The sequence below is a fragment of the Cydia pomonella genome, chromosome 25 (assembly GCF_033807575.1).
Source record: "Cydia pomonella isolate Wapato2018A chromosome 25, ilCydPomo1, whole genome shotgun sequence".
In the NCBI taxonomy this organism is placed as follows: Eukaryota; Metazoa; Arthropoda; class Insecta; order Lepidoptera; family Tortricidae; genus Cydia; species Cydia pomonella.
This window is the reverse complement of record NC_084727.1, coordinates 5,812,305-6,766,342: the sequence shown is the minus strand read 5'-3', so window position 1 is coordinate 6,766,342 and position 954,038 is coordinate 5,812,305. Positions and strand designations below refer to the sequence as shown.

The following is a 954,038-nucleotide window of genomic DNA, read 5'->3' as shown; positions in this document are numbered from 1 at the left end:
TCCACATGTTTTCATGACAGCTCATGATATTGCCAACCACGAAGACAATTATAACTATTATGTGAGATTTACAATAAAGAGTACATATTGTATTCTATACACATTAATAATATGAATTACTATACTATACTAAACAATCTTAACGTCATAAGTCCCAGCTAATATTTAACAAATTTTCGTAATGAATACAGCATATTATAATCATTTTCGTTTTTTTGGTTTCATAAGTTACTATTTTTTTTAAAGCGGTTTCAAAAGACACGTCAAGATTGTTTGCACTTCTTCTGATGGAAGTATATACAATCAGGTTACTAACCTAACCTAACAAAAATATTTGAACATACCTTTTAGCGATCTACAATTTACCTATTATAGTTATAGAACCTGAAATCTTTAAATTTTTGAAAGAAAAATATTCTACATCAGATTCAACTTAAGTAGTAACTTTAGGCAATCATTGCGATGTTAGTGTTAGACCAAGCTAAGTGGGCAGCGATTTTGATAGGACAGACTTTGCATGTGTTAAGTAAACGACATAATTTCATAGAAGTTTAACATTTAAAATGTCTGTGGTATCAAAATCGTTGCCAACTTAGCTTGCTCTGACTCTACCTGCCTGTTTTTAATTTTTATTCAATAAATAAAACATTTTATATCTTGCGCGTCGAATCATAATCTCTAAGACAGTTCATTTTTTTACAAGGTGTAGTCACCTGCAATAATTTACGGGTTGAATATACACCTCGTTTTTTTTTTTTGATTTCTGTTAATTTCAAGGGTGCATTCCTGCGTTTAAATTAAGTAACTTTCTCAAAGTCACTGGTATTCTAATTAACTCCATTTTGGAGATAGTCAATAATTTATTTTTATCTTAAAACACCCTTACGAGCGTATACCCCTTAGGGTCTGTTTACAAATTGATTAGCGTTTAGTACGAGTGTATACATTTGCTACTAAACGTAAGTACTATCTCGGACGACCGATGTTCGAAATGACATTGATATGTCACAGTTTTCAAATGTTTGGTTGAATTCAATGTAATGCTCGTGTTACAACAACGCTATATGCAACATTTAGTTACTTTTTATAAAATAAAAAAAATGTGTCTTTAAACGTACTTACCCATACCCAATAAAAACATGGTGTATAAGGTCATATTGAGCAACTTTACTATGGGACCAAAACCGATATCGCAAAAAAATTTACTCACCCATAGAAAATCTCAAGGTCAAACAGGCAAAATGTATGAAACAGCCAATAGCCATTTTATTCGCGATTTTGGGGTTGGTCCCATAGTAAAAGTTGCTCAGTATGACCTATATATTCACCCAAATTATTGCAGGTGACTAAATAAATACCCTGTATGGAGCAGCTGTCACATAAAATGTCTGTACACATTTTTAGGAAGTATAGCACATTCATTTATTTAGAAATGTAAGTTTTAAGTAATAGAAAATACAGAAAAACATATTTCTTATATTATTTTTTTAATTAACCCTCCAAAAGTGATCTGGAGGAATCCTCATAGGGATCATCACGGATCCCTTTGTTTGACATAATTATTGAAAGTCATAATGTAATGATAGTCAGATTATCATCACTACATAGTATAAAATAAAACAAAGTCGCTTTCCGCTGTCTGTCCTAAGGTTATCTTATAGATAGGTTAGATTAGGTTTGTTTTATGGCAATCCTGAAATCCCGCGTTTCTCAGAAAAAAAGAAAACAAATTATGACTAACGAAAATGCGGACAAACATTTCATTATGACTTAAGACTTTATGGGAAACAATAGAGACCCGGATAATCATTCGACGCGTGAAGTATTGAAAATTTAGCACTAAATAATCACCACCATTTCAAAATATTACTTCAACACTTATCATTATTTTTTTCGCAACACTTATGAAAACTGAAATGACCTAGCTAAAGATAATAACATCGCCACTTCACAAATTACACATAAATCCCATATTACGTAATATGTTAAAACTAATTCACAACAAGGAAAGCCGGGCTTATCGCCAAATCTCTTCCAGGTTCATCGCCCTGTCTGCGCCGTGCTCTATCGCGCACGCTCGCGGCTCTACGTATTATAAACAGTCCTTTAGGCTCTACCCGGCCATTTTTATTTTAAATTATAAAATCTGTCTCAGAATAAAAATATGCCACTTAAGGGTCATATATTTTTTTACTAAATGTTTTTTTTATACCACGACGGTGGCAAGCAACCATACGGCCCGCCTGATGGTAAGCAGTCACCGTAGCCTATGGACGCCTGCAACACCATGCGTTGCCGACCCTAAAACGTCGTGTACTAAAGAAAAAGTAGATAACCTAGCTCTCCAGTAACTGACAACGGATTTGAAACAGCGTCTTCAAACAGTCTTTATCAAAACATTAAATGAATTAATTTGTAGCTCCCTAGTTTTTCTTTTTAAATAATTACAAAAAATATTAAAAATACAACTGCATCAGCCTATCAAAATTCAGCTTTCTAGCACTAACGACCACTTAGCAAAGCCTCGGACAGACAGACAGACAGACAGACAGGACAGACAGACATGGCGAAACTATAAGGGTTCCTAGTTGACTACGGAACTCTAAAAAAAACGAAAAAAATCAAACGAAAAATCCGGGAAATATCAAATGTTTTTTCGGGAATTTCACCAAATTTAGTTTCTTTTCCAGTTTATTCTGAAAAATTAAATATGTCGCACACAATGCCACGGATGAGTGATCACAGTGACAAAGTCAATAATATGCCAGAAACTACACAGTAGACGTGCAACGTTAACCTGTTTAAATTCCTAATTATAAGTACATATTTAAAATACAGGTCTAAAAAAAAGATTATTTTTCGGCTTTATTCGTTTTTTTGGAAGTTATGTAACTGAAAAATGCATTGTTTTTTTGAACTTGAAAAATACGAACCGTTTGGAAATTTTCCCGTATTTTTTCTGGGATCTTTAACGCTAGTACATGAAAAGTTTTTTTTGTTCTTTGGCTCGCATAATATGAAGAACTTTGTATGCTATGTTGTTTTCATTATGACAAAACGTCAGCATATAGTATCATATATATATATCCATCTCAAGAGGTGGATTCGATTCAAACTTTACATATCGAATTCGGGTAAGACATTAATAAGGTTTGTAATGTAATAAGGTTATGGTTGAATAAAGAAGTTTGAATACATACGCGATATACATATTTGTTATTTACATGAATCCTGAATACAATACAATCATTTGTTTGGACACTGCCATGATGTTTTTTAATGTTGTCATGTCGTAAGTAATATACGCTTATCGAAGAAACACAGGGCACTAAATAATTAATTAAGAACCTGTAAGTAATTTCAAATTAAAGATACAATTTAAGCCAGCTATCTGTTTTTACTTATATGCAAAATATTGTTCCATATTAATTAATATATACTTAGTACTAATAATCAAAGCATTATTTATATAGCACAAATCATGACACAAGTCGCCACCTATGTTGACCTAAGACAGTTATTTAGTAGATTTTTTGGGATCAAAAATAAACTATGCTTAGTACTAATAACCAGTGTTTTGTTGGAACGAAGTTGTCTCATCAACTCCGTTCCAACAAAACACAGGTTATTAAATATATAAACGTTTTTCTTCTCTAGATATTGACATTAAGTATAGAAAGTTTCTACTTATTTGCAAAAAATAGTTCCATATTAATTATATTTATTGATATATATAGCACAAATCATTACATAAGTCGCGTAATATATTGATCTTTTAACAGTTATTTAGTAGATTTTTTGGGATCATAAATAACCTATGATGAATACTGATTTTATTGAATACTAAAACGTTTTTCCCCTCTAGATATTGATATAGTTGACAATATTTTTACACTATATTTTTGCATACTTACTACAGTCAACAACCTTCGTTTGATTTTTTTTGTTTTTTTTTTTTTAAGTTATTATTAGAGGTAGGTAGGAGCTTTTAAGCATTTGTAAGGAATTTGTTTTCTCTCCTAACTCTTATAATAATCAAAAATCTCTAAATTCACGTGTTAGCGTCTCTTAATTGTCGTTTTTCATAATATAATTAATGACAGTTTTTTACATGTGCTTAAATTAAACTCTTACTTTTACGTACTTATCTAGGAGTAAATTCTAACGAGTAATTTTCAGTCCGTTCCGCTCTTAAGTTTAATAATAGTAGCTGCTCAGATCGTTGATAACTTAATTAAATATTTATGATATGCACTCAGTTTAAAAGACGAGTGTTGTGATTAACAAAAAGGCGTAAATTACCTGACAGCGTTTTAATTAAATATGTATTTCATTACTACATAATCTAGTGGCCGATTAGTTATAAGAGATTTACAATTTTGAGAAAAAGATACTGCGGCAAATTGTTGATAAATTTAACTAATGTTTGTCTATGGGTATCAAAGCTAAATGATAATGTTTTTAAGATAATACCTATCGTTTCAGTTAAATTGTTGTTTTAATTTTTAATGTCATTTTGTAAAGATGCACATTATGATTTTTGATGATGCACAAGTGAGAATAATATAGTAAATACCCCTATAATGGAACAAGCACCAGTAATGGGATGGTATGGACAAATCCTGTAAAACAAGTATTTAGGTACCATCAGTTTTTAATCGCTAGCAACATTTTACCATAAACAAGAGCCAAAGAGCTGCTAAAATTTAATTTTTCATTGATATTTGTTATTTTGAAAATGAATAGCGCCATACATTCCATGACTGGAGCAAAAAACCACAGTTTGAATTGGTTAATAATATTGAAACTAATTGCAGTAGCTTTAATTAAATATATAGAAAACATAAAGGACGAATTGGTCATTCAACTTTTAAAGCGTAAAGCGGTAGAAATTTTACAGGTGTCAGTGAAATATCAAAAACACTCCAAATTTTCTCTTAAATGTTCCATGATTGGTGCCGTTAACATAAATCCATGTAATTTGAAAAATATATTCGTTTAATTTTTTTCACTTCTCTTGCTCTGAATGTAGATTGTTGTTGTTCTAAAATGTGCGCAGAAAATTATACGCTTCTACTCTAGATCACTGTACTTTCTAAGTAGGTACGTTTCTTTTTCTTTTTTTTATGATAAGCAACTAAAATTTTGGTTGTAAATGGATGTGTAATACAATTTCCATTCTGATAGTTAACTCCCCATTCCATAAATAACGATATTTTAACCTAAATTGTTAATTGAAGGTAACCTCAAGAAATACTACTGAAGTTTATACTTAGCCAAGTTTTTAGCGTTCTATACCCAAAGGTTAAAACGGAAACCTATTACTCAGACTCCGCTTTCCGTCCGTCTGTCTGTCTGTCTGTTGATCTGTCTGTCTGTTGGTCTGTCTGTCTGTCTGTCTGTCCGTCTGTCACCAGGCTGTATCTCATGGACCGTGGTGGCTAGACAGTTGAAATTTTCACAGATGATGTAGGTATTTCTGTTGCCGCCATAATAACAAATACTAAAAAGTACGGAACCCTCGGTGGACAAGTCCGACTCACTACATGTATTCTACTTTACTCGTATTCGAAATGAAAAGTAGAGTGTTTAACTGCTGCTGAAAGGCACCATTTCACTCTCGGACTAATATTGGCTCTCTCACTGCATTCGGGCGCCAAACTACCTCGACAGGAATGGGTCACTTTGATCCCTTGGTTAACAATATAGTTACTATTAGTTTATAGGTAAGTTATATATCTAATAGTATGAATACACAAATCAAAATATTTAATAAATTAAGTAATTTGATTTGTTAAGTTGACTATAATATTGTCTAAAATAAATATAAGGATGTACCTATTAATGTAGGTAAATACTCCACAGAGCGGAACATTACCAAAATTTCTCTTTGTTTATAAATGCATTGTTTTTATGGAAAATGCATTGTTTTAGTTCGAGGACAATGATCTTTACCCGTGTCAAACGAAGCTTACGGTACACTATTGTTTGAATTATTGCATAGTTCTATGAGTATTGTATTTATTTACTATTGTATGTGCTTGACCCTTGTTACCCGACTGTGAGTGCTGAAGGAGGATTGTTTTTCATTTGTATACATACTTATATGTCCCTACATATGTATGTACAGTTGACTGAATGTAATAGAAAACATTTCATTTAATATTGTCTTCGGTTATCGGGTATGTTAACGGAATACGGAGTGGTTAAGAAAAAAAAGGTAGCAGCATATTATGTGGATTTTTCGTTTTATTTCGTTTCTCTATAAAATTAAATAGAATGGTAGGTAATAAAATAAAAGTGTGAATTGAAGTTTTCGCCTTTTATGTTACATCGCTCCAAACACTTTTAGGAAAGCGTCTTCTGAGAGAATTACTGAGGTGTTTCTCATAAAGATATTTTTTTTTTCTTTAAGTTTGATGAGCTTTTTAAAAACCTTATTCAATGGTATTTTATTCAATATTAACTCTTTTGATTTGACTTTACTTTGAGGTAATAGTTAAATGGAGTTTCCACTTTTTTGTACTTGCCATTTTTACGGATATTTGTCTCCCATAGAAAAACCTCCGTCTGAGGTTAGATTAGAGAGACTTCCTGACTACCCAAGATAAAATCCAGTTAATTGGTATAACTTATTCGTAAGATGATATTCCTAAAAGCACAAAACATGTTTTGAAAATGAAAATTCAATTGTAACATTCTGGAAAACGGCTAGTTATGGAAGGTGGAGGTAAAGAATGGAATTTTACCTACCTATGTTTTTTTCTGTAAATGCATATTTTATTAAGATGATAATGTTTAAATTAGGTTTTTATTTTATGTGAGAGTCAGAATGGCGGGTGTACCTAAATAAAATCAAATGAAAAGCATACCATATTTTTGTACCTAATTTGTACCATTTAGTACCTCGTTTAAAAAAATTTGTACCTCACGGTACGTAAAGTTATCATCAAAAAACAGGTCACCCGCCATCCTGACAGTCAGAATGGCGGGTGTACTTTATTACGCTATGTTCCCGTGGTTATTGATAAATTCTATAAAAGCCAAATTTTTGTACCTTTTTTGTACCTTCATATTCAATTATAATACGAGTCATTTTATTTGTGCTTTCCAAGTTTTACCCATTTTATTATTTGCTTGCTATTACAATTTTGCAGGCGTTATAATTTTTCAAGTTATCGATTTAATTTTTAAGAAAAAACGCTAAGGTACAATTATTTTTATTACGCCAGGATTTAGTACCTTTAATGTTTAATCTGTTAAGTTCAAATAACTCGTAAAATCATGTCTTCAAAAAGAAGATATGTAATTATGCTTACTGGTGAAAACAACTATGTATTTATTCTAAGTTCTCGTTAAGTGAAATGTAAATTACTTATAAATTTCTTTAACCAGATGTGTTCTTTTGAAGCTCTGTGTTGCCCTCAATAAATTTCTACGATTCCTTGTGTGACTGTACCAAATTGTAAAACCAAATAAAAATACAATACTACAGTAGTTAAATTGGGATAAATTGGGACACAATGACAACAACAAATTTAAGTTTCAAAAACTAATATATTTTCATATAGAACATTTCAGCACCTTATTTAGGATAATTTTAATTGCGGATCACACATCTACATACAATTCATAATATATGGAAATTTCGCTTATAAAATATCGTTTGAAGACATTTAAGAAAGAAGACCATGTGATCGTCCATAAAATAAGAAAACGTTTTTCCGCTTGTAAATGTCCATTCTCCATGATTTTTTAGTATGTCATTGACACAATGAAAAATTAGGTTTATAGGTTTTCCTTGTTTTTCTCAAAATTTATAGAACATTTTTTTTTAAAGCGTAACCTATGAACTTAGAATATACTATGCTGAAGCGATCGACATCAAAATCAAAGTGATATGTTAACATTTAGCGTTAACAGTTTCCGCTAACTAAATCTTAACAAATCACTTTGATTTTCATGTCCCGCTTCAGCATTATATATTCTAGGTTTCGATTTTTTTTTTGTTTAGAAAAAATAATATGTGTACCAGTAATATATGATCACGCGCCATATTGCGGAATTTCATTGGAATTATTTTTTTCATACTAAACTTAACTGTCACCATGGGAATAACAGCGCCCTCTTTAAAATGATCATATATTTCTGGTCGGGCTTTAGTTTTACATGGCGTCAGTAACGTACAAAAAAATCATGGATAATGGAAAATATTGACAGATCACGTACTTATACTTCTCTCTTAAGAAATATGCTCTAAATGCCACATTTTTTGTAGAATACAAAAAAGTACTGTCATTATCATTATTACTTACCTTCATAAGCTAAATTGCCATATACCATAACAGTTTCATCTACTTTAGCGTAAGTACTTTTTATAATTTTAACGATACATCCTATCCAACAACTTACAATAATGTAGTTTTCGGTTCAAAATTCATCTCAATATATCTTTCAAGTTTTAAATCAAGGCACTATTATGGAAGTTTTAGCTATAAATAAAACAATATTTCAAAAGGAACTTAGGATCTTTCTATATACAATACATTACGTATATAAAATAATTAAGCGCCGTTGGACCCTTTCAAAATATTGGTTAATGTAAAAATCTAATAAATAAAAAACATGCACCCACTTACGATTCTTCGACGTATTTTATTAAATATAATATTTATTATTAATTAAAGGAACATAAACTCACCTGAGCGTCATTTTTTTTAATTATTTAGAGTATGGCAAAAGCACATTTTTAAACTTTTATAAGATATTTTGATAAAATATTATGAATAAAAATCTATTAATTATTAACACATTATACATTGAATTTAGTGTAACGTAATTAATTTAGACCTAAAGTCTATCGCATGCACATAATTATATTGCCGTCCCCCTCACACCGTGGCATTGGTCGCCGGCATCATGAGCGGGACAGCAATATAATTACGCGATAGGAAATCGGCAGATCAATGTACGAAATTCCTTGGTGGTGTGGATTGTCTCAAATAAGTTCATGTTCCCATAAATACTAAGTAACATTTTGTAAAATATCTATTCTATGTCAAGCAGTATGTAAAATTGTTACTTTACTAAAATTAAAAGGCAGTTTCATAAGATTTGTTGGGTTTACATCATATTTTAACACATTTCAAAGCAGATTAGCGCTTGGCGCTTAGCTATATTTTTATATTCGACATGGTGCCTAATAAATACGCGAATATATTAAAACAACTTAGGAATTAGTGTCAGATATTTCGTGATTTAATTTGTATGGTTTCAACATAATTATAAAAACATAATTTCCATTTGTACTATTCACATTTCAATACAAATATCATTCAAGTCCTATTTTCAAAAACTACGCAAGTAGATATAAAGTTAAAATATGTATAAAAATTAAATGTATTGATGATACAATAAAACAATTCAACGACAATTAAAAATTCATTCATGATATTCAATAAATATTTAAATTCAAAACAAGCAAAATTCATTCGACCATGAAAATACTGTATTGGTTCAGTAATTTATTAGAATTGTGTTAGTTAATTTCTAAACGAAAATTGCACCAATCAAAATGAAAAAGAGTTGTGAAAGTGTTGCCATATTAAAAAAAGTAAGTACAGTTAAAATAATTCTAACCTAAAAACTATTTTGTTGAATTTCAAATGCTATTATCGATACTATAAAGACTACATTCTACATTTGTCGATTGCCCCTTTTTAAGGCCTCTACAGACCTTGCAACAAAGCGCATGCAATTTTAAATAGTTGCCGACTTAGTAGGTGCAACGCAAATCGCATGCAATTGTCGGTGAAGTGTGTAGAAGCCTTTACTCGTGTATGTGAACCCAGAGTGAGGGCTGTGTTAGTATTTTTTCTTTATTTGACGCAATTCAAGGTTGCCAGTCATAAAGCAGTGTTGCTAGCGACGACCTCAATTTTACTTATAGTCTGACAAACAATTTACGTCACCAGAAAAAAATAATGATTGTTAGGCGTAGGTTGTTGAATTTTTTTTTAATTTGCCCTTTCTTGTGACCAAAATGGTTGGATAAACTAAAATAGTGCAATGGGATTATATAACTTTATTTGCTGCGACACGTGTCTGCGACCACGACCGGTGGAAACTGTGTCTTAACGTATTAAATGTAAAAAAACAATAAAAAACATTATTAATTATAGACCCGAAAGTTTTATATGTTGTAATTATGGACAAATCAAATACGGTGCTGTAAAATGTGGCTACTTACTCCAAAATTAACTGCTAATTTTTTTTTTAAATAATTATATTGGATGTCGTTGCACAATAAGTCAGTGAGGAGCAAAGTAGGCGCACTTTACGGTATTTTAATAAAATCATGTAGTAAAAAAATCATTTTGTTCGTCCAATTTTAAGATACCAATTAAAATAATTATATTGATTGACTGAGCGTTAGCGAAGGTCTCCTTTTCAGGTTGGGCATAAATGATTATATACGTCCTGATGTTTTTCTTTACAGGTCGTAATTCTCAACTGAGTTTCGAAAAATTTTGTCCGTTAATTTTTACCCGATTCCGTTTTTGGAAATGTCTCAAAATGGCGGTGCCATACAATTATTTAGTTTTAAGCTATGAGGTCTACAGCACACATAGCCACTAGTTTTATAAGTAGCGTGCATGAACTGTAGAGGGCAGCACAGACGCCCCCTATTCATTGGCGCGGAGCATTATTTAATGTTTCCATATTTAGGATTTAAGCCACTAGATGGCAGACCCTACTATGCGAAATAGAGCCAGCGTGAAGTGTAGGGGGCAGCACCTGCTTAGAAGAGGGAATTGTTTTAGCTTTCGATTCAGGTCACGAGATGGCAGAGCGTCCAACACGGTCGCTACAGGTATTAAATCTGAGCTAGTATTTCTGCTGGTTACATTGAGGTCGGCCGCGACGTCTATTTCTTGAGTAGAGCCTCCTCCTCTGGGTTTTCCTTCTGGTTGGAGGTCGCGGGGCTGGCTGATGAGGGCTCCTGAAAATTAATAATAAATTTTAATTTGTTTTCGGGGAATCTATGCATAGTTTGTACTATGAGTACAAGGCAATTTCGATGCTTATCGGTATGTATTATAGTCACGTGGGATATGATAAGTAAAAAAACATACTTTAACACCCTTACTTCACTTCAAATGCCTTAATTTACTTTACTAATGAATGTTATTATCAAAATAATTAGTACTAAAAATAAATTCAAATCCTACGTGGTTAATTATCAATAGAGTTAAGAGATTTTGAACAAAACATTATTTAAGGCGAAATTGTTACATACCATTTCTTTTTTTGATACGGGAGACAAACGATGATACTCAATTACCGTGGGCATAGACTCCCGTTTTGACTAACAATAGGGTTGTTTCCATCTACAAATCTTAGGGCAGAATTGTATCCCAATAAATTCTTTTAGATTATAAGAACATGTTAAACTACTTTTAGGGGACCTGTAATGACCATATTTTTGTAAATATTGAATTTAAAATATCTTTTGGCACACGTCACGAGACCAAACTCGAAACGTCATTGAAGATTCTGATGACGTCACAACTCTCGGATTGACACTGTTGACAGTTAGGCGATAAACAACAAATGACAAATGTCAGTTGACAATTCGTATCTTCTACGTGTGCATGTAGTTATGTGTCAAACCGTAAACTGTGACGTCACACAATTTTCAAAGACCGTTTTGGCCGCGAAAGCATCTGTCAAAATATATTTTGTTAATTTAACATATTTAAAGCCGTTTTTAGTATAAAAGTTGAATATTAGGGCAACTTTTAGTTAATATAAAATGTAATACAAGCGTTTCAAAAAATTGGAAACAACCCTATTATATGTACATTTTGAGTTACAATACTGTGAAGGTCTCACAGTCTTTTGGTAGGTAACTGGCAAAGATTATGTATTTGAATTCAGTACCCCTAGTGTAAATAAATTCGATTTCGAAACGTGACATACGCGTTTGCGTTTAGTCTCATTTTGTATTGGATTTAGAAAGAGCGCGCCAAGCGGGACGTTTCGGAAACTCAAAATCCTATACAAAATGAGACTTAACGCAAACGCGTTCGTCACGTTATGATGTCAATCAAATTTACACTAGGGGTACAGAACTATCGCCCTGCTAGATGAATAGATGTCTGCAGGCGGGCATTCCGTTGGTGGAAGTCATTAAAAGTACTCGATATTTGTAATTTAGCTAAATGATAAAAAATATATAAAGCCAGAAAACTACGACAAGTGTTTATGTTCCACCACAATTGGCTACTTGACAGTTTTTTGTAAATAATGTCAATCGATCTTGATTTTCCTGAGGAGCAAATGTCTGTATAGGACTCATGGCATCTAAGCAACACAAAGGTCAGAAATGAGGGTTAAAGTATGACGCTCGCACTCGACGATTGAAACGCCTCTAACAAAATTATATTGTAATGTGACGTCACTAAATGTATGGAAGATCAAGAAAATTGCTATTTTGACCCTGAAATACATCGTTTATGTATATAGTTGTCATACATTATTTTTCAATAAAATGTAAGGAATCGAATAGTATCATTTTCTTTTTTCTTTTTGATAGTAAAAAAAAAAAAAAACATTTTTTGAGACTTTAGAGCTTTGTATTTTCTTTATAATCTCAACATGTCTTTTTAAATTCCACTGTTTTATAATGGATGGCTCATTTTCTATCTATTTAGCTAAATTTTGTTGTAATATTCAACAAATGTCAAGTACCCGAAGCCCCCTTTTCAATATATAATATGTCATCTGTCACCTGTCTGTCACATTCGAATCAAACTACAAACAACTTTACTATACAAACCCATGTCCATTAATATCTTGTCTTAGGCACTTCCAGAGACTGCAGCGTGCACAACAAATACATTTATATGAGAACGATATGCATTTATTTTATAGCTTAGATTTCAACCTAGATCATGTGGTTTCCCATTCATGTGTGTGGCCTATTCTGATGGAAAGGTCCCTATGCACGTGAAGCTTAAGGACGCTTCTCCGATGGAAAGCCACATATAATATGCTGTATTCGTACCTGAGGTTGAGGTGGTGTGTCCGTTTCCCTGAGAGACTCGTTTCTGCCCTCGTCACGAAGTAACTGCGAAAATATTATATGTTAAGCTTTTTGGATCAAATTAGCTTAAAAATCCAAGTTTTTTTTTTAATGTAAATTGAAACCTTGTTGGTTAGGGAATAGTTTTATAGTTTATTTGTTTGATTGTTCCTAGTTTTGATTTCGAAGGTATTTTGTGCAAACCAAAGATATATATGTAAGAACTAGATATAAGTAAAAATATTTGTACACCGCCTTCACGGTAGAATATGAAAGCACTAATTCTAATTTAAGATCAAATCAATGTACCATATTCTGACAAATAAATACATTTCAATTTCAATTTGACTATTTTTATTCCATACATTCAAGTAGGAATTGAAAGATTTTATAACGTTGTTATGCCTTGAGAGAAGCTTCAGCTATTTACATCTTTCAAAAAACGATGTGCCTCGATGGGATAGCGGATAGTCTATACTATGGAGTGTGGAATTAAGATGAGTGACATCTCTTATGGTAGAACTGTAGCAAAAGTGTCCAGCTGTCAGCTATAAATAATAGTTCCAAATCTCTCCAGAGTAGCGCTAGAGTAGCTAAGAACCTAGGCGCTATTGACGGAGTGAAGTGCGCTGTCTATGATTTAATTTTTTTGTTCAAGTATTCTAGGTATTCTAGCGCCACCTATTTAAGGTTTTTTGATGACAATTTTTGGTAAATGGAGATTTATTTCCTAGACCCTCCGTAGTCTATGCGGAATATTGGTATGACAATGATGTCACGACAACGGTCGATATCAAAGAAAAGACAAAGCATACCTTGTCAACTTCTGGCTCGATCTGTTCGTTGGTGTTGCCCTTCGTGAGCGCGCCCTTTTCCATCAGCGTAGCGCGCTTCGCTGCCAGGTACATCGAGCTGGAAAATTAATACAACAATCATTAAAATACATTAGTTGTTTAATAACATTAAAAAACGACATTCTAATTTCGAACATCTCTGAAAAAAAGCATTTCGATTTGAGCTCTATTCTAATATCAATCAATTGCTTACAATTTTGACAAATCTCGCATGTTAGTTTGTATCGAATGATACGAAAATAGGCCCCCGACTCTAGTTTGTCTGAATTAAAAAAAACTACGGATGCGTAGGTACCATGTGTGAAAAAAAGTTTTCATTTAGCGCCATCTGACGTACACTTTATCTTTTAATTAGTTTTAAGTATAAAATGAATTTGTTTTGTTGTTTTTAAAGTAACTATAGCAAATTTCGTGTAAAACGAGCGATAAAGATATTTCGGCGACGCCGCCACATATCCGCGAGTTCCGCCAAAAGAGCAACGATGCCCCAAAGTTGGCTGTAATTTGGGTTAGTGAATATGTCATAGAAACTTTATAATATGTGTGTAGATAAAATAGTGTATGTAACTGTACATAATTAGGCATTAAAACACTCGTGTGATCCTTTTAAGAAACTCACTTCGTTTGTTTCTTAAACCCACACTCGTGTTTTAACGCCTTTCATTATGTAGCAGTCGCATAAACTACTATTAAAAGCTCTGACGAACGGTTGATGGCTCTCAACACTGTTGTAATAGAGTATGACTCACCGTTTGATGGTCAGATAGTACACGTCAGCTATAGCTCGGACCGAGTAGTCAGGAACGAACGTGTGACGCAACATGCTGTCCATGTTCAGGTTCTGGAGAGAACCCAGCGCCGACGGGGATTGGGGCTCAGCTGAAGCAAGATAAAACATTAAGCTATGGTAATAGGGTTGTTTCCAATTTTTTGAAACGCTTGTATTACGTTCTATATTAACTAAAAGTTGCCCTAGTATGTTAAATTAACAAAATATATTTTGACAGATGCTTTCGCGCCCAAAACGCTCTTTGAAAATTGTGTGACGTCACTGTTTACGGTTTGACACATAACTACATACACACGTAGAAGATACGAACTGTCAACTGACATTTGTCATTTGTTGTTTATCGCCGAACTGTCAACAGTGTCAATCCGAGAGTTGTGACGTCATCAGAATCTTCAATGACGTTTCGAGCTTGGTCACGTGACGTGTGCCAAAATATATTTTAAATTCAATATTTACAAAAATATGGTCATTACAGGTCCCCTAAAAGTAGTTTAACATGTTCTTATAATCCATAAGAATTTATTGGGATACAATTCTGCCCTAAGATTTGTAGTTGGAAACAACCCTATTTAGCTTATTATAATCATAATTCCGGTCTAGACATAATGAAAATGTGTCCACATTGGATAATTTTTTGAAGGAGTGATTTAATTGTAGCCTCCTTGTTGGAAATGCGTAAAAATTAACCCACGCGCCACAAAAATGAATTTGATAATATCTTATTGGATAAAATCGGGCTAAAGTAAGAACGCTAAGCACGGATAATTTCATACGTTGACCGGCCTATTCATATCTCTATTGCACGTGCATGCATAATAATATTGCTGTCCCGCCAATGATGCCGGGGGTCAATGCCATTGTGCAAGCGGGAGAGCAATATAAATATGCAAGTGCGAAATTCTTCGTTCTTAGCGTCCTTACTTTAGTAGCAAACATACCCACATAGACTTTCCATTTGCCTATTACCACAGAATAAATAATAGTATTACCGTATAGAAATATCACTTCCTACAAAACCGAAGATTGACAGCGATTCAGGGACGAATTATGCTGTCTCTTTCTAATTTATGGCACTATCCCTTTCGGCTATTTAGGGTTGTCAAAATTCAAGTCATTATCTTATCTGTAGTTGCAAAGTAGCAAAGGGACGTCAAGTTGTGCCAACCCTAATAATTGCTCGAAGCAATGCTGAGCCGAACGTAGCCGAGAACGCCCGAACGCTCTAGTGTCTCCCCACAGCTATTACGTAGTCGGATAAAAAAACGAACAATAAAATAAAAAAGCTTCGCAGCCGGTAGGATTCGAACCTACGCTCCCAGAGGGAATCTGATTTCGAGTCAGACGCCTTAACCACTCGGCCACGACTGCTAATACAATGTAATGCGAATTTCCTGTTTAGTTGCAGTTCGCGGTGTACAACGAATTGGCTACTTGACTGTTTTTCGTAAATAATGTCAAAAGATCTTGATTTTCCTGAGGATCAAATGTCTATATAGGACTCATGGCATTTAAGCAACACAAAGGTCAGAAATGAGAGTTAAAGTCTGACGCTCGCACTCGACGATTGAAACGCCTGTAACAAAATGATAAGGTGATGTGACGTCACATCATATAAGTCTGTCCTAAATGTATGGAAGATCAAGGAAATTGCCACACAATTTATTTTCCAATTAATTGGACAGAGGCGCGCAGACGTCACATGCATACATGTCAGTTTCGTCTCTGTACGAGGCATCCTCAGATGTTGACGGTCTGACGTCCGATAACTGAACTGAACTGTTTCTATTTGTGTTAAAATACGCAAGTATGTATAACAAGTTGACACTGATTAACTAGCACGATATATATTCGCGGATTAACAAAGTAATATTTTTGTTTTAATTTAAATATGGATTGTAACTACCTACTGTATAGAATGTCTAGTTATTTGAACACTTTTAGTGTCCGATGTTATTGCAATGCCCTAACAGGGTATCATGAACCTACTTTATAATATAATGCTTTTAATACCATATCAACAGGACCGCAATATTTTTTTGAATATGTTATGAATTGCCAGAGCTCAACGAGGGGGGGCGGGTTTAGGGTCGGCAACGCGCATGTAACTCTCGGAGGCTGCTTACCATCAGGCGGGCCGTATGCTTGTTTGCCACCGACGTAGTATTAAAAAAAAACTAAAAGAAAAAAAAAAAAGCTGAAACAGAAATTCTTGTCCACCGTCACAATCCAAGAGACCTTATTTACAAAAATACGAGGTTTTCTCGTCCCACCGTCACATTCTAAAATAAACCTTATTCACATGAACTTAAAGTTTTATTTTGACTCACCGACTCCGATGTTCTGCGTCAGCGCCTGGATACCGAAGTAAGTGAAAGGCCCAGCTTCGAACACGAGGTTTTCTCGTCCCACCGTCACCTCCACGCGGCCTTCCAAGATCAACACGAAGTAGTCCACCTGGAAACAGACAATTACCATTAGACTATCCTCGTCTGGCCCACCATTTTTCACACCACATTTGAACCTTGTTGTACAGTAAATTCGGGTGAATTTCGTTTGTTTGAGAAAACGATGAAACATAAGAAATGATACTATATTTGGTTCGGGTCGTTCCTGTCTTCGTATCCTTGTCCATGCTTTAGCAGTCTTCTGAACACTGTCTTTGAGATCTCTGGATGGAATCCACGCCTGGATAGTTAAAGTAACATTTTATGATTTTATGGTTTGACGACCGGTTTGGCCTAGTGGGTAGTGACCCTGCCTACGAAGCTGATGGTCCCGGGTTTAAATCCTGGTAAGGGCATTTGTTCGTGTGATGAGCATGGATATTTGTTCCTGAGTCATGGGTGTTTTCTATGTATTTAAGTATTTATAAATTTATATATTATATATATATCGTTGTCTAAGTACCCTCAACACAAGCCTTATTGAGCTTACTGTGGGACTTTAGTCAATTTGTGTAATAATGTCCTATAAATATTTATTATTTATTTATTTATTTATGGTCATACCGGTCCGCCCTCTTGGAAGACGTAGGCCTTCAGGTCGTTCCTGTCTTCATCTCCTCGCATCCTGATATGCGTCACTGCCTACTTCAGCAGTCTTCTGAGCACCGTCTCCAAGATCTCTGGACGGGATCCACACCTGGATACTTAAAGTAACATTTTATGGTGAACATACCGGCCTGCCCTCTAGGAAGACGTAGGCCTTCAGCTCGTTCCTGTCTTCATCTCCTCGCAATTTGATATGCTTCACCGCCTGCTTCAGCAGTCTTCTTAGCACGGTCATCAAGATCTCTGGACGGGATCCACACCTAGAAAGTTAATGTATGGTGAACATACCGGCCTGCCCTCTTGGAAGACGTAGGCCTTCGGATCGTTCCTGTCCTCATCTCCTCGCAACTTGATATGCTTCACCACATCCTGCTTCAGCAGTCTTCTAAGCACTGTCTCCGAGATCATCTCTGGACGGAAGGGATCCACACCTGGAAAGTTCAAGTGACAATTTAGAGATCCCTCATATTTTTATTCAGGTCAAACGACTTGTTTTTTTACAAGCTTTAATTTAACTTGCCCTGGAAGTACATATGTAAGTTTGTTAGTTAGTGTGGGTCAAATCTTGAAAGGCAAAATTTGACCCACTTCCCGATTTCCGACTGAGCAGAAAATTTGCATACATACGTAAGTCGGGTACCATCCATCCATACCATCCAGTTTATCTGATGATGGAGACAGGAGGTGGCCATAGGAAATTTGTGGTAAAACAACGAAACCTAATTGTGTTTGGGGTTTTTAGAATAGTCTCGATTAGTATTAGTTGCCTGTGGAAAGAAAAGTACAGTCAGCGATAAAAGCTTGTGCCAAAAAATAAATTTTGGCCAAAAACTTATTATAACTGTATGTTCTGTTCCTTAGGCCAAGGAATAATCATTCAAGATTATTAGAAAAACTGATGTAATGTGTAACATACCAGTATTTACCTTTTACATGATTAGGTAGTAAAAAGTTTATAAAGGGGTGATAAATTACCAAAATATGTCTGATATATAAATATATTTCTCGACATCATACCGCTAAGGTGGTTCGCATTGTATGCTTCGTATTTAGAATCGAGTAGAGAGTGGAATGTGTTTGGCGGTTTCCTTCACCTCGATGGCCGCTCTCACATGGGGCAGTAGAAGTAATTATGTGGTTTTTCCAGCCAGGATAAATAATAATAATAAACTTACTAGTGGAGAGGAACTGGAAGGTAGCCAGCACCAGTTGAGGAGACACGTGGACGCGGTGAGGCTGGTGGCCCGCGAAGGCCGCCAGGTCTTGGAAGCGGTTCAACGGGCGAGCCAGACGCTTCTTGGTGCGGTTGTCAGCTGGGAAGTAAATAGAAGAATGCTTATATTCTTATGTATGGCTGTGAGGCCGGGACACTAACCTAAAAAGAGGAAACTCAGCTCCTGATAGCGGAATGAAAAGTGCTCAGGAAGATCCTGGGACCTGTCCGAAGTGACGATGGCTCCTGGAGGATCCGGAAAAATGCCGAGATCGAGGAGTTGGTGGCTGAGCCCAATATCATCGGCGTAACTAAATCCCACAGACTTCGCTGGCTCGGTCACCTACTCAGAATGGGGAAGGATCGCGTAGTCAAGGAAGCGTACTTGGGGCGACCAACCGGCCGTCGACCGATCGGGCGCCCCAGGTACCGCTGGTGTGATGTCGTGGAGGCGGACCTGCGTCGGCTGAATGCCAATTCATGGCAGGAAACCGCGCTGGATCGGGACAGGTGGCGTTCTCTCGTTTCGGAGGCCAAGATTCTTTTTGGATCGCTGAGCCAAAGCAGTCAGTCAGTTAGAAACAAAGAAACGAAAATTTCATAAATAAATGTATACGTTAGGTAGATAATCTTTGCTCTTTGGCGAGAAGATCGCCTGTTGTCGGCCTCTGTGATTTATCGATTGTGTTTCTATAAGCTGTACCTTTTACTGAGGTGTGCCAATAAAGAATATTCTATCTATCTATAATTACTATTGAAAGAAAGTACATTGATTAAAATGACAATTTGTACAAACATATATCTATTGAGCGTCCATTAGACTGCGTTTCCACCAGAGATGTGCGAGGTTGTGTTGCGATGGATGTGATTGTTAAGAACCGATACCTCATTTACCTATCCTCGTCGCTCAGCGCAGCTCTAGTCGACAATTAACCCTCGCTACGCATCGTCGCACATCTCTAGTAGAAACTCAGCCTTATTTTGATTTAATTATTTTTGTTTCTTCTTTCGGCCTTAGCTACAGTCTAAGCTATACTCTGTATCTTTAGGTATTTAAATATGAGTAAACAAAATCTGCCCTCAAATGGCCCCTTAAACCAGTTGTAGATGAAAATATTACATGATCAAATAATGTAGGTTAAAGTTAAGTCGTTCAGTGACAGATCCAGGCGGTTGTGTATTTGGTTGGTTAACCAATGTTATAATTAACCGAAAATGTACAAATTATTTCTTTATTTTTATTTAAATGCCTAAAGATACATAGGTACAGATACAGACCTGTCTAGCAGGTTTGGCTACCAGATATATGTCTGCAGTCACAGCTGCCCTAAGTACAATTTAAAGAATCCACCTTACTGCAACCTGCTCTCACATAAGCGAAGATACTTACTGATTACGTCACTCTCATCGACGATCTCCGCTTGGATCATCTCCTCGATGACGTCTTCAAGGGTCACCAGTCCGACGGTCTGGTAGACCGGGTCGCCGTCGCCGGAACGGTCGATGCGTTGAACGAACGCCATGTGACCCTTGTGTCCTGGGGAATAAAGGTTAGATTAGGTTGACCCAGACACATAGACGAGTATAAGTACAAGAACTGGGGGCTTAGCCAAGTGAAAATCGTTCATAGAAAACGCCAATTGGCTGCCTGACATTTTTTTGTAAGTAATTTCAATCGATCTTGATTTTCCTGAGGATCCAATGTCTATATAGGACTCATGGCATTTAAGCAACACAAAGGTCAGAAATGAGGGTTAAAGTCTGACGCTCGCACTCGACGATTGAAACGCCTCTAACAAAATGATAATGTAATGTGACGTCACATTACATTAGTCTGTCCTAAATGAATGGAAGATCAAGAGAATGTCTATTTTGACCCTGAAATATTGCGTTTTTATGTATATACTCGTAGTTATCATACAAATTTATTTTTCAATTAAATGCAAGGAATCGAATGGTACCATTTTCTTTTTCTTTTTTGAAACTTAAAAAACAATTTTTTTTCAGACTTTGGAGCCTTGCATTTTTTTATAATCTCATTATGTCGTTTTAAATTCCACTTTTTTATAATAGATGGCTCATTTTCTATCCATTTATCTAAATTTTGTTATAATATTCAACATGTGTCAAGTACCCAATTGAAACGTAATGTGAAAATGTTCACGTGACTTTTCGTTCTTAATAGTTATTCTGATATTATATTATTTTGATGTGATCATGGCTACGGCCCGTAACGGTGCGTTTAAAAAAAAGTCCAAAAAGTGCGCAAGGAATTCGTACAATTTACATTTTTGTTAAGTGGCCCACTGATAACCAGTTCGCCGGACGATATCGGCCTGTCAGCTTTTGCGAATAACTGACAAGCCGATATCGTCCGGCGAACTGGTAATCAGTGGGCCCCTAAGTTTGTTTATAATAATGTCGATATCGATCTTACTTATCAATGTCTAAATGATAAAATACTGTTTTATTAGTTTTGAGGCTAATTTTAGGTACTCATTAAGTTTTTATTAGAGATAAATCACAATTCCATAATATATGACCAAAAACCATCGCTAAACCAGAATGGTTTATCTCGATACTCTATTTCGCAGTATATAAACAATTAAACAATGCAATACAATAAGCAGTGGCGGCCTAGTGGAATGAGTTTTTCGGAATTAATGTACGGAATATCATTTGATATTTGCCACTAGTTTTTCGGTGAAGAAAAACATCGTAAGGAAACCTGCGTACCTACATCCGCGAAGAGATTCAAAGTGCAGATTAGCTTGAAGCCGTAACACTTTTCTTGTGCTAAAAACTTTCAAAAATACCATAACTGCGCAAATTGACTAATTTTGAACTTAAATCATACATATTCGTAGACTCGCCGCAAGTAGGTCGAGAAAGCTAAAATAACTAACTCATTTCATAATTTGTTTGTGCCAAAACCGTGCGCATTTGACCGCGAGGCCACAGCTGGAGTTTATTATTATTAGTCATATCTCTGATTATCATATTAAAGATATTCTTTAGACTTGCGTGTTTAAGTATATTACCTACATAAAGCAGAAAAGTAAGAAATGTCCATGTGTAATTTAAAGCTTTCTCATTTGCTGGCCGAGATGTATATAAGTACTATTTTTCTATCTGTATGATAGTCTATAAGGTATATGTAAAATTGGCCTTGTTGCCTCACTGTTTTAAAATAAATAAATTAATTAATTAGGGTTCATACAGTGTGTATTTTTGATATAGCCGCAATCGTAAACTAGACGTAAGTTTTAGTGCTATAAAACGATACTAATTATTTTTAAATTTAGTCTCAACCTCTTCTTCTTCTCCCGAGCCTATTTCCCATGTCTCTTGGGGTCGGCCCTCCTAGTCCTAAGACACCATTCTGGGCGTTTTTGTGCAATTTCGGGTTTTAAATCCGTCGTCTCCATGCCCTTGGAAATGGTTCCCATCCAGGTCGTCGGACGGCGACCTGGACCTCTTTTTGGTTCTTCGATTTCCATGACGACCCTTGTCATGTGCTCTTTATTTCGCCTCATGACATGACCGTACCACCGTAGGCGATTTTCCTGGTGGTGTGGTGGGAATTTAGTCTCAACTACAGAATAATTAATTTTTGATTTTTTTATTTTTCTAGCGGCATTGTAAATCATGATCACTTGCGACAGTTGTGACGTCGCGTCATTTAATGCGAGATTTTTATGTTAAAACAAAGTAGTGACACATTGCTTGCCGAATTATTTTATATGAAAAATAAAAGTCGTCTGTTTTTTAACCTTTTGAACGCCAAGAGCCACAAAAGTGGTCGTGTGCTGTCGTGCCTACCACGCCAACGACCACTAAAGAGGTCATGGCAGACGCTGTCAAAGCAATTTTACTGTTGACAGATAAGATTTAAATTCGTTTCTCAATAGTTGACATATTGGCGTGTATGCCACATTTTGATGCGAGGGAGAAAGCGTTGAAAAGGTTAAAAAACCTTTAAAAGTGTGTTCATTAAAGGCAGAAATACACGCTGTATCTTCTTCTTCTTTCCCTGTTCCCTTTATTTGGGGTCGGGTGTCCTCACTCTTCTGCGCCAAGTTACTCTATTTTGGGTTGTCTCGTTTGACATCTGAGATCGATTGAGGTCTCTTTCTATGTTTGACCACCAGGTCAACGGACGGCGGCCTGGGCCTCTCTTAAGTTCCGGAATTTTTAATGTGACCAAAAATACACGCTGTATAGGTAAATCAAATCGTATAAAAATATTTTCAATAATGGCAATATCTAGAAATGAAAATTAGGACTACGTTTGTATGGAAAAGCCGTCGTACGTTATCCTCTAAGTAGTAAGCAACGTGTCAGTTTCAATCAATTCCCGTCCAACACTGTCTGCATGCCACATGTCAATAAAATTAGTAAAAACAACAGCAACAATCAGAACTGACCAATTATGAACCTTAACGTCTTTACTAAAGGTTTAAATTGGAAGTTTGGACGATGTACAGACGGCCAAAAGTGTCTGGCACATCGCCAGACGATGCCGTAATTTTTATATAGTTTATCTAATTTATGACGTGATCAATCTTGGATTAAAGTTTTTTATAGATTTTTAAGATGGTCTGACCAGCTGTGTGCTAGATTTTTATTCCGCAGAAATGATTAAACTTGTACAAAGTATCATCCACACTTAATAGGTATTGAAAATGCGAAAAATGCGAAAACATTTTGGTACGTTTCGTGACTGAAATAGCAAAGTTGCAAATTGAAGAACATTCTTAAAATTTCCGTACTTTCTGAAAAGTTTAGGTGCTCCCAAACTCCCAAGTCATATTTAGAAATAATCAGTTTCTAATTATTATTAATAGCCCGCCGTAAGCTTAGTCGAATTTCACCTTCCCATAAAAACTGAGTTTCGATTCGTTTTATAACTACGTGTTGGATTGTAATGAAACTTTGCACATACAATGACATTAGGCATATCTAAACCTGTAATTAGTTTATATAGCTCCAGCTTATAAAACAAACGAAATAGAGCAAAAAAAGCTTTGAATGAATAACTTAAATTCGCTGTATTTTTTACCTATGGTATTTGAAGCTACATAAACTAACTACAGGCATAGATATACCTAACACTATTGTAAGTACAAAGTTTCAGAACAATCTAGCTAGTCGTTTTAAAATGAGACTACGTTGTTTGTATGGAGAACCGAGCTTACTGCGGACTCTTAACACATCGAGTGCCGGGAACCCGCTTGGCGGGCGCTCTGTTTGTAGTCGCTTTCCTCTACAAAGCGGGAAAACGCTAGAATCGGCTACAAAAACGTTGGCAGTGAATGCGTTAAACATCAGGATTACATAGACACTTACCTTCCTTAAACTGTTTCAACATAACATCGAGCGTGACATCCTCAAAGACGAAGTTGCAGGGGTTCTGGTAGTACTGGGCGAGGGTCCGCAGCGGCGTGTTGTCGTCGGGGTCCACGAAGGCCAGGTCCTTGATGAAGAGCACCGTCACGATGTTGCCGCGGTGGCCTTCGTACACGGGTATGCGGGAGTAGCCTGCAAATGTGTACTTTATTTAGAAAGTGGTAAAGTTGAAAATGGTACGATATTCTTGCAGCTCTGCGCCACAACGCATAACGCCGGCTGTACTCACCCGCCGAGAGTCTCGGCAAGAAACCAACGCAATCAGAGAAGCGTGAGACGAAAAGAGACAGGCTGAGATCACTCGTTCTCAGTGTGTCTCGTTAATATCAGGATTGCATAAGCACTTACCTTCTTTAAGCTGTTTCAACATAACATCAAGCGTGACATCGTCGTCATGTTCTCGTTAATAGAGAAACGTTATACAAATAAACCGGCCAAGAGCATGTCGGGCCATGCTCAGAGTAGGGTTCCGTAGTTACTCTTCCGTCACAATAAACTAAACTGGAGCTTAAAGTATGGTAGATTGTTAACCAAGGGATGAACTGTGGGTGTACGTCTTTTTACTATGAAGGGGAAACTTTTTGCGATAACTCAAAAACAGCTAAACTGATCATATCCGCTATAGTTTTCATTTAATGTCTTTCTTATGTTCTACTTCCAAGATTTTTTTCATATTTTTTGGACCTATGGTTCAAAAGTTAGAGGGGGGGACACATTTTTTTTCCTTTCGGAGCAATTATCTCCGAATATATTCACTTTATCAAGAATTGTTTGTTGAAGACCCCTATTAGTTTTGAAAGACCTTTCCAACGATATCCCACACTGTAGGGTTGAAGCAAAAAAAATGTTCACCCCCACTTTACGTGTAGGGGAGGTACCCTAAAAAAAAAAAAATTTTTAGATTTTATTGTACGACTTTGTCGGCTTTATTGATTTATATATCCATGCCAAATTTCAGCTTTCTAGCACTAACGACCACGGAGCAAAGCCTCGGACAGACAGACAGACAGACGGACATGGCGAAACTATAAGGGTTCCTAGTTGACTACGGAACCCTAAAAATGGTGAAAACATTTGTAAATTAAATACAAGATAACATACAAATTAAATCTAAGTTTAAAACTAACGGACTTAGGAGCTTTAGGTATTTGCCTGCTTTTGGATTGTTAATAAATACTGTTAGATATTACGCTTCAAAGTATACTTCGAGGTTGTATCTCAAATAGGTGGGGGAATATTGTTCCAACACTGTGAGGCTAACCTAAACCTTCCTCGAAAAGCAGCTAATCCAGATTTTATAACTTACCTGACTTGACAATCTCGGACATAGTCTCAAAGTCCAGCACACTGGTAATGGGTAACATGAAGCAGTCATCCAGCTTGGTCATCACGTCCTGCACCTTCTTCTTCCTCAGGTCCAGGGCGCCGGAGATGATGTTCACCTCCTCCTTGTCCAGGTCATTCACGTGATTGGTCACCTGGAACAATAGATACTTATAGAATAAAGTATGAGAATGAAAAAACAAAAAAAGACTAATAATTAAAAACCACCCTTAAAAAGTAAAAAAATATATGTTTATAGATTTTTTGTTGAGATGTCATGGCTGGGTACCGCTAAGTGACACACATTAAATATCCATTCTGAACTTAGCGGTACCCCGCCGCGACTTTAAATTTCAACAAAAAAAACTATACCTACAGTTTTTTTTTTTTTAATTAAGGGTTGTTTTTTTTTTTATTAGCCTTCTTTGTGTGCCAGACATTAGCGTCACTTATAACATTCCTCTTTTTGCCGATGCATGCCGGCAGAATATGCTGACCTAACACCTTCTACTTGTACATTGTATGTATCGTATTCTTGGAAATAAAGTATTGAATTGAATTGCGTCAGGTGTAAAAATTACCCCACAGATATGCCACCGGAACCACTTGGGAGATACTTTCACGTTTCATACTGGCATAGTGTCATTGGACTATATTAAATTTTGTGATAGTAGTTATACTCTGGCAGATTGCGGCAAATTTAAAATTTGTAGGCGCGAAGGGTTGATCTCCTATAGAAAATTTGAATTTCTCGCCATTTTTTTTATACTACTTTAAGGACTTGATTATTGAAACAACGACATATTGGAAGTGTCTTTTATTTGTAAAGCGCTGTCTCACTCTTACCTTATTGTTTATACATATCTCTATTCTTGTTACTCTAACGGTGTTATTAAATATCGAATGAGACTACTATGGTTCGACCTAATAATCGACCTTGAAATTTAAATTGAAAAGAATATTTATATTATTTAATTTAAAATTTCACATCTCTCTTACCCTTACACTACGACGGTGGCAAACAAGCATACGGCCCGCCTGATGGTAAGCAGTCTCCGTAGCCTATGTACGCCTGCAACTCCAGAGGAGTTACATGCGCGTTGCCGACCGTAACCCCGCCCCCCTCGTTGAGCTCTGGCAACCTTACTCACCGACAGGAACACAACACTATGAGTAGGGTCTAGTGTTATTTGGCTGCTGTTTTCTGTAAGGTGGAGGTACTTCCCCAGTTGGGCTCTGCTCTAGATCTGGAATGACATCCAATGGCTGTGCCCTACCACACAAAGCGAGATGAAATTCACAATGCCCATACCTCTCTTTTGGACGTAGTTTAAGGACGTACCCGGGTCCAACTGGCAACTGGCGGGTTTCTACTGGCAAGTTGGATGTGTTTGGGGATATATGTGCAATATTGAACCTTAACGCCTAAAATTCTAAGTATCTTTATGAATGATTTATCCCGTATTATTAACATATTATTTAACGCCTATTTAATATATATTTTATGACTATTATGTTTGGCTCTATAAAGTAAGGTAATAAAAATTGAGCTTAATAACTTTATTAATTAAATTGTTAAAATGTTGGGTAAAATCTTGATTTATACATAAGCTGATGGTCCTGGGTTCGAATCCCGGTAAGGGCATTTATTTGTATGATAAGCGCAGAAATTTGTTCGTGAGTCATGAGTGTTTTCTATGCATTTTAAGTAGGTATTATATATATATATAATTCTCTAATTACGCCAAAAGCCTTCTTGAGCTTACTTTGGGGTTTAGTCAATTTGTGTAAGAATGTCCAATATTTATTTATTTATACTTCAATTGATTTAGATTAAATAAATCCCAATAGCCAACACCGATGTACAGTGTACACCGATTTATACCGTGTAGTCCAACTTTGAACAAAAAACTGAGCGGATTTCGGGTAAAAACAAGTGAAGACGCGACAGATTTAAGCAGGTTGGCGCATGTTTGCGACGGGACGCCCGGGCGGCAACAAATGCGTCCGAGATTTTGAAAGGATTATAAAATGTTCGAAGTTGGACTACTGGGTCTAAATAGACACCTTTCTATACTGTGCCAATACCTTGACCAACTCCTTTAGCCGTTCCCTGTTGTAATGTGTGCCTATCTCTTCGCCTAGGAAGTAGTCCAAGAGCTTACTCGTCGGCCACGCCAATGGGGCACAAATACCCATCACGATCTGAAATAAATTAACTGTAAGTTAATTATATGTTAACGGCTCCAATCATGGGACATTTAAGAGAAAATTCGTAGTATTTTAGATATATCACCGACATCTGTAAAATTTCTACCGATTTATGCTTTAGAAGTTAGAAGTTAAATGTCCATAGTTCGTCCTTTATGTTTTCTATGTATTAAATGAACGCTACTGCAATTGGTTTCAATATCATTACCCAATTAAAACGATGCTTTTTTGCTCCAGTCATGGAATGTATGGAGCCATTAATTTTCAAACTAACAAATATCAATGAAAAATTAAACTTAAGCTGCTCTTTGGCTCTTGTTTGTGGTAAAATGTTGCCAGCTATTAAAAAGTGTTGGTAAATACTTGTTTTATAGGATTTGTCCATACCATCCCATTACGGTGCCTGTTCCATTATAGGGGAGTATACTATAGTAATCAAACCAAGGTAGCTAAGCAGATTGAGTGTGGAAATGCCACTTTAAGGATGACTCATGCTAGAAGAGTCTGGATCCGGGCCGAGGCGTCCGATACTTCGTTTTCTATAACCGATGATCGGTGATTACGTGATATTTTCTAAAGCCTAATAAAAAACGAGACGGCTCAGCCTCGACCCGGACCGTTCTATCGTGATTTCTCTTTATTAGTGTTGAATTGAAAGAAGTTAAGAAGTTAGTTAAGATAAATTTTGCACAAATATAGAATTTTTGAATAAAATAAAAAATAACAAAACTTCCGTGAGACACAAACGTGTTCCCATTTTTAATATAAATATATTAAAAATGGGTACACGTCGAGCGTTTTTTGACTTAAAATACGTGAGCCTTGTCTAACATACACCCAAGGCCAAAAGTATGGAAACGAGGTTGTTTCCTTTAATATCTCATGTTTCTATGTCTTTGTTTTATAATTGTAACCTAAAATTTACATTAAGCAACCACAAAAGGTTAAAAATACTCGCTAAATATCAAAACATACTAAAATATTGTCAAAGACATAAAAAATATTTATACCATTTTAATTACTTTGAAAAATGTTGAAATGGCAAATAACTTTGAGTAATTTACTTTTTAAATGTTCTACTATGTATTATGTTTACCATTGTGTTTGTAATGAGTAGTATATCATCGCTTAAAAATCACACTTTTTTATTAAAATATAAGCTTGTTTCTATACTTTTGGCCGGGAGTGTATATATCTATACATATGTATATAAAGTACTAAGGTTTCCACTCATCCACGTATAAGGTCTCTCTAGCTCATAGTTCATGAAATGAGTCTAAGTTGAATTTTTCACATCCAGCCTTATGGAATTCGAGGCGAGAGTTAAGACATGACATCATCATTTCAAGCCGTAAAAATTATATTTAAGATAAACAACATCTCTATATTTAAAAAATAATACTTAACAGACATAAATATTGACATGGCCGTACAAATCTTGTCTTCCCAAGGTTGCTTAATGATAAGAATGGCTGATCTTCTGTAATAAAGTTCACTAAACAGTATATGATGGTGATGATGGTCGCACTCCACGTGAAAACGTGATAGTTATAGTTTCTTTCTCTTTTAATCGTGCGGTGTTAAATAGAGATGTTTATTTTATCACGTGGATAATCTAATCCATCATACGCTTGATGTTTTATGACGTCGCAAAAATGAAATAAATGATAATTAGTGCATTTAGGTTTTGTTATAAGCCTCTGATTAAAGTAATAATATGTAATCTCTTCTTATCCACATATATATACAAATACATACTAATATTAGACATGCAAAAGTAACTCTGTATGTCTGTTAGGTAGGTACCTTTTCACGCTTAAACTGTTGAACTGAATTAAATGTAATTTGGTATGGATGGATATAGTTTGTGTTTCGGAAATCATCCTTTAAAGGATGACTTACAGACCGGGCCGGGCCCGGGCCAAGACACGTCATTTTCTATAACGGCTGATCGATGATCACGTGGTGCTATCCATAGAAAACGAAGCGCCGGAAGAACGGCGCGGCTCCGGCCCGGTCTAGCGTGAGGCTTCCTTAATGGGGTGAAAAGGAGCATGACTATAGAATTAGTGGACAAACTATTTTCCGTTTTTTTAGCATTAGAAAAAAGGTAAACAAACTTGAAGTGTCTTTTTATTAAAAAACGCTTTATTCAATTATTAACTATTACTTACTCATGAAAGCAAAAGAATATAAATGATCGACTGATCGTATGTTAACGGCACCAATGATGGGACATTTAAGAGAAAATTTGGAGTATTTTAGATATTTCACCGACATCTGTAAAATTTCTACCGCTTTATGTTTTAAAAGTTGAACGTCCAATTCATCCTTTATATTTTCTATTTATTGAATGAAAGCTACTGCAATTGGTTTCAATATTATTAACCAATTAAAACTATGGTTTTTTGCTCCAGTCATGGGATGTATGGCGCCATTAATTTTCAAACTAACAAATATCAATGAAAAATTAAACTTAAGCAGCTTTTGGCTCTTGTTTATGGTAAAATGTTGCCAGCGATTAAAAACTGATGGTAAATACTTGTTTTAAAGGATTTGTCCATACCATCCCATTACTGGTGCCTGTTCCATTATAGGGGTGTTTACTATATATCATTAGGTATTTTATTTTGCCATAACGTATTTTTTAAAGTGTTTCTCAATAAAAAGACACGTTTTTAAGATGGCTTACCTTCTTTCTGCTAAACAAAAAACGAAGTATAATTTTATGCAAATCAATTCGGGGGCAGAATAATCTAGTAAGTTAATAAAAACTCACCTTCATAATCCAAATACTCTTAGCACCAACAAACAATCCATGCCTGGCGCAAACAGCCTGCGGCGTAATTTCAGCTATAAACACAATAGCCAACGTAGATCCTATCACAGCCACCAACCCAGACGTCAAGTCATCAAGAATCACGGTAAAAGTGCTGTTCACAGCCACGTTACTCAGCAAAATCGTGCACAGGAGATAGTTCCCATGCGCTCGGACAGGCATGATAGCTCTTGCGTATTTCCTTTCCTTCTCTGTTCCTGTATTCGCTATGATTTTCAACTCTGTTCTGTCTAAAGCCATCAGACCTAAATTCAATCCAGAGAAGAGTGAAGCTAGTAATAGCAGGATGATAATTAAGATGATAGAAGCCCATAGAGGTAATAATTTGTGGTGGGTTCCAAGTATCTTCCAAGTGTCGGTTCCTTGGTGCTTGAAGGGGCGTGAGGGGGAGTCTCTGATGCAGAAGTAGAATTTGTAGCCTTCGGGCGTGTCTGCGGGGTAAGGTGCTTTCAGGGATATGAAAGCGTTTTCTTCGGAGTCCACTTCTACCTGGAAATAAAGTTAGGAGTGTAAATAAAGTGCTAAAACAACAGATTGCGGACCAGAGATCTTTCCTACCCAACACATAGAGAAATAAGTACCTAAAGCGTTACTGCTCTGTCGTGCGGCGATGCAGCAGCGTGAAATGTGTGTGTGTGTGAATTAATTATAAATAATTTAGCACGAACATTGACAGTGACACCTTTAAGGACTTTGTCGGTTGTCACTTATACGGGGGAAGTTTTAAGGCAGGCCAAATTAACTCCAACTACAAACCTGTTGACAGTGTATCGATTAAATGAAGATAAGAAACCGTACCGCACCTTTAGCACTAATACACACATTGTCATATATCTAAGGACGGGCCTTACGGGCTATAAGAATGGGGCCAGTACAGCGGTGTCACGCACACGAATTCGAGCCAACCGTGCAGTCTAACGCCACAACGCGATTGGTTGATGAGTTCGCATAACGCGCGCGATTGGTCGCAACTAGTTGCGTTAGACTGCACGATTGGCTCGAATTCGTGAGTGACACCGCTGCACTAGCACCATTTTAGTGCCCGTAAGGCCCTTCCTAGATATATGTTAATGAATACACATTACTTTTAGGATAACGTTAAGGAAACCAATGCCTACGTTAAGTGATGCATTTTTAAATGTTAAATTAAAATACATACGTTATATAACTCATCCAATAAATGCACGCACTCGTCTCCATACGCCGACTTCGTATGTGTAAACGCAATTTCCATTCCTTTAACAAAATTCTCTCCAAACAGCCTCAGTTGAAACTGAGTATTCCTCAACACACTAGGTATCATCTCATCCACAATCTTCGGTTCTTTCTCTGACTCTTCAATTCTAAAACCTACTAGTTTGATATTATTTATAACGTTGACATTTTTAGGGCCGAGACTGGTGTCTGAAGGGGTGACCGTAGAGTTTCCTGTTTCACGTTTAGGTCTTGAAAGGGTTTCGGTTTCTGTGTCTTGGAATTCTCCCCATTCAGAGTTGACTTCATTGCTCGGTTCTGATACCTGTAATAATAGCGTTCATTTGTAATATTTTTTGTCCAAGGGTTATGCAGATTATACAAGTATAGTCAGTCAGTTACGAATAAACCTAGAACATACCGCGAATCTCATAACAATTTCATATATTTGCCTCTATCACCCGAATACACTAGAGCAATAGACGAACGAATGAACTAAATGGCTTGCAGTTATTATCGAGTTATTACTTCATATAGAGAAACCACACTACACAATTAAATTGTCGCAATTGCAACCTGTACAAGGCGACCAAAATGTCGTAAGCGCGTAAAGTAAGAGGAAAACTAATCCAGATTCCCACCGCCTCTTCGTCGTTAACTACAAGAAGTTGAGAGGAATAACCGAGACAAAGGAACCAGCATAGGACAAGAAGAATCAAGACCCATCTACGAATCACAGCACAACTGCAGATCCAGTATACAACTACCACGGGAACATCACGTCGCGTCAAAGACCTCTCTAGTTCTTCAAAAAAACTACGACGCTGTTGAACGTAATCCTGCTCGCGTGAGTTTTTGCCTATTGTATCAGTCATTGTCTGTTTCTAAAACTATTCATTTTTAGGCTAATTAATTATTTTATGTTTAACTTAGATTTAAAGAATTTTTTAAATCATTCCAATTCTCAAATATAAAATTGGTGCAAACTGACTGTGCTTTATCAGTTAGTTTATTTTGAACAAAGGCAAAAAATACATCTACTTGATCTTCATGTGCTAATAGAAAAGCTCTATCGCACTTAGTTAGCCATGCACTAAGATTATCACGATTACCATCGTATGAATCAACACATTTTATGAGTGTACCGAAACTCAGTTTAAGTCCTTCGCCTGCCATTATTAAGACCCTTAAGTATAATGATTTTTTAAATTTAAAATAATAAGTTTTATAAACGTTAATTTTGTGACGTGTATTTAACTATCAATATTATTTTATTTAAGTAATCAAAATTATGTTACGTTTTAGCAAGCTCGAGAAAGTGAACATCGCAATAAAATTTAAATTTGCAATTACAAATATTGCTTAAAATAATTAATTAGCCTCAAAATGAATAGTTTTAAATTCAGACAATGACTGATACAATAGACAAAAACTCAGCGAGCAGGATTACGTTCAGCAGCATCGTAGTCTTTTTGAAGAACTAGAGAGGTCTCTGACGCGACGTGATGTTCCCGTGGTAGTTGTATACTGGGTCTGCAGTTGTGCTGTGATTCGTAGCTTGAACTTGATTAAGTCCGATACTTCGTGGTATATAACGCGCCCCGCTGTGTCTCACAAATACTTAATATACTTCAGTGTTTACTTATTAAAAGTGTTCCTATCTACCTGACTTTACTTCAAGAAGTCCCTTCCTGAATAATATAACAACGCTATCACCCTTATTAGTCAGTGACCTTGAAATTGATGTGCTCAGGGTCGTTAGCTATAATCATATCATTTTACTGCACTGGCATCCACTAGCCCATGCGGCAGATAAGCCCCGAGGGCCTACCCCCACCATCGAAAAGCTCTGTGGTGTCGTAAGTCTTTTATTGGCTGAAGCCAGGGTTCGAATCTGAGACCTTCAGTTTCGATGTCTCTCTTTTCTTTATACAGGGTGTTTATTTAGTCACCTGCAATAATTTACGCGATAAATATATAGATCATACCGAGCAACTTTTACTATGGGACCAATCCCGAAATTATGAAAAAAAAATATCTCCCACAGAAAATGTCAAACAGCCAAAATGTATGAAACAAACAATTTTTTTTACGATTTCGGGTTTGGTCCCATAGTAAAAGTTGCGCAGTATGATCTATATATTCACCCCGTAAATTATTGCAGGTGACTACATAAACACCCTGTATGAGTATATAACGTACCGTACTGATCTTCACTAACCTATTAGGCAGATAAGCCCAGGTCTCAACCACGACGTCGCTGACGGCGTCACGGTTCCTGTTTAGACGTCAACATACTCATGTCATTCTGCAGACCGAAGACCGTTCAAGTCTTTGTCGACGTAAGACTAAACTAGGCCTTATCGGAACTAGTCTGGTTTTCTCACGATGCATTACTTCATATGAAATAACCCGTAAGTACAGTGAGCTGCGAAATTGCATGGAGAAATTATGACTGAATTCATCTTTAAAGTCGTCATGCACTTTTACGGCTGATGGTGCACGTTTTGAAAAACTCACTGGTATGTACGAGTACAAGCCGGGGTTCGTCCAATGTTTCTAAATCTTCTTTATCCATAGAAGAATCTATGGGTATTAAATTAGACTCAGACCAAGCAAATATATGTCAAATTTCTATAAAAATATGACGTTCATAATGACATCCTCACACTTTGTTCTATTCACGTCAGTGCAAAGTTAGTTTAGACGAACTCTATATGATTTAATTAACGTACCGTACTGATATCCACCAGCCTATTCGGCAGATAAGCCCAGGTCTCAACCATGACGTCGCTGACGACGTCACGGTTCCTGTTGACGTCCATGTCGTCCCGCAGACCGTTCACGTCATTGTCGACGTCACTGACGTTGTTGTCGACGTCGGTGACGTCATCCAGGAGTTCCAAGTTTTCCAGCTGCTTGCTGAAACAAAGATAGTTGTTTTTGAATATATGATCTGAATTCACATTAAAAGACAAAAGATTAACCTTTCATATACAGGATAGATTTTCTTTTTGGGTCAGTGAGGGCAGCTACCAGATCCTGTCCTTAGAAGACCTTCCCTCGATTTCAAATTAATGAAGATTGGCGTTTACAAATTAAGAGAGTGAGAAAAAGAAAATTTTTATCAAACTTTTTTTTATGCCAATTGATCCCATTTCTATCGAGGATCAAATGAGGAGAATGGGACCAACAAAAAACACGGTTAGAAAAGCCACAAATCGAGGACTTTTCCCATACAATTTGAATGAAAATGAAAACTTATTTTTCACATGCTATTTTTTATGCCAATCGATTATATTGTTATCCAGTATCAATAGTGTCCTTGAAACCTAGGAGGTACATGTACTAAAAAGCCACAAATTAAAGAAACCTTTTTCCATACATTTACTATGGAGAAAATTCCGTACCCAAAGGGTAAAACTGGACTCTATTACTAACGGCTCCTCTACACGATGGCCCAGCGTAGGCCAGTCCAAGGGACGCATTTATGCGTCAGAGGGAGCAAGTAGTATCTCATTCCACCGCATAGCTGCGTTCCTTAGACTGACTCACGATGGGCCATCATGTAGAGGAGCCCTAAGACTCCGCTGTCCGTCCATCTGTCTGTCCGTTTGTCACCACTCACCAGGCTGTATCTCATGAACCGTGATAGACAGTTGAAATTTTCACAGATGATGTATTTCTGTAGCCAGAAGCGCTGGTGGCCTAGCGGTAAGAGCGTGCGACTTGCAATCCGGAGGTCGCGGGTTCAAACATCGGCTTTTACCATTGAGTTTTTCGGAACTTATTTACGAAATATCATTTGATATTTACCAGTAGCTTTTCGGTGAAGGAAAACATCGTAAGGAAACCGGACTAATCCCAACAAGGCCTAGTTTTACCCTCTGGGTTGGAAAGTCAGAAGGCAGTCGCTTTCGTAAAAACTAGTGCCTATACCAAAACTTGGGATTAGTTGTCAAGCGGACCCCAGGCTCCCATGAGCCGTGGCAATATACCGGGACAACGCTAGGAAGAAGATGAAGATGTATTTCTGTAGCCGCTATAACAACAAATACTAAAAAAACGAATAAAACTAATATTTAAGGGGGCTCTGTAACTTCCCCTACCTACACCCCAATCTACCCCATCTATTAAACCCTAGAACTAATAAAATAATGAACCTAATCGTTAACAATCCCACCTTTAAAATTACCCCTAAAATTTACCCCAACAATAATTTTACCTTAACAATTATTTGGCCAAGAGATCGTCTAGTTAAAGGTTAGGACCCCTCGAAGTGAACCGCGGTACTCTAGATTCTTTAATGAGTAACAACTAAATCTTGGACTCTGTTTCTACCTAATTAAGTATTACCTAGATGTTAAGACTTGGAAATTTACCATACTAAATAATTTATTATGTTGAGAGGAAATAATCGATAGGATGTTATGTTAAGATTCAACCTTCAGCAAAATACCGTAAGACTTAAGTTATTCCAAACCTTTTCTATATTAAATATGACACCTTATAAGTAGAATGAAAATATATAACAATCGACAAGGTATGAGTAGTGTCGTGGTAAAGAATATAGGCTCCGCCCACATGCACAAGGTCGTAGACGACGGATGTAGCCTTAAGTCACAGAAACTAAATGATTTTGATGTAATGTAAGATATATTTTTATTAATTCATTAGAAAGATATTTAGTTATTGCAGCATATATGATTATATAAATATAAAAATATTTTTGGTAAAATCCTGCTACTCCTATTAAGTCTTCGGGGTAACATTGAAGCAGCACTCCCGGGTTAAGCCCATTTACACACTTATATTAAGATTAAAATATTATTACCTATCAATCCTATCATCTTCTAAACGAGGTGTGAACGGATCACGCGTGCTGCCTCTAATGCTAGATGCAGGTCTGAAGACTCTTACTCCGATTAGCAATATCAATCGGGCCACCTACTATCTTATTAGCCAGACGGGCTATGACCAACGCTTCGCAACCCTATACAAACCTAGGGGCTGACGAAGAGAAGCGATAAGTATTCGTCAGACACCAATTACTTATCTTTTATATCCAAAAGCTAAGGCTACTAAGCCATTACCCAGTCCCCATAGCTAAAAGTAGGCTGAATTTCTAGGCCTTTCAAATGTATAAACGAAGTACAAGTTTAACTCATTACTGTACTTTATGAGATCGAACTATCAAGGTGAGTATTATTCCACTCAAAGATTCCAATGGACTGCGCTCGCCTGCCAAAGGGTCTCTAAAACAAACCATTCTTTTATCCCAGAATAGTCTGTGTTCCTAAACCCAACTTGATATGTAAGGATTGAATATATAAATACCTTAGGACCTGATCGAATACTCAGTACTTCGTCTCTACACCAAAAACCCAGAAATAAAAATAAATAGATATAAGATGTTACAGATAACCCTCAACTTTCCACTCAGAGTAACAGTCTGGAAGATTTAGGTAATTAAAACCCATTACCGGTATTTCACTAATATTATCATTAGTACACGTTATAAAACATAGCTTCACGTCATTAGAACCTTTTGAAAGATATATATATATATACACCAACCAATCGAATTTCTAGATCAAACCTAAGAGAGAGACCCTATAACAGTGTGTGTGACTCTACCCTATTCCTACCCTTAGACCCTAATCTAGTATGTCCAGAACACAGATCGTACTTACCATTGATCTAGTGATTTGGAACATACACAAGTGTATCCCTAAGTCTAAGCTGTAAGCATTCGGCCGACAAAACCGAGGTATAGCAAACCCTAGTGTCTGTGTGATTGGCCCCCTCCTCATCGCCACGTAGGCACGGTGGATGAGAATAGACCGCCCTAGCATGTCTATAAGTAATCAGCACACTAGCACACACACCCGTACCAGTCACATGGGATACCCTGCCATGACTAAAACTTTATCTGTGTTTGTTACCAATCATGACAGAAGCCCTCCCGTGACCAGCACTAGCATGAGCCAGAGCACCGAAATATATAAATATATTTAATACGAGACCTAGCCTCAATTACTGCAGACTTCAGTGAGCCGAGATTACTCTCAATGGCACGCACGTGATGCCCTCACATTCATCTAACAGCTGGACCTTGAGACTAAGGAGAGTATGCTCGCCTCTTATGTTGGTAAAGAAGAGACGCCAAGTCCTCTCAACTTGGAGCAAAAGACTTCTAAACAGCTGCAGTTTGTCACCGTTAGGGAGCAGCTGATTAGATGGACAAACTGTTAGTCCAAACAGTGATCTGGCTTTATAAAATAACAAACTAACCTCATAGAAAGGTAATAAAATAACAAAATTAGATTTTACTAACAAAAACTCACAATATAGTAACACAAATAAGGAAGTAAAGAATCTCCACCATAGCCTAAGCTTAGCATTACGACAACATTGTCCCCGCAATGCCAAACATAGACACAATTTACAAGTTTAAATTTACCAGGATAATTCCCAGCAAACACAAACAAATAGAAGGAATAGTAGAGAAACTTTACTTACCCAAAGCCAGAGATACCGCCAGTCCGATGGTCAAAGAATGAATGCCCCTCCTCCGTACTTTACGGCCCTTTTATATATTTTAGTAGCGACATAACAGCGACATAACGGCGACTAGCGACATAATAGCGACATAACAGCGACATATTGGCGACTAGCGACATAATAGCGACATATTGGCGACATAATAGCGACATATTGGCGACATAATAGCGACATAACGGCGACATAATAGCGACATAACGGCGACATAACAGCGACATATCGGCGACATAACGGCGACATAGTAGCGACATAACGGCGACATAATAGCGACATAACGGCGACATAGTAGCGACACAACGGCGACATAATGGCGACATAACGGCGACATAGTAGCGACATAACGGCGACATAGTAGCGACACAACGGCGACAAAATGGCGACATAGTAGCGACATAACGGCGACATAACGGCGACATAGTAGCGACATAACGGCGACATAATAGCGACATAACGGCGACATAGTAGCGACACAACGGCGACATAATGGCCACATAGTAGCGACATAACGGCGACATAGTAGCGACATAACGGCGACATAATAGCGACATAATAGCGACATAATAGCGACATAACGGCGACATAGTAGCGACACAACGGCGACATAACGGCGACATAGTAGCGACATAACAGCGACACAACGGCGACATAGTAGCGACATAACGGCGACATAATAGCGACATAACGGCGACATAGTAGCGACACAACGGCGACATAACGGCGACATAGTAGCGACACAACGGCGACATAATGGCGACATAGTAGCGACATAACGGCGACATAACGGCGACATAGTAGCGACATAACGGCGACATAATAGCGACATAATAGCGACATAACGGCGACATAATAGCGACATAACGGCGACATAGTAGCGACATAACGGCGACATAGTAGCGACATAACAGCGACATAACGGCGACATAACGGCTTTTACGCACACAACGACAGTATTCGCTTAGTAGTCAGTTTAAGTAGACCAAAAAAATGATAAAATGAAACGTTTCAAAACCTATCAAGCATGAATATGCCAACATTATTATTTAACTTCAGGTATTATAGTTTTGTTTTCTGAAAATAACGTCTGTATTGTAATATTTTACGTTTATTATTAAGTTAGTAACTCAATGTTCTTTATTACACCAATAATTATGCATTTATTCTAGGTTAGCTTCAATTGATTATTATCATTCTTCGCAGCATTTTAAAATAAATAAAAAAAATGAAAATTCACTGAATGTTATGTATTTAATCGAAATCACAAGTGGTAAAATACGGAAACGTGTCCTTCAAGTTGTAATTGTTAGAATACGGAGTGAAATCATGACTGAAAGATGCAAACGAAGAGTACTGTAGTTTTTCATTATTTTCTATGTGTTTTAATATAAAACCAAGGCTAATATTACGAAATAGGCATATGGCTAGTCACAGCTCCCATACAACAGAAATGATTTTTGCCGTTTTTACAGATAATGGTACGGAACTCTTCGTGCGCAAGTCCAAGTCGCACTTGGGCGGTTTTTTAAAGTTTAAATCAAGACCAATGCAGTAGGTAACAAAAAGAAACTAAAATTATACACCTCGGCCAGAAAACATCCTTTCATTTCTTTCGTCAGTTAAAAATATCATTCGTATTTTAAAATAAGAAATAGGTCATGAACAATGTGGCATCGTTTCTCTTGTACACAACACAAATAATTTGTATTTACAGTACATATGGTGCTACTTTACCGCACTAGTGCGAAAATTAGCATATTACGTTACTGTGTCGAACATTGAAAGGGCCATATGTACTGTAAAACGTGTGTCGATTTAAAACACTCCCTTCGGTCGTGTTTTAATTTATCGCCACTCGTTTCGAATTTCCTATTTTTCGCACTTGTATCGTAATGTACTATTATGTACTTGGGGAGTGTAAAAACGTCAAAACGTAAAGTTTATATTCCATACCACGTACCTTTACTACCATAACACTACCAGCTAACTCACTATTAGTTTAAGCATTTAGCGCACTTTCAGGAACTATGGCAGTGTCATGTTTGGAGCAGCGCTAATTGTGTTAACCGAAATGTGAGTCAGAGCCACAGATAACGAATATATTAACATACTCAATATACGCATGTTGTAATCTGGCTATATGTCCATCAGAAGTATACTCTGGCATAATCTGGGTCCACTGAAAATGAGCGTCGTTGTACTATGTCCTCCGACACATGCTGAGTGGTATCCTCTTTGGAACAACAAATTACAAATGTCAAAGGTTAATTTTATGATTGTTGTGTGTTGTTTCAAATAAATTATTTTCATTTTCATTCATTTAAGTCTGTGTCTGTAAGTTCTACACTGTCTGATAGGGATTGAGTTTGCCGATTTTAGCAAAATCATCGACAGTATCGATGGCAGCCATTTCACTCAAAGATTGATTGATTTAAATTTGACACAAGTTTATGATAAACGCCATCATGATAATGTATATTCTGATAGGTCAATGTTGTTTCTTTTAAAAGGGGAGAATAGCTTTGCGATCCTAGCGGAATAGAAATAACGGTACTTTTTCTATGAAATTCCATTTCGGAAGAAAACGGTTTCCACTAAATCTTAATAAATCACTTTCATTTTTTGTATTGCAAATTTTGAAAAAAAAAAAAAAGGAAAACCTATAAACTAGTTTGTCATTGTGTCCATAACATACAAAAAAATCATGGAGAATTGAAAATATTTATACTGTGTTTCTTTAGGTCTTTAAATAAAATTAAACTTAATTTACCCTCAAATAAATGGCTCCTTAAGCCAGTTGAGGGTAGATGAAAACATTACTTGATCAAATAATTTAGGTTAAAGTCAGGTCGTTCAGTGACAGATCCAGGCGGTTGTGTATTTCGTTAGTTAACCAATAGCTATAACTACCCGAAAATGTACAAATTGTTTGTTTTCTTTTAACTAAAGATACAAAGCATAATAAAGGCTAGAGCACACCGACCGTATACGTGTGCGTAGATGTGCACGTGCGGTAATGGCTCCTCTATACGATGGCCCAGCGTTGAGCCAGCGAGATGGCTATGCGATGGTTATGGCTGCTCTACACGATGGCCCAGCATTGGACCAGCGAGATGGCCATGCGATGCTTATAGCTCTTCTACTACTCTTCTCCGAGTTAATAAATAAGTTACCTAAAGAGTGGAAAGATAAGATAACACCAAACAATATAGCATATATATACCTAAAAAGGAAATGCTTAATGCATATTTATTTTATTTCATTTAGTGCAAATGGTGCAGCCTGTACCGGTTAAGCGGGGATCAGTTCTTGTTTCGCTCGGCCGGCCGGTATGATAACAGACGCGCTCAGTTTGTGATATTTGCAATCATAATGTCATTTACGAATTAGACGTGTATGTGTATTGCATTGTATAACTAATTATTAAATACTGCGGAACGGAGTATCGAGACAAACCATTGTGGTTTAACGATACTTTATGATCAAGTATTCTGTAATTGTGATTTATCTGAAATAAATAAATAATGAAATAAATACTCGATGGCCCAGCGCTGAACCAGCGAGATGGCTATGCGCTGATGGTTATGGCTCCACTACACAATGGCCCAGCGCTGGAACTGCGAGATGACCACGCGATGGGTGAGAGCAAGTACTACAGAATGGGCTACGTGTAGATGCGTACACGCCATCGCTGGCTGACCTTTGCGGACGAATACTGTGGCCATCCCATTACCATGCCTCCGCGCAATCCGGCATCAATACCCTCTGTACACGCTGGCCCATCTTAGTGGGCCAGTATGATGGCCCATAGTGTATAGGGGCCAGAACATATTGGAGCCGTGCACGCATACGTCACGTAAGCGGTGTGCGGACTCAATGAGGATCTAAGGGCCTCCCGCGAACCACGTACGACGAGTTGCCTCTGTGTCGCACTTGTAAATTCGTACTTAAGTGTGACATGGCAACACGTCGAACGTGGTTCGCGGTAGGTCCTCTGTATTTTAGAACGCACACGCACGTGCACGTGCACGTCTACGCACACGAATCCAGTGTACACAAGCCTTAAAAGTAAATTAGTTTGTTTACATTTTTTACCATTTCTCTGAAGTCGTCATTAAATCCATTAAGTGTAGCGAGTAGCTGTCTCGTATGAGTCAGGGTATTGCAATTCCCGCTGATAAGCATAGCGTGTGAGACGTTATTGTTTTGTTTGTGCATCCCTGACATGAGTACGACTGATGATAGATATATTGATTATGTCGCGTACTGGTGTGATAGTGAGAGTGACGATAAATATATGTCGCTTACTGACATGATAACTGAGAGTGAGAGTGAGGATTTAATAGAGCGAGTGAGATTAAGTTCTAGCTTCTAAGATTAATTCATTTAAGCCAAGAACAACCAGGACTGGCGTGTTTGTCAGGGATTTAATCTTAAGTATCCAAATTTGTTAAGTTCACAAACTTAACAAATTTGTACCTCAAATTCCGTACCTCGAAAGGAAAAAACGGAACCCTTATTGGGTCACTCGTGCGTCTGTCTGTCCGTCCGTCTGTTTAAATATTAATTCTCAAAATAAAACTGTCCCAATCATCGACATTTGATCGGTTGAAATGAATGAAACAACCATTGTTTTCGCGAATTAGGAGTTTTTTATGTATATGTAACGTTTTTATCGCGTGCATTCATAAATGGTATCTGCATTTTATGAAATCTTAACAAATTATACATCTAAACCTTCCTCAAGAATATTGACTATTGAAAGGTGAAAATCGCATGAAAATCCGTTTAGTAGTTTTTAAGTTTATCAAGATCATACAGACAGACGCAGCGGGGGGACTTTGTTTTATAAGATCTTTGGCTCGTCATTATTCTGACTACCTACGGCCTACAATATTTCGCAAGTAGCTTAATGTTCTTACGACTTATGATAATATTTACTCAGGACCAGCCAAAAACGCGTCAAACGCTAAATAATATACCCACTTGACATGAGTCATCCCAATTGTATTTCTTGTTGCACATACTCCCGGCAATTGGACTGATTGGTGTGAATGAGAAACAAAAGTGGGGCCGCTGTGCGTTGACCTGCCTGGACATTGTTGTCATATACGATATGCAGAAAAACAGTGTCTTTTCTGGTGTTTTAAGAGCCCTTAATCCTTGGAGCGTTCTCCGATTTCACGAAATAACGCTCGATAGATGGCGTTGGCGCTCGGTACGCGAGCGCCGGCAACGCGACGCGCGTTTCAATGCAGACTAGAATAATCTTGATAGTTTTCAATATAATTTCAAGCAACATTAATTTTAGTGTCATATGATATCATATGGGCACTCTTTATTTTATTGTATATGCACAGTAGTTTTTTTTTTAATGTACACTACTACTAAGTGTACAGACTACAGAGTGTACTATAACCCTTGCTCTTTATTCTGTCTCTTTCACACCAATGGAAAATGAAGAAGTTACTAAATGACTGCAGGTATAAATAAAGTATATTAGTGCGATAGAGAGACAGATAGTGTTTCGTTGTCGTATCGTAAACGATTGGCATGTTGGCCACACACTTGCTTAGTGCCTAGCCAAAATACCAATCGTTTGCGTATATTAGTGCGATAGAGAGAGAGTAGTGTTTCGTTGTCGTATCGTAAACGATTGGCATGTTGGCTACGCACCCATGATACCTAGCCAAGAAGCCAATCGATTGCGCATATTAGTGCGATAGAGAGACAGATAGTGTTTCCTTGTCGTATCGTAAACGTTTGGCATGTTGGCTACGCACCCATGCTGCCCAGCCAAGATGCCAATCGTTTGTGCATATTAGTACGAGAGAGAGACAGATAGTGTTTCGTTGTCGTATCGATTGGCATGGTGGCTACGCACCCATGCTGCGTAGTCAAGATGCCAATCGTTTGCGCACATTAGTGCTATAGAGTTTCAGTGTTATTTGAAATCACGTTAGGGTTTGTATTATTATTTTTGACCCGAATGAAGTCCATCCAGGTTCTTATGATGGAGTCAGGAGTTGGTCACCAGAACTCCTAATCTACTCATTATAATTCCATCGTGCTTGGGCTCAAAAGATTTGCCCTGACGAACACCATCGATCTAGATGAGGTCCAGGGTCTCATGACGGAGTCAGGAGTTGGTCACCAGAACTCCCCAGAACTCCTAATCTACTCATCATAACTCCATCGAGTTTGGGCTCAATAGATTTACCCTGATGGGCACCATCAATCTAGATGAAGTCCAGGGTCTCATGATGGAGTCAGGAGTAGGTCACTAGAACTCCTAATCACTTATTATAATTCCATCGTATTCGAGCTCAATAAATTTGCCCTGACGAGTACCATCGATCTAAATGAAGTCCAGGGTCTCATGACGGAGTCAGGAGTTGGTCACCAGAACTCCTAATCTACTCATTATAATTCCATCATGTTTGGGCTCAAAAGATTTGCCCTGACGAGTACCATCGATCTAGATGAAGTCCAGGGTCTCATGATGGAGTCAGGAGTTGGTCACCATAATTCCTAATCTACTCATCATAACTCCATCGTGTTTGGGCTCAATAGATTTGCCCTCACGAGCACCATCAATCTAGATGATGTTCAGGGTCTCATGATGGAGTCAGGAGTTGGTCACTAGAACTCCTAATCTACTCATTATAATTCCATCGTGTTTGGGCTCAAAAGATTTGCCCTGACGAGTACCATCGATCTAGATGAAGTCCAGGGTCTCATGATGGAGTCAGGAGTTGGTCACCAGAACTCCTAATCTACTCATTATAATTCCATCGTGTTTGGGCTCAAAAGATTTGCCCTGACGAGTACCATCGATCTAGATGAAGTCCAGGGTCTCATGATGGAGTCAGGAGTTGGTCACCATAATTCTTAATCTACTCATCATAACTCCATCGTGTTTGGGCTCAATAGATTTGCCCTCACGAGCACCATCAATCTAGATGATGTTCAGGGTCTCATGATGGAGTCAGGAGTTGGTCACTAGAACTCCTAATCTACTCATTATAATTCCATCGTGTTTGGGCTCAAAAGATTTGCCCTGACGAGTACCATCGATCTAGATGAAGTCCAGGGTCGCATGATGGAGTCAGGAGTTGGTCACCATAATTCCTAATCTACTCATCATAACTCCATCGTGTTTGGGCTCAATAGATTTGCCCTCACGAGCACCATCAATCTAGATGATGTTCAGGGTCTCATGATGGAGTCAGGAGTTGGTCACTAGAACTCCTAATCTACTCATTATAATTCCATCGTGTTTGGGCTCAAAAGATTTGCCCTGACGAGTACCATCGATCTAGATGAAGTCCAGGGTCTCATGATGGACTCAGTAGTTGGTCACCAGAACTCCTAATCTATTCATGGTGCTCGTCAGGGCAAATCTTTTGAGCCCAAACACGTTGGAATTATAATGAGTAGATTAGGAGTTCTAGTGACCAACTCCTGACTCCATCATGAGACCCTGGACTTTATCTAGATTGATGATGCTCGTCAGGGCAAATCTATTGAGCCCAAACACGATGAGGTTATGATGAGTAGTTTAGGAGTTCTGGTGACCAACTTCTGACTCCATCATGAGACCCTGGACCTCATCTAGATCGATGGTGTTCATCAGGGCAAATCTATTGAGCCCAAACACGATGGAGTTATGATGAGTAGATTAGGAGTTCTGGTGACCAACTCCTGACTCCATCATGAGACCCTGGACCTCATCTAGATCGATGGTGCTCATCAGGGCAAATCTTTTGAGCCCAAACACGTTGGAATTATAATGAGTAGATTAGGAGTTCTAGTGACCAACTCCTGACTCCATCATGAGACCCTGGACTTTATCTAGATTGATGATGCTCGTCAGGGCAAATCTATTGAGCCCGAACACGATGAGGTTAAGATGAGTAGATTAGGAGTTCTGGTGACCAACTCCTGACTCCATCATGAGACCCTGGGCCTCATCTAGATCGATGGTGTTCATCAGGGCAAATCTATTGAGCCCAAACACGATGGAGTTATGATGAGTAGATTAGGAGTTCTGGTAACCAGCTCCTGACTCCATCATGAGACCCTGGACCTCATCTAGATTGATGGTGCTCGTCAGGGCAACTCTATTGAACCCAAACACGATGGAGTTATGATGAGAAGATTAGGAGTTCTGGTGACCAGCTCCTGACTCCATCATGAGACCCTGGACCTCATCTAGATTGAAGGTGCTCGTCAGAGCAACTGTATTGAGCCCAAACACGATGGAGTTATGATGAGTAGAGTAGGAGTTCTGGTGACCAACTCCTGACTCCATCATGAGACCCTGGACCTCATCTAGATCGATGGTGCTCATCAGGGCAAATCTTTTGAGCCCAAACACGTTGGAATTATAATGAGTAGATTAGGAGTTCTAGTGACCAACTCCTGACTCCATCATGAGACCCTGGACTTTATCTAGATTGATGATGCTCGTCAGGGCAAATCTATTGAGCCCGAACACGATGAGGTTATGATGAGTAGTTTAGGAGTTCTGGTGACCAACTCCTGACTCCATCATGAGACCCTGGGCCTCATCTAGATCGATGGTGTTCATCAGGGCAAATCTATTGAGCCCAAACACGATGGAGTTATGATGAGTAGATTAGGAGTTCTGGTGACCAGCTCCTGACTCCATCATGAGACCCTGGACCTCATCTAGATTGATGGTGCTCGTCAGGGCAACTCTATTGAACCCAAACACGATGGAGTTATGATGAGTAGATTAGGAGTTCTGGTGACCAGCTCCTGACTCCATCATGAGACCCTGGACCTCATCTAGATTGAAGGTGCTCATCAGGGCAACTCTGTTGAGCCCAAACACGATGGAATTATAATGAGTAGATTAGGAGTTCTAGTGACCAACTCCTGACTCCATCATGAGACCCTGGACCTCATCTAGATTGATGGTGTTCGTCAGGGCAAATCTTTGGAGCCCAAACACGATGGGATTATAATTAGTAGATTAGGAGTTCTGGTGACCAACTCCTGACTCCATCATGAGAACTTGGACTTCATCCGGGTCAAAAATAATAATGCAAACCCTAACGTAATTTCAAGTGAAAATGCGTTTTTCAGAAAATCGCAGCCAAATAACACTAGACCTTACTCATAGTGTTGTGTTCCTGCCGGTGAGTAAGGTTGCCAGAGCTCAACGAGGGGCGGGAGGGGGTTAGGGTCGGCAACGCGCATGTAACTCCTCTGGAGTTGCAGGCGTACATATGCGGGCCGTATGCTTGTTTGCCACCGACTTAGTATTAAAAAAAAAGTAACACTGAAAATCCATCAATAAGCGAGTCTGTTAGGCATACTGTACAAAATGAACTTTTATTAAGATTTTCTAATCGCAGTATATAGCACTTCTCGGAACTCCGTAGCTGATTACGATCGCAACGAATGCCTGACAATCGAGCACAGGTCCGTCCTCTAAGCGCGCTCCGCGCGGACTGAGAGCGGGGCGTCGCTGCTGCGTGATTTATACGTGTTTTAAAAAAATATAAATTTACGGCAATGTAGGTCCCATAGTTACGATTTTTTTTTTTATAGGTTAACATAAAGTTACAGTTTGCTATAATATTATTTTTAAAGCAAAATATGCGTACAATTTGCGGAAATAAAATATAATAAAACCCTGTTTTCCCCAAAAAAATGAAGAAAACTCGGAAGGTATTTTATCAGTTTTTTCAAATGAATCTTCGATTGTTAATCATTCCAGCCCCTCGTACGAGATATGTTGAATCAAATTGTAGTCATTCATGTACCAAATGATTCTTGTTTATAGCAAAATTGAGAACCGAAACGCCACATCTCACTGCAAAATTTGGAAAAGACTCCCAAAAAACCTCATTAAAAAAGAGGTTTAAAAGAGAAAATGAAAATTTGAACTGTTGGAGCCCCTAGTTTAGGAAACGATTATTTAAGTACGTTATCAGTTTTTGAATAAATACTAATAGTTACGTCGTAATCTTGAATGAAAAAGGAAGCATTTTACAAAATACGCTCGTCTGTAGGAATAAGGACTCTTAAAAGGAAATACCACCACCAACCCGGGTATGTCCTTAAACTACGTCCAAAAGAGAGGTATGGGCACTGTGAATGTCATCTCGCTTTGTGTGGTGGCGCAGCACAGCGGATGTCATTCCAGATCTAGAGCAGAGCCCAACTGGGGAAGTACCTCCACCTCACAGCACAGCGGATGTCATTCCAGATCTAGAGCAGAGCCCAACTGGGGAAGTACCTCCACCTTACAGAAAACCGCATCCAAATAACACTAGACTCTACTCATAGTGTTGTGTTCCTGCCAGTGAGTAAGGTTGCCACAGCTCAACGAGGGTGCGGGGTGTTAGGGTCGGCAAAGCGCATGTAGCACCTCTAGAGTTGCAGGCGTCCATAGGCTACGGTAACTGCTGACGTAGTATAAAAAAAACAGCTGAGCCCCTTCTCAGTTATGAGAATCGTAGGTGAATATATCCATCGCGCTGACGGAGGTAGCTCCTAAAATTAGTGCGTTAAGTACAACTGCAGTTTAGATAATAATCTCAAAAATCGAAGTCCGTTCTCGACATTTTTCTCGGCCAAAACTTAACCAATCTTAATGAAATTATGGGAACGAAACATTGATGTACGTAATATGGAACGAAATGAGAAAGAAATTAAATATGTTAAAACCGGTCACTCGCGTATTTTAAGTCGAAAACGCTCGCCATGTTTGACTCCATACCGAGGAGTGTCGTGAGCTGGTGAGTGACCCGTTTTAACATATTTAATATGTCTGTCGCACGGAAATTATGTTATTAAAATTGAGAAAGTAATTATCTGTGCTTGTTTACGGCGCATTTATTTGGCCGTTTTTAGCGATGTTTCAAGTTTCTTATAAAAACAAGAATATAAAAAAAAACGTACAAACACAGATACTGGTAATACTGAACTCATTTAAAAAAACATCTAGGGCCAAAATCCAGAGAGGAAAATGTCGAAAACCTTTTGTATAGAAAAATGACCACTAATATTTCCTCTTAATATAATTTCATTATTTCTTTTTACCTTATCTGACGTTTCAGCCAGGTTACACCAGTTGCAGGTCACAGATTACTGACTTAGACCCAGCAAAATATCAACGAAGATATAAGCGAACAACACTAAACTATTCCAGAAGCTCAAAATATTATACCGAACATTCTCCTCTCATGTGAAAGTCAACACCGACATTAGCGAATTCACCCTGTGCAAATTGGCAGGGAGTAAAAGCCAGACGGAAAGAAAAACAAAACATTATACTACCCGAAAAACCGTCAACTCGGGTACCAGTCACATGTTGAAACAAGGGGTTAGGGTAACACAGTGTTTACGAGTAATATCTATTTAGTTACTTGCATGACTCACTGAAAGTCTGTGAGACAGCTGTGACGTCATTTCGCCAAATCGCCAACGCATATATTTAGTATGCAAAGTGTCCGTGTTAACGAATATGACTTCGTAACACCGAAATAAGAACAGTTACTAACTGAATATTGACAATTTAATTATAATTGATGACTTCGAAAAGAAGGATGTGGGTCTATTTTTTTTTTACGTTATCTTGTTTTAAAGAATTTTGACCCAAGTGCTCATTTTGTGAAGTTTTGGTTATTTTTGACTTTTTCGTGCATATGTTCTTCGTTTCTGTTTCTTTTGGAATCTTTCGCTTGCTCAGGTCTCAATAGTTGATGTCAGATGCGTCTGACACATCTATATGGCGGGAAAAAATGTCATTTTGTGGTGGGAGTAAGACAGTGACAACGTCTCTTTCAATCGCGTGGTGATAAAGTGACACTTATGTATTTTATCGCGTTGATAAAGCCTGTGGTTATTATTATTAAACAGACTTGAATTAAACGTTGATGCGACGTCGCCTGACTGTATTTCCAATCATGTAAGTAGCTTATTTGCACAATTTATAGACCCTTGTTACACTAACATAGGTTAAGTAGTATAGTAATAAGCTACTAATACAATATGGAAAAATTTCCGAAACAAATGATTATTTTATTTAATTTGACGACGAGTCTGGCCTAGCGGGTAGTGACCCTGCCTATGAAGCTGATGGTCCCGGGTTCAAATCCTGGTAAGAGCATATATTTGTGTGATGAACACGGATATTTGTTTCTGAGTCATGGGTGTTTTCTATGTATTTAAGTATTATATAAGTATATTGTTTTCTAGGTACCTACAACACAAGCCTTATTGAGCTTACTGTGGGACTTAGTCAATTTGTGTAATATTGTCCTATAATATGTATTTGTTTAATTTACTTTTACATGTCAGGAGACAGATGTATGCATGCTTTTTTATTTTGGAAAACAGTAGGGCCTACAAATACCTACATTTTTGGCTACCAGGCCTACAAGTAACATGGCGGCCCTCAACCCTCGCTGCTCGGGCGTGTGAGTAAGAGCACTATGCACTTATATAGCGATGTCCCGCTCACACAAGTCTGATAACGTATACTAGATAACATAAAACAGTCACGCGACAGCACAAAGTTATCGTTTTATACAAATCTGTTTAATAACCTAAGTGGGATTACCTTTGGCACTCAACATTATTGCGTCGGGCGAATACTGCTCATTATTATATTAATGGCTACGGCTCACGCAACTGTTTGTTTACTAACTTTTATAGGCATTCACAAAAGTTAATATCAGTAAATAATATTGTTGTTAATCTTATAATTTGAACTTTTAGACATTGATTTCAATAATAATAATTCAGCCTATATACGTCCCACTGCTGGGCACAAGCCTCCTCTCATGTTCGAGAGGTCTTAGGCTATAGCCGCATTGGGCTAGCGTGGGGACATTGATTTTATAATGAATAATTAATTAATTTAACACTATCTGTGATTTTATCGTATATCGTAATTACAAGACATAATGTACAGAATGTACCCACTATCGAGAAACGACTAGTAGATTTTGTTATTAATAAATAGATATTTGTATTTGTTTTATTTGTATCCTGTAGGTACATGGGCGTAGGCAGGTAACAGGCAGGAAAGGGGCAGCTGCCCCCTTCTAGAGCTCTAATTTTGCATACAATATCAATTTAATTCCAGCCATCACTTTACTAAGAGGAACTACCAAACAACGTCATGCTCTACGTGCACACTTTTGATATTTGCGAAATCGTCATATGAATTTGATCTTCCAACCTTGGCGCTGGAAAAATTGTCCCGCTGGACCGTTGCCATTAAATTAAAAAAGACTGAACTGAATGCATAATATAATATCCCACCGGGAGACGTCAGTGCATTAATTGTTCGAAGAAAAAAATTAAACACGCACTCATGCGTGGTCAAATGATGCAAAAATTATACCGATTGAAAGAAAAAAGAGACTGGATATATTTTCATAGATAAGTTAATCAATTATCACGTTGTTTTTTGTAAGATACTACGATATTAATCCATGAAGTAGTACCTAAAGTGGAGGGTGCTCCTACTTTTTTTTTTCATACTAAATTGAACCTATCACCGACCTAGAAAGGTGTTCGTACCAAACTAGAGAAAATGTACTCAATCCGCATAGATATACATTCGTGACACGCACACATTGAAACCGTCCGCCATTGCAGTGTCACAGCTGGTAGTCAGCGGCGCGCTGGCGCGGCCTCTGTCAAATTGTTCGTCTATGATACGAACATAATAAAATAACAACCAATTTACAAATATTCCTAGTATGGAAGGTAGAGGTAAAGAATAGAATCTCCATAGGCAGAACTGTTGCAAAAGTGTCCAGCTGTTAGCTATAAATAATAGTTCCAAATCTCTCCAGAGTAGCGCTGGAGTAGCTAAGAACCTAGGCGTTATTGACGGAGTGAAGTGCGCTGTCTATGATTTGTTTTTTTTTTTCAGTATTCTAGGTATTGTAGCGCCACCTATTTAAGGTTTTTTGACGGACACTTTTTGGTTCATGGAGATTTTATTCCTTACCTCTACCTTCCATAATTCCTAGACTTCTTCACTGTAACTTGTCCATACTCGAACTGGCCGCTTGTCATCGCTTACCAGCCTTTTTATAACAATTCAAAATGGCGGGAACCAGTGACAAGAGTCAATTGATACTCTTTTATAAGCTTGTCATAAATAAAAGTAAGAATTATGGAAGATAGAGGCAAGGAACAGAAACTCCTGAGGCAAAAGTGTCCAGCTGTCAGCTATAAATAATAGTGCCAAATCTCTCCACAATAGCGCTAGAGTAGCTAAGAACCTAGGCGTTATTGACGTTGTTTACGTTTTGGTCAATTGCAATCTAAGGACGGGCTTTACAGGCACTAAGAATGGTGCTAGTTCACCGGTGTCACTCCCTAATCGAGCCAATCTTGCAGTCTAGTTGCGACCAATCGCACGCGTGATGCGAACTCATCAACCAATCGCGTTGTGGCGTTAGACTGCACGATTGGCTCGAATTCATGTGCGTGACACCGCTGTGCGGGCCCCATTCTTATTGCCCTGTCTTTAGGTATATATTAGTATATATCAATGATTGCAAAATTTAATTGAGCACTGTTTACTTTACACCACTACCGACCTGTTATAGGTATTTGGAGCTACCCATATCTAGTTTAATTACTCCAATGAGAGGGCACATTAGTTAAACGAAACTAAACGAGCTTCATGTACTATATATATAGGTAGGTATGTTGTAATACTAGATCATTGATTCACAAATTTACTGATGAGTGAGAAAAGACAGTCATCTATCTCTTTTTTACTGTACGTTTAAGGTATTGCCCCATACTTAGAACTAAAACTGTGGGATAGTTCTTCAAAAATGATATTGAGGTTTTTATTAATATCATTTTTTTCTAAACTGAATAGTTTGCGCGAAAGACTTACAAAGTGATAAAATGTGCGTGTGTCCCCCCCCCCCCCCTGTAAATTCTAAAATAAGCGAATGATAAAACTAAAAAAAATATACGATGTAAATTATACCATGCAAACTTCCACCGTAAATTGGGTTAAACGAGATCTAGTAAGTAGTTTTTTTTTATACGTATCATAAATGGTACGGAACCCTTCATGGGCGAGTCCGACTCGCACTTGGCCGCTTTTTTTATTAAAGCTTTTTTAGTAATATGCTGAGTCTCGTATTGTAATTCACAGTATTTCATTGCAGTATTTATCATATATTTGTATATCATTAGTAAAATATGCAACCTACAAACTAACCTATATAGTTTACTCTATACACGTTCATACAAAAACGGGTACTGTAACTCTGGTTAGCTTGATTCGACTATAAAAATAGACCCATTGATTGTCCCAAACACAAAACAAATTGCTACACATTCAGTTTAGCCAACACAACAACATAGTTAACGAAACCCATTAGTTTCGTCTGAACTTGAACTGACACAATTATAAAAACCGGTATTTACCGGTCGGAATGAGCCGGTTCTGAAAATAAACCTTACGTCACATTGTCTACTGGCTGAATGCCGAGCGCCGCTGCCTGACTTTATGAGCGATTGAAAAAAAATGGCGCTTGGAAAAGCGCGGGAAATGGTGGCTACGTAAATTTTAATGTAAGTTTTGAGTAATTATATCATCATATGATTAGTACTTATAAAAACAATTACCTTTTATTATTTAGTGTTTTTCTTGGTTTCCTACAATAGTGACTTGCTTAAATAAATCACTACATAATATATCTACATACATTGTTTACTGCGTATGCGTAAAACTATGTAACTAATAAGCTAATAACACGTTTTATGTATAAAGGCATGTCTTCATCATTAATACTTAATGAACGTATCTAATTCTTACTGATACTTAGGTAGGTATCTGGCGCTATATTCATTTTCATACGCAAGCCTCTCAAGATCAATGCAAATGGGTAGCATTATATAGAATCACCGTTATGTTATCAATTGCAAATTTGCATTTATATTTATTTTTTGACGACCTGTCTGGCCTAGTGGGTAGTGACCCTGCCTATGAAGCCGATGGTCCCCCGTTCGAATCCTGGTAAGGGCAATTATTCGTGTTATGAGCAAGGATATTTGTTCCCGAGTCATGGGTTTTTCTATGTAAGTATTTATAAATATGAATATATTTTATATATCGTTGTCTAAGTACCCTCAACACAAGCCTTACTGAGGTTACTGTGGGACTTATTCAATTTTTGAAATAATGTCCTATAATATTTATTTAAATATTTATTTATTTCGCTATTTAGACAACCGGTCTGGCCTAGTGGGTAGTGACCCTGCCTACGAAGCCAATGTTCCCGGGTTCAAATTCTGGTAAGGGCATTTATTCGATATTTGTTCCTGAGTCATGGGTGTTTTCTATGTATTTAAGTATTTATATATTATATATATTGTTGTCTAAGTACCCTCAATTGAGCCTTATTGAGCTTACTGTGGGACTTAGTCAATTTGTGTAATAATGTCCTATAATATGTATTTATTTAGTATGGTTTTTACCTTTCATTGATTTTTCTGCGCCGACCCCAAATGAATGGGATAAGGGCAAGCGAATGATGATGATGATGGCACAATTTTCATCACTTGAGAAAAGCTTGAAAAAGAATATCTCGATTGTGAAATAAATATGGGGTAACGTAGCAATTCATTTCAAGTGTAATTAAATATAGGTAAGTAAAGAAAGAGATCACTTGACATAGATAGAACACTTGCAACTTAACCTATAATAACTATATATAGATCGTGTCATTCACGTTGACGCATACCTTGACGCGTATTCCCATGTTAATAAAGGTTAGATTTGACAAATCTGCGCGTCATCGTGGATGACACAAGCTATATTTGTGTTACAAGGGGCAAAGTTGTTGTTAAACTCTTAGAGCTAGTATTGATATCCGAGCGAGCAAAAGATTCCAAAATTGAATCACGAGCATAGTGAGTTTGGAAAGTGGAATATTGAGCGTTGCGAGGATGAGGGTTAAATAAACTTTGCTGGTAGCAAATTGCTACTGAGTTCAGCACAACATTTTTCACCACACCAACCTGGGGAAAATGATAACTATATAAATATAGGCATTTACCATTTAAAGTCATCACTTAAAAGGCAAATTCCACTAGCCAACATAAGGAATTACCTCAAAATTTGCACCTTGTGGATAAAATGCAACTTTCTCATCCGTTTTTGGCAAATAAAGAGAGCCTTTACAAGTTGGTGAAGTAAAGAAACCTATACCTATTATTATTTTATAATCTCGCACTCCAATACAATTTGTTAGTAGAAAAAGGGACTAAATTCTACATTTGTATGGAAGTACGACCTTTCGCCAAGGCCGTAGCTAGGGAGGGGGCGGGGGCCATCTATGATCTGAGGAGGGGACATTATGGGGCAATGCTCTACAGGAGAGTGCCATATGGCGTCAAGTCCGTCTTTTTTTGCGTTATTTATAATTTTTAGTAATAATTGATGTATTAAATGAAAACAGAAAAACAATGGTTGACTGGTAGAGAATGCCTTTTGGCATTAAGTTCGCCATTTGTACATTTTTCTTTACGTGTGCAATAAAGTTTAAATAAATAAATAAAAACGCATAACGGCTTACTTTTTACTTCCATCCGACATCCGATGTCGGATCGGGCAATGTGAATATGCTCTAAGCATTAAATTTATTATGGTGCTAAGCTCGCGTGACCGAATTAATAGGTTCCTGCCCATTTCATTAACCAACCTTGGTTGGTGGCATTTTGCCGGGAATCAATTTTGTAGAAGTTTGTCTTCTGGCACTTTAGTTACCTTCATAATAGTAGATTCTCGATAAATCGGAGATAAGCTAAAATCTATGTTAACAGAAAATTAAATGCTATTCCCTTAAGATCTTCCTTTATTTTATTTTTTTTAATTTGCATGATAGATTGTTTGTTTTGTATGTACTTAGTGATAGATTTATTTCATTGGATTTGCAACACCTACTAACATTGTACTTGTTGACTTGTTGGACTCTTCGTCAACAAGTCCCTCCAGGTCGATCCTTCGCGTTTTCTGGCCAAAAACCATTCGAAATGAAGACCTATAGAGTATATGCCGGCAAACACCCATTGACGAAGATATCGCGACACGGAAATGGAGATGGGTAGGACATACTATTCGAAGAGGGGAAACGAATAACGCTACCATAGCTTTCGCTTGGAAACCGCCGGACGGAAGCCGTGGCTCCGGTCCGTCCTAAGAGAGCTACGAGCGGTCGGGTTATTATTGAGCTGGAGCGAGGCCAGAAGGCGAGCTGAAGAGAGGAAGGCGTGGCGCGAGCTTGTGAAGCAACAACAACTGACATTGGATAAATTTATGGATTTCCGCTAGGTACCTCTATCTAATAGGGTTTTCTATACAAATACAGTACCAGAACCGGGAATTCCCGGTTCTTGCCATACAATCTTAGTACCGGGAGCACGCCCTTACCTAGTACCTAAAGGTTGTCTGGAAGAGATCGCTTTTTTGCGATACCTCTTCTGTTGCTGTTTTCTCTCCGTGTTGTTTTTTATTAAAGTGTGCAATACTTATTTTATTTGTATCTTCGTATAAATCCCATACAAGGTGTTGCTTTCAGTAGGTATGGATCAAATTAAGGCAAACGATAGAGGACCTTAAGAACTACCCAATTGAGAATTAGCATAATTGAATAGTCCCGGAGAAATTCATATCTCTAAGGTGCATTATAGGTACAATAAATTAGAAACCCGGAAAATTTTGAAAATGTCAAATCCTAAGAACTAGGAGCACTTTACAGTAAACAACATAATGTATCTTGAACTTTAAGCGTGCGGTTGTTTTATGCGATGAACGCAGCGTTGAATGCATCAGATCAACGGAATGCAAGAAAAATTACATTTTACATAGACCATCTAATGACACTAGTTTTACGCGGTTAGCGCGTTGTAATTTTCTTATACATTCCGTTAACGCATGCGTTTATCGCAATTCTATAAGTATATCTATCTCGAAATAACACATATTTATATAAGGATATATTCTAGGCATTCAATCAAAATAAACACGATTTAGTTACATATGTATACATAGAAGATCTTTGTTTGATCACCATTGTGTACATAGGTATATTTAACAAAATCGTGTGTTTACATTCGCCTTTCGAGTATTTACTTACTGTTAGGGAATGATTTATAATGCCAAGTCTTGTTGTGTTTAAAAGAGATTATAGTACTGTTTTAATCATGTGTAAATTTAACATAAATACAGGTTGTGTTCAATATAGATTAAACAAGTGGCTCTGTGAGCTGTAGCTGGTAGTACTATTAGTTATTCTGTGATGTAGCCTCGCGAGCATAGCTTACAACTGAAGAAAAGTATGGCTCCGCCATTTTGAAGAAAAACCGAAATACTGAATGGACAAAACATCTATTTACTTAATCATCGAAACTGCTCCTAAAATTTGACGAGAATCGGTTGAAAATTGGGTACTTGACACATGTTGAGTATTATAACAAAATTTAGCTAAATGGATAGAAAATGACCTATCCATTATAAAAGCGGAATTAAAAAGATATATTGTCTTGACTGTTTACTGCCGCAGGACGACTTGAATGTTTTATCGAACTGGTGCGTTGATAATCGTATGGTTCTAAATGTTGATATATGCTTCGCGATAACTTTTTCGAAGAAAAAAACAGAAATTATAGCCGGTCAGAAACTTTCACCCAGAGAGTTAGCTAAAGATCTCGGTATTTGGTTTGATGAACACTTAAACTTTAAATATTATTACGAGTACATCAGAAGATAAGCTAACCAAATGCTTGGATTTATTCTCCGAATCACCAAAGACTTTTAAAAGCCAAAAAGCTTGCTAACATTGTTTCAAAGCCTTGTCCGTAGCGTTCTTGAGTAGGTACGGGTGCAATGTGTGGGCACCGTGTTACCTTTTTACATTCCAATAATATCGAGAAAGTTCAGAAAAGATACAGGTAATTTTTCTATGAAATTCCATTTCGGGAGAAAACGTTTTCCACTAACTAAATCTTTCATCACTTTTATTTTGATGTCGATCGCTTCAGCATAATATATTCTAGGTTCATAGGTTTCGCTTTATTGAAGAAAAAAAATTGTTTTCAAGGAAAACCTATAAAACTAGTTTTTCATTGTCAATAACATACTAAAAATCATGGGGAATAGAAAATATTTAGAAGTGAAAAACGTTTTCTATTTTTGTATAGAAGATAATTTCCCTTTGAGTCCCATCCAATCTAAATAACAGATTGTACACTAAAACACAAGCCTATAAATTCAATTAAGGCTGTCTCGATAAAATCAACTGCTGTTTATCATAAATCAAACCTTATCATGAGTGATGCGCACACGCACCACGCACAGCGAATTATCGAACATAAAACTCCTTTGATCCCCGGACCGACAAAAACTGATTTGTGAGGAATTCACGTGTAGATAAGTTAATCTTGCTTATGAACACGAATTAGTCATAATTGTAAATAGCAGTTTTCAGTGATGATTGCATAATTACTAATCACACTAATGAATCACTCCCGCGCGCACAACTTTGGAAGATTATCCAGAGGTCCGACTTCATTTGTTATGGGCACTAGGCGACAGCGACGCTATACGTACGTATATACAGTCAAGTGTAAAAATATGGGTGTACACATCTTACTCAAAAATATGTGCCATAGCATCTTATTCCAGTGTAATAAGAGCGTAGTACCATATTTTTGAGACGATTCTCTCGATACATATTTTTGCAGCTGACCGTACAAGGGTGTAGCTAGCCAGTGAACTAGGGGGGGGGGGCTTCCCGCTGCAAATACCACAATAAGTACCTATATGGAGTAAATGATGACCATTTACACTGGAAAGACCACATCGAGCAAATTTGTGTTAGACTGAACAGATTTGTGTTTGCTCTACGAAGATTGAGAAACACAATATCTGTGGAAGCAGCTTTGGCGGCTTATCACGGATATGTGTCTTCAGTCCTTCACTACGGCTTGATTATGTGGGGTAATTCTGTCGATGTTGAAAGAGCATTCATTATTCAGAAAAAATGTGTTCGGGCTATCTGTAACGCCTGGCCTGAAGACTCTTGCTTTCCACTGTTCAAACAATTGCAGATACTCCCCTTACCCTGCTTATACATAAAAGAAATATGTATGTTTGTAAATAACAATAGACCTTTTTTCAAAAAACGTGGGGAAGTGATACACAGACAGACCCGACCAAATATTATGAATTTGCTAAATAGCTTATAAAATTATTTACAAAAAAAATGTATATAACATGTGTATAGTAATATATAATCGATTACCTAATGACATCAAATTATTGAAAGGAAATAGATTTAAAAATAAACTGACTTCTTGGCTTCTTGATAATTGTTTCTATAGTGTACAAAAATATTTAGATCACAACTGACATGCTGCTGAAATTTCTAGTTGATAATTGACATTCATATTCAGGAAATATTGTAAATTCTATTTTATTCATTATAACTTTGACATTTTGTTTAACTTCGACCCTCGATTATTATTTTACTTGACATTGTGTAAATTTGATATTTTGAAATTATTTTCTATTTTTATATATATTACCTGTTTTTTTTTAAATATTTGCACGCCTGCATGCAGACTGAATGCACGGATTTTCTTTTATCTTGTAAGACCTTTATATTACTGTGTTCTATGCAAATAAATTCTTTGAATCTTTGAATGTCAATGTGGTTGCATACATTGAATCGACAATTTTTTTTATCTTTGAATTTATATTCATTTGTTTGTATCGCACATCAAAATATGTGGTTTGGACGTTTCGGTACTATCAATTGGCGTAACATGAAAAATTTATTTATTTAATTATTTCAATCAATCAGCACTAACAGCTAAACCTTACGTGCTAATTGGCGTTATATTACTTAGTGTCTAACATGCATTAATCAATTTTAAATATAACAAAAATATAATAATTGTAAAAACGAATGAATCCATTAATTGCAATAAATAAAATTGATAATTTCTACGTCAATACTGAATATAGAGTTAGGAATAATAACAATATTGTCACAATTTTCTCAAATAAATGAATTAAAATGTACGAGTATACACTGGTCATACCTTTTCCGTTATACAATAAATTCTTGTAATAACGAAACGGCCAAGCCACATATTTTGATTAAGGTGTAGAGTTTGTAGATTGTAGATAAGCCTTCATGAGATCTGATAACTTTTTGCCAGTGCGAGCCTTATGGTTTCGTCTTGGCTACATTTTACATGAAAATATTTTTGGTGGGATCTATCTTTCTTTACCCTCCATTTCTACACAAAAGATCCCTATGGGTCGAAGTGTATCCGCAAGGACCCCCGAAAATTAGAAGATTACCCTCCATTACCTCCATACCATCAACATCATTTTGCACTTGTCTTACCGTTTAGGGAAGTTGCTCTTATAAACCAGTAGGTAATATTTTTTGAAAGATTATGTCAATACTACTTAATTAGTACCTACAATATAATTTATTATGTATTTATTTTAAATTTATTTATGAACCTGTTTTATAACTGTGACATTTAATTTAATTTAATATGAATTGACATTGTATTAATATTTTTAGCAATTAAGATCGTTGACATATAATATATTTTCATTAAATTTTCATTTAAATTATTTTACAGATAAAGTTATTTATAACTTAGTGTTTTTGTAAATATGTTTGTTTTTTAATTCTTTTTGACATTTCGACAATACCTAGGTTGTCCCTAGCTATGTATACATTGACATTTTCTTTTTTGTCGTGACATTTCTTTATTTATTAATTTTATATGTTTTGTTTTAATGTTAAGTTGACGATCTTTTAGTGAAAGCCTTTGTTTTATCCTTTTGTGTAAAATACTGTGTCTTTTTCTTTAAGAAATAAATAAATCTAATCTAATCTAATCTACGCCGATTCTCAGGATTAGTTGCCAAGCGGACCCCCGGCTCCCATGAATCGTGGCAATAAGCCGGGACAAACGCTAGGAAGAAGACTTAGACTTTAACAGGTACTTTCTTTGATGACCGTTCTGGCCCTGTGGGTAGTGACCCTGCCTAATGGTCCCAGGTTTAAATCCTGGTAAGGGCATTTATTCGTGTGATGAGCACGGATATTTGTTTCCGAGTCATGGGTGTTTTCTATGTAATTAATTATTTATAAATTATATATATCGTTGTCTAAGTACCCTCAACACAAGCCTTATTGAGCTTAATGTGGTTTTTAGTCAATTTGTGTAGGAATGTCCTTCCTTTTGACGAAGTGCAAAAGACCTTAGCGAACTCGGCGCCGGCGACTGGACCGAAACGGTTTTGGACAGAGAAGCATTGCGGTCTTTGGTGTCGGAGGCCAAAATCCACTTCGGGTCGCTGCGCCACAGCAGTAAGTAAGTATTAATGTCCTATAATATAATCATAGTTAATACTACTTAATCTAAATTTTATTCGTAACGTCGTGACATGCACGGCGGCTACAAATACCTACTTATTCTGTGCTACATCGGTAGCAAGCGTACCATCTCATAAAGTCCGGAAGCTAACAATGGACATGTGTTTACATTACGTTGCCTTGGCCTGTACGTTCGCGAAATGGTTCAAGCTCGCCTTTCATACGTTTGGTAGGTAAACAAAGCTGACAAGACTTGAAGGTGTTCCGGTAGCCATCTGATATATCGAAGCGGCAGGATGTTCACAAATATCTCAACAATGACTCTGTTACACACCTACTTTTTCGATTAATTTCTCCGTTTCCGAAGAAATTGCTCTTTAGCGATAAGACCGCTTATTGTCTGCATAATCAATTGTTTCTTTTCTTTTGTATCTTTTTACTGAGGTGTGCTAATAAAGAATATTCTCAAAACGTTCAAGTGGATCTTCAATTGTTCAGATATTTTGAGCACATTGGCCGCTCCGATGTATCTGATGGCTGTACGTGACTTTCAATAGTATGTATCTACAGTTTAAGTGGTAAATTTAAATAAAAACTTACTTGTTTTCCAATCGACGATCGCATGTTCGCGTAGAGATTTGGAAAATAGATAATATCTCGCGAAAACTAGGCGGTTTTCGCGTGTATCTTTACTGATAAATAGGCTAAATAGCTACTGACTGTATTTTTGAGACAGAAAAACTGAATTCCGTGGATATCGTTTGAAAGCTAGTCCTAACAATGGATGTGTAAACACATACATATAGACTTCACCTTGGCCCGTATGTCGATATACGTTTGCACTTCGCAGAAACGAATAAAGCTTCGCCTTTCATGTAGGTAAACAAATCGATGTCTGCGCACAGTGGAACCAATATTTTCAGTGGATTTTGCCACTTCTACAAAAAAGGATCGAATGTAATAAATTCCATGACAAAGTAAGGTGACTCCCGATGACGTTGCGTGTTTTTAATTTACACTTTCTCAATATTCCTGTTATATTTTGTGATGCCGTCGTCGTCATAAACTAGAAACTACAACAATTATTTTGATATATATTTTATGAATATACGTCCGACTTCATGGGGGGCCTAATAACCTACAAAAAATCGATATTTCTAGATATAATAAAAAGTGGACATTTCAAAACGTTGAATACTATATGGTTAAATGACGTTTTCGTAAGTTGATCATTGTATAAAAGTCAAAATGAATAGCGAGTGCATGCTGGAGTCGCTTTATGTATTCAAATAATTTTAATATTATTGTCTTTAAATAAAAATATCAAAATCGGAAATAGAATATACATTTTTTTTTTTTTTATAACTAGATTGAGATAGTTGTATGAATGGTCTTTGTTTTGAATGACAACATGCAGTCTGCGATTGCCCTGCAGGAATATAGTACTACTTTAGAACATTTTACTACGTAAATAAATATAAAAGTCGGACTCGCCCACCGAGGGTACCGTACTCTTTAGTATTTGTTGTTATAGCGTCAAGAAAAATATATCATCTGTGAAAATTTCAACTGTCTAGGTCTATCACGATTCATGAGGTACAGCCTGATGACAGACGGACGGACGGACAGCGGAGTCTTAGAAATAGGGTCTCGTTTTACCCTTTGGGGTTGGGTTGGGGTTGCTTGCATGCTGAATACAAGGATTCCTTTTTATTATTTTAAGACCAAATTGTACTGATTATTAAAAAGTAACACTTAGATTTACCGAGTCAACGTCCGTAAAAACCACAAATTCGTCCTTTTATCAATACGGGTTTGTGAATATCTAATCTTAGTTTTTACTATAAGTACTTTGGGCTTTTACAGTACCTATACATATGAACGTGTCTATAAATAGGTGCACTTTTTAGGAATTCAAGCAAGATAGCATCTGGATATGTCAATCATTTGTGTGAGATGAAGATCAATGAGTTCTGAGATAAACACTTGACTGGATAAGATGACACAACAAAAACAATTTCACAATTCTCATCCAGTACGTAAATCCAATACATACGGGTGAATATTTAATCTTTTATGTTTTATCACGTAATGTTTGCAGTACATTGCTTCTCGGTAAGTTTCCAAAAAATAATTACGGGGTCATTTTTTTTTATACTACGGCGGTGGCAAACAAGCATACGGCCCGCCTGATGGTAAGCAGCCTCCGTAGCCTATGTACGCCTGCAACTCCAGAGGAGTTACATGCGCGTTGCTGACCCTAAACCCGCCCCCCCCTCATTGAGCTCTAGCAACCTTACTCACCGGCAGGAACACAACACTATGAGTAGGGTCTAGTGTTATTTGGCTGCTGTTTTCTGTAAGGTGGAGGTACTTTCCAGTTGGGCTCTGCTCTAGATCTGGAATGACATCCACTGGCTGTGCCCTACCACACAAAGCGAGATGACATTCACAATGCCCATACCTCTCTTTTGATGGTCATAATTAATGTAACTTAAAAAACGTCTTAGTTAATGATGACACCGATGAATTCTATATATGGTTTAATTTATATGATTTACACACTGTATATTGGATATATATCTTGTATTTTGTATGTTATCTAATAAAGCCGTAAATGACATTGTACTCGTATTTGCGTTTGATAATAGAAACAGGGAAAAGGAAGGAGTATTCTCATAGTATTCTAAATTTAAATTAATAGGGAAGGTAGGCAGGACACTGTTTTATCACGTGGGTAAAGCCATCCATAATACATGGTTACTAGTCACCGCCATCATCAGTGAATCACGCTAATCCACAGAATAAATAATACTACTACCGTACATAAATGACACTTCCTACAAAACCGAAGTTTGACAGCGATTCAGGGACAAATCATGCTGTCTCTTTCTAATGTATGGCACTATCCCTTTCGGCTATTTAGGGTTGTCAAAATTCAAGTCTTATCTATTGTTGTGCACGCAATGGGACGTCAAGTTGTGCCAATCGTAATAATTGCTCGGAGCAATGCTGAGCCGAACGGAGCCGAGAATGCCCGAACGCTCTAGTGTCTCCCCACTGGCTAAGCGGAGTTCCCGCTATACATTATATACCGAGTGAACTAGTTATTGCCTGCCAGCTAGGTACCGCTGGAGAGACGAAGTGCAAAAAGATCTTAGCGAACTCGGCGCCGTCGACTGGACAGAAACGGCTTTGGCCAGAAAAGCATGGCGGTCTTTGGTGTCGGAGGCCAAGATCCACTTCGGGTCGCCGCGCCACAGCGGTAAGTATATAAGTAAATATCCTGAAACATTTCGCTTTGGCACATTTAAACTCCTAAATATACTAAAAACAGTCGTTAAAAACATTAATAAAACGAAAATAACCTCTTTAAAAGTGACAGTATGCGTCAGCTGAGCGGGACCGACATAGCGTCTCGATACGAATGACGTCATATTGTGACGTCATCACTTGGAAAATTTTGGCAGCTGATACCGTCAATTGAACGCATGTCATTAATATCTGTATTCGAAATTGAATTTAATGGGAAAAGGAATAAGGATGAAAGTTCAAGACATGTTTCATTAGGCGGTTTGTGAGTAGCGTGCAATGTTTCTTAATGAGTATTTCAATTTTCAAGAGTATTTTGACTCATGATCATGACTATGACAAGTATTTCGCAATAGTACAGTAGAGTTCATAAATAGTTACACATTTTTTTACCTTATTGCAATGGATTAAGGTGAATAAATGTATCCATATTTATGAACTCGACTCGAATCAAGGACATTAATTGTGGGGCCGTTTTGGGTTCAAGCTGTCAAAAGTGCCAATAGTGCCAATAGTAACGGTTTCGACGACCTGTCTGACCTAGTGAGTAGTGACGTGCCCTGCCTACGAAGCCGATGGTCCCAGGTTCAAATCCTTGTGATGAGCACGGATATTTGTTTCTGAGTCATGGATGTTTTCTATGTATTTAAGTATTAATAAATATGTATATATTATAAATATATCGTTTTCTAAGTACCCACAACACAAGCCTTATTGAACTTACCGTGGGACTTAGTCAATTTGTGTAATAAACTTCTACAAAAAAAATTACCTAGTAAGTTTATGAAAAATGGCAACGGAAAGGAAATAACAATATTGGACACTTTTTTTCTCCTATTACCTACTCGTATGATCCAGAGAGCAGAGATCATAAAAAATACCAAATAAAAAAGTATACAACTTATCAAATGGCCCGTCTAATTATACAAAAACAACAACAATAGAGTAACATGAATTTATTAATAAATGAAGGAAAACCCTTCCAATAATCCTGCATAATTTACAATATACCTCGTTTTTCCTTCAAAAAGACAATTCATGATGAACACAATAGGTACTGAACGAAATAGTGTCTCGTTTGCGTTCCACGTATTGTACCAATGGACGTTTAAGCGGTAAACGACTTTATCTGAGTGCAATAAAGTGTGTTTTACAATGTGTTATTACAGTTGCTAAGTGTACAATGTGACATTAATGGGTATTGGTTATTGGTATGGGCAAAATAAGGGTTAAATTAGTAGTCTTTGTTTGTTAACTAGGTACCATAATTATAGAAATAGAACGAGCTAAGTTGGCAGCGATTTGATAGCTCGTGCAAGTGTTAAGTAGTACGGTCTCCACCTTACAGAAAACAGCAGCCAAATAACACTAGACCCTACTCATAGTGTTGTGTTCCTGCCTGTGAGTAAGGTTGCCAGAGCTCAACGAGGGGGGGGGGGGGGGGGGGGGGGGGGGGGGGGGGATTAAGGGTCGGCAACACGCATGTAACTCCACTGGAGTTGCAGGCGTACATAGGCTACGGAGACAGAACAGAAATACATCATCTGTGAAAATTTCAACTGTCTAACTATCACGGTTTATCAGGTACAGCCTGGTGACAGACGGACAGACAAGGCGGACTGACAGCGGAGTTACCATGTGGGTACGGAAACCTAAAAAAGGAATAAAAACTGATCCAAAGAAGGGTTCCGCCTAAAAATCAGTTGCTCCCAATAGTAAAAAAATCCACCTGTTATACTCGTGGTAAAACCTTGGTGGGAATAGCTATAGTAAACACCCCTATAATGGAACAGTCACCAGTAATGAGATGGTATAGACAAATCCTGTAAAATAAATATTTATTTAGACACTGGCAACATTTTACCATAAACAAGAGCCATGGAGCCGCTTAAAATTGATGTTTCATAGATATTTCTTTGTTTTAAATTAATGGCGCCATACATCACTGGAGCAAAAAAACATAGTTTTTATTTGTTAATAATATTGAAACCAATTGCAGTATCTTTCATTGATTATAATGAAAACATAAAGGACGAATAGGACATTTAGTTTTTAATGCATAAAGCGGTAGAAATTTTATGAGTGCCGAGAAAATATCAAAATACTCCAAATTTTCTCTTAAATGTCCCATGAATGACTGGTGCCGTTAACATAGAAAGAATTCTATTAGCGAATTGAAGAGTTTGTACACTTTGTACTATTTGTATAAGTACTTCGTATAGCCGTATAGTAATTTAAGCAAGAAGGGAACCACCCAAACATTAAGCGAGACGGGTCGATATCCATCCAGAGTGAACCAGTTATTTCGAGAAACAATGAGCGTGAAACATAAGTAATTGAAGGGTGAGGCCGATCGTTCGAGTGTTGTCAGGGCTCCTCTACACGATGGCCCAGCGTAGGCCAGTCCAAGGGACGCATTTATGCGTTAGAGGGAGCAAGTGATATTGCTATCTCATTCCACTGCATAGCTGCGTCCCTTAGACTGGCGTACGATGGGCCATCGTGTAGAGGAGCCCCCATGTTCCCTACCAGGGTGCGTAGCCAACATGCCAATCGTTAACGATCCCTAGCGTAGCGTAGTCATCTCTCTTTCATATTAGTGCGACAGTGGCAGGTGCGTTTCGTTCTCTACGGAGCGTAAACGATTGACATGTCATTTGCTGGCTAATACATATTTACGAGCTTTTCTGACATATTACTTTGTACAAACTTGTTGATTGTGACCTATGACCTAGCTATATTACAGCGGTATTGATTTTCGGGACAAGTACATACGGGACGTATGGCATCCCTAATATACCATATACCATATGATTACATAAACTGGTACATACCTACCTATACATGCCTATTTGTCGCATGACGATCGCATGATAATTTCACAACTAAGTTAATCTCGATAACAATCGTTAAAAATATCATATCACTATTTTTTTTAAAGTCATCCATGTATTTATCAGTAATTAGTACGCTATCGCACAGAATTCTAACGAGTTTTTTATACTTACCCACAGCGGACGGTAATAAATCTGATTTATAAGGAATTTTAAGCCTCTAATCAATTTACCTAATTACTGATAAAATAATCTGTAGTAGTAATACTACGCTAAAACCTGCCTACTTATACAATTTTTATAGTTTTTTTCTGTACATACGGTGTACGTCTTTTTTTTTAATTTAGTGTTGTGACCATGTCTGCTGTTCCGATTCACGTAATATTTCCGTAAGTCGATAAAAATCGATTATGTTATCAATAGGCAATATAAATATATTGTATTAATTATGGAAATATTATGTCATACATAATTAGTATATAACAATTATTAATTTGAGAAGATTTGTGATACTAAATATATAGGCGTATAACAAGAAAAAATCTGTTGTAGTAAAATCGATTCGAACAATTCATAATTAATCGCTAAATTTGACACACGATTCTTAGCCTCGTCACTAATTACGTCTATACTCAAGTGTCAAAAGTTCATTCTTAGGGACTATATACTTACTTTACTCTTTGCTTAGAGATTTTAGACTATAGTCAATTCAGTTTCTTTTTTCGAACTGTCAAAACGATTTGCTACTATGGAACACTAGCAAACAACGTCACGGTCAAGTTACCTACTCTAATAAAATAGAAATGTCTAAAAATAACCGCTGTCTAGTGTCTACGTTTCTCTATTAATGTTGAGATGCTTTATTTCAAATACAGTCAAATACCCTATAGTTAATTTAATATCCTGTATGTTGCTTTATTCTGATAATCACGTTGCACCTGGCTTTATAATTTTTGGTTGTTGTGTTTATGGTCATTTTAGTTTACATGGGGAACTGTCAGATTTGGCGGAATGCCGTTGCCCGATAGAGACCGTGCGCGTTGGAGGGTCTGCCATCTTGTGGCCTGAATCGGAACCATAAACATGCACATTTACACGTCAGGTGTTTCCTTGTGCATAGTAGGTTCTGCCATCTTGTGGGCTACACCGGAACAATAAACGTCACATTTACACCTCGCGCCAAAAATCTGACGGCTCCTGTGCTGCCTCCTACAGTTCATGCACGCTCCCTATATATTTCGGTTTTACTCCGAACTTTCATAAGAACGCAAACGATGAACCTAAATAAACAGGTTTATTCGACGAGAGCGACAACACGACCGGCCGGCCTGGTGGTGTGCCCCCTAAAGAAAAACACCGACATAGGAAGAAACCAGTATTTATTGTTCTAAACCGGTTATGACAAGAACATTATGGAAATGTTCTCCTAAAAACCTGTTGTGTTCGATTTGATCTCATTTAATATGACTTAAATAAATATGACATAGAACTGCGGTGCCGTTAAGAGGAATTCCTAGTTGCGATTTTTCCATACAAACGCTCTCGACTGATTCCTCCCTGGATTTTTAACCTAGAGCAGTGATTTTTTCAAATAAGATCAATATCATCAATATCTGTGCCGCTATGTTTTGCTTTTTTGGAATATTTTATTTTGAAGAAAGATATAGCGCCTCGAAAATCGCAAAAACGGCTAAATTGAATTGGCTGTATAAAAAGGCACAGTATACAAATATGACAAAAAATATCCAAAAAATCAAAACATAGCGGCATAGATTATTTCTTCCTCTTGCAATTTCCAAAATTTCATAATGATTAGTTGCGTTTTGGAGGAGGAAACAGTCGAGAGCGAAACCTCGATTTTTGAGTTTTTTGCGAGTGAATTTCGGTCCGAGCTGCAGTTGTCCTTATCGCACGAATTGGAGGCGGAGACAGTTTCTAAATATACGTACACAGAACGAATAGTGATGGGCATAACATCCTTATTAGGGATTGCAGAACCGGCACTGTTTTAAAGAACCGGGATTTCGGGAATAGTATTATACATTGCTCACACTTGTGCGTCACAAGTAAAAGATAACTACTTTGATGTTTGCCACTAGATAGCAAATTTAATGAAATTACATTGACGAGGGGATTTATATATAAGTATCGCAGTCGTATTGTATAATCCGCCGTATTACATTACGGCTAGTCGATATCAAAATAAGGGCCATTTTGAAATGCGGCGGTTCAACGATTAAGGTAAGTATGTTGGGTAAATACCGGATGCGGGTGAAGAACGTAGGACATTCATTTCCCCCTAATTTGGCTTTATTTTTTAATGTTGGCAACATTGTGTAAGACGCCATTTCATTGCGCCTCGACTGTCAGTGTCCCCGCGTCGCTCAGGGAGTCGGGCTCGTGCTATGTGCAATCACAGAGAGCAAGGTAAATTTCGCGAAAAATTCTTCCTTCTATCCGATCTTCGCTCTGTAATTTATTTTGAGTATTGTGATGAAACTGTGTTTGTTTTTGTAATTGTGTTAACAAACCTAGCACTGCTGTAGACCGAGAGACCAGAAACAATCAGATCTTTACCTATTTAAAAAAACAGCAGTGATTATGAAACTTTAAATTTTCTTCAATTTACCTACTGCTACCACTACCAGCGCGACGGTTACTGACAATGTAATTTTTTTAATTTCCGCAACCCAAAGGTTGCCTTTTAGCGATAAGACCGCATGTTGTTTACCTGTGCTTATGTGTATGTTTTCTTTTGTATTGTTTTCTTTTATTGAGGTGTGCAATAAAGAGTACCTATTTATATTGTATAGGGATGATGATACATGTTGAAATTTATACCAAAATCGAGTAAAATAGATAGCAAATGAGCAATTTTTCGCAATAAAGTACCTACACATACGGATGCATATGTAGATGTGCACGCATACATACATTGCTAGTTTCGGATACAAAATAGAGATAGGGCTTCGAAATTAGTTTCCTTAAAATGCTTCAAGAGGGCTCTCTGTTCCTATATATTTACTTTACTCTTTACATACGATCCTTACATTTTATAAAAAAAAAGATTGTATATCAACTATATATATATATATATATATATATATATATATATATATATATATACAAAATTAAACCAACAAAATCGCAATTTTAATTATTTTCCATACTTCAAGATGGGCTCTCAGTGACCTTGACTTTTCTAAAGAACTACTTAGTCTTTTTGATTTCTAAGTTTGATTCTTATTTTTTTAGCGACCTTCATTAAAAATGACTGGGCACGATTATTTTTTATTTTGTCCCTCCTACTTAAGTACTTAATATCTTCCAGTACATTCCATTCAATAAACAATACATTTACACTTTCCCTAAACCTGTACAGTTCACGAAATCTTAAATTGTCAAAACTTCGCAACGTATCTAGTTTAGTGGGTTTTTTTTATTACTTCGGGTAAACCTTACAATAAGAAGTTTCTTAGCACATTGTTTACTTATCAAATTGCCTTATGACATAGGTATCAAAGTTTGAGAGCCACAATTTTACCAATTTTTGTATCAGGTCAGGGTTAAGATCGGATACAAAAGGGTAGACACCGGACCTATTTCTTTGTGATACCTTATTCTCTTTCCATTAGAAGCAACTTTTTTTCACCATCCAATCCTTTGATGGCAAAACACTCGTTACCCTAAAAAAAAAGTATGTCTCATCTTTACACAGGTACAAAACTAAAACCGTTCTATATTGAAGATTACCAAAATTCAGGCCGAATCTACGTTTATTATTTAACGATTCGCTACGTACTTCAAGAATCTGTCACGTGTTGAGATCTCGAAAAAACATTTTTTCACGAGTTCTCTCAATTGGTCCCAAAATTGTCCGGCATTACCCCAACATACTTTACCAAGATTGTCATTGCGATACGTTCTTCAATAAGGCGGCCCAAGTTTAGCCCCATCGTACTACAAGTTAAATAGATTGTAGTTTATCCATAGGTATATTATTATTATTTTTTATTATTATTATTAAATCATTTATTGCAGACAACATTGATCCATACATATAACATTTATAAAAAGAATTAAAATAAAAACGAAAATTTAAATCGATTTAAACACTAGACATTAAAATTTACATGATTAAGCATTTCATTGATCAAATTAAAATAATAAATGGATTTTATAAACAAGGATTAAGCGCAGTCAAAAATAAATTAAAATGTCAAGCTTCCTATAAACTATAAATAACTGCAATTAAAATTAAAAATTAAAATGTAAGGATATGGAGACTGTGCCAGTGTCTAGCAATCGGGCAATCTAGCCTGTTTGCCACCAGACTCAGGATGCTGTTGGGGCTCTCCCGTACACGGCGCATAATGGAAGCTGTCCGTTTCCGCAATATGGCCGGAAAACTATCTATATGTGAGTCCGCAAACATACCAGAAGCGCTGCAGTACCTAGGAAGACCCAACAGCATCCTTAGTATGTTATTATACTGAACGCGCATGGCGTTTATTGCCCTCTGAGTATAGTTAACCCACAGGCTGCACGTGTACAAGGACTGGCAATATTTATACCTACTTACAAAATTTCACAACACACCATGATCACTCCCAACTTACTGATACGGATAGGTACAGTCAAGTGTAAAAATATGGGTGTACACATCTTACTCAAAAATATGTCCCATAGCATCTTATTCCAGTGTAATAAGAGCGTAGTACCATATTTATGAGACGATTCTTTCGATACATATTTTTGCACTTGACTGTACGACGACAACCGAAACTGAGACATCATTCTTTTTTGCAGTTTTTACCTATATGGTAATTAATATCAATCAATCATTTATTATTTCGTCATCATAGGTGTAAAACACATTTAGTACAGGTAGTTTAGTTAGTAGGGTGTTTGGTATTAGGGTGTAATAGATACAGTATAATTTAAATATTACGTGGTAACAACAAAAACAACTTGCGTCGGGCAGCGCAGAATAAATTCCGTCTGGCTCGCGGGCGATGTCGACGGAACGGCGCGCAATGAGCGAGCGCACGAGTCTCGCGTCTGTGTGCGCGCACTCACACTTAGATAGCTCCGGCTCCCGCCCACCGCAGCGCGACAGAAACATAGCTTCAAAAATTCGAGATTTGAAAAGTTGCTCAGCTAGGAATTGCTCTTAAAGAAGTGTGTAGCTCTTACGGTAAATATCACTAGGATCCCCTAGACCAGTATGGTGCAATGATTCGCTGGCTATGGATGAGGTCCTGGTGGCTCAGTTGGCAGAGCGCTGGAGTATCGACCCAGAGTCCATGAGTTCAAGGCTCAACCAAGGCAGTAATTTTTCCACGTTTTTATTCTAGCTTAAAAGCATCGTTTGCAGACGTGTCGCTTCTTAAAAATTAATTTAGTTTTATAATAAGCTAAAGTATAACTCGGAATCTAAAATATGACGGGGTCGTGTAAAAATCTAAAAGTAAACATCGTCTGTGCGGCGTCTGGTTATCTGCCAACGGACGCGTGGGCGGCGCGCGCAGACCAATCATACTGCAATTATTGCGTAACAGTACAGTGATTTCCAGAATTAACTACTTGTGGCTCTGAGCTGGAGACCTCACGAAAAATTTCATAAGCTTAAATAATTTAATTATAAAAAATACGGAACCCTTTGTTTGATATAATTATTGAAAGTCATATTGTAATGATTGTCAGATTATCATTACTCAGAATTCTGAAACCGAAACTACGGCCAAAACATGATATTTTAGCCGAAACTAGCCAAAACCGAATCTTCTGTCGGACTTCTTTTACGGAATAATCCCAATTTACCTTAAATATGTATATCATATCATATCATATCATTTATTCCATTGAATCATGTTCATTTGTATAATCCGTTGGCGAGAAGAACGAGTGGCAAATGTAAGGACTTATAAATAAATAAATATTATAGGACATTATTACACAAATTGACAGTCCCACAGTAAGCTCAATAAGGCTTGTGTTGAGGTTACTTAGACAACGATATATATAATATATAAATATGTATAAATACTTAAATACATAGAAAACACCCATGACTCAGGAACAAATATCCATGCTTATCACCAGGATTTGAACCCGGGGGCCATCAACTTCGTAGACAGGGTCACTACCCACTAGGGCAAACCGGTCGTCAAATAAAAAAACCGGCCGGCCGGTGTAAATAATTAGTGTAGCAAACAATGTGTTAACGGCGAATTAATACATATTACTATGCAAGTGTATACATGTGTATAACCCTTGACATATCTAAGGACGGGCCTTACGGGCACTAAGAATGGTGCTAGTTCAGTGGTGTCACTCACGAATTCGTGCCAATAGTGCAGTCTAACGCAACTAGTGCGACCAATCGCACGCGCGCTCATCAACTAATCGCGTAGTGGCGTTAGACTGCACGATTCTTAGTGCCAGTAAGGCCCGTCTTTAGATATATATTATGTCAATGTGTGTAACATAATATCTACACAGGTAAATACAAATAAAAATGACTTGCGGAGATTATATTAAAATGGTGTTTAAGGCTCAAATATTTGTCTGTATTCAAACTATTTGTTTTACACTTGCTATCAATTCATGAGTAAATAAAAGGTTTTGGTAGAGTCAAACCAAGATAAGTTGGCAGCTATTTTGACAACCCAGACAGTGCAAAGGTTATTTTAAACGTCAAATTTCTATGAAATTATGACGTTTACTTGACACTTGTACCGTCTGGGCTATCAAAATCGCTGCCAACTTATCTTGGTCTGTCTTTAGTACACATGACTAAGAAAAGGTAATACCTAGGTACCATATAATATAAAATTCGTTTTTTTTTTTAGAAAGAAGGTAAGCGATGTTGACGTGTATTGTTATTGAAAAACACTTTTGAAAAATAAGTAGTATATGTATGATCATTAACAAAAATTGGGTCATTCTAAAATTATATGACTGCGGTCAGACTCAACTCCGTCAAACTTTTCATAGATTTAGTATGGTTTGACGGAGTTTAGACGCAGGCACAAATCTGGAGAATGACCCAATTACATTATTTTGGTTTCATTAAGTAACTTAACCAATTTTTAAAAAGCATTTTTCAATAGAGACACTATCTTAGTGGCAAACAAGCATACAGCCCGCCGAATCTTTTTGTTATATTATTTTATTGCAATTATAGTCTGAGGGCCTACCGCGATCACCTAAGTTCGCAAATTGCGGTCATCTTTCTCCGACACTCTAATCAAGCCTTAATTGGAGTAAAAGAGAAAGATGCCCGCAATTACCGAACTTCGGTGTTCGCGGTATTTTTTTGACCCCCCCTCCTCCTTGGTGACATTTTGTGGGGTTCTTGGCTTAACCCCATAGCCTCACGTGTATTCTTATTTTATTTTTCATTCGACCTAATTTTAAGATAAATAGTATTGCATAGAGCAAATCTTGTTTATACTCGGTATTTTGAAACCGAGAAAAAGTATGTAGTACTTAGATATTTTTTCTTAATTTCGTTCATTATAGAAAAATACACGTGAGGTCTCCTTATGTTTAACTATAGGTATTTCTAAATCACAATCAAAGAATGCTATTAAATTAAATATTTATCATTCAAAATTCAAGCCAACATGAGGAAACGCCTCAAAATTTGAATAAGTATATACTTTGCCAGTGCCCCTCTTTTGGGTAAAATGCAACGTTTTCAGGAGTTCTTGACAAACAAAGAGAAATAAAAAAACATTTTATGGGAATCACCAGACCATAGACATTACATAACACCACAAAAAACCGCTTTGAATACGGCGACCGTATAATGACGCGTGAATAATGAAATTAACTCTTATGACTCATACATGAAGGTCGATGTTAGAATAACGAGGTTGTGACGCAAAAAAAATAATTAGCATAAGTCAACTGTACAAACAATCTTTTTACATTCAAAGCAATTTCTACAAATTCAAAATTCGAATGATTTTCGAACGCATTTTTATGTACCGACCGGTTTATTTTAGCATTATTTCGTTCAGTACAGAGGGCCTACCGCGACATCAAAGTTCACAAAATGTCTCTTTTACTCTAATTTCGGGCTTGTAGCCCAGATAAAAATTATTTAGGTACAGCTTATCAGTCAAATATGTGTACCTACATTGAATGTCAATATTTTCGTCCACCCACCGTTGATACCGATACTGTGCAAATTATCAACTTTTGAGCGCTAGCCTTATTACACATGAAGTTGCAAATGATAAATAAGTGTTAAACTTGTATGTTTATCGAATCGGTGCAAATTACATTTCGTCAAATATAACTTTGATTACTGTTTTAGACTTGTTTTGTCTATCTACCCACAACAAAAACAAACTTATTACCTGACGCGAAAGGGTTATATATTTTAGTTCACGCTATGATTGAGAACCAGCGAAGCAAATCCGCGGGGCGTAACCAACATACCTGATTCCTATGACGTCACCGTCCAAATATAAATCAACTCCTTGGTGAAGCCACTGCTCGCCGACTTTGGCACAGAAAAACATTCTATCATTCTTCTGAACAATTAATTCAGTATCTAAAACATCCTTGGTGATTGTAGGATTGCACAGCGCACCGCGAACCGCCGGCTCCCGGGTTAACGACCACGAATCCACGTTCGAAACTTCCAAATTCAACTTTAAAACACATTTTTCTTCGGCACAACTGCTTTTGTTCACACTCACTGCAAATATCCATGGTTGGAACACCGCGTAGGCGTTTGTTATTAAGAATAACAATAAAAATAAACCACTAGTCCGTAATAAACTAAGACACGCCATCACGCCGCGGTCGCCACTGGCCGAATGAGAGAGCGAATGGAAACGCACGGCAACATGTTGCGCCGAACGAATGAACGGATTGTCACGTGGTTTGTTTGATAAGTTTTAAACAGTTTGAAGTTGTTTCCCGCTTAAAAATTAGCACTTTATTTTAACATTGAAAATGTTTGTTCGCTTCGGTTCTGTACAGCCCCCAAATTTCGCTCAGAGTGCGACATCGCTCTGGTGCTGTGGCGTTGGCTAAAAGTATTGGCAAGGGCTACAAGATGGTGTTTTTTTTTTTTCCAAAAACTTGTTTTGAAAATTGCCAAACTGTCAAAAAAACATTTCTGAGTTATTCTACGATTCCAGTGGAACTATGGAGTGTGGAATTAAGAGGAGTGGCATCTCTTATGGTAGAACTGTTGCAAAAGTGTCCAGCTGTCAGCTATAAATAATAGTTCCAAATCTCTCCAGAGTAGCGCTAGAGTAGCTAAGAACCTAGGCGTTATTGACGGAGTGAATTGCGCTGTCTATGATTTGATTTTTTTGTTTAAGTACTCTAGGTATTGTAGCGCCACCTATTTAAAGTTTTTTGATGACTCTTTTTGGTACATGAAGATTTCGTTCCTTATCTCTACCTTCCGTAAGTGGAACTGCAACGATTATTAAAAGGAAAGTATTCTACGTACTGTTCCAGACAAAAAGAGAAAATGTATTTTCACTTCTAAAAAATATTTTACAGTCTTCATGATTTTTTTGTATGTTACTTCCACAATGAAAAACTAGGATTATAGGTTTTCCTTTTTTCTAAATTTGCAATACATTAGGGCAAGACCTAGATATAGCGATCGACATCAAAATCAAAGAGATTTGTTAAGATTTAGTTAGTGGAAACCGTTTACTCCCGAAATGGACATTTCATAGAAAAAGTACCGTTATTTCTTTAGGAATCTTAGGATCGCAAAGCTATAATTCTTTCCTTTTCTATAAATATGCGAAAGTGACTTCTAAAAATATGGTTTATAACAAGTGGTTTAAAAATACTGCCGCAGAATCTATATTCTGTTTTTTTTATTCCGTAGACTAAAATGACATTTCATGTGGTACTAAGAAATGTCATGTCTTACATATGAAACGTCATTTTAGTCTACGGAATAAAAAAACAGACCTTAGCGATGATGACAACTACGTAACCGATGTTCCAAACGGCCAAGATATGACTTCGATTCATTGTATTAGGTCAGTGTTGTGTACATGAGTGCCATTACGTACTGTAAACGTTGTAATGTGCGAATAGGTAATTCTCTACTCGTGTCGATTTAAAACACTTCCTTCAGTCGTTTTAATTTATCGCCTTCCTATTTTTTGCACTTGTATCGTAATGTACTATTACATTTCTGGAGTAACACTTAGTAACCTAGTTTAGTTAATCATGAAATAAGCCACACAGCTATTTTATATACTCATATAAAATCTAACCACTATATACCTAAAAGACAACATACAAGTCACACAGAAGTAATGGCAAGTGGACCAAAATGTTGACGGATTGGTGGCCGATTTCGGATGAAAGAAGCGCCTGGCGTCCGTTGGCTCATTGGGTGGACGACATTCGAAAAATCGCTGGACACTTCTGGATGAGATTAGCCCAGGACCGGGATAAGTGGCGTAGACGAAGAGGGGCCTGTGGTCAGCAGTGGGCGTCTGGAGGCTAAAATGATGATGATGACAGCTGAAGTGGACTGATCGGTCGCCTGCGGGATTTCCGGACCGATACGACCTTCAAACCTTGAAGAAAAGAGCCATCAAAGCCTTTAGTGTTGCATGGGAGACGGTAACATCTGAAAGAATCTGCCTAATCCTACATCGCTACAGACAACTGCCAACATAATGTTTATAGCACAATCGGATTAAGACCAACCTCGAAATCTCTAGAACAGTCATGAAATTTAGTATGTATATAAATTAAAGGCCCCTTATTCATGCCCAGACTATTTGACATCTCGAGACCTCGAGGAATCGCAGCCATCTTGGAAAATGTGTACCATCCAGGAGAAATTCGCGTTACTCTAAATCTACATTCTTTATGAAAATATAGTGTAAGGCGACATTAAAGCTTATTAAATTCTACAGAAAAAAGTCCTGGATATCTTTGCGGAAAAAATACATGTTTTAGAAAATACTTGCTGAATCTAAGTTTAACGCTTGTACACTTCCAGGGGAGATTCTCTTAATAGAAAACTCGGAGGAATATTAATTCCACTTTTAACTATACATTTGTACGTGATCTACCTCAATATTAACATTTTTCTCGACTATGACTTAACCGGAAAGTAGGGTTATGGGTTTAAGTACTGATAATTCAGTACATCCTGTAGCTTAAGATACTGGACGGATGTTTTGTAGACCTGATCTCATAGTAAATGCAATCAACGAGTCTAGTTTACGCAAAGTAATAATTAATTAACAGGTAAAATATGTATCAACGTATCTACTCATCTCTCTTAACCTCTTAATCGCATGCAATATAAAAGTATTTGTTGAAATTTGAACTTCAATAGTTGTCAATAGAGTTGAATATCGTATCCGTCATATATTGGCTTAGTATGCGGTAAAGGGTTTTCACAGAGTTGTAAATATTTATCGCTGATTATTTGTTTAGAAACCCGACAAGGTTCGGCTAGGCGCCAACTCCGAAATCGAATTTCATGATAGATAGACAGATAGATAATCCGTTTATTTGTTTGCCACTATACACAGGAAATGCAATTAATAAAATGACAAAAAAAAACAGATAATACAAAATCATACGAGAGAAATACACATTTATACAAAATAGAAGTAGAAAGAAAAAAAAATACATTGAAATAATACTGTTCCATACATAAAGGAAATGTTGTGTGCGTCGCAGCAAAACAAAAGGGTTCTGGCTCAGTATTACGCTTCACCCTATGGGAGAGACACTGATATTCTGCCAGGACCAGATCATGAAACGTCTAAGTAGCTTTATAACTCTTGTTTATGGTAAAATATTGCCAATGTTTTTAAACTTAATTTTTATTTGTCATGCTCTGAAAGATTTTGTAGCCCTAAAAAGTTTGCTGAAAGTGGTACGTTTCTGCACTAGAGCATTTTACTTTCTAAGTACGATTTATTACGTTTGTTTCGATAAGCAATATAAATAAGATTTTAAATGGATTCCCATTCTGATATTTAATTTCCCAATTTCATAAATAACGATGCTTTGACCTCAATGGTTAATTGAAAGTACCCTAAGAAATGCTATAAAAAATATATTTAGTCATGTTTCTAACTTTCCGCATGTTCGAAATGAAAAGTAGAGTGTTTGACTCGAATGAGAGGCATCATTTCAGCCTCGGACTACTGACGCCCTCACTGCGTTCGAGCGCCCAACTACCTCGGCAGAAATTAGTGCCTTTCATCGCTCCGTTAACAATCTACCATTAGATTCTTATTTCACAGGATTTGTGGTTTTATGCCCCATTACTGGTTCTACGCCCATTATAGGGGTGCTTACTGTAGGGTTTTTTGTATTTAACATTGTTTAACTTGGTTGTAGTAATAAGTTGTGATTGTGAATAGGTACTATTGTAAGATGGAATACGACCAGAAAATAAAAGAATAAATATATACATGCAAGTGGTTTTTATCACATTCACTGCCTGACAAAAAACGGCGCACTACCCCAGAAACCGGTGGTCTATAGCTGCATACAAAAAGCGCCCACCAGGTGGGTTCCCGGCAGTGAATGTGTTATTGTACGTAAGCTTACTTCAGTTGTTATGTGCTCTAAGTAAAGTAGTCACTTTACTTGCCATAATTGTGTTTATTTGGGGTCGCCGTCATCGAAAACGATGAGGAGGACTATATATATATAAAGTAGTCACTGAATTGAAATATTTCGGACTCTGATCTGTAAAATACAAATAATAAAGGGTGGGCTAATTGGCGCATTTGACGAGGGCGTGGCCAGCCATTGAACTAGGGGGGGGGGGGGGGGGCAGACGCCGCAGAGTGGCATAGGTACATTGTATGTAACATTTGAGCTCTAGGCAGGTAAACTGTACCGTACCTGCTTAACTTTTTGAACGCCAGGCCTATCGTACGCGGCGCGTAATCGTGAACCTTGTCGGTACGCATGAAGGTTGATATTCGGCTGTAGCCGCGCGCGTCATATGACGTGTTTGGCGGTTAAAAGAGCAAGCGGTATGTCACCGGATAGGTTATCATAAGTTGTAAAACGTTTACTATGGCAGGTACTTAGTCCCAAATCTTTGTGTGATAAGTTATTGCCGGAAAAAGTAGTGTGTTGAAACTTGACTATATAGGTTTTTTTTTCTATATCATTAACGTTTTGTTATTGTGGATAATTTTGTGTCACGATATTTTAGTTTTTTATTCATTTTCTTATGATTTATGTAAAAAAAAAATTAAACAGAGATTTGACAAGTCTCGCCATACAAATAAATGGAGTATATAAAACATTTCCGTTGATATGTCGCTTATTGTTATTGGTTCATGGGCCAGTGTCCATACAAATCCGACCATCCTTTACCGACCGTAAAAAAGATGCTTCGATAGGAGATTAATGGAAAATAAGTTAAACGCAAGCAGTTGGCTTAATAGCACTAATTTTATTGATGAAATAACATTATTACGCAAATTAATAAAAATACGTTATAAATATAAAAATTAAATATACTTAAAAAGAACTTAAACGAACACAATATGGATATAAAGAACTAGTACCTGGGCGACCGAGCTTTGCTCGGTTATAACTATTTATTGTAATATGGTGGTGTATAGGTGATAATCTTAACTACATTTTTTTACTAAATTAAACTTGTCTAAAACAATAAAAATTAAAAAATTATATATGTATAAACTTGAACATATAAAAAAAAAACAAAAGTTAGTCACCGGGCGAGATTCGAACCCGTAACACTCGTTTAGCAGTCCGCGTCTTAACCCGCCGAACGAAATTAGCGACCATATTCTGCGTCGAAAGAAAAACGCATGAAAACTCGAAAACACGCGTTTTGCCAAACATAAGACTAATCTAGATCGATTGTTTACCCCCAAAAACCCCCATATACCAAATTTCAGCAAAATCGTTAGAGATATATATATATATATATATATATACAAGAATTGCTCGTTTAAAGGTATAAGATATACAACTTCAACGTACCACTGGAGATATTTATGTGGATAAGTCTTCCACATTATGTTTGTCATACATTTTGTTTGTCAAGTTTCACGTTTTGTATGAGTTTTTGTGTGTCGTTTTAAATTATAGCTAGAATACCTGCAGAAGAAAGACTTGTATGGTCTTTCACCAGTATATGAACACTTTCATGTTTTTAAATGACTTATGTGCGAAAGTGCATACAGCAGAGCCTCTTTAATCCGTACCCACACTAATACGAACACCTCTATAATCCGAACGACCCCCCTCTCCACCCGCGCAACCGCTCAGGACTCAGGTTCTGACTTGCAGTGCCACGAAGTGCGTTTTAGGTGTTACACGTATTGTTTTATCGTCCGCAACGCGTCCGTTAGGCATTTTGTTATCGAATTAAAGCACCATACCGGAATTCTTCAAAAATACTGAGTGATTATTTTGTAGAATTGTTTGTAACTTACTTAAATATACGAAAATTGTCAAATATGCGTGTTTTATTCTGAAAAATGTCTATGAAAATTTCTGCATACTATAATCCAAACGCTCCGTGAGTCCGAACAGGGTATACATTTTGGGTGTTCGGATTAAAGAGGCCCTGCTGTAGTTGCATTAGTTACACTTGTATGGTTTTTCTCCAGTGTGTAGTCTTTCATGCTGTTTAAAATTCATGACTGGTAGTAGCACTGCTATAGACACATGGGGTTTTTAACTACTAATGTAATTTTACATATGTTATTAACCTTTCTTTATTATATGCCTATATATATAACTAATATGTACCATTTGATGACGTTTTAAACAACGCTCATAATTACTACTATAACTACAGTACGCGCATTTGAAAGATTTGTCACCATGTATCATTTCATGTTTTTTAAAATTACTTTTATAATTAGTAGTGTAAGTACAATGTGCACATTCGTAAGTGTATGTAACAGTATGTATAGTTACATGTGACCTTAAATCAGCTTTCTGAGAATCTATGTAACTGCAGTAGGTACACTTGTACTGCTTTTCTCTCCTGTGTGTCTTTTCATGCTTTTCTAAACGACCCTTAAAATTGGAAGCGTAACTACAGTGGGCGCACATATATGGTTTTACAGCAAGCGTTTTCTGATGAATTCGTTTTTTTCCTTGAAGATTTGGTGCCTGGATGGTCAGTATCGCTGATGTGCTGGGTTTTTCCTGCAATTTGAGTGTACAAATGAATAACAAAAATTAGTAAGAATTTAAACTTTGAATGGATCGTTTTTTATTTTGTTGGCGTTTGTTTTTTACATTACATTTGAATAAAATATGGCTGTTTTAAACAGCTCATTCTGGGCGAAATAAATACGTAATTAATTACCAGTTCTTTTCTCATTTTTATTATTTATTAATGCCTCGATCTAGACGTCCATAGCTTCACGAGTGCCAACTCCTGTACGATACTCAAATTGTCTATCGTGCAACGCACTACAGCGGTTGAGGTGGTTTTGCGAGGCGTGATTTCATAATCTTTTCTAATATTTTATCACTTTTTATTCCTTTTTAGGGTTCCGTGTCCGAAGGAAACTTACGAAAATAATAAATAGCCTTCCGAAACACATACAAGATTTATACCTATCTAACTCTAAATCAATTAAAAAAGTTAAACATTATTTCATATCAAATAATTACGACTATATTTTGTAAACATATATTTGCTTTGTATATAAATTAGTTTAATAAGTCCGAACCCTTGCTGTAATTAAGCCATTCATGACTTTAGCAGTAAGTAAATATGGAACTCTGCGAATCTTCTTCAAAACTAATTGGAACTTTAATAAATATAAAAAATAAAAAGGGTAAAACGGGTCCCTATTACTAAGACTCCACTGTCCGTCTGTCTGTATGTCTGTCACCAAGTTGTATCTCATGAACAGTGAAAGACAGTTGAAATTTTCACAGATGATATATTTCTGTTGCCGCTATAACAACAAATACTTAAAAGTACGGAACCCTCAGTGGGCGAATCCGACCCACACTTGTCCGGTTTTTTATATTTTGGCGGCACTTTTGCTATCTTTGTTTGGTGAAAACGCCTAATTCCAAACATTCGTTGAATATTTCCGCAAGTGGCTCGGCCAGTAAGTCCACGTTGTCTTTTATAACTGTTATGGGAATTTCGTCATATCCAACAGAAGATTTAACGCATTCACTGCCAGGGAGCGTGGCCTAGGAACAAACTTGTATGACGGTGAACGCATATATGCGTCGGTGGTAGTGAATGCGTTAAGAGCCATTCCTTTACTAGTTTCCAAACTTCATAAGGAGTGACTATGTCAAATTCTATGCTATGTTCGATTCTTATAGTACAGTCTTTTAGTAAATCTACTGCCTGAACAGAATCATTTGCAGTATAGCCATTACTGTGATCAAATAACTTCAAGAAAATATCTACCTGTTCCTGTTGATCCACTATGACTTTGTCTGTGCGAAGTATTAGAGTTTCTCGTGATTTAATTCTCGTTTTATTTCTGTGTCTGTTTACAGCTTTCCATATCGATTTACTCAAACTATCAGCCTTCGCTATTTCCCTTTATGGGGCTCCCCGCGGTTTTCATCGTTTTTTTTTTAACTTTATTTCACATAAAAAAAGAGTACAACAGGCGGACTTAATGCCAATAGACATTCTCTACCAGTCAACCATAAGGCAAAACAGAAAAACTTCAAGGTGGGTGCAGTGAGAATTAAACAAAAAAAACGCAACTTTTGAGCGAAATAAAATTTTTGACAATTTTTGAGCCGTTACTCTTACATCTCAATCTCATCTCTTCAAAAAAGGAGTGTACAGATTTTTTAAAGGGTCGGCAACGCGCATGTAACACCTCTTTCTAATTATTCGTTTGTAGATGGTGTATGATGTACTTGATCGATAACGTATTATACTTTTGTCAGAACTTGATTTGTCCAGTGTATTATAGAAACGCTTCATTTTGCTCGATGTCTTAATATCTTGAGATATCAAATGAAAATCTGATTTGTGCGTACTCAGTTTTTTCTCTTTTTAACAAAGCTACTATTGTAGATTCCACCGATTTTTTTTAAAGTTGTTAATTAGGAATTACCCATGTTTGACTTTGCAACTGCGCTCTGAAAACTTCTTTAATGTACACACTTCTCATTCTCACTTATTAGTTTCGACATCCCCGTGCCGTGCAAGTGTGAATTTTTTTTTTTACGATTAGAATTATTTTTTTATTCTTCCTAGCGTTGTCCCGGCATATTGCCACGGCTCAAGGGAGTCTGGGGACCCCTTTGACAACTAATCCCAAGATTTAGCGTAGGCACTAGTTTTTACGAAAGCGACTGCCATCAGACCTTCCAACCCAGAGGGTAAAACTAGGCCTTGTTGGGATTAGTCCGGTTTCCTCACGATGTTTTCCTTCACCGAAAAGCGACTGGTAAATATCAAATAACATTTCGCACATAAGTTCCGAAATACTCATTGGTACGAGCCGGGGTTTGAACCCGCGACCTCCGGATTGCAAGTCGCACGCTCCTACCGCTAGGCCACCAGCGCTTCTAGAAGATCAGCGCGATTAGAAGTATTAAAACAAATTAAATTATATTCAGAGAATGTTTTAATTTGTTTTTATTTCAAGTAGAAACACTACTATATGAATTATAAACTGAAATAAATGCTATCACGGCTGTAGCAGAGGACACTGGTTCGATTCCAGCCTGGGGCACTGGAGTCCTTGGTCACTTTTTCTTAGTATATGACATTTATTTCAGTTTATAAAATATTTTTTGTTTAAGTAATAAACATTAAAATCATTTTAAGCATTAATAAAAACTGTGTTTAGGTTTAATTCACACGTATTCTGTAGTTATTGGATATTCGGCATATTTTTATATATTTTGTAAATTACCGAATAGTTCGGTTCGAACTGCCGAATATTTCACTAATTGGTAATAATATATTAGGATAACGGACGCTACGAAAAGTCACGTGACCTTTTTCGTACATTATTTATTCAAATCAGATGTTACAAACTAACATTAATAAATATATATATATATATATATATAAGCTATGAATTTGGCATATTCCAGATTATTTAACCTTCGATGTTACCGTCTTCCATGCAACACCAAAGGGGTTGTAAGTTGCCTCCCTTTAAGATGTGGTGGTGGCGATGTCTCTTTTCTTGAAGGTTTGAAGGTCGTATCGGTCCTGGAATACTGCAGGCGACAGATCAGTCCACTTCAGCTGTCATCATCATCATTTTAGCCTCCAGACGCCCACTGCTGACCACAGGCCCCTCTTCGTGTACGCCACATATCCCGGTCCTGGGCTAATCTCATCCAGAAGTGTCCCGCGATTTCTCGAATGTCGTCCACCTATCGAGGCAACGGCCACCAGGCGCTTCTTTCATCCGAAATCGGCCACCAATCCGTCAACATTTTGGTCCACTTGCCATCACTTCTGGTCCATCCATGTTGTCTTATATAGCCGTGGTTAGATTTTACCCGAGTATATTAAATAGCTGTGTGGCTTCTTTCATGTTTAACTAAACTAGATTTATGTATAAATTGCTTGTTACATTCTTTACATTTGTATGGTTCCATTCCACAATGGATTCTTTCATGGAGAACTAAATCATATTTTCGTGTGAATTCTTTGTTACATTCTTTACATTTGTATGGTTTCATTCCACTATGAAGTCTTTCATGCATGACTAAAGAATATTGTTGTGTGAATTCTTTGTTACATTCTTTACACTTGTATGGTTTTATTCCACTATGGATTCTTTCATGGGTAAATAAATCATATTTTCGTGTGAATTCTTTGTTACATTCTTTACATTTGTATGGTTTCATTCCACTATGAAGTCTTTCATGCATGACTAAACAATATTGTTGTATGAATTCTTTGTTACATACTTTACACTTGTATGGTTTTATTCCACTATGGATTCTTTCATGGAGAACTAAATCATATTTTCGTATGAATTCTTTGTTACATTGTTTACATTTGAATGGTTTCACGCCACTATGGACTCTTTCGTGGTACATTAAACCATGTCTTCCTTTGAACTGCTTGTTACATACTTTACACTTGTATGGTTTGACTCCAGTGTGGGTTCTTCTATGTTTATGCAAATTGGTTTTTGTTGCAAATCGCTTATTGCATTCTCTACAAACGTACGGTCTCTCTGCCGAATGAAATCTTAAATGCTTATTCAGTAATAAGCTATTTTGAAATGTTTCCTTACTAACTCCGCATGTATGTTCCGGGTGTGTATGTGTTCTGGTATGTCGGATTAAAGTAAGTTTTGACGTAAATTGTTGACTACACATGTCGCAACAGTAAGTCGTCTTATACGTTTGTGGTGCGATATGGTCTTGTTCATGTGTGATTGAACTAGAGGTGTGTGTGAAGTGTGTAGGGCGAGTATCGTGCGTGTCGGCTTGTTCCTCGGCGGCGGCATTACCGGGTAGGTCCTCCACACTGCTCGGCTCGCGGTGTGCCGTCACGGGGCACGGCTCGCTCGCGCGCGGTGGTTCGCGGAGGCGCTCGAGTCTCACGGAGAACTCGAGAGCGAGCTGCTGCCTGGCGCGCAAGGACAAAGGCGCTGTGCTAACTCCATACTCGCGAGCTGAAGGCACAGAAACAACATATTCACATATCTGTCACAACAAACGTTGTGATAAGCGAAAGAATATATGTTTTAACATAAAATTAGTTGATTAAAACCTGTGAAGAAGGGCAAAACTTTTATATTTGAAAGAATCATACGTATCCTCAGGAAGAGGATCACGAAGTGGGCCATCGAAACATAAAGAAACATACATTTTTTCATTGCATTTGTAACGAAACAACGACGAAGAAAATTAACCGAATAATATAAAATACACAGATAATTCTGACTGTCAGCAAAGCAAAAGTCAAGTGTGTTTAACATTAAAAACGAAAAGATTCCGCACATTGGTAACTGTATTATAGTAAACATTTTTAAGGAATAATCTTTATTTTGTTGAGCTCATTATTTTACAGCTCCCCAGTAGTTGCGAACGCTAAGCGGCGCTGATTTTTTTTTAGTTTCGTTTACTGTAGAAAAATACACGTGAGGTTCTCTTATCCCCCAACGTGATCTGTAGTGATTTTTTCGTGTGATTTGTTCCCAAAGTTGTAATTACTTATTTACATATTACAATAAAACTATTTTTTTGATTTTTGATTTTTTTTTGAAAACACATGCCGAGGAACAGACTATCCAACATATTTTCCAAGACTGCTAATCTACTTGATATGGTCGAGAGAGTGGAGGCCTCCGGGAAGACCTGATAAAACTGAATGACATAGCTATCAAGTGGATTAATTATCTGGAGTTAGATTTATGATTTCTCTGTATTTGTATAATGTAATGCCATACAATTAAAAAAAAACCGGACAAGTGCGAGACTCGCTCAACGAGGGTTCCGTACTTTTTAGTATTTGTTGTTATAGCGGCAACAGAAATACATCATCTGTGAAAATTTCAACTGTCTAGCTATCACGGTTCATGAGATACAGCCTGGTGACAGACGGACGGACGGACAGCGAAGTCTTAGTAATAGGGTCCCGTTTTACCATTTGGGTACAGAACTCTAAAAATTACAATATAATAAATTAAAATAAATATTATTTGTTTAATAAAAATAAAGAAACTGCAACTTACCGTCAAGTTTATTACTAGTAGAACTCTCTTCTGTGCATTCTTCATAACTGAGGAAACAGTGACGGAACTTGTATGTGTTCCGACCAATGCTGCATGTATGGCGCTCCATGTCCACTTGCATCTGCTCTAGTCTCACCAAGCATGTCTGGTTTGACAACCCGCCCGCTGTAATAAAGACAATATAGTTTTATTGAATTTTAAACATGTCCGATACAATGAAATGAAAACATAATTTTCTGATTTTTATAAAACTTGTCTAAGAACCAGCGCTAGAAAACATGCTTTGAATTAAAAAAATATCATCGAAATCGGACACACACAGTTCTTCAAAAAAACCTAATAATACCTCTGGTGTATTGTATTGTATTGTATTGTATTCGGGCGATTTTTCCGCAACTCGACGACTTGCGCCTATTTTGCGTGATATGTTGGGGGTGGGCTAGTCCTGCCAGCCCAGCTCCTCGAGGAATCCTATCAAACCTTTGATGTTGAGTAGGACCTCGGGGAGGTCTCTCGGAGATCCGAGATGTTTAGCCCTGTATGGAGTCACTCCGCTGCATTCCAGCACCACGTGAGAGGCTGTTTCTTCTGTCTCCATGCAACCTCGGCATAGGGGACTGTCTGTGACACCTGTTGTGAAAAGATGTTTGTTAAATAGTCCATGACCTGTTATGACACTGGTTACCATACTCAGTCGGACCTTCCCTAGTTGCAGGAGCGCCCTTGTGAGTTTTCCGTTGATGCCAGGCATGGCTTCTTTTGCCTGTCTGCATCCAGTCTGGTTCAGCCAGTGTTCTGTGTGTAGTTTCCCTGTACGTGCCAGCAGCATTGAGCGTACCTTGCTAAATGGTATCGGAAGAATCGGTTCCGGACCAATCGCCCCCGCATTCGATCCTTGCCTGGCAAGCTCGTCCGCAGCATCGTTACCTCGGGATCCACTGTGTCCCTTGATCCATTGTAGGGTGATCTTGTTATTATGACATACCTCCATTAGTCGTTCGTGGCATTCGTGTATAAGTTTGGATGTAACTATATGGCTATTTAGAGCCATTAAGACTGCTCTACTGTCGGAGAGTATGCGGATGGAGGATCCTACTACCTTCCTTGCAGTGATGGCAGCCGCCGCGTTTATGATGCCCATGCACTCAGCTTGGAATACCGAGTTATGGGCTCCTAGCGGAGTGGTGATTGACATGTTCAGGTCTTCTGAGAAGGTTCCAGAGCCCGATCCGCTGTCTGTTTTGGACCCATCAGTGAAGATTCTCAGCTCCCGGGGATTGAGTCCTTCCTGATTGTCGTCCTCATATAACTGTATTTTGTACCTTTTATCGAAGATAGCTTGTTTGTGAATCCGGTCCGTGCCTGACCTAAGCACTGGAAATTCGTCATACACCTTTTCCAGGCATTTTGTGTGAAGAGCTCCTGTGATGTTAGACCATATCTTGAGGGTTCGCAACCTTACCGCTGAGAGACTGGCCTCTTGTTGTATGTGTAGGTGCAGCGGTGGAAGGTTTAGCATGACCTCCATGGCTGCAGTCGGGGTAGACCTCGTGCAGCCAGTGGTGGCCGCGCATGCGAGCCTTTGAAGTCTTTGTAGTTTGTCTCGTACGTTGCCTAGGTTTGTTCTTGGCCACCAAACCAGAGCACCGTAACAGAGTAAGGGGCGGATTATTGTCTTATAGAGCCAGAGGGTAATTTTCGGGTTGAGTCCCCACCTCTTACCAATCATCCTTCTGCACTGCCAGAAGACAATTCCCGCCTTGTCTATCCGTTTGTTGATGTGGTTGTTCCAATTGAGTTTATTGTCGAGAGTTAGTCCTAAGTACTTAACTTCATCGGACAGCTGTAGCTCAGTTTGGAAAAGTGTTGGTCTGGTAAAGTTGCCAAGCGCCCTTTTATTGGTGAACATTACCATTTCTGTTTTGGTGGGGTTTACTGATAGGTCAAATTCTCTACACCAGCGTTCTACGATCCGGAGAGCTAACTGGGTGAGGTCGCATACTGTACTGGCGAATTTACCTGATATTAAAATTGCCAGATCGTCGGCGTAGCCTATTGTGTAGAAGTGTTCCTCGTTCAGTTTAGTTATAAGGTTGTTAACGACTAGGTTCCACAACAGAGGTGACAGGACTCCCCCTTGGGGGCATCCTCGCACCGCCGCTACGGCCTGCGGTTGACCTGCATACCTTATAGTCCTTTTGTTTAGCATGTTCATGATCCACTTTGTTAGTCCGGGTTCCGCACCGTGGCTATCCAAGGCGTTCCCTATACTGGTAAAGTGGGTCTTGTCAAAAGCGCCCTCGATGTCAATGAAAGTGCCGAGGCACAGTTCCTTGTCATGGATGGCTCTCTCAATGCGGCTTACAACCATGTGTAGAGCCGACTCTGTGTATTTACCTGAGCTGTACGCGTGCTGGTTGTTGTGCATCGGTATGTTCTTCAGCGTTCGATCCCTCAGATCTCTGTCACACAGTTTTTCCAGTGTTTTCAGTAGGAATGATGTGAGACTGATGGGCCTGAAGGATTTGGCAGCTGTGTAGTCATTCTTACCTGGTTTTGGTATGAAAATCACGTTCACTTCCCTCCATCTCCTGGGCACGTACCCCCAGGCTAGGCAGGCTGCCATGATGTCGGTCAGGATTTCCTGGATGAGTCCTAGACCCCACTGTAGGAGAGCAGGGAAGATCCCATCCGGACCAGCCGCCTTGTAGGGATGGAAGCTGTCTATGGCCCACCTGAGTTTCTCGGCGGTGACGATCCTGTGCGCCATTTGCCAGTTGTTGTCTGTTGTGCTGTATTCCTCGTCCTGCTGGCCTTCATCGGCGAGACTTACGCATCCTGGAAAATGGGTTTCCAGGAGGAGGCGCTGGGTCTCTGCAGGGGAGGATGTGTATGTGCCGTCGGGTTTCCGCAGTGAGCCCAGTTGTGATGTGGGCTTGTGCGCTAAGGTTTTCCTTACCCGGTTGGCGTGGTCTAGTGTTTCGATGCTGCTGCAGAAGTTCCTCCATGATAGGGATCTCCAATACCGCAGCCTTTTTTTGTACTTAGCCTTGGCTTCATAGTAGTTATCCCAGTCCACTTCGGCCGTTGTGTTCATGGCCCTGTTGAAGAGTCTCCTGGTTTTCCGCCGGAGTCTCTCCAGTTCTGGACCCCACCACTGGTGACCCGTTATGGCCGTCCTTGACGGTGGGTTTAAGGGGCACGCCTTGTGGTAGCTGTTTACTAGGGCCTCAGTTAAGTTGTTTACCTGCTGTTCTATTTGAATCGGTTCCCGAAGGTCAACCCTCGGAGGAAGCAGGTCGAGGCTTTCACCTAGTGTTTTCTTAAAAGTGGTTCGGTCCGTTTTCCTAGGGTTCCTTCGGGCGATTGGTGTGTCACTAGATGCTAGTAGATTAAAGCGAATCCATCTATGGTCTGAGCAGGAGGCCTCCTGAGAGACGTGCCATCCCATAACAAGTTCACTGATCTCCTCCGACGCCAGAGTCAGGTCTATAATCGTCCTGCATCGTTTGTTAACAAATGTTGGTTCGGCGCCTACATTTAGGATGTTTAGATTAGTAGTCACAAGATATTCAACAAGTGTCTTACCTCTGTTGTTACTGGCCTCCATTCCCCACAGCGGGTGGTGTGCGTTGGAGTCGGCCCCGATGATTATCGCGAGGCCTACTCCCTCGCAGTGGCGGACCAGTCGTTGTAGTTCCGCAGGCGGCGGTTCGTCCTCTCCAGGCATGTACGCCGAGGCAAGGACTAGGTCGCAACAGCCTGTTGGCAACGGAACTTGTAGTTTAATCGCACACAGATCTCTGGAACAGAATTCAGTAAGCGGTTGTGCAGTAATATTGTTAGTAGTTAGGATACATGCCCTAGGGACGGCGTGTTCCGTGGAGTAATAGAGCTTACCTTTGGTGTCGGAGAGCCCACGTATGAGTCCGTTGCCCGTCCAGGGTTCTTGCAGGAGGGCAACGGCCGTTGGCAAACCTACCAGACAGCGTCTCAGTTGGGCCGTAGCGGCCACGCTGTGCTGGAGGTTTGCTTGTAGGACACTAGTCTGTGTCCATGTTGTCGGTGGTAGGGGCGCCATCCTGCATCTCCCCTCCCTCCTTCAACATGTCGGCCAGCCCCGACTCTATCCAGGCCGACAAGTCCACGCCCTCGGATGATGCCTCGGCTGGTCCCTCACCAATGCCAAGGAGTTCATCTTCCGAGAGTTCGGGTATCGCCGGCCTGGGTAGCAACGGGGGGGCAACTTCCTCCTCGGAGGCAGACTTGCTCTGCTCGGGGGTGCCCGCGGCTTGTTGGCTCGGGACCTGTGCACCCGTTACCCTTAGGGTGGAACCCTGCAGGGTGGGAGGCTGGTCCACGTATTTTCCTCCGGGACCCCTGAACTTGAGGTAGACATTGCCCACCCCACAGTTCAGGGATCTGCCCCTCTCCATAAAGGCGGGGACGAGGTCTTCGGATATTGTAAAAGCGACAAACCACCCCTGGTCTTGCCGCAGTATCTCAATGATGGACCAGGTACCGACCTTGGCCCATTCATTCTGGTACTTTAGTCCATCAGCTGCCTGACGGACGTCTTCCCAGGACGAGTTATCTATATTAGGTATTAGGAGCCCGCACCTAACTCTCCTTGCCATCTCCGACTGGCGAATTGCCGTCAGGGAGATATTTGGTAAGGTTAGGGCCTGGACGCACCGCTGAGACCAGGCGGCCGAGTATTCGTCTTCTGCGAAGACCCTCAGCTGCCCCTCAGCGAAGACAGGCTTGCCCTTGAATTTAGGTGGCCTGGCTCCCACGATGTGTTTCCTTGCCTCCTCCACGATTGCTTGGTGCAACCCGCGGAGAACGGCGTTGGAGTGTTCAGCTGAGATCTTTCCCGACTTCGCGTCAGTAATGACGATCGTCAGGTCAGACGCCGCCGCTTGTGCATACGACCCGGTTGGTTGGCTGGGGCTCGCTAGTCGCTGCTTTTTATTTTCTCCTTGCGGGGAGAAGGACTCGTCTCTCGTCCTTTTAGCAGCGGCTCGTGCGAGCTTGCCGGGCCGTCGTTTGGGTGGAGCTGCTGTCGAACCAGCAGGGCTACTGGCCGACGTACCAGCCTTAGGGAGTAGGGTGGAACCTTTCCCCTTCGGCGGAGGTCTGCCAGCAGCATCCTGCTTGTTCGACCCCGGTTTGGGTGCCGGCTTTTGGGAAGCCTGGGCCCCCTCCCCGGTTGCAGGGTTTTGTGTGCTGCCCAACTGCTGCTGCTCTCGTGCTAGTCGAGCCGCACGCCTCTGGTTCTTGTTTTTCTTCTTCTTCTTAGCCACCCCACCTTGACATTTAACAGGGGGGGGGGGGTTGGAAGATGAAGATGTCCCAGGCCCGGCAGGGCGAGGCTTCCCACCAGTGGGTCGCTTCTTGGACCTACGGTCCACTACCTGCCAGTCCTGGAAGGAGTTTGGGATCGGTCGTCTGCTCCCCAGGTGAACTGGGTTGCAGACAGGCCGGGTTGTTAGCTTGACGCACTGTCGCTGGAACAGCTTGTCTTACTTGTGTGGCCTCACCATTAGCGATGGACGCTGCTGGATCAGCTTGGGGTTTTACGTTTGACCTGTTATCCATGGTTTGTGCGTAAAATCTTCGTCCTCATCGGCTCCCACCCTACAAGGGCCCACACATCTGGGAACGCCTACTCACACATATAAAAGTGCTTTCAGTCGCTAGGACACCGACTCGGGTATAGAAGCAGGAAGTTGGCTAGTTGCGCGACATCAGGAGCTTGTAAAGGTGTGACGTAGGGTCGTCCAGGTCAGACGCCCTCCGCCAGAATCACCTAAACGCACTCCCTCAGCATGGCCTTTCCCCACCGCATCAGCAGCCGAAACTGCCTCAGCGGCCCTCCCACTTCTCGCCGTGAGCCCACCTACGGTTCCTCACATGACCATTTCCCGGACTGTGGCTAGTAGTCCGGGCTACCGTTTTGCCCGAAATTAGGGCCGAAGCAGACGTGTTACCACGCGGGTTGGCTATGGCTCAATCCCCAGGATCCCGTCATCCTTGCTTACGGCGCTCAACTGTGCAGGTCCTAGCACAGGTGGGTTGTGTATAGGTCATCAGTAGTTACCCACACCTACTGACGACGCCCGTGTGGATGTTTGCCGTCACTAGAAAGAGGCACGAATGCCAGTCGCTAGTGACGTTGCCCAGGGTGGACCAGGGGAGACAGACGGATCTTTGGGCAGGCCGAAGCCCACCCAAACTTCCCCCTGTCGCCCGCTCGGGGAGGTCATCGCACCACTCCACCCCTGCTGAGTGCATGGGCATCATAAACGCGGCGGCTGCCATCACTGCAAGGAAGGTAGTAGGATCCTCCATCCGCATACTCTCCGACAGTAGAGCAGTCTTAATGGCTCTAAATAGCCATATAGTTACATCCAAACTTATACACGAATGCCACGAACGACTAATGGAGGTATGTCATAATAACAAGATCACCCTACAATGGATCAAGGGACACAGTGGATCCCGAGGTAACGATGCTGCGGACGAGCTTGCCAGGCAAGGATCGAATGCGGGGGCGATTGGTCCGGAACCGATTCTTCCGATACCATTTAGCAAGGTACGCTCAATGCTGCTGGCACGTACAGGGAAACTACACACAGAACACTGGCTGAACCAGACTGGATGCAGACAGGCAAAAGAAGCCATGCCTGGCATCAACGGAAAACTCACAAGGGCGCTCCTGCAACTAGGGAAGGTCCGACTGAGTATGGTAACCAGTGTCATAACAGGTCATGGACTATTTAACAAACATCTTTTCACAACAGGTGTCACAGACAGTCCCCTATGCCGAGGTTGCATGGAGACAGAAGAAACAGCCTCTCACGTGGTGCTGGAATGCAGCGGAGTGACTCCATACAGGGCTAAACATCTCGGATCTCCGAGAGACCTCCCCGAGGTCCTACTCAACATCAAAGGTTTGATAGGATTCCTCGAGGAGCTGGGCTGGCAGGACTAGCCCACCCCCAACATATCACGCAAAATAGGCGCAAGTCGTCGAGTTGCGGAAAAATCGCCCGAATACAATACAATGCTCTGGTGTTGCAGACGTCCATAGGCTACGGTGACTGCTTACCATCAGGTGGGCCATCATTTTTTTTTATACCATGTATGCTTGTTTGCCACCAACATGGTATAAAAAAAAACACACAAAGCACTCAAATTTATAATATTATATTATTTTAATGTAGATTTTATTTATATTAAGTAAATTATTAGATTATAAATTATTCATTATATTTTAAGCAATATCCCTCTTTTGTGGAGGTTAGTGTGAATAGTTTCTATGTATATTGATATTCATAAATATTTACATATATATATCAATGTGTAAGTATCCACAACACTCGCCTTTTTTAGCTTACTGTCTTAGGCTTAGTCAATATAATGTGACAATATCCTATAATATTTATTTATTTAAACAACAAACCTCGACACAATAAAGTCACTTTGGGCCGGTGGAACTCCTCGGGACCCAGTACTAGTTCTTCCTTAACTTTATGGTCATTGTAGAGGCTCCACAAGTCCGGTTTATCACCCTCCTCACTCTCACAGCCCTTTGCTTTTATGTCATGGTCAATCAGCCCACCATGTGCGTTCAGTTCTTCCTTAACCTTATCATTGTTCAGGCCCCACAATGCTTCATTACTCTCCTCACTCCCACTCCTCTCCATATCATGGTCAGCGTGTCCAGCCTGTACGTTCTGAAGTTCTTCCTTAACCTTATGGTTGTACAGGCCCCATGAAGATTTGTCACCTTCACTATCTCGCTCTTTCTTCACCACACGCTCAATCGGCCCGGCAGTCTCAGGCTCACAAGAGGCCGAGAGGTCCCACAAAGGCTCGGCCTTCACCCGCACACAACCTGGGCTCTCCAGTGAGTCTGACATCGCCAGCAAACAGCGATCTAACACTGGGAATAATGAAATCGCCACTGATACGCTGTATTATAGTTTTAAAAGTGATCGGATGCTTTCGTTAAAACAGCGTTGAATAAACATAGACTTGTCACTTGACAATTTTGACATATCTGTCAGAATAATGGGATAATTACATCCACACTCGCTATCAAGTGCCAATTACATCCACACTTTATCAGGCCTGGTTGGCAACTGTCAAAGGTTTGCATAGATGGCGCCATCCGCCATCATAGCTTGCCCCTGTCTCTAGTTTTGTTCTATGAGATTTGGCTTAAAGTACTGGAAACCAGGTCACAAAATTCCAAAAAAAAAACAAGAATTTGACACAATTCTAGGGATTGACAGAGCAAGCTATGATGGCGCCATCTGTTTAATACTTCGACCGGCCAACCCCATTACATCCACACTTCCCCATTTCGGGCCCGAAATCAGTCCCGACTTTGGGCCTGATAATCGTTTTCGTTACACGGAATATCAGCACATCGTTAACAATATTTGAAATGAAAAAAAATACTTTTTCTTTAGTTGCCAAAAATGTTCAATGTTTGATATTTTTGCATATGGACCATTTTTTTTACATTCCAATAAAGTCTGTTTGGAAATAGAAGAGTCGTGGAATGTATTGGGCCCCATACATTCCACGACTCTTCTCTTTCCGCACAGACTCTACCACCTATTGTATTATTTAAATATTATTTCCCGGGCCCGAAATCGGGTCTGATATATCAGGCCTGATAAATTTTGGATGTAATTGGCACGTTTACATTATTTTTAATGATAAAAAAAATTGTTCATGTGCAAAAATATCAAACATTGAACCAATTTTATAGGGCTTAAAAATGTAACAAGTATTATGTACCATGGTTTCGCAATAAAGATTTCTATTCTATTCTAAAATACATTAAGTAATCATATTCCGTAGGCTTTGATCGCGACGCGACGTAAAGTTCGTGGCAGAAAGGCAGCCGAAATAAAATAATTTAATTCGTTTATAATTATTAATTACACATGGGGCAGTTACCATTAAATGACAAGGTATGTCCATGTTATGCAAAAACTGGAAACAGCTCACCCCCGCCGATCTCTGCTCATAATCATAAGCATACCCCGGATTTTTGTGTGCGGGAATGATTTCGTGTGTTTATTCGTTATAAAACTTTGTTCATTGTAAAATAGTTACCAAAACTATGAATAAGAAATAGTTATGAAGCTCCAAACGGACTTCGAAATGTTCAAAATAGTACGGTCGAGGAAATTGATTCTTTAGCAGTTTATGGTTCACTTTACATTGGACAGTTCTTAGCATTAAGTATTTCAACCAAATTTACTTGAACCGCAAATTGCTAAAGAATCAATTTCCTCGACCGTACATTGTGCAACGAGGGGTGGGTAAGTAAAATCTTGGACACGAGGGTGGTAATTCCCGACAGCCGCAAGACCCGAGTTTGCAATATTCTTAACCCCGGAGTTACACCCAATGTTTTTAAAATACGGTGACATATCAAACATTCGTCCGCCATTTTGTAATTTCTTGGCAGGTGAGGCATCGAAGGCAAAGACGTATTAGGCATTCAGCCACGATTGAAAATTATGTAAAAATATTTTAAACGGCTGTTAGGCCGGGGTCGTTTTCACCCGCCGCCCGCGGCCGACAGCGGCAAATTATAAACGTCAGTATTTTAAAAGTAACCTCATTTAATTTATGCTACTTGGTTTGTAGGAATAAATGACATAATAAAAAAATAAATATATAACTCCCTAGGGAGTTAGGTAGCTTTTTTTTTTCATAATCCATAATTCTCGCGGGAACAAAATAGGCCTTTGTCCTTCAGCACGCCTGTATGAAATAACATATTTTTTGAGCAAGTGTGATGAAACTCAAATAAAATAATTTAAAACCAAAAGATTAAAACGTCAGTATTTTAAGAGTAAAACTCATTTATGCTACTTGATTTTGAATGAGTGACATAATTAAAAAAAAGCTATAAATCCCTTGGGAGTTACCGGTTTTTTTCACAATCCATAACTCCTGAGGGAACAATCCTAAGGCCTTACCATATGCCTTATTATAGACCTTAGGCCTTTGTCCTTCAGTTCACCTGCATGAAATAAGATTTTTTTCGAGAAATTGTGATGAAAAGTTTCTTTTTATTCAGTTTTTATTCTATTTTTGGCTAATATTAAACACTCCCGCTCCCCAAAATCCGGGGTATGCTCACAAGTTATCGCTACAAGTCTAGCACATTTTGTAAGGCTACACTACTATGTACCTATTCTTTCATAATTTTTAAACAATTTTCTGATACTTAGCAAAGCTGCAGTGAGTAGGGGAAGGTGGGGTAAAACAGGTATAGGTAATAAAACCCTCCTTTTGTATTGCAAAGTGTAGAGAATTTTATTAAGAAAATATCATACTTTCTAGAACAAAATAGATAAATAAGATTATCAACTTTTAAAAAATCCCCAATTTGGCTCATTAATGGGGCAAGACGGGTAAGATGGAGTAAAGAATATTTACTCGTAGTTACTTCACAAACCAGGTAGATATGGACAACTTCTTCATTGTTATTTCCCACTCCACAGCCGCGATTTGCCCACTCACCGCAAGTCTGGCAAGTGATCCTTCCATTGGTACACTCGCAACTGAACACAAGCCGTGAGAGTGCAAAAATTCTGTTACTTCGTCATCTGATGTCTAAGCTCCTTCATCAGCTTTCTTTGGTTCTTTTGTATTTTCCAAGTTTGTCAGTAAATAAGAACAAAAAAACTAAACTCATCCTTTTCTTTTGGGTGTTCATGCTAATGTAAGACAAATACAGTAAATATGTCTATGTCTTTCTCTGAATGAGACAGTCCCTAGCCATACTATATTTGTTTCTTTCTTTCAGTTTTTGTCTGGATTGGATTTTTACTGCCTTGTCTTTCCTCTAATTCAGTTTCATAACGAGAAGCAGTGATGATAGCCATTTTCTGATAGTATTGTAATAATTTACTTAATTGTATCATCTGTTTTGGTATGGTCTTCATCTTACCTCGGTACCCCGTCTTACCCCACCTTCCCATACATTTTCTCCGGCTTTACTTTATGTGTAATTTCATGCTCTTTCAATTTACTTTCACGAAAAGTAATGTAGTTACAGCTAGCACATTTATAAGGATTGCCACCATTATGTATCATTTGATGAATTTTTAAACTACGTTTGTACGAAGTAGTGTAACTACAGAAAGCACATTTGTAAGGGTTTACACCATTATGTATAGTTTCATGTACCGTTATATCAGCTTCTTCAGAAGCTGCATACCTGCAGTATTTACACTTGTAGGGTTTTCTTCGAGCATGTATATGTGACCGATTGTGATGATCGAAAAGACTTTTACTATCAGTAGTATAGCCACAGTGGGCACACTTGTAAGTGTTGTTATTACCAGTATGCTTAGTTTCATAATGTTTCTTTAAATAAAATTTTTGAGTAGCTGCGTAGCTGCAGAAGACACATTTGTAAGGTTTATCTCCACTATGTTTAGTTTCGTGGCGATTAAAATTATGTTTATTGTCACTAGAATAATTACAGAGATCACATTTGTATAGTTTCTTTCTTACAAGCGTTTTCTTATGTATGAGTGATTTGTTGCTTGAAGATTTAGCGCCTGGATGCTCAGTGTCGGTGATATGCTGAGTTTCTCCTGAAATGAATGTAGGTATTTAGACACTTAGGCTTTTAAATCTCTAAAGAATTTTAGTATTTGTTGTTTGTATTTTTATAAAATAGTTTTTTTTTTGTGAAATTCGACATTTAGAGACTGTATACATCTCTAATAAAGTATCTAATATTTAATTGATTAGGCGGGTCCACACAGAGCGAGCGAGCAAGCACGTACGTGTAGTACGTGTAGACGTGCCACCGCCCAGGCGGCGCGCGCGGCCGAGGAAAACGCACGCGCCCCCGCGGCCGAGGCACGTCTACACTGGCCGGTTTGTGCGTGAGGAAATTGCCTCGCCCGTATGCTCGCTCTGTGTGGACCCGGCTAATTAATGTTTGATGTTTTAAAAAAAATGATTAAAATATTAAAATTAAATTTAAATCCTATACAAATAAAAAGGTACATTTTAGCGTTACATATAATCACAAAATAAATATTAATAATGGTTAAAATTATGCCTATTAATTAATTACATGCAGATTATTCCAGTGTCTAGCTATGGGAGAGTCTAAACTGCTAGCGATCACGTCCAGAATGCTGTTGTTACTCCCCCGCACGCGGCGCATAATGGAGGCGACCCGCTTTCGAATAATGGCATGGAAGCCGTCTACTCGCGCTTCCGCAAACATGCCTGATGCGCTGCAGTACCTGGGCAGTCCCAACAGCATCCTGAGCGTGTTATTGTATTGCACCCTCAAGGCACTGATTGCCCGCTGTGTATAGTTCACCAACAGGCAGCACGTATAAAAAGACTGGCAAAATGCCTTAAATAAAGTATATTTTACTTTATTACTGCATCGCGCAAACCTGCGAGCCAACATATTCCCACGAACAGCCAGCGCCCTACGCTCCCTCTCAATGTCCATGTCGTCCGAGAGGCACTCCGTGACCCAATGACCCAAGTACTTGAATTTAGCGGTTCGTTTTAGTGGTACTCCATTAAACACAATATTCGGGACCCAGTCTAATTTAAAAATGTTTTGATGTTGATATTTTGGTACAAATTAATAACAAAGTTCAGTTGGTGTACCACAGGAGCACCGCAATTTCGCCTGCGATACAGACTAGTAGATAATTGACTTAGCGATGGTCTTAATCTCAGCTTGGGCAAAAATGCTTTCGCATGTCCGATGTTTCCCTCGCATTTTTCAACCGATTCTCGCAAGATTTTATGAGCATATTACGTAGTTAGATAGAAAAAGATTTTTTTAAATGGTAAAAATGGTAGAAATTGTTGTAAGTTGCATTCTATGACAAGACGATTGTGAGTTTGCTATAATAATTTATTTATTTCAAAGCCCGACCAGAAATAAATGATCATTGTCAAGAGGGTGCTGTTATTCTCATGTATTAGGTGACAGTTCAGTTTAGTATGGACAATTTAGTTCCAATTAAATTCCGCAATATGGCGCGTGATCATATATTACTGGTCAGGGGATACATGTGAATCATGTGATCCATAATTACACAATAGGCGGGTCCACACAGAGCGAGCTGAGCTGAGCCCTTTTTCTCGCTCGAGCGCGCCGCCTCGGACGAGGCACGTCTGCACTGGCCGGTTTGTGCGTGAGGAAATTGCCTCGCGCGTATGCTCGTTCTGTGTGGACTCAGCTAATCAATAAACTATTTACAATTTACAAAATTTTGAAATAAATTAAAATATAAAACTAGAAATTAAAACTCAATTCCAGTCAGTGAGATACCCTGTGCAGCTTCTTCCAATGAAGCTGGAAATGGCCGTCAAGGTGCTCTGCCACCGTCTGAAGGAGGCTATTCGCGCTAATACTATATAGTTAAGTTATTGTGAGGTCTACATCTACAACTCACAGAGTGACTATAGTCCATTTTTTTTAAGATTAGAATTCACTACTTTTAGTTTAGATTAGAAATATTCTAATCTTAAAAAAAACCGGCCAAGTGCGATTCGGGCTTGGGAACCGAGGGTTCCGTACATACCTTTAGCTATATATTACTATATGATGTAACTAAAAATGTACAGTTTTCGCTATTTTTCCTTTAACTGTGCTATAAGACGTTGCTTTGTACCAAATTTAAAGATTCTGAGTTCACGGGAAGTACTGTAGGGTTTTGATTCCCTTGCGAGTGTCGAAAATTTGCGGCATAAACAGCTGTATCTTTTGATTGCGTTGGCTTAGAAGTTTGATTATTTTACAGCTCCAAAGGTCAGTAGACCTGATTATTTGATAGAAATTCCAGCTTGATACCTCCACGCGTTTTTGAGAAAAAGGGTCTTGACAGACAGACAGAAGACAGGACTACAAAGTGATCCTATAAGGGTTCCGTTTTTTTCCTTTCGAGGTACGAAACCCTAAAAAAACGGAGTATAGTTATTAGTTATAGAAGGACAGGGAAGAGATTCCAGCAGGCACTATCACATTGCTCTTGTGCTATTCCAGGATCAGGATTATTATTAACAAAGGTAATCTACCTTTATAAATAATAAAATAAATCTTCACTTTTTCTACAATAGTCCCAATGCCTGCTGCGACGTTCATGGGTGTCTATTGTTGCGTCTGTGAACGGGTTTACATTAAAGCTTTCCAAGGGGCCTCTATGTGTTGGATTGATATCCCAACGCTAGCCTACCAAAAGCCCTGGATTTATAGGCCCGTGAAATCCAAAGAGATACAATAATAAACTGCAACTTACTGTCAAGTTTATTAATGCTTGTATTATTTTCTTCTGTGCAATTGTCATAACTCAGGATATACTGTCGGAACTTGTATGTGTTCTGACCAATGGTGCATGTATGGTTCTCCATGTCCACGCGCATCTGCTCCAATCTGATAGAGCATATCTGCCTTGACATGTTCCAGCTCCCTGAAATAAAGTTGAATTTAAACCAAACATTTTTTTATTCATTTTGTACCAAAACACATCAAAACTTGCCAAGACAAATAGAGTTTTGGTTGGTCAAAATAAGATTTAAATTAGAATGGAATGAGAGACCTGTTTATAGGCCTCGGGGCAGCTAGAGCAGGGGTCACTAAATAGCATGGTCCACTGTCGACCTATATTAATTTTACTTATTTAATTAAATTAAAAATAATCATTTATTTCACACATTTACTGTCACTTTGTCATCAGGCTGTATCTCATGAACTGTGATAGACAGATTTTCACAGATGGAGTAGGGTAAACCATCTATTACTGGCCACCCTCCAATTACTGGCCACCTTATACTAAAAGGGATTCTGTTTAATAATCACACAATCTAAGTTAATCATCAGAACAATAGTTATTTAGTTTACTTGAATTGTGTAAATAAATAAATAGAATTCTCATTTAAGCCATTTTAGTATAAGGTGGCCTGTAATAGGAGGGTGGCCAGTAATAGACGGTTTACCCTATTTCTATTGCCGCATTAACAACAAATACTAAAAACAAAATAAACAAAATACTTAAGGGATATTAAGGGAAAGAATAAAATAAATTTAACTCACACAACAAAAATGATTATTTTGCCCTTTTTATAGATAATGGTACAGAACCTCTAGTACATGAGTCCGACGCACTTGGCCAGTATTTTTACTATTAGTAGAAAAACAAACCTCGACACACTAAAGTCACTTTTGGCTGCTGGAACTCCTCGGGACCTAGCACAAGTTCTTCTGCTTTTATGTCCTGGTCAATGAGCCCGACCTGTTTGTTCTTAAGTTCTTCCTTAACCTCATGGTTATTGTTCAGGCCCCAGGCCGTTTCATCACTCTCACTGGCCTCTGTTTTCACGACATGGTCAATGTGTTCAACCAGTTCAGGCTTCGCGAAGTCCCACGAAGGCTCGGCTTTGACCCGTACACAATCTGCGCTCTTCTCCAGCGAGTTCGACATCCTTAGTATATTTAGTATATACAAGTTAATCTATGCCGACATCACAGTATGGCGAACGAACAACAATATTCTTAAGTTATTATTATATTAGAGATGGCAATTTCTAGGGCATTTGCCAGAGGAAGTTAGAGTTAGGTATATCAACAAAATTAACTCTACATTATTAGCAAGATCAAACTACTGTACTGCCCTAAATAATCAGTACGTAATCAAGTAATATTATATTAATTATCTTTGATGAAGTAATCAATCAATAAATTTTTCGTGTTATGGCTCCATCAAGGAGTTGATGATTCTGCCAATGTGCCAATGTCGAGGACCTCGACTCGAGGTTGGATAAGACTATAAGACAATAAATTAATAAACAAAAACAACGTCAAACACGTCATTACAGACAGATTCGATCTATGGATGGACAAGTGTCAAAAGTTGGCTCGATGGAGTGTGGAATATCTCTACCTTCCGTAGTTGGCTCGTTGGCTCGGCCAGTCTTGGCTATTATTTATAGACTCTATAGACAGGCATACCGGCGTAGCGGACCGCAACCTTGTCCGGAACAAAGAGCATATAATCACTATATAAAGTCCTGAGGGCCTACCGCGAACCACGTTCGACGTGTTGACTCTCTGTCGCACTTGTAAATTCTAACGTTAGCGTGACAGGGAGGCAACACGTCGAACGTGGTTCGCGGTAGACCCTCTGGTCCGCCGTTCGTCGCTATGACTCAAAGCGAGAAAGAGGAAGCTGACCTGACCAATGTTACGATCCGTTACATTCGTCTGTTAACACTTTTAGATCCTGATCGCACTTTTAAATCTAAGTACGCTGGCAACACTGAGGTTGACGTCGCTGTAATCGCTGTCAGTTTGACTGTTGACTGATGTTGGTGTGACGATCTTTCATTTCACTATTTGTGTGGGATGTTGTGCTGTTTTTACGATATATTTAATTATTTTTGCATATTAATATATGCTAAACAATTTTATATTGTTTTCTTCATAATTGCCGTAAAACTAACTTAAGTAACCTTAGAATCTACTGGTGTTTAACAGACTAAAACCCCATCAAAATGGGTGGAAAGGCTGAAAAAGGCACACCAAAGTACATAGCGAACAAAATAAAAGCTAAAGGCCTCCAGAAGCTCCGTTGGTACTGCCAGATGTGTCAGAAGCAGTGCCGCGACGAGAATGGTTTCAAATGTCATACTATGTCGGAGTCGCATCAAAGGCAGCTGTTGTTGTTTGCCGACAACGCTTCGAAATACATTGACGAGTTTTCTAAGGAGTTCGCTGACGGTTACGTGGAGCTGTTGAGGCGGCAGTTTGGGACGAAGCGGGTGAATGCCAACAAAGTTTATCAGGATTATATTTCGAATAGGTAATTATTTTTTTATCAGAACAACAAGATATTTATAATTCAGAAAATAAGTTAAACATAAAAAGAAATAGACAAAATAGCTAAGTAGGCGCACATGTCACTGCTCATTATATCACATGAAACATATTAACTCAACTTAACTTTTTTGCTACAAATTAATCTATTTGACATTCTAGAGACCATCTCCACATGAACGCCACCCAATGGGAGACGCTCACAGAATTCGTCAAATGGCTGGGGCGAGAGGGCAAGTGTGTAGTGGATGAGACGGAGAAGGGCTGGTTCGTGGCTTACATCGACCGGGACCCCGCTGCCGTTGCTGCCATGGAAGCTAAGGCAAAGAAGGAAAAAATGGATAAAGATGATCAGGTATGAATATTAAAGATACAGATTTTTAGCCCTGCTTTTGTACTTTTTTTTCAGATGACCGGCCGGTTGACAATATTTCTACTATTTATTTTCGTTTATAAATCTTTAATGTAACAATATAAACACAATCAATGGATATCTAAACATTAAAGATACAAATTAAAACAAGAAATTACTTTGCTAATCCGCGAATATTATTTTTGCGGTGGGAGGGTGGGAACATTAATTGCATGTAAAAATACGCAAGTAAGTATAATGGGTTAGCACTGATTGACTAACACGTTATTTTCTCGCGGATTAGCAAAGTAATATTTCTTGTTTTAATTAGCATGGATTTCCGCAAAGTAATGCCTGATTCTATTAATTATTAAAGATACATTTAAATGACAAGCATGATTTAGAAATAAGATGATACTAACACAAAATTTAAAATAGTTAAAAAACTACTATGAATCATGATTTCATTGTTATTATGTCAATATTATTAATTATTTATTATTCTTATTATGTTTGGATTAGATTTGATTTTAATATACTTACTAACCCCTAGCTATAACGATGGTTCTAACAATGTTTTATGGAATTCTTATGGTTCTGAAACAAAAATATTTTATTTTATTTATAAACAAAAATAAAATCGTTTAACAAGTCACATACGCAATTCCGGGCGCAAAAGTGCGCATCATGCTCATCTCGTTGTCTGTGTTAATTTCCTAGATCTACTGTCCTTATCAAGAAAGAAAAGAAATGTACTAAAACAAAAGATATTACTACAACAATTAAGAAGTTAAAATGGAAATGGGCAGGTCACACAATTAGAGGGAGAGAAAAGTGGTCTAAAGCAATAATGTACTGGTTTACTAGAGACAAAAAGAGGAAGCGTGGCAGGCCAACAAGAAGATGGGAAGATGAGATTAAGAGTGCAGCAGGAGGTTGCTGGACTACAATAGCAAGGGATAGGGATAAATGGAAAGAGTTAGGGGAGGCCTTTGCCTACAAAAGGCATACAGATGGATATTAGATATATATATATATGTTAACAACAAAATGTACTTACAAAATACTTGTCTGAAATAAAGGCTATTTCATTCATTCACTGTCCTTATGCCAAATTTCATCGAATTTCCTTCTGGTCTTTCAAAAGTCAATTCCAACATTCACAGATTTATCAAACATCCAATTTTTTTTAAATTTGGCGATATTTACTGGTTGTTACAGGAAAGGATGCTAGAGTTTATCCAGAAGCAAGTAGAACGAGGCAGGAAGGAGGGAGACGACGGCACACCCTCCTACACCGAGTTCAAGCGAGAGAGCAGTCAGGAGAGGATCTCGCTCAGTCTCAACCTTAAGAGGAAAGCAGATGGTAATTTCAAAGCCAGCGTGTAGAGGCCCTTTATTATTTACCTACGAAAATGGGACTTACTTGCGTATGATTAGTTTTAAATAGGCCACAGGGGCACTTTGACATGTCAAATTTTTACAAACAATAAAAATAACAAAATATAATTAAAAATATGACATCAATGAAATATTAGATACTATTCAGTCTCTAAATGTCGAATTTCACAAAAAAAAACTATGATAAAAAAATACAACCATCAAATACTAAAATTCTTTAGAGATGTAATAGTCTCTAAGTGTCAGAGATAAAGTTTATTTAAAAAAAAGATCATCAAATTATCCTTACAGATCTAAAAGGTCTTCAAGACTTGAATTCTTATATAAATAATTGATTACATCACGCGAGTTTTTTGATCGAATTTGTTTTGCTTCAAGTGCAATAAGGATGTTTCCATCTGAAATTCCAATAGAAATTCTCATAAAAAGGTGAAGCATAAGGACCCTTCTCTAGTGGAAAGCCACATATATGTTTGTGGGCTTCATGAAAAGTACTTATATCTGCTGCTACCGGATCTACATAATTTACTTTTTTTACAGATTTTCAATTCATTACAATGTTATGAATTATGATATATATAAGCGTTTCTCATAATTAATTTATATTTCAGATAAAAAACCAGAACTCCTCACTTCTGCGTTAAAATCCAAAAGCAAAGAAGAATCCTCAAGCAAGAAGGTAAAAGAAGAACCTTCTAGCAAAAAAACAAAAGAGGACAAAGATAGAAGTAAGAAAAATGCTCTGGACGAGATCATGGAGATGGAGCAGCGGGCCAAAGAAAAAAATAACCGGTAATGTTTTATTTTTATTTTTTATTGATTACAAAATATATAAGCATTACAGTCAATAAAAACCAAGACGCTTATATACTAGAACAATTAATTATATATACATTTAGATAGAAACAATCCACAAAAATAATACTACTGTCATAAAAACTAAAATAAAATTAAATAAAGTAAAATGTCACAATATACATTACATTAAAAATACATGCATTACTTATAAGTAATTCTTAAATTAAAATAAAAAGTTGCGAAAATTACACACAATTATTATTTAAATAAATTTAAAGTTTTCGACTAAATCCACCAACACTGTCCGCAAACACGTCTATATGTGGGGCGTCGATGGACATGGCATTATTGTCTAAACCAAAATATTTCTGCGCCAACTATTGTATACTTATATTTTCTTCTTTATTTCCATACCCAATGGTTGTCTAAGGAAGATCTTTCTTTAGCAATAATACTGTTCTGTGTTACCTTATTTATGTATATTCAGCCTAACATACCCTTAATTGACATCAACTGCTTCACAGTCTACGATGTTGGGTCAGTTTTGAACCTAACTGTAATCATAGAGAAATAAGTAAGCATAAAGGGCTCACTTCATTCATTAGTTTTCTTACCAAAACGCTTATTATTTTCGTAGTCGACAACTAGCGGATTTATCAGTATTGCTACTTGACTTGCTCAACAATTTAATAATAATAATAACTCCACGGCCGATTCGGCCACGGCGACTGCTATCAACTCCGTTGCTGTCTCTGGTGTGCTCGCAAGTGACTGATGTAGCCGATCTTGTTACCAAAAGTTCGCGAACATTGCGGGCAACTAATATTACAAGCAGGAGTTGAAAATAGAGTTCCAGTTATAATGTTAGCTGATGATTAGACATTTCGTTCGTCGCGACATCTATTGTGAAGTAGCAGTACTGATAAATCCGCTGCTTGACGCTAGATGTCGACTACGAAAATAATAAATGTTTTGGTAAGAAAACAGATATTCAGCACTCTGCTGACATATTTCTCTATGCAGTAAATGATATGATTGTAACTTTTTATTACAGAAAAGATTACTGGCTAACCGAAGGCATACTAGTAAAAATCGTCACCAAATCTTTAGGAGACAAGTACTACAAGAGGAAAGGCGTTATTGAAAAGGTTATAGAAAAATATGGAGCCCAAGTGAAGCTGGTGGATGATGGCACCAAGATTAAGTTAGACCAGGTTTGTTAGTTAAAGCCCGACCAGAAATATATGATCATTGTCAAGAGGGCGCTGTTAATTTCATGTATAGAGTGACAGTTCAGTTTAGTATGAAATTTTTAGTTCCAATGAAATTCCGCAATATGGCGCGTGATCATATATTACTGGTCAGGCTTTAGTTATGCTGGGTATTTTCCGCAAATCGACAACCATTGTGCCTATTTTGCGTGAAAACGAGGTAGCACTACTCTATCCACCCCAGCTCCTCCACGAAAGCTAGCAGTGTCTTCAGGTTGCTAGCTGCCTCCTTTAGTATGGAGTCCCTAGGTATTTGTTCCTGTGAACTTCTACCTGTTTACAGTCTAGGAGAATTAATAAGTTAGACCAGGTAGATAGATGAGGAATTATTATCATAAAAACAGAAAACCTGGCTGCTTACATATATTTTTGAAATGGTCTTTTCACGAGCTTTCTTTTGATACTTATTGTTATGGTAAAAAAAAACAGCTCCCCTTTTTATTTGAGGGCGTCATTTTCAAAATGTTTAATGTCTCTACCACAATTCAAACGAATTCAACGACAACTCATATGCCGAAAACCGTCCAGCTGTTAGGGCTGTAGGGCGTGCCAAAGAAATGGACATACATACGTTCCAAAAACATTACCCTCCTTCTGGTTCTCCTTCCCACACATACATATGCTTAGTGCTTATCACACAAATAAATTACCTTAACTGAATTCGAACCCAGGACCGTCGGCTTCATAGGCAGGGTCACTACCCACTAGGCCAGACCGGTTGTCAAAAGTAATTGATGTATCGATATAAAATAACTTTACGCGTTAGAAGAAATTTCCATATTAACCCTTGACCAGGCTAAGGGATATATATTTCCCACATGCGGCTCTTCAAACATGTGTTCTATTTTCGATGAGTAAGACTGACATTCGATTGTCATTTTTGAACTGTCAGCCTGGTAAAGGGTTAATAGCTTTTGGGCAAAAATTAATGGTGCGTTTTAGACCTGATTTTTATCTATCAAAACTTGTTCAGAGTCAGATCACGCTAAGTTGGCAATGATTTTGATATCCCAGCCTGTGCAAGTGCAGCATAATTTCATAGAAGTTTGTCTGTCAAAAATTCAAAATCGCTGCCAACTTATCTTGGTCTGACTCTAAACAGCTTTCGATTAGATTAAGTTACTATAGGAAGGCCTTCAGATTTCTATTCATATTTTAGCAACAGCATTATGATCTAAGAAAGCGTTTCGTTTTCTCAAAAACTGAGTTGACTAAACCCACTACATCTTGACTAACCCGTTTATGACTTTTTCAGAACCACCTCGAAACAGTGATACCCTCCCCTGGCCGCAGCGTTTTGTTCGTGAACGGACCGCACCGCGGCGCTAAAGGAGTGCTAAAAGAGATTGACACAGATCATTTCTGCTGTATAGTGGAGGTAGGGGTGGGGAATATAATCGATTAAAATACTGGAGCACCATTTATACTCTGTTTCTTTAGGTATTTAAATAAAAGTAAACAAAATGTACCCTCAAATGGCTCCTTAAGAGGGAAGAATAGCTTTGCGATCCTAACAAAATAACGGTACTTTTTCTATGAAATTCCATTTCGGGAGAAAACGGTTTCCACTAACTAAATCTTAACAAATCACTTTGATTTTCATGTCGATCGCTTCAGCATAACAAATTGTAGGTTTATAGGTTTCGCTTTAAAAAAATGTTATTCATTTTGCAAATTTGGAAAAAGAAGGAAAACCTATAAGCCTAGTTTTTCATTGTGTCAATAACACACTGAAAAATCAAGCAGAAGGGAAAATATTTAGAAGTGGAAAAACGTTTTCTCTTTTTGTATGACGATCACGTGGTATGGCAAGTACACTACGTGACCCTCTTAAGCCAGTTCAGGGGAGGTGAAAACATTACATGATCCAATGTAGGTTAAAGTCATGTCGTTCAGTGACAGATCGAGGCGGTTTTGTATTTGGTTGGTTAACCAATAAATTTTATAACTACCCGAAAATGTACAAATTGATTGTTTACTTTTAGTTAAATTCCTAAAGATACAGAGTATAGATGGTTCAAGAACTTGCATTGCAATATTCGACGCATTGTATACGTAACACCCAATTTATCAGTAGAAAAAGGCGCGACGTCAAATTTTCCATTGGAAGTCAACTCTTCTACATTTTTAAATTTGCTGCCATTTTCTACTGACAAAGTGGGTGTGCCAGAGTATAACTACGGAGTGCAATAAATTAAATCGATCGACCAAATACGGCAAGTTTTTGCCGGCCGCGTTCCTGCAGTGCCTCCACCATTTTCGCGGAAGCCAGAATCCCTGACTTCCTCGCAGTGGTACGCGCGCGCATTGCTTCTTTCTGGTAGGGGATGCGCCGCTCGCATAATACCATCCTCATGTCGGTGTACCGCAACATTACTTGTAATATGTTTAGGCACTGGTTCTCAGTGCATGAAAACGGGAACAAAAAATAGTAAACATTTATTATTTTACTTGTTTTACTTATATTTTAGTTTTAATCAATTCTCTTTAGTGTGATATGGGTGTACTAATGTACGTGATGCCTGAAAATAAAACTTTATTTATTTTATTTATTTGATCCAACGAAATAGGGCTATATAAATTAAGGTATTTATTGATTCAAATATTAAATTGTGTCAATTAATAAAATATCATCAGGAAAAATCAATTATTTATGTCCCATCGATTCGATCGATTGTTATTAAATCGGTTTCATTGAGGAGCGAAACCATTTTTCCACATCAGTTCGTAAAGTATTGCTCATCGAGACAATCCTAACAACCCGTAACTCAATTAGGTTGCGTTGTTTTATCACAGAGTTCCTATGGGCACCACCTGTCTCCATCATCAGATCAGCTCGATGGTACCACAATATTGCATTGTCACCCGACTTACATATGTATGCAAATTTTCAGCCTCGTCGGAAACCGGGAAGTAGGTCACATTTAACTTATAAGATTTGACCCGTAGTAACATACACTGTTACATACAGGTATGTTGTAACAAAGAGATTCTCAATTCTCTAGATTTCACATTTCGAATTCGAACCACTCTAAAGACTAATTACGTTTTCAGGTAACTACAGGGTCGCAATCAGGCCGGGTAATAAAAGACGTGCAGTACGAAGATATCAGCAAATTAGCGGCGTGACAGTAGCGGGGTGGGGGGGGGGGGGACTGCAGCATTCGGCCATTCTCGGCTCCGTTCGGCTCAGCATTGCTCCGAGCAATTATTAGGGTTGGCACAACTTGACGTCCCTATACGTGCACGACCACAGATAAGATACTGACTTGACTTTGACAACCCTAAATAGCCGAAAGGGATAATGCCATACATTAGAAAGGGACAGCATGATCCGTCCCAGAATCGTTGTCAAACTTCGGTACGTACGGTATGGTAGTACTATTATTTATTCTGTGGTGACAGTGTTTAATAAAGTGACTAAGTGAAATGCACAGAGCAAGTGAAAGTGACATAAACAAATGTTAATACATAATACCAAGATGACTCTAAGTGTGGCAATGTCAGAAATTCAGAATAAACGTTAAATGAAAAAATACATTGAGTAATTATTACTATAGAAGCCATACCATACAATGAAATTGTTGCAAACGCAACGTGTACCACGCGACCAAGACGTCGTAAGTGCGAAATTCATGCGTGCGATGCACGGTTTATCGCCGTGCCGTGGCGCCACCGTGTATTTTAAGTTTCGCAGCGTCAGGCCCGGAACAAATAATCTCAAAAGTTTGTCCATATTTTATTTTATACCGAGCTTGACCATTGAAAATGAAATGAAAAATGAAAATGAAAAAAATGAAAAATGATTTATTTAGGTATCAAAATTGCAGCTTATTACACAGTAGAAAAGTATTACATTTTTAGAAGCATTCTATTGTTGGAAAGCCTAGGAATAGTGTCCTGAGCCCTAAACTAGGTAAACCTGTCTTATAGGGATCAGGGAACCACCGCTATTTTTAGAAATGCAGCAAAGGTGAGTTGGTAGACAAATCTAAAATTTGGATAATCATTTTGCTTAATTAAGTATATACGTATACAATATCAGCTATTGTTTGTGACAACATTTTCAACTACCCGTATTATATATGTTTATATATATTTACTATTGGACTATTACTATTGTTTATTATACTGTTAGGATAATTACCTAAAAGTGTGTTGTGTGTTTGTGTTTGTGTGTGTGCGTGCTTGTGTGATTTTTTTCGTAAAATCGTATTGGTAAAATTTCGCCAATATTTCGTGATGTGATGCGCACCCTGGGCACCACTAAAGTACGCACTGTGTTTACATACTCAGATGATTCATTGTCCCTGCAGTTAAACACTGATAATCCTAATCCCATAGTTTTTATTGATTTGACCGTAATTTCGTTGACAAGTTCTGTTGAACCGATGGATTCTCCTTCAATATGACCGCTTAGGATTAACCATACGTTGGACGTAGTTTAAGGACACTACCAGGTCCCCGCGGTAAAACATACGTGGCTACAAAGTTATTTTTGACAATACACCTCTATTTCAAATTCTCTTTGGTACAACTGACCAACCTATAAAGCAAGTCTACGTTTTTACAAGCTTTTATTTAACTTGCCCTATATGGGACAAATCTTGCAAGTTAAATTTGACCTACTTCCCGGTTTCCGATGAAGCTGAAAATTTGCATGCATAAGTATGTAAGTCGGGTGACAATGCAATATTATGGTACCATCAAGCTGATCTGATGTTGGAGACAGGAGGTAACAGTAAAAATAAGGTGATTGGGAGATAAAAAAAAACACAATGTTTCATATTAATATTTATTCGAATGCGTGTATGATATATTCGTTATCAATACATTATAATGATTCATTAGTAATATCTTCCCCACGTGCCGAAGAAAAACTTTTTTATGCCTATTTTTGGGACTAGATAATATAGTTTATGGTTACATTATTTGTTGCTTCGTGTATCATAAAATGGGGTGACATTAACCAAAACGGGGCTACAAAGACATGCAAACTTCTAATTGTTGGTTATAACAATTGTCTTGGTTGCCTAGTAGTAATTGATCGTTTCCGGAAATTTCATAAATATGTGAATAAGACCAGTGGTTTACAAATTGAAATATATCGATAGCTATATAGTGTAAGCTTAGTGGACTGAGTCACCCCATTTTACTTATCTTAATCCTATTTTATACAAGTGATTATGCACAGGACATTTATTGCATCTTTACGATGGAAAACATTCAGTACTGGTCTCTATAGATCTACCAAATAATTGTATGCGATGGGCATTCATTGACATATATATCTAAGGACGGGCCTTACGGGCAATAAGAATGGGGCCAGTACAGCGGCGACACGTACACGAATTCGAGCCAATTGTGCAGTCTAACGCCGCAACGCGATTGGTTGATGAGTTCGCATCACGCGCGCGATTGTTCGCAACTAGTTGCGTTAGACTGCACGATTGGCTCGAATTCGTGAGTGACACCACTGAACTAGCGCCATTCTTATTGCCCGTAAGGGCCGTCCTTAGATATATATGTACGACCGGTCTGGCCTCGTGGGTAGTGACCCTGCCTATGAAGCCGATGGTCCCGGATGATGAGCATAGATATTTGTTCCTGAGTCATGGGTGTTTTCTATGTATTTAAGTATTTATAAATATTTATATATTATATATATCGTTGTCTAAGTACCCTCAACACAAGCCTTATTGAGCTTACTGTGGGACTTAGTCAATTTGTGTAATAATGTCCTATAATATTTATTTATATGTCAATGTTGACACATTGCGGCATTTGATCGATCGATTGAATTGATTGTACCAACTTAGCTGGCAATTATCTAAAATCGCATACCATTTGTTGCTAGGTCTGTAGAGCCCTTACATGAGACTCACACCAAGATAAGTTGTCAGCGATATTGATATCCCAGACGGGGCAAGTGTTAAGTAAACGTCATAATTTCATAGAACTTTGACGCAAGGCTCGGAACCGGTTTTTTCTTCATACAAAAAATACCGGTATTATTACGTTCTTTTTCGTTCTTTGGTTTATTATTTCATTTTTAATGGGATTTTCTATTAATGCGAAGTTGTTACCTAAATACGTGATCCAGTCCTACGTAGAGTAATATTGGGCTATTTCGGGATTTAAAAATAAACCGGTTGCGAGCCCTGGTTTGACGTTTAAATAACACGTGCACCGTCTGGGCTATCAAAATCACTGACAACTTAGTGTGGTCTGACTAGCTCATTGGTTACGTGATATCATAAGTGTGATTATGTGCAATAAGTAGTTATATTCTGTCAAACATGCAACACAGAATTTTCCCAATAAATTATCTGGTGAAATAAAATACAATAGTTGCTTATATACAGTAGAAATCATTTGAAAAATAAGAACTACTTTAACCTTTTGAACACTATGTCATAAACACAAACATCACTCACACGCCAAGCTCCCGGGCGCAAGCGAGCTAATGTAAACCTTACTTGAAAGTGTGAAGGTTACTTTGACAGCGTCCGCCATAACACCTGTTGGCGCGGTGGGCACGACTAGTAACGACGCCTTACCGTTCAAAGGGTTAAAGGATACGGTGGTCGAGAAATATACAAAATATAATCTGTTACAACAACGATTTTTGTTTAAATACTTATACGGTATGGTTATTTGTGACCTGGGGTTATTTGAAACTGTAGAAGTCGATCTTTATTCGTATATCTTACATTATGTTTCATATTAGTAGTCTAAAAAGTACTTCATACATAAAGCGTTTGTATTAACGTTAACGAGTGTACAGAAAACAGATATCATCATTAACCTTTTGACCGCCAAAGACGTCATATGACGCGCGGCTACAGCCCAATATCAACCTTCATGCGTACCGACAAGGTACACGATTACGCGCCGCGTGCGATAGGCCTGGCGTTCAAAAGGTTAATTAATACAAATATACAGCTGCTTTGTTAGATTGGTCTCCCTTGAGGCTCGAGGACGCGATATTGCGTCCGCAATGACTGTAAAAATTCAACTCTAAATTCTCGATTGTTTTTTTTTGTTGGCATCTTATCTTATCCTTTAGTTTTCGGGGGCCATTGCGGAACCCATAGGATTTTTTGTGTGTACCCCCTTAGTCAACTACTCAAGAGCTTTTCCGACCATCTTTATATGCCGGATGATGGAGCTCATGTGTAGCATTTTGAATTCCTTTGGTTCCAGATAGCGTGTTCCAAAGTTCTTCATTCTTTGTCTGGCGAGGGCGTGGGCATTAGGTGTTTTTGGTTGGCATACTTAGATCCCTTGGAAACGATGGGTAAAAACTGTTCTTAATCATTAGAGGGACCGTGCGCGATGGAGGGTCTGCCATCTTGTGGCCTGAATCGGAACCATTAACATGTACATTTACACGTCACGTGTTTTCTTGTGCATAGTAGGTTCCGCCATCTTGTGGGCTACATCGGAACAATAAACATCACATTTCCGCCTCGCGCCAAAAATCTGACGGCTCCTGTGCTGCCTCCTACAGTTCATGCACGCTCCCTGTTCTTGGTTAGCTTGGTCTATTTTATGGTATTATGGTAGGTAGTGTTAAACATGAAATAAAAAATTTCAGAGTTCCATTGTTTAAAAATTACCTCGTTTTACGTTTATATAATTTACAGTACATATGGTACTACTTTACCGCACTAGTGCGAAAATTAGCATATTACGTTACTGTGTCGAACATTTAAAGGGCCATATGTACTGTAAAACGTTGTACGATACATGTGCGAATAGGTAATTCGCAACTCGTGTGGATTTAAAACACTCCCTTCGGTCGTGTTTTAATTTATCGCCACTCGAATTTCCTATTTTTCGCACTTGTATCGTAATGTACTAATTCAGTGCAGTTTCAAATAACCACTGGTCTCAAAAAGCTAGTTTTCAAATATCGTCTATAAAAAGATCATAGCGGATATGTTGTATAACTTGTAGGTATATTATTATAATTTATCTGGTTATAAGCAATGATTTGGAATGAGATGAACGCTTAACATGACCTCGCTAGTTGTAAAAAAACATTAATGATCACTTATGCCGATAAATATAATGGTCTTTCCACATATTTTGTGGTTAACTGGTCTGTTGATTATGATCATAAACTGATAAACGTAATTAATAATACGTATAAACTAATCCGGCTGAGCAAGTAAAGATTCAGTTGGTTGTTGTTGAAGGAAGCTGATAATCAAAATTAAGTCTAGCTCGATTTTGGTTGAACTATTCAGATACTTTTTGGACGTTCAACTTTTGGCTTGCGGAAAGGAAGCAAGAAAAGCCAAAGGAAATTTGACTTGAAAGGAAGACTAGAATAACTTCATTGGTCTATTTGCCTCTCTATCATTCGAATATCGAAGGTTGATAGATCGATCCGATTTTCGCGTTAGCCCCTTTGGTCCTCGAGTAAAGTTTGGAGACTAGGTTCAATGGACTAGTATCCAAGTCATTATTGTTAAAAATTACTAATTTCATGCTAAAAGGGTTATTAACTTATTAGATATTCCTCCTCCAGACTTTGTGGCCCAGTAGGTACACATGCTGGACCCGTACTCAAGATCATAATTATTAAAAAAACACGTTAGCCAACATAGCGAGGTGATGTCGAGCGAATGTGCGTTGTCGCCGCCGCGCCGGGAGGGGGCGCTACGGCGGCGTCATGCTGCCGCCATACTCGGGGGATGCGCCTCGGCCTGCAAAAAAACATTAAATTTATAATTTAAAAAAAAAAATCGGAGAATTTTTTAAATTATTAATTTGTTATATTGCCAACAAATTCCATTTTATGCCAAAAATGACATACTTAATTTTGGAAAAGAGCGGATAGCATTCAGACTGCTGGATCGATTTCTATGAAACATAGCTAAGAACCGGGTGTGTAATGTTTTTAATAACAACTTTTTGCGAATATTCATTTAGCATAATTTGAATTGCATAATTTTGAATTGCAGAAATGATGATTCGGTATAAAAATAAGTGAAATAAAAACAAATTGCATAATGTCGAAAGTAATAATAATTAACTAGCATAATAATGTATTTTCATAACAGGCAACCAGCATAATGTTTATTTTTTATACAATTTATTATTCAGAAGGGTTTTCATGCATCAAAACTAATATCATAATATTGAAGGTTATAAACGCCTAGTGAAAATGAACGAGCAAAAATACATTTCCGAGACAATTTATGTACATCACTTTAGTTAGGGTATGAATTATTTTTTGTCATTGAAGTGGGTGTTTCAATATTATACGTTGGTTAGGTACTTAGTTTATTTGCATTGCGCTTTGTTAGAAGGCAAAATTTGGGTCTGTCCATATAGTCACAGTTCTACCTAACACTCCTCCTCGCTTCGCTCGTCGTCGTACCTAACCAGCCTTAAAGTTCAATGAGTAGATTTTGTATAATTTAATATGTCATAGAAAATTATGCCACCTGATAATTCATTAAAATTTAGTTCTAAATTTTAATCATAATATGAAATGAATGTTATTAGAAGTAAAATTATTCCTGAGGATTGTTATGAAGAATGTTTTTATGGCTATACAGTATTCTGTAATTTAATTAGTATGACAAACAACATTCTGTGGTTTGTTTTTATACATAATGTTTATTATGAGTTTCCATAGTAGTTAAATGAAATTATGCTAAAAGTTTGTATTAAAATTGAACGGCACCCCTAAGAACCACCGCAAGAAAACTGCCTTTCACATAAAAAAAACGGTTTGAAATCGGCCCATTCGTTGCAGAGCTACAATGCCACAGACAGACATTGACGTCAAACATATGCATACACCCCTCCTTTTGCATCGGGGGTTAAAAACCTAGTGTTTTACTTGCTTCTACTCTAACATGTATGATACTGATACTTAGGACGACCGACAGGACGGTTATTGCTTATTGCACAGCTAATTATTGTGTAAACTTACAGTTATGATTTGAAGGAATGATTAAAATGTGTTACAATTCAATATAAAATATAAAATCGTGATAGAGAGCTTTTCAGTCGAGTAGCGTGTTAAGGCTACGAAGCTTGCTGAGTTGCCTAAGTGAGGTACGAGATTGAAAAGCTTGATTATATCACTATTGTAAACAATACTTTTTCTACGAGTCAACAAAAATAATACTTCAAACTAATAACATCTTATAGGTAAACCAATAAAAAGTATACAGCAATTTAAGATACGCGAGCAGCCGCGATACCGTCATACTCGTACGCGCCCCGGCCGCCGGGACCAGGCTGGGTGGTCAACGACACCTTCTCGTAACTCATGATATTCATATACTCATGGGTACTGGCTCCATGCTAAATTCGATTTTTAGACAGTTTTTTTTTCAATTTTGGCTACTGTAGCCTATGGAGACTAAAAAGCAACGGTAAGCGGTATTCGTAGTCTTATTTTCTGTATTAAGGGTGTCACATGTGCGTTTATGACTTAAGAAGCAATTGTTTCTACTATGAAACCTAAAAATAAATATTTAATTAGAGCTATCTTTTTGTTTCGTCCTCTTGACCGCGGCGAGCTATGATTGGTCAATTTCATTACAGTTGACTAAACCGTTTCTAAATGAATATTATAATTGAGTTGGGAGCCCATACATAAAAAGTACCCAGTTTGTTATACGAAATCTTAATTCAACCATTACAGTCGACGACTAGAAAAACTACTTTTACAGTATGTACCTGTGTAAATAGCAAACTGGACTACTGCACGCGTGCGGGAATGAACACTTTCCGTGCATATGTCGAAACTTTAAAGAGCCATATATACTGTAAAACGTTGTAGGATACACGTGCGAATAGATAATTAATAGGTAATTAAAGGTGCGAATTTCCTATTTTTCGCATTTGTATCGTAATGTACTATTACGATACAAGTGCAGAAAATAGGGGACACGAGTTGCTAATTACCTATTCGCACATGTATCGTACAAAGTTTTACAGTACATATGGCCCTTTAAATGTTCGACACAGTAACGTAATATGCAAATTTTCGCACTAGTGCGGTAAAGTAGCACCATATGTACTGTAATAGTACATTACGATACTAGTGCGAAAAATAGGAAATTCGAAACGAGTGGCGATAAATTAAAACACGACCGAAGGGAGTGTTTTAAATCGACACGAGTTGCGAATTACCTATTCGCACATGTATCGTACAACGTTTTACAGTACATATGGCCCTTTAAATGTTCGACACAGTAACGTAATATGCAAATTTTCGCACTAGTGCTATAAAGTAGCACCATATGTACTGTTAATAACTATTTTGCGTTAGCTTCTTATATTGCAAGCTCTGACGGCAATGGCCGACAGTGGCGTGTATTGTAATATTTGTTAATAGGTACATACCGCGTCCTCTGCCGCGGCCGCGCCCCCTGCCCCTCCCGCGGCCGCGTCACCTGCGTCCGTCGCCCAGCCCCACCATGTCTGCCAACAAACCAAGCTATTACAGGAACTGTAAGGGAATCATAACCACAAAAGCCCCCGTGTTAATAATCCTGGGATACTGTTCTAAAACATGCTAACTTTAGCACCGTTTGTACAGACAATACAAACAGTATCTCATATATTTAAGATATGAGGCCTCAGGAGGTTGTTCACACCTTCATTTGTCCTCTTTCATTTAGTAAGACGTAAGACACAGGTGTGCATTCACTTTTAAGATGCGTTTCGCTGTTAACTTTTCAACGGCATTGTTATTTTTATACTTTGCGAGGAAAACGAATCACCATACGAGTACATATGTTAGAGGCAGTCTTCTCGAGGTACGCCAGCGGGCCCCGCAGCGCCGCGCCCACGTACGCCAGCGCCGGTAGGAACATATATGCCTTGAGCCAGGCTGTATACAATAATGAGACTGTTATAGTCGTTCGATTTGTAGCTGGCCCCGACGGGCTAATCCTTTGTCTATTGTTAAGTAAAACCGCACGTGCTACTACCTAATAGGCCGTCGGGGCCAGCTACACTTCGACCGACTATACCCATGTACTAACATAGGCCAACATCGTCTTAGCCACTAGGCTGTACCTAGCTCAGCCTAGTACCTAATCTCATCAACCAAATCCCACCAATCGGGCACTCTAACTCCTAAACGAACTATCAATCCAAAGACCTGATGTTGATGTCTTTTATGACTCACCAGGCTCGTTTTCCACAGCTTTATATATGTTTTTGAGTGATTGTACCTAGTTTGTAATGTTTAACTATTTGTGGATATTGTAAATAATTCTAATTATTAATATTATTATTTAACATGTAAGCGCTTTGGTATCTGAACTGTAAGCTTGTGTGTTGCATGAATAAACAATATTAAGAAGTGATCCGCAATCTTCCGAATATTGCCTATGAACGAGCTAACCTTCCAGGCGCTCGTTTCACCCGAAAGCGGCCACCATTCCGTTAACACTTTCAAAATCAAATAAAAATAAAAATATATTGATTTGTAAGCATAGGTTAAATATAGCTCTTATAGAATAATTTAAGTTTCACTATGTTTTGCCATTTGGCATACAAATTCTAAATTCAAGAAGAGATGGAGCATGCATTAATTGTACATAATGTCAAACGAAAATAATATGTTAAATGTCAAACAAAAATAAGAGTGTACTTTACTTTAACACTTAGGGCTCTGGTTTGGTAATGTCGTTACCTATGTTAGTGGCAGTTTTCTCGAGGTACGCCAGCGGGCCCTGCAGCGCGGCGCCCGCGTACGCGCCGCGCCCGCCTGCGCCGGCCAGGAACATCCCTTGCGCTAGGCTGCTTTGCATCTGTATATATAAACAAGTGTTAATCTGTATATATAAACAAGTGTTAATCTGTATATAATAAACAAGTGTTAATCTGTATAAATAAACAAGTGTTAATCTGTATATATAAACAAGTGTTAATCTGTATATATAAACAAGTGTTAATGTTGCGTAACTGTTAGTGCATTATGACAACTAAGGTAGTATTGGCGATTCAAGATTATTTCATCTAATTATTTTATCTTTTTTTCCTGTCCCTTGTTAACGCGTGATAAGCTGACTCTGCGGCGAGTTAGATAGAACAGAGCGTATAAGTGTTACTTTAAACGTCACAATATCATAGACGTTTGACGTTTATGATAACACTTCCACGCTGTGTACTATCAATCTCGCTGCAGAGTTAACTTGGACCGACTCTAAAGATATTGAATGATTTATGTATATTAGAAAATAACAATAAGGATATTAAGCTTCTGATTATTTTGACGCTGATTATGTTATCATGAAGATAAATTGGCAAAAAAATGTCAGTTGAACTTATCTACTTATTTAAAATTAAAATAATGGGTAACAGAATTTAAAAAAATACATACCTTATACCGACGACAAACAAATCCAAAAGAAACTGAGAAATAAGGAAAACAAATAAAACCAAAAAGTAATATTAATTCTAAACAATATATTTATAAATCTTACTGGGTAGATACTTATATAGCTAATAATTTACAAAGAAAATTTAGAGAAGTTAACAAATTATGAAGCTTAAGTATAGTAAATGATGATATGATGAGACTGGCACCAGTAATGGGATGGTATAGACAAATCTTGTGAAATAAGTATTTACCATCAGTTTTTAAACGCTGACAACATTTTACCATAAACAAGAGCAATAGAGTAGCTGATTAAGTTTAATTTTTCATTGATATTTATTAGTTTGAATATTAATGGCGCCATACATCCCACGACTGGAGCAAAAACATATATGTAGTTTTAATTTGTAAATCATATTAAAACCAATTGCAGCAGCTTTGAGTAAATACATAGAAAACATACAGGACGAATAGGACATTCAACTTTAAGCGCATAAAGCGGTAGAAATTTTACAGGATGTCGGTGAAATATAAAAAATACTCCAAATTTTCTCTTAAATGTCCCATGATTGGTACCGTTAACATAGGTGCCTTTTCAATATGGTTACATTTTTAAATAAAAAAATACATATTATTTAAGAATGATGCCATAAAGAAATAAAGTATGCGTGCCTTCAAAAAAGTCAAAGTTCAGTAAAACAGCTCAGCTATTGCGTAATTCAATTTAAAAAAAATTGACACAGTACATTTACTGGCATCTTTTGACACATAATTATAACTTTTAGAACGCCATGTGACTTTGAACCTTATTCTTTCACTGATATGTGTTAAATTTGTTAAATATCAAAAAGTGGTGCCATCTTACCGGGCATCGGCTAAAGATTGAGGCGCCATCTCTCGAAACGATGCCGCCATACCTTTGGCCTTTGATTTATTAGATGGCGCCACTTTTTGATACTCAACATTAAGACATATCAGTGAAAGAATAAGGATCAAAGTCAAATGGTGTTCTAAAAGTTTTAATCATGTGTCGAAAGATGGCAGTAAACTTACTGTGGCTACACAATTTTCTTTGACGATCCACCCGCACTTCAAATTTCTTAGCTAAATACTGATAAGTATGACTGCCTACAAAAAAAGTTAAAGTTCAGTAAAACAGCTCGGCTACCTAATTCAATTTTAAAATATTGTCTTTCGCTCTATGACTTTCATACTTCCCTAACTAAAATGAACTGGTATCGGTGAACTGCTGTTTTATTATGGGGTCGCTAGTGTCGCTACCGCCGGGGTACAGCGGGGTATGCGGGCGGGAGCGGGGGCCGCGGTACCTGTTGCTGCTGCAGAGCCTGTTGCTGCAGTGCTGCTTGCTGCGCCGCCGCCGCTGCTGCCATCTGTTGAGCCTAAGGGGTAAGTAAATAAATAAATAAATATTTGGGGATATTACACAGATAGACCTAGCCCCAATCTAAGTAAAACTTGTACTATTGAGGAACCAAATTAAATATTACAGAATTATGTAAATGGCCTTACCGACTATACGAGGCCGTAGAGGCCATAGATTTTCCTAAATGCAGGATAGAACGTACCTGGACGCTTTGCTGCACACCACAGGGTTGCATCGGAGACGCAGCCTGCTGGAGAGGTGGCGCCGTCTGACACTTGTTGTACACAGCGTGGCCCTGCCGAACAACATATTTTTTATTTCTCATGTTTCGAAAGTGTCGTGGGTCGTTGTAGTTCTAAAGTGTGCAGTAAATGATACGTTTCTGCTGTAGAGCACTGTACTTTCTAAGTACGATTTTTCTCTTTTTTACGATGAGCAATTTAAATTTTTACATAACTTGTAAAAACGGAAATCCCGACGAAATTATGTGCATTGCACCAAATGCTCGTTGATATATTTTGTTACATTGTTTAATTTTTGTCTTAAGTGAGCGGAGACACGTGATTGGTCAAATTAATTATATGTGTACAGGTACATTACTAAAATATTGAGTGTATTTGGTATAGCCACAGAGAATATTTATTCCATAAGCCCCATACATAGCTTTCAACTTTTTTCAAATATGTAGTTTTGTTAAAAATAGTAATGAGATTTTTGTCATAAATAGGCGGGCCCACACGCCCCACACAGAGCGAGCATACGCCCGAGGCAATTTCCTCGCGCACAAACCGGCCAGTGTAGACGTGCCTCGGCCGAGGCGGCGCGCTCGGGCGAGTAAAACGCGCCGGCCGAGGCACGTCTACACTGGCCGGTTTGTGCGCGAAGAAATTGCGTCGCGCGTATGCTCGCTCTGTGTGGACCCGCCTAATGGTATTCGAATTATTCGTTTTATCCGGATACTAATTTAATAATTTTCCGGATATTACATTGGATGGATATCCGGATTTTAAACCCTACCTGTAGATCAGCCAGCAAGGTCTGCCATTGGCTGATTTTGTCGTAATGTCGCCGCAGGAGTTCCTCTTTTCGTTGCAGTTCGCATTTCAGTTCGTTGTTGTCTTCACGAACGAGGAGCTCTGGCTTCATTGCTGAGAGAAGGAACCTGCGATATTAATTAAAGATTAGTTTATAAAAGAAGAATACAGTTTTTGATTACAGATATTGTTTGTCCACTGAAGTCGTTGCAAAATCTATTAATCATTCTAATTTTGACTGCAGTTTTTTACCATATCAAAGAATCTTGAAATATTAATATTCGTAATGCGTTTTAACGTACACTAGCTACTAAAACATGATAAGCACAGAATAGGCCTCAATATTAGACCTTTGGCTTTTTTCATTTATAGAATTTATAGCCTGGAGTATGTAGATATACAACTATGTTACCGTTTCAGCTCTTTCATTCAGAATGACAACTTTGACATATACAAAATAGATAAGAATGTTTTACTTTCGTTACAAGGTGTCGTTAGTGCGGCATCAATGTGCTTTATATCGATATACAATTACTAAAATTACATAATTTAGAAATATAAAAATCAAATTTCATTTGGGGACACAAAAACCTGCAGTAAAAAGTAGAGCGACCCTAAAATCAGAGCGTGAAGAGTTAATTTGAACATTAATTTATTAATAACCGTTTGAGCTACGTTTATGAAATTTTGTATTTTAGACAAGCTAAGGGGCTTAAATAACTGTGCTAAATTCCATGTGTGTACGTTAAATAGGTTTCAAGTTGTGAAGGGGTCAAAAGTAGTTCGAAATAGTTCGTGTAATATTACACACGTTTGCGTCGCCAGTTCCTTTTTTTTTTAACTTGGATGGACACGCTACCCCGTGTCTAGATACCGGATTCACCGGCTTGGCCGAGTTTCTTGCCGGTCCATATTGAGATACCCTCCTCCTATTGAGGGGGGGGGGGGTTTAAATCTTCTCGGGTCAGAGGTGTAGGGTTAGAGCCGGTGTTGCTTTATTTGACGTTCATAAGCGCATTGTAATATGCCTACTTAAGAGGCTGTCAACACCCAATGTCCTTGAAATTGATGTTACTTAAACAGTTTTTTAAGAAAGACTATTTGTTTTAGTCAAGTAAGAAAAATATATGTTTATATTAATTATATTTCAAAGACCGTGGTTGTACTCGATACATGATTGAACGAAATCGGCTCGATAGAAAATAATTGCAAAGATTGGTCTTAAAATCACAATTAAACGGTTCTATGTCTTTATTGTTTTGACTTATGGGTCTGCAATTAAAATCACAATTTCAAAACATTTATATCTAAACCGCTATTGAGTAAAATATTACACTAATAATCCACTTTTTTTATTTAAAAATTTTTCTTATTATTCCTCTGCCGGCCCAGTAACATGCGACAGTGCTATCTCATTCACTCCGATACAACTAGACAGTGTGCGCGCTTTAGGTATTGACAGCCTCTTAAATGATACACTATCTTTATCTTTATCTCTTCAGGTATAAGGGGGCCAACCGCAAAAACAAACGGCCTAACGCAAGAACTTCGCAAATTGCGGGGATCTTTCTCTTTTTCTCTCACTAAGACATAATTAGAGTGACAGAGAAAAATGCCCGCAAACGAGCTTCGATTTTCGAGGTTTTAGCCCACATTTTATTGTGGCAAGTAGACCGGCTTTACGTGTACAGTCAGCATCTAAATAAATAATGCCAGCCAAAGATGGAAAGTATTACAAGCTTTTATTTAACTTGCAATGTACCCATGTGTGTAACAAATGTAACAATGTATCAATGTAATATTGCAAGCTTAAATTGACCCACTTCCAGGTTTCCGATGAAGTTGAAAATGTGCAAGCATATGTAAGTCGGGTGACAATACAATTTTATGGTACCATCAAGCTGGTCTGATGATGGAGACAACAGGTGGCCATAGAAACTCGTGTGATAAAGAAACGCAACCTAATTTGTGTTTGGGGTTTTTAGAATTGTCTCGATGAGTATTAGTTGCATGTGGAAAAGTACAGTCAGCGATAGAAGCGTGTATTAAAAATGAAATTTATGCCAATGACTTATTTTTATGGTAACACAGATGTATTACGATATATGTTTAGCAACTTTGGCCGTAACTATGCTCACTATCTACTTAACGCCGACTGTATATTTTTTTGAGTTAAAGGACATTGGACCTAGCACCTATACTAGGGGTCTCCAAACTTTTGACCTGTGGGCCAGATGTGGCTGTCTCGAGCCTATATACCTCTTTTGCAAGAAAAACGCCTCCATCTGTCTGGCGAGGTCTATAAACCGCTCGACCTCCACTTTGACCTCTTCTTTCTCCACGCTGGGTGACGCCTCCTGCTTCGTCAGAACGTTGAGACATGCCTGCGAACAGATACAGTTCATATAAGCTCTGCGCCGACATCGACGGAACAAAGGGAGATATTGTCACTAAGGAACGTCTTATTTTTATAGGAATTTGGCGGGTCCGAATTATTTTAACGGCACCAATCATGGGACATTTAAGAGAAAAATTGGAGTATTTTTTGATATTTCACAGACATCTGTAAAATTTCTACCGCTTTATGCTTTAAAAGTTGAATTTCCAATTCGTCCTCTATGTGTTTGTATGTATTTAATGAAAGCTACCGCGATTGGTTACAATATTATTAACCAATTAAAACTATGGTTTTTTACTCCAGTCATGGGATGTATGACGTCATTAATTTTCAAACTAACAAATATCGATGAAAAATTAAACTTAAGCAGCTCTTTGGCTCTTGTTTATAGTAAAATGTGGTCAGCGTTTAAAAACTGATGGTAAATACAGTTTGTTTTACAGGATTTTACCATCCCATTACTTTGCATTATAGGGGTGTTTACTATAGGGTTTGAAATTCGCTTTTGGGTCGTCTACCAAAATAAAAATATAAAAATGTCATTACAGTGCTTTTGAGTTAGGGTGGTCCACGAAAGTATGAAAAAAGATATTTATTATCTATCTATGGATAGGTCTTCAAAAATGATATTTTTCTAAACTGAATAGTTTGCGCGAGAGACACTTCCAAAGTGGTAAAATGTGCGTCCCCCCCCCCCCCCCCTGTAACTTCAAAAATAAGAGAATGATAAAACTAAAAAAATAAATGATTACCATGCAAACTTCCACCGAAATTGGTTTGAATGAAATCTAGTAAGTAGTTTTTTTAATATGTCATAAATGGTACGTAGCCCTTCATGGGCGAGTCCGACTCGCAGTTGGACGCTTTTTTTTACTAAAACTAGTCCTTTTTTGACCGAATCCTTGTAGAACGTAATCTTTTTTATACGGATCCGTATTATGCGGATCCGTCAAATTTTAATATCAGAAATATCTGGATCCAAAAAATTGGCGGACCTTGCAAACCCTAGTCCGAATCAGTAGCGAATATGTCAGTGTCAAACTCGTGTTAAAGCATTAGTGTGATAACTTGATAAGCACGTAACGCTCGTGGCATACGTGCGGCAGGGATTAATCCGAACAATTTCAAAAAATGCTGCAATGTATTGCTAGTCACAGTAAACACATGCGATTATCGGTGATATTTGGAGAGGACATACATTTGCACCAGCCGGCTTGGCAACGACCAAACGTGACGGGCAACTTAGTGTAAGGCCTGAGTGGACGCCCGAGTTGGACGTGCAGCGGGGCGGGGCGTGCGGCGTGCATGTTAAACAAACGCAAGCGTATAGGAGCGGCCTTAGTGCACGCTGCTCACATCACTTGTGAGCCCGACGCCACGCTGCACGCCCCGCCGAACGCTCCGCTTCGAGCGTCCACTAAGACCTTACAGTTAGCGTGATCTAATAACTTTTCTTAGGCAACACTCAGTGATGGTAGATTAGATGCTAACATCAATTTTATGGTGCAAATTTGCAAAAAAATATGATACTCAGTGAATGGTCGAGAAAAAAATATAGTACCCCACACCAAAGAGAGTTTGAAATAGATGTGAATTGTCAATGAAAATTTTGTAGCCACAGTAAATGTACTGCCATCTTTCGACACATGATTAAAACTTTTAAAACGCCATTTGACTTTGATCCTTATTCTTTCACACATATGTGTCAAATATCAAAAAGTGGCACCATCTTACCGGGCATCGGCTAAAGGTTGTGGTGCCATCGCTTGATACGATACCGCCATACCTTTGGCCTTTGATCTATTAGATGGCGCCACTTTTTGATATTTAACAAATGTAACACATATCAGTGAAATAATAAGGATCAAAGTCAAATGGCGTTCCAAAAGTTTTAATCATGTGTCGAAAGATGACAGTAACTTTACTGTGGCTATCCATAGCAGGCATCCATAGCTGTGACCGTTTACTATCCAGCAGGTCGTATGCTTATTTGCCACCGACGTGGTATGAATAAAGGGTAGGTAATAAGAGAATCGAGGACCACCAGTTGAGTGGGAGGATAACTGATAATGATAAGTTATAGGTAGAAGTTGGATTGGATTGGAATTTTTTAAGGGGCATGACACACTGCGGCCGATTCGTACTTCGAGCGGGATGTCGCTATAATACACGCATAGCGTTGTCTCACTCAAACTTCGGAGCGACGTGCATATCGAACGGAGTGTGCCATGCCGGTGTGTGATAAGGATTCTTACAGATTTTTTTACATATTTTTTGTTATGTTCTAGAGTCTGTGCGGAAAGAGAAGTGTCGTGGAATGTAAGGCCATACATTCCACGACTCTTCTCTTTCCACACAGACTCTAGGACATTTTGTGTTGATAAGTAGGACTTAGAATATGATTTATTATGGAAAATTATGGTAATCATCTCTTATTCAGGGTGAAAGAGAGGCTGAAATTTACCATAGTAGTACTAATTATAGTCAAAATTAAATTATTTTATACTTAATATGAGACTTACGTTAGGTTAGAGTTTTCTCAATTTAGCATCTGGCCGCATAGCCAACGTTACAATCGTTAACGCTCCGTAGCGTAGTCATCTCTCTCTATCACTCTTCCATATTAGTGCGACTGTGACAGTTGCGTTTCGTTCGCCACGGAGCGTGAACGATATGCAATGCACGTTGGCTACGCGGGCAGAAGCATTGACATATATCTAAGTACGGGCTTTACGGGCACTAAAGGGGCCCACTCATTAACAGTTCCGAACAACTGACAGGCCGATACCGTCCGGCGGACCGTTAATCAATAGGCCCCATAAGAATGGTGCTAGTTCAGTTAGTGTCACTCACGAATTCGAGCCAATCGAGCAGTCTAACGCAACTAGTTGCGACCAACCGCACGCGTGATGCGAACTCATCAGTGAGTGAGTAATCTGTCGATACCCCCCGTCAGGGGGGTATGAGGGGCCGCTACCGCCTCACGGCTGCGGCGGCTGTCGCGGGTCGCTTCCCCACCGACTGTTGGGGTGGTCGTATGGCCGTCGTTTTGGGGACGGTGTGGGTAGCTGGTGTAGGCCAGCTCTTCGCTACCGATCGTTATCCAACCCCACGGCCCCTAACCTGGTGATACCGTTTGAGCGGGGCCAGGTTATGGAGCCGCGGTGAAGGCGACCGGCAGCTTAGCTGGCGTGTGTGGCGTGTTGGATCCGAGTGTGGGAACTCATCAACCGATCGCGTTGTGGCGTTAGACTGCACGATTGGCTCGAATTCGTGTGCGTGACACCGCTGTACGGGCCCCATTCTTAGTGCCCGTAAGGCCTGTCCCTAGATATATGTCAATGATCAGAATTAGAAGGCTGTTTTGTCGTAGGTTTTACCTAGGTATGTACTTACGGTACCTATTATACGTTATTTTGACTTACGGGTACATACGAAGTACAGGACAGGTAACAAATTAGCATGAATCAATTTGTTTCAGATTTGTTTATACTGACGTTCATCTAGTAGTTAAAGTGACAAGGTTTTATACAATGTGTTAGTCCACGTATAGTGGAGCCGTTAACCACGTATAGTACGCTGAATTTTATCGACTAATCACCCCCCCATACCTGTTATTTCTCAACCATTTTAAGAATGCACTCCTTCAAAGTTTTATGACGCTAAACACGACTGCACTTGGTTAATGTACCATTATCTGTCCATTTACCTATCGCACATTAAAATAATAATAATCATTCGAACCTTACTAACCTTATGAATTAGGGCATACATTTTGAGCATAAATGTTACAGAGGTTTTCCACAATAAAGGTGCGACCAGACCGCAGCTTAAAAAACGGTCACGATACGGAATCGCAGTGACGCGTCGTATGCGTACCGTTTTTGACGCATGCTCCCCACACCGCTGCTTAAAAAACTGTGACGGTACGGAATCGCAGTGACGTGCTTCACGCGAATCTTTTTTGTTCGCAAATCTTTGCGTAAAAAACGCTGCATTTACAAAACAGTTGCGTTTTTTACGTCACCGGTGTGGTGTCTGCCATAAGATATCCGTGTAATATTTTTTGCGATTTTTACGCAGATCAATTTACGGTGCCTCAGCGTATTTTAAGCAGCGGTGTGGGGAGCATGCGTCAAAAACGGTACGCATACGACGCGTCACTGCGATTCCGTATCGTGACCGTTTTTTAAGCTGCGGTCTGGTCCCACCTTAACTCGAGAATTAATAACAAATATAAAGATTGTCATCAAAGATTTACTTTTTTTTACATTTTACCTTCTCTTTTCGAAAACGAGGTCGTTGACCTGTACTTTTTTTATTGTTAAATGATAGTACAAGATATCCACTATAGGTGGACAAACACATTGTATATAGTGGCCTAGGAAGCAAATCGGTTGACTTTACTTATACATCGGGTCATTCACGAAGACGCGTGCCTTGTCTTGTATTGTCATGTTATCAACCCTTTTCCAGGCCGCACCAATCTACAAGGTTTTCCCAAAAAACCCAAATATATTCCAATGAATCCAGCTTTGATGATTCAGTTGAAGACAAGTAACATTTCCTGAAAGTGTAATCTAATTTGAACCTTCAATCGGAATGCTAAAGTTGAAATTCTAATGGCGCGTATGTGGTCGATAAATCGTACTACGCCTGGAAAAGGGGAAAATCATCGTGGATAAGACGAACTGTATCTACCTACCTAGTAAGTCAATTTTTCTATAGGAACTAACAAGATACTTAAATAATAAACAGATAGACATTAAAACTGAATCATTTATTAGATCAATTAATACAAGAGATTTATTTAAAATTTACATCATTAAACCCACTCTCACACATAATATAGCTATAATTAAGAAGTCTTTAATTATCTATCAACATAGATATTTTGCTAACCTTACATCTACTACTGCTAGCGCTATGTGAAGTCAACATGTATAAATTAAGTTGAAAGAGGACCCACACGAAATCGCTTTTTCATACAAACGTAGTCGTAATTTTCCTTTCTGGATATAAACATGATTGAAAATATTTTGTCACAATTTGTTGTATATAAATCACAGCTATGCCTCTATGTTAGATTTTTTTAGATTTTCTTATTATTATAACAGTTAGGAGCATTTAACCCTTTTCCATGCCGCACCCATCTACAAGGTTTTCCCAAAAAATCCAAATATATTCCAATTAAATCAGCTTTGATGATTCATTTGAAGACAAGTAACATTTCCTGAAAGTGTAATCTAATTTGAACCTTAAATCCGAATGCTAAAGTTGAAATTCTAATGGCGCGTATGTGGTCGATAAATCATACTATGCCTGGAAAAGGGTTGAAAATTTATAGGAATTCTGTTTTTCGCTCCTGTTTTTTACAATAATCAAAAAAAAGTCCTACATCAATGGTTAATATACATCAAATTATGTAAAAATATCTAGAGAGGAAAATGGGGACTATGTTTGTATGGAGAAACGGCCGTACTCTTTCCTCTTAAGATGAAAGCTAAACACATATTAGCTTACTTCTAAAACATTTGATGTAAGCATTATCCAAAAAAATTATATCAAAAACCTTTATTTACAACAGAATTTTTTTAGGTTTTCATAATTACCAACTTTGTTTTGTTAGCTAGTGAGACCGAGAAAATTCTGAAACGATTTTGACAGCACAGACTGTGCAAGTGTTATTTAATCGTCATAATTTCACAGAAATTTGATATTTAAATGAACACTTGCACAGTCTTGGGCTATTAAATTCGCTGCAGACTTATCTTGGTCTAACTTTTAATGTTCTGATACAAGTTTTTTTTTTTATGGACAATCTTAGCTTAAGCTGGCAGCAATTTAGATAGCCCAGCCCGTGCGAGTGTTAAGTAAATGTCATAAATTCATGGAATTTTGAGTTTTAAAATAACACTTGCAACATCTGGGCTGTAAAAATCGCTGCGAACTTATGCTGGTATGACTCTAATTTTTTTTTTGTTAAAGTATATAACGGAAAAACAGTCTTCTTGCTCAAGTATAAAAAGTTCAGAAAGAAAAGTTTTTGTATAATAATTTGGAATTTGCTTACACAATCTTACATCTGACAACTTACTCCATTCGGTGGCTCTACATCAACATATATCTAAACACATTAAGTGCATTATAATTTAATTTGAAACACTATAGTTTAAATTACTTAATACTATTACGGATAGCCGTAGTATGGTGAATGAAATGGTCTGTAGTATGGTGACTGTGAGGGCAATTGGCCGTACATAGGCGGGTAGTTTTGCTGCGGTTGCTGCATATTTTGCTGGTAGATTAACTCTGGTCGCCATTGAGATCTGTCAGCATTTAACTGCTGTTGTGTTGGTTGCAATCTATCGGCTGCATTCTGCATGGCTGTTCGGAAATCAACAGGATTTTCCATAAACATGGTATCATTATATTGGCCTATAGGATGAGACCATTCTGTTGGTTTTTCTGGCGTTTTCGTCTTTTGTGGAGGCTTTTCTACTGGTTTCCGCTTAGAGCTAGTATTACGGTAAGATAGAGGTGGTGATTTGTTTGTCTGTGTTAAGAATTTTTGGAATTCGCTTACAAATTCATTTGGGTCCTTTTTGATGGGTTGTACAACTGCTGGGACTCGTTGTTGGTCAATAATTGTGCTGGTGTAGGTCTTCACTTGTGTGCTTTGGACTGTGGACGGTGCTGAGGGCTTTGTAGTTTCCTTCTGTACAGGTTTCTGGCCATATTCGAGACTGTTTAGATTCTGTGGTAGAGATGTGTAGGTTTTCTGACTTGGTGGGTTCGCTTGGTAAGTTTTTGGTGGATTGTGATGGGCATACAACTTCGGACTAGACATTATTGGTTCTAAGGGAGAGTTGTATGCAAAGTTAGGGTTCTTTTTGGGCGTTCTTGGTTTTCTTGGCTTACGTTGAACTTCACCTTCAACTGGTTCTTTCTTCGGTTTAGGAGTCTTTTTTACAGGTTCTTTCTTAACTTTTTCCTTTTTTGGTTTTTCCACTTTCTCTGTCTTTTCAGATGGTTTTCGTTTCTTTCTCTCTTTCTTAACTGATGGGACAGGAGTCTCACTGGACTGGACTGGAGGAGGTGGCAATGGTGGGCCTAGATGTAATGGATCTCCAGTGTGGTCAACCTTTTCCTCTGTCTTCGGACTGACAGCAGCTTCATGTGGTGGCGACTCCCAGGTGGAAACAAGAGCAGCCATATCTTCAAGTTGTTCACTGGATAATTTCTTGGTCTTAACCTTACGGCCACCTTTTGATTTTGGAGTAGGTGGAGTTTTCTTTTTCTCTTCACCAGTTTCTTCTTTTTCTGTCTCGTTTTTAACTTTGGCTTTAGTTTCTTTCTTGCCTCCACTCTTTTTGCTCTTCCCTTTTGATTTTTCTTTTTTGCTCTTAGGCTCTTCATAATCAGAATCTCTGTCAGAGTCAATGTAACCTATATCAGGTAGCTGAGCCTCAGATGGGTCCATTTCATCTCCCTTCAGCCAGATATCTTCAAGGGCATCAAGTTGTGTATCATCAGGTTCCATTGGCAGATGTCTACGCTTCATAGAAGTCATCATATCCAGATCGCCTTCTGCCATGGTCATTTCTGCATCATCCATAACATCTTCTCCGAGAATAGAAACAGCAATAGCGCCTTCAGAAATACTCTTACTAGCCATAGCTCTTTTAAGATGGAGCGGGTGGCGCTTCTTTTTCTTCAAGCCTTCTTCTTCAGCCTCAATAAATGACTCTGGGAGTTCCGTATTGTTCTTATTACACAAGATGTCTTGGCCTGAAGGATGCGGGGCAGGGACCATCTTCTCAGGTTGTTCCGGGTGGCAGCCAATATCTTGACCTTTAAGCCATAACTCATATCTGTCAGGCTGAAATCTCTTCACAAACGTATCCATGGATATTTTGACCATGTCATTACTGCATGTGCATTGTGTTGCTCGTTTTCCATACTCTACCCATCTTGGAGCTGCAAAGTTTGTTGACTCGGCACAGTTGAAACCGTGATTGAAGCCAGCATGGTACCCATAAGGGAAAGTGATCATAATCTCTCCAGCTTCTTGAGTTATTTTGTTAATTGGAACTGAATACTGTTTCAAGATTTGTGGTGAAATCAAAGTCATCTTATGTCTTAAAAAGGCTTGGCAAGTCTTGGCTGATGTAGGGAAGAACCCAGAGGCAATTCTTTCAAATCTCTTCCCGTGTTCTGGAGGAATGCAGTACCATGTTTTTGGCTCCCCAAAGTGCAAGTAGTTTATCGAATAGAGGTCCATGTCTTCAGTGTGCCAAGCGAACGTAGTCTTCCACATACCAAAATAAAGGTATGCCGTGTTGACTCCATCAATTTCAATGCCATAGTCAGAGTTGACAAAGTCCAAAATTGTCCCAAGGTGGTTAATGTTCCATTCTTTAACATCAGGATCAGTAATGCTGCCATTGACATCAGCACCATATATTGGAGCCACATAAGTGACGTTTTTCCAGTATTTTCTCTCTAAATCCTCGTAGCTGGAATGTCGCGGGGTGCAGTACTTGGCAGAGTTAGCAAGTATCGAAAATTGTTTCACTGTCATAGCTTTCTTCTGAATGTTTATTTGTTGGAATAAGCCTTGCTTGCCTGTGACAACTTGACATATGGGCGATGGTATAGTTATATTGAGATCGTTGAGGTCGTACCCAGCCTTGCGGGGGACCCATTCGGGCGGAGGAATCACTTTCGCAAGCCCCGCTTTATGGGCCCCCTTGGATTCCATATATTGGACGAATTTGTTGAAGTCTTTGAACTCGTCCCACGTAGGGCGGAAAGTTTGGATGGTAGGAACACCCCCATTGCTACACAAATCTTCTCCAGGAATCGACATGATGTTTTTCAGGCTTGAGTCCCGAAATCAACAAAATTTCGTCATTAACTGCACAGTCTCAAACTTTCCATAATAACGTCAATTAGCTTATACACTGTTTATGAAAATCCACTGTAAATCACACGTTTTAGTTCTTTATTCTATTTAAAAACACGCGAATCTTTCGTAACAATGTGAAAACATTATCAGTAAAATGGCCGACGAAATGATGCGCTTCCAACAAAAATCCCTTCACAAGCAGTAAAAGATGCATAAGTCAAATCAGGTCACGTACACACTAATGTTCTTAGCGTTTTAGGATAAATGAATGCATTTAGCTTATGAAGCTTCGACTTAACGCAACACCAGCCACGGTATGATTAGATCCTGTATGTTGGTAGCGATAGTATATTTTGACAGATGTCAACACAGACATATTTTAGGAGGTTATGAATGAAAACGCAGTTATTAGCATTTTGAACGAATATTAAAAAATAACTAGCGTCGTCGATTACCTGAAATGATTCCTCAAATTCTTCGACTAAATTACCACTACCACTTGATGGTGCCGCCATCTTGTTTATTGGTTTTTAATCACTTTTTGTTATTGTTTCTCCTGGAACAACTGTCACTAGCGAGTGTAGAGCGCGCACGGCAATACAAGTCAAGGGGCCCCACAAAACAAACTCATTCACTTCTACTTCGCTCGCTCGTCGTTCGCGTTGTTCGTTCTCGCTGCGAACGTTGACTTCAAGCGTCATCGATCTGTCAGGGCTGCCACGAAGTCAAAACTTTTTTGTTTTAAAACTAGGTATAAACTGTTTTAGATTCGTTATCTTCCTACGCCAATTTTAAGACACACATAACACCACATGGATTATTCGATTAAAATGAACATATGAACTGCACCGTGATGACTACAAACAATAAAATTGTATAATTATAAAACCTATTTGTTACACCATACACGAAATCAATTATACACCATATTAAGGCCCTGCGCCCGATACAATTACGGTAAATAAGCCAAAGAGAATTTATATGTTGATATTGAAACAAGGCTTTGCGCTAGCATGCACGTCCGCGCGTGGCGACAGCTGGCCTTGACTGAATGAAGCATCGCATTAAGCAAAACCATTATTATTTTGCTACGCAGAAACATTTTCTTGTGCCGCAAATCAGGCGCAATACCAAGTACAGTACCAATCCCTAAACATTATATTTATGACTTATCATTTTAGTAATTTATTTTATCTCTGACGAGTAGCTACCTTTCTAGTGACAACCCTTAAGAAAGGTCATTGACCCTACATCAATCAGTATGATTGTGTATTATGTGCTAAATGTTGCAAATATATTACTAAATACAAACGTTGACCTTGTGATATTACATCACAACTATAGCAATGCTTCAATAAAAAATCATCTACGTCTACGACACGATGTTTATGACGAGATTTGTAAATTGTATAAGTAAATTGTACCTAACGGCATATTAAGCTACCAGTAAAAATTATAATGAAATTGAATGATTTTCAAAAATCTTTTAAGCTTGAAGTGATCGCTTTTTTGTTGCAAACGTACAAATAGAACGCAAGTAGAAGTACAATATAAATTCCTTATCCCCTCTTAACTAAGTACAAAACAAAAACTTTGTTGATAAACAAACGAACATACACGCATATATTTCATTCGCTCAAAATATATAAATAGATGCCAACGCTGCCAACATAACAAATATAGGGTGGTCAATACTGACAACACTATTCAAGCTCCTTTTAAATACGCTGAATACACACATAACGTCTTTATTTGATAAGCACATATATTTATTTTATATATAGTTTTTTTGTTCTAAAAACTAAATATTATAAATTATATTGAACAGTCAAATATATATACGAGAAGATTTTTATTTTATTTTATTAAGTATTGCAATATAATAAAATCAGTTGTCATAATATTGTAAGCAAAGATGGCGTTTCAATCATAACCTCAATTCGATTGACGCGGAATTGTTTGTACATCGTATTGTATTCCAAAATAAAAATTAACTAGAATTAATTAAGTTTAGTAATAGTAAGTTTCTCTGATAGTTCATAAGTACACCACCAGCATGGCGGATGCTGCGGCTAGACAGTTGCAGTACGAGTATAAAGCGGTATGTTATTTTAATTTTTACATTAACGAATTTCATTATTATTGTGCAACAGATTACATTTCACATAATTATTTACGGATAATTAAAAATTTATATCTTCTTTTTTTTAATAGAACGTTTCTTATAAGGTCACGTCGTAATAGCATTCATCAACAATGTTTTTTGTGTTGTAGAATTCAAATCTCGTACTCCAAGCCGATGTGCGGCTTATTGAGCGCCGCGGCCGTGATGAGGCTACGGGAGAGGTTCTCTCGCTGTCGGGAAAGCTCACGGGAACGCGTATGGGCGACCGTGCGCAGCGCACAAAACCAGACAAAGCTGAGGAACGCAAAGTGAAGTAAGTATTTTAACCTTTTGAACGCCAACAACACCTAAATGCGCCGTTACTAGTCGTGTCCACAGTGCCACGGACACCTATAGGTGTTATGACGGATGCTGTCAAAGTAACCTTCACACTTTTGAGTAAAGTTTATATTAGCTCCTTTGCACCCGGGATCTTGGAGTTTGAGTGATGTTTGTGTTTATGACATTTTACTAATTTTGATAAACCACTTATTTTGGTATAGGTTTCTTTTCACACAGACTAATAATTTGACTTTTCAGTAGTGTCTAAGGGTGGTATTCCACTTGACCAATTATATGGTCCAATGTGTATTTGCGTCTCACATTTTGCTTGATGACAGAGTGAAGCGCAATGCCCATTGGACCAAGAAATTGGACAGGTGGAATACCACCCTAAGATCACATTTATAAAGTACATTTTTATTGAATTCTTGAAACATTGCCTTATTTGCTACTTGTTGATCAGCTGGTCATTAGTTTGTCAAATTTAAAGCATAAGGTGTGTTTGAGTATTTTTTTTAAATCTGAATGTCTGTTATTATAGTAAGATAGTCAATAATTTAAATATGGTCTAATTTTGGTATTATGAATAATTTTACATTATTAATTACATTCCTTCTTGGCAATAACCCTAATACACCTTACTAAAATGTATTTTTAGTTTCAACATGGCTTTCTGATTGAGTCAAGTTTCTGTTTATTAAGACACTATATCATCCTTACCCAGTGTCTTTTTTGCAGTTTTGAATTAGAAATCTTCTTTAACCTAATTATAGTTGATAATTAGATAAATGCAGTGATGACTTGTTTTTTTTTTAAAAAGAAACTCTGGACTTTACAGGATATAAGTTAACATTTTCCCATTAAATCTGTTACACATTTTCCCATCTCCTCAGACGGCAGAAACGTGACGAGGCATCATATGAACTATCAAAGTCCAAAGGCAATCGTGTTGCCTGGTCAGACGAGAACACTGGAGCAGTATACCGTCCCAGAGCCCAGCACACTAGACATGCTTATGAACTGCTGCTGTCCTTCATGCAGGGTTCCCTTGGGGACCAGCCAAGAGATATTCTTTGTGGAGCCTGCGATGAGGTGAGCAATACATATATACTACATTTAAAGGTGGTACAGCTCAGTAAAATAAAACATAAGTTCAATGAGCCACTGTTTACGTTGAGCTACTGTTCACTGTACCCAAATCATTTGGCTTACTAATTTGGCAGAACCGCTAAACAATATATATTGGAGAAGGTTCAATGTAGTTTCACGAAGATACTGAAGAAACTCAAAAACAAAGCCCTATGAAGAAAGACTGCACTTCCTAAAGCTCACAACCTTGAAAGAGCGCAGAGAACGTGGAGACCTGATCAAGACATACAAAATACTAACCCAACACCATGACCTCAAAGATTTTCTAAGGGAGGTCGAAGGTCCTCTATTTGTTATATATTATTATTATTAAAGTCTTTATTATACGAACTGTTGGCAGTCTATTTAACAATTCCTTATTATATTAACAATTCCTATGAACATGTTCGTAAGGTCTTTTGACCTAGGCCTCTTCCGAATCACCTTTTTCTAATATATTTAGGTATTTGTCCAGCATTTTCTTCCATTTTTGTCTATCTATTGCCATTTCTTTTCAGTTTTGTCCTATTGTTTCTATGAGGTCTTTTTCCCATTTTGTTTTTGGTTTGCCCTTTTTTCTTTTGCCAACTTTTGGATTCCAATTCGTAGCAATTTTTGTCTATCTGTTATTTTTCATTCTGGCTATGTGCCCTGCCCAATTGTATTTTTGCTTCAAAATATGTACTGCCGCGTCTCTAAATTTAGTTCTCCTTCCTATCTCTATGTTTCTAACTAAATTTGTTTAATAAGCTGAGTTAATTACTAATCTTATTGTTGACAGGTACTAGTAGTGCTCAAAAATGACAGACTAAAAGACCCTGAGAAAAAGAAAGAGATAGAACTGCTCCTTGGACCTATTCCCGATGACAGATTTGCACTGCTTGTCAATTTAGGTAAGAAAATGTACATTTGTTGTAGAATTTGTAGCATATTTTGCAACAACACACATGGTTACCTATATTTAAGGGTCCCCAGCAAGCTGGGTTCTCAATACAAACGTAGTTACACTCTCATTTCAAAACGACTAGCTAGATTTCTCTGAAATATTTTGGACTTACAATAGCATAATGTATCTATGCCTGTAATTAGTTTATGTAGCCTCAGGTACCATAGTTAAAAAAATATAGCGAATTTAAGATTTTCATACAAAACTTGCTTTTGCTCTATTTAGTTTGTTTTATGGGAATTGTTCGTTTGTATGGGAAGGTGAAGACTGATTTTTTTTACTGTGAAACCTATACAGGGTGACCTTAGCCATTGGACAAACCCTGAAATCCCACGTAGGGTTACTTCTCAGGAATGCTCTGACGTTAATATTTTTTTAATTATAACAAAAGAAAAAAAAAATTCGAACAAAAGTTATTTGCAATAATCGACAACAAAAAGAAACACACTTTGGCAGTGTTTTGATAATGATGACATTTTTCAAAAGTCAGAAGCTTATTAGTGTCATAAATAAAAAAGATAATCAAAAATTCCATACTATTCTTTGAGGATATTACCTTAGGAGCTACTAACACATACAGGCTGCTCCAAAGTAAAAAATGGTAATTTGTTAATTTCTTCGAAACCGCTACTACACTCGTGTTACAACAACGCCATATGCAATATTTAATTACATTTTATAAAAATAAACAAAATAAAAAAATTATATATATTTTTTTAAATTAACTATGCCATTTAGTTTCCTTAAACGTACTTACTCATAAGCGCTGGTGGCCTAGCGGTAAGAGCGTGCGACTTGCAATCCGGAGGTCGCGGGTTCAAACCCCGGCTCGTACCAATGAGTTTTTCGGAATTTATGTACGAAATATCATTTGATATTTACCAGTCGCTTTTCGGTGAAGGAAAACATCGTGAGGAAACCGGACTAATCCCAACAAGGCCTAGTTTATCCTCTGGGTTGGAAGGTCAGATGGCAGTCGCTTTCGTAAAAACTAGTGCCTACGCCACATCTTGGGATTAGTTGTCAAGCGGACCCCAGGCTCCCATGAGCCGTGGCAAAATGCCGGGACAACGCGAGGAAGAAGAGAGAAACGTACTTACTCATACCCCGGAGTTAACGGAATTCAATAAAAACACAGTGTATAGATATATATAGAATAAAGGAGCTTCACTCCTGCTCTGCTCTATTCAGGACGATGTGTGCCTTAATTCGTAATGTCATGCGATTAAAGATTAGATGTGACAAATCTGCGCGTCTTCCTGGATTCGTTGTGCCATTCGTTAAATCTGATAAAGAGATAGTTCGAGTCCCGAAACAGGACAATTCATTTTCACAGTCAGACAGAATGTATCCCATTTTCACTGGGCAGAATTGTATCCCAATAAATTCTTTTGGATTATAAGAACATGTTAAACTACTTTTAGGGGACCTGTAAATCCTGTAATGACCATATTTTTGTAAATATTGAATTTAAAATATCTTTTGGCACACGTCACGTGACCAAGCTCGAAACGTCATTGAAGATTCTGATGACGTCACAACTCTCGGATTGACACTGTTGATAGTTAGGCGATAAACAACAAATGCCAAATGTCAGTTGACAGTTCGTATCTTCTACGTGTGTATGTAGTTATGTGTCTAACCGTAAGCTGTGACGTCACACAATTTTCAAAGACCGTTTTGGGCGCGAAAGCATCTGTCAAAATATATTTTGTTAATTTAACATATTTAAAGCCGTTTCTAGTATATAAGTTGAATTTTAGGGCAACTTTTAGTTGATATAGAACGTAATACAAGCGTTTCAAAAAATTTGAAACAACCCTATTCATATTTTCACAGGCAAGAAAATAACAGACTTCAATATCAGCTCGCCGACAGAGGGCAACACTGAGATTGACGAGACGTACGGCATCAATGTGCAGTTCGAGGAGTCTTCAGATGAAGATGACGAGGATGCCTATGGAGAGGTGAGGAGAAAAAGTCAGGGTCCAGTACAGTCACGTCTGAAAACATCGACACGATTGAAGTGCCAAAAATATGTATACACGACCATAAATAATAAAATAAAATAAAACAGCCTTTATTTGCGACCTCTTCTTTCTGTATTGCATGCCAAATACTTAAAAGGTATAACATATAAACTGTATTCAAATATAAAAACATAAGTAGTTAATATTGTACATGAGTTTTTTTTTCGTTTTTTTTGGGATCCCCTTATGGGTATAGGCCTATACACGACCTTATGGCCTATATATTAGGGTAGTGTATACATATTATTGGCACTTTGTCCGTATCGATATATTCATACGTGACTGTACCAGATGGGTGGAATGAAACAAACCACCAACCCAATCTCCACTGTCTGTGCTTTTCTAATCTTCCTTCTTCAATAGGGGATATGACGCAAAACTGCGTAGAGGGCTTTTTATTTTTATTAATTACATCACACGTTTATGGGGAGGGAGCGGGTCAAGAAAATGTGACATTTTGTGACAAGGGGGAGGGGGGAGTCACAAACTTTGTGACGTCAGTTTAACTTCATCAGTAATCGTAAATTTATATTAGTTGTTTTTTCATTCGCTGTACAGATAAATAACGAGTTTTTAGAACGATAATAATTGTATACGTTTAATTTTCTTTCGTAAACGTTTTTTTTTATTATTACTAATATATTTAATGGTAAATAATTCGGTTCGCCGATTTCGTTGGAAAAAAAAATTGGCAAAAATGTGACGTCACACCCCCTCCGTTTGCCAAATGTGATCAAGTGTGACAAGGAGGGGGGGGAGGAGAAAAAACCTAGAAATAGAAACCTAGCGCTGCACTGGTCGTTTATTAGTGTAGGTTTTAAGGTTCTGACGGAAGATCAGCGCTGTGGTCTCCGCAGTATCGTTGCTGAGTCAGCGCCTATTCTTTACCACAACACATGCCCCTCTACTAATAACTCTAGTAATCTAACAATAATACACGTACTTCATTGTTATTGCTATTAGTGTCCAATTGTATGTTACTTTTTAGGGTTCCGTAGCCAAATGGCAAAAAACGGAACCCTTATAGATTCGTCATGTCCGTCTGTCTGTCCGATTCTGTCACAGCCACTTTTTTCCGAAACTATAAGAGCTATACTGTTCAAACTTAGTAAGTGGATGTATTCTATGAACCGCATTAAGATGTTCACACAAAAATAGAAAAAAAACAATAAATTTTGGGGGTTCCCCATACTTAGAACTGAAACTCAAAAAATCTTTTTTCATCAAACCCATACGTGTGGGGTATCTATGGATAGGTCTTCAAAAATGATATTGAGGTTTCTAATATCATTTTTTTCTAAAATGAATAGTTTGCGCGAGAGACACTTCCAAAGTGGTAAAATGTGTGCCCCCCCCCCCCCGTAACTTCTAAAATAACAGAATGAAAAAACTAAAAAAAATACATGATATACATTGTCATGCAAACTTCCACCGAAAATTGGTTTGAACGAGATCTAGTTGGTAGTTTTTTTTAATACGTCATAAAATTAAAAAAATAAATTTTTCATCAAACCCATACGTGTGGGATATCTATGGATAGGTCTTCAAAAATGATATTTAGGTTCCTAATATCATTTTTTTCTAAACTGAATAGTTTGCGCGAGAGTGAAATGTGTGTCCAAAGTAGTAAAATGTTGAACAAGATCTAGCAAGTAGATTTTTTTTAATACGTCTCAAATGGTACGGAACCCTTCTTCCGACTCGCACTTGGCCGCTTTTTCTTTATCTCTTGTTATTTGTTTGTGTCAGAAAGCATGTAAGTTGTGGTTGAATAAAGATTTTATCTATCTATCTATGTGATGTGATAGTGCTGCTCTCTGGCGGCAGAACATTGCAGTAATACTCCCTATTGTTTTTCATTCTTCAAGTACGTAGTATAAGTATTGTAGTTCAGGCGATTTCCGAAACCGACGACTGGCGCCTATTTTGCGTGACGGGGTTGGGGTAGAGTAGTCCTGCCATCCCAACTTCTCAAGGAAACGTTTGATGCTGAGTAGGACCTCGGGGAGATCTTTCAGAGATCCCACAGTTTTTTATGAACCCCATTTTTGTTGTAAAAATAGTTTCTATAATAATAGTTATGTAATTGCATGATTTCTTTAGTAATCTAAATTGTATTTTTTTTCTTCTTTTTAATTAAAAAAAACATCTAGATGTAATGTTTTGAAAAGATGTGTCCCGCCGAGTTTCTTGCCGGTTCATATTGGGATACCCTCCTCCAATTGAGGGGGGATTTAAATCTTCTCGGGTCAGAGGTGTAGGGTTAGAGCTGGCGTAGCTTTATTTGACGTTCATAAGCGCATTGTAATATGCGTTCTTGAATAATAAACTATCTTTATCTGATTTGATTTGTCATTGCATGTTTGAGAAAAGCACTATACAAATCTCGGCGAGAAACGGGGTTGCCGGTTGCGTATTGCTAGCCGACCTCGCAACGCTCGGTCGTCTATATCTACTTAGCCTGCAACCCTTAGTTTCCCGGCCTCTATAGTAATGTACTATTACTCTTACTTGATGTTTGAATTGTTTCTATTTAAGAAGCAAAAGCAATAGTAATCTTACTAACATTTTGTGCAGGTACGCGAGGAAGACAGGGAGGAAGGAGAGGGATCAGACAATGAGAAAGAGAAGGAGAGTAGCGCAGAAGAGGACAGCGATGGCGAGGGCAGACGCAACGCCATACACGCTAATGTAACTATAGACTGTCAAGCCATTTCAGTCAGTAGAAAAGAGCGGCAAATTAAAAAAAAATTAGGCGCGACGGGTTGTCCCTTAGAAAATTTGAATTTCGCGCCTTTTTCTATTGACAAAGTGGTTTGACAGTGACAACTATTATTTTTCAATATATGGAGTGTGGAATTAAAAGGAGTGAACTCTCTTATGGTAGAACTGTTGCAAAAGTGTCCAGCTGTCAGCTATAAATAATAGTTCCAAATCTCTCCAGAGTAGCGCTAGAGTAGCTAAGAACCTAGGCGTTATTGACGGAGTGAAGTGCGATGTCTATGATTAGATTTTTTTTCAGTATTCTAGGTATTGTAGCGCCACCTATTTATGGTTTTTTGATGACACTTTTTGGTACATGGAAATTCCATTCCTTATATTCATATTCATATTATTTATTCACAATATTTATAATATTACATGTCATAATAAGAAATAATAATAATAATTCGTATATAAGTGTACATTCGTAAAAGACCAACAACTAATAACTAACTAAAGCTCAACATACAAAAATTCGTCATAACTGTAGAATGTGTGTTCGAGAAGCCAAGCCTTCAGTCTAGCCTTAAAACATTGCAGCGACGGTGACGAGGTGACTGTCTCCGGTAACCTGTTGTAAACAGTTGGACCCATTATGTGGGTCACCTTATTAGACCTTGCAAGTCTACGTTTTACTTGGACAAGTTGTTTAGGGTTACGCAGCTTGCGGGCAGAGTCGGCGCGTTTTTTATATAGAGTCAGGTTGGTATACACGTAAATAGCGACTTGTTGTATCACTACTGACGGCAAAGTCAATATACCTAGTTCTCTAAAATACGCTTTCGCGGAGGTATCCTGGCTAACCTGTGCCACGCACCGCACGGCTCTTTTTTGAAGACGGAACCTTACCTCCACCTTCCATAGTTTCAATCATATAAATTAATATTATAAGACTATTATGCACTGATTAATCTATTCGTTTTTGTCTTTCGAATTTTTGATCGGATTTGTACATAAAAAGTAAAGGTTATTGTACTAAAAATGAATGTTTACTTTTTTTGTAATACCTAGTTTTTGCGAAGTGTTACTTGTCAATTTTTGACATCTATCAATAAGGATATTTAGACTACGCCCCATAATGGCATCATCACCATCAAAAAGTCGTTTTGCACTAAGTTACAATACGAAGATGTTTTTTTTAATAGGCGAATTCCAGAAAAAATCTTTAAATGTGATCTACACTGTGAAAATCTTTCCTATAGGGTTCCTATAGGGACCGTGCGCGTTGGAGGGTCTGCCATCTTGTGGTCTGAATCGGAACCATAAACATGTACATTTACACGTCACGTGTTTTCTTGTGCATAGTAGGTTCCGCCATCTTGTGGGCTACATCGGAACAATAAACATCACATTTACGCCTCGCGCCAAAAATCTGACGGCTCCTGTGCTGCCTCCTACAGTTCATGCACGCTCCCTATACTTAAACACAGATACAACGTTGGTATTATATTATAAAAATAACCTGTTTTGAGCATTAGGAGTTTAATCCTGTATGTTTTAGCTTTCAGAGGAGCAGTCCCACAAACGACGCGATACAGTCATCCATCCAATGGATATCGACGCCTATTGGCTACAGAGACGGCTCTCCAGGCATTTCCCTGATGCTATGCTGTCGCAGGCCAAGTCCAGCGAAGTACTTAAGGTGGGATATGAATAATTGCAGGCGTCCATAGGCTACGGAGACTGCTTACCACCAGGCGGGCCGTATGTTTGCCACCGACGTAGTATAAAAAAAATCTGAAGGGTAGCATAAGTGTTGCAGTTATTTATAGCAAAGAGATTTTTTTAGCATTTAGGGTCGGCAACGCGCATTTAGGGTCGGCAACGCGCATGTAACACCTCTGTAGTTGCAGGCGTCCATAGGCTACGGTGACTGCTTACCATCAGGCGGGCCGTATGCTTGCTTGCCACCGTCGTGGTATAAAAAAAAAAAAGAAAAAAAAAAGAGAATTTGAAATAGAGGTGGATTGTCAAAGAATTTTTTTTAGACAGTAAATTTACTGCCATCTTTCAACAAATGATTAAAACTTTAAGAACACCATTTGACTTTGATCCTTACTCTTTCACTGATATGTGTTAAATTTGTTAAATATCAAAAAGTGGCGCCATCTTACCGGGCGTAGGCCAAAGGTTTTTGCGCCATCGCTCAAAACGATGCCGCCATACCTTTGGGCTTTGATCTATTAGATGGCGCCACTTTTTATATTTATCAAAAATAACACATATCAGTGAAAGAATAAGGATCAAAGTCAAATGGCTTTCTAAAAGTTTTAATCATGTTTAAGATGGCAGTAAATTTACTGTGGCTACAATATTTTCTTTGACAATCCACCTCTATTTCAAATTCTCTTTGTCTATAGTAATCTATTCTAGTTACGAGTGTCGTAAAGCTTGACTAGTAATATATGATCACGCGCCAATTTCATTGGAACTAAATTTTTCATACTGAACTGAACTGTCACCGAATACATATAACAGCGCCCTCCTGACAATGATCATATATTTCTGGTCGGGCTTTATCTATGTACGACGCTCGAGTAAGTACACATTTAGCATCGCCGGTTCCTCAGCTATATTGTTTTGGTTTCAGGCGCTAGATGACGCTGCTGACGACAGGGATTTGGAAAATAGACTAGTGTTGATGCTCGGCTACGACTGCTTCGAGTTCGTCAAGATACTGACCAAGTACAGATACACCGGTGAGTCGAAGTGCCTTTCAGATTTTTTTTTAGTTAATCAGAAACCAATCATCATGAGTACAGTCACGTCTGAAAATATCGATACGAAAAAAGTGCCAAAAATATGTATACACTGCCTTATTATATGGGCAATGAAGTCGTGTATACATATTTTTGGCACTTCTTTCGCATCGATATTATATCGTATCTCATAGTTAGCGTGCTCCACCGTAAACCGCATCATCACTTACCATCAGGTGTGATCGTGGTCAAACGCCTGCCTATCCTCCATTTAAAAAAAACAGACCGCGAGACAGGAACAGATATCCATGGCCAATCGCCTCCCGGGTAACTCGTATAGTGGTTAACGGCTATGTATGATGAACCCTCGTGGGCGTCAGCTGCCGCTCCGTTGGTGGGTTGAGGAATGGCAGCCACCGAAACACGTAAAAAAAAATCGCCTCCCGTTTGATACTTTGTCAGATCTGTAATCTATCTGTAATGCTATCTGTAAATCATGACATTATTTTAATTACAGTGTTGTACTGCACGAAGCTCGCCTCCGCTCAGTCCGAGAGCGAAAGGCAAGCACTCCGCGATGAAATGAGCCGGCAGCCGCATCTTATGAAGATATTGGCTCAGCTGGAAACGGGGAAAGGAGATGATGAGGTAACGTATTGAGTCAACTTATTAAGAGGAAAGAAGACGGCTATTTCTCCATACAAACGTGGTCCCAGTTCAGATCAGTTTTTTTGTTGGTAAAAAAAGTTTTACAGGTCACACAGGTACATTTGAAATTATGCTAGTTATACATAATTCTAGATAAAAATTAACAGGTGAAAGTTTACGGTATAGGTAAAAAACTTAAGTAAGTCACCTGTTGTATGTAGTTGTGACGTGTTCGAATAGACAATACATGTTTAAAAGACACACACAAACAAAACAAATGTCTATTTGAACACGTCACAACTACATATAACAGGTGACTTACTTAAGTTTTTTACCTATACCTGAAATTTAATAATAATTGTGCAATAGTTATCACAGTTTTTTTAAATTATCTCTTTCATAAAATCATCGACAGAATAACATGCTCGGTCTAGAAGTAAACATTTAAGTTTTTTAGCGAATATTGAGTCACTTTCCTTGCTGGATATTGACATTATGGAAAATTATTTATATAATTTGATGTATATTAACAATAGCTATGCCCCTACCTTTGACTGTTTTAGATTTATTTGATTGTTGTCATGATTAGCGAAAAACAGTCTGCATAAAAAAAAATTAAATGCTCCTAATTCTTATAATATTGGGTCATTACCTATGAAATTGGCGTTTTTGTTCATAAGTATTAGTCATGTCATAGTTTATTTATTTTAATAGTGACTTCGAAGTATTTTTTCATTTCATTTGTGCGCTACATAACAACGATTTTACATACAATTATTTGCTACTTTTATTGTTTTATGTATTCAGAATACCGTCCTGAAAACAGCTCTTTTGAGTATTTAAAACACTTATATTTTTCTGACGGGACAGATTTAAAAAAATTATGAGATAGAAAATGTGCCTTAAAAATGTCTCAGATTACTGGCAAAAATTTGTTTGGTTTGAAAATGCCATCACAAAATAATCCGCAAATTTCATTGTATGAAAAATCGAATTTCGTTAAAGTTCTCCATACAAAACGCCGATTTCATAGGTAATGACCTAATAATTACAAAATTAAAATGTCCCCTACGTAGTCCATAGCTGTGGTTAATATGAATAATATGCAACAAATTGTGTCAAAATATTATCAAAGGCGGCGCGCTCGGGCGAGGAAAACGCACGCGCCGCCTCGGGCGAGGCACATCTACACTGGCCGGTTTGTGCGTGAGGAAATTGCCTCGCGCGTATGCTCGCTCTGTGTGGACCCGGCTAATAATGTTAATATCCGGAGAGGAAAATGAGGACTACGTTTGTATGAAAAGGCGGTTTCGCGCCGGTCCTCCACTTTCGTCCTAACCCTTTGAACAACGAGTCCCACCATCCTTGTTCATCCATATCATTTATATTCTAATATTATAAAAACAAAAATAACTATTTTGCTTGTTCCTCTGCCATGCAGATTAAATAAATAAATAAATATTATAGGACATTATTACACAAATTGACCAAGTCCCACAGTAAGCTCAATAAGGCTTGTGTTGAGGGTACTTAGACAACGATATAATATATAAATACTTAAATACATAGAAAACACCTATGACTCAGCCTCAATAAATGTCCTTACCAGGATTTGAACCCGGGACCATCGGTTTCATAGGCAGGGTCACTACCCACTAGGCCAGACCGGTTGTCTTAAGCATATAATAATTGGCTACTTGACAGTTTTTTGTAAATAATGTTAATCTATCTTGATTTTCCTGAGGATCAAATGTCTATATAGGACTCATGGCATTTAAGTAACACAAAGGTCAGAAATGAGAGTTAAAGTCTGACGCTCGCACTCGACGATCGAAACGCCTCTAACGAAATGATAATGTAATGTGACGTCACATTACACAACTCTGTCCTAAATGTATGGAAGATCAAGGAAATTGCCATTTTGCCCCTGAAATATTGCGTTTATGCGTATAGTTGTCATACAATTTATTTTTCAATAAATTGTAAGGAATCGAATGGTACCATATTCTATTCTGTTTTTGGAAGGCAAAAAAAAAATATTTTTTTGATACTTCGGAGCCATGTATTTTTTTTATAATCACAATATATTTTTTTAAATTATACTTTTTTATGATGCAGGCTCATTTTCTATCCATTTAACTAAATTTTGTATTTATTACAGAGCGCCCAACAATCGGAAGCGCCCCGCAAGCGCCATAAAGCAGAAGCAGCAGGCAGCGGCCAAGCCGCCGGCAACAGGCAGATGCTGCAACTAGAAGAGCTGGTGTTCGCCGCTGGAGCCCACTTCATGGCCAATAAGAGGTGTCAGCTACCACCTGGGTCATTCAGGAAACAGAGAAAAGGTAAATTATGTATATCATCATAGCCATGACAGTTGTCAGATTGATATCAGGCAGATTTTGCAAATTGAAGGGCTGGTGCTCGCCGCTGGAGCTCACTAGATGACCAGTAAGATGTATCAGCTACCTCTTGCGTCATTCAGGAAGCAGAGGAAAGGTAAACTGTAATGTATCATCATAGCCACATGACAAGGCAGTGATCCGGTTGGTAACAGGCAGAAGAGCTGATGTTCGCCGCTGGAGCTCACTTCATGGCCAATAAGAGCTTTCAGCTACCTCCTGGGTCATTCATGAAGCAGAGAAAATGTAATAGATACATAATATATACACACTAGGGACCTTATTTTGTCGAATTTATATTTTTCTACGGGGCACCCGCTTAATGTAAAATCTCAATGTAACTTTTTTGTTCAGATTTTTTAAATACATTTTAGGGTCGGCAACGCGCATGTAACTCCTCTGAAGTTGCAAGCGTACCGTATGCTTGTTTGCCACCGACGTACTATTAAAAGAAATCTTTCATAAAAAAAAAATTAACAAGCAGAAACCTCTGTGAACGATTCTATTTAGGTTAGAATAAATTTAAAAGTGGAAAAATTACTGCCTTGGGAGAGACTTGCAACTCACGGCCTCTAGATCGATACTCCAGCGCTCTGCCAACTGAGCCACCAAGACCTCATCCATTCCACTTTTAAATATCTTCTTTCATTTGACGAGCGGTCCAGCCTAATGGGGACCTTGCCTTTGAAGCCGATGGTCCTGGGTTCGAATCCCGGTAAGGGCATTTATTTTTGTGATGAGCATAGATATTTGTTTCTGAGTCATGGGTGTTCTGTGTATTAAAAAAAAAAGTAAGTATTTAAGTATTTGTATATTATATATATTGTTGTCTGAGTACCCACAACACAAGCCTTCTTGAGCTTACCGTGGGACTTAGTCAATTTGTGTAAGAATGTCCCTATAATATTTATTTTATTTATTTATTTAAAGTTTAATAAACATTTTTGTATTTTCACCAGGTTACGAAGAAGTTCACGTGCCAGCCCTGAAGCCGAAAGCTTTCGATAAAGGGGAGACTCTGTTGCCGGTCGAGAGTCTCCCTAAATATGTGCAACCAGCGTTTGAGGGGTTCAAAACCTTAAATAGAATACAGGTGAGTCAGTATTTTGGTAATGTTTTGTGCCATTAAGGCATTTGAGGCTAATCAAGATGTTTTATAGTATTTACAGTACATATGGTGCTACTTTAGCGCACTAGTGCGAAAATTAGCATATTACGTTACTGTGTCGAACATTTAAAGGGCCATATGTACTGTAAAACGTTGTACGATACATGTGCGAATAGATAATTCGCAACTCGTGTCGATTTAAGACACTCCCTTCGGTCGTGTTTTAATTTATCGCCACTCGTTTCGAATTTCCTATTTTTCGCACTTGTATCGTAATGTACTATTTCCTACTCCTCTACTGTTATCTGTCATTTATGCATTAAAACCATACATTTCAAGGTTTCAAGAAAAATCTATATTGTATATTCCTCATAACAGCACTTGTGCTTTAAATCGCTATAACGTTACTGCGATTAATGGCTACCAACCTAACAAAATCAAAACTAATACAGTTTTAAACTAAGTGCATTGCTGCCAACTACTACTTACAAAATATGTATTTGGTTGCATAGTAAAAACAATTATTCCATAAGTCAGAAACACGCATGTGACACCCGTAATATAGCAACACCCATAGACTACGAAGACCGCTTAGCGATGCTTGTTAGTATCCGTAGGCTACGGTGGCCAAAATCGAGAAAAAACTGTCCAAACATTTAATTTAGCAAGTAGCAAGTACCAGGGCCTCATGAGTTACGAGAAGGTGTCGCCGACCGGCCGGGCCACGAATACTTTTGCTTTGTTTACCTAAATTAAGATTTATTTTTGTTCCGAGACCGAGTGAGATAAAATGACATTCAAGTGACCTTTATATTCGAATATCAAATGTGAAAAGTCTTGTGTACTACACGAGATCAAAGTTATTTACATTTCGTAAGCTTTTGAGTCCCTTACTACGTTCAAGATTCTAAATTTGATTCTATAGAATCTTTCGCTTGAACGTGACTCAAAATAAGCACTCGAAGAAATATCAAACTTTGCTCTCTTGTTGTACAAAAAACTATTTTTTTATTTGTACAGAGCCGTATATCCGACAAAGCGCTGAACTCCAACGTGAACCTGCTCGTGTGCGCGCCGACGGGCGCCGGCAAGACCAACGTGGCGCTGCTGTGCATCCTGCGCGAGGTCGGCAAGCACGTCAACGACGACGGCACCGTCAACGCGGCCGACTTCAAGATGATCTACGTGGCGCCCATGCGCTCTCTAGTGCAGGAGATGGTGAGTCACTCTCACAAGACCAACGTGGCGCTGCTGTGCATCCTGCGCGAGGTCGGCAAGCACGTCAACGACGACGGCACCGTCAACGCGGCCGACTTCAAGATGATCTACGTGGCGCCCATGCGCTCTCTAGTGCAGGAGATGGTGAGTCACTCTCACAAGACCAACGTGGCGCTGCTGTGCATCCTGCGCGAGGTCGGCAAGCACGCCAACGACGACGGCACCGTCAACGCGGCCGACTTCAAGATGATCTACGTGGCGCCCATGCGCTCTCTAGTGCAGGAGATGGTGAGTCACTCTCACAAGACCAACGTGGCGCTGCTGTGCATCCTGCGCGAGGTCGGCAAGCACGTCAACGACGACGGCACCGTCAACGCGGCCGACTTCAAGATGATCTACGTGGCGCCCATGCGCTCTCTAGTGCAGGAGATGGTGAGTCACTCTCACAAGACCAACGTGGCGCTGCTGTGCATCCTGCGCGAGGTCGGCAAGCACGTCAACGACGACGGCACCGTCAACGCGGCCGACTTCAAGATGATCTACGTGGCGCCCATGCGCTCTCTAGTGCAGGAGATGGTGAGTCACTCTCACAAGACCAACGTGGCGCTGCTGTGCATCCTGCGCGAGGTCGGCAAGCACGTCAACGACGACGGCACCGTCAACGCGGCCGACTTCAAGATGATCTACGTGGCGCCCATGCGCTCTCTAGTGCAGGAGATGGTGAGTCACTCTCACAAGACCAACGTGGCGCTGCTGTGCATCCTGCGCGAGGTCGGCAAGCACGTCAACGACGACGGCACCGTCAACGCGGCCGACTTCAAGATGATCTACGTGGCGCCCATGCGCTCTCTAGTGCAGGAGATGGTGAGTCACTCTCACAAGACCAACGTGGCGCTGCTGTGCATCCTGCGCGAGGTCGGCAAGCACGTCAACGACGACGGCACCGTCAACGCGGCCGACTTCAAGATGATCTACGTGGCGCCCATGCGCTCTCTAGTGCAGGAGATGGTGAGTCACTCTCACAAGACCAACGTGGCGCTGCTGTGCATCCTGCGCGAGGTCGGCAAGCACGTCAACGACGACGGCACCGTCAACGCGGCCGACTTCAAGATGATCTACGTGGCGCCCATGCGCTCTCTAGTGCAGGAGATGGTGAGTCACTCTCACAAGACCAACGTGGCGCTGCTGTGCATCCTGCGCGAGGTCGGCAAGCACGTCAACGACGACGGCACCGTCAACGCGGCCGACTTCAAGATGATCTACGTGGCGCCCATGCGCTCTCTAGTGCAGGAGATGGTGAGTCACTCTCACAAGACCAACGTGGCGCTGCTGTGCATCCTGCGCGAGGTCGGCAAGCACGTCAACGACGACGGCACCGTCAACGCGGCCGACTTCAAGATGATCTACGTGGCGCCCATGCGCTCTCTAGTGCAGGAGATGGTGAGTCACTCTCACAAGACCAACGTGGCGCTGCTGTGCATCCTGCGCGAGGTCGGCAAGCACGTCAACGACGACGGCACCGTCAACGCGGCCGACTTCAAGATGATCTACGTGGCGCCCATGCGCTCTCTAGTGCAGGAGATGGTGAGTCACTCTCACAAGACCAACGTGGCGCTGCTGTGCATCCTGCGCGAGGTCGGCAAGCACGTCAACGACGACGGCACCGTCAACGCGGCCGACTTCAAGATGATCTACGTGGCGCCCATGCGCTCTCTAGTGCAGGAGATGGTGAGTCACTCTCACAAGACCAACGTGGCGCTGCTGTGCATCCTGCGCGAGGTCGGCAAGCACGTCAACGACGACGGCACCGTCAACGCGGCCGACTTCAAGATGATCTACGTGGCGCCCATGCGCTCTCTAGTGCAGGAGATGGTGAGTCACTCTCACAAGACCAACGTGGCGCTGCTGTGCATCCTGCGCGAGGTCGGCAAGCACGTCAACGACGACGGCACCGTCAACGCGGCCGACTTCAAGATGATCTACGTGGCGCCCATGCGCTCTCTAGTGCAGGAGATGGTGAGTCACTCTCACAAGACCAACGTGGCGCTGCTGTGCATCCTGCGCGAGGTCGGCAAGCACGTCAACGACGACGGCACCGTCAACGCGGCCGACTTCAAGATGATCTACGTGGCGCCCATGCGCTCTCTAGTGCAGGAGATGGTGAGTCACTCTCACAAGACCAACGTGGCGCTGCTGTGCATCCTGCGCGAGGTCGGCAAGCACGTCAACGACGACGGCACCGTCAACGCGGCCGACTTCAAGATGATCTACGTGGCGCCCATGCGCTCTCTAGTGCAGGAGATGGTGAGTCACTCTCACAAGACCAACGTGGCGCTGCTGTGCATCCTGCGCGAGGTCGGCAAGCACGTCAACGACGACGGCACCGTCAACGCGGCCGACTTCAAGATGATCTACGTGGCGCCCATGCGCTCTCTAGTGCAGGAGATGGTGAGTCACTCTCACAAGACCAACGTGGCGCTGCTGTGCATCCTGCGCGAGGTCGGCAAGCACGTCAACGACGACGGCACCGTCAACGCGGCCGACTTCAAGATGATCTACGTGGCGCCCATGCGCTCTCTAGTGCAGGAGATGGTGAGTCACTCTCACAAGACCAACGTGGCGCTGCTGTGCATCCTGCGCGAGGTCGGCAAGCACGTCAACGACGACGGCACCGTCAACGCGGCCGACTTCAAGATGATCTACGTGGCGCCCATGCGCTCTCTAGTGCAGGAGATGGTGAGTCACTCTCACAAGACCAACGTGGCGCTGCTGTGCATCCTGCGCGAGGTCGGCAAGCACGTCAACGACGACGGCACCGTCAACGCGGCCGACTTCAAGATGATCTACGTGGCGCCCATGCGCTCTCTAGTGCAGGAGATGGTGAGTCACTCTCACAAGACCAACGTGGCGCTGCTGTGCATCCTGCGCGAGGTCGGCAAGCACGTCAACGACGACGGCACCGTCAACGCGGCCGACTTCAAGATGATCTACGTGGCGCCCATGCGCTCTCTAGTGCAGGAGATGGTGAGTCACTCTCACAAGACCAACGTGGCGCTGCTGTGCATCCTGCGCGAGGTCGGCAAGCACGTCAACGACGACGGCACCGTCAACGCGGCCGACTTCAAGATGATCTACGTGGCGCCCATGCGCTCTCTAGTGCAGGAGATGGTGAGTCACTCTCACAAGACCAACGTGGCGCTGCTGTGCATCCTGCGCGAGGTCGGCAAGCACGTCAACGACGACGGCACCGTCAACGCGGCCGACTTCAAGATGATCTACGTGGCGCCCATGCGCTCTCTAGTGCAGGAGATGGTGAGTCACTCTCACAAGACCAACGTGGCGCTGCTGTGCATCCTGCGCGAGGTCGGCAAGCACGTCAACGACGACGGCACCGTCAACGCGGCCGACTTCAAGATGATCTACGTGGCGCCCATGCGCTCTCTAGTGCAGGAGATGGTGAGTCACTCTCACAAGACCAACGTGGCGCTGCTGTGCATCCTGCGCGAGGTCGGCAAGCACGCCAACGACGACGGCACCGTCAACGCGGCCGACTTCAAGATGATCTACGTGGCGCCCATGCGCTCTCTAGTGCAGGAGATGGTGAGTCACTCTCACAAGACCAACGTGGCGCTGCTGTGCATCCTGCGCGAGGTCGGCAAGCACGCCAACGACGACGGCACCGTCAACGCGGCCGACTTCAAGATGATCTACGTGGCGCCCATGCGCTCTCTAGTGCAGGAGATGGTGAGTCACTCTCACAAGACCAACGTGGCGCTGCTGTGCATCCTGCGCGAGGTCGGCAAGCACGTCAACGACGACGGCACCGTCAACGCGGCCGACTTCAAGATGATCTACGTGGCGCCCATGCGCTCTCTAGTGCAGGAGATGGTGAGTCACTCTCACAAGACCAACGTGGCGCTGCTGTGCATCCTGCGCGAGGTCGGCAAGCACGTCAACGACGACGGCACCGTCAACGCGGCCGACTTCAAGATGATCTACGTGGCGCCCATGCGCTCTCTAGTGCAGGAGATGGTGAGTCACAATTATACTATACTGACGTGAACAAATGTGACAATCCAAATCAAAGGTACCTTTCAGGTCGGCGCTTACGCCATTATTAGCGGCGCGCCAACACTAAAACACAGGTTTTTAAAGGGTCGGCAACGCGCATGTAATGCAAATGTAATGTAATACCTCTGGTGTTGCGGGCGTCCATAGGCTACGGTGACTGCTTACCATCAGGCGGGCCGTATGCTTGTTTGCCACCGACGTGGTATTAAAAAAAACTAAAGTTTTGGGTTACAATTACTCATTTTTTTTTAATCAAAAATATTTTGATAAATTTTTACTAATACCTAATTCGATTTGCCAATTTATTTGAAAACAAAATTGCCAAAAATGTCATGTCATACCATCACAAGTAGGGGGGGAGGGGTCAAAAAACCTAGAAATTCATGTGACGTAATTAATGGATGACCCCTTATTCTTTTAGCTTTAGCTTGCAACCCTTCGTTTCCCGGCCCATATAGTAATGTTCTATATACATTGATATTTTCTGATGATATTATTACACTCAGTACTTCCTTACAGGTGGGTAACTTCAGTAAGCGTCTAGCGGCTTACAACATGAAGGTATCAGAGTTAACCGGAGATCACCAGCTGACCAGGGAACAGATCGAAGCCACTCAGCTTATCGTCTGCACGCCGGAGAAGTGGGACATCATTACTAGAAAAGGTTAGTTTTGATTTCTACCTGAGTCAACGCATATCATTCATGTTTTAATATAAGATGCTAACAAATTAGCTACCGATAATTAAAGCAAGAAAAAAAAAAACACCCGACAACTGAAACACTCAGTAGTCAGTTTCAGTTGTCTGGTGTCAGACCGTCAACATCTCCAGCATCTCCTGAGGATGCCTCGTAGAGGCGAAACACGTGTCGAGCTTTGTACTTTTGGTGGTTAACATTAACTGCATGTAAAAATACGCAAGTGAGTATAACGGGTCAGCACTGATTGACTAACACGTTATTTTCTCGCGGATTAGCAAAGTAATATTTTTCTTGCTTTAATTAGCATGGATTTCCGCAAAGTAACGCCGAATTCTATTAATTAGCTACCGATAGTTGATGAGATGGTACTTTACGCTCAAACAATAAACTTTAAATAGAAATTAAGACAACTTACTAACACTCCGCTGTCTGTCCGACTGTCACCAGGCTGTATCTTATGAACCGTGATAGCTAGACAGTTAAAATTTTCACAGATGATGTATTTCTGTTGCCGCTATAACAACAAATACTAAAAAGTACGGAGCCCTCGGTGGGCGAGTCCGTCTCACACTTGTCCGATTTTCATTTACCGAACAAAATAAATAAATTATAAAATCAAATTTTATCTAAAAATAATCAATATCATCATGTGCATTTAAGTGACAAGATGTTTAACACTTTCTGTCATGTCAACAATTGTGAAGTTGTCAACTAAAAGTTACCACATTTTCAGTTGTCGATAAGGTTGATTTAATTTTGAAGCATAGAGCAATGATTTTTTCAAATAATATCAATATCATCAATATAGCAATATTGCTATTTGTTTTTTTTGGATTTGCTTTTTTGGATTATTTTATTTTGAAAAAACTAACAGCGCCTCGAGAATAGCAAAAACGGCTTAATTGAATAGGGTATTTGACTAATAGTCAAATCAGTTTCTTTTTCCGAACTCTCTAAACAATTTGTCACTATGGAATTTATATGAAACACTAGCAAACGACGTCACGGTCAAGCTACCTACTCTTTATAGTTTTATACGAATTATAAAATATAAATAGTGTCTAAAAATAACTTCTGTCTACGTTTCTCTATTAATGTTGTAGTGCTTTCTTTTCTTTCGTGCACGTGCACGATGTAAAATAATTTATTTTAAATACAGTCAAATACCCTATTGGCTACAAAAAAGTTGCATTAAATATATCTTATACCTTTAAACGAGCAATTCTTGTATATATAATAAATACCCTATTGGCTACAAAAAAGTTGCATTAAATATATCTTATACCTTTAAACGAGCAATTCTTGTATATATAATAAATACCCTATTGGCTACAAAAAAGTTGCATTAAATATATCTTATACCTTTAAACGAGCAATTCTTGTATATATAATAAATACCCTATTGGCTACAAAAAAGGTGCATTAAATATATCTTATACCTTTAAACGAGCAATTCTTGTATATATATATATATTTCTGTGATCTCGGAAACGGCTCTAACGATTTCGCTGAAATTTGGTATATGGGGGTTTTTGGGGGTATACAATCTATCTAGATTAGTCTTATGTTTGGGAAAACGCGTGTTTTCGAGTTTTCATGCGTTTTTCTTTCGACGCAGAATATGGTCGCTAATTTCGTGTTGCCGGCCACTGTCCGTCTGGTCCAGCGGGTAAACGGGCTGCTAAACGAGTGTTACGGGTTCGAATCTCGCCCGGCGATTAACTTTTGTTTTTTTTATACGTTCAAGTTTATATATAATTTTTTAATTTTTATTGTTTTAGACAAGTTTAATTTAGTAAAAAAATGTAGTTAAGATTATCACCACCATATTACAATAAATAGTTATAACCGAGCAAAGCTCGGTCGCCCAGGTACTATATATTATAAACCAAAACAGCGGCATAGATTATTTCTTCCTCTGCAGTTTCCAAAATTTCATAATGATTGGTTGCGTTTTGGAAGAGCAAACACTCGAGAGCAAAACCTCGATTTTTTTGTTTTTTGCGTGGGAATTTTAGTCCGAGCTGCAGTTGTCTTTATCGCACGCACGCACTTCCGCCCACCGCAGCGCAGACAGAAACATAACTTCAAACATCCGAGATTTGAAAAGTTGCTCAGCTAGGAATCGCTCTTAATAGAGCAGTCGTCAGCCAAGCACGCTTGAACAACGAATCATATTATAGTTCGTGTCATTCACGATGACGCGCAGCTTTGTCAAATGTAGCCTCTAATAACATGAGAATGCGAGTCAAGGTACGCGTCTTCGTGAATGACACGATATATATAGTGGCACTGGCATTATTACTGCACTTATACTCTTTTATTATTAAAGTATAGTTATGTAACGTGATAAATTCATTGAAATAATAGTAAACTAAATTATTGTTTTGTACGAAAATAATAATAATAGTGCATGTTATAATTTAAAATTACATTGTCGTAACGAGCGACACCTAATTTCGTCCTCCGCGTCAACGGTAGCGTGGCCGAGCGGTCTAAGGCGCTGGTTTAAGGCACCAGTCTCTTCGGAGGCGTGGGTTCGAATCCCACCGCTGCCACGATTTTTTTGTAGTGTCTATATTTTTTTGATGGCCAAATGGTATAGTATTTTTTATTTGTCATGCTCTGAAAGTGACTCGTTGTTGTAAAAAGTGTGCAGAAAGTGATATGTTTCTGCTCTAGAGCACTGTACTTTCTAAGTACGATTTTTTCTCTTTTTTTACCATAATCAAGTTAAATTTTGGTTTTAAATGGATATGTTGTATACTTTCCATTATAATTAACTCCCCATTCCATAAATAACGATATTTTTACCCAAATCGTTAATTGAAAGTAGACTCAAGAAATACTAAGGGAGCTTCTGTGCTGCCCCCTACAGTTCACAGGCTCCCAATTTGGAAGGTAACCGCGATCTGGCTGTAAATGGCCTTCCTACACGCTTAGGAACGATTCATCTTATCTCTCTTTCCTATGGTATGGAAACAATAATTAACTTTTATCTACATCTATATCATAACCGCCCTATAATTTCAGAAACGATAAACTAACGACCTATATTAACAAACCAATCGGGTGCATCGTAATTTTAACTTTATCGATAAACGATAGCTTAATTACATTTAAATTTAGAATATCTCTGAGAAACAAATTTTTATACAGGGTGTCCTTGGCCATTGGACAAACCCTGAAATCCCACGTAGGGTTACTTCTCAGGAATGCTCTGACGTTAATATTTTTTAATTAGAACAAAAGATAAAAAAATATTTTTTTCGATCTAAAGTTATTTGCAATAATCGACAACAAAAAAAACACTCTGTGTTAATCTTTGGCAGTGTTTTTGGCAATTTGTTCGAAATATTTGATAATGATGACATTTTTCAAAAGTCAGAAGCTCATTAGTGTCATAAATAAAAAAGATAATCAAAAAGGTCGAAGAAGGTTCCATACTATTCTTTGAAGATATTACCTTAGGAGCTACTAACACATACAGGCTGCTCCAAAGTAAAAAATGGTAATTTGTTAATTTCTTCGAAACCGCTACACCGGTTGTTATGATACTTTGTACACTGGTTCTAAATACCCTAATGCATGTGTACATTTGTCCAATGGCTACGGCCACACTGTATATTTGGCCTCAGTCGAGATGACGTTTTATTCGAAATGAAGTGTCAATTGCAAACAATTTTGACAAATTTCGCATGTGTTAGCGTGTTATGTCATCTAACGATATGGCAGTAGGCCCCGACTTTAGTTTGTCTCTTTCTTCTTCCTCGCGTTTGCGACGGCTAATGGGAGCCTGTGATCCGCTTGACAACTAATCCCAAGATTTGGCGTCGGCACTCATTTTTACGAAAGCTAATGCCATCTGACCTTCCAACCTAGAGGGTAAACTAGGCCTTGTTGGGATTGGTCCGGTTTCCTCACGATGTTTTCCTTCACCGAAAAGCGACTGTTAAATATCAAATGTCATTTCGTACATAATTTCCGAAAAACTCATTGGTACGAGCCGGGGTCTGAACCCGCGACCTCCGGATTGCAAGTCGCACGCTCTTACCGCTAGGCCACCAGCGCTTCTACTAAGTTTGTCTCTGAATAAAAAAAAACAACGGATGCGTGACATGCGCGAAAAACTTGGCATTTCCGCCATTTTGACGTTTAATTAGTTTTTAAGTATAAAATTACTTTGTTTTGTTATATATATATTAATGTAGATAAAGCAGTGTATGTAACTGTACATAAATTGGCATTGATATAGGCATGATAACTCATTTCATTTGTTTCATAAACTTACACTCGTATTTTAATGCCTTTCATTATGTAACAGTCACATAAACTACTATTATCGGCCATCCCCATTGCAAACTCATATGCGTAATACCACGAGTTTTCTTCAGGTGGCGAGCGATCCTTCACGAATCTGGTGCGGCTGATCATCATTGATGAAGTTCATCTACTTCATGACGAGCGAGGACCGGTGTTGGAGGCGCTGGTCGCCAGGACCTTGAGGACGGTCGAGCAGACCCAGGAAGAGGTATTTTTTTTTTATATTGAACAAATTTAACACATATCAGTGAAAGAATGAGATCAAAGTCAAATATGGCGTTCTGAAATTTTTAATCATGTGTCGAAAGATGGCAGTAAATTTACTGTGCTTACAAAGTTTTCTTTGTCAATCCGCCTCTTTTTCGAATTCTCTATGCTACCAGTTAGTGTTGATTTAATAATAAATAAATAAAAGAGAGAAGGTGCACGAATCACAAATAATAAATAAATGTGTTTTATATTTGTATTTGTTTTATGTTTGTGTGTCGTTTGACGGCCGGTCTGGCCTAGTGGGTAGTGACCCTGCATATGAAGCCGATGGTCCCGGGTTCAAATCCTGGTAAGGGCATTTATTCGTGTGATGAGCATGGATATCTGTTCCTAAGTCATGGGTGTTTTCTACGTATTTAAGTATTTATAAATATTTATATAATATATATATCGTTGTCTAAGTACCCTCAACACAAGCCTTATTGAGCTTACTGTGGGACTTAGTCAAATTGTGTAATAATTTCCTATAATATTTATTTATTTATATTTTTCTAGGTCCGATTAGTGGGTCTCTCAGCCACCTTGCCGAACACCGAGGACGTGGCCGATTTCCTCAGAGTGGATCGCGATCCTGAATCGAAGGATTGTGGGTTGTTCCACTTCGACAATTCTTTCAGGTGAATATATTGCCTTTTTAGGGTTCCGTAGCCAAATGGCAAAAAACGGAACCCTTATGGATTCGTCATGTCCGGCCGTCTGTCCGTTTACGTTGCAGCCACTTTTTTCCGAAACTATAAGAACTATACTGTTCAAACTTGGTAAGTAGATGTATTCTATGGACCGCATTAAGATTTTCACACAAAAATAGAAAAAAAAAACAATAAATTTTGGGGGTTCCCCATACTTAGAACTGAAACAAAAAATTTTTTTTATCAAACCCATACGTGTGGGGTATTTATGGATAGGTCTTCAAAAATGATATTGAGGTTTCTAATATAATTTTTTTTTTAACTGAATAGTTTGCCGAGAGACACTTCCAAAGTGGTAAAATGTGTGTCCCTCCCCCTCCCCCTGTAATTCCTAAAATAACAGAATGTTAAAACTTAAAAAAAAATATGATGTACATGCAAACTTCCACCGAAAATTGGTTTGAACGAGATCTAGTAAGTAGTTTTTTTAATACGTCTTAAATTATGCGGAACCCTTCATGGGCGAGTCCGACTCGCACTTGGCCGCTTTTTTTATTGGAGAAAGGTAAGCATTTGACCACAATCTCACCTGATGGTAACTTGGTAAGTGCCGATGCAGTCAAGGATAGAACATGCATACGCGCAGATCAATTCAGAACAAAGGGAATTGATTGTAATAGAAAGGTAAAGTCTAAGAAAAAAACGTGCCCCTTAGTTTGACATCCAAAACAGATGGCGCTGTACTGCGCCATATGTTTTGCGGTCACTCAATTGTCAAACGTCATATTTTGACAATCAGAGCTACCGCAAAATGTATGGAGCTGTACAGCGCCATCTCGTTTACCTGTCAAATTCGAAGCACGAAATTGTCTTAGATTTTACACATCTTACTCAATCAATGTATCTTTGATTTAGAATTACAATGTAAACTTCAATTTTACGTCACGTTCAATCTTGAACTATGTTGTAACGGGTGACAGCTAATTTTGTCTGCCACGTCAGCGGTAGCGTGGCCGAGCGGTCTAAGGCGCTGGTTTAAGGCACCAGTCTCTTCGGAGGCGTGGGTTCGAATCCCACCGCTGCCACGATCTTTTTGTATATTTTTTTATTTGATACATCTTGCTCTCGAAAATATTGTATTAGCTTTGTATTTTCTGTGCCTTTTACGGCTAAAATACTAAAATGATTTTAATAAAAAAAATACAACGGGTTGCATTCCGGGAGTGCCGGCAGAAGTGAAAACATGAATATTAACGTTGTGCATTTTTGATATTTTGGAATGTTTAGGGAATAATTTTGCACGAATTGCTTTAATTATCAGTATAGAAGTACTATCATTTATGTGTTAAAATACAATATTCATTTATTGCGCTAACGTACACAAACATGACAATTTATATTACATTAAAAATGTAACACTTCAGAACTATTACAGTTATTTAACATTAAAAAGTTTATCTCAGAAAAATCAACTTCCTCAATAAGTAACACAAACGAGACTTAATCGCGTATTAAATTTTAAATTTACCACCGACGTTTCGAGGACGGCGTTGTCCCCGTGGTCTCGGAGAAGACTGGCTAAAGTTGACATCAACATCTAGCCGCGCGAGTTTTTCGAACTACCCGCACTTGATCTTGCTTATTGACTTGAACATTCTGCGCACTAGGGATGTTACTCTGTCGACACAGAACACTAACGATATTCGATTTTTCGACTGTCGATATTCGTTGTCGATAGTGTTGTTGTACGTGTCCGTCTTACGAATTTTCAATCTCTCTAATCTGTCGGTCACGTGACCTGTCGCGAGTTTAACATTATTTCCCCATCACAAAGAGTGCACAGCGCCGCTAAAGAAGTTTTCACTTCAAAAAAAAGGTGTAGATATAGGCCACGCTTTTTTTTTATAATCATGTATAATGCACTCGAGGAGCCATTTTGCGGGCACGTAAGTTACGAAAAAAAAAACAAGCGTCACGTGTCAATATGATTAAATACCAGGATACAAATACCTTATTCTGACAACTCGAAAATTTATTGATTTATTTGCAAACGTTAGTAACTGACGTGCCCGCAAAATGCCTGCTCGAGTGCGGTGTATGATAATCAGGGTGCTAAATTTAGAAAAAAGAATAATCGATCAAATCTCACGCGGGTGCAATCGCGGCTACGACTAGCTTTTTCTGAATCAATGATGCACGTTCAATTTAATTTAGAAAAAAATAAGTTTCACCTTTCGATAATTTACATTAAAGCTCTTATTCTGAATTTAAGTTGGGGATCAATTATAAATCTGCTCTTTTAGTATGTAAATTATAGTATGTGAATTGTATCTTCTGTTGGTGATCCTAATTAACTAATAAACAAATAAACAGTAACATTTTTACTGACGCCTTGAAATTTCGCCCAAAGAAATCCACTCTTTGATTCCATATATTGTATTTAACCCCCGACGCAAATAAAAGAGGTGTAAAGGGGCCCACTTACCAGTTCGCCGGATGATATCGGCCTGTCAGTTATTCGCTGTTGTCAGCTTTTGCGAATCACTGACAGTCCGATATCGTCCGGCGAACTGATAATCACTGACAGTCCGATATCGTCCGGTGAACTGATAATCAGTGGGCCCATTTACGCCTTCGACAGGAACTGGTGGGAGACACGTCAAGACCGGGATAGTATCCCGGGGATACGTGGAAAGGGAGGAGGCAGGCCTTTTGATCAATGGGACACATGGGGAGCCTAGGCTCATATAAATAAATAAATGTTATAAGTATATGTAATTTGATCGATTTAAAAAGGCTAGTAATAATCAGTATTGTTGTATCAGACAGTGGGGACCTTATACATCTCCAAACTTAATGTATTAACCGTGGAGACTATACGTCCCTGTCATACTGTATAATATATTTGACTTGGTACATACTAGTTATGTATTCTGTAGCATTAGTTTATGAGACTGCTAGTTTAACAGTCCAGACGCGGTTTATTTATTTAGTATAAATTTTATTTTGACACTTGGAGAGACTTTACACCTCCAAATCTTATTAGTATTAGTACTCTGACTTTGGGGACCTTTTACATCTCCAGATTTAATGTGTTTTTAACCATAGAGACTATACATCTCTATTGTATTGTAGTAATTATTTATTTTAAGATTATTATAATGTAACGTTTACCCAGGTATTGGCTGTTGTATTTATAAATGTTGTTATGTATTTTTCATGTCACTATATGATGTTAGTATAAATGTTGTATTGACTTGTAAAAGAGCCTTTGAGGCCTACTTGCAGAATAAATTTTTGAATTTTTTGAATTTTGAATTTTAGACCTGTGCCGTTGGAGCAGCAGTACATCGGTGTGACAGAGAAGAAAGCCCTGAAGCGGTTCCAAGTGATGAACGACATAGTCTACGAGAAGACCATGGAACACGCCGGCAGGAACCAGGTAACTCGCGATCGACCATACTTCGTTTCTTTTTAAATATTACTAAGGAAGAAAAGGAAGCTCTAGCGGTAAGAGCGTGCGACTTGCAATCCGGAAGTCGCGGGTTCAAACCCCGGCTCGTACTAATGAGTTCTCGGAACTTATGTACGAAATATCATTTGATATTTACCAGTGGTTTTTTGGCGTCCCGTAAATAAGATAGGTTCTCGGCGCTGAGCGGGTATTTATTCGTCCCTTTCGTTGTCAAGACTTCGGGATGCTAGTTCTCTGAGGGTAAGTCCTCCCTCCGAAGCTGGGCCGTCGCCTGCTAGAAAGAGGACTTGACCTCTAACTTCGGGATGCGGGTGCGCTGAGAAATATTTAATGAATTTATTTATTTTAAACTTTACTGCACAAATACAGGAATTACGTACAATAGCAGAGCTTGAGATCTGTATTTAACCTTTTGACCGCCACCGTCGGCTATGGCCGACATCTGAAATACTTGCCAAGGACGCCAACGACGGCTACAGCCGACAGTTTCGCCATTGCAATAGGGACTAACGCGCGACTCCGTAAAGTTCAATTTCGTTTAAATGATCGTGATCGCCTGCGTCCGGGGCACGGTAAATTCCTTCGCTGTCTGGCGTTCAAGAGGTTAATAGCAGTTTAAAATATTTTTACAAAATTTTCAATCGGGGCCGCTTGGATCTGTGCCTTCGATGCCTAACCTGTCAACAATGTTAAATATGGCGGACGAATTTTTGTAATGTCACCGTATTTAAGAATTATTTCGCTTAAAATTGACTTTTTTTCATGACAAATATGAGGAAAACATTGTGTGTGCCACGGTACAAGAATTATGAACTCGTGTTATTTAAGCCCTCGCCTTCGGCTTCGGGCAATTCTTGCTAACCGCCCTTAATACACAATGTACTATTTGAATATATGTCCTCTTTCCAGATCCTCGTTTTCGTGCACTCCCGCAAAGAGACCGGTAAGACGGCGCGGGCTATTCGAGACATGTGCTTGGAAAAGGATACGCTTGGACAATTCCTCAGGTGAACTTTCATTCCTTGGCTTTAACAATCTACTATTCCTACTCTTGTGGATAAAATCCATCTTTCTCATTAGTTTTTGAACAATCAAGAGCGCCGTTATGAGCTGGTGTGGTGAAAAAGACATTGCATATATAGTTTGCCAAACACGACTTGTCAATCAGTAAGAACCAGAAAAATTATACTCATCCCTTTCTTTTGGGTGCTAGTTAAACACTCTACTTTTCATTTGGAATACGATAAAAGTAAAATACATAACTTAAAAAAACATGACTAAGTGTAAATAACATAAAACATGACTTTTATAGTATTTCTTGAGGGTACTTTTAATTAACAATTACGTAAAAGTAGCGTTATTTATGTAATGAGGAGTTAAAAATCAGAATGGAAATTGTACAACAAATCCATTTAAAAATTAATTATAATTGCTTATCTTTTAAAAATGTTAAAAAGCAAAATAAAATGCTCCAAAGCAGAAACGCATCACTTTCTGCACACTTCATGTCAATATTACCACGAGCGGTTAAACAACAATATTTCCCCTTTTAAAACAAATAACTGTTCTAACAGAGAGGGCTCGGCCAGCACAGAAGTGCTCAGAACAGAAGCGGATCAAGTAAAGAACCCTGAGCTACGAGAACTGCTTCCATATGGGTTCGCAATACATCACGCCGGTATGAGCCGCGTCGACCGTACTTTGGTAGAGGATCTGTTCGCCGACAGACATATACAGGTGACTATAATGTTGTTATACTATGGCGAACCTAGTATAGAACACTGAAAGGACTCTTCGCGTATGTGTTCACGATACATCACGCCGGTATGAGCCGCGTCGACCGTACTTTGGTAGAGTATCTGTTCGCCGACAGACATATACAGGTGACTATAATGTTGTTATACTATCGCGAACCTAGTATAGAACCCTAAAAGGACTCTTCGCGTATGTGTTCACGATACATCACGCCGGTATGAACCGCGTCGACCGTACTGTAGAGGATCTGTTCGCCGACAGACATATACTGGTGACTATAATGTTATACTATAGCGAACCTAGTATAGAACACTGAGAGGACTCTTCGCGTATGTGTTCACGATACATCACGCCGGTATGAGCCGCGTCGACCGTACTCTAGAGGATCTGTTCGCCGACAGACATATACAGGTGACTATAATGTTATACTATAGCGAACCTAGTATAGAACCCTGAAAGGACTCTTCGCGGATGGGTTCACGATACATCACGCCGGTATGAGCCGCGTCGACCGTACTCTAGAGGATCTGTTCGCCGACAGACATATACAGGTGACTATAATGTTATACTATAGCGAACCTAGTATAGAACCCTAAAAGGACTCTTCGCGTATGGGTTCACGATACATCACGCCGGTATGACCCGCGTCGACCGTACTTTAGAGGGTCTGTTCGCTGACAGACATATACAGGTGACTATAATGTTATACTATAGCGAACCTAGTATAGAACCCTGAAAGGACTCTTCGCGGATGGGTTCACGATACATCACGCCGGTATGAGCCGCGTCGACCGTACTCTAGAGGATCTGTTCGCCGACAGACATATACAGGTGACTATAATGTTATACTATAGCGAACCTAGTATAGAACCCTGAAAGGACTCTTCGCGGATGGGTTCACGATACATCACGCCGGTATGAGCCGCGTCGACCGTACTCTAGAGGATCTGTTCGCCGACAGACATATACAGGTGACTATAATGTTATACTATAGCGAACCTAGTATAGAACCCTGAAAGGACTCTTCGCGGATGGGTTCACGATACATCACGCCGGTATGAGCCGCGTCGACCGTACTCTAGAGGATCTGTTCGCCGACAGACATATACAGGTGACTATAATGTTATACTATAGCGAACCTAGTATAGAACACTGAGAGGACTCTTCGCGTATGGGTTCACGATACATCACGCCGGTACGAGCCGCGTCGATCGTACTTTGGTTGAAGATCTGTTCGCCGACAGACATATACAGGTGACTATAATGTTGTTATACTATAGCGAACCTAGTATAGAACCCTGAAAGGACTCTTCGCGGATGGGTTCACGGTACATCACGCCGGTATGAGCCGCGTCGACCGTACTCTAGAGGATCTGTTCGCCGACAGACATATACAGGTGACTAATCATCATCATCACCTACTTCCGTCCACTGCTAGACATAGACCTCTCCCAAGGCATTCCAACGCTGCTAGCCAATTTACGTATGTCATCGAGCCAATTAGAGGGAGTCCCACACTTTCATAACCAGTCTGGCCTAGTGGGTTAGTGACCCTGCCTATGAAGCCGATGGTCCTGGGTTCGAATCCCGGTAAGGGCATTTATTTGTGTGATGAGCACAGATATTTGTTTCTGAGTCATTGAGGGTTTAAATATTTGTATATATAATAACCTTCTTGGGACTTAGTCAATTTGTGTAGGAATATCCCTATAATATTTATTTATTATTTACACTATGTTTGACAATGCCTAGCCGTGGTCTCCACTCTAAAACGCTTACCCCAACGGTTGTTGGTTTCTCGGCAGATGTGACCGGCCCACTGTCACTTCAGCTTGATAATTCTTGGGGCTATATCGATGACTTTAGTTCTCTGTCGGATCACATCGTTCCGGATCCGATTATATTGTTGTTATGGGTACTATAGCGGACCTATACTATGTATCATTAGGTATTTAAATAAAAGTAAACCAAATCTACTGGCTTAAGGAGCCATTTGAGGGGATTACATGATCAAATAATGTAGGTTAAACTCAGGTCATTCAGTGACAGATCCAGGCGGTTTTGTATTTGGTTGGTTAACCAATAAATGTTAGAACTACCCGAAAATTTATAAATTGTTTGTTTACTTTTATTTAAATACCTAAAGATACAGAGTATAGTATAGAACCCTGAGATAACTCCTCCCATATGGGTTCGCGATCAAAACTAATACATTCATTTGAATATTAGAATAGTCTGAACTGTAGACCTTGCGATAAACTTAAACAAATTAAAAAAATGCTCTTATACTGAGGTTCAGTATTTAGGTTACACCTTGTATAATTGTTTTAAAACTTTCCAGGTCCTAGTATCAACGGCGACCCTAGCGTGGGGTGTCAACTTGCCCGCCCACACGGTCATAGTGAAAGGGACCCAGGTGTACTCCCCGGAGAAGGGCCGCTGGAGCGAGCTCGGCGCCCTGGACGTGCTGCAGATGCTGGGCAGAGCTGGCAGACCGCAGTACGATACTAAAGGGGAAGGTAACATTTTATATTCATTATTTTAGTTTGTGTTCTAGCGGTAAGAGCGTGCGATTTTCAATCCGGAGGTTGCGGGTTCAAACCCCGGCTCGTACCAATGAGTTTTTCGGAACTTATGTGCGAAATATCATTTGATATTTACCAGTCGTTTTTCGGTGAAGGAAAAACATCGTGAGGAAACCGGACTAATCCCAATCAGGCCTAGTTTACCCTTCGGGTTGGAAGGTCAGATGGCAGTCGCTTTAGTAAAAACTAGAGCCCACTCCAATTCTTGGGATTAATTGCCAAGCGGACCCCAAGCTCCCATTGAGCCGTGGCAAAATGCCGGGACAACGCGAGGAAGAAGAATGGAGACGGAGCTTGAATTATTGACTTAAATTGGTCGAGTAGATTCTACAACGCGGACTCTCGGGCGTGGTAGCTTGAGGGCCAACGGACAGGGAGACAGATGCAACACTGCACTAAGTATGCTAACTATTCATATTTGATTAATATTAAGGTTTATTTTTTCCCTCGCAAGTGTGTTGATAGACGTCGTATGAATCGCGTGTGCACCGGTCATTATACACATCGGCTTACTTATAGCGCGCCCGCTTTCAGCTCGCGCGCACAATATCGCCTCGTGTGTAATGATCAAATTGACCAACGTAGCACACATGTATCAGAATGTACTATTTTAGAATTCCCACTTCCGTTCTGGTTTGTAAGTAAAAAGTTTCCTTGCAGGCATCCTGATCACCAACCACTCGGAGCTGCAGTACTACCTGTCGCTGCTGAACCAGCAGCTGCCCATCGAGTCGCAGATGGTGGGCAAGCTGGCCGACATGCTCAACGCGGAGGTCGTGCTCGGCTCCGTGCAGAGCGTGCGCGACGCCGTCACCTGGCTTGGTAAATATTTCATGAAATGAAAAAATAATAATAATAAGATAAGTAGGTATAATATACAGAATTATTCAGTAATCTATTATGTAAGGAACTTATCTTAACGTGCGACGCAAACTCGTTATCGGTGGTCCCCGCACTATCGCGTGCGTGGGTGGTGTATCGCGGAGGCCAGTACTTGGTATGGTACAGATAAATGTACTATTGTAGATAAGATTATAATAGTAGTTTATGTGACTGATACATAATAAAAGGCATTAAAATACACGAGTGTGGGTTTGAGAAACGAACGAAGTCAGTTTCTTAAAAAGATCACACGAGTGTTTTAATGCCTAATTATGTACTGTTACATACACTATTTTATCTACACACATATTATAAACTTTCTATGAAATATTCACTAACCCAAATTACAGCCGTTAGGGCATCGTTGCTCTCTTGGCTGAACTCGCGGATATGTGGTGACGTCACCGAAATATTTTTATCGCTTATTTTACACGAAATTTTTGCTATAGTTACCTTAAAAACAACAAATTATATTCATTTTATACTTAAAACTAATTAAAAGATAAACTGTACGTCAAATGGCGGTAAATGAAAACTTTTCACGCATGTAGTTTTTTTAAATTCAGAGACAAACTAGAGTCGGGGGCCTATTTCCGTATCATTCGATATAAACTAACATGCATTCTATTCATTTCAAACAGAAAGGCATCTCGACTGATATTAGGATAGAGGTCAAATCGAATTGTTTTTTTTATTTAGAGATGTTCCAAATTTGAATGCATAACCAAATCGATTTTGATGTAGTTATGAAGCTATAACTACATTATCACAGAACAGTTTATCGTAATGTTGGCCATTATAATTTACTGATGTTGAAGGCGTCATAGAGGGTTTAGGGATATGTGTAGATAAAATGAATAACGGATGATATTATTGACGCCAGGTTACACTTACCTGTACATACGAATGATGCGGGCGCCCGCGCTGTACGGTATATCACCGGAGAAGAAACAAGAGGACAAATACTTGGAGCTGCACAGAGCGGACCTGATACACACTGCGGCCAGCTTGTTAGACAAGTAAGTACTATACATACTTCTCACGTTTTACCATAGATGGAACCACAGTATAAGGAAGGTGTCTTTTTAGACCCAGTACTCCAACTTCGAACATTTTTTAATTCTCGTTCGAAATTCAAATCTTGGATGCAGGGCTGTGCCAAGGTATTTATTGTATTTTAAATTCCTTGATTATTTTAATTCCAGCACAAATACCGTTACCCGTTATCTGCATATTTTTTTTGTTCGAAGTTGGACTACACGTTATAAATTCAAAATTCAAAATTTCAAAATTCAAAATTCAAAATTTTATTCTGCAAGTAGGCCTCAAGGGCTCTTTTACAAGTCAATATAACATTTACAGTAACATCATATAGTGACATGAAAAATACATAACAACATTTTATAAATACAACAGCCAATACCTGGGTAAACATTACATTATAATAATCTTAAAATAAATAATTACTACAATACAATAGAGATGTATAGTCTCTATGGTTAAAAACACATTAAATCTGGAGATGTAAAAGGTCCCCAATGTCAGAGTACTAATATTAATAAAATTTGGAGGTGTAAAGTCTCTCCAAGTGTCAAAATAAAATTTATACTAAATAAATAAACCGCGTCTGGACTGTTAAACTAGCAGTCTCATAAACTAATGCTACATTCTGTACATAACTAGTATGTACCAAGTCAAGTATATTATACAATATGACAGAGACGTATAGTCTCCACGGTTAATACATTAAGTTTGGAGATGTATAAGGTCCCCACGGTCTGAGAAAAATAATAATACACAATAATAAGATTTGGAGGTGTAAAGGTTCTCCAAATGTCAAAGAATAAAAAAAATAAAAAATTGTATGAAATACATATTTCACGTCAAGAGACTGTTAAGCTAACAATCTTAAAACTAGTTCTACAGAATACATAACTACTATGTATTTAATATGTCAATGTCATCATCAAAATAACTAAAACATAACAAACATTAATACATAAGGTTGAACAGCTAGAAACAACAGCGCCATATGCCTCTCCGGGACACTGCACGCAAAACTATTACAGCTTTTGAGACTGGATACTTGGCCATGATTCCGTGTCTCCCAAGTAGTCATCTATTTTATAGTATCCCTTTTTGAGAAGTGCATTTTTGACGTATTGCTTGAATGAAGTATAGGGCAGGTTCCATGCCTCTAAGGGTACTTTGTTATAAAATGTTACACAGTTTCCCATGAACGATTTTTTAACTTTCTGTAGACGAAACTTGGAGACTACTAACTTATGTTTATTTCGCGTATTATAACTATGGATATTAGACAGTTTCTTAAAGGACTTTATATTCTTATGCGTATACATTATCACATCTAGTATGTATTGTGAAGCTACTGTGAGAATATCTATTTCCTTGAATCGTTCTCTCAGTGAGTCACGAGAAGCCATGTTATAAATGGATCTGATTGCCCTCTTCTGAAGAACGAAGATGGTTTCTATGTCAGCTGCTTTGCCCCACACCAGTATGCCATAAGACATAATACTGTGAAAGTAACTGAAGTAAACTAGGCGAGCTGTCTCCACGTCAGTAAACTGCCTGATTCTTCTTACTGCATACGCGGCAGAGCTCAACCTTTTCGCCAGGGCAGATATGTGAGGGGCCCATTGCAGTTTACTATCTAAAGTAAGGCCCAGAAAAACCGTATTCTCGACAAGGTCCAGCGTTTCGCCATTTAATGTGATGATAGTTTCAGATTTTCTTACATTCGGCAGCGAAAATTTGACACATTTCGTCTTTTTCGCATTAAGAAGTAAGTTATTTGCTGTGAACCATTCTAGTACCTTTTCCAAAGTTTCATTGACTTGGCTATAATCGCTCAGTTTCCTGTCAACTTTGAAAATTAGTGAGGTGTCATCAGCAAATAAGACTATCTCACATTTATGTTTTACAAGGTTCGGCAGATCATTTATATATACAAGGAAGAGAAAAGGACCCAAAATTGAACCCTGTGGAACTCCGAGCTTTACAGTCATTCCAGTAGACTCCGTTCCATTTACAACCACTTTCTGGGTTCTTTGGTTTAAGTAAGACTTAACAAGGCTTAGAGCTTCCGTTGACAGACCGTAGTGCTTCAGCTTGTGTAGAAGTGTGTCATGCTCCACGCAATCAAATGCTTTGGACAGATCGCAGAAGACACCTATAGCATCTAGCGAGTGTTCCCAGGCGTCGTATATGTGCTTGATTAGTACAGAGGCGGCATCAGTCGTCGAACGACCTCTTGTAAAACCAAATTGCTGATCTTGAAGTAGTTCATTCGAGTTGAAATGTCGAAGCAATTGGTTTAATACAATTCTTTCAAACACTTTACTGAGAACAGGAAGTATTGAAATAGGTCTAAAATTTCCAAGGTCATCTTTGCTGCCCGCTTTAAATAGAGGAATGACCTTACTGTACTTCATCAGATCGGGAAATACACTTTCTCTAACACAAGCATTAAATATATCGGCCAAATACGGTGCCACTACGTCGATTACAGATTGCATGACTTTCACAGAGATCCCCCAAAGGTCCTCAGTATTCTTTAATTTCAAGGACTTGAACGTTTTAATGATTTCATGGGGGTCAGTATATTGGAAGTATAATTCCATGCTGCATTTCTTGACATTGTTTGTATCCAAGTAAACACCAGCCTTTGCTACAGAGGAGTTCAAGTTCCGTGTAGCATCTGTGGCTATGTTGGTGAAAAAGTGTTGAAAGGCGCCAGCAACATCCAGGTCTGCAGACAATATTCGGTCTTGAACTTTCAGTCTGTAGTGGCCATCACGGGGTTTCGTTTTTCCAGTTTCAGTGTTTATTACAGTCCAAGTAGCTTTTACTTTATTGTCAGCTGACCTGACTTTCTGACCTATAAAGGCAGACTTAGCCGCGGCGCAGACTTTCTTAAACACTTTTGAATATTTTCTTACATATTCTGCAAAATTCTCGTCATGGTTAATGCTCCTCATTTCATACAGGTCATACAATCTATTCCTACTCTTATGGATGCCCACTGTGGCCCATTCACTAAACCTTGTTTTCAGTGATCCTTGCTTTAGAGTCTTTGTTTTAAAAATATTCTTGTGGACGTCATGTATCACATTCGACAGTTCCTTGTATAGTGTATCAGGATCTTGCTCACCTGTAACCAGTGCTGGTACCTTGGATATAACACCTTCTCTAAACCTTTCCATTCGACTGGCAGTGATGGGTCTATATGTAAATGATTGCTGTTGTCTTATAACATTGACTTGGAAATAGGCTTTTTGACCACAGTGATCAGAGTTGAAACAGCTAAAGATCTCTTTTTTTATAACTTCACAATTATAGAATACATTGTCCAAACATGTCGCCGTGCTAGCTGTAATCCTTGTGGGCTCGTTGAATAGCGGAAACAAGTCAAAAGACTGATAAAGGTTTAGAAGTCTTACAGTGTGTGCATGTGTGGGATCTAATATATTAACATTAAAGTCCCCACAAACTATTATCTTCTTACTGCTAACAAAGACTCGTTTCAACGCATCTTCCATCACGGACTCAAACTGGCTAAAATCCGACGAAGGTGGTCTATAGACACATATTATAATGTGACTCTCCATTTCCACACATGATATTTCTATAGTTCGCTCGATAGAAAGTTTGACTATGTCGTTTCTTTCCTTGCATTTAAATTTTCTTTTCACTATAATCAATGAGCCCCCGTGGATGGCCGACTTTCTACTGAACGAGCTAACTATATCATAATTATAAATATTGAGTAATAACAATTCATATTCCTTGAGCCAGTGTTCCGTAATACACATAATATCTACATCTAGAGATTCTAAGAACAGACCCACCTCTAATTCCTTGCTGGAGAAGCCCTGTAGGTTTTGGTGGACTAACATGATCTCGCGGGGCTTCTCCGCTGTCCCAGCAGTCAGTTTAAATGCTGTGGGCGCCCCCCGGGAGAGGCTGCGCTCGCGCCTGCGCTCGTGGCGCTGCTGGCGCTGTTGCCACTGGCTGCAGAGTCAAAAAGCCCAGGTTCAATGTTGTAAGCAAGCAATTTGGCTGTTGTAACTTTACAGTTTCTCGGTACATACAAATATTGATCATACAATGTGACATTATAAAAGTTTCTTTTGTACATTCGGTTGATATCCATAAAATGGTAGTTACTGTTGTAACATGTCACAGTGTACAGCATGGAATTTAATTCGGACACTCTAATATTATGTTCACGAGATACTGAATTGGAATACGGAAAGGCACACAAAATAATTTTATAAATTCCACGCTGCTCAATATCTGACAGTGTTTGCATAAGGGGTCCTAGGTGGGATTTCCTTACGCCAACACTATCGCCCAAATGTACAATTAGAGTGGTGCCCCTATCAAATTTGTCCTTCGCTAAGCGGTCCACAAAACATTTGATGGAGGCACCACGCATACATATATTTGTCACCTTCTGCCGGAGACATTCACTCAACATGGATCCGAGGCCGGCACCAATACCATCAGAGTAGACGACTGTCGACGGGGGAGGAGTGTCCTGGCTCAGGTCAAGGCGCGCGGGCAGGGGCGCGGCGGGCGCCGGGGCGGGCGCTGCGGGGCCCGGGCGGCGCGGGGCGTCGGTTGACTGTGACGTCTCCTGGCTCTGGGGACTCCTGAGGTCAGGTCGTGCAGGCTGGGGCGCGGCCGGGGTCAGGGGACGCGGAGCGGGGGTCGCCAGCAGAGGCGCGGCGCTCGACTCACTCAACGCGCTCCCCGGGCTCCGGCACTGCACCTCGGGAGATGGTTGACAGGAACACTTGCTCATCAGATCTTGTATCAGTTCCTCATTTTCATGACAGAGGTCGACCAGGTCTGAGGCAGAGTTGACATGCTGTTGGTTTTCTTTTACAATATGATTGTAATTATCACTTAAGGTTTTGAGTGACCATTTCAATCTACTTATTTCGGACTGAAGTCTAAATTTTTCAGTCTCATATAAATCAATATTGTCCTGTAATTTTCCATGACACCGATCTAATTTTTCCACAAGGTCACTTTGTTTCCTTATAAGTTTCACATTGAGTTGCACACTTTTATTTGATTTAATAAGTTTCTGAGTGCGCCTTATAAATTTATTTAATTTAATATATTTCCTCAATTTCTTGTTACTTGCAAAATAATAAGAAGGGGAAGAATCAACTTTAGTCACATCCATAACTGACATTTCTGCAAAAAGGCTCTGTGTATGTACAGTTTCATTCATCTCACATTGACTCCGCAGATCACTTATTAATAAATTTGCTTCATTCAGTTCACTTTCTAGGTCACTGATACGCCTTAAATTGGATTCATAGGTTAAAACACAGTTATCAAATGTGTCCACAATACACTGTAGGTGTTGACACTGTTTCACACTGTCCATGTAATCAGAGTGTAGTACATTCAGCTGGTTCTTTAACTCAGAGTTTCTTTGAACTATTTTTGCCACTTCCACTTCACTTTCATCTCGTTCACATATTAGGTTGTTACAGTCCTTTCTCGAGATCTCAAGCTCTTTCAATGTCGCTTTCAGTTGCATTTCCAGGTGGCGAGTTGTGCCTTGACGTGTAAGAACATTTGAAGCCATTCTGAAATATATAAATACAACTGAGTAGGTACACTGAATATAAAAATGTTTGTCAAATATATTTAGAATGAAATGAATGTGTGAGATTATGTGTGTAGTGTATTAGTATAAGGTAATGTATGTGGCAATTGTGTATATCTCAAACTTTGTTTCCACTTATATCCGTCAAACAAAGAGAAATTGCACGTAGCCAATGTATTGTGATGGGACGTTGCTCATAGCGCTATGAGCTTTGTAAAATGTAAGTCGTCTCACGTATGCAATACAATGAGAACTATTGTCTTACAAACTCACAAAATAAAAATACAAAATACTCGCCGGGTTTAAATCCAAATTCCAACGTCCGTTACTTGACACTTCAGCTTCAACAAAGGCCGATGAGTAGGTACAAAAAGCAATGTAATATTGTGTATAATCACTGTTTAACGTTATTTCTACAATTATTACACTTTTTTAATATACACAACATCACATTATTACAAAGATTTATATTATTTTAAGAATTTTAGCAAACAGCTGATTCAACATGATGTTGACAGCTCGGCGCCCGTTCGGAAAGTTTTTATAAATCGGTGTACTCTGATAGAACAATCCTATAGATGTGTTATATGTGTGCGCCCGTGAGGGACAGAACATACGCAATGCGACAAAATTAAAACACGTTTTAACGTTCCTGACAGCATACCAAAAACAACCTACGTAATTTGGTCGGGTTATTTGTTGCCCACCATAAACCATATTAAAATTTACGGTGGGGAATAACAAAAATGAGATGCACAAGGACAAACAATAGCGCATCAATCTGCGCAAGCATAGTGCATCTCGTTCGGTCATCTGGCCCCTCCCCCATTTCACCTTTATATTGTTGTACCTCTATGAATTAAACACAATTCTTGGGATTGACAGGGCAAGCTATGCTGGCGCCATCTGTAACTGCGACCGGCCAATCCAATTGTTTGTCTTCCGTATTGTTTTTCTTGTGCAACAAAATTATATTGTGTTGTATATAACATCTTCACAAAAATCCATCCTTCAATAATTATTTTTTCAATTGCCATCCTCACGGCTTAAGCTGCACTCGGTTGGACCTCTTGTAATGTCCATAAAAATTTATAATTCATTACCAGAAAGTTTGAAAGACGAAAAATCTGAGACTACCTTTATTAGAAAACTAAAAGAGTAAAAACTAATTTATGGCTTATAAAATAAATAAGATTAAAAAAAAAAAAACTTTCTAAAAATTACTACTCCTTCAATGATTTTTTAAATGATAAGTTTTAAAAATATAGTTAATGTACATAAAATAATATTAGATTACATAGTGCCTTTCTCCATATTTGCTGCGCCCAACAGGGTACATAATGTGAGAACATAGAATTATGATTACCACCTGTATTTAACCATTATGTGCAATAAATGTATTGAGTATTGAGTATCTCAACATTTTTCAGAGCCGGTCTGATCAAATACGAACGCAAATCCGGGCACTTCCAGCCCACCGAGCTCGGCCGCATCGCCTCCCACTTCTACTGCACCTACGAAACGATGCAATCTTACAACCAACTCCTCAAGCCGACGTTAGGAGAAATTGAGCTGTTTAGAGTGTTTTCTCTGTCGGCTGAATTCAAGAATATCACCGTTAGAGAAGAAGAGAAACTGGAGCTGCATAAGCTGATGGAAAGGGTAAGTTTTAATTTTAGATTAGTCTATTACATCATCGTCAATTTAGTACAGGGAGGCAGCACAGGAGCCGTCAGATTTTTGGCGCGAGGCGTAAATGTGATGTTTATTGTTCCGATGTAGCCCACAAGATGGCAGAACCTACTATGCACAAGAAAACACGTGACGTGTAAATGTACATGTTTATGGTTCCGATTCAGGCCACTAGATGGCAGACCCTCCAACGCGCACGGTCCCTATTTTTTAAAGCATAGGCCTATATTCGACTATCCCATTTGTCCTGGTTCTGAGCTCAAGTTCTGAAACCGGTTTAATTTCCAAACCGTTATCTTGTACAGTTACCATCAGATATATCGGAGCGGCCAAGGCGCTCACAAATATCTGAACACGCCTTTATTGTCAAGGCGGTAGAGTGCGTCCTCAGATATTTCTGAGCACCTTGGCTGCTCCGATATATCTAACGGCGACTTTTCTTGCCGCAAAACGGGACCCTATTACTAAGACTCCGCTGTCCGTCCGTCCGTCCGTCTTTCCGTCTATCACCAATCTCATGAACCGTGAAATTTCCACCGATGATGTATTCCTGTTGCCGCTATAACAACAAATGCTAAAAAGTACGGAACCCTCGGTGGGCGAGGCCGGCTTTTTATGTACAGAGTGAGTTTTAAAGGGTACCTCTAGACCATACGGCCTCGATTGGCTCGGTCCACTATCAATACATGCGATTGGCTACGATCAGATTGCCAACTAACCAACATTTGTATGTTCTCAGGTACCCATCCCAATCAAGGAAAGTATCGAAGAGCCGTCAGCCAAAGTGAACGTGCTGCTTCAGGCATATATTTCCCAGCTCAAGTTAGAAGGCTTCGCCCTGATGGCGGACATGGTGTACGTCACGCAGTCCGCCAGCCGCCTGCTGAGGGCGATCTTCGAAATTGTACTGCACAGAGGTACGGACTTATACCAAAACTAGTAAATATATAAAATGTAAGTCGAATTTGACAGATAAACGAGATGGCGCTGTACAGTGAACTGTGATTGTCAAAAGTTGACGTTTGACAATTCAGTGACCACTATAGAAGGTAGAGGTAAGGACTGAAATCTCCATAGGCACTTAGGCAGAACTGTTGCAAAAGCGTCCAGCTGTCAGCTATGAATAATAGCTCCAAATCTCTCCAGAGTAGCGCTAGAGTAGCTAAGAACCTAGGCGTTATTGACGGTGTAAAGTGCGCTCTCTACGATTTGTTTTTTTTTTTTGTTTTTAAACGGTGTCGCCTTCTACACGAGTATAGGCAAAAGCATGCCAAAGGTATGGCGCCATCTTTTCGAGCAAATTTTTTAAGTGAAAACGTCTTTAGCGGCGCTGTGCACTTTTTGTGATGGGGGAAAATTTTTAAACTCGCGACAGGTCACCAGATTCGTCAGATTGAAAATTCGTAAGACGGACACGTGACCTGATCGAAAAACTGTTACAATGTAATTGAAGCCAGTAGACCGCCGGCGCGGCGTAGGAGGGGAAGTATCCCCCTCTCTTTCTACCGCGCGGCGAAAATGTATACCTGCACCTGCCGTTTCGTTTAGGCGGCGCAGGGCGCTTGCAATAGATAAGTATTGTATTTTACTACACAAATGATAACACTTTCATACTGATAAAGCAATTCGTGTAAAATTATTCCCTAACCATTCCAAAATATCAAAAATGCACAACGTTAATATTCAAGTTTTCACTTCTGCCGGCACTCCCGGAGTGCAACCCGTTGTTTTTTTATTTATTTTCGGTGGCACGTTTTTTTCTTAGGCTTTATATATCTTATACGCTTCATAGATCTTTGCTTATATTAACTACACAAGGTACTTTGTCGCATTGAAATGATGCAAGTCAATATCAATGCAAGCATGCCTATTGTAATATGCCTACTTGATAAATCCTGATAAATCCTGGCTGTAAACAGGTAACATTTGATAATTCAGTGCGCATATAACATATGACGCTATAGTTATCTAATTTGGTCTTTATTAACTCGTTTTAGCCATCATCCTAATAATTGACATGATTGTTGCCAGGCTGGGCCCAGCTGGTGGACAAGACGCTGGCCCTCTGCAAGATGGTGGACCGCCGCATGTGGCAGTCCATGTCACCGCTCAGACAGTTCCGAAAAATGCCTGAAGAGGTAACTTTTGTTCTTTTTTCATTGATCGTTTAATCGCGTGTTCATACTTGTATTTGTACCAAAAATCATGTCGTATTAAACTCTGGAAGAAAGGGATATAAAAATAAAATCTTATAATAATAATAATAATAAGAGAGTCGGTCAGGATCTCCGTCTCCGGCGTGTCTTCGTCGGTCGGAGTGGAGCCCCAAGGGGACCCGTAGGACTCTCAGCTCTGGCTTGCCTTAATTGGCCGTCCAGAGGGGAGACGTTAGAGCTGTACGCTCCAGGGGTGGAAGTGTTAAAGGGCATAACGCCGCGAGTAACTTCGGAGAAAGCGCAGCACACCTCTCGACACCCCTGAGCCGCTCACGCCGGTGTTGCGCCTGGCCGTATTTACGATGGCGCATCAGGTGCCCATCTAGCGAGTGGCGAGTCACCGCCTGCCTCGATAACACTGTATATCACAATGTTATGGCAGGTGTCCGGAACTCTTAGCAATAGCCCAGTCTTATTTTCCACCCAAATTCAAACCATAGACCAGGACTCTTTCCATTTTTCTGCAATAGCCTCCAATGCCTGCTGAAACCGGTTTATGGGTATCTATTTATGTACACATGAATGGGTTCCAGCAGGCGTTCTACATGACATCAAAGCTCTCCAAACGGCCTCTACGTGTTGGATCTATATCCCCACGCACGCCTTATAAATGACCGGGCTTAAAAACCCGAGAGTTTGTAACGGAGATAATAATAAATAATAATAATAAATATTATAGGACATTATTACACAAATTGACTAAGTCCCACAGTAAGCTCAATAAGGCTTGTGTTGAGGGTACTTAGACAACGATATATATAATATATAAATATTTATAAATACTTAAATACATAGAAAACACCCATGACTCAGGGACAAATATCCATGCTCATCACACGAATAAATGCCCTTACCAGGATTTGAACCCGGGACCATCGGCTTCGTAGGCAGGGTCACTACCCACTAGGCCAAACTGGTCGTCTTATGCTATATGCCAACGAAATCCGTTTTATGACAAAAATTCATTACATCCTTTTTAAAAAGAGCTGCATGATATTCTTTCGATATAGCTTGTCAAGCGGGATATGTCAGTAGCAATGTAAAGCAAACTAAAGTATGGTATCCCTAGAAAACGAACAAAAAGCAGCAATGTACATCGAACAGTCGCTAGTTATTTTAAAGGCCGCTCCCGCTCCAGATGTATCTAAATTTGCCTATTTGCGACAATCTGGTCGAATAAAATAGTTTTTAATAACTTTGATATAGATTTTGATATGGAGTAGTGTGTAGATATTATAATGTGAACAATCACGGAATAAAAAGGAGACAGCGGCTGATTGCGACCAATAACAATAAAAAATACTTATATGATATTATTAGAATCCAACAGCTCATGTTTTGAGTTGGGCCTTGAATTTTAAGAACCCTTATGATATACCTGTTGCACACTAGTACATTACGATACAAGTGCGAATAATAGGAAATTCAAAACGAGTGGCGATAAATTAAAACACGACCGAAGGGAGTGTTTTAAATCGACACGAGTTGCGAATTACCTATTCGCACATGTATCGTACAACGTTTTACAGTACATATGGCCCTTTAAATGTTTGACACAGTAACGTAATATGCTAATTTGCGCACTAGTGCGTTAAAGTGGCACCATATGTACTGTAAAATACTATAATAGTTTTATAAAAAAGGGCCTAAGGCGGTATGACTTCTTGCTTGCCAGATCACTTACAACTATTTGTTACACTCACAGGTGATAAAGAAACTCGAAAAGAAGAATTTCCCCTGGGAAAAACTCTACGAACTCGGCCCCAACGAGATAGGAGAGCTCGTTCGAGCCCCGAAACTCGGCAAAATGATACATAAATACGTCCATCAGTTCCCGAAGCTCGAGCTGTCCACACACATACAACCTATCACGAGAAGCACGCTGCGAGTGCAGCTTACCATCACGCCTGATTTTCATTGGGATGAAAAGGTAAGAGTTATTATTCACATTCACTGCTAATGTGTTCGTAGCCGATCTCAGCATTTTCCCGCTTTGAGGAAAGTGAGTACGAACAGGGAACTCGCTCGGCACTCAATGTGTTGATTTATTTCTTAATATAGATTAATAATCTTACTGAAGTGGGAATGGGCCGGTCATATAGCACGAAAAACCGATTCGTGGAGCAAACGTCTACTGGAGTGGCGACCATGGGGGGAGGAACGTCCTCAAAGTAGACCCCAGATGCGTTGGGACGACGACATCAAAAGGACTGCGGGGAAGAAGTGGCTCCAGGTCGCACAGAACCGTGACGAGTGGCATAAAATGAAGGAGGCCTACACCCAAAGGGTAGAGAGGGGCTAAAGAAGAAGAAGAAGAAGAATCTTACGCCGAAGCTTTACATTAAATGCGTAAGTAATCGGTTCTTACGGAACAGGATTACTTACTATTATGACTTAAAACCTTAGTCGTGTAAGACCTTAACAATTAGAGAACAAGACCCCACAAGTACCGCTACCACTGGACGGGTTCACACTTTTTGTTAACGTTGAGAGCGAACGCAGCCGACGCGCTCGAATGAGGGTAGACCGAGCGCGGTCCACACATCGCGGCCCGCTATATCCAGTACCCGTGAACAAGATGCATGTAACTGCTTTGAAATGTCGGGCTCGAAAACAATACAAAAGGTAATCACGGTCCATATCCCGGTCAATATGTCATTGGCCTTTGAGTCTATTACAGACTATTCTAACAGTGTCAGGTAGGGCGGCAGCGCTTTTCATGGCTGTGTAGGCCAATCCGGGAGCTGCAAACACGACCACAAGCCAGGCAGGTGAAGTGTGTCCGTGGCGAACAGGTGTAGGGCTGATGACGCTTGGCTCGCTTACTTGCAAGTGTCTTAATAATAATAATAAATAAATAATAATTGGCGCAGTCCTTATGCCGTAACATAGGCCGACCGACGCTTCTCTTGGCATCAGCCATGGCGCCAAGTAAAATACGCCGCGGCAATCGAGAAGGTTGCATTCGATGCACATGCCCCAGCCAACGTAAGCGTCTCTGCTTTAGCAGCGCAAAGAGGCTGGGTAGCTGAGCAATCTCAAGAACCCTCTCGTTCGTAACCTTGTCCTTCCAATTTATATCTAAAATATAAGTCTAGTGAAACTAACCGTGAATCATTTATAACTGTTATCCTGAAAGCAGTGTTCTTTGGAATATTCATACAATATTATGCAACCGTTGTTTTTTTCTAACTTCTAGGCAAATATATACCAACCAATATTTGAATTTATTTATAACTTTAGGTCTTTGCTGTCTTAGAAAGAATTATGTGTGCAATTGTACATAATCAGGCCTTAAAATTCTCGGGCCTGTCTTTACAAAATTCAACTTCGTTAAATTTTAACGACCCTTATTATGTACCTGTTGCACAAAATACTTTTAGCTTGATGTGTGATGATACTAACGATCCACTAATGCTGCATTATATTTACAGATCCACGGGCAGTCGGAGGCGTTCTGGATCCTGGTGGAGGACGTGGACTCCGAGGTGGTGCTGCACCACGAGTTCCTCCTGCTCAAAGAGAAGTACTGCAAGGACGAGCACACGGTGACTAATACTCTATTCAGATTAGCGCTTATGCTAGGATCCCATTTCTCGAAAGATATTAGTCTAATATTATTAGTGTGTTGTCATAGCAACCCATACGATTTAACAATTGGCTACTTGATAATTATTTGTAAATAATGTCAAACGATCTTGATTTTCCTGAGGATCAAATGTCTATATAGGTCTCATGGCATTTAAGCAACACAAAGGTCTGAAATGAGAGTTAAAGTCTGACGCTCGCACTCGACGATTGAAACGCCTCTAACAAAATGATAATGTAATGTGACGTCACATTACATAAGTCTGTCCTAAATGTATGGAAGATCAAGGAAATTGCTATTTTGACCCTGAAATATTGCGTTTATATAATTATATATTATATAATAGTTGTCATACAATTTATTTTTCAATAAAATGTTAGGAATCGAATGGTGCCATTTTCTTTTCTATGTTTGAAAGACAAAAAAAAATGTTTTTTTGAGGCTTTGGAGCCTTGTAATTTTTTATAACCTCAATATATTTTTTTAAATTCCTTTTTTTATAATGGATGACTCATTTTCTATCCATTGAACTAAATTTTGTTTTAATATTCAACATGTGTCAAGTACCCAATTGGTGGACTAATAATATTAGTCTAATATCGATCGTCTAATATTATTAGTAACTAAGTAAGTAAGTAAATATTCTTTATTGCACCAACAATTATACATTTTACATACATGTAAAACTACAAATGAATTTTAAAGGAAAATAGAACCAGGTAACAACAGGCGGTCTTATCGCTAAAAAGCGATCTCTTCCAGACAACCTTTAGGTAGCCTTTACTAAATTTTCGATATAAAACTTAAATTTTCGTGTGGCAATCTGTAAATTAAGGAAGAGCGGCGTTGCCCAAAACAGGCAAATTTTGCTTACCGGGTAGCACTATCCCCTACTTTATAAACACCTGTATATTTTACGAAAATAATTAATTAAATTATTTAATTTGTTAAAATATACAGGTGTGTTAAGTTTAAAGCGTGACAAGCAACGTCAATTACACTGATGACAGCGTACATTGAAGACAATATTTAATTTGTATGAGAAATAGGAAGTCTAAAATCTTCATAATGTTTGAAAGTCGCTGAACAAATGTTGGTCAGTTTGAGAAGTACAGTCTACAGTTTAATTTTTTGCTCATGTTACAGGCCACATCCCGTATATATAACTATTGTGCAATTTATAGCTGTTGGTTCTCCGAACAATAAATAAATAAATATGTAATTTTAGGTAATCTGTTTTATTTTGTTGTAGGTAAAACTGTTTGTGCCTGTGTTCGAACCTCTGCCGCCGCAATATTTCCTCCGAGTCGTGTCTGACAGGTGAGAGAATTCATTCATTTAATTAATACATCAGATTAATTAACTTGTCATTAAAAGTTAATGTAAACGAACTATCAATCTGCCATTCAACTGGGGTGGATGGTAATAGTATTTTATACATTCGTATAATGGAGAGCTTTCCAGTCGAGTACGAATATTCGCATCATTTTAGATATTCGCATCAAATGAAACGAATATTTTGCGAATGCGAATGAGCGAAGGTAGTGTCCAGTCTCATCGACTCGCCTATAAGCAGTGCGCGCAAACTGCTTTCATGTAATGCATTTTGACCAGTAAACAGCATTTTTCAACACTATAATATCCCGATCAAAGGCAACTTATGGTTTTATCAAAGAGAATTAAGAAGACCAAGAGTGCTCACTCCATACAACGGTTTTGTTACCAGAAGTACTATTATTTTCGTAGTCTACATCTAGCGTCAAGCAGCGGAACTCTCAGTACTGCTACTCGACCATAGATGTCGCGGCAAACAAAAAGTATAATGCTCAAAGATTTTCAGCTAATATTATAGCCAGAGTAAGCGTAGGAGTTAAAAATTGAGTTCCGGTTAATCTAGTTACAATATTAGCGGAAAATCATTGAGCATTAGACTTCTTTTTTACCGCGACATCTATGGTCGAGTAGCAGTACTGAGAGTTCCCCTACTTGACGCTAGATGTAGACTACGAAAATAATAGTATTTTTGGTAACAAAACCGTTGTATGGAGTGAGCACTCTTGGTCTTCTTAATTCTCTTTGGTTTCATGTACTAACAGATTTTTTCTAATTAGGAATGATACTAACAGCTACATTTTCAATGCGACCTTCGTGACATACCTTCTACAAATATCAAAACTAAATGTCATTTATGAAAATCCGTGCAACTTATGTATAAAGTTTATTATTCTTTGTTACCAGATGGATAGCAGCCGAGACACAGCTACCCGTCTCCTTCCAGCATCTGATCTTACCCGAGAAGAACCTCCCGCCCACAGAGCTGTTGGACCTTCAGCCTTTGCCTGTCTCCGCTCTCCGGAACCCTACGTTTGAGGCGTTGTACAAAAAGACGTTCGAACAGTTCAACCCTGTGCAAACACAGGTACGTAATCTAAGGTGGTAGGTTGAAAAACGGAGTTAGCGCTTTTTTGGATCACAATACAGCTGGCATACATTTAATTAGCAATATTGATGACCGGTCTGGCCTAGTAGGTAGTGAACCTATGAAGCTCCCCTGGGTTCAGAACCCGGTAAGAGCATTTATTTGTGTGATGAGCACAGATATTTGTTCTTGAATCATGGGTGTTTTCTATGTATTTATGTATATCGTTGTCTAAGTACCCACTACACAAGCTTTTTTGGGCTTAATGTGGGACTTAGTCAATTTTTGTAAGAATGTCCTATAATATTTATTTATTTTATTTATTTAGCGACTTTTTCGAGGGACTTAATCGATTCGAATAGTTATGCACAAAAGCTAATAAGTTTTTGGCAAAAATTTCATTTTTGGTACAAGCTTTTATCGCTGACTACTTTTCTTTCCACAGGCAACTAATACTCATCAAGCAAATTCTAAAAACCCCAAACACAATTAGGTTGCGTTGTTTTATCACAGAGTTCCTATGGCCACCTCCTGTCTCCATCATCAGATCAGCTCGATGGTACCATAATATTGCATTGTCACCCGACTTACATATGTATGCAAATTTTCAGCTTCATCGGAAACCGGGAAGTGGGTCAAATTTAACTTGCAAGATTTGATTACAAACAGACAATGGTCATGTGAAAGTAAATATAAGCTTGTAAAAATATAAAAATGAAAGCGAGTGAAAAGACCATTTCAAAATTTCATTATTTGTAACCAGTCGGGTCCTTTTTTTTAAAAATTAAAGCTCGTTGAATGATCCAAATCCCATATTGGATAGCTTAGTTAATAATGATTTGGCCGTCCAGGTGTTCAACGCAGTGTACAACACGGACGACAACGTGTTCGTGGGCGCGCCGTCGGGCTCGGGCAAGGCGGTGGTGGCGGAGCTGGCGCTGCTGCGGCTGCTGGCCGGCAACGCCGCCGCCCGCGCCGTGTACCTGCTGCCCAAGGACGCGCTGGCTGACATCGTGTTCTCCGACTGGTACCACAAGTTCGCCACCCCGGACGGGTTCAACCTTAAGGTCAGTGACACTTTACTATACTTTTTTATACTACGCTGGTGGCAAACAAGCATACGGCCCGCCTGATGGTAAGCAGTCTCCGTAACCTATGTACGCCTGCAACTCCACTTCTTTTTTATTCCATACAGGTTTGTTGTTTTTTTTTATTAATGGTATCCGTTGATCAGGTTTGTTTTGTGAATCAAATGTCTATATGGGACCCATTGCCTTAAACAAAGAGAATTTGAAATAGCACCATCGCTCGAAAAAATGCCGTCATACCTTTGGCCTATGCTCTAGTAGATGGCGCCAGTTTTTGATATTTAAAAAAAATTACACATATCAGTGAAAGAATAAGGATCAAAGTCAAATGGCGTTCTAAAAGTTTTAATCATGTGTCGAAAGATCTTTGACAATCCACCTCTATTTCGAATTTTCTTTGCCTTAAAGCAATACAAAAGTCACAAATAGTAGTCGAAGTATGACAATCGCATTTTCCCGATTTGATTCAAGCACGAGCGGTGATTCGCACGGCACGACCTAACCCCCTTATTTATAAACGTGGACTAAAGTTACAATGCCGCTAATAATCGTTTGTCCCTTTCCGACGTATTGATATGATAGAAAGGGACAAAAGATTATTAACGATAATTCCTGACAACATACCAAAAACAACCTACGTAATTTGGTCGAGTTATTTGTTGCCCACCAACCATACTAAAATTTACGGTGGGGAATAAAAAAAGAACAAACAATAATAGCGCTTTCTCTGCTACTCTTACTGAAAGATATATAAGACTATCCCACAAACAACTTTGTCAGTAGAAAAAGGCTCGAAATTCAAATTCTCTATGGGTGATAACCCGTCTCGCCTACATTTTTTGAAATTTGCCGCCTTTTTCTACTAACGGAAATGGCTCGACAGACTATAATATTAAGTTCATGAAAACAATATTTTTAACAGGTGGTGCAGCTAACAGGCGAGACAGCAACAGACCACAAGCTGTTAAACAGGGGACAGATCATCATCACTACCGCTGAGAAATGGGACGTGCTCTCGCGGAGGTGAGGCCCTGCTATCAATATCATTTCATAATATGGCAATCATTTCATGAAATTATTGGTTGGCCACATCATGAACTGACCTAATCTAACCTAACCATATCATGAAGTGATCAAGTCTAAGATGGTATTTCATAAAAAGATCAAAATTTAAGATCTGACCGCGACACATACTCTTGGACTCGCATAGAGTGTCACTCCATACGCTTATTATTTTCGTAGTCGACATCTAGCATCGAGTAGCGGAATTATCAGTACCGCTACGAACCCCTCAAGGTTATGAAGTTACAATAAATTTGAGTTGATATTTAGGGATTTCACCGTCTATAGAAGCCAAATTCAAAAGGCAACCCAAAACTAATGAAACCTTTATATTTTTATAATTTCATACATGTTGTAGGTACAAAATATATTAAATATTACATGAAACTACCCGATTGGGGTGTTACAATATCTACACTAATTACTTATTCTAACATTATACACATAAAATATAAATATTTGAAACTTCAAGTTGTAGCGGACAGTTGTAGTTAAACTGTCCGCTACAAATTCATCGACAGAATTATAACATTTTTCTATGAGGTACTTTTTGAGTGACTTATTAAATATTGTTATATTTTCCTCCGACTTAAAATGGGCAGGTATTCTATTACATAAATTTGCCGCAGCATAATTTGGGCTGCATCGAAATAACCTTTTTTCGTTCTTAGATGGAAAGTGCGAAAGAGCGTGCAATCGGTGTCCCTATTCATCGTGGATGCCCTGCAGCTGCTCGGAGGCGACGAAGGCCCAGTATTGGAGGTGGTGTGCTCCCGGATGCGGTACATATCCTCCCAAATCGGTAAGTCAACTATAGTATGAATTATCTGAGATGATTTTTTTGGTCGCAAACCGTAAGCTATTAAACAAAAGGCATTGTTATATATCCTCCCAGATCGGTAAGTCAAGTCTAGTATGAATTTTCTGTGATGAATTTTTGGCCTCAAACTAAGTTGTTTACAAAAGGCATTGTTAAATATCCTCCCAGATCGGTAAGTCAACTATGGTATGAATTATTTGAGATGATTTTTTGGCCTCACACCCTAAGCTGTTAAACAAAACAAAAGGCATTGTTAACTATCCTCCCAGATCGTTAAGTCAACTATAGTGTGAATTATCTGAGATGATTTTTTGGCCTCCAACTCTAAGCTGTTAAACACAAGGCATTGTTTATTTTGTGCACCGGGGTGGCTACCTAATTTCTCATTGTTCGAGAATATTTCAAATACAAAACTGAGGCCGTTCACAAACGAAACAACAGTAAGTGTCTGACATGTGATGTCATGAGAATTTTAACGCATTTGTCGGTTACAGGTCGTCAGATCCGCATAGTGGCGCTGTCGCTCCCTCTAGCGGACGCGCGCGACGTGGCGCAGTGGCTCGGCTGCAACTCTAACGCCACCTTCAACTTCCATCCCAGCGTGAGGCCGCTACCACTAGAGCTGCACATACAGGTCAGTTGACACTTTTTATATCTTAACATTTCTACGTACTTAAATTCAAAACTCAATACATTACACAGGATTTTTTTATGATATACAATACAAATACTCTTTATTGCACACCTCAATACAGAAACATACAGCACATTAAGAAGATGTAAACAGGCGGTCTTATCACTAAAAACCGGGGCAGCTGTCCGCTTTGTTAAAAAAGAATTCATCGAAAGCATGGAATGAAAACAAATCAAATGTCACCCTACCCTTCGCGTTTGAAAAAGACTATAAATATGTGTACAAAACGCGAGATTTTAAAGTGTTATAGACTATAGATCGTGTCATTCACAAAGACGCGTGCCTGAACTCGTATCGTCATGTTATTAAAGGTTAGATTTGACAAATCTGCGCGTCATCGTGAATGACACGAATTGGTTACTTGACAATTTTTTGTGAATAATGTCAATCGATCTTGATTTTCGTCGGGATAAAATCTCTATATAGGACTCATGGCATTTAAGCAACACAAAGGTCAGAAATGAGAGTTAAAAGTCTGACGCTCGCACTCGACGATTGAAACGCCTCTAACAAAATGATAATGTAATGTGACGTCACATTACATTAGTCTGTTCTAAATGTATGGAAGATCAAGAGAATTGCTATTTTGACCCTGAAATATTGCGTTTATGTATATAGTTGTCATACAATTAATTTTTCAATAAAATGTAAGGAATCGAATGGTACCATTTTCTTTTTACAATTTGAAAGTTTAAAAAAAAAAAATTGTTTTTACTTTTGAGCCTTGTATTTTTCCATGATCTCAATATGTATTTTTAAATTCCACTTTTTTTATAATATATGGCTCATTTTCTATCCATTTATCAAAATTTTGTTATAATATTCAACATGTGACGACCGGTCTGGCCTCGTGGGTAGTGACCCTGTCTATGAAGCCGATGGTCCCGGGTTCAAATCCTGGTAAGGGCATTTAGTCGTGTGATGAGCATGGGTATTTGTTTCTGAGTCACGGGTGTTTTCTATATATTTAAGTATTTATATATTATATATATCGTTGTGTAAGTACCCTCAACACAAGCCTTATTGAGCTTACTGTGGGACTTAGTCAATTTGTGTAATAATGTCCTATAATATTTATATTACAGTACATATGGTGCTACTTTATAGCACTAGTGCGAAAATTAGCATATTACGTTACTGTGTCGAACATTTACAGGGCCATATGTACTGTAAAACGTTGTACGATACATGTGCGAATAGGTAATTCGCAACTCGTGCCGATTTAAAACACTCCCTTCGGTCGTGTTTTAATTTATCGCCACTCGTTTCGAATTTCCTATTTTTCGCACTTGTATTGTAATGTACTATATATTTATTTATTTATTTATGTGTCAAGTAGCCAACTCTCCAGCAGTATGATAACTGAGCACCCGTCCCCAGGGTTTCAACATCCCGCACGCGGCGTCGCGCCTGTCGTCCCTGACGAAGCCCATCTACAACGCCATCGTGCGCCACGCCGGCGCGCGCCCCGCCGCCGTGTTCGTGCCCTCGCGCCGCGACTCCCGCCTCCTGGCCGCTGACCTGCTAGCCTTGGCTGCGGCGCAAGGGAAAGCTGCCAGGTTCCTGCATGCCAACCAGGAGGAGATGCAGAAGTACCTCGATAAAATACAGGATAAGGTAAATGATGCACCCTTCCACCAGTGTACACCGATTTATAACGTGTAGTCCAACTTCGAACAAAAAAAATGTGCAGATCTCGGGTAAAAACAAGTGACGACGCGACAGATTTAAGCATGTTTGCTAAGGGTTGCGCCCGGACGGACCGTCGCCAGCGAGCAAAAATATTAGTTAGTTATATTTGTATTACTAAAGACTTTTTTACACACTTTTATTTAACTTCACCGCGTATCTTCTTTGTATAAATATACATATATATATGTGCTTCAAATCTTGTAACTTAAATTTGAACCACTTCCTGGTGTCTGTTGGAACTGAAATTTGGTATACTTCCGTATTTCCGATGACAATGCTATAGTATGCTAACATGGAGCTAATCTGATGATGCAGTCAGAAGGTAGCCAAAAGAACTCTTCGATGGGATACGTAAACACATTGAATCTAGGCTCATTTGAAAGAGTTCCAGAAGTACTTGATAGACATACAAAAAAGAGAAAGTGCAGTCGGCAATAAAAGTGTGTCAAAAATATTTTTGATGGTTACTTCTAAATTATTTTTTACTTTTAGACTCGGCAGGTGGCGTTGCGGGTTTTTAAATGAACATGGTAAAGTGATGTTATGAACCAGGAACCTTGTTATTAATGTATGAAAAGACAAGTAAATATCTATATTATTAAATTAATATGACAATGAAAACAAACTTCTATGAAATTACGACGTTTAAATAACACTTGCACAGTCTGGGCTAATAAATACTTAACTCTTTATGTTTGTACTGGAATTAAAATAATCAAAGAATTTAAAAATACAAGAAATGTCTTGGCACAGCCCTGCGTCCGAGATTTTGAATTTCGAACGAGAATTATAAAATCTTCGAAGTTGGACTAGTGGGTCTTAAAAACACCTTCCTTATACTGTTCTTTCACCTTCTGACCAGGGACCTGAACCGCTTACCATTATAATTTTTAAGAGGGGTTTTATATTATAACGCTGTATTTGAGAAACCATGTCATTCTGGTTAAACTAACTAACGTTCAAATTAATTCAAATTAACTCAATACACATTCAGAACCCTGTTTAGAGTTTTAGCGGAAGCGGTTACGAACTCAACAGAATAGTACATTACGATACAAGTGCGAAAAATAGGAAATTCGAAACGAGTGGCGATAAATTAAAACACGACCGAAGGGAGTGTTTTAAATCGACACGAGTTGCGAATTACCTATTCGCACATGTATCGTACAACGTTTTACAGTACATATGGCCCTTTAAATGTTCGACACAGTAACGTAATATGCTACTTCTCGCACTAGTGCTATAAAGTAGCCCCATATGTACTGTAAAATATATTGATCCATACTATCATAACCCGAACGTTGAGTCTGTGAGTTAATCAAGTTGAGCTGAAACCCTATTAATGAGTTATTCAGCATTGAACGCAACCAATATTGGGCTAAAGTTTAATACAGAAACGACTTATTCTTGATTGTTTGTGTTGCACCAATAAGGGGTTAAATTAATTAATAGAAACCGCTTCATAACCCTTTTAGAAACCCTAACCCCATAACATTTGCTTTGTTACGCTTAACCCAGTTGAAACGGTTCTCTAAATTACCGCAGAAAATTGTATTGCCGATTATCAGTCCCCAACCAAAATCAGAATCAGAATTGTTTATTGCACTCATGTTAGTGTACAGTTCTTTAAAACTACTTAATTCAGTTCCACGTGAACCCTGTAAGGGTATAGCAATATTCTTAAAACTAACTTATGAAATAACATGCATCATGGGCATAAACCAATTATTCGGATAATTTCATTTCGTGAAATGAACTGCTTTATTTCCCAACCGCACGGTTACCAACTGCACGTTTGGCCTGTACTTTATAAAGACACCACCTTTCGAATAGTAGAACGTTTTAGTTTGCGTAACATTTATTTGGTTGTGTAATGTTTACCAAATGTTTCATACAATATTTTTATTCCATTACACTTGTTATATATTTTATATTAATAATGTCGACTCTGGCACTCGCCGGCCGCTGCCGCGGCACGCTCGTTTCGCTCGCTCGGATTGGTGCGCAGTTGGCGCACGGTTAACCTAACACGCTCCTCCTCGCTTCGCTCGTCGTCGCACCAAAATGCGGTAAAATTTCCAAACGACTCTTCTTTTAAAGTTTCTTTCGAAAAAAACAATGCAAATTACAGTTACAATATTTCCAAAAAAAAACAAGTATTCTTTAAACTTCTGTATTTTTCCATATGCATACGGTTATTTAAACAGGAAGGTCAAGGTTGCACGTCTAATGTGTTAGTATCTGGCATTTTATATATTTGACACTGTCTTCACTCATCAGTGGCATTGTGTATGACGTATTTAATTTTTTTGGATAAAACAGAAAAAAAAAACCGAAAAAAACTAAATTTGGTAAAATTCCCGAAAGGAACATTTGATTTTATCCGGAATTTTCATCTCTATACGTCAGTAAACAACGGACGCACGAAGCTCGCGGCAGCCGAACGTAGCTGGACAGCTGCCGCGAAATCCCGAACGGAGGTTTACAGCCGTAGCGACGACTGATCGGCTAATGCATTCGCTTTTTCCAATTCCGCGTCGACATATGTGGGGGGAACCCTAACTTCTCCGTCGAGGTCCGTTTTTAGTTTACATATCAAAGTTCTTATATATCACGGGTCTTGTAATAATGATTTCTAATTATAATTTACTAAACGAACCGCTAGAAGCGCTGGTGCCCTAGCGGTAAGAGCGTGTGACTTGCAATCCGGAGGTCGCGGGTTCAAACCCCGGCCCGTACCAATGAGTTTTTCGGAACTTATGTACGAAGTATTATTTGATGCTTACCAGTCGCTTTTCGGTGAAGGGAAACATCGTGAGAAAACCGGACTAATCCAACCAGGCCTAGTTTACAAAGGGGTTGGAAGTTGAATTAGTTGTCAAGCGGACCCCAGGCTCCCATGAGCCGTGGTAAAATGCTGGGACAACGCGAGGAATAAGAAGAATTTACTAAACGAAAAAATCCTTCCAGATGTTAAAGGAGACCCTCGCTGCCGGCGTGTCCTACCTCCACGAGGGCGTGGACCCGGACGACCGCCGCGTGGTGCAGTTCCTGGTGTCCAGCGGCGCCGTCCAGCTGTGCGTGGTGGCCGCCGAGCTAGCGTGGGCCTTCGCCGCCCACGTACACACTGTGATAGTGTGCGACACACACACGTGAGTACACGACCGCCGCGTGCTGCAGGTCCTGGTGTCCAGCGGCGCCGTCCAGCTGTGCGTGGTGGCCGCCGAGCTGGCGTGGGCCTTCGCCGCCCACGTACACACTGTGATAGTGTGCGACACACACACGTGAGTACACGACCGCCGCGTGCTGCAGGTCCTGGTGTCCAGCGGCGCCGTCCAGCTGTGCGTGGTGGCCGCCGAGCTAGCGTGGGCCTTCGCCGCCCACGTACACACTGTGATAGTGTGCGACACACACGTGAGTACACGACCGCCGCGTGCTGCTGGTCCTGGTGTCCAGCGGCGCCGTCCAGCTGTGCGTGGTGGCCGCCGAGCTAGCGTGGGCCTTCGCCGCCCACGTACACACTGTGATAGTGTGCGACACACACACGTGAGTACACGACCGCCGCGTGCTGCAGTTCCTGGTGTCCAGCGGCGCCGTCCAGCTGTGCGTGGTGGCCGCCGAGCTAGCGTGGGCCTTCGCCGCCCACGTACACACTGTGATAGTGTGCGACACACACACGTGAGTACACGACCGCCGCGTGCTGCAGGTCCTGGTGTCCAGCGGCGCCGTCCAGCTGTGCGTGGTGGCCGCCGAGCTGGCGTGGGCCTTCGCCGCCCACGTACACACTGTGATAGTGTGCGACACACACACGTGAGTACACGACCGCCGCGTGCTGCAGGTCCTGGTGTCCAGCGGCGCCGTCCAGCTGTGCGTGGTGGCCGCCGAGCTAGCGTGGGCCTTCGCCGCCCACGTACACACTGTGATAGTGTGCGACACACACACGTGAGTACACGACCGCCGCGTGCTGCAGGTCCTGGTGTCCAGCGGCGCCGTCCAGCTGTGCGTGGTGGCCGCCGAGCTAGCGTGGGCCTTCGCCGCCCACGTACACACTGTGATAGTGTGCGACACACACACGTGAGTACACGACCGCCGCGTGCTGCAGGTCCTGGTGTCCAGCGGCGCCGTCCAGCTGTGCGTGGTGGCCGCCGAGCTAGCGTGGGCCTTCGCCGCCCACGTACACACTGTGATAGTGTGCGACACACACACGTGAGTACACGACCGCCGCGTGCTGCAGGTCCTGGTGTCCAGCGGCGCCGTCCAGCTGTGCGTGGTGGCCGCCGAGCTAGCGTGGGCCTTCGCCGCCCACGTACACACTGTGATAGTGTGCGACACACACACGTGAGTACACGACCGCCGCGTGCTGCAGTTCCTGGTGTCCAGCGGCGCCGTCCAGCTGTGCGTGGTGGCCGCCGAGCTAGCGTGGGCCTTCGCCGCCCACGTACACACTGTGATAGTGTGCGACACACACACGTGAGTACACGACCGCCGCGTGCTGCAGTTCCTGGTGTCCAGCGGCGCCGTCCAGCTGTGCGTGGTGGCCGCCGAGCTAGCGTGGGCCTTCGCCGCCCACGTACACACTGTGATAGTGTGCGACACACACACGTGAGTACACGACCGCCGCGTGCTGCAGGTCCTGGTGTCCAGCGGCGCCGTCCAGCTGTGCGTGGTGGCCGCCGAGCTAGCGTGGGCCTTCGCCGCCCACGTACACACTGTGATAGTGTGCGACACACACACGTGAGTACACGACCGCCGCGTGGTGCAGTTCCTGTTATAATATCGTAATATATATATATATATTATCCCCCACAGTTACAACGGCAAGCTCCACACGTACGAGCAGTACCCCATCACGACGGTGCTGCACATGCTGGGCCGCGCCTGCCCGGCGCCCGAGGACGACCACTCCGTGGCGGTGCTCATGTGCCGCGCGCACCACAAGACCTTCTTCACCAAGCTGCTGCTGGACTGCCTCCCGCTGGAGGTATATACTCTTATAATATACTCTTTTTCGTCACACTTGCTCGAAAAAGATCTTATTTCATGCAGGTGTACTGAAGGACAAAGGCCTATTTTGTTCCCGCGGGAGTTACGGATTGTGAAAATTTTAAATAATGTTTTTTTTTTAAATTATGTTACTTATTCATGCAAACCAAGTAGCATAAATGAGTTTTACTTTTAAATTACTGACGTTTATAATTTAATATTTTTGTTTATGTTTAAAATGATTTAATTTGAGTAATATAACAGTCGCTTAAAATTATTTTCAATCGTGGCTTAATGCCGAATAGGTCTGTGCCTTCGATGCCTGACCTGTCAAGAAATTACAAAATGGCGAACGAATGTTTGATATGTCACCTCACGTATTTAAGAATTATATCGCTTAAGATTTAGTTTTCTCTTCACAAGTGTGATGGAAAAACTTTGTGTGTAACTCCGGAGGTAAGAATATTGCAAACTCGGGTCTTTAATTCCCGCCAGCCTGCGGCTGCTGGGAATTACCACCCTCTTATCTAAAATTTCACTTGCACAATGTACTTTTTCACCACACCAACTGGTAAAAGCCCTCTTGATTGTTCAAAAACCGTTGAGAACGTTGCATTTTATCCACATGTGGGGCAAAGTAATCAGATGCAAATTTTGAGTTGTTGCCTTATGTTAGCTGGTAGAATTGACTTTTAAATTATGATTTTGAATGATAATTTTTTTTATTACGTTCATTTGGATTTGATTTGGTTTGATTTTTTTGGTATTTCATGGTTAGTATTTTCCTCGCGTTGGTCTGGTGAAAAATTTTTGTTTCACCCGGAGGCAAAGTTTATTTAACCCTCGTGCCTTGAAACCCTCGCAACGCTCGAGATTCCACTTGTCGAACTACTCGCTACGGTCGTACTTCAATTTAAGAATCTTTCGCTTGCTCGGGTATCAATATTAGCACGAGCGGTTAAACAATAACTTCGCCCCCTTGTAAAAACAAATAACTATTGCTCCTGATCGCGAGTAAAATAAACCATAAAGTCTTTTATCACATTACCGCGCTATTTATTTTAACACTGTAGATTATATAGAATTATTGCATTCTTCTTGGACCAAAAATTTTATTAAGACATAACTAATTAAAAAAAAAATTAACTTACCATTTTATGATTTGCAGAGTCACCTGGACCATAGACTGCACGACCACATGAACGCCGAGATCGTGACCAAGACCATAGAAAACAAGCAGGATGCCGTCGACTACCTCACTTGGACCTTCCTCTACCGCCGGCTGACCATGAACCCCAACTACTACAACCTGCAGGGCGTCACGCACAGGTACGGAACCCATCTCCGGTTATCGCCCATAACTGATCATAAGCCTCTCATCGAGTTTGCAATATCGGGTAATTCCACGAGATTGTAACGGCAGTTAGCAATTCTTTCATGTGTTCTTACATGAATGAAGCAAATTTAAGTATCCAGATATCTACCTGTAGGGCTACGCCAGACATACAGACAATTACTTATCTCAATGTCGCTCACCGTCCGGCTAATGCATAACAGGCGCGTATTTTATTATATGGACATTTTCAGAAAAAAGTGTACAGTCATGTCTGAAAATATCGACACGAAATAATTAATAGAATCAGGCGTTACTTTGCGGAAATCCATGCTGATTAAAACAAGTAATATTACTTTGCTAATCCGCGAGAAAATAACGTGTTAGTCAATCAGTGCTAACCCGTTATACTTACTTGCGTATTTTTACATGCAATTAATGTTCCCACCCTCCCACCGCAAAAATAAATACGCAAATAAATATAACAACCCACCACCAAAAGTACAAAACTCGACACGTGTTTCGCCTCTCTACGAGGCATCCTCAGGAGATGCTGGAGATGTGGACGGTCTGACACCCGACAACTGACTGAGCTGTCTAGAACGGTCGGCCATATTTATACCTTGACCAGTCCCCCTACTGTGCAAGTGTGAGTGAGATGGAAAAATTCGTAATAACGGCGATGACGCAACATTCAACTGTTCGTTAAGAATCATCCCCCTATTGTTGTACCTAATTATTTCCAACTGTTCCAGAACACTCAAACGCAATCCTTTCTCGCAAACATGTAAAATATCAAAAGAATGATTCTCAGGTAAAGCATGGCCACTATCTATGAAGTGCTTCGCAAAATTTGACTTTTCTGGATGGTTGTGTCTGTATGACGCAACATGCTCCTTATACCTGGTAGTGAAATTACATGTAAAAATTAATTAATTGCATGTAAAAATACGCAAGTAAGTATAACGGGTTAGCACTGATTGACTAACACGTTATTTTCTCGCGGATTAGCAAAGTAATATTACTTGTTTTAATTAATATCGACACGAACAAAGTGTCAAAAATATGTATACACTACCTTAATATATGGTTGCCACATCATGAAATGATCAATTCTAAGATCTGGCTACGACAGACGCATTCCTGAAGTATCCTCTAAAGTCTAAGTAATTGTTCTGTCAACAGACATCTATCGGACCACCTCTCGGAGTTGGTGGAGACCACTCTGACAGACCTGGAGCAGTCTAAATGCATCGCAATCGAGGAGGAGATGGACCTGCAGCCACTCAACCTGGGCATGATCGCGTCCTACTACTACATCAACTATACCACCATCGGTGAGTGAACAGCTGGTGATCACCTACACCTGGAAACAGTGCATCATCGAGGAGATGGACATGCAGCCCCTCAATCTGGACATAGTCCCGTCCTACTACTACATCAACTATAACATCATCGGTGAGTGAACGGCTGGTGATCACCTACACCTGGAGACAGTGCATCATCGAGGAGATGGACCTGCAGCCACTCAACCTGGGCATGATCGCGTCCTACTTCTACATATACTATACCACCATCGGTGAGTGACGTCTAAAACACGTCTTTTACGAAATATCATTGAAAATTTATATTACAGTCGATTTTGATAGCCCGGCCGGTGCAAGTGTTCAGTAAATGTCATAATTTCATAGATGTTTGACGTTTGGTATAACACGTGCACTGTCTGAGCTATCAAATTCGCTGCCAACTTATCTTGGTCTAACTCTATCTTAAAAATAATATTATCCTTTAGCTCTTATACACAAACGCAAACGGTACATAAAATTGTTAACATTATGCGGCACTAATGTAATTAGTCATCGTTATTTTGGTGGTTTACCATGATTTTATTTCACTGTACCTTCCTTTGTTGTACCCTTGGAGGATTTAACAACTGGAGACGCCTTTTCTGTATTTTTCTGTACAAGTCTGCCGATTTTTGCGGGGGAGGGGCACGTCAAATGTATAACTATTTGTACGTTACGTACAAATAGCCATGTCAGATAAACGTCAGTCCATACAATAAGACTGACCATTGGCCGAGGTTTTCGACAGAGGGGTCAAACATCAAACAATTATTCAGCAAATAGGGCCACAGGGACACTTACAGGTAAGCTTTTAAAGGCGACTCCTGGTTGTTAAATCCTCCAAGGTTGTACCATTTCTCTGATATTATTTTCACTTTATATCATTTTTTTTCCCCTCGAGGACCGGCCATAGACAATATCAAATATCTCTTAAGTGACTTTTCATACATTTTGTGGACATCGCACTGCGATATCAAATTCGAAACTTGAAGTTGGGGCCAAAACTGCCGACGCAATACGGGACTCCAGACGTTACATTCCTGTTTAACCTTAACGCAATATTGTTATTATATGAATGTTGTTTGTGTTCAGAGCTGTTCAGCTTATCACTGACAAGCAAGACGAAGATCCGAGGTCTGCTGGAGATCATCTCGTCAGCCGCGGAGTACTCTGAGCTCTGCATCAGGCACAGGGAGGAGAACATCATCAAAGCACTGGCTAACAAGTGAGTCACAATAATCCGTGGTTTCATGCCACTTTTATTCATTTTATTATCCACTAGCGACCCGTCCCGGATTCGCACGGCATACAAAATATTAATAAATTACACACCTAAACCAGGGACTGATTTCGGTTACGGTATAACGTTATAAAATTAGGATACCGATACATAATACCGGTAGGCCGCGCGATCTCGGTACCGGTATTTTTTCCGGTACGTTAACCGTTTTCATAAAGGTACCCTATCAGCTTAGGCGTCGTTGCCAAGCTGCCCGCGCCTTGCGTCAACTTGGTTCCTATTGGATGGAGCTGTCTATGTTAGTGTAAGCCCATAAGCCCTGGTGATTTTATATAATACTATCAAAACTGATAGTAGTTATCTTAAGTACGTTAAGGATTCGATCATACAGGCTTTTTTAGGCAATTCTAATCGCATAAATGTTTCCCAGAGTCCCGCACAAGCCGACGTCGGCCTCCGGCGCCGTCAAGTACAACGACCCGCACGTCAAAGCTCACGTGCTGCTTCAAGCGCATCTCTCCCGCACACAACTGCCGCAGGAGTTGCAGCAAGACACACAGCTAGTACTCACCAAGGTAAGTTTATGTAAAATGTATGAACATTTAGCTGTAAACAATTAATCGGCGCTCGGCGTTTGACCTAAGATGCGGATATATCCGTCAAAGGCATCAAAAAGGTTAAAAATGGCGAGCAGCTTGTAAAAATGACTGAAATTTCGCCTTCTCCCATTGAACCATAATTTGCAACGATGTTTTGTTTAAGGCGATCCGACTGATCCAAGCGTGCGTCGACGTGGTCTCCTCCAGCGGCTGGCTCTCTCCGGCCGTGGCCGCCATGGAGCTGGCCCAGATGGTGACGCAGGCCATGTGGGCCAAGGACTCGTACCTGCGCCAGCTGCCGCACTTCAGCCCCGAGGTGGTGCAGCGGTGCACTGACAAGGTGAGACAGAGAGATAGCAGCTGTCTCAGTCGTGGAGCTGGCCCAGATGGTGACGCAGGCCATGTGGGCCAAGGACTCGTACCTGCGCCAGCTGCCGCACTTCAGCCCCGAGGTGGTGCAGCGGTGCACTGACAAGGTGAGACAGAGAGATAGCAGCTGTCTCAGTCGTGGAGCTGGCCCAGATGGTGACGCAGGCCATGTGGGCCAAGGACTCGTACCTGCGCCAGCTGCCGCACTTCAGCCCCGAGGTGGTGCAGCGGTGCACTGACAAGGTGAGACAGAGAGATAGCAGCTGTCTCAGTCGTGGAGCTGGCCCAGATGGTGACGCAGGCCATGTGGGCCAAGGACTCGTACCTGCGCCAGCTGCCGCACTTCAGCCCCGAGGTGGTGCAGCGGTGCACTGACAAGGTGAGACAGAGAGATAGCAGCTGTCTCAGTCGTGGAGCTGGCCCAGATGGTGACGCAGGCCATGTGGGCCAAGGACTCGTACCTGCGCCAGCTGCCGCACTTCAGCCCCGAGGTGGTGCAGCGGTGCACTGACAAGGTGAGACAGAGAGATAGCAGCTGTCTCAGTCGTGGAGCTGGCCCAGATGGTGACGCAGGCCATGTGGGCCAAGGACTCGTACCTGCGCCAGCTGCCGCACTTCAGCCCCGAGGTGGTGCAGCGGTGCACTGACAAGGTGAGACAGAGAGATAGCAGCTGTCTCAGTCGTGGAGCTGGCCCAGATGGTGACGCAGGCCATGTGGGCCAAGGACTCGTACCTGCGCCAGCTGCCGCACTTCAGCCCCGAGGTGGTGCAGCGGTGCACTGACAAGGTGAGACAGAGAGATAGCAGCTGTCTCAGTCGTGGAGCTGGCCCAGATGGTGACGCAGGCCATGTGGGCCAAGGACTCGTACCTGCGCCAGCTGCCGCACTTCAGCCCCGAGGTGGTGCAGCGGTGCACTGACAAGGTGAGACAGAGAGATAGCAGCTGTCTCAGTCGTGGAGCTGGCCCAGATGGTGACGCAGGCCATGTGGGCCAAGGACTCGTACCTGCGCCAGCTGCCGCACTTCAGCCCCGAGGTGGTGCAGCGGTGCACTGACAAGGTGAGACAGAGAGATAGCAGCTGTCTCAGTCGTGGAGCTGGCCCAGATGGTGACGCAGGCCATGTGGGCCAAGGACTCGTACCTGCGCCAGCTGCCGCACTTCAGCCCCGAGGTGGTGCAGCGGTGCACTGACAAGGTGAGACAGAGAGATAGCAGCTGTCTCAGTCGTGGAGCTGGCCCAGATGGTGACGCAGGCCATGTGGGCCAAGGACTCGTACCTGCGCCAGCTGCCGCACTTCAGCCCCGAGGTGGTGCAGCGGTGCACTGACAAGGTGAGACAGAGAGATAGCAGCTGTCTCAGTCGTGGAGCTGGCCCAGATGGTGACGCAGGCCATGTGGGCCAAGGACTCGTACCTGCGCCAGCTGCCGCACTTCAGCCCCGAGGTGGTGCAGCGGTGCACTGACAAGGTGAGACAGAGAGATAGCAGCTGTCTCAGTCGTGGAGCTGGCCCAGATGGTGACGCAGGCCATGTGGGCCAAGGACTCGTACCTGCGCCAGCTGCCGCACTTCAGCCCCGAGGTGGTGCAGCGGTGCACTGACAAGGTGAGACAGAGAGATAGCAGCTGTCTCAGTCGTGGAGCTGGCCCAGATGGTGACGCAGGCCATGTGGGCCAAGGACTCGTACCTGCGCCAGCTGCCGCACTTCAGCCCCGAGGTGGTGCAGCGGTGCACTGACAAGGTGAGACAGAGAGATAGCAGCTGTCTCAGTCGTGGAGCTGGCCCAGATGGTGACGCAGGCCATGTGGGCCAAGGACTCGTACCTGCGCCAGCTGCCGCACTTCAGCCCCGAGGTGGTGCAGCGGTGCACTGACAAGGTGAGACAGAGAGATAGCAGCTGTCTCAGTCGTGGAGCTGGCCCAGATGGTGACGCAGGCCATGTGGGCCAAGGACTCGTACCTGCGCCAGCTGCCGCACTTCAGCCCCGAGGTGGTGCAGCGGTGCACTGACAAGGTGAGACAGAGAGATAGCAGCTGTCTCAGTCGTGGAGCTGGCCCAGATGGTGACGCAGGCCATGTGGGCCAAGGACTCGTACCTGCGCCAGCTGCCGCACTTCAGCCCCGAGGTGGTGCAGCGGTGCACTGACAAGGTGAGACAGAGAGATAGCAGCTGTCTCAGTCGTGGAGCTGGCCCAGATGGTGACGCAGGCCATGTGGGCCAAGGACTCGTACCTGCGCCAGCTGCCGCACTTCAGCCCCGAGGTGGTGCAGCGGTGCACTGACAAGGTGAGACAGAGAGATAGCAGCTGTCTCAGTCGTGGAGCTGGCCCAGATGGTGACGCAGGCCATGTGGGCCAAGGACTCGTACCTGCGCCAGCTGCCGCACTTCAGCCCCGAGGTGGTGCAGCGGTGCACTGACAAGGTGAGACAGAGAGATAGCAGCTGTCTCAGTCGTGGAGCTGGCCCAGATGGTGACGCAGGCCATGTGGGCCAAGGACTCGTACCTGCGCCAGCTGCCGCACTTCAGCCCCGAGGTGGTGCAGCGGTGCACTGACAAGGTGAGACAGAGAGATAGCAGCTGTCTCAGTCGTGGAGCTGGCCCAGATGGTGACGCAGGCCATGTGGGCCAAGGACTCGTACCTGCGCCAGCTGCCGCACTTCAGCCCCGAGGTGGTGCAGCGGTGCACTGACAAGGTGAGACAGAGAGATAGCAGCTGTCTCAGTCGTGGAGCTGGCCCAGATGGTGACGCAGGCCATGTGGGCCAAGGACTCGTACCTGCGCCAGCTGCCGCACTTCAGCCCCGAGGTGGTGCAGCGGTGCACTGACAAGGTGAGACAGAGAGATAGCAGCTGTCTCAGTCGTGGAGCTGGCCCAGATGGTGACGCAGGCCATGTGGGCCAAGGACTCGTACCTGCGCCAGCTGCCGCACTTCAGCCCCGAGGTGGTGCAGCGGTGCACTGACAAGGTGAGACAGAGAGATAGCAGCTGTCTCAGTCGTGGAGCTGGCCCAGATGGTGACGCAGGCCATGTGGGCCAAGGACTCGTACCTGCGCCAGCTGCCGCACTTCAGCCCCGAGGTGGTGCAGCGGTGCACTGACAAGGTGAGACAGAGAGATAGCAGCTGTCTCAGTCGTGGAGCTGGCCCAGATGGTGACGCAGGCCATGTGGGCCAAGGACTCGTACCTGCGCCAGCTGCCGCACTTCAGCCCCGAGGTGGTGCAGCGGTGCACTGACAAGGTGAGACAGAGAGATAGCAGCTGTCTCAGTCGTGGAGCTGGCCCAGATGGTGACGCAGGCCATGTGGGCCAAGGACTCGTACCTGCGCCAGCTGCCGCACTTCAGCCCCGAGGTGGTGCAGCGGTGCACTGACAAGGTGAGACAGAGAGATAGCAGCTGTCTCAGTCGTGGAGCTGGCCCAGATGGTGACGCAGGCCATGTGGGCCAAGGACTCGTACCTGCGCCAGCTGCCGCACTTCAGCCCCGAGGTGGTGCAGCGGTGCACTGACAAGGTGAGACAGAGAGATAGCAGCTGTCTCAGTCGTGGAGCTGGCCCAGATGGTGACGCAGGCCATGTGGGCCAAGGACTCGTACCTGCGCCAGCTGCCGCACTTCAGCCCCGAGGTGGTGCAGCGGTGCACTGACAAGGTGAGACAGAGAGATAGCAGCTGTCTCAGTCGTGGAGCTGGCCCAGATGGTGACGCAGGCCATGTGGGCCAAGGACTCGTACCTGCGCCAGCTGCCGCACTTCAGCCCCGAGGTGGTGCAGCGGTGCACTGACAAGGTGAGACAGAGAGATAGCAGCTGTCTCAGTCGTGGAGCTGGCCCAGATGGTGACGCAGGCCATGTGGGCCAAGGACTCGTACCTGCGCCAGCTGCCGCACTTCAGCCCCGAGGTGGTGCAGCGGTGCACTGACAAGGTGAGACAGAGAGATAGCAGCTGTCTCAGTCGTGGAGCTGGCCCAGATGGTGACGCAGGCCATGTGGGCCAAGGACTCGTACCTGCGCCAGCTGCCGCACTTCAGCCCCGAGGTGGTGCAGCGGTGCACTGACAAGGTGAGACAGAGAGATAGCAGCTGTCTCAGTCGTGGAGCTGGCCCAGATGGTGACGCAGGCCATGTGGGCCAAGGACTCGTACCTGCGCCAGCTGCCGCACTTCAGCCCCGAGGTGGTGCAGCGGTGCACTGACAAGGTGAGACAGAGAGATAGCAGCTGTCTCAGTCGTGGAGCTGGCCCAGATGGTGACGCAGGCCATGTGGGCCAAGGACTCGTACCTGCGCCAGCTGCCGCACTTCAGCCCCGAGGTGGTGCAGCGGTGCACTGACAAGGTGAGACAGAGAGATAGCAGCTGTCTCAGTCGTGGAGCTGGCCCAGATGGTGACGCAGGCCATGTGGGCCAAGGACTCGTACCTGCGCCAGCTGCCGCACTTCAGCCCCGAGGTGGTGCAGCGGTGCACTGACAAGGTGAGACAGAGAGATAGCAGCTGTCTCAGTCGTGGAGCTGGCCCAGATGGTGACGCAGGCCATGTGGGCCAAGGACTCGTACCTGCGCCAGCTGCCGCACTTCAGCCCCGAGGTGGTGCAGCGGTGCACTGACAAGGTGAGACAGAGAGATAGCAGCTGTCTCAGTCGTGGAGCTGGCCCAGATGGTGACGCAGGCCATGTGGGCCAAGGACTCGTACCTGCGCCAGCTGCCGCACTTCAGCCCCGAGGTGGTGCAGCGGTGCACTGACAAGGTGAGACAGAGAGATAGCAGCTGTCTCAGTCGTGGAGCTGGCCCAGATGGTGACGCAGGCCATGTGGGCCAAGGACTCGTACCTGCGCCAGCTGCCGCACTTCAGCCCCGAGGTGGTGCAGCGGTGCACTGACAAGGTGAGACAGAGAGATAGCAGCTGTCTCAGTCGTGGAGCTGGCCCAGATGGTGACGCAGGCCATGTGGGCCAAGGACTCGTACCTGCGCCAGCTGCCGCACTTCAGCCCCGAGGTGGTGCAGCGGTGCACTGACAAGGTGAGACAGAGAGATAGCAGCTGTCTCAGTCGTGGAGCTGGCCCAGATGGTGACGCAGGCCATGTGGGCCAAGGACTCGTACCTGCGCCAGCTGCCGCACTTCAGCCCCGAGGTGGTGCAGCGGTGCACTGACAAGGTGAGACAGAGAGATAGCAGCTGTCTCAGTCGTGGAGCTGGCCCAGATGGTGACGCAGGCCATGTGGGCCAAGGACTCGTACCTGCGCCAGCTGCCGCACTTCAGCCCCGAGGTGGTGCAGCGGTGCACTGACAAGGTGAGACAGAGAGATAGCAGCTGTCTCAGTCGTGGAGCTGGCCCAGATGGTGACGCAGGCCATGTGGGCCAAGGACTCGTACCTGCGCCAGCTGCCGCACTTCAGCCCCGAGGTGGTGCAGCGGTGCACTGACAAGGTGAGACAGAGAGATAGCAGCTGTCTCAGTCGTGGAGCTGGCCCAGATGGTGACGCAGGCCATGTGGGCCAAGGACTCGTACCTGCGCCAGCTGCCGCACTTCAGCCCCGAGGTGGTGCAGCGGTGCACTGACAAGGTGAGACAGAGAGATAGCAGCTGTCTCAGTCGTGGAGCTGGCCCAGATGGTGACGCAGGCCATGTGGGCCAAGGACTCGTACCTGCGCCAGCTGCCGCACTTCAGCCCCGAGGTGGTGCAGCGGTGCACTGACAAGGTGAGACAGAGAGATAGCAGCTGTCTCAGTCGTGGAGCTGGCCCAGATGGTGACGCAGGCCATGTGGGCCAAGGACTCGTACCTGCGCCAGCTGCCGCACTTCAGCCCCGAGGTGGTGCAGCGGTGCACTGACAAGGTGAGACAGAGAGATAGCAGCTGTCTCAGTCGTGGAGCTGGCCCAGATGGTGACGCAGGCCATGTGGGCCAAGGACTCGTACCTGCGCCAGCTGCCGCACTTCAGCCCCGAGGTGGTGCAGCGGTGCACTGACAAGGTGAGACAGAGAGATAGCAGCTGTCTCAGTCGTGGAGCTGGCCCAGATGGTGACGCAGGCCATGTGGGCCAAGGACTCGTACCTGCGCCAGCTGCCGCACTTCAGCCCCGAGGTGGTGCAGCGGTGCACTGACAAGGTGAGACAGAGAGATAGCAGCTGTCTCAGTCGTGGAGCTGGCCCAGATGGTGACGCAGGCCATGTGGGCCAAGGACTCGTACCTGCGCCAGCTGCCGCACTTCAGCCCCGAGGTGGTGCAGCGGTGCACTGACAAGGTGAGACAGAGAGATAGCAGCTGTCTCAGTCGTGGAGCTGGCCCAGATGGTGACGCAGGCCATGTGGGCCAAGGACTCGTACCTGCGCCAGCTGCCGCACTTCAGCCCCGAGGTGGTGCAGCGGTGCACTGACAAGGTGAGACAGAGAGATAGCAGCTGTCTCAGTCGTGGAGCTGGCCCAGATGGTGACGCAGGCCATGTGGGCCAAGGACTCGTACCTGCGCCAGCTGCCGCACTTCAACAAAATATGACTTTAATATTTCAGCATAACCTCCACAAACCTTTACACGTTTTTGACTTTTAAACCTGTGGTGTTGTTGAAAAATAAGTGTATCGCTTCATGGAGCTTCAGTTTTGACTATAATTCCATGTCTGCACCTTTTATTTTATTTTTAACCATTGTTTTTTGCGCAGGGTGTCGAAACAGTGTTCGACGTGATGGAGCTGGAGGACGCGGCGCGCGCCAAGCTGCTGCAGCTGTCCCCCGCCGAGATGGCGGACGTGGCGCGCTTCTGCAACCGCTACCCCAACGTGGAGCTCGTCTACGAGGTATATACTGAGTGTCTAATACCTAATTGGTTTATTACCATATCACACCAAGTTGTTATCATTGGTACCCGTTTTAGGCATGACGTGCATTGTCGGTTGTCAATTACGTCGATTTGATTTGAATATTCCCAGTAAAAGCGCCTGATAAAGTATTCTTGTCATTAAAATAAAAATAAAACGGTAATATTTACTTGTTGAAGTCGGATAAAGCGCGAAATGCAAACACTTTTATTTTTGTTATATTGTCTGTATAGTTTAAATGAAAATGTCTTTGTGTGGCAGGTGAAGGACGAGCGGCGGCTGCGCGTGGGCAAGCCCATCGTGGTGGAGGTGTCGCTGGAGCGCGAGGACGACGTGCTGGGGCCCGTCATCGCGCCCTTCTTCCCGCAGGTACATACTGACCGTTCTTAACCCTTTACATCACACTTGCTCGAAAAAGATCTTATTTCATGCAGGTGTAGGTGAGTACCTACACCTATCCCTAGGGAGTTACATCTTGCGCGACTTGTATGAGAACGCAATTCATGCTAGATCATCAGAAATTTACATTGTCAATAATAGTAGAGTCGATGGAACAGGCTCCTGACCAATCGTAAAACTATTAGGCGTTTGTTTTATGTTTATATTTTCAGAATTCACTATAACCGACATTTGTTTTCAGAAACGCGAAGAAGGCTGGTGGGTAGTAATCGGCGCACCCAAAACGAACAGTCTCCTCTCCATCAAGCGCGTGTCGCTGGGCAGGAGTGCGCGCGTGCGCCTGGACTTCGTGTGCGGCGCGGCCGGCCGCCACGCCTACACGCTGTACTTCATGTCCGACGCCTACCTCGGCGCCGACCAGGAGTACAAGTTCCACGTCGACGTGGCTGATGCAGCAGACGATGATGATGACTCTGATGAATAGGGCTATATCGAGAAATTCTGTTTGATGTAAAATTATAGGATATGAAATAAAATAAAAAATTTAACTAATCCTTGTTGTTTTTATTCCTTTAGATTCCAATTTAGATAGAAGAGGAAGGCTTGCCAGTCTTGGTACATAAACTCGTAACAGTTCGCACCCTCTCCTAAACCCCAAAAAATTGTAGCCAAGATCTTTAAAAGTATTGCAAAACGCCAGTCGAATATACAATACAACAGTACCTGAAGTAAGACGAAATCTGGGTGATGAAATAGTAGATTGTAACAAGGGCATAAAGTGATCCATTTTTATCCGAGGCACTTTAGTACAGTCAAGTATAATCGAGGATAAAAATGGACATTTATACCTGAGTTATACACTGCTTTACATTTTACATTATTGTGAGTAAAATATACAAAAATATCCTGCATTTTAAGTTATTTTACTATATTTTTCGAGACCAAAGAAAATCGTACTCGGGCCGGTCGGGGCGCGCCGACAAGGCTGGCAGTTTGTATAGCGGAATTTTTGACTAGCCGCGTGCGTCTTTTGACATATATGGCGGTCAATGGCCGGCCTCTTCGAGCAACACGGAAGGGAGACTGCATTCATACTATTTCCCCTCTGCCAAAGCATAGGTACAACTGTACCTATGGCGGTCCATGTTGTGACTCGTCCGTACACAAAAAGAGATCGAGGTGTGCAAGATTTGTCCTTGACGTGTGTCGTATTCTATGTATTTGTCGTCATTACAGATTGGATTTTGTATGTAGTGAGTGAGAAGTGCGACTGTGTGCACGTTTCCCCCCGCAAAAAATGGCAGAGTGATTTGTTCGGTAAGATATCGCTTGGGCTCCCCCCTTCCGACGTGTCGGAAGCCGGTGTTGTTCGAAGACCGGCCTAGCCAAGGTGACAATCGCTATCGCTACGACAACGAAACGCTTTGTCTCTTTATATCACTCTTCCATATTAGTGCGACAGTGACAGTTGCGTTTCGATCGCTACGGAGCGGAAGCGATTTGCACGTTGCCGACGCGGCAGGGTTGTTTTCTGACTCTCTCCAACAGATCTCCAACTACAAATGGTTTGGCAGGTCGTCGCCTTGTAGGGTCCAACGCCCTCCACAAAAGACGTTATGAGTTTAAGAGAAGAGGCCGCCGGCAGTATGACCAAAAATGCAGAGAAAATGGAATTCCGTTTTAACAAGAGGCGACGACCTGCGAAACCATTTGTAGTTGGAAATCTGTTGGAGAGAGTTAGAAACAACTCTGCAGCGATTTTGATAGTCCAGACTTTTGTTATTATTAAAATACCACTCGCACAGTCTGTGCTATCACAACACCAAGGCACAGGCTTGCCAAAACTGGTAACTTCTCCCAAATTATAGGCCCACGCATCTACAACAGGTTACCGTCTGATAGGATGTTGGCTGAACTAATTTTTATAAAAAAACTCAAGTGTTTCCTGATCCAAGAGGCGTTTTATTTCGTTAAGGAATTCCTGGAAGCCTAGTGTATGTTAAATAGAAGGCTACTATTATTGTTTGACTTCCTTAATTATTGAATAAACTGTAGCCAAACATATTGGAACGGGGTGTAGTTATTTTACTGTTAATTTAATTTTTATTATTATTTTATCAATGTTTGCAATGATAACTATCTAATTTTAATTTTATATATTTCTGACTTACCTTTTGTATAAAATAATGTAAATTACGTATCTGTGACAATGTATGGTCAATACAAATAAAGAATATGAATATATATCTTGGTCAAACTCTAATTGACAATTGCAAGCCTTATTGCAACTACATAAGTTTCACTGACGATAAATAGTGTGTTGCTGTGCAGTATCATTTTCATGATCCGTTAGCATAGCGCTAGTAGTAGTAGGGTAGGGTAGACAGAAAAAAAAACAATCTATGCTAAACGCATATATTTAAAATAATTGTCTAGTTTAAACAATACTATATAATTATTCTTACAATTATTTATATCAATCAATCAATGATTTATACAAAAACATATAACATTATTACATGTACAGCATTGACCCACTTAACGGCAATAATGATTCCCATTTGGAATCATACATAAATGGTTTATAGCTAGTCTCAACATTGCTAAGTCTACGTTAATTTTTATTTAAATTAAACGACATGCAATATTAAACCAATTAATATATAATACGTTATTCGGGTCACTTAAATGCACCCATTCTAGAAATATAATTAGAAGGTAAATTTTGATTGGAGAAAGTGTCTCAACTTCATTCAAGGCGAGTGTACCATACAATTATAATATACAACATAACCTTGACTTTACTGACTTAGTTATTTAATTGTAGCTGCCTTTTTAAAATAGGTAACTGTAGTTTTAGAAATAAGATATATTGAACAAGTCGAAAATAAAGGCGTTTTCATGTTTTTTGTACTATTAAAAATGTAATAAAATATATACACATAATAGACCTGCCTGTGACTGCACTAGAATACGCATTTTAAATCATAAAACACATTTTTTAAATTATTTAACCATTCGGTTATGGTAATGCCTGCTCGTTTAATTTAAATATGTAAATATCTGATCTACAGTATCACAATTATACGCATTCATGCTTATATTCAATTATGCTAAGTTTAAAAAGAGGAAAAGACAATACTATTCGTTTCTACTATAGGTAATAAACTCAGATCTAAATATTTGGCTCATTGCTGGTTTGGGTAAAATAAGGTTTGTATTCGATATACACTAATAACACTTTGAACGCCAAAGACGTCATATCACGTCAAAGAATATAATTACTAAATCACTTTTGGATCATATACGTGACACGAAGCTACTTTGTAAGTCTTAAAACATATAGTTATTTTTAATGAAAAATTAACCAATATAATTATTTTTAATTACAAATTTACCGTTGGATAAATGGCCAATCGGCCAACGACTTATGTGCCAAGACAACCGTGAAGAGAAAGCTTCACCACTCAAAACGCGGCAGGCCTCGGAGATGGCGGGATAACTTGGAATCTTATTTGAAAAACTGTTAATATATAGCACAAAACTAGAAAGAAGAGGAAAACCTCGTTTTTTTAAATAATATTTTAGTGTATTTTAGGTGGCGTCTGGAGCAAGTTATTTGTGTTTACACGTACGCTTGGCGCTGAAAGGGTTATCAATGGATATGTACTTGTAAAATTTCTGTACTATAATAAGGTTCTGATTCTTACTTTTTATTACACACAGGAAATCAAATATAATATCTACGCGTATTAAATGCCTAAAAAAACGGTTACAATTACAATGTAAGCAATCATTCTGTTAAATGTCACAAGTCTGGACGTTTGCTCAACACAGGTTGTAATTTTAGTCATCAGGCATAGAAATCAGGGGCATCAAATCAGCCGGAATGTATGAAACAGCCAATTTTTTTCCGCCATTTCGGAGTTGATCCCATAATAAAACTTGTTCAGTTTAACATATAAAGTCAGTCATCAGAGCATGGCTGATGATTAAAATTTCACTCTGTATGTACCAAGAGAATTGATTGTAATATAGATGTAAAGTCTAAGAAAAAAACGTGCCCCGTAGTTTGACATCCAAAATAGATGGCGCTGTACTGCGCCATATGTTTTGCGGTCACTGAATTGTCAAACTACAACTATTGACAATCAGATTTACCGCAGAATGTATGGAGCTGTACAGCGCCATCTCGTTTACCTGTCAAATTCGAAGCACGAAATTGACTTAGATTTTACGCATCTTACTCAATGTATCTTTGATAACAATGACACAGTAAATACACACATGCATTTTTCAATTCAATTAATCACGTTAAAGCGAAATATAGACGGTTAAAAACAACACAGAAATATAACGACAATTTCAACATTTCACAAAAAGCAAGCTTTATTGTCGTTGTATTATAACATTCACTAATAATAGCAGTTTATTTAAATTATTAGCCGTTGCCCTTGACTCCATTGCGTAAATAATTAAAGTAGGGTGGGACTGTCACCGGGGAAAGACAAACACTTGCATGAAATCCTCATACGTTTTGTCCTGCCCCGAAAAAAAACTATGTTCGTCTTACCGGGATATTTTCATTTACCCTTGGAATAATATAAATCAACAAAAAATGCACCCCACCTCTGAACACCTACGCCCCATCTAATCTTATTAAGGAAACTCGCAAATACGGGTAAAAGTAACAAGTTTTTTATGTGTTTTACTTTACATAACAGCGTTGTTGCTATGGAGATCTATTTTAATAACTGTTCATTGCTATGCATTCATCTTCCTGACGTTGTCCCGGCATTTTGCCACGGCTCATGGGAGTCTGGGGTCTGCTTGGAAACTAATGCCAGAATTGGCGTAGGCACTAGTTTTTACGAAAGCGACTGCCATCTTACCTTCCAATCCAGAGGGTAAACTAGGTCTTATTAGTATTAGTCCGGTTGCTTCACGATGTTTGTCTCCACCGAAAAGCGACTGGTAAATAATCGAAGATATTTCATACAACTTAGGACAAGTATGGGACATATTTTTGACCAACTAGTGTGCACCCATATTTATACACTTCACTAAAAGTTCCGAAAAACTCATTGGTACGAGTTGGGGTTTGAACCCGCGATCTCCGGATTGCAAGTAGCGCGCTCTTACCGCTAGGCCACCAGCGCTTCAATATTAATAATTGTTGTTTTTAATAATTCAAAATATATTTTTCGTTATTCTAGCACCTTGGAGATACACATTTTTTGACGTTGACTGCACCTTACGCTATTCAACATTCGAATTTCTTTTAATGGTAATTTCAAATAAAATAGTCCAGATGTCACGGGGCAAAGGCTAATTTTTAAAACTACCACCATCATCTACATTTAATACTAATTACATAAGTATTTCTAGGCCGTATTACGAGGTGCAAAATCTAGGCAAGAAAATAATACGTTAAGTAACAATCACCTCAAGTCTGCGTGTCTTACTCAAAATATTCGATTCAATACTTGCTATTACGTCGACATAATTGGTCATGGAGACGCCAAAGACGTCATATAACGTCAAGAAAAGCTATCTAGTTCTAGTATGAAAGTAATTATTTATTATTTTATGATGACAACGCATGTGTTATCAATAATGTTAATTTTCATATGTTTCATTGGTTTCACAATTAACATATCAAATAATGAATGTCACGAGTACCAAAATCGTGCAAATAATGTTGTCACTGGTATGTCCTGATTGTTACTAATCGTATTATTTTGATGCTCTCTAAAACTATAAAACAGTGTACTTATATTTATTTCAATTATAATTTAAATGTTCTGAATAATTATTATAGACGTAATGAAATTAATAGAGATTAGCACTCGAGAATCATTGGTAAAATGAAGATCAAATTAAACAACACAACATTAAGAATTAGAATAAATTTCGAGTTCAATATTTACCTTATTTAAGGTACAATTTAATTTCGGTGGGACAATATACAGAAATCTGTGTAATGTTTATTTTCTATAAAGTATATAGAGTCAGAAAAAGCTAACTTTACACCGCATTTGCAATGACCAAGTGAGTCAATGTCATCATTGATGTCTAATTTCTATGAAAATATGACTTTTATAATGAGACTCCCTCACATTGTTCTATACAAATCAGTGCAGTTAGCTTAGACGGATTCTATTACATTTAAGATTTAAATATATGTATCGCACGGTAAGATGAGGCCACTCATATTAAGAGGAAAACGGACGGCCGCTTCTCCATACAAACGTAGTCCCCATTTTCCTCTCAGGTTATTGACATTATGGAAAATATTGTTACATAATTTGATGTATATTAACCACAGCTATGCCCCTACGTTTGACTTTTTTCGATATATTGATTATTGTAAAAATTAGGCGAAAAAAACATCATTTCATACAATTTTTTTAATGCTCCTAATGGCTCCTCGGGCTCCAAACTCTTATCTTCTTCCTCGCGTTGTCCCGGCCTTTTGCCACGGCTCATGGAAGCATAGGGTCCGCTTGACAACTAATCCCTAGAATTGGCGTAGACTTTAGTTTTTACGAAAGCGACTGCCATCTGACCTTCCAACCCAGAGGGTAAACTAGGCCTTGTTGGGATTAGTCCGGTTTCCTCACGATGTTTTCCTTCACCGAAAAGCGACTGGTAAATATCAAATGATATTTCGTACATAAGTTCTGAAAAACTCATTGGTCCGAGCCGGGGTTTGTGTCATGGTTTGTAAGTCGCACGCTCTTAGCGCTAGGCCGCGCTTCTCTACCAACCTCAACCTAACTCTTATGATGGTTAGGAATTCGAAAAAAGTAAAACGTAAGGGCATAACTCTGTTTTCAATAATGTTAATATCCAGAGGGGAAAATGAGGACTACGTTTGTATGAAAAGGCGATTTCGCGCGGAACCGCTTTAGTCTTATAGGTAATACATAGAAACTGAAACTACGAATAGTTTTCCAGCGGGTGCTTAAGTAAATTATTTCTGGATATAAATCTTGTCATTCACGAGGACGCGTGCCTTGTTTCTTACTGTCATGCCATTAAAGGTTATATTTGTAAAATTCGCGCGTCATTGTGGATGGCACGATCTATATCGAGTTTTGATCTGATAGTTATGTACATGGCAAAATGTTTACATGAAACTTTCATAAGCTAGTTTCGAAATAGGAAAATACTTTTGCCCTCCGGGCGGAAAGCGTCAACTTTGCTCCCGCTGCGCTAAACGAAGTTGCCGCTTTCCGCCTCCGTCGAGCAGAAAGATAGTATGCGCATCACGGGAGGAAACGTAGGATATTCCATCCCGCGTTACAATCCAATTTTACACGCGGCACGCAATTTCCTACTTTTCCTCCCTTGGGACACAAATAGCTATATTTGGTATTTGAATATATTTCAGGAATTAGTAAGTAAAAGTTTGACAATTCTTAAGGTGAAAGTAAATTAATCATTTTCATAGAGTATTTTCAGACTAGAAACTATTAAGTACCTACATTTTTTGTTAGTGCAAACTAATAAATACTTTTTTTTTATACAGATAACAGTGCATACCTACATATAATTCCTTGTATAATGTACTTCAGTACGACTTTTATCCTAATTTCGTTATGATACTTTACTATTGTAATTTAATCAAATTTTAGCTGCTTATTCGAGGTTTCAAAATAAAAATAGCAGTGTACCGGGTGTGTCATGTAACACGAGCAAATATTATATATAAAATTAAACTATAGGTTGTACTTTTCAAACTGACCAACAATAGTTCTGCGAGTTTTAAAAATAACTTGTATTTTTATTTTTAGTACACCTTTTCGCCGCCGCGTCAATGAAGTAATAAAGTGTCATCAACGCCACGTCAAAAATTGCACGTATACAAACCTGACCAAAACCACGACTTGATATGAAGTCGTGGCGTGTGGGGCACGAAATGTACTGACATTATATCAAGTCAATAGCGTGGGGGAGAAAAGGTTAGTTTAATCTAAGAAGCAATTTATTGCCGATTTGGTTATGATTAAAGCGTGACAAGCAACGTCAATTACACTGATGACAGCGTACATTGAAGACAATATTTAATTTGTATGAGAAATACAAAGTCTATAGTCTTCATTATTTTTAAAAGTCGCTGAACAAATGTTGTTCAGCCTGAGGTGTACAGCCTACAGTTTAATTTGTTGTTCCTGTTATAGGACACACCCGGTACAGTTAACAAGTATAAACTTTTACTTGTTCTCTATCTTCTATATTGAAATATGCGACTCTTTATAATTATACAGAGTCGCATATTTCAATTTTCCGTAATGTGTGCAGCTTAACACATTCACTGCCAGACAAAAAACGGCGCACTACCCCAGAAACCGGTGGTCTATAGCTGCGTACAAAACAACCCGCCCAGCGGGTTGTCCGGCATCTGAACAAAGTTCACGAGCGCCCACCAGGTGGGTTCCCGGCAGTGAATGTGTTAAATTAAACTGTACCTATAGTTAGCTATAGCTGACTGTGGCGTACAACACGTTAAATTAAAAAAATAAGTCGATCCATGGTTGGATGTCTCTTGAGACACTGAACAACAAATTAAAGTCAACGACGAACATTAAGTTAAGTTAAGGATGATATATCGTCAGGTGACAACCAAAGCTAACAAACAAAAATTAACCTTGTTTTGTTACCAGTAAGGTTCACTATGACCAAAGAGTAATAAGTAAGCTAAGTGCTCACTCCATACCATATCCAAATATTTTTTACTTAATAATATTAAGTCGTATGGGAGGTATGGTAAAACTTATTAAATAAGTTTGAATGTCGCTTAAAACTTAATACTAGTTAAGCTTAAATATTACAAATAAGTTTTCGCAAAACTGCCTTAAAACTTATAACAACAAGGTTTTCATCTATGTATGGACACTATATGCATACTTATTTCTCTATATATTCAGTAATTACTGAGTTTTGGTTGTCACCTGACGATATATTAGATATGTTTTGAGAAACCGTCGAATAATGAAGCTAAAATTTGCCTGAATCACCAAATCTATATTAACGGTCAAATACTAGCACATTTTGTCAGAATGGAATCCTATGTCTACTACAGACTGATTTACCAAAGCTGCTACCAGTGGGGTAACGTGAATCAATAATATTTAATCAATACTTTGATGACGGTTCCATTATCAACTTGACGTAAAACCTACGTTAATCCAAGACTAAAGAAATCAATACGCGGGCCTATGCATGGTTGGAAGAGCGCGCCGACCGCCAGCCTCCGCAGTGGCAGTCTGTATGGCTGGTATGGACACAAACAATGCATTAAAAAACAAATGTATGCCGCTTGCACGCGACATAAACAGCATAAACACCACCTTGCAGCATGAAAAGTGAAAAACCCATTTACAGTACATATGGTGCTACTTTAGCGCACTAGTGCGAAAATTAGCATATTACGTTACTGTGTCGAACATTTAAAGGGCCATATGTACTGTAAAACGTTGTACGATACATGTGCGAATAGGTAATTCGCAACTCGTGTCGATTTAAAACACTCCCTTCGGTCGTGTTTTAATTTATCGCCACTCGTTTCAAATTTCCTATTTTTCGCACTTGTATCGTAATGTACTATTATGTGGGTTTCGTTATGAAAATAATTGATTTAACACTGGTTTCTGAAAGAAAGCCGGAAACCCGCTCGGCGGGCGCTCTGTTCGTAGTCGCTTTTCTCTACAAAGCGGGAATACGCTAGAATCGGCTACGCGTGTAGCGCTACGAAAACGTTGGCAGTGAAACCTGCTTAGAACCAATAAAATTGGTTATAAAGAGTTGAACGCCACGTGAAACTGACTGTGAAGCTCTTCTTTCTCAATTAACCGCTTTTCCGATTATCCAGTTAATGTAAATGAAAATAATAGAACTTTATCGAGAAATATATCGATATAAGTCGGCAGTTATGAATCTTGAGGTATTTAAATAAAAGTAAACAAAATCCACCCTCAAATGGCTCCTTAAGCCAGATGAGGGTAAATGAAAATATTACATGATCAAATAATGTAGGTTAAAGTCAGGTCTTTAAGTGACAAATCCAGGCGGTTTTGTATTTGGTTGGTTAACAAATAAATGTTATAACTACCCGAAAATGTACAAATTGTTTGTTTACTTTTATTTAAATACCTAAAGATACAGAGTTCACTCATTCAATTCATTCACACCAGCGTTGGTAAATCGACCTGCAATACTGTGTAGGAACTGGCTTAAACACATACACACAGCAAAATTACTACTGTAAAAATTGTAATTGATTTTGTAGAAATTTGGAAAATGTTAATACTATAGTTTACAGTATAAGTTTCATTGGCATTTTTTTTATAATACTACGCTCTAACGTTTGTATTCTGAATTTCAATGATATTATTTGTAACTGTGTTTAAAAAATACATAATTGGAACATCGGAGTAAATATGGATGTAAATGAATTAATTAAAGCAATTTAAAATACACTGGTATTCAAATGTCGGTAAACCGATTAAGTAGTTAAAATAAACCGGTTTTTTCATAATAATATAATTTATACTGATGTACTTTACGACATTATTATGTTGTATTATTTATTCTACTTACAAAGAAAAAGGTTTATTTTTTAAATAGTTTTAAATCACATCTATTCATTCTCTCTCTAGGCTTTCCGTAATACGAGCAACATGTAGGAGAACGCCAGTGATCTGATTATTTCCAATATTTTAGTTTCTATTGGCGTTTTGCATTAATGACTGTCATCTTGGCTAGGCCCCCGGGTCTAGTTCTTCATAACTAATGCGATGTTACGAAAGTGATATTATTTACAAATGTGCAAGTTGCGGAAACCTTCCAAAAAGTTGGAAAAATTCTTGCAAATTCCACAGAAATATAAGAAATTTCCATTTCATGTTTCAATTACAAAAATAATCCCCATACAAAAATTTGAGAAGTTTCTGAAATTTTCCAAAGTGGAAAATTTTCACAATTTTGGAAAATTCCTTCGGCACATAAGTAATATTTATACAGTTCCGTAACTTTCGTAATTTGAAAGTACGATACAAAGTTTCTCAAAACGAAGCATATCACTTGGAACGGTGAGAAAATTGTTTAAAAACTTGTTTTTACGTTCATTCTTTTCAGTTCTCGTAAAGTATCCACTTGCGGTTCAGGCTAATTTCAACTACTGAATCAATGAACTGATATAGTAAAATTGACTCTTATTGTTTTCATCTGGACTCTTCAACAGCATATTACATTTCGTAACCAGTTGCGAAATTGATAATTCTCTCACGTTCCCTTACAAGCTTGTGCGTTATCTGTATTGACATTTATCGCAAGAATCAATAACTCAGCCTTTCGTAATCAGTTGCGAAATTGATAGACGAGTTGATGATCCCCCGGCCATTTGAGTAACTTATAATTCCTTTACATGGTCACATTATTATCACAAGTAACAACGATGGTCAGCTCACCCTTACTGCCTACATCGCAAGGTTGAATATCTAATTCTATAAGTAGCTTTTCGTTCGGAAGACATGAACAAGTTATCTATTTCGTAACTAGTTTCGAAATTGTTAATACCCTAAAGTTTCTTTATATGCTCGTATCCCTGTCTTAAATAACAACTATTGCCAAGAACTGCGTTGAATATAAGGTCGTTTTTCATTAATTAAAGGTCGTAAGTGACAACGATAGCCACATCACCCTTACTGCCCTCATCACAAGGTTGAATATCCGGTCATTTAAGTAGCTTCTCCTGTTCGTCGCGGGCGCCGATGTAGTCGCCGTTCCGTTCGGGGGAGCACACGTCCGGGCGGGTGAAGGACGAGCGGGTGTGCGGGGACGCCGACACGGGGAGGGGGTGGGGGGATACCTGTAGGGAGAGAGATATTACAATCTGATTTAGAAATACATATTTTTATGATTTTAAGCTAACTGGGGATAGAGGGTTAAGATTAAACAAAGGAAATATTCCTCAATAAAAGTATATGAACATGGGTGACAGCAGTGTATTTTTACAATATTAGAATATAGTTCGTGTCATCCACGATGACGCGCAGATTAGTCAAATCTATCATTTAATAACATGACATTACGATTCAAGGCACGCGTCTTCGTGAATGACACAATCTATTAGGATTTACCAGTCTTAGAGTAAATTGTTCAACAAGCGAGATTAGTAAACCCTCTTGTCGGAACTATTAAAAAGGGTTTTGTACCACAACTTATTTTATGTTCCTAATTTATTGTATAAGGTTGGTTTACCTGTCTTGACGGAGTCTTGTGTTCTCCACTGATGCTTATATCCTCATCAACTGACTGCAGCAACTGCAAACAAAATAATTAACATTCAGTAACAATTCGTTTATTGTCCGTATTCATCATTCTACATTTCACAAAACTTTTTTTCTAGTGTCCGACCGAAGATTCGGTTTTGGCCAGTTTCGGCCGTAGTTTCGGTTTCGGACTAAAACGGTCGAACCTTTCGGCCAGGTCGAAAATGTACTTCTTATTATGAAACTAAACTATGGGACAAAGATCAAAAGTTGAGGAATAAGTAGGACAACAATATGAATATACTGATTTATGTATACATGAATTAATTGGCATATTGTAAAACATAATTCCTCTAATGAGGGCGCCACTGGAGGGTCGGCGTATAAAAGCGGTTTTATTATATTTTTTCAACGATTTTAACAAGTCTACAAAAGTTTCGGCTTCTGTTTCGGCCGAAACTCTAGAGCCAAAGCCGAACCTTCAGTTTGAGTTTCGGCAAAAAAACATGTTTCGTTCGGAAACTACTTTTTTCATATTTAGTAACTTGTTACAAAAAATCTAAGTAACTCGTTTCTAAAACGGGAATGGGTCATTTTATATGAAATTGTACACTACACCTTTTTCATTTTTGGGAAATTTTGTGTTATTTCTACTCAGAATAAGAAAGAAAGACACACACACCTCCACACATATACACTCACACACACGCACACTCACTCACACAAACATATACTCAAATCTTATACCTTTAAACGAGCAATTCTTGTATATATATATATATGTATATATATTCCCGGGATCTCGGAAACGGCTCTAACGATTTTGCTGAAATTTGGTATATGGGGGTTTTTGGGGGTAAACAATCGATCTAGATTAGTCTTATATTTGGGAAAACGCGTGTTTTCGAGTTTTCATGCGTTTTTCTTTCGACGCAGAATATGGTCGCTAATTTCATGTTGCCGGCCACTGTCCGTCTGGTCCAGCGGGTTAAGACGCGGACGGCTAGAAACGAGTGTAACGGGTCGAATCTCGCCCGGTGATTAGCTTTTTTTTTATATGTTCAAGTTTATATATAATTTTTTAATTTTTATTGTTTTAGACAAGTTTAATTTAGTAAAAAAATGTAGTTAAGATTATCACCTATACACCACCATATTACAATAAATAGTTATAAGTTATAACCGAGCAAAGCTCGGTCGCCCAGGTACTAATAATTAAGAAACATAGTTTAAAGAATACTAAATAGATTGTACTTAGCTATGGAAGAGCGGTGTCTCCTATCACAGGTTATTTTGTAAAAAAAAAAAATAACTTACAAGGAGACACCAGCCATTGTAATATTTGTCATGGTTTTGAAAGAAAAAAATAATGTTTTTTTTGAGAATCGCGAACTCTTTCGACCCCAACTATACAAACACTAGTAAGAGTAGATGTATGGTCCGTAAAACGAAACTTTACTAATGTCATAGAGAAATAAGAAGTAAACATAGAGTGCCAAAACGCTTATTATTTTCGTAGTCGAAATGTAGCATCGAGTAGCGAATTCGTCAGTACTGCTATTTGACAATAGATGTCGCGACGAACGAAAAGTCTGATGCTCAACAATTTTCGGCTAATATTATAACCGAATTAACCGGAACTCTATTTTAAACTCCCTCTGCTTGTAATATTAGTTGTAAATTGTTGAGAAATACAATTTTCGCCAGTCGCGACACAAGAGACATCTAGTGTCAAGTAGCGGTACTGATAAATCCGCTACTCGATGCTAGATGTCCACTACGAAAATAATAAGCACAACTATTAATATTAATTAAATCTAGTGATAAGCTTAGTCTAATTAGTTTCAAATTTGTATGTAACCCATAACTTGCATGTCTGGTTTACCTGTAAATGTAAGTTGGTGAAAAAATAAAATAAATAAATAAAAATAAATTACCTTAACACCTTTGCATACAAATTTCTATGAACCTTTCCCCTGCAGTTTACCGTACGAAGTCGCACAGCGTTATCTATATTACGTATGGTTGTTTCAAAGCACGAGTTATTCTTAACTTAATTAGTACTTATTAAGTTACCTACTATTTATCAAAACGCGTTAAAAAGTTATTTCTAAACTAACACACAATTAGACCTTCAAATCAAGTCTGATCCTTCTCCAAAATCCTCAATATCCTGGATAACTTCCTTAAAACCAGTTCATCCATCTCTATCCGTTTCCTTTCCAGCTCTGCCCGCTGGTCGGCCGGGTGAGGTCCCAGGTTCGAGTCGCTCGGGGACAAGTTGTGGAAGGTCAGGAGGGAGGAGTCGGTGTGGAAGGTGGTTTTCTTCTTTTTATTTTGGTCTGGAAGGTTGGGTTTAAATGGAGTCGCTTTTGTATTCGTACTTTTATGTCAAACTAAGTTACAGTTTACAACGAGTACCTACTTTTTACAAGCTTTTATTTAACTTGCCCTGTTAGTATGTATGGGACAAATCCTGCAAGTTAAATTTGACCCACTTCCCGGTTTCCGATGAAGCTGAAAATTTGCATACATATGTAAGTCGGGTGACAATGCAATATTATGGTACCATCAAGCTGATCTGATGATGGAGACAGGAGGTAACCATAGTAACTCTGTGATAAAACAACGCAACCTAATTGTGTTTGGGGTTTAAGAATTGTCTCGATGAGTATTAGTTGCCTGTGGAAAAAAAAGTACAGTCAGCGATAAAAGCTTGTACTCAAAATGAAACTTTTGCCAAAAACTTATTAACGTCAGTTGTTATTTCTTTATTCAAATTACAAAATGTAGTGGGAAACTCTAAATGCTTTATCAGTCTACTCGACAAACTGAGAACGGTGAAAAATAGAGATAGCTTTTGTAACGTGATCTTTTTTGACATGTATATAAAAACGGCTACATGCAGCAAAAATATTCTAAGATAAAAAAATGTTTGTTTACAAGGAAAAAGGTATTTCGAGATAATTTTGTTAATAAACAATTTCCTTACTTGTCAAAAAATAATCTGATTTTTACTCCCTTTTGTGAAGTACGCTCAAACATCAATTACCTATGCACGAGCGCCACTCTATTTCGCGGCGGCAAGAAGGGAGCGGTTGACGGTCGTACCAAGAAACAATAATGCTGTTGTGAATTTCGTTAGCAGTTTAATGCATTGCGCTTTTGCTTAGCACACTACAAATAGTTTTCCATGCTAAACCATCAATGTAGAATGCATATTCAAATGGCCACGCATTCGTTTGACGAAATGGTCCGACTCAGATCATACGTCACTGTATTTATTTGTTAAAATGTGAGATTTTATTGACTAATACTTGAAGAATTACCCTTATAGTTTTTGGATGCACTCTTATTTCGACAAAAACAACTGCATTTTGAGAAAATTGACGCGCACATTTTTCAATGACAGCTAAATTGCGACTGTTGACGGCGAACAGAGTATGGCCACGATCTGGCCATGTTGCGGCGACACGCGCCACGCAGCCAGATATCTAGTACCTTCTATGATCTGAGGGCCTGAGACATTTCTTACTTTACTGCTTTAGGTACATAATATAGTATTACTGTTCACGTACCTACTTGCGTAACTATGTACACCTAGAAAAATAACTACAAAATTAATATTATAATTTCTAACCATAATTCAAATTATCCACACTCTTATTCAACACGGATTTATTCATCCAAAAGTTATTCCGCACGCACTCCACACAACTGTTAGCGTCATCTGTTAATTTTGCCATTTCGTACGAATCGAAATCTGTCGAAGGCCATTTCGATCTGTCAGGGCACAAGTACGCAAAAGACTTTACTTCTTCATTAGACTTCGCTGTGTTCGGCAAACTTTTAGCGTCAGAAATGTATTTATTTGGCCGATATTTTGAGCCGCTAGCTTGACGGTATATGTTTTTCTCGTATGAATCTATTTCTTTGATGTCTTCTTCAAGTTTAGTGCTTGGTAAGCTTTTTGCTTGGCAATTTAATTTATTTAGTTTTGTACCGCTGTGGCGGTGTTTGTCGTATGATAGTTTTTCTGAGGAGTTCTGTATTGTGACTTGCTTTAGCTGTATGATATGTGTTGGGCTCTGAAAAGTAGTAAATAATATATTACTATGAGGTGTATAAGAATCTTAACTTCTTTCCTTGTAATAAAAATGGAAGATTCTTGCTAATAAAAGCAGATAAAAAATATATCACAGCTATGAGTAATCATCAAAAAAGTTACAGTAGCAGCGAGCCTGAGTGACTTAGCTGGACGAGCCGAAAGCGAGGTCTTCATGTAATGCGAGGTCATAGGCTAACAAATAGTGTTTAATTAATAAAAAAGCTGAGACTGTAAACAGGGTACATTTCCACTTCGATGTCCCCGTGTTCACACCGTTAGCATAAAACAGTAATCACTAACTGTCTTTTTAGTTTTATACTCCGTCCCAAGGTAAAGAAAATAAGGTTCTCTTTTTGTCTTAAAATTAAAGGAATCATAAGAAATGTGAGTCTTTTTTTTTATTGTGGGACTTAATCAATTTGTGTAATAATGTCCTATAATATTTATTTATTATTTATATTTATTTTATTATTAATATGGTTTAAATTTCATTGAAATATACTTTTACTATACTATTCCTACTGTCCTATAGGCAGGACCGAGGGGAGTGGTTAAATAATATTTAATGTACAAAGTAAACCTTATTACTACTGGAAGAAGCGTCATCCTTGGACGCAGTGCTAGCGCATTTGACTAAATTCTTGGTAACCATGCAAGTAGAAGTCGTCATTTGCTGGAAAATGAGGAAGGGATTAGTAAGGACATGATAGGGTTGTCTAAGGCCTCTTGAACACGCACGTTTTATCCGTAATAATCCGCGGTTTTTAAACCACGCACGGTCTCCAGTATTGTATTGTATACTATGAAGGTCTGTACTGTGAAGGTTGGAAACCTTAGGACGAAAGTGGAGGTCCCATACGAAATCACCTTTTCATACAAACGTAGTCATCATTTTCCTCTAGGGATATAAGGGATATTAACATTATTGAAAATAGTTTGATACAATTTGTTGTATATCAACCACACCTATGCCCCTATGTTACATTTTATTATTATTATAAGAGTTAGGAGCATTTAAAAATTTGTATGAAATCTGTTTTCCGCTCCTAATTTTTACAATAATCGAAAAAAGTGAAACGTAGGGGCATAGCTATGGTTAATATACATCAAATCATGTAAAAATACTTTCCATAATGTCAATATCTAGAGAGGAAAATGGGGACTACCTTTGTATGTAGCTCTCTCGACTATCAGGTAAAACGCTCACCTTATCTGACTGGTCATTAAGTGCTACCTTTCGACAACGCGCTTTTTTAAGGTAAAGTGCACTCTTCACAGTTAGGTAAAACTCTTGCCTTATCCAATTCGTTCTCTAATTGGTCATTAGTAGCGCCTTTAAGACAGCGCTCCCTTCTCAATTAAGGTAGCTCGTTTGGCGGCCAGGTAATGTGCCCTCTTGACTGTCAGGTAGAACAACTCCTTTATTACTCGGACCGAGTAATCGGGCACGAAAGTGCCGGAACATGGAGTTCAAAAGCCTCTAGATAGCCGGCAGGCGTAGGGGACTAACTCCTTATCCAGTTGATCTATAGCGTCTTTAGAGAGCGCACGTTTAACAGTCAGGTCAACTGCTCTCTTCACTGTCAGGTAAGACTTACCTTATCCAATTCGTTGTCTAACTGGTCATTAGTGGCGCCTTTAGATAGCGCTCCCTTCTCCATTAAAGTGGCTCGTTTGGCGGCCAGGTAAAGTGCCCTCTTCACTGTCAGGTAGAACAACTCGGTTGTTGCGCGGACAGAGTAATCGGGGACGAAAGTGTGGCGGAGCATGGAGTCCATGTTGATGTTTTGGAGGCTGCCCATGGCTGATGGGGTTGGAGATTCGGCTGAAAAAGAAACACAAATTATTACTTCATGACCTTGAATGTGTATTTATGATATTCTTTGGCCTCACAGTAACCTCCACACGTCCTTATAGAAAAAATACCTTATTTACAAGAATATAAGGTTTTATTCTGCTTACCAACACCGATGTTTTGTGTAAGGGCCTGGACACCAAAGTATGTGAAGGGTCCAGCTTCGAACACGAGGTTCTCACGGCCCACTGTCACCTCCACGCGACCTTCCAGGATCAATACGAAATAGTCCACCTGTAAACAAAAACCGTCAAATAATGTCACTGTTCAGATGTGAGGGAAAGCAAACTTATTGACCGATGTAACGCAACTAATTATATAGACTTCCTTCATTATGTCCTATAACTCTTTGAACGCCACGCCTATCGTATGCGGCGCGACATCGTGAATCTCGTCGGAATGTACAAAGGAGTTTAATTTGGGCTGTATCCGCGTGCGCGTTGAAGTTTATAGCAGTCAAAGGGTTAAATGTTTACTTTCAATTTGAAGGTGGCATTTGGTGGCCCATGAGGGGAAATGGAAATAAACTTCCCCTGCTATAATCCCTCCTATTCTACCTCTAGTAGAAGTTCTGTACTAAATGTATCCCCAACCAAGGAAGGATTTCGTAAATAAAAAATATCCTTTATCCAAATCCAGGTTATAAGCTATCTCTGTGTATTTTTTTTGCTAGATTGAGGAGCAATATATGTTAAAATATTAGTAGAACTTACGGGCTTCCCCTGCTGGTAGACGTAAGTACTACTATCCTTTTTGCTCTTGCCCTTCAGCTTTATGTGATGGATCACGTCCTGCTTTAGGAGACGGCGGAGCACAGTCTCCGATACCGTGTCGGGACGGAAGGCTTCCACACCTGAAGAGAATATAGATTTAGATAGATTTATTACACAACATACGATTGCATTAAAATTCATTATTATTGTTGTTTATTATTATTCATTTATTAATTTATATATTAAAATAGTGTTTTATGCAACCATTGTATAAGAAGGAACAAAAAAAGCGAGTGGCGTGGGTGTAAAGGATATATGGCACGATCATTATTTTACCTAATTATACGACGTTCCATACAATACTTTTTCTACGACTACTGACTTATAAATTAAATGCAAATATAATTTTAAAAAACTTTAAAAACGCGGGATACGTAAATGGAAAAAACATTGTCTATGGTGAACTTTGTTTACTAGACGGTGATGACATCAAAAAAATAGTCTTTGTAAGTTGGCAGCAATGCACTTAGTTCGAAAACTGTATTAATCTTGATTATGTTCGGTTGGTTCGCAGTATCGTTTCAGCGATTTTAAAGCACAAGTGCTGTTATACGGGCTTCCAATCATAAAATGAACTAAATTACTATTCTCTGTAATTTAAACTATTTTCAGATTGACTGGAGTTAATATTTAAAGTTGAAATAAGGATAAATCAAAGGGGTTTACGGAATAGATAGTAATATGAACTAACACTCTTGACCTTTTGAACGCTTTATGTCATAAACAAGCGAGCTAATGTAAACCTTATTAGAAAGTGTGAAGGTTACTTTGACAGCGTCCGCCATTACACCTATAGCTGTCTTTGGCGCTGCGGGCACGACAAGTTACGACGCCTTTAGGTGTTCTTCGCGTTCAAAAGGTTAATATTGTTGTACAAATATTTTATAACATTTATTTCAGCTGTAATTACTCACTGGAGGACAGGAACTGGAAGGTAGCCAGCGTGAGCTGCGGCGATATGTGCGTGCGTTGGTTCTCGTGCCGTTCGGCGAACGCCGCGAAGTCTTGCAGCTTGTTGGTTGGCTTGTTGCGACGCCGTTTCGTTCTATTGTCCACTGTTTCATAGAACATATGATTCAAACATTGGAATGACATAAAGAAGTCTTTTTACGTATACTCATATATAATATATATTCACATTTCTTATTTCCATTATTATTTTATTAAAAAAAAAAATATTCTTATTTTCTTGTAAGAATCCGATATTATTATGTTAAACTGTATTTTTCTAACTATGGTATCCGAGGTTACATAAACTAATTACAGCTAGACATACCTGATCCTATTATAAGTACAAAGTTTGAAAGCAATCTAGCTACTCGTTTTAAAATGAGAGTGTAAAGCATGCTGCTCTGAGACCCTTAATGAGTGTATTTTGGGGATCTATCTATAAGTTTAGCATTCTCAGTGACTCACTAAACACGTCGGTCTCGTCCACGATCTCCGACTGTATCATCTCCTCGATGACGTCCTCCAAGGTCACCAGACCTATGGTCTCGTAGAACGGGTCGCCTTCGCCCTCGTTGTTGATGCGATGGACAAACGCCATGTGCCCTTTGTGACCTGAAAATAAGTAAAATAAATCACTATAAGCGGCACCATAGAGTGGATCTGACGTCCAATCTTGGCTCGTATCAATGAGTTTTCGGAACTTATGTACGGAATATCATTTGATATTTAAATAGCTTTCGGTGAAGGAAAACATTGTGAGGTAACCTGCATACATCCGCGAAGGAACTCAAAGGTGTATGTGAAGTCTCCAATCCGCATTGTGCCAGCGTGGGGACTGAGAGGAGGCCTGTGCCCAGCAGTGGGACGTATATAGACTAAATTATTAAATACTAAACTTTCTGTAACTTTTTCTTCTGGGTTCTAGCGGAGGTAAGGACGCCTAAATAGAACCCTTTACTTGTGTTCCTGCCGGTGAGTAAGGTTGCCAGAGTTCAACGAGGGTGCGGTGTGTTAGGGTCGGTAACGCGCATATAACACCTCTGAAGTTGTCGGACCCGGGTATGACCTTAAACTACGTCCAAAAGAGAGGTATGGGCACCGTGAATGTCATCTCGCTTAGTGTGGTAGGGCACACCACAGCGGATGTCATTCCAGATTTAGAGCAGAGTCCAACTGGGGAAGTACCTCCACTTTACAGAAAACAACAGCCAAATAACACTAGACCCTACTCATAGTGTTGTGTTCCTGCCGGTGAGTGAGGTTGCCAGAACTCAACGAGGGTGCGGAGTGTTGGGGTCGGCAACGCGCTAGTAACTCCTCTGGAGGTGCAGACGTCCATAGGCTACGGAGACTGCTTGCCATCAGGCGGGCCGTATGTTTGTTTGCCACCGACGTAGTATATATATAAAAAAGGCGTCCATAGGTTACGGTGCCTTTTTACCATGAGGCGGGACGTATGCTTGTTCACCGACGTAGTATTAAAAAAAATTTTGAATACGAAATCAAGTAGTATGTTTCGTATCTTCGAAGACAAAATTGCATAAGATCTGTTATTTTTAAGGTCCACTAACGCCAGGTCCTTTACGCAGAGGTCTATTAATCGTACCGTCTTTAAACTGCTTGAACATGACATCAAGCGTGACATCCTCAAAGACGAAGTTGCAGGGGTTCTGGTAGTACTGGGCGAGGGTCCGCAGCGGCGTGTTGTCGTCGGGGTCCACGAAGGCCAGGTCCTTGATGAAGAGCACCGTCACGATGTTGCCGCGGTGGCCTTCGTACACGGGTATGCGGGAGTAACCTGGGAAAATATGACTATTAGTAGTACATACCGGAAATTATAATACCAGCCTCCATCCATGTGGTAAAATACAATATTCATTTTTTGCGCTATCGTACACAAACATGACAATTTATATTACATTAAAAAGTTTATCTCTCAGAAAAATCAACTGCCATCCATAATTTCACCGACTCGTACACCATCATCATTACTAGAAAGTGTCCGTCTTATGAATTTTCAATCTGACGAATCTGTCGGTCACGTGACCTGTCGCGAGTTTAACATTTTTTCCTCATCACAAAAAGTGCATAGCGCCGCTAAAGAAGTTTTCACTTCAAAAATCCCAATTTGACACTAAATAATAGGGAGTATTACTGCAATATTCTGCCGCCAGAGTGCAGCACTAGCACCTATCGTAAACCATAGAGTAACTTATACATACTGTGCCTTAAACTGTTTTATAACAAGTTTTCACAGATAATAAAATCTGACATTGATGCATCAAGGCGGTTTGTTTACAAAGGGCCTACCGGAAACGCGAAAATCGAAATTTAGTTATCTGGCTCTTCATCGCTCGAATATGCAAGAGTGATAGAGAGGTTAGATAACGAAATTTCGATTTTCTTGTTTCGCGGTACGGTAGACCCTCAGATTGTGATGGATTGTGGTAGTGTCGCCCCCTACGCAGAGTTTCGCGTAATATTCACTATAACCTACATTGAAGAGTGCTATATAATGCTACATTATCGTTTATAGTATGAAAGGTAGAGTTAAGGAACGCAATCTCCATATAACATAGGCAGAACTTATGCAAAAGTGTCCAGTGGTCAGCTATAAATAATAGTTCCAAATCTCTCCAGATTAGCGCTAGAGTAGCTAAGAACCTAGGCGTTATTGACGGAGTGAAATGCGCTGTCTATGATTTGATTTTTTTGAAGTATTCTAGGTATTGTAGCGCCATCTGTTTATGGTTTTTTGTCGGACACTTTTTGGTATATGGAGATTCCATTCCTTATCTCCACCTTCCGTAGTTTTTAGTTCCAGCAGACTGTTAAAAAATAATTGAGTCGTTTAACTTCAAACTCTGATCCAACTGTCATATTGCGATTTTGGTATTAAGAAAAGGTATACAGTGTGTATTTTTGATCTAACCGCAAACGTAAACGACCATAGATAGCATAAATTATTTTTTGTATATTTTTAGAGCGGCAATGTATTTCGTACATCATAGTGACTTGTGACAGTTGTGACGTCGCGTCATTAAATGCGACGTTTTGAGTTAAAACAAAGTGATACATTGCTTGCTGAATTATTTTACATGGAAAAATGTCGTCTGTTTTTTATAAAATCTATTAAAGCGTGTTCATTAAATCCTAAACTAACTCCCATTTGGTTATGCGGCCGTATCAAAAATACGCGCTGTATATTTGCTACGAGGATCGAATGGATTTTTTTTATTGGTTCACCAACAATTTTTTACACCTTGCTAGATATAAATACAAACGTTTTGAGTATTAACGCCAAGCCTAACAATTACTTATAGGTAAACACCACATGCATGAATTTACAGTTTAAAAAATCTGGAATTACTATAACAGTAATGTATACCGTTTACAACAATAATGCATAAAATTAACTATTACAATGAGTAGATCTAAATTGATATGCAGAGTCAAAGTGTATATCCATTACGTGGCTACAGCTATTTACTACCTTATATAATCTAGGGATAGGCGAGTTGCTTCTTCGTTCTTCTTACGTATGTATATGATGTATATAATAATTTAACCAAGAAATTGTCATGGGTCGAGCTATGTAACCATTCTAAAGTGAAAATAAAGGAAACGTGGTCGTTGTGACGAAGCGTCATCCATAACGCCTGTGTCGTTTAAGCGTAGCAATTTTCCCTACGTCAATTTGCATAACCGCCCCTCCCACCAAGGCCAACCGTGCCATTATGGACGCCTAGACATTGTGTGTAAATGTATATCGTATACAGACTAGACGCAGCATTCGCGAGTCAGTTGTACATGCTTGTTTAAGATGCCCGAAAATTTTGACGATCGTTGTGACGACCTGTCTGGCCAAGTGGATGGTGACTCTGCCTATGAAGCCGATGGTCTCGGGTTCTAATCCCGGTAAGGGCATTTATTTCTGTGATGAGCACAGGTATTTGTTCCTGAGTCATGGATGTTTTCTATTTATTTAAGTATTTGTATATATATATCGTTGTCTGAGTACCCACAACACAAGCCTTTTTGAGCTTACCGCGGGACGTAGTCAATTTGTGTAAGAATGTCCGTATAATATTTATTTATTTATTTAGTAGCATTGATTGTTGGTATGGAGATACGTAAGTATGAGTACCCGGCAGCAGAGATGTGACTTATTAGAAATACTTTATTTTAAAATGCAAAATACCTATTTTGCATATACATACCTTTTTAAGAAAACATATTTGTATTTTATATGACATAGTTTTTGGGACCTATTTCCTATATTCAAAAAACAAAATACTTTTTAGTAGGTACTTAGGTTAAAAAAGTGGAATCTTGAGCATTGCGAGGGTTTCATTCAAGGCACGAGAAGTGAACAAACTTTCCTGCCTTAATGAAACAAAAAAAAAAACACTACACCAACGGGAAGCAAATACTAGCTGTAAAACATTACAAATCAAAAATAATGCTTTAATTTAACTTATTTATCATTTAAAACCATACTTTAAAAGTTGATTCTGCCGGCTAACATGAGAAAATCACTCACGCTGTTTTCAAAGAATAAATAAATACCGGACGTTTACCGGATAGTGTTGTAACTGCTCCCTTGGTCAATGTTTTTAAAAACAGATTAGACAAGTGGCTTTTAAACAATAAGTTAGACTGATGTTACTTAGTGATGTGATACGACTTTACAAACTTTGAACTGTACAATACAGGACACTGTGTGACATAGGCTCATCAGCTAAATAGCTGCTCGCCTATAATTATATAATAATAATAATAAATGTTTGGAAATTCCTAGTAAATTCAGAGTACTTTTTATCGCAAAGTATTTGTAACTGAAATAAGCGTTATAAGCGATTGTGCTCCCATGCTAAATTTAGTGATCTCGATGTCTTATTTTCTCCGTCCAGTAGTTGGGGTGGTTTGGCCCGGAGGTCACCTCTCTCTGCATCTGACTGTACTCACCAGACTTCACGATTTCGTTCAGTCTCAAAATCCAGCACCGAAGTTATGGGCAGCATGAACACGCGCTCTAGCTTGGTCATCACGTCCGACACCGTCTTCTTGCGGAGCTCCAGGGCTCTGGAGATGATGTTCACCTCGTCCCTGTCAAGGTTTACGTCTGTGGTCAGATAATACTCACCGGACTTAACTATCTCACTCATGGTCTCAAAGTCCAGCACGCTCGTGATGTGCAGCATGAACACATCCTCCAGCTTGGTCATCACGTCGGACACCGTCTTCTTGCGGAGCTCCAGGGCTCTGGAGATGATGTTCACCTCGTCCCTGTCAAGGTTTACGTCTGTGGTTAGATAATACTCACCGGACTTGACTATCTCGCTCATGGTCTCAAAGTCCAGCACGCTCGTGATGGGCAGCATGAACACATCCTCCAGCTTGGTCATCACGTCGGACACCATCTTCTCGCGAAGCTCCAGGGCTCCTGAGATGATGTTCACCTCGTCCCTGTCGAGGTTTACGTCTGTGGTTAGATAATACTCACCGGACTTGACTATCTCGCTCATGGTCTCAAAGTCCAGCACGCTCGTGATGGGCAGCATGAACACATCCTCCAGCTTGGTCATCACGTCGGACACCGTCTTCTTGCGAAGCTCCAGGGCTCCTGAGATGATGTTCACCTCGTCCCTGTCAAGGTTTACGTCTGTGGTTAGATAATACTCACCGGACTTGACTATCTCGCTCATGGTCTCAAAGTCCAGCACGCTCGTGATGGGCAGCATGAACACATCCTCCAGCTTGGTCATCACGTCGGACACCGTCTTCTTGCGAAGCTCCAGGGCTCCTGAGATGATGTTCACCTCGTCCCTGTCGAGGTCGTTCATCTCGGTCGTTACCTGTGTAAAGGAACGCATGAGAGAAGTAACCGTAGGTATTTATAACATGCACAATACAGCAATAATGTAATAAAAAAAATAAAACAACCGGACATGTACGAAGTCGGACTCGCCCACCGAGTGTTCCGTATAAATTAATTTGTTTTATTTTTGAACAAGTTTAGTTTTCAGATCTTCCCTGTATTTGTAGTGTAAGTCGATATTATTTGTCAATTTTCATAGTTGTAGGTCAACGGAGAGTACCCCATAGTTTTGATTCCCTTGAGAGTGTCGAAATATACGTTTTTTGCGGCTTAAACGTCCGTAACTTTTTTTACGTTAACTTGGAAGTTTGATTTTTGATGGTACTAACAATGTTTTATGGAATTTTTATGGTTCTGAAATAAAAATATATTTTTTTTTATTTCCAAATTTCAAGGGACTGTAGACCTGAGTATAAATAATACATTTTTCACCTTACGCCCATGTGACGGTAGCGAAACGGCCATATATTTTGACTAAGATGTAGAGTTTGTGAAGTTAGGGCTTGTAGAGTTAGAAGTTTGGCTCTAATGGCTCTACAAGAGATCTGATAACTTTTTGACAGTAGCCTTATGGTTTCGTCTCGGCAACATTTTACATGAAAATCAATAAATTTTTCGTGTTATGGCTCCATCAAGGTGTTGATGATTCTGCCAATGTCGAGGTTGGATAAGACACGGCTAGTATAAGAATCTGTTTTTGATGGGATATCCTTATTGATAGATGTCAAAAAGTGACAAGTAACACTGCAAAAAATAGGTTATACAAAAAAAAGTTCAAAAGTCTTTTTGAGTTACAGTATTACAAATAGCGTTTACATTTTATGTACAAATACATACAAAAAATCGAAAAAGACATAAACAAAAAAAAATCTTTTTTAAGAAATTGACCTAAGCTCATATAAAATTTGTTTCTTCTTTGGCGTCAGAAATGCGTGGTTAAAATCTCTCGGGTTCCTCGTGGGCACCTTGTATAACTACATGATTTTCACTTATAAATGTTTTAACTATAGAAATAAGGACGATAAGGTTCGCTGGTTAAAATGACGCTACCACATGTTACGTTGGGGTACCGCTAAAAGAGATAAGGTTGTAAAAATTATGCAAAATTGAACCCTATCACTTTGAAATAAAGTTTAAAATGAGGTAGGAATAATGCCTTTGCCTTATAAAGGCTTAAACTTAGCGGTTTGCAGACATATAGACAAGCACACATACAAAGCTGTTAAAGTTACAACACCCCTGTTTTTGCGTAGGGGTTTAAAAATATTATTATTTTGCTGTTGCAGTTTCGCTTTCAGAGCGCTGTTTACCCTAAAGTACAGGTTATACCTATTTAGGAAGCAGAGTTTCTAATTTAAGGAAATCTATGTAATTTGATGTTTATGAAATAAATAAAAACAAAAAAAAAATAGGGGCTGTTGCAGTTGAGGCAAAAGGTGGGTCTCAAAGAATAAACATAAGCTTACGTATGTGTGTGGTGGTTAAAAACCGTGGGATCAAATCTCGGTCGTGCCGTGTAGAGATGACTCCCGCTAGACCGGCCCGTGCCCGGGCGGAGGCGTCAGACACGTCATTTTCTATGACGACTGATCGGTGATCACGTGGTGATTTCCACAGAAAATGAAGCGCCGGAAGCTCCGGCCCGGGCCCGGTCTAGCGTAAGGCGTGAGCCATCCTTAGAGCAGAAAAATTTGGAATAACCCAAAATTTTAACTAATAATTTGGTCATGATCCTTACATATATGTAGACAAGAGGTAGATTGTTGCTAAGAGTTAATAATAAGCGTTTTCCTCGTGTTTACGCCTGACACGCACACCTTATTGTGATCCAAAAAAGCGCTATGACTTTCTAACGTTTTCTGAACCTACTGCATCTTAATAATGTGTGCATTTGAAATCGGCTTGTGATTAAGTCACCAACATTTTGTTTTTAACCCCCCACTCAAAAAGAGGGGAGTTAAATTTTTGACGCCAAAGTCTGTGTGTCTGTTTTTGGCACCGTAGCTCTCAAAAGTCTCAAACGGATGGATCGATTTCGATGCGGTTTGCGTGAAAGCAAGTTTCCTTGCGGTGGTTTTAGCTATGTTTGAAAGTCAGACAAATAATCATATAAACACGTTGATTCCATACATTCCATACTTTGACGAGTTCCTTCAGTTGCTCCCGATTTCTTCACCCTGCAGGTAGTCCAGGATCTTGCTTATGGGGTTGCCAGTTGAGCCGTTAAATAATAATACAAGCATGAGATAATGAAGACGTTGTTTCCATACATTCCATACCTTAGCGAGTTTCTTCAGTCGCTCCTTGTACACGGTTCCGATTTCTTCACCCAGCAGGAAGTCCAGAATCATGCTTACGGGTAAATAGGCCAATCAAATTAGATCCCAAAAAGCCTTTTGAGAAATTAAGTCTCAGCAAGTGGAAGACCGCTTGAATACCTTTATTTGGTCCTAAATGCGTTTAAACCGAATTTGCGCAATCCTAGGTGTGTATAAATTTTGAGAGCCTTGGGAGATACAATTTTCCTTGGATTGCCTAATCAGTCACTCGATGTAGAAGGAACCCACCATCAATTACAATGGCACTACCAACACCCATTGCTGGTGGATCAGACACTGGTGAAAATTCGTTTACGGATTGTAACATGATCATACCAAAAATAAAGAAATTTAAAATGGCGGCCATTTTTTACAACTTAAGACTAGATAGATAGATAGATAAATCATTTATTTGGCAGCTGCAAAAACACACAATATAAAGTTTAAATCATCATAAAGAACACAATTTATTACAGGAACAAAATAAAAATGGCACAAAAGAAAATTGAGACAACAAAATAGGAATAATTAATAAACAATAAAATAAAATAAAAGTACCTACCTACATACTGTGTGCGTTGCAGCAGGACAAAAGGGTCACGGCTCAGTGATACTCTTCACTCTTTCGAGTAAAGCACTGGTTTTCTGCCGGAACCCAGGTCACAGCAGATGTATAAAATGAGGGTATGTGTGTGTTACATGTTTATAATATATAAGTCGTATGTGATAATAGATAAGTCGGCAAGGGTGTGAACAGTGTGTAGGCCCCCTAGTTCTCGTGACTGCCATCTCCACCATGTTAGATTCTGAAATCTGCGACAAAAAAACCGTATGGAATACCAGCGGTTTGTTTATCGAGGAGAATCTTTTTAAAACTATGTTTGAATGATTTTTTGGATTTCAGCTCTCTCAAAGACGGGGGTATATCATTTCAGCATTTGGTCGCAAGATAACGGAATCAACCGGTAAAGGCAATTGTCCTATGAGGACTACAAATTCATATTAAAGTACTTTTCTGATCCTAAGATATCAATTGTTATCATGATTAGAGCAAATTTTCCGTCGCGTCGGACGTACCGTTTACGAGCTATATCCAAAAATCTGTAAAAGAACAAACTTTTTTGCACACTTTCTGGGATTGCTTAAACTCGGATTACACGCATTTAGAACAAAATGAAGGTATTAAAATGATTTCCAGCTTGCTGGGAATTAATTCTTCAAAAAAATCTAAGTTTGTTGGCCTAAAACACCAGCGGAGCCGTTAAATAATAATATAAGCATGAGATATTAAAGACAACACGTCGTTTCCATACATTCCATACCTTGACGAGTTCCTTCAGTCGCTCCCGGTTGTACACGCTCCCGATTTCTTCCCCCAGCAGGTAGTCCAGGATCTTGCTTACGGGAAAAGCCAGTGGAGCGGTTAACGCCATGACACCCTGCGATATAAAACGTCTTAAATTACATTAAAGGACACTATTACACAAATTAACCAAGTCCCACAGTAAGCTCTATAAGGCTTATGCCGTGGGCACTTAGACAACGATATATAAACTGAAATAAAAACAAATTAAATTTTCTGAAAATAATTTAATTTGTTCTAATACTTCTAATAGTAACGATATATAATATAGTAGTTTCAGCGAACGTTCTCATAGCGAAGAGTCTCGACCAACACCTTAAGAGACTCACTAGGTGGTTGGATCAAGGGTCAGATACTGAAGGCGGTGATCTTGGACACGGCGCGGATAGTCCGGCGGTTTCTCTCTCTGCGGCCCTGACCACCGGCAGCTTGGGTCCTGTCCCGCTGCTGGCCGCACCCTCGATTAGGTTTTTTATAATATGTTTATATGTTTTTGTATTTTACTTTTATATTCATATTATAAATTACCTAATCTAAGACCTTAAATACATAGAAAACTCCCATGACTCAGGAACAAATATCCGTGCTTATCACACAAATAAATGCCCTTACTAGGATTTGAACCCCGGACCATCGGCTTCATACCCAGTTGGCCAGACATTATTATAAATGTATAATATTTATTATTTTAAATGAAAATAAAATCACGTGACGGTCAATTGGCTAATAGAGTGCTCACCGTGAAATGTCCATGCTTTATTTGAGTCCTGATCTTGGTCTCTCATGTTTTTTCGTTCACTGTTTTAGAAAGATGTAGTACATATAGGGGAATATTTTATCACATGTTCTCTACTCCCTTTTAAATACATTTATTGGGATTTTTAGTGTAGCTTCCTTTAACTTGTATTCAATGAACGAAGGAACCTAGTACCCAACTAAAATTCTTAACTTCTGGTTGACCAGCTCCTAGTCTTACACATTTACCTTAGTAATGACGAGGCTCTTGGCCCCAACCATCCGCCCATACCTTGAGCAGGTGGCCTGAGGAGTGATCTCTCCAAGCAGCACTATAGCTAGCGTAGAGAAGATAACAGCAAAGAGTCCAGACGTCAGCTCATCCACCAGAATTAAGGAATTGAGAGAGGTTCCCGAAGAGGGAGAGTTTAAAGTGTTCTTACTTTAGTCATTACGATGCTGCTCGCCCCAACGATTAGCTCATGCCTTGAGTAGATGGCCTGAGGTGTGATCTCTCCAAGCAGCACTATAGCCAGCGTAGAAAAGATGACGGCGAAGAGTCCAAACGTCAGCTCATCCAGTAAGATGGTGAAGGTATTATACACTTTTCTGAGGAAGGTGCGAGAGTTTTAGGGTTCTTAACCTTAGTAATGACGATGCTCCTAGCCCCAACCATCAGCCCATGCTTTAAGCAGATGGCCTGAGGCGTGATCTCTCCAAGCAGCATTATACCCAGCGTAGAGAAGATGACGGCGAAGAGTCCGGACGTCAGCTCATCCAGCAAGATGGTGGTTATACACTTTTCTGAGGAAGGTGCGAGAGTTTCAGGGTTCTAACCTTGGTAATCACGATGCTCCTAGCCCCAACCATCAGCCCATGCCTTGAGCAGATGGCCTGAGGAGTGATTTCTCCAAGCAGCACTATAGCTAGCGTAGAGAAGATGACGGCGAAGAGTCCAGAAGTCAGCTCGTCGAGAAGTATGGTGAAGGTGGAGTTGACAGCCACGTTCCCGAGTAAGATGGAGCAGAGGAGGTAGTTTCCATGGTCACGGACCGGCATTATGGCTCTGGCGTACTTCCTTTCCTGTTAAATAAGGTAAAATAAATATTATGGGACAATCTTTACACAAATCAAGACGCACACGCCCCCCAGGAGGGTAAAAAAAAGAGGTATTTATAAAAATACTGCAGAATTGACAGGTAGACAGTGTTAGGGTCAATCAATCTTTAAGTATTATATATCTACCGATACTGTTGGCGATCTCACCAACATCAAATTAGGATCCATGTGGAATCGAAGTAAATATTTTAGCCGGTAATAAATTATGGCAGCTACGGCCCCAGAAACGGTTAGAGACAATAAAGCATGTACAATAAAGCCACGTATTCACTATAAACATAAATAAATAATAAATAGGTAAAAAGGTGCGAGTGCAACTCCGCCACGATGGCGGCGGTCCTGGTACTCGTGGTATGTAAAGCTATCTTTTATTACTGATATGCCGTCGGAAAGTTTCCGAAACGCAACATTTCCATTTGGAAATATTCGGAAATTTCCAAAATGAAAGTTTCCTTTGTTTCTTTTAAAATTTTCCTGAAATTTCCGAGAACTTTACAATGGGGTTGGCAACTGTCAAATGTTTGCATAGATGGCGCCATCATAGCTTGCCCCTGTTCTATGAGATTTGGCTTAAAGGGCTGGCATTCAGGGCATAAAATTCCAAAATTAAAACAAGAATTTTACACAATTCTAGGGATTGACAGGGCAAGCTATGGTTGAGCCTGATCTGATAAATACTTCGACCGGCCAACCTCATTGTGACTCTATGACAAACTGATTTCCCGAGCACACATAATGGGACCAACCCCGAAATCGCGAAAGGAAAAAACGGAACCCTTATAGGATCACTTTGTTGTCCGTCCGTCCGTCTGTCTGTCTGTCAAGACTCTTTTTCTCGGAACCGCGTGGAGGTATCAAGCTAGAATTTATATCAAATGCTCAAGTCTACTGTCCCTTGACTCGGGAGACGTTAGAGCTATACGCTCCAGGGGTGGAAGTGTTAAAGGGCATAATGCCGCGAGTAACTTCGGAGAAAGCGCAGCACACCTCTCACACCCCTAGCTGAGCCGCTCACGCCAGTGTTGCGCCTGGCCGTATTTACGATGGCGTATCGGGTGCCCATCTAACGAGTGGCGAGTCACCGCCTGCCTCGATAACACTGAATATCACAATATTATGGCAGTGAAAACATTGTTATGGCAGGTGTCCGGACGTCTTTGCAATAACCCAGTGTCATTGTCCGTCCAAACTTTTCAGGCGGGCCGTCTGCTTGCTTGCCACCGTCGTGGTATAAAAAAAAATTATACCTCTGTCTAAAAATAATGATCATGTAATTTCTTAAATTATTTTCTATAATTATATTATGGATATCACATTTCCTCGTATACCCGGTCCGTTTGCAGAAATGTATTGGAAAACTACACTGCCTCTTTTCCTTATATTTCATAATTCTATTATTAATTCTGCAAGTCCTCAAGAGCACTTTCCCAAATCACAAAATTTCACAATTTAGAGTATATTTTGCATATTGAAATATTAAACAAATCCCGAATCCTTCTACAGAACAAGTGACATCGCAACAGAAAACTGCCTCACGAAAATAAGTTATTTTTATGTTAATGAGTTATTGGATGTATGTTAGTTTGTAACGTATGGACCTATGGGCCTTGGTCGTCTGAAAATAAATGGTTTGATTGATTGATTAAATAAGGTCTCAACAATATGAAATGATATCCATGGCTGAAAAAACTTATCATAAGAAAAAAAAGGTTTTGGCCTAAATTTCATTTCCGGTATAAGCTTCTATCGCTGATTGTACTTTTCTTTCCGCATGCAACTAGTACTCATAGAGACAATTTTAACAACCCCAAACTCACTTTGTTTGCGTTGTTTTATCACAGAGTTCCCATAAAAAAAAAAACATTTATTTACCGACAAAATAAAGTTCACATTGAGACCTACGGCTATGATGGTCTTTATCATTTATCACCATGCCTGTCACGTTCTAACAAGTATGTAAGCGCGAACGTGACGGACAAGTGATAAAAATGGAACCATGATGCCACCGCTGTATCGCGGGGAACCATTTAGATTTGTACAGTATTTGAATTTAGTTACTTAAGTGTAGCTCATGACCATCACCACATATTTTCTACATAATTAGGCGTAGGAAGCTGTCTTTTTAATTTCATAATCTTTCTTTCACCGGTCTCCCTCATTGAAGTCGGGTTTTTTTCTTAAAAATGATATATAACCTTGTTAGGTTAGTAGTGCGCCGCGACAGTTTCAAGCCTGAAGTTACCTTATTGAAATGGATTGCTTTGCTTTATAACTTGTGCCTCGGTCATTCCTATCTGCCGCCATCACTCATGCGCACATTGGTAGTGCCTATTGTTAAAAATAGAACAGTACCCCTAGTGTAAATAAATTCGATTTTGAAACGTGACGTAGGTACGCGTTTGCGTTTAGTCTCATTTTGTATGGGTTTTTGAACAGCGCGCCAAGCGGGACGTTTTGGAAAGTCAAAAATCTCATACAAAATGACACTTAACGCACACGCGTACGTCACGTTTCGCTGTCGAAAATATTTACACTAGGGGTACTGGTGACGTATCGGATAAATCGAATTACAGGCCTATTTCGCTGGCAACTATAGGTGAAGGTGTTCTGTGGCAATCAGTATAATCTACACCAATTTGCGCAAAAATATAATCTTAGTGTTCGTACCTGTTTTCATAAACAAACGTTGTTTTATTAAAAGTAATAATTAAGTAATAACCAATATTCCTTAAATTTAGCTGCTTCCGTAATTTAAATACTACCGGAAACGATGTGCTCAATATGATTATTTATTTAGGTGTTAACAACTACCTATATGACAACAAATATTAAAAATCATACACTTTACAATATTAGGTGCCAATTTATTATTTTAGATACTAGACTATCATTTTGAAGTTTATTTTTTTGGTGGTTTGAGTTTTCTGCCGGTTTTTTAGTAATATGATGCTTATATTTGGGAATAATATAATTTTTTGACGCTAAAATATTAATACACAGCCAAATTATATTATTATATGGCCAATGAAAGTTCCCGTTTAATATTTTAGCTGACCGGTTAATTCGGTCAATAGCCTTTGATAATTACCACTAGCTTTTCGGTGAAGGATGTTTCGTGAGAAAACGTGCATACATCTGCGAAGAAATTTAAAGGTGTATTTGAAGCCCCGAATCCGTATTGGGTTAGCGTGGGGGCTACAGCCCAAGCCCTCTCGCGCATGAGAGCAGGCCTGTGCCTGCCAGCAGCGAGACGTATATAGGCTGAATTATTATAATATTATGTGTGTTTATCATGGCAAAAAAAAAAAAAAACAAAAAAAAAAACATCCCGCTCTCGCCTATATTTCATTGCTATAGTAAATAATATATATTAATAATATATATGTATATTTGGATATTTTCCTTTACTACTTTTCCTTATTCAATTCTAGCTATCGTACGTCGGCTGATGGTTATTCCAAAACCGCAATGATATGGTTATTTTGACATGGGGAAACACAAAACCTATAAAACCTACGTGACTGGAATTAACTTATCTAAGTACTAAAAATAAATTTGAAATTAGTAGTAGGGGTTGAGTTATTGATAGTGCAAGATGTATAGATAGTCTAAAAATTTGTGAGATCCTCCTAAGGCCTATCATAAAAAAAAACAACGGGTTGCACTCCGGGAGTGCCGGCAGAGGTGGAAACTTGAATATTAACGTTGTGCATTTTTGATATTTTGGAATGATTAGGGAATAATTTTACACAAATTGCTTTAATTATCAGTATAAAAATACTATCATTTATCTGGTAAAATACAATATTAATTTACTGCGCTATCGTACACAAATATGATAATTTATATTACATTAAAAATGTAACTACTGGCTTCAATTACATTGTAACAGTTTTCCTCTCAGGTCACGTGTCCGTCTTACGAATTTTCAATCTGACGAATCTGTCGGTTACCTGTGCACTTCTTCCCCATCACAAAAAGTGCACAGCGCCGCTAAAGAAGTTTTCACTTCAAAAAGCCGTTTCAAGTTGAAATCAATAGTGAAGGAAATATGGTTAAATTACTTTTCTTGTGTAATCGAACGAAACAAAAAGAAATGCAACTGTGTTCTAATTTAAAATGGTTTAAATTCCATTGAAGCGATTAGTACTGTAAGACCGGGGCCTTACGAGGATAAATGAAAATATTTTTTTGGCAAAAAAATTATTTTTGGTACAAGCTTTTATCGCTGACTGTACTTTTCTTTCCACAGACACCTTTTTTTTAAAATTCTCATAAGACACGGTACATAAGTGTTACATCAAAATAGTACTGCCAAACTGAGAAGCAGTTTGATGGCAGTTAGTTTCGCTCTTGATATCCATGTGTGTCAGTTGAATATAACCATGATGTATTATTTTAACTTAATAACTAAGCATGCAAAGTTAATTATAATTATTCTACTTAGTCTTCGGGGTCAGCAAAGACGGGCCGACTTTTTATAGGTTTCCATAATGAGTGGACCCCTCTCTACTGTTCCTGTGGGCAATTATCTATTAAATATTATTTACAGTACATATGATGCTGCTTTACCGCACTAGTGCGAAAATTAGCATATTAAGTTACTGTGTCGAACATTTGTATGGCCATATGTACTGTAAAACGTTGTACGATACATGTGCGAATAGGTAATTCGCAACTCGTGTCGATTTAAAACACTCCCTTTGATCGTGTTTTAATTTATCGCCACTTGTTTCGAATTTCCTAGTTTTCGCACTTGTATTGTAATGTACTATTAACACTTGTTTTACAATTACGTGGGCAAACAATTTTTCTGGAAGCGCATTAAATATTTTAGGTACCAAGTATTGAAACGTCCGCTCTACTATGGATAGGAGTAAAATTATCTAAGAATAGTATAGGTTTTCTTCTTGTCACTTTATCTTTTTTACTAATACTCATCGAGACAGATCTAAAAACCCCAAACACAATAAGGTTGCGTTGTTTTATCACAGAGTTCCTACGGCCACCTCCTGTCTGCATCATCAGATCAGCTCGATGGTACCATAATATTGCATTGTCACCCGACTTACATATATGTACCTAACCAGCAAAAAACCGGAATACCTTTTTATGATATTTAAATGGAAAAAGGACGTGCATGATCGGAATACCCGCAGTAAAGCACAAAATAATCTGTCCCTACCTCCGCACAACTGTTGGATTAAAGGGAGTTTCAAAATCTCAGCAGCCAAGATTTGGGCTGTAACCGCGAAAATCGAAGTTCGTCAATTTCGGGCATTTTTCTCTGTCACTCTAATAAGTCTTAGTGAGAGTAAGAGAGAAAGATCCTCGCAATTTCGGGGCGGTGGTAGGTCTCCTGGAATGACCTGCCTCTGCCGCTAATAATTATATGTCCCAAGATACTTTTAAAACAACATTTAAGATAAAATTACTTACTGAATAAGCAAAAGAACATTGATACGAATAGGTAACAGTATGGTTCTCCTGTCTTGCCCCAGCTATCTAGTGTTTATATACACGGTGTACCATGAAGAAACCGAAAGATTTTAACAGTGTATTCCTGATCACATTTGGAGACTAAAATGTCATATAAACTTTTCTGGATTTCGCCTAGTTTCAGGTTCAGGGTTAACAGCAATTAAAAAATAACATCAAAAAGATTGTAACTTAGTGCAAAACGACTTTTTGATGGCGATGATGGCATGGCATTATGTGGCGTAGTCTAAATATCCTTATTAATAGATGTCAAAAAATGACAAATAACCTTTGCAAAAGTAGTTTTTACAAATAAAATCGTAAACATTCATTTTCAGTGCCAGTTTTGCCATTAACTTTTTATGTACATGTACAATGCAAATAAATTCAAAAATTAAAAAAAATAAACAAATTTTTTTTTGACGAAATTTACTTAAACTCATATAACATTTTTTCCTTCTTTTGGCCTCAGGAGTGCGTGGTTAAAATCTTTCGGTTTTCATGTTACACCATGTATAAGACTTTCTTTTTTTGCTATTTTATTTCTCGTCATGTCTGCCCTAATTATTAATTGTAATTTGAACACCCGGTAATCTAATTAGTAGATTAGTAGTAATCTTATTAGTAGTGTCCATCGCGGTTCATCGTGGCAACGCGGCGAGCGTGTTGGGCTTCTTTGCATGTGGAGGGATGCGGGGCGAATTTCCCGTTCCCGTCCCGGATCAGATAGCGTTTCGTTGTAGTTTGCGCACCCTGGGTGCTTAGTCAACATGCCAATCATTTACGCTTCGACAACGAAACGCTATCTGTCTCTCTATTGCACTAATATCCACAAACGATTGGCATCTTGACTAGGCACCCTGGGTGCGTAGCCAACATGCCAATCTGATCGTTTTCTAATGCAAAAAAAAAACGAAGTACAGTGATATTCATTTTTATTCAAAATGCAAGCAAAATAAGCGATACGATATTTATTAATTTATTTTAATTATAAAATCTTGGCTGTATGCCGTTATGTCGTTGTCCTATCCTAAAAAAATTCCCCGCATTATCGACTCATGGCTTCGAGCAACACCGGGAAGGGAGACGGTATTCATACTATTTCCCCTTTGCCAAAGCATAGGTACAACTGTGCCTATGGCGGTGCATGTGTGACTCGTCCGTACACAAAAAGAGATCGAGGTGTGCAAGATTTGTCTTTGACGTGTGTCATTTTCTATGTATTTGTGTCGTCATTACAAATTGGATTTTGTATGTAGTGAGTGAGAAGTGCGACTGTGTGCACATTTCCCCCCGCAAAAAATGGCAGAGTGATTTGTTCGGTAAGATATCGCTTAGGGTCCTCCCTTTTGACGTGTCGGAAGCCGGTGTTGCTCGAAGATTCATGGTCTTTTATCTTAATGAATGTTTGTTTCGATTTAAATACGAAAACGAAACGTTTATTTATAATCGGGTGTGTCGGGAATTTATTTTGTAGTAGTAAAACATTTTATTGTACAAAAAGAAACATAAAACAGGAAAAAACACACATCATTTGTACAAAGGCGAACTTATCCCTTTCAGGGATCTCTTACAGTTACCTTCATTTCCGACGTTTCGACGCAGGTTTCAATGGTCGTGAATCGTGATCACAAAAGTGTGTTAACAAATTTTATCGGATGTAGGATCCGACAATATCGGAAGCATTTTATCGGATGTCAGATATCGGTCCTACATCCGATATCGGATCGGATAATGTGAAAACGCTCTTATGGCTTCTGGCGACCAGACTTGCACAGTGCATAAGTATCGGTATTCGGCGAGGAAATGCGGCCAGCCTTCTGGGCACCTTGCCCTTTGACGGCGATCTGGGCCAATTGTTTTTATCTGTGGGTTTATACTTATTTTAAGTTTTATTATGTTACTTTATACATTCTCAGTTATAAGTGAATAAAGCCTAGTTATTCAAATTACTCAACTAATAATAGTAATTCAGCCTGTATACGTCCCACTGCTGGGCACAGGCCTCCTCTCATGTTCGAGAGGGCTTGGGCTATAGGCCCCACGCTGGCTCAATGCGGATTGGAGACTTCACATACACCTCTGATTTTCTTCGCGGATGTACGCAAATTTCCTCACGATGTTTTCCTTCACCGATTAGCTACTGGTCAATATGAAATGATATTACGTACATAAGTTCCGAAAAACTCATTGATACGAACCAGGATTTGAACCCTTCGAATTGAAAGTCGGACGTCATTTCCACAAAGTTTCTCAAAATACTCTCCTTTAGCTCCAATGCCTCGGTTCATCCGCCTTTTTTATGGAGGATAGGCAGGCGTTAGACCAGGATTTCACCTGTTGGTAAGTGATGATGCGGTCTACGGTGGAGCACGCTTGCCTACGAGATACCTATTTACTCTAGCCTTGATGAGACCCAGATTGTACTCATGCGGAAACACAGACTCGGGCAGGGCATTCCACTCCTTGGCAGTTCGAATAAGGAATGTTGAAGCAAAACGCTTCGTGCGTATTTGTGGAATACCTACCATGAAGAGATGCTGGAGTGCCGATTGCCTAAACAATATTTAGGTTTTTCCCATATTGTGTCTGCAATTTGTCCACTAACAGTAATATTGCGGAATTTCATTGGAACTAAATTATTCATACTGAACTGAACTGTCACCCTATATGTACAGTCAGCGTCAAATACTTTGTAGCAACCAAAGTAGCCAAATAGTTCGGGGTACACCATATATTTAGTATGGAGTACCGAACTATTTGGCCACTTTGACTGCTACAAAGTATTTGACGCTGACTGTACATGAGAATTTCTGGTCGGGCTTTAGGTAAATGTGGTTTTCATGTATGTGTTGCATAAACCATTTTAGTAATATGACAGTTATATCGCTTAGAAGTTTATACGAAGCAATATTCTTTTCTGTAAAACAATTATTCTGAGTTGTTACAATGAAATTAAATAAGCGTTTATTAATATATTTAATGTTCAAAACATTGTTGGTAATTGGTGAAGCTGTGAAAAATAGTAAAAACAGGCCAGGGTAAGCTATTTCTTTAGTTATTAAATTTTCAATTAGGCAATTGTTGTATAATGCGCCGTTACTTCTTTTTTTGTTAAAACTAAATTCGGCACTGTTTGTCTTCTCCGTAGTCCATTTATTGTATCTTTTCATGTAATGACTGTTTGTTGCCATAATAAAATAAAATAAATAAAAAACCGGACAAGTGCGTAGCGCGTAATATATTGTCGACTGAAGGCACATTAAAAGTCATATAAAATTCTAACATGAAACATTTTATCGAGTTTAAATTATAAAAACGCTCAACATACAAGTTTAAAACTGTCAGCATCCCTAAAATACACATCACTATTACTACCTAATAAATTGTAACACAAAAAATAGGCCTGTTTCACAATGTCTAAGTAAAGTCCTGAATAAGGTACTTTGCCACTTATCCGACGAATAAAGTCATCGTTGGCGTTTCACAACGTACAAATAAGCTTTACTGGTAGATAAAGTGCTAGTTTTGCAGGAAGGTTTCTATCCAATACTTTACTTGGACAGTGTGAAACAGGCCCATATACTCGTATTTTAAAACAATAAAGCTTTTCTCTCACTGCGTGATCTCTAAGATCTTATTATAGAAACTTTTAGTATTGCCCATGTTCAATACTAAACACATTCTATTTCCATCCATGGAAATAGAATGTTTGATGACAAACATTCTTACTAAAAATAATTATTAAGACCCAAGATAAATAAATAATAAATAGTATAGGAAATTTTTACACAAATTGACTAAGTCCCATGGTAACCACCTTAGTTGTTTTTGCGGATGATACGAATGCCGTTATATCTGGAAGTAGCATATCAGAATTAAACATTAAGGTTAATTATGCTTTGGGAACATTCACGAGGTGGTTTCAGGCTAATAATTTGAAACTAAATGCCAAAAAGACCAATGTAATGTTATTTAGAACCACAGCCAAAAATAAAGATGCATTGCAGATTTCCCTTGAGGGCGATAAGATAGAGCAGGTGGAGGCTGCCAAATTTCTAGGGGTGTATATTGATTCCTATTTAAATTGGAAGCCTGAATTATCTGCTGTGATAAACGCAGTAAATTGCGCATGCTATGCACTCAGAAGTCTTAGGGATGAGTTGCAACAGACTCAACTGAGAATGGTTTACCATGCACTGGTCGAATCCAAATTGCGTTATAGTATCCAACTCTGGAGCAATAGTTACAAATATAATGTACATGCTGCTTTCATTGCGCAGAAAAGAGCTATTAGAGTAATGGCAAGGGTACCACAGGAGACTCCATGTAAACCTTACTTTTTAGACTTCAGAATCTTAACTGTTCCCAGCCTATATATACTGATTATACTCACGGACTTGGTTAAAAAATTGCACTTGATTGAAACTATAGAACAGAGGGATAGACGTTTAGCTTCAAGGCGAAGAGACTTACCTCAGATCGTGAGTACCAGACTCAAAGTAGTCAAGCACGCTGCAGGGTACCAGGCTACTGTACTATTTAATAGGTACCTGTTGAGTTAAAGTCAGTCACAAATAGCCAAATTTTCAAAAATAAGTTGAAGTCTTTCTTGGTAGAGAAGTGCTACTATTCGGTAGAGGAATTTGTGAATTAACTAAATTTTAACATATAAAATTATAATAGTGTTTTTATTTTCTAAATTTACAATTTGACATCGTACATTTATATTGTAATTAAATCCTAATTCCCATTTTGTTACTTTTCGTGTTTTTATGTTTTAATTTTAATATTAGTTGCATGTTTGTTGTTTTTGTTCATGTAGTTTTAAGTAGTTTTATAATAATTATAATTCAAAATTCAAACACAATGTAAATATTGTTTTATGAATAAATAAATAATAATAATAATAAAATAATAATAAGCTCAAGCAAGCATGTGTTGTGGGTACTTAGATAACGTTATATACAATATATAAATACTTACATACATACAAAACAACCATGACTCAGGAACAAATATATGTGCTCATCACACAAATAAATGTCCTTACCGGGATTCGAACCCAGGACCATCGGCTTCATAGGCAGGGTCACTATATCCACTTGGCGAGACCGCTCGTCAAATAATGGAGACGAATATGTGTTTATTGCCAGAATGTATTTTTAATGTAGCAAAGAGTATTTGAATTAGAGGTGGATTGTCAAAGAAAATTTTGTAGCCACGTAAATTTACATATTATTACCGGGTATAACCCAAAGTTTATGGCGCCACCACTCGAAACGATGCCGCCATACCTTTGGCTTTGATCTATTAGATGGCGCCACTTTTTGATATTTAACAAATTTAACAGATCAGTGAAAGAATAAGGATTAAAGTCAAATGGCGTTCTAAAAGTTTTAATCATGTGTCGAAAGATGGCAGTAAATTTATTGTGGCTACAAAGAATTTTTTGACAATCCACCTCTATTTCAAATTCTTCTATAGGTACCTACTTAATTTATTATCTTGTAGGTATTTAATATATTATATTTGTGTCAATCAATTTGGGATGGGGTTATTTTTAGGGTTCCGTAGCCAAATGGCAAAAAACGGAACCCTTATAGATTCGTCATGTCCGTCTGTCTGTCCGATTATGTCTCAGCCACTTTTTTCCGAAACTATAAAAACTATACTGTTGAAACTTGGTAAGTAGATGTATTCTGTGAACCGCATTAAGATTTTCACACAAAAATAGAAAAAAAAACAAGAAATTTTGGGGGTTCCCCATACCTACTTATAACTGAAACTCAAAAAATTTTTTTTTCATCAAACCCATACGTGTGGGGTATTATGGATAGGTCTTCATAAATGGTATTGAGGTTTCTAATCTAATTTTTTTCTAAACTGAATAGTTTGCGCGAGAGACACTTCCAAAGTGAAAAAATGTGTGTCCCCCCCCCCCCCCCGTAACTTCTAAAATAACAGAATGAAAAATCTAAAAAAAATGTATGATATACATTCCCATGCAAACTTCCACCGAAAATTGGTTTGAACCAGATCTAGTAAGTAGTTTTTTTTAATACGTCATACGGAACCCTTCATGGGCGAGTCCGACTCGCACTTGGCCGCTTTTTTGTTTTAATTATCTCATTGAAAACTAATCATACGGCTTATTTCTTCATTTGCAGATCACGGTCTGTAACTCCAAGAACCTTTCACGGGGCAGAGAATACTGGGAGAGAAAATCCAGTAGTTCCAACGAGACCTCTATCTCCCGGTGGATTCCCCAGTCTTCCAAACGTTGGAACGTATGGAATTCAATCTCATGGAACTCAAGGAGGGCATGGTACTCAAACTCATGGTACTCAAGGAGGGCATGATCATTCAAACCCTAGAAGTCAAGGCGGGCATGGTTATTCATCGCATGGGGCTCAAACTCCGTGGCGATTTCCGCCTCCTGCCTCTTCAAATCAACAACCCCCTGCTGCAAATAACGGACAAGGAACACATTCTTATGCCGGCACCGTTCAAAAACAAAACACCATTCCACCTCCGATTCCGGCAGCCAGCACAAGAGGAATTTATCATTCAGAAGCCAACGAAGCGAAATGTACCGCCGGCTTGACTAATAAAGAATTTGCACATGCCAAATATTGCTTCGATTACTTTACGTTGGCTTTGTCTTGGGTCCCGGGATATGCGTTAAAACTAATGAAAAATGGAACTCAAATTCGACCTGATTTAGTAAAACCAGAATGGGTGGTCCACGGTCTTTGGCCATCCATGTTTGCCAAAAGAGCTCCAATGTCAAATTGTACGTCAAATAAATCTTTCATTGTGAGAGGAAAAAATAAACCGGATTTAAATAAACATTGGTACTCGATTCGGAATGGTGTATCAAATGAGGATTTATGGAGACATGAATATAAAGACCATGGAAATTGTGCTACTCGTTCCAGCTCTATTATTACCTCCGAAGGATATTTTACCAAAACTCTTGAACTGTATAATAACCTGTTCTTATCTCATACATTAAAGCAAGGGGGATTTATACCGGGCAAGGTAAAAACATTAAGAGAGATATTGACAATTATTAAACAGAAAACCCAAACACAAGTCAAGATTAGAACTGTTTATAATGATGTAAGTATTTTACAATATACTGGCCTGTGAACAAATAAAATAATTTTATTTATAAAATATGTATATTTTTAAGAGGGAAGTATACCACGTGATCGTCCATACAAAAAGAGGAAACGTTTTTTCACTTGTAAATATTTTCCATTCTCCATGATTTTTTAATATGTTATTGACACAATGAAAAACTAGGTTTAAAGGTTTACCTTTTTTTTCAAAATTAGCAAGACAAAAAATAGTTATTTACGATACAAGTGCGAAAAATAGGAAATTCGTAACGAGTGGCGAAAAATCAAAACACGACCGACGAAGGGAGTGTTTTAAATCGACACGAGTTACGAATTACAAACAATAAAGATTATAATTATGATTATTGACCTCTGTTTCTCTTATTTATTAATTGACTTACCCCCTTATTCATAAACGTCTACTAAAGTTGACAAGCCGCTAATAATCGTTTGTCCCTTACCGACGTATTGGTCTGATGGAACGGGACAAACGATTATGAGCGGCTTGTCAACTTTAGTAGACGTTTATGAATAAGGGGGATAATCAGTAACTATATTTTTATTGTATTTCAGGGATATGAAAGATTGGCTGAGGTGTACATCTGCTATGACATACAACTCAAGATAATGCACTGTCCGTATTCAGATATAGAAAATATACCCGATGATATTTTACAAACACGAATCTTGTATGCAAAACAATTATGAATAATTATATTAAACAGGTGAATCCATTTTTCTTTTTGTTACTGTCCCGTCAGCCAGGGGACAATTGTAGCTTGTAGCAGAGTGGGATAGAAGAACTGTTATAATATAACCAAGGCTCGGAAACCGGTTAAATTTCGGTTTCCTTCGTAAAACAGTTATTTTAAAACCGGTTTTTAGGAGAACATTTCCATAATGTTCTTGTCATAACCGGTTTAGAACAATAAATACCGGTTTCTTCCTATGTCGGTGTCTTTCTTTAGGGGGCACACCACCAGGCCGGCCGGTCGTGTTGTCGCCCTCGTCGAATAAACCTGTTTATTTAGGTTCATCGTTTGCGTTCTTATGAAAGTTCGGAGTAAAACCGAAATATATAGGGAGCGTGCATGAACTGTAGGAGGCAGCACAGGAGCCGTCAGATTTTTGGCGCGACGCGTAAATGTGATGTTTATTGTTCCGATGTAGCCCACAAGATGGCAGAACCTACTATGCACAAGAAAACACGTGACGTGTAAATGTACATGTTTGTGGTTCCGATTCAGGCCACAAAATGGCAGACCTAGACCCCAGACGGTTAAGGTTGAGACTTCCGTTGAAGGCGCTTTTGGTCCAGAACCAAACCGAAATAATCCGGTATTTACCGCTATTTTTAAAACCGGTTCTGAGCCTTGTTTATAACACATACAGACATGTTTGGTAGATGAACCATTATGGAAAGGGCTTATAACTGCCACAAGATGCATGATTAGTCAATTTAAATAGCATAAAACCAAAGAGTGACCCAGTGGAGAGGACCGTAACCATGACAACGAGTGACAAGAAAAAGTTGATTCACCTAAATATATATGTTTATTATTAAGTTTCGAGATATTTTCCGAAATTCTGTTATCACAGTATCTAATAGAGCCAGGGGCGGATTAAGAAGGCGCGGGGCCCTTAGCACAATAGCTCGCGGGGCCCCCCGGTTTGAAAAAAAAAGATTAAGTGCGAGTCGGACCCCGAGGGTTCACTACCGTCATAAAAATTTTACGATGTCTTAATTTTTTTAGACTCGTTGTCGATTAGTTTTTAACATGTTATGCAGTGTATTTTTTAGGGTTTCGTAGGACAACCTAGAAACTCTTATAAAAGTAGTTTCACCATGTCCGTCTGTCCGAGGGTTTGCTCCGTTATCTTTAGTGCTAGATAGCTGTAATTTGGCATGGATACATAAATCATGCATTGCGACAGAACGAGTAAAATAAACCTATTAAAAAAATTAGGTTGTCTCCCATACAAAATGTGTTTACTTTTGTTTTGTTTTGTGGCGTGGCGTATGGTTGGATAAGGTCTTTCAAAACGAATAACAGTCTCCAAAAACCTTTTTTTATAAAGTTATTATTTTCGGAAATAATCGCTCCGAAAGAATAAAATGTGAACCATGGGGCCAAAAAATCGTGAAACAACAGCTTAATAAATACTTTCAATGAAAACTATAGCGAAAATGATCGATTGCAAAAAATCATCTCTTCTTACTAGTAAAAAGACGTACAGTCAGCATCAATAGTATCGGATGAAACAACGCGCCAAAAGTATCTGGTATTCCATATAACTTTTCCAAATATAGATAAATCTCTAAAATTTATATTCGAAAGTATATCTTTTACCGTCTTAATTGTTCTACATATAGAACCACCACATTTTGTTAAGCTGTTTCAGAATGGTAGATATTTTTGAATGCTTGTTTGATCCGCTACTTTTGATGCTGAACGTACAAAGCGCTGCAAAGGTTACCCCCTTATGCTACTAATAACCCCCGTTTGGCCTTTTTTGACTGAATGGTAACAATAATAAATATAAGATAAAAAGAAAAAATAACGGAGCCCCTTCACAAGAAATGTTTTTTTTTGTGGCTGTAGTTCGTGTCATCTACGAAGACGCGCCACACTCCTCCTCCCAATCGCCAATAGTACCTACAAATGTGGTGTGCAACCTTTTACTAGTATAGTAGTTCTGTCTATACACATTAATTAGTAGACATAACTACTACATTGCCAAAAAGTTGCAGATTTGTACTATAAGCGATTAGGAAGAAGAGCGGGGCGCGTCTTCGTGGATGACACGAACTAAGGTATATGACGCAATTTAAAATCCGAAGTATTTTCCTTATTTATTTATTTTAAGTAATTCCGATTATTTTGCCATTTTAAAAGAGCCTAATCTTAATGAAGTTGTGTTATTTTATCATAGTTCCTTTCTTCTATATAGGTTTCCTCCTTACCTTCGGTTTTCATCATCAGATCAGGTCGATTTTGCCAAATTTTGACAAATGTTGAAAAAAATAGTTTGCAGATGGTTTGCAGATTTTGAAAACAACTTACGAGTATGTAGGGATAGTGCTTAAGTTTAATAAAAGCTTGTAAAAATAGGTGAAAAGCGAGTCGGACCTAAGAAGTGGGAACTAATGGCTAAGTGAGCCAAAAAACAAGGCCGAAGGCTGAGTTCCACGAGCTGAATATTCGGACCACCCGGTTTCGTAGCGTTCCCGTGCCAAGCTGCAGGAAAGCAGAGCCTAGAATGAAACCAATGCCATAATGTGAAAGAGGTCGTAGGCCGAGCTCCGTATAAGGGCGGAGGCCCGGAGCGTTCTATCGCGGCGTGCCACCATGCAAAGCCTGAATTGTAGGAGAACAGAGTTTGGAATTGAACCAATGTGATCTCGGCTCGCCTGCTGCTCGGCCTTAGTTCTTGCTCGAAAGTACGGCTTGCTGGGATCGGGATGCGGCTTTGGGTATCGGGCCCTATGTAGGGATTTACATCCGGCCTATGCGAATGCAAAGCTCTGCATAGGGGCCCCGCTGTTTTCTTTTTATAACATTTTGACAATTAGTTCATATGTATCACGGCTTTGCAGCAACTCGGCATATTTTGAGCGCCCGGCCAGCCGTAGAGGAGCGCGTCCTTTGACCTACTACGGGCTCAAAGCTGATCATCATTAGGCACTAGCTGTAAGGTGCAATGTTATTTGAAATAATAATTTATAAATAAATCATCCTTCCTTGCTTTTCACTAATATGTTTTTAAACATAGTATCTTCTTTTGTTCGTTTCCGAGCTCTGTTTCCTGCAGCTTAGCCATGCACAAAAGTTTTAAGACACCCAGCAACTTCGGTTTAATGCTAAACTCTTCTCTTGGTCTTTGCGTAAGCCTAAAAATTATTTAAATTGGGTATCGTCATAAAGAAAAATAGACAGGATATTAACAAATAATAATAATTGATCAATATTGTTACTGACTTACGAAAAAAAATACATTGTAAATAAAATGTGGTAGGTAGTACAAAATTTCGGAGCGCGGGGCCCCCCTAGGCGCGGGGCCCTTAGCATATGCTTTTTCTGCTGTTCGGTTAATCCGCCACTGAATAGAGCTATTTTATATAGTTATTTTTAGATTAATCAACCATTCAACAAGATTGCGTACCCAAAATAATGTATCGGCTAGAATTCCATAACGTCGGATATGAACTAGCGATGCAACGGATAGTGGTTTGGCCGGATACAGGATATCCGGCCGTTGCTCCACCGAATATTCGGTATCCGGCCGCCGAATATCCGGCTAATAGTTATGTCAAAAATAATTAAATTAGATCGCGCGATTGCTAAAAGTTCGATGCAGGTTGCAACTTGTTTCAGTTATAGACAGAACCAAATTCACTTACAGTGAGTTACAATTTTCTTCGTATTTTAATATTTTCGTTGCGAGTGCTAATTAATTATTCATTAACTATGTTTTGTTATTTATAATATGTAGCCTTCATAAATATCGTGCTAAACTACTATAAGATAACTGGCCGGATACTACGCAACTATCCGATAACCGGCCGAATAGTAAATATACCTATGGCCGGATAGGCCGGCTACGAGATAGTAACCGGATATCCGTTGCATCTCTAATATGAACATCCGACCAAAATTACATTTTAACAACGGTAAGTATACTAAATAGTGTATCCCCTTTCTTGTTGAGTCTGATAAGTATTACTTAGTCAGGTCATAAGTTTTGTCAAAAAGGTTTTGATTGATAAAAAAGCTATAGGTACCAAGATCACTTATTATTCATATGTATGGGTTGAAAGCTTATTTAATGCTGAATTACAATTTTGCATTATTTTATGCAATATTCGGAAAAATGTTATAAAAAAACATGCAAAAATACGTGACCTATTCAAGGTGATTTTGATCCCTAATTGTTTATTTTTCTTTTTTACTTTGTTGAAACAAAAGCTGGATCTTTTATCTTTCTTAAAATATATAATTCATGTGTATTGGAATTGACAAAATAGCAACTGTACGTGTTTTACGAAACCTACTCGTTGGATCGCAGACAAAAATTGGCGTATCACTGAAAACTACCCTAAGTTTGAAAGGCATTAGCTGAAGTACAGACTTGCTGGAGAACTCAATGCTGGCGATAAAATAACGTTCTAATAAAGTAGGTTCATACAAATAAACAATTGTACCTATTTTATTAATGTGACAATGATTTTTACTCCCTTTTGTAAAGTATAATTTTTCACAATCCAGCCGCATATTCGCGTCTAACGTCAATTACGACACAAAATAAACAAGTAGTAAATAACGCGATCTAAATCTTAAACTAATTATATAATTTTTTGATCAGTATAAAAAAATCTTTCAAATCATGGCAAAGTTTTATTAAAGGTTTTGTATTACATTTTATCAGTCAAAACCTTTGTGACAGAACTTATGACCTAACTAAGTATATTAGTTTTACTCGTAATTAACAATGTAATCAAATATTGTAAGTCGATATTAAATTAACCCACTTGGGCAATAGGTACACATGTTATTGTATGCTTAACTTGTTCACGTCTTTCCTGAGGGCCTGCCGCGAACCACATCGTCACACTTACAAGTGCAACTGAGAGGCAACACGTCGAACGTGGTTCGCGGTAGGCCCTCTGTAGACATTGCAAAGTTAAGAGCTTGCGCTTGCTCGAAAAATATCTTATTTCATGCAGGTGTGCTGAAGGACAAAGGCCTATTTCGTTTCCGCGGGAGTTATGGATTGTGAAAAAAAAGCTAGCCCTAGGGATGTATAGCTATTTCCTTTAATTATGTCACTTATTCATACAAACCAAGTAGCATAAATGAGTTTTACTTTTAAAATACTGACGTGTATAATACGTCGTCGGCCAATATACCTTAACCAGTTAGGCCGGGCTGCCCCTCCCTAGAGCTCAAATTTTACATACAATGTATGCCTCTCTGCGCCGTCTGTACGAATTCAACTTGCCCCCCCCCCCCTCTAGTTCACTGGCTAGCTACGCCCTTGACTGGTTTGAAGCCATTTGAGAGTAGATTTTGTTTACTTTTATTTAAAAACCTAAAGATACAGAGTATAGGAGGGACACACCCCGACTCGTAAATGTTTGAATAGGCTATCTGGGAGATTTTCTTGGCGCTTCTTTTGCTCGCCAGGCCTTTACGAAGCGTCGGTAGATTAATCAACAACCATGTACTCATGTTTTGACAAATGTTAATAAGGTTTTTTCATTTAATAAGGTTTTAAATAAATAATTCTTAATATACTCTTGTGTTTTAATATTTAAATAAATAAATCAATATTATAGGACATTATTACACAAATTGACGACCGGTTTGGCCTAGTGGGTAGTGGGTAGTAAGGTTTTTTCATTTAATAAGGTTTTAAATAAATAATTCTTAATATACTCTTGTGTTTTAATATTTAAATAAATAAATCAATATTATAGGACATTATTACACAAATTGACGACCGGTTTGGCCTAGTGGGTAGTGACCCTGCCTATGAAGCTGATGGTCCCGGGTTCAAATCCTGGTAAGGGCATTTATTCGTGTGATGAGCATGGATATTTGTTCCTGAGTCATGGGTGTTTTCTATGTATTTAAGTATTTATAAATATTTATATTTACTGTTTCTGTTTAGCCTGATGGTTGACTGGTAGAGAATGCCTTTAGGCATTAAGATCGCCATTTGTACTTTATTTGTTATATTGTGCAATAAAGTTTAAATAAATAAATAAATATATTATATATATCGTTGTCTAAGTACCCTCAACACAAGCCTTAATGAGCTTACTGTGGGACTTAGTCAATTTGTGTAATAATGTCCTATAATATTTATTTATTTATTATTATTAAATTGACTAAGTCCCACAGTAAGCTCAATAAGGCTTGTGTTGAGGGTACTTAGACAACGATATATATAATATATAAATATTTATAAATACTTAAATACATAGAAAACACCCATGACTCGGGAACAAATATCCATGCTCATCACACGAATAAATGCCCTTACCAGGATTTGAACCCGGAACCATCGGCTTCGTAGGCAGGGTCACTACCCACTAGGCCAAACTGGTCGTCAATTTGAAATCATTATTTTTATTTATTTTATTTAAATATGAAACAAACGGCCATACAAAAAAATATTATTACAGTTTCTTATCTTAATCTAGACCTACAGTTTCCATGTTTGTTAAACATATCTTTATATAGAAGCACGAAAAGTACCTATCTACGTTTAGGTTCAGCTAAATAGTAAGAGGTTACACAGAATTTGAGAAATCAGATTTACAAAACACTCAGTGAAAAGCACAATGTAAAACACGTTCTACGTTTATAACAACTTTTGAATAAGTATGAAGTATCGACAAACATGACATAATAATACTTATTATATACGCGTTAAGATTTATATGCTACTAGTCTTGAATACTGTTTTCAATGAACTTATGGTACAATTAAATATGTCTACATTTTTTACAATGTTATGATCATTATAGAGGGCACATGCTCGTTTAATAAACATATTTTTAGAATAGTTAGTTCTACTACATGGAATGGAGAATAAATGCCTGTATCTGGGACGACATCGGCGCTCTTTATTACCTGGAACTCTTATACATATGTCTTTCAACAAGCGAGGGACATCAATATAACCATTTATTATTTTAAATAATAGAACAGAATCAACGCAGTCTCTCCGACACTCTAGTGACTGCATTTTATGACGGTTTAAGGATTCCACATAATCTTTGTATTCAATACCACATTTAAAATCAAGGGATTTTAGGAACTTTTTTTGCAATCGCTCTATCCTGTCAATATGAATGCTGTAATGGGGTTTCCGAACCGCACATGCGAACTCAAGCCGACTTCGTACATAACTGTTATAAAGAATTTTAAGTGTTAATGTATTCCTGAAAGGTTTACCAATTCGCAGGATCATACCTAATTGTTTAAAAGACTTAGCTAAGATGGAATCGATATGAGGTATAAATGATAATTTCTCGTCAATGACTACCCCAAGATCACGAATCTCCCTTACTCTTACCAGGTCCTTGTTACATAATTTGTAATTAAAGTAAGACGGTGTTTTTTTTTCTAGTAAAACTAATTGTATTACATTTTTCTATGTTTAAAAACAAATTATTCTCTCTACAGAAGCGCTCAAAATTACATAGATCATTTTGTAACAGTTCGCAATCAGAAGAATAACGAATAACTTTATAGATTTTTGCATCGTCTGCATAAAGAAGAACGTGAGAGTGGGATATACATTTTACGATATCATTAGGTAATAAATCATTAGGTAATTATATCTTAAAGATGTGAGTATTCATTAGGTAGTGAGCTCTCCTCGCGTTGCCGCGCGTTGTCCCGGCATTTTGCCACGGCTCATGAGAGCTTGGAGACTAATCCCGAGAATTGTCGTAGGCACTACTTTTTACAAAAGCGGCTGCCCATCTGATCATCCAACCCAGAGGCTAAACCAGGCTGGGATTAGTCCGGTTTCCTCACGATGTTTTCCTTCACCGAAAAACGACTGGTAAATATCAAATGACTATCAAAGAAGAATGATATCAAAGGTTAACTGGAAGAGATCCCATATAGGGATAAGTTCGCCTTTGTTGTATTTAATTTACTCTGTAACTGTGTTTTTAATTTCTATGTACACATACATACATACAAATTATATTTCGTACACAAGTTCCGAAAAACTCATATGTACGAGCCCGAGTTTAAACCTGCGACCTCCGGATTGCATACCTATAGCTACAGATACCTCTAGGCCACCAGCGCTTCTTGATGATGGTAATTGATGTAGATATAACCTCAAATTGAATGATTGCCATTACACTTTATCTAGGCGTTAAAGTTGCCTCTCAAACGAGGAAGCCCGTATAAGGAATCAATAAAAAGCAGAATGGATAAAAAATAAGCTAATACTCAAATTACTAATTCGACACAGGCGACGTCGCGGGCTAGTCTAAATATTATTGTTCCGCTTCAAATATCCCTCACGGGGAGGTTCGCCCTCCGCCGAGGCATCCACAGGTCCACACTTGCAGCGTCGACAACCGCCTTGCCGGCCACGGAACCGCTCAGGTTCATTTCATTTCTCGAACGGTATTAGGCTAATATTATTAGTCCACGAACTGTCAAATCGTATGAGTTACCATGGCAACACAATAATAATATTAGACTAATACTGGAATAGGCCCCAGGCCGCGGACTGGACGCATCAGCGCACCGAGCGGCACGATCAAAATGTAACATGAATGAACCTGTTTCGAACAGCGGCGGCTTGGCGCGCCGCACGCCGCCCTGCTCGCCGCGCCGCGCGCCGCAGCCTCACGCCACCGGGTGGTGCGGGCGTCCCAAGTCTCTCGTCGCACTCCGACCATAGAAACGCATCACTGCCGTCGGTTTCGGTCGACGATGGCGGTATTGGCGCGGGCTTGATCTAGCCAGGCACCGCTGCTGCAGATCCTGTACAGCTGCATGCTACGATGGAACATGCTCGTCAAAAATTAGGACTGGTATTGCGTCCTCCTCCGGCTCTCAAGGGCCTAAATAAGTCACCTGCTCCTCAACATCATCCGTCGACTCCCTCCCTATTTGAGAAGTCGACTGGCATGTTTTTTTCTAATTTATACGTTCGAAATTCTTGCTAACATAATGGCCGGCCTATCTTCTTCACAATAACACCGCGTACCCAGTACGTCTTTTTATTTACTGCACAGACAGGTGTCACCGTACCCAAATTATTTGACACATACCCTCTTATAGTCTTATAGTCTTATAGCCTCTTATAGTTATGCCGTTCTCGAAAACGTTCTCCGTTTTGTACGGGGTAGTGCGAGAACATTCCCTATAGTAAACGGAGAACGTTCTCAAAAACGGCACATACTATAGTACCTTCAGAAATTTTTGGAAAACATAATGTGAAAATGCATGTTTTCAAACCTATGACGAAATTATGACGTTTAAAATAACACTTGCACAGTCTAGTTGGTCTGACTCTAATGAAGTCCTCTATGAGGCGCCACGACATATTCGTTAAATCGAAAAAGCCCCTTCATAAAGAAAAAAAAGTACCAATGCCATTCATAAAGTAGGTATGCACTTTTGCAGCTTATAGTACATTCTTACCTTGAAGTCAAAAAAACTTTCTGCATTCATATCTGTTCTGTAGGCAAAAATAACTCCAAGTTCACGACTTACCTGTTCCGTCCCAGTATTAGATATGATCTTCAGCTCCGTGCGGTCGAGCGACATCAGCCCAAGGTTCAGGCCAGAGAACAGCGCGGAGAACGTCAGACATATCAGGATCAGCGTCAGAGTCACCCAGAGGGGTAACAGCTTCTGATGTATAGCCACCCTCTTCCAAGACTCCGTGCCTTGGTGAAAATGGTTGTCTTTGTCTTTGGACGGGCTGGTGATGCCTGGACCGAGGTTTTTGGCGCAGATGTAGAGGTGACCGTCTGTTATGTGGGCAGGTGCGATCACTTCGAAGAGGGCTGAGGCGTGGTCTTTTTCTATGGATTCCGGTATTACCTGTAACCAGTTTAGTTGGTCACTAACACACAAAATGCACAGAGTGGATAGGGCAAGTATAGACGTCACTCCACATTTTAAGACGTGTCGTATTATGAGGTATGTACATTTAGATACCACAAAATCAGGATTTTAAGAGATGTTTTCCCCCTGGACAACTAACCGTAACAAGTGACACTAAAAAGTTGATTTACCTAATTACTTACCATGTGTTCTCCATTTTTGACGAGGAACTTGCAAGGTTGATCGTACTCCAAGCGTTCCTCTGTGAACGCGATCACTGTGCACGTGGTGAACGAACGTTTAATATTTAGTATCATTCATATTAGCGCATAGTACAGCAATAAGAGCGAGATGCATTCCTACTACATGTGTCTCGCTCTAAAAATAATATTTATGCACTTGTTGTATATAATTAGAGCGAGACAGATACATCGCGCTCCTAGTTTACCGGTTTTTGCCTCTAAACGTACGTACGGGGTTAAATTCATCGTGTGACAATTGTAGATTTTGGTGAAACAGAAAGAATATGTCAATGACAATTTTTCTTGACATATGTCGCACTTGTCAGGTTGGTGAAACAGGGCCCAGGTGGGGTAACCTTGGGGTGCTACGGACAGGAAACCTCCCAGTGTGCCAAGTCCCTTCTCATTCCTCTTGATCCGAGTGATCCGGGGGTAAGGGAAGGGATCTTGGACGGTGTGCCCCGGGGGCAACGGTAAATAATTTCTTGGGTTCCAAGTTATTGTTTACCGGTGCTGCCAATATCCTGTCAGGGGGGGAGGGGTGTTCCTGTGGTTGGCTGCTCTCGTCTTGCCTCAGCTAATCTGAGGTGTCAGAGAGCAGTAACCATTGGGTGGAGGTGGTGCGTATGCACCGTTTGTTGAGGGGGCCAGCGGCCGCTTTGTGGCGTGGGTTGGCGGGCCTTCAAGGCCTGCGGCGCGGCGGGTCTGGCGGTCACCATCAGGTGGCTGCTGGGTGGGTTTCGGCCTCTCGTCGGGCAACCCGTAACCCGCACTGAGCGGGCCGGGGGCGCTGCTCATTGAGAGCAGCGCTGCGTGGAGAAAACCACTATAATAAATCCCCAATCCCAAGGTGAGCGGATCGTGCCGATGGGATGCATGGCTGGAGGGAGTCCAGTGCCTAGCGTGCGGGGGAGCTCACCCCTGAAAAAAGAGACAACGATGTGGAGCATTGGTATTATAATGAAGGTTGATTGTGAAAATATTCCCCTGGCGGGTCTCCGAAAGGAGGAAGCCCGCCCGCTCACTTCGGTGGGCGGCTGCCCTCCGTATGCAGGGGTGGGCAACAATCGCCTCGTAGGCCGGCAGGGTGCCGGTCTCCGTGAACACGACCTCAGCATATCCAACATGGACTCTGACCCAACAACTTGGAAGGACTCAGTTGATCTGGAGGTGGAGGACTGCGACCCGATGTTGCACTCCAACATCAATGACCTTGGCTCGGATGCGGTAGTGTGCCCGACAATGAGCACGCTAAGACTGAGGGGTGGCGGTTCGCCGCAACGCGACTCAAAAGGTCGATTCGCCAAAAAGTCGGCCTCACAGAAACCCTCAGAAGAAGCGGATCCTTTGGCAGATACGGATTCTGCTAACAAGGATTCCGCAAACCAGGAGGAGGCAGCCTCAACTTCGAGGCTCACACACGCGGAGGCTAGCTGGCAACCAGTCGTGCGGTTGTCTCGGCTCTCTGATTCCGAGATGTCGGTGTCAAGCGCGCGTGCTGTGGCTTCGAAGGAAAGCCCTAGAGGCAAATTTTGGAGGAAACCCGAAAAAAGGACGGCAGAGGAGATCGAACCATCATCCAGCTCAGAAAGTGATACCGGAGCACTAAGCGAAAGCGCGATCTCAAACCACCGAGGCAAATCCCCGAAACAAACCCCAAAACGTGGCAGAGGCCGGCCGCCCAATTCGGGCCATCACGTCGGCTTTGGAAAGTTTCGAAATGCACTTAGCGCAGATAAAGCTCACGAGAGGCAAATCCAGGCAGAGATGAACCTTGCTGCCTCTAACACATCGGCGGAAGCAGCGGCTCGGGAAAGAGCCGTGCGCTTAATGTGCCGGCAGCAGCTCCCCACCGGCAGCCAGCTTGGGGAACAGACATTGGCGGCAATAAATCAAAAAGTACAAGATGCCCTTAGTGACATCTTGTACGTGAACAACACCTCGGGCCATTTGAAGGGCACCCACCAGCAAAAGCTCAAAACCTCGGTGGCGGCTATTGCTGAGGCTTTTGCTGAGGTAAGGTCCCGTACTGCTACGGAGGAGGTTGCCCGCCTGGAAGCAGCAAATGCCCAACTCTCATGGCAGTTGGAAGAATTGCGCAAGCAGGTGGACGAGATGCGAAGCCAGCCTGCTGCAGTGGCTGAAGTCGACATCCGTCGGATCATGGAGGAAGTATCACGCTCCAACCGCGAGCAATTCAGCAACATGCTGAACGCCCGTATCGAAGGCCTTGAGGGACGGCTTCTGCCAGAACCACGGCTACGGCCCCCGCTGGCAGCCGATCGAATAGCAGCGGAAGCCGCGGAGTCTGCCCATGCTGCTGTCCCGGTGGCTCCGGGTCTGGCTAGTCAGCCTACACCATCCCCGCCAGCATCGAGCTCGACTGCTGGCACTGCACAGCCCCCTGTCAGTGGGAAACAAAATCCGAAGGCTAAATCTAAGAAGGGCAAACGTGCTAGCCTGGCTGCTCAGGAAGCGTCAGGGGCCAGGCAAATATCCTTAGCACCCATCCCGGAAGTGAGTTCGACGCCTGCCAAGCAAAACTGGAGTACCGCGGTAGGCAAAAAAGCAAAAAAGAAGACTGCAAGTGGTGGAGCCAATGGGTCCAAAGCCACTAGCGCCCCCAAGACGACCAGTCAGCGAAAGAGGAAACTTAACCCGCCTCGCACGGCTGCTATCACGCTGACGCTGAAGCCGGAGGCAGTTGCAAAAGGGGTTAAGTACGAAACTGTCCTGGCCGAGGCGAAAAAACGCATCAAACTGGAGGAGCTTGGAATCTCTGCTGTTCTCTTTCGAATAGCAGCAACTGGTGCCCGAATGTTGCAGCTGCCATCTGACACCAAGGATGCAGAGAAAGCGGCGGATAGACTGGCCGAAAAATTACGAGAAGTTCTCGGTGCCGAAGTCCACGTCCAGCGGCCCGTGAAAGGTGCCGAAATTCGTATCATGGGGTTAGACGACTCGGTATCCAGTGAAGAAGTTGTGGCTGCTGTAGCAGCAGATGGAGGCTGTCCAGCAGAAGCTATCAGGTCTGGGGTAATTTCACGAGGCCCAAGCGGTTCTGGGTCACTCTGGCTAAGCTGCCCAGTAGTTGTCGCCAAGAAAATTACCGAGGCCGGTCGAATAAGAGTTGGGTGGATTTCTGCACGAGTGGTGCTGCTGGAAGCAAAGCCTCTTCGTTGCTACAGGTGCCTAGAGACGGGTCACGTTGGGGCTAAATGTGATAGGGAGGTAGACCGCAGCCAACTGTGTTATCGTTGTGGTAAACCCGGTCACAAGGCCCGGGACTGCACGGCTGAACCGAGCTGCATTATTTGCAGCGCTGCTGGAAAACCGGCGGGACACCGTATTGGCGCGCAAGGGTGCCAGAGCGGAAAGGCCCGTACTGCCAAGTCTAGAGGAAAGAAGGCGGGAGCTGGCTCGGTAGCCCCCCCGCCTTCCCAGCCAATCGCTGTGGAGGACCACATGGACACCACTCAATAAAATGGCTTGGAAATTTCTACAGGCGAACATAAACCACAGTGTGCCGGCCCAGGACTTACTAATTCAATCCATGGCCGAGTGGGAAACAAACGTAGCTATAGTCTCGGAGCCCTACTTTATCCCAAACCGGGACGACTGGGTGTCGGATCTGGATAAAACAGTGGTCGTTATTGCCCCTGCTGTGGCTGGATCTCCAGCCATTGAATACACCGTGAGGGGTCGGGGATTTGCACTGGCCGTCGTAGGAAACGTAGGTATCATTGGGGTTTACTTCTCACCCAATCGCCCCCTTTCCGAGTTTGAACAGATGCTCACAGGTGTTGGGGCTCTGATAGGGCAAATATCTCCTATCCCTGTGATAGTCGCTGGGGACTTTAACGCAAAGTCAACGGCGTGGGGATCTCGAGTTACAGACGTCCAGGGGGAGGTACTGGAAGAGTGGGCGGTGTCCCTAGGGCTGACTGTCCTTAACACCGGGTCGGAGAGCACGTGCGTGAGGCCACAAGGTGAATCCATCGTGGACCTCACCTTCGCACCCAATGCCTTCGCACGTCATGTTCGAAATTGGAGAGTGGAAGTTGGGGCAGAGACGTTATCGGACCACCGGTACATTCGGTTCGATGTCGCAACCCTTCCTGACACTCAACGTGGAAACCGACCCGCTGTTGGCGACAGTCCCAGGTGGATGGTGTCAAAGCTAGACAGGCAGCTCGCAAAAGAGGCGGCCATTGTTGAGTCCTGGAATGCTAGTGATGGGCCAGGAGAGGCAGTACAGGTGGAGCGTGGGGCCGAGCATCTTAGCGCCAGCCTGACCCGTGTCTGTGACGCGTCAATGCCGAGGGCTAAGCCTTTCTCGACGAAACGTCGCGTGTACTGGTGGCGACCAGAACTCCGCCAATTGCGGAACGCTTGCGTGGCTGCACGTCGCCAATACACCAGATACAGAAGGAGGCGGGTCCGTCATCAAGCCGAGGAGGATGCCCTGTACGATACCTACAGGACAGCTCGTACGACTTTACAGAAAGCCATCGCACAAGCCAAGGAGGAGGCTTGGGAGGAGTGGCTGGAGACGCTCAACAGGGATCCTTGGGGCAGACCGTACCGGGCTGTAAGGCAAAAACTTCGTCCTTGGGCACCCCCATTGACAAGCACCCTCCAGCCAGACCTCCTAAACCGAGTCGTAAGCGCTCTTTTCCCCGAAAGGGGTGAGTTTGTGCCGCCACCTATGGTTCCAACGTCGAGGCCACGCCAAGTGGAGACAGACATACCTTCGGTGACAGAGGCGGAGTTTAATGTGGCTGTTCTAAAACTTCACGCTAAAAAAACAGCCCCAGGGCCAGACGGCATACCTGGGCGAGCTTTGGTAGTCGCACTCAGCGAATTGGAAGAGCGAGTCAGGGGCCTCTTCACCGTGTGCCTAACTCAGGGGAGGTTTCCAGACAGGTGGAAAACAGGCAAGCTGGTACTCCTCCGGAAAGACGGGCGCCCACCTGATCAGCCGTCGGCCTACCGCCCCATAGTGTTGCTCGACGAGACAAGCAAGCTCTTTGAGCGAATAATCGCATCTCGTCTCGTGAGAAGTATGCAGCCAGGCCTGAGCGAGTGCCAGTACGGTTTTCGCCCACTGCGTTCGACGCTAGACGCAATAGCCCGACTAAGGGACTTCGCGGAAGAAGCGGTTTCTCAGGGTGGGGTTGTGATGTCTGTATCGCTAGACATCTCTAACGCCTTCAACACCCTGCCCTGGGAAACAATTAAGGTGGCTCTAAAGTACCACAACGTGCCCGAGTACTTGCAAAAAATTGTGGCGGATTATTTTGCAGGGCGCGTTGTGGTATTTCCAACCAAGGACGGCTGGGGAAGACGGGTGATGGCGTGCGGTGTTCCACAGGGCTCGGTTCTGGGGCCGCTCCTGTGGAACATCGGGTACGACTGGGTCTTACGCGGGACCACTCTGCGGGGGCTCAGCATTACCTGTTACGCTGATGACACCCTCGTATCAGCCAGTGGCAGGACCTACAGGGAGGCCGCCTATGTAGCTACAGCGGGGGTTGCATACGTGATACATAGGATTCGGGCACTAGGTCTTGAGGTGGCACTGCACAAGTCCGAGGCTCTGGTTTTTCATGGGCCTCGGAACAAACCACCGGAGGGAGCACAAATTACCGTGGGAGGAACTCCTATCGCTATCGGGTCGACGATGAAGTACCTGGGACTCGTCCTCGATAGTAAATGGAGGTTCGAAGAGCACTTCAAGCGCCTGGCCCCTAAGTTGATGACTGCAGCCGGAGCGCTTGGACGGATTCTCCCAAATCTGGGCGGACCAGGAGGGGCCTGCAGGCGGCTCTATATGAGTGTCTTGCGCTCAATGGCGCTTTACGGAGCGCCAATATGGGCGGATACCCTGAGGTCTAAAAGTGCGGCCCTATTGCGTCGACCGCAGCGGCCTATAGCCCTCAGGGTTGCTCGAGGGTACCGTGACAATTCGCATGTGGCAGCCGGCCTGCTGGCTGGAAGCCCGCCATGGGACCTTGAAGCCAAGGTGCAGTCCGTTGTCTATTGGCGGGTGCAGGCTGCTAGGAGGGAGGAAAACTGGCCCGCCCCTCGAGAAGTTCGCCAGTGGCGGGAAGAGGCGCGAGAAGTGCTCTTCGAAAAGTGGTCGGAGCGTTTAGAGATCCCGGGAGCTAGCCGGGACCTGGTGGCTGCTATTCGGCCCGTTCTGAAGGAATGGGTCGAACGCAAACATGGCGCACCCTCCTTCCATCTCACACAGCTCCTGACGGGGCACGGCTGCTTCGGCTGGTACTTGTGTGAGAGGGTGGGAAGAGAGCCGACAACGGCGTGTCACCACTGTGGAGGAGGAGCCGTGGATACGGCCAAGCACACGCGCGAAGAGTGCCCTGCGTGGGCGGAGCCTCGCGCTGTCCTGTCCACGGCTATAGGAGGCGACCTCTCACTGCCGGCGCTAATCCGCCGCATGGTGGACAGTGAGGAGGCATGGGCGGCAGTGACCTCCTTCAGTGTCACCGTCATGACGCAGAAGGAGGCGGCAGAGCGAATGCGCGAGGATGATGCGAGCTCGCTCCCTCAGCGCCGCAGGAGGCCGGGCAGGCGGCGAAGAGCCTTTGCGGCCCGAATGCTGCCACCCTAATGGGACCCTACGGGTGATGGGTCGGGAGTTCCATCACCCGCCTGAAGAGGGTCCGAGCTGGAAGGCCCTCGCGTGTTCCGAGGTGCCTTCAGCGAAGTAGGCTGCTCGAGCAGCCCGAAAAGATGGTCCCGCAAGGGCAACGCCGGCAGGGTATCGGTGGCCTGCAACCGTGTTCCCGAAACCCCGTCAACAAAGCGAGCGCCGGAACACCCCAGGGGGTTTAGTCCGTGGGAGTCGGACATACCCACTCGGCTTCTCCCGGGCCGGTGGGATCCATAACGGATTCCCCCTGGGTCATCAAAAAAAAAAAAAAAAGGTGGGGTAACCTTCATATAACTGCATACATTTTGTTGACCGGCGCCGGCGACTGGTTGCGCCACCGTAGTATCCCGGTGAAATATGATCCTAAAACATGGCCCATCCGTAGCATCGTAAGTTGCTTACCATGTATTCTCCGTTTTTCACGAGGAACTTGCAAGGTTGGCCGTACTCCAGGGGTTCCTCTGTAAACGCGATCACTGTGCGTGTAGTAAAGCCTTGTCCGAATAATCTGCGAAAAAACGAACGGGAAATGTACAGGCAGACACGACACAAACACGGTGAGTTTTTCAACTCTCAGCCTAATGTTGCAAGGTAACTTTTACAATGGGACGAACCCTGAAGGAGCCGGTCACTTACGTCCGAAATCACGTAAAAAAAAAGGTTTATCCCTTTAAAAAAATCGACATCTAATCAGCCAAAATGTATGACACAGCAAAATTCTTTTTCGTGATTTCTGGTTTGGTCTTATATACTTCGTCAAGCAAATCTTGTCAGTGACAAAAGGCGGCAAATTTGGCAAATCGCGGGTTAGCAACACTGTTTTCGAATAATTCCAAAATCGCGTGTCATCTGTGTTTTATCTGTGGAATGTGGATAGTAAATGACAGCCGTCATATTTGTTTACCTTCTGAATCGTTGCTATTTCAAGAGAAATATCTGCTGTCACCATTAAACACCAATATATTAAATTTTCCTCTAACGATTAGACAAGCCCCAAACAAGCTGAATTTCAAACGAATTCTCTACAAGCACCTGCTAGATACTGTCTAGTGGGACCCCCCCCCCCCCTCTTCCCCCCCCCCCTGCCCCGCACGCATGCAGAAGTATATTTATGTATATTGTATAGTATATTATGTAATTAATTTATATATGTATTTATAATGATAATTTGTGTAGTTTATAAAAGTATTATATATATTACCTATTAGTTTGTATACTGGCTTAGTAGTATTAGACTTAGTATTTAATTTTGGAATATTTTTTTCACACTGCACCCACCTTAGCAATTTCTGTTTGGCCCAGTGGTTGACTGGTAGAGAATGCCTCAAGGCATTAAGTCCGCCTATTGTACGTCATACTTGTACTTGTGCAATAAAGTTTAAATAATAATAATAATAATAATAATAAATAAGCTTGTGCATGAATTTAAGAAAAGTCAAGGTGCCTACAATATACAATCACGCTCGTTGATCGTAAATATTTGAGGTTATGATAATTACATGTTTTGGTTCGATGTACAATTGTACATTGCTGCTTTTCTTAGCGCAATAATGCTGTTTGAGTGTTGCCCTACTTCACTTTGCTGTAGATTGCTACTGACATACTTTGCTTGACAAACTATAGTAAAAAGTTTCTCAATATACCTATAAATTCAGCTCGCAATGATTTTGGGTTTAAAAACATTCCGTACAGACACGACTCATAGACAAATGACAATCCATCGATGACTGCCTCAAAGCAATTATACCCATAGAGATGACGTTATAAATTACATATAGTTCGTGTCATACAGGATGAAGCGCAGATTTGTCAAATCTAACCTTTAATATTATGACAATACTAGTCAAGGCACGCGTCGTCGTGTATGACACGATCAAACAGGATGGCTTTGTGGAACTTTCGACAGGACTGACTACCTCGAAGGCCACAAAATAATGGTCCAAGGGAGTTCGCTGCCAGTGTCAAGTATTTGCCTTAGCCGAGGCATAGGGCTGTGGTTGCTTACACATAAAGTATTAGCGGCGCATTATGGTGCAATAGGTTTAAAAAGCGCTCTCTGTCTAGCACCTACATCGTTAGAGAGATGAAATATACCGAGCGGTATATTGCAAGGCATCTGAGAGCATCTGCAGATGCCTTGCGATAAGACATCGTAAGATACCAAAATATATATTACAGCTTCTTTGTGTGGACTCCGTCAAATATGACGTAAAAAATATCGTAAGATGCCGTATCTTACAGTATCTGCCGATATATTATCCGTCTGTGACGGGATTTATCCTTACCTCAACTTAAAATTCGAATCAGCCAGCACACTAGGGATCCCATTCACGATCTTCGGATCCTTATCAGCTTCCTCCACTCTCAAGCCGTCAATCTTTATTTTACCCCAATCCATTTTAACATTGTGAAAATCCATTTCGGCATCTGTCACTTTCGTCGTAGTATCTGACACACTGACATTCCTTTTCGTCCTTTGATTAGTAAAGTGATCTCGTTTTCTTCTAATTAGGTTTGTTTCGAAGTTTTTCGTTTTGTTGAAGACTTCGATGTCTTTTTCCTTGGCAGGAGTGTTGGGGAGATAGTTGATGTCTGTGTCATGGCTGAGGTCCCATTGTTGCTGCTGGTTGAGGTCTGTTGAACTGTGGACAAGGAAATAGAGGTCAAGAATAAGTAAGTAAGGAAGTAAGTATACAATTTATTGTACGAGAAATAGAAAATTAATGTTTAGTACAAAGGCGAATTTATCCCTAAGAAGAATCTTCCAGTTAACCTATACCTAAAAGAGTAATTTAAAAAACGGTGCTTAGAATACGGTTCATAGTAAAGTCTGAGACCTTCAAAAACGTACTCCAATTTAAAAAAAAAAAAAAACATTTTTTTCAAGCTATAGTCAAAAATGTCTTATTTCTAAATTATACATTCCTATGTCATAAAATTTTGTACAGAAATATATACAAATAATCATTTAAAATTGCTCTTAATTAATATTATCGTTATTCACAATACAATAAATATAAAAATTAAAATTGAAACTAAAATTGGTACAAATAAAACAATAAAAAATACAATGCATACAAAGGACCATGGGCAACTTTACTTTTATATGGGCACGAAGCGACATTCTATTAGAGAACTGAGATATTTGCATTTTAGTCAAAATGTCATCACCCTTACCACCTAGGCAATAGTCAAGTAAGTAAATTAATTGCTGCAGGGTAGATGTTCGTGCACCGCTGCGAGCGCGGCAAACCAATCGCCGCGCTCCCCCAGCGGTGGGTTCTATTGCCTTGGCAATAAGGGTCATGACATTTTGACTAAAATACAAATATCTCAGTTCTGCAATGGGATTCCGCTTGGTGCCCATAGATCAAAATGAAGTACATATATAACTATCTAATGACCTAATTCTCAACTCCGTTCGTTATTGGCCCGTTTTGACGCTTAGTCCTATCCAAGTCCCAATCCTATCCCAGTATTAATTGGGTACTTGACACGTGTTGAATATTATAACAAAATTTAGTTAAATGGATAGGAAATGAGCCATCCATTATAAAAAAGTGGAATTTAAAAAAAATATATTGAGATTATAAAAAAATACAAGGCTCCGAAATCTCAAAAAAAAAAAAATTGTCTTTCAAAAATAGAAAAGAAAATGGTACCATTCGATTCCTTACATTTTATTACACATAAACGCAATATTTCAGGGTCAAAATGGCAATTTCCTTGATCTTCCTTACATTTAGGACAGACTTATATTATGTGACGTCACATCACCTTATCATTTTGTTAGAGGCGTTTCAATCGTCGAGTGCGAGCGTCAGACTTTAACTCTCATTTCTGATCCTTTTGTTGCTCAAATGCCATGAGTCCTATATACATTTGATCCTCAGGAAAATTGAGATCGTTTGACATTATTTACAAAAACAGTCAAGTAGCCAATTACATGCCACTCACAACAGTGCATGATGTAAGGACGGTCCGCGATCGTCGCTAGGACATTTTACCCGTAATTCATTTTTGAATCTCAACGCGACTCAATCCCAACGTAAACAAATTCATTGTTAAGGTCACACTGTTGTGTTTATTTTCCATGAATTAAAAATTCCTATTTTAAATTAACCACACCCCTTTCAAGGCAACATAACCCTGTCATTCCAAAACCACCCTAACACTTAACTACGCAAGGTTAATTGTCATTTACATTAGATCCAAATTGTTGGTGAGCACGCAACGCAAATATATGCTACAGGATGATTCGTCAAGACGGGTTATTCCCACTAGTTACCACCAAACCGAGGTGGCGGTAAGGGTAAGACGACCGGTCTGGCCTAGTGGGTACTGCCTATGAAGCCGATGGTCCTGGGTTCAAATCCCGATAAGGGCATTTATTTGTGTGCCCGTCCACAGGCGCAGCAATAGCAATAGACCTTGTTGCTCCCTCTTGGCATCTCAATTATGCAATAGCTATATACACGATCTTCCAATATTGAGGTTCATGCTTCACGGGACCCGCCTAAGCTACTGACTCATTCCTTACTTACTTGCTGCTGCTGTGGCGCAGCGACCCGAAGTGGATCTTGGCCTCCGACACCAAAGACCGCCATGCTTCTCTGTCCAAAGCCGCTCATTCCTAATTGAATTAAAAATAGTTCTCCATGGAAAACCCACCCTGTACCCCCATACCTAGCCCCTTTTCTCGGTAAACACTACGAGTAAACACGCAACTCGAATGTTCTCAATGACGTATTTTTACGAATTCGTTTTACGTTAACCGTAAACAAGATTGATTGGATTACAATGTAAACAAATAGTTTTAGGCCGGGCGACTGATGTAGGGGGAAAATCCGGTCAATTTCAGTGGGACAAGGTTATTAAATTATACTTCAGTATTTAGTAAACACATCGCGGATTTATGAAGCGAGTGGCGATAAATGTTTATTTTATTTTTCCTATTTTGCGCGCTTGAAAAAAAAAGCGCTAGTGGCCTAGCGGTAAGAGCATGCGACTTGCAACCCGGAGGTCGCGGGTTCAAACCCCGGCTCGTACCAATGAGTTTTTTCGGAACTTATGTACGAAATATCATTTGATATTTACCAGTCGCTTTTCGGTGAAGGAAAACATCGTGAGGAAACCGGACTAATCCCAACAAGGCCTAGTTTATCCTCTGGGTTGGAAGATCTGATGGCAGTCGCTTTCGTAAAAACTAGTGCCTAAGCCAAATCTTGGGATTAGTTGTCAAGCGGACCCCAGGCTCCCATGAGCCGTGGCAAATGCCGGGACAACGCGGTTTTCTAACCTTTCGCATAATTTGGATAACTTCTCTTATTTTAATATTAAATTACTATCGTACAATAAAATATGTCGGTTCTGGTGGTCTGTTTTGGTCGCAGTTAACCAAACAGACTCCTCCTCGCTTCGCTCATCGTCGCATCTATCTAAGCTCTGTCAAATGACACTCCTCCGTGCGTAGTTCAAATGCGTTTGAGACCTAAAGCGATATACTTAGCCCAAACAGTTTAGTCTGAATTCTAATGTATAGGTAGACCAAATGCGTTTAAGACCTAAAGCGATATAACTCAAACAGTTTTAGACCTAATGCGGATCGGTTCAACAGAGATGAATGCATAATGATAATTAGGAAATCGACGTTTAAGACTATAAGCGACTTAGGCTATGCATAGACATAGGTAAAAAACGTTTTAAGCACGCCGAGAATGAAGGTGGGAGAGCAAAATTATATGACGATTTAGCCATCAATAATGTGCTCGTAGAGCATGATGAAGTACGGTGATAAGCTAGTTAAATCGATAGCTGGACTTTATAAACAGTCGCAATGGACTGCCGGGTGTTGACTAAAGAATGGTTGAACGCGTTTTAAGATTGATTTTCATCACACTTGCTCGAATAAGATCTTATTCATGCAGGTGTACTGATGGACAAAGGCCTATTTTGATCCCGGGGGAGTTATGGATTGTGAAAAAAGTGATTTGGATTTTATTGTTTATGTTTAAAAAAATGTAATTTGATTAATTTAATGGCCTTTTAGAATATTTTCACACAATTTTCAATCGTGGCTGAATGTCGGATAGGTGCCATCGATGCCTAACCTGTCAAAAAGGACAATATGGCAGACGAATGTTTGAAATGCCACCGTATTTAAGAATTATTTCACTTAAAATTTAGTTTTACTTCGCAAGTGTGATCAAAAACATTGTGTGTAACTCCGGGGGTAAGAATATTGCAAACTCGAGTCTTTAATGTGTCTGTGAACCTAGCATATCAAGTGCTAGCATCTCAAGTTTTCTTGAGAGTTCTAGTAGCATCCCTAATAGTTCTATAGTTCTAGGTAGTTTTTTTTAATAGTTCTACTTATTTACGCGAAAAAAATGAAAATTGAAAATGAGATGCTAACTTCCCATTTTGACACACTAGCATCCCAGCCGTTATCCACTCCACAGCCTCAAAATAGCATTTAAATGGAAGCTAGTAACATTTCTAGGCGATCTATAATGAGTTCTAGTCAAAACTGTAAAAAAAATTTTTTTCATATATGTATGGGATACGAACATCAAAAAAAATTTTAGGTTTCTTCTAACTAAAACTAAGTTCGAGCTGAAATCCAAGGTTTGACAGCCATCATCTCAGGAGTTCTGGATAGCCAGCTCCCTAGTGCATTAGAATACATACAGTTCTATCTTCTAGAACGAAATTTGACAGAGTTTTGATAGAAATTGTCCGAAAATAGTCTTGAAATCCAGTAAATGCTAAGTGCTGAGCATCGCATCCCAGCCGATGCAGATCTGATACCCAGCATCTCAGCAGTTCTAGATAGCCCGCTCCCTAGTGCATTAGAAAACACACAGTTTTATCTTCTAGAATGAAAATTGAAAAAGTTCCGAAGAATTTTTGTTCGAAATAGTCTAAAAATCGAGTAAATGTTAAGTTTTGAGCTAGCATCCCAGCCCATCCAGGTCTGATACCTGGCATCTAACCAGTTATAGATAGCCAGCTCCTTAGTGCATTAGAATACATACAGTTCTATCTTCTAGAACGAAATTTGACGGAGTTTTGATAGAAATTGTCTGAAAATAGTCTTGAAATCCAGTAAATGCTAAGTTCCGAGCATCGCATCCCACCCGATGCAAATCTGATAACCAGCATCTCAGCAGTTCTGGATAGCCCGCTCCCTAGTGCATTAGAAGACATACAGGTAGAATGACATCTTCTAGAATGCAAATTGAAAAAGTTCCGAAGGATTTTTGTTCGAAATAGTCTAAAAATCGAGTAAATATTAACTTTTGAGGTAGCATCCCAGCGAAAGCTGGTCTGATACATAGCATCTCAGGAGTTCTAGATAGACAGCTTCCTAGTGCACTAGAATATACAGAGTTTTATCTTCTAGAACGAAACTTCACCGTTTTTTGACAGACTTAGTCCGATACTACTCTGAAATTCGTGAAATTGCTAAGTTCTGGGCTTAGCATCCCAGCGAATGCAAGTCTAATACCCAGGATCTCAGCAGTTTTGGATAGCTAGCTTCCCAGTTCATTAGGATCCACACAGTTCTATCTTCTAGAACGAAATTTAGCAGAGTTTTGATAGACTATGTCCGAAAATAGTATCGATATCGAGATATTGCAAAGTTCTGAGCTTAGCATCCCAGCCAATGCAGGTCTGGTACCCGGCATCTCAGCAGTTCTGGATAGCCAACTCCCTAGTGAACTAAAATACACACAGTTCTATCTTCTAGAACTAAGTTTGGCAGAGTTTCGAAAGACTAAGTCCGATAATGGTATCGAAATCGATGTAATGCTAAGTTCTGAGCTTAGCATCCCAACGAAAGCTGGTCTGGTACCCGGCATCTCAGGAGTTCTAGATAGCCAGCTTCCTAGTGCACTAGAATACACACAGTTTTATCTTCTAGAACGAAATTTGGCAGAGTTTTGATGGATTATGTCCGAAAATAGTATTGATATCGAGATATTGCAAAGTTTTGAGCTTAGCATCCCAGCCAATGCAGGTCTGGTACCCGGCATCTCAGAAGTTCTGGATAGCCAGCTCCTTAGTGAACCAAAATACACACAGTTCTATCTTCTAGAACTAACTTTGGCAGAGTTTTGATAGATTATGTCCGAAAATAGTATCGATATCGAGATATTGCTAAGTTCTGAGCTTAGCATCCCAGCGAAAGCTGGTCTGATACCTAGCATCTCAGGAGTTCTAGATAGCTAGCTTCCTGTTGCACTAGAATACAGACAGTTTTATCTTCTATAACGAAATTTCACCGTGTTTTGACAGACTTAGTCCGATACTACTCTGAAATTCGTGAAATTGCTAAGTTCTGGGCTTAGCATCCCAGAGAATGCATATCTAATACCCAGGATCTTAGCAGTTCTAGATAGCCAGCTCCCTAGTACATTACTATCCACACAGTTCTGTCTTCTAGAACGAAATTTGGCAGAGTTTTGATAAACTATGTCCGAAAATAGTATCGATATCAGGATATTGCAAAGTTCTGAGCTTAGCATCCCAGCCAATGCAGGTCTGGTACGCGGCATCTCAGCAGTTCTGGATAGCCAACTCCCTAGTGAACTAAAATACACACAGTTCTATCTTCTAGAACTAACTTTGGCAGAGTTTTGAAAGACTATGTCCGATAATGGTATCGAAATCGATGTAATGCTAAGTTCTGAGCTTAGCATCCCAGCGAAAGCTGGTCTGAAACCTAGCATCTCAAGAGTTCTAGATAGCCAGCTTCCTAGTGCACTTGAATACATACATTTCTATCTTCTAGAAAGAAATTTCACCGTGTTTTGACAGACATAGTCCGATACGACTCTGAAATTCGTGAAATAGCTAAGTTCTGGGCTTAGCAACCCAGCGAATGCAAGTCAAATACCCAGGACCTCAGCAGTTCTAGATAGTCAACTCCCTAGTACATTAGCATCCACACAGTTCTGTCTTCTAGAACGAAATTTGGCAGAGTTTTGATAGACTATGTCCGAAAATAGTATCGATATCAAGATATTGCAAAGTTCTGAGCTTAGCATCCCAGCCAATACAGGTCTGGTACCTGGCATCTCAGCAGTTCTGGATAGCCAGCTCCCTAGTGAACTAAAATACACACAGTTCCATCTTCTAGAACTAAATTTGGCCTAGTTTTGGAAGATTGTCCGATATAGGTATCGAAATCGAGGTAATACTAAGTTCGAAGCTTAGCATCCCAGTGAAAGCTAGTCTGATACCTAGCATCTCAGGAGTTCTATATAGCCAGTTTCCTAATGCATTAGAATACACACAGTTTTATCTTCTAGAACAAAATTTCACCGTGTTTTGACAGACTTAGTCCGAAATTACTCGGAAAATAATGAAATTGCTTAGTTTTTGAGCTAGCATCCCAGCCAGTGCTGGTCTGATACCCAGCATCCCAACAGTTCTAGATAGCCAGCTTCCTAGTGAACTAAAATACCCACAGTTCTATCTGCTAGAACTAAATTTGGTATAGTTTTGTAAGACTATGTCCGAAAATTGTATCGATATCGAGATATTGCAAAGTTCTGAGCTTAGCATCCCAGCCAATGCAGGTCTGGTACCCGGCATCTCAGCAGTTCTGGATAGCCAGCTCCCTAGTTTACTAAAATACACACAGTTCTATCTTCTAGAACTAAATTTGGTAGAGTTTTGAAAGACTATGTCTGAAAATGGTATAGAAATCGAGGTAATGCTAAGTTCTGAGCTTAGCATCCCAGCGAAAGCTGGTCTGATACCTAGCATCTCAAGAGTTCTAGATAGCCAGCTTCCTAGTGCCATAGAATACACACAGTTTTATCTTCTAGAACGAAATTTCACCGTGTTTTGACAGAGTTAGTCCGATACTACTCTGAAATTCGTGAAATTGCTAAGTTCTGGGCTTAGCATCCCAGCGAATGCAAGTCTAATACACAGGATCTCAGCAGTTCTAGATAGTCAACTCCCTAGTACATTAGCATCCACACAGTTCTGTCTTCTAGAACGAAATTTGGCAGAGTTTTGATAGACTATGTACGAAAATGGTATAGAAATCGAGGTAATGCTAAGTTCTGAGCTTAGCATCCCAGCGAATGCAAGTCTAATACCCAAAATCTCAGCAGTTCTAGATAGATAGCTCCCTAGTTTATTACTATCCACACAGTTCTGTCTTCTAGAACGTAATTTGGCAGAGTTTTGATAGACTATCTCCGAAAATAGTTTCGATATCGAGATATTGCAAAGTTCTGAGCTTAGCATCCCAGCCAATGCAGGTCTGGTACCCGGCATCTCAGAAGTTCTGGATAGCCAGCTCCCTAGTGAACTAAAATACACACAGTTCTATCTTCTAGAACTAAATTTGGCCGAGTTTTGGAAGACTATATCTGAAAATGGTATAGAAATCGAGGTAATGCTAAGTTCTGAGCTTAGCATCCCAGCGAAAGCTGGTCTGATACCTAGCATCTCAGAAGTTCTAGATAGCCAGCTTCCTAAAGCACTTGAATACACACAGTTCTGTCTTGTAGAACGAAATTTGGCAGAGTTTTGATAGACTATGTCCCAAAATAGTATCGATATCGAGGTAATGCTAAGTTCTGAGTAGGGAATGCAATAACCGGGCGTTTTTCATTACCGGTAATTTACCGACGCGAGGTCCCACTAACCGGTTAACCGGTAAATTACCGGTTATACGTTTAATAAAAAACATTGATTTTGCATTATTTTCGTCAGTAACCTTTAAATCAACAGCACGTTATAATAACATCGAGAAAACAAAATAATGAAAATAAACCATAAGCATTAAACAAGATATATTTACTAATCATATTAAATAAAAAAATCAAACATGTATCATTTCAAAGCGAAATGAACTTGTACATTAAATAAGCAACATCAAACTTTTTTAATTCTTTAAAAATCGCAGTAATCAAAGGGTAACAAAAATTATAACTAAAGAGTGACAGTCGTCATTTAAATGTCATACAAGTTTGCATTTACACATCTATCAATATAATATTGTTATTAAAGTAACTAAAACCGTAATCAACATTCATTAAAATCTAGTAAATATAAGAAAAAAAAAATTAACAGCAAGATTAGTTTCATATCATTTTAACACTAGTTACTTTAAAATTGCACTTTAAGAGGCCGTTATCGATTTTAGTCGCAAACATGTCAAATTGATAGATTAAGCGCATGAAATTGTACACCTTTTGTTAACTATTAAAAATGACAAGTACTGGTTTCTTTTAGCACGTCTTGTTATCTTTCATTATAATAATTTTTTTTTTTTTAAACAGACTCACGTTATTAGTTTTTTTTCTTTTTCTGATGAACGTTTAGGTAAACGCGCGAAAAGCAGTGATTTTGTCGATCTTATTTGTAAATTTCGTTAAGTTTGGACTGCTAAAAATGGTAATTTTGTATTACACATAACCTGTACTTCAACTTTAATAAACTACATTTTTGTTACTATAAATTTGAAGTAGTGTAAATGAAAGTTAGACGAAATCAATTTTCTCCAGAAATTACTTCAAAACAAGTGACAATTTCTCTGAAAATTGACTTAATTTCAACGTAATTTTGATACTTAAACAATCTACAACATTTGCTGAAACTGTTCTTATACATCATTTTGTATAATTTACTACCATAATTTATATGAATTTTTAAAAACTATCCCTTCTCGTCACCTATTACCGGGGACGCACGCTTGCGACCTCATTATTAAAAGGCAAGATGAAAAAACGTGCTAATAGAAACCAATACTTGTTATTTAGATATTACGTAACAAAAGGTGTACAATTCCAACGACTAAATCTATCAATTTAAAATTTTTGCTCTAAAATCGTTACCGGGCTCTTAAGATAGGAGTTGGAATCAGGAACATATATGTCATCATCAGATCATTCTGTTAATTATATATAAAATAATTGCGTTTGTTAAATATCTAGGCGATTAATTAGAACGTTGCTTAGACATTCGTGAACGATATCTTGAACACAAGTAACCAGCGGTAGAAAATGTTCTTTCGCATTCTACACTTGTCGGACACTACAGACTAAAACAAAGGACACTGAACATAGTAAGGCGGGTCGGGTAGGGGAGGCGAGAAGGGAAAGGGCGAGGGATTAGCGACCACTCATTTGTCACAAAACATTGCTTCCTAAATAGTTCCTACTCCGACGAGATCATAAGATGCAGAAAAGTAAGTATTTTAAGTGTCTCTTCGTAATCGTAAACCGTAGTAATTGTTTTTTTTTGTAAGTACGAAGACATAGATGGGCTAATTCAACAGGTTTTTACATTTTTATTTGCCTATACAACGTTCGGTAAATTCCCGGTTACGGCTGGAAATTACCGGTATTTTACCGACTGTAATATTGGTCAAATTACCGGGTAACCGGTTAACCGGTTAACCGGTTAGCATTCCCTAGTTCTGAGCTAAGCAACCCAGCCAATGCAGGTCTAGTACCCGGCATCTCAGCAGTTCTGGATAGCCAGCTCCCTAGTGCACTAAAATACACACAGTTCTATCTTGTAGAACTAACTTTGGCCGAGTTTTGGAGGACTGTCCGATATAGGTATCGAAATCGAGGTAATACTAAGTTCGGAGCTTAGCATCCCAGTGAAAGCTAGTCTGATACCTAGCATATCAGGAGTTCTATATAGCCAGCTTCCTAATGCACTAGAATACACACAGTTTTATCTTCTAGAACAAAATTTCACTGTGTTTTGACAGACTTAGTCCGAAATTACTCGGAAAATAATGAAATTGCTTAGTTTTTGAGCAAGCATCCCAGCCAGTGCTGGTCTGATACCCAGCATCCCAGCAGTTCTAGATAGTCAGCTTCCTAGTGAAATAAAATACACACAGTTCTATCTTCTAGAACTAAATTTGGTAGAGTTTTGTAAGACTATGGCCGAAAATTGTATCGATATCGAGATATTGCAAAGTTCTGAGCTTAGCATCCCAGCCAATGCAGTTCTGGTACCCGGCATCTCAGCAGTTCTGGATAGCCAGCTCCCTAGTGAACTAAAATACACACAGTTCTATCTTCTAGAACTAAATTTGGCCGAGTTTTGACAGACTTAGTCCGATACTACTCTGAAATTCGTGAAATTGCTAAGTTCTGGGCTTAGCATCCCAGCGAATGCAAGTCTAATACACAGGACCTCAGCAGTTCTAGATAGTCAACTTACTAGTATATTAGCATCCACACAGTTCTATCTTCTAGAACTAAATTTGGTAGAGTTTTGAAAGACTATATCTGAAAATGGTATAGAAATCGAGGTAATGCTAAGTTCTGAGCTTAGCATCCCAGCGAATGCAAGTCTAATACCCAGGATCTCAGCAGTTCTAGATAGCCAGCTCCCTAGTACATTACTATCCACACAGTTCTGTCTTCTAGAATGAAATTTGGCAGAGTTTTGATAGACTATGTCCGAAAATAGTATCGATATCGAGATATTGCAAAGTTCTGAGCTTAGCATCCCAGCCAATGCAGGTCTGGTACCCGGCATCTCAGCAGTTCTGGATAGCCAGCTCCCTAGTGAACTAAAATACACACAGTTCTCTCTTCTAGAACTAAATTTGGTAGAGTGTTGAAAGACTATATCTGAAAATGGTATTGAAATCGAGGTACCTAATGCTAAGTTCTGAGCTTAGCATCCCACCGAAAGCTGGTCTGATACCTAGCATCTCAGAAGTTCTAGATAGCCAGCTTTCTAAATCACTTGAATACACACAGTTCTGTCTTCTAGAACGATTTTTGGCAGAGTTTTGATAGACTATGTCCGAAAATAGTAACGATATCGAGATATTGCATAGTTCTGAGCTTAGCATCCCAGCCAATGCAGGTCTGGTACCCGGCATCTCAGCAGTTCTGGATAGCCAGCTCCCTAGTGAACTAAAATACACACAGTTCTATCTTCTAGAACTAAATTTGGTAGAGTTTTGAAAGACTATGTCTGAAAATGGTATAGAAATCGAGGTAATGCTAAGTTCTGAGCTTAGCATCCCAGTGAAAGCTAGTCTGATACCTAGCATATCAGGAGTTCTAGATAGCCAGCTTCCTAGTGCACTAGAATACATAGTTTTATCTTCTAGAACGAAATTTACCGTTTTTTGACAGACTTAGTCCAATACTACTCTGAAATTCGTAAAATTGCTAAGTTCTGGGCTTAGCATCCCAGCGAATGCAAATCTAATACCCAGGATCTCGGCAGTTCTAGATAGCCAGCTCCCTAGTTTACTAGAATCCACACAGTTCTGTCTTCAAGAACGAAATATGGCAAAGTTTTATAGACTATGTCCGAAAATAATGTCGATATCGAGATATTGCTAAGTTATGAGCTAAGCATCCCAGCCAATGCAGGTCTGATACCTGGCATCTCAGCAGTTCTGGAAAGCTAGCACTCTAGTTAACTAAAGTACACATAGTTCTGTCTTCTTGAACGAAATTTGATATAGGTCTGATTGACTATGTCCGAAACTACACTGAAAATCCAGTGAATGCTAAGTTTGGAGCTAGCATCCCGGCCAATGTAAGTTTGATACTCAATATCTTAGCAGTCCTGGATAGCCAGCTCCCTAGTGAACTAAAATACACACATTTCTATCTTATAGAACTAAATTGGGCAGAGTTTTGAAAGACAATGTCCATTAATGGTATCGAAATCGAGGTAATGCTAAGTTCTGGCCTTAGCATCCCAGCGAATGCAAGTCTAATACCCAGGATCTCAGCAGTTCTAGATAGCCAGCTTCCTGGTGTATTAGAACACACAGTTTTATCTTCTAGAACGAAATTGGACCGAGTTTTGATAGACTACGTCTGAAACTACTCGGAAAATCGTGAAATTGCTGTTCTGGGCTTAGCATCCCAGCCAATGCAGGTCTGATACCCGGCACCTCAGCAGTACTGTATAGCCAGCTCCCTAGTACATTAGCATCCTCACAGTTCTATCTTCTAGAACTAAATTTGGCAGAGTTTTGATAGACTATGTCCGAAAATAGTATCGATATCGAGATTTTGCAAATTTCAGAGCTTAGCATCCCAGCCAATGCAGGTCTGATACCTGGCATCTCAGCAGTTTTGAATAGTTAAAGGCACAACTATTCTGCCATTCAGTACCATTCAATATTCGCTCATTCAATATAATTGTGCAATATAAGCTGTATTTGCACGAATGAAATCCTTAAAAAAGTATAAAAGTTATATGTATATAGTCTTTGATTTTATTAAGCAGTATTCACACGATCATACACGTCGGTTTTACACGACTCTGTCCTATATCTTGAAATGATGCTGACCGGGTCGTGTAGACGCGGCCCGCAGCTATATTAATTGGCTGTATGCGTTTTTCTTAGTGGAGACATGTTTTTAAAAAGTAAAAAACAATACAGTAATAACTTTCCCGTCGGCTAAAACACAACAATAATGGTTTGAATTTTTTTAATTTGTGTTTGACTATAACGAAGAACTTTTCGTACTATTTTTGATACAATAAGTTGAACATTTCCGAGTATATTGGAGAAAACAAAATTACGTTTTTAAAACCTGTATCTTGGTCTATAAAATTTTACATAAAAAACTGCATACGAAACTTTTATTTATATATAAGCAGAATAAATATAATCTTCGATATAAACATAGTTTAAATTTACACTTTCATAGAACAAATTATACGGAAAACGAAATAAGTTAAACGAAGGTGCAAAATTGTGCAACAAACTAACGCCGGGTATTAAATATAGTCTTTCGTTCTAAATATTCAAAAATAAACTTAAACGATATGATATTAAAAGTGAAAACATTTCGCTTAAATAGTTAAATATAACAATTGCTAATATGTAAAAACAAAATCAGCCCATTAGCTTGAACGAATGTTTTCAAATACAAACCCGCTATACCATGTTAACTAACATAAAAAAAAAATAACTGCCCCTAAAATACTTTTACATTCGAACCATGATATATTTCGATCTAAATCTATTAATTCTTAAATACTGCACTCGCATACTAAGACGCCGTTTTCGAATTTAGTCACAAAAAAGTCAAATCGATAGATTTAGCGTATGAAATTGTACACCTTTTGTTAAATATTATAAATAATAAGTACTGGTTTCTATTAGCACGTCTTGTTATCTTTCATTATACCAAATCATTTTTTGAAAACAGAGTCGCTTAATTAGTAATGATTATTTTTTGATGGACGTTTAGGTCAACGTGCGTAAAGCATATTTTTAAATATATCTAAGCATAGTTATAAATTTGAAGCAGTGTAAATGAAAGTTGACGAAATAAATTTTTTCCACAAATTACTTCATAACAAGTGATAATTTCTCTGAAAATCGACTTAATTTCAACGTACTTTCGATACTTCAACAATCCACAACATTTGCTGAAACTGTCCATATACATCATTTTGTATAATATACTACCATATTTTTTGATTAATTTTTAAAAACTGTCCCTTTTCGTTACATATTACACAACAAGCGAATGCTAGATGATAAAACGTGCTAATACTCGTAGTAACCAATACGTGTTATTTAGATATTACGTAATAAAAGGTGTACAATTACAATTTCAACAACTAAATCTATCAATTTTACATTTTTGCTCTAAAATCGTTACCGGGCTCTTAATTAATTAATATTGTAGTTTTTTCATCGCACGGCCGCGGGTGCGCTACGAATACCGACCTTACTACTATTCAAATAAGTAACTATTCGAATTTAGGTACTCGTGTATCCTTGGGATGCCAAAACATACACACCAAGTTATTGAATAGCATTAAGGTAAATTTAAATTCTCATATTAAGTGAATAATGTATATTCTTATGAGAATAAATGTCTTAAACCACAAAATTATGAAATTAGCATCCCAGCCAAAGCAGGTCTGCTATCTAGCATCTCAGCAGTTATGGATAGCCAGCTCACTACATAGTGCAATTGAAATCGCATAGTTTTATAGTTTTGTAAGACTATGTCCGAAAATACTATCGAAATCGAGGAATTGCTAAGTTCTGAGCTAGCATTTCGACCAATGCTAGTCTGATACCTAGCATCTCAACAGTTCTAGATAGTCAGCTTCCTATTGCACTAGAATTCACACCGTTTTATCTTCTAGAACTAAATTTGACCGAGTTTTGATAGACTAAGTCCGAAACTACACTGTAAAACGTGCATTTCATTAATTTCAGTGATTGTACACTTTTGTTTGTGTTTGTCATTCATTCACCTATACTTCTGTTTTACTCATTTCCTCAAAGGTTAACTGGAAGAGATCTCATACAGATCGCCTTAGTTGTATTTAATTTACTCTGTAACTGTGTTTTTCGTGTTTTTATTTCTATGTACAATAAAGTATATATAAATAAATAATAATAATAAATAAATATTATAGGACATTATAACACAAATTGACTAAGTCCCACAGTAAGCTCAATAAGGCTTGTGTTGAGGGTACTTAGACAACGATATATATAATATATAAATATTTATAAATACTTAAATACATAGAAAACACCCATGACTAAGGAACAATTATCCATGCTCATCACACGAATACATGCCCTTACCAGGATTTGAACCCGGGACCATCAGCTTCGTAGGCAGGGTCACTACCCACTAGGCTAAACCGGTCGTCATATACATACATACATACATAAATCCAGTAAATGCTAAGTTTTGGGCTAGCATCCAAGCTAATGCAGGTCTGATACCCAGCATCTCAAGAGTTCTGGATAGTTCGCTCCCTAGTGCATTAGAAAACTTACAGTTTTATCTTCCAGAACGAAAATTGAAAAAGTTCTGAAGGATTTTTTTCGGAATAGTCTAGAAATCGAGTAAATGCTAAGTTCTGAGCTAGCATCCCAGCCAATGCAGATGTGATCTCCAGGATCTCAGCAGTTCTGGATAGCTAGCTCTCTAGTGCACTAGAATACACACAGGTCTACCTTGTAAAACGAAATTTGACAAAATTTTGATAGACTATGTCCGAAACTCTAAAAATCCAGTATATGCCTTTGAGCTAATATCCAAGCCAATGCAGGTCTTATACCCAGCACCTCAAGAGTTCTGGATAGCCCGCTCCCTAGTCCTTTAGAAAACACACAGTCTTTTCTTCTAGAATGAAAATTAAAGATGTTCTGAAGGATTTTTGTTCGAAATAGTTTAAAAATCGAGTGAATGCTAAGTTCTGAGCTAGTATCTCAACCAATGCAGGTGTGATACCCAGGATCTCAGCAGTTATAGATATCCAGCTCCCTAGTGCACTAGAAGCTACACAGTTCTATCTTCTTGACTGAAATTTGGCAGAGTTTTGAAAGACTATGTCTGAAAATAGTATCGAAATCGAGATATTACTAAGTTCTGCTCTTAGCATCCCAGCCAATGCTAGTCTGATACCCAGCAGTACATCTCAAAAGTTCTAGATAGCCACCTTACTAGTGCACTAGAATCCACACAGCTTTATCGTCTAGACCGAAATTTGATAGAGTTTTGATTATGTCCGAAACTACTCTGAAAATCGAGCTTAGCATAACCTTAGCATTCCAGCCAATTCAGGTGTGACGCAGGGTGCGTCTCAGTATTTCCGGATAGCCAGCTCCTTATTGCACTAGAATACATACAGTTCTATCGATTAGAACGAAATTTAACAATATATTGATAGTCTATGTCCGAAACTATTCTGAAAATCTAGGAAATGATTATATGCTAAGTTTATAGCTAACATCCCAGCCAATGCAGGTCTAATACTCAGCGTGTCAAAAGTTATCGATAGTGAACTGGAATACACACAGTTTTATCTTCTACAACGAAATTTAGCAGTCTATAGGGAATATTACGCGAAACTCTGCGTAGGAGGCGCCACTACCACAATCCATCACGATCTGAGGATCTACCGCAAAACAAGAAAAACCGAAATTTCGTCATCTAACCTATCTATAACTCTTGCATATTCGAGCGATGAATAGGCAGATAGCTAAATTTGGATTTTCGCGTTTCCCGGTGATACGTCAATGTCATATTTTATTATCTGTGAATACTTGTCATTACACAGCTTAAGGCATAGTACTCTATGTAGTTACTCTATGGTTGGCGAAAGGTGCTAGTGCTGCATTCTGGCGGCAGAACATTGCAGTAATACTCCCTATTGAAAGTTTAGAGCTTGGCATCCCAGCTAATGCAGGTCTGATACCCAGCACTTCAGCAGTTCTGAACGTTATAAGCCCAAAACTTAGCATTTACTCGATTTTTATTTTATTTCATATGAAAATTTACAGTTAGAGTAACAAAAAAGGTTTCGAAATAGAAGCATTAAGTTATGTAATTACAAGTTTCCACAGGTAGAAACTGCGTAATGTACATGACGTGCGAAATAACAAAATTAGTAATTCCATCTATGCTTATAATTATAGAACTCGGAACTTATAATCTTACTGCCTATCGAGCTTTTTTGTCAAAAAGCTACATTTTGAGATGGAAGCAATCCACTTTACACGATGATAGTGGAGACCTAATAAAACGATTTTTTTTTGGAAGCACCCGTAATTTCGTCCCTTGGGCCCCCAAGGTAAAGTGAGGTCTGTTCAAAAAAAGAAAAAAAAAATCTACAAGCTTCACAAATCATTCGATTAAGATACATTTTGTGTCAATCGAAAGAAAATAGCTTTGTTTTATGTAAAAAAATATACAAAAAATATTTTCAAAGAAATTTAGTATTAAAGTATTCAAATAAAAACAAAACTTTTTGACGCTTTATTTTTCAAAAAGTGTCTTCCACGATGGAAAATATCTACCAATAAGTACTTTATTATAAAGTCAAACATATTTCTTATCGAAAACTGAAAACCGCATCAAAATCATTTAAGTACTTTTTAGGGTTCCGTAGCCAAATGGCAAAAAACGGAACCCTTATAGATTCGTCATGTCCGTCTGTCTGGCCGATTATGTCACAGCCACTTTTTTCCGAAACTATAAGAGCTATACTGTTCAAACTTGGTATGTAGATGTATTCTATGAACCGCATTAATATTTTTTACATAAAAATAGAAAAAAAATACAATAAATTTTGGGGGTTCCCCATACTTAGAACTGAAACTCAAAAAATCTTATTTCATCAAACCCATACGTGTGGGGTATCTATGGATAGGTCTTTAAAAATGATATTGAGGTTTCTAATGATTTTTTTTCTAAACCGAATAGAAAAAAAATATATGATATACATTACCATGCAAACTTCCACGGAAAATTGGTTTGAACGAGATCTAGTAAGTAGTTTTTTTTAATACGTCATAAATGGTACGGAACCCTCCATGGGCGAGTCCGACTCGCACTTGGCCGCTTTTTATTAAAATTTATGTTCCAGAAGTTGGCCTAGTTTTATTGACATGAAGATTTTTAATTAGTGACTACTTACAAATACCAAAACGTGTAACATGTAACGCGTAACTTACATAGACTTATATTGACTTGCATAGTAATGTATTTTCTGGTTTTGCTCATTGTTATGTGTAAATCATTCGTTTTAGGTAATATGACAGTGTACTATCATACAAATAAAATCTATTTTCGAAATTAACTGTCGTGAGTCATACTAACATTAAACTAATTCTACGGATTTCACTCATGTGTTTTTGTCACTCGCCGAAGTCCGAAACATGTCGCGCGAGTGACTAAGAACACGTGAGTGGAATCCGTAGCATTAGTTCAAAATCTATTCTATTCTATTCTAACAAGTGAACAAAAAACAAATTATTATAAAATTTACTAATTACACGCTCTATGGACTTATAAAGACAAAAACTTCCATACAAATAAAAGTAAGCATACTTCTGAAACTTGTATCTTAAAAACTGCTTAACCAATTTTGGAGCGTTTTTCATCATATATTAAAATATATATTTGAATTTAAAATGAAAAACTTATTTTCAGACATTCTTCAAAGTCTAGGACATTATTTGCAAGAATAAAGCGCAAACGAGAAAGAATAGGTTTTTAAATATTTCACACAATACACACAAATATTCTTTTAAGAGATTTAGTTTTAACTCTTTTTACGTAAATAAAAGTATTTTTGTTTTCAAATGATATATATGCACTAGGAAGCTGGCTATCCAGAATTGCTGAGATGCTCTAGGTATCAGACTTGCATTGGCTGGGATGCTAAGCTCAGAACTTAACAATATCTCGATATCGATACTATTTTCGGACACACTCTATCAAAACTCTGTCAAATTTTGTTCTGGAAGTTAGAACTGTATATATTATAGTGCACAAGAGATTTGGCTATCTGTAACTGCTGAGATGCTAGGTATCAGACCTGCAGTGGCTAGGATGCTAAGTTCAGAAATAAGTAATATTTCGATTTCCATACTATTTTCGGATGCTGGATTTTCAGTGTAGTTACGGACATAGTCTATCAAAACTGTATCAAATTTCAGTCTAGAAAATAAAACTGTAAGTAATCTAGTTTACTAAGGAGCTGGCTATACGTAGGTGTTAGGATGCTAGGTATCAGACCTGCATTGGCTTGGATGCTAGCTCAAAACTTAGCAATTTCACGATTTTCAGAGTAGTTTCCGACTAAGTCTATCAAAACTCGGTGAAATTTTCTTCTAGAAGATAAAACTGTGTGGATTCTAGTGCACGTGGAAGCTATCTATCCAGAACTGCTGTGATACTAAGTATCAGACCGGCATTGGCTGGGATGCTAGCTCAGAACTTAGGCATTCCTGGATTTCGATACAATTTTCGGACATAGTCTTTCAAAACTTTGCCAAATTTAGTTCTAGAAGGTAGAACTGTGTGTTTTTAGTTCACTAGGGAGCTGGCTATCCAGAACTGCTGAGAAGCTGGGTATCAGACCTTCACTGCCTGGGATGCTAAGCTCAGAACTTAGCAATATCTCCAAAACGATACTATTTTCGGACATAGTATGTCGAAACTCTGCGAAATTTCATTCTAGAAAATAGAACTTTACGGATTCTATTGTACTAGAGAGCTGGCTATTATCATTATGGATGTTAGGTATCACTTAACAAATTCACGAATTTCAGAGTAGTTTCGAACTTAGTCTGTCAAAACTCGATGAAATTTCGTTCTAGAAGATAAAACTATGTGTGTTCTAATACACTAGAAAGTTGGCGATCTAGAACTGCTGAGATACTGGGTATCAGACCAGCTTTGGATGGAATGCTAGCTCAAAACTTAGCAATTTCACGATTTTCCGAGTAGTTTTGGACTAAATCTGTCAAAACACGGTGAAATTTCGTTCTAGAAGGTAAAACTGTAAGTATTCTAGTGCACTAGGAAGCTGGCTATCTAGAACTGCTGAGATGTTAGGTATCCGACCTGCATTGGCTGGGATGCTAAGCTCAGAACTTAGCAATATCTCGATATCGATAGTATTTTCGGACATTGTCTAATTTGTCTATCAAAATTCTGCCAAATTTCGTTCTTGAAGATAGAACTGTGTGGAGTCTAGTGTACAAAAGAGCTGGCTATCCAGAACTGCTGAGACGCTAGGTATCAGACCAGCATTGGCTGGGATGCTAGCTCAGAACTTTAGCGTTTACTTGATTTTTAGACTAACTCGAATAAAAATCGTTCAGAACTTTCTCAATTTTCTCTTTAAAAGATGAAACTTTCTAATGCACTAGGAAGTGGGCTTATCAGAACTCTCGAGACGCTGGGTATCAGATCTGCATTGGCTTGGATGCTAGCTCAAATTTTTGTATCCTCACAAATTTGGCGATAAATTAAAACACGACCCAAGGGAGTGTTTTAAATCGACACGAGTTGCGAATTACCTATTCGCACATGTATCGTACAACGTTTTACAGTACATATGGCTCTTTAAATGTTTGACATAGTAACGTAATATGCTAATTTTCGCACTAGTGCAGTAAATTAGCACCATATGTACTGTAAAACGTTGTACGATACATGTGCGAATAGGTAATTCGCAACTCGTGTCGATTTAAAACACTCCCTTGGGTCGTGTTTTAATTTATCGCCAAATTTGTGAGGATACAAAAATTTGAGCTAGCATCCAAGCCAATGCAGATCTGATACCCAGCGTCTCGAGAGTTCTGATAAGCCCACTTCCTAGTGCATTAGAAAGTTTCATCTTTTAAAGAGAAAATTGAGAAAGTTCTGAACGATTTTTATTCGAGTTAGTCTAAAAATCAAGTAAACGCTAAAGTTCTGAGCTAGCATCCCAGCCAATGCTGGTCTGATACCTAGCGTCTCAGCAGTTCTGGATAGCCAGCTCTTTTGTACACTAGACTCCACACAGTTCTATCTTCAAGAACGAAATTTGGCAGAATTTTGATAGACAAATTAGACAATGTCCGAAAATACTATCGATATCGAGATATTGCTAAGTTCTGAGCTTAGCATCCCAGCCAATGCAGGTCGGATACCTAACATCTCAGCAGTTCTAGATAGCCAGCTTCCTAGTGCACTAGAATACTTACAGTTTTACCTTCTAGAACGAAATTTCACCGTGTTTTGACAGATTTAGTCCAAAACTACTCGGAAAATCGTGAAATTGCTAAGTTTTGAGCTAGCATTCCATCCAAAGCTGGTCTGATACCCAGTATCTCAGCAGTTCTAGATCGCCAACTTTCTAGTGTATTAGAACACACATAGTTTTATCTTCTAGAACGAAATTTCATCGAGTTTTGACAGACTAAGTTCGAAACTACTCTGAAATTCGTGAATTTGTTAAGTGATACCTAACATCCATAATGATAATAGCCAGCTCTCTAGTACAATAGAATCCGTAAAGTTCTATTTTCTAGAATGAAATTTCGCAGAGTTTCGACATACTATGTCCGAAAATAGTATCGTTTTGGAGATATTGCTAAGTTCTGAGCTTAGCATCCCAGGCAGTGAAGGTCTGATACCCAGCTTCTCAGCAGTTCTGGATAGCCAGCTCCCTAGTGAACTAAAAACACACAGTTCTACCTTCTAGAACTAAATTTGGCAAAGTTTTGAAAGACTATGTCCGAAAATTGTATCGAAATCCAGGAATGCCTAAGTTCTGAGCTAGCATCCCAGCCAATGCCGGTCTGATACTTAGTATCACAGCAGTTCTGGATAGATAGCTTCCACGTGCACTAGAATCCACACAGTTTTATCTTCTAGAAGAAAATTTCACCGAGTTTTGATAGACTTAGTCGGAAACTACTCTGAAAATCGTGAAATTGCTAAGTTTTGAGCTAGCATCCAAGCCAATGCAGGTCTGATACCTAGCATCCTAACACCTACGTATAGCCAGCTCCTTAGTAAACTAGATTACTTACAGTTTTATTTTCTAGACTGAAATTTGATACAGTTTTGATAGACTATGTCCGTAACTACACTGAAAATCCAGCATCCGAAAATAGTATGGAAATCGAAATATTACTTATTTCTGAACTTAGCATCCTAGCCACTGCAGGTCTGATACCTAGCATCTCAGCAGTTACAGATAGCCAAATCTCTTGTGCACTATAATATATACAGTTCTAACTTCCAGAACAAAATTTGACAGAGTTTTGATAGAGTGTGTCCGAAAATAGTATCGATATCGAGATATTGTTAAGTTCTGAGCTTAGCATCCCAGCCAATGCAAGTCTGATACCTAGAGCATCTCAGCAATTCTGGATAGCCAGCTTCCTAGTGCATATATATCATTTGAAAACAAAAATACTTTTATTTACGTAAAAAGAGTTAAGAGCCCTTAATCCTTGGAGCGTTCTCCGATTTCACGAAATAACGCTCGATAGATGGCGTTGGCGCTCGGTACGCGAGCGCCGGCAACGCGACGCGCGTTTCAATGCAGACTAGAATAATCTTGATAGTTTTCAATATAATTTCAAGCAACATTAATTTTAGTGTCATATGATATCATATGGGCACTCTTTATTTTATTGTATATGCACAGTAGTTTTTTTTTTATGTACACTACTACTAAGTGTACAGACTACAGAGTGTACTATAACCTTTGCTCTTTATTCTGTCTCTTTCACACCAATGGAAAATGAAGAAGTTAGTAAATGACTGCAGGTATAAATAAAGTATATTAGTGCGATAGAGAGACAGATAGTGTTTCGTTGTCGTATAGTAAACGATTGGCATGTTGGCCACACACTTGCTTAGTGCCTAGCCAAAATACCAATCGTTTGCGTATATTAGTGCGATAGAGAGAGAGTAGTGTTTCGCTGTCGTATCGTAAACGATTGGCATGTTGGCTACGCACTCATGATACCTAGCCAAGAAGCCAATCGATTGCGCATATTAGTGCGATAGAGAGACAGATAGTGTTTCCTTGTCGTATCGTAAACGTTTGGCATGTTGGCTACGCACCCATGCTGCCCAGCCAAGATGCCAATCGTTTGTGCATATTAGTACGAGAGAGAGACAGATAGTGTTTCGTTGTCGCATCGATTGGCATGGTGGCTACGCACCCATGCTGCCTAGTCAAGATGCCAATCGTTTGCGCACATTAGTGCTATAGAGTTTCAGTGTTATTTGAAATCACGTTAGGGTTTGTATTATTATTTTTGACCCGAATGAAGTCCATCCAGGTTCTTATGATGGAGTCAGGAGTTGGTCACCAGAACTCCTAATCTACTCATTATAATTCCATCGTACTTGGGCTCAAAAGATTTGCCCTGACGAACACCATCGATCTAGATGAGGTCCAGGGTCTCATGACGGAGTCAGGAGTTGGTCACCAGAACTCCCCAGAACTCCTAATTTACTCATCATAACTCCATCGAGTTTGGGCTCAATAGATTTACTCTGATGAGCACCATCAATCTAGATGAAGTCCAGGGTCTCATGATGGAGTCAGGAGTAGGTCACTAGAACTCCTAATCTACTCATTATAATTCCATCGTATTTGAGCTCAATAGATTTGCCCTGACGAGTACCATCGATCTAAATGAAGTCCAGGGTCTCATGATGGAGTCAGGAGTTGGTCACCAGAACTCCTAATCTACTAATTATAATTCCATCGTGTTTGGGCTCAAAAGATTTGGCCTGACGAGTACCATCGATCTAGATGAAGTCCAGGGTCTCGTGATGGAGTCAGGAGTTGGTCACCATAATTCCTAATCTACTCATCATAACTCCATCGTGTTTGGGCTCAATAGATTTGCCCTCACGAGCACCATCAATCTAGATGATGTTCAGGGTCTCATGATGGAGTCAGGAGTTGGTCACTAGAACTCCTAATCTACTCATTATAATTCCATCGTGTTTGGGCTCAAAAGATTTGCCCTGACGAGTACCATCGATCTAGATGAAGTCCAGGGTCTCATGATGGAGTCAGGAGTTGGTCACCAGAACTCCTAATCTACTCATTATAATTCCATCGTGTTTGGGCTTAAAAGATTTGCCCTGACGAGTATCATCGATCTAGATGAAGTCCAGGGTCTCATGATGGAGTCAGGAGTTGGTCACCAGAACTCCTAATCTACTCATTATAATTCCATCGTGTTTGGGCTCAAAAGATTTGCCCTGACGAGTATCATCGATCTAGATGAAGTCCAGGGTCTCATGATGGAGTCAGGAGTTGGTCACCATAATTCCTAATCTACTCATCATAACTCCATCGTGTTTGGGCTCAATAGATTTGCCCTCACGAGCACCATCAATCTAGATGATGTCCAGGGTCTCATGATGGAGTCAGGAGTTGGTCACTAGAACTCCTAATCTACTCATTATAATTCCATCGTGTTTGGGCTCAAAAGATTTGCCCTGACGAGTACCATCGATCTAGATGAAGTCCAGGGTCTCATGATGGAGTCAGGAGTTGGTCACCATAATTCCTAATCTACTCATCATAACTCCATCGTGTTTGGGCTCAATAGATTTGCCCTCACGAGCACCATCAATCTAGATGATGTTCAGGGTCTCATGATGGAGTCAGGAGTTGGTCACTAGAACTCCTAATCTACTCATTATAATTCCATCGTGTTTGGGCTCAAAGGATTTGCCCTGACGAGTACCATCGATCTAGATGAAGTCCAGGGTCTCATGATGGAGTCAGGAGTTGGTCACCAGAACTCGTAATCTATTTATCATAACTCCATCGTGTTTGGGCTCAATAGATTTACTCCGACAAGCACCATCAAATTACCATTATGATGAATAGATTAGGAGTTCTGGTGACCAACTACTGAGTCCATCATGAGACCCTCGACTTAATCTAGATCGATGGTACTCGTCAGGGCAAATCTTTTGAGCCCAAACACGATGGAGTTATGATGAATAGACTAGGAGTTCTGGTGATCAACTCCTGAGTCCATCATGAGACCCTGGACCTGATCTAGATTGATGGTGCTTGTCAGGGCAACTCTATTGAGCCCAAACACGATGGAGTTATGATGAGTAGATTAGGAGTTCTGGTGACCAACTCCTGACTCCATCATGAGACACTGGACCTCATCTAGATCGATGGTGCTCGTCAGGGCAAATCTTTTGAGCCCAAACACGTTGGAATTATAATGAGTAGATTAGGAGTTCTAGTGACCAACTCCTGACTCCATCATGAGACCCTGGACTTTATCTAGATTGATGATGCTCGTCAGGGCAAATCTATTGAGCCCAAACACGATGAGGTTATGATGAGTAGTTTAGGAGTTCTGGTGACCAACTCCTGACTCCATCATGAGACCCTGGACCTCATCTAGATCGATGGTGTTCATCAGGGCAAATCTATTGAGCCCAAACACGATGGAGTTATGATGAGTAGATTAGGAGTTCTGGTGACCAACTCCTGACTCCATCATGAGACCCTGGACCTCATCTAGATCGATGGTGCTCATCAGGGCAAATCTTTTGAGCCCAAACACGTTGGAATTATAATGAGTAGATTAGGAGTTCTAGTGACCAACTCCTGACTCCATCATGAGACCCTGGACTTTATCTAGATTGATGATGCTCGTCAGGGCAAATCTATTGAGCCCGAACACGATGAGGTTATGATGAGTAGTTTAGGAGTTCTGGTGACCAACTCCTGACTCCATCATGAGACCCTGGACTTTATCTAGATTGATGATGCTCGTCAGGGCAAATCTATTGAGCCCGAACACGATGATGTTATGATGAGTAGATTAGGAGTTCTGGTGACCAACTCCTGACTCCATCATGAGACCCTGGGCCTCATCTAGATCGATGGTGTTCATCAGGGCAAATCTATTGAGCCCAAACACGATGGAGTTATGATGAGTAGATTAGGAGTTCTGGTGACCAGCTCCTGACTCCATCATGAGACCCTGGACCTCATCTAGATTGATGGTGCTCGTCAGGGCAACTCTATTGAGCCCAAACACGATGGAGTTATGACGAGTAGAGTAGGAGTTCTGGTGACCAACTCCTGACTCCATCATGAGATCCTGGACCTCATCTAGATCGATGGTGCTCGTCAGGGCAAATCTTTTGAGCCCAAACACGTTGGAATTATAATGAGTAGATTAGGAGTTCTAGTGACCAACTCCTGACTCCATCATGAGACCCTGGACTTTATCTAGATTGATGATGCTCGTCAGGGCAAATCTATTGAGCCCGAACACGATGAGGTTATGATGAGTAGTTTAGGAGTTCTGGTGACCAACTCCTGACTCCATCATGAGACCCTGGGCCTCATCTAGATCGATGGTGTTCATCAGGGCAAATCTATTGAGCCCAAACACGATGGAGTTATGATGAGTAGATTAGGAGTTCTGGTGACCAGCTCCTGACTCCATCATGAGACCCTGGACCTCATCTAGATTGATGGTGCTCGTCAGGGCAACTCTATTGAACCCAAACACGATGGAGTTATGATGAGTAGATTAGGAGTTCTGGTGACCAGCTCCTGACTCCATCATGAGACCCTGGACCTCATCTAGATTGAAGGTGCTCGTCAGGGCAACTCTGTTGAGCCCAAACACGATGGAATTATAATGAGTAGATTAGGAGTTCTAGTGACCAACTCCTGACTCCATCATGAGACCCTGGACCTCATCTAGATCGATGGTGTTCGTCAGGGCAAATCTTTTGAGCCCAAACACGATGGGATTATAATTAGTAGATTAGGAGTTCTGGTGACCAACTCCTGACTCCATCATGAGAACTTGGACTTCATCCGGGTCAAAAATAATAATGCAAACCCTAACGTAATATCAAGTGAAAATGCGTTTTTCAGAAAATCGCAGCCAAATAACACTAGACCTTACTCATAGTGTTGTGTTCCTGCCGGTGAGTAAGGTTGCCAGAGCTCAACGAGGGGCGGGAGGGGGTTAGGGTCGGCAACGCGCATGTAACTCCTCTGGAGTTGCAGGCGTTCATATGCGGGCCGTATGCTTGTTTGCCACCGACTTAGTATTAAAAAAAAAGTAACACTGAAAATCCATCAATAAGCGTCTGTTAGGCATACTGTAAAAAATGAACTTTTATTAAGATTTTCTAATCGCAGTATATAGCACTTCTCGGAACTCCGTAGCTGATTACGATCGCAACGAATGCCTGACAATCGAGCACAGGTCCGTCCTCTAAGCGCGCTCCGCGCGGACTGAGAGCGGGGCGTCGCTGCTGCGTGATTTATACGTGTTTTAAAAAAATATAAATTTACGGCAATGTAGGTTCCATAGTTACGATTTTTTTTTATAGGTTAACATAAAGTTACAGTTTGCTATAATATTATTTTTAAAGCAAAATATGCGTACAATTTGCGGAAATAAAATATAATAAAACCCTGTTTTCGCCAAAAAAATGAAGAAAACTCGGAAGGTATTTTATCAGTTTTTTCAAATGAATCTTCGATTGTTAATCATTCCAGCCCCTCGTACGAGATATGTTGAATCAAATTGTAGTCATTCGTGTACCAAATGATTCTTGTTTATAGCAAAATTGAGAACCGAAACGCCACATCTCACTGCAAAATTTGGAAAAGACTCCCAAAAAACCTCATTAAAAAAGAGGTTTAAAAGAGAAAATGAAACTTTGAACTGTTGGAGCCCCTAGTTTAGGAAACGATTATTTAAGTACGTTATCAGTTTTTGAATAAATACTAATAGTTACGTCGTAATCTTGAATGAAAAAGGAAGCATTTTACAAAATACGCTCGTCTGTAGGAATAAGGCCTCTTAAAACTAAATCTCTTAAAAGAATATTTGTGTGTATTGTGTGAAATATTTAAAAACCTATTCTTTCTCGTTTGCGCTTTATTCTTGCAAATAATGTCCTAGACTTTGAAGAATGTCTGAAAATAAGTTTTTCATTTTAAATTCAAATATATATTTTAATATATGATGAAAAACGCTCCAAAATTGGTTAAGCAGTTTTTAAGATACAAGTTTCAGAAGTATGCTTACTTTTATTTGTATGGAAGTTTTTGTCTTTATAAGTCCATAGAGCGTGTAATTAGTAAATTTTATAATAATTTGTTTTTTGTTCACTTGTTAGAATAGAATAGAATAGATTTTGAACTAATGCTACGGATTCCACTCACGTGTTCTTAGTCACTCGCGCGACATGTTTCGGACTTCGGCGAGTGACAAAAACACATGAGTGAAATCCGTAGAATTAGTTTAATGTTAGTATGACTCACGACAGTTAATTTCGAAAATAGATTTTATTTGTATGATAGTACACTGTCATATTACCTAAAACGAATGATTTACACATAACAATGAGCAAAACCAGAAAATACATTACTATGCAAGTCAATATAAGTCTATGTAAGTTACGCGTTACATGTTACACGTTTTGGTATTTGTAAGTAGTCACTAATTAAAAATCTTCATGTCAATAAAACTAGGCCAACTTCTGGAACATAAATTTTAATAAAAAGCGGCCAAGTGCGAGTCGGACTCGCCCATGGAGGGTTCCGTACCATTTATGACGTATTAAAAAAAACTACTTACTAGATCTCGTTCAAACCAATTTTCCGTGGAAGTTTGCATGGTAATGTATATCATATATTTTTTTTCTATTCGGTTTAGAAAAAAAATCATTAGAAACCTCAATATCATTTTTAAAGACCTATCCATAGATACCCCACACGTATGGGTTTGATGAAATAAGATTTTTTGAGTTTCAGTTCTAAGTATGGGGAACCCCCAAAATTTATTGTATTTTTTTTCTATTTTTATGTAAAAAATATTAATGCGGTTCATAGAATACATCTACATACCAAGTTTGAACAGTATAGCTCTTATAGTTTCGGAAAAAAGTGGCTGTGACATAATCGGCCAGACAGACGGACATGACGAATCTATAAGGGTTCCGTTTTTTGCCATTTGGCTACGGAACCCTAAAAAGTACTTAAATGATTTTGATGCGGTTTTCAGTTTTCGATAAGAAATATGTTTGACTTTATAATAAAGTACTTATTGGTAGATATTTTCCATCGTGGAAGACACTTTTTGAAAAATAAAGCGTCAAAAAGTTTTGTTTTTATTTGAATACTTTAATACTAAATTTCTTTGAAAATATTTTTTGTATATTTTTTTACATAAAACAAAGCTATTTTCTTTCGATTGACACAAAATGTATCTTAATCGAATGATTTGTGAAGCTTGTAGATTTTTTTTTTCTTTTTTTGAACAGACCTCACTTTACCTTGGGGGCCCAAGGGACGAAATTACGGGTGCTTCCAAAAAAAAATCGTTTTATTAGGTCTCCACTATCATCGTGTAAAGTGGATTGCTTCCATCTCAAAATGTAGCTTTTTGACAAAAAAGCTCGATAGGCAGTAAGATTATAAGTTCCGAGTTCTATAATTATAAGCATAGATGGAATTACTAATTTTGTTATTTCGCACGTCATGTACATTACGCAGTTTCTACCTGTGGAAACTTGTAATTACATAACTTAATGCTTCTATTTCGAAACCTTTTTTGTTACTCTAACTGTAAATTTTCATATGAAATAAAATAAAAATCGAGTAAATGCTAAGTTTTGGGCTTATAACGTTCAGAACTGCTGAAGTGCTGGGTATCAGACCTGCATTAGCTGGGATGCCAAGCTCTAAACTTTCAATAGGGAGTATTACTGCAATGTTCTGCCGCCAGAATGCAGCACTAGCACCTTTCGCCAACCATAGAGTAACTACATAGAGTACTATGCCTTAAGCTGTGTAATGACAAGTATTCACAGATAATAAAATATGACATTGACGTATCACCGGGAAACGCGAAAATCCAAATTTAGCTATCTGCCTATTCATCGCTCGAATATGCAAGAGTTATAGATAGGTTAGATGACGAAATTTCGGTTTTTCTTGTTTTGCGGTAGATCCTCAGATCGTGATGGATTGTGGTAGTGGCGCCTCCTACGCAGAGTTTCGCGTAATATTCCCTATAGACTGCTAAATTTCGTTGTAGAAGATAAAACTGTGTGTATTCCAGTTCACTATCGATAACTTTTGACACGCTGAGTATTAGACCTGCATTGGCTGGGATGTTAGCTATAAACTTAGCATATAATCATTTCCTAGATTTTCAGAATAGTTTCGGACATAGACTATCAATATATTGTTAAATTTCGTTCTAATCGATAGAACTGTATGTATTCTAGTGCAATAAGGAGCTGGCTATCCGGAAATACTGAGACGCACCCTGCGTCACACCTGAATTGGCTGGAATGCTAAGGTTATGCTAAGCTCGATTTTCAGAGTAGTTTCGGACATAATCAAAACTCTATCAAATTTCGGTCTAGACGATAAAGCTGTGTGGATTCTAGTGCACTAGTAAGGTGGCTATCTAGAACTTTTGAGATGTACTGCTGGGTATCAGACTAGCATTGGCTGGGATGCTAAGAGCAGAACTTAGTAATATCTCGATTTCGATACTATTTTCAGACATAGTCTTTCAAAACTCTGCCAAATTTCAGTCAAGAAGATAGAACTGTGTAGCTTCTAGTGCACTAGGGAGCTGGATATCTATAACTGCTGAGATCCTGGGTATCACACCTGCATTGGTTGAGATACTAGCTCAGAACTTAGCATTCACTCGATTTTTAAACTATTTCGAACAAAAATCCTTCAGAACATCTTTAATTTTCATTCTAGAAGAAAAGACTGTGTGTTTTCTAAAGGACTAGGGAGCGGGCTATCCAGAACTCTTGAGGTGCTGGGTATAAGACCTGCATTGGCTTGGATATTAGCTCAAAGGCATATACTGGATTTTTAGAGTTTCGGACATAGTCTATCAAAATTTTGTCAAATTTCGTTTTACAAGGTAGACCTGTGTGTATTCTAGTGCACTAGAGAGCTAGCTATCCAGAACTGCTGAGATCCTGGAGATCACATCTGCATTGGCTGGGATGCTAGCTCAGAACTTAGCATTTACTCGATTTCTAGACTATTCCGAAAAAAATCCTTCAGAACTTTTTCAATTTTCGTTCTGGAAGATAAAACTGTAAGTTTTCTAATGCACTAGGGAGCGAACTATCCAGAACTCTTGAGATGCTGGGTATCAGACCTGCATTAGCTTGGATGCTAGCCCAAAACTTAGCATTTACTGGATTTATGTATGTATGTATGTATATGACGACCGGTTTAGCCTAGTGGGTAGTGACCCTGCCTACGAAGCTGATGGTCCCGGGTTCAAATCCTGGTAAGGGCATGTATTCGTGTGATGAGCATGGATAATTGTTCCTTAGTCATGGGTGTTTTCTATGTATTTAAGTATTTATAAATATTTATATATTATATATATCGTTGTCTAAGTACCCTCAACACAAGCCTTATTGAGCTTACTGTGGGACTTAGTCAATTTGTGTTATAATGTCCTATAATATTTATTTATTATTATTATTTATTTATATATACTTTATTGTACATAGAAATAAAAACACGAAAAACACAGTTACAGAGTAAATTAAATACAACTAAGGCGATCTGTATGAGATCTCTTCCAGTTAACCTTTGAGGAAATGAGTAAAACAGAAGTATAGGTGAATGAATGACAAACACAAACAAAAGTGTACAATCACTGAAATTAATGAAATGCACGTTTTACAGTGTAGTTTCGGACTTAGTCTATCAAAACTCGGTCAAATTTAGTTCTAGAAGATAAAACGGTGTGAATTCTAGTGCAATAGGAAGCTGACTATCTAGAACTGTTGAGATGCTAGGTATCAGACTAGCATTGGTCGAAATGCTAGCTCAGAACTTAGCAATTCCTCGATTTCGATAGTATTTTCGGACATAGTCTTACAAAACTATAAAACTATGCGATTTCAATTGCACTATGTAGTGAGCTGGCTATCCATAACTGCTGAGATGCTAGATAGCAGACCTGCTTTGGCTGGGATGCTAATTTCATAATTTTGTGGTTTAAGACATTTATTCTCATAAGAATATACATTATTCACTTAATATGAGAATTTAAATTTACCTTAATGCTATTCAATAACTTGGTGTGTATGTTTTGGCATCCCAAGGATACACGAGTACCTAAATTCGAATAGTTACTTATTTGAATAGTAGTAAGGTCGGTATTCGTAGCGCACCCGCGGCCGTGCGATGAAAAAACTACAATATTAATTAATTAAGAGCCCGGTAACGATTTTAGAGCAAAAATGTAAAATTGATAGATTTAGTTGTTGAAATTGTAATTGTACACCTTTTATTACGTAATATCTAAATAACACGTATTGGTTACTACGAGTATTAGCACGTTTTATCATCTAGCATTCGCTTGTTGTGTAATATGTAACGAAAAGGGACAGTTTTTAAAAATTAATCAAAAAATATGGTAGTATATTATACAAAATGATGTATATGGACAGTTTCAGCAAATGTTGTGGATTGTTGAAGTATCGAAAGTACGTTGAAATTAAGTCGATTTTCAGAGAAATTATCACTTGTTATGAAGTAATTTGTGGAAAAAATTTATTTCGTCAACTTTCATTTACACTGCTTCAAATTTATAACTATGCTTAGATATATTTAAAAATATGCTTTACGCACGTTGACCTAAACGTCCATCAAAAAATAATCATTACTAATTAAGCGACTCTGTTTTCAAAAAATGATTTGTTATAATGAAAGATAACAAGACGTGCTAATAGAAACCAGTACTTATTATTTATAATATTTAACAAAAGGTGTACAATTTCATACGCTAAATCTATCGATTTGACTTTTTTGTGACTAAATTCGAAAACGGCGTCTTAGTATGCGAGTGCAGTATTTAAGAATTAATAGATTTAGATCGAAATATATCATGGTTCGAATGTAAAAGTATTTTAGGGGCAGTTATTTTTTTTTTATGTTAGTTAACATGGTATAGCGGGTTTGTATTTGAAAACATTCGTTCAAGCTAATGGGCTGATTTTGTTTTTACATATTAGCAATTGTTATATTTAACTATTTAAGCGAAATGTTTTCACTTTTAATATCATATCGTTTAAGTTTATTTTTGAATATTTAGAACGAAAGACTATATTTAATACCCGGCGTTAGTTTGTTTGCGTTTGTAAATCTACTTTATTTCATTCTATAGGCACTATAATGGAATTCCATTGCAGAACTGAGATATTCATATGTTTGTCAGCGTGAATACGAGCTATGAAAATTCTGTAGATATAATAATTCTGGTGGGCAGTTAAAACAAAATATATGAATATCGAAGGTATTCTTACCGAATATGGCGTATACTACATTCGTTAGGTTAACTTGTATTTTTTTCTGGAATATCATGTTTTATTACTATATAAAACCGTTCAAAAACTCTTTTATCTACTCTAGGTACATGTGAGTACCTATGTTCTATGTTCAAGTGTTCAATTATAATAGCTATGTCACCTGCCGTTTAATAATATATAACTATGGCATTAGAAGGACGCTATTGTGTATTATGTCCTCGTTCGGTTTTGCGAGTGCGTCGATATATTTTAGAAGACAGATTACCATAAGCACAACCTCGAAATGCAGAATACCTACACGAACATGCTCATATTGAGGTAAATACACATTCTACTATGCATTACGATATTGACTTATATTGATTTATTACTACTGAGTTTTTATTGTTTTATTTGTAGGTTGCATTTAATAATATTCAAGCCACATGTCCTCGATGTTGGCAAACAGCTGAGATAACAGGCTAACAGACTGAGACGACCGGTTTGGCCTAGTGGGTAGTGAAGTGACCCTGCCTATGAAGCTAATGGTCTCGAGTTCAGATCCTGGTAAGGGCATTTATTCGTGTGATGAGCATGGATATTTGTTCCTGAGTCATGGGTGTTTTCTATGTATTTAAGTATTTATAAATATTTATATATTACATATATCGTTGTCTAAGTATTTAACGACCTAACTCTTAGCTGTGTTGGTTTTGGGGCGAAGTTCCATACAAAGTTGCCCTTGGTCCTTTCGTTCTAGAAAATAAAACTGTGTGTGTTCTAGTACACCGGGAATATCGCTATCTAGAACTGCTGAAATGCTAGGTATCAGACCAGCTTTCGCTGGGACGCTAAGATCAGAACTTAGTAATATCTCGATAACAATACTATTTTCGGACCTAGTCGATCAAAACTCTGCAAATTTCGTTCTAGAAGATAGAACTTTTTGGATTCTAGTGCATTAGAGAGCTGGCTATTGATAACTGCTAAGATTTTAGGCATCAGACTTGCATTGGCTGGGATGCTAAGCTCAGAACTTAGTAATTTCACGATTTTCCAAGTAGTTTCAGACTAAGTCTATCAAAACTCGGTCAAATTTCATTCTAGAAGATAAAACTGTGTGTGTCCTAGTGCACTAGAGTGATGGGTATCCAGTACTGCTGAGATGCCGGGTATGAAACCTGTATTGGCTGGGATGCTAAGCTCAGAACATAGCAATATCTCGACAACGAAACTATTTTCGGACATAGTCTATCAAAACTCAGCCAAATTTCGTTCTAGAAGACAGAACTGTGTGTATTCAAGTGCTTTAGGAAGCTGGCTATCTAGAACTTCTGAGATGCTAGGTATCAGACCAGCTTTCGCTGGGATGCTAAGCTCAGAACTTAGCATTACCTCGATTTCTATACCATTTTCAGTTATAGTCTTTCAAAACTCTACCAAATTTAGTTCTAGAAGATAGAACTGTGTGTATTTTAGTTCAATAGGGAGCTGGCGATCCAGAACTGCTGAGATGCCAGGTACCAGACCTGCATTGGCTGGGATGCTAAGCTCAGAACTTTCCAATATCTCGATATCGATACTATTTTCGTACATTGTCTATCAAAACTCTGCCAAATTTAGTTCTAGAAGATAGAACTGTGTGTATTTTAGTTCACTAGGAAGCTGGCTATCTAGAACTGCTGGGATGCTGGGTATCAGACCAGCACTGGCTGGGATGCTAGCTCAAATACTAAGCAATTTCATTATTTTCCGAGTAATTTCGGACTAAGTCTGTCAAAACACGGTGAAATTTTGTTCTAGAAGATAAAACTGTGTGTATTCTAGTGCATTAGGAAACTGGCTATATAGAACTCCTGAGATGCTAGGTATCAGACTAGCTTTCACTGGGATGCTAAGCTCCGAACTTAGTATTACCTCGATTTCGATACCTATATCGGACAATCTTCCAAAACTCGGCCAAATTTAGTTCTAGAAGATAGAACTGTGTGTATTTTAGTTCAATAGGGAGCTGGCTATCCAGAACTGCTGAGATGCCGGGTACCAGACCTGCATTGGCTGGGATGCTAAGCTCAGAACTTTGCAATATCTCGATATCGAAACTATTTTCGGAGATAGTCTATCAAAACTCTGCCAAATTTCGTTCTAGAAGACAGAACTGTGTGTATTCAAGTGCTTTAGGTAGCTGGCTATCTAGAACTCTTGAGATGTTAGATATCAGACCAGCTTTCGCTGGGATGCTAAGCTCAGAACTTAGCATTACCTCGATTTCTGTAACATTTTCAGATATAGTCTTTAAAAACTCTACCAAATTTAGATCTAGAGGATAGAACTGTGTGTATTTTAGTTCACTAATGAGCTGGCTATCCAGAACTGCTGAGATGCCAGGTACCAGACCTGCATTGGCTGGGATGCTAAGCTCAGAACTTTGCAATATCTTGATATCGATACTATTTTCGGACATAGTCTATCAAAACTCTGCCAAATTTCGTTCTAGAAGACAGAACTGTGTGGATGCTAATGTATTAGGGAGTTGACTATCTAGAACTGCTGAGGTCCTGGGTATTTGACTTGCATTCGCTGGGATGCTAAGCCCAGAACTTAGCAATTTCACGAATTTCAGAGTAGTATCGGACTATGTCTGTCAAAACACGGTGAAATTTCGTTCTAGAAGATAGAACTGTGTGTATTCAAGTGCACTAGGAAGCTAGGTATCTAGAACTCCTGAGATGCCGGGTACCAGACCAGCTTTCGCTGGGATGCTATGCTCAGAACTTTGCAATATCTCGATATCGATACCATTATCGGACATAGTCTTTCAAAACTTTGCCAAAGTTAGTTCTAGAAGATAGAACTGTGTGTATTTTAGTTCACTAGGGAGTTGGCTATGCAAAACTGCTGAGATGCCGCGTACCAGACCTGCATTGGCTGGGATGCTAAGCTCAGAACTTTGCAATATCTCGATATCGATACTATTTTCGGACATAGTCTATCAAAACTCTGCCAAATTTCGATCTAGAAGACAGAACTGTGTGGATAGTAATATACTAGGGAGCTGGCTATCTAGAACTGCTGAGATGCTAGGTATCAGACCAGCTTTCGTTGGGATGCTAAGCTCAGAACTTAGCATTACATCGATTTCGATACCATTATCGGACATAGTCTTTCAAAACTCTGCCAAACTTAGTTCTAGAAGATAGAACTGTCAGTATTTTAGTTCACTAGGGAGTTGGCTATCCAGAACTGCTGAGATGCCGGGTACCAGACCTGCATTGGCTGGGATGCTAAGCTCAGAACTTTGCAATATCTCGATATCGATACTATTTTCGGACATAGTCTATCAAAACTCTGCTAAATTTCGTTCTAGAAGATAGAACTGTGTGGATGCTAATGAACTGGGGAGCTGGCTATCTAGAACTGCTGAGATCCTGGGTATTAGACATGCATTCTCTGGGATGCTAAGCCCAGAACTTAGCAATTTCACGAATTTCAGGGTAGTATCGGACTAAGTCTGTCAAAACACGGTGAAATTTCGTTATAGAAGATAAAACTGTCTGTATTCTAGTGCAACAGGAAGCTAGCTATCTAGAACTCCTGAGATGCCGGGTACCAGAGCTGCATTGGCTGGGATGCTAAGCTCAAAACTTTGCAATATCTCGATATCAATACTATTTTCGGACATAATCCATCAAAACTCTGCCAAATTTCATTCTAGAAGATAAAACTGTGTGTATTCTAGTGCACTAGGAAACTGGCTATCTAGAACTCCTGAGATGCCGGGTACCAGACCTGTATTGGCTGGGATGCTAAGCTCAAAACTTTGCAATATCTCGATATCGATACTATTTTCGTACATAATCCATCAAAACTCTGCCAAATTTCGTTCTAGAAGATAAAACTGTGTGTATTCTAGTGCACTAGGAAGCTGTCTATCTAGAACTTCTGAGATGCTAGGTATCAGACCAGCTTTCGTTGGGATGCTAAGCTCAGAACTTAGCATTACATCGATTTCGATACCATTATCGGACATAGTATTTCAAAACTCTGCCAAACTTAGTTCTAGAAGATAGAACTGTGTGTATTTTAGTTCACTAGGGAGTTGGCTATCCAGAACTGCTGAGATGCCGGGTACCAGACCTGCATTGGCTGGGATGCTAAGCTCAGAACTTTGCAATATCTCAATATCGATACTATTTTTGGACATAGTCTATCAAAACTCTGCCAAATTTCGTTCTAGAAGACAGAACTGTGTGGATGCTAATATATTAGGGAGTTGACTATCTAGAACTGCTGAGGTCCTGGGTATTTGACTTGCATTCGCTGGGATGCTAAGCCCAGAACTTAGCAATTTCACGAGTTTCAGAGTAGTATCGGACTATGTCTGTCAAAACACGGTGAAATTTCGTTCTAGAAGATAGAACTGTGTGTATTCAAGTGCACTAGGAAGCTAGGTATCTAGAACTCCTGAGATGCCGGGTACCAGACCAGCTTTCGCTGGGATGCTAAGCTCAGAACTTTGCAATATCTCGATATCGATACCATTATCGGACATAGTCTTTCAAAACTTTGCCAAAGTTAGTTCTAGAAGATAGAACTGTGTGTATTTTAGTTCACTAGGGAGTTGGCTATGCAAAACTGCTGAGATGCCGCGTACCAGACCTGCATTGGCTGGGATGCTAAGCTCAGAACTTTGCAATATCTCGATATCGATACTATTTTCGGACATAGTCTATCAAAACTCTGCCAAATTTCGATCTAGAAGACAGAACTGTGTGGATAGTAATATACTAGGGAGCTGGCTATCTAGAACTGCTGAGATGCTAGGTATCAGACCAGCTTTCGTTGGGATGCTAAGCTCAGAACTTAGCATTACATCGATTTTGATACCATTATCGGACATAGTCTTTCAAAACTCTGCCAAACTTAGTTCTAGAAGATAGAACTGTCAGTATTTTAGTTCACTAGGGAGTTGGCTATCCAGAACTGCTGAGATGCCGGGTACCAGACCTGCATTGGCTGGGATGCTAAGCTCAGAACTTTGCAATATCTCGATATCGATACTATTTTCGGACATAGTCTATCAAAACTCTGCTAAATTTCGTTCTAGAAGATAGAACTGTGTGGATGCTAATGAACTAGGAAGCTGTCTATCTAGAACTTCTGAGATGCTAGGTATCAGACCAGCTTTCGTTGGGATGCTAAGCTCAGAACTTAGCATTACATCGATTTCGATACCATTATCGGACATAGTATTTCAAAACTCTGCCAAACTTAGTTCTAGAAGATAGAACTGTGTGTATTTTAGTTCACTAGGGAGTTGGCTATCCAGAACTGCTGAGATGCCGGGTACCAGACCTGCATTGGCTGGGATGCTAAGCTCAGAACTTTGCAATATCTCGATATCGATACTATTTTAGGTCATAGTCTATCAAAACTCTGCCAAATTTCGTTCTAGAAGACCGAACTGTGTGGATGCTAATATAGTAGGGAGTTGACTATCTAGAACTGCTGAGATCCTGGGTATTAGACATGCATTCTCTGGGATGCTAAGCCCAGAACTTAGCAATTTCACGAATTTCAGAGTAGTATCGGACTAAGTCTGTCAAAACACGGTGAAATTTCGTTATAGAAGATAAAACTGTCTGTATTCTAGTGCAACAGGAAGCTAGCTATCTAGAACTCCTGAGATGCTAGGTATCAGACCAGCTTTCGCTGGGATGCTAAGCTCAGAACTTAGCAATATCTCGATATCGATACTATTTTCGGACATAATCTATCAAAACTCTGCCAAAGTTAGTTCTAGAAGATAGAACTGTGTGTATTTTGGTTCACTAAGGAGCTGGCTATCCAGAACTTCTGAGATGCCGGGTACCAGACCTGCATTGGCTGGGATGCTAAGCTCAAAACTTTGCAATATCTCGATATCAATACTATTTTCGGACATAATCTATCAAAACTCTGCCAAATTTCGTTCTAGAAGATAAAACTGTGTGTATTCTAGTGCACTAGGAAGCTGTCTATCTAGAACTTCTGAGATGCTAGGTATCAGACCAGCTTTCGTTGGGATGCTAAGCTCAGAACTTAGCATTACATCGATTTCGATACCATTATCGCACATAGTATTTCAAAACTCTGCCAAACTTAGTTCTAGAAGATAGAACTGTGTGTATTTTAGTTCACTAGGGAGTTGGCTATCCAGAACTGCTGAGATGCCGGGTACCAGACCTGCACTGGCTGGGATGCTAAGCTCAGAACTTTGCAGCTAAGCTCAGATCTTTGCAATATCTCGATATCGATACTATTTTAGGACATAGTCTATCAAAACTCTGCCAAATTTCGTTCTAGAAGATAGAACTGTGTGGATGCTAATGAACTGGGGAGCTGGCTATCTAGAACTGCTGAGATCCTGGGTATTAGACATGCATTCTCTGGGATGCTAAGCCCAGAACTTAGCAATTTCACGAATTTCAGAGTAGTATCGGACTAAGTCTGTCAAAACACGGTGAAATTTCGTTATAGAAGATAAACCTGTCTGTATTCTAGTGCAACAGGAAGCTAGCTATCTAGAACTCCGGAGATGCTAGGTATCAGACCAGCTTTCGCTGGAATGCTAAGCTCAGAACTTAGCAATATCTCGATATCGATACTATTTTCGGACATAATCTATCAAAACTCTGCCAAAGTTAGTTCTAGAAGATAGAACTGTGTGTATTTTAGTTCACTAGGGAGTTGGCTATCCAGAACTGCTGAGATGCCGGGTACCAGACCTGCATTGGCTGGGATGCTAAGCTCAGAACTTTGCAATATCTCGATATCGATACTATTTTCGGACATAGTCTATCAAAACTCTGCTAAATTTCGTTCTAGAAGATAGAACTGTGTGGATCCTAATGAACTGGGAAGCTAGCTATCCAAAACTGCTGAGATCCTGGGTATTAGACTTGCATTCGCTGGGATGCTAAGCCCAGAACTTAGCAATTTCACGAATTTCAGAGTAGTATCGGACTAAGTCTGTCAAAAAACGGTGAAATTTCGTTCTAGAAGATAAAACTCTATATATTCAAGTGCACTAGGAAGCTGTCTATCTAGAACTCCTGAGATGCTATGTATCAGACCAGCTTTCGCTGGGATGCTACCTCAAAAGTTAATATTTACTCGATTTTTAGACTATTTCGAACAAAAATCCTTCGGAACTTTTTCAATTTTCATTCTAGAAGATAAACCTGTATGTCTTCTAATGCACTAGGGAGCGGGCTATCCAGAACTGCTGAGATGCTGGTTATCAGATTTGCATCGGGTGGGATGCGATGCTCGGAACTTAGCATTTACTGGATTTCAAGACTATTTTCAGACAATTTCCATCAAAACTCCGTCAAATTTCGTTCTAGAAGATAGAAATGTATGTATTCTAATGCACTAAGGAGCTGGCTATCTATAACTGGTTAGATGCCAGGTATCAGACCTGGATGGGCTGGGATGCTAGCTCAAAACTTAACATTTACTCGATTTTTAGACTATTTCGAACAAAAATCCTTCGGAACTTTTTCAATTTTCATTCTAGAAGATAAAACTGTGTGTTTTCTAATGCACTAGGGAGCGGGCTATCTAGAACTGCTGAGATGCTGGGTATCAGATCTGCATCGGCTGGGATGCGATGCTCAGCACTTAGCATTACATCGATTTCGATACCATTATCGGACTTAGTCTTTCGAAACTCTGCCAAACTTAGTTCTAGAAGATAGAACTGTGTGTATTTTAGTTCACTAGGGAGTTGGCTATCCAGAACTGCTGAGATGCCGGGTACCAGACCTGCATTGGCTGGGATGCTAAGCTCAGAACTTTGCAATATCTCGATATCGATACTATTTTCGGACATAGTCTATCAAAACTCTGCTAAATTTCGTTCTAGAAGATAGAACTGTGTGGATCCTAATGAACTGGGAAGCTAGCTATCCAAAACTGCTGAGATCCTGGGTATTAGACTTGCATTCGCTGGGATGCTAAGCCCAGAACTTAGCAATTTCACGAATTTCAGAGTAGTATCGGACTAAGTCTGTCAAAAAACGGTGAAATTTCGTTCTAGAAGATAAAACTCTGTATATTCAAGTGCACTAGGAAGCTGTCTATCTAGAACTCCTGAGATGCTATGTATCAGACCAGCTTTCGCTGGGATGCTACCTCAAAAGTTAATATTTACTCGATTTTTAGACTATTTCGAACAAAAATCCTTCGGAACTTTTTCAATTTTCATTCTAGAAGATAAACCTGTATGTCTTCTAATGCACTAGGGAGCGGGCTATCCAGAACTGCTGAGATGCTGGTTATCAGATTTGCATCGGGTGGGATGCGATGCTCGGAACTTAGCATTTACTGGATTTCAAGACTATTTTCAGACAATTTCCATCAAAACTCCGTCAAATTTCGTTCTAGAAGATAGAAATGTATGTATTCTAATGCACTAAGGAGCTGGCTATCTATAACTGGTTAGATGCCAGGTATCAGACCTGGATGGGCTGGGATGCTAGCTCAAAACTTAACATTTACTCGATTTTTAGACTATTTCGAACAAAAATCCTTCGGAACTTTTTCAATTTTCATTCTAGAAGATAAAACTGTGTGTTTTCTAATGCACTAGGGAGCGGGCTATCTAGAACTGCTGAGATGCTGGGTATCAGATCTGCATCGGCTGGGATGCGATGCTCAGCACTTGGCATTTACTGGATTTCAAGACTATTTTCGGACAATTTCTATCAAAACTCTGTCAAATTTCGTTCTAGAAGATATAACTGTATGTATTCTAATGCACTAGGGAGCTGGCTATCCAGAACTCCTGAGATGATGGCTGTCAAACCTTGGATTTCAGCTCGAACTTAGTTTTAGTTAGAAGAAACCTACAATTTTTTTTGATGTTCGTATCCCATACATAATATGTAAAAAAAATTTTTTACAGTTTTGACTAGAACTCATTATAGATCGCCTAGAAATGTTACTAGCTTCCATTTAAATGCTATTTTGAGGCTGTGGAGTGGATAACGGCTGGGATGCTAGTGTGTCAAAATGGGAAGTTAGCATCTCATTTTCAATTTTCATTTTTTTCGCGTAAATAAGTAGAACTATTAAAAAAAACTACCTAGAACTATAGAACTATTAGGGATGCTACTAGAACTCTCAAGAAAACTTGAGATGCTAACACTTGATATGCTAGGTTCACAGACACGTCTTTAATGCACTCCATCCTGTGGTTGTCGTGCCTCTAAAAACCTCGTTTACAAAATTTTACTTACCCCCCACGTTGCACAATGTACTATTTTTATTAGCTGCACGCTTTGACATTAGTTTACTGCATAATAAAGCTATCAATATTACACTTTTAATATCAGTAATGAGAAAAAACAAAAAAGTATTCACGAGACGTCATCGCCATTTTCAAGCTTAGCCAGAAGTCCATATAAGGTATAACAAAGCATCAATAGCCACAAGGAGTTCTAGTGCCATTGACATACGATTGAATTTCTACTACCTGCTTTGCAAAAGTACGTACAGTTTCTGTTTACAAGTGTTCATTCCCATGCCGAAGCAAAACAACAGTCGCAAACAATTAGTACGTGACCTAAAAATGGGGAGGGGAATAGGCCAGCCACCTGCACCCGGTGTGAGGGGGCCTTAGAAGTTATTCATAAAGCTAATTCATTTTCAACTTTATGTGTTAAAAAATTGGGTAGTCGGACCAAGCCAACTCTGCAAAGGAGGATAGGCAGATTTGTGTAGACACTGGCCCATGAACCAATAAGAATAAGCGACATACCATCGGTTTTTTTTTTTGTATGGCGACACTTGTCAAATCTGTTTACAAAAAATTATCACACAAAAAAACTAAAGTATCGTGACACGATCATCGACAATAACAAACCTTCAATGACAGATTGTGAAAATGTCAGTATAAACTTCAAACTTCTATGAAAATATGACCCAAATTTTCGTTCTAAAAAAATCATTAGGTACACAAAATGCTAATACTTTTTAACTATTTTTTAATTTGCTTTTTATGAATGTAACCATGGAATACGTGTTTTTAAATAAATTATGTTCATAGTATATGTAGGTATACAGCGCAGTGGCAGACAGCTTCGTGAATGGCGACCCTGTAACCTTCGTGTTATTTGGGCTTTGAGCGAAGGTGAAGTGTTTTGTACAAGCACGTGAAAATGGTTTAATGGTGGCATTTATTAAGCCGAGAAGTTTTATCTAGTCTTTTGTTTCTTGGTTTTACTAATCCCATTACTAAAATTCACAATAGTTTGCTTGGAAACAATGAAGCAGCACTCTTATTTTCAGTAATATTTTTACTAGAAATTACAAATCTATAGAATAATTCATGGGATTCAGTAAGCTGCAATTTAATTTCAAGTAACCATAATTGCAATGTACAGATGCGTCCGCACCTGAGCCTGATCCAAGCGATCCAAACGCTATCGATACACACCACAAATATTTAGATCCCGTAAGGAACGATCACTTCTTACGTGATCTAAATTTGCGTGGCACGCTCCAATCGCGCTTGGATTGATTGGATCAGGATCAGGTACGAGTGCTTCTGTAAATTGCAATTATGGTTACTTACATGTCGCTGGCCCATTTTACAGGTTTCTTTGTTATATGTTCAACGTAGTTAAAATTAGACTTAGTTATAGTGACATGACAACGTTCAAATTTCAAATCGTCAAAAGTGAAACCTAGAACTGTAATATTGAGCTAGTGAAGTGACACTTGCATAATTCTTCAGTATGCAGTTTTACAGGGTACAAGGAGCGAATTGTTTATATTTTGACAGCTACTCTTCGAATAATAGGAAATGATAAATTAAATCTAAGTAAGGGCTGTATGAATGTAACAACGTGAATGCAATATGTAACTAGTAACTGTAAAAATAAAACAGGCACTTAAAGTTTAAATAAAATATCAAATATTTAGTAAAATTACTAAATTTTAAGTAACTTTATTTCAAGTTAAATGACAGTTCTTCATCTAGAATATATAATTAATTGAAGCAAACCTTGGCAAATTCAGACAAATCTACGACGTTTGAATACAGTACTATTTATTTTTACGTATTTAACAAAGGCATCTGCCCCTCAGCGCATTTTTTTTCAAGTTTTGCTTGCATTTCAGACAGCGTAAGCTCCTTTGAAACTTTGGATTTTATTTTTAAATACTTACATTAAAATTAAATGTAATCAGCTGATCGCACAAATATATAAAAAATTAAATAAATAAATGAAATTGCTGTCCGATCAGCTGATTATATTTTAAATGTATTTAAGATAAAAAAACCCTAAAAAACAAACACACAAAACACTTAGCAAAAAACAGAAATTATACTGGGAGAAACCCCACGACTTTAGTAAGTCCGCCGTTAATAAGTCCATGTCAACTAACGAACGACACACCACAGCACCACACACTAATTTTTTTGGGACAATCACAATTTTTCGTCGTTTCGCCGATGAGGTTACAAGCAAAATGGACGAGTCAAGGATAGATACTGGGTACGCGTGCGGGGGGAGGGGCGGCCGGTGCGTTTACAAACCTTGTTATTAGTACACTTTACTAATATCTATAACGCTAATTTACTGTTTACGGAAATAAGAATAAAACTCATAAGAATAAGAAAGGGATTTGTTAGAAATTAGAATTGACTTTTAATTAATAATACTCATTTGTAGCCACCGACTTTAATAAATCCCATTTGTAATATCTAGTAATCTTTACGTACTGGAGATAGTACACCATTTATAAACCCAAGGAAAGTTATATAGAATTTGTACAACTCTGTTATTCCGAGTAAAGAATATTAATTTCACGATTAAGTACAACCGTATTGTATTTCCTATACTATGAAATTAATAAAATTTTCTTGAAATTATAATATTTACTATCGCCTAGAAAAAAAATGTAAAAATTAATAGAGTTTGCTATTTCCGTCTTTTAGATATCAGGTTTTTAATTCGAACAATATTTTTTTCTCTCAGTGTATATTTATTATTATCATCCCTACGGCGTTTATGATATCTGTTTGGCACAGCGCCAGTTCCATGAATAGCCCTGCGTCTAGTTTCTCAAACTGTACACTATCCATCTTTCACCAATATAACTATGCTTGGGAAACATCGTGCCTCAGATATTGGGTGAATAGATGTCGGAAATTTATAGATACGACGTGTTTACATGAGTGCACGGTGTTTTATGGAAGCCTAAAAAGTGACATCGCCATTTTATTCCAAATTACTGTAGTTTAGATCATTACAAATGCGAGACTAAAACTCCCGCGTTTCTAATATGTGTAGTTATTAAGAAATAAATTTTTGAAAATCTTGTTTGTGACCCCCGACAATTACGGAAAAAATGTACATTTCGCAAATTAATTAAACTTTTCTGTTGTTCAAAGTGTTGTTCGATAAGCCATTCAAAGACATCACCCCTCAATTCAATAAGCTCACGATTAAATAATCTGCACTCAAACAACACGCATTCGTCCACTTAATATTGACAATGAGCAATGAAATACAAACAAGAAACCTTGAATAGTGAATAGCGTTTTTATAGGTTCGTAGTAAAATTTTACTATAAAAGTTAGAGCCAGTGCCAAAGTGGACTCTTACGATTTCATTATGGCAATAAAAAAATAGCACTTCGTTACAGTTATTATCGTAATCTAAATCGTAATGTTTATATGTTTTGCACAGAATCAGCTGTGCCAAATACGAGAACTATAAGCGAGTACATACATTTAATAGCCATGGTGAAATGTAAAACATATACCTAACCCTCATCTAAACTTGTTAAAATCGTTGAAAAAGTATAACGGTTTACCGTTATACTTACTTATGGAAATATGCAAGTAAGTATAACGGGTTGGGATTGACTAGCAAATTATCTTTTCGCGGATTAGACAAAGTAATATTTTTTGTTTTAATTAACATGGATTTCCGCAAAGTAACGCCTGATTCTATTCAGTCTTTTATCCTTGTATTGCTGTAGTTTCAAAACTGGTTGGGTCCGAAGGGCCTTTCCACAGCTGAGGGGCTATGGGACCAACCTCGAAAACACAATAAAGCAGGGACTGCATAACCGAAAAATAACGATACCTCGAATAAACAGTATGGGTATGACGTCATACCGGTTTAATCCCAACCATTTAGGTAGCCGAATAAATTTATTTCGCTACCGAAAATAACGGTACCACGGTACCGTTATTTTTTCGGGTACATTAACCGCTTTCATAAAGCTACCCTATAGCGGATAGTTTAATTTGCTCGGGACAAAAACACAGTATGAGGGACAAGTGTTTGTCTTTCCCTACAAGCTGGGCTATAACCGCGAACATCGAAGTTAGTCAATTACGGGCCTTTTTCTCTGTCACTCTAATTACGTCTTAATGAGAGTAAAAGAGAAAGATATCCGGATTTTGGTTTTCGCGATAGGCCCCCTGGCAGTGGCGTAGCGAGGGGGGGGCTAGGGGGGCCATGGCCCCGGGCGGCACATGAGAGGGGGCGGCAAACACGGAATTTAAAAATATAAAATTATGTAATCCAAATTTTTCAAATCGCGTCACGAAACGCGCCAACGCATCGCGGGAGCCAACGGCGCGAGGCGAGGCGGCGGTGCAGGGCGTCTACCGCGAAAACCCAAATTCGTGAATTGCGTGGATCTTTCTATTTTTCTCTCACTAAGACGTAATTAGAGTGACAGAGAAAAGTGACCGCAATTGACGAACTTCGATTTTCGTAGTTATAGGCCCAGGGGCGGTCCATCGCTGCCGAAATGCGGTGTTCGGAGCCACCGCCGATCTTACACGATTGTCCGCTGGTTATATGTTATGTTAAATAACGTCACATCAAATTGAACACAGCGCCCTTTGCCGGGTGCCATCGGCGCCTTCATACTAAAAATCTGGACATAGCCCGACGTACGTGGCGCGCCGCGCGCGTTCGGATGCCGGGCGCCCTCAGTGCCCTGTGCCCTCATGCCAAAATAGTCGGGCGTAGCCCGATAAACGTGGCGCGCTGCACGCCATCGAATCACGATCACAGAATAAGTAATAGTATTTGTCACAATCATGTAAAAAGCATCGGGCGTAGCCTGACGTAGGTATTGGGCGCTTTGCGTGCGCTGCTGCCGCTGCTGTACTAAAGGCGCCTTCGCACAAAAATAATGTAAAATGAATTTAAATAATGAATCACAAAATGATAACCCTTAAATGAATTAAATAAAAAATTCGTTCAAAAACTAAAACCAGACTACTGAAATTCGCGCTCTAAGACGTATGAAGCAAGAAAAAAATCTAATCAGAAATAATACTTTACTTTTACCTTAAAGTTTATGACCGCAGCATACGACCACGGCTGTCCTTTAAATATGTTTGTGAATATTGAATATACCTACACCGTGGGAACGAGGAACCTGACAGATTTTAAAGGAGTATTCTTGACCGCATATAGCGTGTTTAGTGGAATCAGTATAAAAAGCAAATTGTATAAAAGTTGGTCCCAGATACGTATTTCAGGATTTTTATAATAAATCACCCCCAACCCTTTAAATTAAAAACAACATACCCACACTTTTTTTTGCCAAATTTAACCAAAACTCATGCAACATTTTTTGCTCCTTATGACCAGGAGTGCGACGTTAAAATCTGTCGGGTTACCTACTTGTTCCCACATTGTGTACAAAATGTATTAAGTAAATTATGTTTTGTTTTGTTTCTTTATATAAAACATGATAAATATAAAGTATTTTCTGTTTTCTTTCGTATTTAAGATGAGATTTTTTTTCTTTTTTCATAATTTTTTCACGTCTGCCGTATGCCGGATGACCTGTGGGCCAAAACAGCCACCTGTTGGGTCCCACAGGTTGTAAGGCGTCACGGTTGACCTCTTCGGAGATGGCGGGACGAACTTGATGCCTTCGACAGAGACTGGTGGGAGACTTCCGAGGATAGGGACACGTGGAAGAATAAGAGGGAGGCCTTTGCCCAGCAGTGGGACAGTATGAGCCCTATTTTCAATAGTCGAGTTTCAGTTTTTGAACTTATTTGTTGTATTTTACCATTTTTAGTCAACTTTTTTTTATCTAATAATAAATATTGATCATAAACGGGGCGGCAAATTTCTGATGGGCCCCGGGCGGCAAAAACACACGCTACGCCGCTGCCCCCTGGGGTAGGGTGGTTAGAGTAATACCCAGAAGAAGTAACTAAGTGTTAATTCTTGCCCCGGTGATAGCCTTACCCCACCTTACCTTATATATTTACATCGCAAAATATTGGGTTCGGGTGTAGCAAAGGGTACCCAGGAAAAAAAATCTTCGGTGTGATGTCAAATTGACAGTACTTTTTTATGATTGTATCCAAAGAGTAGTATAATATATTGAATTGTATCTTACAGAATATGTCAAATTAAGCAGGTTTTACTTGAAAACTTTTTTCTAAAATTTTATAAGACTCCAAAATATGAAGATTTTGAAGGACTTGGATTTTCATGATTTGCACGAAAATCCGAATCGGAGCACCCCATTATCCACATAGTCTTACTCTTACGATTGTGAGTTCGCTTTGATAATGACTCGACGAAGTAAGGTGGAAACAGTGGCTCAGCTTGAACAGTAGCTCAGTCGCCCAAATATCGTAAATACCTTTCTCGTGTTGATATTAAGTTGAGTGAGCCACTGCACCCGGCTTTTTTCTACCGAGCCACTGTTCCCTCCTTGACCTTACTTTTTATTTTTACATATTTAAAGCTAACTGCAAAAGAATGAGAGTGAATAGACACCCTAGGGTAAGCATGTGCCATCCTAGACTGCATCGGCACTTACCATCAGGTGAGATTGTGTCCAAATGTTTACCTTTTCCTAATAAATAAAATATGTCTACAGCTCACAGAACAGAGCCATTGTAGCCATTTGTTTAGACAAGATACGAGCAAAAGAAAGCAAAGCCTAAACCCACCCTCCATAACCCACGTTCCGAGTCATTCGCTAGACACGCTTCCTACGCGTTTCAAATAGGTCAATCGGCAGTGCCCTTGTTTCCTTAATGCTTTGTTTTTAAGTCGTATTTTACAGGCAGGTCGTATTTTTATTTTATTTTAAAGGCAAGAGAGAAAAGATACTGGAGGAGGCCTTTGCCGACAGGCACACTGAACTAAGAGACTTTATATGACTATTCAAGACTTACTATCAAAAAGAACAATCATGTTCAGAACAAAGGGCTAAATAATAATAAACTCCAGCAAGTGGACAAAAACTAGAGCCTGGAAGGAAACTAGCGCAATGACCCTATACTGCAGATCATGTTTCTTTAAATTCATACCAATTCAACTAAGTCAAAGGAATAGAAGAAAACTTTAAGATTGAGAGAGAGTAGAAGAGAGACAAACAAGACTGAAACATTGGATTAATGCAGAAATTTGTTTCTTTAAAAAATTACTTCACTGATGTGACTTTAAAAACCTTAAGAAGCAGAAGTGTTATTCGAAGCAAAACTATTTTCTGTGATTAATTGAATTAGCAGTCATTCAACCATGTTTTAAAATAAATAAAATACTAAACTTACGATATTGCGACGATGCGCGACGCTTCGTCGCCTCTGGGATCCAAAAACAATTCGGTGCCTTGGTGCACCCATTCTCCACCAAACGGACGAAATTTCCCCTCCGAATCATGCAGGCAAAAGTATATTTTCCCGTCAACATGAGGAATGGTCACTTCTATCTCAGTTCTCCATTCTTCACTCTTAACTTTACGCAATTCGTAATTAGAACTAATCACATCACAGCTACCACCTCGCAAGCCTTCATTAGGGGTTAATCTCCATGAATAATGCCCCAAAAACTCACCACCACGCACATTTAATAAATATTTACATTTGTTTTCTACGCACGATTTTTCTACCACTTTAAACGACATTATCCATTGTTTCGTAGGTGCATTTACCAAAGCGTGCGCATTTACTAATATACACAATATTAAACCACAAGTCCGTAACACTTTTGGTATTAAAACCATTTTTACGAAGGCGTAAACGCGAAAAATAAGATATGCAAACGCATATAGCTATAACGACATGTTTTCCTCTCTTGACAGTTAGGCGGCAATTGTTGCCGGAACTGCAGTAAAACTTGAGTGCTACGAGTATTTTGTCACATCCGGAGACGAATGAAATATTTTAATTTGTTTGATTTCATTATTTATGTAGCTATTTGGATATATTTTAAGTACATTTTATAAAACAATTATTAGTTTCGTTTCCTTTTTTTATTTTATAAGGTAAGGTAAAAGTTAAAAAAATATATTTTTTGATGAGGGTATACTAAGAAACGTCAATGCATTGAGAGCCGTTCGAAAATGATAACTTATCTTTAATTATAATAATACCACATAAGTGAATTTGCAAACTTATGGAGACGTAACAGACTTTAAATAGGAGATTTGTATTTTAATGTACTTTCCTATGTTTTGTAAATTATTCGTTTCTTAATTGTACGTTATTTAAATATAAAAATAAACTGAAGTTTGATTTTTGAACACACACAGAGTTAATAAATTGCCAGGAAGAAATATTTAAGAAAATATAGTTTGTGGTATAAATACAAATCAGGATCTTTAAATTTCGATAAGTAAAATCTCATATCTGCCTAATTTGTGTGATGTGAAAACCTGTTTCATGAGATATCTTTTAAGTTTTTACAAATAATTTCCTTTAAGACCATTTAAGACTCTGAGAGTTCTCAGGAGTACTAAGTTTATACGCTGGCAAGTCATTGTCAAACTGTCAAATGCTCTTCAAGTTGGCTGTCTTGAATTGAAGACACCGGAAGATTTTGGCCGTCAAAAAACGAGTGTGTTGGCTCAATTTTAGACAAATATTAATCAATTATCACCTAATTACTATTTATAATGATTGTTACGCTGTTTAAGTAGTCTTCAAATTAGTTTAATTGACTTATCGCCGTGTCAACAACACGGAAGCGTGGTAGTCTTCTTTGTTTGAGTTTTTGTTATATCATCATGATTTGTAGCTGTGAATAAATTAATATTTTGTTGGGTTTTCTCATGGAAACTGACAAAATGGAAGTGCGGGAAGCTGGGGACGGGGCTGCAGCGGGTGAATTTGTCAGAGTTCCGTCAAAAAGATACACCTGGTCCGAAGTAAGACAAGCTGTACATGACTTGAGGAAGGAGTTGTCTTCTCTTTCCATGATGGTCCCTATGGCTATTTCCTTTCGGAAACTTGGTAACGGGAAGACCAGGATCTACTTTCTGAGGACGCCGCAGAACGGTTGGGAGATTACTTTGCTATACACTGATGTGACTCCATCTCCTCATGCCAATAACACCAGGTACTATATTATATTCTATTCTATTTCTAATAAGACCGTTTTTAAATCGTGTGTTCGAATTGGGGTTTTGTGTGCTGGGTCGTTTTTCATTGCTAATCTTTGAGTTTAGTTATAAGTTAACTGTTATTTACTGTGTCCTGATGAAGGTAAACTCCCAGATTTATACCCATAGGTACCTTTTGATTTTAGCAATCAGCAGTTTTAACCACATTAATAAGGAATTTGTCCTTGTTAAGATTTTCATTTCCTGTTTAATATTAAGTAATTCATAATTTATTAAACGGAAACATAAGTACTAAAACACAACCATCATCTAAATCCACATCACAGGCTTCTTCAAAAGCGTAGGTTCTAAACGGAATCTGCAAAAAAACCCAAGCCAATCCAATCTTCTTCTTCCTTGTGATATCCCCATGGCTGAGGGATGTGACAACTGTGGACACTCTTTACCCGTGCTCTCCAAGCCGCTCTATCTTGGGTCTGGTTCATGCTAGCCTGAAATGTGGTTTTTGTCCCTGAAGTTATTCTGTCCGCCCAACGCATCAGTCAACCAATCTAATCTACATCAGTGATAATCAGCCACAGGCTTTGTCAAATCAATTTCTCAAAGTGTAGGTAGGTATAATCAATAAATAAAATATAAAAGTAATTTTTTAACAAGCAATACTTCAATTTTATATTAAAGGAAAAAATTGAAAAAGGTATGCTTCCGGTTGCGGGTTCAAGTCCTGCCAGAAGTATAACTTTTTCCATTTTCTCCCTTTAATATAAAAATACTGCTGCTTACCATCAGGTGGGCCATATGCTCATTTGCCACCACATAGTATAATTTTTTTTTTATATAATATTATATAAAACAATCTAGCTCAGACTGACCCAGTCTCACAATAAGCTCAATAAGGCTTATGTAGTGGGTACTAGATGACAATATGAATATAAAATGATGACTGATCTGGTCTAGCGGGTAGTGACCCTGCCTATGAAGCTGATGGTCCTGGGTTTGAATCCTGGTAAGGACATTTATTTGTGTGATGAACACAGGTATTTGTTCCTGAGTCATGGATGTTCTATGTATAACGTATTTGTATATTATATATACCATTGTTTGAGTACCCACAACACAAGCCTTCTTGAGCTTACTGTGGGACTTAATCAATTTGTGTAAGAATGTCCCTATAATATTATTTATAAAAATACTTATTAAATAAAAACATTTGTATCACAATACATCAGGTTCCATATTATGTTTAGTAACACTTAAGAGCTATGTTAGACTTTTTTATAAAGAAATCTAACAAAGCACAGGCAATACTTATGTACGGAAGCTAAACCTGGGCCCTCACCAAATGCCAAATGAACAAGATACATATCTGCCAAGTTTCCATGGAACGAAGCATGCTAGGAATAAGAAAAGCTGATCGGATAAGGAACCAGGTGATAAGAAGCAGAACCAAGATGCACAACATTGTAACAAGAATTAGAAGGTAGAAATGGAAGTGGTCAGGTCATACCAGTAGAGGAATAATAAATGGAGTAAAAAGGTGATCCAGTGGTACCCAAGAGGCTGTAAAAGGAAAAGAGGAAGGCAGTTCAAACGATGGGATGACAACATCAGACCTGTTGCTGGTGCCACATGGAGCAGGGTTGCCAGAGAAGGAGGAGGAATGGAGAAGGCTGGAGGAGGCCTATGCTGACTGGCAAGCGGGCACCCAATACATTTAACAACACATCAGGGAAGAAACAAATAAACAGCATTTGGGTGTCATGACAAGAAGGCTATAATAATAAATAAATAAATAATAAAAACAAAGCACAGAAGATTCAATTAATAAAATAAAAATGTATAACACTTAAAAAATATTAGATCCCCCAATCCCCTCCACAGCCTCATGGATCCCTTGACCTCCTCGTAACAAGCAGATCCATGGAGCTGCCACAGACGGCCTATCTGTGGTCATCTGCAGGATACTGTTGCCAGTCCCTCGCACACGTCAAATAATGGATGCCAACTTTTATAGGAAACCTCTATAACTCAGGAACAAGTTCAGCATCTGAAATGCACACAAAAACACCTTTAGCAGGATTCAAACTCAGGACTAGCGATGGACAATTTCTGAAACATTTCTCGTAGTTCCTTAACGGTGACATATTTCAACTTTTGAAAATTACATAATTGACAAGAAAGGTTTCTGATACAAAATGTTACCGCATAAATTTCACTTAAATTTCATGCAACTTTTCCGCTACTGCTGACTTCATCAGTTGGACGGATTGTGATCGGAAAATTCGAGAACATATGACAGTAGCCGCGTGGTTAAGGGGTAATCGCACACAATGGACTAAGTTCAAGTCCACGCTACGCTGCGCCTTTTTTCCTTTTTTTTCAATTTTTTAAGCATATTTGCTATTTGTTTTGCTTCGTATGTGTATATTAGACCAGGGGTTCCCAAAGTGTGCGCCGCGGCGCCCTGGTGCGCCGTAGAAAGTAAAGAGGGGCGCCGTGAGTTCTATCACTATCCGAAACCACAAATATTCGCGGGTACCTATTTGAGCGCTCGCATCGGTAAATAATATAGCGCCGTGATTTTAAATTTACAAGGGCGCCGTTGCAAAATACTAACCTTGTAACTGCGCCGCATGTTGAAAAAGATTGGGAACCCCTGTATTAGACAATTATTTCATTTTAATCTCTCATATATGAAATTTCATTTTACTCTTTCTTATTCGTTATCCTAATACACCATAATATTCGTAATGTCTTTATTGAGCATTATAGACTCCGCTTGACGTTTTATTCTATTTGGCATGATGATCATTCCAATAAAAAAAATTGTGAACAATTATGAGACAGTAAAGCAGGCAGATCTTTAACAAATTCTTTGTCTAAATATATTATATAGCAAAGTCTCCCCGCCGCGTCTGATCGCTAAAAACTCGAAAATTAAGAAAGATTGAAAGAAATATAAGCGAAATATTCCATTTGAAACTTACAGTAACTTACATGAAATTTAAGTGTAAGTTTCACTTTGGAAACTTACAAGCTGCCCATCACTACTCAGGAACTCTTCCTTCGTAAGGCAGGTTCACTACCAACTAGGCTAGGAAGCTGTCTTAAATGTAATTATTTCACACCTTAAAACGAAATATTAAAAAAGCACATTATTTGTTACAATTGGATATTTTAGCTCTAGAAAGTGATCTCTACCAGACAATTTTAAGAAGTAGAAAATATCTACTAATAGTTACTGAGTTGCCATTGGAATGTTTACAAAATTATGAAATTACTAAAATTTAAAACTCTGTAACTTCTGATATTTATGTATCGAAATTCACCGTTTCCAAACTGAATTTTTCTTCTGGGAATCCAGGAACTTTTCCAATTGTTCCCGGATTCCCGGTCCCCAACTTACACCTCTGTACTACTAATTAATGAGGTTACTTTGCTAATATTAACGACCACAGTGAAACAATACCAAATTAACAATTATGTCTGTAATTGCCTGTTTTGAATTTTAAATTGCTTACATCACTCTCAGCACAAAAGAAAGTGATATTAACATATTTATATGTGTCATTTGGTGCTGCAACTGTTTACATAATAAGAGTGCTTAAAAATTGTAATTTACTCCTCTTTCTTACTAATTTTATTATTTTGGCCTTTTTTTGCCATGGCTCATGGAGCCTGGGCTCCGTTTGGCGCTCAATCCAGAGAATTGTAGGGTTAAAAATATTTTTTTTGTACTCTAACTCAGTGTTATTAATAATTATTGTTCTTGTGTTCTTCTCCTTTCCATCCTGTTACCCCCTGCTGTGGTGTAGGGCTCGAACCATTTTCTTCCACTAACTCCAGTCTTCGGTCAGCTTGGGTTCTTGTGTAATTCTTACAAATACAAATCTGTAATATATACTATTGTAGCCGCCATGCAGGTCAGGATCTCAACGACTTAAATAAAACTTCGATTGATAATAAAGTGAAGTATAATCTTCCAAAAGATACTGGTTTAGGGTTCTTGCCAAAACGGTTCAATGTAGAAAGTGGGTGTTGATAGTATGGAGGATGATGAAAGAGGTATTTGCAATATATGTTCAGTACAAAAAGTGGTTTAAATTTAGATGCTTCTAATTGGCCGCGTTAGAAAATATGTGGAGCGCTCCTATTGGTGCTTTTGAAAAGCCTCCGAATACTAGCCGAGCCCGACGGCTGCGTTTAGCTACTGCATTGATTTTATACAATAATAAGTTGCATTCGCAACAACTATAAACAATGAAAATGTACGGAAATTCCTACTATGTGAACCATTTTATTGCTCTTGAGTATAATAGTGATATACAAACCTAGTTGGCAGTGACCCTGCCTTGGCAGGTCGGGTTCGAAGCCTGGTGAAAGGACATTTATTTGTGTCAATATTTCATCAGATGTCAGCCAAAACTCACTAATTACTTCCACAAGTTCAGAGCCATACTGAACAAAGCAAGAATGATTTTAGTGAGTACCTACCGTAAGAGCGTTACACTTCTTAAACAGCCACCGGGATTCCAAGTCATATTGAAAATTTACCAGTTACGATGTGCTACCCATACTAAATTAGACTTTAACAAGCAGAAATGACTGCTGACAATGCTATTTATTAAGCTTAGAATAAATTTAACAGTGGAAAAATTACTGCCTTAGGTGAGACTTGAACTAACGGTCTCTGGATCGATACTCCATTGCTCTGCCAACTGACCCACCAAGACCTCATCCGTAGCCAGCAAAATAACTATAGCTTTTTATATTATTCTAAGCTTAACAGCATCGTTCGCAGACGTTTTTGCTTGTAAAAAAATAATTTAATATGCATATTGTCGCCTAGTACCCGCAGTACAGTCACGTCTGAAAATATCGATACGGAAAAAGTGCCAAAAATATGTATACACGACCTTATTTCTTATATATTAAGGTAGTGTATACATATTTTTGGCACTGTGTCCGTATCGATATTTTCAGACGTGACCGTACAAGCTTTGCTTAGTTTGTGGCTAAGTTGATTTGTGTAAGATTGTCCGTAATATTTATTATTTTATTTATTTTTCCTATTACCTTAGTAAAGCTAATACACATACAGAGATTTCCAATGATTACTCAGAACTAGAGTCATAACAAAAAAACTCTCAGATATAATTTATTTATAAACATGCATGTTACACGATGATTATCAGGGCATTGACCTTAGCCACCTTGGGGCCATCGTGTAATCTGATTCGTTAAATTGTACGTTACGCTATCACACTATTGCGAATTCCTTATGTTCGATCGAATCCGGATTTTTTGCCGAAACCGAAGCTTCGGTTTTGACTCAGTTTCGGCTTCGGCTGAAACCGAAACTTTTATAGATGTGTTAAAATTGTTGAAAACAATGTTGATGGCTTTTCGTTATGGATGGTATGTATGTTATTTTGTTAGTGTCAAATCAAGCTAAATTTGACTTACTTCCCGATTTCCGATTGAGCTGAAAATTTGTATAGATATGCAAGTCAAGTGACAATGCAATATTATTGTAGCATCGAGCTGTGATGATGGAGACAGGAGGTGGTTATAGGAAGTCTGTGATGAAAAAAGGCAACTTAATTACGTTTGGGGGTTTTAGAATTGTGTCAAAGACAAAAAAATATTTTTTTACAGAAACTTATTTTCAGTACAGTGTTGGCGCGGCCGAAAGGTTCGGCAGTTTTTTGACCGATATCGAACCTTCGGCCGAAACATGATTTTTATGCCGAAACCTGCCAAAACCGATACGTCTCTTCAGTGTGCGGGACAGCTCTATACTTAGTCAATATATCCTTTATTCAAATAGGCCTAGCAACAAGCACTTTTAAATTGTCAAGTTTTACAATAGTATTTTATACAATTGTGATATAATAGAGAGCTTTTCAGTCGAGTACCGTGTTTAACGAAGCTTGCTGAGTTGCCTAAGTAAGATACAAAATAGGGTCATTCAATGAAATTGTCTACCGTTTTCCTGTACAAACGCGAATTTCCTGAAGATTTGCAGGTACTAGAGTTTCCTTTTCTGTGAGTAATAGACAAAAATACGCACAGAGAAATAATCGCCCGACTTAAACGCCGAAAAAAAAACGCAACAGGAAATAAAATGGGCCCGTATGGGACAGCCCGTTGAATGCTCCAAATGTTGGTTGTGCCATTAACCTGATGCAAGTTTTTAGTGGTTTTCTTACATTGGCTGATATAATTAACTTTTAAGTAATGAGTACCTGGGCGACCGAGCGTTGCTCGGTTATAACTATTTATTGTAATATGGTGGTGTATAGGTGATAATCTTAACTACATTTTTTTCCTAAATTAAACTTGTCTAAAACAATAAAACTTAAAAAATTATATATAAAATTGAACATATAAAAAAAAAAACAAAAGTTAGTCACCGGGCGAGATTCGAACCCGTCTTAACCCGCTGGACCAGACGGACAGTGGCTGGCAACACGAAATTAGCGACCATATTCTGCGTCGAAAGAAAAACGCATGAAAACTCGAAAACACGCGTTTTCCCAAACATAAGACTAATCTAGATCGATTGTTTACCCCCAAAAACCCCCATATACCAAAATTCAGAAAAATCATTAGAGCCGTTTCCGAGATCCCGGAAATATATATATTTATATATATACAAGAATTGCTCGTTTAAAGGTATAAGATTTTGAATGATAGATATTTACTAACGTTCATTTAAATTCAATTTGTAATGTTTTACAGTTAGTATTTTTCTCGCATTGGTTTGGTGATAAATTTTGTGTTACACTCTGGAGCAAAGTTTTTTTACATTTAACATATTCATTCATTCATTCATTGAACGATTATTTCAAATTTGAAATCTCACGTGCGATATACATATATACATACATACATACTTGCCCCCTTTTAAAACAAATAACTATTACTGCTAATTACTATGATCAAAGGTACAAAAAGATAAGAAACTGTCTTATCATTTAATAATGATCACTTTCAGACAACCTTCAGGTGCTGAACTATGGTCATTGGAGTTTGATATGAACATGACAGTTAATTTTATTAATAAACTATTTATATTTAAAACTATATTTTATATATTTTTAACTGAATGGTGCATGATAAAGAAAATTTACTTATTATATACTGTAAAGTATCGAAAGGAGCCCACTGATTACCAGTTCGCCGGACGATATCTGCCTGTCAGTTATTCGCAAAAGCTGACAATCGCGAATAACTGACAGGCCAATATCGTCCGCTGATCTGAGGGCCTACCGCGAAAATCGAAATTCGTCAATTGCGGGCATTTTTCTCTGTCACTCTAATTACGTCTTAGTGAGAGTAAAAGAGAAAGATCCCCGCAATTTGCGAATTTCGGTTTTCGCGGTAGGCCATCTGGTAATCAGTCAGTGGGTCCCTTTATGATCTAGTATGGCGGTTCGAATGTTACTTCTTTACTAATACGAAATATCTTGTACTAATAAGAATTCACACGTTGCTCTGATGTATGAGAGTGACAGCGCTATGCGCGTATATAGCGATGTCCCGCTAGCACACCGGAATGGCGTGCGAATCCGCATCCAAAGTGAAGACCACCTTAGAGTCGGTCTAAGCTAACTTTACAACGACTTTAACATGACAAAGCGAGGGAGTGTCATTATAAACGTCGTATTTTCATAGAAATTTGATATTAACTATGACATTGCCGCACTTTATCATCGCAAATGCTATGCAGATAAATACAAACACACATACAATCACGCCTATTTCCCGGAGGGGTAGGCAGATACCACGGTTTTCCACTTGCTACGAACCTGACATACCTTTCGCTGCCTTCACTTTCATAACATTCCTCATACACGCTCGCCAGTTTAGGGTACTCTTGACCTAGCATTTCTTCAGGATTTCCCCGATTTGATCAAAGAAAGTCCGCCGAGGTCTACCCCTTCTAGCTCCCATTTCTACTTCTACAAACATACATATAATATATATACTTTATTTGGCTTTACACAATGTTAAGTTTCAAGAAACTTATTGGTATGGACCAGGGTTCGATAATGCGACGTTTGGTTTGAAACGCACATGCCTTACTTAAGTATTTACTTTTCAGATTGGAATGGAAACCACTCATCGAGTCCAATGTCGCACTAGGAGTAAACTCAGGAAAATGGTCCAGAGAAGAACAGCTATTATGGGAGCGGCAACGTGTAGCAGCTTGCGGTATCGCCTCCTATGAGCTCCATTCTAGTGGGCGGGTGTTATTTCCGTGCTCTTCGTCGCTGTTCGTGTGTGATGAAGGAGAAGGAAACCAGGTTAGTGTCTTCTTAAACCTTGGATAGTTATGTAAAAAATACCCCAGAATAGCATGCCGTATCGGGATTGAGTGTGAAAGAGCGCATAGTACGGTCGGTTCCCCAACTTAAGTAACCAAGTAGCCATACTAAGTTGTATAGAAAAGTGGATACTTATGTTAGGGAACCGACTGTACGAGTATATTTAATAGGAAACTAAGTCAGTGTTTAACGCTGCAGGGTGAAAGAGAGGAGTATACTTATAAAATGGTATGTTTTAACCCATTGACAAGAATGAAGTTGCGGGATTGCTTCCAACGAGCTCATGTGGGAGTACTGTTTATTCTACGTTAATGTTCGTTTGTTAAGTGTAGGCTTTTCCTAAGAAAGCAGGCTGTTACCATCCCCCAGCCTTTTAGTATTGCGTTAAACGGCAAAAGTGTGCGTGGTAGACACATACAAACTCAGTTAAAAGTTGCGCTGCCTAAAAAAACTACGCGCAAATACCCCCTACTACTACAGTGATAAAGTATGTTAGGCCTGTGGAAACCATGGTTCTTCTGATGACCTTTTATATGTAGCATATTTATCGAATGCTAAATTAAGAAGCAACATGACATTAGTTTGTTTGTTTACACATATTTTTCACATACAAATTGTACCTAAGGTAGGAAGGCCTAGGCGTTCTCCACCTGTTAAGTCAAACTAAAAAGCCGTTATATCTTTTCCAGACGCCTCCATTGGTACCTCGGGCTCTCCACCTCGGCAGCGGAGCGCCGCTGACGCCGGCTATGTGCCCTCGCAGCCCCGCCCTCGTCGCTCACGCGGCTCGCGGGGACATCTGGCTCGCGGGTCCTGGCCTGCGCCCACAGCGGCTCACATATGCCAGTACTGACAGTGCTAGGTAAGATGAACTTCTTACTACTAGTTTACTTAGCTTAAACGAGCAATGTGTTAATTTACCAAAACTATAGTGAATAAAATTATGTAAAAATTTTATTTAAGTCTAAGCTAACTCAGCGACGACTAACATGACTAAGTATGAAAGTGCCACAATAAGCATTATTAGGTTGGCATAACTCTATACTTTTTCTGTTCTCCGGCTGGAAAGCGTCAACTTTCGGCCCACTGCACTAAACGAAGTTTCCGCTTTCTGGCTCCATCGAACAGAAATATAGTATACACACCTTTTCCAGTAAATAAGAAAGCCTTCGATCACATGTTTGACGGCCGAAGCGAAGCCGAGGTCTTACTTTACAGGCCGATGTACTATATAAATCGGCTTGCAGATAATGTACGGTATTTGTCTTCTTGTAAGTTAATTATTTATCTGTTCACAGATTAAGCGACGACCCCAGGCAAGCCGGAGTGCCGTGCTATGTGACTCAGGAGGAGTTCTCACGATATACGGGATTCTGGTGGCAACCTTGCTCAGACGGTGAGAACTTTTTGTATAAGGCCGATTGGTGTATACTGGTCACGGCACCAATTCGTGCAGTCATACACATGTAATTCATTTATACAGGTGCCATAAAGCTATGGTAACCGCTTATCATCAGCTTAACATTAACGAGCCGTATGCATATTTACAACCGATGTGTAATAATAATACTTAGGTACTGGAATAAAGAATATTTTGATCTTTATTCTTAAGCTTTGTGACAAATATTTTGTATTACTTTCCAGTATACCTTTGTTTAACCTGTTTTTCATTTTGTTTTAGATGATGTGTTCAGGATAGTGTACGAAGAGGTAGATGAGAGTAATGTGAAGATATTCAGTTTCCCTTCCTCACAGTCCAGTAGTGGAGATGTAGAGGAATTCAGGTAAGAATCAAAGACGTACTTTAACTTCTTTTTCTCAAACTTGTAATGAAATGTTGACATGACTTACTTCAAATTAGGTCCGGAAATACCACATATCAGGTGCGATGAGTGAAGATGATATGTAAAGGCATTTCATACAGCCTTACACACCTAGGCCTGTAAGGCAACCTTCTTTTGTTTTTAAACGTTAAATTATAGCACGTCTTGGCATTCAACCTTAAAAAACCTATAAGCAAAATTTTGCCATTATGCTTTTTTTTTCTTTTTTTTGTCTTTTTTTTCTTTTTTGTGTTTATTAAACATTATTTCATGGCTTCAAAGGGGAACGAAAATTTGATTATTTTTGAGCTACGACGCACGGTTTAGGAGATACAGCCCTATAAAGTTTTTTTTCAGTCATGCTAAAATCTTTATCTATGTTGTGTCTGTCCCCAGATTCCCAAGAGCGGGCACGCCGAATGCCAAGTCAATATTGCGTCTGGTGACCTTCAAGCTGCAGAAGGCTTCGCCCACGGTCCTCGATTATTACTACGAAGGCAACTCTGACTCACAATGTAAGTATTATAAATAATAATAAATTAATAAAGATCTCATAGCGAAGAGTCTCGACCAACACCTTGAGAGACTCTCGCTAGGTGGTTGGATCAAGGGTCAGATGCAGAAGGCGGTGATCTTGGACACGGCGCGGATAGTCCGCCGGTTCCTCTCTCTGCGGCCCTGACCACCGGCAGCTTGGGCCCTGTCCCGCTGCTGGCGGCACCCTAGGTTAGGTTTTTTATAATGTGTTTATATGTATATAAAATGTATTTTAAAATGCCTTACCTAAGACCTAATATTAAAAAAGAGAATAATAAATTAATATTATAGGACATTCTTACACAGATTGACTACGTCCCACGGTAAGCTCAAGAAGGCTTGTGTTGTGGGTACTCAGACAACGATATATATAATATACAAATACTTAAATACATAAAACACCCATGACTCAGGAACAAATATCTGTGCTCATCACACAAATAAATGCCCTTACCGGGATTCGAACCCAGGACCATCGGCTTCATAGGCAGAGTCACTACCCACTAGGCCAGACCGGTCTTTGTTAAAGTATTGCATTGGTGTATCCCCATTTGTCCCCGCCGGGAACGGATGGGAATTGATGCATTCATATGAATCATTCCTATATTCCCTGCCTCATGTATGGCGACGGCCGCGTGGGGCGGGTCAAATGGGAACATTCCATTGCATTTCATGCAGGGTAATTTTTTGACCCTTTAGTGATACTCTCAGAGGTATGAGGTATGGTCATCATCTTCCTCGCGTTGTCCCGGCATTTTGCCACGACTCATGGGAGCCTTGGGTCCGCTTGGCAACTAATCCCTTGAATTGGCGTAGGCACTAGTTTTTACGAAAGCGACTGCCATCTGACCTTCCAACCTAGAAGGTAAACTAGACCTTATTGGGATGAGTTCGGTTTCCTCGCGATGTTTTCCATCACCGAAAAGTCAATAAATGATATTTCGTACATAAGTTCCGAAAAACTCATTGGTAAGAGCCGGGGTTTGAACCCGCGACATCCGGAAGTCGCACGCTTTAGTTATGGTCAGGTATGGTACGGTAAGGTCAAAAAATACTTACCAATACCTACCTCATCTCAGTGACAATAGAAGATATGAGATCCCTAGCAGTCGTTATATAAATGTTTGTACTTGATTTATACTGAACAAATAAATAAGGAATCAATACAAAAATCACATACAAATGCTATTAATACATGTTATAAATCTAAAAGGTTTATCTGTTTGTCAAAGGAGAAACATCTACAATGTATGTAGAACATGGATCGTTTCTAACCTGAAATATGATATGACTATATAACGGAATTCATCCCCTAAAAGAACGAGACTGTTGTTCAAAGTACGGAAGTAATATTGGGTGATAATGGACATTGGACATCTATGCAGGTGTTCAGTTAGGCCTTAATAAATAACTTTCTGTATTCACTGTGGCAACACCATGTCACAGTTGACATTCAAATATTCAAAAAATAAACTGTTGCCCTGTCATACAGTTGACAGAGCCAGTGTGTGACGAACCTACCACTAGATCACATCGTTCCGCTATTCTCGTTATTATTTTCGCGTTGACCCAAAGCACTGCTACCAGTAACATTATTAGTATCAGTGTTGTGTAGCCGAAGGACGCCGTGCACATCCGTGAAGTGGAAAATCCGAGGTCTAAGTTGGATGACTCAAGGTAACGGTTCTAAGCTTACTTTTAGCTTGCGACAAGGACAGCCGGAATCGCCACCAGCGGTCTTCAGCGGCGACCGACGATTTCGGACTGGAAGGTAACTTCGCCCTACACTGTTCTTTTACACTCAAGCTCAACTCAGTAATTTAATTTTATCGCAACACAACTTTCTTGCTCAACCGACCCCTAAATTTCATTCCCTATCGCCCCTTTTTTTTTCGACATACAGTCCACTCTTTCGCTAGTGAACAGCAGGCAAAGTCAAAAAAAAAGTAATAGGCTACGGTGACTGCTTACCATCAGGCGGGCCGTATGCTTGTTTGCCACCGTCGTGGTATAAAAAATAAAATAAAAATCATTTAAAATTATTTTTTTGCAGCGTCAGAAAACACGAACGACGCGGTGGAGGTGACGGATATCCGGTGGTTCGACCTCCGGCAGTCATTGAAGGAGACCTTCCCCTGGTTCGAATATTTGGCCCGCGTCGGATGGACGCCTTGGGGGGATTAGTAAGTAATATTTTAATGAAGGTAGAGATATATCTCGTTGGATGCTCTGACATTTTTAACTGAACTGAAATATTCATTACACAACGATTTTGGCAACTATAATAACCATTATGCAACACTTACTCACTGCAAAATAATCATAGCGTCCAAATTACTTAAGCCACTTAGCATGCTTCGGAGTCTATAAGATCTGTATATCTATTATGTAAAAAAAAACAGTTTAGTAAAAAAGGCCCCTTAGTTTAAATATGGGTATAGAGACGTATAAATAGAGAAAATGCATTCAGGACATACACGTCTTGTAGAACTATATCTATTTTCATATTTTAATAAATAGGAGTCTTATAGTACTTTGTGCAACGAAGGGGGTAAATGAAATTTTGCAAACGAGGTCTTTAGATATTTAGAGATTTGTTTTTAATGTTTACTAACCATGTATATACTAATAAAGGTCCTAGTCTGAAATAAATGATTTTTAATTATTTATTTATTTAGATGCATGACACAAAGAGCATATAATCACTACGTGCATGACAGCCGTAGGCTGGAGTGCATTAAAGACTCGAGCTTGCAATATTTTTACCCCGGAGTTATACACAATGTTTTTCATCGCACTTGCGAAGAAACAACTAAATTTTAAGCGAATAATTCCTAAATACGGTGACATTTCAAACATTCGGCTGCCATATTGTCATTCTTTGACAGGTTAGGCATCGAGGGCACAGACCCTATCCGGTATTCAGCCACGATTGAAAATTCTGTAGAAATATTATAAACAGCTATTAAATTAATCAAATTAAATATTTTAAAACATTAACAAAAAATATAAAAATCGTAAACGTCAACATTTTAAAATTAAAACTCATTTATATCTACTTGGTTCGTATGAATTAGTGACAATAATAAAAAAATTATAACTCCCGAGGGAGCTATAGCTTTTTTTCAGAATCCATAACTCCCGCGGGAACAATACATGCCTTTGTTCTTCAGTATACCTGCATGAAATAGGATCTTTTTCGAGCAACTGTGATGAAAAACATACAATATATCTCTCTTACAGCGTGTGGGTGCAACTACTAGACCGTAAACAGCAGAGACTGGAACTAGCGCTGATCCCCGTGCGGGAGTTCTGCTCGCCCGCGCACTACCCCGCCGCGCCGCCGCGCGCGCCGCACGCCGCGCACGAACACCCCGAACAGGTATTTATACTTCGTTTTTAGGGTTCCGTACCTCGAAAGGAAAAAACGGAACCCTTATGGGATCACTTTGTTGTCCGTCCGTCCGTCTGTCTGTCTGCCAAGACCCTTTTCCTCAGGAACGCGTGGAGGTATCAAGCTAGAATTTATATCAAATACTCAAGTCTACTGTACTAGCCAACGCAATCAAAGATACAGCCGTTTATGCCGCAAATTTTCGACACTCGCAAGGAAATCAAAACCTACAGGGTACTTCCCGTGAACTCAGAATCTTGAAATTTGGTACATACTAAGTAACGTCTTATAGCACAGATAAAGGAAACATTGCGAAAACCGTAAATTTTTAGTTACATCATATAATAATATATACCTACAGGTTTGTACGGAACCCTCGGTGCGCGAGTTCGACTAGCACTTGGCCGGTTTTTTAAGGTTCCGTTCCCTTACCTAAACGGGACCCTATTACTAAGACTCCGCTGTCCATCCGTCTGTCACCAGGCGGTATCTCATGAACTGTGATAGTACGTACTAAATGAAATTTTATTGTGTCAGAGAGATGTACCGTAACAAAAACTGATCAGCGCCATCTGTACTTTTCATAGTCATTGTCTATGGTTAGATGAAAATGATATGCGAACTAGAGGTGTAACAAAAATAGTGGGGATCCACTAGACTTAAATCGACCGGGATATAAAACGTGATTACCTTTTATATTATTTTTGATCTCCCGATATTGCGACGCAGTTACATGCCTCTTGTCCATGGGTACTGTAGATAGCGGGTGGGTGTCCACATTGTGTCGACCGCGCATGGTCTACCCTCATCCGTGCACGTCGGCTGCGTTCGCTCTCAACGTTACCACTGGGCGCGTCCACACTTTTTGGTCTATCCGAGCACACTACACTCACAGTGTCACTACGCGTGTTTAATTCGTATATCAATGGTTTTTTACACAAACAAACCATCCCCAATAACCATCCATTTTTCATATCCCGGTCGATTTAAATCTAGTGAAACTAACCGTGAATCATTTAAAACTGTCCGCGACTGTACAAAATAACTTAAAAAATTCCCTTGTTCCAGCCAATACAAATCCTAGTCCAAGAGACAGCGCCGGACGTGTGGATCAACGTGCACGACATACTCCACTTTCTACCCTCACTAGAACCGGGCACAATCCGGTTTATATGGGGTTCTGAGCAGACCGGGCATTTGCACCTTTACCTCATCACGTGTAGGATAGCAAGAGGACCGCCAGAGCGAGTGAGAAGTAAGTTTACTGTCCCTGTCAGTCATCTACCAGTAACCAGTGACATATGGATCAACGTGCACGACATACTCCACTTCCTACCTACACTAGAACCGGGCACGATCCGGTTTATATGGGGTTCTGAGCAGACTGGGCACTTGCACGTGTAGGATAGCGAGAGGACCGCCAGAGAGAGTGAGAAGTAAGTATATGCCTGTCATTGTGTAAATAACTTTTAAGAATCCTTTTGTACAAGTTTTTGCTTATGAAATTAGTTTTTTAAGAATTCTTTTGTACAAGTTTGTTTATGAATTAAATTAAATTAAATTAAAAAAAAAAAAAACTTGAGGCAGACTGTATGACGATATATTTGTGTGTTGATTACTGATATTCGTTCCTGTATTATGGATGTTTTCAATATATTAAAGTATATAACTATATCTAATTATTATGTATATCGTCGTCTAGACAACACAAGCTTTATTGAGCTTTATGACTTATATTTTTTTATGGATCTCATGCGTGCACTTACAGCTTATATTGCACGATTATATTGAATGAACGAATCAGGAATCGAAAACCGGTATTTTTGTATGGGAACGAAAACGGTATTTTTTCGTTCTTTATTAATTATTTCATTTCTAATTGGGCAATCTAATAATATCGTGTAGTTTGTTGTTTTGTTGTTTGTCATGTTGTTTATGTTGTTGTTAATGAGTTGTTGTAGTTGGTGCTGTTGTTTAGGTGTAAAAGTTTGTTTTCCAAAGGGAAAAGGTAAAGCAGTTAGAGTTTTGCTTGGTACTGGTGTGCGTGGTACTGTTGTTTTGTAGTTGGTACTGTTGTTTATGTTGTTGTTGTAGTGTTTGTTGTTGTTGCTGTTGTTCAGGTGTAAAAGTTTGTGTTTTCCAAAGGGAAAAGGTAAAGCAGTTGTACTTTTGCTTGCAAAGAATGGTCCGCGTGCGAGCACGCACTCTCGCAGCTCGGCCTTCGGCCTTCGCAATATAATTACTTTGGGAGTCGAAGGGAAGTTGGAGCTTAAACACGACCCAATAGTAAAAGTGTCTTGACAAGCTCACGTCGGGCCTACGGCACACGGGCTTAAGACACTTTTACTATTGGGTCGTGTTTAAGGTCCAACTTCCCGGCTGGCGAGCCTCGAAGGGGACGCTTCGGGCCTTCGGCCCTACGCGGAGCTCGGCCTTCGATAGCCTCGACGCGAAGATTTGTTTTCCAAAGGGGAAAGTTAATGCGGTTGTACTTCCGCTTTGGGCCGCACTCTCGCAGCTCGGCCTTCGGCCTTCGCTGGGTTTCGAAGCTCAGCGTCGAGCCTTCGGCCCGCCGCTTCGCTTATTAAGACAGTTAACTTGTAACCGGTTCGCTCTATAAATGTACTGCCGCTATTTTTAGTATAAAGAATATTTGTTTTCCAAAGGGGAAAGGTAATGCGGTTGTACTTTCGCTTTGGGCCGCACTCTCGCAGCTCGGCCTTCGGCCTCGCGTGCTTGGGCGATCCAATGGGACGCTCCGGGCCTTCGGCCCTACGCGGAGCTCGGCCTTCGGCCTTCGCTGGGTTTCGAAGATTATATTTGGAGTATAAAATAAACCGAAATATATGTTTATTTCAAAGTTTTTCAAAAAAACCGGTTCCGATCCCTGGAACGAATATTGAATGGCAGAATAAGTTGTACCTAACACTGTTTAAAAATAATGAAAGAGGGATATTGTTTTTGATGTGAAGGTTCGATTTGAGTGCTGGTTGATGCTTAAGTTATGCTTATTTTACATGATTTACAGCACACTTTTACATTTAAGCACTATATATGCCTCGGCAGGAACAGCAATTCGTGGATTCGTCTTCTTTGTCGGACGACGCGAAGCGAATCGAAACTCATCCACGAACTGCCCATTCCCGGCCTCTGCAATAATGTACTATTATTTATATTTATATATTTAGACTGAGGATAGGATAGCAAGAGGACCGCCGGAACCATTTCGTACCTTGTCACGGTGACAATGGTATGAGGTCCCTAGCGACTTTCATAATTGTCACTGTGACCAGGTACGATAGATAGATAGATAGATACATTCTTTATTCATACCCACAACATACATGGCATTAGCATCAAAACAAACAAAAAAGAAAAGTGTAAAATAAAAACATGCAAACTTAATTTAATAAAAACATTTTTTTAAATTAATACGCCATGTGTCTTGGCACAGAAAAGGCGCCACACGATATGGTACGGATATTAAATTCTTTGACTGTATTATGCATCCAGATTATTGCCACTGAATTTTTGTTTTGTCGTGAACCTTGTCGGAATGCACGAAGGTTGATAATGGGCTGTGCCCGCGTACGTCATTTGTCGTCTTTGGTCAAAGGTTTAATAAGTTACTGACTGATTGACTACACTCTTGTTTCTTGAGGTATTTAACGCATTCACTGCCATCGACGCATATATGCGTTCACCGTCATACAAGTTTGTTCCTAGGCGACGCCCCCTGGCAGTGAATGCGTTAAATAGAAGTAAACAAAATCTACCCTCAAGTGGCTCCTTAAGCCAGTTGAGGGTAGATGAAATTGAAAACATTACATGATGTCATGATCGTAGGTTGAAGTCAGGTCGTTCAGTCACAGATCCAGGCGGTTTTGTATTTGGTTGGTTAACCAATAAATGTTATAACTACCCTAAAATGTACAAATTGTTTGTTTACTTTTGTTTAAATACCTAAAGATACAGAGTATAATTGTCAAATTAGTTATTTTTTCATGAGAATAGGCGGATCCACATAGCGAGCATACGCGCGAGGCAATTTCCTCACACACAAAACGGTCAATGTAGACGTGCCTCGGCGAAATTTCCTCGCGCGACGCTCGTTCAGTGTGCGGGTCCACGCGCTAATAACTGCATTTATGGTTAAAAAAATATTATTCAATATTAAACGTAACTAAAGATTCCACCATCTTTACAGGCGTAATGGAAATGATAACTGAAGAAGAGAACCTAGCAATCGGACCGAATATTATTAGCAAGGAACCCATCACCGCTGGCGAGTGGGAGGTCCTTGGCAGGAAAATATGGGTAAGTACTTGGCTTTTTGTTGAGAGATTCGTGCAGTCATGTCTGAAAATATCGATACGGACAAAGTGTCAAAAATATGTATACACGTCCTTATTTCCCATATACTGTATCCCATATACCCGTATAGGTAGTGTATACATATTTTTGGCACTGTCCGTATCGAAATTTTTAGACGTGATATACTTTGTTTTTTTTTATAGCGATTTTGACGTGTCATTTCATTGAAAAACACTTGAAAAATATGCCACAATTATAAATCATATACAATTATTGACATTCTTTTCCTTTCATAATACTCGTAATTACTGATTTTAACAAAGCGTGTTTTAATGAAAAGGCATTTCAAGATTGTTTACCTTATTTCTAATGCAAAAAAAACGAACTATAGTATATGGAGCGTAGAGGTAAGAAAAAAAAATGTGTATGAAAAAGTGTCTCTCAAAAGGCGTTAAGAGGAATTCCTAGTTGCGATTTATCCATACAAACGCTCTCGACTGATTCCTCCCTGGATTTTCAACCTAGAGCAGTGATTTTTTCAAATAAGATCAATATCATCAATATCTGTGCCGCTATGTTTTGCTTTTTTGGATTATTTAATTTTGAAGAAAGATACAGCGCCTCGAAAATCGCAAAAACGGCTCAATTGAATTGGCTGTAAAAAAAGGCACAGTATACAAATATGACAAAAAATATCCAAAAAATCAAAACATAGCGGCATAGATTATTTCTTCCTCTTGCAGTTTCCAAAATTTCATAAAGATTGATTGCGTTTTGGAGGAGGAAACAGTCGAGAGCGAAACCTCGATTTTTGAGTTTTTTGCGTGTGAATTTTAGTCCGAGCTGCAGTTGTCCTTATCGCACGAATTAGAGGCGGAGACAGTTTCTAAATATACGTACACAGAAGGCATAGTAATGGGCATAACATGTTAATGGTTAAAATGAGAAATACACCAACAACCAACAGTCGATCGCCGTAATATAACCAAAATACCACGTAGTTCTAAGAAAAGGGTGCCATGTGTTTTCACACTCTTTAATGTAACAACTATTATGTACCATGGTTTCGTAATAAAGATTTATATTCTATTCTATTCTAAAATGTACCCGTAATGGTCTGTCACTTCAAACCGTTTTTTTGTACTTTTTACATTGCAGGTCATGTAGTGCTTATGTTTAGTTATGTTTACTATTAAAGGCCTGTAAACAAAGCTAAGTAGGATAATAGGTACAACCTGCTTATTGTGATTAAAACATCATAAGTACCCATTAACAATTTGATTGTCTTGCATTGCTCACACTTGTGCGTCACAAGTAAACCACTAGATAGCAAATTTAGGTACATTACGGCTAGCCGATATCAAAATAAGGGCCATTTTGAAATGCGGCGGTTCAACGATTAAGGTATGTTGGGATAATACCGGATGTGGGTGAAGAACGTAGCAAATTCATTTCTCCCTAATTTGGCTTTCTTTTTTAATGTTGGCAACATTGTGTAAGATGCCATTTCATTGCCTCGACTGCCAGTGTCCCAGCGCCACTCAGGGATATCGGGCTTGTGCTATGCGCAATCACATAGAGCAAGGTAAATTTCGTGTATCCGATCTTCGCCCTTTTTTTTAATACTACGTCGGTGGCAAACAAGCATACGGCCCGCCTGATGGTAAGCAGTATCCGTAGCCTATGTACGCCTGCAACTCCAGAGAAGTTACATGCGCGTTGCCGACCCTAACCCCCCGCCCCTCGTTGAGCTCTGGCAACCTTACTCACCGGCAGGAACACAACACTATGAGTAGGGTCTCGTGTTATTTGGCTGCGGTTTTCTGTAAGGTGGAGGTACTTCCCCAGTTGGGCTCTGCTCTAGATCTGGAATGACATCCGCTGTGCTGTGCCCCACCACACAAGGCGAGATGACATTCACAGTGCCCATACCTCTCTTTTTGACGTAGTTTTAGGACATACCCGGGTCCAGGCCCTGTAATTAATTTTGTGTATTGTGATGAAAATGTGTTTGTTTTTGTAATTGTGTTAATGTATAATTTCGTTTTAGATGTTTATTTATAAAACAATCCAATCAAAAACAGACCTAGGATTGCTGTAGACCAATATCCAATTTTGACCCTTCCAGGTAAAGATCGGAAAGAAACAATACGATCTTTACCCATTTAAAAAACAGCAGTGTAGGTCAAATTTTAAATTTTCTTCAATTTACCTACTTAATTATCACATTTATTGTTTTCTTGATCACACTTTCGTACCCTTATTATTATCCAGTACCAACGCGACGGTAAATCAAAAGGAAAAGATTTAGGTAGTCTATTTTGTATGTATGTGTATGTACACCTACTTACTGACAATGTAATTTTTTTAATTTCCGCTGCCCAAAGGTTGCCTGGAGATTGCGTTTTAGCGATTAGACCGCATGTTGTTTACCTGTGCTTATGTTTCTGTTTACTTTTGTATTGTTTTCTTTATTCCATTCTTTTTAAAATCTTTCTATATAACATTAGGTCTACTTGGGTGGCTTACAAGTTAGTATTTTGTTTAATATCTTGTAAACAGAAAAACTATGAAAGTTACAAGAAATCAAACAAAAAACTAACATGTATACCGCCGAAGTAGACCTAATATTATGTAGTATGAAAGTACCTACACATACGGATGCATACGTAGATGTGAACGCACACATATATAGTTAGTTTCGGATACAAAATAGAGATAGCACTTCGAAATTAGTTTCCTTAAAATGTTTCAAGAGGGCTCTCTTTTCCTATATATTTTATCCAAAAAAAAATTGTATATCAACTATATATATAATTGCAATATTTTACCGTCAAAATCGCAATTGTTAGCACATTGTTTACTTATCAAATTGCCTTATGACATAAGTATCAAAGTTTGAGAGCCACAATTTTACCAAATGTTTGTATCAGGGTTAAGATCGTATACAAAAATACGAAAAATAGAACATTCGCTGACAACTTTTAAATTTGTATTGTTGGCTGCAATTTATATACGTAGGAGAAGGCTAAACTCCGGACCTATTTCTTTGTGATACCTTATTCTCTTTCCATTTAAACCAATTTTTTATTTTAGTACCAAACCAAAGTTTTATTCACCATCCGATGTTACCCCTTGATGGCAAAACACTCGTTACCCTAAAAAAAGTATGTTTCATCTTTACACGTGTACAAAACTAAAACCTTTATATATTGAAGATTACCAAAATTTAGGCTGAATCTACGGTTATTATTTAACGATTTGCTCTGTACTTCAAGAATCTGACACGATCTAGAAAAAAAAAATCGCGAGTTCTCTCAATTGGTCCCCAAATTGTCCGGCATTATCCCAACATACCTTACCCAGATTGTCATTGCGATACGTTCTTCAATAAGACGGCACAAGTTTAGCCCCATCGTACTACTACTACTATTTAGATTGTAGGTTAACCATACCTACTTACAAAATTTCCCAACACACCATGATCACACCCAACTTATTGTCACGGATAGGTACGACGACCGAAGCAAGGACCTCATTCTTTTTCGTAGTCTTTATCTGAATTAATTACTAGATACAGTATAATATAATAAATAAATAATCAATATAAATAAATATTATAGGACATTATTACTCAAATTGACAAGTACCACAGTAAGCTCAATAAGGCTTGTGTTGAGGGTACTTAGACAACGATATATATAATATATAAATACTTAAATAAACAGAAAACACCCATGACTCAGGAACAAATATCCATGCTCATCACACGGATAAATGCCCTTACCAGGATTTGAACCCGGGACCATCAGCTTCGTAGGCAGGGTCACTACCCACTAGGCCAAACTTGTCGTTAAAATAATAATTAAAAACAATATTATGTGATAACATCAAAAACAACTTGTGTCGGGCAGCGCAGGATGAATTCCGGCCGGCGCGCAATGAGCGGGCGCTCGCGTCTCGTATCTGTGTGCGCGCACTCACACTTAGATAGCTCCCGCTCCCGCCCACCGCAGCGCGACAGAAACATAGCTTCAAAAATTCGAGATTTGAAAAGTTGCTCAGCTAGGAATTGCTCTTAAATAGGTGGCGCCACAATAGCGAGAAGATACGCCAAATAATACTAGAGTAACACAGAGCAGGCCGGTTGGCCGAGGGCTTGAGCACAAATCACGCGAGGTATTTTCGGCAACTTTTCGACCCCTACCCCCTTTTTTTTATGGTAGAGGAGGCAAACGAGCAGACGGATCACCTGATGGTAAGCGATTACCGCCGCCCATGGACACCTGCAACACCAGAGGGGTTGTAAGTGCGTTGCCGGCATTTAAGATGGGAGTACGCTCTTTTCTTGAAGGTTTGAAGGTCGTATCGGTCCGGAAATTCCACAGTTTAGCAGTGCGAGGCAGAAAGTTCCTGGAAAAACGCACAGTTGAGGACTGCCAACCATCTAAGTGGTGAGGATGGAAATGTTGTCGCGTAGGGTGATGGCGAAAAGAAGCGGCAGGGATTAATCCGAACAATTCCTCGGAGAACCCCCTTTTGTACATGCGATAGAAAATGCAGAGCGAGGCCACATCTCTACGCAGCGCCAAGGAGTCAAGCCGATCCGAAATACACTGGCAGTCGACGATTCGAGTCGCTCTTCGTTGGATGCGGTCCAGAGGGAGAAGCTGGTACTGGGGTGCCCCTGCCCATAGATGAGAACAGTATTCCATGTGCGGGCGCACCTGCGCCTTATAAAGCTGTAGGCGTTGGGCCGGTGTGAAATACTGTCTCGATCTGTTGAGCACACCGAGCTTTTTTGAGGCTAATTTAGCCTTACCTCTAGATGGCCGCGGAACTGGACTTCACTCGAGATGTCGACGCCAAGGATTCCGATACCGGGTGTGGCTGTCAGGGGAGTGCTCTCAAAACGAGGTGATACGACAAACTAACTTTTTTGCGGTAAACGCGCAAACTTGTGTCTTGGTAGGGTTGAGGCCCCCTTCGAGAATTCGCCTATTTTCAGGGATAAAGCCACTTACAGAAAAAAAATTAACTTAGTGCAAAACGCCTTTATGATGGGACCTACTCCAAATATCCTTATTGATAGCTGTCAAAAAGTGACAAGTACGGAAGGTAGAGGCAAGGAACAAAATCTCCATATATCAAAAAGTGTCCGACAAAAGACCAAAGATAGGTGGCGCTACAATACCTAGAATACTTGAGATAAAAATCTAATCATATAGACAGCGCACTTCACTCCGTCAATAATATATTTATATATATTATAGATATTTGAAACTATTATTTATAACTGACAGCTGGATACTTTTGCAACAATTCTGTCTAAGGAGTTTCTGTTTCTTGCCTCTACCTTCCATAGTGACAAGTAACACTTTGCAAAAAGTAGGTTTTACAAAAAAAAGGTCAAATTGTTTTTTAGATAGTTTTTAAAAAAATTTTTTTGTGTGAAATTGACCAAAACTAATGTGACATTTTTTCCTTGTTTGAACTTAGAAATGCGTGGTTAAAATCTCTCGGGTTCCTCGTGGGCACCTTGTATATATGTTTATATTGGTTCGTTGCTTGAATTCTGCTCTGTTACGGCAAAACAGCGTATCTAAATGTAAAATGTAATTTTTCACCACACCAACTGGTAAAGGCCTACATGTGTGGCAAAGTAATCAGATGCAAATTTTGAGTCGTTTCCTTATGTTAGCTGGTAGAATTGACTTTAAAATGATGACTTTGGATGATAAATATTTAATTACGTTCATTTGGATTTGAATTGTTTTTTTTTTTGGTATTTCATAGTTTTTATTTTCCTCGCGTTGGTGTGGTAAAAAATGTTGTGTTTCACTCGGAGGCAAAGTTTGTTTAACCCTCGTGCCTTGAAACCCTCGCAACGCTCAAGAATATTCCGCTTGCTCGGGTATCAATATTAGCACGAGGGGTTAAACAAAAACATTGTCCCCTTATAAAACAAGTAACTATTACCGTCACAGAACAGAATTAATTTTGTTTTTTTTTTGCATATTGTATATATCATTGACGGTATGAGCGCTGGTGGCCTAGCGGTAAGAGCATGGGACTTGCAATCCGGAGGGGGTTCAAACCCCGGCTCGTACCAATGAGTTTTTCGGAACTTATGTACGAAATATCATTTGATATTTACCAGTCGCTTTTCGGTGAAGGAAAACATCGTGAGGAAACCGGACTAATCCTAACAAGGCCTAGTTTACCCTCTGGGTTGGAAGGTCAGATGGCAGTCGCTTTCGTAAAAACTAGTGCCTACGCCAAATCTTGGGATTAGTTGTCAAGCGGACCCCAGGCTCCCATGAGCCGTGGCAAAATGCCGGGACAACGCGAGGACGAAGAGGTATGGTCGATGTCTACATATAATCATTGCCACAGGTAGACGAGACCCGCAGCTTGGTGTACTTCGTCGGTCTCCGCGAGACGCCTCTCGAGAGGCACCTGTACGCCGCGCCGCTCGCGCCGCCGCGGCCGCACCAAGTCACCCTGCTCACTACCGTTGGACATTCTTGTGCGGTCGATATGGACGATGTAAGTACATTGTTGATTAATAGTACATTCGTCAACTCGATTTTGTGGGCAGAATAGCAAATCCATTTATAGGGCTTAGTCAAGAAATTGAAACTGTAACGAATAGGATCGATTAAGCAGTTTTTGAGTTTTTGCAAAGTCGTACCTTAGTAAAAATGCTGTAAGGTATAATCAGGGACATTCGCGGTGAACCACCTTAAGGGCGAAAATCTTTTAAACGTCTTGCAGGCGGTGAGGCGATAACACAAAAGTGATGACCAATAGTATGACATTTAAAAAAAGTGGGTGACGAAAGAAAAGGTTAGCTCAGGTGAAGTTTAATGTCGTCCATTGTCTTTGTGACGGTCGGCATTTGCAAACTAAGGTAAGGAATCCTACATGCATCCTAATTAGGCAGGTCCACACAGAGCGAACATACGCGCGAGGCAATTTCCTCGCGCACATACCGGCCAGTGTAGACGTGTCTCGGTCGAGGCGGCGCGTTTAGGCGAGGAAAACGCGCGCCGCAGCGGCCGAGGTACGTCTACACTGGCCAGTTTGTGCGTGAGGAAATTGCCTCGCGCGTATGCTCGCTCTGTGTGGACCGGCTATTGGTTATCTTTATGGGGAGGCGAAGTTTAGCCTAAACAACAAAAACTAATAAACCCTATTTTTTGTCTCATTACCTGCTTTCACCCTTTTCATATTTAAGATAAGAATCGTCGATTAGTTGTTTTCCTGTAAGACGAATTTATTTATATGTAACTGAAGTTAACCTCCTGAGACTCCGTACACAAATTTTAATACATATTCCAAAATATATTTAAACATATAAAAGCGCTGGTGGCCTAGCGGTAAGAGCGTGCGACTTGCAATCCGGAGGTCGCAGGTTCAAACCCCGGCTCGTACAAATGAGTTTTACGAAACATTATTTCATATTTACCACGCTTCTCGGTGAAGGAAAACATCGTGACGAAACCGGACTAATCCCAATAACGCCTAGTTAGCCCTCTGAGTTGAAAGGTTCTGACCGTCGCTTTCGTAAAAACTGGTGCCTGCCTGCCAATCCTTGGGATGAGTTGCCAAGCGGACCCCAGGCTCCCATGAGCCGTGGCAAAATGCCGGGTCAACGCGAGCTGATGATTCCAAATCTATTTTTAACATTTATAGAGTAACGGAAAGTTCAAAATTCAGAAAGTATTGCTTCTGGGTCTCGGTAGGTGGCTTATGTGTAAGCTTATATAAATTCAAAGAGAATTTGAAATAGAGGCTACAAAGTGAATCTCAAAGGTGTGCAAATAAATGTGGCTACAAAGTTTCCTTCGACAATACACCTCTATTTCAAATTCTCTTTGATAAAATGTAATCGAATCTTCCCTTATTTCGTTTGTCCGTTTTGTACAGGAATGCACCCTAGCAGTTATAACGTCGAGCAACATAAGCACAGCCCCGTCCACGCGGGCGTACCGCGTGGCGCACACCCCGACGCCCTCCCTGGTCGCGCAAGGACTGCTCATGGACCGAGCGCCGAGCGGTAAGTCGATGAATCGATGCTTTAAACAAGCAATTTTTGTGAGGTTTTTGTTGTCGTGAGCTATAGCAGAGTTCATAAATATGTATACACCGTGTTTTTATTGAATTTCGTTAACTCCGGGCTATGGGTAAGTACGTTTAAGGAAATCAAATGGCATAGTTAATTTCAGAAAAAAAAAATCTTTTTTTATTTATTTTTTATAAAAAGTAATTAAATGTTGCATATAGCATTGTTGTAATACGGGCATTACATTTAATTCAACCAAACATTTGAACAACGAAACAATTGAAAACTGTGACATATCAACGTCATTTTGAACATCAATCGTCCGAGATAGTACTTACGTTTAGTAGCAAATGTATGATCTCGTACTGAACACTAATTAATATGTAAACTGGCCCTAAGGCAAGTGTATAAGCTTGTAAGGGCCTTATAAGATAAAAATAAATGATTGATTATCTCCGGAATGGAGTTAATTAGAATACTGGTGTCTTTGAGAAAGTTACTTAATTTAAGCTCAGGAATGCTCCCTTGAATTTAACGGAAATAAAAAAAACAAGGTGTATATTTCTTCAACTTAATCCATCGCATTAAGGTGACAGAATGTATACATATATATGAAACTCGACTGTACAAGCTGTTAACTCCATAAACATGAAATTGTTTAATTTTTTAACGTGTGGTATTTAGAGAGAGGGGCAATTGAGAGTACTCTCTCCAGGCGGGTGTTGTGCCTGGAGACCGAAGTCAACTGACAGAAGTTGTACTTATAGTAACTGACATTAGAAACTCTGTAAGCGCGATGTAGGTTTCTATCAAATTGCGTTCTAGCTTCCTAACGCCATCTGTTGGAACATCGTGGCACGACGTCGACAGACAGAGGAGATGCCAGGGCTTAGTTTTGCCAAAGATAATTTGAAATAGAAGTGGATTGTCAAAGAAAACTCTGTAGCCACATAAATTTACTGCCATCTTTGGACACAGGATTAAAACTTTTAGAACGCCATTGGACTTTGATCCTTAATTCTTTCACTTATATGTGTTAACCCTTTTCCAGGCATAGTACGATTTATCGACCACATACGCACCATTAGAATTTCAACTTTAGAAAACCTTGTAGATGGGTGCGGCCTGCATAAGGGTTAAATTTGTTAAATATCAAATTCCTTTGGCCTTTGATCTAATAGATCGCGCCACTTTTTGATATTTAACAAATTTAACATATATCAGTGAAAGAATAAGTATCAAACCCAAATGGCGTTCTAAAAGTTTTAATTATGTGTCAAAAGATGGCAGTAAATTTACTGTGGCTACAAAGTTTTCTTTGACAATCCACTTCTATTACAAATTCTCTTAGATTTGCGTATTTATCAGTGGCGGCGCGTCACAAATATTCGTGGAGAACCCGGAGCTAATTTTTCTTTCCTTTTCTCCATGAACCGATTGCAAAAGTACTCAACGGGCTGACATTAGACAAGCCGGTGGGGATCGAGTTCTTTGAACGATCCGCCACTGGTATTTATTCATTGTACATGTGTGTTTAAGCGTGTGTTTTTACAGAAACGTCGTCTGACAGTCGAAGCTACAATGGGTCGTGGGACAGTCGCTCAGGAGATGGCGACAACGATGACAATGATTCCAGTGAAGCCTCTATACTCGTCAAAGGTATGTAAAAAATGGAAAAATTTATTTACGGTACATATGGTGCTACTTTACCGCACTAGTGCAATAATTGGGACATTACGTAATTATATCGAAAAAGGGCCATATCTTATACCTTTAAACGAGCAATTCTTGTATATATATATATATATATTTCTGTGATCTCGGAAACAGCTCTAACGATTTCGCTGAAATTTGGTATATGGGGGTTTTTGGGGGTATACAATCTATCTAGATTAGTCTTATGTTTGGGAAAACGCGTGTTTTCGAGTTTTCATGCGTTTTTCTTTCGACGCAGAATATGGTTGCTAATTTCTTATTGCCGGTCACTGTCCGTCTGGTCCAGCGGGTTAAGACGCGGACTGCTAAACGAGTGTTACGGGTTCGAATCTCGTCCGGTGACTAACTTTTTTTTTATATGTTCAAGTTTATATATAATTTTTATTGTTTTAGACAAGTTTAATTTATTAAAAAAATGTAGATAAGATTATCACCTATACACCACCATATTACAATAAATAGTTATAACCGAGCAATGCTCGGTCGCCCAGGTACTTTACTGTAAAACGTGGTACGATACATGTGCGAATAGGGAATTAGCAACGAGTTGCGATTATCCTATTTATCGCACTTGTATCGTAATGTACTTTTATAGTTTATTTTTATAATAAATACATACATTTCATTGGACTCCTATTAAAATCTTCACTTCTAAGAATATCGGAGGAGTTAAGGTTTTGTTTTTTGAAGTTTAGCACATTGATTTATTTTGAAAATGAACATAAAAATGAACATACGGTAAAAACATATTTTTTCAATTATTGTTTAAATTATGCAAATACAAATACAAATACAAATTGTTTATTTGACAAATATAAGTTTAAAAAGTGTTACATGTTATACTGACCTCCACACTAGGCATAGCCTGTCTCGTAGAGGAAATAATAAGATTAACATATTGTAAGCATTAGCGGCTAGTAGCAACAGTAAGTACTTATTCTAAAAGTAATACATATAATTAATTTAAGTAGCAATTAAAAACAGATAAGACTTCTGACCTAGGTACGTAACATGCTAAGAAAAATGAAGTTGTATTATAGCACAAGCGTGTGTGTGTGTGTGTGTGTGTGTATGTGTATTTAGGTCTCGTTAGGATGTCGTCTTTAATAGATTTTCGGTGTCTACATAAGATAGGCTTATCATGTTTTTCAGTAGAAGCTTCCTTGTCTTGAAAACGGAGTGCTCTTTAAACACGTATAGCCCTACTAGACGATTGTAAATACGGGGGAACAAAAATACTGGGAAATGGTGTGCAAATTTGGTATTAACTGCTGTGGTTGGGATTTTAAAGATACGGTTTTTTAGTAGATTGTTGTAGTTGGATGAGCTGAGAACCGCTTTATGTACGTGCAATGCTACCCTCGCTAAGTATAGTTTCCGGACGCTGAGCACCTGTGCGTCGCGGTATAAATCATTCGTTCGGTATGTAATTGGTTTTTTCAAAGCCACTTTCAGCACCGCTTTTTGCGCTCTTTCCAATTTTAGGAGAATAGAAGAGGTTTGGCCACCCCATGCTAGAATGCAGTAATTAATTATAGACTGTCCTAGTGCTAAATATATAGTTCTTAATAAGGGAAAATCGGCTGCCTCTCGTAACATTTTCATAGAGTGTATCAGCTTTCTAACTCTGCCAGAAACTGCAGCCACATGTTCCCTGAAGCTTAGTTTTTCATCTATGATAATTCCTAGGTACTTAATTGAGGGCGTTCTCGTTATGTGGTCACAGGCACAGTCTTGAACTGGAGAATTTATACAGTGACTGGTGTGAATTTTAAGCACCTGCTGTGGTATAGGTGAAGAAGCCGAAGTCTTATGAAAACATAAATAATTAGTTTTTGACGTGTTTAGAGTTAATAGGTTCTTCTTCAACCAGCGTGCTACCAGCGACATACCATGCTCAACATGATCATAGACGTTCTTCCATGAACTCCCGTGAAAAATGATAACGGTGTCGTCAGCGTAACATAGAATCTCGGCATTTTGTAATGGTATAAATGAGATGTCATTAATATATAATAGAAATAGGGTGGGTCCCAGTATGCTGCCCTGAGGCACGCCAAAAGAGACTGGTTTCTGGTCGCTCAGGTGTTCACCTATCTTAATACGTTGGCTTCTTTCCGACAAATAGCTTTCGAACCACTTTAGGCTATTTCCTCGGAAACCGTGTGCTTCCAGTTTTCTTAGTAAGATAGGGACAGACACTGTGTCGAAGGCCTTCGCTAGGTCCAGAAAGACTCCGACACAGGCCCGGCCTTCATCCATATGCGTTGAGACAATCTTTGTAAGAAGCATAACAGCGTCTTCTGTTGATAACCCCTTTCTAAAACCAAACTGTCGATCCGTTAGAATGGAATTGGATTCGAGGTAATTGATCACCCTTTTATTAATGACCCGCTCCAGAAGTTTTGAGAAAGACCCCAGGAGTGATATCGGCCGATAGTTGCTGGGTTCATTTTTCTCATTACCTTTGTGAATCGGTATGATAGCCGCGACCTTCCAGGCTTTAGGGAATATACCACTCTCTATACTTTGATTAAAAATCGTTGCAAGTGGTTCAGCAATTTTAGGGCCAATGACTTTCAATATTTTGTTGTTTATATAGTCCAAACCTGGGGAACTATCTGGGTCTAGTTTTTTAATAAGGTTTAGAACCTCATATTTATCTGTAGGAGACATGTAAATGGAGTTGATTGCCGGCGAATTAGCTGTAACTTTAGCTGCTAGAGACTTTGTGTTTCATTTTCCTTGGCTAGTATTTCGCTGGCCAGATTTTGGCCAATAGAAGAAAAATATTCATTGCACACATTCAAGGACTCCTTTTCTGAGTTTCTTATTTTCAACAAGTTTTGCGCTGTGGGTAGCTTTGGGTTTTGATTCCGATGTGAGATTTTATTGATTAATTGCCATAGTTTTTTAGGTGGTTTATTGTGCGCGACGAGCTCCTTTTTCTCGTGTTCAGCCTTGAGATTTCTAAGAAGTTTTACATAAAAGTTGCGATATCTTGTATAAATTAGTTTTTTCATTTCATCGTTTGGGAACTGCCTTGATATGCGATGAAGTTTGTCCCTTTGCTTTGAACACCTTATGAGACCAGGAGTCATCCAAGGTTGGATACAAAATCTAGAGCGGCTTACTTGAGTCATTTTGGAATTTTTTGAGACGGCGTTTGAAATAATAGCTGAGAACGTAGACGCAGCGTCATCAACGGTACTAGCCTGCATAACAGGGCACCAGTCAATACATTCTAGCTCTCTACAAAGTCCATCGTAGTCAACTTTTAATCTTGATCGTGTTTGAATCATGTTTTTTCTGACGTGGCTTTCTGTTTTGATACCGATCATAATTAAGTCATGGTCAGTAAGATCAGTGGAGCAAACAATAGTTTCGCCATTAAGAGTCCTTATTCCTACAGACGAGCGTATTTTGTAAAATGCTTCCTTTTTCATTCAAGATTACGACGTAACTATTAGTATTTATTCAAAAACTGATAACGTACTTAAATAATCGTTTCCTAAACTAGGGGCTCCAACAGTTCAAATTTTCATTTTCTCTTTTAAACCTCTTTTTTAATGAGGTTTTTTGGGAGTCTTTTCCAAATTTTGCAGTGAGATGTGGCGTTTCGGTTCTTAATTTTGCTATAAACAAGAATCATTTGGTACATGAATGACTACAATTTGATTCAACATATCTCGTACGAGGGGCTGGAATGATTAACAATCGAAGATTCATTTGAAAAAAATGATAAAATACCTTCCGAGTTTTCTTCATTTTTTTGGCGAAAACAGGGTTTTATTATATTTTATTTCCGCAAATTGTACGCATATTTTGCTTTAAAAATAATATTATAGCAAACTGTAACTTTATGTTAACCTATAAAAAAAAATCGTAACTATGGGACCTACATTGCCGTAAATTTATATTTTTTTAAAACACGTATAAATCAGGCAGCAGCGACGCCCCGCTCTCAGTCCGCGCGGAGCGCGCTTAGAGGACGGACCTGTGCTCGATTGTCAGGCATTCGTTGCGATCGTAATCAGCTACGGAGTTCCGAGAAGTGCTATATACTGCGATTAGAAAATCTTAATAAAAGTTCATTTTTTACAGTATGCCTAACAGACTCGCTTATTGATGGATTTTCAGTGTTACTTTTTTTTTAATACTAAGTCGGTGGCAAACAAGCATACGGCCCGCATATGTACGCCTGCAACTCCAGAGGAGTTACATGCGCGTTGCCGACCCTAACCCCCTCCCGCCCCTCGTTGAGCTCTGGCAACCTTACTCACCGGCAGGAACACAACACTATGAGTAAGGTCTAGTGTTATTTGGCTGCGATTTTCTGAAAAACGCATTTTCACTTGAAATTACGTTAGGGTTTGCATTATTATTTTTGACCCGGATGAAGTCCAAGTTCTCATGATGGAGTCAGGAGTTGGTCACCAGAACTCCTAATCTACTAATTATAATCCCATCGTGTTTGGGCTCAAAAGATTTGCCCTGACGAACACCATCGATCTAGATGAGGTCCAGGGTCTCATGATGGAGTCAGGAGTTGGTCACTAGAACTCCTAATCTACTCATTATAATTCCATCGTGTTTGGGCTCAACAGAGTTGCCCTGATGAGCACCTTCAATCTAGATGAGGTCCAGGGTCTCATGATGGAGTCAGGAGCTGATCAACAGAACTCCTAATCTACTCATCATAACTCCATCGTGTTTGGGTTCAATAGAGTTGCCCTGACGAGCACCATCAATCTAGATGAGGTCCAGGGTCTCATGATGGAGTCAGGAGCTGGTCACCAGAACTCCTAATCTACTCATCATAACTCCATCGTGTTTGGGCTCAATAGATTTGCCCTGATGAACACCATCGATCTAGATGAGGCCCAGGGTCTCATGATGGAGTCAGGAGTTGGTCACCAGAACTCCTAAACTACTCATCATAACCTCATCGTGTTCGGGCTCAATAGATTTGCCCTGACGAGCATCATCAATCTAGATAAAGTCCAGGGTCTCATGATGGAGTCAGGAGTTGGTCACTAGAACTCCTAATCTACTCATTATAATTCCAACGTGTTTGGGCTCAAAAGATTTGCCCTGATGAGCACCATCGATCTAGATGAGGTCCAGGGTCTCATGATGGAGTCAGGAGTTGGTCACCAGAACTCCTACTCTACTCATCATAACTCCATCGTGTTTGGGCTCAATAGAGTTGCCCTGACGAGCACCATCAATCTAGATGAGGTCCAGGGTCTCATGATGGAGTCAGGAGCTGGTCACCAGAACTCCTAATCTACTCATCATAACTCCATCGTGTTTGGGCTCAATAGATTTGCCCTGATGAACACCATCGATCTAGATGAGGCCCAGGGTCTCATGATGGAGTCAGGAGTTGGTCACCAGAACTCCTAAACTACTCATCATAATCTCATCGTGTTCGGGCTCAATAGATTTGCCCTGACGAGCATCATCAATCTAGATAAAGTCCGGGGTCTCATGATGGAGTCAGGAGTTGGTCACTAGAACTCCTAATCTACTCATTATAATTCCAACGTGTTTGGGCTCAAATGATTTGCCCTGACGAGCACCATCGATCTAGATAAGGTCCAGGGTCTCATGATGGAGTCAGGAGTTGGTCACCAGAACTCCTAATCTACTCATCATAACTCCATCGTGTATGGGCTCAATAGAGTTGCCCTGACGAGCACCATCAATCTAGATCAGGGCCAGGGTCTCATGATGGACTCAGGAGTTGATCACCAGAACTCCTAGTCTATTCATCATAACTCCATCGTGTTTGGGCTCAAAAGATTTGCCCTGACGAGTACCATCGATCTAGATTAAGTCAAGGGTCTCATGATGGACTCAGTAGTTGGTCACCAGAACTCCTAATCTATTCATCATAATGGTAATTTGATGGTGCTTGTCGGAGTAAATCTATTGAGCCCAAACACGATGGAGTTATGATAAATAGATTACGAGTTCTGGTGACCAACTCCTGACTCCATCATGAGACTCTGGACTTCATCTAGATCGATGGTACTCGTCAGGGCAAATCCTTTGAGCCCAAACACGATGGAATTATAATGAGTAGATTAGGAGTTCTAGTGACCAACTCCGGACTCCATCATGAGACCCTGAACATCATCTAGATTGATGGTGCTCGTGAGGGCAAATCTATTGAGCCCAAACACGATGGAGTTATGATGAGTAGATTAGGAATTATGGTGACCAACTCCTGACTCCATCATGCGACCCTGGACTTCATCTAGATCGATGGTACTCGTCAGGGCAAATCTTTTGAGCCCAAACACGATGGAATTATAATGAGTAGATTAGGAGTTCTAGTGACCAACTCCTGACTCCATCATGAGACCCTGAACATCATCTAGATCGATGGTACTCGTCAGGGCAAATCTTTTGAGCCCAAACACGATGGAATTATAATGAGTAGATTAGGAGTTCTGGTGACCAACTCCTGACTCCATCATGAGACCCTGGACTTCATTTAGATCGATGGTACTCGTCAGGGCAAATCTATTGAGCTCGAATACGATGGAATTATAATGAGTAGATTAGGAGTTCTAGTGACCTACTCCTGACTCCATCATGAGACCCTGGACTTCATCTAGATTGATGGTGCTCATCAGGGTAAATCTATTGAGCCCAAACTCGATGGAGTTATGATGAGTAGATTAGGAGTTCTGGGGAGTTCTGGTGACCAACTCCTGACTCCGTCATGAGACCCTGGACCTCATCTAGATCGATGGTGTTCGTCAGGGCAAATCTTTTGAGCCCAAGCACGATGGAATTATAATGAGTAGATTAGGAGTTCTGGTGACCAACTCCTGACTCCATCATAAGAACCTGGATGGACTTCATTCGGGTCAAAAATAATAATACAAACCCTAACGTGATTTCAAATAACACTGAAACTCTATAGCACTAATGTGCGCAAACGATTGGCATCTTGACTACGCAGCATGGGTGCGTAGCCACCATGCCAATCGATACGACAACGAAACACTATCTGTCTCTCTCTCGTACTAATATGCACAAACGATTGGCATCTTGGCTGGGCAGCATGGGTGCGTAGCCAACATGCCAAACGTTTACGATACGACAAGGAAACACTATCTGTCTCTCTATCGCACTAATATGCGCAATCGATTGGCTTCTTCGCTAGGTATCATGGGTGCGTAGCCAACATGCCAATCGTTTACGATACGACAACGAAACACTACTCTCTCTCTATCGCACTAATATACGCAAACGATTGGTATTTTGGCTAGGCACTAAGCAAGTGTGTGGCCAACATGCCAATCGTTTACGATACGACAACGAAACACTATCTGTCTCTCTATCGCACTAATATACTTTATTTATACCTGCAGTCATTTAGTAACTTCTTCATTTTCCATTGGTGTGAAAGAGACAGAATAAAGAGCAAGGGTTATAGTACACTCTGTAGTCTGTACACTTAGTAGTAGTGTACATAAAAAAAAAACTACTGTGCATATACAATAAAATAAAGAGTGCCCATATGATATCATATGACACTAAAATTAATGTTGCTTGAAATTATATTGAAAACTATCAAGATTATTCTAGTCTGCATTGAAACGCGCGTCGCGTTGCCGGCGCTCGCGTACCGAGCGCCAACGCCATCTATCGAGCGTTATTTCGTGAAATCGGAGAACGCTCCAAGGATTAAGGGCTCTTAAACCTACTTGCGAGGAATATGTGGTCTATGCAGGTTTTGTTATGCGTTGGTTTGTTGATAGTTGGCAGTAGCCCGTGCGATGCAAGCAGTTCCAAGTAACATGTTGCCTGCTGACTATCTACTGCTGATTCTAAAATATTAATATTAATATCACCTGACATTATGAAACACGATTTTCGGTTGACAGTGTTGAGGAACTGGTCCAGAGACAAAATAAAGTTGTCAGTATTAGAAAAAGACGGAGATCGGTAAAGACCCAAGACTGAGGCAACGGTTGGAATATTTATCATTAAACAATTTGCGTCAGCTATGTCTGGTTCAGAAACGTTTGGAGACCATTTATTATTTACGTAGGCGATAACACCACCAGCTTTATTTATATATTTTTTTGTGCTATACGACGTATAACCTTCGATTTGTCTAATAGTAGAGTTATCGTTAATCCAACATTCGCTGAAGAGAATAATATCGAAATTTATATTAAATCGTGCAAGAATCAGTAGAAAGTTATCGAAGTTCCGTTGCATGCTTCTAATATTAACTTGTAGAAGTTTTAGAGTGTATTTAGTTATTATGGGACTACATTCTTCAGGGGTAAAGATTTTATGGCATTCAAAATTGAAAGAATTGTCAATTTCATTCATTAGCTCTAAACCTGCCGTATTGAGTGCTCAAATAGCACAAAATAAATAAAAAGTCTGATAGAATAATGCCTCCCAGAGTCGTGAGCATCCCATACTCGCAGTAAACAGTGATTTTCGGTTATATGTATTTTCAAAGCATTCAAAGCTAGTGTACAGATTAAGTATTCTTTGATATGTGTAAGTGTAACGCAGTGTAAAAGAAAGGCGTGAGTGTAACTATAATACTTTGATAGGAATACATTTAAAACTACATTCATTGCTATAAAGATTAAGCATATCTGGCACAAAATTAAGAAAATGAGCGCGATAAACCAATTTAATACAAGCCATAGACAGTTATTCGTTGCATTGTCTTGTAAACTTTTGAAGATCTTCATGAGATCGAATCTGAAGGGCCGGGCTTCCATCTTTACCTTCATGCTTCCTGATGTAGATGTTACCTCTGCGAGTCCAGCAGTATTTATAGCCGTGTTCCTTAACCCATGACCGTGTGTCACGAAATAAGCGCCTGCCGTCACTGGTCAAGCGCTCATTCACGAATACCTTCGTCGCGGGGCTGGCTGTTACGATGTCCTGGCTGCTGAGCGTTGACCGCCGAGTTTTTGCTTGTTTTAAGAACTCTTCACGTTTCGCCCTCCTCACAAAGGAAACTACTAAGGGCCTAGATTGATTGATTTTGTTACCCTGGCGTCGCGGGCCCACGCGGGACACAAAGTTTACATCAACTTCTTTGAGATTCATCCCTAGCTTCGAGGCGGTAGTCAGGACTATGTGGTAGGGGTTTTCATTTGGCGTTTCGGGAAGACCCATTATTTCCAGTTCTGAACTTAGCGACTGCTGAGCTTGCTGATTCAATTTATTTTGGAGATCCACAACCTGGGTCTTAAGTAGGACGTTCTCCCGTTCCTTCTCTTCCAGTTTTAAAATACGCGCATTATAGGCTGTGACCTGTTGAGCTAAGGAATCGAGGCGGCTAGTGAAATCTGACTGTAATTTAGCCACGTCGGCACGAAGCAAACGGATTTCTGAAAACAGCGATTCTATATTCGCTGGCGGGTTCTGTGTCGCATTTGGCGACGGATTATGTTGCATATTCGTTTTTCGGAAGGTAACATTACCAGCTGACCGTACTGGGGTGTATGTGTTGTCCCCACCTACCCTGGAGCTCGCCTGACAATCCGGACATATCCACGTCTTCACTTGCTCTGTATCTAGGTGTAGAGCATTTCCGCATGTAAAATGGCACACCTTTCCACAATTTTGTGCTGTACAGGCAATACCTTGCCCGTCCTCTATCGGCAAAAAGCAGCCGGAGCAAGTCATTATGGCCCTCGTACCAAGCAATCCTAGGCGATACCTTATCAATACGACGGACAGCGCGCCAATTCCGTCGAGTCTCGTGGTAGCGGGGCAGAGCGAGCGGTGACTCACGATGCGCGCCGGGTTCGCGTAGTTAGCGGGTAACGCTTTTTAGTAAAGTAAATATTGTGATTGTACTTCGGGCATGCACTTCTCACTAACACTGAAGTTATCACTGGATAGCTGATAAAATTGTCTTTATGTAGATATAAATTTCAACCGTAACAAAACTGAATTTACAGCAATATTCGAATATTATTTACGGGGCAATAAAATACGGTGTTGTTGCTTAGCCGCTCCGCGGCGGTCCTCTAATCGGCGGTCATGCTTAACTAAATCATGATGAGTCATGGGTGTATTCTATGTATTTTAGTATTTAGAAATAGCACATACATCGTTGTCTAAGTATCCACAACGCAAGCTTTATTGAGCTTACTGTGGGAATAAGTTAATTTGTGTAATAGTGTCCTATAATGTTTATTAATTGAAGGGCATTGATTCTTGAGCGGCGCTGTGGACTTTTTGTGATGGGGAAAAAATGTTAAACTCGCGAAAGGTCACGTGACCGACAGATTCGTCAGATTGAAAATTCGGGCACGTGACCTGATCGAAAAACTGTTACAATGTCATTGAAGCCAGTAGACCGCCGGCGCGACTTGAATATTAACGTTGTACATTTTTTATGTTAAATAATTGTAATAGTTCTGAATTGTTAAATTTTTCATGTAATATAAATTGTCATGTTTGTGTACGATAGCACAATAAATGAATATTGTTAAAAAAAGCAAGAAATATTACTTTGCTAATCCGCGAGAAAATAACGTGTTAGTCAATCAGTGCTAACCCGTTATACTTACCTGCGTAGCACTGATTGACTAACACGTTATTTTCTCGCGGATTAGCAAAGTAATATTTCTTGCTTTAATTAGCATGGACTTCCGCAAAGTAACGCCTGATTCTATTAATTAATGAATATTGTATTTTACCACATAAATGATTCTACTTTTATACTGATAATTAAAGCAATTGGTGCAAAATTATTCCCTAACCATTCCAAAATATCAAAAATGCACAACGTTAATATTCAAGTTTTCACTTCTGCCGGCACTCCCGGAGTGCAACCCGTTGTTTTTATTTTATTTAAAAGAGACTTGTCGGAACTGTCTTTGGGACCATCATTCCACGCGAGGGATACAGGGGTACACACTTGATTCAATTTTCGTGAAAATGACACTAAGTTCGTACATAGTTTAAATAAATGCAGTTATGTTATAGTCGTTAGTTAGGCTAATTCTTTGTCTATTGTATGTACCTGAAAAAATTAAATACTGAATAAAAAATCAGTGTAAGTGCGCTCTTCGATAACACGCCTGTGTTACGCATCTCGATGACATATTTTAGACTGGTTCTGTAGCGTTCGACTCGCCGGCACTCGGTAACCGTAGACCACACCTAGCCTCGCAACATATTTTAGACTGGTTCTGTAGCGTTCGACTCGCCGGCACTCGGTAACCGTAGACCACACCTAGCCTCGCAACATATTTTAGACTGGTTCTGTAGCGTTCGACTCGCCGGCACTCGGTAACCGTAGACCACACCTAGCCTCGCAACATATTTTAGACTGGTTCTGTAGCGTTCGACTCGCCGGCACTCGGTAACCGTAGACCACACCTAGCCTCGCAACATATTTTTCCATTACTTCAATTTGAATCTTGTTGCAATTTCCATGGGAGTTGTAATTCAATAACCGGTTAAAGTGACTGAACCTTTTTTATGCATGTAAGTAGCACGTGCGGTTTTACTTATAATAGACAATGAGTTAGCTGTAAGAGCCAGCTTGAAAACTAACGACTATACGTTCGAACATAAAGTTCGGTTTCGGCGTAAAGAATGGGTTAAAATTAGAGTATTATTGTATATTACTGTTATATCGCGTAGCGTTTCGGGGCAAACAAAGATATTATTTGGATCCGCTACTCGTTTTTCTTTCAGAGCACGCTCTAAGTACCAGTGTATGCGTACCTCCGCCCCAGATCTTCACGACGCGCCTGTCGTGCGGCTTGCCGGCCTACTGCACGCTGTGGCGCGGCGCACGCTCCGGCCGCGGGCCCACCGTGCTGCACGTGTACGGCGGCCCGGAGGTGCAGACCGTCACCAACAGCTATAAGGTAACGAGCACGGCCTACTGCACGCTGTGGGGCCCACCGCGCTGCAAGAAATTACCGATGCCCATTTTTTTGATTTCCGTTAATTTCAAGGGTGCATCTCTGAGCTTAAATTAAGTAACTTTCTCAAAAATACCGGTATTCTAATTAACTCCGTTTCGGAGTTAATCAATATTTCCTATAATAATATATTTATATTTCTAAACGTAAGTACTATCTCGGACGGTCACAGTTCTCGACAACGCTAAATGCAACTTTTAATTACTTTTTATAATAATAAAAAAATTAACTATGCCTTTTAGTTTCCTTAAACGTACTTACCGATACCCCGGAGTTAACGGAATTCAATAAAAACACATTGTATAGTCGTGGCGGTAAAATAAAAATAAAACTTACCACTGTCTAGTCACGGGCACGGACTAATCAATATGTTCACAGGGCATCAGACAACTCCGCATGCACATGCTAGCGGCGCGCGGCTTCAACGTGGTGGCCATCGACTCGCGCGGCTCCAAGCACCGCGGCCGCGCCTGGGAGGGCGCCATCCGGGGCAAGATGGGGCAGGTGGAGCTCGACGACCAGGTAATCCGCCATTTTATACTCGTATTTTTTTTATACTACGTCGGTGGCAAACAAGCATACGGCCCGCCTGATGGTAAGCAGTCTCCGTAGCCTATGTACGCCTGCAACTCCAGAGGACCGACCAGGAGTTGCCGACCCTAAACCCGCCCCCCCTAGTTGAGCTCTGGCAACCTCACTCACCGGCAGGAACACAACACTATGAGTAGGGTCTAGTGTTATTTGGCAGCTGTTTTCTGTAAGGTGGAGGTACTTCCCCAGTTGGGCTCTGCTCTAGATCTGGAATGACATCCACTGGCTGTGCCCCACCACACAAAGCGAGATGACATTCACAATGCCCATACCTCTCTTAAGTATGTATGTGTTTTCTCTGTATTTAAGTATTTATAAATTATTGATATTGTTGTATAAGTATCCACAACACAAGCTGTATTGAGCTTACTGTGGGACTTAGTCAATTTGTGTAAGAATGTCCTTATAAAAAAAAAAAGAATCCTTTATGCCAATTTCCACAATTTTCCCAAAAACGAAACGATAAAAATACTATCTAACTACCGACCCGGCTCATAGAGGACATACGAAATAATTTTTGCCCAAACCGAAACGTAGACCTTCGTTAACGCTCGTTCAATAAATCAATTTTATACTAATTTTATTTGGTATCTTGGTCACCAACAAGCGCCTGCCAACTGAAAATACTGATAAGGCGGGTCCATACGCGCGAGACAATTTCCTCGCGCACAAACCGGCCAGTGTGGACGTGCCTCGGCCTATATAAAACTAATGTGCGACGACGAGTGAAGCGAGGAGTGATGATGGTTTAAAAAACGGGTATTAAAATTACTCGAAACATTTATTTAAAAGACTTACATTTTATTATTTATTTTTAAAAGCATAATAAAATACAATTTATGTCCAGGTGGAGGTATTGCAGTGGCTGGCGAAAGAGACAGACTGCATAGATATGGAGCGGGTCGCCATACACGGCTGGAGTTACGGTTAGTGCTCTCTTCTTCTTTTCTCAAATAAAAAAAAAATATGTTTGATTAAGGGTACAGATAAACGCTACAATTGACAATAGCCGACAAAGGTTACAGTATGAAATGAACCTTAATACATTGTAATAAAGTTCTACTTACTGCTGTGGCGCAGCGACCCGAAGTGGATCTTGGCCTCCGACAGCAAAGACCGCCATACTACTCTGTCGAAAGCCGCTTCTGTCCAGTCCACCGCGCCGAGTTCGCTAAGGTCTTTTTGCACTTCATGTCTCCAGCGGTACCTCGGGCGTCCAGACGGTCTTCTGCCATTTGGAACTCCAGAGTACGCCCTCCAGAGTGTACGATCTTCACCCATTCGGACTGCGTGCCCGTGCCATCGGAGTCTGGCGGCTTTCGCTTTTTTTTATACTACGTCGGTGGCAAACAAGCATACGGCCCGCCTAATGGTATGCAGTTTCCGCAGCCTATGTACGCTTGCAACTTCAGAGGACTTAGATGCGCGTTACCGACCCTAAACTCCCCCCCCCCCCCCCCCCCCCCCCCCCCCTCGTTGAGCTCTGGCAACCTTACTCCTCGGCAGGAACACAACACTATTCATATTCATATATTTAATCATAATAATTCATATTATATGTCACAATATTATTTAAAATTAATTATTTATTAAACATGATTTGTAACATTTTACATAATAATAAAAAATTAAAATTAATATTAAATCTAAGTTTTTAGGTACCTATTTTGTACTCTATAAACTCATTAAAGCTATAAAAAGTGTGCTCGATAAGCCATTTTTTCAGTTGCATTTTAAAACTCATTAATAAAAAAAAATATTTTTATTTCAGAACCGTAAGAATTCCATAAAACATTGTTAGTACCATCATTATAGCTAGGGGTTAGTAAGTACATTAAAATCAAATCCAAACATAATTTGAATAATAAATAATTAATAATATTGACATAATAACAATGAAATCACGATTCATAGTAAAATTAAAATAGTTGAAATAATGATTACAAAAAAAAAAAATTAACATGTCAAATTCAATTAATGACGGTGCATTCGTGACATGACCCGGCAGTCGGTTGTACACAGTCGGCCCGATCACGTGCGTTAGTTTCGCTGACTTGGCTAACCTATGCTTAACACCCAAGAGTTTGTGGGCGTTCCGCAAGTTACGACCGTGGACGTCAGCCCCTCTCGCGTATTCATTAAGGTGACATCGCACATAGACAGTCATTGGTATATCACCATGGAGGGCAGCGTGAGTATCTGGAGGTCCTTGAAGTGCGGTTTTGCAGATGTACTTTGTCCTACCTGCACAATCGCTCTGATGGCTCTTTTTTGCACTCGGAACACACGCTCCCATTCGGCAGCGCGGCCCCACAGCTCCACGCCGTATTGGAGGATCGAGTGCACAGTGGCAAATTAGCAAGATCTTACCACATCCCTGGACACCACCCTTGCCAGGCGTCGCAGTGCGAAGCAGGCACTTGCCAGTTTGTTACAAACTTTGATAGTGTGTGCTCCCCACTGGAGGCCCCTATCAAGTTCAATACCCAGAAATGCGGTGTTTTGGACCTGACCTACTTTGACACGGTCCACGAGTACGATTAAATCCCTAGGATCCCTTCCTCCAAGTCGGAAACGCAGGAAATGGGTCTTTTTTAGGTTTAGTACTAAGCCGTTCACACTGAAATACCGCGACACCTGACTAGCAACTTCATATAGCCGCTGCTCCAGTTCATCTATATTAGGTGCGGATACTACAACAGCGACGTCATCGGCATACATATAAGCAGTGCCGGATTAACCATTAAGCAAAATAAGCACTTGCTTAGGGCACCACGTCTAGGGGGGCACCAAAATCGTAGGAAAAAAAAACGCGCAGGCTGCATCAGCATCGCAGTCGTAGTGTAGTACTTATGTACACGAAACTTTTTATATGTGTGCAAGTACCCATCTAATAACGAAGGGTCGTAAGAGAGTGAGAACACGTAAGCACATCTCCAACCTTACGCGGAGGCCATCAAAGTTCATGGCCAAAAAATTTTACCGTCGGGCTTGTGGCCACCCGATTTTCTCGACGTAGATTACCGATTTTGTAGCGTATTTTGCTCTCTTACACACCAGATGTATCGGCCAGGCCGAGTGCTGCAGAGCCGCGATCCTGCGACCTAATTGTCAAAGTGTAATAAAGGGCCCTGCAAAGGCCGAAAAACAAAAGCATCTTATCAAGTTGCGCTTTCGAGTTAAGCCAAAGGCCGAGCAGTAGGATTACATAGGTTTGATTTCAAGCCACTCCTTTGCAGTTCGGCGTTAGGTCTTATGCGACGCCAGGCCTTCTACTTTATGCAAACTGCCTCACTTTTGCTTGGCCACGGATCCAAATCCATGCTGTCCTCTTTCGCAGCTGAGCTGCCTTGCTCACACCTCGCCATTGGTTGTATTATACGATAACGCGCCGCGATCCGAGGCTCCGGACCAGGGATCGGAAACCGGTATTTTTTGTATGGGAACGAAAACGGTATTTTTTCGTTCTTTGTTAATTACTTCATTTCTAATTAGGCAATCTAATAATACGAAGTCGTTATCTGAAAACACAACTGAGTCCTACATTTAGAGTATAAAATAAACCGAAATATATGGTTATTTCGATGTTTTTGCAAAAAAACCGGTTCCGATCCCTGCTCCGGACGTCCAGCTATTCATACCTCGCCATTGGTCAAATTCAAGCCTTGTTTTCTTCCAGCTCGACCTTTGGCCTCATCCGTAAGCGCCGATCGAACGCTCCGCGCATTCAGCCTTAGAAGTTGCCTTTAAAAACACTGTTGGCCTAAATGGCCAATTAAATTAGATCCTAAAATAGCGTTTTGAGGAATTAATTCCCAGCAAGCTGGAAATTGTTTTAATACATTTATTTGATCCTAAATACGTGTAATGCGAGTTTGCTCTATCCCAGGAGGTGTGCAAACATTTTGGGATCCTTAGGAGATAATTTTTTCCTTTGGATTGCCAAACCACTCGATGTAGAAGGAACCCATTATCAATTACAATAGCACTTGGTGGATCAGACACTGTTAAGAAAGCGTTTTCGGATCATTAACATGATTTTTTAAAAAATAAAAAATGTCGACCTTTTTTTACAATTTACTACGAAGGTACTTACCTTAAATCAATCAATCAATATATTTTATTGTAAGAACATAGTTAAATTACATTTCGGATCCTCAGATATCAATTTTAATAATACTCGTAATTAGAACAGATTTTCCGTCGGCCGTACCGTTTTCGATTTAGGTACAAGCAAAAAAACTGAAAATAAGGAAACATTTATGCACACCTCCTGGAATGGAGCAAACTTGGATTACACGTATTTTTAAGTCGATAAAATCTAATTGTATTGGCCTAATTGTGACACATTATTATTAAAAAAAACGGGACTTCATTGCGTTTGATTAAGTTCTAAAATTACCTCCAACGTCAAAATAATGATGTCGACTTTACACAGTCTTCTCCGAGACCATGGGGACAACGCCGTCCTTGAAACGTCTAGTCAGAGGTTATTTTTTAACCGTACCCTATTAAGTCCCGTTTTCGTAAACAATAATTTGCTATTTAAGACATTTGTTGCCATTGGTACTGGTTCTGACAAGAACCAATGGCCAATGGCTAAGCCTCTACTGAAGCTCGGCCTCACATGAATGAGCTTCGCAGGAAAGCTCTAGAGGTTGCAAAACCCTGCGGAGAACGGCCTATGTCTTACGTCTTCGCATACACTTGGACAATGGTTGGCTTGGCCTCCGGACTTATGCAAAACACGGTCTTCGAATTTGCTTACACTTGACCTTACCTACTCTTGGAACAATACTGCTGCAATACTGTCAATTTCCGTGATAAAATGATGTGACGCATTGAAAATTCTATTCTCAGCAGTAATGCGGCAATAAACGTCACTCAATTTACCAATAAAATTCAATGTAATCTTGATGAGGGGGCACCATGGTCTAGAAATGCTTAGGGCACCAAAATGTCTTAATCCGGCACTGCATATAAGCTTCTCCTGCTGTTATTGCTTTCGGGAGGTCATTCAGAAGCAGCGAGAAGATTTTTGTTTTCTGGAAATTGATCAATTTGGTTCCAGTCATATTTTTCATACTTTTGTATGTTTTCTTAACTTACTTGCATGTACACAACTAAACCGATAATTTATAATTGCGTAATTTACATTTCTATGAAATAGTTTTCTTAGTAATGTAGGAAACTTTAGGCCTATTTTTAGTTCATTTACTTTAGACATATTTGTAAAAGGCTGTTTGTTTTCTAAATAAAAAAATAAATAAAAAGTATATTCGACACCGACGACCCTTGCGCAACTCCCATTGCCGTCGATATCGGCTCCGATTTCACTGTACCTCCGTCAGCAACCACTGCGTGAGACCTACCATGAAGCATATCTGTTAGGAGTGCGTGAGCTTTACCTCTTATGCCATAGTGTCGCAGTTTGATAGAGAGCACGCTGTGGTTGGCAACATCGAACGCCTTCGACAGGTCGCAGCACAACAAAGCGACCTGCTGGCCCTGTTCCCGAGCGCCCACAACACATCGCACTAGCTCCCGCGTCATCGCGCAAGTCGAGCGGCCCGCGCGGTAGGCATACTGTCGTGCAGACAGCCTCGGTAGCCGTAAGAGGCCATGAGGATCTAGTGTTATTTGGCTGCGGTTTTCCGTTGTTCCGTCCGCTGAGCTGTGCCCTATCACATAAAGCGAGATGACATTCACAATGCCCATACCTCTCTCACTCTCTCTCTCTCTTTCGTTTCTCCAATGATGTTCGGCTCGGACACCAGATTTTCAATCTCCTGGTTCCTACGGAGTCTCCAGGTTCCATCCTCTCCACGAGTGGGTCCTAGGGCTTTTTGGTAGATCTCAGCTACCAGTAGCGCGCGTTCTTCCTGTTGTGTTAGCAAAGAGAATTTGATATAGAGGTGGATTGTCTAAGAAAATTTTGTAGCCGCAGTAAATTTACAAATACGTTTATTTCATTCTTTTTTACAGCAGTTCATAGGCACAAATATGTTTTAGATAGGTTAGTAGTCCATCTTAAGTACAAGGTGTAGGTAATTAACACTGGAACAGAATAATAAATAACTAATTAACTAATAAATAATTTATCCAGCCATCTTTCGACACATGATTAAAACTTTTAGAACGCCATATGACTTTGATCCTTATTATTTCACTGATATGTGTTAAATATCAAAAAGTGGCGCCTCACGAGTTGTTTACTTTCACTTAGAACTACTCACCGCGTTATGCCCAATTACCTTCATGTGTTATTTTTTTCAGGTGGGTATTTATCCCTGCTGGGGCTGGCGACGCGGCCCAACATCTTCCGCGTGTGCGTGGCGGGGGCTCCGGTGACGTGCTGGCGGCTGTACGACACGGCCTACACGGAGCGCTACATGGGGCTCCCGGCGCGCGCGCCGCACGCCTACACGCGCGCCTCCGTGCTGGCGCATGCGCCCTTCTTCCCAGACCAGTAAATATTCCACGTCATTTCATGTCTTACAATTTCATTGAAACCCTCACTATGTTTCAACATTCTACCTTCGCTCTGTTTTTTTCCGCGCTGCGGTCTTAATTTCAAATGAAAACCCCATTAAGCCCCTCACAACGCTCTAATTCCCAATTTAACCCTGCTGAAAGTTGTCGCTACGCTCCATTTATCTATATTCCATTGACGCCCTCGCAAGTTCTCTCTAATTCTTATTAACCCTAGACTGCTCACGCATTTTTTTTTTTAGCTTTTGAGCCCGTGGCAAAAGAACTGTTGTTCCATATTAGATGAGAACAAGGAGTTACATAATTTGGCAAACAAACTACAAATTAAATAGAAATAAATACTATATTAAGATGGTTCGCTTTCCATACAAAAAACAATTGCGTTTTATGTAGTCATTATACACTATTACTACATAAATATGTGCGCATCTATCTACTTTCGAATATTAGTTTGCGCTAAATTGAAAGAAAAACTTTGTTTCATACGGAAATCACGCAAAAAACGTTATTTTGATGTTACATTGATAAAAAATATAATGTATTTTTGCGCTCATATTTACGTAGTAATAGTGTGTAATGACTTCATACAACGCAATAGGGTTGTTTCCATCTACAAATCTTAGGGCAGACTTGTATCCCAATAAATTCTTTTGGATTATAAGAACATGTTAAACTACTTTTAGAGGACCTGTAATGACCATATTTTTGTAAATATTGAATTTAAAATATCTTTTGGCACACGTCACGTGACCAAACTCGAAACGTCTTTGAAGATTCTGATGACATCTCAACTCTCGGATTGACACTGTTGACAGTTAGGCGATAAACAACAAATGTCAGTTGACAGTTCGTATCTTCTACGTGTGTATGTAGTTATGTGTCAAACCGTAAACTGTGACGTCACGCAATTTTCAAAGAGCGTGATGGCTGAGATACACGTCATACTCGTGAACGGGTGCTGTTTGTGGAGACCGGTCTGTTTAAGCTTACACGGGGTACAGGTTATGTTAAAGTATGTAACTTTACTTTTGAGTGACATTAACGTGAGACACTTCATTCGGTTCTTGTCTGTTTTAATTTTTTTGTCTTTTAATTATTTATATAAGAATTCAAGCCTTGGCGACCCTCTACATCTCTAAGGATAATTTAATATATATTTTTATATTTTATCTCTGACACTTAGAGACTTATACATCTCTAAAGAATTTTAGTATTTTATGGTTTTATTTTTTTATCATAGTTTTTTTTGTGTAATTTGACATTTAGAGACAGTATACATCTCTAATAAAGTATTTATTATTTCATAGATTCGATATTTGTAATTGTTTTTTTTTTAAATTTATTTTTTAGTAAAAATGGACATGTAAAAGTGCCCCTGTGGCCTATTTGCTGAATAAATGTTTGATATTTGATATTTGGGCGCGAAAGTATCTGTCAAAATATATTTTGTTAATTTAACATATTTAAAGCCGTTTTAGTATAAAAGTTGAATTTTAGGGCTACTTTTAGTTAATATAGAACGTAATACAACAGTTTCAAACAATTGGAAACAACCCTATTGTTTTTGTATGGAAAGCGAACCACCTTAATACAGTTTAGGCACACTGGTGTGAGAATTTTGAGTAATGTGGTTTGTCTGGCGATAGGAAAGCAAGTGTGGGAGCTGAAGGCTCCGAGATATATCTCGTAAGGATGCGGAGCTGTGATTGGTTATTTATACATATCACGCGATATTTAGGTGATTGCGTGCGTGCGCCTCGATACTATGCAAATATGTGCTCTGTGTAGTGGAAATAAGGTCGAAATTAAAATAGACATTGTCACTGTGATTACATGAACACGGTACATTGATCAAAGATTTTTTCTGGATACTAATAAGTGCAAAATTGTAATAAATGTTACTTTAATTAATAATTCTTGATTTAACACCTCATTACTTAAATGATGCTTATTTTACCTCCACCAAACATACTACAAATGTATTTTTATTTCTTCGTATTCCAAATGAAAAACATTGTCAATATCTCGTCAAAAATAAGTGCCTTTCATCCCATGGTTAATAATCTACTATTTTCTACAGAGAAGGCCGTCTACTAATCATCCACGGGCTAGCCGACGAAAACGTCCATTTTTGCCACACGGCGGCGCTGCTGTCGGAGCTGGTTCGGCTTGGCAAACCTCATCGGGTCCAGGTAACACGAAAATTTACACACATACTACCGGTCAAAAGTTTCAAATTTTATCGAGACCGTGTTGGAGAGCGTCTGCCATCTTGTGATTTGAATCGAAAGGGAAAACAATTCACGCTTCCAAGCAGGTGCTGCCCCCTACACTTCATTTCGCATAGTAAGAGGTTATCTAGTCATAGAGAATTTGAAATAGATCAAAGGCCAAAGGTATAGCTGCATCGTTTCGAGCGATGGCGCTATAACCTTTAGGTAGTGCCCGGTAAGATGGCGCCACTTTTTGATATTTAACAAATTGAACACATATCACTGAAAGAATAAGGACCAAAGTCAAATGGCGTTCTAAAAGTTTTAATCATGTGTCGAAAGATGGCAGTAAATTTGCTGTGGCTACAAAGTTTTCTTTGACAATCCACCTCTATTCTCTTTGCTTAAACCAACGAAACTACCATAAGGTCAGCCAGGGCAATTGCAACTGTGGGGTAATTGCAACTATGGGACAGTTGCAGCTATGGCAAATGCACCCTTAAGAAGTGAGTAATAATGAGAATGATAATGACTGGTGAAAGTATGTCATGAATACAAGAGGCTAGGTCATAACTAGGGCTCCCGGTATCCGTGTTACATAGACCAATAGTGGGACCGGATTTTTGCCCTATAAGTTTCGATAATTCTAAAGAGTGAAAAGTGATGTTTATCTGGTATGAGACATATTTTTAAGCATATTTGTAATATATGAAGAAAATTTAGAACGAGCGTTAGATATAAATAAGGTATTTATGTATTTTTATTGATGAATTTTGAATATTGAATTAAAGTACAAAATTTAAGCATCGTCTTTTATAATATGTATGAGGCTTTATGCTATCAAATTTTTAGAAAAAAAATCAACGTGCTACTTTGTCAAACTCAAATTAGCTTATTATTTTGTCAATATTGAATTAAACTTTGAAAAATCCACAATATCATATCTAAATTCTTAAGTTAATAGGCAAGGCAAAAAATTAGAAGAATAGGATATGTGCTTTACAATTAATATGCGTTTTTTGTCCTGTAAGATCTAATATTGAATTAAAGTCCGTAGAGATAAGTCTATTACTATAAAATAATATATGCAGCCATTTTATGGAAAGTAAGAAATATCTGTGTGTAGCTTGCATTGTAATAGTAAAATCAACTTAAAAAGGCGCGAAATTCATAACCACGCCGCGCTGGTCCGTCAACATGTCGGCTCGGCGCGCGGGAGCCTATCGTAGCCGACCTAGTGAGCGATAGATACCTCGCCCCGCCCGCGCCCCCCGCTCAGCTTCGCAAGCGCTGTTTGTCTTTTCTTTCAAATCATTCATTTGTTTGTTTATCGTGCATATAAATTAGATGCGGACATTACATGAATTTAATTATAGAATAAAAGTTATTATGACTTCCAAATGAGTGAAAAATGTTTGATATGTGTACTGTACTGACTTAGTAACAGAGAAAAAACGAGGAATTGAGCAGCTAATAACTGCGAGCAAATAATCTTTCTTGGTGATGGGAAAGTTAAATATTTCTACGGGAAGGAGGAACTACGTTTCCATAAAAAGTAGATTATACATTGAGTCGAAGGCTATATCGGCGTACAAAAGACTAATTGAGGTGGGATCAGAGGGCTTACTGCGAACCACGTTCGACGTGTTGCCTCCCTGTCATACTTACGTACGAATTTACAAGTGCGACAGAGAGGTAACACGTCGAACGTGGTTCGCGATAGGCCCTCAAATGTACAGCCAAGTGACGATGATGAAAATTACATTTTCAAAACTTTTGTCTTTTGTTACCATTGTGTTAGCCGTCTGTACTTACTTTCAACATATATTAGTAGTTTATGTTACTGCTACATAATAAAAGGCATTAAAATACACGAGTGTGGGCTTAGGAAACGAACGAAGTGAGTTTCTTAAAAAGATCACACGAGTGTTTTAATGCCTAATTATCTTATACCTTTAAACGAGCAATTCTTGTATATATATATTTCCGGGATCTCGGAAACGGCTCTAACGATTTTGCTGAAATTTGGTATATGGGGGTTTTTGGGGGTAAACAATCGATCTAGATTAGTCTTATGTTTGGGAAAACGCGTGTTTTCGAGTTTTCATGCGTTTTTCTTTCGACGCAGAATATGGTCGCTAATTTCGTTTTGCCGGCCACTGTCCGTCTGGTCCAGCGGGTTAAGACGCGGACTGCTAAACGAGTGTTACGGGTTCGAATCTCGCATGGTGACTAACTTTTGTTTTTTTTTATATGTTCAATTTTATATATAATTTTTTAATTTTTATTGTTTTAGACAAGTTTAATTTAGTAAAAGAATGTAGTTAAGATTATCACCTATACACCACCATATTACAATAAATAGTTATAACCGAGCAAAGCTCGGTCGCCCAGGTACTTATTGCAGGTAGTTATTGCAGGTAGTTCGCAATCACATTTTTAGCACAGGCATTATAAGAGAGGTATGGGCATTGTAAATGTCATCTGGCTCTGTGTGGTAGGGCACAGCACAGCGGATGTCATTCCAGATCTAGAGCAGAACCCAACTGGGGAAGTACCTCCACCTTACAGAAAATCGCAGCCAAATAACACTAGACCCTACTCATAGTGTTGTGTTCCTGCCGGTGAGTAAGGTTGCCAGAGCTCAACGAGGGGCGGGAGGGTGTTAGGGTCGGCAACGCGCATGTAACTCCTCTGGAGTTGCAGGCGTACATAGGCTACGGATACTGCTTACCATCAGGCAGGCCGTATGCTTGTTTGCCACCGACGTAATATAAAAATAAAAATAAAAAACACACAATTAAAATATTTCATACGACATGTGCTAATTATTTGTCTCAGTGTAAACAAAAATATATCATAATTATGATATCAATTTTCAAATTCAAAATGGCGGACATGTTTTATAACTTATTTTAAGAAATTATGAGTAGTTTAAGACTTTAAAAAGCAAGAAATTGTTTCTTGCTTCTGTTTGTATATGTATCATGTAGTATTTGATGTTTTCATTATTTTTGAAAGTCCTCAGGGTGCCGATTACGAAAATGACATCCATTATGGAACCCAAGATGGCGGACATTCATTTTTCTTAAAAATCGGTATGGGTGTCATCTCCGAGGTTCTTCGAGGTTCCGATTACGAAAATGACGTCCATTTTGCAATCCAAGATGGCGAACATTATTTTTTCTTAAAAATCGATATGGGTGTCATCTCTGAGGTTCCTCGGGGATCCGATTATGAAAATGACGTTCATTTTGAAATCCAAGATGGCGGAAATTATTTTTTCTTAAGTCGATATGGGTGTCATATCCGAGGTTCCTCGGGATTCCGATTACGAAAATGACGTCTATTTTGAAATCCAAGATGGCGGACATTAATTTTTCTTAAAAATCGATATGGGTGTCATCTCCGAGGTTCCTCGGGGTTCCGATTACGAAAATGACGTTCATTTTGAAATCCAAGATGGCGGACATTAATTTTTCTTAAAAATCGATATGGGTGTCATCTCCGAGGTTCCTCGGGGATCCGATTACGAAAATGACGTTCATTTTGAAATCCAAGATGGCGGATATTTTTTTTTTCTTAAAAGTCGATATGGGTGTCATATCCGAGGTTCCTCGGGATTCCGATTACGAAAATGACGTCAATTTTGAAATCCAAGATGGCGGACATTAATTTTTCTTAAAAATCGATATGGGTGTCATCTCCGAGGTTCCTCGGGGTTCCAATTACAAAAATGACGTCAATTTTGGCGGTTCTTGTTGGTGCAGATTTCAAAAATAGAGACCATTTTAGAATTAAAGGTGGTTAATATCACGGCTACACACATCGACACCCATTTCAAAAAGTAGCGTCCGCCATATTTATTTTCAAAATAGATGCCATTTTTGAAATCCACACCCCTAAAAATCCAAAAAACAACACCCATGACGACTTTTTCTAAAAAGTGACGTCCGCCATCTTTATTTCCAAAATGGACGTCATTTGTAAAATTAGTACATATACATCATACAACATAAAAACTAAAAACATTTCCATCCTCTTTTGGGCAGTTGTGTAAGTCTGTGATAACCCTAGGTAGGTACGGAGACCTTGAGCGGTGTCGGCATTTACGCAAACATCAAAGGCGTCGGCCCACTGTTACTTTTTACACTGTGCTTTTACTGTGTAAACGAAAACGTCACATGATATATCAAAAGAAAAGTTATTTTATCTTATACCTTTAAACGAGCAATTCTTGTGTATATATATATATATATATATTTCTGTGATCTCCAAAACGGCTCTAACTATTTCGCTGAAATTTGGTATATAGGGGTTTTTGGGGGTATACATTCTATCTAGATTAGTCTTATGTTTGGGAAAACGCGTGTTTTCGAGTTTTCATGCGTTTTTCTTTCGACGCAGAATATGGTGACTAATTTCGTGTTGCCGGCCACTGTCCGTCTGGTCCAGTGGGTTAAGACGCGGACTGCTAAACGAGTGTTACGGGTTCGAATCTCACCCGGTGACTAACTTTTGTTTTTTTTTTTATATGTTCAAGTTTATATATAATTTTTTAATTTTTATTGTTTTAAACAAGTTTAATTTAGTAAAAAAAAATGGCCTATGTAATAAGAGAAATCGACAATAGATGGCGTTACTCTGTGACAAGTGCTGTAAGGTTAAAATCGATTGTAAATAATAATAATTGTTAGTTCACATTTTACTTTTTAAGTTTATGTAGATTATCACCACCATATTACAATAAATAGTTATAACCGAGCAAAGCTCGGTCACCCAGGTACTATATTACTAACTGTACTAGGTAGGTTGCCTTTTTAACAAGTTGGTCCAGTCCATGGTTGCCTACATTTTATATAAAAATCGGTTAATCTAGGCGACCATTAACTGGACCAACTTTTTTAATACGGCAACTTTCAAACAAGCTTTTATTTGATATATCATACGATGAAATAACCAACAAAAAAACTATCCGTACGCAATCTTACAAGGCAACCTACTTGAAATGTATCACTGTGAATTTTGTCTTACATTTATTTCTTATCAGAAATAAATAACATGAGGGTGCATATACCTTATAACGTATCTCTATATAACTATCGGTTATCAATATTAGCATTAGCGGTTAACAACAACATTCCCCTTAAAACAAATAACTATCGCGAGGAAAATACCAAGTCCAAACATCTGAAAAAAATCGGGAAAGAAAAGCTGCAACTGGCTTTTAAAATGGTACAAGGAAGGGTGGTCATCTGTATGAGAATGTGTTTTTTTTTGTCTCTATTTGACCCAATGGTTGACTGGTAGAGAATGCCTTTTGGCATTAAGTCCGCCATTTGTGTTTTTTTTTTGTTTGTGCAATAAAGTTTAAATAAATAAATAATATTCATGTAACGCGATAACGAATTCTACGTGAACGAAACCGCGGGCAATACCTATTATAGTAACAACAAAATAACAATTTTCTATTGCTATTAATTTAAAACACGCTTTAGGATATTTGAATATTTGTGACATGGTCGTTAAAAATACCATTAGGGATGTCGATTTTCGATGAATTTCATTTTTTTTCTGTAATTTCTAAAATAATTGAGATATATTTTTTTCCTTATTTTTTCTCGACTAATCATAAGCAGCTCCATCCTCTGGTGCCGGCTTATCGTTGAGTTTTGGGACACGTTGTATAATGGTAGCACTATACAGTATTTCTAACTTTCTACTCGTACTTATTGCAACTTAAAACATTGCAAGCAAAAACTAACAGAGGACCTACCGCGAACCACATTCGTCGTGTTGCCTCTCTGTCGCACTTATAAAATTTTACGTAAGTGTGACGGGGCGGCAACACGTCGAACGTGGTTCGCGGTAGGCCCTCTGCTCAGAAAACGGTTTTGCAAATAAACCGTTTATTGAATTTCGACTCTATGAACCACGGAATAAGGTTAAATATGGCATAAACGTCATGAATGTTTTGTCTAATAATTTGTAGCTCTTACGTACGCCGGTCCGTTCCTTTGCTACTCGTCAAGGACGTTTCCGGAGCCACGGGTAAATAAGATCCGTTTCTTCGAATACCCGTTTATCCGTGGAAACGGCTCTTAATTACACGTTTCTTAATTACACGTGTGGAACGGGCCAGAAAACCGTTTACTTATTATTCGGAAACGGGTATTCGGAACGTGTAAACGAAACACGGATCCGACCGCGAGCCCTAGTCATAACTTCTTGTATTTTTAGAGTAAATACTTGCATTGGCCCCATGGTTGCAATTGCCCTGGGTGACCTTACCATCTTATATTGACTATTTGTTCTCAGGTATACCCAGGAGAACGCCACTCCCTCCGCGCCATGCACGCCGCAAAGCACTACGAAGCCACGTTGCTTCACTTCTTACACGAAAACCTGTAAATTGTATTATATACCGTAGGTTAACTAGCGTAAGTCATTGTCGCTTAGACGCCTAGCGCCATCTAGTTGTAACGTACATTAAACTGCAGCAATTATCTTTGATTAATCGATACCGTCAACCGGGGTGAATAGGGATGGCTGGGGTGAATACGGACAAAACTTTATTTTTTCTTTAAATATGCTCACACAAATTGTATTGTATTAAATCTACTATTATTTTCAATAGAATGATATAATTTTTGTAGTTATGTTTTAAGGTATCGTCAGGAAAATCACATTAAAAGTTTTGTCTCTATTCACCCGAGCCATCCCTATTCACCCCGGTTGGCGGTATTGAGATACCGCCAACCGGGGTGAATAGGGTCACCGGGTGTCACGCAATACAACTCTGTTATGTTTGGAGGAAGCTTCAAAATCAAGTGCTTGGGTTTTTATGTTTTTTCGACTTATCCAAGAATAAACTAAAACACGCTATAAACTACTGTGTTTCGTTTGTTAGGTTTTAAATCAATTTGATTTCGATAGATTTTGGACTTCAACATGAAACTAAAAAATATATTTGAATTGACTCGATTATTTATAATGGCTCTATATTGAATGAGGAAAGTGTCAATCGGTTTTCAAAGTTCTTATATTGATGAGAAAGTTAGTTCAAACATGCTATATCAATAGGCGGGTCCACACAGAACAAGACGCCTCGCAAGGAATGTGCCGCGCGAGGCAGCTCGGTCGATGGGGCGACATCGACATTGATTTTTCTTACAAGGGGGTGGGAGGCCGTTTTCATAGTTCTTACGTTATATCACAAAGATTCGATTATATTCAAATGTCTATGAAATTATGACGTTTAAAATACTTCCACACTGTGCTATCAAACACGGTGCAGAGTTAATTTCCATTACCTCTGTAGGTACAAATAAACGTTCCAAAAATATATTTTTTGTATTGTATTCATTTTTTTCTTAAGGTTCTTAAGGTAAAATGTCGGCCTATTCTTATATTTTCTTACATATTACAGGGAGGGAGGGAGGGGGTTAAAAACTGGAAAAAATTGTCTTACGTAATAATCTAATAAATGAAAGGCGCCTAGAGATGTGCCTCGGTCGCGTTGCCTCGGGCAACTACACAAACCGAGTTTCGCGCGGTGATTTCCTCGCGAGGCGCCTCGTTCTGTGTGGACGCGCCTAATCACTGTCTCCTATAAGTGTTGGTACTTTTAAGAGTAAGTATTTACAACGGCTATATAAATGCTTTTTTTATAACTATACTTAAATGAATTATGTCATTTCTCCAAAACGTATTTATGGCTTGATATGTATGAATTAATTGTTGTGTAAAGATTTTTCTCAAACTTCCAATGAAATGTTGACATGACTTACTTCCAATTAGATCCGGAAATACTACTTATCCGTTACGATGACTGGGTGTGTTTGCCTAAAGGTTGACTGGTAGAGAATGCCTTTTATGGTATTAAGTCCGCCTTTTGTACTATAAAGTTTTCTTTTGTGCAATAAACATTAAATGAACAAATAAGATATGTAAATGAATTTCATACAGCCTTACACCACAAAACAGATAGGTACAGAAATCAATCTACATACAAAGTGCGCTCGAGCAACGCACACATAGACACTGCTCTCGGACACGATATCATGGACTGGTTGGGACTAGTGCGAGCGCGAGTGCCATGCGCTTGAAACACGCGTCTGTGAACTTTTTTAATCAATAGTGGAGCAACAAAAAAAAGTTATTTTATCTGTTCAGTGGACGGTTGTTTAAATTCATCATTAAACGGTGAATTGTCGTTTTTAAGCTACCAGTGGTTTCAGAGAGGTAAGTAGGTAACTGCTTGTATTTCGATGGTTCGTTTTCACTTTACACAGAACAGTTAGGTAGGTAGGTGAGCGCCCCGACCCGGCCCCCGAAGAATATATCTAAGATCGTTTTATATAATCGTTTGTAAATTCATGCCACCTTACGTAAGTTTGAAAAAGCTTTTTGTATTGTAATAGTCGTCAGGTTTATTATTTGTAGGATAATTGTACATGAGAATGCGAATTTATTACACTTTAAAATATAATAATCGTGCATTTCGCCAATGTCGAAATCGTCGCAAGATATTTTCTGTGACAAATTTGTAATGTAACAATGACATTAAAATTAAAATATTTTAGTTATTATTAATTTATATTTCCATTCTTCCCGTTTCATTCTCAAAAATAAATTAAAGAACTAGATACGAGGGCCACTACCAAAATAGTTTTTAGTGCATAAGCCATTGACAACCCTAGAGGGACCGCCGAGCGTAGGTATGAAAAGTGAAGTACATACATGGGATTGACTTCTGTACATATCTGTTTTGTGCTTACACACCCAGGCATGTAAAGCAATCTTCTTTTTTTAAACGTCAAATTGTGACAACGTCTTGGCATTATACCATCAAATAGGTAGACAACAAAAGTAGTAGATTCGTAATCTGTTATAAAATAAATTTACAAAATTTTTATTTAAGCAAGTTTGAGAAAAGTACTATACAAATATCGCCGAGAAACGGGGTTGCCGGTCGCGTATCCCTATCCGATATCTACTTGTTCTGCAACCCTTCGTTTCCCGGCCTCTACAGTAATGTACTATTACATTGTTCTGTAGGCTGGTTTACATAGGGGTGGAACAAAAAACACCTTTTGTGACTGTTGAAAATTGTTTTAATGGAATTTACTTTTAAATACTTAAAACTACACACTGTAAAGTTAGTTGATTGACCAATGGTAATCTATTTGATTTTCTATCTTAATTGTAAATAAATTTATGGCAAAAATTCCATTTTTGGTGCAAGCTTTTATCGCTGACTGTACTTTTTTCCACAGGTAACTAATACTCATCGAGACAATTCTAAAAACTCCAAACACAATTAGGCTCCGTTGTTTTATCACAGAGTTCCTATGGCCACCTCCTGTCTCCATCACCAGATCAGCTCGATGGTATTGTCATCCGACTTTCATATGTATGCAAATTTTCAGCTTCATTGGAAGTCGGGAAGTGGGTTAACTTTAACTTGCAAAATTTTACCCGTACAAACATAGTTACATAGATACATTGCAGGTTAATAAAAAACCTTATGCAATTGTATTTTAAGTTCAAATTTCTTCAGTCATTAGTCATTATATAGTTCGTGTCATCCACGATGACGCGCAGATTTGTCAAATCTAACCTTTAATTACATGACGATACGAGTTAAGGCCCGCGTCGTCGTGAATGACACGATCTATAGTCGATACTAAACCCCACCAACGCTGAACTGACATTTGGAAAGGAACTCGATTGACTTTAATAATTATTATACATTGCGAATATAAATGAATTATAGCGCACTGCTTATAATATTAAATTAGGTGTGTCTTATATTGTGGTATTATCAGAGAATAGGGTTATAATCTTATAATACTTTTAATATCTTACACAAAACTGCGCGAAAATATCTGACACAAAAGAACCAAAAGGGGTGTCCCTTATTTTTACGCGCTTCGTTGTACAGTTGCCATCACATATATCGGAGCAGCTTGAACACGCCTCTATTGTCAATGCGTTTGAGTGCGTGTTGAGATATTTTTGAGCAGCTCGGCCGCTCCGATGTATCTGATGGCGACTGACACCTTGGCGACTGTACAATGTATTATTGCAGACACAAATGTGTTTAAAGTGAAAATTTCTGAAGTTTAGGTAATAAATAATAATGAAATTTTGATCGCCACGGATATTTTATATAACACTCAATAGTAAAGTTTATTAGAATGTATTAAGGTTTATTTTATATTGTAACCTTTGTCGGCTATGGTCGACTGTGGCGGTCAATGGGTTAAATAAAAAATGCATTAAATGCTCGGGTTTTTGATTTATTGTAAATTTCGTGTTTGCGGAGCTTTGAAGTAACATTTCTGCCGACACGGTATCGCGACAGGGGTTAAGATAAAATATCTGGGAGATAAAGACTCAAAAATGCGTGTTTTCCCAGAGATCTGGTCCCTAGTTAGGGCCATGTCCCCGAAATATATAAATATACAAGAATTGCTCCTTTAATCTTATACCTAAGATACACACTAATGTGTATGCAGCATGGATCTGAATTTTGTTCGTATTCGTATAAAATAAGTAGATATTCTTTATCTTGTATAACAAATTAAACAATAAAATACAAAACAAAATAACGATTTATTCACATAATCATTATTCTTATTCCTTTAAAAGATTTGAATTCTTATTTCGGGGATCTTGGAAACGGCTCTAACGACTTCGATGAAATTTGCTATATGGGGGTTTTCGAGGGCGAAAAATCGATCTAGCTAGGTCTTATCTCTGGGAAAACGCGCAATAATGATTTTTTGTTTTCCGAGCAAAGCTCGATCTCCCAGATAATGTTTTTATAAGTTACATAATCTTGATTAGGCGGGCCCACTCAGAGCGAGCATACGCGCGAGGCAATTTCCTCCCGAGCTCGTTTTCCTCGCCCGAGGCACGTCTACACTGGCCGTTTTGTGTGCGAGGAAATTGCCTCGCGCGTATGCTCGCTCTGTGTGGACCCGCCTATTGGCCTTATCGCTCCTATTTATAATTGTATTCTCTGATATTATGGTGTTGTGTTGTTTAGTGACAATGTAATATTACAAATATATCTAGCGCAAAATATACTAGCTTAAAATTTAAATGTATTGTAAATACTTATACAGATATACAATCACGTCCAAGGCCGTATTCGGAAATATGTTGCGTCTCTTTCATTTCTCTGTCTCTTTCACAAAGGAAACGTAAGAGATGCAACATGTTTTTGTAAATTGTAGGCCATCCAAGCATATACCGTTATGTACAAAATTTAACACTTATTCAATTGTTTTGTTTTGTTTTAACCTTTTGTCCGCGAAAATTTTCACGCACACGCTAACATCATTGCTAGCTATAAATAAACCTTACTTGCAAGGTTAATTTGACAGCGAAAGGGTTATGGGCATGATTCCAGACGCTTTTAAGGGTCTTAAGGCATTCAAACGGTTAAAATAAAACAAAAGTAAAAGCGACTCTGTTATTATTGAAATAAATATATTTGATTAAATTCTTGATTTGTACGAATTTTGGTCTCGGGAGTGTCTCAATGGGAATCAACATTTTGGCGGAGATGTTGGCTAAAGTCAAACCAATTTTTTGAGAGCCCAGACGGTGCACGTGTTATTTTAAACGTCAAAATTCTATGAAATTATGACGTTTACTTGACACTTGCACCGTCTGGGCTATCGAAATCGCTGCCAACTTATCTTGGTTTGACTATATTTGATTTGATACTATCAAATAAAATAATAACTAGACAATAACGACACTTGGTGAACTTGGCCTACACTATTATAAAAACCCTAGTTACGCTCAAGGTTCTATCTAGGGTCCCTCGCTTCGCTCTAGATTTAAAATTCTGTCTTTGCCCTAAGAAGCCAACAATCTCTGTCATTTCGGAAGCCTCGATCCAAATCGGTCATTGACAGGTAAAAATTGTTAATGTGTCGTTTCCAGAAAAGGGACATACTAATAGTGTACCTTTTGCCTAGAAACGTTACATATGGAATCATTTACCTTCAAGATATTATTAACAAGAATAACTATACTCTGTATCTTTAGGTATTTAAATAATAGTAAACAAAATCTACCCTCAAATGGCTCCTTAAGCCAGTTGAGGGTAGATGAAAACATTACATGATCAAATAATGTAGGTTCAAGTCAGGTCATTCAGTGACAGATACAGGCGGTTTTATATTTTGTTGGTTAACCAATAAATGTTATAACTACCCTAAAATGTACAAATTGATTGCTTACTTTTATTTAAGTACCTAAAGATAAAGTATAGTCCTTTCGTTTCAATATATTCTGTGTGTGTTTTATACACGTTAGATGAATAATAATAGAACCATGAATTCATGTATAGTTATTTTTGATGATGTGCCTGTTTTTTATATTATTCCACGCATAGATGCTTTTGAGCACCACGACAACACGATTATACAGGGTGTGTAGTCACCTGCAATAATTTACGGGCAACTTTCACTATGGGACCAACCCCGATATCGCGAAAAAAAAATTTACTCTTCCATAGAAATGTCAAGGTCAGACAGCCGAAATGTATGAAACAGCCACTTTTTCTTCGGGATTTCGGGGTTGGTCCCATAGTAAAAGTTGCTCAGTATGACCTATACACCGTGTTTTTATTGAATTGCGTTAACTCCGGGGTTTTGGTAAGTACGATTAGTTAATTTTCAAAAAAAATATTTGTTTGTTTTTTTTTACTATTTTTATTTTTATAAAAAGTAACTAAATGTTGCATATAGCGTTGTTGTAACACGGGCATTACATTTAACTCAACCAAACAATTGAAAACTGTGATATATCAATGTCATTTCTAACATCGATCGTCCGAGATAGTACGTACGTTTAGTAGCAAATGTATGAACTCGCACTAAACACTAATCAATAAGTAAACAGGTCCTAAAGCAAGTGTACACGCTCGTAAGGGCCTTATAATATAAAAATTTATGATTGATTATCTCCGAAATGGAGTTAGTTAGAATATCGGTATCTTTGAGAAAGTTACTTAATTTAAGCTCAGGAATGCACCCTCGAAATTAACGCAAATAAAAAAAAAACACGGTGTATATTCAACCTGTAAATTATTGCAGGTGACTAAATAAACAACATGCAATAGTAAACTTTATTCGAAAGTGTTAAGGTCTATTTTATATAGTAACCTTTTACGGATATAATCAAATGTGGCGGTCAATTGGTTAATGAATTATTGAACTTATACCTTGAAGGTACATGTTTCCATAAAAAAATAGTATTGATTTGCTTTTTTAAAATAGGTGTTTGTAAAAAATATATGAGAAAATTTTAAAAATCAACATATCTTTTTTTAATTATCTTGTTCGTACCTCTACCTTTACTCGTCCCATCACTTTTAGAATCCCTTTTGCTTGGGATTCTCTTTAGAATAACCCAATCTAACCATTATTCTGGCTGACATTTTAAGTGTCGATTGAATGTCGATCTTATTAATTTAACTTTTTGTCATGAACACAAACATCACTCAAACGCCAAGCTCCCGGACGCAAGCGAGCTAATGTAAACCTTACCAAAGAGAATTAAAAAGACCGAGAGTGCTCACTCCATACAACGGATTTGTTACCAAAAATACTATTATTTTCGTAGTCTACATCTAGCGTCAAGTAGCGGAACTCTCAGTACTGCTACTCAACAATAGATATCGCCGCAAACAAAAAGTCTAATGCTCAACGATTTTCATCTAATATTATAACCAGAGGAGAGATCCGGTTACTCTGGTTATAATATTAGCGGTAAATCGTTGACCATTAGACTTTTTGTTTGCCGCGATGTTCCGCCACTCGATGCTAGATGTCGACAGGGCCGGATTTAGGGGAGGGCAACCGGGGCATCCGGCCTTCACAAAAATATAAACATAAACGCGCGTCTCCCGCCCCACGTCCGTTGTAGTTTAGTGCACGTGATTGGTAATTTTTTTACAGTACATATGGTGCTACTTTTCCGCACTAATGCGTAAATTAGGTACCACATTATTAACTATGTCGAAAATTTAAAGGGTCATATGTACTGTAAAACGTACGATACATGTGCGAATAGGAAATTCGTATAGAGTGGCAATAAATTAAAACACGACCGAAGGGAGTTTAAATGGACACGAGTTGTTTTGTATTTTTCGCACTTGTATCGTAAATAACTATTATAGTTGACAACAGCGTATCAAAAAAAATCTCATATTTGAGTGAGCCCATACATGAAAAGTACGCAATTGTAGTTTGCATTTGGTACTTATAGGGAGCGTGCATGAACGCCATGAACTGTAGGAGGCAGCACAGGAGCCGTCAGATTTTTGGCGCGAGGCGTAAATGTGATGTTTACTGTTCCGATGTAGCACACAAGATGGCAGAACCTACTATGCACAAGAAAACACGTGACGTGTGAATGTACATGTTTATTGTTCCGATTCAGGCCACAAGATGGCAGATCCTCCAACGCGCACGGTCCCTATACGAAATCTTAATTCTACCATTACATCGACTTTAATGGTAGAATTCACTTTATTGTACATAAGAGAGGTTAAGATACAATAAAATAGAATGTTGGCAATGTACAAAGTTGGACTTATCCCTATAAGGGATCTCTTCCAATTAACCTTTGAGCAATTGAGAATCATAAAGTAAAACATGAAAGACAAACGAACACTATGTACGGTCACGTCTGAAAATATCGATACAAAAAAGTGCCAAAAATGTGTATACACGACTTTGTTGCCCATTGGTGTAGGTATACATATTTTTGCCACATTTTTCGTATCAATATTTTCAGACGTGACTGTACAGGAAACTACACATATATACACATATATATTTAATAGAAATTTATTATAAAGGTAAAAAAAATCCTAAGGAAACCTATGAATAAGTTGTTCTTTATTATATCTGTATTTCATGAAATACATAGCAGGAAAAATAACTAAAAACAAACATTCCACATAGAAAACCTTGTTTCTTAAAATTATATCGCGATGTGACGTAGCGGGCAAAACCGGGTTTTATAATAAATACATAAACACACAAAGTCTACTCGTCTCACTGACATCATCAGTCCATCTTCCGACGCGTGGACGGTCACTCGCTCATTAAAAACATATCAACAATCATTAACAGTAAGGAAATTAATGTAGGAAATAGGAAAAAAAGTTTAGTTTGTGGTTTTTAGTGTTTTATAATTGTGGTTTTTAAGTGATGAGTTTATAACTTTTAAAAAAGAAGACTTTATTTTATCGGTGAGTTTGAGCTTTTATTGTCTTATTTGATAACCACTGACCTTCTTGTGTTTATAGTCATCCTTGCATATTAAGACGTAAGTATATATAGTGTGTTTCCAACTAAAACCTAACTAAACCTAAACTATTTGGTCTAATGAGAGAAAAGCTGGGATTTCACTGCAAACATCGAAATTCGAAAAGCGTCCATCTCCAACCCATTTCGGTCTAGCATTGGAGTTATAATAATAATTCGAGTTATAATTATAGAGATACAGAAATTTCGTAGTTCACAGTAAAACATACCAAATCAATAGCACTTAAATATCTACCTACTAATTGAAATAAGTAAGCAAAATTCTGTTCGTTTAACTTTTTATTTCCTGCGTCATAAGAAGTATTTTCGTACGAACTATCTAGATCATGAGAATTCCTCTCAAATAGTTAAGCAATTAAGATTAAATTGTGTTGTCTCTTATAGTTAAAACGTTAATAAATAACATAATTGCAGTTAAATCACGTGATAAAAAGCGGCCAAGTGCGACTCGCCCATGAAGGGTTCCGTACCATTTATGACGTATTAAAAAAACTACGTACTAGATCTCGTTCAAACCAATTTTCGGTGGAAGTTTGCATGGTAATGTATATCATATATTTTTTTTAGATTTTCATTCTGTTATTTTAAAAGTTACAGGGGGGGGGACACATTTTACCACTTTGGAAGTGTCTCTCGCGCACACTATTCAGTTTAGAAAAAAATTATATTAGAAACCTCAATATCATTTTTGAAGACCTATCCATAGATACCCCACACGTATGGGTTTGAAGTATGGGGAGTCCCCATAATTTATTGTTTTTTTTTCTTTCTATTTTTGTGTAAAAATCTTAATGCGGTTCATAAAATACATCTACTTACCAAGTTTGATCTTGACTCTTATAGTTACGGAAAAAAATGCCTGTGACATAATCGGACAGACAGACGGACATGACGAATCTATAAGGGTTCCGTTTTTTGCCATTTGGCTATGGAACCCTAAAAATGGACAAACATACAAAGGTAAACATCAGAAATAAACATGCATTTAACTAATCTTCAGAGTCAGGTATAAAGTTGCTACCTTAATAAACGTCACATCAGAACTATAGTGTTTACTTTTAGGTATAATTTTATTTAACCTCTGTACCACCATGTATAACAGCCCTATTTTACGTTGAAAAACTAGTTCAATAATGTACTTTATTACACGCAAATAGGGTATGTAATTGAATGAGTTTAACCAGTGTCATTGGGGTGATTTTCGTGGTTGGGCGTGTATCTATAAAATATCTATATCTACGTTTTTACAGTAATGACATTCTACATAACGACCTTGTTTTTTGCTAGCCTTCGGACCGTAGGTTATCAATTAATTACTCTTGGAACGAGTTGCAGCCTCCAGCAAACCAGTATTTTAAGGCCAGTCCAGACGGGAACAATTTATCGCCAATGTGATTAAACTGTCTGATCAAATCAGGTCGAGCCGTAAACGCCAATTTGGCTTTCACATATCCACCGATTGATATATCCAATAAATAATAACTTTGAAATCAATGGACAAATAAAATGGAGGTGCGGACGCAAGAATACCAATCGCTAGTATTCGCGTTTGGAGGATTTTTTTTATTTAGTGTGTATTACCATTAATTTAAATTGCTGATTAAATTAGAGATTGATGTAAATTTCTCTTCTGATCAAATCGGTCGATTTGATCATCCCGTCTGGACTGGCCTATAGCCTCTACAAACGTCACCGATAATCGCATACCATTTGCGATTACGCATACACAACGCTTGGTGCCCAGAACTCTACGCCTCTCGTAGTCGTAACGTTTTCACGATACGCTTACGCCACGGTTACGCGTAGGTTCGTGTGCTGAGGAGCGTAAGCGTAACCGTGGCGTAAGCGTATGGTCGCGCGTTACGACCGGCACCAGACGCGTAGAGTTAAGGTCTTTAGCCGGCAATTATATCTAAATCGCATGCCACGTGTTGCAACAGATGTAAAAGCCTCATCGATTAACACAGGCGGAGCCTTGAATCAAAATGTCTATATGTACCAGCAATGGGTTTTTAGAATAATTTAAGTGTTTAAAGTAGTCAACTGTAAAGAACATAACCAATCGGGTGCCGCCGCGCTTCCATAAAAAAGACATAAAGGGCACGAAGCGGGACTAACTAGTCGCGCGTTTATGTCTTTTGTGCTACATTTTAGTCTACTGAGATACTTACCAATTTTCATTAATTATTAAGTTTTATAGTAAAAAAAAGTATTCCTTTAGATGACTAAAATAGTAATATAATCAAGCTTTTCAATTTCATACTTTACTTAGGCAACTCAGCAAGCTTCGTTGCCTAAAACGGTACTCGACTGAAAATCTCTATTATATCACGATTGTATAAAATATATATAAAATACAATTATACAATCGTTATTTAGTACAAAATGTAGTACAAAAGACAAACTCCGCCAGTTCGCGCAACCCCGCGCTCCGCGGCCGTTGAATCTTTTCTATGGGAGCGCGGCGGCACGGGATTGGTCAAATTTTTTTATAGTTGACTACAGTGTATTAAAAAAATCTTATAGTTGAGTTTGGGAGCCCAGACAGGAAAAATACGCAATTATAGTTTGCTATACGAAATCTTAATTCAAGTGTTACAGTCGACGAGTAGAAAAAACCGGGCGAGTGCGAGTCGGACTCGCGCACGAAGGGTTCCGTTACGTACCATTATTTATAAAAACGGCAAAAAAATATGTTTGTTGTATGGGGGCCCCCTTAAATATTTATTTTATTCTGTTTTTAGTATTTGTTGTTATAGCGGCAACCGAAATACATCATCTGTGAAAATTTCAACTGTCTAGCGATCACGTTTCATGAGATACAGCCTGGTGACAGACGGACGGACGGACGGACAGCGAAGTCTCAGTAATAGGGTCCCGTTTGACCCTTTGGGTACGGAACCCTAAAAATACTATTGCGTGTGTACCGACCGTATTCAGGATATAATATCTCGGGGTCGCAATACGCTGGTCCCCCGTCTCCCTGCGCCCGCGCAGTAGTAACAACTAAGATACACGGCCAGCATTGTAATTAGGTTCAAGTTCAGTCAACCGGTCCGAGAGGTCGTCTCCGATGTTTGCGATACGATGTGCATTTATTATACTACTTAAGATAACATTACTAAATAGTCTGGCGTCTGGCTTCAAACATATATATTCAAGGGTTGAACAAGTTAAATATCAGAATTTAACAAATCTGTTTAAAACCAAATTTCAATTGCTTATCGTAAAAAAAATCTTACTTGGAAAGTAAAATGCTCTAGTGCAGAAACGTATCACTTTCTGCGCACTTTTTAGAACAACAATGACCCTCTTTCAGAGCATGGGAAATGAAAAAATCTTACAAACAGCTAATTTTGTAAACATTTGAAGAGCAAGGCGGGATCTCATCTATCGTCCACACGGATAGAATTTAATCACCTATTTTAGATTTATGGTGAGATTTGATCGCTCAAAGTAAAAAAATGCCCATAAGCACATCGAAAATTCAAAAATTTACATTCTTTAGTCGTTCTTTAATCGGGCAAAATCTAAAAATTAAATCAAGTGTGATCAATGAAATTGGATTCTAACCAATTTCATTTTCGCGTCCTCCGCACTCCCTGATTTGATCATGCAATTTAATCAGATTAGGCGAAAATAGTCCCCGTCTGTACTGGTCTTATTGGTGCAGACCCCTGTTAGCGGGTTTAGACTAGCGTTTTACACGAGCTTAGGCGTACGCGCCTATAAGCTCGTTTAGGCCAAATGCAAAGAAAAGTAACGCGCGTGTAAGAGCGTAAAAACCAAACCGTTGGAAAAAGTATCGTAAACGTAGCCATGTGTAACCTCGTACCGCCGAAAGAACCGTACACACGCAGTAAACCGGCCTTATAAGATACTCTGACCGAAACCGGATTTTTATGCCGAGACCGAAACTTTCGGCCGGACCCTAACCAAAGATACAGTTTCGGCGCGGCCGAAAGGTTCGTCAGTTTTTTGCCTGAAACCGAATCTTCGGTCGAAACATGATTTTTATGCCGAAACCGAAACTTCGGTCGGACACTATACAGCACTAACATGCACATAAGTTGATATAACAAAGTGCTACAGTAATTGTTATACTATTATCATTGAAATTTGACGTTTATAAAAGCAGAGTTAGCGGTCAGACTATGTATTTATAGTCTGTCAAATAACTTTGTCAGTAGAAAAAAAGCGCGAAATTTTCTATGGGACGATATAGGGTAAAGGCACCAGTAGTCAGCCTTATAACGCATTTTTAAAGTTTGTACTCTCGACGTTTCTACAGGATTAGTCGGATAAATAAAGGCATAACATGGTTAGATCAATTGTTTATTATAGTTTTAAAACAAAGTACGTCCAAAAATAACAATCCTCTTTATAATATCTATAATTAAGATTAAACAAAAAATGGCACTTTTCTCCAGTAGTCAGCCTCTAAAATCCAGTAAGCAGCCTTTGTGTACCCAGTACTCAGCCTTTATAAACTATTAATAACAATGAAATAAAAAACACTATTATTTGTATTAAAGTTAACGATATTATAATATTTATCATTCCTAGGTAGGAAGCTAGAGTATAGGTAGGTACCTATACTCTTATAAGTACAATTCTCATGCCACGAAATTTGTAGGCCATAGGTGCTTAAAATTATTCTCGCAAACTAATAAACACTGTATTTATCTTCTTATTTTTTAGTAATGAATCTGTTTATTTAATAGAATGCATTATTTTTAAAATCGGTTTAAATGCTGGTGAAACCCGTGCAGGGGCCCGTTAGATATTGGAATATTTCTCAACAAAAGTATGTATACACTTTTGAACCTTATTTAAATGAGTTAAAGTTCATAATATTTGGCAGCGACGTACCAAGGAAGATAATGGCTGAGTACTGGATCCGTGAAACCCAGTGGTCAGCCGCATTAAAACGTTATTTCAAATGCGGCTGACTACTGGGTTTTACTTTAAATTGACTGAGACATGCCTAACTAAATTTGAAAATGTAAATGTAACGGTCCTAACGGTCGTATTGGATCGAAAAAAAAAAAAAAAACTAATAACCCAAAGGTCAGCCGCGGGAGGCTGGGCACTGGATTTTTTGTAAAAAAGTGGTATCCAGTGGTCAACCTCCTCAATTTATAAGTTAAATATTGATATTTCTATTAAAATATAACGCAATTTAATAGATAAACTAACCAATAAACCCATCATTAACAAAAAACAGTAACTTTTTATATTAAAACATATTTTTTCTCACGCGTTAAAAGAACACCACGTGCAGTAAAAAATATGGCGGACATGACATTCTAGCTCACGTCAACAAACATCACCTTTATGAACGAGTATATTTCCTCTCCCCGATACCTCACCGCACCTGTCGCGTTACGTATTAACGAATAAGGAATCAGAGCTCCTATTTGACTACTCGCGATTTGTTTAATCGAATATACCAGATATTTATGACCAATAAACGACTTAAAAGGCTGACTACTGGTCCCTGGCTGGCCACTGGTGCTGTTACCCTATAGGGTTATTAGCGGCATAAACGTAGGCGCGAAACCATTTGCCACTTTTTTCTACTGACGGAAATGGCTCGACAGACTATATACTCGTATACCTAATAATATATAGCAAATAAAATTATGAAAAAAACCTTGTTAAAAGACCGATTTATGAGATGGCAATGATGGTATGAGGTCAAGTTATTTTGCAATCTACACGAACGAGCAAAGAAACTTGAAATTCCAGTTGGTGGTGTCTACAGGCACAAAACCACTAAGGCCCGAAAGGACACAGCCATAATATGTCTTTTATAAAGCATGTAATGTGCTTGATAATCAAGAGATCCCAAGATTATTTGCAATCGCTCTGTTCTCGGTTAAGGAAAAGTTGCCAAGAAATCCGATGTGCACACAAGTGGCACACAATATTACGAAACAACTGAATATAAAGATTACAAAGTTAATGTTATTCTTGTCATTCAAGGCCAGTCCAGACGGGATGGTCAAATCGAAATTGGCGTCAATCTCCAATTTAATCATCAATTTTGGATTTAAGAGAGCGTCCATGCATCCAGTTGTTATTAATTTTAATGGTATCATAACTGTAATTAATTATATACTTAGTGAAGTAAATTGCAATTGAGCCCCCATGCATTGAATCCCATTTAGGTTGGTAATAAATATTTTTAACTCCTAACACAGATTAAATTCGACCGTGTATAAAGTCAATTAAATAATCAATATGATGGATTTGATAAACTTTCACTTTGATACCGTGCGATGGAAGAAACAGAAACTGTTTATGACCAAGTTATGTAGACATTTAGGGCCTCTTTCACAAAGTCCTGAATAAGCTATTTGCCACTTATCTGACGAATAGTCATCGTTGGCGTTTCACAATCTTCTAATAAGCTTAACTGCTAAGTGCTTCGTTTGCAGGAAGTTTTATCTGGCTGTTAATTTATTTGTTAATTAGGTATCCAATACTTGGAGATTGTGAAACAAGCCCTTAGAGAAGTAGGTACTTAAAGAAATAAGTTCACCCTTGTATACATTCATCATCTTTGTCATGTACTTGTTTTGGGCAATGTTGCAGACATGTACCTGCTGCTGTTGACGGTGGCAGCTGCGCTCGCGCACCCCCAAACAAAGACGGACGAGAACGCGATACTATTGGAGATCTTCGGCACCCCTCCACCCCCGCAGGGGTCCACCACACTTGGCCTTGAAGACGTAAGTTTGGAAATTATCCTAATTATTGTTTAACTGAACATGGTCCTTCGAGCCAGATCACAGTCTAATCGAGTGATTTTGATTTGACCAAATGTCTTTGAATTTCATTTTCCATCCATATCGCATACTTACAATTCAATTGACAAATTTTAGAAAAATTGTGTTCTGGAGGGGTTACATACATTGATTAAGATGTGTGAAGTCTAAGACAATTTCGTGCTTCGAATGTGACAGGTAAACGAGATGGCGTTGTACAGCTCCATACATTTAGCAGTAACCCTGATTGTCAAAACTTGACGTTTGACAATTCAGTGACTGCTAAACATATGGTGCAGTATAGCGCCATCTGGTTTTGATGTCAAACTCAGGCGCATTTTTTTCTTAGACTTTACCTCTCTAATACAATCAGTCTCTGTGCTATTACTAAGAAGATTTTTGGCCTTTTCCATTTACGTGGAAGTATAGTTGTACCGTTCTCGTGAAAATTCTACATTTACTATGAAGAATGTACTCGCGCGAGAACATTCCCCATACAAAACTGAGAACATTCTCGAGAACGCCACACCTATAGGTACGTGGAAGAGAAATTAATCCCCGCTTGCCCTTGTGTTTGAGCTGTACTTACGTAAGGTACCCCAGGAAGCTCGGTTCTCCATACAAACGTAGTTACGCTTAGATCGCTCTGAAACTTTGTACTTACAATACCTAGGATAAGGTAAATCTAGGGCTGTAGTTAGTTTATGTAGCCTAAGATATCATAGTCACATCACAGTTAAAAAAAAAAACACAAAAAAGTTTTAGATTTTCATACAAAACTTGTTTTTGCTCTATTTCGTTTGTTTTATAAGGTAGAGCAATATAAACTAATTTCAACCCTAGATATATCTCATGTCATTATATGTGCAAAGTTTCATTACAGTACAACACTTAGTTTTAAAATGAGAACGAAACTCCGTTTGTATGGGAAGGTGAAATTCTGTTGAGCTTGCCGGGGACTCTTTAAAGTGCTTTCTTCTCTATGGAAAGCATCCCGTGATCACCGGTCATCTGTCATAGAAAAGTAAGCGCCGGAAGCGCACCATACCAACCATAATATAAGATCTCGGGTAAAGTCATAAATAGAAGTCGAAGCGAAGGTGGTCGGAAGTGATCCGCAACTATACTTGGTCAAGCTAATCTTATCAGTAGCAAAAGGCGGCAAATTTGAAAAATCGGGGGTTACTATAGACTGGAAAGCTGTGGGAAAGCTTAATTTTCCTTTTTTTGTCAACAGTACACAGTCCGCTCGACCGACGCGACGTCCACATTCACAGATGGCGCTGGAGAGTCGTGCCAATGTGTACCTTATTACTTGTGCGATGACCAGCTCAACGGAGTGGATGTCAACAATGCTTCAGTTACTGGCTGGGGGTCGCTGGACATCAGGTAAGATCCTAGGCATAATATGCTCGTCACAGCCATTTGGTTTAACTAGCCACAAAAGACGCCTAGGCCGTTCATTAAACGCCGGCATCTTATTTGATGCCTAGGCCGAAAGTTATTTGATCTAGAATCACTAAACAATAATAAGATAATTATTACCTTCATGAAATAAATAAAATTAAAATAATTTTACGTTTAATAGCTTGGCGTGTTGAAAGTCAGCCACTCAACCAGATTCACATTAAACCTAAAAAATTAAATGACAAATTAAAATGAAAATAAATAAAATAACCTATTCTGACCAAACATCATAAGTTCATCTACATATGTGTAATTTAACAAAATGACTACACCACGTTCAGCCATCTGGTTAAACTTTTCGCACAATGACTGGTTCTTCTTTCATTCTTCAATGATTTCTGTAGGTTCCGGTGTTATGAACGGCCTAGGCGTCTTATTAACTGGCTAATTTAACAAATTTACTGCGACGGAGAATACCTCTTAACAATGCGTTTATGTGCGATAATCAACGATTGGATGCCAACAATGCATCAGATACAGGCTGGGGGTCTTTGGGCCTTAGGTTCAGACGTGCTTGGCTCATTACTGCTCCGAACAGTCATTAAAGACAGTCAAATTAGCGAGGAAGAGAACGCGTCATTGGCACCATGCGGTAGGAAGGGACCGTGATTTATTGCTGTCAAACATAGTTTTTGTTAGACAGTGAGCGTAACAAACGTGTCGACCACGGGATATCGTCATGAATCCCAGAACATATATCAGGCAATATGGACCTCTTGACAATACGTTTCTGAACAAGTATTTCATGCGTCACCTGTGCGGTGCGAATAAGCCCAACCCCAATGGAGTGTATAACGTCTACGCGCACAGCGATCTATGCAAAATTGCATTTAATAATAACTACCATATCACTTTTAGTTTCACCGTCTTTTTTTTTCTTTTTAGTTATGTAGGTATGTCCTTTAACCAGCTGTAAAGACGTCAATGATCATTCCAGGTTCGGCAAAGACGACTGCCAAGAGAGCGTCGAGCGATGCTGTAAGATACCTCGCACCGGGCCAGCTCCCACGCCGCCGCCCACGCCGGCCCCGCCTGCCGGATGCGGCCACCGGAACCGGAAGGGGATAGACTTCAACGTTATTGGGGGCAGCGTGAGTTCAGTTCCAATATCTACATAAGCAATTAAGCACCCTCCGCATTTTAGCGTTTTCCTGGTTTCCTAAAGGCATAATTCAAATTATGTTTAAGTAGTTTTCTCTCTGAAAGGGAAGGTTCTGATCTGACCTACCACCTTGCCATCTGTGGCAGCCGCTTTAAGCAAAACTGGTCCTTGCGACAATTCTTGGCAATAGGTTGCTAACGTGGACTAGGGGTTACTTTATAATCCAGCCGGGAAAACGCTCAAGCTCAAGTGTCCTCACCGACTGCCAATGCCAAGCGAGCGTCGAGCGATTGTGCAAGATACAGCACACCGGGCCGGCTACCAAACCGGGTATAAGGAGACCTCACGTGTCAAAGAACCTGACCAAATACCACCAAGGAGGGGGGGTCAAAAAAGTAGGCGAGAAAACGTCGCGTGATTTGTGCAAAAGCCCTAATGAAATATTAGCGTAAGGTACGCCTTTTAACAGAAAGATGTCTACTGCTCGGTGAAGATTTAAACCGCCAATTAATCAATGGTTCCCTCATATCTTGACCAGATATTTGGTTCACCTTATACTGCCTTGGCCTATGGTTGCCGGCGTCGCCGTTCAAGATCCTTACTGTCCTATCTCCCTCTGAAGTAAATTTTTGCGATCGCAAAACTCACGGTGCACCTGTTTGTTCCTAGGGAGCGGAGGCTCAGTTCGGCGAGTTCCCGTGGGTGGTGGCGCTGATGGGCCCCAATGGCTACATCGGTGTCGGGTCCCTCATTCACCCGCAAGTGGTCATCACGGCGGCGCACGTCGTTGCGGGGTGAGTTTAGACATTAGCGCCACTTAGCGTTCCAGGGATAGCCATCTTTCACGGAGTTAACTGTTAAACTGTACTGTTAACGCCGACTTTAAACGGCTAACCTAATTCCGAGTTAGTTGGCTAACCCTCGAACGCGCAAGTAGAAAAGATTGAAAAAACATGTGATTAAAACTGAATATCTTCAAGGTTTTTTAGAAAACAGTGGAAAAGGAGTGATAGGCAGAGTTAGTGTCGCTAAAAACAAGTGTCACTACATGACAAGCCGATACGCAGCAGCTCAGCTCTCTATTTATGGCATCACACATTTCAATCATTACTTTTGTGTTATGCCTCAATAAGTTAGCCTTTGTTTTAATCTGTCGTGTGTATTTACAAGAAAGGGATAAATTATAAATTAAGTAAGTACCTAAGTAATTGAGGGTGGTAAAGTTTTATGAGTAAGGGAGTTAAATCTTTTCCTAAACTAGTGCAGAACTGTACAACTAATGGAGCTGTATGCAAAACATTTTTGTCCACTGCGACCAGTGAGCTGCGAGCCCCAGCAGCACTAAGCGTACGATCTCAGTGATGAGCGTCCAGCGGCCCTGCAGCCCAATATCCACCTTCGTGAATAACCTTCACGATGACGCGCCGCAAACGATAGGCGTAGCGTGACCTGACTTCTCATAAGGACTAGCTCATTAGATGCGTGTTATCTGGGGCATGTACTCAATTTTGAATTTGTGTCTTAAGCCAAGCACCGGGGACGCTTCGTATCCGCGCTGGCGAGTGGGACACACAAACGGCCAAGGAGCGTCTTCCTCATCAGGAGCGGGACGTGGCTGAAATATACATACACTCAGGTATTTCACGATTTGGGTACCCATATTTTATTAAGGCTTTCATATAGCTTTTAAAAAATAGAAGGTTTGAACATGCTTAATCCAGTAAGAAAATCAGGCTATAACCGTACACATACACCCAGCTCTACACACACGAAAATAAAATTGATCGTAATAACGGAAAATTTTCTCATTTCAGTTTTCCAAATCAAGAGTTTAAAGAATGACATGGCTCTACTGCGGCTGTCGCAGCCCGTGGAGCTGGCTGGGCATATAGGGCTCCTATGTCTGCCAGAGCAAGGAGAGAGCTTCGAGAGTAGCCGAGAGTGCGTGGCCAATGGCTGGGGCAAGGATGTCTTCGGTAAGCTTCCCTCGTGAGCTCGTGACACTGCTATGCATGGTAGCAGGGCATAGGATTGCTGTCTTTCGGGGTAGTAGGACAAGAGCTTCAACAGCAGGAATGCGTGGTCAATAGTCCCAATAAATGGGGCAAGAATGTTTTTATATGTTTTGTTACTTGTTGTTTTTCTCTTTTATTTTTCCACAAATATAAATGCTCTCTACTCAATACTCTACTCTTTATTATCACAACTATGCCAAGAATCGGTAGCATTATGAAATAAAAACTTTTTACAAAAAAAGTAAACAGAGTTCAAAAAGGATAAAATAATTTATTACCTTTTATTAAGTATACCTATGCGTTACCAACTGATATGTTTGGAGTCGGTGCTAAAATAAAAATAACCACAACCGAATACAGAACCTCCTCCTTTTATGAAATAGAATTACCGAGTGGTTTATAGTTTTAAAACGAATACGGGACTTAATCGCGTAAACTTACGTTTATTATATGGCCTGACGTTTCGAACGTGACGTTACGCTCGTGGTCATAGGCAGACTCGCAGCACGGGGCTTACGCGATTAAGTCCTGTATTCGTTTTAAAACAATGAATGAAAATCGTGTTGATTTAAATCAATATACCGAGTGGTTCACAAAATATTACCTTCTCTCGCATCACATTGTGTTATAATTTTGCAGGTCAGAAAGGCCGATATGCTGTCATTCTGAAGAAAGTTGAGCTGCCCATGGTGCCTCACGGCATCTGCAACCAGCTGCTTCAACGGACCCGTCTTGGTCGTCGCTTCAGACTCCATGAGAGCTTCGTGTGCGCTGGTGGGGAGGAGGGCCAGGATACCTGCAAGGTATCTCATATCCATTCTCCAGTAGAACTGCCCATGGTCAGCCAGCTACTGTAGCGGACCCGCCTCGGCCATAGCTTCCGGCTACACCAGAACTTCGTATACTCTGGTGGGGAAGAAGGCCAGGATACCTGCAAGGTTCCTCATATCAAGACTCGAGTAGAACTGCCCATGGTCAGAAAGCTGCTGCAGCAGACTCGGCTTGGTCACCGCTTTCAGCTACACCAGAGCTTCGTGTGCGCTGGTGGCGAGGAGGGCCAGGATACTTACAAGGTAGGCGGTAGGTTCGGGCAAGAAATAAAGCCCCCATTAAACGGTTCAAGAACTTACTCGTACATGCGCTTTACGTTAAATTGCGGGATTTGGTCAATCGACTGAATTAATTGTAAGTACCTACTCTGTAGTTAGCAATGTCAAGAATATTGCATGCTTATGAGGAAATCTGAGATGCAAGGGCGTCGCAAAGATTAACTGCCCCCCCCTCTAGAGAAAGAAATTTGTAACTGAATCTATAGTAGGGCCTCCTGTAATTATCTAACCACTTGCGACTTAGACTGCTAACCTTATATGATATGTATATACTAGAATTAGGATGCCTTGTACGCAAACTTCCACTGTATTTCAAAATAACGTCTACTAATAGTAAATTAAGAGCAAGGGATGAATTTAAGCTGCAGATACCACTATGTAAGACCTCTTTGTTTAAGAAAAACTGCTATATAATGAGTATTCTTGTGTATAATAAGTTGCCATATGAGATAAGACAATTACCTGACAAATTATTTACTACCGGATTACACAAATGGTTAAAGGATAAATGCTTTTATTCCTTAAACGAGTTTCTGGATTATTCTGTTAACTAGATGTATTATATAATTCTGAATCAAGTAAAGTGACATTGAATTCATAGTTAAACTCTTTTCTGTAATGTTCGTATATAAATTTATAATGTTCGTAATATTTAACTACGCGACTTACATGTCATGTTAATGATTTGGTATTATTTAGTTTTGACATTGTAATGAAGGGTTTATTTTTTTTCTCTAGCTTTAAGTTTGCATGCCATATTTTTTGGCTAAACATGTGATACTAAATTAATTTACTTTTGACATCTGTATGCAATTACCATGTTTAAGCAAATAAATATTTCTATTTCTATTTCTATTTCTATTTCTATTGAGTCTTCCCCCAGGGCGACGGCGGCGCTCCCTTGGCGTGCCCCATCGGCAACGACCGCTACAAGCTGACCGGGCTGGTGGCGTGGGGCATCGGCTGCGGCGCGCGCGACGTGCCGGCTGTGTACGCGGCCGCCGCCATGTTCCGCCGCTGGGTCGACGACAAAATGGCCGCCTGGGGCTTTGACACTACGACTTACTCAGCTTAAGTTGGGTTAAAAGGGTAGCCACTTGAGTTTGAAGTAGCCATGACAAAATTTACAACATTTTTGTAATTTTATAACATGATAAATAAACATTTGAAAAGATAACGCAATGATTTTTTATTTAAAAAAAAATACGGCGATGAGTCGACGACAAAATGGCCGCCTGGGGCTTTGATACTATACTACCTATGTATACCTAGTGTCTGAGTTTGGTTATATGTATTTGGTTTTGTTATAAGGCTAAGGTTTGACGATCGTTTACAAATTTTACGTGCATAAAATATCCTATAAATGTCTATTTATGAGATACGTATCCTTTCAATATCGAACTGAGATGGCGACTCAGCACGGGAAGGTTTGTTTAGGTCGAATAGCGATCTAGAGCGTAGTCACTCAAAAAGTACTAGATATAAATTTATTGTGCATATAATTACAAATATCTGGGAGTCCGGGCTTTGCTCGAAATACATATAAAAACTCAAAAATGCGCGATCGATTTTTCGCCTCCGAAAACTCCAATAAAGTAAATTTCATCGAAATCGTTTGAGCCGTTTCCGAGATCCCCGAAACAACAACAAGGTTTGCTCGTTTAAAGGTATAAAATTAATTAAAAATTTTTACCCGACGAAAGTTTAAGGAAAGGTCCAATTTATAAAAATCCACGGACAACCAATAATATCCAATAGGCGGGTCCGAGGCACGTCAACACTGGCCGGTGTGTGCGCAAGGCAATTGCTTCGCGCGTATGCTCGCTCTGTGTGGGCCCGCCTAATAACAAACTATTTTAAGGATTTAAAACAAAAAATATTACCTTGCTAATCCGCGTAAAAATAACGTATTTTTCGCGGATTAATAAAACATTTTTTTTTGTTTTAATTAGTATGGATTTCCGCATAGAAACGCCTGATTCTATTCATTATTTTAAGGAAACCCAGTTTAAATTGACGTAATAAAATAATAATCGATTTTAAGGAAATAACCATGATTTATTGTTTTTAACAAAACATACAATTTGTTAATTCATATTTTAACCACATCATTTATTACTAAATCAATATAAGGAAACATTTTTATGCGTAGATATATCTACACATTGTTATAAACATTAACTAAAATTCATAATAACAAAAAATAACTTCTCTGCCCTTGCCGCCCGGAAAGCGTCAACTTTGCTCCCGCTACGCTAAACAAAGTTGCCGCTTTTCGCCTCCGTCGAGCAGAAAAATAGTATGCGCACCACGGGAGGAAACGTAGGACATTCCATGGCGCGTGTTTGCCAATTTTACACGCGGCACGCAATGTCCTACTTTTGCTCCCTTGGGACACAAATAACTAATAATTGTCAGCGCGGCAAGGCATAAGGCATAGGTTATAGTTAAAAACCCCTCGAGTTTTTGCCTACGACGCTTCAATGGAACTTCTCAACTAAGTACCTAAGTATTACCTAAGTGGTAATAGCTATAGTTACTAGAGCCTAGTAGTAATATCTATATATATCCTAAGACCTTACTTCGCTTACTCGATTTATTCCTATTCATCATCAGGCCTTGTACATCTTAGAGATGATTTAAGCAGCATCTATGATCTAGCCCCTCCGGTCGACTTTGACCACTTCCTAATTTGTATCTATCCAAACTTGTCCATTTCCGAAAGTCATTTCCCTATTCGTATTTAAATCTATAGCAAAAAAAATCCTTCACAACTTAACTAGACGGAGCCCATCTATTTTTTTACGGACTTCACACCAAAAATCAATAGGTAGGTAGGTTAGGTTCGTAAGGTTAGGTCAGGCGTTCCTGGGACCTCGGACCTGGGTTCTAACACTATATGAGTTTATAGCTCGAAATAAATGATTTTCATTCATTCATAGCAGTTGTCATATATTTTTTGTGCATGCCTAACGAACCTAACCTAATTTTTTATGCGAATTAAATTAATGACTATAAAAATTATGACATAACTCATTTACGATAAAAACCCAGTTATGCTCAGGAATAATTATGACTAAAGATTTTTATGACTTACAATTTTATGCATATAGTGTTATGACAATTAAAAATATGACAAAAGTTGTTATGCGACCAGATGGAGTGCCGGTTTTTTTGCGTAATCGGACGGAACCTTTTGTGCGCGAGTCCGACTTGCACTTGGCCGGCTTTCTGTAGGTAATATGAATATGATAAATGCGATTTATTTTATCCGAACGGTGGGCAGAGCGCTGCTGCAGTGCGCGTTCTCCAGCTCCGTGTGAATCTGCTTGAGGCGCGCCCGCGCCAGCGTCAGGCTTGCGTTTGTAGCGCGCATGCTTTCCTGAAAATGAGAAACATTGGTTACAGCTGGACCTAGACACCGACCACGAAAAATAGTAGGATTAATTACATGACATAACTATATATAATAAAGTAACCATGTCTATAATAATATGGGTAAAACAGATAGCCACATGTGCAGAGCGTACAACGGCGAACTTATCCCATCAAGGGATTTCTTCCAGATAACCTTTGAGTAAATGAGAATTGACGAAGAACGGTAGACAAAAATAACACTGATATAGTCAATAAAATTATAAAAGAGGGCGAAAATAAATAAAATATATTAATAAATCACGAAATAATTATATATTTATATCAGTCACAAACAAGTTAATTCTGGTCCGTTAGCCTGAGCTTCTTTAACTGTCCCTTAAGAGGAATTCCTAGTTGCGATTTTTCCATACAAACGCTGTCGACCTTTTCCTCCCTGGATTTTTAACCTAGAGCAATGGTTTTTTCGAATAAGATCAATATCATCAATATCTCTGCCGCTATGTTTCGCTTTTTTGGATTATTTTATTTTGAAGAAACTTAGAGCGCCTCGAAAATCGCAAAAACGGCTCAAATGAAAAAAAAAAAAACCAAAAAAAGGCGCAGTATACAAATATGACAAAAAATATCCAAAAAATCAAAACATAGCGGCATATATTATTTCTTCCTTTTGGAGTTTCCAAAATTTCATAATGATTGGTTGCGTTTTGGAGGAGGAACCAGTCGAGAGCAAAACCTCGATTTTTGAGTTCTTTGCTTGGGAATTTTAGTCCAAGCTCCAGTTGTCCTTATCGCACGCACGCACTTCGCCCGCAGCGCGACAGAAACATACCTTCAAAAATTCGAGATTTGAAAAGCTGCTCAGCTAGAAATTGCTCTTAAGCGATGCTACGGACTGCGATTGCCTCAAGAAGGGAGGCAACTCATTCCAAAGAACCGCTCGTACCCCAAACGATTAACCATACGCACGAGATTTGTGATGAGGTGTTCCCAATCTGGCATAAATAAGAATTTTTGTAACAAATAAAGAGGAGAAGAAGAAATTAAAAGAAGATAAAGAATATGCAGATCCCTGCGACGGCGGATGGGAAGCCAATTAAGTTGAGAGCGAAAAAGGGAATCATGTTCGTATACACCGAAAACACATTTTATGCACATATTTGAAAATTTTGTAGATAATCAGTTTATACTATACCTGTCCATTGAGCAGCATCTTGTCAGCCCTGGTCAGCTTCTCTACAGCTATGTCGGTGGTGTGCTTCACCAGACCCTCTAACGTCGCTCGGAGGGACACGTTGCATTCCCCTGAACATATGAGGAAACGTCATCAATACTGAAAACCTCACTTTCGTTTTTCAATTCTCATGGTCGTAAAATTGATGTTTAAGTTGCGTGTAAGCGGTATAAAGTTGCTTTTTTACAAGCTATTATTTAGTTTCACCTGTCCCGTTGTCTGTCTGTCGGTCTGTAATCAAATCTTGCAAGTTAAATTTGACCCACTTCCCGGTTTCCGATGAAGATGAAAATTTGCATACATAGGTAAGTCGGGTGATAATGCAATATTATGGTACCATCAAGCTGATCTGATGATGGAGACAGGAGGTGACCATAGGAACTCCGTGATAAAACAACTCAACCTAATTGTGTTTGGGGTTTTTAGAAGTGTCTCGATGAGTATTAGTTGCCTGTGGAAAGAAAAGTGCAGTCAGCTATAAAAGCTTGTCCCAAAAATGAAATTTTTGTCTAAAACTTATTACAAGCTTTTATTTAAATTGCCTTGTTAGTATGCATGTGTGTGTGGGTCAAATATTGGAAGCTAAATATTTCCCAATTCCTGATTTCCAATTGAGCTGAAAATTTGCATACATATGTAAGTCTGGTGACAATGCAATATGGTACCATCGAGCTGATCTGATGATGGAGACGGAAGCTAGCCATAGGAACTCTGTGATTAAACAACGCAACCTAATTGTGTTTGGGGTTTTTAGAATTATCTTGATGAGTATTAGTTGCCTGTGGTTAGAAAAGTACAGTCAGCGATAAAAGCTAATACCAAAATTGAAATTTTTGCCAAAAACTTATTATGCTCTAGTGCATAAAGTAAAATCATCTATTACCACCTTTATTGACTTAGCAATAAAGTCGAAAATCTGCCATTGCCACAAACTGCTACTACTGCAGCTGGCGGCCGGCGCGGTCCCCTCCTAAGGCGGGCCCGAGTATTCATTTCTTTAATACAAATAATAATGAAAATACGGTAAAAAAACCATTAAATATTTAATATTTCTGTATATTTTCATCACAATCGGTGTGAACAGCGGAGTATATAACTTGGGCATAAATGCCCATTTTATCCGAGGCGACTTAGGTCGAGGATAAAAGGTTACTTCATGCCCTTGTTATATTGAGTAATCTACTATTTTAGAATTATGTAAACAGCATGGCAAAGACGAAACCCTAGTTGTCATCTCTGTCGGGCTCCGTCCAGACAGTTTTTACATTAAAATACCTACCTACCTACCTACTTATTTTTAATTAATTTATTTAAAAAAAAATGCCTACCAATTATTTATATGTATATTCGGCATAATATTTAAATAGGTAACAATAACGTAATGTGTATCTATCGTGAAATACATTAAGTAGGTTAAAACTCTACAACGAATTTATGTCCTATTCCACAACCAAAAGAATACGGAAAAATGGGAACTGAAGGAAAAAAATATTTAAGGTCAAACTGTAAATATTTTTTTATTTATCAGTCGTACTAGATACGTAAAAGTTTACCCGTTTTTGTTATGACGCAAGCTATCTTTTTCCCTGTTCAAATAAAAAATGTTACAAACTTTGTGCCTACTTATTATACAGGATAATTTGTTATTCTTATTCCCCAAAAGGGTTTAACTCTTAGACCTAATACTTGCAAAAATACTTCCATTTTAACAATAATAAATCATGTTTCGTGAAGTAGCCGCTGTTTAAAGCCAAAAAATAAAGTTAAAAATCCCAGTAAGTATTAGTCTCCAAATACAAATATGAGATCCTCTGTAAAATGGCCTGCTACTGTTATAATATACTCACATAACTTCTGGTACAGCAGTTCATCCAGGTCTTGCAGCACTACGGGGGTCGGCGACCTGCCCTCTGTCAGCTAAGTTATATAGCTGGTTCTGTGACACTCACACAACTTCTGATGGAGCAGCAAGCCAGGCAGTTGTTCTGGGCCTGATACGAGCAGCGGTACATCCAGGTCTTGCAGCACTACAGGCGTCGGCAACCTGCCCTCTGTCAGCCAAGTTATATAGCGGGTTCTGTGACACTCACACAACTTCAGATGCAGCAGCGAGCCAGGCAGTTGTTCTAGGCCTGGTATGAGCAGCAGTACATCGAGGTCTGGCGGCACTACGGCCGTCAGCAACATGCCCTCTGTCAGCCAATAATAGTTATATAACAGGTTCTGTGACACTCGTACAACTTCAGATGCAGCAGCGAGCCAGGCAGTTGTTCTGGGCCTGGTACGAGCAGCGGTAAATCCAGGTCTGGCAGCACTACGGGCGTCGGCAACCTGCCCTGTCAGCTTATAATAGTTATATAGCGTGTTCTGTGATACTCACACAACTTCTGATGCAGCAGAGAGCCCGGCAGTTTGCTTTGGGCCTGGAACGGCACGTGCAGCGGTACATCCAGGTCTGGCAGCACTACGGGCGTCGGCAGCCTGCCCTCTGTCAGCCAATAATTGAACGAGCGTTAGCGAAGGTCTCCCTTTCAGCTTGGGCAAAAATTATTTTGTGTCCAGATGTTCTTCTCTACAGGTCGCAATTCTCAAGCCATTCTTGTGAATTTTTTGAGCGGGTTCAATGATTAAATAGATTTTTTGACAATTAGGAGGGTCCTCACAGAGCGAGCAGAGCCGCGAGGCAATCTCCTCGCGCACAAAACTGCCAGTGTTGACGTGCCTCGGCCGAGGCGGCGCGCACGGGCGAGGAAAACGCGCACGGGCGAGGAAAACGCGCGCGGCGCCTCGGCCGTACTTAGTAGACAATGATATGATATATACATATTTGTAAATACTTAAATACATAGTAAACACCTATCACTCAGGAAAAAATATCCATACTCATCACACGAATAACGGCCCTTACAAGGATTTGAACCCGGGATCATCGGCTTCATAGGCAGGGTCACTACTCACTAGGCCAGACAGGTCATCTAATTAATTAAGGCTAAAGGGTTAAACAAACTTTGCTAGCAAGTGAATCACAGGATTTTTCCGCACACTTAAACTAGGAAAATACTAATAGTAAAACATTACAAATCCAAATGAACACTATTAAATATTGATAAATCAAAATAATTTCAAAGTCAAATGTAGCAGCCAACATGAGGTAACCAACTAACACTCAAAGGTACTCAACTCATTCTTTCAGATGGTGTACTGGCAGATGATTGACAGGCCCTAAAAACACTGTATGCCTAATATCAGTCCTCGATCTTCTTTTGTTTTCTAGTTATTTGCATTAAACTTACTTTGCCACTCTTGTGGAAAAAAATATCTTCTACATTAACAATTGACTGTTGACATATACGAGTAAAATATCACTTTTTACTCATTGGGCATACACTCCGTAGGAATCCTAAATACATACCGAGGCAAGTCCTAGACAGGAATCCCCAAGGAAAAAGGAAACGTTGCCGTCCAAAGCAGACCTGGGGCCGGACTATAATTGCAGAGGCGAAGGCTATTGGGAAGACTTGGAGCGAACTCAAGCACGAAGCTCAAGACCGATCCAGATGGCGGCGCACTGTGGACGCCCTCTGCCCCATCTAGGGGACATAGGACAATAAGTCTAAGTCTAAGTCTTTTACCAATAAGCACTCTAAATCTAGAATGTCTATATGGTCCCTAAATCTAGGATGGATTGGGGAAATCTAAACAACAGGCAGTCTTACCATCATCAGACTCTGGGGCTTCTCCGGCAACAACAAATGCCTCCATCGCTTGCAGGTCCAAGGACTGAAAAAAGACATAATATTAGATATTTAATAACACCAAAGTGGGTATTTCTAGGTCACAGTGTTTCGACTGCGCTTTTAATTCAGGTATAGAACGCCCGTCATTTTTTGCATAACCATAATTTAGGACCCACTTTTTTTTTTGTTTTGTAACAAAAATTAGAAGGCAGAAATGGAAGTGGTCAAGCCAACCAGCAGAGGCATGGACAAATGGAGCACAAAGGTGCTTCAGTGGTACCCAAGAGGCTGTAAAAGGAAAAGAGGAAGGCAGTTCAAACGATGGGATGACGACATCAGGCCTGTTGCTGGTGCATGAAGCAAGGTTGCCAGAGACAGGAACGAATGGAGAAGACTGGAGAAGGCATATGCCGACTGGCAGGCGGGCACCCAAAACATTTAACAACAAATCAGTAAAGAAACCAGTAAAGCAAATACACAGCATTTGAGTGCCACAACATAAAGCTTATAAATAAATAAATAAAAATATGAGTTAAAAATGTTCATTCAAAGTCTAAGGATGTCATTGGGGTATATTTAATCGTAGACATTGATAAAAGGAAGGCAAACACGTATTTACATAGTTTTAACTCACATAGGTGAGGAAACAAGGTGGTTAAAAAGAGATGTGACCATTTATATAGGTATTCTACAGAGTGATTACAGGACAGAAACGGGACGATACAGCGACAGTCCGTATATACGCGACATAAGTATGGCAACCCTAATTATGCATGAAATAGAAAATTATGCTTGCATCTGAAATTCTAAAGACTGTAGTACTTTATTCATCATTTTGTTTGCCTGTCATTTGTTACACACATGTAGTCTGTTCGGAAAGAGAAGAGTCACGGAATGTATTGGGCCCCATACATTCCACAACTCTTCTCTTTCCGCACAGACTCTATACTTAGGGATAATGTTTTCAGTGTCTAAGCCCTTACATTTATTAGACTTTTTATTCTTATCAGAATCAAAATCAAACAACCTATGCAGTTCAGTTTTTGTATGAGTTAGTGTCCCACCATACAAGAAAAATTGGTAATGGTAGTAATATCAGAATCTATGGTATTCAAAGTATTATTGAAATTGTTGTTTTAGAATTTAATTTCTGTTATAAGTCTTTTAGTCTAGTATAAGGATGGCGGGACGCAAGTGGTTAAGAGCCCCCGGCAAGCTTGGCCGAATTTCACCTTCCCATACAAACAAAGTTACGTTCTCATTTTAAAACTATGTGTTGCAATCCAAATGAACCTTTGCACATACAATGAAATGAGGTATATCTGTAGGATGTAGGCTTGAAATAAGATTATATTGCTCCACCTTATAAAACAAACGAAATGGAGCAAAAACCAGTTTTGTATGAAAATCTTAAATTCACAGCTTTTTTAATGCATCTAAACCTTCTGAAATTGCGCAGTTATTCTTACACCACTTCAAAGTGAAACCACTCGCAACACGTGATGTTCTTCTGCCTCAGGCCGACGAACAACAACGTGAGACATCTGAGCTCCCTGTGTCCAGTTTTACACCTAAAGACGTCATGATGACTGTCAGGCAGATGCGACGCGGTAAATCACCAGGGCTCGATGATCTGAGCATAGAACACGTACTATATGCAGGTGATGCTGTGTTTACTCTTTTGACTGACTTATTTAATGTTTGCATACGCTGTAGCTATCTGCCGGACAGTCTCATGAGAACCGTGGTAGTTCCTATTCCAAAGAATAGGACGGGGGACCTCACCAGTCTAAAAAACTATCGTCCCATTTCTCTTGGAACCATTACAGGAAAAATACTAGAAAGGCTACTACACCCGTCCTTGAAGCATAATCTAAAGTTAAGCGATGCGCAATTTGGTTTTCGTACCGGGCTCTCAACGGATTCCGCTATATACAGCCTAAAGTCTACCGTAAGTCATTACCTTCATAGGGATACTTCGGTATATGCTTGCTTCCTAGACCTTAGTCGTGCTTTCGACCTGGTAAATTATAATTTACTATGGGAGAAACTCGATAAGTCAGACGTACCAAAGCAAATCGTGAATCTGTTGAGATACTGGTATGAGAATCAGTTGAACTCAGTAAGATGGGGCGACTCGACTTCTAGCGAATACAGGCTAGAATGCGGAGTTCGTCAAGGAGGGGTAACCTCACCGGATCTCTTCAGTCTGTATGTAAACGACCTGATTGAGGAACTGAGAGGCACCAAGGTTGGCTGCCATATTGGCTCGACTTGCGTAAACAATATAAGCTATGCAGACGACATGGTGCTTCTCAGTCCCTCAATTAGAGGACTGAGGAGGCTGCTGAGCATTTGTGAAAGATATGCTTTAGAACATGGACTCCAATATAATGTTAAAAAGACCCAATTCCTTGTTTTTAGGGCAGGAAAGGGTCCGGATAGGGTTCCCCCAGTATTCTTAGATGGCACTGTAATCGAAAGAGTAGTACAATTTCGATACCTGGGGCACGTGGTGACGGAGAGTCTCAAAGATGATGCCGATGTGGAGCGTGAGCGCCGGGCTACTGCAGTTCGATGTAACATGCTTGCGCGAAGATTTGCACGGTGTAGTGACCCAGTGAAGCTGACACTGTTCAGAGCATTTTGTCAATGTTTCTACACATGCCAGCTTTGGGTCAACTGCACAAGACGAGCAATAAACACGATAAGGGTGCAATATAACAACGCGTTCCGTATACTTATGAAACTACCCCGATATTGCAGTGCATCGAACATGTTCGCGGATGCTAGAATCCCGGATTTCTATGCGGTGATGAGATCGCGCATAGCATCGTTTAGGGATCGCCTGGGCACATCAGACAATGAGATTCTCCGCACTCTGTCTGAACGTCTGGACTGCCGATTTTTTAAATACTGGGTGACAATGCATCGCGAACGAAATAGAAAATAAGTGACCAGTTATATACATTGTAAGAACGTTTCTATTTTATTCTTATATACCTTTTTTTTTTTACATTTTAGGTTATTGTATTTTAATGTGATATTGTAAATTTGTAATTTGTAATTTGTGATATGGGTACATTGCCTGAAATAAATATTATATTATATTATTATTATTATCTCCTTTATTTATTTTTCGTCTTAGGCTAGGTCATTTATAATATGAATATAAAAGTAAAATATAAAAACACTTCAAAAACATTACAAAAGATACAAACACATTATAAAAAACCTAACCTAGGGTGCCGCCAGCAGCGGGGCAGGGCCCAAGCTGCCGGTGGTCAGGGCCGCAGAGAGAGGAACCGTCGGACTATCCACGCCGTGTCCAAGATCACCGCCTTCTGCATCTGACCCTTGATCCAACCACCTAGCGAGAGTCTCTCAAGGTGTTGGTCGAGACTCTTCGCTATGAGACCGTTCGCTGAAACGACTATTGGGACAATGATCGTCGAATCAACATCCCACATGGCGGTTATCTCGTGGGCCAAGTCTAGGTACTTGCTGGACTTGTCCTTCTCAGCTTTCACGAGATTCTCATCATGGGGGATGGTGATATCGACGAGCACGGCCCGGCGTTGCGATCGATCTATTATCACGATGTCAGGCTTATTGGCTACAATAGTCCTGTCAGTGATAATAGATCGATCCCAATAAAGCGTGGCACGACCATTTTCGAGAATTATTATTATTATTATTATAAATATACTTTCTATTACTACTAGTTACAGCGAGATTTACTAGAAAACATTAGTTTTCTCCAAACTATTGCTACGTCAGCACGTACCGGTGATTTACCAATTTCTATTTCGGAATCCGATTCTGAAGCCTCGCCGTCTACTACGTGAACTGATTTAGACATTATTCTACCTTGAATTTTCCGAAATGAATTTAAAAAAATCTCATAAAACAAGAAATTATAGTCAGTGTTTAGTTTACAATGCAAAGACGTTTTTTGACGTTTCATTAAACGCAATTTAATTATAAGATGTATTATTTATTACAATATTGTATTTTTTTTCCTACACATAGTTTAACGTAAGATTTCTCATTATCGTAAAAATCAATATATTTTCCTGCTTCCTATGTCAATAAATGATCTTTTTATGAATTTGCCAAATTGCACTAGAAAGCAACTCTATACTTATAGAAATGATTATATTATTACATACAAGCTTTTATTTAACCCTTAAATGCATAATGATGTATATATGCATCGTATATTTGATGGTCCGTGGCTCAATATGCAGCTATCCAAAATCACATTTATTACTTTTATTTAATAAATGTGACGTTTACGTGTTAGATTCTGAACGCACCCATAAACTTTTGATAGTTTTTTTTTCTGTAGTGTCATATTTTCAATCTTTGGCGTGTAAGTTGCTACACTGGTTGCCGCGAAATTTACAAGTTCAAAATTTATTGATAAATATTAATAAGAACTGCAAGTAAAAATTATTTCTAAAAAGGATAAAAGGTAAGTGTAATGTATATTATTAACAGGTTTGATAATAATAGTATAGTTTTCCGAAAATTTGTGTTTTATATGTGATGCGTAAATACATCACCATGCAAAATCGGTTGTATTAGAATTTACTTTATTGTTTCGTTCTTTGTATAGTCATTGAAAAGTTTTAGAATAATTTTCTTATAAATTGGCATCCGTGGCCTTAAAGTAAAAAGTCCCTTTAAAGTACATATAGTATAATATTAAATTTACACTAAAAGTTTCATAGTGGAATTACAATTAGGTACCTGCGTTTGGGAAACTCATCTAACAAATCTTACGCCCAATGCGAAAGAAATATGTCAAAATATAAGGAGCAAACTGGAATTAGGCAAAGCGCTCTGGTAGATGCTAATAACGCTTCTTTATAATTTTAGTCAAGTATTTCATACAAAACTAAACTTGTAATACAGCTTAAGTGTCAAATTTGCAAACAGACATTTCAAAACATTGAATACTTTGAGTTGTCGTCAAAGAATATAATACTCACTATGGTTGTCGTTGTCGACGGCCGAAACGAGACTGGGAGCAAAAGTCATGCTCAAGCCGTCCGCATTACTTTTGTGGGCCCATTTTTTTGGGTAACTACCTAGTTGTGACAGAGGGTTCCATTATCCATCTTATCAACTTGATGATATCAGATAACTAGATTGAGATGTATTGTATCTGTATTATTTAAAATCGATTTTTTATTATCGACGTATAGATTATGTCGTACACGAAGACGCGCGCCTTGATACGTAATGTCATGTTATTAAAGGTTAGATTTGACAAATCTGCGAGTCATCATGAATTACACGAACTATAGTTAAGATAGATAGTCATTAGGTATATAAATGTGTACAAAGTAGGACATAACGATAAAAATGTAAGTAAAACAATAATAAAGTCAAATACGAATTTATTATATATCTTATGCGATGTACTTAAAGTAACGTCTCAATTGATACTTATTTAAGATATCACACTAAAATTAAAGTATTGCTGAAAGTTTGGTTCAAGCCGCCACGCCGTCTTGCTCTTCTTCTGAAACAAAATATAATGATTAGAGAATAGAAGCGAAGATTTATAAGTAAACTTCAGTAAAATAAGGCTCGAATCCCGCACTGCGTTCAAGATTCCATAATAGAATCCCTAGCTACGCGCAGGACTTGTGATTCACTGTGTACTTGTAGTTCAGTGTGTACCTTTGTCGTCGGTGTCCATGGGCTCGGGCGCGTCGCTGTAGGCGGGGGCGAGCGGAGAGACCACGACGCCGTCCCACACGGTGATCTCGCCGGAGATGTCCTTGCCGCCCTCGAACAGCTGCAGCCCGAGCACGTAGCGGTGGCCGCCGCGAGCCACCACGCGTAGGAGCCTGGAAAATAAATTATTCATTAAACGAGGTATTTGATTAATACACATGTGGCGTCACGGTCAAATTACCTACTCTTTATAGTTTTTACAAGCTTTTATTTAACTTGCCCTGTTAGTATGTATGGGACAAATCTTGCAAGTTAAATTTGACCCACTTCCCGGTTTCTGATGAAGCTGAAAATTTGCATACATATGTAAGTCGGGTGACAATGCAATATTATGGTACCATCGAGCTGATCTGATGATGGAGACAGGAGGCAGCCATAGGAACTCTGTGATAAAACAACGCAACCTAATTGTGTTTGGGGTTTTTAGAATTGTCTCGATGAGTATTAGTTGCCCGTGGAAAAAAAGTAGTCAGCAATAAAAGCTTGTACCAAAAATGAAATTTTTGCCAAAAACTTATATAAGATTTATAAAATAGAAATTGCGTCTAAAAATAACTCAGTCTAAAATAATCTATTGTAAACACAGTCAACATTAAATTTTTGACATCACTTCTTTTGTATCAATTAGTTTTTATTTCGTCCCTGAGCAACCCGAGCTGGGATACCGTGTACTCACGTCTGCGCGGTGGCGGCGGCGTTGTCCTGCGCCTGCAGGTCGAGCGCGGTGTGCGCGCGCGCGTGCGCCGCCTCGCACGGGTCCGACAGCCCGGCGCAGCCCGGCAGGAACAGCCCGCCGGCCAGCAGCGACAGCGCACGTCTAAACAAATTACACACGAATTTAATTATTGTCACTCGCTTTGGTAAAAATATTGCACCTGGGTTTTAGAAACTTATACACGAGAAAGAACTTTGGACCTAATATGTTTCCTTGGGGACTCCAAAAATTGTTTACAGTACATATGGGGCTACTTTATAGCACTAGTGCGAGAAGTAGCGTATTATGTTACTGTGTCGAACATTTAAAGGGCCATATGTACTGTAAAACGTTGTACGATACATGTGCGAATAGGTAATTCGCAACTCGTGTCGATTTAAAACACTCCCTTCGGTCGTGTTTTAATTTATCGCCACTCGTTTCGAATTTCCTATTTTTCGCACTTGTATCGTAATGTACTATTAACTTGTATTGAAAACCATTAAAATTGTGACCTTTGAAGCATTGAAAATGATTCGAAAGGTGATTCTTAAACAGAAGATTCTCGAATAAAACGCTAGGCAAATTTCTTACCATTTTTAAAATTAATACTAACTAACACAATGATAAAGAAAGAGAATGTCAAAAGCTTTTGATCAATCAAATATATTAAGGAAATCGTATATACGTATGAAGCAGCAACATCTTTAACCCTTTTCCAGGCCGCACCAACCTACGAGGTTGTCCCAAAAAATCTAAATATATTCCAATTCATCCAGCTTTGATGATTTATTTGGAGACAAATTACATTTCCCGAGAGTTCAATCTAATTTGAACCTTAACTCGGAATGTTAAAGTTGAAATTCTACTGGTGAGTATGTGGTCGATAAATCGTACAGTTAGCTGCAAAAATATGTATCGAGAGAATTGTCTCATAAATATGGTACTACGCTCTTATTACACTGGAATAAGATGCTATGGGACATATTTTTGAGTAAGATGTGTACACCCATATTATTACACTTGACTGTACTATACCTGGAAAAGGGTTAAATAAACCGCCTGCACCGATTTATTAATTTATTTTTCACAAACATGTCGCGAAGGACACAAATTCTTTGGGATCCCACAAGGAAACATCCTAAGTCCAAAATTAATTCTTTTTTTTAGAGTAAGTTGACGAAGCCTGTTGCAGATTTTATCGTTGTATTGTATTGTGACGAAGCCTGCGTTGCGGATATAAAATTATGGTCCCTGAATAAATTATTGTAATTTGGTTTTCTTGTTAACAAAGTATATTAGTTTATTGTAGTGAACTAGTGACCTGAACGCCTGGGCGATGGGCAGCGCCTGCCGCTGCGGGTTGTTCATGATGCAGTGGTGCGCCAGCAGGTCGATCATCCACGGCGTCAGCGGCTCCAGCCCGGCGTGGCGCGCGCACATGTCGCGCAGCAGGCGGATCAGCACCTGATAATAAGGGATGGTAACTTGTGATGTTATAGCAAATGTGTGTGATAATATACTGCTCACTGCTAGCCTTTCTCCGCAGACGTTTTGTCTGGTTGCCCTTGGCATAGGCCTTTAAGGAGGTGTGATAATATACCAAAAATGGTTATTTTATAACTGTTAGGTTGGTCGACCTAAACACATTGTCAAAAGTGGCGGGAGTTTGCATTCGATAGAACCAAATGGCAGGAAGAAGGCCTCTTCTTTCCCAGGCCATAGGCTAATAAAATAAAACTGGTGGGTACCTTGATGGAGGAGTGGTGGGCGTTCTCCTCGAACCAGCGGCTGTGGCGGATGGCGGCCAGGTGGCTGCTGATCACCTTGTACTCCAAGTGGACCTGCACAACAAAAAATAACTTTAGAACTATGTTGATTTATAGGCAGTTGAATATTTCTGCTTCATATTGTGAAAACTACAATAACATGTTTCTTCTTTTGTTACAAGAAGGAAAAACTGTTCTCATCTGTGGGCAGGGAAGCCACAGAATCAGCTTCTTCCTCTAGACTGCATCCACCAGAGAGCGACTCGAATTGTCGGCTGCCATCCTATTTCAGATCGGCTTGACTCCTTGTCGCTGCGTAGAGATATAGCCTCGCTCAGAATTTTCTATCGCATGTATTACGGGAATTGTTCGGATTAATCCCTGCCGCCAGTTCTTTCCGCCATCGCCCTACGCCACAACATGTCCATCTTCACCACTTAGATGGTTGGCAGTCCTCAACTGTGCGTTTCTCCAGAAACTTCCTGCCTCGCACAGCTAAACTGTGGAATGATCTGTCGCCTACGGTATATCCGGACTGATACGACCTTCAAGAAAAGAGCGTATTCACATCTCAAAGACCGGCAACGCACTTACAACTTCTCTAGTGTTGCAGGTGTCCATGGGCGGCGGTAATCGCTTACCATCAGACGATTTGTCAGCTCTTTTGCCTCGTATATCATTAAAAAAAATGAGAATTTGGCCTAGGTTACGTCCTTGGGGTACTCCAGAGAAAACAAGCTCGAGACTCTTACAATAACATCCAATTTTAACATTTCCAAAAGGTAATAATCAAACATTTAAAATGATTACACATTTGTACCATTTCCTTCCAATTTTGACACATAAATGGGGTAAAAGACAGTATCAAAGGCCTTTGATAGATCTACAACGCGATACCTCGGGCTCCAGCTTCCTCAGGTTGTGGTGCAGCGTGGTGACGAGCACGCGCACGGCGGCGGCGGCGCCCTGCGCGGTGAAGCCGCGCTCGTGGCACGCGCAGCTCACCGAGCCCCCGCCCTCGGCTGCGAGCAGCTTGTTCAGCTCCTCTGTCACCTATAAAGCAGAGTTGAACCAGAAGATAAATGCCAGTTGTTAATTGCTACAGCCACTTTTATGACAAGTTGAATCTGACCTTAACTTGGTATAACATTTGTAAGGCTAGGGTTCCTTCTCTTTCTAACCGACTTCAAATTTCAATGATCTGATGATGTGTATTTCGACGACCAGTCTGGCCTAGTGGATAGTGACCCTGCCTATGAAGCGAATGGTCCCGGAGGTAAGGGCATTTATTTGTGTGATGAACTCATCTTGAGCAATGGGTGTTTTCTCTGTATATAAGTATGTATTTATCTATATGTATATTGTCAACTAGTACCCATTGTACAAGCTTTGCTTAGTTTGGGGCTAGGTCGATCTGTGTATGATTGTCCCCAAATATTTATTTATTTATTTCAGTGTGGATTTATTGATACTGCAACTCCCTTTTCCGTGACAACCCCACAAAGTATTGGGTTATTAAAACACAGGCGTAAATATATATGACACCATAAGATTGTGAAACCTTAGTTTACACACACACAAACACATTTACGCATAGTGCGAGCATACGCGCGAGAAAATTGCCTCATGCGTATGCTTGCTCTGTGTGGACCCGCCTAATTAGATATTTCTGGATCATAAAAAAACTACAGCCAATACTATAATAATCTCAAAACTTAGATGTATAAACTAAAAACTATAACAAATAAAACTAGGCTACTGCCATTGAAAGATGTACTTATTATACTACCTTATTGGAGAGCCCCTCAACAGCCTCCTTGGTAGGCAGCGTCTTCATGATGACCACAATATCGGCCACATTCTTGCCCGCCATCATAGTGCCCTTCTTGTAGGAGCCCACTTGCCTCACTTCTTCCAGTTGCTAGAACAATAAAAATATATATAAAAATATATTTATTTCTAATATTCACTCTTTCCAGATTGATTTTGGTACTTTAACCTGCCTGTAGCTATCTTTATTGCACGCGCATAATTATATTGCTGACAAACTCGCACAGAGACATTGACAACCAGCATCATGGGCGGGAGCAATATAATTATGCAAGCGCAATAGAGATAGCAACAGAAAATCTGGAAAGTGTTAGCATAAGCTTCATCTTCTTCCTTGCTTTGTCACGGCATTTTGCCACGGCTCATGGGAGCTTGGGGTCCGCTTGACAATTAATCCCAAGATTTGGCATAGGCACTAGTTTTTATGAAAGCGACTGCAATCTGACCTTCCAACCCAGAGGGTAAACTAGGCCTTGTTGGGATTAGTCCAGTTTCCTCACGATGTTTTCCTTCACCGAAAAGCGATTGGTAAAATAACAAATGATATTTCATACTAAGTTCCGAAGAAGTCATTGGTATGAGCCGGGGTTTCAACCTGCAACCTCTGGATTGCAAGTTGCACCCTCTTACCGCTAGGCCACCAGCGCTTTAGCGAAAGCTTTTTATGTTTTCTATACCCTAAGGGTATAGAAATCATTTCAGATTAGAAACTTTAACCTCAAAAATAGTGGTAACTTTTTTCCTCAATAATTAAATCTGAGTAACTATGCACTGAATTATAGTGTCGTTTTGGAAGAAAAAGTTTATTACCACTACTTTCGAACTTCAACAAAAACAAGTTATAAAAGGAATTATCATGCACTATTTTAGAAACATGGTCGCCCTAAATTTACTTGGCGCCTTCCGTGGAGCAAGAGTTGGGTGTATTGGGGATGGGGTGGGAGGAGGTTACCCAAGCTGCCCAGGACCGGAGTCAGTGGAAGAAAATGGTTCGAGCCCTACACCCCAGCAGGGGGTAACAGGATGAAAAGAAGAAGAAGATTTTAGATCTTACTCTTTAAATGTAGCTTAGGAATATAGAGAAGAAACTTTTAACCATTCACATCACAATGCTCCATGGAAACCTAGTTATGTTTTGTCATTCCTTTCACCTGGAGAGTGAATTCTCAAACAGAATGTAGATTATGCTTTAGGGTCTATCTAAATGCGAAATTTCATCAAATGTTGTAGTTTCTATATGGGCAATTTGACAACCAGCATCTGTTTTGCGAGAAAATCTTTTGAAGTTATCTTTTGAAATTGAAAATAGCACATATATGCAATAGGTCGCGTGCATAAACTGTAGGGGGCAGCACAGGAGACATCAGATCATTGAGTTGTAAATATGAAGTTTATGCTACCAATGTAGTCCACAAGATGGCAGAATCTACTATCCACAAGAAAATGTATGAAAATGGTTGATGGCAGCACTTGCTTTGGCGTGAAGTGTCAATGTACATGTTTATTATGTTTCCAATTCAGGCTACAAGGTGGCAGATCCTCCAATGCTCAAGGCCCCTATAACAAACTAACTCTTTTTACTTACACAGGCAGCAAAGTCTCCTGGAGCCACCACCAAGTTGTCAAGCACCGTCTGCAGCTTGGTGACCAGGCTAAGCACAGCCGACTGCTCCGCCGGGGTCGGGCACAGCTCTGCATGCCTCTTTAACAGGGCCTGCAAAAATTTACATTTTAATAAATGTTTAAGGACTATTTCACACAGATTGATAAAGCTTCCAGCTAAATAAAGCTTGTAAGGTGACAATTTACATCTTTTATAAATGAACATGGCTTTTTACACAAATAAATGTCCACATTCCACTACTTCTGACCAGGCTGAAGAAACCATTTACATAAAATATAATGTATTTTTCGTTGGTGATAAGTATGACTTAAAATTACTGATATTTTAGGCTTGAAAACGAATGACTAGGGTTAATAAATATATACACAATACAACTCCTATCCCACAGACTAAGACACTCATGTAATTTTTACTATTCATTTCATATGCAAAAAATAAATGTATATCTAAACTAATATGAACATAATATTATGTCGTGCAAGTAAATGTTAGTAATAAACAATAAATATGGTTGTTACGGTACCTGTGTAAGCGCAGAGTCATCAGGGGCAGGTTTACATCTAGGGAAAGCAGGCTCGGCCATTATCAGATCAAACGGAGGGCGCAACAACAGCACCCTCGGCCTGTTGAACGGCGGGCGCCCCATACCACCACGCCCAGGCATACCACGTCCTCCTCTACCCGTACCACGCACCATATTTCACTGATACACGGAAAACAAACGAAAACTAGGAAGAGTACGACCCCGACACGACTGCTCAATAAATCACACGATACTACTGTTAGTAAATGATTTAACTCAAATATTTAGGTTACGACGGGTGTATCGGTTAGTACTAATGTACTTTATAATACAATATTCCTTCAAAATAACGTTTACGCACGATTTAAGCTATAATGTTTAATTGTAAAAAGAGACGCGGCCTTCCATTGATTGAACGAGGTTAGGAGCAATGTTGCCGGTTATTATTTAAAATTACCATATCTCTATTTATCAAGAGTAAAATATAATGAAAGCCTTTGGTAGTACCAAAGATTATTAGCTAGCATTTTAAAGTAATATTTATTTATTCCCATAAAAATAAAAAACACTTCATAGAAATCGGGATAAAAAATAATATTTGAAATAATATATACCCCCGAAAAAAGGTAAATTATAACATCTAAGTGGCAAAATAGTTACGAACGCGTTCATAAATATTGAGTTACGAAATGAATGATCACTTCGTAACTAAATATTTATGAAGGGATATATAAGGATTTTAAAAACCATATATGTATAAAACTAAATCAAAATAAAAACTAAGAATCAAGTTTATTTTGTAACATAGTGAGTTTCTGTTTCGTAAATTAACGAAATGTAAACGATAGTGATTCGATATTTGAATGCACCTTATTTTGACAGTCCAAATATTCGATAGCAAAAATGACGTGGAGAGATAGGTTATAAGTTTGTTGTCGATAAATTAACTAATTTAATAGGTCATTAGGAACCTATTTCAATAATTAAAGTAATAACAATAAAGTATTTACCACGATGATTGAGATAAGCGATGTACAAAGTAAGTAATAGTACCCGAATATACACTAACATACAACGTTAAGATTTTGCTCCAGTTTTGAAATCAATTTAATGATTATCAATTATTCGGCTGTAATCATGACATACTATCAATTCTTAGTAATCTTGAGTAGATGTCTTTCATATGTTACAAGCAACATTCATTCATTCTACTGTATCCATAATGAATAATAGTTTTACTTCTATAACATTCATGACTAGACATTCATACTAACAATTCTTATTTTACTTGTCATCATGCTTTCAGCTTTTCAGAAATATATTAAATCCTGAAAAACGTTACCTTATAATGAGCTTATGAATAAATTTCAAGTCCATATTAATAATCCTTGCATAATTGAAAATAGTATATTGCAAAATTGCAAGGCATGTTGCACTGGACATACTATTTCAGTCCCGAGAAATGAAAAGCTTATACTATAGGTACTGGGCGACAATATACATACTTAAATAGATAAATACATGCCTAGATACATATACAAAATACACATAACTCATTGTGTATTTTGTATATGTATTTTGTATACGTGCCTCGGCCGAGGCATATCTACACTGGCCGTTTTGTGCGTGAGGAAGCGTTTCGCGCGTATGCTCGCTCTGTGTGGACGCGGCTATTAAAAACATTCATGACCAAAACACAAATAATGCCCTTATGTGTCACTGCTAATTAGATGGAAGGTTAAATGTGCATCCACTAGGGTGTCCTTTATTTTAAGATTTTCAGACACACACCCTAAACACTCTGAAAAATAGATTTCAGCTCATTTCTGTAACTGCAACCCCTGCCGACTATGTGATTTTTTCATACAATGTATAAAAATTACCAAGTTTTTTCTTTTTATGATTTTTTAATAAATATTATTTCACAAATATATCTCCATGCGAAGAGAAAACCAATAAAAAAAAATAAACTTACTGTCTGATCAAATTTTTTTTACCCCTACTCCCAATAAATATCAATATTCTTTCTTACAGGTCTAATTTCTGTTATATTTAATTGAGCTTATTACCCCTGAAAAATAGCAGTTTTACCCCCAGGTACGAGGGTGCGGAGTGTTAGGGTCGGCAACGCGCATGGAGTTGCAGGCGTAGATAGGCTACGGAGACTGCTTACCATCAGGCGGGCCGTATGCTTCTTTGCCACAGACATAGTATAAAAAAAAATTGCGGTGTGGATGCCTTTTTAGTCCTAGGATACACAATAATAAAATAAATTACAAAAATGTAATATTATAAATTTCCAGAGATTGGTGTGGGGCTGGCGGGGTTTGGCATGGCCTTCCTGTTCCTAGGAGTCTTGCTGCTCTTTGACAAGGGTCTGCTAGCTATAGGAAATGTAAGTAACACTCTCCATTGATATTGTTAAGCTTTGTTCTCGCACATCCATTATAAAATTGACTTTTCTATTGCTATATTTCCATGATGTGTGATCCCTTGAGGGTAAAAGCCTCCTCCATCTTCCTCCTTCCTCTCCAATGGACTTTCACATTTAGTTGTTTGAATAGTCCATCTCTTGTCTTTGTATCTAGCCAACTGTGCAGCCCATATCCATTTTTGTCTTAATCTTAAACTAAACCGTAGTGCGACTTGTCAGGTTTGTTTTGTTTCTGCAATGAACAGAAACAGCAAAATTGCCAATATCCTTTAAGGATGTGAAGTGTGATATTAAAAGTTAACTTGTGAAGTTAATCGCGCCATCTATCTGACCTTTTATATATTTAATCGAGCCTAGATGGCTTATCGATAATCGATACGCATTCAATAAGGGTACATAGTAGTTCCCTATACAGTCCGTAGGTGGCGCTGTAATCAATAATTAATTGATTTAGGCACTTAGATGTACTATTATTCTATTGTTATTCTACTTTTCTAATATACTCGATACGAAAAGCATGCTGTTTGTCTCCGACCCCCTCAAGATCCTTCGACATCCGTTCACGTGCCAACAAGGTAGTAATGGAGTACAAAATACTTTCATAAGGCGCAATCATTATTATATTTTAAACATTTGGTATGTATCATAACTTAAGTAAAACTTTCCTTTTCCAGATCCTATTCATCAGTGGTCTAGCCTGCGTGATCGGGCTCCAGCGGACATTTTTCTTTTTCTTTCAACGCCACAAAATTAAGGCGTCTGTGGCCTTCTTCGGAGGAATCACAATTGTGCTGCTGGGCTGGCCTATGGTTGGCATGATCGCTGAGATCTACGGGTTCCTACTACTGTTCAGGTACCAAGAATTTATAAATAAATAAAAAGCGCCGTTAGGGAGACTTGCTTGTATCTTTATATGAATAACCTGTCAAGGCGTCCTTATAGCAAGCGATAATGGGCCGTTTTCCTATTGTAACTTTGATATTAATTATGTTTTAACCTTCTAACGGCATGCCTATCGTGCGCGATGCGTTGTCGTGAACCTTGTCGCAATGCACAAAGGTTGATATTGGGTTGTAGCCGCGCGCGTCACTTGACGTCTTTGGCGGTCAAAAGGTTCAGTATGTAAAATGACACTAATAAAAATATTTTACAGTACATATGGGGCTACTTTATAGCACTAGTGCGAGAAGTAGCATATTACGTTACTGTGTCGAACATTTAAAGGGCCATATGTACTGTAAAACGTTGTCCGATACATGTGCGAATAGGTAATTCGCAACTCGTGTCGATTTAAAACACTCCCTTCGGTCGTGTTTTAATTTATCGCCACTCGTTTCGAATTTCCTATTTTTCGCACTTGTATCGTAATGTACTATTTTATTATTTCAGAGGTTTTCTGCCAGCTGCCCTTAATTTCCTCCGCATGGTGCCCGGGTTCGGTCTGCTGCTGAACCTGCCTATCATAAGTGGGGTAAGTGTTAATAACAATTACAATTTATTTATTTGCAACCGAGTACATACAACTTAATGATAGGCGTACAGTATGTGGACCCTGATAGGGTGCAGCAAAAACCTTTGGTACTATATAAAACTAATTTTAATATAATGGTGAATAATTACTAGTAAAATATAATGAGAACTATTTCATTATTTCATAAACATTCCATAAAAGTATTTCATAAAAATAATTTGATCGACATAAGATAAATAAATAAAAACCGGACAAGTGCGAGTCGGACTCGCCCTCCGAGAGTTCCGTACTCTTTAGTATTTATTGTTATAGCGGCAACAGAAATACATCATCTGTGACTATCACGGTTCATGAGATACAGCCTGGTGACAGACGGAAGGACGGACGGACAGCGGAGTCTTAGTAATAGGGTCCCGTTTTACCCTTTGGGTACGGAACCCTAAAAACAGCGTTGGTCTTCAGCATTGCGAAGCTCCGGGCGGCAAATATTTGGGACACCCTATAGGCCAAAGGATACTGGCTGCATGCAGACGTGCACAAAAATGTTGGAGTCGTGCACACCCACGTCATGAAAGCGGTGTGCCGTATCTGATATGGATACGTATATTACAAAGCCCGCGTGCACGGCTGCGCACGCATCCGTGTGTACAGGCCTTAAATGTGGATCGATGTTGGCTAAACCATTTGAATGACGTAATTTCAATTACTGTCAACTGGGGTGAATAGGGACGGCTGGGGTGATAGAGACACAACTAAAAATGTGATTTACCTGTCAATTTCTTAAAAAATACCTGCTAAATTGTATCTTTTGATTGAGAATAATAGTAGATTTTGTGTGATACATTCTGTGTAGGTATATGTTCTTCTAAGAGTTTTAGTCTTCTGTCGAAAGATGGCAGTAAATTTAGTTGATTACCAAATTTACTTTGGCAATACGCCTCTAATGTCTCTATACTAAATTCTCTTTGTTATTAGCAATCAACATATTTTTCACAACACTATTTTTCACAGGTCGTCAACCGGATAGCGGGCGACAACGGCCGTAACATGGTATGATAGTGCGTTACCAAAGACTGCTAAGTGTCGGACTGTAAATATGGGTGTGCAGATATATGTGAGGGCCTAGCACAGTGACAATCCATTACAGAAAACGCCAATTGAAACGTAAACGTTCGACGACCGATCTGGCCTAGTGGGTAGTGACCCTGCCTATGAAGCCGATGGTCCCGGGTTCTAATCCCGGTAAGAGCATTTGTGTAATGAATACAGATATTTGTTCTTGAGTCATGTGTGTTCCCTATGTATATAAGTATGTATTTACCTATATAAGTATGTATATCGTCAACTAGTACCCATAGTACAAGCTTTGCTTAGTTTGGGGCTACGTCGTTCTGTGTAAAATCGTCTTCAAATATAATTTTTTTAATAATGTATGGAAGTGTCTTTTCATTACATATTTTTTATTTTTCGACTGGCGTTTGTCGACAAACGATTGTCATTTTGGCTACGTATTTTGGTTATTTTCTTTCAAGGACGAAATCGTGACCGGGTTGGTTACAAATGTGGTGCCCGTGACCAGGATATTTAAAATATAATCTTTAATTTATTACTGTACCATTTTCTTTTAATAGTTGTATCATTTTTCGGTTTCGATTCGGAATGTGTCAATGTGATTTGATTCTAAATATAACATGCAAATTGATATGAGGTGTTAAATATATGTAGTAACATATAAAATAAGTGTTAGGTAGGAAAGTTGTGAAACAGTTAATGATGATTAAAAGATATTATTATGTACTGTATCGCTTGGATGGTATCGCTTCTATTACTGATCTGTGATGTTATTCACAGCGATAAAAAAAAAGATAATGCAAAGTAAAATGGTATGTTTCTCGTGATAACGACGTAATAACAGATTCTCATCTTTTCAACTTCGTTCTGATACCACTGTGTGGAATGAAACATTTTTTTTAAATTTATAACAGCGATACAGCTCACAATGCCGATTCATTAATATGTTATTGGCTCAAACTCTTATGAATATATGTTGTAGTATGGTATATGAATAAGTTTTTGGCAAAAATTTAATTTTTGGTACAATCTTTTATTGCTGACTACTTTTCTTTTAGGCAACTAATACTCATCATCTCATATAATATAACTCTAAAAAACCCAATCATAAGTAGCTTGCGTTGCTTTATCACAGAGTTCCTATCGCCACCTCCTGTCTCCATCATCATATCAGTTCGATGGTACCATAATATTGCATTGTCACCCGACTTACATATGTATGCAAATTTTCAGCTTCATCGGAAACTGGGAAGTGGGTCAAATTTAACTTGCAAGATTTGATCAGTACAAACACACAGTTACATACATAGGTACATTGCAAGTTAAATAAAAGCTTGTAAAAATGGTATAGATTTGGTAAATACAACACATATATTTGAACAATACATTTGGAGTATGTATGGTTTTCGTATCGCTAGGGAGCTAGCTAAGCTTTATATTTGGGTATATAATTATATATCGTATACTCCACAAGTGGTAATATTTTGGGTGAAATTGTATGTATTTTTATATCAGGTATCGGGATCGACGATTTTATAAGTATTTTGGGTTATTCGATCGGGTGGGGACCCTGTAGTACATATGTATCATATATTATACTATCAGTATAAAATAACATACCTATATATATTATGCGCTGTATGTGCGGATGAATAAGAAATAACGGTTTAAAGTGTAGGTACTTTTATTAAATTTTCCTATTTGGGCCGATTTTTAGATTTTGATAAAATTTGGCTGGTTTAAAAAGTTCCTCATTCTGGGCGTGATAAATACGAAATTACAACATGTCCAAAAAATTTATCTTCTGTTGAATTACGAAAATAAATATAAAAATAAAAAAATTATTCGTGACGATCACAAAACATGTACGAACATGTACAGACAACAACAGAAAGAAAAGAAGAAATAATTAAGTGCGTATCACGAAATGAACCCAACTCAGCATAATGTCATGAAGCCAGTGCTGGTCTTCCGTAGGGCCCATTTGGTGATGCCACGACAGATAACACAAAGATACCTACATATTAAAACATTAAAAAAATACACAAAAGGAATAATTAAGAAAATAAAATATACAAGAGACATCATTAAGATACAACATAACACACTTTATATTTATTTATGATCGCGACCATACCATACGTCAACTAGGAAATACAAACAGGTTTTTAATTGTATGGGAAAACCGGTTAATAATCGGTTATTCACCAAACTTTCATACAAATAAAATTCGGTTTGCATAGTTAGCTGCTATAGTTAGTTTTTTCAGAATTAGAGAGAAGGTAAACAATCTTACATGTCTTTTTATTGAAAAACGCTTTTTAAAAATCAATAACTATTACTTATGAAAGCAAAAGAATGTAAATGATTTATAATTGTGACATATTTGCTGTGAATTATTTTTCAAAAGTGTTTTTTAATAAAAAGACGTCAAAATCGCTTACCCTCTTTCCAATGCAAAAAACGAACTATACCCAAAGAGCATATAATCACTACGTTCTATACCTAGCGCCAGCGGACGCTGCTAAATACTATACTGTTTCGTAACTTAGTGGAAGATTTTTTAGGACATACAGAATTGACGCTTATGTTATATAGAATAAGGAACTCTGTGTATCCACCAAATAGAATTTGAAATAGAGCTGGATTGTCAAAGAAAACTTTGTAGCCACAGTAAATTTACTGCCGTCTTTCGACACATGATTAAAACTTTTAGAACGCCATTTGACTTTGATCCTTATTCTTTCACCGATATATAGTAAATTTGTTAAATATCAAAAGTGGCGCCATCTAATAGATGAAAGGCCAAAGGTATGGCGGCATCGTTTCGAGCGACGGCGCCACAACCTTTGGTCTATGCCCGGTAATATGGCGCCACTTTTTGATATTTAACTAATCTACCACATATCAGTGAAAGAATAAGGAACAAAGTCAAATGGCGTTCTAAAAGTTTTAATCATGTGTCGAAAGATGGCAGTAAATTAACTGTGGCTACAACATTTTCTTTGACAAAATTTAACCTAATCTGAAGAAAGAAAATAGAAAAAAATCGGCCCATTTAACATCAAAAGTACATAATTTACACTGAAGAATGGTTTTTCATTTTGGTCTTGAATCAAGAACGTGGCATTACTAAATTATAATACTTAGGAATAAGATTTTTCCATTAGAGAATTAAAAAAAAATTTAAAAATGTTAAAATTAAATATTTTGAAACGCCGTATTACTTTCTACTATAAAATTTATAGTTGTGTGATTGACTTTTTACTAGATGTTTTTAAATGTAAATATACTTTTAAATGTCTCTTTGGCCATGGAAAAGGTATTGTGTATATTATTTTAGTTATAATCTAGGTAACCTTTTAAATAATATAATTGACTTACAAAATACGGCTTTTATTTGCATGCAATACCTAAATAGTTAGCATTTCTAACATAGGCCTTGACATGAAAATGGTTGCTTTTATATGATTTAATTGTGTCATACTGCAGTAATAAATTTAATTGGCTGTGTGCATGACTGGCGCCGCTGTGGCTACTATGAAACTTAGTTATTTGATCAGGCCAAATTAAGGAAATTGTATTCACGCATCTTTTTTTCTATAGTTCTACTTTTAGCTATAGTTAGTTTTTTTTAGTATTAGAAAAAAGGTAAACAATCTTGGCATGAAAAAAGTAAAAAAAAAACAGTAACTATTACTTATGAAAGCAAGAATGTTGTTACATATTTGCCGTGACTTATTCAAAAGTGTTTTTCAATAAAAAGACAAGTTAAAATCGCTTACTTTCTTTCTAATGCTAAAAAACCGGACCAGTGCGAGTCGGACTCGCCCACCGAGGGTTCCGTACTTTTTAGTATTTGTTGTTATAGCGGCAACAGAAATACGTCATCTGTGAAAATTTCAACTGTCTAGCTATCACGGTTCATGAGGTACAGCCTGGTGACAAACGGACAGCGGAGTCTTAGTAATAAGGTCCCGTTTTACCCTTTGGGTACGGAACCCTAAAAACGAACTATAGGGCAACACGCATTTCGTTTGAAAGATTTTGCCCTAAATCGAAAACTTAAACTTGAAAATAGCCCGATTCTGATTTTACGATTTTTTACGGCGCTGATTTTATTTTGTTATGACCTTGAAGATTGATTACGCTACTTCATGCGAAATGAAGTGAAAGTGGAAGATATAGCAATTTCACGGGTTTTAAGAGGAAATACCAGCTGAGTTATGATATTCTCAAAAATTCTCAAATCTGACAAGGGTGTCTCTGGGTGAAATCTGACAAGTGCTTAGGCGAAAAATCTGAGATTTCGTTCTCGGCATTTTCCTTATCCAAAACTTAACCAATCTTCACCAAACTTTGAGAACGGAGTGAGAAAGAAATTATCCGCCTCTGACCGTTTTGATTTTTGCGTTTATTGTTGCCGATTTTGTATGCTAGGTGTCTGTTTACGGCGCATTTATTTGGCCGTTTTAGCGCTTTTTAAAGTCAAATACTTATAAAAACAAGAATATCAAAAAAGCAAAACGTACAGACACTGGTAATATTGAACTCATATAAAAAAGTCATCTAGGGCCAAAATCCAAAGAAGAAAATATCGAGAACGTTTGTATAGAAAAATAACCTCAATAACAGTTCGGTTTACAATTTTGCTTGTCTGTCTGATCCCCGGCTATATATATCTCTAGCAGCTATTTTATATTAAAATTGTACCATAGTACAAAGAGTGGGGAAGTAGGTTATCTTCATACATACACACCGCGCGCGGCTTGTATGTGTGCGCCATAGTATCTTTACGTCGCCGCACGCACACTCAAACTAAAGCCCCGACTGGCGCACTGAGAAACGGGTCGAGATTTTGTTTGAGTGTGCGTGCGGCGACGCATAGATACTATGGCGCACACATACTAGCCGCACGCGGTGCGTTTGTATGAAGATAACCTACTTCCCCACTCTTTGTACTATGATTGTATCGCTATGATATGCAGGGTAACGATATAAAACTGAAAATAAATAAAGGATATGTTTTCGAGACTTTTTGGGCCAACTTTTAAGGTTATGGTTAGTCTACTCTTGCAAATATTTCTTCATGGCATTTGCCCTTGATTAAAACGTGTAAAAATTCAATATAAAAACTACCTAAGTACCTACTGTTTTGCGGTAGCCCCGAGGAAACCAATAGACACATTGATTTTTGCGGCGTTGGTCGTAGAACGAGCCATATACACGCAAGGGGCGTAACTCACTAGCTTTCACGGAATTATATACATGGGTATATAATAATTATGTACAGTCAAAACCGAATATTAGGCCACTTCCTATCTTGATTGTACGAAATAAAAGCTTTTTTTTTAAAGTGACCGTAAATTTAAGAGACGATTGTTTTATAACTGATGCTTTGACAATGTTGGTCTCAATACATTGAAGCACTAAAGAAGTAATTTATTTTAAGAAACTTAGTAACGGTAAAATAACTTAAAAATGTTCCTGAATATATGTCAAGATTTTTTTTTCAACTTCAACTTCGTGTAACATTGTAAATAATGTTATTAATGTCCAAAATTGTAAATAGTTTTTTAAAATTACCTTTATAGTTGTCATTTCTTTTGAATTATTTTTCTCACTGCACACACATTCGAGAATTTCTGTTTTGCTCAATGTCTAGTCCGCCATTATTACTTATTTTTACTGTGCAATAAAGTTTAAAATAAATAAATAAGTTGAATATATATGGAGCATATCTGCTCCCAAGGATACCAAAGGTTAAGATCCAATAGAATCACTGCAAGGAAAACAAATGAAGTGATTCTATTGGTTCATAACAAACACATCCCTCGATACGCATCCTCGCACATCTCTGGTGCAAACGCGGCCTAAATGGTCGCGCATTTCGCCCAATAACTGAGGATTTAACAACCAGAGTCGTCTTTAAGAGCTGACCCCTCTGTCGAAAACCTCGGCTAATGGTCATATGTATTGTATGGACGGTTTATCTGACATGGCTATTTGTACGTTATGTATAAATAGCTAACATTTGACGTGCCCCTCCCCCGCAAATATCGGCAGACTGTTTCCAGTTGTTAAATCCTCCAAGCTCGATAATGACAAATTAAAACCTCGCATAGCTATAAATTACGTACCTATGCAATAACTTACTTAACAATGTTGGTGGATAGAATAAGTTTTCTGCCAACAAACTGCTATAGGGACCGTGCGCGTTGGAGAATCTGCCATCTTGTGGCCTGAATCAGAACTATAAACATGTTCATTTACCCGTCACGTGTTTTTTTGTGCATAGTAGGTTCTGCCATCTAGTGGGCTACATCGGAATAATAAACGTCACATTAACGCCTCGCGCCAAAAATCTGAAGGCTCCTGTGCTGCCTCCTACAGTTCATGCACGCTCCCTGTGCAGTTTGGCAGATAAGTAATCATAACCGATGTAACTTCTAATTTATAAATAAATAAAAAATCGGTCGGTGTCAGTAAGTAACATTTGCCCAAGCTTGTGGTTATTGCCAGGGATCGGGAACCGGTAGTTTTTGTATGGGATTGAAAACGATATTTCTTCGTTCTTTGTTAATTATTTCATTACTAATTGGGCAATCTAATAATACGAAGTCGTTATCTAAAGCACTACTGAGTATAAAATTAACCGAAATATATTATTATTTCGAAGTTTTTGCAAAAATCGGTGCAATCCCTGGTTGTCGCCGCGTGTGCGCCATCCTCGTAGTCCAGCATGACCGCTACGAAGAGTTTGCTACACAGCGGTACGGCTTGGCTTATTATACTTTGCTCTTTGGCTACGGCGCGCCGTCGGCGTAGCACACGTAGAACAATTTGCTGCTAAGCTACGAGCACGATCTTAGCGCTACGAACTTAGATTTTCCGCAAGCCGATTCTGAGTGAACAATCAATTACGGTTTTGATTACTGTACCGTTACTGTACCGTTATTGTTTTTGGTTACCGCGATAGTTACTTATGAAATAAAACTAATAAACTAAATCTGGGACCCCTTTCTCGAACGGTATTACGGTCCGATTCGAAGAATGAGATACGATGACGATATGTTCTGGTTTTGATAAGTTCTCATTTAGATATCGTTTGTATGTAGTATAATTGACAGAAGCAGCTCGATTCGGGAAACCAATGTCACTTTGACGTTAGAATTGAATCGAAATAAACGTCAATTTTGACATCTCGTTTAGTTTTCGATCTTTTAAAGATCTTTCCTAGATCTTAAACGTGTCTTAATAATTCTTAGATGAGGGCCGTTACTTTTTGGCTACGGCGCGCCGTCGGCGTAGCATACGTAAAATAGTGTGCTGCTAAGCTACGATCTTAGCGCTACGAACTTGGATTTTCCGTAGGCTGATTCTGAGAGAACAATCAATTACGGTTTGGATAATAATATTAATCTAATACCGGTCGAGAAATGGGCCCCTGCTCGGGTCAGATGTGTAGGGTTAGAGCCGGCGTAGCTTTATCGCGTAGCTTGAAAATGTTATATTATATTATATTTTGATTTGAAAATATTAAAGTTGTGATGTATAACTAGCCTTATGAACAGATTTTGCAAGTATTACCAGCCTTAAAATCTAGTTCTGATGATGGGATCTATGAGGAATCGAGGGAACTCCACAATTCTTATAGTACTTACATACAGTGATTTTTAGGGCTCCGTAGCCAAAATGGCAAAAACGGAGCCCTCATAGTTCTCTGTCCGGTCCGAATGTGCGTCTGTGAGTCCGTGCTATATTTGTAAGGATCATTATTTAGAAATAGCTTATATTTTGACTATTATTACTAATAATAGTAATAATATATAGTTTTTTCTCAAGTATTCTAGGTATTGTAGCGCCACCTATTTAGAGTTTTTTGTCGGACAGTTTTTGATATATGGAGTTTATATTTTCCTTGCCTCTACCTTCCATAAGTACTTGCTTTGAGGATCATGACATTCATGACAGTGTCAATGTCAGTATGCTAGATTTTTTTTTCAGTGAGTGCAGTGAAACTAAAATTTTACATTTTATTAGTACTATTATTACTAATAATAGTCAAAATATAAGCTATTTCTAAATAATGATCCTAATAAAAGTAATAATTTATTACTTTTATTTATGACAAGCTTATAAAAGAGTATCAATTGACTCTTACTTGTCACGGGTTCCCGCCATTTTAAATGTTATAAAAAGGCGTGTAAGCGAAGACAAGCGGCCAGTTCGAGTACGGACAAGTTATAGTGAAGACGTCAAGGAATAGGGACCGTGCGCGTTGAAGGGTCTGCCATCTTGTGGCCTGAATCAGAACCATACACATGTACACGTCACGTGTTTTTTTGTTCATAGTAGGTTCTGCCATCTTGTGGGCTACATCGGAACAAAAAACATCACATTTACGCCTCGCGCCAAAAATCTGACGGCTCCACATGCCTCCTACAGTTCATGCACGCTCCCTATATTTATTGTAAATTGGTTGCTATTATATCTTTATTTTGAATAAAGTCAAAATATTGGTAATATTATTCGTTATCATCATCAATCCGGAAATATCCCAACATATTTTATTGATATTTAGAACATATGTGTATTTTGTGAGCCGTTCAGAGCTTGATAATACTTAGTTTGAAAATGATAATATTAACAAAATGTATTTTTAGGGGGAACAAAATTGATTTTTTAGAAATGGATTTATATTTTATAGGTATACAATACGTTGTCCTAATATCCTATTATTGTATGTTTCTTTTCAGGATGAGCCCTAATGCAATATTCGACTCGGAAGAAAAAACATTCCTTTACAAAAGACAATAAATTATTTTACTTTTATACTATCTTTTTTTTGCCCTTGTTGATTCCATCGGACCTGTATGTGTGTGTGTGTTTGTATCTCCATACAAACTAGCCGACTTGGGTGACTTGCCCCATAAAAAACAATTTTATTTTTCGTGTAATTTTTTTTCTACTTGATCTAAATAAAATACCGAATATGCTCTTAGACGTCTCCCCACTATTTTTATTACACTTTGTACAGACACACAGACAGACAGATGGACATGACGAAACTATAACTATCCATAGAGAAATAAGAAGTAATAGAGTGCTCACTCCATACATCAGTTTTGGTTCCAAAATGCTTATTATTTTCGCAGTCGACATCTAGCATCGAGTAGCGGAACTCTCAGTACTGCTACTCGACAATAGATATCGCGGCAAACAAAAAGTCTAATGCTCAACGATTTTCCACTAATATTATAACCAGAGTAAGCGTAGGAGTTGAAAACAGAGTTCCGGTTACTCTGCACTCTATTACTTCTTATTTCTCTATGAACTAACTAATGTGGCTCAGCGACCCAGAGGGTCTTGGCCTCCGAAACAAGATCACGCCACTTTTCCCAATCCTGCGCTGCTTCCTGCCAATTATCGGCTTGGAGATAAATAAGGGTTCCGATTTTGCCATTTTGGCTACAGAACTCTAAAAATGTACAACGTGTTCCTCTAGGGCGCGTGATCGACTCTCACTTGACCGGGTGTCTTAAGATAATGCAATAAATAAATACAATAAGATAAGACAAAAAAAAATATAGGTATTAGCACAAAAAAAAAACATAGTACACAAAATAATATTTAAAGGAACAGAAAATTTCGTTAGAGTCAGAATGGCGGGTGTACCTAAATAAAATTAAATGAAAACCATACCATATTTTTGTACCTAATTTGTACTATTTAGTACCTCCTTTAAAAAAAATTGTACCTCACGGTACTTAAAGTTATCACCAAAAAACAGGTCACCCGCCATCCTGACAGTCAGAATGGCGGGTGTACTTTATAACCACGGGAACATAGCGTAATAAAGTACACCCGCCATTCTGACTGTCAGGATGGCGGGTGACCTGTTTTTTGATCATAACTTTACGTACCGTGAGGTACAAATTTTTTTAAACGAGGTACTAAATAGTACAAATTAGGTACAAAAATATGGTATGCTTTTCATTTGATTTTATTTAGGTACACCCGCCATTCTGACTCTCACAAAATTTCGACCTTTAAATGAGCAATTCTTGTATATTTATATATTTCGATGATCTTGCGATATGATGATGACGTGGTATATAAAATGTGTTTTGAGTAACTTGTTTGCTCCCATTCATCGAATGCGACTGTACCTGGCAATTTGCCATATCGTCAGATGACGTGCGAATAGCTGCACTCTCACAGCATATTCGGTAAACGTTCAGGCAATTTTGTATGTATGTCACTTTATTGGACAACTGGGAGACCGGGCTTTGCTCGGAAAACATATAAAAACTCAAAAATACGCGCGTATGCTCGCTCTGTGTGGGCCCGTCTAATCAAGATTATGTAACTTAAAAAAAAATATCTGGGAGATCGAGCTTTGCTTGGAAATAAATATAAAATCAAAACTGCGCGTTTCATAGAGATAAGACCTAGCTAGATCGATTTTTCGCCCGGAAAACCCCCATATAGTTTACTTCATTATCATTCATTCATTTTCATTTATTCATTTTTAATTTATTTCATCGAAATCGTTAATCGAGCCGTTTCCGAGATCCCCGAAATATACAATGTGTTTGTCCACGTATAGTCGAGCCGTTAACCACGTATAATACGATGAATTTTATCGACAAATCACCCCTATGTGTGTATGGACCTATGTTTTTTCTCAACCATTTTAAAACTGCACCCCGTCAAAGTTTTATGCTGCCAAACTCGACTGCACTTGGTTAATGTACCATTATCTGTCCATTTACCTATCGCACATTAAAAAAATAAAAATCATTCGATAGCTTATGAATTAGGGCATTAATTTCAAGCATAAATGTTACAGAAAATTTTCCACAATTACTCGATAATTGATAACAAAGATAAAAATTGTCTTCAAAAACTTCCTTTTTTTACATTTTATCTTTTTTTTCAAAAACGAGGTCGTTGACCTGTACTTCTTTAATTGATAAATGGTAGTACAAGACATCAGCTAAAAGATGACATCAAAATTATAGCCCTAGTTAAAACACTTCACAAGTTACACGAGTCCAAACAAGACCTTCTGTAATCATACGATATAATATATTTCCAACGGTTCGGCAACTCTTCATCATGGGTGGGACGACCTCGCTACTCGGCGGTCTAACATCGACTGACTGTAACTGTCAGTGTCGCCACCATGACGTAAGCGCTCGAAATGTCTATACACTACATCTCTTCATTTTTTTTTTAAATTTATTTATCAAAAAAAGTTGGTACAATATACATTTACATAATATTTCGCCAAACATAACGTTTATCGGCGAATGTTGCGTTTTCAAGACCTACGTAAATCATAACAAGAAATACCCAACGTCCTATAACTACGCTGGAACCATTGCCTCGGTCGGAGATCTCCAAGACTCAGAGATCCATGACTTACCCCACTTGGGACCCCTGCAATCTTCAACCTCTACTGTAATATCAATAGCTCTTGTTAGTCTGATACTTGGATCCCTTTTCCTTTCCCCCCTTTTCCGTATATCCCACCAAAAACATATCATGTGAAGTGTTGCCAAGACTAACATGCGCCTATAGTTTTAATTTAACACTAAAAAGTCATCAGATCTCTTAATAATACCAAGACTTTTTAGTGTTAAAACTATAGGCGCATGTTAGTCTAATACTAACCCATTAACTCTATAAATCCTAACTTTACGAGCTCTAACTCTATAAAGCCATCATCTTGGTTAAACAGTACAACTGAAATTAAACATGTTTTCGTAACTTTAGCCTTTTATAGTTTTTGTTAGCGCTTGAAAATATAGTCTGGTTTTCGTGTGATTTTTTTCATGGTATCGTTTGCCCCTTTTTTTTTAATACTACGTCGATGGCAAACAAGCATACGGCCCACCTAATGGTAAGCAGTCTCCGTAGCCTATGTACGCCTGCAACTCCAGAGGAGTTACATGCGCGTTGCCGACCCTAAACCCCTCCCCCCTCGTTGAGCTCTGGCAACCTTACTCACCGACAGGAACACAACACTATGAGTAGGGTCTAGTGTCATTTGGCTGTGGTTTTATGTAAGGTGGAGGTACTTCCCCAGTTGGGCTCTGCTCTAGATCTGGAATGACATCCGCTGTGCTGTGCCCTACCACACAAAGCGAGATGACATTCACAATGCCCATACCTCTCTTTTGGACGTAGTTTAAGGACGTACCCGGGCCCTTGATTGAAACGTGCTAAAAAGGCGACTGCGCCTCGCAATTTGCCATATGGTCAGATGTCGTGCGAATAGCTGCACTTTCGCCGCACATTCGGTAAACGTTCAGGCAATTTTCTTATTAAACCGGCCATGTCGTGCATGCATATTAATGTTTTACAACTTTTACAAGCCTTATTAAAGCTTGAGCTGTAAATTTGTAATTAATTAATAAACTTAACGACGGCGCGGGCTTTTTTATAGCGTGGTATTTAAAGTGACCCTTTTTAGGGTTCCGTACCTCAAAAAAAAAACGGAACCCTTATAGGATCACTTTGGCAGCTGCGCCCATGGTACTCAAGTCTACAGTGCCTTCAAGCTGTGAAAAATTCTAAATGCTGAGTTTATGTAGCAAAGTATATTTCGACACTCTCAAGGGAATCAATATTTATAGGGCACTTTCCGTTGGCCTAGGACTATAAAATTTTGAAATGGAACAATCTGAAAACTATAAAAGTTACATTTATACGGAACCCTCGGTGAGCGAGTACGACTCGCACTTGTCCGGTTTTTTAAATATCGGTAGTTGCGCAATGGATTTCCATACCACATTGCTGGCCTAGGCCGGTAAAATGAGCGTAACACGCACTTCACGTAGCGCGTCAAAATTTAACTTTAAGACTATTATTGGTTTTCAGGTTACGTTTCACCCTTACGTCGTTACTCTGTCACTGATTCGCACTAAATGCTATTCATCCAGCTTTATCATGCGAACGGCGAAGGTTTCACTTCCTGCAAATCTATTCCCAGCCCACTATACTTACCTTACCTTAGACTGAATTAGAATACCTAATAACTATACGGTAATAATTACTACCTATACGGTCGGTAAAAAGCGCGTTTCATTCGTCAATGTGCACGTAGAAGTATTAATCGACTTTTTAAGACCTTTTACAGTGAACGATTACATACCTACTTACAGTTTTAGTTAGGTAATAAAACTATAATAATAAATATTACATAACGAACGAACGTATTTAAACATTTTTTTTTCTAAAAATGAACGTATAGGTATAAAAAAATAGTGCCTCTAAAATCTCTTTCCATCTAACAGAAATTTTAATGTGATGATCATTATTAGTCAAGAGGAAACTGACAGTTGTGAAAAGAAAATGTGATTTATTTCATAGAGAATAAAATATTTATCCCTTAACGCGATTTTCTCACGGGTATAATAAACGCCCTGAAAAAGCCAATTCTGATTTATAAGAACATTGCGACGTTATACTAGGTATCCCTATATTCCTCAAGAAGAAAGCTATCAAGATTGAGCAAAAAACACACTCTAATAAAACGATAAAACGTCAAATTCAAACGAGTGATGAGTCCAGAGCTGTCATTCGGAAAACATCGATAAATCTAAAGCAGAGGGCAGCACCGGGCCAGTGCCTGCCCGCGCCCTGGGCAAAGCGGACGCCTCAACGCTCTCATATCGATTAGAGAAATCCTCGATAGAAAATATACGCGTCCCGCCCGTGGCGCTCCGCAGCCCTAACCATGAATAAAAAACCTAGAAAAACGTGCAAATGTGTATAATTAATAATTTAAAAAATATAAAGGACTAGGGGAAACTGTGAGTGATTATCACTTGAAATGAGTGGTCCTTTGTAAAATATATTGTTTTGTTTAATGATTTTTCTGGTGGATTTTTGTGGTTTTGATGTTAAAATGTTTGTGATTTGGAGATACCGATTTGATATTTGTAAGTATTGTTTGAGGTTAAGATTTTTTGGTTATTGTTTTTTTTTTTCGCTAATGCTTTTTTTTATGATCCAGTTTTAACTTTGTTTTGCTCTTTACGCTGCTTTTTGCTTTATTTCAAAAATATAATTAACATTCTATTTTGTTTTAAGTGCTTATTTAATCATTTGCATGCGTGAAAAAATATTACCAAATGTTATGCTCCATTTAATTACTGTTGTTTTTAATTAAAATATATGTGAAATGTCGTGTGTTGTTTTTTTCTCTATGGGATTTTATGTAGTGACATTTTTTGGCATAATGTCAGTATATACTTAGCGTCATAATTGTCATAAATAATATGAAACCATTAGAAATTCAGTGTAAAATTTTAACTGCGTCTAGTAACACTTACCTATGGTCCGTGTCATCCACGATGACGCGCAGATTTGTCCAATTTAACCTTTAATAACATGACAATACGATGAAGGTACGCATCTTCGTGAATGACACGATGCTATTTTTTAACATTTTACAAAATTTAAAAACTATATAATCGGATGTTATGTTTAATTATAAATAATAGAGGAACCCGTTACAGTAATAAATGACTAATAATATTCTTGCACAACTAAGTCCTGTCTCTTAGCTTTAGAAATCATCACGTCTGATATTATTTGCCCTTTTTCATTTTTGCAGGCGGCAGTACAATTTCATTACAGTATAAAAAACAATACACTACCTACAAAAAATATAATAGTATAATAGTGAAGCGTAAAATAATTCGATCTTAACAAAATAAATCAAAATATCGTAAAAAAATGTTATGGTAGGTAGGAAGACTCCCTTTCTCTGGGAAGGAATGAGAATTTTAACTTCACAGAGCTGTACTTTTTTTTTATTGTTGTTGGAATGGTGCAAGTTTCCACTAACCCGGGGTTCACCGGTTAAACCTGAAGTTACCATATTTACATAATTACCAGTTCAATTTGACACTGGGTTAACGGTTTAACCGCTTAACCCCGAGTTAGTGGGATGGTGTCAGTGGGCCTAAGAAACTTGTCCACGGATTTTAATCTTGGTACCTTACCTACTAGAAACCTGGGATTCAGATCTTAATGCACTAATATTATCAACATGCATTAAAAAGGACAATTTTGACACACTTTAAATTTAAATCACCTATATATACTTACGAATATATCTGGTAGGTATTATTAATAATTCGTGCTTCTGTGAGCGATAGAATTGAAATGTAAACTATAATTATAGTTAGAACTTGCTCACAAATTTTCAGGAGAGTCGCTTAAGAAATGTGAGCCGTGGAACAAACGGACGCACGAAAAGCATTATTGCCCAAGCTGACACGGAGCCTTGGCTGTCGCCTTTTCGTCACAGGCACTTCCTAAAATGAAATATTTATTTGTGCAACAAGAGAGGAAAGTTGGTTTTTCTTGCGAGTGTTGATTTTGAGTCCTAAGAAAGTCCTAATTAAGACTCTATAATTGATTCTAAGTCAGAAACTTGAACGTAGCGAGGGACTCAAAAACACGAGATGTAAAATAACTTTGACTCGTGTGACACATACAACTTTTCACCTCAGTAGTGAGAACATATTATGGGACATGCGCAAATCAAAGCATGATCATGATCAAAGGGTAGATTGGATTCTGTAGTTCTAAGATACCTACCTTTCTATTTTTTCGTAGGTTTAGGAATAGTATATAAGACGACGATACGTTTTAATAAATGTTCATTATTTAACTGACTACACCGCTGTTTACACTTGACTCCTCCTGCCTGGACCCCCATATTTGGTGACTCCGACGTGATGTACAAGTACGCACAGTTCTTTCTGTCAACAACGAGTCATCGCTAGATATTCTCGCCGCCATGGCCGACAAGATGTTAGAGCACGCCGAGCCTGCAGTCACCGTTGCTGCAGTCACACGAGCCACAGATTTTCAAGCCCCGCAAAGCAGCGAAAACACATTTTTTGAGAAGTTATCCCAGAAGCTCGACAATTTAACACTCGAAATTGCAGCCCTTCGGTCCGGCAGCCGGCAACGCTATCGCCGTCCCTTTCGCTCTCGCAGCCGTTCCCATTCGAGATCTATGTCGGCGCATGGAACTTCACGCAAGCCCGGTGATCCTGGATGGCTGTGCAGATATCACTTCAGATTCGGAGACAAAGCGCGAAGATGTGAATCGCCGTGTAGCAAGAAGACTAGCTCATCGGAAAACTAATGCCTACACCGACTCTGGCGGGCCTCGGTGTACCTCCAGTCAGCAACCGCCTTTGTGTCATCGATCGCAACTCTCGAGAACGTTACCTCGTCGACACTGGCGCCGAAATATCAGTACTATCGTCGCATCACAAGAAGAACCAGTTATCAAGCACCTACAAGCTTTACGCCGCAAACGACACGCCGATTAAGACCTATGGAGAGAAAACAATCACTCTTAACTTGGGGCTACGGCGCGACTACCGTTGGACGTTTATCGTGGCTGCCATCAAGACCTCAATCCTCGGAGCTGATTTCCTTCGGCACTACAAGCTGCTACCTGACCTAGATCAAAAGAAGCTCATCGACAAAACCACTAAACTCCAAGTCAACGCATTAACAGTTCGAAGTACTCAAGAAACCGTCTATTTGATCAGCAGCAATCAAGCCTACTACGAGGTTCTCAAACAGTATCCTAATGTACTACGACCAATGTCTTTGAAAACGCCGGCCAAGCATAACGTGCAGCATTTCATCGAGACTACGGGCCCCCCACTCTTCGCCAGGCCACGCCCACTGCCGCCCGACAAATATGCAGCGGCGAAGGCCGAATTCGAACGCTTGATGGAAATGGGCATCTGTCAACCCTCAAACAGCCCCTGGGCAAGTCCGCTGCACGTTGTCAAGAAAAAAGATGGTTCTCTACGTGTCTGTGGCGATTATAGACGTCTGAACGCCGTAACACAACCCGATCGCTATCCTTTACCTCGAATTCAAGATTTTACGTACCAGTTGCACAACAAGAAGATTTTTTCAAAATTAGACCTGAAGATGGCGTATTTTTGGATCCCCATGAACAAAGAAGACGCGCAGAAAACTTCAATAATCACACCGTTCGGGTTGTTCCAGTTTAACTCAATGACGTTCGGGCTCCGCAACTCAAGCCAAACATTCCAACGATTCATGCACGACGTTCTACGAGGCATAGATGGCTGTTTCTGTTACGTCGATGATCTTCTCCTGTCCTCTGAAAATGAAGAAGAACACAAAACACTGCTTCGACAAGTCCTGGAACGCCTAGATAAATACGGCGTAACTCTCAATGTCGATAAATGCGAGTTCGGACGAAGAAAAATCAACTTCCTTGGCTATGAAGTATCACCCGACGGCATCAGTCCCACTCAAGAGCGGATCGAAGCAATATCAAATTACCCAAAGCCGAAGACAGTCTGTGAGCTGAGAAGATTTCTAGGCATGTTAAATTTTTACCGTGACTGCCTACCACATCAAGCGGAACTTCAGTCTCAACTCAACAAGTATCTGCACAACTCCAAGAAAAATGACAAGACTCCTATCGAATGGAACACCGAGTCAGATGAAGCTTTCAAGAAATGCCGCCAAAGCATATTGGAAGCAACTACGCTATCGTATCCAGTTCACGGCGCTCCTCTATGTATCATGAGTGATGCATCAGACCACAGCGTAGGAGGATTGGTCCAACAGAAAGTTGATAATGTTTGGAAACCGCTGGCATTTTTCTCGAAGGCACTGAGTCCGACGCAACGCCGCTACAGTGTGTATGATCGCGAACTCCTAGCGATTTACATGGCTGTAAAGCACTTCAGACGACTTATAGAAGGCAATGACGTCATCGTCTACACGGACCACAGACCACTTACGCACGCACTTACGCGAGCACCGAGCAGCAGCGACACTCCGAGACGCGAGCGCCAACTGCACTTCATTAGCCAATTTTGTTCGAGCATCCAGTATATCCCAGGCGACAAAAACAACATCGCTGACGCCTTATCAAGAATCGAAGAAATACAATGTCCGTCCGCAATAGATTTCGACAAATTAGCCACCGACCAGCGCACCGATGAAGAACTAACAAAATTGAAAACTCAAGAAAATCTGAAGTTCACTGAAGTCACACTACCAGCCATCAATCGACCAATCACGTGTGAGCTCTCAACTGGCACACCGCGACCGTACCTACCTATCGCTTATCGTTATGCGGCCTACAAAGCGCAACACGATATAAGCCACTCAGGTGTACGCGCAACGAGGAGACTTATGGCATCTAAGTTCTTTTGGCCAGCAATGAACAGAGACGTCGCACTTTGGACTCGAGCATGCATTGGATGTCAACGAGCTAAAATACATCGTCACGTGATCCCACCTATCGGAGAGTTCCCGCCATCTCAGCGTTTCGAGCATCTGCATATCGATATCGTGGGACCCCTAAGAATATCAAATGATTATCGATATTGCGTCACAATGATCGACCGCTGCACGAAGTGGCCCGAGGCAATACCAGTACGCGACATAACAGCTGAAGTTGTCGCTAAAGTCCTGTACGAGCACTGGATTACGAGATTTGGATGCCCGCTACGCATCACGTCAGATCAAGGTCGTACCTTCGAGTCAAACCTTTTCAACGCTCTCCTGAAGAAGCTTGGGACCACAAGAATACGTACCACTGCCTACCACCCTCAGGCGAATTCTCAAGTGGAGAGGCTACACCGCACTTTGAAAGCCGCTCTTATGGCAAGGGGCGAAAGTTCAAGATGGTCCGAAGAGCTGCCTACAGTTTTATTTGGATTACGAGCCGCATTACGCAGCGATAACAACCTAAGTCCTGCATTGATGACGTATGGATCCCCACTACGCATGCCAGCTGATTTCTTCGTACCTACAAAGTCGACGATTGAAGATGCAGAGTTTGTACGACGTTTGTCAGAGATAATGTCATCACTTGTTCCTGTAACCCGGACGCACGCCACGCAATGGAGACCTTTCGTGCATAAGGACCTTGCGTCGTGCACTAACGTATTCGTGCGTAATGACACCGTGCGACCCCCGCTCACACCACCATATGATGGCCCGTTCGAAGTCCTCAAACGCTACGACAAGTATTTCAAGATACAAATGCCACAACGAACTACTGTCGTCACTATAGAGCGTCTGAAGCCAGCCTACATCTACAATGAAGACGTCACAAGCGACAGCCAGACTCCTGCATCTAGCCCAAACACTCAGACGTATGTGACGAGATCGGGCAGAGTCACGAAACGTATTCGCTTTGCTTGAGAGGGAGTGCTATGGGACATGCGCTCGCATCGACGGCCGGACGCAACTGAGGCGCGCGCAGGCGGCGCGCACGTATTTATGCAGCGGTTGGAGCGAGATGGAAGACAGGGCGTGCTACTCTCGCAAGCGACATTCTCTGCGGTAGTCCTGAATTGCTGTATTTTCTACTACCCACTTCATGCAACCGGCGATTGTGAGCGGGATAGAAGATATGCCATCGCACTCTAGAGAGGTGCGATTTACGTCAAAGGGTAGATTGGATTCTGTAGTTCTAAGATACCTACCTTTCTATTTTTTCGTAGGTTTAGGAATAGTATATAAGACGACGATACGTTTTAATAAATGTTCATTATTTAACTGACTACACCGCTGTTTACACTTGACTCCTCCTGCCTGGACCCCCATAATATTAAAGGTTAAGAAAATTCAACATCAAGTAAAGTTAAACACATTTATTTACATTCATGAATGAAAAGCATCATCATTATGACGAAAGCTTGTCTCACTCCCTGGAGTGAGGAAAGTTGCACTTTCGTCACTCCCTGGAGTGAGGAAAGTCGCACTTTCGCTGCTCCCTAGAGTAATGAAAGTAGGCTTGTTCGAGCTGCTGACGTGAAAAATATATTTATATTATACCCTTTATTTGGTCCGATTATCGTGAAATTTTATGAGATGGTTCGGTAGTTAAGTATAATTTTTCTGTCGTTTAGTTTTTTGGAAAATGTTCAAAATGGTAGAAATTGGGTTTAAGTGCCAGCAGGATGATAATGACAACATGATGAAGGGCTTGTGGCCTAGTGGTAAGAGCGTGCGACTATCAATCCGGAGGTCGCGGGTTCAAACTCCGGCTGAGTTTTTCGGAACTTATGTACGAAATATCATTTGATATTTCCCAGTCGCTTTTCGGTGAAGAAAAACATCGTGAGGAAACCGGATTAATCCCAATAAGGCCTAGTTTACCCTCTGAGTTGGAAGGTTAATTAGCAGTTGCTTTCGTAAAAACTAGTGCCGACGCCAATTCTTGGGATTAGTTGCAAAGCGGACTCCTGTGAGCCATGTCAAAAATGCCGGGTCACTAGGTCAGACCGGTCGTCAAATATATTTATTTTTATATTTTTTAAGCTTTATAAAAAATAAATACTATTTACAGTACATATATGGTGCTACTTTACCGCACTAGTGCGAAAATTAGCATATTACGTTACTGTGTCGAACATTTAAAGGGCCATATGTACTGTAAAACGTTGTACGATACATGTGCGAATAGGTAATTCGCAACTCGTATCGATTTAACGTCCTTGTCACACTAACGTACGAATTTATAAGTGCGACAGAGAGGCAACACGTCGAACGTGGTTGGTAGACCTTCAGCTGAGCCCCGCGGGCGTTCATTTTAAGTTAAAATTTTTAACGCACGGCGTTTAATGACTGCATCCACTCCAGTGCCAAATTGCGGAGTTATGGACTTTACAGAGGAAAGGCTTTGTTAACTAGCCTGTTGCTTAACTTGCTTACCCCGTGGGAAGGCCTTAATGGCTCCCCTACACAAAGGCCCAGCGCAGGCCAGTCCAAGGGACGCATTTATGCGTTAGAGGGAGTAAGTGATATTGCTACCTCATTCCATAGCTGCGTCCCTTAGACTGGCCTACGCTGGGCCATCGTGTAGAGGAGCCCTAACGCATTTACTGCCAGGCGTGGCCTAGTAACAAACTTGTATGACGGTGAACGCATATATGCGTCGGTGGCAGTGAGTTAAAAAGGCCTGACGAGTTGATCGAGATCACATAATCATAATCAGTAATAACGAAGGATTGCGTTGCGTAGCATTCCAATAATAGTACTTTATACAATCGTCATATAATAGAGATCTTTTCAGCCGAGTACCATGTTTAGGCAACGAAGCTTGCTGAGTTGCCTAAGTAAGGTATGAGATTGAAAAGCTTGATTATATCACTTTTGTATACTATACTTTTTCTACAAGTCATCTAAAATAATACTTTTTTTACTATAAAACCTAAATAAGTAATGAAAATTGGTCAGTATCTCAGTAGACAAAAATGTAGTACAAAAGACATAAAGAATAAGAAACCATTTATTGCCACACAATAAAAAATCAGATAGGTCACAAAATACAATGTTTAGCTTAAAAAAAAATTGGCATGCGCGGCAAAAGGAACGAACGGGCTCAGCATACGCTGCGTCAGCCATTTCATTACAAATTGACTGCGCGGCGCTGATTTTCAGTCCGTCCCCTTCGCTGTACCACATTGATATGACATGCGGGTTAATGGATTTTTTGTTTTATTACCAGGGATAGCTTGTGTATACAATTATAGTACAAAAAAATAAGAAATTTTTATTACAAGTGAATATTTAATGTTTTAATTTGCTATTTACTTGATATTGACAACTGGTTACATTTATAACTCAAGTATTTTACTGAATAGGTACAAACAATGCCATAGTCATAAGTTTCGTTCATTGAAATGATTGAAACGTGCAGTGATAAGTAATAGTACTTAATACTAAACGTGAGAAAGTGTCATTATGAACGTTATATTGTCATATAAATTACACATTAATGACAACATTTCCATACTTTATCATTTCAAATGCCATGCAAAGTTATCTTTGCTTTATTTTGAGTCATTACGCACACACACACGCTATTGCCATATTATCTAAGTTTGCGGTAAGTGACACTTACCGCAGGGCCAAATAAACTTTTGTCAGGCTTTATAATTAAAAAAAATACAAGTTAATTTATTTTTGGCAAAAAAATCATTTTGGGTACAAGTTTTTATCGCCGACTGTACTTTTCTTTCCAGGGGCAACTAATACCCAATTCTAATAACCAAAAACACAATTAATTTGTGTTGTTTTATCACAGAGTTCCCATGGCCACCTCCTGTCTCCATCATCAGATCAGCTCCATGTCATCATAATATTGCATTATCATCCTATTTACAAATATGTATGCAAAATTTTAGTTCAATCCGAAATCGGGAAGTTGGTCAAATTTATAGCTTCCAAATTTGACCCACACTCACTAACAGGGTAAGTTAAATAAAAGCTTGTAAAAAACAGCTAACCGAGCACACACATTACACGTTAATAAAAAATAAACAAACGATTCCAGTTCCTCTTCCTTGTTTTGAAGACCGTTAAAAATATCTCCAGTGGCAATGATACGTTCCTAATTCAAATCGCTGTTGAAAATAATGCATTCTATTTTCAAACTATAGTTTGCCGGTGGTCTGCTCAATCGCTCATCAGTCGCATATCAGTTCAATGGGGATGATTACACTGACTGTGATTAGTCAAATCAGCTTCTTTTTCCGAACAGTCAAAATGGTCATGTTGTACTCTGGCAAGCCAAATTGTCAGCAGAATGGCAGCAAATTTCAAAGAATCAATCTCCATACGAAATTTTAATTTCGCTCCTTTTTCGATTGAAAAAGTTAGTTTAACTGCTTATTTGGTTAGTAAATTTTTATGAGTAATACTTAGGTAAAGCCCGAATATTAATAAGTATTAATATTTAAAAATATTAGTGGTAACACGTTGTAAAAAAAAATCTAGTGCTAACCACCAATTATCTGTTAACCTGTTGCTACCGGTGGGAACCTATAATTAATTGGCTCTTTGTTATATATATATATATATATATATATATATATATATATATAACTATTGTACAATTTATAGCTGTTGGTTCTCCGAACAATAAATAATAAAATAATAAATATATGATCATTGTCAAGAGGGCGCTGTTAATCTCATGTAACAGTGTCAGTTCAGTTTAGTATGAAAAATTTAGTTCCAATGAAATTCCGCAATATGGCACGTGATCATACTACTGGTCAGGCTTTACTTACTTTTTATCGTACAAAAACACGCAATAAAAGTAACTTACATGAAACGCTGAGTACAGAGGGAACTTATCCTGTAAAGGGATCTCTTCCAGTTAACCTTATTTTATATATATGTCAGTTAAAGTGATGCAACTAGCGTCATAATTTTACTTAAATCCCTTTATTCGTGAACGAAGTTTTCGAGGAGATGCAACTTATTTAAAGAAGGATAAGCAACAAGCAAACCTAAATATGAAACAGCTGATGTAACGGAACAATTCCATTGTATTTAGTTATAAAAAGAAGTTATTTAAAGCCGGCCATATTTATTATCATTGCGACGGTAAACGATATTAAAGGCTCTGCCGGGACGCCATGTTGCGTAACCAGGAGTAAATAAACGTGACAGAGTAACAGGTTAATACAAGTATAACTACTACATTAAAAATAAAATAAACTCCCATCGCTATACGCCAACACAACCCGTTTTATGCCAAAAATGCCTTGCAACATTTTAGAAAGCTTCAAATTGCTGGATCGATTTTTATGAAACATAGTTAAGATCGCCCTAAGATAACTCGCTTTTACGTAAAAATTAGAATTTGGCAAAAATTTCATTTTTGGTACAAGCTTTTATCGTTGACTGTACTTTTCTTTCCACAGGCAACTAATACTCATCGAGCAAATTCTAAAAACCCCAAACACAATTAGGTTGCGTTGTTTTATCACAGAGTTCCTATGTCCACCTCTTGTCTCCATCATTAGATCAGTTCGATGGTACCATAATATTGCATTGTCACCCGACTTACATATGTATGCAAATTTTCAGCTCAATCGGAAACTGGGAAGTGGATCAAATTTAACTTGCAAGATTTGATTACAAACAGACACGGGTCAGGTGAAAGTAAATAAAAGCTTGTATAAAAACGCTTCGAAATCGGCCTATCCGTTGGAGAGCTACGATGCAGAGCAGATAGACATTGGCGTCAAACATATAAACTATAACAATAACTGCCTGAAACACAGGAACTCCTAGTTCAGGCATTTGTAAACTTTTCCTTATCCTTAATCCTTAGTCTTTAAGTGCTAACACTGTACTTATACTGTTTTCAATAAAATTATTTGTATTTGTATTTGTATTTGTTTGTATATAACACCCCGCTTTTGTTTGCGTCAGGGGTTAATTATTAATTTAAGGACGCTAAGCACGAAGAATTTCGTTCATTGACCCGCCTGTTTCTGTCTCTATCGCACGCGGATAATTGTATTGCTGTCCCGCCCATGATGCCGGTGGTCAATGCCACTGTGCTATGAGTGTAAATTACTAAGGTGCTCTTCATATTGGATGCAGATCCCATAAGGCCATTCCGGGACATTGCTCCCTCAACGGAGTACATAACGGTTTTCCGCTCACACACTGGATCAGGAGACCTAGAAAAGAAACGCTATTATTGTCTCTCTATCACGCTTCCATATATTAGTGCGATAGAGAGAGATAGTTTCGTTTCGATTCTATGCAAACGATTGTCATCTTGGCTAGGTCCCCAGCACGTGTGGGTCTGCGCCGAGTTACTTTACTCATGCATTACAGACACAAATGGTTCACCAACTGAAATTAATGCCCATTTCTGGTACGGTATTACTTTATTTATTTAGTGTGTTTTAACAATTAACTTCGTGGACTAAAAATATACTAAATAGTATGACGCAGTTCGAGAAAATTAAATCGATGGTCTACCGAGGGTATTTTTTGGTTTATACTTACAACTGTGCCTATACTCGAGGGTAAATAAATAAGAGCCCAAGGCGGTTGTATTGTATTGTATTGTATGGCGTTTCTGCAATAAACGTTTACATTACAAAACAAACCATGAATATAGCTCTTCCATTGATATTTGTAAAACTGTATTGTATTTAAAAAAAATGTGAAATAATATGACATACATAATTAGTTCCGCTTGTAATGTTTAATTGTGTACTCATAGAACTATCCCACACTAGAGTCTAGTCAACTCTATAATATAAGCCATAACAGACGGGCGCACGGGACCGCGATCTCAGTCCGGTTATCATGTGTTTCTCGATCTCTTATGGCTCCTCTGCACGATGGCCCAGCGCAGGCCAGTCCAAGGGACGCATTTATGCGTTAGAGTAAGTGATATTGCTATCTTATACCACCACATAGCTGCGTCCCTTAGACTGGCCTACGCTGGGCCATCGTGTAGAGGAGCCCTTATAGCTGCTGCCCTAACGGACGTACGGCGGACCACCATCCACACGATTGAACAGGCCCTCGGACTGGACCAAGGTCGCGGTCCGGTACGCCCGTCTGTTACAGCTTTATGACTGGTGCTCGACGCAACGTCGGCTCAACAGCGCTGCGACGCCATTTTCCGTAGCGCTGACTGGACGCCGACGCTCAAAAGACGTTAGTGTTGGGTAGCCCTTACTACATTTATATCTATGAAGATGTTACTCTGCTTGGTTTCTTTACTACTATGACGTAACGCTGGAACGGCGAATTGTCGGTTTCTGAAAAGTTTTACTCTTACTTTTTTCGGGATTATAAAAATTCCACTTTATTCCTCTTATCAGAGTACTCGTATTGTTGATTTACTTTTATCTATTTTTAAAATTATGTTTCCGGTGACCGTTGAGCTGGCCGCCTCCTCGATTGCGATGCAGAGGGAAATGCTGCCAGCGTCTACTGTACAATGCCAAGGAGGGACATTTTGTTAATACAAATTTATTTTATTTATTTTAAGATTACGTTTACCTATTTTTAATATTAAAGCTTAGTTTATAATTCTTTTAGTTTTAGTTATATTTTAGTTTTAATTGTATACTTGTGTGTAATTTATGGTGTCTCGAAATAAAACATTACTTATTCTCCTTCCAAGTCGGTCTCTCACTGCTGAGGATTGTGATTCCGCTTGCTAATTTTCCCTATAACAGCTCTCCACTTCTCCTTGCTTCATGGAAAGTTTTGCTTAGTGTGACGTCCATATGGGCGAATAACAATCTCTTATTGGAGAACTGTTACTTAACTGTATAGAAGGTAGAGGCAAGGAACAGAATCTCCATAGGCAGAACTGTTGCAAAAGTGTCCAGTTGTCAGCAATAATAGTTCCAAATCTCTCCAGAGTAGCGCTAGAGTAGCTAAGAACCTAGGCGTTATTGACGGAGTGAAGTGCGCTGTCTATAATTAGATTTTTTTCTCAAGTATTCTAGGTACTCGTATTGTAGCGCCACCTATTTATGGTTTTTTGTCGGACACTTTTTGGTATATGGAGATTATATTCCTTAACTCTACCTTCCATATTTAAGTGTCCAGCTAGCAGCTGTAAATAATAGCTCGAAATCTCTCCGGTGGCGCTAGGGTAGCACAAGGACATGTCATGAACTTAGACGTTATTGATAGAGTGAAGTGCGCTGTCAGTGATTTGTTTTTTTTTAAATCTAAGTCAAAAATTTCTTCGCGATGTATTGTGGCGCCACCTACTCGTATTTAAGGTTTTTTTCTCGGACACTTTTCATATACATAGATTTTTCTCCTTACCTCTACCCTTCATATTTATTAGATACAAAATACACAAACACAAAGTCGTATAAACTCGTCGGGCTTGAAGTAATTTGCAGAAGCGGAACGGATTTCCTGCTAGGTAGATAAGTTACAAACATTTTCATAATATTTTTTCCCGATGTTATTCGAGCCAGTGAGCAGGGCAAAGCACAACAGCACGCGTAGCCAACATGCCAATCGTTAACGCTCCGTAGCGTAGTCATCTCTCTCTATCACTCGTCCATATTAGTGCGACATCAGTGACAGTTGCGTTTCGTTTGCTACGGAGCCTTAAGATTGGCATGCTGGCTACGTGGGCAGGGTGCCTAGCCAAGGTGACGATCGCTTGCGCTACGACAATGAAACGCTTTGTGTCCCTCTATTACTATTTTGACGTCTGGCCTATGAAGTCGATGGTTATGTGTTCGAATCCCGGGGGCATGTATTTGTGTGATGAGCACAGATATTTCCTGATGGCCCGATTCGAAGAATGAGATACGATAACGATAAGTTCTGGTGTAGATAAGTTCTCATTTAGATATCGTTTATACGTCGTATAATTGACAGAAGCACCTCGATTTGGGCAACCAATGTCATTTTGACGTTAGAAATATCGTAGATAGATCTTACTAGGATCACAGCGCATCGAAATAAACGTTAATTATGACATGTCGTATAGTTATCGATCTCTTAAAGAACTTAAACGTGTCTTAATCATTCTTCGAATCGGGCTGTGTGTCATGGATGTTTTCGTTTCGCCACAGGATCCGCCAACTTTGTTTAAAAAAATAAGTTCCTAACATTTTATTCCATTTAAAACTACCCATACCTACAGGTGTAAACAACGGTATAAGTTCCGCCAATTCGCGGGATTTGGAGCTAAGTCCGGTATTCGCAGGAGCTTTGGCCCCGGACTGCGGGTAATGTCGGGGAAACAAATATTTGCAGCAAACGAAATAAAACCGCCTGTAGCTACGTGCAACGAGGGTTAACAGTATAAACACATAGCGTCGTAAATATTTTATACTCGTTTTTGTTTTTACCCTCTTAACCACTGCCTGAGTATGATAAGAATCCTGACCGTGTTTTTAGTCATCTTTCTGCATTATTTTCGAGAAGGATTTTTTCTGTCCTATACTTAGTCACGTCATAAGTTCTGTCACAAAGGTTTTGACTAATAAAATGTAATACAAAGCTTTTAGTAAGAAAAGTTTGCCATGGTTTGAAAGCTCGTTTTATACTAATCAAAACCATAGAGAAATAAGAAGTAATAGAGTGGTCACTCCATACATCAGTTTTGGTACCAAAATGCTTATTATCTTTGCAATCGACATCTAGCATCGAGTAGCGGAACTCTCAGTACTGCTACTCGACAATCTATTACACTTTTTGTTTGCGATATCTATATCGCAAACAAAAAGTCTAATGCTCAACGATTTTCCGCTAATATTATAACCAGAGTAACCGGAACTCTATTTTCAACTCCTACACTTTTATAATATTAGCTGAAAATCGTTGAGCATTAGACTTTTTGTTTGCGATATCTATTGTCGAGTAGCAGTACTGAGAGTTCCGCTACTCGATGCTAGATGTCGACTGCGAAGATAATAGCATTTTGGTATCAAAACTGATGCATGGAGTGACCACTCTATTACTTCTTATATCTCTACGTCATAACGTAATATAATTTTATAAGTTTAAAATTTAGATAGCGTCTATATTTACTACTTGTTTACTTTCGCATTGTCTTGCGGCGGCTGGATTGTGAAAAATTATACTTTCAAAAGGGGGTTTTAGTGTCACATTAATAGAATAGGTACAATACAAAATTCATTTTATTTCTAAATTTGCACATAGGTAGGATGATAATACTTACAAACTAATTGACAAATTGAAATCCGCAACATAGGTTTCGTCAGGAGGGTACGGTCGCGGAAATTGATTCTTTAGCAACTTGCGGTTCAAGTAAATTTGGCTGTTCATACTTATGGTAAGAGCTGTCCATTGTAACGTGACACGTTAACTGCTAAAGAATCAATTTCCTCGACTGTACATCAATAAATCAGATACAATTGTTTATTTGAACCTTCTTTATTAGAACGTTATTTGATCACCAGCATTTAGTTTTCCGACAAGGCTGTACTTCAGCTAATACCTTCAAACTTAGGGTACTTTTCAGTGACATCCGACGAGTAGGTAAGTTTGGTAAAACACGTACAGTTGCAATTATGGCAAAGATAGTATTTTCAATTTTACTCTTTCGCATTCATGAAAATATTTATATATTTACGCGATTTTTCCTTTTGTCTTTTATCTTTAAACGTAAGGGTCATTCTTGATCTGTAGTTACAATTGCCAGGCTTGTGGGCGTGTTTGCCGCTCCCGTATTGGCTTACACAGCCATGAAAAACGTCACCCTGCCTGACACTGCTTGTATAGTCTGTAATAGACTCGAAGGCCAATGATGAAGGGTCATTCTTGATCTGTAAAGTTACAGATGATTCAGACTATTCATACAGATTCGTAAAGGGACCCTCGAACCAATTGAGCGTTTATTGGCAATCCAATCGGGCCGAGAATCGCGAATCTGCGACCGGCAATGGCTGCAATTAATGTATGCACGGCGTAGACCATCTCTCGTAGATTCCGGATCACACGTCTGGAATGTCCCTACAGGATTGCCTGTCAAAAATTAAAACTGTGACGGTTGGTTACATCTTGGAACATGTTAGGTACCTTATTAACATCCCGTTTTAAGTTAAAACGCGTTTTGCCTAGTTAAAACTAGTTTTCCTTATCGTCTCAGAGAAAATGTGTTTTGACTAGTTAAAATTAGTTTTCCGTATGGCCCTGGTGACTACGAAACGAAAACTGTACCTAAAACTAGTTTTCATCGAGACTTACATACTTATATTGTGTATTATTATACTTATATTTTTAGTACAAAATGCTTATTACTCTTTAAATGAATATTTTGACCATATTCCGCATAGTTATTAAATTGAGTATAATGTAGTATACATTAGATTAATTTTATTTATTAATATAAAATTTGTATGCCCGTTAGCTGACTGAATACACTGTTCTTTGAAATGTATTTGATAACATCCACTTGACTGTATTCTAACAAATACATGATTTGATTGATTGATTATATTTATACGCAATCTCACATATTAATTCTAAATTCAATTTTGGTCGCACTTTGGATATTTGACAGGCGATTTCATTTTAGATTTTCGGTACAGAGTCAACTTATTTAAACTTTCACGATTTTTACACATTGTTAACTACGACACGGGACTTATCGCGTATAATTAAGTTTTAAAATTTACCACCGACGTTTCAAGGACGACGTTGTTCCCATGGTCTCGGAGAAAACTGGCTAAAGTTGATATCACAATTGATCTGTTCTGTGGAACGCGGCCACGAGATGTTGTCTTTAGCCATAAACTAAAACTACTAAAATTGAATTATATGCGATTAAGACCCGGTTTATAGTTGATAAAAAATCAACTTAGACAGACAAAGCAAGTGATCTGTGGGACCGGGACAACCCTATTTCCGAACTCATCAATGGAAGATTGTTAGGTTGTTGGTTGGAGTTTTACTCTATTTTTAGCCAGATATATAAGTAGGTCAGGAAAATCGAAACTTCGTTATCTGTCTCTATCACTCTTGCATATTCGAGTGACGTTGAAATTACGTATTTCGATTTTCGCGTTGTTATTATAAGTTTAAGTTAATATTTAAGATCCTGGGTTCTGCACATCAACCACCTAATGTATACCTTTCCTACAAATAATATAAGCCAAACTGGGGAAGTACCTTCACCGTACAGAAAACCGCAGCCAAAAGACACTACTCATAGTGGTGTTCCTGCCGGTGAATAAGGTTGCCAGAGCTCAATTTCATTGATTTTGATTTAATAAGGCTGCTGAGTGTCGGGTTCGGCCACGCGCATGTAACTTCTCTGGAGTTGCAGGCGCACATAGGCTGCTGTTTACTATCAGGCGGGCCGTATGGTTTTTTGCCACCGACGTTTTTTTTTAATAGCCTATTTTGTGTCCCACTGGGCTGTCTGGGCAAAGGCCTCCCCTTTTTTCCGCCACTCATCACGGTTTGAAGTATGTTCCCGCCAGTCTCTGCAAAAAGCGTCGAGGTCATCCCGCCATCTCTTTTTTGATCTGCCTCTGCCCCGGCTAATCTGCGGTGTCCATTCGGTAGCCAATTTGGCCCACCGATCCAGGTGCATACGGCAGACGTGTCCTGCCCAACCCCACTTAAGCCCACCAACGTAGTATAAAAGAAAAGTAAAATTATAAACTTATAAGAATGACAAGTACATGAAGTTAACTCATACATTTTCCAGCATCCACGTTAGAAAAACATGCAAGGAAATTCTATTCGCTAAAAAGCGCACTACTTCCCTCCCGGGGCAGCTCATTTTCTATTCATTTCGGTTCTTCTGTCCTTTTTACGCTTTTTTGCGAGAATACGAGGTCAAGTGTGCTTTAGGCGTGTTATATAAATTCTTGTTCTAAGGGCTTTTTCACACTAATTATAAACTGAAATAAATGTCATACAAACGCGCTACTAAAATGAAACAAGCAAACAACTGACATTGTATTTATTTTACTGTATTTGACTTTACATTTAAATTTTTTGTTATGACTATTTGATTGTTTTTGAAGTGAAAACTTCTTTAGCGGCGCTGTGCACTTTATGTGATGGGGAAAAAATTTTAAACTCGCGTCAGGTGTCACGTGACCGTCAGATTGAAAATCGTAAGACGGACACGTGACGTCATGGTGACGTACTTATAAAAAATCTTATCTCATTCAAGTGTAACATTTAATTTTCTTCACAATTAAAGTGCTGTCATAACTGTTAAAGAGATTTAATCTTTGTATATTGTGTTGTATTGTATCTTTGTGTTGTTGTGTGTCCATGATTGTAGATACTCAAATTTTTCCTTACCAAAAAGTTAAATAAGAGAAACGAAGCGTGATTGTTTTACTTAATATGATGGTGGACGATTCATTAACATTTACTAATTGTGTATTAGGCTGTAGTCCTGCTCACGTCTCATGAATTACTCTGTATATGTTATATATTAACACTAAAATTCGCATTTCAAAATATCTTCCACACTCAAATTTATTTACGTAGGTATAATAGAGAATTATCTTTTTTTATACTGCTACTCAATTTCTCCAAAATATCAAAAATGCACAACGTTAATATTCAAGTTTTCACTTCTGCCGGCACTCCCGGAGTGCAACCCGTTGTTTTTTATTTTATCACACTTTGTCATTTTAAATACTATGTAGAGTAAGCATGGTCCGAATCAATTGCTGTTTTCAATTCAAATCAAACAGAAATTGGGAACTGGCGAGGTTATTACCAACCAGTTCACATTCGGAACAAGTTGACTGCCATGACTGAATGGAGAGGTTTGACAATAATGAAAACATTACATTTTCTGCCCTCCGGGCGGAAAGCGTCAACTTTGCTCCCGCTGCGCTAAACGAAGTTGCCCCTTTCCGCCTCCGTCGAGCAGAAAAATAATATGCGCACCACAGGAGGAATCGTAAGATATTTCATCCCGCGTGTTTGCCACAATTTTACACGCGGCACGCAATTTCCTACTTTTCCTCCCTTGGGACACAAATAACTATTGCCAAATAATAACGCTAATCACGAAAAGTTGTAGTTTTGTCTGTACGAAGCACGTGGCTATCGGCTACGACGCGACGACGTAGCGTTATGACTGTGGCGTGCAGCGGAGAAAGAGCTTTATATTACCGACCGGTCTGGCTTAGTGGCCTGCCTGTGAACCCGATGGTCCTGGGTTCGAATCCCGGTAAGGGCATTTATATGATAAGCACAGATATTTGTTCCTGAGTCACGAGGCGAAACCGTTGCGACTATCTCTCCGTGCGTTCGCCTCGCTTTCAACTCTCCTGCAAATCGCCAGCGTGATAAGGCTCTTAATAGTGGCACTCCACTGTTTGTCACTTCAAAGCTGGTGCAGAGTTAGTTTACACGTACTCTATGGTAACTTGGTAAGTCGTCGTGACTTTGAATGAAAAACTAAAGGAATAAATCAAATTATTTTAATTAATATTTTGATGGGTAAATAATCACACAGTTAAATATAAAACACAAACTGAAAAAGATGTCATATACGAAAGAAAACATTCGCCACTGAAGAACGGTCCCTTTTTCTTTATTAGGGTTCCGTAGTCAACCCTTATAGTTTCGCGGCTTTGTTCCGTGATCGTTAGTGCTAGAAATCTGCAATTTGGGATGGATACATAAATCATACATGGCGACAGAACGGTAAAACAAAAACTACAAAAAAATGTTTTAAGGAATACTAAATGTTTTTTTTTTTTATTATTTTTTTCGCTTTAACTGAATGGCGTTGGGGTATCGTTGGGTAGGTCTTTTAAAATGAATAAGGTCTCCAAATACCATCCATTTTTTGATCAAGTGAATATTATTATCGCCCTAAATTCTAACTTTTGAACCATACGTCCAAAAAATATTAAATAAATTGTTAAACAAAAGCTTAACAAATACTTTTAATGAAAACTATAGCAAATATGATCGCTTCAGCCGTTTTTGAGTCATTGCGAGAAGTTTTCTCTTCTTAGTAAAAAAAACGTACAAAGCGCTGCGAGGGTACTCTTATGCGAACCTGCACTTAAGTATAATAAAATGTAATATAAATAAATAAATATTATAGGACATTATTACACAAATTGACTAAGTCCCACAGTAAGCTCAATAAGGCTTGTGTTGAGGGTACTTAGACAACGATATATATAATACATAAATATTTATAAATACTTAAATACATAGAAAACACCCATGACTCAGGAACAAATATCCATGCTCATCACACGAATAAATGTCCTTACCAGGATTTGAACCCGGGACCATCGGCTTCATAGGCAGGGTCACTACCCACGAGGCAAGACCGGTCGTCAAAAAATATAATTATTGTTATTAGTTTACACTGTTTAAAGATTGTACTATTATATTACTATTAAGTATTTTCAAATATTTAAGAGAGTCAGAATATCTGATATTTGCTATACCCTATCAGATATGTTCATATGATATGTATAAGAACTAAATATGTACCATGGTTTACAAGAAATAAATACTGAATACTCTCTTATGCTTGTAATGTACATGATTATTACTAATAGCCCCCTTTTAGCCTATTCTGACAAAATGGTAACTACGGAACACTACACTAAGCATGACCCCACATGCACTTGGCCGTTTTTTCTTTAGTACCTGTCAACGCTGGCAACATCAACGGGACTACAGACAGATCAAATTTCTATGATATCAAATATGATGTTTATAATGAGACTATTCGAATTGGTGCAAAGTTAGTTTAGACATGGCTTAGACGAACTCTATCGATAGCAGTGGCGGCGCGTCACTAATATTCGTAGGGAACCCGAAGCGAACATTGCTTTCCTTTTCTCCATGAGCCGATCGTGAAAGTACTGAACGGGCTGAAATTAGACAAGCCGGTGGGAATCGAGTTCTTTGAACGATCCGCCCCTGATCGATAGAATACTTTTTCGAAAACACTTGTCCGCGAAGACAGATCTTGCCCATCCTCTTCTTGCGTTGCCGCCGGTCCTGACAGTTGCCTTAGTTAGATAACCCCCCTATTTGCAAAACTTCACAAGCCTCAATTAGTTAATGTTTTTTCCCTATCTTACAACTCTTTTAGTGTCTCGTGTGTGTAAATGCCTTAGGTGTATTGTGGATAGGAAATTAATGTTTTATTTATTTAAAACAGACCCTTGTCAGCGCTGAAATGAGAAACTGGTGACGGTTACACCGCATAGGGGTGGAGGTTAAAGATATTATCGTGTTTTGTGTATTATTATGATATATTGCCTAGTTGGAGTATGTCCTCTTGGTAAGAAACATTTCGGGGGCTCGGTAATATTATTGGAATTAGGCTCATATTTCTGGCTCATATTATTGTTGTTGGGATTGTTGCAAATAAAATTTCAGACGCGGTAACAATGAAATGAAATGAAATGAAATGAAATTTATTATTAATAACAGGAGTTACAGGTCACCACATTTTAAATATCACAATATTAATAATATTTATACAATAGTATATAAATTAATTACATTAGTTTAATAAATTTTAATTGTAATAAATGAATATTCTTCTGGTATGTTTTTGATTTAAATATTTATAGGTAAATCGAAGAAATCTTGATAATTATAACATAATTCTTGCGACAACCAATTTTTTAGTCTGACTTTAAACGCCGCGATGGAACTTGCATTTCTTACAGTGTCAGGCAGGCGGTTGTAAACGGAGGGGCCTAAAACGTACACGGACCGCTCTGACCTGGCAAGCCTGTGTGCTTCGGTGACCAGCCTATTATGGTGTCTATTACTGCGAAGGTTGTAATTGGTGTTAATGCCCCTGCAATTAAACATATCAAGGTTTTCGCGCATGAATCTTGCTACTTGGTTAATAAATAAGCAGGGTAAGGGCAGAATCTTGAGATCGCGGAAGATGTCTCGCGCCGGCCAACTTACGGTATAGCGTGTTGCTCCTGGTCGTCTTCACGACGGCAGTTTCAGGGGCCCATCTAGTGAGCGGCGAGTCACCGCCTGCCTCGATAACTAGTGAAAATATTGTTATGGTGGGTGTTCGGACGTCTTTGCAATAACCCATTCTCTTTGTCCTCCCAAATTTCAATCCATAGACCGTTATACTGTTCACTTTTTCTTTTCTTCAATAGTCCCAATGCCTGCGGCGACTGGTTCATGCTACCTTCCGACTGCATCATCAGATCAGCTCCATGTTAGCATACTATTGCATTGTCATCGGAAATACGGAAGTATACCAAATTTCAGCTCCAACAGACACCAGGAAGTGGTTCAAATTTAAGTTACAAGATATATATATATATGAAGATTTATAGAAAGAAGATACGCGGTGAAGCTAAATAAATATATAAAAGTGTATAAGTAATAAAAAGGCTCGACTTTCAAATTTTCTATGGGACGATAACCCTTCGCGCCTACATTTTTTAAATTTGCCGCTTTTTACTACTAACGGAAATGGCTTGACAGACTTTATATGTCAAAACATGTTGAACAGCAAACCTACAGCACACTTGCGGCAGAATGAGATGGATGTATGGATGTTTGCATTGCATCATGTGTTGCCTGTATTGAAGCTCAGTAGCGCTTTAGCGCTCCCAATACATTTCTACAATTTCTTGTGAGACCGTAAGTCCGTCTTTACACTGGGGTCGTTTAATCCTCGCAGTCAACAGATAGCGTCGCAACCCTTGGCTGCCCGCCAACGGCTTAGGTCGCACATTGGGTACGGGTTTAGGTCGAATATAACCCTCATTCACAATCGTACAAATATTCGTAAATTGTGAGAAGGTTTGAAACGTATTTGAGCTGTGAGGGGCTCATTGGGCTAGCGTGAGTAGGTACTATAGCCCAAACCCCTCATGACACCGTCGCCCGCAAATAAATAACTCGGCTATCACTACTCTCCAATCACCGTCGGTCTGATGACGTCTATCAAATACTTTGCAAGTTCTACTGTTTTATAGTATATAGTATTTGACATAGTACATAAATACATACACATAATCACGCCTATTTCCCGAAGGGGTAGGCAGAGACCACGGATTTCCACTTGCTACGCTCCTGACATACCTCTTTCGCTTCCTACACTTTCATCATATTCCTCATACACGCTCGCTGGTGTAGGCTGCTCTTGACCTGGCTTTTCGTCAGGATTTCCCCATTTTGGCATAGTAGTTGGTATGTATTTATATACATGAATATTGCGTGAGTGTAAACGTGAGACGAAATACGTCCATGTGTTGAATTTTTAGTGACCTTGTGCGAGATAATGCTCCGTGCGTGCCACACGCAGGGGTGGTTAGCATTTTGCAGTATTTAAGCTAGCAGAAAGTAATATTTATTATGGCCCCTCTACATAATGGGCCATCATACTAGCCCTTAAGATGGGCCAATGCGTAAAGAGCGTAGTGGTGTCGGGTGGCTTATGGCGCGACGGGATGGCCACGGTATCGGTTTTTTGTCAGCACATCAAAGCTGGTAGTAGGCTAGCAATGGCACGTACGCATCTACACGTGGCCCATTCCATTGTGCGTCCTCTCAACCATCGCATGCAGCAGCTACACGCACACACACACACACACACACACACACACACACACGGCATACACGGTCGGTCGGTTCTTCGCACTTTAATCAAACAATTATGACGAAAATCGACCGCTCTGAAACCGCCTTTTCACATAAACGTAGTCCCCATTTTGTTCTCTGGATACTATATAAAATTATTTAAAAGAGCGAGGAGCATTTAAAATTTTGCATGGGATTGTTCTTGTTGAGGTTATACATTTCTCATGCGCTGTCATAGATGATAGGATCTTACAGATGTGCTTATACCGCGTGCGCCCGTGAGGGCAGAACATACGCAATGCGACAAAATTAAAAACACGTTTTAATATTCCTGAAATATACCAAAAACTATCTACGTAATTTGGTCGGGTTATTTGTTGCCCACCATAAACCATAACAAAATGGGGAATAAAAAAAAACTGAAAAGAATAAACAATAATAATGCTTTCTCTTCTACTCCTACTGAAATATAACGTGCTATTCCGTTCTGTCAGTTCCCCCCACCACTCATGTCCGTCCATACTAAATACTATCCATGTGCCCTGTGCAAGCGTTATTTCCCATGGAGAAAGACAGATGGTCGACGATCGATAAAAATATAATTACATAATCGGTATTTTCCATAACTAGGACTAGATATAGGTATAGGTAGGGTCGGCAAAATAAAAATACGTTGACTGTTCAACGTTCTGTATTCAAAATTCAAGTGAAGCAAGAACAATGATATTGAATGAATGCCAGATTGAGTCAATGAGTCAATGAATGAATGAATGGACGGTAGTCTTGGATTTTTGTAATATACCAACTATGGAGCGTGGAATTAAGAGGAGTGATATCTCTTATGGTAGAACTGTTGCAAAAGTGTCCAGCTGTTAGCTATAAATAATAGTTCCAAATCTCTCCAGAGAGTAGCGCTAGAGTAGCTAAGAACCTAGGCGCTATCGACGGAGTGAAGTGCGCTGTCTATGATTTGGTTTTTTTGTTCAAGTATTCTAGGTATTGTAGCGCCACCTATTTAAGGTTTTTTGATGACACTTTTTGGTACATGGAGATTTCTATTTCATTATTGGACATCGCAATCGAGGAGGAACTTTGCGGGCACGTTTGCAAAATTGCAAATAAATAAATAAAATTTTGAGTTCACAGTATAAGGTATTTGTACTTAGTTTGTAACTGGTATTTAATCATTGCAACTTACATTTATTTTGTCTATACCTTTTGAGACCTTTCTAATTAACATAAACTCGTGTTTTGTTTTTCCATCGAGGTGTTCTTTAGGGTACCTTCCGACTGATCAGCTCTATGCTTTAGCTGCAACTGAATTGATTACTAGGAAATGGTTCAATTTAACTGAATCAGATATCATATCAATTAATGAAGGACTAGAAGGTATAATGAACTAACAATGGTTTTTAAAATTATACACACCTACAGCTAAATTTAGCTTTCAGAGCAATCTACATAAAATAAAAGCATCATAATATCTCAACTCAGACTCAACGCATCATAAGGTATTTATTTACCTTCATACCAAATCCATAACTACTTTTCATACTTATGCCATTCTAGAATTTAAGCTTATAGTAATATGTACTAAAATTGCATGTAAAAACAGGTACTTACGTCATTCTTGCTACAAGAAATACTGACGTCATCAACGACTTTGTCGGCGCGTTCCAAATTCGAATTGAAATTTCATCGTTGTCTTGATTTAGCGGTTGGTAAACAATAAACATGTTGACTCTGGATTTCAACGCGTACAATGAAACGTTGCATATTGAGAAGAGATCCTATAGACTTCCATCGCTATAGTTTGGCAAATTTCCGTCAGTAGAAAACAACGGCAAATTTAAAAAATTTAGGCGCAAAGTAATGCACTCCCACTGAAATTTTGAACTACGGGCCTTTTTTTACTGACAAAGTGGGTTTTCCAGATTATATTTATCATATTTAAATACAGTTTGGGAAGCTAATTCGTCAGTAGAAAAAAGGGGCAAATTTAAAAAGTTTAGGCGCGAAGGGTTGCGCTATCATTGAAAATTTGAATTTCGTGCCTTTTTCTACTGAGAATAAGGGGTTGGCTTAGTATGGTGAGTATACGAGTATGTCCTCAAGAGTGAATTTCTTTGAAATTCGGTAGACAGATAATTAAGACGAAACTAGATTCAGACTAATCCAACTCTGCGTGGCATTTGCAATGACAAAGTGTTAAATGTCAAATGTTAAATGTTAAATATGACGTTCATAAACGCTCTCCCTCACTTTGTTCTGTTCAGATAGATGTAAAGTTCCTTTAGACGTACTCTACATAGGTTTCTATAAAAGTACTATAATAATGATTAATGATGTTTATTTTAAGACTTTGTTTCTCAATAAATAAAAAAAAAAAAGCTCTAAACATAAGTTTCCAAATCCGAATTTGCAGTAACAAATGACAGGCGTTCCGTTCCATTACCGCCCCCGTAGTAGTGGGAGATACGGTATAAGAAATATATACGTTCATTTGCTATTTATTAATGATAATAAATAAATCAAATAAATGATATACCTAGCCGGTCAAACAACTCTGTCAAAAGAAAAAGGCGCGAAATTAAATTTTCCTATAAGACGCTAGCCCTTTGCGCCTACATTTTTACTACTAACGGAAATGGCTTGACGGATTGTAGATAGTATTCACATTGTAATTTGATAATATTCACCAAAAAAATACGGCTGAGTTCCTTCAAAATATTAAATTGAGTATTTTGAGAAGCAATTTTCATATTTTGGCTTTTGAGTATAAATTGTTACACATTTTTAAAGAGCGTTTTAGGCCTATGTTCGTGATTATTTTCTATCGAGCGAAAGTCATAAAATCAATCAATCAATCAATTCGAATCGTTGAGGTCCCTAGAGAAAATCTTCAAGATTGCTAATAAATTTTTTTGGCAACCGTACTGTTACCATCTACATTTTTTCAAAAACTCCACTCTCTGAACCAACGGCACCAAAAAGAGTGAAATGGAGCGATAGAATGGAACAACGGATCGCAGCCGACATATTGGAAGCGTTGTTGTTGAGCAAACGTGACCGACTTGATTTCGAATTTTTTTAACACGCGGGGTTCAACCTTACAAATACCTATTATTGTTAAGTTTAGATATAAATAAATACAAAACTATGATGATTTGCAAATCTTATTCTAATGCAGGGATCATTTTAGATAATCAACCTATTTCTTTATTTAATTAAATACTAATTATAACATAGTTACCGGCAGAAGACATCGTGAAACGAAAACCTCCAATTTATGCTATATTGTGGGGGCGTGGCCAACGATAATCGGAAACAAATCGGAAGCCAAGTTTTATAATCTGTAGAAGCCTTTACTACCGCGAACACCGAAGTTCGTAACTTGCTGGCATCTATCAGATCTTTCTCTGTCACTCTAATTACGTCTTTTTTGGAGTAAAAGAGAAAGACGCCTGCAATTTGCGAACGAGGAAATAAAGCCAACCAATTGTCAGTTAAGTTGGCAGTATGTACGAATCGCGATAATTTGCATAGTTCGTGGCGCCCCGCCAACACTTTAGGCGGTTTGATAACATGGAATTTAGATTTCACATTTGGGTAAACTTTACATATTTTACTCAGATAGTAATTTTGAGACAAAACTGCTATAAACCACTCGGTCAAACACATTTTAGAAAAGGGTTATGTATGTGTAACAAATGAGTTAAAGTTAACGACCCGGGTACATTGTATAACACATTTTTCTCAATAGTAATTACATTCACACTTCCCGATATCGGGCTCGAAATCAGTACCAATGTTGGGCCTGATAGTCGTTTTCCATTTCACGGAATATCAATCAGCACCTCGTTAACAATAGGTATTTTGAAATGCAAAAAAAAAATCATATGCAAAAATATCAAACATTGAACATTTTTGGCATTAGAGACAAAGTACTTTTTACATGACAAAATTGACAAATACTGTAAAAAATGTGCTCATATTTGGTGAAACGGAAAATACTCTTACTAGGGCCCGACGTCGGGCTTAACATCGGGCCCGTTTGCATGTGCATGTAATTGGCCCTATAGTTAAGCCAGCTGTTTCCAGCAGTAGAAAAAGGCAGCATATTAAAAAAAATAAAAAAATAAAGTAGGTACGGTCACGCCTGAAAATATCGATACGAAAAAAGTGCCAAAAATATGTATACTCGACTTTATTGCCCATATATTAAGGTAGTGTATACATATTTTTGGCACATTTTCGTATCGATATTTTCAGACGTGACTGTACGCCTAGTTACCAATGTATTAAAACAGCATGTGAATTGCAGCAATGTCTATTACAGTTGCGTCCTTGATGACCTTGAATTTCAGTCTGTATTAACAATGGAAATATTAACAGTAAGTACTCGAAACTTTCCAATGGTTTCAAGACTAATTTATAGCTCAAAGAAACAGATAGTTATAACATAAATAAACATGCACATAAATATCTCAATATCATTAAAACCGCAATCCGGAACCCCGTAAATCGTCTCTTAAAACTGTTGGCTGTTTGCCATTTATTGCCCAAATCTCACTTATACTGTCATTATTTAAAATAACACGTTCGCTCGCGTGTATGCATGGATGGTGTTGTTCCGGTGAAAATTTAAAGGCATTAAACTTTTAGAAGTTGAAATTTAGAGGAGAATGGAATAAATTGAATGACCCGCAGGATATAAATATTAGCGTTAGCGATCGAATGGAGTGAGTGTGTCAATAAAGTTTTTTTTTTTTTTTTTTTTTTTTTTTTTTTCATTTATTTAGAACACAAACAGTCACATATACAAATGGATTTGAAGTACAATGTAGAGTACTTAACATACTTAAGAGTCATAGACCTGGAGGTTCATTATTAAGTACATAATGTTAACATACATACCAACAGCATAAAGAAAATGAAATCATGAAATCATGAGCCATACTTAAATTCTATTTACTAGTCATCAGAGGAGAAAAAAAAAATACAATATTTTTTAATGCCACGACGGTGGCAAACAAGCATACGGCCCGTAAATTATAAGTCTTGAAATTTAGAGGAGAATGGAATAAATTGAATGACCCGCAGGATATATTAACGTTAGCGATCGAATGGAGTGAGAGTGTAATTAAGTTTTTTTTTTTATGCCACGACGGTGGCAAACAAGCATACGGCCCGCCTGATGGTAAGCAGTCACGTAGCCTATGGACGCATGCAACACCAGAGGTATTACATGCGCGTTGCCGACCCTTTAAAAACCTAAAGTACCCTTTAAAGTTGATATAAATAAATAAATTTGGCGTTCATAAGCGCATTGTAATATGCCTATTTGAATAATAAAAAGCGGCCAAGTTCGAGTCGGACCTGCCCATGAAGGGTTCCGTAGCAGCCTAGCAGGCTTACGATTTATGATGTATAAAAAAAAAACAACTTACTAGATCTCGATCAAAACAATTTTCGGTGGAAGTTTGCATGATAATCATATATTTGTTTTAGTTTTATCATTCTGTTATTTTAGAAGTTACAGGGGGGGGGGGGGGGGCATATTTTACCACTTTGGAAGTGTCTCTCGCGATGACGAATCCATAAGGGTTCCTTTTTTGCCATTTGGCTACGGAACCCAAAAAATGGTTCATATGTAAAAATATCAAACATTGAACAATTTTGGCAATTAGAGACAAAGTATTTTTTACATTTCAAATATTGTTAAGAGGCTGTCAATACCTAAAGCGCGCACACTGTCTATTTGTATCGGAGTAAATGAGATAGCACTGTCGCATGTTACTGGGCCTGGGCAAGGGAATAATAAGAAAAATATTTAAATAAAAAAAAGTGGATTATTAGTGTAATATTTTACTTAACCACGGCTTAGATATAAATGTTTTGTTATTGTGATTTTAATTGCAGACCCATAAGTCAAAACAATAAAGACATAAAACCGTTTAATTGTGATTTTAAGACCAATCTTTGCAATTATTTTCTATCGAGGCGATTTCGTTCAATCATGTATCGAGTACAACCACGGTCTTTGAAATATAATTAATATGAACATATATTTTTCTTAATTGACTAAAACAAATAGTCTTTCTTAAAAAACTGTTTAAGTAACATCAATTTCAAGGACATTGGGTGTTGACAGCCTCTTAACGATGTGCTGACATTCCGTGAAACCGACAACGATTATCAGGCCCAAATTCGGGACTGATTTCGGGCCGAATATTGGGAAGTGTGGATGTAATTGGCGCTTTAGCACTTCTTTTAATTTCAGGTAAACGGAAAGTAAAATACGTGTATATTTTGCAAAATATGACTATCATGAACGTTATTTATGGAATCGGGCGTTAGATTTCAGAAAGAACTTAACGTTAAGTCCATGCACCGACAATCCATAGAAAACATCCATGACTCGGGAACAAATATCCGTGCTCATCACACAAATAAATGCCCTTACCGAGATTCGAACCAAGGACCGTCGGCTTCATAAGCAGGGTTACTGCCCACTAGACCAGACCGGTCGTCAAAACAACATGATTGCTCCTGAGTCATGGATGTTTTCTATGTATCTAAGTATTTGCGTATTATATATATCGTTGTCTAAGTACCCACAGTACAAGCCTTCTTGGTTTACCGTGGGACTTGTCAATGTCAATTTGTGTAATAATGTCCCTATAATATTTATTTAATACTTACTAGAACTTACAGTGCAATCTGCTTCTGTCGCGATAAAAATATTTTACACTTTACATGACTAAATATACATTTGTCTGTGGCGAAAGATCCGTTTGTTTTTGCACAATGATAAGATTTCTTGTATCTGACCTTGTTCTAATTTTATTTGGAGCCGGCTTTTCTAGAACTCTCCACAGTGCGGATCGTATGCACCGTGTCATTCTCCTGTCCTGTTAAAAATAGTTGAGTTCATTTATCAAAATTAAATTATGAAAGTATGTTATTTACAATAGTATTGGGACCGTGCGAAGTGCATGGTGGGGGTAAGTAAAGCGATCCCAGCGCATAAGGTGGTAAAAATTTGAACTAACTGCGGATAGAGTCTTTAACATTTCGTACAATTATATGGCTGGAAATGAAACTTTGATTTACGATTACTCCTGAAATATTCATTTAAATTGATTGGTGTAAGGGACCATTGTAATCTGTATGAAATGCTTAATATAACTAACGTATTTATTTTGATAATTGTTAATAATGTATCCATGTAAATAGCTTTGCAAATGCCACATATTACGTGATCTTTTTCTAGAAGTTAAGAATGGATATAGTAAGCTATCCTTAAAAGATAGACATTTAACATCGCGGACTTTTTTGTAGACCTATGAATGAGAAACAACCCCACCATACATTGTGTTGTTATAGCTCAAACGGATTAGGCAGCGTTTTCGATTAAAGCTCCTAGCCAGCGTGATTTTTTCCGACAACATCGTTATATTTCAAACAATTTACACAAAACCTTAACAAGTTATATACTTAAGCCTTCCTCAAGAATCACTCTATTGATAGATGAAAGTCGTATGAAAATCCGATCAGTAGTTTTTAGTTTTCGAGTAGTTTTATAAGATGTAGTGAATTGACGTTTTCCCCTAGACTTGCGGACACTAGGTTGCGTGACAGTCGTGCACGCCCCCAATACGGAGACTGCTTGCCATCAGGCGGGCCGTATGATTGTTTGACATCGAGGTAATTAAAAAAAAAACCCGGACAAGTGCGAATCGGACTCGCCCACTGAGGGTTCCGTACTTTTTAGTATTTGTTGTTATAGCGGCAATAGAAATACATAATCTCATCTGTGAAAATTTCAATTGTCTACCTATCACGGTTCATGAGATACAGCCTGGTGACAGACGGACAGACAGTCGGACAGCGGAGTTTTAGTAATAGGGTCCCGTTTTACCCTTTGGATACGGAACCGTAAAACATAGCTTTTACCATAAGAAATACGAATTTAATATTAGTTTTAAAATTAAAATTATAGTTTTATTATCTGGATGTCACGTGGTCGAAAACACCGACCACCATTTTTTCTAGTGAGTGACGTCACTATAGCAAAAACATAGATGGTAGGATCAACTAAGTGCGCCCGTAAGGGACAGAACATACGCTATGCGCCAAATTAAAAACACGTCAGGAATGTTTCCTGACAACATACCAAAAACAACCTACGTAATTTGGTCGGGTTATTTATTGCCCGCCTTAAGCCATACTAAAATTTACGGTGCACGGTGGGGAATTAAAAAAAAAACTATGACAAGGACAAATAATCATAGCGCTTTCTCTGCTACTCCTACTGAAAGTTCCATAAGAGCATCTCGTTTGGTCATCTGCCGGCTACTTATTGTACCTCTATAAGCAAAAACAAGTATTAAATTAGAAGCAACGGCGAGAAGTTCTCAGACATAATGTATGGTAGTAGGTTATATGGTTGACATTTATAATGTGCATAATTAGATTGTCATAGTAATTAGCTTCACAACTGTGGCATTCTTGGCAAAGTTTCAAACAAGCGGCAAGGAGAATACCTGTAGATGTTATAATTCATTTTATTCCGTTTTAGCACACCTGACTTGCAAACTTGAGGTTTAAAGAGCAGAAGATTATGTTTTAAAGTCTGATCAGAGGGCCTACCGCGAACCACGTTCGACGTGCTGCTTCCCTGTCATACTTACGTACGAATTTATAAGTGCGACAGAGAGGCAACACGTCGAACGTGGTTCGCGGTAGGCCCTCTGTAATAGGTATGTATCCCACTAAAAACATTTTCATGTAAATAAGGACAGGCCATAAGGCTCGCACTGTCAAAAAGCTATCAGTACCTCTAGTGTAACTTTATTCGATGGGATTTTGAGTTTCCAAAACGTTCCGTTTGGCGCGCTGTTTCTAAATCCCATACAAAATGAGACTTAACGCAAACGCGTACGTCACGTCACGAAATCGAATAAATTTACACTGGGGGCTCTGTACCCCTAGTGTAAATTTATTGGATAGCGGAACGTGACGTACGCGTTTAGTCTCGTTTTGTATGGGATTTTGAGTTTTCACGCGCTGTTACTAAATCCTATACAAAATGAGACTTAACGCTATCGAATAAATTTACACTAGGGGTTCGGATCTCTTGTAGAGCCAAGATTCTGACTAATAACCAGCCATAACTTGACAAACGCTACTTATTCAAAATATTTGGCTTGGTGTTTCGAATCCAGATTTTTTGACTTTCGCTTGCTAGAAAAAAAATCACGAATATAAGTCTAAAACGCACTTTATGAGTGAGAATTCCTAGTTGCAATTTTTCCATACAAACGATCTCGACTGTTTTCTCCCGGGATTTTTAACCTTAAGTCCTAAAACAATGATTTTTTTCAAATAAGATCAATATTATCAATATCTGTGCCGCTATGATTTGCTTTTTTGGATTATTAGCGCATCGAAAATCGCAAAAACGGCTCAATTGAATTGGCTGCAAAAACGGCGCAGTATACAAATATGACAACAAATATTCAAAAAATCAAAACATAGCGGCATATATGACTTCCTCTTGCAGTTTTCTATATTTCATAATGATTGGTTGCGTTTTGGAGGAGGAAACAGTTGAGAGCGAAACCTCGATTTTTGAGTTTTTTGCGTGGGAATTTTAGTACGAGCTGCAGTTGTCCTTATCGCACGCACGCACTCCCGCCCACCGCAGCGCGACAGAAACATAGCTTCAAAAATTCGAGATTTGAAAAGACTAGAATTGCTCTTGCACAAAAGCTATAATTATGAAAATTGTTGCTAAAAATGCGCAATTTTATTTTTGAGGGAACTCATCGATTACTTTTTTTTTGTTAAATTTACAAGAAATTAAATTCAAAAACATGACATCCGCGGTCCCGAGCGCGCACATCCATCTCGCTCACGCACGCTCAGTGAAGAACACAAACCTACGGCAGTGGGGGGAAACTGTAGCGTTCGGCCATTCTCGACTCCGTTCGGCTCAGCATTGCTCCGAGCAATTATTAGGGTTGGCACAACTTGACGTCCCTTTGCGTGCACAACCACTGATAATTACTTGAATTTTGGCAATCCTAAATAGCTGAAAGGTATAGTGCCATACATTAGAAAGGGACAACATGATTTGTCCCTGAATCGCTGTCAAAGTTTTGTAGGAAGTTTCCTTTCCGTACGTTAGTACTATTAGTTATTCTGTACCCACGGGGCCTTCAAGAAGTATTTACAGAGCGATCATTACAAATATTTTTACTCCATTTAGAATTAACGTATCTGTATAAAGCGCAGCAGCTGAGCCGTCAGTTTTAGATAGTAGGTCAGTTGAATTTGTACTATTTGGACTACGCTATTTTTATCATTTAGGTTCAGGAGTTCAGCTCAAAATAAATACGTCACGTAAACTGTAGTGATAAATGATTTAGATACGTGAATTTTGCCTACACATAGTAACCTATTTTTTCTGATATTTTTCTGTAAATAAATCTCAAAAAAATGGTAAAGTCAATAAGTGTAGTTACGGCAAGGGCCTGTTTACACATTGATTCGAACCTTCAAGAAAAGAGCGTACTCTCATCTTAAAGGCGGCGGTAATCGCTTACCATCAGGTGATCCGTCTTCTCGTTTGCCACGTCATAAAAATTGGATTAGTTTTATGAATGAATGAATGATGCTTTTATTCGAAACACACATACACAACAACATTAAAATAGACTTAAATTTATTATTATTTATGAATGCACAGGCAGCTTATAGCTGATATGTGCACATCAATGTCCTGCACTTGTTTTGTCCATTTATAAAATGTTTGTAGTCTGTTTTTAAAAGAATTCACTGAGGGTGCACTGATTACGGATTCGGGCAAACTGTTCCACACTTTCACTACGCGGTTAGACAGGAAGTGTCGTCTTGGGTTGCTACTACTCTGCGTCCGTGTCAGCTTCAGAGAATGTCCTCTCAGTCTGTCACACATATTCCGAGTGAAAATATCACTCAATGCGGGTACGTTGGAGTGTCCTGTAAGTATTTTGTATGTTTCTATTAAGTCACCGCGTTGCCTTCGCTGCTCTAGGGTTGTCAAGCCCAATTCCTTTAACCTATCCTCATATGGTCGGTTGCGAAGAGATGGAACCAGTTTTGTCGTTCTTCTTTGGACTTTTTCAATAAGATCAATGTTCTTCCGGAAATATAGATTCCAAATTTGGAAGAAATCTAGGTAAATTAGAAGTTTCAGTGCTGCGGGTGGTTCCAGAAAAGGATAACACTCAGCATGTGTCGCAGCACATCAGTAGTGTTGCGACGCTGATTTTCAGTGTAGTATATTGACACGTAAAACAACACAAAACAACACAGAACATAAAAACAGAACCGATGCAGAATACGAGTACAACAGAATGTGCAGTTAAGTTAAGTGCGAGTCCGTACATTTTGCCACAAAACGCAAGTAACAAGTATAACCTGACGGGGCCAATGATGATCCCTATGCCAGTTCATTTTTTGTATGGAGTAATTGTCAATGTCATATGTTTTTGGACTTTTTTTGGTAAGTACTTAAACACTTTTTTTATTTAGAAATATAACAATTAGTTAATAAAAATACGGTAAAAACCTATTTCTACAATTATTCTTTAAATTATGGTTATCCAAAAGCGAATTCGAAGAAATGTCATAGGGATCATTATTCGCCATTTCAAGTCAAGTCATTTCCGTCAGTAGAAAAAAATTTAGGGTTATTGTTCCATAGAATATTTAAATTTCGCACCTTTTTCTACTGACAACATTGTTTGATTGATTGCTAGCATATGGAAAATACGGTGATTATTTCTTTATATGCTCCAGTAACAAGCTAACCTAGCGAAACTATAACGTAAGTATTTTTTAAATAAACCAAATATCAATTATCCTGTGAATTAGTCAGATAATTAGAAAAACAATAAATTGTTTTGTTGACTGTTATCCAATTTGACAGATACTTTCCCGCGCTTGACTAGTGTTTGGCGCCAAAAATGCGGAATCGAACTCAAGTGGGCATAAAAGATAATGCTGTGTCTATGGTTTTAAAAATAACGAACGCTGAGTGCCAGAAACATCTGTGTGTACGCTGTTTATTACTTCCTACGTATATTTGATTGGCGTTACGTGTGAAGTAGTGAGGTTTTGTTAATTTGATAAATAAAAGTATGACTTTTAAATGACTCATAAATAACAAAACAAAAGAAGGCCGATTTTTGAATTTCGACCGCTCGTTTTCGTGTATTTCGTTCAATAATATCTCCACTACTAGGCATTTAAATTCTACTAAGTAATATAATTGAAAACGAGTGGTATTCCCAATTTCTATCGCTCGTATTTCAAAAATAACATTTTCCGTTTTCCACAGATTTTCGAGTGAAGTAGCCGTCAAAAAGTAGCCGAAAAAACCTCGCGTAATTTGTGCACAAGCCCTAAGGAGTTTCTGTTCCTTGCGTCTACCTTCCTTATTGTGAATGACAGATGCGGAGTCTTAATTTAGGCCTTTAGGTATTTTTATGTGTGTTAAAACAACACAAATTCATATTCAAACACAAATTGATCTTGACCTGAGTTGTTCTTGACCTGACCCGATTGAGAGAATGTATTTTCTGATCAAAAATAATCGAGATCAGAAATTGACTCACTATAACCTACGTAGGTATGTTAATTATACCACACCATCTCATAAAAGCTCTCTTTATTATTCAACAATAATATCGTTTTTTTAAGTTGCATTTTATTGTATAAATTTTAAATAAAATAGAATAGAATAGAATTTGTTTTATTCATAAACACACAAACATAGACATACATAAAAGAGAACATAGTGAGAGTAAAGTGTCACGAAATGGCCTCATCTCAGCATGTTGCTGGCGACTTCCAGCGCTGATCTTCCGATGAGACCAGCATCGAGTGCGAAATAATCATGGAAGGTAACAGACAAAGGAAAGAAACATAAAATAAACATGACGAACATACTTAACACTAAGTTTAAATAAAATTGCACGGACGAAACGAACGTACCGGTCTGTACCGGTCCGGTCGGAAAAATAAATTCTATTTATAATTAGTTATATATACCACACGCAAGAAGAGAAACGGTATTAACTAACATACATATTAACGTTTATGTTTTATTTATAATAAACATCAAAGCATCATTTCATAATACGGTAAACATAATTTTTAATTACCGTCTTTAATACAGTCTTCACATTACTTCGTAAACTGAAAATTCGTGAAATTTCTCACAACTCGCATGTTTTACGATGTAAACTTAGCATACTTGCATACATGGCGCCATTCATTAATTACGTAAGAATAGGGCCGGATGTCTCCCAAGGCCCACAAGGCGATGGCATTGAGATGGAAAAGGCGGCCCCCGAAATTAAAAAAAGTGCCTAGGGGCCCTAGGTGTCTAAACCAGGCCTGGTAAGATGAGGGGCGGGGGGAGGAGCAGGTCGATCGTCCTGGTTTTTTTCCTTCGGGGGTGGCCCGGGACTGTTAGCACAAGAAAATTAATAAAATCAGGAAAAAAGTTTTGACAATGTAATGATTTGTAGTTTTGAAAATTGGTATAATTATACCTTGTGGTCTCCAGATAAACATACTAAAAGTCCTCGAGGGTGGGGGTTGTGCTGAGGGTGAAGGGGGGGGGGGAGGTTGAAGGTACCTTTTTTCAGATTTTTGCTCATATCTTGAATTTTTTTACAAATAGCATTATAATTACTTCGGACAAAAGATTTACCATGATATTCCTTACAAATTTGGTTCTATTTATTTTTACTCTATGATCAATACTTTAGGAGCTACAGGATGTTAAAGTTAACAAAGAGACAAAAAATAGACAATTTAATGAATATTAATAAAATATTTAAGAAAACGTCGTTTTTTCGTAATTGTTAATTATAGCTCTTTTTTTTTTGTTTAGAATAAGCAAGCTTAGTCACCTGCTGACCAAATATAAAATAAAAAAACCGGCCAAGAGCATGTCGGGCCATGCTCAATGTAGGGTTCCATAGTTACCCGTCCGTCAACATAGATTTTTTGCAAAAACTTAAAAACGGCTAATCCGATCAGATTCGCTATAGTTTTCCTTGAAAGTCTTTACTAAGTTTTACTTTCACGATTTTATTCATATTTTTTCCCACGGTTCAGAAGTTAGGGGAAGTAGAGGGGGAAACATATTCTTTTTTCTTTCAGAGCGATTATTTCCAAAAATATTACGTTTATCAAAAATTGGTTATTAAAAATATTGAAGACCCGCATTCGTATTGAAAAACCTATCCAACGACACCCCACACTATAAGGTTGAACCCATAGAAAAAAATCCTCCCCACTATTGGTGTAGGGGGAGCCACCCTAAAAATGTTTTTCTTCTAGTTTTTATTTTACGACTTTGTTCGGGTAACTGATTTATATATTCGTACAAAATTTCAGCTCTCATTAATGATCACGGAGAAAGGTCGCGGACGGACAGACGGACATAGCGAAACTATAAGAGTGCTTAGTTAACTACGGAAATCTAGAAATGCCGATAGAGCGGGTTAGGTCGGCCTATTCTTTCTTCAAAATCTGACATATTCGTATTGCGTAATAAATGAATGGCACCCAAGCTACATTGTTAATAAGATGTTAATATGAGATTATTGCTATAAAAACGTAACGAGGTAATGTCGTTCAGTTTTACGGGTTGTGAAAACTTTTATGAGTTTAGGAAGCCAAGAATAACGTTTTGAAAGTTATGATGTTCATATGTACGAGTATACGATTTCCAGATATATCTGAGAAAATTACAAAAAACCTTTCCCGGTGGTATGGACATATTCTACATCGGGCTAAGATGGATGGCTATCTATCATTTTTCACTATACCTGTCACGCTCTAAAAAATATGTAAGTGCGAAAGTGATGCATGATATGACAAGTGACAAAAACACGACCATGATACTGCTACAGAACATCTTCTTCTTCCTCGCGTTGTCCCAGCATTTTGCCACGGCAGGGCTTATGAGAGCCTGGGGTCCGCTTGACAACTAATTCCTAAGATTTGGCGTAGGCACTAGTTTTTACGAAAGCGACTGCCATCTGACCTTCCAATCCAGAGGGTAAACTAGGCCTTATTGGGGATAGTCCGGTTTCCTCACGATGTTTTTTCCTTCATTGAAAAGCGACTGGTAAATATCAAATGATATTTCGTACATAGGTTCCTAAAAACTTATTGGTACGAACCAGGGTTTGAACCCGTGACCTCCGGATTTCAAGTCGCACGCTCTTACCGCTAGGTCACCAGCACAGAAGAACATATGGTCATGTTAATAAGGATGACTCGCGCTAGACCGGCCCCGGGCCGAGGCGTCCGACACGTCATTTTCTATCTATGACGGCTGATCGGTGATCACGTGGTGCTTTCCATAGAAAACGAAGTGCCGGAAGCTCCGGCTCGGTCTAAAAAACGAGGAAGTGGAAGACCACCTGCCAATTGGCTGACGACAGTCGAAGAAGACATAAAAGATGTTAATGTACACGCTGAAACAGACAAAAGTCGTATGAAGAAAAAAGACAAGAAAGACCGATCCCAAGTAAATGGGACAAAGGTCAAGGAGGAAGAAGATACGAATACCAATTAGAGTCAGACTAAGCTAAGTTGGCAGTGATTTTGATAGATCAGTCTGTGCAAGTGTTAAATAAACGACATATTTTAATAGAAGTTTGACGTTTAAAAATAACACTTGTGTGGAGCGTAGACTAGTAGGGTTGCTGAAGAAAGAAGCCCGTCGATAGCACACGGGACGCTCGAAGTTACGAGTAGGTATTTGAAGTATCAGTTAAATCGAGTAATGAAAAGTAGGCCTTATCTTGCAAGATTTGACCCAACAACAAACGTTGCAAGTCAAATAAAAGCTTGTAAAAATGCCCATGGAAACGAGGCCTAACGGTCGCGTGTTCGTGCTCCTCATCCGTTTCCGGGTTTATTTAACTTTAAACGGTATAAATTTGTTGGCAAGAGACAGTTTATGTCGCTCGAGTACTCTTTTATAAACAAAATGGCGTGAAATGTGTTTATTCATTTGCAACATCGTATTGTACTTTAGGAGCGACATTGCAGATTGTATTTTGTTTGAATAGGTATAAGTTATATATAACTTGTGTCAGGGCGGTTCCAGACTAGCGTAATTTTCTGCGAGTGTACAGTGCTCTAACCTTTTTATAGCCTATAGTGTAGTGGCTCTATGAGCTGTAGCGTGGTCTTTATGAAATATCCAAATCCAGAATTGACTAAAAAAAATTATCATTATGCTTACCAAATTTCACGAGAATCGGTTGAGATATGTGACTTTTACCTAGAGGAGAACAGTCGGAGAGACATATACGAAAACATTTTTGCCGAAGCTGAAACAGAGACCTCTGCTTACACTCGGTCAAGTATGTTTAAAAAAGGAAGAATATCGAACTTTATTAGAAAAAAAAACTCCAAAAAGTTCTACCAGCTTACAAAATGCCAAAAAATCCCGCGCTGGCGCCAACTGAACCATAAATCATACCGAAAAAGTCGTAACTTTTTTAACCACAGATAAAATGAATTTAATGGCGAGCGCAAATGGCACCTGCAAAATGGCGCCTGCCCAGGGGATGGTATGAAAAACAAATCAGAATGTTATGTGGAATGGATTTTAAAGTGATATTTCTGTTCGATCATGAAAGAATAGTAAAAACTATATTAACGACTATTCACTTTACCGTTCATTATTTATTTGGTTCTCTGATTTACACTTGTCTCTCGAATTTAGCTATTTATTAACTTAACTCAGGCTGTTCATAAAGTAGAAGATTATTTTTGTAGAAGGTAGGTTAGTTTTAGGATAAAAACTTGTTTAAATATGTTGGCACACGAAAATGGAGGACCCCGCCCGAATATGTATCAGATATATTTTGAAACAATATATCAGATTTCAAACGCGTTCATGTTGAGGGTATAAATGTCCGTTCGACGGGACGGTTGAGAACTGTTCCCCGCCGTATGGCCTATTAGCTCAAAAAAATCCTCGTGTGATAGGACCTACATATTATGAACGACTTCCAGCCGATATAAGAAGTGAACTGTGTGATCAGACATTCAAACGCCGATCGAGAGATATTTTGTTGGATAGACCGTTGTATTCTGTTAATGAATTTATGAACGATGTATAGATTTTGACGATCCTCTACAGGAGATACTATCTTGACATTATTTTAAAATACTAGTATCCTGTAATTATTTAATTTTTGAATTGATATTTTATTGATTATGTTTTTGTATATCTGTTTTGACGATCATAATATGAATTCTTGTAGATTGACATGCTGCAGTTTATAATGTAATCTGTATTATGAAATAAATAAATCTATCTAATCTATCTATCTATGGTTTCATTTTAAGAATTTTTTATTATTATAAAAGTTAGAAGTTTTAAAAAAAATATTTTTTGCTCCAAATTTTTATAATAATCAAAAAAAAAATTTAAAAATATACATCAATATTGCACGGACGTGGACCGACTGGGAGACCATGGATTATCTTGTCAGAAAAGTGCAGGACGATTTTCAAGACATGCGTCGCTTAATGACATAATCCGTCGATCTCTTGCCACCATTAATGTGCCTGCTCTTCTCGAGCCGATTGGCATTATCAGGGATGATGGCAAGAGGCCTGATGGGGTGTCCTTAGTTCCTTGGAGCTTGGGACGAATGTTAGTGTGGGATGCTACTTGCGTAGACGTAGACACACTGGCACCGTCCCACCTCCAACGGACTAATGTAAAAGCGGGCGTAGCGGCGGAAAGCGCCGAAATTTTGAAACGTAATAAATATAAGAGCGTCGGTAGAGAGTACCATTTTGTACCATTTGACGTTGAAACTCTAGGTCCATGGGGTCCCAGCGCACACAAGTTTTTTGGAGAAATCACGAAACGTCTGGTCGACGTAACTGGTGACCGAAGAGCTGGCGATTTCCTCGCACAACGTATCAGTATTACGATACAACGAGGAAATTCCGCCAGTATCCTTGGTACAATGCCTCAAGGGCCTATTTTAGATATAAGCTAGTTATAGTAATCATCTGTATATATCCATTATGTATATTGTTACATCAAAATATGTAAAAATGTTTTCCATAATGTCAATATCCAGAGAGGTAAATGGGGACTACGTTTTTATGGGGAAGAGGCCGTCCCCCTTGCTCTTATCACTGAATGGGCCCTACGGAAGACCAGCACTGGCTTTATCGCTAGCATTATGCTGAGTTGGGCTCATTTCATGATGCGCACATAATTATTTCTTATTTTCTTGCTGTTGTTGTCTGTACGTGTTCGTACATGTTTTGTGATCGTCACGAACAAATATATTTATTTATCTCATCTTATCTTTTATCTTTAATTACAGAATACAAGTCAGTCGTAGGTAACGAAGCCTTCAACCAATCTGGTGTTAACTTATTATGGTTAAATCGCCAATTAAATCCATACTTTATCAGGCCCGAATTCGGAACCGAGAAAGAGTATTTTTCCGTTTCACCAAATATCAGCACATCGTTTACAATAATTGAAATGTATAAAATGGGTCATATGCAAAAATATCAATCATTGATCATTTTTTGGCAATTAGAGACAAAGTATATTTTACACGGAACAGATGTTCCGTGAAACGGATAACGATTACCAGGCCCTAAATCGGGACTAATTTCGGGCCCGAAATCGGGAAGTGTGGATGTAATTGGCGCTTAAGGCCTTCGTACGCCTCAAATAAATAGTAGGTAGTGTTTGATAACAGAGTATGGAAGTGTTATCATAAACGTCATACTTCTATGAAATTATGAAATAACACTTGCACACTCTATGCTAACTATCAAACACGATGCAGAGTTTAGCCTGACTTTAAGTATGTAGGCTGATATAGAGGTAAAATATTCAAATATTCAATGCTGTTTTTAACCTCTGCCGTTTATAGTTCCGCCTTAACTGGCATGTGTTGCCAGCATTTTTTATTAAAAAAGGTTGCTTTTACGAGCCCTTTCATGTATATTGCTGGTTCCAGGGGAGGATATTGGATGATGTGTGCGCTTAGTGAAAATATTAAAGTACCTATCACCGAGTTAATAGCTGGATTGAGGGAGGGTTCCTGAAACAAAACTGTGATTTCATGACAAGCTGATTTAGCACACTCAGTATTTGAGCCAATCCACGAGGAAATCGGCGTGTCCAAATCACGATTATGTCTGAGTGACGCGAAATTGTGTTCATGTATGTACGTTTTTGGTATAAACGGAACATTTCTAAGCATAATGAATAAGCCTAGGCAACGTACGAGACAAGCTACAAACACTAAAGGCTCGTATGCACAGACTGCAGCCATGGAGGTCATGGTTAATCTTCCAGCGCCGCACCTATACAACAAGAGGCCTCTCTCTCAGCGGTAAGGTTGCGAACCCTTAATTCATGGTCTAACATAGGAGCTCTTTACAGAACATACCTGGAAAAGGTATATGACGAATTTCCAGTGCTTATATCGGGCACGCATCGGATTAAAAAACAAGCTATCTTCGACAAAAGGTACAAAATACAGTTATATGAGAACGACAACCACGAAGGACTCAATCCTCGGGAGCTGACAATCTTCTGATTGGTCCAAAACAGACAGCGGGCCGGGCTCCGGAACCTCCTCAGAAGACCTAAACTTCTCAATCACTATAACGCTATAGAAGCCTATAAGTCGGTATTCCAAGCTAAGCGCACCGGCATCATAAATGCCGTGGCTGTCATCGGGCCTGAATGTAGCACGTTTTACCACTAATCTACCAACTGAACATTTGTACAACGTGCTGCCTTCAGTATTTCGTATTGGTCAACGCCATTAAGTGACTTATTCGTAAAAACTACGAACATACGTCTTTTTACCAAAGACTTAAAACAATAAACGGAAACGCCAAAACTATTTCCCCCGACCAACTTTCACCCTTTCGTGTTATGAATACGTTAAATAACAATTAAGGTATATAAAGTTATACGTGTATTTATGTTTGTCCGTGACTGAATGACTTTGTGACGAGAAACGGTCAGATTCTTATCGTGATATAGCGTTTTACAGCGAAAAAATGCCTTTTTTTCGTCTGGCAACACAATTTGCTTTGCCACGAAAACAAAAGAGGCTGCCCTTTAGTTGCGCGGTGCGCCTGTAGCATTGAGAAAAAGTGAAAACAAGTAGACGAAACTTGATGAAGAACATGAAATTGTCTTATATTCATAGGTGTAATGCACTTACACAATGAACAATGATTGTTCATATATAATGGATATCTCAATTTTCAAATTTGCCACCTTTCTGACAAAATTGGCACAGTTCCTCTCTCTACGGCCCTAATCTTAATGTTTTAAAATATGACATTAATGTCAAATATGCACGAGGTCACTTCTTCGTGCTTATAGTTTTTTCTTAATTTAAATAAAAATAAACCATAGTTTGACATGCCACGGGCAAGGGCAGCATCCGCTCGGTGTACCTCTTACATCTCATTAAAGGGCTTCTGCGTGTTGGATTCGGCTTGACGCAAGGCTCTCAAACACCCGGAACACCATTGTTCCGTGATGGGCAATACATAGTTATAATAGAAATTATTGTTAAAAAATCAATTTTCGTGACAGCAAACTCTAGGTAATTTTAATGGATAGAAAAATTTCAGTACCCAGCCCGAATTTTCTAATTGATTTTTTTTTCAAAGTTTTATGGATATGTGTAGGTACTTTGATAAAAATAACCTAATAAATGTGAAAGTAGCTAATTTAGCCAATTTGGGTGTAGATGTCGATACATATATACTTATATAGTCACGGATCAGGAAATATTCTTCATGATTAAGGATCTAATCAAGCTATAAATACTGAATAAAAAATTACCCGTTTAATATTGAAACTTTTTTACAATGGCAGCACCATCATAACCATAACTCACAACTTTTAGCGGGCGGGCAAAAATGGCGCCCGGCCAATTTCCGTAAGAAATCGTAATAGTTTTCAATTAAATTAGTTTTGGTAGCTATTTGTTACACCGCAGAGTTGGAGATTGGTTATCTCTTAATTCTTAATGCATGCCATCATGCCCGTAGAAAAAGGTGCGAATTTAAAATTTTGTATGGGAGGACAATCCTTCGCGACTATATTTTTTGAAGTGAAAACTTCTTTAGCGGCGGTGTACACTTTTTGTGATGGGGAAAAAAATGTTAAACTCGCGTCAGGTGTCACGTGACCGTCAGATTGAAAATTCGTAACACGGACACGTGACGTCATGGTTTCTTATGAAAAATCGTATCTCATTCAAGTGTGACATTTTATTTTCTTCATAATCAAAGTGCTGTCATAACGGTTAAAGAGGTTTAATCTTTGTTAATTGTGTTGTATTGTATCTTTGTGTTATTGGGTCCATGTGTCCATGATTGTAGATCAAAGAATATAATACTCACTAGGAGTTGTAGATACTTAAATTTTTCCTTACCAAAAAGTTAAATAACAGAAAAGAAGCGTGATTGTTTTACTTAATATGATGGTGAACGATTCATTAACATTTACTCATGCTCACTTCTCATGAATTACTCTGTTAGTTATGTTATATATTAACACTAAAATTCGCATTTCAAAATATCTTCTATACTCAAATTTATTTACGTAGGTATAACAGAGAATTATCTTTTTTTATGAAAATGCTACTCAATTTCTCCAAAACATCAAAAATGCACAACGTTAATGTTCAAGTTTTCACTTCTGCCGGCACTCCCGGAGTGCAACCCGTTGTTTTTTTTTAATCTGCCGCCTTTCTCTTCTGACAAAGCTGACTTGCCAGAGTATACAGGGTGGGGCCTGTAACTAAAGCAAAAAATTAAAACGTAGATTCTAGTCTTCAACCTAGACAACTATTGTGTAGCAACTTTTTAAAATCATAAAGTTTTTAGATTGTTCTTTTTTCAAACAAAGTAAATAGTATTTTCAATGTACATAAAATAAAACTCCGTCTAATTGACATCGCCTGTCAGTCTAGTCACTCTACAGATATAATCAATTTCATAGTACATTGCGTGTTCGAATTAACTTTAAAATGTAACAAAATTCAAACCGCAAGTTTTTTTTCAAAGTCGTCAAACAAACGTTGCGTAGTTTGAGGAGAAGAATGTACATTTTAATTTTTTGCTTTAGTTACAGGCCCCACCGTGTATACGTTATCAGGAAAGTTTTGTTTTCTTATTTTCGACTAATTGTGCGTTTCACATTTTGTAACTTCTTTTATATTATGTCGAGCCTCGAATATACAGTTATGAAATAAAATTTATTTAATTAAAATTTCACTTGTTTCAGAACGTTCCTGCCCTGCAACCATCCAGCGTAACCTCAAAACTGTCAATTCGTCGCCAAAATGTATTTAAACTTTACCATATAAAATACCTAACGCGTTACCACGGTACCTCGCTCTTTTGTCACTTTACTCTCAAAATGTTTTAAATTGAAATTCAAAAACAGCCAATAGACTGTTGGGTCTGCTTGTCCTTGTTGAGCTTATTTTATCAGATTTTTAGATACGTACACATTTTTATCACACAATTTCAGTGTGTATTTTCCGCATATACTTGTCATTGTAACAAGCGCTGTTTATCAAAAAAATAATTGAAAAAGGCTTCTTTTAAGTCAAGCAAAGACTTTCCATTTCTAAAGCAAGTACCCGTCTAGTTTTATGTGCGAATAAATAAAATCCAAAATGGCGACGCCACCCGAGTCTCCCGTGGAGGAGCACGCGTATGAGTTGGAGCCGACGCGGACGCCGAAGCCGATACCCGTGGCGTTGGAGGAGCTGTGTCGGCAGACCAAGTTCTCGAAGCAGGAGATACGTGTCATGTATCGGGGGTTTAAAACGGTGAGTTGATGCAAACTATTTCTTGTAAAACAAAACGTATACGTACAAGGTAATTTTGCACTGGATTAGTAAGCGGCAGTGTGAAATTTATTCGAAAAATATCTCGATTTTTACAGAACTTTCTGTCATCTTTCTGCTAAGAGGAACTGAGAGACAGAAAAAATTGTCGGACAAAAAATTTAGTTATAATATAAGCCTTCAATAAAAATATGCTATTTATATGACTTCCGGGCGAAATCTGCCGTAGCTGGACCGAAATTCGTCGCAATTTTTTTTTAAAGTATTCAAAGACTAAAATGTACATACGACACTATTGTGAAAAATTCGACTGACGTCAAAGAGAAAAAATATACGGGCGATTTCCAAATGTTATCGTACAAAACACATTTTATTGCCGAACTTTTTTGAATTGTTGTCGTTACCTGCACAATAAAAATAAATTAGGACATTGTTTGTACACATATTTCATGTAATGTAATGTGTTGTAAGTTTGTTATTTGTTCCTTTTTTTAACTGAATTTCATTTGCCTGATTGTAATTTTTGCTACGAATAAACTATTTCTATTTGTTATCAATTGCTATTATCTGGGTCGGTAATGCAAACAATATCGACGTTGTTTTTTTTTTGTTTTGCTACAAGTCCGGAAAACACCTCCATAAGTTATGTTATGGTGTAGCATGCATACGTAGCGGTGTTGCAATATCAAGCGAAAAGCACGTGTCTACTTACATGCCTTCAACACACTTGAAACTTAATTCCGATTTTGAAATATGTTATGGTTTTCATATTGATTTGATACTGCGAGTCTTGTCAAGGTCGTATATATAACAATCATAATAATTCAGATAACAACCATTCATTTATAGGCCCGTGAAATCCGAGGAAATAATTCAGCCTATAAACGTCGCACTGCTGGGCAGAGGCGGCGTTAGGCGTGGGCCACCGCCTACGGCCTCGCGGTTCGAGGGGCCTCGTAACTCCATTAAGTACATCTCGGACACAACGTAAAAATGTTCGTTATTTCTGGCGCCACCAGAGGGCCTCGCTAAATGTACCTTGCCCACATAAAATTTTGGTCTTGCCCCGCCACTGCTGCTGGGCACAGGCCTCCACTCATGCGCGAGCCCACACTGGGCCAATACGGGTTGGAGACTTCACATACACCTTTGAATTTCTTCGCGGATGTATGCAGATTTCCTCACGATGTATTCCTTCACTGAAAATCTAATGGTAAATATCAAATAATATTCCGTATATAAGTTCTGAAAAACTCATTGGTACGAGCCAGTATTTGAACCCGGGACCTCCGGATTGAAAGTTGGACGTTAGATCGACTCGGCCACCACCGCTTTCTATAACAAAATAGGAAAATCTGAATATCGTTCTTGGTCGTTGTTATTCCGGAAATATAGCTGAGTCACTTTTACTTTCAATATTAAGGAAAGATATGCGACTCGGAAGACGGTGCAAAAAGTCCAAGTTTGATGTCAGAGCCACAGAGTCAGTCTTATAACTCCCATGATCCGTCGCACTTACGCAACGTTTATTATTATTAAAATTATAGTACCTTATTCACTGCTTAGCTACGGTCGTAGCATTCGTAGCACTATGTCGTAGCCGATGATATGACTTTGAAAATGCTCCGTGGAAGCGAAAAGATAACGTGTAATGATTGGCGCTGAATGACAGATCAATTCAAGTTTTAGTAATTCAATCTGTTTCCAATATAATATGGACCGGACTTCCGGTTTGAGAGCCATCTTGATAGTCACGCTTCGTGATTAATTTCTTTGTTTTATGCTCATTAATATTGTTTAAAGTGTAATATCGATAGTTTATTATACAGTAAACTAATGTGATAGTCTGCAGTGAATGAAGAATTAATCTTGAAACACGTTTAACCACCATTTTGGAGTCAATGTCCGGTAGTCCACGTGCTACTTGTATAGTCCAGCTATCGCTTTACAAGCGCTGATGAAATCACCCTACACTGTTTTGTACTAACCGTACAATTTTAGTCGTATCTGAAGCTAATAATACCTTGATACTGGCGAATAATAATAGAAGAAAAAGAAGAACACAATAAAATCACTCGTATTAACCGTACAAAGCTCCCAATACCTTGATACTGGCGAAATAGTCCCACTGGACTGAAGCCATTTTTTTTAAAGAAGTGAAGTGAAGTAATATTGACCTGTCAGCGTCAAAAGTGACCGTTTTGATTGAAGTTTGACATAATTAGTTGAGATTCAATAGACCTTCTTGTTAGATATCAGCCCCCGTAGCCCACATGCCAATTGTAACGCTCTAATCTAAAGCGAACGAACCGCAACTGTCACTGTTGCATTAATATGTAAGAGCTATGCTACGCTACGGAGCGTTTACGATTGGCATGTTGGCTACGCGAACAGGCTGCTATTCATATCATATCCGACGTCAAAGTGACATTGATTGCCCGAATCGCAGCTACTTCTGTTATTAAACGGAGATTAGAACCATCTCATATTGGAATGATGTCGGATGCATGTTAAAACAGTATTAAATTATATTGTTGGAATTGGCCTGTTAGAGGCACTGAACGATATACCTAAACTTAATTTAACACATTCACTGCCAATATTTTCGTATCGCTACGTTCGTAGCCAATCCCGGAATTCTACCGCTTTTTCCGCTCCGAGCGGGTTTCCGGCGCTCAATGTGTTAGTTAACACAACAAAAAAAAATACTTTTAACGACCAACACCAGGATCGATCGATATTAAGAGTGAACTACGAGTATACCACTTACTCGTCTAAGTATATAAAAAGAGAAAACGTTTTCCACTTCTAAATATTTTCCATTCTTTTGATTTTTTAGTATGTTATTGACACAATGAAAAACTAGGTTTATAGGTGTTCCTTTTGTTCAAAATTTGCAAAACAAGAACTTTGTTTTCCTTATAACGAAACCTATAAACCTAGAATATATTATGCTGAAGCGATCGACATCAAAATTATTTGTTAAGATTTAGTTAGTGGAATCCGTTTTCTCCCAAAATCTAATTTCATAGAAAAAGTACCGTTATTTCGTTCTCGCAAAGCTATTCTTCCCTTTGAAATAGCCAAAACTTTGAACATGTCTCCCGATTTCCTGTCGAAAACCATTAGTAGCACATCCGTTTCCGACGGAAGCACGTCAGCTGTCACTCCACACGTGTTTTAAAAGGTTCTTTATATAGCGTTCGCTTGCAAACGAAAGGTCCTTTATACATCCGCGTTTGCTGACGGCAGTTATATCAAATGTCACTGTTCGATTTGAGTTTGTTAGGTCACAGAATAAATAATAGTATATACTACCGTACAGAAATGACACTTCCTACCAAATCGAAGTTTGACAGCGATTCAGGGACGAACCATGTTGTCCTTTTCTTATGTATGACACTATCCCTTTCGTTTATTAGGGTTATAAATTTTAAGTAAATATCTTATCTGTGGTTTTGCACGCAAAGGAACGTCAAGTTTTGTTAACCCTAATAATTGTTCGCCCGCAAGGTCGAGTGTGACCCACCAAAAATTATTTATCTTTATCCAATTTGCACCTAACAAATTGGATAAAGATAAATAATTTTTTGAAATGCTTTGCACAAACAGAAAAACTTGTTATTATTGCCGATTGCCGTGTTTGTGTGCGTTGTATCTGGAGCGTGTATTTTTGATGCGATCGCATTATCTTAGGGTGTTCAGATCCGACCGAACACACTTTCATAGGTTGTCTAAAAATATTTATTTTGACTTATAAAATAGTTCAGCAAGTATCACTAGATTCACTAGATTCTATATTTTAACTAAAGTCCACCAAATACCTACAGTGCCGCTCGCAAAAAATAATAGAAATTATTAGGATTTTGTAGTTAACAGTAGGTAAAATTAAATTTCCTTTCAAAATAGTTTCATAGCAGTAGTCTCCGTCATCAGATCAGCTCGATGGTACCATAATATTGCATTGTCACCCGACTTACATAATTTATGCAAATTTTCAGGTCAATCGGAAATCGGGAAGTAGGTCAAATTTAGCTTCCAAGATTTATTATCTTTAAAACTAGAATAACTTCATACTTATAGCAACATTTTTGCTACTGCAATGCTTACCAAGACATTTTGTTTACTATTGCTACAGTAGAAAGTGCTTCTAGAGTCTGACCAGCTATTTTTTTAATCTTTAGTTTCAAGCTATCATTTAATTTCATAGTAATTTTATTGCCAGGGGACTTCCGGTTCCAGCGCCATATTGATAGTCACGCTTCGTGATTAATTGCTTTGTTTTTTGTAGGTAGTGTGCAGTGAATGGAGAATTAATCTTGAAGCGCGTTTAGCCACCATTTTGGAGTCAACGGCCGGTAGTCCACGTGCTCCTTGTAAAGTCCAGCTATCGCTTTACAACAGCTGATAAAATCACCGTACACTGTCTTGTACTAACAGTACAATTTTAGTCCTATTTAAAGCTCCTAAGACCTTAATACTGGCGAAATAGTCCCACTGGACTGAAGCCATAATTTTAAAAAAGAAGAAGAAGATGTTTATTGCCAGGTGCGGCTTGTCCTGAAATTCCCGCGTTTTTTTGTGACACGGATCGCAGGACAGACTAGTTTAGTAGAAATTAGTCATCTTCAAAATGATTCCACTTTCGATGTTGCCCAAATGTATCTCACGGCCGTGTTCTAACAGTGGTTTAATATTCTATCAAATAGGCGAACACAACAGAGGTCTATTGTTCTGTTAATGTTGACTGCAATACAGTACAACGTAGTTTACTATTAATATAAATTGCAAATGCATTTCAGCCGTGGTTACGGCCATTTACCGTGGGTTTATGTGCTATCTCTGTTATATAGGCGATATAAACCGGGGATCACTACTGGCATAACAAAACATACTGGCATATACTTAGTTTGTACCTACGGCGGCGCTTGCCTCCCAAGACCCTGCGTACTTACAATTGTTTTCCTATATATTTCACAATCTATTTTGAACTTTCATTGTGTAATTAAATTAAAGGCATTCTCGACTTCGTTCGCCTCAGCATTGCTCCGAGCAATTATTAGGGTTGGCACAATTTGACGTCCCTTTGCGTGCACAACAACAGATAAGATAATGACTTGAATGTTTTGACGACCGGTTTGGCCTAGTGGGTAGTGACCCTGCCTATGAAGCTGATGGTCCCGGGTTCAAATCCTGGTAAGGGCATTTATTTGTGTGATGAGCATGGATATTTGTTACTGAGTCATGGGTGTTTTCTATGTATTTAAGTATTTATAAATATTTATATATTATATATATCGTTGCCTAAGTACCCTCAACACAAGCCTTATTGAGCTTACTGTGGGACTTAGTCAATTTGTGTAATAATGTCCTATAATATTTATTTATTTATTTATGTTGACAACCCTAATTAGCTAAAGGGTTCAAAATTAAAAAAAAAAAACTACTCCTAGATCTCATGAGGCTAGAGTAAAGAGTAATAAAACTTGTTACATTACAATAGATAGCGTTGAGTTTTAAGTCGTAGGTAATTCGAACAACGCGAGGAACGCAGTTTTATATGAAGGTTGTTCCTCTTGAATATTGACTACCTAGTCTCTGTCTACAGTAATGCTTTCCACTCTGCTATAGTTTAATCTCGGCGCGTTACAGCAGCTGACAGGTAACAAACTACAACGATACATCAAACACGGCTCCATATTTCCTAAACGGGAGTTCATTTTTCAAATCAAACTGTCAAGCTTTTATACTCAGTGGTCCGCAGGAAGTGCAGAGTTAGACAAAGCTGAGTTGGCAGCGATTTTGTTAGTCCAGACTGTGCAAGTATTATTTTAAACGTCAAATTTTTATGAAATGTTTTAATTAAATTTACACAGATGTGGGCTATCAAAATCGCTGCCAACTTACCTTGGTCTAACTCTACCTGGATTGTAAATCTGAGGTCCTGCCACGAAAAACGAAAATTGAATTTTCGTTATCTGCCTCTCTATTGCTCGAAAATGCAAGTGATAGAGAGGCAGATAACGAAATTTCAATGAAGCCCCAGTGTTGCCAGATTAGATTTTTTAAACTCGTAGAATTCCGTATATCATTGCGTGTCAGTGCTATACAAAAGCCGTTCTGCGGGGTTTTGTTTCTAATACTTTATTCGACTATTTTGAACCTACAACGTAATCCAAATGTTGAACTAAATAACAAAAATAAATTATATCTTTTGGTCAATGTGCCCATCATTTTTATTTAGAATCAATATGGTCAGACTGCTGTTTTGCAGAAAAACAACATGTTATTATTTTACTTCTAACATTATTGTGAAAAAAAAATAGACAGAAATTTTGTAAATTCAACAACAATTTCTGTAGGTCTGGACCTAACGGCCTTAATGCCGTAGATCTACAGATCAAGATAAAAGGGACATCTGTAATGCTTCAGTGCTTTAAAGAAATTCGTAAAAAACATATGCTGTACGTTATTTTACTTAAAAAATGTACTTAAAGTAAAAAGACTGAGCATCACAAATAAAGTGTCTGGTAATTAATTTTTCGGTGAAAAATGCGCATTATTTAAAATGTATCTATGAGATCGACCCGTTTCGCCTACACATTACACATACATTTTTATACATATAATCTATGCCGGTTTTTTCTACTAACAAAATTAGTTTCCCAGACTACCTAAACCAATTTACTAAATAACACATGAATATACAAAGCCAAATCACTTTTCAATAAGCAATTTATTCTTCGACAAGAAACTTGCCATCACTAAAAAGTTCCAAAATTGTAAACCTTTTCAAGTAGGTTATTTACCCTTTGGGCGCCATTTTGTTTAGCATTGCATTCATTATAGAAAGCCTCGACACGGCAGAGAGTGATTGATGAGAGGCGACAAACAAATATTAATAGCTGTACTCGTAATTATTTTAAATTAGGTTAGGACCGTCGAGTACCCTTTTCAGACATTCTGCAGCAAGTATATGTATAAAACAATTAATTCTAATATAATAATTAGTGAAAAAGTTTAATAACTAATGTCCACATATTATGCATATCTTGTCTATCAAACCAAATTTTCAATAAACAATGCGGCAAATTTAAAAAATGTACCTAGACTCGTAGCGTCGATCCCCCTATAATTTTTGAATAAATTTAATATTTCAAATGTCAAGTTTTTTTGCTTAGTAACATAAATTACATTCAAGATCTATTTACGTAAAATTGAAATAGTCGTATTGTCTAATAGTCCCTTAAAATATTCTTAAACGACATTTAAAATCAGAGAGAAAGAAATAAAATAAATGGGACGAAACATGAAACACTAAAATGTTCACACGGAACAACCCTCAACATTCACAAGCGAGCCTCATTTGCGAAAAGAACTCTTTTAAAATTCTCGAGTTATAAATACAACTTGCATAACATTCGGACTTTCTTTGCCGCGAACTGTCAAGATGACACGTCTCCCTATTTTTGGCGCCAACGGTCGACGACATCCTCACCTACTGACCTTTTTAGTTCAAGCATGAATGCTAACGTACACCCGTCTCGTTCTGACACGCTGTTTAAACCTCTACAGGTCTCTTTCTAATTCATTAGCCTAGTAGCTTTTATGATTGTGTTATTTCGAGATTGTTTCATCGTTCAAATGAGCTGTTTTATTTCGGCGTAAACACTTTTGTTGTGTGAAATGGTGAAATTGCAGCTAGGAATTATTTCGATAGAATTTTTACTTTAGGAATTTATACGCTGCTGCAATTTGCTTGATTAAATATTTATATATAGTCGGCAGCTGAACTCTTTTACGTTCGCAATGACGCCTGAATACTTTGAATATAAAACTACGAGTAGTTATATTACCTATACGTAGTAGCTTTGCCATTTTTTTATGCGAGTTTTGGTGTTTCATACTTTTCCATGCAATATAAAGTAGAGGACCTAAATGTATGAGATTGTAGACAGTTGTTTTTGTTTGCCGCGGTCGGTAACGGAATACCGTTACGGTAAAAATGTGCCTATTGGTAATTTGTACTCTAACAGATTGCATTTAAGAAATATATAAGTATCACAACCTCTATGAAATTATGACATTCAAACTAACACTTGCACAGTCTGTGCTGTCTAAATCGCTGCCGAGTTAGCTCGGTCTGACTTTAGTTCAGGTGCTTTGTGGATTATGTAGAAGTGACATCTGTATACCTACACAATTTTACAATACATAGCTCCTTAAGCTGTATTTGTATATAGTAACGACAAGATAACGTTTTTCTACTCGTCTGTAATGGTTGAATTAAGATTCCGTAAACCAAACTAAAATTGCGTACGTTTCAAGCATGGGCTCCCAACTCAACAATAATACCTCCAGTATTTTGTACAATCGTGATATAATAGAGAGCTTTTCAGTCGAGTACCATGTTTTGGCAACGAAGCTTTTTTTTTTTTATGGAGGATAGGCAGGCGTTTGACCACGATCACACCTGATGGTAAGTGATGATGCGGTCTACGGTGGAGCACGCTTGCCTATGAGATACCTATTTACTCTAGCCTTGAAGAGATTCAGATTGTACTCATACGGAAACACAGACTCGGGCAGGGCATTCCACTCCTTGGCAGTTCGCATAAGGAATGTTGAAGCGAAACGCTTCGTGCGTATTTGTGGAGCTTGCTAAGTTACCTAAGTAAGGTACGAGATTTGAAACGTAAGAAAATGTATGTACCTAAACATCTTGCTGGGACCAATGTGCCTAAAAAAAGCGCATTAAAGTATTAATCAGGTTCTACTCTAAGGTGTATAGGGACCTTCAAAGACCCTATAATTATGAACAAAATACATATCTAATAATTTAAAAGCACTTTCTGCTAGCAGGGTGCGTCCCAGCTGGTCCCATGAGATATAACTACATAATATATAATAGCGTATGATATACTAAATAGGTTATAACTGCTACCCCTATACAAAACAAGCTGTTGCCAGAAAAGTAGGTTGGGTTAGGCTAGAATTGCGACTTCTACAGAAAACCAACTGCTGGCAGGAAAGTGGGTTAGGTTAGGTTAGAACTGCGACCCTTACAGAAAACCAACTGCTGCCAGAAAAGTAGGTTAGGTTAGGTTAGAACTGCGACCTCTACAGAAAAAAACTGCTACCAGAAAAGTAGGTTAGGTTAGGTTAGAACCGCGATTTTCGCATTCTCTTCATCTTTATCATACTCGTTAAACATGAGCTTGTCTCTTTCTCTTCCGGTGAGCGGGAGCTCATAAGCACGCGCACATTTCTCGCTTGCTCAGATGCGACTAAAGCCCAAAGAGCATATAATCACTCTAAAGCCAACTTGTACAATTTGTCACAAGGTAAGCGCTTCAATTTTAGAACGCGTGAAAAACGAGGTTTAGACTACCAAGAACTTTCATACAATTTTCATTACTTAAAATCTGCGGTATCTGATCAAACTTTAGACGCAGTTTGCCGTAGTAACCGGCAATGTAACGTAAATTGCATGCAAGTTCTTGCTAGTCTACGCCTCGCTTGACATATCGTGAGTTATAATAAGTTATTGAGGTAAGCAAGATGCCTTGGTCTGCGTTGCAGTATATGTGTTGCCAAAGTTGAAAGGTTTCTTGATAAGGTTTGGATATTTATTCGTATACATTCATTACAATAAAATTAAATAAAACTTTTTCTTCTTCTTCGCGTTGTCCCGGCATTTTGTCACGGCTCATGGGAGCCTGGGGTCCGCTTGACAACTAATCCCAAGATGTGGCGTAGGCTCTAATTTTTACGAAAGCGACTACCATCTGACCTTCCAACCCAGAGGGTAAACTAGGCCTTGTTAGGATTAGTCCGGTTTCCTCACGATGTTTTTCTTCACCGAAAAGCGACTGGTAAATTTCAAATGATATTTCGTACTTAAGTTCCGAAAAACTCATTGGTACGAGCCGGGGTTTGAACCCGCGACCTCCGGATTGCAAGTCGCACGCTCTTACCGCTAGGCCACCAGCGCTTTTTTGTAAAAATTAAATAAAACTAACTAAATTAAATAATACTATTATGAAATGAAAACTAGTTAAACCTAAAAATAAAAATAAGGTAGGTATATGTGATTTTCAAAATTACCCCAAAGCACCTTATTTAGCTTTATCATTGTGTAAACATATACAAAATAAACCCTAGTCGTCATGACGCAAAATTGGGGCGAGCAAAGCCAATTTAAATCGATAACGCCTCGATCGTATTACGCGAAATGATGTAAAGCCAAGTGACATTCGTATGTACATGTGGCTTTTTAAATACTTAGACACGAGTTTACAAGGCTTCTGAGCCAATTAGAATCGTATGACATGATAAACAATGCAAATACGGGATTTGTACATAGGTTAGATTTCCTCACTGTAAAGGTTTGCAATAATCGAAATTAAACTTTCGTGAGACATATTCTGAAATGTTTAGATACGACGGTTACAATCGCTTGAATTATTCGTCGCTATTGGCGACATGTTCCGAACGCTGAAGAAGGACCCCCGATGGGTTCAAAATATGTCGTCAGTAGCGACGAATAATTCAATTGAGTCTAACCGTGGTATCTAAATATTTTGTAAGTAGATTTTATTTGTTGTAGGTAGAATTATGAAATGCTAGCTCTTATCTGCAATTACGTCTGTATATGCGTATGATAATCATTCATAAAAATTATCCTATGTCGTTCCCTGGGTTTCAAACTATCCCCATACCAAATTCCATCAAAATCGGCTTAGCGGTTTAAGTGTTACGGGGTTACAGACAGATTTACTTTCCATTTCTAATATTCGCAGGGATATTATAAATGGGTTGTCCGGAAGACGCTTAAAAAGGCGGTAAATTATTATTGTATTTATAAAAAAATAAAACATTTTTGGTACAAGCTGACTGTACTTACCTACTCATCGAGACAATGCTTACAACTTCAAACACATTACTTTGCGGCGTTGTTTTATCACAGGCCATCCACCACCAGTCTCCATCATCAGATCGGCTCCATGTCATCATAATATTACATTGTTATCCGATTTACACATATATATGCAAAATTGCAGCTCAATCGATAGTGGGTCAAATAAGGTCAAATTTAGCTTCCAAGATTTGACCCACACTACAACATACAACAACTACGTATTAACAGGGCAAGTTAAATAAAAGCTTGTAATAATAAAAACGGTTATACTCGTAATACTAAAACTTCATCCCTATTTTCTATTTTCCTAAAGTTTCCAACAATTTTGAAACATTCCGGAACTGCACATAATATGTAAAGGCTGACCAGTAATATACAATGTGTCCCTAGCCATTGGACAAAGCCGATATGTACATATGCATTAGGGTATTTAGAACCAGTGTACAAAGTATCATAACAACCGGTGTAGCGGTTTCGAAGAAATTAACAAATTACCATGTTTTACTTTGGAGCAGCCTGTATGTGTTAGTAACTCCTAAGGTAATATCCTCAAAGAATAGTATGGAACCTTCTTCAGCCTTTTTGATTATCTTTTTTATTTATGACACTAATAAGCTTCCGACTTTTGAAAAATGTCATCATTATCAAATATTTCGAACAAATTGTCAAAAACACTGCCAAAGATTAACACAGTATGTTTCTTTTTGTTGTCGATTATTGCAAATAACTTTTGTTCGAAAAAAATATTTTTTTATTTTTTGTTCTAATTAAAAAAATATTAACGTCAGAGCATTCCTGAGAAGTACCCCTACGTGGGATTTCAGGGTTTGTCCAATGGCTAAGGTCACCCTTTATGACCACGCGCCATATTGCGGAATTTCATTGGAACAAAAATTTCCTTACTTAAGAGGTTACATGTTCAAAGTTTTGGCTATTGAAAAGGGTTAAAAGGCTTAAGCTATTCTTGCTTTGCGATCCTAACGAAATAACGGTAATTTTTTTTCAATTACAAAATCTTTCGCTTGCTCAGAACTAGGGAATGCTAACCGGTTAACCGGTTAACCGGTTACCCGGTAATTTGACCAATATTACAGTCTGTAAAATACCGGTAATTTCCAGCCGTAACCGGGAATTTACCGAACGTTGTATAGGCAAATAAAAATGTAACAACCTGTTGAATTAGCCCATCTATGTCTTCGTACTTACAAAAAAAAACCAATTACTACCGTTTATGATTACGAAGAGACACCTAAAATACTTACTTTTCTGCATCTTATGATCTCGTCGGAGTAGGAACTAGGAAGCAATGTTTTGTGACAAATGAGTGGTCGCTAATCCCTCGCCCTTTCCCTTCTCGCCACCCCTACCCGATCCGCCTTACTATGTTCAGTGTCCTTTGTTTTAGTCTGTAGTGTCAGACAAGTGTGGAATGCGAAAGAACATTTTCTACCGCTGGTTACTTGTGTTCAAGATATCGTTCACGAATGTCTAAGCAACGTTCTATATTTTATATATAATTAACAGAATGATTTGATGATGACATGTTCTTGATTCCAACTCCTATCTTAAGAACCCGGTAACGATTTTAGAGCAAACATTTTAAATTGAAAGATTTAGTCGTTGGAATTGTACACCTTTTGTTACGTAATATCTAAATAACAAGTATTGGTTTCTATTAACACGTTTTTTCATCTTGCCTTTTAATAATGAGGTCGCAAGCGTGCGTCCCCGGTAATAGATGACGAGAAGGGATAGTTTTTAAAAATTCATATAAATTATACAAAATGATGTATAAGAACAGTTTCAGCAAATGTTGTAGATTGTTTAAGTATCAAAATTACGTTGAAATTAAGTCAATTTTCAGAGAAATTGTCACTTGTTTTGAAGTAATTTCTGGAGAAAATTGATTTCGTCTAACTTTCATTTACACTACTTCAAATTTATAGTAACAAAAATGTAGTTTATTAAAGTTGAAGTACAGGATATGTGTAATACAAAATTACCATTTTTAGCAGTCCAAACTTAACGAAATTTACAAATAAGATCGACAATATCACTGCTTTTCGCGCGTTTACCTAAACGTCCATCAGAAAAAAAATCATTACTAATTAAGTGAGTCTGTTTAAAAAAAAAATATTATAATGAAAGATAACAAGACGTGCTAATAGAAACCAGTACTTGTTATTTTTAATAGTTAGACATTTTTGCGACTAAAATCGATAACGGCCTCTTAAAGTGCAATTTTAAAGTAACTAGTGTTAAAATGATATGAAACTAATCTGTTAAATATTTTTTTTCTTATATTTACTAGATTTTAATGAATGTTGATTACGGTTTTAGTTACTTTAATAACAATATTATATTGATAGATGTGTAAATGCAAACGTGTATGACATTTAAATGACGACTGTCACTTTTTTGTTACCCTTTGATTACTGCGATTTTTAAAGAATTAAATTTTTTAATGTTGCTTATTTAATGTACAAGTTCATTCCGCTTTGAAATGATACATGTTTGATTTTTTATTCAATATGATTGTAAATATATCTTGTTTAATGTTTATAGTTTATTTTCATTATTTTGTTTTGTCGATGTTTCTATAAAGTGCTGTTGATTACTTTTAAAGGTTACTGACGAAAATAAGGACACAATCAATAATAATGCAAAATCAATGTTTTTTATTTCATAAACGTATAACCGGTAATTTACCGGTTAACCGGTTAGTGGGACCTCGCGTCGGTAAATTACCGGTAATGTAAAACGCCCGGTTATTGCATTCCCTAACTCAGAACTCAAAATCAACACTCGCAGGAAAAAACAACTTTCCTCTCTTGTTGCACAAACTATTGTCGTCGGGCTTTGAGAGTAGCCAGTCTAATAATGCAATCAAAATCACAATCTCAACGTGTGACGGCTCATTTCAATCCAATTACTAGTCTGTAAACATAATCGCCGTGACATAAAGACTTACGTCAGAATTTACTACATGTTTGCTTCACTCGTAATTGAGTTTACATGAAGCCTAAAGCGGTCCACTGATTACCAGAGGGCCTACCGCGAACCACGTTCGACGTGTTGCCTCTCTGTCTAACTTGTAAATTCATGCGTAAGTGTGACAGGGAGGCGACACGTCGAACGTGGTTCGCGGTAGGCCCTCAGTTCGCCGGACGGTATCGGCCTGTCATTCGCGATTTTGCGAATAACTGTCAGGCCGATATCGTCGGGCGAACTCATTCGTTCATTTCATTTCATTTTATTTATCCATTAACAACTTGCGTCGTATTTGAAATTACATAAAAACATCTTAAATAATACAGAACTTGTAATCATTGCGGCCATTTAATAGTTAAATACCCTTTATAAAGATGATATTTCCTAGTCCAGCCGTTTTTAAGTTTTGTTTTAACCCCCGACGCAAAATGTTTGTTATGTTTGTCGCCAATGTATGTCTGTCCGTTTGTTTGCCTGTTTGTAGCATCGTAGCTCTCCAACGGACGGACCGATTTCTATGCGATTTTTATTACGTAAAAGCGAGTTTTCTTGCGGTGGTTCCTAGCTCTGTTTCGTAATCGATCCAATGGTTTGAAGAGTTTCCAAAATTATGTAAGATATTTTTGGCATAAAATGGATTTTGTTGGCATACTTATAGCGTATTTGTCCCCAGGTATTGACATTATGGAAATTTAATTTTTAAACTAAAACGGGACTTTAATTGTGTGCAATTACGTTTATTTACCTAATTAAATTTAAATAGATTTTCAAAAAACTATATCATTGCTCATATCTTGTAGAGTGTTATATATTTTTTTCTGTTAAAAAAAAAACATTTTTTATAATAAATGGTTCAGAGTAACTTACATTTACGAGGTAAGAAAGTTGCGAAACTTTATATTTAAAATGTCAGTATAACATGTTTAGTGAATGATACCGGAAAGGTGGTATGTTGACGGCGCCGTGAGCAGCACGCGATGCCTGTACTACGGTTACTTTTACGATCCTTTTTTTTCAAAACATTAAAACTAGTGGCTCTGTCAGCCGTAGATCTCACAGTTTTGAATGATTCACGGTTAGTTTCTCTAAAAGCGCCAATTACATCCATACTTCCCGATATCGGGCCCGAAATCAGTCCCGATGTCGGACCTGATAATAGTTTCGTTATCAATATTTTAAATGTAAAAAATACTTTGTCTGTATTTGCTAAAATGTTCAATGTTTTATATTTTTGCATATGAGGCATTTTTTACCTTTCAAATTTTGTTAACGATGTGCTGATTGTGACATATGTGGGTAGATATAGTAATCAGGAACTAGGAACGGCGAACACACTGAAAGAGGTATTTATCAACCTGAAAACACTGTTAGATTTTGTAGAGGAGCTGGGGTGGCTAGAGTAGCGCTACCTCGTTTTTCACGCAAAATAGGCACAATGGATGTCGAGTTGCGGAAACGGCCCTGAGAAACTAACTAACTAACTACATTCTATGCTAAACGGACGTGTTTCCTTGGTGCCTCCTCATCAGCCCGTATTTAACAGTGGCGACGAGATTTCGACAATACAAAACGTAATCACGGCCCATATCCCGGTTGATTTAAGTCTACCGTAAACCTCACGTTAAGCTTGGAAAAAAGTAAAAGTGAAAAATACTTATACAATAGTTCGTTGAGTCGTTGTTATCAAAGTGAACTCACAATCGTCTTAAGCCATTGACATATATATCTAAGGACGGGCCTTTCGGGCAATGAGAATGGGGCCAGTACAGCGGTTTCACGCGCACGAATTCAAGCCAATCGTGCAGTCTAACGCAACAACGCGATTGGTCGATTGGTCGCAACTAGTTCCGTTAGACTGTACGATTGGCTCGAATTCGTGAGTGACACCACTGAACTAGCGCCATTATTAGTGACAGTTAGGCTCGTCCTTAGATATATGTCCATGTTTTAAGCGCTATAGACGCTATTGTGGCGAAGTCCTTTATGCCAATTCCGCATTTTGAAAAAATCTTAATACTGTCTCTACAAAAAAACTATGTAATCATAGAATGGTCACAAAATTTCACGAGATTCGATTAAGAATTGCGACCCGTAGAGGAGAACATCCGGACATAGGAAAGCAAAATGCCCGAGTTTAAATTCGTTAACGCTACGGTCAAAAAACTACGTGTTATATGCATATTAGTGACATACAGCCTGCTTCAAAATTGAATGGACTTATTAATAAATTATGAATGTATTTAATATCCAAAAACAAAGAAATAAACAAACATAATAAAACTTAAATTAAAGTTAAAAAATTTGGCCCAAATCGCCGTCAATGGGCAAGGTGCCTAAAAGGATGAACGTATTTCCCTGCTGTATGGCGATACTTATACGCTGTGCGAAATAGTTGTCAACCTAGTTAGGCACGTCTCCTAGAAACTCCTAGAAACAATTACTGTATTCTTTTTCTATGTCCTTTTTGTACAATAAAAAATATTTATTTATAAATTGGCCATGTATCTACTCGTGTAAATGTCCTAGAACAGAAAAGTCACTCTGATCCCTCATAGCAGGAAAGACAAGCCCCTATCCAAATAGATATAGAAAAAATACCCGTTGGGAAATCCGGGACTATTTTACTTATCTCCTATTTGGTATATAGAACTTTTCACCATTGACATATGTCTAAGGACGGGCGTTACGGGAAATAAGAATGCGGCCAGTACAGCGGTGTCACGCACACGAATTCGAGCCAATCCTGCAGTCTAACGCCACAACGCGATTTGTTGATGAGTTCGCAACACGCGCGCGATTGGACGCACTTAGTTGCGTTAAACTACATGATTGGTTCGAATTCGTAAATGACACTACTGAACTACCACCATTCTTAGTGCTCGTAAGGCGCGTCCTTAGATACATGATATATGTCAATGGAATTAGCCTAATTCATAGAGACATAGCAAAAACCATAGTGCACGTACCGATCCTGTATTTCAATTATGAAAATTCACTTCGCGGTAGCTATCTTATTCAATAATTTTACAAATTATCTATAAAGCTTAAATAACACCGATAACCGACATTTCAATGTTTCATATTGTCAATTACTCATTTTTTCCATGAAAAATTCAATGTTTGTTATATCGCTCAAGTCCTCAAACAAACTCATAAGAAATTGTACGATCAATGTTAAAAACTTTTCGAGTATCAGTAGTACTTAGTTGCATGGTAGCGTGTGAAGTCGATAATAACCCCATGTTTGAGCACTAATGAGGTCGTTAAGGTCACGGGCAATGATTTCTCGATTCCAACCACAGAGTTATGATTTAGTAATTAAATACAATACAGGATGTTTATTTAGTCACCTGCAATAATTTACGGGTTGAATATATTACTTATATAAGTCATACTGTTACTAAGGGAAGTGGGACCAAGCTCGAAATCGCGAAAAAAAAAGACTGTTTCATGCATTTTGACATGTACTATGGGAGAGTAATTATTTTTTCGCGATTTCGAGTTTGTTTCCATAGTAAAAGTTGCTCAATATGACCTATATATTCACCCCGTATATTATTGCAGGGTATTGCAGGTGCGCTATACAGGTGTAGCGCTAAAGCAGTAAAAAACTTGAAACATTTGTCATGTTTTTTAAAATATACATTCTAACGCATTGAAACATAGGCAGAGGTAGCTAAGACAGAGATAAATCTGTAATTTAATGGCTTCCTAATAGCTTAGTCGGTCGTGAGTAGTGACCCTGCCTTATGAAGCTTGAGGTCCCGGGTTTGAATCCCGGTAAGGGTAAGGGTAAGGGGTTTATGTGTTTATCACGAATACTAAATTCCTGAGTTATGTATGTTATTTATTCACTATAAAAATATATTTAATTTTTCGTTGACTTGCATGATATATAAATGTACTTTATACATTCGGTCTCACATATAGGCCTAGCCTAGTGCGGGGAATCCTGGAAACTCTGTTGTCAACTTAGTTATGCACGTCTCCTAGAAACTCCTAGAAACAACTACTGTATACTTTTTCTATGTCCTTAATGTGCAAAAAACATATTTTTTATCTTATCTTTATCTTAACTTGTTAAATTTTTAATGTAATATAAATTGTCATGTTTGCATATAAATGGACAATTATTAAAAGCATTAATTTAGATTTGTAATGTTTTACAGCTAAAGATAATTACTTGATGTATTATGTAAACAATTATTTAAATACAATGAAAAAAAAAACATTAAAATTGACTATAAACTAAACAGGAATAAAAGTAAACAAAAAGAAACACACAAATACAAAAATTAATCAAACAACCCGTCCCGAGCCCTCCCAGACGCAAAGGTGCCCATCACGCTCGCCGCGTTGCCACGCTGAATCGCGATAGACAGCCTCTGCATCAGGAATGACCCGGAACGAGGGTCATGACCCCTCTCCCTCAACCGCCGCCCCAATTCGCCCAAGAAAATTTTGGCCTCGGCACACCAACACCCGGACGTCTCTACCGCAAACATATCTTAACTTATGTATATCTTCGCCTAGTACCCATTGTAGAAGCTTTGTTTCGTTCGGACCTAGATCGATCTGCCTGTGTTTCATAATCTCGATTTTCTCAAGATAACAACTCGAAGCTGGCTGCATAGCCAACGTGCCAATCGTTAACGCTCCGTGGCTTAGCGTAGTCATCTCTCTATTACTCTTCCATATTAGTGCGACTGTGACAGTTGCGTTTCGTTCGCCACGGAGCGTGAACGATAGGTACGTTGGCTACGCGTCCTGATCAGTGAATCACACAGATCCAACAAGCGAGTGTGTGTGCGTACGAAATCTGTTTGTAATGAAGTTACAGTTTTGTCTTAGCGGCCCTACGTCTAGATACATGAGAGACTACAATTAATCAAGATGATAATCGTCAATAGAAAACTTCAGTCGTAACTTAAATTATCTAGGCTTCATCTTAATCATCACGTGACTTTTCGTAGTCTCTGACATTTTGATACAATTTTTTTCTCGTCCTTTTTTGTTCTTGGTATTTGCTGATGCTCGATTGTAATCTTGGCTATGCCTGGCCCCCTGCTCTGTGGATTTACTCGTACTAGTTGATATAGTGCTCGCTTCATGTCTCAGTATTCTTACCAAAACGGTTATTCTTTTCGTAGTCGACATCTAGCGTTAAGTAGCGGATTTATCAGTTCTGCTACTTGACAATAGATGTCGCAACGAACGAAAATTCCAATGCTCAACAATTTTCAGCTAACCGGAACTCTATTTTCAACTCCTTCTGCTCAATATTAGTTGTAAATAGTTGAGTTGAGTTGTTGTTTGACGACCGGTCTGGCGTAGTGGGTAGTGACATTTATTTCGTGTGATGAGCACGGATGATATCTGTTCCTGAGTCACGGGTGTTTTCTATGTATTTAAGTATTTATACATATTTATATATTATATATATCGTTGTCTAAGTACCCTCAACACAAGCCTTATTTAGCTTACCTTAGTCAATTTGTATAATAATGTCCAAAATATTTATTGATTTATATAAAAATAAAATAAGAATAAGAGTAATACACTTTTCATCAGTCGCGACACTCGTGACATCTAGTGTCAAGTAGCGGTACTGATAAATCCACTACGCAAATAATAAGCGTCTTGATAAAAAACTAATGGAGTGAGAACTCTATGCTGACCTATTTCTCTATGCTCGTAGTTAGCAATTAATATGAATTAAAAACCTGTTTTCTTTCTTCCTCAGGAATGTCCGGAGGGCGTGGTGCACGAGGACTCCTTTAAAGATATTTACGCCAAGTTTTTTCCTCACGGCAGTAAGTAAACCAACATTTTAAGCAATTCCAAACGAATGTAGATATTATAGCTAAACACCAATTAGAACTTGGAAAATATTTTCCTCTACATATACACCGTGAAATTTTAGTGGTTGTTTTCCCGCGGCAGGGCGATTTTCTATCGGTAGTACTTTCGAATTATGATAGACAAACTTATAAATAAACTGTTTCCCAAAAACAAAATTAAAAAAAAATATCCTAAACTCGAACAAGCGAAAAACAATTTTTTTTTATACTACGTCGGTGGCAAACAAGCATACGGCCTGCCTGATGGTAAGCAGTATCCGTAGCCTATGTACGCCTACAACTCCAGAGGAGTTACATGCGCGTTGCCGACCCTAACCTACTCTCGTTGAGCTCTGGCAACCTTACTCACCGGCAGGAACACAACACTATGAGTAGGTACACTAAAACTGCAAGTCGACGACAGTTCCCGATATTGTAAACAAATAAACAAATAAACAAGCACATGTTACTTATTTTAAACTGTGTAACAGGCTAGAGTGCTTTACTGTTTGACAACAAAATTAAAATTTACTTAGACTGGTCCTTCACGATTAACAGTTGAAATAAAACCTTTTTATTAGTTTGATCTTGCCATTACGTTGTGTCAACTTTGGTAAATCGAATAATTACATCCTCTTCGCTTATTAATGTGATAACACTGATAACAGATCCTGTCAATGTCATCACTGCTATTTCTAGTAAAATGGAGTACGTAGAATTATGTTTTAAAATGCATTTACTATGTGAGGACAAAAATGCAATAGGAGTAACGTTGGTGTGTCTTATAATAAACATCGACGTTCTTTGAGCTAAAATGTATAGTCGGTTCCGTTATAAAGTTGATCAGTATGACCCGTACATACATTATATATCTCGCAATATACAATATTTTTATCTAGGTATACAGTATGTAACTCAACGAAAAGGAATTTTAAGCAAACTTACTCAATCCTGGTAATGGTTAGATTAGCTGCTGCTTTGCAGAGCAACTTTTACTATGGGACCAACCCCAAAGACGCGAAAAAAAATTGACTCTCCCATAGAAAATTTCAACATCAGACCACCAAACCAAATTGTATGAAACAGCCATTTTTTTCGCGATTTCTGGGTTGGACCCATAGTAAAACTTGCTCACTATGACCTAAACATTAACGGGTTGCTTTACGTCCAGTTACATACTGTACAATTATTATAGACGTGTCCCGTCAGATCTGACTGGGTAGATGATTCTGGCGCTTAATTATGTTAATGAATAACGAGAATTAGGCAAAGATGTGTCTGCGCACAAATCTCCGACAGACATATTCGGTACCTATATCTAGGGTTATCATACGAAAAAATGCCAAATAAATCAGGACATATATCCTGACAAAAGTCGGGACATCACCCTAAACATCCTAAAGCAGTTATTAGATCCACAGGATCCGAGCGAGGGTCGTTTTTCTTTTCACGAAATATCAGAACAAAATATTCTTCAAGAAGCAGGTATTTAGGGTTCTCAAAGGTTGGCAACGCATAAGTGGCTCCTTCGATGTTGCTTATGTCCATGGGCGGCGATGACTGCTTCCCATCAGGCGGCTCGTCTGCTCGTTTGCTGCCTATAACATTAAAAAAAACATTTTTTAAAAGACACTCGTCAGGACCAAAAATCCAGACATGTCAGGGGAAATCCTGGCGTACAGCAACCCTGGGTATATCCCGGTATACTATTTAACCTCATCACGCTATAAAGGATGATTTCCATTAGATTATCTCGTCACGAACAATAAAAACCTAACCACAGTATCCATAAAATCATATTAAGCAGTCAGGAACGCCTGCAGACCAGGCACTAATTCGATTCTCATTTATGAGACTTTTTTTTAATACTACTTCGGTGGCAAACAAGCATACGGCCCGCCTGATGGTAAGCAATCTCCGTAGCTTATGTACGCCTGCAACTCCAGAGCAGACCCTAACACTCCGCACCCTCATTGAGCTCTGGCAACCTTACTCACCGGCAGGAACACAACACTATGAGTAGAATCTAGTGTTATTTGGCTGCGGTTTTCTGTAAGGTGGAGGTACTTCCCCAGTTCGGCTCTGCTCTAGATCTGGAATGACATCCGCTGTGCTGTGCCCTACCACACAAAGCGAGATGACATTCACAATACCCATACCTCTCTTTAGGACATAGTTTAAGGACGTAGCCGGGTCCACTATCTTTAAATGTCACTTAGCGCAGCTCATGTCATTGCATTATGAATATTATAATTGTAACATTGTTATTTTTAAAAAAATATACTAGTATTATGCTGAAGCGATCAACATCAACAACAAATTGATTTGTGAAGATTTAGTTAGTGGAAAACGTTTTCTACCGAAATAGAATTTCATAGAAAAATTACCGTTATTTTGCTAGGACCGCAAAGCTATTCTTTTCTCTTAACTTGCAAAATTTTACCCGTACTAACATACATTGTAAGTTAAATAAAGCTTATAAAAACGAAAGCGATCGCAGTACGCTTGATGTGGCCAAAAACGGCGAAGTTCCCTGCTGTGACCGCGATACGTCTCGGTTATTTTATTTTATGTGTGATTATAGGTATATTCTTCCTGTAATATTTATGATGATGTTAATAGGTATTACTTGTCACAGTTGCAATGAAATGTTGACATGACTGACTTCAAATTAGGTCCAGAAATACTAAGTATCCGTTGCGATGAGTGTTAAATGTAGTATGTTTAGTTTTTATAGTTGCCCAATTTCATAGTAGATGTCGCTGATCTATCGGCTACTTCACGCTATTAAGATTTTTCTACAGCCCCTTATAAGGTAAATTTGGTTTCGGAATAAATGAGTATTCAGTTGTCAAGTGAAGTGTTTCATAGGAAGTGCAGTGCAGTGTAGTCAGTGAAGATGATATGTAAAGGGATTTCATAAAGCCTTATACACCTAGGTCTGTAAAGCAACCTTCTTTTGTTTTTAAACGTCAAGATGTGACAGTACTTGGTATTCAACCATTTCGTAATGTTTTTAGCTGTGTCAACCTACAAATAAAACAAATTTGAGAAAAGCACTATACAAATCTCCGCGAGAAACGGGGTTGCCGGCTGCGTATCTCTATCCGATCTCGCTACGCTCGGCCGTCTATGTCTACTTAGCCTGCAACCCTTAATTTCTCGGCCTCTATAGTAACGTAGTTCTTGTAAAAAAATAATATTGTTGTTACAGATTCAGCTCTATACGCCCACTACGTGTTCAAAGCCTTCGACGTCAACTGCAGTGGATCCATCAGCTTTAGGGTAAGTGGTACAAGTGCTGACGTATGTTATACACCGTGGGGCCCACACCACACCACACCACACAGTATAAGGAAGTGTCTTTTTAGATGCAGTAATCGAACTTCGAACATTTTATAATTCTCGTTCGAAATTAAAAATCTCGGACGCAGTGCTGTACCACGGCATTTCATTTATTCCTTGATTATTTTAATTCCGGTACAAACAGAATGGTAAGTATTATACATATATGAATATAATAGGCACCTATGATCATTATACAAGGTGTTACAAAAATATTGACGATATATTTGAGAGAATAAGTAGTATCATATTCGGACAAGGAAAAAGTAAAAAGAAATATTTTAGCGTCATTTCAAAAACCCGACTGCAGAGCTACCTGCTAAATCTAAAAGTTAAAAAAAATCGAAAAAAAAGTCTTTCGTAATAAAAATATAACTAACAAATTTTTTTGCTCGCCTGGGCGCAACCCTTAGCAAACATGCTTAAATCTGTTGCGTCGTCACTTGTTTTTACCCGAGATCTGCACATTTTTTTGTTCGAAGTTGGACTACACATATATGAATATAATAGGCACCTATGATCATTATACAAGGTGTTACAAAAATATTGACGATATATTTGAGAGCATAAGTAGTATCATATTCGGACAAGGAAAAAGTAAAAGAATTATTTTAGCGTCACTTCGAAAACCCGACTGCAGAGCTACCTGCCAAATCTAAAAGTTAAAAAAAATCGAAAAAAAATCTTTCATAATAAAAATATAACTAACAATTTTTTCTGGTCGCCCGGGCGCAACCCTTAGCAAACATGCTTAAGTCTGTTGCGTCGTCACTCGTTTTTACCCGAGATCTGCACATTTTTTTGTTCGAAGTTGGACTACACGTCATAAATCGGTGTACACTGCGAATAGACACAGATTTTATCCACATGTTCGTCTTTCTGGTATTGTCCCGGCATTTTTGCCACGGCTCATTCCGAGCCTGGTGTCAGCTTGACAATTAACGTTTCGTATGCGCCTGTCAAAAATTTGCCACTTATTTAGCAACCATGGCATCTTCATGTTTAAGTTGAATTTGGTTGAATATTATATGGAGCAGATTTGCTCCTAAGCTTTATCCCAAGAATTGGCGTAGGCTCTAGTTTTTATGAAAGTGACTGTCATCTGACATTCCAACCCAGAGGGTAGGTATAGGTAACTATACTAGGCCTTATTGGGATTAGTCCGGTCACGACGTTTTACTTCACCGAAACGCGACTGGTAAATATCAAATAATATTTGTACGGTCCGGAAAAACTAATTGGTACTTACGAGCCGGGGTTTGAATCCGCGACCTCCGGGTTAAAAGTCGCACGCTCTTACCGCTAGGCCAGCTCTTATATTTTATCAACGTGTTACTGTACTGGATATTAACATTATAATTAACAAATTCACCCCTAAGCATCGGTCGTAGCGCTACGTCGTAGTCGATGAGTTTCCCGGTATGTAGCGAAAATGCATCGTAGAAGCTAAGCTATGACGTGTCGTGATTAGCATTTAATGGGTTGACAATAAGCGCAATATTATATTTTGTTATTATTTTTAACAAAATTGATTTATTAATTCATTTATAACATAACGACATTTTCCTCTCTGTATTTTGATTTTATGGAAAATATTTTTACATAATTTGATGTATATTATGTAAAAATATTTATAGTACCATAGCTATAACGTAGGGGACGTTTGATTTATTTAGATTTTTTTTATCGAAAAAATGGGAGCAGAAACCGATTAGGTACGTACAAATTTTAAAATGCTTCTAACTTTTATAATAATAAAAATTCGGAAAAACAGCTGTGGTTGATATACAACAAATTGTGTCTAAATATTTTTAATAATGTTAATATCTAGAGAAGAAAATGAGGACTACGTTTATATGAAAAAGCGATATCGCGCGGGCCCTCAACGGTTGAGGCTCAACCTTTGTCTTAAGTAGGCATAGAATATCATAGTTTGTTGTGTTACTCGAGCCCACTGTGTATACTGCACTCAGCGAGATCGGTATCTCAAGCGTTTGAAGTTTGGTCGGATGTCTACTTGAGATATACCACTTGGAGCGTCTTTGATAGCTGGTTTTTAAATTCTCGCAAAAAATTATTGCGTTAATGCGCAAATTCTCGTAAATCTCGTTTGAAATTTGATCGGGATATCTTACTTGGAGTGACTTTGATTATACCTCTTGGAGCGACAGTGATAAGCTGATAGCTGTTTTTTAAAAATTCTTGCGTTAAAGCGCAAATTCTCGTAAATCTCTCAAGCGTTTGATTTTGATCGGATTTCGACATGAGATATCTTACTAGGAGTGACGTGATTATACCTCTTGGAGCGACAGTGATAGTGACTTTGATTTTTTTCTTCTACAATTTCATTGAAACTGTGCACATGAATAAAATTCGTCACGTCGTTTTGCCTTTACAAAGCATTTCCCGCTACATACCGGGAAACCCATGTTACTGGCTACGACCGTAGCTCAGCAGCGAATGCATTCACGCTTATCTTATCAGGTAATCGAGCGATTGGGCCGGTGTTCCATAAGATGAACTTTACATAAATATCGCAAGTTAGAAGTTCGTTTCATTAACAAAAATCTACCTATAGCTAATTTTGATTTCTATTTTCATTTACTATTGCGATGATCGCTTGATGATTACCTAAATAAATGTTTCTTTGATTTTGATTTAGCATTTTCCTTTGTTTTTTTTTTCAGATTTTCACACTTCACAAAATCGTGTGTCTATTGCACATAAGTTTTATGCATATAAATCACACAATTCTTCCTTTATTTCATTTATTACTAACTACTAACCCATCGATATTCACTTCCAATTCACATGCTTAGTAAAAATGTAAAAAAATATGTAATGTATGTATTTAATAGTCTAAATTTCCATTCCATTCTTTTCCATTTCATATAATTATATTTTCCACTCCCATTTCCGTGGGTGCGCACGTAGCCATTTACCAAAACCATTTCAATTTAACTCCATCTCATTGTAGCCGGTTCGTAAATTGCAATTCGAGGAAGAATAACGGACGCAGTTCATTACTTTGTCTTTATTTCAATTTAATCGATAATAGTTCAGTAATAAAGCTGTCTTTTGAGCCTACATTTAGCTACAACCAATGTAATTTCAATCTTTTCTTCCTCGCGTTGTCCCAACATGTTGCCACGTTTCATGGGAGCCTGGGGTCCGCTTGACAACTAATCCCCAGAATTGGCGTAGGCACTAGTTTTTACGAAAGCGACTGCCATCTGACCTTCCAACCCAGAGGTTAAACTGTCCGGTTTCATCACGATGTTTTCCTTCACCGAAAAGCGATTGGTAAATATCGAAAGATATTTCGTATATAAGTTCCGAATAACTCTGGTACGAGCCGGGGTTTGACAATGTGACCTCCGGATTGAAAGTCGCACGCTCTTACCGCTAGGCCTTCAGCGCTAACCAATGTAATTTCAATGATTTATTTTAAATAATTATAGCCCTTATTTTTGACGTTTTATTTTTTAGGGTTCCGTACCAAAACGGGACCCTATTACAAAGACTCCGCTGTCCGTCCGTCCGTCTGTTACTAGACTGTATCTCATGAACCGTGATAGCTAGACAGTTGAAATTTTCACAAATGATGTATTTCTGTTGCCGCTATAACAACAAATACTAAAAAGTACGGAACCCTCGGTGTGCGAGTCCGACTCGCACTTGTCCGGTTTTTTTTAAATCAGGATGTTCAGGACTGTTTAGCGTTTACGAAATATGAATACATTACCTTAATTTTTTGCGTGAATCTAAGAGCTTATTTAACGCCAAGTACCCTCGAAGGCGCTGTGATTTAGCGCCGAGAACGCCTATAAGCGTTACCAAGTAAGCTGTCAATGATTCATTGATCTTGATTGCGTATATGGTGTATGGTAGCAAATGCCATAGAGAAGGTCACTTCGTACCTTACCTTTATATGTTTATACGCTATTACTTGTCTTATCTTAATATACACCGTGGGCCATATAACCCGACAGATTTAAAAGGTGTATTCTTGACCGCATTTAGAGACTAAAGTAGCGCTGGTGGCCTAGCGGTAAGAGCATGCGACTTGCAATCTGGAGGTCGCGGGTTCAAACCCCGGCTCGTACCAATGAGTTTTTCGGAACTTAGGTATGTACGAAATATCATTCGATATTTACCAGTCGCTTTTCGGTGAAGGAAAACATCGTGAGGAAACCGGACTAATCCCAACAAGGCCTAGTTTACCCTCCGGGTTGGAAGGTCAGATGGCAGTCACTTTCGTAAAAACTAGTACCTACGTCAAATCTTGGGATTAGTTGTCAAAGCGGACCCGTTGAGCCGTGGCAATATGCCGGGACAACGCTAGGAAGAAAGAAAGATTTAGAGACTAAAATGCCATACAAAGTTTTCTGAAATGACAATTCTTGTGAAAGTTTTTGTTATAACTCAGTAAAAACGCCTTTTTCGCTGTAACGCTGCCACTATGTGACTTTTGTTTTATTTTATTAAGGATAACTGACATTACTAATATTTCGTACGAAATAAGTATTCTGTAATGTGGAATTTGTATGTTTGTTGTACAAAATTGTTTTTTCACTTGTACAGTCAGCATCAAAAGTAGCGGATGAAACAACGCGCCAAAAGTATCTGATATTCGGGATAACTTTTCCAAATAATGATAAATTTCTAGAATTCGCGTTCCAAAGTATATCTTTTACAGTCTTTGTTGTTCTATATTAAAGACATCACTTTTTATTAAGCTGTTACAGAATCCGCTACTTTTGATGCTGACTGTACCAGCACGCTACCAATAAAGATTATCTTATCTTATCTTGGTTTTGATATACCTGCTGATCGACATTAAAGTTTTAAGGGAAACGTACAATTTATCTGTAAATGAAAAAACATTACTTATTCATTGCAATGTTTAGATGTACAGTCAGCATCAAAAGTAGCGGATCAAATAACGCTTGATAAGTATCTACCATTCTGTAACAGCTTAACAAAAAGTGATGTCTTTAATACAGCACAACTAAGACTGTAAAAGATATATTTTTGAACGCGAACATTTGGGAAAGTTATACGGAATATCAGATACTTTTGGCGCGTTTGTTTCATCCGCTACTTTTGATGCTGACTGTACATAGTTGTGCAACAAGAGAGGAAAGTTGATTTTTCTTGCGAGTGTCGATATTGATTGTCGAGTAAGCGAAAGATTATATAATTGAATCACGAGCGAAGCAAGTGATTCTAAGTTAGAATCTTGAGCGTAGCGAGGGACTCAAAAACACGAGATGTAAAATAGCTCTCGTGTGACACATACAACTTTTACCTCAGTAGTGAGAACATATTAAAGGTTAAAAAAAATGAACATCAAGTAAAGTTAACCACATTTATTTACATTCATGAATGAAAGGCATCATCATAATGACGAAAGTTTGTCTCACTTCCTGGAGTGACGAAATTAGGCTAGGCTAGGAAATAACTTGTCGTATGCAGAAAACACACACCAAAAAACATTTTTTTGACAAAAAAATTGACCAAAATTAATGTAATGTGTTTTTTTGCTCCTTAAGACCTCAGGAATGCGTGGTTACAAATTGTCGGGTTTTAACGCACCAATCTAATTTTAATACATGAACTCTATTAAGAATTGACCCGCTGGCAATGTTCCTAGTTTGAAACCGTAGCTTTGCACGCACTCTTATAGCAAACGGTTAAGTTTCCAGCTTGAAACGGTGCCAGATCGGATTTGTAATGACAGGTTTCAGTGCAATTTGGGGTCACGGTGTTAGTAGGTATAGGGTAGATTCGCTTCATTTGCTCGAATGAATACATAATAAAATAAAGATCTTAAAAAAATAACTGGTGACCGAAGAGCTGGCGGCTTCCTCGCACAACGTATCAGTATTATTATTAATCGTATGGCATGCACAGTTGAAGGACAATCAAAGTATGGCCTTGAGGTTGTCAAGACAGGTAATCAGGTCAGGATTACAGAACAGAACTTCAAGAATTTCAGCATCTCAGATAGGTGGAAGGTGGAGTGGTCTGCTGACACGGCCGGGAAATTCACCCTTATAGCCGACCCGACACAAAAATTAAAAGGGTTCGATCTCCCTCGCAAACTTTGGTGTCGCCTGAACAGATTGAGGACTGGGCATGGCTGTTGCAACTCTCTTACCTACAAATGGGGCTGGATTGTTTCTCCACTCTGCGAGTGCGGTGAAGAAGAGCAGACAACTGAACGTATCAGTATTGCGATACAACGAGGAAATGCCGCCGGCGTCCTTGGTACAATGCCTCAAGGGCCTATTTTAGATATAAGCTAGTTATAGTAATCCTCTGCATATATCCATTATGTACATTGTTAAAAAAATCCTCTTAAAATTAAAAGTCCCCGGCCGATTTCACCTTCCCATACAAACGGAGTTTAATTCTCATTCTAAAACTACGATTTGGATTATAATGAAACCTTGCACATATAATCACATAAGGTATATCTAGTCCTGTAATTCGTTTATATGACTCCAGTATATCAAACAAACAAAATAGAGCAAAAACTAATTTTGTATGAAAAACCTAAATACGTTGTATTTCTTTTAATTATGGTATCTGAAGCTACATAAACGAATTACACGACTAGGTAGATATACCTTATCCTATAAAAAGCGCTGGTGGCCTAGCGGTAAGAGCGTGCGACTTGCAATCCGGAGGTCGCGGGTTCAAACCCGGCTCGTACCAATGAGTTTTTCGGAGCTTGTGTACGAAATATCATTTGATATTTACCAGTCGCTTTTCAGTGAAGGAAAACATCGTGAGAAAACCGGACTAATCCTAACCGGCCTAGTTTACCCTCTGAGTTGGAAGGTCAGATGGCAGTCGCTTTCGTAAAAAATAGTGCGTACGCCAAATCTTGGGATTAGTTGTCATGTTGTCAAGCGGATCCCAGGCTCCCATGAGCCGTGGCAAAATGCCGGGACAACGCGAGGAAGAAGAAGAAGATATACCTTATCCTATTGTAAGTACAAAGTTTCAGAGCAATTTAACTAGTCGTTTTAAAATGAGAGCGTCATCTTCGTAACTTCGTGTGTACGGAGAACCGAGCTTGCCCCTTTAATTGTTTAGGTAAAATTTTGTAAGTATACTCGGTCAAGCAAATCTTGCCAGTAGCAAAAAGCGTCAAGTTTAAAAATCGCGGGTTAGCAACACTGTTTTCGAATAATTCCAAAATCGCGTGTCATCTGTGTTTTATCTGTGGAATGTGGATATAGTGAAGGACAGCCATCATGCATAGTTATGCATGATGGCTGTCATTCACTATTCAGTATGATAGTTATCATGTAGTTATCATAACCTCAAATTTTACAAATATTTACGATCATGTGTATGGCGAGACGACATCGTCGCCGAGGCGGGCATCACCTGGACCCGAGTAGCCGCTGATAGGAACGAGTGGAACAGGAGGGAGGAGGCCTATGTCCGAAAATGGACAGCCCAATAGATAATAATTAGATACTATAATACTACTAATTACTCGTAATATAATCTAATTTATCATCTAATATATATATATAAATTAATGTCTTATGCTACTGCTATTTCTATTGCTAACTATATATACAAATAATCAAAATTATACATTGTAAACTAGCAATCTAAATACTAGTCTATTATGATATGATTTTAATGTAATTAATATATCGAAGCGTGGAATGTAATCTATTGGAAATAAATGGCTTAATTATTATTATTATTATTAATTATTACTTATAATAGGTATGAAATAAACGATAGAATAGTGACTTTGAAATTGATTATGCAAATGTTATTACGCGATGGTAATAACTTCTTTAAATACATAAATATATTTCGTAGGTATATAGGTTAATGTGGCTGTTTTGATCGTTACGATAGGGGTGTTCTGAATTTACATAATGCCACGCAAAGGATGCTCTTATAGCCTGGGGTAATATTTTGAAAGGTTATTTCGATGTTGAAGTTCAATATCTAGGGCGTTTTTAAACTTCAACGAGAGGTGAAGGAAGGAATAATGTAGGCAAAGAGTTATTGATGGTAGACATGTAAAGTCAATTCACACGAATTTCCTGGCCCCACTTCATAGTGTGTGTAAGGCCCGAAGTAATATATAAGTCAATGGACATAGTTTTTTTGCATTTCAAGTACCTAGGTAGGTAAGTAATTCGGAAATCAGAAAACTCAATCCAGATATCGGAAATCCTTGGTACGCCGGTCCCCTTTCAAAAGTGACTTGAAAAAAGGTCGATGTATAGATGTAATTATGTCGATGCTCTGTGCGCGTAAATAACTAGGATAATTACTTAGTTTATAACTCAGAAGTGAGTTAAAAAGCCGTCAAACTCCGCTCCAAACTATGAAACTGCACAATGGGTAATTGTTAGTCGCTGCAAGCCTCGAGTTGCAGCTTGTTAGGAATTTCATATTTATTGCGCTGAGGCGCAGTTCGGCACGGTATATTATCTAAATTCCTTTTTTTATTAAAGATAAAATATTGGAGCAAACATTGTAAAATTTAAGTACTTAATCTACGTGCTTTATAAATATCAATTTAAAGTAGGTAAGTATATTATCAATTAAATTAACTTCTTGCATGATAATGTTATGTCAGAAATTAATGATTTCTATAAATTGTATCGAAAATGTTTCTCATATAACTCATAGTACCTGGGCGACCGAGCTTTGCTCGGTTATAACCTTATAACTATTTATTGTAATATGGTGGTGTATAGGTGATAATCTTAACTACATTTTTTTACTACATTAAACTTGTCTAAAACAATAAAAATTAAAAAAAAATATATAAACTTGAACATATAAAAAAAAAAGTTAGTCACCGTGCGAGATCCGAACCCGTAACACTCGTTTAGCAGTCCGCGTCTTAACCCGCTGAACCAGACGGACAGTGGCCGGCAACACGAAATTAGCGACCATATTCTGCGTCGAAAGAAAAACGCATGAAAACTCGAAAACACGCGTTTTCCCAAACATAAGACTAATCTAGATCGATTGTTTACCCCCAAAAACCCCCATATACCAAATTTCAGCAAAATCGTTAGAGCCGTTTCCGAGACCCCGGAAATATATATATATAAGAATAGCTCGTTTAAAGGTATAAGATAAGTGAAATATAATTTTCTTTTTGAGATTAATAAGTATTTAATCCGAAAGCTGAATATAGTAAATGGCGACTTCCGCATATCAATTTAAACAGGTTTCAATTTCTGATTCAGTTACATGAGGTCCCGGCTTCATAAAATATATGCTACTTAGTTTAACTTTTAGAACAAAATTGTCTAATGTCTGTAATGTTTGGTTATGTGCACAATTACCTACATGGTAAGTATGAAAATTTGTGACTTGTTTGGGTTCAAATGTTTAGACACTTTGATTCGTCGCTTTCAATTCCCTTTACGGCTTTATGGAACAGTCGTCAGCGATAGTATAAAACTAGGTACATCTTTCCAACTTGATTCTAGTTAATAGACTGATTGCCACAGTTATCTTATTCCCTGTCATCGTCCACAGGAGCTCCTAGTAACCCTATCGACGCTCCTCCGCGGCTCCGTGTACGAACGGCTCCGCTGGGCCTTCCGTCTATATGACGTGGACGGCGATGGCGCCATCACACGTGGCGAGCTAGCCGAAGTCGTGGTAGCAGTTCATGAGTTGCTAGGGCGTCGGGCGCCGCCTGGGTCGCCACATGCGAGACTGGATGACGCTAAGGCTAATGAACAGGTATGGCGCCATCACACGTGGCGAGCTCGCTGAAGTTGTAGTAGCGGTTGAGTTGCTGGGGCGTCGGGCGCCACCTGAGTCACCTCTCATGTGAGACTGGACGATGCCAAGGCTAATGAACAGGTACGGTGAGGACGCGGAGAGCTTGCTGAGGTTGTGGTAGAGGTTCATGAGTTGCTCGGGCGTCGGGCGCCGGGCTTGCTTCATGCGAGACTGGATGATGCTAAGGTTGCAATGACGCCATCGCCACATCGAATGAACAACACTATTATCACGAGCTGGGTACACCTTGGCTAACACGAAAAAAAGATGTTTGATGAAGATGTTTCGAACCCCTACCTAACTGCTGCAAGCCCCAGTCAAACTCCGCTTTTTTGGCAATCGTGGTCAAATTCATAGGAAAATCTTTATATACATATTTTACAGATTTTGCTTACAAGCAACTCCAGTACCAATAAGATGTTATGATGGTGTTTAGTTATTTAATAATGTAAGTATAAAATTACTGTTAATTGGACTTTGAAAACTATCTATTTAAGAACATATTTACCTAATAAACTTGTTGACTCTTAAGTTGGCTAACTAGCTCGCGAAAGCAAAGCAAATTATTTAAGCTGATCTCACAATAAACTGTCTTGCTAAGAGCATAGTAAACTAACGGCTAAACTACCTTGGAAGGAGCAGCCGTCTGGAAAATGGCGGACTTTATGTTCGCGCTTGACTGGGTCGGGAATTCTTTATGTAAACTTGAGGATGAGGATATAATACTTCAATAAGTAGCTAAGGTAATTTTTGGTGTAAGTATTAACATTGGCTACTACAGATTATATGTGATCATAACACAAAACCGAGGTCAGAGCACAGTTATTCTGTTCTAACATAAATATACACTATTTATTTACGTATTTTAATATTTCCCTGACTGACGTTCAAGTGAACTGGTAGAGCCTCGCGAATCCGGAATCCTTAACATTTATAACCCGAATGATCAAAGATCATGGTTATTGGCAGCGAGAATCTAATATAGTTTCTCTAAAGTATTAGTAGGCTTGCATTTTTCTCTATGCCCTTACACGCACCTCTGACAATGTTTTATACACATATTTTTGACCCGGTGTTTAAATCTTTTCCAGGTTGACCGAGTGTTCCACAAGCTAGACCTGAACCAGGATGGCGTGATCACCATCGAGGAGTTCCTCGAGTCCTGCCTTAAGGACGATGTGATCATGCGCTCACTGCAGATGTTTGACACGGCACTATGACGGCAGACCGACACGCACGCGCGCTCCGACTTCAGGTACATTGAGTTCTGGGGGTTTCACAAGGGTACAGTTCCAGGTTCTAGCTGAAGAGTAGTCCTCGAGTCCTGAAGGATGTGATCATGCAGATGCTTTACACGGTGCTGTGACGGTAGTGGTTCGGGTGTGATACTAAGAACAGGTCTGTACCTATTCATACCGTTATTGAGTAATCTAAGGTATTTTCTACGTAGGTTTGTCGAAGCTTTTGACATCGACGAGATTTATTATTCGCTTAAATTGCAAGAGCTTACTAAAGGTTAACTTATCCTAACTTATCTCATGTTCATGTGCTTCGAAGCTCTAGTAGCATAAGGTACATTTCGTATTATTTGACTGAACGTTCTTGTCCCTGGACTAGCTCCGTGACAGTAGTTTTTTTTTATTTTATATTATTATTTGTTAATTGATATCAAGGTCTCTTAGTCGCTTCTGCCATTACAGTTTGGAGAATACCTTTGGATTTTGTTAATTTAATAAACAGACAGTAGTTTAACCTGGGAACTCCATGTTCCAGGACGGAATCCAAGCGTCCGCTGCCCCGGCACGTGTGCCGCTGTACTCGCGCGCCGCTGCACGCGGCCGCCGCGGCGTGCTGGTCGCGCGCACGCGCGCTCGCGCGCCGGCTTGCTGCACTCCAGCACCTGTATCACGTGTGGCGACCCAGGATTAATGCCAAGTTGTTTCTGGCCTTCTAAGCGGACGCTAGAGCGGAGCGTGCAGCGTCCGGCGTGCTGGTCACACGCTACTTAGCTGCGCTGCAGCTCTATACCACGTGTGGAGACCCAGGCTTAATGTTAAACTGTTTCTGACCTTCTAAGGATGAAGTTGTCATTCGAGTGGAGCGTGCGACGCAGCGTCTGGCGACCCAGGCTTAATTCCAATTAGACAAGCGGGCGTGTGGCACGGCGTCCATGGAATGGGAAGCACGCTCTTAATGTTTTTGCATTGGTTAAAACAAATATTTAGCAGTCGGCGTCAGCGTCGAGCGTGCACACTCAGATCGTACGTTTCGTGACCGCAAACTACATACACTTACACACGGCATAATGAAGTATTTACGAACAGCGTTACATAGATAGGTGTATTTCACTAATAAAATGCTGCGCAAGAGCGCAATAAGTACTATCAAATCAATACAACAGCCTATGTTCAATAAACCCAATTATTGTAGATATTTTTGATTGTACGGATGGACGAAACTGAAATAAGCAAGCGCGTTCTACTATATTAATACCGGAGCGCCTATCTGTGGTGACCGCTCGTTGTCCTAAAAATTTCATGTACAAGGTCTGCGTTGTTAAACAAATGCACACGTATGCCTTAGTGTACTCTGCTCATCTCTTGATGCTTGACGCTCCACCGAACTCTCCGCTACGCTCGCCATGAGGCCACTATTTTCTACGTTACGTCGCTTCTTTCGTGTCACTAAAAACCGGTTAGCATATTATATCGCTTGTCACGCGGCGTGACTCACTAAAATGCGAGGAGTGGAATAAAGAGAGAGAAAGAGTTTACATCCGAAAAATCAAACTTTCATGAATTGCTTACTGTCGGCTGCCGCTGACGAGACAACGCTATCGTAACATCTCGCTTTATCATACGCTCCTTGCATTTACAATAAGTTTTATTTTGAATACCTACACTCTAATTCTATTATATCACAAAATAAATAATAGTACTACGTACAGAAGGCTCACTCTAACAAAACGCGTCTATTAGGACAGATGACCGCAAGCGTAAGGAGGCGTCCGTTTCGTAGCGGCGCGGCAACCACTCCTGCTAGACACCAGATCTGGTGTAGGCCGCATGTACTGGTAGCGACGCGACGAAATCGCGGAGTAAGCCACACGTAAATATATCTCAGATACTAAAATGGCCAGCCATGAGTGGCCAACAGAAAAACGGGTGCCCGATTTTGATGTAACAATTTGTAACGGTTTTGTTATTATTTTGATATGACGTTGAAGATCGCTCACGCTGATTTTTGCATGCAAAATGAAGAGACAAAACGATGCAAGCTCTTATCAAAACCAACAGTCCATATTGTTAAAGCCATTGACATATATCTAAGCACGGGCTTTACGGGCACTAAGAATGGTGCTACTGGTGCTAGTTCAGTGGTACCATTCACGAATTCGAGCCAATCGTCCAGTCTAACGCAACTAGTTGCGACCAATCGCGCGCGGGATGCGAACTCATCAACCAATAGCGTTGTGGCGTTAGACTGCACGGTTGGCTCTAATTCGTGTGCGTGACACCGCTGTACTGGCCCTATTCTTATTGCCCGTAAGACCCATCCTTCTATATATGTCAATGGATAAAGCAAGATACAAAACAGACAGACAAATATATATTCGGTGAAGAGTTTGGGATAAAGAAACATAATTTATTTAAAACAACGAAACGATATAAATATAAAAAAAGCATCTCGAAGAAACAAAATTTGATCCATTCTAGCCTTTATTTTGTACCTTAATTTTCTTGACTGACCAAATAGTACAGCGTTCTTACTCAAAAGAAAAAACAGAGAAATGCTTCACCCCATGTTTGGGGGTTTGGAAATATTAATTTTAGGAAGGCGCGCGTATATAATAATAATAGTAAGTTTTATTGAATTATTTTTTAAGTCGTTAATACTTAGTTATCCGAAGTATTTTATAATTCGTTTTTAAAAATTAATAGACAAATATTAGTGAGTTGGATTAGCAATATTGAGTATTTTATAGATAATTCGAATACCCATAGAAATACGTTGAAAAACTGGCCGCAATCGATAGGTATATTTTAGTCAGACATGAACGCCATAGTAGTTATTTAGTTAATAACAGAAAGTACAGAACCCTTAGTATTTAGGGACTAGTGAAACTTAATCGAAGTAGACATAAAATAATACTTAGATTAATTTATTATTTCAGTAGAAATTATATTTTTTTAGAAATAACGGCATGTTATGTTTACCCCAAAAATAAAATAACTTATATTTCGGGGCCGCGATCGAGAGAGGGCGTTAGTAACACATGTCTATCTCCCTCGCTCATTTATATGAGAATTATGTGAGGATTTCGAACATTTATCTGTTCGAAAGAGATGGACAAGTTTAACCCTTTGAACGCTTTATGTCATAAACACCAACATGCGCGCAAAGTGAGCTAATGTTAAACCTTCTCGAAAGTGTGAAGGTTACTTTTGACAGCATCCGCCATAAACTATAGTGTTTTTGGCGCTGCGGGCACGACTAGTAAAGACAATTTTTTTCTTGGCGTTCAAAAGGCAAGATAGCGGAAGTACTTATATCCATATTTGTTTAAGTCTAAAATATCTTTGACTATAAAATAGCAACCACCGTACTGAGGGTGAGGGCCATACTGAATTCTCACTCTCACTTGTAACTGCGTCCCGCTCGGCCGTCGGCCGCCGAGCCACCAGCAACAGGGTAGAGCTCCGAAGAGCAACTGGGTATCGCTTATAGTCTCGCAAACCAAATTTAACAGTTTTTAAAGGCGACAATTTTGCTAAATGTAGGCGCGAATGGTCGTGTTGGATCATGGTTGATGAACTTCAAAATGGCGAAGTCATCTCGAGATTACCTTTTTGTTTTATTCTCATAAATGCACTGAGAAAAAAACATTTAAAACAACTGAAATTGCATAAACGGTTAATGTGTTATGAGTTCCATATGAGCATATCGGACAAAACAGTAAATTTTACTCTTCCGAAAAACAGTACACCGTGTAACAACGTCATTTTTGACGTTTGAATCCATTCCTTAAAATATTCTTCATTAGTAAGTGAAAAAAAAATTGGAACCTGGAAGCTTCTATTGAATATTTATTTACGCCTTTTTTTACTGAGAATTTGGTTTGTAAGACTATATTTTACTAAAATTTACTAAATTTTTGGATGTGCTTACCACGAGAAATATATTTTTGAAAAGTGAATAATTTTAAATTGCGTTCAGGCTTCTGTCCAATTTCATAAGGATTTTTAACAGTTGGTGATTTTAAAATGAGAGCACTGCCTCTTGAATCTTAATGAATTAATTATATTAGTTATATAGTGCAATTATACACTGACTCACCAATGTTTTTTTAACTAAAATTAACAAGAATTGAATAATGTATATATTTATAATACAATACAAATCCTCTTTATTGCACAACCTCAATATAACATCTTTTGTCTTGTCTTTGAAACTTTATTCCACATAAAGTCACACTTTTATTGATCATCGTCATCCTACGGTTTTACGTCTAATTATTTAATATATTTTAAGAATTTAATTTTCGGATTTGTACCTTAGATAATTCGATTTATCTTAGTTGAATAAAACGGGAACTTTTTCCGTTTTATGATTATTGAATAATCTCAAGACCTGCATTGTAAGTGCCTATGAAGGAATTACAAAAGAAATGTACCTACACATAATTTTAGTCTGTGAAGCAATTTTTGTCAGTAACAAAAAAAAACAATAAAAAAAACAGTGGCACTCCGGAGTGTCGCGAGTTTAACGTTTTTTTTCATCTCAAAAAGTGCCCAACGCGTCTAAAGAAGTTTTCACTTCAAAAATTGGCGCGAAGGAAGCATGTTCCATGGATAATATTAATTTCGCGCATTTTTCTACTGACAAAGTTGTTTGACAGACTATGTAATTTAATGTTCTATTGTTGTATCTAATGGCTTCTACAAACGTTACCGATAATCGCATGCGATTTCCGATACATTACGGCATTAGATCGATCGAGTTCGTTGCTCTTACTTAGCCGGCAAATATCTAAAATCGCATGCTATTGGTTGCAAGGTCTTTGGAAGCCTTTAGGTAAAGTTAGTTAGGGTAAGAGAAATGCTGAGCTAGGAAATTATTAAGTATTGCAATTTATATTATCAAGATGTAAGTTGCGAATAAAGCTTATTCGCACACGGCGGGAGTCTGCGAGAGCGCGCGTGCGACTATACCCTTCACATAGAGGCGGCGTGCGCGCGCGCACGCAGGCTTCTGCCGTGAGTGTGGATTAAGCTTAAACATTGTTATAAACCTATAAATGTTACGAGATTAAGGAAGTTGGGCTAATGCTTATTTTATCCTAGAAATAATAAACCATGTTATTCTTGCCCTAACTGACATTTAATATAGCTACACAAGTTTTAAAAACGTTATTATTATTCGTTTATATTGCCATAGGTATATCTAAATGTATCATGAACTTCAAGACTATAATTTACTAAATATCAACAATAATTTTAAAACTTCAAGCAATCGTAAAGTAATAATATGCAATTTTATTCATATCAGTCGTATTTTGGCTTTTTAGGTGTATTTTAACATGTTTTATGGTGAAATGGGTATGAGTCTAAAAATAATGCCTCGTGAGCTCAAACCTAACTCAAGATAACGAATCATAATCAAATACAAAATGATAAAAAAATTAGTTTACGATTGTCAATGTTGTCTAAACTATTGATACGTTTTAGAATATAATTTGCATTTATACGTATTTACACTTGATATTATTTAAGGTCGACCGGGATAAGTTCGACGGTGGGATAATTGCGTCTATTTAAGTTATTTAAAGCGTGAATTACAAGAGCTCCCGTCATCTAATGATAAAAGCCTGAGCTACTTGGAAATAAACGTACCTAAGGTTTGTAGAGGGCATTACGACTACTCTTTTTCGTCTATTGATGCAATAATTAGATAGTTGCAATTAACTCGATTAACCGTATTACTTAGTAACCTCGTATTAAACACGACTATGGAATTGATTTGGGAATTTGATTTGTGACAGAAGTTTTTTAAGAATTGTTATATCGACCTTAATGACCGACACAAATATTGAATCCACAAGGACTTTCGGTCATACATAATTTACATATACACACAAAAGAATTAACTCGTATTCTGTATTGCTTTTTGAATATTTTAGCGCAGAAGTTCCTAAGTTAAATATAAATATAGGTAAGGTACCATTATAGTTTAATTTACGCAAATTTATGAATATTTGAGCATCTTTCGGACTTACGGGCATGGAAAGTAAAATCGGTAAAGTCAATCAGTACAAATGCATCCTAAAAACACTACACTTTACCCAGTAACGCGAGAAGCTATTATGTAGTGTTATTTTCATCGTCAACGTACGTATTCACTATTTAAACTGAAAAAGTGCGTAGCGGTAAAAACGAGTAACTTTTTATTCTCTCTTTGCACGCATTTTGGCCAACATTTTCTAAAAAGTGGATACTGATGTGTGGTCTAAAAGCTTACAAAATTGCGAAATTTTCACTTGGAAAATTTTCGATAACTTTGAAGAACTTGAGGAATCGAAATTTTCCATTTCCATAATTAAAGTTCCATTTGTTTCCTGTGACTTTTTCATCTGGATTCTCCGAGAACTTTCCAACTTTTAGAAACTTTCCGCGACTTGCATACCTGAGGAATGTTTTTTCAGAAGGGCTAATTTTTGTATGGTTTTCATAGAAAAATAAGCCGTTTAAAAAGACACGCCCTATCACTCATCATCATGGAACCATGCAAAGCTCACTTTCCTTATTATATCGACCAAACTGTGTACTTCAAAGAAATCCAATATTTTTTATCATGCCAATAAATGAATGCTCGTAAGTCTGTATATGCATTTTATATTTAAATATTGAAATGTATCCTTGCAATTATTTTTCTGTATCTTCACGTGCACACATAGAACGACGTATCTTTTCTTACTTTAAAAGCATTTTGGATATCTAGTAGTAGAGTTACAAATTATCTTATGAATAGTTGAAATTGATCTATTGGTATAATGAATAAATCAAGAATTGTTGACTGATTTGACAATTTGTAGATGTGAACAGTTTCTATAGGGCAAGATAATTTTCGATAGGGCTTTTCGGTAACTAGCATGTTTGTTTTTATATTATCCCACATATATATCAAAATGTGTAATACATTCGACCCTTTACAATGCCAAACAGTGTCAGACAATGTTAAATAATTACAGATAGTAGCTAATAAACATTGATTGATATCAAAAGCGGTTCTGCTATAGGATTTAATCGTTGCATAGCGTTGGTATGTAAGTTATTTGTAGTATATAAAACTATTATTAAAGATCAGTGTTCAATGTCTGAACGTGGAAGTCTTCCGATTTCGTTGGATATGTATTGGAAAGGCAATGATACTCGTAGTTTTATTTTTACAAAGCGAAAGTAAGGTCAGACAGGGCAGCCGCAACTATTTGCCCGCTTTACGGGACAAATTAGTAAAAATACTAGTGGGTCAGAGAAAAAAGTGATCTTGGAGGAATTAAGCATTGGGTTAACTTCGCAAGCGAGATAATTTTGAATATTACAAATATTTACTACTTAAACCAGAACTATTACGCTTTACTACTGTAACGCTTACCCATCTTGCGTCCTGTTGCGTAGATAATGCTTCTAGTAGATATTTTTAATAATTTAAATTATCCTGCATTCGAAGTTATCCCAATGCACCCTTACAATTGCCCCCACTGATCTTACCTTACTTTGGGATTTCACTAAATCTAAGAGTTACCGAAAAGCCTTCTGTAGTAATAATTACATTAATTAAATAAGTATATTTAGACGACGGTTTTCATTACTATCAGTGTTGACGACATTGGTAATGTGTGAGTTGTGTGATATGATGTGAAAAGTGTGAGTTATATCCATTTTTGAAAATGTTAGGTCGGGACAAAAACCTTCGGGAGAAAGATATATATCAAATTAATTTTGAAGCCTTGTGAACTGATAGACCGATTGGGGCACAGTCTTAATCAGGAAACTGACAATTATACATATAGGTATACTAAGGTCAATTTGGAGAAGACTGGCATATAGGAAAAAATTATTGCAGGGAAGTTAAAGCAAACAAGAGAGCAATAACTCTCGTATCTGTATTCGTTCGTACGACACTCTACCGCAAGACTCGAAAATCGAAATTTCGAATATACAACCGTGATAGAGAGGCAAATAACGGAATTTTTATTTTAGAGTTTTGGAAAGGAACAACTCCACTCCATTTGCTTTACTGACCTTCTATGGGTAGACAAACGTGAGAGTCAAAAGGGATGAAAGAGCTTATGCAACAGACGGTCTCTTCCACATTGACCTTATTTAAATTTCCTATCGTCTCAAAATTATGTCGATGGATTTCCATCGAGTTGAAAATTGTGTCATGTCGTTTTTACCTCATGGCGAAATAAGGAACGGTCCTATTTCGCCGTATAGCCTTTCAAAGTAAACAATAAATAAGAGAGTATTATTTTAATTATTGCCAAAAGGATTGGATTTATATTTATCTTACACACATTTCACATGATTTTACTCAATAGTATAGTGAATATGTTCTATTCACATAAGTATGATTTACTTATAGCGCGTAATGTAGGACTTTTAGGGTCCATTTTAATTTTAAATACGAATAGTTATAGAATTGCTAAAATATAAGTATGAGTTGAAGTAATGCTGATTTTCGTTTACTATTCATAAGTATTTTTTTTATCGATAAAATAACTATAAGGTCGAGTGGGGTAAGTGCGACTTTTCTCGAATAAAAAGTTAGAGCAACACACGACGGAAACTCTTTCCCTGTTAGAGTTTTCAAAAACCATCAATAGTAAAAATGCAATTTAAAAAGTCGCAATTGCCCCAAATCACCTTAAACTGGTTGTACCTGTTTTGTATGAATTCCATGGGAATTGATGGTCTTTGACAAATATATAATTTAGACGTTTAGTTGTTGGTGCGGAGTTGAGGTCAATGATTACACACAACTACAGGATGCTAAGTACGAAGAATTTCGTACACTGAACCGTCATTTTCTTTACAAGGTTAATTTAGTCACCTGCAATAATTTACGGGGTGAACCTATGTCATACTGAGCAACTTTTACTATGGGACCTACCTAATCGCGAAAACAATATATCGTACTTGCTATCATAAGAAATAAGCTGTGACAGACGGACAGACAGATAGACATACAGACGCACGAGTGATTCTATTAGGGTTCCGTTTTTTTCCTTTTAAGTCATTGGTCCTGCTGGCAATACATAGAGTTGGACCAAGATAACTTTGGCATGGTATTTGCAATGATAAAGTGCGGATGCCATCATTCTCAAATTTATATGAAAATATGGCGTTAAGGATGACACTGTTTCAATTTATTCCATTCAAATCGGTGCAAAGTTAGGATGGTATTCCACGTGTTCAATTTCTTTGTCCAATGTGCATTGCGTCTCGTTCTCTCGTTAAACAAAATGTGAGATGCAAATACACATCGGACCACAGAATAAATATCGTACAAAAAAGAAACTTCCTAAAAAATCGAAGTTTGACAGTGATTCAGGGACAACCAAATGCTGTCTCTTTCTAATGTATGGCACTATCCCTTTCGGCTATTTAGGGTTGTCTAAATACAAGTCATTATCTTTTCTATGGTTGTGCACGTAGAGCGACGTCAGGTTGTGCCATCCCTAATAATTGCTCGGAGAAATTCTTAGCCGAACGGAGCCGACAATGCCCGAAAGGATCAGTTTCGCCCCCCTGATTGGACCAATAAATTGGACACGTGGAATACCATCATTAGACAGCCTTTAACGTGTTATTGTGTGCGTGACCTCGACTCTAGTGCCGATACCTGACGGTACCGCCAATATCGAGAAATCGAAAAACGTTATCTGCCTCTCTCGCTCGAATATGCAAGACCACGCAGAGGCAGATAACGAAATTTCGTTTTTCGAAGGTGGGCTCTCTGAAAAATCGTGTATACGATAAACTCTTCAAATATGTCTAATAATTATTGTTATTTCTTCTATCAAATAATGATGTTAAAATGTAATGTTTTCTGGAGAGATTTGGAAAATTTTAAATGAAAGTTTTATGCCTTTTATAGAGTGAGAATGGAAGTGTTACCGTGTCCCGCGTGAAATAAGTACTTACTGTAAATAATTACTTTTGAATTTGTCACTGTGTCCAGACGTCCACATTACTCTGATAGTAAACAGTTCTTCATGTTTCACAAGTGTTTCATTTCAACCATCCATCTTCCTCGCGTTGTCCCGGCATTTTGCCACGACTCATGGGAGGCACTAGTTTTACGAAAGCGACTTCGATCTGACCTTCCAACCCAGAGGGTAACCTAGGCTTTATTGGGATTAGTCCGTCCTCACGATGTTTTCCTTCACCGAAAACCGACTGGTAAATATCAAATGATATTTCGTACATAAGTTACGATAAACTCATTGATTGGTACAAGCTGGGGTTTGAGCCCGCGACCCCCGGATTGCAAGTCGCACGCTATAGCTAGGCCAGCGCTTCTTCATTTCAACCATTTCGTGATTATGAATCATTTTCATTATGCGTTCCTTGTTCCACTGCCAGCGGTAACTTAGAATACTATTATTTCAAAAAAATATGTTAGTTCTTATCGAAATAAATAGACGGGAAGGGTGAAAATGTTTATTCTCAATGTCCTTAATGTAATATTACAATTTAATATAATCTTACAATGTTACACTATCTCGGCAAAATGCCCGAACAATTTAATAGATTGACTGGTAAAGAATGCCATTTGTCATTAAGTTCGCCATTTGTACATTTTTGTATATATTTTGTGCAATAAAGTTTAAATATATCATTAATATCCTTAGTTTTAAAGGCCCCAAGTACAGTCAGCTGCAGAGGAAAAGTATTCTTACATACAAACTGTGAAAGGGCTTGGTTTATATGCAGATGACTGTACCATGACATCAAATTGAGCGCCGATAATATACTACCTCCATGGTTAAATTCTTCTCCTTATAAACTCGGAACTGGAATTTCACAAACTGAAAAATAAATAAATATTATTAAAAAATAGAAACTAGGTGGGTAGCTTCAGATAGTAATAATTACACAAAGCGTTAACTTTGCTCCCGCTGCGCTAAACAAAGTTGCCGCTTTCCGCCTCCGTCGAGCACAAAAATAGTATGCGCACCACGGGAGGAAACGTAGGACATTCCATCCCGCGTGTTTGCCACTAACAATTTTTCACGCAGCACGCTATTTCCTACTTTCCCTCCCTTGGGACACAAATAACTATTTCACCACACTAACTGGTAAAGGCCCTCTTGATTGTACAAAAACGAATGTACAAACACATGTGGGGATTGTGGGGCAAAGTAATCAGATGCAAATTTTGAGTTGTTTATTCCTTATGTTAGCTAGTAGAATTGAATTTTAAATTATGATTTAGAATGATACTTTTTTATTACGTTCATTTGGATTTGACTAAGTTTTTTTTTGGTATTTCATAGTTATTACCTACCTGTTTTCCTCGCGTTGGTGTGGTGAAAAAATGTGTGTTTCACTCAGAGGCAAGGTTTGTTTAACCCTCGCAACGCTTAAGACTCCACTCTTACGCTCGCTACGGTCGTGGTTCAATTTTGGAATCTTTCGCTTGCTCGGGTATCAATATTAGCACGAGCCGTTAAACTACAACTTTGCCCCCTTGTAAAACAAATGAATATAACTACTGGGGACTTCCAAGATAACAATTATATATCGACACACGTCAATCGAAAACGATTAATCTCTACGAGTATCACAAGCATCCTGGCTGAATTTTTGGTCATTTGTTTTAATTTTTTTCGAGTATGATAATTTCTGTTCTATATATATATCACAACCGAGGTTTGAATACTTTGAAGTTTTCACCACCACACACAATTATGAAAGGTTAATGTGTGGGATTGTAGATGGAAAAGAAAAGTCACGTAATAATTACCACGTTTTCTTTAGGTAAGTAAGTCTCGCATCCCGGGCGATAATTCGTAGACACACGTACACTTTACAAGAGTATATGGACAGTGTGTATGTAAAGTGCAGTAAAATAGACTATTTTATTTATTTATCTATTAAGGTTTGCCAACAGGTGTAATACAACAAATGGACTTAAATAATACATAACTTTGTAGGTACCTATTGATAAATCAAGACATCGATGTACAATTATGGATGAAATTTGTTATAAATGTGTTATGAGACTAATACTTATTTTTTAACATTTATATGTGTAAACTGTCACTATTTCATTTTAACACATTCACGAACAGTCCGACGAGAGACGATGTTTTTAGGGTTCCGTACCAAAAAGAAAATAAAATACATACCATTGACATCCACTTTGTCGGCAACGCAGCGGATCATGAGTTCTGCGCGCACGGTGTCGCCAACGCGATGCTCATTCACTGTAATAACACAATAAAACTAGAGTCAGCAAGCTAGGTTGGCAAGGATTTTGACAGCCTGTGCAAGTGTTAAGTAACACTTGCACTGTATGGGCGGTCTGTCTGACTCTGTTACTCAGTTCGAGTATATCTTATACCTTTAAACGAGCAATTCTTGTATATATATATATTTCTATGATCTCGGAAACGGCTCTAACGATTTCGCTGAAATTTGGTATATGGGGGTTTTTGGGGGTATACAATCTATCTAGATTAGTCTTATGTTTGGGAAAACGCGTGTTTTCGAGTTTTCATGCGTTTTTCTTTCGACGCAGAATATGGTCGCTAATTTCGTGTTGCCGGCCACTGTCCGTCTGGTCCAGCGGGTTAAGACGCGGATTGCTAAACGAGTGTTACGGGTTCGAATCTCGCCCGGTGACTAACTTTTGTTTTTTTTTTTATATGTTCAAGTTTATATATAATTTTTTAATTTTTATTGTTTTAGACAAGTTTAATTTGGTAAAAAAATGTAGTTAAGATTATCACCTATACACCACCATATTACAATAAATAGTTATAACCGAGCAAAGCTCGGTCGCCCAGGTACTGTTATGTAATATGCATATGTACATCGAGTCTTGGCGTAGGTTTAGGTAATCGGGAACAGCTAAATGTACTAGTACTAGGAGTAATATACTTAGTTAGTCTTTCAGCATTAGAAAGAAGGTAAGCTCACGGTAAGCTATCTTGACGTATATTTTTATTGATAAAACACTTTTGAAGAATAATACACAGCAAATATATAACGATGGAGTTTTAATACATTCATTAAACAGTTTTTTATAAACTTTGACATGACAATTTGAAGTGTTTATGTCGGGTTGTCAAGACCAACAATATTAGCCAAACTGGTATTTGATTTTCTTTAAAATGCCTTACGAGTGGCTTACTTAGGATTTAGTACACAATAGGTACTCAAATTGTACTGACTTAAAAAAATGTACCTCAACAGATTAGGAGTACAAGCCAAAAGTATTTGGGGTTGCTGTTGAGCATTTTGGACCATTCCGGATCTAGAGCAGAGCCCAACTGGGGAAGTACCTCCACCTTACAGAAAATCGCAGCCAAATAACACTGTACCCTACTCGTAGTGTTGTGTTCCTGCCGGTGAGTGAGGTTGCCAGAGCTCAACGAGGGGTGGGAGGGCGTTAGGGTCGGCAACGCGCATGTAACTCCTCTGGAGTTGCAGGCGTACATAGGCTACGGATACTGCTTACCATCAGGCGGGCCGTATGCTTGTTTGCCACCGACTTAGTATAAAAAAAAAGCATCCTCCCAGCAAGTCTCTTTCGAATTTTCCCATAAATACTATCTTTTCTACTAAACGAGAGGCCAAAAAATTTTGTACTTACGATTTTACCCTCAAATAAACGGAATATTAGACATATATAATAAATGGACCGGCGACGTGCCGTATCATAACTTTTAATAGAGGAATATTTTATGAGGAAAAAATACAATCTACTGCTTGTTAATTATGCTATATAGTTTGTACACTTTACGTACAGTATTATTAACACATGAATATTTGTAAAAATATGATTTTATTAACAAACCGGGCCGATGAGAACATTCTTTGGCGGTAACATATTGACATGCATTTTCATAGATGAACAACAGCAAAGTATTATATTTTTATATGTCTAAGATTATGTATCATTTCTGTATAAAATTCGTGTGCATTTCGTACCGCGATTCCACGATATAACCAAAGTGAGTTTCTACTTAGAGTGGGCATATTTTGCGAGCTTTCTAGCTGCTGTTAGGTAATTAAACTAGACAGTTTATTTGAGGGTAAAATCGTGAGTACAAAATATTCTGGCCTCTCGTTTAGAAAATATAGTATTTATCTATGGTATTTATGGGAAAACTCGAGAGGGGGTTGCTGGGAGGATGCTGAACAGCAACCCCAAATACTTTTGGCTTGTACTCCTAATCAGTTGAGGTACAATGTTTTTAAGTAAGTACTAACTGAGTAACCTATTGTCTACTAAATCCTCATATATAATAATACAAAATGCAAAAATGTAATGCGGGGTTGCTGGAGACCATGACGTGCGGTGTAAGTACGTTGCTGGCAATTAAAATTTTGTTAGAAAGTTAATAAAGTCTGAATTTTAGTTTATTAATTAAATTAATGTCATGGTTAAGATAGAACTATGTTACTTTACCCTACTTTAACTTTAAAAAAGCCGACTTGCCGGTAACAGACTGTATAATCGCTCTATTTTTTTTATTCAATTCAATTCAATTCAATGCATTTATTTGTCGAAAAGCAGGTAGTGTTACAAACAGGTGTTACATAGAGATAATTAAGTGCTCCACTTTTGGCCATATTATGAGGCATACAAATATTTAACGTGAGTGGCGGTGTAGCTCATGAGATTCAATGTAGGTATTTGTCATCATCAAAATAATAAATTTCAACTATTTACATACACATGTTTATCAATTATAGCATAGAATTATAACATCGCCTGCGCGTCGTCATATAATTATTATTATTATTTTTTTAAATAGCCTACATTGTGTCCCACTGCTGGGCAAAGGCCTCCCCTGTCTTCCGTCACTCGTCACGGCTTTGTGCATGTTCCCGCCAGTCGCCACGAAATGAGTCCAGGTCGTCTCGCCATCTCGTTTTTGGCTTTCGTCTGCCTCGGGTGCCCATTCGGTCGCTATTTTGGCCCATCTGTCCGGGTTAGGGATTGCAAACCGGATTGATTTTCAATCCGGCCGGATCCGGCCGGATTTTGGCCATAATCCGGTCGGATCCGGCCGGACCGGATCCGGTTTGGTATAGGGATATTAAAGTTAATTAAATGACATATTTTTCTAGTTTTTTGCGTAATACGTATTCCTAAATCTATAATTTGAAGTTAATAAATAACTTCTTAACAATAAAATAGAACTTGGTAGTAAAAAGACTAAAAAGTGTTACAATGTCTATATCCGTTAATAATAACAAAATATAAAATCGGTCATTTATTATATTTAACCATTCAGAAGTGCTCAATTTGATTAGTTTCCAAGCCCGATGATGGGATGTGGGGTGGAATTGGAACTCTTTGTTAGGACATGTTTTTGTTACTGTTCTTTGGTTGAATTCTTTGTAACGTTGACATCCATTCTAGTAAGAAAAGAAGATATTTTACTTTTAACCAAAATGATATTAAATGTGCTCCAGTATCATCTTGTTTTAATTATTTGTCCGAGAATGTAGCACTCTATGATAAAAAAAATGATCTTTTTTTTAATTTACAGGAAAGTATATTGGTCAAATTATAGGGAACAAAACACGACACGACGATCTCATGCGAAAAATAATAGAGTGTAGGATTGAAAACCATCGCGGAAAGGGACTCCCTAAGAAAAGTTACTTGGATTGGCTACATGTAGAGTAGCATGTACCAGGAGATAAAGGAAATTGCATAAGATTGAATGAGATTGTAAAGAATCAATATTTTATCTGAATTATATATATATATAATCGGAGTAAACTGAATATATCATATATTAATTCACACATATTGATGAGTCCAACTCTAGTCGGTAGAGTACGGCCGACTTAATCCTGCTCATTTGTTTACTATTACAAATCTCCTATCAGAACATTATGACACAACATTAACTTTCTCTTTAGCATAAATTACAAATGCCTTCCATGGCATCTGCATCCTTTAATTTTTCCTTCTATTACAGTATTTATGTAATCGTCATATCGTGCCACCAACACGAAAGAAGAAGAAATCCTCTTCTGTTCCCATTTATCGTCATAATAAATATATAAAAATATCTTACTAAATTCAAACTTTTCATTCGTTTTTTGTTCTGTTTAACTTCATACTTCTCACCCGTCGCCTTTTCCTCATCTAAAATGCACAGCGCGTGCTGTATTTAAGCGTTTTTTTATTTTACCGGATCCGGTCCGGATCCGGTGATTTTTACCGGATCCGGTAGCTCTTGAAAAGTGCCGGATCCGGCCGGATTACCGGATCCGCCGGACCGGATTGCAATCCCTAGTCCGGGTGCATCCTACAGATGTACCCCGCCCAATCCCATTTGAGCTTGGCGGCCTTCACACCCACATCTGCGATACCTGTTTTGGAGCGCAGCTCTGTGTTCCTTATCCGATCGATTCTACGGACTCCAAGTATGCTCCGCTCCATTGTATAATTATTATGTATATAAAATTACTTTGAGGAGACAAAGTGTGACAGTGCCTCAATAAATGTCATGTTCTCATAGAAAGTGGAATTGGCACTGCCGCAGTGTGTAATTGAAAATTTACAGCCTTTAAACAATGTAACTTTTTTATTCGTGAAATTTACCGTGAATATTATATAATGCCCAGTAGCTTCATGTTCTTCTCTCACTCTCACCGAACGTAGGTATGCGCTGATATCATGTTTTTGAATTTTCTTTTTTTGTGTGTTTTAATAATAATTAAAAGTAACACCACTGAGCACACTTAAGCATAATATTATTGCTCATTTACAAATAGTTTTCATGTTTTTAGTTTTTGTGCAAAATTAACTATAATATTTTAAAGTGTTTTTAAGACCTATGTTCTTAATTTTTGTTCTATCGAGCGAAGCCAAAAACTCAGTATTCAAATTGATTGCTAATTAATATTCGTGAGATCTCAAAAACGAAACGAAACGAAAGTCTCAACAGGGAAAAAGTGTTTTAAGATAAGCTGATGATGGGAAATGTGAATGTCATCTCGCCTTGTGTCAGATGTCATTCCAGATCTAGAGCAGAGCCCAACTGGGGAAGTACCTCCACCTTACAGAAAACCGAAGCCAAATAACACTTGACCCTACTCATAGTGTTGTGTTCCTGCCGGTGAGTAAGGTTGCCAGAGCTCAACGAGGGGGGTGGGGTTAGGGTCGGCAACGCGCATGTAACTCCTCTGGAGTTGCAGGTGTACATAGGCTACGGAGACTACTTACCATCAGGCAGGCCGTATGCTTGTTTGCCACCGACGTAGTATACAAAAAAAAGCTATCTGGAGTGAAACTTACCAGAATTGCAAGCTTTAGCGATTTCCTTGACTTGTTTAGGTGTTAGCCGGTCGCACTTGGCGGCGAGCAGCTCAGCTCCTACTGCCTCCACGTACAGGCCGTTGCTGTCAATCTATTCAAAACATACTCAATTTACATTAGGCCACCGGATTTTTACCAAACGGCAATTGTTTCACATAGTAAACAAGTACCAATTACACCCACACTTTAACAGGCCCGACGTCGGGCCCGAGCAAGAGTATTTTTCTGTTTCGCCAAATATCAATATTAACAATATTTGAAATGTAAAAAAAAATGGTTCACATGCAAACATATCGAACATTGAACATTTTGGGCAATTAGATACTTATTGTTAAAAATGTGCTGACACTCCGGGAAACGGAAAACGATTATCAGGCCCGACATCGGGAAGTGTGGATGTAATTGGCGCTACACCCCTATGATGGGACTGTCACCAGTAATGGGATGGTATAGTCGTTCGATTTGAAGCTGGCCCGAAGCGGCTTATCTTTTGTCTATTGTTAACTAAAACTGCGCGTGCCACTACCTGCAAAAAAAAGCGGCCAAGTGCGAGTCGGACTCGCCCATGAAGGGTTCCGTACCATTTATGACGTATTAAAAAAACTACTTACTAGATCTGGTTCAAACCAATTTTCGTTGGAAGTTTGCATGGTAATGTATATCATATATTTGTAGCAACACATATATGTTTAAATAGTTTTTGTTGTTAATGTTAGTTGCCTGCGCGCCGCGCTTCCGCGCCGCGCGTTGTACCCAAAAGTAACGGTCCAATCTTCGGGCGCATTCGTGCGCGCTCGGTTTTCCTAGCCAACTCAGTCATATCCGATACTTGACGCCGGGAGGCTGCGCGCAGGCCGATCGCTCTCGCTTGCATTTTAATTACGTTTTATGTGTACTTTTCTGTATTTCTTCTTCTACGGTGTTCTGTGCTATTTTCTTTCTTCCGTACTGTACTGATTATCTTCTGTGGACTGTGTTTAATCTATAATAAACTTTATAAATGTTAAACTACGGCATATTATTTAATAGCCCCATAGCTACAAATTTGGTGACCCCGACGTGATCTGGCCGGTACTGACTTATCGGACGATTTTTTGCGCAGCATATGGGCTAAACGTTTGCCGCCGCATGTGCAAACCGTTATTGCTACAATGTCAGATGCCAGTTTGGACAAGGTTGCCGCGCTGGCCGACCGAGTGAATGATATTGTGGTACACACACCTCACGTTGCGGAAGCTTCTGGGTCGGCTGTTCCTGTTCCCGTGCCGTTATCTGCACCGAGCTCTATGGAGGAACGTCTCAACCGCCGAATAGATGACCTTGTGCGGCAAGTAGCTGCCTTAACGACTGGAAATTCCCGTGGGCGAGCTACATCGCGCTCGAGCTCCAGGGGACGTCGCAGCTCTCGCTCAAGGAGTCGCGCGGGCAGATGCTGGTACCATGACAGATTCGGCCCCCGTGCAACTAAATGTCGCGCGCCGTGCAGCTGGACCGAGGGAAATGCCAGTGGCGGTCACTAATGACGACGAGTGATTGCCAGGTTTCCCCAGGTCGTCTTTTCGTCACCGATAAGAACACTAAACTGACATTTTTAGTAGATAGTGGTTCTGATCTTTGTGTTTTTCCTTTTACTTCTGTAAATCCTCAGTACCGCACTAAAGACAAATTTCACCCTACCACTAGTTAACATCGCATTTCATCGTTCTCGCTAATTTTCGCAACTTATTGAAAGCACTACTGCCAATCACGTCTCTAGCATTTAGACTCAGTGTTGTGTGGACGAAGGACACCAGGCACATCCGAAGTGGAAAATCCGAGGTCTAAGTTGGACGACTCAAGGTAACGGTTCTGAGCTTACTTCTAGCTGGCGACAAGGACAGCCAGAATCACCACCAGCGGTCTTCAACGGCGACCAACGATTCAGCCCCACAACTCCCGGACTGAAAGGTAACTTCGCCCTACACTATTTCACATCTTAGTTTTAATTTAATATTCTAATCTTAATATCTCACAACTTTCTTGCTCAACCGGCCCCTAAATTTCATTCCCTATCGCCCCCCTTTTTCGAATTACAGTCCACTCTCTCGCTATTGAACATTTTATTGAAGATTTCTAGTTGGTATGCACTTCGTCCTGGTGTAAATTGATCGAGTCCCGCTGTAAGCGCTGTGCGCCGTACGCAACGGTCTAACGGGCGGCCTTCGGCTGCAGCGCTGACAGCGATGTATTGCGCCCGCCGCCGCAGGCGCACTCAGTATCTCTGAGACCGCGACGCGAGACGCATGCGCTTTACTGTGCTTCCAAGCCGAACTGCATTCCGCTTGCATTGTGTTAGATAGTTTGCTTTCTTTTCGCTTTCGCTCTTTCTCCTTCTATTCTTTATTGACTGTGTGTATTGTGCTAACTGTTTCTTCTGTGTGCCGTAATAAACAATAAATCCGTGTGTGCAAAACGAACGCTTAGTGTTTGTTACTTATCTCAGCACCTGCACCCGCTTACCGGCACGCTTGGCAACAGCATTAAGGCAAGTTTACCTACCACATCTACATTGCATTTTTTTTTTTTTTTTTAGATTTTTCATTCCGTTATTTTAGAAGTTACAGGGGGGGGGACACACTTTTTTTTCACTTTGGAAGTGTCTGTCGCGCAAACTATTCAGTTTAGAAAAAAATGATATTAGAAACCTAAATATCATTTTTGAAGACCTATCCTTAGATACCCCACACGTATGGGTTTGATGAAAAAAAAAAAAAATTTTAAATTTTTATGACGTATTAAAAAAAAACTACTTACTAGATCTCGTTCGAACCAATTTTCGGTGGAAGTTTGCATGGCAATGTATATCATATATTTTTTTTAGATTTTTCATTCTGTTATTTAGAAGTTACGGGGGGGGGGGGGGGGACACTTTTTACCACTTTGGAAGTGTCTCTCGCGCAAACTATTCAGTTTTGAAAAAAATGATATTAGAAACCTCAATATCATTTTTAAAGACCTATCCATAGATACCCCAGACGTATGGGTTTGATGAAAAAAGATTTTTTGAGTTTCAGTTCTAAGTATGGGGAACCCCCAAAATTTATTGTTTTTTTTCTATTTTTGTGTAAACATCATAATGCGGTTCATAGAATACATCTACTTACCAAGTTTGAACAGTATAGCTTTTATAGTTTCGGAAAAAAGTGGCTGTGACAGAATCGGACAGACAGACGGACATGACGAATCTATAAGGGTTCCGTTTTTTGCCATTTGGCTACGGAACCCTAAAAAGGGTCGTATAATTCTAATTAGCACCTGAGCGCGGGCTAGTGCAACGCTCAAAGAACCAGTGTAAGTGCGCTCTTTGATAACGCGTCGTTGTTTCGCATATCAAGGACACATTTCAGACTGGTTCGGTAGCGTTCGACTCGCCGGCACTCAGTAACCGTAGAGGGACCACACAAGAAATCACAAATTATTTTTCCATTTGTTCATTTTGAATCTTATTTCAATTACCATAGCAGTTGTAATTCAATAACCGCTTAAAGTTACCCGGCCCTTTTTTGCAGGTAGTGGCACGCGCGGTTTTACAATAGACAAAGGATAAGCCGTTGGGGGCCAGCTACAAAGCTAACAACTATATAGACAAATCCTGTAAAGCAAGTTTTTACTAAGTATCCGTTTTTAAACGCTGGCAGCATTTACCATAAACACGAGCCAAAGAGCTACTTAAGTTTAATTTTTAATTGGTATTTTTTAGTTTGAAAATTAATAGTGCCATACATCCCATGACTGGAGCAAAAAAAACACAGTTTGAATTCGTTTATAATATTGAAACTAATGGCAGTAGCTTTCATTAAATACATAGAATACATAAAGGACGAATAAGATATTCAACTTTTAATGCTTAAAGTGGTAGAAATTTTACGGGTGTCGGTGAAATAACTAAAATACTCCAAATTTTCTCTTAATTGTCCCATGATTGCCGCATATTTCGCAGACATACAACTGTTTTCCGTTCCATTTCGTGTCGATATAACGTGGGGAGACCCTATTAAACTTTGTAACCACCACTTACGGATCCCAACTTCTTAAAACAGCATGTATAGTAGTCGAGGCCCTGGAGATGTGAACAGGCCTCGACAGCCTCGTGTATTCTCTTCTGTACTGAAGCTTTCCTTTCTATCATCTGAAACGATAATATTGTATTATTTTATTTTATTATATTTTTTATTGACATAATAATATTTTATTTATTCATTCCATAAACGATCATACATTTAATTAAACAGAAAAGTGCCGAGAAACCTTATCGGGTTTGTATCGACGCAACATTCGTGGATACATTTTACATTACAAATTGTTATAATTAATAGGATAAACATATGTAAATTATATAAAATTACAAATGTGATTAATTACGTCATAGAGAAATAAGAAGTTCTCAACAATTTTCCGCTAATATTATAACCAGAGTAAGCGTAGGAGTTGAAAATAGAGTTCAGGTTACTCTAGTTATAATATTAGCGGAAAATCGTTGAGCATTAGACTTTTTGTTTGCGCCGCGATATCTATTGTCGAGTAGCAGTACTGAGAGTTCCGCTACCCGATGCGGAAATAATAAGCATTTTGGTACCAACCCTGATGTATGGAGTGAGCATTCTATTACTTCTTATTTCTCTAAGATTACGTTCAAGAAATATAACGGCGGGTATAACTAAATAGCTCCCACTCAAATAGGTACACATAATCCGGCCGGATATTCCTTATCGCTGAGCGGCTTGCGAGTCGATAAAGTCTAAAACGGCTAAGGTTTTCCTTAAAGCGTATACCATTAATTAAGTAAGGCATTAATTACAATATATTATTATTTATTTATTTTAGAGTAAATTTTTTCTGCTCTCCGGCTCTCTGCAACTTACGGCTCGCTGCGCAAAACGAAGTTGCGACTTTTCTGTTCCCTCGCGCGTAGAAATAATATTAGATTGTTGACCAACGGATGTTACTCTACTTTTCATTTCGAATACGAGGAAAGTAAAATACATGTGCATTTAATAAAACGACTAAGTATAAACTTTAGTAGCATTTCTTGATAACTTACAGTTAAACATTTTGGTAAAAATATCTTCATTTATCAGATTGTTCTGATAAATGACGATACTTCACGAATAAGAAAAAAAATGAATGAATGAATGGAAATTGTACAACAAAACCAAAATTTTAATTACTTTTTAATAAATAGTACTCAGAAAGTGCTCTAGATCCGAAACGTATCATTTTCTGCACACTTATTAGAACAACAACGACCGACTTTCAGAGCATCAGGAATGAAATATAGTATAATAATGAAATATAGTAAAATACACACATTGGCCAGCAAATGAGAAAGCTACTGATCACATCTAATTGTCGGCCGAGGCGAAGCCGAATCCTTTTAGACATTTCTATATACCTTCCTACCTGAACATCAAGAGAACTCACTCCAAGATATATTGGTATATTTTGAACGTCATATCAACGATCGATAACACATGGTCTTATAAAAATGTACAATGTACAATCAGCAAAACTAGTAGCTTAGCACCTCTGCTATAAATATATACTGATGCTGTACTAACAGTTAGCGACAAAATATTTATTTTCTAAAAAAAATTGATGCCGAAGGATCATACATTATAACTTTATTTTATTTAATCATTTATTTCGGATAACAAGACCCATCTTCTTCTTCTTCCTCGCGTTGTCCCGGCATTTGCCACGGCTCATGGGAGCCTGGGGTCCGCTTGACAACTAATCCCAAGATTTGGCGTAGGCACTAGTTTTTACGAAAGCGACTGCCATCAGACCTTCCAACAGGATAAACTAGGCCTTGTTGGGATTAGTCCGGTTTCCTCACGATGTTTTCCTTCACCGAAAAGCGACTGGTAAATATCTAATGATATTTCGTACATAAGTTCAGAAAAACTCATTCGTACGAGCCGGGGTTTGAACCCGCGACCACCGGATTGCAAGTCGCACGCTCTTACCGCTAGGCCACCAGCGCTTATGGATAACAAGACCCATACATTACTAATTACATAACTTATAAGTCTTATAACCTCTCGCGTTGAATAATGACCTCTATGACAGTTAATTTTTAATACTCCGTTGTAAAGTCGCCATCGGATATATCGGAGCGGCCGAGGTGCCCACAAATATCTGAACACGCCTTTATTGTTAAGGCGTTAGAGTGCGTGTTCAGATATTTTTGAGCACCTCGGCCGCTCCGATATATCTGATGGCGGCTGTACTAACGTAAAACTGTCACGTAAAATATTTTTCATCTCGGCAGCTCGAACAAGCCTACTTTCGTCACGAAAGTCGCAGTTTCGTCACTTCAGCGGTGGCAGCATGGTTCCATTTTTATCACTTGTCACTATGCCCGTCACTTTCGCGCTTACATGCTTGTTAGAACGTGACAGGCATGGTGACATATTATACAACGCCGACCATCTTAGCCCTACAGGGAGTGAGACAAGCTTTCGTCATAATGATGATGCCTTTCATTCATTAATGTAAATAAATGTGGTTAACTTTACTTGATGTTAAATTTTTTAGGGTTCCGTAGCCAAATGGCAAAAAACGGAACCCTTATAGATTCGTCATGTCCGTCTGTCTGTCCAATATGTCACAGCCACTTTTTTCCGAAACTATAAACTTGGTAAGTGGATGTATTCTATGAACCGCATTAAGATTTTCACACAAAAATAGAAAAAAAAAAACAATAAATTTTGGGGGTTCTCCATACTTAGAACTGAAACTCAAAAAATCTTTTTTCATCAAACCCATACGTGTGCGGTATCTATGGATAGGTCTTCAAAAATGATATTGAGGTTTTTAATATAATTTTTTTCTAAACTGAATAGTTTGCGCGAGAGACACTTCCAAAGTGGTAAAATGTGTGTCCCCCCTCCCTGTAACTTCTAAAATAACAGAATGAAAATCAAAAAAATATATATGATATACATTACCATGCAAACTTCCACCGAAAATTGCTTTGAACAAGATCTAGTAAGTAGTTTTTTTTTAATACGTCATAAATGGTACGGAACCCTTCATGGGCGAGTCCGACTCGCACTTGGCCGCTTTTTTTGACCTTTAATATGTTCTCGAGGTGAAAAGTTGTATGTGTCACACGAGAGTTAAGTTATTTTACATCTCGTGTTTTTGATCTCGATTCAATTATAGAATCTTTCGCTTACTCGGGACTCAAAATCAACACTCGCAAGAAAAACCAACTTTCCTCTCTTGTTGCACAAATAACTATTTAGACATTTTTTCGATAACTTATTAATTTATTTAGAAATGTAACATTTGAGTAATGCAAATACGATAAAAGCATAGGTACCTATTTTTGTTTATTTTTTTAAATAAGTCTAACCTAGACAGACTTGAAGGCACTGTCATAGGGACCATAATTCGACGAGAGAGGTATTAATAAAATTAAAATGATTATAAAACTTTACTTACAGACGAACCAACCAAGCTGTAGCTCAAAACAGTCGCCAACAGCAAGTAAACACACGTCGCCATCTTTAAAAATGGCTGCCAACTGTCAATGACTCGCGGGGAAATTATGTTCTATTATTAAAAGTGCTATGTGACTTAACTCTGCATGTGTTTATATACCGACTAGCTTGTTTAGAAGAGGGGATGGTGACTCAGATTTGGAGAATTTCTCAATGTTTAAGAGTGACACGAACTCGCCGCTAGAAAGCCGGTCTAATACAAAATTATGTTCTCATTTTAAAATTGCATGAAACTTGGCATGAACATCTACGTTGAAACGTAACATAATGTATATTTACCATTTTCTTTTTAAAATTGTTTTCATTTAGACATTATTTTATTTTGCAAGTATGGTCTCCCTACAATCTAAATAGTAGTACAATGCGGATAAACGTTGAGGAACGTATCACAATGTCAATCTGGGTAATCGTTTAAATTCATCACTCGCCGTAATGTAATACGGTGGATTATACAATCCGACTGCGATATAATCTATGTGTTCGTTGCTAAAAGTTATTTTAGTTACCAAGAAATTAGAGCGAGTAAAGTACTTAAGAGGGAAGTACCTATACAACGTAATCGTCAGTACAAAAAGAGAAAACGTTTGCCCAACTCAAATTTTTTTTTCCATTCTCCATGATTTTTTAGTATGTTATTGACACAATGAAAAACTAAGTTTATAGGATTTCCTTTTTTTCAAAATTTGTAAAACAAAAAAAAATTTTTTTTTTCAAAAAACGAAACCTATAAACCTAGAATATATTATTCTGAAGCGATGTACATCAAAATCAAAGTCATTTGTTAAGATTTAGTAAGTGGGAACCGTTTTCTCCCGAAATGGAATTTCATAGAAAAAGTACCGTTACTTCGTTACATTAGAGAAAAGCTACTCTTCCCTCTTCATATCAGACAGAGACATTGCAACGAACGAAAAGTCTAATGCTCAACAATTTTAAGCTAATATTATTACCGGATTAACCAGAAATTTCAACTTCTTCTGCCTGTAATTATTAGTTGTAAATTGCAATACAATTTTCGTCCGTCGCGACACAAGAGACATCTATAGTTCGTTCGCGTTTAGAATGCAGTAAAATCATTATTGTCGGCCGGCCTAGCTACGCCCGTAACCAATCAAATCGTTCCCAATTAGAAAATATAGTTTGACAATGATCATTTGAAGGCATATTTTCTAATTGGGAACGATTTGATTGGTTACGAGCATCGCTAGGCCGGCGGCTTGTAATGATTTTACTGCATTCTAAACGCGAACGAACTGTAGTGTCAAGTACCGGTACTGATATTTCTGCTACTCGATGCTAGATGTCGACTACGAAAATAATACACGTGTTGGTTTAAAATCTGATGTATGGAGTGAGCACTCTATTATACAGTCAAGTTATTAAATCTCGATACAGACAAAGTGACAAAATATGTATACACGACCTTATTTCCTATACTTTAAGGCAGTGTATACATATTTTTAACACTTTGTCCGTGTATATATTTAATACCTTGACTGTACCTATAAGGGGGACTAGGTTCATGAGACTCTTAAACTTAGATGTATGTATATCGCAGTCGCATTTATTTGGAAACATTATGACTCTTCTACACGATGGCTCAGCGCTAGATCAGCGAGATTGCCACGTGACGTGATGGTTGAGAGCACGCACTATGGAATAGGCCACGTGTAGACGCGGACGCACCATCGCTGGCCCATCTTAATGGGCTAGTATGATGGCCCATCGTGTAGTGGAGCCATTATTAACTGACGTGCCCGCAAAATGCCCCCTCGAGTGTGATGTATGCTTAGGGATTTATTTAATCAAGCTTTGTTCTATTTCAATTCTATTTTGTATTTTCCCGTCCTTTTTGTTGGTTAGGCACTAAAAAGGAATTAAGGAAAACGTTATTTGTATTCTCCAGGAATTGTTGACTGTCTGATGTCATCATCATTTTCCTATAGCGTACCTACTAAGAATTGGTAAATACTAGTTTAGTTTTCACAAAAGGCCTTCCTACCTATCAGAGGGAAATTATTGGACCTTATTGGGTTTAGGTTAGTCCAGTTTCTTCACGATGTTTTCCCTTACCGAAACTAAACTAGACGAACACGAAATTAGACAGTTTGCTATATATACATTGTACATTATACTGGCATCTTTTTATTATTATTTTTTATTATTATTATTATTCATAACAATATACATTGTGTCGAATATGTACAGTACACCTTACTCACTATAATAAAAACATAGTTAAGATTTTAAAATTACCATTCCATTGCAAGTCAAATACAATACACAAGTCAAACACAAAATATACACACAATTATTAAGTAAAAATTAAACATGTCAAAACAAGGAATAATATTTAATAGTCAGCCATCCAATATAAAATCTGCTATGGAGTAATAACATTTCTGCAAGAGATACTGTTTGAGTCCAGTACTGAAGATTTTACTATTTGTAATAGACTTGTATTCAGTAGGCAGATTGTTGAACATGAACACAGCCTGATAGTCTGCTGCATGTTTCATAACGTTGAGCCTAGGGATAATGTTGCCTTTTATATCCTTACGTCTGGTAGCCATTCTTTTCTCACTGTCCGATGAGCTCTCATATTTATTTAGATGTTTGAGTAAGTCTATCAAGAGTACGAGCGTATATAGTGACGGAACAGTAAGGATATTGAGATCAACAAAATGACTCCTGCAAGAAGCTATTTGAGGTATGCGCACTATGGTCCTTATAGCTCTTTTCTGAAGTACGAAGGCAGCTTCTGTGTTATACTGATAGCTGTTTCCCCAAAGTTTGATGCTAAATCGCAATTTCGACTCCACTAGTGCATGGTAAACAGCTTTAAGTCGATTTTTGTCAATAAAATCGCGCACACTTCGCAGGGCATAGCAGGCTGAACACAAGGAATTCTTTAATGTCTGGAGTTCTTGTTTCCAATTTAGTAATGAGTCGATATAGACTCCCAAAAACTTCACAACCTCTGTCTGTACAATTTTGCTGCCATTTAAAGTGATACTTAAAGTGTCAGATTTCCTTGATGTAGCGGAAAACAAAATAACATTGGTTTTATGCGTGTTTAATTTTAAATTATTAGCCGTGAACCATTTATTACAAGCCACTAATGCCGCATTTGCTGTATCATTCAACTCAAACATGCTTTCCGCCGAAACTACAACATTAGTATCGTCAGCATACATTACTAGTTTTGTTTGCGGCACTGTATTCTGTACGAAAGGGATCAAGTCATTTACAAACACAAGAAAAAATAAAGGACCCAGTATTGAGCCCTGCGGGACTCCGCGTCTGATCATCATTGTTTTTGACCTGGCCGCCCTTACAGTGACACCCACAATTGAACTTAGTTCAATAAATTGTGTCCTGTTCGCTAAATAAGACTCAAATATTTTGAACATACTGCCTCTAATTCCGTAGTGCTCCAGCTTTCGTAACAAAATATTGTGATCCACAGTATCGAAAGCAGAGCTAAGATCCAGAAAAATTCCAGCTACTTTGAGTTTGTCATTTAATTGTGTCACAATGTCATGAATCAAGGTGCTTATAGCCTCATTAGTTCCAATACTTTTTTGATACCCAAATTGCCTTTTATTTAGGATATCATGCATGCCCAGATGGCGCAGCAATCTTGACTTTAACAGCTTTTCAAAAACTTTTGAGACAGTAGGTAAAAGAGATATAGGCCTATAGTTATTTGGATCACTCCTACAACCTTTTTTATAGATAGGCAGAATTTTGGCAGTTTTTAAATGATCCGGAAACAGGCCTGACTCAAGACAGTTATTAAAGAACTGTGCAAGAGGTTCCGATAAAAGATCTATATTTTCCTTTATAATAGTTATGGGTATTTCGTCATGACCCGCCGATAACTTGGGTTTCATATTAATAACCAATTTTGATATTTCTTGTGGTGTCACTCTATCAAAAACCATTTCAGTATTTACCCTCTCCGTGTTATCTTCGAGCATTTTCAGAGCAAGGGTAATATCACTTGTAACTGACGAACCGCCGTGATCGAAAACTTTAGAGAAAATATCCGCCTGTTCCTGTGGATCTACGATGACCTTATCTGTTTTAAGGATAAGTCTCTCAGTAGTCCTAGCCTTCGACTTGTTTCTGTGCCTATTCACTATTTTCCATATTTCTCTATTGTTATTGACCGCTCTGTCCATTTCCAAATTAACGGCATGTCTTTTTGCATGCCTAATAACACGTCTGAAAATAGTGATATATTTCTTCCTATACTCGTCCACAGAATCGTTACACCTTTCCTTGTCGAAATTATTCAGAAATCGCTTCATTTTGCTTGAAGTTTTAATACCCTCCGTAATCCACGATACTTTAGCGTCAATTTGCATCAGCCTTTTTTTCTTTTTCTTAAAACAACCATTATAAAGATCGCTGAATTTACTAAGAAAGGTAGTAATTTCACTATTGTACCAATTTTGTTGAGATAGTATCCAAGCATTTCGAGAATTCAAAATATGAAGGCCACTTGAGGGATGCAAATAACTGGTATCTGGTATGCAAATAAAGGTCTCTATCTATTTCTAAGCTTTAGAGTTCTGGGTATTGTGTAGTATTAACACTGTCGTGTAGATGCGTACGCACCATCGCTAGCCCGCTACCTTTGACGTGCGGACGAAAAACCGACACCGTGGCCATACCATCACCATCCTGCTACGCCATAAGCCATCGACACCACTACCGCTACACGAAGGCTTATCTTAGTGGGCCAGTATGATGGCCCATCGTGTAGAGGAGCCATTGCAAAAGCAAATAATTTACGCAATCACTATTTTATTTCTGAACTCGATTTTGGTTGTGCCTAAAGTGGTACAAGATAGACTTCACTGTAATTCTAAGAAGACTCGTCACCAGTGCGTCGATACCTACAGGATGAGGAAAACCAAAAACTGACTAATGTTATTTCTGAGGTTTAGCTTTGTCTGGTGAGTAACAGTAGCTATTTATGCATCGATAGTTGTTTTGATTGTGAGTAAGCGAAATGTTCTAATTTAAAAGGATTTTACCTGATGGTTGTTACCCCACCTCCGCTACCAATGTTGCGATTTATTGATAATTTCTAGATAAATCATATATTTTCCACGTTACTCCAGCGCGATCTCGCGCACCACGACCTTACCAAGGGGCATGTTTGTCCGCTTTCGCCGTATGGCGCAGGTTCCAGGCTGTGTGCCGTGCGCCGTTGTTCCAGGTCGTCGGCGATCCTAAGGTTTTTGTGGGTTCGCACATGGACCGGCTCCTGCTCGCCGTTCTCGGCCTGGCTCGGTGTAGTGCTTGACGAACGCACGACTGCTTCGACCTGCGCACAGTGGATTTTGGGACCCGAAAAAGTGACATGGTTCAGTTTATCACAAAATCGAATAGGCCTACTTACATGCACCCCGAAACAAGTTAAATTTTTTTCTGATAACTTGTAGTTTTTTTTCTAGACGAATTTCACAAACGCTCAATACGACCCCGGAAAATTGGGAAAATTCTTTATACCGACAAAATGATACAGCTTAGCCAAAATCTGATGGTATAGTATCTTAGATATAATAATCTTCTATATGTGAGCTTAAATTGGCACATCAAAATGTAATACTTTAGGAGAAAATTCAATTTCCTTAATTTTTTTTGTAAATTTTTTTTCAAGGATGTCCTATAGTTTGGGGATTCATTACAAGCACAGATGTATAGCTCTTTGCATGTTCTACTTGCTTAATTTTTTTCGTAACCCCAAAGAGCGGTCGTTCCGAGATTCACAACTTTAAAAAAAAATGCTAGGGTTGCCACATTTCTTAGTAAAGTTGGCGCCTGAAATTTCTTTAAGAGCAAAGCACACCAAAGCACTTTGCATAAATGTTTATTTGTGTGTGGACTGTAATTATGTTATTTTGCTGGTATTTTTAACCGACGAAAATCAAAAAAAGGAGGAGGTTCTCAAATCGACCATATGTTTGTCGCTTTTTTATTTTTTATGTTTGTCCGAGGATAACTTCGTCGTTTATTAACCGATTTTGATAATTCTTTTTTTATTCGAAAGTTCATACCACGAGGGTGATCTCATATAAATTTCAATAAAAACAAACAACCCTAAGTGACTTCTTGTTGATTTTGTGAAAGAAGAAACATTTAAACATCGTATACATTTTGTCAAAGCTTTTTATTCAAATATTTACATTTCATATTATAATGATTCAGGAGAAGAAACTGATTGAGCAGTGTAACTGAACTGATTGTGTGTGTGTGTGTGTGTGTGTGTGTTTCTTTTACTATGAAGATTAATAATAATTTTTATTTTACTATGAAGATTAATAATAAATAGTAAGTACTTTATGGTTTTACTTTTTTTTATTTTTTACGTCTTACTTAATTGAATTGCAACACGGTGAACATTTTGGTAGTTATATGATAGTTTCAAGTGTATTTCTGATGATTAATAGCACTTTACTTTAAATTGGAGTACCATGCATATTCCCTATTATTTTAAATTTTTGTGACAACCCTAGGCGCGGAAAACGAATAAAAAAATGGAAAACCTTTTATTTCAGAACGCTCTTCAGGGATACGAAAAAAATTAGGCAAGCAGAACATGAAAAGAGCTATACATCTGTGCTTGTAATGAATCCCCAAACTATAGGATATCCTTGAAAAAAAATTTACAAAAAAAATTAAGGAAATTGAATTTTCTCCTAAAATATTACATTTTGATGTGCCAATTTAAGCTCACATATAGAAGATTATTATATCTAAGATACTATACCATCAGATTTTGGCTAAGCTGTATCATTTTGTCGATATAAAGAATTTTTATAATTTGCCGGGGTCGTATTGAGCGTTTGTGAAATTCGTCTAGAAAAAATACTACAAGTTTTCAGAAAAAAATTTAACTTGTTTTGGGGTGCATTTAAGTAGGCCTATTCGATTTTGTGATAAACTGAACCATGTCACTTTTTCGGGTCCCAAAATCCACTGTGCTGCGATCCGCCCGCTGCGTTCGGCACCGGAGTTCCTCGGATGACTACCCTAGCCAGGATCTCTCACTGAACTCTCTTGATTGAGTTTGGCCAAAATCACACGTCTCGTTCCGTTAACTGCGCAATTAGTCGTAAGAGTAATGGTGCTAGTTCAGTGGTGTCACTCAACAACGCTAAATATTGTTAATCGTAGGTAATCAAAATGAAACAGAAATGTAGGGTATACGTAAGATGTTTACTCTCCATGTTCGTATCTTAAAATGCCAGAACAATTTAACAGGAAAATAACTACATAGTTCTAAAGGCCCCAAGTACAAAAGGCTGCAGTAGATGTATGCTTTCTGCATACAAACTTGCATTAGGGTACCATGTCTCTGCAGCCGACTGTACCACTGAAATCAAATCGATTATCTCTATCTTATTCTACCACTTCCACGGGTAAAATCTTCTCCTTCTTTTCAACTTGAGTCGGAACAGGGATGTCACAAACTGAAAAATAAAATATTGAAGGCTTTATACTTATTAGTTAATTCATTAATATTGTAAATTAATGTACGTTCAAAAACACATATCAATCTGATTGCTGTTCGTGGACTCCAATTCCTTGTTAAATTTTGCTTTTTGCGTATAATACCAACAGATATGTACATAAATATGTAGTATTTTTTTTATTGTAAGAATAAGTATTTATTTACAATAACAATATACATAATGGATATATATACAGATGATTACTATAACTAATTATAATTTTTATTTTTTATGTCTGTCCCAAGTTAGGCAATGGAGTGGGGTAAGCTTAGACACCATCGTTCTCGTGAGATTTTTCAAAGAAAGCCTGCTAATTATAGGTACAATTTGGGACTGTTTTGACGTTTTAAAAAGTGTATTAAGCAAGTTCATTAAGTTACACGCACCTTCCGGATCCACTTTGTCGGCGACGCAGCGGAGCATGAGTTCTGCGCGCACGGTGTCGCCAACGTCTTCCTCATCATTCACTGTAATAATAACACAATAAAGAGTGCCCATATGATATCATATAACACTAAAATTAATGTTGCTTGAAATTATATTGAAAACTATCAAGATTATTCTTGTCTGCATTAAAACGCGCGTCGCGTTGCCGGCGCTCGCGTACCGAGCGCCAACGCCATCTATCGAGCGTTATCTCGTGAAATCGGAGAACGCTCCAAGGAATAAGGGCTGAGGGCTCTTAAACAAACACAATTAGTACAAGTGGGTCGTACACATTCTATAGTATAGTTAACTTTTCTTCGTCTCATCGAACTTGTCTCCTTCTTCCTCGCGTTGTCCCGGCATTTTACCACGGCTTATGGGAGCCTGGGGTCCACTTGACAACTATTCCCAAGATTTGGCATAGGCCCTAGTTTTTACGAAAGCGACTGACCCTCCAACCCAGAGGGTAAACTAGGCCTTGTTGAGATTAGTTCGGTTTCCTCACGATGTTTTCCTTCACCGAAAAGCGACTGGTAAATATCAAATGATATTTTCGTAATAAGTTCCGAAAAACTCATTGGAGCGAGCCGGGGTTTGAACTCGCGACCTCCGGATTGCAAGTCGCACGCTCTTACCGCTAGGCCACCAGCGCTTCTCTCATCGAATTTGTGTTTCTTGTAAACATCACAAAGTTAAGGGAATATAAAGCTAATTTTTACGCTTCATCTTTACAGGCCGGATACATTTTTCAGTACTTGAGACTCAAATAAGAGAAATGTGGCTATACCGTGCCCTGCCAAGACGAGTCCAGCGAAGCGCAAGGGCACAACCTACCTTTTCTCGAAGCACTTCGTCGTTTATTTAAACCCTCATAACTTGGGCTTGGATTATCTCAGATAAACAAAATTCTCGGGTTCGGATGTCAATAGTGGTCCTATTAAACATAATAAGTTTCAGTTGCATAGCTCTTATACTTTATATTTTATTGATATCTAAAAAAAACTCGATTTCACTCACTCATTCACTGATGCATCAAAACTCTTAGGGTAGTTTCTGAAGTTCTAGAAAGCTGAAATTTGGTATGTAAGCTAGTGTTACGAGTAGAACAAAAACAACAAAAATTCTAAAACTTGGAACTTTTATCCTCCAACCCCTTAAACCAGGGGATGAAAATTTGTATGAGGGTTCCGCAAATGTTGATAGGTACTAGAGATCTGAAAATTGATATACGACCTTTTGTTATAAATAATAAAATACATACTTCAGGATTTTTAGCAAATTAAATTAGAGGATGGGATTTACCAGAATTGCAATCTTCAGCGATTTCCTTGACTTGTTCCGTCGTTAGCCGGTTGCACTTGGCGGCGAGCAGCTGGGCGCCCACCGCCTCCACATACAGGCCGTTGCTGTCAATCTATTAAATAAAAAACTGGCCAAGAGCATGTCGGACCATGCTCAGTGTAGGGTTCCGTAGTTACCCTTCCATCACCATAAGCTATACCTAATGGAGCTATTAGTACAGTAAATTGTTAACCAAGGGATGAAATGGTACCTTTCACCCGAGTTAAATAGGAAAATTTGCATAATCAGTACCTAACTAAAGTAATAGACGTATGGCCATGATTTTTTCCTTTGGACTTATTTGCAATCGGAGACTTTGCAGTCTTTGCATGTCTAAAGATCTAAAAACATTTGCTAAGTATATAAATGAAATAACACTTAACCTCGTAAGGCCCAAGGTCCTACCAATAGGACTTATTCAGTTCGATGAAATTTAAATCAAATTCAATTGGAACAGAGTTGCATTTGGTTTGTTTCATTCAATTTTCAAACAAAATAAAATCAACTGTATTCCCTGCACTATAGGTTCAAATTCTAGTGGCAAATTTAGGATTTTTCATTTCTATGGCTGGGCCTTAGGAGGATATTTTATCAAATTGCAGCAATTTTAAAATAATTTTGTTCATTAAAGCATGAAAAAGTAAAGTATAGCAATAAGTCTTAGACATTATGCATTTGTACATGCGTGCAATAAACGAATTTGAATATGAATATAAATTTTGCGGGATTGACTCTTACTTTTTAAGTTTTTACTCTTTGACGGGTTGACTCATGTAACTCTTGACAACTTTGCAAGCACAACTTACGGCTCCTAATTCCTTAAAATAGCAGCTATAATAGTCGAGGCCGAGATGTGAGCAGGCCTCGTCGGCCTCGTGCATTCTCTTCTGAACTGAGGCTGTGCTTTCTATAGCCTGAAACGATATTTTCACTCTACATTATTAGTAGATTGTTAATCTAGGGAAAGGCACCTATTTTTGTGGAGGTATAGTTCGCCCGATTCGCCAATAGGCCGAGCGAGACTGAAATGGGGACTTTTACCCGAGTTAAACACTCTACTTTTCATTTCGAATACGAGGACATGTGCATTTAAAGAACACAGCTAAGTATAAACTACAGTAGTATTTCTTGAGGCTACTTTCAATAAACAATTTAGGTAAATACCTATATTATTTATTTATGGAATTGGGAATTAAAAATCAGAATGGAAATTGTACAACAAATCCATTTAAAACCAAAATTTCAATTGCTCATCGTAATAAAAAGAAAAAACGTACTTAGAAAGTACAGTGCTCTTAAGCAGAAACGTATAACTTTCTGACTTTTTAGAACAACCCACTCTCAGTAGAGCACGAAAAATTAATTTACTTAGGTATTTACTAATGAAATTTAATTTTTAGGTATTTGTATTAACGTTATCTAATATTCTATTTATTGACAATAACAATATACATAATGGATATATACAGATGATTACTATAACTAGCTTATATCTAAAATAGGCCCTTGAGGCATTGTACCAAGGATGCTGGCGGCATTTCCTCGTTGTATCGCAATACTGATACGTTGTGCGAGGAAGCCGCCAGCTCTTCGGTCAATTTGTATTTGTATTTAGGAATGTATTTACTTAGGTATCTGATTAATCAGTAATCACTCGAACCGATAATATCGCTACACGAGTTGTTTTTGTAAAATTAGCTGTTTCATACCTTTTGGCTAGTCTGATGTTGATATTGTGTATGGGTGGATCAATTTTTTTTTGCGATTCCTGGGTTTGGATCCATAGTAAAAGTTGCTCAGTATGACCTATATATTCACATTGTAAAATATTGAAGGTTATTATTTGAAAAATCACCTGTGTAGAGTCTGAACATATTGACGATGATAACATTTAAGGGGTTTACCGAAAAAGGCTAGGAAACCGTCAGGTGTTTTTTTTTTTTTGGTTCGCTAGTTGTTTTGCCTCTTTCAGTAGGTGGTAGTATTTATTAAAACTCGAAAGATGGTCATTTGCATAAAAACCGTTCGCGCATTGCGCAACTGTGAAAACGTAAGCCGGAATTCTTTAAATTCCTTATTTACCAGAGTAACGCCATAAAATCGTCTTTTTTGTAACTACCTTACATTTGAACTATAAACGATTTCGTTGTCTTGTTTATTGTCTCCAAAAAATGTGACAGAGTGGAGCTTTTTGTATGAGATAATTTTGTCTTTAATTTTTCTCATGTAAAATATAATCTACAGCTAGAAAGACATACAATAGCACTCGACTTTTTTATTTATTTGACATAGGTTTAAGCGTGACAGAGTGGTCAGAAACAAGACAACGAAAAGAATTATGACCCTTTAGCACCATGATCGTAGCATAGTATCTAAACTACCCTTACTCAACCTCCCGAACGCCAATACCAAGTCGAATTCCCACTCACCTCTCTACCGAGCTCTAAAGCTTATTAACGGCATATTGACCCAGGACGATTCATTAGACCTATTTTCGACTCCTGAACCGAGATTCTTAGCCACAGCCGGGCGCTACCTCGAGGCTATAGTCGCCCCGAGCACCATTAGCACTAATTAGATAATATGTACTTATATTTAAATTCTGACTAACTGTTTTTGGTATAGTTATGTTATAATTCAATTCTTCTATTCCTATGTGTCATGTCTGGTGTATACTGTAAGTGACATTATAAAAATAAAATAAAATAAAAATAGTCATCTCTCTATCACTCTTCAGAGACATTGGCGTTACGTTTGCTACGGAACGTAAACGATGCAACTTTAGGCTCATCAAAGTTTTGAGAATAGTGAAATTGGTGAACGGCTTTTCTCCATTTGTTTCCGACACGCCATTAACCTGAATATTGGAACATGTAACCCACTGTTCGTTCCTTCGCGAGTCGTTTATCAGATCGTCGTTGACTTTTCATGTCGTTCAATTGTGTATTCTCTTCCAGCGCGCCGACCCTAGACTCGATGGAGTTCATTCTGCCAGCAAGGTCAATCCATTTGGAGTCTATACTACTCATCATCTCTGCTATGTCACTTTTAATCTGAGATAAATCCGTTTGAATTGCCTGGATAGCCGAGAATCGAGTCTGTAAAGATGACACTTTGGTTAAAATATCAGTTTTACATCACCTGTTCGGAAAAGTCCGTTTCTTCCCTGCCAGGAGGTATCGAAGTGGCACTTTTCTCTTATCGAAAACTATTATTATTCTTTGCATCCATATTTTTTACCTTAAATAATATCTTGAAACGTAACAATCCCCTCATAGGTGATGTGAAAAGCAGTATATGCCACATCCACATCGTCACTACGCTCAGGATACTATTTATGAATCCCTCGCTACTCTCGAGATTTTATTATGGAATCCTTCGCTTCGTTCAGGATCCAATATATGCCCTCGCTGTATTGACATTTTGCTCCCCTATGTCTAACTATAAACAGCGCTTCTGGATAGGATGATGATAACTTCATAAGTAACTATTATTTCCAATGATATTTTGCTGATACGAATAAGACTTGATTACATTAGTTGAATATATATAGTAGCTTTTGCCCGCGTGTTCGTGTGCGCGGAATTAGTATGCTTATAATATGCTTTTTATTGATCCTACTTCCGTTTTTAAACCCTTACGGGATGATTTCGGGAATAAACATAAAGACAGTTTATTATTCAAGTAGGCAATATTGCAATGCGCTTATGAACGTCAAATAAAGCTACGCCGGCTCTAACCCTACACCTCTGACTCGAGAAGATTTAAATCCCCCCTCCTTGGAGGAGGGTATCCCAATATGGACCGGCAAGAAACTCATCGGGACCCATCTCTTCAAAACATTACACATAGCTAAATAATAAAATCTATTATGTATCCTTTCCCACAACTCAAATTATCTACAAACCAAATTTCTTCTAAATCGGTTCAGAAGTTATTGATTCATGATTCTATATACTAACTTCTCCCCCCCCCCATTTTCAGTCGTTAAGGTGCCGTGGACTCAGAGAGCGGAGTTTTTTAAAAATCGTACCGCTATTTTAGATAACAATGCGGTTGCCAAAAATTTAATTATCAATCCTGAGAATTTTCTCTAGCGACTTCATCGATTCGAATCCTGATTTTTAGGGTTCCATAGTCAACTAGGAACCCTTATAGTTTCGCCATGTCCGTCTGTCTGTCGGTTTGCTTTGCTACGTGATCATTAGCCCTAGAAAGCTGCAATTTGGCATGGATAGACGTACAAATACAAAGCGCTGCGAACACTGAGCATGGCCCGACATGGTCTTGGGCGATTTCTGACTTTGGCTCGATAGAAAAAAGCACGAACATAGGTCTAAAACGCCTGTAAACATTTGTAACAATTTATGCACAAACTATACCTAAATATGCGCAATTTCATTTTTGAAGGAACTCGTCGATTACTTTTTAGGGTTCCGTAGCCAAATGGCAATAAACGGAACCCTTATAGATTCGTCATGTCCGTCTGTCTGTCCGAAGATGTCACAGCCACTTCTTTCCGAAACTATAAGAGCTATACTGTTCAAACTTGGTAAGTAGATGTATTCTATGAACCGCATTAACATGTTTATACAAAAATAGAAAAAAACAATAAATTTTGGGGGTTCCCCATACTTAGAACTGAAACTCAAAAAATCTTTTTTCATCAAACCCATACGTGTGGGGTATCTATGGATAGGTCTTTAAAAATGATATTGAGGTTTCTAATATCATTTTTTTCTAAACTGAATAGTTTGCGCGAGAGACACTTCCAAAGTGGTAAAATGTGTGTCCCCCCCCCCCCCCCCCCCCCGTAACTTCTAAAATAACAGAATGAAAAATCTAATAAAAATATATGATATACATTGCCATGCAAACTTCCACCGAAAATTGGTTTGAACGAGATCGAGTAAGTAGTTTTTTTTTTAATACGTCATAAAATTTAAAAAAAATTTTTTTTCATCAAACCCATACGTGTGGGATATCTATGGATAGGTCTTTAAAAATGATATTTAGGTTTCTAATATCATTTTTTTCTAAACTAAATAGTTTGCGCGAGAGACACTTCTAAAGTGAAAAAATTTGTGTCCCCCCCCCCCCCTGTAACTTTTAAAATAACAGAATGAAAAATCTAAAAAAAATATATGATATACATTAGCATGCAAACTTCCACCGAAAATTGGTTTGAACGAGATCTAGTAAGTAGTTTTTTTAATAAGTCATAAAATAAAATGATTATTTTTTTCATCAAACTCATACGTGTGGGGTATCTACGGATAGGTCTTCAAAAATGATATTGAGGTTTCTAATATCATTTTTTTCTAAACTGAATAGTTTGCGCGAGAGACACTTCCAAAGTGGTAAAATGTGTGTCCAAAGTGGTAAAATGTTGAACGAGATCTAGTAAGTAGATTTTTTTAATACGTCTTAAATGGTACGGAACCCTTCATGCGCGAGTCCGACTCGCACTTGGCCACTTTTTTTTTGTTAAAATTTACAACAAATTAAAATTCAAAAACATGATATCCGCGTTCCCGATTACGCACATCCATCTCGCTCACGCTTAATACACTCTGTCAGAGTGATTGAAGAACATGAAGCTACGGTGCCTTAAGAGATGATTTCTGGGATACAATTTATCCTATATCCTTCCCCGGGACTCCAACTATCTCTACCTATATACCAAAATACAATGAAATCGGTGTCGCAGAGGTATCTAATAGACACAGACATACTTTCGGATAATTATAAATATTAGTACCTACGGATTACAATCCATCATATAAAAGTCAATTAAAGTTCAATAGAAATGGCAATAAAAATTTAAGAAGCCAATTAATCTTAAATACTACGAAATCAGTGTAATCACCCTCTTTTTTAAGGACAATCATAATTTTATCTATAGTTTATACACTTAGTAAAATAAAATATAGCCGGTCAAACAACTTTGTCAGTAGAAAAAGGCGCGAAATTCATATTTTCTATGTGACGCAAAGACGATAACCCTTCGCGCTTACATTTTTTAAATTTGCCGCGTTATTCAACTCAAGGAAATGGCTTGACAGACTATATATGTTAATTATCTTAAAATTCCTTTCGTTGTCTTGTTTTTTGCCCCAAAAAGTGTGACGGAGTCTAGCTTTTTGTATGACATGAAATTTAGTTTTTAATTTTTCTCATGGTAAATGTAATCTACAGCTAAAAAGACATGCAATAGCACTCGACTTTTAATTTATTTGATTAAATACATAAATACAAGCGTGACAAGGTGGTCCAAAACAAGATAACGAAAAGAATTTCGTCCCAATTAATAATAAGTATTTAAATGAATACAACTTTTGTAAAAATGTCAGACATTGTAAATATGTTAAACACTAACAAAATCTGTAATGTTTTTTTTACGGAAGGTGGAGATAAGGAACGCAATCTCCATGTATCAAAAAGTGTCATCAGAAAACTTTAAATAGGTGGCGCTACAATACCTAGAGTACAGAGTACTTGAACAAAAAAATCAAATCTATACAGCGCAATTCACTCCGTCAATGACGCCTAGGTTCTTAGCTACTCTAGCGCTACTCTGGAGAGATTTGGAACTATTATTTATAACTGACAGCTGGACACTTGCAACAGTTCTACCATAAGAGATGCCACTACTCTTAATTCCACACTCCATAGTTATTTTATAATATTTTGACATTTCTATTGAACTCAACATTCATTAAAAAAACTATACTTACTGAAGAATTAACCAATCTGCAGCACAAAACAGCCGCCACCAGCGTATAAAGACACGTCGCCATCTTTACAAAATGGCTGACAATTGTCAATTAGGTAAACCGCAGGAAATGATATTCAACAATTTGTGATAATATAAACTGTTGTTTAACTAAACTCAGCACGTGTTTAAATACAAATCGGCCACCTGTTTAGAACCCGGTGGTGACTCACATGGGAAGTTGTGACAACGATTAACTTAGGTTTTTAGGTCGGGCTAAGTTAAGTCTGCAGCGTGTTTCATAGCACAATCTGCAAGTGTTGTTTTAAAACGTTATAATTTCATTTATGATCACGTAATATTAACCTTAAGTAGATAATATGAGTAAAATAATAGATAAAGGTACTCTAATTTTTTTGGCGTTACTAAGTTTGTCCTAAAATTGGACGAGAACTAGCGCACAAAACAAAATTCCAGGCGCAAAGATGCCCAAAACGCTCGCCGCATTATCACTCAGTGCAAACGCCTTTTTAATGGAGATAGTGCCATAATTGGGCGTAGTCTAAATAATCTTATTGATAGATGCCAAAAAGTGGTTACTTGTCACTTTGCAAAAACTATATTTTACGAAAAAAAAAAACAGGAAAATCCATTTTAAATGCCAGATTTACCAATAATAATTACTTTTTATGTACAAATACATTAAAAAAAATGAAACAATAAAAAAATATTATAAATTTCTAATATAATAAATTATTAATAATTTACATAAACTCTTTTTTTTTGGCCTCGGAAATGCGTGGTTAAAACGTGTTTCTTTGGGGTTCTGTTACACCGTGTATATTTCACCGTATTTATATTTTTGGACCAGCATCTTCTGACAGTCCTTACCAAGGTTTCCTGGTATTTTTTTATCATTTATTCAAATTATATATACCTTACTAGATAGGTAAATTGTCTTTTTACAATAGCTATCTAATTGACTCAATTGAGCTGGTTCGGAGGTGTTTTAACGTTGGTGCATTTGCATTTTCATTTGTAAATAAAGCTAAGAGTCACAGAAAACGTGACGTCATTGTATTTTTATTATGTATTAAACTACATAATACACTATAAATCCCCAAAATATACACATGCATTTAAAAGATTTACCATATCATGCATGGCTAGATTAAAACGTGTAGTATTTTAGTTAACGAATTATAATTTGCACCAGTTGTTCATAAAACTTTACAGTACATATGGTGCTACTTTACCGCACTAGTGCGAATATTAGCATATTACGTTACTATGTCGAACATTTAAAGGGCCATATGTACTGTAAAACGTTGTACGATACATGTGCGAATAGGTAATCCGCAACTCGTGTCGATTTAAAACACTCCCATCGGTCGTGTTTTAATTTATCGCCACTCGTTTCGAATTTCCTATTTTTTGCACTTGTATCGTAATGTCCTATTTCAACACACTTGCTCAAAACGATGTTTTTATTCCACCGATTTTTGGCTCATAAGACATTAAACACGCGTGCTTTTTCAGTATATTACACTTGGGACTTTTTCATTATATTATCCGACTGAGTTAAGAAGGTAACTGATTGCAAATAATATGCATGGAAACGGAGCCTTCTCAATTTGGTCGAGTAATACATTTTTTTTAACCAACTATTAGGATTCAAATGTTAGTTCAAAGAGGTTTTGTCACACCAAACATAATTTATAGATTAAATTATCTCGTAAATTACATTAATGTATAAACATAACATTTTATCGATTTGATCTCCATCCGTCGAAAAGAAATACAAAAATATTAGCTTTTTTACATTTTTAGGGTTCCGTAGCCAAATGAAAACAACATATACAAATCACACAGGTCGCGCAAATTAATTAGGCAATTTACCGATGCGCTGTTCACAATCATGCTTAGAGTCAGACCAAGATAAGATGGCAGCGATTTTGACAGACCAGATAGTGCAAGTGTTATTTTAAACGTCAAACTTCTATGAAATTATGACGTTTACTTAAAACTTGCAATAGCTGGGCTATCAAAATCGTTGCCAACTTAGGTAAAGCCTGACCAGGAATATATGATCATGCGCCATGTTGCGGAATTTCATTGTAACTAGTTTCTTAGACTGGCAATCATTTTAATGTTACATTCTGGTCTTCATGAAGTTTAGCACTGTTTGAAAAAAATGCAAATGCTTGGTGTTTAGAGAGATAAAAGACGCTATTTTTATTTATTTAATCATTTATTTCAAGTAACTTTAGACTCATAAGTATGTTAGTATGCACTTATGCTATAGGTATTAAGTATTCTTATAAGTGTTGAGGAGTTCCCTCATTTTCTCATCATCAGAACTGGACTATTACAAAAAATTACTTACTTCACACATTGAACGAAGTAGACAAATCGCCAAAAGTGAAATAGGTACGCGCCGTTGAAGAATTCAGTTCTGCAGCAGCTCACCAGCACCAGCACCACCGGCTGATCAGCAGTTCCACTTATTGAGTGAAAATGCTTAGTTTGTCAATGAAAATCCAAAAATCTCTGCATGTAATATATACTTAAAACAAAAAATAATTTTCCAAATTTGTAAAAAAATTACGAAGTTCTAAGGTAAGAAACACATAAAAAACATAAGTATACATATTTAAGAACTTATACTGTTAGCTGACTGTGTAGCTCGTATCACACTTTGTGTTTCAACAACATGACTTTCCTTCTTATTTCTTGTAACTCTCGGCCCACTTCCTTGCGAAACACTTGAATGAAATAAATCATCACATCTCTTGTCTTCCTGGGTTCAACGTTACATGTAGAATCAACGACACCATTTTCAGCGGGAGGTGTTAAGAAAGACGTGTGGCTAGAGTCGGACCAGTACTCTTCCCCAACAGTTCTGTTAAGCTTCTGATATATCCAAACATCATAAACTTCTCCTGCACAGGGCAGTTTTAATTCTATATAGCAATTTCTTAAAAAACATGTCACTAGCGACGAATTGATTTGCTGACGCTCTATGGCCTGGTACCAATATTCGACTTTATAAAGAATGTCGCCTTTATTTGATTTAAAATTTGCGCCTGCAAAAGAGACGTACGTTGAATCCCAGCGGAGCGCTACGCTTCGTGGTGCTAAACTAACTACTTTTAGGCGAACCGGAGGTTCAAGCCTCAAGATTGAAACGTGATCGATGCTTAAAGTCTGATTCGAGCACACAATAACGTTGCAAGTTTGCATTAGGAACATAAATATTGGCACATCTTTAGGGTATTCTGGGCCATACATACTGTACGAAATACAGAACATATTAAATTCAGACCGATATATTGAAGGATTTTCACAGAAACGGGTAGGGTTTTGGTTGTTTATATAAAAGAGGGTGTAATTATATATTAAACGATTTGTTGATGGCCAGGAACAATTAATATACAGCAGGCCGTGCGATATGCAGTGGAACCTCTGAACCTCAGGTAAAGTATCGACTTTAGTGCTTACGGCTGTCTCTGCATCTCCCGTAGAACAGAAATATTCTTCGGGTCCATGATTATTTTTCTTTCCCACCCACTTGACTGTGGTTCCGTTTATTATTTGTAGTTCTCTCTTCTGTAGTGCGTTTTTATAAAAGGTGAGCTGTGCAGCAATAGGCGCGGAGCAAATTATTTCCAAAGGATCGCCATACTTCATTACATAACGATCTTCGAAACGACGTATATTTGGTGCTAGGACGTCAATACGCGGCGTGACTATGACGATTACTTTGCTCGTGTAGGCAGAAAATACACTGTCAGTACAGCTAAATTCAGTTATTCCTATTTTCGAGGTATGTATTAACGTGCGGACTGTGGTCTGATTCACGCTTTCCATGAATAACTCTTTATTTTCTTTAGGGCTCGCGAGAAGCACTGGTCGCGGTCCGCAGCAAAGTACTTCAATAGGATATCCAAATGAGAAAAAATTTACTTCAGATTCTGGTTCTATCATTTCTTTTCGTGCCTGAAAATACATTAGAGGTTCTACTCTTATGAACACACTAGTGTTAATAGCCGTGTGGAGGTCAATGCAGACGTACTCCGATATTTGCAGGTCTGGTTTCCAATTAAACCACATAATTGTGGTTTCATTCACATGCTCCGCTAGTAATACCTCGCCATCTTTTGCCAGGGCGAGACTGGCGCCGGGAGGACCGAAGCAAAATATTGTCATGGAGCTACCATATTTTACGGTGTAGTTGGTGTAGAATACATCTTCGGAAAACTGCAGGTTTTGAGAAAACACTGTGAGTTGTGGTGTGACTACAATAGTTACTGAACGCTTGCAACCAGCGCTAAGGTCTGTGCATATGTATTCCGATTTTTGAATATCTGCCTCATTTGTCGACCACGAGATGACATTTCGTTCTTCGTTTGTGTATAATATTTTCTCTCCGTCTTTCGTAAGGATCATTTCGTCACTGGATGCACCAGAGATAGCTTCACACGTCACTTCCAAAAAATTTACATATAGCGTGAATATTTCTTGTGGATTCCAAAATTGTTCGTAACCAGCTGATATATACATTTGGGGTGAGTTTTCATTGCACGTAGTTTGATGTTTTTGTTGTTCGTTGGTCTCGGTGTGATCATTCTCATGGTGGGTCTCAGGGTCTTCCTCCTGCCAACAGTGTCCAGGCAGACTCAGCGCGAAACCGACACAGAGCTGAAGGGCGAGCTTCACCGAAGCACGCATAGTGTTTAATCAAATGGAATGGTGGATACACGGCTTTAATTTTTGAACTACTGCCGTAATGCCCACGTACGTAATAAGGAAGTTAAATATACAAAAATTACATTGTTGTAATTAGGGTTTCACTAACGGAAAGAACCCTGAAGCACAGAATAATTATTAAATACTAATGTTCGAGTATGTACAGTCGCAACTGGATATAATTTATACAGCACTTGTTTGGAGTAAGCTTCAAGCCGCTAGCATGGTGTGGAGTCCCGCTGAGAGTACGTATGCCTTGCTTCTAGAAAAGGTACAGAAGGCATTCCTAAGATTCCTGTACAAAAGTGTTAACAAGTGCTATCCATTTTTGTACCCTACGAAAGGACCATGGGCTGAAATGTCCCCACCCACCAACAGAAACAAAACATGTCTCATTCAATAGATCTTGGCAATCTGATGATTTGTTACTATGACGAGGATTGCCCTATGTATGGGGTTTTCTTGGAAAACTGTATTTTGTTTTTATATATTTTTCGCTCAAAGTTGCAGGCAGAAGGTTATAGCAATAATGTTCCTAATATACATACATATATTTAGGCCAGACATCTTCGATTTTCCATAACAGTGCGAGACAAAAAAAAAAAACCCGCCAAATGAAAAAAAAACTGCCAAATGCAAATGAATGACAAACCTAACTTTTATTCTAAATAGTACCCGAACGACATATATTTCTGAATTTTCCTTATCAGAGTATCATAAGGGCCGGTACAGACAGACGGACTGCAACGCGACTGCAACTTGTATGGGAACTGCATGCCGACTGCATTCCAACTGCAACGTCGACGTGCAGTTCCCATACAAGTTGCAGTCGAGTTGCAGTCTGTCTGTACCGGCCCTTAGGCATACTGATTTTATTCTGCCAGCAGAACTCTTAAGTAATGTAATATTAGTTAACAATGTGACAAGTGATAATATGTCTAATATGTAAAGTAGTATTAGATATTGTAGATATAAAAAATATACAGCTCTAAGCGAATTTTTGTTTTTCTTTTTTTAAGACACATAGTTTGTTTATTATTGCCAGTAACATAATGTTTCTATAACCTTCTGCTTGCAACTTTCAATGAAATAAGCGAAAAATATATAAAAAGAAAATACAGTTTTCCAAGAAAACCCCATGCATAGGGCGATCCTCGTCATAGTAACAAGTCATAGTAGACATGTTTCGTTTCTGTTGGTGGGTGGGGACAGTGCCCATACAAATTTGCTCATGGTCCTTTCTGTTAGGATGCCTGGGATCCAACTCTCTGCAAGTGAGACGTAACTATCATCTTCCGGAAGTGGCTTGTGCAATTTTGCGTGGAGATTCCGACTGCCCTGACCTAGTGGCACAGATAGTGACTGTGCCTTTCCTATCCAAGCAGGAACTTAGGCCTAGACACCATAACCTTCTTGCAGTTCCAGCAACGCGTACTGTAGCACACCTGAAATCTCCACTACTCATTCGCGCTCTAAAATTTCTGAACGCGCTTCTGTCATGGGTCCCTGAAAGTGATTTGTGTGCAAGTCGATGGGCAAGTGTATGTACCTAGTATCTGTCTGAAGTATTGTGAGGTGATGGATGGTAGTGGTATTTTATAAAACTGTTGTGTACCGTAGCGTATAAGTTGACTTTAAATTGAGCAGTGATTTGGTTTAGACTGTCAGACTGTATACATTTTGTTTGAATAAAAAAAACGGAACGGTACGATATCAAAAAGTACATATATTGAAATTTGCATCTGCCTTGGCCACTCCGATTTACCTGTTTCTCGTGTGTGACTGTGTCATGATTTATTTATGTTTACATTTAAGATAGCAGTTAAATAATAATTCTACTATGACAACATTACCTATAACGTAACCCGATTTATACAGGGGTAGTTGAGAAAATAACATAAAGTATAGGTACTGTTGGCAAGACGGTAGTTTATAGCAAGTTGCGGGGACACGTAGTAACTTGAGCAGCCTCGTTCACTCGGATTGAGGCCGTCAAAGGGGGCGCATCGGAAAGGAATGGTTAGGTCAGAGTACCTACGAGTACCTCCATTGAATAGTTATGACTTACGAGAACTGTATGTTCGACTTTCTAATCTACCTCCACATTCTCACCAACTTCCATTAACAAAATGATCGCATGTGATGTAGCACAACTATTTCTATCGCCAACAAACTGTTTTACAGTTTGGCGAAACTTTAATTATAGGTACATTGTATATTGTGATTTGTGAAATAAACTAAAAAAAAATCCAGCGTAGTACAATTATTTCAGTATTTCAAACACAATATGACTTCAGACTGACATGACAGAAAATTTAAAATACCGGTGTATCGTGCTTTATTTGGGGGGGGGGGGGGGCTTATGTTACTAATGTCAGTAATTAAATAATTTGTTTTTTGTGTACTGTAACGAGGGATACGGTCTATCTGTGGTGGGCAATATAAAAGCAGACGTCGATTTCTGATATAATATATATATCCCACCAAAAACATTTCATGTAAAGTGTTGCCAAGACTAACATGCGCCTATAGTTTTCACACTAAAAAGTCATCAGATCTCTTAGTACCAAGACTTTTACTCCGTTAATCCTAACCCTTTAACTCAATAAATCCTAACTTTACAATTTCTAACTCTATAAAGCTATCATCTTGTACAGCTTGGCCGTTTCACTGCTGTTACAAAAGTTGACCACGAGCATGTCTATGTCACAGCAACGAAACGGCCAAGCTGTATAGCTTTATAGAGTTAGAGCTTGTAAAATTAGGATTTATAGAGTTAAAGGATTAGGATTAACCGAGTAAAAGTCTTGGTACTAAGAGATCTGATGACTTTTTAGTGTGAAAACTATAGGCGCATGTTAGTCTTGGCAACACTTTGTATTTTTTTTTAGTGTTGTTTTTTTATTAGCATTCCAATCATTACTACCACACAAAATTTCACGATTCTAGGACTGCAGGAACCAATGTTTTCAGGTTTGTAGGTATTTTTAGGTATCCCCATTTTAAGGAGTTGCAGGGTGAAAGTTGCAAATTTCTCTGGACCATATGTATTAAAATACAGACCCGTCTCTACATGCCTCGTCTCTATATGGCTCGGACAGTGAAAAGAAAATTAGGGTATCTATAAAATCTAAAGTATAATAGGTAGCCCAATAAAACTTGGTATTTTTGATAAGTCTACTGACTACATAGTATCTTAAAAATTTCAGCTCTCTAGCGTTATTCAAACCGAAACTACGAGGGTCCGAAAATACGACGAAACGTGCCGAGAAAAGATAGGCACTGCCTTTTGACCTTTGTCTCGTCTTGGCGGGGGCACGGCCGGGCCCCCGGATTTTCTTCTTTTTGCAGGATTACAATTTCAACTACTCTAGATGGTGGCCAGCTTCGGAATGGCCGTCGGCAGTTGGTCGGCAGATCTTTATTCATTTAGCAAGGCGAAAATTCTGAATTCAAATCTAAAACCGCTGCCAGTTATCTTCAAAAATGCTGTGAAGGTTTCCAACCTCATCTTACTCACCAGTACTCACCTTTATAAACAAAAAAAAAAACCGGCCACGTGCGAGTCTGACTCGCACAGGAAGGGTTCCGTACCATTATCTATAAAAACGGTCACCCATCCAAGTCCTGACCCCGCCCGACGTTGCTTAACTTCGGTGATTGGATGAGAACCTCGAGATTGGAAAGCTATATTTATTTTATTCTGTTTTTAGTATTTGTTGTTATAGCGGCAACAGAAATACATAATCTGTAGAAATTTCAACTGGCTAACTATCACGGTTCATGAGATACAGCCTGGTGACAGACGGACGGACAGCGGAGTCTCAGTAAACGGGACCCCGTTTGACCCTTTGGGTACGAAACCCTAAAAAAATAAACAAGTAGGTAAAGGTTGAACACGCCAAAACGTGGGCATATTAAATAGTCAATAAAAACATAATCAAGTACATTTAAAAAAAAATATTATTACATTGGCTTACACTACTATCGTACATTTATAAACATACAAATGTGTTTTAATTATGCTTTGAATACGCCATTGCTCTCACTTTGCGTCGAATGCGGCTCATCAAGGTTTGCACGGCATTGTCAGGGTACTTTTTACCAGCCCAAGTCCATGTTTTTTGCAAATCAGCCACGGAATTGATTTGCCCGCCCTTCTTTTTTAATATCCCTTTCATTATGGACCAATATTCCTCGATAGGCCTGAGTTCAGGGCAATTAGGAGGATTGCAGTGTTTTTGTTCCACAGCAACACCATTCTGTTTGTACCAGTCTAACACAGCTTTGGCATAGTGGCAGCTTGCAAGATCAGGCCAAAACAATGGTTGCGAAATATGTTTTCTTAGAAAGGGTAAAAGTCGCTTCTCCAAACATTCTTTTTTGTAAATTTCGCTGTTTACAGTGCCTGTAGTGATAAATGATCGACTTTTTTTACCGCAGCTGCAAATAGCTTGCCAAAGCAAGTACTTTTTCGGAAACTTGGACCTCTTTTTTAACTTACAGTCCTCAGGAGCATTTTTTCGACTCGTACTAGTATAAAACTCCTGGCCTGGTATCTGTTTAAAGTCAGCTTTTATGTACGTTTCGTCGTCTAACACGATGCATTTAAATTTTGTTAAGAAATTATCGTATAACTTTCTTGCCCTTCGTTTGGCCGTCAAATTCTGTATAGCGTTGCGATCAGGTGCAGCTTGAGCCTTGTACGACCTTAACCCAGCTCTTGTCTTTACTTTTTGTACATAAGATTGTGACATTTGTACCTTTTTAGCGACATCCCGTGACGAAATCTTCGGATTTGTGTTAAAAAGCTGTAAAACCCTGGCTTCTTTTTTTTTGTGTCTTACGTCTTGCTTTCCGCCAGTACCTGACTTCCGTTCTACAGTAAACCGTTCCCGGAACTTTTTTAAAACAGAACAAACAGTGGATTGTGGATATTTCACTAACTTTGCTAGTGCTCTGTAGCTTAGAAGGGGATTTTCTGTGTGTTTGAGCAAAACCATTTCACGCTGCTGAAGTTCAGGGCTCTCCATCGTGAAAACGAATGTACGAAGTGACATGCTGTCATAATATTTTTTGTTGATCATACTATTTAGTTTATAAATATATTACTAAATAGTTTGTATAGTCGTAAATAAAAAAAATATAAGTACATATGTATGCCCACGTTTTGGCGTGTTCAACCTTTAAGTTAAGAGATCGCTTTTTAGCGTTAAGACCACCTGTTGTTACCTGGTTCTATTTTCCTTTAAAAGTTATTTGAGGTGTTACATGTATGTCAAATGTATAATTATTGGTGCAATAAAGAATATTTACTTACTTATTGTTTAGATCTAACAACTTTTTCGTGTAACTCGTTGTCCATACCTTGTTAAAAACGAATAGTTATTTTATTAACTACGTGTATAAAGTTTTTAGGAGTATTTATTAATCTGACTAAAATCCTCACGGAACCCTTCTACCGCAAACTGCATTACAGTTTTTTCCTTATTATAAATGCTTTGACGATAACACTATTATTAATAGAATCAGAGGTTATTATTATTATTGTAGTTTGTGGGCCTTTGAATGCCACGTCGACCAGGCATTGGTCTATTGTGACAGCCCTTTAAAGTTCATTACTGATGCCCGTTGAATCCAGGAAATTCCAGATTCTTTGGGCCGTAATGTTCTGTACCTCATAGGGTTGCAATACATGCCGCCCTAGGTGGGTACTTCTTTTTGACATTAGTGGTACCACAGGAGCAGAGAATGTGCATTGCAGTCTCCTCTGACTCATGGCAGAACCTGCATGTCGCGTCTTGTTTCTTTCCGATTTGAAACATGTGTTTGTTCAATTTACAGTGTCCAGTCAAAATTCTGGTCACCGCGCAGGCTTTGTGTCTTTTGAGCCCTAGAAGCTCCCTAGCAGTTTTGCTGTTGAACCCTTTGATTAGAGCTTTCGAGTGTTCTTGTCCTTTTACGAACTTCCACCAATAAAGGTTGAACACGCCAAAACGTGGGCATATTAAATAGTCAATAAAAACATAATCAAGTACATTTAAAAAAAAATATTATTACATTGGCTTACACTACTATCGTACATTTATAAACATACAAATGTGTTTTAATTATGCTTTGAATACGCCATTGCTCTCACTTTGCGTCGAATGCGGCTCATCAAGGTTTGCACGGCATTGTCAGGGTACTTTTTACCAGCCCAAGTCCATGTTTTTTGCAAATCAGCCACGGAATTGATTTGCCCGCCCTTCTTTTTTAATATCCCTTTCATTATGGACCAATATTCCTCGATAGGCCTGAGTTCAGGGCAATTAGGAGGATTGCAGTGTTTTGGTACCACAGCAACACCATTCTGTTTGTACCAGTCTAACACAGCTTTGGCATAGTGGCAGCTTGCAAGATCAGGCCAAAACAATGGTTGCGAAATATGTTTTCTTAGAAAGGGTAAAAGTCGCTTCTCCAAACATTCTTTTTTGTAAATTTCGCTGTTTACAGTGCCTGTAGTGATAAATGATCGACTTTTTTTACCGCAGCTGCAAATAGCTTGCCAAAGCAAGTACTTTTTCGGAAACTTGGACCTCTTTTTTAACTTACAGTCCTCAGGAGCATTTTTTCGACTCGTACTAGTATAAAACTCCTGGCCTGGTATCTGTTTAAAGTCAGCTTTTATGTACGTTTCGTCGTCTAACACGATGCATTTAAATTTTGTTAAGAAATTATCGTATAACTTTCTTGCCCTTCGTTTGGCCGTCAAATTCTGTATAGCGTTGCGATCAGGTGCAGCTTGAGCCTTGTACGACCTTAACCCAGCTCTTGTCTTTACTTTTTGTACATAAGATTGTGACATTTGTACCTTTTTAGCGACATCCCGTGACGAAATCTTCGGATTTGTGTTAAAAAGCTGTAAAACCCTGGCTTCTTTTTTTTTTGTGTCTTACGTCTTGCTTTCCGCCAGTACCTGACTTCCGTTCTACAGTAAACCGTTCCCGGAACTTTTTTAAAACAGAACAAACAGTGGATTGTGGATATTTCACTAACTTTGCTAGTGCTCTGTAGCTTAGAAGGGGATTTTCTGTGTGTTTGAGCAAAACCATTTCACGCTGCTGAAGTTCAGGGCTCTCCATCGTGAAAACGAATGTACGAAGTGACATGCTGTCATAATATTTTTTGTTGATCATACTATTTAGTTTATAAATATATTACTAAATAGTTTGTATAGTCGTAAATAAAAAAAATATAAGTACATATGTATGCCCACGTTTTGGCGTGTTCAACCTTTAATTTGCCCTTATTTTTTCTAAATTGCTGAGCAGTGAATATGCATCCCGTTTTGTGATTCCACAGAACGGTTCTGGGCCGACCAGGGGTGTGTCTGCGCCCTTTCTAGCAAGTTCGTCCGCTTCTTCGTTTCCGTTAATGTCGGAGTGTCCTGGTACCCATCTAAGTGTGACTTTGTTGGAATCAGAGGTTACTTTGAGGAAATCCATATTAGTGTGGCTACCAAGTACCCGTACCATGAGTCACTGACAGTGTCAACACTGACATAGCGTGTATATATATCGGGAACGTAATTTACTTTCTATACATCTCGCTCGTACTTAACTTATATGCGAGTACGAGCGAGATGCATAGAAAGTAAGTTACGCTCTCGATAGCAGAGCTTCAAGCGGTTACATATGGTACTAAAAATTTTAACTGGTACCATGAGTCACTAACGTTTTTACTTTATTGTTCGTGTAGTTTTCGATACGTACCTAACTTCACACCTAAAGCGCTCTCTTTCTAACTATACATATAAAGAAAACTGAACCAGAATTATTCTAGTGTCAATAGTAAAATCTCATTACTATGGAGGGTAGAAGTAAGGAGAACAATACATGTGTATGAAAAGTGTCCATAAAAATTCCTTAAATAATTTTTGACTGATGAAAATTTTCAAATCACTGACAGCGCACTTCACTTCGTCAATAACGTATATGTCATGTCCTAGTGCTACCCCAGCGCCACCGGAGATTGTAAACTATATTATTTACAGCTGCCAACTGGACACTAAGTAAAGACAACACTCTATAAAGCCACCTTGGGTAAACAGTACAACATGGCCATTTAACTGCTGTTACAAATGTTGACCACGAGAATATAGGTCTAATGAATGTCACAGCAACGAAACGGCCAAGCTGTACTGTTTAACCAAGATGGCTTTATTGAGTTAGAGCTTGTACAGTTAGGATTTATAGAGTTAAGGGGTTAGGATACGGATAAGGGGTGACGACAGGTCTGGCCTAGTGGGTAGTGACCCTGCCTATGAAGCTGATGGTCCCGGGTTCAAATCCTGGTAAGAGCATATATTTGTGTGATGAACACGGATATTTGTTTCTGAGTCATGGGTGTTTCTATGTATTTAAGTATTTATAATTATAATATATTATATATATCGTTATCTAGGTACCTACAACACAAGCCTTATTGAGCTTACTGTGGGACTAAGTCAATTTGTGTAATAATGTCCTATAATATTTAATTTAATTTAAGGATAAACGGAGTAAAAGTAACGGAGTAACGGAATTTTTAGTGTAAAAACTATAGACGCATGTTAGTCTTGGCAACACTTTACATTAAATGTTTTTGGTGGGATTTCATTTCTTTTTGTAAGATGTCCTTTGGGTTCTTTTTCGGGTTGGATAATTTGCGCTACGGCTATTTCTGTTTTAAAGCCCATTCTCTTTCAGTCTTTCTTTTCATTAGCTGTTTTTTTATTATTTTCAAGTGTGTTGTCAAAACCGGTGTATGGAGTGAGCACTCTTGGTCTTATTTTCTCTTTGATGCCACCTCGAAATAAATTTATTAAGAATGTCAAGGAATAGAAAAAACAGGAACAGTTACCCGACATTGAACTCACACGATGGGGTCCGACCCCCGCTTGCAATGAAACTATCTACTTATACCAATTTCGGTTTTTGCGGTAGGCCCCCTGATTCCGGTAATCCGTTCAACAGTCCGGACCGCCCGCGTGACATTTTACACTACGGAAGCGCGGAAAGCGAAACTTATAAAACTAGAATACCTATATTATTCTGAAGCGATCGACATCAAAATCAAAGCACTCACCGTTTTCTCCCAAGATGGAATTTCATAGAAAATTTACCGTTCCTTTTGTTACCGTACCGTTCCGTAGCCAAATGGCAAAAAACGGAACCCTTATGGATGCGTCATGTCCGTCTGTCTGTCCGTCCGTAGGTATGTCACAGCCATTATTTTCCAAAACTATAAGAACTATACTGTTGAAACTTGGTAAGTAGATGTATTCTGTGAACCGCATTAAGATTTTCACATAATAAATTTTGGGGGTTCCCCGTATAGAAGTGAAACTCGAAAAATTTTTGTTCATCAAACCCATACGTGTGGGTGAATAGGTCTTCAAAAATGATATTGAGGTTTGTAATATTTTTTTTTTCTAATCTGAATAGTTTGCGCCAGAGACACTTCCAAAGTGGTAAAATGTGTCCCCCCCCTGTAGCTTCTAAAATAAGAGAATGATAAAACTAAAACAAATATATGATGTACATTACCATGCAAACTTCCACCGAAAATTGGTTTGAACGAGATCTAGTAATTTTTTTTTAATACGTCATAAATGGTACGGAACCCTTCATGGGCGAGTCCGACTCGCACTTGGCCGCTCTTACCGCAAAAGATTCAACATATGCACGACCGCACGATATTTATTTTATAAATTTTATTCCTAGATATCAGTATAAATAGTAGAAAAGTGCCAACTTTTTTTTGCCCGTCCACGCGATTATGTGTCTCACCGAGTGTAATTAAGGTGTATTTTGTTTTTTCCAGTCTCGTGATTATGTGTCCTAGCGTGTGTACTTAAAGTGCATTTTTGCAGGTTCAGGTCATTCAGGTTCTTCTGAACCTCTACGCGATTGTGTCTTAATATTTATAATTTTTTTGCGGGAACCTTTGGTTATCCTCGTAGGGTCCATACAAAATTTTCCTATTTTTAGTTGAAACTTTATGTATGGTAAATTGGAATCAATTTCGCACGTTTGAAACAATAATGAAAGAAAAAAAAATACTTCATTTGGTTTAAGGTTATAATTACATTGAAACGCAGTGTATATTATAATGTACATTGGGCCTTACGAGGTTATAAGACGTCCAGTTTCTTCTGTAATTCCGCGCGGTTGTGTGTCTTAGCGTGTGTAATCAAAGTGCATTTTTGCAGGAACTTTTTGCCGCAGAGTTCGCAGTGGAACCGACGCTCGTCGCGGTGGCCTCTCATGTGGACGTCCAGCGCTTTCTTGCGAGGATAACTGGAAATATAAGTATTTAGTAAAATAATTACATATATTTAGGCCTACGTAGGATGGCCTATAGGTTGACGACCATCGACTCAAGTACCGCTGGAGGGACCAGGTTGACAGAAATCTAATTACCCTGAACGCAGAAAACTGGGAGGGATTCGCAAAAGACAGGGCGCGCTAGCGCCAAATCATATCGTAGGCCAAGAAAGAAAAGACACTTTGGGTCGCTAAGCCAACGGAGTAAATAAGTAATACTAATAGTAGATTGTTAACCAAGGGATGAAAGGCACTCATTTCAGTCGAGGCCTTCGAACGCAATACCGACTTTCGAATTTCGATTTTCAACTATTGCAAAAAACAACACTTTACAATAAGAAAGCTCTCGAAGGCACAAAAACTGTTTTCGATGCGACCGGACCAAAAATGTAGAAATCCAAACTGGCGCCCGTTTTAAGGCGCCGAGTTATGAAAAGCATTTTAATAGGTGTATTAAAAGGCTGTGATAAAAACGACACCTTTTATCGCAGAGCGCGCACTGGAACTCGTTGGCGCCGGTGTGCGCCGCCACGTGCCCGCGCAGCTCCTGCTTCTGGAAGAAGCCGGCGCCGCACTCCACGCAGAAGTGACGCTTCGCTTTTATTGAGCTTACTGTGGGACTAAGTCAATTTGTGTAATAATGTCCTATAATATTTAATTTAATTTAAGGATAAACGGAGTAAAAGTAACGGAGTAACGGAATTTTTAGTGTAAAAACTATAGACGCATGTTAGTTTTGGCAACACTTTACATTAAATGTTTTTGGTGGGATTTCATTTCTTTTTGTAAGATGTCCTTTGGGTTCTTTTTCGGGTTGGATAATTTGCGCTACGGCTATTTCTGTTTTAAAGCCCATTCTCTTTCAGTCTTTCTTTTCATTAGCTGTTTTTTTATTATTTTCAAGTGTGTTGTCAAAACCGGTGTATGGAGTGAGCCCTCTTGGTCTTCTTTTCTCTTTGATGCCACCTCGAAATAAATTTATTAAGAATGTCAAGGAATAGAAAAAACAGGAACAGTTACCCGACATTGAACTCACACGATGGGGTCCGACCCCCGCTTGCAATGAAACTATCTACTTATACCAATTTCGGTTTTTGCGGTAGGCCCCCTGATTCCGGTAATCCGTTCAACAGTCCGGACCGCCCGCGTGACATTTTACACTACGGAAGCGCGGAAAGCGAAACTTATAAAACTAGAATACCTATATTATTCTGAAGCGATCGACATCAAAATCAAAGCACTCACCGTTTTCTCCCAAGATGGAATTTCATAGAAAATTTACCGTTCCTTTTGTTACCGTACCGTTCCGTAGCCAAATGGCAAAAAACGGAACCCTTATGGATGCGTCATGTCCGTCTGTCTGTCCGTCCGTAGGTATGTCACAGCCATTATTTTCCAAAACTATAAGAACTATACTGTTGAAACTTGGTAAGTAGATGTATTCTGTGAACCGCATTAAGATTTTCACATAATAAATTTTGGGGGTTCCCCGTATAGAAGTGAAACTCGAAAAATTTTTGTTCATCAAACCCATACGTGTGGGTGAATTGGTCTTCAAAAATGATATTGAGGTTTGTAATATTTTTTTTTCTAATCTGAATAGTTTGCGCCAGAGACACTTCCAAAGTGGTAAAATATGTCCCCCCCCTGTAGCTTCTAAAATAAGAGAATGATAAAACTAAAACAAATATATGATGTACATTACCATGCAAACTTCCACCGAAAATTGGTTTGAACGAGATCTAGTAATTTTTTTTTAATACGTCATAAATGGTACGGAACCCTTCATGGGCGAGTCCGACTCGCACTTGGCCGCTCTTACCGCAAAAGATTCAACATATGCACGACCGCACGATATTTATTTTATAAATTTTATTCCTAGATATCAGTATAAATAGTAGAAAAGTGCCAACTTTTTTTTGCCCGTCCACGCGATTATGTGTCTCACCGAGTGTAATTAAGGTGTATTTTGTTTTTTCCAGTCTCGTGATTATGTGTCCTAGCGTGTGTACTTAAAGTGCATTTTTGCAGGTTCAGGTCATTCAGGTTCTTCTGAACCTCTACGCGATTGTGTCTTAATATTTATAATTTTTTTGCGGGAACCTTTGGTTATCCTCGTAGGGTCCATACAAAATTTTCCTATTTTTAGTTGAAACTTTATGTATGGTAAATTGGAATCAATTTCGCACGTTTGAAACAATAATGAAAGAAAAAAAAATACTTCATTTGGTTTAAGGTTATAATTACATTGAAACGCAGTGTATATTATAATGTACATTGGGCCTTACGAGGTTATAAGACGTCCAGTTTCTTCTGTAATTCCGCGCGGTTGTGTGTCTTAGCGTGTGTAATCAAAGTGCATTTTTGCAGGAACTTTTTGCCGCAGAGTTCGCAGTGGAACCGACGCTCGTCGCGGTGGCCTCTCATGTGGACGTCCAGCGCTTTCTTGCGAGGATAACTGGAAATATAAGTATTTAGTAAAATAATTACATATATTTAGTATATAATTAGGCCTACGTAGGATGGCCTATAGGTTGACGACCATCGACTCAAGTACCGCTGGAGGGACCAGGTTGACAGAAATCTAATTACCCTGAACGCAGAAAACTGGGAGGGATTCGCAAAAGACAGGGCGCGCTAGCGCCAAATCATATCGTAGGCCAAGAAAGAAAAGACACTTTGGGTCGCTAAGCCAACGGAGTAAATAAGTAATACTAATAGTAGATTGTTAACCAAGGGATGAAAGGCACTCATTTCAGTCGAGGCCTTCGAACGCAATACCGACTTTCGAATTTCGATTTTCAACTATTGCAAAAAACAACACTTTACAATAAGAAAGCTCTCGAAGGCACAAAAACTGTTTTCGATGCGACCGGACCAAAAATGTAGAAATCCAAACTGGCGCCCGTTTTAAGGCGCCGAGTTATGAAAAGCATTTTAATAGGTGTATTAAAAGGCTGTGATAAAAACGACACCTTTTATCGCAGAGCGCGCACTGGAACTCGTTGGCGCCGGTGTGCGCCGCCACGTGCCCGCGCAGCTCCTGCTTCTGGAAGAAGCCGGCGCCGCACTCCACGCAGAAGTGACGCTTCTCTTTGAAATGCTTGTTGCGCATGTGTGTTGACAAATTTCCTGAAAAAATAATGTTACAAAGTTGGCCATATTTGAAATTAAATGTTGATAAAATTAATTCTTGGGATTAGGTTGCCGAGCAGACCTCAGACTCACTAAATTATATTTCGCAACTTCATTCTTTGCGATTTATTGTTTACATAATATTGTAGTTACGCCGCCACGCATCAGCCTTGCACGATTTTTAAAGGTTTTTTTTCTTCTTATACTGGCAACACTGAAAACTTGCTCCTATCCCCTCTACGGCTCATGGTAGGTCCGTAAACCGCCATATTCTAATCAATAATCATTCAACGGTTCCGTGCTCAAGCCTTCGCACGTCACGCAACACTCAATACTCATCAATATGAAGAGGAAAAGCCGCAACAACGACGACGATGAATATATTCGTAATAAAATAAAAAAATTGGAGCGCAGACTTTGGCAGACGTCACGCATAAGAATAACCGACTCGTCGGATAATGATAGCAGCCTATAAAGAACACATTATATTATAAAAGTGATGCGTACTGGTAAAATTGGGATATTACTGTCACGCTATAAAATGATGCGAGCTTGTAACTAGACGCACTAGCCGATCTAGTTAACATATAAAAATAATTGACACAAATAAACGGTCCATATCATTTTCATAAACTAAAAACCTCAATTATTATGTTCCAATATTAATCAAAATACTAGTAAATAGTATGTATATATCTAATAAATTAATTCCGTAAGTTTAATGGAATAGAAGCAAAATATTCTCACGAGAAATTTTAAACAACAAACAAAGACTTTAACTAAATCATATTTCGTAGTGGGTCGTTACTCAGAAAAGGAGATTGGTACTCGAGTTTAAAGGGTAATAAATTAGTCAAACGTATAAGGTAAAGGCATCAGTGCTGAGACATGCACCAGTGTGCCAAAAGTAGGTGTTATTATAGATTAATAAAGTATGAATTGAAAAGTAACTTAATTTTTAAAATAATTGTTTAGCATAAACCACAACACTACTTCAAAGAAGTGCTGTCTTCTGACATTAAGGGATATGCCATATGCGCCATTTTTTTTGGAGCGTCACATGGTATTTTGATCAGACGTTAGCAGCCGAATTGTGATATTTTTTTTAAAAAGCATGTGCTCTGCTTCACGTAATTAATACTTCATTTGTCTGGAAAAAGTACAAAATTAATATAAATCCATATTAAAGTAAACCCTGGCCGATTACTGGGTTTGAGGCAGTAATTTTAAAGGGATCGTGGACTCAGAGGCCAGCCGATAGAGGCTGAGCATAGGTTTCAAGATTTATTTTTATTTTCAAATGCAATGTAAGTCGTTAAATCAAGCACCTTTAAATATCTACATTATTATGACTTTATTTCATTGAAATACATCAAATACTCAGTAGTCATCCTGTGGGTGACCACTGGACACTGAAATCACGGAACTCGGAACCCAATAGCCAGGCGTTAAAATGGGATGGCTGTAGACTGGGTACTTAAAGGCTGATTGCTAGCGGAAGGGCCTTGCATTATATTTAATGAAATATTTCCATAAGCTAAATTAAATTACGTTTTATTCTTTATAAAAATTAAACTTTAATAAATTATTGATGAGTAAAAACATTCATAATTCTTATTGATCAATTAGTGGGCAAATGAGACATTCTTGAATATAGAAATTTCGTGGAGGGGTTTGACTATTGGTGCCTTTACCCTGCGATAAGTACGAGAGACGCGTCTAACACGTCTGGAGCGGTTGCCGAAAGTTATAAATAGCTCAGTTTAAGCCAGGACCGCCATTATATTTTTGACCGTCGGATTGTCACTTTCTCTGGCTTATTCGTAGACGTAAAAACAAAGGTTGTTATTTTGACGATTGAATGTTTGACATTGCGTAGCTACTATGCTGTTCTTTGTCAATCTGTTCAATTGTTATTTTAGTGTTAATACTTACTTATTTTTGTGGATTTTTTGTATTTTAGAGCCAGTTCAGTGTCAGGTTGCATGGTCAATCTACCGAGTACACCTAACCAAACGGTGACAAGCAGGTTTACTCGGGAATCCAGTAGAGAGTTAGGTCCAGGTCGCGAGAGGGGCCTGGCGTCAGCCTTTTTACCAACACAGGTGACGATTATACCTCTTACGTTCTCTTCAAGGTCTGACAGAGGGATATGAGGGTCTCACGTGTGGACCATTAGGAGTAATCCTTACTCATTGAAATCTGTTGGTAATTGAAGAAGCGTTGTCTTGTTAAATATATTTATTTATACACATTATATACATGGTTAGGGCGCCTTATTCATCTGTACCCAGGCTTCGGCTAACACAGATGGAGGGAGGCAATCACACAGACACTAGGGTTTGCTATACCTCGGTTTTGTCGGCCGAACGTTTAGAGCTTAAATTAGGGTCCCTCACACACACTCCTCCCTGTAAAAATAGAGGTTCGCCTCTAGATTTACACACATTAGAATAGGTGAATTTGGGGTAGAGTTAGGGTAGAGTCATTATTTGGGTGTTAGGTTTATTTATTTTCTTTCACATTTAGTTTGATTGTATACAAAACTAAAATCATTAGAGTTTTAACTGTTTTTAATTACAAAATAAATTAAAATCTATCTTCAGTAGCATATGGATGGGTTACTGAGGCTCGTACATTAAATATGATTGAAGGTTTATATATTTTTACATTGGGTGAGATAGGGGAACAAAGTTATTTGAGGACATACTAAATAATTTTGTTATAGGGAGCTAGTGACAGGCGGAGCAGTTCACTAGTGACAATTGAGCTTTTCTATAACTGGGGAATTAAAGGGTAAATAAAGTCATATTTAATAGACGATTGTTTTCAGTATTCCATACATTAATAGTACATTCAGATGAGTTTCTTGGCGTTTCTTCTCGTCTGAAATTAGGTTACGAAACGTTGGTAGAGTAATATTACATGGTGCTTAGGAATACCTATTAAAAATAAAATACAATAAAATGGGTATTAATTAGCTTAGAGACCCGTCTTCATCCGGGCGTGACAGTAGATAAAGTATGTTTGTACTTACTATTCTTTGCAATATATTTATTTATGGTTACAATGGTTACATATACATATTTTCCTTTAGCTAGCTAGTTTAGCGAAGAGATATATTAAAAGGAAAATATAAGTTTTTAAATTACAAACAAAAAGGGCTTACTACTGTTCACGGTAACTGGTCACGGTAGGGCCCGGTAGGAGATAAATTCTAAAAAATATATATTATTTACTATTTTTTTTATTTGTCTAACAATAGTGTTAATAAAAATATACAGTAGGAATATTTACAAATTCATAGGATATTTAGGGATAGTTTTGAAAAATCCAAATCGTATCAGTTTTCACATAAAAGACGAAGGGTACTAAGGTTCACAACGTAAATACACTAGACGATCACATGGCCAAATTTATTTATTTTCCTATTTTTATTTAATCCTGGTTGAATTTTAGTTAATTAGTTTAGTGGTAGATGGGGTAAGGTACATTTTTGGTGCCGTGACCAGGATTATATATATAAATAGTTTATTACATAGAGTAGCCTCGTCGGCTACATTTTTGCTGCCGTAAGAAAACTGGAATGTGAACAATATGATTTGGATTTTTCTTGGAAAATTTTAAATTATATCTATATATTATAATATTTATCAATATAATTTTTTCTCCTCTTGGCTGCACTCTACCGATGTAACTTGCATTGTAGGGACTAATATTACCTGAAACAAACACAAAAATACATTAGTATTAATAGTCAATTAAAATTAGTTAAAACTAAAATGCGTTATGCGAGTCCAAACAAAAAGATAGCGGGCGATAGTTTCGTTTTCATTAAACAAATGTGCATATATGTATATGTACGGATGTATACATATACGTTTTTCTACCAACACAGTGTAGAAATCCAGTGAGAGTGTTAAAAAGTGACTAAATTATGTTTTTAGTTTAAAAAATTAAAAATTCATGTATAAAATAAGTGTTAAATAAGTGTTTAAATAAGTGAAAAAAGTGTTAAATCAAAAGTTATAAAGTGAATAAAATTATTAAAAATAAAAAAAAAACTGATAGGAAATTTAAAAAAGATAAAGGATTTACAAAGGCACGATCCCGAAATCGACGAAAAAATTCAAGGACTAGAAAGTGGGGATACTAGCGATAGAATCGGTAGAATGATTCAAAGATGCTCACAGCAGGATTGTATTTCACTCCCGACAATAGTCAAAATAAAGTTTTATTTATGCCAAAAATGTTAGTAACGGATATTATAAAACAAATACACTTAGAAATGGGTCATCAAGGGGCTTACAAGGTCATCAAATACATAAGAGACAGATTTTACTGGAGGGGTATTACGCAGGATGTTAAAAAACTAATAAGAACTTGTCATACTTGTCAAATGGTGAAAAATGATAATATCAAACATGTAGGACCATGTAAATCAATAGTGAGTAATGATATTGGAGATTTAGTCATGGCAGATCTTTACGGGCCTTTACCGTCAGGACAATTCGGAATGAATTACATTTTGGTAGTTCAAGATTCATTTAGCAAATTCATCAAACTATTCGCACTACGGAAGGCTACAGCATTATCTGTCGTAATTAGCATGAAAAAATTCTTTAAAATTATACAACCAAAAGCAGTTTTAACAGATAATGGTTCGCAGTTTATTAGTGGTCAATGGAGGGAATTTATGAAAGAAAAGGGGGTCAAAACTATTTATACGACAGTTAGAAATCCTCGACCTAACACTACAGAGCGTGTGAATAGGCAACTCGGAGTTTTATTTAGGACTTACTGTGAAAAACGACATCAAAGTTGGGTGAAAATATTACCTAAGATAGAAACTTTATATAACAATACGTTACACGATAGTACAGGGTTCACCCCATGTGAAATAATGTATGGTCAGCCTACGCAGTTATCATTTGATAAGGAAATTATTAGTCATATGAAGAAAAACATAGCGGACATTAGGCAAAAGATTAGAGAAAATTTAAAGAAAGCAGCTGAAATAAGGCAGCCCAAGTTTAATCAAAGTTTTAGACTGATTCAATTTCAAATAGGGGATTGGGTTAAAATAAAAAAGTTAAATAAATCAAATGCTCAGCAAAAGATTACAAAAAAGTTCGAATCAATTTATGAAGGTCCTTATGTAATTGCAGCAATTCCCTATCCAAACGTATATATTCTAGTTGATCCATACACGAATTTATTCAGAGGGAAATATAATGCAATTCATTTGTCAAGATATTATAAAGGCAAATTGAGTAAAAATAGCTGATCCGGCGAACGTAATGTTTGACTGAAATTAATGATTATAAATAAAAACATTTATACTTCGTATTGTTGTGGTTCAATATAAAAAGATTGGACTAGAAAAATAATTGTTAGAATCAAATAATAGTTATAAAATAGAATAAATATTTAAATGATAAGTGTATTAGATATTAAGTCATATTTTTGTATCCTTAAAAATAAAAGTAATATTTTTGTACTTACCAAGTCTAGAGTAGAAGAACACTGGTTCTTGGGGTCGCGGGTCGAGTGTAGAGATGCTGATTGTGGTAGTTTAGCTGAAATTATTAATATTTTTATTATTATTAAGTGTTACAAAAATGTTTACAAAAGTAATATTGTTATAAAGACTTTTAATAATTACTTATAAAAATAAATAACAAACGACAAATAGGTTTAAGTTTTTTTTTTGAAATGTAAATTAAATAGGTAGGTTAGAATAGGGTCTTCAATCCACATCCGGCATAATAGTAGTCTGTATGTGTGGAAGTAATACTATTCACATATACAAGTCGCTGCATTCAATTATACACAGAGTAGGAAATAAAATGAATGAACTTGATTTGTGTATTGTTCATAAAAATGGAGTGTATTAATCATAAAAAATACATATATTACCCTATAAGCTTGTATATTAAAGAGTTGGGCTACTTTATGTTACCCGAAGGCACAAATAGCGGTAGTGGAATTTTCGGAAAAAAAAATTTATATATATAGTTTCTATTAACAATTTTTATATTTAAACTAAAGAGAGACTAAGACTAGCAGTAATGATTTTTAGTTCATAAAATGATTTTAAAAATATATATTAATCATACATAGTATCATATTACATAATATTATCTGGAAAAAAAAAAGTTATGTTAATATCAAGTAAGCAATTTAATTACCTCAAAATAAAATAACAGGACAGCATTCAGTGGCACTCGATACCTCGTTACTTGGAACATCTGAAAATTGGGAAGTATCCAGTTTAAACAGAGAACAAAGACGTTTTGTATTTATTTTCGTAGATGAAGATTTCAATATATCATAAATAAACTAAAATTATCAATACAATTTTAATTACATATACGAGAATATCACTTTTGGAACAAAAAAATTTGGCTATGAGGAATTAGTTCGAAAATAATTACAGTAAATATTTGGTTATTGCGATGAAATTCATTAAATTTGTTTTATTTAATAAATAAATAAACAAAATGAAATAAAAAAACTGCTAGGTTAGGAAAAGTATACTTACTTATAAAATGTCGTCATATAATTAGGAGGACTAATTACATATCAGCTTACTCAAAAACGCCTTACGTATCTGAAATCATATTTAAGCAAAAATTTGAAAACCGTAAAATTAATACATGTGTTAAAAATAGCTGACGCTCAGCTCAAGGCGAGACGCGTTTGGCCACTTAAAGGGTCGAAAAAAAAAAGGTCGCAGGTACTCCTTAATACGTCTTGTTTTGTGTTATCAAATTTCATTCATATTATATAGGCAATAGAGTTCACTTAAAACAAGTAAGTAGGCGTAACAACACTTTCTTATCAGTATCTATAAGTGCAAACAGAACAGACTTCAGAAGAAAAAAGAATAGATTGTAGGCCAATGAGTTAAATTTTTTCCATCATACCTATATATAATGAACTAATAACATAATGGCAACAGGATAGTATTATAGCATAGATATAAACTAAATATGTAGTTTAAATTAACATTACGGTAAACTAATATATACTGAAATAACTGAACGTGTCCTACCTAGTTGACATTTTTAGGAAAAATGTTCTGAAAAAAAAGAGAGTAAAGAGAATAGTGTATTACTTACCTAAAGGGTAGATTCAGGGTTACCCAACTCATCCAGCGACCCGGATTCATTCATTAGAGCCTGAAAAATTAAAAAGAAATAAGTATGATTAATTGAATGAATTATAAGTAAAAAATATTAATCATATGCTATCGATGAATTAATTAAACTTATTGAAATTTGGTCTTGATGTTCTTCAACAATGATGTCTGCGTGATGGGAGGACTCAGTTATATTTATACTAAATCGGAATATTTTCTTTTAACATTACAAAAGTTTTGTAATAATAATTAAAAGATTATTAAAATAAAATAATTGACAAAACATACATATAATTGTAGTTATACCTTTAATCTGCGAAGTCGATCCTTGAAATTAAAAAAAGGTTTTACATTTTTGCACAGTTTTAATAAGTCCTGGCGAGCGAGTTCGGCCAAAAATTTATCTCCATATTATATAACTCGTTACTATCCCAAATTATTGGGAACTCACAAATTAAAAGGTCAATCTTAGTAAGTCTCATTTTAAAGAAAAATAATGTACACGTCACAATCACAAGCTAGCACTTCAAAAAGAGTTTGGCTTTGTGTATAACAAATTGACCTATGGTTTATGCTAGGGGGCGCCACTAGCGCTATACTCTAGCGACGCCATAGACAAAACAAGGGAAATACTCAGTATTTACTGATGTTGCCAGTAAAGAAATTAATTGAAATAAAATATTAAATACAATTCATTGTACAAAAAAAAACATTTACCGATATATTAATAATGATCTTTGATTTATTACTGAGATTTTTTTTTTAAACTTGGGTTTAAGTTAATGGAAATATTCATTAAAACAAAAACATGTTGAAATAATAAAACTTAGAATGTTGCGACCGACGATGCGGCCGGTGATAAAAAATTGAGACAATAGACGCAAAAGTTTAAGGACAAGTTGAGTGCACATGTTCGGGTCTCTAAAAAAAAAATTGCCGATGCGTCGAGGGTTTCTCTACCTGGACTGTAAAGTGCGTGGTGGTTTTGAGTACAAGTAAAGCATAGAATGTTATTCAATTGACCTAGATAATACAAATAACACAAGTATTTGATAAAAATGATTTGAATAGTGGTATTGGCCGAATACTGAATATTCAGCAAAAGTGGCCGAATAGGTCAAATACCATATAGTTATCAAATGTTTGTGGCATTTCTAGTATTTAATATTTATAGCATACATGAAAAAAGAAAATTAAACAGTCTAGAAATAGGTAGTAAAATAATAATAAAATATTACTCTTGATTACTTAAAAGTTAATTAAGTCGTTTAAATACACTTGTTACATTATCATAAAATATGATAAGTATATATTAAATATTTATCTGATACTGCAAAGCAAGAGAGGATAAAATTATAATATTCATGGTATTATTCGAAGATAATACTAAATAAATCAAATTTTAGGCTAGAAAAAAATAATTTAGCATAAATGAACAAAAATTACCAATTTACAAGATTAGATATGATATAAAAAAAAAATAAGTAATAAATTCAAAGCTTACCAATTATTTTCTTCAGCAACAAAATTCATTACACTTCACAATTACATTTCACTTCACGACACAGGGTGAAATTCAAAACTGAGCCAGTAACAACGCTCAGTTTGATCAGATAGAAGCTTAACACATCCCCTCTGTCACTTCCGGGACGCTTCATTGCGGGGATGCCATGATAAAATATTGAGTTTTAGTGTTGCCATGATAAGATGTAATAACGTAACCTTAAATAAAACGGTACGGTATTAACGTTATCTTAACAAACAACTTCAACTTAAATATAAACAGTTTTGTCAATACACATTACGTTTGATATTGTTATACAAGGAGGGAGCTTGGGGTTGTCTGAAATATTGTTTTTTAAAGTAAGTTTTATTGTATGCATTTTAACTCTGGTTGCATATCGTGACTTTGGCTATCTGTAGAAATGGTCTGGGATAGATTGAGTGAACTGGGAAATGAAAGCCAATGAAAGATGATTAACTATTTAATTATAAGAATAGACTAATGGGTATTTGATGTTTTTGCAAGAAGTGTGTGAAAGTTTGTAATATTTTTGTATATATGGATTTTTACAATTAGACAAATGTCGGATTGCAATCAACCTGGATTTGTTGATATTTTTATTACAAAGAAATACACAAAATAGTCAACAAATTCTTATCAGTAGGCTAAAATCGTATGACGATTCGACCCATTTTCAAAGGGTAGTTTTTGTTGACTATACACTTCACAAGAAGCTAAGACCATGACTAATTACACACCTCATAGTGAATGAGATCTTTGACAGCAAAATACGATGATGACATGTCAAAGAACATGCATTATCACAATTTTATATTCTCAGGAGATATTAATGCATTATTTTTAAATAAATTTTATCAAGTTATTTCAAATATGGGTTTGAGTGTGAAATGGTTATATGTATTTAATTATTAAATAGAAAGATAGATAATAGTATTAAACGGTTAAACGGTTAAACGGTTAAACGGTTATAACGGTGTTCACAAGTAAGACTTATTTTTTCATATGTTATAACGGTGAAGTGTTTACAGTAGTGAAGATAATTTTAAATTTTATTATTTTTCAATGGTTCGTCTGGATGAATATTTATTATTTTTAATAGTATTTAATTGCAGACATTACATAGTATTTTAAATTTATATCTATGTTATGTTTGTAAAGATAATGTTTTGATACAAGTATCAGGATGTTATCAAGGTATAATTTAAGTTTTTTTTTACATTTTACTGTTAATATGGAAGTCAGTCTGAAGTCAAATATCTGGTTCATGTATGAGACATGCTCCAAGAAAACTTGATTGGAAGGAGTGATTGGGTAATAGAATTCGGATTGAGCTTTGACTAATGGAGAATGAATATCCCAGTACTTATACCAAATGTTTTTCCTACTTTGTGAAGGGAGGTTTTGTTGGTTCATCTATTAACCGGACAATGTGGTTAAGTCGCCGGATAGAAAGATCCATAGACTAGGATGAAACCATGAGATCGAGCTACTAGAGCTTATTGGATTCACGACCCAATATCCTGCGCTGGTAGGAAAATCGTGACGAAAAGATAATCATGATACATTATTAAAATTCAGAGATCCGAGTTTTGTACTGAATCAATCACAATCAATGAGTATTGGTTTAAACACACACCATACACCACACGTTTACATTTACACAAGGGGGGAAGGAAGGGGATAATATCAACAAATTTAGGATATAATTTTCAGTTTTATTGGAATAAGGGTTCGAGAATTATACATGTATGTGTGGGACAATACAATGCTAATTCTCGAGGGGGCGATTGTAACTAGACGCACTAGCCGATCTAGTTAACATATAAAAATAATTGACACAAATAAACGGTCCATATCATTTTCATAAACTAAAAACCTCAATTATTATGTTCCAATATTAATCAAAATACTAGTAAATAGTATGTATATATCTAATAAATTAATTCCGTAAGTTTAATGGAATAGAAGCAAAATATTCTCACGAGAAATTTTAAACAACAAACAAAGACTTTAACTAAATCATATTTCGTAGTGGGTCGTTACTCAGAAAAGGAGATTGGTACTCGAGTTTAAAGGGTAATAAATTAGTCAAACGTATAAGGTAAAGGCATCAGTGCTGAGACATGCACCAGTGTGCCAAAAGTAGGTGTTATTATAGATTAATAAAGTATGAATTGAAAAGTAACTTAATTTTTAAAATAATTGTTTAGCATAAACCACAACACTACTTCAAAGAAGTGCTGTCTTCTGACATTAAGGGATATGCCATATGCGCCATTTTTTTTGGAGCGTCACATGGTATTTTGATCAGACGTTAGCAGCCGAATTGTGATATTTTTTTTAAAAAGCATGTGCTCTGCTTCACGTAATTAATACTTCATTTGTCTGGAAAAAGTACAAAATTAATATAAATCCATATTAAAGTAAACCCTGGCCGATTACTGGGTTTGAGGCAGTAATTTTAAAGGGATCGTGGACTCAGAGGCCAGCCGATAGAGGCTGAGCATAGGTTTCAAGATTTATTTTTATTTTCAAATGCAATGTAAGTCGTTAAATCAAGCACCTTTAAATATCTACATTATTATGACTTTATTTCATTGAAATACATCAAATACTCAGTAGTCATCCTGTGGGTGACCACTGGACACTGAAATCACGGAACTCGGAACCCAATAGCCAGGCGTTAAAATGGGATGGCTGTAGACTGGGTACTTAAAGGCTGATTGCTAGCGGAAGGGCCTTGCATTATATTTAATGAAATATTTCCATAAGCTAAATTAAATTACGTTTTATTCTTTATAAAAATTAAACTTTAATAAATTATTGATGAGTAAAAACATTCATAATTCTTATTGATCAATTAGTGGGCAAATGAGACATTCTTGAATATAGAAATTTCGTGGAGGGGTTTGACTATTGGTGCCTTTACCCTGCGATAAGTACGAGAGACGCGTCTAACACGTCTGGAGCGGTTGCCGAAAGTTATAAATAGCTCAGTTTAAGCCAGGACCGCCATTATATTTTTGACCGTCGGATTGTCACTTTCTCTGGCTTATTCGTAGACGTAAAAACAAAGGTTGTTATTTTGACGATTGAATGTTTGACATTGCGTAGCTACTATGCTGTTCTTTGTCAATCTGTTCAATTGTTATTTTAGTGTTAATACTTACTTATTTTTGTGGATTTTTTGTATTTTAGAGCCAGTTCAGTGTCAGGTTGCATGGTCAATCTACCGAGTACACCTAACCAAACGGTGACAAGCAGGTTTACTCGGGAATCCAGTAGAGAGTTAGGTCCAGGTCGCGAGAGGGGCCTGGCGTCAGCCTTTTTACCAACACAGGTGACGATTATACCTCTTACGTTCTCTTCAAGGTCTGACAGAGGGATATGAGGGTCTCACGTGTGGACCATTAGGAGTAATCCTTACTCATTGAAATCTGTTGGTAATTGAAGAAGCGTTGTCTTGTTAAATATATTTATTTATACACATTATATACATGGTTAGGGCGCCTTATTCATCTGTACCCAGGCTTCGGCTAACACAGATGGAGGGAGGCAATCACACAGACACTAGGGTTTGCTATACCTCGGTTTTGTCGGCCGAACGTTTAGAGCTTAAATTAGGGTCCCTCACACACACTCCTCCCTGTAAAAATAGAGGTTCGCCTCTAGATTTACACACATTAGAATAGGTGAATTTGGGGTAGAGTTAGGGTAGAGTCATTATTTGGGTGTTAGGTTTATTTATTTTCTTTCACATTTAGTTTGATTGTATACAAAACTAAAATCATTAGAGTTTTAACTGTTTTTAATTACAAAATAAATTAAAATCTATCTTCAGTAGCATATGGATGGGTTACTGAGGCTCGTACATTAAATATGATTGAAGGTTTATATATTTTTACATTGGGTGAGATAGGGGAACAAAGTTATTTGAGGACATACTAAATAATTTTGTTATAGGGAGCTAGTGACAGGCGGAGCAGTTCACTAGTGACAATTGAGCTTTTCTATAACTGGGGAATTAAAGGGTAAATAAAGTCATATTTAATAGACGATTGTTTTCAGTATTCCATACATTAATAGTACATTCAGATGAGTTTCTTGGCGTTTCTTCTCGTCTGAAATTAGGTTACGAAACGTTGGTAGAGTAATATTACATGGTGCTTAGGAATACCTATTAAAAATAAAATACAATAAAATGGGTATTAATTAGCTTAGAGACCCGTCTTCATCCGGGCGTGACAGTAGATAAAGTATGTTTGTACTTACTATTCTTTGCAATATATTTATTTATGGTTACAATGGTTACATATACATATTTTCCTTTAGCTAGCTAGTTTAGCGAAGAGATATATTAAAAGGAAAATATAAGTTTTTAAATTACAAACAAAAAGGGCTTACTACTGTTCACGGTAACTGGTCACGGTAGGGCCCGGTAGGAGATAAATTCTAAAAAATATATATTATTTACTATTTTTTTTATTTGTCTAACAATAGTGTTAATAAAAATATACAGTAGGAATATTTACAAATTCATAGGATATTTAGGGATAGTTTTGAAAAATCCAAATCGTATCAGTTTTCACATAAAAGACGAAGGGTACTAAGGTTCACAACGTAAATACACTAGACGATCACATGGCCAAATTTATTTATTTTCCTATTTTTATTTAATCCTGGTTGAATTTTAGTTAATTAGTTTAGTGGTAGATGGGGTAAGGTACAAGCTACTATCCTGGGTAGTCTCTGTCGTAATTCAAAAACCTGTAAGATTTTTGTAAAAAGCTTCAATGTAATGCGGGAAACTATCCTGGGTTATCTCTGTTACAAAACACAAGCTAAGATTTTAGCTACACACCTTTTAAAAAACGTTTTAATAAGAGAGCGTTAAAATAAGAGAAAATGTCAATTTATTTTTAAACGTTTATAAGTGTAAATTACGCGACTTTGCAAAACTAATTGGTCTTCTTACGTCACCTTGCCCTGCATTGCATTTTTCCTGGTTGTACACCAAATTACTTGAACGACACAAATATTTGTGTTTACTAGATAACCCTAGTTACCATGCAGTAATTTATTCTGACGCTTCTACTACAGGATGGGGGGCTTACAACGATGGTAATGAAGCTCACGGGTACTGGAAGGAAACTGAAAGATTATCTCACATAAAGCAACTGGAATTGAAAGCAGCATTGTTTGGCTTAAAGGTTTTCGCTCATGATATGTATGATTGCGAAATACTCTTTCGTATTGACAACACCACGGCCATTTCATGCATAAATAGAATGGGTAGTGTACAATTCGAACATTTAAACTTAATTGCAAGGGAATCATGGCAGTGGTGCGAAAATCGTAAAATTATGGTTTTTGCTTCACACATAAAAACATTCAAGCTGATGAATTATCCCGTAAAAAAATTAATGATACTGAATGGGAATTAGGAAATTATGCTTATGATCAAATAAAACAGTTATTCGATGAACCGGAGGTACAGGTAGATTTATTTGCCAGCAGATGTAATGCCAAATGTCACAAATATGTCACATGGAAAACTGATCCCGACGCTTGGAAAATAGATGTTTCTACAATATTTTGGAGAAAACTATATTTTTACGCATTCCCTCCATTCGCTTTGATTTTTGAAATGCTTCAAAAATTATACACGACCGAGCAGAGGGCATTGTAGTTGTTCCAAATTGGCCGACAACACCTTGGTTCCCATTATTTAAACAATTAATCGTTTCAGAGTCCATACATTTTGATCCTAATGTTTATTTGCAATCTTCTTTCAGAACAACCCACAGTCTTTACTGTTAAATAAAAGACGTGTTGCTCGACAAGTATTTATTACGCGACTGCTACCCACTTCTTATAAATATATGAATATACCCATATATAACACCTTCACCCTTATTCTAAAACCACCCCTAAAGTGAAGTTTAGTGTGCTATGAGGGGGGTAAACATATACAGCTATTAAATTACGTTATTAACATAAAGTGTGTCTTATAGACTAAAATTACGAGAAAAGTTAATGATGTACAACTAAGTAGGTATACATTTAGAAAAATGATGTTACCTAACTACTTATTATCACCTTCACCCTAAGTTTACAATAATTTTCTTTGTCATTAACGTAACCATTAAGTACCATCATTTATGGACATTGACGCGTAGGTCCAAAAAGATTTAAACACTAACAGTCTAATTGGACTTATTGGCGGATATACATGTACTTATTTTGTGCTTATTATTAAACCAAGATTACATCATGTGAAGAACCACATGTTTTCCTGTTAACCCTGCGTTATTAGTTCTGTTCTTACAACTCGTTTATTATTGATTTATTGTACTGATTACATATTACGTATTAATAGGTAGTTAGGTATTTAATTACTTGTATATAATGGGTGAAAGAGAATTACAAAGTACCAATTAAATAATGTATTTTACTCAATTAAAAGATAAAAAAAAACTAATTTAGGTATTTAGTTCTAGTATTCGCCTGAAGGGCCATGTTTCATGCAATTAACCTATGACATATTACACAATTTTAAAAAAAAATCTTCCTACGAATTATAGTATTTCTTATGACCATCCATATCTTATTGGTGGGAACCGCGTTCTTGTTGGGCGGTTAGCCACCAGTAACTCCGGAGTTGCTTGACCTGCCGCGGGCGGGTTCATTACAATATTTGGCTGTGTCTCACTCGGCGCGACCTGTGTATTACCGGCCGCAGCGTCATCATCATCAACTCCTTCTGGCCCCCCTGCTGGCCCGGTCGAGGGTAAAGGATACGCTAAACTTCGATGTTGTGATGTATCGTGAGGATTATTAATTGGACTGTTCTGCCCAGCTTGATCTATCACTCTCGACCTAATTTGATCTACGTGCCTATGTACCGTTTCCGTTCCAGATTCATCCTTAACCGAATAGTTTGTACCGCCAAGGCATTCTACAATGCGCCCCGGGCACCATTTAGTGTTATTAGTACCGAATTTCCTATACCAAATTAAATCCCCTACTTGAAAACTTCTTTGTACCCCCTTTGCCTGCTTCCTAATGCGGTCCTGATGCTCGTGCGCTCGTGACGCCAGCTCTGGTTTTAAGCAGTCTAATCTGGCTCGAAGTGACCTACCTAGAAAGAGCTTGGCTGGAGGGTAACCCGTGGCGTAATGGGGGGTATTCCGGTAGTTCAACAAGAATCTACTTAACGCCGTATGAATATTAGTCCCTTGTTCCATACTTTTTTTAATTACATTTTTACATATTTTTACCGCTGACTCACAAGCCCCGTTCGACGCTGGGTGGTAAGGTGCGGTTAAAATATGTTCAACTCCATTACTGGCCAGGAAACCCTGAAATTCAGTACTCGTAAATGGGGGACCGTTGTCCGTCACCAGCTGTTTGGGTAAACCGAAACGCGCCCACATTTCTCTAAACACATCTATTACGTAACTCGCTGACGTACCTGACATTTTAATTGCCTCTATCCATTTTGAATGCGAATCTACTACTATTAAATATTTTGCACCAGCCAATGGACCGAGGAAATCGGCGTGCAACCGTACCCAAGGACGTTCAGGCCACGGCCAGAGGCGCGGTTCGTGGGCCGGCGGCGCGTCCGCCACCGCGGCACATACGACGCACGCGCGGCAAACGCGTTCCACCGCCTCATCAATGCCGGGCCACCACACGTAGCTTCTTGCTAAAGCCTTGGTTTTGACAATACCCATATGTGGCTCATGTAGTTCCCGCAACACTTTTTCTTTACATGCCTCTGGTATAACAACCCGGTGACCCCACATTATACACCCGAGTTCTTCATATAGTTCATTTTTGCGATTTAAAAACGGTTTTAACTCTCTAACCTCCACGACTAATGGCCACCCATCTTTTAAATAGTTCAATACCCGACTCAGTAATACGTCTCTCGAGGTTTCATTACGTAGCAGCTTATAGTCTAGCAATATCGCGTCCGAGGCAAAATGTAAATACGTCTGTTCAGGAACCTCGTCGCGCTCCTGAACCCCGTTGTCACGATGACCCTGTATCATGCGAGATAAGGCATCCGCGGTATTTTGATCACTACGAACATATTCAATAGTAAAATCATACGCCGATAATAAAATAGCCCACCTTTGTAATCGACTCGCGGCGGCTGTTGGAACACCACAGTTTGGCCCAAAAATCGTAACTAGTGGTTTGTGATCGGTGCGGAGAACAAAATTACGGCCGTACAAATACTGGTGAAATTTTTATTTTTTTATTTACAAGACTCTGTCACTAGTTGCCGCCAGATTATCAGGAAAACATTATTGAAGAGGTCATTGACCCCTAGGTCTATAGTAATAATGCTGTCATCGTTAAGCGATAGCACTTGCAAACAATATAATGGTTGTATACTCGTACAGTCATGGCTTACCTTTTGCAAACATAATGGATATGATTATGAAAATACGTCTGTAGATGTTGTAATTAATTGTTATTAGGAAAAACCCTTGATGACGAAAAAATCAAGCGTTTTATGAAGGGTGTTTTTAGATTGAGACCTAACCGAAATATAACTTAACATGGGATCCTAGCATTGTGTTAAACTTTTTGACTCAAAAATGGCCTAATGAAGGTCTAAATCTAGAAACACTTTCCAAAAAGACACTCACTCTGTTGGCTTTAGCTACCGCACACCGTGTACAAACTTTTTCGTTGATTAAAATGCAAAATATTGATATGAGCTATGCTACTGAAATAATTATTAAAATACCTGATACAATAAAGACGTCTCGACCAAATACTTCACAACCGGTGTTGAGACTTCCATTTTGTAATGAAAAACCAGAAATTACATGCATGAAGATGTATACAGACATACATAAATAAAACTAATTCACTTCGCAGTTTAGAAAACAACACTTTATTTATCAGCTATAAAAAACCACACTCAAAAGTACCATCACAAACATTGAGTCACTGGATTAAAGACACTTCACAATAGCGGTATAGACACAAAAATATTTACTGCCCATAGTACTAGGCATTCGGCCACTTCTACAGCCAACAGATTGGGTGTTAGCCAAGACGTTATACGCAAGACTTCAGGTTGGAGTGATTCCTCTTGCGTTTTTGCCAAATTTTACAATAAAGAAATTGTAGTTGATTGCAATCAGTTTGCTCAGGCAATTCTCTCATCAACAAAGAACCTGTAAAGCAAATGTAATATGACATCATGATGAAAAATAAATAACAAATTATATATATACTATCTTGTTTTGATTACATAACCTGTATGCTTACCTTAAAAGAGGTATTTTTTTATCTCTAATTTGATTTATTTTATCTGCTCTGTGAGTTTGAGAATTATTTCACATTTTGTGCTCTGAACATCCTATAATATGTAAACAATAAATCGCAAAGAATGAAGTTGCGAAATATAATTGTGATCGAACTTCACTTGTTAAGTTCGATCACAATTATGTGAGCAACTTCATTCGACGCGATTTATCACATGATCACAACCCATCACTCTCAATATTTAAAAATATTGTTGGCTGACGGCACCCTACCCGACTTAAGTAATGGTGATATACAGGGTGTAATCGTTAAGTGTGGCCAGGCTAATATGACATTATATTCATATACTTAATTCTCAATATTTATGCTTTAAACAAAATGATTAGAATATGGCAGTTTACAGACCTACCATGATGCCGTAGAGGGGATGGGAGCAAGTTTTCAGTGTTGCCAGTACAAGAAATAAAAAAAACCTTTAAAAATCGTGCAAAGCTGATGCGTGGGGGCGTAACTACAATATGTAAACTTGCTCTCATAATTGTGATCGAAATTCACTTGGTAAGTTCGTTTGATCATCAATAATGCGTAGCAAAAATGACGCGTCAACGCTATTAGCAGGACAATGTTTTTTTTTTGTGTAAATGAGAAATAAGAATGGTCCTAATATAGATCCCTGGGGGACACCCTTCTTAGCCATTGCTTTCGACGAAAAGGGACCGTTTATTGGCCTGTTTGTTTTCGCTTTATTAAATATGAGTCTATGAAAGTGTTTATTTTCCTTAAAGTCATACATATTAAGTGTGTTACTACTAATTACTTATGGTCTACGGAATCAATCGCTTTGGCTTAATCTGTAAGTCTGTCACATCAATTATTTTAATATTATCCGATCCGACCTGCTAGCGAGAAATTGCCTTTGGTTACTTAAAACATGTATGTCAAACACGACCGGTTGGTAGTGACCCTGCCTATGAAACCAATGGTCCCGGGTTCGAATCCCGTAAAGGCATTTATTTGGGTGATTAACACAGATAATTGTTCGTGGTCATGGATGTTTTCTATGTATTTAAGTATTTGTATATTATATATATCGTTGTCTGAGTACCCACAACACAACCCTTCTTGAGCTTACCGTGGGGGACATAGTCAATTTGTGTAAGAATGTCCCTATAATATTTATTTATTTATAAATAAGTACTATTGTAATTTGAACCTGCGAGCAAGAAATCCTTGGAGCAGACTGAGCAGCTGTGCGGCGCGCGCGCGCCGTGCCGCGCGGCCAGGTGGCGCGCGCGCCGCGTCAGCGTGGGGAAGCGGGACGGGCAGTGCGGACACGCGTATAGGTCAATCGATTTATGCTTGCGTTGTCTGTCAAACAAATATAAGTCAGCCATTTTGTAAACATAAATAAATAAATATGAAATAAAGGTTTCTTCCGCTTTCGCCATTTTGGTTACTGAGCGTACTAAGCGCATACATTTAAAAAAAGATACGGGCGATCAACCTTTAGCGCTTATTATATATTATCATTTTTCAGATATGCCTCCTATTCTCTGACGGCATTTAATCGGCTGATTATAAATATTTTTCAATCATCTACATAACCGCAACACCAGAATGTAGCCGGCTAACTAAAGAGGAGAAAAAACAAAAGACGCGGAAAAGACTTATGGTGTTATTCATAAATGCGTTACTGGCCTGAATTAGCTAGGAATCGTTTGTCTTTATCTGTCATTTGGACTAATGCATTTGTAAGAAAGGGATAAAACATAATCTAACTAAATCAGGCCCGTAAAGTTTTATGAATAAGGGGGTTAGTTTTTTACCACTGGCAAGTGCGCAGTGGCTGCACTATGCAGGTTTTTTTGGCACTATGCAGGTTTGCCATATTACAGGCCATAGAAAATGCGGAATATAAAAAAAAACTGATTACTTATTTAATCCAACTTCCAAAATGGAGGAGAATATCCACGAATTCGTTTATTTTTTATATATTTTTGTTTTTTTAATAAATCTATCAAAATTGGTATTATAAATTTTAGTTTCTACGATAGTTATTTATACCTGTGTGAATTCAAAGAGTTGTAGTTGTTGAACTCCGTGTCACACTGCTCGCATTTAAACGGGCCTTTGATGTGGGATGGCATGTGGCGTTTGAGTCTCTTCTTCGTCAGGAAACCTAAAAGTACTATTTCTTAGTAAAACTCGTTTAAAACTGTTTAATTAATAAGTCTAATATTACAAAAAACCTTTAAAATCAAAGTTTAAAGTTAGTTAAGTTATGAATTATAATTAAGATGAGATGGGGTAAAACGAACACCGGGTCAAGAAAAACACTTTATGTAATCGTCATAGTGTTTGTCTTGCCCCGAGCGAAATAATAGTACATTGTGCAACGAGAGGGGTAAGTGAAATTTTGGATACGAGGGTGGTGATTAAAGACCCGAGTTTGCAATATTCTTACCCCCGGAGTTACACACAATGTTTTTCACCACACTTGGGAAGAAAAAAACAAATTTTAAGCGAAATAATTTTTAAATACGGTGATATAGAAAACCAAAGAACATATAATCACTTGTAGAAAACATTCGTCCGCCATTTTTTAATTTCTTGACAGGTTAGGCAACGAAGGCACATCATTCAGCATTCGGCATTCAGCCACGATTGAAAATTATGTAAAGCCTGACAACAGTTTATTTGACCCTCACCATTTTGCGGATTTTCAATGGTACTAATTTCTTTTACTGGCAACAAGTACTCTTTGACAACGAACGTTGGATGTCATCCAATGTTACCGATGTAAACAAACAGAAAATATCTACGAATATATTCAAATATAAACGGTTTTATTACAAAAATGCCAAAAAAAAAATCCAAAGATGCGAAAAAAATTGTAGTGAATGCAATCAAATACTTACAGCTAAAAAAATACGAAGGATTACATAGCATTCCAATAAACAATGTTTTAAAGTTAGTTGTTGACATGACCGATATTGACATTTTATAGTGCGGTTGTATTGAACTGGTTAGTTGTTTGATTTAAACTATAATATTTCATTGAAGGTTTATGTAGATCGACGATAAAACTATTTCTAAAAATAATGAGACGGTCGTGTCTTAGCCCCCGTACAAAACAAATTACAAAGCCCCATACAAAAAGATAATTCAAATAGATGACTTCGATAAATGTGCCATAAGGCATAAAGTTCATGAATTTTATGCCGTGCGAAAACAAGTACCGAGTATCAAAACTCTGCTCACTGCTTTGAAAAAAGACATTGGATTTACAGGCAGTAGTGAGTACTTACGAAAACCGATACACAGTATGGGATTCAAATATAAATAATGCAGAAACCAACGGTCAATATTGATGGAGCGTTCCGATATTGTGTTTTGGCGTGAAAGTTATTTGGATCAAATACAAGAAGTAAGGGATAAAAATATGCCTATAGTTTATTTGGACGAGACCTACATTCATACTTCTCTGAACCTGGTATATAATGATAAAGAAAAAAAAGCAGATTACCATGATTCGATGAATAAAAATAATTTAAAAAAATGGGTTACGCAGAAATTAATTCCCAATCTAAGTGAACCCACATGTATAGTTATCGATAATGCCCGATACCATTCCTTTCGCATTAATAAACCATCCGGCGACAGAAAGCATGTCATTGCAGAGTGGCTGCGTTCGAATAAAATTTAATTTCCACAAAAAGCATCCAAAGCTTATTGGTGGAGATTTTGAGACGTCACAAACCTGAACCAATATAGGAAATAGACACGATTCTCTCCACATACGGACACAAAGTACGGACACTGTGATTTAATTAAAACCCTATTGAGATGATTTGGGGCATTGTAAACGCTAAAATGGCAACTATAAATGCGTCTATCGATAATAAGGCTTTTCTAAAGCTTGTTGAAGATAGTTTTCAGGTATAAAACTTATTTTTATGTTTAAAATTTATTGTTATGTAAATTCTTTTGAATTCAGTCTATATCATTAATGATTTAAATTTTTAATAAATTATTATCGTATAGGAAGTAACTCAAGAAAATTGGAGCAATTACTGTGACCATGTTAAAAAAATTGAAGACGATTATAGGAATAAAGGTCCTATAATCGAATTGGAGACTGAACATTTTATAATCGAGGCTGGTGGTCCTGAAAGCGACACAACATCTGATGAAAATCAGACTTCGTCAGAGTCAGAAAACGAAGAATATATGAATATTGGATATTTAGAATCAAATTTTGACGAATAGGTAAATTGAAAGAACCGAATTCTCTGTAAGCAATGTTTTGACATTATACGAGTATCAACATGAAGCCAATGCCCACTACCCCGACTATACATGACGTACGCACATTATTGCCATACGTAAGCTGTTTGCAGCGACACTATCTCAGGGTTAAATAAACTGTTGTCAGGGTTTAGAAATATTTTAAACGGTTGGTAAATTAATCAAATAAAATAATTTTAAACATAAACAAAAATTTAGATTATAAACGTCAGTATTCTAAAAGTAAAACTCATTTATGCTACTTGGTTTGTATGAATAACGGACATAATTTAAAAAAAAGCTATGACTCCCTAGGAAGTTATAGCTTTTTTTCACAATCCATAACTCCCGCGGAAACAATATAGGCCTTTGACCTTCAGAACACCTGCATGAAATAATGTATTTTTCGAGCAAGTGTGATGAAAAATATGTTATTCTTACCCCATCTCATTTTACTTCCCTCTTACCTTTCCCGCAAGTCTCACAAATATGATTCGGAAAGTGCTTATTCATATGCGCATGGTACACGTATGCGTTGGGGAGCACCATACCACACTCCACGCACTTGAAATCTTCCGTGACCTCATATTGTACCTCATTCTTGACCGTTGGCTCTTTCTTCCGTTTCCGGGCTACTGTGATGCGCTTCTCTCTTTCTAATGCTATGCCAGATTGTGTTTTGTCTTTTTCTGCAGAGTCTGGATGGTTTAGGTCTGAAAATTAAGTACTTATAACCATATATTTTTACAAAAAAAATAAGTAGTAGATCTGTTAGGTACACTTTAGTACAAATTCTAATGCCACAGCGCCAGTCAGATTTCAACCATATCCGTCAAAGTGAAAGTATTTTCAAAATCTATTTTTATTTTTTCAAAGAATGGGGTTTCATCAGATGTCACCCTGTAATGAGAGCTACAGAATTACATACACCACTACCACATTTAAAAAAAATATAGATTGCACATCATCCTGGCCTCTTCTGATAGTAGCGATGCCAGGATGATGGTACAAATAGCCATGTTAGTAGATTTTATTTTACAAATCTACTAACATGGCTATTTGTACCATCATAGCCTCGTTGTGGACACAATCTATCAAAACATGGTGGACATCTTCTACTTCAGTCTGGGCAATTTGGTGATGTAGCTAATTTCATAAGGTGCTTCAATTTGTTTGATGGACAGAGTGAATGTTACCCATGATATATTATCAAATTGTGTCTTACCTTGTTTATCGTCGTCAGTCAGTTTTTTATCCTCAACATTATATTTGACATCTGCTTCTAAAACGAATTCTCCGGAGACTTTCCGCACAACTGTACATTTTTCTGATTTCTCCAGTTCAATTACTGAAAATAAAATAGATTACATATATATATATATCTGTTCAGTTATGTGACTTCTATCCATTTCCCAAATTTTTTCCTGATGAAATTAAAAATCCAGAGTCAGTTATCATCCATTTGTCTCCAGCAGATCCTTAGGTACTTTGGACACAGCCAGAACAACTATGAAAAGCGCATTATGGTTGGCATGGTGGATGGAGTATCGTGCAAAATGGAGAGCCTTGGTGCACAAGATAATGATTTCATGTGGTCACGACCCTCAGTCATGAGGAAACGAGGAAGGTGGAGAACTAGGGTGTCAATCTGCAACTTCACACAGGTTATAGGATATATATCGGATAGGATATGTATCTGGTATTGATTGTGGCGACCCTACTCATGCAGATAAAAAAGTAAGAAAGAAACAACACTGACATCCATTAACCTCCAAAGCATTGAGTGTGTCATGAACTTGGCGCCTGAACTTTCGAGCCTCTTGCAGCGCTCGAGCACACTCTTCACACACGAAACTGTCGTCTTCGTAATCTTCTTGTAAAGGCTAGAATTATTACAGCATGACTGAGATGAGAATACATATCCATTCTTATAGTATACGCAAAAGAAAATTTAAGGAACATAAATATACACATTAATGATATTAAAATTGTAAATACTGAATAACTTAAAGAAGAATTTGTTTCAAAAAACTTACCTGAATAGAATAAAGATCGGTTAGCATTTCGGCATAGTTTGTATCGGGTTTATCACTGTATAAATTTATCAAATCGTTGGTTGATAAACAGCAAAAACAAAAATAAGCATCAATTGACATTTTGATACAGTTAAATGAATAATAGTAGCGGAAATTACAGTATTTCAGTGATATTTACAGAAGTAAACATTAAATAGTTTTTAGGTTATGTTTACCAGATGTCAACTGTCACCAAGACGGTCACGATTCGTTCAGAAATCTTTTCATTTCTAATTTAAACCTTTTTAAGGCATAAAGGTATCAGAAATTGTGCAAAATTGAACTATATCTGTTTGAAATAAAGTTCAAAATTTAGTAGAGAGTATATCCCTATCACTCTGCTTTATGATTTGACCGTTTTCTCTCGAAATGAAATTTCATATACGAGTGAAACTGCATATACGAGGGAAAAACTCGACTCATGCTGGGACCCGGGTGGCCGAGCGGTTTTGGGCGTCTGCCGCGATTGCAGAGGGCGCTGGTTCGATTCCACCCTCGAACACTGGAGTATGGAAGGTGGAGGTAAGGAATTAAATCTCTATGTACCAAAGTGTTATCAAAAAACCTTAAATAGGTGGCGCTACAATACCAAGAATGCTTGAAAAAAAAATCAAATCATAGACAGCGCACTTCATTCCGTCAATAACCTAGGCGTTATTGACGGAATGAAGTGCGCTGTCTATGATTTGATTTTTTCTTTCTTAGCCCTTTAGGGGTTTGACGTCCTGGTTCCCACGACGTCTGGTGGCTATTTAGACCACTTCCCGAAAAGTATATCTGCCATCTTGTGGGCTACATCGGAACAATAAACATCACATTTACGCCTCGCGCCATAAAATCTGACGGCTCCTGTGCTGCCTCCCACAGTTTATACACGATCCCTATAGGGACTGTGCGCGTTGGAGGGTCTGCCATCTTGTGGCTTGAATCGGAAACATAAACATGTACATTGATACTTCACGCCAAAGCAAGTGCTGCCATCTACCGTTCTGTATACCCTAATTTATCAGGGTATAGGTTCTGCCATCTTGTGGGCTATATTGGAAGCATAATCTTCACATTTACAACTCGCGCCAAATATCGAAACGACTTCAGTGTTCTTGGCGTTCAAAAGGTTAACATACAGGCCCAAGGTTAAAATTGTGAACTTTGAGAATACGTCATTAATCGAGTTGTGAATGTTATTATTCAAAATAAAGTCACATTAGAAATAAAACTCATTTAATGCATCATAAATAAATCTTAGGGGATGTTGGCGAGGTAGTCCTTGACGTGCGCCGGCTCGAGGCGGCGGAAGCCGGCCGCATCGCAGATCCCCACCTGCACACAAATAAATTATTTGTGAGTTTAAGAGTAATTCCTAGCTGAGCAACTTATCAAATCTTGAATTTTTGAAGCTATGCTTCTGTCGCGTTGCGGTGGGCGGGAGGGCGTGCGTGCGATAAGGACAACTGCAGCTCGGACTAAAATTCCCACGTAAAAAACTCAATAATCGAGGTTTCGCTCTCGACTGTTTCCTTCTCCAAAACGCAACCAATCATTATGAAATTTTGGAAACTGCAAGAGGAAGAAATAATCTATGCCGCTATGTTTTGATTTTTTGGATATTTGTTGTCATATTTGTATACTGCGCCTTTCTCTGCAGCCAATTCAATTATGCCGTTTTTACGATTTTCGAGGCGCTGTAGTTTCTTCAAAATAAAATAATCCAAAAAAGCAAAACATAGCGGCACAGATATTAATCTTATTTAAAAAAAAACACAGTCGAGAGCGTTTGTATGGAAAAATCGCAACTAGGAATTCCTCTTAATAAACACTTTACCTACTCTCGTGAAAAAATATGAGATTCTCAAACAAAAAAAGAATCTAAAGATTAATTGATTGTATAATGTGTAAGATGTGCAGTCGCGATCAGATATATCGGAGCGGACGAGGTGTTCAAAAATATCTGAATATGCACCGTAACGCTTTGACAATAGAGGCGTGTTCAGATATTTGTGAGCACCTCGGCCGCTCCGATATATCTGATTGTGACTGTGCAAGGTCTAGAAAAATTAAAAAAGTATGTCCAGCTAGATTGCGATACTTAAGGCGCAGGGTAGGGCAAGGCATTCTCCATACAAACCTTGTGCAAGTTTTATTCGTTAGTTTTGGCAGTATAGCATTTAATTTCATTTTTTGCTTGTATAGCTAGATGGATAGATAGAATACTCTTTATTGACACATCTCAGTAAAAAGAGACAAGAAAAATAAACAATTGATTAAATGTAGAGGCAGACTACAGGCGGTCTTGTATATATTGGATATACAAAGAACTTGATGTAAAAAAAAATCTTTATTAAAAAAAAAATACAATAATAACCTAACCTAACCGAAAAATAAGCATATTTACCAAAAATAATAACTGTAGCGCAAACACAAATGAAGTAAAACGCGCACAAAGTTTGTATGGATAGCGTTTGGCCTACCCTTCGCCTTAAGAGGGAAGAATATCTTTGCGATCCTAACGAAATAACGGTACTTTTTCTATGATATTCCATTTCGGGAGAAAGTTTCCACCAACTAAATCTTAACAAATCACTTTGATTTTGATGTCGATCGCTTCAGTATAATATATTCTAGGTTTATAGGTTACGTTTTTTTTTTAATTTTTTGTTTTGCTTATAAACCTAGTTTTTCATTGTGTCAATAACACTGAAAAATCATGCAGAATGGAAAATGTTTGGAAGTGGAGAAACATCTCTTTTTTTATGGACGAGTATGTGGTAGACTTTTTTTTGAATGACATCGGTTCACATGATAAAGAATTATCCCTGAAAAACCAACATACATACAGATCGCACTAATTAGTTAGCCAATTTGCCCATAGATGGCGCTGTACACAATTATACTAATAATATACTTTTGGTCAAAAGTCTTTCATGAGAAAATTTAAAGTTTGTACGGAACACTCGGTGCGCGAGGTAAACGAACTCGCACTTGACCGGTTTTTTAATGGAGGATAGGCAGGCGTTTGACCACGATCACACCTGATGGTAAGTGATGATGCGGTCTACGGTGGAGCACGCTTACCTATGAGATACCTATTTACTCTAGCCTTGAAGAGATTCAGATTGAAGACTTCCCTCTTAAACAGCGCAATATTCTTGTGGAAATGTATTATCAAACAGTAATTAGACTAGACCGTATGATGTAAGGGCTCGTACATATCTACTTTAAGAATTTCCATTAAGCCCCATTTACACGGCGCAAGAATCTCCATGCAATATTTGATACATTGCCAACTGCAGTACAGTCAAGGTATTAAATATGGAATGAATGAATGAATTTGAGTCAAACAAGCGTATATACATGGGTTTTACATCATTGGTTTTGACCGATCCTTGTTCTGCCATGACTGGCGTACAAATATTGTTTTTATACTAACTAGATTGACTATGTACAAGATATATACCTAACCTTTTTTACTACGATAAACATTAGAATGTCATGTAATTAATGCAAGTAATAACAACAAGTAATAATGAGTAACAAATTAGATTTTAAATAGTGCCAAAAATATGTATACACGACCTTATTGCCTATATATTAAGGTAGTGTGTACATATTTTTGTCACTTTGTCCGTATCGATATTTAATACCTTGAGTGTACAATGAATTCAGTTGATCAAACGAAAGAAGTAAGTGCAAGTTTGATCTCTAAATGGGGATTTACCGGTTCCCTTTGACTCGCCACTTTTGTACTCATTAGCTCGTTACAATATTTCTTATACTTCAGTGCATTTTCGAGAAAAATATATTACTAAGATGTATTAGTCAAGTTATTTACTTTGGTACAGTTACCAACCTCAATATTGTCGGCAGTCATCTGCCCCTCGAAGCCCTCCTTCAGCGTGAGGATGGCGGTGTGGACGGCATCATCCAGCTCCAAATCCTCAGTATACCTGTACCATGAACAAAGTGGTTTTGGTCAACTGAATACTATAAAAGAACCGTCTAGTTTTCAGGTTTAGTCTTAGCTAACAAAGTCTTAAAAGTCCGCAGTAAGCTCAGTTTTCCATACAAACATAGTAGTTTTTTTTTTTTATTATATAAATATCTTTGAACTCCATGCCTATTGTGTGCGGTTCGTCATCATGAACCTTGTCGCGCGTCAGTTGACGTCATTGGCGGTAAAAAGCTTAAATAAAGTACCTATCTTCTAAAGTATCATCAATAAATACTTCAACCTTACCTCTTCTCCAAGAACGTTTTCCCGTTGTTAAAGTTCTTGCCCATGGCAGTAGCCTTCCAGGCGAAGTAGGCGCCCGAGGGGTCGCACTGGAACAGGTAGGGCCGCCCGCCCTCCCACCCGCAGATCAGCAGCGACACGCCGAACGGCCGCACGCCGCTGCAAGTATACAGGATATTAATATACATGCACTTGGCGAGGTAAGGTAAACAAAGGTATATATGTGTCTGGGAAATATATGAGCCACCTGAGATTTGCAGACGATATCATATTACTCTCCGAAAACTCATCCCAACTAGGATCGATGATAAATGAACTAATGACAGCTAGTGCAAATGTAGGGTTAGAGATGAATCTCGAAAAAACAAAACTGATGACTAATCAAAAACCGGTACCCATTTTAGCAAGCAACACCACACTCGAATACGTCCAAAAATATGTATATCTTGGGAAACAAATATCATTTAACCCCGAAAGAAATAGAAAGAAGAATAGCCAATACATGGAAACAATTCTGGGCTCACAAAGAAATACTCAAATCGCAACTTCCTGTACACCTGAAGAAAACAGTGATGGATTCATCCCTACTGCCTTGCAGGGGCGGCGGCTCCATACAACCCGATTCCCACCGGCTTGCCTAAAATTTATAGCTACATAAACCAAACTTATAAATCATCATTAAAATTAAAAATATTATATCCATAATGAAAACACTACGTAATATATTACCTTGGAATTGTTAACACGATTTACTAAAGCTTCACTATTGATTACATTTCAACTAATCATAGCGAGCGCGCGAAGAGAAGCTCAGCTTGACTATTCATTCATGCGCCACTACACAGATACGAAAACTCACGCACACGCTCATAAAATTTGCTATAGAGAGTGCGCACGAATGAGCTTCAAAGCAACTCGGTCTTGTATCGAGTTATTCATTTGAATAAAAACCTTAAACGTAAGACTATAAGGTTTATATTGGAAAAATACACGCACATATTCATAAAGTCCGCGAGTACTGAGGGGCCTACCGCGAACAACGAAGTTCGCAAATTGCGGGCAACTTTCTCTTTTACTCCATTGGCGTAATTAGGGTGACAGAGAAAGATGCTCGCTATTTGCGAACTTCGTGGTACGCGGTAGGCCCTCTGTACACGGCCGCGATAACTTCAGTTATATTACCATGCTGCTTCATTTGAATTTAAACCTTAAATACAAACAGGTAAGATTTATATTGGAGTGTAATGATTCACAATTTTGAATCGGGTGCGTATGCCGCGCGTATGCTTAATATTGCCATACAAAAACATTTAATTGAATAAATGGGTAAAATTTTATTGTATTTTACTATCATTAATACCAATTTTTGTAAAAACCTTTTAAAAAAAGATAAATTTTGATACAAAATCCCAGTATCTTATGTAGTCTCATCTCAAATTTAATTATTTGATTACGAACGTTTCTTCAAAGAAAGTACTGTTTGTAGGTTTGTAGTAATAGGTTTTAGAATTCGTGGGTGAAAATGGAATAATGTTATGATAACACTCCCGTCGCGGTTGTTACCAAGGCTTGTTGTTATTATTAGAGTTTTAAATGTATTTATGTGATTTTATTTAGTTTTGTGCACAAATTTATATAATTATAAAGTTACTAAGCCCGTGAAATTTTGTATTTTTTGTGTATAATAGTATGGCAAAGGGGGTTATTCACTACCTGCAAAGGTCGCGCCCAAGGATACACCTAGCGCACGCTTCACTTTTATCATGAAAAAAGTACATAATGATAAATTAGGTTTTTTTTTGTTCCGTGTTGCCTAGCCAGAATTTCCACGCGCCGCTACTGCTGCCTTGCCTCACATATGGCTGTCAAACCTGGACATTAAATCAGGCAACCAAAAATAAAATACAGACCACCCAAAGAGCAATGGAAAGAAGCTGTTTAGGCATAAAACTAAAAGACAGAATAAGATGCTCCGATATTAGAAAAAGGACACAAGTAACTGATGCCTTACACTTTGCGCAGAGCATGAAATGGAGATAGGCTGGTCATGTGGCAAGGCTCAATGACGGGAGGTGGACAGGTAAGGTGACCAAATGGAGGGGCCCCCTGGGCTCTAGAAAGAGAGGACATCCACTAGCCAGATGGCAAGACGAAATTGTTGCTACTGTGGGCAAGGAATGGCAAAGCGTAGCAAAAGACAGAAACAAATGGAAACAGCTGGTGGAGGCTTTTACCCAGAAGGGGTCTACAGCAGAAAAATAAAAATTAATATTTATAAATATATATATCAAACGATAAAATTCTCTGTGGAATATTGAAGCTCTAATAATAATAATAATAATAACTTGGTGAGGTACAGATGCCTGTGGTGAAATCTGAGGGCCTACCGTGAACCACATTCGACATATTGCCTCTCTGTGACATTTGTAAATTCGTACATAACGTGGAACGTGGTTCGTGGTAGGCCCTCTGGTACTCAACAGAAGGACATGATGTCACGATCCTCAGCATTAAGAACAGCGAAAGGAGAAATGTATATGTACAATACAGAAAAAGGTGTTGCAGGTGTGAAATAGACACTGTAGCAAAACATGTCAAATAGTTTTCCTACTACCTTACTAGTTACCCCGTGAACAAAATGTATGTAACTTCGTCGAAATATCGGGAGCTAAAAAACAAATTAAAAGGTAATCACAGTTTATATCCTGGTCAATTTTAGTCTGATGAATCATTCAAAACTGTTACTTTGCTGGTATTCACACATCTGATCGTAATATTTTAATATTTTATGCTATATATAGATCATGTCATTTACGAGCGTACCTTGACTCTCGTGATCTGCCCATCATCATAGATGACAAAAACTATATTAAGCTACTCAAAATTCAATACCAAATAGCTACATAAATCTTACCCAGACTGTGTGTACTCCTGCATGACGGTAGCGACTCTCTGTACCAGCTGGGCTGTCGGGATGGGCTCATGGTACATGAGGTAGTACTGCTGGGCCATCTTGCGGGCCTGTGTCACCAACAGCCGGTAGTCTGGGCCCATGCCCGAATACACCATGCCTGAAAAATAAGTTGTAATGTTCAAACTTCTTGGCTGATTTCGAAGGAGGTATTTAAAAGTATGTTTTCTAAGGGGCAGCAACAAGATGTGTTTATTTACTGCAAATATATTTTCATTGTTTGTTTGCAAGTCTACAAAATAAGGTTAGGCCAATATTCATTGTTCTGTGGTAACAATACTGGATATTACACAAAACTCTGTTTAGGGGCACCTCGAGTACATACTGAGGGCCACCACAGCGATGAAGAGGCAGATAAAGAAATTTGTGTAAACAAACTGCCTTGATGCATCAATGTCACAGTGAAAGCTTCTAAAAAACTGTTTAAAGGCTTGCTATGTATAAGTTGCGCTATGGTTTACAATATGCGATAGTCCTACTCCTGGTGGCAGAACATTGCAGTTTGCAACAATTTAAACAAAAATGTTGCAACATGCCCCTTTTTACTAATAGTCTAATAGTATTTATCAGACCAAGTGATCCATTAATTTTAAGCATTTTGTATTAACCCATTCAGTGCTAATCATGACACACTGTCATTTTCCCTCTAAGAAGCATTTCCGCTACATACCGAGAAATCCATATTATCGGCTTCGACCGTAGCTCAGCAGTGAATGTGCTAATTAATTAAGGTAATTTCAGTCACTTACCAATATGGCCAGTGATCATTTCCACCTTGTTCACACTGTGTTCATCATAAAGGATGCTCTTGTGTTTGTTCTCTGTCGCAATCACGACGCCATTGGACGCTGAAATGTATGCAAAGAAATTATATCCCCACAAACTTTGATGATGAAATGACATGACAAAATTTGAGCAACACAATTGAGTGATTTGTTAAGGATATGCTTATTTCAACGATCTTTATGTAAAGGCATACGTTAGTGAGATAAAATAAGGCTTGTGTATTTACCTTTACTATTTCTAAATGTGGTATATGACGAACAAAATAGGTATCATATCATAGACGCTAACATAACCTCATTCGCAAGAAAAACCTCACCTTTAATACCGACGGACGTGCCGCCGGCGGCTACAGCGGCTAGAGCATATTCAATTTGTACTAATTTTCCTGAAGGGCTGAAAGTAAAGTAGGAAATTTGTACACTTTTTGTAGGAAAGTTATGCGATGAGTTGCAGAACTTATAACTTTGCAAATTACATGTAAATACACTTATTTATACACGAATACGATGACACACAAATTGTCAAATAAAATCACAGGAGTGTTCGTAAGGAAATTTGCGTAAATAAATAGAAAATTACCTAAAAGTTGTTAGAGAAAAGCTGTAACGTTCTGACGCCATGATTACAAGCAGATTGTCAAATTTATTTACTGCTGAATGTTGGCAGGATTGAAATATGACAGACTGACAGTCATGATTTCCACAGATTCGGTAAGTTCGTTCCGATTATTCGTTCGTTTTCCTCAATCGATTTATTTAATATTTTGCCGATTGCTAGAATCCAAATATGCGCTTTACTTTGTGATTGGTCAGAACATTAACCAATAGGAAGCGTGCATATTCGCTCGATATTTGATTGTCAAATTTAGGGAAACATTAGTCTATTTATAAATTTAATGTTTCGGGTGTATTTTCAATAAAACAAGTCGCTATGTTGAGCAATCTGCGCGGCGTCTCGCCTTTATCCGACGCTATGTCCGATAGCACTTTAGAGAGGAATCGTGCTGAAAAGGCGCTTATTACTAAAACGCCCGCCCAAAGTCAGGTTTTTGGGAACAAAACCAATGTTAGTGGGATAAAGAGTTACTCCGATAAAAACGGCAATGATGTTACTAAGTCGGTGCATAAAGGGCGGAAGACTATTGCGTTTTGGACGCTGGTGTGTTTGCTGTTCATCCTCGCCATCGGGAACCTGATTCTCACATTCACCATTCTAGCCGTTTTGAGACTTGGACAAGGTAAGTTATCCTTTTCTTGGTTATTTTCCTTTACGATTTGATATTACATCGTGACCTTCAGGTATTAGGGCGGCGTTGTCGAACTTAGATTCCTTTCCTAATTAATCGGGCCCGGAAACTATAGCAACCTAAAGGTACCTATTTATTATTGTAACTTAGGGGCAGTGACCTACATTGAAGCTATAATGACGTTGATCAATACCATCATCCCAATAATAACAAATATAGCTATTCACCCTGCTACAGTTCGTTGCTGCACTTAGTTATAGGTAGATATAGATAGCTGACTTTGTTAGCTCTATACTATATATTTAAGCCCTCAACACGGAGCCACCTTACGCATAGTGAGACCACTGTTGGAGCAAATGTCATAATTTTAATACAAAAAGAACTGAAACCCACGTGCATATACACACCTTAGCCATGCGCCGCAGTGGGATTCTAATTTTGGGCATGTATTGTGGTGCTCGACGGAACAGCCGGCCTATAGAGTGTGGAATTAAAAGGAGTTAAATCTCTTATGGTAGAACTGTTGCAAGTGTCCAGCTATCAGCTATAAATAATAGTTCCAAATCTCTCCAGAGTAGCGCTAGAGTAGCTAAGAATCTAGGCGTTATTGACGGAGTGAAGTGCGCTGTCTATGATTAGATTTTTTTCTTAAGTATTCTAGGTATTGTAGCGCCACCAATTTTTTTTTTTTTGTCGGACACTTCTTGGTATATGGTAGATTCTGTTCCTTGCCTCTACCTTCCGTAATTTGCATGTTGGCTACGCGGCTAGGAACGGTTTTTAATACCTACCATATTTATGATACTTCGACGTCTCTCAGCCTGTGTTCTCGTCGCGTATTGGACACGTGCGGTATACGTGGCGGAAATAAATAAAGGCGCGATGACAAGGAATAGCGTGAAAAAAATGTACTTTCATCACACTTGCTCGTAAAAGGTGTTATACGTAGGCGATGCAGTCCGTAAATCCTAAATTTCGACCTAGGGCTGTATTGTACGTACGAAATTAGGCAGAAGTTTTATTTATTTCCCTTTTTTCCTCACAAGTGTGATGAAAAACGTTGTTCGGCTTCGGGCTTCAATGCTTCAATTCACACTCGTATATTCTTGTTTACCGCCCTTAATACAAAATGTACTATTGTTTATATTTAACATAATAGTACATTGCGTATAAGTGTCCTTATTCGTAAAAACATGTCCCTAATCTTGATCATTACAGGCATGGAGAGTATGGAGCTCCTCCCAGAGCATAACGCTGTAAAGTTGCTAGGAGACACGGGATTGGACCATGTTTATAAGCGTGATGGGCTACTCGAGGGCTTCAGGGACAAGCCAGTCGAAATCTCCAGCGAGAACGGCACAGTGCGAATCAATTTGCAGACCAGGTCAGTTGTAAATAATAGCATATTTCGCATACATAAGGTTTCACCGAAGTTTTGGACAGGATAGGGACATGTGGTTCAAACCGGCCAACCCTCCATAAAAGGGCCAACACTTTTCGCGAAAAAAAAATGTCCTACTTTTTCGTAATTAGAAAACGATACCGAATGCGCATTAACGGATCCCCGCAATTTTTGTTACACCTTGTAGAGGAGGAACGCGTATTTTGAAATTCGAGGCGGTTTTTGTCGTCAGATTATCCCGCACGGAAACGAAGTTAGCGGTGAACACTTCCGGCGTGTTCGTCCGCGGAGTCGGCGCGATGCGACTTTTGGACCCCGTGTCTGGGGACACCGTCTTCAGCACCGCCACTGAGGAGATGAACGTGCCTGATGGCGTTAACAACCTTAGTGCAAAGGTAATTCTACTGAAACACAAAACTTGTAAGTAAAAAAAGGCGCGAAAATAAATTTCCATGGGAAGCCAACTCTTCGCGCCTACATTAAGAAAAACTGTTGGTGATCCCAGAAAAAAAACAAAAGGATATGCCTATATACTTCATCTTGCATAACATATTCACCCCTGAGCATCGGTCGTAGCGCTACGTCGTAACTGAAAACAGGTTTCCCCATATGTAGCGAAAATGCTTCGTATAAGCAAAACGACAACGGATAACAGAGTATCCTCGTGAACTCTTGCACTACATATTTCTACGACCTAGAGCCGTCTTATTTTGTCTAAACTGCGATTTGGGAGCGTCACGTGCCTATGCCTTCAGGTCTTTGATTCAATACCTACCTAATAGTTAATAATTTTTCTGTTCCAGCAAATCTCAACCAAACGCATAGCCTCCCCCACCGATCAAGACTTGAAACTGAAATCGGACGCCTCCGCCCATCTCCGCGGCTCCGAAGGCACCCGAATGGAATCCAAGGAACTCTATTGGTCCGCCGACCAAGATATCTACCTTAAATCTGTCAACGGCTCCGTAATAATCAGCGGTAAGGAAGGAGTATATGTACCGGTAAGAAATTTACCCATAGCCTTACCGTTAAATCGTACGGAATCCAGCACGGGGCAGTTTAAAGTGTGCGTGTGTATGCCGCAAGGGAAATTATTCCGTATTGCTGTGCCCAGTGGGCAGAAAGTCATGTGTTCGCATATAAATATGACGGGGGATTTGAATCCTTGTATTTAGATGTGTGTAACATAGGTTATGGCGCTTGAAGATAGAATAATTTGGACGTAATTTTAAAATGCCAGAATTTACTAAATGTATCTACAATGTTATTGAAACTTTCCGAGATCATTTCAGTCATACGCCAGTACAATACTTAACACGTTCATCGCCAGCGACCCGCTAGGCGGGTTCTCTTTTCGTAGGCGTTTTTCGTTACATATGGATTTTCCCATGTCATCGCTCATAGCGCGTAGCTCGCGCTGGTACTGAATGTGTTCAATGAAAAGTATGAAGAAAAGTTGGCGAGATATGAGTACTAATATTTATATCAAATTATCTGATGTATTCTCAAAGTAGCAATTACAATTTAGTAAAAAAGTCAGACCAAGCTAAGTTGGCAGCGATTTTGATAGCCCAGCCTGTGCAAGTGTTAAGTAAATGTCATAATTTCATAGAAGTTTGACGTTTAAAATAACACTTGCACTGCCTGGGCTGTCAAAACCACTCGGTCTGACTTCCTAGTAAACTGGCATTTTAATAATGGATCTAACACACTTCAATACCTAATGTTGTCAATAAACAAGAAATAAGAGCAATACTTAAAAGCATATTACACTACGCGATCTGTCGGGACCCGATTTAGTAGCTCCTAAAATCTTGTTACATTTCCCTCAAAGACGGGTGTATCGGACTGCGACCTTAATCCGGTCCGAGGCCTGTTCGATCCAGTTGAAAACGGTCCGCCGTAAGTTTGTTAAGGATGCAGCTATATGTTAGAGCGAGAAAGAGATATGCTGGCCAAACCAAGGTCACGGCCCGGTAGGTGCGCCCGTCTGTGTCAGCTTTAAGTTAGCATACGGGTAAAATGGGTAGTGTAATACGTTTTTTTTTTTTCGATATGTATACGTTTATCCGTTGAGTGATCTAGTCATATTATACTATATAACTATATGCATATAGTAGAAGTTAGTAAAATTTAGCAATTCAAAAACCCGTTAGGGATTGAAGGAATTTGTCAATTGTAATGTTTATACTAAAGTATTTTAGACAAAAAGTTAAAATCGTTGCAGGCTTCAACCTTAAATTGAAGATTGTACTTTGTTGTCTTAAAATGTTTTAACCTACTCATGTGGAAAAAATTCTGTGTTACGAAATAAATTTTTATAAGTATTAGATGTAAATAGAGGAATAGTAAAACACTTTTGATGTTCATTCATATGTATACTTCAAAAACTTTTTCTTTTGAGTCATCTTTGATTGTTTTTTACACAAAGTTAATTTTAATGAAAAAGCATTTTTATCATAGAAAGCAATGAATAACTGCCTCTATAATATAATAAGTAATTTAAGTATAACATATCGTCGTGTATAATTGTTTATTAGATATTGGAAATAAAACCACATGTTAAAATAAAAATTCAAAATTTATTTCTCCATCCCTTACCTCCTAAACGGCTACACTATGAACGCGTATATACACCATATCGATAAATTACCAAAACAATACTTTACTCTATGCAATTTCTCGCAGATAACCAAAATATAACCTTCAAAATGAAAAAAATTAAACAAGGATGTAACTCACAAAGCCTAACGCAGATAGCGCTGCAATAATTAAGGCCAGACCATACCGGCTGCATGTGCGTAAACATGCACGCGCGCGTGCACTAAAATGTTTGAGCCGTGCAAGCACACGTCACGCATGCGGTGTGCCGTCTCTCATATGGATCTGTCGCCACTTCCATGTATTCGAGTTCCAGGTTAGTTTGGAGTTTAAAAAAAACTAAAAATACTTTAATATTTTGTATCATTAATTACTGCTGCTGTATATTTTTTGCGAATTTAACGAATAACAAGAATAGATACAACTACTTACTACAGGTTTGAAAAACTCTCTCTGTAGTGAGCAATTTAAAGTTTTGAACCCCATATTAGTCAGTCCCATTACCATATAATATATTGTCTGGCCAACCAATCGTGCTAAAAGCTGAAGATATCTGTCTCTGTTTTACGCTTAGCTAAATCAAAGAGATGTATGTATATTTTCAGCTAGTTTCTACTTTCTAGTGGCACTACAGTATATAGTCCTGTTTTTAGACTGGGGAAATGCGATTAATTGCATATAGTAAATAACTTTGCGTTTCGAAGAAAATCCGATCTAACAATTTCAATTACAACAATGAAAACAATGATGCAACATATTATGCAATAAAATATTCCTTCCACACTATGAAAAATTTGAATACTACATTATTTTTTGATGACTTATTTTATATAGATAGTTTTTCCTGTAGCCGTACCATGACTTGACACTTGAAGTTTACGCTGTCGACTGCATAAATTCGATCGCAGTCCATCTCGCTCGTACCGATTGACGTATTGGTGCGATAGAGGAAATGCGATCGAGTTCACGCAGAAAATGTCAAATGCTAACTCGAAGTACGGTTACAAGATTTTTCTTCTCAACAAAGTTCGAGACAAGTTCGTTTTACAAATGCATTGTAAATGTTCACGTTTTCGAATGTTACCGCGATCGGCTTAGAGCTAACTCGATATAATTAAACGCAGAGCACAGCGGCTGCGTGTGCGTAAACGTGCACTAAAATGGTGGAGCCGTGCACGCTAGCGGTGTGCCATCTTTCACAAGATCCTATACATTACAACGAAGGGGAACGAGTACGTTTACGCACATGCATTCAGTGTGCACAGGACTGACCACGCGTGATATAACCACCATCAAATAATTATTGATTATTAAAGTGTGTCTAAGACAAATTTTGGAGGTTAGCTCAAAGCCATTTTAAGAGCACTAATTATGTATTCTATTCCATACGAATATTAAGATAACGTCAACGCTTCTTTTCGCCATCGCTCTACGCAAAATTTCCATCAGTTTACCACGTAGGTTGGTAGGTTACAGTTGAGGACTCCTGCCTCTCACAGCTAAGCTGTGGAATGAACTGTCGCCTGCGGTATTTACGGACCCATATTAAAGATTGGCAACGCAATTGCAAGCCGTCTGGTGTTACATGTGGCGTGTCCCGGATCCCTTCGTTTGACATAATTATTGAAAGTCAATGTAATGATAGTCAGATTATCATTAGTCATAACTCTGAAACCGTTAACTTCTCAGGATTTTCGTAAGGTTATCCTATAGATAGGTTAGGTTAAGTTTGGTTTATGGCAATTCAGAAAAGTTATGCGTTTCTGAGAAAAAACAAATTATGGCTAACGAAAATGCGGACAAACAATACATTATGACTAAAAACTTTATGGGAATCAATAGAGACCCGTCGTGTCCATGGGCAACGTTATTTTGCCATTTAATTTCAACATTGTATATCTACGAATTTTCATTGGTTTTATCATGTCTGACATGGTTTTTACGTGTACATTATTTTAAATTTCATATGGAATCGTAGTATTAGTACTAAATGTCCTAGCATCACACTTTTCACAATTTCAGTTCTCAATTTTCATTAAAAAATATGTGTGAGCAATGCCGGATTTAGATGTCTGGAGGCCTCGGGCAATAAAGGAGTGGAGGCCCCATGGCCCCAATTTTTTTCCAAATAAAATGGTAAATTTTCCGAATTTTCTATAGTGGGGGCCCCTCTTTTGTGGAGGCCCCGGGGCAGTGGCCCCGGTTGCCCTCCCTTAAATCCGGCCCTGTGTGTGAGTAGATTTTGTGTTACTATTAGAATTAGATTAAGCTTTTATTTTATAATGGATAAATCAATGAGTTAAAAACAAAGAGGTAAAACGTGATATTTCGTTTTGAAAAATAAAATTGATACATTTAATAGGTTTAAAGACGTTTTGGTCTATTAAAAAAAGGCTAAGCAAATAAACTTGAAAAAGTATGTTTTATACAGTTGTTTGTCAGTGACAATTACATGTAAGATACGATCTCTCTCTCTCTCGGTATCTTTTGTATTGTTTACGCCTCAATGACCGTCTCAAGTGAAATCCCGCCATGGTAAATGAAATGGGGTATAAAATCATCTTCAAACTCTCTCTGATCAAATCGGGAAAGTCCTGAAGAAAGGCCAGGTCAAGAGCACCCTAAACCGGCGAGCGTGTATGAGGAATGTTTGGAAGTGAAGCGAAAGAGGTATGTCAGGATCGTAGCAAGTGGAAATCCGTGGTCTCTGCCTTCCCCTCCGGGAAATGGGCGTGTCTGAGCGATGTATGATCACGTCTGAAAATATCGATACCGACAATGCGCCAAAAATATGTATACACTACCTTAATATCTGGGCAATAAGGTCGCGTATACATATTTTAGACACTTTTCAGTACCGATATTTTCAAACGTGACTTTAGGGTCTCTATTGTTTTCCATAAAGTTTTAAGTCCTAATGTATATTTTGTCCGCATTTTCGTTAGTAATAATTTGTTTTTCTCAGAAACGCGTAACTTTTCAGGATTGCCATAAAACAAACCTAACCTATCCTATCTATAGGATAACCTAACGAAAATCATGAAAAATTAACGGTTTCAGAATTATGACTATGATAATCTGATAATCATTACATTATGTCAAACAAAGGGATCCGGCTGTATGTATGATGTACGTGTCTGAGCGAAGACGGACTTCCCAGCAATACATTTTATATGTCGGTCTTACCCATATTGACCTTAGACTTATTTTGTTAGTAAAATAACCTATTTGCGTTTCTTTTAATGCAGAAATTGTAATTACTTGCTACTTGTAATTTATCCCGATTAAAGTGTGTGTCTGATTTCCTCGATTCAATATATACAACTAATAACAATATACACAACCTTTTATAGTGGAAAATCCAGTTTCGGAACTCCAGGGCCCGTTTCTCAAAGGGTATTAGTCTAATATTATTAGTGCGTTACCATGGTAACCCATACGACTTGACAGTTCGTGGACTATTAATTATGGAGGGTAGAAGTAAGGAGTACAATCTATGTGTATGAAAAGTGTCAAAAATCAAAAAACCTTAAATAGGTGGCGCCACGATATATCGCGAACAAATTTTTGACTTAGATAAAAAAATCAACTCGCTGACAGCGCACTTCACTCCGTCAATAACGTCAAGTTCATGTTATGTCCTTGTGCTACCCTAGCGCCACCGGAGAAATTTAGAACTATTATTTACAGCTGCCAGCTGGACACTAATAACAGTTCTTCCATAAGAGATTGTTCTCCTTACCTCTACCCTCCATACCTTCGAGCAACACGGAAGGGAGACAGCATTCGTACTATTTCCCCTCTGCCGAAGCATAGGTACAACTGTACCTATGGCGGTGCATGTTGTGACTCGTCCGTACACAAAAAGAGATCGAGGTGTGCAAGATTTGTCTTTTACGTGTGTCATTTTCTATGTATTTGTGTCGTCATTACAGATAGATTTGTTCGGTAAGATATCGCTTGGGCTCCTCCCTTCCGACGTGTCGGAAGACGGTGTTGCTCGAAGCTCCATACCCCCCATAGGCCCCCTACAAAATGAGTAAAGCACTAGTAAATGAAAAGTCGTTCCCTTTTTAACAGTTTCACTATATTATGTCCGAAGTATATTTAGTTGAATTGAGAACTAAATAAGCTAGTACAGAGGTATAACGCCATCTGGTTAACGAACAGTTTTCTGGGTAAGTTTTTTATTAGGCGATTCACACCAGCGCGTTGCCGCGGTGAGCAGAAGGCCTACCGCGAACACCAAAGTTAACAATTTGCGGGCATCTTTTTCTTTTACTCCAATTAAGAGGGAAGATTGCTTTGCGATTCCAACGAAATAGCGGTACTTTTTCTATGAAATTTCCATTTCGAGAGAAAACGGTTTACACTAACAAAATCTTAACAAATCACTTTGATTTTGATGTCGATCGCTATATATTCTATGTTTCACTTTTTTTTTTGTATTACAAATTAAAAAAAAAACTGAAAAACTATAACCTTGATGTTCGTAATGACCCTCCCTCACTTGTACAAAGTTAGGTTAGAGTGACCCTTTTTATCTAACCCGCACTACGCTAGCGTGGGCACTACATAGTTCTAAATCGTTAGTCCAGTCGTGTCTAAAAATATACATACGTACAAAGCGCCAAAAATATGTACACACGACCTTATTGCCCATATATTAAGGTAGCGTATACATATTTTTGCCGCATTGTCCGTATCGATATTTTCAGACGCGACTGTGCAACAGTTGAACCAGAACGCATGCAGACAATAATTCGTGAAGTATTTTTGGCAAAAAGGCATCACAGTTGTCAATAATGATGATTATTTATTGCATATTGACAACCTAAAAAACTGGTACCTTTTGTTTGAAAACGACACATTAGTTTCTAGTCTACAACTAAACAATATTCAAAAATATTTTCATTTAGGTACAGTCAATGTATTAAATATTTACACGGACAGTGCCAAAAATATATATACACGACCTTATTGCCCATACATTAAAGTAGTGTGTACATATTTATGGCACTTTATCCGTGTCGATATTTAATACCTTGACTGTACCATCAGCCATAAAAGTGCATAGTGAGTTTATCAATGAATTAATTCATGATTTCTCGATGCTATTTCACAGCTCACTGTACTGGGACGCACTAGGTACTTGGTACCAGGTAAAAATACTTGGTATTTATACTGCGCCCGTGTTGCCCTCGCTGCCGACTATTTGATACGTTATTAGGTATTCCGGGTAAGCCTGTAACAAAAAACACATTTTAGTATACTTGTATGGATATTTGTCAGTTATCGTTGGTAAGGCAGCTGGCGCTATATTTAACCTTAATCAATCAGTTTGTTAATTACACTATTGTGTGAGAGGTCTAAGTTCACACATTTGATTATGGAAGGTTGTGTCCAGCTGTCAGCTATAAATAATAGATCTAAATCTCTCTAGAGTAAAGTGCGCTGTCTATGATTTGATTTTTTTTTCAAGTATTCTAGGTATTGTAGCGTATATCTTTTTGGTATATGGAGATTCTATTCCTTACCTCTACCTTCCATACATTTGAGAGTTGCCTAGTTAAGTTTGTAGTGATGCGACTACGACGCATCTATCGATTATAATCGAATTAAATGAAAACAATTTTACAGCCAATTTTTGCATGTTTGTATTATTAATTAACCTTTTTTCACATCGTATTTCATTGTGTTGTCATTTTTTCTTTGTTTTAAATGTATCGTTTATAATTTAATCGATTTTAATCAATTTTCGAAAATGTCATATGAATCGAATCGACAGGCTCGACCGCAACACTAGGAAAGACATAATAGATAACTGTTTACGTGATAAATTATTATCGTACATTATTCAATATCTGAGATCTAAAAATGTAACATAAGTTAGTTTAAGAAAAGCGAAATATTGTTTTTAAGTGCTTGAAGGACCCAATCATTATTACAGGATTTTATTTCTAATTTCAATGGGTCATGCGCGTTTACGTTTTACGGGGGTTGTCTGTGTCAAGTGTGTGAATTTAGATCTCACGAACAATAAGATGAACACATCACAACAACGGCTTTTACGAGATAATAATACGAGGTTATTGAAGTACTCAGTTACCCAGCTGTAAAAAAATAGCAGTTACGAAATACTAAGTAAAAATACCCGTTCCAAAATACTTGTTTCGTGTACCTGTTCCCCCCGGTACACGACGTGCTCGGGGTAGCAGAGCCCGCCCTGCGTGGGGCGGCCCGACACGGCGTGGTGGCCGGGCGGCGCGTGCGCCATCTTCAGCGCCGCCGACAGCTGGAACGTGTACGTACCTGTTCCCCCCGGTACACGACGTGCTCGGGGTAGCAGAGCCCGCCCTGCGTGGGGCGGCCCGACACGGCGTGGTGGCCGGGCGGCGCGTGCGCCATCTTCAGCGCCGCCGACAGCTGGAACGTGTACGTACCTGTTCCCCCCGGTACACGACGTGCTCGGGGTAGCAGAGCCCGCCCTGCGTGGGGCGGCCCGACACGGCGTGGTGGCCGGGCGGCGCGTGCGCCATCTTCAGCGCCGCCGACAGCTGGAACGTGTACGTACCTGTTCCCCCCGGTACACGACGTGCTCGGGGTAGCAGAGCCCGCCCTGCGTGGGGCGGCCCGACACGGCGTGGTGGCCGGGCGGCGCGTGCGCCATCTTCAGCGCCGCCGACAGCTGGAACGTGTACGTACCTGTTCCCCCCGGTACACGACGTGCTCGGGGTAGCAGAGCCCGCCCTGCGTGGGGCGGCCCGACACGGCGTGGTGGCCGGGCGGCGCGTGCGCCATCTTCAGCGCCGCCGACAGCTGGAACGTGTACGTACCTGTTCCCCCCGGTACACGACGTGCTCGGGGTAGCAGAGCCCGCCCTGCGTGGGGCGGCCCGACACGGCGTGGTGGCCGGGCGGCGCGTGCGCCATCTTCAGCGCCGCCGACAGCTGGAACGTGTACGTACCTGTTCCCCCCGGTACACGACGTGCTCGGGGTAGCAGAGCCCGCCCTGCGTGGGGCGGCCCGACACGGCGTGGTGGCCGGGCGGCGCGTGCGCCATCTTCAGCGCCGCCGACAGCTGGAACGTGTACGTACCTGTTCCCCCCGGTACACGACGTGCTCGGGGTAGCAGAGCCCGCCCTGCGTGGGGCGGCCCGACACGGCGTGGTGGCCGGGCGGCGCGTGCGCCATCTTCAGCGCCGCCGACAGCTGGAACGTGTACGTACCTGTTCCCCCCGGTACACGACGTGCTCGGGGTAGCAGAGCCCGCCCTGCGTGGGGCGGCCCGACACGGCGTGGTGGCCGGGCGGCGCGTGCGCCATCTTCAGCGCCGCCGACAGCTGGAACGTGTACGTACCTGTTCCCCCCGGTACACGACGTGCTCGGGGTAGCAGAGCCCGCCCTGCGTGGGGCGGCCCGACACGGCGTGGTGGCCGGGCGGCGCGTGCGCCATCTTCAGCGCCGCCGACAGCTGGAACGTGTACGTACCTGTTCCCCCCGGTACACGACGTGCTCGGGGTAGCAGAGCCCGCCCTGCGTGGGGCGGCCCGACACGGCGTGGTGGCCGGGCGGCGCGTGCGCCATCTTCAGCGCCGCCGACAGCTGGAACGTGTACGTACCTGTTCCCCCCGGTACACGACGTGCTCGGGGTAGCAGAGCCCGCCCTGCGTGGGGCGGCCCGACACGGCGTGGTGGCCGGGCGGCGCGTGCGCCATCTTCAGCGCCGCCGACAGCTGGAACGTGTACGTACCTGTTCCCCCCGGTACACGACGTGCTCGGGGTAGCAGAGCCCGCCCTGCGTGGGGCGGCCCGACACGGCGTGGTGGCCGGGCGGCGCGTGCGCCATCTTCAGCGCCGCCGACAGCTGGAACGTGTACGTACCTGTTCCCCCCGGTACACGACGTGCTCGGGGTAGCAGAGCCCGCCCTGCGTGGGGCGGCCCGACACGGCGTGGTGGCCGGGCGGCGCGTGCGCCATCTTCAGCGCCGCCGACAGCTGGAACGTGTACGTACCTGTTCCCCCCGGTACACGACGTGCTCGGGGTAGCAGAGCCCGCCCTGCGTGGGGCGGCCCGACACGGCGTGGTGGCCGGGCGGCGCGTGCGCCATCTTCAGCGCCGCCGACAGCTGGAACGTGTACGTACCTGTTCCCCCCGGTACACGACGTGCTCGGGGTAGCAGAGCCCGCCCTGCGTGGGGCGGCCCGACACGGCGTGGTGGCCGGGCGGCGCGTGCGCCATCTTCAGCGCCGCCGACAGCTGGAACGTGTACGTACCTGTTCCCCCCGGTACACGACGTGCTCGGGGTAGCAGAGCCCGCCCTGCGTGGGGCGGCCCGACACGGCGTGGTGGCCGGGCGGCGCGTGCGCCATCTTCAGCGCCGCCGACAGCTGGAACGTGTACGTACCTGTTCCCCCCGGTACACGACGTGCTCGGGGTAGCAGAGCCCGCCCTGCGTGGGGCGGCCCGACACGGCGTGGTGGCCGGGCGGCGCGTGCGCCATCTTCAGCGCCGCCGACAGCTGGAACGTGTACGTACCTGTTCCCCCCGGTACACGACGTGCTCGGGGTAGCAGAGCCCGCCCTGCGTGGGGCGGCCCGACACGGCGTGGTGGCCGGGCGGCGCGTGCGCCATCTTCAGCGCCGCCGACAGCTGGAACGTGTACGTACCTGTTCCCCCCGGTACACGACGTGCTCGGGGTAGCAGAGCCCGCCCTGCGTGGGGCGGCCCGACACGGCGTGGTGGCCGGGCGGCGCGTGCGCCATCTTCAGCGCCGCCGACAGCTGGAACGTGTACGTACCTGTTCCCCCCGGTACACGACGTGCTCGGGGTAGCAGAGCCCGCCCTGCGTGGGGCGGCCCGACACGGCGTGGTGGCCGGGCGGCGCGTGCGCCATCTTCAGCGCCGCCGACAGCTGGAACGTGTACGTACCTGTTCCCCCCGGTACACGACGTGCTCGGGGTAGCAGAGCCCGCCCTGCGTGGGGCGGCCCGACACGGCGTGGTGGCCGGGCGGCGCGTGCGCCATCTTCAGCGCCGCCGACAGCTGGAACGTGTACGTACCTGTTCCCCCCGGTACACGACGTGCTCGGGGTAGCAGAGCCCGCCCTGCGTGGGGCGGCCCGACACGGCGTGGTGGCCGGGCGGCGCGTGCGCCATCTTCAGCGCCGCCGACAGCTGGAACGCGCGCCCCAGTGTCACGCGGCACAAGAGGAGCTGTCTGGAAGTACATATGAACAAATGTTAAGAAGAGGAACATATTTTACGACAAATAAGTCGGTTACATGCTTATATAGTAAGTAACATGAGAGGGGAGCATACTCCACACTACAATACTCGTAGCACTAAAAATCGTGTAAAAATAATAGACAAATATCTCAAGTGCAAAACTTCGGCCTTCATATATCGCCTTTAAGGGCTTACCCCTCTGACGAAATTTTCGGCCAATAGTCTGACGTTTATCTGACATGGCTATTTATATGTTACGTACAAATAGCCATACATTTGACGGGCCCTTCCCCGGCAACAAATCGGCAGACTGTTTTGTACAGAAAATTACAGACAAGCGTCTCCAGTTGTTAAATCCTCCAAGATATTACCCAATTATATTAATTCAACCCGTTGTCTTTGATTGATCAGTCAGGCCCAATCAAAACAAAAATACCAGGTACAAATACCATGTACATTAAGATTACCTGTAACAACGATCTTTGTGCGCGGAGCAGCTGGAGTCACCGAACACCCGTACACGTTTATTAATTACAAATACTGTACAAACCGAAGCCGTACACTTTAACTATATAAAAATACCAGGTACAAATACTAATCATAAATACCTGTGACACAGGTAACAGCTGCGATCCTTGTGCGCGGGGCAGCCGGAGCCGCCGCCGAAACCGTACACGTACTGGTTGCTTTTGGAAGAATGCTCCGCGAAGTATATGCCCGCGCCGAACATGCCACCTAAACATGTTTTTGATAAATACATTTTTAGATTTAGGATCGAAAAGTCAGTAACACAACTTGTAAGTTGTAACACAAATGGCTGCAAAAATATATACAATATTACGTCTCATAGACAATCATATATGAAACTATAATTATTTGTGTGGGCTCGCTTCGCAAGTGGAATATCACCTTCAAACTTGGTATTCTCTTCCGTTGACTATGTAAACGATTATGATCGGGCCAAAAAAGCATAAATTTAAAATGGCGCCCACTTTTTTACCTCATATCGAAGTATTTCTGATAGAACATCCATATTCTGGCTCGGTGATCTAGTAAACTAGTGTTCTAACCTGACCCCACCTACTCCCGAATAGATTTTCAATACGATCGGACTGAAAATATATAAATTCAAGATGGCGTCGACTTTCTGATCTTGTTTGTACTCACCGATGTAGGCGTGTCTCTCGTCGAAGCCCTTCTGTACGATGGCGTTGATGAAGGGCGAGCCGTGGAACAGCATGCGCTCGTTAGCGCCACCTGCCTCCGCGGACACCTCCCGCCGCCGGTGCTGGTAGCGCTCCCATAAACGCCCGTTTACTATTTTTTGTATCTGAGAAGATTTAAAAACTTTTTTACACGATAGAAAACCTGAAGGTGTTTGGGAAATCCAAAAGATGGCGATACAAACAAAATGCCCGCCTTATAGTAAGTGGTTACCATAGCCTAATGACGCTTGCAATTCAAGTGGTGTAACAACGTTGTCCTTTAAGAATAAGAACCCTGGATGTATGGATGGACCAAAAAGAAAAACGAAATATTATACTTATTATTATAGGGTCGGCAACGTGCATGTAATATCTCTGGTGTTGCAGGCGTCCATAGGCTACCGTGACTGCTTACCATCAGGCGGGCCGTATGCTTGTTTGCCACGGACGTGGTATTAAAAAAAACTTACCCTGACTACATTATAATGTGTATAATTCCCGCCCGCTTGATCTCGATGCTCCCGTACGGAAGCTTGCATCTCCCTTTCGACTATCGCGTACTCGCTCTCGCCGCACTCGTCACTTGATGTCGGTGTCACGTCGACTAGGGTTGTGCCGCCATACCATTCTAAATAAAAAATAGAAAAACATTTTAAAGAAAAAAAGACAAACTTTATATTTCAATCAGCAGATCCTAAATAGCCCAAATCATACAGAAATAAGCATAGATTGCTCACTCCATATATCGGTTTTGGTAATAAAACGCTTATTAATTTCGTAGTAGACATCTAGCATCGAGTAGTGGAATATCAGTACCGCTACATGACTAGATGTCTCAGGTGTCGCAACTGACGAAAATTGTATTTCTCAACAATGTACAACTAATATTCAAAGCAAAAGGAGTTGAAAATAAAGTTCCGGTTACCCCAGTTATATTCTTCTTCCTCGCGTTTTCCCGGCATTTTTGCCACGGCTCATGGGAGCCTGGAGTCCGCTTGACAACTAATCCCCAGAATTGGCGAACCCGGAACCCGGTTATAATATTAGCTGAAAATTATTGGGCATTAGACTTATCGTTCGTCGCAGCAGTACTGATAATTCCGCTAATCGATGCTAGATGTCGACTAAGAAAATAATAAGCGTTTTGGTACCAAAACTGCTGTATGGAGTGAGCACTCTATGCTTGCTTCTTATTTCTCTATGCCCAAATTAAATGAATTTGTGTTGGTATACTTGTATTACTGAGTTAGTATAATCAGCTTCCAAGTCATCAGAGAAAGGCAGTCGAGTCGAGTTTGAGCAGACGATTTCGGAACCTCATTTAAGATCCCATTGGGTTTTCTACACGACCAGACCAAAATAGCAAAAAATCTAAATGGCGTCGACTTTCTAGGCGAACTTTTGTTACATCTCGTAAAGGGTAACCAATGTATTGATTTTCAACACGATTAGGCCAAAAACACAAAATATTAAATGGCGTCGATTTTGTTTTATCTGTTAAAGGGTAACCAAATCTAACCTAAGCCTAGGGTAAGCTAGTTCTAACCTGACGCCGCCTGCGCAGACTGCCGCGCCGCATTTGCAACCGATGTCGATGCCCGTAGGCCGCTACGCCCACGGCTCTGAGATCTTCGTGGCACATTTCTGATAGAATGTCCATAAATACCTTGTTGTTCTTGTAAATATTGACCAATCTTTCATACTAAGGTCATCTGGGGTCCGTTAGTAAAGATTTTCAACACGATCGGACCAAAAATGCAAAAATTCAAGACGGCGCCAACTTTTTATCACATCTTGTTATTTTTTTAAGTGATGAATATAAGATGATCTTACCTGACGCCGCCTGCGCAGACTGCCGCGCCGCTTTTTGCAACAGATGTCGATGCCTATAGGTTCTTTTAAATATTGACCAATCTTTCATATTAAGGTCATTTGGGGTCCCTATGTAAGGATTATCAACACGATCGGACTAAAAATGCAAAAATTCAAGATGGCGCCAACTTTTTATCACATCTTGTTATTTTTTTAAGTGATGAATATAAGCTACTGCCGCGCCGCTTTTTGCAACAGATGTCGATGCCTATAGGTTATTTTAAATATTGACCAATATTTCATATTAAGGTCATTTGGGGTCCCTATGTAAGGATTATCAACACGATCGGAGCAAAAATGTAAAAAATTCAAGATGGCGCCAACTTTTTATGACATCTTGTTATTTTTTTAAGTGATGAATATAAGCTTGTGTTTTCACCTGACGCCGCCTGTGCATACTGCCGCGCCGCTTTTTGCAACAGATGTCGATGCCTATAGGTTCTTTTAAATATTGACCAATATTTCATATTAAGGTCATTTGGGGTCCCTATATAAGGATTTTCAACACAATCGGACCAAAAATGCAAAAATTCAAGATGGCGCCAACTTTTTATCACATCTTGTTGTTTTTTTAAGTGATGAATATAATCTTGTGGCCTCACCTGACGCCGCCTGCGCAGACTGCCGCGCCGCTTTTAGCAGCCGATGTCGATGCCCGTAGGCCGCTACGCCCACAGCTCTGAGATCTTCATGACACATTTCTGATAATATATCTATTGTGATTTGCTCGCGTTCTAATACTGGTGCTAGCTGCTCCAGGCCGATACTGAAACAAGTTTTTTTATTGTAGACAAGCGCAAAACTGCTGTCACTGCAGAGGTTAAAAAGTGCCGGAAAACGGGCGTTATTCCTGTGGCCTATATAATAGTTTATGATTTGGGTACATTATATTAATGTTTTTAACATACGGTACTTTAGGTACCTGCACCAATTTTTGTTTATTATTAGAGAACCGTACCAAAAAGATACAAAAGGAACCCTTATGGTGCGACTCTGTCTGTCCGTCTGTCTGCCTGTCATATCGCTTAATATCTCGAGAACCACTTGGAATAGTCATGTTATGAACAACGCTAACCCAGACATATTGACAGTATTATTATTTTATTTTTATTAACTATGAAAAGTGTGGAAAATGCCCAATATGAAGAGGTAGCAAAATTTCAAAGTCTAGTGACTAGGTCAAGTGGGGTAACATTGGCAAGAGCTCTAATTGTACGTTACAAAACATTTTGATTTTTTTTTCATTGTGAAAAAAATACCATCCCCCTCCTCTAAATCCGAAGTTTACCAAAGAAAAATTATGATTTTTTACATAATATTAGCATTATTATACATTTTACAGGAAAAATATAATCAGCCCTCTAAGGTAAGTTTTTTTGTTTAATTTCCGAATTCAGTTTGCAATGACAAAATGACCCGTAAATCTAGGGTATCCAAGGTCCAGCTTGTAGCTCCTACCTTAAATATTAAGTAGGTAAAAAAGTTAGTAGATACGATTGTTTTTACCATACAATTCTATATACATACCTCGAGAGGAACGTTTGTAAAGACTCCGACGTGGAAAGAGCCGAGGCAGGTCGGCCCGCCGCGTCTTCTAAACTGCCTCGGGAGCCCTCCGCCCAATAGTTGCTTGGTACCACCTGCATACGACAAAATGGTCAATGACAATCAGAGTTGCCGCAAAATGTATGGAGCTGTACAGCGCCATCTTGTTCACCTGTTAAATTCGAAGCACGAAATTGTCTTATATTTTAAGCATGTTGCTCAAGTGTTGTTGCTAAGGTGTACAGTCACGTCTGAAAACATCGACACGATCGAAGAGCCAAAAATATGTATACACGACCTTATGGCCCATATATTAGGGTGGTGTATACATATTTTTGGCACTTTGTCCGTCTTGATATTTTCAGACGTGACCGTACGCACGGGCAGAGGCAGCGGCACGGTGTCGCCGCTGGGCAGCAGCACGGGCAGCTGGTCCTGCAGTATGTAAGGTGTACGCACGGGCAGAGGCAGCGGCACGGTGTCGCCGCTGGGCAGCAGCACGGGCAGCTGCGGCGGCGGCAGCGGCGCGGCGGGCGGCGCGGCGGGCGGCGCGCGCGTGGCCGACGTCATGGCGTCCTGCAGCAGCGAGCGCACGTCCTCGGCGCCCGCCAGCTCCAGCGCCGTCTGCCCTTCTTGGTTCTTGAGGTACGGGTCGGCGCCGTGGGCCAGCTGTCAATCAAGTTACAGTTGATGCGAGTGTGCAAGGTGTGACGTGGGCCGTGGACGAATAAAATAAAAACCTATTGCAGCATCGAATGGAAACATTTTTGTCTGATGTAACTGTTGTTTATGTTTCAAAATTTTAATTTAAAATAAAAAGACGTTCCTTTTAAAAACTGCTGGTTTTTCAGGAATTCACAAATGTAACCTAACATAATAGCCTCTGCGTGTACTTTTTAAAACATCTTGGTAAAGTAATAATTTTTGAATAATTCACGTTCGGTTACATGAAAATTTGGCAAATCAAACATTGAACCAAAATTTTATACGTTGCAATAGAATGGCGAATAAAAGACAGGACGAATATAAAGAATAAATAACACTTATTGTGTCCCAGTGTAATTATAGTTTCCGAAAAAGGCGGCAAATTTGAAAGAAGTAGCCGCGAAGGGTTGTCCTCCCATAGGAAAATTTTATTAAAATTTAGCCACTTTTCCTACTGGCAACCTATATTGACCTATTTATGAAAAAATGTAGTCTTCTAAATGATTATTAATAGTAAAAAATACATTTTTTTACGTGTTTTACCCACAATACTCACCAGTAAGACGCACTGCATCCGATTCGCACGTCGCTCCGAAGTTCGAGCGAGACAACCTATGCTGCCGAATGCAACGGTGTAAAACCCCATCTATCGGCGTTGTTCGGCAACGTGCCAACCCGCAGCAACAACACAGCCAACTCCGTAAGAGGCCGCATTGAGTAATGGTAGTACTAAGCAGCGGTTGTCGCGCGCTGATACAGCCGCGCCCGCCTTGAGAGCCTCGGCGTCAACGACACCTTCTCGTAACTCATGAGGCCCTGGTACTAGCTCCTTGCTAAATCAGCTTTTAAACAGTTTTTCGCGATTTCACACACAGTAGCATTGGAGACATACAAGCAATGCCAAGCGGTCTTCGTAGTCTATGAATATTGCTATTTTAAGGGTGTCAAATGCGCGTTTCTGACCTATTAAATAAATAGATACTCACCAATAACGCACATAGCTGCGTGCGCGCCTTATGCGCTGCTTCGTGTAATGGAGTAAAGCCCCATCTATCGGCGGCGTTCGGCGGCGTGCCGGCCCGCAGTAACAGCGCAGCCAACTCCAAATGCCCGTAGGAGGCCGCATTGTGGAGTGGCACTAGGCCTCCCTTATCGCGCGCTGACACAGCCGCGCCGGCCTCTAGGAGTGCCTCGGCGACTTCTAGATTGTTGTAGCCAGCTAAAAATAAAGGTAGGCATGAGAAACTGAATTTGGGATGTGGTGAGGCATATCAAAGGGTAAGTTAAAGTTTACATCAACATGGTTCAATAGGCTATTTCATTACATCGATCTACTTACTTGTTTACTTGAAAATCTTGGAATACAGGATGTTATGTTAAGTTTTAGGCATATTGACGTAAATACAATGGTCATACTGAGAAGCTTTTACTACGAAACCAACTCCGAAATCACGAAAATATTCGACATGTCGACAGAATTGATGCCAGTCTGAAACCGCCCTTATATATATTGACGCTAAGCTACGGGTTAACTGATAACCTTAGCCTTATATATTTAAGGGTCAATTTATAACTGTCAAATATTGGTTCTCACGTTGCACAGACTATAACATTATTCATGGACGACAAATGATTCGATTTTAGTTACTGAATAACCCGCTAGATGTCGCTGTTACGTCCACGAAGATTCCTACTTCGCGGTGTTAAGATTTTTCTGCGAAACATGGGGTGGCGCGGTGTGCAATATTTCGTTACTCTGGTTTCCCTTCAAAACGAATAAATCTTTCGCCTTTTACTAAAGATTTCCGTGGAGGGGAACACTCAAATGAGTCTATAGGAATTTTTTGACGCCCTGCGCAAGCGGGGCTTATTAAACTTGAAAAATACAATAGTATAAGCCTAACTTTTGATATAAATATTAAATTATGAATCCTCTTATGATCCATATTGTGTAGCAAATACGGGTAAATTTAGTTTTGAAATTGAACAGGACAAAGGAAACGCAACTCGGTTACAATTGCAAATGGATGAAATAATAAAAAGCTCAGCCCGAGTAAAGGTTAACAGACTACCAAAGTAGGATAATAAGACTCAGATATCTGCCTTTCTAGTCCTTTTTCGTTTGCACGTTGCCTTTTGTGGAGGCATTAGGATTTACTGAAGGTAGAATTATCATTACTATAGTCCGCCCTTTTCTTTTAGATGCTAGTACTAATGTAGGACAAAGACACTATGAATTTATATCTGTTTGAAATGAGACGATCCCTGGCCAAACTATATATCTAATATGAATAGCCTACAACTTACCGGCAAGGTGTAGCGGTGTGGAATTCCTTCCGTGAGCGTCTCTGCAATTCACGTTCTGTGGCGTTATTAATTTCCTGCAACAAAAACGTCACTTTATTTTTATAGTATTTTATTCAACCGTACGCATACAATACTTTTCCTACGAGTCAACAAAAATAATACTTTAAACTAGTACACTCATATAGGTAAACAAATCAAAAGTATACATACAGGTAAGATACACGAGCATACCTTCTTACGCGCCCGGCCCGGCTGGTCAGCGACACCTCCTTGTAACTCATGAGACCCTGGTACTTGCTGTATTATCTGAAACATATATATACACACCTAGCTCGCGCCAGCTCGCCGCGCTTGGCCGCGTCGAGCAGCGCCGCGTCGCCGCGCAGCGCGTCGGCCGTGTCGGAGTCGCCACTTCTCACTAGCTGCAAGGGCGTCAGTCCGTCTCGATTCCGTCGGGTCGGATCGGCGCCGTGCTGAAAACGGAAGGAACAAGGTTTAACAGCTCTATCGCATCACAGTGACCGTATGAGCAATTGTGACGCGTGCTGTCATTAATGTTGGCATAGACAATTTGAAATAGAGGTGGACTGTCAAAGAAAACTTTGTGGCCATAGTAAATTTACTGCCATCTTCCGACACATGATTAAAACTTTTAGAACGCCATTTGACTTTGATCCTTATTCTTTCACTGATATCTGTTACATTTGTTAAATATAAAAAAGTGGCGCCATCTATACTCTGTATAATTTAGGTATTTAAATAAAAGTAAACAAATAATTTGTACATTTTCGGGTAGTTATAACTTATAACATTTATTGGTTAACCAACCAAATATAAAACCGCTTGGTCTGGGACTGAACGACCTGACTTCAACACACATTATTTGATCATGTAATATTTTCATCTACCCTCAACTGGCTGAAGGAGCCATTTGGCGGTAGATTTTGTTTACTTTTATTTAAATGCCTAAAGATACAGAGAATAGTAGATCAAAGGGCAAAGGTATGGCGACATCGTTTCGAGCGATGGCGCCATAACCTTTGGCTTATGCCCGGTAAGATGGTGCCGCTTTTTGATATTTTAAAAATTTAACACATATTAGTGAAAGAATAAAGATAGCCAAATGGCGTTCTAAAAGTTTTAATCATGTGTCGAAAGATGGCAGTAAATTTACTGTGGCTACAAAGTTTTCTTTCACAATCCACCTCTATTTCAAATTCTCTTTGCTGTTGGGCATTGTAAGTATAGTAATACCTTGAGCAGCAGCCGCACGATGTCCGCCTTGCCTTTGGCCGCGGCTTCATGCAGCGGCGTGAACCGCCACAGATCCGCCGCATTGACTCCGGCGCCGCACGACACCAATAACTCGGTCACTTCGTAGTGCCCGTATGAACACGCGTTGTGGAGGGGAACGAGGCCGCTGAAACAGATTTAGTTTATTTTTAGATCCGCTAGATGACACTTTTAGTTTAGTTAACGAAAAGTTTTCCCCTTACTGCATACGAAGCCATATATGGCGGATACAATGTTAAACTCTATTGACAACTATTAAAGTTTAAATTTCAACAGATATTTTTATTACATGTGGTAAGGGGTTACGGGGACCATCATCATCAACTTATCATCCTTATACGACTATTTGGAACGTGCCTGAGCACTCACCCTTTGTCCTTCGCATGGACATCGGCGCCTCTCTGTAATAGTAGTTGAGCAAGTGGTAACCTGTTGTATCTGCAAAGGGACATATTTTTTAATTAATTATAATTACCAATTTTCAGTATTAGATATCTCCGTAAAATTAACAAAACAAATCTATTCCGGAATGTAAAATGATATAACGAGGTTAAGATATGGATTTAAATTTTTAATTCTGTAGGAGTTGCCTTTAGTAGATTTCTGTTTGTCTGTACACATCCGGCCGCGAAGTGTAGCGGGATGGATTGGTAGCCGTCTACATATCTGTAGGGTATTAGTCTAATATTATTAATGGGTTGCCATGGTAACCCATACGCCTTGATAGGGGCCCATTTCTCGAACGGTATTCGACTAATAGTATTAGCACCGACCGCTGCAGGGGACCATCGAATGCGCCGACTTCTGGCCGAAGGGTGTCGTGTTTCGGAGGTTCCGGGGCAAACTGCCGAATCCGACACAAGAGCAGCCGATTCAACGGAGCCACGCCGTTTTCAAACAAATATCAAATATCAAACATTTATTCAGCAAATAGGCCACAGGGGCACTTTTACATGTCCATTTTTACAAACAATAAAAAAAAAAAAACAATTGCAAATATCGAATCTATGAAATAATAAATACTTTATTAGAGATGCATACTGTCTCTAAATGTCAAATTACACAAAAAAAACTATGATAAAAAAATAAAATCATAAAATACTAAAATTCTTTAGAGATGTATAAGCCTCTAAGTGTCAGAGATAAAATATAAAAAATAAAAAATTTATCGCCTAAATAGTGTTTAGTTGTAACTTTATACAATTTATATTGTTGCCTGATTTAAATTTTTAAATAAATAAATTAGTCTACGAACTGTCAAGTCTTATGGGTTACCATGGCAACACACTAATAATATTAATCTAATACCGATCGAGAAATGGGCCCCAGTTGACAAGTCAGGTTGCGTGTCTATCTGTATCTTTAGGTATTCAAATAAAAGTAAATAAAATCTACCCTCAAATGGCTCCTTTAGCCAGTTGAGTGTAGATGAGAACATAACATGATCAAATAATGTAGGTTAAATTCAGGGCGTTCAGTGACAGATCCAGGTGGTTTTGTATTTGGTTGGGTTATCAATAAATGTTATAATCACCCGAAAATGTACAAATAGTTTGTTTACTTTTTTTTAATACCTAAGGATACAGAGTATAAAGCCGCTCGCGCCGCTTACACGTCGCCTGTCCGAGCCGCTTCTAGTAGATGCATGGCTGCCGCGTTTGATTATCTGTGTGTAGGAGTTGCCTTTAATAGATTTCTCTATACATACCCGGCCGCGAAGTGTAGCGGGGTGGAGTGGCGGCCGTCGACGTCTCTGCAGTTGACGAGCCGGGGTCGCGCGTCTAGAGCCGCTCGCGCCGCTTCCACGTCGCCTGTCCGAGCCGCTTCTAGCAGACGTAGGGCCGCCGCGTTTGCGCATGCGTCTGAAAATAATATTAGTCATTACAATAACTTAAAAAAATAATAGAATGTCAAAAACGTTGTTGTATAGGCTTCGTGACGTGTGATTCAATCATATCGCTAATTATCGAACGGTTTTGATCATGACTCAGATGTCATTGTCAAATTCATAAAAAAAAATTGTGTTGCTAATGCGACTTGGAGAAGTTTTTTTTGTGATATAGAAGGAAAAGCAGACGAATTGTATGATAGTAAGCGATTATCATCTCACATGGACACCCGTAACACCAGTGGGTCGTAAGAGCGTTGCCGGCGTTTAAGATGGGAGTACGCTCTTTTCTTGAACGTTTGTAGGTAGTATCGGTCCGAAAATACAACAGGACAGTTCGTTTTACAGTTTAGCTGTGCAGAAAGTAATGAATATACTCGATTGTATACATATTAAAAAAAATACAACGGGTTGCACTCCGGGAGTGTCGGCAGAAGTGAAAACTTGAATATTAACGTTGTGCATTTTTGATATTTTGGAATGGTTAGGGAATAATTTTGCACGAATTGCTTTAATTATCAGTATAAAAGTACTATCATTTATGTGGTAAAATACAATATTCATTTATTGTGTTTTACCACTCTACTGGCTTCAATGACATTGTAACAGTTTTTCTATCAGGTCACGTGTCCGTCTTTCGAATTTTCAATCTGACGAATATGTCGGTCACGTGACCTGTCGCGAGGTTAACATTTTTTCCCCATCACAAAGCGTCGTTAAAGAATGTTTCACTTCAAAATAATCCTCATCCTCATCCTCACCCTCACCCATGGGCGCCGGGTAGCTGGGCTCCTGCGCGTGCGCGCCGCACGCCAGCAGCAGGCGGCACGCCGCCGCCGCGTCCGCGCGCGCCGCCACCGACAGCGCGCTCAGCCCGCGCCCGTCCGTCGCGTTCACCTTGGCCCCTGCACAACGACATCCAATAACTACACAGAGCGGCCATCAACTCTAGGGGGCGCCACGGGGGCCCCCTATTTATTGGCACAAAGCATAAAGTCATGTTTATTAGTTTTAGGCCATTACATGGCATACCACACAGATAGTGATATACCTATATAGTCTTTTTCAAACGGGAAGGGTATGCTGACATTTGATTTATTTTCATTTCATGCCATTGACCTTTCAGAGCAATTCCTTTTTAACAAAAATAACTTGAATCCTAATAGGCCGTGAAAATATATATGTAGCTTAACATATCTCATTATTATAGACACAAATCACTAAAATATATAATATAAGATAATAAAAAGACACAATACATTTTAATATTTTTGAGTTTATTTATGTAAAACGGAACTCAATTGACTCTACTTATCGACCGAATCGATTCCGCTCGTGTCAAATTGTTTCAGTCGCGTAAAATTGTGAAGGTATGTTTACTTAAAAATATAAATCATCACCAATAGAATCGATTATATGCCCTTTGCAGATTTAATTGAGAATGGTAAAAGAATCGTTTCTAATTTGTGTATCCTTCTCATTTGGAGAAAGACTATAAAACTAAAGAAGACAGTAATAGATTCTTATTTACTCCAAACACTTATATACAGCAGTCGGAAGCGGAGGTTTACACACGAGACTACAGAAAAAAAAGTCAGAAATAGAAAGAAAGAAATATATTAAACATAAAGTAAATTTGACGACCATTCTGGTTGACTGAGTAGTGATCGATGGTTCTGGGTTTAAATCCCGGTAAGGGCAATTATTTGATGAACACGGATATTTTTTCTTGAGTGTTGGGTGTTTTATATGTATTTAAGTATTTATATATTATTCATATCGTTGTCTGAGTACCCACAACACAAGCCTTCTTGAGCTTACTGTGGAGCTTAGTAAATTTGTATAATATTTGTCCTATAATATTTAATTAATCGAGAAAATTAGACATGCCCATATACGACAAAAAACAAAATGCATTAATGCTCTAGAATACGCATAAAAATCAAAATGGAAGTGGACCGGTCACCTGACAAGAATGCACGAAAACAAATGGACTAAGATCGTCACAATATGCACTTGACCAAAAGGAACGAGGAGACAGAGCAAACCAAACGCTCGTTGGGCAGACGATACAACGAAAAATAAATAACTGGCAGAAACCAGCTCAAGACATATAAATAAGTATAAATGGCATGATTTGGAGGAGGCCTTTCCTCGAGAGGTGTCCAAACCTACTTAATTTTAAATAGGTAAATCCAAATAATTATTTTATGTTAGTTAATTAGTCCATGGCGTCCAGGTGTGAATGCTCTGTAGTTTCTGACCCTCTGTAGAGGCTTACCGTGCCGTAACAAAAGGTCCATGGCGTCTAGGTGTGAATACTCTGTAGCTATGTGTAGCGGCGTTTGCCCTTCCTCATATTTATCGTTGGAGGGCCTTTCTTTAACATCTCCACCTGTTGTGGTAGCTATGTGTAGCGGCGTTTGCCCTTCCTCATATTTATCGTTGGAGGGCCTTTCTTTAACATCTCTACCTGTTGTGTGGGAGGCCTGTAGAGACTCTTACCGTGCCGTAACAAAAGGTCCATGGCGTCTAGGTGTGAATGCTCTGTGGCTATGTGTAGCGGCGTCTGTCCTTCTTTATTCTTCTCGTTGACTCGGGCGCCCTTTCTTATTAACATCTCCATCACCTGTAAAAATATACAATTTCAAATATATGTCCTTTTTCGCAAATTATTTTATCCACAGCGGGGGTATTTAAATTTTAAAGTACTAATCCCGCTAAGAGGGTGAGGTGGACAGAATGATGACTTGCACGCTTTTACTCCCTTAACAATAAAGTTGTGCTCAGATCATTTCAACACCTTGCCCGCTTACTAACTTCTGCTCAATCAAAATTTATAGGGTACTTCCCGTTGACCTAGAACTATGAAATTTGGCAAGTAATATTGTCTTAGACACACGTAAAGAGGAAAATCTGATAACTATTAATTTGTAAAAAAAACTCCTAAATGAAGAACTCTTCTAGTGTCCATCATTCCATATGTATAGGGACCGTGCGCGTTGGAGGGTCTGCCATCTTTTGGCCTGAATCGGAACAATAAACATGTAAATTTACACGTCACGTGTTTTCTTGTGCATAGTAGGTTCTGCCATCTTGTGGCCTACATTGGAACAATAAACATCACATTACGCCTCGCGCCAAAAATCTGACGGCTCCTGTGCTGCCTCCTATAGTTCATGCACGCTCCCTATATATATTATACACTGTTTACCTTGTAATAATGTATTTGTCAATTGTTGTTTGTTTCTCCTTGCACCATTTTTTAATGTTTCTGTTTGGCCCTATGGGTGACTGATAGAGAATGCCTTTTGACATTAAGTCCGCTATTAATACAAAACTGTATCGTTATTCATTAAATTTTTAATATATGACTAAACTTAAAACATTTTGTACAGAAAGAATCCTCGGTTGGCATTGGCAAGTTCAACTCGAACATACTCTGTCTAAATTTCTAAGGAATAATAAGCCCCGCTTGCGCAGGGCATCAAAAAATTCCTATAGACTCATTTGAGTGTTCCCCTCCACGGAAATCTTTAGTAAAAGGCGAAAGATTTATTCGTTTTGAAGGGAAACCAGAGTAACGAAGTCTTGCAGACCGCGCCACCCGATGTTTCGGAGAAAAATCTTAACACCGCGAAGTAGGAATCTTCGTGGATGTAACAGCGACATCTAGCGGGTTATTCAGGCACTAAAAGAGAACTGACACGGACGTTTATGTATTTTCTGTCTTTTTTATGTAATTAATTATAATAAAGAATTGTATAGGTACGTTTGAGTCGATGTTCCACATAGCGTCGAAACTGTTGAGCCAAAATTAGTGAAAGAGGAGTCAATCAATTCGCTTTTATGACACGGGCGAGACGGACTGTATATATAATCGACTTTTAACAATGGAGAATGATTATTTTTTACGAAAAATGGTAAAGTTATTTCTACGTTTTGTTACAGAATTTTATCTCGTTAGATGAAAATATATATTAGCCTTTTTGTGGTACTAATACGGTATGTACGATCAATTTCAGTACAATTTCTTATGTACCCTTCACAGTGACAATACAATAGTAGGAGTTTCATATTGACTGTTACTGTGACAAAAGGTATGAAAAAGGTATGAAATGGTAATGGTAAGGAAATTATATCCTTTGTCTGTACAGACTGTACAATATGGCTCTGAACTTGTGGCACAGAATAAATAATAGTACTTTGGTACTACGTACAGAAGGTTCACTCCATAACAAAACTGTTTAGGCATACCGAACGTGCCCTAACGTTGCCGATTGGACACATTATATATAATTATGTGTTGTCAGCAATTTTCAATTGTTTCTGCAACCATCTGCGATCCTGTTTACTTGCTTTAGACATATTTCAATGTGACACCAGATCTGGTGCAGACCGCGCTGCGCGAAAAATACGCCTTGTGGTACTAAGTTTTGATTATCACTTGAGGATCTGTCGTGTTATAAAGAAATACAGCTCTCAGCAACATTATAAGCATAACAGTTATTATTAATTTTGCAATTTCGCACGTCATGTACTTTACGGAGTTTTACCCGTGGAAACTTGTAATTGACTGTTTTTATTTGGAATTTTTGTTACTCTAGCTAGCTGTAAGTTTTCGTATAAAATAAAAGACCTGTTTCCGTTTGGGGTAGACGCTGGCGGCGGCGGCGTGCAGCGGGCGCTCGCCGCTGGCCAGGTGCTGGAAGTTGGCCAGCGCCTCCGCCGCGCCGGCGCCGGGGCCTGCGGGCGCCGGGCTCGACGAAGTCTCCGGATTTATCTGCTACGAGTAATTACAATCAAACATACATTGAGAGAGATGCGTAACATCTAAGACAATTTCGTGCTTCGAATTTGACAGGTAAACTAGATGACGCTGTACAGCTCCATAGGGACCGTGCGCGTTGGAGGGTCTGCCATCTTGTGGCCTGAATCGGAACAATAAACACTTACATTTACACGTCAAGTGTTTTCTTGTGCATAGTAGATGTCATCCAAAACAGACGGCGCTGTACAGTTTTGCGGTCACTGAATTGTCAAACGTCAACTTTTGACAGAGCTACCGCAAAATGTATAGGGAGCGTGCATGAACTGTAGGAGGCAGCACAGGAGCCGTCAAATTTTTGGCGCGAGGCGTAAATGTGATGTTTATTGTTCCGATGTAGCCCACAAGATGGCAGAACCTACTATGCACAAGAAAACACGTGACGTGTAAATGTACATGTTTATGGTTCCGATCCAGGCCACAAGATGGCAGACCCTCCAACGCACACGGTCCCTATAGAACTTGCAAATTATATAAACAAATATGACAGATTTTGTTATCATTTGACGTATAACCTAAAGTTTTACGATAGTTGTTTTCATTGAAATATTCATTATTAACATATATTTTAACTAGTAATTGATATAAATAAACGATTTAAGTATAATCATAGTTTTCTACAAAAAGTGCAAGATTATGAAGAAATGAAGGAAAATTGGTTTCCAAGTTAACAATAGCATACTGTTTTTTAAAACGCTCGTGTTCCAAATTTCCTACAGACAGATACGGCCGCATTGACCTTAAAGACTGTATCTGAATAAAAACTATAACCCAGAATAAATAATAGTACTACGTACAGAAGATTCACTCAAGCAAAACGCGTCTATTAGGACAGATATGACCGCAAGCGCGAGGAAGCGTCCGTTTCGTAGCGGCGCGGCAACCACTACTGCTAGACACCAGATCTGGTGTAGGCCGCATGTACTGGTAGCGACGCGACGAAATCGCGGAGTGAGCCACGCATGACTATATGAAAACTTACCGATTGATTGTTGAGTGAGGATAGCTGCTTCTTTACTCTGGCCGGCTCCGCCAAACGACACGCCTCTAGCAAGCAGTGCCCTCTGTATTCGACTGAAAAACAAATGCATAATAAATTAACGTAATATTTATCGTATAACAGGGAATGCAACTGTCGATTTGGGTGTCTACATTATGTTTATTCAGTCACCTGCAATAATTTACGGGCTGAATATATAGGGCATATTGAGCAACTTTTACTATTGGAACAATCGCGGAAACAAGATTTACTCTTCCATAGAAAATGTCAAAATCTTTTTTATATATATATACCACGTCGGTGGCAAACAAGCATACGGCCCGCCTAATAGTAAGCAGTCACCACAGCCTATGGACGCCTGCAACTCCAGAGGTGTTACATACTGTAGACCCTCGGAAAAACCTCGGAAGGGAGCTCATTCCACAGCCTGAGCGTCCGCGGGAGGAAATTCCTCTTGAACCGCACAGTGCGCGACCATTTAGGTTCTAGGGTGTGAGGATGAACACCCTGCCGATGGCGAGCGGTGCGGTGGTAGATAGTGGCCGTTGGCATCATGTCAAACAATTCCTCAGAGCACAGCCCATTGTACACAAAAAAAAGAAAAAATCAAAAAAACTAGAATTAAAGACACAATAAACAAAACAACATTAAACACAATAAAAAAAAAAGTATATTAAAACACTCACAAAATATCCCGAATTTTAGGGCTACTTGTCCCTCCCAATCGTAACAGCAGCCCAATAATTAATTAGCGGGCTGTCAAGACGCTCGGCCAAACACTGCCCACCAAATATCTGTGTTCATCACACATGCCCTTACAGGGATTCGAACCCGGGACCATTGGCTTCATAGTCAGGGCCACTAAGCCAGACCGGTCGACAAAAAGATTGCATCCTGTATCTTAAACTGACAAGACCATTATGATAAGTATACTCACATGCTAGCCTCTCCTGCAGTTCTCTGGTGGGTGCTACGTCTAGAGCGGACTTTCCATGGCAGTTCAGGAGTGTGGGGTCCGCGCCTTCGCTGAGCAGGAGCGAGCACACCTGGAAACATTCACCGCTACTTGTCAAAGAAAGGTTGTGGCGCCATCGCTCGAAACGATGCCGACATACCTTTGGCTTTGATCTATTAGATAGCGCCACTTTTTGATATTTAACAAATAATGAAATGTAAGGGGTACACCTAGCGGATGTTGCCCTTGCCCGCGTCATGGGACGCACACAGAGGCAGCACCCGCCAGGGTGTAAGGACTATTTGAGAGTTGATGGAATCTAAAATGAACTGGGCTATTGGGTGAAAGCGATGGACTAAATACTGGGCTATGGGATAAAAAATCGGATGCCTGCCTAATAAAACGGTATTCAATTTTATTTCCGGCAGACGGTTACTCGCCCCCCAAGATGGGCCCCCACAAAAAGCGACATCTAGGATGGCTCAAGGGCAACACCGGTGTGCGCGGCTCAGGGGTGTCGAGAGGTGTACGCCGCTTTCTACCCAGTGGCTGCAATTTTTCACTTCCACCCCTGGAGCTTATAGCTCTAACGACTCCACAAGCCAGAGGCAGAGAATCCTGATGATTGATATTATTACTTTTGATTATTTTTACGCTACGACGCACGGTTTAGGAGATACAGCCCTATAAAGATTTCTGCATGACTGAAAAAAAAAACTTTATGGGGCTGTATCTCCTAAACCGTGCGTCGTAGCGCAAAAATAATGAAATTTTTGTTCTCCTTTGAATCCCAGAAAAAAAAAGACAAAAAAAGAAAAAAGACAAAATGGCAGAATTTTGCTTTTAGGTTTTTTATGGTTGACTGCCAAGACGTGCCATAATTTGACGTTTAAAAACAAAAGAATGTTGCCTTACAGGCCTAGGTGTGTAAGGCTGTATGAAATTCCTTTACATATCATCTTCACTCATCGCACCTGCTATGTAGTATTTCCGGACCTAATATGAAGTAAGTCATGTCAACATTTCATTACAAGTTTGAGAAAAGAATATTTACTTACTTATATTATACTTCAGAAAATTCGACCCCTGCCAGTAACCTAATGCAGAACACGCTGGTTGCCCCAGTCCTGGCCTAGGTCACTTCAGTTTATAATACTTGGACGGTTTAGTGTAAGGCCTGAGTGGACGCTCGAAGCGGAGCGTTAAGCGGAGCGTTTAGCGTGGCGTGCAGCGTGGCGTCGGGTTCATAAATGATGTAAGCAGCGTGCACTAAGGCCGCTCCTATACGTTTGCATTTGTTTAACATGCACGCCGCCCGCCCCGCTGCACGCCCAACTCGAGCGTCCACTCAGGCCTTACACTTATACATCGAGATTGTATCAGCCTTACCTCCAACCGGGCCTTGCTAGCGGCCTCATGCAGCGGCGTGAAGGCCCAGAGGTCTGTGGCGTTGACATCGGCACCAGCTCGGACCAGCAGCTCCGTCACCTCATAGTGCCCGTACGAGCACGCGTTGTGAAGAGGTACCAAGCCCCTGGAAAGGATTTTGAAAGGTCATCCCTTTATCGGAACGGTTTGGCTACTGTTAAAGATGTCTATAGATGGCGCTAGCATAGGCTTTATCTGTCTCGAGTTTTGTTCTATGACATTTGGCATCCAGACTATAAAAAAAAAACAAGAATTTAACATTATTCACAGGATTGATTTGTGTAATAATGTCCTATAATATTTATTTATTTATTTATTTATTTATTTATTGATAGGTAAAACCGAAAATACTTCAGGTTTAAGATTCTTTATTCTTACTAGGAATTCGAAAATTCACTTACATGAGAACTAAAAACTACACAAATATATTTATTTTGCATGAAATACTTCGACCCGCCAACCGCTTCAGTACTGTGTGTCATGAATCTAGTATTTTAATTTTATCAGACACGAGCGGTGAAATGACCGAACGGGATAGTCATATATATCTTTCAGTAGGTGTAGTAGAGATTGCGCTATTGTTATTTGTCCTTGTCACAGTTTCATTTTGTATATTCCCCACCGTACATTTTAGTACGGTAACAAATATCCCGACCAAATTACGTAGGTCGTTTGTGGTATGTTATCAAGAATATTAAAACGTATTTTTAATTTTGTCGCATTGCGTTTGTTCTGTCCCTCACGGGCGCACGCGGTGCACATCTATACGATCCTACCATCTATGGTAGAGGTGGGCAAACTTTCTACATGGTGGGCCAGAAAGTTTAGGAAAATAAAGAGGGCCAGAAATTGCAGCTAAAATGTATGTTAATGTGCGATTATCATGGACCAACCACTTATACTAATTATTTCAAAGGAGCGGCGGCGGGCCTAATAAAATCCTGTCGCGGGCCGTACTTTGCCCACCATTGATCTATGGTGTGTGTTATGGAAGGTAGAGGCAAGGAACAAAATCTCCATATACCAAAAAGTGTCCGACAAAAATCCAGAAATAGGTGGCGCTACAATACCTAGAATACTTGAGAAAATAATTTAATCATAGACAGTGTACTTCACTCCGTCAATAACGCCTAGGTTCTTAGCTACTCTAGCGCTACTCTGGAGAGATTTGGAACTATTATTTATAGCTGACAGTAGAGTTGTGCCCGCTCGGTCTTTAAAAAGAGCGCTCCGATCTCGGTCAATCGGTCAAACGAACTAGTTCGCTCTTTTAGGTCCTTTAGTTCCTTTAGTTCAGGAGCAAATCTCGAGATGTGAATGAGGATGACTAGGTTATATCTTGCTCTCGCTCGCAAATAAACAGAGCGAGAGCGTGAGAGAGCGAATTTCTTGACCTTGACTCATTCCGATCATTCGCTCCCGACCGATTTGTTACTTGGTACTGAGGGCCTACCGCGAACCACGTTCGACGTGTTGCCTCTCTGTCGCACTTGTAAATTCGTACGTAAGTGTGACAGGGAGGCAACCCGTCGAACGTAGTTCGCGGTAGGCCCGCTGACATACCGACTACTGAACTAAAGGACCGAGACCGATTAAGAGCGCTTAAGATGAACTAGTTCCTTTCGGTCTGTGGTGGGATTTCATTCCTTTTAGTTCTTCGGTCCTGACCGACTCAAGCCTAGCTGACAGCTGGACACTTTTGCAACAATTCTGCCTAAGGAGTTTCTGTTCCTTGCCTAATGTGTGTGCTAAATATGACAATCAATCAATATATATATTTTTTTTTTCGACACATATACTCACCCCTTGTCTTTAGCATGCGTGTCCGCCCCTCTCTGCAATAGCAACCGTACCGCCCGTGCTCTATTGTACCCGGCGGCCAAGTGTAGAGGCGTAGAGCGGCGGCCGTCGCCCGCGTGCACGTTCACGTTCAGAGGCGTCAGGAGCGCCGCCAGCCGCTCGTCGGCACCTGAGCGGGCGGCTTCTAGCACCTCTGCTGCGCAGTACTCACCTGCGGTAGCAGCATGCTTCCATTTCTATCACTTGTACGTGTAAACCAACACGATTTTCATTCATAATTTTAAAACGAATACACCAGTCTGCCTGCCTGTGACCACGAACGTGACGCCACGTTCGAAACGGGCCATATAAACGTAAGTTTACGCGATTAAGTCCCGTATTAGTTTTAAAATTATGACTTGTCACTATGCCCGTCACTTTCGCGCTTACGGACTTGTTATAATGAGATGGTGACAAATGATAAAGAACCGACCATCTTAGCTCTGCTTGTGGTTAAAGGGACTAATGGAGTTGGTAAAAAAAAACATTGAAGCAGTGAGCAATACATATTAATATAATAAAGGGGAACTTAATCGTAAACGGTGTTATTGTATGCCAGCATACTGAGATAGAATAAGCTATATTATGCCCACAAGCATAATTTTTTCTTTACGCCTATGGGCATATTTGGAGTAATGTTATTTTCAAGTAAGTATAAATGAGTTTTTAAAATACTAACGTTTATATTTTTTCGTGTATGTTTATAAATACTTAATTAAAATATTTTTATTCAATTTTCAATCGTGGCTGAACACCGGATAGGTCTGTGCCTTCGATGCCTAACCTGTCAAAATATACAATATGGCTGACGAATGTTTGAAATGTAAAAAAATTAAGAATTATTTCGCTTAAAATTTAGTCTTTTCCTCACAGTGTGATTAAAAATATAAAAACATTGTGAATAAAATACAGTAGCTAGTAGTAAATACGTCATGATGAGATGTCATCAAAAATTCAGCAAATCTTAAGAATGTCTTCCAGTTAAGGCTAGTCATTAAACCAGTATGTTTTGTAGATTCAAACAGATAATGCTTATAGGTTTCATTTAATGTTAGTTTTGGGAAAAAATATTAAAATAAGCTTTACCAGTAAGAACAGGCCTAGTGGCAGAGTCTGCTAGATCCAAGGGCGTCTTTCCTTCCGTGTTTCTGATGTTCGGGTCCGCACCATGTTGTAGTAGTGCTGAAAAATGGCAATTTTACTATATTACTATGATTTCCTTATACAGTTTATAAGGGGTGTGGCAACCCTGGCTGTCAAAGAATCAGCAACTTATTTTTCACCACACCGAATGGTAGAGAATCTCTTAATTGTTCAAAAACTAATGAGAAAGTTGTATTTTATCCACATGTGGGACAAAGTAATCAAATGCAAATTTTGAGTTGTTTTCTTATGTTAGCTGGTAGATTTGACTTTAAAATAATGATTTTGAATAGCCGGGTCCACACAGACCGAGCATACGCGCGAGGCAGTTTTCTCATACACAATACGGCCAGTGTAGACGTGCCTCAGCCGAGGCAGCGAGCTCGGGCGAGGAAAATTTCTATAAACAGTTAATATTTTCCTTGTGGTGGTGCGGTGAAAATTTTTATGTTTACATTGTCACTTGGAGGCAAAATTTCTTTAACCCTCATGCCTTGAAACCCTTGCAACGCTCAAGATTCTACTTCAATTTTGGAATATTCTGCTTGCCCGGGTGTCAATATAGGCACGAACTGTTAAACAACAACTTTGCCTCCTTGTAAAACAAATAATTATTGCTAGGTCCCTTTTAATTATATCACGTAATATTAAGGATTTTAGGTGTGAAAAAAAAAAGATTGTTTTCATGAAAGTTGAAATTCCATTCAATAGTGTATGTACATAGATAAAGATAAGTTACATACATTTATTATTTAAGCAAAATCTTATTTTTATATTGATTTATAGTTATTCCTTTTTTATACTTTACACTTTTACACCTTATTTTATTTTATTTTTCATAATAGTGATTATTGTGACTATAATATGTGAAAATAACATACTCACCAATACAGACATCAACCTTCCCCTTCGCAGCAGCCTCATGCAGTGGAGTATACCCCCAATTATCCCTGGCTGCCGGTGCCGCGCCAGCAGTCAGCAGCGCCCGGACAACGTCAGCGTGCCCGAAGGAGCATGCATTGTGTAATGGTTGGAGCCCGCCGTCGTCTCGGGCCTGGAGTGCTGCTCCAGCACCTATTAGGAGCTCTACCACTTCTCGGCGACCATAACCTGAAACATTTTTTTTGTAAATCTTTATTTAGAAGGAGAAAAAGAATTCGTCACAATGTCACCCCTGAAATGAGGTTATTAACACTTATTCTATTATTATTAGCTACATAATTCAATACTAAACTCTTTTTAGACCAATAGTTGTCTGGTAGAGGGTCCTTTGAGGCAATAATCAAACAGTTATAAGTATTTAAGTAATAACTAATAAAGTTTGAATATATTTGTATAATGGACAAGACTAAAACTCAATTCAAGCCTCATCACCAATAATTCTAAAAATTCTAAATGATAAAATACTTCTTCTTCCTCGCGTTGTCCCGGCATTTTGCCTCGGCTCATGGGAGCCTGGGGTCCGCTTGACAACTAATCCCAAGCTTTGGCGTAAGCACTAGTTTTTACGAAAGTGACTGCCATCTGACCTTCCAACCCAGAGGGTAAACTAGGCCTTGTTGGGGTTAGTCCGGTTTCCTCACAATGTTTTCCTTCACCGAAAAGCGACTGGAAAATATCAAATGATATTTCGTACATAAGTTCCAAAAAACTCATTGGTACGAGCCGGGGTTTGAACCCGCGACCTCCAGATTGCAAGTGGCACGCTCTTACCGCTAGGCCACCAGCGCTTCTAAAAGATAAAATACTAAAAGATAATATTATACGGTGGTTTTATCTTAGACCTGTAAAGGTTCATAATTACATTTTCATATCATTATATTAAATAATTAATTTTCTTTATTTCAGACTTTTGTTGTCCATAGACTTATTAGTGTTACACGAACTTACAACTATGTTAGTAACAATACAATATGTAAATTAAAATTAAACTTACATGTACTTATAAATATTACATCAGGACTCTAAATGAATAGGGTTCCAGTATTCATAATTTAAATCTAAATATATATCTAAATAGAAATAGAATGTGTCTTCATTAAAATAAATTAACTAATACAGGTACCCAATGATATTTAAGGCACCTGCTCTAACTCTACAGCACGAAAAATGATGCCTGAACACGACATGTATACATAAACAAAACAACTACCATCATTCTACAAACACATTCTAGCATTCACCAACCATATCCCAACTTAAAATTTGTGTCAGATATTTCATAACAGCAAGCAGTTACCCCCAAATTACATCCCAACAATAGTTTCGGACCGCATAAAGCACTAAATTCAGTGCAATCACAACCGTAACTAATTATGCAATGGCCAATTTTAACGACTTCCTTACACCTCTCCTTTCACTTATGAATAAACTTGATATTTACGACAATAACACAAACAAACACCATTTAATTTATGTGAATACCTGCAGCGAAGTGTAGCGGAGTAGATTTTCTACCAGCTGTGTCCCTGGCATTCACCGTTTGAGGAGTAATTAACTTTTTTACTCGCGCAGCATCACCAGTTTTGCAAGCTTCAAACAATTCGCGAAGTGGATCCGTGGGCGCGGGTAGAGCGTCCAGTGTCGAACCGAGTATCGAACGACGGCTCGACATTATGATTACACGTTGCACATTTAGTAATGCATTTACCGTCGTTTTACACTGCCATTTTCGCTAATTTATCGAATAAAAACACGTATTTCACTACAGCTGCCAAGTTCTTTGCTTATTTTTTTTTTTGACAACTACTTTTCAGTGTTGCTCTGTTGTACACTACATTACTCCAACTTGAAGACAACTTTCGCCCTTGAATAAAAAAATACTTTCATAGAAATGTGAAAGTACTGCAAATAATGAATCTCGTTGGGAGGTAATCTTAAATTTTAGAATTGAAATCATTTATATATACGACTTGCCATAGCAGTAGATGAAATGTAGCTTAATTTTCCTTGATATTTGAAGAATTTTTAACAGTGGTATCATGTTGCCATAAACTAGTCATACATATTATTTGAAGAAACGCAACAATCTTTGAACAATCTGCCAATTAAGTATTAATTACGATTGCTACCTATTTGTTGATTAACTAAATAGAAGGAAGTAAATTTCGTTGCTTAAAAAAATTGTATGTATATTAACAGCAAGTACAAAACAACAAGCGTTCGATTAATCTCATCACTAAAATTGGTAAATACTCCGGAAACTTAAATGAAATCTGAAACTATTATCAGCAGACCTTGTAGAATAAACATGAATAAAATGGGTGTAATAAAATAAAATAATATATTAAGGAACAATGTGGTAGTAATTTCTGATGAAATGTAACGCAGATGATCTATCTTGTCTTTGTCAACTTAGTTGACGAAATCAAAATGGCGTCTTTCACGGGATAACGCATATCCGCCGCACACTGGGCAGTTTTAATTATCGTGGGTGTGACTAATACCAGTGAAAAGGATTACAAGTGAACAATAATATAGTGTCAAACTATTTAAGTGCCTAAAATATTCTGACTTAAGTTTCATATCGTCGCTATACACGACTATTTGCAAAGGTATGTCTCCTTTCACCTATCATATTTAGTACTTTGCGATTAAATTATCATTATTTGTGCAGGGAAAACATAGAGATAACGTTAATTATATCATTACTTGTTGGCGGGTATTAATTTAGTGCGTGCCGGAAACGGCGTTCTTTAGTTCAGTAGGTGAATCGGTGGAACAGGTTTTTTGTCGCTCTCGAGGACGCAAGACTCGCTAGGCGAGGCCGGGTCGTCATTTTACATGAATGGTTCATTCTGACCGCGGCCGCTCCTCCGTCCGTTTGCTTAAACTATATTTGCGAAGCTAACATCGGTGGTAAACGTGTGGTTAATTCAATTAGTTAAGAAGCATCCTCTGCGGATTTCTCCGCGTATAATGCAGTGTTTGTGTGCAATTTCACCTTTGGATTGCAGTGTTGTGTGTGATTTGACTACAAATTCGCTTTTTGGATGATTACCTTCACATTCTCTAAGGTAATTTTAGAGTAAATGCCATTTCATTCAAGTTCTTAACTTGCAGCCTTGGTAAAAGTAAATGATAATCTCTCAATTTGATTAAATAATAGTTTGTTATCATTATTTCCTAAGGATTACTTACATACTATGATTTAGACTACTAAAAACACTGTTCTATAAATATAACTACAAAAAAAAAACTTTAATTTGTCAATATAATTAGAACACTATATTTATCAATAAGGTTCTCTTAAATATCTAATCATTGGTTTACATGAGCCAGTTATCCACAACATATATAATTCATAATTCATTTTATTGCGTATTCATGTGTAAAATACCTTGTGTCAAATAATAAAAAACAATTAAAGATCTCTAAACTTCATCTAAATGGTATTTTGCAACAGTTTAATCTTATAATAGTTATAATATTTCAACTAAACTGTACTAGTTACGCTAATTATGTCTGAATTATGTTAATTACCATCTAGGCTAACATTTTAATCTGTAATTTACAATTAATCAACATGGTTGACCGGTCCTATTAATATTTGTACATTCAAACATGTTTCTACTTTAGAATGCTTGTTTTAGTGAAATAATCTGGTCATGTTTAGGATGCTCTGTACATATGGGTGGTCCTAAGTTTTTATAGAAATGTCCATTCAAATTGTAGGCATAAATCCAAATTACTTCCTTAGAAGCATTAAATTGGATTCATTTACCTTCCTTTTTCTTTTACATATTAAACACAAGAAAAGATGTATGTTTCTAAATAGTCTTTATATGGTATTCTATTTAAGCAAGAGGTGAGAAAGTTCCGATAAATAATAACACACACAAGTTGACATAAGAGCAAACTGCTGAATTTTATTAATTCACATCCATTTTCTGTATTCCCCGACAAAACCAAGTTCCTAAAGCATAGGTGAAAATTAACAAAAAACCTTTATTATGGAAAATATGTAAGTACATTCAAAGTTATGAGGGTGCACAAAAACAAAGAAACCCTTTGAGAAAAGGTAGGTAGTGCCCTTGCGCTTTGCTTGTCTGGCCTAGGCAGATTTGACTAGGCCATCCCGGTTTTGTCCTAGCTTGGGCTCATCCAGAGAGTGCCTCAATTCAGAGGCAGGTGTTTTAAAAGCTTATTTTGTGTCTAGTGTCCCCAAAAACAATGTTATTTATGAAATAAAAAACATTTCCTATGTTATCTGGGAATAACATGATTTTACTGAATGACTCGTATCTACTAATATGCTGTATAATACTGCAAAATAGCTTGCCTATAACTACATCATAATAATAGAGAGACTCGCTAGGTGGTTGGATCAAATCTAACCTTTAATAACATGACATTATGAGTCAAGATGTCTTTGTGAATGGCACGATCTATACATGGGTTTAGGTAGCTGTGTAAGCAAATAATAAACCACATTGTTTACCTCCATTGTCCGTGTCAAGAGGAAACACATACATGTTTTTATTCCTATTCATTACATGTCAGTATACATTTTTTTTAAATATCCTATTTTGTCGCCCATTGCTGGGCAAAGGGCTCCCCTTTCTTCCGCCACTCATCACGGTTTGGAGCATTTCCCGCCAGTCGCTGCAAAACGTGTCGAGGTCATCCTGGCATCTCTTTTTTGGTCTGCCTCTGTATACATACTGAATGAAAATGTTTGTGTCCAGTGTAGTCACGGACATTAATTGTTGAGCCGTTTAGGGTTTACTTTACATTGGACATTTCATACCGTTAGTATAGGCAACCAAATTAGCTTGAACCCGAAATGAGTCAAGAATTGAAGTCCATGACTGTACCACCACTGAAGCATATTTGGGCCGATTTCATGTGACATGTGATGTGAAACAATAATTGATTATAACCTCATGGCCTTTGTGGCTCTGTGACATACATTAGCTTCATAAACTGACTTCGAAGGAAGAATTGGTTATACATTTTTTTTTCATTTTTTTTTTTTTATCATAGACACTCTCACTAAGCTCTAATTTTATTTATTTTATTTTAGTATATGGAAAACCAACAGCCCTATATATATCTAGAACTTGCAATAGATTTACAGAGCCAATTACAGGTTCTCACTTATAGAAATATTATAAATTATAAAAGTTTTTGCCCACATACAAGTTCCTACAGCATAAAAACAGATCTATATATATGATCGATTTTTACGAAAATAAATTAAAAAAGAAAAAAGTAGAAGAATCCTGTAAGAACATATTCAATAATACACTGAGCCCTGTCCTGCAGCAGAATTATCTAGAGATAAATAAATAAATAAATATTATAGGACATTATTACACAAATTGACTACGACCCACAGTAAACCCAATAAGGTTTGTGTTGAGGGTACTTAGACAATGATATATATAATATATAAATACCTAAATACATAGAAAACACCCATGACTCAGGACCAAATATCCATGCACATCACACGAATAAATGCCCTTACCAGGATTTGAACCCGGGACCATCGGCTTCATAGGCGGGGTTACTAGCCACTAGTCCAGACCGGTCGTCAAAAAGATGAATTAGAATTAATTAATTATTACTGGTATCTTATCATTATGCTAATGAAGATAAATTGTTAAACGGACGCAATACAGCATTTACTTATTAAGATCATTTATTCATAAAAAAACAGATATACTGAATGCCATTTTTGATTATGATTACATTTGTCTATCTACAACATACACACCTAATGAATTTATTCAAGGATATGCAAATAGCATTCAGCATTAGTTAGGATTGTACGTATGTATAATATATTTGTACACACAAAGGTGTAAATAGATTTTTCGGAAATATAACATCGGTAATTATGTAGATGCAGGCCGGAAACAGGCGGGCTGTCGATCACGTGTCGCGTTCATTCAGCCCAATCCCTGAGGTTGGAGCTGCAGATTACTGTCCCGGCGGCATTCCCACACTATTCTCCTCAAATCTTCTTTGTTGTCCTGCAGAACAGGCCATGTTTAAGTTAGATGTCCCTTAGTTCATTTTCTTTCCTTCAAAAGCAACCCCCCCCCCCCTAACCCCTCCTGCTCAAGGGCTACTGCTGGGGAATTTTGATATGTTCACATTGTCAAAAAATGTGTTCCAAGCATTTCCCTTTATACCTTCTTATTGCTTGGCCTAACACTTATCATCATAGCATCTTACTATATGGTTCTAAAGTAGGTAGGTTGAATTTTGCCATTCTATTTATATCTTTCTAAACCTTACTATAATTGTAATGATAGGATTCCCACATTTAGGCACACTAAGCCTAGGTCATGCCTGTTCTCATGTAACGTGATAATCTAGGGATTCTAGGATGTAGGTATAAAATCGTGCCGCGCCACTGGCGGATAGGCGATACGTTACAGCTTACATCAGCTTAGTCACTGCATAGTTACTCATTTATAATCCGTTCTTCCTTTTATAATCCTTTATACTTTGACGCGGTATGGGAGGGAAGAGAGACATCTGTAGCGTAGGTAGCGTATGTAGATGAGTAAGGTAGCCGTCAGAAACACTTTCCGACGGCAATTAAAGATCCTGCTGCGTCATGATCGCATGAACAGTGAGCCCCTTTCGTGGCAGTTTTTCGTCTTTTATCCATATTTATTTTTCTCTTCCTAATTCTATTCTATCTTCTAATATAAGTGAACGGCGATTTGGTCGCCACACTGTGGGATACATAATTAAAAATGTTCTAGGCCATAAGCTCGCGATATCGATTGAACTGTTCGCAATGAATGTTATTTCATTGTAGGTAATATATTTATAATATAAATAGCATAATGATAGAGGTCATTCACCCCAAATGGCATTCAAATCGCTGATTACTCTATCAGTATGGTATAGTCTTTTGGCGTTATTCATAAACATTAGTCAAACCTAACAAACTGTTGATAGTCTCTATCCGTCATTCGATATTTCTGTTTGTTAAACACACAAAATTTAACAAGGGCTTGAAGTTTTGTATATAATGGGGATCACTTATACTTGCCGCAAAACTAAGTGGCGGATCAGGTCATAATGCCATCTCTTTCACTCTTGGTTGGTCTTAACAAGGGTAAAGGAGATAGCATTATGTTCTCAGTCGCCAGTTAAGTTTTGCGGCAAGTATAGATCATGCCGCGGCACCAAGCAATGGCACGGTCCAGCCGTTTTCTCACACAAGTGACTCCTCTGGGTTAAGCTGAGAGCCCGAGACGCATCTCACGTGACACGTTAACACCGTTATCTCGAGTGTCTTATCAGTGATAGCCGGTGCAGCTCCCCAGCTCTGAGCGATGCCCTATTTACGCACTTTCTCGACATCCTAAGATACGAGTTTGTGTCGTTTTCAAGTAAAAGGTGCTATTTTGTCTGATGTCGGTCGGAACTACTAACATGAAGGTGTAATTAGAAATCGTCAGTTTTTTCACACTCAAAGTCATCATCAATGTCAATTGTCAAATTTCTATGAAAATATTACGTTTTTAATGACACTTGCTCACTCTTCTACGAGTATGTCGGTGGAAAGCTAGCTTAGATGGTCTCTACTGACGTCCAAAGTATATAAAACAATACATTATTCTATAATCCAATTCCAAGAATGTGTCGCCAATATAATGATTGAATAGCCGGTGATCATTGCGGTACCATTGATATTTTTAACCCTCACATTGCTAGGTAAGAAATGCTTGGCTGACATCCTCTTCTCTGTCAGTGACTGATGACATCAGCTTTAACTTTTTAAGTGTGTCTCATTTGCGAGGTTTTAATTTTTATATTGTAAAGTTTATTACCCTCTTATGTTGTAATGTTTAGATGGTTATTTTTTCTCTGATATTATTCACTGTAGCTATGATAGGGTGTTAAATTAATGTAACATTTCCGCTTACTTTTAAAGCAAGTGTACACTTGTTATGGGTCTCGTGCTAGGTTTTAATTATTGTACGATATCTATTAAGTGTACCTAATAAAGTAAAGTCAAAGCGGTGGTGGCCGAGTGGATATGACGTCCGACTTTCAATCCGGAGGTCGTGGGTTCAAATCCTGGCTCGTACCAATGAGTTTTTCGGAACTTATGTACGAAATATCATCTGATATTTACCACTAGCTTTTCGGTGAAGGAAAACATCGTGAGGAAACCTGCATACATCTGCGAAGAAGTTCAAAGGTGTATGTGAAGTTCCCAATCCGCATTGGGCTAGCGTGGGGACTATAGCCCGAGCCCTCTCGTGCATGAGAGGAGGCCTGTGCCCAGCAGTGGGACGTATATAGGCTAAATTATTATACCTATCTGAAATAGATAACAACTGGTCAGTTATTACCGATATCTAAGAACGTCCCTAAAATGGATTCAATAAATAAACATCTAAACATCAATTTACCCGTTTATCAATATATTTATAAAATAAAGTAAGTTTATGGACGACGGAAGCTATTATCACTTGTATGTGTTATCGATAGGTTTCAGTCGGGTGTCAAATACTCGTGGGCCAAGCCGATTATTGGTTTAAATTAAAATACAATGTTTAATTCGTGTATAAAACACCTACTATTTGCACGGAATAAGTAATTGTACTACCGTACAGAAAATAAACTTCCTACAAAACCGAAGTTTACCAGCGATTCAGGGACGAATCATGCTGTATGGCACTATCTCTTTCGGCTATTTAGGGTTGTCAAAATTCAAGTCATTATCTTATCTGTGGTTGTGCACGTAAAGGGACGTCCAGTTGTGCCTACCCTAATAATTGTTCGTAGCAATGCTGAGCCGAACGGAGCCGAGATTGCCCGAAAGGATCAGTTTCGGCCCACTGCTCTATGTCGATTGTCAAAAACTCACTATCACTAAGATTGCAATTACTTAAGGTACAGTCGGGATCGAATTGATAGTGAAGCCGAGAAAGGTCGCATATACCGCCCATGGACACCTACAAACAACAACACTTAACTGTCCATCGCTAAACCAAAAGGCATAACCTTTTGTAATAAGGTCCACTGATGGACAGTTAACAGTGTGGGCTATATTAGTAACACCAGAGGGGTTGCAAGGATTGAAAGTGCGTTGTCAACATTTATAGTAAACACCCCTATGATAAGACTGGCACCAGCAATGGGATGGTATAGACAAATCCTGTATAATAAGTAATTACCATCAGTTTTTAAACTCTAGCAACATTTTGCCATAAACAAGAGCAATAAATATAACTGCTAATTTTTGATTGATATTTATTCGTTTGAAAATTAATGGCGCCATACATCTAATGACTGGAGCAAAAAAACATGGTTTTAATTTGTTAATAATATTGAAACCAATTGCAGCAGCTTTGACTAAATATAAGAAAACACAAAAGCGGTAGACATTTTACAGGTGTCTCAAAAATATATCAAAAATACTCCAAATTTTCTCTTATATGTCCCATGATTGGTGCCGTTAACATAAGGAAGTATTATGCTCTTTTCTTGAGAATTTTCATCGTATAGGTCCGGGAATACCGCAGGCGACAGTTCATTCCACAGTTTAGTTGTGCGAGGTAGAATTTTTCTGGAGAAACGCACAGTTGAGGACTGCCAACCTAAGTGGTGAAGATGGAACTGTTCTCGCGTAGTGTTTCGTAGAGCCGTTTTTAGATCAAACACTGCGTGACTATTTAAAAAACTTTTCACCATTCTCGTCACGTATAGAGGCGCCAATATTTAACATGGCGTCATCTAAATTAGCTATTTTCAGTGTTTGTAGGTCATAAAAGTGCTTCGCTTGTTGTTGCTTTTGTTAGTCTATTTTAAAGTGATGCTATAATCAGAATTTAATGATTTGAACGCCTACGACAGCGTGAGAGACGTAAATATATCGCCATTTATAATGATGAACACAGGTAGCCGGGCGGTAATGCGTACTTCCAAATTGAAGGAACAGAATAGATAATAGTATAGTCAAAGTATTAAATATCTATACGGACAAAGTGCCAAAAATATGTAGACACGACCTTATTGCCTATATATTAAGGTAGTGTGTACATATTTTTGTCAATCTGTCCGTATCGATATTTAATAACTTGACTGTACCTATTAAAAGTAAGTTAAGCGCTGTTGGCCTAGCGGTAAGAGCGTGCGACTTGCAATCCGGAGGTCGCGGGTTCAAACCCCGGCTCGTACCAATGAGTTTTTCGGAACTTATGTACGAAATATCATTCGATATTTACCAGTCGCTTTTCGGTGAAGGAAAACATCGTGAGGAAACCGGACTAATCCCAACAAGGCCTAGTTTACCCTCTGGGTTGGAAGGTCAGATGGCAGTCGCTTTCGTAAAAACTAGTGCCTACGCCAAATCTTGGGATTAGTTGTCAAGCGGACCCCAGGCTCTCATGAGCCGTGGCAAAATGCCGGGACAACGCGAGGAAGAAGAGACCTATTAAAAGTAGTACTGAGCCGAGCGCGCACGAACTATTGAGTGAAATACCAAGTTACCAACGTATCGAACAGTACCAAGGACTTTTACGGATCTTTAAGAATTATTATATTCGCAGCTCTGCATGGCTCTGCAATAATGGCCAATACACACAGCGTTCATTCCACGCAGCAGTTTTCGTTTGTATAGGTACAAACGCGCGCTTGCATCAATACACGCGCGCGTCACCTTCGCGTCTTTTACGGTGTATCGATACAAACGCGCGTCGACAGCGCGTTATAAAAACTAAGGGCCACAAACACTAGTGTCTTGAACGTCGGCGTCTAGTCAGCTCTATGAAAAATGCTGCGCAGTTGCGTCAACGTTGGGTCTCGACTCTTGGCTAGACGCCGACGCTCGGGAGACGCTAGTGTGGGGTAGCCTTAAAGGAAAACATCGTGAGAAAACCGGACTAGTCATACAAGGCCTAGACTCCTCTCTGGGTTGGAGTTGGAACGTGGAAGGTCAGATGTTCATAGCAAATTAGAAGCATTTTGATATCGTTTTATTCGTAACTCTAACAGTGACAGGTGGGACGTAAGATTATTTGGCACCGATACGGTATAAAAAAATATGATATAGAATTAATTATAATCTGTTTACGTCCGTCCGACCTTCACTCTTGCATAACATCGTTATATTTTTATTACTTTTGCAAATATTTTGAAAACCTTCTAATTTGGAGGTCAGTGGCGCAGGCAAATTAGAATTTTGTTTGAATATGTAACATTTATTAGTTTAAACTTTTAAACCGACCTCGATAGGAAGGTTTCTTCAGTCTAACGTGTACAGTCAGCTAAACTATCAGCTTAGCACCCTTGCATATAAATATATGCACAGGGGTGCCAAGCTAATAGTTTTGATGGCCTATCAGCCAAACTCAACCTTTCTATTATGAGGGTCACGATAACGGTTTTGCCTTGCAGCCCTGGACCGCAAGATGAATTTCCTTAAAGGTGTTGTTCGATGGCAAGGCTATGTATCTATACCGCGATCTACTGGCGTGGCTAAACAAGCCTGGTGGGCCGCAGGTCGAGTATCGCTGATCTAGATAGTCCGAAGGTCCCTTTTCCAAACTGCGACACATTTTATCCATGTAGTACAGTCGACTTTTTAAAAATAACTTGAAGTCATAGTTAATAATTTAAACAACATGTACAATGTAACTAACAATGTAGAAATAATAAAATACACGTGTAGATAACGTTTTCACACGGAATCCACGTTTATCTGACAATACCACAGACATGCAAATGTAAATAGACACCCCACGTGCCCAGTTCGCGTGCCAACGTCACAGAATAAATAATAGTAATATAAGGAATTATTACTTATTTTATTTCTCACCAACTTTAGCCTCTGAATGTTTGATGCAAATGATAAAGGAGAAAACAAGGTTTTATTATTAATTCACTCAATGCCCCTTAATAAAATATTTTACGAGTAATCTACACTCGGAAGTTGAATTATATTTTTTTCAGGACACCAAACCGAAAAATCTTCTTGGACTAAGATCGGATTAATTGCTAATTCGAACTATAAAGCAAGGAGAATAAGTTGCATAAGTTGAAAAAATCCTGTTTTTTCCATTAAATTTAAACTTTTTCACACTTCTTTTTATAATGTTCGTAACACACGACTGAGCAGTTACTACAATATGGCAAGAGGGGCGGGATGAACCACACATTGTATTGCTAGTGATGTAAAATAATTGCTATTTTGGTAGCAATTGCGATCATAAGATTTTAACCTCCATCCGATCTTAGCCGGGTATAGCTTACGTCTTGTAAATCATTTGGGTATGACCACTGCGCGATAAGAGCGCGCGACTGTTGCGATATCTATTCACTACATGTCTGTGGCCGGTACGATACCGTTGCTCGAGTATTTGTTTTGCAGATTAGCTTTATGGTCCAGTGGACGATAATGTGGACCCGTAGGTTAAAACTAGGGTTCAGAACCGGGAAATCCCGGTCTCGAAAGTACCGGGAATTCCCGGTTCTTTTGTCAGTAAAATGGAACCGGGAAACCAAATTTGATTCCCGGTTCTTTCGGTACTTTCGGGAATTTTATTTTTATTAAGCGATTCACACTACTATTTACTTATTTACTCTTACTTTAATTTTCCACACTTTCTACTATTCAAACATTCAAAACTAACGTGAATAATTCAGCGTTAAAATAAATAACGCGCGAAATTAATGGTGCGCTCGATATTACCAATAACTACCTACACTCGCTCGCTGTTGCTAGGAAGGAAAGTAAGTATATATATTATATTCTACATTATTGACAGCAGATGTTGCTATCAAATTCGCATTAAAAAAAGTTGCGAATATCGAAAATAACTATGTAGCCGAAAAAATATTCATGATGTTAAAAAAACGATACACAGAACGGCGTCTCAATGTTGCAGCTGCGACTCTGAATTACTTGCAAAATCCAGAAAGTTATTTCCTCCAACAAAATGATGAAGATTCATTAGTTTTTTCGCGGCCAAGCAGCGATGAAATGTGCAACGCAATAGTGTCATTGCTAAGTCGCACCAAATCCTCAACAACTCCGGTACCTCAAGCTGAACCCCTACAAACCTCACAAGGTGAACAGGCGAATGAACGTGAATTTGACTCTGATGTGCTTGAAGTTCAAAACATTGCTTTGACAAAAGGCGATGAGTTAAATGCTGAGCTTGCAAAGGCTGTTAGTGAAAAACGCGTTAGATCTTCTGCTCATGAAGATCTCTTTACGAATGTTAGGATTGAAATGGCTCTCTTTGAGAATGGAGGAGATCGTGGGCGTTACTTGTCTCAGGCATATGACCATCTATTAACGATTCCGCCAACCAGTGTTGAGCCAGAAAGAGTTTTCTCTTCGGCAGGTTTGTTATGCAACAAAATAAGATCTCGTTTGAGTGACAAAAGTCTAGTTGCACTGTTGTTTTTAAGGTCCTATTATAGAGAAGAGAGAGCTAAAAGCTCTTAAAAAGCTAAACTTTGGTTACGCCATATTTTATGAATAGGTAGGTACTCGGAAAGAGATATTATTTTTAAATATTTTTTGGTAAAAAAGTTTAATTTTGTTTTGTTTGAAAAATGTTTAAGATATTTATAAATATTTAAGGAATCTCAGGTGACTGGCTAATTTTTACCATTTTATTGACAGTTAACACTTACTTAAGATCCTAAGAATAACACTGTGATTGACAATAGTCTGATTTATATATAATTACTTACTACTAGGTATGAGAATAGAAAATAGTTTAATTTTGTTTTCTTTAAAAATGTTTAAGATAATTCTAAATGTTAAGGAATCTAAGATGACTGCCTTATTTTTACCCTTTAATTGACAGTAAATACTTACTTTAGTACCTAACAATAACATAACACTATGATTAATTATAGTCTGATTTATATATAATTACCTACTACTAGGTATGAGAACAAAAAATAGAAGAAAAAATTTCGAATTAAAGTTACTTGAATACAGAATTTTAGTTTACTTTTGAAGCATAACCCTTGTTTTCTATGACAAAAACTAGCAAGAACCGAAAATACCGAAAAAACCGGGAAATCCCGGTTCCGTAATACAAAAGTACCGAAATTCCCGGTTCTCAAAAAGAATACCGGTTCCGAAAACACTAGTTAAAACTGTACTTCCCTAAATGGGGTCTATAACGTTGACATACATAATTATATAGAAAGTTAAAACGTGTAAAAACGGTTTTATTTCACCAGTTCTTATCATAGATATTCTTACACATCCACACCATTAAGTACAAAGTTAGGCATATGTAAGTAATTTCTGGCGTCTCCCGAGCGTCGGCGTCTAGTCAACTCTATAGGTGCTGCTTGACGCAACGTTGGCGCAACTGCGCAGCGACGCCATTTTCCATAGCGCTGACCAAATGCTGACGTTCAAAAAACGCTAATGCGGGGTGCCCCTAAGGGTATAACTTCGTAACGCCTAAATCAAATTTCGCCATGTTTCTATGAGCGCGTTAATTGTGGCATAATCTATGAGGGACCTTATTGTCGATGGCGCTTACGCCGCACTGCGTTGCGCAGCGTTGTATTTGTATCGGAAAGGGATTTTTTTTGCTGTTTTGGTGTGTATCCCGTAATTCCCGTAGTAAAAGCAGTATTTCTACTCGGAGCATTGGGCCTAGGGTTTATAAATATCCTATGGTTACGTCCTAATGTATGATGTTATTTATAAAACTATGCAAATCTTATAACAATTACCCGTTCGCAATAGTGATAAATTCGTAATAAACATGTCTAGCAGAATCAATCGTCGTAAGACAACCATTCGCACCTCAGTGCCATGCAAAGTATGGTCGATTACCCTTTTGAATATTAAAACGGACAGTTAAGATAAATAATTTACTGCTACTGAGAAATACTAGTGAGTCTCATGAGCTGCAAGTAGTGTTGAAACCAATACACAGTCGCGTAGAGTCGGAAAAAAAAGAAGTTTATGGAACTTTAAATAGCTGCGAAAATCTATGCGTCTATTGCCTACTGATAAAACTTTAGATTCTCTAAAACAAGTAACGAGTAGAGCCACGCGTTAATACAAGCCTAGAAAATGTACAGAAGGCATTCCATTTCGCTTTATGACGGGATTGGCCGGAATAGCAAAAGCAAACGTCGAATGAAAGAAACCGAACTTGCCACCTTTCGAATATGGAACCCTAAAAATCAACTGACACAGGGTTTCTTAAACTTTTTGCAGACACGGCACGGACCCACGTCAAAAAATATTTTTATATAATTTAAAATTTACTTTAAGTATCATTACACTTAGGTCTCGTCAAGTTTACTACAAGATTTCCTAATAAATAGGGGTGTTTACAGTATGTAACTAACCTACTGCGGACCCCTGATAAACATGCTACGGACCCCACTTGATATAACGTTTACATTTTTGTTATGATTATACCACTTTAGTCTTACAGTTATAAGATACTGTTTAAAACGAGTAAAACTACGCGTTAATAATTTCTAAAGTGTAGATTATGGAATAAGTACGCATTCCTTTTCGACTATAGATTGGCCGTCCGGGCGAAATTTTTACTGTGTAAACAAGTAAAGTTAACCATTAAGAGCAATTCCTAGCTGAGCAACTTTTCAAATCTCGAATTTTTGAAGCTATGTTTCTGTCGCGCTGCGGTGGGCGCGAGCGGGAGCTATCTAAGTGTGAGTGCGCGCACACAGACGCAAAACGCGAGTGCTCGCTCATTGCGCGCCGCCGTTCCGTCGACATCGCCCGCGAGCCGAACGGAATTTATCCTGCACTGCCGACAGTGCCGACGCAAGTTGTTTTTGTTGTTATCACATAATATTGTTTTTCATTTTTATATTATACTGTATCTATTAATTACCATATAGGTAAGAACTGCAAAAAAGAATGATGTCCCTGCTTCGACCGCGTCGTCGTACAGTCAAGTGCAAAAATATGTATCGAAAGAATCGTCTCATAAATATGGTACTACGCTCTTATTACACTGGAATAAGATGCTATGGGACATATTTTTGAGTAAGATGTGTACACCCATATTTTTACACTTGACTGTACCTATCCGTTTTTGTAGGTAGGTATAAATACATATATGGTTAAACTACAATCTATTTAACTTGTAGTACGATGGGGCTAAATTTGGGCCGCCTTATTGAAGAACGTATCGCAATGACAATCTGGGTAAAGTATGTTGGGATAATGCCGGACAATTTTGGGAACCAATTGAGAGAACTCGTGAGAAAATGTTTTTTCGAGATCTCAGCACGTGACAGATTCTTGAAGTACGGAGCGAATCGTTAAATAATAACCGTAGATTCGGCCTGAATTTTGGTTATCTTCAATATAGAACGGTTTCAGTTTTGTACCTGTGTAAAGATAAGACATACTTTTTTTTAGAGTAACGAATGTTTTACCATCAAGGGAGAACATCGGATGGTGAAAAAAAGTTGCTTCTAATGGAAAGAGAATAAGGCATCACAAAGAAATAGGTCCGGTGTCTGCCCTTCTCCAATGTATATAAATTACATTACAGCCACCAGTAATTACAAACTTAAAAGTTGTCAACGAAAGTTTTTTTTTATTTTTGTATCCGATCTTATCCCTGATACGAAAATTGGTAAAATTGTGGCTCTCAAACTTTGATACCTATGTCATAAGTCAATTTGATAAGTAAACAATGTGCTAAGAAACCTCTTATTGTAAGGTTTACCCGAAGTAATAAAGTAAGAAAAATCACTAAAATAATAGATAGGTTTCGAAGTTTTGACAATTTAAGATCTCGTGAACTGTACAGGTTTAGTGAAAGTGTAAATGTATTGTTTATTGAAAGGAATGTACTGGAGGATATTAAGTACTTAAGTAAGAGGGACAAAAATAAAAATAAAAAATAATCGTGCCCAGTCATTTTTAATGAAGGTCGCCAAAAAAATAAGAATCAAACTTAGAAATCAAAAAGATTAAGTAGTTCTTTAAAAAGGTCAAGGTTTTTTTTATACTACGTCGGTGGCAAACAAGCATACGGCCCGCCTGATGGTAAGCAGTATCCGTAGCCTATGTACGCCTGCAACTCCAGAGGAGTTACATGCGCGTTGCCGACCCTAACCCTCTGAGAGCTCACTGAGAGCCCATCTTGAAGTATGGAAAATAAGTAAAATTGCGATTTTGTTGGTATAATGTTGCAATTATGTATCTTTTTTTATAAAATGTAAGGATCGTATGTAAAGAGTAAAGTAAATATATAGGAAAAGAGAGCCCTCTTGAAGCATTTTAAGGAAACTAATTTCGAAGCCCTATCTCTATGTTGTATCCTAAACTAGCTATGTATGTATGCGTGCACATCTACATATGCATCCGTATGTGTAGGTACTTTATTGCGAAAAATTGCTCATTTGCTATCTATTTTACTCGATTTTGTAATACAATTCAACATGTATCATCATCCCTATACAATATAAATACTCTTTATTGCACACCTCAATAAAAGAAAACAATACAAAAGAAAACAAAAACATAAGCACAGGTAAACAACATGCGGTCTTATCGCTAAAAAGCGATCTCTTCCAGGCAACCTTTGGGTTGCGGAAATTAAAAAAATTACATTGTCAGAAAGTAGGTGTACATACACATACAATATACAAACATACAAAATAGACTGCCAAAATCTCTTCCTTTTGATTGATCGTCGCGCGTGAGTACCACTACCAGGTACTGGATAAAAATAATGGTACGAAAGTGTGGTCAAGAAAACAATAAATGTGATAATTAAGTAGGTCAGTAGGTAAATTGAAGAAAATTTAAAGTTTGACAATCACTGCTGTTTTTGAAATAGGTAAAGATCGGATTGTTTCTTCCGATCTTTACCTGGAAGGGTCAAGATCGGATAACGGTATACAGCAGTGCTAGGTCTGTTAACACAATTACAAAAACAAACACAGTTTTATCACAATACGCAAAATAAATTACAGGTCGAAGATCGGATAGAAGAAAGAATTCGCGAAATTTACCTTGCTCTCTGTGATTGCGTATAGCACAAGCCCGACTCCCTGAGCGACGCGGGAACACTGGCAGTCGAGGCGCAATGAAATGGCGTCTTACACAATGTTGCCAACATTAAAAAGAAATGAATGTCCTACGTTCTTCACCCGCATCCGGTATTTACCCAACATACCTTAATCGTTGAACCGCCGCATTTCAAAATGGCCCTTATTTTGATATCGGCTAGCCGTAATGTAATACGGCGGATTATATAATACGACTGCGATACTTATATGTATATAAATCCCCTTGGCAAACATCAATGTAGTTATCTTTTACTTGTGACGCACAAGTGTGAGCAATGTAAAATACTATATTTCTAAAAAAAATTGACTTGTTTATTGTGACTATACGTAGTAAAAGAAAATGTTATTATTAAATTATAATACGAAAGGTGGTCAAATCGCAAAACGCTGTCGTTTTATTTAAAATAATGAAATAATTAGACCAGTTCCGAAAGTACCGGGAAATCCCGGTTCTTTAAAACAGTACCGGTTCTGCAATCCCTAATAAGGATGTTATGCCCATCACTATTCCTTCTGTGTACGTATATTTAGAAACTGTCTCCGCCTCCAATTCGTGCGATAAGGACAACTGCAGCTCGGACCGAAATTCACACGCAAAAAACTCAAAAATCGAGGTTTCGCTCTCGACTGTTTCCTCCTCCAAAACGCAACCAATCATTATGAAATTTTGGAAATTGCAAGAGGAAGAAATAATCTATGCCGCTATGTTTTGATTTTTTGGATATTTGTTGTCATATTTGTATACTGCGCCTTTTTTTACAGCCAATTCAATTGAGCCGTTTTTGCGATTTTCAAGGCGCTGTAATTTTCTTCAAAATAAAATAATCCAAAAAAGCAAAACATAGCGGCACAGATATTGATGATATTGATCTTATTTGAAAAAATCATTGCTCTAGGTTAAAAATCCAGGGAGGAAACAGTCGAGAGCGTTTGTATGGAAAAATTACAACTAGGAATTCCTCTTAAAGCTATCTATAATTCTATAATTATAGTGAAGTTTACGAAAACCACGCATTAATAGTGTTAATACTAACTGGCCTGTGAAATGTACAGAATGCGCATTCCTTTTCGCCTAGGGATTGGCCGTAATGGTCAAAAGCGAACGTTTGAAAGCGTGTCACCGGCTCAGGTGTTCGTACCGTAATTGACCATAGGTAGCTCGTATGGCTTGGCAATAAGGTTTACGAATACTCAGGTGACAGGGACGATGGAACATGTACACTCGAACACACACGGCACGTGAAAAGGGAAATTTTGGTATGTTCAATAAAATGCACTTTGTAGTGTGTAGTGTAAGTGCGTACTGTCGCCGAGACAAGTTTCGTTTCTATTTTTAATAGTACATTATTGTCGAGGCGAGGAGAGGCATCTGCAGATTGAGTCCGTTTAACCTCGTAAAACTCAATGTGTAATCCACATATATGCAATATAAATATTCAATGCAATCTAATTAGAACCTTCATGATCCAAATAAAGTAGCACTACATTTGTTTCATTGATTTTTGACACAAACTAAATTCATTCTAGTATTCAGTCATTTATTGCCTTCATAGGTACATATTAAGGTGATACATAAGAATTCTGATCAGCTATGAACCCTGTAAGGGCACTGCAAAACGTAACTTACGGACTAGTAATATGTAGCTATGAATCACTATTAAAGGTTACATTACATAAAACATTTAATTTAACATTACAATTAAATATTACATTACATGTTATTGAATTACGACTAAAGATTAAATATTACAAATTTACATTACAATTGACGATTGCATATTATTAAATTTAACATCACGAATAATAATATAGAATCTTGTTAATTTCAAAATAAGAAAACTTTGTATGGTAAGTCTTACGAGGTACTTTGAATTATTACGAAAATGGTTTAATAATATAAAAAGTAAATCGTGAGTAATTTCCGATTTTTTGAGAATATCACTAGAACACTAGCCATTTAAACGTTTCTTGATTTAATTAGGTTTCATGTGATCGGTATTACCTTTGTATTTCCCCGGAAACATATCATTCGATGCCATTAGTGATATGTAGTATTTCTGTAAATTATGCACTAACACTGTTATATTGCAAAGAAATGGGTAACTTAGTACGGAAATTTCGTTCTTCTGACGACTGTACAGTCAATTCATGGCGGCCATTGCACGAGCTGCGTGCGACCGGCGCGGGCGCACGCACGGTGGTGGAAAGTTAATCGCGCACGTAAAGTAACGAGATAACACGTAACAAGATGAGCTGTTATATCTGCTAAACGGCGCTTACAATGTTTAATGTTAACTTAACTGTTAAGTTAAAAATTATAAAAACCTAAGTAATTATGCCAAAATATGCCGAATATCATTTTGGAAAAGAGCTGATACTCTTCAAGCTGCTGGATCGCTTTAAATCAATCATTGCTAAGAACCACCGCAAGGAAACTCGGCCAACCCACAATAGCGTCGGCGTCTAGCCAACTGTTTGGTCGCTGCTCAACGCAACGTTGGCACAACTGCGCAGCGACGCCATTTTAGACGCCATAGCGCTAACTAGACGCAGACGCTCAAAAGACGCTAGTGTGGGGTCTCTGAGAGCTACGATGCCACAGACAAACATTGGCGTCAAACGTATAACACCCCTCTTTTTGTGTGGGGGCTAAAAACACTTATCATATAGCGTGTGTAGTGTATACCACTGAGTGATATCTCAATTGCGCAGTAAGTACGCAATAGATGTCACTGACATCTCCCACGTTACGCCGCAGCAGTAACGCCAGTGGGGCGAAACAGAGGGCCTACTACGAACCACGTTCGATATGTTGCCTCTCAGTCGTACTTGTTAATTCGTGCAAAGTGTAACAGGGAGGCAACACGTCGAACGTGGTTCGTGGTACGCCATCTGAATCCTTTCGGGAATTCTCGGCTCCGTTCGGCTCAGCATTGCTACGACAATTATTAGGGTTGGCACAACTTAACGTCCCTTTGCGTGCACAACCACAAATAAAACTTGAAACTTGAAAACCCTAAATAGCCGAAAGGGATAGTGCCATATATTAGAGAGGGACAGCATGATTCGTCCCTGAATCCCTGTCAAACTTCGGTTAACGTCCCACGTTAACGCCGCAACGCTTATGCAGTCATCATCTAAATGTCACCTTAACACGAACCACTAGATATTGTATGTACTTAGTCAGGTCATAAGTTCTGTCAAAAAGGTTACGACTGATAAAATGTAATAAAAAGCTTTTAATAATAAAATATAGCCATGATTTGAAAGCTTGTTTTTACTTATTAAAACGTAATATAATTTGTTTTAAATTTAGGTCGCGATATTATTTACAATTTATTTACTTTAAGGTTGTCGTTAGACGCGAGTACTCACCTGGATTGTGAAAAATTATGCTTTACAAAAAATCAGTAAGGAGTAAAAATCAGTGTTACATTATAACAATAGTTAAAATTGTTTATCTGGATGAAACTAATTTATTTGTCCGACAAGTATGTACCAGTATTCAGTCCCCGGACCAGTCTTTACTTTCCAGTAACACGCTTAGATTTGATTTGTTCCCATACAACAAGTAGATAGATTTGGTAAAACTTGCACAGTAGCAATAATGTCAGTCCAATTCACATGACATATATATCAAAATAAAGATAAAAGACCCCGGCAAGATTCAAGGTGTGTTAAGAAGAAAAATAAATAAATAGTGATCAAAATCACCTTAAACAAGTAACGTCATAGATTTATAACTAGCCTAGATGCCTAGTCTGTACATCCCTAGTGAAGCCATTTCGAGTACGACATTATGTCGCCCTCGTGTCATCGTATCCGAACGGCCCTCGCAGTACTCAAGGTCGAGTTGGTTTGTGTACACCTCCCGGTTATAAATTAAAAAATACAAGAAAGATGGTTGTTTGTGCGGTGAATTGGTGTCACAACACATCAGTGAATAAAAACAAACCGCCTGATATAACATTTCACGCGTAAGTATCCAGTTTAATGTGATATTTTTGCGTAATTGTAAATACAAAAATCCAAATTTTCATCAGCCGCCATTACTTATAAATGTTGCCAGGTGATATGAATCTTTTTTCCTCCAAATGAGGCATGACGATTACATTGATAAAATTAATATGCTTACTTTAAGTTCCTTGTATGACTATAGGAAATATTCTTTTATAGTTTTTCATTCTTTTATTTCAAATTATGTTTTGTCTTTTATAAAATTACAGTTTAAATTCATATTTTTATTTTGTGTGATATTCGTTTTAGATTTCCGACTAATCCGCTTCTGTCTGCGAGATGGACGGAAAAAATTAGATTAAATAGGAACGATGCAATATGGAAACCGACTAAACATAGTCGAATATGCTCTCGCCATTTTGATGAGCAAGTAAAGTAAATTTTATTTGTGGAACACAGGTGTTACAGTTAAGGTCTGTAAAAACGAAACGCAACTGTCACTGTCGCACTTATATGGAAGACTGATAGAGAGACACAAAGCGTTTCGTTGTTCGAAGCAATAGCGATTGCCACCTTGGCTAGGCCTGCAGGTACAATTACTAGTACTGACGATAAATAGTTATTTGTTTTACAAGTGGAAAAGTTGTTGTTTAACCGCTCGTGCTAATATTGCTACTCGAGCTAAATAAAGATCCAAAATGTCGAAAAATGGAATCTTGAGCGTTGCGAGGGTTTCAAGTTACCAGAGTTAAACAAATTTTGCCCCAAGTGAAACAAAACTTTTCACCACACCAACCCGAAGAAAATATTAGTCAAATAAAATCAAACCAAATCAAATTCAAATGATCGTCATTAAATATTTATCATTTAAAATCATTATTCCAAAGTCAATTCTACCAGCTATTATCTGTGCACATTTGTAAAATAAAAAAATAAATTTATTTAAACATTATTTCACAAAGTACAGAAATGCAAAGTCCTTAAAAGAAACGTTGAAAGCTTTTGCTACAAATTTAATATCTACATACACACTCCCAAATGATTGATAGCCAAGTATAAGGATGTGGTTAAAATCCATCTACTTTAAGGGGAATAAATGAACTCTGGCAACCCGTTTTTGTATATATGTGTGTGTCGCTGAGCGTAAGACACGAGCGTCGCACGCACACATCGATCGAGTTTCGGCTTCACTTTTGGCAGATTAGCCTTATGAGGACTAACTGTCTATGTGTGATAGGTCAGTGAGTAACGTAATTTTTGACGTGTTTTTATGACTTTTCTCGAATATTACCTATAATTATGCAAAACTGCGGCAGCAAATTACGTTAAATTATTCACATAATTAAATAATAAGGAATTTTGTACCCATAACATTTTTATCAATAATATTTTTTTGGGAAAAAAAATCATTTTTGGTACAGTCAAGTGTAAAAATATGGGTGTACACATCTTGCTAAAAAATATGTCCCATAGCATCTTATTCCAGCGTAATAACAGCGTATAGTACCATATTTATGAGACGATTGTTTCGATACATATTTTTGCACTTGACTGTACAAGCTCTTATCGCTGACTGTACTTTCCTTTCCCTTCGAGACAATTCTAAAAACCCCAAACACAATTAGTTTGCGTTGTTTTATCACAGAGTTCAGAATGGCTACCTCCTGTCTCCATCATCAGATCACCTCGATGATACCATAATATTGCATTGTCACCCGATTTACATATGTGTGCATATTTTCAGTTTCATTGAAAACCGGGAAGTGGGTCAAATTTATCTTGCAAGATTTGACCCGTATTGTATTGTATACGACGGGCGATTTTCCGCAACTCGACGACTTGCGCTTATTTTGCGTGATATGTTGGGGGTGGGCTAGTCCTGCCAGCCCAGCTCCTCGAGGAATCCTATCAAACCTTTAATGTTGAGTAGGACCTCGGGGAGGTCTCTCGGAGATCCGAGATGTTTAGCCCTGTATGGAGTCACTCCGCTGCATTCCAGCACCACGTGAGAGGCTGTTTCTTCTGTCTCCATGCATCCTCGGCACAGGGGTCTGTCTGTGACACCTGTTGTGAAAAGATGTTTGTTAAATAGTCCATGACCTGTTATGACACTGGTTACCATACGGTGACATTTGACCCGTACAAACATACATAGTTACATTGTAAGCTTATAATAACCTTTGTGAGAGAACTTATGACCTGCTAAGTATATCATACATAGTGAGTTATTCAGACAGACTGAATGGCCTCGACGAGTCAATAGGGCTGCAACTCAGAGGGCGGTGGAAAGTCAATCGTGCGCACACGAAACAATATCAGCTGTTATCTACTAAACGGTGCTAAGAATGTTTTTTATTTAACATTAACATGAAAAGCTAGATCTTTATCATACAGTTTGAAGGACCCATATCCGAACAGCTGGGAACCCAACCCGGTAAAAACTGTCAAAGTAAATACACGATCTATGGAATTGCCTATAAAAATTCAGAGTTTTTGTCTATCAAAATGGCCTCGACTTTTGAAACTCCTGTTCTAGAGTTCTTTCTAATCCTAAAAAAACTGGCCAAGAGCGTTGGTCCACTCATGGTGGAGGGTGGTCACCTTCATACGATATTAAAAAGCCATATCTACAGAAGGGCAGAATCTTCAGAACTTACGTACACCCGGGGAGGGAGGTACTTATTTTTCCACTTTTAGTTATATATGTAAGGACGGACTTTAACGGCTTACGAAATACATCGTACTTCCAAATTTCATTAAAATATAACTTAAAGTTTTCATACAGACTTAACGGCTTACGAAATTATCTTATACCTTTAAACGAGCAATTATGTATATATATTTCTGTGATCTCGGAAACGGCTCTAACGATTTCGCTGAAATTTGGTATATGGGGGTTTTTGGGGGTATACAATCGATCTAGATTAGTCTTATGTTTGGGAAAACGCGTGTTTTCGAGTTTTCATGCGTTTTTCTTTCGACGCAGAATATGGTCGCTAATTTCGTGTTGCTGGCCACTGTCCGTCTGGTCCAGCGGGTTAAGACGCGGACTGCTAAACGAGTGTTACGGGTTCGAATCTCGCCCGGTGACTAACTTTTGTTTTTTTTTATATGTTCAAGTTTATATATAATTTTTTAATTTTTATTGTTTTAGACAAGTTTAATTTAGTAAAAAAATGTAGTTAAGATTATCACCTATAGACCACCATATTACAATAAATAGTTACAACCGAGCAAAGCTCGGTCGCCCAGGTACTAAGGTTCTAAATTCAAAAAAATATTTGGGTTTAAAGATTTTTTATTACTCATAAAGAACAAAAGTTCACTTACAATGAGCTTAAACTATAAACAATTTCATACGTGGTTTACAATCACATCCAGCTAGTCGATGATACTTAATATACATTATCACTGATATATTTCTTCAACTTGGTTTTAAACATTTTTAATGACTTACAATTTTTCACTTCACTAGGTAAGTTATTGTACATCTGTGCTCCCTCGGACATGATGTTTCTTTTGCCGTATCCTGTTCTGTGCTTAAATAATTTAATTTTGTCTGTATTTCTCAGGCAATGTCTAAAATTTCGTTTTGTTAATGTAATGTTTGTATGTATTTTATTTGTTAGGATTTTTTGAATTAAGATACAAGTAGTATAAGTGTATAGTTGTTTTATATTGAATAGTTTGGTTTTTTTGTAAAGTGTTTTGGTATTCATAAGGTAGTTATACTTGAATAAGGATTTTATTAACTTGTTTTGTGACCTTTGTAAACTTATTAAGTTGGTTTTGGCAGCACAACCCCATATTTCGACTAGATATTCTAAATTACATTTTACTAAAGAGTTGTATACAGTCATACGTACTTTAAGAGGGACACATCCAGCAATTTTACGAAGTGCACCAGTTAAGGAAGTTAATTTAGATCTTACGTGTTCAATGTGTTCCTTCCAGTTTAATTTATCATCTAGGTGGAGGCCAAGGTATTTTTCATGATGGGAACGATGAACTATTTCGTTATTGATGGTTAAGAGCGGAAGTTGGGGGATTGTTTTATTTTTTGCGGCAAATATCATAAAGGAAGTTTTTTTGATGTTAATAGTTAATTGATTGTGCTGACACCAAGTATGAAATTTGTCCAAGTCGAGTTGAGCCTTCCGTGTGAGTTGCAGGAGGTCAGTGCCAAAGTAAAAAATACAGGTATCGTCTGCGTATAATGTAGTATCTCCAGTGAGTCCTATATTACACACGTTATTTACATAAATTAGAAACAGGAGTGGGCCTAATATGGAACCTTGAGGAATGCCGCATTTGATTTCCAAGGGGTTACTAGCGTGTTTGCCAATTTTTACAGTTTGGAATCGTCCATTCAAATAGGATTTTAATAAATCATAGGCCGATCCTGTGATACCTAGGTTCTCAAGTTTTTGTAGGAGCAGTGCGTGATTAACCGTGTCGAACGCTTTTTTTAAATCTATGAAAATTCCCAAACAAAACTGTTTTTGATCAATGCTGGTTTTGATTTTAGTAATAAGATCAATTGTCGCTGATAATGTATTGGCTTGCTTTCTAAAACCGTATTGATTTTGGGTTATAAAGTTATTTTGTTTTAAGTGTTCATCTAGTCGATTGTAAATAATTCTTTCGTAAATTTTTGACATCACAGGCAGGACCGAGATGGGTCGGTAGTTCCCGGGATCGGATCGTGGGCCTGCCTTATAGATAGGTGTTACTTTAGCCATCTTGAGACTGTCTGGAAAGATACCTGATTTAAGAGATAAGTTTATACAGTTTACAAGTTTCTTAGATATAAGGTCTTTTAAACAATTTATGGACTTCGCGCTTATTTCATCTAGTCCTGTGCTAGTGTCCTGTTTCAAATTACTAATTATAGAAATGACTTCACCTTCCGTGCAAGGGCGTAGTTCATTTAGGCTTGTATGAGGAGTTGTGTTGATATACGTTAATATATAGTTTTTATTAATTTGTGAAATTTTTGGAATTTTTTCAGATAGCAGAGAGCCAACTGTCGTAAAAAACTCATTGAATATTTTACAGACTTGATCACCATCCTCTACAAGAATAGAATTCATCATAAGTTTCGGGGGAACACAGGTGTGTTTGACCTTATTTGCTACAAGTGTATTTATCAAGTTCCACATTTTCTTCGGATTATTTTGACATTTAGTAAATGCTTCGGAATAATAGGTTTCTTTTGTGTTCTTTATTAGTTGTTGTACCTTATTTCTTTCAATTTTAAACTCATTCTTTAAAATGCTGTTGTTTTTTTGCTTAGTCCAAAGCATATTTCTTTTGTTAATTTTGTCTATTATAGTTTTATTAATCCAATCCTCTTTAGGCGCATTTTGTATTTTTATCTTTGCTACTGTGTTTTTAATTATATTAGTTTTAATCAGATTTTCAAGGCATGTGTAGTTGTGATCATCGGAATCTAAGTTTGTATCTTCAAAGCTTTTGTATAATTGGGAGTAGTTGATAGTCGTGTAGTGTATCTTCCGTTTCTGATCGATCCTTTGATTTATTAATTCAACTGCAACCTGTTTATGGTCTGAGAGAGAGTTGTCAATTAGTGTCAGATTATACGGATTTTTATTAATAGAAGTGCAGACGTGATCTAAGATAGTTTTGTTCGTGGTTGATTCGCGGGTGCAGTGATCAGCGTCAGTTATGTTCATAACGTTATATCCTGATTCTTCCAGCGTGCTCAGGTACATTCTAGTATCGTTGTCATTAGTAAGTAGGTCTATGTTAAAGTCGCCGAAGACAATGCCTCGTTTCCTCTGTTCCAATTGGAGCGAGTATGTATCCAAAAACGTAGATGTGTTCCGTTTGTCAGGCTTATAAATGGCTCCAACATGTAATGCGAATTTTGGTAAATATATCCAGACGTAATGCATTCCAAGGTTATATAGTTCTTCTGTGACGTCATACCTTAGGCTGTTATGCACGTATATTGACACACCCCCTCCACGCTTATCCGTTCTTATATTATATATATGGGAATAATTTGGTAGTTGATAGTGGTTCGCTTCTGCCTCGGATTCAATCCATGTTTCCGTAATGATTATAAGATGAACTAGTGAATTTAATGATTTTAAAATGCATTTTAATTCGTCAAACTTTCCAGGTGCACGAATACTTCTAATATTGGCATAAAAAAATTTAAGCGAGGACTTGGCTTTAAATAAATCTTGGTAGCTATTTGTGATATAATGAGCCGATTCGTAAATTATATTTTCTATTGGTTTTGCTTTTCTAAGTTTTTTGGATCATTTTGGACAATTTTTGGCGTTCCTTTTATGTATTTAATGGTTAGATTTAGTTCCCCGTTGCCTTCACGACGCGCCAATTCCTCCCTTACGTCATTCAAAAGTTTTTTCTGGGCCGGTGTTTGGTCATTGTATAGGCGATACCTATCGTTTAGTTTCGATTTGTTTCGTAATAGATATTTTGCAGTATCTGGTGATGCAAAAAATAACTTTAATGGTCGAGTTTTGGAAGCATTATATTTGCCTAATCTCAAAGCTTTTGTTGGTGGTGGGCATGCATTATATATGGTTTTTAACACTTTAATCGCTTCATTTATATCATATTCTTGCCTAGCGACCGTGTCTTTGTCGTTAATTTCTGGTATACCCACTAACAAAACATTGTGCATGCGTCTAAGTCGATCATACGACTCTAGGATGATGTCCTCGCGAGAGGCGGCAAGCGGATTAGTGTCATGTTGTGAATGGGTAGCCTCATGTTGCATTGTTGGTTCACTATTTTTTAACAAATGGACTTCCTGTTCTAATATTTGAATTTTATTTCTCATTTCAGAATTTTCAGATTTTATAGTAACAATTTCTTTCTGAATTTTTTCATATTTTATGTTAAGATTCTCTGTCGCAAGCTTCAGGTTTACAATTTCGTCTTTTATTACGTTACAGCTGTTGTTTATTTGAGAAGTTTCAGTTTTTTGGGATTTAGCAAAATCTTTCATGAAAGCCATCATTTCATTACGAAACGAGTTCAGCTGTTCGCTAATATCAAGGTCATGATCACGGTCCTTTCTCTTTCTTGTATTGACAAAATTATCTTCCCGTGCCAGTGAATACAAGTCCGGGTTCGAATGATGCGATCCATTTCCGCTACCGCTTGTGCCTTCTCGTTGCGGCGAACTCATGACTGGTTTCGAGTACTTCGCTAGCGCTAAGCGAGCGCGATAAGGATAGTTAAATGCGTTGCTTACCGGTGTCCGAAGAAGGTCAAATGCACTGATCTTGCGTTATTTAAAAAAGTATGCAAGTAAACCTCGAGGGCTCTTTTACAAATCAATATAACTTTTATAGCAACATCATATAGTGACATGAAGAATACATAACAACATTTATAAATACAACATCCAATACCTGGGTAAACATTACATTATAATAATCTTAAAATAAATAATTACTACAATACAACAGAGATGTATGTATAGTCTCTGTGGTTCCTTCGGTTATTGCCATTTTGGATACGAAACCCAAAAAGATGTATGTATATACTTTCCCTAAGGCCCAGTTCAGATTAAAAATCTATCTAGAATGCATCCGAAATAACCTCACTCTCACTACCAGGAACCGGAATATGTAACCCATACAGCACAGAAACCGGTATCCCATAAGTGGTCGCATTGTGATTAGTATAATTTGTGCATCTATATTTATTTAGAAATTGACGACCGAGACACACATATGAGCCTGTTTTGGCTGGTAACACCCGAAATAGTGTTGGAATCATTTGTTCAATTTCTCCTAAAATACGTGTTCCTGTATTCTCACACTTCACAATTGGTTATTATATTTCATGGTCAAGTAATTATAGGTACAATTAAATTGAAAAGGATCAACCGTAGACAAAGTAGAGAGCGTTTATTCGTGGCAAAATAAAAGAGGAAAACGAGTAACAAAACATAACATATATTATAAGCCACGAAATGGTCCCGACTCAGCATAGTGCTAGCCTGGCTGGGCTAGCGCTGGTCTTCCGTCTGGGCTATGGCCGTGTAGCACGAAGCATAACACAAATGATAAAAAAGATACATCATTATTATAACCAACAAATTGGAAAGTAATACGTATAACACAAATGTCACATTACCTCAATAAGGCTCGTGTTGTGAGGTATGCATAGAATAACTAAACACACACAAAACATCCACAATTAAGGAACCAGGGCTATAACCGCGAAAATCGAAGTTCGTCAATTGCGGGCATTTTTCTCTGTCACTCTAATTACGTCTCAGTGAGATTAAAAGAGAAAGATCCCCGCAATTTGCGAATTTCGGTTTCCGTTTTAGCTTTGGTAAAATTGGTTTAGAATGCCTCTCCGGCTCTTTTTCTCTATATGAGTTGTAATTCTCAACGCATCTTGTGAAATTTTGTGAACAGGTTCGATAAATATTGTTTTTTTGGACGTGACTTTAAAATATGCAAAAAAAAAGTATTTAAACAAACTTGAGCGTGAGGAATTGAGGATCCACTTTAATAGCTAATTTTATTTAGTTTTGCTAACAGGTGCAATAGACTTAAATCGACCGGGATAATGACCGTGATTGCCTTTGTATTGTTTTATAGCTCCCGATATTTCGACGCTGTTACATGCATATATATTACTTATTAATTACAAGTTATAAAATAAGATTGCTTGAGTATCCTATCCACCCAATTGGGTTCGGGGGCTGTAATTACAGGCAAACACGGCATGCAAGTATCAGTTTTTTATCCTAAATACAAAGTATAAACAAGGCCATGCTGTATTTAGTAGAAGCTAAGTAACAAGTGAGATCGGTAGTCTGAGTTAATATAATTTCACTATTTTTAAGTAAAGTTCTCCTGGAAGCAAGTGAGTGAAAAAAATATGAAATTACAATACAGACAATTACCAACAATATAAGAAAAAAGTTAAGGTACAAAGTGGAACCCGGCGACGTGTAGCGACTGCAGACTTCATGTCGCTGTGTTAGTTTCGAACCCGACTGCATTCCGCAGCGCCGTATCTAAGTTGGTTCGGAGTGTTTCCTGACGTCAGCGGCACAGGCCGCGTAGCCAACATGCAAATCGCTTACGCTCGGTAGTGATCGAAACGCAACTGTCACTATCGCACTAATATGACTAATATGGAAGAGTAATAGAGTACAAAGCGTTTCGTTGTCGTAGCCAGGGATCGGAACCGGTTTTTTAGAAAAACTTTGAAATAAACATATATTTCGGTTTATTTTATACTCCAAATATAGGACTCGGTTGTGTTTTTAGATAACGACTTCGTATTATGAGATTGCCCAATTAGAAATGAAATAATTAACAAAGAACGAAAAAATACCGTTTTCGTTCCCATACGAAAAATACCGGTTTCCGATCCCTGGTCGTAGCGATACCGATATTCACCTTGGCTAGCCCGGCTGATCTGCGCTCGGGCTCAGCGACGTGTAGTGTATTTAGCGCTGAGTTAGAATGGTATTTAATAGAAATACTTGCATAGAAACCATTCGTGACGCGGTGACGTGTCTGCAGTCGCCTCACGCCGCTGGATTCCAACTTGTACCTTTACATATATTTTGGAATTACCGATGATTAAATCACACGTTCTTTCCCTACACATGTTTCATATCCGTACTTCATATATACATATAAATACAATTAATTCACGGTCTCCAGATAAGCCAATTAAGAGGCAAGCCTCTTGCACCGTGTTTCAATTGGATTAGGCTGCGGATCGGGTGATCGATGTAGCGACAGCGATTGTAGCGATTCACTCAAGGTCGTACGTAGAGTATTGACTTGACTGTCTGCTGCTAGGCGATTAAGGCGATAGTCATAGACTAGATTCAGAAACATTGGACTTCAATATCAATACGGCACTAATTTGGTTTCAATAATAGTGCGTTCCTCTACTGCACGGTGTTGAAATATCACAAACGCAAAAGTACAGACATTCAATTTGGAATTATATTCATACTATTTTTTACCCGTGTGATTTCATTAGTTTCTTTCACGTCGCTCCAAATTTCGATACCAATAACTCCGTTATACAGGATGTAACAAAAATAGTGGGGATCCATTTAAGGCCACATTCGGTATCGTGTTCTGATTGGGAAAAAGTGGAAGAAATTTTTTATCACACGAAAAAAATATTTTTTAAAGGATCTCCACTATTTTCGTTACACTATATAGGGCATGTGCACATTTACATGTTTACGGGAGCCGGAGCCATGCTGCATTCCCTTGCGTATCTGATATTTACTGGCCTTTAGTCCTGGTGCGCTGGTGGCCTAGCGGTAAGAGCGTGCGACTTGCAATCCGGAGGTCGCGGGTTCAAACCCCGGCTCGTACCAATGAGTTTTTCGGAACTTATGTACGAAATATCATTCGATATTTACCAGTCGCTTTTCGGTGAAGGAAAACATCGTGAGGAAACCGGACTAATCCCAACAAGGCTTAGTTTACCCTCTGGGTTGGAAGGTCAGATGGCAGTCGCTTTCGTAAAAACTAGTGCCTACGCCAAATCTTGGGATTAGTTGTCAAGCGGACCCCAGGCTCCCATGAGCCGTGGCAAAATGCCGGGACAACGCGAGGAAGAAGACCCCAGGCTCCCATGAGCCGTGGCAAAATCGGGACAACGCGAGGAAGAAGAGTCCTCGACATTAATGCAATCAAGCGGTATTTCTATTCGAATTGCAAAATTACTTGGACACATTTGAATTCCTGCTATGTTATTTTTTACGGCTATGTGTACATAACCTCTTTAGGCCCAAAAACAATTGAAACTGAATTCAACAGTGAAAAAGACATACTTGAATTTATTTTATTTTAGAATCGAGAGACACAAAAAATGGTTTAAATTACATTGAAGTAAATAAATACACTACGTGTAGGACCGCGCGCCTCAGGAGGATAAGAAGCAAGCGTTGTGTCACGTTGTACCATAAAAGTGAGACGTAGTTTTACGCTTTCCGCTCCGCGCCGCACCACGCCGCCGCTGGAAGGATGATATGACATCACCGTGACTAACGTCTCGAGTCATTGGTATTTGCGACCAACCCTCTCTACGTTCGTGGAATCCTATACAACTTACTTTAGAGCTAAAATAACCGCCGCTCTGCTTAGCTTAGGCTGGTTGTGGTATTTTTACTAAAGTACTACTCATATTGATAAATATTTACTAACTAGCTTCTGTCCACGACTTCCGTCTGTTGGGCTGATGATGATAATGGTTGATAGAAAATCATATATCCTTCCTCAAACTAGCTTCATGCCAAATTTCATCTAAATCAGCTCACTTATCTATCAGAAAAAAAATCTGATGGATCCTTCGAAATCTTTAAGAGCCCTTAATCCTTGGAGCGTTCTCCGATTTCACGAAATAACGCTCGATAGATGGCGTTGGCGCTCGGTACGCGAGCGCCGGCAACGCGACGCGCGTTTCAATGCAGACTAGAATAATCTTGATAGTTTTCAATATAATTTCAAGCAACATTAATTTTAGTGTCATATGATATCATATGGGCACTCTTTATTTTATTGTATATGCACAGTAGTTTTTTTTTTATGTACACTACTACTAAGTGTACAGACTACAGAGTGTACTATAACCCTTGCTCTTTATTCTGTCTCTTTCACACCAATGGAAAATGAAGAAGTTAGTAAATGACTGCAGGTATAAATAAAGTATATTAGTGCGATAGAGAGACAGATAGTGTTTCGTTGTCGTATCGTAAACGATTGGCATGTTGGCCACACACTTGCTTAGTGCCTAGCCAAAATACCAATCCTTGCGTATATTAGTGCGATAGAGAGAGAGTAGTGTTTCGTTGTCGTATCGTAAACGATTGGCATGTTGGCTACGCACCCATGATACCTAGCCAAGAAGCCAATCGATTGCGCATATTAGTGCGATAGAGAGACAGATAGTGTTTCCTTGTCGTATCGTAAACGTTTCGCATGTTGGCTACGCACCCATGCTGCCCAGCCAAGATGCCAATCGTTTGTGCATATTAGTACGAGAGAGAGACAGATAGTGTTTCGTTGTCGTATCGATTGGCATGGTGGCTACGCACCCATGCTGCCTAGTCAAGATGCCAATGAGATATAGAGTTTCAGTGTTATTTGAAATCACGTTAGGGTTTGTATTTTTATTTTTGACCCGAATGAAGTCCATCCAGGTTCTTATGATGGAGTCAGGACTTGGTCACCAGAACTCCTAATCTACTCATTATAATTCCATCGTGCTTGGGCTCAAAAGATTTGCCCTGACGAACACCATCGATCTAGATGAGGTCCAGGGTCTCATGACGGAGTCAGGAGTTGGTCACCAGAACTCCCCAGAACTCCTAATCTACTCATCATAACTCCATCGAGTTTGGGCTCAATAGATTTACCCTGATGAGCACCATCAATCTAGATGAAGTTCAGGGTCTCACGATGGAGTCAGGAGTAGGTCACTAGAACTCCTAATCTACTCATTATAATTCCATCGTATTTGAGCTCAATAGATTTGCCCTGACAAGTACCATCGATCTAAATGAAGTCCAGGGTCTCATGATGGAGTCAGGAGTTGGTCACCAGAACTCCTAATCTACTCATTATAATTCCATCGTGTTTGGGCTCAAAAGATTTGCCCTGACGAGTACCATCGATCTAGATGAAGTCCAGGGTCTCATGATGGAGTCAGGAGTTGGTCACCATAATTCCTAATCTACTCATCATAACTCCATCGTGTTTGGGCTCAATAGATTTGCCCTCACGAGCACCATCAATCTAGATGATGTTCAGGGTCTCATGATGGAGTCAGGAGCTGGTCACTAGAACTCCTAATCTACTCATTATAATTCCATCGTGTTTGGGCTCAAAAGATTTGCCCTGACGAGTACCATCGATCTAGATGAAGTCCAGGGTCTCATGATGGAGTCAGGAGTTGGTCACCATAATTCCTAATCTACTCATCATAACTCCATCGTGTTTGGGCTCAATAGATTTGCCCTCACGAGCACCATCAATCTAGATGATGTTCAGGGTCTCATGATGGAGTCAGGAGTTGGTCACTAGAACTCCTAATCTACTCATTATAATTCCATCGTGTTTGGGCTCAAAAGATTTGCCATGACGAGTACCATCGATCAAGATGAAGTCCAGGGTCTCATGATGGAGTCAGGAGTTGGTCACCAGAACTCGTAATCTATTTATCATAACTCCATCGTGTTTGGGCTCAATAGATTTACTCCGTCAAGCACCATCAAATTACCATTATGATGAATAGATTAGGAGTTCTGGTGACCAACTACTGAGTCCATCATGAGACCTTCGACTTAATCTAGATCGATGGTACTCGTCAGGGCAAATCTTTTGAGCCCAAACACGATGGAGTTATGATGAATAGACTAGGAGTTCTGGTGATCAACTCCTGACTCCATCATGAGACCCTGGACCTGATCTAGATTGATGGTGCTCGTCAGGGCAACTCTATTGAGCCCAAACACGATGGAGTTATGATGAGTAGATTAGGAGTTCTGGTGACCAACTCCTGACTCCATCATTAGACCCTGGACCTCATCTAGATCGATGGTGCTCGTCAGGGCAAATCTTTTGAGCCCAAACACGTTGGAATTATAATGAGTAGATTAGGAGTTCTAGTGACCAACTCCTGACTCCATCATGAGACCCTGGACTTTATCTAGATTGATGATGCTCGTCAGGGCAAATCTATTGAGCCCAAACACGATGGGGTTATGATGAGTAGTTTAGGAGTTCTGGTGACCAACTCCTGACTCCATCATGAGACCCTGGACCTCATCTAGATCGATGGTGTTCATCAGGGCAAATCTATTGAGCCCAAACACGATGGAGTTATGATGAGTAGATTAGGAGTTCTGGTGACCAACTCCTGACTCCATCATGAGACCCTGGACCTCATCTAGATCAATGGTGCTCATCAGGGCAAATCTTTTGAGCCCAAACACGTTGGAATTATAATGAGTAGATTAGGAGTTCTAGTGACCAACTCCTGACTCCATCATGAGACCCTGGACTTTATCTAGATTGATGATGCTCGTCAGGGCAAATCTATTGAGCCCGAACACGATGAGGTTATGATTAGTAGATTAGGAGTTCTGGTGACCAACTCCTGACTCCATCATGAGACCCTGGGCCTCATCTAGATCGATGGTGTTCATCAGGGCAAATCTATTGAGCCCAAACACGATGGAGTTATGATGAGTAGATTAGGAGTTCTGGTGACCAGCTCCTGACTCCATCATGAGACCCTGGACCTCATCTAGATTGATGGTGCTCGTCAGGGCAACTCTATTGAGCCCAAACACGATGGAGTTATGATGAGTAGATTAGTAGTTCCGGTGACCAGCTCCTGACTCCATCATGAGACCCTGGACCTCATCTAGATTGAAGGTGCTCGTCAGGGCAACTCTATTGAGCCCAAACACGATGGAGTTATGATGAGTAGAGTAGGAGTTCTAGTGACCAACTCCTGACTCCATCATGAGACCCTGGACTTTATCTAGATTGATGATGCTCGTCAGGGCAAATCTATTGAGCCCGAACACGATGAGGTTATGATGAGTAGTTTAGGAGTTCTGGTGACCAACTCCTGACTCCATCATGAGACCCTGGGCCTCATCTAGATCGATGGTGTTCATCAGGGCAAATCTATTGAGCCCAAACACGATGGAGTTATGATGAGTAGATTAGGAGTTCTGGTGACCAGCTCCCGACTCCATCATGAGACCCTGGACCTCATCTAGATTGATGGTGCTCGTCAGGGCAACTCTATTGAACCCAAACACGATGGAGTTATGATGAGTAGATTAGGAGTTCTGGTGACCAGCTCCTGACTCCATCATGAGACCCTGGACCTCATCTAGATTGAAGGTGCTCGTCAGGGCAACTCTGTTGAGCCCAAACACGATGGAATTATAATGAGTAGATTAGGAGTTCTAGTGACCAACTCCTGACTCCATCATGAGAACTTGGACTTCATCCGGGTCAAAAATAATAATGCAAACCCTAACGTAATTTCAAGTGAAAATGCGTTTTTCAGAAAATCGCAGCCAAATAACACTAGACCTTACTCATAGTGTTGTGTTCCTGCCGGTGAGTAAGGTTGCCAGAGCTCAACGAGGGGCGGGAGGGGGTTAGGGTCGGCAACGCGCATGTAACTCCTCTGGAGTTGCAGGCGTACATATGCGGGCCGTATGCTTGTTTGCCACCGACTTAGTATTAAAAAAAAGTAACACTGAAAATCCATCAATAAGCGAGTCTGTTAGGCATACTGTAAAAAATGAACTTTTATTAAGATTTTCTAATCGCAGTATATAGCACTTCTCGGAACTCCGTAGCTGATTACGATCGCAACGAATGCCTGACAATCGAGCACAGGTCCGTCCTCTAAGCGCGCTCCGCGCGGACTGAGAGCGGGGCGTCGCTGCTGCGTGATTTATACGTGTTTAAAAAAATATAAATTTACGGCAATGTAGGTCCCATAGTTACGATTTTTCTTTTATAGGTTAACATAAAGTTACAGTTTGCTATAATATTATTTTTAAAGCAAAATATGCGTACAATTTGCGGAAATAAAATATAATAAAACCCTGTTTTTGCCAAAAAAATGAAGAAAACTCGGAAGGTATTTTATCAGTTTTTTCAAATGAATCTTCGATTGTTAATCATTCCAGCCCCTCGTACGAGATATGTTGAATCAAATTGTAGTCATTCATGTACCAAATGATTCTTGTTTATAGCAAAATTGAGAACCGAAACGCCACATCTCACTGCAAAATTTGGAAAAGACTCCCAAAAAACCTCATTAAAAAAGAGGTTTAAAAGAGAAAATGAAAATTTTAACTGTTGGAGCCCCTAGTTTAGGAAACGATTATTTAAGTACGTTATCAGTTTTTGAATTAATACTAATAGTTACGTCGTAATCTTGAATGAAAAAGGAAGCATTTTACAAAATACGCTCGTCTGTAGGAATAAGGCCTCTTAAGAGGAAAGGGGACGGCCGCTGCTCCATATAAACTTAGTCACCATTTTTCTCTCTAGATATTGACCTTAGCTATGCTCCTACGTTAGACTTTTTTCGATACCTATTTTGATTGTTGTATAAATTAGAAGCGCAAAACTGATTTCATACAAATGTTCAAATGCTCATAACTCTCATAATAATTAAATATTCGAAAAAAATCGAGTTAGGGGCATAGCTGTGGTTTATATACAACATATTTTCAAATGTAATAATGTTAATATCCAAAGAAGGAAATGAGGACTACGTTTGTATGAAAAGGTCATTATGGCACATTTTCGTCCTAACCCCTTACTGCATGTAAATTTTTTTGTTGAAATTTGAACTTTCATGGCTGCCAATACAGTTCAATATCACGTCCGCCATATATGGCTTCGTATGCGGCATGCGGTTAAGTATTAAAAAAGACTTACAAGGTAAAATGTGATCGATTAAAAATTGTATTATATGTGTTAGTGGCCACTTTGACTGTCTGTGTTGTTAGTAATCAGTATCGAGAACGATTTTTTCTGCTTTACAATACAGCACAACCAAGGTTTTGAACCCACGAACCACACACATGAAAGGTTGTTTGGGCCTCTGTAATTTTACCTACCATGCCACAACTCACAAGTTACGCCACTGGGTCTATAAGGTTACTTAACTTACTGATTACCAGTTCGCCGCAGGATATCGGCATGTCAGTATTCGCAAAAGCTAATACGCGAATAACTGACAGGCCGACATCGTCCGGCGAACTGGTAATCAGTAGGCCCCTGTAGCTAATTGACTAATATTAAACACGTCACATCTATTTACAATAATGAGACACGGCAATGCGTTTACGAGCTCGTGCTAACTCGTCATTGGTCGTCATTGTTGACTGATGCTTGTGTCATAAGTCATAACATCCTCGTAAAAAATGCCATAATGCTGGAGTCGAAAACAAATGGTGGGATTACATACTTGCATTTACGTGGAAACCTTGGTGAAACTTGGTTTATGTATAACAATTAGGAAATGCTTTATTGCTCATAGTAGACCTTATGATTCACTTTATACCATTAGTACCTGGGCGATGCTCGGTTATAACTATTTATTGTAATATGGTGGTGTATAGGTGATAATCTTAACTACATTTTATTACTAAATTAAACTTGTCTAAAACAATAAAAATTAAAAAATTATATATAAACTTGAACATATAAAAAAAAAAAACAAAAGTTAGTCACCGGGCGAGATTCGAACCCGTAACACTGGAGTAGCAGTCCGCGTCTTAAGTCTTAACCCGCTGGACCAGACGGACAGTGGCCGCCAACACGAAATTAGCGACCATATTCTGCGTCGAAAGAAAAACGCATGAAAACTCGAAAACACGCGTTTTCCCAAACATAAGACTAATCTAGATAGATTGTATACCCCCAAAAAACCCCATATACCAAATTTCAGCGAAATCGTTAGAGCCGTTTCCGAGATCACAGAAATATATATATATTTATATATATATATATATATTTTTATATATATATATATATATATATCCAAGAATTGCTCGTTTAAAGGTATAAGATATAGAGAAAAACTTTTTTTTTTTTTTTTATTCAGAAACTCGATCTGATAAAAAAACTTACTATCTTTTATTTCTTATTTAACGGCCAATCTGTCACAGTCACAATAGTCAATATTGTGGTGTGTAGTGTTTATACACAGCATCCAGGGTTCGATTAATTGTCGATTTCATAATGACCTGAATTTCTCGAGGACATTTCCCGTAAATTAAATACACAGAAATATAAATATATTATCATCTTTTTAATGTTTGCTACCAATAGTTTGAGAAAGAGGATTGATTAACACATAATTGTCAAAAACAATGATACCTACTCCTATCATTACACATATAATTACGAATATTATTAATATAAGTAGTATCATATAACGTACACCGTTAGTCCGTTATCAACGGAAGCAGAGTCGGCGTGCTTATCACTGAAAGTGAATCATAATATCACTAACATTGTTCTGTTGCTTGTCAAACAAATGTCTAATTTGACTCATTGTTTAACATTTGTCAATATTATTCAACCGTTATCTGAATTATAATTAGACATGAGAACTTTATTTAACGACACAGACATTGTATAGTGTACCACTTATCTCGGGATGTTGGTAAAGAAGTTTATCAGTGATTTTCTGTTAAAAGGCAACTTATTCTTCTTCCTCGCGTTGTCCCGGCATTTTGCCACGTCTCATGGGAGCCTGGGGTCCGCTTGACAACTAATCCCAAAATTTGGCGTAGGCACTAGTTTTTACGAAAGCGACTGCCATCTGACCACCCAACCCAGAGGGTAAACTAGGCCTTATTGGAATTAGTCCGGTTTCCTCACGATATTTTCCTTCATCGAAAAGCGACTGGTAAATATCAAATGATATTTCGTACTTAAGTTCCTAAAAACTCATTGGTTTGAATCCGCGACCTCCGGATTGCAAGTCGCACGCTCTTACCGCTAGGCCACCAGCGCTGCTAAAAGCCAACTTATTGATTATTTATATTAAGCAATTTATTAGGTACATTATTACTTAACATAATATGAATTAGCATCGTGCAATCAAGCCTTTAACGGACTGGCCGTAGCAGATCCTAAATTAATAAATATTTGCAGATAATCTTACACAGATCGACCTAGCCCGAAACTAAGCAAAGCTACACCCACTCATGAACAAATATCCGTGCCCACCACACAAATAAATGCCCTTACTGGGCTTCGAGCCCGGACCATCGGTGTCATAGGCAGGGTCACTACCCAGTACCCACTAGGCAAGACCAGCAGTGGCAGCATGGTTCCATTTTTATCACTTTTCACTATGCCCGTCACTTTCGTGCTATACTTGTTAGAACGTGACAGGCATGGTGACAAATGATAAAGAGCCGACCATCGTAGCCCTACAGGGCGTCAAAATAATCGCCATAACTTCTTATTATAGTGGTAATTATAGAATGATGCAATATTTGTACACCTGCATGCAGGTTGAATACGAGTACGTATGTACTATTAATTAGATTAAAATCCCATGTGAATCTTATTATGACAAATAAAATATTGTTTGATTGATATAGTTGGTACAGCTACTTTAGTCACTATTACTACTAAGTGCAAAAAAACTTGTGAATAAACGAATTACATGTTATTTATTGTCTGCGTCTCCTCAACTAACAAAAATGAGCAACACACCCCTCCTTTCACCATTTGTTTGGTAAAAACGTCCACCGACACTACCGAGAAGATTAACCGAGGAAATTTATCGGTATACCAATAAAAGTAAATGGGTTCCTACCGGCGGCATCTCTAGAGAGCCATAAGCAGTAAGCACCCCTCTGACATTTGATATGCACGCACTCACCCACAAGCCGAGACGACATAAATACTCGTTTCCTATCAAAAACATTAACGTGAAAAATGGAGACAAGCTCAATACACTCTGACAAAATAACTGATTGGTAACTTATTGGGTATTAAGGTCTATAGATTTGTAGTCTTAAGTAAAACAAGCCAAATTTCATGTAGTAATAATAAGTAAATGGGTTTTGAGTCTCGTAAATGTTGTGCGCCCTTTAGCGACGACCCTCGCCCTGTTTATTGCTCCCTTGAAATGCAGTAAAATTCCTATGCGATAATACTACAGACGTCGATGAGTTAAGAATTAAAACAGGCCTACTAAAAACAGTATTATTTGATGCATTTATAATTAGTCTAATAGCTTTTAAGGAAACATAACGTCGCCAGTTATTTACTAAGAAGGTCGTTATCGCGCGTAAATATGCTTTAAATTTAAAATTACCTTCATCGTTGCGAGCTGGCTAAGAAATAGACATCAATATCTTCTACCTAACTTCGTCCTTACATGTTCGTTGTTGCTTCGCAATAAGTTCGTTGACACTTATGCCCGTCAAAGAAAGAAAACGCCCATTGAATAACTGACGCTAGTAGAGTCGATCGACATACTATTGTTTTTTCTTGATATTAATTGTCATGTTTGTTTGTTTCAGAGGAGCGCGCGCGCTTCTACACGATGAGTACAGGCGGTTGAGGCGGCCGCGCGCGCCACTACAGACATGTCGTTCTTTAATAACCTTAAGAAGGTAAGTCTACAGTCAAGGTATTAAATGTCGACGCGGACAAAGTGACAAAATTATGTACACACTACCTTAGTATATAGGCAATAAGGTCGTGTGTACATATTTTTGGCACTTAGTCCGTATCGATATTTAATACCTCCATTACACCCAACTAGGCCTTAGGCGCTGGATTCTCTGACCCGCCGCACGCGACCGGCGGCGTGTGAACGCGCGTCGCACGCTGTGCCACACGCCGTCGGTCGCGGATGAGTGGGCTTTCTGACTCTTGGTCACCCGTCGCCGGCGACCGATGGTTTAGAAATCATATGCTATGTCGCGCAGTGTCTGCTTTTTGAACTGTTGTGTCTTGTTTCGTTGAGCAAAATGGACAAAAACATACTTACATTGTTATTGTTAGAAGAAGATGATGATGAAATATTAATCTCATCAAAAAAAAAGGAAAAGAGCCAAGTGACATATAAAAAAAAGTTGCTGTCTTCATAACATGTTAATGGAAAACAGAAGCAATGAAAATCCCACACAAAATTCTAGTACCAGCAACTATAACGAAAATATCCACAATCAACGCAATTTGATGGCACTGCGACGAACTGGTGGACCAGGCGCAGTCGCAGGAATGAACTTAAGAAATGAGTTAAAAGACTATATATGCTCACCTCAGGGCAGAGTGGTATGGCAATCAAATATGGTTTAATTACACATATAATGTAAAATTTTAAATAAAAACTTACCTGGAATTTTCATTGTTTCACTTATGTTTTCCCATGTTCTATGCTTTAAATTGTTGTTTTTGTAATCCTTCTCGGAAGCGTCGAACAAAATAGGATTACAACGAACTAAATTTATCAACAATTCATCGTTATCTTTTGTGAAAAGAGTCATTTTCAATATCAACACGCCACCCGCCGTCCGTCGCTATTCTACAGAAATGATACCGACCGACGCGTGCGGCGTGTGACCTTCGCACGCCGTCCTACCCGCCGCCGGCGACGTTTCAGAGAAACCACCCTCAAAGATTTCCGAACATAACATTCGAACGTCGCCGGTCGCGGACACGCGTCGGTCGCCGGTCGCCGGCGGCGTGTGGTCAGAGAAACCAGGGCCTTATGCTTTCGCCACACAGTAGCGCTAAGCCGGCCAGAGCACGTGGCGCTCGGATCTTAAACCATTGCAATTCAGCGGCGCTACGCCGTAACGAGTATGAGAAACCCCACAATAGCGTCTTTTGAGCGTCGGCGTCTAGTCAGCACTATGGAAAATGGTGTCGCTGCGTAGTTGCACCAATGCTGCATCGAGCAGTATCGATAGGGTTGACTAGATGCCGACGCTCGGAAGACGCTAGTGTGGGGTCTGTCTATGATGCTTTTCTAACGTGATTTGGCCGCCCTGCAGTCTTAGGGCCACCTAACACTAGCGTCTTTTGAGCGTCAGCGTCTAGTCAGCGGTATGGAAAATGGCGTCGCTGCGCAGTTGCGCCAACGTTGCGTGGAGGAGCAGCCATGGAGTTGACTAGACGTCGACGCTCGGGAGAGGCAAGTGTGGACTTAGCCTGTCCCTAAGGGCCTAGAGCGTACGTCGTGAATCGACATTTCTCTATCTGCCTCAATCGCTCTTGCATATTTAAACGATTACTGACTGTACAACATACTGGACGATGAAATAAAGCAAGCTTCTAGCGATGCAATATTTGTCCGCAAACTAAAAGCTGTACTACTGCTCAAGCAGCTGTTTTCTCCAAGAATGTTTAATATGCACGTCGCACGCCTCGCCCCGCTGCACGCCCAACTCGAGCGTCCACTCAGGCCTTACACTTAGTTAAATTTACTTGGCTCTTTATACCATATCTCTTACCAGGGGCGTAGCTACCGCCGTATCTGCCGTATCAATTATACGGGGCCCTCGGGCCACGGGGGCCCTCAACGTGCATTTTTGAGAGAAATCTCCTTCCTAAGGGCCCTCAAACAAATTTTTATACGGGGCCCCACTAAGGCACGCTACGCCACTGTCTCTTACTCTTATTCATTATAACTCTTAATGTGAAATATTACGCGTCCTCAGGTGCTCCACCTCGGCGGCGGCAATGACGCGAAAAAGAAGAAGGTGTTCAACAACATTCGCGACAACAGCGACCCCACCGAGATCTGGGACATGGTGGGGGAGCTCGGCGATGGCGCATTTGGGAAGGTAACATTAATCAATGTTCCTTAATTACACCACCTACTTTCTAATATGAAGTGTCTCTTGTTGGGCATATAGCATTCTGCTAATGATCCCATAGAACTAAAACACTCATGAACATTCACTAGCCGCAAAACGCGAGGGCCTTCTAGTACATATATTCATAATATTCGTATTTAGAATCGGGCTGCAGGCTGTTTAGTAGATGAAAACATAGATAATCACCACCAATCAGAGGTTTGACGACCGTTCTGGTCTAGTGGGTACTGACCCTGCCTAAGAAGCCTATGTTTCTGGGTTCAAATCCCGGTAAGGACATTTATTTGTGTGATGATGAGCACGGATATTTGTTCATGTCTTGGGTGCTTTATATGTATTCAAGTATTTATATATAATATACAGTAAACTCTATATGGTGGCACTCAAAGGTCCGGACATTGTTAGACGCTATAGAGAGTTCTCGTTATGAAGAGATCTCGTTATCTTTACTTTAATATTAAAGTAAAGAAACTATAACCAACAAATGTCGAAGTTATAGGGAGTGAATAGTTACATCGAGTGACGTTATATGGACTTTACACTGTGTATATAGTACCCATAACACAAGCTTTCCTGAGCTTAATGTGGGGATTAGTTAGGGAATGCAATAACCGGGCGTTTTTCATTACCGGTAATTTACCGACTCGAGGTCCCACTAACCGGTTAACCGGTAAATTACCGGTTATTCGTTTATGAAATAAAAAACCTTGATTTTGCATTATTATTGATAGTGTCCTTATTTTCGTCAGTAACCTTTAAAAGTAATCAACAGCACGTTATAGAAACATCGACAAAACAAAATAATGAAAATAAACTATAAACATTAAACAAGATATATTTCCTAATCATATTAAATAAAAAAATCAAACATGTATCATTTCAAAGCGAAATGAACTTGTACATTAAATAAGCAACATCAAACTTTTTTAATTCTTTAAAAATCGCAGTAATCAAAGGGTAACAAAAATTATAACTAAAGAGTGACAGTCGTCATTTAAATGTCATACAAGTTTGCATTTACACATCTATCAATATAATATTGTTATTAAAGTAACTAAAATCGTAATTAACATTCATTAAAATCTAGTAAATATAAGAAAAAAAAAATTTAACAGCAAGATTAGTTTCATATCATTTTAACACTAGTTACTTTAAAATTGCACTTTAAGAGGCCGTTATCGATTTTAGTCGCAAAAATGTCAAATTGATAGATTAAGCGCATGAAATTGTACACCTTTTGTTAACTATTAAAAATAACAAGTACTCGTTTCTTTTAGCACGTCTTGTTATCTTTCATTATAATCAATATTTTTTTTTAAAAAACAGACTCACTTAATTAGTAATGATTTTTTTTTGATGGACGTTTAGGTAAACGCGCGAAAAGCAGTGATTTTGTCGATCTTAGTTGTAAATTTCGTTAAGTTTGGACTGCTAAAAATGGTAATTTTGTATTACACATATCCTGTACTTCAACTTTAATAAACTACATTTTTGTTACTATAAATTTGAAGTAGTGTAAATGAAAGTTAGACGAAATCAATTTTCTTCAGAAATTACTTCAAAACAAGTGACAATTACTCTGAAAATTGACTTAATTTCAACGTAATTTTGATACTTAAACAATCTACAACATTTGCTGAAACTGTTCTTATACATCATTTTGTATACTACCATAATTTATATGAATTTTTAAAAACTATCCCTTCTCGTCACCTATTACCGGGGACGCACGCTTGCGACCTCATTATTAAAAGGCAAGATGAAAAAACGTGCTAATAGAAACCAATACTTGTTATTTAGATATTACGTAACAAAAGGTGTACAATTCCAACGACTAAATCTATCAATTTAAATTTTTTGCTCTAAAATCGTTACCGGGCTCTTAAGATAGGAGTTGGAATCAGGAACTTGTCATCATCAGATAATTCTGTTAATTATATATAAAATAATTGCGTTTGTTAAATATCTAGGCGATTAATTAGAACGTTGCTTAGACATTCGTGAACGATATCTTGAACACAAGTAACCAGCGGTAGAAAATGTTCTTTCGCATTCCACACTTGTTGGACACTACAGACTAAAACAAAGGACACTGAACATAGTAAGGCGGGTCGGGTAGGGGTGGCGAGAAGGGAAAGGGCGAGGGATTAGCGACCACTCATTTGTCACAAAACATTGCTTCCTAGTTCCTACTCCGACGAGATCATAAGATGCAGAAAAGTATGTATTTTAAGTGTCTCTTCGTAATCGTAAACCGTAGTAATTGTTTTTTTTTGTAAGTACGAAGACATAGATAGGCTAATTCAACAGGTTGTTACATTTTTATTTGCCTATACAACGTTCGGTAAATTCCCGGTTACGGCTGGAAATTACCGGTATTTTACCGACTGTAATATTGGTCAAATTACCGGGTAACCGGTTAACCGGTTAGCATTCCCTAGGATTAGTCAATTTTTGTAATAATGTCCTATAATATTTATTTATTTAATCACCACTATTTTACAAGTGGGAAAAAGCGATAAGCTCCTTCCTTCTTTCTTTAAAAATATGCTACGAATGTCACAGGTGTACAAAGCGCAACATAAGACCACCGGCCAGCTCGCCGCCGCCAAGATGTGCGTTCTCGACAACGAGGACGACCTCGCCGACTTCACCGTCGAGATCGACATCCTCAGCGAGTGCAGGCACCCCAACGTGGTGGAGCTGCACGAGGCGTACTTCATCGACAATAAGCTGTGGGTGAGTACTGTACAGAATAATCAATCCACGTCTCGTCATAATAGTGACAGTACTCATAGGCACGATGAAAAGCTACAAGGCCGATTAGACCGCGGGCCATGAGCATATTTCATCAGTCATCGCCTCCCGGCTGATACTTTGTCAGATGATAGTTTAGATGCTGTTTTAAACTTTAAAAAACCGTCAGCCAGTATTATCGCGATGGAATGACCGTCAGCTGTAAAATGAACATGTAAAAAATATGCGCCTACCACTTTATGTGCGGCAAAGTATGTGTAATGTGTAAATTGCGTAATCCGTTGATGGTTTTTTAGGCGATTACGCCTGATGAAATGCTACATGCAACGTTTCATGATTTGTTTTTGCTATCATAAAAGGTGTAGCATGATGACGACTGGTCTGGCCTAGTGGGTAGTGACCCTGCCTACGAAGCCGATGGTCCCGGCCCGGTCATAAATGCCACGTGTAAGAGGGCTAATGTAAACCTTATACTCGAAAGAGTGAAGGTTACTTTGACAGCGTCCGTCATAACACCTATAATTGTCTTTGACGCTGTGGTCACGACGAGTAACGACGCCTTTAGGTATTCTTGGCGTTCCAAAGGTTTAAGAACCATATAGCGGCATTCGACAGACGGTCTCAATAGCATCCGTTGGCAGTTGAGATTAAATTATCGCTTTATATAAGGATAATCAAGCGACCTGAGGGCCTGCCTACCGCGAACCACATCGTTCCTCTAATTGCCTCTATCGTTTAAATATGCCAGAGCTATAGAGAGCCGGTTAACGAAATTTCAATTTTCGCGTTAACCCTCTACATACGATCCGCATGGGAGACGAACATTGTTATTTAATTTTCTTTACTTTAAATTGCAGATGCTACTAGAATACTGCGACGGTGGCGCCCTCGACTCCGTGATGTCCGAGCTGGAGAAAGGCCTCAGCGAGAAGCAGATAGCCTACGTGTGCCGCGAGATGACGCGCGGCCTCGAGTTCCTACACTCGCGGCGCGTCATCCACCGCGACCTGAAGGCCGGCAACGTGCTGGCCACCATGCAGGGCGGTGTCAAGCTGGGTAACACCATACTGCTAATATGCCATTTACACTTTACTCCTGTGGGCTGAGCAGAGAAAAGGAATATAGTGTCACCTCTCTTACCATCTCTGTCCTCATGCTTCGACTGCTGTAACTGGTTCCCAAGGCTGTTTCTCTTGCGACAATAAAATGACCGACAGCAGCAGCATGAACAGATGAAGAAGTATATGACTGCTCTCACATCAGCTCTGAAGCTTTCACTAGTTCATCAGTCCCCAAGTCTTCTCACATTTTTTACGTACTCTATTTTCTGTGCGGTTGGGCCATGCTTCATTCGGCCTGATCGACTCAACCGTCAACCAATACTTAGCCAATTATTATTTATTTGTGTATACTATACATCAGTGTTTCCTAATCTTTTCAGTTCTGCCACCCCTATGACTAACTAGGGAACCCGATTTTACCCCTACTCCCAATAAATATCAATATTCTTTCTTACTGGTCTAATTTGTTTTATATTTAATTGAGCTTATTACCCCCCGTAAAACACCAGTTTTACCTCTACGGGGGTAATCACCCCCAGGTTAGGAACCGCTGCTATACATAGACCGTTATTTCAAATTTTGGATTATAAAAATATTCAATACCTATTACATGCTACAGATTATGATATATTAACAAAAGGCTATGTTTGACAGCGGATTTCGGCGTCTCAGCGAAGAATAAGTCTACATTACAGAAGCATGATACCTTCATCGGTACGCCTTACTGGATGGCGCCCGAAGTGGTGCTCTGTGAGACGTTCCGGGACAACCCGTACGATTTCAAGGTCAGTGTACACCATCGTGGATCTGATCATTAATTAAACTTGCAATGTACCTATGTTTGTACGGGTCGAATCTTGCAAGTTAAATTTGACCCACTTCAGTTTCCGATGCAGCTGAAAATTTGCATACGTATGTAAGTTGGGCGTTGGGTGGCAATGTAATATTATGGTACCATCGAGCTGATGATGGAGGCAGGAGGTGGCAATGGGAACTCGTTGTGTTTGCGTTTATTAGAATTGTCTGGAAGTATTAGTTTCCTGTTGATAGAAAAGTACATTCAGCGATAAAAGCTTCTATTTAGAATGAAATTATTGACAATAAACTTATTAAAACCATTGCAACTAGGTAAAAATCTACACTCTTGTTAGTCAAGTTTGTGGCTGTTAATGCTTGGCGCGTCATCTTCTCGATTGAAGTGAAGTATTTGGTACGGTTACTAGTTGTGTAATGCCACGAGCAGCAATACTAATATGATCGTGATAACGCAATCTGGCAAATCAGCACCGCCAAGAGTTATTTAGAGGCTTTTCTGTTTCTACGTTGGATATTACACTTTTCTTAACTTTACTAATTTCATTGCCTTCTCTCAGGTGGACATCTGGTCGCTAGGCATCACCCTGATCGAGTTCGCGCAGATGGAGCCGCCGAACCACGAGATGACGCCGATGCGCGTCCTGCTCAAGATACAGAAGAGCGAGCCCCCCACGCTGGAGCAGCCCAGCAAGTGGAGCCACGCTTTCAATGATTTCATCGCTAAAGCACTAGTCAAGGTAAACATTTCTATCACGAGATGACGCCGATGCACGTCCTACAAAGTACTGAATGGAATGGACCCTCCAAGAGCAACCCGGCAAGTGCAGCCAAGCCTTCAACGAATTGTTTAAGCACTAGTCAAGGTAAATTGTGTAATCATCACGAGATGACGCCGACGCGCGTCCTATAAAATACTGAATGCACCCTCATAAACCAACCCGGCAAGTGGAACCACGTCTTTAACGTTTTCATCGCTAAAGCACTAGTCAAGGTAGTTTGTGTTATCATGAGATGACGCTGATGCGAGTCGTACAATAGCAACCACCACCTTTTTTATTTTTTTAAATGTTTGGATTCGGTTATAAATCCTAAGGTGGTCTGTTTAAAACTATTACTCATCGTGCAAGTAGCTACATTTTTTGCCTCATCAATATTTCTACTATGTTTCCTGATGTCACCACTACGCTTTCATTGAATTATTCCTATCATCACAGGACCCTGAAAAAAGGCCAACCTCCAGCGAGCTGCTCAAGCATGAGTTTGTCTCCGGCAACCTGGACTCGAAGCCTCTCCGGGACCTGCTGCTCGAGTACCGGGCTGAGGTGGTTGAGGAGGAGCTGCTGGATGATGATTCTGAGGTAACAATACACACGTATAATATGACATGTCATGCCCTGTGTATAAAATCATATCTTTGGTTGTCGCAGTGTATGCCTTATAAAGATCATCGATTAATTTCCTCTGACGTCATGAATGCCTCTCAGTATATCAAATATTCATTCATTGTATGAGATATGTAAAGTCTCAAAAGACATCGTTTTGTAAAGATTAAGAAAAAATTGCTTTCCCGAGTTTGACATCTGAAGAAGAATTAAAACTAAAAATATTACTTTGCCGATCCGCGAAAAGATAACGTGCTAGTCAATCAGTGCCAACTCATTATACTTACTTGCGTATTTTTACATGCAATGGGGTTGGTAACTGTCAAAGGTTTGCATAGATGGCGCCATCATAGCTTGCGCCTGTCTCTAGTTTTGTTCTATGAGATTTGGCTTAAAGTACTGGAATCCAGGTCACAAAATTCCAAAAAAAAAAACAAGAATTTGACACAATTCTAGGGATTGACAGGGCAAGCTATGATGGCGCCATCTGTTTAATACTTCGACCGGCCAACCCCATTAATGTTCCCACCCTCCCACCGATGCATAATGTACAGAGCAGTACAGCGCCATCAAAATCAGATATCAAATACGAAACACGAATTTATCTTCGACTACTCATCTTTTACTATCTGTAAATCTTTGGTTGCGGTAATAATCGTGGGATTATTATTTCGGCGGGTCCACACATCAGAAATCGCCTCGCTGTGTATAATCGGTGTAAAATATTTCATTCATTAACTACCGTAAGGCCCTCACCACACGGAGCGTAAGAGACGTAAGCGAATCGTAATCGCATATCGTAAAAAAAAACGAGAGCCGTTTGAGCACGAACAACTTCAAACAAGTCCGCACACGAAGCGTCGTCGTAGCGTAACTTATGAGATTCCTGTCGTCATTACGACAGGCGTAGCGTAATACAGGCGTAAAAAAACAAAACTTCTAACGTAAACAATAAAACATGTTCATCTGACGAGAAAGTAAGATCATCGATACATCCGCCAAAGACATCTGACGCCAGTGACGCCATGATTTCAGCTAATGAGATTTCACATATAAAACGCTTACTCGATACTTGGTGCCCAGGACTCTACGCGTCTCGTACTTGTAACTTTATCACGATACGCGACGCTTACGCTTACGCTTATGCTCCGTGTGCTGAGGGCCTTATATTATACTATAAGTCATAAGTTAGAAAAAAAAAATGTTAAGATGAAATAATTTGAGATGAACGTACATTTAAAACTTCGTCTTTACATTTTGATTCTTATTCCCTATTAGCCTGCAAGATTATTTGAACAGTTTCAAGTTCATATCAGGTTATTTCAAGTTTCAATCACAAAATAACGGCATTCCATTACTCTTACATTGTGTGTATTTAGCATCGTTTACATAAACACATTTAAATAAATTCATAAAATATATTTAAAAATGTAATTATTATAACGTAATTATTGTATTTCACTAACATATTAACACTGTGTTCTGCTTCTATCGCACGCTTACTAACATCGGCTTTCCTTGACTAAACCGAAATGCGTAAAATTTCACACGCAACAGACTAAGTCGAGGAAGGGCAAGCAAAAGCCGAACCGGGAGCAATACCAGAGAATTGGTTAGTATTTAATTTTGATATTTAAATAGGCGATTGCACCATATATATATTTATCTGTATGTATAATCATAAAATCGCTCAAGAATGATGAATGATCATATATATCGTTCAAAAACACAGTGAGTTTTGTATCTTCTTAGTCCGATAATCGTCCATAATAACGCATTAAGATAGTTATATCAAAGAGAATTTGAAATAGAAGTAGATTGCAAAGTAAACTTCGTACCCACAGTAAATTTTCTGCCATCTTTCGACACATGATTACAACTTTTAGAACGCCATTCGACTTTGATCCTTATTCTTTCACTGATATGTGTTAAATTTGTTAAAGTCCAATGACGTTCTAAAAGTTTTAATAATGTGTCGAAAGATGGTAGTGAATTGACTGTGGCTACAAAATTTTCTTTGACAATCCACCTCGATATCATATTCTCTTTGGTTATATCATAACCGATCTCTAAAGAATAATTTTCTAAATCAATTTGCAGTTTAACGACACGGCAGCTTTAACAATGTATAAATCTGTACATGGGATATGCGCTGAAACACACTGAATACTCGCCAGCGTGCGAGACAATTAAGTATTACGTCGCTCTTCACGGCGCGGCAAAATACGGTCTCAATGTATAAATCGCCTAATTATTAATTAAAGACTATCTACGATACAATACAATAGTTATTTACGATACAAGTGCAGAAAATAGTAAATTCGCAACGAGTGGTGATGAATTAAAACACGACCGAAAGGAATGCTTTAAATCGACACGAGTTGCAAATTACCTATTCGCACGTGTATCGTACATCGTTGTACAGTACATATGGCTCTTTAAAGTTTCGACATATACACGGAAAGTGCTATTTTCTTATTTCCTGTATCGTAAATAACTATTGTTGCATATCTCAATTAAAAACAATACAGAGAGAAAACAGCATCAGAAGTAGAGGTAAACAATATGCGGTCTTATCGCCAAAAAGCGATCTATTTGTGTCATTATGAAACACTGATTTAAACTTTCACGATTTTTACACATTATTAACTCCGGTCTCCGAGACCACGGGGACAACGCCGTCCTCGAAACGTCGGAGGTGAATTTAAAACTTAATACGCGATTAAGTCCCGTTTGTGTTAGTTAATAATCTTTATGAAATTTCGCCATGTGTCAACTAACATATCAATAATGGTATGTAACCATCATAATAGCGTTAATGTGATGTTTGTGTGACAACGTTGCATGCGACGCCCAGCCGCGAGAATCTCCGCCTGCGTCGAAGGTACAACCTTATGATAGATTATACACGGTGCCCGTGAGCATTGCGAGACATTTCAACAGTATATACCTGATTATATTTAAAGACTAAAATGTCGTCAAACTTTTTTGGAATTCGCCTAATTTCTGAGTTAAAGCCACTTACAAAAAAAAAAACATAGTTTTTATTGTTACTTAGTGCAAAACGCCTTTTTGATGGCGATGTATGGGACCCAATCCAAATATCCTTATAGATAGATGTCAAAAAAAAAATTCTTTTTGAGTTACATTTTTACAAATAGCGTTTACATTTTATGTACAAATACATACAAAAAGAAATCGTTTTTTTTTTGTGATTTTGACCTAAACTCATATAACATTTTTTCCTTCTTTTAGCTTCAGAAATACATGGTTAAAATCTCTCGGGTTCCTTTGTGGGCACCTTGTATAAGATATATATTATAGTTGCGTGTGTGTGTTAACTGTGTAAGGCCGTAGTGTGGACGACAGCGGGCTGCGGAACGACAAGCGGGCGTTTTTACTAGAACTTTATCAATGTAGAGTTAGACCAAGCTAAGTTGGCAGCGATTTTGATAGCCCAGACGGTGCAAGTGTTATTAAACGTCACAATTTCATAGAAGTTTGATGTTTAAAATCTAAACTATATATATTTTAGTATCGTTTACGTCACTGGCATAGCGTGAATTAATCTATCCGTGGGCGAAGTCACATCTGCGAGGCTTTTTTTTTTAATATGCCTGAAGGAGGTCCAGATTGGGTTGCATACAAGTTTAAGTCATATCTTTGATACGCATGACAACTTGTGTCATAATCATAATCATCATTGCGCATTCAAATAATAGTCATATTATATTGTGTTATACATTTTTAGCCCTAATATTTGATGACATACATAACAGTTGTCATATATTTTGTTAGGTGTGCACTAGCGAATCTAACCTAAATTTTATGCGAATTAAATTAAGGACTATAAAAATTATGACAACTCATTTATGATCAAAAACCCAGTTATGCTCAGGAATAATTCTGACTAAAGATTTTTATGACTTACAATTTTATGCATAAAGTGTTATGACAATTAAAAATATGACAAAAGTTGTTATGCGACCAGAGGGAGTCCCGCCCGAAGCCCATACGGGTGCGAGGCCGTGGGCGAAGGTCCATTTCGTCTATGCCTAGCTGCGGTGGCAGCATGGTGCCCTTTTTAACACTTGTCACTATGCCCGTCACTTTCGCGCTTACATGCTTGTTAGAACGTGACAGGCATGGTGACAAATGATAATGAGCCGTCCATCTTAGCCCTATTGGTTGGCGTGTGTGGTGCTTAGCTATGCTATAAGATATGGGTCGGTATCTTAGGGTTGTCAAACGTGTGATGTTGTAAAGCGTCTTTTGTTTTTGCTGTCAAATTTTGCATTACTTATTGAAGTGATTAGTTTCCTTTATGGTCTTGGTATATGTATATGTGAAGGTATTGCTGTAAATGCACACACGCTCGAATTATTGTCTAATGCTGTTCGTTTATGTTACAGGAACATCGCAGCTCTCAGATGCACATGGAGATGGAAGATGACTCGACCTCGGTGCGGTCGGCGGATACGCCGGACGTCAAAAGTTAGTACTAAGTTTTGTAATGTTTCGTGGGAGTGATGGCAGAAAAGAAAACCTTATTAAAGATTAATAAAATGTTTAATAAGGTATTGAAATGCCTCAATGAATGTCGTGTATGTTTCAAGTTGATCTCCCTTGCAGTGTCCGAGCAGGAGCCGGCGGCCGGCGCGACGCCCGCCCCCGCGCCCGCGCCCGCCCCCGCCCCCGCGCCGCCCTCCCCCCGCGCGGCCGCCCCCGCGCCGCCCGCGCCCGCGCCCGCGCCCGCCGCCGCCAAGCGCCCCCACACCGACGACCACGTGCCCGCTGACAGGAAACCCGTGAGTGCCTACATATCGGGATTCACTTCCCACTGTACGGTTTCAGGACAATTGCAAACTATTTTACCCTCAATTTTTTGGCGTAATTTTCGTTCCAGGATCAAAATATCTCAGCTCTTTATGCTAGCTTACTTTTTATAACCAAAATCACTTCGACGGCCCATCGCCACTTACCCGTGGCTCATTTACATTAACATTGAGTTAATTCCCCAGGCCCCAAAGAAAGAGAAAGGCCCCGCGCCTTTGCCGCCGGGCGCGTCCCCGCCGGCCTCGCCCGCGCCCGCCGCCGCCGCCTCCGCTCCCGCGCCCGCTACCGCTCCCGCCCCCGCCGCGCCCCGCAAGCCCCCCGCGCCGCCCCCGCCGCAGCAGGCGGCCGGCGAACTGCTAGTCGATCAGGTAACCTGTTAGGATTTAAATCAAAAAATATTAATCGGTATGAGCAATACCTTCCCACGCCGCGCCATTATGATAGCCCGAAACCAGCAGTGCCGTTTAAATATAAAATGTAAGTCTGTATTCAAAGTTCAAGCGCCCTTAAGTCTCTTAAGACGATCCTGCTCATGTCACTGATAGATAAACGATGAACATGAAGACAGTAGTACTCCTAGTAAGACACTATCTAAAAACAATTTGTTTTGTTATAAATATAAATACAATTTGGTATTTTTGTCACCCCACAAAGTAGAGGGTAGTCGGTTTATCAATTTTAGCTAGAATATACTCAACAAATTCTACTTTTCAGGTGTGTCGAGAAGCGGAGAAAGTGGTGGAAGAAAAACAGAAAACACCAGAGAAAAAAGACACAAAAGACAAACCAAAACCCGAGCCGAGCCCAGAAAAAGAACCACCCAGAACAGAACAGCAGAATTCCATCGAAAAAGACGTTAGAGTTAAGAGCAGACCTAGTTCCATAGTCAGCGATTCCAGCACAGAAGGAAAGAAATACATCAGGACAGATTCCAGTGAAGGAAAGAAGTATTCCAGAACGAATTCGGTAGAGAAGGCGGTTGTAGAGATCGAGAATAGAACTAGGGAAGAGAGGAGAGAGAAGAGCAGAGAACGGCAGAGGGAAGAGAGTAAGAGTATAGAGACGAATGCTGTTGAAATTAGGCCTTTTACGGTGAGTTTTACTTATAGAGAAGATACTATTTCTGAAATATTATTCATAGTAAATTGAAATCATTTTTTTTAAATTATATTGCTGTCAAACTCATACAATGTCATTGATAACCGGCATCATGGGCGGGACAGCGATATAATTATGCATGTGCAATAGAGATAGCAACAGGTGGGTCAGTGTACGAAAATCTATTTGAAAAGTGTCGCTGCTTTACGAGCAATATTTACATTGGGATTTGAAATGACCATTTTCTATAATGTAACTTACGCATATCATGTTTCAAAGTTAACTATAAAAACAGTACTCTTACGAAAGAATAATTTTGTTAGATTCTCTAGACATTCGGCCACGTACACACTTGCGGTTTCAACCACGGCGGCGCACCGTAAGTCCATGCGATCATGTGCGGTTGCATATAAGAAACGAAGTCGCAACCCGCGGTACGTCGCTCCGGTAACAGCCACAAGTGTGGCCTCGTAGATATATCTTCTTAGAACAAGAGTTTTTTTTTCAGCCGCCACAACCCAAAGAGCCGATCCACAAGCCATCAGCGCCGCCCGTGGCCGCCGTCGCCCAGCAAGTGGTGACCGTGGCCACGCCGGTGCTGGTGGCCGTGAGCGAGCGCGTGTCGCTGGTGGTGGAGCCGGTGGAGCCCAACTCGCTGGCCGCCACGCCCGCCGGCCTCGTCACCGTCACCACCACGCACCCGCCCGTGCTGGCCGCCAACGCTCCCGTGAGTATAGAGTACCGGTCACGGCCACAACGACTTGAATAAAGCATATTCCTGCTAATTTTTGGTTGATTAATCTCCCTATACCATGTTCTGCAGCTCCCGCCCAACGCCGTGACGATCTCGACGACGCCGCCCATCGCCGACGAAGTCGTCATCGTGGGCGCCGGCTCTTCGTCCGACGACGACTGTTTCGCTCCCTCGTCGCTTGACTCGCTGGACTGCACCAATTCTTATACAGGTAACTGAGAACAACAAATTTTACGTTAATACTAAATATAGGGAGCGTGCATGAACTGTAGGAGGCAGCACAGGAGCCGTCAGATTTTTGGCGCGAGGCGTAAATGTGATGTTTATTGTTCCGATGTAGCCCACAAGATGGCAGAACCTACTATGCACAAGAAAACACGTGACGTGTACATGTGCATGTTTATGGTTCCGATTCAGGTCACAAGATGGCAGACCCTCCAACGCGCACGGTCCCTATATAACAAGGATATTATTCCTCTTTCAACTATTTTGCCATATTATTTTGCGCTCCTCTTTGGTATCTGTAACAGTAGAAGACCATCTGTCAACACATCAGACGTGCTCCCAGACTACTATGCCCAAAGCACATAACCGCTGCATTCCGTGGTAGCTTTCGTTACGCTGCCACGAAGTGCTGGAATAATCTTCCACCACCAATTCGACAGAGCAGTACTATTGGTTCCTTTAAATTAATACTAAAAACGTACCTAATGGACCAACAAAGTTTTGCTGCCTGAAGCTATATCTATAAAAAACCATTTCGGCTTCACATCTCTCTCTGTTTCTACTGTTTTGTTTATCTTTGCCTTGTATTTGCTATATTTGTTATTTGTATTGATGTGTTCTATAAATAAATTAATTCTATTCTATTTTAAAATCAATAAAAACTTTTCAATTTCGAGTGAGTACTCATAGTAACATCTCGATTTGAAGTTTCATGAATAGCGGCGGATGTAACTGCTTAGAACACTACCTTCTATTTTAATTCGCAGAGAAAACTCGAGGCCGACGGTTGGACAGCAGCGAAGTGCTGATACTGAGCCCCGGCGCCGCCGGCGACTCGGGCGTCTTCGACGACAGCGTCAACAACGTCAATATCAACGTAAGTATTTTCCTTCCTTTTTTTTGGAATGGATTTTTTTAAGTCGGGTGGCATGCACCCTTTCCTCGCTTGTGGACTTATGCGTCAAATGTACGAGAGGTACGCTGAGCATTTACAAACTAGGCTTAAAACTATTTAAAACGAACTATATATGATTCTATCACCTACCTAGAACATTAGGTCATTGCCCTTTTGTGTCCTTAAGTCCTCTGTGAACAAGATATTATATATATATTTTTCATCACACTTGCTCGAAAAAGATCTTATTTCATGCAGGTGTACTGACGGACAAAGGCCTATTTTGTTCCCGCCGGAGTTATGGATTGTGAAAAAAGAGCTATAACTCCTTAGGGAGTAATAACTTTATTTTTTTAATTATGTCACTTATTCATACAAACCAAGTAGCATAGATTAGTTTTAAAATATTGACGTTTATAATTTAATATTGTTGTTTAATTTGATTAATTTAACAGCCATTTAAAATATTGTTACATAATTTTCAATCATGGCGAATGCCGAACAGGTCTGTGCCGTCGGTGCCTAACTTGTCAAGAAATTACAAAATGGCAGACAAATGTTTGACATGCCACTTAAAATTTAGTTTTTCCTTGTCAGTGTGATGAAAATCATTGTGTGTAACTCCGGGGGTAAGAATATTGTAAACTTTTGTCTTTTATTCCCTGTCGCGAATTACCACCCTCGTATCCAAAATTTGACTTATCCCCCTCGTTACACAATGTACTCCGTACGGGGAACGTGTACCACGTAATGCCTTTATGTACGCCACACCATGTTCCCGCAGGACACGTCGCACGTGTCGGTGGTGACGGTGGGCAGCGAGGAGCCGCGCGTGCGCGACTCGGCCGCGCCCGCCCCGCGCGCCGCGCGCCTCAGCCCCGACAGCTTCGAGAGGTAACTCACTTCATCAGCGAATACACTACACACTCCTGAGGGGGCGGATCCGTTATTTACACCAGTACTGCCAGAAAGCGCCATCTACCCTGTTAATGCCGTAACATTTTATTGATAAACTGTAGTAATTTACAAGTATAATCGTTTTTCAGCAGGAGATCGCAGTCAGACAGCGGCTCGGTGGCGTCGGAAGGCTCCCGACGAGGCGCCGACGCGGACTCGCTCGCCACGTCGCACTCGCACGACTCGCGCCGCTACTCCAACCCCAACAATGGCGTCATGTATGTGTACTAGTCTTTCATTGTGTCCGACTCGCAATCCGACAGCGGCTCGGTGGCGTCGGAAGGCTCCCGAAGAGATTCCTTAAATTAAAAAAAAATCGGTAACCCTCAGCAAATTTGTCATAATGCATTTTAGTGCTGAAACTGATCCATCTGTCCGTATTACAGAGTGAACCAAGACAGCCAAGTGCTCGAGAACGGCAACCAAGAAGAGCAGGTGGTGCTCCGAAGAAAGAACCAAGATGGGCAGCCCAACAACAGGATACAAAGGTATGATAGTACCCGGGGTGCAGGCAGACCGAAAAGGAGATAGTGGGACGATTTGGACACATTCTACCCAAAATGGTGGGAAAATACCAATGACAGGGTCGAGGGGAGGCCTATGCCCAACAGTGGGACATTAAAATAGGCAAAAAAAGATAGGATGCTTTTGATTTGACAGTATGACATGAAGTCAAACACTCGAAACAAAAAACGCTGCAGTGAAACAATTCCAGTAGCAGTTTGAGTTAAATTTCCGGCTAATATTTTTCTTATTTATTAATATTTATTTTACATACAATTGGAAAAAATTACACACAAAATTAATACCTAAATAAACTATGAGTACAATGCTAAATAAACTTATTCTAAAAGACCTCCGCGAGCTGTACCGAGTGCAAAGGTGCCCATCATACTTGCCACGTTACCACGTTGGATAGCGATGGCCAACCTTTGCACCAGGTACGAACCCGCGCGGGCATCAGAGGTCTTCTCCCTAATCCTACGTCCCACTTCCCTTATAAACGCTATGGCGTCAGACCGCCAACACCCCGTTGTCTCGAAGGCGACAGGTACAAAACTAATTTCTAGTTTATTTACAAAAAATGTCAAGTAAAAATAATTCAAATGGCTCATTTTGTAGTTATTAGAAAATGGACTCTATGCTGTTTGTATTTAGGCTCATTTTACAAGAAAGTTTGTGTTTAGGTCGAAAGAAGACATCCACATGGCTAACCTCAAGAAGAAGACGAGGAAACGCACGAGAAAGTTCGAGATAGACGGCGTGATGGTCACCACTACCACTTCCAAAGTAAGTTACCTCTCATCCACATATATCACTTTCAATTTCTGGGATTCACTATGATGATGCGACTACTAACCATGGAACTAGTAACCGTGGAGACTATACTTCTCTGTAATATTGTATAATATACTTGACTTGGTACATACTAGTTACGAGTATGTATTCTGTAGCATTCGTTTATGAGACTGCTAGCTTAACAGTTCAGACGCGATTTATTTATTTAGTATAAATTTTATTTTGACACTTGGAGAGACTTTACACCTCCAAATCTTATTAGTATTAGTACTCTGACATTGGGGATCTTTTACATCTCCAGATCTAATGTATTTTTAACCATAGAGACTATACATCTCTATTGTATTGTAGTAATTATTTATTTTAAGATTATTATAATGTAATGTTTACCCAGGTATTGGCTGTTGTATTTATAAATGTTGTTATGTATTTTTCATGTCACTATATGATGTTACTATAAATGTTGTACTGACTTGTAAAAGAGCCCTTGTTGAGGCCTACTTGCAGAATAAATTTTTGATTTTTGTATTTTGAAGTTCGACACTTAAATATGTGCTCTATTGTTGAAGAATAAGACTGACGATCGATTGTAATTTTTTAATCGTATAAGCCTACGCGGGCTAACTTGGGCCACGAATATTAAAATGATGACTCCAAAAAATGTTTCTAAAATGAAAAAATCCAAAAAAAAGTGGTAATTGGTTTTTTAGTGGTAGATTTTACATTAAGCACCTATGTAGAAAAATATAACTTTGACAAAATAAGGACCACCCTAGTGTGGGTGTAATGTAAAACAAGTCGAGTCGAGCGACTTGAAAAAGTGACTTGAAGAACTTGAAAAGGAATGAAGTAGTCGTACGAATGACATTAATATTTTATAAAACATATATTTTTTTAGGTTATATGGGGCGACGAGGAAAGCGGGCGCACTTGGGACGACCACGCGCTCCGCAAGCAGGAGCTGCGCGAGATCAAGATGCTGCAGAAGCAGGAACAGAAGCAGTTCCAGGACCTCAGCGCCAAGGAGCAGCAGCTGCGCGAGCAGCAGGACAAACGGTAAGTCACACACTAAGCCTGGCAAGTTAAATTAAATTTTGGAGAGGTAGTCGCGAGTTTCCAGTGAGGACTCGTTCGCACCTCGGCCCTTGAAAGCACCTCCTGCCTCTAGGGAACGCAACTGTTCATTTCGTCTGCATTCTGAATATGTTAACTAGACTGGAAAGCTTACTAGAGTCGTTTCTGATTAATTGCTTAACATGTCACAAGTCAATGAGTATAAAAAAATGGTGGGTAGTTTTACCACACGCACCAATTTCTGATATGGATTATGGTTAGAATAGAACGCGTGAGAGAAGGGGGTGCGGGCAGGGCGATAGCTCGCCCTGTGATGAGCGCTTGCGTTTTGCCCACATTGACTGATAGCCTCCATTTGGAGAGCCGGTCAGGAAGGGCGGCTCGCGGGGCGCGGGCGGGGGCGGCGACTCAGTCGCTCAGCGGCGGTGGGTCGCTCCGCCGTCTGTCACGCGGCGGCAGCGTGCTGTTGTGATGCATGTCTGGGCGCGCCATCACAAAGCATTCCTGCGATTTTACTCAGTATGTTTAATGTTTTGTTTCAGATTCGAAGCGGAACTGGCGTCGCTAGCGCGAGCGCACGAAACAGACCTAGAAACACTCGCCCGAGCTCAGCGCGCCGCCGCCGAGCGGGCCGAGCAACAACTGGAGGCCGAGCTCAGGCAGGCGGCCAAGAGGCTGCGGGCCGAGCACGAGCGGGACCTCAGGCACTTCAGGGACCAGCTCAAACAGGAGCTGCGGCTGCTCAAACAGGTGAACAAGTTACTAGACACTTGAGCTTAGGTGTTCAGTTGTATCAGACCTTAGTGTACGGTCTCAGTGGCGAGTGAACAGCGGAGCGTTGGATCGTGCGTTTGAGTAGAGTGTACAGACACTCAGTCGCAATTGTTTGTATCGCGCCTGGCAATCCGCTTGCCACCTCCGACTACTGAGTTTGCACTCTAATGTCAGGGCTCCTCTACACGATGGCCCAGCGTAGGCCAGTCCAAGGGACGCAGCTATGCGGTGACATGAGATAGCAATATCACTTGCTCCCTCTAACGCATAAATGCGTCCCTAGGACTGGCCTACGCTGGGCCATCATGTAGATATAAACAAGTTTTTATATACTTATATTTAAAAAAAAAAAATATTTAGACATCAGATTCATAGTTAAAAATTCAGGCTTAAAAACTAAGTAAATACTGGTATTACAGTTTACACATAAAATGAAATATAGTACCTGTTTCCGCAGAAGCAAGTAGTTATATATTTTATTCGTTATAACTTATAAATTTTGCGCAATTCCTTGCCTCAGGAAGTGGAGCTAGTATCAAAGGACCGTCGCAAGGACGCGTACAGACAGCGGCGCGCGCGGCTCGACGCCGAGCACGCCGAGCGCGAGCGCTCGTTCGTGGCGTCGCTCGCTGAAGCCGGGGACGCGCTGCTCCGGCGCATGCACGAGCACCACCGCGAGCGGCAGGCGCTCACCGACACGCAGTACCTGCAGCAGCGGCAGCAGGTGTGTACACGGCCATTGACAAATAACTAAGCATAGAGTGCTCACTCCATACATCAGTTTTCTTACCAAAACGCTTATTATTTTTCGTAGTCGACATCTAGCGTTAAGTAGCGGATCTTGACGCTCGATGTCGACCACGAAAATAATAAGCGTTTTGGTAAAAAACTGATTTATAGAGTGAGCACTCTATGATTACTTATTTCTAATGACATGGCTGAGGAACGTAATATATCTCGAGGACAAGCGAGACAAATACACTCAAGATGTCAGCCCTGATATGGCAAAATAACGTATCTTATTACATATTTCCTATCTAAATAGCCGGGTCCTCACAGAGCGAGCATACGCTTGTGGCAATTTCCTCACGCACAAAACGGCCAGTGTAGACGTGCCTCCGTTTTCCTCGCCCGAGCACGCCGCCTCGGCCGAGGCACGTCTACACTGGCCGATTTGTGCGTGAGGAAATTTCCTGGCGCCTATGCTCGCTCTGTGTGGACCCGGCTAATACTTACGCTGTTTTGCCGCAACAGAGCAACTTTGAAGTGTAAGTTGAATCATCTTGGGACTTGGATTAAAAACGAACACCGAAATCCTTCTGAGGTGTTTCCCTTGCGCTATGGCATGGGGTTCTCCAAGAAGTAGGTATTTAGGGCTCTCAAAGGTCGGCAACGCATAAGTGGCTCCATCGATGTTGCTTATGTCCATGGGCGACGATGACTGCTTCCTATCAGACAGCTCGTCTGCTCGATTGCTGCCTATTACAACATAAAAAAACTGTTTTATTTCCTAGTTGGATAAACAGTTAAATTATGAAATAAGCCAGCATTTAATAACGAATTCAAGCTGTTGTCGGCTTGACGAGGAGGATTCGCTATAAAGTTCAAAAGTTGCATTTGTGTTTAATAGTTCTTCGATTTTAATATGATTTTTCTAGCCTAGCGACCAGCAAGACACAGAGCAGTCATGCGGGCTTGTTTTGCGTTTGGCAGAATTAATAAAACAACAGACGACTATGGTACGGTCTCAGGGAGGTGTCAGAACCTTTAGGGGCCGTGCGCGTTGTGAAGTCTGCCATCTTGTGACCTAAGTTTGGAACTTAACCCTTTATAAGGCTTGAACGTGACAGGAATTATGCAACATTGAACCTCAACACTTTGAAATAAAGTTCAAAATCAGGTGGGAAATATAGTCGTTCTCCCTTCACGTCGGCGGCAAACAAGCATACGGTCCGCCTGATGGTAAGCAGTGCAACTCCATAGGTGTTACATACGTGTTGCCGATCGTACAAGTATTTTTCATACAAGTATTTTGAACTGATCCAATTTCCTTCAGATAATGCGAACCCGCGAAGCCGCCCTCTGGGAGCTGGAGGAGAAGCAGATCCACGAGCGGCACCAGCTGGCCAAGCGGCAGCTCAAGGAGGAGTTCCTGCTGCGCCGGCACCAGATGCTAGTCCGACACGACAAAGAACTCGAGCAGATCAAGAGGTACCTTATTTTTCTTCTCGTTTTTAGGGTTCCGTGCCTCGAAAAGAAAAAACGGAACCCTTATAGGATCACTTTGTTGTACGTCCGCCCGTCCGTCTGTCTGTCTGTCAAGACCCTTTTTCTCAGGAACGCGTGGAGGTATCAAACTGGAATTTATATCAAATACTCAGGTCTACTGTCCCTTGGAGCTGTGAAAAAATCGCAACTTCTAAGCCAACGCAAACAAAACATACAGCCGTTTATGCCGCAAATTTCCCCTAAATTTTCGACTTTCGCAAAGGAATCAAAACCTACAAGGTACTTCCCGTGAACTCAGAATCTTGAAATTTGGTACATTTGGTACATACTAAGTAACGTCTTATAGTTATACTAAGTACCGTAAATTTTTAAGTATCTTAGAATAATATATACCTACAGGTTTGTACGGAACCCTCGGTGCGCGAGTCCGACTTGCACTTGGCCGGTTTTTTAATGATATTAGTTAATAAACAGCCAAACTTTCATATTAGATATCTTCATCCCTATCATTTTAATTATAGAATCTCCTGATGTAGTTCTGAGGGCCTACCCCTAACCACGTTCGACGTGTTGCCTCCCTGTCACACTTTCGTACGAATTTAAAAGTGCGACAGAGATGCAACACGTCTAACGTGGTTCGCGGTAGGCCCTCTGATTATGGCAGCCTTTTTATGAAATTTATAACTTAAAAAAAGCTACCTATGCTGTGTCCTAAGTCCCAGCAATTTTCGCAGTTTTGATTTTATTTATTTATTCCAAGTTCATAATTAGATTTTATTTTGTCCTTTGAAAGAACATCGGGACTTAGAAGGAAAAGGAAAATTCAATGCCTGGATTAAATCCATTTATAAGTGTACAAATAAAAAGTATGTTTTGAAAGTGGAAATAATTACCTAATTTTCTTTCTTTTCTATTTCCACACACCCTATTTTCAATGTTTTAAATGTAAAAAAATTACCAAAGCATTGCATTTAAATTTATTTTCTGCCCTCTACGCTAAACGAAGTTGCCGCTTTCCGCCTCCGTCGAGCAGAAAAATAGTATGCGCACCACGGAAGGAAACGTAGGACATTCCATCCCGCGTGTTTGCCACCCTCGCCTTCGGCTCGGGTAACAATTTTACACGCGGCACGCAATATCCTACATTTCCTCCTTTGGGACACAAATAACTATTTAATTTTATTTTACCTACTGTCCTAGTTGTTATCTATTTATTTGTAATCAAATCATGCAAGTTTTTGACCATCAATTTCCCGGTTTTGGATTGAATTTGAATGGCATTTTATTGTCTAGATGTTGGATGACGCAGAGAGAAGGTGGCCATTGGAACTTTTTAATTAAAAAGCCCACCCTCTAATTTAGCTTAGTAACCTTTTTTTATTTAATAGGGAACTTATCAGCGACCCGTCTACCCTTTCCCAGGAAAAAGCCGTTAAATGACTTAGCCGTTTATCGATTACCCGCAACGATTAGCTTTCCTTTTGAATTCCTTACCTGTTCATTTGACTTAGCTGTAGGAAGGGTTTTCCCTTTCAGAAATACCGCTAAAATGAAAGGGTATCCCCTTCCTAATTAAAAAAAATATGACACCTGTACTGTCAACGCGCTAGACATCTAGTCCTTCACTTTGAACATAACTGAGCTACTATTTTTACGAAGATAAAGTTGAAAATGGCATAAGCGTTATAATTTATAATCGATACCCCTTCAAGAGGTTGGCGCTTATCAGCTTACCCGTGTTATGAAACGCTTAAAAGCCAAATGAAAGGGTTTTGGTAAGCAAAGCTTTACGAAATACTCCTTTCAAAACCCTCGAAGGGGATACCGGACCGGTCCTTGGAACTCATTTAACCCTGCATTGTTTCTCAGGAAAAACACCCGCAAAGAAGAGGAGCTAGCCAAAGGGCAGGCGGTGGAGAAGCGCTCGCTGCCCAAACGCATCCGCGGCGAGATGCGCGCGCGCGAGATGATGTTCCGCGAGTCGCTGCGCATCGGCGCGCACCACGACGACGAGCGCGAGCGGCTCAAGAAGGTACTCTACTGACTTACGATAGAGCTCACATCCGTATAGCAACACACCCGCAAGGAGGAGCTAGCCAAAGGACAGGCAGGGGCCTGAGGGCCTACCGCCGAACCACGTTCGACGTGTTACCTCCCTATCACGCTTACGTACGAATTCACAAGTGCAACAGAGAGGCAACACGTCGAACGTGGTTCGCGGTAGGCCTCCTGAACGGCTGAATGGTACCCTATACTTGCCGCAAAACTAAGTGGCGAGTCAGGTCATAATGACTTTACTCTCTGACTTTATACACTCTAACAAACTGTTGAGCCCGTTTCAGTCTGGTTTTCGACCTGGCCACAGTACTTGTACTGCTCTCATTAAGGTAACTGATGACATCAGACGTGGCATGGAGGATCAATTGGTCACAGTACTCATTTTGATTGATTTCTCAAACGCTTTTAACACTGTTGATCATGACATTCTCCTTGCTCTTCTTAACCATCTAAATGTCTCATCTACAGCCCTTAGATGGTTTTCTGCTTACCTTGGGGGCCGCAAGCAAGCAGTCCGAGTTGATCGGGCTTTGTCGGACTGGTGCGATCTGGCTACTGGCGTACCTCAAGGTGGTATTCTCTCCCCGCTTCTCTTCTCCACTTTTATTAACTTCATCACCGCCGAACTTTGCTGCGCATACCATCTTTACGCCGATGATTTACAGCTCTACGACCAGTGTAAAGTAACGGATATGTTAGCCGCTACGGAAAAGCTAAACAGGGACCTCGCTCATATTCAGCAGTGGTCAGAAAAGTTTGGCCTATTTGTAAATCCCGCCAAATGTCAGGCCGTTATTATCGGTAGCTCTCGTCAGCTGGCCAAGTTGGATCTGGATACGATTGGGCCGGTGTGTTTCAATGGCACTCCTATACCTTTTAGCCCGTCTGTAAAGGATTTAGGTGTGCACTTGGATTGTACTTTGAGCTGGAGACCGCAGGTTGCCGAAATCAGTCGGAAGGTTACGGGCACCCTTCACGCTCTTAACAAACTTAGACACTTTTTGCCAGTCAAAACTAAAACTTTATTAGTTAACACCTTAATCCTACCCATTATCGACTATGGTGATGTATGCTATCCTGACTTAAATGAAGAGCTACTTGACAAGTTGGACCGTCTTCTTAATAATTGTATCCGCTTTATCTTCTGTCTCCGGAAATATGATCATGTGTCCTCGTTTCGTTCCCAGTTGGGCTGGCTCCCTATTCGTCAACGGCGTAATATTCGTATGCTCTGCACTCTCTATTCCATTCTCAATGATCCACACTCCCCTGAATACCTTAAGTACTTCTTTCACTTTTATGGTGCTTCTCGTGACCGTCAATTTCGCTCTACTGGCAATCTCTCTCTTTCTATCCCCACTCATAGAACAAGCTTCATGTCTAAACTCTTACGCCATTCAGGCAGCACGTCTCTGGAACGGTCTTCCCCCTAACATTAGAAAAGCTCCCAACAAGTTTGCTTTCAAAAAATCTTTGCGTGATTTATTTGCTGGCAGTTTAAAGATCAATTAAGTATCAGTCTCACGAATCGGTTATGTATATTATGTATATATATGTATATATATATTTATTTATTTATGTAATGTATGTATGTGTCTTTATGTATTTAAGTAGTTTATAATTAATTTATGTGTATTAGGACTCTAATTCTTTCAATTACAATTTCTTTTAGTTTTAAACGCGCCGCCTACAATCTTTTCTGCTTTGCCCTAAGGTTGACTGGTAGAGAATGCCTCATGGCATTAAGTTCGCCTTTTGTACATTAAGTTTGTCTTTTGTGCAATAAAGTTTTAAATAAATAAATAAATAATGCCATCTCCATCACTCTTTGTTGGTTTGAACAAGGGTAAAGGAAATAACCTTATAATCTCAGTCGCCAGTTAGTTAAATTTATATTTTAGTTATTTTATTTTGAAAGTAATGTTATATGGAATTGTTCTCTGAAATAAATTATTGATTTGAATTGAGCAGTATATCAAATTTTTTTTTGAGAATGGAACCGCGGTGGCATCTGCACTTAAAAGTGTCATTTATAGCAAATTTATTGAGATTAATACGAATATCCTACATTACGAATAACCTTATTGCACCGTTTGAATACTTAAATGTTTTTTGTCTTAATCATATAGTCGAATTTATCGCAACGATATAAGGTCTAATATCGGTCAGCTAGATGTGGTGCTATTAGTAGTATCTACGTACTAAATGAATGTATTTTATTACAGTTCCAAGAGAACGAGAAGCGGCGGTATCGTGCCGAGCAGCAGAGGCTGGCCACCAAGCATGCCAAGGCGAGGGAAGAGCTCAAGGCTGCCGGCGAGGTCAGTATTAAGATTTTATTCATTATACACCAGGGGCTTAGCTTCTAGATAAAAACGGACATCTCTTGAACAATTACATTTCATCAAAGATTGATTGATGGTGCTTCCTAACCTTTTGGGTCCTGTCACCCCTAAGACTCCTAGGGATCCTGATTTTACCTCGCCTCCCAATAATCATCAATAATCTTTCTTATAGGTCTAATCATTGTTATCTTTAATTAATCTTCTTACCCCTGTGAGATACCAGTCCGCTCGGGTCAGCATTGCTCCGAGCAATTATTAGGGTTGGCACAACTATTGTCTGTTGGTCCCTATGCGTTCAGGACCACAGATAAAAAAATGACTTGAATTTTTACAACCCTAAATAGCCGAAAGGGATAGTGCCATACATTAGAAAGGGACAGCATAATTCGACCCTGCATCGCTCTCAAACTTCGGTTTCGTTGGGACTGTCATTTCTGCATGGGAGTACTATTATTTATTCCGTGCCGAAATGCAAACTGCCCAGAAATAGCCCCGCCGTCGACCCAGGGAATTTCATGATCTGCCTGATTTTACGACCGGCCGCCGATATTCATATTGATTACATCTCTCCTCAGGCGTTGCTCCGCGAGCTGGAACAGTACCAGAACGAGAAGCGCAAGGCGCTGATGAACCACGAGAGCAACAAGATGAAGGCCGTCGAGGAGCGCTACTCGCACGAGCTCAAGGAGTGGCGCGCCACGCTCGGCGACCGCAAGATGGTGAGTCTTATTACCACCTCATAAGGTCTACTTTACTGTGGCTTGGGACGGATGGCCTTTGTTACAAGTACTTAGCGGGTTCTGATCAGCTCTGTCTTTATAGGAATTTGAATCTTCTATACGTATGGTATCTTGTCTAAAAGGCACCCAATTACTACACTCGTAGTCTTTGGACGTTGTCAATTTCAATAACAAATCTTTCGTGAGATACAGACATATTTAAATATATGTTAAAACGGGTCACTTACATATTTTAAGTCGAAAACGCTCGACATGTTTAACTCCGTAACGCTCCTGACGACACTACGGTACGGAGTGAAACATGTCGAGCGTTTTCGAATTAAAATACGTGAGTGATCCGTTTTAACATATTTAATATGTTTTCAGTTTCGTTAATTAATTTTATACTTATTAGTCCCGAGCAAGCTCTTCACCATACAAACGCAGTTACGCTCTCAATTTAAATCGACTAGCTAGATTTCTCTGAAACTTTGTACTTACAATAAGATAAGGTATATGCATGTAATTAGTTTATGTAGCTTCAGATACCGTAGTTAAAGAACCGACCAAGTGCGAGTCGGACTCGCGCACCAAGAGTTCCGTACCATTATCTATAAAAACAAGCAAAAAAAATCATGTTTGTTGTATGAGAGCCCCCTTAAATATTTATTTTATTCTGTTTTTTAGTATTTGTTATAGCGGCAACAAAAATACATCATCTGTGAAAATTTCAACTGTAACTATCCTGGTTCATGAGATACAGCCTGGTGACAGACGGACGGACGGACAGCGGAGTCTTAGTAATAGGTTTAGGCTTAGGTACCCTTTGGGAACGGAACCCTAAAAAATACAGCTAATTAAAGTTTTTCATACAAAACTTGTTTTTGCTCATTTCGTTTGTTTTATACGCTGGAGCCATATCAACTAATTACAGGCATAGATATACCTCATGTCATGGTATGTGCAAAGTTTCATTACAATCCAAAAAGTAGTTTTAAAATGACAACGAAACTCCGTTTGTATGGGAAGGTGAAATTCGACCGAGCTTGCTTTAATATCTTTGATATAAATCTTAACTTGTTCTGTCTTAACTGTTGCAGATTCGTTCGTTATTGAACAATACGAAAAAATATAGTAAATTTACAGGAACAGAGGATCTTATCATGTACTGTGATAGATTCTACAGAGTTTTTTTTGTAATTAGATGAGACAACTTTACGTATTTCGTCCGTATTTACGACCAAAACAATACTGTAAAAATACCATCCATCCATAGATCATATGTGTTAAACCTGCGCGATGTATGCATGCATGTACAGTCAAAATCATTAGTCATCATACACGATGTTTTTTTAAAGTCCTTTAATTTCAAGGGTGCATACCTCAGCTAAAATTAAGTGACTTTCTCAAAGAAACCACTATTCTAATTAAATTAAGTAATGATTTTTCTAATAAGGCCCTTGCGAGCGTGTACACTTGCCTTAGGGCCTGTTTACATATTGATTAGTGTTTAGTATGAGTTTATACATTTGCTACTAAACGCAAGTACTATTTCGGACGATCGATATTCGAAATATCATTGATATGTCATAGTTTTCAATGATTTGGTGAATTTAAAAATATCCGTGTTTTGTAATACTATTAATCCTTTATACGGCATAAGGTTGTCAGAAATTATGCAATTTTGAACCCTTTCAGTTTGAAATAAAATTCAAAATCAGGTGGGAAATATATTCCCTTTACCTTATAAAGGCTTAAATACTTTTTATGAAAAATACAAAAATAACTATGCTCAGTTTCCCTAAATGCACTCAGCCGAATCTCGAAATTAACGGATTTTAAAAAAACACCGTGTATAAATTTAACACTTCTTAATTTTAATTCGACCCAATTTCGAAATTAATAACTATATTACATTTTGTGTAAGTTAAATCTGCAGTGGGGTAATATGGCAATACCACCATTAACTTCAAACTTTCTATGTAAATATGACGTTTTTTGTGGTGTTGTTATGTCCTACCCATTGATCACAAGGTACAGACGCCATCAGATTTATCTGAGCGGCCAAGGTGATCACATATATCTCAACAGCCACTATTATCAAGCTGTTACAGTGCATGTTTATATATATTTGAGCACCGTGACCGCTCCGATAAATCTGATGGCGACTGTACAGAATGAACCACTATGATGTTGACTGTACTCAACCTTGTACATACCTGGCATGTTTGGAGCATGGAACACGGGGCATGGTCGTGGCATGCTGTAGCTTCACTAATTGGTGGTCGGGTCCAAAAATATAGGAACTACAGGAGCCCAGGAGATATGTATTGTTATTGTTAGGTTGGGGCTGTGTGCGTCGCAGGTTGTACCGTTTTTGTCCAGGTGGTTTTGGAACGCGTATTGAATATACTAATATTGATTTATTGGATAAGACAGACGGACAAACAGACATAAGGTCGTAGAAAGTTTCTTGAAATGAATACCTAATGATTACCTCTATGCAAAAATGTTGATGATGATAACAATTTATCTGCTTTTCCTGAAGGTTAACAGGTAGAGAATGCGTCTAAGATTAAGGCATCCTTTTGTTCAACAAAGATTAAATAATATAAATGTTTCCTATTTTTTTCTCAGAGTAACGTAGAATAATAATTCAGAGACAATTTTCATTAGTGTTCCTCCACGATACGCGTTCCAAACCACATTCCCCAGGCTCTATGTGTGTGCCGTCTACCGCCGCCCACACTAAACCGGCCCTTTTCTCCAGACGCTCATTCAGACCTTCGCCAAGCAGCTGGACGACCACGAGGCCAAGTACGGCAGACCCATACCCGACCGCACTATCTATCTAGACGCCCCCTGGCCCAAGAATGTCCTCCAACACGTCCTAACAGCCTACCACCAGAGAAACTCTTTCATGGGCTCCCTTAGCCGCTCCAGAACAAGTCTCAACTTGATCGCTACCACTCCAAACACGACTCGACGGAGAAGCATTAGCCCTCTTAATCAGAGAGCTACTAAATCTGCTGCGACCAGCGCTAATAATACCACCAAACGCGGCAAGCTCACTAAAGAACAAAGATACGGATCCACGTCCAATCTAAAGCTAGTCTCAGAGAAAATATCAGGTTTCTCAGTATTCTCCGGCGCAGACGAGAGAAGAGACCCAATAATGGCCTACGGGAACGACTTCTTCGAGCCAAAACAAAGCAGCATCGCCGAGGAATCTAGAAAACTGGAACGCTCGAAAGCGGCTATCAATAAACCTGTAATAAGAGCCAAGAGTCCTGTCAACTTTAACAAGAAACTTAACAGACAGAGTATGTCCGAACAACTCTTCAGACAAACTGCGGAAACTGGCATGAAACGCAGCATATCTCAGCAGAGTTTAAAACAAGACAGAGCGCTAGAAGCCGTCATGATAGACCTCCCATCCATAGACAGCAAATACGACACAGTCAAAAGCACCAGCACTGTAGCCACCTGTTCTTCGCAGGAAGGTAGCGACTTGGACTACGACGGAGTATTGACTAAACATTTCAGCAGATGGGGGCCCGTGCGCGGCTCCAATACGTACAGCGACTCGGCCAGCGTGCCGGTCAGCCAGCTGTCCACGGTCAATTTAAAGACGTTGAAGAATGAGGGACCGTCGGATACGACGGCGTAGATAACTTTCAAATATACGAGGATCTTGTGATGTTGTCAAGTCATTGGTGAGCTAGTAAGGTCATTTCCTGACTTTTGCGGTGCGGAATCGATGCAGAAAGATAGTCTGGTGACAATACCATTAAAAAAAGTCAGATATTTAAGAATCCATATATATAACTATGATGGACATGTTGGTGTTACCTAGTATATTTTATATTAGACATCAGGCTAAACGGGCTATACTTAGTATTTTCTACACAAGTTGCAGTGGCAGCATGGTTCCATTTTTATCACTTGTCACTATGCCCGTCACTTTCACGCTTACATACTTGTTAGAACGTGACAGGCATGTTGACAAATGATGAGAGCCGACCATCTTAGACCTACTGTAAAAGCACCAGCCATTTTAGATGCTGTGAAAGTTTTTAAAGCAGTTTATGCTAGTTTCTGATAGGTCTTGTAGGTAATTGTATTAACCATTAACGGCTAAGTCCAGTCAGTAAAATTTAAAATCTTGCCAGGCTTGAGTCGCATGCTTACAAGTGCCTTATATTCAAATTAACGAATATTCCTATTTTGGGTAGAAATAAATCCTGTGAGAAAAATTAAGGTGATAAATAGTGCTGTTTTTGCTACATTAGTATATTAGTAGTACGTAGTTTAAATATATCTGTCGTAAAATAAAATCCGGCGTTGCTAAATTCAATACGGGCGATTAATTCAACCAGAGATAGAATTTATCCGTGTAATCATTAATCAAGAAGTTTTTATTTAGTTACATTTAATTTTGACCCTGTAACAATTTTTTATTTTACTAAACGAGCAGTAATGAGCTACTAACATTACGATACAAAACATGACATTACGAGATAGGAGCTTTTTGTAGCAACTGCTAACAAACGTTGACAGTTAATTTCAAAAGCTCGTGTCTCGTAACTTGTGTGTTGTTCTACATTGCACTGTTCCGAAAAACCGTGTTCAAATGTACTGATACCATTCAATTTATTATTTATTAAAATAACTGATCTTTACGGATTTTTCAACAAACTTTATAATAACTACATAATTTCGCACTTCGGTGAACGTTTAATGTGCAATGCTGGATTTCTTCATGTTAACTTAATGTATAAAGGTATAGTCACCTAATGCCATTTTAGGTAGTTTTAGTATTAACATGATCTTCCTTCACCTTGCCAAATTAAAATTGTAAAAAACGCTTCGCTTCCCTTACGTGTTCTTAAACGAAATGCAATTAATCAATAATTATTTTTAATTAGTAGAAATAAAAAAAAAAACAAAATATTGGGATTAGTTGCCAAGCGAACCCCAGACTCGCATGAGCCGTGGCAAAATGCCGGAACAACGCGAGGAAGATGATGAGTAGGAATAAATAAAGAATAATGTAACTCTCCTTTATGTGCACAAACTTTAAGCACATATGTTGCCCGTCTTTTAGTTGTCAATTTTTATTATTATAATACAATAATATATTCTAACCAAAGATTCATTGATTTCTTGGTGAAATCTAAGTCAAAGTCTGGTCATGCTTCGAAATTTGGTATATAGATGGCGCTGTACGGCTCCGTATAATATGCCGTAACTCTGGTAGTCAATTATTGACAAGGTTGACTTGTCAATTCAGTTACGGTCACGTCTGAAAATATAGATAAGGACGATTAAGTGCCTAAAATATGTATACACCTTAATATATGGACAATATGGTCGTGTATACATATTTTTGGGACTTTGTTCGTACCGATATTTTCAGACGTGACTGTGCCACAAAAAATATGGCGCCTTACAGAGCCATCCTGTCGTCATCTTGGTGAGAGTACATCGTTTTTTCTTGCTAATAATGTATAATTAATTTTGTTCATATACGTTCACTGATACGTGTTAAATATCAAAAAGTGGCGCCATCTTGACAACTGGTTTGGCCTAGTGGGTAGTGACCCTGCCTACGAAGCTGATGGTCCCGGGTTCAAATCCTGGTAAAGGCATTTATTCGTGTGATGATCATGGATATTTGTTCCTGAGTCATGGGTGTTTTCTATGTATTTAAGTATTTATAAATATTTATATATTATATATATCGTTGTCTAAGTACCCTCAACACAAGCCTTATTGAGCTTACTGTGGGACTTAGTCAATTTGTGTAATAATGTCGTATAATTTTTTTTTTAATCTTACCGGTCATAGGCCAAAGGTTATGGCGCCATCGCTCACTTTTTGATATTTAACAAATTTAACACACCTATCAGTGAAAGAATAAGTATCAAAGTCAAATGACCTTCTAAAAATGTTAATAATAAAATGGCAGTTAATTTTAATGTGGCTACAAAGTTTTCTTTGACAATCCTCCTCTATTTCAAATTCCCTTTGCTCTGACTCACTTTTCTATAATATTATGATAATAATACCGGAGCCTTACCTTTACTTGTCAAACGCATGGAATCGATTTGTCTTAGATTTTACACCTATTATCCAGTGAATCTTTATTTCATTGACTTCTAAGCGGCCGACAACAAAATAAAATAGAAATAACATCTAGCAATGTACAAGTTGGTAATACTCTACGAGCGTTTTGCATTCAAGAACTGCTTTATCATCAGTACCACGGTCGATGTTTTGAAGGCTTCAATATAAGATACCTAGTCTAGTTCAGTATAGGAAAAAAACCCTTTGTATATGTAGTTTCCTAGCTATTTTATTTAGACTGCGTAGAAGTAAATTATCCGATGTGCCTGAATCCAAAGCCTTGTTCGTTGTTTACGAGTTTTATTAACACGTTGGATATATTTTAAATTAAATAAGGTAGTTTATAGTAAATTATTTAAACTTAGGTGTTTTATAGATTCCATTAGCACTCGCATTTCAGAAATGTTACCTAATACATTCCATTTATAACGAATCATTGTTAAAGTTGAAGATAGTTATTATTACTTAGCCAGGTCACAAAAACTGTCACAAAGATTTGTTACTGATAAAAAAGTTATAGCTTCAGATATCTTATCATTCATATACAGAGTGATTTCTGGGCCGTGATCCAGAACCACTTTTTTGAATCTATAAATGATTTACATTATCATACGGTAGTATTTGATTGAAAGATAATTAGATTGATTTTTATTATTTTTCAAGTAAAATTAATCTTATACAAAGTAATCATGGTCACCCTATGACTTTTGACATACGCTGTATGGAAAGCGACGAGACGTCACATTGAGTAGGGTGACCAAACTGTATGCAAACATGTTTTCTTCTACTTGTCATCTGAAAAATAATCATAATTATTGGTGATAATAAATAATGAGCAACATCATTAGACTCATCTTTGAATTCTGTGTGATGTCTTGTTCTCTTGCTCCACGACCCCGAAATCATCCTGTATATATGGGTTGAAAGCTTATTTAATGCTGAATTACTTACCAGTTTTGCATAATTCTGTCTAATATTCGAAAAAAAGACAAAAAACATGCGAAAATGTGCTTGACTAGTTCAAGGTGATTTTGATCCCTGTTTATATATTTTTCTTTTTTACATGGTTGAATCCTCCATAAAACAAAAGCCTGGTTTTTTATCTTTCTTATGATATGTAATTAAGACTGCCACAATTGCAACTGTACATGTTTACCGAACCAACTCGTTGGATGGCAGTCAAAAATAAGCGTGTTACTGAAAAGTACCCTAACTTTTGAAGGGTATTAACTGAAGTACAGACTTGAGAACTAAATCAAGTTGATAAAATAACGTTCTTATAAAGTAGGTTCATACAAATAAACAATAGTACCTGTTTTATTAACACATTCACTGCCGGGAACCCACCTGGTGGGCGCTCGTGAACTTTGTTCAGATGCCGGACAACCCGCTGGGCGGGTTGTTTTGTACGCAGCTATAGACCACCGGTTTCTGGGGTAGTGCGCCGTTTTTTGGCTGGCAGTGAATGTGTTAAGTTGTTTTGTTTTAATGTCAAGTATATTTTTTTCACATTCCAGCCTTGTAGTCGCGGCTTACGACAATCCCAAAGTAAACTAGTAGTTAATAAAATCTCTATCTAAATTTTAAACGAATTGTATTACGTTTTGATCAGTATGAAACAAGCTTTCAAATCATGGCGAACTCATTAAAAGCTTTGTATTACAATTTACCAGTCAAAACCTTTGTGACAAACCTTATGACCTGCCTAACTATATTAAATATACGACATCACGTGAGGATATTTAAATATCAATATGGAAAAGACCGTCTACAAGCTCTTTCGTCGCTTTTAACTCTTGCGTCTGTACACATACTCCACTTACCGGTGGGTAGAGCAGGAGTGAAGCTCTTCCTTTCTGACTGTACGAGCGACGTATACAAAGACGTTCTTGCTCGATGACGGCTTTCCCATTCCAGCCAATGTATCGTATAAAAGACGAGACTTGTTGCCGGTCTTCCCCACATTGACCTTAAACGAAATCACGTATTAACGGATAAGTGCCATTCCTATTGATAAGGCTTTATGAAATACAGCAATAGAATTTTTTTAAGTGGAGTTCTTCCATTTTTACAGTATTTTATAATTTTTCATACTGCTATATTAAGAAAAATTAATATGCACGCAATAAAATATATGAAAATAAAAAAAATGGCATTATTTCTCAAATTGTAATCAAATTAACCTAGTCTGGGTGCTATACGATTAATTATAGTTCGTGTCATCCACGATGACGCGCAGATTTGTCAAATCTAACCTTTATTAACATGACAATACGCGTCAAGGCACGCGTCTTCGTGAATGACACTATATATACATACTTCAAAATTGTTTTAAACATATTTATGAACCACATATTTGCCTTAGGATGTGTACAATTTATTATTACGACGTCAAAGTCTAATTTCGACAAACAAACGTTTTTGTAAGTTTTTCTGTAAAATCTTAAATTTTTGATAAATAACTTACAATATATAGCTGTCAATCTGGCTCGCTAGACCATTGGTGTTACAAAAACTGTTTTCATTTAGATTACTTAAGTTTTAGAAGGTATTTGTTGTATAGACTATCCGATGATATTTTAACTGTTAACTTATTACCAGTTGTATCAATAATTTTGCATTTTAAGAGTTTAATATTTTAAAGTTAAGGCTTGTTTCTAACAGGAGTTTACAAAATGTATGTAAATAAATGCATTTCTTAACTATTTTGCTGTTTTTTACGCTTTGGTTGGTGATGGAGCCCGAAAATTTACTGCTTTCTCCAAGTATTTAACATTTGAGGTTTTTAAGAGATGTAAGAGCTATTCCCACTAGTTACCACCAAGTTGTTACCAGTGATAACTACCTACTGGGGAAAAAAATCCCAGTAGTTACCACCAACTCGGTTTGATTCGGTTTGGTGGTAACTACGTAAATTCTGCTGTTTCCCTCATCAATGACGATCTAGTTTACATAGCTGAATGGTCCAATAGCTTTGGCATCAGTGTCAATCCGGCAAAATGTCAGGCTATTATTCTGGGTAGCCATCATCAACAAGTAAAGCTTGGTGCGGTTTCTGTCGCACCGATTTTGTTTGATGGCACTGTTATTCCAGTTACTAAACAAGTGAAAGATCTCGGCCTTGTATTAGATTCTAGCCTTACCTGGAATGACCAAGTCTCTGAAATAAGTCGGAAAGTTTCAGGAACATTGCGTTATCTCTATAAATTTAAGAATTTTCTCCCAGTAGGTACTAAGAAATTACTTGTGCAGGCTCTAATTTTGCCAGTTATTGACTATGCGGACGCGTGCACGACTAATATCTCTCAGGAGTACCTCAATAAGCTAGACCGTCTTATGAATAATGGCATACGTTTCATTTTCGGACTTCGCAAATACGACCATGTTTCTTTTTATCGCCGTCAGCTAAATTGGCTCTCCATCCGTCGTCGTAGGTCCCTTAGAATCCTGAGTATTTTATTCTCCATTTTGTTCGAGCCTTCCTCCCCTGGTTATCTTAAACGTAAATTCACTTTCATCACCCCCCGTCCAGGATGTGAACTCCGTTCCTCCCGTTCTCTCAAACTCTCGATTCCTTCACACCGTACTGGTTTTATGTCTAACTCTTTCGCCGTTGGGGCAATCCGTCTCTGGAATTCCCTCCCTCTCTTTATTCGACAAGCCCCAAGCAAACCCGTTTTCAAACGACTACTTCGCAAGCATCTTCTGTCAGAAGAACTTAAATAAGGTTCACCATCATGTATATGTACATAATTATATGTATTAGTCTATCTTTTATACATTATATAAGTAGTAGTATTTAACTATTTATATATTTTTGATATTATTTGACTTCACGTTTAATTTTTTCCTTATTATTTGTTATTATTTTTTCCTGCACCAACATACACAAATGTCTCTGTTTGACCCAATGGTTGACTGGTAGAGAATGCCTTTTGGCATTAAGTTCGCCATTTGTACATTTTTCTTTATGTGTGCAATAAAGTTTAAATAAATAAATAAATAAACTACTGGATTTTTTTCTCCATTAGTTAAACCCACTATTTTTGATCACTTAAAGGCAGTTTACTGGAACACTAATCGACATATCATTATTTAATTAAGTACTCTATATTTACACTATACTATTTAATACTGTTTTTATTAGTCTTGAAACTTAACAAAATTTTGGTGGTATCTACTGGGAAAAAAAAACCAGTAGTTACCACCAACTTGGGTTTGGTAATAGGTGCAAAAAAAATCCCAGTAGTTACCACTGGTAACAAGTTGGTGGTAACTAGTGAGAATGACCCGAATATAAATAAAAAATACAGCTGTGTCACAGGAAAAGTGACATTCATAAGAACGTAAGTTCATTTGGCATAAGCTAAACCACTACGCCAATAGACACGGGAAGCTACATACTGTGATTGGTTTTTTGAAGCGTTATTTCACAATTTAGTTATCAACAACACAATATTTTGCTTTAATTATGCAATTTAGCATTCCTGTCTTTATGCACTAAGGGGAAAGCATATAAATCCTTGTAGTGCCTGGTGTATACTTAATTGTATGGCAAATAATGGAATTCCCTTTTGTACAGTTGTTCCTTTTGACTCGCATATTAATTTAGGAAGCGGAGCCAATCGAAAAAAAAAATCGTGTAAATTAACAGAACAATAAAAAAGACAGGCATTTAGCCTATATTTTTCTTGTTTAAATATATACACAAATACACAAAAATAATAATTTCATTAAAAAGCTCTACTATTTCTCGTTGTAAAAAGTATACACATGGTATGTTTATATTAAAAAATGTGGGCAAAATTAACATAATGTAGACCTACTTTCGACCGCAAGCTCACTGAATAGGATACAACGAAGAGAGCTACAGCTAAGCTATTTACGGCGTTTGATGATGATGAGATACCCTTTTGCATAGTGAGGCCTTAGAACCCTTAGATCGTAACACACAATTAGCCGCCTCGCCAGGATTTGCCCCGCGAAACAACTCGGTCGGTGGAGCCGTGCATCGTCCGAGATAACGTGGCCGAGGCACGTCTCTGCTGACCAAGCTGCTTCGCGCGGCAATTTCCTCACAAGGCACTTCGTTCTGTGTGGACCCGCCTGTTGACAGTAGAGTGCTGGTCCAAGAAGTAAATATTCACGGTATGTACTGTCATTACTTAACGAGACAGAAATGTGTAATCAGAATAATTTTTTTACCTTAAATTATTAGAGATTGTAAAATCCTACTTGAATAAATGACTTTTTACTTTACTTTAGTGTCAGCGTGGTGAAATAGGCTCCTTGGGGCTTAGTCATGATGACAATCGTTATAAATAAAAATAAAAATATAATTCCTTTATTTCAAGCTACAAGGCTCATAATCAATTTTAACATGTCTTAATTCTGAATCGTATCATAAAATATTGTACAAAAATATATAAACATAATCATTTTAAATTGCTCTTGATTAAAATTATCATTACTCACAATACAATATATATATATATATATATATATATATATAATATGATAGCAAACGATAAGTTTCATGATCAACTCATTATCTCTTTTCGATATATGTTAACGACTAATGATTGTCATTTTGGGCTGCGGCTATTTTGTTAATTAAATTTAACTACCAAGGTTCCAGCATGTTTATAAATAACCAATAAGAATCTAGCATCTCCCCGGCTAACGGCATGCGGCATGAGCTTACTGCGCAAGGTACCTAACTGGACAGGCCTGTACGGTATGTTGATTCCTTTTACTAATCATTTCAATATCCAGCATGGTTTGAGTGGTTTTTATATTCAAGGTTTTGGTATGCATTTTAAATTTTGTATAGTAATTTATGAGTTTCTTTTGTAATTATAAATAATAGACTAAGTGTATGAGAATTTAAGTAAATCCCCTCTTGAATGTAGTGGTGAACTTTAGTCATATTGCATATTTAAATTGTGGTTAATTACGTTTGCAGTTTCATTATTTAGTTATCAATGATATTTCATTAATGGCCACTTATAAATTAATAAAATAGGTTAGATGGAGTAAGAAACATTTCTAGAAAATCCTCATACTGTTCCTCTTACCCCACAAAACCTTATTGTATTCACGACAATCATGAAGTCAATTTTTCTCAAATCCCCAACAGGCGTTAGAAGACGAGTTTGCAGCCCAACTGGAAGAACAGGAGCGGCAGACGGCCAACGCGCGGCTCCCGCCGCCGGCGCCCAGCATGCCGCAACATAGCTCCGCGCTTCACTCGTCGCGGACCAGCCTGGCTTCCAGCCATTATGACTGACGAAAGTGTCAGTCTCGTACATGGAAACCACCAAAATAAATAAATATTCTAATGTGAACATGGCAAACCTACACGCGAAACAGATGAGTCTTGTGGTTTGCCAATGAATGCACCTTTAGAATAATAAGGCCTAATTAGTAGTGAAGTTTAAAAGCAATTATTATCAAGTTTGTCATATAGTTGAAAAGACATTATTTCAAGGACCTTGCATTTTAAGTGGACGCCTAGACAATTTCCTAGGGACTAGTACACCCCTATGAATTTAAAGCTCTTGGTTTCTTTTACTTGATAATTACAAGAAATTTGCTTCTATTTGAACAGTTCAGCTCTGTTTAGGTTTCTAGGCTTATTACTATATCTAGGGGCTTTTTTATTTAGGTTGAATATCTTGGACTGACCAGAAAGTGTAGGTGCGAATATCTGCGCTTAAAATGTAAATACGATACTAATAAAGCCTTAATATTTGAGTGAAAAAACATATTTAGTCATTGGCTCTAAAAATCTATTGGAATTTATGGAAAGTAATAGAGACGGTGTCTAAAATTTCTAGCTAAAAAGGTGCGTCAAAGGTAAGTAGGTGACTTTGCTCAATTTAGGTTAGGCATACCAGTCACGTTCCCTTGACGCTTTGTCAAAAAAAAACTAGCTAACTACGGAACCCTAGATATAAAAATAAATGAGTAAAAAGAATCTCGGAAATTATGCAATCTCGACCGGTGCTTAAATATTTAGGTTTGTTTTGCGGCTAAGTATCAAATGTAGATGTAAGTGAATCTGCTGTCGAAAATGCCGCCCAAATTAACTTAATCGTTTTAAAGTAAGGGTTATGCAACCTACTGATGGATACAATGAAGTGTATCTACGTTAGGACAACGAATCCTAGAAAGTGAGAAATGGGTACTATAGTGAAGCCACTTTACTGTCACTCACACGCTTCTCGCTTCCAGTAGGTTTTAATAGCGAAAGAGATGCAATAGTCGTAATTTTTTGGTTTCACTTTTTGACATTATTGCATTCTGGAACTAGATTTCTAGGCTTTAACACTCTTTAGTAATTGCGTTTTGTAGAAACAAATAAGAAATGAAAAGACAACTTCACGTGACCTAGGAAATGCTTAGTGTTATTACATATATGCACGTTTTATGCTAAAGAAATGCTGCTGGTTTGCCACTGAAAATAGGAACAAACGCAGCATGGAGTATATTTCAATCAAGTGCCAAATGAATTGAAAACGTATTAAACTAACCAGTAAATATCTACTTAATTGGTTTAAGGATAGGGTCTTTTTAGGGGCATAGTCGCAAATTTGGGCATTGGGGCAAGGTTGTGTCTCGTAGGTGTGAAGAATAAAATATGGCGCTAATTGCTTTAAAGTTGCAATATTTGGTAAAGAAAAGGAATTGATTGTGTGTTACTGTTAATAAAAGGTGCTTATTGTGGATGTGAAGCGATTTAGGTGTGCTTATTTTAGTTCTTGGCAGTGATGTCAAGCTCAATAAATTGTTTCAAAAACGTCTTGTACAATGTATCGCATTAACAATATAAGTAACAATCGTTACGAGCAGTGCTTGAATGAAACATGTCGCGCGCTATCTAGCAACTAAAATGTATGAATGAACCTAGCCGCCGCCATATAATGAAGTTACGCTCTCATTTTAAAACTACATTCTGTAATAACATTAAATTTAACATGAATATTCAAGTAACATATATCTATGTCTGGTACTAGCTCGTTGATAGACATTGTTTTACATACAAAACTTCGCCAATGCAAAGTTTGATATAATTTAAGTATGTCGTTTTAAAATGAGAGCGCAACTTCGATTGTATGGGAGCGGCTTTTTGGCGGCGGGTTCGTGTGAGTCAACCGTTAGAATCAATTAGACAACTGATTTTTTTTTCTGGATGAAAAATAATTGTGATGATATGTATCAGCAGTGTCGAATCATATCGAAGAAGTTTTAAGACTAAAATGTTTGATTAAAATCTTAAGAGTGTGGTCGTAAAATTCTGAATAGTAAAATAAGAAATTGAGTCAAATTAATGTGGCCTAAATTAAATTACGCTGTATAAAGCAATTCCATAGACTTAAGTAAACGAAGCGAAGTTGTGTCCTTACTAAACGAACGATGTTGGTATTAATTGTAGGTATTTAGAAAAAAATAAATAGAAGATTAACTTACAATGTGCATAGCGTTTAGTTAAACCTTAACGCGTATAAATAATTCTTCATTAGGCAAGTCCGCACAGAACGTGGCGTCTCGCGAGGAAATTGTCGCACGAAGCAGCCAGGTCTGTGCAGACATGCCTCTGCCGCATTGCATAAGGCGAGGCACGTCTTCATCGACCGATCGCGTGGCAATTTCCTAGCGAGACAACTCGTTCTGTGTCCGCCTATTTACAATTTTAGTTAGCTACGTTTTAACTAAAATTTACTTAATGCCTGTGTTTTACATTATCTTTTATGGAACTTAGTCAAATCATGGTAGATAGATAATTCCTTAAATAAAATGTATGCCTTACTAGGTAGCATTGAGAGATCACGTACAGGTAAAACAAGGTACATCTACTATAAGATCGATAAAGATATTACGCGGTATTTAAGGAGAATATACCCTTTGGAATTATCTTCCTTTTTCATAGAAAATATATATGTAGGCGTGTAGTAATATAATAGACTCACTTGCATCCTTTTTGCCTAAAATAAAGAAATACTTGTTATTAAATAGTTGTTATTTGTAACATTTGGTAATATTCTGTACTAGTAGCGTCATCGCGTTCGGACAAAGTACCTTCTATTTCATTTGCACCTTATGTAGGGTATACCCTTTAATTGGCACCTAAAATGCCATCGTTCATGCTAGCTAGTCGGGGCCCTGTTATATAAACCCTGTAATACAAACGGAACATCCGTTTTAAAAAAACTGAAGTTGAAAAGCATAATTGAAATGCTTTTGAAGAAATGATAAGGTACTAGTGTTCGACGCTGCACTAGTACTCGACATGGGCACTTTTTGTCAAAGTGACAAGGATTAAGTTCGAATACAGAAAAATCTTCGTTGTTCAAATTTAACCTATATTTCTATGAAATAAAGTGCCCATGTCGGTGACTAGTGCAGCGTCGAGCACTAGTACTTCTACCTTACTTAATCCATATATTTTTAAATGGCCGCGACAGACAAGTTTAAATGTTTTTAAATAAGATTTATCATCATAATGTATATATTGTGTACAGTAAAACATAGTCAGTTAAGCTCGACTGACTTGTAGATATAAGAAAATATTTTTAGATGTACAGTATTTGTGTATTTTTTTAAGCACACGTGCCTACTTAATTTATGGTGTTTTTTTATTTTTCTTTTTTCGTCTGCCATAAACTCTTATCTGAACTGGAAACCAAAGACAACAGTTTATTTCCTTTTAAAAAAGCGCTAGTCTTTTTTTGAATTTGAAATCGTTTTTAGCGGGAAAAATAAATACATCAATTATCAACTTGCAATAAGTTTTCATTTTTATATCATTTTGAATGATGAGCTCTAGCAACAGATCTAGATTCCACATTTTGTGGTTTGGGGTACTTACTTTAAACGCAGTGTGTGGTCTGACCATGATGTCAAGTAGCACCGAATGGAACCTAAGTCATCTGTCACCTCAGGGTGCTTAGACAAGATGCTAATCGTTAACAAAACGCAACTGTCTCTGTCGCATTAATATGGAAGAGTATGAGAGAGATAACTACGCTTGTCTACGCACCCAGTTTGTCACATATGACCGGTTATTAAATTAGGGGGTACACTAAATAGAGTTTATCGAAACCCGGTGGTGTAATAACAAAAAGGTACCGGTTCTTTTCTTGCGAATATAAAAATTATGATTATGGGGCAACATTACAAAACTGTAATCATTTTTTACGGGCATATGATGGCCCCGCTTTTATCGTAGTCATCACGTTATAACAGATATGTCGAGAGATGCATGACACGACATACGATAATAGTAGATTGAGTCACAAGGGAGCAAAATCACTTATTTATGGCGAGGGCGGTCATTGAATCCTGAACGAAGCGCAGGATTCTACAATTGAATCCCAAGCTTAGAGACGGACTCTAAATTAGTATCATGAGCGTAGTGAGAGATTCAAGTGTTAACGCCCAAGGTGGACATCATTTTGCTACCATGTGACACATGCTGCTTTTCACATCACCTATGAGGAAATTATAATGTTCCAAAATATTATTTAACTATAAATAGTATGAAAAAAAGTAAAAAGAATGTCTTAAAACAGAAAAGTGTCTCTTTGATCCCTCCTAGCAGGGAAGATAAAGCCCTTTTCCGAATAAGTGATGTGAAAAAACTCAACCATCATATTCCTACAGAGTTGCCAACTTATAATACTGAAAAATGAAATGAAAAATGTTGACGTAATAAAATAAGAATATGTACCTATACATTAAACTACTTGTTATTTTAATTTGTAAATATTTTAACTTAAACTAAGTGCATTTTGAAGGATTACTTTATCGGAGATTACCACAGTATTGTCAACATGTTATTTGTTAGTAATAACTCGAGGTAGCCATTTTTAATGTTAATTTTATTATTTTTTGTCCATATAAAGTAAATTATTGTTACACCTTTCCCAGATATAAAGAACTTACTTTGTACTTGCTTGTTTTATTGTCCTATACCTTTATTTATTTAAATATGAAACAAACTGTCAATAGTGGCAAACAAGCATGCGACCCGCATGATGTTAAGTGACGTGACGGAAATGCCATTATAAACGTAATAGTTTCATAGAAGTTTAACGTTTACGATGTTATTTCCACATTGTATGGAAGGTAAAGACAGGAACAAAATCTCCATATACAAAAAAGTGTCCAACAAAAAACCATAAATAGTTGGCGCTACAATACCTAGAATACTTGAAAAAAAAATCTAATCATAGACAGCGTACTTCACTCCGTCAATAACGCCTAGGTTCTTAACTACTCTAGCGCTCCAGAGAGAGATTTGGAACTATTATTTATAGATGACAGCTGGACACTTGCAACAATTTTGCCTAAGGAGTTTCTGTTCCTTGCCTCTACCTTCCATACCACATTGTCTACTAAGACACTAAGCGCCACTTGCACCATCCCACTAACCCGGGGTTATCCGGTTAAACCGCCAACTCAGTGTCAAATTGTACTAGTACCATGTAACCATGGTAACTCCAGGTTTAACCAGTTAACCCCCGGTTTGTGGGATGGTGCAAGTGGCGCTAACATTATAACAAATATTTGCCCTTATTAGAGAAATGGTAGCCTCTAGGGCCTTTGCCAGAGTCAGTTAGAGGTAGAGAATATAGATATGAGCAAGAAAAAACGATGTACAGTCAGCTGCAATAATATGTATCAAGAGAATCGTCTGATAAATATGGTACTACGCTCTTATTACACTGGAATGAGATGCTATGGGACATATTTTTGAGTAAGATGTGTACACCCATATTTTTACACTTGGCTGTACTTACACCCACAAAAATGGCGACAGAAGTCCTATAAAATGACTTGCCGAGTTAAGGTCTGAGCACACCGAATGTACGCCCAAGTACGCGTTTTTGATATAAGTACAGACTGGTACAGACAGACGGCTTAAATCCTCCAAGCAGACGACCGTCTGCGTGACATGTTCGTGCACGGCTCCTACATTTTAGCGCATGTTCACGTCTACGCACGTACAACCGGTGTGTTCTAGCCTTTAACTTATTTTTAAATGTGTCAAGTTTGACAGAATAACGCCATAACGCTGTTGTATCTATCACAAAATATTATTGAAGTACAAAATTAATCTGAATGACTAGAACACAATCTTACCTAAATAATATGCATTGCTATTACCTACAGCTAGCATCGTTGACCTGAAACGTAAGTAACATACATTCATTGAAGGCGTAACGATTGAATAGTGCCTACTTCATGAATTAGCAAATTTTCATTATTAGAAAAATGTTACTATCAAAAGGAGTCTACTGATTACCAGTTCGCCGGACGATATCGGTCTGTCAGTTAGTCGCAAAACCTGTCAATAACTGACAGGCCGATATCGTCCAGCGAACTGGTAATCACGGGGCCCCTTTAAGGCGGGTTCTTGGATGGGTGAGCTTACGTATGTAAGGCGTTCATGCGAGAAATAACGGTCTTTCCACCGCGACTGGTTGACGATATTTTTAATTCACATTCTGATAAAGTTTCATTTTTATTTACTTTTTTTACTTGTTTGGGTACCTGTCGTCATCGGCGTAGGCAGGTACAGGCAGAGGGGTCGTCTGCCCCCCCCCCCCCCCCCCCCCCCACACACAGCGACAGCTCACGTCCATTTCATTTAACCACATTGAAGTTTCACTCGGGATGCTTTTGGTTTTGGAAATCTGTCAGCCCGCGGTCTAAGAGTCTCGCCTCTGATAGAAAGCGTTATTTTCCAAACAGGTGGTCGAACATGAGCATCGGCGTTGGCGCCGGCGCGCCGCTGGCAGTGCGCAGGTACTGCCAATGCGACATCGATGTTATTCAGCACATAGGTAACTAACTAACACACAGCACACAAAACTGTTCCTTTCGGGCATTCTCGGCTACGTTTGGTTCAGCATTGCTCCGAGCAATTATTAGGGTTGGCATAAGTTGACGTCCCATTGCATGACTGTTATTGATTAGAGCGTTATCACATTGTACAGTCCGATATCGAATAAAAAATGGAATATAGACAAGCAAAAAGTATCAAAGTGCCTTGTTATATTGTTTATATTTTTACAGTACATATGGTGCTACTTTTCCGCACTAGTGCGTTAATTAGCATATTACGTTACTGTGTCGAACATTTAAAAGGCCATATGTACTGCAAAACGTTGTACGATACATGTGCGGATAGGTAATTCGCAACTCTCGTTTTGAATTTCCTATTTTTCGCACTTGTATCGTAAATAACTATTTCAACACACTTGCTCAAAACGATGTTTTTATTCCACCGATTTTTAACCAACTATTAGGTTTCAAATGTTAGTTCAAAGAGGTTTTATTACACCAAAGGTAGCTTATAGATTAAATTATCTCGTAAATTACATTAATGAATAAATTAATTTTTTTAATTGTCTGTTTGTCGACTTTGTTCGCGCCTTTGCCTTGAACGCGCAATCGTGCGTAAAAAAAAACGCGCCAGTCATTTTCCGTATTTGTCATAAAATTAGAATAGTTTTGCATGTTTTTAGTTTATATATTGACGAAAATGTCATTTTCAATGTTTGAAAATGAAATTGAACGCATAAAATTGACGCTGCCAGTAATACTAATAGAGGCAAGAGCCGAGAACGATAGCCTTTTACCATAAAAATCGGATGAAAAATAATTGGCGGCATATGAAACTTTCATTCAATGAAAATCAGCGAAGTCCAGTCTTTCTTGGGACACGGTAGCTTACTTCCATGAACTGGCGCATAAGTGCCTACAAGCCCAGCACGCTTTGATGCAATTATTCGATTTTAAAACTGTAAGCCACCATTTTGAAAATTGTACTTTTACTGTATTGACAAAAAACAATCTTATTTATTTGTTTTGTATTTTCCTCGCAAGTGTGTTGAAAAACGTCGTATGAAACGCGTATGCATTGCTCATTACCCACATCGGCTTTCTTATTGCGTCCTCGCTTACAGCTCGCGCGCACAATATAGCCTCGTGTGTAGTGACCAACTTGGCACACTTGTATCATAATGTACTATTTTATTTTAATGATTATTGTTTATTGTTCACAAGGAAGGATTAGTGCGGAAAAATAAAAGGATTAGATGGCATAGAGGATTTTCTAGCAGCTGGTTTTCTCCAAGGATCATCCGTTATCCCATCGGAAAATGTGAAAACGCTCTTAGGATCCAGCCCGCGTAGCCAACATGCCAATCGTTAACGCTCCGTAGCGAACAAAATGCAACTGTCACTGTCGCACTAATATGGAAGAGTGATAGAGAGTGATGACTACGCTACGCTACGGTGCGTTAACGATTGGCATGTTGGCTACGCCGGTTGGTATTCTATATTTGGCGACCGGTCTGGCCTAGTGGGTAGTGGTAGTGACCCTGCCTATTTTTATTATTTATATTTTTCACAACCGATGGGAGTGTTTTTTTTTAATCGACACGTGTTGCGAATTACCTATTCGCACATGTCGTACATCGTACAACGTTTTACAGTACTTATGGCTGGTATGGCCCATTAAATTTTCGACATAGCTACATAATGTGGTAATTATCGCACTAGTGCGGTAAAGTAACGCCATATGTATTATAAGTAATAGTATTTATTAACTACGTGCGGTATTGCAGACACTCATGAATCATAAAAATACCTGAATAAAACAGATATCTACGGAAAACAACACTCTTACTACTCGGACCGAAGATTCGAAAGAACCCCAGTCACCATCTCCAGCACCCCTAAGTACGTCCCCGCAGAGAACCTGAGCAAGCTGCCTCGTCTGACCATGATTACCAAGACGAACAACTACCATCCAGGGCAGAGCTTTCTAACGAAGAGAGGTAGGAAGGTTCCGGGGAAGAATGTGGTGTCAAAATTACCAATGATGTAATTGTTGGCTTGTTGTGGCGTAACTTAATAAAATTGTGATTGCTTGATTCCTTCTCTTCTTCGTAGTGTTAACCTTTTCAAAGCCAAAGACCACTAAAACGGTCATCGTCTGTCGTGCCCGCGCCGCCAATGACCATTAAAAAGGCTATGGCGGACGTTGTCAAAGCGACTTTCCTACTGTCAGTTAAGCTTCATATTCGCTCTTCACCAGTTAACTTTTTGGCGTCCATGGCATTTCTTGACACGTGTGGAAAAGCGTTGAAAAGGTTAAATTGTCCTGGAATTTTGCCAAGGCTCATGGGATCTTGGGCTCCCCATGGCAACTAATCCTAATTGGCATAGGCACCATTTTTTAACCATCCAATCCAGCGGGAAAACTAGGCCTTGTTACAAGTATAAACACTTACTTACATACACTTACTTACGTACACGTCCATGTGTCTGTATTCCGGTTTTCTCACGATGTTTTCCGTCAACGAAAAGCGACTGGTAAACATAAAATGATACTTCGTACACAAGTTCCGAAAAACTAGCTGATTGGTACGAGTACCTATGAGCCAGGGGGCCTACCGCGAAAACCAAAATTCGCAAATTGCGGGGATCTTTCTCTTTTACTCTCACTAAAACGTAATAAGAGTGACAGAGAAAAATGCCCGCAATTGACGAATTTCGATTTTCCCGGTAGCCGCCCAGGTCCTGCATGTTTGAAAGTCGCATGCTGTTCCCACTACGAGTAAGCTACGAACGCTTCCTAAGCCCTTTTCCTCATTACGCTTCTGTTCTTTCTTTGTACCTAGCAGCGGTCATCCAAGGCAGAGCTTACTGGCGAAGAGAGGTGGGAAGGTTCCAGGGAAGAATGTGGTGTCTATGTATTTAAGCACCAAAGATGAAATTGTTGGTTTGTTGTGGCGTAACCATAGAGCAAAGAAAGAGTGGTAACTCCATACATCACCTTACCTTACCAAAACGCGAGTTATTTCGTAGTCGACATCTAGCGTCAAGTAGCGGAATTTATCATTACTGCTAGTTGACAATAGATGTCTTCGGCTCGCGGGCCACATGCATCTCTTTGAAGGCACAACTGCGGCTATTCAAGTGACTAAAAAAATGAACACTTGAGAGATCTTATAGAGGAATCTTTCCCCCGCTACCAACTTCGCACATAGCCTTGAATCTTGGCTAGGCCCCGTGAGTTATCCGCGCTTGTCGCGAGACACACTTATACCAAAATATCTTAGGTAGGTAGTTGCCATGGAACCTTAACCCTTTACCAGGCCAAGGGATATATTTCACCCACATCTTATATCGGTTACCGTAGTCAGGTTTTAACTCCAAACCACCTACAAAATATTTTGTCAATCCCTGAAAATATTATTTTATGATCTAAATTGCGTAATATATCTTTGGCAGCCGTTTAAATTCACTTGAACGCTAATTTCAGTAAACTACGGAGAAATTCGAACACTTTTCATAATTTCTATGAAACAGAAGTACATAGGTCGAACAATTTTTTGATATTTTGTAGATTTTGAGTGTTGAAAGCTAATGTAATCGGAAACATTGCTAAATATTCATGCATTATTGTGTATGACCAGAATTAGGATGTGGGTTGACATTATCCCATGGCCTTATTAGAGTTTAACTGTGTGGGAGCTATATTTCCCATGGCCCGGTAAATTGTCTTGTCATGTCATAAAAACTCACGTAAGTAAGTGATTTTTTTTCAGTGATTGATATAATGTTTCGTAGGAGATTTGGAGTTAAACCTTGACTATTATAACCGATATAAGATGTGGGTGGAATATATCCCTTGGCCTGATCAAGAATATAATAAGACAAAATCTAGTATGACAGTTCATTACTTAGACAGGCGATGGGATAACCTTAACCCACATTTTTATTTCTGGTTTAAAGGAAGATCTCCGACGTTCATAAATACATTTTTTACAAGGCGTTCAATACGGTTGCAACAGCATATAAAGTACGTATTAAGACACGCTGGTTCTTCGGGGCCTGGTAAAGGGTTAAACTGAACACGACCCCGCTCTTGCGCTCTTGGCCGATATTTTGTTTACTTCGCTTTTTGCTCAGTAAAAATACTTCATTATAAATACTGATAATGTGACATGTTTTAAAAAACGTTTAAATATGTTCCTAGTATTTTTTAAGTGGGGCGTAGTAGGTAGGTGGATCAACTTTTTTTGTTATTGTTCTGTGCCGTAAACCAGGCGACAACAGTAAAGCATAGTTCATATAGAATTGGTACGCACTAGAAGATTGTTATTTTTTTAAGTTAATAAAATAAGAAAGTTATGAATGGTGAATTTTAAATAGTAATATATTTAGCTTTCAAATATGTATAAATTAAAAAAAATCTCTGTTATGTTAATAATTACGAACTGTTTTCATAATGGACCCCCGTAATTTTCTGCACAACACTTTTGTCGACATTTTTGGCGTGTTGATTTCTTGTAGATCGCAATGAATTGATACCCTGGACAATTTGACTAGTCTTATTTAATTTTATTTCATGATTGCCCAATAGTATTTGATAGATTGAAATTGGGGACAATTCGAAGGATTCATCTCGCGGGGTATGTATTTGGCCTGATTATTAGCATACCATGCCAAAACTTTTTTTGAGTAGTGGCAGCTGGCTAAATCTGGCCAACATTTCACAGGACCGTTATGGGATCTAATAAATGCCAATACTCATTTCTCTAAGCACTCTTTAATATAAAGGTCCGACTTATTTGTTGACTATGTTATAAAACTTTTCGTCTTACAGTCGCAATTATAAATTCCTTGCCATATCATATGTTTTTTTGCGAACTTGTCAAGTTTCACGAACTTATATTTTTCGGGTAAATGACCTCTATTATTGGCCATATAAAACTTCGAACCGAGTAGTTGATTAAAATCGAGTTTTACATACGTCTTGTCGTCCAACTACAAGCAACCTTCGAATTCTGTCAATACTGGGTCGTACAATAGTCGAGCTAGTATTTTAGCTTGTCGGATCTGTTTAACAGTCCGATTTGGCTGTTTTATTGCTCGATAGCTCTTATAGCCACCTCTGAGGTGAATCATCTTTATCTTTGTAGAAGTTTCTTTGATTTTTTGGGATAAATCGTAATTAGACCGTCCTGAATTTTGTTTGAGTGACCTTAGGTCTTTTTTCCCAAAATCTTGTTATTTGTCCCAGACCTCCGATTAGTTTGTGTTTTCCTGTCAGCTGATAGAGTCTCCTTGAAACGTTTTATGACCCCACAAATACTAGCTTTTAACATCTTAAGCGACTTAGCTGTCTTTGTCCGGGATCGATAAGAATTTTCGAAGTATTTGTGCACAATCAATCTCCTGTTCTCAATTTTCATGGTCGAAAACTTTAAAATGCATAAAGCTAGGAAAAAAATATTTTGACAATTAATACTTTGAAGGTTGGTGATTGAACTGTAACTGTCAATTTTTTTCCCGCCATGGAATTATTATTTTTTACACATTGCTAATTATGTGCCAATTCTATATGAACTATGCTTTAGCATATAGTTTGTCTTTTTTCGTACTAATATGCTAAACTGATGGTCCATTATGGAAATGGGTTATATAGGTAATAGGTGCCATAAAATTGTAATAAAATATAAATAAATATTCCGGGACAATCTTACACGGATCAAACTAGCCCCAATTTTAAAATTCTACTCCTAAAAAAGGTTATTACACTATCGACGATTTCCTCACAGTCACAGGGAACAACCAACATGACTGACTTTATCAATTGTAATTACTTTTATACTTACTTTTATAACCGAAAACCGAAGACTGTTTTTTACCAATAAATGCTACCTATCTAATCTAACCAAAGCTTGTACTATGGCTACTAGGCGAGGCGGCGATATACCATACTTATATACACTCTACTTCGGATCCCTTTGTTTGGCATAATTATTGAAAGTCATAATGTAATGATAGTCATATTACCATTAGTCATAACTCTCAAACCGTAAATTTTTCAGGAATTTCCTTAGGTTATCCTATAGATAGACATAGACAACATAGAATTTTTTTATTTAACACCACATTGAAAAATGTTTACAGGCAATGCTACAAAACATTACAAGCCTTAAAATGAAACTTAATTACGCACAAATTTATGTTTACATGTAGATATAAAAAAAACTTTTAAAATTATGATGCTAAAAAGGAGCGAACCTCAGCATGTGTTGCAGCAGGCTTACCTACTACAACGCTGGTTTTCAGGCCGACCCTTCGTACAATACGAATTTACTTGCTGCTTGTCGGAAACTGTATGGCTAAGACTGTTTTAGTTTGTGTAGAAAATAATATAGGTATGCAAATATATGTTTATGTTTATGGATATATTTATAAGATTATACTGTACGACACTATGACATATGTGAAAGTAGGTTTAATGTTTAGGCTAAATAAATACGTTGGGTAATAAAGTATATATTGAGGAAATAAATAACATGAATGTAATAATTTTACTATAAGTAGGTACCGAGATTAACAAAGTTGAACGGCGCACAAGAACGATTTCGACCACTACAGATACGACGGTTTACTCTAGTACCAGGAGGTAGCATGCTTTGATATTCTAGAAGTTGTTGTTTGAGTTTTAATTTAAAAGTACTAATTGTATTTAAGTTTTTGATAGGTGGCGGTAAGTTATTCCAGCATTTTGTTGCTGAGTATTTAAAACTACCTTTTAAAACGGCAAAGTGACAGCGAGGCAGTAACAAATCATCGCAAACCGATCTGATTCCATACAAGCTTGACCTGCTACTACGAAATTTAAACTTATTAAATAGATACTCTGGTTTAGACGTTTCAAAAACACCAAATAACAGAGATGAAAGATGCAATTCTCTGCGTAGTGACATTTTAAGAATACGTGCTGAGTTCAAATATGGCGTCACGTGCTCTCGTGGGGTGAGTCCAAAACAGTAACGTGTGCAGGCGTTTTGCACTCTTTGCATCATCCGGTCTGTACTAGCTAATAAACGTGGGCCATAAACGACATCAGCATAATCAAATTTAGAGAGTACTAATGAGAGACAAAACTTAATTCGCAAATCAACACTAAGGAAATCGCGAATCCGATAAAGTACTTTAAGTCTGTAAAATGCGTTCTTCGCAATTTGCGCTATGTGACCCTCGAAACGCAATGACTCATCCATCAAAACTCCCAGATTTCGCGCCTCCGATACACGTTCTACCTCATTTCCCGAGATAATGATAATCGGTTGATGGTTTTCTACCTGTTTAATCTGTTTCCTGGAACCAAAAAACATAACTTTTTCTTTTAATACTAAACAGTATTAAACCCTAGTAAATCCAGATAGGTTAGGTTTGTTTTATGGCAATCCAGAAAAGTTACGCGTTTCTAAGAAAAACCAAATTATGGCTAACGAAAATGCGGACAAACAATACATTATGACTTAAAACTTTGTGGGAAACATATAGATAAATAGATTACATCCATAGCAACAAATATTCGTGATGAACACACAAATGAATGCCCTTGCCAGAATTCGAACCCGGGACCTACTGCTTCGTAGGCAGTCACTAACTTCTAGGGTAGGAGGCCGTTATAAAAAAATATATTTTAACTATTTTAAATATCAAAAAACCAGGGTTTTAAAAGTGACCCAGGCGACCGTAACCATGGCGACAAGTAACTAGTTTTTTTTTACCCAAGTTAAGGTTCATTTAGACGGCGCGAACTCGCATGCGATTTTAGTTACATTGTGGACCATAGAGTCCAGTCCATTTCAGCCGACCGATCGCAATGTAATAAAACTCGCATGTGACTTCTCGAACTGTCTAAATTAGCCCTTAGGTTAGTACATCGTGTTAGAATATAAGATAATTTAAACCTTTATTATTGGCAAAACACCTTTTGCTATCAAACTTTTTCAATTTGATACTTGCTGTTAATATTAAATAAAACACGGTCATGCATGATTAGCCTTTTACTATAGTATTGCATTGATGCATCCGGTGTAATATTCCACCATATGTTATAATACTAATTAACGTAATAAATAGCTTTATGTAAGATAAACATATATCATAATAACAAAAGAATTTACAAACGTTTAAAAGTGGTTATAAATGTAATCTTTGATAAATAGTCGTTACACCAAAATCGGATAGACAGACGGACATGACGAATCATAAGGGTTCCGTTTTTTTTGCCATTTGGCTACGGAACCCTAAAAATGTTGATAGAGAGGATGGTTTTCATAGCGGTCAAGATGGCGGCACGGGTGGAAAACCTAGCTGTGTTCCTTGTATTTGTTTGATAATAGTGATTACATAAATACTCTACGCGTGTAACAGTTGTTTTGTTTAATAATCGCATGTTGAATATTTATTGTGTGTCTAAATAAAAGTGCGTTGAAATGGCAGTAGGCAGATATCGTCATATCATTCTTCCTTGATTAGTTTTTATAACTTATTGTTGGTGTAGATATGTTTGGCCTCCTAATAGTTGACCTTCCATATTTAAGCACCTAGGTACTCATAGACTTTATTTTAATTTTAACATTCACAGTGCGATACACACCTTACGTTACGGCCAGTCATCATGTGGTTTTTATACTTATTATTTTTAATCTTCCTCTCATGGGTTTATATCAAACTTACGAGCGGTATTTGCAAGAGCGGTCAGCATTTGGTGGGAAAAGTTGTTATAGTGACCGGAGCTAATTCGGGAATAGGATTCGAAACAGCTAAGAATCTAGCGGAGAGAGGGGCACGAGTAATATTGGCGTGTAGGGACGAGCGCCGAGGCGTCACAGCCAAGGACCAGATCATCACCGCCACCGGTAATCCTGATGTGCACTACCTACACCTCGATCTCGCATGTTTCAAATCAGTCAGAAGATTTGCCATGAATATTAACACTACACAAGAACGATTGGACATCCTCATTAACAATGCGGCCATATACGGCTCAACACTCATAAAAACCGAAGACGGATTACTTCTAGGCATGCAGGTTAACCATTTTGGACCATTTCTGCTAACTTGCTTACTTTTACCGAAACTAAAATCGTCAGCGCCGAGTCGTATAATAAATGTTGCATCTATGGGGCATCATCAAGGGTGTTTTGATTTAAATAACCTCAATGGTGAGAAAGAGACAGATAAAACGGTAAACGTGAGAAAGATGTATTATGCATCGAAATTATGCAATATTTTGATGACAGTTGAGCTGGACCGACGGTTGAAAGGCACTGGAGTAACAGCTAACTCTTTGCATCCGGGGTGCGTGGATACTGGCATCATAACTACCATACCCGTCGTTAAGCATGTGTTGTTTATAGTTAGGGTGTTCTGCAAAAATCCTTGGGAAGGTGCTCAGACGACAGTGCACCTGGCAGTAGCCCCAGAGCTCGCGGCGACTAGCGGCCGCTACTTTCAAGACTGCTGTGAAGCGAAACCTTCGAGAACTGCTCAAGATCTTGAACTAGCTCGTGAATTGTGGGAAGTGTCAGAAAAAATTGTTCAAATAAAATAAGCCAGTCACTAACTGCTAAGCCGAGGGGACTATGTTAACGGCACCAATCATGGGACATTTAAGAGAAAAATTGGAGTATTTTTGATATTTGGCAGAGGGGTTTGGTATATGTACTTAGGTGTTGGGATTGTTGCAAATAAAAAGTTCAGACGCGGTAAAAATAATAAATCTATATTAACACAACTCAATACTAAACTAACACTAATTACAATAATAAGTAGGGAGCGATACGATATCAAGCTCAACCTGTGATAATAGGTACGAGACAACTTGTCGAGTTGACGTCTGACTACCAACTATCTTTGACTCCCGCGATCCCTATGATTATAACCTTGCATCAGGTACGCAATAGGAATAGCGGTACAGAACCTATAACGGTTTCGCACATGGCGAATCCTAACGTTTCCCAAGAATTACCCCGCTGGCTACAAATTAGTTTATGACTTAAAGTTAACAATATTCGGAAACTGACAAAGAAATAAAACAAAGAGAGATAACACAAAGGCAAGTGCCGACAAAGGGAAGGAAACAGATTAGGTACTTATATTACAATGCTTTTACAAGCTCATCCCTGTAACGGTCATAATAAACAGTTACGTTTGCTATTAACTAAAATGCACATTGCGCGTAACGGGAAAAGCTAAATTAATATATTATTTATTTGATATCATCTAAAGCTTGGGCGAGTGTAGGACGCAGTCCCTACAGATATTTACCGACATCTGAACAATTGTGACCACTTTATGCCTTAAAAGTAGAATGTCCAATTCTTCCTCTATGTTTTCTATGTATTTAATGGAAGCTACTGCAATTGGTTTCAATATTATTAACCATTTAAAAATATTGTTTTTTGCTCCAGTGATGGGATGTATGGCGTCATTAATTTTCAAACTAACAAATATCAATGAAAAATTAAACTTAAGCAGCTTGTTGGCTCTTGTTTATGGTAAATGTTGTCAGCGTTTAAAAACTGATGGTAAATACTTGTTTTATAGGATTTGTCTATACCATCCCATTACTGGCGCCTGTTCCATTATGGGGGTGTTTATTATATAACATTCCTGGTATTTTAATTAGGTATTAGGAGAGGATTTTTCTTAGTCAAATAAATAACAAGCTTAAATACCGTGCTTATTTTTTTACCGACTTCAAAAAGGAGGAGGTTATCATATCGGCCGTATTTTTTCTCGTGTTTGTTGCCTGAGAGCTCAATTTTATTAAAAACCATTTGTTAAAGCGGGTTGATGGGGAATGGGGTTCATTGAAAATTAATAAAATCAGTGGTAGAAGAGCCGACTGCAAAATTTCGTACCGACTTGATACCGCGATGAAATGCACAATGGTTTCCTATAAAAGCGATGCTAATAAGTCCGAACTGTCCGAATTTGATAATCTGCCATGGCGGAACTTGCCGAAAGTACCAAAAAGAAGGCCACTTCCGGTGCGAAAAAGGCGGGCTGATTGAACCCGTCTGATATCGAAATAATAGTTATGGCAGCAGTTGTCGGTAGGTATGAACCCTCATTTCGGGAATATATAAGTCTGCTAAGGTTTTTCCTGCCATAACACCTTCACAGACGAGATTATGTAAGCAAGGTCACCATCGGTATCCCTAAATATATCCATCTGATACCATCATGAAACCAATTCCAGTCGGTACTTCGGTAGGTATGAACCCTCATTTCAGGAATATATAAGTCTGCCAAGGCTTTTGCTGCCGAAACACCTTGACAGACGAGATTATGTACGTCCTAAATATGCCCATCTGATACCACCAGGAAACGGGTCCAGCCCTTTCTCGACGTATCGTGATGATCGGACGCGTTGTTTTAGAGCGACGCATGAGTATATGTCTCAAGAATACATAGCATATACTTATATCAATTATCAGGCGATGCATCAAGTATCTCACTTCCACCCCGCTTTTCAATCCTTACTAAATTCACTGGACTGAACTGAACTAAACAGACAGAACCAAACAGTACGGTATTGCACCACACCACACGGTACCGAACTGAACTAAGCCCTGATTTATAATTTCACGGTTTTTACACAATATTAACTAACACAAACTGGGCTCTCGGGTGAACAGAGCACACGATTTGTGTGACCTTGAATATTTAAAGAGCGAGATGTCGCACATTCAGGAGGTACTAAAAAGGAACGGGTATAAGGTAAAAAAGTGGCGACCCAGACGGAAAGCAAGAGGGAAACGTCCTGATGTCTCCAGAGAACCGGCAATTCTGCCGTATGTAAATAATTAAAACCGGCCAAGAGCATGTCGGGCCACGCTCGTCAGTGTAGGGTTCCGTAGTTACTCTTCCCAGAGGCGTAGCGAGGGGGGGCTAGGGGGGGGGGGGGCATGGCCCCGGGCGGCACATGAGAGGGGGCGGCAAAACACGGTATTTAAAAAAATATAAAATTAAGAAATCAATATTTTCAAATCGTGCCACGAGACGAACCAATGCACCGCAGGAGCTCACGGCGCGGGGCGGCCGTGGGGGGCGGTCAATCGCTGCCGGAGTGCTTACACCGCCGAGCTTACACGATTGTTCGCTGGGCTATAACCGCGAAAATCGAAGTTCGTCAATTGCGGGCATTGTTCTCCGTCACTCTTATTACGTCTTAGTGAGAGTAAAAAAAAAAATCCCTGCTATTAGTGAATTTCGGTTTTTGCGGTAGGCCGCCTGGTTATAGGTATAACTTAAAACATGCCTATAACTGCTGTACTTACTGAAGGCGCACAAAAATAATGTAAAATGATTTTAAATAATTAATCACGAAATTATAACCCCAAGATTAATTAAATAAAAAAAGTTCATATAGAAAAGCAGACTACTGAAAATCGCGCTCTAAAACGTATGAAACAAGAAAATATTCTCATCTGTAATAATCATTTACCTTAACTCTTTACCAGGCTAAGAGATATATATTTCCCACATGCGGCTCTTCAAACATGTGTTCTATTTTCGATGAGTAAGACTGACTTTGAACTGTCAGCCTGGTAAAGGGTTAAAGCTTATGAAGTTATGACTGTAGCATACTACCACGATTGTCCTTTGAATATTTTTGTGAATATTAAGTATACATCGTGGGAACGAGTAATCCGACAGATGTTAAAGGTGTATTCTTGACCGCATTTAGAGACTAAAATGTCATATATAATGTTTTTTAAAATCGGTCTTGATAGAGATAATGACAATTATTGTGAAAATTCGTTTGTATAATAAATAACCCAATAACCCAGTGAAAAACGCCTTTACGACTGCGACAACGACAACCTCCTACTAACAGATATTAAAGTTTTAAAGGAAACTCGCATTTATTTGTAAATAATAAAAAACTATTATTCGTTGTAATGTTTTTTTTAATAAATAACGTGTCGTGTGCATAAAACACATACATTTTTTTGTCGAATTTGATCAAAAACAAATAATTTTTTCTGCTCCTTATGACCTCAGAGGGCCTACCGCGAACCACGTTCGATGTGTTGCCTCGCTGTCACGCTTACGTATAAATTTTCAAGTGCGACAGAGAGGCAACACGTGGAACGTGGTTCGCCGTAGGCCCTCAAGAATACGTGGTTAAAGTCACGTGGGTTACTCGTTCCCACAGTGTATACAAAATTTAGTAAATTATGTTACATTGTATTTAAAAGATGTAAATATACAATATTTTCTGTGTGTTACTTCAGGTGAGATTTTTTTCTGTTTTCATAGTTTTAAGAGCCAGATTTTCAGTAAGTAGTCGAGTTTTAGTATTTGAACATATTTTTTTTGTATTTTACCACTTTTACCTAACTTTGTCTAGACAGTTCATAAGTTATGTCACAAAGGTTTTGACTGATAATGTGTAATACTTACCTACAAAGTTTTTGATAAAAAAAGTTAGCCATGATTTGAAAGCTTGTTTTATACTAATGAAAACGTAATATAATTGTTTTAAAATTAAGAACGCGACTTTATTTACTACCTACTTGTTTACTTAGGGATTGTCGTTAGACGCGATTACGCGGCTGAATTGTGAAAAAATGTGTCAGTGCATCTGGAAAGGTACCTAGTCACGACATTTAGTTACCGAGTTACATGAGTTTTTGTGGAAGCTGGTGAAAAAGTGCCAAAATGGGCTTGTGTTATAATTGGGTTATTTACATCCCAAGGAACACGTGTGTATAAGAATATCAGTAAAATTATGTTTTTTTAGTATATTTCTCCGACTATAAAGTTTAGTAGTCAGGGTACCTTGTCACGCCATGTCTTAAAAGCCTTTAAATTTTGAATAATTTTGACAATATTTCCATCGCGGGTAGTCAACAACCTCTTTCTAAGATAGGGTATAGGATCGGTCTATAGCAAAATGATTTTTTGAACCAAAAAAATACTTAATGTTTTCTATAAGAAAACATTCAGCTTGCATGACTCTTGTATGAAATAACTATTTATTTTAATTTAATACGTTTGCCATTACTTAGATCAGAGGCTGGAGAGGTGCTGAAGGTGAAGGTGCCGAGGGGCCGGGGGATGGGGCGGGGAAGGGGAATGTGACGCGACTCGTGCGCCGCGCGCCGTGCGCGATATTAGTCTGCAGTCGGCTGCCGTTGTGTTATATAAAAAAAATCCAATAATTCTATCATTACAGACCTCGACATTACATTTACTTATTTTATTTTGTTTTGTACTAAAACAAAGTATTTTGATTTAAATAACCATGCCCGGAATATTTCACCAAACCTATTTCATCGATATCGATACAGAATTGCACCTTCACTATCGTGTGTTGTCCATGCTGAGGATAGATTGAGGGAAAATACCGATTAGGTATATTTCTCCTACTAAAACCACACCAAGGTCGCGTCACGAGGTGTATAATAATTAATTTGTTGATCTCGAATTTAGTCAATGAAAAATTGAGCCGTGATTTTAGTTGTTTGACGTTTAATTAGTATTATAATATTGATCGAAAGACTGATAAATCATAAATTAGGTGCAGTTATGTACACAATTGAGTTATTTTTTCTAGTTTTACTCCATTTATGTAAGATAATGACTTAGCGTGACAAGGTACCCAGTTTAGTAAAATGCTAAACTTTATGTCTCACACGACTAAAACAGAAGTTTTTATAAATAAGAATACATTGATTTCCGCTATAATTATCCTAAATAACATTTTGTTACAGATATTTCTTGCATTATAGGTACTAAAATAGTGATCTTCGAGTTTAAGTTACTAAAGTTTAGTAAATGTCGTGACAAGGTACCCTATAGTTACGTTTCCATACAAAAGTTTCGACCGAGTCACTAAACTTTATTGTTAAAAAAAACTGCTTTAACACCATTTCTATTATACCATTGTGGTACACCACGCTCGATACCATTTGATCTTGTGATATAGCATGAATTTAGTAATTATTTAGTTGATTTTTAATATTATTAGTGATCTTTTTTGTAATTGTTAAAAATGCGGTAATTATTAAATTTCTTTATGATTATGGAGTTTCCTTTCATTCAATTGTCCCAAAATGCCATAGAATATGTAACTATGATGAGAAACTAACAATTTTAATCTCATTATTTTATGAATTGGGTATAATTAAGACTTTCGTGTTTCTTCCACCCTGGCATGTTCAACCTAAGGAATCAGAATAATTAACATGTATTTTTAGACAATTCACCTTTATTATAATTCTTTAACATCCAAAGATTATGATTATATGCTTAACTATGTAACTTCGAAGTAGAAGTGTGTTTTTTGCCACTATAAACTTTAAATGCAATTTTCTCAACTTGTGCATTTCGGAAGTCGAAAATTCAAAAATTTATATAAAAATAGTGGTTCCACCTACAGTCATTATTCTTTTTTGTATTGATAGCAAATTCAATCTACTTTTTGGAACTATGCATAACTCAATACCTGCAACAAGGTACTTTTCCATGTGCACTGACACAAATATACTCCACAAAAGGGAGTAAAAATCAGTGTCCCATAAATAAAATAGGTACATATTTGTATGAACCTATTTTATTAGAATGCAATTGTATCACCAGTATTTAGTTCTTCGACAAGTCTATACTTCAGCTAATACCCTTAATACTTAGGGTACTTTTCAGTAACACGCTTATTTTTGACTGCCATTCAAAGAGTAGGTTTGGTAAAACATGTAGGTACAGTTGCAATTTTGGCAGTCCAATACACATGATTTATATATCTAATGAAAGATAAAAGACCCAACATTTGTTTTATGTACGATTCAACCATGTAAAAAAGAAAAATACATAAATAGTGATCAAAATCACCTTGACGAGGCCGCGCATTTTTTAAAGATAAAGATAAAGATAAAAAATATTTATTGCCCCAACTACCAAAGATACAAAATAAAAAATAACATACAACGTGAGATAAAACAAAATACACTTAACTGCACAAAATAATTTATCCAAAAAAAATCACAAACAATTTAGCTCCTAAATTTTTAACTACTTATCTGGTTTTTTGGTATAGGCAATGGGTACCTGTCTCAGCTTTATTGCTAGATATATACCCAGCGCTGATTTTCAGACGGGTCCCTTTTTGACAGGTCGGTCATTATATATCCTAGTCATAATATCTAATATATAATATATGCGATCGGCGCGGTTGTTTTGTGAATATGTCTGTGTGTGTGTGTGAATGCGTGTGTGATATATATATATGCATGATTTTTTATTCATTTGCGCTTACTTGTAAAGCATGCTGTGTACACTTGTTTTGGATCTCATGCTAGTTTTTAAGCCATCATATGCAAATATATGTTTTTCATGATATTGTACGATATCTGTTTAGTGTACCTAATAAAGTAAAATAATAAAGAGAATATAGGCTAACCTAACTTCTTTCGAATTTTACATAGAATAATGCAAAACTGTAACTTTTTTATCAGTATAAATCATTGTGACTGAACTTATGATTTGTCTAAATGATGTTGGTCATAAATTGGGGCGGCAAATTTCTGATCGGCCCCGGGCGGCAAACACATACGCTACGCCGCTGACTCTTCCGTCACAATAAGCTAAACTGGAGCTTAAAGTATAGTAAATTGTTAACCAAGGGATGAAACGGTACCTTTCACCCGAGTTAAACAAATAGGCAAATTTGCATAAGCAGTACCTAATTAAAGTAAGTCTTTTTACTATGAAGGGAAAACTTTTTGCGATAACACAAAAACAGCTAAATTGATCATGTCCGCTATAGTTTTCGTTTAATGTATTTCTTAAGCTCTACTTCCACGATTTTTTTCATATTTTTTGGACCTATGTTTCAAAAGTTAGAGGGGGGGCACATTTTTTTTCTTTCGGAGTGATTATCTCCGAATATATTCACTTAATCAAAAAAAAATTGTTGAAGACCCCTATTAGTTTTGAAAGACCTTTCCAACGATACCCCACACTGTAGGGTTGAAGCAAAAAAAAAATTTAACCCCCAATATACGTGTAGGGGAGGTACCCTAAAAAAAATTAAATTTTTAGATTTTATTGTACGACTTTGTTGGCTTTATTGATTTATATATCGATGCCAAATTTCAGCTTTCTAGCACTAACGACCACGGAGCAAAGCCTCGGACAGACAGACAGACAGACGGACATGGCGAAACTATAAGGGTTCCTAGTTGACTACGGAACCCTAAAAAGGGGTAAGTACTTAACGGATAAAGTTGGAACAGTACTCTATAAAGACAGTTTATACCCCTTTATCCAAAGTCGTCGGGAGCCTAAGGTCGCCAAAGGACGTTATTCCTTTTCAGTCACCTGGCGTTTATAAAATTGATTGCAGTTGTGGTAGTTCCTATATCGGGCAAACAAAGCGCACCATAGCAGAAATAGTTATGGAACATATCACAGCTGTCAAAAATCTTCAGATGAACAAGTCTGCTGTGGCTGAGCATTTACTGGAGTCAGGACCAAACCACTGGATCGAGCTGCATAACCCTAAAATCCTTTCCACGGATCGCCGTTTCTACAGCAGAAAAGTGCGGGCGAAGCCATTGAAACCAAAAAATATTGCAATTTCAATCGGGACGAGGGTTTGGGGAGCTCGTCTACATGGAATCCAGTCATTAGTATATGTGAGCGAGAACGAATATCGACAGTCGATAAATCTAATATCGTTAGTGTTGTGTGTCGACAGGTAACATCCTTAGCGCGCAAAAAAAAAACAAGACCAAGTGCGGGTAGTTCGAAAATCTCGCGTGGCTAGAAGATGTTGATGTCAACTTTAGCCAGTCTTCTCCGAGACCACGGGGACAACGCCGTCCTCGAAACGTCGGAGGTAAATTTAAAACTTAATACGCGATTAAGTTCCGTTTGTGTTAGTTAATAATGAACTAAACCCTACCGTACCGTACTGAAACGAACCCAATCTTATCATTTCATTTCATTTCATTTCATTTATTCATAAGCAACTTGTACATCGCATTTGAAATTATACATTAAAGTAGTCTTACATAAACACAATACCCTATACACACACATATTACACGTTAATTTGCTCATCGATAACCAAAATAATTTACTAATAAAATATATATATATATATAACAAAATATAGAATGTCAGAACTTATAAAACTAAAAAAAATAAAGAATATGTCAATTATGTCAATAATTCTAATTAGTAGGCTGACAAAATTCTTCCACTGTGTAAAAACACTTGCTTAGCAAATATGTCTTAAGTTTGGTTTTAAACCTGTTTACATTGACGATCATCTTCAATTCAACCGGTAATCTATTAAAGAGAACAATGGCCTGATAGCTTGCCGAGTGCTTAACTACTTTAAGCTTAGCCGTGATAGTTTGTGGCAAGTCTTTTCTCCTAGTAGCTAGACGGAGTTCTCTATCTTCTGGTGTCTCTATATTAAAAATAGACTTAATTAGATCTGTTAGTACCACTAAAATATACAGACTGGGAACAGTGAGAATTTCATATTCCAAGAAATAGCTCTTACATGACTCTGTCTGTGGTATTCTAGCTATCGTTCTTATTGCCCTTTTTTGAGCCACAAAAGCTGTGTGTATATTGTACTTATAACTGTTACCCCAAAACTTAATGCTATACCGTAACCTGGATTCGATCAATGCGTAGTACACAATCTTTAGTTGAGATAGCTTTGCTTCGTCTCTAAGACTCCTTAGGGCATAGCAAGCAGAACTAATAGAGTTTGCTATTGCAAGCAGTTCGTTTTTCCAATTTAGGTTATCGTCTATATTAACACCAAGAAATTTAACTGATTCCACTTGGTGGATAGCAGTTCCATTTGAAAAAATGGTTAACACTTCTTTATTTCTGGCAGTGGATCTGAAAAACAAGACATTGGTTTTCTTACAGTTTAATAATAAGTTATTAACACTGAACCAAGCATTAAAATGTTTTAAAGTTTCATTAACTCTGTCATTTAATATTGAAGTGCTTTCCGCTGATATGCTCGCGTTTGTGTCATCAGCAAAAGCTACAAGCTGAGTACATGGAAGATTATTCGTTATAAAAGTATCTAAATCATTTATAAAAATTATAAAAAAAATTGGACCTAATATGGATCCTTGTGGAACTCCTCTTGTTAGTTTAGCCATACTAGAACTGTGAACCCTCTCCTCATTGTCTGATGTCTTCTTAATTTGTATGAATTGTTTCCTGTTATTTAAATAGGATTGAAAAAGTGACAACGTCCCATCTCTAATTCCATAATGTTCCAGCTTGGCGAGTAATATATTGTGATCAACTGTGTCAAAAGCTGAGCTTAAATCTAAAAACAATCCCGCCACTTTCCTACGTTGGTTTAGCTGACCCACTATATCTCCAATCAAGGTTGTGAATGCATCACTTGTTCCCTTGCTTTTCTGGTAGCCGTATTGTCTTTCGCTTAAGATTTTATGTAGAAAAAGGTGCTTCATCAACCTGTCCTTCATAAGTCTCTCTAGTAGTTTTGAAAGAGTTGGTAAGAGAGATATGGGCCTATAATTTTTTGAATCAGATTTAGAGCCCTTTTTATGTATCGGTAATACTTTTGCAATCTTAAGCTGATCCGGAAATGTGCTAGCCATAAAACATTCGTGAAAGAAATAAGTTAGAGGTTCCGCTAGGATGTCAATATTTTTCTTTATTACAGCGATAGGAATCTCGTCATAACCACTGGAAGTCTTTGATTTTAGTTTTTTAACAATATAACTTACCTCAGCGGGGTTGACTTCATCAAAAATAATATCGTCTTGTATTCTTGTTACATGACACTGAAGCAATCGAATAGCTTCATCTGCCTGGTTACTCATGCTATAACTGTTAGTGAATTGTTCCAATAGTATATCACACATATTTTTAGGATTATTAACGATTTTAGTAGTACCATCATCCTGCTCAATTTTTAGCATCTGAATTTCTTTGCTATGTTGAGTAAATTTGTTTCGATGCTTTTGTACAACCTTCCATATCTCTTTTGAAGAGTTCTTTGCTTTATCAATTGTTGTCTGGACTGACAATCTTTTGGCAGTTCTAATGACCCGTTTATAAATATTTAAGTACTTTTTTCTGTAGCAAGCAATGGACTCAGATATGGAATTTGTGTTTGTAGTAAGTAGACGTTTCATTTTACTAGAAACTCGAATTCCCTTAGTTATCCAAATTAGTTGGGTATAATTTTTTTCGTATACCTTTATTTTCTTTTTCGGGAAACATTCTGTGAATAGTTTATTAAATTTCTGGATAAAGGTGTTTAGCCCTATGCCTATCCAGTGTTCTGCAATAATTCTTTCCCGAAAAGTTTTCTTACCAATGTTGCTTATCTTTCTTATTTCCTTACATATATACTTATTGTTGTTTGTTGGCTTATTAATTTCATCAGCAAAAACACTACACAGTAAACGAGCGTGACCATCCGCAATGCCGTTGTGGTCAACCAATGGTGGTGCCACACAATTTTCCGGTAAGTTCGTTAAGATGTTGTCTAAACACGACTGAGTCTCATTACGTATGTAAGTGGTTTGTGAAACTAAGTATCTAAAGTTGTATGACGTAAGTAACGCAATAAAATCTGTAGTTCTTTTATTGCTCTCCAATAGATTAATGTTGAAGTCGCCACAAATTATACATTTTTTGCTAAAAAAGTGTTCCAGAAGTCCCTCAAGTTGGTCCATGAATAGATCGAAGTCTGCAGCAGTTGGATTGCGATAACAGCAAATTATATTCAGATTAGTGTTACAATCTCTGACCCCACAAACCTCGAAATATTCATCCCTGTACATTTTTTTACAGATAACAAGTTCCTCAAACTTTGTCCTTATATGACCAAGAATTAATGAACCCCCTCTTTTTTTTTTGGATCTTACATTAAAAGACGCCATATTGAACTCAGTTAGACTGAAAAGAGGCGCTGAGATAGCATTTAAAAAGTGTTCCGTAATACAAACATAATGCGTCATTTCGTTGAGATTATGTAAATACAATTCAAGTTCCTCTTTCTTATTTGAAATCCCACATACGTTCTGGCAAAAAATACCTAATTTTACACAAGATGATTCTATATTATTATTGTTACAGTGTGTTCCTATAGTAGAAAAGTTACTAACGCTATTTTTGGGAACGAAAAAATTTTTTCAATGTTGTGTCCGAAACATTGTTCCCATGAGAAATATCAATAGTATAAGGCAGCTTAAATGGGTAATTTTCATCGATGGGTGAATTCATCGTATTTTCAGTACTTAAATTCTTAACTACGGGGAAATAGTCCGTGATCGTTCCTTGAATAATTTTTGTACCTGAACTAGACTTATATATATTACCAACAGTGTTTTCATGGTGATTCTCAGTGAGGAAAGACGTTTTCCCGTTTACGGATCCCGGTCTTGTCTCCTGCCTGTCTGTAGCAACATTAGGGTCACACGCGTCGTTGATCTCAGGCCCACCCTCGGAGCTCGTAGAAGTATCCTTTTTAACAGTTTCTAATTCCACTATAAAATTCTTTAAGGTGTTAATAATGGTCTTCATTCCATTATTATTAAGTGTTCCATGTTTGCTAGAGAACATGTCACTGTCGTAACTTAAATTGTAATTTGAATCCAGTAAGTATGCGTATTTGTAAGTTTCATTATCTTCATACAGAATATTATTAAAAGTTTCAATTCTCCAATTATATATGGAGGCTGAAAGATGACATTTAAAAGTTGGTAGGCATATTATGAAATTTATATTCTTCATGCTCATTAAAGTATCCCTTATATTATTTACTAATTCTTTATAATTTTTAGATGTCAAGAAATCTTGTTCTCCGATCAGCATCACACAAAAATCATGCTTTGTGTGAGACTCAACTTTGCCCCTTAAATTGTTCACCATATGTTTGATTCCAGAAAATCTAGTTAAGTAATGGCAGACTTCAAAATCGTTAGAGAAGACTTCATTTGCAATCTGGGCTACTTTATTTTTTCCATTTTCACTGAGTATGCACATCTTTCCACGTTTCCATAACTTTTTGGTTGTCTTAGATACCGGTACTACATCAGGCTCCTTACAAGAAATTTTTGTTCTCAGATTTTGTATTTCTATATTAAGTATATTTATTTGCTCAGTAGCGTTTTTCAATTGATGTCTTAAGTCTCTTATAATATTATTGAGCAACGTAATTTCTGTTGATTCACGAGGCGTCTTGGGAGAGCTAGAAACTCGTTTCATAGAAGTTTTTCTTTGGGGAGTATTTGTTGGTGAAAAGCTAGCACGACCATCAATGAGACTTTTATATATGTCATTTTTGTGGCGTAAATTTTGGATTTCTTTTTCCAAGCTGCTGTTTTCGTTAACTAATTTTGAGATTTCATCGTCTGCACTTAATTTTGCTACCTTTAATTTCTTTACTTGCAGTCTAAGTTCCTCAATCACGTAGTTGTTGGTTTGTGATCCTAAATTTGGGAGGCTCTGGTCCATCACGGTCGAGTTTATAATGTTAAAGTTATTGATTGTGTCATCTGTAAAACTCAAAGATAAGTCCTCACAACATTTTGAAAGTTTTGGCTTGCGTCGTCTAGTAACATTATCAGAAGTTCCTGGACTTTCGGGACTTCCTTCTCGAGTCTTGACTTGACAAGCTATGCATGTCCATGTCATATTCTCAGACTTGATGATATCGTATCGCTCCTTTTCCATGTTGGCACAATCCAAGTCATAATGCTTGTCACAATCATGACATGTGATATAATGTGTATCTTCTAGCAGATTCTTGCACAATGCGCAGTAGCTAAGCATTTTTGCAGTCAGTGAACGAAGAGAATATATATATTGAAAAAACAAAAAATAAACAAAAACACTTAATGTCGTCTGTAGGATACGAACTCTCGCCAATTAGTAGACCCGTCTATGCAGTCACAAAAAAAAAAGCAAAAAGTTAGACCGTTCACTGGATTGGAACACACGGCACTTAAGAGTGTCTCAGTTTAAGCAACACTCCATGCCACTAGGCCATGAGCTCACGTGATAAAGTGGCGAAAAATAGTTATACAGTCAACAACTTGAAATCCGGTATTTAAGTAGGGTTGATAAGGATTGTTTGAATTCTAGTTGTTTCAATTCTACCACTTTTTTAACAAACACTCAATTAATTGTATAACACTATATTTTTGTCACTAGAAAAGTGTTTTTAATCCATGTTCCTTTACAAAATTGTTGTTCGTCTATAATATATCGAGTGTTTGACTTGCACTTCACATTTACGAACAGTTTTAAGCATTTTTAACAGTATCTCACTCCACCCGAAAAACACGATATTTCTTTTATAGTTAGTTCACTTAACAATGGGATAGTAATGTCACTGGCTAATTACACTTGTTCCTGTATTTTAAGCATGCGCAGCACTTAATGTTATAATTACAACTATTTTTAAATAAGCAATAATCGCAGAGCCGATGTTTACATGACGCGAGCGCCATCTCTGTCATATCATCTCTGTCGTATCATACTTAATCAAACCCAACCTTACCGTACTGAACCGAACCGCAGCGTTCTCGTCCTCGTCCTCATCCTAATCCTTATATAATATATCGTACAGTATTGCACAACTTTGCATTGCATCTAATTAAATTATCAAATAAAACAAAAACTCACAAGGCGACAACAAAACGGCTTAATTCCTGTAGTTTGCCTGTTGTTCGCATAAAAAATTCCACAGCATATGTATTAATAATAATATAAAAATTATATTACTTAGTGTTTAATTAGGTATCTTAATAAATAACACATATCTCGAATCGAATTCAGTCGAAATTGCAAAATACCTATCATGTTTACTGAAATATGAATAAAGATAATCAGATATTTGAAATCAAAGTTAATATACCTACTTAAACAAGGTTTTGAACGGTTCAGACTAACGTTATATAACGAGTACGCATATGCGCGTATAAGCATGTATAGACCAAATAGGGAAAAGTCCTTATTCCGGCGTCCCCATTTCACCATCGGACTACCAGACAATCGGCACTTCGGCATCGCTTCATGGTAGGTATTCCACAAATACATACGAAGCGTTTCGCTTCAACATTCCTTATGCTAACTGCTAAGGAGTGGAATGGCCTGCTCGAGTCTGTATTTCCGCATGAGTACAATCTGAATCTCTTCAAGGGGGAGTAAATAGGTATCTCATAGGTAAGCGTGCTCCACCGTAGACCGCATCATTACTTATAATACGTGCGGAGCGATCCGTACTGACGGTAATGACGGTCCGCATGACACTAAAACCAGCCTTAATGATTAGCACGTTGTCTAAGCACCCAGCCCGCGTAGCCAACGTGCATATCATACACGCTCCGTGGCGAACGAAACGCAACTGTCACAGTTGCACTATTATGGAAGAGTAATAGAGAGAGATGACTACGCTAAGCTACGGAGCGTTAACGATTGTAACGTTGGCTACGCGGCCAGGTTCGATAAGTTACGTTTACGTGGTATTACTAACTTTTCAACAGGTTATATGTAGTTACCAAATTGGACTGAACAGAGTGATAGAGATGACTGCGATACGCTACGGGGCGGCGATTTGCACGTTGGCTGCGCGGCCTTGTACTGAACCCGTGCGTCAATCCAGTTCCAACTTGGCCACTTCGCGTATAACAATAAGTTGTTATTTTCCTGTCTTAGCCGTCTGCCGATAACAATGTGTTTTTTTTTACATTTGGCCGCACCCTGCTTCGTCCTTAAAAGGACAGTTCATGAAAAACAATTCTTGATAGAATTATTTTAATTACACTAATTAGGTAGGTATAAACAAACACAACTTAGGTACCTATTCGGAATTAACATACCGCTTGTACAATCGGCTGTGCTCTGAAGAATTGTTTGACATGATGCCAACGGCTACTTTCTATCTCCGCACCGCTCGCCGTCGGCAGGGGGTTTATCCCCACACCCTAAAACCTAAAATAAATGGTCGCGTACTGTGCGGTTTAAGAGGAATTTCCTCCCACGGACGCTCCAGCTGTGAAATGTCCAGCTGTGAGGTGTTCCCAAGGGTCTACAGTATGGGGTTCTTCAGAAAAAGAGTGTACAGGTTTTTAAAGGGTCGGCAACGCGCATGTAACACCTGTGGAGTTCCAGACGTTCATAGGCTGCGGTAACTGCTTACCATCAAGCGGGCCATATCCTTGCTTGGTATTAAAAAAAGAACATTTATATTAAATACTCTTTTACCTGTTCACAATTTACATTTATACTAAAATTGTTTTAAAATGTACCCAGATACCATCAAAATTACATTTGAAGTGTCGAAAATAGGGCTCTATGTAGTCTAACAAGCCACAATCAGACCAAGCCAACCCTGCGTGACATTTACCCACCCACCTGATTTTTGTAAAATAAGTTGTGCTACTGAATAAATAATTTTTTTACAATGACAACTTGGGGCAATGTCATCATTAATTTCACATTTCTAGGAAATGAAGTCGTTCGGTCGGTACAAAAAGTTAGCTTAAGTACGATTCCCACTAACGGGCGGAGTCGGCGCCCATTTCACATTTGCACGACCGCAAGCTCGGCTCCTCGCGGACGCGCACGGCGGCTCAGGGCGGCTACCGGGAAAATCGAAATCCGTCAATTGCGGGCATTTTTCTCTGTGACTCTAATTACGTGTTAGTGAGAGTAAAAGAGAAAGATCCCCGCAAATTGCGAATTTCGGTTTTCGCGGTAGGCCCCCAGAACGGACTCCATCGCTTCTGCCATACATAATGTATAGGCACATTTAAAAATGTGCTCCCGCGCGGCCCGACTCCAGCCGGTCGGTGGGAATCGTACATTATAGTCCAAGATCCCAGAGCCGCCAGACCTTACTTATTTTCTCATTAATAAAATGTATGGGATAATATAGTGTTAGTACTTTTAATGTCTGCATACTTGCTATATTGGCCCGACGGCCATTTGTCCGGTACAAGGGGCTAAAGGTTGGTAAAAATATCACTAACTTTTCTCAATAGGTATTCTCATGGCTGATTTTTATGTAGGTATGTTTTAGAAAACATTTTTAAAAATTGAAAATCATCATTGCCAGACCATTTCCGTCGGCGATAACTATTACCAGATGCATTAAAACTGTCAAAAAAATATCGTAACTTTACTTATATGTCTCACTCTTGATTTTTATAAATTATACTCAGGGAACTATTACAAGCCATTTTGTAAGTAGCCAGACCAATTGCAGGAGCCCAACTATCGGGGTTTGTCTGGAGGATGCTTGGGCCCCTCCAATTGGTCTGGCTACTTACAAAATGTAATAGTAATAGTGTTCTGAGTACCATATATAAAAATCAAGAGTGAGAATGTAAGTAAAGTTACAATATTTTTGACAGCTTTAAAGCGTTTGGTAATAGTTACCTGCAGCGGAAATGGTCTGACAATGTTGATTATAAATTTTTAACAATATTTTCTAAAATATACTTAAAAATCTGCCATGAGAATTTAAGAAAAGTTAGTAATATTTTTACCTATTTTTAGCACCTTGTACCGGACAAATGGCCGTCGGGCCAATATAGCAAGTATGCAGACATTGAAAGTACATACTCGTACTAACACTATATTATCCCATACATTTTATTCATGAGAAGATAAGTAAGGCCTGGCGGCCCGGGATCTTGCTCTATTAGAAGGACTCTAGTGTGGTTGCCATTTGTGCCTTGTTTTCGCGTTGGCGCGTGTACCGCAGCCCCAGCTCGTCCGCCGCCGCCTCTATGGCCGCCAGCGCCGTGTCCAGGTGCTCCCGAGTGTGTGCAGCCGACAGGCAGAATCTGCAGCCAGGGGTAGAGGCTGATTAGCTGATGAAATGCTAATGCTTATCTTACGAATGGAGTAAGTAAGTGCTAATGACATCTACACGGTTATTAGTACAGTAGAGAAGCCACACCAAACAATGAAATTCTCGCAATCGAAATCAGTACCACGCGACCAAAACTTCGTAAGCGCCGTAAAATTTATGGCTCCGCATTTTTTGATCAAAACAACAACAACTCATAAATGCGTGCGAAATACTGGTTCTCTGTGCCTGTTCGATACGTAGTAATAATCGTTCAATGTATATAGGTACCATCAGGTTCAAATTTGATGATTTCATTTATATTTAATCCATGTACTTTTGAACACCTGAATTTTCGTATTAGATGTACACCTGAACTTTTGTATTACTATTTTAAAGTAAATGTAGGACGTAAAAGTGGACGCCATTGAAATAAGCGGTTGCACTTACATGTGTCGTAACCGCGAGTTCCATGCTCGTCGAGGTAATTTCTGATATACTGGGTCTGATATATTTATAAACAATCTATATTGACTAACTAAACTAAAATATAATATTACAAAATTAAAACTAAAATTAAACCTAGAAATAAAATAAAATCATCTACTATAAAATATACTTACCTACAAAAAAAAAGAACCAATTACAAAGTGAATACCCCTTCTAACAAGTCGGTCTGCGGCATGGACCCCATGATACTGGCGGCATTACCTCTCTGTATAGCAAGGGAAATACGTTGAGAGAGGTATGCGCCAGCCCTGGGGTCCCCTGTGGTGTCGACCAGCCGCGCCGACAGTGCTGCCATGAATATTTTCATGTCGGCTGACCAGGGACCCAAAGTCTCAACCGCGAGCGCCGCAAACTCATAGTCGTCGAGCAACGTCGAGTATTTGCGGCGCTTGAGTACTTGGGCCTGGTCAGCGGCAGCGCCGGCTCGAATGCGGGTCCCCTGAATGTGGGACTGTGCAAAGGTGTCGACACACGTTGCGTCTGATATACTTAAACGTTTAGACATTGACAACCATACTCACCGCATGCGCGCCTGGTACATAGGCGTGGCGGGGAACGCCACGCCGACGGCCGCGATCCCGGCTGCAGAGAGTAGCTCTACGCAAGCTACCATTTTGCTGGTCGAGTATACCAGCATAGGTACTACTGGGGACTGGGGGTGCCCGTGTACCACCACACCCATCGCTTGTAACCTGCGACACGATCATCATGATAAGTCTAAACAAACAAATGTGAATGTTTAGCGATTTTTTTGCATTTATAATGTCATATAATAAAACTAATAGCATAGTATAGTCGTTCGATTTGTAGCTGGCCCAGAACGGCTAATCCTTTGTCTATTGTTAAGCAAAACCGCACGTAGAGTCTGTTCGGAAAGAGAAGAGTCGTGAAATGTATTGGGCCCCATACATTTCACAACTCTTCTCTTTCCGCACAGAGTCTACCTGCATAAAAACTGGTCCGGTCACTTTAACCGGTTATTGAATTACAACTCCTATGGAAATTGCAATAAAATTCAAAATGAACAAATGGAAAAATAATTTGCGAATTCTGTTGTGGTCCCTCTACGGTTACTGAGTGCCGGCGAGTCGAACGCTACAGAACCAGTCTAAAATGTGTCCTCGAGATGCGTAATAAAGGCGCGTTATGTGGAGGGTATTTTGAGTGTTGGACTAGCCCGCGCTCCCTTTTGTTGCAGGTAGTGGCCGTGCGGTTTTACTTAAGAGGCTGTCAATACCTAAAGCGCGCACACTGTCTATTTGTATCGGAGTAAATGAGATAGCACTGTCGCATGTTACTGGGCCTGGGCAAGGGAATAATAAGAAAAATATTTAAATAAAGAAAAGGGGATTATTAGTGTAATATTTAACTCGACCACGGTTTAGATATAAATGTTTTGAAATTGTGATTTTAATTGCAGACCCATAAGTCAAAACAATAAAGACATAAAACCGTTTAATTGTGATTTTAAGACCAATCTTTGCAATTATTTTCTATCGAGCCGATTTCGTTCAATCGTGTATCGAGTACGACCACGGTCTTTGAAATATAATTAATATGAACATATATTTTTCTTACTTGACTAAAACAAATAGTATTTCTTAAAAAACTGTTTAAGTAACATCAATTTCAAGGACATTGGGTGTTGACAACCTCTTAACAAGACAAAGGATTAGCCGTTCGGAACAAGCTACAAATCGAACGACTAGACTCAGCACCTGCGCGGTGTTACGTTCTGCGCAAACCTAGTTCACGTGTGCGTTTATTAAATCTGACGAGAGACACTGTGTGACTCACCGGGCGCGGAAATAGCGCGTGTTGTCCCGTAACGCGGCCACCCGCGCCTGCCCGGCCGGCGCGCGCAGGTCGCGCAGCGCGCTCAGCACCTGCGCGGCGACGGGCGGCGGAATGCTCTGCGCATACGAGTGCGCGGGCCCATGCGCGCGCAGCCAGCGCACTAGCTCGGCGGAACCTGGACAGAGCTCATCTTAACTTTCCCGATAAAAGTCACGGCTCATTTTGGGTGCGCTATATACCTAGATAGAATTGGCGCACTAACCACCAACACTTGAATTGAACCTGGACAGAGCTTTTGGCTACGATACTTTGGACTCCCCTTGTGTACCCTGTCACATAGCGCCATCTAGTGGTGTTAGCGTAATAACTTCGTTGTTTCTTTTTATTTCTCTTAGTGTTATATTTTTTTAGAAATATTAAACATGATTTAATTTAATTAGTTTAGTTACAAATATAAATAGTTGTATTTCAGCATTTATTTCTGGATATTGTGTCGTTAGGTAATGAAACCTACATGTTTTAAAAGGTAGCACAATTTGACTGACAACACACAGTTCTGGCTGAAAAGAGCACTAAATTTGAAATGTAGGGAAAAAAAAGGAGAAGAAAAGACGGCATGGGTTAGTGTCAGAATACTGATTGTTACAAAAATTAAAATAGATATTTATAAAACTCAGCGTGGAAATTTATTGTCGCCATACGAGTATATAGTTCCGGAGATTCAGATTTTGGTTTCTGGGTAAGCAATTCTCACAAAGTGTTTTCATTGCAAACCAGCTTAATCCTAACTCGGAAGACTAAGTTATTTATTCTTTCCAGATTTTAATAGGTCGAGGCAAATGTTGCTTTCCTTTGCCAAGTTGCTGAGGAAAGAGGAGCGTACCCTTGAGCGTGGCAGGGTGATGTAAGAGACGGGTCTTCTCTTCATCCAGTTCGGGACGCCTTCACGGCCATTGTTACGAGTTCCAACCCAGATGCTATTCTTGACTGCAGCAGACTTTTCTGTCGTCTGTCTTGTTCGTCAGGCGGAATGCAGAGGAGTTAATTCGGAGGAATAAACATCGTCTGTGGCGGCAGGTATATGTTGGCCCTTAGGAAATCCTTTGAAAACCCTTAGAAATCCCTAAGGTAGCCCTTAAGAAGCTCATAGTTTACTTGTAGAACAAGTTTTGTCATTGTCATAGATCGGTAACCTTTTGCTTTTGTCACATTTATAATGAATAATTTTAATATCATAATCAAGGTTTACTGAGGTCTGATGGACAGTGTTGCTTGCCAAATTTAATGCTTAGGTGTATCTTTTCATATAATTATTACCAGAATAAAATTTAATTAAACAACTAGTTTGTTGGTGATTTATCCTATAGTGTAAGAATACAGATATGAATGAACCAACAGCTCTACCGTTAGCAGTCTGAGCTAGAAGTTGAATTTTTAGGGTATGTAGGAGTTTTGAAAGAAGAAATAAAACAACTATCAAGTGAACTCTTGTGTTTTCTTTCCTTTACTACATCCCTAGGTATTATGTAACCAGCCGGGTACATTTCATAGGTTTACAGGTTACAACCCAAAGCCATAAAGCGTCACATTGTATGGGAGTACTGAAATATTTATATTTGATATGTACCTATATTTATTTATTTAATCTTTATAGCACAAAAGAAAACCTTATAGTACAAAAGGCGGACTTAATGCCATGAGGCATTCTCTACCAGTCAACCTTTAGGCAAAGCAGAGAGATTGTGGGCGGTGCTACTTTAACAACAACAACCAAATATAATACAATAACATACCATACATACATAATACATACATACATAAACATACATACTTATATTTCTTATAATATATACATAAATAACGACAAAACATATAGAGCTTACCCATACATTATTATTTTTTCATTCTGCTAGCAAAGAAAGCACGTAAGGATTTTTTAAATGCAAACTTATTTTGAGCATTTTTGATGCCGTAGGGAAGTCCGTTCCAAAGACAGGCCGCCTGCACGGAAAACGAATTCGACATGAACCCAGTGCGGTGAAGAGGGATGGATAGATAGAGACATATTCAGTCCCGGGTAACGCCGTAGTATTGAAATAGAGACTTAAGGTATTCAGGAGAATGAGGATCATTTAACACAGAAAAAAAGAGTACACAACATGCGAACATTGCGTCGTTGACGAATGGGGAGCCAGCCAAGCTGGTAACGAAAAAATGAGACATGATCATATTTACGAAGGCAAAAAATGAAGTGAATGCAGTTATTGAGTAGCCGATCCAATTTGTTGAGAAGTTCTTCATTTAAGTCCGGATAACACACATCACCATAATCAATAATGGGCAGGATAAGGGAATTAATTAATAAAACTTTGGTTTTGATAGGCAGGAAGTGCTTAAATTGCGTAAGTAAGCGTGAAGGGAACCCATGACCTTTCGACTGATCTCGGTAACCTGTGCTCTCCAACTCAGAGTACTATCTAAGAGAACACCCAGATCTTTAACACTTTGACTGAACCTTATTGGAGTGCCGTCAAAACTTACTGGTGTTATCGCGTCCAAGTCTATTCTTGCAAGCTGTCTGGAACTACCGATAACAATGGCCTGGCACTTGGAAGGATTTACAAAAAGGCCGAACTTGTTTGACCACTGCTGGATATGTAAAAGGTCCAGGTTAAGTTTCTCAATGCAAATCTGAAGATCAGTCACGGGGCACTGGTCGTAGAGTTGCAGGTCATCAGCATACAGATGGTAGGTACAGGTACAGCAAAGGTTAGGTGTAATAAAGTTAATAAAGGCGGAAAATAGAAGTGGGGATAAAATTCCTCCTTGAGGCACGCCAGTAACCAGGTCACACCAGTCAGACAAGGACCGGTCAACTCGGACTGCCTGCTGGCGGCCCCTCAGGTAGGCTGGGTCTAAAGTTATTAAGAGAGGTGGGATTACTAATTTTAGGTAGCGGAATCACAAACGCTTTACGCCAAAGAGAAGGGAATTCGCCAGTGACCAGTGAGGAGTTTATGATGTCAGCCATCACAGGAAGTACACAATCAAGGACTGATACAATCATGTAACGGCTAACATCATCACAACCCACGGCCTTTGACTTGATGGCTTTAATAATGGCCTTTATATTAACTATAGAAATAGGACAAAATGAGAATGAATCTGTGACAGGAGAGGGCATAGATAAGATAGTAGAGGTAGTAGAGTAAGAGTACTGGTCTTAATAGCAGTGTCAACACGAGAAGCGGAAGAAAAATGTATATTAAGATTATTAAGAGTGAAGGAACTGCCATCGAAACCATTGGAAGGTTTACCTAAGCCAAGAGACTTAAGAAAATTCCAGACATCAGCCATAGAAGAAGAGGAAACATTACTGTGAATAAACCGTCTTTTGGTACGTACAGACGTACCATCTGGTTGCAACGGTTACGAGCTGCCTTAAAGAGTACCCAGTTGCTGTCGGTGCGGTCACGTTCATAGAGACCGAAAGCTTTACTCCTCCTCCGCATTGCTATACGGACGCCTTCAGTGATCCAGGGAGCCGGTGGACGCCTAACTCTGACTGTGTGAACGGGTGCGTGTTGGTCAAAGAGCCTCAGGATCGCATCATTAAACAACGAAACCTTAGTGTCCGTTGATGAGGTTGAGAGCACAGGAGACCAATCGATAGCAGCAGCATCTTTTAAGAGCGATTCAGAATTGATTTTGGCTAAGCTGCGCATATGAATAAGAGCAGGTTTGAATTTAGGAGCCTTAATTTTGTATGACGCGTATATCAGATCATGTTGAGAGAAACCTGGCGCTAGGAATTGACCCTGCTTAGTGACAAGACTAGGAGACGAAGTGATAATGATATCGAGCCAAGTGTCCGATGAGGCCGTGTGATGAGTCGGGCCCAAAGGAATAAGAGGTTATATAGGTAAATAAATATAGCGCTCTATGCAGCGTACTGCCAACGCCGGCCGTCTTGATGCATCAAGAAGCGTGAAATCACAAAAAACAACGGAGATCATGACCAAAATATGAATCTGTAAGTAAACTATAGATTCCTCGATAAAATAGAAATTGTAAGACAACTGCGAATTACGAATATTGTACGAACCTAACGCAATATTTTATCACCATAAGCGTCACGATGTACAGCCGCAGGCTTAGCTACAACATTCAAATGAGTAGACTAGACGTACCAGCAATATAACCTCCCGCACCAGGAAAGCTCTTACTAAAGGTGCCCATCAGCACATCGACGTCTCGCGGACTGACGCCACACGCGTCCGTGGCCCCGCGCCCGCGCGGGCCCTGCCCGATGCTGTGAGCCTCGTCGATGTAGAGGTGAAGGCCTAGCTGTTTCTTTAGCGCGATGGCCGCTGGAAGCGCAGCGAGGGAACCTTCCATGCTGTAGATCCCCTCCATTATCTGCCAATGCGGGCTTTAGTTTACGTTTAGTCTTAAAATTAGTGAAAAGCACAGAATTTCACACAGCGATGCCCATAATATAAAATTTCTAGAATACTGTTATTCCAAGTTCCAAGTCTACTTTGCACTTAACACCAGGGATCGGAAACCGGTATTTTTTGTATGGGAACGAAAACGGTATTTTTTCGTTCTTTGTTAATTATTTCATTTCTAATTGGGCAATCTCATAATACGAAGTCGTTATCTAAAAACACAACCGAGTCCTATATTTGTAGTATAAAATAAACCGAAATATATGTTTATTTCAAAGTTTTTCCAAAAAACCGGTTCCGATCCCTGCTTAACACACTCTGACAATAAGTCACTAGGTACATCAAATTTTATTTAAATTGGTTTAAGCGCAAAGAGGTAGGAGACAGAAAGGCAGGCAGAGTTACTTTTATCATTCGTAGTAGTATTTTAGGGATTTTTAGTCGTATTTTAAGTAGGGATTTGTAACGCTCACGATAACAATCTTCTGCCAGCACCCTTCAGCGCGCGCCTGCCTCGCCAGCTGCTCCAGATGCCGCATATCATTGTGCCGGAACACGCGCACGGACACGCGCGCGAGTCGCATCCCGAGCACGAGGCTGGTGTGGTTGCTCGCGTCGCTCAACACCAGCGCGTCGGGGCCCAGCAGCGCGGGTAGCGTCAGCATGTTTGTGAGGAAACCGTTGCCCACAACCACTGCTGCCTGAAACACTCACGCGTTTATATCTACCTAACGAGCGCGAACAGTGTCTTCTTTTCAGCTTGTATATCTTTCTATTTTGTTAATTCAGTTCTTGGACAATTTTCAAGTTAATGTGAAAACGGTCTTAGGTAGCAGTACCGACCTCAACTCCAAAGAAGCCAGCCAACTCGTTCTCAAGTTGCTCATGCAGCGGGCACGACCCCAGTTCGGCGCGAGGCGAGCTTAAAACGAGCCCGTACCTTCGCATCGCGGCTGCTACCTCGTCCTTCCCGCCTCGGTAACCCACATAGTTGTACGAGCCTAGGTTCACGCACTGCAGCTCGTGGCCTGTGAACCTGTAACATGCAGAGTACGAGTAACTAAATGCAAGTGTTATTTAGGTATACGTCATAATTTCATAGAAGTTTGACGTGTAAAATAACACTTGCACTGCGTATGCCATCAAAATCGTTGTCTAACTTCTACCTGCGTCAGGCACCGATCACACTGGCCGGTTGAAGCTGTGGCGGTTGTATATAATACACGTAGCGAGTAGAGTCGTCTCGCTCACACATCGGACCCTCAGTGTGATATACCTCATGCTCCAGTTATAATCGTCACTGGAGCGCTCCATGAGTGTGATTTCTGCATCAGGCGCCGAGCACACTGACCGATAAAAGCAGTGGCGCACGCGGCGGTACACGTAGTAGGATCGTCTCGCTCAGACATCGGAGCCTCACAGTGTGACATACCTCATGCTCCAGTTGTACTCGTCACTGGAGTTCTCCATGAGAGTGATCTCTGCGTCAGGCGCCGAGCACACTGGCCATCGGAGCCTCACAGTATGAAATACCTCATGCTCCAGTTGTAGTCGTCACTGGAGCGCTCCATGAGAGTGATCTCTGCGTCAGGCGACGAGCACACTGGCCATCGGAGCCTCACAGTATGAAATACCTCATGCTCCAGTTGTAGTCGTCACTGGAGCGCTCCATGAGAGTGATCTCTGCGTCAGGCGCCGAGCACACTGGCCATCGGAGCCTCACAGTATGAAATACCTCATGCTCCAGTTGTAGTCGTCACTGGAGCGCTCCATGAGAGTGATCTCTGCGTCAGGCGCCGAGCACACTGGCCATCGGAGCCTCACAGTATGAAATACCTCATGCTCCAGTTGTAGTCGTCACTGGAGCGCTCCATGAGAGTGATCTCTGCGTCAGGCGCCGAGCACACTGGCCATCGGAGCCTCACAGTATGAAATACCTCATGCTCCAGTTGTAGTCGTCACTGGAGCGCTCCATGAGAGTGATCTCTGCGTCAGGCGCCTAGCACACTGGCCATCGGAGCCTCACAGTATGAAATACCTCATGCTCCAGTTGTAGTCGTCACTGGAGCGCTCCATGAGAGTGATCTGTGCGTCAGGCGCCGAGCACACTGGCCATCGGAGCCTCACAGTATGAAATACCTCATGCTCCAGTTGTAGTCGTCACTGGAGCGCTCCATGAGAGTGATCTCTGCGTCAGGCGCCGAGCACACTGGCCGGCCGAAGCAGTGGCGCCCGCGGCGGTACACGTAAAGTGAGTAGAATTGTTCGAACGGTCTGTACAGCGGTGCGTAGCCCTGCGCGTAAACCACACAGTAAGTAGGTATTTAACTAAATCTGCCTTCATGAGCTAGACTCACGTATCTTTGAAATACCATTTTGAGATAAACGTTGTTTTCACGCCACTCGTAAATATGGATAAGTAATGTGGTAGGTGTGTGGTTAGGTGCGGTATATGCTTTCTTTACATTATGTCTATAAGTACACCTTGACTAGGAAGTAGCGCTTACGTTGTACCTGCACCTGAACCAATAACAATGCAACAATGTTTTAGATTTAAAGTTGTACTATTTACAATTTTACTTTACACTCACTGATTTGTTGACTTTAAACCAATCTCAACACATGATTCATTCGGTTATATCATATTCATTGGGTTATTTGGGTGGGTTGGATGTCCACTTAGTTGATAACAGAGTTCGCTTATATACACCGTGGTTTTATTGATTTCCGTTAACTCCGAGGTAGGTATGTACCCATATAAATGGCATAATTAAGTAAGTAAGTAAGTAAATATTCTTTATTGCACCAACAATTATACATTTTACATACATGTAAAACTACAAATAAATTTTAAAGAAAAATAGAACCAGGTAACAACAGGCGGTCTTATCGCTAAAAAGCGATCTCTTCCAGACAACCTTTAGGTAGCAGGAAATGTAGAACTCATACAAAAGTCACCAGGTAGTGCAAGAAGCTAAAAATGGCGACTATTAAACACAAACACACATACTACTTATATAAGTATTAAAACAATACCGAATACACTAATAAATATACAATATAATATAATATATATTTATACTTACATATATACAATATATAAAATGGCAACTTAAGGCAGAGATAGAAAGTATAGTTTCAGCTGATTTTTTAAAATGGGGAGAGATTTAGCTAATCTTAATTCTACTGGCAAAGCATTCCACAACCGAACAGCCCGGAAGGTAAAAGAGCTATTATAAAATTTTGAACTAGATGAGGGAGGAGCAAGAATATGAGTCTGAGAACATCTGATAGAAGAGAGATACTTGAAACCCTCTTTGAGATATGTTGGTGTAGCGGGGTTAAAGAGAATGCCATAAAGGAGGGCAAGAACATGAGAGTCACGGCGAAGACGAATAGGAAGCCACTTGAGCTGAGAACGAAACTGAGACACATAGTCATATTTACGCAAGCCAAATATAAACCTTATACAGAGATTTTGGAGGCACTCAAGCTTATTCAGCTGTTAATTAATTAAATATTTAGTATAGATACGTTTAGTAGCAAAAGTACACACTAGTACTAAACACTAATCAATATGTAAACAGGCCCTAAGGTAAGTGCATACGCTCGTAAAGGCCTTATAAGATAGAAATCCTCCGAAATGGAGTTAATTAGAATACCGGTGTCTTTGAGAAAGTTACTTCGTTTAAGCTCAGGAATGCACCCTTGAAATTAACGAAAAAAAAAAAAACACGGTGTATATGTAGAATTGTAGACTATTCATCGGAACGCGCTGGATAAATCAATAGAGATCTTGAAACACGAGCAGGGCGCCATAATAACTTAGTAGTCAAATTCGTAGACATCCGATCCTTCAAAATAAATAAGCTAGGTACAAATCGTTCGGCGGTGCTGCGGTGAAGGTATGAATTTAGCCTACCTCTCTGTTCTTCTCTTTGGTGACCTTGGGCGAAAATAGCAGTTGATTGAGGTAGCCGAGGAAGATGAGCAGGTAGAAGCCCAACTGCGTCAGCACAGCGGTCAGCCGAGAGCAGCGCTCGAACGAGCCCTCCGCGCTGAGCGCGCTACGATCGAGCGGGCGGACATGCCGAGCGTTCTGATGGTAAAATAGCATATTATTGGTCACATAAGTATGCCTCTCGCGTCTCTGTTCCTATTGGCGTTGGTTAGCTGGTGAAATTGTAGGTAAAAGTGTGCACACCAGACCGCAACCTTGGTGCGGTGCGGTGCACGAATCGATTTTTGACAGTTGACATTTTTTATAAAGGTAACATTTAAGTAAATGTGTATTTCTTCAATTATTTTTTATAACTATCCCAACCAAAAGAGACTTGAACGAGCTGTCATAGGGACACGACGACGACGACGAGGGGTTCGACGTAGTAGTATGAAATCACTACACCTTATAAAACAAAGTCCCCCGCCGCGTCTGTCAGTGTGTTTGTATGTTCGCGATAAACTCGAAAACTACTGAACGGATTTTCATGCGGTTTTCACCTATCAATAGGGTGATTTTTGAGGAAGGTTAAGGTGTACAGTTTGTTAAGGTTTTGTGTAACACGTGCGAAGCCAGGGCGGGGCGCTAGTATAGGATAGCTATTCGTTGACAATAGAAAAAGCATGCCTTTTGGCATTAAGTTCGCCATTTTTACATTTTTCTTTAAGTGTGCAATAAAGTTTAAATAAATAAATAAAAAGCAGGGTATACTTAAATAGTTATTTTTAGCGTGATTTTTTTATTGCGACATTTTCTGTTTTGGTTGGAATCACGAGCACTTTTAGTTAGCACAGTAGCAAACTACTAAGGTTTTTTTTGTTTTATTACGATCAAAATGAGTAACATACTATAAGCAAAGAGAATTTGAAATAGAGGTGGATTGTCAATGAAAACTTTGTAGCCACTGTAAATTTACTGCCATCTTTCCACACATGATTAAAACTTTTAGAACGCAAATAGTCTTTGATCCTTATTCTTTCACTGATATGTTTTAATTTTGTTGAAAATAAAAAAGTGGCGCCATCTAATAGAGCATAGGCCAAAGGTATGGCGGCATCGTTCCGAGCGATGGTACCATAACCTTTTCTTTGATATAAGGGCGTCAGCCAGCTAGCGCGGGTGCACGGAGCGGGGAGCACGAAAAATAGTAGGTATAAGTGCTGCTTATATCGCGCATGCGCCCGCTCCGTGCACCCGCCCCAAAGGGGCCCACTGATTACCAGTTCGCTGGACGATATCGGCCTGTCAGCTATTCACGATTGTCAGCTACTGCGAATAACTGACAGGCCGATATCGTCCGATGAACTGGTAATCAGTGGGCCCCTTAAGAATGACCGAAAATATCAAAATAAAGGGCATTATGTTAATACTTACGGCATGCTCGCCAGCCCCTATTCTATGAGTTCTCTCGCCATTAGCACAAGGTATACATTTTCTAGTTTCATTAGTGTTACTTAGATCAATGCTTCCATTCGTAATTGGCGCCATTTATTCTCTTTAGATACCTGCTTTCCCGAAATACTTGTTAATTTTGGGTGAGACTATAACTTTTTTTACAATTACGAATATTTGATTTTTGCTTCGGTTCAGCTCTTACCCGAGTTGCGTCGTTGTATATCTAAATCAATCAATGTTATCTTTTTTTTTCTTTCGTTTAAACGTAAGAACGCGTTGGGCGTTACGGTTTAATTTACATAAATTAATTAATGAATTGTAACGCGTTTTTCCAAATATACAGGATAGCATTAACATTGGGCCTTGAAAGTAGAGACGAGACAGTAGCTATATATAATTTATTAATGCTGTCACTTACAGATAATTGTAACGCAAAAAACAACACTATTACAAATTACACATTTACTCTAATAATTAATTTCACACTTTAATCATAATGTTCTACACATCCACAATCTGTACCGCGATTCCAAAATAGTATTTTCCTACGGACGGTTTGCATTTCTGAACTTGAAAAAGTTGTTGCCTCTTTAAAAAAATCTCAAGCAATCGGTTATGATTTATGATTATGACGATGTCAGTACTGATATTATAAAGATGAGTATTCACATTGTAGGTAAACATTTAAGACACGCAATAAATTTATCTTTGACTCAAGGCTGTTTTCCGGCGATTTAAAAAAAATATCGTCATACCCCTATATAAAAAGAGGAACAAAACCCTTTTAGATAACTACAGGCCAATTCCGCTTATATCCATTATTTCTAAAGTCTATGAATAAGTCTTATATTCAAGAATTAGTCACTTTATTGAAAGAAACGGTTTGCTTAAGGATGAGCAAAACTGATTTCGCCAACATAGAAATACAAGCCTTGTTATATTTCAACTAATTAAAACAGTTACGGATTGCATAAACGAGAAAATACCCGTGAGCGCTCTTTTTTAGACATGAGTAAGGCGTTCGATTTTGTATGACATATAAGATTGTTGGGGAAAATTTATAGGTACGGCATTCGTGGTTTGGCTTATAATTGGATAAAATCTTATCAGACGGATGATAAACTATTTGGATTTTGGACGGTTTGGATGCAATGTGTAGAGATGTCTCAATACTGTCCTAAAAGTAAACACATTATTAAAAATAAAAACATATCAAATTTTGTGCATAGTAAGTATGGCGTACCTCAAGGCAGTATCATGGGACCATTACTGTTCCTATTATATATCAATGATTTACTAATATTCTGTCACAACGCTATGGTTAATATACATCAAATCACGACAAAATATTTTCCATAATGTCAATATCCAGAGAGGAAAATGGGAACTACGTTTGTATGGAGAATCGGCCGTCCTCTTTCCTCTTAATCTATTTTAGATTTTTATATACTTACTTAATAAATTATTTCAATTAGGGCTTTTTAAGAAGCACCGCGTATATTTGACAGTAAGACGCCCATTTATTTGTTCTCATAAACTACCATAAAATAATTAAAAAAAAAACTAATCGCGGCATCTCTATTAAAAACTTCAATGTTGTGCGCGTTAAAACAGTATCGGCCTTAAGTATTGTCATGATCGAGATTCTTCGGTCGCTTATTAGACGCATTTGACGTGAGACTTTGGCTGAATTAAGTCAATAACATCTATATCGAGCAATTATCGTGCTTTTATGAATTTGGACCTTCCTTTTATTTCTATAAGAGTTCAAAATTGAAATTTAATTTGTACTTGTACAAGTACGCTGGCTTTTACTTACGAGGTTGAAGATGCTTAGGCCGCTCTGGAACACGTTTTGGAGCGAGGCTCTTTGGTTGCCGCCTAACGTCAGGTGGTCGGACGTGGCGCCCGGGCCCGGGAAAGCGGTGGTCTATACCGACCACCGCCATCTATTCCTTGCCGTTCCTTTTTCGTTGCTGCTCTTAGCGCTGCGCATCGTATTAAACAAGTAAGCATTAAAATAAACATAGGCCAAGCAACAGGAAGGTATAGAGGGAAATACTTGGAACACAATTTTTGATTCGTTACTTTGTTTGGACTAGTTAGGAGGTAAACATATCAAAAGTCCCCGGCCGTAGCACTTGAGCTGGGGGACAGGGGAGTTTAAAGGTCCCATTTTTCGGTTGTCACAGCAGCTATAATAACTAAACGAATTTAAAAGTTCATCTACCGGTGTCGAAAGATCGCAAGATGCCTTCTTTACGTAAGGAATGAGTCGATGAACTTTTTCGTTCGTTTAGTGGTTTAATTATTATGACCGCTGTGCGAATCATACCCGGCCTCCCCTACTTACAAATATTTGAGCTTGTTACAGATATATATACGCTCCGATCGGCAAGGCGGTGGGCATTAAACATGACAGAAATATAAAGCTTTTTTCAAACCACAAACTGGAGGCTGCATACAGGGCCAATCCTGCTTCGATACAGGTAATATATAACACGAGTGCCTGAGACGCAAAGATGAGAATCGTATATCGGAATACGCCGATCGAAAAAAATAAGTTCTAGGCAATAATTTCATTTTTGGTACAAGTTTTTATCGTTGACTGTACTTTTCTTACCACAGGCAACTAATATTCATAGAGACAATTCTAAAAATCCCAAATACATACTAGGTTGCGTTGTTTCATCACAGAGTCCCTATGCCCATCTCGTGTCTCCATCATCAGATCAGCTCCATGTCATCATAATATTGTATTGTCATCCATCCGAGGTATCCAAGTATTGTTGACTGATGTACATAACAAACAAAAGGGAGTACGTCTTTTACTAAGTAGGCTAAAAAAAGCTAATTGAAACATGTGAGACTTATGCGCAGCAGCACGGTTTGAAATACAACGCTGCCAAAAGCGAGTTCATGATTTTTAGGGGTAAATTAAAGTGTCCAGCCTACACGCCCAAAATAATGTTGAACGGATATCCTTTGAATCGTGTCACACATTTCAAATACCTATGGCATATTGTGACCGAGGACCTGAAAGACGATCTTGATATCGAGCGGGAGCGCAGAGCGTTGTCGGTCCGAGGCGGGATGCTGGCGCACAGGTTCGAACGCTGTAGTGCCCAAGTGAAGCTGACTTTATTCAAAGCTTACTGTCAAAGTTTTTACGCGTGTGGCCTGTGGGCCAGTTTCAGGCTGAAGACTTATAATACCCTGCGTATCCAATATAATAACATTTTCAGAATGCTGTTTGGGCTTCCTCGATTCTGTAGCGCCTCTGGAATGTTTGCCGATGCCGGTGTAGAGGACTTTTATGCTATAGTGAGGAAGAAGACGGCATCTGTGGTGAAGCGGATGAGGGGGAGCGCAAACAGCATCCTGAGAATGATAGCAGAGAGGTGGGATTCGGATATTCTCCGCCGTTATACCGAACTCCATATCATACGACCTAAGAAATAGATATTTGTATGAAACCTGTAATATAAGATAGTTTTACTAATGTAGTTTTATAAGTGTCTTGTAACTAACAATCTATGGATCGGAGGAATCTGAAAATAAATAATTTTAATTTTTATTATTTATTATTATTTATAAGTAGTCTTTTTTCGAAAGCTCAAAAACAATCCAGGTCCGAATGCCCAAAGCTTTCCACCTCGGGGCGTTCCCGTGCAAGGCCGTAGGCCAGAGTCGGGAAAGCAGAACTTGGAATCCTACCAAAGGCCAAATGTGGCTGAGCTCGGATAATAAAAAATGACTGTGTTTTAAAAACAAGGCCGAAAAGCAATCTCTTCATAGAGCTGATGACCAGAACAAAAAGGTCAGGCCGAGAGAAACATCGATGGCCAAGATGGAGTGACACGGAAGGCCCAAAGTGTTCGATTGCAAAGACAGAGCTGTAGGAGAGCAGAGCTTGGAATTGAATCAATATGATTTTAGCTTTTGTGCTGCTCGGTCTTTGGCCTCGCTTGGAAGGGAAACTTGCTAGTATACTTCGGGACTTCAGCCTTCACGGGGCGCCCGGCGCCGTCAGGCCTTTTCACCATCAATTTATTTTTATAACACTAAGAATTACAGCACGGCTCTGCAGTAACTCGGCCTGCAGCCTCGGGATTCGGGATGCGAATTTCGATATATTGGCACTACGTGGCTTCGAATCCCTAGGAAACAGAAGGGCGCGCTGTTTCCTAAGACTTCGAAGCTGGCTCCTCATTACGCTTGCGGTCCATTGGCTTATACAAAATCGCGCCTCGTTGGACGCTCTGCGCCTTCGTATTGCAATCAGGTTCTAAGGTATTTACAAAATCAGTTCTTAAATATCAAGTTGGGATTAGGAACACTGACTATTCTGGAATAGAAGAATGGTTTGTTTTAGAGACCGTTTGGCAGGCGAGCGTAGTCCCTTGGAATCTTTGAGTGGAATAATGCTCACCTTGATATGTCAATCTCATGAAGTAGAATAATTAGCGAAACTTGTACTTCGTTTATACATTTAAAAGGCCTAGGAATTCAGACTAGACTTTTAGCTTATGGGAACTTGGATAACGGCTTAGTAGCCTTAGCTTTTGGATATAAAAAAAAGATAAGTACCTAAATGGTGTCTGACGAATACTTATCGCTTCTTTTCGTCAGCCCCTAGGTTTGCATAGGGTTGCGAAGCGTTGGTCATAGCCCATCTGGCTAATAAGATAGGAGTAGGTTACAACACCAACTCGAGGAAAATACTAACTATAATTAGTGTAAAACATCACAAATGAAATGGAAATGAATGCTTTTAAATATATATCATTTAAAAGTCAATTCTACCAACTTACAGAAGAAATTCAACATTAGAATCAAATAACTTTGCCACTGTTATGGATAAAATGCACCTTTATCATCAGTTTTCGAAGAATAAAGAGAACTTACACGAGATGTGTGTTAAAAGTCAATTCTACCAATCAACACACGAAAGAAATTCAAGATTAGCATCAAATAACTTTGCCACTCTTGTGGATAAAATGCACCTTTCTCATCAGTTTTTAAGAATAAAGAGAGTTAATACAAGATATGTGTTAAAAAAAGCGGCCAAGTGCGAGTCGGACTCGCCCATGAAGGGTTCCGTACCATTTATGACGTATTAAAAAAAACAAGTAGTTTTTTTATGTATAGTATGGGTTTAATGAAAAAAATATTTTTTTTTTTTAATTTTATGACGTATTAAAAAAACTCAAACCGTCTCCGTCTCGGTGGTCTCGTTCAAACCAATTTTCGGTGGAAGTTTGCATGTATATCATATATTTTTTTTAGATTTTTCATTCTATTTTTTTTTTCTATTTTTGTGTAAAAATCTTAATGCGGTTCATAGAATACATCTACTTACCAAGTTTGAACATTATAGCTCTTATAGTTTCGGTAAAAAGTGGCTGTGACATAATCGGACAGACAGACGGACATGACGAATCTATAAGGGTTCCGTTTTTTTCCATTTGGCTACGGAACCCTAAAAATACATAAAAGCATTTTTTTTATAATAAAAAAAAAATATTTGCATACAATACCACATTGCCCGATGCCGGTTGACACGAAGTTGTTTGATTGATTTATATTACAATGGGGCCTCCTTGACAACGGACCGTCATTCAAATAAACATACCTAAGAAACAAAGGCTCATTCTATTAATATTTACCCTACTGCGTCAGATGGAGGGTAATGTTTTTCTACGCGAGCCCTTTCGATCCTGATATATGAAAATATCGGCACACGTTTTCTCTCCTATAAGGATCGAAAGAGTTCGTGATTCTGAGTAGAAATACCACGACAATTTCCAAATTTGACCTGGGAAGATGGGACAGCCGCTAGTCTGGATTGCCACATGCGTTGGCTCCCTCGCGCCGTCTCACCTTCCGGGCACCAAAAGTGATACTGGTCATGCCGCGTCCATGGCAGAAGACCTCAAACGCCGCGAATATGCCACCCTGGGCAGTAGTTATATTTTTGAGACGTTTGGGGTCGAAAAGCTGGGGCCGTGGGGGCCAAGCGCGCGCCGGTTGTACAAAGACTTAGCGGCGCGCCTTATAGATGCCACAGGTGACCAGAAGGCTGGCCAGTATTTTGCTCAACGCATTAGCATTGCCATTCAACGTGACAATGCGGCCAGCCTTCTGGGCACACTGTCCATCTGCAGTGACTTGTTTTATTTATAGGACCTTTATTTTAAGTTTATTTATAGTTTGTATTATTATTTTTAAGCTTATGTATAATTTATTGTTCCATATTTTGTTGTGATATAACAAATAACTAATTAAAATATAATTTTATAAAATGGTTGATTGGCACTCCCACACTCTATCGCTGTAAATTCGCTGCAGAGTTAGATTACAATGGACGGACACTAAATTAAGGACATCACGAAAAACTTCGTACATTGTACCCGCCTGTTCCTAAGTATCTCTATCGCACACACACAAGCATGTTGCTGTCCCGCTCACACAGTGGCATTGCCGGCCCGTGGGACAGCAATATTTATAACGCGCGTGCGATATAAACGCGCCCATATATGGAATACTGTTCTCATCTATGGGCAGGGACACCCCAGTACCAGCTTCTCCCTCTGGACCGCATCCAACGAGGAGCGACTCGAATTGTCGACTGCCGGCGTATTTCGGATCGGCATGACTCCTTGGCGCTGCGTAGAGATGTGACCTCGCTCTGCATTTTCTATCGCATGTATAACGGGGAGTGCTCAGAGGAATTGTTCGGATTAATCCCTGCCGCTTCTTTTCGCCATCGCCCTACGCGCTACGCGACAACATTTCCATCCTCACCATTTAGATGGTTGGCAGTCCTCAACTGTGCGTTTCGCCAGAAACTTTGAGCCTCGCACGGCTAAACTGTAGAATGAACTGTCGCCTGCGGTATTTCCGGACCGATACGGCCTTCAAACCTTCAAGAAAAGAGCGTACTCCCATCTTAAAGGCCGGCAACGCACTAACAATCCCTCTAGTGTTGCAGGTGTCCATGGGCGGCGGTAATCGCTTACCATCAGGTGATCCGTCTGCTCGTTTGCCTCCTCTATCATAAAAAAATAAATAAATAGATGAACAAGCGGATCAATGCACAAAATTATTCGTGCTTAGCATCCTTACTTTATATATGGAAGCCAGACTAGACATCTCTGCATACGCTTCCAGATATGTGCCTTGGCCAAGCAGCTGGACATGTCCGAGCGGCAGGTGCAGCGCTGGTGGCGCCGGCGCCGGCTGCAGGACAAGCCGCCCGCGCTTGTCAAGTTCTGCGAGAGCTGCTGGCGGGCTACCTTCCTCTTTTACAACCTCGTGTTTGGCTGGCTGGTTTTGTGGGACAAGGAGTGGTTGTGGGACGTTGATTACTGCTACATCGGCTATCCTCATCAGGTGAGCAGGATGGATGTCATTCGATACCTCCCTGGAAGGGAGGTATGAGTGGCCGTTTCCGCCTTTCGGCTGTGGCGGGTCGCTCCCCACCGATGTGGGGAGGTCAATTATATGTCTTTTTGAGGACGATGTGTGCTGCTGTTGTATGCCAGCTCTTCGCTACCGATCGTTATCCAACCCCACGACCCCTAGCCTTGTGATACCGTTTGAGCGGGGCCAGGTTTCTGGGCCGCGGTGAAGGCGAACGGTAGCTTAGCTGTCAGGTGAGCTTCTGTGTACAACGAGTAGCCTCGATATACTTCAGAAGTCGGGCCACGTTTCTGCAGTAGGTACTTCTTCGGCTGGCTCGTTCTGTGGGTCCAGGAGGAGTTGTAAAACGTTGATAACTCCTACCCACATCAGGTGAGTTTCTACCTACTTTACGAGTAAAATTAAACAGAGACTTCAGAAGTCGGGCCACGTTTCTACAGTACTTCTTCGGCTGGTTCGTTCTGTGGGTCCAGGAATAGTTGTGGGATGTTGATAACTGCTAGATCGGCTACCCATGCCAGATGAGCTTCTCTGTTTACTACAACGAGTAGGTACTCTCCAACTGAGACTTCACTTAGCGGGCTACTTTCCTTTTGTACAGTCGCCATCAGATATCAGATATCTAATGGCTTCTGTATTGGCCGGGTGTAAGATGGCAGCGCCGACTAATAACTTCATGTTTCATGAAGGGTTATTGACATTTGTTTTGTTTTTGTTTGTAACAAAAAAAATTATACTACGTCGGTGGCAAACAAGCATACGGCCCGCCTGATGGTAAGCAGTCTCCGTAGCCTATGTACGCCTGCAACTCCAGAGGAGTTATATGCGCGTTGCCGACCCTAGACCCCCACCCCCCCCTCGTTGAGCTCTGGTAACCTTACTCACCGGCAGGAACATAACACTACGAGTAGGGTCTAGTGTTATTAACATGTATTTTATTTTTGTGTTATATTTTTAAATATCTTACGCCAGAAGGTACATCATAGCTGCTACATGTAAAACACCCTATCACCTGTATGTACTAAATGTATTTTACACCAATGATGACGAAAAATAATATTGATTAATTGAGTCTATAAAGTAATAACCAAGGTCAGTGTGGTAAAGACCGTTACCCAGGCAAGTATTGTCAAATTAATACACCAAACATTTATCTACAATAAAACACGGAGAAACGGGCATAATATATCCCCAGTACAACGACGCCGGCAATGGAGGCCATGCTCATATGTCACTAGCCAAGCCGGCGGGAAGCGGGCTAAGCACGATGGCATTTATATCGCCAGTCACCATGCCTGTCACGTTCTAACAAGTATGTAAGTACTAAAGTGACAGGTGATTAAAATATATATATATAGTAGCTTCACTCTTTCAGCTCCTTCCAGCAAACCTTCATCAAATGGAGTATATGTAATACGTACAAAATTCAAGAGTTAAAAGCGACGAAAGAGCTTGTAGATGATCTCCCCTTATAAAAGGTCTTCGCCACCGGATTTTAGTGCGAGTGATACCCATAATTTCCGTTCCAGGGTATCACCAACGGCGTCTGGTGGTTGTACATGGTCGCGCTCGGATTCTACTTGTCGCAGACCCTGTCGTTATACACAGACGTTCGCCGCAAGGACTTCTGGCAGCAAGTCGTGCACCACGCCGCCACGCTTGCGATTATGTGTTTGAGCTGGGTGTGCAACTTCCACAGGATCGGCTCGCTGGTCATGCTTTCACTTGACTGCTCGGAAACATTGCTAGAGGTAGATATAGCATGGCTTACGCTTATCACATGATATTTTGCCACTGGACCAATAAATTCATTGTACAGCATAAAATTCAAACTAACAAACCTCACGAATGCGACTTTTGACATATATTGCGGCATTTGATCGTTCGATTGAATTCATAGCACCTCGGTAATCGGCAATGTATCGAAAACCGCTCGCTAATTTATTTAAATAGTTTATTACACTACCTATCCTTTCTCCGGATCTCATAATTAGAACTTTTTCTGTCCCTCTCAACAGAAAGTGTCCGGCAACAAATAGATCTAAAGTAACCCCCACGTCGGCTAGCAGTGGGGCGAAACTGATCCTTTCGGTCATTCTCGGCTAGTTGGAATCAACATTCGAGTCAACTTGACGTCCCTTTACGTATGGAGTGTGGAATAAAAGGAGGAAAATCTCTATGTATGAAAAGGGTCCATCAAAAAACATTAAATAGGCGGCGCCACAATACATCGAAATAAAATGTCATAGACCTAGTATTTATATAGATGTTATAGCGGGTGTAGGAAATAAGTAACAAAGAACGGCACTGAAGTTAGAAAGATTATTTTAATAAACGAACACCGTACTATAAAAACACAAAAAGTGATTACAAAATCGATCGGTCGTGGGGTCGAGTACGCGCACACGTTTATCCCCATCGGCACCTGCTACCGGACTAACTGCGCGCAGCGCTGTTGGCGTCCGCGCAATACTAAAACATGTGTTCGCGCAAGCGACCAGCACAAATTGACCTGCGGCTTAATCTGTCAGGAACCGAGCCGGAGGTCGACCTCGATTAGTTCTATTGGGAAGGCGCAAAGTTGGAGTGCCAACTACTTCCAACGAACGCGTAGGCGTGCCGTCTCTGTCACACGCTATAATGTGCTATACGTTATAACACTCTAGTATAGTCAAGTTAAGAAAAAGTATGGAAGTAAGTCGTGTAGTCGTGCTTTTTTTGGATTTGTTAGATGGCGCAACTAGATTGTTTCCCCCGAGTTGCACCGTTTCTATTATGTACGGAAGACCGTTAAATTTTAGGTATAAACTATAAAGTGCCGTAATTTTGGAGTAAATTAAAAGCTATTAGGTTCAAGCTAAGTAGTGTATAGAGAACACCTTGGTGCATAGTATATCTTAATTAAATAGATGTGCAATGTATGATACCCTAAAAAAAAAATATTTTTCGATTGCGGCTCGAGGATAAGTCAGTCGGTTGGTGCAATCTCAAGTTAAGCTTTTTAAAGCATTATAAACATTCAGTTAACTTTGCACGCCTGGGCAAATTATGGAACATGTATTTTTAATTATTTTGTACATTGTGCTTCGGGGGAAATTAAGAGAGACGTGAAAATTTTAAAAACGGTACTTATCTAAAGACACTACATTTGCACTAAATAAAAAATAGATTTTTTTTACCGGAAGTTTGTCAAAAAGTAAATAGAATTAATCGCAACGAACTACAAGCGAAGGTGGTTGGCAGCACGCGGCGCGGGCCGCGCGGGGCGGGGAGATAGCGCAGCGCGCAGCTAGGGTTTGCAATATCCGACAATTTTTCGGATCCGGATACATAGAAATAGGATATCAAGAACGACTGTCAAACTTCAAAAGTGCGACCAAAAATGAAATGCAAGTTTGTGCGTAAATTGTCTATGTGAGATCAAAAATAGTGATGTCATGTTACAACTTATTAATAATCTCTCGGTGTTTGACTGCTTTATCGACTACTTATTCAAATGTGTTTGATTGTATAAAATAGTACATTATGATACAAGTGCGAAAAATAGGAAATTCGAAACGAGTGGCGATAAATTAAAACACGACCGAAGGGAGTGTTTTAAATCGACACGAGTTGCGAATTACCTATTCGCACATGTATCGTACAACGTTTTACAGTACATATGGCCCTTTAAATGTTCGACACAGTAACATAATATGCTACTTCTCGCACTAGTGCTATAAAGTAGCCCCATATGTACTGTAAAAATGTTATACGAGTAGGTATGAAGTCGCTACCCTTATGGTCATATAGGGCCCAAAAGGTGCCTTTGATGAAACCAGCATCATATTTTAGTATGTTGTTAAGCATGTTATTCTGACTAAAAAATCATCGGGAGACAGTTTCTAACGTGGTTAAGTCACCAGTTATGACGTTATCAAAATGGCCGGTGCCGTGTTCAGAATATTGCGTATACCACAGCAAGTATATCACATGTAAACTTGTGTGGGGTGTCATAAAAAGCAAAATTAAATGCGCTACAATATCGTTTATACATTTGACCTTGTAAATACCATAGTTTGCGAGAAATTTTAAGTTTTATTTAAATTTTCCCGTAAAAAATCCGTTTTTTGTTTTCTTCAACTTTACTAGTAACTTTACAGGAAGACATTGTATCAAGATATGAATGCTACATTAATAAGCTATAAAATTCCATAAAAATTTTGAAAATCGGTTTATAAACAAGCAAATTACACTATTTTTGTTCCATACCGGATGACACCACCAAGAGTCGGATGGCTGTTTCAATACAATTTGCAAGGCAAATGATGTTTAAGTAAAGGTAACTTGCTGAACGATATTTATAGTAAAGTAATATTTTCGATAAAAGTATTATTATCAAAATTAAGAATACTGAGATCGTTTTATTGTAATTTACTCCGGATCTAGCTAATTAAAGTTACACACTAATTAAACAAAAATATTTATTTTTTTACGTATTATTTTGTCCCAGAGCATGCACCTTCGCATGCGCAAAGCATAGTGTATTTAAATCCGTGTTTTACTCACCCACACCCTGTACAGCGTTCTTTGCACTTGCAAGACAATAGCTCCTTGCAGAGGTGTACGCTGGTCCGTCATTTTTCTTTCGCCAAGCCTAGTTGCAAGAATCTAGCATTTGTGGGTCGCTATTCAGGTAAATTGGTCCCAATGTGGGTCTGTTAAGCCCTTTTTATATGCTGTAGGAGAGCATCCTGTTGAAGGAATATACTCGATCGCTCTGGTTTTTCCTAAACAAGATCCTCGCAGTATTTACATTACCTATTTGTGTCCCTACTGGGAAGTTATATGTAGGGTTTGCAATTAGAATATTGTGATATTCTAATTATTCGAATATCCACCAAAATAAATATCCGAATAAACTGATTTAGATAACACAGAAATAACGTTTTTAACTATGTTTTAATACAATGATATCACCCCAACTAATTTTAAATGATTACTTGATTACTATAATAGCTAACATAATGTTATCTCTAAAACCGTACTTAATAAGGAGGGTTTATATCTGGATTAGCTGGTGCATAGTTAGAAATACATCCAATGCCTCACCTCGTGTTCATTCGTCATGAAATACTAACTATGAAATGACCCAAAAAGAATCTTGGCCTTTGACACAAGAAAAACGTCACTCTGCTCTATTCTGCACCACTCCACGCTAGTTGGATACTCCGAGGGCGTTTTAGGGCTACATCGCTCCTGCGGTATATCTTTTCACAGCCCGATTCTCTCCCGTCCACTCCAAGTGACCAAGCCTGCGAAGTCGTGCGGCTATAATCTCGCTAATTATATTGGGTGCCGCAACTAGCTACTCTAGCTCCCTATTTTTCCTACGCTTTCATCTTCTCTATCTTCATCTCTGATAGGTCCCAGAATATTCCGCCAGAATTTCGTCTTCTTCACTAAGAACTTGTTTTTTTTTTTCTGATTCAGAGTCCAAGTGTAATACTTACCGATGTCATTCATCAAAATCTAATTATTGTCTTATAGACTTGAATCATGGACAGTCTACTGATCAGCTTGGACACTAGAACTCGGCGAAGCGCTGCTGAGCATCTTAGGGCATTTTGGATTCGAACATCTATCTCCTCTTCCCGATTACTTTAGGTAGGTCTTTTCTTTTCGATCTGCGGTGGCAGCATGGTTCTATTTTTATCACTTGTCACTATGCCCTTCATGACAAATGATAAAGAGCCGACCATCTTAGCCCTATTCATTTGGAGATATTCTAGTGGTTGATTATCAGACCAATTTTCTCTCCTTCCTACTCTACTATCTTAGCGTTGGCCTTCAGGTTGCTTTTGTTTTGAGCCTATAGCCCCAAGTCATCAGGATATCCAATGATCTAATGTTTGCATTAAGCAACATTCGCATTCATTGTATAAAGTTACTGCGTGACATGATGTACCTATCAAAATTGATGTGCTGTTAGTATTTGAATTGATTAAATATATGAAAATACTATATTTAAATGACAAAATGGTATGAAATTATTCATAAATTTCATTAGAAAATTGTTCCGGTTATAGGTCAATAACCATATTTAACGGATCCGTAATATCCGGATCTTATGACCCGATATCCGGATATTTCGGATATCCGGATCTCAAACCCTACGCGCAGCGATTGTTCCGAGACAGTTTGTTTGACACTTTTGACGGGCAACGAGCACAAATCTTTCTTCTGGCATTAAAACGGAACTATTGTTTTAAACAATGATTGAGTGAACTAAGTAGTCTTTTACGTTTTCGTAAGTATATGGAAAAACGCGATTTTTCGAATTTAACAAACATTGAGCGTACCTGTATTTAATTTGTTGACTGTCTGTCTGCATACTCAGAAACCCTGGAATGAGCTACCTGCCGAGGTTTTCCCGAGGGTCTACAGTATGAGGTTCTTCAAAAAAGGAGTGTACAGATTTTTAAAGGGTCGGCAACGCGCATGTAACACCTCTGGAGTTGCAGGCGTCCATAGGCTACCGTGACTGCTTACCATCAGGCGGGCCGTATGCTTGCTTGCCACCGTCGTGGTATATAAAAAAAAAAACCCTACTATTTTGCAGTACATGCCACTACTCGTGCCTCAAGAGCCGTGCTTCGTCGGTGCATCTACGCGCGTTCCTTCTCTTGCCACTAATCACGCGCTTGTCGCTTCTGTGTATTTATTGCTCTACGTTTTTGATACTTGATTACAAAACTGCATGTTCCGTAAAAATCAAATGAATATGATTGCATCAATTTCCAATAGTATTAAAATTTCCCCCGAAGTACAACGACAGTAAAACATGAAAAACTACTTTCCGGGTGTCGCACCATGGTGCGAATTTGACATTGGATTTAGATATTTTTTCTAATTATTTACTCAATTTGCACCGAGTACATTACTTTCCCCAGACCCGCAATGGCCAAAATAGATTTTTTTTAATGTTGTTTTTTTTTTTACCTGTTCCGTAGCTTAAATTAACATAAATAACACGTGCGAATTTAGATATAAGTGTTGTAAAACGTACGCCAAATTACACCGAGTACACCTTTTTTCTCTTCTTAGTTATAACCATTACATTATTTTCAGCCGATTTCACCCCTTTCCGGGGGGTGAATTTAGTAACGATTGTATAAAGTTCGATTTTTAGCCCATACAAAACAATCCGTAGTGATTTTATTAGTCCTTAGAATTAGTTCCTGACTTTAGTGAAATTTGAGTTAATTTGACCGTACTACTCCTGATAACATACCACAAACAACCTTCGTAATTTGGTCGGGCTATTTGTTGTCCCTCCCCCATTTCATCTCTATATTACCTCTATGGTTCATGTAATCCATGAGTCTACCTAGCGCTACCGGAGAGATTAGGAATTTAAAGATGAAAGCTGGTCACTTTTGGAATCGTCCTGCCATAAGAGATTATCCTCTTTTTAATTCCACACTCCACACCTTTAGAAGAAGAAGAAGAAGATGAAGAAAATATTTATTGCCACAAAAAAAAAACCTTATCAACAAAGTACAATATAATAACCTTAAATACTAAATACAAATTAATTAGAAAGATAGGTACTTCGACATTTAATACCTGATGATTGGGCAATGGGCTCCAATCTCAGCATATGCCAAGCAGAGGGCCTAGCGCTGGTTTTCAGACTGGACCCTTGAGATCGGTCGGTCGCAGGTTAACAAATTTCTGTGCTTTGCTAGGCTCTACAAATATAAAATCAAAACAAAAATAAAATATATATAAGTGAAAAAGAGAAAAAAAAAAAAAAAATTGTGTGCTCCTGTATGTGCGCGCGTGTGTGTGTGTGTGTGTGTGCACAACCACAGATAATGACTTGAACTTTGACAATCCTAAGTAGTCGAAAGGGATAATGCCATACATTAGAAAGGGACAGTATTATTCGTCCCTGAATCGTTGTCAAACTTCAGTTTTGTAGGAAGTTTCTTTTCTCAAACTTGCAATGAAATGTTGACATGACTTTTTTTAAATTAGGTCCGAAATTACTACTATCCGGTGGGATGAGTGAAGATGATATGTAAAGGAATTTCACATAGCCTTACACAGTTAGGCCTGTAGTGCCTGTAAAGCAACCTTCTTTTCTTTTTAGACGTCAAATTGTGTTGTTTTAAGAAGTAAAATCACGGCATTCAAACATCAGCATAACATAGTAGTAGATTCGTTGTACTTGTTTTTAGCTGTGGAAACCTACGAATAAAACAAATTTACTATTTTTTTTATTGCAAGTTTGAGAAAAGAATACAAATCTCGGCGCGAAACGTGGTTGCCGGCTGCGTAATATCCCTATATCTACAGCCTGCTACCCTTCGATTTCCGGACACTATAGTAATGTACTATTTCTGTACGGTAGTCGGCCAAATAATCTGTTTGTTACAGGCCACAAAAGCGACAAAGTACGCGGGCTACCACAGAGCGAGCGACTATATGTTCGCCGCCTTCACCGCGCTGTGGATTGCGACCAGGATAGGGATATTTCCCTATTACATTGTTCGCAGGTAGCTTTGTTATGGCGTTTTGATGACAGTCGCTCCAAATACCTTTTAGATAGACCTTATTTTAAAAATAATTGAAGGAATGGGTTTGTTTGGTATTTTTATTACTTATTACTTAATTGATACATTTCAAAATAAAAGAAAATGTGTTAAAGTACCAAAACGTCTTAATACATTTGACATTGACAGTTACTTCATACAAAAAACCGGCCAAGAGCATGTCGGGCCATTCTCAGAGTAGGGTTCCGTAGTTACTCTTCCGTCACAATAAGCTAAACTGGAGCTTAAAGTATGGTAGATTGTTAACCAAGGGAATGAACTGTGGATGAAGTGTACGTCTTTTTACTATGAAGGGGAAACTTTTTGCGATAACTCAAAAACAGCTAAACTGATCATATCCGCTATAGTTTTCATTTAATGTCTTTCTTAAGCTCTACTTCCAAGATTTTTTTCATATTTTTTGGGCTTATGGTTAAAAAGTTAGAGGGGGGGGACACATTTTTTTTTCTTTCGGAGCTGACTGTACTTTTCTCCACAGGCAATTATCTCCGAATATATTCACTTTATCAAGAAATATTTGTTGAAGACTCCTATTAGTTTTGAAAGACCTTTCCAACGATATCCCATTGTAGGGTTGAAGCAAAAAAAAAAATTTCACCCCCACTTTACGTGTAGGGGAGGTACCCTAAAAAATTACATTTACAGTACATATGGTGCTACTTTATAGCACTAGTGCAAAAATTAGCATACCTATTATGTTACTGTGTCGAACATTTAAAGGGCCATATGTACTGTAAAACGTTGTACGATACATGTGCGAATAGGCAATTCGCAACTCGTGTCGATTTAAAACACTCCCTTCGGTCGTGTTTTAATTTTACGCCACTCGTTTCGAATTTCCTATTTTTCGCACTTGTATCGTAATGTACTATTTTAGATTTTATTGTACGACTTTGTCGGCTTTATTGATTTATATATCCATGCCAAATTTCAGCTTTCTAGCACTAACGACCACGGAGCAAAGCCTCGGACAGACAGACAGACAGACGGACATGGCGAAACTATAAGGGTTCCTAGTTGACTATGGAACCCTAAAAATTAACTGTCATAGGGATCATCATTGGGCGCGTCAAGTATAGGGTTCTGTACCTCAAAAGAAAAAAAAACCGGATCCCTGATATAGGATTATTCGTGTGTCTGTCTGTCTTGTCACAGTCAATTTGCTCTGAAACTGCCGGGCAATATACACCGTGTTTTTTTTGATTTGCGTTAATTTCGAGGGTGCATTCCTGAGCTTAAATTAAGTAACTTTTTCAAAGACACCGATATTCAAATTAACTCCATTTCGGAGATAATCAATCATTAATTTTTATCTTATAAGGCCCTTACGAGCGTGTACAGTTGCCTTAGGGCCTGTTTACTTATTGATTAGTGTTTAGTGCGAGTTCATACATTTGCTACTAAACGTAAGTACTATCTCGGACGATCGACGTTCGAAATGACATTGATATGTCACAGTTTTCAATTGTTTGGTTGAGTTAAATGTAATGCCCGTGTTACAACAACGCTAAATGTTGCATACATTTAGTTAGGTACTTTTTATAAAAATAAAAATAGTAAAAAAAAACAAAAAAATTTTTTTTTTTTGGAAATTAACTATGCCATTTAGTTTCCTTAAACGTACTTACCGATACCCCGAAGTTAACGAAATTCAATAAAAACACGGTGTATAAGTCGGTGACCTAAAGAAGGCCGAAGTGACGCAAAGAAATGCATTTTATATACTTTTGATGAATGACAAAATAAAAATTATAGTTCTACCATTTGACTATGTGTCACTAAAAGTTTTAATCATGGGTCGAAAGATGGCAGTAAATTTACCGTGGCTACAAAGTTTTCTGTCACCTCTATTTCAAATTCTCTTTGGTCCCGGGAAAGAAGATGATAGTTTTTATCTCAAAAAATATCCCATATAATAAGTGAAAAGGGAGGTGAAAGTTTGCGCGGGGAATCAATAACCGATGAACCGATTTAGATGAAATGTACATCTAGGTACATCTTTGATTTAGCTGAAAATGATACCAATACTAAACTTGATTTAAAACCTAAACTTAAACAATTAACCTTTGACGTCGCCAACGTTAAAACCCCCCCCCCCCTTCCCCCACCCCCACCTGCATCAAGAATTTGGGTGCCTCCATTTCTTAAATAGATCTTAGGAACACAAAGGTTAATTATGCCAAAGGACAACTTTTACTTACGAATCCATGATTGTAAAATGTTTGTTTCCAGCGTAACGTATCAAGTATTTGCCTACCTACCCCCGTTCCCTGTGCTCCAAGTTCAGATCTTCCTGCTCTGGGTGCTGCTGGCCCTGAATGTTTACTGGACGTGGCTGATACTGCGACTAGCGTACAGAGCCCTCAAGCATGGCCAGGTGAGGGGCTTATCAACCTATTTATTTCAAGATATACCATAAAATGTGCTTCCATTGCTCCAATTTTGCTTCAAAATTCTAAATTTAATTTAAACTTTAAAATTATTACATTTTGGTAGGTATTTATTACCTATAATAATAATAAAGGTACCTTAACACGTTCACTGCGGCTGCGGGACAAATCTTGGCGAACTTTAAACTGGTGCGGTTGAGATCGAATCAGCCCAAACCTAAGCTCATTTACAGTGCGGGTGAGGCCTTATGGACCTCAAATTTCAGTAGTTACTTACATCCTTCATAATTTTGCCTCGACAAGGATTAGGTGTTTTGTTTATTGTGGTCTACATTTGTCAGTAAATGTTTAAAATACCCTTAGCTTCGCCGTTGGTTCTGACCTCTGGTTAAAGAAAAAATACCTAAAGAATTGTTGAGGTCTTTTAGGCCTCGAAACGCACTAAATTTTATCTAAGTCTAGTGAAGGGAATGACAGTTATCGCTAAATTATCGATGAAAAGTCATCATCTCGTCGACCATCTTCGATACAATATCTCAGACGCAAATTTAAGTTAATCTAATGCATTTATGCTATATTTATTATTTCGAGTTCGAGTAAGTAAGGTTAGCGGCTCAGTGAATGATACTATAAGGGGGAATTCACACATTTTTACAAATAATTTCTGAACTATCAAATATACCGACTGCATGCCTGTGCAAATATGTAAACCACTTCTTTCTGCATGCTATGCGGACCATAAATGTATTATATTCTTGATTATAATACATTTATGGTCACTTTTTCCTTTGTATATGACATCAATATAAGTTTATAACTGTAATAAAATTCAAAATACATGTTATTTTTAAAAGTTGTTGAAAAACGTTGTCTAGTTTGAGGAGTAGAGTCTATGTTTTAATTTTTTGCTCTTATTACAGGCCACACCCGGTATATGCTTTACACTATTAACATTTATTAAAACACAATCTAATTCACACTTGCAAATACTAACTGAAACACTATAGGTCACGATCGTTTTCGTATTTAGGTTATACCTATTATTTACGTGAAACACGCTGGCTTCGTATCGACAGCTATGGCCGCACTAACGTTAAGCGATCGACTCCCGCGCCGCCCGCGTCCCGCTCACTGCGGCCTTGAGGTCACTTTCTAGGGACGTAAATAAACCTCAACCCGCACTGTGTGGATAAAATATATACCCAGTGCGTTCGAGGCTTATTTTGATCTCTAACATTTTTTTTGTACCAACGAGTCTGGGTTTGAATAACATAAAGAAATGTATATTTGTTTTTATCGTACGCCTTGTAAGTAAACGGCGACAGCTCCCGCACGAGAGAGATAACACGAACTTTTAGCCCCGCACCAGCGTATAGTCGAGCTTGGGGCGGTTTTGCCTCAAGCCGCAGTGAACGTGTTAAAATAAAATTGCATACCGTGTTATTAGGCAGGCGCTTAGTTTTTTATCCCATAGCCCAGTACTTAGTCTATCGCTTTCATCCAATAACCTTTAGATTCCATCAACTCGAAATAGTCCTTACACCCTCGCGTGTGCTGCCACTGCGTGCGTCTCATCTCATGACACAGGCAAGGGCAGCATCCGCTCGGTGTACCCCTTACATTTCATTGAAGTGTAAAAAGGGCTCTACGTGTTGGCTTCGGCTCCGCGCACGCCTCCCAAAGGTCCGGAACACCATGCATCGTTCCGTGATGGGGAAACGTACCTAATATCATTATGGATAACACAATACAAGACAGCGTTTGCAGCCAAGCCTTCGAGGTTTAGACTACCAAGAAGTTGCATGAATTTTCATTACATTGGGGTATCTGAACATAAATTCGTATTTCGCGGTATTCGTAAAAAATAAATAAATGTATGAAATATATGTACAGTCAAGGTATTAAATATCGACACGGACAAAGTGTCAAAAATATGTACACACTACTTTAATGTATAGGCAATAAGGTCGTGTATACATATTTTTGGCACTTTTTCCGGGTCGATATTTAATACCTTGACTGTACACAATTTAATATCTACATTAATGTTAATGTTATTTATAAATAAATAAATAAATATTATGGGACATTATTACACAATTAACACACATTACACAATTACACATTATTTATTTATAGACTAATAATAATGTTTTAATTTGATAAGTATTTATATACTTTAATGTCAATTTACAAACCGACTTGTAACGGCCTAATAAATATTTTATTACTTTTCTTCTCTTTTCAAACTTTTGAATGCAATTTACTTTAGTAGTCGGCAATGCAAAGTAAATTGCATGCAAGTTCTTGCGAGTGTAAACCTCGCTTTCAATAGTACGAAGTCGACAATAATAAATTCTTACCAACCGCCAGGTAAACGGCAGATCTGTAATTACCTATATCTGTTTTAGGTGGAGGGTGACATCCGCAGCTCGAGTTCGGAGTTCAGCGACAGTTCGACCACCGCCCACGCACCCAACCGGGACAGACAAATAGGCATCTAGTCCGTCTAAAGGCGTCTACAGACGTTGTAACAAATCGCATGCATGTTAAAACATGCATTAGTTGTCTGTGAAGAAAAGTACAGTCAGCAAGAAAAGCTTGTACCAAATATGAATTTTTTGCCAAAAACTTATTGATATTTAAAAGTCAATCTTGTACATTAAAGTGTGGCTTATGGGCTCTCCAAACGTCACCGATAATCACATGCGATTTGCAATACATTGCGGCTTTTGGTTGATATATTGAATTCGGTGTTAAAATATCAATTAATCAAACAAATTCAAATTCAATATATCAACCAAAAGCCGCAATGTATTGCAAATCGCATGTGATTATCGGTGACGTTTGGAGAGCCCATAAGCCACACTTTAATGTACAAGATTGACTTTTAAATATCAGTAAGTTTTTGGCAAAAAATTCATATTTGGTACAAGCTTTTCTTGCTGACTGTACTTTTCTCCACAGACAACTAATAGTCATCGAAACAATTGGGTACTTGACTGTTTTTTGTAAATAATGTTAATCGATCTTGATTTTCCTGCGGGTCAAATGTCTAGGCATTTAAGCAACACAAAGGTCAGAAAAGAGTGTTTAAAGTCTGACGCTCGCACTCGACGATTGAAACGCCTCTAACAAAATGATAATATGATGTGACGTCACATCATATAAGTCTGTCCTAAATGTATGGAAGATCAAGGAAATTGCCATTTTGACCCTGAAATATTGCGTTTATGTGTATAGTTGTCATACATTTTATTTTTCAATAAAATATAAGGAATCGAATGGTACCATTATCTTTTCTATTTTTGACAGACAAAAAAAATTTTTTTTTGAGACTGGTGCTGCTGGTGGTTTTTTATAATCTCAATATATTTTTTTAAATTCCACTTTTTTTTAATGGATGGGTCATTATCTATCCATTTAACTAAATTTTGTTATAATATTCAACGTGTGTCAAGTACCCAATTCTAAAAACTTCAAACACAATTAGGTTGCGTTGTTTTATCATAGAGTTTCTATGGCCACCTCCTGTCTCCATCATCAGATCAGCTCAATATTACCATAATATTGCATTGTCACCCGACTTATATATGTATGCAAATTTTCAGCTTCATTAGAAGTCGGGAAGTGGGTCAAATTTAACTTGCAAGATTTGACCCGTACATACCTACATAGGTACATTGCAAGTTAATATAAAGCTTGTAATAAAAATGTGACGATAATCGTAATGCTGTCAAGCGTCTTTGGAAGAATTAAATTAAAAGTAATATGTGACCGAGTAAATTATTTGATTTTATACTTAACCGTAAATTCCAGCAAGGTATAACTACCCAGTCTATCCACTATATCTCCTGAACACAGGTTTTCGTACTTTCCAGTCCGCTAAATAAAACCCAGCCTGCCTGCTGAGTCGGCCTGAAAACCAGCGTTGTAGTAGGTAAGCCTGCTGCAACACATGCTGACGTTCGCTCCTTTTTAGCATCATAATTTTAAAAGTTTTTTATATCTACATGTCAACATTAATTTGTGCCTACTTAAGTTTCATTCTAAGGCTTGTAGTGTTTTGTAGCATTGCCTGTAAACATTTTTCAATGTGGTGTTAAATAAATAAAAAAAATCTATGTCTATTTCTATGTCTATCTATCTAACCTTACGTCTTGATACATTCAAGTGGCCGCTAGCGGCCACTATGAAGCTCAAAAGTGGAGTCTGCCTCTTTCACACTCATGAAATGTTCATGATAACGTGATCGTGTCATGATGTCTTCCATTTTGCATACTTCAATTAGGTAGGTATACCATACCTACAAATAATAAATAAATATATTTAAGCGTACATCATCCTATCAAAAACTCAAAAGTTATCAGATTTCGTGTAGAGCCAACATAAGATCAGATAACTTATTTTGACCAGAGACATGTCAAACGTATGTTTTCAACACTCTTGCGAGGAAAAAAGAAACTTTCATATGAATCAAATTTTAATTGTTAAATGCACTGAATGTCAATCAGTTTAAGAACAGACTAGACAAATACTTAACCAGCGCAAAGAATACATTTTAAGTGAAGATCACTCAGATACAGGCAAGGCAACTATCAGTTGTTTCAACTGCTTGCCTGATTAATAATAATAAATCGGTTAGTATGCAGTCTTGCATCTGTCATACTGCCTGTAGCCCCTCGCCCCGCCGCCGGCGGCCGGCCGGTCCCCCCGCTACCTGCCGGGCCCGGCCGACACCCCGCTACTCCCCGCCGGGCCCGGCCGGCTCGCCGCGGACCCCGGCGGCGGGCGGGGCGCCGGCTCCCGCCAGTCCGCGCTGTAAAATCTACTCGACCAATTTAAGAAGGCTCCGTTTTCATACATATTATTAGCCATCACTTAACTCAGTCGGATAATATAATGAAAAAGCACGAGCGGGTGTTATAATCAGTTATAATATACTGAAAAAACCGGCCAAGAGCATGTCGGGCCACGCTCAGTGTAGGGTTCCGTAGTTACTCTTCCGTCACAATAAGCTAAACTGGAGCTTAAAGTATAGTAAATTGTTAACCAAGGGATGAAACGGTACCTTTCACGCGAGTTAAACAAATAGGCAAATTTGCATAATCAGTACCTAATTATAAGTAAGTCTTTTTACTATGGGAGCAACTTTTTGCGATAACTCAAAAACAGCTAAACTGATCATGTCCGCTATAGTTTTCATTTAATGTCTTTCTTAAGCTCTACTTCCACGATTTTTTTCATATTTTTTGGACATATGGTTCAAAAGTTAGAGGGGGGGGGACACATTTTTTTTTCTCTTTCGGAGCGATTATCTCCAAATCTATTCACTTTATCAAAAAATGTTTGTTGAAGACCCCTATTAAGACCTTTCCAACGATACCCCACACTGTATGGTTGAAGCAAAAAAAAGTTCACCCCCACTTTACGACTTTGTCGGCTTTATTGATTTATATATCCATGCCGAATTTCAGCTTTCTAGCACTAACGACCACGGAGCAAAGCCTCGGACAGACAGACAGACGGACATGGCGAAACTATAAGGGTTCCTAGTTGACTACGGAACCCTAAAAAGCATAATAATATCTAGGATTATGAGCCAAAAATCTGTGGAATAAAAACGCCGTTTTGAGCAAGTGTGTTGAAAATTAATATTATAGGACAAATTTACACAAATTGACTAAGCCCCACGGTAAGCTCAAGAAGGCTTGTGTTGTGGGTACTCGGGTAACGATATACCTATACAATATATAAATACTTAAATACATAGAAAGCATCCATGACACAGGAACTAATATCTGTGCTCATCACACAAATAAATGCGCTTACCGGGATTCGAACCCAGGACCATCGGCTTCATAGGCAGGGTCACTACCGACTAGGCCAGACCATAGACTGGTCGTCGAAATGCACGATAACTTGAATGACATCAGTTAGATATCATTCTGATATCAATGAAATCAGTGTACATACTCGTACGTTCGAATTGCCTGTGCGCAACGTAGTGTTCCGGACGCGGTCGGTCCCTTTAAACACCTTAAATACTGAGCTCCATTGCACGTTAGCAAACCTTCAGTTTGAACTTCTGATTCTCTGTGAGTGACAAAGTTCTCTCTAGGTATATATGTCCAGGGACGGCTTTAGCCATTGCGAGGCTCCGCGGGCGGCAAATCTTTGCGAGGCCATTGTGTTAGCCCTTGGTTGGCTGTATCAGGAACACGTCTTCAAAGGGGAATTGAACCAATGACCTGGTGTCAGCGAGACCGAAGGCCAACGCTCGGCTTAATGTTTAACGCATGGAGCTTTCCTACAGACTAGGAAATGCAATCCCGCATGAGGAATTCAATCCCGGTATTTAGCGGGATTGTCAGTCCCAGCACGTTGTATACAATTTTACGAATTGGTACTAAATTTGAAGGTTTAAACAAAGAGTAAACAAAATTTTGAAAGTGTACATTGTGTATTAAGGTCGGTAAACAGGAATTTACGAACGGGTGTAAATTAAAGGCTTAATTCCGCCTTAAAAAAACGTACGACACACGTAAGTTTCCTTGCAGGTGTTGCCAGTACTTGGAAACTCTTTCCCTTTACACCGTCTCCAACATACTTAACAATATAAATAAATATGTATTAGAAGTGTTTATTTTAGATTTTTTTATTAAAACAAATATTACTCAATGCACAAAAAATCTCTTCCGTGTCCATACCCCCTTCCTCCACAGATGCATCTAGGCTCCGTGAAAGAACTTTCGTCAGAGGGCGCCAGCCCGCGCACGAGTTACTTGTAGACCTTGTAGTAACACGTAAGAACCACGACGCTCCTCAATCCCACGGGATGCCGCTTAATTACTGAGCGGGATTAATCCCGCAAATCGCATGCATTCGCAATCGTATCTCGGTATTTCGGGATTCTGGTATCCCGGTATTGCATTCCCATACAAGGCCAAAGGGCGAGCTTCAGAAAAGAACCAATGGGCAAGTGTTTTAGAACGCGAGACCGAAGGCCGAGCTCAAGGCGAAGACCGGGGGCTTCAAAATCTTCAAATAGCGGACGCACCTCCGTGCAGGCCAAAGGTCGAGCTACGAGAGAGCAGAGCTTATAATGCGTCAATACATGTTTCTACGGACAAGTGCAAGGGAAATGTACAATAATTACATAACATGATTCAAATATGAAACGCGATGCTGGAATAATATTCCCCCACCAATAAGAAACGCTGCTTCACTTTTTTCATTCAAAAGCAAATTAAAGCTTCATCTTCTCACACATCAAACTTCTCACTCCTAGTCGCCGGTGTCTATTACGGTTTAAAGTTCATAATTAAATCCTCCATTCTCTCTTGTAATCTCTTGATCACATTCTATCTGTTTTTTAATAATTCTTATTCTGTTCTTGTTGGTTATAATTTATAAGACTACCTGCTCCGCATTGTTTTTACTATTCTTACGTTGTAACGTATTTTATTTCTATTTTAAGATTTAGGTTTTAAGTTTAAGGTTCCACTGAAAATCAGCGCCGTTGCACTATGTGCTCCGACACGTGCTGAGTGGGACAACAAATTACTGACGTCAAATGTTAATTTTAAGATTTATTTTTATACTACGTCGGTGGCAAACGAGCATACGGCCCGCCTGATGGTAAGCAGTCTCCGTAGCCTATATACGCCTGCAACTCCAGAGGAGTTACATGCCCGTTGCCGACCCTAACACCCCTTCCTCCCCTCGTTGAGCTCTGGCAACCTTACTCACCGGCAGGAACACAACACTATGAGTAGGGTCTAGTGTTATTTGGCTGCGGTTTCCTGTAAGGTGGATTGTTGTGTAGTTGTTTTAAATAAATTATTTTCATTTTCATTGTTTCAAATGGGACTGGGCCGGTCACGTCTATCGCATGCCTCCGGATAAGTGGGCTAACATAGCCACCAAGTGGATGGCCAATAGAGCGTGGGCGGGGCAGGCCCAGGAGATGGCGAGACGACATTGATATCTTTCTTTACAACTGGCCAAAAAAAGTACAAAATCATAAGTTATGGAAAACCAGGGGAGAGGCCTTAGCCCAGCAGTGGGACACTCAAATAGGCTACAACAATGTAAATAAACGAAGAAGTAATATTAATTTTATATTATTATAATACAACATTACAATACATGTACTTTCAGATCCAACAAATCTTTGAAACAGTCAAAGTTACTTTCTACTTTTCATGTCTTAAAGTTGGTGCGTTGTCTATGGTTTTAGTTTACAAATTCTATAGAAATAATATACAATACATCTGTATTAGTAGACGCATATTTTTACATGTTCATTTTACAGCTGACGGTCTTTCCACCGCGATACAACCGGATGACGTTTTTTATTTAAAACAGCATCTAAACTATCATCTGACAAAGTATCAGCCGGGAGGCGATGACTGACGAAATATGCTCCTGGCCCGCGGTCTAGACTAACAACATGAAAGTCGCTAGAAACTTCATTTTAATGTCACTGTCACAAGGTACGAAAATGGTCACAAATAAAATCTTTTGTCTCTACATATGCAAACTAGCCCAATAGGTCGTTTCGAACATTGTATTGTAATAAAGTTGAATTCGGGTTAATAGAAGCTTTCACAAAAATAATTAAGTAATAAATATGTATGTAACAATTTAGCTTAAGAGGGAAGTGTAGCACGTAGCACGTAGATTATTTATTTATTAGAGATAAATCACAATTACAGAATATTTGATCAAAAAGTATCGTTAAACCACAATGGTTTGTCTCGATACTCCATTCCGCAGTATTTAAATAATTACAATAAACCCTAATAATTATAATATTAAGGTTATAATTATAATAAATACAAAAAGAGAAAACGTTTTTCCACCTCTAAATATTTTCCATTCTCCATGAGTTATTGGTATGTTATTAACACAATAAAAAACTAGGTTTATAGGTTTTCTTCTTTTTTTCAAAATTTGCAAAACAAAAAAAAAATGTTTCAAAAAAGCGAATCCTAGAATATATTCAGTATGCTGAAGCGTACGACATCGAAATCAAAGTGATGTGATAAACGTTTTCTCCCGAAATGGAATTTCATACAAAAACTACCGTTGTTTCGTTAGATTCGAAAAGCTATTCTACCCTCTTAAGTCACTCACGTTTGTACGAAGTGAAGTGTTCCAAAGGATGATCCATATTAGTAATATGACGTAAGGTTTGCACAGTCATTCGTCATTCTGACATTGGTGTTCTCAGGAAGTGCTGGTGGTGGTTAGGCTCCCCCAGGCTGTCGGAGCAGGCTCCCCCAGGCTGTCGGAGCAGGCTCCCGTAGCCTGTCGGAGCAGGCTCCCCCAGGCTGTCGGAGCAGGCTCCCGTAGCTTGTCGGAGCAGGCTCCCGTAGCCTGTCGGAGCAGGCTCCCCCAGGCTGTTGGGGCAGGCTCCCCTTAGCCTGTGGCAGCAGGCTAGCGGCCGCAGCCGCCGCCGCCGCAGGCGGAGCGCTTGGGCGCGCGGTACGAGGAGCCCCCCGCGCCGCCGCTCAGCGGCAGGTAGCCTGCAACGACACCATTTCATACTAACACATCCGTGATACTCGGACATTAGGGTGGTTCACGTTTGTATGGGAAAAATTCAAACTCTAGAAGAAACAAACACCCCTTACTTTGTTACACTAATTATGTTGATAAAATACGTCAAGCTTTGTATAGGTAAAAAACTTAAGTCACCTGTTGTATGTAGTTGTGACGTGTTCGAATAGACATTTGTTTTGTTTGTGTGTGTCTTTTAAACATGTATTGTCTATTCGAACACGTCACAACTACATACAACATGTGACTTACTTAAGTTTTTTTACCTATAACTTTACCCAATTACAAGAGTGTACTCAACCACGTTGAAATTTTTCAACGTTGTAAGAAAAAAAAACAGTATTATTTAGATTTTTATTCAAGAACATGTTTTATGATTTAAAAGTTATTAATAAATAAAATATTTCCATTTTTATGAGTTTTTTAATCGAAATGAAAAAAAAAACTTGAAAAATGCTGTTGCCCCCCTAAAGAACAAAATTTCCAACTATGTGTATGCCCTACGCGCTATTACATACCCCATAGCGTGATATTACATACCCTTGACCATCGGCCATATGAACTGCCTCCTCTCCCCCTAGCCCATCAGCTAGCGACGCCCTTGCAGGCGCTTAAATATATTGCTGTGAAACTCGCACAGTGACATTGACAGCCGGCATCATGGGCCGGAAAGCAATATATTTACGTGCGTGCAATAGACATAGCAACAGGCGGGACAAAATCTATTTGGAAAGCGTCTTTGCTTTAGTACAAGTTTGAAAATTAGTCAGTACAGTCAGCATCAATAGTAGCGGATGAAACAACGTGCCAAAAGTATCTGATATTCTGGATAACTTTTCCAAATACGGATAAATCTCTAAAATTTATATTCCAAAGTATATCTTTTACCGTCTTAATTGTTCTACATATAAAACCATCACATTTTGTTAAGCTGTTACAGAATGGTAGATACTTTTGAAACCTTGTTTGATCCTCTACTTTTGATGCTGACTGTACAACGTACCATCATCGGCGGAGCCGAGCCGCCGGCCGCCGGGTAAGCGCCCATGCTTCTCTAGCAGCTCGATGGCTTCACGCCTCTTCTTTTCTTCTTTCTGCAATACAAACATATTTTTTTATAAAGTTGCTCAAAAAATGCTACTTTACGTAGGTGTTTAGCGTTGGTTTTTTGCGAACTAGTGCGTTTTACTTTTCCAACTTTTTTAAATTTATTTCTGACCATTAATACATACGTCCACTCCAAAGAGTTTAGATACCCAAAAACTTTATATGTTTTTAGGGTTCCGTAGCCAAATGGCAAAAAACGGAGTCCTTATAGATTCGTCATGTCCGTCTGTCTGTCCGATTATTTTTTTATTTCGCCATTACTTATTACGTCCAAAAAATATTATTACACGATATAAATCAAATATTTATTTATTATTATATAAATAAAATGTTTGAAATTACGATATTTGACTAAAACATTTTTTTAAATTATTGGCTGAATCAAAATATCATTGCCACGTTGGCTGTCGTTAACAGAAAAATAGAAAAATTAAAATCTTTGGAAACTAATCAAAATTGTAGTTCTAAAAGAAAATTTAAGCACTTTGTGATTGGTTAAATATAATAAATTATTTATTATATTTAACGATATATAACTTTTTCCAAAAATCGATTTTATCTGTCTGTTACCCTCTACTTTTTACAATACATATATTAGAATGCTTTAATACTTTTAGGGTGTATTCTTAATCTTTTGGGGTTACCTTTTTGGTTACCAATATGCAATAATAATAGAAACATGAGATATTAAAGAAAACAATGTTGTTTCTAAAATGAAATGTCGCGCTTGGAGAGCCTTTACACCTCCAAATCTTATTAATGTCATTATTATTGTGTTTTATTATCTTTCTCAGACTGTGGGGACCTTATACATCTCCAAACTTAATGTATTAACCGTGGAGACTACACGTCTCTGTAATATTGTATAATATTCTTGACTTGGTGCATACTAGTTATGTATTTTATTGCATTAGTTTATGAGACTGCTAGCTTAACAGTCCAGACACGATTTATTTATTTAGTATAACTTTTATTTTGTCACTTGGAGAGACTTTACACTTCCAAATCTTATTTGTATTAGTACTCTGACATTGGGGACCATTTACATCTCCAGATTTATTGTATTTTTAAGGTTAGATACTATACATCTCCATTGTATAGTAGTAATTATTTATTTTAAGATTATTATAATGTAATGTTTATCCACGTATTGACTGTTGTATTTATAAATGTTGTTATGTATTTTTCGTGTCACTATATGATGTTACTATACATGTTGTATTGACTTATAAAAGAGCCCTTGAGGCCTTGGTCATTTTTTTGAAATAAATGTCATATAGTAAGACAAAGTGGCCAAGGCCTCCAGTGTCCCAGGCTGGAATCGAACCAGCGTCCTTTGCTATCGCGGCAGGTGCCTGAGCCTTTCGGCCACCGGGGTCACGGCGGCATAGGTCGAATTTTACGGCGCCCCCTGACCATCCCTTAGGTACGAGTAGTATGTAAGGTACAGAACAGTAGGTATGTAAGGTAGAACGTTGTTTCTATACGTGCCTGGGGTGTACACGCATTCAATCTTAAATAGGATATAAAGAGGTATCTTCAAAAATATCCCACCTCTTTCTGCAGCTCGGCCGCTCGCGCGGAGTCTGCTCTCAGCTTTTGTTCTTGCAACTCCCGCGCTTTTCTGACTGCCTCCTCGCGTGCTAACACACGATCCGGGTCTGGAAATTCAATCAAAATCATGAACCTATATCTAATGACGGGCCTTACGGGCACTAAGAATGGTGCTAGTTCAGTGGTGCCACTCACAAATTCGAGCCAATCGTGGAGTATAACGCAACTAGTTGCGACCAATCGCGCGCATGATGCGAAGTCATCAACCAATCGCCATGTGGGGTTAGACTGCACGATTGGCTCGAATTCGTGTACGTGACTGTACTGGCCCCATTTTTATTGCCCGTGAGGCCCGTCCTTAGATATATGCCAATAATTCACAAGTTATTACAACATTTACAGTGACATCATATGGGGATAGTTAAACACAACCTTATTATTTGCCTTACCTTTGTGGTAGGCAGCATCTTCCCTAGCACGCTTCCACGCTTCAATCTTTGGCTGCAGCCAGTTCCAAATGATCACAACTATGATGAGCCCTCCGAGGCATCGCCATCCGTAGTTCATCAGGAAATTTGCTTCTGTAAATATTGATGATTATTCAATTTAATCTGATTGGTTAGCATATGAGGCTGTTATGTCCTACGGGGATGTAGACATATAATCGCAAACAATTATCTTCTTCTTCAGCCTAGCGTTTTACCGGCCTAGCGCCAGGGTCCGCTTTCCTACTCAATCGTCTCCTTTGCCCAGTCTTCCATGTCCAATTGTCCACAAAATAAAATTTTAAATCCATTGCCGGTGGAATAGGTCGTTCGCGCTCCGCCGCGATGGCGTCGCGCTCTGCCTGCCGCCCGCGCATCTCCTCCCATGTGTATGTCCAGTACTTCTCTCTCTCTCTTTAGCCCGTCTCTACCCTTCGGGGGTAGGTCTCCTTCATTTTATGCCACTCGTCACGGTTCTGTGCGACCTGTAGCCACTTCTTCCCCGCAGTCTTCCCAACGCATCATGGGTCTACTTTTTACATAGGAAAAGGTTAGGCGCCTTTTGGGCAACTTTAATATTAACTTTAAAAAAATTACAGTAATTATCTAATCTGTTTAATTTTAGTATAATGAGACAAATTTCTACCAATACAGCCAAAGTAGCATTCAGCTTAATGGGCTACCAGGCCAAATTCGCTGTTTTACGTTGCTGTAGCATGCTTGAACATTATACAATGTGTTTGTGCACGTATAGTGGAGCCGTTAACCACGTATATTACGACGAATTTCATCAACAAATCACCCCCCATACCTTTGTTTGTTCTCAACTCTCAACCATTTTAAAAATGCACCCTTCCAAAGTTTTACGGCGCCAAACACGACTGCACTTGGTTAATGTACCATTATCTGTCCATTTACCTGTCGCACATTTAAAAAAGAATAATATTATTAGATAGCTTATGAATTGGGACATAAATTTCAAGCATAAATGTCACAGAGAATGTTACACAATCACTCGAGAAATAATAAAAGTTAAGAATTGTCTACAAAAATTTACTTTTTTTTTACCTTTTATCTCTTATTTTGAAAACGAGGTCGTTGAACTGTACTTTTTTTATTGTTAAATGATAGTACATGATATCAGATAAAAGTTGCCATCAAAATGATAGCTCTAGTTAAAACATTTCACAAGTTGCACGAGTCCTTTAATGAATAATGACGTACACTTCAAATACGCCAGCCGATTTTTCAATGATATAAATAGTTTTTGAGAAATCGATACTATTCAACTTCGTGCGTTCTCCCGGCGCGCGGGTGTCTGCGCGGGCGACGAGGGGCGAGGGGCAGAAGCCGCTTGGCCATTGGACAGGGAGCCTGTGTCATTCGACGAGACGCGCGCGCAATTTATCCTCTATGAATTGATCATACGATTTTGACTTTTGAGAGTTTTCAGTGCTAGAACATATATTTAAGTTTAAAGTGAGCGAGCGACTTTTAAGTGAGCAATCAGACGCAAAATAATATGTTTGCTTGTGTGTCGAGGGAGTTGTAACGCGTGAGGTCAGTCAGATAGGAAACGGCCTTAAGCTCTGGTCAGATTGCTTACTACCTCTAACGACCCTGTACCCAACGATACTTACGAAAAGTGAACCAATCATCAATCATCTGGAAGAACCAGGAGCTCCTCTGCTGCTTCACAACCTGGCTGTCGTCCATAAATTCGTAATCCATGATTCTGTAACAAATTAGATAAGGTCAACCGGGTTTAGGTTGTTTAAAAAAATAACTCAAATATATGCAATAACCCCATGGTTGTGTTTACCAGGGTTGACCTTACATTATCATCCCATCTGGCGCATCTTAGGACGTCTTTCAATTTGTTCAATTTGGAAAACTAAATACCAGTTACCCAAGATAGAACCATGCCCTTCTATACAAACATGTAGAATATGACACCAGACCACCACCAGGTAGAAGACCCTGCCTATAAAGCTGTCAGTCCGTTTTTGAGTCCGGGTTTGAATCTCAGTAAGGATATTTATTTGTGATGAGCAGTCAGAGAGAGAGTCATGGATGTTTTCTATGTATTTAAGTATTTGTATATTATATATATATTGTTGTCTGAGTATCCACAACACAAACCTTCTTGGATTACTGCCGGACTTAGTCAATTTATGGACCCGGGTATGTCCTTAAACTACGTCCAAAACAGAGGTATGGGCATTGTGAATTTCATCTTGCTTTGTGTGGTAGGGCACAACCAGTGGATGTCATTCCAGATCTAGAGCAGAGCCCAACTGGGGAAGTACCTCCACCTTACAGAAAACAGCAGCCAAATAACACTAGACCCTACTCATAGTGTTGCGTTCCTGTCGGTGAGTAAGATTGCCAGAGCTCAACGAGGCGGGGCTGGGTTACGGTTGGCAACGCGCATGTAACACCTCTGGAGTTGCAGGCGTACATAGGCTACGGAGACTGCTTACCATCAGGCGGGGCCATATGCTTGTTTGCCAACGACACAGTATAAATTTTTTTTATATAAGAATGCCCCTATAATATTTATTTATTTATTCACAAGTGTCACAGAGTCTTTAAGACCAGATTTGGCTTGGCCATCCATATATGGGCTCGCTTAATAAAGGTAATGCAACAAGCCTCTAGAGTTACCATAAAAAAATTTGTTAAGGACTATAATTTATCATATGATAAAGTATAGTCCTAAACATAAAGAGATTGTATGAAGTTGCTTTTACTATACATATTGTATTAAACAATATTTTGTAACAGATTTTTTTGGACATATGAATCAATTATTATCAAAAGTATTTATTTAAACAATAAACTTTTTTAGACACCTTAAAGCTGTTTTTAAAGTTTATTAGGTGCCAAACCTATCAAATGATGTGCCACACATTGATTTTTCGGTCACAAAATACACCCATGTTCCAAGCTTACCTTATTAGGTTTCGAGTCAAATGGCTGTAACATTCAGACAGACATACAGTAAGCTGCAAAATTGCATGTACACATTATAAATCGAATTCATTTATAAAGTGGCCATTCACTTTTGCAGCTAGAACTACATGACGAAACTTTAGGGGTTCTGTTGTAGCCATTTTAGCTATGGCACCTATATTATTATGGTATCTAGGAAAAATATGCAATGTAGCAGGATTTTTTAACTCTTAGACCGGCATCGGAAACTAGGTGACCCACTTATACCAAAACTAAATAGAGCAATTAACTTGCAAGGTAAATTAATGCAAATAGCAATGTTCACGAAAGTTCCTTCCCATTCAAATCATAAATACGCATATAATACGTGTTCGTATTATATGCGTCCTTGACTAGAATACTGCAAATTGTGAACCAAAGTTGTCTTATCAGGCGCATCCTGTTTTTATGAAAATATGTTGTGAGCAATAAAGTATTTTACTATCAAGTCTAGTATTGTCTATGACCACAGGTCTATTGTTTGTGGGTGATGGCTTTTTGTTTTATGAAAATATGGAGGCTGTACGCTAAGTTATAGTTTAGAATATAAACAGAATTATTGAGCATTATATGCGCGTTTCATTCGAGTCCTATAACAGGTTATGGGCTCTCACGGCTCATGATTCTGTTTTAGGTGAAGATTGCGACGGAAAAGTGTCAAGAGTAAGAGTCTAGGTGACTCGGTGCGGCGTGGGGTCTAAGCGGAGTCAAGTCTGGGGAGGTTGTGCGCTGTGTGTGCGCGACATCAGACTTTGAGCGGGGTGACAAGCACGCACAAAGACTATCAAGTCAAGATGGAATCTTGTTCACAAGCGGTCACAGCAATCAAGCTGGAAGGACCCAGGAATTGGAGTACTTGGAAGTTTCAAGTGACAGTAGCTCTAAAAGGTGCTGACCTGTTTAAGGTGGTTAATGGAGAAGAAACAAAGACAGAAACGAACAAGGTGGTGTGGCAAAAGAGTGACGCTAAGGCGCAGTCAATGATAGTGTCAAGGTTGAGCGAAGCAGTTCTAGTTCATGTTTTAACCTGTGAAACAGCTGAAGAGATTTGGTCAAAACTAAAAGCAGTATACGAGCCAAAGTCAGCTACTACAACACTGATGCTACAACAGCAGTTTCTACAGTTCAAGTATGAAGGAGGTGACCTATCGGTATTTTTGTCAAAGCTTCAAGAAATGAGAAGTCAGTTGAAACAAAGTGGTGAAGAAATATCTGACAAGTTTTTGATGACTAAGGTTCTGATGTCATTACCAGACAGATACAGTCATTTTATATCGGCTTGGGAATCTGTGGAAACAAGTAAACAAAACTATGAAGACTTGGTAGCTAGGCTACTGGTAGAGGAGGAGAGAGTGAAGGCCAGGGGAACGGAAAATGAAAATGTAGCACTCTTTACAAACTTCAAGAATAGAAATTCTAATAAGAAATGTTATAAATGTGGCCGAGGTGGACATTTCGCTCAAGAGTGTAGGGACACAGATAAAAACAATCGAAAGTGTTGGACATGTGATAAGGCTGGACATTTAAAAGCAGACTGCCCCAAACTGAAAAATAAGCAGCATTATAAATCGTGGAAAAATCCAGATTCAGGTCGGCCAAATAATGCTTTTATTGTGACAGCTATGCTGTCTGGGAGTGAAAAAGAAGAACTATCATTCAATGGAGATGAATGGTTGATTGATAGCGGCACGAGTGAGCACATTATGCGAGACATGTCAAATCTGACAAATTATAAAGAAGTGTCAAACTTAAACCATTTTGTTCTTGTTGGAGATGGACGGTGTTTGCCCGTTGTTGGGGTCAGTGTTGCCAGATCGTCCTAAAAGGGACGGTTTTCCGTCCCTTTTAATGCCACACCGTCCCTTTCCCGCCCCTTCCAAGCTACCGTCCCTTTTGGGCATCAAGTGCCTAGAATAATTATTAATTTCAAAGTGACGAATGACAATGTACTTTGCTACATGGTCGATAAATATCGTCCATCCACGGCGAATATCGAATGTGTAGCATTCGCTTATAAATAGTTTTATAAAGCTTCATAACTCACTTTGTAGTAACCTATAGTGTTTGACAGGTGTACCAACATCAGAAATGCAACTTAAGTCTCCGCGTTTGTATCTAATCTACATCTCGCTATAGTTTAGTTTTAGTTTCTTTTGTTGTATCCATTATCTGTGGTAACGTCGAGGACTGAAAACTTGAAAAGCGAGAGTCAAAGAGAAACACTGTGATCAAGGTAAAGTTTAAAGTTTTCCAAAATTATTTTGTTTTAAAGCGTTCATTCAGTTGAAAGTATAGAAACTCTCCTACAACTATTTAATCGATCTGACAAAGAAACGGAAAATTTCGGTAACGGCTTTTGGTGAATCCTATTGTATTTGTGTAAGTATTCAATTAAATAAGTGTCTATTTCTTCGTAATTATTTGGGTACAACTGCTATAATTTCATTATGTAGTTTGCATAGTAGTGATGGGTAGGACATCAATTTAAAATGAGTTTGTATGAGTACCTCATTCTCTAAAATGAGGTGTTACAATGTCTTACTTCAAATGAGGAGAGGTACTAGCAGTTTTGCAGCATCGACTATTCCATCAACTCCAACGGCAGCAAACCATATTTAATGTAAATACATATTTAGGCATTGCTAAACTTCCTTTTAAATATTTAATTGGAGTGCAATTCTGGAGGTTTAAAACAGAACTTTAACAACAGAAGACATACATTTAAGAATCAAACTAAGGAGTTAAAGTACATACATCCTATTGCAACTTAATTTGATGCTTTTATGAAACTTGTTCTAATTTAGCAGTTCATTATTTTTATTGTTAGATTGTTCAGTATCAATTTTTGCTACTTGATATCATTTTAAGTTTAACATTCATATATTGAAATAAATACTAACCATAAACTACCAAACAAACAATTAACAAACTAAGGAGAACAAATCCAATATTTTTTGTACCATTATTATATAGAAATTACTAACTTACCACCTCATAATTTATCAGTAATAATATCATTGTAATATGATAACAAACGAAAGCCTCAATAACGTTCGCGCGGTAATGCCACCGGCGTGTAATATACACTTGATTTTTGTATGTAAAAGACACAACGAAAGACCCACAGGTATATTTTATCGCGAAAACAATGTTAATATATTGTTATTTTGGCATAATTATAAGAATGGTCACTGATCACTATTTATAAAACACAACTAAAGATTACGAACAACTTTTTCGAGTTTCTCGTATTATAAATATGTCAAAATCATAAATGATCGAAATAGTTTACGAAGCACGTTAACAAAAAGTATTACAAATTCAAATTTTTTATTAATAAACTAATGTAAATTATCATATTTTGTGTACGCCACTATATTATATTTCAATAATTTAAATAATATTTTGGTCTCTTAAACGATAACTGTTTTTAAGCAAGCTTCGTAAATGCCCAGTGAGACTTGGTTGGCATTTCAATCGATTATCAAGTAACCATTTCACTGTCCAGTCTAATTGATTCAGATTATACATGACACCAGCAATATGAGTCTTGAGGTCAGGTTATACTGGTATGCGCGTTAGTACAATAATAGCTAACAAATATGGAGGCCTACCGCGAACCACGAAGTTTTGCTTTGCTGTCGCACTTACGTATGAAATTACAAGTGCGACAGAGAAAAAAAACTTTCTTCGGTAGGTTCTTTGATGACTTAGATTTTTCGCTTTTGACAAGTAACTTAGCAATGCTAGGATCAAAATGGCGTAATATGTATGTAAGCTTGCGGACGCTTACGCTTGTTTTCTTTCGTGTTTCATTTTTAACGTATTTTCGATGAGGTGTTATTGAAGCACGGCGCGTGTCTGTCTCACTCCCTCTTTCGGTAAATCCAATTCATTGTTTCATTTTGAAAGGATTTTTGAGAGGATGTCACAGTGAGGCGAGTGAATGGTACAAACACAACGCATTTCTCGGTGGACCTTTTGTCCTTGCAATAAGGTTTGTAGTTGGGCAGTTGATAGTATGAGCGATGAATACGATGACGTCAATGACTCATTTCTTCATTTGAATGTCGGCGAGCACCGAGCGCCTCGCGACTCTTGCGAGTTGTGAGGAACGCGAGTGAGTTTGAAAGGCTGAGAGTTTTTTTTTAAATTTGAAGTGTTTGAGTGGTAAGAGCTGTGTGTGATGCGCGCGAGTAAATGAGTAAAATTAATTGAGGAGTGATGTATGACATTTATGCGGTGTGAAGTTCTGCGACAATTTAACAAAGTGAGTGGTACAAATGAGGTGCCTCACGAGTGAGCAACTCAACACTATTGCATAGGAAATATAAACTTTTGAGAGATGATAATGTCTGACATTATCTCAGAGGAACATATCTAGAATATTTTGCGAGAGAAAACAAAGTTAACTCATAGTATCTGAATCAAATACATAGCCCAAATAGTACCTCCGAACCTAGGTACGTTTATAAAATGAATAAGTAAATGTGCCAGTTTTTATTTTTGTCTCAGATTTTGATTGATATGAAAATTGGTAGGTTTAGGCTTCCCATTCTGATCAAAATAAACACGAAATCTCAATCAAGGACAAAAAATATGTATGTATTTTCCCTTTATTTACAGAAATTCTATACGTTTTAGGACACGGTGGCGCTCGAGTTGTACAGACAACGGAACTATATAAATAAATAAATCATTCTTTCACCATAAGTCGGTACAAAACCAATTTTTTACTGCAGTATTGCCACTTTGAGGTCTAGTCTGGACATACCTATTGATTGACATTGAAAAATTTAAAAAAATTATTCGCCCCCCCCCAAATAAAAAAAAAACTTTTTGGTTAATTTTAGGTTATGTGTTTATCAATAAAAATTACGTTTTATGTACAGGAGTGTTCACAAAAAGGGAAAAAAAAACAAAAACTTTTTTTTTTGTCGAATTTCACAAAAAGTCATATAACATTTTTTGCTTCTGTTACCATCAGGAATGCACCATTAAAATCTCTCGCAATGCTCACGGGCACCTTGTATATCCAAAAACTTAAATCAAAATCTGAGAAAAATCAGAAAAAAAAAACGAAAACAACATTAAATATTTAATACCATATTTAATTTAGTTTTCGTTTTTTATGAAAATGTATTTTTTGTTTGTTTAATGCCATATTTAATGTAGTTAATGAAAATGTATGAAGAAATAGATAGTTAATATGAAATAGTTTGTTTTGCTCTGCCCATAAATCTAGTATTAAGTATGGATTGGGCATGTGTGGTGGGAAGAACTGACAGAACGGGATAGTCTTATGTATCTTTCAGTAGTAGTAGCGAAAAAGCGATATTATTGTTTGTCCTTGTCACAGTCTCACATTTTTTTTAATTCCCCACCTTAAATTGAGCAAGATGATTGGTCGGATTACTTGTTGCCCACCATATCCGAACAATCATCTTGCTGTGTTGCGTATGTTCTGTCCCTCATGGACGCACGCGTATAGCACATCTATAGGATCCTACTATCTATGCCTCTGCAAATCTACAAATGCATAACATCATAACTATCATAAGTATCACACATTAACACATATACACATTCAGTAATACACATTTGTTTTAAACATATATTGAGATACACTAACTATGATAAAATATTCAAAGTTCGTTTTCGTCCCATTGTCATAAAAACCGTCCCTTTTCAGATTACACACCGTCCGAAATTGGAGATATGCGCTGGCAACACTGGTTGGGGTTGGTGATACAGAACTGGAGGTCTATGATGGGACTAAATACATTAAGAGCCCTTAATCCTTGGAGCGTTCTCCGATTTCACGAAATAACGCTCGATAGATGGCGTTGGCGCTCGGTACGCGAGCGCCGGCAACGCGACGCGCGTTTCAATGCAGACTAGAATAATCTTGATAGTTTTCAATATAATTTCAAGCAACATTAATTTTAGTGTTATATGATATCATATGGGCACTCTTTATTTTATTTTATATGCACAGTAGTTTTTTTTATGTACACTACTACTAAGTGGACAGACTACAGAGTGTACTATAACCCTTGCTCTTTATTCTGTCTCTTTCACACCAATGGAAAATGAAGAAGTTAGTAAATGACTGCAGGTATAAATAAAGTATATTAGTGCGATAGAGAGACAGATAGTGTTTCGTTGTCGTATCGTAAACGATTGGCATGTTGGCCACACACTTGCTTGGTGCCTAGCCAAAATACCAATCGTTTGCGTATATTAGTGCGATAGAGAGACAGTAGTGTTTCGTTGTCGTATCGTAAACGATTGGCATGTTGGCTACGCACCCATGATACCTAGCCAAGAAGCCAATCGATTGCGCATATTAGTGCGATAGAGAGACAGATAGTGTTTCCTTGTCGTATCGTAAACATTTGGCATGTTGGCTACGCACCCATGCTGCCCAGCCAAGATGCCAATCGTTTGTGCATATTAGTACGAGAGAGAGACAGATAGTGTTTCGTTGTCGTATCGATTGGCATGGTGGCTACGCACCCATGCTGCCTAGTCAAGATGCCAATCGTTTGCGCACATTAGTGCTATAGAGTTTCAGTGTTATTTGAAATCACGTTAGGGTTTGTATTATTATTTATGACCCGAATGAAGTCCATCCAGGTTCTTATGATGGAGTCAGGAGTTGGTCACCAGAACTCCTAATCTACTCATTATAATTCCATCGTGCTTGGGCTCAAAAGATTTGCCCTGACGAACACCATCGATCTAGATGAGGTCCAGGGTCTCATGACGGAGTCAGGAGTTGGTCACCAGAACTCCCCAGAACTCCTAATCTACTCATCATAACTCCATCGAGTTTGGGCTCAATAGATTTACCCTGATGAGCACCATCAATCTAGATGAAGTCCAGGGTCTCATGATGGAGTCAGGAGTAGGTCACTAGAACTCCTAATCTACTCATTATAATTCCATCGTGTTTGGGCTCAAAAGATTTGCCCTGACGAGTACCATCGATCTAGGTGAAGTCCAGGGTCTCATGATGGAGTCAGGAGTTGGTCACTAGAACTCCTAATCTACTCATTATAATTCCATCGTGTTTGGGCTCAAAAGATTTGCCCTGACGAGTACCATCGATCTAGATGAAGTCCAGGGTCTCATGATGGAGTCAGGAGTTGGTCACCAGAACTCGTAATCTATTTATCATAACTCCATCGTGTTTGGGCTCAATAGATTTACCCCGACAAGCACCGTCAAATTACCATTATGATGAATAGATTAGAAGTTCTGGTGACCAACTCCTGAGTCCATCATGAGACCCTCGACTTAATCTAGATCGATGGTACTCGTCAGGGCAAATCTTTTGAGCCCAAACACGATGGAGTTATGATGAATAGACTAGGAGTTCTGGTGACCAACTCCTGAGTCCATCATGAGACCCTAGACCTGATCTAGATTGATGGTGCTCGTCAGGGCAACTCTATTGAGCCCAAACACGATGGAGTTATGATGAGTAGATTAGGAGTTCTGGTGACCAACTCCTGACTCCATCATGAGACCCTGGACCTCATCTAGGTCGATGGTGCTCCTCATGGCAAATCTCATGAGCCCAAACACGTTGGAATTATAATGAGTAGATTAGGAGTTCTAGTGACCAACTCCTGACTCCATCATGAGACCCTGGACTTTATCTAGATTGATGGTGCTCGTCAGGGCAACTCTATTGAGCCCAAACACGATGGAGTTATGATGAGTTGATTAGGAGTTCTGGTGACCAACTCCTGACTCCATCATGAGACCCTGGACCTCATCTAGGTCGATGGTGCTCCTCATGGCAAATCTCATGAGCCCAAACACGTTGGAATTATAATGAGTAGATTAGGAGTTCTAGTGACCAACTCCTGACTCCATCATGAGACCCTGGACTTTATCTAGATTGATGATGCTCGTCAGGGCAAATCTATTGAGCCCAAACACGATGAGGTTATGATGAGTAGTTTAGGAGTTCTGGTGACCAACTCCTGACTCCATCATGAGACCCTGGACCTCATCTAGATCGATGGTGTTCATCAGGGCAAATCTATTGAGCCCAAACACGATGGAGTTATGATCAGTAGATTAGGAGTTCTGGTGACCAACTCCTGACTCCATCATGAGACCCTGGGCCTCATCTAGATCTATGGTGCTCGTCAGGGCAAATCTTTTGAGCCAAAACACGATGGAATTATAATGAGTAGATTAGGAGTTCTAGTGACCAACTCCTGACTCCATCATGAGACCCTGGACTTTATCTAGATTGATGGTGCTCGTCAGGGCAAATCTATTGAGCCCAAACACGATGGCGTTATGATAAATAGATTAAGAGTCCTGGTGACCAACTCCTGACTCCATCATGAGACCCTGGACCTCATCTAGATCGATGGTGTTCGTCAGGGCAAATCTTTTGAGCCCAAACACGATGGGATTATAATGAGTAGATTAGGAGTTCTGGTGACCAACTCCTGACTCCATCATGAGACCCTGGACTTTATCTAGATTGATGGTGCTCGTCAGGGCAAATCTATTGAGCCCAAACACGATGGCGTTATGATAAGTAGATTAAGAGTCCTGGTGACCAACTCCTGACTCCATCATGAGACCCTGGACCTCATCTAGATCGATGGTGTTCGTCAGGGCAAATCTTTTGAGCCCAAACACGATGGGATTATAATGAGTAGATTAGGAGTTCTGGTGACCAACTCCTGACTCCATCATGAGAACTTGGACTTCATCCGGGTCAAAAATAATAATGCAAATGCAAACCCTAACGTAATTTCAAGTAAAAATGCGTTGTTCAGAAAATCGCAGCCAAATAACACTAGACCCTACTCATAGTGTTGTGTTCCTGCCGGTGAGTAAGGTTGCCAGAGCTCAACGAGGGGCGGGAGGGGGTTAGAGTCGGCAACGCGCATGTAACTCCTCTGGAGTTGCAGGCGTACATAGGCTACGGATACTGCTTACCATCAGGCGGGCCGTAAGCTTGTTTGCCACCGACGTAGTATAAAAAAAAGTACCACTGAAAATCCATCAATAAGCGAGGGTCTGTTAAGCATAGTGTAAAAAATGAACTTTTATTAAGATTTTCTAATCGCAGTATATAGCACTTCTCGGAACTCCGTAGCTGATTACGATCGCAACGAATGCCTGACAATCGAGCACAGGTCCTTCCTCTAAGCGCGCTCCGCGCGGACTGAGAGCGGGGCGTCGCTGCTGCGTGATTTATACGTGTTTTAAAAAAATATAAATTTACGGCAATGTAGGTCCCATAGTTATGTTTTTTTTTTTATAGGTTAACATAAAGTTACAGTTTGCTATAATATTATTTTTAAAGCAAAATATGCGTACAATTTGCGGAAAAAAAATATAATAAAACCCTGTTTTCGCCAAAAAAATGAAGAAAACTCGGAAGGTATTTTATCAGATTTTTCAAATGAATCTTCGATTGTTAATCATTCCAGCCCCTCGTACGAGATATGTTGAATCAAATTGTAGTCATTCATGTACCAAATGATTCTTGTTTACAGCAAAATTAAGAACCGAAACGCCACATCTCACTGCAAATTTTGGAAAAAACTCCCAAAAAAACTCATTAAAAAAGAGGTTTAAAAGAGAAAATGAAAATTTGAACTGTTGGAGCCGCTAGTTTAGGAAACGATTATTTAAGTACGTTACCAGTTTTTGAATAAATACTAATAGTTACGTCGTAATCTTGAATGAAAAAGGAAGCATTTTACAAAATACGCTCGTCTGTAGGAATAAGGACTCTTAAATCAACTGTTAGTGATGTCCTGTATGTGCCGGACATTAAATGGAATTTGTTTTCGGTGAAGAAAATTGTTGACAATGGGTATGTCGTGACTTTTACGGATACCGAATGTATTATTACAAAAGACGATAACTTATGTGGTTTGGGAAATCGTGCAGGAAATTACTATTTGCTAAACGTGAAAAATAATAACAAGGAAGGCGTGGGTGCGTTAATATGTTCACTGGATGTCTGGCATGAAAGATTTTGTCACCAAAATAAGAGATATGTCAAAGACGTGCTTAACAGAAAGAACATAAAGTTTGTGGACAGTGAGAAGAAGTGTGACAACTGTGTGCTGAACAAAATAACTAGAATGCCCTTTAGTAATAACTCAAATATAGCCAGTGAAGTTCTTGGTGTGGTTCATGCTGATGTTGCGGGCCCTATGGAGGTTGCATCTGTGGGAGGAGCAAGATATTTCCTTCTTCTCAAAGATGATTTGTCAAATTACAGGGTAGTGTATTTTCTAAAGCACAAATCAGAGGTACCAGAGAAAATCAAACATTATATTCTAACCTCCGAGAGATACACCTGCAAGAAATTGAAAATTTTGAAATCTGACAATGGGACAGAGTTCGTAAATAGAGAACTTAAGGAGATACTGGGAGCCAAGGGCATCATACATCAAACTACAATCCCATACACACCCGAACAGAACTCTAGGGCAGAACGCGAGATGAGGACACTGCTGGAGGCTGCACGTTCCATGATTAATGGCTTCGGGAAGGAACTCTGGTCAGAAGCCATTAATATGGCAGTCTATGTCATTAACCGAACTGGCAAGAGTCGCGTTGAAGGAAAAACACCTTATGAGGTATGGGAAGGAAAAGAGTTTGATCCGAGTAATTTAAAAATGATATTTGGCAGTGAGGTGGCAGTTCATATCCCTAAACAGAAGAGGTTGAAATGGGACCCTAAAGGAAAGAAGGGCATATTTGTAGGCTATGAAAGCTCAAAAGGGTACAGGATTTATTATCCAGAAGAAAGGTTTGTTGACATAAGAAGAGATGTGGTTGTACTGTCAAATAAAGGCTCCTGTGTTCCCGCCCATGATAAAGAAAAGGAAGAGGTGGTGATTCTTTTGGATTCTCATCCTGCCAGAGAGGATAGGGCTAAATCACAAGAGACACAATATGATCCAGAGGTGCAAAATACAAGTAAAGAGGATGATGAATTGCAACCAGATGAATACCAGAGTGCAGATGAAGTGGCCATGTCTGAAGCGCAAGGTGAAGGTAATGGCTCTACAGATGAGGTGATAATGCCAGAACCTCAAGATGAGGGAGGTCACTTAGTCCCAAATATCCCAATAGACAATGCACAGGAAGGTCAATACTCCAGATCTGGTAGGCAAGTCAAAAGGCCACAGAGATTTGATGACATGGTATTAGCAATTGGACAAGAAAGTGATCCAAAAACTTATGGTGAAGCTATGAGATCAAAAGACAAGGACAAGTGGGAAGGAGCAATCAAAGCGGAGCTTGCACAAATGAAAGAGTATAACACGTGGACTGAGGTCCAAACAATACCAGACTCTGCAAGCGCAGTGAGTTCAAAATGGGTATTCAAGAAGAAAGGTGAAGATGTTTTTAAAGCAAGGTTAGTAGCGAGAGGTTTTGAGCAAGATTGTGATGATTACTATAATGTGTATGCTCCTGTTGCTAAACTTAATACTTTTCGTATATTTGTTGCAGTAGCTACAAAAATGAACCTGGAAATTAATCAGATGGATGTTTGTGGAGCGTTTCTGAATGCTAACTTGGATGAGGAGCTGTATTTGAGATTGCCTGAAGGTTGTAGTGCTAAGTTTGTTAAACTTAATAAATCTTTGTATGGGCTCAAAGGAGCACCCAGATATTGGAATGAAACTTTTAATAATGTAATAAAGTCCAAGGGTTTTGTACAGTCAGAAAAGGACTATTGTTTGTAGCTGTCCAAATGAGATTGTAAGTCTGAGAGACATGTTAAGCAAATCCTTTAAAATGAAGGATATGGGTAAGATAAATAAATACTTAGGTTTTGAAGTAAATCAGGATTTGGAGAAACAGTGTACTTTTTTATCTCAGAAAGAATATTTAAATAAGTTGTTAATTAACTATGGTATGAATGACTGTAAACCTTTATCTTTGCCTATAGACAAAAACTTTGACTTTAGTGTACTCAACAGAGAGTCTCCAGAGAGTGTAAGCTTGGAAAGCAGGTGCAGAACCCTGGTTGGAAGCTTGGCTTATTTAGCTGCTGGTACACGACCTGACATTACTGCAGTTGTGGCTATACTGAGCAGATACCAGAGTTGTGCGTCTATGCTGTTGTACAGACTGTTGTGTAATATTCTAAGGTACCTTTCAGGTACTAGAGATTACTGTTTGAAGTATGAATGTAGCGAAAGTGTAGTGGGCTATGTTGACAGCGACTGGGGAGGAAGTGATGATCGAAGGTCAACTACAGGTTGTTGCTTCAAATTGTGGGGTTGCACAGTTATGTGGTTCACAAGGAAACAACAATCTGTGAGTCTGTCTTCAACCGAAGCTGAATTTTGTGCTTTGAGTCATGCAACAAGTGAGGCATGCTGGCTGAAAGATATTTTAGCATTCTTTGGTTTTCATGTAGGACCTATTGTATTGTATGAAGACAATCAATCAGCAATTAAGATGGCTCAGATGACAAGGTGTCTTACTAGAGTGAAGCATCTTGATATCAAACAAAGCTTTGTTAAAGAAAAGATAAATAAAGGTATTATTGTGTTAAAGTACATTAACACTACTGAGCAAGTAGCGGACATTTTTACCAAAGCTCTGGGTGGAATAGCTTTTAAGAAGTTGAGACATTTATTGTTTAGTCAAGGTGTTTAATTTAATTGTACCATGTTAACGATTGTTTAGTTGTTGCTGTGTAATTGTTTAAAGACAATGTTTGATTAGAGTTATTCTTTAACTGTCTATTGTTGAGTGTCATAGACTTATAACTGTTTATTAATGTGAAGTGTAAAATGTAAAATATTTTATTGAGGGGTGGTGTTGTGAGCAATAAAGTATTTTACTATCAAGTCTAGTATTGTCTATGACCACAGGTCTATTGTTTGTGGGTGATGGCTTTTTGTTTTATGAAAATATGGAGGCTGTACGCTAAGTTATAGTTTAGAATATAAACAGAATTATTGAGCATTATATGCGCGTTTCATTCGAGTCCTATAACAAAATATTTCGAAACAATTGTAAGCAAAATATCATTTCAGCCGTCTCGCAGACAAATTAGAACATAACTTATGTTACTCACCTGTTTGAATGGCAATCAGTATGTGAATATTGGAAAAATGTTATCAAAATACTGTTGCTGCTATTTGAATTGGGGAATAGAAAATTAGAACAATTTTTATTTCGTATTTACGATTTCCAAAGAAACTTGTACTAGAACACCCAATGACAGGACTAAATAACAAATGACATCATGACGTTCCACGATGAGCAGTCCAAATTAATTACAAAATCAATTTTAGATATAAATGTTATTAATTACAGTCATCAACTACTGCTAAAAATTGGTATTTGATTCAAATTATGTACATCAATTACAAAAAATTAATGAAATAAAAATATGGCTCCGATAAAAATCTCTTTTACCTTATTCCTCGTTAACAATATTGAAGTATATTTTACAATTTGGACTCATTTTGCGTATAGTATTTAGACCAATCAGGCGCCAGTGCGTCACCGACACATTTACTTTGGATTGGCCATTCTAGAATAGTGACTCTAGCATGAGTATAAATTGTTATTATTTTTCCGGCGAACATAAACAAACACGGCGTGTTAATAACTACCTCAAACGATCCTAACCCTAAACAAATGATTAAAAAAAAAAAAAAAAAAGTAATGCAAACACAAATGTCAAACCGTGGACGCCGCGTATTTGCCAAAAGTTTATTTAGTTATTTTTTATTGAATTAGTGGTCCTAAAAGTGTAGTGTACCGGCTAAGATGCCGAATAAGTACTTTATTTACGCCGGCGGGCGTTGGTGCGAGGTGGACATACGGCGGGGTCGCGTGGAAGGTTTTCGACAACGCGCGCGTTTTTGCTACTTACGCGGCGGGAGGTTGGAAGTGGGGCGCACGGCGACTATCCTGCGGGCGCTACGAGCGCTGGCGGCTGGTGCCGGCGGCGCCGCGCGGGATTCTGCGCCTCTACTTCACCGGCGACGTCATAAGTAACTAATATGCTATACTGCGCACTGCTGCGGTGCTATGCTGATAAGCATTTACCCAATCAAGGAATAACTCGATGCTACTGTGCAAATCACCATTCTCCAAAAATATTATATGTTTTATAAGACTATGACTACGATCCATTTATGTTTGAATCCTATTGCATTGAGCAGTCATATAAGACTAACAATAGCCTTTTTTAGTGTCCCGAAGCTCAAATGGCAAAACTAAACTTTTATTAGCACAAGTAGCTTTGACAATAATGCATATTATGTGTATTAGTTATATTTTTTGTTTAGTTTGTCTAGAAATTCTGATTTCTAGGAGTTTTTTTTATTAATTTCATTGCATGTTGAGAAAAGAAAGCTATACACATGGTGTGAAAAGGGGTTGCCAACCTCATTAACTCATAATATTTATTATGTCCTGGCCTCTATAGTCTGTGCGGAAAGAGACGAGTCATGAAATGGAATGTATGGGGCCCAATACATTTTACGACTCTTCTCCTTCCAAACAGACTAATTGATACCCTAGTTCACTATCCTACTAAATACAGAGAAACATTTGTTTTAATTAGTACCATAGTTCACAAACTTAAAGTTGGTATTATAACCAAATTTTTAACTTGACTGAACTAGGGTATCGTAACATACTATTTAACAGTTAATTTAAATCAACCATTTATCAGGCACAATCTGGATTGTACAGATATGTCTAAAAATATCGATACAAATAGAGTGCCAAAAATATGTGTATTTTAACATATGGGTAATAAAGTTGTGTATACATATTTTTGGCACTTTTTTCATATCAATATTTTCAGACGTGACAATACAGTTAACATCAGAAGTAGCGGATCGAACAATGCTTCAAATAACAAAAGTGATGGTTGCATGTGTAGAACAATTAAGACTGTAAAAGATTTTTGAATGTACATTTTAGAGATTAACACATCTAAGATTTGCGGATGACATTGTTCTACTTGCTAAAAACCCAGACGACCTAAACAGAATGATAAACGATATTGAAACTAACAGCAGAGAAGTAGGACTATCAATGAACCTGGAAAAAACAAAGGTGATGACAAATGGCGAGAAGAACATCATTAAAATAGGAGAAATGACAGTGGAATATGTGGACGAATACATTTACCTCGTCAGATTATATCACCTGACGAAACAATAGAGAAAGAAATAGAGAGAAGAATAGTGAACGGGTGGAAAAGGTACTGGTCCCTGAAAGAAGTCTTCAAAGATAAACAACTCCACTCTAAGACAAAGGGTAAACTATTTAACACATGTGTTCTTCCCGTCCTAATGTATGGTAGCCAGACCTGGGCGCTGACAAAAGCTACTACATCCCATCTAGCATGCTGCCAGCGTGCCATGGAAAGGAGCATGATAGGTGTACGGAAGACTGACCGGCTACGAAACATCCTAATTAGGAATAGGACGAAAGTCCAAGACATGAAATGTACATGACTTCACAATGAATAAATGAAATGAAATGACATTGACATAAAAATTAGAAGACATAAATGGAAATGGGCTGGCCATATCATCCGAGGCACAGATAAATGGAGCAAGCGAGTCACCCAATGGTACCCAAGAGAGGGAGAGAGAGGAGCAAAGAGACCTCTAATGAGATGGGATGATGACATTGCGCAGGTAGCTGGCCGTACCTGGAGCAGAGTGGCAATAGATCGGAGAGAGTGGAGAAGGTTGGAGGAGGCCTTTGCCGAAGGGCAAGCAGGCAAAGAATACAAAAGATGGGAGATAATAGAGAGATAGTAGTACTGTTCTTTGTCCTGTAAATAAAGGCTATTTTATTTTTATTTATTTTTATTTATTTACATTTTAGAGATATGGAAAAGTTATCCAGAATATCAGATACTTTTGGCGTGTTGTTTCATCCGCTACGGACTGTAGAGTCATCATCTTTATGTATTTTTTTTCTTATGTAGAATTTTTTGGACTATTTAAATAGCAATGAATTGTGTTTTTTTTTTTTGTTATCTAAACCATTAAAGATTTAATCAACTAACTCTATGATTGTATGATTGTGTGTTTGTTTCTGTGTATGAATAAACAAATAAAAATAAATAAATATTTGGGGACAATCTTACACAGATGACGTACTAGAGGATGATATACATACATACATTATAGATGAATACATACTTGTATACCTACATAGAAAACACCCATGAACCAGGAACAAATATCTGTGGTCACCACACAAATAAAATGCCCTTACCGGGTTTCGAACCTGGGACCATCGTCTTCATAGACAGGGTCACTACCCACTAGGCCAGACTGGTCGTCAAACATCAACTATGAATACTATGATGATGTTTTGTGTGCAGGTCGCGGCGACAGAGTGTCCGCGCGCATCGCTGCTGCTCCCAGCATCACCATCATTCCAGGTACCAAAGAAAATTGAGAATAGAGGCTGTTCAAGGCTGCGTATTGTCAAAGTTTTAAGTTAGTCAACTAAATTTACTGCCATCTTTCACACACATACACACACACACAGAACTAAAACTCTTGGAATGATATATGTGTCAAAGTCTAAAAAGGTCCCACTTTGTTGCTTACTATAAGGATGAGATTTACTTACAAATATCTTTATACAAATAACCTGTCAAAGTGGGAACTTTTGCTTGGAATTGTCAAACACATGACTGAAAGTCTTGAAATGACATAATTATGCCTATATGATCCATGTTATTTCATTCATATGTGTTAAATATAAAGCAGTGTCACCATCTACTCGAGTATAGGCCAAAGGTATATTGCCATCTATTCTAGCATAAATCTTTCTTGATTTTTTAAGGCACGTTTATTTAGACTTAATTCATCTAATACGGAGTTATATACATCTTTGAAGGTGCTAATTACAAAAAAGGTTCTTATTAATGGTATCAGACAATCGTACTTTACGAGCGAAACGACCCTTGCCTCCTAAACGGTACTTCATTGTGACGTCATGATCAAGTTGTCTTGAAGTATGAAAAACAAGAAAACTGCGGTTTTTAAATATTCCGTTACAATCCCAATTATAGTTGCTATACATTTGATTATTAAATAAAATATAAGGAACCAAATGGTACCTTTTTTTTGGAAATTAAAAAAAAAACTGTTTTGGCCGGGTCCACATAGAGCGAGTATTTCCTCGCGCACAAAACGGCCAGTGTAGACGTGCCTCGGCCGTTTTGAGCGCAAGGAAATTGCCTCGCGCGTATGTTCGCTCTGTGTGGACCCGCCTATTTTTGAATCTTCAAGGTCTTGTATTTTTTTATCATCATCATTTTGTTGTGTCAGTTGAATGGATAGAAAATAAGCAATTTAAGACAATATATTATATTTTATATTTATATCTATTTGATAGTCAAATAAATCAACATCATCATCCCTATTTTAGATGTGACGTAAATGCCAACGAGTTAGGCGACAAGCCAACCTCCACATCTGTCCAAGCCCAAGAGACTCCCCCGCGCAAAAGAAAACGATCCACCAGCGAGGAATCACACAGCAAAGCCAAGCAGATTAAGAGCGGCGAAGTAACACAAGAAACTAAGTCTCCGCAAAAGAAGGCAATAGAAGACAAAGAGGAGCTAATTGTGAAAAGTCTATTAGAAGACAGTAAGGAAAAGAAGGTGGCACTGCAAAAGAAAACTGGTGAGTATCTTTGCATAATATACCAATGTTTAATATAAGTACAAACCCAGCTATAGAGGTTTCCCACTTATCCAGGTTTCACTTTAATAAGTATTGCTATTTACGGTGACGGACCCTAACTGGCCCAACAGTAAATGTCCGTGACTACCTTCTTTCAGTTGGTGAAGTTGCATAATATGAATGGCCCGCTTCTAATAAGTAAGTAAGTAAGTAAGTAAATATTCTTTATTGCACCACAAAGAAGACAAATTAAAAAAAAACAGATTTACAATGTAAAGAAAGGTAGCAACAGGCGGTCTTATCGCTGTAACATAATGATAATAATAATGTCTAATAGTGTGTTACATACAGATAGTATATCTTATATAACATGTATCTGAGGCTTTCTTATTTACCAGCTGAGGTGTGTATACTATTTTTCTGTTTGATGTAGCCAGAAAGCGGCAACTTGGAGAAAAATGATTCTGTCCATTCCACAAAATATAACTTCTTTAAATGACCCTAAGGGAATTAGTTCATTAGCAATATGGCCCTATCACTGAATAAATAGCAATGAAATTAAAAATTTGTTGAAACTAAGATCTAGAACGAATTACTTTCTTATTATCTCAATTGGCGGGTCCACACAGAACGAGCTGCCTCGTGAGGAATTTGCCGCGCAAAGCAGAACGGTCTGTTTTTAATGTGCCCCGTCCGAGGCATTGTGGCCGTGAATACGTTTGCTTCGCCCGAGGCACGTCTACACAGACCGATCTGCTTCGCGCGGCACTTTTCTCGCGAGGCGACTCGTTCTGTATGGACCCTGACATACCACACTAATAATCGTATTCCATAAAACATGTTTTTTTATTATCCAATGACAGTAAAAGTACGAGGCCCAGAAGAAGAGGAACTAGTACAAAGTCTCCTAGAAAGCAGCTCTTCAGAAGACATAAAAGAACAGATACAGTCACCTAAGAAACCTGGGCCAAGATTCCGTGAAGATAAAGAAACACAGAGAAGTCCGCAGAAGTCACAGAAAGCGAAGACTGTAGCGAGAGGGAAGGAAAAAGAGAAGTTAGTACAGTCCCTGCTGCAGACCAGTTCTGATGATGAACAGGTATGGTTTATAAGGTTTTAATTTAGTTACAGATTGGTAATGAAATGAGGTTGTTCTATAGGTCTGATCTTGACCAGTGAATAATTCGGTGATATATTTTTAATGTGCTCTGAGTTGATTATCATCGATAGAATCATCATTAGGCTACCCTACATTTCTTTTTAATATTTTTATAAATGTTCGTATAGCTTCGATAGATTAGGTATTGCTTTTTCATGAAAATAATATCACTATATAAAGGAAAATTGTTTAAAATTTAAACGATAAATGTTCGCGCCTAGAAGGCAACCGTTATCGTAAAAAAAGGAATAAAAATCTTACTTGGAAAGTAAAATGCTCTATCTAGTGCAGAAGCGTATCACTTTCTGCTTACCTCATAGAACAACAATGACCCTATTTCAGAGCATGAGAAAGGAAAAAAATATATAACACTTGTTTCTGCTATAGTGACGTCACGAGAAAAAAATGCTGGTTGCCGTTTTCTGTTACGTGACATACAGATAATAAAACTACGATTATAATTTTGAACTTAAAATTTAATTTCATGTTTTATAACAAGATAGTATGAAATTCGTATTTCTTATGGTAAAAGCGATATAAATAGCCGGCGCGTGCGTTTTCCTCGCCCGAGCGCGTCGCCTCGGCCGAGACGTCTACTTGCCGGTTTGTGCGTGAGGAAATTGCCTCGCGCACCTTTACCTTTATAATATGATTTTGATAGATGAAACTCTAGTGTCATAAGTAAGGCACCTCGCTTGCACTTAGGCCGCATACTGGACGCCGCCACTGGTTTTCAGAACAGTTGAATAGTCGGGTGCACACAGAGCGAGCGAGCGAGCACGTATGTGCGAGGCAATGTGCTCACGCACAAAACGGCCAGTGTAGACGTGCCTCGGCCGAGGCAGCGCGCGCGTTTTCCTCGCCCGAGCGCGCCGTCTTGACTGAGGCACGTCTAAACTGCCCGTTTTGTGCGTGAGGAAATTGCCTCGCGCATATGCTCGCTCTGTGTGGACCCGGCTAATAAACAACTCTATACATGATGATCGAGACTCGGTTATATGTCAAACAATGGTAAATCAAAACAAAATTGTAACAACTGTAAAAGTTTATTACCGCCATCCAATGAGTTTATTGGAACTTATGTATGATATGCCAGATTTTTTATTTGTTGACATTACGATGTAACCTGCAAACGGCACAGGTTTTCCCGGGGTATTACTGTATGGGGCTCAAAAAACGGAGTGTACAATATTTTAAAGGGTACCACACACTCGTGATACCACTGCGTGTGGTATGCTACTGGCACAAAATATTATCTATCTCCATTTTCTCCCAGGTACCAACCAAACCCCAGCCTTCAGCCAAGTCTCAGCCCACACAGGAGTCCGACAGTAGTTCCTCGTCCTCAGAGCGGAAGGAGGTGTGCAAGGAGCTCGTCATCGGGGACGATGACGTCAGGGTGCTGCGAGGGTTCCTGGCCAGGACTGCAGGGGGAGACGAACTCAAGAGGTAGTGTTTGTCAAGTCTCAGTTTGGAGACTCCGACATTTTCCGAGCCCTGAAGGTGTGCACACCAACAACCAACAATAATATCAAAGATGTTGCCCCCTACCTTGTTTTTATACCACAGATTTTCGATTGCCATTTTAGTAAAATGGGTAGTCAATTGGTCAATCAAACTGTAATTTTAGTACTTGGATTACACAGCTTAGACTTGCGCGCTGTTGGGCCTTATGTTCAAAAGCTGGAACTTAAATGTGACATTTATACTTCGCGCCAGAAAATAAATTACAGCAAATTTTATTATCCAGGTTCGACAAAGACGAGGAATACAAAACCGGAGTGTTCTACAAACTGAACCCGCTGGTGTGCCTCAAACGGTGCGGACCTTTGGAAAAACTGCTGACACAGCAGCTCACTCTAAAGGAGTTTGCAAGACACTTAGGACTGCGGAGCGTCGCCGACGTCACTCCGGAGAAGAGGTAGTTGATTCATTGATTCTCTGGTTGGAATACAAAGTCCGAGTGTTGTACAAACTGAACGCTGGTGTGTCCCATATGGTGCGGGTCGCTGGGGAAGGTACTGACTTAACGCCAGACTTTAACTCTATTCCAAGCGTAGTACGATTTATCCACCATATACGCGCCTAGAGAATCAGTTTTAGTTTCTTTAAGGTTCAAATTATATTGGACTTTCGGGAGATGAGACTTTTTGTGTAAACCTTGTAGATTGGTGCGGCCTGGAAAAGGGTTAAAGGAGCGGACCGTGGAACACGTGGCTACACAGGTTCTAGAAAGAGTTTCTATCTAAGCGTCTGTCACCGTTATAGGGTTCGCTAAATTTTACTGTATTTTTTTTATACTACGTCGGTGGCAAACAAGCATACGGCCTGCCTGATGGTAAGCAGTATCCGTAGCCTATGTACGCCTGCAACTCCAGAGGAGTTACATGCGCGTTACCGACCCTAACCCCCTCCCGCCCCTCGTTGAGCTCTGGCAACCTTACTCACCGGCAGGAACACAACACTATGAGTAGGGTCTAGTGTTATTTGGTTGCTGTTTTCTGTAAGGTGGAGGTACTTCCCCAGTTGGGCTCTGCTCTAGATCTGGAATGACATCCGCTGTGCTGTGCCCTACCACACAGAGCGAGATGACATTAACAATGCCCATACCTCTCTTAATGTAATGTAATGGGAAGTTTCATAGTCTATCTGTAACACGTGTAAGCATGAGGATATCACATTCTAATCATACATATATACTCGGTCAAGCAAATCTTGTCAATAGCAAAAGGCGGCAAATTCGAACAGCAACACTGTTTTCGAATAATTCAAAAATCGCGTCTTATCTGTGGAATGTGGATAGTGAAGGACAGTCATCATGTTTGTTTACATTCTGAATCGTTGCTATTTCAAGAGAAATTTCTGCTGTCACCATTAAATACCAATATATCAAATAAGCTTGTGCATGAACTGAAGCAAAGTCAAGGTGGCTACAATAATACAATCACGGTCGTCGATCGTAAATATTTGTAAAATTTGAGGTTATGATAGCTACATGTTTTTGGTTCCATGTACATTGCTGCTTTTCTTAGCGCAATACCAACGCAATACTGCTTTTTGAGTGTTGCCCTAGTTCACTTTGCTGTACATTGCTACTGACATACTTTGCTTGACAGATTATAATTTTACTTAACAGACCCAATGTTGACTTGTTGAATTTTTTATACATTAGATATCGCATGAGACACACCACGCGGCAGGCTCGCAACACCGCTAGTATAACCAGCGACAGTGAAAAAGAGAAGGCGAATGCCGTCCAGCCAAAAAGGAGGCAGTTGTGGAACAGGGACAGAGAGCTGTTCAATAACTCCCGGTGAGTTTTTCGATAAATTATCTTACTGCCTTATTCATAACTTTACTAAGAACTTATGCACAGCGCGTTTTTGTTTATTGCGCAGTCGCGTCGCGTCTTTTCATTACACGGAGCATGTGATATTCATTTGTTAACTTAACACATTTTTGTGTCTCCCTAGATCGTCCCGGTCCAGTGAGCTGAAAGTCAAGCCTCAGATACACAGACCGGCGCGAAACAGTTCCCGAGACACCACTGATAGCGACACAGAGATCAAGCAACACATCCGGAGACATCTCGAGAGACGGGCCAGTGCTAAGCTTAACCCTGGGAGAAAAGAAACGAGAACTAATAAAGATGATGACTCTATAGTTGTAGAAAGTGATAGTGATGAAAATAGTAGTAATTCTGATGATAATCAGAGAAAAATTAGACGCAAGTCTAAAGCTGCAAAGGATGATAATGAATCTGTGCTAGTTAGCGATGATAATAATAGTAACGCTAATAATAATGAAAGAAAAACTAGACGCAAGTTTAAAGGAACAAAGGATGATAATGAATCTGTGCTAGTTAGTGATGAAAGTGACAGTGCTGTGGATCAAAAACAAGTAAAATCTAGAAGCAGAACTAGAGCAAAGAGCAAAACTGCTGATGAAGAATCAGTGGTTATTAGTGAAAATGAACAAAGTGATAGTAGCAAAAGTGATACTACTAATGAAAGTGCTGGACCATCTACTAGGAGAACTAGATCTCAAGATCCGGAAAAGAGAATGCCAAGAGAACATAACAAGTCTGTAATGATTAGTGATACAGATAGTAGTGCGCAAGAAAATACTAGTGAAACTAGAACTAAGTCTAAGGAGACTGACAAAACGCATGGTAAATCTATATTAGTTAGTGATAGTAATACAGATGAAGAAAATCAGGTCAAAAATGTACGAACTAGATCTAAAGATCCAAAAAGAGTATTGAGAGACAATAAAGCAGATACCAATACAAAAAAAGAAAGTGATAGAAAAACTATAAAAGACGTGGATAATCAAACTGAAACTACTAAAATAACTAGGTCATCCAAGAAGATCACAGAAGATAACTCTAAAGATAATCAAAAGGCGAATAATACGAAAAAAGATGAAAAATCGAGTAAAATAGAAAATACATCTGATAAAAGAAAAGAACAAAAACCAGGACCTTCAAGAAGAGAAATTAAAGAAATTCCTAAGAAACCAGAAACCTATAAAAATCAAGATAAATCAGAAATAAGCGATAGTAGCGACGCGTTTGAAACATCTAAGTTATCGCCAAAGAAAAATAAAGAGAAGATAAAAGTACGCAAGGATTTGGCTAAAAGGATATCAGCTATTAATAAGCAAAGGAATTCTAAAGGGAAATTTATTAAACAATCACCAGATAATAATGATAATAAGAATAAAACTAATGAAAAAGAAAAAGCTCGAAAACTGAATGATGATAGAATTGAAAAAGCGGGCCAAAAAGATAAAAATAAAGGATATGACAAAAACAGAACAGAAAATGATAGAGATAAAGAAAAAGATAAAGTGTTGAGAGACAGAATAGATAGAGACAAGGATGAAGAGGAGGGAAGTAAAGGTAGTGACAATCAGAAGACTGAAAATAAAGGCAAGGAAAATAATAGGAAAGCAGCGGCTGTAAGAAGCATGTTTGTCAAACCTATTAAATTTAAGAAGTAAGTATACTGTTTTATACATTTTCTCATTGCCAGTGTTAACGAATGTAACGCCAACGTTAATAAACACATTACGAAACTTAAATTACTGAAATTCATCCTTGATAAGGTCAATATGGAGAAGACCAGCATATAATAGACATTTCTCAAACTTGTAATGAAATGTTGACTTACTTCAAATTAGGTCCGGAAATACTACATATCAGGTGCGATGAGTGAAGATGATTTGTAAAGGAATTTCATACAGCCTTACACACCTAGGTCTGTAAGGCAACATTCTTTTGTTTTTAAACGTCGTGTGGCACGTCTTGGCATTCAACCATAAAAAACCTATAGGGAGCGTGCATGAACTGTAGGAGGCAGCACAGGAGCCGTGTCATATTTTTGGCGCGAGGCGTAAATGTGATGTTTTTTGTTCCGATGTAGCCCACAAGATGGCAGAACCTACTATGCACAAGAAAACACGTGACGTGTACATGTGCATGTTTATGGTTCTGATTCAGGCCACAAGATGGCAGATCCTCCAACGCGCACGGTCCCTATTAGAAAAATTCTGCCATTATGTGTTTTTCTTTTCTTTTTTTGACGTTTTTGCGTTTTTTTCTTTTTTGTGTTTGTTTAATATTGTTTCGGGGGTTCAAAGTGCGCTACGACGCACGGTTAAGGAGATCTTTTTTTTTCAGTCATGCAGAAATCTTTATAGGGCTGTATCTCCTAAACCGTGCGTCGTAGCGTAAAAATAATCAAATTTTCGTTCCCCTATTAATAACCCGAAAGTAATAATAACTATCATCATCATCATCATCATCCTATTTTTTTAAATTATTTCATTGCAAGTTTGAGAAAAGCACTATACAAATCTCGGCGAGAAACGGGGTTGCCGGCCGCGTATCCCTACCCTATATCTACTTGGCCTGTAACCCTTCGTTTCCCGTATATAAGTATTAGTATAAGGTCGGGAAACGAAGGGTTCAAGGCTAAGTAGGATAGGGATACGCGGCCGGCAACCTTATTTCTCGCCGAGATTTCTATAGTGCCATTCTCAAACTTGCAATGAAAAAAAATTAGCCTATTTTTCTCGTAGGTTTATATAGCCAAAAACAAATTACGAATCTACTACTATTCGTAAAGAGAAGAAAGGGGCATACAGATAGTTATAAATGTTGTTCTCTAGGGGCTTAGCGATGCCCATTAATGTTCTCGCACATAAGTTAATATGGTAAAAAAAAAACAATTGGGTGGCATGTTTTAAATACTTATTTGATATCATATATACCTAATTTAAATACATATATAAAGATCATCTGTCTATCGTAAATTAGAAGTATGAACAGTTAATGTCTAAGGATACACCTGTCGAATTTATTTGTACGATGTGCATTGCGTCTCACTCTCATTAACCAAAAAGTGAGATGCAAATACAAATTGAACCAAGAAATTGGACAGATGGAATACCACTCTAAGCAAGAAGTTGGAAATCGTAATAACATTTTTTCTTTCATAAAATCTTCCTAGTCAGATATTTTAGTAAAATGTGTTGTATGAGCTTGAACATTTACATTGTAACAAGCTTATTTATATAAATCTTTATTATGTTCAGGTCTAGCGTGGCGAACGGACGTGAATACACGTCATCAGAAGACCACGCGATCGTAGCGTGGATATCCGTCGGCAACCGGATGCGAATGGTCAACGGCAACGCCATCTGGCGGGAGCTGCAGGGCGAGTACACGCGCCTCACGTCGCAGAGTGAGTAGCGCCACTATACTGGAATGTATGTGGGCAGTAGGGTGGAGCCCCACTCGAGGGTGATGCTAATGCAGGTACCAGGACGTACCCCCACCCCAATATCAACCTTGGTGCATTCCGACAAGGTTCACGATGGCGCGCCGCGCACGACAGACGTGGCGTGCAAGCCATAGAGCCAGGTAATTAGAAGGAAACATAAAAACCCGAGTGATTCTGTAGAAAGCGACCTACTTTTTATTTTTTGTCAAAGTCACAGAATAAATAATAGGGACCGTGCGCGTTGGAGGGTCTGCCATCTTGTGGTCGGAATCGGAATTATATACATATACATTTACACGTCACGTGTTTTCTTGTGTATAGTAGGTTCTGCCATCTTGTGGGGTACATCGGAACAGTAAACATCACATTTACGCCTCGCGCCAAAAATCTGACGGCTCCTATGCTGCCTCCTACAGTTCATGCACGTTTCCTATAGTACTACCGTACAGAAATGACACTTCCTAGTAAACCGAAGTTTGACAGCGATTCAGGGTCGAAACATGGTGTCATATTTATAAATATATTTATTTATATATAGTTTATAGTATGTAATATTACTTTAAGTATAGTTTTTAATTATTCTTTAAGGTATAGGTTAACTGGAAGAGATCCCACTTAGAGATAAGTTCGCCTTTGTATTACACTATTTTTCTCGTACAATAAAGTGTTTACTTACGCTTTTTCTGAGTTGTCTGTAGAAAACAGTCTGCTGATTTTAGCGGGGGAGGGTCAAATGTATGGCTATTTGTACGTCATACAATACATATAACATATGACCATTGGCCGAGATTTTCGACAGAGATGTAAGCTCTTAAAGTCGACTCCAAAGACTAATATGTACAATTTAATGTTAGCCCTCTTTTAACTGTCAGTGTTTTAAACAGTTTACCGGCGCGCCGAAGGCTCCTATCATTTGTATACGACACTGAGATGACGTCCTTATCCAATTACTTAGTTTTAAATTGAAATGGCTTATAACATTTGACGACCGGTTTGGCTTAGTGGGTAGTGATCCTGCCTACGAAGCTGATGGTCCCGGGTTCAAATCCTGGTAAGGTCATTTATTCGTGTGATGAGCATGGATATTTGTTCCTGAGTCATGGGTGTTTTCTATGTATTTAAGTTTTTATAAATATTTATATATTATATATATCGTTGTCTAAGTACCCTCAACACAAGCCTTATTGAGCTTACTGTGGGACTTAGTCAATTTGTGTAATAATGTCCTATAATATTTATTTATTATTATTCTCTTTATTTCTCTTTCTTCATAGGTTATGTTTTTTACAATATGGATATAAAAGTAAAATATAAAAATACATCAAAAAATACTATACAAAACACATATAAACACATTGTAAAAAACTTAACCTAGTGTGCCGCCAGCAGCGGGGCAGGGCCCAAGCTGCCGGTGGTCAGGGCTGCAGAGAGAGGAACCGCCGCACTATCCGCGCCGTGTCCAAGATCACCGCCTTCTGCATCTGACCCTTGATCCAACCACCATATTATTATTATTTATTATTGCAGCTCGGTCGTGGCATTCGCTCCGGAACCGCTACCTGCGCTACATCCTGCCGTCACTGGGCCAGCTGGCGCTGCCGCCGGCGCAGGTGTCGCGGCTGCGCGCCGCCGCGGCCGTCGGTAAGTGTCGCCGTCGATACAGGCCGCTTCAAATGTCGCATATCGTGGCACTCGCTCCGTGACGGGATGTGACGTAGGCATTACATCCTGCCTTCACTGGACTAGCTGGCCCTGCCTCCGTCACAAATGTCGCCGGCTATTTAGGGTTGTCAAAATTCAAGTGATTATCTTATCTGTGGTTGTGCACGCAAAGGGACGTCAAGTTGTGCCAACCCTAATAATTGCTCGGAGTAATGCTGAGCCGAACGGAGCCGAGAACGCCCGAACAGTGCAGTGCAGTTTCCTTCCACTGGTTATAGTAGAAATATACAAAATAAAAATGTATTACAGCACAGATTTTATAAAATAAGAGTAGTTAGTAACTAAAATTAAATCATTAATTATAGTAATATTTTGATTTTTATAACTTTGTCATGCCAGGACAAAGAAAATGTGACCAACATACGAAGCCTGAAGAGCAAGTGAATTGGATGGCTCCGTCGTGCTCGCATCTTACTTGTAAGAAAGAGATATCGAATAAGTAGAATCAGACCAAGCTATAGTCTGTATGGCATCATGGCATTGTCAATGGATGGCACAGTGTGATTGTGTCGTCATTGATGTCAAATTTCTATGAAAATTATGACTTTTATAGAAACCGTGCGTGTTAGAGGGTCTGCCATCTCGTGACCTGAATCGAAAACTATAAACGCCTCTAAGCAGGTGCTGCCCTATAGTTCACGCTGGCTCTATTTTACATAGTAGGGTCTGCCATCTAGTGTCTTAAATCTAGAAATGGAAACTTGACATAACGCTTCGCGCCGATGAATAGCGGGCTTCTGTACTGCCCTCTGCAGTTCACGCACGCTCCCTATATCGACAGTCAACCTTGTTCTGTTCAATTAAAACGGTGCAAAGTTAGGCTAGACGGGCCCTAATCGACCTACAGATATTGAGAATTTTAATAGCAATTGGTTACATTGATTGCTTCTGACCAGTATCATAGAAAAATAAGTAAGCATAGAGTGCTCACTCCATACATCAGTTTTCTTACGAAAACGCTTATTGTTTTCGTAGTCGACTGCTTGTAATTGTATTGTAATATTAGTTGTGAATTGTTGAGCAATACACTTTCACTTTTTTCGTCAGTCGCGGCACTCATGACATCTAGTGGTAAGTAGCGGTACTGACAAATCAGCTACTTGACTAGATGTCTACTACGAAAATAATAAGCGTTTTGGTAAGAAAACTGATGTACTCGTATGGAGTGAACACTCTATCCTTACTTATTTCTCTATGCCAGTGTCGTTTTATAATTCTGGGAGTTTTTTGATAATTACTAACACAGAGACGCTTTCCAGATATCTTTCTATAGTTTTTCATGTTCTGTGATAGGAAGCTTAAGAATTAAGTATTTCAAAAATATTTGGAGTAACTTATATAGGCATGTAACGCCATTTTGAGGCATTTAGAAAGTTTTACAGAAAAATTAACAGTCACCTCGGAGCTCATAATGCAATTTTTAAATGTTTGAGTGGATTAGTAGTGAGTAGATTTTATTAATTATTTACTTCCTATCATGCAGTGAGTTGATTTCATTAATTGTTTATTTTGGATCTAAAATTAATTTAATATTTATCGGTTATTCCAAACCGAAATCAAAGATCAGCACTATTCGTTTTAAGCTGGTCACATTATTTCTGCGTTTGACATTTGTGGTTGTCATTTTAGTCTCCGGAATAAAAGAACAGACTATAGTTTATTTGAATTATTTTATCTTGTTTAGTTTTAGACTTAGTTTAAGTAGTAGCTAACTCAATTATGTGCAGACTTCAAATCTTACTACTGATATCATTTTATCGACATCTCAACCCTCTAGCTATGAAAAGTAGAGGTAAGGAATGCAATACTGTTGCTCCATAGGCAGAACTGTTGCAAACGTGGCCAGCTATCAGCTATAAATAATAGTTCCAAATCACTCCAGAGTAGCGCTAGAGTAGCTAAGAACGTAGGCGTTATTGACGGAGTGAAATGCGCTATGATTTGTTTTTTTTTTTTTTTTCAAGTATTCTAGGTTTTTTGACGGACACTTTTTGGTACATGGAGATACCTCTACCTTCCATACCTCTAGCATTATATTTCAACTGAATATAGGATTCATTCTGTGCACACATCTTTAGAGTTATAGTCCAGATTTGAACTACTTAAGTTATTAATATAATTCCTGTAAGTGTCTCAAACTTATTTTGTGAGTAGGGATGAAAGTTTCGAAGAAAATCAAATGTTTTTTTTCGGGAATTTTACAAAATTTTGGTTTGTTTTTCGGTTTTTTTCCTATTTTATCCAGAAAAATTAAATACGTCATACACAATGCTACTGATGGGTGATGACCAAATGCCAAAAACTAACACATTAGACGTGCAACCTTAACCTTCCTGTTTAAATTCCCAATAAAATTCATATGGAAAAATACAGAATTAAAAAAAAAAAAATTTTTTTTTTGTCTTTATTTGGTTTTTCCGAAGTATTGTAACTGACATTTGCTTTTTTTTCGAAAGAAACTTGAAAAAAAATCGTCATTTGTAAATATCCCGTATTTTTCAGGGTTTTGAAAAAACCCTGAAAAACGCTAAACGAACGCTATTTGTGAGCCAAATAAATAAAATAAAAAATAAAACTGATGGTTTAACTCGCCAGGTAAGTTAAAGACGGTGTCCCGTCGGAACTCAATATTCAAGAGCCAGCGAGTGGTGAGCGCGTCCACCGCTGGACGGCTACAGTTCCGGCCCGCGTTCGACTCCGACTCGGATTCCGATACAAGCAAAGGTTAGTCATCCCTTCTAAAGTAAGCACGAAGAATGTAGCTAAACGAATGTAGAAAACTATAGCGAATCTGATCGGTTAAGCCGTTTTTGAGTTTGTACAAAGTCTATTTTGACGGATGGGTAACTGCGGAACCCTACACCGAGCATGATCCGACCTTGTTTCGTTCGATACCCCCCGTCAGGGGGGTATGAGGGGCCGCTTCCGCCTTCCGGCTGCGGCGGCTGTCACGGCGGCCCGACCTTGACATGCTCTTGGCCGGTTTTATACATAATCCTTATCGGCATATCTCGCAAAAAAATAATTCCTTTTGTTACAGCGCCCACGGCGCCGCCCTCGCCGCGGCGCCGCCCCCCCGCCCCGCCGCCGCCGCCCCCCGGGCCCCGCCCCCCCGCGCCCGGCCCCGCCCCCGCCTCGCCCCCGCGCGCCCCGCGGCTGCGCGCGCGCTGTTCCAACGTAAGTGCAACCCCCACGCCTAAGAAGAGGCGGATACATCACTTATAAGACGCACACAACAGATTTGTTGTACTTACATAATGGTACAGTTTCATCTTTATGTTGTACCTAATGGTATATTTAAGTTCCATCCATTTATTACATTGTTACAGATTGTTTTACCTCGTGAGGCCCAGTACTATAATTATATTACATACAGTTTGGACTTTATACATATAGTGCTAAAGTTAATGATTTAAAAACATGATGTCACCGGGCCTCAGGAGGAAGGTCTCCCCACATATATTGACGTGGAATCGGCAAAAGCCGGCAAAAAAAAACTTTATGGGTATATATTCTCCACACAATTGGAGCTAAACAGACGTCGTTTGGCTCGGATGATTCCTGCCGACAAGACGCTCTTATTGCGAAGAGTTCAAGCCTTTCTCTATCGGCTATTCTGCGTCGATAAGTGCGGGGAAACCCTTAATGTGGGGGGGGGGGGGGGGGATCGACCATATCTTTTTTTTTACAAGAGACCAGGAGTCTTGATAGTTCCTACGCAAGATCACAAAAATAGTGGGATAATATTTTATTTTTGTATTTGGGGCAGGTCGTCCAAGTCAAAAGCCAAACTTTTCGCAACATAAAATGTACCTTCTATTTTTTCCTAATTTGTACACGATACCGAATATGCCCTTAAACTTAAATAAATAGAATATAATTTGAAATAGAGGTGGATTGTCAAAGAAAACTTTGTAGCCACAGTAAATTTACTGCCATCTTTCGACACATGATTAAAATTTTTAGAACGCCATTTGACTTTTATCCTTATTATTTTACTGATATGTGTTAATTTTTTTAAATATCAAAAAGTGGCGCCATCTAATAGATCAAAGGCCAAAGGTATAGCAGCATCGTTTCGAGCGATAGCGCCATAACCTTTAGGTAGTGCCCGGTAAGATGGCGCCACTTTTTGATATTTAACTAATTTAACACATATCGGTGAAAGAATAAGGATCAAAGTCAAATGACGTTCTAAAAGTTTTAATCATGTGTCGAAACATGGCAGTAAGTTTACGTGGCTACAAAGTTTTCTCTGACCATACACCTCTATTTTAAATTCTCTTTGATAAATAGTGGGGATTTATGTTACACCTTGCATATATCAGGATATACTTTGAATGTTTCACTTGTCATAATAACATTATTGCTTTAACCCTTTTCCAGGCCCCACCAATCTACAAGGTTTTCCCAAAAAATCCAAATATATTCCAATTAATCCAGCTTTGACGATTCATTTGAAGACAAGTCACATTTACAGGAACTGCAATCTAATTTGAACCTTAAATCTCAATGTTAAAGTTGAAATTGTAATGGCGCGTATGTGGTCGATAAATCGTACTATGCCTGGAAAAGGGTTAATTATTTGAGTACCTACTAAAATATATCTTTACGACGTTCTTACGCGAACAGCATCAGGGCGTTTTCTAAAATAAATGTGACGATCCACGGTAAAAGGTACCTTATGGCGGTTGGCGCTTACGCTGTTATTTACGACGCTCCAATACTAATGCCATGCTATGCAACGTAAGCGCCAACCGCCATAAGGTACCTTTTACCGTGGATCGTCACAAATATTAAAAACCTGATTCTCACAAATCTGGACTTTCTTGGGCTCATTCTACTCAGAATCGTTAGCATTGTCCATACTACCATTTAAAAAAAATGCCCCAAAATGTCCGTTCCATTACGTCTCGATTAAGTGTGGGGGAAAAAATCACTTGTATGAGCGTGACGTAGTGAAAACTACATTTCCTATACAAAATGTGGGTCATTTGTTTTATCATCAAGAATAGATATGATAGTAATTCTGAGTTGAAAGAACCCAAAAACACCAGGATCTGTAAGAATCAGGTCTACAATATTTTTTTTAAAAAAGCTCATCAACATCAATAAAAATTGAAAGTAAAAATATGCATAATGTTTAGTTGTTATTTGTGTTATAATATTGTATATACTCGTACATAAATATAAATAGAATATTGTCAAAAAATATCGTGTTTTCAATACTCATGTCAAGCTACAGGTGCTTTGGGGTAATTAAAAAAAAAAAACAAATGACTAAAAATAAATTTCTTGTAATGATAAGTTTTTGTAAAAAGTGATTTAAGGTATGATATTAAATCGTTGAATAACTAGTACCAAATTTTTGGGATTACTACATTTTTTAAAGTATTAAAACACCTTATTTCAGACTTATTGGATTTTAGTTATAATTCTTCAATTTGACTTTATATCATAATCCATGAAACATTGCAATTACCCGTAGGACGTCACATATGTCAATGTCCTACAAGCAACACTCGCTAATAACCACCACAGGTTCATAGCCATAATGAGCCATATTGCTACTCAAATAAGGTTGAGTTTTGTTTATTTATTTTTTTGTAATTAGTGAGTTTTATTTGTCACCTGACGATATGAAACATCAGATTTTTTAACGCGATTTCGGGGTTGGTCCTGTTGTAAAAGTCGTTCAGTCTATATATATATATATATATATATATATATTCACCCCTCAGAATCAGACATAAGAGAAACACCTGTATTATTATAAGGTAAAGTGCCAAATGTGAGCTTTGAAAGGGCTAGGGTACCGGTACTAATAATAAAAATAGACCCAATTATGAACAATTATTATAAGACGCAAAGGGTTTTACGTTAACCTTGAAGAATTTAACAACTGGAGTCGCCTTTAAGAGCTTACCCCTCTGTCGAAAACCTCGACTAATGGTCATATGTATTGGTCATATATATTTGAAAAATTTGACGATTTAAAAGTGCTTGTTGCTAGGCCTATTTGAATTGACTTTATGGTTAATCATATAATAAAAAAATCTTATATTAATTTAGCTTTAACAATAATGTATTCTGTTAAGATAAGAACCGCACCATTTCGATACTTCTCTGAGATTCCCACGTGACAGGCTGAGCCTAGTGTGGGAATCAATGTACTGCTGGTCTTGTAACGCCAAATTCTTCAAATAAATATATTATTCTAGTCTATTCTATGGACTGACGTTTATCTGACATGGCTATTTGTACGTAACGTACAACACACATTTGTCGTGCCCCTCCCCCGTTAAAATCGGCACTGTTTTGTACAGAAAATTCCAGACAAGGCGTCTCCAGTTGTTAAATCCTCCAAGACGTTAACATTTATTTTACTACAATCAATTTATAAATAGTTGCGTTCGTGGCCAACAAAAATGGTCTCGCCGGAAGATCAGATGACCTTTGGGTTTGCATTATGCTGAGGCGGGACCATTTCGTGGTAGGCACCTTTATGTTTTAAATTTTGATATTGTATTATACTTGTGTTATGTTATAGTTTATCACGAATGTTTTCGATACTTAAAATGTGCATTGGTGTCTATCATAAACATTGGTGATTATCGTATTAGTAACAATTTTAACTGAATATAAAAAATAGTCTTCCTCGTTTGAGAGTCATACTGAATCGATATTGATCTCAGTTTAGAATAAGCTTTGTTTCTATATTACCGATACTGTTCGATTGTCCAATTTACTGCCCATATTCCAATGCCAATATACTATCAAATTTTGAGGTCTAAATAATACTTGCACAATCTGAGCCATCAAAATCGCTGCTGACTTAGCTTGGTCTAACTCTACCATTTTTACATCCAATTGACAGATAGAGCGGACAGTAGAGCGCTTGTAGCCTAGCGGTAAGAGCTTTCAATGTATGATTTGATATTTACCAGTCTCTTTTCGGTGATGGAAAACATCGTGAAACCGGATTAATCCCAACAAGGCCTAGTTTACCCTCTGGATTGGTAGGTTAGATGGCAGAGTAAGATGAGCTAGGTAGGATAAATTGAGGCAATCTATCATATTAGTATCTGGTATTATATAAACAATTAGTTATTTAGCTACTTTTTAATGATTACTAACGCCTAAAATATATCAATACTTTATTTAGAATAACAATGTACATAATGGATATATACAGAGGATTACTATAACTAGTTTAATTCTAAAATAGGCCCTTGAGGCATTGTACCAAGGATGCTGGCGGCATTTCCTCGTTGTATCGCAATACTGATGCGTTGTGCGAGGCTCTTCGGTCACCAGTTACGTCAACGAAACGTTTCGCGATTTCTGCAAAAAACTTGTGCGCGCTGGGATCCCATGGACCAACGCCTTATGTAATTTTGAATTAGGTGTTTCAAAATAATATGTATATTACATACCGAGGGTAAGAAATGTCTCAGACAACATGTGATTGTAAGCCGAGGCGAGGCCGAGGTCGACAAACATGATGTTTATCTGAGGTTTTGTTATTTATTACTCGGCCAATTGCTAATTTAATTGCTATTTATCTGTTCGACGGAGCCCGAAAGCGGCAACTTCGTTTTGCGCAGCGGGCTGCAAGTTGACGCTTTCCGGCCGGAGGGCAGAAATATATTTTTTTCTGTTCGTGACAGTTGTGAAAGAGACAAACTTAGTATAATTAATCTCAATTATGTTGTTAAACTTTTTTGTATGAATAAACCGAAAAAATCTTTTATTTGTTTTTGTTTCCATCTTTCTCTTTTGAACCTCCGCAAGTACCTGGAATAAATGGCAAGGTACCTACGTAGAATCATCAGGCCCGATTTATATGTTAAATAATGATAAGTGCGAGTGAGATAACAGTTGATGTTTGCGTAAATGCCGACACCGCACAAGAACACAGTAGGGTTGTCACAGACTTACACAACTGCCCAAAATAACAGCTGGATAAAACAATATGGGCAGCCTTGTAAGTAGTACCGAGCTACTAACAATGGCGGCGTACGCAGCTCGGGTGCGCGCGACCCTCCCTTCTCTTCTCTGTCTAGACGGCTTCGTCGAATGACTGTATTGTTTTATAAACTGTGGTAATTGTGTGTAGTTTATTTATGTGTGTTATTTATTTTACATCTATAGTCAATAGGTGTAAATAATAAGTAAAATAGTATAAAATAGTCAATTTATTCGATTTGGTTTCAACATCAACACAACCACATCTTTGTCCAACTATGTACAAACATACACAACACAATATTGCCCGCAAGATATTCGGAAAATCCAAAAGAAACATAATTTTAGTTGCTTTTGAACGCCATGTCTTAATAACAGAATAAAGCAATAATTTTAAAAACCAAATTCGTTGACTCGCCTGGTACCTTGATAGCTTAAATAGGAGATCGGCCATCTTAAGGAAAATATTTCAAATAATGTTCAAATTGACTTTAACCACCGTGGACATATCGCATTTTATAAAATTTCCCGGCGGTATATTAGTAACTTTAATGGATATCTATGTAGATAATTATATTAGTCCAAGCCCTAACTTTACTACCTTTAGTTATAATTAGGTTATATAGACATAGCGTGCAAAAGGCTAAATACAATGTTAGAAAGTCGTATAGAGGTGACAAAAAAAATCAACTAAATTTATTTTATAGTTTTAAAACGAATACGGGACTTAATCGCGTAAACTTACGTTTATTATATGGCCTGACGTTTCGAACGTGACGTTACGCTCGTGGTCACAAGCAGGCAGACTGACTGACCGAGGAATTGTATCAACATCTACCACCGACCACGAGCGTAACATCACGTTCTAAACGTCAGGCCATATAATAAACGTAAGTTTACGTGATTAAGTCCCGTATTTGTTTTAAAACTCTGAACGAGAATCGTGTTGGTTTAAATCAATATAAATTCCTTTTTTTTTTTCATTGAAAACCAAGAAATTATTAATACATTATATACAGAGTTACATTTCACTATCAGTTTAGAAATAATAATAAAAAATGAAAAAAATACTGCCACTAGCGAGACTCGGAACTTGAGATTACGGGATGGCAGCCCACCGCTCTATTCAATTATCGTTTCCATTTTTCATTTATTTCTATAAAGTAAAGGCTGTGCACACCGGATGAGTTTGCGTAGACGTGCACATGCGCGTTGTAATATACAGATCCTTATAAGACACGGCACACCGCCAGCGTCATGCATGGATCCAACATTAAAGCGCACATGCAGCTGGTGTGCTGAGCCTTTATGGTATCGTTAGCAACGGTCTCATCATGGTTCAAATTTGTCGCCTGTCACTATGCCCGTCACTTTCGCACTTACATACTTGTTAGAACGTGACAGGTATGGTGACAAATGAGCCGACCATCTAAGCCCTAAAGTCTTTTTTAAATACAAAATTATCATTTAACTACCAATACAAAATATTACATCTAGTTATGCTAAACATTCCGCTCAGTGTCTATGTACATCATCAAAAATACAATTGTGCTCATTAAGAAACAGTTACAAAAAAAGAATAGTTTCATAATTTGCTACTTAGCTTACGCGGTACAGTCGGCACCAATTAGATAATGATGGCCAAAGTGGTCAAATATATCGGAATATATATATTTCTATAGTTAGAAAGGTGCCCTACGATATATTTGACCAGTTTATCCCTGGCCGACTGTACTATTACATATTGAGAAAAATATACACAATTTGAACCGTATTCCATTCAAAATAAATTCCTAATCGCACAAACCAGATGCGGTTGATATTGGTTACTCTTTAATTGACTCGATTACATATTATAAATAAATAAGTACTAATTCAGGTATTACTTAGGCTAAGAAATTTCGCTAAATAAAACTACTTATTTGAATTATCGATACAAAAAAAGACCTCCAATTTCTATTGCATAAAAAATTAATCTTAAAAATAAAGGTATCCATATTGACTAAAGAAAAAATATTTTGCGCGACTATTCCATGACTTTTTTTTCTAAAAGTAAGTATCCTATAAAGCTGTCACATACATTCGCGTAAATGACAGAAGAAACGCAATCCGATGAACTCCAAGCAACACCAGGATGGGAGTCGGCATTCGTATTATTTCCCCTCTGCCAAAGATAATTAAGAAGACCAAGAGTGCTCACTCCATAGAGGTTTGTTACAAAAATACTATTATTTTCGTAGTCTGCATCTAGCGTCAAGTAGCGGAACTCTCAGTACTGCTGCTCGACAATATATGTCGCGGCAAACAAAAAGTCTAATACTCAACGATTTTCCGCTAATATAATAACCAGCGTAATCGGAAGTCTATTTTCAACTCCTACGCTTACTCTGGTTATAATATTAGCGGGAAATTGTTGTGCATTAGACTTTTTGTTTGCTGTGCACAGCGCGGTGTGCGTGAAAAAAATCTTATTTATTCGATGTCAGATTTTATGTATAAATGAACACATTAAGTTAAAACTTACTACGAATTGTGCGTAAGTAAGTACCATGATGATAACTTAAAAAAAAAACTTCTTACAGAAACAACGTTCGTCATTATGATCTCAAAACAAAACGTATATGACAGAAAAGCAGACACAAATAAATCTCTTATTATTTCCATTGTAGTAATATATATGACTATTGTCAACAGTCGATGTTTTTCTTTAACTTGATTACTTTTATTTAATATCTACGTCCCTACCGCGAAAAACGAAAATCGATATTTCTTTAGATTCCTCTCTATCGCTCGTATATGCATAAGCTTGTTTTGGCAGCAGGCCCTCTCATCATCATCATCATTTAAGAGCATGGCTCTTGTCGGTGGAGTAGACGCCAGTTTTCGCGGTCCTCGGCCAAGTTCTTTCTAAAGTATGTCTACTTGGCTCGACTGAACTTATAGAAATAAATGCATCTAGTTTTGTTCTTATTAGACTCTCACAAATAAATGTATGTGAAATATTCGAATTAATTGTTTATTTAGATTAAGTTGTACGTGGTTAGCGTTAGTTAATGTCTTTTGATTTGAGCGCCTGCGTCTAGTCAGCGCTATGGCAAAGAGAATTTGAAATAGAGGTGGATTGTCAAAGAAAACTTTGTAGTCAGAGTAAATTTACTGTCATCTTTTGACACATGTGTAAAACTTTTAGAACGCCATTTGACTTTGATGCTTATTCTTTCACTGGTATGTGTTAAATTTGTTTATATATCAAAAAGTGGCGCCATTTTACCGGGCATAACCTAAAGGTTATGGCGCCATCGCTCGAAACGATGCCTTTGGCATTTGATCTATTAGATGGCACAATTTTTTTTGATATTTAACTAATTTAACACATATCAGTGGAAGAATAAGCATCAAAGTCAAATGGCGTTCTAAAAGTTTTAATCATGTGTCGAAAGATGGCAGTAAATTAACTGTGGCTACAAAGTTTTCTTTAACAATCTTCAATTGGCTATGGTACATAGCCTCGATGCACAGTTGCGCCAACGTTGCGTCGAGCAGCAGCCATAGAGTTGAGTTGAGCCAGACGCTCGGGACGCTAGTGTGGGGGCCCATAGACAGACGGATGGACAAGTCACATAGAAAATAAACTAGCTTATGTATACTTAATTTATCACACTGATTGGACGCGAGTTCTTAAAATTACGCTTTCCATTACCCTAGTTTAATGTAAATCCCCGTAAGGACCGATGTGCATTACAATGTACACTTCAATTAGAACCTTGTACTAACTAAATAAAGTCGAATTTAATTTGTTTCGGTAATGTGTCATATAAAAGAAATTCTACGTATTTTTTTAACAATAAGATTCAATCTTCCCTATCGTATCGTAAGGATGCCCCAAAAATATGCTGGCAAATTCTTTTACAGTACATATGGTGCTACTTTACCGCACTAGTGCGAAAATTAGCATATTACGTTACTATGTCGAACATTTAAAGGGCCATATGTACTGTAAAACGTTGTACGAATGTGCGAATAGGTAATTCGCAACTCATGTCGATCTAAAACACTCCCTTCGGTCGTGTTTTAATTTATCGCCACTCGTTTCGAATTTCCTATTTTTCGCACTAGTATCGTAATGTACTATTACAGTACATATGGTGCTACTTTCCCGCACGCGTGCGGGAATGAGCACTTTCCGTGCATATGTCGAAATTTGAAAAACCCTTTTGTACTGTAAAACGTTGCGTCATGCGTGTTGTAAACGTGCGAAAAGGTAATTCGCAAATCATGTCGATTTAAAATACTCCTTCCGGTCGTGTTTTAATTTATCAACACTCGTTGCGAATTTCCTATTTTCTGCCCGTAACCGATGTATATTTACGTAAGAATATTCTAAAATTATTTGTCAACTTATTTCTGGGCCTCCTGTGTATAAGTATAGAATAACATTTTATATTGTGGGCGTTATGAGGCACACGACTGTCATATGAGATCATTAATAAAAAAAATATGCGTAACAAGTTCATAATGTCAAAATATTAAAGACGCACAGTTGAGCGCGGTTCAAACAATACATATTCACAAATATATACGTGTTTTTTTTTGTTTTCCGTGATGAAACATTCAACTCGCACATTTGTATGTCCATGTCTAACTCCTCAAATGTTCAGATGACGTACTGTGCAAGTTGTGGTGTCTACTCCCGCAGCAGGCCCCTGGCCTTGGCGGTGAGCTTGCGCACGCGGCCTCGCGACGAGATGGACACCGCGGGGGCCTCCGACTGAGAGCTCGATGCTGTAAGTAAAAACAAACTGATTGTCTGTTAAAATTCCATTACTCTAGTTTGAGAGAACTCTCGATAAGATACCTGTTTAATTTTTATTTCTCAATCATGAGAAATGAGCGTAATAGGGGTGGGGGTGAGAGGTGAAATGCTTGATGGTAAGCGGTTGCCGTATATATGGACGCATGCAGTTCCAACTGCATGCTGCCGACCCTATAATAAAGGCGCCTGTAGTTTATACTTTTGGATCATACGTCTCATTAAAAAAATATGATCCATCGAACACACATTAAAGTGATTTTCATTAAGATTAATTGCTTTATATACTCGTAATATCAACAAATGTTTGGAAAACAGTAAAATACTAAACGAGGTTAATTGTTTGAACATTTTGTATTGAAAAAAATGATCAAAAATAAACGAACAGTCACTACATTTTAGTTATTCAAAACAGTATAATTTGCTGGCGCATATAATTAAATAGGCGCATATGGAACCGTTTAAAGCAATAAACGTTTCCATTCCATTCCTCCTAAAGCCCAAGGTCCTACCTACAATACTTCTTCAGTTCAATAAAATTTAAATCATATTCAATTGGAACACGGTCGCTTTTCCAAATAAAGCAAAATCAACTCGTTTCCTACCCAATAGGTTAAAATTTCAGTGGCAAATATTCTTTTTTTTTATGACTGGGCCTTAGGACGTTATGCCATTTCAATGGCTGTTTTTCTGAGTGCGGGCTTACATGGTTCGAAGTGGCTCGATTGTGACGACCTTTGAATATAAATAGAGTTGTTTTGTTAATGTTATCCTACACGTACCGTGGCCGTTGTGGTGCTCGTGGGGCGGGTGCACGTAGTCGTGGTCGGCCATGGCGGGCGCGCCGCCCGACTGCCGCAGCAGGAGGGCTCCGGCCTCCATGGCGGCCTCCGTGGCCGCACTCTGAAATTATACTTTTGGTTATGCCACGTTCTAAATACTCGTCAAACGTAGTCAATATAGGCGTTGGCCGACCGGTGGGACTCACCGTTGCTGAAGCACTGGGTGCAGCTACATGCCCTATTATGTAAAAAAATGTTTTAATGTTATGTTTGTACTAACTCCAGATTTAAGTATTAGGATGTTACTAACACATTATGGATTTTTGTTCGAACTAAATGATTTTTGATTTCATAGAATTGATGGGAAGAACTCAAAGGTTTTAAACGACTTGAGATTAGAAAACGTAAATTATATAAGATTTTTCTTTTTAAATTTACTCAGACGACCGGTCTACCCTAGTTAGTAGCCCTGCCTATGAAGCCGATGTTCCTGGGTCGTCAAAACTATATAACACAAGCCTTCTTCAGCTTTGGTACTGTTAGGCTTCATGGGCGTAGGCAGGTACAGGCAGGGGCGGGGGGGGGGGGGGGGATAGCCCCCTAGGCCTCCGACGATATCAACTCGTGGTGTCTCCTGCGCTGGTGATGCGGCGCACGCTTGCTGATGGCGGCTGCCGAATGTTCCTCACTGTCCTCGTTGTATATCAATACCTGCGCCGCGTGGTGCCTCCTGCGCTGGTGGTGCGGCGCGGCGCGCGAGTGGTGCGGCGCTCGCTTGCTGATGGCGGCGGCTGAGTCTTCCTCACTGTCCTCGTTGTATATCAATACCTGCGCCGCGTGGTGCCTCCTGCGCTGGTGGTGCGGCGCGGCGCGCGAGTGGTGCGGCGCTCGCTTGCTGATGGCGGCGGCTGAGTCTTCCTCACTGTCCTCGTTGTATATCAATACCTGCGCCGCGTGGTGCCTCCTGCGCTGGTGGTGCGGCGCGGCGCGCGAGTGGTGCGGCGCTCGCTTGCTGATGGCGGCGGCTGAGTCTTCCTCACTGTCCTCGTTGTATATCAATACCTGCGCCGCGTGGTGCCTCCTGCGCTGGTGGTGCGGCGCGGCGCGCGAGTGGTGCGGCGCTCGCTTGCTGATGGCGGCGGCTGAGTCTTCCTCACTGTCCTCGTTGTATATCAATACCTGCGCCGCGTGGTGCCTCCTGCGCTGGTGGTGCGGCGCGGCGCGCGAGTGGTGCGGCGCTCGCTTGCTGATGGCGGCGGCTGAGTCTTCCTCACTGTCCTCGTTGTATATCAATACCTGCGCCGCGTGGTGCCTCCTGCGCTGGTGGTGCGGCGCGGCGCGCGAGTGGTGCGGCGCTCGCTTGCTGATGGCGGCGGCTGAGTCTTCCTCACTGTCCTCGTTGTATATCAATACCTGCGCCGCGTGGTGCCTCCTGCGCTGGTGGTGCGGCGCGGCGCGCGAGTGGTGCGGCGCTCGCTTGCTGATGGCGGCGGCTGAGTCTTCCTCACTGTCCTCGTTGTATATCGCCGGCCGGCGGACTCGTAGCTTTACGCCACCTCTCTAAGGAAGGTTACATACATTTTCATTTGTCAGAAATATTACCACTCTCAGCGCCACGTGGGCCGCCGGCGGCCCACAAATTTTCGAGTACAGTAGGCCACTATGATTTTTGAGTTACTTTATCAGCAGGCCACGTGGTCCGCCGGCGGCCCACAAGTATACGAGTGCAGCAGGCCACTATATTTTTTAAAGATTTTACGGGCGGGCCACATGGTACGCCGGTGGTCCACAAAAGTTCCAGTGCCGCAGGCCACTATGATTTTTGCATCAGTTTTGATTGGCTTTATCAGCAGGCCATGTGGGCGGCCGGCGGGTGTTAACTTTACCGGCAGGCCACGTGGTACGCAATGATCACACACAGTGGCGGTACTTCCATACAAGCCCAAAAGCCGGGCTTGCCTTAGTTGCCTTACCGAAATTACGTAGTGATAAGTTCAATATAGATTATTTAAACAGCGCGCCAAAAGAACTCGTATTATTGAATTCAAGCCACCGCGGCGCGAGCGTGTTGCAAATTTTTGCCGTGGCGCCTCGTCCGCGCGAAAGAAACCAGTCGTACGATCTATCCTGATCTATCCTGCTCGCACTCGTTGGCTTGCAACCGGGCTTGCTTTTTCGTCCCGCTCTAGGCGCTCTAGCCTACAAACTGCCATATAACGAATGTAACTATTTGTTGGTATGTATAGCAATCTTATATGGGCGAATTAGCCGGGCTTTTAGTGTGAAGTTAGCTGCATAATTGTGCATGAGCGCGCGTTTACTAAACAACTTCAAGTGTATTATTATTTGTGCAGTCTAAATACTATTCTTATTCTGTGTCGAAAGTTTAATTTATTTTAAGTGAATCAGTGAGTGTGGACTTATTTGTTTATTGTTGTTCTACGGCGGTGAGAGTGTTAATAGGGTTGTTTCCATCTACAAATCTTAGGGCAGAATTGTATCCCAATAAATTCTTTTGGATTATAAGAACATGCTAAACTACTTTTAGGGGACCTGTAATGACCATATTTTTGTAAATATTGAAATTAAAATATCTTTTGGCACACGTCACGTGACCAAACTCGAAACGTCATTGAAGATTGTGATGACGTCACAACTCTCGGATTGACACTGTTGACAGTTACGCGATAAACAACAAATGACAAATGTCAGTTGACAGTTCGTATCTTCTACGTGTGTATGTAGTTATGTGTCAAACCGTAAACTGTGACGTCACACAATTTTCAAAGAGCGTTTTAGGCGCGAAAGCATCTGTCAAAATATATTTTGTTAATTTAACATATTTAAAGCCGTTTTTAGTATAAAAGTTGAATTTTAGGGCAACTTTTAGTTAATATAGAACGTAATACAAGCGTTTCAAAAAATTGGAAACAACCCTATTAACGCTAAGCTCTACTTATAGCGTTGTGTTCCTGCCGGTGAGTAAGGTTGCAAGAGCTCAACGAGGGTGCGGAGTGTTAGGGTCGACAACGCGCAAGTAACCTCTGGAGTTGCATGCGTACATAAGCTGAGACTGATGGTTCAGGCAGACCGTATGCTTCTTTGCCACCGACGTAGTATTAAAAAAAAAACAAATATGTACATATATAGTTTTACTGGAAGAAAACTCACCCGACTGTGCGAAGGCCTCGATCTACTCATGCCCGAGTGTTCTCCTTGCGACGCGTCGTTTTCTTGTCTTTCTCTGTTACAAAAACAAAAAGTTGGTAAAATAATAGTGTGCCATTAAGCTACAATAAATTCAAAGTAGAATAGCACCCTTTGCAGACGTTCCTTGTTAAGACAAAATATATAATATGTGACGTCACAGGGGGGGAGGTGTGACGAAATTCCCCTAGTGTGCCATCTCGATTTTCGTCATTATTTGGTACGACTGTGACAAAAAGGATACCTACATAAACGCGGGTAATAGGAGTACCTAGTCAAACGCATCGCAAAGCTGGAAGCATTAAACGCCTTTATTTTCTTCATTTCTGGTCAGGTTTCGTCATAACATAAGTAATAGTACTACCGTAGAGAAAATAAACTTCCTACAAAACCGAAGTTTGACAGCGATTCAGGGACGAATCACGCTCTCCCATTCTAATGTATGGCACTATCCCTTTCCGCTTTTAAGGGTTGTCAAAATTCAAGTCATTATCTCATCTGTGATCGTACACGCAAAGGAACGTCAATTTGTGCCAACCTTAATAATTGCTCGGAGCAATGCTGAGCCGAACGGAGTCGAGAATGCCCGAAGGGATCAGTTTCGCCCCCTGGTTTCGTCATCTGATGCTCACCTGTATCGCTGAAGGGGTTCGTCGTCGCTAGAGCAGCGCGGGTGGTACGAATGGTCGGATTCGTAGCGACGCTGCCCGTCTCTCCCCGGTGAATGCTCCGAATTCGATGAGCTGGACTGCGAAGATCCGTCTGTGAACCTCTCTCGTGTCCTGTAATAGAAAGTGAAGGTTATGAATAAATAACTATTATTATTTTTACCTTTGGGGTAACGCGGCAGAGCTAGAAAGAGCGTTCAGGTTGCAAAGGCGAGCGATGCAAGTCGTGGCTGGCATCCCGTGGGATCGTGACGTTAGAAATCTGTTTCAGGAGTACAAAATACTGACATTACCAAGTTTGTACATGCTGGAAATTGCAAAATATGTACGAACTCATTTGGATCAATTCTCGCCCTACGGGGACGCCCACAATGGTAACACAAGGCAGAGACATAAGTTGCGACCACCCCCGACTAGACTGGCAAAATCAAAAAAACTGCTGCACTCAATCGGCTCAAAGGTGTATAATGCAATACCGGATGACATTAGAGGCGCATGTAATAGTCGATCATTCGAGAACAAGCTAAAGGCAATGTTAATTTCCGATGCTCGGTAGATGATTTCTTTCGGCCCTCTGAGACCACCTGATTGCTTGCCCAAGCTCTAAGAAAATAGGAGGTATATTATATACCATTAAATAATATTAATTGTAAGATTGTTATTTATTTATGTATGTTAGACTTAATAATAAAGTAATTATACATATATTGCATGTTATAAAATAAGTTACTGTTTATATTAGTCTTTTTATCGATTGAAAATAAAAAAATATATGAAATGCAACTGTTTGAATAAGTTGCTACGTTACCAATCATTTATTTTGAAATGTGACAGTTTCTTATATAGATTCTATGATAAACTAGCATTACTTAGTTTGCGTCTGGAACAGCGCCATCTACCAGGAAATTGGGACAACAAACTAAACATACTCCCGCCTTAAATGACGTGACGTCATTAGAAAATAATAAAATGAATCAATGTTCCAACTTGAACATAATTAAACAAAATAACAACTTATTACGGACGCAAACTAATTTTCTACATCACATAATAAAGGACATAATTTGGTTATTGAACGTTGCAATACTCCTGACGAGGTTCGTAGATCATAAGTTCTGGTAAGTTGGTCTTTTCCAGGGTATTTTTTTATAATTCTTCCCATAGGCCAACGTCCAGGAGGAAGCCTCTGGTCTTTTATTAGCACTAAATCTCCTTCTTGGAATTCTCGAGTAGGCTGTCTCCATTTAGGCCTCTGTTGCATCCTACTTAAATACTCGGATTGCCATCTTCGCCAAAAATCTTGTACCATTCTGGTTGTTAATTGCCATTGATCGAGTCTATTTATCTTCACATCTATTAGATCTTCAGATGGTATGATATTAGTTGGTTCTCCGATAAGAAAATGACCAGGTGTTAAGGGGTTCAAATCGTCCGGATGATCGCTGATGGGCGAAATGGGTCTAGAATTTAGACATGCTTCAATTTCTGCCAGGACCGTGCTTAGTTGTTCAAATGTTAGCGTAGTATCTCCAACTATTCGTTTCAGGTGGTATTTGGTCGACTTGACACCTGCCTCCCATAATCCGCCAAAATTGGGAGCGCCTGGAGGAATATATTTCCATTTCGTCCCTTCTCTATCTAGCATGGAAATAAACTCATCTGGAACACTGGATTTTCCTTGACTCCACATTTCCAATAACTCTTTCTCAGCGCCAATGAATGAAGTTCCGTGATCACTCCACATTTCTACTACATGGCCTCGTCTTGACACAAATCTTTTAAATGCCGCTAGAAAGGCTTGTGTTGTCATGTCACTTACAACTTCAATATGTAGTGCCTTTGTGCACATACAAACGAACAAACATATGTAGGCCTTGTAAGACTTGGCACCTCTGCCTTTGCTCATTTTGACATTTATTGGACCCGCAAAATCCGTTCCGGTGATTAGGAATGGTCTGCATCGTCTGACTCTGGAATCGGGTAAATCTCCCATTTTTTGCTCTTTGTTCTTCGCATTCTGTCTTATACATGTAACACACTCCCGTACAAAACGTTTAACGCTATTTGCTGCGTTTATCAGCCAATATTTGCCTCGTAAGTATGTAATCATCATTTGCGGAGGACCGTGTAGTGTTTTGGCATGAGCTTCTCTCAATATTAACGGAAGTAATACATTGTTTTTTGAAATAATTATCGGGTGTTTTCGTATGAATTCCATATCGGCGTGCTTCAATCTACCGCCGACTCTTAGGATGCTCTTATCGTCAAGAAAAGGTGATAAAGCTAGGAGGTTGCTTTTAGATTTTAAGTTTCTGTCTCTTCCGAAAATTCTACTTCTTGTGACATCCTAATACATATAGTAAGTGCATCGTTTCTTTCTTCGTATGTCAGGTAAGAAGGTAAGTTACTTTTCTCTTTGTCTATAATTCTTAGCCAGCGTCTACAGTATGCAATAACACGTGTAAGTTTCTCCAGTGACGAAAACTTCTTCAATAAGGTAAGTTGTTCTTCATTCTCATTGGTTACTACCATAGTTACTATATTCTTTCTCTTTTCTATTGCTGTATCTAGTGGAGTTCCTTTTTCTAATCTTATTTCTTTCTCTTTCAGCATTGCAGATCCGTTCCACCATATCTCTGTGGACATTAGTTTGGAAGGCATCACTCCTCTTGAAGCAGGATCAGCAGGATTTTGCTTAGTGTTTACATAGAACCAGTGATTAGCATCGAGTATCTGCGTGATTTCTATGACTCTATTCTTTACAAAAGGCTTCCATTTCATTGGATCTCCGTGTATCCAAGCCAAAGTCACTTGACTATCTGAATAAGCGTATACGTTGTCAAGATACACATCTAGTGACTCAGCTACTTGTTTCAAAAGTTTACTCAATAATGTAGCAGCCAGTAATTCCAAACGGGGTAAGGAAACTTTTCTAATCGGCGAGATTTTTGTTTTTGCTGTCACGAGGGATACTTTAATTTCTCCTTCTTCGTCTATAACTCTCGAGTATATAACTGCCGCATAAGCTAATGCTGAAGCGTCTGCATATCCATGCAGTTCAAGAGTTGATTTACTCGTAGTGTGCATCCATCGATCTAAGCTGACACCTTTCAAAGCTGGCAGTTCTCTCTTATACTGTGACCACTCTTTTTGTAGTTCTGCCGGAAGTTCTTCATCCCACGAAATGCCTTTTTTCCACAAAACTTGCATAAATATCTTTGCTAGTATGACACTTGGAGCGATCCATCCCATTGGGTCGAATATTGATGCTATCTCAGATAAAACGCTTCTTTTAGTCATAGGTGTGTCATAGGAATCTTTGATATGATTAGGTATGAACAACTTATCTTCCTTAACTTCCCATATTATACCTAATGTTTTCACGCTCTCTTTGCGTTTTATTTCGACTGTCTGCGTTTCTTCTCTCTTTTCTTGCTTGTCTAATGCTGTCATAAACTCTTCGCTATTCGAACACCACTTCTTTAGTGTGAATCCTCCAGAAATTAAAATTTGTGTAACTTGTTTTTGAATTTCTATAGCCTCTTTTTCTTCGTCTGTACCTGAGAGCAAATCATCCATATAGAAATCTCGTAATATCATCTTTTGAGCTTCTGGATAGTCCGATCCTTCATCCTTTGCTGTTTGCCTTAAAGTTTTTATTGCCAGATAAGGTGCACAGGATGTTCCGAATGTAACAGTTAAGAGTTTGAAGTCTTCAATGGGTCCCTTTGGATCTGGTCTCCATACAATTCTCTGGTAATTTGTGTGTTCATCTTTTACTCGTATCTGTCTATACATCTTCTCCACGTCGGCAACAAATGCTATCTTGTATGTTCTCCATCTAATGAGAATGGCTCGTAAATCTTCTAACAATGGGGGTCCGATTAATAACTCGTCATTCAAGGATACCCCGTTGCTTCCCTTGCATGAAGCATCATAGACTACCCTTAATTTGCTCGTTTCTCGCTCCAATTTAATCACAGCGTGATGGGGGAGCCACACGCCATTTTCTTCTTCATCTTTGGTTTCTATTTTCTTCATGTGGTTTAGCGTCATGTACTCTTCTAGAACTTTGTTGTATTCTTCTAATAGGTGAGGTTTACTTTTAAGTCTGTTCTCTGTAGACTTCCAGCGCTTCAGTGCAATCTCTCGGCTGTTAGATGGAAGAACTGGTGGCTCGTGTTTCATTGGCAGATCTACTATGTAACGTCCGTCTTCGTCTCTAGTGGTAGTTTTCTCATATATTTCTTCTACTTTGATCTCTTCTGCTGTTAGCTTGTGTTTCTCTTCATCCATTGTCTCTAGCTCCCAGAATCTCTTTAGCATATAATTTAACTCGACATTTAAATGCATACTAATGAATGGTTTCTCTTCTCGCTCTCGTTCTATTCCGACTGTGACTTTTCCGGATATTATCCATCCCAAATGGGTTTGTAAAGCTATGGGAGAGCCTGGAACGCCTTTGATCAGACCAGGCTGTATCATCTCGTTGTAAACTTCTACTCCCAATAGAATATCTATAGAACTTGGTTGGTGGTAAGTCGGATCGGCTAGTTGTAAATCTCTTAGATGAACCCAGTTATCGATAGTAAGTTTCTCTGAAGGCATGATGTTTGTGACTCGCTTTACTATGTAAGTTGTTATACTCATTTTCTTTTCAGGATTAAGACGTGATGAAATCTCGATATCAGCAGCAAATCGGATGGGTGTGCTCATCTTATCAAGACCCGATACATTTCCGTTCACGCGCTTTCTCTTAAGGCCCATAGTTTGAGCTGCAGACTCGTTCAGGAAAGACTCTTGAGAACATGGGTCTAACAAGGCTCTTAATACGAATTCTCTTCCTTGGTGGTTCGTCACGTTAATTTGGGCTGTAGATAACAATCCTGTCATGCTTCCTGTTGTTAGATGGGCAACTATCTCTCTCTTGTTTCTCGTGTCTTGCTTGGGTTCTTGTTTAGAGTCTTTCTCTCGATTGCATTCTTTGTTTTCTCTCTCTTGTTTTGTTTCTTCTTTGTGCTCTTTCTCTTTGGATTGGTACGTATTGTTGTGCAACAGTGTGTGATGTCTTCTTCCGCACTTTTGACATGAGAACTTGCTTTTACAGAATCGGACAGCATGACCATGGATGAGGCAGTTAAAGCAGAGTTGCTGGTTTTGAATGAACTCTGTTTTCTTTTCAAGTGTAAGCTCTTGGAACTCTTTGCATTGATTCAAGTAATGGTTCTGCTTACAAAATCCACACTTGATGGCTGGTGACACGTGAAATGACTTAGACTCGACAGTGAAGTTATTTTCTCTCTGGGTGCTTCGATAGGTACTCTTCATGTTCATGTTCGTTGTTTGGCTAGGTTGCATCATCTCTAAAACTCGGAATCTCTTTTCTAAGAACTTTTGGAACATGACCATGTTAGGTAACTCTGTGAGGTTCAGATTACTTGCTTCTTCTTCCCACTCTTTATGTGTTTCAGCGTCTAACTTCTCAACAATGATGTATATAATAAGTGTATCCCATGAACTTGTATTAATGTTTTGTACTTTCAACTTGTTAAGACACTCCATAGTTGTATCTAATATCTCTCGAATCGCTTTAGCAGTGCCCGCGTGAATTTTCTTTTGATTCATCAACTTGCTTAAGATTGAATTAATAATGACTCTCTTGTTGTTATACCTGTTCTGTAGCGTGAGCCATGCCAATTCGTAGTTTGTTTCAGTGACAGCTAGATGATCCAACAGTTGGGCAGGTTCTCCAGACAAGTAGCTTTTTAAATAATGCAACTTTTGAACACTGCTCAAGTTTTGTTTGTTGTGAATGAGTGACGTAAACATATCGTAAAACGAAGTCCAATCTTGGTAGTTACCGGTAAACAACGTTAGAGAAAAGACGCTCGTTCCTTGATGCAATGTTATTACATGGACTTTGCAACAATAAATTTGACTGTGTGCAGCTGGTGAATAGCATTAAATATGTGGTTCCTAGAAACGCGAACCGTCGTGAGACGCGTGCGTACAGATTATTTGCCGAGAGCCCTTGCCGCACTAACGCCGGCTTTCGTAACCCGCTTCGCCGGCTCCTTGCTTCCTACAACCAAAACTTTACTGCGATAGATATATTCCACCTGCCCACCGTTAAATATAGAAAAGCCTTATCAGATTGTTTAATATAGATTAATGTATACTAATTTAATTTATAATTGCCGTGTTTAGCCAGAGATACATTTAAACTATTATTAGCATAGTAAAATTGTATATCTGTCCTACCTTCTTCAACTTTATGTGTATAAGTAACTTGTGGATAACGTTGTTGGCTGTACATAAAAACAACACTTATAATGTAACACCATTTGTAGATTGTATTTGTATAGTTGTTTGTTATCCCTTAAAAACAATAAAATAAATAAATAAAAATAACTTCGCTATATCTATTTTCGGTAGCTTCACGTCATCACTGTTGGTGCTTGGTGTTGGATTAGTGCTGCTCGTGCACGGCGTAGTACCCTCTAGCATGTCCGTCATCTCTGCTTTCAAATCAATGAACATTTCTTCGCACGCTGAATACACATCTTCTTTGAAATATTCGTATTTCGCTTTGTCTGAAGGTGTTGATATTTTTATCAAGGCTCGATTATTTGCTACGAACTGACTAAAATAATTTTCTATGGATTCTTTTCGTGTCTTGATGTACCCTCTTGTTAATCTCGCTTTTGGTGTTTTCTTGAAGTTCGCTTGCGCTTTGAGAATTAATTCACAAATATTTTCTTGCTCAGCTATTAATCCCGGTAATTCTTGAGACATTTTGAGATATTATTCTTGAAAATTAGTAAAATTCACAGCGAAATCTTGATTGTTTTTTTTTGACGTGAAAATTTTTTGACGTGATTCTATTTCCGAAATCTTATTTTTCCAAATCCATAAAATCCAATCTAGTAAATATAGCTGATTTAAAGCGGCGATTTTTCTGCGTTGACTCGTAGGCTTGTAAATATAACTTATTTATTTTATCTTCTCGAAATCTTGAATTTTAATTTTGTAATATTGTTGACAATTTTGACGTTTGGTTTCTGAAATTACTTCTAGATGCTGTATATCACTGACCCTTTACTTTGATTTTAGACTCTACACTACTGTACTTTAAGATCACTTTCGAATGCACTGTCTTTGTCACTTAAGTCACTTCGCTTCTACAGTTCGAAGGACCACTTTGTTTGAATAAGTTGCTACGTTACCAATCATTTATTTTGAAATGTGACAGTTTCTTATATAGATTCTATGATAAACTAGCATTACTTAGTTTGCGTCTGGAACAGCGCCATCTACCAGGAAATTGGGACAACAAACTAAACAGCAACAATAATCGGTATAATTTGAATTAAAATAAATTAAAATTTTGTTTGACTCAAGATAATGATGTACCCTAGATAAGTAATGTTTAATTAGAAAAATAATAATACGGGTAATCCCATTAGCTGTAAAGTGTTGACATGTAAAATACCTATATTTTATCAATAAATATTTGATTTATTTATTTATTATTATTGGGGTGTTGCGGGCCTTTCGAGTGCCACGTCGACCAAGCAGTGATCTATTGTGACGGCCCTTTAAAGTTCATTACTAATGCCCGTGGAATCCAGGAAGTTCCAGATTCTTTGGACCGTAATCTTATGTGCCTCATAGTGTTGCAATACATGCCGCCCTAAGTATGTACTTCTTTTAGACATTAGTGGTCCACAGGAACAGAGAATGTGCATTGCAGTCTCCTCGGACTCCTGGCAGAGCCTGCATGTCGCATCTTGTTTCTTTCCAATTTGAAACATGAGTTTATTCAACTTACAGTGTCCAGGCAATATTCTAGTCACCGCGCAGGTTTTGTGTCTTTTGAGCCCTAAAAGCTCCTTTGCAGTTTTGCTGTTGAACCCTGTGATTAGAGCTTTCGAGTGTTCTTGTCCTTTGACGAACTTCCACCAATCGATTGCTCTAGTTTTTTCTACGTTGCTGAGCAGAAAATATGCATCTCGTTTTGTGATTCCACAGAACGGTCCTGGGCCGACCAGGGGTGTGTCAAGTTCGTCCGTTTCTTCGTTTCCGTTAATGTCGGAGTGCCCTGGTACCCATCTAAGTATGACTTTGTTGGAGTTAGCCAGTACATTTAGGTTTATTTTACAGTTTTGGACTAGTTTTGAGTTAGACTCAAGGGATTCTAGTGCCAGCAGAGCAGCCTGGCTGTCTGAGTTGATGTAGATATGTTGGTGTCTAACGTTTCTATCCCAGTTAATCTCCCCACATTTGTTGATGGCGAAGACTTCTCCCTGGAAGATTGAGGCCTGTCTGCCCATGCTGATGCTAGCTCTGAGTTTGGGTCTCTCACCATAGATCCCACATCCTACATCATTGCGTTTCTTGGAACCATCCGTGTACCATATATGGCTTCCCTGTTCGACGAACATTTGGTCGTTGGCCCATTTGTCTCTTGGAGGTATTTCCACTGTGTACAGTTTGGTAAATGACATTCGGTGTGCGTGTCATCAGTTGACATGCTAACGGTTTTATTTGCAAAAACCCAGGCCTTTAGTTAGCTTAATGCTCGAGACCACCATTTTGACCTGTTTAGCGTGCATATTCTGTAGACGCACTGCTTAGCCTCCTTTTGCACCTGCAAGTGGAGTGGTATAATGTCTAGCAGTGCATCTAGGGCTGCCCCCGGTGTCGAGAAGGCATTTGTTGCTGTTAAACAAGCCGTGCGCTGCAGGATGTTCAAGTTTCTATTGCCGTCTTTTGGTTGGTTTTGTTACACCAGACTGCGGAGGCGTAGGTGATTATGGGCCTCACTATCGCTGTGTATAACCACATAGCAATTTTAGATCTTATCTTGCTCCTGCCATTCGACAGCGATAGATACATAGATTGTGTATAATATTTCTCAGGTGAGGGTTCCAAGTTAACTTTTGGTCAAAAGTGACCCCTAGATACTTGACCTCGTCTGAGAATGGTGAATGAATGACTTGTCCATTAAGTCTTGGCTCTGTGAGCTTTTCGAGCTTCCGTTTCCTCGTGAATGGTACTATCACAGTCTTGCTCGGGTTAATGGACAAGTCATTTTCTCTACACCATTTGAATATTGTGTTTAGAGCTCCTTGCATTAGGTTGGATATTGTGTGGAGGCAAGGGCCTTTGATAATGACTACAAGGTCGTCGGCATATCCTTGTGTGTCATGGCCTATCATAACTACAAGATGTTGGTCCACTGCTAGGGTCCATAATAGTGGGTATAGAACGCCTCCTTGTGGACACCCTTTTGTGGTATAAAATTCATGGTCTGTTGTGTTGAAGGTCAGAGTGGCTACTCTATTCGAGAGCATGCTATGTACCCATCTGGTGGTGGTTTCGTCTACTCCCTTTGATTTCATACCATTGAGTATGGTCTCTGTGGGCGTATTGTCGAAAGCACCCTCGACATCAAGGAACGCAAATAAAGCAGTTTGCTTGTCCTCTAGGGATTTCTGCACCCTGTCAACAGGTCAAGTAGGGCAGTCTTCATAGATTTTCCCTTTTGGTAAGCATGCTGGTTTACACTTAGTGGTCTGTCTACCAGGTATTTCGCTCTAATGTGCTGATCAATGATTCTTTCCATCGTTTTAAGTAGGAACGGTGTTAGACTAATAGGTCTGGAGGATTTAGGTTGTGAATAGTCCTTTTTCAATGCTTTTGGTATGAAGCGTACCTTGACCCTAGTCCATTGATCTGGTATCATTCCCCATGCAAAACTTGCTCGGAATATTCTGGCCAGATGCGGGAGGAGGAGGTCTTCTCCCGCCGATTTAAATGGTTAAAAATTTTCCAATGCCCATTTAATTTTGTTTGGTCTAAAAATATTAGTTGCCAAATTCCAGTCGATATTGCGGTGCCTGTGGGTTTGAGGATTCCTTTGAGCGCATAACTGAGTGTTACTGGTTGTGTCCGAACCGGGGAAGTGGGTGCCTCTGAGCAAGTCCAGAGTAGCGTTGGAAATGTCGGAAAAAAACAAATGATTCTTTCGGGAATTTATGAAATATACGTTTTTTTTCCGTTTTTTTCGGATTTTTTAAGAAAAAATAGAATAAGTCACTACAATTTATTTAATATCATTACTATTCATTTATTTCATCATCACTATCACTATGACCATATTTCAATTGTTTCGACTATCATGTCGTCGATGTTGCCCATTTGTAGGTGTAAATTAGACCGAATGTAGATTAATTTGTTTAGCCGTTCTGGCAAAAATCGATTGCGATCTTTAGTATGCGTCCTTCCAAATAATGACCAATTTCTTTCTGCGGCGGCAGATGATGGAGGAATGCTCAGTAATCGGATTGCAATTTTTGAAAGCAGTTTTGTAGAGCATAAACCTTTCCACCAATTAAGGGGATTTATTTTCGTGATAGGCCAAATACACTCGTTACCCCAGAAACCTCCTTTCGATTGATACTCCGCAAATTGACCCATCATATCGCTGGTGCTTAACTGCGTATTATCTGTTAATTTCGTAATATACTGCACCATTTTTAGAAACTCTTCATCAGATAATAAAGCCACATAAAGCGTAATGAAGCCACAGCACACGATTGTGACACTTGAACTGAACTGACACAGATGTCAATATTGTCAATAATCATTTACCTACACACCAGTATTAAGAAAAATAACCGATTGAAACCTTCACGAAAAAAACGAGCCGTTTGGAAAGAAACGGGTTTTTTCCGGAAATTTTCAACGCTAGTCCAGAGCTTCCTCTTTTGTGTTCGTGAATGTGCCATCTGGTCTTTTAACAAGACCGAGGTAGTTGTTAGGTGTCTTGGAGAGTATTTTGTGAATTCTCGCTCCTTTATGAGTTTGGGCAATGTCTTTACAGAACCTTCTCCATGACTTCTTTTTTGCCTTCCTGATTTTTTTATTATATTCAGTCAACGCTCTACCTTATACCTTTCCCACTCATTCGGCGTGGTCGAGTGATTGAATATGCGACGTGTAGACCTACGGAGGTTTTCTAGCCTTTTGTTTTACCACGTCGTTTTGTTAGTAGTGGTTGACTCTTTCGCTAGGCCCTAAGCATGCTATCAGAGATTAAGTTAACTGCCATGTTGAGAGAGTCTGGTGTTTTGACATATTTTGGGACATCCTTTAGACGGTTTTCGAGGTCAGCCTTATAGGCTTCCCATGACGTTTCTTTTAGATTTTTGCGCGTAAGTGGTTCCCTGTCTAGAGAGCCTTTAACACTGAACAAAATATGTCTGTGGTCCGACATTGAATTTTCGCTGCTGACACGCCAATCGGCTAGGCAGCTTGCCGCCTTTCCAGTAGCGAAGGTTATATCTAATACTTCTTGTCTAGCCCTAGTTACGAAGGTGGGCGTATTGCCCTTATTCCTATAAATATTATAGGGACATTCTTACACAAACTTACTAAAAAAACCGGCCAAGTGCGAGTCGGACTCGCACACGAAGGGTTCCGTACCATTATTTATAAAAAAAACGGTAAAAAAATATGTTTTTCGTATCGGAGCCCCACTTAAATATTTATTTTATTTTATTTTTAGTATTTGTTATTATAGCGGCAACAGAAATACATAATCTGTAGAAATTTCAACTGGCTAACTATCACGATTTATGAGATACATGGTGACAGACGGACGACGGAAGGACGGACAGCGAAGTCTCAGTAATAGGGTCCCGTTTGACGCTTTGGGTACGGAACCCTAATATCGGCAGTAGACAGTATACGCACCGCTTGGGCAGCTTCTCCCTGTGCCGGTGGCGGTGGCGGTGCCGGCGGCGGCGCGGCGGCGACGGCGCGCTGTCCGAGCCGCGCGGCCGCTTGCGCCGCGCGCGCGGACGGAACTGGGGACATTATTATTATTAATACACATAAAAATGTACAACAGGCGAACTTAATGCCTTACGCATTCTATATCAGTCAACTGTACCCTCTGTACCGGTAAAATGTACCCTCATAGAACGATTGAATTTACCGGCTGTTTCCGATATCTCGCGACCAAATGCTGGAATGATATCCCTCCACCTGTAAGACGGCTTAAAAACAAGCAAACTTTTAAACACCAGTTTAAAAATATACTGCTTTTAAAACTTAAAACAGGGATACCATACGGCTTTTTGGTTGCAGATTTCAGGATCTAGTCGGTATTTCGGAGAATTTCTAGGAGATCTTGAACCGACCCTACTCAACTAACTTTTATATTAAATGACCACTTTTTTTATTTTATTCTATTTATGTATTGTATTTCGGAACATATTAACACCCCTACACACTACCGTACTTTTTTCCAATTTACCCAACTGTAACGTGATCTAGGTTCCGGCAGAATATCAGTGCTTTGCTCGATAGAGTGAAGCGTATAGCGGAATCAGAACCCTTTTGTTTTTACTGCAATGCACACAGCGTACAGTACAGCAAGTAAATCCATTTTTCTTGTATAAGCATATTATTTTTCTGTTAATTAAATTGTGTACGTACATATTTTAGTTTTGTTCTGTTTGTAATGTATTTGTAAATTGTGTTTTTTCAACATCCAAATAAAACGTTTTGTCTATCTATCTAACTATAGGGCGAAACAGAAATGTAAATTCGCTTATGAGTTGGATACTTATCTTCTCTTCTGTGTTATTTTTTTTATTAATTGCAATATTTTACTATGAGAATATATAGGTCACACTGAGCAACTTTTACTGGACCAACCAATAGCTATTAAAAAACATTACACATACTAAAATAAATAATACCAAATCACTATACAATACGATTCAGTATCGGAGGCCAATCTGACATAGTAGTAGATTCAAAGCAGGGAAGTATTGATAAGCATTTAAAAACTTTCGTAATTTTAAATGAATTATTAATTGTCACATGTTTTTCCTATGTATATAAAGTAAGACAAACCGACAATCACAATATAAATTCCTAAGAATTTACCACGCGTAGTTTTAAGTGAAATTGTATATTGTGAGATAAATAAATCATATCATATCATATCATAGCTCACCTCTGGGCTCGGTTCATGGGCGGGCGAGTCATCGTCATAAGTTAAAGACGCGTCGTCGGCCGGAATCGACAACTGTTCGACTTCGATCTGCTCCGTGGACGATGAAGACAAACCATTGGGGGATGGTATGTAAGTGTCTGAAAATAACATAATTATATAATAATCCTCCTTGCGTCGTATACCTCAATATACGTCGTGACCTTCTGTATCACTTTCTCTCTTATGATCATTCTCCATCTGTTTCTGTCTCTGGCGGTGTGGAGAGCCATGTGTACTGTGGAGGCAAACGCGGTGCGAATCTGGCCAGACCAACGAATTGGACTGCGTCCGCGTCCAGGTCTTTCATATCTACTTAGCCGGTCACAACGAACTTTTCGAGGTTGCCACCGTCTTTTCTTGCAATACGACCGAAGTATTCAAGGACTCTAATTTCAATCTCAAAAAATGTACTTGTTATATACCGCAAATATTTCATATCCATTTCAAGTATTGCATGACGTCCACTAAGAAATTGTTTAACCTCAATTTACGTAATGTTATGAGTAATCTGGTTATGTTCTGCTTCAGTTTTTTCGTTGTTTAATAATGGTTTTTTTTGTGTATTTTGCGAAATGTAAATTCTAATGATAACGTTCGATGTGATGTTCAGATAAAGCTTCAAAATATTAAAATGAATAAAGTATGTACCTCTCTCATACGCGGGCCCGGGTTCCGGTGATGCGGTGGGCACGTGACCGTTGGCTATTTTTGTCTTCTTGCCCACTCCTTTACCTAAAAAAAAAATACATTAACATATTCATATAAATAAGATTTTAAAATATTGGTTGTTCTTTTAATCCGGAGGTCGCAGATTCAAATCTTGATTCGCACGTAATTAGACAATTTACCATTAGCTTTTCGATGAAGGAAAACATCGTGAGGAAACCTGCATATATCTGCGTAGAAATTCAAACAGTGTGTGTGAAGTTCCCAACGCACATCAGGCCAGCGTGGGGACTATAGCCCAAGCCCTCATGCATGAGAGGAGGCATGTGTCCAGCAGTGGGACGTGTTCTGCCTATAATTTAGGATGTGTTACCTTTCCTGTGTGCTCGGAGCGGCACGTCGCTGTCGGAGGAGTCCGGGGCCTGCAGGCGCGCCTGCGCCAAGGCTGCCAGGGGCTCCGACGAGGAGCTGTCCGAGTTCGGCTCCAGGTCGGGCCGCTCCGGCGACGGCGGTTGGGAGACGATGTCGCCGTTCATACTCTCTGTGAATATCATTGAGGCACAATAATATAAGAGATGAAAGGGGCCAGGGGGGAGATGACCGAAGGAGATGCTCTTACGGAACTTTCAGTAGGAGTAGCAGTTATAGGAACTCGTGTCTAAATCTGGGGATCTAGCCGAGACGACATCGACAAACACAAAATAATAACGAAAAACCTATATTTTAGTATGCTAACGAAACATGCAAGCGCACCCATCAAATATGGAGCAGCTCGGAGCGGCCAAGGTGCTCACAAATATCTGCGGCAGGCGCTAGAGTGCCTGTTGAAATGTTTTTGAGCACCTCGGCCGCTCCGATATATCTGATGGTGACTGTACACGCGAGAAATCAGTGAACCTTTCGCAATCTACAATGCATTCGCGGTGCGTTCCTGGTGAACCGGGCGACTCGTGTGCGACTCCATACATCAAGTATGGAGCACGTCAGTCATGCTAGCCGGTCTGGACACATGTTAAATTTGTTGTATATTTAGTTGAATAATCTCTAAATCCAAGTAAAATATTCAAAATATAATGGAATTAAAGATCTTAAGGCATCTACCTTGCCTATACAAAATTCAAACGAAAACAAGATTAGTCTAATTAACTGGAGACGTGATAGAATCCCCTAATGTTACCTGCATGTGACTCGATACGCTTGCGGCGAGCGCGGCGCGTCACGCGCGGAGCGGAAGCGGAGGCGGAGGCGGCAGCGGGCACGTGCGCTTCCCAGAGCGCCGCGAACAGCGCCGACAGGCGGACTGTCATTGAGTAGATCTGCACAAGATGCAGTGTAATCAATACTGGTAACTTTCTTCTTCACCAGAAAATGCATTAAAACATAATTAATCGCCAGCTGGCAAACTAAACTCACTAATGGAAATAGTGCAGTACTATAGAGGCCGGGAAACAACAGCGGTGGCAACATGGTTGCATTTATATCGCCTGTCACTTTCGCACTTACCGTGCTTAACCCGCAGCTTGTAGGCTAACCCCCTTATTCATAAACGTCTGCTAAAATTGTCAAGCCGCTAATAATCGTTTCTCCCTTTCCGAAGTATTGGTATGATGGAAAGGGACAAACGATTATTAGCGGCTCGTCAACTTTAGTAGACGTTTATGAATAAGGGGGTTAGTAGGTAGAGATACGCGATAGGGATACACGGCTGGCAACGCCGTTTGTTTAGTGCTTTTATCAAACTTGCAATGAACAATGTAGCCAATTTGTTTTATTAGTAGGTTACACAGCTAAAAACAAATCTACTTTGCTTGAATGCCAAGACGCTGTGCCAGAATTTGACGTCTAAAAACAAAAGAAGGTTACTTTACAGGCCTAGGTGTGTATATTGGGTTGCATACAAGTTTAAGTCATATCTTTGATACGCATAACAACTTGTGTCATAATCATCACTGCGCATACAAATGATAAGTCATATTATATTGTGTCATACATTTTTAGCCATAATATTTGAGGAATGATGACATACATAGCAGTTGTCATATTTTTTTTGTGCATACCTAACGAACCTAACCTAAAATTTTATGCGATTAAAATTAATGACTATAAAAATTATGACATAACTCATTTAAGACAAAATACCAGTGATGCTCAGGAATATTTCTGACTTACAATTTTATTCATAGTGTTATGACAATTAAAAATATGACAAAAGTTGTTATGCGACCAGAGGGAGTCCCTGTGTAAGGCTGTATGAAATTCCTTTACATATCATCTTAATTTGAAGTAAGTCATGTCAACACTACATTGCATGTTTGAGAATTTTTTTTTTAAATGAAAATCGTACGGTTAATTATGGCTCGTAAACTTATGATTGTAACTAGTGAGTTTTACTTGACACGGCGAAATAGTTTTAGCGTTGACAAAAGAGACGCGTTTTCTTGGGAATAAAAATAATTAGAACTTTTATTTAAGTAATGATCGTATAATTTAATAATATTAAAGTAATATCTAGGGAACACGCAGGTCTCGATAGGTTCATAAAATGTGGCAGGGAATAGGGAATATTACGCGAAACTGCGTAGGGGGCGCCAATACCACAATCCGTCACAATCTAAGGGTCTACCGCGAAACAAGAAAATCGGAATTTCGTTATCTAACCTCTCTATCACTCCTGCCCATTCGAGCGACGACGAGATAGATAACTGAATTTCAATTTTCGCGTTTCCCGGTAGGCCCTTTGTAAACAAACCGCCTTGATGCATCAATGTCATATTTTATTATCTGTGAAAACTTGTCAAAAAACTTGTGTGTTGTTTTTTTTCTCTGTATGTTCTTCTTTTTACAAATGTAATGTGTTGTGGCTTTAAATAAATGTATTTTCTGTCTTTCTTTCTTTCTTTAAAAAACCAGTATAAGGCAGTATAAGTTACTCTATGGTTTACGAAAGGTGCTATTGCTGCACTCTGGCGGTAGAACATTGCAGTAATACTCCCTATTAATACAGGCCAGAACACTAAAAATTGTGGCTCTGTCTGGCCGTATGTCATAAATCTCGAAAAGGAAGCAGTACAGCAATGAACACAGCGTGTGGACAAGTAGAAATGAACTCTATGCTGTGGAGATTAGATATCAAAATCCAGGTTGATGTAAACATAAATGAAACGTCATAAATGAATCATGCATATTGCAGGATGGTACAAAAAGTTATATTAACGATTACTAGGAATATGTAGATATGTGCATATCTACAAAGTCGCTAAGTGGGTGAGGTACTCAAATTTATCTGCACAAACTCGTATTTTCTTAATAAGATTGATCATGTCATTATTTAAAGTAATAGTTCCCTAATCATCTAAATCCACAGCGCAGCGCTTCGTCAAAACCATAGATACTAAACAGAATCCGCAACAAACTTCGTCCAATCTACATAAGTGATAATCCGCCACTGGCTTCGTCATAAATGTAGGTGCAACATAAAATCCGCAACAAGCTTTGTCCAAAAACCTAACACTACCTACGCCTCCCCGTTAATCCCCGGGACGACACGTACCCGGCGCAAAAGTTCCAAAAATACTGGCGTTACCGCGCTGTACTGCCTGTCATATTTGCTAGACCAGGTGTGAGCCAGAACGGGGACCCAAACCTCGCTCTCTTAACCGACACCCCAGATATTTAATAAAGGTTTTCATTAGGTTCATTTCGGAGTAAAGGTGTTAAAGGAATTAAAATACATATAGATATGTAGTATGCAAGTATCAAAGAGAATTTGAAATAGAGGTGTATTGTCAAAGAAAACTTTGTAGTGCCGTTTTACTGCCATCTTTCGACACATAATTAAGACTTTTAGAACGCCATTTGACTTTGATCCTTATTCTTTCACTGATATCTGTTCAATTTGTTAAATATCAAAAAGTGGCGCCATCTTACCGGGCACAACCTAAAGGTTATGGCGCCATCGCTCGAAACTATACCTTTGATCTTCTTACTCCAGTGGGGTCCCCATATTGCTACTCTTTCGAATAGACTGAGTTCTGCAGCTTGTGCAGTAAGCAAAATCCGTCAGTTAACTGATGTCAAAACAGCTCGATTAGTATATTTTAGTTACTTCCATAGCATTATGTCATATGGTATTTTATTGTGGGGTGGTGCTTCAGAAATAAATACCATTTTTGTTCTGCAGAAGAGGGCTATTCGAGCAATATATAAAATGAACCATAGAGACTCACTGAGAGATAAATTTAAGAAAATTGACATCATGACAGTGCACTGTCAATACATTTATGAGAATATTCTGTATGTGCATAAAAATTTTCTTTAACTATCCACCTCTATTTAAAATTCTCTTTGGTACAGGTAATCGAATTTGGACTGTAAATCGTGCTATGATTATTCTGAACACTTCCCCCACTTATAGCTATTTCTTCCTGCTGACTGTCAATGACTTAAAGCTTTAAATGTTCGCGTTACCTGACTCGTGTCCTGGACGAGCAAGCGGTGCAACACACAAACACACATCAACGTGCAATATTTACACATACGGGATGTTTATTTAGTCACCTGCAATAATTTACGGGCTGAATATATAGGTCATACTGAGCAACTTTTACTATGGGATCGACCTCGAAATCGCAATAAAATTTGCTGTTTAACATTTATCGTGATTTCTGGGTTGGTCCTATGGTAAAAGTTGCTCAGTGTGACCTATACAGGGTGATTTCGGGGTCGTGGAGCAAGAGAACAAGACATCATACAGAATTCAAAGATGAGTCTAATGATGTTGCTCATTATTTATTATCACCAATAATTATGATTATTCTTCAGATGACAAGTATAAAAAAACATGTTTGCATACAGTTTGGTCACCCTACTCAATGTGACGTCTCGTCGCTTTCCATACAGCGTATGTCAAATGTCATAGGGTGACCATGATTACTTCGTATAAGATTAATTTTACTAGAAAAAAAATAAAAATCAAACTAATTATGATAATGTAAATCATTTATAGATTCAGAAAAAGTGGTTCTGGATCACGACCCAGAAATCATCCTGTATATTCACCCGTAAATTATAGCAGGTGCCTAAATAAACATTTGTATATCGACATATTATGGAAACATGCGGACATAGTACCTAAGTATAATCAAAATCAATACGAATAACGTCAATTAACAATGAGGTATTCTACTCAAAAAGTCATATATCCGCGATTATCATACTAATTCGAATCGCCCGTCGTTTCGGTGTATGAGGCAGCATTGATTCGTTACTGAGGGCATAGAATAAGTAATTTATTTATTTATTTAATCTTTATTGCACAAAAGAAAACCTTATAGTACAAAAGGCGGACTTAATGCCATGAGGCATTCTCTACCAGTCAACCTTTAGGCAAAGCAGAGAGATTGTGGGCGGTGCTACTTTAACAACAACAACCAAATATAATACAATAACATACCATACATACATACATAAATATACATACTTATATTTCTTATAATATATACATAAATAACGACAAAACATATAGAGCTTACCCATACATTATTATTTTTTCATTCTGCTAGCAAAGAAAGCCCGTAAGGATTTTTTAAATGCAAACTTATTTTGAGCATTTTTGATGCCGTAGTAATAGTACTAAGGTACTGAAAATAAACTTTCAACAAAACCGAAGTTTGACAGCGATTCATGACGAATCGTGTTGTCCCTTTCTAATGCATGGCACTATCCCATTCGGCTATTTAGGGTTGTCAAAATACAAGTCAATATCTTATCTGTGTTTGTGCATCCAAAGAGACGTCAAGTTGTGCCAACCCTAATAATTGCTCGGAGCAATGCTGAGCCGAACGAAGCCGAGAATACTCGAAAGGATCTGTTTCGCTCCCCCTGCTTGGTTCCAGACTATTGTTTAATGTTTTAGGGACAAATCCTGTAGTGGATATTACAATAAGGACTATCTGTAATGTACGGTACTGGTTTGTTACTGGCGCGAGTTCTATTAGAAGCTTTTAGAAGCTCAGCTAGATTCACAGTGTAGTGTGAACTACGCCTTACCCTCACACATGTATACATATACACTCTATTTTATAAGCTGTTACTTTAGACAGTATGGATCTATACTGCGAGCAAGTAGTTTCATTCGACGTCTCACCTCACATGCCAGAATTCCTACCCTAAATACTATACTATAGTATATGATATAGATCTATACTCCGAGGAAGTAGTTTCATTCAACGTCCCACCTCACATGGCGGCCCTGCCAGGATTTCTATACTATAGTATATGTAGGTACTAACCCGACTCCGCTTGTTGGTGTTGTATAGTCTGCTGTTGTGGAACACGAGCGCGAGGTCGCGGTGCACTTGTGCGGGGCGGGAGTAGCGGCCGGCAGTTAATTTTTGTGATATGGTGCCCAGGTCCATGGGGTTCTTCACTATTGTTAGGTAATCTGGAAAAATATTAGGATATTAGATGAAGTTATGTGTCCCGATAACTTGTTGTGTATGATTGAAGTAGTAGGTAACCATTTTTTCGCCAATATGCTTGGAAATGTTCACCTTATTGTAACAAAAATAGTACGGGAAGTTCCTCTTTATGGTCAAACTAAAACATACCATAATGGTCGTGTTTTAGCGGACGGGAAGTTATTACTGTATTGTTTTTTTAATTTTTTAAACATAACTTTAACTAAGAAAAACGTAAACAGTCAATTAACATAGCTGCGGGCTGCGTCAACACGACCCGGTCAGCATCATTTTCAAGCTATAGGATAGAGTGAAATATTAAGATCCCATCCTTCCTTGCATGTCTCGTTCTTGCAAGACCGTTGTGTATGATCGTGCGAATACTGCTTAATAAAATCAAAGACTATATTGAATAAGTTGTGCCTTTGACTTTTTAAAATGTATGGAGTGTGGAATTAAAAGGAGTGAAATCTCTTATGGTAGACCTGTTGCAAAGTGTCCGGCTGTCAGCTATGATAGTTCCAAATCTCTCCAGAGTAGCGCTAGAGTAGCTAAGAACCTAGGCGTTATTGACGGAGTGAAGTGTGCTGTCTATGGTTTGATTTTTTTTCAAGTATTCTAGGTTTTGTATTGCCACCTATTTAAAGTATTTGATGACACTTTTTTGTACATGGAGATTCCATTCTTACCTCCACCTTCCATATTAAAAATAATTAAAGAGGGAAAATGTTTTTGACATTTTTGATGTGAAGGTTCGATTTGATTTGCTGAGTGATTTGAATTGAAACATGAAACTCATCCACGAATTATCCTTTTCCGGCCTCTGCAATAATGAAGTATTAATGTGTGGCCAACGCCTCGTGTGCGACTCACCAGGGACCTGTTCGAGCGACACGGGCTGGCGGAAGGGCCCGGCGTCGGAGGAGCTGGTCAGCTCCGTCAGCACGCGCGCGCACGCCGCGCGCCACGACGTGCAGCCGGCGCGTCCGCGAGCACGACGAGACTGTTCGTGTACACAAATATGTTTACATTTTTAGTTATTAAACAAACCGTTAGGGGGCTATTCGTAAATTACGTCATTTCAAATGGGGGGGGGGGGGGTTTACCTTAGTGGGCTGGCTGGGCGCGGGCTCGTCGTCCTCGGAGCGGTAGGCGGCGGCCAGCTCGTGGTACTTCGCCACCACGTCTACTTCGCGCCAATGGCTGTTCACATTCAATTCATATGTATAATACTCCATATTACTTTTGTCTCATGAATGTCAGCAAAGATATATAACTCCGTAAAAGATAAATAAAGTCAAAGAGAATTTGCATAGAGGTGGATTGTGAGAGTAAATTAAGTAGTCAACTAAATTTACTGCCGTCTTTCGACACATGATTAAAACTTTTAGAACGCCATTTTACTTTGATCCTTATTCTTTCACCGATTTTATTTTTCTTATTCTTTCGATATGTGTTAAATTTGTTAAATATCAAAAAGTGGCGCCATTTACTCGAGCATAGGCCTAAAGTATGGCGGCACCTTTTCGAGCAATGGCGCCATACCTTTGGCCTATGCTCGAGTAGATTTCGCCATTTTTTTTACTTAAAAAATTTAACACATAAGTGAAAGAATAAGGATCCAAGTCAAATGGCGTTTTAAAAGTGTTCATCGTGTATCGAAAGACTGCAGTCAATGTAGTTGACAACAAAATTTACTTTGACAATACGCCTCTATACTAAATTCTCTGATAGAGTTGACTTTGCTTACTATAAATTTCATCAAGTGAGGAATTATCGTGAGTAAAAAAAGAAATTAAAACATTTCAAGCTTAATTTACGTGACAATAATGTCGTATACAAATTGCATTTGTCGCGCTCCCAACATTATTCGTCTCACTCGCGACAAAAGCCTACACAATGATGTACTCGTAATACATGTATCAGCACGCAAGCGCATGTAAATAAATAAATATATATTATAGGACATTTTTACACAAATTGACTAAGTTCCACAGTAAGCTCAATATTGGGCTGTATATACAACTTGTGTTGTGGGTATTTGGACCCCTATATATACATAATATATAAATACTTAAATACATAGAAAACACCCATGACTCAGGAGCAAATATCCGTGCTCATCACACAAATACATGCCCTTACCAGGAAGTAGTCATCAACAACAAATATATAAATGCAACTTTATGTACACTATATAATAGTGCTTAGTACCCAATACAGTTCAGTTCGAACCTAACTTTTGTTTGATTTGCATCCTTCTTAACGTCATCCGTACATGGCGACCGTGACAGGACACAAACCTGCAATCTTCGGATACCAGGATCTTTGAAACCGGGGCCACCGGCTCCATAGGCAGGGTCACTACTCACTAGGCCAGACCGGTCGTCATATGTAGTAATAACTAAATTGGAAAAAGGCCATTTTATGTTCAAATGAAGACATTTTTACCTGATGATATACAGTAGCAGATCTGTGATGAGCCGCGCCTGGCGCACGATGGGCGAGTGTGGCTCGTTGAAGCGCTCCGCGTTGCTGGCGAGGTAGCGCACGTCGAACTGCGCGGCCGCCGCTCGGCGGTAGAACTGCCAACGAAATTGCGTAAGTAAATGAATAAATACAGGTTGTTTATTTACCCCCTTATTCATAATGGTGTACTAAAGTTACGACGCCGCTGATCATCGTTTGTCCCTTTCCATCATACCAATACGTCGGAAAGGGACAAACGATGATCAGCGGCATCGGAACTTTAGTACACGTTTATGAATAAGGGGGTTAGTCACCTGCATTAATTAACAGGGTGAATATATAGGTCATACTGAGCAAATTTTAGTATGGGCCCAACCCCAAAATCGTAAAACAGATCTGGTTGTTTCATACATTTTGGCCTTGTTGTTTCTGACCTTGACATTTTCTATGGGAGAGTAAGCTTTTTTCGCACATTTTGAGGTTGATCCCATAGTAAAAGTGGCTCAGTAAATTATTGCAGGTGACTAAATAGACAACCTGTATAAAAAATACAATAGTACATTAGAAGACGAAGTATCTCCGTGGCTCTAGTGTTATATTTCGTTACATTGATTCAGACAGGCATTAGATTATAAACACCTCGCGGCCTTTTCTAAACGCTTGGCGCTTTGTATAGTTTTTCCCCAATGGGGGACGCTACGCTAACGTCTCGCTCCGTGCCAAATGGGTACAGAAAGTCCCAGCTACCACTTTCGTCGAGAGAAATCTTAAAAATCAAAGTATACAATTTTTAATTATGGGGAATTACGAGTATACTTAGTTCTATAGACAGCAAAGCGAAACTCACCAGGTGGTCGAACCTAGAACGAATGGTGCTGAGATCGATGGGGTAGGGCACGACCAGCGCGTACGTGGGGTACAGCTGCAGATCCACTGGCGCCACGAAGGGCTCCGCGGCAGATAGGGACATCACCTGTAAAAGACACATTTCATTACCATTTCCTGTGCTGGCAAAGGTATAATTTTTTTATAAAAATGGTGTATACTTGTCTATTCTGACTCGATATAAGACTGCTTCTAATTCGTGAGGTAATACCATGAAACTGGTATTTAGTATGGTATGGATTGGGCATGAGTGGTGGGGGAACTGACAGAACGGGATAGTCTTATGTATTTTTCACTAGGAGTAGCAGAGAGAGAGCGCTATTATTGTTTGTCCTTGACATAGTCTCAGTTTTCCTTTCTGCTTACTTCTAAAAACTTCTAAGTGACGTAGACGTTTCTTGTTGCCCACCGTTTATGTTGGGCCACAAATAACCCGACCAAATTCCGTAGGTTGTTTTTGGTATATTGTCAGGAATGTCAAAACGTGTTTTTAATTTTGTCGCATTGCGGGCGCACGCTACCATCTATGGGTAATACGATGTATCGATGACGTCAGCATGCCACGTAGACAAAGCTGAGCCGGCCGATGTGCTACGAGCGCTACGCCGTAGCGTACATGATAGCGCTACGTCGTAGCACTCGAACCCGATCAGTCTACACCTGCGCCAAAGTCATCTTTCCTTGGAAGTTGTAGTGTTTTCGTTGGTTTTCTTGCTCGCACCCATGCTGCTCCCATCGTTTTCTCTTTCGTTAAAGACAAGTACAAAAATAAGTTACCAGGTTGAGATGATGAGCTATAGCGCGGCACGCGGCTGCTCGGTCGCCTCGCGGGGGCCACTCGCTCGCTTCAGCTTTATATAAGACTGCTTCTAGCTCGTGAGGTAATACTGGCACGGCACCGCCGGGAGCTGATGGTAATCTGCAAGGGTATATAATCGGTTATTTATTTTAAATTGAGGTTTCGGATGCACTTTGGGATTGCATATTTTGTTTATCAAGTACTGGCCTTTAACAAATCATCCCCTTAAGGCCGTCCCCTATCTGAATGACTTCGTGCGTTCCAAGTCCCTCGAACCCCCTTCCTCGTTCTTCACCTTTACAATTTGAATTTGCACAAGTGAGCAAATTATTGCGTCAGTGCGCTCTCTCACTCACTTTAAACTTAAATAAACAGTGTCCTATCATTCAAAACTCAAAATCATACGATCAATTCACAGATAATTGCCCGCGCGTCGCGACGAGTGACGCAGGTTCCCCGTCCGACGGCCACGCGGCGACTTTACCAAGCTAAAATATTGTGTACATACTTTATTGTTTACATAACATGTTATAGCGACGTAAAAACACCTACTTTGGCCTGGTAGCCCCTTAAAGAACCTCATTCTGTTAGTCATAGAAATGTGGCTCTCAGAATGTTCAGGAAGGAAATTCTGATACCACACTATTCGAAAAGTACTGTACTGTCTGTAGATTTCGCATTCGCAACACACCTCTCAGGGTCCATAGGCTCGAGGTCCCACGGCGACAACCTCTCCACCTCGCCGTTGTCCCAGCGCACTTTGAGCGACAGAAAATTAGCGGCGGCAGTCCGCGCCCAGCGCGCCGCCGCGTCCGGCTCGTCCGGCACCGGACCGCCGTCGCCGGACGAGCCGGACGTGTTCTCGAGGACCACGCCCGTCCACCAGGAGTCGTCGATCATGCAGCGGAAGCTGGGGACAAGAAAATATAGGTATAAAGCCTAGTTTTAGGGCTGGAAGGTCAGACGGTAGTCGCTTGCGAAAAAACTAGTGTCTAAAATTCTTCGGATTTATTGCCTAGCCGGATATGAGCCGTGGCAAAAAGCCGGAGTAATGCGAGGAAGTTAATGTGCTACGAGTGCTACGAGCTTGGAGCATACATTAGTGTACTACGTAGCTGGGTCGTACTGCTAGCGCCGCACAAAGGTAGAAACCATTCATGGGACGGCCGATGTGTTACGAGTGCTACGCACAGCTTGAAGGTCGTTGACCTCGTCGAGGACGCCGCGCCGGTCGATGTGCTACGAGTCCTCCGCTGTAAGGTTAATAAGTGCTACGCCAAAGAACAAATGTGCTACGCACCGATCGCCCTGCGTCCAGCCGCGCGCGCAGCCCGCGCTATACTGCTGGCGTAGCACGAGGAAGTCGATAACATCGGGCATATCATGGTACACGACCACAAAGCTCCCGCCGCCGGTCGCGCTGGAGCTGCCGGCCGGCCGCGGCAGGCAGCAGGCCAGCCGCACGCACGCCACACGCGGCGGCTTGATGGCGTATTTGATGCCTACTACTTTAGCCGCTTCGCAGTCCTGAAATAGAAGTGTTATGATGTGTAAGAAAAGGCACAATAGTTATTTGTTTTACAAGAGGGAAAAGTTGTTGTTTAACCGCTCGTGCTAATATTGATACCCGAGCAAGCGAAAGATTCCACCACGAAATTGAACCATGAGCGTAGCGAGTGGTTCGAGTAGTGGAATATTGAGCGTTGCGAGGGTTTCAAGGAACGAGGGTTAAACAAACTTTGCCTCCGAGTGAAACACAACATTTTTCACCGCACCAACACGAGGAAAATAATATCTATGAAATACCAAACATAACAAACTAAATCAAATCCAAATGAACGTAATTAAATATTTATCATCCAAAATCATCATATAAAGTCAAATATACAGTCACTTGCAATAATTTACGTGGTTAATATATAGGTCATATTGAGCCACTTTTACTATGGGATCAACCCCGAAATCGCGAAAAAAAAAGGTGTTTGATTCATACATTTTGGCTGTCTGACCTTGACATTTTCCATGGAAGAGTAATTTTTTTTTTGTGATTTATATTTGATAATAAAAGTTGCTCAGTTTGACCTATATATTGAGCCCGTAAATTATTGCAGGTGACTAAATATACATCGTGTATTTACTCAACCTTATAGCCAATGTCTTAGTATTGGTATTCCACCTATCCAATTTCTTTGTCTAATGTGTATTGCGTCTCACATTATGCTTAATGAGAGAGTGAGACGTAATAACCACCCTTAGAGCCGTATAAATGTTAGATGCGTATATCCATAGAAATAAACCACTATAAATTTAAACTTACGTAGACATTCCCATTCTCCCAAGGTCTATCCCGTGGCAAAACAGGATATAAATCTTTCTCCGAAACAGCTTCCAGATATTTTTGATGACCCTGGAATAATGATATTAGATAAAAACGGAAATATAGTATGTTAACACACGGTCTACTAATTATCATACATCGGGGTTTTTGGTGCGGGAATGTTTTCGTGTATTTATAACTTTGTTTATTGTACAATAATTATCAAACTATGAATTAAAAATAGACAGTAAGCTCCAAATGCGCTTAGAAATATTAAAATAGTATCGGTTTTTATAGTTTTTACCTGTTTTTTGGCTACAGTAAAACATTCCCGCACCAAAAACCCCGATGTATGCTAATTATGGTATCGAAATATTAACAACACACGCTGCATCTGTATTATTTAGTGTGAGAATCCAATTTTTCAGCGCACGCGCAATTCTAAATTTGGATTACAGATGAATCCTTTGCGCCAACATTTTACTATGCTTGCCAGACTATAGTTACATTAAATGTGTAATAAATTTGACTACACTCACCACCCTGAAGTACACGACGGCGTCACCCATCTGCGGGTGGTAGGGCGCCTTGCGCGGCGACACGGCCGTGAGCCACTCGCCGGGCCGGTACAGCTCCGGCAGGTCGGCCGGCGCCGCGCCGGATCCAGACCCGGATGCGGTAGCTCCGTTTGCGGCTGCCGGACGCTTCGGAGCTGACACGCTGGGACTGTATCTGGATATGAAGGAAAATTATTACGAGCCTATAAAACCCGGTCTTTTGTTAGGCTTGCGTGGAGATATAGATCCAACACGTAGAGCCGACATGGAGAGCTTTAATGACATGTAGAACGCCTGCTGGAACCCGTTCACAGGCGCAACAATAGACACCCATGAACCGGTCGCAGCAGGCATTAAGACTAGTTTAGAAAAAGTGAACAGTCAGTCTATGGATTGAAGTTTAGGTGGACAATGAGACAGGGTTATTGCAAAGACGTCCGGACACCTGCCATAACAATGTTTTCACTAGTTAACTTAGATTATTATTAGGTTACATAACATCGCACTGAATGCAAGGAATTTGTTTCTGGTGTGATAACGTAAAGTGAAGACAGAAGTCGTCATAGCTCGTCGAAATAATTAATTATATTAAATATTTGATTGTTTGTAACGAGATACCATACAATGCAGACATTACTTTATGGTGAAGAAATGAAATAATTAAAATATTCAATAAAACCGCAAGATGTACATTTGCACATAAATGTTTTAATGTTGTCTTGATGTTTGTATCTGAAAAACTAGTAGGCGATGTCTCTCTTCATCGCGCAAGCAACACATGCATTGCTCACATAAACCAACTTAAGAGGGAACACGACAAAGTGGTCTTACAGCAGATATCACATTTAGAATAGAATAAGAATAGAATAATTTTTATTCGTAAACACAAACAAGACACATTAGATTACATGATATAACAAAAACAAAGGCAGTATAAAGTGCCACGAAATGGCCTCATTTCAGCATGTTGCTGGTGGCTTCCAGCGCTGATCTTCCGCAATTAATTATCCTGCTGATTTAGCAATTAAGTATCCTGAGTTAGGGCGGTGTCTCTCAAACTGAATTGTAAAAGACTGAAGGAAGAATGAAGAATCGAATTATAACTGATACACAACTAATTCTACGGATTGATACGGAAAAATGAAGAAGGTAGGATAGTTGTTAGACCTGAATTTAAGAAGTTGACAAGCAGTAACTGTGTTGACGTACCTTCTAGCAGCCACGGGGCGTCGCCGAGCGCGGGTGGGCGGGGCCAAAGCCGCACCCGCCTCCCAGTCTGAGTATGCTGACGATGACGAACTGGGGACAACCATCATAACTCGTATACGAATACATATGTAAAAAAAACTTAGCTATAGCAGCGGGGCGACAATGATCCTTTCGGGCATTTTCGTCTCGTTTCGGTTCAGCATTGCTACGAGCAATTATTAGGGTTGGCACAACTTGACGTCGCTTTGCGTGCACAACCACAGATAAGACAATTACTTGAATTTTGACAACCCTAAATAGCCGAAAGGGATAGTGCCGGAAATTAGAAAAGGACAGCATGATTCGTCCCTGAATCGCTGTCAAACTTCGAATTTGTAGGAAGTGCCATTTCTGTACGGTAGTACAGTCAGCATCAATAGTAACGGACGAAACAACGCGCCAAAAGTATCTGATATTCCGGATAACTTTTCCAAATATAGATAAATCTTTGATATACACGTTCAAAAGTATATCTTTTACAGTCTTAATTGTTCTACTAATAGAACCATCACTTTTTGTTCGGCTGTTAGAGAATGGTAGATACTTTTGACACCTTGTTTGAACCGTTACTTTTGATGTTGACTGTACTATTGTTTATTCTGTTGCTATAGTCGAATAACGTAAGGAATGATATTCGACGGTTATGAAAAGACAATTAAGTACTTCTTAAAAGTTAGATTAATCCTGTCTAATTGTAATCACTTTTTCTTGAAGATTTAACAGGAGTTAAGAGTCGATATCAATTTAGCTTTTGTGCAAAAATGACAGCTTGTTAGACAAAATTGAGCTGAACTGTCACTCATTTGGGACAAATAAACTTAGTTCAAACCTGTTAACATCGTTTCTAAGACAAAACCAATATTTATTGTTAAAAATATGTTGCTACTTACTTGCCACTTTTGCTTCCTGAATGTGAACTGAAAAGAAATAAGTTTTATTATTAATACTAAAATATTTAAGATATTTATTACAATAATTAAAATTTGGTTGTTTGTATAACCATGTCACCATACTGCTGCATTTCGAGTTAGCTTCAAATATACAGCAACGGAATGCTGGAATAATATACCTGCACCCCTCAAATATTAAATACAGTATGTAGTTTAAATTGCGGATTGAACAACATCTTATAGCAATACAAAACACGCTACATCCTGATACTACAGCCACGCCGTCATATTTATAGTTATGTATGCACTTCATGTCTTTATTTATTTTTACCTTTATTAAGTAGATTTACACTCATATATATTTTATCTATCTTATAAGTTCATATACTTCGTTCAAAACATAACTATTAAATTCAGCTTACACCATACTAGCATTTGTTTTGTCCAAATTCTAGTACATATAGTTTACACTCATACATATTAACATAACTCTAAGCCATTTAGTTTCCGACTAACAGCGAGTAAGGAATAATATATCAAGGGTCTGCCTGAAAATCAGCGTTGTGCAACACTGCAACCTTATGCTGAGGCAAGCTCCTATTTAACACTCATGGATATATCTCCCTTAGATGTGCAACTCAATTTATTTTTTAAGCCTAAATTTAAGGTTTATCTGTTATAAATGCCACTGTCTGTTAAATCTGCCATTTCAAGTGATGTTGAATAAAAATGTTATATATCTATGTTTACATTTTGACCAATAGTATCATACCTAGAATCAGTGAGATCCAATGAAGACCGGCTAGACCGTGAGTGGGATCGCGAGCGAGACGAACGCGAGTGCGAGCGAGATAGTCGAACAGATTCGTCGGAGGTGTCGTTGTCGGAGCTGACCACTTCTAGCGCTGATGGTTCTTCTACAACTCGCCGGACCTAAAATAAATATTTTTATTTTTTATTTTTTTTTATTTATTTGGAGATCCAACAGCTGTGACATTAACATAGAAAAATATAGTAGATACAGGAAGCCAATTACAGGAACTCACAGGTAGTGACATAATACTAAACTAAGATAACGCACTATTGCAACCACATATGTGAACAAAGCGAATACAAATGATACTTAATAAGGATAATGTGGGAGTTCAAAATACTAATTAACTTAGTAACATAATGAGGTCTAAGGTAAAAGTATAAATAGTAAATACGTAATTATAAAAAATATAATAGCTGTTCATAAAACTAGGGATCAAATGCGCGTAACGCTATGATCACAACGTATGGGATAACTGCAATATTTCTAATCTAATAAATTTCTAAATTAAAAAAAAAAGAATCTAGAGATGTTACGTTGACGTGACGTTGATGATACACCGGCCTTTCCCGCCTTTCCCGCCAGGGCCACGGAACGCACGCTCGATGTCGACGGCCATACATTTGTTTTAACCAAGATATGGCGGTTAGCGTCAACGTCGAGGGTGCACCAACTCTCTCGCTAGCCCAAAATCATCTGAGTTTATTCGGTTAGAATGTAAGAACCATACTTTTCTACATTAAGGATAGCCAGGGGAGCCATAATCCTTCAATGGGCGGCGCACGGGCTCGGGCGCGGTGCTGATCATGATGGGGCGCCGCCGCATGTGGCGCCGGTACCAGTACAGTAGCATACACTTACAGGCTGCGCCTGCGGCGCGGGGCGCGGCTTGGGGCGCGCGCGGCGGCGCACGGGCTCGGGCGCGGTGCTGATCATGATGGGGCGCCGCCGCATCTCGCGTCGGTACCAGGCTAGCTCGAAGGCGTTCATCTCCGATCTGAAATTGTAACGTTTTGTTACTAGAACGAGAACATCATCCCCACAAAGTAAAGGCGAAGATAATTCTGTCTATCTGTTTGTCTATTAGTTCTTCACGCTGCTGGTGCTGGCGCGCGGTGACGGCGGAGGGCGGGGGCGCCACGAGCGGGCGGGAGGAGGGCGGCACGGGCACGTCGCGCTGCCACGAGCCGGCCGTGTGCCGGAGCTCTCGTGTACTCACCCCTGCTGGTGCTGGCGCGCGGTGACGGCGGAGGGCGGGGGCGCCACGAGCGGGCGGGAGGAGGGCGGCACGGGCACGTCGCGCTGCCACGAGCCGGCCGTGTGCCGGAGCCCTCGTGTACTCACCCCTGCTGGTGCTGGCGCGCGGTGACGGCGGAGGGCGGGGGCGCCACGAGCGGGCGGGAGGAGGGCGGCACGGGCACGTCGCGCTGCCACGAGCCGGCCGTGTGCCGGACGCCTTCGTTGCGCCACACGCCGCCCCCGCCGAAGCCGAGGCCGTTGACGAGGCCGGGAGTCCGCTCGGCCGCTAAAGCCTGATGAAAATAAACATGACTTCATGACACAAATATTTGATACCGTATCCAACGACAATATTAACTAGTAAAAATCTATCTCAGATTAATTGATACTCCTTACAATACACTAGTTTTTTTTTTTTCTTTTCTTTTTATTGGAGAAACAACAGAAGTATGCGACAGGATAATAGGTTACATTGTTAGGTACAAACAATATAGAGATGAACACTTACTTCCTTAAACGCTCTCACTAAAACATACATAAAATAAACGGACTTAACTAAACGGAATGTTAACATACAAGTTTACCAAGTGTTGTAGACCAAGCTTATGTATATTATAATTTAGGTACTAAATTCAAATGGAGAAGAAAATAAAATCAGCAAAAAGTCGAAATTAGGTACTGATAACCAATTTGTGCAATATATTATTAAGTACATTGATGACGACACACTACTGATGAACATTATGTTGGCCGTTGAGAATATTGAGTATTTGATAACGGAATTTGGGCCTAGTGACATTGAATATATCGATGGAAGTAAATTCTTTATTGTAAGTGTTACAAATACGACGTAAGGGGGCTCGCAAACCGGCGTTACTAGAGATGGCGGGAACCGAGAACAAAGCATTAGAGCGCGAGCTGAATCGAGCTGGGACTCTGAAACGTATCCGCACCAGCAGTTCCATCCTGTTAAAATGCCCTTTGCATATTTTATAGAGAGTAATTGCGTCACAGCATTTGCGTCTGGTCTCTAATGAATGCAACTTATAATGTCAATCGTCTGTGTAATGCTCGCAAGACCTTTTTTTGAACCATTTCTATTGCATTTGCATATTTTCTATACAGTGGATTCCAGATTACTGAGCCATATTCCAAGTGGGGTCTAACCAGTGATTTATACAGCAAAAGATAACTTGAAGATTTATAAAAAACCTTTGCTGTTCTCAGAACGAAACCTAGCATTTGATACGCTTTTGAAATGATACGCTCTATGTGCAACTGGAAGTCTAGTTTATCATCGAATAGGATTCCTAGATCACGTGAGGTTGACACTTTTTTGATATACTCATTGTTACCTATTTTATATTTCGAGTTGATAACTCTTTTTTTATTTTTTGTAAAGGTCATCTGCAAGCATTTATTACTTGCCAATTACAGCTTATTTTTAGAACAGTATTAAAAAAAACATTCACATCATTTTGCAGTAGATTACTGTCGTCAATACTTTTCGACAGTTTAAGATAAGATAAGATAAGATAATCATTTATTTGATAAAACATGAGTTGATAAGCTGTTAGTATACAAATTCAGTTCTTTACATGTTCGGCTGGAATTTCAGCATTCAAATATTAATCACAAAAATAAATTACAAATATAAAAGAAGCCGTACTGAAAAATATTGGGAAAAAAAATGTCAATGTGTGTCAATGTCAAATTACTAAACTAAATTATCTAAAAAGTATGAATTTTAAAATGTTGTATTGATTCACTAATGTCATAAAAACAATGTTCCCATAGTTAACTGTACAGTTCTTTACATGTCTGGCTGGCATTTCAGCATTCGAATATTAAGCACGAAAATAAATTACAAACAAAACAAGCATTCCATTAAAATGTCAAAAATTTAAATCAAATATTAATATGTGTCGATGTCAAATTACTTAATTAAATAATCTAAACATTATTATTTTTAAAATATTGTATTAAATCATTTATGTTATAAAAACAATGTTCCATCAGTAAACTGTACAGTTTTTTTCCAAAAGCCTTTCCTTCTAGTGTTCTTATACCAACGGGAATAGAATTATACAACTTTATAGCCATACAGTAGCAGTTATTTTGGAACAGCTTTAGCCTTTGATGCATCGGTATCTCTAGGTCGTATTTGTGCCGTTTATCGCTGGCTTTTTTTTTAAATAATTGTATATTATTTTTAACAAATTTACACATTTCAAAGACGTACAAGGATGGTAAAGGGAGTATCTTTTTTCTCTTGAAGTTGAGTTGAACTTGAGTTCAACAAACCTGGGCCCTCACCAAACGCCAACTGAACAAGTTACGTATCTGCCAAGTTTCCATGGAACGAAGCATGCAAGGAATAAGAAAAGCTGATCGAATAAGGAACCAGGTGATAAGAAGCAGAACCAAGATGCACGACATTGTAACAAAAATTAGAAGGCAGAAATGGAAGTGGTCAGGTCATACCAATAGAGGCATAGACAAATGGAGTAAAAAGGTAATCCAGTGGTACCCAAGAGGCTGTAAAAGGAAAAGAGGAAGGCAGTTCAAACGATGGGACGACGACATCAGGCCTGTTGCTGGTGCCACATGGAGCAGGGTTGCCAGAGACAGGAACGAATGGAGAAGGCTGGAGGAGGCCTATGCCGACTGGCAAGCGGGCACCCAATACATTTAACAACACATCAGTGAAGAAACAAATAAACAGCATTTGGGTGTCATGACAAAAAGGCTATAATATAATATATAAAATACAATACACTACTTCATAACTTGCTGAGTTTGTTATTCCGTACTCAAAAGTTACCTTTATTCCCATCATAACATGGGGAGGGGACAAATGGGAACACACCAAAACTTGCTAATGGAACACTACACTTTGATATTTTTTTTTGAGGGGGAGGAGAAGGATGAGGTTGGTTGGCTGATTCTCACTGACCTCGATCATGACGTCTATGCGGCTCCTGGCGTCGGCGAGCGGGATGAGCTGGTCGAGCGCCAGGTTCTCGCGGCCCGGCACGAGGCGCTGGTACTCCGGCGGGTGCGGCGCGCCCTCCACGTCCACCAGGAAGGGGGGCGGCATCAGGTGCGGGGGGATCTCGGTCTACGAACAAAGGTTACATTGTAAAGTTATCGCCTCCCGAAAACAAGTGACAGCAGAGTAGAGTGAAATTTTGTATGTTCCAGAGCAAAAAAAAGCAACAGGTTGACGTTTTCTTGCAGATAACAGAACCGCGTGACAGAACCTAAGACCAAGTCTTCTGCTCATCTAGCAATATTACAAAAACATCTCTCAACAGTCGGTTTTGAAGCCATATTTAGGGCCATGTAGTCATGAGCATTTAAAGCCAGGTTAGAAGGTATCTGGTCCAAATAGCAGGACTAAGTTGTCTTGTTACCTGCTCATTCAGAGCTGTTCCAGTAGGGATTGCAATCCGATCCGGCGGATCCGGTAATCCGGCCGGATCCGGCACTTTTCAGGAGCTACCGGATCCGGACCGGATCCGGTAAAATAAAAAAGACGCCTAAATACAGCACGCACTGTGCGTTTTAGGTGAGGAAAACGCGACGGATGAGAGATATAAAGTTGGATAGAACAAAAAACTAGTGAAGAAGTTTAAATATAGTGAGATAAAAATATATTTATTATGACGATAACTGGGAACAGGAGAGAATTTCTTCTTCTTTCATGTTGTTGGCACGATATGACGTTTACATAAATACTGTAATAGAAGGAAAAATTAAAGGATGGAGATGCCATGGAAGGCATTTGTAATTTATGCTAGAGAGAAGGTTAATGTTAAGGTTAATGTGTCATAATGTTGTGATAGAAGATTAAAACTAAACAAATGAACAGGATTAAGTCGGCAGTATTCAACCGACTTGAGTTGAGCTCATCATATATATGTATATTGATAATCTTTAGTAGATTCTTTTCTATTCAAATTTAAGAAATAATCTTTTGTCTTCACAATTTCAACCAATTTTATGCAATTTCCTACATCTTCGTACGTACATGATGTCTAGTCAATTCTTTACTTGATCCATGTAACTTTTCTTAGAGAGTCCCTTTCCGCTGTGTCGTATTTCGTTCCCTATAATTTGCCCTTCTATCCCTAAACAACATTTTTTAAAATCATACATTCTACTACTTTCACGCACAAAAAAATGAGAGCAAGATAATATTGTAGCGCATTTAATATCACTTTGGTTAAAAGTAAAATATATATCTTCTTTTGTTACTAGAATGGATGTCAACGTTACAAAGAATTCAATCAAAGAACAGTTAGGAAAACTTGTCCTTTCAAGGACTTCCATTTCCCACCCCAAATCCCATCATCAGGCTTTGTAAACTACTCAAATTCATATATATAATCGAACATTTGAGTACTTGTGAATGGTTAAATATAATAAAAAACCGATTTCATATTTTGTTTTTAAAGTGATATTGACATTGTAACACTTTTTACTACTAAGTTATATTTTATTTTTAAGAATTTATTTATTAACTTCAAATTATAGATTTAGGAATACGTATTACGCAAAAAACTAGAAAAATATGTCGCTTAATTAACTTTAATATCCCTATACCAATCCGGATCCGGTCCGGCCGGATTGAAAATCAATCCGGTTTGCAATCCCTACATCCCTCAACAGAGGCTGATAGTCCATGTCAAAGACCAGCTCCGGAGGCAGCTTGGACATCAGCTTGGGTACTGAAGCTACCGACAACAGCAGGTGTCCATGGACCTTTAAACCTAGGTCGGACTCAATCTTAGTCAAGTTACCTGCTCATCCAGCGCTGTTTCAGTAGCATCCCTCAACGTGCGTGTGGAAGATCAGCTCCGGAGGCAGTTTGAACATCAGCTTGGGTACTGAAACCACCGACAACAGCAGGTGTCCATGGTATCCATGGGCCTCTAAACCTAGGTCAGACTCAATCTTAGTCAAGTTACCTGCTCATACAGCATCTCTCATCAGAGGCCGATAGTCCCTGTGGAAGAACAGCTTGGAGATCAGCTTGGGTACTGAAGCCACCAACAACAGTAGGTGTCCATGGGCCTTTAAACCTAGGTCGGACTCAATCTTAGTCAAGTTACCTGCTCATCCAGCGCTGTTCCAGTAGCATCCCTCAACAAAGGTCGATAGTCTGTGTGGAAGAACAGCTCCGGAGGCAGCTTGGACATCAGCTTGGGTCCTGAAGCCACTGACAGCAGCAGAAGATGTCCGTGTGCGTCTGCGGCGGCCAGGGCGCAGCCGCCGCCCCATTTCGCGTCGAAGATTGCGCCTTCACCTTGCCCTTCGATTTTGTTCAGGAATGAGGCAAGGATCTGGAAATAAGATACTTCTTAGCCTCAGAGTAAAAATACTGTTGTTTTGAGTACCCTCAACTATTTCTTTTTTGCGTCATAAGATCTAGGAATGGTTGGCGAACTTACCTCGCCAGTGCTGGCGTCCCATACGAACAGCTGGCCGTCGTGGCCGGCTGACAGGAACACGCCAGGAAGTAAAGGGTGGGCTTCCAGCACATAGGCCTCGTCTTTGTGGCCTTTCAGAACCCGCACCATGCTGCACGTACGGGAACACCACACCTGTAAACAAAGCAGCGTATTAAAATTTGCGAGCGTACAAAACATCGACAACGAGTACCTTGACACCTATTGTCATGCTATTAAAGGTTAGATTTGATCAATCTGCGCGTCATTGTGTATGTCACGAACTTTAAAACTGGTATATATATTGATATTATAGGTTAACAACTTACTCTAATGGAGCAGTCGGAGACAGCTGTGATGATGTATGCATCGCTTAGGTCCCAACACACCATTGTGACCTGAAAACAAACAATTGATAATAATCCATTCATTCATTTTACGACCGGTCTGGCATAGTGGGTAGTGAGTCTGCTCATGAAGCCGATGGTCCTGAGTTCGAATCCTAGTAAGGGCATGCATTTGTGTGATGAGCACAGATATTTGTTCCCGAGTCATGGATGTTTTCTATGTATTTAAGTAATTGTATATTTAATATATTGTTGTCTGAGTACCCACAATACAAGCCCTCTTGAGCTTACCGTGGAACTTAGTCAATTTGTGTAAGAATGTCCCTATATTTGTTTATTTATTTATTCATATTTCTTTATACAATAGTTTTATATGTCAATTACAGTAGATCATATTTAAACAATTTACATAACACATCGGTCTAGATATAATATACATATACGATTAAACCAAAGGATATATTTAATACTAAGTTCGTCTGGAAGGGAGCACTCTTTAGCTAAGTTTTTGCTGTTGAATTATAACAAAACAAAACATATCCAACCTTTAATTTCTTGTTGTCATCCTTGCCAGTATCATCCTGTTAAGAAAATTTACTATTAGATATCTTCACAAATATATTTTACAAATTAAAGAAACTTGGGATAAAATCACCGCATCCGACAAATACCGAATAGGAAATTTTACTATGAGAAATAAACAAAATTTTAACTCGGACAATTGGGGAGGTTACAGTCAGCCGCAAAAATATGTATCGAGAGAATCGTCTCATAAATATGGCACTACGCTCTTATTACACTGGAATAAGATGCTATGGGACATATTTTTGAGTAAGATGTGTACACCCATATTTTTACACTTGACTGTACGTACGGGATTACCAAAAGGTGTATATTTGAGGCTTAATTTTACAGTAAAGTAAGCTGTAAATCAGTCGCTCGCAGCCAAGCTTTCAAATATCATAGTCACATTTAAAGCGCATGTCGCTCTAAACGTGACTTTAATACCTCTTAACCGCCAAAGACGTCCACGTTTCATTCATTCATTCAAATCATTTAATTGGTTTTTAGGTACTTTATTAAGAACATTAAACAGATATCGTACAATATCATAAGAAACATACAATTGCATATTATGGCTTTAAAAACTGGGACGAGATTTAAAACAAGTGTACACAGCATGCTTTACAAGTAAACGGATGGTTACAAATTAATTTAACGCCATATCTTAGCTACAGTGGTAAATATCAGAGAACAAATAACTATTTAAACATTAAAATACAAAAGAGTAATAAACTAAGGATTAAAACTCGCAAATGAGACAGACTTAGAGTCAAAGCTGATGTCATCGGTCAGTGAGAGGAAGAGACAAGGATGTCTGCCAAGTATTTCTTAAACCTGGCAATGTGGGGGCAAAATTGACAAAAATATCAATGCCCTAATGGAATGATTACCGGCTATTAATTCATTATATTAGCGGCACATTCTTGTGATTGGATTATAGAAAAAAGCATTGTTTTTATATACTCTAAGAGCGAAAAGTTTAGTTTTTCGACCTCCAAATTATGTTAGTGCTACGACCATTAAATTGTTTTACATATATTTTCATTTTAACACTACTCCAATCATCTGTATTAATAGATAGCGTGTCTAAGCTTTTTGGTAGCGTGTGTGGTGTGGCTAAGCGTGTGTGGTGCTGTCACTGTTTTCCACTATGTACGTCCGCGTGTCAACTTACCAAACTGGCACAGTGCAGCACCGTGTGGCGCCAGGCGGAGGCGTGCAGCGCCCACACGCAGGCGGCGCCGTCCTTGGAGCCCGACACGAAGCGCAGCCCGCGGTGCGCCCAGGCCAGGCTGTCCACCGCCTCGGAGTGCACAGCCGTCTCCAGCACTCGACGCGGCCCGCCGCCCTCGCCGTCCACCATGTACACCCTGAGGGAAAATTGGGGTTACCTTCAGACCTTTAAAAATGCAAAAAAAGTAATCTGATCTACAAGTCTCCTGGAGTTATCGATACCTAAGCCCAACGATAAAAATTCAATACAAAGTTTGAAATTTCTAGTTCAGTTTTTGGCTGGTATATTTCCCCGTTAAGCCAGATTTTCAAGATTCTCTCCTAGTGATGATGACGCGTCGAGGCTAGCGAAAGCCGAGCTCCGCATAGGGCTGAACCTCGAAGCGTCACCTAAGAGTGGGAAGTTGGAGCTTAAACACGACCCAATAGTAAAAGTGTCTTAGACAATGATGACATTGTCACATTCGCTTAATGTACTGAACAGGCTAGGACAGGTGTCGGTAGTCATAGCACACCGAGGTCTTTTTGCTGGTCTTTCAAAGCAGGTCCTCATCTGACGTAATGATCCTGCGACCCTACAGCTAAGAACGCTCCTCCAGCAGACCAGACAGCATATCATATGACAGGCGCCTGGTCGCATCCTCTCCTTGTACTGAACAGACTGAGACAGGAACTAGCCGGCACGCGAGCAGATCCAGAGCTAAGGTATGGAAACTAATGGTCCTTCGAGCCAGATCCTCACCTGACATGATGATCCTGCGACCCTGCAGCCAGGAAAGCCCCTCCAGCAGACCAGGCAGCACATATCATGTGGCAGGCGCCTGGGCGCATCCTCTCCATGTACTGAACAGGCTGGGACAGGAACTGGCCGTCGCGGGAGCAGGTCCAGAAGGCCACGGAGCCGTCGGTGGACGTGGACGCGAGCCAGCGGACGTCGCCGCGCGCCCAGGGCGACCAGTGGACCTGGAAGTAAGTTAACCTTGTAACACATTTTATAGAAATCAAATTATATTATGAAAAATTCCCTTATTTTTTTAAAGTATTACGAAAGCTTATTCAAGAGTTTGTTCAGGTGAAAATTGCTGAGGTTATTGAATTTCTAGTGAATCTATTTAAAGAAATTAAAATTATATCAAGTACCTATCTTTCCTGAACCCATTGGCCCATTGCCTGTCCTGTAAATTTAGATGGCATGCCCAGCTATTTGGTACTAATACAACAACAAAAAACACAAACAAACATTTAAAAAAAATCAGTACATATTAACTCAGATGTATATCTACAAAAACGTGTCCATGAATCTTGTTTTTTTTTTTTTCATTACTAAAATCTCAAATCCTGGGTACTTACAGAGGTAATAGTGCCCGCATGCGCGTGCAGGACAGCTAACGGAGCGCCAGTGGCGAGACACCACACCCGCACAAGTCTGTCGACGCTGCCGCACGCCAGTAGGGCTCCGTCGCGGGACAGGCACACGTCGGTGATCTCGGCGCCGGCGCCGCGGAGCGTGGCGACGAGACGCCCGTCGTACGCGCTCCATACTTTTACTAGAAGATCGTCCGCGCCCTAGAGAGAAAACAGCGCCTTAATATATTGCTTTTTTTGTTTCTTATAGACTATTATTTTGAAGACAGCACTGTAACTAAATAGAACTAAGAAAGATTGCCATACTTTCTAATTTAAACAGCTTACTATGAATATAGAATAAAGTTGGTCAAGGCCTTTCTCAATGTTTTTTTGCCAAAGGAGGTTTCAAGGGCGAAAATGCTGTGATAACTCTAGACCACCTATGGCCATAACATATAATTACGTCGGAGGGGTGCTGACCTGCAGCGAGTGTGGCCGCACATTCGCTGCTAAGATTGGCTACGTCAGTCACCTGAGAGCGCACCAGCGACACTCTCAGCGGTAGAAAGCAGTTGCTGTAGTCGAAAACGGCTAGGAGACGATGATGATGCTTTGCCACTGGTGTTAAAAAAACCCTCTCTACCAAAAATACTTTAGGACTCACCGTCACAACATATCGACCGGAGCAGTCAAAGGCCAGGCAATAGACAGCAGAAAGATGTCCTAGGGTCCTCCGCCTTAACTGTAGGCCTCCAAGCAGCCTTTTTGGCAGGAGCTGCGCTGCCGGCGCCCGGGGAGCTGTCCCTCGGCCTTCGATGATGCCTCCAAGCTCACGGGAGAGTAAGCGTCGAGCTGAAAATAAAACAAACACTTATTCATTTATAACACTCTTTTCTACTCAACTGTAATGGTTTCAACCATTAAGTCTGCGTATATCAAACTATTCTGCTCACAACTCAACTATAACTTTCATTTCGATGACTATAGTCAACTATAAAAAAAATTGACCAATAACGTGCCGCCGCGCTCCTATACAAAAACTAAACGGGCGCGGACTAAATAGTGGCGCGTTTATGTCATTAGTACTTCATTTTTGTCTACTGAAATACTTACCAATGGAAAAATGAAATATTTAGGTTTTATAGTAAAAAAAGTATTATTTTAGATGACACGTAGAAAAAATATTGTATACAATAGTGATATAATCAAGCTTTTCAATCTCGTACCTTACTTAGGCAACTCAGCAAAAAAGCTAACCTATTATATCACGATTGTATAAAATATTATTAGCAACGAAAACTAGTACCAGACATAGATATAAGTATTATATGTTAAATAAATGTTCATTTTTAAGTTTCACGTAATTTAAGCCTGTTTTTAATCCTATTTACGACGACTTAATACTGCATATGGTGTGTTATAACTAATTACAGAGCATAATAATATGGTCCTTCCATTCATTGGGCAACTAATCCGAAGATTTGACGTAGGCACTGGTTTCTAGGAAAGCGCTTGCCATCAGACATTCCAACCTATAGTCTGTATCTTTAGGTATTTAAAAAAAGGTAAACAAAATCTACCCTCAAATGGCTCCTTAAGGCAGCTGAGGGTAGATTAAAACATTATATGATCAAATAATGTAGGTTTAAAGTCAGGTTGTTCAGTGACAGATCCAGGCGGTTTTGTATTTGGTTGGTTAACCAATAAATATTAAAACTACCCGAAAATGTACAAATTGTTTGTTTACCTTATTTAAGTACCTAAAGATACAGACTATAGAGGGGATACGAAATATTGGGATTAGACCGGTTTCCTCAAGTTTTCCTTCACCCAAAAGCGACTGGTAAATATCAAATAGCCTTATAAACTCTGGCACACCCAATTTGTCAGTAGAAAAAGGTAGCAAATTTAAAAAATGTCGTCGCGAAGAGTTGATTATGATTACCCATAGAAAATTTGAATTTCGCGCCTTAACAAAGTGGGTGTGTTTGAGTATAGTTAGACATATTAAAGTAATAACGTACCGAGCGTATGATCCTTTTTAAACGCTGAATACTTCGGTCTGGTCCGAACCAACGCGTCCCCAAGCAGCGAGAGTCGCAGGCGCAGCGATGAAGCAGGAGCGAGAGGGAGTGAGCTCGTCGAAGGCGAGGGAGCAAGACGCAATGCGCTCGCGCATACTGCTGCCAGACGGTGCCAAGGCACGTCGCTGTACTGTGCTGCCTGTGGGGTTTAAAAAAAATGATGTTAATTTGACTATCATAAGTTATTGTACAGTCACGTCTGAAAATATCGGTACGAAAAATGTGCCAAAAATATGTATACACTTCCTTAATATATGGGCAAGAAAGTCGTGTATACACATTTCTGGAACTTTTTTCGTATCGATATTTTCAGACGTGACCGTACAGACTAAGTGGGTTTGGTATTACTAGACAGTAAGCTACGATGCCCAGATGTTTAAATGAAATCTCTTTTTTGTTGTCTAGTATCCAAAATACAAGCCTTAGGCTGCGTTTCCACCTTTTGCGAGGATGCATAGCGAGGGATTTGTTTTAAGGGGAAACAAATGAAGTGATTCTATTGGTTTGACGACCGGTCCGGCCTAGTGGGTAGTGACTAGAGATGCAACGAATAGTGGGTTGGCCGAATACCGAATATTCGACGGAGCCATCGGCTGAATAGCCGAATATTCGGTTACCTAAAATGAAGTATGAATGAATATTCGGACCCGGGTACGTCCTTAAACTACGTCCAAAAGAGAGGTATGGGCATTGTGAATGTCATCTCGCTTTGTGTGGTAGGGCACAGCCAGTGGATGTCATTACAGATCTAGAGCAGAGCCCAACTGGGGAAGTACCTCCACTTTACAGAAAACAGCAGCCAAATAACACTAGACCCTACTCATAGTGTTGTGTTCCTGCCGGTGAGTAAAGTTGCCAGAGCTCAACGAGGGGGGGCGGGATTAGGGTCGGCAACGCGCATGTAACTTCTCTGGAGTTGCAGGCGTACATAGGCTCCGGAGACTGCTTACCATCAGGCGGGCCGTATGCTTGTTTGCCACCGACGTAGTATAAAAAAAAAAAGTAAATTCGAACGCGCGCGTGCTGTGCGCTGTGCAAGTTGCATCTTCTCGCTGTAGGCAGTCTTTGACAGAAATTGCGCTTATTCTGCTCGCAGTGCGTATTGAATTGCGTACATTGCGATGCGTTAGATTTCGTATGTAAAAAAAATTGTATTATTTTTCTCATTTTTTTGTATTGTCTATGAATATTAAGGTAGTCTGAAAGATTTACCTATCGATTACTTGTTGTTTGTTACTTTTTTTACCCCTCGTTTGCCGTTATCTACGTGTTAACATACTATTCGGTATTCGGCCGAATACTATGCCACTATTCGGTATTCGGCCGAATAGTAGAATTGTGGCCGCATACCGAATAATGGCCGAATATTCGTTGCATCTCTATAGTCACCCTGCGTATGAAGCCGATGGTCTTTGGTCCGAATCCCGGTAAGGGCATTTATTTGTGTGATGAACACCGGTATTTGTTCCTGAGTCATGGGCGTTTTCTATATATTTAAGTATCTGTATATTATATATATCGTTGTCTGAGTACTCACAACACACAGCCAAGAAGGCTTAACATGGGACTTGAGTCAATTTGTGTAAGAATGTCCCTATAATATTTATTGGTTAATTGGCTATTAGCCACCTCGGGATGGGTGAGGATCGGACAGTCAAAAGGGCTTACTTAGGCCAACAGGATGGCGTCCAGTTGGTCATCCTAATATCGTAAGACGGATAGAATGAGGCAGATCTCCGAGAGCTCGGCGTCGGCGAAAGCTGGCGTGAATCCGCTCTGGACCGAGCAAGGTGGCGTGCTCTTGTGTTGGAGGCCAAGACTCATTTTGGGTCATTGCGCTAGCCAAAAATTGGTTCTTACCAAACACATCTCTCATTATACATCCTTGCAGATCTCTGGTCGAAACGCAGCCTAACTAAGCTTACTGTGGTACTAGGTAGGCCTGTGTAAATGGTACTATAACCTCTAGCATCCTATGGTATAATACGCTTACAAATTAGCTCCAATGAAATTTAGGCCACTATTAAATGGCACAATGGTTGGCAGTCCTCAACTGTGCGTTTCTACAGGAACTCTCTGCCTCGCACAGCTAAACTGTGGAATGAACTGTCGCCTGCGGTATTTCCGGACCAATACGACCTTCAAACCTTCAAGAAAAGAGCGTACTCCCATCTTAAAGGACGGCGACGCACTTACAACCCCTCTGGTGTTGCAGGTGTCCATGGGCGGAGGTAATCGCTTATCATCAGGTGATCTGTCTGCTCGTTTGCCTCCTCTACCATAAAAAAAAAGTCGCTTTTTTGTTTTTTTTTTTTTTTAATTTTAAAACAAAATAAATTGAATTCCTCTTCTTCCTCACGTTGTCCCGGCATTTTTGCCACGGCTCATGGGAGCCTGGGGTCCACTTGGCAACTAATAAAAAAACAATTATATTTTCAAATAACACTGATTTAAAATTGACGGCCAATTTTACTAGTGTGGTAGGCTGCTAGAGGATATTATTAAATTCCATTTTTTTTACCAGAAACCATAGAAAATGATTTGGATTTTATGTAGACCGACCCGACCCAAAAAATTGTCCTCAGACATTTTTAAAATCCTTGACTATTATAGATAATATACACTTGTAAAGGATAAAGCTTATCATAATTTTTCAGTATTTGTGAGCAGAATGTCTCGTTTAATTACATAAATAAATAGTTTAAAAAACACTAGAAAAACACGCTTTCCCTTCGTCAAAGTCATTAAATTAAGCGGTGCATTTGGGCAATATGCATTTCGCGGCCAAGTACTTCTTTTTGCTCAGGATATATTTGAGATAACTGAAAAACTTCCAAGTCAATATATAATAGGTTTGTTATACCCTTGAAACCTGATTGTGTTCAAAGTCCATTACGTGACCTTTCTCACACAAGTGCAAACACGATAATGATACGATATTCTATCATGGAATGCCAGTGCCTATCTTCCGGCTTCATCATCAGACCTTGAAACCTAATCGTGGTCAAAGTTCATTACAAGACTTTTCTAACAAATCCAAACACAGATATGATACGATGTTCCATCATGAAGTTCCAGTTCATATCTTACGGCTCCATCATCAGATCAGTTAGACAGTACCATCAGAACTACATACAGCTGCCAATTTTCATGACGATACGATGCTTGGAAGATGGTTCAATTAGTTACCTTAGATTCCATTACATAGTTAGTTACATACAGGTCGACCTAATAAAAGCGTGTTAAAAAAAATTATAGCAATGTTTTCAATCAAACTCAGTTCAAAAACTAAAATAAGAACAAAGTTTTAAGTTTTTCCATGTTTCAAACTTTGCCGCCGGTGACGCAGGCAATAGCGATCGGGCGTCATCGCCGCGCGCAAGCCAATCGGGAGCCAGAGCGTAGGTGCTCGGCAGCTAGAGGGAGATAGCGCTTTCTTCTCAACGCTGCCGCCGCAGGATAAACAGAGACGACAATACATGCTATTACGCCAGCATCCGTCCTTGTGATGCATGATATTACGAGATTTTTGCAAATTCTATAAAATCACGTTTTTTATCACTAAAACCCCCCAAAAACATTTTTCACTATTTCCCAGTACATTTTTACGATCATTTTGATGCATCACACGATTTAAGAAATTTCGTCGATTTCGAGCATTTTACTTATTTCAGGGCGCGCATTTTGTTAGAAAACTTAAATAAACTTGAAAACTCCTGAAAAAATGAATGAAAACTCACCAATTCATTGTACGACTGGGAGTGCTCTTCGCCCTGCCAGTCAAGGCGGCGGGGTAGGACCTGCGAAAGGCAAAGTATGTAAAAACTTTTCAGCAAACTTTCAGCGTCTCTGACAGCCCCAACCACGTGCGTTTGCTTTCAAAACAATAATAAGCTCTAAACCCGGCACTAGGAAAAGCTCAGACTTACCTCTACGCTCTCGAGCTCTTTTAACAATGTCTGCAAACGAAAACATCTAAATTAGTGGCTTATCGGACACAAAATTATATTCTACATCAATTTTCAGTCAAATTACCTTTGCAGTTTCCGTCAGCGGACCTCCCGTAAGAAATTTCGCTATCAGAAAGTAGAGTTCTGAAACCGGGAAAGGTAACATTACAGTTCTCGTATGTCAGTTGATCGTAACTTGCATCTCGGTTTTTGAAGCACTGCACTTACCGGGAACGACCCTAGAGTCCTCGTTGGGCTCCTCCATTATCCTAGTATTTTATCCAGGGTATAAAACACCACACGCACATCACAAACACTTGAAAAATCGAACAAACATTTCACCATCCGCTTTACATTGTTGACGAACGATAGTGCAAACCTTTTGTAAGTAAAATGGCGTATGCTCGGTTGATAAAGCAGGCAAACACCTTGTATTTTCCCAAGCTGCCAGTGCGTTGTTCTAGTTCTATGCATAGAACATAGATGGCACATCAGAGAAATCCATTTTAAAATAATGTACATATTCCTATTATAATTCAGATTTTAATTTTTATTATTTGTAAACAATTTAGTCAACTGATTTATTCAAAAATGCACGCTGACAATTATATCCTACCATGCCGCATGTCATCGTGACCTATTTTTTATTATTTTGTCATAGCAACATTGGTGCTCAAAAGTCAATCGAGGATGCAGCGATGGCAGGCGGTGGTATCAAATATTTGCTAAAAAACCATGGGTTTTATTAGAAAACTGTTACTTGCAAGTATTAAAAATTGCTTGCGAGCTGGTGCACAACTAGCAAAAGGTCGTAGTGCTGGAGTGACGAAGCCTAAACGCGAGCAAACAGTGGTCTCATGAATGACAAAGTGGTATCCAGAAAAACCACTAGAACTGCTGGATTTCAAGCTCTGCGAGGGATCAGACGACTAGGTAAAGCTCTAAATTGGATACTTGTCTTATTTTTGAGCTCATTTATTCATGTAAATCGCGGGAAAAGGTTGGAATTATGATTGTTTTGATCTGTATAACCACTCCTGATCAATAATTGTTTATTGATCAACACCTATTATTAGATGACCCTTATTATTCACAGTCTAATAAATGTTATGCCCTTAAGGACAGCCAATTTATATTTAGCAGTTGAATTGTTGCTAAAGTTGGTAAAAGTGGTTTGCAGTCAAAACAAAGATTTTTATTTAGCCATAATTTCACTAACCATCATTAAAAAATCACTTGTATAAATAAAAAAAGTGTGTAATTAACAATGTAGTTGGGCATTTTCAGAAAAAAGTATATATACCCTGTACTTTTTTTAAAACCTAATTCATTTTGGGTTATTTCTACTTATATTTATGAGCACTATCGATTTAAGCAATAAAAAAAGTGTCCCACTTTTAACTGTCAGTTTTGTAACGCAGTTGTATGTACCATTACTAAATTGACTAATAAATTTTGTGTGGAAAATTAAGGATAACTAAGGCAACAAAGGTATAGTTTTTTCTGAAAACCCCCAGTTATCAGCTATTTGTTTTTTTACTAACAAAAAAAAACTATGTATTTAATAACAGCATTATGTACAGTTATCACAATATTGGGATATCCCGATAAATTCAGGACACCTCGTTATCCTATATAATACGCTTAAAAATATAACCATTTACTTCTAAATCTGAAGTACCCATGACACACCTCAAAAGCCATAGTTTTAGATTATATGTATGTAGAAAGTTTTCCCAAATTTGAAGATTATTAATCTGTGTTTTTGTCTCACATACTAAAATGACAATTTGATATGCCAATTTACTGTCCAGTCATCCAGTAATCCAATATCAATATTGTACTCATATAGGCGGGTCCACACAGAGCGAGCATACGCATGTGGCAATTTCCTCGCGCACAAAGCGGCCAGTGTAGACATGCCTTGAGGCCGTTTTGTGCATGAGGAAATTGCCTCTTGCATATGTTCGCACTGTGTGGACCTGCCTAATCACAGATGGCTTGGACAAACTGGCACTTTTTTTTAATGTAATATATTACAAACAATTCCTTTTTTCAATGTTACATTATCATCATCACAAATTTAAGAGCTGTACTCTTGTCGGTGAAGCAATCAAGGCACGCCTTTCTTTGCCCTCTTCCTTGACAGCCTGATATGACACGACAATCACTTTCTTCTACACTTGATCCATGTATGGCCTTGTTGGCTTTCCTCTATATCTCCATACTTCGACTTTCCCTTCTATAATGGTCTTGATGAGTTCATTGTCATAACAGGTGCCCCAACATATTTCCTCTTCTACTTTCGATAGTTCTCAATAGGCACAGCTTTCCTCAACCTCTATTTAAGACCTCCTCGTTGGTTACTTTGTCTGTCTTATTTTCTCCATATGCCGCCAGCACCACAGTTCAAAGCGTTTTCTGTCTCGTTGAAGTATTATCCACATTACAATACTTCTGGTTAAAATTAAGGCTATTTATATTATTTATAAAAAAAATAATAACTTCTGAACAACCCTACTTCCTTATATATTATAATGTTATACACCGTGTTTTTTTTTTTTATTTGCGTTCATTTCAAGGGTGCATTCCTGATCTTAAATTAAGTAACTTTCTCAAAGACACCGGTATTCTAATTAACTCCATTTCGGAGATAATCAATATTTTATTTTTATCTTATAAAGCCCTACGAGTGTGTACACTTACCTTACCCGGGCCCGTTCACATATTGATTAGTGCTTAGTACTGGTTAATACATTTGCTACTAAACGTAAGTACTATCTCGGACGATCGATGTTCGAAATGACATTGACATGTCACAGTTTTCAATTGTTTGAATGAGATAAATGTAATGCCCGTGCAACAACAACGCTATATGCAACATTTAATAACTTTTTATAACAAAAAAAATGTAAAAAAAATATTAAAAAATTTTTTTTTTTGGAAAATGAACTATGTCATGTAGTTTCCTTAACCGTACTTACCAATACCCCGAAGTTAACGGAATTCAATAAAAACATGGTGTATAAATCCATAACATTTGCATTTTCTAAATCCTAAACAATGAATTACTTACCATGATACAATTTATAATGTATTTATAATTTAATTTTAGTTACATGGAAGTTATGTAGTAAAGGAAAATTTATAACAGTTTGCTAATAAAATAATGATTATGTGTTCATTTTGTATTTTCGTTTGTGGCATAAAAGGCCTGTGTACAGATCCTTATGAGAGACAACACACCGCTTGCGTGACGTGTGCGTGCGTGGCTCAAACATTTTAGCGCACGCGCACGTGCATATTTATGTACACAACACCGGTGTGGCCTGAGGGGCTACAGCGAACCACGTTCAATGTGTTGCCTCTCTGTCGCACTTGTAAATTTGTCTGTAAGTATGAAAGGGATGAACGTGGTCCGCGGTAGGCTCTCTGGCCTTAAAAGTTAATAAGTTTCTAATGACTTTCTGTATTTAAACAGCACCATGTCTGGAACCGCTGGTTCAAGCAGCAGTGCAGCTCTCGGAGGGCTCGGGGGCTCCTTAGAAGACAAGGATTGTGAGCTGTTGTGTCCAGTCTGCTTCGAGCTCATAGATGAGGCGTATGTGACGAGATGCGGTCACTCATTCTGCTACGCCTGTATTGCCAAGAGTGTTGAACAACATAGGTAAGTCACTCTCAACTTTTTTCTGCCCTCCGCCCGGAAAGCTTAGACTTTTGGCCCACTGCGCTAAACGAAGTTGCAGCTTTCCAGCTCCGTCAAGCAGAAAAATAGTAGCAGTAGTACCTCAGGTAGCAAGTAAGAAAGGCATGTGATATAAGGCATTTCTTACTTTACTGCCCTAGGTACACAATGTATTTGTCCACGTATAGTGGAGCCGCTAACCACGTATAGTACGATGAATTTTATCGACAAATCACCCCCCATACCTATGTTTTTTCTCAACCATTTTAAAAATGCTCCCTTTCAAAGTTTTATGCTACCATACACTACTGCACTTGCTTAATGTACCATTATCTGTCGATTTACCTATCGCATATTTAAAAAATAAAAATCATTCGATAGCTTTTGAATTAGGGCATAAATTTGAAGCATAAATGTCACAGAGAATTTTCCACAATTACTTATTACAATAATTATTTCTTTTAGTTTTAAACGCACCGCCTACAATCTTTTCTGCTTTGCCCTAAGGTTGACTGGTAGAGAATGCCTCATGGCATTAAGTTCGCCTTTTGTACATTAAGTTTTTCTTTTGTGCAATAAAGTTTTAAATAAATAAATACTTAGGAGTTAATAACAAAGATAAAAATTTACTTTAAAAATTTACTTTTTTTTACATTTCATAATTTTTTTCGAAAACGAGTTCGTTGATCTGTACTTTTATAAATGATAGTACAGGATATCAGCTAAAAGATGACATCAAAATGATAGCCCTGGTTAAAACATTTCACAAGTTACACGAGTCCAAACAAGACCTTCTGTAATATTTTTAATATCATATCAACTTTTAGCTCATATCCTGTACAATTATTTAATAATAAAAAAAGACAGGTCAACTACCTCGTTTGGAAAAAAAAATGAAATGTAAAAAAAACTATATATTTGAAGTTTGAAGACAATTTTTATTTTTGTTATTAATTATCGAGTAATTGTCAATAATTCTCATAATATAATAACATGTATGATTGAAATTTATGCCCTAATTCATAAGCTATCGAATGATTTTTAATTTTTTAAATGTGCGATAGGAAAACGGACAGATAATGGTGCATTAACCAAGTGCGGTCATATTTGGCGCCATAAAACTTTAAGGAGGTGCATTTTAAATTTAAAAATGGTTGAGAAAAAACATAGGTATGGGGGGTAACTGTTTACCTTCCCGTGCCGGTTGTGTTTAATCGATTCGAGATCGATTAGCTCGACGAGTATTCATTATCCATTAATCGCTATAGTGGAAGGTGTACGCAAAAACAAAAAACCGTAAAACGATGTACAATTTAGCCGTTTGACACTCTTCATGCCGTTGACAGAAAAATGACGTAACGCTACGTACAGTATGATTCCAATTAGTATTATCGTAATAACTAATAATTTTAACTCCTCTAATGAACTTCTTCTTCTTCTTTTAAAATATGGTTTCCATCAAATCTATGATGATTTTGCCAATGTCAAGTTTCGTTGTAAGTTTTAAGTGTGCTCGTAGAGCATGACGTTGTTGGGTAGTTGGTTTTGGTAAAGAGATATCTGGACTTTACAAAAAGCCACGATGGATTGCTGGGTGTTGATTAAGACATGGTTAAACGCGTTTCAAGATTAGTTTTTCATTTCACTGCATAATAAGCTACATTACACTTTGAACAACATGAATGAGCAAAACAAAAAAATATTCTCGAGACGTCTTCGCCATCTTGAATCTCAACAACAACCTACCCTCTTATGAACTTACTTAGTTAACTGATACATATACTTGACAATCAGTACAGAAACGTCGAACTGACTTTCATCTTAATGTCACTCAAATAACTAATAGATTATTAATTTATTAAATAATACATATTTATGATTTTTAACAGCGTAACAAGCTTTTATTCACGTAAAAAGTATTTATTTTTCTACTTTTTAAATTTGTAGTGTTGTAAAAAAACTCCCTGTATGTTAAATTATGTCATTTTTGCGTCAACGGCATGAAAAGTACGGGCCCCGTAGAGACCAAAACAAAATGTTTGATCCGTAGTTCTTTAAAAAAATGTGCCTTAGGAGGGGAGTGCAGAGTCGTATTTTTTTGTGTTTGAAAAAAGTTTTTTACTGTTAAAGTAGGACTGTGTCACTTTGTAATATTGAAAAATTCCATAACAAAACAAAACTATTTGCAAAATTGCTTTTTTGGGATTAGATAAGAAGTTATCACGTATCATTTGTGGTTTATTGTACAAAAACATCAGCCATATCGTATCTGGAGTACCTACCGAAAATAGGTATGTTTTGAAAATTATTTTTGTTATAATTTTAAAAATATGGCTGAAATGTAATAATGTAGTATATTTCTAAAATCGTCTCATGAAGCCCTTTGATATAAACAAAAAAAACTATTTAAAAACATACAATTAAATACAATTACACTTTTTTTTTAAATAATAATAACTAAATAAATAACATTACATTAAATTAAATTTACTATTAAAACTAACATGCAGGGAGGACCAGTACCTCAAAAGGCCACTGTCCCATCTATTTGCCACTGTGGCCAGGAGGCTGTGGCGGTTGTCACGCATCGTGGCGTGGAAACCGTCAACGCTCGCGTCCGCAAACATCCCGGACGCGCTACAGTATCACGGCAGCCGCAACAGCACCCTGAAGGCGTCGTTGTACTGGACCCGCAGAGCATTTAGCGATCGCTGGGTGTATACCTTGTCCATAGGCTACAGGTGTACAGCGATTTACAGTACGCTTTAAATAAGGTTATCTTTACTTGGGCTGTACATCAGCTGAACCTGCGCGCAATCATCTCAATCAATCTCAAATCATCATGTTTGCTCTCATCGCTAAAGCTCTGCGTTCCCTCTCGATGTCTACATTTTCACGCAGATATATAGATCTCATATGATACCACACGCGATAGGTTTCAGAAAAAATATTTTTTTTTCAGAAACCTATCGTTTCTATGGGAACTTTTTTTAAGAACTGTGGGTAAAAAAAATTGTTTTGACCTCTAGTATGCGTGTGTCAAACGGCTAAACTGTACATCGATTTGCGGTTTTTCTTTGGAATTGGGCTCGTACGTCGTACTACTATTCCTTTCCGCTGTGTAGAGATCTAGAGATTATCGAATTAACGATATATAACATGATTAAAATCGACGAGTCCACATCCCTTAAAACATGCTAAAACATACACATACACATTTATACGCACACATACACAGCGTGCCCACTACCAAAATGGTTACGGCTTGAGTATAAATTTTTTTCCGTGAACAGACAACGGGAGGGCCTCGGTGTATCCATTACCTCGAGAGCTTACGAGCTGTGGCCGAGACACGAGACGAGCCGCGAGTGTAAATCCGCAGTCACGTGAAATGTTTGTAGACATTTTTTGGAAGTTTAGATCCCCAAATTAATCACCAATTTTAGATTTATGGTGACATTTGAGCGCCCTAAATTAAATTAAATGTCTCCAAACGTGAATACTAGCGTCAAAAATTGGTATTCTTGCGTCCGCAGGTCCATTTTATCGGTAATAAGTATCGGTCATAATAAATCAGCGGTCGAAATATGCGTTTGCATGGCATGATTTGATCAAACAAGTTAATCAGATTGGCGAAAAATCGTTGCCGTCTGGACTTTACATATTCATTTAAGGCCCTATAAGATCCGGATCCAACGTCTCATAGGATCCGGATATTTCGGATCTTACGGATCCATTAAATATTGCCACAGAATTATACTCGTATAATAATAATTAATATAAGATCCAACATAAATAAGGAATATAATAATAATTCAGCCTATATACGTCCCACTGCTGGGCACATGCCTCCTCTCATGCGCGAGAGGGCTCGGGCTATAGTCCCCACGCTAGCCCAATGCGGATTGGGGACTTCACATACACCTTTGAATTTCTTCGCAAATGTATGCAGGTTTCCTCACGATGTTTTCCTTCACCGAAAAGCTAGTGGTAAATATCACATGATATTTCGTACATAAGTTCCGAAAAACTCATTGTACGAGCCAGGATTTGAACCCGCGACCTCCGGATTGAAAGTCGGACGTCATATCCACTCGGCCACCACCGCTTTAATCGTAGCAGAAACAATTTTAGAATGAAATTTATGAATGATTTTATATATTTTGTCATTTTAAATTGATATTTACATTTATTTAATCAATTCAAATACTTACAGCACATCAATTATGATAGGTACATCACTTCACGCAATAATTAATTTGTGTATTATCTTGTCGGTTCCCCTTGTTAAAAGGAAAGCAACATGCGCTACTGACTAAGTAATAAGATTATTTGCAATGCCATAACAGGGTGCCATGTGTTTTCACACTCTAATATAACAACTATTATGTACCATGGTTTCGCAATAAAGATTTCTATTTCTATTTCTATTAATATTGATATGATTTCGCTCAACTTTGGTCATTATTTGCAGAAACTAACGGGTTTTCTCCCTCCCCTCCTCCTACTCTTTCTTTCCTCGTTTTCGAAGTCTCCCTCGAGCATAGAGGTACTTACATTAAGTATAGAGATGAAATGGTAGAGCCGGCAGATGACCGAACGAGATGCTCTTCCAACTTTCAGTAGGAGTAGCAGAGAAAGCGCTATGATTGCCTGTCCGTGTTACAGTTTCATTTATTTTTATTCCCCACCGTAAATTTTTGTATGGTTTATGGTGGGCAACAAATAACCCGACCAAATTCCGTAGGTTTTTGGTCGGATTGTCAAGAATGTTAAAACGTGTTTTTAATTTGGCGCATTGCGTATGTTTTGTCCCTTACGGGCGCAAGCGTATAGCACATCTAGTTGATCATACCATCTATGTTACCATGTTATCTCGCTGGACATGTTTTTGGGGGCGAGAACGCTCTCTTTATTATCTCAAGTGTTTTTTCTTTTCGATTAATCGAATCGATATCGAGTCGAACATTTATATGAAGACGAGTAATACGTAAGTGCTGGCAACACTACTGTTGTCGTCCAGTAGTTCCCAGAACTGAAAATTGAAAACAAAATAAAATTACAAAGTAAACTTAAGTAAAGTAAAGACAAAGAAGCTAATGAAGGCCAAGGCGTAGTGGATTGCTGACTTCAGAGGTATCAAATATCCCGTATTTCGCCCATTTTAGTTTCACATTCAATATTGTGCAATCATATTTCCATTCTGTTAGTAGTAACATATCGGAAAGAAAATAAGTTGAAAATTGATATGGATTCGGCTGAAGAATTATTAAAACAATTAGAAGGCATTGAATTTGATAATTACCCGTTTAATTGGAGTTTACGGCTCTGGGGGTTTTGTTTTAGGCAGACAAGAGAACAATTTGAGGCGATGGCAAAAAAAAACGCCGTAAGTAACGAGGACGAACCTATAACTGTCTTCCAAAATATGAAACTGTATGAAAAGTGCCACTTTGAAGAAGATTTGATGTTTTTCAACTACGTTTTCTTCAAGTATGGTAACATAAGCAAGGCAATGAGAGGAGCAGGGGAGACTGCGTCGGCAGTCATTAAAAAGAAGTGCGAGTTTTATAAAATAAAAATTGAAACATCACCAGGGCCGAAGCTGACTTATGAACTTACCCTGTCTCGTGTGGCAAGGGCGTTTCCCGTGCATGCCGCTGCAGTGATCTTGAAGGATAATTTTCAAGAAATTTTGACATATTCCTCATTCTTCAAACAGGATAATGCAGCACCAAATCTTCTCCGGTTTGATTCCGTCTACAAAAACAAAAGCTGAAATAAAAGGTATCAGAGACATTCTGCAGCCAATTGCAAACATTTTAAACATGGAAATATATGTAAAACTTTCAGAACCCAAAAAGAAGAGGGAATTGATGAGCAAAATTGTTAGCGATGTGCTTTTTTCTTCAAGGGGATATGTTTTTAGAGCAATAGAGAGCAGAGTAGACGAGGATGATGTTAAGTTAGATATGCTGACTAAAGCGGGGATCCTGGAGATTCAAGGTGGTGAGTTCACATTGACGGCCACTGCTGCTGCGTTTGTGAACAAGCTTGAAGATATAAACTCTCTCTTGTCTTTGAAATATTCAGAGGCAGTAGCAGAATCAAACTTCTCTTAAGAACCTGTGTAAAATTTGTTTTTGTGGATATTTGGATGTTTAAGTGGATAAGATGTATTCTTAGAAGATATTTAAGTGTATACATCCACCATAAGCTGGTAAAACCCGACAGATTTCAATTTGTATTCTTGACCGCATTTGGAGACTAAAATGTCATACAAAGTTTTCTGAAATCATCCTTGTTTTAGAGATAATGACAATTCTTGTGAAAATTTGTTTCTGTAATAACACTAATAACAGTGAAACTTTCTGGCTGTGACCCTACCACTATGTGCCTTGGTTAACACATTCACTGCCAGACAAAAAACGGCGCACTACCCCAGAAACCGGGAACCCACCTGGTGGGTGCTTGTGAACTTTGTTCAGATGCCGGACAACCTGCGGGGCGGGTTGTTTTGTACACAGCTATAGACCACCGGTTTCTGGGGTAGTGCGCCGTTTTTGTCCGGCATCTGAACAAAGTTCACGAACGCCCATCAGGTGGGTTCCCGGCAGTGAATGTGTTAAGATATACCTACTGACAGACATTTAAAGTTTTAAAGTAAACTCGCAATTTTTATTCTGTGAAAACTTCACTTATTTGTTGTAGTGTTTTTTTTTCAGCAAGTTGTAAAAAGAAATGAGAAAGAGTGTTTGTGAACAAATGCTTAAGGCAAATTCTGCGTATCTTTTGGCCTAACTGGATCACAAACGCTCACTTATGGAGAATAACCAGACGAGCACCCGTCCATAAGGAGATTGAGTATATCCTCAGGAAGCCTGACACCCACCTATCCAAGGTGGCCCTGACCTGGAAGATGCCCGAAAAGTGGAGCAAGAGTTGGGTGTATTGGGGATGGGGTGAGAGCAGGTTACCCAAGCTGCCCAGGACAGTCTGGAAGAAAATGGTTCGAGCCCTACACCCCAGCAGGGGGTAACAGGATGAAGAGAAGAAGAAGATGTAAAAAGAAATAACAAGTGGCGTATGCAGAAAACTCAAAAAAATTTTTCACCAAAACTCATACAACATTATTTGCTCTTATGACTTCAAGAATGCGTGGTTAAAATGTGTCGGGTGTTTCCAGCCCACGGTGTATGTGTTTGTAATTATGAACTATTCAGTGGCAGTAGCAAAACTAAACTTATCTTAACCTCTCGAATGCCGGAACGTGGATCCTTAATAATACGTGAGTGACGCGTTTAAAATATGTTAGAGTCTCACGGGAGTTCGATTTGCAAGATTTTAATATTAGCAGACATGTTTGTGGCAAAATAAAGTGATTGACCAAGACAATGTTACCTTAGCGTTATAGATATTTTAACATTGTATAAGAAAATAGCTACCGCAGAATACAAAACACGTTTGATATCTTTGATATATTAGTCGTTTTCTATTATTTTTGGCACTGTATACTATAGTTTACGTTAATAATTAAGTAGGTACTAACTATATGTCATAGAAAAAGTATGTACTGATTTGTAATTGAATTGCAGTCTTGAAATTTCTTGGTAATTTACAGAAAGTAGAAGTTAGATCTTTTAATTATTAATCGATAATAGTTTTTTAGATGTTTCATTCTCTCAAACACTTTGTGCCACAAAAACTTCTATGTCTGATTATTAGGTACGACTGTCAACATGCTCTTTTGTGGCTTCCTACTCTTGCGCTTACAGAAGGTCGGTAAAGCAGGAGGAGTGAAGCTCTCTCTTTCGGTAAGCAGAAGGAGTGAAGCTCTATCGGCAAATCAGAAGGAGTGAAGCTCTCTCTATCAGGCAAGCAGAAGGAGTGAAGCTCTCTCTTTCAGTAAAGCAGAAGGAGTGAAGCTATCTCTTTCTGGCTGTGTCCGAGTACATATACAAATACAAGAGTTGTTGCCCTATGACAGTCTTCCTCACATTGACCTTCAGTATGTTGACTAAGCTATCTAGCTTGCAAATTTGAGCAATCACACTATCATTTTACTATCTGGGTTTTACTATATAATTAATAATTAATTACACTAAGTGCAAACAATGTATATTTGATGTATCTCTTTAAGGCGCAGGGTAGGGCAAGGAATTCTCCATACAAACCTTGTGTAAGTTTTATTCGTGTTGCCACTATAGCATTTAATTTAACTTTTTGCTTGTATATATTGGATATACGCAGAACTTGATGTAAATTTCTTTATTAAAAAAAAAATACAAAAATACAAAAAATACATGAAGCCCTAACTAACAGAAAAATAAGCATATTTGCCAAAAATAATAACTGTAACACAAACGAAGAAAAACGCGCACAAATTTTGTATGGATAGAGCTTGCCTTCGCCTTAACAAATTTTCTTACACTTCATAAAACTGTATGTATAACTTGTTTGTGTTACATGTATAGCACACCATTATAATTTTGCGTATTAATAAAGAACTGTAATGATGTTTCTTTTTATTTAACATTCTCCTCTATATTCCTCATTTTATATCATAGATATCTCTCTCTATAGGTAGGTCTCTTATAGATAGTTCTGACTCATCTGACTGGAAGTTGAGTTGAGAGCTGGGAGTTTTTCTACTCGTTGAATTAAGATTTTGTATACCAAACTATAATTGCGTACTTTTCATGTATGGGATGAAATCCAACTATAATATTCATTTCGATATGCTGTAGTCAACTATAAAAAAATTACCAATCACCTTCCGCCGCGCTCCCATAGAAAAGACTAAACGGGCGCGGGGTGGGACTAAATAGTAGCGCGTTTATGTTTTTTGTACTACATTTTCGTCAACTGAGATACTTATCAATTTTCATTGATTATTTTGGTTTTAAAATAAAAAAAGTTATTTTAGATGACTCGTAGAAAACGTATTGTATACAATAGTGATACTCGTATAATCAAGCTTTTTAATTTCAGTGTTCGAAATTATCCAGATTATTATAGTCTGGTAATTATAATAATAATAAAAAAAAAATCGTTTATTTCAGACAGAATCCATAGAGTGAGTATTAATAATAATTACATAACACTTAAGCTACGAGTATGTTAGTATTGTACATGCCAAATAAAAGTAATAAATAACAATAATAATAATTTAGTTTAAGTATCTGCCCCCCCCTGGAACACCCGGCACTTGCGCATGCGTTCGAACCCAGTGTCCCAGAATGGGGCAGTCCGTTTTCTCACTTATGACCCTCAGGATGGTGTTGTGGCTCCCGCGCACCCTGCGCATGAGTGATGCGATACGTTTACGAATCACCGCGCCAAACCCCTCCGTGTGCGCGTACGCAAACATTGCTGAGGCGCTGCAGTAGCGCGGGAGCCCCAACAACACCCTGAACGCATTGTTATATTGTACACGGAGGGCGTTAAAGGCTCGCTGCGTGTAATTAACCCACAGGTTGCACGTGTATAAAGTTTGGCAGAAGGCTTTAAAGAGAGTAATCTTTACTTCAATGCTAGATCGTGCAAACCTGCGGGCCAACATGTTGCAGCGAACCGCCAGCGCCCTCCTTTCCCTCTCAATATCGCTATCATCTTTTAAGTCCTCTTTTAATCTTATAGCGGTACTAAATTTTTTCTTTGAATTATTTGATAGTAAAAAATAATGACTGGGGCGTTTTTGTTATGTACATATAAAAACTGACCTAATATTGATTAGTTTTTAGGGTTCCGTAGCCAAATGGCAAAAAACGGAACCCTTATAGATTCGTCATGTCCGTCTGTCTGTCCGTTTATGTCACAGCCACTTTTTTCCGAAACTATAAGAACTATACTGTTCAAACTTGGTAAGTAGATGTATTCTATGAACCGCATTAAGATTTTCACACAAAAATAGAAAAAAAACAATAAATTTTGGGGGTTCCCCATACTTAGAATTGAAACTCAAATATGTTTTTTTCATCAAACCCATACGTGTGGGGTATCTATGGATAGGTCTTCAAAAATGATATTGAGGTTTCTAATATCATTTTTTCTAAACTGAATAGTTTGCGCGAGAGACACTTCCAAAGTGTTAAAATGTGTCCCCTCCTCCTCCTGTAACTTCTAAAATAACAGAATGATAAAACTAAAAAAAATATATGATATACATTACCATTGTAGTTTTTTTAATACGTCATAAATGGTACGGAACCCTTCAAGGGCGTGTCCGACTCGCACTTGGCCGCTTTTTTACTAACCATTGAAATATAACACAATTATCATGTGAAAATCGAATTATATTTGTTATTAAACATACCGCATTTTATAAATTTTGAGGATATTATCAAATCGATAATTATCAAGCATAAAAATCACGATAATTATCGCTATAATTATCAAGATAACTATCATTGATAATTATCCTTTCGAACCCTGTTCAATCTCGTACCTTATTTAGGCAACTTAGCAAGGTTCGTTGCCTAAAAACGGTACTCGACTGAAAAGCTCTTTATTATATCACGATTGTATAAAATACTATTATAGGTATGCGGTCGCCAGTTCTGTAATGAGAGCGGTCAACACACGACCTTAATAGTACATTGTGCAACGATGGGGGTAAGTGACATAGTGTCCGACAGTCTATATAGTATATATTCACGACAGCCGCAGGCTGGAGTGAATTAAAGACTCTAGTAACAATATTCTTACCCCCGGAGTTACCACAATTCAAAATTGTGTAAAAATATTTTAAACGGCTATATTAAACGAGGAACATGCTAATAGTTTATTTTTTCCTAAAATGGCGTAACTCCTCTCTTATCTTATCTCGATAGAAAAAAAACATGACTTAATTAATCTGACGTTGTCTGTCATTGTCAATGTTTTAAACCGCTGTTGTTTTAAAACAATTTTGACAAAATATGAGATTTTTACGACGATTTGGATATTATAACAGATACTGATACACAAATACGATATCAGGCTTTCATACGGATACGACGGATAAACATAAACGAATGATAAGTAATTAAATGTTTGTACCGATATCTTCGACGCATCATTTTTGGTATTTTTGCAGTAGGTAAGGGACGAAACACATTGATGTAAGTAAAAGGGGTAGATATGTGACGTTAATAGTTGACAAAACTAAAATCTGGTCCAGCACCCACTCATTTGCAAATACTACACACCATTATAATGTACATGTGCACAACGTGCAACAGGGATAACCAAATATAGTTAACAGTGCTGCGCAAGCGAGACCCCTATATTTTGCGTATTCCTCGAGGTGCAACAGAGAAAAACTAATAACATTATACAAATGTGTAGGCGAGACGTACATACTTCTTACATTGTCGTCTTAAAGTGATATTAAGTCATTTTGATTTTTAAAAAATACAATGATTTGATATTACCTAATCTTAGACCATTGATGTAAGTAAAAGGGGTAGATATGTGACGTTAATAGTTGACAAAACTAAAATCTGGTCCAGCACCCACTCATTTGCAAATACTACACACCATTATAATGTACATGTGCACAACGAGCAACAGGGATAACCAAATATAGTTAACAGTGCTGCGCAAGCGAGACCCCTATATTTTGCGTATTCCTCGAGGTGCAACAGAGAAAAACTAATAACATTATACAAATGTGTAGGCGAGACGTACATACTTCTTACATTGTCGTCTTAAAGTGATATTAAGTCATTTCGATTTTAAAAAAATACAATGATTTGATATTACCTAATCTTAGACCGTCTCTCACTTCAAGCAAATATCTGAGCGAGCGAGTTACACTGAGATTAATATCAAATGATTGACTATCATATTTTTAAAGCATGAAATTGACCCTCGTTTTTTACTTCTGAAACCCTGGTCGACTATTCACTATGTTCAACTAACGTGTCGCCTCGAGAAAACCAGTATAACGATATGATCTCAGTTGATACTGTTGATAGGGATCTCGAGGTTTCACTTCTGATGGTTTTTCGGAAAAGACAAGTACGCTTGACAAGAGATAATGTAATCACTGATAATTCGTAGTTACTCCTGGTATTTATATATTCCAATCGTTCACCGAGCGCACGACTCAAGATAACCAATATAAAAGTGTGAACCTTGTTTATTCATAGTTACGATACGTATACGGATTCACTTATATTGGACAAGTTGTAAGTCATGGGAATAAGGGCCACCAACGGCGGTCTTTATTAGGTAGCGTCAGGAAACAAATATTTATAAAATATATACGAAATTAAAATAAATAGGCACTTTATTTATTTTATGGAAAACTTTTTTTTTTTTCGCTAACACAAATAAAATATGTAAAACTGTATGTATTTTATATGTAAAACCGATAGTTTATCTATACAATTAAAAAAAATATGCGGAGAGGGCGGTATAAAAAGGAAAATTATAATGTATGGAGAAAAAAAATTGTATCAAAAACGAAACCGAGCATCATTTTTAATTTTCACAATTCAGGCATTTCCACAGCTGCAGCTCGTTTTAAAATAGAAATAAGTGAAAGTTTTTTCTCTAAACATTATAGTTTTCATTTTTTTAACGTTAATACTGATTTTGAATTTATATTTTTTTTAATCATTCCCTATCGAAGGCGAAATTAGCAATGTCCCACTTTTCTCGATTTGAGACGGCAGCGTGCCCTTACATTAGAATGTTCAATTTAAAGTATTCGTTCTGATTTTCATCGTTTTCATTTTCATCACCTTAGTTGCTCTACAAAGAGGACAAATTAAAACAAATACTCAAACGGTAAATACGTAGTTAGGGAGTTTCGTTCTGTTTATAATCAGCAGTTCCACTACACTAATTGCCAGTTTTTGGATGAAAATGCTTAATTTGTAAACAAAAACCACAAAAATCACTATATGTGTACCTATAAGACTTTAAGTGTTCCCTCAATTCTTCATGGGTTCCATCATTAGAACTTTGAACCCGGGACGGGACCATCGGCTTTATAGGTAGGGTCACTGCCCACTAGGCCAGACCAGTCATCATACATTTTACTTGACAAATAGAGATGATTATTATTTATTTCTTTTGTTTATGATAAAAGGTTAAATTTGATTGATCTAATATCTGTTCTAAATATTTTTACACAGTTTTCAACATACATAAATACATCTTAAAACTACACTATAACTCGCATATTAAAATTGTAAATCGAGCTCTCGTTAAAAATGTTGTCCATAGTTTTCCTATTGTTGTACAAGTACTATTTAGTAATTTTTGATGGACTATTCCCGATATTTGGATTTCAAGTTAATGCAAGATATTGTTTTAACAATACTATCAGAAAAACTGAATTTTTGGTTAACAACCGGTTATTCGTATATTAAAATAAAAACCGGTTACATTCTATAGTTTCAAGGAATAGGAGCACATGATTTAAAAAGTTGCATTATTTATAAAAAAAATTGCTGACTCTACAATGCATGAAGTGGGCAGGCCTACTTGACACTCGGATAAACGTGTTACTCACATGGGTAATGCATTATTTAGCTGTCGCGCTCACTCAATAACAAGGAAATTTTTAATTTTATTTAGAAAAAATTATGTTTTCAAATGTTTATAACAGTACTTACGAATGAAAAGTGATACCGTGAGCTTTGTTTTTGTGCTTGGAGCTATTGAAGCACTGGAAAAAGGCGCAACACGGCATTATTTGGCAATATTTTATCGAATTTGATGACAATGTTGACACTTCAGCGTCACCCGTACGACTAATTCAATATAGGTCCCGGAACCTATATTTTGTGGCTCACGATCGAGCGCCTGGTACCTCATCTACCCCTATTACGTACATCAATGACGAAACAGTAGGTATTTGGTATACTTTGCAGGATTATATACCTCATCGATCCATATGGCATTGTCCATTTTAAAAACGTTTAGTAGATAGTAACTTAATTTTTTTATATAAATAAATTTCTCGTTGTTTTGAAATTCAATGAATACGTCGTATTTAATTGACAATGTCAAATTCATTATGACAGCTAAATTCTTTTGGTGATGAATGGCAATGGCATCTCACCATAGAATTGATAAAATCACATTTCTTTTTTATTCTTTTATATTTTTTGTGATAAGCCATATTAAATTTATATTAATATATTGCTGCGTTCAGGAAGCAAAACACTTCCAAATCATTTGTAAATTTTCAGGTTTTATAAAATTGAAATGTTGTCAATTTATCACCACTCGTTGCGAACTTCCTATTTTCTGTACTTGTATCGTAAATAACTATTTCACCATACCAACTGGTAAAGGCCCTCTTGATGGTTCAAAAACGTATGAGAAAGTGGCATTTTATTCATATGTGGGGCAAAGTAATCAGATGCAAATTTTGAGTTGTTTCCTTATGTTAGCTGGTGGAATTGACATTTAAGGTGGTTAGACTAGGTTACCCAAAGCTTAAACCTCACTAGATGGCGCCACAATTGCAAATTTTGAGTTTTAATTTTTTTGTGGAGTAGTCTTGGTATTTCTATACTGTAAATTATGTTTAGCGCACTCTTTAAATAAATATTGAATTATTACAACAAACATTGAACACTTCATTGTACAAAAACTACCCCTTAATGTCGACAGAATGTTTCTTGACTCTATTTCTAAGTATCACTCACACATTCAAACAGTCTTACTGGGATCCTTGTAGTAGACAATTTGGCACAGCGTGAGTAGGCTTCAATAGCGTTGCAGTATGTACGTGGAAATACATGCAAGAGGATGTGGGTTCGAGACTCCTTTTTTTTTTTTTTATTATCAGTATTATCAAGTATCTATTATTAATAAATTATTTCATGAGAAATCTGAGCGTTTTCCATAAAAATATTAAAAATCTGATTCTCACACATCATGATATTTTTGGGTTCTTCCAACTCAGAATCACTAGCATAATCAATCCTCGTGCTAAAAAAACCCGAAAATTTGTATTGAAATTTTAGTTTTACACTGAAATTTCTTTCACACTAAATTGTGACGTAATGGTATGGATATTTTAGGATATCTTTTTTTTAATGCTAGGGTGGAGAAGATTCTAAGTAGAATGAACCTAAGAAAGTCCAAATTTGTAAGCCAGATTTTCCGGTATTTTTTTCAAAAAAAAACGCTGTTTTGTTCTAAAATTAAAGCAATCACTTACTGCCCAGCCTTTAAAAAAGTAGGTACTATTTTACAGTAGTGTTAAAAAAAAATTACGATACATTTAATTAAATTACAGTGAGTTACAAAATTGCATGGCCTTCTATTTATAACCATTATAAAAAGAAATGAGATATTTACCATGTTTGTTTATATTATTGATTTCCCGATATTTTGACACAACTAGAAGTTTCACACAATGCCTAGAGATAGAAAATTATTTATTTATTTTATTTATTGTCAATTTCATTCAACGGATCACATCATATCCAATTTATGTGTTTATGTATTGCATTGTTTTCTACCTAGTTGGTTATTAAATTCTGTTACTGCAATAATCTTTATCTACATAAAATATACCAACGAAAGTTTAATAAAGTATATATTAAAATGAAGTACACAAAATCAGGAATTACATATGACAATATCATTCAAAATCGCCTCCTCTGGCTTTGACACAGGCCCTCAAACGACGAGGCCAGTCATCAATAGCGGCACGCACGATTGTCATGTCTAATTCCGTCACTGTCTTAACTATGGCCCGCTTGAGGGAGTTAATATTTGTGTGGGGTTTAGCACAGGCTTTCTCCTCAATAACCTGCTATATGGCATAATCCAGGGGGTTAAGGTCCGGGCTGGACGACGGCCAGTCTTCGTGGGCAATAAAGTCAATTTTGTTCCTTCGAAACCAGGCTTGAGTTGTTCTTGCCTTATGTGCAGGAGCTGAGTCCTGTTCAAAGATCCATGGCTGGTTTTGAAATAGGGTGTGGCTTAAGGGCTTCACTATTGGTTCGAGAACGGTTTCCAGTTTCCGGTTTTCACACCTTTTTCACAGAAATGAATCTGTGTTAGCCCTGAGTATGACACACCCAAAATCATGTTTGGCGGGTGCCCACATTTGTGTATCGCAATAGGGTTGTTTCCATCTACAAATCTTAGGGCATAATTGTATCCCAATAAATTCTTTTGGATTATAAGAACATGTTAAACTACTTTTAGGGGACCTGTAATGACCATATTTTTGTAAATATTGAATTTAAAATATATTTTGGCACACGTCACGTGACCAAACTCGAAACGTCTTTGAAGATTCTGATGACGTCACAACTCTCGGATTAACATACACTGTTGACAGTTAGGCGTTAAACAACAAATGACAAATGTCAGTTGACAGTTCGTATCTTCTACGTGTGTATGTAGTTATGTGTCAAACCGTAAACTGTGACGTCATACAATTTTCAAAGAGCGTTTTGGGCGCGAAAGCATCTGTCAAAATATATTTTGTTAATTTAACATATTTAAAGCCGTTTTTAGTATAAAAGCTGAATTTTAAGGCAACTTTTAGTTAATATAGAAAGTAATACAAGCGTTTCAAAAAATTGGAATACTATTCTCTTTTAGGCCCCAATTCATTATAGATACGACGAGATAAGCGTTATGTGTGGTATATAATTATAGCTCACAAATCCACCACATTATGTCATTGTAAAATCTTCGCTGGTCTCAGGTGTTGTCGAGGTGGTAAATAATAGTGGACTGTAGTATAGACGCTGGTTTACTTCAAAAAATACAAGAATACAAAAAGTGGCAAAGTGAACAGTCGTTGGGAATTGGATAGCAACCGTAAGTTTTTAAAAGCTCTGTAAACTGTCAAAGTTTTGAATATAAAATTGCCATAGTGAAATTAGAACATAGAGATATTGAATAACGATTGAATTTATACATTTCATTGAATATTTTAATTAAAAAATATGCAATATCGTCGGATATACAGGAGGAGGCACCCTGGTGTATGCTTTTCGTTGATGACATTGTGCTTGTGGGTGAAGACGGACTCGAGGTACAGAGCAGACTTGAGGAATGGCGGCGGAAACTGGAGAATGTTGGCCTGAAGATCAGCAGATCTAAAACTGAACATATGTTCTGCGATTTCGGCGGTCTCTCCGGTTTCGCTGCCATAGAACTCGATGGCGTTACATTGCCGGTCTGCTCAGACTTCAAGTACCTCGGTTCGCTCGTGCAGTGCGATGGCGATATTGACCGTGACGTGAAAAACCGGATTAGCACAGGTTGGATGAAATGGCGACAGGTCACGGGAACAATTTGTGACGCCCGGATGCCCCTCCGACTGAAGGGTAAAATTTATAAAGCCATCATAAGACCTGTCGTCATGTATGGATCAGAGTGTTGGGCCCTAAAAGTGACGGATGAAAAGAGATTGCACGTAGCGGAAATGAGAATGTTAAGATGGATGTGTGGTGTGACAAGAATGGATAGGATAAGGAATGAGTATATAAGAGGAAGCCTGAAAGTTGCACCCATAATAGATAAAGTAAGAGCGAATCGCCTAGCGTGGTATGGGCATGTGATGCGGAGGGATGAAAGTCATGTGACGAGAAAGGTATTACGAATGAATGTGGAGGGATGGAACGGGAGAGGAAAACCTAGAAAAAGGTGGATGGATTGTGTGAGAGATGACATGAAACGAACGCGAGTGAATGATGAGATGACGGGTGACAGAAAGATATGGAAGAAAAAGACATGCTGCGCCGACCCCAAATGAATGGGATAAGGGCAAGCGAATGATGATGATGCAATCTGAATGAAATTAATTATAAAAATATTTGGATACATTAAATTAAATTATATTAAAAAAAAATGATTTTTAATTGCAAACATTAATGACTTAACCTAACGAATGAAGGATCAAAAATGAGTCCATTTTTGAACGATTCGTAACAGTCATTTTTTATTTTTTCGGTAGCATTTGTTTTAACGGAAATAAAGAGGTTGCAAATCGAGTAACAGAACTTCAGAACTAGGGTTGCCAACTATTTTTTGGTGGAATATAGTATTTTCCAGAATAAGGCATTAAAAATATAGTACATTAAAAAAAAATATAGTACTTTTAGATAAAATGCTTAACATAAGTGTAATATACGTTTAATCATACTTACTAGCACTAAGATTAGTTATGGTAACGATTTTAGAGCAAAAATGTAAAATTGATAGATTTAGTCGTTGAAATTGTACCTACTCCTTTTGTTACGTAATATCTAAATAACAAGTATTGATTTCTATTAGCACGTCTTCTCAACTTGCCTTTTAATAATGAGGTCGCAAGCGTGCGTCCCCGGTAATATGTGACGAGAAGGGACAGTTTTTAAAAATTCATCAAAATTACGTTGAAATTAAGTCGATTTTCAGAGAAATTGTCACTTGTTTTGAAGTTAGTTCTGGAGAAAATTGATTACGTCTAACTTTCATTCAAATAACTAAATTCAAATTTATAATAACAAAAATGTAGTTTATTAAAGTTGAAGTAAAGGATATGTGTAACACAAAATTACCATTTTTAGCAGTCCAAACTTTACGAAATTTACAAATAAGATCAACAAAATCAGTGCTTTACGCGCGTTTACCTAAACTTCCATCAGAAAAACAATAATTACTAATTAAATGAGTCTATTTAAAAAAAATGAAAGATAACAAGACGCGCTAATAGAAACCAGTACTTGTTATTTCTAATAGTTAACAGAAGTTGTACAATTTCATCGACTAAATCTATGAATTTGACAGTGTTGCGACTAAAATCGATAACGACCTCTTAAGTATTCCTTTTGTGTAGACCACTCTCTGTTGTCAAAATCATCCTATTCCTAGACTTCAGCTAACATGCCATCAGTTAATATATGTAAAACTGCTCACTCGTCATCTCATACGCCCAGTAATAATAAAGAGTAAAAAAAATCTTTTTAATAACAATATTTATTTAAAGTTTAAAGCTAAATTTTTTAGTAATGTCTAATTTTTAATAAAATGAGACAACGATTCAGTACATCCATACTGATTATTTATGACAATTTAATAGCTCACTTTTTATTAAATTTATGTCATCCCTGTTGCATTCCTCACGCCATTTTGTCTTCATACTTGAACTAATTTTATTTGATTAGAATTAAATTGATAATCGATCTTGAACAAATTAGAAGGATGTCGGAAATATAGTATTTTAGCGTACTATATATTTTTTCAACAGTATATAGTACAGAGAGCCAAAATATAGTACAATACTATATAATATAGTACGGTTGGGAACCCTATTCAGAACAGATATCATTTGATATTTACCAGTCGCTTTTCGGTGAAGGAAAACATCGTGAGGAAACTGGACTAATCCCAACAAGGCTTAGTTTTACCCTCTGGGTTGGAAGGTCAGATGGCAGTGGCTTTCGTAAAAACTAGTGCCTACGCCAAATCTTGGGATTAGTTGTCAAAGCGGACCCCAAGCTCCATTGAGCCGTGGCAATATGCTGGGACAACGCTAGGAAGAAAGAAAGAAATCGAGTAACAGAACTTAGTAACCAACTAGGTATAATAGTTATGATGTAAATGTCCATATCATGTTGAAGTCATATATTAGCCAACTAATTATTCAAGATCAATACACTTAGCTCCCTTAGGTATTCGCCTAAGTACAATCTCGGGCAAAATTGAGTTTTATAAAAGTGAACTAGTTTCTAGGTCATATTTTCTATGAATCGGTCATTTTTGTAGACTCCAATTACAGTTACACTTTTCTTGGTTTTTCGCGGACCAGAATATCGATGATTTTTGTAACTTGATTTAGACGTCGCTATCATTTTCAAACCAAAAACACATAAAATCACAATTCAGAACATGCGGCAGCGTTGTTTTCTATCAAGTACCTCAAGCACCAGGGCGGCTACCGGGAAAATCGAAATTCGTCAATTTCGGGCATTTTTCGCTGTCACTCTAATTACGTCTTAGTGAGAGTAAAAGAGAAAGATCCCCGCAATTTGCGAATTTCGGTTTTCGCGGTAGGCCCCCAGGTCCTGTCAAGTTTCAGCAGTGTTGCCAGGTGAGCGGAAGAGAATTATCGTACTTGAGTGTCAATATTATTGTACCGTTGAAAAAAATATCGTACGCCAATCAAAAAGGCAGCCCCTAAAAATGTCTAGCAAAATAAGCTTAAATTTCGAATTAATAATAAAAAAAATACAATTTTCGTCTAATTTGCGCAAAAAATCTGTTTATGTTTGTGTATTTTTGGGATAGACTCAAACGGTATACAGGAAATTGTGACATTTTAAACTTTAAACTTACACCAAGGAGCCGAACACCCAAAAGATACTAATTTTAGCCTATTTCTGAGAGAAAGTGTCATATTTTGCTTCAAATTACTAGACTTTTAAGGTGGCATCATCCAAGGGCTGAAATTATAGTACTTTAGTGTACGATAATGCTCTTTGGAACATTACGTCATACCGGGGCCCAAATTATCGTACATGTATGACAATTATCGTACGCCTGGTCACACTGAGTGTCAGTGTCGACAGAGTCAGCTAAAAACGCGTCAAACATCGCAACGTCGCGCCGATGGCCGCCCGAGGCATGGAGTGGCAACGTCGCAATGTATTTGTACACGACATTTGTCACACACACATGAGTAAAATTTATAAAAATATGACGTTGATTATTGCATGATTTCTGTATGAAACAAAGTTTTTCTATTAATTTAGCGCAAATGAATATTCGAAAGTAGATAGATGCGCAACAATTTATGTAATAATATTGTGTAATTAATTAATAAATAGCGATTGTTTTTTGTATGAAAATCGAACCACCTTAAATGATGATTTTTAATGATACATTTTATAAGAGTATTACGCTCATTTCATCGTTAGTATTTTCCTCGCGTTGATGTGGTGAAAAATTTTGTGTTTCACTCGGAGGCAAAGTTTGTTTAACCCTCGTGCAACTTTGCCCCCTTGTAAAACAAATAACTATTTTGGGACGTTGGCTTGTAACATTGTTTGTGCACTCGACCGTACAGCTACCTGCAATAATATGTTACACACCCATAGATGGAAGGATCAACTAGATGTGTGCGCTCGTAAGGGACAGAACATACGCAATGCGCCAAATTAAAAACACGTTCCTGACAACATACCAAAAACAACCTACGTAATTTGGTCGGGTTATTTGTTGCCCACCATAAGCCATACTAGTGACAAGAACAAACAATCATAGCGCTTTCCCTGTTACTCCTACTGAAAGATCCATAAGAGCATCTCGTTCGATCATCTGCCGGCTCTACTATTTCATTTCTATACTTATTGTACCTCTGCCTGTGTTCACACGGAAGGCCGCAAAAAAATGTGACACGCTCTTATGGCTCTACAAATAAAATCGTGTCAGATATTTTGTATACATTCTTCTGTTCGCGAGGCTTAATCAACGTGAATGCCTATCAGCACCACTAGAGAGGCTAGATGAGTCGAATTATTTTGTGTGCGGAAAGTACAGATAGCAAAGAATGTGTTATAAAAATGGTTTGTCAAAAACTTATTGTCTTCAGACGGTGTCCAAAATGCGGCGCAGCCGTGGCCAGCCGCGACCACATGTTCCCAAACTTCATGCTCAACGAGCTGGTCGCGCGGCGGAGGTTGCGTGCCGCTCGGCCTCCCTCGCAGGCCTCAGAGGGGGGCGATGCTGCAAGGCTTAGGGCGTTACTAGCGGCAGAGAGCGCGAGGCTGGCTATGCCTGACGTCGAGCTTATGTTAGAGGTGAGTCCGTGGCCGCTACAGGCCTCGACGCGAAGCTACGTGTCGTGCGCTACTGTTCCTAAACTTCATGCTCAACGAGCTGGTCGCGCGGCGGAGGTTGCGTTCCGCTCGGCCTCCCTCGCAGGCCTCAGAGGGGGGCGACGCTGCAAGGCTTTTAGGGCGTTACTGGCGGCAGAGAGCGCGAGGCTGGCTATGCCTGACGTCGAGCTTATGTTAGAGGTGAGTCCGGATGCGAAGCTACAGTTGTGTGCAATATAATAGCAGTCAATAAGAAAATGAAATTCAGGGTAAAACTATAACTTTAGATCAATTATATTGGATGTTTTTATATGATTCTTCTGCATTACTTGACATTGTTTCAAAATTAACTGTAACCTTGACTTAAATAATATTGGAAGTAAAAAAAAAAATGAAATCCGGCTCTTTTACTAACTCGCGGACATTCTTATAAAAACGTAAAACCCTACGAAAAAATACAATTGTGTACCATTCGACCTGGTCGCGCGGCGAAGGCTGCGCGACTTGGCCTCCCTCGCAGGAAGCTTATGTTAGAGGTGAGTCCGCCGCCGTTACAAGCCTAGACGCGAAGCTACGTGCCGTGCGCTACTGTTCCTAAACTTTATGCTAAACGACCTGGTCTCGCGGCGGAGGCTACGCGACTCGGCCTCCCTCGCAGGGAGCTAATGTTAGAGATATTGTGAAGACAATCTAGGGTACTAGCACTCAATTTATTATCAGTTACTAATGGTTAGAAGTTTGTTACAATTCCTATTAATGATGCTTTTGCAATAATTTTAAATTCCTCTTTGTGGTACGGCATGTATTGTTTGTACATTCTTTTAAGGTCCTAATGAAGCAGTATATGGCTAAATCTGACTGTTTTTTTGACGTGTCTAGGTGCTAACGCGACGGAAGCGTCTGCTCGAAGCTGAATCAGCGGCCGCGCACCACCGTCTGCTCTATGAGTTCCTGGCACAGCTGCACCGGCATCGACAGCAGCAGCTGCAGCAGCTCGCGCGTGAAGCCGCGCTGGTCCAGGCCGACATGGAGCACGTGGCCGGCACGCTGCGGGTGAGTACAGTAACAAGTACTCCACCGTCTAACTTACTTAATGGCTATAAAGCGTGCGGGGACGGGCGGCAGGGGTATAACGACTAGTGGAACTCATAATAGCATGCGTTTTGGAAATCTCCCGCACCCCGCATACGTGAAATGAAACACCAATGAAAACAGTTCCCCGAATGCGGGCCCTATGGCATGCTTTATAGAAATCTCCTGAACCCCGCACGCGAGTCCTATCCACCAATGAAGCAGCCATAATTATCCAGTGGAGAGCAAAGTACTGTTCTCACCTCTGGTCTGGAGCACCGAAATACCAACTTCTTCCACTTGACTCCATCCAACGTCGGGCAGTTCGTATTGTTGGTGACCCCGATCTCACAGTCGGTTTGGAACCCCTCAGTCTTCGGAGAGACGTTGGCTCTCTATGCCTGTTCTACCGTCTGTACAATGGGGAATGTTCTGAAGAACTTTTTGAATTGGTGCCACCGTCACGTTTTTATCACCGCACATCCCGCCAAAGAAACAAAGTTCATCCTCACTTTCTCGACACGTGGCAAACCAAGAACAAGCGGGCATCTCGCTCGTTTTTTCCCAGAACGTGCAAGTTGTGGAATGAGCTACCTTCTGAGGTGTTTCCCTTGCGCTATGACATGGGGTTCTTCAAGAAGCAGGTTTTTAGGGTTCTCAAAGGTTGGCAACGCATAAGTGGCTCCTCCGATGTTGCTTATGTCCATGGGCGGCGATGACTGCTTCCCATCAGGCGGCTCGTCTGCTCGTTTGCAGCCTATTACATAAAAAAAAAAAAAAAAAAAGCGCATGTTACGGTGGCAAAAATGCACGAGCACCGCCCGCGGCCTCGCGGTCCGAGGGGCCTCGCGCCCCAAAAAGTATATCTCGGACATAACGTAAAAATGTTCGTCATTTTATGCGCCACCAGAGGGCATCGCTAAATGTACCTTGCCCACATACAATTTTGGTCTTGCCCCGCCACTGCCGCTAGGAATATGATGATAACGTTAATGAATGTTCACAGGATTTGAAAGCGGGCGCGGCGGGCCTAGCCTCATTTCCTTCTGAAGATGGCGAGTCTGGACCGGCTTCGGATGCTGTCAAAGCTCTAAGAAAGGTCAGTTTATATATTGTTTTCAATGTAACTATACAACACAATACAATTCAGAAAGTTCCTGCCTCGCACAGCTAGACTGTGGAATGTGCTGTCGCCTGGGGTATTTTTGGACCGATAAGACCTTCAAGAAAAAAGCGTACTTGTAAAACCCCGCTGGTTTTGTGGTTGTCTAGGAGTGACGGCAACCGCTTCCCATTAGGCGTTTGTCTCCTATATCGCAAAATATATATATAAAAAAACAACGGGTTGCACTCCGGGAGTGCCGGCAGAAGTGAAAACGTGAATATTAACGATATTTTGGAATGGTTAGGGAATATTTTTGCACGAATTGCTTTAATTATCAGTATAAAAGTACTATCATTTATGTGGTAAAATACAATACTTCCTCTCCTACGCCGCGCCGGCGGTCTACTGGCTTCAATGACATTGTAACAGTTTTTCGATCAGGTCACAGTCTGTCTTACGAATTTTCAATCTGACTAATCTGTCGGTCACGTGACCTGTCGCGAGTTTAATATTTTTTCCCCATCACAAAAAGTGCACAGCGCCGCTAAAGAAGTTTTCACTTCAAAAATATATGGAAATGAGAGAAGCCTAATATCGACGTTCGTGCATTCCGACGAGGTTCACGAAGACACACGACAAGCGTGGCGTTCAAAGGGTTAAGGAAGCCTTTACCCAGCGGTCGACGTCTCTCGAACATGAGCTACTAAACTTCTAGCTAATAATGAAGGAATATATCATCATATTCATATCATAAAAAAAAAATTGTATTTGTTATTATTTGTTTTATCTCGTATCTTTGTATTTTTTAAATATGTTTTGTAGTTCGCAGTGCCTTAGTAGTAATACTGTAATGCTGTGTAACTAATTTGAATAATAAAATAAATAAAATAAATATGATTGTTTTAGGAGCTTACAGAGCTGGCTGGTTCCGTGTCAGACAGCGCAGCGGCGCCGCCGTCGCCGGACGACGAGGAGGGCTTCGCCGGCGCCGCGGGCGAGAACCCGCTACACAACAGGTAAGTATCTACTTTTTGTGTTTCTGTTTGGCCCTATGGTCGACTGGCAGAGAATTTCTTTTGGCATTAAGTTAGCCATTTGTACATAATAAGGTGGTTTTAAATTTTTTGAAACGCAATACGTTCTATAATAACCAAACTTTGTCCTAAAATTCAACTTTTACCCTAAAAACGGCTTTAAACTTGTTAAATTGACAAAATATCTTTTGATAGATGTTTTCGCACCCAAAACGCTCTTTATAAATTATGTGACGTCACAGTTTACAGTTTGACACAACTATGTACATACACACGTAACAACAAGGTTTGTTCACACACATTTACCTAAACGCACACATACACAGCTTGCCCACCACCAAAATGGCTTCGGCTTGAGTATTACATTTTGTACTGAGAACAGACAACGGGGCCTTGGTTGATCGAACTGTCAAACCGAGAGTTGTGACGTCATCAGAATCTTCAATGTCGTTTCGACTTGGGTCATTTGACGTGTCTTAAAAGATATTTTAAATTCAATATTTACAAAAATATGCTCATTAGAGGTCCACTAATGGTAGTTTAACATGTTCTTATAATCCATAAGAATTTATTGGGATACAATTCTGCCCTAAGATTTGTTGATGGAAACAACCCTATGATGGTATATGTTTATGGAATAAAGTTTAAATAAATAAATAAAATGTCGCGTTCAGCATAACAACGGTTTCAGGTTGTTGGGGCTACCTCGCTTTTCTAGCATATCAGGTATGTTCGCTGAGACACGCGTGGACAGCTAATATTATCTCAATAATTCGCAAGAGAAGAGCTTCTCTGAAGCGCCGTGTGCGTTAGAGCAATTTTACCGATATTCCGTAGGTCCGTCGTTTTATACTTGACGCTGGGCGTTTTTACATTTTTATTTAAACCAACAAATCGCTACTGACACCAGTTCTTTATTCTAGCACGTTCAACAGATGGCGCCGCCTAGTCGCACACTTCGAGGACTTCGTCCAGTGCTACTTCGCGCACCGGGCGGACGAGCTGTACTTCCCCGCGCCCGCTGGCACGCCCGCTCCGCTCGTGACGTCGGCGCCGTCGGTCACCACCGTGGCCTCGGTCACTACCGTGGCTGGGCACGAAGATCAGGTCCCGGACAACGATCCTACTAGTAAGGACACTACTTGCTACTTCCCCGCACTCGCTAGCATGCCCGCTCCGGTTGTGACGTCGGCGCCGTCGGTCACCACCGTGGCGTCGGTCACTACCGTGGCTGAGCACGATGACCAGGTCCCGGACAACCATCCTACCAGTAAGCACTCCTGCTTAAATTAACCAACGGCACGGCAGCTGAAGTTCACAGGGTTTCATTATACATCTTTCTTAAGCACTTTGTTGATGAAATAGTGACGTGGTGTATTTAAATAAATGATAGATGCACCCGTCTAGCGTCTGCGTGACGGTCTTCAGGGCATCAGCTGACGGTCTTTCCACCTATATACAGCCGTCTGACGATATTATTTATTCAGAATAGGATAATAACTATCATCTAACGAAGTTAAAATCTGGGTGCGATGACGATTTATTTACGTGTTTTAGTGGCAGTCGTTCCTTAACCCACCGACGGAGTGGCAGCTGACGTCCACGAGTGTTCATTACAGATCGCCCTTAACCACTTTTAGTTTTCGTCATATGGCTCGCGGTTGCTCTGCCGTAACGTCGTAACTTCACTTGCCATTTCATTATTTTCACTGGACAATCGGCAATTTTAGGTGTCTAGACACTTAGAAACTTCGAGACGTGTCATGGTTAAACTGTTAGGAACAGAATAAAGAAAGAACGGAAATAAGAATGGATTTGAACAGTGCCTTTGTCAGTGAGATAATTACTTGCGTTTTTCTTCGTTGAACGAGCCCGTTGTATCTTATATAATCTCCTTTCTTCTGACTCACAAATTCAAGTCAGTGTCCACTCACAACCAAATAATATGCATAAGGCCCGAAGCCGAAGGGGATCGATAACTAAACTTTAAAATAAAATTAAATGCAGACACGTTGTATCGGCCATGATAGGTTTTTGTCAAGTGGTATTCTCAATATGGAAAATTACTGAATGCAGTTTTGAAGGGTGGAATATCCGGTGAATGACAGAACGTAAATTTGACGTATAATTATACTACGTGGGTGGCAAACAAGCATACGGCCCGCCTGATGGTAAGCAGTCTCCGTAGCCTATGTACGCCTGCAACTCCAGATGAGTCACATGCGCGTTGCCGACCCTAGCATCCCCCCCCCCCCTCGTTTAGCTCTGCTGATAATGTTGCTAGATGAATAATATATTCCTAAACATAAACATATCTTGTCTGTTTCTTACTACGTACGACTACCACTATTTTTCACAGCGAATTATTGATCAAATCTTTGTTTTCAGCCACAATGAAGCCATCATTCGTGAATGGCGACCAACGCTTACCTGAAGGGTCTCCCACGGAAGCGGGCCGAGCGCCGCCCGCTCCCTCCCCGTCTGCCACCCTCAGCAAGGGGGAGGGCGGGGGAGGGGGCTTGGACGCCTTTAGAGAGGACCTCGTCGCTTTTACTAGATATAGGTCAGTCAGATGCACTTCTTAATGGCTACCAGTAGGTAAACATATTACGATTTTGCGACAAAATGTCAAGCGCAATTTTTCAAGGCAAAAAAAAAATGCTTTATTCATGAAGCGAGAAAAAATTAATGTATGACAGCTAACTAATTTGATTCCCAATATGATTCAAATACCGGTTCGCTGTTAGGTGCAGGTTCGAATTGGCCTGTAGGGTATTATAATAATGTTGCTGCTTCTAAAATTATTACTTATTGCTTCATGAAGACAAAGAGAATTTGAAATAGAGGTGTATTGTCAAACTTTGCAGCCACATAAATTTACTGCCATCTTTCGACACATGATTAAAACTTTTAGAACGCCATTTGACTTTGATCCTTATTCTTTCACTGATATGTGTTAAATTTGTTAAATATTAAAAAGTGGCGCCATCTTACCGGGCACCGGCTAAAGGTTTTGGCGCCAAGGCGCCATCAAGTCAAGTCAAAATATTCTTTATTCAAATAGGCCTAGCAACAAGCACTTTTAAATCGTCAAATTTTACAAATATCATCTTAATCTAAATATCAGAGCAATTTATTGATGCAGTTATTATTGTTCTAAAAAAAACATTGAACTATTATAGATATAGTAAACTTAATAATAAGAATTTCACAAAAGGATCGTCAAACATCAAAATTGTATAAAAATACTAGTCTAGAACCTTTCTAGAATAAAATCTAAATGTCAAAAAATACGGTATATATATACATTGAATTATCAATTTCATCATTAATAACATAACAATAAATAATTCATTCTTTACAATCACACTTAATCCCACCATCGCTCGAAACGATACTGACATACCTTTTTCCTTTGATTTATTAGATGCCGCTTTTTTATATTTAACACATATCAGTAAAAGAATAAGGATCAAAGTCAAATTGTATTCTGAAAGTTTTAATCATGTGTCGAAAGATAGCAGTAAGTTTACTGTGGCTAAAAAAATCCACCTCTATTTCAAATTCTCTTTGATAACAATGCGCCACAGACTTTCGTGAATATTAAAATTTCGTTTTATGTCCAGGGCACTGAGGCCGTTAGCTACACTATCGTACTCCAGCGATGCCATTAATTATTCCACCATCGTGTCTACTATAGGTTAGTATCATGACTATCCCTTTTAAGGCTGCACCAACCTGCCAACGACCTCGCGCGTGTGGGCGGAGCTTATACCCCTCACCGCACCACCCACTGCAAAAGATCGAGCGCGCAGAACTATGCGTTCGAAATAGAATCTCGCTTGCTCGCGCGCGCAACGCAGCACAGGTCCGTCTAGCAACACGACGTGCCCCGCACTGATTATAGGAGGAGAGGGGGGTAATGGTAGGAACCTTGGCGGGATTTAGGCTTATTTTTTTAGTAATTGAGGCGTAGTCTTATGAATTTGCAAATAGCAAGAAAACCAAATTCTGTGATTTTTTTTTTTAAGTTTCATATATTTTCGATAAAAGTTCCAGTAGTAATAAGGATACAACTGAATAAAATGGGGGTGAATTCAGCATTTTTTTCTTACTTATTTATATTATTATATTATTCCAGTAAAACCATATCATCGCTCATATCTTTTAGATTGTTATATATTTTTTTCTGCTCAAAAGTGTCATATATTTAACCTTTTGAACGCCACGCCTATCGTACGCAGCGCGTAATCGTGAACCTTGTTGGTATGCATAAAGGTCGATATTGGTCATTAGCCGCGCGCGTCATATGACGTCTTTGGCGGTCAAAAGGTTAACGCATTCACTGCCACCGACGCATATATGCGTTCACCGTCATACAAGTTTGTTCCTAGGCCACGCCCCATGGCAGTGAATGCGTTAATATAAAAAAAATGCTTCACAGTAACTTAGTTTTACGGTATTTTGCGAGAGGAGGAACCTTAATGCTGAATTCAAATTTGTCTGTAGTGTCGCAACGCCACCATTACTGTGTTCTGACTTCTGACACGTCAAATATTTGTCTCATTTGAAAACACTGTACTCAGTTTGCAAGCCTATCTCTCTGTCTAAGTGCTACAGTAACACTAAGGTAGAAAATCATTACACGCAGTCAACTGATAGATGTAATTGTAATTTTCTGTACAAAACAATGTGCCGATGTTTGCCAGACAAATGTATGGCTATTTTTTTTTAAATAAAAGGCTTTTATTTTATTTGTACCAAAGAGAATTTGAAATAGACGTGTATTGTCAAAGAAAACTTTGTAGCCATGTAAATTTACTGCCATCTTTCGACACATGATTAAACATTTTAGAACGCTATTTGACTTTGATCCTTATTCTTTCACTTATATGTGTTAAATTTGTTAAATATCAAAAAGTGGCGCCATCGGTCAAAACGCTGTCGCTATACCTTTGGCCTTTGATCTATTAGATGGCGCCATTTTATGAAATTTAAAGATAGTACGTAACGTACGAATAGCTATGTCAGATAAATGTCAGTCCATACAATACATATGACCATTGGCCGAGTTTTCGACAAAGGGGTCAGTTCTTAAAGGTGACCCCGGTTGTTAAATCATCCAAGGATAGATGTGAACTCTAGCCCCCTTATTCATAAACGTGTACTAAAGTTACGATGCCGCTGATTATCGTTTGTCCCTTTCCGACGTATTGGTATGATGGAAAGGGACAAACGATGATCAGCGGCATCGTAACTTTAGTACACGTTTATGAATAAGGGGGTATATGTCATGCGTGACAGCATTACGACAGACAAATTCGGCTTAACTGACAAACAGACGAACAATATGGATTTTAATGATTATATAAAAAACTATTCGAGTAGATATCGTTTATCCTCTTTAGTACACGTCACAACTTGCCAAAACAAATGCAATTTTGATTGGTCAAAGTTAAAATTCAAAATCATATGGAATGGGCAACCTTCTTATAGAACTGTGGGCAGCTAGAGAATATCGCAGTAATAGTCTGTAATTATCCACGTTTACAGAGTTTGACAAAGACGAAGAATTCTTCGCCATCGCCGGCGTGACGAAACGCATCAAAGTGTTCGAATACGAGGCCGTAGTTCGGGACGCAGTGGATGTGCACTACCCTTGCGCTGAAATGCAGTGCGCGCATAAAATTAGCTGCGTGTCGTGGAACGCGTATCATAAGGTACGTAATATAGCGTTAATGTAATACGATGCCGTAGTTCGGGACGCCGTGGACGTGCACTACTACCCCTTCACGGAGATACAGTGCGCTCATAAAATTAGTTGCGTCTCGTGGAACGCGTATCATAAGGTAGTGTAAATCGCATCAAAGTAATATGAAGTCGTGGTTCGGGACGCCGTGTATGTGCACTACCCCTGCGCTGAAATGCAGTGTGCGCATAAAAATTAGCTGTGTATCTTGGAACGTGTATCATAAGGTACGTAAAACAGTGTTAATGTAATACGATGCCGTAGTTCGGGACACCGTGGACGTGCACTACCCCTGCGCGGAGATACAGTGCGCTCGTAAAATTAGTTGCATGTCATGGAACGCTTATCATAAGGTAGTGTATATAGCATCAAAGTAATATGAAGCTGTAGTTCGGGACACCGTGGACGTGCACTACCCCTGCGCGGAGATACAGTGCGCTCATAAAATTAGTTGCATGTCATGGAACGCTTATCATAAGGTAGTGTATATAGCATCAAAGTAATATGAAGCTGTAGTTCGGGACACCGTGGACGTGCACTACCCCTGCGCGGAGATACAGTGCGCTCATAAAATTAGTTGCATGTCATGGAACGCTTATCATAAGGTAGTGTATATAGCATCAAAGTAATATGAAGCTGTAGTTCGGGCCGCCGTGGACATGCACTACCCCTGCGCGGAGATGCAGTGCGCGCATAAAATTAGTTGCATGTCGTGGAACGCGTATCATAAGGTACTTTGTTTATTTTTCATCTACTTCGTATGTTACGTTCGTTTGTGTGTACGGTTTTTTTTTTTGGAACGTAAACGAAAAATATATATTTTTCTGGACTGTTATCATAGATGTAGTGTCATTATTTTGTGAAAATAAGTTTAAAATCACAAAATAATTGTCGAAACAAACGTAAAATTGATGATTAATTTTTTGTCGTACAGAATGTGCTGGCGTCAGCAGACTACGAAGGCACAGTAGCGGTATGGGACGCGGGCACCGGGCAGCGCACACGAGCGCTACTCGAGCACGACAAGCGCTGCTGGTCGGTGCACTTCAACCGTGCTGACGTGCGGCTGCTAGCTAGTGGCTCTGACGACGCGCGCGTCAAACTGTGGGCGCTCAACGCCGAGAGGTAAGGTAGTATGCGACACGCCAGCGCTACTCGAGCACGACAAGTGTTGTTGGTCGGTGCACTTCAACCGTGCTGACGTGCGGCTGCTAGCTAGTGGCTCTGACGACGCGCGCGTCAAACTGTGGGCGCTCAACGCCGAGAGGTAAGGTAGTATGCGACACGCCAGCGCTACTCGAGCACGACAAGTGTTGTTGGTCGGTGCACTTCAACCGTGCTGACGTGCGGCTGCTAGCTAGTGGCTCTGACGACGCGCGCGTCAAACTGTGGGCGCTCAACGCCGAGAGGTAAGAGTCAACAGAATGTGCTAGCGTCAGCAGACTACGAAGGCACAGTAGCGCTCAACGCCGAGAGGTAACACCGTGAAACACGAGCGCTACTAACTAGATTAACGGGTGTGACTCTTTGACATTCAGCCTGATCTTACTCTCCTTCGTTTTAAATTTAAATCATGCATTGGAAACGATAGATATTGATACGTTCCAGCTACCTAAATTTCACGAAAATTGGGGTTGGCACAACTCAAGATGTCGTCTAACAAAATCACTTCGTACGTCGAACGTACATTATTTAACAGAATCTCGTAAGAACATTTTTCTTCTCATTTAGTTGTTATTAGCTGTTCGAAAATTGGGGTTGTCCCAACTCAAAAGATCGTCTAACAAAGTCACTTCGTACGTTCGATTATTTAACAGAATCTCGTAAGAACATTTTTCTTCTCACAAAGTTGTTAAAGTTGTTCTTGCTGCCATCAGTTTTACAAAACATTACACTGCAAACACTGCTTGGCATTTACAAGGTGCCCACGAGGAACCCGAGAGATTTTAACCACGCATGTCTGAGGCCAAAAGAAGGAAAAAATGTTATATGAGTTTAGTTCAATTTCCCAAAAAAAATTTTTTTTGGTTTATTTTTTTTTTTCGATTTTTTGTATGGTTTTTGTACCTAAAATGTAAACGCTATTTGTAAAACTGTAACGCATAAAGAATTTGATCTTTTTTTTGTAAAACCTATTTTTTGCAACGTGTTACTTGTCACTTTTTGACAAAGTGATGTTCATAGTGGCAACATCGCCATCAAAAAGGCGTTTTGCACTCAGTAACAATAAAAAGGCGTTTTTTTTTTGCAAGTAGCTTTATTTCTGAAAATAGGCGAATTCCAAAAAAGTTTATAAGACATTTTAGTCTTTAACCTTTTGAACGCCACGCCTATCGTACGCGGCGCGTAATCGTGAACCTTGTTAGTACGCATGAAGGTTGATATTGGGCTGTAGCCGCGCGCGTCATATGACGTCAAAAGGTTAAATATAATCAGGAATATACTGTTAAAATCTCTCGCAATGCTCACCGGATTTTTAATCATCCGATTTGCTCCAGATCTGTGGCAACGTTAGAAGCACGCTTCAACGTGTGCTGCGTGCGTTTCAACCCGCGCTCCTCCTGCCACCTGGCGTTCGGATCCGCGGACCACTGCGTGCACTACTACGACCTCAGGGCCCCCAGGGCGCCTCTAGCCGTGTTCAGGGACCACAGGTGAGGTGATGAAATGGAAACACTATGAGCCGGTTGTACCAAACACAATTAGCGGGCTGGACACTCAGTCTAGCTGAGACTTCCCATATAATAAAATTTTGCGTACGCTTTAACGATGACAGATGGGTTGATGATTACTATTTTTGTTTTGTACATACTAATTGGCTAATAGTTTACCCTCTGGGTTGGAAGGTCAGATGGCAGGCGCTTTCGTAAAAACTAGTGCCTACGCCAAATCTTGGGATTAGTTGTCAAGCGGACTCCAGGCTCACATGAGCCGTGGCAAAATGCTGGGACAACGCGAGGAAGAAGAAGACATACTAGTTAGCTAAGAAGTAATGACATAAAACCATAGTTTTCTGTTTTTTTTTTGCCTTAAGACTTTGCTAACTTTAACCTACTGCCAACAGGAAAGCGGTGTCGTACGTGAAGTTCCTCGACGCACGAACGCTCGTGTCCGCCTCAACAGACTCACAACTAAAACTATGGAAGGTATGAAGATTTCCACTTTATATCTCTTTGACATACCTAATTATTACTCACCTGTACTTTTCGTGGTTCTTTAGTTTACTTGGGCAAGTCAACTTTGCCAGTAGAATAAGTTTTTGGAGAAAAATTCTTTTGTGGTACAAGCTTTTATCGCTGACTGTACTTTTTTCCACAGGCAACTAATACTCATCGAGACAATTCTAAAAACCCCAAACACAATTAGGTTGCGTTGTTTTATCACAGAGTTGGCTACCTCCTGTCTCCATCATCAGATCAGCTTGATGGTACCATAATATTGCATTGTCACCCGTGTTAACGCCAATACATAAAGCAATAACGCACGGGAGGAGACGCGCGGGGAACGGGCCCCGGCAGGCGCAGCCGCCCTCCCCTCTCACCGCCGCGGCGCTGCCCGGCAGACTCGGCAGAGACCCTACGATCTTCGTCGGTTCGTCGCGCTCACGCGCATATTTTGCTATCGATTGTTCGATATTTGTAATTTTTACGATGTAACCATTTTAATACATATGGAGAAATCTAATGTGTTGGAGTGTCATTTCAACGTTACCCAAGTACCAATATCTGATGGCAAAAAGAAGAACTCGGCATCTTTCGGCGGAAACAACCCGACTTACATATGTATGCAAATTTTCAACTTAATCGGAAACCGGGAAGTGGGTCATATTTAACTTGCAAGATTCCAGGACATACATACAAAGCAAGGAACAAAGATACATTACATACACGTGAAGTTAAATAAAAGCTTGTAAAAAGACGCGAAAGTCAAAATTCATAGTGATATTTTTTTTTATCAATAATGAAATTTTCGTACTTTATTATTATTTATCAGGTGGAATCCCCCCGCTGCGTCCGCTCGTTCACCGGGCACGCCAACGAGAAGAACTTCGTCGGCCTCGCCACGGAGGCCAGCGGGCGCTACGTGGCCTGCGGCTCCGAGAACAACGCGCTGTACGTGTACTACGCGGGCCTGTCCAAGCCCCTGCTGGCGCACCGCTTCGACGCCGTGCGGGGCTTCCTGGAGAGAGGTGGGTTCATGCAGGACTAGTAGGCCTCTCACCGAGGCCGGCGGGCGCTACGTGGCCTGCGGCTCCGAGAACAACGCGCTGTACGTGTACTACGCGGGCCTGTCCAAGCCCCTGCTGGCGCACCGCTTCGACGCCGTGCGGGGCTTCCTGGAGAGAGGTGGGTTCATGCAGGACTAGTAGGCCTCTCACCGAGGCCGGCGGGCGCTACGTGGCCTGCGGCTCCGAGAACAACGCGCTGTACGTGTACTACGCGGGCCTGTCCAAGCCCCTGCTGGCGCACCGCTTCGACGCCGTGCGGGGCTTCCTGGAGAGAGGTGGGTTCATGCAGGACTAGTAGGCCTCTCACCGAGGCCGGCGGGCGCTACGTGGCCTGCGGCTCCGAGAACAACGCGCTGTACGTGTACTACGCGGGCCTGTCCAAGCCCCTGCTGGCGCACCGCTTCGACGCCGTGCGGGGCTTCCTGGAGAGAGGTGGGTTCATGCAGGACTAGTAGGCCTCTCACCGAGGCCGGCGGGCGCTACGTGGCCTGCGGCTCCGAGAACAACGCGCTGTACGTGTACTACGCGGGCCTGTCCAAGCCCCTGCTGGCGCACCGCTTCGACGCCGTGCGGGGCTTCCTGGAGAGAGGTGGGTTCATGCAGGACTAGTAGGCCTCTCACCGAGGCCGGCGGGCGCTACGTGGCCTGCGGCTCCGAGAACAACGCGCTGTACGTGTACTACGCGGGCCTGTCCAAGCCCCTGCTGGCGCACCGCTTCGACGCCGTGCGGGGCTTCCTGGAGAGAGGTGGGTTCATGCAGGACTAGTAGGCCTCTCACCGAGGCCGGCGGGCGCTACGTGGCCTGCGGCTCCGAGAACAACGCGCTGTACGTGTACTACGCGGGCCTGTCCAAGCCCCTGCTGGCGCACCGCTTCGACGCCGTGCGGGGCTTCCTGGAGAGAGGTGGGTTCATGCAGGACTAGTAGGCCTCTCACCGAGGCCGGCGGGCGCTACGTGGCCTGCGGCTCCGAGAACAACGCGCTGTACGTGTACTACGCGGGCCTGTCCAAGCCCCTGCTGGCGCACCGCTTCGACGCCGTGCGGGGCTTCCTGGAGAGAGGTGGGTTCATGCAGGACTAGTAGGCCTCTCACCGAGGCCGGCGGGCGCTACGTGGCCTGCGGCTCCGAGAACAACGCGCTGTACGTGTACTACGCGGGCCTGTCCAAGCCCCTGCTGGCGCACCGCTTCGACGCCGTGCGGGGCTTCCTGGAGAGAGGTGGGTTCATGCAGGACTAGTAGGCCTCTCACCGAGGCCGGCGGGCGCTACGTGGCCTGCGGCTCCGAGAACAACGCGCTGTACGTGTACTACGCGGGCCTGTCCAAGCCCCTGCTGGCGCACCGCTTCGACGCCGTGCGGGGCTTCCTGGAGAGAGGTGGGTTCATGCAGGACTAGTAGGCCTCTCACCGAGGCCGGCGGGCGCTACGTGGCCTGCGGCTCCGAGAACAACGCGCTGTACGTGTACTACGCGGGCCTGTCCAAGCCCCTGCTGGCGCACCGCTTCGACGCCGTGCGGGGCTTCCTGGAGAGAGGTGGGTTCATGCAGGACTAGTAGGCCTCTCACCGAGGCCGGCGGGCGCTACGTGGCCTGCGGCTCCGAGAACAACGCGCTGTACGTGTACTACGCGGGCCTGTCCAAGCCCCTGCTGGCGCACCGCTTCGACGCCGTGCGGGGCTTCCTGGAGAGAGGTGGGTTCATGCAGGACTAGTAGGCCTCTCACCGAGGCCGGCGGGCGCTACGTGGCCTGCGGCTCCGAGAACAACGCGCTGTACGTGTACTACGCGGGCCTGTCCAAGCCCCTGCTGGCGCACCGCTTCGACGCCGTGCGGGGCTTCCTGGAGAGAGGTGGGTTCATGCAGGACTAGTAGGCCTCTCACCGAGGCCGGCGGGCGCTACGTGGCCTGCGGCTCCGAGAACAACGCGCTGTACGTGTACTACGCGGGCCTGTCCAAGCCCCTGCTGGCGCACCGCTTCGACGCCGTGCGGGGCTTCCTGGAGAGAGGTGGGTTCATGCAGGACTAGTAGGCCTCTCACCGAGGCCGGCGGGCGCTACGTGGCCTGCGGCTCCGAGAACAACGCGCTGTACGTGTACTACGCGGGCCTGTCCAAGCCCCTGCTGGCGCACCGCTTCGACGCCGTGCGGGGCTTCCTGGAGAGAGGTGGGTTCATGCAGGACTAGTAGGTCTCTCACCGAGGCCGGCGGGCGCTACGTGGCCTGCGAATTTGTATGATTTTATATGACATACATTTTTTTTATTAATTTTCTATAAAGAAAAGTAGCTACTGTATGTAATTGCATGATTTTTATAGTAATCTAAATTGTATTTTATTTTTCTTATTTAATGCATGTTAATTATAAGATGTAATGTTTTGAAAAGATGTGTCCCGCGGAGTTTCTTGTCGGTCCATATTGGGATACCGTCCTCCAATTGAGAGGGTATTTAAATCTTCTCGGGTCAGAGGTGTAGGGTTAGAATCGGTGTAGCTTTATTTGACGTTCATAAGCGCATTGTAATATGCCTACTTGAATAATAAACTATCTTTATCTTTAAATGTGTGTTCATGATAATGAATTAACGTCTATTTTCAGGTACTGGAGGCGAAAGGCGGGAAGACGAGCCCTCGGAATTCGTCTCAGCGGTCTGCTGGCGACGCGCGCCGCCTTCCGAAAGACAAGTACTCCTCGCAGCTAACAGTCAAGGCACAATCAAAGTACTAGAACTTGTGTAGTTTGCTTTGGGTTCCACGAGGAACCAATTTAAGTTCTTCAAAAAGGTTTTGAAACGGTATTGGAGTTGCAAGCGTCCAAGAGCTACGGTAACCGTTGCTTGAGGGAGGCGGCGTTAGGCATGGGCGACGTGGGCCATCGCGGCCTCGCGGTCTGAGTGGCCTCGTGCTTTTATATGTATAACCAAAGAGAATTTGAAATAGAGGTGTCAAAGAAAACTTTGTAATGTTCAATTTATTAAATATCAAAAAGTAGCGCCATCTTACCGGGCACTACCTAAATGTTATGGCGCCATCGCTCGAAACGATGCTGCTATACCTTTGGCCTTTGATCTATTAGATGGCGCCAATTTTTGATATTTAACAAATTGAACACATATCAGTGAAATAATAAAGATCAAAGTCAAATGGCGTTCTAAAAGTTTTAATTATATGTCGAAAGATGGCAGTAAATTTACGTCGCCACAAAGTCTTTGACATGGCACCTCTATTTCAAATTATCTTGGGTTATAACTCGGATGCAACGTAAAAATGTATTCGTTATTTTTTGCGCCATCAGAGGGCCTCGCTAAATGTACCTTGCCCACATCCAATTGTGGTCTTGCCCGCCACTGCTTGAGGGACTGCAGTGAGTTCTTTAAAAAGTGTGCACAAGTTTTTATTTGCAGTTGCACGGCACGCTTAGCATCCTGTGTGTTTGTTACCGACGTGATATGAAAAATAAATGTGGCTGTAGTTGTGTAGAGATCTTACAGAATACACGCAGCAAAATGGAGACTATGAGCGGTTCAACCGAAACTTAGTAACAAATTACATACTGAATTCATCGATTCAATGAAATAGTGACGAATACTTTGTGTGTGGCATGGACACAATCAGGCAAAGTAATACGTGTTTATTTACTACGAACCCCCTTATTCATAAACATCAACTAAAGTTAACAAGCCGCTAATGTATATAAAATTTATAATTACCTACTTTTGTCAACCCTGCCTCTAATCAACTCTACCTTGTTAATAAATAAATTTTGTATTGTATTGTAATAATCGTTTGTCCCTTTCCGACGTATTGGTATGATGGAAAGGGACAAACGATTATTAGCGGCTCGTTAACTTTAGTAGACGTTTATGAATAAGGGGGTAAAAGCGACAGTCCGCCACCGCCGCTCTTAGATATATCTAAGTTGACAAGACTCTGACAAACATATGAACACAATTTCCTCTATTGTGTGTATATTTTGAGCATCATTATAATATGATGGCGAGTCTGTACTGTGAATAAATGTTCGTGTACTTTCGTGTATAAACAATAGGGAGTTAATTAATATGGAATTAAATTTTCAATAAAGTGGAGGTGCTTAGTCATCGTTGTAGGTGGCGTTTAATGAGTTTATGCTATCAACAACAATTATAATTGTTTATTAATTTACTCCTTAGAACATATAGCGACATAAATAGCCGAGTGGGTGAGGTGTTCAAAATGACCTACACACACACACATAAACTTCTTCTTACAAGTTTCTGTGGTGTATCTTAGTTTTAAGTGCTTTGTATATAAATAAACAAAAAAAATACACACACACAAAAACTTGTGTGCAGTTGTCTTTGAATGTGTTGCCCGCTTGGTAACTTCTGCTTTTTGTATATAGATGCTATTGAAATAAAGAGATAATAAGCATACGTCGAGGTTTTCGGTGCGGGAATGTTTTACACTAGCCAAAAAACAGGTTAAAACTATTAAAACCAATACTATTTTAATATTTCTAAGCGCATTTGAAGCTCACCTTCTATTTTTAATTCATAGTTTGGTAATTATTTTACAATAGACAAAGTTATAAATACAAGAAAACATTCCCGCACCGAAAACCCCGACGTATGATAATAAGTCACCCAGTACGAAAGGGTCTCATCCTAAATAAATGTTATTTCAAAAATCGTACAATTCAGCTGTTATATTTTGTGCGGTACATATTCTACCTAAAGCTATTATCACGTAGACATCGGAGTTTTTGTCGCACGGTAAGACGTTCGCGAGCTATGGAGTCGACATTAGCAATAAAATAATGAAATGCAAAAAATGGCCATTATTTATGTAAATTAATGAAGTGCAAAAAATGGCAATTATTCTTGTTTGTATATACTCAAAGACAAAATTAAAGTATCATTTATAAACTCGTCAAGGTTCTTGATTCTAGATTATAAAATTAAAATCAGTCAATACAATCATGAATGAGAAAGCTTATGAATATGAATTGAACTTTATTGCTAATGTCGACTCCATAGCTTTTTATAATAAGTTTGCATGCCAGTTTCTGGTGAAATGTGTGTGACTACTATATATTTTAAACATCTTTTGTACCACATTAGAAAGCGAAATAAAGATATTTGTATTTGTATAGCTCGCTAACGTCTTACCGCGCGATAAAAATCACCCTCGTGCCAAAATCTGGGTACTTCTAATAATCGGGAAGTAGAGGAATAACAGTAAGAGTTATGCATAAAAAATAAGTAATATCAATACATAAAACGATCATGGTTCTATTATTATTTAAATCTTTATGGTCGAGTTTACAAATTGACTCACAGATGACGCTAATGCTCAAAGATAATTGAAGTGTGCAAAAGGGAAGCCATCATGTGTACAAATATTTCATAAGTGTAAAAGAGACAGGCAAAACATTCAAAAACGTGAACACTTTCACGATTCCAAAGTAGTCTAGCGGCCGGCGTGTATGTACAAACCTTGGAGGATTTAACAACTGGAGACGCCTTTGTCTGTTATTTTCTGTAGAAAATAGCCTACCGATTTTTGCGGGTGAGGGGCACGTCAAATGTATGGCTATTAGTACGTAACGTAGTCATGTCACATAAACGTCACTCCGTACAATACATATGAGTATGGAAGGTAGAGGCAAGGAACAGAAACTCCTTAGGCAGAACTGTTGCAAAAGTGTCCAGCTGTCAGCTATAAATAATAGTTCCAAACCTCTCCAGAGTAGCGCTAGCATAGGTAAGAACCTAGGCGTTATTGACGGAGTGAAGTGCGCTGTCTATGATTAGATTTTTTTCTCATGTATTCTAGGTATTGTAGCGCCACCTGTTTATAGTTTTTTCGGACACTTTTTGGTATATGGAGATTTTGTTCCTTGCCTCTACCTTCCATACATATGAGGTTTCCGACAGTGGGATAAGCTCGGACAAACTAATTGAACCAGTCAAATCGGCTACTTCGTGTTACTAAATTATACGTAAATTACACGTATTCTTAGGCTATAATTTAAACCGTTCGCTCTCCCGCTAGGGGCAACAGTGCCAAACTTAGTAAATGTACTGTGTATGTGTAATTGTGTATAGAAAAGAAACTATGTATTATATGGGTACTTTCTAGCTGTAAAGCAATATTAGACCTTACCCCTTATAATAAAAACTTGCGATATACTCGGTGTAACACGAGGAAAGATTTTAACCACGCATTTCTGAGGCCAATAGAAGGAAAAAATGCTATATGAATGTATGTAAATTTCGCCAAAAAAATTTTTTTTGTTTGTTTTTCAATTCTTTTTAATGTATTTGTAAGTACATACATAAAAAGTCAATGTTATTGGTAAAACTGTTTTGGGAAACCTAGTTTTTGCAAAATGTTACATGTTACTTTTTTCACATCTATCAAGAAGGTTATTTAGACTACGCTAAGTAACAATACGAAGATGATTTTATTAAATTGGTTTAACTCTGAAAGCAGGAGAATACCAGAACAGAAGAAGTAATAACATAGCTACCCCTCTTGCATATAGTTGTCGTGTACAGTTCACAAAAACTCATAAGGTAAGGTGGTGTAAGACTGTCACGGGGACAAGACAAACACTTGTATGGAATCCTCATACAGTTTGTCTTGTCCCGAGCAAAATAAACTATGTTCGTTATACCCCATCTTTTTTTAACCTTTTGACCGCCACAGTCGGCTGTGGCCGTCATCGGAGTCTTGCCTAGGACGCGACGGCTACAGCTGACAGCTTCGCCAATGCAATAGGGACTTACGCGGGACTTCGTAAAGTTAAATTTCGTTTAAATAAGCGCGATCGCCTGGCGTCCGGGGCAGGGCATATTTCTTCGCTGTCTGTTCAGAAGATTAATCTTCATGGAAATAAAACTGAGTGAACAGGGTGAATCATTTTTTCCTAAGTAAATAATAATTCTACGAACATTTATTTATATTACTAATTTCAAATATATTACGTGTATCTGTTGAACACTTTAGAGAAGAGGGCCTTTATGCCCTTTATCCAAGTAAGATTGAATTGAAAATCTTAAACTTGTGTATATTCTTCTGCTATTTTTTTTTAGAACTAGAAAGAGCTCCGTAGAAGTAAGCAGAAGGATATTTGTGATGTTTTCAACCAAAAGGTACCACATTGTCGGTCGTCGATAAGGTTGATTTTATTGAAGCTATATGTAAATAGCGCCTTATTGACAACTGGCGTTAAGTACCCTTTTGGTTGAAAATGGCACATTTATTTATATTTATGAGGCACTTTGACATATGCATTGTCGAAAATCGAAATGTATGAGAAAGCAGATTTTTTTGGGTTTTCGGGGTCGGTCCTATTGTAAGTTGTTCAGTATGGCCTACAAATTAGGGGTCCCCAGCAAGCTTGGTTCTCCATACAAACGTAGCGACGCTCTCATTTTAAAACGACTAGCTAGATTGCTCTGAAACTTTGTACTTACAATAGGATAAGGTATATTTAGGGCTGTAATTAGTTGATGTAGCCTCAGGCACCATAGTTTTAAATAATTCAGCGAATTTAAGTTTCTCATACAAAACTTGTGTTTGCTCTTTCGTTTTTTTTTTAAGGTGGAGCAATATAAACTAATTACAGGACTAGATATACCTCATGTCATTGTATGTGCAAAGTTTCATTACAATCTAACACGTAGTTTAAAAATAAGAACGAAATTTACTTCTGCGGAGTTATTTCTAATCCTAAACTATAGAATGTAATTAACCGTTGTAAATGTCGTTTTGTAATATATTATACAATTTTATCGGACAAGAATTATATTATGAATTATATGAATCTATTGTAAATGTTATATTTTCCTCAAACAATGTAGCTTTATTTACTTACGTAAGTGCAGGGATGAGTTAAAAATAAGGACTTCCAATTTACATAAAATATACGTTGCTTTGAAAATAACGCACCTATTTGACGGAAGGAGATCGCAATATCGTTTGCTCCCTCTGACTCATAACTGCGTCTTTTTCTACAGGGTAGTCTAAAAATACGTTGACATTTTTTTTGTTGGTAATTGTAACGAAACTGAAGTGTCAAATCTAAAGGAGAATATCTTAATAAGTTTTTGCCAAAAAAATCATTTTTGGTACAAGCTTTTATCGCTGAGTGTACTTTTCTTACCACGGGCAACTAATACTCATCGAGACAATTCAAAAAACCCAAACACTGACTGACTGGGTATTTGACTGTATTTAAAATAAATTATTTCACACCACGCACGAAATAAAGCACCACAACATTAATAGAAAAACGTAGAAGCCGTTATTTTTAGACACTATTTCTATTTTATAATTCGTATAGAACTATAAAGAGAAGGTAACTTGACCGTGACGTCATTTGCTAGTGTTTATAAATTCCATAGTGGCAAATCGTTTTGACAGTTCGAAAAAAGAAACTCATTTGACTAGTAGTCAAATACCCTATTCGGTTGCTTTGTTGCATTACAGAGTTCCTATGGCCACCTCTTGTCTCCATCATCAGATCAGCTCGATGGTACCATAAGATTGCATTGTCACCCAACTTACATATGTATGCAAATTTTCAGCTCAATCGGAAATAGGGAAGTGGGTCAAATTTAGCTTCCAAGATCTGACCCACACTAATTAACGAACAAACTTACATACTAACAGGGCAATTTAAGTAAAAGCTTGTAAAAAAATACGTTTTGCTTTAGTTCAATAATTTTAGTTTTAATTTTTAATTACATTTTGTAAAATACATGTAAGTCAGAAAATATTCCTGAAATTCTTTGTCAATGTATTTTTGGGTCACCTGTATTTAATTTGAGAGAGATGTTTTGTCTTAGCGATCAAGTACATTTTTCTGTGAGATTAATGTTCTTAAATATCTAAGTAAAAAGTGTCACTAAAACATTACAACTTGAGCACGAAATCCAAGGAATCATAAGCCAGCCCCTTCACGTTCTCAGCTGGAGATTTCTCGGACTTCGTGCGCGAACTCTGTGTTAATCAAGCAATTAAGTTTGGTCCGGAGGTGTACGAAAAACTAAACTTTTGATTAGGCTTATAAATCGTATTAGTGTAGTGTAATATAGATAGGTAAATCTCGCTCCATGTGGTGCCAATATAATGGTCCCTCCCAAGTTGAAGTTTTATTTCAATAGGGTTGTTTCCATCTACAAATCTTAGGGCAGAATTGTATCCCAATAAATTCTTTTGGATTATAAGAACATGTTAAACAACCTGTAATGACCATATTTTTGTAAATATTTAATTTAAAATATCTTTTGGCACGCGTCACGTGACCAAACTAGAAACGTCATTGAAGATTCTGATGACGTCACAACTCTCGGATTCACACCGTTGACAGTTAGGCGATAAACAACAAATGACAAATGTCAGTTGACAGTTCGTATCTTGTAGGTGTGTATTTAGTTATGTGTCAAACCGTAAACTGTGACGTCAC

At 39.2% G+C, this 954,038-nt stretch overlaps 28 protein-coding genes, 5 long non-coding RNA genes and 5 other non-coding genes across 49 annotated transcripts; 17 read left to right on the top strand and 21 right to left on the bottom strand.

Annotated features, from left to right (window-relative positions):
• Positions 1–7,537: 7,537 nt before the first annotated feature.
• Positions 7,538–76,955, bottom strand: LOC133531323 (unextended protein-like). The gene is made up of 15 exons (XM_061869461.1): positions 76,564–76,955; positions 34,706–34,892; positions 31,936–32,295; positions 30,717–31,265; positions 27,815–27,931; positions 25,710–25,881; positions 24,344–24,535; positions 20,385–20,531; positions 18,957–19,094; positions 18,070–18,212; positions 17,059–17,185; positions 14,691–14,820; positions 13,903–13,999; positions 13,070–13,132; positions 7,538–11,002 (listed from the first exon to the last, which is right to left on the bottom strand). Exons 1-15 carry the CDS (start codon positions 76,920–76,922, stop codon positions 10,928–10,930), a joined length of 2,856 nt encoding a protein of 951 aa, XP_061725445.1. The 5' UTR covers positions 76,923–76,955; the 3' UTR covers positions 7,538–10,927.
• Trnas-cga (transfer RNA serine (anticodon CGA)) lies at positions 16,018–16,099 on the bottom strand. The gene has a single exon. It is a non-coding gene; the product is annotated as a tRNA-Ser (tRNA).
• Positions 76,956–82,085: 5,130 nt separating the features above from the next.
• Positions 82,086–96,919, bottom strand: LOC133531796 (endothelial zinc finger protein induced by tumor necrosis factor alpha-like). 3 transcript variants are annotated; one of them, XM_061870197.1, is made up of 4 exons: positions 96,268–96,884; positions 88,800–88,964; positions 87,573–87,737; positions 82,086–83,295 (listed from the first exon to the last, which is right to left on the bottom strand). In XM_061870197.1, the coding sequence occupies exons 1-4, from the start codon at positions 96,725–96,727 to the stop codon at positions 83,183–83,185; spliced, it is 903 nt and encodes a 300-aa protein (XP_061726181.1). In that variant the 5' UTR covers positions 96,728–96,884; the 3' UTR covers positions 82,086–83,182. The 3 variants fall into 3 exon arrangements, with proteins under 3 accessions (XP_061726181.1, XP_061726182.1, XP_061726180.1); XM_061870198.1 differs by lacking the exon at positions 87,573–87,737 and having other exon boundaries at positions 96,268–96,883; XM_061870196.1 differs by lacking the exon at positions 82,086–83,295 and having other exon boundaries at positions 86,166–87,737; positions 96,268–96,919.
• A 2,207-nt stretch (positions 96,920–99,126) lies between these two features.
• LOC133531794 (zinc finger protein 14-like) lies at positions 99,127–104,951 on the bottom strand. Of its 3 annotated transcripts, none has more exons than XR_009801596.1 (3): positions 103,924–104,903; positions 103,130–103,300; positions 99,127–100,441 (listed from the first exon to the last, which is right to left on the bottom strand). XR_009801596.1 is itself a non-coding variant. In XM_061870194.1 (3 exons), exons 1-3 carry the CDS (start codon positions 104,309–104,311, stop codon positions 99,804–99,806), a joined length of 1,089 nt encoding a protein of 362 aa, XP_061726178.1. In that variant the 5' UTR covers positions 104,312–104,926; the 3' UTR covers positions 99,127–99,803. The 3 variants fall into 3 exon arrangements, 2 of the variants coding, with proteins under 2 accessions (XP_061726178.1, XP_061726179.1); XM_061870194.1 differs by having other exon boundaries at positions 104,032–104,926; XM_061870195.1 differs by lacking the exon at positions 103,130–103,300 and having other exon boundaries at positions 104,032–104,951.
• A 253-nt stretch (positions 104,952–105,204) lies between these two features.
• Positions 105,205–113,062, top strand: LOC133531342 (DNA/RNA-binding protein KIN17). Its single transcript, XM_061869500.1, has 7 exons — positions 105,205–105,688; positions 105,865–106,057; positions 107,276–107,420; positions 108,067–108,247; positions 109,308–109,467; positions 110,780–110,902; positions 112,579–113,062. The coding sequence occupies exons 1-7, from the start codon at positions 105,381–105,383 to the stop codon at positions 112,651–112,653; spliced, it is 1,185 nt and encodes a 394-aa protein (XP_061725484.1). The 5' UTR covers positions 105,205–105,380; the 3' UTR covers positions 112,654–113,062.
• A 249-nt stretch (positions 113,063–113,311) lies between these two features.
• Positions 113,312–122,362, bottom strand: LOC133531359 (uncharacterized). Its single transcript, XR_009801516.1, has 3 exons — positions 122,204–122,362; positions 120,904–120,981; positions 113,312–118,241 (listed from the first exon to the last, which is right to left on the bottom strand). It is a non-coding gene; the product is annotated as an uncharacterized LOC133531359 (long non-coding RNA).
• A 597-nt stretch (positions 122,363–122,959) lies between these two features.
• LOC133531306 (probable lysine-specific demethylase 4B) lies at positions 122,960–136,816 on the bottom strand. Its single transcript, XM_061869439.1, has 5 exons — positions 133,901–136,816; positions 127,568–127,720; positions 125,292–125,436; positions 124,477–124,569; positions 122,960–124,290 (listed from the first exon to the last, which is right to left on the bottom strand). The coding sequence occupies exons 1-5, from the start codon at positions 136,576–136,578 to the stop codon at positions 124,168–124,170; spliced, it is 3,192 nt and encodes a 1,063-aa protein (XP_061725423.1). The 5' UTR covers positions 136,579–136,816; the 3' UTR covers positions 122,960–124,167.
• Positions 136,817–138,527: 1,711 nt separating this feature from the next.
• On the top strand, positions 138,528–212,198 carry LOC133531352 (U5 small nuclear ribonucleoprotein 200 kDa helicase). Its single transcript, XM_061869513.1, has 43 exons — positions 138,528–138,718; positions 138,892–139,055; positions 139,957–140,155; positions 140,973–141,084; positions 142,977–143,104; positions 145,745–145,858; positions 147,432–147,572; positions 148,521–148,629; positions 149,147–149,277; positions 151,439–151,619; positions 152,636–152,769; positions 153,805–157,890; positions 158,593–158,737; positions 163,168–163,304; positions 163,862–163,983; positions 167,320–167,437; positions 168,380–168,477; positions 169,045–169,207; positions 171,567–171,744; positions 172,471–172,632; positions 173,576–173,711; positions 180,775–181,006; positions 181,776–181,953; positions 183,068–183,174; positions 184,958–185,182; positions 186,687–186,800; positions 188,094–188,161; positions 189,080–189,260; positions 190,112–190,327; positions 191,271–191,371; positions 192,082–192,212; positions 192,725–192,864; positions 194,305–194,541; positions 197,587–197,768; positions 199,426–199,597; positions 200,768–200,928; positions 202,118–202,269; positions 203,371–203,503; positions 203,949–204,093; positions 204,281–204,457; positions 211,128–211,262; positions 211,545–211,652; positions 211,924–212,198. The coding sequence occupies exons 1-43, from the start codon at positions 138,674–138,676 to the stop codon at positions 212,164–212,166; spliced, it is 10,341 nt and encodes a 3,446-aa protein (XP_061725497.1). The 5' UTR covers positions 138,528–138,673; the 3' UTR covers positions 212,167–212,198.
• Positions 161,250–161,331, top strand: Trnal-aag (transfer RNA leucine (anticodon AAG)). The gene has a single exon. It is a non-coding gene; the product is annotated as a tRNA-Leu (tRNA).
• Positions 164,999–165,080, top strand: Trnal-aag (transfer RNA leucine (anticodon AAG)). Its single transcript has one exon. It is a non-coding gene; the product is annotated as a tRNA-Leu (tRNA).
• A 10,682-nt stretch (positions 212,199–222,880) lies between the features above and the next one.
• On the bottom strand, positions 222,881–326,053 carry LOC133531355 (unextended protein-like). Its single transcript, XM_061869516.1, has 15 exons — positions 325,424–326,053; positions 275,467–275,823; positions 273,584–273,689; positions 265,928–266,260; positions 242,782–243,027; positions 241,169–241,285; positions 237,334–237,505; positions 233,254–233,445; positions 232,113–232,259; positions 231,611–231,751; positions 230,637–230,776; positions 230,031–230,157; positions 229,667–229,893; positions 223,950–224,012; positions 222,881–223,557 (listed from the first exon to the last, which is right to left on the bottom strand). The coding sequence occupies exons 1-15, from the start codon at positions 325,873–325,875 to the stop codon at positions 223,423–223,425; spliced, it is 2,955 nt and encodes a 984-aa protein (XP_061725500.1). The 5' UTR covers positions 325,876–326,053; the 3' UTR covers positions 222,881–223,422.
• Positions 326,054–326,644: 591 nt separating this feature from the next.
• Positions 326,645–388,157, top strand: LOC133531324 (dipeptidyl peptidase 9). Its single transcript, XM_061869462.1, has 19 exons — positions 326,645–327,209; positions 335,324–335,525; positions 336,236–336,408; positions 336,845–336,942; positions 337,228–337,330; positions 337,766–337,884; positions 339,960–340,089; positions 341,150–341,288; positions 342,369–342,555; positions 345,508–345,617; positions 352,011–352,163; positions 353,547–353,676; positions 355,237–355,341; positions 367,114–367,289; positions 367,725–367,868; positions 368,785–368,863; positions 374,214–374,406; positions 376,510–376,621; positions 382,961–388,157. Exons 1-19 carry the CDS (start codon positions 326,923–326,925, stop codon positions 383,051–383,053), a joined length of 2,733 nt encoding a protein of 910 aa, XP_061725446.1. The 5' UTR covers positions 326,645–326,922; the 3' UTR covers positions 383,054–388,157.
• Positions 388,158–391,732: 3,575 nt separating this feature from the next.
• On the top strand, positions 391,733–405,647 carry LOC133531450 (phenoloxidase-activating factor 2-like). Its single transcript, XM_061869678.1, has 9 exons — positions 391,733–391,928; positions 398,605–398,741; positions 400,015–400,166; positions 401,182–401,335; positions 402,016–402,140; positions 402,873–402,982; positions 403,161–403,322; positions 404,001–404,164; positions 405,354–405,647. Exons 2-9 carry the CDS (start codon positions 398,607–398,609, stop codon positions 405,543–405,545), a joined length of 1,194 nt encoding a protein of 397 aa, XP_061725662.1. The 5' UTR covers positions 391,733–391,928; positions 398,605–398,606; the 3' UTR covers positions 405,546–405,647.
• Positions 405,648–406,507: 860 nt separating this feature from the next.
• LOC133531680 (uncharacterized) lies at positions 406,508–416,788 on the bottom strand. Its single transcript, XM_061870042.1, has 5 exons — positions 416,604–416,788; positions 412,796–412,859; positions 411,460–411,567; positions 409,041–409,150; positions 406,508–407,852 (listed from the first exon to the last, which is right to left on the bottom strand). The coding sequence occupies exons 1-5, from the start codon at positions 416,781–416,783 to the stop codon at positions 407,733–407,735; spliced, it is 582 nt and encodes a 193-aa protein (XP_061726026.1). The 5' UTR covers positions 416,784–416,788; the 3' UTR covers positions 406,508–407,732.
• A 1,419-nt stretch (positions 416,789–418,207) lies between these two features.
• LOC133531675 (interleukin enhancer-binding factor 2 homolog) lies at positions 418,208–425,493 on the bottom strand. 2 transcript variants are annotated; one of them, XM_061870037.1, is made up of 9 exons: positions 425,008–425,493; positions 424,446–424,574; positions 422,820–422,951; positions 421,928–422,083; positions 421,013–421,105; positions 420,586–420,728; positions 419,244–419,384; positions 418,511–418,680; positions 418,208–418,346 (listed from the first exon to the last, which is right to left on the bottom strand). In XM_061870037.1, exons 1-9 carry the CDS (start codon positions 425,179–425,181, stop codon positions 418,321–418,323), a joined length of 1,164 nt encoding a protein of 387 aa, XP_061726021.1. In that variant the 5' UTR covers positions 425,182–425,493; the 3' UTR covers positions 418,208–418,320. The 2 variants fall into 2 exon arrangements, with proteins under 2 accessions (XP_061726021.1, XP_061726020.1); XM_061870036.1 differs by having other exon boundaries at positions 418,208–418,349; positions 425,008–425,483.
• Positions 425,494–425,879: 386 nt separating this feature from the next.
• Positions 425,880–438,818, top strand: LOC133531682 (vesicle transport protein GOT1B). Of its 2 annotated transcripts, none has more exons than XM_061870045.1 (6): positions 425,880–426,046; positions 427,311–427,402; positions 428,116–428,294; positions 428,831–428,912; positions 429,924–429,962; positions 438,743–438,818. In XM_061870045.1, the coding sequence occupies exons 1-6, from the start codon at positions 426,022–426,024 to the stop codon at positions 438,752–438,754; spliced, it is 429 nt and encodes a 142-aa protein (XP_061726029.1). In that variant the 5' UTR covers positions 425,880–426,021; the 3' UTR covers positions 438,755–438,818. The 2 variants fall into 2 exon arrangements, 1 of the variants encoding a protein (XP_061726029.1); XR_009801574.1 differs by having other exon boundaries at positions 425,882–426,046; positions 429,924–430,154.
• A 3,880-nt stretch (positions 438,819–442,698) lies between these two features.
• On the top strand, positions 442,699–533,723 carry LOC133531679 (Kv channel-interacting protein 1). The gene is made up of 7 exons (XM_061870041.1): positions 442,699–443,938; positions 489,292–489,844; positions 509,518–509,587; positions 512,829–512,899; positions 522,506–522,715; positions 523,849–524,012; positions 524,531–533,723. Exons 2-6 carry the CDS (start codon positions 489,689–489,691, stop codon positions 523,975–523,977), a joined length of 636 nt encoding a protein of 211 aa, XP_061726025.1. The 5' UTR covers positions 442,699–443,938; positions 489,292–489,688; the 3' UTR covers positions 523,978–524,012; positions 524,531–533,723.
• Positions 533,724–534,467: 744 nt separating this feature from the next.
• LOC133531683 (uncharacterized) lies at positions 534,468–548,934 on the bottom strand. Its single transcript, XM_061870046.1, has 5 exons — positions 548,825–548,934; positions 545,394–545,504; positions 541,316–541,427; positions 536,175–536,252; positions 534,468–534,851 (listed from the first exon to the last, which is right to left on the bottom strand). The coding sequence occupies exons 1-5, from the start codon at positions 548,885–548,887 to the stop codon at positions 534,823–534,825; spliced, it is 393 nt and encodes a 130-aa protein (XP_061726030.1). The 5' UTR covers positions 548,888–548,934; the 3' UTR covers positions 534,468–534,822.
• Positions 536,260–548,963, top strand: LOC133531686 (uncharacterized). Its single transcript, XR_009801576.1, has 3 exons — positions 536,260–537,142; positions 537,244–538,353; positions 548,827–548,963. It is a non-coding gene; the product is annotated as an uncharacterized LOC133531686 (long non-coding RNA).
• A 6,927-nt stretch (positions 548,964–555,890) lies between these two features.
• Positions 555,891–566,926, bottom strand: LOC133531677 (uncharacterized). 2 transcript variants are annotated; one of them, XM_061870039.1, is made up of 6 exons: positions 564,920–566,926; positions 561,065–561,280; positions 558,989–559,096; positions 558,144–558,255; positions 556,802–556,882; positions 555,891–556,373 (listed from the first exon to the last, which is right to left on the bottom strand). In XM_061870039.1, exons 1-6 carry the CDS (start codon positions 564,980–564,982, stop codon positions 556,303–556,305), a joined length of 651 nt encoding a protein of 216 aa, XP_061726023.1. In that variant the 5' UTR covers positions 564,983–566,926; the 3' UTR covers positions 555,891–556,302. The 2 variants fall into 2 exon arrangements, with proteins under 2 accessions (XP_061726023.1, XP_061726024.1); XM_061870040.1 differs by lacking the exon at positions 561,065–561,280.
• Positions 566,927–579,735: 12,809 nt separating this feature from the next.
• LOC133531305 (early growth response protein 1-like) lies at positions 579,736–581,266 on the bottom strand. The gene is made up of 3 exons (XM_061869438.1): positions 581,241–581,266; positions 580,475–580,615; positions 579,736–579,968 (listed from the first exon to the last, which is right to left on the bottom strand). The coding sequence occupies exons 1-3, from the start codon at positions 581,264–581,266 to the stop codon at positions 579,803–579,805; spliced, it is 333 nt and encodes a 110-aa protein (XP_061725422.1). The 3' UTR covers positions 579,736–579,802.
• A 954-nt stretch (positions 581,267–582,220) lies between these two features.
• LOC133531434 (zinc finger protein 432-like) lies at positions 582,221–608,094 on the bottom strand. The gene is made up of 8 exons (XM_061869648.1): positions 607,417–608,094; positions 607,140–607,263; positions 606,606–606,728; positions 605,848–606,093; positions 603,158–603,272; positions 602,307–602,461; positions 582,971–583,127; positions 582,221–582,453 (listed from the first exon to the last, which is right to left on the bottom strand). Exons 1-8 carry the CDS (start codon positions 607,534–607,536, stop codon positions 582,288–582,290), a joined length of 1,206 nt encoding a protein of 401 aa, XP_061725632.1. The 5' UTR covers positions 607,537–608,094; the 3' UTR covers positions 582,221–582,287.
• LOC133531528 (uncharacterized) lies at positions 586,326–590,037 on the bottom strand. The gene is made up of 3 exons (XR_009801547.1): positions 589,322–590,037; positions 588,636–588,709; positions 586,326–586,852 (listed from the first exon to the last, which is right to left on the bottom strand). It is a non-coding gene; the product is annotated as an uncharacterized LOC133531528 (long non-coding RNA).
• On the bottom strand, positions 600,694–602,295 carry LOC133531435 (uncharacterized). The gene is made up of 2 exons (XR_009801533.1): positions 601,097–602,295; positions 600,694–601,002 (listed from the first exon to the last, which is right to left on the bottom strand). It is a non-coding gene; the product is annotated as an uncharacterized LOC133531435 (long non-coding RNA).
• Positions 608,095–608,659: 565 nt separating the features above from the next.
• LOC133531539 (proteasome subunit alpha type-2) lies at positions 608,660–616,117 on the bottom strand. Its single transcript, XM_061869807.1, has 7 exons — positions 616,023–616,117; positions 615,760–615,836; positions 615,407–615,505; positions 614,601–614,757; positions 611,690–611,845; positions 611,303–611,399; positions 608,660–608,775 (listed from the first exon to the last, which is right to left on the bottom strand). Exons 1-7 carry the CDS (start codon positions 616,061–616,063, stop codon positions 608,698–608,700), a joined length of 705 nt encoding a protein of 234 aa, XP_061725791.1. The 5' UTR covers positions 616,064–616,117; the 3' UTR covers positions 608,660–608,697.
• Positions 616,118–616,251: 134 nt separating this feature from the next.
• Positions 616,252–620,518, top strand: LOC133531676 (uncharacterized). Its single transcript, XM_061870038.1, has 4 exons — positions 616,252–616,680; positions 617,908–618,073; positions 618,324–618,486; positions 618,895–620,518. The coding sequence occupies exons 1-4, from the start codon at positions 616,374–616,376 to the stop codon at positions 619,264–619,266; spliced, it is 1,008 nt and encodes a 335-aa protein (XP_061726022.1). The 5' UTR covers positions 616,252–616,373; the 3' UTR covers positions 619,267–620,518.
• A 135-nt stretch (positions 620,519–620,653) lies between these two features.
• On the bottom strand, positions 620,654–655,091 carry LOC133531673 (poly [ADP-ribose] polymerase tankyrase). 3 transcript variants are annotated; one of them, XM_061870031.1, is made up of 24 exons: positions 654,353–655,091; positions 652,814–653,038; positions 651,872–651,967; positions 650,750–650,957; positions 648,908–649,052; positions 647,501–647,609; positions 646,546–646,637; positions 645,375–645,521; positions 643,241–643,364; positions 641,503–641,640; positions 640,556–640,709; positions 639,217–639,285; positions 638,809–638,974; positions 637,882–638,027; positions 637,555–637,628; positions 636,234–636,466; positions 634,924–635,211; positions 634,525–634,637; positions 633,600–633,763; positions 631,596–631,753; positions 631,088–631,250; positions 630,529–630,655; positions 626,874–629,912; positions 620,654–625,937 (listed from the first exon to the last, which is right to left on the bottom strand). In XM_061870031.1, the coding sequence occupies exons 1-23, from the start codon at positions 654,540–654,542 to the stop codon at positions 629,723–629,725; spliced, it is 3,519 nt and encodes a 1,172-aa protein (XP_061726015.1). In that variant the 5' UTR covers positions 654,543–655,091; the 3' UTR covers positions 620,654–625,937; positions 626,874–629,722. The 3 variants fall into 3 exon arrangements, with proteins under 3 accessions (XP_061726015.1, XP_061726017.1, XP_061726016.1); XM_061870033.1 differs by having other exon boundaries at positions 635,002–635,211; XM_061870032.1 differs by having other exon boundaries at positions 645,375–645,518.
• Positions 636,999–637,115, top strand: LOC133531809 (U5 spliceosomal RNA). The gene has a single exon (XR_009801603.1). It is a non-coding gene; the product is annotated as a U5 spliceosomal RNA (small nuclear RNA).
• LOC133531808 (U5 spliceosomal RNA) lies at positions 644,203–644,319 on the bottom strand. The gene has a single exon (XR_009801602.1). It is a non-coding gene; the product is annotated as a U5 spliceosomal RNA (small nuclear RNA).
• A 211-nt stretch (positions 655,092–655,302) lies between the features above and the next one.
• On the top strand, positions 655,303–739,686 carry LOC133531672 (serine/threonine-protein kinase 10). Of its 3 annotated transcripts, none has more exons than XM_061870030.1 (27): positions 655,303–655,482; positions 695,019–695,111; positions 697,167–697,292; positions 699,891–700,064; positions 700,940–701,138; positions 701,798–701,928; positions 702,517–702,696; positions 703,174–703,317; positions 707,754–707,835; positions 707,974–708,149; positions 708,363–708,545; positions 708,892–709,269; positions 709,784–710,002; positions 710,099–710,240; positions 711,022–711,131; positions 711,934–712,043; positions 712,196–712,324; positions 712,493–712,594; positions 713,294–713,396; positions 714,304–714,461; positions 715,022–715,229; positions 715,774–715,977; positions 717,310–717,464; positions 719,352–719,514; positions 721,766–721,861; positions 722,461–722,604; positions 734,873–739,686. In XM_061870030.1, the coding sequence occupies exons 2-27, from the start codon at positions 695,085–695,087 to the stop codon at positions 735,020–735,022; spliced, it is 3,993 nt and encodes a 1,330-aa protein (XP_061726014.1). In that variant the 5' UTR covers positions 655,303–655,482; positions 695,019–695,084; the 3' UTR covers positions 735,023–739,686. The 3 variants fall into 3 exon arrangements, with proteins under 3 accessions (XP_061726014.1, XP_061726012.1, XP_061726013.1); XM_061870028.1 differs by lacking the exon at positions 734,873–739,686 and adding an exon at positions 725,375–728,206 and having other exon boundaries at positions 655,304–655,482; XM_061870029.1 differs by lacking the exons at positions 655,303–655,482; positions 734,873–739,686 and adding exons at positions 655,536–655,944; positions 725,375–728,206.
• Positions 739,687–740,650: 964 nt separating this feature from the next.
• LOC133531685 (uncharacterized) lies at positions 740,651–743,681 on the top strand. The gene is made up of 3 exons (XR_009801575.1): positions 740,651–740,931; positions 741,493–741,584; positions 743,373–743,681. It is a non-coding gene; the product is annotated as an uncharacterized LOC133531685 (long non-coding RNA).
• Positions 743,682–750,192: 6,511 nt separating this feature from the next.
• Positions 750,193–752,008, top strand: LOC133531765 (retinol dehydrogenase 11-like). The gene has a single exon (XM_061870154.1). The coding sequence runs from the start codon at positions 750,248–750,250 to the stop codon at positions 751,181–751,183; it is 936 nt and encodes a 311-aa protein (XP_061726138.1). The 5' UTR covers positions 750,193–750,247; the 3' UTR covers positions 751,184–752,008.
• Positions 752,009–765,366: 13,358 nt separating this feature from the next.
• LOC133531674 (serine palmitoyltransferase 2-like) lies at positions 765,367–779,712 on the bottom strand. Its single transcript, XM_061870035.1, has 8 exons — positions 779,147–779,712; positions 777,364–777,518; positions 776,068–776,260; positions 775,698–775,925; positions 774,964–775,192; positions 770,774–770,948; positions 769,498–769,668; positions 765,367–768,461 (listed from the first exon to the last, which is right to left on the bottom strand). The coding sequence occupies exons 1-8, from the start codon at positions 779,339–779,341 to the stop codon at positions 768,317–768,319; spliced, it is 1,491 nt and encodes a 496-aa protein (XP_061726019.1). The 5' UTR covers positions 779,342–779,712; the 3' UTR covers positions 765,367–768,316.
• A 2,724-nt stretch (positions 779,713–782,436) lies between these two features.
• Positions 782,437–801,585, top strand: LOC133531453 (ceramide synthase 5-like). The gene is made up of 7 exons (XM_061869681.1): positions 782,437–782,627; positions 782,994–783,108; positions 787,793–788,014; positions 789,574–789,795; positions 796,469–796,587; positions 798,877–799,021; positions 801,446–801,585. Exons 1-7 carry the CDS (start codon positions 782,449–782,451, stop codon positions 801,536–801,538), a joined length of 1,095 nt encoding a protein of 364 aa, XP_061725665.1. The 5' UTR covers positions 782,437–782,448; the 3' UTR covers positions 801,539–801,585.
• Positions 801,586–807,144: 5,559 nt separating this feature from the next.
• On the bottom strand, positions 807,145–828,001 carry LOC133531681 (selenoprotein S B-like). Its single transcript, XM_061870043.1, has 6 exons — positions 827,841–828,001; positions 813,388–813,482; positions 811,712–811,843; positions 811,263–811,369; positions 809,605–809,695; positions 807,145–808,567 (listed from the first exon to the last, which is right to left on the bottom strand). The coding sequence occupies exons 2-6, from the start codon at positions 813,476–813,478 to the stop codon at positions 808,479–808,481; spliced, it is 510 nt and encodes a 169-aa protein (XP_061726027.1). The 5' UTR covers positions 813,479–813,482; positions 827,841–828,001; the 3' UTR covers positions 807,145–808,478.
• Positions 828,002–828,405: 404 nt separating this feature from the next.
• LOC133531304 (uncharacterized protein DDB_G0284459-like) lies at positions 828,406–845,340 on the top strand. The gene is made up of 12 exons (XM_061869437.1): positions 828,406–828,768; positions 831,132–831,191; positions 832,190–832,446; positions 833,310–833,545; positions 834,882–835,054; positions 835,356–835,526; positions 836,778–836,918; positions 837,079–838,605; positions 840,206–840,354; positions 841,921–842,034; positions 844,711–844,839; positions 845,156–845,340. The coding sequence occupies exons 1-12, from the start codon at positions 828,542–828,544 to the stop codon at positions 845,338–845,340; spliced, it is 3,369 nt and encodes a 1,122-aa protein (XP_061725421.1). The 5' UTR covers positions 828,406–828,541.
• A 4,955-nt stretch (positions 845,341–850,295) lies between these two features.
• LOC133531684 (bromodomain and WD repeat-containing protein 3) lies at positions 850,296–907,631 on the bottom strand. The gene is given in 40 exon segments (XM_061870047.1): positions 850,296–854,865; positions 855,676–855,796; positions 856,387–857,235; positions 858,847–858,919; positions 859,515–859,664; positions 871,311–871,423; positions 872,584–872,720; positions 873,271–873,354; positions 873,662–873,829; positions 874,466–874,604; positions 879,579–879,730; positions 880,620–880,749; positions 880,853–880,949; positions 882,198–882,331; positions 883,063–883,188; positions 883,878–884,019; positions 884,591–884,809; positions 885,200–885,426; positions 886,217–886,306; positions 886,756–886,948; positions 887,983–888,072; positions 888,912–888,938; positions 889,684–889,844; positions 890,587–890,722; positions 890,945–891,061; positions 891,064–891,257; positions 893,921–894,085; positions 896,082–896,312; positions 896,421–896,573; positions 896,747–896,815; positions 897,310–897,345; positions 898,503–898,698; positions 899,304–899,524; positions 899,912–900,127; positions 900,573–900,760; positions 901,933–902,131; positions 905,733–905,792; positions 905,922–905,951; positions 906,028–906,086; positions 906,171–907,631. Coding segments are annotated over 40 exon segments (6,027 nt in total). The 5' UTR covers positions 906,208–907,631; the 3' UTR covers positions 850,296–854,767.
• A 1,015-nt stretch (positions 907,632–908,646) lies between these two features.
• Positions 908,647–953,715, top strand: LOC133531303 (E3 ubiquitin-protein ligase COP1-like). Its single transcript, XM_061869436.1, has 14 exons — positions 908,647–909,609; positions 931,178–931,604; positions 932,283–932,456; positions 933,481–933,573; positions 934,486–934,595; positions 935,537–935,901; positions 937,002–937,176; positions 938,240–938,313; positions 940,167–940,333; positions 941,297–941,487; positions 942,861–943,016; positions 943,427–943,508; positions 944,356–944,551; positions 947,190–953,715. Exons 1-14 carry the CDS (start codon positions 909,428–909,430, stop codon positions 947,318–947,320), a joined length of 2,523 nt encoding a protein of 840 aa, XP_061725420.1. The 5' UTR covers positions 908,647–909,427; the 3' UTR covers positions 947,321–953,715.
• The last annotated feature ends 323 nt before the right edge of the window (positions 953,716–954,038 follow it).

Excerpts from the sequence above, each read along its gene's own strand:
- LOC133531323 (XM_061869461.1), bottom strand. The coding sequence starts at position 76,922 with ATGGCGTGTCTTAGTTTATTACGGACTAGTGGTTTATTTTTATTGTTA. Across the intron at positions 32,296-34,705 it reads GGCTGGTGGATATCAGTACG|GTATCAGAACCGAGCAATGA; the intron begins GTACGTTAATTA and ends CTATTATTACAG. Across the intron at positions 20,532-24,343 it reads GTTGAAACAGTTTAAGGAAG|GACACAAGGGTCACATGGCG; the intron begins GTAAGTGTCTAT and ends TTTATTCCCCAG.
- LOC133531796 (XM_061870196.1), bottom strand. The coding sequence starts at position 96,727 with ATGTCAGACTCACTGGAGAGCCCAGGTTGTGTGCGGGTGAAGGCCGAG. Across the intron at positions 88,965-96,267 it reads AGTGACTTTATTGTGTCGAG|CGGGCGGGTTGTCAAACCAG; the intron begins GTTTGTTGTTTA and ends TCTTTATTACAG. Across the intron at positions 87,738-88,799 it reads TACTAGTAATAAACTTGACG|CTCGCGAGTATGGAGTTAGC; the intron begins GTAAGTTGCAGT and ends CTGTGCCTTCAG.
- LOC133531794 (XM_061870194.1), bottom strand. The coding sequence starts at position 104,311 with ATGTCGAACTCGCTGGAGAAGAGCGCAGATTGTGTACGGGTCAAAGCC. Across the intron at positions 103,301-104,031 it reads AGTGACTTTAGTGTGTCGAG|GGAGCTGGAACATGTCAAGG; the intron begins GTTTGTTTTTCT and ends ACTTTATTTCAG. Across the intron at positions 100,442-103,129 it reads AAGCATTAATAAACTTGACA|GAGAAACTCAGCATATCACC; the intron begins GTAAGTTGCAGT and ends CATTCATTTCAG.
- LOC133531342 (XM_061869500.1), top strand. The coding sequence starts at position 105,381 with ATGGGTGGAAAGGCTGAAAAAGGCACACCAAAGTACATAGCGAACAAA. Across the intron at positions 106,058-107,275 it reads AAATGGATAAAGATGATCAG|GAAAGGATGCTAGAGTTTAT; the intron begins GTATGAATATTA and ends TGGTTGTTACAG. Across the intron at positions 110,903-112,578 it reads ATTTCTGCTGTATAGTGGAG|GTAACTACAGGGTCGCAATC; the intron begins GTAGGGGTGGGG and ends TTACGTTTTCAG.
- LOC133531306 (XM_061869439.1), bottom strand. The coding sequence starts at position 136,578 with ATGTCGATTCCTGGAGAAGATTTGTGTAGCAATGGGGGTGTTCCTACC. Across the intron at positions 127,721-133,900 it reads TCACCATACTACGGCTATCC|AGCTTATATGAACTGTATCT; the intron begins GTAATAGTATTA and ends ATGTCGGCGCAG. Across the intron at positions 124,570-125,291 it reads CCTTGCTGGCTGATCTACAG|GGCCACGCTGTGTACAACAA; the intron begins GTAGGGTTTAAA and ends GTTGTTCGGCAG.
- LOC133531352 (XM_061869513.1), top strand. The coding sequence starts at position 138,674 with ATGGCGGATGCTGCGGCTAGACAGTTGCAGTACGAGTATAAAGCG. Across the intron at positions 147,573-148,520 it reads AGTCCAGCGAAGTACTTAAG|GCGCTAGATGACGCTGCTGA; the intron begins GTGGGATATGAA and ends TTTTGGTTTCAG. Across the intron at positions 189,261-190,111 it reads TCAACCCTGTGCAAACACAG|GTGTTCAACGCAGTGTACAA; the intron begins GTACGTAATCTA and ends TTGGCCGTCCAG.
- LOC133531355 (XM_061869516.1), bottom strand. The coding sequence starts at position 325,875 with ATGGTTTTAATACCAAAAGTGTTACGGACTTGTGGTTTAATATTGTGT. Across the intron at positions 243,028-265,927 it reads CTAATACTGGGACGGAACAG|GAAAGGAAGTACGCCAGAGC; the intron begins GTAAGTCGTGAA and ends CTTATTTAACAG. Across the intron at positions 231,752-232,112 it reads GGACGAGACCGACGTGTTTA|TGGACAATAGAACGAAACGG; the intron begins GTGAGTCACTGA and ends TCTATGAAACAG.
- LOC133531324 (XM_061869462.1), top strand. The coding sequence starts at position 326,923 with ATGGAAACTGACAAAATGGAAGTGCGGGAAGCTGGGGACGGGGCTGCA. Across the intron at positions 340,090-341,149 it reads TGGACGCCTTGGGGGGATTA|CGTGTGGGTGCAACTACTAG; the intron begins GTAAGTAATATT and ends TCTCTCTTACAG. Across the intron at positions 355,342-367,113 it reads AGCCTCTATACTCGTCAAAG|AGCACGCTCTAAGTACCAGT; the intron begins GTATGTAAAAAA and ends TTTTTCTTTCAG.
- LOC133531450 (XM_061869678.1), top strand. The coding sequence starts at position 398,607 with ATGTACCTGCTGCTGTTGACGGTGGCAGCTGCGCTCGCGCACCCCCAA. Across the intron at positions 400,167-401,181 it reads TGGGGGTCGCTGGACATCAG|GTTCGGCAAAGACGACTGCC; the intron begins GTAAGATCCTAG and ends TGATCATTCCAG. Across the intron at positions 402,141-402,872 it reads GCGGCGCACGTCGTTGCGGG|CCAAGCACCGGGGACGCTTC; the intron begins GTGAGTTTAGAC and ends TTGTGTCTTAAG.
- LOC133531680 (XM_061870042.1), bottom strand. The coding sequence starts at position 416,783 with ATGAAACGTCAAAAAACGTCTTTGCATTGTAAACTAAACACTGACTAT. Across the intron at positions 411,568-412,795 it reads AGCCCCAGAGTCTGATGATG|AGGGCAGGCTGCCGACGCCC; the intron begins GTAAGACTGCCT and ends ATTGGCTGACAG. Across the intron at positions 409,151-411,459 it reads TCTGCTGCATCAGAAGTTGT|GGGAATGCAACGTGTCCCTC; the intron begins GTGAGTATCACA and ends TCATATGTTCAG.
- LOC133531675 (XM_061870036.1), bottom strand. The coding sequence starts at position 425,181 with ATGGTGCGTGGTACGGGTAGAGGAGGACGTGGTATGCCTGGGCGTGGT. Across the intron at positions 419,385-420,585 it reads CCCATCGCCCAGGCGTTCAG|ACGTGCGCTGTCGCTGCTGG; the intron begins GTCACTAGTTCA and ends TAATTTGTTTAG. Across the intron at positions 418,350-418,510 it reads CATGGACACCGACGACAAAG|AAGAAGAGCAAGACGGCGTG; the intron begins GTACACACTGAA and ends ATTTTGTTTCAG.
- LOC133531682 (XM_061870045.1), top strand. The coding sequence starts at position 426,022 with ATGATTGAGATAAGCGATGTACAAA. Across the intron at positions 427,403-428,115 it reads GTCTGCTAGCTATAGGAAAT|ATCCTATTCATCAGTGGTCT; the intron begins GTAAGTAACACT and ends TTCCTTTTCCAG. Across the intron at positions 428,295-428,830 it reads GGGTTCCTACTACTGTTCAG|AGGTTTTCTGCCAGCTGCCC; the intron begins GTACCAAGAATT and ends TTATTATTTCAG.
- LOC133531679 (XM_061870041.1), top strand. The coding sequence starts at position 489,689 with ATGGCGACGCCACCCGAGTCTCCCGTGGAGGAGCACGCGTATGAGTTG. Across the intron at positions 509,588-512,828 it reads CAAGTTTTTTCCTCACGGCA|ATTCAGCTCTATACGCCCAC; the intron begins GTAAGTAAACCA and ends TTGTTGTTACAG. Across the intron at positions 522,716-523,848 it reads ACGCTAAGGCTAATGAACAG|GTTGACCGAGTGTTCCACAA; the intron begins GTATGGCGCCAT and ends AATCTTTTCCAG.
- LOC133531683 (XM_061870046.1), bottom strand. The coding sequence starts at position 548,887 with ATGGCGACGTGTGTTTACTTGCTGTTGGCGACTGTTTTGAGCTACAGC. Across the intron at positions 541,428-545,393 it reads GTTTTAAGAAGTTGGGATCC|ATTGACAGCAACGGCCTGTA; the intron begins GTAAGTGGTGGT and ends TGTTTTGAATAG. Across the intron at positions 534,852-536,174 it reads CGACAAAGTGGATGTCAATG|TTTGTGAAATTCCAGTTCCG; the intron begins GTATGTATTTTA and ends TTTATTTTTCAG.
- LOC133531677 (XM_061870039.1), bottom strand. The coding sequence starts at position 564,982 with ATGGCGACGTGTCTTTATACGCTGGTGGCGGCTGTTTTGTGCTGCAGA. Across the intron at positions 561,281-564,919 it reads GCAGATTGGTTAATTCTTCA|ACTCGATTCTCGGCTATCCA; the intron begins GTAAGTATAGTT and ends TCATCTTTACAG. Across the intron at positions 556,374-556,801 it reads CGACAAAGTGGATCCGGAAG|TTTGTGACATCCCTGTTCCG; the intron begins GTGCGTGTAACT and ends TTTATTTTTCAG.
- LOC133531305 (XM_061869438.1), bottom strand. The coding sequence starts at position 581,266 with ATGAAATTCCATCTTGGGAGAAAACG. Across the intron at positions 580,616-581,240 it reads TTCCATCTTGGGAGAAAACG|TCCCACAGTAAGCTCAATAA; the intron begins GTGAGTGCTTTG and ends AAATTGACTTAG. Across the intron at positions 579,969-580,474 it reads TGCGCGCTCTGCGATAAAAG|TTATCCTCGCAAGAAAGCGC; the intron begins GTGTCGTTTTTA and ends TTATATTTCCAG.
- LOC133531434 (XM_061869648.1), bottom strand. The coding sequence starts at position 607,536 with ATGTCAATTGATGCTTATTTTTGTTTTTGCTGTTTATCAACCAACGAT. Across the intron at positions 602,462-603,157 it reads AACTCTTTGAATTCACACAG|ACAACGCAAGCATAAATCGA; the intron begins GTATAAATAACT and ends TTTGTTTGACAG. Across the intron at positions 583,128-602,306 it reads CAAGGATTTCTTGCTCGCAG|GAAATTTGTCAACACACATG; the intron begins GTTCAAATTACA and ends TTATTTTTTCAG.
- LOC133531539 (XM_061869807.1), bottom strand. The coding sequence starts at position 616,063 with ATGGCGTCAGAACGTTACAGCTTTTCTCTAACAACTTTTAG. Across the intron at positions 611,846-614,600 it reads CAGGAGTACACACAGTCTGG|CGGCGTGCGGCCGTTCGGCG; the intron begins GTAAGATTTATG and ends GTATACTTGCAG. Across the intron at positions 611,400-611,689 it reads AAAACGTTCTTGGAGAAGAG|GTATACTGAGGATTTGGAGC; the intron begins GTAAGGTTGAAG and ends TTCATGGTACAG.
- LOC133531676 (XM_061870038.1), top strand. The coding sequence starts at position 616,374 with ATGTTGAGCAATCTGCGCGGCGTCTCGCCTTTATCCGACGCTATGTCC. Across the intron at positions 618,074-618,323 it reads CGAATCAATTTGCAGACCAG|ATTATCCCGCACGGAAACGA; the intron begins GTCAGTTGTAAA and ends TTTTGTCGTCAG. Across the intron at positions 618,487-618,894 it reads TTAACAACCTTAGTGCAAAG|CAAATCTCAACCAAACGCAT; the intron begins GTAATTCTACTG and ends TTTCTGTTCCAG.
- LOC133531673 (XM_061870031.1), bottom strand. The coding sequence starts at position 654,542 with ATGTCGAGCCGTCGTTCGATACTCGGTTCGACACTGGACGCTCTACCC. Across the intron at positions 637,629-637,881 it reads GGCGAGCTGGCGCGAGCTAG|GAAATTAATAACGCCACAGA; the intron begins GTGTGTATATAT and ends TTTTTGTTGCAG. Across the intron at positions 630,656-631,087 it reads CGAGAGACACGCCTACATCG|GTGGCATGTTCGGCGCGGGC; the intron begins GTGAGTACAAAC and ends AAACATGTTTAG.
- LOC133531672 (XM_061870028.1), top strand. The coding sequence starts at position 695,085 with ATGTCGTTCTTTAATAACCTTAAGAAG. Across the intron at positions 701,139-701,797 it reads GCAGGGCGGTGTCAAGCTGG|CGGATTTCGGCGTCTCAGCG; the intron begins GTAACACCATAC and ends TATGTTTGACAG. Across the intron at positions 710,241-711,021 it reads CTGCACCAATTCTTATACAG|AGAAAACTCGAGGCCGACGG; the intron begins GTAACTGAGAAC and ends TTTAATTCGCAG.
- LOC133531765 (XM_061870154.1), top strand. The coding sequence starts at position 750,248 with ATGTGGTTTTTATACTTATTATTTTTAATCTTCCTCTCATGGGTTTAT.
- LOC133531674 (XM_061870035.1), bottom strand. The coding sequence starts at position 779,341 with ATGCTATTTTACCATCAGAACGCTCGGCATGTCCGCCCGCTCGATCGT. Across the intron at positions 777,519-779,146 it reads CCAAAGAGAAGAACAGAGAG|GGCTACGCACCGCTGTACAG; the intron begins GTAGGCTAAATT and ends GTTTACGCGCAG. Across the intron at positions 776,261-777,363 it reads GACTACAACTGGAGCATGAG|GTTCACAGGCCACGAGCTGC; the intron begins GTATTTCATACT and ends TGCATGTTACAG.
- LOC133531453 (XM_061869681.1), top strand. The coding sequence starts at position 782,449 with ATGCTTAGGCCGCTCTGGAACACGTTTTGGAGCGAGGCTCTTTGGTTG. Across the intron at positions 782,628-782,993 it reads CTGCGCATCGTATTAAACAA|ATATATATACGCTCCGATCG; the intron begins GTAAGCATTAAA and ends AGCTTGTTACAG. Across the intron at positions 799,022-801,445 it reads GAGCCCTCAAGCATGGCCAG|GTGGAGGGTGACATCCGCAG; the intron begins GTGAGGGGCTTA and ends TATCTGTTTTAG.
- LOC133531681 (XM_061870043.1), bottom strand. The coding sequence starts at position 813,478 with ATGGATTACGAATTTATGGACGACAGCCAGGTTGTGAAGCAGCAGAGG. Across the intron at positions 811,844-813,387 it reads TGATGATTGGTTCACTTTTC|AAGCAAATTTCCTGATGAAC; the intron begins GTAAGTATCGTT and ends CAATATTTACAG. Across the intron at positions 811,370-811,711 it reads AGATGCTGCCTACCACAAAG|ACCCGGATCGTGTGTTAGCA; the intron begins GTAAGGCAAATA and ends TTGAATTTCCAG.
- LOC133531304 (XM_061869437.1), top strand. The coding sequence starts at position 828,542 with ATGCCGAATAAGTACTTTATTTACGCCGGCGGGCGTTGGTGCGAGGTG. Across the intron at positions 832,447-833,309 it reads GGCACTGCAAAAGAAAACTG|TAAAAGTACGAGGCCCAGAA; the intron begins GTGAGTATCTTT and ends ATCCAATGACAG. Across the intron at positions 835,055-835,355 it reads GGGGGAGACGAACTCAAGAG|GTTCGACAAAGACGAGGAAT; the intron begins GTAGTGTTTGTC and ends TTTATTATCCAG.
- LOC133531303 (XM_061869436.1), top strand. The coding sequence starts at position 909,428 with ATGTCTGGAACCGCTGGTTCAAGCAGCAGTGCAGCTCTCGGAGGGCTC. Across the intron at positions 931,605-932,282 it reads ACGTCGAGCTTATGTTAGAG|GTGCTAACGCGACGGAAGCG; the intron begins GTGAGTCCGGAT and ends TGACGTGTCTAG. Across the intron at positions 935,902-937,001 it reads CAGTAAGCACTCCTGCTTAA|CCACAATGAAGCCATCATTC; the intron begins ATTAACCAACGG and ends CTTTGTTTTCAG.